Genomic DNA, 1,153,433 nt, shown 5'->3' on the forward strand with positions numbered 1-1,153,433 from the left:
GATGAAGGAAGCATTAGGGCCAAAAACGTTTCAAAAATGGCACTTGTAAGAAAATGATTAAGTTACTAATTAGTTGAGGTTTTAAAATAATGAACCCTCCAAATTTGGCCATTCAGACGTGATTAGTGAGAGAATTTATAATTCATTTAAGAGGTTAGCCATTAAATGCCTAAGGACGTTAACTCATGTCAGAGGTCACTTTTCGGCCATTATTCTTTCATTTTGAATATTTTACTATCACGTTTCCTACCAAAATCACGCTTCTTTTTTCGCCTGCATTCATTTGAATCATCGTTCTCTCCTCTTCACTTTGTTTCTTAGTTCTTAAACTAGATTTTACTCTGTCATAAAATTTCTCACCAAAATCACGTCCGGTTCTTACCAGCAGCGTGCATTGGTCTCCCTTCGTCTCCCTTCGTCTCCTTTCACAAAATCTTGAGAAGGTGATCAACAATCAAAAGAGTCTCTACATAGAGGATCAATACCACTTACTTGCCGATTGAGCTATAGAGATATGGTCCTCCATGGACCTGAGACGAGATCATCTTGTTAGTTTTCAGCAGACCCAACTAGGTTGGGACATCCAAGCCGCATCTTTACTTCAACCCCTAAGATATCCATTCTGTAAGATTTTGTTTCAACTAAATCTAAGCTTTTTCTTCAATCTCTTCAATTTGATTCATAAGAAAATGGGTAAAAGAGTCCCATGGTGTTGATGCAAATTGGTAGGGATAGATATACTAAGGATAATCCTTAAGCTAATAGAATAGAAAGTGAAAATTTTCACTTTGATCTTGACACTTGAAAATAGAATATCTTCATTATACAGTGTTGTAATATCAACCATTTCTTAGTTCAAAGGAATTTAGTTCAAAGGAACTTTATCCTACCGTTTCTTAGTTCTTAAAGTAGATTTTACTCTGTCATAAAATTTCTCACCAAAATCACGTCCGGTTCTTACCAGCAGCATGCATTGGTCTCCCTTCGTCTCCCTTTGTCTCCTTTCATAAAATCTTGAGAAGGTGATCAACAATCAAAAGAGTCTCTACACAGAGGATCAATACCACTTACTTGCCAATTGAGCTATAGAGATATGGTCCTCCATGGACCTGAGACGAGATCATCTTGTTAGTTTTCAGCAGACCCAACTAGGTTGGGACATCCAAGCCGCATCTTTACTTCAACCCCTAAGATATCCATTCTGTAATATTTTGTTTCAACTAAATCCAAGCTTTTTCTTCAATCTCTTCAATTTGATTCATAAGAAAATGGGTAAAAGAGTCCCATGGTGTTGATGCAAATTGGTAGGGATAGATATACTAAGGATAATCCTTAAGCTAATAGAATAGAAAGTGAAAATTTTCACTTTGATCTTGACACTTGAAAATAGAATATCTTCATTATACAGTGTTGTAATATCAACTTTTTAGCAAGGACTAATTGATAAGACAAGGATAATATATTATAATTAGAAGAAAGGAAGTACTTTGATTTCTGGGAGATAAAAATATTTACCTAGTAATAGATTAAAAATATTTATTATTCAATTTTGTCTCTTAAAATATAAAAAAATTAAACAAGTAATAGATAGAAGTATTAGTGATATTGTGTATCATATCAACTTTAGGACTAAAATGATTTTATGTGTGCAGGATGCTTCGATGAATATGAAGGATACAACTTCTTACTTAATATTAGCTCTTGGGAGTATTTTTCTCATCATACCCTCAACTGTGATTAGCACTATTGGGTTTCAAGTTTCAATATCTTCAATTGTGATTCTTATTAGCACTATCAGATTTCAATACCTAAATGGTGGCTTGATGTCATGGGATGATACTACTCATGATATCATATCCTAGCAAATCTCTTAAGATCTATTCCCTTGATTTGTAAGAAGAAATGTCTCTCAGAACTCTGATTCTAAAGCAGACTGATTTTATAATTGAAAGCATCACTACATTATTGATGCTTTATCCTTGCATATCTTTTTTCAAATGTAATATATCTCAATTTCACAAAAAAAAGACCATAAAAATAATCAGTCTCCATTTCACAAAAAAAATTTACATAACTTTATTAGGCTCTGAAAAAATTTTAGAAATTTTTTAAGCTTTTTTTGAGCTCGTTTGCTATTTTAAAAATATTTTAAAGCAAAAAAGGCCTAAAAGAGACCCAAAAAATCACAAAAAAACCACCCAAAAATAGCATTGCCGATACAACGCGGATACCCATATTCGGATACCCATATTCACGTTGTATCGGCAATGCTATTTTTGGGTGGTTTTTTTGTGATTTTTTTGGTCTCTTTTAGGCCGTTTTTTACTTAGAAATATTTTTAAAATAGCAAAAGAGCTCAAAAAAATTCAAAAAAATGTCCATGAGTTTATTAGGCTTTGAAAAATTTTTAAATTTTTTAAAGATTTTTTTGAGCTCATTTGCTATTTTTAAAAATATTTTTAAACAAAAAAGGCCTAAAAAAGACCCAAAAAATCACAAAAAAACACCCAAAATTAGCATTGCCGATACAACGCGAATATGGGATACTCACTATTTCTATGCCTTTTCTAGGTGTATAATGCATGAGTTTCCTTTGGATATACAACAAAAAATTGAGGTTTTTGATCCATCTATCTCATTCTTTATGAGGAATGAGCTTGATACAAGTTTTATTGAGCACTGGCTCAATTTGATTGACTTCGATACTTTGGAGCTGCTTATAATTCCATATAATGAAAAGTAAGTGATTCAATATTCTATTAGAGTTTTTGAGATTTTATCCTACTAATTTGTTGAGATATGATTGCTTTTAGTTCTCATTGGAACTTGATTGCAATAGACCTTGTGGATAAGCAATGCTTTTTAATCAACTCTATGAAAGGAAGCCATGGAAATGCTAAATTGTAAATTATATTATCCAAGGGCTCCTTGATATTTCAATTATTTTTTTTGTAAGTACTCTAAATTTCAACATATTTTATATATAGAGGTGCCAAAAGATTAATTGAAGAGCTAGAGAAAAGACCCCCTATGCCATCTGATTTGCTTGCAACAATGCAATATAGACAAGTTGTGGTAAGTTATTCATTAAAATAATTGATACCCATATTCGCGTTGTATCGGCAATGCTATTTTTGGGTGTTTTTTTGTGATTTTTTGGGTCTTTTTTAGACCGTTTTTGCTTTAAAATATTTTTAAAAATAGCAAATGAGCTCAAAAAAATCTTTAAAAATTTCTAAAATGTTTTCAAAGCCTAATAAAGTCATGGAATTTTTTTTGAATTTTTTGATAGGTTTAAGATCTCACAAAAAATAAGTCATTACAAGGGGGGTGTACTTTGCACGCGCATATTTACTCCTTCACGATACTGAGGGAGGAGGACCCCTACGGAGATTTTGTTGTGCCACTCTTGCACCATATCAAGTCATCCATGATATGCAGCGAAAAGTGTAGTACCAAACATTATGCTTTTTGCCACGCTCGCGCCATATAAACTGCTCCACGATACGGTGCGAATATGACCTTGCGAAAATTTGGCTTTGCTGCTCTCGCATCATATCAACTTATCCTCACATGGTTGACTTTATGAATTTATGAATTATCCTTACATTGTTGCTGCTCATGCTCATAAGATCACCCTAATGAATAAAGATTTTAATATGATTAGTAGAATAAGGTACCGAGGATGATGTTTGCAAGAGAAAAATCGATGTAATTGGACCTGTTAATTATAAGAGAATGGGTGAGGTGTATGGGCAAATGGTTATTAATGTTTCTTGCACTTCTGAGGAAGAGGACTATCTTAGCATATCTCATGAGGACAAGTCCATGCTAGTTGTAAAAAGGATATTTAATTGTTAGATTCTGTAGTTTATTATTGCATAAGGTAAGGCATTTTGACTCTAAAAAATTTTAGTATATAGAATAATTGTGCTATTGATTGCAAATAACACTCCTTTATTTTTGCTATTAGCTTTAGGACATTGATTGCATCTCTTAGCCAATAAATCTCTAAAATTATGTGTATTGTTGATCCACTGTTATCAATGGAATTTTTTTTTAGATTTGGTTCAAATATAACAATGTCTTTTTTTTGAGATTTGGTTCAAATATAACAATGTCTTTCAAAGCTTTTGATTCCATCACAACTACCATAAAATTTTTTATTACATCGGATACACTCACCAGAGAAATTATCCTCATGAACTCTCTAAGTGGTATCCATGGCCAAGGAAGAATGTGGGTTGAATGGAATACTGCTTGCTTTTTGGTTAATTATTTATTTTATTTGATTATCTATTTTAGTTACATGTTTCCATTTGCAGTGCTGGCAGGCTCCTGACTACCTTCTTGGACACCACATATGAGGATATTGTTGATCCTAGAAAACCATATAACTCTCTCTAACAAGAAGTACCATTGCAAAGTCACAAAGTCATACATATACTTATGGAAAAAGAGTGCTTTTCAAATGTCTGCAGGACAATAGATTCAAAGATACTCAAGATAGATGGAGTGAATGTAAGTCTCTTTCATATTGTTGGTTTTTTTAGGGACCCCTTTTTACCAACTTGTTACATTTTTTCTCGCAGTGCTGGCAGGCTCCTCTTCCGAAAAGTTTCTACTTAGCCATGATACCTTCGTTCTTTGTAAATTTGCTGTTTTGAAGCAAGCCACAAAGATATGGAGGGGTACAAACCATGATAAACGTATTCTTCTTGAGATCCTTCCAGCTGTCATGGACTTTTTAATATCCTGAGATATTTTGAATTTGAAACTCTGCACCGTTACCTTGTCAGGAATCTCCCAGTTTAGAGATGAAAGACTTGGCAATGGCAAATCTTCGATATTCCCATACCTATCCGCTTTAGAGGGAACCACATACTGTGCATAATATATAAAAACCTTGCATTCACTAAAAAAAGACACAGTTTGATCGGCATAAATAATGTCTGCCAATACCTTATGAATGGCATGGAAAGTCCCACTTAGGCTTTCCACAGGTTGCCATTCAATACTTGTTGACGGAAAGATATCTACAATGACGAACCGTTTGTTAGAACTTGCATAAATGGAAAAGAATTATATACGTTATTCAACTAATAACTTACAATGTGTTTGTTGGGGAACACATTCGTTTGGAGGCAAGTGCATATCCTTGGCCATGTAAACATGTTGCACCTTGACAAACCAGCCTTCGAGCATAATTTTGAAGGCAATGATACGCCCCTTCCAGTGATGTTTTATATCATCTCGTTTTCTTATTTTTAGCTTATGAGAGCCCTTGCAAGATGGCAGCATGGTAACCCAATTGTTTACAGCAAAGGTTTTGGGCTCAAAATTTCCATCTGCTCCCTGGCTATAGGCTGTGCAAGAGTGTATTAAACGAGAAGCGCGCCTGGAGGAAGTCATGAAAAGAATGAAAGCGCAGAGAAAGAAGCTCAAAGAGGGGTGAATGAACTAAAAAGTAGCGCCAAGAATACAAATGAGTATGTATTGGGCGCCAAAAACAATATTGAAAGATCTCCCGACTTTCAAAAAACTCATTATTAATTTCATCACATCTCTGTCACGTATTTTGTCAGATTTGTAAGTAAATAACGTCTTTGGGACTCCAAAACATGTCAGACTTTAGGGGTTTTGGCTAAAAAAGAAGAGAGAATCACAAAATGGACTCCACTATCTCTAAAAAAGAGGAGACAAGAATACCATATTCTTGCACACGTGGCGAACTCTCTTTGGCCCTTTCCTTAATCCCGTGTTTAACAAAAGTGCATTTTTTGAAGCGTTTTTGGCCCTAATGTAAACATGATAAGAAAATGTTATTTTTTTAATTCAGAGATTCTGACGATGGCTGCACACTTGGAAGGACTTGTGATTGTATTTGTTGCCTCTACCTAAAAGTAAACACACGGAGCTGCAATTCTTGGCATATTGGCAAGAACCTTTGAGGTGAAATGGACATTGATGCATGCTTTTCCATCCCAGCAAAATCATCCATGCGAATACAGCCTGAGGAGTCCAAAATGTAGCCTACATGAACGCCAAGAAAATTGGAAGATATTGTATCTTCCTCTCATAGCTGTGATGTCCATGAATGAATCAAGTTGATTACCATCTTATAGACATCTTTGAGAATGGATTTGTGAACCTCCTTATTGACAATGATGGAACTAAGGATGTACCTTCAGTAGCCAATATTTTGCATCAGGAAATGAGAAACTAGATAGCACAAAAGCAATCAGGTCCAAACATGATTCTAGAATTGGAGCACTAGAGTTTTAGCTTGATTAGATAATAGGGGGAAAGACAGCTCTTTTAGCACCGAAATCAATATGTGAATGTTTGCGTAGCGCAGTATAGCAACAACAAGGGTGAAATGATTTCAAAGTCAATGTGTGATCCTTCACTTTGACCAAAACCAGAATCAGTGACAGTATCATCATTGAATGCACTATTTGTAGAATATGTGCTTCAATCACAACTGGGTGATTAGTCTAGCAGAGAGTATTTCCATGCTTTGGCAAATTGCAGGAAATTGATCAACCTTGGTGGTTTCAAGATTCCATGGAAAAGATCAAAAGCTCTAAATTGTTTAACACCTTGTGTTAATAAGTTAGTGCAAAGCATTGATTATTGAATCCTCAAGCTCTTTCATAGTAACCTATGGCTGCGATGGATCAACATTGCAAAGTTTGATGCTTGTTACCCCTCAAGAGGCTATGAACCACAAACTGGGGGATTTTGGCTCTATACCTTCATTCTCATTGTTGAGCATCTCTCATAGTGCTTCCATCTTGAACATTCCTCTTTCTCAATTCTTGGATAGCTAGGCACTTTAGCACTATTGAGGCGTCAATCTTCCTTGTGGACTCTTCATCAAGTAACTTGAAGTGTACTACTACGGAACATTACAACTGTGAGGTATGCCTATGCCTTTGATCGGCAATCTTGGTAATGATGCTTATGATTGGTCTTGAGATGTCATGTCTGGTAAGGTTATACTCTTGTTGGCAATGCATTAGCCCTAATCAACAAGGATTTGGTTCATATTGGCAGTGGTTCCCATGCACAGTGATGCATGGAAGTTGTAAAGTATTGCAGGGATGCAGACTCAGGGAACTGCTGACAAAAGTCAATTACAACAAAGCCTTCTTGTGTGACTGAGCATGGACCCCATAGCTCAATTTGAAGAGGGCATTTTCCCCTTCAATCTAAGAAAAAAATATCCCCATTCCACCCTAATGTTTGGGAGTTACGCCCAATTTTGTGCTTAGAGGTAATGTGGGACAGGCAGCAGTCCTACATAGTTAGCCCACAAAAGTCAATTACAAAAAAGCCCTCATCATTTATTGTCACATATATTTTTACATAGCCTCATAGAGGGGATCAAGAGATTTAATTTGAATCAAAAATTTTGCCAATCAAAGCTTCCTAGCTCAAGTTATTGCCATTTTTGTAATAGGGGGTCTAGTGGACTGCACTTAGGATGGCAGGCCACAAGGGAAAAGTAAAGGCCCAAGAGGACTTCCAACATGAAATAAGGGACTCCTGTGCCTCTATGAACTATCCTAGCTCCGCCCAAGAGGATCATGAAGACATGCTTGAAGAAGGGGCCCCCAAGACAGACCATTTTGCTATGCTTAATGACACACTATGTCAACATGAGGCCCATCATGATGAGTGACATCGAGAGCTGGAACATCGCCATAGGGAGGTGGAAAACTGCCAAGATTAGCATCATAGCGAGGTGATGGCTAAGATGGAATTTCTCGTAGAGTGCATGGGCACCCTCACCTCCACCCTCTCACCCTCCTCAACTCAGCCCAAGGAGCATGGTCCTCCCCGTGAGACCAACCGCCTTTCCCCCTTGGAGATGGGATGTGGCCTTGGTAGCACCCATGGTTTTCCCCATAGCACCTATGAGATGGATGATCCCTCTATGCGACATGATGAGCTCATCCTCCCCTCATCCATGATGAACCCTTCCATCCCATCCTTGGGATAGCATCTCCCCCATAGTGGAAGATACATGCAAGGGCAAAATGCAAAATTTGGGCAACAAGGCCCTGATACATGCACATGGCAGTTTTGGGCAGCAATGCCCCAAGGTTTAGTTTGGTTCGCATGTATTTCATGGGCAACATGGAAATTTTGAGCAACAAGGCCCTAATGCGGGTGCACATGGGAAGCATGGGAATTTTGGGCAGCAAGGCCCTAATAATCAATTTGGCCCACATGTAATGCATGGGTAGTATGGCATCCATGGACATTTTGGTCAACAAGGTGTGTATGGGCATTCTCACGGACATTATGAGTACCATGACCATTTGCATGCGCCTACTTATGGTCAACATGCATATGATGATTATGAATATTTTCAGCAGCATGCATATGGAGATTCTTATGCAATGCAAGAGCAGCAAGCTAGTGATTATGACCAGCATCATGCCGATACCTATGCTCATGGACTTGCCACTCATCATATTTATGGTTAGCCTAGGATGCAAGGACCCCATTGTATTCATGTTGGACAGACATCATGCAATCTTGGGTAGCATGTTTATGGGCAACAATATGACCAAAGTTTTGGTAATAGTCAATAGAAAATAGATATACATGAGTAGCAGGGCATTATCACCATATGCAATATGGACAGCATGAGTATCATTATGAGCACCAGCCACATTGGTAACCCTCCATATGGATAGCATGAGCATTATGGTCATGGGTGGCCATCTGTTGTACATGAGCAGCATGTTAGAACTATTACTAAGCTGACCAATGGTGATGAGCATGTGTGTAGATTGCTATCGAAGGCTCAACGCATTAGACATCTTACTAGTGATAGGATACCGAAACTACATGCTGCGGGCTTATGCTATCGATGTGCTAAGCTGATATCTTGAGATCATCAAGACAAATGTAGAGCACAGAATGCAAAACTCCTATTTGTATTCGAATATCATTATGCCAAGGATAGGACAGATCTTGCTGAAGACCATTTTGATGTGGGTCCAAAGCAAAATGAACTTTCATTCAAGAAAGAAGCTCATATAGATCTTAAAGATCATGCTCATATTACAGATCAAGAAAACATGTCTTTTCAGGAGACCCTTCAGTCTGTACACATGTCACATATAAGGGTTGATGCAGTACACTTTTCAGCTTATGCAACCCCATGTGTTATTGACAGCATCCAAGCACAGACCGAGCTTAATCATATGATGCTTATGGCAGACTCGATGAAACAGCTAGTGGTACTGACCATTCTAGCTTTACTTATGGATGGTAACCCAATGCATGGAAAGGATAACCACTTTCTATTTGACCCCGGTGGTAGTGCAGAGAACCACGCTTGCATGGATGACCTATATGTTGGTGATGCTTACCATGCAGGTTATCCATTTGATCCTGGGGTTAAAAAAAACTCTATCTACATCAGCACTCCCCCACTACACTCCCCTCACCTTGAGGCACCAACCTTGGTTGAAGGACAACTCGATTTGGGCTTGTTTTGTAGTAGACAACCATCTATTTTAGAGCAGTTTTGGGCATGTATTAATTGCACTCATGCATGACCTACCTGGGCTGAAAGTACACTCAAGGAGCTTCATTTTGACATGCAAAACGTCTCGTTTGGAGTTTCCCATGGAAAGTTATGATCATTTTTCCACTACAGGCCTGTTTGGGAATGCATGATTGGGCCTGTTTTGCAGTAGACAGCCATCTGTTTTCAAACAATTTTGGCCATGCATTAATTGCACCCATGCATGACTTACCTAGGCTGAAAGTACGTTCAACGAGCTTTGTTTTGACATGCAGAGCATCTCGTTTGGAGTTTCCCATGGCAAGTTATAATCAGTTTTCCACTGCAGGCCTGTTTGGGACAGCATGTTGTCCAGTGTTGTCTAGCCCTTCTTGTTTTGAATTGGTGCCTATCCTTCTACTGAGTTACCATCTTCCCTCATGCTTACATTGCATACATGCTCGTAGGCCACCGTTCCACAAGATTTCTCCCCCCCTCCCCCCCACCCAGCCATACCAATATGTCCTCTTTTTGTTTTTGAGGGTCTGAGTCGGGATGGAATGTAAAGAATGGGGATTAGAGGGTCTTACATGGGGTTAGCATGTGTGAATACCTGCTTACACTGATGGGGTATTCAAGGTGTACAAGGACCTGATTAGGGCACCGATTGATAAATACAAATCTATCTCCTCACCTTCACCTTCAGCTCCCATGGTTTCCTCTCTCTCTCTTTCCTCTTTCTCTCTCTTTCTCTCCCTTTTCCTATCTTTCTCTCTCTTCTTCTAGTCTTTCTCTCTCCTCTGCTCTCTTCTTCTCTCGCTTCTACAGTCTTCTTCCTTCTCTCCTTCTCTCTCTCTCTTTTAGTTAGATTAGTTGGGCATCCTTCATTACACACACACACACACACACACACACACACTCTCTCTCTCTCTCTCTCTCTCTCTCTCTCTCTCTCTCTCTCTCTCTCTCTCTCTCTCTCTCTCTCTCTCTCTCTCTCTCTCTCTCTCTCTCTCTCCATGACTAGCTGCATGGGCACACGGCGTAGGTTGGAAAAATGGGGGACTCTCTCTCTCTCTCTCTCTCTTGATCTGGGGGTGGATGATGACATGATGTGGGGTATTTATGCACTATATGAGCGGGTTACTGGCAGAGTCAGATGTCCGGGAGGTATATCAGATCCCCTTGTGAGCACCATTGGTGTGAAACAAGGATGTGCACTCTCACCGACTCTATTTGGGCTATACATTGATGAGATAGCAGAGTTTATTCAACAGCGAGCCGGTGGAGGTATAGATCTCAGTGGAGCCACAGTTCATATCTTACTATATGCAGATGACATTGTGTTGGTCTCAGACTCAGCTCAGGGATTATAGCAGCATTTATTAGCATTGGATGATTTTTGCATACAGAGAGGCATGACAGTGAACCTTGGTAAAACCAAGGTTCTTATATTCCATAAATCAGCTCAGATACGCAGACATAGTATTTTCGTGGCAGCAGGAGGGAGTATTGAGGTCACTGGATCATATGTATATTTGGGAGTCACCTTTATAGTAGCTTCAGGGACTTTCTCGATGACACAGGCAGCTTGTGACCGCCTCACTAGAGGATACTCAGCATTGGCTCTTATGGAGCGACAGTGTCATCAGGCACATTTCCAGGAGCCCCGCACCAAGGGGTGGCTCTTTGATACTCTAGTCACTCCAGCACTGATGTATGGAGCAGCTATATGGGGGCCAGGCCTTGCCGATTATGTATGGACATTGATGGAGAGACCTCAGGTGATCATGATATCTAGATTGATTCGCAACAAGGCCTCAGTCCCACATGACATTGTGCGAGGAGAGCTTGCCACACCGCCCATGCTAGTCGAGGCATTATTTCAGACAGTCTGCTTCCTACACAGATTTCAGGATATGGACAGAGATCGCATTGCATACAGAGCATATATGGCATCTGAGGAGATGGCTCGAGCGGGGGATACCACATCATGGTATGCACAGACTAGAGCTTGGTTTGACAGACATGGGATGGACATTGATAGACTCCCACCTCTTCTATATGACATTCAGGCTCCCACTTACACCCTCTCTCTCTCTGAGAGGAACAGAGTCATCAGACATGAGATATGGCATATTTATATACAAAGGACATGGGTCAGCCCTGCACAGCCACTACCATCGAAGATGGCACATTATTATACACAGTTCTTGAGCATATCAGAGCAGGGATTCATAGAGATTCCGAGATATATGCAGATCTATATGCCACATAGATTGAGAGTTCTTATTGGACAACTCAGGGTATCATCACATCAGCTTATGATTGAGAGTGGCAGAGCCAATGGCATCCCACGGGAGGAGAGGATATGCCCCCTTTGCAGATCAGAGGTGGAGAGTGAGGAGCATTTTGTTCTCAGATGCCCGGCATACTCAGATGCCCGGCATACTCAGAGTTGAGATCTAGATACACATTGAGCAGCTCACTTCAGGGATGTATGACTGATATGGATCAGAGATCATTTGGCCGTTGTCGAAGGGTTTGTGAAAGCAAAGTCGCGTCTTCAGAAGACCTTGATAAATTTCAGGATAAAAGATCGAACAGATGAATAATCAAGATATGAACACAAGCTTCAGAATCTCCCTTCTCCCATAAATGGAACAGGGAATATGAAGCCCATAAATTGACCTTTAATATACCAAAGATGCATGTATCCAACAGCTACTGCAAGGATTCAAACATTGCACTAACCATCAAATTCTTGTTGTGCTGAGCATACGCTTGTTTTTGAAGAACATATATACAACAGATAGACCACTTTCAGCATCTTTACAATTATTCCAAACAGGTAATATGTAGGTTTTGATGGTTCAATTTCCAGAATGCATTGGAGTAGTATGGCTTCATCTTCTCCTTTTTACGTGTGTAAAACAGAAATTGTCTTGCAATTGAAGATCATAAAGAGACAAGGTATGAGGGAATCCAAGTCATCATTCACAGAGACAGTTTCCTGTGAGAACTCATGACATAAAAGGTTGCATAGTCTCTCAGACTGCCCGTCTTCTTCTTCCTCAAGTACAGGGCCATCTTGATGAAGTGCTCCTCTGTAATCAATCTCCTCGACCTCCCGCTGTGAAGGAAGTTCTCCCGTACGTCGCTGGAAGTCAAAGTAGTGCCTATGTTTTCTTCAAACAATTCCACACCCTTCTGAAGTTATCTCCCTGTAATTAATCTTCCTTGACGTTGCAGAGAGCCGCTTCTGATTGGCTGCTGGAGATTGTTTTGTTTGCTGAGCATCGGAAGACTCCTCGTCGCTACATGTTGGTACTCGGTCATTCGTATATTAGGCCCTGCGCGTACTTCTTATGTGACAGCTAGAAGTGATGCTTCTGCATATGGAGTCCAGATTGAGAAGGGTTCAGAGACTCAGTCAGTGCTATGGACTTATGCTATGGAGACTGCAAACAAGGGGAAAATTCAGCAAACTGTTTTGACTAATGCAGGCTGTAGCATCAGATCAGAGACAGGTTGGGACTCGCCTGTTGACAGGTACTCTATTTATGCTTATTTGGCTAAATCTCATGGTGCAGATGTACTTGTTGAGGAGAAGCGTAAGAGGGATGAAGAAAATCCAAGTGCAGCTAAGAAAACTAGAGGGGATGAGTTTGTTACTCCACCTACTGCAGGATCATCTTCAAGACCAGGGCCAGATCGACAGATGGAAGATGCTCAAAAGAGAGAAAAGAGGCAAGAGCCTAGAGAGAGAAAGCAGCCAGGGTTCAGATTGATGTCTGATATTGAGACATCTACAGATATGAAGAAAATCTTTAATGATAAGATACTTGGCAGTGAGGTGACTTTCACTATTTCTGAGATTTTGGGCATCTCGAAAAGAGAGTTTCAGGATCAGTTTCAGGAGATCCTGAAGAGGAAAAGGCATGCATTGTCTACCACTGATACATAGGGAGTTTTGATTGGGGAGTTGGATGAGGATGAGGATGAGGTTATGGTTGATAATGCTTTTGTTTTTCCGCAGGTAGAGAAGAGGGTTCAGCCTATGCATTATGCTGAAATTGATGAGCCTGTCATGATACCGCGTAGTCACTTCTCGTGGAGCCATTGGGCTAGGGCAACTACAGAGACGATGGTAAAGATTGGAGAGAAACAGGTGCCTTATGTTGCATTGGTGGATCATGGTTCAGAGATTAATCTCATAGTTCGTGGAGTTTATGAGAGTAACAGATGGCCTATGGATGTAGAGCATGGGTGGCGTATGAGAGCCGCCAATAACACTGCAGGTGATTTGTATGCTGCCTGTCCTAGTGTCAGGGTTTCTATAGGTGATGTAGAGGAGGATTTTCATTTCTTTGTGCAGGATTCATGCTCTTATCCTATAATTCTTGGACAGCCATTCATCATAGAGATGCGTATGGAAACAAAGGTCATGGATGATGGATCTGCTTATGCACGGATTCGCAGTAAAGATGGTATGAGAGTAGTTCAGTTTATGACTGTATGTGTGAACCATGTTAGAAACAGGGATACTCTCAGAGATGCACCTTTGCCCACTGTGAGGGATTCGGATTTTCATTAGGTACCGCCATTTCGCGAGACGACGGTGGTACAGAGTAGAGGAAATTGGAGTTCTCGCCTCCTGGCAGCGGTGTTTTCTCCTCCGGTTTTGTTGGGATTTCAGCAAACAGTTCGATGAGTTATCAGAAGACTTTTAGGTTGCTAGAGCTACCAGGCAGTATATATGCAGGAAGGAGAAAAATTTGAAAAATGCAAGAATTTTGGAGGATGATGAGCACATAGATGGGATGTATGACAATGTGATTTGTGCAGATACGATGACAGAGATGGGAGATATGCTGAAAACTGATATGCAGAATTGTCACAGTAATGTATTAGTGCAGTCCCTGGACATGTTTCATGAAATTGCAGATTTTATGTCACAGATTGAGTCAGAGGCTGAGGTAACTCAGCAAAGAGTGTTGAGTGCTGAAGAAATTTAGCAAACAGAGTTTCCAGCTGGTTATGATCAGCTTTCAGAGATACAGAGGGCTAAAAATTTTCAGCCAACAGAGTTTACTGCTGAAATATTTCAGCATTCAGAGTTTGGGGCTGTTTCTATGCAGTCCATAGAGCAGAGGGCTGAGGATATTTAGCCATTGGAGTGCAGAATTGCTGATTTACAGCAAGATTTGTGTAATGCAGAAGAGCATAATGAAGCCAGGGTTGACACGAAATACAAAACTGTGGATAAGAAGGTGAAGACGGTTGCTGTACTGCTTCCACCTGACAATGATCAGCAAATAGAGAGGGCTGCTAAACAGCAAATTTTGAGGAATCCGGAGCATATTGGTCATAAATTTTCAGCAGAGACTCTTGCTGAATTGAAAATTGGAAATGGTGATTTCTTGTTACCCATAGAGAAGGAATGCTTTCAGGAGATGCTTGAGTATCATGGAAGGGGATTTTCTTTTTTCCCACATGAGATTGGATGTGTGAATCCTGATATTGTTGCTCCTATGGTCATTTTTACTATTCCTCATATCCCATGGAATCTCCGACCTATTCCAGTGCCTAAAGCACACTTGCCAAAGCTGATTGATTTATTCAATGAGAAAATCAGGATGGGTATCCTTGAGCCTTCATCTGCACCATTTCAAACAGGTGGTTTACAGTTCCAAAGAAGAATGGTACTCTCCGATTTATTCAAGACATGCAGCCAGTGAACAGAGTTACTATCAGGAATGTTGGTATAGGTCCAGTTGTGGATGAGTTTGCAGAGGCATTTGTTGGACGTGCCATCTATTCTTTAGGTGATTTGTATTCAGGATATGATCAGTTTCAGCTGGCTTTGGAAAGCAGGGACATAACCACCATGAGAACTCCTATTGGGCTTGTCAGGATGTGTACCTTGCCTCAAGGTGCCACTAATTCTGTTGCGCATATGATGAATGCCATGCATAAGGTCCTTCGTGATTATATACCTCAGCTTACCATGCCTTTCTTGGATGATGTGCCCATTAAGGGGTGTGCAGAAGAGGAGAAGAATGAGAGTCTAAATGAGCAGGGATGCAGATACTTTGTGGCTGATCATATTTCAGCATGTGAGAAGATTTTGGCCAGGTTAGAAGAAGTGAACTTGATACTTTCAGGGCAAAAATCTGTTTTTGGAGTGAATGAGGTTGTCATTGTTGGGCATATGTGTGGATATTATTGCAGAAAACCCTCACCTGATAAGGTGAATGCTATAGGCAAGATTGCGGAGTATTGTTCTACCACTTCAGAGGTACGGAGATTCATTGGAGCTTGTGTGTTTTATATGATTTGGATACCTCATTTTGCACACATAGCAGATTGTTTGTATCAGCTGCTTCGAAAGGGGCAGAAATTCTATTGGGATGAGAGCCACACTAGAGCCATGCGGAAATTGAAGAAGTTATTGCAGAATGCTCCTACTCTCAAGAAAGCGGATTATAATTGTGGAAGGCCTATTGTATTGACAGTTGACACTAGTCCAATTGGCATAGGTTGGGCTGTGGGTCAAGATGATGCAGATAGAAATAGGTATGCTATTCGGTTTGGGGCAAAAGTCCTAAACGAGAGACAGAGGAGATATCCGCAAATCAAGAGGGAGTTATTGGGGATTGTCACGGCTCTCAAATGTGACAAGGAGTACTTTATTGGAGCTTCAGTTGTGGTAGAGACAGATTGCTTGCCATTGATTGGTATGATCACGAGTTGCTCTACTCCGGATATAGCTATGCTGAGATGGATTGCATACATCAAGTCATTAAATCCGGAATTTAAACACATAGCAGGGAAGGATAATCCAGTGGCAGATATGTTGTCTAGAGCCAGATATGATGATGAGGAGACTCTACTTGCAGCAGAGGATGATGCAGAAATTTCAGCCACTATGGTTGATCATGTTTGTCATGTCTATGATATTGTGGCTTTCATAGAAGAACTTTATGTTGGAGATTGGTTGCAGATTGGCAGGTACCTTAGTACACTAAACAAAAGAGATGAATGGACAGATGAAGAGTTCAAGAAGATCAGAAGGAAAGCCTATGGTTATTTTCTCAAGGACGGATTTCTTTGGAAGCATCCGAAGAAAAGAGGCGGATTACCTTTGCGGGTTGTCTGCGATAGAGAGACACAGTTACAGGTGATGAGGGAGTTTCATGAGAGTCCTTGGGCTGGTCATAGAGGAGTGTGGGCTACTTATGAGACAAAAATTCATTAAAAATCAATTAAGATCTAAAACGATTACAAAAAATTCCTAAAAAATTTCCAATATTTCTACAGTCAATTGAAATATTTTTCCAAACTAAAAATCTCAGAAAATATTTTTAGAAAATTTTTAAAGTAAAATTCTTTCAAAAATACATACAAAATGAGCAAAAAAATTCATTAAAATTGGTAAAAATACCAATTTAACTGCAAAAAAAATCTTGCAGATTTCATCAACTTCTTTGCTTATTTTTGGAATATTTCCTAAGTTGAAAATGCTGTGCCAATTTATTCCATTATTATTTTATGGCAAAAATGCTTCATTAAATGCCTAAATTTATGAACAATCCTCTTTAATTCCAAACACAAGCTGAAAAATATGAAAAAATCCAGATACCTTGGTCACACGTGGTGGATTGATGCTGAAAATCTTCAACATTTTTATATGTGTTTGTAATTTTATAGTATTCTTAGCTAGGTAGGCTTAGCGAAGCACTTTTGAGTTGAGATAGTTACTACTACCGTAAATTTGATCAATTGATCCCCATGCAATGCTCTTGACTACCAAGTTGCAAAGGAAGTATGGTTTGTAAAATCTCCATCATATGTTCATTTGCATGCCTTTGGTTGTAATTCTTTTTGCCATGTTTCCAAGAACAAGTATAAAAGGCTAAATCTTAAGGTTATTAAATGCATCTTTCTTGGTTATGGGAATGCATGTGAGATGGGCAATTGCCTATGGGATTTGCAAGCGCTCAAAAGGTCATCCACATCCATGATGCTCTAGTGGCTCAAAACCATGATGTTAGATAAGAGGTATGTGTCCCATAGTTTTTTTTACAACAGTTTAATAGACATACACATCAACATAATCGATTTGCACCCACACATCAACCTAATCGATTTGCACCCTCTATGGATTATGTTATGGTGGTAGATGCTAGTGAGTCTCTTACCTATGAAGAGGCCAAATATAAATATGAGTCACTCTTGGGAGAGAACCATGCAGGGCTAATTAGTGAAAATCATACTTTTCCATGCAAGTGGATATACAACTTGAAGAGTACGCCTCTATGCCCCAAGCCAATACACAAGGCCAAATTGATTGCTAAGGGTTTTAAGCAGGAGCATAGTGTTGACTTCAATGAAGTCTTATCTCTCCCGTATTCAAGATAAGTATCCTATGCTTGGTTTTGACTTTGATTGTGTTGCTAGATTTGGATCTCTATTAGATAGATGTCAAGATAGTTTTCTTACATGGAGACTTTCATTGAGAGATTTATATGCATTGGCCTAAGGGCTTTGAAGAAAAAGGTAGGGAACACCTAGTGTGCAAGTCGAAAAAGAACCTTTATGTCCTTAAGAAGGCACCTAGGGAATGGTACCAAAATTTTAATACTTTCATGCATTCACAAGAATATACGTGCAATGATATGGATATGTGTTTATACACAAAGAAGGCCCATGATGGCAGCCTTATAATTTTAGTACTCTATGTGGATACTTTGTTGATTGTTGGGAGTGCTCATGATGAGCTAGATGCTTTGAAAGGTTAACTCAAGAAGAACTTTAAGATGAAGGACATGGCACATGCCTCACATATTCTTGGGATGTGCATCATGCACGATTTCTCTAAAGTGCCTCTACTTGTCCTAAAATGAGTACATCTAGGAGGTCCTTGAGCAATTTCATATATAATATGTTAAGTCTATTAACTATCCTTTACCTTTTGATCTGAAGGTTAGTCACGTTGATTTTTTGCAATCTTCTCTCATGAGAAAAACGTGAAGGTGGCCAAGATCCCTTATGCATCCATAGTGGGTAGTTTGATATATGCCATGATAGCCACTCGCGTTGACATAACATTTATAGTGGAAGTTGTGGCATGCTATATATAGTTATACTTGGTAGGTGGCATTGGGATGCCATAAAGGATATCATGTGGTATCTTAAGGTCACTGCAAATATATGCGTATGTCATGATGCCCATGACATAGGACTCATAGGATACCCTAACTCTGATTATGTAGGACATGTAGACAATAGGAAGTCCACCTCTTGCTATGTCTTCACCTTTGCTAGAGATGTTGTTTCTTGCATGTCTAGGATGCCAAAATACATGGCCCTATCTACCATAACAGCAAATTATGTTGCGACAATTGAGGCTCATAAAGAGGCTCTTTGGTTAGGCTATCTAGTTAAAAATCTTAGTATTACTGATGTGGTCCCTACATTACATTTGGAATTTATGAATGCTATTTGGTTGGCCAAGAATACGATCTTTCATGTGAAGATAAAGCACATTGAGATGCATTACGACTCTGTTAGAGAGGTAACTGAGGACAAGTCCATTGAGCTTGTCAAAATCTCAGTTAACTATAATGCTATAGATATGCTCACTAAAAGTCTCTTAGTAGAGTGTTTTTCCTTCCTTAGGAAGTTGATGTGCAGTAGATGAGATGGTGAATTTTCTCATCCTATTGTACTTTATATATATTCATACTTTTTCATGGTTTTTTCCTTTTCTCTCCTCACTAGGGACACATTCACCTTTAAGTGGAAGATTGTTGGGGGTAAAGGTACCCATGCCTAACCACTTTTGTATTCATTACACTAACAATATCCACACACTTATAAAGTGAAAGTGGTGAGCACCTATCATTGTCACTTAATTTTTTATTTCTTTTAGTGATATTTGCATAAAGGAAGGTTGGTCACACATTGTGATTGGTGGAGTTTCCACATCTTGACTCTCTCTCTCTCTCTCTCTCTCTCTCTCTCTCTCTCTCTCTCTCTCTCTCTCTCTCTTACTCTCTTGCTCCATCTTTCATAGCTCACTTCTTTATTGCTTCCGCTTGCTAATGTTCTCAATTAGGATTCTACGTTTATTAGACCGTAGCTAATATAATGTGAAATTTTCACATGAACACATTTACACATACATTTGAGCTTTACAAAGACATTAATTAAAGCCATAACTAAAATTGTATGCAAATAGTAAGGACTTTAGTCCTTCCTTTCACAAATTCTCTCTTCATCTCTTTACATCCACCACATCCTTCCTACTTGTTGCGATGGATGCTCCCATATACTTTGATGAGTGGATCCATGACACTCTCTTTGTTGCAAACTAAGGTGATACAATCTTTGAGGTCTTCTCAAAGAAGAATGACCTTGAATATGTGCTCTCACTATTGGATCCCTCCCTTTAGATCTTGAATGTGTGCTCTCATTGTTGGATCCCTCTCTTCAGATCTTGAAAGACTTTGTGAGCACTATCGCCACCTACACATACTCCATTGAGGAATCTAACATGAATTGGGTGCCACTAGAACATCTTATGATATTTCAAGTAGGAAAAACCACCAAAAAGTGATAAATATGTATTTAGCCCACCTGGATCCTTTGCACCTATCCACTAGTCGCATGGTCATGGACTAGGTACAACACCTTTCAAGATCATGGAGCATGATTATGCATTAGCAATTTACGTCCTTGCATTGGATACACCCATAGAGGAGGAAAGTGATAAAGATACAACACCACAAGTGGTTGTTATCACATATAGGGGAGAAGAGCCAATTGAAGATCTAATAAATATTCAAGAGGAAGGTCGCAAGTGGATGGATCAAGGGTTTGCTGTCATGATGCCATCCTTTTTAGAAGATCCATAGGTTGACAATCCCATATTCAACTTCTTGATGCCTATTCAAGTAGGTGGCGTATAGCACCTGCTTCTATTCGATGTGCTGCAATACTTGAAAATGAAGGAAGAAGAGTTGTTCTTCATCCTAGTTAGGAATTCGATGGATGAGCTCATGGATTATGATTATGTGGATGTTCATTTTATGGTAGTAGAGGATGGAATATACGAGGGCACAAGCTATAGATACAGTGAGTGCCATCATAACACCATAAGAGCATAGTACCTTGGTTAAAGAAGATTACATTGTGCTAGATATTTAGTTCAAAGCACTATAGCAGCATGACCTATTTGGACCAATGCTTGAGCTTGCTACCAAGGATTTTGAGGATCCCTTTGCCCAAGGAGGTGCCTCATTGATACACCAAGAGATAAAGATATAAGATGATCTAAAAAATGTGAGATTTCTAACTATCATACATTTTTATGTGAAAAAACTTGGCTATGTAATGCATTGGATGTCCTAGAGCCCATAAGTGAAATCTTTGCAAGAATTAATGCTTATAGCCTATTTTAAGTCTTTCATTTTGGATCCCCTTCCTACAAGGAAAGTATCTCTAGATGCCAAGGCAGTTGTGGGCATGAAGGTAGCTGCACATGTCACTTTTTGCCACAATTTGATCGATGTATTTCTAGGAACCTGGTTCACCCTAGGCTTAAGTTTTATCGCATTCCGATAAATCTAGGTAAGTTTACTAATCATGTTGTTTGATTTGACCATTTCATTCAAGATATACTATATATAGATAAATTTACATGGAGACAAGGAGAATCTTTGCATGCAAATTTATGGAAGGATTCAATTTTGAAGGAGTACATTGGCAATCTTGTTATTGACTTGGTGGTCTTTCACAATAAGTGCTCACCATGAGGGGAGAAAACAATCATGAAAATTAGAGCCCTAAGTTTGGACCTTTTCAAGCAATACCTCTGATATCTAACTTGAAGAAGGTGGTGTTAGTGAAGTGATCAAAGTTTCTCTACTTGTTGGAGCAAGTGTATGGTGGTATGTATGCACTCATTACATTAGGTGAGCTTACAAAAATGTCATGTGATGGGCTTCTCCTAGAGGAAGAGATAAAGGGAAAATGTATCATTTTGAGGAAAAGAAGGAACCTTCACTTTCATTGGAAGCTGGCCCCTCTTCTCATCACTCATGAAAAAGTCAAGGAACAAATTAGAGTTCTTGTTAGCCATCAACTCTTTATATTTGTCATCATTATCAACCATCTCATGTAATTTTTTTTAATGAATATAAAATATGTTGGTGCTTTGTTCCTATAAATAATTATTCATTGAATGAATGCTGTGATTTACATAAGTGTGTCAATAATGTTTAATACGTTGATGGCATATTTATATGTGTCAAAAAAATATGATTTTATTTATACATGCTTATGTTAAACAAAAGACAAGAGCTATACATTTTTGGAAAGAAGACAAATTAACTTTACTTAAATTAATTGAATTTTGTACACATCGTATGAGATAAATATATACATGTATATTTCAATGTTATATAATAAAAAATATATTTTGGCTTTTTAAGATGTGATGGTGATGTAGCACTAAGTGCAAAACCTTGCATTATTAATCTCATAATCTATGAAGGAGTCCCCTTTCTGTGTCAAAGCCCTAGGGAATTCACTATATATACCCCCTCAATATTAAGTGTGTTCAAAGTCTATTTATAAATATCCTTATCTATCAAATTTTCCTTAATAAAACATAACCCTCTTCTATTCAATGTATAGGTAAACCCTTTATATGGGGCCCTTCTATATGTAAAAAATATGTAAAGATGGTATTTTTAAAATCCTTTATCTTAAACCCACATGATCCACACATATATTTATGCCTAATCTCCTTGGGGGGTGAAAGCTAAATGATAAAGTTCAGCCACTCACACCCAAAACCGTCCCAATCCTTTCAACTGTGTGTCTTATAGAACTTCCTAAATGACATTTTGCATGGTCTTTGTGCTCGAGAGGGAGCACCTATTGCTGCACAAGTGGAGGCTCCACCTTGTGCTTGACCTTGGAGTTTGATCTTTGTTAGTTCAAAACAACCAGTGACTTGCTTGGTGTGTCCCATGCAAGATCGAGGAGGGCCGGATGGAGAAGAGACAGAGGTTGGGGATGTGAGAATGGAGGAAACAATGGAAGAAAGATATGAAAATGAGAAGAAGAATGAAATTTTAACCTAGTTAAATCCAAAAAGTAGATTAATGCAACTTCATGTACATTGTCCATCATGTGATTGTCAATCCATAACCTTTTATCAAAATGCAATAAAACTTCACATGTTGTCGGACTTTTTGGGGTTGAAAGTCTACCACAGGGGTAAGAGACAGTAGGGTAAAAGGAGATTCAGGGAGAGGACTAGACAAAAGAGAAGGGGATTAAAGAAATAGGAGATATAGAAGATAATTGATAGAGGTGATTCCAATCAAATAATTTCAGCATCATGTCATACATGGAAGACATCAGCTCATAATCGTAGCTCATAACCAAATAAGGGAGGATTGAAGCCCCCAAGACACACTAAGACAATTTCCTAGCTCATACACAAATATATAACATAATCCATGATCCATGCTGCTATCTTCCATTGATTGTTATAGGTATTCACCTCAAAAGTACATGTAGCTTCAATCTAATAGTGGTAGAAGCATTTACAATTAGGACATATATCAAATACTCCTAACAAATCCCTATCAAAGCTAATGAAGTACTTGATCCCTATCAATAACGTGTCAATAATAGAGTATTACATCCCTCAATCAAGGCTTTAAAATGCATACAAATCCAATCATAAGCTCCTCTAATGAATGCCCAAGGTTGCCTTGCTATTTAGGGGCTACATCCAATATATACATGCATTTAGATCACTTACAAGCTCTTCCAAATTGAGTGGGGCTCTGGGCTTCCCTAATTATGAAAGTTTTGAATAGTCTAAAATAGACCATAGACCAAGAAAAATCACTCCTTTGGCTGCTCCAAATGGTACACTAAATCCTTGGGGAAAGATTCAAGCTTTGGGCATTAAGAAAATCCCTGTGAATGAAGATGAAATAATAAGAAACCTTTCTGGTCATGGATTCCCTCTTCTTTCCTATTCACGATAGCACCATAGCTCTTCTCTTGTTCCCAAAATGCATACCACAGACACACCTTCCCTTCCCATCCTTCCTCTTGCCTGTTTTTTGAGTGGAACTCTAGTTGCATGCCCTTGGTAGCTCCATCTATGGTCCAATTCTATCCTTGCAACTCACATCCATGATTTTTAGTAGAGATCACACTAATACCCCTTTTCACTCCCACACAACTCTTAAGTTTCACACAAACACTCTTTAGCTACCTAAGTCACTAACAAGTCTTATTCCATGTCCTGTGCTCAAACCTACTTGACTTGCTGAACTCCATGATTTCCAAGCAAAAATGAACTTAAAGAGTCATTGCTTTCTATCCTCTAACTTATCTTGGAGCTCTTGTAGACCAAGTATGTAGACCTACATGATCCATAGCATCTCCATTTTTTACACTGTAAACATAAAATCACATGACATCCACCCCCTCCTAACTTGCACATTCTTGGGCATGTGCGAAAGTCTTATGGATCTGCAATGTCAAAAGAAATATCCTTTGCCATGTCAATATCTTCATCCTCTACCTCTTCCTCTTCCATATTCTCATGTTCATGCGTAGTATCCAATTCCTGCAACTCATATGTTGAAGACTCTATACGTTTAAAGAGCTCAATACATTTGCCAACCATTGGAATCCTTACAGCTATCCCATCCATCTCATTTAATGCATAGGTAGCATTGTCAAAAACAAACCTTACCACATATGGACCAAGCCACTGCTTTGCCATCTTCCAACTGGCACTATGCTGATTTTCCAAAGTGTTGTCATAAACCAACACCCAGTCCCCTTCATGTATAGCTTGTGATTGAAGTCTGTGCCACTTGTTCTTGATTCTTGCAGTCGTCAACTTTTCATGGCTACCTCAATGTCTTCAGGTCTTCTTTCTAACTATCTAATGCATACAACCAACAACTCTTCTTTATTCAAACCCTCTTTCCATGGTAACACACTCCAAGTAGCAATAGTCTCCTCAATAGGCATGATTGGTTGTTGTCCATACATTAATTCAACAGGCATATACCCTCTAACTGCACTAGGGGTGGTCGCATCAACCCAGAAAGTAAAGAGTAACATTCTTGGCCACTCTATCATCTTGTTCTTGCATGACTTTGCTAATGACTTAATGGTAGGCTGATAACCCCTTTCACTTTTGCAATTTTCTTTAGAATGATAGATTAACACCAAATTGGGGAATATGGGAATTTCCCATAAGTTTGAGACACGTGGTCAAATATTTGGATTTGTCATAACTTGAACACTTTAACTCAAAATCGAGCGCTCTATAGCTCAATAGATTCCATTTTTCAAGATCTTTCCAATGATAGGCCACACCATAAAATCTTGAAAAACTTATGGGCATGCTATCCGGAGCCACCTTTTTGGTATTCAAAAAATGGGAATTGGGAATTCCCAAACTCACTAATATTGTGTTGATTGAAGTTAAAGCTAGTTTGATACCCAATCATGAAAAGAAGTCACAAGCCTCATCCGCATCCAATTATCCTCTATTAGCAACTACTTTACCAACACAACCATACCTGCAAAATACTTCTTCCAATAAGAACATGCAAACTGCTTGAGTAGTATTTGTACTAAGTTATTAACCTTCCACTTGATTTGTCAGGTCTTCTCATGCAAACACAAGATATCTCATATTCCATAAACCTGTCGGCACGGTAACCAAATCAACTACCCATTTGTAAAGCATGGGCAATGGAAAAGTTGGTTGTAATCCATCTCTATGCTTTACTATGGAATACATTTGATAGACACTACATGATTTTACATAATTCTCCACATCTTTGTACATGTTTTGCCACCATTTCTTCTCTTTGATCTTGGAAAATATGCCCCAAACTCCTCTATGTCTAGCCCATAAGCTTTCATGAAACTCCTGCATTACCTATTATTGAGAAGCCCTATCTCCCAATATGCATACTAGAGCTCCTCTCTTTTTCTTTGCATACTTCCATAAATATCTATCTTTCAAGAAAAACCCATAAGATTTTCTTTTAATCCTTTTGAAATGAATTTTAGACCACTCAGCCTTCTTTGTCATGAGGCTAAGATATTGGCCTATTTTCAACCAATCATCCTCATATAATTCTTCCAAAAGTTGTGTTCTCACTGAAGCATAAGAATGATGATGCTTTCTCTCTATTGCCCATCTCTTGATGTAAGATCTTTTCTTACTGCTAAAATCCCTGTTACAATAGTTGTACCTACTATATTTGCTATTATGACAACTATACCTTCATAAATGACAATTGTACTTGCATTTATGATAGCTTTATTTACTGTTTTTAGATCTATTTCTACAATAATAGTAGCTACAAAGTCATTCCATGCTATCATAAAATCATTTTTAGCACCTATCATGTAACAACTCCGAAATAAAAATACCCATTCCGCATATGAATTCCCTCTTGGGAATGGGTCATAGGGATCATATTTTTTGAATTGGATAAATGAAAAAAAAAAAGGTTGTTATTCCCCTTATTCCCCGCAACCGATTGTCGAGCTGGAGGGGGAGGGGAATAGAAGGAGTGATTAAGCTCCTTGATGGAGCTTGGAGGAGAAAGGACGGCATGCATGATGCCACGCAGGGGAGGGAGGACCCCCCTCCCCTCACCTATTTAAATCGTGTTGCGATTTGGGTGAGGCTATAGAGGCGATGTTGTGAGAGCCTAACGAGGACGCCATCCGATTGCATAGAGGGAAAGAGTGAGGCTCTTTATGCAAATCGTGAGGAAGGGAGAGATTGAGAGCGTGGCTACTGCCATAAGAGGGTTGCCGTGGAGTGAGAAAGCTCGATGCCGCTGCTGAGAGGGAGAGGAGGAGTGGAGGCATTGGTCACTGCCGTGAAGGAGTACAGTTGTCAAAGGGGGGGAAGTCTGTCTCAATGCCGCCCAGTCCGAGCAGCTGTCGTTTAGCCTGCCATTCGTCACGTCGCCGCCACCATCACACAGTTAAGGCCCCCCCTCCCACGTGCTCTCTAGAAGCTTCCAAAGCTTCTAAGGGGGGGGCTCTATAAGCCCCCTCCCCCCTCCCAAAAAAAAAAAAAGTTTTACCTTAAAGGGCCCTCATATAGACCCTTGAGCTTTTTCTCCCACCCTTGCAATAATTCCCTCCTAAGGGCTCCCTTAGCCCCTTTTTTCCCCCCCTGAGTTCCCATTGAAAGGCTTTCAAGTGGCCCTTAAGCTCTTTTTCCCTTCTCCCTATGCAAGAATTCCTTCTTTAGCCCTTTCATACCCCTTTCCTTTTCCCCCCTAGCCGTGGTTCATGTGGGATTGTTAAAACACCCCATGCCCCCTGGGAATTCCAAAGCCCTTCATGTGCTCTTACATATAACACCCCCATACACGAAATTTCCTCCTCCCTAAGGGCCCTTTCATACCTTGTTCCCCCCCCTCCCCCCCCACACAAAAAGAAAAGAGGGTGTTAAGGGTTTTTTTTTAACACCTTCTTTCCCCATACCAAAAGCCCTCGTAAGGGTCTTTTACACTTTCCATTTTTTCCTTTCTTATAAGTCTTTAAAAGGCCATTAAGCCCTTTTACGTGGCTTTAATGAGCCTTATTCGCGGAGGATTTTAAAATACCCCCTTCTCGGGTTTTTAAACCCTTTCCGTGGTTTCTCCCCTCCTCCACAAGTATCCCTTCAAAGAGCTTCTACGAAAGGAAGGAATGGAAGACTCATAAAGGACTGTGGTATTTCAAAAGGGAGTTTGCAAAGCCGCATCCAAGACGGAAAGGCTGCATTCGCGATGGCTCCTAAGAAAGCCCAAGGCGCAACCGCAGGAGGATCGTCTCCTAGCATCCACGTGGACTTATCACCACAAGTCCAGGTTTTTCTTCCTAATTTTTATTTTACGTCGTTATAATTCAATTGGGCGTAGATGATTTTTGGAAATAGGATGCATTTTTCGTCTTAAATACTTTAGAAAAATTAACTCACAATAGAGGAATTCAGTCATTAGTATTTTTAATAAAATGAACAAAATAAAGTGAGCAGAAGATTGATATGCATTCCTAGCAAGTAGTTTTTGTGCATTTCAATGAACTGAACTTAGATTATTATCCATATTTACAAAACGGAATTAAGATAATGCACTCCGTTTAAGCATGGAAGTATAAATTGCAGGTCACATTATTAGGTCATATCTTCTTTGCAACGAGTCATCATGGGAAGTGCTAAGAATCCATAGGAAAGTGCAAGGCATGAAATGATTCCTAAGTTGCATAAATTGGTCAATTATCGTTTTTCAACTGCATAATTATTAGTAAAAGGTTGCTTGTTTAGCATGAATCTTGTTTGCAAGTTATAGGATGACTAATTGGAATTAGGTTATAACCTAACCTATGCTTGATCTTAAATCGATAAGTTAGGGTTGAAAATCAATTTACGCGTAGACAATGAGTCATGTGTTTATGGAAATGATAGCATAATTATCTTCAAGAATTAAACAAATTGGCATAAACCTGAACACCTAAACCCGCGGCATACTCGTTTTAGAAAGAGTTAATTCAATTCCAAAGAACTAACTAGGATTTAATACGTGACCTAGTCTCACATATTGCTAAAACTGAAACTCCTATACCCTAAATACTTGCCCACATTCACCGAATGTACGGACAGTGGAACATACTTGATAAGTGATCTAGGGTTTGTCCCTAAGAATCTTACGCTAAAAAGATGGAACTTGGAACCCTAGGACTAACAACGTCAGCCTAATGTAATCAGGAACAGATTGTTTCGTGACTTCATTTGATAGGTAGAATAGTCCCATAGTTCGATGCGACACTTCTTACGCAAGTTATCTTGCAAGAGGATGAATAATCGTCCTAATATAGTATCTTTCTGGGGTAAAGATAATTGCTTGGAGCAAAGGACAAACCAATAAATTGGAATAACATATGAACTTAAGGTATTGACCAAGTCGGGTTAATAGGGTACGGCCCTAACCCAGGATATAGGGGATCTTGCCAAGTCGCAAGTCATTCCGGATTAAGTGCTGAATGCATTCGAAAAAAAGGATTCACTCCTTAGCAGTTGGCCAACGTTAAATGACCAATGGAAATGTTTGTGCTTGTTACAGATTTAAGAGCACTATTTTGCTTTGTTTGATCAATGAATTAAAGGATAAATGGATATCTAATGCCTCAGGTTGAAGTCCTGAAGGGAGAGGTAGCTTCAGTTACCCCCGACTGCCTGCCTGACCCTAACCAAGGGGGTTGTTAACCACACCGGGAAGGTGGACCGAACCCGTCGTGAGAGGTCTCTCCGTTGAGCGCTACTTGGAGCACGAGGATGCTTGGGTGCCAAGGGGAGCTCTGGCCGTAAATCCCTCGCCTTCCGGGCCCTACACAAGAGGCTAACGTGACTCAGGATTGGATCTCAAGTCCTGCATACGAGTCTACGAGTGGAATCTTGGATTAGTGATCCCTGTGGATTGCTGGATAGCCTTCGGGCAGATTGTGGATAAGCCTACGAGCTGGACTTTATGTATTTCAAAGATAAATATGATAACCTGTTAAAAAGAAACTTGTTTGACATTACTTTTCTATGTCAAGTGCTATGATTACGTGAAGGAACTAGTGCCTAACCGGCTAATTAAGGAAGCTGATTGATACAAATCCAACTAAATGTGTTAGGTAATTAAATAACTAAAACAACCTGAGGAAAGTGCGGTGGATGTGGCCATAGGTCCATCCTATGGATGGGTGGTCCCAGTTGGCCGAGAAGTTTTCTCAAATCATGAAGGACAGCCAGAAGATCGCTCATAGAATAGAAACAACAAGAGCGTTGACCTAGAGTTATAAGTTGATCCCGATTTACGTTGTTTTAGGGGAACGGAATGGGACTATACCTTATGGCAGAGAGGTTGAGCTTGGCATCCCTCTCGTTTCCCATTCTCCTTGAAGCAAGTGCAGCGTGAATCCGCTTCGGACTTGGCGTTTCTGCGTAAAGTAGTTCGCTTGGGTTCGACACTAATTGCCGTTAGGAAATGACCAATAAGAAAAACCCTAACTCAGGTCGGTCCTAAGTGGGAACGGCTGGAATACTTCCGCTACGTGGCAGATGTGGAAAGCCCTAGATTGCAAACCCCATAACATTCCATGGGAGTGCCATGCGGAGCTTTCTAGACATCCTTTCCGATGGACTGCCAAGACGTGTCATGAAGATAACAGGTGGACACGTTACATATCATTTCATATTCTTAATCTTTCATCAACTCCTCTTCATCTTCAAACCTTGCTCATGAAAGCATGTCAGCCTACGGGGTTTTCTCTACTGCAATATGCTAAAAATTAGGGTTAAGGGACTTTATATATGCAATTCACCACAACATGGCAATATCAAGAGTTGAACAATTCACTATCATGACCAATAGAGGTAGACAATCAATCTCTACCACTACATGAGCTCCCATAAAAATTTCCCTATCACACTTAAGGCTTGTCACTACACCCAAAGCTCTCTTTTGACTTGAGAATACTGCCATTACTGTTCATTGAGGACCTTTGCTCCAAACCGAATGGCATATCTATTCCCATCAACATCATATTGACCCACTGCCCAACCAATGCCCATTGGATTTGTATCCATGGTGAGAATGATAGGCTGCCCATTCTCATAATTTGCTCTCTTTAGTGTTGGAGTTGAAATCAATAAGCTCTTTAACTTATGAATTGCCTTCATATGTTGTTTACCCCACCAAAACTTTTTTCCTTTTTTGAAGAGTTGATATAAACTCTCAACCACATGAGCAAGATGTGGAATCCATATCAAGTAAAAGACACATGCATCCAAAAATTTTCTCACCTCAGAAACATTCGAACATGTCTCTCGCATCCTGCTTGTGCCTTCAATCTTCACACCTTACGGTTTTCTTTCATATGGTCCACACATGTGTCCAATAACCAATACTTTCTCTACTCCAAAAATCAACTTATTCAAGACGGCTCAAAATCCTGTCACAATCAACAATATGATTAGCCACAAATCTTCTACATCCCTGCTCATTCAACTCTTCATTCTTCTCATGGAGATCACACCCTTTTATGGGCACATCATCAAGAAAGGGTAAGGTCAACTGAGGAATATACTCCCTCAAAACTTTATGCATAGCATTCATCATATGCGCCGCTGAATCGGTTGCTCCATGTAGACGCATACACATCCTAACCAAACCAAGTGGAGTCTTCATGGTAGTGATATCCCATCTTTTCAATCCAAGCTGGAATCGATCATATTTTGAATATAAATCTCCCATAGAGTAAATTTCCTTACGTGAAAATGCTTCTGCAAATTCATCCACTATCGGGTCTTCCCTTCTTATCTCTTCTCTTGAGATGCATCCTCCATAACATGCTTAGGTATGGCTTTTTTAGCCTCTTTCTACTGTTCCATTTTACTTCATGTTATACGTTTAGCTCGGCCTCAAGACAAAGGACTAGTAGTGTCCTCATCTCTTCTTCTCTTTTCTTCCACAAGAGCTTCTTAGTTATGATCCTTAGCCAAATAAGAATAGGCTGAAAGTGAATCCACTGGTGCACTCTATCCTGTTCTTCCTCGTATACCCTAACTTGCATCAGCCAATTCATCCTTTGCTGTTTTGCCCTTTTCCATACAATCTAATGCTTGCATCCAAATGCAAGATTTTGCTTCAGCCATGCCTCCTTTATGAACTTCATCAACCCTTTTAATTCTTAAACCAATATGGCTACATCTATGGCAAGAAATGCTATCCTTGCAACCATCTCTTCCAACCTCTTTTGTATGCCACTATTTTTAAAATTTGGCTCTATTGGAAGACCATGCATGTATTTTTCCATCTTTTTAAAAGACTAACCTTTTCACTTTCGCTTCATGGTAGGCTGTATAGTCTCCCTTTTTATGCTGTAAATTGTAACAGCAAATGTGTCTCCTCTTGTATCCTTCTTTATACAATCTTTGGGCTCTTGCTTGACCCTTCTCTTCTACCTTAACATCCAACTTTTCAACCTTTGCATTGATTTCTATAAAATTCAGCCTAAAATCACGCATACCCTTGATTAATTCATCCACAACATCACATTTAAGAGCCGGACCAATAGGTATAGCCGATTTTTCTACCATAGACAAAGGCCCCTTGGTTGCAATTTCGGTCCTCTTTTATGCTTTGGCAAGGGTAGTACCTATACCCCATCTTAATTCCATCCACTCTCTTTACAAACATATGCATTGTCTTAGTTACATTAACCCAATATGATTTGAGTCCCATTTTAGAGAATGCATATTCTAAATGATCAACTTCTCTTGCAAAACATGATGTGTGACCTTAAAAAACAAATCAATTTTCTAACTCTCCAAAGATTGCTACTCATCCGTGTCCAACTACATATATCGATATTAAAATTCATAGAGGAAAGTTGTAGCATCCAACCATTTATTGGGCTTTTCAATCCAATATGTAAATGTCTTTTTAGTTACCAATCCTGCATCTTCTAAGAAAAACACTTCTCTCCAAGCTTTCTTAAAAATTTCCCAATCAACATCTCTTCTATGTAGCTCATTAATCCGATCATGCATGGCAATGCATGCATGGCCAAACAAGAGAAAAATCAACTCCATGCATATTGCGGTACCCCATGAAACAACATCTTTTCTTCATATATCTAGATGAAGACCAAAACATTTTGACCCTTAAACTGCTTCAATTCTTGTCCCACTGCTTGCAATGAATTTAGAGCTAAAGAATCAACTCTTTTTGCTTCCTACCGAGTTTGAATCTGTTGTTGTAACAACAACTATTGTAGTTGTCATTGTTGCAACAAAGCAATAATATGTTGTAAAGAATTACCACCACTTGAACTTACAAAATCCTCCATCTTTATACACATGTTGTCGACTTTCATGTCAAGTTCACCACTGTCAGGGCATTTGGGGTTGAAAGTGTACCACATGGGTAAGAGACAATAGGGTGAAGGGAGATTCAGGGAGAGGAATAAACAAAAGAGAAGGGGACTAAAGAAATAGGAGATACTGAAGAGAATTGATAGAGGTGATTCTAGTCAAATTATTTCAACATCCTATCATACATGGCAGACATTAGCAGCTCATAATCATAGTTCATAACCAAATACATCCAAATAAGAGAGGATCAAAGCCTAAGACACACTGAGACAATAGACCATCTCATACACAAATACATAACATAATCCATGATCTATGATGTTGTTGTCCATTGATGACTATCATAGGTATTCACCTCAAAAGTACATGTACATTCAATCCAATAGTGGTAGAAATCTTTACAATTAGGACATATATCAAATACTCCTACAAATCCTTGTCAAAGCTAATGAAGTACTTCAACCGTGTCAATAATAGAGTATTCCAACCCTCAATCAAGGCTTTAAAATATATATAAATACAATCATAAGATCCTCTAATGAATGCCCAAGGTTGCCTTGTTGTTTAGGGATTGCATCCAATATATACATGCATTTAGATCACTTGCAAGCTCTTCTGAATTGAGTGGATTGTGGGATACCCTATTTATGATAGTTTCGAACAGTCCAAAACAGCCCATAGACCATGAAAAATCACTCCTTTGGCTACCCCAAATGGTACACTAGATCTCGGGGGCAAGATTCAAGCTTTGGGCATCAAGAAAAGCCTTTTGAATGAAGATGAAACAAGAAGAAACATTGCCGATTATGTACTCCCTTTTCGTTCATGTTCAGGACAACACCATAAACCTTCCCTTTTTCCCCAAAATACATACCACAGACACACCTTCCCTTTTTCCCCAAAATACATACCACAGACACACCTTCCCTTCTCCTCCTTCCTTTTTCTCGTTTTTGGAGTGGAAGGACAGTTGCATGCCCTTGGTAGCTCCACCTATGGTCGAGCTTTGTCCTTGCAACTCATGCATGTGATTTGCAGTGCAAATCATGTTGGTCTCCCTATTCACTCCACCACACAACTGTAACGTGTCCACTTGTATCTTCAGGACACGTCTTAGCAGTCCATCGGAAAGGGTGTCTAGAAAGCTCTGCCCAACACTCCCATGGAATGTTATGGGGTTTGCGATCTAGGGCTTTTCGCGTCTGCCATGTAGTGGGAGTATTCCGGCCGTTCCCACGTAGGATCGACCTGAATTAGGGTTTTCCTTATTGGTCATTTCCTAACAGCAACTAGCGTCGGACCCAAGCAAACTACTTTACGTAGAAACGCCAGGTCCGAAGTGGATTCACGCTGCACTTGGTTCAAGGAGAATGGGAAACGAGAGGGATGCAAAGCTTAACCTCTCTGCCATACGGCATAGTCCCATTCCGTTCACCTAAAACAATGTAAATCGGGTTTACTCATAACTCTAGGTCAACGCTTTAGTTGTTCGTGTTCTTTGACGATCTTCCTGCTATCCATTGTGAATTTGAGAAAAGTTCCTGGCCAATCGGGACCACCCATCCGTAGGACGGACCTATGGCCCATCCTCCACACTTTCCTCGGGTTCTTTTAGTTATTTAATTACCTAACACATTAGTTGGACATGTAACAACCAGCTTCTTTAATTAACCCATTAGGCACTGGTTCTTTCACATAATCTTATCACTTGACATAGAAAAACAATATCAGACAAGTTCCTTATTAACAGGTCCTCATATTTATCTTTGAAATACAAAGAGTCCAGCCCGTAGGCTTATCCACCATCCGCCCGAAGGCTATCCAGTAATCCACATGGATCACTAATCCATGTTTTCACCCGTAGACTAGTATGCGGGCCTCGAGATCCAATCCAGAGTCACGTTAGCCTCTTGTGCAGGGCCGGAAAGGCAAGGGATTTACAGCTAGAGCCCCCTCGCACCCAAGAGTCCTGCTGCTCCAAGTAGCGCTCAATGGAGAGACCTCTCGCGGTGGGTTCGGTCCACTTGCCCGGCGCAGTTAACAACCCCCTTGGTTAGGGTCAGGCAGGCACTCGGGGGTAACTGAAGCTGCCTCTCCCTTCAAGCCTTCAACTTGAAGTATAGATATTCATTTATCTTTTAATTCATTGATCAAACAAAGGCAAAGAGTGCTCTAAAATCTGTAGCAAACACAAACATTTCCATTGATCGTTTTTGTTGGCAAACTGCTAAGGAATGAATCTTTCCTTTCGAATACGTCCAGCACTCGATCGGGGATGACTTGCAACTAGGCAAGATCCCCTATATCCTGGGTTAGGGCATACCCTATTAACCCGACTTGGTCAAACCTTAAGTTCATTGGTTATTTCAATTTATCGGTTGGTCTTTAGTTTCCAATCAATCTTCCTTACTGAAGAAGGGTACCAAATTAGGATGATTATTCATTCTTTTGCAAGATAACTTGCATAAGGATCCGCCAACCTCATTGTGAGAACTTGGCCATTCTCTTGTGATCCAATCACAAGATCATATGACTCTGCACTTGCGGCACAAGTGTCGCATTGAACTATGAGACTTATTTTACTCATTGAACGGAGTCATGAAACAATCGGTTCCTGATTATATTAGACTGACATCGTTAGACCTAGGGTTTCCAAGTTCCATCTTGTAAGAATTTTAGGGACAAACCCTAGTTCACTTCCAAATATGTTGCACTATCCCCTCATTTCGGCGAAAGTGGCCAAGTATTTAAGGTATAGGAGTTTCAACTTAGCAATACGTGGCGATTAGGTTACATATTAATTTCTAGTGAATTTATTGGAATTCAAACCTTTCTAAACGAGTACTCCGCGGTTTAGGTGTTTTAGGTTCATATCAAATTGGTTAACTCTAGAAAATAATTACGTGATCATTTCCACATGACTCGTTGTCTATGCGTAAACTTATCGATTTGAGGTTACTAATCTTCCTATATTTTGCGAGAAAAATTCATGCTAAACAAGCAACCTTTTACTTGATAATTTATGCAGTTGACAAACGATTATTTTCCTAGAGTTTATGCATCGTAAGAATCATTTCATGCTTGCACTTTCCATGATGAATCATTGCGAAGAGGATATGGGTTAATAGTGCGACACGTAGTTTATACATCTAGGCTTAACAAAGTATACTATTTTAATGTACAATAATCTAGTTTATAATTCACTTCGCATAAAGCTATTTGCTAGAAATGCGTTTATGCTTTCTTTATTTTGCATGTTTCATTAAAAGTATTAATGACTAAGTTCCTTCGTCGTGAGCATTTAGGACAAAAAAAAATACTATTTCTAATGATTAACCTTGCATGATTGAATTACAAAAATACCAAATAAAAATTAGGAAGGAAAACCTGGGCTTGGGGTGAGATGTCCACGTGGATGTTGGGAGATGACCCTCCCGCTACTGCGCCTTGGACTTTCTTAGGAGGCATCGCAATTGTAGTCTTTCGGACATGGAAGCAACTTTACCACTCCTCTTTGGAATTCCACTGTCGCTCCCTTGCACCGTCCGTCGAAAGTAGTTTTAGAAGGCTCCCGAAGTCAGGAATTCAAAAAGGGGTGTTTCAGAATCTTTCACAACTAAGACCCATTAAGCCATGGGGATGGCTTAATGGCCTTTGTAAACTCGCACGAACGGGGAATAGAAAGGTGTGGAAAAGAACAAGGTGCGGGAGAGCTCCAAGGGTTATTTTTGCATGGCCTAAGGGGGATTTTTAACAAAACATGGGGGGAAAAGGAAAGGTTATTTGGAGTAACCTTTTATGGGGGAAAACCCTAAGGGGGAAACTCCAAGGGAAAATAATAACGGTAAAGGTTATAAGTAAGGGTCTAAGGACCCTTAGGAAAATTAGGAGAAAAGGGGGCTTATGAGGGTTTACACATGGGGGGGGGGGTGTGAAAGGTTTTGAAGCCAAGGGAAAGGCTTAAGGGATAAAACACGGGGGGAGTGGTTTTAAGAGGCCCACAGGAAGGGGGTGATTCCAAAGCCAAGGGGAAGGGCCTAAAGGAATTTAAACACACGGGGGGGGGGGGGGGGGGGGGGAGAGGGTTTTAAATCCCATAAGAAAGGGGCTTAAAGGTTAAATCACGGGGGGGGGGGGGGGGGGTAATAAGCCCAAAAGAAAGGGGGTTTAAGGGTTAAACACGGGGAGGGGGGTGTGTGAGGGGTTTTAAAACCAGGGGAATGGGGGCTAAGAAGGCCCCCTCTTTAGAAGATTCTAAGCTTCCAGAAGGTTACATGGGGGGGGGGGGGGGAGTAATAAGGCCGTTGACAGACAGGGAAATGAAGGCGGTGGCTCCTCCTTGGGCACCGGCGACGTGGCAGCAGAGCGGCACCTCTTTGATCTCACACTTCCTTTGTCCCCTCACGGTAGTAGCAGCCCTCTCTTCTCGATCTCTCCCTTCACATATGGCGGCAGTGTCATCTTCACGATCTCTGCCCTTCCCTCCCGCTTCAGCCCACGCCCCCCCCTTAGTTATATAGGGGAGGGGCTAAGATCCTCCCCCCTCTTACATGTCGACGGGCATGCATCATTGCCCTGGCAAGCTCCAGCAAGGAGCTTGCCTACTTACTAATCCCCCTCTTCCTAGAGCTCGACTGTCGGCTGGAGGAGAGGGGAAATTAAAAAATTTTGCCTTTATTTTATTAAAAGGGTTTATCCGTTCAGAATTGTTACAGTCTCTCCCCCTTAGAGGAATCTAGATGTCCTCATCTCGAGATAAACTAGGGATATTGATGGTTGAGAGTGCCTTCATCTATCCAAGTGGCATCCTCTTCGGGATAATCTTTCCACTGGACGAGGCATTCTCTCAGGGTTCTGGATCTTAATTGTCTCTTCCTAACATCTAAGATCCTGTCAGGCCTTAGTTCAACGACTCCTTGACTAGGCATTACAATTTGTTGGTCATCAAGTATATGGTTAGGAGTAGGTACATACTTCTTCAATAGGCTGATATGGAATACATTGTGAACCTTTAGGTTCTCCGAGAGTTGCAATCTATAAGCATTAGGTCCTAGGCACTTGAGGATCTTGTACGGTCCGGACATAGCTTCTTGCAATCTCCTAAAGATAGGGAACTCTTTTTAGGGCATACGCGAATGAAGACCATGTCTCCTTCTTCGAAGTCTCTATCTTGACGTTTCAAATCCGCATATGCCTTCTGTCTATCCTTGGCAGCTTGGATGTCCTGTCTTATTGACTTTATTTGGTCATCCATCTCTTCCAACATATGCCTTGAAGCTTCAACCCTTAAGGTTGGATCTGAGAAGTTTAGGGGACTTCGACAGTCATGACCATACAAAGCTTGGAAAGGGGTCATCTGAATGCTTTGTTGGTAAGAAGCATTGTAGGCAAATTCAACCAAAGGCAAGTATTGAATCCACCTCTTTGGCTCCCGACAGCAGTATGCCCTAAGAATATCCTCGATGGCTTGATTGACTTGCTCTATTTGGCCATCCATTTGGGGATGATAAGCGGTTCTAAAATAGAGTTGAGTCCCAATAGCTTCAAAGATAGCTCTCTAGAAGTGTGACGTGAAGAGAGAATCACGATCACTAATGATTCTTCTGGGTAAACCATGTAGCTTGAATATCTCCTTGATAAACAATCTTGCAATGTCTAAGGCTTTATAGTTTGTCTTTACTGGAATAAGGTGTGCAACCTTAGTAAGCATGTCAACCACAACCATGATGGAGTTGTATCCTCCCTAAACTTGGGGTAGGCTTACAACAAAATCCATACTGATGAATTTCCATTTCATTTGGGGAATGTCAAGTGGTTGCAGTTTCCTTGGCATCTTGACATGCTCGCGACTTTGATACGTTGACAAGACAAACACTCGGTGACATATTTGAGAATGTCACCTTTAAGCCTCTCCCAATGGTAGCTCTTTCTAACTACATTAAGAGTCTTGGCATAGCCAGGATGTCCTGAAAAAGGGGAATCATGAGCTTCCCATAGTATCTTCTGCTTAAGTGACTGACTTACTGGTACACACAGCCTTGTTCTATAGTAGACAAGTCCATTATTAATGGAGAATTCATGATACTTAGCCTGCAGCTTTTGATTCTGTTCCTTAATAGAGATCTCCCTTAGCATTGTTTGGTAGGCCGGATCATGGCATGCATCTTCTCTAGCTAACTCAAGTATTGGATTCTTTGGCATAGATACTTTTGTAGCTAGAGATCTGGCTGTTGATGGGTTCTGCAAGATTAGGGAATTAAGGAATGCCTTGCGACTAAGTGCATCGGCAACTTCATTTTCTTTCCCTGGTCGGTACTCGATTTCAAAGTCATACTCTTCCAATACTTCAATCCACCGACGTTGCCTCATGTTGAGCTCGTTCTGGGTAAAGATCCATTTGAGACTCTTATGATCAGTTACTAGGGTAAACTTGTTACCCAATAGGTAGTGTCTCCATAGCTTTAGAGCATGGATGACAGCTAGCAATTCCAGATCATGCGTAGCATAATTCTTTTCATGACTCTTTAATTTCCTTGAAGAGTATGCTACTGGATAACCTTCTTGCATGAGTACACATCCCAGGGCAAGTATGCTAGCATCAGTTACTACCTCGAACTCTTATTGAGGTCTGGAAGTTTTAGAATAGGTGTTGATATCAAACTTTGCTTCAATCTGTCGAAGCTATTTTGTTCGGGAGTTGACCATGCAATGGCTGTTTACTTCTTTAGTAAGTCCATTAGAGGTGCTGCAATCAAAGCATAGTTTTTGATGAAGACCCTATATCATCCTGTCAATCCAAGAAAGCTGTGTATCTCTTTGACAGATTTGGTATTGGCCATTCTAGCACATCTCTGACCTTGGTTGGGTCCATCGAGATTCCTTCTGCTGATACTATGAATCCCAAATATTCAATATGATGCTTGAAGAATGCACACTTCTTCATTTTAGCATACAGCTTATGTGCCCTCATTGTCTCAAGGACAATCCAGAGTTGGGGTTCATGATCTTCGTCCTGTTTGGAATAGACTAAAGTGTCGTCGAAGAAGATGAGCACGAAATCATCAAGACATGGCCTAAAGATATCCTGCATTAACCTGTTGAAAGTGGCAGGTGCATTCGTAAGCCCGAATGACATAACTAGGAACTCAAAGTGCCCATATCTTGTATTGAAGGCAGTCTTGGGGATATCTTCTTCCTTGATCCTTATCTGATAGTAACTTGACCTGAGATCAATCTTGGAGAAGGTCTTTGCACCCTGAAGATGATCAAGAAGCTCATCTATTCTAGGAATAGGGTACTTATTCTTGACCGTTGATTGATTCAATCCTCGGTAATCAATACATAGCCGAAGTGTTCCATCTTTCTTTTTCTGGAACAGTACTGGAGCTCCCCATGGTGAACTGCTAGGCTGGATGTAGCCCTGATCTAGTAGTTACTTGAGTTGTTCCTTCATCTCAATTGCTTCTGGTATGGACATTCTATAAGGTCTCTTTGCAATTGGTGCAGCTCTTGGTACTAACTTAATCTCATGTCCACTTCTCTTTGAGGCGGGAGTTCTGTCAACTCTTCAGGGAATACGTCCGTGTATTCCTTTAGTCAAGAAGGTCCTTCATTAGACTCTTGCTTCTGATCTAACTTGTTGAGTTTGATCAAGTAGACAGGTAATCCTTTTCTGACTCCTTTTATGATCCGAGATACTTTGGCCAATTGGATTCTTGGCACTCCAGCCTCACCTTGGGTTGTGACTAATTCCCTTTTAGAGTTTCGAAAGGAAACTTGACCCTTTCCATAGTGAATGTGGGTGTCATTAGGCTTAAGCCAATCCATTCCGAGTAGACACTCATGGATAACTAGATTCATGACTCTAAATTTGACCGAAGTCTTCTTTCCTCCCAGGAAGAATTCTACCTTAGCAGTTTGCTTGGTACAAGTAACCTCACGACCATTTGCCAATTCCACAAGCAAGGTAGGTGCTTCTACTGTGGCTATTCCTAATATTTTTGCACAAGTTGGTGAGATAAAGGAATGTGTACTGCCACAATCAATCAAAGTCTTGAAACTTTTACCTTGATAGTCCAACGGTGTCTGAATCACCGAGAACTGGCGATTCGGCCCTTTATTATGTAGAGCGGCATGGACTATCGCCCTTTCGAACTCTGCTTCCATGGTCAGATCTTCTTCTTCTTCTTCTTCACACAATTTCCTATTGGCAACGCAAGCGGTTCTTCCTCTGCCTCGTGTAGCGGCTCCTTGACCATGGCCCGTTCCTTGGAAAGGTGCTTGGCGATGTCCTCCACCATGCTTGGGACATTGCCTCTTGAAGTGACCGGGCTCGTTGTAGTGGAAACAACAGAGGTTTCGACCATTACTTTGAGTAGGAACAAAGTTGTTGACATTATTAGTCCTTGCTTTCTTTCTTTGACCCTGACTATGACCTTGAACTCTCTTCATTTGAGGTCTGAATGCTCCTCTGTTCAGGTCATTATAAGACCAAGTTTTGTTACCCCTTGGTCTAGTCTGCACCTCCTGAATTATAGGCGCAGCTCGAATGAGTGTGTCCTGAAGATCTGATGGACGCATAGATTCGAGACGAGTATTTACTGGTGGATTTAAACCTGCACAAAATTTGAACACCTGCTGTGTCATGTCCATCTGTGGCGCATACTTTAAAAGTGAGACGAATTTAGAGTAGTATGCATCAAGAGTGAGTCCTAGTTGTTTTAGCTCATAGAACCCATTCATTTTCTGCGTACGATATGCAAGTGGTAAGTATCTTCCTTGCACGGCTTTCTTCAGCTTCTCCTAGGTAATGGATCCCTCCACGATCCCTTGATCCCTGCACCATTGCTTCCACCAAAGCCTGGCTTCATCGGTGAATTTTAGCTTGGCGCTTGATTGGCTGGTATAGTACCGGCTGTTTCGAAGTAATCCTCCATGGATTTAATCCAAAATCGGTAAATCATTGGAAGTTCAGGGTATCCTTTCCATTGGAATCCATTCTTCTCATGGCGGCCCAAGACTTTAATCCTGTTGGCGGGGATTACACGGGTTACTTCCTCATATACATATGAATTCATCTCAACCCTCCGACCTCGAATATGTAAAGTTGAGTTTACGTGAGCTTCCACAAAAATGAACAGCTTCATGGCTTTGAGGTCTTCCAACTCTCTATCTCTTTCTCACATTCTGTTCACTGGCCGTGTAATTTTTACAAACATAAGCCTCTTTTATTGAATTTTATGATGATTTTTTTGTTCTTATTATGAAAAATGATTGAAATTTTTTGAATATGCTTGAATATTTCTAAAAATATAATAATTAGTAATTTCTGAAATTCACATAATAGAAATCAAAATTGTAAAATCTGCAACGCAAGATTTAGTAGAAAAATAACAATTTCATGCATTTTTATGGTCCAAATGGTGGTTTTATGGAGTCATATTGAATATAATGTTGCATCACAATCAACATAAACTTCATAAACCTAAAAATTAGAAAAACCAATAAGTAATATTAAATTAAATGATAAAAATAAAATTTTTAATGAAAATTTTTAGATTTTGTGTATAAAAAATTATAACAAGTAAGATACATATATGTGGATGTATGATGAAGGTAGGATATGTATATTTTCCTTAGCCTACATCCATCCTTATGTGAAAGTGTGTGTTTATCGCTTTTCTACATGAAAAAGATGACACGAAATACTCTCTTAAACCGTTGCACAATTGCAAAACCTAAACGGTAGGGGAAAAGGGGTTGTGAAAAGTTAAGTATCAATTACATTCTAATTTCCATGCATATCATCACATATCAGACTCGCTTCATTTAATTTTAAAGGAACAATAACATAGATTAGTTCAATGTTATTTTCAAGAAATAAAACAATACATTAGAAAGGAAATCATTGAAAGAATGTTTTTCATATGACTTGTTGATTGATTTGTGGTTAATTTATTTGAGCACTATATGGCATTACACCTTGTATTTGCATTCCTATACATGGTATCAAGAAAGAGAAAGTCTCTTGTATGCATTGCAATTTGTTGCTAAAACCATTAACCAAAGATGAGAGTGTGAGGATCCCTAAGATGAAGAAACCATTAACCAAATATGAGAGTGTGAGGATCCCTAAGCTAAAGAATAGTAGGATTTTCTTTGGGAACTGATTAAGTGAGAAAATAAAAAAAATCTCTTGGAATATGCATCTTAAAAAAAGATTGGATAGTATTATGATTATGTTTGATGTTTGAGATGTGCATCCTAAGGCCAATCCCAGAGTGGTAGGAGAGCCATAGGAAAACCACAACAATCAACTGGAGGCTGCTCTCTATACGTATGAAATGAGGTATTAGTCACCTATATTTGTGGAATATTTCCTCTATTGGACTTGGGATAGGAAAAAAATGTTTAGACTACAAATCGATACAAACACATGATTTAGCTAGATGAGTGTATAATCTCTAAACACTCCTACTGGCCATGAAGTTGTGAGGGTGGTTTGGTAAGCATAGGAACTTGTGACTAGAGTCCTAGAGCTAGTATCAAGCCCATTTTTTGACCTGATAGGTGGTGTATTTGTCTTGTGAGTTGCTAATAAGTGGCAGTTTTTGAATCTTGGTTACTAGGGACCAATTGTTTAGTGTATGCTAAAGAGCATTTAAGTAGATCTGTAATTTCATGAAAGACATTGAGAGCCAATGTTAAGAAAGAGACAAAAGGGCTAGATGGCCAATTAAAATCCTTAGGAAATATTATCCTAAGCTTAGTAGGATGATATCCTTGAGAAAGAGAGGTCTTGTTAACCCTGCTATTCGAGTCAGTCCATTAGGGGAAAAGAGAAGCTTGAGCATGCTTCTTACCTCGAGCCAACATCGAGTGGGGGACATAGCTCCACCAAATACAAATTCCTATGGTGAATTGGTTATGTTTATGGCATATCCCATTGCAATACATGTAGGAACATCAGATCTGTCAGTCTTAGGTTTCCCTTCGCCCATCTTTAATGGGTTAGCAGAGAAAGATTTGGAGCTCCACATTAGTGAGTTTTAGAAATTAATGTTCAATTGCCGAATTCAAGATGAAGAACATCTCATGATGTTTGTCAACATGACTCTAATAAGAAGAGCTGCAATGTGCTATCATGGCTTAGAAGACAGGACCACAATCATGATGAAAATTTTTTAAATGGCCTTTCTAAGAGATTTTTCCCCTAAGAAAGGTGGTCAATATTATCTATATATTGTGAATGTGACATATCAAGAGCCTCATGAGAATGCTCGAGCATTACACCAGGAAATAGAGTCATTCTTACGCCTACATATCTAGGGAAAACCTAAATTTAAGTCTAGATCCTACAAATAAGTTGGTATTGATTAGCACAAGTCAAGGTGTGACTAGTACACCTATGATAAATTCAAATGGAAGAGGAAGCATAATGCAAAATGTACCCATGTTGTCGGCTCCTCCTAATGTTGTTATGTTGATGGCTAGCCAAATGATCCCACTAAATAATGGAAGCCAAATTATGAACTCTAATATCATGCCAACTAATTAGTGGTTGGCCATTTCCTAATCAGATGGTTAGGCAAGCTGAACAACAAGCAAATGGTCATAGCTATGAGTCTAGTGTATCAAATATTCTTGGCAAAGTCAAGGACATGATGAAGCATTATATCGATAGGATAAGAGAGAAATATAAATGAATAGCCATAGATGTTAATCTTCTAAATAAGTAACAAAACTTGATAAGAAGTTAATGTCTTGAAGAGGGTGGTCCATCAAGATTTAGCTATCTCCAAGAGTGCATAACGAGTCTAAGAAGATTCTTTGCACTTGTTATATCATCGAACCCTTGGAAATACCCATGTGGGAGATGAGTGGTTTGAACATGCTGAAAAGTATTGCCTAATGGTAGTAGCATATATTGATGACATATTAGTGGATCATGACATTGTGGATATGGGATCCTCCGTCTACATTATGAGTTCAAAATTGATAGAATGACTAGGATTGGAAATCTGAAAGGATTCCTCCACAATTCTCTGGATGGCTAATGATAGTTTAAGGCAACTTGAAGGTTGCATTACCAAAGTCCATGATTGTTGCTAATGTGGAATGGATTTTGGACTTTAGGATTATTAGGTTTCCAAGGTAGCCAAGCTATTAAGTATTATTAGGAAGGCCATACCTATTTTAAATTAGTATATAGGAAAGAGTTCGTTTTACCTTTGGATATTGAGCTACCTACAATAAGGTTCACTCTAGACCATTCTTTGGGTGAAGAGGAAGCATTACAAGAAAGGTTCACTTCCCTTGTATACCTTGACAAGATTTGGTTACAAGCCTTGCTACATCTAGAAGTAGGGAAGAAGTAGATGAAAATGTTTCACAACCTTTGAGCTAAGAAATATAAATTTATCAAGGGTCAATTGGTCCTATATTATGATGTTCATCATGAGCTTTTCCTAGGCAAGTTGGAACCCAAATGGAATGGGTCCTTATCACATTGTTGGTATATAAATGAATGGCTCTGCAGCCCTTTAAGCAGATTTGCAAGGGATAGAGTTAAAAATTGAAGTAAACTTGAATAAACTGAAGCCCTACTATGTATAGGGATTGACATTGAACTTGGTGCCATTGGAGGTCCTCTAGAAATCCAGCTTAAACTTGTAGAGAGTACCAAGACTATTGGATGGAAAAAGTCATTTCTTATCTTGAGCATCCATATTTCAAATAGCATTACCACAAAGGAAAAGTAATCTAGTGGAGTAAAGGTTATCACATTACTGAGTAGCAAGATGGCTCTTTAGAATATTTGAGTCTATTGACATCACTATCATGGGGTTCATACTAGCATCCCTATTGAGTTTGGTGAGGAAGGAGAGATTATACCTATCTTACAATCCCTCTCTTGATTAGATTTTGAGTATCATCAGTACAGATAGGTTGATCATTATGGCAGGTTATATCAATGAAGCTATGGTTTATGTATTATATTTTGATGAAGCTTCTTGAGGACCTACTAAGCATGCGAGTATTAGGGTTATCATAAAAGACCCCCTTCATTGAGTGATTTAAAAAAAGGAAGTGTACTTAGACAATACTTTTACGAACAACATATCAAAATATAAGGCCTTTCTTATGGAATTAAATCTAACTAGAAGTGGTGGTATTTGCCGGTTATTGGTGAATGGTGATTTACAAATAGTGACCAACCAATTGAATGGGATCTATAGTGTGAGGGATCCCATTCTAAGAATGTACCATTGTGAAACCTTGGATACCCTTGACATCTTTCAGATACTAACTTGCCAGCTAATTCATTGAGTGGAATCACTTTGCAAAATCCTTGGGTATTTATGCCTTTGCAAAGTCCTTGGGTATTTATGCCTTTTTTGAATATGTCTTTCTTAATTATGGTCCTGAGGGGCTTTTACAATTGCCTCCTAATGTTAGTCTATGGCTACTATGGGAAGTGCTTGTTGACATATCCTGTTTTGGTAGCTATTGATGGTTAGTATGGGTTATGAGCTAGGTAGCGATTGATTATTTTTATATTCTATCCTAAATAGCCATCTTGGTGGTCTAGTTTTGTGCTTCAATAAGGTTTCTGTGGAGAACAAGGATTTAATTTTAGCAATATGTTGTTGAATGGTATGCCCCATGATTATTTTTTGCTAGGTCAAGAGGGCCATTTATTTTATAGTGAAATGGTTTATCTCATTAGAGCAAGAGGGCCATTTGTTTATTTGGTGTAGGTGTAGGTAATGGGTTTTGTTTTAGTGCTGGATGAAACAGATTTGATAGAGCACTTGGAGGGAGCTTCTTGCCATGCAAAAGCCTCTTGTGGCCAAGTCCAGGTGATATCCTTCATTTAAAAGTTCTTTCCCTTTATGTTGTATGTGTATATGTATGTGTGGTATTTTTCTTTGGATTTACTGGCATTCAAGGCATGAAGTTTAAGGGTTAGATTAGGTGTGTTTGTGGAGGTTTGAATAGTTGTCTACCTCTTGTAAAGACATTGTCGAGCACTCTAGGAGTTTTTTTAAAGAGTAGTCCTAGTGATCGTGTCCTTCTAGCCTGCTAGGCAACTATTTTTAAGAATCCCTATTAGTTGTAAGACAAATAGGGAAGCCTACCAAATAAAAGAGAAAAATAATGAATATATCTAAAATATATAATTTCTAAACATGTGCAGAAAGGGGTTCTAATCCTTGGACAAATTGAAATAAAGAAGGAAAAATACCAAGAGCAGATGTTCATTGCCTTAGGAAGGCCTAATAGGTTCATGGGGATGAGCCAACAGACCCTGGACCGATGTCTTATCTTCCTAGGGTGGCATTTAGTTGAAAAACAAATAAGGATGGTCGCAACAAAAATAAACGTTAGCGGAAGAAAAAAGGAATTAGTGTCACCTCTCATGAGAGCTTGGTAGATTCTTGGATACCAAGACAGGACTTGAGGACAATACCCTATTCTCCTTGGGTCACAATATGGTCAGCTCCCTCCTTTTTACATGCCCAAGTATGTACTAAAGAATAAGAAAAATGGTAAAATAGAAAAATATAAGATTTTCAATCGACCATGTATAAGAGTCTTCAACTAGTAGGAGTTCTTGGTCCAATTGTGTTAGGTCAGGTCTTAGATCAGGTAGGTACATCAAAAAACTACTTAGGATGATTCCTTTGATAGCTCTTTTAGCTGGTTTGTGTTCAAGAAATTGGTTAGCGACTTGCTCTGGACCTTTGTCAGAGACCTTTGTTAGACTATACTTGGTCTATCCCTCATGGGGTTCATGCCTTGATTTTTATCATGGGGTAGGAAAAGAACTATATATATGCTCTATTGTGTATTTTTATTTAAAACAACTTGATGCTCTTTATGGTTTATGTGTGTACAAATTAGTTTTGTGTTTTGACAAGCTATAATACCCTATCTGATGAATGCCAATGAGAGTTGAATTTTAGATCCAAAATTAAAGCATAAAAGTGTAATTAGAGCTATAAAAGAGAGACTTTTGGCAAAAAATAGAACGATCATGGATCAAAGATCCAGAGTTTTTCTAGATGTATTTCGATGTGGGTAATCCAATGCAAGTGTTTGTTCATCGATTGGAGTTCATTTGACCCCCCATCTAATGGCCACAAGGTTTGGCATTATGAAAAAGCTACCTGATACAAAGGCCAAAAAGTAAGTGATGAAACCTAGACTAATAGGCTTTTATGCCAAAAAGCCATCCATTCATCCAATGTCATTTTCCCTCCATTTGGATCAAAACCACTTTGGAAAAATGTGCATGCACGAGGATCAAACTACTTTTTTTACAAGTTATATGTTAATTAGGATTAAAAGAGAGCCAAGAACAAAAAATCATGTCGTGAGGAGGGAGGGGACACAAATGTTTTGCACCAAATGTTTTAATGCAAAAATGCGATGATTGTTCAAATGAAGCCTCCTCCTTCTAGGACTGAGATACTATAATTCTTCACTCCCCATCATAAGAAACCCTGCAAGATTTGATCCACTCTATGAAAAGTTTGGACTTCACCCTTTCTCTCTCGTCTCTCTCTCTCACTAAAAATGTTGTTCATATGGGCTAAGAGGATGAGGGAGAATAGGTACTAGTTGTCAAGAAGAGGAGAGAGAGAGAGAGAGAAGAAGAGGAGAGAGAGAGAGAGAGAGAGTGCAGAATAGAGAGAGACTTGTATTATTATCTAATGGTGAAAAATAGAGTCCCAAACACCTTATATACCAGCCACTAGTGTAGCTAGTATTTCCCCATTATTAAATCCCCCTCTCTTACATTCCATCCCCCACTGAAAGTTTTTGCCCTCAAAAACAATTTGGGCACTTCTGATAACTGGGCAAGAGCATATCAGAGTACTACTTTGCTACATTATTACAGGGGTATACTAATGAATGAAGAGGTATTATTGTGTATGATAGGTCATTGGGGTATGTACAATACATGGGCCTTATTTGGGAATTATAAAATTAATTTTTGACCCAAATATCTTGAGTAAATGTGAGCTGCAAGATAGTGGACAGCAAGTTGTTTACGATAGGGCCCTGTTGTAGTAAATCTATCATAACTTTTTGTAGGAGACTTTGATCGAGGTGTGCCATATGTCAAACATATGTCAAAACGGAGCTATTAAGGAGTACTTTCAGCCCATGTATGATGTTGATTGCTGTCCATAGTACATAATAAAATCTTCTTTGAAATAGGGAGCTATCTGCAGTCATTTTGAGAGAAAACAGGGCCATAGTTAGCTACATTTCAACCAAATCTGCTTCTAGTAGGTATGGAAACTCTTCCAAAACTGAAATTGGCCTCCAAGAAGCTTCCTCAAGTGGTAAACCTTGCCACTTAATCAAGTATTCCATGATGGAGTGAGAGTGAAGCTTCTTTTCTATTTGTCCTATGGCTTGCTTGGGTATATATTGAATGATGCCTTCTTCATCTATCAGTGGTAGCTCGTCAACATAATCCACTAATGATCCAATGAAGGGCTTCAATTGACTAACATGAAAGACATTATGAATCTTCGTGGATGGGGTCAATGCCAACCGATATGCCAACTCTCCCACTCTTTTGACAATCCGGTATGGCCCATAGAACCTATGAGCTAACTTGTTGCTGGACCCATCCTTAAGGGTGGCATATTTGGACTTAGGCACCTTCAAAAGCATCAAATCTGTAACGTGTCCCCCTGTTTGCTTATGGGGCACGTCTTAGCAGCCCATCGGGAAGAGAGTCCAGGAAGCACCGCCCGACACTCCCAAGGAATGTCACGGGGTTTGCAATCTAGGTCTTCTCGAGTCTGCCACGAAGCGGAAGCATTCCGGCCATTCCCACTTAGGACCAACCTGAATCAGGGTTTTCCTAATGGTCAAGTTCCTAGAAGGTAGCTAGCATTGAACTACTTTACGCAGAAACATCAGGGTCGAAGTGGATTCATGCTGCGCTTGGTTCAAGGAGAATGGGAAACGAGAGGGATGTGAAGCTCGACCTCTCTGCCCGTAAGGCATAGTCCCATTCTGTACCCCTGAAACAACATAAATCAGGACTCTAGCCTAACCATTCTAGGTCATTGTTACCTTGTAGTCAAATCCTTTGAGAAAAGTTCTCGGCCAACCAAGACCACCCTTCCGTAGGACGAACCCATGGTCACATTCACCGCACTTTCCTCGGGTTGCTTTAGTTATCTAATTACCTACCACATTTAGTTTAACAAGCAAAAACAACTTCCTTAATTTACCAATTACACACTGGTTCCTTCACGTAACTTAGGCACTAACATAGAAAAACAATGTCAAGCAAGTTCCTTTTCAACATTTGATCTTTATTTATCAGTCTTTGGAATACATCATATAATCCAGCCTGAAGGCTATTCCATGAGAAGGCTATTCCAGCAATCCTTAGGGATCTCTATTCCAAGTTCCACTCGTTGTTGTCGCGTTAAGAGTTGAAGGTCTACCACTGGGGCTTTTAGTGGAGAAGAAGAGTTTAGGATTCAAGATTTAGAAAGGAAAAATGGATTGGGATTTAATAAGATTCGGCGTTTAGAAATGATTTAGGTACGGAAGGGAAATTCAAGCCTTCTCACTTTGTACTTAGCATACATGAACAGAAGGATTAAGACTAACTTGAATACATCAAATGCTTCATGATACATTTATAATTTCATAAGGGATATTTTCAAATTTCCAATTCATTTATGAATGTCAAATGCAAGCTCTAATGGCATTTATTACATGTACAAAGATGGATTTCAATCCTTTGGGTCAAGTATATTGATGCTAGAATCAAATACATCCAAGATTTGGGCCAAAGATGCATGAAATGGATTGAAAAGAATAATTTTAGCTTCAGCCCTATTTTAAAACAAAAAATTCCAGCCCACAAACAAATTCAAAATGAGTGCATAAACTCAAGAGGAAGCACTTTTGATCATCTATGAACAATGTCCTGAAGAAAAGAGGTCATTTTCCTCGATTACATCCATAAAAAACCCATGTTTGCTCATAAAAATTGATCAAAATAGTGGGCTGCCCTGTTTATGACTGGTTATTTCAGCCCATAACAGTCCATAAGTTTTCAATATCCTCACCCTTTGCTTGCCCCAAAGTCACTCAAGTACTTGGGCACAAGACGGGCTTCATTGGACCAAGAATAAGGTAGAGAAGATGAGAGAAGTCGTGCATAAGAGCAGGTTGAATACTCTTCTCTCAGATTTCCCCTCTTTTATAGACAGTTTCAGCATACATTTTTGTCAGACCAAAGAGGCAGAGAAGTGGAGCTCTCACCAAGTTTACATCTTCAGTAGATGGACCAGTTAATCTTCAGTTTGCATGCTCCATTCCATGCATCTCAGCTCCAGCTTTCTTCCAGTTTCCCTCAGACAGAGCAGCCCACATTTTACGCCGAAAAACACGGGCTGCTCTCTGCTCTAACCCTGGTCACTTTTTGACCAGCCTAGGTCACTTGCTAGTCACCTAAGTTAGTTACCTTTGGTCCCATGTGGACCTAGTGGACTTTTGACAGTTTTTGGCAACATTTTTGGGTTTCGTCCATATTTTTTGTACCTAAATTTATGTGATTTATCTAGCAGACTGTCAATTACTTCCAGATGTCCAAGTTATAGGTTCCCATAGACTTATTTTTCATAAATGTACATGGTATATCTGCAAATTATATGCTAAATACAAAAGAACTTTTATAACTAAGGTAGATATTGGATATAATGCCTGAATTTTGTATGCAAATATCTCATACAACTTCTAGTGAAACTCTTCTGTGTTTATAAGAATCCCATGATTTATATCATGGACAATAAACTCTTTGACATTCACCCCCTCCTAACCTGCACATCCTCCGGCATGTGCCATTTCATAAGATTACAGGTCAAGGAGGGTCTTCTTCTTCATCTTCATTCTCTGAGTCTTTTTCTTCCTGTATGTCTTCAAGTAGAGGACTCATTTCTAAGTCATCAAGTTCATAACTTGAAGATTCTCTTCGTTTGAAGAGTTTGATTCGTTTCCCAGCTATTGGAATCTTGATCATAGTCCCATCCATTTCAGCCAAAGAGTAAGTGGCATTATTATGTACTACTTTTACAACTTATGGTCCAAACCATCGCTTGGCTAACTTCCTATGAGCACTATATTGATTATCCTGGCTGCTATCATAAACAAGAACCCAGTCATTCTCTTGAATAGCTCTTGGACGGAGTCGATGGTGCTTATCAAACCTCTTCTTATTCTTTAATCTTGCTGTTTTTAGCCTTTCAATGGTTATTTTAACATCCTCTGGCCTTCTTTCAAGCTGCCTTATGCGTAAAGACAACAATTCTTCCCTGTTCATGCCTTCATCCCAAGGCAAGATACTCCATGTGACAATGGATTCCTCAATAGGCATAACAGGTGGTTGTCCATACATGAGTTCAGCTGGCATATATCCTATCACTGCACTATGGGTTGTTCTATCAGCCCATAATGCGAATGGTAGCATTTTAGGCCATTCCCTCAACTTTCCTTTGCATGATTTTGCTAAAGCTTTAAGAATTGGTTGATGACCTCTTTCACTCTTACCATTGCCTTCAGGATTGTAGGCAGAAGTAAGAGATAGCTTAATTCCCAATTAAGCAAAGAAATGGCGAGCTTCATCGGCATCCAATTCTCCTCTATCAGCAGTTACTTTAGCAACACATCCATACCTGCAAAATACTTCTTCAAGTAAAAATCTACAAACAGCATGAGTGGACTTTGTTGTCAAGGCCTTTCCTTCCACTTGATTTGTGAGATCTTCTCTAGCAAGTACTAGATATCTCATGTTCCAAATTCCTGTAGGCATGGTTACTAAATCAATAGCCCATCTATAGTGAATGGATAAAGGATAGGTAGGCTGAAGCCCATCTCTATGCTTTACCATTGAATACATTTGACAAACATGACAAGACTCAACAAAATGCTCAATGTCTTTATACATGTTTTGCCACCAAAATTTCTCTTTTATTTTGGCAAAAGTACCCCATATGCCTCTATGACCAGCCAATAGGCTTTCATAGAATTCTTGCATGACCTGTCTTTGTGTCTTTTTGTCACCTAGGACACGAACAGGCGCTCTTCCTTTCTTTTTTGCATGCCTCCAAAGGTAGCCATCTTTAAGAAAAAAACCATAGGCTTTTCTCTTAATTCTCTTGAACTCTTCATGAGTCCATTCTTCCTTCTTTGTCATAGTGCTCAAAAATTGGCCAATTTTTAGCCAATCATCTGCATAATATTCTTCTTTAAAGTGTGAACAAACCATAACAAAACATGGAATATGCTGTTTACTGGCTATCCATTGTCCTTCTTTAGTTGATTCTTCCATCCTTGCTGATGTAAAAGTTGTATTATCAGCTGAGCAACTGGATTATCTTTACCTGCAATATGTTTCAAATCACGATTTAAGGATTTAATATAGGCTATCCATCTTAGCATGGCTATGTTAGGAGTGGAACAGTTGGCTATCATGCCCAAGAGTGGAAGGCAATCTGTCTCAACTATAACATGTGCTCCCATGAAGTACTCCCTGTCACATTTTAATGCAGTTACTACTCCCAAAGCTCTCTTTTAATTTGAGCATACCTTCTTTGTCGTTCATTAAGAACCTTTGCTCCAAAACGGATCACATATCTGTTGCCTTCAAGGTTGTCTTGACCAACTACCCATCCTATTCCAATAGGACTTTTGTCCACTGTGAGTGTAATGGGGTGTCCATTAGAGTAGTCAGCCCTCTTTAAAGTGGAAGCCGAAGTTAGCATTTTCTTGAGTTTTTGAATAGCCTGAGTGTGTTCTTTTGTCCATAGAAACCTTTGGCCCTTTCTTAGGAGTTGATAAAGACTTTCAGCAACATGAGCAAAATGTGGTATCCAAATAAGGTAGAAGACACATGCACCAAGAAATCTTCTCACTTCTGAAACATTTGTACATTCTTCTTGCATTTTGCTGATTGCATTTATTTTAGATGGAGAAGGCTTCCGGCCATATGGACCACACATATGTCCGACCACAAGAACTTCTTCAACTCCAAAAACAGATTTAGCTCCTGAAAGAGTAAGATGGACTTCTTCTAATTTAGACAGGATTTGAGCACAATCATTAATATGATCAAAGACAAACTTTCGACATCCAAGTTCATTGAGTTCTTCATTTTTCTCATGAACTTCACATCCTTTAATTGGAACATCATCAAGAAAAGGAAGAGTCCATTGAGAAATATAATGCCTCAATACTTTATGCATGGCATTCATCATGTGAGCTACTGAATTCGTAGCCCCTTGAGGTAGAGTACACATGCGGACTAGGCCAAGAGGCGTCTTCATTGTAGTAATGTCACGGCTTTCCAAAGCAAGCTGAAATTGGTCGTAGCCTGAATATAAGTCTCCCATGGAATAGATTGCCCTTCCTGCAAAAGCTTCAACAAACTCATCCACAATTGGTCCTGATCCAACATTTCTAATGGTGACTTTATTAATGGGTTGCAAGTCTTGAATGAATCATAAAGATCCATTTTTCTTAGGTACGGTAAACCATCGGTTGGAATATGGAGCTGAAGATGGCTCCAATATTCGCATTTTTATCTTTTCATTTAAAAGTTCCAATAACTTAGGCAAATGAGCCCTTGGAACCAGAATTGGTTTAAGATTCCAAGGCACATATGGAACCGTAAAAATTACCATTGGAGCCACAATGCTTGGATCCACACAGCCGATTTCATGCGGCTGAAATGAAAAGGCTTTACCATGGTTCTTTAACATCTGCATGAAAATTTGTTTTTCAGCCGGCAAAAGGAAAGAGTCTTCACCAATTTTCAGCTTTTATAGACTTTCAGCTGTAAATTGATGGCCAATATCTCTAGGATCACGAAGGCTTGGTTGTTTGGATACCCTTTCTACCAATCCTTCACTTTCAGGTGGTAGAGGAGTAGCTACCGGCTTGACCTTCTTATCAACTGTTTTATATTTTGTTTCTACTCTTGCTTCATCCTTGTTTGGCTGTCCAAAGGCTTCATAATCTACAAATTCTTGAATGATGTCATACATATCCAATGTACATACCTGTATGGACTGATTTTCTGCTTGATTTTCTGCATGAACGACTGTATAAATTTCAGCCATTGTATCATTATAATTCAGCCCATAAAATAGACCTGAAATTTCTTCATCTTTAGGTAAAACATCAATTTGCTTCAGTCCTTGCTCCATATGTCTCAAATACTTTCTTTCAGCCCTGTTCATGGCTGAAAATTGTTTATAACAGCCCACTCCATTGGCTGAAAAAACGTGCAAATCAGCTTTAGACCTTGCCTCCTTCATATGTGGAGGCAATTTTTAATGACATGATGCACTGCCATAGCCTCCACTTATAGCAGCGCTACCCGAAAACCCTTAAATTCTTGGGCATTAGGAGGAACGGGATGATCTCTCAATCGATCCCTATTCCGATGGTGATTAACACAGACAGTTAGGAATTGAACAACCTTATCATTATCCTTGCTTCTTATCCGAGCGTATGATGAACTATCATCAAGAGCCTTTGTCTCTAAACGAGACTCGAAAATAAATGGTTGTCCAAGAATGATTGGATAACTGCAAGAATCTTGAACAAAGAAATGAAATTCATCTTTTACATTACCAATAGTAACTTGTACATAAGGACATGCTGCATAAAGATCGCCAGAAGAGTTATTGGCTGCCTTCATGCGCCACCCTGGGTCGACATCAATGGGCCATCCACCATTCTCATAGAGACTTCTTGACATAACATTAATTTTTGAACCATGGTCTATAAGGGCAATGCATGGAGTTTCTTTCTCACCAATTTTAACAACAGTTTCAGTAGTCGCCCTTGCCCAATGGGTACGGGAATAGTGACTACTTGGAATAAAGTGAGTTTCACTTTCTTCCAGCATGTTGTGAAGAAAAGTCTCTTTCTTTTGCATGGGCTGCACTTTAGATTGAGAAGTTTCCACCATTATGGCTTCTTCAGCTTCTGCTTCATAAATATCTTCATCTTTGGCTTCTATGGCTGCAATCAATTCTTTGATTGCCTCCAATCGAATCCCTTGAGTTTTCAGCTTTTCTTCATCCTGCAAATACACATGAAGTACTTGCAAAAAAGCATGTACAGATTCTTCAGTTTCCTCACCAACATATTGTCTTTTTCGTTTAATTACATCAATTATTACATCATGAAATCCTCGTTTTGCAATACCGAGAATTTCACCTAATGTAAATTCAATTCTACTACGAAGAATTCTTTCTTCTAGGATCCGTTTAAGATCCGTTGCGGTCTCTATGTCCGACTGCAACTTGTAACTGGGATGTTTGCTTTTTCTTTTTCCTTCTGTCTTCTTTGCTTGAGGGGCATCTCCCATGTCAAATTCTAGTGGTGGCGGATTTTCAGCAGCCTTCTGTTGGTCTAGTTTGCTTCTTGTTATGCGTTTAGTCAGTCCTGAAGAAGAAGGACCGGCAACATCTTCTTCTCTTCTTCTCTTTTCTTCTATCATGGCTTCTTGATTATTAATTTCAGCTAGCCGGGCAAAAGCTGAAAATGAATCCACAGGCTCGGACCATCCGGTTCTTCCCTGAATACATTGGCTGGCAGTGGTTAGATCATCCTTAGTTGCCTTGCCAAGGCCTGCGTCCACACTTTAGATTTTGCATTAGTTTTACATGCTTTAACAATTTCATTAGTTGGCTCAATTTGCAACCCATAAGTTGCAGCATCAACAGCTGCATAGGCTGTTCTTGTTGCCAAATCCTCCAAACCTTTAACAAAACATATCTCTCTCTCGACTACCATTTTCCTTTAACAAAACTTCTCTATCTCTCTATCACTACCACTACCACTACCACTATAATAAAAAAGAAAAGAAGATACAACAACAACAACTACTGCTACTGCTACTGCTACTGCTACTGCTACTGCTACTGCTACTACAAATAAGAAAAGACAAAAAAACTACTACTACTACTAGTACTACAACAACAACAACAAACAAGAAAACTAAACAACAATAAGAAAGATAATAAAAAAAAACTATTTCTACTACTATAACACCAACAACAATAACAAACAGGAAAACCACTACTACTACGACTACGTCTACGACCACCACTAGCACTAGCACTAGCACTACCACTACCACTATAATAAATAAGAAAAGAAGAAAAAACAACAACAACAACTACTACTACTACAATAACAATAAACAAGAAAAGAAGAAAAAACTACTACTACTACTACTAATACTACAACAATAAACAAGAAAAGAAAAAAACTACTACTACTACTACAACAACAAATAAGAAAACTACTATTACTACTACTAGTACTAGTACTACAATTGTGACTACGACGACTATGACCACCACAACAACTCTCTCTCTCTACCACTACCACTACCACTACCACTACCACTACCACTACCACTACCACTACCACTACCACTACCACTACCACTACCACTACTACGACTACCACAATAACAACTAACAATAAAAGAAGAAAAGAAGAAATAAAACAACAACAACAATAACAACAATCTCTCCCTCCTCTCTCTCCCTCCCTCTCCCTCTCCCTCTCTTTCTCTCTTTCCCTATTATGTTTAATTTTTCTCCCTCTCTCTCTCGTTCCTTCTTTCCTTTTCTCTCTTCCTCTCCCTCCTTCTCTCTCTCCCTCCCTCTCCCTCTCCCTCTCTTTCTCTCTTTCCCTATTATGTTTAATGTTTTCTCCCTCTCTCTCTCATTCCTTCTTTCCTTTTCTCTCTTCCTCTCCCTCTCTTATTTCGTCTCCCTCTCTCAATACACATGATTTTTAACAAAAAAAAGTAAAAGAAAAAGAGAAAACACAAAAACAAAGCAACAAGGAACAATGCACTCACGGTAAAGGCTCGAGGATGGATTCGGCGGCTCCTCTTCGTGATGGCGGCTCCTCTTTGCCCTCCGTGCACTTCCTCCTCTTCTTTGCGAACGGCAGCGGCAGCAGTGAGATACTTTCCTTCTCTCTCTTTCTCTCTTTCTCTCTTTCTCTCCCTCTACCCTCAAATGCAAGATGGAATTCTCTCTCCCTTTCGCTCTCTCTTTCGTATATTTGTGCAAAATAACACGCTCGGGTTTCGGCCTGCATTTTTTTCATCTGAGCATCATTGCTATTTACGTCGCTATTAGCATCACAAATGCAATGCTAATAGCGACGCAAATAGCGATGCTGCTATTTTGCATCGGAAAGTGCCATCGTTATGCCTCCATATCCTTCTAGTGAATGGTTAGCATGCCGATTGAGTGATTGTGAGCAAGAGAGATGTTAATGAAGGTTACATAATCACAAAGAAGAGGTCACAATATTGTCATCTGAGAGCATCACACTCCAATGGCTTCAATGGCCAAAGGTTGATCTCACCAGATGTTGTAAAGGAACATAAGAAAAAAGGTCTATGTTTTAAATGTAGGGATAAATGCATTGCCTACCGACCATGCCTCCAAGTGCTCATACAAGAAAACCAAGTTCAAGGTTCATAGCATGTATATTATGGAAGACTGGCACAATGATGAGGATGACTTACCAGTTGTGAATAATAGGCATGTTGAGAATGTGGATCATGAGCACTTCTATGACTTGGAGGATGGGTTCCCTTTTGACCCAAGCAGTTGTTCATCCTAAGCACTTGATTTGACATCCCACCTGACTACCATCTCCTCCCTTTGCTCCATCTCCTTGGATGCTTGGATGGGTTCTCAGAGCCTTAGCACCCTCTATGCATTGAAGGTAGTATTCTTATAAAGCATTTCTTTATCCCTATGGACAGAGTTAGTACTCACAATTTTGTTAATACGTCATCCATTGACCAATTGAAATGAACCCCTATAGAATTACAATACCCCTTGAAAGTTGAATTAGTAAATGGAGAGGAATAAATCATCACACATGTATGTCATGCAGTCCCCCTATACTTGGCTGAAAATTATGTGGCATTGGTTGACATAATTGCCTTAGATATGGGCCCCATTGATGTTGTCTTCGATTGTGATTGGCTGAAAATTTTTGGGAAATTTTTTAATGGACTTCTCTCAGCTCTACATGGAGTCTATAATGCATAGAAAACTCATCTACTTAGAGGGAATTCAATATAATCCTAATCTTCAGCTCATTACAGCAAAGGCAACTCAAATAGGAGTGTAAGAAATGCTCATAAATCTTTGTCTTGCAATTGAATAAGGAAAATTCAGATCAGCCCTCCAAAGTATCTAAGAATTCATCCTTGTAGGCCTTACATAAGAAGTACATTGATTTATTACAAATGCCTACAACCCTTCCCTCTAAGAGGTAAGTGGTCCACCTACTTGATTTAGAGCCCCATTCCTCCTAAGAGGCAAGTGGTCCATCTACTTGATTTAGAGTCTTATTCCAAGACAATAAACAAGCCACCTTATAGACTCTCCAAGTGTGAACGTGAAGAGGTTGTAAAGCAAGTTAAAGAGTTGCTTGAGATGGGATGCATTGAACGGAGTTCTTCCCCTTATGCATCCCCTATCTTGTTAGTCAAAAAGAAAGATGTCTCTTTTTGCATGCGCATCAACTATAGAGACTTTAAAAAAATCATAGTGAAGAATTGTTACCCCATCCCATGAATTGATGACTTGTTGGATGAGTTGAAAGGGGCATGATTTCTCACTAAGATTGATATGCATTGTAGCTATCATCAAATTCGTATGAGAGGGATGGTGATGAGATCAAAACCACTTTCAAGACATTGATCATGGGCTTTATCATTTTCTACCGATGACTTTTGGGTTGACTAACACCCCCACTACATTTTAGAGCCTCATGAATAGAATTCTTCACCCCTTCCTATTCCAATCTATGCTCTTTTTTCTTGATGACATCCTCATTTACAACAAGTCATAAGAGGTGCACTTGGCACATGTCAGAAGGGTGTTTGATACATTGAGAGAACATGAATTTTTTCTAAGAAAAGTAAATGTATCTTCATGCAAAAATCTGTGGAGTACTTGGGATACATTATAACAAAAAGTGCATATAGACAAATCCTAAGAAGGTGCAATGTGTTAAGGACTAGCCCATCCATCCACCACCACTACTTCATTGTGTGGTTTCCTTGGTCTCTCCTCATTTTATAAACACTTCATTAAGCATTATGCTACCATTGCAACACCTTTGACTGATCAACTAAAAAATGAATCTTTCTTTTGGGATGCCACTATTGATCATAGCTTTAAAAAATTGAAGGAAATGCTTATATCAGTCCCCCATCCTCATATGCCTTGATTTATGTCAAGAATCGCGTGGTGGGGGACTTGCTCAAGATGCTATGCCGAACACACACAGAATGCACAAGGAGAAGCTCACTCAAGAGACAAGAAGAGAGATGGAGGCCAAAACGTTTTCTTTCTAGTTTCTTCTTCTTCTTCCACACTCTTTATAATGTACACAAAGTATAGATAAGATACAACATAAAGGAAAGTGGCCTACTAAGTCAAACAATGCATAACCGACTACACTAGTCGACTGGCGCTATAACTATGCCAGCTGTAAATAGGTGTAACAACCTATAATAAGTAATGAGTCAGTGGCCATGTGAGAGTCATAATGACCACCGATGTGCTAAGTGTAGATGTGTGGACCCATCTAACCAGGCGGTCCATCATCAATGTCCGCATGTGTTGAGCTTATCATCTCAACAATTTATCCAAGATTTTTACCATTCAATGTGATACTAGTGGCCGGGGTATTAGTGTGGTCTTACTGCAAGAGCATGGTGTGATTACATTTGAGAGTCACAAGCTTGATAATAAATAGATGCAAATGAATGTGTATGACTAAAAGATGTTGGCCATCCATCATGTTATAAAGAAATGTCACCACTATTTGTATGGCAGTCACTTTCAAGTAAAGAGTGACCATTGAGTCCTTCAATACTTCTTGACTCAATCTACTTTGATTCCTAAGCAAAGGAGGTAAGTGGTGACATTGCAAGACTATGACTTTGACATTTCTCACACTCGGGGCAAAGATAACATAGTGGCAAATTAACTCTCTTAGATGTGGACATGCAGAGTATCCTCCATTTCAAAAATGCATAGTGATTGAATTAAAGATCTTCAAGAAGCTTATTTGTTGGATAAGGACTTTAGATAGATCTTCTAGTAATTACAACATAGGGTAATACTTGAAAACCCCCAATATCAACTCAAGCATGGCCTTGTTTGGTCCCATGGCAAGATTGTAATCCCACACACATCTCCTTTCACACACAAGATCATGGAAAATATGCACTCTTGCCCCACTTCTGGTCACTTGGATGTTTTCAAAACATATGAGAGGATTGCCAAGATCTATTTGCTTGTTGGTCATACTTTGCCTCCCAAGAAGTGGGGTATACTTGCAAAGTAAAGTGTCTCTTTATCCCATGAGACCTCAAGAAGGCACTAAACTCATTAGAGAGATACTCGCCCCCTCCATTTGATCTCAAACACTTAACTTTCAAGCCTTTTTCTGTTTCAATAGGTTCCTTGAAAGATTTGAAGTGCTCAAATACATCGTTCTTTTCCTTTATGAAATATACCCATAGCTTTATTGAACAATCATCACTAAATATGAAAAACTATTTGTTGCCACCAAGAGATGCATTTTGTGTAGGCCCCCAAACATTTGTATGCACAACATCAGGTATAGTTCTACTCACATCTCTATCATGCAAAAAGGGTTGTCTTGCCTACTTACCAAACTGACATGCTTCACACACTTTATAAAAATCTACAACTCTGAAAGAAGGCAACCCTCTAACCAATCCTTTGGACTTCATTAATTTTGGCCTTTGTATATTTGCATGTCCAATATGTTTATGCCATATTTCAATGTTTGTAACCACTTCTTTTCCTTTAGCATTCATTATAGGAATTTCAACATCTAAAGTGAACATGCGGCCAACTCTACTTCCTTTTGCAATCAACCCATGCTTATCATTAAAGTATTCTACAAAATAATATTTTGCATTAAATCAAACTTGCAACCCTTGTTCTACCATTTGAACAATAGACACTAAATTATTTGTGATTAATGATGACACATGTAATACATCTGTCAGACTCTTAGTTTGGCCATCATGCAAGGACAGGGAAACCTTCCCAATGTGTGAAATTGGATGGCATGAATTATCACCCATCTGCACATAACTTGGATTTTGTAAGTCGTGCATCTCTCCAAACCATTCAATATGACTAGTCATATGATTAGATGCATCTAAATCAACATATCATACATCATCATGTGTCCCCTTTTCTTGTAATAGTATTTATCATATGATACATAACAAACAAATGCTCTTTTTTTTTTCATTTCATCATGAAGAGTATGCATAGTTTCCTTGTTGAAATTTACCACTATGGATATCATCCTTCTTAGCATAACAATGGGCTACAATATGACCTGTTTTGCACAATAATGTCAAACAATAGCAGAATTTTTAGAACTTCTATTCTACCATCCACCTCTTCCTCTAGAGCTCCCCATGTATCTAAAGTTTCAATCCTACTTGAAACCTACACTTCACCGAATTGCTAATTTAACATGTTTTGTTAGTTATCACTTGCACCCATCCCATACCATAGCCTCTCAAAGAGGATCTACCACGTCCCCTTCTTGAACTTGAGTAGAATACTTGGCCATGTTTACCATTTCTTTCAGATGAGTCACCTTGCATATTAATCTCTTCGGTAATCATCACACAAACCAACTCATCAAAATTTAAAAATGACTTCCATACATATACAAAAGTGACAAATGATTTTCAAGCCTTCTCATTATTAAGGTTACCCAATGTAGATGAAACCAAATCATCATCATTAGACATTGCATCAATCGCTAATAAAGCATCTACAATGCTCCTCACCTTCAAAACATATTCATCGATAGACATTTTGCATTTCTTCAATGTATTCAACTCTTGCTCAAGTTGAATCTTTTGAGATTTTGTATTTACTGAAAACATGTTCTCAAAAATTATCCAAGCTGCATGTGAAGGTTTTGCATTCCTGATATGTCCCAGCATAGTATTATCAATGGCTACAGATAGCCAATACATCACCTTTTTGTCTTTTGCATTCCATTATTTCCACAGCTTTAATTCATGTGGAGTTACAGGGATACTCAACGCTAGCTCCTTTTCTTCACTTGTAACAAACTCATAAAGGCCCTTTCCAATGAGGAAGTTGGTCACACGGAACTTCCATGAAGGATAGTTGTTCTTTTCCAGCTTCTCAATGATGGGATTTCCACTATTCTCTTCTATAATCATAAAAATGATACAGAATAGCAAGCAAGTCTTATGCAACCTTTCACAACAAGTACACAACAATTCATCAAGTAATCTTTTTCATTGATTACTCAATAATACATGTAATTTGCAACCTGTTTATAGATAAGACTTATCTTTTCTTCCTAGAAAACACCTAAAAAATAACATTTTTAAAATATGTAACTTGTGCATCCACTTTCGGTTGATATAGCCAAAATCACAATATACCTTGAAACTGTTGCCCGTAACCTTACCGATAAGATGCAACATAAAGGAAAGTGACCTACTAAGTGAAACAATGCATAACTACCTATACTAATCGACTAGCACTATATATATGCCACCTACAGGTAGGTATAACAAACTAAATATAATAAGTGTGATAAGTCACTGGCCAACTGAGTATCATAATGACCACTAACGTGTTAAGTGTAGACCTGCGGACCTGTCTAGCCAGGTGGTCCATCATCAATGTCCGCACGTGTTGAGCTTGCCATCTCAACATCTCCCTCTCACTCTCTTTTCTTCTCCTCTTTCTCTCTCTCGTTGTTTCTCTATATCTCCCTCCCTCCTTCTCTCTAGTTATCTCTTTCTCTAACTTCCTATTTCTCTCTCCCTCCCTCTCTATTTTTCTCTCTAATCTCTCTTTATATCTCTATCTTCGTCTCTCTCTATTTCACTCTCCTCTCCCTCCATCTCGTTATCTCTCTCTTTCCTCTACCTCTTTATATATCTCTCTCCCCTCTCTCATTATCTCTTTATTTCTCTATTTCTCTCTCCCTCTCTCTCTAATTTTCTCTCTCCCTCCATCTCTCTACTTGTCTCTCCCTCCCTCTCTCTTCTTTTCACTTGACTAGTGTTTGGTCTTCGAGCACATGCTTGTGTTAGATTACCCAAACCAAAGCCAACTTGTATTGCACTTAGTTCAAGGAGAGTGAAAACAAAGGGGAAGTATGGTTAGATTGACACCTCTGCCTATATAGAACAAAGTCTCACTTTGTTTTCCTAAATGATATGGATTCAATGTTCTAATTGATTCTATGTGGTCACTGTTCCTTACACTATAATGTATCGAACTGTAAAGAAGCTCTCAACTAATCAAGACCACCCTACCTTAGGGAAGATTTTTTATGAATCTCAACCTTGTGCTTCTCTTGGTTGGATATTTTTAGTTGTCTACTTACGTAATGCATTTATGTTGTATAAATAAAATCAGTTTCATTAATTATGCATTTTAGTCACAATGTTCATTCACATAACGTAATTCGCAACACACAAATAATGAAAACAATTCTTTGGAATACAACTTCTTTATTTATTTGAGAATCTTATAGAAGTATTCACTTGAAGGTTTTTTTTAACTAAGGCTTCTTTTCCTAATTTATAGTGGGTCCTTAGGGATTCCATCCTAAGTTATGTAGAGGTTTCGACAGTTCCTAGGAGTATAAGAGTTTACATAGTAGAGCCCCCTAGCACACTCAACTCCTCCTACCCCCAAGGATCCCCTATGGAGTGATGTCTTGCCATCAAGGTCAATCTGAACTCTCTGAGGTGGTAATAACAACTCCCCTTTAGTGAAGGGATCTATAACTAGCCTTAGGGGAGGTTCAATGTGTTTCCCTTTAATCTAATTTTAAATTAATTGGTACATTAGGGTTTTGACCAATTCAATCAAACTTCCTAAGTGTATCAAGTAAACACATATGCACAATTTTCAAGTCAACTTCTAGCTATTGTGGACTCCTTGAAGGTACCCCTCATAAGATCACTATCGATATGAAGCACAAGGGTCTAGAATATTTTATGAATTCTTGTGTCTTGAGTCATCACCAAGCAAGATGGAGTGGTTTTCTATCTAGTTTTGACTTGGTCATTACCTACATGTTCAACCACCAACAAGCGAAGTGATATGCTTTATCTTGAAGATCCTACCTACTAGCATCAAATGATGGTGGTGAAGCTCATGATCAATAGAATTCAATAATCTTGAAACCTAAGAAACTAAAGTTAAGGGTGGTTATCAACAAACCCCTTGAAGACTTTGGACTTTTTTCAAAGGTCAAGAAGGAAATTACGAAAGACTCATTTGCAAGGACATAAGGGAAATTCACATCAAGGCAAAGAATAAATTCCAAGGGATTTTAGGATATTGACTAGCTACTCTATTAGAAAGGACTCCTCTATACTCTTCCCAATCCTTTGCAAGTGGATATACTCAAAAAGAGACATGATCTCCCCTTAGTAGGGCATTTTGGGATTAATTAGAGAATTGAGTTGGTTTCGATGGTTTTTTGGTGGCCACAAATGTAGAAACTAGTAAAGGAATTTGTGTGCTCTTGTGACACATGCAATTGAGCTAAAGTCCCTCATCATCAACTTGATGAATTCTTCAACCATTACCTATTCCAAGTAAGCCATGGTAATCTTAATCTATGAGCATTGTCAAACTACCTTCTTCTAGAGGGCATGATTCAATCCTTGTGGTGGCTGATCAATTCACAAAAATGGCACACTTTATCCCAACAACCAAGACTATCAATGGGAAGGGAAAAGAAGGGGCTTCCTAGAATGGGTATATTGGCACCATGGGTTACTTGATGATATTGTGTGTGATTGTGGCCCCTAGTTTATATTTGGGTTTTGGAGAAGCCTCTTTAAACTTTTGGGAGTACAAGTGAAACTTTTTTCAACCAATCATCCATAGCGTGATGGAGAAATAGAAAGAGGGAATCACATCTTGGAGCAATACCTTAGATGCAAAATCAATTATCATTAAGATAGTTGGGTGGATCTATTACCCCTTGTTGAGTTTGCATATGATAATTCCTCCCATGCCTCCACTTGATTCACACCATTTTTTCTAATTATGGAAAACACCCAAGGATAGATAATTATGTAAGATCACATGAGAAGAATCAATAGCTAGTACAGACTTAGCTCAACATATCTTTGATATTCATAAAGAGTTTCAAGCACATATCAAATAAGCTCAATAGAAATATAAGAGAAATACAAATAAGCCTCACATGCAACACTCATCATACAAATTTGAGATCAAGTTTGGCTTATTTGGCATGATTTACATTCTTCTTGTGTCCCCCCCCCCCAAAAAAAAGATTATAAATTACTTGGGCCCGTCAAGATTCTTGGACAAGTAAATCTAATCACCTATCATCTCTAGCATCCCCATCTATGAGAATCCATCATTTATTACATGTTTCAATCTTGGAGCCATGTTATAGATCTAGTATCCTTGGAAGAATACCAAAGCCATGGCCTTCAATCATAATTGAAGATCACTAAGAATATGAAGTAGAAAAAATCTTGGATTCAAGAATTTCAAGAGATAGATTATTCTATCTTGTCCATTGGAAGGGAAATGATGCAAGAAAACAAACATGCAAATCAACTTCACATCTTCAAAGATCTCTCATTAAGATCTGTGAATTTCATCTTCAACACCCAATCAAGACAAGGCCTATTCAAAAGCAGACCACTACCCCTTGTGGAACTTGGTTCTAGAAGGGGGAGGGGGGGGTGGGTAATATAACATATACTCAAGGAAGGATAGCCCTTGGTTTATATGCAAGCTCATACAGGATCTGGTTCCATGAAGTTTCTAGAAGATTCTAAAGTATTCTACAATATTCTAGAAGATTCAAGAAAGTACTAAATAACTCTAAGATGGTTCTAGATAATTCTTTGGAAAGTTCTCAAAGAGGCTTGTATCAATGCTTATTTAGGCTCTTGTGAGGTAAGTCCTCTTCCAGTTCTTGTCTTGTTCTAGCTTTATCTTGTATCGAGTCTTGTCTTGTAATCAAGCTATGCTCTTCTCATCATGTGCTTGTAATCAAGTTCTCTTATAATTGACTTACCTCACTATCAAGTTCTAGTTCAGTTTCTCTTTCAAGTTTTTCTCTTGTAAGTTGTGAGAGCAATCTCCTCACTCTTGAAGAGCACTTAGCATGCTCATAACACACACACACACACACACACACACATCTAAACACATGCTTGTACACATGGATATAGATGTAAATATATTAAACTATAACTTAAAGTACATAGTAGAATAACATTTAAATTGAATGATTGAAAAAGTATGAGAATAAGAAAATTGTATATGAAAATTTTGTCATAATGTTTTATTATAATAGTGATTATTAATATGCATTTTTAACTAAAAAAGAAATTTTGAATAAAATATTAGTATTTAAACTTAGACTAGCTGTTTTAACTACCATTTCACACATTTTGATTGATATTATTTAGATGCAACAAAAGAATTTGTTTTTTCTTGAGTCAAGGCATACAATTGTGCTTGTTCTTTTTTGTGCTAAGGTTCTCTTATGGGAATCTTGAAAAAGGGATGTGAGAGTTCATTCCAAATCCTATTGGTTTGAATGCTTAAAGTACTTATAATCTCAATGGTTTATATACATGATACATGTGTGTGTGTGTGTGTGTGTGTGTGTGTGTGTGTGTGTGTGTGTACTAGCATTCTCTAAACTGTGTGGCTAGGTCTAAAATATCCATGGATGTAACTTCCCAAATTGATGCTCTTGCATGCTTTTATATCCAACATTATAAAGTAAAATCTCTTGTATATGCACACTCCATGTCAATAGATACATGTCTATTTGGTATATACATGACACATGATTGGCAATGGAATATATATATTTGACAATTAAGTCTTTACTATTGTGTTATTGCTATATTGGACCTACTCTACATTGAGAGTCTAAAATACTAGATTTATAACTCAATAAATATCTCATCACTTGATTTTTCTTCATTGATCTCACAATTTTCATATTCAATCTCTAATTATCTCTCACTATTTGTAAACTCATTGAGTTAACCTAAGTATGTATAGATGAACATTTCCAAACATTTCAATATATTTTCTTTTACAACACAAAAAATGAGCTTGTTATTACATGCCATAATTTTGAAGAACATAGTTACGTGTAACAAACCACATAAATCTCTTGGAGTCCTACTTACATAGGTGCAAGAATTTTGATGCCAAGATGAGCAATACACATTGAATTGATATAGTACGAATAGTAGCAACTATGAAAAGTAAGAGCCAAGGCTTTCAAAGGAACTTTTCCAAATATTTCATGATATTTGTATCAAGGAGACCATAAATGTCAACTTGGTAGGCTCATATTCTATCCTTTTTAAATAATACTTTCATACATAATAAACAATATGTTTATAGTAGATATGAAGGTGATTTGAAGTGATATTTGCATGTATGTAACAATTATAATGCAAGGATTGGCTATTCTAACAATTATAATGCAAGGATTGGCTATTCTAACAATTCTAATGCAAAGATGGGCAATTCCAACTATCTATATACACTACAAGTATTAGTAAAGTAGGATTAAATCACTTACAAAGAGTATGATCCTTCCACCAAGCACATGCTTTGCTATTTTGGATTTTCACTTGCAACAATAGTTGAAAAAAAGCATTAATCTTGATATAGAAACTTGTATATTAACACAAAACAATAAGCTAGACATACAATTAGATAAAATTTCTATGAAGGACAGCCTTTCCTTTCTGTGCATAGGTAGGAGCACATAGTTGACCACATGGCATTTGGCAATGAGAATGAAACATGAAACATGTTTGTTGACCGCATTAAGAAAACTAGAGCAAATAATCTTACCAAGGAAAATACTTTATAATGAGCATAAACTCATCATATCATGTCTTTTATGGCTTTTATAACTTCCACTATGTCCTTTTATACCCTTTATATCATCGAATTCTATATGCAAATGTACTACTCACACACATTAAAAACTCAAATGTTTTATCAATTAGTAACCCCTATTTGCAAGACTTTTTTGTGTTTTCTCCATTTGCATTCCCTTATTTTGCAAGTCAAAGAAAGTTTCATTGTTACCATTTACCTAAGCCTAATCAAGCATTAATTCAAATTTTCATACATATTCATGCAAGTCAATTAATTCCTTAAGCACCTCCTTATGGACCTTGACAATTCATCATCCACATGGACCTTGACAAGCTCAATGTTCTTATCCTTAAGCACCTCCTTGATGAAGTAATACTTACCTCAATGTGCTTTGTCTTTGCATCAAAGACTAGGTGTCATATCAATTAAATGGTAGTTTGACTATCATAGTGCAATGTAGGCACCTCTCTTGCAATGCTCAAGCATCCTACTAGATGAATGAGCCATATAGCTTGCTTCCAAGTCTTAGTGGTTACAACATACTCATTCTCATTGGTAGATACAACTATACATGATTGCAATTGAGAGACCAAAGAGACTACACCATTTGTGAAAGAAAAAACAAAACCTATAGTACTTCTCTAAATTCTACACTTTTTGCATAAATATATCCAAAAAGATGAATCCTTCATTTTAGAGCATTTGCACATAGCTTTAATTCTATTCAAGTATCTCACGACACTCTTTGCTAGCTCCCAATTCTTCATTCTAGGGTTTGCTATACCTAACCACTCCCATTATGTAGATAATTTTTAGATGTCACTACAAGATACATGCCTCATACCAATGTTCAAAGTGATGCAAATGCTCATTAAGAAAATTTCCCCCGTTATCATTAAAAGTGTCGATATAAGCATCTCTACAAAATCGTCACATAAGCTGTTGCTATCTACATTGCTATTTGCATCGCTTTTGCAAATTATGCAAATATAGTGACACAAATAGCAATGGTTTGTAAAATAGATAACAACAACAATAGTGATGCGTACAGATAAATTAACGATGCAAATAGCGAGGTTTATCGAGGAAATGAAATTTGTGGCAAGGCTGCACCATGTGTTGTATAATATTATGTACAACAAGTACATGTTGGATATGCAATGTTCCTTAAGAGGAGTGCAAAAAGTACTAAAACCCATAAGACAGATAACTCATAGAGTAAGTACAAGACTAGTTATGACAACTCATGACATTACATGGAACCATGGAGAGAGAAGAGAGTCAAAACAAATATGAAAATCTATATGTAAATATCACAAGATGTGATTTTATACAAAGGATTATAAGTAATCTAAGGAATACTACATGGAAGAGGCCTGCACAGATCACAAAACCAAAAAAGAAGAGGATATGTGTCCACCATAAATCCAAGGACACGTTATAGATCCTCACCATTTGAAAGCTCGTCCTGATGGAAAGGAGTGTCAAACAAACTCTGCAAAATGAACAATTAGACATTAGTCCACCATACATAATACATTTTTTTAAAAAAACTTGTGACTACAGATAAGAAAGATGATTGACTTATTGGGCTGTGTGCATACAATCTATCGACAGGTGCAGTGAAGCCATGTCTCTTTGCATATTGAATCTCCAAACCAGTGGTATCGTAGTTTGTGATGGAGTGCTACAAAGAAAATAGAATATAATTGTTAAAAACACGATTATTAGTACAAGTGATATTCCAAATAAGAAATTGAGAATAACCAAAAGAAAACTTACAAAGTTTTTCAGATAAATCATGTGGCTGCCACTCCCCAGATGAGGCATGACCCCTACCTCTAATCGTGCCCTTGCTTTCCCCTATTGTTGCTACCGCCATCATCCTAGAGAATATGTGACCTCCTCCTTGAGTCTCCACCAATCCTTTGCATCTAGCCACTCAGACTTTGAGGTGCCACTCTTGAGTGACTTGTGTGCATCCAATCATCTATGCAACCTGTACGCATGCATATACTCCATCATTCACCCAATGGAAAATCTATTTGCTGCTATAGGTACCGAGAACTCCTCATGCAAAGATGCCACTATATAGTCTGTGCTTCCCTCTGGTATATTCTTCCAATGGTCTAGAACATTGTGCATAATCACTTGTTGGCACAATTCTCTCATATGAGACATTACTTGTTGGCACAATTCTCTCATATGAGACATCACCCTCCTCCCCTCATCATTCATGATCACAACACCTACCTTATCATCTACAAGGTATACCATACCTTGATGGGGTATATCTAAGGTCTGTCCTCTCCCACCTACACCACACTCTTGAGCATAACCAAGAGACCGATGTATATTTGGCATACCTACGAGGGTATTATCTCTTGAAGTTGCACCCATAGGGGTGCCACTTGCAAATAGTTGAGCTAAACCTAGAGTCACTAGAGTAGATGTCCCTATAAGTGTGACAAATCTTAGAGGTGACAAGTATCCACCAAATTGACAGACATGGAGACACTACATCCGTGTCTCCACAACACCTACCTGAGCCACCCTCTCTGAAACTTGTATGAGAGCAAGGAGTAGCATCCCTCTCTAGAATCAACCATGGGCTCACAGCATCCACATCTTTGTAGCATCCCCTAGAATCGCTCTCTCCATCAAGGGCCAGTCTAGAGCATCAACCTTATCTACTACTAGAAACTAAAGCATAAGAGTATGCCAAGGTAGATCTCACAAAATGGCGTGATGATGTCCGTGATAGCTCCTGGTTTGCCATATCTCTAAATTGATCCATTTGATCTAGATACATACATGTGTATATCTCTTGCAACTCCTCATAGCTCATCCCTTGACTTATCCCGCTCTCCAAGTATCGTCAAAGGTAACCTGCACAGACAGAAAATGATGTTAGCATAATCAATATAAGGATTTAGGTAAAGCACAATAATATAACTCTAAAAAATTATTCTAATTAAAATGTATATTCCAAGTATCGTTAAATCCAAATCATTAATGAATTGAGCAAGTGGATGCAAATATGACCCGGCCCATGGCCCCATGTCAATATACTAGCCCAACTCTACATACACTAGACGATCTATAAATAGGTCATCACAAAAGGAGTCCACTTCATTCTCAAAAACTTCATGGTCTCGTGTCTCTTTGTCTACATAACCCATGCATGTCTCCTCTCTTGGGGAAGTTATTATATATATATCGTTTATATCATGTGAGTTCAAGACCTATTTATAAATTATCTGTGAATTTTTCTTGAATAAAAGATAACCCTTTTATATTCAATCTATAAATAATCTCTTTATATTACACCCTTTTATATGTAAAAAATGTATAAAATTTGTATTTTAAAAATACATTATTTTGAACCCATGTGATGCACACACATATTCATGAGTAACTTACTCGAGTCTCCTCTACACGCTCCAATCTCTCTTCCACCTCCACCCTCCGCAATATTGATCCCTCCACCTACATACTCTCCTCGTGTATTTTGACAACATTGCTTTCATCATACACTCTCATATTCTGAGGAGCTGATGGCACAACATACCACCATCGAGGTTGTTGGGGATTTGGATAGAAGATTACATGTTCAATGTTACTTATAAGACTGAATCAAAATTTGTGATTGTTTCGTTGTGGAAAATTTAAAAAAAAAGATCATACACCTATTCGCAATAGGCCAATAGGACAAACACGTCATGTAGATCCATCCATCTTTTCTCTGAATCTATTTTCAAAAATCGAGATGAACCTCGTTGTAGTTTCCCCAGCTCCTTCCAATACCACTTTAATTACCCATTGTATATCGAATTTGATCATGGCGAAGCTATGAAAATACACTGAGATAACACTTTGCAAGTTCCCAAAATACTCCATCTCATCTACAACGGTGTTTGGATCTGTGGTGCCCACCATTGGCTCTCTTGCTCAAACTTTGCCATGACACCACAATCCTTTGTGGAGCACATTTTGTCGATGTGCTCAACACAAAAATGTCGCCCGTGCAAATATGCCACACTGTAGATTCTATCTTGTATAGTGAAATGGTTAGATTAGTTGTTGCATATAAAAACTAGATATGATAGCTTGTAAAACATGCAGTTAGCTTTGGACTATATGCCATCAATAATTCCCACTCCTTGGTAGACACCTCTCCCCTTCACAAGAAGCGGCGATCAAAGCTCCATATATAACCACTACATAGATATAAACTGCACCATATCCTCCATACCCTCAGGATATTGAATTGGTGGATGGTGTGTACTACATTGAAATTTTGATCACACTGCTTCCCAATCTTTTTTGGCCTGCTGATACCTAGCAAGCCACTTCTCCAAGGATGTAGGATGCAACATACGAAAATGATTCACTTTCTCCTCCATGGTAGCTTCCTTCCCTTTTTCTACTCCATTTCCAACCACCACATCTCTAGTCAGTCTATCATCATCCTTCAATGACCATAGCATACTGCTATTTGAATCCACCATTTGTATCCACTTTGAAATATGCACTAATGCCTCCGACACTAGCCAAGACCTTTAGCCATGCTACCTTCTGACCGAGCTCATTATCGCACAAAGCATTTCATAGTTTTCATGAAGTACTCCAAGAAGAACATTCATTATGTACAGATAAGTCTCGCTATCTCCACTTCATTTATGAGATGCATTAAGAGGTGAGTATGTATCATGAGTATGCTTGTGGAAAAGTACCTCAAAGAGGCAGACCATCTCCAGTTCTCCCCACCTTGCGGATTTAATAGAGGATATCTTGATCTCCTTCTGTGAGATCCATTGCACTATATTAGACAACCTATAAATTACCTCATGTATTTCTAGAGTAAGGCATCTTGTGATAGTGATTGATAGTACAAACTCTCACAAATGAAGAAGCATTATGAACATCAAGTAGACATTAAATAGTAAAATATTGAGACTAGCAACCAAGGTCAAGACAAACCTGATCCTTGATAGTTGGTCATCTTTGGAGAAAATGGACTTGAGGGAATGCATCATATCCATTGGGGTATGGATAGACCTAATAATTTACTTCACAATGCGCTCTTCTTTAGTGGATAGGAACGAAGGAGTGCGAGGTAGTTGCAAGTTGTGGAGATGACAAGCTCAACACATGTGGACATTAATGATGGACCACCTGGTTAGATGGGTCCACATGTCTACACTTAGCACGTCGGTGGTCATTATGAATCTCACATGGCCACTGACTCATTACTTATTATATTCAGGTTGTTACACCTATTTACAGTCGGCATAGTTATAGCGCCAGTCGACTAGTGTAGTCGGTTATGCATTGTTTGTCTTTGTAGGCCACTTTCCTTTATGTTGTATCTTATCTATACTTTGTGTACATTGTAAAGGGTGTGGAAGAAGAAGAAGAAACCAGTAAGAAAACTTTTTGGCCTCCATCTCTCTTCTTGTCTCTTGAGTGAGCTTCTCCTTGTGCATTCTGTGTGTATTCGGCGCAGTATCTTGAGCAAGTCCCCCCACCACGCGATTCTTGACATGGTATCAGAGCCGCACCACTGAGAGAGGCTGATTTCAATGGCTGAAGTGAAGGAGAAGAAGCAAGGTTCGAGCAAGCAAGTCACAGGTAAGGAGCTCTCCCATTCTTCCACTCTTTCTCTTGGACAGTGCCTGTGGAGGCACCAGAAGCAGAGTAGAGCAAAAAATCTCAGATTGCAGTGAGATTTGGTGTGCACAAAGAGCGCTGTGTATTCTGCAGATGATCTCTTTAGGGCCTTCTCGTAGTTATTTTGGGCATCTGAGGCCGTTTCAGACCCCGTTTTAGAGCCGCAAGGATACGGACAACAGTTTCAGGGTACACTGTGATTTCAGCTGTTTTGATCGAAAGTGGGTGTGCAGGTTACAGATTGCGAATCTGTAATTCTTGAAGTGTTTGCAGGAAGCAAACATAAGGTTTATCTGCAAACAGGTTGTAGATTGCATGTATTGTTGAGCAAACAGTGAAAAAGGCTGTTTGGTGTATTGCTGCGCACTACAGGTCGAGGGTTGCAGAAGATTTTCTTGATGTTTGGTATTAGTTTTGTGATAATGGCAGAGAATAATGGAAGTCCCATCATTGAGAAGCTCGACAAGAACAACTACCCTTCATGGAAGCTCCGTGTCACGAACTTTGTTATTGGAAAAGGCCTCTACGAGTTTATATTAGGTGAAGAAAAGGAGCCGGAGGTGAGTGATCCTCCAACTGCAGAAGAGACAAAGGCACGGAAGGAATGGAATGCAAAAGATAAAAAGGTCATGTATTGGCTGTCTGCAGTAATTGACAATAATATGCTGGGACATATTAGAAATGCAGAGAATTCATATGCAGCTTGGACCATACTTGAAAGTAATACAAAGGCACGAAAAATTCAACTCAAGCAAGAGTTGAATACATTGAAGAAAGGGAAGATGTCTATCAATGAGTATGCATTGAAGGTAAGGAGCATTGCAGATGCCTTGGCAGTGATTGATGCAATGCCCGATGATGATGATTTGGTTTCATCTACCTTGGGTGGACTTAACAATGAAAAGTCTTGGAAGTCTTTTGTAACTTCCGTATATGTTAGAAAGCCATTTCCAGATTTCGATGAGTTGGTCTTCCTTATGATCACTGAAGAGATCAACATGCAGAGTGAGACATCTGAAAAAAGTGGTGAACAGGTCCAAGCTTTCTACTCCAGTTCAGGAAGGGGACGTGGTAAGTTCTCTTCAAGAGGCCATGGTACAGGACGTGGTAGTGACAACTAGCAAAACAGATTGAACCAGCAATTTGGCGATATGCAGGTTTTAGGAGGTCGTGGTAACTTTAGAGGCAGGGGGAGCTTTAGAGGAAGAGGTGGATGGCAGAACAAAGATTCTAACGACTCTGGTATTGTGTGTCACTACTATGGCAAAATAGGTCATATTGTAGCCCAATGTTATGCTAAGAAAGATGATATTCGTAGTGATAAGTTGCAGCAAGGAAACTATGCATCCTCTTCACGAGAGAATGAAAACAAAAATGAACGTCTGTTTGTTATGCAGCATATGCTGAATGCTGTTATAGGAAAGGAAAAACATGATGATGTTTAATATGTTGATTCAGGTGCATCCAATCATATGTCTAGCTATGTAGAATGGTTTGGAGAGATGCAAGATTTACAAAATGCAGGTTATGTGCAGACAGGTGATGACTCATGCCACCCAATTTCACACATTGGAAAAGTTCCCTTTTCCGTGCATGATGGTAAGACAAAGAGTCTTTCAGATGTATTACATGTGCCATCTATTACAAAGAACTTGGTGTCAATCGGTCAAATGATAGAGTAAGGGCTACAAGTCAGATTTAATGCAAAGGGCTACTTTGTAGAAGACTTAATGAGACAAGTGTAGGTTAGTTGCAAAGGGAAGTAGAGTTGGACGTATGTTTACTCTGGATGTTGGAATTCCTACTATGAATGCTACTATGTATGCTAAAGGAAAAGATGTTGTTGCAAATATTGAAATTTGGCACAAACGCATTGGACATGCAAATGTACAAAGGCTGAAATTAATGCAGTCCAAAGGGTTGGTTACAGGTTTTCCTACATTTAGAGTTGCAGAATTTCATAAGGTATGCGAAGCATATCAGTTTGGTAAGTAGGCAAGACAACCCTTTTCACATGATAGAGATGTAAGCAGAAATATCCTTGATGTTGTGCATACAGACATTTGGGGGCATACACAAAATGTATCTCTTGGAGGCAGTTCATACTTTGAAACATTCATTGATGATTATTCTAGAAAGCTGTGGGTATATTTTATGAAGAAAAAGAGTGAAGCGTTTGAGCACTTTAGAACTTTCAAGGCTGCAGTTGAAAGAGAAACAGGCTTGAAAGTAAAATGCTTGAGGTAAAATGGAGGGGGAGAGTATCTCTCGAATGAGTTCAGTGATTTTCTGAGGTCTCATGGGATAAAGAGAAAGTTCACATGCAGGTATACCCCACAGCAATATGGTGTTGCAGAAAGGAAAAATAGGTATATTGCAGAAAATGCACGCGCCTTGATGGCTGAAAAGAATATACCTAAGCATTTTTTGTCTGAGGCTGTTCATACTGCTGTTAATATTATGAACAGAACTCCCACAACTGCAGTTCATGGGATGACTCCTGAAGAATTCTTTACTGGCAAGAAGCCTGATGTATCACACTTGAAGGTATTTGGCTGTGTTGCATACGTTCATGTGCCAGATGAGCTACGAAAGAAGCTTGATCCCAAGGCAGAAAAATGTGTCTTTATTGGATACTCTTTAGAGCAGAAAGGGTATCACTGTTATAGCCTTGTCACATGTAAGTTCAGAGTGAGCAAGGATGTCATCTTTGATGAAATGAGCAGTTGGTATGCATCTAGTGGTGATGCATTGAATGATGATGATGATCATGACACTCATGTGCAGGCTAAAAAGCAAGAATCACAGACTCTTAGTGGACTAGAGACATCATCTGGTAGTCCTTGGTCTGGGAGACTAAGGAGTAGCTCTACATCTTCAGGTGCATCTAGTAGCACTGCAGGTAAAGACAAAGGAAAGAATAAAGTGTCACAAGGCATTGATGCAGTTCTTGATGGAGACTTAGTGGCTCAGAGAGCTTAGATGATGAGCTTCGTATTCCTTCTATCAAGACACCAGGTGTACATAGAGCTCATAATAATGTAAAGGCTCCATTGAGTGATCCGGTGGTACGGAGATCTAGCAGGGTGAGATACCCTATTAAAAGATTTGGTTTTGAAGGTTATGCAGCTCACCATTATGCTTATATGGTGAAACTAGTTGAGGATGTTGAGCCCACTTGTTTTGAGGATGCTGTTGGTCATACTCATTGGGATGCAGCAATGGATGAGGAGATGGCTGCATTAGAGGCCAATAAGACTTGGGATCTAGTATCATTGCCGAAGGGCAAGAAAGCTATTGGATGTAAGTGGGTTTATAAGATTAAGCACAATGCAGATGGTTCTATTAGTAGGTACAAAGCTAGGATGGTTGCAAAAGGCTATGCCCAGACATATGGCATAGATTATGATGAAACCTTCAGTCCAGTTGCTAGGATGGCAACTGTCAGATGTGTGATTGCTTTGGCAGCAGCCAAAGGTTGGAGGTTGTAGGAAATGGATGTGCAAAATTCCTTCTTGCATGGTGATTTGTAGGAAGAAGTGTATATGGATCAGCCAGCAGGTTATGAAGATTTAGAGTATCCCACATATGTGTGCAGATTGAAGAAGGCGCTCTATGGGCTCAAGCAAGCACCTAGAGCATGGTCTGACAAGATCAGAGAGTATCTTGTCAATATTGGCTTTTATGTTTCTGATGCTGATCACTCACTTTATGTGAGAAAGGGAGATGCAGGTTTGGTCATCATAGTCATCTATGTGGATGACTTGATTATTAGGTGATAGTAATAGTGGGATTGCTGAAGTCAAGGACTTTTTGAAGTAAAAGTTTGAGATGAAGGATTTAGGTGAGCTAAAGTACTTCCTTGGCATTGAGGTGATCAGATCTATGATGGTATATGGCTGTCCCAAAGATAGTATGGCTTGGATATGTTGTCCAAGTATGGTATGACAACATGCAAACCACTTTCAGTCCCATTGGAGCAGAATGTAAAGCTGAGTGTTGATGTTGGGGATGAGATAGAAGAGCCTACTATGTTCAGAAGGATAGTGGGCAGTTTGATCTACATGACCATTACAAGGCCAGACTTGAGCTATGTTGTTGGTCTTGTGAGTCAGTTTATGCAAGTACCTAGAAAGCCACATTTGGATGCAGTCAGACACATATTGAGATATGTGAAGTCCACATTACATTATGGACTTTTCTATGAGGCAGGTACAGATGTACAGGTGTTTCGATACACAGATGCAGATTGGGCTGGTACTATGTCTGATAGAAGATCTAGCAGTGGATACATGTTCTCTCTTGGTAGTGCAGCAGTTACTTGAAGCAGCAAAAAGCAATCAATAGTTGCTTTGAAAAGTACAGAGGCTGAGTATAGAGGTGCTGCTATTGCAACATGTGAGATAGTATGGCTGCAAAATTTATTGACTGATTTAGATGTGTAGGTGGAAGGTTCAGTTGTCATTTATTGTGACAACATGAGCAGTATAGAGTTGGCTAGGAACCCTGTGTTCCATGCTAGGACAAAACATATTGAGGTACACTACCACTTTGTGAGAGAGAAGATACTAGCAGGTGAGATTGACTTGGTGTATGTCAGCACATAGGATCAGATAGCTAACATCTTCATGAAGGCATTGGGTATAGAGAAGCTTCAAAAGTTTCGAAGCTTACTTGGAGTTGTAGAGATGCAGTTGAGCTTGAGGGGGAGTGTTGAGATGAAAATCTCAACATATGCGGACATTAATGATGGACCGCCTGGTTAGATGGGTCCACACATCTACACTTAGCACATCAGTGGTCATTATGACTCTCACATGGCCATTGACTCATTACTTATTATATTCAGGTTGTTACACCTATTTACAGTTGGCATAGTTATAGTGCCAGTTGATTAGTGTAGTCGGTTATGTATTGTTTGACTTAGTAGGCCACTTTCCTTTATGTTGTATCTTATCTATACTTTGTGTACATTGTAAAGGGTATGGAAGAAGAAGAAGAAACCAGCAAGAAAACGTTTTGGCCTCCATGTCTCTTCTTGTCTCTTGAGTGAGCTTCTCCTTGTGCATTCTGTGTGTATTGGGTGCAGCATCTTCAGCAAGTCCCCCCACCATGCTATTCTTGACACAAGTTACCATCAATGCTTGTCAATTGTGGCCAGAGCACCTCCATCTTGCCTACCTCCTTCAAATTCATTCGTGCCCCTACAATATCTCTCTTTCCTGTGATGTGGTCCCATAATGCATTGCCCACATTCTTGAAAATATGCATGGGGTCCAATAAATGGTTAATTTGTAATTAAGTGGGTCCAATATGGCAACTCATAGAAAATTGAGAATCGTCATATTCCATTTTCAATTTGTACTATCTTTAGGCATTCATTCATGCTGGAGATTGTCAAAGAAAACATTCCCTCAGTCCATGACCCTTCGAAAAGAAAGTAGTGTGTCCCTGATATATGGTCTTCTTCATGGTTTGTGACCTTCTAGAGTCAAACTATGGCCCACACAATGGACATGCATGATAACGTGAGGTAACCAAACTTATCACAACACCCCTATTTAGTCAGCAAAAACTTGAACAACCTATGTTAGATATCACCAACGTGAACGGAAGCCCACTTACCCAAAAACTCTTCAAATCCACGAAAGTTATACATGGCCCACATGAGAATGGCTCGTATATTAGCAGACCATCGACCATCATGCTTGCTCATGTCTTCCACAGAGATCCCCTTCCCCCATAAAATCTTGATTTCATCAACAAATGGATAGAGGTAGATGCCCATGTTCTTGATTTTGTAGCACCCAAGAATGACCAAGCTAAGGATCAAGTGTCCCTTCTTTGTTGAAAGCCATGGTGGGATGGTCGAGTTAACAAGGACTACAAACCACAGTGTAAGAAGTTGATTGGAGACCAAATGGATGCACGCCATCCATAGCAAGACCGAACCGAAGATTTCTTGGCTCTCATGTAAAGCATGGAAAGGTGGAGTCAATGTGGCTCCATGCACATGAATTTACTAATATTTTTTGGACTCTATCTATGGATCTATTCTACGCATGCCACATTGTCAAGCTCCCCATGACTCACATGTGAAACACGTGATTTCTCTCTTCTTTCACATACGATGATGGTGGTGGTGGCGGTGAGAAGCTCTTGTTCTCTCTCTTTCCCTCTCTCTTTCCCTCTTTCTCTGCCTGTCCCTCTCAAGGAAATGATCTCTCTTTCTCTCTTTTAATTTCTCTCAAAAATGTTTGTGAAAAATGCTATGCTCAAGTTTTGGCCCTTTTGTTTTCTTCAATCAGTGTTTCTACTTGGGTCATTGTTTGTATCGCAAATAGTGTCCCTTTTAGCAATGTAGTGACACTATTTCCGAAGCAAATAGTTAGGCCACTATTTTACATCGCAAACCCTTGTCGCTATTTTTCCATTCCATCATACTATGTGTAGCAACTATGGCATACATCAAGCCATCCAACTACTATATATAAGGATCTGTGTTCATTTCAACCTTCTATTTATCTAACTTGGGGATGCCCACACAAAGCTATGAATAATTTTATGCAATCTCACATATATTTTTCATCTATCTCTAGAGGCACCAAAATATTAATTGGCTTTCCCCTCTCCATATTGAAATGCTCCAACATCTTCCCCATAAATTCATTTTGAGACAAGTAGAGTATCTTATTGAAATGCTTCAGCATCTTCCCCATGAATTCATTTTGAGACAAGTAGAGTATCTTTTTCATCTATCTCTAGAGACACTAAAACATTAATTGGCTTTGCCCTCTCCATATTGAATGCTCCATCATCTTCCCCATAAATTCATTTTGAGACAAGTAGAGTATCTTATTGAAATGCTTCAGCATCTTCCTCATGAATTCATTTTGAGACAAGTAGAGTATATTTTTGTCTCTTTCCCACATAAAGCACATGCTAAGAATGTGACCAATATTCTTGAAGTCCTTTATGTCAAAGATTTGATGCAAGGTTTTGAAGTGCTCAAACACTTTATTATTTTTCTTTATAAAGTATACCACGATTTTCCTAGAGCAATCATCAATAAATATAGCAAAATACTTACTGCTACCAAGAGATACATTATGCATAGGCTTTCAAATATCTGTATATACAACATCAAGTATATTTTTGTTTACATCTCTATCATGCAAAAATGGTTGTCTTCTTAGATAAGCTAGAAGCAAGAGAGGACTCTCTCAAAATTGCATGCATAATAATGAGCATTCCATTCACTTTTTGATTCTGATAAATAGAGTCACAGTTATAGTCTTCACCAAAATTTGGACACCCTACTCTCCTTTTTGGCAATTTATTATTCCTTGTTTGATTTATAAATATATATTGGGTTAATTAGATATTTTTCCTCTAAAGTGAATGGAATCTCTTTAGTTACAATCTCACAACCATTGCAAGCTACTCACCTATTGAGTTACAATTTGAACAAGTGTGAGCCTCAATCTCCTTTGAAAAATATAATTATAAACATAATGCCCTTGAAAATACATGTGTTCAAAAAATAATCTTGACCAAACTCAAAAAATTAATGCATCATTGGAGTAGCTTTTAACACTTGTGCCTTTCTTTTCTTACATTAGGAAAAAAAGGACTAAAAACATGCCTTAAAAATAATATAGTGTAAGAGGTGGGCTGTTTGGATTATCCAATAGGAAAACATGATGTTGACATCCATGGAGGGTGATTTTTCTCTATTCAAACCTTAGGTTTTTGATAAAAATGATTCTATGGGGATTTTTAAAAAGGAAAAATAAATAACACTACAACAAAAAAGCCTCATACACGCATATTTAGACGCGATTTTTGAATACAGAGAAAAACTTACGGGCGCGTCTATCCGCCCGTCTATTTGCGTGTCTATCATTCCGCATCTATAATCGCATGTATAGATGAATTTACATGCACAAATAGACACGCAATAGACGCACATATACATGCGCATATAGACACGCTTTTAGATGCGCTTTTACAAGCACTGATAGACGCGAACGGAAAACAAAAAATGTCTTTTTTTAAAAAAGATATTTAATTTTCTTTTTTAATTTGAATTATTCAGCGCGTGTATGAGCGTGTGTAGTCTGCATTATAGATGCGTGAATAAAAGCGAATTACCTACAATTTAGACGCGCTGATAGACACACAAAACAAAACTGGAAAAAAAAAACCAGAGAGCATGCTCTCTAGTTTTTTTTTCCCCTCCCATACATCAGATTGTGTATTTGGGAAAAAGACAATGTATCTTACGGGCACAAGAATTGAAAGTGAAAGTCCATGTATTCATTATATATCAAAGCATTTACAAGGGAAGTTTTGAGTGCTTGCAACCTAAAGCGTGGCCGCAAGCAGTAGGCTCAAAGAGATATCATACATATACAAGAAAAGAAGGCCTCATGAGGAGGTATGGTGCTCCTCTACGAATCTGAAGAGGAAACATCCTCGCTAGTACCACCATGGCTACTAGCGTCGCTATCCCCCTCCTCGCTGTGCTCCACATCCGGGTTCGCCTACACACACAAAAGATCAGGGTTGCTTACATAGACAAGGTGGAGAAAAAGTTCTAATTACTTATACTTTTAATAGGAAAGTAAGAAAAACATATCTCCTCTGGCTGTCGAATCCTCATGGCCTGGTTGTATTGGTCCTCAGTGATGAGACCCTCCTCATAAAAGTGAAGCCATGTCGCTACGCGGTTATGGCCTGATGGTAACCTACCTCTCTAGGGGTAGGTGTCCTACCAACAATGGTAGTCTGCAAAATATTTAGAGATATACAAACAATTAGACGTCACAATATATTAGACTAAAATATATAAAGAATTTAAAGAAATATACATTTAAAAAAACTAGAAATCAAAATATACTTACAAACTCTGCCTCTCATGACTCTCTGCCGCCCGATCCGTAATGCGACGATCCCATTGTTTCCATTTGGATCCGTCACGCCTCTGCATGCTGGCGACTCTTCACTTTCTCAGCTGTTTTCTTCTTGGCTTTCTTCCACTCTACGCGGTGGCACATAGGTGGTTGGCTGTAGGCTCCACGCCCCTCCTCCAGCCTTCGCAGTGAGTCCCTGGCCCGTGTCATGAGGTGGGATCTTTTGTTGTGAAGCATATCCCTCACTTTTGTACATCCCCAATCATCCGAGAATCGCTGACCCTCAGGATTTGGGTACCTCCTATGGACTGCCCTCAACACCTCTTGCCACAAGCCGCTTTTCTGATTTTTGAAGGCAATGAAACAATCTTTATACATCGCATGCACGACGCTCCTTATGTACGCCATTACATCCCTTCCCTCATCATCATGAAAGATGCCACCGGCATCTGTAACTCTATAGTAATGGTGTACAACCTCCTCTACATGATCTACTGGCGAGGTTGATCGCTCGCCACCTCCTAGGCAACCCCCACACAACCCTCGTCCTCCCCCTCGACTCTCCCTCCTTCCTCTCTGTCGACTGCCCTTTGCCTCGCTGGACGCACGAGCTTCTGCAGATGCACGTGCTTCTGTAGATGCTTGTGCTTCAGCCGATGCACGTGGAGCACGTGGAGTACCTGCAAATGGAGTACCTGCATATGGAGTTCCTGCATATGGAGTACATGTATGTGGAGTACCTGCATATGGAGAACCTGCATATGGAGTACCTGTATGTGGAGTACCTGCATGTGGAGTCTGGGAAGTAGTGCCAGGCAAAGACATTAGAGGCGTCCTAGACATGACACTGAACACCTCGTCCGCTGTGGGAGAGCGGCCAAGGTGTCTGGTCATCTCTCCCATGAAGTCTTCTCTACTAGGAAAACCTCCAAAAAATGCATTGACCCCCTGCCAAAGGAGGCCAATGTATCATTCATACGATCCACATCTGGGTGGGTCATTTCTAGATGAACCAGGATACGACATCTGCAAAAAAACACACAAAAAAGACAAATTTATTTGCATACAAAAAACATAGGAGGATATTGTGCAGTACAAGCAACTCATGGATGAGTGGTGGAGGTGACTATCCATAGACTAGAGGGCACAGTGAGGCCTATATGCCTAGGTGAGGGCTCTAATTCACGAGATCCACATGTAGAATACACAAGTTTCAATCTCACTTTATGTAAAGAATGTAATGTTTGTATAAATGTGTATAAAAGTATACCATTTCCTAATTTGTCACTTTTAGATCTAACTAGACTTCTATTTAGGAGTTAATCAATACCACGCAACAAGATTCTGCTCTAGGTGATGTCACACAATAGGACCTTGCAGTTTTTAATGTGTATAAAAGTATAACATTGCAGTTTTTAAGCCTTTGACATAACATTGCTGTTCATCTTCTGTCCAGCGCGTTTATTTGTGCATCTAACGTGCAGCACAGACGCGCTGTCAGACGCGCATCCCAGGTCAATGTGCGTCTATTTGTGCATCTAACCTGCAGCACAAATGCACTGCCAGACGCACATCGCAGGTCAATGTGCGTCTATTTACGCATCTAACCTGCAGCACAGATGCGCTGCCAGACGTGTATCCCAGGTCAATGTGCATCTAAAATCGCGTGTACACTGTAGGTCAAACTTCTGTGCAGCGCGTGTATCATCGCATGTGCATTGCAGAGCACATGCGCCAGCACACGTGCTGTAAGACGCTCTCTCAGACGCACTGAGAGGAGACAATTTTTGCGCGTCTATGTCCACGTCTACACTGAGATGTAGACACGCTAGCAGACGCGCTGGGTCGGCCGATTTTAGACCGACGACAGCCATTGACGATTTACATAATGCAATACATTATAATGGAATCACAAATGAGCAATACACAGACAGAGCGGAGAGAAGAAGAGAGAAACAAAGAGAGAGAGAGAGAGAGAGAGAGAGAGAGAGAGAGAGAGAGAGAGAGAGAGACTCACCTTGGGTGTTTGGTTGTGGCGCTTCTCCTTCTCCTTCTTCCTCTCCTTGGTAAGTTACCCTCCCGTGATGCTTGTTTGCTTGCTTGCTGCTTCTTCTTGTTCTCCTCTTTCTTGTTCTCTCTTTCTTCCTCTCCTTGGCTTTCCTTTTTCCCTTCTTGTGTGTTTGAAATGAAAGAAGAGGTGAGTCATGAAGAGGTGAGGCATGAAGAGACTAGGTGAGGCATGAAGAGACTACATGTCGGCTAAACTCAAGCTTCAGAACTGCAAAAAACGCAGGAAAGGAAAGGCGCAGTTTGAAAAGAAATGATTTAAATATGGTTTGAATTTTGACGTGTGCGTCTATTTTCGCGTGTATATGTGCATCTGTTGTTCAGATAGATGCGAGTATAGACGCGAATTTAGACGCGAGTATTGTAACGTGTCCACTAGGATCATCCAGGACATGCCTTAGCAGTCCATCGGAAAGGATGTCTAGAAAACTCCGCCCGTCACTCCCATGGAATGTTACGGGTTTTGCAATCTAGGTCTTTCCGTGTCTGCCCCGTAGCGGAAGTATCCTAGCCGTTCCCACTTAGGATCGACCTGAATTTGGGTTTTCTTGTTTGGTCATTAGCTAGCAGCAACTAGCGTCAGATCCGAGCGAATTACTTTACGCAGAAACGCCAAGTCCGAAGCGGATTCACGCTGCACTTGGTTCAAGGAGAATGGGAAACGGGAGGGATGCAAAACTCAACCTCTCTGCCATAGTCCCATTCCGTTCCCCTAAAACAGCGTAAATTGGGTAAGACATAATTCTCGGTCATTGCTTTCGATGAACCTCCCGCTGCTCTTCCAGATCTTTGAGAAAAGTTCCCGGCTAACCGGGACTACCCATCCATAGGACGGACCCATGGTCCATCCTCCGCACTTTCCTCGGTTTGTTTTAGTTATGTAATTACCTACCACATTAATTTGACATATAACAAACAGCTTCTTTGATTAACCCTGTTAAGCACTGGTTCCTTCACGTAATCTTATCACAGGACATAAAGAAAACAATGTCAAACAACTTCTTTATTATCATTTTATCCTTTTATCTTTGAAATACAAGGAGTTCCGCCCGTAGGCTTGTTCATAATCCGCCCGAAGGCTATCCAGTAATCCACCAGGGATCACTATTCCAAGCTTCTGCCCGTAGACTAGTATGCGGGCCTCGAGATCCAATCCCGAGTCACGTTAGCCTCTTGTGCAGGGCCCAGAAGGCGAGGGATTTACGGCCAGAGCCCCCTCTGGCACCCAAGCGTCCTCCTGCTCCAAGTAGAACTCAACGGAGAGACCTCTCACGGCGGGTTCGGTCCCCGTCCCCGGCGCGGTTAACAACCCCCTTGGTTAGGGTCAGGCAGGTAGTCGGGGGTAACTGAAGCTGCCTCTCCCTTCAGGCCTTCAACCTGAAGTATTTAGATATCTTTTCATCCTTTAGTTCATTGAGCAAACAATGCAAACAGTGCTTTCTAAACTATTCAAGCACAATCAATTTCAGTGGTCTTTTATTTGGCCAATTGCTAAAAAGTGAATCTTCTCTTCGAATGCATCCAGCATTCGATCTGGGATCAAATTGCGACTTGGCAAGATCCCCAAGGGTTTGTTTGTTCACACTTTTGTCCTTGGGTTAGGGCCATACCCTGTTAACCCAACTTAACCAATACCTTAGGTTTTATTAATAGTAAATCCTGGCGACCATGTCGCTTCAATTTATGGATTGGTCATTTGCTTCCAGGCAAATACCTAACTCTCCTTTTTCTTGGCAATTATTCCCCAAGAAAGGTGATGTAACAGGATGATTACTCATCCTCTTGTAAGTTAAATTTGCGCAATAACTTGCCAACCTCATTTCAAGAAATGACAAAACTCTCTTGTGGACAAATCGCAAGTCTATGCGATGTTGCAACTTTTTGCACATGTGTTGCATCTATTCTACGGGGACATTTCACCCATTGAATGGCGTTTTCTGGTCACGGAATTACCTCCAGCCGAGTAGCAGGGCTTAGGGTATCTTCTTACCCAACCCATTCCTAATTATATTGGGCCACGGTCCTAGGAATTTTAGTATTAGGTCATTCGGTCCTTAGGGTAAAAACCCTAGATCGTTATTGTATGGGCGTCCAATTGACCCAAACATTCTGTGAATGTGGGTAGGACCTTTGGGTTTGAAGGTCTCGACTTGGCGTCCAAGTGCGATACTAGGCAGAATTTCTAACGTGCTAAACCCTAGCTAGCACTGGGGTGTTCGTTGTACTAACTAGTTATGCTCATACGAATCCCTTGAGGGTTATACCCTTACAATTAATCTAGCCAAATCGGTCTACTTGTCTCGCGACAAGAAGCGATCTTTTCTTAAATATGCTAACTTGTTCTAAAGGTGTAAATAGTTGCAAGACATCACAATATGTGTAAATATGCGATTCATTACTTCTATGCAATTATAAGATTTGTAATAACTAATTTCTTTCCCTTCCTAAAATCAAAATGTTTGACAACTTGGGAAATAACTTGCATAAATTCTACATAGATTTACATCAAGAGTTTTGCCTACTACATTTCATTTAATGCAATCGAATTTCAGGCTTTGATATGACATGCAACCTTTTCTAGATGCAACTTCGTTGAATGCAGTTCATGCATGACAAATATTATAGGACTATTGATGAATTAATCCATTTTACAAGCATCTTTGCATGCAACATGTAAGTCCATGGTTTCATTTCCATGCTATGCAATTCTTTGGACAACATCTAACAGATGTTAATGATTTTTCCTCATGCGAATCACAAGGAAGTTATTGCCTAAATGCAATATACGCTTGTTCTTTGTTGTAAGGGAGGCAAGGGTGAATTAAACAAATTTTTCATCCTTTTAACCTATGCAATATGCGTTTAGGCTTGTCACTTTCGAAATGCATGAAAAGGAAACATGTGACTAAGCTCGTAAGATGAATAAGTAATTCATATTCATAACTTTCCTATGAATTTTAAGCATGCCCAACGCGGAATTTAACTTCCAAGAACCTGGTTATGAGGACTTGCAGTGATGTCTATGTGTAAATTTGGGTTCAAAACTTCCGCGCGTGCGCCTTGCGACTTTGGCTTTGGAGCCATCGTTGATGACTTGAACTCCGTGATTTGTTCTTGCTTTTACACGATCTCTGAACTCACTCCAAGCTTCGCAACTCACCCTCAAGATCTGCCTACTCCCTCTTGCACAGGAAATTCCTTCACAAAACACAATTTTAAGAAACCGGGAAGGCTCGTGGAAACGGGGCTTATGGGAGCCCAACCTTAGAAGCTTCTCAAGAAGCTTCTAAGAAGCTTTTGCTCCAACAGAATTACGTGGGAGGAGGAATGTAATGATTGGAGAAGAGAGGATTGATGACGATGTTGGCAGGGGATATGGGCGGCAGCCTGGCGCTGTAGGCGGATTGTATGGCGTTGGTGACGACGGCTGTAGCACGGCATGGCAAAGCCTCTCCTTTCTCCCCCTTCGTTCCTCCCTTCACGGCCCCTTCCTTCATGGCGCCCCCCCTCCTTCACGGTCGCCCTCTTCGCGGCAGCTTCTGTTACGGCAGCCTCTTCACGGGCCCCTCCTTCGTGGCGCCTGGCGACCTCCCCGCTTCCTTCACGGCAGCCTGGCGACCTCCCCGTCATCCTGGACACCCCCCCCCTTCCTACCCCTTAGAGGGGGGTATTTATAGGAAGGGGGGTAAGGTCTCCCTCCCCCCACGTGGTGCCTGCATGGCTCTTCCCCTCCACCTCTTAAATTTCCAATTTCAGTCCATCCCCTTCCCTCAGCCACGCTTTGGCTGGGGGAAGTAATAAAAAAAATTTGCAATTACCTTATCCTCTTGACCTCTTCCCAAGAGGCTGTTTACCTATGGCTATGCGGGTTATTTAACCCTCGGTCCCGTTTTGCCAGTGGAGAGGTCATGACTCTTCGGTCCCGATTTACCAATGCGGAGTACTCCTTTTCTCGCGTACGACCATAAATCAGCTACCGGAAATGGAGATAACATTTTCACAAATTTACGATGTCCGGGAGGTTGGTCTAGTAATACTTCAAACGGAAATATTACAAGTATAGACGCGTAGTTAGACGCGGATGTAGACGTGCATTTGGGATTTATCATGATTTTTTGTTTTTAAGATAAGTTTTGATAGTGAATTCTTCTTAAGTTTTGATAAGGTAAGATAAGTTTTAAGATGATGATTTTTGTGTATTTAAAATTAAGATCTTATGTAAACATATGATGGACAAATATTTTGATGTTGTCATGAATTAGGTTTAATCATGTCGACGTCGTCATCACCTAGTGCGGTGCAAGCTGGTGAGTCAATGAGCACATCCTCAAGTGAGGATGAAACACATTGCGTCTTCATAATCGAGATGCATGGCTATGACGAAAAATTAGATGCATGTCTGATCGTTGTCGAGGGTGTATTTTTCAAGCACGTCGAATTGCAATGTCACACCTCAGCTTGTATGGAGAATGGGACCAAGAAAAATCACCGGTATTCATTGTTTTTTTTTTACCACTAAGATTGCTAGTCTATGTTACGGGAATTATATATCAACGTACATGAAAATACCTTTTGTGGTTGAGCAGGATGCGATGCCACATCCTCAGATGCTCCCTCTCGGGTGTCGAGAGGCTGCAAAACATCGACGCGAGGAGGCAGAGTCTTCAAGAAGAGTAGAGACTGACGACCATGATAGTAGCCCTCATGAAATGCCTCATCAAGTCGTAGAGGATGAGATTTTGGACAATATGGTACACCATCTATTTTCACAACCGATTCAGGGAGAAGGTCACTCTACGAAGCTAGATGATCCACTATATGTAGCATCATCTACTCCGTTGTATGAAGGTTGTACGTACTCCGTTCTTCGTGCGTCCCTTGAGATACTTAACTTGCAAACAATTTATGGATGGAGTAATGTCAATTTGGATGCGTTATTGAAGTAGGTATCAATTCAGTTTGGCTTATATATGAATCATAATATTAATTGTTAACCTCTTTATTTTGAAATCAGACAGAAATATATGTTGGTGGTTTTTTAACTCACTTTTAAAATATATGTAGGTTATTATCACAAATGCTTCCAAAAGGAAACAAATTGCCAGCTAAGAGAGAGCAAGCAAGACATTACTTGGCATCTCTGGGAGGCCTCGATTATATCAAGATCCATGCATGTGTCAATGATTGTGTCTTATTTCGTGGGATTCATGAGTTCGCACAAGAGTGTCCTGTTTGTGGCGAATCAAGATACGAAGTGGAGATGAAGTCAATGGATGTGCCTCATAAGGTTTTGCGACATTTTTTTATTGTTCCACGTATAAAAATTATGTTCAAGTGTAAGTCTATTGGAAAGCTCATGTCATGGCATGCTAGTCATCGTTCAAGTGATGGAAAATGGAGGATCCCTACAGACACACCCGCATGGCAACATATAGATAATTTGTGGCCCGTTTTCAAAGAAGAGCCAAGATATTTGAGATTTGGTTTAGGTATGGATGGAATCAATCCATTTGGCATCAAAAGCACATCATACAATGTATGGCCAGTTGTATTGGTGAACTATAATATTCCTCCATCCATGGCAATTAAAAAGGGACATGTGATGTTGTCCCTTCTGATTCCTGGAAAGCACAAGGTAAAAAACATGGACATTTACTTAGAGCCTTTGATTGAAGAGTTAGAAATGTTATGGGAAGGTATTGAGGTGCAAGATACAAGTGCATCTGCATCCTCTAGAGATTTCACATTGAAGGCCATGTTGTTGTGGACTATGCACGACTTTCCAGGATACGGAGAGTGTTCAGGTACATGTATATAACTCTATATTTGAAATTCAAGACTTGAATCAATTGCATTTTATTAATTCACTTGTTTTTTCAAGTTTAACCACGTCAGGATATCATGCATGTCCTATTTGCAGTCCCTCTCTAGTTTCCTCTAGGCCGGCAGGTTTAAAGAAGGTTATCTACGACAATCATCATCGATTTCTTCCTATTGACCATCCCAAATATGTTCTCCCTACTAATGGAATGACTCCACAATCTCTAACCATTCGAGATTGGAAGGAGAGATGGATTAATGCCGACAGCCACCCTCCACATGGCATGAGTCGGTAAGAAGTGCATTTCTCTCGATTGACTTTAAAGTATTTAGCATGATGAAATGTTTACATAATATATTTTTTGTTTGTTAGGTTCTCTATATTCTTTCGTCTTCCGTACTGGACTGAACTCAAGATCAATCACCTGTTGGACCCCATGCACATATTCAAAAATGTTATATCTACATTATGGGATCACTTGATAGGGGCTCGCGATTCAGTTAATGTAAGGGAGGATTTACGTAACATTGGTCACATGAGACGAGCCTGGCCACGAATTGGACCCAGAGGAAAGATTGAGCTACCCCATGCACCTTGGATATTGTCAAAGAACGAGGAAAAAATAGTGAAGGAACAAATATATAGCTTTCGAACACCCATAGGATGTATGAGATGTCTCAAGGGAGCCTTCATAAAGAAAAAGAAAAGAGGTGTGGAGCAACTATCTGGTTTGAAGTCCCACGATTGGCACAAAATGATTCAAGTAAGGGTATCTCTAACCATGAATATAGTAATTAGTGGCGTAACTATATGTAAAATTTGGGGTATGATGACTTTTTCCTCTACTGACAATTTGCATCTATGAATATTGTTTACATTCAGTTCGTACTTCCTACTAGCATATCCCATTGTGCCTCCAAAGATGTACGTGATATCATTTACAAGATGGGAGAGCTTGTGAGGTGTGTATACATTGTATTTTTTCATTATATATCTTTGAATTTCTACACAAAAATAAACAATTCTCAAATACATCTTGACAGATATGTGAGCTCGAAGGAAATTGATCCAAACACATTGCAAGATGCTCGAGTATTATCTATTGAGGTGGTTTGTTTGGTGGAGGAAATTTTTCCTCGATCCATTTTGACTACTCAATTACATTTACTTGTACATTTGATTGATGAGATCGCACTTTGTGGGGCAGTTCATGTAAGGTGGATGTTTTTTCTTGAGCACTTCATGAAAACCTTGAAAGATTTTGTGAGGCAAAAAGCACGGCATGAGGGAAGCATGGCTGAGGGTTGGTTAGTGCAATCATCCCTTGTTTATATCTCTGAATATCTTGCTGAAGTGGATCCCTCTCAACCACGACTATGGAAAGATGATGAAGACTTGAGGATGACCTCTATAGTACCTCAAGGAAAAGGAATGAGTAAAGTGCTAACAAAAGAAGAACTTCGTAAGTTAAATAGTTTTTGTGTGCTCAATAGTGATGTTATGAGCAAATGGGTGATACTATATAATGAAGCAAGGGCAAGAAGAAAAAGCAAAAGACAAGAATTTTGCACTAGATATGGACGTAATGTCTCATTTCCAGATCATCTAAATGCGCTCCCACGTCATATTGACATAGATTGGTTACATGAGGAAATGGAGAGAATGGAAAAAGAGGAGGAAATTAATATATCTCAAGAAGAGTGGGAATACGCACGAGGTTGCTTATCAAAGGTGAGACATACTATCAATTAATTTGTTTCTATAAGTTTTATTTTATATAAATAATTGACATGTTTGATCTTTTATCTTTTACTACTAGTGCACATTATTCAATGCACTTTGGTGTGAGGGTAAACATCTTCAAACTCAACGTATAGATGAAAAGAGAAATACCCAAGATTGTGGTGTCCTTGCTCACTTGGAGGCTGCCAATGGTACCATGGAAGGTTATTATGGCTTGATCCAAGATATTCTGAAGCTTGACTTGAGACGATTCTTTATATATGTACTGGATGTGAAGTGGTTTAAAGAGGTGTTAGCAAATGGTGAGCATTGCACAATCAGACGTCATCCAAGTGGTTTTGTAATCATTGACTCTACAAAATTTCACCAAAACAAGAATGACACATTAGTACTACCTCAACAATGCGAGCAGGTATATATGCAAAAGCTAATTTTTTTATATGTATACATGTGATATATATACACAATATAATAAGTACTTAAGTTTTTTGCTTTTGTTTTTCAAATACAAGTTGTGTATCATCCAATGGTAAACAATAACCGATGGTGGTATGTCATCCCTATATCTAATCGTTCAAAACCAATATATGGTAATATTACCGACATGGAGATAGCAGATGACAATCCAACAAATAATGATGATGTGTATGATGACACCATAATGGATGATATGCGTGATATAGTACAAGATGAACCTTGCGATGATGTTCAAGGAAACGCAGAAGAAGACAATAATGTGATTGTCGATGATATTGATGAAGTTATTGAGCAATATAGCAACACATCTGATAGTGGGATAGACTTACTTGTTTCGTTACCTCTTGGTAACATAGACCTAGAAGTAGATAGTTTAGCAAGGGCTGATCTCATTGAAGATGAGATGGATCATTCATTGTAACATACTTAATTTGCTTATTGATTCATTATATGTGTATTCCTAATTCTATGCTTTTTATCATGTGCACACGTGCATATTCAAGAATCAATAGTCAATTTTAAAGCAAGCATTGAATTTTCCATAGTAAAAAGGAAGTATCTTTTATCATCTTCAATTACATAGAGAAATTACGATATACATATTGCAATGCTTGCTACTATTTGTAAGGTTTCTGTCACTTGCCGCTAATTACTTATATTAGGCTTGTCAACTGGAGGAACTGCCATTCATTAGAGAGCAATGAAAAAGTAATTATTAACTCTATTTTTTTAATTCAATGATTCAATGTGTATTCTTAATTCTATGGTTTTTATCATGCGCACATGTGCATGCTCAAGAATCAATTTTAGGTGGTTAAATAATTATTAACTTTGGTTTTTCAATTATGTAAATTGCTAATTTTAGGTGGTTAAATAATTGTGTGTCTGCTGGCGCGTCTATATTAGCGTCTATTTGCGCGGATATATAGACGTAAAATTCACGTCTATTTACACGCACGTTTACACGCATTTATAGATGCTCTGATAGACGCGCCCGACTTTGCGCGTCTAACGTGCGTGTCTATGCCTCGTTTCTGTTGTAGTGTAATGCACAAATTTTGAGTATCTCTATTATTGTACTTTCCCTTATATTTTTGGGTGTTTTTCAAATGTTATTTTTTTCCATTCTAGATTGAATAAAAAATTGAGTACTAGACTCATTTCTCTCTTTTTTCTATTGTCGTGAGTTTTCATTACCATTAAAGCTCTATGGAGAGAATAATTTGATCTCTCCACTCACCTCTACAATGTCTTCTCCATACAACTATAGATTTTGGGCAAAACATAGATACCCAACTCTCTCTGTATTTTATCTTGTGCTGTGTTGTATTTTATCAAATTGATGATATCTCCATGATTAATTTTCTTGGATTTGTAGAAGTTACCCTTCAGATGGGTGCAAGTGGCAAAGTGTTGAGAGCTTGATAGGTACTTTCAAATGCTACCATATCAAAATGGGTTGACTTATTTTTTAGGGGCATAAACCCAAGTAACCTAGAATTATGTGGAATGGCCATTGTGCATTCTTGAAATTTTGCACATATGTAGCATTAAAATCTCAATAGATTTTTGAGCATATGAAGGAAAATATTAGCTAAAAGAACATGCACATCATTTGGTTTACACCAATTGTATTGTTTCCATGCATGTTCAAGGGATGTAAGGGTTTGAGACATATGATGAGTATATATATAGTAAAAAGTGTGCCAGAGAATTACTTGATCAAAATTCTAGGTAAAACTTAGTTGTAAAAAATCACTCACAATCTTAGTGTCAAGTCACAATAAGTGACATGGCTTTCTAGTAAAATTCTACTCTCTAAACTAAACACATTTTGCATTTTTTGATTGCTTATCTACCTTTCCTTTACAAATTCACATATTTTTTGTGCAACAAGCTTTATTCTTGGTTTCTAAGTACCAAAATTGGAGGATATTAAAGGGTGAACTATTGTACCTTGACCAAGACACACGTGGTAGTAGAGCTATGGATGTTATTATTCTTTGTCAAGGTTATGGGCCCCAAATGTTAGAGATGGAGGGCGATTGGCCTTTGAGTATAATACATCAAGAGATTGTGATGTTAATGGAGAATCCACTTTTCAACTTCTATTTCAAATTATATGGTAAGAAGATTTGAAGTTGAGTTGAGAGTACAATTACTAATGGAATGTGTGTAGCTCCACACATCTTGGAAATTGTGGTCTCCCTAAATATCCCAACTCCACAAGGCCCAAGTTGGCATAACATTTAGTTCAATGAAAGTGAGAGATGATGGTGAGTAGAATGTCAAACCCTCTTTCCATAATGTATAACCTCACCCTAAACCCCCTAAAACAATGATAAGCTAGTTTTAAGACACATGCCCTATGTTGGTCAATACATTGAGCCTAACAAATTGATTCCTAGTTGAGATATGCTTGACCTATCAAGTCCAACCTTGCATAAGACACTTTCATAAGGAAATTAGTCCATTCTATTCCCATGCATATACCTAAGGAATTCTTTAATCTCCTAATTAGTCCTATAGTATTTAGTTGAGACATATAAAATAAGCTTCATTAAGTATGTTTGTTAGCATGATATTCATTCACATAACTTAGACATGGATAGAAAAATAGTGAAATATATCCTTTTTTTTTAAGGAACATAATACAAACATTTATGTAAATGTAAATCTATACATTCTCCAAGGTACTATGCCTTACTACCAATCTTTTCTAGACTGGGATCAATATCCAAAATACATGGATACTAATCACTATGTCCATTAACTAGTATAGGAGTCTTTGGAGTCCATCAGACTTGTAGCCCTTACTCTATCCATGCTTGCTAACTATAGCATGCAATGGGTAATAGTACTAGAGCCCCATTGTTTCCCATGCACCATGAGATTAAGATGCAACACTATAGAGACCCTTGATCACTAGTACTACTCCTAGCATCTAGGATAGACTTTGATTCTTACTAAGGGAATCCTAGTGACGAGATGTGGAGATCATCAAACTCACTACCCCCCCAATGACATAATTTTCTCAGGGATAGAAATTCTTTCTTGTAACAAATAAATCCAAGGCTATCAATATCTAACTACAAAATCATCCATTTTAAGAAAATCTAATACCTCATCAAGACATTACTTGACAATCGTGATAAATAATCCATTCAAGAATTCTAGAAGGGTATTCTCCATTGTAATATTCCCCCTAAAGTATACATCAACTAAAGAAATCAATGCTTAGAGTCACACAATCACTTACTTATTAGTTCGAAGCCATTGCATAAAACTCCATCAACCATAAGCTCTAACTTCTAGGTATGCTTGGGTCAGAGTTTTTCCTTTCTTATTTCTCATTATCAATATTCCTAGGTTTCTTTTCATCTCTTGAAGACAACTTGAGTGCCAAGGAACTTATTTTCCAAGTCACGTTACTAACTTTTGTTTATCCTTTAGTTCATATCCTCATAAGTTACAACTATGTCTTAAGAGATATTACATCACTTCAAGAAAAGCATATTCCTTAGGCTTTAGTCTTTAACTCCAATTCCTTTATGAGAACCTTAAGAGTATTTCACTTCCCTAAATCTCACCCAAGGATTACTTGTGGTCTTTAGGCAAAGGACCCCATCTTATCAATTTTAGATTCTAATAGAGAACATTGCCCAATGCACTTCTTTTGAGTCCAACAAGTGTTCATGTGAGATAAGACAATATTCATAAGGAAGGAATATATCAAAATATATCAATCTATTTAGCTATTGAAAGGTTCCATGGTCTAACATTAAGCCAAACAAGTATATGCTAGACAATGATATATCCATTGGTTAGGATATGTATTCTAATAGATTTTCCTATGTCCTCTAAAGTGGCCAATTATAATTCATCCTTTGAACAACTAAAAGTGTGCTCACAACTACCAAGCACATGTCCTACCTATACATTATTCATCCCTTTCGAGTACAATGACTCAACTTTATAAAAAGACACTTGAAAGGCTTACAACATGGATGGTGTGTCTCTCATTGTCATGGTTGTTTGCTTTGGACTTAGAGCTCTTCTTGTTAGATATGGTCAATGCCCCACCCTCATAGTGTGCCACCAATGATCCATGGTACTCAAATTTCTAAGGCCCCCATTATGAGGAGAAGCCAAATGTGAGCCCGGATATTGGTTGAGTCCTGACTTGTATATCAGATGAGGTCTGTGTGATAGGATGACAAAAAGGTGACCATTGTGGGTCTAATCTTTGGGTTGGACTAAGTAGTTAAGGTGGTAGTAACTCGAGGCACATTGCATCAAGTCGTGGGATAAGGGAGTTAAAAGGGGCCCCGAGGGTAAAGGGAATAATCCTTGGAATATTCCCTGGCAGACTAGTGGAGGCTCATCTGGTAGGTCAGTATCAGGATGTAACGGCCTTCGCGGGCTATAAAAGCTAAACCCCTTTACAGTCATCGATGATCTATCTTTCACCCAGTCAGAGTTGTTCCAACTAGCCTTAAGCTCTTCACCTATATTTTTTTTAGATCGCCATCTAAGCTTCATAGTGGAAGTGCAGGGGTGGACAAAGCCATCTTTGTATTAGTTGTTTAAAGCTAAAGAAATTTTCTAATTCTCCTCTTATCTATTGTGTACTCTCTATCTCTATCTCTTTCTCAGATTCTGTTTGTAATGCTGTGTAATTTTTTACATGGTATAAGAGCCCAGAGGGCCCTAGGGATCAAAGAGTGCACAAGAGGCAAAGGCTTCAACAAAGAGGAACAATGTTGTCTTCTGGAAGCGGTTATGGTGCATCAGGAAGCAGTGTAGGAGGTGGTGCTGCTGTACTAGCTATTCAAACACTGAGGATTCATCCACCAACCTTCAGCGAAGGCAAGTTAGGTGTTACAAACTATACCTTGTGGAAGTTCAAAATTACAACTATCCTTGATTCTTATGAACTTTTGGAGACTGTGCTGGGGACTAATGCAGAACCATACCCTACCCTCGACCCATCAAATCCTAGTGTGATGATTCCTCCGAATGCAGATCTTCTACGATCTTGAAAATGAAGGAATTTACAAGCTCTTCTGTCAATGTTCTAACTTAGATTCAACATACAACCAAAGCATCAAATGCTTGAAATGTAGTGAGGAGTCAGTATGAAACGTGAAACCAAAAAAGGATTCCAAACTTGGAAAATCAACTAGTAGCAAAGATGTTTTTTGAAGGAGAGACAATTAAAGCATTCATCACTCAGATTAAGAATCTGCACGACCAAATGGCTGGTGCTGGGATACAAAAAACTAGCAAGGAGCTAGTGAGGAGGTGTCTTCAGATTTGTCCACAATGATGGTGACAAAAAAAAGAAGGGAGGTAAGAAGAAGTTTCAAGGAGAGTGCTTCTACTGTAAGAAGAAAGGACATACAATCGCACATTGTTATGTCAAGAAGGTAGATGAAAAGAATAGTACCCTTAAAAGTAAAGGGAAAGAGACAGCCAATACGACTGAAGTAGAGTTGGAGTTATTCATGGCAACCATTGAGGAGCTGTGCTCCTCGACACAAGAAAAATCTACCATTGACTCATGGGTGTTGGATAGTGGGGCCTCCTGTCACATGACCAGCAAGAAATGTCTATACAATTCTATGCAGCCTCTACAAGAATCCATCATTGTGATGGTTGGAAATGATGCAAAATACCCTACTAGGGGCACATGTACTATTTCATTTGTTGCTACAAATGGTGATGACTAAAATCTTTCAAATTCATTTCTTTATCTTGGTCATGAAGTGAGGTTCAAGAAGACATGTGTAGAAAATCTTGACAATGATGGCAAAGTTGTTGGCAAAGGAGAAAGAAGGAACAACCTATATGATCTAAGTGCTCTTACAGCCACCGCTAGAGTGGGCACAAGTAAGCTTTGGCATGAAAGGTTTGGACACATTGGATTCACAGTGTTGAAGGAGATGCAAAAGCAAGGTACGATTGCTCACCTACCTATAATGACTGAATTGAAGGAACCATGTGAAGCTTGTATGATGGGCAAGCAATAGAGAAAGGCATTTCCATAGGAAAGCAAGAATAGAGCACAAGCTTCTCTAGAGTTAGTGCATGCTAACTTGTGCAGTAAGATGCCTACACGGGCCTTGGGGGATCTTCTTATTTTATGTTGATTGTGGATGACTATAGTAGGAAGATGTGGGTGTACTTCCTTCGTAATAAGGCTCAAGATTTTGGTAGGTTTAAAGAATGGCTAAAACTTGTTGAGAATGAAACAGGAAAAAGTGTGAAGAAACTTAGAACAGATGGTGGCGGTAAGTTCAACTCAAAGGAGTTTGAAGACTTTTGCAAGAGAAAAGGGATCAAGCGTCAATTGATGACACCTCACACACCTCAGCAGAACGGTGTTGTGGAATGCAAGAATCGCACCATTGTGGAGATGGCAAGATGCATGCTAAAGGGCAAGGGATTTCCTAATCATTTTTGGGTTGAAGCTATTAATACTGTAGTCTACATTTTAAATCGGAGCTACACAAAGGATCTCAAGGGAAGACACCTTATGAGGCTTACATTGGTAAGAAACCATCTATCTCACACTTTAGAATTTTTGGATGTGAATGTTATGCACATGTTCCAGATGAGAAGGGAAACACGTTAAACCAAAAAAGTAGAAAATGTATCTTCTTGGGTTATAGTGATGATCAGAAGGCTTACAAATTATATGACCAAGAGGCAAAGAAGATCATTGCGAGCCGTGATGTGGTGTTCAAGGAGCAGCTACATACAGTGGAGGAGAAGGCACGTTCTTCCACTTTATCATTAAGCGAAGAAGTAGTCCACTATGAACCTGTCTTGAGAGTTGTCCCTATCCTTAAGGAGGAGGAAGCATCATCTTCAGATTATGAGGAAAAAGTTCACCAACCTGACATCACCCCACTAGAAAAGCCCTTGCCGCATTGGGTGAAGCAGCTCTATGACCACAATAATCCTATGCCTACATCAGTTGAGGAGAAGGCAGACGGACCAAGGAGGTCTTAGAGAATAGAGGAGTAAAGGAGGGCTTGTGCTCACATAGTCAATATGGCCTTGATGACTGAGATTATGAGAGAAGTTAAGGAGCCAACTGACTTAGAAAAAGCACTTGCAGATCCAGCATGGAAGGCAGCTATCCAAGCCGAGTATGACTACATAATGAAGAATGACACTTGGGAGCTAGTGGATTGGCTAGCAAAGTGAAAGGTTACTGGCAACAAGTGGATCTGGAAGGTAAAGTACAAGGTTGATGGTACCTTAGAAAAGTACAAAGCTAGACTAGTTGCACAAGGATTTTCATAGGTTGAAGGGTTTGATTTTCAAGAGTCATTTTTCCCAACTGCCAAAATGACCACTATTCGCACAGTGCTTGCAGTGGCCTCCCACAAGGAGTGGCCAATTTACCAAATGGATGTTAAGTCAGTGTTCTTAAATGGTGACCTCAAGGAGGAGGTGTATGTGGTTCAGCCACCAGGATTTGATGCCCCCCATTAGCTTGGTCTACTCTGATACCATGTAGTGAAGGTTATCGTGAGAGAAAGAGGGGAAGACAATGAGTCAATGAGATAGAGAATGAATTGCACACTTTTATTGCTTACTTTCTTACATACTTACATTGCAATAGCTAAGAGTATATATATATATATATATATATATATGAAGGAAGTTCTAGATAAGGTAGGTTCTCTTATTGAAGTATCCTCCACATGTTCTAGATCCATCTTATCTAGTTCTCTTAAATATCTAGATATTGTCTTGGTGGATATTCTCTAAGTGCATGTTCATACAAGTACATATCATCATTATCAGAGACGATCAATAGGTGGTGTCCTTTTCTCTATGTGATAGCCACCCCCTAGATATGAGTTTCCAGTTTGATTTCCCATCATGATATAAAGTCCCCTAGTGAGTGAGGAGGCTAGGTTTTGAGTACAACCTATGGGCTAAAATTTATTATAAGTCCCATCATAAATAAAATGAAAATAGATGTGCTAGAAGATGATTGTTGCCTTATAAACAAGATTATATTCCGTTTCTTCTCTTCCTATACTATGCCACATCAGCACGTGAATATAGAAACAAAGCTTACTCTTCACCCTCTATGCAATGATACAACTCTCATGGGTCGTTTTTGAGTATTTAGAAATTTGAAAATTTAGCCTTTCTCTTTCCTATTTGTTTTAAACTTTCTTTCTCCGTCTTTTCTACACACATAATGATTGTTTCTATGAGAGAAGGAGCATGGTGCTAAAGCATGTGGGAGGACATTTGAGAGCGTGAGCAACTTTAAGGAGCATCAACGGCATTGGATCCCTCATGGCATGACAAACGCATTATAGTGGCATAATGAAAACGTGAGTAAGTATGAGTAATCTAATGGCAAATGCATCAAAATGAAAAACTATTTTAGAGGCAAGTTAATGAAGGCAACTAATTCATTTTAAGTACCTTGGATTTTTTTTTGCTGTTTTTTTGAATATCTTTGTAGTAAATACATAAAAAATAGTTTAAAAAGGAAAAGTTAGTAAAAATATTAAAAAATAAAAAATAGAATAAAATAAAAAATGTTCTTTTTTTTCTAAAAATGATAAAAATTTATACATTTATCTTCAAGTTTTAAGAAAATGAGAGTTTTTGTGCTTAAAAGTGTCCTTTTGGTAGTAAAAGGTTAGCCCTAATACCATGTGATTGCTATTGAGCCATGTGGTTAGCTAAGCTAGTATTGTGATTGATTCTAAAAAGATAAAGATTATAATTTCTATGAGTCTGCCACATATCCCTAAAGAAGTGCATAGATTTGGATATTATCGACGTTTTATTAATGCACTTGTTGAGAGGACATTGACATTGATGAATCTATTATCCTTTAAGTGTCTGTTTGTCTAGAGTGATCCATGCCAAGTATCATTTGAGGATGTGAAACAGGAATTGGAAAAAGTGCCAGTCCTCAAAGCACCTAAAAGGGGTGAGATATTTTATATATTTTTAGCAGCTATGATATATAGTATTAGTTGTTGTTTAGCCCAAATTTTGGAGGAGAAGTGGTACCATCAAATTGCATTTATTAGTCACAAACTAGGGGTATGTGAGATTAATTATACCTATATGGAGAAACCCTACCTTGGGATGGTCTTTACAACCAATAAATTTAGGCACTACATCCTATATGAAAAGGTAGTATTTTATATGAAGGTAGACAGGCTAAGGCTGTTGACTAAGTTGTAGCCATAGGATCACCTAGCGAAGTGGCTAATCACTTTAGAAGAGTTTGACAATGACATTAGGAATAAGCTGCCAAAGTTGCAAGGCATCATTGAATGTCTTATGGATTTTGGGGAGTCGAAGGAAGTCTTGGCTGAAGGTAGTGACCTCGAGGGTCTATTCAAAATTGATATGGCCTTCATTCATCCTGGTATGTTACTATAAAATACTATCTACTCATAGGAGAGGCTAGGGCGACTTTGTCAAATGTTGAAAAGATGTAAATTTGGCAACAAGCTTTGAAATTTTCCTTGATTTTAAGAACACTATGTCAGCAAGGGATTGATGATATTTATCATCAATGTATTATGCCTGATGAGGTTTCCTTTTTCTTGGAAGACTGTCATGACTCTGCTTATCAAGGGCACTTTGCTGGACAGTTGACTGCATAGAAAGCTTTGAGAGTTGGATATTGGTGGCCGTTCATTTTCTAGGATGCATTGGTGTATGTTAAGAGATGTGATACATGTTAGAGGCATGAAAATAGGGAGAATAGGAAGCATCTACTAACTCCTATCATGGTTACACTACCATTTGAGAAGTGGATCATTGATTTTGTTGGATGTATACATTCTTCATCAACTACATGAAAGTGTTATATCATTGTGGTGGTAGACTATTTCACGAAGTGATCTCAAGACCATGCTACGATGAAAGATAATGTCCAGAAAATGGCTAGTTTTATTTTGAAGAAATTTTTTTTCCATTTTGGTCCACCTCTAATAAGGAGCTTTTGTCTATCCAAGATTATATCTGAAGGAAAGAGTGATTGGGATAAGAATTTGTGTGGCTCTTTGGGCTTATAATACGACATTCAAAGAGCTACATGCCATACTCCTTTTAAATTAGTATATGGGAAAGTGTTTGTTTTACCTTTGGATATTGAGCTGCCTACGATAAGATTTCTCTAAACCATTCTTTGGATAAAGAGAAAATGTTCACTTTCCTTGTACATCTTGATGAGATTCGGTTAAAAGCCTTATTACATAAGGATTTAGGGAAGAAGTGGATAAAAATGCTTCATGAACTTCATGCTAAGAAGTATAAATTTGCTAAGGGTCAATTGGTCATAGATTATGATGCCAGTCATGAGCTCTTTCCCGAGCAAGTTGAAACGCAAATGGGATGGCCCTTATTATAAGATTGTTCATAGAAGAAAGAATGTATTTACAACCCTTTTAGCAGATTTATAAGAGATAGAGTTCAAAACTAAATAAATTTCAATAAATTTAAGCCATATTATGTGTAGGGACTGATGTTGGATTTTGTGTCTTTGTAGGTCCATCAAGATTTAGCTTAAAATTACAAAGGGTACCAAGATTATTGGATAGTGAAAATCATTCCTTATCTTGAGCATCCATATTTAGAACACCTTTACCACCAAGGCAAAGTGATCTAGTTGAGTAAGGGTTATTACATTACTGAGTGGCAAGATGACTCTTTCACATGGAATATTAAAGTCTATTTCCATCACTCTCATAGGGTTCTTAGTACTGTCCCTATCAAGTTTAGTGAGGAAGCAGGGATTGCCTTTATAAATCAGGCTTACAAGGTTGTTTTAGGTAGATGATTTAAATAGTCAAAACAGTCGATCTTCAGATGAATTGGAGACATAGTTGGCCGCCAATTCTTTGGGTATTTTAGGAGTGTTGAGGCATTTACTAGTGATATGCCCTGTCTTCTTACATTTGTTTTCCCAAATCTTCTCCTGAACCGTATTCCAAGCTAAAGAATTCAATTTTAAGGAAGATTTTAGTATTTTTGCCAGTGGCTCCATAGAGCTTTTCAAGCTCATCCCATTTTTCTTTAGCAGTGTTTAGTTGATCAACATGATGAATCAGGGATTCATCTAAGTGTAGCATTATGATTGCTTGAGCACGTTGGTCATCCTCTATATCAATCATATTTGCAGAGTTTACAGCTCTAATGCCTTGAATGAGAGGCCAATACCCTCTCTCCATTATTTTGTATTTTATAAGTACCTGCCATGGGTGGAAATCCTTATCATAAAACTTTCGAATTTGAGGACGGACATCAGCATATGTTGTGGTCATTGGGAAGGTCTTACCACTTGTTAGGACAAGGGCAGTGTCTAGTCCCTTACAAACTTTTCACTGAATGCGGAAGTAAATTAGACAAAGTGAAGTCAAAGTTGCAATGAAGAGAAAGGCTGAAAATCATATAAGTGTAATATTTCAAAGTATGACTTTGGTGGTCCTTTCTTATGAGCAAGCTTCTTCCGTGGTTTAATAGTCTTTTTAGGTTTTAATGACGTAAACCTAGACTGGACTTCAGGCTCCTCCTTGTGGTATGGCTTAGTGGATGAAGCTTGTGTTGGACACGGTTTCTCTATGATCTCAATGCTTGTTGCTGATGATTCCGAGGAGAGTATGATGACACTCATGCTATTGATTTCATTGACCAATGTACTTGAGACAAAGTCACTCACGGTATGCAATACACTTTTTGTGCATGATGGTCTATGTGTTAATTTTACACATAGCCTTACAACAATATATGAAGAGGAATAAAAAAATCATTGGGTATTAATGAATGCCCAACAAGCAATTAACCTGATGATTTATATTAGTGTTAAAAAAACGCTATTGTCAAGCTTAGTGAAGTGCTTGAATGGAACCCGGTTGGAAGTCGGCTTCCCAATGCTTGGTGATGTCCATTGAGCATGCCCAAGAGATTTAGATTCTGGAATAGGCTTCACAGACTCTGCTTCAGTGATTAGAATCACTGTTAATGAAGCTCAGAGTGTAAAAATGACAAAATGTCAAGCTTGGAGCTTGTTGGCTATGGCTGCCCAAAAAAACACAGTTAGGGTTTGGCTTGTAGCAGCCAGCAGAGGTTGAATTTCTCAGAGCCCTCTTAGTTGAGGATAGCCCACTTGGGGGGCTATCAAAGCCCTATGGTGGTGGCTGAGATTGCGCCGCCTGCTGACCGCGCCATGCCAAAAGACGCCACGCTATCAGAAACTGTGCCGTTTCTGGGATTTTGACAATGCCGCTCACGCTGTCGACCAATCCCAGGGTTTATCATGCCAGCCTGATTCGTCCTAAGATAGGGAAGAAGTTCCTAGAAGAAAACAGGAGCTAATATGGCCTCCTTTGTCCTCCCCAAGTCCTCCAATGGAGGTAGGTTGCAGGCAGCTATGGAGGAAAGAAGGATACGATATAGAAAATGATAGCTCATGTGCACTTAGTGATAACTGATGCTGAGGGAAGCTGAGGAGATCAGAGTTGGCTCTGATACCATGTTGAGAATCAGAGTTTGCAGCAGTAGAATGTGTGCACAAGAGGGAGAAGAGAGCTCAAAGTACAAGAATGAAATCTTGCTTACTAAGTTGCTTAGAGTACAACTTGGGTACACTCTCTCACTCTTTGATAGTGACCCATAGGCTATTTATATAGCCCTTTGCTAGCTAGGGTTAGGGTTTCCCCTGCCCCTAGGGCTATTCACACTCATCTCCCCTTATACTCCCTTGCTTACAGTGGGTTTCTACACCCGTCTTCTAACAAGTTTTTGCCCGTAGGCTAGTATGGGGGCCTTGAGATCCAATCCCGAGTCACGTCGGCCTCTTGTGCAGGACCCGAAGGTAAGGGATTTACAGCCAGAGCCCCCCTTCTCACCCAAGCGTCGTCCTGCTCCAAGTAGCACCCACGGAGAGACCTCTCACGGCGGGTTCGGTCCACGTACCCAGCACAGCTAATAACCTCCTTGGTTAGGGTCAGGCAGACAGTCGTGGGTAACTGATGCTGCCTCTCCCTCCAGGCCTTCAACCTGAAGCATTAATTATTTTTCCATCTTTAGTTCATTGAGCAAAGAAGTACAAATAGTGCTTCTAACTGTACAAACACAATCCATCCAATGGTCATTTATTTAGCCAACTGCTAAGGTGTGAATCCTTCTCTCCGAATGCATCCAGTATTCAATCTGGGATCAATTGCGACTTGGCAAGATCCCCAAGGGTTTTGTTGTTTGTTTACCCTTTTAGCCTTGGGTTTGGGTTTATACCCTGTTAACCCAAATTAACAAACACCTTAGGTTCCTTAAACTAAAACAATAAATCCTGGGAAACCTTGTCTCCCTAACTTGATTGGTCGATTTCTTGCTAGATGATACACAACTTTCCTAATTTGGCAAATCAGCCTCAAGGGAAGGTGATGTAGCAGGATGACAACCCATCCTCTAGATAGTTTGACTTGAACTTAGGACTTGCCAACCTCGTTCTAAGGAGTGGCAATTATATTTTGTGATTTAACAAAAAACCATGCGATGTTGCAACTTCTTGCATAGGAGTCACATCTGACTTGCGGGATCATCTCTCCCATCAAACGGCGTTTCTTGGTCAAGAATTACGTTTGGTCAAGATGTAGGATTTGGGATGTCCTCTTGACCCAACCCAACCCTAACCTTACTAGGTCGACAACATTTGGCCTAGGGTTTCTAATTCCATACGAAGGTCTAGTCTTGGCTATTTGATCCTTAGGGTAAAACCCTAGATTGTTCTTGCATTTAACTAACCCTAACATTCCGTGAATGTGGGTAGGATCCTTGGGAATTGGAATTCTTGACTTGGCATCCCAAGTGCGATACTAGGCAGAATTTTTTATGTAACTAACCCTACCTAGCACTTTGAGATGTTCGTCGTACTAACTACTTATGCTTTTATGAATCCCATGTGGAATATGTTGTTACAAGTGATTTACCTAAATCGATCTACTTGTCTTGTGACAAGAAGCAATCTTTTCTTAGAGATGCTAATATTTGTCCTAAAAGATGTAAATAATTTCAAGATATAATATACCATGTAACTATGCGATTCATAGCCTTTTTCCTTCTATGCAACTATAAAATGTACAATGACCATTTCTTTTTCTTGCCTAAACTATAATGATTGACAATTTGTATAAAAACCTACGTTGAGTTTCAACAAGAACTATACCTATAAACCCTTTGTCCAATGCATTGAATTCATGATTTAATATGAAATGCATCTTTTTCTAAAACAACTTCGATAAAGAAGTTCATGCATGAGTTAATGTCATAGGACTATTTATTGACTTAATCCATCCCAGAGCATTTAACCCAGCCTGGGATGTAATTAACATCACATGCAACATGCATGGTGCATAGATACCTTTTATGCAATGCAACTACTTGGACAACATTTTATGGACATCAATGATTATTTCCTACAAATCACAACTCGGAGATTATTATCTAAATGCATTATGCGCTGTTTCTTTTTGCGAGAAAACCAAGGATGCATTTAGACAAATCCACCTTTTAACCTATCCAATAGGATTGCAACTTGGAAGTCCAAGGAAAGTGCAACATGCAACTAAATCTCATAAGACGAATGAATAATTGCATTCATAACTTCCCCATGAAAATTAAACATGCCCAATGCATTTCTTTAATGTGGAATTAATCTTCTAAGAACCTGGGCATTGGGGTTCGAGGTATTGTCCACACGTGTGCTTGGGGTAGAAACTCCCGCGTGAGCGCCTCTCGCCATTTTCTTGGGAGCCATTGACGATTCGAATTCCGGTTCAACATCTTCCTCTTGGGTTCTTCACGTGTTACAAATCCCTTTCTGCCCAATATCTTCTCCTTCGCGCAGGACATGGCCTTATAGTCGCGGTTTTTTAAAGAAACCCAAGATGGTGTAGATGAACAAGGCTTATGGGAGCCTTGTTTTGAAAGCTTCTAAAGAAGCTTCCAAGCTTCTGAATAGAAGCCTACGTGGAGAGAGAAGAAGGTAATTGAGTGGATGAAGACACCGATGATGAATATGGTGATGATAATGATGATGGTGATGGTGAAGTGGAGGCGGCGTGGCAGCAGCGGCACTCCACGGCAACAGGACGGCTATGGCGGCTCCTGACGACAGGGTGCAGCACAGTAGCCTTCTCTCTTCCCTCCCCCCCTCAAGCCTAAGGGGGGTTCATATAGTGTGTAAGGGGGGGGGAGATAGCCAAACATGTGCCTAGTTTGCATGCTTCCTTCTCCCCCTCGTGCTCTCCCACTTCTCATGAGTCCTCTCACACTCCCTCTCCCCTTGCCATGCATTGGCTGAGGGGAGGGGATAAATAATAAAAACTTTGTCTCAATTTTAAGCATTATCCCATTTTTCCCTCTAGAAGAGGTGTTCTCGCGCGAGCTTGCGGTCTTCAAGCCACAGCCTCTTATGCACGTCACGAAGCTAGAATTTATCAATGCGCACGGAGGGAACACTTAGCCACCAACATTAATCGACGTGAAAGATTATTTTGAACTACTTTTTGCGCGTCGTGTGCGGGGTCATTAATATTTTGTATGGAAATATTACACATTGACAATAAGCAATAGGGCAAATCAAACCACACTTATAAGCCTCTACAATGAAAATATATGTATGAACTAAGGAAGTACAAGAGACTCTCCTAGTGACTCAAATGAACCAAGATTTGCATAGAAAATACCAAGTACTCCCATTGGAGCATATCTAGAGTATCTATGATAGTGAAAAAAGCTCAATGCATAGATCTCATAGTATCCAAATGCCCAAAATACATCATCTATACATATGAGAGTATATATTATCATTAAATCTTCAATTCCTCAACTGCAAATCACTTGAAATAAATAGAAACTATCAAATGCAACCAACCAAGCTCAAATCCAAGATGTTGAGCTTAACATAAGCATAACCGGTAGGCATAACCAATAATGCCAAGCATCAACATAACCATATATCATACCTAGATGGCATGAAGGTATTTAATACATAGACATTGATTTAGCCCTCAATAGGAGTGACATCAATGATATGATGATGAGCTCACTTGTAGTGATACTAGAAGATAGTAGTTAGATGGATCATCCACTTTGTTAATAGTTCAATAAGAGTTTTCTCTATATAGGTGCATTGGTTTTGGATAAAACATAAAGGCGTACCTATAGGTAAGTACACACTATCCATGAACTCAATAATAGATATCAATAATTGAAGAAAGTGAGGCAAGTTAAGATTATGCATACACACATTGAAACTTGGCAAGATAGAGGTATTACTATATGATTTTTCCCTTGCAAAAATCGAAATCTTAAAAAGTTGACCATGTTGATTTTAAAGGAGAGAGTTTCTAGCTCATAGAAATAGGATGATGATGATAATCATAAAATGAACCTAGACATGATAGATAAAAATTATATGTTTCTCCTAAATTTCTTTTGAATTTTCTCTTCTAAAATTAGGGTACTTTTTAAGAGCATAGATCTAGTGCACTTTGGAGAAGTTAGACATTTTCATATCATTTTTAAAATCATTGACTCAAGAAAAAGGGTTTTTAAAAGTAAATAAAAATATTTTTTTAAATAAAATAGTTATAGATATTTGAAATGTTTCTCCTAAGAGAAAATATTACCCAAAAGGTTCCCAATAATGTTAGCATGGAATAGATCATGCACAATGCATTGCTATGCTAAATCAAACTTATTTTGTTGAAAAAGTGATAGTTTTTACATCTTGCTAGGTGTTTGTACAAGTTATTATAGCATGTACTAGTTGCATTCTTTTCCAAAATAATGTCATGTTACAAGTTTGTGGCCTTGTCTATGCTACTGTCTATAGCCTCAATGTTGACCTCTTAAATTTCTTCAAATAGTTGGTAGATTTATATGTATTTTCTAAATTTTTTGATTGGTTTTAATTTTGTGTTATTAGAGTATTTTTTCAATGTTTGTCATGTGGCATACATAGGCATTTCCATTTTATTAGCATCTGATGCTATAGATGAAGTGTCTACTATTATTTCTTTGTGTTGTTACTTTTGAATTGAATGGTAGGTATTGCTTGGAGTTGGTGTTGGATGATGTAGTTGTGCTTTCCCAGTACCAACATTCATAAGTGGTTGAGTTTGGTAATCCAATGCTGATAGGAGTTTGATATCTTGTTGGTTTGCTAGACTCTTCCCTTTTGCAAGAAACCTTACTATTGTTAAAGATAAGCTTTTGTTTTGGTTAAATATATTGCAAGTTTAAAAGAAACTACATTTGAATACTTGTTTGGGAGGTATATGATAGTTCTCAATGGATTGATTTGGGTGCCATGGATTAGGTTGTAGACCTCTTCGTTGAGTAAGTACGTAACCTTTTCGATGGTCATGGCAGGATTATCAAGGCCATGAGTATAGTTGTTTTTTCCCATTTACATTTTAGTGTTTGTCGGTTTATTTTGTTATTACTTTTGCCAAGGCCTCGAGAAAGGTATTGAGTCCATAGTGTGGGATCTTGATTGTGTATGTGGTGATGGCATTTATTTTGGTGTCTAGTGAGACTTGGGTGCCACGTCTTCATAGTGGATTGTCATACGTATCTTCATATTGGAGTTCAAATGTGTCATGTATAAGTATTAAAAGCCATGCATATGAGATGTGTTTATGTTATTGGGGCTAGATTCTAAGGAAAAAAGAAAAATTGAAGATGATAGAAAGCTTTATACCATTTGCAATTTTGTTCTCTTCTTTGAGTGGATTGTTGTTGAGTATATACTGGATGTATTCATCAAATTTTGAAGATTGTTGTAGTTTGTGAATCCGTTGATGTAAGTAGATGGTCTTTGGCTAGCAATCTTTTCCATTCTCATCTAGTTTGTTGTCAGGTACCTACATCATTATGTGTCAATGGGATGGTGTTTGATTTGTTGTTGGATATCCCTATGGTACTTGATATATATCTTGAACATATGCATTTTATGTGGTTAGATGAATTTGTATTGTTGGTTTTTCATAGATTCTAAGTAGTTTTATTTGTGTTGTATGCTTATCTAGAGTCATCTTTTCCTTTACGGATGTCATTTATCTATAAAATTGAGAGAAAAGTAAACGTGAGTGTAATCAAAAGGATTTCAAAATAAGAAATAATCTTTGAATAAGGAACATTTTTTTATAAAAAAAATTCTACTTGTTGAAAGACATGGGGGATGCACCATGATGTAGTTGGTCTGTATTGAATTGTGTTGAAATGTGTAGTTTGTTTATATGAGACATAATATTATGGTATTGGTGTGAAGGCAGATGGATATGGAATTCTAACTATTTGTAAAATTTTCTTTCAATTATGTGAGAGAATATGTTGTAGAGTAGTTTGAGCATGAATGGACTCCTTATGTGTAGAAGTGTTTTTGGGGAAACTGTAGCTCCTTGAGATTTGTGACTAATGATTTCCTACACAAGTGTTAATGAGAATGTTGATTTGTGGTTCCACTCATTGTTGAATACCATGCATTGATTCTTGCCATGTTGTAATGTCAATTGTTGGTTGGTAGATTGGATTGTGACCTAGATTCTAGAGATCATCTCATCGTTTGTTCTATTGATATAGCCAATTTTACATGTAGCACCATTTGTGGCACCTATAGTAATATCAATAACCTCTATTATCATTGCAGTCACTCTTCTCTCTCATGGAAGATTTTTTATTATAACAATTTTCTCAATGTTTCCTGTTTAGTTGCATTTTGTTTGAAGTTTGATAGTGTAGATTTGTCCAAATGTGCAATATTTATGTAGAAAAAACTACTTATTGTACTTTTGGATATCTTGTGTGTACATATGATTATTGTTCTTAGGTCTACCAAATCTAAAGCTCCTTCTCATCAATGATGCACTTGTGTAAGAATTTGTGTTAAAATATATGTATGGTGTTAGAGGCACATGTAACTGAATCCCATAAGCAAAGTGTAAGATATGTGTCCAAGGTACAAAGCTGTACTTTCTCAACCATCAATCAATCAGGTTTTCTTCCATGACATGATGGTATCATTCCTATTCTTCTTCTTTTATCCTTAATTCCCAATTCTCTTGGAATTCAACCACATCTCATAACATGATATTAGAGAATATTTCCTAGATGTTTTGTGGTTGTGGGAGTTTTCAAAGAGTTTTTGGTAGTCTAGGTATTGGTGATGCTACTGTCCAAGAAGCTCTTCGAGTGGAAATTGAAGGCTAGGAGCTACAAACCCAATTAAGGAAGGTCATCATCAAGGTATAACTGCTTATGCTTATTTTGGTTCACTTTGAAGGCATTTATTAGCAAGAAGAAAGGAGTGGTAGCCGTTACAAAGGTCGTATATGGTCTACTTGTTGTTTAATGCTCCTTAAGCCCTTTGCTTAAGTGGGCAACTTGTTGAGGGCCTACTTTCATAGAATCTTAGGGATTGCTTCATTCAAGTTGGGGGTTTAAGGGGTTGATTCTTTTATAATTTTGTGGGACTGTGTCATTCCCTCATCTTTTGAGAAGATGTGGACTTTTCTTTGCTCACCTTTGTTGTTGATGGTAACAAAAAGAAGAAAATGTAGAATAACCTTGTCAAATATTTTATTTATGATTATTATAGTTGGCTTTGCTAAATTTAAGCCTACAATGATATTAAAAAACTAAATAGATAATAAATTCCAAGTAGAACAGTTATAATTTTTATGATGAAAAATAACAAGCAATTATGCATTATTTAATTATATGAATCTACTTATTTAAATTTGATCCATAAAAATGTATGTTAATTATATTCTAAATCATTGCTAATTAAGAAATCAATATTACTCATTAACAATGTAATAATTAATTAACTACTACTAATTAACATAATAGCTAATGCTACTATAACTAATTAGTGTAACAAGTATTAATTAATGTAGTGTAACTTTTACTGATATTACCAATTAAAAAATATAATACTATTTTATCTAATTTAATGAATATTTAACATAAACCAATTTATAGTCATGAATAATTAAAGAAACTTATCACAAAATATTACCAATATACATAATCAATAATGGTGCTAACTATTTATTAATTAACATAATAGATAACACTAATATTATTAATTATCATAAAATGCACACTAAAATTTTCTAAATTAAATAATGAAACTTTTAACAAACTATTACTAATGAGCATAATCAATAATATTATTGACTATTTACTAAATAAGGTTATAAATAATACTACCATTACTAATAAATGTAACATAGTTTTTACTAATTTTAATAAATAACAAAAATTAATACTAAATACTATAGATGAATGATTGTTTAATGTAAACTAATTAATATTACTCATTACTAATTAGCAATTAAGGTATTAGTAAGTAATTAACGAAACCTACAAACTAAGTAATGATCAATCCTCAAGAGTCAAGCCTAAAATGAAACCCAAAACTAACTAATTAACAATGTTGTAACTAGGCTTTTAAGAGACATTCAAAGAGTCAAGCCTACGGTGTTGGAGGGGTTTTTGTCGAAAGGTCAAATCCACCGGGGATCAGAAGTAGAAGGAAGTAGAGATAGGAGATGGAAGAGAAGATAGAGAATACCCAAGTGGTAAACATGACAAAAACAAATCACAATGAATTGAATCAATATGTATTGAAAGAACTTGGAAACTTTGCACTACTCAGAAGCAATCTCCAGGCATTAGTTCTCCTGGACCTCCTTCCTAGACAAAAAACGTGGACCAAAAAAATTAACTCTTTCTCTGCTGCTCGAAACCCAAATCTGATGGCTCCGCTAGCTCCGAAAGGGGGGTAAAATGTCAGGACACCTGATCACGGATCTCCTAGATCACTCCTTCTTCTTCCTTTAGTTCAATCTGTAGTTCTCAGCCTATTTACAGCGACCGCGACGCGCGCGATTTCATCAATCTGTCTTTTTTATGAAAAATCTCCTAATTGGCTAAAAAAGCAACTAGTTTTTTGCATGCCATCCTAATCTAGAATCTTTTTCTAACTTTTTCAAATGTTTACAATAAATAATATAAAAAATAGGCTAAAATTATCCAAAAATCTAGTATTTTTAGATAATCCATGCAACTCACACTAGTACTAATGGCTCAAATCACATTGACTCTCTACATTAATAGAGAAGTTGGATGATGATGCATTCCATACTTTTTCACACTGTGTCCTCATAACATCACGACATCCACCCCCTCTGAACCTGCACATCCTCTTGTATGTGCCAAAATTCTAGTTGTCACTGGATTCTGAGTCCTCCTCATCCTCTGCAACCATATCCTTTACTTCTTCATCTTCCATATCTTCCTGGCTAGCCCCTGTATCATGGCCACTATTTTCTTCCAATTGCAGCAACTCATAAGCAGTAGATTCATGCCTTTTGAATAATTTGATTCTTTTCCTTGCTACCGGAAGTTTTATGGCTGTCCCATCCAACTCATTTAATGCATAACTAGCATTATCAAATACCTGTCTTACCACATAGGGTCCAAACCATCTTTTGGAAACTTTACACATGGCACTATGCTGGTTATCCAAACTGCTATCATAAACCAATACCCAATCCCCATCTTGTATGGTTCTTGGTCTCAGTCTATGCCTTTTGTCAAACCATTTCTTGTTCTGTATCCTTGCTACCCTTAACTTTGTAGTTGCTGCCTCTATGTCTTCTGACTTTCTTTCCAACTATCTAATGTGTAAGGCCAATAACTCCTCTCGATTCAACTCCTCCCAAGGTAACACACTCCATGTGACTATCATCTCTTCTATCGGCATGATAGGTTTTTGACCATACATCAACTCTGCAAGCATATATCCTGTAGTAGCACTATGAGTTGTTCTGTCGCCCACAAAGCATAAGGGAGCAATCGTGGCCACTCTTTAAACTTCTCTCCACATGCTTTTGCCAATGCCTTCATAATAGGTGGATGACCTCTTTCACTTTTGCCATTTCCTTCAGAGTTATAGGCTGAAGTTAAAGCAAGCTTTATCCCCAACCGTGCAAAGAAATCATGACCTTCATCTACATCTAGCTCACCCCTATCTGCTGTAATTTTTCCCACACAACCATATCGACAAAAGATCTCTTCTAAGAGAAAAGTACATGTGGCATTTGTCGTCTTAGTACGTGGAGCTCTCCCTTCCACTTGATTAGTCAAGTCTTTACGAGCAAGCACAAGATACCTCATTTTCCAAAGACATGTAGGCATTGTCACCAAATCCACCACCCACTTAAAATGAAGAGACAATGGATATGTGGGTTGCAATCCATCCCGATGTCTCACAGTTGAATACATTTGACATGTCGTATATGTTTTCACAAAGTGAGATCCTTATACATACCCTGCCACCAATATCTTTCTTTGATTTTTGTAAAAGTACCCCAAATACCTCTATGACCAGCCCACAAGCTTTCATGAAATTCTTACATTACTTTTACTTGTGAAGCTCTGTCACCCAAAACTCGCAATGGCATACCCTGTTTCTTTTTAGCGTGTTTCCATAAGTATCCATCTTTTAAGAAAAATCCATAGGCTTTCCTCTTGATCTTCTTAAACTCCTCATCTGACCATTCATCTCTCTTTGTTAATGTATTGAGATATTGACCAATTCTCAGCCACTCTCCTGCATATTTGTCTTCCAAAAACACTTCTACACAAGATGCAAAACATCTAAAGTGTCTTCTCTTTGTTGTCCAAGCTTCTATTAATGCTATAACAACACCTTGCATTGCTAAATTCACTCTTGCAACATCATTTTCAGCCATAAGAAAGTCATCTTCTTCCTTCTCATCCATCATCCCATCTTCATTCTCATAGCGTGCTCACGATAACATGTCTGCCCACTGGGTTATCTCTTCCTGCAATATGCTGAAATTCAGGGTTCAAAGATTTGATGTGCAATACACCGGAGCATAGCAATGTCTGGGGGAGCACAACTAGTAATCATACCCAATACTGGCAAACAATCAGTCTCAATGACTACATGAGCACCCATAAAATACTCCTTATCACATTTAAGGGCTGTCACAATTCCCTATGATTCTCTTTTAACCTGTGGATATCTTCTCTGTCGTTCAGTCAATACTTTACCACCAAAGAAAATTGCATATCTTTATCCTTCCTCATCATCTTGCCCAACTGCCCATCCAATCCCGATTGGGCTTGTATCAGCAGTAATAATGATAGGCTTTCCAAGTGAATAATCAACCTTTCTCAACGTAGGAGCAGATTTTAAGAGTTGCTTCAATTTCTTCATTGCTTTCTGATGCTTCCTTTCCCAATGAAATTTTTTACCTTTCCTTATAAGCTGATAAAGAACATCCGCTACATGTTCAAAGTGAGGAATCCACATCAAATAGAACACAAATGCACCCAAGAATCTACGCACCTCTGATACATTCGTGTATACATCTTGCATTCTATCAATCCCATCTATTTTTGCTGGTGATGGCCTTCGCCCATAAGGCCCACACATATGCCCAACAATCAAAACCTCTTCAACTCCAAAGATGGACTTTTGTCCAAAAAGAGTTAAATGCACCTCTTTTAAATGTGTCAAAATTCTCTCACAATCCACAATATGGTTTGCAACAAGCTATCTGCATCCATGATCATCCATCTCTTCATTATTTTCATCCACTGCACACCCTTTGATTGGAACATCATCCAAGAAGGGCATAGTCAATTGTGGTATAAAATCCCTGAGTACCCTATTCATAGCATTTGTCATGTGTGCCACTGAGTTTGTTGCACCTTGTGGGAGAGTACACATCCTTACTAACCCCAAAGGAGTCTTCATGGTTGTGATATCCCTGCTTTCAATTGCAAGTTGAAACTAATCATAACTCGAGTAAAGATCACCCAAAGAATAGATCGCTCTGCCTGCAAAAGCCTCTGCAAATTCATCAACCACACAGGACCTGCACCCACATTTCTTATGGTCACTTTATTGACCGGTTGCATGTCTTGAATAAATCTCAAAGCCCCATTCTTTTTGGGTATAGTAAACCAACGATTTGAGTATGGGGCTGAAGAAGGCTCCAAGATCTTCATGTGAATCTTTTCATTTAGCAAATCCATCAGCTTTGGCAAGTAAGCTTTAGGCACTGGAATAGGCCTCAAGTTCCATGGTACATGTGGCATAGTAAATATGGCCATAGGAGAGACAACATTTGGATCCACACAACCTATTTAACTTGGTTGAAATGCAAATGCCTTCCCATGTCTAGCCAACATTTGCATAAAATAATTTCTCTTAGCAGGCAAAAGAAACCCTTCTGCACCAACTTTCAATTCTTGTAATGTTTCATATGTAAACTGATGACCTATATCTTTAGGATCCCATAAGCTTGGCTGCCTTGACACTTTTTCATACATACCCTCACTCTCTGGTGGAAGTGGTAAAGCAATTGGTTTCACCTTTTTGCCAATTGTCTTATACTTTGTCTCCACAAGTGCTTCAGCCCATTGTAATGCTTCTTGCTGAGTAAACAATGCTATAACATCATACATATCCAAAGAACATACTGACAACACTCTGTTTTCAGCCTCATTTTTTGCATGTATAGTTGCTGAAATTTCAGCCATAGTGTCAGTAATATTCAGCCTATAAAAGATGCCTAAAATGCCATCATTTTCAGCTAACAACCGCAATGATCTCAGTTTCTTAATACCCCGTTTCATAGATATATGTTCAGCCCTACACATAGCTTCCATAGGCTTAAAACAACATGAACTATTTGCTGTAAACTAGAAATTACCAATAGTAAATATATTCTTCATTTCATCAAGAGGCGAGTACACCCTTTGAACAACACTATTGTAGCCCCGCATTACAGCAGTGCTTAATGAAGATCCAAGTCTTTGAATTCCCTTGCAAGACTCTTGAAGCGTATCATGATTTCTAGGATGATTAACACAAACAGTAAGAAATGGGACTAGTTTTCTCCCATCCTTGCTTCAGACTCTTAAGCAGAACCATCATCAAGCACCTTTGTTTCCATACGCACACGTGTAATATAGGGTTGTCCCAAAATCACTGCATACGAGGAATTATCTTGCACAAAGAAGTGTTGCTCTTCTTGTACATCACCAATTGTCACTTTTACATTAGGACATGCAGCATAGATCTCCCCTGAAGAATTATTTGTAACCCTCATACGCCAACCATGATCAGTGTCCACAGGCCATGCACCATTTTTAGACAATCCCCGCTCAATGACATTTATCTCAGACCCATGGTCAAGTAAAGCAACACAAGGAGTTTCACGCTCCCCTATTTTCACTACCGTTTCAGTGGTAGCTCTAGCCCAATGATTTCTTGTGTAGTGAATTTGAGGAATAAATCCTAGAGTCTCTTCTCCATATTGTTGCATTTGCCTTACTCCACCATGCATATTGCTATAAGACAATGCATTTTCAGTCACTTTCTTCTCTTTTCCACATGTTGTCCACTGATTAGTAGCATCCTGCATAGATAATCCAGTACTTACTTCATGCTCATATTTAGCTCGAATACCCAACAAACCAGTTTCCTCTTCAAATTACAGCAATGCACTAGTGGTATCACCAAGAAACTGACGCTTTTAATTATGTTAATGATCTCATCATGAAATTCTCGCTCATGCTCAGGAGGTGGCTGATTTGCAGCTTTAGGCTGATCCACACTTCTTCTTGTTATTCTTTTAGATGTCCCTGCAATATCTTCATCTCTTTTTTGTTTTTCTTCCACAAGTACATCCGTGTTTTGTACCTTTGCTAAATATGCATACACTGAATATGCATCTACGAGTGATTCCCAACCAGTTATGCCACGAATGTCTAGCCTTGCATGAGACATTTCACTATCAATGACCTTTCTCTTTTCAGCTACATGTAAAGCATGTAAAGCATGTGTCCATATTTTAGTCTTTGGACCAACCATCACTTGGCCATTCATTCTATCCAACTGTAGACCAAAAGTAGAGGCATGTACCGTTGCATAAGCATTTCGGACAGCCAAGTCTTCCAACAACTTTTGCATACCTCCCTTTCCAAAATTCAAAGCAAGAGGCAATCCCGTTTCTTGTGCATGGATCTTGACATCTTTCCAAAAGATAAGCTATCATGCCAAGGCCTCCTGATAGGCAGCACAATCCTTTCTCTCATGCTGCAAACTGTCACACCACATACATCTTTTTCCAGGCTTAGGGGCTGCTGCTCGTCTCCTTTTCTCTTGTCCTTTTTCATCCAATTTTGCAACCTTCAATTGAAGATCCCGCATCCCTTTGACCAATTCATCTAAGACATCTTCCCTAACAGAGGGAACAATAGTAGGTACAACCATAGGGTTAGCCACATAAGTGGGTGGCTTACTGGATACTTCAACTGTCTTACCCGTAACAATGGTCAAGCTAGAGACATGCAATCTTTCTCTTCTTCTATGCTTCTTCACAAGTGCAGTAACAGCTTCCTTGACATGTCTCCACTCTGTTTTCAAACCTATCTTTGTAGTTTGATCCTCCAGCAAATCATCAAGCTTCTCTTGAAGCTCAAGATTAGCTGCCTGTAGAAACAATTCAATTTTCTGACTTGCAAGAGCTTGCTGTTCTACAAGATCCAACTGCTCAAGTCAACTTTCAAATTCTCTTAACAATTGCTTAGCCACAAGACCCTTATTGGGTTGTATAACCCACTCCTGAAAAGTCTTGCGCGTAATCAAACTGGTGTCCTCAATGTAAAATTCTTCCCTAAGTGTCTTCTTGAAGGCTACCCAGTTAGCATCCTGCAAGTATAATTCAGTAATCCGTGCTTTGAGTTCATGAACAATAACACGTACAAAATACCGGCTCCATGCAGATTGAGCCACTCCAAAGAATTCCATCTTTTGAGCATAGGTATGTACATATGCAGATACATTCCTACCACTGAATAACTTTACCTCGCGCTCAACTACTTGCAAAGCATTCATCACAACACTTTCTGTTTGAGCTGAAGCTTGCATCACATGTTGTTGTTGTTGTACCTACATAAGCATATTCATATTTTGCACCAACTATTGCAAAACATCACTAGAGATTGTATTCGAAGGTTCTCCCATATTATCTTTCCTTCTTCTGTGATGACCTTTCACATTGGGTTCACCAATGTCGGAGGGGTTTTTATTGAAAGGTCGAATCCACCGGGGATCAAAAGTGGAAGGAAGTAGAGATAGGAGATGGAAGAGAAGATAGAGAATACCCAAGTGGTAAACACGAAAAAAACAAATCACAATAAATTGAATCAATATGTATTGAAAGAACCTGGAATCTTTGCAATACTCAGAAGCAATGTCTAGGCATTAGTTCTCCTGGAGCTCCTTCCTAGACCAAAAACGTAGACCAATAAAATCAGCTCTTTCTCTACTACTCGAAACCCAAATCTGATGGCTCCGCTGGCTCCGAAAGGGGGGTAAAACTTCAGGACACCTACTCACGGATCTCCCAAAAAGATCACTCCTTCCTTCAGTTCAATGTGCAGTTTTCAACCTGTTTACAGCAATCGCGACGCGCGGATTTTGTCAATCTGTCTTTTTTATGAAAAATCTCCTAATTGACTGAAAAATCAACTAGCTTTTTGCATGCCATCCTAATCTAAAAGCTTTTTCTAACTTTTTTGGATTTTTACAATAAATAATATAAAAAATATGATAAAATTATCTAAAAATCTAGTATTTTCGGATAATCCATGCAACTCACACTAGTGCTAATGGCTCAGATCACATTGACTCTCTACATTAATAGAGAAGTCAGATGATGATGCATTCCATACTTTTTAACACTGTGTCCTCATAACATCACGACAATGGGCTGGAGGCATTTGACATGGGTGACTTATGGAATCATGTAAGTGCATGGGATGGGGTTTTTTTGCATAAGTGTATATATTAGGAGCAAGCCCACATTAATTTTTCTCCCCCACCATAAAAGTTGGGGGGAGGGGGGATGGGGGGATTGTAGAAAGGTGGTGTTATAAAATAATACTTCGAAGTTATTCTTGTAAGTAATACACAATGGAAGTGTTTGAAAGAATGAGAATGATTTGGAGTTGATATTTCCAGACATGATAAGGTGTTGACCTTAGGTTAGAGGGGTAGATGTAACAAGTCCCAACAGATAAAATCCCTCGCCTTCTGGGTCCTACACAAGAGGCTAACGTGACTCGAAATTGGATCTCGAGGCCCGCATACTAGTTTACGGGTGGAAGCTTGGAATAGTGATCCCTGTGGATTACTGGATAGCCTTCAAGCGGATTTATGGACACGCCTATGGGTGGAACTCCTTGTATTTCAAAGATAAAAATGATGTTATGTTAATAAAGAGCTTGTTTGATATTGTTTTTCTATGTCACGTGATAAGATTACGTGAAGGAACTAGTGCTTAACGGTTTAATTAAAGAAGCTGGTTGTTACATGTCCAAATTAATGTGTTAGATAATTACCATAACTAAAAAAATTTGAGGAAAGTGCGGAGGATGGGCCATGGGTCCGTCCTATGGTTGGGTGGTCCCAGTTAGCCGGGAACTTTTCTCAAAAATCTCGAAGAACAACGGGATGATCGTCAAAACAAATAACGAAAGCGATGACCTAGAGTTATGTTTTACCCGATTTACACTATTTTAGGGGAACGGAATGGGACTATGCCTTATGACAGAGAGGTTGAGCTTTGCATCCCTCTCATTTCCCATTCTCCTTGAACCAAGTGCAACGTGAATCTGCTTCGGACCTGGCATTTCTGCGTAAAGTAGTTCGCTCAGGTCCGACGCTAGTTGCTGTTAGTTAATGACCAATCAGGAAAACCCTAATTTCGGTTGATCCTAAGTGCGAACGGCCAGGATACTTCCGCTACGTGGTAGACGCAGGAAGACCTAGATTGCAAATCCCGTAACATTCCATGGGAGTGTCGGGCGGAGCTTTCTAGACATCCTTTCCGATGGACTGCTAAGATGTGTCCTGGATGATACTAAGAGGACATGTTACAGTTGGTATCAGAGCTGACCAACAACAGAATTGTTTTTATGAGATCTCAATAAAATGAAGTAAAGAAATTGTTGTTGTCCAAAAATTTTATTACCTTCAATGCTGTCTTGCAGAATTATGAAGCGTGGAACAAGTTTTTGGTATTTCGAGTCATGTTTATGACCGCAATGCATTCTCCGCTTTATAGACAAAGAATTGGGATGATGAACATCCGGGAGCAGATCTATAATCCATCACCTTTGTACATGGAACGAAGATGGACGGGTGCTTCAGGAATCTATTATATAGCCGCCCACTGGTTTGCTTATCTACAGACCAACCTAAAGAGGATCAAGTGGTTGGAAGACTTGAAAGTCGTGAAGCTGTTCGTTTTTGTGGAAGCTCACGTAAATTTGACTTTACATATTCAAGGTTGGAGGGTTGAAATGAACTCATATGTATATGAGGAAGTAACCCGTGTAATCCCCGCCGATAGGATTAAAGTGTTGGGCCGCCATGAGAAGTATGGATTCCAATGGAAAGGGTATCCTGAACTTCCAATGACTTATCGATTCCTAAAGATCCATGACCCAGAACCCTACTATTACTCAATTCCTATAGATAAATGCAATACAACATTGTTATCCCCAAACTAAATGTAACAACTGACTTATCATCACACGGAACGTTGTATTCGAAAGGGCTATGTCCATGTAAATACAAATAAAGACTTCTTTTTATCAATGTCTGGCTGTGCATAAGAGTTGATAAAAAGTTAAGTAGCTACATTGTTTACGAGATAGCTGAATTAAAGATAAGCTAATGTCGATTATCGTATAATAACGTTAAGAAAACCTTTATTCAGGCACAACCCCAGGTACAGGTTCCAAATTCGCCTCCTACATCAAGTACTGTTGTGATCCAGGAGAAGAAGTTCCTCCTCAAGCAAATTAAGCCACCCGAGTTTGACGAGAGAGGCAAATTCGTCCAGGCTGATGCTGAAATTTGGATTGAATCCATGGAGGATTACTTTGAAGCAGCCGGTACTGCACCCGCCAATCAGGCTATGCTCGCCAAGTTAAAGCTCACCGGCAAAGCCAGACTTTGGTGGAAGCAATGGTGCAGGGATCAAGGGATCGCAGAAGGATCCGTTACCTGGGAGAAGCTGAAAAAAGCCGTGCAAGGAAGATACTTACCATCTGCATATCGCACACAGAAAATGAACGAGTTCTACGAGCTAAAACAGCTAGGACTCACTCTTGACACATACTACTCTAAATTCATCTCACTTTTAAAGTATGCGCCGCAGATGGATATGACACAGCAGGTGTCCAAATTTTGTGCGGGCTTAAATCCACCAGTAAATACCCGTCTCGAATCTATGCGTTCATCAGATCTTCAGGATGCACTCATTTGAGTGGCGCCTATAATTCAGGAGGTGCAAGCTAGACCAAGGGGTAACAAAACTTGGTCTTATAGTGACCCGAACAGAGGAGCATTCAGACCTCAAATGAAGAGAATTCAAGGTCATAATCAGGGAGAAAGAAAGAAAGCAAGGACAGAATAATGTCAACAACTTTGTTCCTACTCAAAGTAATGGCCGAAACCTCCATTGTTTCCACTGCAACGAAACCATTCACTTCAAGAGGCAATGTCCCAAGCTCAGTGGAGGACATCACCAAACGCCTTTCCAAGGAGCAGGCCGTGGTCAAGGAGCTGCTACCCGTGGAAGAGGAAGAACCGCCTGCATTGCCAATAGGCAAAGATGCGAAGAAGAAGAAGAGGAAGATCCGAACATGGAAGCAGAATTCGAAAGAGCAATAGTCCATGCCGCTTTACACAAGAAAGGGCCGAATTGCCAGTTCTCGGTGATTCAGACACCGTCGGACTATAAGGTAAAGGTTTGAAAACCTTGATTCATTGTGGCAGTACACATTCCTTTATCTCACCAGCATGTGCAAAAAGATTAGGAATAGCCACAGTAGAAGCACCTACCCTGCTTGTGGAATTGGTAAATGGTCATGAGGTAACTTGTACGAGGCAAACTCTTAAGGTGGAATTCTTTCTGGGAGAAAATAAGACTTCAGTTAACTTCAGAATTATGAATTTAGGTATTCATGAGTGTCTACTCGGAATGGATTGGCTTAAGCCCAATGATGCCCACATTCACTGTGGAAAGGGTCAAGTTTCCTTTCGAAACTCTGAAGGGGAATTTGTCACAACTCAAGGTGAGGCAGGAGTGCCAAGAATCCAATTGGCCAAAGTATCTCGGATCATAAAAGGAGTCAGAAAAGGATTACTCGTTTACTTTATCAAACTCAATAAGTTAGATCAAAAGCTAGAATCTCATGAAGGGCCTTCTTGGCTAAAGGAATACGCGGACGTATTCCCTGATGAGTTGACCGAACTTCCGCCTCAAAGAGAAGTGGATCATGAGATTAGGTTAGTACCTGGAGCTGCGCCAATTGCAAAGAGACCTTATAGAATGTCCATACCAGAAGCAATAGAGTTGAAGGAACAACTCAAGCAACTGTTAGATCAGGGCTACATCCGGCCTAGCAATTCACCGTGGGGAGCTCCAGTACTATTCCAGAAAAAGAAAGATGGGACACTTCGACTATGTATTGATTACTGAGAGTTGAATCAATCAACAGTCAAGAACAAATATCCTATTCCTAGAATGGATGAGCTTCTTAATCGTCTTGAGGGTGCAAATATCTTCTCCAAGTTTGATCTCAGGTCAGGTTACTATCGGATAAGAATCAAGGAAGAAGATATCCCAAAGACGGCCTTCAATACAAGATATGGGCACTTTGAGTTCTTGGTTATGTCATTCGAGCTTACAAATGCACCTGCCACCTTCAATAGGTTAATGCAGGATATCTTTAGACCATATCTTGATGATTTCGTGCTTGTCTTCTTCGATGACACTTTAGTCTATTCTAAACAGGAAGAAGATCATGAACCTCAACTTCGGATTGTCCTTGAGACAATGAGGTCACATAAGCTGTATGCAAAAATGAAGAAGTGTGCATTCTTCAAGCGTCAGATTAAATATCTAGGATTCATAGTATCATCAAAAGGAATATCAGTAGACCCAGCCAAGGTCAGAGATGTGCTTGAATGGCCAACACCAGTATCTGTCAAAGAAATACGCAGCTTTCTTAGATTGACAGGATGGTGTAGGGTCTTCATCAAAAACTATGCTTTGATTGCAGCACCTATGACGGATTTACTAAAGAAGCAGACTTCCATTACATGGTCAACTCTTGAACAAAATAGCTTCGACAAATTAAAGCAAAGTTTGGTATCAGCACCTATTCTAAAACTTTCAAACCTCAATAAAGAGTTCGAGGTAGTAACAAATTCTAGCATTCTTGCCTTGGGGTGTGTACTTATGCAAGAAGGTCATCCAGTAGCATACTCTTCAAGGAAATTGAAGAGTCATGAAAAGAATTATGCCACGCATGATCTCGAATTACTAGTTGTTATCCATGCTCTAAAGCTTTGGAGACACTACCTGTTGGGTAACAAGTTTACTCTAGTAATCGACCATAAGAGTCTCAAATGGATCTTTACCCAGAACGAGCTCAACATGAGGCAACGTCGGTGGATTGAAGTGTTGGAGGAATATGATTTTGAAATCAAGTACCGACCAAGGAAAGAGAATGTAGTTGCCGATGCACTTAGTCGCAAGGCATTCCTAAATTCCCTAATCTTCCAGAATCCATCAACGGCCAAATCTCTGGCTACAAAAGTATCTATTCCAAAAAACCCTATACTTGAATTAGCTAGAGAGGAAGCATGCCATTATTTGGCCTACCAAACAATGCTAAAGGAAATATCTACTAAGGAGCAGAATCAAAAGTTGCAAGCTAAGTATCAGGAATTTTCCATTGATAATGGACTTGTCTACTACAAAACAAGGCTGTGTATACCAGCAAGCCAGTCACTTAAGCAGAAGATAATGTGGGAAGCTCATGATTCCCCTTTTGCAGGACATCCTAGCTATGCTAAGACTCTTAATGCAGTTAGGAAGAGCTACCATTGGGAGAGGCTTAAAGGTGACGTTCTCAAATATGTCACTGAGTGTTTGTCTTGCCAACGTATCAAAGACGAACATATCATGATGCCAGGGAAGCTGCAACCGCTTGACATTCCCAAAATGAAATGGGAATTCATCAGTATGGATTTTGTTGTAGGCTTACCACAAGTCTAGGGAGGATACAACTCCATCATGGTTGTGGTTGACATGCTTACTAAGGTTGCACACCTTATTCCAGTAAAGACAAACTATAAAGCCTCCGACATTGCAAGATTGTTTATCAAAGAGATATTCAAACTACATGGTTTACCCAGAAGAATCATTAGCGATCGAGATTCTCTCTTCACATCACACTTCTGGAGAGCTATCTTTGAAGCTATTGGGACTCAACTCTGTTTTAGCACCGCCTACCATCCCCAAACGGATGGCCAAACAGAGCGAGTAAATCAAGTCATCAAGGATATGCTTAGGGCATACTGCTATCGAGAATCGAAGAGGTGGATTCAATTCTTGCCTTTGGTAGAATTTGCATACAATGCTTCTTATCAGCAAAGCATTCAGATGACCCCTTTCCAAGCATTGTATGGTCATGACTATCGAAGTCCCCTAAACTTTTCTGATCCAACCCTAAGGATTGAAGCATCAAGGCAGATGTTGGAAGAGATGGATGATCAAATAAAGACAATAAGACAAGACATACAAGCAGCTAAGGATAGACAGAAGGCATACACGGATTTGAAGCATCAAGAAAGAGTCTTCGAAGAAGGAGACATGGTCTTCATTCGCGTACGCCCTAAAAAGAGTTCTCTATCTCTAGGAGATTGCAAGAAGCTAAGTCCAAGGTATTGTGGGTCGTACAAAATCCTCAAATGCCTAGGACCCAATGCTTATAGATTGCAACTCCCTGAGAACCTAAAGGTTCACAATGTATTCCATATCAGCCTATTAAAAAAATATGTACCCAACCCTAACCATGTACTTAATGACCAACAAATTGTAATGCCTAGCCAAGGAGTCCTTGAGCTAAGGCCTGATAGGATCTTAGATATTAGGGAGAGACAATTAAGATCCAGAACCTTGAGAGAATGCCTCATCCAGTGGAAAGATTATCCCGAAGAGGATGCCACTTGGATAGAAAAAGACACTCTCAACCATCAATATCCCCAGTTTATCTCGAGATGAGGACATCTCGATTCCTCTAAGGGGGAGAGAATGTAACAAGTCCCAACGGATAAAAGCTTTTCTTTCATAATAAATAAAAGCAAATTTTTTTAAAATCCCCTCCTTCTCCCCCCAACCGACGTCGCGCTGGAGGGGAGGGAGGGAAGCCACGTTCAAGCAACACGCTGGGGCTCATGTGGAGCCTTAGCCATGCGTGCTGCCATGTAAGGGAGGGAGGAACCTCTCCCTCCCCCTATTTAAATCAGTGGGGGCCAGGGCTTGAAGGAAAAAAACAAAAACGGGAGTGCTGTAGCCGTGACGCCGCCAGGAGAGGACGAGAGTGGGCAGGAAGAGACTGAATGCTGCTGCTGGAGAGGAGGAGGCATCTGTCGCTGCCGAAGGCCGTAGAAGAAACTGTCGAGCCACCGCCACCACTGCTGCCCTCGTAGCCGTCGGACGGCTGGTTACCCCCCGTCAGTGAAGCTTCTCTAGGAAGCTTCCTAAGGGGGGGCTAATTAAGCCCCCTTTCACCCCCCTTATATCCCTTTTACCCTTTTCACCCCCCTCATACTCTTTTTTTACACACCCCCCTAAGCCCTTTTTATCCCCCGTGTCCCCATTATTCCTTTCTTTCCCCCCCCCCCCCGGCCCCCCCGGGTTTTGAAGCTCTAAAGCTTCTAAGAGACCCTAAGCCCTCTTTCCCTTGGAACCACACCCACCCCCCCGCGGGTTTTTTTAAACCCTTAAACCCCTCCCGTAGAGTTGCTAAACCCCAACCCATGTTTAAGCCACCATAGCCCTCTCTCCCCTTGGCCTCAAAAACCATTAAGCCCCTCCGTGGTTTTAATAAGCCTTCTTCTTGAAGAGTTTTATAACCTATTTTTCCACCCTCCCCGAGATTTAAAAATCCTCCCCGTGGTCTTTTCCCATGAAATGCCTTAGGGTCCTATAAGCCCTTTCATATTGCAAGGCTCTTAATCCTTCCTTGTGGGCTTCCACAAGCCTTCTCCAAGTGGGTTTATACCCCACCTGAGATTTAAGCACCCATTCCCTCGCAAGTTCCATGGCCTTTTCTTTTAGGCCTTATAAACCTTTCCCTCTCCGAGGAAGTTAAGACCTTAAATGTCTTGTTACCCTTCCTCGTGGTTAATCCCGTAATGGCTCCTTGCTTCGAAAGAAAGAAGAAGAGTATTAAAGCAGTGGTGGAATTCCGAAAAGGAGTGTAAAGCTGCCTTCACGTTCGAAGGATTACAACTGCGATGCCGCCTAAGAAAGTCCAAGGAGTAGCTGTGGGAGGGTCATCTCCCGATATCCATGTGGATATCTCACCCCAAAACCAGGTTTTTCCTTCTTGGTTTTTTTAATCGATTTTAAGTCAATCATGCAAAGATGAATTGTTAGGGATAAGAAATATTTTTCCGAGTTTATTTACAATGAAGGAGTTTAGTTTAATTGAACAAATGATAATGTATAGAACATAGTTTCCTTCGAATAGCATCATGCATTAAAACGAATTACGAGCAAGATTATCTACTTACTTTAGTAGTATATTTTAGTTAAATCCTGAAGGTATAAAAACTGCATCTTGCACCATTAACCCCTATTCTTTCATCAAATTCATGAAAGGTTTTTTTTTTACGTTGCTCAAATTACTAGGAAGTTATCAATGCTAAATGCATATCTTTGCAAGGAAAAAGGAAGGTTAAATTGAATTTACCTACCTCAAAGCAATAAAGTTTAGGACTGAAAAATCAATTGTCACAAGGATAACAAATCGTGCCGAGGTGATCAATATTACCTTCCAAAAGATAACCAAATCAATCTAAACTTAGAAATACCATGCTGCAAAATATGCCTTGGAAATCATTTAAAGACCAAAGAAATGTTTATACCTTAAACACTTGACTACCTTCCCTGATTGTAGGGTCAATAAATTCGTAAAGGTAAAAGAACTAGGGTTTATCCCTGAGGTTCTTAAAAAGAGACCCTAGGTCCGACAAACGTCAGCTTAAAGAAACTAAAACGGATTATTTCATCGCAGGACTTGCGCAGCAAGTACGAAGTCATATAGTCTTGTGATTGATTCACAAGGAGAAAGGGGTAAATACCCTCAACAAGGATGGCAGATCCTTATGCAAGTTATCTTGCAAAAGGATGTATTCTTGGATATCCTTCTAAATAAGAAAAGTTATAAACCGGAAACTAATGTATCCAATGAACTTTAGGGTTGACCAAGTTGGCTTAATAAGGTACGCCCTAACCCGGAATATAAAGGATCTTGCCAAGTTGCAAGACACCTTGGAACGAGTGCTGATACATCGAAAGGAAAGAATAATTCCTTAGCAATTTGCCAAGCAACACGGTCCATTAATGGAAATGTTTGTGCTTGCTAGAGATTTTAGAGCATTGTTTGATTTATGAATTACAAATTAAATGAATACCTATACTTCAGGTTGAAGGCCTAAAGGGAGAGGCAGTTTCAGTTACCCCCGACTGCCTGCCTGACCCTAACCAAGGGGGTTGTTGACCGCGCTAGGAACGTGGACCGAACCCGCCGCAAGAGGTCTCTCCGTTGAGCTCTACTTGGAGCAGGAGGACGCTTGGGTGCCAGGGGGCTCTGGCCGTAAATCCCTTGCCTTCCGGGTCCTGCACAAGAGGCTAACGTGACTCGGGATTGGATCTCGAGGCCCGCATACTAGTTTACGGGTGGAAGCTTGGAATAGTGATCCCTATGGATTACTGGATAGCCTTCGAGCGGATTTATGAACAAGCCTACGGGCGGAACTCCTTGTATTTCAAAGATAAAAATGATGTTATGTTAATAAAGAGCTTGTTTGATATTGTTTTTCTATGTCACATGATAAGATTACGTGAAGGAACTAGTGCTTAACGGTTTAATTAAAGAAACTGGTTGTTACATGTCCAAATTAATGTGTTAGATAATTACCATAACTAAAAAAATTTGAGGAAAATGCGGAGGATGGGCCATGGGTCCGTCCTATGGTTGGGTAGTCCCGGTTGGCCGGGAATTTTTCTCAAAAATCTTGAAGAACAGCGGGATGATCGTCAAAACGAATAACGAAAGCGATGACCTAGAGTTATGTTTTACCCGATTTACGTTGTTTTAGGGGAACGGAATGGGACTATGCCTTATGGCAGAGAGGTTGAGCTTTGCATCCCTCTCGTTTCCCATTCTCCTTGAACCAAGTGCAGCGTGAATCCGCTTCGGACCTGGCATTTCTGCGTAAAGTAGTTCGCTCGGGTCTGGCGCTAGTTGCTGTTAGTTAATGACCAATGAGGAAAACCCTAATTTCGGTCGATCCTAAATGGAAACGGCCAGGATACTTCCGCTACGTGGCAGACGCGGGAAGACCTAGATCGGAAATCCCATAACATTCCATGGGAGTGCCAGGCGGAGCTTTCTAGACATCCTTTCCGATGGACTGCTAAGACGTGTCCTGGATGATACTAAGAGGACATGTTACAGTAGATTACACCATCAACATGGCGGCTACACTTCGAACTTGCAAGGAGCATTCGAGACATTGGCCAAGACCATTGGACACAATATGGAAGGGTAAATTACCAGAGTGCAGTCTAAATGATGAGAAGATCCCCATAATGTCATGAGATTTAACACTAAGATTATTCCTCTCTTCTTCACTAGTGTCCCACTGGGGTCCCAATTAGTTCAATGCATCTCTCAAAAGAAGTGGATCATTGGAGAATATCTATTATGGTGGGCAAGGTTTCTTTGAAGTGGTATTTGAAAAGCAAGAGGCCACTTAGAAGACATTGCAACAATGTATGTATTTATGGGTTCTTAATCTTGTGTATATTATGCCTTGGCAGCCCATTGAAGTGGGAGAGATTCTCTCAAATGGGAGTGCCTTATTTAGGTTAAAATTCCTAAGATACCATGGATATCATTTTTCTTAAAAAAATTAGCACATGGAGTTTATGATTTGATACCAATTTAGCACGATTGAACTTCAGCTAACATGTTAGTTTTTTCAAAAACTTTCCACCTAAAATATAAGACACTCAAAATTAAATCACCATGAAGCCTATGGAACCTTGGTAAACTCAAATACTCTCCCTTTCATGGGCTACTCCTCATTTTGGTAGCTTCCATCTTGCATTTTTTAGACCTTATGCACAATAACAAAAGCATGTTTTACAACAACCAGAAACTCCTCATACAAGGAGGCTACTATGTAGTCCTTGCTCCCCTCCGACATGTTCTTTCAATGATCCAAGACATTGTGCTGAAAAAAATGTTAGCACAACTCTCTCATATGATTCATCACCCTCCTCCCCTCATCATTCATGATGACGGCTCCTATCCTATCATCTACAAGGTATCCATACCCCTTTGGGGTATGTTTAAGATGTGTTCTCTCCCCCCTGTGACCACGCTCCTGGGCATATCCAAGAGACCCCTGTACATTTGGTGTACCTATAGAGGTGGTATCTCTCAGAGTAGTACCCATAGGGGTTCCACCTGCGGGACAGTTGAGAAAAAGTTGGGGTGACTAGAGTAGACGTCCCCACAGGTGTGACAAATCCTACAGGTGACGCAACTCCAACAGAATGATGAGACAAAGACACTACGTCAGTACCTCCACAACAACCACCTAAGCCACCCTCTCTCGAACCTGCACGAGAGCGAGGAGTAGCGCCTGTATCTCAAGTTGACTATGGGCTCACCGCATCCATGTCTCTGCAGCATCCCCTAGAACCACTCCCTCCATTCAGTCCAAGTCTGGAGCATTGCCCTCATCTACTAGAAGCTGAGGAATCAAAGCTGAGGCATCAAAGGTGAGGCTTGATCCTGTCCAAGACAGCTCCTGGTCTACCATATCTTTGAATGGAGCCATCTAATTTGGAGACATATGTGTGAAGATCTCCTATAGATCCTGGTCACTCATCCCTCACCTCATTATGCTCTTCCAATATCGTCGAAGGTCACCTGCACAGACAAAAATTGATGTTAATATAATCAATATAAAGATTCAAGCAAGTTACAGTAATATAACTATGAAAAAAATGATATTACTTAAAATGTATATTCTAGAGTACCCTTATAAGTGATTCATCAGTGAATTGAGTAGGTGGATGCTACAAGTATGATGTAGCTTATGGTCCCATGTCAATATTCTAACACAACTTTGCATACACTGGAAGGTCAATAGAAAGGTCACCACAAAAGGATGAGTCCACCTCATTCTCAAAGAATTCTTGGCCTCTTGTCTCTCCATCATCATTACCTAATTCTCCCTCCTCTACATGCTCCAAGCTTTGGGCAACATCCACCCCTTGCAATATTGACCCCTCTATTTGCATACTATCCTCATCTACATTGGGAACATTGCTTTCATCACATACTCTCACACTTCTGAGAGTTGAAGGAACAACATACCACCATCGAGATTGTTGGGGGTTTGGATAGAAAATTACATGTTCAAAATCACATACAAGAAAGATTTAACATTTGTGACATATACCATGTCATAATAAAATAAAATAAAAATAGTTAATGCACCTGTTCACAATGGGCCAGCAAGATAAATGTGTCGCGTAAATCCATCCATATTTTTTTAGAATCTATTTCCAAAAATCCAGATGGACCTTGTCGAATAGTTCTCTCGGCTCCTTCCAGTATCACTTTGAACCATTGCACATCGAATAAGATCATGGAGAAGCTACAGTAATCCACCGTGATAATACTTTGCAAGCTCACAAAATACTCCATCTCATCTATAACAGTGTTTAGATCCGTCACTCGTCGTCGGCTCTCTTGGTCAAACTTTGCCATGATACCACAATTTGTTGTGGAGAATATTTTGTCGATACGCTCTACACAAAAATATCGTATGCAAGACCATGTTGCACTATATATTTTGTATTGTACATTGAAATGGTTAATTAGTTGTCACATATAAAATCTAGATACGACAACTTATAAAACATGTGGTCACCTTTGGACTACATCCCCTTGAGATTTCCCACTCCTTAATAGAGACCTCTACCCCTCCACAAGAGGCTGCAATCATCTCCACTACTCCCAGCCTTGCGAAATCAATAGAGGATGTCATGATCTCCTTCTCTAAGATCCATCACTAAATTTCACAACCTGTAAATCGCCCCGCGTATTTCTAGAGTAAGGCATCCTATGATTGCGATCGGTAGTACAAACTGTCACAAATGAAAATTCATTACAAACAATACCTTCACTCCAAATAGTAAAATACACAGGTCACTTACAATCCATTGGTAGTACAAACCTCACATATCTTATGCCAATCATGGGATTTTAGCCCTGATAGTTGATCTTCTTTAGAAAACGTGGATTTGAGAGAACACATCATACCCGTCGGAGTGTAGATAGACATGATAATTTGCTTCACAATATGCTCTTCTTTAGTGGACAAAACCCAAGGAGCATAAGGTAGTTGCAAGCGATCATCAGTTGCCTACCATCTTCAAATCCATTCGTGCCCATGTAGTGTTCCCCTTTCCTGTGATGTGGTCCCATAGTAAGCTACCCACATTCTTGAAAATATGCATGGGATCCAACAAGTGGCTGATCTGTAAGCGTGTCCAATGTGGCAAGTCATAGAAAACTTAGAACTGTCGCATTCCATTTGAATGCGACTCTGTGTGGACCATTTTCAAATCATACCAGCTTTGGGCATTCATTCATGCTAGAGGTTGTCCAAGAAAACCTTCCCTCAATTCATGACCCTATGGGAAGAAAGTGGTGTATCCTTGATATATCATCTTCTTCATGGTTTGTGACCTTTGAGAGTCTAACTATGGCCCACACAATGGACATGCATGATAATCTGAGGTAACTAGACCTATCCCAACACCTCTATCCTGTGAATACAAACTTTAACTAGCTATGATAGATATGACCAACGAGAACAAAAGCCTACTTACCTAATCACTTCTCGAATCCCAAAAATTCATGCATGGTCCACATGAGAATGGCTTCTATATAGGTGGACTATCAGCCATCGGGCTTGCTCATATCTTCCACGGTGACCCTCTCCTTCCACAAAATCTTAAGCTCATCGAATAATGGACGGAGATAGATGTCCATATTCTTGACTTTGTAGTGGCCAAGAATGAGCAAGCTAAGGATCAGGTGTCCTTTCTTCGTAGAAAGCCATGGTGGGATGTTGTAGTTAACAATGACTATAGGCCACCCACTATAAGAAGTTGACCAGAGATCGAATGGATCCACACAATCCATAGCAAGACCAAGCCAGAGATTCCTTGGCTCTCTTGAAAAACTTGGAAAGGTAGATTTAATGTAGCTCCATGCACATGAATCTGCTAATATTCATTGGACTCCATCTATGGATCTATTCTAGGCATGCCACATTGTCAAGCTCGCCATGCCCGACATAAAAAACCATGTGATGTATATGGGGGATAAGTGGAAAGTGTCTAAGAAGTTTGTGAGGGATGGTTTTCCCTTGCAAGTCCTATTAATACCTATGAGCATCACACTTTGGACATGTCTCCAGAGTCTCGTACTCTCCTTGAAATAGCACACAATCATTGACACATGCATGGATATTGTTGTAATCCATGCCAAGCTTTCCTAAAACATGTCACCCATCATCACAAGACTTAGGCATGGTATTTTCAAGTGGTAATATATGATACTTTAGCAACCTGAAAAAAATAATAAAATACATTGAAAAAGCATAATTGTTTTTTATAATGGTACCAAAAAGAAATCAATGAACTATATGTAGAAGGTACCTGAACAACTTTATCACACTCATATCACTACACTCGTATTTTGCTTGCACACTTAGGAGTGCAAGGAGCATCTTCAGGGGAGATACTTGGCACCCATCATATAATGGTATGGATGCTTCCTCTTTTAGTGGATTAGATGTCTCAACATCCATGGGCATCAATGCATCAATCATTGCCTCCATCTCAGGCTCCAAGATTGTAGAAAAGTCTGAAAGGCTGCCTATCTCCTCTAGTATTGATAGTATAGACTGGGTAATGCCTTCCAAGTGGTGGATTGACTCAGGCACTTCATCCATCGCATGCCCATGAAATCTTCTAACTAGCCGCAATAGGTGCACTCCTCCTTGGGATGAGACGTCACCTCCTTGGATAAACTTTACAGACACATCCAATATTTTTGTATTTGATATTCAATTAGTTTGAAAATATAATGCATGATTGATACACACTTTTCTTACTATTTTCTCAAATTCTAAGATCATCTGATCAATTATCTCTGGTTGAAACTCACTAAAGCATCGTACATGTTCTATAGATAAGCGATGCTTTTGTCTGGTTGCCAACTTGCATTGAGAGCAAGGACAGGGACATGCTGATTAAGATATGCCTCGTAATCTTGAACATCACAATCTTCATCATTTTCCATTTTGTCTATGTTATGATAAACAATTTGTTTTTGTTCTCATTCTCTTTTTCTTTCTGAATTTGTTTGAGAAGGAATTTCTTCTCTTATAACTCAACAAAATTAACATCAATGAAAGTCTTGGTTTTCTCCCCCTTTCTTTGTACATTTCTTTATACTCTTCATTTTATGTTCTCTCCCCTTTCTCTTTCTTTCTCTCTCTCTCTTTCTTTGTTTCCCCTCTCTTTGTTTCTCTCCACCCCCTTATTTTTTCTCACTCATTCTCCCCTCTTCTTCCCTCTCTCTCTCTCTCTCTCCCCATTTCTTTATTATCTTTCATGTTTATTATCTCTCTCTCTCTCTCTCTCTCTCTCTCTCTCTCTCTCTCTCTCTCTCTCTCTCTCTCTCTCTCTCTCTCTCTCTCTCTTTCTCTCTCTCGTTCTCTCTTCCTTTTCCTTTCTCCTGATCCCGCTCACATTTTCTATCATTTTCCCTCAATGCACCTCATTCTCAAGAAAAACCCTCTCTTTGTTTCTCTCCACCCCCTCATGTTTTCTCACTCATTCTCCTCTCTCCCTCCCTCTCTCTCTCTCTCTTTCTCTCTTTCTTTGTTATCTTTCATGTTTATTCCTTCTCTCTCTTGTTCTCTCTTACTTTTCCTTTCTTCTTCTCTCTTTTTCATTTCCTATCTCATTTCTTGTCTTTCTCCCTCAATGCACAACATTCTTATTAAAAAAGAGAGAGGAAAGAACAAGAACAAACCCTCTCTTTGTTTCTCTCTACCCCCTCGTGTTTTCTCATTGATTCTCCTCTCTCCCTCCCTCTCTCTCTCTCTCTCTCTTTCTCTCTTTCTCTATTTCTTTATTATGTTTCATGTTTATTCCCTCTCTCTCATTCATTCTTTCTTTTCCTTTCTTCTTCTTCCTCTCTCATTTCCTCTCTTTCTCCCTCAATGCACCTCATTCTCAACAAAAACAAAGAAAAGAAAAGGATAAATAACAAGAACAGACCAAGAAAAAATCAAAAGAGAGCAATGTACTCATTGTGGCCCACACAATGGATATGCATGATAACCTGAGGTAAGTAGACCTATCCCAACACCTCTATCTTGTGAATACAAACTTGAAAAAGCTATGATAGATATGACCAAAGAGAACAGAAGCCTACTTACCTAAGCACTTCCCGAATCCCAGAAAGTCATGCATGGTCTACATGAGAATGACTCGTACATTGGCGGACCGTCGACCATTGCGCTTGCTCATATCTTCCACGGCGACCCCCTCCTCCCACAAAATCTTAAGCTCATCAACTAATGGACGAAGATAGACATCCATATTCTTGACTTTGTCTGGGCCAAAAACAAGAAAGCTAAGGATCAAGTGTCATTTCTTTGTAGAAAGCCATGGTGGGATGTTGTAGTTAACAAGGACTAGAGGCTACACACTGTAAGAAGTTGAGTGAAGACTAAATGGGTTCATGTCATCCATAGAAAGACTAAGCCGAAGATTCCTTGGCTCTCATGCAAAGCCTGAAAATGTAAAGCCAATGTGGCTCCATGCGCGTGAATCTGCTGATATTCATTGGACTCCATGTGTGGATCTATTCTGTGCATGTCACATTGTCAAGCTTTCCATGATTGACGTACAAAACATGTGATGTATACAGGGGATGAGTAGAAAGTGTCTAAGAACTTTCTAAGGGATGGTCTTCCCTTGCAACTTCAGTCGATACTTGTGAGCACCACACTTTGGACATGTCTCCATAGTCTCATATTCTCCTCAAAACAACATGCAATCATTGACACATGCATGGATGGTGTTGTAGTCCATGCCAAGCTTTCGTAAAATATATTGTGCATCATCATGAGACTCAGGCATGGTATTTGCAAGTGGTAATATATTATACTTTAGCAACATGAAAAGAAATCATAAAACACCTTGAAAAAATATATATATTTTTTATAATGGTGCCAAAAAGAAATCAATGAACCATATGTAGAAGGTACCTAAACAACTCTGTCACACTCATATCATTACACTCGTATTTTGCTTGCACACTTAGGAGTGCAAGGAGCATCTTCAGGGGAGACACTTAGCACCCATCATATAATGGTATGGATGCTTCCTCTTTTAGTGGATTAGATGTCTCGACATCCATGGGCATCAATGCATCGATCATTGCCTCCATATCAGGCTCCAAGATTATAGGAAAGTGTGAAATGGTCCATGTCCTCTCTGGTATTGGCAGTAAAGACTATGTAGAACACCGTATTGGGGAATATGGAAATTTTCCATAAGTTTGGGACATGTGGTCAAATCTTTGGATTTGTCATAATTTGAACAGTATAACTCCAAATTGAGCACTCTATAGCTCAATAGATTCCATTTTTCAAGTGCTTTCCAATTATAGGTCACATCATATGTTTTTGAGAAACTTATGGGTATATTATCTGGGTGCCACCTTTTTAGTATTCAAAAAATGGGAATTGGGAGATTTCCAAACTCACTAATATTGTGTTGTAGTGCCTTCCAAGTGTTGAATTGACTCAGGCACTCCATCCATTGCATGCTTGCAAACTCCTCTAGCTTGCCACAATAGGTGCACTCCTTCTTAGGATGAGACGTCACCTCATTGTATAAACTTTACGGCCACATCCAATGTTTTTGTATATGATATTCAATTAGTTTGCGAATATAATGCATGATTGATACATAATTTTCTTACCATTTTCTCAAAGTATGAGATCGTTTGATCAATGATATTGGATTGAAAATTGCCAAAGCCTCGTACATGTCCTATAGACAAGCAATCCTTCCGTCTGAATGCCAACTTGCATTGAGAGCAAGGACATGGGACATGCTGATTAATATACACCTCATGATCTTGAACATCATGACCTTCATTTTTTCCATTTTGTCTATGTTATGACAAACAATTTTTTTTTGTTCTCTATTCTCTTTTTCTTTCTTAATTTGTTTGAGAAGAGATTTCTTCTCTTGTAACTCAACAAAATTAACGTAAACTAAAGTCTTGGTTTTCTCCCCCTTTCTTTGTTTCTCCCCAATAAAGAAAGGGGGAGAAACAAAGAAAGGCCCACACAATGTTTGTGGCCTGTAGTCTTTGTTAACTTCTTACAGTGTGTGGCCTAAAGTCTTGGTTTTCTCCCCCTTTCTTTGTTTCTCCCCAATAAAGAAAGGGGGAGAAACAAAGAAAGGCCCACACAATGTTTGTGCCCTGTAGTCTTTGTTAACTTCTTACAGTCCTTGTTAACTACAATATCCCACCATGGCTTTCTATGAAGAAAGGACACATGATCTTTAGCTTGCTCCTTTCTACTTGAGACAAAGTCAAGAATATGGATGTCTATCTCCGTCCATTAGTCAATGAGCTTAAGATTTTGTGGAAAGAGGGGGTCGCCATGGAAGATATGAGCAAGTGTGATGATCGATAGTCCGCCAATATACTAGCCATTCTCATGTGGACCATGCATGACTTTTCAGGATTTGGAGAGTGCTCAGGTAAGTAGGCTTCCATTCTTGTTGGTCATATATCATAGCTCATTCAAGTTTTTGTTCATAGGATAGAGGTCTTGGGATAGGTCTAGTTACCTTAGGTTATCATGCATGTCCATTGTGCGGGACACAATTAGACTCTCAAAGGCCCGAGGATTGATTCTTCATCTCCTCTTCACGACAGATCCTCTTTGGCCTTTGTGCACTTCCTCCTCTTCTTCACGAACACTGATGGCGACAATAGTAGCGGTGGGAAGCTCTTCTTCTCTCTCTTTCTCTCCCTCTCCCTCCCAAACAGATGATCTATTTTGCTCTCTCTTTTGCTGTTTGTGAAAAAATTCCACACTCGGGTTTCGGCCGCTTTTTTTTCTTTGAGTATTGTCGCTATTTGCATCACATTTGCGATGCAACTAGCGATATCGTTGATTTGTGTCGCAACTGCCCGTCGCTATTCCCCTATATCCTTGTAGTGAAATTGGATACACAAGAAAGCTTTCTAATACATTGTATAAGTGTAAAAAGAGGGGTCTGACTCTTGCACAAACTATGGATAGGGGGTTTCTAGGATTCTTCACTTGCAAGTGGCATGTCTCATTTACAAAGAGTGAACTTATTGGGCCTACGAGATAGAAGCATAAGGGGCAAAGAGTTACAAGTGGCACCCACGAGAAGTGTAAAAAATTACATTGTACAGCGAACAAAATCTAAGAAAGAGATAGAGATAGAGAGTACACAACAGATAAGAGGAGAATTAGAAAATTTCTTTAGCTCCAAACAAGTGATACAGAGATGGATCTATCCACCCGTGCACTTCCACTATGAAGCTTAGATGGTGATCTAGATAGAAGATAGGTGAAGAGCTTAAGGCTAGCTAGAAAAGCTCTAACTGGGTGAAAGATAGATCATCGATGATGACTCTGAAGGGGTTTAGCTTTTATAGCCCGTTGTCGTGATGCTATGAGGACATAGTGTGAAAAAGTATGGAATGCATCATCATCTGACTTCGTTATTGATCTAGAGAGTCAATGTGATCTGAGCCATTAGTACTAGAGTGAGTTGCATGGATTATCCAAATATACTAGATTTTTGGATAATTTTATCCTATTTTTTATATTATTTATTGTAAAAATTTGAAAATTTTAGAGAAAGCTTCTAGATTAGGATGGCATGCAAAAACCTAGTTGCTTTTTCAGCCAATTAGGAGATTTTTCATAGAAAGGACAGATTAACGAAATCACGCATGTCACGATTGCTATAAACAAGTTGAAAACTACAAATTGAACTGAAAGAAGAAGAATGAGTGAGTTGGGAGTCAGGTGTCTTGGGCCTTTATCCCCCGGAGCCAACAGAGCCATTAGATTTGGGTTCCGAGCAGCAAACGGAGCTAACAGAGCCATTAGATTTGGGTTCCGAGCAGCAAAGAAGGAGCTATAATTTTTATGTATGTTTTGTTCTATGAAGAAGCTCAAGGAGATCTAGTGCTTGGAGATTGCTTCTGAGTATTGCGAGGATTCCAGGTTCTTTCAATACATATTGATTCAATTCATTGTGATTTGTTTTTGTAGTGTTTACCACTTGGATATTCTCTATCTTCTCTTCCATCTCCTATCTCTACTTCCTTCTACTTCTGATCCCCGATGGATTCGACCTTTCGACAAAAACCCCTTTGACATTACTGAACAATATGTGAAGGGTCGTCAAAAGAAGAAAAGACAAGATGGGAGAATCTTCGAACACAATCTTCATGTAGCAGAGTTTATGGTAGCATGTGTGGCTAATAATGCCAGAACCCCTGAGCATTGGTTGGCAATATTCCCCGCCACTTTCAAGGGCGCGGTGTTTCAGTGGTATGAGAGACAAGCAGCAGGAACTTTTGGCACATGGGACGACCTGAAGTTGGCCTTCCTCACTAAATTCAGGCGTGAAGGTTTTGAAGAGCGGATGAGAGAGGAATTTATGAACCTAAGTCAGTCCTCTGGAGAAAGAGTAGAAGCTTATGTCTCACGAATGGAATCCATCCTGAAAAGATAGACTAACCATAATTTAGATGATGGTATTCAGAAGGGGGTGTTTCTCAAAGGATTACAACCAGAAGTCCGTAAGTTTGTGGAGCTGCAAAGACCAGCCACCCTGCAAGCTGCAACAGAAGGTGCAAGACTGTACAATGAAGTGGAAGCTAGATTAGCGATGAATACAGGAAGAGGAGTCCTACCTCCTCTGATGCCAGGAATGATGTATCCACCAAATGTAGTCCCAGGGACTGTCCCCTACCCTTACCAGCAGATGCCCCCAGTATCACAGTACAGTGCACCAAATCCACAGTGGCCACAATCCATGCCTCAAATGATGGTGCAACCACAATAACAATGGTCCCAACCAATTTCCTCAATGCCAAATCAGTAGCAGCAACAGTGGAATCCTACCAACTGGATTCAACAGCCAACAGTTCAAACAGGAGCTCTGAATCAGAACCAGAATAGAGATCCCTCTGCACCAGCCCAACCTGTTTATGCAGTGATTACAGAGACTCCTCAAAACCCTCCTGCCGGTACCTCCAGAGGAGACAGCTTGAAAGATTACTTATCCAACTCAGTTGCAAACATAAAAAAGGAGTTGATGGATGTGATTACAGAGCAGCTACAGACGTTGAAAGTGAACACCGCTAGCATATCCAACGTTGCAGAAGCAGGAAGAGATGTGATGCGGTCAAATACTTGGTGTGGTAAGTGTCATCAAGCAGGCCATTTAGCCACTGAATGCACACGAAAACCAACAATTCCTGGAGCCTTCTGTTCCTACTATTTGCAGAAGAACCATACAGAGGACATTTGCTCTCTGAAGGAGATGCATGATAGGAGAAGGAAGGAAGAAGACGCAAGATTTAACTTGCTGGAATCCAAAATGACAACGCAGGATATTGGACCCAAGCCTAGAGAGTTTGGTCCTAATTTCAGACCCAGAAGATTTCCTTACCAAAGTTACAGAGGAAGACAGTCTGGCGGTGGTCAGAGATCAGAAGTGGAGTGTTACAGATGCAGAGAAAAGGGACACATCTCACCAAATTGTCCAAATCCCAGAAGGTCAATGGATTACAAGCCCTTATGCAGTCGATGCAAAGGAGAAGGCCACACTGCAAAAGACTGTCCAAGTCCAGCCCCGGTGAAAAACAGTGCTACTAATAGTCCGGCCAAGGCCCAAGAGCCTACCTCCAATTTAGTGGAATTGGAAGTTGCTGCCATCACTCGTGCAAAGCAGAAGGAACCACCTATCCAGAAAGAGAATAACCCTCCTGCCAGAACAGTGAAGTTCAATCTTCCACCAGAAGAACAGAACAGAACAGAGCCTGATAGTGCCGTACAGAGCCCTACAGTGCCACAGAGAGTTACAGAGACAGGACCAGAGGTCCAGGAGACAGAAGAGGGGGAAGTGCCACAAGTGACAGAAGAGGTTCCCATGATGCCTCTATTGGAAGAAAGAGGGAAAATGAAAATGGGTGTTGCCCCATTTCCTAACTGATTAGAGAAGCTAGTGGATCCTATTAAGGAATACGATCTGGTTAGAGATCTAGATACCTTTAGACCAAACCTCACATTCCGACAATTATTGATGTTGTCTCCTAATTGTCGAAAAAGATTCAAAAGTATACTGACAAGAAGACGTGGCTTAAGGATTGCTCCCTCGACAGCAACAAAGTCCAACAAGTCTCCAGAGCCTGTAAAAGAAGTGGATATGGCTAACGCCTTCCTAGATCCGGGTACTCCAGAGATTGGTGTGTGGATAGAAGGCTGCTTCATTGCAAATGCACTGATTGATGGAGGTTCATCAGTGAACATTATGACGGATGTGACAATGAAGGATCTAGGCCTACAAGGTGTGCAACCCACCCAATGGCTCATCAGACTGGCGGATCAAAGTAGGATCAAGCATTTGGGCATTCTCCCATATGTGAAGACTACAGTGACTGGAAAAGATTATTGGCTAACCTATGTGGTGGTGAAGCTAAACTCTTATGGTACATCCTATCCTCTGTTACTAGGCAGACTATGGCTTTTTGAAGCCAGAGCAAGGACGGATTGGTTCAAAGGAACCTTGACCTTGGGTAGAGGATCCAACAAAGTGGTGCTGAAACTGTATGGTTCTCAAAAAGGACATGGATCCACCTTCTTGGAATTATCTTCTGACTCCCCTAATGAGGCTACAGATGGAACATCAGCAGACGAAGATGCTGTCAAATAGATCCTTCCCAAGAAAACAGTGGCACGTTCCTTAACAATGGATACTGTAAGCCGACTTCCAAAAGATGCAAAGCCATTATCAATGGGTGAATACTTCCTGCCTGAACCAGGAATGACTTCTGAAATCACTTCTGACAGTGAGATAGAAGCATAGATGTACTGCTCTCCCTGTTACATGGCCATAGCAGAGCTAGAGATAGAGGTAGAAGATGAAATAGAGAACCTGTTCTTCTCTTACAAAGCTCCTACAAAAACAGAGACAGAGACAGAGACAGAAGCAGAAGCAGAAGCAGAGACAGAGACAGAAGCAGAGACAGAAGCAGAAGCAAAAGCAGAGACAGAGACAGAAGAGGATGGATATGATATGGAAGAAAAAGGTCATGAAAGCGAGATGGAAGAGTCTATTCCACCCGAAGAGGATACATTTGGAGAAGAAGTTTCAGAAGCATCAGAAGCAGACGAGCTCATGCTATGGGACAGAATGGCGAAGGTACCATTTGGTCTGGTCAATGGATCTTCTCATATGCAAAATATTTTTAAGAAATGGGTTAAGAAGAACAAGCCGTCTTTTAGCAGTGGCTCATGCCGTCCTAACCCATCCTTGTCGAAGAAAGATGATGATGATGCACCGTGCCAACAAGCACCAGTCCCACAAACCCAACAGGCATCAGAGGGTCCCTGTTATGTGACGTTCCTGGACGTACCATCAGAAGAGGAGTCTTCAATCCAAGAGGTCACTGATTGTGAAACCAAACCCGAAACAGCCCTAATCCCATTTCAACATCTCTAGAGGCAACCTAAGTCTCCACCAAAAGAAGAAGTGGGTTCTAGTGGGACATCGGAAGAGGATACCACTTCTTTGAAGGAATCGGATCTGTACCCAAAAGCAGTCCGCGGGACCTTCATCCGTGAAGTAGAAGATGAAAGGCAGTTAACTTTTGTGGATACAAAAGGCACTGAACGCCACTTGAAGGTGGGTAGCAGTCTCCCAGAAGAGGAGTTGTCAACCTTGTACAACTTGTTGAAAGAAAATTTGGACGTGTTTGCATGGTCCTACAAAGACCTAAAGGGGATTGATCCCACAATATGTCAGCATCATATTGACTTGGAGCTTGATGCCAAGCCAGTACGGCAACGACAGAGGCGAATGAACCCGAATTGTTCCACATTGGTGAAAGCGGAGCTGTTGAAGCTTCTGGAAGCGGAGTTCATCTATCCAGTGGCAAATAGTGAATGGGTTTCACCCATCGTGGTTGTACCCAAGAAGAATGGCAAATTGCGAATATGTGTGGATTTTTGCAAGTTGAATTCCAAGACAGAAGGATCACTTCCCGATTCCTTTCACAGACCAACTGTTGGACACAGTGGCAGGACATGAGCTTTATTCCCTTCTGGATGGATTCAGCGGATACAACCAAGTCCAAATCACAGAAGAAGACCAATCCAAAACAACCTTCACCACAGAATGGGGGACCTACGCTTACCGAGTGATGCCGTTTGGGCTTTGTAATGCCCCTGCTACTTTCCAGCGAATCATTATGGCCGCATTTCAAAATCATCTGCACGACTTTATTGAAGTATATTTGGATGACTTCTGTGTCTATAGTTTGATCTGTGAACACTGGAGACATTTGGAACAATGCTTTGACATATGCCAGGAGTATGGGATTTCCCTCAATCCCGACAAATGCATCTTTGGGGTCTCTTCTGGAGTTCTGTTGGGCCACATTGTCTCTGCACAAGGGATATCAACAGACCCTACAAAGATCGAAAAGATCGCAGCTCTGACAGCACCTACCAACCTCAAACAGTTGAGGGGATTCTTAGGCCATGTGGGTTACTACAAAAGGTTCATAGCCCATTTTGCAACAAAGGCAACCTCCTTGCACAAGCTTCTGAGGAAAGATGCAGAGTTTGCTTGGACGGAAGAATGTGACAAAGCCTTCCACACTCTGAAGCAGTGTCTAATTGAGGCGCCCATTCTGCAACCCCCTGATTGGACGAAAGAGTTCCATGTACACACTGATGCATCAATTGAAGGTTTAGGTGCAGTTCTCTGCCAAAAGGGCTCCTCTAAGCTGGATCAACCCATCTATTATGCAAGCCAAAAAGTCACTGATAGGGAACGGAACTATACAGTGACAGAGCTTGAGTGCTTGGCAATGGTGTTTGCCCTAGAGAAGTTCCGCCACTACCTCCTCTCCACCCACTTTAAGTTTTATGTGGATCATGAGGCCCTGTCCTTCCTGATGAACAAAGCGGATGTGAAAGGACGAATGATGAGATGGTCCCTTCTATTTCAGGAGTTCGACTTTGAGGTGATTACTAAGCCTGGTTGTTCCCATGTTCTGTCGCATATCCCATAAACTACAGACGAGGAGCAGGATGATCCAGACCTCCCTGATGCTTCCCTATTCTTGGTAGAAACTGTAACTCCCTGGTATGCAGACATTGCCAATCTGCTGGCAACCCAGCAGTACCCTCATGGCATTTCTAGTTGGGAAAGGAAGAAGCTTATGTTAGAATCAGCCCCCTACACCCTGCTAGGCGGTGCATTGTACAAGAAAGGCAAAGATGAAGTGCTCAGAAGATGTGTTGCAGGAGATGAGATTGGGATTGTTTTGAAGGCTTGCCATGACGAGCCATGTGGAGGTCACTTTGCAGGAGAAGCTATAGCCAGGAAGGCTCTGCTAGCAGGATACTGGTGGCCTACCATCCACAAGGATGCCTATGATTACTGTAAAAGATGTGATGCTTGTCAGAGAATGGGGAAACCCACAAAGACAAGTGCCATGCCACTGCAACCTATCCTTCCCCTAAAGCCATTTGAGAAGTGGGGCATCGACTTCGTAGGTCCAATCGACCCTCCTACCAGAAGGAAGCAGAACAGATACATCCTCGTATGTACGGATTATGTCACAAAGTGGTGTGAAGCTAAAGCTCTAAAGCGGGATGATGGTAACAGCATGGCCCTGTTCATGTACGAGAATATCATCACCCGTTCTGGCAGTCCCTTAGAGCTGGTAAGTGACAAAGGCACTCATTTCCTTAACAAAGTCATGGAAGAGTTGACAGAGTTGTATAAGATCCGCCATCGCAAGTCCACTCCTTATTACCCCAGAGCCAACGGCCAAGTCGAAGTCACCAATCGTATCCTCTCCTCGATTCTGACAAGAACGATTGCCGCACATCGTCATGATTGGGATGATCGACTTACAGAGGCCCTCTCTCCCGTAAAGCCGCAACAGGACAGACACCCTTCCAGCTGGTGTATGGTACAGAAGCTGTTTTCCCTGTTGAGAACTGGAATTACCCTCTTTGAGAGTGGCTATCAAAGAGCGTTTGGGGGATGATGATTCACTACAACGCCGTCTCCTGCACCTGGAATGTTTGGACGAAACTCATAGGATGGCTCTACAGTGCATGGAAGCCACGCAAGCTCGACGTAAGGCTTACCATGACAGCTTCATCAAGCAAAAGGAGTTCAAAGAAGGTGATTTGGTCCTAGCCTATGATTCACGATTTGGCAAGTTTCCTAGAAAGCTCCAACAGCGATGGATGGGCCCCTATAAGGTACTTGCCGTCAACCCTAATGGCTCTGTCCAAGTGCAGACCGTTGATGCCTCTGATGATCCCTTTCTGATCAATGGATATCGCCTGAAGAAGTGCTTCCCTCCTTGGGGATCTTGACAATTACGGTCACTTGATCTTTTTCCTCGTTGGCACGGCACTGTACTTCTTATGATGCTACTTCTGATAGCCATTTTTCAGCCACTCCTGATGAGATGGACGCAACCCTCTGTCCCCTCAACTCCACCTTCCAGCCTTGATCTCTTATCCTCTATTTTCCACCAGTGATAGTGGCGAGGTTGGTTCTGACAAATGGTCTTTCTACCATTCCCTTGCTCAATTCGAAGAAAAAAAAAAAGAGAGAAAAAAAAGAAAAAGAAAACAAAAAGAAAAATATACATATCGGTCATGGGAGAAAAGGACTTAGGTCCCTGTCATGCCGACCTATTCTTCGAGAAAAGGTGGAAACAACCTCGGGAATAGGGAAAACAAAGAAAAAAAAAGAAAAAAATAATAATAACAAAAGAAAAAAAACAAATCTGTTATGAGAGAAAAGGAAGAAATTCCCTGTCATAGCAAGCCTCGTTCCAAGAAAAGGTGGTAAACACCCTTGGGCGAGAAGCTGGCTGTGGAAAAGGTGGCAACACCCAGCAGTCCAGAAAGTGGATTCATTAATTGACATCCTCAGGTTCTAGTTCCGAAGTTGCCTCCCTTGGTACGCTGTGTCCTGGGTCTCTCTGCAGAGTGTCTAACTGTCCTCTCGCAGACGACATGTCCTATCTAACACAACGTTCGATTTGATGGCTACCTCCCTGGGTACGCCTCTTCAACAACTGACGACGCGATCTTCATCAACAACCCCTTGAGTGCTGTGAGCTTTCATCCTAACCGGATGGGGAAGTGAGTATGGTTGCCCTCTATAATTATCAACAGAGCGTGAGACAGAGGGTGGGGCGAGAGACCAGTCTTTTCCCTTCAAATCAAATGAGAGGTGAGTAGTGTGACTGAAGTGTTGCGCAAACACACGGGATGGGCCTCTCAATGCACAAAGCACAATTTGTTTCTGTGCACTGCACCATAAGGCTCCCTGGCCTTCCTTCTCGCACCGTATGCCGGCACAGGGCGGGATGCATAGTTGCACCATCAAATGCACACAAGGCATACAACCTTTGCACAAGTGACCGTGAGGGTTACATCAATGGGTTTCAGGAAAAGGCTGCCCTCCTGTATCTATCAACAGAGTGTGAGACAGAGGGTGGGCTGAGTGTGACTGGAGTTTCTTCAATCAATTACCGAGAGGTGAGATTGAGGGACGTACGACACTTGGAGTCAGGTATGTTCCCGTTTCCTTATGCACCCACGGGATGGGTCTCTATTGTCATCACAAGACACATCACCCTGTTCTGTACACTGCACTATAAGGCTCCCTTGCCTTCCTCCTTGCACTTATGCCAGACGGGTTCGACGTACTAATGCACCATCAACTGTGCACCTTGGCATACTCCTTCTGCACCATTCTCTTGTTGATTTCTAAATCGGGTATGCGATATGGGTTTCCATCATTCTTCCTCGAGTGATATTAGTCGTGGGGCGAGTGATAGTTCTTTCATTCCATTTGAGTGACTGTGAGTTGAGTGCAATATCCCTCATCATCGACAAATTTCCTACGCTTCCTTCCACCAGCTACCTCCCTGGGTGCTGCATGTGGTCCCTGCCATGAAGGACGTGTGCCGAGACGATGCCTTGGTACCTCCAGCAGCCGACAATAACACAAGACGTGCCATTGACAATCACCCTTGATTCTCAAACAAAATGGGCCAAGTTTTTCTAACCCTACAACTTCTGTTTCTCAGTAACGTTCATGTTTTAAGTGTGGGGACGATAGTGGATGGTCTGTGGCATGGTCCTAGGTCCCTATTGCTCGGTTAACCCTATCCGTTAAGGTCTTAAGTGTGGGGACGCGTCCCTGCGCGTCTACATTGCATATCCTTCTGCCTATGCCTCAACCTACTCATGCATCTATGCCATGACTTGCTGTTACCTTGATGGGGGCCCTTCCCACCCATTCGTTCATGTTCCACCCACCCTTGGGGCTGTTCCCTTGCAATTTTCCTTCATTCTCTGCTTTTGAGGTCCTGCCATGTGAATGTACCCTATGTTCACCGAAGTCCAACTCCAACCTTATAGCCCTATTCCTCCCTCTGAATTGACCATTTTTCCTTTTTACCTACCCCTGTTTCGGAGCACGGTTTTCGCGTTATTAATTTTTAAAGCATTTTACACAAATTAGCCGGTTTTCCATGTGAACATGCTTTGCTTGCTTCGGAACCGTGATCTGATGTCATAGCCCTGACAAGCACTTTTCCTCTGACATTTTCCCTTTTTACTCCGAGTCATTCCGATACACGGTTTGTCCAATATTAATTTTCTGATTTTTTAAGACTTTTTCATGAGTCTTTTTGACATTTTTCCATGTGAACTTGCCTTGTTTGCATCGGAATTCCAATTTGCTTTAATAACCATGTCTCCTGTGCCTTCCCCCATCTTTTTTCCTTTTTCCTCCCCCTCTTTCGCCTTCTGGATTTTTTATTATTAATTTTTTAATGAGTTTTTGGGTGTATTTTTGGTGTTTTTCGCATGTGAACCCCTCCTATTTCCACCGGAACTACAGTTTAACGTGATAACCTTGTGCCACTCCTTCCTGCGGACATTTTTCCTTCTTATTGCATGTCATTCCGGTGAACGGTTCGTCCGATATTAATTTCCGATCCCATTTTCGGGTTTGTTTTTTGGGTTTTTCCCACGTGAATGCATCTTATCTCAGTCAGAATTATGTTTTGATGTGATAGGATTGTCGGGCACGTCTTTCTGCACGGTTTTCCTTTTTTCTACACCTCGTTCTAATGCACGGATCTTTCGATATTAATTTTTAATTGTGTTTTTTGATCCTTTTTTGTGTTTTTTGCACGTGACCGCCCTTTACCCCTCCCGGAACCTCCGTCGCATATTTTTCCTGTCTTCCTCCTGTCGTCCTGCCCACTTTTTGTTTTTACGCTATTTCGTTTTGACGTCCGGATTGGGAGTTATTCATTTTTCTTTATTTTCATGGGTTTTTACGCGCTTCGTCCCGCGCGTGAACGCGCCCTTTTTCAATTTTACGCGTTTTAACGCGCCCCGTCGTGTCCGCGTGCTCCGTCCCTGCATCCAGGCGCCCTTTCCCTCCCGTCACCGCAAATTTTTTTACCCCCGCCCCGCGCATGCGCGCGGGACAGGGGCGTCTCCGCTTTCCTTTTTAATTAATTAATTAATTATTTATTATTTTTTAATTATTATTATTTTTAAACACACCCCTCCCCCCAACGGACATCCTCTCCCCCCCCGACTCTCAACCACCCTTCCCTCTCTCTCTCTCTCTCTTCTTCTTCCTCTCCCCTCTTTCTCTCTCCACAACTCCTCCGCCTCCTACATCCCTCCTTCTCCCACGCTCCCTCCGCCTCCTACATCCCTCCTTCTCCCACGCCTACACTCCCTCCTCCCCTCCTCCCTCCGCCTCCTACATCCCTCCTTCTCCCACGCTCCCTCTATTGAGATATCGAGCTCCACTCGTGATACGCCAGGGTGACCGTTGAGTACTTATGTCACCGACTTGTCAGTTGCAGACGCGGTTGGTACACCGCCGATGAATAATAGCTACATGATAGCTATCCTTATCTACTCTAGTTCGTGGCTCAGTTAGTACGCCACCTTAGTTAGTTGAGTTTGGTTTTGAGACCCATATAGGGTTCTTCTATTTCTTTGTAAGAGAGTTCTTTTGGCTTACACAACTAAGAAGAGGAAAACTATTTTCAGCCTCCACCCTTGTGTGTCTTCCTCCATTGTGCAAGCAAGAAAGCTACAAGTGAGACTCCTTCCTTCTCTCCCACAATCTTGACATGCTATCAGAGCCTTGTTCGTGGTAAGGAGCTCAAGAAAGCAAGCCAAGCTCGCGGTGTTCTGGTAAGAGGAGCAGTGTTGCTTTCATTTTTTGTTTTGGGAGAAGATCTCTGCAGGTAGCACAGCCGGAAAGTGCAGGAGTGCATTGTCTCAGGTTGAGACGCCCTTCGCGGTGAAGCAAGAGGGTAGTATATGCTGCGACCCTGTTTTTTTGATTTGAGGCCATTTCGGGGCCTGTTTTGGAGGTGGAAGTTTTCTGCACGCACTCAGGAAAAGGCCCTGTTTAATGCTGTGCGACCACTGTTCTACAGGTCGGTGAAAAGTTATTGTAGAAATTGCATCGTATGCTTGTGCGCAGAGACATTGGGAGTTTCAGAATCATCCTTGGTTCCGGTTTATGCAAAATCGTCACTAGGAAGTGACTGTGTGGTCAAATATCACTTTCGCCAGTTTTGCAGATTTGCCCTTGTGAGGGTGAAGCTCAGTTTTTGCAGTGACAGAATTTTTCGCAGTGTTCTGTAATGGCGTCTGATTCTCTTTCATAGATTGTGACTGAAAAGCTTGACAAGAACAACTTCCAGGCATGGAAGTTTAGAATGACGAATTTCCTTATGGGAAAAGGATATTGGGAATTTGCTGCAGGAAATGAAGAAGAACCAGTTCTTCCTGATGTTCCCAATCAACAGCAAATGCAGGCATTCAAAGCATGGTATGAGAGAGCGAGGAAAGTTATGTACTGGCTGTCTATCAGCATTTCAGACTCTATGATTGTGCATATTCAGGATGCAAGTACGCCAAAGGAGGCATGGGATACTCTGTCAAAGATGTATAGCACAAATACGCAAGCCAGGAAAATGCAGCTCAAGCAAGAGTTGCACAATGTGCAAAGAGAAAATATGAGCATCAATGACTATCACATGAAGGTGAAGAAGATTGCAGATGCACTTGCTTCCATTGGGTCGCGAGTGGAAGATGATGATTTAGTTTCTGCGACCTTGAATGGTCTAGGAAAGGATTATGCGCAGTTTCGGACATCCATTTCCGTCCGTGAAAGATTTCCTAATTTTGAGGAGTTGATTGCTCTTCTAATTTTTGAGGAGCAGAGAAATGGTGGTGCATCTTTTTCAGGAGGAACTTCAAAAGAAGCTGTCTTCTACTCAAATGCTGGAAGAGGTAGAGGCAGAGGTAGAGGAGGCCGATTTGGAGGCCGTGGTAGAAATCAGAATATGCAGCAAACTCAAGAAAACCAGTCCTATGGAGGAGGACATGGTAACTCTAGAGGCAGGGGGAGCCAAAGAGGTCGTGGTGGATGGCAAAGAGGTCAAAATGTAAACAGTAATGTTGAATGCTACTACTGTGGTAAAATGGGTCATATGGCTAAAGACTGCTATAAAAAGCAGAATGACATCATGAATGGAAAACTGCAACAAGGGAATTATGCATCTTCTAGTAGACAGGGTGATGACAGAAATGAGCATTTGTTCATGGTGCAGCACATGAACAATTCTGTGACAAGTGTAGAAGAAAGCAATGATGTATGGTATGTTGTCTCAGGTGCATCAAACCACATGACAGGTCATGCAGAATGGATGGAGAATGCAAGGAAAATGGAAAAACCAGGATTTGTGGAGACTGGTGATGATACTGCACATCCTATTGTGCAGATTGGAAAATTTCCTTTGTCTATGCAGGATGGGAAAAAGAAATACCTGTCAAATGTATTTCATGTCCCCAATATCACCAAGAATCTGGTTTCTGTTGGTCAAATGGTTGAACAGGGCTTGCAAGTCAGATTTAATCCTCATGGATGCTTTGTTGAGGATATGAAAAATAAAGGTCGCTTGATAGCAAAAGGAAAGAAGAAGGGCAGAATGTTTACATTGGATGCAGACATGCCTGAATTGAGTGCAGCAATGTTTGCACATGGGACCGGTGTAGTTGCAGATATTGATATCTGGCATAAACGCATTGGTCATGTTAATGTACAGCGACTTAAATCAATGCAGGCCCAAAACATTGTTGCAGGATTGCCTAAATTCAAGGTTGCAGAAATGCATAAGGTATGTGAAGCCTGTCAGTTTGGAAAACAGGCAAGGAAACCATTTCCTAGACATGTTCAAGAGAGTAAGAAGCCATTGGAATTAATCCACTCTGATGTGTGGACTACTAAAGCTGCATCTCTTGGAGTCTGTCATTATTTTGTCAGTTTTATTGATGACTATAGCAGAAAAGTTTGGTTGTATTTTATGAAAAAGAAAAGTGAAGTTTTTGGGCATTTCAAAACTCTTAAAGCTATGGTTGAAAAAGAAACAGGCCTGCAAATAAAATGCCTAAGGTTAGATGGAGGGGGAGAGTACCTCTCAAATGAGTTTGCAAGGTTCCTGCAGGAGCATGGCATAAAGCAGCAATATTCATGCAGTCATACCCCACAACAAAATGGAATTGCAGAAAGGAAAAACAGGCATATTGGAGAGGTATCTCGTGCCATGCTCAATGAAAAAGACCTGCCAGATTTTTATTGGGATGAAGCAGTTGCTACAGCAGTCTATATAATGAACAGGACTCCCACTGCAGCAATACATGGGGTGACTCCAGAGGAGAGGTATACTGGTAGGAAACCAGATATTTCTCATTTGAAAATTTTTGGTTGCATTGCCTATGTACATGTGCCAGATGAGTTGAGATCCAAGTTGGATCCAAAAGCTGAGAAGTGCATCTTTATTGGTTACTCTCTGCAGCAAAAAGGGTATAGATGCTATAACCCTTGTACTCGTAAGTTTACAGTGAGCAGAGATGTTGTTTTTTATGAGATGAGTAGCTGGTATAAACCAGTAAATGTGATTGATGATGTAGATGCACAAAATGGTAATGCTGCACAGAATTCACAGCAGCAGTCACAAAATATTAGTGGACCTGGAGCATCCTCTAGCAGTGGTTCACATTCTTCACCATGGACAGGTAGATTAAGATCAGGAGAATCTTCTCAAAGCAATGCAGATAGTGGTATGCAGGTATCACGAAAAGGAAAAGAGAAGGTTGATCAGCCCATGTTTGATGTGAATGCAGGTCACTCTTATGTGGATGGTGAATCCAGTGGCTCAGAACAGAGCATTGATGATGAGTTGGGCATTCTTTCTATTGTTACACATGGAGTAAGGAAAACCAGGGATGTTTTGAGAGCACCTGGGAGTGAACCTACTTTGCGCAGGTCTACGAGAGCTAGGTATCCTATGGATAGGCTGAAATATGATGGATTTACAGCCATTCACTATGCATATATGGTCAAAGTGATACATGAACCAGAACCCACTTCTTTTGAGCAAGCCATGGGAAAAGAAAAATGGGAGAAAGCCATGGATGAAGAAATGGATGCCTTGGAAGCAAATGCTACATGGGAATTGGTACTTTTGCCTAAAGGTAAGAATGCAATTGGCTGTAAGTGGGTTTATAAAGTGAAGCACAATGCAGATGGTTCTGTGAACAGATACAAGGCAAGATTAGTAGTCAAGGGGTATGCACAAACATATGGCATTGACTATGAAGAAACATTCAGTCCGGTTGCAAGGATGGCAATCGTAAGAGCAGTCATTGCTATGGCTGCATCAAAGGAATGGTCTTTACATCAAATGGATGTAAAGAATGCCTTCTTGCATGGTGACTTGCAAGAAGAGGTCTATATGGAGCAGCCACCAGGTTATGTGCATGATGTTCATCCTGAGTTTGTTTGTAGGTTGAAGAAAGCCTTGTATGGCTTGAAGCAAGCACCTAGAGCATGGTCTGACAAGATAGGACAGTATCTTGTCACTATTGGCTTTCAGATTTCCAAGGCAGATTTCTCACTTTATGTGAGAAAAACAGAGAAAGGTATTATGCTACTTGTCATTTATGTTGATGATTTGATTATGACAGGTGACACTGATGAAGATATCCTTCATGTGAAAATGCTATTGAAGCAGAAGTTTGAGATGAAGGATTTGGGAGAGCTGCGTTATTTCTTGGGCATTGAGGTGATTAGATCACCAAGTGGGATACAGCTCTTGCAGAGGCAGTATGGATTGGACATGCTGTCCAAATATGGGATGACAGGCTGTAAGCCTATTTCAGTTCCTTTGGAGCAGAATGTGAAGCTGAGCGCAGATGCAGGTGAGCTTCTGGAAGACCCTACTATGTACAGACGCATAGTAGGAAGTTTGATTTATATGACTATTACCAGGCCAGATTTGAGCTATGCTGTTGGATTGGTAAGTCAGTTTATGCAGGCTCCAAGGAAACCGCATTTGGATGCGGCTAGACGCATGCTCAGGTATGTGAAGTCCACATTGCAGTATGGACTATTTTATGAGACTGGGGTTCAGATACAGTTGCATGGATACACTGATGCTGATTGGGCTGGTAGCATTTCTAATAGACGATCTACCAGTGGATATGTGTTCTCTTTTGGGAGTGCTGCAGTCACTTGGAGCAGCAAGAAACAGCCTACAGTTGCCTTGTCGAGCACAGAGGCCGAGTACAAGGGTGCAGCAATGGCTGCATGTGAGGTAGCTTGGTTGCATAAGCTACTTTATGATATGCATCAGCCTACAGATGGGCCGGTTGTCATTTATTGTGACAACATGAGCAGTATACATCTGGCAAATAACCCAGTCTATCATGCTAGAACAAAGCACATTGAGGTGCATTATCACTATGTGCGGGAGAGGGTTTTACTAGGTCTTATTGATCTAGTTTATGTCAGCACAGAGGATCAGGTAGCTGACATATTCACGAAGGCATTGGGCGCAGAGAAGCTGCGCAAGTTCAGAGACCTGCTTGGTGTGCAGGAATTGGGATTGAGCTCGAGGGGGAGTGTTGAGATATCGAGCTCCACTCGTGATACGCCAGGGTGACCGTTGAGTACTTATGTCACCGACTTGTCAGTTGCAGACGTGGTTGGTACACCGCCGATGAATAATAGCTACATGATAGCTATCCTTATCTATCTAGTTCGTGGCTCAGTTAGTATGCCACCTTAGTTAGTTGAGTTTGGTTTTGAGACCCATATAGGGTTCTTCTATTTCTTTGTAAGAGAGTTCTTTTGGCTTACACAACTAAGAAGAGGAAAACTATTTTCAGCCTCCACCCTTGTGTGTCTTCCTCCATTGTGCAAGCAAGAAAGCTACAAGTGAGACTCCTTCCTTCTCTCCCACAATCTTGACACCCTCCGCCTCCTACATCCCTCCTTCTCCCACGCCTACACTCCCTCCTCCCTCCGCCTCCTACATCCCTCCTTCTCCCATGCCTGCACTCCCTCCTCCCCTCCTCCCTCCGCCTCCTACATCCCTCCTTCTCCCACGCCTCCCTCTCCTGCCCTCCCTCCTCCCCTCCTTCCTCCGCCTCCTGTACGCCTCCTGCCTCCCTTCTTCCCTCCCGTCTCCTGCCTCAGCGCCTCCTCCCAGCGCCCTCTTCCGCCTCGTCCTCCTTCCATCTCCTCCTCATCCTCCTCCCGCTCCTCCTCCTCCTGCCCACACCCCTGTAGTGCGTTTCAGCACCTCTCGCCTTCGCCGCCGCCACGTCGAAGTCTCCGCCGCCGCCAGTCGAAGTCGCCGCCGCCACGTCGACGTCGCCGCCGCCGCCGGAAGCCGCCGCCGGAAGCCGCCGCCTCCTCCCCCTTTCTCCTCCCTTCCTCCCCCCTCCTCCTCCTCCTCCTCCTCCTCCTCTTCCTACCTGCCACTCAGGTTAGTTACACTAACCTTAATTCAGTTAATTAACCCACCTTAGTTGAATTAACCTTAATTAAGTTAATTAACCTTAATTTAGTTACCCTAACCCCACCCCTAACCCACTAACCCTAGTTAAGTTAGTTACCCTAACCCCACCCCTAACCCACTAACCCTAGTTAGGTTAGTTAACCCTAACCCTAACCCTAACCCTAATCTTAACCCTATCCTAACCCTAACTAGGTTAACTAACCCCCCTTAGGTTAGTCCCCACCTTACGCTAACTAACCCTAGGTTAGTTAGTCTACCCTAGGTTAGCTAGAATCTGACTTAGTCCCCCTAACTGACTTTGACTAACCCAGACTAACCTAGTTTCATTTGACTAACCTCACTTGACTTAGTCTGACTTACCTGATTTACACAGACTACCGAGACTTAGCTGACTTAATTTGACCTTACTTACTAGACTAAGCTGATTTAACTGATTTAATTAATTTATAAATTAATTTCCACCTCATAAAATTTCAGAAAATTTTCTCAAAATTCCCTTCGCTTTTTACCAATTTTTGGAAATTTGTCAGCTAGAAATTTTCACCCCTCAAATTTTTGAAAATTCAATATTTCCCAATTTATCCCAAAATTACCAACAAATGTCAAAAATTCATTTAAAATTAGTAAAAAATTCTTAAAAAATTTCTTTAAAAAATTCTAAAATTTTCTAAAACATTCCACCTACCCCACTGACCTTTTTCCCTTCCTTTTTCACTTTAAAATATTTTCATATACGGCACCCATATTTTACCCAAAAAAAAACCAACAAACAAAAAATTAACCCTAAAAATCCCCATCTTATTTTCATACCCTAAATTGTGGATATTTCCTCCATGGCTGAATTTTCATTTTTTCCTTTCATCACATATTCATGTGCTATATATCTTGATTTCCTTATTATTATTATTTTTTTTTACACAAAAAAAAACACAAAACCCAACAAACAAACAAACAAAAAAAAAACAACAACTACACAAACAAAAATCCACCATAAATAATCGCAAAGTAAAAATAAATAAATATACCAAAAAACCAATTAAGCGAACCCACACTATAAATCCACCACAACCACACCTAAAATATAACCCCACTCCCATCCACAATAACACCTTAAAAATTCATTTCAAATCAACAATCCCACTAAGGTGTTCTCTTTGTTATTTCGTCAGTGGTCTTTACTTTTCTTTTACTGGATTCACTCCTGTTGGGGAACTCTTCCGTGCGCATTTAGGCCATTACATACATACCCCTTCCAGGTATTTATTTTATGTGCTTTATTTATTTTTATTTCCCCCTTAATCACAAATTAATTGTTAAAATGACCTATTTATTCACCCACAGTTTCCACGCGCATTCGCGCTATACACACATATATATTTTAATTAAAATAAACCCGCCGTTCACTTAGCACGCGCTATATGCGCTACAGAGGCACTTTAATAATTTTTAATTAAAATGAACCAGCCGTCACAAGAGCACGCGCTGGCAAAAAAGCGCTCCACATCACCTTAATTTGTAATCAATGAACTTGCATTTAGAGACCCAGTCTGGGTATCGAAGTCCGGGATTCGAATTAAAGCACCGTTTTCACCTAATAATTGATAATTAAATTTATAAGAAAGAACCACCGTTTTCTTGCTAAGGTTTATCACTTAATAAAACTTCACCCATTCTTAATGATTTATTAAAATAAACCCTTCATTAAATTAATCCCCCCTCACTGCACTTAATTCCCCTTTTTAATGAACCATTTCGTGGGATGGGTATGCGCAGTCATTAGAGTTATTTCCATAGTCAAACACTGGTTTATCAACGATGTAGTCTTGATATGTGTCGGATGTGGTATTGTTTTGGTTTCCTGTCTTCGATACGGTTACGGATACAGTGTGTAGTTTTTTCTTTTATTGCCTGATACGGGGTTCTGGGTGTTTGTTTGATGCATAGCATGAAGCTTTCAGTCGCATATGTCTCAAGGTCATGTAAAATTTTTTCTAGGCTGTGGTTTGCTTGGGGTTAGTTGGTTGAGTCACGTTTTATTATTTTGGTTGTTCTCTTATCCTTGGTTTTTTGTATGTTGCTTTGCAGGCATTCTCCTTGATTGTCTGTGTTTGTGGTGTGTGTGTAACCATCTGAATGGCGCCTTCTCACGCTCCTCCCCCTATCCAGTACGTCCCCTTAGTTAGTAGGGATTACTCTTCCCTACTCACTTTTGAGCCTCTCACGAAGGCGGGACTCGCTGCTTTTGTGGCTACTTCCTTTCCCTTGCTTCCAGAGGATCCGTCGTTATGTGATGAGTTTCTGGCCTCCTACAGCAAGAAGACAGGACTAGTCCAGGGAATTTCTATGACTTTGACACCTCGAGGCTTAGGGAAGGCTCTGTCTCTTCCCTCCAAAGGTGAACCTTTTGTTACCACTCGTCAGCTTTTCTCTAATGAAGAGATTCTGAAGCTGTTGCAAAAGCAGACAAGGGAGATGCTGGATGTAAAGAAGGTGATCAACTCTTCAGGAGTTTCCTTTTCCATGATCACAGAGCACATCGCGAAGGATCATTGGACATATCAGTTCCCTCCCTGAACACTCTAGTCTCAGGAGATGCAATTCCTTTCCTCTGTAAAGATATTCAAAGTTCCATTGAATTGTCAGTGACAGCCTGTGTTCAACAGCTGTACACGTCCTTTTATGAAGAGCTCATGCAGTCTAAGGACCAGTTGCATCAGGCAACATCCGAGTTAGCTTCTGCTAAGGATACCCTAGCAGATTTGTTTAAGCAGATGGAACAACAAACCCAACTCGTTGCCACCCAAAGCGATGAGATCTCTTCTTTGAAGATCCAGTTACTAGAGGCTCAATCCCAGGTTACTAGCCTTTCAGAGGAGAAGGAGAGGATGTCCAGAGAAGCGCAGGAGTTCCAAACTCTCTTAGATGATAAACTTTCAGCTTTACAGACTGCTAATGACACAGTGGCATCCCAAGCCTCTCAAATCCAACAGTTGCAAGATCAACTGGCAGAATCCCGGTCTGTTCCTCCAAGCCCTAATGTTCCCTTGATTCCTTCTCTCTCACAGCAGTACTTGGCTGCTCTTCAGAGATAGGCTACTTTGTGTCCTCTATTCCAAGATAAAGTGGAAAGATTGCAGTCCAGAATGGACTTGTTATGGTCTACCTTTGAGCAGTTTCAGAAATATGTTCCACCAGACCATTCTTTCTTTGTCCACTACCACTTACAGAAGTTGGTCTTCTACATGAAGCTTTCCACGATGGATTTACCTCTTCCAGAGGATGGATGGAGTGGGCCTTGGTCTACTGATTTGTTGACAGAGGTGGTGAGGATGGTGTTTGAAGATTCTGTCACGCCAAATACCATGTTGATGTCATACATGTATCTACGAGGAGACTTGTTAATTCCAGATGAGGTGGACATGGCATGGTATGTGGGGGATGTGGTATTACAGGCTGTTTTGTATGTCAACCATTTGGAGTTGCACATAGTTGACATGTTCCAGAGTTACTCCTCCAAAGTGGCTGATTGTCATGATAATTCGTGGCATCCCATGATTGATTCTGTGGTCTTGAATCAAAGACAAAACACAGCTCCTACCTCTGCCCAGCGTACTAATCAACTGAGGATGGATCTCTTAGCCTATCTTTCAAAACATCATCCGTTTGATGCTACCTTCTTTGATGCCTATCATAGATGATCTTTCTTAGGACCTTCTGTTCCTACCCTCCTCTATTACCAACAAATAGCTCACCGATATGCTCTATATCTTTCCCTTTGTCAATCTAATTCCACAATTATTTTACCCCTTCTTTTCCAACCTTCATCTTTCCCTCAAATTCCCATTTTTACATACTGTTCCTTTATTGAGGATAGGGTATTTTCCCCTTCTCCACCCTGTCCTTCTCCATCCATTCATGTACCCTCCACATTTCCTATTTATCAGTTAACACCCTTTCTTAGTGATTCCCTCCAAATTTCTACCACTCCTTCTTTAAACTTTTCTTCCTTTTATGATTTTGCCTATCCCTCACTTCATCCACTTTTCCTTATTCCACTACCCTCTCCTAACACTTCTATATCTCAACCACCTTAGTTGGTTAGTGACTGTGACGGGTTTGATAATCAGATTTTCCAACGAAGGGGATGGAGTTCGGATGATTCCCTTACAGGACCTCAGATTAATTGGCCAGTAATTCCAGGAGAATGGATAGCTGCCAGTCAAGCTTATCAGAACTATGTTCATTTTGCTCAGCAGTATTCACAGTCTGCCGATCCTTCAGTGAGATTAACTGCTCACTTTGCTTGGTACCTGGCGTATATGCATAGGCACTCTCATAATGATTCCAAGCCTATTCCAAAGTTTTGCATGAATGTCAATGTGAGCATTGATTCCCAACAGCTGGATATATTGTATTTTCATGCCCTTTGTTTGCCTAACAGATACCTGGTCCTATTGGACAGGATGTGCTGTCTTCAGTTTTTTCAAAATCCTCCCAAAACCTTTGTAGATGAATCCTTGTCTATGGATCGTTTCCGACAACATCAATCTTTCAAGAGGGATCATCTTCATTGATACCTTTACAATGTATGGTGGATGCTTTTTAATGAAAATCTCTCTTTTTGGAGGAGTCATTCACATGGTTGTGTTGTATTAGTGTTTGTGTTGTGAGTTCATTTATGTACAACGAACGTGGTGGTTTCCTATTGGATTGGATTTCGTGCGAACTACATTTTGGAGAATGGTGGTGATGGAGTCGTGGATGGAGAGTTGAAGCTGATGCTGATGAAGAAGAAGAAAACTCTTATATCCTTTATACATTTGTTGTGATTTTCTAGTTTAATAAGCGGTGTTAATGTATAAAGGGTTTTCCTTTCTTTGCATTTTTATATCAGAAATAGGTTATAAGTTGGGGTCGTGTTGGATGGATTCTTTTTTAAGAGATATTGACGATCAAAGTTGAGCTTTTCTCTGAACTTGTATTCCCTTTTTCCTGGGTCGCGAGGACGCTTCCTTATTAAGTGTGGGGATATGTTGAGTGTTGAAATGACTTGTTTTTTGGCTAATTTTTGTTGTTTTTGAGAGCTGAATGGTTAATTTTATGAGATGATTGATTGGTTTAGAAGTGGTTTGAGAGTGCTTTGGATGATATTGATTGTGTTTTGGAAGATCATGATATTTGTTAGTGGTTCTGGGATGTTCTGATAGGTTCTGATTGGTTCTGTATACCTTCTGTTTTGTTCTGTTTTGTTCTGTTTTGGTCTGTTTTGTTCTGATTGTCTTCTATAAGGAGGGATGGAGTATTGATTGATGAAGATTGAGATCTTGTGAAAGCTTATTGAATGGTTTGTGAGAGTTTGGAATGGTTTGAGTATGAGTTATGTGGTTTTGATGACCTTCTGTAACCTTCTGTAGGTCTTCTGTAGAGCCTCTGTTTCTGTTCTGTTCTATTCTGTACTGTAGCTGTTCTGGTACTGTTCTGTGACTGTTCTGTATGCTTCTGTATGTGTTCTGATGGATGAGAGTGTAGCTTGGGAAAGTTTTCTAGCTTTGGAAAGAGGTGAATACAAGTGCAAAAGAGCTGAAATAAGTGGAAGAAGTAGCTGCTGAAGACTCAAGTGAAGACTAGAGTGAAGTGACAGTAGTGAGCTATGAAAGGACACTGTAGTAGCTCTGGTGACTCTTCATATCAAACATACCTCTTGGGAGGGGTATCCACGACCTAAAACGGATTATTGAGAGTGATTTTGAGAGATTGTAGTGAGGATATGATGTACTATTGATGGAGAGAGAGAGAGAGAGTCAGAGATAGCCAATTCTACTGAAACAAAGTGATTGTATATGAGAGATTGAGAGAGAAGACTATGAAGATGAATACTATGTGATGTATTTCCATTCAAAGATGGTGTATTCCTTTGCTTTCTTTGTTCTATTGATGGATTTTGTGAAGATATTGAAAAATATGGTTGATTCTATCAAATTCGTGGGAGATCTACATGATGCTGCATGAAGATTTGTTGTGCCTGGTGTTCTTTTCTTCATTGTGATCATATGAAACATGATAAAAAAGTTTGTTGATGTTACAAGATAGATTTTCTTGCAAGAGAATTCCCCTTTCCTTGGTGTTCCTCTTGGGGCTCCAGAATTTAGCAATGCAAGGTGTTGCTACATCATTAACAAAACCTTGGACAACAAAGAGAAGACACTTTAGGTGTTTTGCATCTTGTGTAGAAGTGTTTCTCTGTAATATTCTGATCTTTCAAAAACATTCATGAACCGCCTCTATAAGTCGTGAGGATAATTGATTAATTGTACTTTTTTTAAAATAATCCCTCTCTCCTCCAGCCGACTATCGTGCTGGAGGAGAAGGGCTTAGCAAGAGCCACTAAGCTCCTTGCTGGAGCTTCCAGGGGGGAGAACCCATGCGTATTGATGCGTGGGGGAGGGAGGATCCCCTCCCCTCACCTATTTAATCTGTGACAGAGGCTACAGAGGCTAGGGAGGCTAAGGTGGTAAATGGAAGGGTGGTCGGCTGCCGTGGAGCAAGAAGAAGACGCCATCAGAAGGCTGTCGAGAGAGAGAGTTGACACTCTGATGCAAGCCGGCACACTAATGCTGCCGTATTGGAGGGAAAAGTCATCGCTGCCGCCCAGAGGAGGGCCGTGAGGCTGTGAACATCGCCACCGAGAGTGGAGGGAGGAGTTGTCAGACTCCTGGTTGCTGCTGTGAAAGGGAGAGGAGGAGTGGGAACGCTGCCACCACCCTGAGAGGGAGAGGAGGAGTGGAGATGTTGTCGCTGTCGTGAAGGAGGGAGAATTTGTCGACGCTGCCGTGAGAGGGAGAGGAGGAGTGGAGACACTGCTACTGGTGCTGATCGAGTTTCATTTTGACTCCTTCCACATGGGATTCTAAAACCTCCAGAAGCTTTGCAAGCTTCTTGGAAGCTTCCAAGGGTGGGCCTCCTAAGCCCCCTTTCACATTACACCCCCGTTCCTCTTTGTGGGTCCTCTTAGCCCTTGTCCATGTGGGCTTGGTAAACCCCCCTCTGGAATCCAAAGCCTATTGGGTCCTCGTACTCTTTTTTTGTCCCCCCCACACAAAATAACCCTCTTGAAGGTCTTATACACCCTTTTTCACCCCTTCCTTTTCCACCAAGAGTTTTTTTTCCCCCGGAATCCAAAGCCCTTTTCGTGAGCCTTTTTATTGCCCTCTCAAGTGGGGTTTAAAAGCGAGTTACCCCATTCGAACCAAGCCCTTTTGCCCACTTTAGGTCGGGGTTTAAAGACCCTTTCCATGGGAAATTCCCACTCAAATTCATAGGAGGAAACCTTCTAAAAAACCATTTCCGAAAGACAGTGCAAGCTGTCACAAAGGGGAGCTATGCGTGCAAAGGAGACGGCCAAGGTCATAAATCTACATCCAAGACGGAAAGGCCGCATTTGCAATGGCTCCTAAGAAAGCACAAGGCATAGCCGCCGCAGGAGGATCGTGTCCTAACATCCACGTGGACATCTCACCACAAGTCTAGGTTTTTCTTCCTAATTTTTATTTTTCGTTGTTATAATTCAATCGTGCGTGGATGATTTTTGGAGATAGGATGCATTTTTTGTCTTAAATACTTTGGTTAATTTAAAAGAATTAGCTCATGACGGAAGAGTTCGGCCATTAGTATTTTCAATAAAACGAACAAAATAAAGTGAGCAGAAGATTGATATGCATTTCTAGCAAGTAGTTTTTGTGCATTCCAATGAATTGAAATTAGATTAATGTCCATATTTACAAAACGGAATTATGAAAGTACACTCCGATTAAGCATGAAAGGAATAAACCGCATATTGCATTATTGAATATCTTTTTTTGAAATGATTCTTAAAGAAAGTTATTAGCAATTGTAGGAAATTTCTAGGACTACATGAAGAAGATTTAACTAGCAAGTGGTCTAAAAACTTAATTTAACGGAAGGGTGTGTAAGTTCTACATACGACAAATTTATTCGGAAATGAAAGTAGTAAAAGGCTGCATGTTTTAGCATGAATCTTGTTTGCATGTTATAGAATGATTAATTGGAATCAGGATATAACCTAACCTATGCTTGATCTTAAATCGAAAAGAGGGTTTGAAAATCAACTTACGCGTAGACAATGAGTCATGTGGTTATGGAAATGATAGCGTAATTATCTTCAAGAATAGACATGTTAAATTGGCATAAACCTAAATACCTAAAACCACGGAGTACTTGTTTAAAAAAGGGTTAATTCAATGCAACGTATCCCAAGGCACTAACTAGGGTTAGCACGGTGAAGACATTTACCTAGTCGCACGTATTGCCAAAACTGAAACTCCTATACCCTAAATACTTGCCCACATTCACGGAATGTAGGGACAGTAGGACATACTTGCGAGAAAAGATCTAGGGGTTTTTTTTCCCTAAGAATGTCTCGCTAAAAAGATGAAACTCGGAACCCTAGGACCGACAATGTCGGCCTAATGCAATCAGGAACGGATTGTTATATCTAATCATGACACCGTGATTAGAAGACACCGTTGATGGATAGAATAGTCCCATAGTTTGATGCAACAATTGTGCAACAAATTGCAGAGTCGCATGATCTTGTGATTGGATCACAAGGGAATGGCCAATTCCTCGAAATAAGGTTTGTAGATTCTTACGCAAGTTATCTTGCAAGAGGATGAATAAATCGTCCTAATATAATATCTTTCTTGGGTAAAGATAATTGCTTGGAAGCAAAAGACCAACCAATAAATTGGAATAACATATGAGCTTAAAGTATTGATCAAGTCAGGTTAATAGGGTACGCCCTAACCCAGGATATAGGGGATCTTACCAAGTCAAAATTAATCCCGGATCCTTAGCAGTTGGCCAACAATAACGACCAGTGGAAATGATTGTGCTTGTTACAGATTTAAGAGCACTATTTTACTTTGTTTGATCAAAGAATTAAAGGATAAATGGATATCTAATGCTTCAGGATGAAGGCCTAAAGGGAGAGGCAGCTTCAGTTACCCCCGACTGCCTGCCTGACCCTAACCAAGGGGGTTGTTAACTGTGCCGGGAAGGTGGACCGAACCCGCCGTAAGAGGTCTCTCCGTTGAGTGCTACTTGAAGCACGAGGACGCTTAGGGGCCAGGGGGGGCTCTGGCCGTAAATCCCTCACCTTCCGGGCCTTGCACAAGAGGCTAACGTGATTCGGGATTGGATCTCAAGGCCCGCATACTAGTCTACAGGCAGAAACTTAGATTAGTAATCTCTATGGATTGCTGGATAGCCTTTGGGCGGATTATGGATAAGCCTGGGCTGGACTTTATGTATTTCAAAGATAAATATGATAACCTGTTAAAAAGGAACTTGTTTGACATTTCTTTTCTATGTCAAGTGCTATGATTACGTGAAGGAACCAGTGCCTAACGGGCTAATTAAGGAAGCTGATTGTTACATGTACAACTAAATGTGTTAGATAATTAAATAACTAAAACAACCTGAGGAAAGTGCCGAGGATGTGGCCATAGGTTCGTCCTACGGATGGATGGTCCCGATTGGCCGGGAACTTTTCTCAATCATGATGGACAGCGAGAAGATCGTTCAAAGGATACGAATAGAAAAAAAGGCGCTGACCTAGAGTTTAGATTATAAATGATCCTGATTTACGATGTTTTAGGGGAACGGAATGGGACTATGCCTTATGGCAGAGAGGTTGAGCTTTGCATACCTCTCGTTTCCCATTCTCCTTGAACCAAGTGCAGCATGAATCTGCTTCGAACCTGGCATTTCTGCGTAAAGTAGTTCACTTGGGTTTGACACTAGTTTCCGTTAGGAAATGACCAATAGGGCAAACCCTAATTCAGGTCGCGGTCCTAAGTGGGAACGGCCAGAATACTTCCGCTACGTGGCAGACGCGGAGAGTCCTAAATCGCAAGCCCCGTAACATTCCATGGGAGTGCCGAGTGAAGCTTTCTAGACATCCTTTTCGATGGACTGCTAAGACGTGTCCTGAAGATAACAAGTGGACATGTTACATTCTGGAAGACAAATATGTAGGAGAGTGGCTGTGAATTGGTCAATATCTCAGTACATTAACAAAGAGAGATGAATGGTCAGATGAGGAGTTGTAACGTGTCCACTAGTATCATCCAGGACACGTCTTAGCAGTCCATTGAAAAGAATGTCTAGAAAGCTCCGCCCGGCACTCCCATGGAATGTTACGGGAATTGCGATCTAGGTCTTCCCGCGTCTGCCACATAGCGGAAGTATCTTGGCCGTTCCCACATAGGATCGACCGGAATTAGGGTTTTCATGATTGGTCATTAAGCAACTAGCGTCAGACCCGAGCGAACTACTTTACGCAAAAACGCCAGGTCTGAAGCGGGTTCATGCTCCACTTGGTTCAAGGAGAATGGGAAACGAGAGGGATGCAAAGCTCAACCTCTCTGCCATAAGGCATAGTCCCATTCCCTTCCCCTAAAACAGTGTAAATCGGTTAAGACATAACTCTAGGTCATCGCTTTCGTTATTCGTTTTCTTTGACGATCATCCCGTTATTCCTTGAGAAAAGTTCCCGGCTAACCGGGACCACCCAACCGCAGGACGGACCTATGGCCCATCCTCCGCACTTTCCTCGGTTTGTTTTAGTTATGTAATTATCTAACACATTAGTTTGACATGTAACAACCAGCTTCTTTAATTAATCCGTTAAACACAGGTTCCTTCACGTAATCTTATCACATGACATAGAAAAAAAAACAATATCAAACAAGTTCTTTATTAACATATCATCATTTTTATCTTTGAAATACAAGGAGTTCCGCCCGTAGGCTTGTCCAATCTGCCCGAAGGCTATCCAGTAATCCATAGTGATCATCACTATTGCAAGCTTCTGCCCGTAGACTAGTATGCGGGCTTCAAGATCCAATCCCGAGTCACGTTAGCCTCTTGTGCAAGACCCGAAAGGCGAGGGATTTACGGCCAGAGCCCTCCCTGGCACCCAAGCGTCCTCCTACTCCAAGTAGAACTCCACGGAGAGACCTCTCGCGGCGGGTTCGGTCCACGTTCCTGGTGCGGTGAACAACTCCCTTGATTAGAGTTAGGTAGGTAGTCAGGGGTAACTGGAACTGCCTCTTCCTTCAGGCCTTTAACCTGAAGTATAGGTACTTATTTAATTTGTAATTCATAATTCAAACAAAGCCCTAAAATCTCTAGCAAGCACAAACATTTCCATTAATCAACCGTGTTGTTTGGCAAACTGCTAAGGAAGTGTTCTTTCCTTTTGAGTGTATCAGCACTCGTTCCCAAGGTATCTTGTAAATTGGCAAGATCCTTTACATTCCGGTGTAGGGCGTATCTTATTAACCCAACTTGGTCAACCCTAAAGTTCCTTAGATATGCTAGTTTCCGCTTTACAACTTCTCTTATTTAGAAGGATATCCAAAAATACGTCCTTTTGCAAGATAACTTGCGTAGGGATCTGCCATCCTTGTTGACGGTTTTTACCCCTTCTCTTTGTGAATCAATCACAAGACTAAATGATTTCGTACTTGCTGCGCAAGTCCTGCGATGGAATAATCCGTTTTAGATCCTTTAAGCTGACGTATGTCGGGCCTAGGGTTTCTTTTTAAGAATCTTGGGGACAACCCTAGTTCTTTATCTTTATGAAAAAAAATTTGTTGACCCTACAATAAGGAAAGTAGTCAAGTGCTTAGGGTATGAATATTTCTATGTTTAGATTGGTTTAGTTATCTTTTGGAAGGTAATATTAATCGCCTTGTCACGGTTTTGCTATCCTTGTGACAATTTACTTTTCAGTCAGTACAATTCAATTTAAACTTCCTTTTTCCTTGCAGATGAACTCATGCCAAATAACAAACATTTCCCTTGCTAAGATGTGCAATTAGCAATGATAACTTCCTAGTAATTTGAGCAACGAAAGAAACCTTTCATGAATTTAGTCATTTACAATGATTCATTGCGGAAAGGAATAAGACTAATGGTGCAAGATATAATTTCTATACCTTTATGATTTAAAGGAAATATACTACTATAGTAAATAGATAATCTTACTCGTAATTTATAATGCTTGATGCTATTCGAAGGAAACTAAGTTCTATACATTATCATTCATTCAAATAAACTAAAATCCTTCTTTACAAATAACTCGGACAAATATATCCTATCCCTAACAATTTCCCTTTTGCATGATTGACTTAAAATTGAATTAAATCCAAGAAGAAAACCCTGGTTTTGGGGTGAGATATCCACATGGATACCGGGAGATGCACCTCCCGCAGCTACTCCTTGGACTTTCTTAAGAGGCATCACAGTTGTAGTCCTTTGAACGTGGAAGCAGCTTTACACTCTTTTTCAGAATTCCACCGTCGCTCCCTTTCACCGTCCGTCCAAAATAGTTTTTGGAAGGCTGCCTCCTTGAATTCGGGAATTCGAAAAGGGTGTTCAGAATCTGTTACGACTAAGACCTATTGAAGCCATGGGTAAGGCTTAATGGCCTTTTAATGACTCATTCAAACGAGGAATGAAAAGGGATGGAAAAGACACAAGGTGCGGGAGAGAACTCTAAGGGAATATAGTAACCATAAAGGTTCTAAGTAAGGTCGAAGGACCCTTAGGTCAACTTGGAGGAAAGGGTTCCCAATACGCCACAAGGGAAGGGTTAGAGAAGGTCTAATCACGGGGGACAAAAAAGGGTGATTCCAATATCCACGCAAAAAGGGGGTCTAAGGGTTTATAGAACACGAAGGGGGATGGGTCCCAAGGCTCAAGAGGAAGGGGGCTTATAGGGGTTACCACCAGGGAGAAAAAAAGGGTTTTTAAGGCCTAGGGGAAAGGCTTCATGGGTAAAGCATAGGGGTTCTAACACCCATCGAAAAGGGGGGATTTAGACACATGGGGGGGAAAAGGTTTCAAAGCCCATAACAAAGGGCTTAAAGGTTAAATCATGGGGGGTATGGAAGGGTTTTTGGAAAAGCACAAGAAGGGGGATGAAAGGGCCCTAGGAGGATTAAAACAGGGGGGGAAGGGGGGGGTTTAACACCAGGGAAAAGGGGGCTAAGAAGGCCCCCCCTTTGGAAGCTTCTAAATCTTCCAGAAGCCTGCTGGGGGGGGTATTAAGACCGTCAGTCGGACGGAAAAATCAGACGACAGTGGTGGACGCGGACTGATAGTAGAGGCGACAGTTCGACGGCGTCTCCTCCTTCGGCAGCACCGTGACAATCCTCCTCTCTCCCTCCAGCAGCACAAGCAAGCTTCTCTCTCTTATGGCGGCAGCAGTGCACGGCGTTCTGGCGGCCTTAGACCCTCCTCTTTTTTTTTTATAGGGGGGAGAGAATCCCTCCCCCCTTACCTGTCATCATGCATAGCAAGGGAGCCAAGCAAGCTCCAACGAGGAGCTTGCTGGCTCCTCCATTCCACCTCACATGCTCCCGCTCGACACGCCGCTGTGAAGGCGAAAAAAAAAATTCCTTTTAATATATTACATTCTCTCCCCCTTTGAAGAATCGAGATGTCCTCATCTCGAGATAAACTGGGGATACTGATGGTTGAGAGTGCCTTCATCTACCTAGGTGGCATCCTCTTCGGAATAATCTTTCCACTGGACAAGGCATTCTCTTAAGGTTCTAGATCTTAACTGTCTCTCCCTAACATCTAAGATCCTATCCGGCCTTAGTTCAAGGACTCCTTGACTAGGCATTATAATTTGTTGGTCATCAAGTACATGATTAGGGTTGGGTACATATGTTTTCAATAGGCTGATATGGAATACATTGTGAACCTTTAGGTTCTCAGGGAGTTGCAATCTATAAGCATTGGGTCCTAGGCATTTGAGGATTTTGTATGGCCCACAATACCTTGGACTTAGCTTCTTGCATTCTCCCAGGGATAGAGAACTCTTTTTAGGGCGTACACAAATGAAGACCATGTCTCCTTCTTCAAAGACTCTTTCTTGACGTTTCAAATCTGCGTATGCCTTTTGTCTATCCTTGGCCGCTTGTATGTCTTGTCTTATTGACTTTATTTGATCATCCATATCTTCCAACATCTGTCTTGATGCTTCAACTCTTAGGGTTGGATCAGAAAAGTTTAGGGGACTTCGACAATCATGACCATACAATGCCTAGAAAGGAGTCATCAGAATGCTCTGCTGGTAAGAAGCATTGTAGGCAAATTCAACTAATGGAAAGTATTGAATCCACCTCTTCGACTCTCGACAGCAGTATGCCCTAAGCATATCTTTGATGATTTGATTTACTTGCTCTGTTTGGCCATCCGTTTGGGGATGGTAAGCGGTGCTAAAACAGAGTTGAGTCCCAATAGCTTCAAAGATAGCTCTCCAGAAGTGTGATGTGAAGAGAGAATCTCGATCACTAATGATTCTTCTAAGGAACCCATGTAGCTTGAATATCTCCTTGATAAATAATCTTGCAATGTCGGAGGCTTTATAATTTGTCTTTACTGGAATCAGGTGTGCAACCTTGGTAAGCATGTCAACCACAACCATAATGGAATTGTATCCTCCTTGGACTTGGGGTAGGCCCACAACAAAATCCATACTGATGAATTCCCATTTCATTTGGGGAATGTCAAGCGGTTGCAGTTTCCCTGGCATCATGACATGTTCGGCTTTGATACATTGGCAAGACAAACACTCAGTGACATATTTGAGAACGTCACCTTTAAGCCTCTCCCAATGGTAGCTCTTCCTAACTGCATTAAGATTCTTAGCATAGCCAAGATGTCCTGCGAAAGGAGAATCATGAACTTCCCATAATATCTTCTACTTAAGTGATTGGCTTGCTAGTATACACAGCCTTGTTCTGTAGTAGACAAGTCCATTATCAATGGAAAATTCCTGATACTTAGCTTGCAACTTTTGATTCTCCTCCTTGGTAGATATTTCCTTTATCATTGTTTGGTAGGCCAAATCATGGCATGCTTCCTCTCTAGCTAGTTCAAGTATAGGGTTGTTTGGCATTTATACTTTTGTAGCCAGAGATCTAGCCGTTGATGGATTCTGCAAGATTAGGGAATTTAGGAATGCCTTGCGACTGAGTGCATCGACAACTACATTCTCCTTCCCTCGTCGGTACTTGATTTCAAAATCATATTCCTCCAATACTTCAATCCACCGACGTTGCCTCATGTTGAGCTTGTTCTGGGTAAAAATCCATTTGAGACTCTTATGATCGGTTACTAGAGTAAACTTGTTACCCAACAGGTAGTGTCTCCAAAGCTTGAGAGCATGGATGACAGCTAGTAATTCCAGATCATGCGTGGCATAATTCTTTTCATGACTCTTCAATTTCCTTGAAGAGTATGCTACTGGATGACCTTCCTGCATAAGTACACACCCCAAGGCAAGAATTCTAGCATCAGTTACTACCTCGAACTCCTTATTGAGGCCAGGAAGTTTTAGAATAGGTGCTGATACCAAACTTTGCTTCAATTTGTCGAAGCTATTTTGTTCGGAAGTTGACCATGTAATGGAAGTCTGCTTCTTTAGTAAGTCTGTAAGAGGTGCTGCAATCAAAGCTGATGAAGACCCTATACCATCCTGTCAATCCAAGAAAGCTACGTATCTCTTTGACGGATACTGGTATTGGCCATTCAAGCACATCTCTGACCTTGGCTGGGTCTACTGATATTCCTTCTGATGATACTATGAATCCCATATATTCAATCTGACGCTTGAAGAATGCACACTTCTTCATTTTTGCATACAACTTATGAGACCTCATTGTCTCAAGGACAATCCGAAGTTGAGGTTCATGATCTTCTTCCTATTTAGAATAGACTAAAGTGTCATCGAAGAAGACAAGCACGAAATCATCAAGATATGGTCTAAAGATATCTTGCATTAATCTATTGAAGGTGGCAGGTGCATTTGTAAGCCTGAATGACATAACCAGGAACTCAAAGTGCCCATATCTTGTATTGAAGGCCAGCTTTGGAATATCTTCTTCCTTGATCCTTATCTGATAGTAACCTGACCTGAGATCAATCTTGGAGAAGATATTTGCACCTTGAAGACGATCAAGAAGCTCATCTATTCTAGGAATAGGATACTTATTCTCGACTGTTGATTGATTCAACCCTCGGTAATCAATACATAGTCGAAGTGTCCCATCTTTCTTTTTCTGGAATAGTACTGGAGCTCCCCACGGTGAGTTGCTAGGCCGGATGTAACCCTGATCTAACAGTTGCTTGAGTTGTTTCTTCAACTCAATTGCTTCCGGTATGGACATTCTATAAGGTCTCTTTGCAATTGGTGCAGCTCCAAGCACTAGCCTAATCTCATGATCTACTTCTCTTTGAGGCGGAAGTTCAGTCAATTCCTCAGGGAATACGTCAGCATATTCCTTTAGCCAAGAAGGTTCTTCATGAGACTCTTGCTTTTGATCTAACTTGTTGAGTTTGATCAGGTAAACGGGTAATCCTTTTCTGACTCCTTTTATGATCCGAGATACTTTGGCCAATTGGATTCTTGGCACTCCTGCCTCACCTTGAGTTGTGACAAATTCCCTTTTAGAGTTTCGAAAGGAAACTTGACCCTTTCCACAGTGAATGTGGGCATCGTTGGGCTTAAGCCAATCTATTCCGAGTAGACACTCATGGATACCTAAATTCATGACTCTGAAATTGACTGAAGTCTTCTTTCCTCCCAGAAAGAATTCCACCTTAGCAATTTGCCTGGTACAAGTTACCTCACGACAGTTTGCCAATTCCACAAGCAAGGTAGGTGCTTCTACTATGGCTATTCCTAATCTTTTTGCACATGCTGGTGAGATAAAGGAATGTGTACTGCCACAATCAATCAAGGTTTTGAAATCTTTACCTTGATAGTCCAACGGTGTCTGAATCACCGAGAACTGACGATTCGGCCCTTTCTTGTGTAAAGCGGCATGGACTGTTGCTTTTTCGAATTCAGCTCCCATAGTCGGATCTTCCTCTTTTTCTTCTTCGCATCTTTGCCTATTGGCAATGCAAGCGGTTCCTCCTCTTCCACGGTTAATGGCTCCTTGACCGCGGCCTACTCCTTGGAAAGGCATTTGACGATGTCCTCCGCTGAGCTTGGGACATTGCCTCTTGAAGTGATCGGGTTCGTTGCAGTGGAAACAACGGAGGTTTCAGCCATTACTTTGAGTAGGAACAAAGTTGTTAACGTTATTTGTCCTTGCTTTCTTTCTTTGTCCCTGATTATGACCTTGAACTCTCTTCATTTGAGGTTTGAATGCTCCTTTGTTCGGGTCACTATAAGACCAAGTTTTGTTACCCCTTGGTCTAGCTTGCACCTCCTGAATTATAGGCGCCGCTCGAATGAGTGCATCCTGAAGATCTGATGGACGCATAGATTTGAGACGGGTGTTTACTGGTGGATTTAAGCCCGCACAAAATTTGGACACTTGCTGCGTCATGTCCATCTGTGGCGCATACTTTAAAAGTGAGATGAATTTAGAGTAGTATGCGTCAAGAGTGAGTCCTAGTTGTTTTAGCTCGTAGAATTCATTCATTTTCTGCGTACAATATGCAGGTGGTAAGTATCTTCCCTGCACGGCTCTCTTCAGCTTCTCCCAGGTAACGGACCCCTCTGAAATCCCTTGATCCCTGCACCATTGCATCCACCAAAGTCTAGCTTCGGCGGTGAGCTTTAACTTGGCGAGCATGGCCTGATTGGTAGGTGCAGTACCAGCCGCTTCAAAGTAATCCTCCATGGATCCAATCCAAATTTCAGCGTCAGCCTGGACGAATCTGCCTCTCCCGTCAAACTCGGGTGGCTTTATCTGCTTGAGGAGGAACTTCTTCTCCTGGATCACAACAGTACTTGATGTAGGAGGCGAATTTGGAACCTGTACCTGGGGTTGTGCCTGGATAAAGGTTTTCAGCCAGATATTGAAAAAAAGAAGTCTTTATTTGTATTTATATGGGCATAGCCTTTTTGAATACAACATTTCATGTAATGATAAGCCAATCCTTACATTTAGTTTGGGGAGAACAACGTTATATTGCATTTGTCTACAGGAACTGTGTAATAGTAGGGTTTTGGATCATGGATCTTTAGGAATCGATAATTCATTGGAAGTTCAGGATACCCTTTCCATTGGAATCCATACTTCTCATGGCGGCCCAACACTTTAATCCTGTCGGCTGGGATTACACAGGTTACTTCCTCATATACATATGAGTTCATCTCAACCCTTGAATATGTAAAGTCGAATTTATGTGAGCTTCCACAAAAATGAACAGCTTCACGACTTTCAAGTCTTCCAACCACTTGATCCTCTTTAGGTTGGTCTGTAGATAAGCAAACCGGTGGGCAGCTATATAGTAGATTCCTAAAGACCCCGTCCATCTTCGTTCTATGTATAAAGGTGATGGATTATAAATATGCTCCAGGATGTTCATCATCCCAATTCTTTGTCTGTAAAGCGGAGAATGCATTGCAGTCATAAACATGACCCGAAATACCAAAAACTTGTTCCATGCTTCATAATTCTGCAAGACAGCATTGAAGGTAATGAAATGTTTGGACATCAACAATTTCTTTACTTCAATTTATTGAGATCTTATAAAAACAATTCCGTTGTTGGTCGGCTCTGATACCAACTGTAACGTGTCCACTAGTATCATCCAGGACACGTCTTAGCAGTCCATCGGAAAGGATGTCTAGAAAGCTCCGCCCGGCACTCCCATGGAATGTTACGGGAATTGCGATCTAGGTCTTCCCGCGTCTGCCACGTAGCGGAAGTATCCTGGCCGTTCCCACTTAGGATCGATCGGAATTAGGGTTTTCATGATTGGTCATTAAGCAACTAGCGTCAAATCTGAGCGAACTACTTTACGCAGAAACGCCAGGTCCGAAGTGGGTTCACGCTGCACTTGGTTCAAGGAGAATGGGAAACGAGAGGGATACAAAGCTCAACCATAAGGCATAGTCCCATTCCATTCCCCTAAAACAGCGTAAATCGGTTAAGACATAACTCTAAGTCATCGCTTTGGTTATTCGTTTTCTTTGACGATCATCCCGCTATTCCTTGAGAAAAGTTCCCGGCTAACCGGGACCACCCAACCACAGGACGGACCTATGGCCCATCCTCCGCACTTTCCTCGGTTTGTTTTAGTTATGTAATTATCTAACACATTAGTTTGACATGTAACAACCAGCTTCTTTAATTAATCCGTTAAACACAGGTTCCTTCACGTAATCTTATCACATGACATAGAAAAAAAAACAATATCAAACAAGTTTTTTATTAACATATCATCATTTTTATCTTTGAAATACAAGGAGTTCTGCCCGTAGGCTTGTCCAATCTGCCCGAAGGCTATCCAGTAATCCATAGTGATCACTATTCCAAGCTTCTACGTGTAGACTAGTATGCGGGCTTCGAGATCCAATCACGAGTCACGTTAGCCTCTTGTGCAGGACCCGGAAGGCGAGGGATTTACGGCCAGAGCCCCCCTAGCACCCAAGCGTCCTCCTACTCCAAGTAGAGCTCAACGGAGAGACCTCTCACGACGGGTTCGGTCCACGTTCCCGGCACGGTGAACAACCCCCTTGGTTAGGGTTAGGCAGGTAGTCGGGGGTAACTGGAACTGCCTCTTCCTTCAGGCCTTTAACATGAAGTATAGGTACTTATTTAATTTGTAATTCATAATTCAAACATAGCCCTAAAACCTCTAGCAAGCACAAACATTTCCATTATTCAACCGTGTTGTTTGGCAAACTGCTAAGGAAGTGTTCTTTCCTTTTGAGTGTATCAGCACTCGTTCCCAAGGTATCTTGTAAATTGGCAAGATCCTTTACATTCCGGTGTAGGGCGTATCTTATTAACCCAACTTGGTCAACTCTAAAGTTCCTTAGATATGCTAGTTTCCGGTTTACAACTTTTCTTATTTAGAAGAATATCCAAAAATACGTCCTTTTGCAAGATAACTTGCGTAGGGATCTGCCATCCTTGTTGACGGTTTTTACCCCTTCTCTTTGTGAATCAATCACAAGACTAAATGATTTCGTACTTGCTGCGCAAGTCCTGCGATGGAATAATCCGTTTTAGATCCTTTAAGCTGATGTATGTCAGGCCTAGGGTTTCTTTTTAAGAATCTTGGGGACAACCCTAGTTCTTTATCTTTACGATTTTTTTTTTTGACCCTACAATAAGGAAAGTAGTCAAGTGCTTAGGGTATGAATATTTCTATGTTTAGATTGGTTTAGTTATCTTTTGGAAGGTAATATTAATCGCCTTGTCACGGTTTTGCTATCCTTGTGACAATTGACTTTTCAGTCAGTACAATTCAATTTAAACTTCCTTTTTCCTTGCAGATGAACTCATGCCAAATGTAACGTGTCCACTAGAATCCTCTAGGACACGTCTTGGCAGTCCATCGGAAGGCTGTCTAGAGAACTCCGCCCGGCACTCCCATGGAATGTTACGGGTTTTGTAATCTAGGTCTTTCCGCGTCTGCCACGTAGCGGAAGTGTCCTGGCCGTTTCCCACTTAGGATCGACCGGAATTAAGGTTTTCTAGTTTGGTCATTAGCTAGCGGCAACTAGCGTCAGACCCGAGCGAACTACTTTACGCAGAAACGTCAGGTCCGAAGCGGATTCACGCTGCACTTGGTTCAAGGAGAATGGGAAACGAGAGGGATGCCATGCTCAACCTCTCTGCCATAAAGCATAGTCCCATTCCGTTCCCCTAAAACAGCGTGAATCGGTTAACAGGTAAATCTAGGTCATCCTTCTCGTTATTTGCTCGGCGATGATGATCATCCCTCTGTTTGTTGAAGATTTTTGAGAAAAGTTCCCGGCTGACCGGGACCACCCATCCATAGGACGGACCCATGGTCCATCCTCCGCACTTTCCTCGGTTTGTTTTAATTATGTAATTACCTACCACATTAATTTGACATATAACAAACAGCTTCCTTGATTAACCCCGTTAAGCACTGGTTCCTTCACGTAATCTTATCACAGGACATAAAGAAAACAATGTCAAACAACTTCTTTATTATCATTTTATCCTTTTATCTTTGAAATACAAGGAGTTCCGCCCGTAGGCTTTTCATAATCCGCCCGAAGGCTATCCAGTAATCCACCAGGGATCACTAATCCAAGTTTCCGCCCGTAGACTAGTATGCGGGCCTCGAGATCCAATCCCGAGTCACGTTAGCCTCTTGTGCAGGGCCCGGAAGGCGAGGGATTTACGGCCAGAGCCCCCTCTGGCACCCAAGCGTCCTCCTGCTCCAAGTAGAACTCAACGGAGAGACCTCTCACAGCGGGTTCGGTCCATGTTCCCAGTGCGGTTAACAACCCCCTTGGTTAGGGTCAGGCAGGCAGTCGGTGGTAACTGAAGCTGCCTCTCCCTTCAGGCCTTCAACCTGAAGTATTTAGATATCTTTTCATCCTTTAGTTCATTGAGCAAACAATGCAAACAGTGCTTTCTAAACTGTTACAAGCACAATCAATTCCAATGGTCGTTTAGCTGGCAAACTGTTAAGGAGTGACTCCTTTTCTCCGAATGCAACCCGCATTCGATCCGGAATCAATTGCAACTTGGCAAGATTCCTATCATTCTTGGGTTAGGGTCATACCCTACCAATACTTTAGGTTTTGTTATGGTAGATTCCAGCGACCATGTCGCTTCAATCTATTGATTGGTCAATTGCTTCCAGGCAAATACCTAACTTTCCTTTTCCTTAGCAACTATTTCCCAGGAAAGGTGATGTAACAGGATGATTACTCATCCTTTTGTAGGTTAACTTAACGCAATAACTTGCCAACATCATTTCCAAGAAATGACAAAACTCTCTCGTGGACAAATCTCAAGTCTATGCGATGTTGCAACTTTTTGTACATGTGTTGTATCTATTCCACGGGATCATTTCACCCATTGAATGGCGTATTCAGGTTACGGAATTAACTTCAGGCGAGTAGCAGGGTTTAGGGTGTCTTCTTACCCAACCTATTCCTAATTATATTGGCCCACGGTCCTAGGAATTTCCAACCCAGTCGGAGTTTCATCATTTGAACGAATGATCCTTAGGATAAAACCTTAGATCATTTTATGCATGAGCATCCAATTGATTCGACATCTCGTGAATGTGTGTAAGATCTTTGGGTTTGCGGGTTTTGACTTGGCAACCAGTGTAAAACTAGGTCGAATTCTTATTGCACTAAACCCTAGATAGCACTTGAGATACCTATCATATCGACCCAACCATGTCCATAAGAATCCTTGTGGTTTAGGTGACTTAGTCAACTCAATATACTTGTCTTGCATCACGGATGAACCTTTCCTAAAGGTAATAAACTAGATCTAGTGGAGATTAATAGTTACAATTACACCAATACGTGTAAACATGCGATTCACTGCTTCTACGCATCACATGGTTCACAATAACCCTATCCTTCCTTGGTAAGGTAAAAATGCCTGATAACCTGGACACTAACTTTCCTAGGTCCTACTAGGACTTACATCAAATAGTCATGCCTACAACCTTATTGTCTATACTTAGAATCTTATGCTTTGACTCCTAAATGCGGCTCCTAATGAATGACATTTTTGCATGATGACTATGCAATACGCAACGTTCTCCTAGCTACAATGAAGTTCATACAAAACTACAGCTAGTGATAATTTATTCCATTTTACATGCCACTTGTAAGCCCATAAGATCATTTATGTACTCTCTTCTATTTCTTTTCGGATAATATCCTATGGGTGTTAACTTTTCCTCATGAAATCATTACGAGGAGGATGTTGCCTAACATGCGGCACATACTTATTCCTACCATGTCTAAGAAGAAAAAAATGCACTTATAAATTCCATTTCTTTGCCTAAGTAATATATGTTTAGACTCATTACTTTGATAATGTACCAAAATAGCATCATGCAGCTAGTCTCCTAAGGCGGGCAACCCGTTTCGAATTCATGACATACTTCAACCTTGCCTAACGTTTCAAGAGATACTTTATCAAATGTCTTTTTACCACTACCACATGCATTAAAAATAAGCGTAAAATGCATTCTTCCCTATGGAACTAAGCGCACCTAATCATTTCTTTAAGCGAAAATAAACTTGAAAGAACCTGGACTTGTGGGCTCGGGGAGATATCCACTTGTATGCTCGGAGATGAACCTCCCGCAGGCGCACCTTGTGATCTTTTTGGGGCCATCGTGGGCGTGGTCTCGGCTTCTGGTTAGCCTTTGCGGTCTACGAATTGACTTGCCTTGGCATGCAACCTCCCGACCTTTGCCTTTTTCCCTCGTACGCAGGAGATTCCTTTACGAGATTTTGGATAAATGGTGCTTGCGGAAGAGGGCTTTATGAGTTCTTTAGGGAAAACCCGGGTTGGCACGGAATTGATTCACGGATGGCTTGTGGGCTTTGAAGTCTTTTTGCGAAAAGCCTTTTACAAAGGGTCTTGTGGGAGGTCTTTATGGGTTTCACCTTCTCCTCTTCAAAGTCCCGGGGAGGAGGGTATGAACGGGTCTATGGGGATGTAGTGGGAAGGGGGGTTAAGGAAGCCCCCCCCTTAGAAGCTTCTGCTTCCACAGATTACGTGGGAGAAGGGAGGGTAATGATTGGGGAAGAATTTTGACGACGGGTAAGGGGGAATTATGATGGTGATGGCAGGGAATGGGCGACGGCAGCAGGCCTTGTAGGCGGTCCTCACGGCTGCGTCAATGGCGGCCAGCGGCATGGCGGCTGCAGCACGTCCAGCAAGGCCTCCTTCCCTCTGGTCGTACCCTCAGCACGGCGCCCCTCCTTCACGCTACCCTCCTCCTGCACGGCGACTTCACGCTACCCTCTCCTTCAGCTCGGCCCTCCCTCTCACGCTTTCCCTACCCCCTGACTCCCTAGGGGGTGGTTTTTATAGGCCTTGGGGGGGGGGGTGGGGAAGAGGGCCTCCACACACGTGGAGGACTCCCCCTCATGCAGTCCAACTCACTCCTCCTTGGCCATTCCCCCCCACACTCCCTCTCCTCCAGCCATGCATCGGCTGGGGGAAGGGATAATAATTTTTTTAAAAAAAATTTGCCTTGAATTTATCCAATTGCCCCTTCAAAAAGGGTGTTCCCACGCGGTTTTTACGGTCCTCAACCCCAGCCTCTAATTTACAATGTGGCGGCCTCATTTTTGAGCGTGAATGGTATGGATTAAGCTACCAATAATACGATGTAGGTGATACCCTTGCACAGGATTTACACGGCATGCGGGAAGTCAATATTTACGGTATGCAGTGTGCGGAAATATTACATTCTCTCCCCCTTAGAAGAATCGAGATGTCCTCATCTCGAGAAAAACTGGGGATATTGAAGATTGAGAGAGCTTTCATCCATCCAGGTAGCATCCTCTTCGGGATAATCTTTCCACTGGACGAGGCATTCTTTCAAGGTTCTAGATCTCAATTGTCTCTCCCTGACATCTAAAATCTTTTCCGGTCTTAGTTCAAGGACTCCTTGACTAGGCATTACAATTTGTTGGTCATCAAGTACATGATTTGGGTTGGGTACATATTTTTTTAAGAGACTAATATGGAATACATTATGAACTTTTACGTTATCAGGAAGTTGCAATTTATAAGCATTGGGTCCCAGGCATTTGAGGATTTTATACAGTCCACAATACCTTGGACTTAGCTTCTTGCATTCACCTAGAGATAGAGAACTATTTTTCTGCCGTATACGAATGAAGACCATGTCTCCTTCTCCGAAGACCCTCTCTTGGCGTTTCAAATCCGCATATGCCTTTTGTCTATCTTTGGCTACTTGTATGTCTTGTCTTATTGACCTTATTTGGTCATCCATGTCCTCCAACATTTGTCTTGAAGCTTCCACTCTCAAGGTAGGATCAGAAAAATTTAGGGGACTTCGACAATCATGACCATACAATGCCTGGAAAGGGGTCATTTGAATGCTCTGCTGGTAAGAAGCATTGTAGGCAAATTCTACTAACGGCAAGTACTGAATCCACCTCTTCGGCTCCCGACAGCAGTAAGTCCTAAGCATATCCTCAATGATTTGATTTACTCGCTCTATTTGTCCATCTGTTTGGGGATGGTAGGCAGTGCTAAAATAGAGCTGAGTTCCAATAGCTTCAAAGATAGCTCTCCAGAAGTGTGAAGTGAAAAGAGAATCTCGATCGCTAATGATCCTTCTAGGTAACCCATGTAGCTTGAATATTTCTTTGATAAACACTCTAGCAATGTCGGAGGCTTTATAGTTTGTCTTTACTGGAATCAGGTGTGCAACCTTAGTAAGCATGTCAACTACAACCATAATGGAGTTGTACCCTCCTTGGACTTGGGGTAAGCCCACCACAAAATCCATACTGATGAATTCCCATTTCATTTGGGGAATGTCAAGTGGTTGCAATTTTCCTGGCATCATGACATGTTCAGCCTTAATACGTTGGCAAGACAAACATTCGGTGACATATTTGAGGACGTCACCTTTGAGCCTCTCCCAATGGTAGCTTTTCCTAACTGCATTAAGAGTTTTTGCATAGCCAGGATGTCCTGCGAAAGGGGAGTCATGAGCTTCCCATAATATCTTCTGCTTAAGTGACTGGCTTGTTGGAATACATAGTCTTGTTCTGTAGTAAATAAGTCCATTGTCAATAGAAAATTCATGATACTTGGCCTGTAACTTCAGATTCTGATCCTTGGTAGATATTTCTTTTATCATTGCTTGGTAGGCTAAGTCATGGCTTGCTTCTTCTTTAGCTAGTTCGAGTATAGGGTTGCTTGGCATAGATACCTTTGTAGCCAGAGATCTGGCCGTTGATGGATTCTGCAAGATTAGGGAGTTTAGGAATGCCTTGCGACTGAGTGCATCGGCAACTACATTCTCTTTCCCCGGTCGATACTTGATTTCAAAATCATATTCCTCCAATACTTCAATCCATCAACGTTGCCTCATGTTGAGCTCGTTCTGGGTAAAAATCCATTTGAGACTCTTATGATCTGTTACTAGAGTAAACTTGTTACCTAACAGGTAGTGTCTCCAAAGCTTTAAAGCATGGATGACAGCTAATAACTCCAGATCATGCGTGGCATAATTCTTTTCGTGACTCTTCAATTTCCTTTAAGAATATGCTACTGGATGACCTTCCTGCATAAGAACACACCCCAAGGCAAGAATGCTGGCATCAGTTACTACTTCGAACTCCTTGTTGAGGTCGGGAAGTTTCAGAATAGGTGCCGATACCAAACATTGCTTCAATTGGTCGAAGCTATTTTCCTCGGGAGTTGACCATGTAATGGAAGTCTGCTTCTTTAGTAAGTCGGTAAGAGGTGCTGCAATCAAAGCGTAGTTTTTGATAAAGATCCTATACCATCCTGTCAACCCAAGAAAACTGCGTATCTCTTTGACGGATAATGGTATTGGCCATTCAAGCACATCTCTGACTTTGGCTGGGTCTACTGATATTCCTTCTGATGATACTATGAATCCTAGATATTCAATCTGACGTTTGAAGAATGCACACTTCTTCATTTTTGCATACAGCTTATGAGACCTCATTGTCTCCAAAACAATCCGTAGTTGAGGTTCATGATCTTCTTCCTGTTTAGAATAGACTAAAATGTCATCGAAGAAGACAAGCACGAAATCATCAAGATATGGTCTAGAAATATCCTGCATTAATCTATTGAAGGTGGCAGGTGCATTTGTAAGCCCGAATGACATAACCAAGAATTCAAAGTGCCCATATCTTGTATTGAAGGCCGTTTTTGGAATATCCTCATCCTTGATCCTGATTTGATAGTAACCTGACCTGAGATCAATTTTGGAGAAGATCTTTGCACCTTGAAGGCGATCGAGAAGCTCATCTATTCTAGGAATAGGATACTTGTTCTTGACCGTTGATTGATTCAACCCACGGTAATCAATACATAGTCGAAGTGTCCCATCTTTCTTCTTCTGGAATAGAACTGGAGCTCCCCATGGTGAATTGCTAGGCCGGATGTAGCCTTGGTTTAACAGTTGCTTGAGTTGTTCCTTCAACTCAATAGCTTCCGGAATGGACATTCTATAAGGTCTCTTTGCAATTGGCGCAGCTCCAGGTATTAGCCTTATTTCATGATCAACTTCTCTTGGAGGTGGGAGTTCAGTTAATTCCTCAGGGAATACGTCAGCGTATTCTTTTAGCCAAGAGGGTCCCTCATGAGACTCTTGCTTTTGATCTAACTTGTTGAGTTTGATCAAGTAAACAGGTAATCCTTTCCTAACCCCTTTTATGATCCGCGATACTTTGGCTAACTGGATCCTTGGCACTCCCGCTTCACCTTGAGTCGTAACAAACTCTCTTTCAGAGTTTCGGAAAGAAACTTGACCCTTTCCACAGTGGATGTGAGCGTCATTAGGCTTAAGCCAATCCATCCCGAGTAGGCACTCATGGATACCTAAATTCATGACTCTGAATTTGACTGAGGTTTTCTTTCCTCCCAGATAGAACTCCTCCTTAGCAGTTTGCCTAGCACAAATTACCTCACGACCGTTTGCCAATTCCACAAGTAGGGTAGGTGCTTCTACTGTGGCTATTCCTAATCTCTTAGCACACGCTGGTGAGATAAAGGAATGTGTACTGCCGCAATCAATCAAGGTTTTGAAACCTTTACCTTCATAGTCCGACGGTGTTTGAATTACCGAGAACTGGCGATTCGGCCCCTTCTTGTGTAAAGCAGCATGGACCGTCGCTCTTTCGAATTCCGCTTCCATAGTCGGGTCTTCCCCTTCTTCTGCTTCACATCTTTGCCTATTGGTAATGCAGGCAGCTCTTCCCCTTCCACGGGCGGCGGCTCCCTGACCGCGGCCTGCACCTTGACGGTGTCCTTCGCTAAGCTTGGGACATTGCCTTTTGAAGTGACCGAGTTCATTGCAGTGAAAACATCGGATGTTTCGGCCATTACCGTGAGTAGGAACAAAGTTGTTGACGTTATTTGTCCTTGCTTTCTTCCTTTGTCCCTGATTGTGGCCTTAAACTCTCTTAACCTGGGGTCTGAATGCTCCTCTGTTCGGGTCGCTATAAGACCAATTCTTAATACCCCTCGGTTTAGCTTGCACTTCCTGAATTATAGGTGCCGCTCGAATGAGTGCATCCTGAAGATCTGATGGACGCATAGATTCGAGACGGGTATTTACAGGTGGATTTAAGCCTGCGCAAAATTTGGACACCTGCTGTGTCGTGTCCATTTGTGGCGCATACTTTAAGAGTGAGACAAATTTAGAGTAGTATGCGTCAAGGGTGAGTCCTAACTGTTTTAGCTCATAGAACTCATTCATTTTCTGTGTACGATATGCAGGCGGTAAATATCTCCCTTGCACGGCTTGCTTTAACTTTTCCCAGGTAACGGACCCCTCTGAAATCCCTTGATCCCTGCACCATTGTTTCCACCATAGTCTGGCTTCACCGGTGAGTTTTAATTTGGCGAGCATGGCCTGATTGGTAGGTGCAGTGCCAGCGGCTTCGAAGTAGTCCTCCATAGATTCAATCCAAATCTCAGCATCCGACTGGACGAATCTGCCTCTCCCGTCAAACTCGGGTGGCTTTATCTGTTTGAGGAGGAACTTCTTCTCCTGTATCACAGTAGTACTTGATGTAGGGGGCGAATTTGGAACCTGTACCTGGGGTTGTGCCTGGATAAAAGTTTTCTTAACATTATTATATGATAATTGACATTAGCTTATCTTTAGTTCAGCTATCTCGTAACTCATGAAGCTACTTAACTTTTTGCAACAACCCTGATGCACAATCGGATAGTGATAAAAGAAATCCTTATTTATATTTGTATGGCGTAGCCTCATACAACATCTCGAGTGATGATAATCCAATCATTACATTTAGTTTGGGGAGAACAACATTGTATTGGATTTGTCTACAGGAACTGTATAATAGTAGGGTTTTGGGTCATGAATCTTTAGGAATCGATAATTCATCGGGAGTTCGGGATATCCTTTCCGTTGGAATCCATACTTTCCATGGCGGCCCAATACCTTAATCCTATCAGCTGGAATTACACAGGTTACTTCCTCATATACATATGAGTTCAATTCAATTCTCCGACCTCGAATATGCAAAGTCGAATTTACGTGAGCTTCCACAAAAATGAACAGCTTCACGACTTTCAAATCTTCCAACCACTTGATCCTCTTCAGGTTGGTCTGTAGATAAGCGAACCGGTGGGCAGCTATGTAGTAGATTCCTGAAGACCCAGTCCATCTTCGCTCTATATATAGAGGTGATGGATTATAAATCTGCTCCAAGATGTTCATCATTTCAATTCTCTGCCTATAATGCGGAGAATGCATTGCAGTCATAAACATGATCCGGAACACCAAAAACTTGTTCCACGCTTCATAGTTCTGCAAGACAGTATTGAAGATGAGGAAATGTTTGGACAGGAACAATTTCTTTACTTCATTTTTACTGAAATCTCATGAAAACAATTCCATTGTTGGTCGGCTCTGATATCAACTGTAACGTGTCCACTAGAATCCTCTAGGACACGTCTTGGCAGTCCATCGGAAGGCTGTCTAGAGAACTCCGCCCGGCACTCCCATGGAATGTTACGGGTTTTGTAATCTAGGTCTTTCCGCGTCTGCCACGTAGTGGAAGTGTCCTGGCCGTTTCCCACTTAGGATCGACCGGAATTAAGGTTTTCTAGTTTGGTCATTAGCTAGCGACAACTAGCGTCAGACCCGAGCGAACTACTTTACGCAGAAACGTCAGGTCCGAAGCGGATTCACGCTGCACTTGGTTCAAGGAGAATGGGAAACGAGAGGGATGCCATGCTCAACCTCTCTGCCATAAAGCATAGTCCCATTCTGTTCCCCTAAAACAGCGTGAATCGGTTAACAGGTAAATCTAGGTCATCATTCTCGTTATTTGCTCGGCGATGATGATCATCCCTCTGTTTGTTGAAGATTTTTGAGAAAAGTTCCCGACTGACCGAGACAACCCATCCATAGGACGGACCCATGGTCCATCCTCCGCACTTTCCTCGGTTTGTTTTAATTATGTAATTACCTACCACATTAATTTGACATATAACAAACAGCTTCCTTGATTAACCCCGTTAAGCACTGGTTCCTTCACGTAATCTTATCACAGGACATAAAGAAAACAATGTCAAACAACTTCTTTATTATCATTTTATCCTTTTATCTTTGAAATACAAGGAGTTCCGCCCGTAGGCTTTTCATAATCCGCCCGAAGGCTATCCAGTAATCCACCAGGGATCACTAATCCAAGTTTCCGCCCGTAGACTAGTATGCGGGCCTCGAGATCCAATCCCGAGTCACGTTAGCCTCTTGTGCAGGGCCCGGAAGGCGAGGGATTTACGGCCAGAGCCCCCTCTGGCACCCAAGCGTCCTCCTGCTCCAAGTAGAACTCAACGGAGAGACCTCTCACAGCGGGTTCGGTCCATGTTCCCAGCGCGGTTAACAACCCCCTTGGTTAGGGTCAGGCAGGCAGTCGGTGGTAACTGAAGCTGCCTCTCCCTTCAGGCCTTCAACCTGAAGTATTTAGATATCTTTTCATCCTTTAGTTCATTGAGCAAACAATGCAAACAGTGCTTTCTAAACTGTTACAAGCACAATCAATTCCAATGGTCGTTTAGCTGGCAAACTGTTAAGGAGTGACTCCTTTTCTCCGAATGCAACCCGCATTCGATCCGGAATCAATTGCAACTTGGCAAGATTCCTATCATTCTTGGGTTAGGGTCATACCCTACCAATACTTTAGGTTTTGTTATGGTAGATTCCAGCGACCATGTCGCTTCAATCTATTGATTGGTCAATTGCTTCCAGGCAAATACCTAACTTTCCTTTTCCTTAGCAACTATTTCCCAGGAAAGGTGATGTAACAGGATGATTACTCATCCTTTTGTAGGTTAACTTAACGCAATAACTTGCCAACATCATTTCCAAGAAATGACAAAACTCTCTCGTGGACAAATCTCAAGTCTATGCGATGTTGCAACTTTTTGTACATGTGTTGTATCTATTCCACGGGATCATTTCACCCATTGAATGGCGTATTCAGGTTACGGAATTAACTTCAGGCGAGTAGTAGGGTTTAGGGTGTCTTCTTACCCAACCTATTCCTAATTATATTGGCCCACGGTCCTAGGAATTTCCAACCCAGTCGGAGTTTCATCATTTGAACGAATGATCCTTAGGATAAAACCTTAGATCATTTTATGCATGAGCATCCAATTGATTCGACATCTCGTGAATGTGTGTAAGATCTTTGGGTTTGCGGGTTTTGACTTGGCAACCAGTGTAAAACTAGGTCGAATTCTTATTGCACTAAACCCTAGATAGCACTTAAGATACCTATCATATCGACCCAACCATGTCCATAAGAATCCTTGTGGTTTAGGTGACTTAGTCAACTCAATATACTTGTCTTGCGTCACGGATGAACCTTTCCTAAAGGTAATAAACTAGATCTAGTGGAGATTAATAGTTACAATTACACCAATACGTGTAAACATGCGATTCACTGCTTCTACGCATCACATGGTTCACAATAACCCTATCCTTCCTTGGTAAGGTAAAAATGCCTGATAACCTGGACACTAACTTTCCTAGGTCCTACTAGGACTTACATCAAATAGTCATGCCTACAACCTTATTGTCTATACTTAGAATCTTATGCTTTGACTCCTAAATGCGGCTCCTAATGAATGACATTTTTGCATGATGACTATGCAATACGCAACGTTCTCCTAGCTACAATGAAGTTCATACAAAACTACAGCTAGTGATAATTTATTCCATTTTACATGCCACTTGTAAGCCCATAAGATCATTTCCGTACTCTCTTCTATTTCTTTTCGGATAATATCCTATGGGTGTTAACTTTTCCTCATGAAATCATTACGAGGAGAATGTTGCCTAACATGCGGCACATACTTATTCCTACCATGTCTAAGAAGAAAAAAATGCACTTATAAATTCCATTTCTTTACCTAAGTAATATATGTTTAGACTCATTACTTTGATAATGTACCAAAATAGCATCATGCAGCTAGTCTCCTAAGGCGGGCAACCCGTTTCGAATTCATGACATACTTCAACCTTGCCTAACGTTTCAAGAGATACTTTATCAAATGTCTTTTTACCACTGCCACATGCATTAAAAATAAGCGTAAAATGCATTCTTCCCTATGGAACTAAGCGCACCTAATCATTTCTTTAAGCGAAAATAAACTTGAAAGAACCTGGACTTGTGGGCTCGGGGAGATATCCACTTGTATGCTCGGAGATGAACCTCCCGCAGGCGCACCTTGTGATCTTTTTGGGGCCATCGTGGGCGTGGTCTCGGCTTCTGGTTAGCCTTGGCGGTCTACGAATTGACTTGCCTTGGCATGCAACCTCCCGACCTTTGCCTTTTTCCCTCGTACGCAGGAGATTCCTTTACGAGATTTTGGATAAATGGTGCTTGCGGAAGAGGGCTTTATGAGTTCTTTAGGGAAAACCCGGGTTGGCACGGAATTGATTCACGGATGGCTTGTGGGCTTTGAAGTCTTTTTGCGAAAAGCCTTTTACAAAGGGTCTTGTGGGAGGTCTTTATGGGCTTCACCTTCTCCTCTTCAAAGTCCCGGGGAGGAGGGTATGAACGGGTCTATGGGGATGTAGTGGGAAGGGGGGTTAAGGAAGCCCCCCCCTTAGAAGCTTCTTAAGAAGCTTCTGCTTCCACAGATTACGTGGGAGAAGGGAGGGTAATGATTGGGGAATAATTTTGACGACGGGTAAGGGGGAATTATGATGGTGATGGCAGGGAATGGGCGACGGCAGCAGGCCTTGTAGGCGGTCCTCACGGCGGCGTCAATGGCGGCCAGCGGCACGGCAGCTGCACGTCCAGCAAGGCCTCCTTCCCTCTGGTCGTACCCTCAGCACGGCGCCCCTCCTTCACGCTACCCTCCTCCTGCACGGCGACTTCACGCTACCCTCTCCTTCAGCTCGGCCCTCCCTCTCACGCTTTCCCTACCCCCTGACTCCCTGGGGGGTGGTTTTTATAGGCCTTGGGGGGGGGGGGGGGGGTGGGGAAGAGGGCCTCCACACACGTGGAGGACTCCCCCTCATGCAGTCCAACTCACTCCTCCTTGGCCATTCCCCCCCCACACTCCCTCTCCTCCAGCCATGCATCGGCTGGGGGAAGGGATAATAATTTAAAAAAAAAAATTGCCTTGAATTTATCCAATTGCCCCTTCAAAAAGGGTGTTCCCACGCGGTTTTTACGGTCCTCAACCCTAGCCTCTAATTTACAATGTGGCGGCCTCATTTTTAAGCGTGAATGGTATGGATTAAGCTACCAATAATACGATGTAGGTGATACCCTTGCACAGGATTTACACGGCGTGCGGGAAGTCAATATTTACAGTATGCAGTGTGCAGAAATATTACACCAAATAACAAACATTTCCCTTGCTAAGATGTGCAATTAGCAATGATAACTTCCTAGTAATTTGAGCAACGAAAGAAACCTTTCATGAATTTAGTCATTTACAATGATTTGTTGCGGAAAGGAATAAGACTAATGGTGCAAGATATAATTTCTATACCTTTATGATTTAACTGAAATATACTACTATAGTAAATAGATAATCTTACTCGTAATTTATAATGCTTGATGCTATTCGAAGGAAACTAAGTTCTATACATTATCATTCATTCAAATAAACTAAAATCCTTCTTTGCAAATAACTCGGACAAATATATCCTATCCCTAACATTTTTCCCTTTTGCATGATTGACTTAAAATTGAATTAAAGCCAAGAAGAAAAACCTGGTTTTGGGGTGAGATATCCACATGGATACCGGGAGATGCACCTCCCGCAGCTACTTCTTGGACTTTCTTAGGAGAGGCATCACAGTTGTAGTCCTTTGAACGTGGAAGCAGCTTTACACTCTTTTTCAGAATTCCACCGTCGCTCCCTTTCACCGTCCGTCCAAAGTAGTTTTTGGAAGGCTCCCTCCTTGAATTCGGGAATTCGAAAAGGGTGTTCAGAATCTTTTACGACTAAGACCTATTGAAGCCATGGGGAAGGCTTAATGGCCTTTTAATGACTCCTTCAAATGAGGAATGAAAAGGGATGGAAAAGACACAAGGTGCGGGAGAGAACTCTAAGGGAATATAGTAACCATAAAGGTTATAAGTAAGGTTGAAGGACCCTTAGGTCAACTTGGAGGAAAGGGTTCCCAATATGCCACAAGGGAAGAGTTAGAGAAGGTTTAATCACGAGGGAAAAAAAAGGGTGATTCCAATATCCACGCAAAAAGGGGGTCTAAGGGTTTATAGAACACGAAGGGGGATGGGTCCCAAGGCTCAAGAGGAAGGGGGCTTATAGGGGTTACCACCAGGGAGAAAAAAAAGGGTTTTTAAGGCCTACGGGAAAGGCTTCATGGGTAAAACATAGGGGTTCTAACACCCATCGAAAAGGGGGGATTTAGACACACGGGGGGGAAAAGGTTTCAAAGCCCATAACAAAGGGCTTAAAGGTTAAATCATGGGGGGTATGGAAGGGTTTTTGGAAAGGCACAAGAAGGGGGATGAAAGGGCCCTAGGAGGATTAAAACAAGGGGGGAAGGGGGGGTTTAACACCAGGGAAAAGGGGGCTAAGAAGGCCCCCCCTTTGGAAGCTTCTAAATCTTCCAGAAGCCTACTGGGGGGGTATTAAGACCCTCAGTCGGTCAGAAAAATCAGACGGCAGTAGTGGACGCGGACTGATAGTAGAGGCGACAGTTTGACGGCGTCTCCTCCTTCAACAGCACCGTGACAATCCTCCTCTCTCCCTCCAGCAGCACAAGCAAGCTTCTCTCTCTTATGGCGGCAGCACTGCACGGCGTTCTGGTGGCCTTACACCCTCCTCTTTTTTTTTTATAGGGGGGAGAGAATCCCTCCCCCCTTACCTGTCATCATGCATGGCAAGGGAGCCAAGCAAGCTCCAGCGAGGAGCTTGCTGGCTCCTCCACTCCACCTCACATGCTCCCGCTCGACACGCCGCCGTGAAGGCGATTTTTTTTTTTCCTTTTAATATATTACAGGAGTTTAAGAAGATCAAGAGGAAAGCCTATGGATTTTTATTAAAAGATGGATACTTATGGAAACATGCTAAAAAGAAACAGGGTATGCCATTGCGAGTTTTGGGTGATAGAGCTTCGCAAGTAACTGTTATGCAAGAATTTCATGAAAGCTTATGGGCTGGTCATAGAGGTGTTTGGGGTACTTTTACAAAGATCAAAGAAAGATATTGGTGGCAAGGTATGTATAAGGATGTTGTTCACTTTGTGGAAACATGTACGACATGTCAAATGTATTCAACTGTGAGACATCGAGACGGATTGCAATCCACATATCCATTGTCTCTTCATTTTAAGTGGGTGGTGGATTTGGTCACAATGCCTACAGGTCTTTGGAAAATGAGGTATCTTATGCTTGCTCGTGAAGACTTGACTAATCAAGTGGAAGGGAGAGATCTACATACTAAGACGACAAATGCTGTATGTACTTTTCTCTTAGAATAGATCTTTTGTCGATATGGCTTTGTGGGAAAAATTATAGTTGATAGGGGTGAGCTAGATGCAGATGAGTCTCATGATTTCTTTGCACGGTTGGGGATAAAGCTTACTTTAACATCAGCCTATAACCCTAAAGGAAATGGCAAAAGTGAAAGAGGTCATCCACCTATTGTGAAGGCATTGGCAAAAGCATGTGAAGAGAAGGTAAAAGAGTGGCCACGATTGCTCCCTTATGCTTTCTGGGCCAACAGAACAACTCATAGTGCTCTTACAGGGTAGATGCCTGCACAATTGTTGTATGGTCAAAAACCTATAATGCCAATAGAAGAGATGACAATCACATGGAGTGTGTTAGCTTGGGAGGAGGAGTTGAATCGACAGGAGTTGTTGGCCTTACACATTAGACAGTTGGATATAAATTTAGAAGACATAGAGGCAACAACTGCAAAGTTAAGGGCAGCAAGGATACAGAACAAGAAACGGTTTGACAAAAGACATAGACTGAGACCAAGATTCATACAAGATGGGGATTGGGTATTGGTTTATGATAGTAGTTTAGATAACTAGCATAGTGCCATGCGTAAAGTTTCCAAAATATGGTTTGGACCCTATGTGGTAAGACAAGTGTTTGATAATGCTACTTATGCATTAAATGAGCTTGATGGGACAGCCATCAAACTTCCGGTAGCAGGGAAAAGAATCAAATTATTCAAAATGTGGGAATCTACTACTTATGAGTTGCCAGAATTGGAAGAAAATAGTGGTCGTGATACAGGGGCTAGCCATGAAGATATGGAAGATGAAGAAGTAAAGGATATGGTTGCAGAGGATGAGGAGGACTCAGAATCCGGTGACAACTAGGATTTTGGCACATACCGGAGGATGTGCAGGTTCAGAGGGAGTGGATGTCGTGATGTTATGAGGACATAGTGTGAAAAAGTATGGAATGTATCATCATCCAACTTCTTTATTGATCTAGAGAGTCAATGTGATCTGAGCCATTAGTACTAGTGTGAATTGCATGGATTATCCAAAAATACTAGATTTTTGGATAATTTTAGTCTATTTTTTATTATTTATTGTAAAAATTTTAAAAATTTAGAAAAATCATACAAAAAGCTAGTTGCTTTTTCAGCCAATTAGGAGATTTTTTATAGAAAGGAAAGATTGACGAAATCGCGCACGTCGTGATGGCTATAAACAGGCTCAAAACTGCTGATTGAACTAAAACAAGAAGAAGGAGTGATCTGGGAGATCCATGAGCAAGTGTCTTGGAGTTTTACCCCCCTTTTGGAGCCAACGGAGCCATCAGATCTGGGTTCTGAGCAGTAGAGAAGGAACTGCAATTTTTATGCATGTTTTGTTCTATGAAGAAGCTCCAGGAGATCTAACGCTTGGAGATTGCTTTTGAGTAGTGCAAAGATTCTAGGTTCTTTCAATACATATTGATTCAAGTCATTGTGATTTTTTTTTGTAGTGTTTACCACTTGGGTATTCTCTATCTTCTCTTCCATCTCCTATCTCTACTTCCTTCTACGGCCCATGGACCCCAAAATAGAGGCCCCTTTTAACTCCCTTACCCCGCAACTCAATGCAATGTGCCTTGAGTTGCTACCAACTTAACTAATCAATTCAACCCAAAGATTAGACCCACAATGGTCACCTTTTTGCCATCCGGTCACATAGACCTCATCTGATATACAATCAATTACTTTATGTGTAGATAGTAGGATTTGAATCCACATCAAGATAAACTAACCATATCCACTTGCACCTTATCCTCATTATCTTGATCTCATCTTGTAATATATTAAAAGGAAAAAAGAAAAAAAACATCGCCTTCACGGCGGCGTGTCGAGCGGGAGCATGTGAGGTGGAATAGAGGAGCCAGCAAGCTCCTCGCTGGAGCTTGCTTGGCTCCCTTGCCATGCATGATGACAGGTAAGCGGGGAGAGATTCTCTCCCCCCTATAAAAAAATAAGAAGGAAGGAGGGAGGGGGATATACGTGAGGACGAGGGGAGCAGGTTGCTGCCGTGAGAGGGAGGAATTTCTCCTGTGAAGGAAGGAGAGGGGGACGCACTTGCCGCGCTGGCCGACTGGGGCGGAGGATCACGACGCCATGGAGGGAGGGAGGAGCCGGTGCCGTTCCGCAGCCGACCAATGGTCCTCTCACCCCCCCTTTGACTTTCTGGAAGCTTGGAAGCTTCCAAAGGGGGGGGTCATCTTAGCCCCCATTCCCCTTGGCCTTTAAACCCCTTTTCACCCTTCGGGTTTTAAAACCCCTTAAGCCCCCTTTCACCCCCCTTCTTGCGCCTCACCAAATTCTCCCTACTACCCCCCCCCCCCCCCCGTGTTTTAAAGGGTCATAAGCCCCTTTTTCCCAAAAGGTGGCTTAAAGGTCCTACTATTACACCCCCCGTGTCTTTTTTCTTTAAAAAGCCACTTAGCCCCTTTCCTTAAGTTTTTTTTTCGTATTTTATAAATCCTCAACCACACCCCCTGTGTATTAACCCTTAAACCCCTAACCCTTGGCTTGGGAACCACCCCTCTTTCCTCTGTATTTATACATTCCCTAGCCCTCCCCTTGTGGCGTATTGAAACCCCCTTTTAAGTTTGACTTAAGGGTCCTTCGACCTTATTTATAACCTTTACGGTTACTATATCCCCTTAGAAGTTCTCTCCTGCACCTTGTGTTTTTTCCATTCCTTTTCGTTCCTCGTTTGAGCGAGTCATTAAAAGACCATTAAGCCTTCCCCATGGCTTCAATGGGTCTTAATCGTAGAAGACTCTGAAACACCCTTTCGAATTTCCCTGACTTCCAAGGAGGGAGCCTTCCAAAAACTACTATCGACAAGCGGTGCAAGGAAGCGACGGTGGAATTCCTAGGAGGAGTTGTAGAGCTGCTTCCACGTTCGAAAAACTACAATTGCGATGCCTCCTAAGAAAGTCCAAGGCGTAGCCGCGGGAGGGTCATCTCCCGGTATCCATGTGGATATCTCACCCCAAAACCAGGTTTTTCTTCTTGGCTTTAATTCGGTTTTAAGTCAATCATGCAAAGAGAAATTGTTAGGGATAGGATATATTTGTCCGAGTTATTTATAATGAAGGAGTTTAGCTTATTTGAATCAATGATAATGTATAGAACTTACTTTCCTTCGAATTGCATCAAGCATTATAAATTACGAGCAAGATTATCCATTTACTATAGTAGTATATTTTAGTTAAATCCTAAAGGTATAGAAATTATATCTTGCACCATTAGTCTTATTCCTTTCGCAACAAATCATTGTAAATGATTAAATTCATGAAAGGTTTCTTTCGTTGCTCAAATTACTAGGAAGTTATCATTGCTAATTGCACATCTTAGCAAGGGAAATGTTTGTTATTTGGCATGAGTTCATCTGCAAGGAAAAAGGAAGTTTAAATTGAACTGTATTGAGTGAAAAGTAAATTGTCACAAGGATAGCAAAACCGTGACAAGACGATCAATATTACCTTCCAAAAGATATCCAAACCAATCTAAACATAGAAATATTCATACCCTAAGCACTTGACTACTTTCCTTATTGTAGGGTCAAAAAAATTCGTAAAGATAAAGAACTAGGGCTGTCCCCGAGATCCTTAAAAAGAAACCCTAGGCCCGACATACGTCTCCTTAAAGGATCTAAAGCGGATTATTCCATCGCAGGACTTGCACAGCAAGTACGAAATCATTTAGTCTTGTGATTGATTCACAAGGAGAAAGGGTAAAAAACCTCAACAAGGATGGCACATCCCTACGCAAGTTATCTTGCAAAAGGACGTATTTTTGGATATCCTTCTAAATAAGGAAAGTTGTAAACCGAAAACTAGCATATCTAAGGAACTTTAGGGTTGACCAAGTTGGGTTAATAAGGTACGCCCTACACCAGAATGTAAAGGATCTTGCTAATTTACAAGACACCTTGGGAACGAGTGCTGATACACTCAAAAGGAAAGAACACTTCCTTAGCAGTTTGCCAAACAACACGGTTGATTAATGGAAATGTTTGTGCTTGCTAGAGATTTTAGGGCTCTGTTTGAATTATGAATTACAAATTAAATGAGTACCTATACTTCAGGTTAAAGGCCTGAAGGAAGAGGCAGTTTCAGTTACCCCCGACTACCTGCCTAACCCTAACCAAGGGGGTTGTTCACCGCACCGGGAACATGGACCGAACCCGCCGCGAGATGTCTCTCCGTTGAGCTCTACTTGGAGTAGGAGGACGCTTGGGTGCCAAGGGGGGCTCTGGCCGTAAATCCCTCGCCTTCCGGGTCCTGCACAAGAGGCTTACGTGACTCGGGATTGGATCTCGAGGCCCGCATACTAGCTTACGGGCGGAAGCTTGGAATAGTGATCCCTGGGGATTACTGGATAGCCTTCGGGCGGATTATGGACAAGCGTACGGGCGAAACTCCTTGTATTTCAAAGATAAAATGATGAAATGTTTTTTTTTAAAAAAAAACTTGCTTGATATTGTTTTTCTATGTCACGTGATAAGATTACGTGAAGGAACTAGTGCTTAACAGGATTAATTAAAGAAGCTGATTGTTATATGTCAAATTAATGTGTTAGATAATTACATAACTAAAACAAACCGAGGAAAGTGCGGAGGATGGGCCATGGGTCCGTCCTACGGTTGGGTGGTCCCGGTTAGCCAGGAACTTTTCTCAAAAATCTCGAAGAACAGTGGGATGATCATCATCATCAAAACGAATAACGAGAGCGATGACCTGGAGTTACGTCTTACCCGATTTACGCTGTCTTAGGGGAATGGAATGGGACTATGCCTTATTGCAGAGAGGTTGAGCCTTGCATCCCTCTCGTTTCCCATTCTCCTTGAACTAAGTGTAGCGTGAATCCACTTCGGACCTGGCGTTTCTGCGTAAAGTAGTTCGCTCGGGTCTGACGCTAGTTGCTGTTAGCTAATGACCAATCAGGAAAACCCTAATTTCGGTCGATCCTAAGTGGGAACGGCCAGGATACTTGCGCTACGTGGCAGAAGCGGGAAGACCTAGATCGCAAAACCCGTAACATTCCATGGGAGTGCCGGGCGGAGTTTTCTAGACATCCTTTTCGATGGACTGCTAAGACGTGTCCTGGATGATACTAGTGGACACGTTACAGTTGGTATCAGAGCCCACCAACAATGGAATTGGTTTTATGAGATCTCAATAAAATGAAGTAAAGAAATTGTTGCTGTCCAAACATTTTCTCACCTTCAATCCTGTCTTGCAGAATTATGAAGCGTGGAACAAGTTTTTGGTATTTCGGGTCATGTTTATGACTGCAATGCATTCTCCCCTTTATAGACAAAGAATTGGGATGATGAACATCCTGGAGCAGATTTATAATCCATCACCTTTATACATAGAACAAAGATGGACGGGGTCTTCAGGAATCTACTATATAGCCGCCCACCGGTTTTCTTATCTACAGACCAACCTAAAGAGGATCAAGTGGTTGGAAGACTTGAAAGTCGTGAAGTTGTTCATTTTTGTGGAAGCTCACGTAAATTCGACTTTACATATTCAAGGTCGGAGGGTTGAAATCAACTCATATGTATATGAGGAAGTAACCCGTGTAATCCCAGCCGACAGGATTAAAGTGTTGGGCAGCCATGAGAAGTATGGATTCCAACGGAAAGGGTATCCTGAACTTCCAATGAACTATCGATTCCTAAAGATCCATGACCCAAAACCCTACTATTACACAGTTCCTGTAGGCAAATGCAATACAACGTTGTTCTCCCCAAACTGAATGTAATGATTGGCTTATCATCACATGAAACGTTGTATTCAAAAAGGCTATGCCCATGTAAATACAAATAAAGACTTCTTTTTATCAATATCTGGTTGTGCATAAGAGTTGTTAAAAAGTTAAGTAGCTACATTGTTTACGAGATAGCTGAACTAAAAATGAAAGATAAGCTAACGTCGATTATCATATAATAACGTTAAGAAAACTTTTATCCAGGCACAACCCCAGGTACAGGTTCCGAATTCGCCTCCTACATCAAGTACTGCTGTGACCCAGGAGTAGAAGTTTCTCCTTAAGCAGATAAAGCCACCCAAGTTTGACGGGAGAGGCAGATTCGTCCAGGCTGATGCTGAAATTTGGATTGAATCCATGGAGGATTACTTTGAAGCAGTGGTACTGCACCTACCAATCAGGCCATGCTCGCCAAGTTAAAGCTCACCGGCGAAGCCAGACTTTGGTGGAAGCAATGGTGCAGGGATCAAGGGATTTCAAAGGGGTCCGTTACCTGGGAGAAGTTGAAGAAAGCCGTGCAGGGAAGATATTTACCATCTGCATATCGTACGCAAAAAATGAATGAGTTCTACGAGCTAAAACAGCTAGGACTCACTCTTGACGCATACTACTCTAAATTCGTCTCACTTTTAAAGTATGCGCCACAGATGGACATGACGCAGCAGGTGTCCAAATTTTGTGCGGGCTTAAATCCACCCGTAAATACCCGTCTCGAATCTATGCGTCCATCAGATCTTCAGGATGCACTCATTCGAGCGGCACCTATAATTTAGGAGGTGTAAACTAGACCAAGGGGTAACAAAACTTGGTCCTATAGCGACCCGAACAGAGGAGCATTCAGACCTCAAATGAAGAGAGTTCAAGGTCATAATCAGGGACAAAGGAAGAAAGCAAGGACAAATAACGTCAACAACTTTGTTCCTACTCAAAGTAATGGCCGAAACCTCCGTTGTTTCCACTGCAACGAACCCGGTCACTTCAAGAGGCAATGTCCCAAGCTCAGCGGAGGATATCGTCAAACGCCTTTCCAAGGTGCAGGCCGCGGTCAAGGAGCCGTTACCCGTGGAAGAGGAAGAACCGCTTGCATTGCCAATAGGCAAAGATGCGAAGAAGAAGAAGAGGAAGATCCGACTATGGAAGCTAAATTCGAAAAAGCGACAGTCCATGCCGCTTTACACAAGAAAGGGCCGAATCGCCAGTTCTTGGTGATTCAAACACCGTCGGACTATCAAGATAAAGGGTTCAAAACCTTGATTGATTGTGGCAGTACACATTCCTTTATCTCACCAGCATGTGCAAAAATTTTAGGAATAACCACAGTAGAAGCACCTACCCTGGTTGTGGAGTTCGCAAACGATCGTGAGGTAACTTGTACCAGGCAAACTGCTAAGGTGGAATTCTTTTTGGGAGGAAAGAATACTTCAGTCAAATTCAGAGTCATGAATTTAGGTATCCATGAGTGTCTACTCGGGATGGATTGGCTTAAGCCCGGCCAACGACGCCCACATCCACTGTGGAAAGGGTCAAGTTTCCTTTCGAAACTCTGAAAGGGAATTTGTCACAACTCAAGGTGAGGCAGGAGTGCCAAGAATCCAATTAGCCAAAGTATCTCGGATCATAAAAGGAGTCAGAAAAGGATTACCCGTTTACCTGATCAAACTCAACAAGTTAGATCAAAAGTAAGAGTCTCACGAATGACCTTCTTGGCTAAAGGAATACGCTGACGTATTCCCCAAGGAATTGATTGAACTTCCGTCTCAAAGAGAAGTAGATCATGAGATTAGGCTAGTGCCTGGAGCTGCACCAATTGCAAAGAGACCTTATAGAATGTCCATACTGGAAGCAATTGAGTTGAAGGAACAACTCAAGAAACTGTTAGATCAGGGTTACATCCAGCCTAGCAACTCACCGTGGGGAGCTCTAGTACTATTCCAGAAAAAGAAAGATGGGACACTTTGACTATGTATTGATTACCGAGGGTTGAATCAATCAACAGTCAAGAACAAGTATCCTATTCCTAGAATAGATGAGCTTCTTGATCATCTTCAAGGTGCAAAGATCTTCTCCAAGATTGATCTCAGGTCAGGTTACTATCAGATAAGGATCAAGGAAGAAGATATTCCAAAGACGGCCTTCAATACAAGATATGGGCACTTTGAGTTCCTGGTTATGTTATTCAGGCTTACAAATGCACCTGCCACCTTCAATAGATTAATGCAAGATATCTTTAGACCATATCTTGATGATTTCGTGCTTGTCTTCTTCGGTGACACTTTAGTCTATTCTAAACAGGAAGAAGATCATGAACCTCAACTTCGGATTGTCCTTGAGACAATGAGGTCTCATAAGCTGTATGCAAAAATGAAGAAGTGTGCATTCTTCAAGCGTCAGATTGAATATCTGGGATTCATAGTATCATCAGAAGGAATATCAGTAGACCCAGCCAAGGTCAGAGATGTGCTTGAATGGCCAATACCAGTATCCGTCAAAGAGATACGTAGCTTTCTTGGATTGACAGGATGGTATAAGGTCTTCATCAAAAACTATGCTTTGATTGCAGCACCTCTTACAGACTTACTAAAGAAGCAGACTTCCATTACATGGTCAACTTCCGAACAAAATATCTTCGACAAATTGAAGAAAAGTTTGGCATCAGCACCTATTCTAAAACTTCCTGACCTCAATAAGGAGTTCAAGGTAGTAACTGATGCTGGCATTCTTGCCTTGGGGTGTGTACTTATGCAGGAAGGTCATCCAATAGCATACTCTTCAAGGAAATTGAAGAGTCATGAAAAGAATTATGCCACGCATGATCTGGAATTACTAGCTGTCATACATGCTCTAAAGCTTTGGAGACACTACCTGTTGGGTAACAAGTTTACTCTAGTAACTGATCATAAGAGTCTCAAATGGATTTTTACCCAGAACGAGCTCAACATGAGGCAACGTCGGTGGATTGAAGTATTGGAGGAATATGATTTTGAAATCAAGTACCGACCAGGGAAGGAGAATTAGTTGCCGATGCACTCAGTCGCAAGACATTCCTAAATTCCCTAATCTTGCAAAATCCATCAATGGCTAGATCTCTGGCTACAAAAGTATCTATGCCAAACAACCCTATACTTGAACAAGCTAGAGAGGAAGCATGCCATGATTTGGCCTACCAAACAATGATAAAGGAAATATCTACCAAGGAGCAGAATCAAAAGTTGCAAGCTAAGTATCAGGAATTTTCCATTGATAATGGACTTGTCTACTACAGAACAAGGCTATGTATACCAGCAAGCCAGTCACTTAAGCAGAAGATATTATGGGAAGCTCATGATTCTCCTTTCACAGGACATCCTGGCTATGCTAAGACTCTTAATGCAGTTAGGAAGAGCTACCATTGGGAGAGGCTTAAAGGTGATGTTCTCAAATATGTCACTGAGTGTTTGTCTTGCCAACGTATCAAAGCCGAACATGTCATGATGCCAGGGAAACTGCAACCGCTTGACATTCCCCAAATGAAATGGGAATTCATCAGTATGGATTTTGTTGTGGGCCTACCCCAAGTCCAAGGAGGATACAATTCCATTATGGTTGTGGTTGACATGCTTACCAACGTTGCACACCTGATTCTAGTAAAGACAAACTATAAAGCCTCCGACATTGCAAGATTGTTTATCAAGGAGATATTCAAGCTACATGGGTTACCTAGAAGAATCATTAGTGATCGAGATTATCTCTTCACATCACACTTCTGGAGAGCTATCTTTGAAGCTATTGGGACTCAACTCTGTTTTAGCACTGCTTACCATCCCCAAACAGATGGCCAAACAGAGCGAGTAAATCAAATCATCGAAGATATGCTTAGGGCATACTGCTGTCGAGAGCCGAAGAGGTGGATTCAATACTTGCCATTGGTTGAATTTGCCTACAATGCTTCTTACCAGCAGAGCATTCTGATGACTCCTTTCCAGGCATTGTATGGTCATGATTGTCGAAGTCCCCTAAACTTTTCTGATCCAACCCTAAGAGTTGAAGCGTCAAGACAGATGTTGGAAGACATGGATGATCAAATAAAGTCAAAAAGATAGGACATACAAGCGGCCAAGGATAGACAAAAGGCATACGCAGATTTGAAACGTCATGAAAGAGTCTTCGAAGAAGGAGACATGGTCTTCATTCATGTACGCCCTAAAAAGAGTTCTCTATCCCTAGGAGAATGCAAGAAGCTAAGTCCAAGGTATTGTGGGCACAAAATCCTCAAATGCCAGGACCCAATGCTTATAGATTGCAACTCCCTGAGAACCTAAAGGTTCACAATGTATTCCATATCAGCCTATTGAAAAAATATGTACCCAACCCTAATCATGTACTTGATGACCAACAAATTGTAATGCCTAGTCAAGGAGTCCTTGAACTAGGGCCGGATAGGATCTTAGATGTTAGGGAGAGACAGTTAAGATCTAGAACCTTAAGAGAATGCCTCATCCAGTGGAAAGACTATTCCGAAGAGGAAGCCACCTGGGTAGATGAAGGCACTCTCAACCATCAGTATCCCCAGTTTATCTCGAGATAAGGACATTTCGATTCTTCTAAGGGGGAGAGAATGTAATATATTAAAAGGAAAAAAAAAAATTCCCTTCACGGCGGCGTGTCGAGCGGGAGCATGTGAGGTGGAATGGAGGAGCCAGCAAGTTCCTCGCTGGAGCTTGCTTGGCTCCCTTGCCATGCATGATGACAGGTAAGGGGGGAGCGATTCTCTCCCCCCTATAAAAAAATAAGAAGGAAGGAGGGAGGGGGATATATGTGAGGACGAGGGGAGTAGGCTGCTGCCGTGAGAGGGAGGAATTTCGCCTGTGAAGGAAGGAGAGGGGGATGCACTCACCGCGTTGGCCGACTGGGGCGGAGGATCACGACGCCATGGAGGGAGGGAGGAGCCGGTGCTGTTCCGCAGTCGACTAATGGTCCTCTCACCCCCCCTTTGACTTTCTGGAAGCTTGGAAGCTTCCAAAGGGGGGGTCATCTTAGCCCCCATTCCCCTTGGCCTTTAAACCCCTTTTCACCCTTCGGGTTTTAAAACCCCTTAAGCCCCCTTTCACCCCCCTTCTTGTGCCTCACCAAATTCTCCCTACTACCTCCCCCCCCGTGTTTTAAAGGGTCATAAGCCCCTTTTTCCCCTATAAAGGGTGGCTTAAAGGTCCTACTATTACACCCCCCGTGTTTTTTTTAAAAAAAAGCCACTTAGCCCCTTTCCTTAAGTTTTTTTTTTGTATTTTATAAATCCTCAACCACACCCCCTGTGTATTAACCCTTAAACCCCTAATTCTTGGCTTGGGAACAACCCCTCTTTCCTCCGTATTTATACCTTCCCTAGCCCTCCCCTTATGGCGTATTGAAACCCCCTTTTAAGTTTGACTTAAGGGTCCTTCGACCTTATTTATAACCTTTACGGTTACTATATCCCCTTAGAAGTTCTCTCCTGCACCTTGTGTTTTTTCCATCCCTTTTCGTTCCTCGTTTGAGCAAGTCATTAAAAGACCATTAAGCCTTCCCCATGGCTTCAATGGGTCTTAATCGTAGAAGACTCTGAAACACCCTTTCGAATTTCCCTGACTTCCAAGGAGGGAGCCTTCCAAAAACTACTATCGACAAGCGGTGCAAGGAAGCGACGGTGGAATTCCTAGGAGGAGTTGTAGAGCTGCTTCCACGTTCGAAAAACTACAATTGCGATGCCTCCTGAGAAAGGCCAAGGCGTAGCCGTGGGAGGGTCATCTCTCGGTATCCATGTGGATATCTCACCCCAAAACCAGGTTTTTCTTCTTGGCTTTAATTCAGTTTTAAGTCGATCATGCAAAGAGAAATTGTTAGGGATAGGATATATTTGTCCGAGTTATTTGTAATGAAGGAGTTTAGCTTATTTGAATCAATGATAATGTATAGAACTTAGTTTCCTTCGAATTGCATCAAGCATTATAAATTATGAGCAAGATTATCCATTTACTATAGTAGTATATTTTAGTTAAATCCTAAAGGTATAGAAATTATATCTTGCACCATTAGTCTTATTCCTTTTGCAACAAATCATTGTAAATGATTAAATTCATGAAAAGTTTCTTTCGTTGCTCAAATTACTAGGAAGTTATCATTGCTAATTGCACATCTTAGCAAGGGAAATGTTTGTTATTTGGCATGAATTCATCTGTAAGGAAAAAGGAAGTTTAAATTGAACTGTATTGACTGAAAAGTAAATTGTCACAAGGATAGCAAAACCGTGACAAGACGATTAATATTACCTTCCAAAAGATATCCAAACCAATCTAAACATAGAAATATTCATACCCTAAGCACTTGACTACTTTCCTTATTGTAGGGTCAAAAAATTTCGTAAAGATAAAGAACTAGGGCTGTCCCCGAGATCCTTAAAAAGAAACCCTAGGCCCGACATACGTCAGCTTAAAGGATCTAAAACGGATTATTCCATCGCAGGACTTGCGCAGCAAGTACGAAATCATTTAGTCTTGTGATTGATTCATAAGGAGAAAGGGTAAAAAACCTCAACAAGGATGGCACATCCCTACGCAAGTTATCTTGCAAAAAGACGTATTTTTGGATATCCTTCTAAATAAGGAAAGTAGTAAACCGAAAACTAGCATATCTAAGGAACTTTAGGGTTGACCAAGTTGGGTTAATAAGGTACGCCCTACACTAGAATGTAAAGGATCTTGCCAATTTACAAGACACCTTGGGAACGAGTGCTGATACACTCAAAAGGAAAGAACACTTCCTTAGCAGTTTGCCAAACAACACGGTTGATTAATGGAAATGTTTGTGCTTGCTAGAGATTTTAGGACTCTGTTTGAATTATGAATTACAAATTAAATGAGTACCTATACTTCAGGTTAAAGTGGTGCGCAGATCGGACGCAGATAGCTCACGTGGTGAATCCCGGAAGGTCCCCAAGAACAAAGTACTCTACTTTTTAGCACAAAAACCCATGTAAAAGCAAGCACGACAAGAAGCAAGAGACAAATTGGGTTCAATCTCCCCCATGCCTTGTGTGAGCGCTTCACAAAGCATGTATTTAATGTATATTTCCAATCTTCATGCTCAATAATAGCCCAATTACAAAAATATGACAAGCTTTTTAGCTTTTGAGTTTGCTTTCTACAAAAATAGAAAAATAAAGCTAATGGACGGTGCCCATAGAGTCTGGCACGCCCAATCTCAATGTCCAAATAGAAATAACATATCCGGGCGCATAAGCGCATACAAAATAATAATAAATAATCGATGTCTCAATAGACATAACAAAATATAGGCATGGCGCCTATCAAAATATAGTCCAAAGGTCGAAAACCCGCTAGACTCCAATGCTTTCCTCCGCCACTGCTGCTATCTCTACACATCAACTGAAGCATTCACAATCGTTAGTAAAATAATACAATTAAACCGACAAAAGTGAATACCTAGCAGTCTTCAGCTACATAAATAAATCAACTGGTTAGAAATAAATCCTAACCTTAATTTATTACGAGTGCGCACTCTAAACTCATAAACATTTATTAATTTAATATGCATTTTGCGGAATCACCCGCTATGGAATCACCCATGTACACACTAAATTAATGAAACGCCCAAAAAGGACAGGCGTCCCCATCAACTTCTCGCACAAAGAATCCTCTTTGCGTATGAGCCCCGGTCAACTAAGTTTACGGAATCCACCGTAAAACCTCACGGAATCCACCGTGGAATATGCCTCCTGGCATCATACCCCCGGGGTGGGATAGCAATTGACCTCAATTGCTATTAGCTCAATGTGGAGCTAACAGAGTGGGGAAAGCATTTAAGTCTCTAGCGTGCATCCATTGTGCTTCCTCTACAGGATGGTTCTTAAATTTCACTAGATATCTAGAATACCTTCGGCCAGTTCTAGTGGTCATGTAGTCAGTGTCTATGATGGCTTCGGGTTCAAGTATTTCAGTCTCTTCTTCTAGTAAAGGTGGGTTTTCATAGACAGGGTGGATAGGTAATTGGCCTCTAAATGGTCTCAATAAACTAATATGAAATGTATTATGAATTTTCCAATGAGATGGCAATTCTAACTTGAATGCATTATCATTAATCTTATGAATGATTCTAAATGGTCCGTAGAATCTAGGAGCTAATTTGACAACTGGATGTCTATCTACACTTTGCAGTCTACGCTTTTCTATTCTAAGCCAAACATAATCATCAACTTTGAAATTCATGGCTTGTCTTTTCTTGTTGGCTTGTTTGGTATATGATTGTTGGGCTTTAGCAATCATGTCCTTGACCTCATCAAAAATACTATTATGCATAACAGCAATATCATCAGTACTCTGTATTCTATTAGACAAAGATGCAACAGGTGTAGATAATCTATATCCATAAATAACTTCAAAAGGTGCTTTCTTTGTAGATGTTTGCGGTGTATTGTTATATGCAAACTGTAATAAATGTAAATGAGTATCCCAAGTCTGAGGTTTAGAGATAGTGTATGCACGTAAAAGATCTAAAATAGTGCTATTTGTGGCTTCTGTTTGTCCATTTGTTTCTGGATGAAATGCAGATGAGAAATCAATCTTTGTGCCTAGATTTGCAAACAGTGTAATCCAAAAATTATTACAAAATCTAGAATCTCTATCTGAAATAATCACTTTCGGCAATCCATGGTTAGTAAAAATAGTTTTCAAAAATAACTGTGCTGCTTGTGATGCTGTTAAAGTTTTCTTACATGCAATGAATCTATCTACAATTGTCCAAATCATGTCATGGTTAGATTTAGTATTTGGTAAGCCAGTAATGAAATCCATAGATATATGTTCCCAAGGTTTAGAGGGAATAGACAAAGGCATTAGTAACCCATACTATTTACCATGATGTCTCTTTATTCTTTGACAAATCAAACATTCAGAAACGAAATTAGATACATCTGCATCCATATGCGGCCAATAAAAATCTTTAGTTAACATGCGTAATGTAGAAATGATACCTCTATGACCTTGATATGGTGGACAATGAATTTCATTCAAAACAAAAGATCGGAATGGAATAGTAACACACAGTTTCTTTTCAAAAAACATAAATCCATCATTATATGACAATGAATGAACAGGAATGAAATTATTTTGAACCAATTTTTGCCAATCAGAATGAAAAGTAATATCCTGGTGATATGTGTCTTTCATAGCAATCAAAGAATCAAAAGATATGATAGAAATGTTATGAATTGCAGGTTTTCTACTCAATGCATCAGCAACTACATTTTCTTTTCCAGGTTGGTATTGAATGATAGGATGGAAACTTAGAATGAAGGAAGCCCATTCGATATGACGGTCAGAAATTTGAGGTTGGCTAAGTAGATGTCTAATGCTTTGCTGGTCAGTCTTTATCATGAATTCTGAACCCATTAAATAATGCTTCCATTGTTTTAATGCTTGTACAACTGCTAAGAGTTCCTTGTCATAAGTGGAATATTTAAGCTCAGAGGGTTTCAGCTTAGAACTAGAATATGCTATTGGATGGTTGTCTTGCATTAATACGGCTCCTATTCCTGATCCGCTAGCATCGGTCACAACTAGAAAGAATGGTCTATTAAAGTCAGGCAATTGTAGAACAGGGGCATTGGTTAATGCACGTTTGAGTAAGTCAAAGGATTTCTGCTGATTTTCAGTCCATTGATAAACAATGCCTTTCTTAAGAAGTTTGGTCAATGGTAAAGCAAGTAATGAGAAATTACGTACAAACTTCCTATAGAAACTAGCAAGACCAAGGAATGAGCGTAGTTCATGTACATTTTTAGGAACAAGCCAATGCAATATTGCATCAATTTTCTTAGGATCAACTTTAATTCCTTCTTTTGATACAATATGACCTAGATATTCTATTTTCGTCTTAAAGAATTCACTCTTGTCAGGATTTGCAAACAATTGATTTTCTTTCAGTAACTGAAAAACTAATGATAAATGCTCATAATGCTCTTTTTCACTTTGACTAAACACTAAAATATCATCAAAGAAAACAATCACACAATATTGATATTTCAGAAAAATACGGTTCATCATTCTACTGAAAGTGGCAGGTGCATTAGTTAATCCAAATGGCATGACTAAGAATTCGTAATGGCCAAAATGTGTCCTGAATGCAGTCTTAAATATGTCGGATCTATCTAACCTCACCTGATGATATCTAGACTTAAGGTCAATTTTACTAAATATAGAAGATCCTTGCAGTTTGTCCATAAGGTCATCAACTCTAGGTATAGGATACCTATTCTTTACAGTGATCTTATTTAATGCTCGGTAGTCAATACACATACGATAAGTATTATTCTTTTTCTTGACTAAGAGCACAGGTGCACCGAATGGAGAACTGCTAGGTCGAATTAAGCCTCTATTTAGTAATTCTTCAACTTGATTCTGGATTTCTTTTTGCTCTATTTGATTGTGCCTATATGGTGCTTTGCAAGGTGGTTGTGTGCCAGGTATTAGGTCAATCTTATGGTCTTCTGGACGTGATGGAGGTAAACCTGGTGGTAGGTCTTTTGCAAAACAATCCTTAAAATATGCGAGAAATTCCTTATGCCTAGGGTGCAGATGATTTTCCTTTGCATGCAATTCATTCACCCAAATGAGATATGATTTAGTATTCTTGCGTAGTGCACGTTTTGCTTGAGTATGCGAAAGCAGTGGAAAAATATGAGATGCATGCATACCAAATAATGTAATAGGTTTTCCTTGAAAATTAATATTCATTGTGTGTGTAGAATAATCTATATTGGGATTATGTTGGTGTCTCCATGGCATTCCTAGAATAATGTCGCTTGACTGTAATGGGACAACTAAGAAATTTCTTCTTTCAATATATGGACCAATTTGAATTTCTAAATCTTGAACTTCTTGTGTGCCATTGTACCTAGTGCCTAAAAATGCAGCTTTTATGCGATAATGCGTAGGTACAGTATGCAATTTCAATTCCTTTACCAATTTTGCTGAAATAAAGTCATGGGTACTACCGTCATCATGCAATATAGTTCTTTCTTTTCCATGCACCATACATTTCATAGTCAACAATGAATGTGAAGTAGGCATACCTAGTAGAGTGTCGGAAGTAGTAGTAATATCATCCTCTTCTTCAGTGAAATCTGGCATATCCTCATGCTCTTCTTCGTCCATGGCTCCAAGGTAGTTGATATGTGCTGATGGCTTCTTTGAATGACAATTTGCTGCGAGATGCCCTGGCTGGTGACACTTGTAGCATACGATGGGCTTGGCTTTGGTCACATTATTTGCAATGGCTGGGAGTCTGGGTATATTTGGATTTGCTTGTGGAATAGGTTTAGAATTTGGATTGGCAGTGGATGGTAGTGCAGGTGGTTTAGGCCAATTCTTGCGGAAAGATGGTGATGAGAAACGACCTGGATTAAACCTTATGAAATTGGAATTGAATTGTTTAGATCCATAATTACCGTTTTATTGGAATGGCTGTGGTCGTCGATCTCTTCCGCGTAACTTATCTTCAGTGTCGTGAGCTAAGGAGATGGCGTCTTCAAGGGTAGCAGGCTTGAACATGTTCACTTCAGCGTAGTAATGTCCAAGAAGTCCAGACATATACTTCTGCTTATGTGTCGTTTCTGGTACATCTTCAAGCATGCGTAACTGTAGAAGTGCATTCCAAAAACGCTCTGTATACTGTGGAATAGGCTCACGATCGCGCTGTTGGAGTAAATCCCATTGCTTGATAGCCTTCTCATGAAATTGCGGTGGAAGGAAATTTTGCATGAACTTCTTCTTGAAATCTTCCCATGTAGCAGGACATTCTATGCTCTTGCGGACTATAGTCCACCAAAGTAATGCTCTGTCTATCAGATGATTAGTAACACACTTGATTTTATCTTTTTCGGGATAAGTTTCCTCATGGAAATAGTCATCAAACTGGCTAATGAATGATAAAACAGTCTTCCCTTCTCTTATGCCATTGAAAGTGCGAAACTTGAAACTTCGTTTACTTATCTTGGATTGCGAATGGTTTGTGCTTCAAGGGTGGCGTCGATGGTACGGCGAATCAAATCTTCAGCTTGCGATTCTTCTTTATCAGTGGACGCTCCTTGTAGCTTTGTCAATTGCGCTGGCAAGGCTTGCCTAGCTCTTCGCTCTTCTTCCAATTGCAGCATGATAAGATCCAGCTTTTGTTCCATGGTAGGCTCGGGTAGGTCGTCTTCAGCCATAGGATCATCCATATGTGGGGTAGTCATCCTGTAAAACTCAACAAACCTTTCTCACTCAAAATCAGTTAGCGGGATGAGCGTAGCTCAAATTTGGGGTTACAAGGCTATGTATTCTTAGGTATTTCTTCTTCAATTTTCAGAAATTCTGCAATATTTCTGTCTCCGTTTGCTGAAAGTACTTCAACGAATTGGAGATAGGTAGAACAGCTTGCTGCGAACAACTTTCCAGTTCAGAGTTTTTGCATACGAACAAGTCTTCTATGAGTTTTAAGCACTAGTCAGTTTTGATTTAGTCTGACTTGCAGAGTTGCAGACTTAGCAGACTTGCAGAGTTGTTGACTTGCTGGACTTAGGCCGACTTGTAGAACTTGCAGAACTTGATTACTGTCGACTTACGGAACTTGATTTCAGAAGTGCGAGACCCGGAGTTACTGAACTTGTTTGCCCAGTATGACTTGCAGAGGATTGTGTGACTTAGCTTAAGGAATTAAGCTTAAGCTTAATAACTTAAGCTTTGGGGAGATGAAGAGCCGTCAGAAAACGGCGCAAATCGTGGAGTACAAGAGTATGTCTTTGATGACGACGCGGATTTTTCGGACGTCCTCAGTTACCTCGATTTGAAATTTGAAGCTTATTAAGCTTCTTCTCCAAGCTTTATTGATTAATAATGTTAGGCTTTTATGCTTGAAGAAAAGAAAATACTCTGATTATCCACGACTTGATGAAGGAGTTGGATGCGTGGTCCTCCGCCTGCAGAGCCTGGTCCTTCGCGATCTGACAGTGGAAACAGAGGTTCTTGATCGCCAGAAGTCTGCCTGTATCGACGGTTTGCGACGAGATTGACTATAGAGGCCGTTTGTTCCTGGAGCTCCGCCTTCGCCCGAGATTGGTAGCGATTGGAAGCTCTTGATCTCTGCTCCGCTCTGATACAACTGGTGCGCAGATCGGACGCAGATAGCTCACGTGGTGAATCCCGGAAGGTCCCCAAGAACAAAATACTCTACTTTTTAGCACAAAAACCCATGTAAAAGCAAGCACGATAAGAAGCAAGAGACAAATTGGGTTCAATCTCCCCCATGCCTTGTGTGAGCGCTTCACAAAGCATGTATTTAATGTATATTTCCAATCTTCATGCTCAATAATAGCCCAATTACAAAAATATGACAAGCTTTTTAGCTTTTGAGTTTGCTTTCTACAAAAATAGAAAAATAAAGCTAATGGACGGTGCCCATAGAGTCTGGCACGCCCAATCTCAATGTCCAAATAGAAATAACATATCCGGGCGCATAAGCGCATACAAAATAATAATAAATAATCGATGTCTCAATAGACATAACAAAATATAGGCGTGGCGCCTATCAAAATATAGTCCAAAGGTCGAAAACCCGCTAGACTCCAATGCTTTCCTCCGCCACTGCTGCTATCTCTACACATCAACTGAAGCATTCACAATCGTTAGTAAAATAATATAATTAAACCGACAAAAGTGAATACCTAGCAGTCTTCAGCTACATAAATAAATCAACTGGTTAGAAATAAATCCTAACCTTAATTTATTACGAGTGCGCACTCTAAACTCATAAACGTTTATTAATTTAATATGCATTTTGCGGAATCACCCGCTATGGAATCACCCATGTACACACTAAATTAATGAAACGCCCGAAAAGGACAGGCGTCCCCATCAACTTCTCGCACAAAGAATCCTCTTTGCATATGAGCCCCGGTCAACTAAGTTTACGGAATCCACCGTAAAACCTCACGGAATCCACCGTGGAATATGCCTCCTGGCATCATAAAGGCCTGAAGGAAGAGGCAGTTTTAGTTACCCCCGACTACCTGCCTAACCCTAACCAAGGGGGTTGTTCACCGCGCCAGGAACGTGGACCGAACCCGTCGCGAGAGGTCTCTCCGTTGAGCTCTACTTGAAGTAGGAGGACGCTTGGGTGCGAAGGGGGGCTCTGGCCGTAAATCCCTCGCCTTCCGGGTCCTGCTCAAGAGGCTAACGTGACCTGGGATTGGATCTCGAGGCCCGCATACTAGTTTACGGGCGGAAGCTTGGAATAGTGATCCCTGGGGATTACTGGATAGCCTTCGGGCGGATTATGGACAAGCCTACGGGCGGAACTCCTTGTATTTCAAAGATAAAATGATGAAATGTTAAAAAAAAAAAAGAACTTTCTTGATATTGTTTTTCTATGTCACGTGATAAGATTACGTGAAGGAACCAGTGCTTAACAGGATTAATTAAAGAAGCTGATTGTTATATGTCAAATTAATGTGTTAGATAATTACATAACTAAAACAAACCGAGGAAAGTGTGGAGGATGGGCCATGGGTCCGTCCTACGGTTGGGTGGTCCCGGTTAGCCAGGAGCTATAATGACCTAGAGTTACGTCTTACCCGATTTACACTGTTTTAGGGGAACCGAATGGGACTATGCCTTATGGCAGAGAGGTTGAGCCTTGCATCCCTCTCGTTTCCCATTCTCCTTGAATCAAGTGCAGCGTGAATCTGCTTCGGACCTGGTGTTTCTGCGTAAAGTAGTTCGCTCGGGTCTGACGCTAGTTGCTATTAGCTAATGACCAATCAGGAAAACCCTAATTCCGGTCGATCCTAAGTGGGAACGGCCAGGATACTTCCGCTACATGGCAGACGCGGGAAGACCTAGATCGCAAAACCTGTAACATTCCATGGGAGTGCCGAGCAAAGTTTTCTAGACATCCTTTCCGATGGACTGCTAAGACGTGTCCTGGATGATACTAGTGCACACGTTACACATCTTATACTATTCACCTACTTGCCTACTCTTATCATCTTCACCCATTCTTATTCTATTCATTATCTTCTCACCTACTATAGCACATTCATCGTATCTTCTCATCAACTACACATATTAACTTGGTCCTTCTTTTGCCTCATGTATTACATAGAGAGACAAAGAGATGCCACTTCATTATTTAGCATTATTCCCAACTAAAAAGGAGAAGGGGAAGAAGCATTCACCTAATGTTTACAAAATGTTTGACTAAATGTTACTTTATTAAGGTGTTTTATCTTAGAAGGTTAATCTTTATACTTCATCAAATGGCTCTAGCCCGTGGGCTCACATCTTAGGCAGATCCATGTTGCCAATTGGCTTACATTACTGCAATCTATAATCACACAATTATTGGAAGTCTCCACATCATCGATCAGTCTCAATAGTACTAGCAACAAACTTAGATGGTTCTAGACTCCACTCCAACCCCAATAGGTCAACAATGCCATCTTTGAAGTAAATAATCCACACACTGCCCATAATCCATGGTGTTGATCATTGTGGATCCATCAATAAGGTTGAAGTCATCAAGCAATCATCATACGGTTAGTCAACATTTCCAACAAATCACAAGCTACTTAGCAAGCAAATAGCACAGTCAACAGCAGCTAGCAAATACTATAGCATTCATGTCAACATCATAGGTGGCCATTATAGCAACATGTTTTCCATGAGTATCATAGGCCCACTCAAGATCCACCTACAACACATGCCCCAATTAGCTCGCCACATAGTTGATATCAACGCAATCAACAACACTCCCAATCAATGCACGATTTGGCATGAAAAGTGGCTAATCGCTCATCACCGGTAGCATCACCAGTGCATTAGATGGAATTATACACTCCAATGGAATTATACACATAGCTTAAATTGCCATGAAAATGGCATTTTGAGTGTGAAAATGATACACACTGTCATATTGCAAGCCTTTTAACCTTATATTTTCTATTAAGCTATTAATACCATATAAGCCCCCATTCATATCAAAGGCCTCACAAGTCTTAGTTCATGTGCTATTGACACACATATAGAACTTTTGGCTTAGCATCAAAGCCTAAGTTCAAAATTTTTACAAGGAGAAGCAAAACCTATATCAAGAAGAAGCTTCAAGAGCACAACATGAAGTCAACATATGAAAAGCTTCTGCAACCAGAAGAGCATGAGACCAAGAGAATATCAAGTTCATGAGCTACGTACAAAGGAGGGTTGACAACACTATTATTGGCCATCAAGAGCATTTACTTCTTACCTATTTCTCTTCACAAGTTGAGTATCTCTTCTCCCTATAATAGAACCCCTTATCTTCTTCTCTATCATTAATAACTCCACCAATCATTCTATTATCTCAATCTCTACCAATCATGTTGTTTCTCATATCATAGTTCTCATTGCCACATGTTTACTCTCTCCACTTTCATTAAACTCTAAATGTTCTCCTTTATCTAAATACTTTCTCTCATTTTATCCTTACACATCATCACAAGAAATTTCTATCTCATCATGCAACACATGTTCCATCCTTGTACCCTCCTTAAGTCTAGGGTTCACTCTCTCCTGTCAACTAGTGGAATACATAGAGAATTATTTGATGAAAAACCCCAATTCTCTACCAAATGAAGGCTCCTCATACCCACCTCTTCTTCATGACTCCTCCATTTCGTTCCCTCATGCTCTCAACTTGTTGCGAGCTATGGATGCGTGGTTTGCACGTAGCGAATGGAAGAAGCTCCCTCTTTCTCTCTTTTACTCATAAAATTGCATCGACTCATGAGAAATTAAAAATAGACTAAACGAGAAGGTAAAGTAATATGAAGTGACTCAAGATTGGGTTCAGTCTCCCCCTGACATGAAGTGGGCAGCTCCCTTCATGCCGTATTTATAATAATATTATGAGATATTCTTTGCCCAAGATTTAGGCCCTTTACAATCACTCTTTGCATAAAGAGTTTGAGTGAATTGGAAAAGAGATAGAGTAATCTCAATTAATGGATGCTAGCAGATGTGCCTCCCACAACTCTCTAGAACTATTAATATTTTATTGGATATATCTTCTAAAAATCTATTTTGCTAATAAATATTTACTAGAGGCTATGTGCATGCTTTATAAGAAATAGCGTTGCATCTAATACAATAATCCAATAATTGCCAAATAAATTCTTGAGGAAATAATCTTTAGAATGCTTGTACGTGGCGCGCCTTTCCAATTCTCCTTGCTCTACACATGAGCTGCCAAAAATTCAAAAAATCATGTTAGAATAATAACCAACTGAATAATTGTAGCTAGCCAAATAAATCAATTAATTTGAAATTCCATACAAGAAATAATTCACGAAGACGTTAATACTTGTGTGGATAAAATGGTACCACCCAGGTTCACACTTGCATCGACGCCCGGAAAGGATAGGCGTCCCCATCGACCTTCTGTCTAAGAAAATTCTTAGGAATATGCCTTGCATTGACGGAGAACCATTTAAGGTGATCATCCCGCCAACGTACACACAAAGGAGAACCATTTAAGGCACTTATCCCTTTGCGAAGGTGCCACCTGGCAACATAACATATTGGGGTTGAATTTGTGACACCATGGCATTCCTAGAATTGCGTTAGTAGATTGCAAAGGTGCTACTAAAAAGTTTTGCTTTTCCTTAGAAGATCCAATACAAATTTCTAAATTATGAACTTCTTTAGTACCATTATATCGTTGTCCTAGAAATGTAGCCTTAATTTTATAGGCAGATGGAATAGTATTAAGTTGTAAGTTTTTAACTACATTTTTTCTGAAACAAAATCATGAGTACTACCATCGTCATGTGAAACAATCATATCATTAATATTGATTTTACATCGCATCTTTAATAAGGCATGCATAGAAATTTTACCAGCAAGGTCTTCAAGTTCGTTAGAATTTTCGCGATAAGTGTAGCCTCGTCGAAGTTGGCATTGCTTCAATGTCTTCATTGGATTCTTCAGCTCCAAGAAAATTTAGATGTGCTGTGGGTTTCTTCCAATCAGGCGTGTTTCCCATGGGACAATGACTCACAATATGACTAGGATGCTTACAATTATAACAAATTACATGTTTGGAAATGGCATTGGAGACACTTGTGTTAACATTTTTAGGTTCACCAGATTTAGGAAAATTTGAAGGTAGATTGGGAGGTTTCGAATTGGAAACTGATTGACCATGATTATTAAGAACATTTCGCATCCATGGCCATCGATTAAAATGATTATTTCCATATTGAGAATTGAAGTTACGGAAAGAATTAAAACGAAAGTTAGTACCCATGTTATTACCGTTGGATGTCGAAAATGGCCTTCGGTCTTTAGACTGCTTTTCTTTAGCGTCGTGAGCTAGGCATATGGCTTCATCCAGGTTATTGGGCTTTAACATGTTGACTTTGGATTGGATGATGGAATAAAGCCCGACATATACTTTCTCTTGAAGATAGATTTGTCCACTGGCTCCACCATTGGAACTGCAAGAGAGTGCTCCAAAATCTTTCTGTGTATTGAGGGATAGACTCATGTCCCTATTGCATTAATAGATCCCATTGTTGTTGCATGTGGAGCTCGAATTGTGCAGGGAGAAAATTTGCAAGAACTTTCTTTCGAAAGTCATTCCATGTGAGAGGACGATCACTGTTTTTACGCGTGACATCCCACCATAATGCAACTTTCTCAATAAAATAATGAGATGCACATTTGATTTTATCACTTTCTAAGTATTTCGCATTGTCAAAATAAGCTTTGAACTGACTTAACCATGACAGAATTTTGCAACCATCTTTACGACCATCAAAAGAATTAAATTTGAATGTACACTTGCTTATCTTGGACTCCTTTCGACTAGCGTGGACATCCAAAGTACCGTTGATGGCGCGAAGTAGGTTGTCATCATTGGTAGAAATTTCAGTGGCAGGACGCTTGAGGGACTTTAGTTCTTGCTCCAGTGGTACACGTTGTTGATGCTCTTCTTCAAGTTGCATGGATATTAGATCCATATGCTTCTCCAAGGTTTTCTCAGGAAGCGGTGATGCAGAGTGGAAATTGGCCATGATTGCTTGATGGAGAAATCCAGAGATTTAGGATGCCTTGCAAATGAAAAGACGGCTTGCTTGTCGTTGAAGAATTTTGACATGTAAGACCAAAAATTTAAACGATCTTTGGACAAGAAATTATGGATGAAAGTAGGCAAGAAAAGCGGAAATATTTTATGGGAATTTTGTGAAATTTATGAAGCCGGAAAGAACTGCGCAAGAAGTGCCTCTATGGAAGAGATAGTCAGCTGTGACTTCTGAAGATTTGCAGAGTCTATGTATGACACGGAGAAAGAGAGGTTGAAGTTGATTAAGAAAGTTAGTAATGTAACTTACTTGATAAGTGACACGGAGTAAGAGAGGTTGATGTTGATTAAGAAAGTTAGTAATGTAACTTACTTGATAAGCCTTAAAAAAAACTTGATGTTTTTTTACAAGAAGACGTCGTGGATGCTGCCATGGCGTCAAAAAATGGCCCCCCCTCCCCCCACGAAATCAAAATAGAGCTTAAGCTCTTAATTAAGCTTAAGCTAGGCTTTTAATTAAGCTTTAATTAAGCTTACTAATCACCTGAAGGCTCCAATTCTTCAAAAAATATGGTGCCATGATGTCGGAGTGACTCTTCTTCAATGTTTGGGAAAATAACAGAATTTCGTGACTATGATAGAGGGGTTTGGGATTTTGAAGACCTGGGAATCCATCCGTGTAGTTAGTTCATGATGAGACAGACTGTAGAGCCCGTTTGTAACAGAGGGTTTGCCTTCACGCTAGAGGGTAGGCAATTGGAAGCCCAAGAGGTAGGCTGGGCTCTGATACCACTGTTGCGAGCTACGTATGCGTGGTTTGCGCGTAGCGAATGAAAGAAGCTCCCTCTTTCTCTATTTTACTCATAAAATTGCATACGACTCATGAGAAATTTAAAATAGACTAAAATAGAAGGTAAAGTAATATGAAGTGACTCAAGATTGGGTTCAATCTCTCCCTAACATGAAGAAGTGGGCAGCTCCCTTCATGCCGTGTTTATAAAAATATTATGAAATCTTCTTTGCCCAGGATTTTGGCCCTTTATAATCACTCTTTGTATAAAGAGTTTGAGTGAACTGGAAAAGAGATAGAGTAATCTGAATTAATGGATGCTAGCAGTTTACATAGAGGCTATGCGCACGCTTTATAAGAAATAGCGGTGCATGTAATATAATAATCCAATAATTTTCAAATAAATTCTTGAGGAAATAATATTTAGAATGCTTGTGCATGGCGCGCCTTTCCAATTCTCCTTGCTCTACACATCAGTCGCCAAAAATTCAGAAAATCATGTTAGAATAATAATCAATTGAATAATTGTAGCTAGCAAAATAAATCAATTAATTTGGAATTCCATACAATAAATAATTCACGAAGATGTTAATACTTGTGTGGATAAAATGGTACCACCCACGTTCACACTTGCATCAACGCCCGGAAAGGATAGGCGTCCCCAATGACCTTCCGCCTAAGACAATTCTTAGGAATGTGCCTCACATTGATGGAGAACCATTTAAGGCGCTCATCCCTTTTGCGTAGGTGCCACCTGGCAACACAACTCATCCATCCTAGCATGTTATTGCTATCCCAATTACTTTCAATACTACAATGCTTATCACCCTATTAGTCTCTCCTCTTAAATCTTGAAAAACAAGGCTATTTCATAATATTTATTGGAACAACAATTGAAGAAAGGAATGCTCTCCATACTCTACACCTCAAGGCCCAAGAAGGCATTTTCTATGTGTTCTCTATTGGATTTGTTCTTATAGACTTTTAGATGGTACTTTAGTGGCAAAAAGATGGAAAAACATTGTCACTCTCTTAGTTGACAACATGGATACTCCTACCACTCCTCATCAACTCTTATTGGATATTTCTACCAATCTTTAAGGTCACTCCCTCATCAGGTACATCGCTTCTACTTTTGTTACATCTCTAAGTACTATCCTATTTCCTTACATTTTTCACCTAACATCTAGTATTTATCTAAACTCCACTTCAATCTCAAGATCACATACGGGTCCTTATCTTACACTCTCTCTATGGGCTCAATATCCTCATATTCTTATGGCCACACACATAATCCACTTTAACTATGTGACACTATCTCTTGACCAAATTCAATTACACATACTCTTGGTTTCCTTCTACATATTCAGGATTCTCACAATGTTTCCAAGTTCACATCAAAATCCTATCTGTTGAGTGTTGAAATGACCTATTTTTTGGCTGATTTTTGTTGTTTTTGAGAGCTGAATGGTTGATTTTATGAGATGATTGATTGGTTTGGAAGTGGTTTGAGAGTGTTTTGGATAGTTGTAATGGTTTTATTAAACTCATGATGTTTATAAGTAGAGATGTGAAGTTCTGTTGATGTTCTGATATGTTCTGATTGGTCCTGATAGCTTCTGTTGAGCTTCTATTTTGTTCTGTTTTCTCTCTGTAGGGAAGGATGGAGTATTGATTGATAGGGTTTGAGATTTTTTGAAAGCTTATTGAGTGATTTTTGATGGTTTGGAATGGTTTTGGTATGAGTTATGTGGTTCTGATGCTTTCTGTTGACCTTTTGTAACTCTTTGTTGAGCTTCTGTGAGCCTCTGTAGACCTTCTGTATGCCTCTGTATGTGTTCTGTTGAATGAGAGTGTAGCTTGGGAAAGTTTTCTAGCCTTGGAAAGAGGTGAATACAAGTGAAAAAGAGCTAAAAAAAGTCAAAGAAGTAGCTGCTGAAGACTCAAGTAAAGACTGGAGTGAAGTGATAGTGGTGAGCTATGAAGAGTCACTGTAGTGGCTCTAGTGCCTCTTCATATCAAGCATACCTCTTGGGAGGTGCATCCACGACCTAAGAAGGATTATTGAGGGTTATTATTCAGTATTGTAGTGAGGATATGATGTACTATTGATGGAGAGAGAGAGAGAGGCAGAGATAGTCAATTCTATCAAAACAGTGTGACTGTATGTGAGAGATTGAGAGAGAGAATTATGAAGACATTGAAGATGGATAATATGTGATTTATTTCCATTCAAAGATGGTGTATTACTTTGTGTTATTTGTTCTATTGATGGATTTTGTGAAGATGTTGGAGAATATGGTTGATTCTATCAAATCCGTGGGAGATATCTACTATAATGTTACGTGAAGAATTGTTGTTTTCTTTGTTTTGATTATCAAAACAATGAAATAAAAGCTTTTTGATGTTACAAGATAGATTTTCTTGCAAGAGAATTCCCTTTTCCTTGGTGTTCCTCTTGGGGCTCCATGTTTTTGGTGCACAGCCAGGGAATCTTGCCATCAACAAGCACCAGAAGAGGCTGAAAATGAAGGAAATGGAATTGCCAAGAAGAGAAGAATTCAATGGATGTTTGTAAAGTTTCTTCTTCCACTAAAGAGTTGGAATTTCTCATTATCAAAGACACTTTCCATTCAAAACTTGCATCTTGGTGGCAAACTGTTTGGGAACAAACTGAAAGAGCAGAAACAGAGAGAATGACCATCCATGGAAGATTTGGCATTCATTGAGAAGTTTCCAGACATCATCAAGTGGGAGATTGTGAAGAAGCTTCAGGAGTCTTGGTTTGTGGAGGTTCACAAAAATAAGAAGGAAAAGAGTTGGAATTTGTTCGTGGATACTCAACAGCAAGATACATGGGATGCTTGGTTCACTGATAATCTTATGTTTGTTCAATTAGCAACCCACTGGAAGTTGGTGGATAGAGTGTTCTTTACAACATACACTATTGAAACCATCAGAAGCTGGCATTACTATGATGATGGCACCACCACAATGCTTAGACATATGCATTTTGACACCTTCAGAACCAAATACCTTCCTCTGTGCAGTGGCATGAAAGCAATATTCAGAGACGTTGAACAGGAAGAAGTAGAAGAAATGTTGGCAAGAGAGTCCTCCAGAGACTGAAGCCTCGTGTTATCCCTCTGTGGAGCACTAACAACATAGTGGAGCCAACCCCCTGATGAATGACGCAATAAAGAGGCAAGCATTAGAATGAGTCCAGAGGTACGTGAGAAGAGAGAAGGCAAGAATCAAAGCCGAGAACGAGCTCGCAGGAGAAGCCGCCTTTGACGCCCTTGCGGAACTCTTCACGGAAGTCTCAATGGCACATCAAGCCCTTCCTCCTCCTGCTGGAGGTCCACTTCCAAGCCAGATCCGTCCTGGAAATATTGATGATAGGCCAGCGAATGTAGTCCCATTGCCAGTTTTTAAGGGAGAGTACAATGAAGACCCTGATCTTCATGTAGCAGAGTTTATGGTAGCATGTGTGGCTAACAATGCCAAAACCCCTGAGCATTGGTTGGCAATATTCCCCGCCACTTTCAAGGGCGCGACGTTTCAGTGGTATGAGAGATAAGCAGCAGGAACTTTTGGCACATGGGACGACTTGAAGTTGGCCTTCCTCACTAAATTCAGGCATGAAGGTTTTGAAGAGCGGATGCGAGAGGAATTTATGAATTTAAGTCAGTCCTCTAGAGAAAGAGTAGAAGCTTATGTCTCACGAATGGAATCCATCCTGAAGAGATGGACTAACCATAATCTAGATGATGGCATTCAGAAGGGGGTGTTTTTCAAAGGATTACAACCAGAAGTCCGTAAGTTTGTGGAGCTGCAAAGACCAGCCACGCTGCAAGCTGCAACAGAAGGTGCAAGACTGTACGATGAAGTGGAAGCTAGATTGGCGATGAATCCAGGAAGAGGAGTCCTACCTCCTCTGATGCTAGGAATGATGTACCCACCAAATGCAATCCTAGGGACTGTCCCCTACCCCTACCAACAGATGCCCCTAGTATCACAATACAGTGCAGCAAATCTATAGTGGCCACAATCAGTGCCTCAAATGATGGTTCAATCACAACAACAATGGTCCCAACCAATTTCCCCAATGCCAAATCAGCAGCAATAGTGGAACCCTACCAAAACTGGAGCCAACAGCCAACAATTCAAACAGGAGCTCAGAATCAGAATCAGAACAGAGACCCCTCTGCACCAGCCCAACCTGTTTATGCAGTGATTACAGAGACTCCTCAAAACCCTACTGCTAGTACCTCAGGAGGAGAAAGTTTGAAGGATTATTTATCCAACTCAGTTGCAATATCAAAAAGGAGTTGATGGATGTGATTACAAAGCAGCTACAGACACCGAAAGTGAATACCGCTAGCATATCCAACGTTGCAGGAGCAAGAAGAGATGTGATGCGGTCAAATACTTGGTGTGGTAAGTGTCATCAAGCAGGCCATTTAGCCACTGAATGTACACGAAAGCCAACAGTCCGTGGAGCTTTCTGTTCCTATTGTTTGCGGAAGAACCATACAGAGGGTATTTGCTCTCTGAAGGAGATGCATGATAGGAGAAGGAAGGAAGAAGACGCAAGATTCAACTTGCTGGAATCCAAAATGACAACACAAGATATTGGACCAAAGCCTAGGGAGTTTGGTCCTAATTTCGGTCCAAGGAGGTTTCCCTCTCAAAGTTACAGAGGAAGACAGTCTGGCGGTGGTCAGAGATCAGAAGTGGAGTGCTATAGATGCAGAGAAAAGGGACACATTTCACCAAATTGTCAAAATCCCAGAAGATCAGTAGATTACAAGCCCTTATGTAGTCGATACAAAGGAGAAGGCCACGCTGCAAAAGACTGTCCAAGCCCAACCCCAGTGAAAAACAGTGCTCCTGATAGTCCGGCCAAGGCCCAAGAGCCTACCTCCAATTTAGTGAAATTGGAAGTTGCTACTATCACGCGTGCAAAGAAGAAGGAACCACCTATCCAGAAAGAAAATAATCCTCCTACCAGAACAATGAAGTTCAATCTTCCACCAGAAGAATAGAACAGAACAGAGCCTTACAATGCCGTACAGAGCACTAGAGTGCCACAGAGAGTCACGGAGATAGTTCCAGAGACAGGACCAGAGGTCCAGGAGATAGAAGAGGAGGAGGTGCCACAAGTGGCAGAAGAAGTCCCCACGATGCCCCTATTGGACGAAAAAAGGAAAATGAAAATGGATGTTGCCCCATTCCCTAACCGGTTAGAGAAGCCAGTGGATCCTATTAAGGAATACGATCTGGTCAGAGATCTAGATACCTTTAAACCAAACCTCACATTCCGACAATTATTGATGTTGTCTCCCAGTTGCCGAAAAAGGTTCAAAAGTATACAGACAAGAAGATGTGGCTTAAGGATTGCTCCCTCAATAGCAACAAAGTCCAACAAAGCTCCAGAGCCTGTAAAAGAAGTGGATGTGGCTAATGCCTTCCTAGATCCGGGGACCCCAGAGACTGGTGTGTGGATAGAAGGCTGCTTTATTGCAAATGCACTGATTGATGGTGGCTCATCAGTGAACATTATGACGGATGTGACAATGAATGATCTAGGCCTACAAGATGTGCAACCAACCCAATGGCTCATCAGATTGGCGGATCAGAGCAGAATCAAGCCTTTGGGCATTCTCCCATATGTGAAGACTACAGTGACTGGAAAAGATTATTGGCTAACCTATCTGGTGGTGAATCCAAACTCTTATGGTACATCCTACCCCCTATTACTAGGCAGACCATGGCTTTTTGAAGCCAGAGCAAGGACGGATTGGTTCAAAGGAACCTTGACCTTGGGTAGAGGACCCAATAAAGTGGTGCTGAAGCTATATGGTGCTCAAAAAGGACATGGATCCACCTCCTTGGAATTATCTTCTCACTCCCCTAATGAGGCTACAGATGGAACATCAGCAGATGAAGATGCTGTCAAACAAATCCTCCCCAAGAAAATAGAGGCACGTTCCTTAATAGTGGGTACGGTAAGCCAACTCCCAAAAGATGCAAAGTCCCTGTCAATGGGTGAATACTTCCTGCCTGAACCAGGAACGATTTCTGAAATCACTTCTGACAATGAGATAGAAGCATGGATGTACTGCTCTCCCTATTACATGGCCATAGTAGAGCCAGAGAAAGAGGCAGAAGATGAAACAGAGAACCTATTCTTCTCTTACAGAGCTCCTACAGAGACAGAGATAGAGACAGAGATAGAGATAGAGACAGATATAGAGACAGAGACCGAAGAGGATGGAGATGATACGGAAGAAGAAGGTTATGAAAGCGAGATGGAAGAATCTATCCCACCCGAAGAGGATAGATATGAAGAAGAAGTTCCAGAAGCATCGGAAGCAGACGGAGCTCATGCTATGGGACAGAATGGCGATGGTACCATTTGGTCTGGTAAATGGATTTTCTCATATGCAAAATCTTTATAAGAAATGGGTTAAGAAGAACAAGCCGTCTTTCAGTAGTGGCTCATGCCGCCCTCACCCACCTTTGCCAAGAAAAGATAATGATGATGCACCGTGCCAACAAGCACCAGTCTCATGATTCCAACAGGCATCATAGGGTCCCTGTTATGTGATGTTCTTGGACGTGTCATCAGAAGATGAGTCTTCAAGCCAAGAGGTAACTAATCGTGAAACCAAACCCGAAACGGCTCTAATCCCATTTCAACATCTCAAGGGGCAACCTGAGTCTCCACCAAGAGAAGAAGGCAGTCAAAGTGGAACATCAGAAGAGGACACCACTCCCTTTAAGGAGTCGGATCTGTATACAGAAGCAGTCCGTGGGACCTTCATCCGTGAAGTAGAAGGTGAAAGGCAGTTAACTTTTGTGGATGCAGATGGCACTGAACGCCATTTGAAGGTGGGTAGCAGCCTATCAAAAGAGGAGTTGTCAACCTTGTACAACTTGTTAAAAGAGAATTTGGATGTGTTTGCGTGGTCCTACAAAGACCTAAAAGGGATTGATCCCACAATATGTCAGCATCATATTGACTTGGAGCCTGATGCCAAGCCAGTACTGCAAACGGCAGAGGCAAATGAATCCGAATTATTCCACATTGGTAAAAGCAGAGCTGCTGAAGCTTCTGGAAGCCGAGTTCATCTATCCAGTGGCAAATAGTGAATGGGTCTCACCCATCGTGGTTGTACCCAAGAAGAATGGCAAGCTTCGTATATGTGTGGATTTCCGTAAGTTGAATTCCAAGGCAAAGAAGGATCACTTTCCTATCCCTTTCACAGACCAACTGTTGGACACAGTGGCAGGACATGAGCTTTATTCCCTTCTGGATGGATTCAGTGGATATAACCAAGTGTAGATAGCAGAAGAAGACCAATCCAAAACAACCTTCACCACAGAATGGGGGACCTATGCTTACCGAGTGATGCCGTTTGGGCTCTGCAATGCCCCTGCTACCTTCCAACGAGTCATGATGGCCGCATTCCAAAATCATCTGCATGACTTTATTGAGGTATATTTGGATGACTTCTATGTCTATAGTTTGATCTGTGAACACTGGGGACATTTGGAACAATGCTTTGACCGATGCCAAGAGTATGGGATCTCCCTCAACCCCGACAAATGCATCTTTGGGGTCTCTTCTGGAGTTCTGTTGGGCCACATTGTCTCTGCACAAGGGATATCAATAGACCCTGCAAAGATCGAAAAGATTGCAGCTCTTACAGCACCCACCAACCTCAAACAGTTGAGGGGATTCCTAGGCCACGTGGGTTACTACAGAAGGTTCATAGCCCATTTTGCAACAAAGGCAACCTCCTTGCACAAGCTTCTGAGGAAAGATGCAGAGTTTATTTGGACGGAAGAATGTGACATAGCCTTCAACACTCTGAAGCAGTGCCTGGTTGGGGCACCCATTTTGCAACCTCCTGATTGGACGAAGGAGTTTCATGTACACACTGATGCATTAGTTGAAGGGTTAGGTGTTGTCCTATGTCAAAAGGGCTCCTCGAAATTAGATCAACCCATCTATTATGCAAGCCAAAAAGTCATTGATAGGGAACGGAACTACACAGTGACAGAGCTGGAGTGCTTGGCAATGGTGTTTGCCCTAGAGAAGTTTCGCCACTACCTACTGTCTACCCACTTTAAATGTTATGTGGATCATGAGGCCCTGTCCTTCCTGATGAACAAAGCAGACGTGAAAGGACGAATGATGAGATGGCTCCTCCTATTCCAGGAGTTCGACTTTGAGGTAATTACTAAACCTGGTCGTTCCCATGTTCTGGCTAATCATCTGTCGCGTATCCCACAAACTGCAGACAAGGAGTAGGATGATCCAGACCTCCCTGATGCTTTCCTATTCCTGCCAGACATTGCCAATCTGCTGGCAACCCAACAATACCCTCCTGGCATTTCTAGTCGGGAAAGGAAGAAGCTTATGTTAGAATCAGCCCCCTACACCCTGTTAGGCGGTGCACTATACAAGAAAGGCAAAGATGAAGTGCTCAAAAGATGTGTTCCAGGAGATGAGATTGGGATTGTTTTGAAGGCTTGCCATGACGAGCTGTGTGGAGGCCACTTTGCAGGAGAAGCTACAGCCAGGAAAGCTCTGCTAGTAGGTTACTGGTGGCCGACCCTCCACAAGGATACCTATGATTACTGTAAGCGATGTGATGCTTGTCAGCGAATGGGAAAACCCACCAAAACAAGTGCCATGCCACTGCAACCTATCATTCCTTTGAAGCCGTTTGAGAAGTGGGGCATCGACTTCGTCGGCCCAATCGATCCTCCCACCAGAAGAAAGCAGAACAGATACATCTTGGTATGTACAGATTATGTCACAAAGTGGTGTGAAGCTAAAGCCCTAAAGCAGAACGATGGTAATAGCGTGGCCCTATTCATGTACGAGAATATCATCACCCGTTTTGGCAGTCCCCTAGAGCTGGTAAGTGAGAGAGGCACTCATTTCATTAATAAAGTCATGGAAGAGTTGACAAAGTTGTATAAGATCCGCCATCGCAAGTCCACTCCTTATTACCCCAGAGCCAACGGCCAAGTCGAAGTCACCAATTGCATCCTCTGCTCGATCCTGACAAGGACAATTGCCGCTCATCATTGTGATTGGGATGATCGAATTACAGAGGCCCTCTGGGTGTACAGAACCTCCCATAAAGCAGCAACAGGATAGACACCCTTCCAGCTGGTGTATGGTACAGAAGTTGTTTTCCCTGTTGAACTCGAATTGCCCTCTTTGCGAGTGGCTATCAAAGAGCGTTTGGGGGACGCTGATTCACTACAACGCCATCTCCTACACCTGGAATGTTTTTGGACGAAACTCGCAGGATGGCTCTACAGTGCATGCAAGCCACGCAAGCCTGACGTAAGGCTTACCATGATAGCTTCATCAAGCACAAGGAGTTCAAGGAAGGTGATTTGGTCCTAGCCTATGATTCACGATTTGGCAAGTTTCGTGGCAAGTTCCAATAGCGGTGGATGGACCCATATAAGGTACTTGCTGTCAACCCTAATGGCTCTGTCTAAGTGCAGACCATTGATGCCTCCGATGATTCCTTCCTGATCAATGGATATCGCCTGAAGAAGTACTTTCCTCCTTGGGGATCTTGACAATCACGGTCACCTGATCCTTTCCCCCGTTGGCGTAGCACTGTAATTCTTATGATGCTACTTCTGATAGCCGTTCTTTAGCCACTCCTGATGAGGTGGACACAACCCTCTATCCCTTCAGTCCCATCTTCTAGCCGTGATCTCTTATCCTCTATTTTCCATCAGCGATAGTGGCGAGGTGGGTTTTGACAAATGGTATTTCCACCATTCCCTTGCTTAATTCGAAACAACAAAAAAAGAAAAAAATATATACATATCAGTCATGGGAGAAAAGGACTAAGGTCCCTCTCATGCCGACCTATTCTTCGAGAAAAGGTGGAAACACCCTCGGGAGTAGGAGAAAAAGAAAATTAAAAAAAACAAAAAAAGGAAAAAAACTGTTATGGGAGAAAAGGAAGAAATTCCCTGTCATAGCAGGCCTCACTCCAAGAAAAGGTGGCAAACACCCTTGGGCGGGAAGCTGGCTGTGGAAAAGGTGGTAACACCCCGCAGTTCAAGATAACTGACTCACCAGCAGAAATTTGTCCAGAAGAAATATGAAGCCACCTCCCTTGGTGCGCTGTCTCTGCAACTTCATCAGTCTGTCTGCCCCCTTTCGCAGATGATTTTTTCTACAACCAATTGAAGTACCAAATTTGTTGGCTACCTCCCTGGGTATGCCTCTTCAACAACCGACGACGCGATCTTCATCGACAAACAATCGAGTGACGTGAGCTTTCCTCCTAACCGGATGGGGAAGTGAGCATGGGTTGCCCTCTGTAACTATCAACAGAGAGTGAGACAGAGGGTGGGGCGAGTGACCAGTCTTTCCTTTCAAATCAAATGAGAGGTGAGATGTGTGAATGAAGTGTTACATGCACGGGATGGGCCTCTCAACGCACAAAGCACGATTTGTTTTTGTGCACTGCACCATAAGGCTCCCTGGCCTTCCTTCTCGCACCGTATGCTGGCACAGGGTGGGATGCACAATTGCACCATCAAATGCGCACAAGGCATACAACCTGTGCACAAGTGACCGTGAGGATTACATCAATGGGTTTCAGGACATGGTTGCCCTCTGTATCTTTCAACAGAGCTTGAGACAGAGGGTGGGCTGAGTGTGACTGGAGTTTCTTCAATCAATTACCGAGAGATGAGATTGAGGGACGTTACGACACTTGGAGTCACGTATATTCTCGTTTCCTTATGCACCCATGGGGTGGATCTCTACCATCAATACAGGACACGCCACCCTGTTCTGTACACTGCATTGTAAGGCTCCCTTGCCTTCCTGCTTGCACCTATGTCAGACGGGTTGGACACACTAATGCACCATCAACTATGCACCCTCGCATTCTCCCTCTGCACCATTCCTTTGTCGCTTCCTAAACTGGGGTGTGAGACATGGGTTTTCATCTTGCTTTCCTCGAGTGATATTAGTCATGGGGCGAGTGACTACTTTTTCGTTCCATATGAGTGATTGTGCGTTGAGTGCAACGTTCCTCATCATCGACGAATTTCCTGCGATTCCTTCAACCAGCTACCTCCCTGGGTGCTGCCGCGTGTCCCTGCCACATTGGATGTGTGCTGTGAAGATACCTTGGTATCTCCTGCAGCCGACAACGACAGTGGAAGTGCCATCGACAGTCAACTTTGATTCTCGACAACATGGGCCAAGTTTTTCTAACCCTACACCTTCTGTTGTCAGTGACGGTCATGTTTTAAGTGTGGGGACGTTAGCGGTTGGTCTGTTGAGTGGTCCTAGGTCTCTGTTGTTTGGTTAACCCTGTCCGTTACGGTTTTAAGTGTGGGAACGCGTCCCTGCGCGTCTACATTGCATACCCCTCTGCATATGCCTCAACCTGCTAATGCCTCTATGCCATGACTTTCTTTTACCCTGATGAGGTCCCTTTCCCACCCACCCATTTTTCACCCACCCTCGGGGCTGTTCCCTTGTAGTTTTCCTTCATTCCCTGATTTTGTTGTCCTGCCAGGTGCACGTACCCTACGTTCACCGAAATCCACATCCAACCTTATCATCTTGTTCATCCCTTTGAACTGACCATTTTTCCTTTTTACCTACCCCTGTTCTGATGCACGGTTTTTGAGTTATTAATTTTTGACGGATTTTGCGTAAATTGATCGGTTTTCCATGTGAACGCACTTTTCTTGTTTCCGACCATGAGTTGACGTCATAGCCCTGACCAACACTTTCTCCCTGACATTTTTCCTTTTTACTCCTTGTCATTTTGATGCACGGTTTGTCCAATATTAATTTTTGCGGTTTCTCGAGACTTTTTCGTGCGTCTTTTTGATATTTTTCCATGTGAACCTGCCCTGTTTGGATTGAAATTTCAATTTGATTTGACAGCTGCATCCATCGTGCCTTCCCCACCTTTTTCCTTTTTCCTCCACCCTCTTTCGACTTCTGGATTTTTAATTATTAATTTTTAAATGTGTTTTCGGGTGTATTTTTGGTGTTTTTTGCATGTGAACCCCTCCTACTTCCTCCAAAACTACGTTCTAACATGACAACCCTGTGCCATCCCTTCCTATGGACATTTTTCCTTTTTACTGCATGTCTTTCTGGCAAGTGGTTCGTCCGATATTAATTTCCGATTCCATTTTCAGGTCTGTTTTTTGGGTTTTTCCTATGTGAACGGATCTTATCTTAGTCGGAACTATGTTTTGACGTGATAGGATTGTCGGTCACGTCTTTCTGCCCATTTTTCCTTTTTCTCGCACTTCGTTCCGATGCACAGATCTTCCGATATTAATTTGCGTTTGCGTTTTTGGACCCATTTTTTGCGTTTTTTGCATGTGAACGCCCTGTCTTTCCCCCCGAACCCCCGTTACACATTTCCTTTGTCTTATCCCTGCCGTGGTGCCCAATTTTTGTTTTTACGGCATTTCGTTTCGATGCTCGAATTGGGAGATATTAATTTTTCTTTATTTTTACATGTTTCACGCGACTCCTCCCGTGCGTGAACGCGCCCGTTTTCGATTTTACGCGTCTCCACATGCCCCGGTCGCATCCGCGTGCCCCGTACCGACATCCCGGCACTATTTCGATCCCGTCACGGTAAATTTCTTTACCCCGCCCCGCGCACGCGCACAGGACGGGGGCACGCCTTTCTTTTATGGGAGGTTCCCTCCCCCCACGGGCACCCTCCCCTATCCACCCCACCCCCCACGGGCTCCCTTCCCTATCCCCCCCACCCCCCTTTTCTCTCTCCCCAACACCCTCCCCCCCAACCACCTCCCTCCCCCTCTCCCCCCTGCGTCCCCTCCTCTTCTCTATCTCCATCTCCTCCCCCCTCCTCCTCATCTCCATCTCCTCCCCTTCTCCTCCTCTTCAGCATCTCCCTGCCTCCTCCTCCTCTTCTTCTCCCTCCCTCCTCTCCCCCCGCCTGGGCCCTCTGACGCCCTCCGCGTCGCTCTTGTGGTGCCCGCCTGCCACGCGTCGCCCCCTGGGCCCCCCTGTTGCTGACGCTGCTGCCCGCCACTTGCTATTGGACACCGCCGCTGCCGAACACCACCTTGCCACGGTCGCCTCCCTCCTCTGCTTGAGCCCCGCCTGGGCTCCACCGTGCCCGCCACGCCGCCCAACCCTGCCTGGCGACTGTGCCACCTCGCCCTGCCGCCCGCCGCTCCTGGACCCCTGCCCGTGCTCCTGGGCCGCCCCCATCCACCACCCTACCCTCCTACAAGCCCCCAGTTCCTACCCACAACCACCCCATCACCCCCCTAAGCCCCCCTTCACACCCCAATACCCACCATTCCCCCCTCCCTTATCCACCCCCCCACAAGCCCCCATTCCCCCCCAAGGCACACCAACCCACCTACCCCACCCAAGTCCCCATTCCCCCCTCCCTTACCCACCCCCCCATAAGCCCCCATTTCCCCCAATACCCACCTCCCCCACACCCCACCCCCACAGGCCCTCGTTCCCCCCAGTCCCTCTGAAGTCCTGTACCCGCTGAAGACCTCCAAACCGCAACCAGACGAAACCCGCCGAAACCCGCCAAAACCTGCCGAAACTCTTCTCAGCCCCCTGTCACACACGATGTGTGTGCGTCTGCGGAGTTGCATGCATGGCATCGTATGTGCGTTGTTCGTGCGGAAGTCGGTTAGCGGCTGTTCACGCGCGAGGACGCGCGTTAGCTTGTCCGTGCGGTAGTGTGCACCAACCAGCTGTTCACACGCAGCTGACACGCAATCCATTCCCGAGTATATATTCCCGAACTTGTAATTTCCAAACCCGAAAAACCTTATAAATACCTTTAAAAGTTAAAAAAACATTAAAATTCAATTAAAATTCAAAAAAAGTACAAAAAAATCTTTTAAAAAATTCCAATATTTTTGCAGTCAGTTGAAATATTTTTCCAAACTGAAAATCTCAGAAAAAAATTTCTGAAAATTTTAAAAGTAAAATTTCTTTCAAAACTACACACAAAATGAGCAAAAATTCATTAAAATTGGTAAAAATACCAATTTAATTGCAAAAAAAATCCTGAGAGTTTTATCAACTTCTTTACTTATTTTTGGAATATTTTCTAAGTTGAAAATGCTGTGCCAATTTATTCCATTATTATTTTATGGTAAAAATGCTTTATTAAATGCCTAAATTCATGAAAAATCCTCTTTAATTCCAAACACAAGCTGAAAAATCTAGAAAAATCCAGATACCTTGGTCACACGTGGTGGATTGATGCTGAAAATCTTTAATATTTTTATATGTGTTTCATTGTTAAAATTTTGCCATAAAGATCAGCAAACACACGAAAAAAAAAACATTACAACAAATAAAAACACATAAAAACCAAAATACGCAACATTTAGAAAAAAAAAACAACAACAATATATAAGCCATCAATCATCCAAACAAAATCATATACACTAATCTTGCCATGTCGTGTGTCAAATTATTTTTAGTCCGTTGTTTTTCTTTTTGGATTGCTGACCTACATTTTGGGGATTGAGACGGTTGCATTCATTGCATACACATACACCCACTTCCAGGTATTTTTTATTTTATTTTATTTTATTTTATTTTTTCCGCTACCCCAAAATTCACGCTTAATTTTTAACATGAATCCTAAACACCACCATGGCACGCGCACTTGCGCCAAACACACCTTTTTCTAATTAAAATCAATCCACCGTTCACTTAGCACGCGCTACGTGCGCTTCAGAGGCACCTTAATATTTTTAATAACAATGAACCAGCCGTCACAAAAGCATGGGCTGGCAAGAAAACGCTCCACATCACCTTAATTTTTAATAAATGAATTTGCATTTAGAGACCTCAGTCTGGTATCGACGTCCGGGTTGCGTTAAAGCACCGCTCCAACCTAATAATTTGTAATTAAAATTTTAAGAAGGAACCGCCGTTTTCTTGTTAAGGTTTAACACTTAATAAAATGTCACCCATGGTTAATAATTTATTCATAAAATAAACCTTTCATTAAATTAATTCTCCCTCACTGCACTTATTTTCCCTTTTTAATGAACTCGTTTCGTGGGATGGGCGCGTACAAATCTATTAGTTAATATTGATGGTCAAGTTATGGTCCAGTCTTGATGTCCATTTTTTTTTGTAGTCTGATTTGTCCATTTGATACGGTTAAGGGTACGGTGTGTAGTTTTTTTTTCTTTATTGCCTGATATGGGGATTTGGGTGTTTGCATGTTGCATAGCATGAAGCTTTCGATCGCATATGTGTAGAGGTCATGTCGAATTTTTTCTAGGCTGTGGTTTGCTTGGGGATAGTTGGTCGAGTCACGTTTTACCACATTGGTTGATATCTTATCCTTGGTTTTCGTCTGTTTCTTTGCAGGCATTCTCTATGATTGTCTGTGTTTGTGGTGTGTGTGTGTGTAACCATCTGAATGGCGCCCTCTTGTACTCCTCCCCCGATCCAATATGTTCCTTTGGCTTTACATGATTATTCTTTGTTACTGGATTCGGACGTTGTCGCTAAAGCGGGCTTGTCCAAGTTCGTGAGCCTTTCTTTCCCACTGGTTCTAGATGATCCTACCATTTGTGACGAGTTTTTAACCTCTTTCAGTAAGAGGTCTGGTCCAGTCCATGGCACTACTGTTCTTCTGACATCGAAGAGTCTAGGCAAGGCTCTTGGTCTGCCATATCGTGGGGAGTCTGTCCCTACTCCCAGACAGTTGTTCGCCAATGATGATATTTTGAAGCTGTTGCAGAAGCAAACTCAAGATATCCTTGATCCGAAGAAGGTCATTACCACGTCAGGAGTCGGTGTCTCCATGATTTCCAATCCCCTATGGAAACAGCTATGCCAATTCCTTCAAGACAGGTTCATGCCTGCAAAATCCCCATCTCATTATCTTTCCAAGGAGTTGTTTACAGCTTCAGGAATGATTTTGAAAGGCATAACTATTGATTGGAGTACCTATCTCCTCTCCAAGATGGATCACCACTTTATCCGAGCTACTCGAGGAAATGTGACTAATGTTACATTTGGGTCCTTCCTCTATGTCTTCTTGCTACATGCTGCCCCTGCAAAGGAAGTTCCTTTACCTCCAATTGATCCTCCAGAAGTTCCTCCTCCGCCTCATAATGAAGATGATGATGTGATAATTGAGGATGATGGTTCTCCTCCTCCCCTTGTCATTCAGAGAAAACGCCTCAAGAGGATGGCTGAGTCAGTGCCTATTCCTCCTACTCGAGTTCCAGTGACAGTTCCTGCCCAGTCTTGCAGCACCTTGCATGCATTCCTTCAAACGCCAAATCTTTTCAGAGCCCATAGAGACAGGATGCTAGAACTTACTATTCCTTCTGTTCACCGCCTGGTAACAGGAGATGCTATTCCGTTCCTGTGCAAGGATATCCAGAGTTCTATTGAACTTTCTATGATTGCCTGTATCCAGCAATTATATTCTTCATTTTATGATGAAGTTCAGCAGACTAAGGAGGAAATGAATAAGACCAATATTGAGTTAGCCTCTGCTCCGGAGAAATTCTCTGACCTTTGTACGCAAATGGAGCAGCAGAGTACACTCATGGATACTCAGAAAGCTGAAATCTCTAAGTTGGAAGCTGAGTTGGCAGAAGCTAGGTCTCAAGTGGTTGTTGTAATAGAGGAGAGGAATAAGTTACAGAAGGAGAGTCAAGAGATGAAGGAGGTGATAGCTGTCCAAGCAGAGAAGTTTAAATCCACCACAGCTATCTTGGACCAGAGCAATGCTCAAATCCAGCAACTCAAAGATTAGTTGGCTCAGTCTCGGTCTAATACACAGAGTCCTATGCAACCGGTTTCTCTTTTATCCCCTGCAAACTTGGCAGCTCTTCAGAGACATGCTACATTATGTCCCTTATTTCAGGCCAAGGTGGAAAGATTGCAATCTCGCATGGATTTATTATGGTCTTCTTTTGAGCAGTATTAAGAATATGTTCCACCAGATCATTCCTTTTTTGTCCATTATTAACAATAGAAGTTGGCCTTCTATATAAAACTTTCCACGATGGATTTACCTATTCCAGAGGATGGATGGAGTGGGGCCTGGTCATCTGATTTGCTGATAGAAGTAGTGAGGATGGTTTTTGAAGACTCTGTCACTCCAGATACACTGCTTCTGTCTTATATGTATTTGAGGGGTGATTTACTGATTTCAGATGATGAAGATCTGGCTTGGTATGTCGGAGATGTGGTATTGCAAGCTTTTTTGTATGCCCGACATTTGGAGTTGAGGATTGATGAGATGTTCTAGGGATATTCTTCAAAGGTGGCTGAGTGTCCTGAGTTTTCATGGCACACTATGGTTGATGCTATCATTTTGAATCACCGTCAGGTCAAAGCTTCAGCTCATGCCCAGAACATTAACCAACTGAGGATGGATCTTTTAACCTATCTCTCCAACCAACCCCCATTTGATACTTCTTTCTTGGAAGCCTATCATCGTAGATCAGCTTTAGGTCCGTCCTTACCATGCCTAACTCATTATCAACAAATGGCTCATAGGTATGATGCTTATATTTTCCTTTTTCAATCTAACCCAAAGGTCATTTTACCTCTTCTTTTCCAACCTCAAGGATATCCTCAAATTCCTATATTTACCCATTGTTCTTTTATTGAAGATCGAGTTTTTCTACCTCCTGATCCTTGTCCTTCCCCATCCCCTAATATTCTATCAACTTTTCCTTCTTATCTTTTAACGCCTTTCTTAACTGAATCTCCTCAATTTTTAGCAAATCCATCTTTAATCCATTCTTCATTTTATGATTTTACCTATCCATTGCTTCATCCTCTTTCATTAGTCCCTCTTACGTCTCCTAACACTTCTATTCCTAATCCTCCTCAGTTGGTTAGTGGGTATCAAGGTTTTGATTAGAAGATTCTTCAAAGAAGAGGTTGGAGTTCAAATGATTCCCTTACTGGACCTCAAATCAATTGGCCATTGATCCCAGGAGAATGGATAAGTGCTAGTCAGGCTTATCAGAATTATCTGCATTTTGCTCAGCAATATTCTCAGTCTGCAGATCCTTCTGTGCGCTTAACTGCTCATTTTACTTGATACCTGGCGTATATGTATATGCATTCTCATAATGATTCAAAACCTATTCAAAAGTTGTGCATGAATGTCAATGTGAGCATTGATTCCCAGCAACTGGATGTCTTGTACTTTCATGCCCTCTGTTTGCCTAGCAGATACTTTGTCCTGTTGGAAAGGATGTGTTGCCTTCAATTCTTTCAAAATCCTCCCAAGACATTTGTAGATGAATCCTTGTCCATGGATCGTTTTTGAAATCACCAAGCCTTTAAAAGGGATCATCTCCATTGATACCTTTGCAATGTATTGTGGATGATTTATAATGATAAATCTCTCTTTTTGGAGGAGTCATTCAGATGGTTATGTTGTGTGTAGTGTTTTTGTTATGGGTTAATTTATGTGATAAGATCGTGGTGGTTGCCTATTCGATTTTCTTTCGTGCGAGCTACATTTTTGGAGATTTGTGATGATGGTGTTGCTGGTTGGATAGTTGAAGATGCTGATGCAGAAGAAGAAACCTCTTATATCCTTTACAAGTTTGTTGTGATTTCCAGTTTGATAAGAAGTGTTAATGTATAAAGGGTTTTCCTTTCGTTGTATTTTTTATATCAGATACAGGTTATAAGTTGGGGTCGTGGTTGGATGGATTGTTTTTGAAGATTTATTGAAGATCAAAGTTGAGCTCTTGAATAAACTTGTATTCCCTTTTTCTTGGGTCGCAAGGACGCTTCCTTATTAAGTGTGGGGATATGTTGAGTGTTGAAATGACCTATTTTTTGGCTGATTTTTGTTGTTTTTGAGAGCTGAATGGTTGATTTTATGAGATGATTGATTGGTTTGGAAGTGTTTTGAGAGTGTTTTGGATAGGTTGGAATGGTTTTATTAAACTCATGATGTTTATAAGTAGAGATGTGAAGTTCTGTTGATGTTCTGATATGTTCTGATTGGTCCTCATAGCTTCTGTTTTGTTTTGTTTTCTCTCTGTAGGGAAGGATGGAGTATTGATTGATAGGGTTTGATATTGTTTGAAAGCTTATTGAGTGATTTTTGATGGTTTGTAATGGTTTTGGTATGAGTTATGTGGTTTTGATGCTTTCTGTTGACCTTCTGTAACTCTCTGTTGAGCTTCTGTGAGCCTCTGTAGACCTTCTGTATGCCTCTGTATGTGTTCTGTTGAATGAGAGTGTAGCTTGGGAAATTTTTCTAGCCTTGGAAAGAGGTGAATACAAGTGCAAAAGAGCTAAAATAATTCAAAGAAGTAGCTGCTGAAGACTCAAGTAAAGACTGGAGTGAAGTGATAGTGGTGAGCTATGAAGAGTCACTGTAGTGGCTCTAGTGCCTCTTCATATCAAGCATACCTCTTGGGAGGTGCATCCACGACCTAAGAAGGATTATTGAGGGTTATTATTCAGTATTGTAGTGAGGATATGATGCACTATTGATGGAGAGAGAGAGAGAGAGGCAGAGATAGTCAATTCTATCAAAACAGTGTGACTGTATGTGAGAGATTGAGAGAGAGAACTATGAAGACATTGAAGATGGATAATATGTGATGTATTTCCATTCAAAGATGGTGTATTCCTTTGTGTTCTTTGTTCTATTGATGGATTTTGTGAAGATGTTGGAGAATATGGTTGATTCTATCAAATCCGTGGGAGATATCTACTATGATGTTGCGTGAAGAATTGTTGTTTTCTTTGTTTTGATGATCAAAACAATGAAATAAAAGCTTGTTGATGTTACAAGATAGATTTTCTTGCAAGAGAATTCCCTTTTCCTTGGTGTTCCTCTTGGGGCTCCACTATCACCTTAAATTTCTCATTAACACATCACTACTCAATTTGCAAATCTAAATCCCTACTTTGGGGAATTCACTATATGTATACTTCCTATATCACGTGCATTCAAGGCCTATTTACAAATATCCTTATCTGTGAGTTTTTCATTCATAAAGCATAACCCTTTTGTATTAAATCGATAAGTAACCTCTTTATACGGGACCCTTTTGTGTATAAAAAATGTGTAAAAATGGTATTTTAAAAATCCCTTATGTTGAACCCACATGATACATATATGTATTTATGACTAATCTCCTCGGGATCCCTAGACATGACCCTATCTTATTATCACATTTCATCCACATTATGTTTATTTATCTCCCATGATTGCCAATCTATGAAATCATCATTTCTTTTTTACCCACCCTATCCAACCACCCATACAGTTATCTTTCACCTACAATCATCTTGCTCTATTTGTATACCAAATTCTCAATCATCAATCTACCTTACATGGCAACAACCTCATCACCAATCACAAGAACTCTCTCTTCATTTTTCTCTCAGTATCATCATGAAATGGTCTAGCTCCTACCTTATCGAAATTATCATCTACAAATTGTATCTTTCTCAAATCGTCCAACTATATTAGTCTTCCAAAGAAGATAAAATAAATGGATAAAGTACAAATAAATTCATGAGCACATTGGTAAAAACTACTTTGTATAGATAAAAGAGCCTCAAAAGAGCACACTGACAATATGTATGCTATTACTGAAGATGTTATGCTCAAATCTTGGAGTCCTCTCAAAGATAATATGCTTAAAATTCCTCATCAATCACTTTCTATTCATCATCAACAAAATTCCAAAAGATCAAGTCACAGGCATGTTATCAATCTCTGTCATACTATGGTATCTAGTCACATTGGAAACATATTCCCATCTACAAACATGCTCTCACCATTGTTGTACTCCACCACCATTAAGCTCCAAATTGAATTGCAATACATCATCTATCTACACGATGAGCCCATCTATTACCAAGTGGTTCTTAGAGCAAACCATGGAAATCAACTCTTCATAAAGTTATCCATCAATCAAACCCCAAAGATCTTCATCATTATCTTACATCCCTTAAATCATTGCAAGCAAAGATTGATGTATATCTTCTGCAACAATAAGGACAAGGTCTCATGCTATACTCATCATTGTAATCTTACTACTCTTGTGGCCATGATGATTGTCAAAAAAGTCATTGTACTATAAAAGAAAATACTATTTTCTTTTGAGTAGGGTTGAAGAATATTAGAAGATATCATTAGCCTTTTCTAGAGAGGGGGAATGTTAGAATGATAATAAGTACTCATATGAACATGTACTTAATAGAGGATATCTAGGAAGACAATATCTAGATATTTAGGAAAACTAGATAAGATGGATCTAGAACATGTGGAGGATACTTCAATAAGAGAACCTACTTTATCCACAACATTTTGTATATATGTGTGTACTCTTAGGCTATTGCAATGTAAGTGTGTAAGCAATTGAGTAATACAAGTGTGTGATTCATTCTCCATCTCATTGCCTCATTGTCTCTCCCTCTTTCTCTCAGAATCACCTTTACTACACCATCAAATTGACAAGAATAGTACTCAAGCTCAACCAATAAGTATCCTCAAGTGAGAAACTAGCAAATAAGGCACCCCACTTAGGACTACCACTTAAACCCTAGCCCAAGTCCTAGCCTTGGATCCATGGAAAACAATACAAATGTTCCCCAACCCTTTTGCTCAAGATATAAAGTAAAAAAAACAAGATACAAGGTGACAGAGACACATGGTGTAAAGAAGAATTCACACTGCAACACCTGAAACCCTCCTTGACTATGAACTAGCCAACCTGCATGACAAAGCTCCATCAACACCACCTAAGTTAAAAGCACCCCACCAAGGAAGGAGATATATGGCTCTCTTGGCCTAATGAAATATATGTAGATAGCACAACTCTCAATGACTTAATATTGAGAACATTCCCTTGATCCCTAGAATACTCTCCTAGTATGAAACTCTTGGACCAAGGATGGGTAGCTATTTGGGCTCCTATGCTTGTACCTCCATAAAGAATGGTGTCAATTTTCATGATAACCCCTCTTACTATTCCATCCACCATCCTGGCTACAATCATTTAGAAAAATTATGTATAGGTTTCAATATCAATTTATGAACTTAGGATTATAATATTTAATATCATGGCCTAGAACAACTTTTGGGTCCACACCTCTTTCTACAAAATATTTGAAAATTTTTGCACAAGGTGGGACTAATGTCTCACTAAAAAATAACACAATGTCCTCCACTTGGACACTTTTATCACAAGGAGCTTGGAACCAAGCTACACTTGGTATATCCAATGGCTTTTTGTAATATCCCCGCTCGAAAATATTACCCAACTTGACTTCCCGCACACCGCGTAAACCCTATGCAAGGTTATCTTCCGTATGGAAATTGCCGGCAGTTTAATCAGTAACCCGCATGCATGAAATCGGGACCTCCGCATTGGCAAATTGAGCCTAGGGGTTCAAATTAGCATAACTGCGGGGAAACACCCTCTTGGGAGGGGCAAAATGGATAATATTAATGCAAATTTTTTTATGTTTTATCCCTTTCCCCCAACCGATGCATGGCAAGAGGAGAGGGAGTGTGAAGAGGGATGGGCTAGGTGGAGTTGTGGGCTGCATGGGGGGGGGACATGCAGAGTTCTATATAAACCCCCCTTAAGGCCTATATAAACCCCCCGTAGTGGGGAGGAGGGGAGCACTGAGAGGACGACGCCGTGCTGCAGTTTGAGGGGAGAGGAATCGTTGCCGCCGCCTGTTGTAGCTGCTACCGTGTTGTGGAAGGCCGCCGCCTGTCATGGAGGGCGCCAAGATCGCCACCAGCTGTCGATGCAGCACGCTGCCGCCATCACGATTAGTAATCTCCCTATCATCATATCCTTTCCCCCCTCAATCATTATGACCCACGTGCTTCCTAGGGAAGCAGAAGCTTTCTAGAGCTTTGGAAGCTTCTAAAAAAAAAAGGCTTAAGGCCTTGTGCACATGGGTTCCATCTGGGTGTTAAAAGCCTTCCCTTAGAGCCCATTTTCCATAATCTTATTTCCGTAGCTCTATTCATAAGAGCCCCTTTCCGCAAACAAGCTTCAAATCCCATAAGCTTGCTCATGGAAACCCCAATTCCTGCTGTCAAAGAGTTTACTGTTCATGATATAAATCATGGGATTCTTATGAACACAAGAAGAGTTTCACTGGAAGTTATATGAGATATTTGCATACAAAATTCAGGCATTGATATTCAATAACCACCTTAGCTATACAAGTTCTTTTGTATTTAGCATATAATTTGCAGTTATACCATGTACATTTATGAAAAATAAGTCTATGGGAACCTATAACTTGGTTATCTGGAAGTAATTGACAGTCTATTGGATAAATCACATTAATTCAGGTACAAAAATATGGTCATAACCCAAAAATGATGCCAAAAACTGTCAAAAGTCCACTAGGTCCACATGGGACTAGAAGTAACTGACTTAAGTGACCAGTAAGTGACCTAGGCTGGTCAAAAAGTGACCAGGGACTGAGCAGAGAGCAGCCCGCGTTTTTCGAAGCAAAATGCGGGCTGCACTATCTGAGGGAAACTGGAAGAAAGCTGGAGCTGAGATGCATGAAATGGAGCATGCAAACTGAAGATTAACATGCCCAACTACTAAAGATGTAAACATGGTGAGAGCTCCACTTCTCTGCCTCTTTGGTCTGACGAAAATACATGCTGAAACTGTCTATAAAAGAGGGAAAATCTGAGAGAAGAGTATTCAGCGTGCTTTTATGCACGACTTCTCTCATCTTGTTTACCTTATTCTTCGTCCAATGAAGCCCGACTTGTACCCAAGTACTTGAATGACTTTGGGGCAAGAAAAGGGTGAGGATATTGAAGACTTATGGACTGTTATGGGCTGTAATAACCAATCATAAATAGGGCAGCCCACTGTTATGATCCATTTTTATGAGCAAACATGGGTTTTTTATGGTTGTAATGGAGGGAAATGACCTCTTTTCTTCAGGACTTTGTTCATAGATGATCAAAAGTGCTTCTTCTTGAGTTTATGCACTCATTTTGAACTTGATTATGGGCTGGAATTTTCTGTTTTAAAACAGGGCTGAAGCTAAAATTATACTTTTCCCATTCATTTAATGTATCTTTGGCCCAAATCTTGGATGCATTTGATTCTATCAACAATATACTTGACCCAAAGGATTGAAATCCATCTATGTATATGAAATAAATGCCATTAGAGCTTGCATTTGACATTCATAAATGAATTGAAAATCTGAAAATATCCTTTATGAAATGATATATGTATCCTGAAGCATTTGATGAAATCAAGTTAGTCCTATTCCTTCTGTTTATGTATGCTAAGTACAAAGTGAGAAGGCTTGAATTCTTCTTCCGTACCTAAATCATTTCTAAACCCCGAATCTTATTAAAACCCAATCCATTTTTCCTTTCTGAATCTTGAATCCTAAACTCTTCTTCTGCACTAAAAGCCTCGGTGGTAGACCTTCAACTCTTAACGGGACAACAGTGGTGAACCCCACGTGAAGGTCCGCTGCGGAAGAAGAAGTCAAATGGGAGAATCATCAAGTTCGGGAGGAGATGCTTTGCAACAGTTGGTTCGTCTAATGCAAGAGAGACAATAGCAATAGCTACAATTTCAGCAGCAGTTGCAATTACAACAACAACGAAGACAAGAAGAAAAGCGGATTGATGTTGCTGCCATTAAGGCCTTAGAAGCAGTTGGGCATGAGCTCAAGCAATTTAATGGGCAAAATGTGTCCTCTTTTATCCGCCTCTACACTGACAAGATGGTCTTCTTTGGAGTTCCTCAACATGCTTGGAGCCGTTACTTTGCCCGCCTGGCTGTGCATGGTCTCTAGGACCGAATTCATGGTCTTTCCCAAAAAGATGCAGGATGGACTGTGTTCAAGAAGGCTCTTCGAGAAGAATTTTTCCTTGAAGATTCTGGCCTTATGACAAAGAAAATCTTCACCGAATGGGTCAAAAGGCGCAATAAGGGTCTAACTGCTACTGCTCTTCATTGAGAATTTAAAAGCAAATTTGCCCAACTAGATCCCGATGACCAACAAGGTATGGAAAGTCAAAAGATTGAATTATTTTTAAAAGCTGCAGATTCTTCTCTTCAGGAAAAATTGACTGACCGACTTGAAGACCCTGACTCAGAGTCGGGATTGAAGACTGCTTGGAGTGATGTCACTGAAGCAGTTAATATGATTGCTCGAAGAGAGTGATTGCGCCTAAGATGGGGATCAACCCCTGTAACAACTGATTCTATGAAGGAGCCTGTTCCAGCTTCTCGACCTCCTGTCTCTATGGCCGAGCAATCAAGAAATTCTATTGTTCCTTCTCCAAAGAAGGATGTTATGGATGAGTTAATTAAAAGCATGCGGGATCTCCATCTTAATTTAACAGAAATTAATTCTAAAGTAGAAAGGCTTGATGTTATAGTAGAAGAAAGGGGTCGGTCAACCGCCCAAAGACCTGCACGAGAAGGCTTGATGTTAAAGTAGAAGAAAGGGGTCGGTCAACCGCCCAAAGACCTGCACGAGAAGGTCTTTGGTCGGTCAGCCGCCCAAAGACCTGCACGAGAAGGCTTCAAAAGACGTTGCATTTGGTGTGATAGCCTTCGGCATGACAAGAGGGAATGCGGTGCATTCCGTGAAGCTGAAGCACAAAAATTAGTCTTTTGGAAGGATGGTAAAATTCATGCAACTGAAATCGGGCTTCCTCTTGAGCCAAACTTCGGCAACGGTGGCATGAAGAAAAGATTGGAGGATTTGGCAACAAGAACGGCCTATGTAGCTGTTGATGCTGCAACTTATGGGTTGCAAATTGAGCCAACTAATGAAATTGTTAAAACATGTAAAACTAATGCAAAATCTAAAGTGTGGACACAGGCCTTGGAACGCATGGAGCAAGGCAAGGAAACTAAGGATGATTTAACCACTGCCAGCCAATGTATTTGAGGAAGAACCGGATGGTCCGAGCCTGTGGATTCATTTTCAGCTTTTGCCTGGTCAGCTGAAATTAATACTCAAGAAGCCATGATAGAAGAAAAGAGAAGAAGAGAAGAAGATGTTGTCGGTCCTTCTTCTTCAGGGCCGACTAAACATTCAACAAGAAGTAAACCACACCAATAGAAGGCTGCTAAAGATCCGCCGCCACCAGAAATTGATATGGGAGAAGCCCCTCAAGCAAAAAAAACGGAAGAAAAAAGAAAAAGCAAACATCCCAATTACAAGTTGCAGTCTGACATAGAGACCGCAACGGATCTTAAACGGATCCTAGAAGAAAGGATTCTTGGAAGTAGAATTGAATTTACATTAGGTGAAAATTCTCGGTATTGCAAAACGAGGATTTCATGATGTAATAATTGATGTAATTAAATGAAAAAGACAATATGTTGGTGAGGAAACTGAAGAATCTATACATGCTTTTTTGCAAGTACTTCATGTGTATTTGCAGGATGAAGAGAAGCTGAAAACTCAAGGGATTCGATTGGAGGCAATCAAAGAATTGATTGCAGCCATAGAAGCCAAAGATGAAGACATTTATGAAGCAGAAGCTGAAGAAGCCATAATGGTGGAAACTTCTCAATCTAAAGTGCAGCCCATGCATAAGAAAGAGACTCTTCTTCACAACATGCAGGAAGAAAGTGAAACTCACTTTATTCCAAGTAGTCACTATTCCCGTACCCATTGGGCAAGGGCGACTACTGAAACTGTTGTTAAAATTGGTGAGAAAGAAACTCCATGCATTGCCCTTATAGACCATGGTTCAGAAATTAATGTTATGTCAAGAAGTCTCTGTGAGAATGGTGGATGGCCCATTGATGTGGACCCAGGGTGGCGCATGAAGGCATCCAATAACTCTTCTGGCGATCTTTATGCAGCATGTCCTTATGTACAAGTTACTTTTGGTAATGTAAAAGATGAATTTCATTTCTTTGTTCAAGATTCCTGCAGTTATCCAATCATTCTTGGACAACCATTTATTTCCGAGTCTCATTTAGAGACAAAGGCTCTTGATGATGGTTCATCATATGCTCGAATAAGAAGCAAGGATAATGATAAAACTGTTCAATTCCTAATTGTTTGTGTTAATCACCATCGGAATAGGGATCGATTGAGAGATCATCCTGTTCCTCCTAATGCCTGAGAATTTAACGATTTTCGGGTAGCATTGCTATAAGTGGAGGCTATGGCAGTGCATCATGTCATAGAAAATTGCCTCCACATATGAAGGAGGCAAGGCCAAAAGCTGATTTGCAGGTTTTCTCAGCCAATGGAGTGGGCTGTTATAAACAGTTTTCAGCCATGAATAGGGCTGAAAGAAAGGATTTGAGTCATATGGAGCAAGAGCTGAAGCAAATTGATGTTTTACCTAAAGATGAAGAAATTTCAGGACTATTTTATGGGCTGAATTATAATGATATAATGGCTGAAATTTATACAGCCATTCATGCAGAAAATCAAGCTGAAAATTAGTCCATACAGGTATGTACATTGGATATGTATGACATAATTCAGGAGTTTGCAGATTATGAAGCTTTTGGATAGCCAAACAAGGATGAAGCAAGAGTAGAAACAAAATATAAAACAGTTGATAAGAAGGTCAAGCCGGTAGCTACTCCTCTACCACCTGAAAGCGAAGGACCAGAAAGGGCTTCCAAACAACCAAGCCTTCGTGATCCTAAAGATATTGGTCACCAATTTACAACAGAAAGTCTATAAAAGCTGAAAATTGGTGACAACTCTTTTCTCTTGCCAGCTGAAAAGCAAATCTTCATACATATGTCAAAAAACCATGGTAAAGCTTTTTTATTTCAGCCACATGAAATTGGCCGTGTGGATCCAAGCATTGTGGCACCAATGGTAATTTTTACAGTCCCACATGTGCCTTGGAATCTTAAACCAATTCCGATTCCAAGGGCTCATTTGCCTAAATTATTAGAGCTTTTAAATGAAAAGATAAAAATGCGAATATTGGAGCCATCTTCAGCTCCATATTCTAACCGATGGTTTAGCGTACCTAAGAAGAATGGATCTTTACGATTCATTCAAGATTTGCAACCCGTTAGTAAAGTCACTATAAGAAATGTTGGATCAGGACCAATTGTGGATGAGTTCGCCGAAGCATTTGTAGGAAGGGCAATTTATTCCATGGGAGACTTATATTCAGGCTATGATCAATTTCAGCTTGCTTTGGAAAGCCGTGACATTACTACAATGAAGACGCCTCTTGGCCTAGTCCGCATGTGTACTCTACCTCAAGGGGCTACGAATTCAGTAGCTCACATGATGAATGCCATGCATAAAGTATTGAGGGATTATATTCCTCAATTGACTCTTCCTTTTCTTGATGATGTTCCAATCAAAGGATGTGAAGTTCATGAGAAAAATGAAGAACTCAATGAACTTGGATGTCGAAAGTTTGTTTTTGATCATATTAATGATTGTGCTCAGATCTTGTCTAAATTAGAAGAAGTTCATCTTACTCTTTCAGGAGCTAAATCTGCTTTTGGAGTTGAAGAAGTCCTTGTGGTCAGTCATATGTGTGGACCATATGGTCGAAAGCCTTCTCCATCTAAAATAAATGCAATCAGCAAAATGCAAGAAGAATGTACAAATGTTTCAGAAGTGAGAAGATTTCTTGGTGCATGTGTCTTCTACCTTATTTGGATACCAGATTTTGCCCATGTTGCTGAAAGTCTTTATCAGCTTCTAAGAAAAGGCCAAAGGTTTCTATGGACAAAAGGACACACTCAGGCTATTCGAAAACTCAAGAAAATGTTGACTTCAGCTCCCACTTTAAAGAGGGCTAACTACTCTAATGGACATCCCATTATACTCACAGTGGACACAAGTCCTATTGGAATAGGATGGGCAGTTGGTCAAGACGACCTTAAAGGCAACAGATATGTAATCCACTTTGGAGCAAAGGTTCTTAATGAACGACAAAGAAGGTATGCTCAAATTAAAAGAGAGCTTTGGGGAGTAGTAACTGCATTAAAATGTGACAGGGAGTACTTCATGGGCGCACATGTTATAGTTGAGACAGATTGCCTTCCACTCTTGGGCATGATAGCCAATTGTTCCACTCCTGGCATAGCCATGCTAAGATGGATATCCTATATTAAAACCTTAAATCCTGATTTGAAACATATTGCAGGTAGAGATAATCCAGTTTCTGACATGCTTTCACGAGCCAAATATATGGATGAAGAAGAAATGATGGATGAAGAAGAATTAGAATTTATAAATGATGCTGTTAACGCAGGTACAACAAAAATTACAGCAAGAACAACAGGTTCAGCTATTAAAACAACTTTTATATCAGCAAGGATGGATGAATCAACTAAAGAAGGACAATGGACAGCTAGTAAACAGCATATTCCATGTTTTGTTATGGTTTGTTCACACTTTAAAGAAGAATATTATGCAGATGATTGGCTAAAAATTGGCCAATTTTTGAGCACTATGACAAAGAAGGAAGAATGGACTCATGAAGAGTTCAAGAGAATTAAGAGAAAAGCCTATGGTTTTTTTCTTAAAGATGGCTACCTTTGGAGGCATGCAAAAAAGAAAGGAAGGACATCTGTTCATGTCTTAGGTGACAAAAAGACACAAAGACAGGTCATGCAAGAATTCCATGAAAGCCTATTGGCTGGTCATAGAGGCATATGGGGTATTTTTGCCAAAATAAAATAGAAATTTTGGTGGCAAAACATGTATAAAGACATTGAGCATTTTGTTGAGTCTTGTCATGCTTATCAAATGTATTCTATGGTAAAGCATAGAGATGGGCTTCAGCCTACCTATCCTTTATCCATTCACTATAGATGGGTTATTGATTTAGTAACTATGCCTACAGGAATTTGGAACATGAGATATCTAGTACTTGCTAGAGAAGATCTCACAAATCAAGTGGAAGGAAAGGCCTTGACAACAAAGTCCACTCATGCTGTTTGTAGATTTTTACTTGAAGAAGTATTTTGCAGGTATGGATGTGTTGCTAAAGTAATTGCTAATAGAGGAGAATTGGATGCCGATGAAGCTCGCCATTTCTTTGCTCAATTGGGAATTAAGCTATCTCTTACTTCAGCCTACAATCCTGAAGGCAATGGTAAGAGTGAAAGAGGCCATCAACCAATTCTTAAAGCTTTAGCAAAATCATGCAAAGGAAAGTTGAGGGAATGGCCTAAAATGCTACCATTCGCATTATGGGCTGATAGAACAACCCATTGTGCAGTGACAGGATATATGCCAGCTGAACTCATGTATGGACAGCCACCTATTATGCCTATTGAGGAATCCATTGTCACATGGAGTATCTTGCCTTGGGATGAAGGCATGAACAGGGAAGAATTGCTGTCTTTACGCATAAGGCAACTTGAAAGAAGTCCAGAAGATGTTAAAATAGCAATTGAAAGGCTAAAAACAGCAAGATTAAAGAATAAGAAGAGATTTGATAAGCACCATCGACTCCGTCCAAGAGCTATTCAAGAGAATGACTGGGTTCTTGTTTATGATAGCTACTTACTCTTTGGCTGAAATGGATGGGACCATGATAAAGACTCCAATAGCTGGGAAACAAATCAAACTCTTCAAACGAAGAGAATCTTCAACTTATGAACTTGATGACTTAAATATAAGCCCTCTACTTGAAGACATGCAGGAAGAAAAAGACTTAGGGAATGAAGATGAAGAAGAAGACCCTCCTTGACCTGTAATCTTATGAAATGGCACATGCCGAAGGATGTACAGGTTAGGAGGGGGTGAATGTCAAAGAGTTTACTGTTCATGATATAAATCATGGGATTCTTATGAACACAAGAAGAGTTTCACTGGAAGTTATATGAGATATTTGCATACAAAATTCAGGCATTGATATTCAATAACCACCTTAGCTATACAAGTTCTTTTGTATTTAGCATATCATTTGCAGTTATAGTATGTACATTTATGAAAAATAAGTCTATGGGAACCTATAACTTGGTTATCTGGAAGTAATTGACAGTCTGCTGGATAAATCACATTAATTCAGGTACAAAAATATGGTCAGAACCCAAAAATGATGCCAAAAACTGTCAAAAGTCCACTAGGTCCACATGGGACCAGAAGTAACTGACTTAAGTGACTAGCAAGTGATCTAGGCTAGTCAAAAAGTGACCAGGGACTGAGCAGAGAGTAGCCCGCGTTTTTCGGCGCAAAATGGGGGCTCCACTGTCTGAGGGAAACTGGAAGAAAGCTGGAGCTGAGATGCATAACACCATATTGGGGAATATGGGAATTTCCCATAAGTTTGGGACACATGGTCAAATCTTTGGATTTGTCGTAACTTGAACACTATAACTCCAGATTGAGCGCTCTATAGCTCAATAGATTCCATTTTTCAAGCGCTTTCCAATGATAGGTCACATCATATGGTTTTGAGAAACTTATGGGCATGTTATCCGGGTGCCACCTTTTTAGTATTCAAAAAATGGGAATTGGGAGATTCCCAAACTCACTAATATTGTGTTGCATGAAATGGAGCATGCAAACTGAAGATTAACAGGCCCAACTATTGAAGATGTAAACATGGTGAGAGATCCACTTCTCTGCCTCTTTGATCTGACAAAAATACATGCTGAAACTGTCTATAAAAGAGGGGAAATCTAAGAGAAGATATTCAGCCTGCTCTTATGCACGACTTCTCTCATCTTGTTTACCTTATTCTTGGTCCAGTGAAGCCCGACTTGTACCCAAGTACTTGAGTGACTTTGGGGCAAGCAAAGGGTGAGGATATTGAAGACTTATGGACTGTTATGGGCTGTAATAACCAGTCATAAACAGGGCAACCCACTGTTATGATCCATTTTTATGAGCAAACATGGGTTTTTTATGGTTGTAATGGAGGGAAATGACCTCTTTTCTTCAGGACTTTGTTCATAGATGATCAAAAGTGCTTCTTCTTGAGTTTATGCACTCATTTTTGACCTTGATTATGGGCTGGAATTTTCTGTTTTAAAACAGGGCTGAAGCTAAAATTATACTTTTTCCATTCATTTCATGTATCTTTGGCCCAAATCTTGGATGCATTTGATTCTATCAACAATATACTTGACCCAAAGGATTGAAATCCATCTATGTACATGAAATGAATGCCATTAGAGCTTGCATTTGACATTCATAAATGAATTGAAAATCTGAAAATATCCTTTATGAAATGATATATGTATCCTAAAGCATTTGATGAAATCAAGTTAGTCCTATTCCTTCTGTTTATGTATGCTAAGTACAAAGTGAGAAGGCTTGAATTCTTCTTCCGTACCTAAATCATTTCTAAACCCCGAATCTTATTAAAACCCAATATATTTTTCCTTTCTGAATCTTGAATCCTAAACTCTTCTTCTGCACTAAAAGCCCCGGTGGTAGACCTTCAACTCTTAACTCGACGACACCGCAAGCCCTCGTAAAGCTTCATTCCCGCAAGTTCTCATCCGAAGTTTGGTGAGGGTATCTCCTATGTACGAGGGGGAAGGGTAAGATCTTGAGGCTGCTTACGAAGGCTGAGGATTTTCACCAATCGCGTAAGGGTAAAGGCAAACGTGAAGTCCGTAATTACGGCCACGATGCCCCCCAAGAAGTCGCAAGTCGCGCCTGCGGGAGGATCTTCTCCTAACATTCACATGGACATTTCTCCGAGCCCACAAACCCAGGTTTTTACGATTTTGATTTCACGCAAAAGTATTGCATTAATCACGATAACTTCATGGACTAGGAAGCACCTATGCATGTCAAATTCACCTAGCCTAGTTAAATGCAATTGGAAATAAATTGACTATTTGAACAATTACTAGAATTAGTTCATGACATGAAATTGAGTCATTGGTATTTTCAATATAAAGAAACGGTCTATCCATCTAACGTCCTTAATAGTATGTTGCCCTATCGTGCATTTTAAAGTGACAAGCCTAGAACACCTATTGCCTATCCTTATAAGGTTGAAATTATTAAGTGCACCTTTGACTAGACATGGAAAGATTAAGAAAATGTTACATTTTTAGGCAATATCTTCATTGTAATGATTCATTAGGGAAAGTCGTTAACACCCGTAGGAAATAGCAGAGCATGGAAATGATTCTATGAGCTTGCATGGAATAGGTTAACTCTAGCTTTAATTGGCATGAACTTTATTTAACTACATTGTAGTTAGGAAAGGATTGCATGTTGCACATTCGTCATGCGTAAAATTCATTCATCAAGAGTTGTATTTAGGGAAAGGCTGCATGGTTTATTAAAGCATGAAATTTTAAAATCTTAGAAAAAGAACTGTGGGCATGATTCTTGAATGTAAGTCCTAGTAGGTTCAATGAAAGTTATTCTGCAATTTGTCAGGTGTAGTTAGCATTATTGCAAATTTAGTGGTACGAAAAAGCAATTAATCACGTGTTCACGTGCATTGTGATATGTTGCATCTAGTTTCTCCTTTAGATGAGGTTAACATCTCTAGGAATGATTCGTCCTTGTTGCAAGACAAGTAGATCGAATTATCTAAATCATCTAACCCACAAGGGATTCGTATAGGCATGATTCAATCGATACAATAAATACCCCAAGTGCTAGCTAGGGTTTAGCTCATTAATGATTTGGCCTAGTTTCGCACTTGTTGCCAAGTCAAAACCCTCATACACAAAGGTCCAACCCACATTCACGGAATGTAGGGTTAAGAGGACGCTCATGCAAGTAACGATCTAGGGTTCCTACCCTAAGGATCATTCGTTCAAATGTTAAAACTGAGTTTGAGTTTGGAATCCCTAGGACCTGTCGGCCTAGTGCAATTAGGATTTGATTGGGTAAGAAGACACCCTAAACCCTGCTTCTTGTCTAATCATAATTCCTTGACCAGAAAACACCTTTCAATGGGTGAAATGATCCCTTGGAATAGATGCAACACTTGTGCAACAAATTGCAAGGTCGCATGGTCTTGTGGTTTGATCACAAGAGAGTTTTGCCATTCCTTCGAACGAGGTTGGCAAGTTCTTGTGCTAGTTTAATGTGCAAGAGGATGAGTAGTCATCCTGTTACATCACCTTTCTTGGGGAAAATTGCCAGGATAAGGAAAGTTAGGTATTTGCTTGGAAGCAAAGGATCAATCAATTTAAAGTGACATGGTCGCCAGGATTTACTATTAATAAAACCTAAGTATTGGTTAAGTTGGGTTAACAGGGTATGGCCCTAACTCAAGGACAAAAGGGTTAACAAACAAACCCTTGGGGATCTTGCAAAGTCGCAATTGATCTCGGATCGAATGTTGGATGCATTCGGAGAGAAGGATTCACTCCTTAGTAGCTAGCCAAATAAACAACCACTGGAAATGATTGTGCTTGTAACAGTTTAGGAGCACTGTTTACATTGTTTGCTTAAGGAACTAAAGGATGGAAAGATATTTAATGCTTCAGGTTGAAGGCTTGAAGGGAGAGGTAGCTTCAGTTACTCCCAACTGTCTGCCTGACCCTAACCAAGGGGGTTGTTAGCCGTGCCGGGAATGTGGACCAAACCTGCCGCATGAGGTCTCTCCGTTGAGTGCTACTTGGATCAGGAGTGTCAAGAATCGCGTGGTGGGGGGAGTTGCTCAAGATGATGCGCCGAACACACACAGAATGCACAAGGAGAAGCTCACTCAAGAGACAAGAAGAGAGATGGAGGCTAAAACGTTTTCTTGCTGATTTCTTCTTCTTCTTCCACACTCTTTACAATGTACACAAAGTATAGATAAGATGCAATATAAAGGAAAGTGGCCTACTAAGTCAAACAATGCATAACCGACTACACTAGTCGACTGGCGCTATAACTATGCCAGCTGTAAATAGGTGTAACAACCTAAATATAATAAGTAATGAGTCAGTGGCCATGTGAGAGTCATAATGACCACCGACGTGCTAAGTGTAGACGTGTGGACCCATCTAACCTGGCGGTCCATCATCAATGTCCACATGTGTTGAGCTTGTCAACTTTCACTCCCCCTCAAGCTCAATTGCATCTCTGAAACTCCAAGTAAGCTTCGAAACTTTTGAAGCTTCTCTGTACCCAATGCCTTCATGAAGATATCAGCTATCTGATCCTGTGTGCTGACATACACCAAGTCAATCTCACCTACTAGTACCTTCTCTCTCACAAAATGGTAGTGTACCTCAATATGTTTTGTCCTGGCATGGAACACAGGGTTCCTAGTCAACTATATACTACTCATGTTGTTACAATAAATGACAACTGGACCTTCCACCTGCACATCCAAATCAGCCAATAACTTTTGCAGCCATACTACCTCACATGCTACAATAGACAACCTCTGTACTTGACAAAGTAACTGTAGATTGCTTTTTGCTGCTCCAAGCAACTACCGCACTACCAAGAGAGAACATGTATCCACTGGTAGATCTTCTATCAGACATACTACCAGCCCAATCTGCATCTATGTATCCAAACACCTGTACATCTATACCTGCCTCATAGAAAAGTCCATAATGTAATGTGGACTTCACATATCTCAATATGTGTCTGACTGCATCCAAGTGTGGCTTTCTAGGTACTTGCATAAACTGACTCACAAGACCAACATCATAGCTCAAGTCTGGCCTTGTAATGGTCATGTAGATCAAACTCCCCACTATCCTCCTGAACATAGTAGGGTCTTCTATGTCATCCCCAATATCAGCACTCAACTTTACATTCTGCTCCAACGGAACTGAAAGTGGTTTGCATGCTGTCATACCATACTTGGACAACATATCCAAGCCATACTGTCTTTGGGACAGCCATATACCATCATCACATCTGATCACCTCAATGCCAAGGAAGTACCTTAGCTCACCTAAATCCTTCATCTCAAACTTCATCTTCAAATAGCCCTTGACTTCAACAATCTCACTATCACTATCACCTGTAATAATCAAGTCATCCACATAGATGACTATGATGACCAAACCTGCATCTCCCTTTCTCACATAAAGTGAGTGATCAGCATCAGAAACATAAAAGTAAATATTGACAAGATACTCTCTGATCTTGTCAGACCATGCTCTAGGTGCTTGCTTGAGCCCATAGAGTGCCTTCTTCAACCTGCACACATATGTGGGATGCTCTAAATCTTCATAACCTGCTGGCTGATCCATATACACTTCTTCCTACAAATCACCATGCAAGAAGGCATTCTTCACATCCATTTGCTGCAACCTCCAACCTTTGGCTACTGCCAAAGCAATCACACATCTGACAGTTGTCATCCTAGCAACTGGACTGAAGGTTTCATCATAATCTATGCCATATGTCTGAGCATAGCCTTTTGCAACCAGCCTAGCTTTGTACCTGCTAATAGAACCATCTGCATTGTGCTTAATCTTATAAACCCACTTACATCCAATAGCTTTTTTTCCCTTTGGCAATGATACTAGATCCCAAGTCTTATTGGCCTCTAATGCAGCCATCTCCTCATCCATTGCTACATCCCAATGAGCATGACCAACAGCCTCCTCAAAACATGTAGGCTCAACATCCTCAACTAGTTTCACCATATAAGCATAATGGTGAGCTGCATAACCTTCAAAACCAAATCTTTTAATAGGGTATCTCACCCTGCTAGACCTGCGTACCACTGGATTACTCAATGGAGTCTTTGCATTAACGCGTGCTCTCTGCACACCTGGAGTCCTCTCACTGAAGGAATGCCAAGCTCATCATCCAAGCTCTCTGAGCCACTGGAGTCTCCATCAAGAATTGCATCAATGCCTTCTGACACTTTACTCTTTCCTTTGTCTTTACCTATAGTGCTACTAGATGCACCTGAAGATGTAGAGCTACTCCTTAGTCTCCCAGACCAAGGACTACCAGATGATGTCTTTGGTCCACTAAGAGTTCCTGATTCTTGCTTTTCAGCCTGCACATGAGTGTCATGATCATCATCATCATCCAATGCATCACCACTAGATGCATACCAACTACTCATTTCATCAAAGATATCCCTGCTCACTCTGAACTTACATGTGACAGGGTTGTAACAGCGATACCCTTTCTGCTCTAAAGAGTATCCAATAAAGACACACTTTTCAGCCTTTGGATCCAGTTTCTTCCGCAACTCATCTGGCACATGAACATACGCAATGCAGCCAAACACTTTCAAGTGTGAGACATCAAGCTTCTTACCTGTAAAACATTCTTCGGGGGTCATACCATGAACTGCAGCTGTGGGAGTTCTGTTCATAATATAAACAGCAGTATGAACAGCCTCAGACCAAAAATGCTTAGGCATATTCTTTTCAGCCATCAAGGCACGTGCAACTTCTGCAATATGCCTGTTTTTCCTTTTTGCAACCCCATTTTGCTGTGGGGTATACCTGCATGTGAACTGTCTCTTTATCCCATGAGACCTCAGAAAATCACTGAACTCATTTGAGAGGTACTCTCCCCCTCCATCTGACCTCAAGCACTTTACTTTCAAGCCTGTTTCTCTTTCAATTGCAGCCTTGAAAGTTCTAAAGTGCTCAAAAGCTTCACTCTTTTCCTTCATAAAATATACCCACAGCTTTCTAGAACAATCATTAATGAATGTGACAAAGTATGAACTACCTCCAAGAGATACATTTTGTGTAGGCCCCCAAATGTCTGTATGCACAACATCAAGGATATTTCTACTTACATCTCTGTCATGTGAAAAGGGTTGTCTTACCTGCTTACCAAACTGACATGCTTCGCATACCTTATGAAATTCTGCAACTTTAAATATAGGCAAACCTGTAACCAACCCTTTGGACTGCATTAATTTCAGCCTTTGTACATTTGCATGTCCAATGCGTTTGTGCCAAATTTCAATGTCTGCAACAACACCTTTTCCTTTGGCATACATAGCAGCATTCGTAGTAGGAATTCCAGCATCCAGAGTAAACATGCGTCCAACTCTACTTCCCTTTGCTACCAACCTGCACTTGTCATTGAAATCTTCTACAAAGCAGCCCTTTGCATTAAATCTGACTTGCAGCCCTTGCTCTACCATTACTAACACCAAGTTCTTTGTAATAGATGGCACATGCAATACATCTGAAAGACTCTTTTTCTTACCATCATGCAAGGACAAGGGAACTTTTCCAATGTGTGAAATTGGGTGGCATGAGTCATCACCCGTTTGCACATAACCTGCATTTTGCAAATCCTGCATCTCTCCAAACCATTCTGCATGGCTGGTCATATGATTGGATGCACCTGAATCAACATACCAAACATCTTCATGTGTTCCCTTTCCTGTAACAGCATTCAGCATATGCTGCATAACAAACAAACGTTCATTTTTGTCTTCATTCTGTCGTGAAGACAATGCATAGTTTCCTTACTGCAACTTACCACTGCGAATATCATCTTTCTTAGCATAACATTGGGCTGCAATATGACTTGTTTTGCCACAGTAGTGACACACAATACCAGAATTGTTAGAGCCTCTATTTTGCCATCCACCTCTTCCTCTAAAGCTCCCCCTGCCTCTAAAGTTACCATGACCTACTGAAACCTGCATATCACCAAATTGCTGATTCAATCTGTTTTGTTGGTTGTCACTACCATGTCCTGTACCGCGGCCTCTTGAAGAGAACCTGCCACGTCCCCTTCCTGAACTAGAGTAGAAAGCTTGGACCTGTTCACCACTTCTTTCAGATATCTCACTCTGCATGTTGATCTCTTCAGTGATCATAAGGGAGACCAACTCATCGAAATCTGGAAATGGCTTTCTGACATGTATGGAAGTTACAAAAGACTTCCAAGCCTTTTCATTGTTAAGTCCACCCAAGGTAGACGACACCAAATCATCATCATCGGGCATTGCATCAATCGCTACCAATGCATCTGCAATGCTTCTTACCTTCAGTGCATACTCATTGATAGACATCTTCCCTTTCTTCAATGTATTCAACTCTTGCTTGAGTTGAATCTTTCGTGCCTTTGTATTTATAGAAAACATACTTTCAAGTATGGTCCAAGCTGCATATGAATTCTCTACATTTCTAATGTGTCCTAGTATATTATTGTCAATTACTACAGACAACCAATACATGACCTTCTTATCTTTTGCATTCCATTCTTTCCGTGCCTTTGTCTCTTCTGCCGTTGGAGGATCACTCATTTCCGGCTCCTTTTCTTCACCTGAAACAAACTCGTAGAGGCCTTTTCCAATAAGGAAGTTCGTGACACAGAACTTCCATGAAGGGTAGTTGTTCTTGTCGAGCTTCTCAATGATGGGGCTTCCATTGTTCTCTGCCATTATCACAAAATTAATACCAACAGCAACCAAATCTTCTGCAATCCTTGACCTATAGTGCACAGCAATACACCAGACAGCCTTTTTTACTGTCTGCTCAACAATACATGCAATCTGTAACCTGTTTGCAGATAAACCTTGTGTTTACTCACTGATAAACACCTTTTAACTTACAGATCTGAAATCTGTAACCTGTGCACCCACTTTCGGTCAATATAGTCGAAGTCACAGCATACCCTGAAACTGCTGTGCGCAACCTTGTAGCTCTAAAACGGGCCCTAAAACGGCCTCAAATGTCCAAAATAACTGCGGGAAAGCCCTAAAGGGCAAATATGCAGAATATATACAGTGCTCTTCGCACACACTAAATCTCACTGCAATCTGAAATTTTTGCTATGCCCTGCTTCCGGTGCCTCCACAGGCACTATCCAAGAGAAAGAGTGGAAGGATGGGAGAGCTTCTTACCCGTGGCTTGCTTGCTCGAACCTTGCTTCTTCTCCTTTGCTTCAACCTTCGAAATTAGCCTCTCTCAGTGGTGCAGCTCTGATACCATATCAAGAATCGCGTGGTGGGGGGAGTTGCTCAAGATGATGCGCCGAACACACACAGAATGCACAAGGAGAAGCTCACTCAAGAGACAAGAAGAGAGATGGAGGCCAAAACGTTTTCTTGCTGATTTCTTCTTCTTCTTCCACACTCTTTACAATGTACACAAAGTATAGATAAGATGCAACATAAAGGAAAGTGGCCTACTAAGTCAAACAATACATAACCGACTACACTAGTCAACTGGTGCTATAACTATGCCAGCTGTAAATAGGTGTAACAACCTGAATATAATAAGTAATGAGTCAGTGGCCATGTGAGAGTCATAATGACCACCGATGTGCTAAGTGTAGACGTGTGGACCCATCTAACCTGGCGGTCCATCATCAATGTCCACATGTGTTGAGCTTGTCATCTCAACAAGGAGGACACTTGGGTGCCAGGGGGGCTCTAGCTGTAAATCCCTTGCCTTCTGGGCCCTACACAAGAGGCCAACGTGACTCGGGATTGGATCTCGAGGCCTGTCTACTAGTCTACGGGCAAAAACTTGGATTGGTAATCCTTGTGGATTGCTGGATAGCCTTCGAGTAGATTATGGATTAACCTACGGGCTGGACTTTATGGATGTATTCCAAAGATAAATAAGATAACCTGTTGTAAAGGAACTTGTTTGACACCGTTGTTCTATGTCAAGTGCTAAGATTACGTGAAGCAACCAGTGTCTAACTGGCTAATTATTAATGAAGTTGCTTGATGCATGTCCAACTAAATGTGGTAGATAATTAGACAATTAAAGCAACCTTGAGGAAAGTGCTGTGGATGTGGCCATGGGTCTATCCTACGGATGGGTGAACCTGGTTGGCTGGGAACTTTTCTCAATCGAAATGGACAGTAAGGAGCTCTTCTCGAAGGAAATGAGCAGCAAGGGCGTTGACCTAAGGTTTAGGTTACTAGAATCCCGATTTATGTTGTTTTAGGGGAACAGAATGGGACTATGCCTTATGGGCAGAGAGATTGAGCCTTGCATCCCTCTCGTTTCCCATTCTCCTTTAACCAAGTGTAGCATGAATCCACCCCCTGGCGTTTCTACGTAAAGTAGTTCTCTTGGGGTTTGATGCTAGCTGTTGATTAGAAAAGTGACCATTAGGGGAAACCTTGATTCAGGTCGGGTCCTAGGTGGGAGCGGCCGGAATACTTCCGCTACGTGGCAGACACGGTGTCGTAGATTTCGTGTAAGGGCTGCTGAACATGGAGTTCAAGGTACAGCTGGAAGAGACTAACAAGAAGAACTCAAATTTTTGATGTCAAAGTTCACTATATTACTTGTCAAATGAGTTACAAGAAATTCATGTTCAGAATAATATATCTCATAAACTGTTTACATTCAGGTTTTTGAAGACAGTTATGTCTTTAGCATATAGGCTTGCATTCAGAATTCAGCAAGTCTGTGTGGAGGAAGGATTCAGTTGTCTTTGTAATGTCAAAACTTAGAATCATCAGAACAAACAGCTATGAGTTTGTCATCTTTCTCATCCTGTTTTTATCATTGGCATAAGACCAATTTTTCTTGTTCGAAGGAAACATCCTGGAACAACAGGTTTTTTGCATAAGGGCCAGCACATTCATGGAATCATTATCCTCACAAAAAGTTCAGTGAGTAAAGCCATAGTTTTGAGGGATCACCACTGATGAATACACCATTCAATCAACCTTGATGTTTGTTGTCTACAGCTACAGTAGCCCTCCAGGCATACAAAGAACAGAAAATGTAGCCTTCGCATCATAGCCAGTGTCGCTGCATATACAGAACCACACACAGCAATTCACAAAAGCAAAATACTTCAGCCTCTTCTACCTCCGATGGAATAATCATACACGCCAACCACTGGATTCTACTCTTGGGCAGTCCATATCAAGATCAAATAGTAGTACCATCTCTGAAAGCTCTTTTGTTACAATACACACTCACAACTACCTCCTTTCTATAGACACTGAAATCTGCTCTTGTAACAAGGCTACAAATTTACTTTAATTGTAGGTACACATTCACTCATCTGTCTGCTCCAAGGGTGTCAAGCTCTGATATTGCTTCATCAAAGGCCTGCTTTGTCATTGTACAAGTCCGATCTGGAGAGTTAAGAATCTCATAATAGAAAACTGAAAAATTCAGAGCAAGCCCAAGACGGATCGGATGAGTAGGAGCTAGCTCTGCTGTTGCAAGTTCCTGAGCAGTTTTGTAGGCAAGTAAGGTATTTTCTGCCGTTTTCTTACGCTCAGCACCCGTCTTGAACTCAGCAAGGTAACGATGTTAGTCTCCCTTCATCTTCAGATAAAATACCTTCGATTCGGCAGCGCTTGCAATAGGAATTAGGAGACTATCCAAGAGCTCCAGGATGTTGCTGCAGATTTTACTCAGTTCTGCCTCCACCTTGGCCCTGTACTCCTTGATGAGAGCGACATGCTCTTCGTTGCCCTTGCTCTCTTCCTTCTGCTCGACCAAGGAAACAATGCGCCAAGAGGCCCCGACGTGCTCCGATCAATATGAGGGTATAATCAATGCCCTACGGCCGGTTTGCACTCAGTATCGCACCTTCCCTGCGCAGCTCCTTGACTATAGCAGCCAGAGCCTCCGGATTGACCCCATGCTCATACAGGACGATGAGGATGTCTAAGTTTTTATGATCAAGGCCCGTTTTTGAGGAGATTGAACATAAGATAGGCCAGATTAAGAGCTTCTCTTGCTCTTTTCCACTTGTGTCTCGAACTTCCGGGCTCCAGATTCTGTAAGGGAAATGATCTCCCCAGTCGAATCTCTGACGTTTCAAATTTTCCGACAATCCCTCCCTGAATAGCTTCACGACAGCTCTCTCTCTCCTTCTAATCCAGGCCGCTCCTCCCCTCTTTTCGTTTCCAAACGCGTCCTTCCTTTTCCTGGCTTTTCTGCCAGCCCGCCATTGATAGCATTTCAAAAATACCTCTCTTTTCTTAGCTTTTTCCCTCATTCCGACACAAGTTTATTTACACCAATCATGGATTGTATGTGGACTTTGACATTAGAATCCACAAGGCATCCTCTTGCTAGCATTTCCTTTAGAACTTCTTGTACCTTATCTTTAAGACAGGCCACACCATAGGCCTCTAACATCAGATTGTATGTGAGTGAATTTTGCACCAATACCACCAGTTTGCTTCATTTCTTGATAAACACGTTCTGCCTTTTCCATTTGTCCACTATTTATGTAAGCCTTTATAAGCATATTAAAAGTAGCATGTGCAGGCCGCACATTCGCAGCCTTTGCCCTGTCGAACAAAGACTCCACTTCTTTATAGCACTTCAATTGCAAATACATATTCATGGCACTGTCAAAACATGGTTGGAGTGGTTTGAGGTCAGTCTTCTCAACTTCAGATAGTAACTCCAGAACATGATCAGTGTGCAATGCATTAAGGGAATATATATATTGGATGCAGATTATTAAAATGCACCACACAAACAATGAATCACACGCAGAATTTTACACAAATGCACAACAAAAGAAATGGAGGTGTATACGACTCGGATGCGCAGCAACACGACATCCACCCCCTCTAAACCTGCGCATCCTCCGGATGTGCCAACTATCCAGGATCATTCAAGTCCACAAACAGGTCAAGTCCATCTTCTGATTCTAGTAGACCTGTTTCTCCATCGGCTTCATCATCTATGTCTTCTGTCTCATCAGCTTGTCTTTCTCCTATCTCCTCTTCTTCTGTCAATGCTTCAAGTGCATATTCTTCATCCTCTCTTCTCTTGAAAATCTTGACTCGTTTTCCAGCAATAGGCACCCTCAATAATGTTCCATCTAATTCAGCTAGCTCATAGGTACCATTGTCAAAAACCTTTTTCACTTCATACGGTCCAAACCATCTTTGAACCATTTTTCTCATGCTACTATGCTGATTTTCTAGACTACTGTCATAGACTAGAACCCAATCTCCTTCTTTTATGGCTCTAGGCCTCAAGCGATGCCTTAAATCAAACCTGTCCTTATTTCTGAGACGGGCTGCCTTCAAACGGTCAACGGCTAGCTGCACATCTTCTGTCCTTCTCTCTAGTTGACGAATCCGAAGGGCTAACAACTCTTCCCTTGATAAATTCTCATGCCACGGAAGAACACTCCAAGTGAGAGCACAAATTTCAGTAGGCATGACAGGTTTTTGCCCATACATCAACTCCGCAGGCATGTATCCAGTAGTCACACTATGCGTAGAGCGATCAGCCCACAATGCAAAAGGTAGTAATCTCGGCCAATCTCCAATCCGTCCTCTACAAGCTTTTGCCAATGCTTTAACTATTGGCGGATGTCCTCTTTCACTTTTGCCATTTCCCTCTGGATTATAGGCAGTAGTAAGAGCCAATTTAATCCCAAGCCGTGAGAAGAATTCTCTAGCTTCATCAGCATCTAGCTCTCCACGATCAGCTGTAATCTTGCCTATACAGCCGTACCTGCAAAATATTTCTTCCAACAAGAATTTACATACTGTAGTGGTGGTCTTCGTCCGCAACGGTCTACCTTCAACATAGTTTGTAAGATCCTCCCTAGCCAAGACAAGATATCTCATCTGCCAAAGTCCCACTGGCAAAGTAACCAAGTCTACCACCCACTTGTAATGCATACATAGTGGATAAGTCGGATGCAGCTCATCACGATGTCGCACTAAAGAGTAAAGCTGGCAGTCCCTGCAAGTCTCCACAAAGTGAGAAACATCTTTATACATTCCTTTCCACCAGTATCTTTCTTTGATTTTCTCATAGGTAGCCCACACACCTCTATGTCCAGCCCATGAGCTCTCATGAAACTCTCGCATAATCTGTATTTGCATCGCTACACCACAAACTACTCTCAAGGGCAAGCCTCCTCTCTTTCTTGGATGCTTCCAAAGAAAACCATCTTTCAAGAAATACACATAAGCCTTCCTTCTGATTTTCTTGAATTCATCATCTGTCCAATCAGCTCTTCGAGTTAATGAACTTAGATATTGTCCAATTTGTAGCCATTCATCAACATAAAGTTCTTCAATAAAGGCTTCAACAGTAGATACATGACAATCATGAATAAGGACAGAAGCAGCAAACTCTGTCTCATCATCTTCTGCAAGCATTGACTCCTCATCCTCATATCTCGCTCTAGAAAGCATGTCAGCAACTGGATTATCTTTCCCTGCTATGTGTCGAAATTCTGGATTCAATGATTTGATATAGGCAATCCACCGAAGCATCGCTATATCTGGAGTCGAGCAACTAGTAATCATGCCAAGCAAAGGCAAACAATCTGTTTCCACAATAACTGAAGCTCCAATAAAATATCCTTTGTCACACTTCAGTGCAGTGACTACTCCCCACAATTCTCTTTTAATCTGCGGATATCTCCTTTGTCGCTCATTAAGAACTTTAGCTCCAAAGCAGATTGCATACCTATTTCCATCAGCATCATCCTGTCCCACAGCCCAACCTATGCCAATAGGGCTAGTATCAACTGTCAACATGATCGGCCGTCCACACTGATAATCCGCCTTGCGTAGAGTAGGAGCTGATTGCAACAGCTTCTTGAGCTTACGCATGGCTTTTGAATGCTTCTCATCCCAATGAAATTTCTGCCCCTTTCGAAGCAGCTGATAGAGAACATCTGCAATATGAGCAAAATGAGGAATCCAAATCATGTAAAATACACAAGCTCCCACAAATCTTCGCACCTCTGAAGTAGTCGAGCAATACTCTGCAATCCTGTTTATGGCATCCACCTTTGCAGGAGAAGGTTTTCTGCCATAATATCCAACCATATGCCCAACTATGATGACTTCATTAACAGCAAAGACAGATTTCAGCCCTGAAAGTGTCAAATTTACCTCCTCTAATCGTGTCAATATTTGCTCACAAGCAATCAAGTGGTCAGCCACAAACTGTCTACATCCACACAAATCAAGACTTTCATTCTTTTCTTCTTCTGCACAACCCTTAATAGGCACATCATCTAGAAAAGGCATGGTATACTGCGGAATATAGTCTCGAAGAACTCTATACATAGCATTCATCATATGAGCAACTGAGTTTGTAGCACCTTGAGGCAAGGTACACATCCTTACAAGACCAATAGGTGTCCGCATAGTAGTAATATCCCTGCTTTCCAAGGCAAGCTGAAACTGATCATAACCTGAATACAAGTCACCTAGTGAATAGATGGCTCGTCCTGCAAAAGCCTCAGCAAATTCATCCACAACTGGACCTGTTCCCACATTCCTGATTGTCACTTTGTTCACGAGCTGCATATCCTGAATAAATCTCAAAGTACCATTCTTCTTTGGTACAGTAAACCACCTGTTAGAATAGGGTGCAGAAGAGGGTTCCAAAATCCCCATTTTAATCTTCTCATTCAGCAACTCTATCAGTTTTGACAAGTGTGCTTTAGGCACAAGTATAGGACGTATATTCCATGGTACATGAGAAAAAGTGAAGATGACCATAGGTGCAACCAATTCGGGACTAATGCAGCCAATTTCATGTGGAAAGAAAGCAAATGCCTTACCATGACGTCTAAGCATCTCTCTAAAACATTCTTTTTCCACTGGAAGCAAAAAATCATCATTTCCAATCTTCAATTCTGCAAGAGTTTCAGCTATAAACTTATGTCCAATATTTGCAGGATCCCTCAACATAGGCTGCTTCATAGCTTTTTCAATCTGTTCATCACTATCAGAAGGAAGCGGGCCTGCAACTGGCTTAACCTTCTTATCAACTGTTTTATATTTTGTGTCAACCTTGGCATCATTCAAGCACTCTTTCCTTTGCTGCAATTTCTACAAATTTTCAGCATCTTTCAACTCTGTTGGCTGAAAAATTTCAGCCTTTAGCTCTATGGACTGCATGGGTGCAGTCTGAAACTCTGTATGCAGAATTTTTTCTGCATTCAACTCTGTTGGCTGAATGAATTCAGCCCTCGGCTCTATGGACTGCATAGATGCATCCTGAAACTCTGTATGCAGAAATTTTTCTGCATTCAACTCTGTTGGCTGAATGGATTCAGCCCTCTGCAATTCTATTAGCTGATCAAGATCAGCCATAAATTCAGTTTGCTGAGTTTTCTCAGCCTCTAACTCTGTTTGCAGCATAAAACCAGAAATTTCCTGAAACATATCCAAGGTTTGCACAGGTATGAACTTTGAACCCTTGCATACATCAGTTTTCAGCATTGCTCTCATCTCAAACAATGTATCTGCATAAGACATCCCTTCATACAATCCATCCACATGCTCTTCTGCTTGCAAAATACCTGCATTCTTCAACTCTTTCTCCTTACGACCAATGTACTGCCTGGCAGCTCTAGGCAAATCTGAAATTTTCTGATAACTCACTGAACTATCTGAAGTAAACCCAACAAAGTTATTGGAGAAAGACTGGCTGCCAGGAGGCGAGATCTCCTCTTTTCTCCGCTCCGTACCACTGGCGTCTCGCAAGACAGCGGTACCTAATGAAAATCCAACTCCTTCGCAGGTAGTGGTGCCTCACGCAAGGAGTCCCTGTTTCTCGGATGATTTACCCCAACAGTCATAAACTGAACAGCTCGCATACCATCTTTACTGCGTATCCGCGAATAAGCTGATCCGTCATCCATCACTTTTGTTTCCATTCTTGCTTCTGTAATGAAAGGCTGTCCAAGAATAATCGGATAAGAGCATGAATCCTGAACAAAGCAATGATAATCCTCTTCAACATTACCAATAGAAATTCTGATACTCGGACAAGCAGCATACATATCACCAGAAGTATTATTGGCGGCTCTCATGCGCCAGCCATGCTCTGCATCCATAGGCCACTTGCCACTCTCATAAACACCTCGAGCAATAAGATTAATTTCAGAACCATGATCAACCAAAGCGATCAAGGGAATTTGTTTCTCTCCAATCCTTACCACTGTCTCAGTGGTTGCTCTAGCCCAATGACTTCGTGAAAAATGGCTGCGAGGAATGAGAATAGGGGTCTCATCATCTTCATACTGCATAGGCTGCACTATTTTCTCCAATTGCGGATTAGCAGAAGCATTCTCAACCATCACTGCATCATCATGCTCTTCCCCAAGAGCTCCATGCCACAATCCCTGTAAAGCAGGTCCTTCCATCGCATGTCGTTTCCTCCGCAAAAGATCCTGCATCTGATCCTGTATTTCTCTTCTAGCAATCCCAAGAGCCTCTCCAACAGTAAAAGTGACTTCACTATTCAAAATTCTTTCATGAAAAATCTTACTCATATCCGTTTGCATTTCAAGGTCTGACAAGAGCTTGAATCCTGGCTCTTTTCTTGGTTGCCTCTTTTCTTTCTGCTTGTCTCCCATTGGTTGATCAGAATCTGTTTGAGCTGGAGATTTTGACATAGGTGGTGCTGTAACAGGTGGTGAAACAAAGTCACCCCCTCTAGTCTTTTTGGAGGAGCTAGGACCCTCCTCATCTCTTCTTCTCTTTTCCTCAGCCATGGCATCTAAACCCTGCGTTTTAGCCATATAAGCAAAAATAGAATACCTGTCAACAGGAGAATCCCATCCTGTTTCTCCTCGGATGCTAGAGCCCACACAAGTCATAGTAGAAGTTTGAACTTTCCCTCTTCTCGCTATCTCCAAGGCAGAAGACCATAAAGCAGAGTCTCCATCAGATTTCTGCTCAAGCTGGACTCCAAAAGCTGAAGCATCTCCTCTAACACTCACATAAGCTGATCGCGCAGCCATATCGTCAACAAGCTTCTTCATACCTCCCTTACCAAAGTTCGTGTCAAGAGGAGCGCCAGTCTCTGTCAGCCATATCTTCCCATCTTGTCCCCAGAACACTACATTCTTCTTACGTGCTTCCTGAAAAGCTTCACAATCTCTGCAGTGTTGATGCTCTGTACTATCACACCAAATACATCGACGTCCTTTCCTTTGACCAGCTGGAAACGCAGTCACTGGAGCAGGTGCTACAGCAGGTACCGACATAAGTTGCTCCTTTAACTTACCAACTTCAGCTTTGACTGCTTCAATTGTCAAATCCGCCAAGCCTTTAATAACATCATCTACAGATAAGGGCACTGGAGCAGGAGGAACTGGTGGAACTGGTGGATTCATAACAGGAGGAGTAGGCTTAGGCAAAGAAGCAGCAGGGGTAGAAGAAGAAGTCTCCAAGGCTTTTTCAGGAACTGATCCTGTGTTTCGATGCAATGACTCTCCTGCGCTGCTTCTTGACAAGAGCATTCACAACATCAATGACATGTCTCCACTCAGTCTTTAAACCTGAATCAGTAGCTTGATCTTCCAAAAGATCATCCAACTTTTCCTGTAAATCAGCATCTGCAGCTTGCAAAAATAACTCCACTTTCTGCATCTCCAAAGCTTGCTTTTCAGTCCCATCCAACTGATCATAACGGCTTTCAAACTCTCACAGAAGTGCGGTAACAGAAAGTCCCTTATTAGGCATAGAAACCCATGCTAAAAAATTCCTGCGATTCATAAGACCTGTATCCTCCAGGAAATATTCATCTTTTAATGCCTTTTTAAATTCAGCCCAACTTGCATGTGCCTCTTGAATTTCTGCAATTCGACCTTCAAGAGCGCGTAAGTTGACACTTGCTGGCCATTAAACTGCTTCATCTCCTGTTGGACAGCTTTCAAAGCATCCATAGCATCACTGTCACGTTTTGCATGAGCTTGCTGCTGCATATACATGGTAAATGACTGAAACAGGTTCTTCATGACATTATCATCTGTCATCTCTTCTTGCGAGTCTCCCATCTTGCTGATGACGCAGCACTTTCATGTCAGGTTCACCAGAAATGTCGTAGATTTTGTGTAAGGGCTGCAGAACACGGGGTTCAAGGAACAGCAATGGAAGAGCTAACAAGAAAAACTCAAATTTTTTTATGCCAAAGTAATCTATATTGTTTGTCAAATGAGTTACAAGAAAATCATGTTCAGAATAATCCGAAGTATCTCATAAACTGTTTACATTCAGGTGTATGTTGACAGTTGTAGTAAGAAGGTAAATACTCTTCACATCTGCATATAGATGCAGGTAGTTAACTGCATGTGCTACATCAATAGCAATGTCCAATCTTGTAGCCAAGTCAAGATCTGTACCAAATTGACCATCGAGCATTCCTTATGAAAACAGGTCCATAAACTTTGAAGAAATCCTGTGGAGCGCAGTCTCCAGGAATTGCATCATCAAATTCATCTGTAGAGTCAAAAATTCGTCTCCTCAGCAATTTGGGATCATCATGGCATCGTAGGCTAACCCGTTGAGCAACACCATCAGCTTAAAAGGATGCTGAAGGAAATCAGAGAGAGAGAGAGGAGAATCAGAGCTCGCCCTCTGTCGGCGTGCGTGTATTCTGTCTCCCGCACTGGACGAGGAGGAGGACTCGAACAAAGAGGAAAGTGGAAGAGTCAGCCGCAGTCACAAAACCTCTAACGGAAAATTCAAACTAAAGCCATCTTCGGATGGGAAAAAGGATAAAGATGTCAGTAATATACGCCATATCGCTGCCCAGACTTTTACATTCAAAGAGCTTGCTGCAGCTACAAAAAATTTTAGACCAGAATGCTTGATAGGTGAAGAAGGTTTTGGTCGAGTGTACAAAGGCAAATTGGAGAGTACCAACCAGGTTGTGGCAGTGAAGCAGCTTGATCGTAATGATCTTCAAGGAAACAGAAAATTCCTCGTTGAAGTCTTAATGCTCAGTTTGCTCCATCATCCCAATCTAGTTAATTTGTTAGGCTATTGTGCCGATGGTGATCAGAGACTTCTTGTTTATGAATACTTGCCGTTGGGGTCTTTGGAAGATCACTTGCATGACCTATCCCCTGAAGGAGAACCCCTTGATTGGAATACACGCATGAAGATTGAGGCAGGATGGAAGAACATCACAGATGATATTCCCTATTCCTGATCTGATTGAGGCTATTTCAGCTTGTATTACTTTGAAGCCTGAAGATATTAAAGCCACTGGAACGCCTGCTGGTGTTGGATCTGACTTCAATCCTCCAAAACATCTTTTGCCAGGTGATGTGGTTCGCATAAGCATTGAAGGCTTACGAGGTGCTGACATGAATTTCTTGTAACTCATTTGACAAGCAATATAGTGAACTTTGACATCAAAAATTTGAGTTCTTCTTGTTAGTCTCTTCCAGCTGTACCTTGAACTCCGTGTTTAGCAGCCCTTACACGAAATCTACGACAACGGGAAGTCCTAGATCGCAAACTCTGTAACATTCCATGGGAGTGCCGAGGGGAGCTTTCTAGACTCTCTTCCCATTTGACTGCTAAGACGTGTCCTGAAAGGGAACACGTGGACACGTTACAGTTGGTATCAGAGCGAACGAACGAAGAATCTCTCTTTATAAGAAATCTTAATAAGAAGAAGTAAAGAAAATGTTGCTATTAAGAACATTTCCTTACTTTCAATGTTGTCTTGCAGAATTATGAAGCATGGAACAGACTCTTAGTGTTCCAAGTCATGTTTATGACTGCAATGCATGCCTCGGATTATCGACGAAGGATCGATATGATGAACATCCTAGACCGCATTTATAATCCATCGCCTTTGTATGTGGAATGGAGATGGACGGGTGATTCAAGAATCTACTACATAGCTGCCCACTGGTTTGCGTACCTTTGAACCAACCTAAAGAGAATCAAGTGGTTGGAGGACCTGAAGATCGTGAAGCTGTTCATTTTTGTTGAGGCTCACATAAACAAAACTTTACATGTTGAAGGTCCGAGGGTCGAGCTGAACTCATATGTGTACGAGGTGACCCGCATAATCCCTACCGACAGGATCAAGGTGTTGGGACGCTACGAGAAGAATGGGTACGAAAGGAAAGGATACCCTAATCTTCCAATGACTTATCGATTCCTGAAGATCCATGACCCAAATCCATACTATTATCCAGTTCTCGTAGCTAAATGTAACACAACATTATTCTCCCCGAACTAATGTATCAGTTGCTCTACCATCCCAAGAAATATTGTATTCCGAAAGGGCTATGCCCATATGAATGGAATAAGACTTCTTTTTATGAATGATTGTCTTGTCTATGAGTATTGATAAAAAGTTAAGTGGCTAGGTTTCTTGGCTAAAAGATGAATTGGGTATAAAAATATAATCATAACGATTAGTGAGTTGTTAACATCAAGAATCCTCTACCCAGGCACAACCCCAGGTACAGGTTCTCAGTCCGTCCCCTACATCAAGTACGGCCGTGATTCAAGAGAAGAAGTTTCTTCTCAAGCAGATCAAGCCACCAGAATTTAACGGGAAAGGAAGGACTGTCCAAGCTGATGCTGAAATTTGGATAGAGTCCATGGAAGATTACTTTGAAGCGGTCGGTACTGCACCCACAAACTAGGCAATGCTCGCCAAGCTGAAGCTCACCGGCGAAGCCAAGATTTGGTGGAAGCAATGGCATAGAGATCAGGGGATCTCGGAAGGATTCGTTACCTGGGAAAAGATAAAAAAAGTTGTGCAAGGAAGATATTTACCACCTGCGTATCGCACGCAGAAAATGAATGAGTTCTATGAGCTAAAATAGCTGGGTCTGACTCTTGACGCATACTACTCAAAATTTGTCTCACTTCTAAATTATGCGCCACAAATGGATATGACACAACAAGTGTCGAAGTTTTGTGCCAGTTTAAACCCACCTGTGAATACCCGCCTCGAATCAATGCGCCCAACAGATCTACAAGACGCACTCATTCGAGCTGCGCCTATAATTCAAGAGGTGCAGGCTAGGCCAAGAAGTAACAAAACTTGGTCTTATAATGATCAGAACAGAGGAGCATATAGGCCCCAAGGGAAGAGAGTTCAAGGTCAAAACCAGGGACAATGAAAGAAAGCAAGGACCAACAATGTCAATAACTTTGTCCCTACCCAAGGTAATGGCCGCAATCTCCATTACTTCCATTGCAACGAGCCCGGTCATTTCAAAAGGCAATGTCCCAAGCTTGGTGGAGGACAACGTCAAGCTCCTTTCCAAGGAATCACCCGTGGCCAAGGAGCCGCCAGCCGAGGCAGAGGAAGAACTGCCTGTGTTGCCAATAGGGAAATGTGCGAAGAAGAGGACCCGACCATGGAAGCAGACTTTGAAAGGGCAACAATCCATGCCGCCCTTCACAAGAAAGGCCTGAATCGCTAGTTTTCAGTGATTCAGACACCATTGTACTATCAAGGTAAAGGCTTCAAAACCTTGATTGATTGTGGCAGTACGCATTCCTTTATCTCACCAACTTGTGTAAGAATATTAGGAATAGCCACAATAGAAGCACCTACCTTGCTTGTGGAATTAGCAAATGGTCGTGAGGTCACTTGTACCATGCAAACTGCTAAGGTAGAATTCTTTTTGGGAGGAAAGTCGACTTCGGTCAGATTCAAGGTCATGAACATAGGTATCCATGACTGTTTGCTCAGAATGGATTGGCTTAAACCTAATGACGCCCACATTCATTGTGGAAAGGGCAAAGTTTCCTTTCAAAACTCTGAAGGGGAATTGGTTGCAACTCAAGGAGAGGCTGGAAAGCTGAAAATTCAATTGGCCAAAGCATCTCGGATTATAAAGGGAGTTAGAAAGGGACTACCTGTCTACTTGATTAAGCTTAATAAGCTAGATCAGAAGCAGGAGTCTAGTGAAGAACCTTCATGGCTAAAGGAGTACGCAGACGTATTTCCTGAAGAGCTGAGAGAACTTCCGCCTCAAAGAGAAGTTGATCATGAGATCAAGCTATTGTTGGGAGCTGCGCCAATTGTAAAGAGGCCTTATAGAATGTCCATTCTGGAAGCAATTGAGCTGAAGGAGCAACTCAAGCAACTGTTAGATCAGGGCAACTCAAGCAACTGTTAGATACGCTTGACCTATCAAGCCCAACCTTGCATAAGACACTTTCATAAGGAAAATAGTCCATTCTATTCCCATGCATATACCGAAGGAATTCTTTAATCTCCTAATTAGTCGTATAGTATTTAGTTGAGACATATAAAATAAGCTTCATTAAGTATGTTTGTTAGCATGATATTCATTCACATAACTTAGACATGGATATAAAAATAGTGAAATATATCCTTTTTTTTAAAGGAACATAATACAAACATTTATGTAAATCTAAATCTATACCTTCTCCAAGGTACTGTGCCTTACTACTAATCTTTTCTAGACTAGGATCAATATCCAAAATACATGGATACTAATCACTATGTCCATTAACTAGTATAGGAGTCTTTGGAGTCCATCAAACTCATAGGACTAACTCTATCCATGCTTGCTAACTATAGCATGCAATGGGTAATAGTACTAGAGCCCCATTGTTTCCCATGCACCATGAGATTAAGATGCAACACTATAGAGACCCTTGATCACTAGTACTAATCCTAGCATCTAGGATAGACTTTGATTCTTACTAAGGGAATCCTAGCGACGAGATGTGGAGATCATCAAACTCATTACCCCCCCCAATGACATAATTTTCTCAGGGATAGAAATTCTTTCTTGTAGCAAATAAATCCAAGGCTATCAATCTCTAACTACAAAATCATCCATTTTAAGAAAATCTAATACCTCATCAAGACATTACTTGAAAATCGTGATAAATAATCCATTCAAGAATTCTAGAAGGGTATTCTCCATTGTAGTATTCCCCCTAAAGTATACATCAACTAAAGAAATCAATGCTTAGACTCACACAATCACTTACTTATTAGTTCGAAGCCATTGCATAAAACTTCATCAACCATAAGCTCTAACTTGTGGGTATGTTTGGGTTAGAGTTTTTTCTTTCTTATTTCTCATTATCAATATTCCTGGGTTTCTTTTCATCTCTTGAAGACAAATTGAGTGCCAAGGAACTTATTTGCCAAGTCACATTACTAACTTTTGTTTATCCTTTAGTTCATATCCTCATAAGTTACAACTATGTCTTAAGAGATATCACATCACTTCAAGAAAAGCATATTCCTTAGGCTTTAGTCTTTAACTGTAACGTGTCCGCTAGAATCCTCTAGGACACGTCTTGGCAGTCCATCGGAAAGGCTGTCTAGAGAACTCCGCCCGGCACTCCCATGGAATGTTATGGGTTTTGCAATCTAGGTCTTTCCGCGTCTGCCACGTAGCGGAAGTGTCCTGGCCGTTTCCCACTTAGGATCGACCAGAATTAAGGTTTTCCTGTTTGGTCATTAGCTAGCAGCAACTAGCGTCAGACCCGAGCGAACTACTTTACGCAAAACGCCAGGTCCGAAGCGGATTCACGCTGCACTTGGTTCAAGGAGAATGGGAAATGAGAGGGATGCAATGCTCAACCTCTCTGCCATAAGGCATAGTCCCATTCCGTTCCCCTAAAACAGCGTGAATCGGGTAACAGGTAAATCTAAGTCATTGTTCTCGTTATTTGCTTTGGCGATGATGATCATTCCTCTGTTCGTTGAAGATTTTTGAGAAAAGTTCCCGGCTAACCGGGACCACCCATCCATAGGACGGACCCATGGTCCATCCTCCGCACTTTCCTCGGTTTGTTTTAGTTATGTAATTACCTACCACATTAATTTGACATATAACAAACAGCTTCTTTGATTAACCTTGTTAAGCACTGGTTCCTTCACGTAATCTTATCACAGGACATAAAGAAAACAATGTCAAACAACTTCTTTATTATCATTTTATCGTTTTTATCTTTGAAATACAAGGAGTTCCGCCCGTAGGCTTGTTCATAATCCGCCCGAAGGCTATCCAGTAATCCACCAGGGATCACTAATCCAAGCTTCTGCCCATAGACTAGTATGCGGGCCTCGAGATCCAATCCCGAGTCACGTTAGCCTCTTGTGCAGGGCCCGGAAGGCGAGGGATTTACGGCCAGAGCCCCCTCTGGCACCCAAGCGTCCTCCTGCTCCAAGTAGAACTCAACGGAGAGACCTCTCACGGCGGGTTCGGTCCACGTCCCCGGCGCGGTTAACAACCCCCTTGGTTAGGGTCAGGCAGGCAGTCGGGGGTAACTGAAGCTGCCTCTCCCTTCAGGCCTTCAACCTGAAGTATTTAGATATCGTTTCATCCTTTAGTTCATTGAGCAAACAATGCAAACAGTGCTTTCTAAACTGTTACAAGCACAATCAATTCCAGTGGTCGTTTTAGCTGGCAAACTGTTAAGGAGTGATTCCTTCTCTCCGAATGCAACCCGCATTCGATTCCGGAATCAATTGCAACTTGGAAAGATTCCTATCGTCCTTGGGCTAGGGTCATACCCTGTCAATACTTTAGGTTTGGTTTATGGTAAATTCCGGCGACCATGTCGCTTTAGTTTATTGATTAATCATTTGCATCCAAGCAAATGCCTAGCTTCCCTTAACTTGACAAAGTTTCCCTAATGAGGATAGAGTAAAAGGACGACTACCCTTTTTCCCTTGCGAGTTTAAACTGGCGCAAGAACCTGCCAACCTTAATCCACGGAATGGCAAAACTTCTTACGATCAAACCGCAAAGCTAAGTGACGTTGCAATTTATTGCACAAGTGTCGCCTCCATTCTAAGAGATCATTTCACCTAATGAATGGGGTATTCAGGTCACGGAATTAACTTCAGACGAGAAGGAGGGGTTAGGGTGTCTTTTTACCCACCCATCCTTAATTTCACTAAATCGACAGCGTTTAGTCCAACTCAAATCGAGTTTCATCATCTTGAACGCTTGGTCCATAAGGTAGGAATCCTAGATTATTGTTTACATGAGCATCCAATTAGCCCAACATTTTTGGGAATATGGTCAGGACTATTGGGTTTGAAGGTTCTGATTTAGCGATAATGGGAAAACTTGGCCGAATCCTTAACGTGCTAATCCCTAGTTAGTGTTTGGGGTATCTAACGTCTTGACTGAACCATGCTCATATGAAATCCTTTGTGGCTAGGTGATTTGGGTAATTCATTATGCTTGTCTTGCGACAAGGATGAATCCTTCCTAGAGACAATAAACTAGATCTAAAAGAGGGAAAATAGTTGCAACTACCACAATACATGTAAACATGTGATTCATCGCCTCTACGCATCACATGGTTCACAATGACTCTATCTTTCCTTGGTATCGTAAAAATGCATGATAATCTGGGTACTAACTTTCCTAGGACCTACTAGGACTTACATCAAATAATCATGCCTACAACCTTGTTGTCTACACTTTAGAATCTCGTGCTTTGATAAACCATGCGACCTTTCCTAAATACGGCTCCTGATGAATGAAATTTCTGCATGATGACTATGCAACACGCAACTTTCCCCTAGCTACAATGAAGTTCATACCAAACTAAAGCTAGTGTTAACTTATTCCATGTTACATGCTACTTGCAAGTCCATAAGATCATTATCGTACTCTTCTATTTCTTTTCGGGTAATATCTTATGGGTGTTAACTTTTCCTCACGAATCATTACAAGGAAGATGTTGCCTAAAATGCGGCACACGCTTATTCCTACCATGTCTAGTAACCAAATGCACTTATCAACTTCATTTCTTTGCCTAAGTAATATATGTTTAGACTCATTACTTTGATAATGTTCCAAAATAGCAACATGCAGCTAGTCTTCTAAGGCGGACAACTCTCGAAATGCAACCGTTTCAATTTCATGACATGCATCAACCTTATCTAATGTTTAAAGAGATAATTTATCAAATGTATTTTTAACGCTGCCACAATGCATTAAAAATAAGCGTAAAATGCGTTCTTCCTTATGGAATTAAGCGCGCCTAAACATTTCTTTATGCGAGAATAAACTCGAAAAAAACCTGGACTTGTGGGCTCGGGGAGATATCCACTTGAATGCTTGGAGATGAACCTCCCGCAGGCGCACCTTGTGACTTTTTAGGGGCCATCGTAGGCATGGTTTCGGCTTCTGGGTTGCCTTTTTCGGTCTATGAATTGACTTGCCTCGGTATGCAGCCTCCAGACCTTTGCCTTTTTCCCTCGTACGTAGGAGATTCCTTCGCGGGACTTAGGACAAATGGTGCTTGCGGATGAATTCTTTAGAAAAACCCGAGTGGCTAGGAATGGGTTCACAGATGGCTTGTGGCCTTTGAAGTCTAATTGCGGGAAGCCTCTTACGAAGGATCTTGCGGGAGGGCTTTATAGCTTATTCCTCTTCTTCTTCAAAGTCCCGGGGGGGGGGGGGGGGGGGTATGAATGGACTTATGGGACCTAGTGGGAAGGGGGCTTAAGAAAGCCCCCTTAGAAGCTTCTTAAGAAGCTTCTAAGCTTCTGCAGCAACGTCGGGGGGGGAAAGGGGTCGTGATCCAGGCGGGCGGCGGACCGTGTCAGTCTGGTGGGCTGTGGCGGCGGCTATGGCGGACTAGTGGACTGCAGCTGCAGCGTGGCGGCTTCCTCCAGCACGGCGACAGCGACCTCCTCCAGCACCTCCAGCACGTCCAGCACGTCCCCCTCCCTCTAGCTAGGGGGTGTTTATATAGGCATGGGGGGGGAGAAGGCCTCCACCACGTGGCCCCCCTTGCATGGGTTCCCCCCTCCCATGCAGGCCACGACTTTCATATCCCCATCCTCCCCACACTCCCTCTTCTCCAGCCATGCATCGGCTGGAGAAAAAGGGGTAATAATAATAAAAATTTGCCTTGAATTATTCATATTGCCCCTCCCAAGAGGGTGTTTTTGCGAGAGTTTCGATTTTTGAACCTCGGTTTTAATTTACCAATGCGGAGGACCCCATTTCTCGCGTGCGGGTCACACATTACACTGCCAATAATTTCAATGCAAGAGATAACCTTTGCACAAGGTTTACGTCGTGTGCGGGACGTCAATATTCACGGGTGGGAATATTACATTCTCTCCCCCTTAGAAGAATCGAGATGTCCTCATCTCGGAATAAACTGGGGATATTGAAGCTTGAGAGAGTTTTCATCCATCCAGGTAGCATCCTCTTCGGGATAATCTTTCCACTGGACGAGGCATTCTTTCAGGGTTCTAGATCTCAATTGTCTCTCCCTGACATCTAAAATCTTTTCCGGTCTTAGTTCAAGGACTCCTTGACTAGGCATTACAACTTGTTGGTCATCAAGTACATGATTTGGGTTGGGTACATATTTTTTTAAGAGACTAATATGGAATATATTGTGAACTTTTAGGTTATCAGGAAGTTGCAATTTATAAGCATTGGGTCCCAGGCATTTGAGGATTTTATACGGTCCACAATACCTTGGACTTAGCTTCTTGCATTCACCTAGAGATAGAGAACTCTTTTTCGGCCGTACACGAATGAAGACCATGTCTCCTTCTCCGAAGACCCTCTCTTGGCGCTTCAAATCCGCATATGCCTTTTGTCTATCTTTGGCTGCTTGTATATCTTGTCTTATTGACCTTATTTGGTCATCCATGTCCTCCAACATTTGTCTTGAAGCTTCCACCCTTAGGGTAGGATCAGAAAAGTTTAGGGGACTTCGACAATCATGACCATACAATGCCTGGAAAGGCGTCATTTGAATGCTCTGCTGGTAAGAAGCATTGTAAGCAAATTCTACTAACGGCAAGTATTGAATCCACCTCTTCGGCTCCTGACAGCAGTAAGCCCTAAGCATATCCTCAATGATTTGATTTACTCGTTCTGTTTGTCCATCTGTTTGGGGATGGTAGGCAGTGCTAAAACAGAGTTGAGTTCCAATAGCTTCAAAGATAACTCTCCAAAAGTGTGAAGTGAAAAGAGAATCTCGATCGCTAATGATCCTTCTAGGTAACCCATGTAGCTTGAATATTTCTTTGATAAACACTCTAGCAATGTCGGAGGCTTTATAGTTTGTCTTTACTGGAATCAGGTGTGCAACCTTAGTAAGCATGTCAACTACAACCATAATGGAGTTGTATCCTCCTTGGACTTGGGGTAAGCCCACCACAAAATCCATACTGATGAATTCCCATTTCATTTGGGGAATGTCAAGTGGTTGCAATTTCCCTGGCATCATGACATGTTCAGCCTTGATACGTTGGCAAGACAAACATTCAGTGACATATTTGAGAACGTCACCTTTGAGCCTCTCCCAATGATAGCTTTTCCTAACTGCATTAAGAGTTTTTGCATAGCCAGGATGTCCTGCGAAATGGGAATCATGAGCTTCCCATAATATCTTTTGCTTAAGTGACTGGCTTGTTGGTATACATAACCTTGTTCTGTAATAGACAAGTCCATTATCAGTGGAAAATTCCCGATACTTAGCTTGTGACTTCAGATTCTGCTCTTTGGTAGCTATTTCTTTTATCATAGTTTGGTAGGCCAAATCATGGCATGCCTCCTCTCTAGCCAGTTCGAGTATAGGGTTGCTTGGCATAGATAGCTTTGTAGCCAGAGATCTGGCCGTTGATGGATTCTGCAAGATTAGGGAGTTTAGGAATGCCTTGCGACTGAGTGCATTGGCAACTACATTCTCTTTCCCTGGTCGATACTTGATCTCAAAATCATACTCCTCCAATACTTCAATCCATCGACGTTGCCTCATGTTGAGCTCGTTCTGGGTAAAAATCCATTTGAGACTCTTATGATCGGTTACTAGAGTAAACTTGTTACCCAACAGGTAGTGTCTCCAAAGCTTTAGAGTATGGATGACAGCTAATAACTCCAGATCATGCGTGGCATAATTCTTTTCATGACTCTTCAATTTCCTTGAAGAATATGCTACTGGATGACCTTCCTGCATAAGTACACACCCCCAAGGCAAGAATGCTGGCATCAGTTACTACCTCGAACTCCTTATTGAGGTCAGGAAGTTTCAGAATAGGTGCTGATACCAAACATTGCTTCAATTGGTCGAAGCTATTTTGCTCGGGAGTTGACCATGTAATAGAAGTCTGCTTCTTTAGTAAGTCGGTAAGAGGTGCTGCAATCAAAGCATAGTTTTTGATAAAGACCCTATACCATCCTGTCAAGCCAAGAAAACTACGTATCTCTTTGACGGATACTGGTATTGGCCATTCAAGCACATCTCTGACTTTGGCTGGATCTACTGATATTCCTTCTGATGATACTATGAATCCTAGATACTCAATCTGACGTTTGAAGAATGCACACTTCTTCATTTTTGCATATAGCTTATGAGACCTCATTGTCTCAAGGACAATCCGTAGTTGAGATTCATGATCTTCTTCCTGTTTAGAATAGACTAAAGTATCATCGAAGAAGACAAGCACGAAATCATCAAGATATGGTCTAAAAATATCCTGCATTAATCTATTGAAGGTGGCAGGTGCATTGGTAAGCCCGAATGACATAACCAAGAATTCAAAGTGCCCATATCTTGTATTGAAGGCCGTTTTTGGAATATCTTCATCCTTGATCCTGATTTGATAGTAACCTGACCTGAGATCAATTTTGGAGAAGATCTTTGCACCTTGAAGGCGATCAAGAAGCTCATCTATTCTAGGAATAGGATACTTGTTCTTGACTGTTGATTGATTCAACCCACGGTAATCAATACATAGTCGAAGTGTCCCATCTTTCTTTTTCTGGAATAGAACTGGAGCTCCCCATGGTGAGTTGCTGGGCCGGATGTAACCCTGGTTTAACAGTTGCTTGAGTTGTTCCTTCAACTCAATAGCTTCCGGAATGGACATTCTATAAGGTCTCTTTGCAATTGGCGCAGCTCCAGGTAATAGCCTTATTTCATGGTCAACTTCCCTTGGAGGTGGAAGTTCAGTTAATTCCTCAGGGAATACGTCAGCGTATTCTTTTAGCCAAGAGGGTCCCTCATGAAACTCTCGCTTTTGATCTAACTTGTTGAGTTTGATCAAGTAAACAGGTAATCCTTTCCTAACCCCTTTTATGATCCGCAATACTTTGGCTAACTGGATTCTTGGCACTCCCGCTTCACCTTGAGTCGTAACAAACTCTCTTTCAGAGTTTCGGAAAGAAACTTGACCCTTTCCACAGTGGATGTGAGCGTCATTAGGCTTAAGCCAATCCATCCCGAGTAGGCACTCATGGATACCTAAGTTCATGACTCTGAATTTGACTGAGGTTTTCTTTCCTCCCAGATAGAACTCCTCCTTAGCAGTTTGCCTAGCACAAGTTACCTCACGACCGTTTGCCAATTCCACAAGTAGGGTAGGTGCTTCTACTGTGGCTATTCCTAATCTCTTAGCACACGCTGGTGAGATAAAGGAATGAGTACTGCCACAGTCAATCAAGGTTTTGAAACCTTTACCTCGATAGTCCGACGGTGTTTGAATCACCGAGAATTGGCGATTCGGGCCCTTCTTATGTAGAGCGGCATGGACTGTCGCTCTTTCGAATTCCGCTTCCATAGTCGGATCTTCCCCTTCTTCTGCTTCACCTTTTTGCCTATTGGTAATGCAGGCAGCTCTTCCCCTTCCACGGGCGGCGGCTCCCTGACTGCGCCCTGCACCTTGACGGAGTCCTTCGCTAAGCTTGGGACATTGCCTTTTGAAGTGACCGAGTTCATTGCAGTGGAAACATCGGATGTTTCGGCCATTACCGTGAGTAGGAACAAAGTTGTTGATGTTATTTGTCCTTGCTTTCTTCCTTTGTCCCTGATTGTAGCCTTGAACTCTCTTAACCTGGGGTCTGAATGCTCCTCTGTTCGGGTCGCTATAAGACCAATTCTTAATACCCCTTGGTTTAGCTTGCACTTCCTGAGTTATAGGTGCCGCTCGAATGAGTGCATCCTGAAGATCTGATGGACGCATAGATTCGAGACGGGTATTTACAGGTGGATTTAAGCCCGCGCAAAATTTGGACACCTGCTGTGTCGTGTCCATTTGTGGCGCATACTTTAAGAGTGAGACAAATTTAGAGTAGTATGCGTCAAGAGTGAGTCCTAACTGTTTTAGCTCATAGAACTCATTCATTTTCTGTGTACGGTATGCAGGTGGCAAATATCTCCCTTGCACGGCTTGCTTTAACTTCTCCCAGGTAACGGACCCCTCTGAAATCCCTTGATCCCTGCACCATTGTTTCCACCAAAGTCTGGCTTCACCGGTGAGTTTTAATTTGGCGAGCATGGCCTGATTGGTAGGTGCAGTACCAGCTGCTTCGAAGTAGTCCTCCATAGATTCAATCCAAATCTCAGCATCCGACTGGACGAATCTGCCTCTCCCGTCAAACTCGGGTGGCTTTATCTGTTTGAGGAGGAACTTCTTCTCCTGGATCACAGTAGTACTTGATGTAGGGGGCGAATTTGGAACCTGTACCTGGGGTTGTGCCTGAGTAAAAGTTTTCTTAACATTATTGTATGATAATTGACATTAGCTTATCTTTAGTTCAGCTATCTCGTAAATCATGAAGCTACTTAACTTTTTGCAACAACCCTGATGCACAATCGGATAGTGATAAAAAGAAGTCCTTATTTATATTTATATGGCGTAGCCTTATACAACATCTCGTGTGATGATAATCCAATCATTACATTTAGTTTGGGGAGAACAACATTGTATTGGATTTGTCTACAGGGACTATGTAATAGTAGGGTTTTGGGTCATGAATCTTTAGGAATCGATAACTCATCGGAAGCTCAGGATATCCTTTCCGCTGGAATCCATACTTCCCATGGCGGCCCAATACCTTAATCCTGTCAGCTGGGATTACACGGGTTACTTCCTCATATACATATGAGTTCAATTCAACTCTCTGACCTCGAATATGCAAAGTCGAATTTACGTGAGCTTCCACAAAAATGAACAGCTTCACGACTTTCAAATCTTCCAACCACTTGATCCTCTTCAGGTTGGTCTATAGATAAGCGAACCGGTGGGCAGCTATGTAGTAGATTCCTGAAGACCCCGTCCATCTTCGCTCTATATATAGCGATGATGGATTATAAATCTGCTCCAGGATGTTCATCATTTCAATTCTCTGCCTATAATGCGGAGAATGCATTGCAGTCATAAACATGATCCGGAACACCAAAAACTTGTTCCACGCTTCATAGTTCTGCAAGACAATATTGAGGATGAGGAAATGTTTGGACAGCAATAATTTCTTTACTTCATTTTTAATGAAATCTCATGAAAATAATTCCGTTGTTGGTCGGCTCTGATACCAACTGTAACGTGTCCGCTAGAATCCTCTAGGACACGTCTTGGCAGTCCATCGGAAAGGCTGTCTAGAGAACTCCGCCCGGCACTCCCATGGAATGTTACGGGTTTTGGAATCTAGGTCTTTCCGCGTCTGCCACGTAGCGGAAGTGTCCTGGCCGTTTCCCACTTAGGATCGACCGGAATTAAGGTTTTCCTGTTTGGTCATTAGCTAGCAGCAACTAGCGTCAGACCCGAGGGAACTACTTTACGCAGGACGCCAGGTCCGAAGCGGATTCACGCTGCACTTGGTTCAAGGAGAATGGGAAATGAGAGGGATGCAATGCTCAACCTCTCTGCCATAAGGCATAGTCCCATTCCGTTCCCCTAAAACAGCGTGAATCGGGTAACAGGTAAATCTAAGTCATTGTTCTCGTTATTTGCTTTGGCGATGATGATCATTCCTCTGTTCGTTGAAGATTTTTGAGAAAAGTTCCCGGCTAACCGGGACCACCCATCCATAGGACGGACCCATGGTGCATCCTCCGCACTTTCCTCGGTTTGTTTTAGTTATGTAATTACCTACCACATTAATTTGACATATAACAAACAGCTTCTTTGATTAACCCTGTTAAGCACTGGTTCCTTCACGTAATCTTATCACAGGACATAAAGAAAACAATGTCAAACAACTTCTTTATTATCATTTTATCATTTTTATCTTTGAAATACAAGGAGTTCCGCCCGTAGGCTTGTTCATAATCCGCCCGAAGGCTATCCAGTAATCCACCAGGGATCACTAATCCAAGCTTCTGCCCGTAGACTAGTATGCGGGCCTCGAGATCCAATCCCGAGTCACGTTAGCCTCTTGTGCAGGGCCCGGAAGGCGAGGGATTTACGGCCAGAGCCCCCTCTGGCACCCAAGCATCCTCCTGCTCCAAGTAGAACTCAACGGAGAGACCTCTCACGGCGGGTTCGGTCCACGTCCCCGGCGCGGTTAACAACCCCCTTGGTTAGGGTCAGGCAGGCAGTCGGGGGTAACTGAAGCTGCCTCTCCCTTCAGGCCTTCAACCTGAAGTATTTAGATATCGTTTCATCCTTTAGTTCATTGAGCAAACAATGCAAACAGTGCTTTCTAAACTGTTACAAGCACAATCAATTCCAGTGGTCGTTTTAGCTGGCAAACTGTTAAGGAGTGATTCCTTCTCTCCGAATGCAACCCGCATTCGATTCCGGAATCAATTGCAACTTGGCAAGATTCCTATCGTCCTTGGGCTAGGGTCATACCCTGTCAATACTTTAGGTTTGGTTTATGGTAAATTCCGGCGACCATGTCGCTTTAGTTTATTGATTAATCATTTGCATCCAAGCAAATGCCTAGCTTCCCTTAACTTGACAAAGTTTCCCTAATGAGGATAGAGTAAAAGGACGACTACCCTTTTTCCCTTGCGAGTTTAAACTGGCGCAAGAACCTGCCAACCTTAATCCACGGAATGGCAAAACTTCTTACGATCAAACCGCAAAGCTAAGTGACGTTGCAATTTATTGCACAAGTGTCGCCTCCATTCTAAGAGATCATTTCACCTAATGAATGGCGTATTCAGGTCACGGAATTAACTTCAGATGAGAAGGAGGGTTTAGGGTGTCTTTTTACCCACCCATCCTTAATTTCACTAAATCGACAGCGTTTAGTCCAACTCAAATCGAGTTTCATCATCTTGAACGCTTGGTCCATAAGGTAGGAATCCTAGATTATTGTTTACATGAGCATCCAATTAGCCCAACATTTTTGGGAATATGGTCAGGACTATTGGGTTTGAAGGTTCTGATTTAGCGATAATGGGAAAACTTGGCCGAATCCTTAACGTGCTAATCCCTAGTTAGTGTTTGGGGTATCTAACGTCTTGACTGAACCATGCTCATATGAAATCCTTTGTGGCTAGGTGATTTGGGTAATTCATTATGCTTGTCTTGCGACAAGGATGAATCCTTCCTAGAGACAATAAACTAGATCTAAAAGAGGGAAAATAGTTGCAACTACCACAATACATGTAAACATGTGATTCATCGCCTCTACGCATCACATGGTTCACAATGACTCTATCTTTCCTTGGTATCGTAAAAATGCATGATAATCTGGGTACTAACTTTCCTAGGACCTACTAGGACTTACATCAAATAATCATGCCTACAACCTTGTTGTCTACACTTTAGAATCTCGTGCTTTGATAAACCATGCGACCTTTCCTAAATACGGCTCCTGATGAATGAAATTTTTGCATGATGACTATGCAACACGCAACTTTCCCCTAGCTACAATGAAGTTCATACCAAACTAAAGCTAGTGTTAACTTATTCCATGTTACATGCTACTTGCAAGTCCATAAGATCATTATCGTACTCTTCTATTTCTTTTCGGGTAATATCTTATGGGTGTTAACTTTTCCTCACGAATCATTACAAGGAAGATGTTGCCTAAAATGCGGCACACGCTTATTCCTACCATGTCTAGTAACCAAATGCACTTATCAACTTCATTTCTTTGCCTAAGTAATATATGTTTAGACTCATTACTTTGATAATGTTCCAAAATAGCAACATGCAGCTAGTCTTCTAAGGCGGACAACTCTCGAAATGCAACCGTTTCAATTTCATGACATGCATCAACCTTATCTAATGTTTAAAGAGATAATTTATCAAATGTATTTTTAACGCTGCCACAATGCATTAAAAATAAGCGTAAAATGCATTCTTCCTTATGGAATTAAGCGCGCCTAAACATTTCTTTATGCGAGAATAAACTCGAAAAAAACCTGGACTTGTGGGCTCGGGGAGATATCCACTTGAATGCTTGGAGATGAACCTCCCGCAGGCGCACCTTGTGACTTTTTAGGGGCCATCGTAGGCGTGGTTTCGGCTTCTGGGTTGCCTTTTTCGGTTTATGAATTGACTTGCCTCGGTATGCAGCCTCCAGACCTTTGCCTTTTTCCCTCGTACGTAGGAGATTCCTTCGCGGGACTTAGGACAAATGGTGCTTACGGATGAATTCTTTAGAAAAACCCGAGTGGCTAGGAATGGGTTCACGGATGGCTTGTGGCCTTTGAAGTCTAATTGCGGGAAGCCTCTTACGAAGGATCTTGCGGGAGGGCTTTATAGCTTATTCCTCTTCTTCTTCAAAGTCCCGGGGGGGGTATGAATGGACTTATGGGACCTAGTGGGAAGGGGGCTTAAGAAAGCCCCCTTAGAAGCTTCTTAAGAAGCTTCTAAGCTTCTGCAGCAACGTCGGGGGGGGGAAAGAGGTCGTGATCTAGGCGGGCGGCGGACCTGTCAGTCTGGCGGGCCGTGGCGGCGGCTATGGCGGACTGGCGGACTGCAGCTGCAGCGCGGCGGCTTCCTCCAGCACGGCAATGGCGACCTCCTCCAGCACCTCCAGCACCTCCAGCACGTCCCCCTCCCTCTAGCTAGGGGGTGTTTATATAGGCATGGGGGGGGAGAATGTCAAGATTGTGGGAGAGAAGGAAGGAGTCTCACTTGTAGCTTTCTTGCTTGCACAATGGGGGAAGACACACAAGGGTGGAGGCTGAAAACAGTTTTCCTCTTCTTAGTTGTGTAAGCCAAAAGAACTCAAGTACAAAGAAATAGAAGAACCCTATATATGGGTCTCAAACCAAACTCAACTAACTAAGGTGGCATACTAACTGAGCCACGAACTAGAATAGATAATGATAGCTATCATGTAGCTATTATTCATGGGCGGTGTACCAACCGCATCTGCAACTGACACGTCGGTGACATAAATGCACAACGGTCACCCTGGCGTATCACGAGTGGAGCTCGATATCTCAACACTCCCCCTCGAGCTCAATCCCAATTCCTGCACACCAAGCAGGTCTCTGAACTTGCGCAGCTTCTCTCCACCCAATGCCTTCGTGAATATGTCAGCTACCTGATCCTCTGTGCTGACATAAACTAGATCAATAAGACCTAGTAAAACGCTCTCTCGCACATAGTGATAATGCACCTCAATGTGCTTTGTTCTAGCATGATAGACTGGGTTATTTGCCAAGTGTATACTACTCATATTGTCACAATAAATGACAACTGGTCCATCTGTAGACTGATGCATATCATAAAGTAGCTTATGCAACCAAGCTACCTCGCATGCAGCCATTGCTGCACCCCTGTACTCAGCCTCTGTGCTCGACAAGGCAACTGTAGGCTGTTTCTTGCTGCTCCAAGTGACTGCAGCACTCCCAAAAGACAACACATATCCACTGGTAGATCGTCTATCAGAAATACTACCAGCCCAATCAGCATCAGTGTATCCATGCAACTGTATCTGAACCCCAGTCTCATAAAATAGTCCATACTGCAATGTGGACTTCACATACCTGAGTATGCGTCTAGCCGCATCCAAATGTGGTTTCCTTGGAGCCTGCATAAACTGACTTACCAATCCAACAGCATAGCTCAAATCTGGCCTGGTAATAGTCATATAAATCAAACTTCCTACTATGCGTCTGTACATAGTAGGGTCTTCTAGAAGCTCACCTGCATCTGTGCTCAGCTTCACATTCTGCTCCAAAGGAACTGAAATAGGCTTACAGCTTGTCATCCCATATTTGGACAGCATGTCCAATCCATACTGCCTCTGCAAGAGCTAAATCCCACTTGGTGATCTAATCACCTCAATGCCCAAGAAATAACACAGCTCTCCCAAATCCTTCATCTCAAACTTCTGCTTCAATAGCATTTTCACATGAAGGATATCTTCATCACTGTCACCTGTCATAATCAAATTATCAACATAAATGACAAGTAGCATAATACCTTTCTCTGTTTTTCTCACATAAAGTGAGAAATCTGCCTTGGAAATCTGAAAGCCAATAGTGACAAGATACTGTCCTATCTTGTCAGACCATGCTCTAGGTGCTTGCTTCAAGCCATACAAGGCTTTCTTCAACCTGCAAACAAACTCAGGATGAACAACATGCACATAACCTGGTGGCTGCTCCATATAGACCTCTTCTTGCAAATCACCATGCAAGAAGGCATTCTTTACATCCATCTGATGTAAAGACCATCCCTTTGATGCAGCCATAGCAATGACTGCTCTTACGGTTGCCATCCTTGCAACCGGACTGAATGTTTCTTCATAGTCAATGCCATATGTTTGTGCATACCCCTTGACTACTAATCTTGCCTTGTATCTATTCACAGAACCATCTGCATTGTGCTTCACCTTATAAACCCACTTACAGCCAATTGCATTTTTACCTTTAGGCAAAGGTACCAATTCCCATGTAGCATTTGCTTCCAAGGCATCCATTTCTTCATCCATGGCTTTCTCCCATTTTTCTTTTCCCATGGCTTCCTCAAAAGAAGTGGGTTCTGGTTCCTGTATCACTTTAACCATATATGCATAGTGAATGGCTGTAAATCCATCATATTTCAGCCTATCCACAGGATACCTAGCTCTGGTAGACCTGCGCAAAGTAGGTTCACTCCCAAGTGCTCTCAAAACATCCCTGGTCTTCCTTACTCCAGGTGTAACAATAGAAGGAATACCCAACTCATCATCAATGCTCTGTTCTGAGCCACTGGATTCACCATCCACATAAGAGTGACCTGCATTCACATCAAACATGGGCTGATCAACCTTCTCTTTTCCTTTTCGTGATACCTGCATACCACTATCTGCATTACTTTGAGAAGATTCTCCTGATCTCAATCTGCCTGTCCATGGCAAAGAATGTGAACCACTGCTAGAGGACGCTCCAGGTCCACTAATATTTTGTGACTGCTGCTGTGAATTCTGTGCAGCATTACCATTTTGTGCATCTACATCATCAATCACATTTACTGGTTTATACCAGCTACTCATCTCATCAAAAACAACATCTCTGCTCACTGTAAACTTACGAGTAGAAGGGTTATAGCATCTATACCCTTTTTGCTGCAGAGAGTAACCAATAAAGATGCACTTCTCAGCTTTTGGATCCAACTTGGATCTCAACTCATCTGGCACATGTACATAGGCAATGAAACCAAAAATTTTCAAATGAGAAATATCTGGTTTCCTACCAGTATACCTCTCCTCTGGAGTCATTCCATGTATTGCTGCAGTGGGAGTCCTGTTCATTATGTAGACTGCTGTAGCAACTGCTTCAGCCCAATAAAAATCTGGCAGGTCTTTTTCATTGAGCATGGCACGAGACACCTCTCCAATATGTATGTTTTTTCTTTCTGCAATTCCATTTTGCTGTGGGGTATGACTGCATGAATATTGCTGCTTTATGCCATGCTCCTGCAGGAACCTTGCAAACTCATTTGAGAGGTACTCTCCCCCTCCATCTGACCTTAGGCATTTTATCTGCAGGCCTGTTTCTTTTTCAACCATAGCTTTAAGAGTTTTGAAATGCCCAAAAACTTCACTTTTCTTTTTCATAAAATACACCCAAACTTTTCTGCTATAGTCATCAATAAAACTGACAAAATAATGACAGCCTCCAAGAGATGTAGCTTTAGTTGTCCACACATCAGAGTGGATTAATTCCAATGGCTTCTTACTCTCTTGAACATGTCTAGGAAATGGTTTCCTTGCCTGTTTTCCAAACTGACAGGCTTCACATACCTTATGCATTTCTGCAACCTTGAATTTCGGCAAACCTGTAACAATATTTTGGGCCTGCATTGATTTAAGTCGCTGTACATTAACATGACCAATGCGTTTATGCCAGATATCAATATCTGCAACTACACCGGTCCCATGTGCAAACATTGCTGCACTCAATTCAGACATGTCTGCATCCAATGTAAACATTCTGCCCTTCTTCTTTCCTTTTGCTATCAAGCGACCTTTATTTTTCATATCCTCAACAAAGCATCCATGAGGATTAAATCTGACCTGCAAGCCCTGCTCAACCATTTGACCAACTGAAACCAGATTCTTGGTGATATTCGGGACATTCAATACATCGGACAGGTATTTCTTTTTCCCATCCTGCATAGACAAAGGAATTTTTCCAATCTGCACAATCGGATGTGCAGTATCATCACTAGTCTCCACAAATCCTGGTTTTTCCATTTTCCTTGCATCCTCCATCCATTCTGCATGACCTGTCATGTGGTTTGACGCACCTGAGTCAACATACCATACATCGTTGCTTTCTTCTGCACTTGTCATAGAATTGTTCATGTGCTGCACCACGAACAAATGCTCATTTCTGTCATCACCCTGTCTACTAGAAGATGCATAATTTCCTTGTTGCAGTTTTCCATTCATAATGTCATTTTGCTTTTTGTAGCAGTCTTTAGCCATATGTCCCATTTTACCACAATAGTAGCATTCAACATTACTGTTTGCATTTTGGCCTCTTTGCCATCCACCACGACCTCTTTGGCTCCCCCTGCCTCTAGAGTTACCACGTCCTCCTCCATAGGACTAGTTTTCTTGAGTTTGCTGCATATTCTGATTTCTACCACGGCCTCCAAATCGGCCTCCTCTACCTCTGCCTCTACCTCTTCCAGCATTTGAGTAGAAGACAGCTTCCTTTGAAGTTCCTCCTGAAGAAGATGCACCACCATTTCTCTGCTCCTCAGAAATTAGAAGAGCAATCAACTCCTCAAAATCAGGAAATCGTTCACGAACTGAAATGGATGTCCGAAACTGTGCATAATCCTTTGCTAGACCATTCAAGGTCACAGAAACTAAATCATCATCTACCACTGGCGATCCAATGGAAGCAAGTGCATCTGCAATCTTCTTCACCTCATGTGGTAGTCGTTGATGCTCATATTTTCTCTTTGCACATTGTGCAACTCTTGCTTGAGCTGCATTTTCCTGGCTTGCGTATTTGTGCTATACATCTTTGACAGAGTATCCCATGCCTCCTTTGGCGTACTTGCATCCTGAATATGCACAATCATGGAGTCTGAAATGCTGATAGACAGCCAGTACATAACTTTCCTGGCTCTCTCATGCCATGCTTTGAATGCCTGCATTTGCTGTTGATTGGGAACATCAAGAAGAATTGGTTCTTCTTCATTTCCTGCAACAAATTCCCAATATCCTTTTCCCATAAGGAAATTCGTCATTCTAAACTTCCATGCCTGGAAGTTATTCTTGTCAAGCTTTTCAGTTACAATCTGTGAAAGAGAATCAGACGCCATTACAGAACACTGCAAAAAATTCTGTCACTGCAAAAACTCAGCTTCACCCTCACAAGGGCAAATCTGCAAAATTGGCGAAAGTGGTATTTGACCACACAGTCACTTCCTAGTGACGATTTTGCATAAATAGGAACCAAGGATGATTCTGAAACTCCCAATGTCTCTGCGCACAAGCATACGATGCAATTTCTACAGTAACTTTTCACCGACCTGTAGAACAGTGGTCGCACAGCATAAAACAGGGCCTTTTCCTAAGTGCGTGCAGAAAACTTCCACCTTCAAAACAGGCCCCGAAATGGCCTCAAATCAAAAAAACAAGGTCGCCAAGGGCTAAAGCCCTTTCCCGCAGCATATACTGCCCTCTTGCTTCACCGCGAAGGGCGTCTCAACCTGAGACAATGCACTCTTGCAATTTCCAGCTGTGCTACCTGCAGAGATCTGCTCCCAAAACAGAAAATGAAAGCAACACTGCTCCTCTTACCAGACCACCACGAGCTTGGCTTGCTTTCTTGAGCTCCTTACCACGAACAAGGCTCTGATACCATGTCAAGATTGTGGGAGAGAAGGAAGGAGTCTCACTTGTAGCTTTCTTGCTTGCACAATGGGGGAAGACACACAAGGGTGGAGGCTGAAAACAGTTTTCCTCTTCTTAGTTGTGTAAGCCAAAAGAACTCAAGTACAAAGAAATAGAAGAACCCTATATATGGGTCTCAAACCAAACTCAACTAACTAAGGTGGCATACTAACTGAGCCACGAACTAGAATAGATAAGGATAGCTATCATGTAGCTATTATTCATGGGTGGTGTACCAACCGCATCTGCAACTGACACGTCGGTGACATAAATGCACAACGGTCACCCTGGCGTATCACGAGTGGAGCTCGATATCTCAATAAAGAAGGCCTCCACCACGTGGCCCCCCTTGCATGGGTTCCCCCCCTCCCATGCAGGCCACGACTTTCATATCCCCATCCTCCCCACACTCCCTCTTCTCCAGCCATGCATCGGCTGGAGAAAAAGGGGTAATAATAAAAAAAATTTGCCTTGAATTATTCATATTGCCCCTCCCAAGAGGGCGTTTTTGCGGGAGTTTCGATTTTTGAACCTCGGTTTTAATTTACCAATGCAGAGGACCCCATTTCTCGCGTGCGGGTCACACATTACACTGCCAATAATTTCAATGCAAGAGATAACCTTTGCACAAGGTTTACGTCGTGTGCGGGACGTCAATATTCACGGGTGGGAATATTACATTAACTCCAATTCCTTTATGAGAACCTTAAGACTATTTCACTTCCCTAAATCTCACCCAAGGATTACTTGTGGTCTTTAGGCGAAGGACCCCATCTTATCAATTTTAGATTCTAATATAGAACATTGCCCAATGCACTTCTGTTGAGTCCAACAAGTGTTCGTGTGAGATAAGACAATATTCGTAAGGAAGGAATATATCAAAATATATCAATCTATTTAGCTATTGAAAGGTTCCATGGTCTAACATTAAGCCAAACAAGTATATGCTAGAAAATGATATATCCGTTGGTTAGGATATGTATTCTAATAGATTTTCCTATGTCCTCTAAAGTGGCCAATTATAATTCATCCTTTGAACAACTAAAAGTGTGCTCACAACTACCAAGCACATGTCCTACCTATACATTATTCATCCCTTTCGAGTACAATGATTCAACTTTATAAAAAGATACTTGAAAGGCTTACAACATGGATGGTGTGTCTCTCATTGTCATGGTTGTTTGCTTTGGACTTAGAGCTCTTCTTGTTAGATATGGTCAATGCCCCACCCTCATAGTGTGCCACCAATGATCCATGGTGCTCAAAGTTGTAAGGCCCCCATTATGAGGAGAAGCCAAATGTGAGCCCGGATATTGGTTGAGTCCTGACTTGTATATCAGAGGATGACAAAAAGGTGACCATTGTGGGTCTAATCTTTGGGTTGGATTGAGTAGTTAAGGTGGTAGCAACTCGAGGCACATTGCATCAAGTTGTGGGATAAGGGAGTTAAAAGGGGCCTCGAGGGTAAAGGGAATACTCCTTGGAATATTCCTTGGCAGACTAGTGGAGGCTCATATGGTAGGTCGGTCAGGACGTAACGACCTTCGTGGGCTATAAAAGCTAAACCCCTTTACACTCATTGATGATCTATCTTTCACCCAATCAAAGTTGTTCCAACTAGCCTTAAGCTCTTCACCTATATTTTGTTTAAATCGCCATCTAAGCTTCATAGTGGAAGTGCAGGGGTGGACAAAGCCATCTTTGTATCAGTTTTTTAAAGCTAAAGAAATTTTCTAATTCTCCTCTTATCTATTGTGTATTCTCTATCTCTATCTCTTTCTCAGATTTTTTTTGCTGCGCCATGTAATTTTTTACATGGTATAAGAGCCCAGAGGGCTCTAGGGATCAAAGAGTGTGCAAGAGGCAAAGGCTTCAACAAATAAGAACAATGTTGTCTTTTGGAAGCGGTTTTGGTGCATCAGGAAGCAGTGTAGGAGGTGGTGCTGCTGTACTAGCTATTCAAACACTGAGGATTCATCCACCAACCTTCAGCAAAGGCAAGTTAGATGTTACAAACTATACCTTGTGGAAGTTCAAAATTACAACTATCCTTGATTCTTATGAACTTTTGGAGACTCTGCTAGGGACTAACGCAGAACCATAGCCTACCCTCGACCCATCAAATCCTAGTGTGATGATTCCTTCGAATGCAGATCTTCTACGAGCTTGAAAACGAAGGAATTTACAAGCTCTACTGACAGTGTTCTAACTTAGATTCAGCATACAACCAAAGCATCAAATGCTTGGAATGTAGTGAGGAGTCAATATGAAACATGAAACCAAACAAGGATTCAAAAATGGACAATCAACTAGTAGCAGAGAAGTTTGTTGAAGGAGAGACAATTAAAGCATTCATCACTCAGATTAAGAATCTGCGCGACCAGATGGCTGGTGCTGGGATACAAAAAACTAGCGAGGAGCTAGTGAGGAGGTGTCTTCAGATTTGTCCACAAAAGTTTGATGGACTAGTAATTGCCCTTAATAATCAGGTGAGACCTCAAGATTTGAGTTTTGAGGATTTTTGTGTATTATTGCTGGAGGAGGAGTTGAGGCTGAAAGCCTGAGAAGGAAGCAAAAATGGAGATGCCGCATTCTCTGCCAATGCAAAAGGCAAAGGTGGCTCCTCCCCCAAAAATTATGGTGACAAAAAAAAGAAGGGAGGTAAGAAGAAGTTTCAAGGAGAGTGCTTCTACTCTAAGAAGAAAGGACATGCAATCGCACATTGTCATGTCAAGAAGGTAGATGAAAAGAATGGTACCCTTAAAAGTAAAGGGAAAGAGACAGCAAATACGACTGAAGTAGAGTTGGATTTATTCATGGCGACCATTAAGGAGGTGTGCTCCTCGACACAAGAAAAATCTACCATTGACTCATGGGTGTTGGATAGTGAGGCCTCCTGTCACATGACCAACAAGAAAGGTCTATACAGTTCTATGCAGCCTCTACAAGAATCCATCACTGTGATGGTTGGAAATGATGAAAAATACCCTGCTACGGGCATAGGTACTATTTCATTTGTTGCTACAAATGGTGATGACTAAAATCTTTCAAATTCATTTCTTGATCTTGGTCATGAAGTGAGGTTCAAGAAGACATGTGTAGAAAATCTTGACAATGATGGCAAAGTTGTTGGCAAAGGAGAAAGAAGGAACAACCTATATGATCTAAGTGCTCTTACAACCACCGCTAGAGTGGGCACAAGTAAGCTTTGGCATGAAAGGTTTGGACACATCGGATTCAGTGTTGAAGGAGATGCAAAAGCAAGGTACGATTGCTCACCTACCTATAATGACTGAATTGAAGGAACCATGTGAAGCTTGTATGATGGGCAAGCAACAGAGAAAGGCATTTCCATAGGAAAGCAAGAATAGAGCACAAGCTTCTCTAGAGTTGGTGCATGCTAACTTGTGTAGTAAGATGCCTACACAGGCCTTGGGGGGATCTTCTTATTTTATGTTGATTGTGGATGACTATAGTAGGAAGATGTGGGTGTACTTCCTTCGTAATAAGGCTCAAGATTTTGGTAGGTTTAAAGAATGGCTAAAACTTGTTGAGAATGAAACATGAAAAAGTGTGAAGAGACTTAGAACAAATGGTGGCGGTAAGTTCAACTCAAAGGAGTTTGAAAACTTTTGCAAGAGCGAAGGGATCAAGTGTCAATTGATGACACCTCACACACCTCAGCAGAACGATGTTGTGGAATGCAAGAATCGCACCATTGTGGAGATGGCAAGATGCATGCTAAAGGGCAAGATGGCAAGATGCATTGTGGAGAACAATGTTGTGGAATGCAAGAATCGCACCATTGTGGAGATGGCAAGATGCATGCTAACCATTTTTAGGCTGAAGCTGTTAATATTGTAGTCTACACTTTAAATCGAAGCTACACAAAGGCTCTCAAGGGAAAGACACCTCATGAGGCTTACATTGGTAAGAAACCATCTATCTCACACTTTAGAATTTTTGGATGTGAATGTTATGCACATGTTCCAGATGAGAAGAGAAACACGTTTAAACAAAAAAGTAGAAAATGTATATTCTTAGGTTATAGTGATGAGCAGAAGGCTTACAAATTATATGACCAAGAGGCAAAGAAGATCATTGCGAGCCGTGATGTGGTGTTCAAGGAGTAGCTACATACAGTGGAGGAGGAGAAGGCACGTTCTTCCACTTTATCATCAAGCAAAGAAGTAGTCCACTATGAACCTGTCTTTGAGAGCTCTCCCTATCCTTAAGGAGGAGGAAGCATCATCTTCAGATCATGAGGAAAAAGTTCACCAACCTGACATCACCCCACTGGAAAAGCCATTGCCGCATTAGGTGAAGCAGCTCTATGACCACAATAATCCTATGCCTACATCAGTTGAGGAGAAGGCAGACGAACCAAGGAGGTCTTAGAGAATAGAGAAGCAAAGGAGAGCTTGTGCTCACATAGTCAATATGGCCTTGATGACTGAGATTATGAGAGAAGTTAAGGAGCCAACTGACTTAGAAAAAGCACTTGCAGATCTAGCATGGAAGGCAGCTATCCAAGCCGAGTATGACTACATAATGAAGAATGACACTTGGGAGCTAGTGGATTGGCCAGCAAAGTGAAAGGTTATTGGCACCAAGTGGATTTGGAAGGTAAAGTACAAGGTTGATGGTACCTTAGAAAATTACAAAGCTAGACTAGTTGCACAGGGATTTTCATAGGTTGAAGGGTTTGATTTTCAAGTGTCATTTTTCCCAACTGCCAAAGTGACCATTATTCGCACAGTGCTTGCAGTGGCCTCCCACAAGGAGTGGCCAATTTACCAAATGGATGTTAAGTTAGTGTTCTTAAATGGTGACCTGAAGGAGGAGGTGTATGTGGTTTAGCCACCAGGATTTGAGGCTCCCCATTAGCTTGGTGTACTCTGATACCATGTGCTTAAGGTTATCGTGAGAGAAAGAGGGGGAGACAATGAGTCAATGAGATAGATAATGAATTGCACACTTTTATTGCTTACTTTCTTACATACTTACATTGCAATAGCTAAGAGTGTGTATATATATATATATATAAAGGAAGTTCTAGATAAGGTAGGTTCTCTTATTGAAGTATCCTCCACATGTTCTAGATCCATCTTATCTAGTTCTCTTAAATATCTAGATATTGTCTTGGTAGATATTGAGTAGGTTGATTGACATGGCAGATTACATGCATGAAGCCTTGGTTTATACATTATATTTGGATGGAGCTTCTTGAGGCTAAGCATGTGAGTATAGGGGTTGTCATAAAAGACCCCGCTGCATCGAGTGGCCTTAAAAATTAAAGTATATTTAGGAGCCTTTTTTATGGATAGCATAGCAGAATATAAGGCCTTGCCTATGGGGTCAAATCTAGCGAGATGTGGTGGTATTAGTTGATTATTGGTGAAAGGTGACTCTGGAGCCCCGAGAGGAACACCAAGGAAAAGGGAATTCTCTTGCAAGAAAATCTATCTTGTAACATCAACAAGCTTGTTTATCATGTTTCATATGATCACAATGAAGAAAGGAACACCAGGCACAACAAATCTTCATGCAGCATCATGTAAATCTCCCACGGTTTTTAATAGAATCAACCATATTCTTCAACATCCTCATAAAATCCATCAATATCACAAAGGAAGCAAAGAAATACACCATCTTTGAATGGAAATACATCACATAGTATTCATCTTCAATATCTTCATAATCTTCTCTCTCAATCTCTCATATACAATCACTCTGTTTTAATAGAATTGGCTATCTCTGACTCTCTCTCACACTCCATCAATAATACATCATATCCTCACTACAATCTCTCAAAATTACTCTCAATAATCACTCTTAGGTCGTGGATACCCCTCCCAAGAGGTATGTCTGATATGAAAGGTCACCAGAGCCACTACAGTGTCTCTTCACAGCTCACTACTGTCACTTCACTCTAGTCTTCTCTTGAGTCTTCAGCAGCTACTTCTTCCACTTCTTTCAGCTCTTTTGCACTTGTATTCACCTCTTTCCAAGACTAGAAAACTTTCCCCAAAATCACACATACATTCCACAGAACACTTACAGAACAGTCTACAGAACAGTACCAGAACAGTTACAGTACAGAACAGAACAGAAACAGAACAGAAGCAGAAGCTCTACAGAAGACCTACAGAAGGTTACAGAAGGTCATCAAAACTACATAACTCACTCTCAAACCATTCAAAACTCTCACAAACCATTCACTAAGCTTTCACAATATCTCATTCTTCATCAATCAATACTCCTTCCCTCCTTACAGAAGACAATCAGAACAAAAACAGACCAAAACATAACAAAACAGAACAAAACAGAAGGTATACAAAACCAATCAGAACCTATCAGAACATCACAAAACCATCAACAAACATCATGATCTTCCAAAACACAATCAATATCATCTAAAACACTCTCAAACCACTTCCAAATCAATCAATCATCCCATAAAATCAACCATTCAGCTCTCAAAAACAACAAAAATCATCCAAAAAACAAGTCATTTCAACACTCAACATATCCCCACACTTAATAAGGAAGCGTCCTCGCGACCCAGGAAAAAGGTAATACAAGTTCATTTCAAAGCTTCACTTTTGATCTTCAATATCTTCTTACAAAGAATCCATCCACCACGACCCATCTTATAACCTGTTTCTGATATAAAAATACAAAGAAAGGAAAACTCTTTCACACATTAACACCTCTTAGCAAACTAAAAATCACAACAAATTTGTAAAGGATATAAGAGTTTGCTTCTTCTTCTTCTGCATCAGCGTCAACTCTCCAACCACGACCCCATCTCGACAAATCTCCAAAACATAGCTCGTACACAAAATCCAATAGGAAACCACCACGTTCGTTTGACATACATGAACTCTCAACACAAACACTAATACACAACCCAACCATCTGAATGACTTCCTCAAAAAGAGAGTTTGGCATTAAAAAGCTTGCACCATACATTGGAAAGGTATCAATGAAGATGATCCCTCTTAAAAGATTGATGTTGTCTGAATCGATCCATAGATAAGGATTCATCTACAAAGTTTTTAGGAGGATTTTGAAAAAATTGGAGACAGCACATCCTTTCCAATAGGACCAAGTATCTGCTAGGCAAACAGAGGGCATAAAAATACAATATCTCCAACTGTTGAGAATCAATGCTAACATTGACATTCATGCACAGTTTTGGGATAGGCTTTGAATCAGTATGAGAGTGCCTATGCATATACGCCAGGTACCAAGCAAAGTGAGCAGTTAATCTCACTGAGGGATCTGCAGACTGTGAATATTGTTGGGCAAAATGAACATAGTTTTGATAAGCTTGACTTGAAACTGTCCATTCCCCTGGAATTACTGGCCAATTAATCTGCGGTCCTGTAAGGCAATCATCCGAACTCCATCCCCTTCTTCTGGAAATCTGATTATCAAAACCGGCACAGTCACTAACCAACTGAGGTGGTTGAGATATGGAAGTGTTAGGAGAGGGTAATGGAATAAGAGAAAGTGGATGTAGGGAAGGATAGGAAAAATCATAAAAGGAAGAAAAGGTTAAAGAAGGAGTGGCAGAAATTTGGAAGGAATCACTAAGGAAAGGTGTTAATTGATAAATAGGAAACGTGGAGGGTACGTTAATGAGGGGTGAAGGACAGGGTGGAGAAGGGGAAAATACCCTATCCTCAATAAAGGAACAATAGGTGAAAATAGGAATTTGAGGGAAATTGGAAGGTTGGAAAAGAAGTGGTAAAATTACTGTGGAATTTGTTTGACAAAGGGAAAAATATATAGCATAGCGGTGAGCCAATTGTTGGTAATAAAGGAGGGTAGGAACAGAAGGTCCCAAAAGAGATCGTCTCTGATAGGCATCAAAGAAAGTAGCATCAAATGGATTATGTTTGGAAAGATAGGTTAAAAGATCCATCCGCAGTTGGTTAGTACTCTGTACAAAGGTAGGAGCTGTGTTTTGTCTTTGATTTAGGACCACTGACTCAATCATGGGATGCCACGAATTATCCTGACAATCAGCCACTTTGGAGGAATAATTATGAAACATATCAGCTATGCGCAACTCCAAATGATTGACATAGAGAACAGCCTGTAAGACCACATCCCCCACATACCATGCCATATCTACCTCATCTGGAATTAACAAATCTCCTCGGAGATACATGTATGCCATCAGCATGGTGTCTGGCGTAACAGAATCTTCAAAGAGCATTCTGACTACCTCTGTCAACAACTCAGCAGACCAAGCCCCACTCCAGCCATCCTCTGGAAAAGGTAAATCCATCGTGAAAAGCTTCATATAGAAGACCAACTTCTGTAAGTGGTAGTGGACAAAGAAAGAATGGTCTGGTAAGACATAGTCCTGAAATTGTTCAAAAGTAGACCATAACAAGTCCATTCTGGACTGCAATCTTTCCACTTTGTCTTGGAATAAAGGGCACAAAGTAGCCTGTCTCTGTAATGCAGCCAAGTCCTGCTGTGAAAGAGAAGGAATTAATGGAACAGGAGGGCTTGGAGGAACAGAGCGGGACTTTGCAAGCTGATCTTGCAACTGCTGGATTTGGGAGGCTTGGTTGGCCACTGTGTCATTAGCCATTTGTAAAGCTGAAAGCTTGTCATCTAATTGAACTTGGAATTCTTTCGCTTCGCTGGACATCCTCTCCTTCTCTGCTGAAAGGCTAGTAACCTGTGACTGAGCCTCGAATAACTGGGTTTTCAATGAAGAAATCTCATCACTTTGGGTGGCAACCAGTTGGGTTTGCTGTTCCATTTGCTTGAATAGATCTGCTAGGGTATCCTTAGTAGATGCTAATTCAGATGTTGCCTTATGCAACTGGTCTTTGGACTGCATAAGCTCCTCATAGAAAGATGCGTACAGCTGTTGAACACAGGCTGTCACTGACAACTCAATGGAACTTTGAATATCTTTGCAGAGGAAAGGAATGGCATCTCCTGAAACGAGACTGTTCAGGGAAGGAACGGAGATATCCAAGGAGTCTTCTCTATGTGCCCTGAATAGGTTATTGCAAGTGAGAAGCCCAGGGAGGTCACTGCCAGAAGTAGCAGGGATAGGCACTGAGGGAAGTACAGCAGGGGCTTTGTCCGCTACCCTCTTCAAGCGTTTGCGCTGTATGACCAAGGGAGGCGGAGAATCATCATCCTCAATGTCAATAGGTGCTGACTCTTCGGAAGGTGGAGGAGGAGGTACTGGATCTGATGGAGGAGGTGGAGGCACAGTCTTCTGTAAACCTGAATAGGTCAAGAAGGCTGACAAATATGATCCATAGGTAACATTGGTAACATTACCCCTCGTGACTTTAACAAAATGCTGATCCATCTTAGTAAGGAGGTATGTGCTCCAATCAATGGCAACTCCTTTCAGCACCATCCTGGAAGCTGTGAAAAGCTCTTTGGACAAATAATGGGATGGCGTTTTGGCAGGCATAAACCTGTCCTGAAGGAACTGGCACATGGTCTTCCAGACGGGATCAGTGATCATAGAAAACGAAACTCCTGAAGAGTTTATCACTTTCTTAACATCAAGGACCTCCCGTGTCTGCTTCTGCAACAATTTGAGAATCTCTTCATTAGAGAAGAGCTGTCGAGTGGTCACAAAAGGGTCTCCTTTGAAGGGTAAAGACAGAGCCTTCCCTAAGCCTCGAGACGTCAATGTCATAGACATGCCTTGGACTACTCCTGTCTTCTTGCTGTAAGAGGCCAGGAACTCATCACATACGGACGGATCCTCTGGAAGTAATGGAAAAGGAGTGGCCACAAAAGCAGCAAGTCCTGCCTTCGTGAGGGGCTCAAAAGTAAGTAGGGACGAGTAATCCCTACTAACTAGTGGGACGTACTGGATAGGGGGAGGAGCATGAGAAGGCGCCATGCAGATGGTTACACACACACCACAAACACAGACAATCAAGGTGAATGCCTGCAAACCAACAGACAAAAAAAACGAAGGATAAGAGAATTACCAAATAAAACGTGACACGACCTACTAACCCCAGGCAAACCACATCCTAGAAAAAAAATTTGACATGACCTCGAGACAAATGCGACCGAAAGCTTCATGCGATGCATCAAACAAACACCCGGAACCCCGTATCAGGCAAGAAAAGAAAAAAAACTACATACCGTACCCGTAATCGTAACTAAGACAGGAAACCAAAACCATACCATATCCGACACATATCAATACGACATCTATGATAAACCAAGACTGGACCATGGAAAACATCACTAAGAACTGCGTATACCCATCCCACGAAACGTTTCATTAAAAAGGGAATTAAGTGCAGTGAGGGGGAATTTAAGTTAATGAAGGGTTCATTTGAATCAATTATTAAAAATGGGTGAATTTTTATTAGGTGATAAACCTTAATAAGAAAACGGCGGTTCCTTATTACAAATGTATTTACCAATTATTAGGTTAAACCGGTGCTTTTATGCGATTCCCGGACTTCGATTCCCGACTGGGTCTCTAAATGCAATTCATTGATTATAATTAAAGTGATGTGGAGCGCTTTTTTGCCAGCGCGTGCTCATGTGACGGCTGGTTGATTTTAATTAAAAAGTAAAGTGCCTCTGTAGCGCACGTAGCGCGTGCGAAGTGAACGGCTGGTTTATTTTAATTAAAAAAGGATGTGTGTTTAGCGCGAATGCGCGTGCCATGGTGGGTGAATTAAAGAGTTGATTTTAACAATTAATTGTGATTAAGGGGGAAAAATAAATAAATAAATAACAGAAAATAAATACCTGGCAGGGTGTGTATGAAATGCAGGAATGCGCACGGAAGAGTCCCAGGAGAGGAAAAGCAAAAAGCACTGATGAAACAACAATGAACACCTGAGCAGATGTATTAATTTGATTTATGTTGGTTTTTTTATTTTTATTTATTTAATTTGATTTTTAGTTGGGATTTTTTTATGTTGGAATAAATAAAAAATGAGCAAGGGAGATGAGGGAAATTTTTTAGAATGTGTTTAGAAATGTTTAGAATTTTTTACAATTTTTGAATTGATTTTTCCTATTTTTGTTGGCAATTTAGGGGTAATTTAGGAAAGATGGATTTTTCTAAAATTATAGGAAAGGCAATTCCTAGCAGACAAAGGTCCAAAAATTAACAAAAGACAGAAGGAATTTTTAGAAATTTTTTGAAAATTTTTTATGAAAAAATGAAGGTTGTGATTAAGTAAGTCACATTGATCACATAAATCACATAAGTCACATTAGTCACAAGTCACATTAATCACTTAAGTCACTTAAGTCATTTAAATCACTTAAGTTACTTAAGTTAGGTTAGTCATGTTAGTCATGGAAATCAACCTAGGTTAGTTCTAACTAACTAAGTTAGTTAATTAAGTGTTAAGTAAGTTAGGTTAGTTAAGTGGGAACTAAGTTAGGTTAGTTACTAACTGAGTTAGTGAGTGACTAACTTAGGTTAGTTAGTGACTGACGTAGGTTAGTTAGGCACTAACCTAAGGTAGTTAGAGGGTGGAGGTGGAGGGGAGGTGGAGGCGGCGGCGGTGGCAGAGTCCGAACGGCGGCAGAGTCCGAACGGCGGCGCGGTAGGGGCAGAGTCGTCGGCAACGGTGGCGGCTCCACGGCGCGGCGGAAGAGGGAGAGGGAAGAAGAGGGGAGGAAGGAGAGGAGGGGAGGACGGGCAGGAGAGAAGGGAGAGGAAGGAGGTCACGGGCGGGCGCACGGTGGAGGAGGGAGGGGGAGAAGAAGGCCGCGGGCGGGGCTGGGGGGGGCTGGAAGGCGGCGACGGCGGGGGTAGAGAAGAAGACTGCGGGCGGTGGGTGTGAAGGAGGGAGTAGGAGGTCGCTGGAGGAGGCGAGGGTGGAGAGACCCGCTGGAGGAGGCGAGGGTGGAGGAGCCCGTTGGAGAGGAGAAGGAGTAAGAGGAGGAGAAGGCGCAGGGAGGAGCTCGCTGGGGGGAGGAGAAGGAGTAAGGGGAGGAGAAGGAGGCGAGGGTGGAGGAGGAGTCCGCTGGGGAGAGTGGACTGTGGAGGAGGGAGGTGGGAGAGGAGTCGAGGGAGGAGAGGGAGGAGGGGTATGCGAGGTGCTGGGGGGGGTAGGGAAGAAGGAAGAAGAAGAAGGAGGTAGAGAGGAAGAAGAAGGGATGGCGGGCAGGAGAAAAGGAGGAGAAAGAAGGGAGAGGAGAGAGAAGAGAGAAGAAAGAAGAGAAACGGTTGAGGCGGGAGAGATACCCCCTTTTTTTTCTTTTTTTTCTTTTTTTTTGAAATATTGATTATGTTTCTTTTTATTTGGTTTTTGAAATAAAAGGTGGGCGGGCAGGGGGAAGGGAGGATGGGCGGGGTCAAGAGGGGACGGATCCCCGTCCCGCGCACGTGCGCGGGGCGGGGTAAAAAAATTTGCCGTGACGGGATTGAAATGACGTGGGGATGACGGTACGGGGTACGCGGACACGACCGGGGCGCGTGGAAACGCGTAAAATCGAAAAAGGGCGCGTGCACACGCAAAACGAGCGCGAGAATACACGTAAAAAATAAAGAAAAATTAATAACTCCCAATCCGGATGTCAAAACGAAATATCGTAAAAACGAAAAGTGGGCAGGACGACAGGGGGGAAACAAGAAAAATATGGGACGGGTATTCCGGGAGGGGTAAAGGGCGTTCACGTGCAAAAAACACAAAAAACGAACCAAAAACGCAATTGAAAAATTAATATCGAAAGACCCGTGCATCGGAATGAGGTGCGGAAAAAAAGGAAAATGGTGCAAAAAGTTGTGCTCGACAATCCTATCTCCTCAAAACATAATTCCGACTGAGATAAGACGCGTTCACATGGGAAAAACCCAAAAAACAAACCCGAAAATGGGATCGGAAATTAATATCGAACGAACCGTTTACCGGAATGACAGGCAGTAAGAAGGAAAAATGTCCACAGAAAGGAATGGCACAGGGTTATCACATTAAAACGCAGTTCCGGCGGGAATAGGAGGGGTTCACATGTGAAAAACTCCAAAAATACTCTCGAAAACTCATTTAAAAATTAATAAATTAAAATTCGAAAGTCGAAAAAGGGTGGAGGAAAAAGGAAAAAGGTAGGGGAAGGCACAGCGGACACGGCTGGCAAATCAAATTGGAATTCCGATGCAAACAGAGCAGGTTCACATGGAAAGATGTCAAAAATACACACGAAAAAGTCTTAAAAACCCGGAAAATTAATAACGGACAAACCATGTATCGGAATGATGCGGAATAAAAAGGAAAAATATTAGGGGAAAAGCTGTGGGCAGGGCTATGACGTCAGATCACGGTTTCGAAGCAAGAAAAGCGCGTTCACATGGAAAACCGTCTCAATTGCGTAAAATGCTTCAAAAATTAATAACGCAAAAACCGTGCACCGGAACAGGGGTAGGTAAAAAGGAAAAATGGTCAGTTCAACAGGAGGAACAGGGCTATGAGGTTGGATTTGGACTTTGGTGAACGTAGGATGCATTCACAGGACAGGACCGCAAAATCAGGGAATGAAGGAAAACTGCAAGGAAATAGCCCCAAGGGTGGGTGAAACATAACCGGGCGGGTGGGAAGGGACCCCAGGAGGGTAAAAGCAAGTCATGGTATACATGCATGAGCAAGATAAGGCATATGTAGATGAGTATGCAATGTAGACGCGCAGGGGCGCGTCCCCACACTTAAGACCTTAACGGATAGGGTTAACTGAACAACAGGGACCTAGGACCATGCCACAGACCATCCACTAACTTCCCCACACTTAAAACATGAACATCACGAAGAAACAGAAGTTGTAGGGTTAGAAAAACTTGGCCCATTTCGTCAAGAATCAAGGTTGAGTGTCGATGGCACGTCGAGTGTTGTTGTCGGCGCTGGAGGGACCAAGGCATCTTCTTGGCACACGTCCGTCATGGCAGGGACCACGCAGCAGCACCCAGGGAGGTAGCTGATGGAAGGAATCACAGGAGATTCGTCGATGAGGAGAGATATTGCACTCAACTCACAGTCACTCAATTGGAATGAAAGATCAGTCACTCGCCCCATGACTAATATCACTTGAGGAAGAATGATTAAAACCCAGAACTCATACCCGGTTGAGGAATCAACAAGGGGGGAAATGGTGCAGAAGGAGTATGCCAGGGTGCACAGTTGATGGTGCATTAGTGCGTCCAACCCATCTGGCATAAGTGCAAGGAGGAAGGCAAGGGAGCCTTACAGTGCAGTGTACAGAACAGGGTGATGTGTCTTGTGTTGATGGTAAAGACCCATCCCGTGGGTGCATAGGGAAACGGGAACATACCTGACTCCAAGTGTCGTAACGTCCCTCAATCTCACCTCTCGGTATTTGATTGAAGAAACTCCAGTCACACTCAACCCACCCTCTGTCTCACGCTCTGTTAATAGATACAGGAGGGCAGCCTTTTCCTGAAACCCATTGATGTAATCCTCACAGTCACTTGTGCAAAAGTGTATGCCTTGTGCGCATTTGATGGTGCAACTGTGCATCCCGCCCTGTGTCGGCATACGGTGCAAGAAGGAAGGCCAGGGAGCCTTATGGTGCAGTGCACAGAAACAAATTGTGCTTTGTGCATTGAGAGGCCCACCCCGTGCGTGCAACACTTCATTCACACTTCTCACCTCTCATTCGATTGGAAGGGAAAAGACTGGTCTCTCGCCCCACCCTCTGTCTCACTCTCTGTTGATAGTTACAGGAGGGCAGCCCATACTCACTTCCCCATCCGGTTAGGATGAAAGCTCACATCACTCAAGGGGTTGTCGATGAAGATCGCGTCATCAGTTGTTGAAAAGGCGTACCCAGGGAGGTAGCCATCAAATCGAATATTGTGTTGGATAGGAATATGTCGTCTGCTAGAGGACAGGTAGTCACTTTGCAAAGAGACCCATGACACAGCGTACCAAGGGAGGCAGCTTCGGAATTGGATCCTAGGGATATCAATTAATGAATCCACTTTCTGGACTGCTGGGTGTTACCACCTTTTCCACAGCCAGCTTCCCGCCCAAGGGTGTTTACCACCTTTTCTTGGAACGAGGCCTGCTATGACAGGGAATTGCTTCCTTTTCTCTCATAACAAATTTGTTTTGTTTGTTTTTTTTTCTTTTTCTCTTCTTTATTTATTTATTTTTTTTTTTTCCCCTATTCCCGAGGGTGTTTCCACCTTTTCTCGAAGAATAGGTCGGCATGACAGGGACCTAAGTCCTTTTCCCCCATGACCGATATGTTTTGTTTTTTTTTCATTTTTTTTTTCTTTTCCTTTCTTTTCTTTTCTTTTTTTTTTCGAATTGAGCAAGGGAATGGTAGAACTACCATCTGTCAGAACCCACCTCACCACTGATGCTGGTGGAAAATAGAGGATAAGAGATCAAGGCTGGAAGGGGGGTTTGAGGGGACAGAGGGTTGCGTCCACTTCATCAGGAGTGATTGAAGAACGGCTAACAGAAGTATCATCATAAGAAGTACAGTGCCGCGCCAACGAGGGAAAGGATCAAGTGACCGTAATTGTCAAGATCCCCAAGGAGGAAAGTACTTCTTCAGGCGATATCCATTGATCAGAAAGGGATCATCAGAGGCATCAACGGTCTGCACTTGGACAGAACCATTAGGGTTGACGGCAAGTACCTTATAGGGGCCCATCCACCGCTGTTGGAGCTTGCCAGGAAACTTGCCAAAGCGTGAATCATAGGCTAAGACCAAATCACCTTCTTTGAACTCCTTGTGCTTGATGAAACTGTCATGGTAAGCCTTACGCCGAGCTTGCGTGGCTTCCATGCACTGTAGAGCCATCCTACGAATTTCGTCCAAACATTCCAAGTGCAAGAGACGGCGTTGCAGTGAATCGTCATCCCCCAAACGCTCTTTGATCGCCACTCTCAAAGAGGGTAGTTCCAGTTCAACAGGAAAAACTGCTTCTGTACCATACACCAACTGGAAAGGTGTCTGTCCTGTTGCTGCTTTATGGGAGGTTCTGTACGCCCAGAGGGCCTCTGTAAGTCGATCGTCCCAATCACGACGATGTGCGGCAATCGTTCTTGTCAGAATCGAGCAGAGGATGCGATTGGTGACTTCGACTTGGCCATTGGCTCTGGGGTAATAGGGAGTGGACTTGCGATGGCGGATCTTATACAATTCTGTCAACTCCTCCATGACTTTGTTAAGGAAATGAGTGCCTCTGTCACTTACCAGCTCTAAGGGACTGCCAAAACGGGTGATGATATTCTCGTACATGAACAGGGCCACGCTGTTACCATCGTCCCGCTTGAAGGCTTTAGCTTCACACCACTTTGTGACATAATCCGTACATACGAGGATGTATCTATTCTGCTTCCTTCTGGTAGGAGGATCGATTGGACCTACGAAGTCAATGCCCCACTTCTCAAACGGCTTCAACGGAATGATAGGTTGCAATGGCATGGCACTTGTCTTGGTGGGTTTCCCCATTCTTTGACAAGCATCACATCTTTTACAGTAATCATAGGAATCTTTGTGAATGGTAGGCCACCAATATCCTGCTAGCAGAGCCTTCCGGGCCGTAGCTTCTCCTGCAAAGTGACCTCCACATGGCTCGTCGTGGCAAGCCTTCAGAACAATCCAAATCTCTTCTCCTGCAACACATCTTCGGAGCACTTCATCTTTGCCTTTCTTGTACAGTGCACCACCTAGCAGGGTGTATGGGGCTGATTCTAGCATGAGCTTCTTCCTTTCCCGACTAGAAATACTAGGAGGGTATTGTTGGGTTGCCAGCAGATTGGCAATGTCTGCATACCAGGGAGTTACAGTTTCGACCAAGAATAGGGAAGCATCAGGGAGGTCTGGATCATCTTGCTCCTCGTCTACAGTTTGTGGGATACGCGACAGATGATCAGCCAGGACATGGGAACGACTAGGCTTAGTAATCACCTCAAAGTCGAACTCCTGGAATAAAAGGAGCCACCTCATCAATCGTCCTTTCACATCTGCTTTGTTCATCAAGAAGGATAGGGCCTCATGATCCACATAAAATTTAAAATGGGTGGATAGGAGGTAATGGCGAAACTTCTCCAGGGCAAACACCATTGCCAAGCACTCCAGCTCTGTCACTGTATAGTTCCGTTCCCTATCAGTGACTTTTCGGCTTGCATAATAGATCGGTTGATCCAACTTTGAGGAGCCCTTTTGGCAGAGGACAGCACCTAAGCCTTCAATTGATGCATCAGTGTGTACATGGAACTCTTTCGTCCAATCAGGAGGTTGCAGAATGGGTGCCTCTATCAGACACTGCTTCAGAGTGTGAAAGGCTTTGTCACATTCTTCTGTCCAAGTAAACTCTGCATCTTTCCTCAGGAGCTTGTGCAAGGAGGTTGCCTTTGTTGCAAAGTGAGCTATGAACCTTCTGTAGTAACCCACATGGCCTAGGAATCCCCTCAACTGTTTGAGGTTGGTGGGTGCTGTCAGAGCTGAGATCTTTTCGATCTTTGCAGGGTCTGTTGATATCCCTTGTGCTGAGACAATGTGGCCCAATAGAACTCCAGAAGAGACCCCAAAGATGCATTTGTCGGGGTTGAGGGAAATCCCATACTCCCGGCATCGGTCAAAGCATTGTTCCAGGTGGTCCCAGTGTTCACTGATCAAACTATAGACACAAAAGTCATCCAAATATACCTCAATAAAGTCATGCAGATGATTTTGAAATGCAGCCATCATGACGCGTTGGAAAGTAGCAGGGGCATTGCAGAGCCCAAATGGCATCACTCGGTAAGCGTAGGTCCCCCATTCTGTGGTGAAGGTTGTTTTGGATTGGTCTTCTTCTGCGATCTGGACTTGGTTGTATCCACTGAATCCATCCAGAAGAGAATAAAGTTCATGTCCTGCCACTGTGTCCAACAGTTGGTCTGTGAAAGGGATAGGAAAATGATCCTTCTTTGTCTTGGAATTAAGCTTTCGGAAATCCACACATATTCGCAATTTGCCATTCTTCTTGGGTACAACCACGATGGGTGAAACCCATTCACTGTTTGCCACTGGATAGATGAACTCGGCTTCCAACAGCTTCAGCAGCTCCGCTTTCACCAATGTGGAATAATTCGGGTTCATTCGCCTCTGTCGTTGCCGTACTGGCTTGGCATCAGGCTCCAAGTCAATATGATGTTGACATATTGTGGGATCAATCCCCTTTAGGTCTTTGTAGGACCATGCAAACACGTCCAAATTTTCTTTCAACAAATTGTACAAAGTGGACAATTCCTCTTCTGGGAGACTGCTACCCACCTTTAAGTGGCGTTCAGTGCCTTCTGAATCCACAAAGGTTAACTGCTTTTCACCTTCTACTTCACGAATGAAGGTCCCGCGGACTGCTTCTGGATACAGATCCGACTCCTTCAAGGGAGTGGTATCCTCTTCTGATGTCCCACTAGAACCAACTTCGTCTTTTGGTGGAGACTTAGGTTGCTCCTTAAGACGTTGGAATGGGATAAGCGCCGTTTCGGGTTTGGTTTCAAAATTAATTACCTCTTGGCTTGAAGACTCATCTTCTGATGATACATCCAGGAACGTCACATAACAGGGACCTACTAATGCCTGTTGGGTTGGTGGGACTGGTGCTTGTTGGCATGGTGCATCATCATCATCTTTCTTTGGCAAAGATAGGTTAGGACGGCAGGAGCCACTACTGAAAGACGGCTTGTTCTTCTTAATCCACGTCTTATAAAGGTTTTGCATATGAGAAGATCCATTTACCAGACCAAATGGTACCATCGCCATTCTGTCCCATAGCATGAGCTCATCGGCTTCTGATGCTTCTGGAACTTCTTCCCCAAATGTATCCTCTTCAGGTGGGATAGACCCCTCTGGCTCGCTTTCATCATTCTCTTCGTCCATATCATATTCATCCTCTTCTGTCTCTGTCTCTGCTTCTGCGTCTGCTTCTGCTTCTGCTTCTGTCTCTGTAGGAGCTCTGTAACAGAAGAACAGATTCTCTGGTTCCTCTCCTGCCTCTGTCTCTGCTTCTGCCTCTGCTTCTGCTTCTGTTTCTGTCTCTGCTTCTGCCTCTGCTTCTGCTTCTGTAGGAGCTCTGTAACAGAAGAACAGATTCTCTGTTTCCTCTCCTGCCTCTGTCTCTGGCTCTGCTGTGGCCATATAACAGGGAGAGCAGTACATCCATGCCTCTATCTCACTATCAGAAGTGATTTCAGAAGTCATGCCTGGTTCAGGCAGGAAGTATTCACCCATTGATAATGGCTTTGCATCTTTTGGAAGTCGGCTTACAGTATCCACTGTTAAAGAATGTGCCACTGTTTTCGTAGGAAGGATCTGTTTGACAGCATCTTCGTCTGCTGACGTTCCATCTGTAGCCTCGTTAGGGGAATCAGAAGATAATTCCAAGGAGGTGGAGCCATGTCCTTTTTGAGAACCATACAGTTTCAGCACCACTTTGTTGGGTCCTCGACCCAAGGTCAAAGTTCCTTTAAACCAATCCGTCCTTGCTCTGGCTTCAAAAAGCCATGGTCTGCCCAGTAACAGAGGATAGGATGTACCATAAGAGTTTGGCTTCACCACCAGATAGGTTAGCCAATAATCTTTTCCCGCCACTGTAGTCTTCACATATGGAAGAATGCCCAAAGGCTTGATTCTACTCTGATCCGCCAGTCTGATGAGCCATTGGGTTGGTTGCACACCTTGTAAGCCTAGATCCTTCATCGTCACATCCGTCATAATGTTTACTGATGAACCTCCATCAATCAGTGCATTTGCAATGAAGCAGCCTTCTATCCACACGCCAGTCTCTGGGGTACCCGGATCTAAAAAAGCATTAGCCACATCCACTTCTTTGACAGGCTCTGTAGCCTTGTTGGACTTTGTCGCTGTTGAGGGAGCAATCCTTAAGCCACGTCTTTTTGTCAGTATACTTTTAAATCTTTTCCGGCAACTGGGGGACAACATCAATAATTGTCGGAATGTGAGGTTTAGTTTAAAGGTATCTAGATCTCTGACCAGATCGTATTCCTTAACAGGATCCACTGGCTTTTCTAATCGGTTAGGGAATGGGGCAACACCCATTTTCATTTTCCCTCTTTCTTCCAACAGAGGCATTACAGAAACTTCTTCTACCACTTCTGGCACTTCCTCCTCTTCTGTATCCTGGACCTCTGGTCCTGTCTCTGTAACTGTCTCTGTAACTCTCTGTGGCTCTGTAGGGCTCTGTACGACACTGTTAGGCTCTGTTCTGTTCTGTTCTTCTGGTGGAAGACTGAACTTCACTGTTCTGGCAGGAGGGTTATTTTCTTTCTGGGTAGGTGGTTCCTTCTGCTTTGCACGCGTGATGGCAGCAACTTCCAATTCTACCAAATTGGAGGTAGGCTCTTGGGCCTTGGACGGACTATCAGTAGCACTGTTTTTCACTGGGGCTGGGCTTGGACAGTCTTTTGCAGTGTGGCCTTCTCCTTTGCATCGACTGCATAAGGGCTTGTAATCCACTGACCTTCGAGGATTTGGACAATTTGGTGAGATGTGGCCCTTTTCTCCGCATCTGTAACACTCCACTTCTGACCTCTGACCACCGCCAGACTGTCTTCCTCTGTAACTTTGAGAAGGAAATCTTCTGGGTCCGAAATTAGGACCAAACTCTCTAGGCTTGGGTCCAATATCTTGTGTTGTCATTTTGGATTCCAGCAAGTTGAATCTTGCGTCTTCTTCCTTTCTTCTCCTATCATGCATCTCCTTCAGAGAGCAAATGTCCTCTGTATGATTCTTCCGCAAACAGTAGGAACAGAAGGCTCCAGGGATGGTTGGTTTCCGTGTACATTCAGTGGCTAAATGGCCTGCTTGATGACACTTACCACACCAAGTATTTGACCGCATCACATCTCTTCCTGCTCCTGCAACGTTGGATATGCTCGCTGTGTTCACTTTCAGCGTCTGTAATTGCTCTGTAATCACATCCATCAACTCCTTTTTGATGTTTGCAACTGAGTTAGATAAATAATCCTTCAAGCTTTCTCCTCCTGACGTACTGGCAGGAGGGTTTTGAGGAGTCTCTGTAATCACTGCATAAACGGGTTGGGCTGGTACAGAGGGGTCTCTGTTCTGGTTCTGATTCAGAGCTCCTGTTTGAACTGTTGGCTGTTGACTCCAGTTGGTAGGGTTCCACTGTTGCTGCTGATTTGGCATTGAGGAAATTGGTTGGGACCATTGTTGTTGTGGTTGAACCATCATTTGAGGCATGGATTGTGGCCACTGTGGATTTGGTGCACTGTACTGTGAGACCGGGGGCATCTGTTGGTATGGATAAGGAACAGTCCCTGGGACTGCATTTGGTGGGTACATCATTCCTGGCACCAGAGGAGGTAAGACTCCTCTTCCTGTATTCATTGCTAATCTAGCTTCCACTTCATCGTACAGTCTTGCACCTTCTGTTGCAGCTTGCAGGGTGGCTGGTCTTTGTAGCTCCACAAACTTACGGACTTCTGGTTGTAATCCTCTGAGAAACACTCCCTTCTGAATGCCATCATCTAGATTATGGTTAGTCCATCTCTTCAGGATGGATTCCATTCGTGAGACATAGGCTTCCACTCTTTCTCCAGAGGACTGACTTAGGTTCATAAATTCCTCTCTCATCCGCTCTTCAAAACCTTCACGCCTGAATTTAGTGAGGAAGGCCAACTTCAGGTCGTCCCATGTGCCAAAAGTTCCTGCTGCTTGTCTCTCATACCACTGAAACGCCGCGCCCTTGAAAGTGGCGGGGAATATTGCTAACCAATGCTCAGGGGTTCTGGCATTGTTAGCCACACATGCTACCATAAACTCTGCTACATGAAGATCGGGGTCTTCATTGTACTCTCCCTTAAAAACTGGCAATGGGACTACATTCGCTGGTCTGTCATCAATATTTCCAGGACGGATCTGGCTTGGAAGTGGACCTCCAGCAGGAGGAGGAAGGGCTTGATGTGCCATTGGGACTTCTGTAAAGAGTTCCGCAAGGGCGTCAAAGGCGGCTTCTGCTGCGAGCTCGCTCTCGGCTCTGATTCTTGCTTTCTCTCTTCTCACGTACCTCTGGACTCGTTCTAACGCTTGCCTTTTTATTGCGTCATTCATCAGGGGGTTGGCTCCACTATGTTGTTAGTGCTCCACAGAGGATTAACAGAAGGCTTCAGTCTCTGGAGGACTCTCTTGCCAACATTTCTTCTACTTCTTTCCTCTCAACGTCCCTAAATTTTGCTTTCATGCCACTGCACAGAGGAAGGTATTCGGTTCTGAAGGTGTCAAAATGCATACGTCTGAGCATTGTGGTGGTGCCATCATCATAGTAATGCCAGCTTCTGATGGTTTCAACAGTGTATGTTGTGAAAAACACTCTGTCTACCAACTTCCAGTGGGTTGCTAATTGAACAAACAGAAGATTATCAGTACACCAAGCATCCCATGTATCTTGCTGTTGAGCGTCCACGAACAAATTCCAACTCTTTTCCTTCTTGTCTTTGTGAACCTCTACAGACCAAGACTCCTGAAGCTTCTTCACAATCTCCCACTTGATGATGTCTGGAAACTTTTCAATGAATGCCAAATCTTCCATGGATGTTCATTCTCTCTATTTCTGCTCTTCAGTTTGTTCCCAAACAGTTTGCCACCAAGATGCAAGTTTCTGCTGCTTCAACAGGAAGAGGAAACTGTCCACCACATAGAGCATGCATCATGATGGTGATGTGTTTCCGCCATTGTGGGATGAACTTCTTGTGGAAAGTGGCTTTTATTATGAGAAATTCCAACTCTTCAGTGGAAGAAGGAATTTCACAAACATCCATTGAATTCTTCTCTTCTTGGCAATGCCAATTCCTTCATTTTCAGCCTCTTTTGGTGCTTGTTGATGGCAAGTTTTCCCCGGCTGCGCACCAAAAACATGGAGCCCCGAGAGGAACACCAAGGAAAAGGGAATTCTCTTGCAAGAAAATCTATCTTGTAACATCAACAAGCTTGTTTATCATGTTTCATATGATCACAATGAAGAAAAGAACACCAGGCACAACAAATCTTCATGCAGCATCATGTAAATCTCCCACGGTTTTTAATAGAATCAACCATATTCTTCAACATCCTCATAAAATCCATCAATATCACAAAGGAAGCAAAGAAATACACCATCTTTGAATGGAAATACATCACATAGTATTCATCTTCAATATCTTCATAATCTTCTCTCTCAATCTCTCATATACAATCACTCTGTTTTAATAGAATTGGCTATCTCTGACTCTCTCTCACACTCCATCAATAATACATCATATCCTCACTACAATCTCTCAAAATTACTCTCAATAATCACTCTTAGGTCGTGGATACCCCTCCCAAGAGGTATGTCTGATATGAAAGGTCACCAGAGCCACTACAGTGTCTCTTCACAGCTCACTACTGTCACTTCACTCTAGTCTTCTCTTGAGTCTTCAGCAGCTACTTCTTCCACTTCTTTCAGCTCTTTTGCACTTGTATTCACCTCTTTCCAAGACTAGAAAACTTTCCCCAAAATCACACATACATTCCACAGAACACTTACAGAACAGTCTACAGAACAGTACCAGAACAGTTACAGTACAGAACAGAACAGAAACAGAACAGAAGCAGAAGCTCTACAGAAGACCTACAGAAGGTTACAGAAGGTCATCAAAACTACATAACTCACTCTCAAACCATTCAAAACTCTCACAAACCATTCACTAAGCTTTCACAATATCTCATTCTTCATCAATCAATACTCCTTCCCTCCTTACAGAAGACAATCAGAACAAAAACAGACCAAAACAGAACAAAACAGAACAAAACAGAAGGTATACAAAACCAATCAGAACCTATCAGAACATCACAAAACCATCAACAAACATCATGATCTTCCAAAACACAATCAATATCATCTAAAACACTCTCAAACCACTTCCAAATCAATCAATCATCCCATAAAATCAACCATTCAGCTCTCAAAAACAACAAAAATCATCCAAAAAACAAGTCATTTCAACACTCAACAGACTCACAATTTTTAGTGATCAACCAATTGAATGGGACCTATAGTGTGAGAGATCCCATTCTAAGGATGTACCATCATGCAACCTTAGATATCCTAGAGATCTTTGAGGAAGTGACTTGCTAGCTAATTTACTGACAATGGAATCACTTTGCAAACTCCTTGGCTTTGAAGATGTCTTTCTTCACTATGGTCATGAGGGTTTTTTACAATTTCCTCATAATGTTATTCCATGACTACTATGGAGATTACTTGCATACATGTCCTATTTTGGCCATAGATGGGGTTAGTATGGGTTATGAGCCAGGTAGAAATTGAGAATTTTCCTATTCTATCCTAGATGCATCGGATCATTCACAATGGTATATTTGACAGACTCCCCTTGCCATTTGTGTAGAGGGGTTAGCTTATAATTTGATGCATTTCTAGTGTAGGTCCTGAATGGCAATCCTCTTGGTCTCATTTTGTACTTCAAAAAGGTTTATGTGGAGACCAAGGGTTTGTTTTCAATATTGGAATGTTGAATGGTGTGTTGTATGGTTACATCTTGTTAGTCCAAGAGGGTTGTTTATTCTACAATGAATTAGTTGATTTCATTAGTCCAAGAGGGCCATTTTTTCGTTTGGTGCAGGTGTGCTTAATGGATTTTCTTTTAGTGCTCCACTAACCAGATTTGATGAAGAACCTAAAGGGAGTGTCTTGCTGTGTAGAAGCTTCTTGTGACCAAGTCTACGTGATATCTTTCCTTTACAAGTTCTTTACCTTCATGCTTTATGTGTCTATGTACTTGGGAAAAATTTCCTTTGTTGGGGAACATTCATAGAATGAAGTCCCACGATTAGGCTAAGTATATTTGGGAAGGTTTGAGCATTTGTCCACCTGCTGTAAAGACATTGTCAAGCACTCTGAGAGATGTTTTTTAGGGTAGTATTAGTGACCCTATTCTACTAGCCTGCTATGAATATGTTTCTAGGAATCCTTCTTACTTGTGAGGCAGCTAGGGAAGCTTGCCAAATAAAAGAGAGAAGAAACAATGTGTATATTTGAAGTATATAAAATATAGAGGTATGTAAAAAGGGGTTCAAATCTCTAAAATACGAAAAAAAGGAAGAAAATTTTCAAGAGCAGATGCTCATCGCATTGCGAAGGCTTCGTAGATTCTTGGGGAGAAGTTAGACCCAAGACCGATGCCTTGTTTTCCTAGGGATATCATCTAGTTGGAAAAATAAAATAAGAATGGTTGGAGTGAAAATAAAAGTGAGTGAAAGAAGAAAATGATTTAGTGTCACCTTGCAAAGGCTTAGTAGGTTCTTGGATACCGAAACAAGACCTAAGGCGGATACCTTGTTCTCCTTGGGTCACAATACACTCAACTCCCTTCTTTTTACATGCCCGAGTATAAATTACTGAAGAAAAAAATGTGATAAAATGGAAAAATATATAGACTAGGCTATAAGAGTTCTCGCCTAGTAGGAGTTCCTAGTCTAGTTGTCTTAGGTCAGGTAGGTAGGTCAGATCACCACTTAGGATGACTCCTTTGATAGCTCTTTTTTAGCCGGTTTGTATTGGAGCACTTAGTTAGCAGCTAGCTCTAGATATATGTGCTTGGCCTGTCTCTTGTGGACTCCATGCTTTGCTTTAGTCATCATGGGGTAGAGTGAGACATGTGTATGTGCTCTATTGTGTATTTTTATTTGAAGCAACTCAATGCTCTTTATGCTTGATGTTTGTGTAGATCAATTCATGGGTCCGACAGGCTGAGTTTCCCTATATCGTGGTTTCTAATGAGAGCTCATTTTAAAGCCACATTTCAGGTGCAAAACGAGCCCAAGTTTCATAAAAGAGGTGATTTTAGTGAAAAATGGAATGATCAAATGGATAAAGGAGTTGGAGTATTCCTAGATGCATTTCAATACTAGGAATCTAACACAAGTCTCCATTTAAACCCCGATTTAATGGCCACAAGCTTTTGAATTATGAAGCAACTAAATCAAGAAGCAAAAAATCAAGTGATAGAAACTAGGGTAATAAATTTCAATGTAAGGAAGCTGCTTGTCTAGTTGGATCGTAAATTTGAGGTTGTTTGCCCCTTTGTCCAGGTCAAAATCACTTGTAGATAAGTGTGAACATGTAGGATTGAATCGGTTTTCATGGTGGTTAAGCTTTAATAAGAAGTTTAAGAGGTTGAAAGCTCAAAATTTCACACGGGGGGCACTTTTTTTTGGCACCCCTTCTTTTCGATTAAAAAATGATTTTTGGTACCTCTTACAATCATCCTTCATCTCCGAGGCCTGAGATCCTTCAATTCTTTGCCCCTCGAGGCTCCAAACTATGAGAGAAATGATGCAGTAAATGAAAAGATGCGATTTCAGTCTTTCTCTCTCCTCTTCATTTCTTGTTCATATGGCTATGTATGAGAGAGAGGGAGAGGGTTGATTTAATCAAGCAGGGATGTATGATGATTTTGAAGAGTAATGGCATGCAGGTCAGGTGATTTGGATATATGAATGACTAAAATAGCATCAGGGGTTCCACTTTTCTGAAATACGATGCATTGTGTACGTGAGATTATAGCGTAAGTGTCTTTTATTGAATTTTATGATGAAGTTTTTATGCATATGATGAAAAAAATTGAAAATGGTTAGAATATATTTAGTTATGTCTATAGTTTCAAAAATTCAATCATTTTCTATCACATATATAAAAAATAATAAAATTGCAAAATCTAAACCACAATATTTAATTTAAAAACGGTATTGTTCTTGGATCTTGGGGAACAAATGATGTTCACATGGTATGAAAATGAGTATATTGATGGACCACACTTCACATAAGTCATAAAAATTAAAAAACTAAAAAATTTTAGTATTCTATATTGAAATAAATAAAAAAACAAGAAAAATAGTCAAATAAATGGAAAATTTTAAGAAAAAATGAGTTTTGTACATTTAAAAATATAAAAGTTTAGGAGAATGTTTTTGATTGTGTAATAAATGTATAGCATGAGGGTTTGTCTAAGTTTACCTCTAATTATATGTTAAACTATGTATTTAAAGCTTGTTCCTATGAAAAATTTTCATGAAATCTCCCTATATCTTTGCAAGCAAGTAAAACATAAATGGTAGGGGACGTGGGGTTGAAATGAAAAGACTTTTGATTAATTTGCAGATTTATTTGTACATCTTAGCATCTAGACCATGGTTTATATAAGTGTTAAGGGGTTTAATAGCACAGGTTGGCTCGGTTACTCCTTAGTAACACAACACGATGCTAGTGGAAAGAAATTGTGAAAAGATTATTTATGCACTTCACGTTGACTGATTTTTACTTAAGTTTCTTGAGCATAGAGTGACATAAACTTTGCACATGCAATCTAAATATAGTATCAAAAGATAAATTCATGTATGTACTACAATTATATGTTTAGGTAACAACCAATGTTGAGAGTATAAGATTCCCTTTACTGTAGGATAATATGATAACTTGAGAAACTGATTAAGTGAGGAATATATATAGTCCCTTGGATCATTAGGTTTATATTATGAGAGGAGTTTGTTGCACTTGTGTTTTATATTGGAGAGGCCACATCTTGGGGCCAAATCCCTAGGGTTTAGGAGAGTTGTAAGAGCCACAACACTCTGCTATGTTGGGGAGGAGCTCTTTGTGTATGTGAATATACAAGGTGCTTGTCATCCAAATGTCTGGATACTCCCTCTAATGGAAAAAATAATGGACTATAAATTGATACAAACACATGATTTAGCTAGATTAGTATATAGCTAGCCACGAGGCTGTGAGGGTGGTTTGGTGAGCATAGGAGCCTTGCTAGAGGCATAGAGCCAATGTCATGCCCATTTTAGACTTTGATAAGACACTTTCAAGGTGAAAATCTATAAGATTTTGGTTAGTTGAGATCTTGACAAGCTCAATGGACTTGTCCTCACAAGGACCTCTCTAATAAAGTAGTTGTGCACCTTAATATGCTTTATCTTCACATGAAATATCAACACTCTTGGAACTCCAATCCAATGTAAAGACTACATCAGTAATTCCAAGGATTGCCACCAAATGGCCTAACCAAATATCCTCCTTACAAGCCTCAATGGATGCAACATACTCTATCTCTATAGTGCCATGCATTTTTGCACTGTGGACATCCAAGAAACATCACCTCCAACAAATGTGAAGACATAGCTAGATGTGGACTTCCTATTATCTCAATGTCCTGCATAATTGAAGCTAGTGTACCATGACTTGTGTATCCTGGCTACCAGAAGATATGCACATGCGTGTAGTGCCTTTGAGATTGTAATATTTTGATGTTGTACGGACCCCCATTTAACCAAATAAAAAATGATTTTTTTAAAATTACATTCCCCCATGTCAACGTCATTAATTAACAGAGGGAGGGAGAGTTGAACTACGCATCAATGCGGAGCCTTAATAGCATGAAAATAAGATGACAATAATGAGAGCTAAATGGCACTCGACGGGGATGGAGGAGGAGATCATGACACTGAAAGGGAGTGACGTGGAAACAGTGGATCCTCCAAGGATCAAAGGGCATAAAGATGGTGACGACGACGAATTCAATGGGGGGGAGGGGCACACGTGTGCCACATCCAACCCCCCAATATCCCTTCCTTTCCCTTAACAGGGCACATGGCGGCAGGAAATCTGGGGTCCTGTGTAGTTAAGGACCCCCTATCATAGCATTCACCCCCCCTCCCCCCAAATTAATATCCACTTTTCCCCTATATAATTCCCCCCTTTAAGGAATACACATGTTACTCTCTCTCCCCCTGCCAAACTTGTGAGAGAAAGAGAGAGAGAGAGAGAGAGAGAGAGAGAGAGAGAGAGAGAGAGAGAGAGAGAGAGAGAGAGGAGGGCTTAAGGAAATCTCCTTCCTTCCCTCTCTTGAGAAGAGGATATGACTACCTTCCCTCCCTCACAATTCCTGTAACCTCTCCATCATTTGGCTCTAGTTGACAAAAAGACCGCGAAAGTCAAGGAAAGGCGTAGGGAACTCCAGCACAAAGGAGTGCTCCGAGAGGAGTGAAGGTTGTATTCCAAGCTCCCTAATGGCCCCAAAGCGCGAACTCTCGCAAGTAACTAGAAAGGCCGTGACTAGAGAAGGAGGATCAGGAAAAGATGCCATCACTAACACGAATGGGTTATCGGGCATAAATGCTAATATAACACTCCAAAACCAGGTACTGCTACCATGTCTAGTATTTTGAACCGAACATTTAACATGGACATCATTAGGAAGAAGTCATACTTCACATCGCATAACTTGCATAACTCGAAAGGTAGTGGAAAAGGCTTAGTAACCATGATTTGCCACGAATAGGTTAAGCATCTATGGGTTGTTGCAGTATTAAGCCAAGTATTAGGTTCGAACTTTTGCAAATGCATCATAGATTGCCAATGTACATAGATATTTAGTGCATGTCAATTGCATCCCATAGACCATTAGAGTGAATTAACTCGCATTTACGATGAACTCATGTACACTCGCACAAAAATACCTAAGTCACGCTTTATGATTTGCATAAATGTAGTAGAATAAATTTTCACGAATGGAAATCCCGCATCGTATCATCAACTCAGGAAAGCCTTGCATCTAGATTTATATGGCATCATGGATAGTTTCGGTTGCACTACATAATAGGGATTCATCTTAAAAGATAGAAGATGCGCATTGAAATACTAAACTAAATTGCAAGAGACAATTCGGTAAATGAAATCCTATATGATAAATAAGGCTAGAGTTTGATTCATAGGGTTTAAGTTGACTCGACTAGGATTTAATCGTAAATAGGTCAAATTGCCATTACGACCATATTTTGACTTAGAGTCAAGTACACTTTCTTTTTTGTCTCTATCCCAATAACTAGCCGCGACGAGTCCAAAAAACTCTTGGAGATATCATTCTCAAAATATGATACATCTCGAGGCTAACACAAGAAAAATTTAATGTCGTATTCACAAGAAGGACGACCATTCATTGTGTTACATTCAATGCTCACAACTATTTAATGATTGTAAATGGGCTTAGTTTTCTCTTGACTTGCAAGAGAAATGAACAAAAGTTCTTGCTATCTTGAGGGAAGGAAACCCTAGGGTAAACTTAGAACCGTGATAAAATTCTAAGGTGGGGAAATGGTTACCAACTGACCAATTGAAATCCTAGTTTGAGTCATCTAAGACCTCGCCCTTTAGATAGGAACCAAAGGTTAGCAACTTAGGGAAGCTAGCATCCGAAAACTATTGGATATAAATTTAATAGTGTAATTTCTCTCTCCTATTACATAGGACTGAGGTCCGGAAGAGGTTATTCTCTATCCCTTAGAAGATAATGGAAAATGATGCCAAGGCAAGAAAGACCCAAGAAGGGCAACACTAAGTATTTAAAGATGGGAACTCCACCTTACCAGATGTCTTGAGCACTCGCCTTCATTATTGTTTATGCTTGTAAACCTAAAATCACTGTCTGTGAAAGGAATGTATGACCCAAGCTCACAAAGGAAATTGGAATAATGAATTAGGTTGAATTCCTAGAGGGTGCACCGAGCTACCCCTAGCTCGGGTTGCCAACCTATCCAAAGGGGTTCTAAATAACCGTGATGGGAATGTGTACCGAACCCGCCATGAGAGGTCTCTCCATGGATTAGTTTGTATGTAGGAGGATGCTTGGATGCCAAGGGGGGCTCTGGCTGTAAATTCCCTACCTTTGGGTTCTATACTCAAACGATCTACTTGACTTGTGATGAATTCTCGAGGCCGTGTTACTAGTGCAAGGGAAAAAACTTGGTAGAAATAAGACACATCCTCATGGATTGTGGGAAACGTCCTTTTTGGACAAGATTTGTATCTTATTTAAAATGCTAATATAAAGTTTCTTCCAAGAAACCTACTTGAACTGTTTTCATGTCAATGCCATAAGTTACATGAACAAACCCTGTTCCCTAAAAGGATTAATTAAGGAAGCTGATTTTAAATGTCACACATAAATGTGGTAGGACCTAATTAGATAACTAAAGAACAGCATTGAGGGAAGCGGGTGGGTGGAAACCTTGACGGGAAGGGTGGTCCTAGAAGCCTTGGAGGCTTCTCACAAGGTTCTACAGTCATGCGGGACTTAGGTAATATTCGGTTAGAACCCGATTCATGCCATTTTAGGGGACCAGAATGGGACTATGCCAACCGGTAGAGAGGTTGAGCGGCACATCCCTCTCGTTTCCCATTCTCTTTGAACCAAGTGTGGCATGGATCTACTTTGGCTTGGGTATCTCTGTGTAAAGTAGGATCTACTTTGGCTTGGGTATCTTTGTGTAAAGTAGGATGTCCAGGATCCAACACTAGGATGCTGTTAGGAGACCAACACTAGGATCCAACACTAGGATGCTGTTAGGATCCAACACTTGGATAGCGGTTAGGTGGGCACGTTACAATTGGTATCAAAGCCTACCAACTAATAAAACAACCAAGATAGGAATAAATCGAGGAGAGTGAAGTGATGTTTTCACTAGAAAATATTTTTTTCCTATCACTCATTTGTGGATTGTTGCCACTTCTAGACTTATGAGGCATGGAGCAAGTTCCTCGTATTTCATATCATGTTCAAGATGGCTATGAACTCTTCAAGTTATCACAAATGATCCGACATGATGGGGATCCTAGATTGACTCTACTATCCTTAACTGCTATATGTGGAAAGGCATTGGACTTGGAGCGTGGGATATTGCTCACCTACCTTCAAAATAATCTAAAGAGGACAAAAATGTTTGGGAAGACTTGAAGATTATCAAGTTATTCATCTTCCATGAGGCTCCTGTAAATTTGATCCTACACATTGAATGCGAACAAGTAGAATAGAATCGCTATATCTATGATGAGGTGGTCAAAGTCTTGTCGGCAGACAAAATTAAAGTAATGGGGCAAAATGAATATCATGGCTATCAAAAATGGAAATTTCCTGAACTTCCCATGACTTACCGCTTCCTGAGAATCCATTCTCCTAATCCATATTACTATTTTGTTCCTGTAGTTGAATCTAATAGGGAATTATTAACCTGGGGTTGATGTATCTATTGAAAAGAAAATCATCCCAGTCAATCTCTATCTATTCCCAAATAATTGTACTTGAGGCTTATGCTTCTTTATGTATAAATAAGAATTTTATGTTCATTTGATTTGTTGTATAGTATTGATGAAAAATAAAGTGCACATTGAGATAAGTTGTGAAGAGATGTGTAAATGTAATCTTAATGCTAAGGTTTTAATTGGAAACTAGAAAGAACCCCAAGTGTAGAACCATAATCTTGTTTTGGCACTAAGCCCAATAGAGAAAAAGTTTCTTCTCAAACAAATTAAACCACTGAATTTGATGGAAAAGGAAAGACTATTGAAGCTGATGCTGAAGTATGGATTGAATCCATGGAAGATTACTTCAGTGCAGCAGGAACAACACCTGTAAACCATGCTATGATCGCCAAGCTCAAGCTTACCGACAAAGCTAGGCTCTGGTGGAAGCAATGGTGTAAAGAGCAAGCAGTCACCACTGAAAGCACAATAACTTGGGATAAGCTAAAGGAAGCATTGCACGGAAGGTACATGCCACCGACATACAGTACTCAAAAGATGAATGAGTTCTTCAAGTTGAAACAATTGGGCTTGTCGTGCTAGAGGGATACTACTTGAGATTTGTCTCCTTGTTGAAATACACCCCAACCATAAGCATTCCCCAACAAGTCTCAAAGTTCTGTGATGGGCTGAACCCACCAATGAACACCCAGTTGGAATCAATGTGTCCTTCGGATTTACAAGATGCATTCATAAGAGAAGAACCTATTACCCAAAAATTCTAGTCGAAGTACAGGAATAACAGACCCTGGTCTCACAAAGATGAGAATCTAGGAATGTTGAAAGCAATTTAAAAGGGCACAAGGATAGGGCCAAGGACAACCAAAGAAACTGAGGGAAAATGCAATCACTGACTTTGTCCCCACTCAAAGAAGTAATCAAATCCTACGATGTTTTCACTGTAATGAACCTGGGAACTTCAAAAGGGAATGTTCCAAACTTCGTGCACAGTGTCACCAAGGAAAATTTAGTGGCCAAGCCAGAGTTACTCGTGGTTGTGGTCCTGCAACAATGGAAAGGGCCAAAACTTCCAATATCTCCACTAAGAAAATCAATGAAGAAGAAGACCCATCTATGGAAGCTGAGATTGAGAGGGCATCCATTCATGCCGCCCTCCATAAAAAGGGGTCAAATCACCATTTTTTGGTGATCCAAACACCATCCGATTACCAAGGTAAGAAATTCAAAACCCTGATTGATTGTTGGTAGCACTCATTCTTTCATTTCACCAGCTTGTGTAAGAAGATTAGGGATAACCACTATAGTTACATCTACTTTACTTGTCAAACTAGCAAATGGGCGAGAAATCACTTACACTAGACAAACCGCTAAGGTGGAATTCCTACTAAAAAACGAGATCACATCTATTAATTTCAAGCTAATGAATCTAGGAGTCCATGATTGCCTACTCTTGATGGATTGGCTAATCCCCAACGATACTCACATCCACTATGGGAAAGGACAAGTCTCCTTTCAGAATCCTAAGGGTGAGCTAGTTACTACACAGGGAGAAGGAGGTAAACCAAATATCCAGCTAGCTAAAGCAATGCAAATAGCTCAAAGAATAAGAAAAGGAATACTTGTCTATCTGATCAAGCTAAACAAACCAGAACACGTAGATGAATCCAATGAAGAACCATCATGGCTAAAAGAGTATGCGGATGTGTTCCTAGAAGAATTGGCTGAATTACCACCACCTAGGGAAGTGGATCATGAGATTAATTTAATACCAAGAGCTGCACCTATCACAAAAAGGCCCCACAAGATGTCCATTCTTGAAGCTATTGAGTTAAAGGAACAACTCAAACAGCTATTGGACCAAGATACATATACCACAACAGTTCTGCTTGGGTCTAGTTGACGGATCCGTGTCAAAGAAGAGGATATTCCTAAGACGACATTCAAACATCATATATTGTCACTTTGAATTCATAGTAATGTCTTTTGGATTGACTAATGCCTCTGCCACCTTTACTAGGCTAATGAAAGACATTTTTAAACCATATCTTGATGATTTCGTGCTTGTCTTCTTTGTTGACACCTTGGTTTATTTCAAAGAAGAGGAGGATAATGAATTCTAAGTCTGCATCATTCTTGAGACCATGATGACTCATAAGCTCTACACTAAGAAGAAAACGTGTGTCTTTCTCAAAAGGCAGATCGAATATCTTGGATTTATTGTGTCAAATGAAGGAATCTCTGTAGATCCTACAAAGGTTAAGGATATCTAAGAGTGGAATCCACCAACTATTGTTAAAGAAATGAGTAGCTTTCTTGGATTAACAGGTTGGTATAGGATTAGGTTGCCATAGTGTGGAAGCCCACCAAAAAATCAAGTTTTAATCAACTCAAACATAGCTTAGTGACAATGCCAATTCTAAAACTCCCTGACTTGAGCAAGGCATTTGAAGTTGTCACAGATGCTAGTTCACTTGCACTAGGCTTTGTACTAATGCAAGAAGTTCATCCCATAGTTATATTCTTCGAGGAAGCTAAAAACCCATGAAAGAAATTATGCTACCCATGACCTGGAGCTATTAGCAGTTATTCATGTTCTCAAACTTTGGTGACACTATTTTCTTGGTAACAAGTTCTCTTTGGTCATGGACCATAAGAGCCTTAAATGGATTATCACCCAGACTAACCTCGATATGAGGCAACGTTGTTGGATTGAGGTTCTATAAGAATATGACTTTGAGATCAAGTATCGACCCAGTAAAGAGAATGTGGTCGCTGACGCCTTAAGTTGCAGGGCGTTCCTCAACTCCCTTATTATGGAGGAACCTTGAATGGCGGAATCACTAGCAACTATGGTGTCAATGCCTAGCAACCCTATCCTTGCCCTAGGTAAGGAGGAAGCTAGCCATGACCAAGAATATCTGAATATGATGAAGGAGATTTTGGGAAAGTTTAATGCCCCCCCGTGACGCCCGTGCTCCCCCCCTCGTAAAGAAAATTTTAAAAAATTTTAACATTTTTTTACCCTCTCTCTCTCCCCCTGCTGTGTGCATGGCGGGAAGAGAGAGAGTGAGTGAGTAGTGAGAGAAGAGGGGGCATGTAGCCCCCCAGATGGTGGGGAGCGCCGTCTCCCCCCCCAATACCTCCCTCCCTCCCCCATTATAAGGGCTACAGGCAGTGAGCTCTCCCCTCCGCTCGGACTGCAGCAAGGCCCCCCCTTCGTCACTGAGTTGCGCCCCCTCCTCCAACTTCGATGGCAAGTCCTCCCCCCCTCATACTTTGTCATCTCCCCCCTCCAGCTTGCGCAGGCACAGAGGTACCCTCCCGTGCTTTCCCGTGAATAGAGAGAGAAGGACAAGAGGAAGAGAGAGGAGAAGAGGAAGAAGGAGAAAGGGGAGAGAGAGGAGAAGAGGAAGAAGGAGAAGAGGGAGAGAGAGAAGGAGAAGAAGAAGGATAAGAGGAGGGAGAGAGAAGAGGAGAAGAAGAGGGAGATAGGAGAAGAGGGAGAGAGATAAGGAGAAGAAGAAGGAGAACAAGAGAGAGAAAAGAGAAGAAGAAGGAGAAGAAGAGGGAGAGAGGAAAAGAAGAAGAAGGAGAAGAAGAGGGAGAGAGAGGAGAAGAAGAAGAAGGAGAAGAAGGAGAGAGAGAAGGAGAAGAAGAGGGAGAGGGAGGAGAAGAAGAAGAAGGAGAAGAAGAGGGAGAGGGAGGAGAACAAGAAGAAGGAGAAGAAGAGGGAGAAAGAGGAGAAGAAGAAGAAAAGAAGGAGTGGAAGAATAGAGGGAAGGAGAGGAAGAGGAGAGAGAGAGAAGAAGAGAAGGAGAGGGAGAGAGAGAAGAAGAAGAAGAGAAAGAAGGAGCGAAGAGAGAGAAGGAGAGGAAGAAGAGAAGAAGAAGAAGAAAAGGAAGAAGGAGGGAGAGAGGAAAGGAGAGGAAGAGGAGAGAGGGAGAAGAAGAGAAGGAGAGGGAGAGAGAGAAGGAGAAGAAGAAGAGAAGAAGAAGAAGAAGAGGGAGAGAGAGAGTAGGAGAAGGAGGGAAGAAAAGAAGAAGAAGAGGGAGAGAGAGAAGGAGAAGAGAGAAGAAGAAGAGGAAGGGAGAGAGAGAAGGAGAAGAAGAGGGAGAGAGGGGAAAAGAGGAAGAAGATGAGAAAGAAGAGAACTTGAAGAGAAATCAGAAGGCCAAGCACAAAGACTCATTCGCGGCCATCAAGAAATCAAGGACACTCAGGGTTATGTGGACGCTTGAGACCAGAAGTCCATGGATGGCTCGTGACACCTAGCAAGATGACATTGACCACCCCCTCGAAAATGGTGTCCTCTAAACCTCCCGTTATTCCTATTGCTTATTGTTCATGGTTTTTCTTCCATACTTAAAGTGCATGATTATGAAAACTCAAGTGTATGAGTTGCATGAAATATTGACTAGCCTAGTACATGAAATATTATTACACAAAATCTTGCAAATACGGGATGATTGCATGGGAGTCAAGTGGACAAATAGAATGGATTTTGCATGGATTGACACACATGAAATGATAAGGTTTTTATAAATTTTTACATAAAATGATAGACCTTCGCATAGAGCAATGCTTAAATTAACAATAAAAATCACAATTTGCATCTGCATAAAAATTAAACACACGAAATGTTAGTTTCCATTCATAGGATGCAATTGTACCGATGGAAAGAAACCTAGACTTCATATACGCAAGTCACATGAGATCCGATGCATTAGGAATAAGTGTTCGTTGCCAGGAATGAAGAGAGTTAAAGGTCCTTTAGGATGTACTAATATATTAAACGCACCATGTGCATGATGGGTAAGTTTGATTGGAGAATTCTGCATAGTACCGCACTAAGAGAGATGGAAGGGACGCATGCATCTAGATTGTATCTTGAAGGACTATATGAAAAGTCTTGCATTGCCAAGTGTGTTAACTGAACTTGGTTAGAGGGAGATGATGTAAATAACTGGAATAAAAGACCCTTGGATGGGTTGCGAATAAGGCTTGTCCGTTGCCTTGATTGACCAGTTAATGCTTTGAGTTAGGGTTAAGATACCATAAGGTAAAACCCAAGGGAAAGAGCAAGTCAAAATAAGTTAGCCTACCAAGAACATTTTCTTGCATGATCTTGTTTGATGTTATTGGGATCTCGCCAAGTCGCGAACGATCCAAGATTGAATGCTAGGAGCATTCGGAAAAAAGGAACCACACCTTAGCAGTTGGTCGTACAAACGACCTTTGAGATGATCGTGATTGTACACTTAGGTACATTGTTTGAACTTCTTTGCTCAGGGAACTTATTCAAGGAAAAACACTTAATGCTTCAGGTTAAAATTTTGGAGGGAGATGCAGGATCAATTACCTCCGACTATCTGCCTGGCCCTATCCAAGGGGGTTGTTAGCCGCGCCGGGTATATGGACCTAACCCACAGCGAGAGGTCTCTTCGTTGGTGTTGCTTGGAGCAGGAGGATGCTTGGGTGCCAGGGGAGGCTCTGGCCATAAATTCCTTGCCTTCGGATCCCGCACAAGAGGTCGAGGTGACTCAAGATGGGATCTTGAAGCCCGAGTACTAGTCTACGAGCGAAACTTGGAGCAGCAATCTTGTAGATTGCTTGGACAGCCTTCGAGCATGATACTTGATGTATTCTAGGATATGGAAGGATTATTTTTGCGGAGGCAAAAAGGGATACTTAATTATCATGTATGGGCGAGAGACAAACATTAATCTGAAGATAAGTTAAGGAAGTGTTTGATATTGTTATCTTTTCTTTGTGTCTATGCCCTAAGTTATGTAAAGGAACCTGTGATTAACATGTTAATTAAGGAAGCTGCTTTTATGTGTCAAACATAATGTGGTAGGTAATTAAATAACTAAAACAACCCCTAAGGCAAGCATGGTGGATGTGACCATCGGGTCCATCCTATGGTAGGGTGGTGTCAATTAGCCGAGAGCTTTCCTCAATGGAATTTATTTGATGTGAATGTTAGTTAGGCAAGGACCTTAGAACTTGTAAGTTGAAACCCTAATTCATACCATTTTAGGGGACCAGAATGGAACTATGCCCTACGGGCAGAGAGGTCGAGCGATGCCTCCCTCTCGTTTTCCATTCTCTTTAAACCAAGTGCGGTATGAGTCTACTTGGGTCCACTTTTATCTATGCAACGTGGAGCGGCTGTCAACACTAGAAGGCTGCTAGGGAGACTCGACTGCTAGGAACCCAGACCTCACGTCGATCCTAGTGGGAACGGCTGGATAAGTTCCGTTGCGAGGCAAACTCGAGAGACCCTAGTTGGCAAACCCTGTGCCATTCCTTGGGACTGCTGGGCGGCGTCTTCTAGATTGATCTCTCGATGGGCTGTTAAGATGTATCCCACAATTTGAGGGGTTAGCACATTACAGAAATGACCAAAAACCCTAGACTTATGTCAAGTATCAAGAATTTTTAGTCAATGAGGGACTGGTCTATTTTAGGACAAGGTTATGCATACCCTCAAGCAAGAAACTCAAATAGAGAATAATTTTGGAAGCACACTTTTTAGGCCATCCTGGATACATCAAAACCCTCAACACGATTAGAAAGAGCTACCATTGGGAAAGCCTTAAGGGAGATGTACACAAATATCTCACGAAGTGTTTGTCTTGTTAGCGCATCAAGGCAACCTCTTGACATTTCCCAAATGAAGTGGGAATTTATTAGCATGGACTTTGTTGTTGGATTACCTTTAGTTCAAGGAGGATAACATTCAATTATGGTTATATTAGATATGCTCATTAAGGTTTCACACCTCATTCCAGTCAAGACAAACTATAAAGCTTAAGATATTTCTAGATTGTTCATCAAGGAGATATTCAAACTCCATGGGTTGCCTAGAAGGATCGTTAGTGACTGCGACTCCCTCTTGACATCTCACTTTTGGAGAGGGATATTCGAGGGCATTAGAACTCAGCTCCATTTTAGTATAGCCTATCACCCTCAAACTGATGGCCAAATGGAGAGAGTTAACCAAGTCATTGAAGATATTCTTAGGGCATATTGCTATCACAAGCCCAAGAAATGGATCCAATATCTACCATTGGTGGAGTTTACCTATAATGCTTCCTACGAATAAAGCATTCAAATGACACCTTTTCAAGCATTGTATGGGCACAATTGCGGTACTCCATTGAACTTTTCAGATCCTACCTTAAGGGTAGAAGCTTCCAAGAAAATTCTTGAAAAAATGGATGACCAGGTCAAGGCCATCAAACAAGACATTAGAGCCGCCAAGGATAAATAGAAATCCTATGCATATCTAAATAGACAAGAGCGACTCTTCAATGAGGGAGATATGGTTTTTATTCGTGTACAACCCATGCAAGAAGATTTCCCTATCATTGGGAGAATTTAAGAAACTGATCTAAGGTATTGTGGACCCTACAGGATCCTGAAGTGCCTAGGGCCCAATTCTTAAAAACTCCAACTCCCTGAGAACATACAGGTTCACAATGTATTCCATGTTACCCTACTAAATAAATATGTATCCATTCCTAGCCATATACTCAATGATCGACAAGTTTTAATGCCAAGCCAAGGAGTCCTTGAGCTCTGACTAGATAGAATCCTAGACATTTGGGAAAAGAGATTGAGGAGTAGAACCCTCAAAGAGTACCTCATCTAGTGGAAGGACTATTCAAAAGAAGATGCCACATGGGTTGATGAGAGTACTCTCAACCAACAATACCCCCAATTCCTTTCGAGACAAGGACATCTCGATTCCTTAAGGGGGAAGGATGTAATATTCCACCACTCTAAGGACTCCCCCTTTAAACAAATTAAGAATATTTTTTTAAAAATTACCTTCCCCCCTATCATCGCCGTCAATTTAGCAGAGGGAGGGGGAGTTCAACTACACATCGATGAGGAGTGGTAATAGTAGAAAAGAAGATGATGATAACGAGAGCTAAATGGCACTCGACGGGGGTGGAGGAGGAGATCATGATGGCAAAATGGAGTGACGTGGTAGTGGTGGATCCTCCGAGGATCACAGGGCATGAAGATGGCAAGGACAACAAATTCCATGGGGGGGAGTGGCACACATGTGCCACCTCAAACTCACCAATATCCCTTCCTTTCCCTTAATAGGCCGCATGGTGGCAGGAAATCTGGGGGTCCTATGTAGTTAAGGATGCCCTATCATTTCTCTCCTTCCCCCCCCCCTTCCCCCTTTAAGGAATACACTTGCTATTCTCTTCTCCCCCCCTCGCCAAACTCGTGAGAGAAAGAGAGAGAGAGAGAGAGAGAGAGAGAGAGAGAGAGAAAGGAGGGCTTAAGGAAATCTCCTTCTCTTGAGAAGAGGATATGACTACCCTCCCTCCCTCGAAATTCCTATAACCTCTCCATTGTCTGGCTCTATTTGAAAAAAAGACCGCGAAATTCCAGGCAAGGCATAGGGAAATCCGGCATAAAGGAGTGCTCCGAGGGGAGTGAAGACCATATTCCAAGCTCCATAATGGCCCCAAAGCGCAAACTCTTGCAAGTAACCAGAAAGGCTTTAAATAGAGAAGGAGGATCTGACAAAGATGCCAGCACCAACATGAACGGGTTATCAGATGTAAACACTAATAGGAAACTTCAAAACCAAGTACCGCTACCATGTTTAGTACTTTGAACCGACCATTTATGCATGGACATCACTAGAAAGAAGTCATACTTGGCATCACGTAACTTGCCTAACTGGAAAGGTAGTGGAAAAGGCTTAGTAACCATAATTTTCCACGAATAGGTTAAGCATCTATGGGTTGACAAGATCCAGCATGTGAAGAGAGAGAAGAGAGAGACAAACAAACAGAGAAAGCAAACAAGATTGAGAGAGAGAAGAAGAATTCACCTTCTTTGCTTGTTCCAACGAGTGGCGGCTAGGTTGCAAGCTCCTTGTCCCCCTTTTCCCTTCCCTTGGTAAGTTGCTTGAATCTTCTTCTCTTCCTTGTTTTTTGGCTCTTGTTCTTTACTCTTTGGCTCTTCTTTCCTCCTGTCCTATTTTTACTCTTATTTCCTTGCCTCATTGTCTTCATGAAGTGATAGATAGACACGAGTAGTGATGTCGAGCTCGAACTGCAGAAAACGCACAAAAAATGTAGGAAAGCACAGGTTTGAAAAGAAAGCCACAACTTTTTTAAAATTTTTCTATACCTGCGTGGCGTGTCTGTAAGCGCATGTAATTGCGCGTGTATATGCACAGATAATTCCTATTACACGCGCTTATAAAGGCGCAGGAATAATTTAGGGAATCAATGCATGCATTTAGGGAATCAATTGACCTATGTGGTGACATATATAACAAAGCTTGAGGATAAGAGATAACACATTGGCAAGTCAATTGGCACATATGTACTGACTTACTAGACCATCCCACTTACAATTGCATGCAACTATCAATAGGTGGATAAAGCACGAATGGTTTTTAGCTAGAGAGAGATAATGCAATGAAGGTATACACGAAAGAGATAGAGAAAGGCATATTATCCATCAATCAATCAAAGATATGTACATGAAGTGACTTGATATAGTAATTAAAGTATCGTCATTTTTAGGATGCTCCATTGACTTCTGCAAGTTCCTATAACCTTGAAGTAGAATATAGCCAACCACACTGTCCATGGAAGGAAAACTTGGTCTCATCAAATTAACCAAGTTAATTTACTTATACATCTCATAGATAAGAGATTTGTAGTTGGCTTGTTGGTATTAGTCACCAACAAGTGGACACACTGGTTAAAGATGATGAAAAGAGGACATGTGCACATTGGCTACATGTGGTCCACCTTATCTAAAATTATATGTGAGCTATAAGTACACCTTGACATGATTGGAATAGCTTGCACATGCACAAGCCAACTGATTTACATCAATCTACTCATGCTATGAATTGGCATGCATGGCTAGGTTAATTGCACAACAAATGAGACATGTGAGTGTATTGATTAGTTCTTTCTCTCTCTCTCTCTCTCTCTATATATATATATATATATATATATATTACAAATGCACAAGTCAACCTTTGATCTATATATACATCCAATCATCATGCCCTATCCAATCACATTTGTATAGGGCATGATTGGATGTGTATAGGGCATGAAATCACATATATGTAATTAGCTTTGAATGATTGGATGTATATTTGTAATACTCAAAAAGAAGTAAAGTTGGTAATGTATATCATGTTCTATGCATGTATATGCCTTGTACATGTATATCATGTCGTATATACATGTATATCATGTCCATATGATCCTATATATGTATATCATGTCCTAGCATATGATCCAGGTTTAATTAAGTCGTATATACATCCAATCATGCCCTATTCAAACAAATACTAGCTGCTAAGAGGTTTGGTCATATTCAGGGACCTTATGAGAAATGAAAAATATGTGTGTTTATTTTCGCATCTATAAGTGCGTTTATCAGTGCGGATATATAGACGAATTTTTTTATTTTAGTGTGAATAGACGCGCTGATACATGCACTTATAAACGCGCCCGCTTTTTCGCGTGTACAGTGTGCGTCTATAGGGCCTTTCTCTTGTAGTGCAAGTATCTCACCTGAAGACATTGCTTGCACTCCCAAGTGTGCAAGAAAAATACGAGTGGAGCGATGCAAGTGTGACTGAGTTGATCAGGTACCTTGTATGTACACTTTGTTGATTTCTTTTCGGCACTATCATTTAAAAAATTTGTGCTTTTTCAAGGTTTTTTATGATTTTTTTCAGGTTACTGAAGTATCATATATTACCAGTTGCAAATACCATGACTGAGTCTTTGATGATGCACGACATGTTTTATAAAAGCTTGGCATGGACTACAACAGCATCCATGCATGTATCAACGATTGCATACTCTTTCAAGGAGAATATGAGACTATGGAAACATGTCCAAAGTGTGGTTCTCACAGGTATCGATAGGACTTGCATAGGCAAACCATCCCTCAAAAAGTTATTAGACACTTTATGCTTACCCCCCACATAAACCACATGTTTCATACGTCCGGCATGGTGAGCTTGACAACATGGCATGCGCAAGATAGGTCCACAGATGGAGTTCAATGAATATCAATAGATTCACGTGCATGGAACCAAATTGACTCTACCTTCCCAGGCTTTGCCCAAGAGCCAAGGAATCTTCGGCTTGGTCTTGCAATGGATGGCGTGAACCCATTCTTTCTACGCTCAACTTCTTACAGTGTGTTGCCTATAGTCCTTGTCAACTACAATATTCCTCCATACCTTTCTACGAAGAAAGGACATCTCATCCTTAGCTTACTCATTTTGAGCAGCTGCAAATTCAAAAATATGGACGTGTATCTTCATCCATTAGTTGATGAGCTTAAGATTTTGTGGGAGGAGGGGGTCACCATGCAAGATATGAGTAAGCACAATGGTCGACAGTCCGCCAATATTTGAGCCATTCTCATGTGGACGATGCATGACTTTTCGGGATTTGGAGAGTGCTTAGGTAAGTAGGCTTCTGTTCTCGTTCGTAATATCTATCATAGCTTGTTCAAGTTTGCATTCACTGGATAGAGATGTTGGGACATGTCTTGTTACCTCAAGTTATCATGCATGTCCATTGTGCGGGCCACAGTTAGACTCCCGAAGGTCACAAACCATGAAGAAGATGGTATATCAAGGACATGCCACTTTCTTGCTAGAGGGTCATGAATTCAGGGAAGGTTTTCTTGGCTGACCTCCAACACGTATGAATGCCCAAAGCCGGTATGAGCTGAAAATGGTCTAGATGGAGTCACATCCAAACGAAATGCGACGGTTCTTAGTTTTCTACGAGCTACCATATTGGACCCACTTATAGATCAACCACTTCTTGGACCCCATGTATATTTTCAAGAACGTAGGCAGCTTGCTATGGGACCACATCACAGGAAAGAGAGACACTATAGAGGCACGAATGGATTTGAAGGAGGTAGGCAAGATGGAGGCACTAGTCGAGTGCTGATGGTCGCTTGCAACCTACCTCGTGCTCCTTGGGTTTTTTCCACTAAAGAAGAGTGCATTGTGAAGAAAATTGTCAAGTCTATCCGCACTTTAACGAGTACGATACATTTTCTCAAGTCTGTGTTTTCTAAAGACGACCAATTATCAGGGCTAAAATCCCATGATTGGCATAAGATATGTCAGGTTTGTACTACGAATGGATTGTAAGTGGCCTGCGTATTTTGCTATTTGGAGTGTAGTCATTGTTCATAATGCTTTCTCATTTGTGGCAGTTTGTATTACCGATCGCAATCGCAGGATGCCTTACTCTAGAAATATGTGTGGCAATTTACAAGTTGTCGACTTTAGTGCAATGGATCTCACACAAGGAGATTAAGACGTTCTCTATTGAATGCATAAGGCGGGGAGCAGTGAAAACAGTCTGTCTCTTTGAGAAATACCTGCCTACGAGCATGCTCACGATACAAATCCTCCTTCTTATGCATCTTGTAGATAAAGTGAAGATTGTTGGACTTGTCCATACATGATGGATGTTCTTCTTGGAGTGCTTCATGAAAACCATGAAAGGCTTTGTGTGACAATGAGCTTGGCTAGAAGGTATCATGGCTGAAGGTTGGTTGGTGTCTGAGGCACTAGGACATATTTCACAATGGCTACCAACGGTGGATTTAAACAACAATATAAATTTTTGCATACATCTTGCATTCTATCAATCCCATCTATTTTTGCTGGTGATGGTCTTCACCCATAGGGCCCACACATATGCCCAACAATTAAAACCTCTGTAATATTCCCGCATATGAATCTCCTCTTAAGTTAGAATAATCCCTCTCTCCTCACGGAGGAGAAGGGTTTAGTAAGAACCACTAAGCTCCTTGCTGGAGCTGGAAAGGGGAGGCGCGATGACCTGTCGAGAGCTAGGGGAGACACGATGACCTATCGAGAGCTAGGGGAGGCGTGATGACAGAGCACCACGTTGGAGCTCATGGAGGGGGCCGAGGGCATGCGTGATGCCACGAGAGAGGGGGGGAATCCCCCTCCCCTCACCTATAAAATCCTTGTGCCATGGGCATAAGGAGGGGAGGGCGTAAGGCTGCCGTGGAGAGCCGCACCACTCTGCTGGCCGAGAGAGAGGGTGAAGACTGACAGAAAGGAGGGAGTACGGGCCGCCATCGTCGTGAGTAGAGGGAGCGTGAAGAGGTAGTCGTGAGGAGGAGGAAGTACAGGCTGCCTGGGCTCGTGAAGCTACAGCCTGGGCTCTCCACATCTTCTCTCCGTGACCACGTCAATCTGCTCACGCCCTCCAGAAGCTTCCTGGAAGCTTCTTGGAAGCTTCTAAGGGGGCTCTCCAAGCACCCCTTCCCATGGAAATTCCCACCCAAGTTCATATTGCCCCCGGGTTTCTTTAAAACCCCTTTTTCATTGCATCTTTACACAAGGGGTTTTACCCCTGGGAATTGAGCCTTCCCCTTGCATCCCCCAAAAGACATTTTACCCCGGTTGTAAAGCCCTTCCCGTGGATTTCCCATAAATCCATTTTACCCCCGGGAATTGAGCCTTCCCCTTGCATCCCCCAAAAGCCATTTTACCCCGGTTGTAAAGCCCTTCCCGTGGATTTCCCATAAATCCATTTTACCCCCGGGAATTGAGCCTTCCCCTTGCATCCCCCAAAAGGCATTTTACCCCGGTTGTAAAGCCCTTCTCGTGGATTCCCCATAAAGCCCATTTTACCCCCGGGATTTAAAGCCCCCTTCACATTGGATCTCCATAAGTTCATTTTACCCCCGAGATTTAAAGCCCTTTCCCATTGCATCCATCTCAAGCCCATTCCCTTGCCGAGTTTAAGGGTCCCTTCCCATTGAACCCTCCAAAAGCCAATTTTTGCCCCCGAGCTTCGAAGAAGAAGCCTATAAGGCCTTCCTACAAAATCCCTCACAAGCCCTCAACGCCTTGGGTCTTGTAGAGAAGAAGAGGGTTTCCTTAAACCCCCTTTTTCACAAGATCTATACCTCGGGATTTTTGAAGAAAATAAGTATAAGGCCCTAGGCTTGGGATTTAAAGTTCCCTTTTCCGCAAGGCCCACAAAACCATTCCTAGCCGAAATTTCAAAGAGAAGAATCTCTCAAGCCTCCGTTTTCGCAAGGGCCTTCACAAGAACCCTAAGGCCTTCCAAAGCCAAATTCCGCAAGTCGGTACTTCGGTTAAGGAAGCCGTACCTCAAAGGGAATTGCGTGTATGAGGGAGACAAGCCAAGATCATAAGACTGCGAGCCAAGGCAAGAGGTTCGAAATTCACGAAGGCAAACCAGAGGTCGAATTCACGATGGCCCCTAAAAAGTCACAAGGTGCAACCACAGGAGGATCATCTCCTAATACACATGTGGGCATTTCACCGAACTCACAAGTCCAGGTTTTCTTCCTATTTTTGATTTACGCCGAAGTATTGCAATTATGCATGGTTAATTCATGGAATTAGGCTGCACGTATGCTTGTCAAGTCCACCTAGTTTGATGCGAATGAATTACATTGGCTATTTTAAAAGAAGTAACTCACAATTAAAGATTGGTCATTTGTATTTTTCAATGGAATGAACGGAAAAGAACATAAGATGTCTATGCATTGTTAGCAAGTTACCTTTGTGCATTGCAAAGTAACAAATCTAGAACAACTAATGACTATCATTACAAAGTCGAAATTATTGTAATACACCTTTGATTATGCATGGAAAGATTAAATCGCATGTCGCATTTTTAGACAAATCTTCTTCATAATGATTCATTAAAAACTCATTATCAACCATAAGAAATTGCAAGGCATGGAAATGATTCCAAGGGTTGCATGAAGTAGGTTAACCCTAGCTTCAATTGGCATAAATCTCATTTAACTGTGTAGTAGTTAGGAAAGGTTGCGTAATGCTCATTCAGTGTACAAATATTTCATTCCGAAATGTAGTTAGGGAAAGGCTGCACAGTTCATTTTAACATAAAACCTTAAAAGCTTAGTAGCATGAATCGTGAATCCAGGTCCTAGTAGGATCAATGGAAGTTATGTGAATTTTAGCAAGTGCTTGGTCTTAACAAGAAAAGTTAGGGATTGCGAATCTAGAGGAAATGAATCACGTGCTTACATGAGTTATGACGTAATGCAACTAGTTTTTCCCCTCTTAGATCAAGACAATATCTTTAGGAATGGCTCGTCCTTGTCGTAAGACAAGTAAATTGGTTTACCCAAAAACACCTAAACCGCAAAGGACTCATTTAGGATGGTTAAATCGATACAATATACTCCAAGTGCTAGCTAGGGTTTAGCACATTAAGGATTTTACCTAGTCGCACTTATTGCCAAGTCAAAACTCTCATACCCTAAAGTCTTGCCCACATTCACGGAATGTAGGGACAATTGGACGTACTTGCAAGAAATGAATTAGGGTTTCTACCCTAAAGATCACTTGTTCAAAAGATGAAACTTGGATTGAGTTGGAACCCCTAGGACCGACGATGTCGGCTAGGGCAATCAGGAACGGATTGTTATGAAAATACCCTAACCCTGTTTCCTATCTAATCATGATTTCGTGATTAGACAACGCCATTCGATGGGTAAAATAGTCCCATGATTTTTTATGCGACACTCGCGCAATAGGTTGCAGAGTCGCATGATCTTGTGATTTGATCAAAAGGAGATGGCCAATTCCTCGGAATGAGATTGGCAGATTCTTACGCAAGTTTATCTTGCAAGAGGAGAAATAATCGTCGTGATATAGTACCTTTCTTGGGTAAAGTAACCAAGATACGAGGATTAGATATTTGCTTGGAAGCAAAAGACCAATTAGTAAATTGGAATAACATATTTACTGCTAATAGAACTTAAGGTATTGATTAAGTTGGATTAGTAGGGTACGGCCCCAACCCAAGGATATAGGGTTAACAAACAAACCCTTAGGGATCTTGCCAAGTCGCAATTGATCCTGGATCGAGTGCTGGATGCATTCGGAGAGAAAGATTCACTCCTTAGAAATTGGCCAAATAAACGACCACTGGAATTGATTGTGCTTGTAACAGTTTACAAAGCACTGTTTGCATTGTTTGCTCAAGGAACTAAAGGATGAAAAGATATCTAATGCTTTAGGTTGAAGGCCTGAAGAGAGAGGCAGCTTCAGTTACCCCCGACTGCCTGTGTGACCCTAACCAAGGGGGTTGTTGACCGCACCGGGAATGTGGACCGAACCCGTCGTGAGAGGTCTCTCCGTTGAGTTCTACTTGGAGCAGGAGGACGCTTGGGTGCCAGGGGGGCCTCTGGCCGTAAATCCCTTGCCTTCTGGGTCTTGCACAAGAGGCTAACGTGACTCGGGATTGGATCTCGAGGCCCGCATACTAGTTTACGGGCAGAAGCTTGGAAAAGTGATCCCTGGGATTACTGGATAGCCCTCGGGCGGATTATGGACAAGCCTACGGGCGGAACTCCTTATATTTCAAAGATAAAATGATGAAATGTTAAAAAAGAACTTGCTTGATATTGTTTTTCTATGTCACGTGATAAGATTACGTGAAGGAACTAGTGCTTAACAGGATTAATTAAAGAAGCTGATTGTTATATGTCAAATTAATGTGTTAGATAATTATATAACTAAAACAAACTGAAGAAAGTGCGGAGGATAGACCATAGGTCCGTCCTACGGTTAGGTGGTCTCGGTTAGCCGGGAACTTTTCTCAAAATCTCGAAGAACAGCTGAATGATCGTCAAAGAAAATGAATAACGAAAGCAATAACCTAGAGTTATGTCTTAACCGATTTACGCTATTTTAGGGGAATGGAATGGGACTATGCCTTATGGCAGAGAGGTTGAGCTTTGCATCCCCCTCGTTTCCCATTCTCCTTGAACCAAGTGCAGTGTAAATCCACTTTAGATCTGGCGTTTCTGCGTAACGTAGTACGCTTGGGTCCGACGCTAGTTGCTGTTAGATAATGACCAATCAGGATAACCCTAATACCGGTCGATCCTAAGTGGGAACGGCCAGGATACTTCTGCTACGTGGCAGACGCGGGAAGTTCTAGATCGCAAATCCCGTAACATTCCATGGGAGTGCCGGGAGGAGCTTTCTAGACATCCTTTCCGATGGACTGCTAAGACGTGGCCTCGATGATTCTAGTGGACACGTTACAACCTCTTCAACTCCAAAGACAAACTTTTGTCGAGAAGGAGTTGAATGCACCTCCTTTAGACGCATCAAAATCCTCTCACAATCCACAATATGGTCTGCAACAAACTATCTGCATCCATGAGCATCCATCTCTTCATTCTTTTCATCCATTGCACACCCTTTGATTGGAACATCATCCAAAAAGGGCATTGTCAATTGTGGTATAAAATCCGTGAGTACCCATGTCATGTGTGCCATTGAGTTTGTTGCACCCTGTGGGAGAGTACACATTCGTACTAACCCCAAGGGAGTCTTCATGTTTGTGATACCCCTACTTTCAATTGCAAGCTGAAACTGATCATACCCCAAGTAAAGATCACCCAAAGAATAGATTGCTCTACCTGCAAAAGCCTTTGCAAATTCATCAACCACAGGACCTACACCCACATTTCTTATGGTCACTTTATTGACCGGTTGCATGTCTTGAATAAATCTCAAAGCCCCATTGTTTTTGGGCATAGTAAACCAACGATTTGAGTACGAGACTGAAGAAGGCTCCAAGATCTTCATGCGAATCTTTTCATTTAGCAAATCCATCATCTTTGGCAAGTAAGCTTTAGGTACTAGAATAGGCCTCAAGTTCCATGGTACATGTGGCACAATAAATATGACCATAGGAGAGACAACATTTGGATCCACACAACCTATTTCACTTGACTAAAATGGAAATGCCTTTCCATGCCTAGCCAACATCCGCATAAAACAATCTCTCTCAGCAGGCAAAAGAAACCCTTCTACACCAACTTTTAATTCTTGTAATGTTTCAGATATAAACTGATGACCTATATCTTTAGGATCCCGTAAGCTTGGCTGCCTTGACACTTTTTCATAGAAACCCTCACTCTCTGGTGGAAGTGGCAAAGCAATTGGTTTTATCTTTTTGTCAATTGTCTTATACTTTGTCTCCACAAGTGCTTCAACCCATTGTAATCCTTCCTGTTGAGAAAATAATGCTATAACATCATACATATCCAAAGAACATACTGACAACACTCTGTTTTCAGCCTCATTTTCTGCATGTATAGTTGCTAAAATTTTACCATAGTGTCATTAATATTCAGCCCATAAAAGATGCCTGAAATGCCTTCATTTTTAGCTAACAATTCCAATGACCTCAGTTTCTTAGTAGCTTGTTTCATAGATATACGTTCAACCTTGCACATAGCTTCCATAAGCTTAAACCAACATGAACTGTTTACTGTAAACTGAGAATAACCAATAGTAAATACATGATTCATTCCATCAAGAGGTGAGTACATCCTTTGAACAAACTACTGTAGCCCCGCATTACAGCAATGCTTAATGAAAATCCAGGTCTCTGAATTCCCTTGCATTTGGAGCCAAAGGAGACTCTTGAAGCGTATCCCGATTTCTAGGATGATTAACTATTTTGATTTCTAGGATGATTAACAAAAATAGTAAGAAATTGGATTGCTTTCTTCCGATCCTTGCTTCTAAATCTTGCATAAGCAGAACCATCATCAAGCACCTTTGTTTCCATATGTACTCTTGTAATATAGGGCTGTCCCAAAATCACTGCATATGAGGAATTATCTTGCACAAAGAAGTTTTGCTCTTCTTGTACATCACCAATTGTCACTTTTACATTAGGACATGCAGCATAAAGCTCTCCCGAAAAATTATTTGTAGCCCTCATATGCTAATCATGATGATTAGTGTCTACATGCCATGCACCATTTTCATACAATCCACACTCAATGACATTTATCTCAGACCCATGGTCAAGTCAAGCAACACAAGGAGTTTCATGATCCCCTAGTTTCACTATCGTTTCAGTGGTAGCCCTAGCTCAATGATTTCTTGTGTAGTGACTTTGAGGAATAAATCCTAGAGTCTCTTCCCCATATTGTTGCATCTTCCTTACTCCACCATGCATATTGCTACAAGACAATGCATTTTCAACCACTTTCTTTTCTTTTTCACATGATGTCCACTGATTAGTAGCATCCTGTATAGATAATCCTGTACTTACTTCATTCTCATATTCAGCCCGAATATCCAACAAACCAGTTTCCTCTTCAAATTGCAGCAATGCACTAGTGATATCACCAAGAAATTGACACTTTCTCTTAATTATGTCAATGATCTCATCATGAAATTCTTGCTTGGCGATTCCAAGCACCTCTCCCAAGGTCAATTTCACCTGACTGTTTAAGATCCGTTCTTCAAGAACCTTCTTAAGATCTGTGGCTGTCTTAATGTCAGATTACAACTTATATCATGGCTGCTTGCCCTTCTTTTTGCCCTCTTGTTTGTTATCCTGTTTTTGCTCCTGAATGACCTCTTCGATAACATGCTTGGGAGGTGGCTAATTTGCAGCTTTAGGCTGATCCACACTTCTTCTTGTCATTCTTTTAGATGTCCCTACATTATCTTCATCTCTTTTTCATTTTTCTTTCACAAGTACATCCATGTTTTGTACCTTTGCTAAATATGCATATACTGAATATGCATCTACCAGTGATTCCCAACCAGTTATGCCACAAATGTCTTGCTCTGCATTAGACATTTCACTATCAGTAATTTTTCTCTTTTCAAATGTATGTAAATCATGTGTCCATATTTCAACCTTTGGACCAACCATCACTTGGATGCATTCTATCCAACTGTAGACCAAAAGTAGAAGCATGTACCGTCGCATAAGCATTTCGGACAACCAAGTCTTCCAACAACTTCTACATACCTCCCTTTTCAAAGCAAGAGACAATCCCATTTCTTGTGCATGGATCTTGCCATATTTCCAAAAGATGAGATGTTGTGCCAAGGCCTCCTGATAGGCAGCACAATCCTTTCTTTCATGCTGCAAACTATCACACCACATACATCTTTTTCCTGGCTTAGGGACTGCTGCCCATCCCCTATCCTCTTGTCCTTTTTCATCCAATTTTCAACCTCCAATTAAAGATCCCGCATGCCTTTGACCAATTTATCTAAGAAATATTCCCTAAGAGAGGGAACAATAGCAAGTACAGCCATAGGGTTAGCCACAGAAGTAGGTGGCTTATTGTATCTATCAACTGTCTTGCCCGTAACAGTGGCCAAGATAGAGACATGCAATCTTTCTCTTCTTCTATGCTTCTTCACAAGTGCAGTAATAGCTTCCTTCACATGTCTCCACTCTATTTTCAGACATGTCTCTATAGTCTGATCCTCTAGCAAATCATCAAGCTTATCTTGAAGCTCAAGATCAGCTGCCTGTAGAAACAATTCAATTTTTTGACTTGCAAGAGCTTGTTGTTTTCCAAGATCCAACTGCTCAAATTGACTTTGAAATTCTCTTAACAATTCTATAGCCACAAGACCCTTATTGGGTTGTAAAACCCACTCTTGAAAATTCTTGCGCGTAATTAAACTGGTATCCTCAATGTAAAATTCTTCCGTGAGTGTCTTCTTGAAAGCTACCCAGTCAACATCCTGCATGTATAATTCAATGATTCACACTTTCAATTCATGTATAGTAACATGTAAAAAATATGAGCTCCATGTAGGTTGATCCACCCCAAAGAATTTCATCTTATGAGCATAGGTATGTACATATGCAGATACATTCCTGCCATTGAATAACTTCACCTCACGCTCAACTGCTTGCAAAGCATTCATCCCAACACTTTTTGTTTGAGCAGAACCTTGCATCACCTGTTGTTGTTGTTGTACCTGCATAAGCATATTCATATTTTGCACCAAATGTTGCAAAACATCACTGGAGATTGTGTTCGAAGGTTCTCCCGTCTTATCTTTCCTTCTTCTGACGACCTTTCACCTCGGGTTTACCAATGTCGAAGGGGTTTTGGTCGAAAGGTTGAATCAACTGGGAATCAGAGGTAGAAGGAAGTAGGGATAGGAGATGGAAGAGAATAGACAAGAGGTAAACATGACAAAGACAAAGCACAATGAACTGAATCAATATGTATTGAAGGAACCTAGAATCCTTGCACTACTCTCAACAGCACTCTCCAGGCATTAGATCTCTTGGACCTTCTTTTGTAGAACAAAAACGTGGATCAGAAATTGAAGCTCCTTCTCTGTTGCTCAGAACCCAAATCCGATGGCTCCATTGGCTCCAAAAGGGGGGTAAAACCCTAGGACACCTTGTCACGGATCTTCTAGATCACTCCTTCTTCTTCTTCTTCTAGTTCAAAGTATAGTTTTCAGCGTGTCAACAGCAATCGTGATGTGCACGATTTTGCCCATTTTTCTTTTTTATGAAAAATCCAATAACTCGCTAAAAAAGCAACTTGTTTTTTGCATGTCATCTTAATCTAGAATATTTTCTACCTTTTTTAGATTTTTACAATAAATAATATCAAAAATAGGCTAAAATTATCCAAAAATCTTGTAGAAATCTAGTATTTTTGGATAATCCATGCCACTCACACTAGTACTAATGACTCAAATCACATTGACTCTCTTGATCAATAAGAAAGTCAGATGATGATGCATTCCATTCTTTTTCACACTGTGTCTGCATAGCATCACGACAACGCTGTCCATTCCTGCAATCCAAACACAAACACAATTCCCCCCTTTCTTGGAGGCATAATTATCTTTCTAGAGGCGCTGCCATAGCCTCCACTTATAACAGTGTTGTCTAAAAACCCGTAAACTCTCGTGCATTAGGTGGCATGGGATTATCCCATAGCCTATCTCGATTGAGAGGATAATTCACACAAATAGTGAGAAATTCAACTGCCTTTGTATTGTCTTTACTCCAAACACGAGCATATGAAGGACCATCATCCAAAAACACCATATTGGGGAATATGGAAATTTCCCATAAGTTTGGGATACGTGGTCAAATCTTTGGATTTGTCATAACTTGAAAACTACAACCCCAAATTGAGTGCTCTATAGCTCAATAGATTCCATTTTTCAAGAACTTTCCAATGATAGGTTACATCATATGGTTTTGAGAAACGTATGGGCATGTTATTTGAGTGCCACATTTTTAGTATTCAAAAAATGGGATTTGGAGATTCCCAAACTCACTAATATTGTATTCAAGGCTTTTGATTCCAGTCTTGATTTTGAAATATAGGGCTATCCCAAAATCACTAGATAACTACATGAATCTTGCACAAACAAATGATATTCATCTCTAATATCTCCAATAGTCACAAGTACATTCGGAAAAGTTGCATAAAGATCCCTTGATGAATTGTTTGTTGCTTGCATGCGCCATGCCGAATCTACATCAATCAGACAACCTCCATTCTTATATAGGCTAGGTGCCATAACATTGGTTTCAGAACCATGATCCAAGAGAGCTATGCAAGGCATCTCTTTTTCTCCCACTTGAACAATTGTCTCTATTGTAGCACGAGCCCAATGTGTTCATGAATAATGATTGCTTGGAATAAAATGAGCATCTTCTTCTTCATGTGCTTGTTGATGGACATCCCCATTATACATAGCCTTCTCTCTATGCTTAATGCTACCCATAATACCATTTTTAACCACAAGCTTGCTATCTATACTCCCATTTAGCCCATTTTTAGCATCAACCTGTTTCAAAATAGCATGACATGCATCATCATATTCCCTCTAAAGATGTTTCTCTATGTCTTTGTCAACTTGCATCAATGCTTGCGAAAATTGACCATCAAACTGTCTTTTTCATTTCTCCATATCAATGATTACATCATGAAATTCACACTTTGCAATTCTAAGAAATTTGCTAAGTGTGAATTCCACTCTACTGCCAATTATGAGATATTCTAAGACTTTAAAGGTTTGTGGCAGTCTCAAGATCTGATTGTAACCTATAACTAGGCTTCTTGCCCCTTTTCTTCCCTTCTTATTTCTTTTCTTGAGATGTATCCTCCATAATGTGCTCAGGTATGGATTTTTTAGCCTCTTTCTATTGCTCAATTTTACTTCGTGTTATGCATTTAGATGGGCTTGAAGAGGAAGGTCCAGCAGTGTCCTCATCTCTTCTTCTCTTTTCTTCCACAAGACCTTCTTGATTATGAACCTTAGCCAAATAAGCATAGGAAAAAAATGAATCCATTGTTGCACTCCATCAAGTCCTCCCTTGTATACTCTGACTTGCATCAGCCAATTCAGACTTTGTTGTTTTGCCCTTTTCCATGCAATCTAATGCTTGTATCCAAAAATGAGATTTTGCTTCTACTATGCCTCCTTTATGAGCTTCATCAGTCCTTTGAATTATCAACCCATATGTGGCTATATCTATAGCAACAAATGTTGTCCTTGCATCCATATCTTCCAACCTCTTCTACATACCACCATTTTCAAAATTTGGCTCTATTGGAAGACTAGTTTCTATTGCATGTATTTTCCCATCTTTCCAAAAGGCTAACCTTTTTGCTTCCGCTTTGCGGTAGGCTGTACATTCTTACTTTTCATGTTGTAAATTGTCACACCAAATGCATCTCCTCTTGTATCCTTCTCTATATGGTCTTTGGGATGTTTCCTAAGTCTTCTCTTCTACCTTAACATCCAACTTTTTGACCTTTGCATAGATTTCTATCAAATTCAACCTCAAATCACGCATACCTTTGACTAATTCATCCACAAGATCACCTTTAAGAGCTGGAACAACATGTATGGCCGATTGTTCTCCCATAGCTATAGGCATCTTAGCTACAATTTCAGTCCCCTTTTTGAGTAGCACTAGCCGGTGTGGTGCCTATACCCCATCTTAATTTCATCCGCTCTCTCTTTACCAACATATGCACAGTATCAGTTACATTAGCCCAATCTAATTTCAGTCTTGTTTCAAAAGAGGTATCTTCTCAACGATCAGCCAGCTTTTCTTGTAAGATAGGATCTGCAGTCTTTAGAAACAAATCAAATTTTTGACTCTCCAATGATTGCTACTCATTGGCATCCAACAGCACATACCCACTTTCAAATTCATGGAGTAAAGTTGTAGCAGCCAACCCTTTATTGGGATTTTCAATCCAATCTAGAAATGTCTTTTTAGTTACCAATCTTGCATCTTCCAAGAAAAAATATTCTCTCAAAGCTTTCTTTCAAGCAGCCCAATCGACATCTCTTCTATGTAACTCATCAATCCAATCATGTAATGCATGTATGGCCAAACATGAGAAATGCTAACTCCATGCATATGGCTGATGGGACCTAAAATGGGCCGGCACTGGCTATGGTACTAGCCCGACCTCATACGCATAACAGAAAAACACACCCTCACGGACTTGCGGAGTAGGAGCGTCTATCTACTGCTGAAGGACAAACTGCCCTAAAGCCTAATCTATGCATTTATAGTTTTATAGTTTTGTAGTCCAATGTTTCCCTTTCTATAAACTCCACAGAGGGAGAACCCTTACACATTGGCAATAATTACCACGATCACATACATGGAGGTAACCTCTCGGTAGAAACACAACGGCCCCACTCCAGCTCTCCTACATCCCAGGGATTGGCCCCTTGATGCACTGCTCAACATATAACACAAATGAACACAAACTCCTCTCTTTTATATTTCGAATCTAGGAGATATACTATGTGTCCTTCCTTAACAGTCCCTTAGGAAACCCCCCCTCTATCCTACGGCAAGGGATAACCTTACGCTCTCAATCGTGGGTCAAATTTCTAAGAAAATAAGTGCTATACAGTCCAGGAGCTTTTCCGTTGATACCATGAACTATGCATAGTGCATAATGTGAACATTTTAGTGCACAAACAAAAGAAAATCAGCATTGTGCATTGTGCGAAACCAATCTTTTCATGATTTCCATGCTAGCATTTATGTAATAAAAAGAGAAAAGACACCGAGCCTTACGCTCATGCTGCCTTTTCCTTTATTTTAAAACAACATCCTATAGGCATGATGCAACACATAAACCAAAATTTAGTTTATGTTTTGACACAACCTCCCCTCTCACCCTACCGTAATGTTTTGCATTCGTTGATAGGTGAAAGGGTCGTTTTATGTGTGTTTCCTTACAAAGAAAGCGATAAACATGAACGAAAAACATAGAAACAAGAGTAAAACGAGGCCAACCTCGTGCTTTACCTTCATTATATGCTGCACAAACACACGTATAATTTTCTGGAATTTTCCTTTTACCGTTTTCTAATTTTCTCCCATTTAAAACCCATTTTCACCATTTTTTGGTATTTTTCCTCTATTTTCTTCAATAAAAATGACTAAAAATTAAGATTGATTGTGGACTGTGGCCCTTAGGTTCCTTGACAGCAAAATTTCAGGTTTTGTAGGCATTATGTCTTATATTTTCCATTTATTTTGCAAAAACCCCACTTTTACCCCTTAAACACTTGTTTTTCGGGTTTTATAACATTAATTTCAGCCATCACTTATGATTTTCTGATTTTTAGATTATAAAATCTTGAAACGCATAGTAAACAACATCATAATGAATATTCAGCCCATGGGAACAATGTTTCATCAATCAAATAGCATAAAAACTCATTTTTTCTTCATAAAAATTGAATTACCGCTTAGGTTGCGTGTTTCAGGATCTCAGTTTTGCTGCAGGACTGCGGGTCAGCCCACATTCAATGTCCAACATCTTCACAATCAGCAATCTTCATGTCTACATCAACCCGAAATGTAAACGCCCCGAACAACGTAGTATGCTTAACAATTATGATATTCGCTTGTTTTCGAGATTTAATATAAAAGAGAATGAACACTTAAAGCTGAAAATGAAAATTACTCACAAAATTACAGCCATGAAAATGTAAAAGTAATGGAGACAAGATTGAGGGTTGAAGATGGGCAACCTCCCCCGAAGGAATGTATTTCTGCTCAACCCAAGTTTCTTAGGGAAGAGCTCAGTTACAATCAACCTCAGAGTGAGAAGAAGTAATTCTCACTCTCACAAGATCATGCAAAGATGTACAAATACACATGCATTATCTATTATGCAATGATAAGAACTGATTTCTTTACAGTATGAGAGAAGAAAAAGGGGAAATCAGCCTTTCTCCATCGTTGATCAGCAGTACATGGATAGGGCTTGCTCTTGTTGCTAAAATGGAAGAAAGAGCTCGAGAAGGAGGTGCTGTAATGAATTTACAGGCTTGCTGTCCTGTAAAACAACAGTGATAGAAGAGGCAATATGAAGGAATTTGATAATGGAGAAGTGGGGGATGATGATGGGGATGGATGGGGCCAGTTTCTGGCTATCTATGGGTGATGTACATGAGTTTACAGCAAAGAAAAATGATGTTGAATGAAGAAAAACGAGCTCTTATTTATAGGAGAGGGGAGAGCTAGTACAAAAGGGGAAAGTAAAGTAGCACAAGACAAGTGTCCAGCCACATGTCATGATGGTGGGACACTTGGAAACTTGTGTGACAAGTGTTTTGACACTTGTCTATTCTCTATGGCCTTCCTTTTTGGGTTGAATACTGTCAAGAATAGAAACAACCATATTTAGTAAGCACAGTCAGAGTACAGAACTTACTATTTTTAGAATGACATCCCTATTTTTTAGGACTAGCATTTTTAGGCTAATTCGAGGCTCCTAAAATTTAGGGACCTCCTAAAATTTAGGGATCTCCTAAAATTTAGGGACCCCCCAATATGGGTGTCATATGAAAGCTTTTTCCGTGTACATCGCAAAAACGGTATCAGAATCTTCATATGACTTTCCTATGCAAAGAAATGTTCATTTCAAGCTTTCAGCCCACACATGCACATTATACAAGCATTTCATGATCATGCCATCTTGTTGATTGTAACTGTCTGTTCTGGTGGATCTAGCCCATACTTCAAGGCATCAATCCTTTCTGTGTGCGAGTCTAACCCTGATATGCGTGAGTTCTAGTCACAGGCGCCCAATCGGGCCATATAGGTGGAAGTGTGAACTATCTTTTCTCTAACCCACCGCGTGGGTCCACCATAACCTGTGACCACTCATCAGTGGCCAGATCCAATGCACTTTTCTTTATATCTAATTAGTGCAAAGGAAATAAATTTAATAAATCATTATATAGACAAATTAATGAAAAAGGATACAAATTCTGTTTCTATAGAGTTGTGACAGCCCTCTGGCTTTTATTCAGCTGTCCTCAGCTGAAAAGCTTCTTGATATTGCTGTAGAATATTTGGGTAATCCTTCATGAATTTTTCATCTACCCACTGTGCATCTATTGTGGGTAGATTCTTGAATTTTAGTAAGAATTTTCGTGTCACAAGGCCACTTCTCATGGTTCGATCCTTGAGAAACAAAATCTTTTCAGGTTCCGAGAGTTGCTCTGTTTCTTCAACTTTTGGGGGATCTTCAGTAATGGGTTCCTTTGGTTCTGGTCCTATGTAAGGTTTTAGCAAACTTACATGAAAAGCGTTGTGTATTTTCCAATGAGCAGGAAGCTCAAGTCGATAAGAAACTTCATTTATTTTCTCAATCACTTTGAAGGGTCCAAAGTATCTACTGGAGAGCTTTGGAAAAGATGAATTTTGACCAGAACCTTGTTTGAGCCTGCTTTTATCAAACTTTAGCAAGACATATTGGGCTTTTTCAAAAGCCAAAGGTCTTCTTCATTTATCTGCTTGCTTCTTTTGTCACTCTTGGGCAACTTTGATAGTGGCTCGAACTTGATCCATTGCGGTTTTAAAATCTGAAGCAAACTCATCAGCAGCAAAAATCTTATCTTTAGTGCGAATAATTGGAGGAGGAATCACTTTATCCTGTACTATTTCATTTGGAGCTTTCCATGTGGATGAGTGCACTGTATTGTTGTAAGCAAACTCCAATAATGGAAGATATTTCTCCCATTGTGACTTATGTTCACTAACATAAGCTTTCAACATATCCAAAAGAGTGAGATTCATCACCTCTGTTTGACCGTCAGTTTGAGGATGAAAAGCTGAGGAGAACTTTAAAGTGGTTCCCAAATTCTCAAATAAAGCATGCCAAAAGTTACTTGTGAATTTGGAGTCTCTATCTGAAATGATCTCAGAAGGCATACCATGTAATCTGAAGATATGTTGAATGAAAAGTCTTGCAGCTTGTGCGGATTTCAATGTTTTATGACATGGAATAAAATGTGATTGTTTGCTAAATCTATCAATTATGACCCAAATCATATCATGACCTTGAGGTGTTCTTGGAACACCTGAGATGAGATCCATTGTGATAGATTCCCATGGATCTTTGGGCACTGGAAGAGGTTGCAACAATCCTGGAATCTTCTGCCTATCATATTTGGATTTTTGGCATACCAGACAAGCCTCAATGAAGTTATGTGTATCTCTTCGTAATGTTGGCCAATAAAAGTAGCGCTCAATTGCACTTAGAGTGGCTGGCCTCCCTCTATGCCCTGCATAAGGGGGTTCATGACTTTCTTTAAGCACCTTTTGTCGAACAGGAAGAGTGACACAAAGGCGATTGTTCATGAGAAGGTAACCGTCTTTGATGGAATAATCTGGATGAGAACCTCCTTGCTGTAAATTTGACCAAATTGCTGCAAAACCAATATCTTCATCATAAGTATTCTTCATTGTTTGAAAATCTTCATGATGAGCCACTGTAATAGTTGCAATGCGAGGCACTCTAGAAAGTGCATCAACAACTACATTTTGTTTCCCTGGAGTGTACATAATTTGAAAATGAAACATAGACAAGAAATTTTCCCATCTTGCATGTTTCTCCTGCAAATGCTTTTGAGTCTTGAAATACTTCAAGCTTTGATGATCAGTTTTAATAAGGAATTCATTGCCTAAAAGATAATGTTTCCATATCTTTAAAGCATGAACCACAACTAAGAGCTCCTTTTCATAAATGTCATACCTTTTCTCCACATCATTTAGACGGCGGCTTTCAAAGGCTACGGCATGGCCTTCTTGATTTAGCACTGCACCAATACAATCACTGCAAGCATTTGCTTCCAGCACAAATGGTTTTACCAGATCTGGAATGATAAGAACAAGTCCAGAAGTAAGAGCTGTTTTCAGCCTTGTGAAGGCTGCCTTCTCTTTTTCCTTCCATTGGAAAGAGATCTTCTTATTTGTAAGGTCATGAAGTGGAGAAGCCATATGTGCAAAATGCTTGATGAAGCGGCGGTAATAAGAACATAAGCCAAGAAACGATCGCACCTCATGTACATCATGAAGATGAGGCCATTCTTGGATTATCCTGATCTTTTCAGGATCCATCTGAATCCCTTTAGAAGAGATGACATGCCCAAGGTAATTTATTTTATGCATAAAAAATTCACTCTTTTTACCATTTACAAAGAGTTGATTTTGTTGTAGTAATTGTAGAAAAATTTCCAAGTGTTGATGATGCTTCTCTTCATTCTTGCTAAAGACAAGAATATCATCAAAGAAAGTACCGACATATTGTCGATGCTCTCTAAAGATGCGATCCATCATTCGATTAAAGGTGGCTGGTGCATTGGTTAATCTGAAAGGAACCACCAAGAATTCATAAAGACCGTATGAAGTGCGGAAAGCAGTTTTGTGTACATCTTGTGGTATTACCCTAATTTGATGATAACCACTCTTTAGATCAATGCGGCTGAAAACCTTTGAGCCTCCTAGACGATCCAAAATGTCGTCAATTTGTTGGAATAGGAAACCGATTCCTCACAGTGATTTTGTTGAGGGCTCGATAATCAATGCACATCCTGAATGTGCCATCTTTCTTTTGAACAAGAAGAATCGGTGAACAAAATGGTGAGCTACTTGGCCTAATTAGCCCACGGTTGAGTAGGTCTTCGACTTGCTTTCTGATTTCTTCTTGTTGAGGATGGCTCACACGGTATGGTGCTATATTAGGAGGAGAACTGCCCGGGATAATATCAATATGATGGTCTTCTGGCCTTTCTGGGGGAAGCTGATAAGGAAGATCTTCCAAAAAACAATCTTTATACTTTTCCAAGAGCTGAAGTTGCTCTTGGTTTTCAGCATTCATATTATCTTTTACATCACTGACATAAAGCAGACAACATTGAACACAATCCTTAATTGCTCTAGAGACTTGCATATGGCTTACCATAGGTATGGGGTCTCCAGAAACTCCAGCTTGGATCTCGTACTTCTTGCCTTTGTTGGTGAGTTCTACCTTCTTTTTCTAAGAGAAGATGGTTGAATCTACTCTATGATTCCAGGGCATGCCAAGAATCACATCGCAACCATCAAGGTCTCCGATATAGAAGGTATCTTCGTCACTGTAGCCTTGAATTTGAAACTTGAGCTTGCCAATGTAGGGTATCACAGTCTTCACTGTATCACCTTCATCAGCATTTAAAGCTTGGCGAACTTCTGCCGGAGTGTCCATCTCTTCATTCTTTAATCCGAGCTCTTTAGCTAATTGCAAGGAAATGATATTTTCATTCGCCCCAAGATCTATCAAGAATAGTGCTTGCTTACCTTGCAACTGTCCCCAAGCTTTTAATAATTTGCGCGTCTCTGGAGTGTGAGTTGTGTTTGCAACTACATCACTGATAGCATTGATTTTCACTGGCGACTTAGGCTTGTTGTCAGAAACCTTGCTTTGTCCCTTGTTTGGACATTGCTTTGCTATGTGGCCTGTTTGTCCACATTTAAAGCACTTCCCTTCTTTCATGAAGCGTTGCTTTTCTTCTTCGGAAAGTTGCTTTGCTTGTGGGTATAGATTGGAGCGAAATTGAGGAGCATTAGGAGGTGCATAGGGCTTCATCTTCTTTTGATTTGATGGCTGCTTTTTCCGCTGTTTTTGTCCTTCATTTGGGGATGAATACTCCTCATCCTCAGGTACTCTCTTGTTATCATTCTTTTGGAATGATTTGTTGCCATTGTGCTCCATTTCCCATGTCTCAGCATGGTCAATGAGTTCCCTGAGACTAGAACAATGATAATGATTAAGAGCAGTACGAAGTTTAAAATGCAAACCTCCTTGAAACTTCCTAAGCTTTTCCGAACTGCTGATCTTCTTGAAATGTTGGACCTTCAAAAGTAGCTCCCAAAATCTCTTGGTATAGTCACCAAGTGACTCATTTTTCCTTTGCCAAAGCCGATCCCATTCCATTTTCACATCTCTTTTGAAATGAACAGGAAGAAATTGGCTTTGTATCATGCGAACAAAGGACCGCCATGATTTTGGGGCAGCATGATCATATTCCAACCCCGTCCACCAAGTATGGGCTAAGTCGGTTAAATGTAAAGCTGCAAACTTAATCTTTTCTTTTTCTTTATACTTGTCACGACCATACAAAATTTGAAATTGATGAATAAACTTCAGAAGAAGATCAGGATTTCAGGAACCATCATACATACTGAACTTGATCTTCTTTTCAAGTTGAGATAGTGACTTAGTCTTCTTCTTCTTCCTATGCCTTCGTCCATGCTCGGATCTTGAGGTTGAAGATGATGAAGTGCTTGATGGGGATGAAGATGGAGACGAGGGTGAAGAATGTCGACGCCTTTGACGATGATGAGGTCTTCCACGAGAAGGGTGTGACTCTTCGTCACTAGAAGAGGGTCCATCAGAGTAGGCGCCAGATGACTTTGAAGAAGAGGATGAGCTTCGACGAGATCTTTCTTTGTCTTGAAATAGAATGGGACTGCCTCTTAGAAGTAATTGGACTTCTTGATCGGCTCCTTTCATTGGTATGGCTTTGTCTCCTTGAAGCAGATGGGCTTTTTTCCTTGAATTCTTTGGGATTCTCAACTTTTTCTAGTTTGAGAAGTTGGTCACGACCCAGTCCTGCTAGGGACGATTCGAAGCAAGGGCAGGAAAGGGTTGTCTGCTCTCGAGCACCATCAAAAGCTATCCCCATAAATCCTTGTATCCATGAGGGATCCTGAAAAGCCTCCTGGCCGTTCAAAATGATATCAACACATTGCGACTGGCAAGGGTGGCATCTGCGACTAAAGTCAAGCCCAAACGTGCCATGCAGTTAAATTTTGGTGGAAGCTAAAGTTTGCCTTCCCATAAAAGTAACCGTGATACTACCAACAATTCTAGTCGAAAAGAGTTAGTAGCTAAGTGGTCCTCCGCTAGATGCCATTGAGCCTTCTAGAGGACCACTCTCCAAGAACATACCAAATGGGCAAGCAGAGATGATGAAGGACTAGAAAACTGAGAGTCTGCATTAAGAACATGCCACCAAACACTCCGAATTTGGGTATTACCATGCAGAAGCCCGTGATCCTCAAGAAAATAACGGGCTATAACAACCCATGGGTGATGATCCAAGCACATGGCGTGAAAAAGAGACCAACGGAGTGCCAGCATATGAGTTTTGGCATCTAAAATAGCCCCACCACCCATGTATTTGGGGGTGCATGCATGCAACCAAGAAATCCATGAAATTCTTGCATGCAAGGAATCCTTCTTCCATAACATGAAATGAATAGACTGAGTAAGAGCATTCAATGTAGTAGTAGTCTAGGGCAGCAATGGCAAGAAATATGTGAGCATTGGCAACATAATTGTTTGAGCCACTTTGAGGCGAACACCCTTGAGGGTTATGCCATTACAAGTGGTCTATCTAAAACAATCTAATTGTCTTGCGACAAGAGTGATCTTTGATTAGAAGAGATGCAAATAAATAAATTCAAGATACAACATTCCATGCAAGTATGCGAATCATAGACTTTTACTTCTATGCAACTATAAGGTTTGGAATGACCATTTCTTTTCCTTGCCTAATCTATAATGATAGACAATTCACGGCTAACTCATATAAAAACTTACGTTGAGTTTCAACAAGAATTATATCTATAACTCCTTGTCCGATGCATTGAATTCATGATTTAATGTGGAATTCATCTTTTTCTAAAACAACTTTGATAAATAAGTTCATGCATGACGAATGTCATAAGACTATTGTTGACTTAATCCATTCAGCGGCACTTAACCCGACTTAAAATGCAAGCATCCCCGCATGCAACAAGTAAGTTCATGGTTTCCTTTTCATGCAATACAATTCTTTGGACAATATTCTAATGGATGTTAACGATTATTTTCTACGAATCATATCTAGGAAATCATTTCCTAAATGCATTATGTGCTTGCTCTGTCTTGTGAGGAAGACAAGGATGCATTTAAACAATTTTTCATCCTTTTAACCTATGAAATATGCGTTTAGGATTGTCACTTTGGAAATGCGATCAAACCCAAATGCACGACATGCACTAACTCATGTAAATCGTCCAAGGAGATAAATTTCGCAAATGTATTTTAACTTGACTACATGAATTAGAGACATGCGTAAATGCATTCTTCCCATGAAAATTAAACGTGCCTAATGCATTCCTTTTATACGGAATTAATATTTTAAGAACTTGGGCATGAGGATCGTAGGGATGTCCATGTGTAAACTTGGGTTGGAGACCATTTATGCAGGGTTTTTTTTTTGTCGTAGCAGCTCCCCTTGGGTTACTTGCGCGTCCAGAAGACTCACAGTCCGCGATCTCCCTCTCCTACGTAGGATCAAGGGCCTTGGAGGCTTGGGTTTAAATCCCCGGGGAAGCATGCGTGTACAGGGCTTATGAAAGCCTTCTTAGAAGCTTCTAAAGAAGCTTCTATGCTTCTCTGTTAGAATGTGGAAAAAAAAACGTGATGTTGGGGTGGATGGAAAGGATGACGAAGAAAAAGATGAGGATGATGATTGATATAATGATGATGATGGCGGTGTAGGTGGAGGCGAGGCAGCAGCTTGGGCGGCAGCGAGTAGCGGCGGTGGTTATGGCGGCTCCTCAGAGGCAGGGCACACAGCAGCCTTCTTCCCCTTCTCCCCAAGCTCCAAGGGGGAGTTTATATAGGCTAAGGGGGGGAGAGATAGCCACCACGTGGATGGCTTGCATGCCTCCTCCCTTCCCCCATGCACTCCACCACTACGCCATTCCTCTCACACTCTCCCCTTGCCATGCATCGGCTGAGGGGAGGGGGTAATTAATAAAAAATTTTGCCAAAATTCTAACCATTATCCCTTTTTCCCTCTAGAAGAGGTGTTCTCATGTGGGCTTGTGGTTTTCAAGCTGTGGCCTCTTATGCACCATGCGGGTGGAGTTTATTAACGCGTGAGGATGGAGCATTTAGCCCATGGCTCTTCTAGTCGCAGGATATTATTCTAAGCTACTCTTGCATGGGGCGTGTAGTGGTAAAAATTCATTAATATTTCATGTAGAAATATTACATTTCTTCTCTATTATTCTTTAACCTTCTGTGTTGTGACTATTTGCTCTATTGATGGAGAGGAAGGGAGCAACAGGAATTGGGACAAATTAGTGCCCAGAATGCCGTGCTATAATTCCAGTGGTGGTCTGTACAGCTTCAATAGAGCATTGCCAATAGGGTCGTCGGAGGGGCCAATGGTAGCGTTTGTGTAAAGTCAAGGTGATCTTTCAGTGCATCAGGGAAGGTATAAGAGGAGGAGGGGGAAGGAGGCCCTTCGCTGGCCTCATCAAAGGGAGGCCATGATAGTAGATGTCGCACCATGAATGTGCATAAGCTCTTGATATCCATTACATTCTCCTTGTTACTCTCTTCCAAGGGTAATTGCTCCTGAAGCTACACTAGCGACGATTCATTGTCTCTCTTTCTTTGCATCAAAGGTGAGATATCAATTGAAGTATGTGCATGTCTGCCTACTTTTTGATTTTGTCTTCTCTTTGTGCTTGTTCTTTTCTATTTTGCTGCATTTGTATTCTTCAGTTGCTCTCTCTCTCTCTCTCTCTCTCTCCTCTCCTTGTGCTAGTGATTCAATGAAGAGGGGTCTGTCAGGAAGAGTGTTGTGGTTAAGCAATAAGTTCTCTACATGCATCAATCTGCTCCTGAACGTGTCCCTTCTTTGTAGTACTTTAATATTTTGTCTTCATAGCATGTACACCATACTACTATATCCTCCTCTTCTATTTCTTTGCCCTCCTGAAACGTAGGCTGCCATCATCGGCACAAAGTTTCTTCAATGCTCTACATGAGATCTTCAAGTCTTTTCATTTTCTTTTCCTTTGGTGTTTTGAGATCATCTTCTTCCCCGATTATGCACCAGAATGATAGCAACCCTCCCACAAACATAATCAACTACAAAACTAGGGACAAAGCACACAAAATCTATGTATATGGCTCTGCCATTAATCTCGAAACTGAAAAGAAACCATAAATCTCTCTTAATAATAAACAATTTTTTCATCTTCATCATCTTCATCCATAGCTTCAACCGTTATGCAAGAGCAAAAGGGAAAAGAGGAATTTCTACACAAAAGACAGAGGAGAGAGAACGATTCGCACCATAAAGGGAGAATGTGATTGGAGAAGAGAGAGGGAGAGGAAAGAGGCACATAATGTAACATCCTGAATTCCACGCATAAACCACCTCTACAAAGGTTATTTGATTTGGATAAGGGGAAAAAAACAAATTAAAACTTTTTTCCCCTCCTCCCCCAGCCGACATCGTGGTGGAGGGGAGGGAGGGAAGCCACGATGAAGCAGCATGCTGGAGCTCATGTAGGAGACATAGCCATGCATGCTGCCGTGTAGGGGATGGAGGAACCTCTCCCTCCCCCTATTTAAATCACTTTTGGGCATCATGAGGAGGGAGAGTGCTGCCGCTAGTTGATCTGCAAGGAGAGAGAGAATCTCTTTGTTCAACTCGGGAGGGAGGGAAGTTGCCGCTGCTGCCGCAACTTCCCTCCCTCCCTTCCCTCTATGTTCAACTCGGGAGGGAGGGAAGTTGCCCCCTTCCTTGGCTTTGCGAACCATCCCCCCCTCCCCCCTCGTGTTTTAATTTCCCTTAGCCCTCCTTCCCATGGCTTTTAGGATTACCCCCTCCCCCCTCCAGGGTTGCCTTTAAGGGCCCTTAGGCCTTTTCCCTCCTTCCGAAAGGTATGCCTTTAAAGGCTACTTTTTCCCCTTCATAAAAAAATCTCTCTCTAAGGCTCCCTTAGGGTTTTCCCCCCATAAAAGGTTACTCCAAATGACTTTTCCTTTTCCCCCCCTGTTTTCTAAAGAAACCCCCTTAGGCCCATAGCCTTTAAGGCCACTTTTTCCCCCTGGAGTTCTCCCTTAAGATTCTATAGGACCCATTTTGCCCCCAAGAAAATTTTACCTTAGCCCTTTCCTTGCCCCATGCAAAAATACGCCTTGGAACTCTCCCACACCTTGTTTCTTTTCCCACACGTAAAAGAAAGAAGAATGTTCAGGGTCGTTTGACACCTTCCTTTCCCACTCAAAAGCATCCTAAGGGATTCCACACCTTTTTCCCTGTTCATGCGAGTCTTTACAAAGGCCATTAAGCCTTCCCCATGGCTTAATGGGTCTTAGTCATGAAAGATTCTAAAACACCCCTTTCGAATTCCCTACTCCAAGAAGGAAGCCTTCTAAAACTGCTTCCAACGGACGGTGCAAGTTATTGCAAAAGGGAGCCACGGTGGAATTTCAAAAAGCAGTTGTAAAGATGCTTCCACGTCCGAAAGACTACAATTGTGATGCCTCCTAAGAAAGTCCAAGGCGCAACTGCGAGAGGGTCATCTCCCAGCATCCACGTGGATATCTCACCCCAAGCCCAAGTTTTCCTTCCTAATTTTTATTTGGTATTGTTGTAATTCAATCATCCAAGGTTAATTGTTGAAAATAGGATATGTTTTTGTCCTAAATGCTCACAATGGAGGAACTTAGTCATTAATACTTTCAATAGAACATGCAAAATAAAGTAAGCATAAATGTATTTCTAACAAATAGCTTTATGCATTGAAATGAATTAAAAATTAGATTAATGTCCATTAAAATAGTATACCTCGTTTAAGCCTAGATGTATAAACTGCATATCGCACTATTAACCCGTATCCTCTTTGCAATGAATCATCATGGAAAGTGCAAAGCATGAAATGATTCTTACAATGCATAAATCTAGGAAATTATCGTTTGTCAACTGCATAATTTATCAAGAAAAAGGTTGCTTGTTTAGCATGAATTTTGTTCGCAAAGTTATAGGAAGATTAGTTGGAATTAACCTAACCTATGCCTGACCTTAATTGATAAGTTAAGGTTGAAAATTTAATTTACGCATAGACAACAAGTCATGTGGAAATGATCACGTAATTATTTTCTAGAGTTAACCAAATTGGTATAAACCTAAAACACCTAAACCGCGGAGTACTCGTTTAGAAAGAGTTGAATTCCAAGAAATTCACTAGGAAATTAACACGTGACCTAATTGTTACGTATCGCTAAAACTGAAACTCCTATACCTTAAATACTTGCCCACATTCACTAAATGTAGGGATAGTGAAATGTAATTGGAAAGTGAACTAGGGTTTGTCCCCAAGAATCTTACGAGATGGAACTTGGAACTCTAGGACTGATGACGTTAGCTTAATGTAATTAGTAATAGATTGTTTCGTGACTCCATTCAATGCAACACTTGTGCAACAAGTGTGGAGTCATATGATCTTGTGATTGGATCACAAGGGAATGGGCAAATTCTCACAGCGGAGGATGGGCCATTGGTCCGTCCTACGGATGGGTGGTCCCGGTTGGCCGGGAACTTTTCTCAACTCACAATAGATATTCGTCAAAGAACACGAACAACAAAAGCGTTGACGTAGAGTTATGATTGAACCCGATTTACGCTGTTTTAGGGGAATGGAATGGGACTATGCCTTATGGCAGAGAGGTTGAGCTTTGCATCCCTCTCATTTCCCATTCTCCTTGAACCAAGTGCAGCGTGAATCCGCTTCAGACCTGGCGTTTCTGCGTAAAGTAGTTTGCTTGGGTCCGACGCTAGTTGCCGTTAGGAAATGACCAATAAGGAAAACCCTAATTCAGGTGGATCCTAAGTGGGAACGGCCGGAATACTTCCGCGATGTGGCAGTCGAGGAAAGCCCTAGATCGCAAACCTCGTAACATTCCATGGGAGTGTCGGGCGGATCTTTCTAGACATCCTTTCCGATGGACTGCTAAGATGTGTCCTGAAGATACAAGTGGACACGTTAGAGTTGGTATCAGAGCCAACCAACAACGGAATTGTTTTTATGAAATCTTAATAAGAAAAAGTAAAGCAAATGTTGATATTCCAAACATTTCCTTCAATGCTGTCTTGCAAAATTACGAAGCGTGGAACAAGTTCTTAGTATTTCGAGTCATGTTTATGACTGCAATGCATTCTCCACATTATCGACAAAGGGTTGAGATGATGAACATATTGGAGCAAATCTATAATCCATCACCTTTGTATATGGAATGAAGATGGACAGGTGCATCAGGAATCTACTATATAGCTGTCCACTGGTTTGATTATCTACAAACCAACCTTAAGAGGATCAAGTGGTTGAAAGACCTAAAAGTCGTGAAGCTGTTCATTTTTGTGGAAGCTCACGTAAACTCAACTTTACATATTTGAGGTCGGAGGGTTGAGATGAACTCATATGTATATGAGGAAGTAACCCATGTAATCCGGGCCGACAGGATTAAAGTGTTGGGCCGCCATGAGAAGAATGGATTCCAATGGAAAGGATACCCTGAACTTCCAATGACTTACTGATTCCTAAAGATCCATGACCCGAAACCATACTATTATACAGTTCCTGTAGATAAATGTAATACAACGTTGTTCTCCCCAAACTAAATGTAATAGTTGGCTTATCATCGCAAGAAATGTTGTATTTCGAAAGGGCTATGCCCATATAAATACAAATAAGACTTTGTTTTATCAATGTCTGATTGTGCATTAGAATTGATAAAAAGTTAAGTGGTTAGATTGCTTGCGTAATAGAAGAATTGATGATGTAATATAAATCAATAATGATTATCATATAATAACGTTAAGAAACCTTTATCCAGGCACAACCCCAGGTATAGGTTTCTAGTTCGCCTCCTACATCAAGTACTGCTGTAATCCACGAGAAGAAGTTTCTTCTCAAGCAAATTAAGCCGCCCGAGCTTGATGGGAGAGGTAGGTCCACCCAAGCAGATGCTGAAATTTGGATTGAATCCATGGAGGATTACTTCGAAGCAGCCGGTACTGCACCTGCCAATCAAGCTATGCTCGCCAAGCTGAAGCTCACCGGCGAAGCCAGGGTTTGGTGGAAGCAATGGTGCAGGGATCAAGGGATCGTGGAGGGATCCATTACCTAGGAGAAGCTGAAGAAAGCCATGCAGGGAAGATACTTACCACTTGCATATCGCACGCAGAAAATGAATGAGTTCTACGAGCTAAAACAGCTGGGACTCACTCTTGATGCATACTATTCCAAATTTGTCTCGCTTCTTAAGTATGCCCACAGATGGACATGACACAGCAGGTGTCCAAACTTTGTACAGGTTTAAATCCACCAGTAAATACTCGTCTCAAATCTATGCGTCCATCAGATCTTTAGGATGCACTCATTCGAGTTGTGCCTATAATTCAGGAGGTGCAATCCAGACCAAGGGGTAAAAAATCTTGGTCCTATAATGACCGGAATAGAGGAGCATTCAGACCTCAAATGAAGAGAGTTCAAGGTCTTAATCAGGGACAAAGAAAGAAAGCAAGGACTAACAACATCAAAAACTTTGTTCCTACTCAAAGTAATGGCCAAAATCTCCGTTGTTTCCACTACAACAAACCCGGTCACTTCAAGAGGCAATGTCCCAAGCTTGGTGGAGGACATCGCCAAGCACCTTTCCAAGGAACGGGCCGTGGTCAACGAGCCGCTACCCGAGGCAGAGGAAGAACCGCCTGCGTTGCCAATAGGCAATTGTGCAAAGAAGAGGAAGAAGAAGATTCGACCATGGAAGCAGAGTTCGAAAGGGCGACAGTCCATGCCGCTCTACACAAGAAAGGCCCGAATCGCCAATTCTCGGTGATTCAGACACCGTCGAACTATCAAGGTAAAAGTTTCAAGACCTTGATTGATTATGGCAGTGCACATTCCTTTATCTCACCAGCTTGTGCAAAAAGATTAGGAATAGCCATAGTAGAAGCACCAACCTTGCTTGTGGAATTGGCAAATGGTCGTGAGGTTACTTGTACCAGGCAAAGTGCTAAGGTGGAATTCTTTCTGGGAGGAAATAAGACTTCCGTCAAATTCAGAGTCATGAATTTAGGTATCCATGAGTGTCTACTCGGAATGGATTGGCTTAAGCCTAATGACACCCACATTCATTGTGGAAAGGGTCAAGTTTCCTTTCGAAACTCTGAAAGGGAATTAGTCACAATCCAAGGTGAGGCTAGAGTGCCAAGAATCCAATTAGCCAAAGTATCTCGAATCATAAAAGGAGTCAGAAAAGGATTACCTGTCTACTTGATCAAACTCAACAAGTTAGATCAAAAGCAAGATTCTAATGAAGGTCCTTCTTGGCTAAAGGAATACGTGGACGTATTCCCTAAAGAGTTGACAGAACTCCCGCCTCAAAGAGAAGTGGATCATGAGATTAGGTTAGTACCAGGAGCTGCGCCAATTGCAAAAAGACCTTATAGAATGTCTATACCAGAAGAAATTGAGCTGAAGGAACAACCAAGCAATTGCTAGAACAGGGCTACATCCATCCTAGCAGTTCACTGTGGGGAGCTCCAGTACTGTTCCAGAAAAAGAAAGATGAAAGACTTTGACTATGTGTTGATTATCGAGGATTGAATCAATCAACGGTCAAGAACAAGTACCCTATTCCTAGAATAGATGAGCTTCTTGATCACCTTCAGGGTGCAAAGATCTTCTCCAAGATTGACCTCAGGTTAGGTTACTATCAGATAAGGATCAAGGAAGAAGATATCTCCAAGACGGCCTTCAATACAAGATATGGGCACTTTGAGTTCCTAGTTATGTCATTCGGACTTACAAACGCACCTGGCACCTTCAACAGGTTAATGCAGGATATATTTAGGCCATATCTTGATGATTTCGTGCTTGTCTTCTTCGATGAAACTTTAGTCTATTCCAAACGGGAAGAAGATCATGAACCCAAACTTTGGATTGTCCTTGAGATAATGAGGTCACATAAGCTGTATGCTAAGATGAATAAGTGTGAATTTTTCAAACGCCAGATTGAATATCTGGGATTCATAGTATCAGCAGAAGGAATCTCAGTGGACCCAGCCAAGGTCAGAGATGTGCTAGAATGGCCATTACCAACATCTATCAAAGAGATACGCAACTTTCTTGGATTGACAGGATGGTATAGGGTCTTCATCAAAAACTATGCTTTGATTGCAGCACCTCTGACGGACTTACTAAAGAAGCAAACAACCATTGCATTCTAAAACTTCCATACCTCAATAAAGAGTTCGAGGTAGTAACTGATGCTAGCATACTTGCCTTGGGGTGTGTACTTATGCAGGAAGGTCATCCAGTAGCATACTCTTCAAGGAAATTGAAGAGTCATGAAAAGAATTATGCTATGCATGATCTGGAATTGCTAGCTGTCATCCATGCTCTAAAGCTTTGGAGACACTACCTGTTGGGTAACAAGTTTACTCTAGTAACTGACCATAAGAGTCTCAAATGGATCTTTACTCAGAATGAGCTCAACATGAGGCAACGTTGGTGGATTGAAGTGTTGGAGAAGTATGACTTTGAAGTCAAGTATCGACCAGGAAAAGAGAATGTAGTTTCCGATGCACTTAGTCGCAAGGCATTCCTTAATTCCCTAATCTTTCAGAATCCATCAATAGCCAGATCTCTAGCTACAAAAGTATCTATGCCAAACAACCCTATACTTGAGTTAGCTAGAGAGGATGCATGCCATGACCCGGCCTACCAAACAATGCTAAGGGAGATCTCTATCAAGGATCAAAACCAAAAGTTGCAGGCTAAGTATCATGAATTTTCTATCAATAGTGGACTTGTCTACTATAGAACAAGGCTGTGTGTACCAGCAAGTCAGTCACTTAAGCAGAAGATATTGTGGGAAGCTCATGATTCCCCTTTCTCAGGACATCCTGGCTATGCCAAGACTCTTAATCCAGTTAGAAAGAGCTACCATTGGGAGAGGCTTAAAGGTGACGTTCTCAAATATGTCACCGAGTGTTTGTCTTGTCAACGTATCAAAACCGAACATGTCAAGATGCTAGGGAAACTGCAACTTCTTGACATTCCCCAAATGAAATGGAAATTCATCAGTATGGATTTTATTGTAGGCCTACCCCAAGTCTAGGGAGGATACAACTCCATTATGGTTGTGGTTGACATGCTTACTAAGGTTGCACACCTTATTCCATTAAAGACAAACTATAAAGCCTCAGACATTGCAAGATTGTTTATCAAGGAGATATTCAAGCTACATGGTTTACCCAGAAGAATCATTAGTGATCGTGATTCTCTCTTCACATCACACTTCTGGAGAGCTATCTTTGAAGCCATTGGGATTCAACTCTGCTTTAGCACCGCTTACCATCCCCAAACGGATGGCCAAACAGAGCGAGTTAATCAGGTCATCGAGGATATGCTTAGGGCATACTACTGTCGGGAGCCGAAGAGGTGGATTCAATACTTTCCTTTAGTTGAATTTGCCTACAATGCTTCTTACAAGCAAAGCATTCAAATGACCCCTTTCCAAGAATTGTATGGTCATGACTGTCGAAGTCCCCTAAACTTTTCAGATCCAACCTTAAGGGTTGAAGTTTCAGGGAAAATGTTGGAAGAGATGGATGACCAAATAAAGTCAATAAGACAGGACATCCAAGCTGCCAAGGATAGACAGAAGGCATATGTGGATTTGAAGCATCAAGATAGAATCTTCAAAGAAGGAGACATGATCTTCATTCGCATATGCCCAAAGAAGAGTTCCCTATCCTTAGGAGATTGCAAGAAGCTAAGTCCAAGGTATTGTGGACCGTACAAGATCCTCAAATGCCTAGGGCCTAATGCTTATAGATTGCAACTCCCTGAGAACCTAAAGGTTCATAATGTATTCCATATCAGCCTATTGAAGAAGTATGTACCCAATCCTAACCATGTACTTGATGACCAATAAATTGTAATGCCTAGTCAAGGAGTCCTTGAACTAAGGCCTGACAAGATCTTAGATGTTAGGGAGAGACAATTGAGATCCAGAACCTTGAGAGAATGCCTCGTCCAGTGGAAAGACTACCCCGAAGAGGATGCCACTTGGATAGATGAAGGCACTCTCAACCATCAATATCCCCAGCTTATCTCGAGATGAGGACATCTCAATTTCTCCAAGGGGGAGAGAATGTAACATCTCGAATTCCACGCGTAAACCACCTCTACAAAGGTTATTTGATTTGGATAAGGGGAAAAAAAAAAATTAAAAAAAAATTTCCCCTCCTTCTCCCCCAGCCGACGTCGCACTGGAGGGAAGGGAGGGAAGCCACGATGAAGCAACATGCTGGAGCTCATGTAGGAGACATAGCCATGCGTGCTGCCTTGTAGGGGAGGGAGGAATCTCTCCCTCCCCCTATTTAAATCACTGATGGGCATCGTGAGGAGGGAGAGTGCTGCCACTGGCTGATCTGCGAGGAGAGAGAGAATCTCTCTGTTCAACTCGGGAGGGAGGGAAGTTGCGGCTGCTGCCATCGTATACCAGGCCATCGATGCCCTCTGCCGTCACGACTGCGCCTCCGACCATCAGAACACCATCGATCGGCATCATTTCTTTTCCCCCCATGTGGCATAGAAGCCTTAGAAGCTTCGTGGGGGGAAGCTTCTAAACAATGTCAAACAAGTTTCTTTTCAACATTTGATCTTTATTTACCAGTCTTTGAAATACATCATATAATCCAGCCCGAAGGCTATTCCATAATCCGCCCGAAGGCTAATCCATAATCCGCCCGAAGGCTAATCCATAATCCGCCCGAAGGCAATTCCATAATCCACCCAAAGGCAATTCCAGCAATCCTCAGGGATCGCTATTCCAAGTTTCCGCCCGTTGACTAGTATGCGGGCCTCGAGATCTAATCTCGAGTCACGTTGGCCTCTTGTGCAGGACCCGAAGGCAAGGGATTTACAGCTAGAGCCCCCCTTGGCACCCAAGTGTCCTCCTACTCCAAGTAGCACCCACGAAGAGACCTCTTGCGGCGGGTTTGGTCCATGTACCCGGCGCGGCGAACAACCCCTTGGATAGGGTCAGGCAGATAGTCGGGGGTAACTGATGCTGCCTCTCCCTCCAGGCTTTCAACCTGAAGCATTAGTTATTTTTTCGCATTAGTTCATTGAGCAAAGAAGAACAAACAGTGCTCCTAAGTGTACAAACACAAGCACTCTAGTGGTCGTTTATACGGCCAACTACTAAGGTGTGAATCCTTCTCTTCGAATACATCCAGCATTCGATCCGGGATCAATTACCACTTGGCAAGATCCCAAGGGTTTCGTAAGCTGAGTTGCTTGTTTACCCTTTATTATTGGGTTGGGGTTTATACCCTATTAACCCAAATTGTCAATACCTTAGGTTTCCTTATATTAAGGTCAATACATCCTGAACAACCCCATTGTCCCCACTTGATTGGTCAATTGCTCACTAGGCTAAGAATACCCTTGGTCAAGATGTAGGGTTTGGGAGTCCTCTTGACCCAACCCAACCCTAATCCTACTAGGCCGATAACACCTTAGCCCTAGGGTTCCTAAATTCATACGGAAGTCTAGTATTTGGTCAATTTATCCCTAGGGTGTGAACCCTAGATCATTCTTGCACGGCGATTAGCTAACCCTAACATTCTGTGAATGTGGGTAGGATCTTTGGGATCGAAAGTCCTAAATCAGCATCCCAAGTGCGATACTAGGAAGAATTTTAACATAACTTAACCCTACTTAGCACTTTGAGGTGATCGTTATTTGCAATCTAATCGTACCTTTATGATTTTCATGCGGATTACTTAGTTGATTAACTAACCCCTGATTAGAGTAGATCATCCCTTTTAAAGATCCAAATACTTCCATCTAAATTAGCAAGTACTTTTTCCTAAAATATGCAAGGAACTGCAAGATGTATGCGATGTATCATTCCATGCAAATTTGCGATTTCAAGACTATAGACCTTTTCCTTCTATGCAACTATAAGATTCACAATGATCTTTTCTTTTCCTATACTATGTTGATGCAACGAAATCAAAGCTTTAATATTCTTAATGAAGATGCATTCAAACTTTGATAAAAAGAACTCCATGCATGAGAAAATGCCATGAGTCCATCGTTAACTTAATCCTTCTTTTAGCACTTAACCCAACCCAAAATTATCTATCATCGCATGCAATTTGCAAGGTACATAAATCCTTTGCATGCATTGCAACTATTTGGACATTATTTAATGTCCGTCTAGGATTACCTTAATCACGAGGCACAACCAAGAATTTAATTACATAAATGTGTTACATATTATATGTCCTATCCCTTGCGAGATGCAACAAGATGCCTTTGCACAATTCAGTCATATAACTTATGCATCATGTGTTTAAATTTGCAGCTACTCTTGACCATGGAGATGCAGGCAAATACAAGTGCTCAACATGCCACTAATATTTGTAAACCGACTAAGCAAATGCATTTAAATTTCCCTAAAATCCAACATGCTTAATGCATCCCTTCATGCGAGAATACAATCGGAACCTGGGCATTAAGATTCGGGGCATTGTCCACTCGCGTACTCGGGTTGGAAGCTCCTGCGTGTGCGTCTCGCGACTTTTGCTTAGGAGCCATCGAAGGCGTAGTGGTCTTGGAATCCACGAATTCTCCTTGTCCTTTTTACCGATCTCCGAAATTGCCTACTAGGCCAAGATTTCTCTCCCGCGCAGAAACTAGGGGCCTTTTAGTTACGGTTTTGAAAACCCGAAAGCATGGGGTGAACAAGGATTATGGAAACCTTTAATAGAAGCTTCCAAGCTTTTGAGTCAAGCTGAAAGACGTGGAGAGAGAGTGTTGATGAAGGAGATGATGAGGATGATGATGAAGGAGATGGAGGATGATGATTATAATGATGATGGCGATGAGGATGGAGATGGCAGCAGCATGGCGTGACGGCAGCTGTTGGTGGCGCGATGGCAGCTAGCGGGGCTTCCACAAGCGACATCACAGCAGGATCCTCTCCATCTCGAGAAGATCTGGGGGTATTGTTGGTTTAGAGTACTTTCTTCCATCCAAGTGGCATCCTCTTTGGGATAATCTTTCCACTGGACGAGGTATTCTCTCAAGGTCCTGGATCTCAAATGCCTCTCCCTAACATCTAAGATCCTGTCAGGCCCTAGTTCAAGGACTCCTTGGCTAAGCATTACAACTTGTTGATCATCAAGCACGTGACTAGGGTTAGGCACATACTTCTTCAATAGACTGATATGGAATACATTATGAACTTTTAGGTTTTCAGGGAGTTGCAGTCTGTAAGCATTAGGCCCTAGGCACTTGAGAATCTTGTAGGGTCTACAATACCTTGGACTTAGCTTTTTGCATTCACCCAAGGATAGGGAACTCTTCTTTGGGCGTATGTGAATGAGGACCATATCACCTTCAATGAAGGATCTATCCTGACGCTTCAAGTCCACGTAAGCCTTTTGTCTATCCTTAGCAGCTTGGATGTCTTGTCTTATTGACTTGATTTGGTCATCCATGTCTTTCAGCATCTACTTTCAAGCTTCAACCCTCAAGGTTGGATCCGAAAAGCTTAAAGGACTACAACAATCGTGCCCATACAATGCTTGAAAAGGGGTCATCTAAATGCTTTGTTGGTAAGAAGCATTGTAGGCAAACTCAACCAGTGGCAAATACTGAATCCACTTTTTGGGTTCACGACAACAGTGTGCCCTTAAGCATGTCTTCAATGACTTGGTTGACTCGTTCTGTTTGACCATCGGTTTGGGGATGGTAAGTTGTACTGAAACAGAGTTATGTCCCAATGGCCTCAAAGATAGCCCTCCAGAAGTGTGATGTGAAGAGAGAGTCACGATCACTAATGATTCTTTTGAGTAATCCATGAAGTTTGAATATTTCCTTGATGAACAACCTTGCAATGTCTGAGGCTTTATAGTTTGTCTTAATAGGGATAAGATGTGCAACCTTGGTAAGCATATCCACCACGACCATAATGGAGTTGTATCCTCCCTAAACTTCGGGCAAGCTAACAACAAAGTCCATACTAATGAATTCCCATTTCATTTGGGAAATTTCAAGTGGTTACAATTTCCCTGGCATTTTGACATGTTCGGCCTTAATGTGTTGACAAGACAAAAATTCCGTGACATATTTGAGAATGTCACCTTTGAGCCTATCCCAATGATAGCTCTTCTTGACCGCATTGAGAGACTTGGCATAGCCAAGATGTACTAAGAAAGGGGAGTCATGGGCTTCCAAAGCACTTCAATCCATCGATTTTACCTCATATTGAGCTCATTCTGGGTGAAAATCCATTTAAGACTCTTGTGGTCCATCATTAAGGTAAACTTGTTACCCAGCAAGTAGTGTCTTCAAAGTTTGAGAGCATGGATGACAGCCAACAACTCTAGATCATTGTGAGTAGCATAGTTCCCTTCATGGCTTTTCAGTTTTCTTGAAGAGTATGCTACAGGATGACCTTCTTGCATGAGCACACATCCTAAGGCAAGTGTGCTAGCATCAATTATCACTTCAAACTTCTTACTATGATCAGGAAGTTTCAGGATGGGTGCTAATACCAAGCTTTGATTTAGTTTGTCAAAGCTGGACTATTTAGCAAGTGACCATACAATTGATACTTGCTTCTTTAGTAGATCCGTCAGAGGCGCTACAATCAAAGCATAGTTTTTGATAAAGACCCTGTACCATCCTGCCAATCCAAGAAAACTACGTATCTCTTTGACATAAGTTGGTGTTGGTCATTCTAGAATGTCCCGGATCCACTGAAATTCCTTCCGCTGATACAATGAATCCTAGATATTCAATCTGTTGCTTGAAAAATGCACACTTCTTCTTCTTGGCATAAAGCTTGTGTGCTCTCATTGTTTCAAGAACAATGCAAAGCTGGGGTTCATGATCTTCTTCTTGCTTGGAGTAGACTAGGGTATCGTCAAAGAAGACGAGTACGAAGTCATCAAGATAGGGCCTAAAGATATCCTGCATTAACCTGTTGAAGGTAGTAGGAGCATTTGTCAACCCGAATGACATGATTAGGAATTCAAAGTGTCCATATCTTATGTTGAATGTCGTCTTTGGGATATCTTCTTCCTTGATCCTTATCTGATAAAATATCTAGACCTGAGATCTATCTTAGAGAAGATCTTCACACCTTAAAGACAGTCAAGAAGTTCATCTATTCTTGGAATAGGATACTTGTTTTTAATGGTTGATTGATTCAACCCTCTGTAGTCAATGCATAGCCAAAGCATTCCATCTTTCTTCTTCTAGAACAGCACTGGAGCTCCCCATGGTGAATTGCTAGGACGGATGTAGCCTTGGTCTAACAGTTGCTTGAGTTGCTCCTTCAGCTCAATCGCTTCCGGGATGGACATCCTATATGATTTCTTTACGATTGGTGCAACTCCTGGCGCTAGCTTGATTTCATGATTGACTTCCCTTTGAGGAGGAAGTTCTGTCAGCTCTTCAGGAAATACGTTTGTGTATTTCTTTAACCATGAAGGTTCTTTCCTAAACTCCTAATTCTGATCTAGCTTATATAGCTTGATCCAATAGATAGGTAGTCCCTTTCTAACTCATTTTATTATCCGTGTTGCTTTGGCCAGTGGAATTTTTGGCTTACCAGCCTCTCCTTGAGTTGTAACTAGTTTCCCTTTAGAATTCCAGAAGGAGACTTGGCCCTTTCCACAGTGAATGTGGGCGTCATTGGGTATTAGCCAATCCATTCTGAGCAAATACTCATGGACACCTAAGTTCATAACCCTAAATCTAACCGAAGTCAAATTTCCACCCAGTAAGAATTTCACCTTAGCAGTTTTCCTAGTACAAGAGACCTCACGACCATTTGCTAATTCCACAATTAAGATGGGTGCATCATTTGTGGCTATTCCTAATCTTCTTGCACATACTGGTGAAATGAAGGAATGAGTACTGCCACAATCAATCAAGGTTTTGAAGCTTTTACCTTGATAATCTGATGGAGTTTGAATCACCAAGAATTGGCGATTTGGCCCTTTCTTGTGAAGAGCAGCATGAACTCTTTCCCTCTCAAAGTTTGCTTTCATGGTTGGGTCTTCATCAACACCCAACTCCTTGTTGGCAACATTGGAGGTTCTCCCTCTAGCCATGACGGTGGTCCTTGTCCCTGGGCGGTTCCTTGGAATGGCCCTTGACGTTGTCCTTCGCTAAGCTTGGGAAACTGCCTTTTGAAATGACCAGGCTCGTTGTAATGGAAACAACGGAGATTTTGGCCATTACCTTGGGTAGGAACGAAGTTGTTGGCAGCGTTCGCCCTAGCTTTCTTCCTTTGTGCCTGATTTTGGCCCTCCGCTCTCTTGGCCTAAGACCTATACACTGCCTTCTTCTAATCCCTATAAGACCAAGTCTTGTTATTTATTGGCTTGGTCTGCACCTCCTGTATTATTGGTGCATCTCGAATGAGTGCATCCTAGAGGTCTGTTGCTGTTGGGCGCATTGATTCTAGGTGGGTGTTTATGGGTGGGTTTAATCTAGCACAAAACTTTGACACCTATTGTGTCATATTCATTTGTGGCGCGTACTTTAGAAGAGACACGAACTTCGAATAGTAAGCATCAAGAGATAGGCCAAGCTGCTTCAATTCATAGAACTCGTTCATCTTCTGCGTGTGGTAGGCAGGTGGTAGATATCTCCCTCGCACAGCTCTTTTAAGCTTCTCCCAAGTAGCTGACCCTTCCGAGATTCCTTGGTCTCTACACCATTGCTTCCACCAAATTCTTGCTTTGCCGATAAGCTTCAGTTTGGCAAGCATAGCTTGGTTGGCGAGTGCAGTACCTATTGCTTCGAAATAATCCTCCATGGATTCGATCCAGACCTCGGCATTAGTTTGGACGGTCCTCCCCTTGCCATAGAATTCTGGTGGCTTGATTTGCTTGAGAAGGAACTTCTTCTCTTGAATTACAGTCGTACTTGGTGTAGGGGTCAGACTAGGAATCTGCACTTGCGGTTGCGCCTAGGCAATAAAATTCCTTTCGTTAAAACTTGCTAGAAGTTTCTCACATTACATTACATGCCCAATTCAGCTTTTAGCCAAGTGACCTAATCACTTAACTCCTTTACCAATACTTACAGCCATGACAGATAGTGATAAAAAATCTTATTCATTCATGTGGGCATAGCACTTTTGAGTACATTTACTTGGGAAGGTAGAGTAAGCTGATACATTAGTTTGGGGAGTATAAGATTGTGTTACATTCAGTCACGGGAGCTGAGTAATAATATGGATTGGGGTCATGAATTTTCAGGAATCGATAGGTCATAGCAAGCTTAGGATATCCTTTCCTTTGATACCTATACTTCTCATAACGTCCCAACACCTTGATTCTATCGACAGGGATTATTCGAGTCAATTCCTCGTACACATACTTGTTCTGCTTGACCTTTTAACCACTGATATGTAGGGTTGCATTTGCGTGAGCCTCGACAAAGATGAACAGCTTCACAATCTTTAAGTCCTCCATCCACTTGATTCTCTTCAATTTGGTCTTAAGGTACTCAAGTCGGTGGGCAGTTATGTAATAAATTCCTGAATTACCCGTCTATCTCCATTCCATGTACAGGGTTGTAGTTGCGGTCTAGGATATTCATCATACCTAGCCTCCGTCGATAATCCGAGGCACACATCGCAGTTATAAACATAACCTAGAACACCAGGAATTTGTTCCATGCTTCGTTACTCTGCAAGCAGGCCAGCATCGATAAGTAAGTAAGGAAATGTTCTTAACAACAACATTTGCTCCACTTCTCCTCATTACGTTTCCTTCTAAATATTAGATCCTCATTGGTTCTCTCTCATACCAACTGTAACGTGTCTCCCCTTTCCACTTGTAGGACATGTCTTAGCAGCCCATCGGGAAGAGAGTCCAGAAAGCGCCACCCGGAATTCCCATGGAGTATCATGGGATTTGCGATCTAGGTCTACCGGAGTCTACCACGAAGCGGAAGCATTCCGGACATTCCCACTTAGGACTGACCTGAATCAGGGTTTTCCTAATGGTCAAGTTCCTAGAAAGTAGCTAGCATTGAACCCCAGATGCACTACTTTACACAGAAACATCAGGGTCGAAGAGGATTCATGCTACACTTGGTTCAAGGAGAATGGGAAACGAGAGGGATGCAAAGCTCAACCTCTTTGCCCGTAAGGCATAGTCTCATTCCGTTCCCCTAAAACAACATAAATCGGGACTCTAGCTTCTTAGATTCTGAGTCGTTTCTACCTTGCTGTCAATTCCTTTGAGAAAAGTTCTCGGCCAATCGGGACCACCCATCCATAGGACCGACCCATGGTCACATCCTCCACACTTTCCTCAGGTTGCTTTAGTTATCTAATTACCTACCACACTTAATTTGACAAGCAAAAACATCTTCCTTAGTTAACCAATTAATCACTGGTTTCTTCACGTAACTTAGGCACTAACATAGAAAAACAATGTCAAACAATTTCCTTTTCAACATTTGATCTTTATTTATCAGTCTTTGGAATATATCATATAATCCAGCTTAAAGGCTATTCCATAATCCGCCAGAAGGCTAATCCATAATCCACCCAAAGGCAATTCCATAATCCGCTTGAAGGCAATTCCAGCAATCCTCAGGGATTGCTATTCCAAGTTTTCGCCCATTGACTAGTATGCGGGCCTTGAGATCCAATCTCGAGTCACATCGGCCTCTTGTGCAGGACGCGGAGGCAAGGGATTTACGGCCAGAGCCCCCCTGGCACCCAAGCGTCCTCCTGCTCCAAGTAGCACCCACGGTTCAATCCACGTACTCGGCGTGCCTAACAACCCCTTGGATAGGGTCAAGCAAACAGTCGGGGGTAACTGATGCTGCCTCTCTCTCCAGGCTTTCAACCTGAAGCACTAGTTATTTTTCCGCATTAGTTCCTTGAGCAAAGAAGAAAAAACAGTGCTCCTAAGTGTAAAACACAAGCACCATAGTGGTCGTTTATACGACCAACTGCTAAGGTGTGAATCCTTCTCTCCGAATACATCCAACATTCGATCCGAGATCAATTGCCACTTGGCAAGATCCCAAGGGTTTTATAAGCTGAGTCGCTTGTTTACCCTTTATTGTTGGGTTGGGGTTTATACCCTGTTAACCCAAATTGTCAATACCTTAGGTTTCCTTACATTAAGGTTAATACATCCTAGACAACCCCGTTGTCCCCACTTGATTGGTTAATTGTTCACTAGGCAATTCATAAATACCCTAACTTGGCAAATCAGCCCCAAGGGAAGATGATGTAGCAAGATTACTACTCATCCTCTAGATAATTTGACTTTGAGAGGGTATGCATGAGGTTGAGTGAGTGAGAGACGTTGTGAAGCTATTCTTGCCCATCTTCTCCCCTCCTTCTCCATCTTCTCCTATCTACATTGTAGGTGGCTAATACATGGGCCAGAGCATATGATGAGCTTTGAAGCTAGATTGGAACAATGAGGTAAGTTGTTGCTCACTTCAACTTGATTTGCATTTATTCACTTTCCTTGATAGGAAGGGTAGGTGCATGATTTATCTATACTAGAGTATAAGTATGGTTATGTGAGAGGTAGCCAATTGATGTACATGGTCTAAAGCTCTCTGAAATAATAATGATATGTCCTTAAGTCCCACATGTTGCATGCATGAAGGCCAACAAAGTTCTTCTTCCATGGCAAGAAGGGGAATCTTTGAAAGGATTGTGAGAAGCTAGCATACTTTTTGAAGAAAAAGTAAAACAGCAAGGATGTCAATTTTGACTATTTGTCATCTTGAGACTCCAACACCTAATTGGGTTGCATGGCTAAGGCTATGATGACCAAGGAATCAATTTTCTAACCCTATTGATGTTATCATCCATTATGAGTTTCCACCTTGTCGATGTTATCATCCCATATGAGTTTCCATGCCTTAAAATGACTAACTTTAAGAGGGTGATGGTGGAGCTTACTAACCTTACCAATATCTACATTAGTTTTGTGGTTCCAATCCTAGATGTAGTTTGGATTTCCAAGTTTATGATGGAAGGTTTTGATAGCGAGTGGTTATTGCTCGTCATCTTATTCTTCCATGGGGGGGATACATTGGTAGAGTGGATGAAGGAGGGCAATCCATGGTTGTAATGTGCTTCTATAGGGTTTTCTGTGATAAGCAATAAGATTTTATGATTTTCATTTTTAGTGATTAGGGATCAAGTATGATCAACATCAATATATTGATGTCTTTATGAGGCACTTTTGTAGTAGCTTAATCACCCATGTCTTGAGTATCCATGATCTTATCTGTTTATCATTGTTGTATGTATTATCAATTTATAGGTTTTATCTTTTTGAGACACTTTTGTGACCACCTGTGTCTTGAGTATCCATGGTGGTATCTAATTATCATTATTGTATGCATTATCAATCTATAGGTTTTTGGTAGATCACTACTATGGTACAGGATATGCTGGCAGTCCCTAAGAGCTTGTATTTTTTCAACCATCATATATTTTATTGTAATGAATACTATGATCTAAGAGAAGGTGCAAGTTTGGTATGTATCATGTGTCTTAGTCACTTTGCTTAGCCTCGATCAAGTTGGGAACCATCTCTTTTTGGGTCTCATCGTTAGGCCTTAAGCTTATAAAGCTAGATTTTGGGACCCATTTTTGAAGCGCAAAAGTGGCTGGGAGGCATAAACGACCAAAATTTCATGGAAAATTGAACAATGGTGGATGGTCGAGCTGGAGTTTTCATAGGTGGATTTTGTGCCAGGAACCTAGTGCAAGTTTCAGTTCATCGATCGGAGTCCATTTGACCTCCCATTTAATCCCTGCAAGGTTTTTCATTATAAAGTAGCTATGTGATTCGGGAGCTTGAAAGAGCATGACAAAGGCCATGTTGATAGATTTCAATGCCACAAAGCTAGCTGTCTAGTCTGATTGCGATTTTGAGGCCATTTGCACCCTCAATAGAGGCAGAACCACTTGTATTGTAGTGTGAACACTCAGTTTTGGTGAACTGGATATTTGTTAAATGACATTCAAATGAAATGTAAAGAATAAAAAACTTGAAAATTTAAGCTTATAGGAGGGGGTACAAATTGTTTTTGCACCCCCTCATTTCTTGAATTTGTGTCTCTTCTTGTTAGTAGGGGAAGATAAAGGATTGATGCCATGGCTCTGATCTACGCAAAGATACCTTCGTTTTGACTATATTCCCATGATATATGGTGCAATGAATTAAATTGCTGATTTTTGTTCTTTCTCTCTCCTATGTTTCTCCCTCTCCTGTTGATGCCAGGAGGCATATTTCACGGTGGATTCCGTGCCACGATAGATTCTGTGAGGTTTTACGGTGGATTCCGTAAACTTTGATGACCGGGGCTCATACAAAAAGTGGATTCTTTGTGCGAGAAGTTGATGGGGACGCCTGTCCTTTTCGGGTGTTTCATTAATTTAGTGTGTACATGGGTGATTTCATAGCGGGTGATTCCGCAAAATGCATATTAAATTAATAAACGTTTATGAGTTTAGAGTGCGCACTCGTAATAAATTAAGGTTAGGATTTATTTCTAACCAGTTGATTTATTTATGTAGCTGAAGACTGCTAGGTATTCACTTTTGTCGGTAGACGCTCTTTGTAATTTTGCCAGTTGCGCTTGCAATGCTTGCCTAGCCCTTCGTTCTTCTTCCAATTGCATCATGATTAAGTCCAACTTTTGCTCCATCGTAGGCTCAGTAGGTCATCTTCAGCCATAAGATCATCCATATGTGGTTCCGTCATCCTGTAAAACTCAAAAGACCTTTCTCACTCAAAATCAGGTTAGCGGGATGAGCGTAGCTCAAGTTCGGGATTACAAGGCTTATGTGTTTTGGGATATATCTTTCTCAATCTTCAAAAAATCTGCGATTTTTCCTTCTTCGTATGCTGAAAATGCTTCAGCAAACCTGCGTATGGGTAGAGTACATTCCAACGAACAACTTTGCAGTTTGGAGTTTCTGCGCAGGAACAGCCCTTCTAGGAGTTTTGAGCACAAGTCAGTTCCGACTCCAGTTGACTAGTCTGACTTGCAGAGTTGCAGACTTGCAGAACTTAGTTAACTTAAGGAACTTGCAAAACTTGATCAGAATTTGCTTGCAGAACTTGACTTCTGTGGTGTGTGGCCTGAAGTTTGATGACTTGCAGGATTGACTTGCTTAGGCAGCTAAGCTTAATGAATTAAGCTTAAAGCTTAATATTCAGTAAATCGGCGGATTTCGTGGGGGGGGCCGTTTTGATCCGTCGCAAAAAAAACGGACATACTCCGAGACCTCGATGATGAATTTTGAAGCTATTAAGCTTCTTTAAGCTTCTAACCAAGCTTATTGACTTTTAACCTTAAGCTTTGAAGATTAGTGAGAGAGGAGTTACTCTGTTTATCCACGCTTTGATGTAGGAGATGAAGGAGTGGTCCTCCGCCTGTATAGCCTGGTCCTTCGCGATCTAATGACAGAAATAGGGGTTCTTGATTGCCAGAAGTCTGCCTGTATCGACGGTTCGCGACGAGATTGACCGTAGAGCCCGATCGTTCCAAGAGCTCCGCCTTCGTACGAGATGGGTAGCGTTTGGAAGCTCTTGATCTCAGCTCCGCTCTGATACCACAGGTGCGCAGATCGGTCGGCTGTATGCTCGCGTAGTGAATGCCAGAAGGTCCCCAAGAACAATGAACTCTACTTTTTGCACAAGTTACAAGGTAAAAAGCATGAACGACAAGAGCAAGAGACCAATTGGGTGCAAATCACCTTTGGGACTTGCCTCCTTCATATGTGGAGGCAATTTTCTATGACATGATGCACTGCCATAGTCTCCACTTATAGCAGCGCTACCCGAAAACCCTTAAATTCTCGGGCATTAGGAGGAAAAGGATGATCTCTCAATCGATCCCTATTCCGATGGTGATTAACACAAACAATTAGGAATTGAACAGCTTTATCATTATCCTTGCTTCTTATCCGAGCATATGATGAACCATCATCAAGAGCCTTTGTCTCTAAATGAGACTCAGAAATAAATGGTTGTCCAAGAATGATTGGATAACTGCAGGAATCTTGAACAAAGAAATGAAATTCATCTTTTACATTACCAAAAGTAACTTGTACATAAGGACATGCTGCATAAAGATCGCCAGAAGAGTTATTGGCTACCTTCATGCGCCACCCTGGGTCCACATCAATGGGCCATCCACCATTCTCACAGAGACTTCTTGACGTAACATTAATTTCTGAACCATGGTCTATAAGGGCAATGCATGGAATTTCTTTCTCACCGATTTTAACAATAGTTTCAGTAGTCGCCCTTGCCCAATGGATACGGGAATAGTGACTACTTGGAATAAAGTGAGTTTCACTTTCTTCCTGCATGTTGTGAAGAAGAGTTTCTTTCTTATGCATGGGCTGCACTTTAGATTGAGAAGTTTCCACCATTATGGCTTCTTCAGCTTCTGCTTCATAAATGTCTTCATCTTTGGCTTCTATGGCTGCAATCAATTCTTTGATTGCCTCCAATCGAATCCCTTGAGTTTTCAGCTTCTCTTCATCCTGCAAATACACATGAAGTACTTGCAAAAAAGCATGTACAGATTCTTCAGTTTCCTCACCAACATATTGTCTTTTTCATTTAATTACATCAATTATTACATTATGAAATCCTCGTTTTGCAATACCGAGAATTTCACCTACTGTAAATTCAATCCTACTTCCAAGAATCCTTTCTTCTAGGATCCGTTTAAGATCCGTTGCGGTCTCTATGTCAGACTACAACTTGTAACTGGGATGTTTGCTTTTTCTTTTTCCTTCCGTTTTTTTTGCTTGAGGGACTTCTCCCATATCAAATTCTGGTGGCAGCGGATCTTTAGCAGCCTTTTGTTGGTGTGGTTTACTTCTTGTTAAACGTTTAGTCGGCCCTGAAGAAGAAGGACCGACAACATCTTCTTCTCTTCTTCTCTTTTCTTCTATCATGGCTTCTTGATTATTAATTTCAGCTGACCGAGCAAAAGCTGAAAATGAATCCACAGGCTCGAACCATCCGGTTCTTCCTCGAATACATTGGCTGGCAGTGGTTAAATCATCCTTAGTTGCCTTGCCTTGCTCCATGCGTTCCAAGGCCTATGTCCACACTTTAGATTTTGCATTAGTTTTACATGTTTTAACAATTTCATTAGTTGGCTCAATTTGCAACCCATAAGTTGCAGCATCAACAGCTACATAGGCCGTTCTTGTTGCCAAATCCTCCAATCTTTTATTCATGCCACCGTTGCCGAATTTTGGCTCAAGAGGAAGCCCAGTTTCGGTTGCATGAATTTTACCATCCTTCCAAAAGACTAATTTTTATGCTTCAGCTTCACGGAATGCACCACATTCCCTCTTGTCATGCTGAAGGCTATCACACCAAATGCAGCGTCTTTTGAAGCCTTCTCGTGCAGGTCTTTGGGCGGTTGACCAACCCCTTTCTTCTACTTTAACATCAAGCCTTCTCGTGCAGGTCTTTGGGCGGTTGACCGACCAAAGACCTTCTCGTGCAGGTCTTTGGGAGGTTGACCGACCCCTTTCTTCTACTTTAACATCAAGCCTTTCTACTTTAGAATTAATTTTTGTTAAATTAAGATGGAGATCCCGCATGATTTTAATTAACTCATCCATAACATCCTTCTTTGGAGAAGGAACAATAGAATTTCTTGATTGCTTGGCCATAGAGACAGGAGGTCGAGAAGCTGGAACAGGCTCCTTCATAGAATCAGTTGTTACAGGGGTTGATCCCCATCTTAGGCGCAATCACTCTCTTCGAGCAATCATATTAACTGCTTCAGTGACATCACTCCAAGCAGTCTTTAATCCCGACTCAGAGTCAGGGTCTTCAAGTCGGTCAGTCAATTTTTCCTGAAGAGAAGAATCTGCAGCTTTAAAAAATAATTCAATCTTTTGACTTTCCATACCTTGTTGGTCATCGGGATCTAGTTGGGCAAATTTGTTTTCAAATTCTCAATGAAGAGCAGTAGCAGTTAGACCCTTATTGGGCCTTTCGACCCATTCCATGAAGATTTTCTTTGTCATAAGGCCAGAATCTTCAAGGAAAAATTCTTCTCAAAGAGCCTTCTTGAACACAGTCCATCCTGTATCTTTTTGGGAAAAACCATGAATTCGATCCTGGAGATCATGCACATCCAGGCGGGCAAAGTAACGGCTCCAGGCATGTTGAGGAACTCCAAAGAAGACCATCTTGTCAGTGTAGAGGCGGATAAAAGAGGACACATTTTGCCCATTAAATTGCTTGAGCTCATGCCCAACTGCTTCTAAGGCCTTAATGGCAGCAACATCAATCCGCTCTTCTTCTTGTCTCCATTGTTATTGTAATTGCAACTGCTGCTGAAATTTTAGCTATTGCTATTGTCTCTCTTGCATTAGACAAACCAACTGTTGCAAAGCATCTCCTCCCGAACTAGATGATTCTCCCATTGGACTTCTTCTTCCACAGCGGACCTTCACGTCGGGTTCACCACTATCATCGCGTTAAGAGTTGAAGGTCTACCACCGAGGCTTTTAGTGTAGAAGAAGAGTTTAGGATTCAAGATTCAGAAAGGAAAAATGGATTGGGTTTTAATAAGATTCGAGGTTTAGAAATGATTTAGGTACGGAAGAAGAATTCAAGCCTTCTCACTTTGTACTTAGCATACATAAACAGAAGGAATATGACTAACTTGATTTCATCAAATGCTTCAGGATACATATATCATTTCATAAAGGATATTTTCAGATTTTCAATTCATTTATGAATGTCAAATGCAAGCTCTAATGGCATTTATTTCATATACATAGATGGATTTCAATCCTTTGGGTCAAGTATATTGTTGATAGAATCAAATGCATCCAAGATTTGGGCCAAAGATACATGAAATGAATGGGAAAAGTATAATTTTAGCTTCAGCCCTGTTTTAAAACAGAAAATTCCAGCCCATAATCAAGTTCAAAATGAGTGCATAAACTCAAGAAGAAGCACTTTTGATCATCTATGAACTAAGTCCTGAAGAAAAGAGGTCATTTCCCTCCATTACAACCATAAAAAACCCATGTTTGCTCATAAAAATGGATCATAACAGTGGGCTGCCCTGTTTATGATTGGTTGTTACAGCCCATAACAGTCCATAAGTCTTCAATATCCTCACCCTTTGCTTGCCCCAAAGTCACTCAAGTACTTGGGTACAAGTCCGGCTTCATTGGACCAAGAATAAGGTAAACAAGATGAGAGAAGTCATGCATAAGAGGAGGCTGAATACTCTTCTCTCAGATTTCCCCTCTTTTATAGACAGTTTCAGCATGTATTTTTATCAGACCAAAGAGGCAGAGAAGTGGAGCTCTCACCATGTTTACATCTTCAGTAGTTGGCCATGTTAATCTTCAGTTTGCATGCTCCATTTCATGCATCTCAGCTCCAGCTTTCTTCCAGTTTCCCTGAGATAGTGCAGCCCGCATTTTGCACCGAAAAACGCGGGCTGCTCTCTGCTCAGTCCCTGGTCACTTTTTGACCAGCCTAGGTCACTTGCTGGTCACTTAAGTCAGTTACTTCTGGTCCCATGTGGACCTAGTGGACTTTTGACAGATTTTGGCATCATTTTTGGGTTCTGACCATATTTTTGTACCTGAATTAATGTGACTTATCCAGCAGGCTATCAATTACTTCCAGATAACCAAGTTATAGGTTCCCATAGACTTATTTTTCATAAATGTACATGGTATAACTGCAAATTATATGCTAAATACAAAAGAACTTGTATAGCTAAGGTGGTTATTGAATATCAATGCCTGAATTTTGTATGCAAATATCTCATATAACTTCCAGTGAAACTCTTCTTGTGTTCATAAGAATCCCATGATTTATATCATGAACAGTAAACTCTTTGACAGCAGGAATTGGGGTTTCCATGAGCAGGCTTATGGGATTTGAAGCTTGTTTGCGGAAAGGGGCTCTTATGAATAGAGCTACGGAAATAAGCTTATGGAAAATGGGCTCTAAGGGAAGGCTTTTAACACCCAGGATGGAACCCGTGTGCACAAGGCCTTAAGCCTTGTTTTTTTTAAGAAGCTTCCAAAGCTCTAGGAAGCTTCTGCTTCCCCAGGAAGCACGTGGGTCATAATGATTGAGGGGGGAAAGGATATGACGATAGGGAGATTACTAATCGTGATGGCGGCAGCGTGCTGCATCGATAGCTGGTGGCGATCTTGGTGCCCTCCATGACAGGCGGAGACCTTCCACAACACGACAGCAGCTACAGCAGGTGGCGGCAACGATTCCTCTCCCCTCAAACTGCAGCACGGCATCGTCCTCTCAGTGCTCCCCTCCTCCCCACTACGGGGGGTTTATATAGGCCTTAAGGGGGGTTTTATAGAACTCTGCATGGTTTCCCCCCCCTCATGCAGCCCACAACTCCACCTAGCCCATCCCTCTTCACACTCCCTCTCCTCCAGCCATGCATCGATTGGGGGAAAGGGATAAAACATAAAAAAAATTGCATTAATATTATCCATTTTTCCCCTCCCAAGAGGGTGTTTCCCCGCAGTTATGCTGATTTGAACCCCTAGGCTCAATTTGCCAATGCAGAGGTCTCGATTTCATGCATGCGGGTTACTGATTAAACTGCCAGCAATTTCCATACGGAAGATAACCTTGCATAGGGTTTACGCGGTGTGCGGGAAGTCAAGTTGGGTAATATTTTCGAGCGGGGATATTACAAAAAGCCATTGGATATACCAAGTGTAGCTTGGTTCCAAGCTCCTTGTGATAAAATTGTCCAAGTGGAGAACATTGTGTTATTATTTAGTGAGACATTAGTCCCACCTTGTGCAAAAATTTTCAAATATTTTGTAGAAAGAGGTGTGGACCCAAAAGTTGTTCTAGGCCATGATATTAAATATTATAATCCTAAGTTCATAAATTGATATTGAAACCTATACATAATTTTTCTAAATGATTGTAGCCAGGATGGTGGATGGAATAGTAAAGAGGGGTTATCATGAAAATTGACACCATTCTTTATGGAGGTACAAGGATAGGAGCCCAAATAGCTACCCATCCTTGGTCCAAGAGTTTCATACTAGGAGTGTATTCTAGGGATCAAGGGAATGTTCTCAATATTATGTCATTGAGAGTTGTGCTATCTAGATATATTTCATTAGGCCAAGAGAGCCATATATCTCCTTCCTTGGTGGGGTGCTTTTAACTTAGGTGGTGTTGATGGAGCTTTGTCATGCAGGTTGGCTAGTTCATAGTCAAGGAGGGTTTCAAGTGTTGCAGTGTGAATTCTTCTTTACACCATGTGTCTCTGTCACCTTGTATCTTGGTTTTTTTTACTTTATATCTTGAGCAAAAGGGTTGCGGAACATTTGTATTGTTTTCCATGGATCCAAGGCTAGGACTTGGGCTAGGGTTTAAGTGGTAGTCCTAAGTGGGGTGCCTTATTTGCTAGTTTCTCACTTGAGGATACTTATTGGTTGAGCTTGAGTACTATTCTTGTCAATTTGATGGTGTAGTAAAGGTGATTCTGAGAGAAAGAGGGAGAGACAATGAGACAATGAGATGGAGAATGAATCACACACTTGTATTACTCAATTGCTTACACACTTACATTGCAATAGCCTAAGAGTACACACATATATACAAAATGTTGTGGATAAGGTAGGTTCTCTTATTGAAGTATCCTCCACATGTTCTAGATCCATCTTATCTAGTTTTCCTAAATATCTAGATATTGTCTTCCTAGATATCCTCTATTAAGTACATGTTCATATGAGTACTTATTATCTAACATTCCCCCTCTCTAGAAAAGGCTAATGATATCTTCTAATATTCTTCGACCCTACTCAAAAGAAAATAGTATTTTCTTTTGTAGTACAATGACTTTTTTGACAATCATCATGGCCACAAGAGTAGTAAGATTACAATGATGAGTATAGCATGAGACCTTGTCCTTATTGTTGCAGAAGATATACATCAATCTTTGCTTGCAATGATTTAAGGGATGTAAGATAATGATGAAGATCTTTGGGGTTTGATTGATGGATAGCTTTATGAAGAGTTGATTTCCATGGTTTGCTCTAAGAACCACTTGGTAATACATGGGCTCATCGTGTAGATAGATGATGTATTGCAATTCAATTTGGAGCTTAATGGTGGTGGAGTACAACAATGGTGAGAGCATGTTTGTAGATGGGAATATGTTTCTAATGTGACTAGATACCATAGTATGACAGAGATTGATAACATGCCTATGACTTGATCTTTTGGAATTTTGTTGATGATGAATGGAAAGTGATTGATGAGGAATTTTAAGCATATTATCTTTGAGAGGACTCCAAGATTTGAGCATAACATCTTCAGTAATAGCATACATATTGTCAGTGTGCTCTTTTGAGGCTCTTTTATCTATACAAAGTAGTTTTTACCAATGTGCTCATGAATTTCTTTGTACTTTATCCATTTATTTTATCGTCTTTGGAAGACTAATATAGTTGGACGATTTGAGAAAGATACAATTTGTAGATGATAATTTGGATAAGGTAGGAGCTAGACCATTTCATGATGATACTGAGAGAAAAATGAAGAGAGAGTTCTTGTGATTGGTGATGAGGTTGTTGCCATGTAAGGTAGATTGATGATTGAGAATTTGGTATACAAATAGAGCAAGGTGATTGTAGGTGAAAGATAACTGTATGGGTGGTTGGATAGGGTGGGTAAAAAAGAAATGATGATTTCATAGATTGGCAATCATGGGAGATAAATAAACATAATGTGGATGAAATGTGATAATAAGATAGGGTCATGTCTAGGGATCCCGAGGAGATTAGTCATAAATACATATATGTATCATGTGGGTTCAACATAAGGGATTTTTAAAATACCATTTTTACACATTTTTTATACACAAAAGGGTCCCGTATAAAGAGGTTACTTATCGATTTAATGCAAAAGGGTTATGCTTTATGAAGGAAAAATTCACAGATAAGGATATTTATAAATAGGCCTTCAATGCACGTGATATAGAAAGTATACATATAGTGAATTCCCCAAAGTAGGGATTTAGATTTGCAAATTGAGTAGTGATGTGTTAATGAGAAATTTAAGGTGATAGTGGAGCCCCAAGAGGAACACCAAGGAAAAGGGAATTCTCTTGCAAGAAAATATATCTTGTAACATCAACAAGCTTTTATTTCATTGTTTTGATCATCAAAACAAAGAAAACAACAATTCTTCACGCAACATCATAGTAGATATCTCCCACGGATTTGATAGAATCAACCATATTCTCCAACATCTTCACAAAATCCATCAATAGAACAAAGAACACAAAGGAATACACCATCTTTGAATGGAAATACATCACATATTATCCATCTTCAATGTCCTCATAATTCTCTCTCTCAATCTCTCACATACAGCACACTGTTTTGATAGAATTGACTATCTCTGCCTCTCTCTCTCTCTCTCTCCATCAATAGTACATCATATCCTCACTACAATACTCAATAATAACCCTCAATAATCCTTCTTAGGTCGTGGATGTACCGCCCAAGAGGTATGTCTGATATGAAGAGGCACCAGAGCCACTACAGTGACTCTTCATAGCTCACCACTATCACTTCACTCCAATCTTTACTTGAGTCTTCAACAGCTACTTCTTTGACTTCTTTTAGCTCTTTTGCACTTGTATTCACCTCTTTCCAAGGCTAGAAAACTTTCCCAAGCTACACTCTCATCCAACAGAACACATACAAAGGCATACAGAAGGTCTACAGAGGCTCACAGAAGCTCAACAGAGAGTTACAGAAGGTCAACAGAAAGCATCAGAACCACATAACTCATACCAAAACCATTACAAACCATCAAAAATCACTCAATAAGCTTTCAAACAATCTCAAACCCTATCAATCAATACTCCATCCTTCCCTACAGAGAGAAAACAGAACAAAATAGAAGCTCAACAGAAGCTATCAGGACCAATCAGAACATATTAGAACATCAACAGAACTTCACATCTCTACTTATAAACATCATGAGTTTAATAAAACCATTCCAACCTATCCAAAACACTCTCAAAACACTTCCAAACCAATCAATCATCTCATAAAATCAACCATTCAGCTCTCAAAAACAACAAAAATCAGCCAAAAAATAGGTCATTTCAACACTCAACATATCCCCACACTTAATAAGGAAGCGTCCTCGCGACCCAGGAAAAAGGGAATACAAGTTCATTCAAGAGCTCAACTTTGATCTTCAATAAATCTTCAAAAACAATCCATCCAACCACGACCCCAACTTATAACATGTATTTGATATAAAAAATGCAACGAAAGGAAAACCCTTTATACATTAACACTTCTTATCAAACTGGAAATCACAACAAACTTGTAAAGGATATAAGAGGTTTCTTCTTCTGCATCAGCATCTTCAACTATCCAACCAGCAACACCATCACCGCAATTCTCCAAAAATGTAGCTCGCACGAAAGCAAATCGAATAGGCAACCACCACGATCTTATCACATAAATTAACCCACAACACAAACACTACACACAACACAACCATCTGAATGACTCCTCCAAAAAGAGAGATTTATCATTAAAAATCATCCACAATACATTGCAAAGGTATCAATGGAGATGATCCCTTTTAAAGGCTTGGTGATTTCGAAAACGATCCATGGACAAGGATTCATCTACAAATGTTTTGGGAGGATTCTGAAAGAATTGAAGGTAGCACATCCTTTCCAACAGGACAAAGTATCTGCTAGGCAAACAGAGGGCATGAAAGTACAAGACATCCAGTTGTTGGGAATCAATGCTCACATTGACATTCATGCACAACTTTGAAATAGGTTTTGAATCATTATGAGAATGCCTATGCATGTACGCCAGGTATCAAGTAAAATGAGCAATTAAGCGCACAGAAGGATCTGCAGACTAAGAACATTGCTGAGCAAAATGCAGATAATTCTGATAAGCCTGACTAGCACTTATCCATTCTCCTGGGATCAATGGCCAATTGATTTGAGGTCCAGTAAGGGAATCATTTGAACTCCAACCTCTTCTTCGAAGAATCTTCTGATCAAAACCTTGATACCCACTAACCAACTGAGGAGGATTAGGAATAGAAGTGTTAGGAGATGTAAGAGGGACTAATGAAAGAGGATGAAGCAATGGATAGGCAAAATCATAAAATGAAGAATGGATTAAAGATGGATTTGCTGAAAATTGAGGAGATTCAATTAAGAAAGGCGTTAAAAGATAAGAAGGAAAAGTTGATAGAATATCAGGGGATGGGGAAGGACAAGGATCAGGAGGTAGAAAAACTCGATCTTCAATAAAAGAACAATGGGTAAATATAGGAATTTGAGGAGATCCTTGAGGTTGGAAAAGAAGAGGTAAAATGACCTTTGGGTTAGATTGAAAAAGGAAAATATAAGCATCATACCTATGAGCCATTTGTTGATAATGAGTTAGGCATGGTAAGGACGGACCTAAAGCTGATCTACGATGATAGGCTTCAAAGAAAGAAGTATCAAATGGGGGTTGGTTCGAGAGATAGGTTAAAAGATCCATCCTCAGTTGGTTAATGTTCTGGGAATGAGCTGAAGCTTTGACCTGACGGTGATTCAAAATGACAGCATCAACCATAGTGTGCCATGAAAACTCAGGACACTCAGCCACCTTTGAAGAATATCCTGGAACATCTCATCAATGCTCAACTCCAAATGTCGGACATACAAAAAATCTTGCAATACCACATCTCCGACATACCAAGCCAGATCTTCATCATCTGAAATCAGTAAATCACCCCTCAAATACATATAAGACAGAAGCAATGTATCTGGAGTGACAGAGTCTTCAAAAACCATCCTCACTACTTCTATCAGCAAATCAGATGACCAGGCCCCACTCCATCCATCCTCTGGAATAGGTAAATCCATCGTGGAAAGTTTTATATAGAAGGCCAACTTCTATTGTTGATAATGGACAAAAAAGGAATGATCTGGTGGAACATATTCTTGATACTGCTCAAAAGAAGACCATAATAAATCCATGCGAGATTGCAATCTTTCCACCTTGGCCTGAAATAAGGGACATAATGTAGCCTGTCTCTAAAGAGCTGCCAAGTCTATAGGCGATAAAAGAGAAACTGGTTGCACAGGACTCTGTGTATTAGACCAAGACTGAGCCAACTGATCTTTGAGTTGCTGGATTTGAGCATTGCTCTGGTCTAAGATAGCTATGGTGGATTTAAACTTCTCTACTTGGGCAGCTATCACCTCCTTCATCTCTTGACTCTCCTTCTGTAACTTATTCCTCTCCTCTATTACAACAACCACTTGAGACCTAGCTTCTGCCAACTCAGCTTTCAACTTAGAGATTTCAGCTTTCTGAGTATCCATCAGTGTACTCTGCTGCTCCATTTGCGTACAAAGGCCAGAGAATTTCTCCTGAGCAGAGGCTAACTCAATATTGGTCTTATTCATTTCCTCCTTAGTCTGCTAAACTTCATCATAAAATAAAGAATATAATTGCTGGATACAGGCAATCATAGAAAGTTCAATAGAACTCTGGATATCCTTGCACAAGAACGGAATAGTATCTCCTGTTACCAGGCGATGAACAAAAGGAATAGCAAGTTCTAGCATCCTGTCTCTATGGGCTGTGAAAAGATTTGGCGTCTAAAGAAATGCATGCAAGGTGCTGCAAGACTGGGCAGGAACTGTCACTAGAACTGGAGGAGGAGGAATAAGCACTGGCTCAGCCATCCTCTTGAGGCGTTTTCTCTGAATGACAAGGGGAGGAGGAGAACCATCATCCTCAATTATCACATCATCATCTTCATTATGAGGCGGAGGAGGAACTTCTGGAGGATCAATTGGAGGTAAAGGAACTTCCTTTGCAGGGGCAGCATATAGCAAGAAGACATAGAGGAAGGACCCAAATGTAACATTAGTCACATTTCCTCGAGTAGCTCGAATAAAGTGGTGATCCATCTTGGAGAGGAGATAGGTACTCCAATCAATAGTTATGCCTTTCAAAATCATTCCTGAAGCTGTAAACAACTCCTTGGAAAGATAATGAGATGGGGATTTTGCAGGCATGAACCTGTCCTGAAGGAATTGGCATAGCTGTTTCCATAGGGGATTGGAAATCATGGAGACACCGGCTCTTGACGTGGTAATGACCTTCTTCGGATCAAGGACATCTTGAGTTTGCTTCTGCAACAGCTTCAAAATATCGTCATTGGCAAACAACTGTCTGGGAGCAGGGACAGACTCCCCACGATATGGCGGACCAAGAGCCTTGCCTAGACTCTTCGGTGTCAGAAGAACAGTAGTGCCATGGACTGGACCAGACCTCTTACTGTAAGAGGTTAAAAACTCGTCACAAATGGTAGGATCATCTGGAACCAGTGGGAAAGAAAGGCTCATGAACTTGGACAAGCCCGCTTTAGCGACAACGTCCGAATCCAGTAACAAAGAATAATCATGTAAAGCCAAAGGAACATACTGGATCGGGGGAGGAGTACGAGAGGGCGCCATTCAGATGGTTACACACACACACCACAAACACATACAATCAAAGAGAATACCTGCAAAGCAATAGACGAAAACCAAGGATAAGATATCAACCAATGTGGTAAAACGTGACTCGACCAACTATCCCCAAGCAAACCACAGTCTAGAAAAAATTCGACATGACCTCTACACATATGTGATCGAAAGCTTTGTGCTATGCAACATGCAAACACCCAAATCCCCGTATCAGGCAATAAAGAAAAAAAAACTACACACCGTACCTTTAACCGTATCAAATGGACAAATCAGACTACCAAAAAAAATGGACATCAAGACTGGACCATAACTTGACCATCAATATCAACTAGTAGATTTGTACGCGCCCATCCCACGAAACTAGTTCATTAAAAAGGGAAAATAAGTGCAGTGAGGGGGAATTAATTTAATGAAAGGTTCATTTTATGAATAAATTATTAACCATGGGTGACATTTTATTAAGTGTTAAACCTTAATAAGAAAACGACGGTTCCTTCTTAAAATTTTAATTACAAATTATTAGGTTGGAGCGGTGCTTTAACGCAACCCGGACGTCAATACCAGACTGAGGTCTCTAAATGCAAATTCATTTATTAAAAATTAAGGTGATGTGGAGTATTTTTTTGCCAGCGTGTGCTTTTGTGATGGCTGGTTCATTGTTATTAAAAATATTAAGGTGCCTCTGAAGCACACGTAGCGCGTGCTAAATGAACGGTGGGTTGATTTTAATTAGAAAAAGGTGTGTTTGGCGCGAGCGTGCGTGCCATGGTGGTGTTTAGGATTCATGTTAAAAATTAAGCGTGAATTTTGGGGTAGCGGAAAAAATAAAATAAAAAATATAAAAGGAAAAATACCTGGAAGTGGGTGTATGTGTATGCAATGAATGCGCACGTCTCAATCCCCGAAATGTAGGTCAACAATCCAAAAAGAAAAACCACGGACTGAAAATAGTTGGACACACGACATGGCAAGATTAGTGTATATGAGTTTGTTTAGATGACTGATGGCTTATATATTGTTGTTTTTTTTTTCTAAATGTTGTGTATTGTTGATTGTGTATTTTGGTTTTTATGTGTTTTTGTTTGTTGTAATGTTTTTTTTTCGTGTGTTTGTTGATCTTTGTGGCAAAATTTTAACAATGAAACACATATAAAAATGTTGAAGATTTTCACAATCAATCCACCACGTGTGACCAAGGTACCTGGATTTTTCCAGATTTTTCAGCTTGTGTTTGGAATTAAAGAGGATTTTTAATGAATTTAGGCATTTAATGAAGCATTTTTGCCATAAAATAATAATGGAATAAATTGGCACAGCATTTTCAACTTAGGAAATATTCCAAAAATAAGCAAAGAAGTTGATAAAATTCTCAAGATTTTTTTTTGCAATTAAATTGGTATTTTTACCAATTTTAATGAATTTTTGCTCATTTTGTGTGTAGTTTTGAAAGAATTTTTACTTTTAAAATTTTCGAAAAAAAATTTCTGAGATTTTCAGTTTGGAAAAATATTTCAATTGACTGCAAAAATATTGGAATTTTTTAAAAGTTTTTTTTGTACTTTTTTTGAATTTTAATTGATTTTTAATGAATTTTTTAACTTTTAAAGGTATTTTAAAGGTTTTTCGGGTTTGGAAATTAAAAATTCGGGAATATATACCCGGGAATGGATTGCGTGTCAGCTGCGTGTGAACAGCTGGCTGGTGCACACTACCACACGGACAAGCTAACACGCGTCCCTGCGCGTGAATAGCCGCTAACCGACTCTCGCACGAACAACGCACATACGACGCCACACATGCAACACCGCAGACGCATACACCTCGTGTGTGACAGGGGGCTGAGAAGAGTTTCGGCGGGTTTTGGCGGGTTTCGGCGGGTTTCGTCGGGTTGCGGTTTGGAGGTCTTCGGCGGGTACGGGGCGTAAGAGGGACTGGGGGGAACGAGGGCCTGTGGGGGTGGGGTGTGGGGGAGGTGGGTATTGGGGGAAACGGGGGCTTATGGGGGGGTGGGTAAGGGAGGGGGGAATGGGGACTTGGGTGGGGTAGGTGGGTTGGTGTGCCTGGGGGGGAATGGGGGCTTGTGGGGGGGGTGGGTAAGGGAGGGGGGAATGGTGGGTATTGGGGTGTGAAGGGGGGCTTAGGGGGGTGGTGGGGTGGGTGTGGGTAGGAACTAGGGGCTTGTGGGAGGGTAGGTGGTGGGTGGGGGCGGCCCAGGAGCACGGGCAAGGGCCCAGGAGCGGCGGGCCGCGGGGCGAGGTGGCACAGTCGCCAGGCAGGGTTGGGTGGCGTGGCGGGCACGGCGGAGCCCAGGCAGGGCTCAAGCAGAGGAGGGAGGCGGCCGTGGCAAGGTGGCGTTCGACAGCGGCGGTGTCCGATAGCAAGTGGAGGGTAGCAGCATCAGCAATAGGGGGGCCCAGGGAGCAACGCGTGGCAGGCGGGCGCCACAGGAGCGACGCGGAGGGCGTCAGAGGGCCCAGGCGGGGGGAGAGGAGGGAGGGAGAAGAAGAGGAGGAGGAGGCAGGGAGATGGAGAAGAGGAGGAGAAGGGGAGGAGATGGAGATAAGGAGGAGGGGGGAGGAGATGGAGATGGAGAAGAGGAGGGGACGCAGGGGGGAGAGGGGGAGGGAGGTGGTTGGGGGGGAGGGTGTCGGGGAGAGAGAAAAGGGGGGTGGGGGGATAGGGAAGGGTGCCCATGGGGGGTGGGGGTGGATAGGGGAGGGTGCCCGTGGGGGGAGGGAACCTCCCATAAAAGAAAGGCGTGCCCCCGTCCTGCGCGCGCGTGCGCAGGGCAGGGTAAAAAGATTTGCCGTGACGGGATTGGAATGGCGCCGGGATGTCAGTACGGCGCACGCGGATGCGACCGGGGCGTGTGGAGACGCGTAAAATCGAAAATGGGCGCGTTCACGCACGGGAGGAGTCGCGTGAAACACGTAAAAACAAAGAAAAATTAATATCTCCCAATCCGAGCATCGAAACGAAATGCCGTAAAAAACAAAAATTGGGCACGATGGCAAGGGGAAGACAAAGGAAATGTGTAAAGTGGGTTCCGGGGGAAAGACAAGGCGTTCACATGCAAAAAGCACAAAAAACGGGTCCAAAAACGCAAACGCAAATTAATATCGGAAGATCCGTGCATCAAAACGAAGTGCGGGAAAAAGGAAAAATGGGCAGAAAGACATGCCTCACAATCCTATCATGTCAAAACATAGTTCCGACTGAGATAAGACTCGTTCACATGGGAAAAACCCAAAATCAGACCCGAAAATGGAATCAGAAATTAATATCGGACGAACCACTTGCCGGAAAGGCATGCAGTAAAAAGGAAAAATGTCTACAGGAAGGGGTGACACAGGGTTATCATGTTAGAACGCAGTTCCGGCAGAAGTAGGAGGGGTTCACATGCAAAAAACACCAAAAATACACCCAAAAACACATTTAAAAATTAATAATTAAAAATCCAGAAGTCGAAAGAGGGTGGAGGAAAAAGGAAAAAGGTGGGGAAAGGCGCGTTGGACGCATCTGTGAAATCAAATTGAAATTCCGATGCAAACAGGGCAGGTTCACATGGAAAAATGTCAAAAAGACGCACGAAAAAGTCTTGAGAAACCAAAAAAATTAATATTGGACAAACCGTGCATCAAAATGACACGGAGTAAAAAGAAAAAATGTCAGGGAGAAAGTAATGGTCAGGGCTATGATGTCAACTCATGGTTCAGAAACAAGAAAAGCGCATTCACATGGAAAACCGATCAATTTACGCAAAATTCGTCAAAAATTAATAACTCAAAAACCATGCATCAGAACAGGGGTAGGTAAAAAGGAAAAATGGTCAGTTCAAAGGGATGAACAGGATGATAAGGTTGGACGTGGATTTTGGTGAACGTAGGGTGCGTGCACTTAGCAGGACAGCAAAATCAGGGAATGAAGGAAAACTGCAAGGGAATAGCCCCGAGGGTGGGTGAAAAATGAACGGGTGGGTGGGGAAGGGACCCCATCAGGATAAAAGCAAGTCATGGCATAGAGGCATTAGCAGGTTGAGGCATATGCAGAGGGGTATGCAATGTAGACGCGCAGGGACGCGTCCCCACACTTAAAACCGTAATGGACAGGGTTAACCGAACAACAGAGACCTAGGACCACTCAACAGACCAACCGCTAACGTCCCCACACTTAAAACATGACCGTCACTGACAACAGAAGGTGTAGGGTTAGAAAAACTTGGCCCATGTTATCGAGAATCAAGGTTGACTGTCGATGGCACTTCCACTGTCGTTGTCGGCTGCAGGAGGTACCAAGGTATCTTCATAGCACACGTCCAATGTGGCAGGGACCATGCGGCAGCACCCAGGGAGGTAGCTGATTGAAGGAATCGCTGGAAATTCGTCGATGATGAGGAACGTTGCACTCAATGCACAATCACTCATATGGAACGAAAAAGCAGTCACTCGCCCCATGATTAATATCACTCGAGGAAAGAAAGATGAAAACCCATGTCTCACACCCCGGTTTAGGAAGCGACAAAGGAATGATGCAGAGGGAGAATGCCAGGGTGCACAGTTGATGGTGCATTAGTGCGTCCAACCCGTCTGACATAGGTGCAAGCAGGAAGGCAAGGGAGCATTACAGTGCAGTGTACATAACAAGGTGGCGTGTCCTGTGTTGATGGTAGAGACCCACCCCGTGGGTGCATAAGGAAATGAGAACATACGTGACTCCAAGTGTCGTAACGTCCCTCAATCTCATCTCTCGGTAATTGATTGAAGAAACTCCAGTCATACTCAACCCACCCTCTGTCTCAAGCTCTAATGAAAGATACAGAGGGCAACCATGTCCTGAAACCCATTGATGTAATCCTCATGGTCACTTGTGCACAGGTTTTATGCCTTGTGCGTATTTGATGGTGCAATTGTGCATCCCACCCTGTGCCGACATACGGTGCGAGAAGAAAGGCTAGGGAGCCTTATGGTGCAGTGCACAGAAACAAATCGTGCTTTGTGCGTTGAGAGGCCCATCCCGTGCGTGTAACACTTCATTCACACATCTCACCTCTCATTTGATTTGAAAGGAAAGACTGGTCACTCACCCCACCCTCTGTCTCACTCTCTATTGATAGTTACAGAGGGCAACCCATGCTCACTTCCCCATCCGGTTAGGAGGAAATCTCGTGTCACTCGATTGTTTGTCGATGAAGGTTGCGTCGTTGGTTGTTGAAGAGGCATACCCAGGGAGGTAGCCAACAAATCTGGTACTTCAATTAGTTGTAGAAAAGATCGTCTCCGAAAGGGGGCAGACAGACTGATGAAGTTGCAGAGACAGCGCACGAAGGGAGGTGGCTTCATATTTCTTCTAGACAAATTTCTGCTGGTGAGTCAGTTATCTTGAACTGCGGGGTGTTACCACCTTTTCCACAGCCAGCTTCCCCCCCAAGGGTGTTTGCCACCTTTTCTTGGAGCGAGGCATGCTATGATAGGGAATTTCTTCCTTTTCTCCCATAACAATTTTTTTTCTTTTCTTTTTCTCCTACTCCCGAGGGTGTTTCCACCTTTTCTCGAAGAATAGGTCGGCACGACAGGGACCTTAGTCCTTTTCTCCCATGACTGATATGTATATATTTTTTCCTTTTTTTGTTGTTTCGAATTAAGCAAGGGAATGGTGGAAATACCATTTGTCAGAACCCACCTCGCCACTGTCACTAGTGGAAAATAGAGGATAAGAGATCACGGTGTCGAAGGGTTTTCGAAAGCAAAGTCACAACCACAGAGGTTCTTGAGAAATTCCAAGATGAAAGATCAAGCGAAACAAATAATCAAGACGAATATGATGCCAGGGTTTAAGTGTATTACAATTTTTGGTTCAAGTACAAGTAACAAGATGGATCAACCAAAAGAATCAATCCTCGCAAGAAAACCACTTTATGTTATAAATCAGAATACAAGAGCATCAGATATGTCATCCAGTCTTCAAGAGAACATCTTCAAAATAGACTCTTCTTCAACTGATAGATCAGCTAGTATGTGTCTTGAGTGTAGCACTAAAGTCAGTGTCAGCGGACTGAGGGAGAGCACATTGGGGTAAAAGAAGCTTACTCAAAGGAACAAGATGGGCTGACAGCGTAAGATAATTGCTTCTCCATAATCAGGTTTAAGGGTGATTCCATGTCTTATGCCCTGCATGATGTCATCATCTACAAACTCAATGTTTTCATTATCACCTTTCAACCAGAGAGTTTCTCACACATGTCAAACTCTGTATCCAAATTGTAATATAGCAGTGGTGGAAGGTGACATTAGGGAAGTAGTATCCACTTTCAGAGAATGCAAGATATAGCAGTTTTGAAATCCTGTTCAAACCTATCCTTTAAAAATAAATACATAGTCTGTTTCTTTCAGCAACAATTTGTAATCCTTCTTCTTCTGACATTCGCAATACTCAGATCATTGCATTTACATATTGATCAACAGACTCTGCAAGAAATCCAGTCCTTTGACCTTTCTGTTCAAGAACTATGTTCATCTTTGGTCTGGCAGAAGGCCGGTATAACAGGTTAAAGCGTAAATTGCCCTTGTGGATTCAAATAAACCACTTGCAGGTCCCGTTCTATTACAACATACTCTTTCTGCTCTGCAAACAATTCAGGAGTAAACTCTGTTCCTGGTTTGATCTTCAGACTGACTATTTTGAACTGTCCTTGCAATTCTTCTCCTGACCAGCTCCAATAGTTCAATGAATTTTATCACAATTGCCATGAGAGTCTCTCCAGGTGCAAGAATCCCATTAGGAAGGCGCATGAAACAGCTCTTAGGTGCATTCATCTGAAGCTTAAAAGCAACTGGAGACTGGCTAGTGTTTTTGATTTGGATAAAAGAGAAGGCTCACTGGTAAAGAGGACTCGAGATATTCAAGTTGGAGAAGTTCGTTGCTAGTGCCAGGATTTTCATGATGAGAGTACAAGATTGTGTGTCCTGTCACTCAGGAACTGGCAGATTCAGGGTACAGGCACTATCGATTTTCCGTCAAGGATGTATCATAGAATGAAATCTGCATCAGAACGGAATTTGCATCTCATCGATGCAATAACGATTAGTTTTGGCCCTATGTTTGCACTCCAGATGACGACTTTCAGTTCAGTTTTTGATACGTGCGGCTCTGGAAGCTGAAGTCCCCCATCTGTCCCTCTCTGAACATCATGGATTAATCCCTCTATCTCCGTTCAATCTTCGTCCTCCACAGTCGATCGTCTTTTTCCCCTTCTTTTCCAGATTGCCGAACACTTCCCTTCTTCTCTCTCAGCATCCGAAGGATAAATGATCTCCTTAACTACATTGCAATTGCCTCCAGTTCTTTGCCAATAATGCTGACGTCGTCTTCTCTTCTCCCCTTCACTCGTCTTCAGCAATGATCTCTTTCGCTCGTCCCCGTCCTCTGTCAATATCACCGTCGTCTTCTTCTACAATTATCATTTGTTCTCATCTTGATTCGTCTTCTCCTTCCTTCAGTGCCTTACAATCATAAGTTCTGGGTGGTTTTGACTAGAGTTAGACCAGATTTACGAAGGGGGTTCGAAGCTAAAGATGATGGTGCGAGCTTATCATATCATCCGTCGAAGCTTTCCACCAAAACTTGAACTTCAGATCGCCAACCTCAGTTGCATGACTTCAGCGGCATTGTCAGCAGTTGTACGAGTGTAGGCCATGTTGATTGTTGTCAATAATCAGCTCCTCCTTTCGATGTTCTGTTCACCCCAAAGATCGACTGCTTCCGCCACCGTACTCCCTTCTTTTTCCAATTGCCCGTAATACTCCCCTTTTCTCCCTGTTCGTCCCGCACTCTCCTCCCCTGTTTCTGCCGCAGTTGCCTACCTTTCCCCCCAAAATGCCTCCTTTTTAAAAATAGCTCAAAAGCTTCTCCTTTCGCAGTTAAGAAAAACCTCCCAAGGGTTTTTCTATAGCATTCAAATTATCCAAATCCGCCCAAAATTGGTGGTTGCCCAAATAGCAAACACATCAGCTGAAGAAAGTTTCCATGTTGTGTAACCATCGCATGTACTCTCGTTGCTCCTTTGACCTTAGATAATCCAGCATATTTGCTGCAAGTTTTACAGTAAGCCCTTTGGCTTTTATGATATCCAGGAATGCCCGTTGAAGGTTCTCATCAAGCTCCTCAAAAGAAGGCCCTCATATTGTGCCAAGGGTTTTTCAGACTTCTCGGTCTCATCTTCATTAACATATACAACAGACTCGACCATAATCTCTGTGACTCCACTGATGAAGCTACCATGCATTTCCACAGCAGGTTTTGTTTCACCTTTCTTAATGTTGCAATGCATATGTATGACATCAACATAACCATCGTCAGAACCAGAGCCCTCTTCCTCCTCAATGAGGGCATCACATGCTTGAAATGTGATCTTAAATGTCTACTGATTTGAGAAAATATCCTCCTCTTGCATCTGTTTGTATAGTTGTAATGTCTTGTTCAACATAGATTGAAATCAACCCTTCATACTTGCTACTATACTCATACGCAGAAATTAAATGTAATCACAACAACTAAGTATGTACAAAGTACCAAATCCCATGCACAACTTTTGGGTGGTTTACACACCTCAAATGCGCAGCAATAGGACAACAGCTGGAAGATGGGACTGAGGGGATAGAGGGTTGTGTCCAGCTCATCAGGAGTGGCTAAAGAACGGCTATCAGAAGTAGCATCATAAGAATTACAGTGCTATGCCAATGGGGGAAAGGATCAGGTGACCATGATTGTCAAGATCCCCAAGGAGGGAAGTACTTCTTCAGGCGATATCCATTGATTAGGAAGGGATCATCGGAGGCATCAACGGTCTGCACTTAGACAGAGCCATTAGGGTTGATAGCAAGTACCTTATATGGGTCCATCCACCGCTGTTAGAACTTGCCACGAATCTTGCCAAATTGTGAATCATAGGCTAGGACCAAATCACCTTCCTTGAACTCCTTGTGCTTGATGAAGCTGTCATGGTAAGCCTTACGTCAGGCTTGCGTGGCTTCCATGCACTGTAGAGCCATCTTGCGAGTTTCCTCCAAACATTCCAGGTGCAGGAGATGGCGTTGTAGTGAATCAGCGTCCCCCAAACGCTCTTTGATAGCCACTCGCAAAGAGGGCAATTCGAGTTTAACAGGGAAAACAGCTTCTGTACCATACACCAGTTGGAAGGGTGTCTGTCCTGTTGCTGCTTTATGGGAGGTTCTGTACACCCAGAGGGCCTCTGTAAGTTGATCATCCCAATCACGACGAGGGGCGGCAATTGTCCTTGTCAGGATCGAGCAGAGGATGCAATTGGTGACTTTGACTTGGCCGTTGGCTCTGGGGTAATAAGGACTGGACTTGCGATGGCGGATCTTATACAACTCTGTCAACTCTTCCATGACTTTATTAATGAAATGAGTGCCTCTGTCACTTACCAGCTCTAGGGGACTGCCAAAACAGGTGATGATATTCTCGTACATGAACAGGGCCACGCTATTACCATCGTCCTGCTTTAGGGCTTTAGCTTCACACCACTTTGTGACATAATCTATACATACCAAGATGTATCTGTTCTACTTCCTTCTGGTGGGAGGATCGATTGGGCCGACGAAGTCAATGCCCCACTTTTCAAACGGCTTCAAAGGAAGGATAGGTTGCAATGGCATGGTACTTGTTTTGGTGGATCTCCCCATTCGCTGACAAGCATCACATTGCTTACAGTAATCATAGGCATCCTTATGGAGGGTCGGCCACCAGTAACCTGCTAGCAGAGCTTTCCTGGCTGTAGCTTCTCCTGCAAAGTGGCCTCCACACAGTTCGTCATGGCAAGCCTTCAAAACAATCCCAATCTCATCTCCTGCAACACATCTTTTGAGCACTTCATATTTTCCTTTCTTGTATAGTGCACTGCCTAACAGGGTGTAGGGGGCTGATTCTAACATAAGCTTCTTCCTTTCTCGACTAGAAATGCCAGGAGGGTACTGTTGGGTTGCCAGCAGATTGGGAATGTCTGGTAGGAAAAGAAAAGCATCAAGGAGGTTTGGATCATCCTACTCCTCGTCTGCAGTTTGTGGGATACGCGACAGATGATCAGCCAGAACATGGGAACGACCAGGTTTGGTAATTACCTCAAAGTCAAACTCCTGGAATAGGAGGAGCCATCTCATCATTCGTCCTTTCACGTCTGCTTTGTTCATCAGGAAGGACAGGGCCTCATGATACACATAAAATTTAAAGTGGGTAGACAATAGGTAGTGGCGAAACTTCTCTAGAGCAAACACCATTGCCAAGCACTCCAGCTCTGTCACTGTGTAGTTCCGTTCCCTATCAATGACTTTTCGGCTTGCGTAATAGATGGGTTGATCTAATTTCGAGGAGCCCTTTTGACATAGGACAGAACCTAACCCTTCAACTGATGCATCAGTGTGTACATGAAACTCCTTCGTCCAATCAGGAGGTTGCAAAATGGGTGCCCCAACCAGGCACTGCTTCAGAGTGTTGAAGGCTGTGTCACATTCTTCCATCCAAATAAACTCTGCATCTTTCCTCAGAAGCTTGTGCAAGGAGGTTGCTTTGTTCCAAAATGGGCTATGAACCGTCTGTAGTAACCCACGTGGCCTAGGAATCCCCTCAACTATTTGAGGTTGGTGGGTGCTGTCAGAGCTACAATCTTTTCGATCTTTGCAAGGTCTCTTGATATCCCTTGTGCAGAGACAATGTGGCCCAACAGAACTCCAGAAGAGACCCCAAAGATGCATTTGTCGGGGTTGAGAGAGATCCCATACTCTCGGCATCGGTCAAAGCATTGTTCCAAATGTCCCCAGTGTTTACAGATCAAACTATAGACATAGAAGTCATCCAAATATACCTCAATAAAGTCATGCAGATGATTTTGGAATGCGGCCATCATGACTCGCTAGAAGGTAGTAGGGGCATTGCGGAGTCCAAACGGCATCACTCGGTAAGCGTAGGTCCCCCATTCTGTGGTGAAGGTTGTTTTGGATTGGTCTTCTTCTGCTATCTGCACTTGGTTATATCCACTGAATTCATCCAGAAGGGAATAAAGCTCATGTCCTGCCACTGTGTCCAACAATTGGTCTGTGAAAGGGATAGGAAAGTGATCCTTCTTCGTCTTGGAATTCAACTTGCGGAAATCCACACATATATGAAGCTTGCCATTCTTCTTGGGTACAATCACGATGGGTGAGACCCATTCACTATTTGCCACTGGATAGATGAACTCGGCTTCCAGAAGCTTCAGTAGCTCTGCTTTTACCACTGTGGAATAATTCGGATTCATTTGCCTCTGTGGTTGCCGTACTGGCTTGGCATCAGGCTCCAAGTCAATATGATGCTGACATATTGTGGGATCAATCCCTTTTAGGTCTTTGTAGGACCACGCAAACACATCCAAATTCTCTTTCAACAAGTTGTACAAGGTTGACAACTCCTCTTTTGGTAGGCTTCTACCCACCTTCAAATGGCGTCTAGTGCCATCTGCATCCACAAAAGTTAACTGCCTTTCACCTTCTACTTCACGGATGAAGGTCCCACGAACTGCTTGTGTATACAGATCCGACTCCTTAAAGGGAGTGGTGTCCTCTTCTGATGTTCCACTTTGACTGCCTTCTTCTCTTGGTGGAGACTCACGTTGCCCCTTGAGATGTTGAAATGTGATTAGAGCCGTTTCGGGTTTGGTTTCATGATTAGTTACCTCTTGGCTTGAACACTCATCTTCTGATGACACGTCCAAGAACATCACATAACAGGGACCCTCTGATCCCTGTTGGAATCATGAGACTGGTGCTTGTTGGCACGGTGCATCATCATCATCTTTTCTTGGCAAAGGTGGGTGAGGGTGGCATGAGCCACTGCTGAAAGACGGCTTGTTCTTCTTAACCCATTTCTTATAAAGATTTTGCATATGAGAAAATCCATTTACCAAACCAAATGGTACCATCGCCATTCTGTCCCATAGCATGAGCTCGTCTGCTTCCGATGCTTCTGGAACTTCTTCTTCATATGTATCCTCTTCGGGTGGGATAGATTCTTCCATCTCGCTTTCATAACCTTCTTCTTTCGTATCATCTCCATCCTCTTCAGTCTCTATCTCTGTATCTGTCTATGTCTCTGTCTCTATCTCTGTCTCTGTAGGAGCTCTGTAAGAGAAGAACAGGTTCTTTGTTTCATCTTCTGCCTCTTTCTCTGGCTCTGCTATGGCCATGTAACAGGGAGAGCAGTACATCCATGCTTCTATCTCATTGTCAGAAGTGATTTCGGAAATCGTTCCTGGTTCAGGCAGGAATTATTCACCCATTGACAGGGACTTTGCATCTTTTGGGAGTTGTCTTACCGTACCCACTATTAAGGAACGTGCCTCTATTTTCTTGGGGAGGATCTGTTTGATAGCATCTTCATCTGCTGATGTTGCATTTGTAGCCTCATTAGCGGAGTGAGAAGATAATTCCAAGGAGGTGGATCCATGTCCTTTTTGAGCACCATATAGCTTCAGCACCACTTTATTGGGTCCTCTACCCAAGGTCAAGGTTCCTTTGAATCAATCCGTCCTTGCTCTGGCTTCAAAAAGCCATGGTCCGCCCAGTAATAGGGGGTAGGATGTACCATAAGAGTTTGGCTTCACCACCAGATAGGTTAACCAATAATCTTTTCCATCCACTGTAGTCTTCACATATGGGAGAATGCCCAAAGGCTTGATTCTGCTCTGATCTGCCAATCTGATGAGCCATTGGGTTGGTTGCACATCTTGTAGGCCTAGATCCTTCATTGTCACATCCGTCATAATGTTCATTGATGAGCCACCATCAATCAGTGCATTTGCAATAAAGTAGCCTTCTATCCACACACCAGTCTCTGGGGTCCCCGGATCTAGGAAGGTGTTAGCCACATCCACTTCTTTTACAGGCTCTGGAGCTTTGTTGGACTTTGTTGCTGTTGAGGGAGCAATCCTTAAGCCACGTCTTCTTGTCAGTATAATTTTGAACCTTTTTCGACAACTGGGAGACAACATCAATAATTGTCGGAATGTGAGGTTTGGTTTAAAAGTATCTAGATCTCTGACCAGATCCTATTCCTTAATAGGATCCACTGGCTTCTCTAACCGGTTAGGGAATGGGGCAACACCCATTTTCATTTTCCTTTTTTTGTCCAATAGGGGCATCATGGGGACTTCTTCTGCCACTTGTGGCACCTCCTCCTCTTCTATCTCCTGGACCTCTGGTCCTGTCTCTGGAACTGTCTCCGTGAATCTCTGTGGCACTGTAGTGCTCTGTACGGCATTGTAAGGCTCTATTCTGTTCTGTTCTTCTGGTGGAAGATTGAACTTCACTGTTCTGGTAGGAGGATTATTTTCTTTCTGGATAGGTGGTTCCTTCTTCTTTGCACGCTTGTAATCTACTGACCTTCTGGGATTTTGACAATTTGGTGAAATGTGTCCCTTTTCTCCGCATCTATATCACTCCACTTCTGATCTCTGACCACCACCAGACTGTCTTCCTCTGTAACTTTGAGAGGGAAACCTCCTTGGACCGAAATTAGGACCAAACTCCCTAGGCTTTGGTCCAATATCTTGTGTTGTCATTTTGGATTCCAGCAAGTTGAATCTTGCGTCTTCTTCCTTCCTTCTCCTATCATGCATCTCCTTCAGAGAGCAAATATCCTCTGTATGGTTCTTCCGCAAACAATAGGAACAGAAAGCTCCAGGGACTGTTGGCTTTCGTGTACATTCAGTGGCTAAATGGCCTGCTTGATGACACTTATCACACCAAGTATTTGACCGCATCACATCTCTTCTTGCACCTGCAACATTGGATATGCTAGCGGTATTCACTTTCGGTGTCTATAGCTGCTTTGTAATCACATCCATCAACTCCTTTTTGATATTGCAACTGAGTTGGATAAATAATCCTTCAAACTTTCTCCTCCTAAGGTACTGGCAGTAGGGTTTTGAGGAGTGTCTGTAATCACTGCATAAACAGGTTGGGCTGGTGCAGAGGGGTCTCTGTTCTGATTCTGATTCAGAGCTCCTATTTGAATTGTTGGTTCTTGGCTCCAGTTGGTAGGGTTCCACTGTTGCTGCTGCTGATTTGGCATTGGGAAAATTGGTTGGGACCATTGTTGTTGTGATTGAACCATCATTTGAGGCACTGATTGTGGCCACTGTGGATTTGCTGCACTGTACTGTGATACTGGGGGCATCTGTTGGTAGGGCTAGGGGACAGTCCCTGGGATTGCATTTGGTGGGTACATCATTCCTGGCATCAGAGGAGGTAGGAATCCTCTTCCTGGATTCATCGCCAATCTAGCTTCCACTTCATCGTACAGTCTTGCACCTTCTGTTGCAGCTTGCAGCGTGGTTGGTCTTTGCAGCTCCACAAACTTACGGACTTCTGGTTGTAATCCTCTGAGAAACACCCCCTTCTAAATGCCATCATTTAGATTATGGTTAGTCCATCTCTTCAGGATGGATTCCATTCGTGAGACATAAGCTTCTACTCTTTCTCCAGAGGACTGACTTAAATTCATAAATTCCTCTCGCATCCGCTTTTCAAAACCTTCACGCCTGAATTTAGTGTGGAAGGCCAACTTCAAGTCGTCCCATGTGCCAAAAGTTCATGCTGCTTATCTCTCATACCACTGAAATGTCGCGCCCTTGAAAGTGGCGGGGAATATTGCCAACTAATGCTCAGGGGTTTTGGCATTGTTAGCCACACATGCTACCATAAACTCTGCTACATGAAGATCAGGATCTTCATTGTACTCTCCCTTAAAAACTGGCAATGGAACTACATTCACTGGCCTATCATCAATATTTCCGGGATGGATTTGGCTTGGAAGTGGACCTCTAGCAGGAGGAGGAAGGGCTTGATGTGCCATTAGGACTTCTGTGAAGAGTTCCGCAAGGGCATCAAAGGCGGCTTCTCCTGCAAGCTCGTTCTCGGCTTTGATTCTTGCCTTCTCTCTTCTCACGTACCTCTGGACTCATTCTAACGCTTGCCTCTTTATTGCGTTATTCATCAGGGGGTTGGCTCCACTATGTTGTTATTGCTCCACAGAGGGATAACATAAGGCTTCAGTCTTTAGAGGACTCTCTTGCCAACATTTCTTCTACTTCTTCATGTTCAACGTCTCTGAATACTGCTTTCATGCCACTGCACAGAGGAAGGTATTCGGTTTTGAAGGTGTCAAAATGCATATGTCTAAGCATTGTGGTGGTGCCATCATCATAGTAATGCCAGCTTCTGATGGTTTCAACAGTGTATGTTGTAAAGAACACTTTGTCCACCAACTTCCAGTGGGTTGCTAATTGAACAAACAGAAGATTATCAGTGCACCAAGCATCCCATGTATCTTGCTGTTGAGCATCCACGAACAAATTCCAACTCTTTTCCTTCTTATTTTTGTGAACCTCCACAGACCAAGACTCCTGAAGCTTCTTCACAATCTCCCACTTGATGATGTCTGGAAACTTCTCAATGAATGCCAAATCTTCCATGGATGGTCATTCTCTTTGTTTCTGCTCTTTCAGTTTGTTCCCAAACAGTTTGCCACCAAGATGCAAGTTTCTGCTACTTCAATAGGAAGAGGAAACTGTCCACCACATAGAGCATGCATCATGATCGTGATGTGTTTCCACCATTGTGGGATGAACTTCTTGTGGAAAGTGGCTTTGATAATGAGAAATTCCAACTCTTCAATGGAAGAAGGAACTTTACAAACATCCATTGAATTCTTCTCTTCTTGGCAATTCCATTTCCTTCATTTTCAGCCTCTTCTGATGCTTGTTGATGGCAAGATTCCCCGGCTTTGCACCAAAAACATGGAGCCCCAAGAGGAACACCAAGGAAAAGGGAATTCTCTTGCAAGAAAATCTATCTTGTAACATCAAAAAGCTTTTATTTCATTGTTTTGATCATCAAAACAAAGAAAACAACAATTCTTCACGCAACATCATAGTAGATATCTCCCACGGATTTGATAGAATCAACCATATTCTCCAACATCTTCACAAAATCTATCAATAGAACAAAGAAAAAAAAGGAATACACCATATTTTAATGGAAATAAATCACATATTATCCATCTTCAATGTCTTCATAATTCTCTCTCTCAATCTCTCACATACAGTCACACTGTTTTGATAGAATTGACTATCTCTGCCTCTCTCTCTCTCTCTCTCCATCAATAGTACATCATATCCTCACTACAATACTCAATACTAACCCTCAATAATCCTTCTTAGGTCGTGGATGCACCTCCCAAGAGATATGTCTGATATGAAGAGGCACTAGAGCCACTACAGTGACTCTTCATAGCTCACCACTATCACTTCACTCCAGTCTTTACTTGAGTCTTTAGCAGCTACTTCTTTGACTTCTTTTAGCTCTTTTGCACTTGTATTCACCTCTTTCCAAGGCTAGAAAACTTTCCCAAGCTACACTCTCATCCAACAGAACACATACAGAGGCATACAGAAGGTCTACAGAGGCTCACAGAAGCTCAACAAAGAGTTACAGAAGGTAAACAGAAAGCATCAGAACCACATAACTCATACCAAAACCATTCCAAACCATCAAAAATCACTCAATAAGCTTTCAAAAAATCTCAAACCCTATCAATCAATACTCCATCCTTCCCTACAGAGAGAAAACAGAACAAAATAGAAGCTGAACAGAAGCTATCAAGACCAATCAGAACATATCAGAACATCAACAGAACTTCACATCTCTACTTATAAAAATCATGAGTTTAATAAAACCATTCCAACTATCCAAAACACTCTCAAACCACTTCTAAACCAATCAATCATCTCATAAAATCAACCATTCAGCTCTCAAAAACAACAAAAATCAGCCAAAAAATAGGTCATTTCAACACTCAACATATAGGATTTTGATGTGAACTTGGAAACATTGTGAGAATCCTGAATATGTAGAAGGAAACCAAGAATATGTGTAATTGAATTTGTTCAAGAGATAGTGTCACATAGTTAAAGTGGATTATGTGTGTGACCATAAGAATATGAGGATATTGAGCCCATAGAGAGAGTGTAAGATAAGGACCCGTATGTGATCTTGAGATTGAAGTGGAGTTTAGATAAATACTAGATGTTAGGTGAAAAATGTAAGGAAATAGGATAGTACTTAGAGATGTAACAAAAGTAGAAGCGATGTACCTGATGAGGGAGTGACCTTAAAGATTGGTAGAAATTTCCAATAAGAGTTGATGAGGAGTGGTAGGAGTATCCATGTTGTCAACTGAGAGAGTGACAATGTTTTTCCATCTTTTTGCCACTAAAGTACCATCTAAAAGTCTATAAGAACAAATCCAATAGAGAACACAGAGAAAATGCCTTCTTGGGCCTCGAGGTGTAGAGTATGGAGAGCATTCCTTTCTTCAATTGTTGTTCCAATAAATATTATGAAATAGCCTTGTTTTTCAAGATTTAAGAGGAGAGACTAATAGGGTGATAAGCATTGTAGTATTGAAAGTAACTGGGATAGCAATAACATGCTAGGATGGATGAGTTGTGTTGCCAGGTGGCACCTACGCAAAAGGGATGAGTGCCTTAAATGGTTCTCCATCAATGTGAGGCACATTCCTAAGAATTGTCTTAGGCGGAAGGTCATTGGGGACGCCTATCCTTTCCGGGCGTTGATGCAAGTGTGAACGTGGGTGGTACCATTTTATCCACACAAGTATTAACATCTTTGTAAATTATTTATTGTATGGAATTCCAAATTAATTGATTTATTTGGCTAGCTACAATTATTCAATTGATTATTATTCTAACATGATTTTCTGAATTTTTGGCGACTGATGTGTAGAGCAAGGAGAATTGGAAAGGCGCACCATGCGCAAGCATTCTAAAGATTATTTCCTCAAGAATTTATTTGAAAATTATTGGATTATTATACTACATGCACCGCTATTTCTTATAAAGCATGCGCATAGCCTCTATGTAAATATTTATTAGCAAAATAGATTTTTAGAAGATATGTCCAATAAAATATTAATGGTTCTAGAGAGTTGTGGGAGGCACAACTGCTAGCATCCATTAATTCATATTACTCTATCTCTTTTCCAGTTCACTCAAACTCTTTATACAAAGAGTGATTGTAAAGGGCCTAAATCCTGGGCAAAGAAGATTTCATAATATTTTTATAAACACGACATGAAGGGAGCTGCCCACTTCATGTTAGGGAGAGATTGAACCCAATCTTGAGTCACTTCATATTACTTTACCTTCTATTTTAGTCTATTTTTAATTTCTCATGAGTCATATGCAATTTTATGAGTAAAAGAGAGAAAGAGGGAGCTTCTTCCATTCGCTACGCGCAAACCACGCATACGTAGCTCGCAACAGTGGTATCAGAGCTCAGCCTACCTCTTGGGCTTCCAATCGCCTATCCTCTAGCGTGAAGGCGAACCCTTTGCTGCAAACAAGCTCTACAATCTGTCTCATCATGAACTAACTACATGGTTGGATTCCCAGGTTTTCAAAATCCCAAACCCCTCTATCATAGTCACGAAATTCTGTTATTTTCCCAAACATTGAAGAAGAGTCACTCCCACATCATGGCACCATATTTTTTGAAGAATTGGAGCCTTCAGGTGATTAGTAAGCTTAATTAAAGCTTAATTAAAAGCCTAGCTTAAGCTTAATTAAGAGCTTAAGCTCTATCTTTTCATTTGCAAGGCATCCTAAATCTCTGGATTTCTCCATCAAGCAATCATGGCCAATTTTGACTCTGCATCACCGCTTCCTGAGCCAACCTTGGAGCAACGTATGGATTTTATATCCATGCAACTTGAAGAAGAGCATCAACACCGTGTACAACTGGAGCAAGAACTGAATCCCCCAAGCATCCTGCCCACTGAAATTTCTACCAATGACGACAACCTAGTTCGCGCCATCAACGCTACTTTGGATGTCCACGCTAGTCGAAAGGAGTCCAAGATAAGCAAGCATACATTCAAATTTAATTCTTTTGATAGTCTTAAAGATGGTCGCAAAATTCTGTCATGGTTAAGTCAGTTCCAAGCTTATTTTGACAATGAGAAATACTCAGAAAGTGATAAAATCAAATGTGCATCTCATTATTTTATTGAGAAAGCTGCATTATGGTGGGATGTCATGCGTAAAAACATTGATCCTCCTCTCACATGGAATGACTTTCGCAAGAAGGTTCTTGCAAATTTTCTCCCTGCACAATTCGAGCTCCGCATGCAAAAACAATGGGATCTATTAATGCAACAGGGACATGAGTCTATCCCTCAATACACAAAAAGATTTTGGAGCACTCTCTTGCAGTTCCAAATGGTGGAGCCAGCTGCTGAATCTATCTTCAAGAGAAAGTATATATCCGGCTTAATTCCATCCATCCAAGCCGAAGTCAACATGTTAAAGCCCAATAACCTGGATGAAGCCATATGCCTAGCTCATGACGCTGAAAAAAAGCAGTCTAAAGACCGAAGGCCATTTTTGGCATCCAACGGTAATAACATGGGTAACAAATTTCGTTTTAATTCTTTCCGTAACTTCAATTCTCAATATGGAAAGAATCATTTTAACCGACGGCCATGGATGCGAAATGTTCTTAATAATCATGGTCAATCAGTTTCCAATTAGAAACCTCCCAATCTACCTTCAAATTTTCATAAATCTGGTGAACCTAAAAATGTTAACACACGTCCCCAATGCCATTTCCAAACATGTAATTTGTTATAATTGTAAGTATCCTGGTCATATTGTGAGTCGTTGTCCCATGGGAAACACGCCTGATTGGAAGAAACCCACGGCACATCTAAATTTTCTTGGAGCTGAAGAATCCAACGAAGACATTGAAGTAATGCCCGAAGCAATGCCCAACTTCGATGAGGCTACACTTATCGATGAAAATTCTAACGAACCTGAAGACCTTGCTAGTAAAATTTCTATGCATGCCTTATTAAAGATGCGATGTAAAATCAATATTAATGATATGATTGTTTTGCATGACGATGGTAGTACTCATGATTTTGTTTCAGAAAAAATGTAGTTAAAAACTTACAACTTAATACTATTCCATCTGCCTATAAAATTAAGGCTGCATTTCTAGGACAATGATATAATGGTACTAAAGAAGTTCATGATTTAGAAATTTGTATTGGATATTCAAAGGAAAAGCAAAACTTTTTAGTAGCACCTTTGCAATCTACTAATGCAATTCTAGGAATGCCATGGCGTCACCAATTCAACCCCAATATGTTATGTTGCCAGGTGGCACCTTCGCAAAGGGATAAGTGCCTTAAATGGTTCTCCTTTGTGTGTACGTTGGCGGGATGATCACCTTAAATGGTTCTCCGTCAATGCAAGGCATATTCCTAAGAATTTTCTTAGACAGAAGGTCGATGGGGACGCCTATCCTTTCCGGGCGTCGATGCAAGTGTGAACCTGGGTGGTACCATTTTATCCACACAAGTATTAACGTCTTCGTAAATTATTTATTGTATGGAATTTCAAATTAATTAATTTATTTGGCTAGCTACAATTATTTAGTTGGTTATTATTTTGACATGATTTTTTGAATTTTTGGCAGATGTGTAGAGCAAGGAGAATTGGAAAGGCGCGCCACGTACAAGCATTCTAAAGATTATTTCCTCAAGAATTTATTTGGAAATTATTGGATTATTGTATTAGATGCAACACCATTTCTTATAAAGCGTGTGCATAGCCTCTAGTAAATAATTATTAGCAAAATAGATTTTTAGAAGATATGTCCAATAAAATATTAATAGTTATAGAGAGTTGTGGGAGGCACAGCTGCTAGCATCCATTAATTGAGATTACTCTATCTCTTTTCCAATTCACTCAAACTCTTTATGCAAAGAGTGATTGTAAAGGGCCTAAATCTTGGGCAAAGAATATCTCATAATATTATTATAAATACGGCATGAAGGGAGCTGCCCACTTCATGTCGGGGGAGACTGAACCCAATCTTGAGTCACTTCATATTACTTTACCTTCTCTTTTAGTCTATTTTTAATTTCTCATGAGTCGATGCAATTTTATGAGTAAAAGAGAGAAAGAGAGAGCTTCTTCCATTCGCTATGTGCAAACCACGCATCCATAGCTTGCAATGAGTTGAGAGCATGAGGGAACGAAATGGAGGAGTCATGAAGAAGAGGTGGGTATGAGGAGCCTTCATTTGGTAGAGAATTGGGGTTTTTCATCAAATAATTCTCTATGTATTCCACTAGTTGACAGGAGAGAGTGAACCCTAGACTTAAGGAGGGTACAAGGATGGAACATGTGTTGCATGATGAGATAGAAATTTCTTGTGATGATGTGTAAGGATAAAATGAGAGAAAGTATTTAGATAAAGGAGAATATTTAGAGTTTAATGAAAGTGGAGAGAGTAAACATGTGGCAATGAGAACTATGATATGAGAAACAACATGATTGGTAGAGATTGAGATAATAGAATGATTGGTGGAGTTATTAGTTGACTTCATGTTGTGCTCTTGAAGCTTCTTCTTGATATAGGTTTTGCTTCTCCTTGTAAAAATTTTGAACTTAGGCTTTGATGCTAAGCCAAAAGTTCTATATGTGTGTCAATAGCACATGAACTAAGACTTGTGAGGCCTTTGATATGAATGGGGGCTTATATGGTATTAATAGCTTAATAGAAAATATAAGGTTAAAAGGCTTGCAATATGATAGTGTGTATCATTTTCACACTCAAAATGCCATTTTCATGGCAATTTAAGCTATGTGTATGATTCTATTGAAGTGTATAAATCCATCTAATGCACTGGTGATGCTACCGGTGATGAGTGATTAGCCACTTTTCATGCCAAATCGTGCATTGATTGGGAGTGTTGTTGATTGCGTTGATATCAACTAGGTGGCGAGATGATTGGGGCATGTGTTGTAGGTGGATCTTGAGTGGGCCTATGATACTCATGGAAAACATGTTGCTATAATGGCCACCTATGATGTTGACATGAGTGCTATAGTATTTGCTAGCTGCTGTTGACTGTGCTATTTGCTTGCTAAGTAGCTTGTGATTTGTTGGAAATGTTGACTGACCGTATGATGATTGCTTGATGACTTCAACCTTATTGATGGATCCACAATGATCAACACCATGGATTATGGGCAGTGTGTGGATTATTTACTTCAAAGATGGCATTGTTGACCTATTGCGGTTGGAGTGGAGTTTAGAACCATCTAAGTTTGTTGCTAGTACTATTGAGACTGATCGATGATGTGGAGACTTCCAATAATTGTGTGATTATAGATTGCACTAATGTAAGCCAATTGGCAACATGGATCTGCCTAAGATGTGAGCCCACGGGCTAGAGCCATTTGATGAAGTATAAAGATTAACCTTCTAAGATAAAACACCTTAATAAAGTAACATTTAGTCAAACATTTTGTAAACATTAGGTGAATGCTTCTTCCCCTTCTCCTTTTCAGTTGGGAATAATGCTAAATAATGAAGTGGCATCTCTTTGTCTCTCTATGTAATACATGAGGCAAAAGAAGGACCAAGTTAATATGTGTAGTTGATGAGAAGATATGATGAATGTGTTATAATAGGTGAGAAGATAATGAATAGAATAAGAATGGGTGAAGATGATAAGAGTAGGCAAGTAGGTGAATAGTATAAGATGAGATCAAGATAATGAGAATAAGGTGCAAGTGGATATGGTTAGTTTATCTTGATGTGGATTCAAATCCTACTATCTACACATAAAGTAATTGATTGTATATCAGATGAGGTCTATGTGACCGGATGGCAAAAAGGTGACCATTGTGGGTCTAATCTTTGGGTTGAATTGAGTAGTTAAGTTGGTAGCAACTCAAGGCACATTGCATTGAGTTGCGGGGTAAGGGAGTTAAAAGGGGCCCCTATTTTGGGGTTCGTGGGCCGTAGAAGTGGCCCTTCGCCCGACGATAAAGGGAATATTCCATGGATTATTTCCTAGCTGACTTAGTGGAGGCTCATATGGTAGGTCAATCAGGCCGACCTAACCGCCTTCACGGTGTCGGAGGGATTTTTGTCGAAAGGTTGAATCCACTAGGGATCAGAAGTAGAAGGAAGTAGAGATAGGAGATGGAAGAGAAGATAGAGAATACCCAAGTGGTAAACACTACAAAAACAAATCACAATGACTTGAATCAATATGTATTGAAAGAACCTAGAATCTTTGCACTACTCAGAAGCAATCTCCAAGCGTTAGATCTCCTGGAGCTTCTTCATAGAACAAAACATGCATAAAAATTGCAGTTCCTTCTCTATTGCTCAGAACCCAGATCTGATGGCTCCGTTGGCTCCGAAAGGGGGGGTAAAACTCCAAGACACTTGCTCATGGATCTCCCAGATCACTCCTTCTTCTTCTTTTAGTTCAATCTGCAGTTTTGAGCCTGTTTATAGCCATCGCGACGTGCGCGATTTCGTCAATCTTTCCTTTCTATAAAAAATCTCCTAATTGGCTGAAAAAGCAACTAGCTTTTTGTATGCCATCCTAATCTAGAAGATTTTTCTAAATTTTTTAAATTTTTACAATAAATAATAAAAAATAGACTAAAATTATCCAAAAATCTAGTATTTTTGGATAATCCATGCAACTCACATTAGTACTAATGGCTCAGATCACATTGACTCTCTAGATCAATAAAGAAGTTGGATGATGATACATTCCATACTTTTTCACACTATGTCCTCATAACATCACGACATCCACTCCCTCTGAACCTGCACATCCTCCGGTATGTGCCAAAATCCTAGTTGTCACCGGATTCTGAGTCCTCCTCATCCTCTACAACCATATCCTTTACTTCTTCATCTTCCATATCTTCATGGCTAGCCCCTGTATCATGACCACTATTTTCTTCCAATTCTGGCAACTCATAAGTAGTAGATTCCCACATTTTGAATAATTTGATTCTTTTCCCTGCTACTGGAAGTTTGATGGCTGTCCCATCAAGCTCATTTAATGCATAAGTAGCATTATCAAACACTTGTCTTACCACATAGGGTCCAAACCATCTTTTGGAAACTTTACGCATGGCACTATGCTAGTTATCTAAACTACTATCATAAACTAATACCCAATCCCCATCTTGTATGAATCTTGGTCTCAGTCTATGTCTTTTGTCAAACCGTTTCTTGTTCTGTATCCTTGCTGCCCTTAACTTTGCAGTTGCTGCCTCTATCTCTTCTAAATTTATTTCCAACTGTCTAATGTGTAAGGCCAACAACTCCGGTCGATTCAACTCCTCCTCCCAAGGTAACACACTCCATGTGACTGTCATCTCTTCTATTGGCATTATAGGTTTTTGACCATACATCAATTCTGCAGGCATCTACCCTGTAAGAGCACTATGAGTTGTTCTGTTGGCCTAGAAAGCATAAGGGAGCAATTGTGGCCACTCTTGTACCTTCTCTTCACATGCTTTTGCCAATGCCTTCACAATAGGTGGATGACCTCTTTCACTTTTGCCATTTCCTTCAGGGTTATAGGTTGATGTTAAAGTAAGCTTTATCCCCAACCGTGCAAAGAAATCATGAGACTCATTTGCATCTAGCTCACCCCTATCAGCTGTAATTTTTCCCACACAGTCATATCGACAAAAGATCTATTCTAAGAGAAAAGTACATACAGCATTTGTCATCTTAGTACGTAGAGCTCTCCCTTCCACTTGATTAGTCAAGTCTTCACGAGCAAGCATAAGATACCTCATTTTCCAAAGACCTGTAGGCATTGTGACCAAATCCACCACCCACTTAAAATGAAGAGACAATGGATATGTGGATTGCAATCCATCTCGATGTCTCACAGTTGAATACATTTGACATGTCGTACATGTTTCCACAAAGTGAACAACATCCTTATACATACCTTGCCACCAATATCTTTCTTTGATCTTTGTAAAAGTACCTTAAACACCTCTATGACCAGCCCATAAGCTTTCATGAAATTCTTGCATAACAGTTACTTGCGAAGCTCTATCACCCAAAACTCGCAATGGCATACCCTGTTTCTTTTTAGCATGTCTCCATAAGTATCCATCTTTTAAGAAAAATCCATAGGCTTTCCTCTAGATCTTCTTAAACTCCTCATCTGACCATTCATCTCTCTTTGTTAATGTACTGAGATATTGACCAATTCTTAGCCACTCTCCTACATATTTGTCTTCCAGAATGTAACGTGTCCACTTGTTATCTTTAGGACACGTCTTAGCAGTCCATCGGAAAGGATGTCTAGAAAGCTTCACCCGGCACTCCCATGGAATGTTACGGGGCTTGCGATCTAGGACTCTCCGCATCTGCCACGTAGCGGAAGTATTCCGGCCGTTCCCACTTAGGACCGACTTGAATTAGGGTTTTCCCTATTGGTCATTTCCTAACGGAAACTAGTGTCAAACCCAAGTGAACTACTTTACGCAGAAACGCCAGGTCCGAAGCAGATTCACGCTGCACTTGACTCAAGGAGAATGGGAAATGAGAGGTATGCAAAGCTCAACCTCTCTGCCATAAGGCATAGTCCCATTCCGTTCCCCTAAAACAGCGTAAATCAGGATCATTTATAATCTAAACTCTAGGTCAGCGCCTTTTTTCTATTCATATCCTTTGAACGATCTTCTCGCTGTCCATCATGATTGAGAAAAGTTCTCGGCCAATCGGGACCATCCATCCGTAGGACGAACCTATGGCCACATCCTCCGCACTTTCCTCAGGTTGTTTTAGTTATTTAATTATCTAACACATTTAGTTGTACATGTAACAATTAGCTTCCTTAATTAGCCCGTTAGGCACTGGTTCCTTCACGTAATCATAGCACTTGACATAGAAAAGCAATGTCAAACAAATTCCTTTTTAATAGGTTATCATATTTATCTTTGAAATACATAAAGTCCAGCCCGTACGCTTATCCATAATCCGCCCAAAGGCTATCCAGCAATCCACAGGGATTACTAATCCAAGTTTCTGCCTGTAGACTAGTATGCGGGCCTTGAGATCCAATCCCGAGTCACGTTAGCCTCTTGTGCAAGGCCCGGAAGGCGAGGGATTTACGGCCAGAGCCCCCCCTGGCACCTAAGCGTCCTCGTGCTTCAAGTAGCACTCAACGGAGAGACCTCTCACGGCGAGTTTGGTCCACCTTCCCGGCACAGTTAACAACCCCCTTGGTTAGGGTCAGGTAGGCAGTCGGGGGTAACTGAAGCTGCCTCTCCCTTTAGGCCTTCATCCTTAAGCATTAGATATCCATTTATCCTTTAATTCTTTGATCAAACAAAGCAAAATAGTGCTCTTAAATCTGTAACAAGCACAATCATTTCCACTGGTCGTTATTTTTGGCCAACTGCTAAGGATCCGGGATTAATTTTGACTTGGCAAGATCCCCTATATCCTGGGTTAGGGCGTACCCTATTAACCCGACTTGATCAATACTTTAAGCTCATATGTTATTCCAATTTATTGGTTGGTCTTTTGCTTCCAAGCAATTATCTTTACCCAAGAAAGATATTATATTAGGATGATTTATTCATCCTCTTGCAAGATAACTTGCGTAAGAATATACCAACCTTATTTCGAGGAATTGGCCATTCCCTTGTGATCCAATCACAAGATCATGCGACTCTGCAATTTGTTGCACAATTGTTGCATCAAACTATGGGACTATTCTATCCATCAACGGTGTCTTCTAATCACGGTGTCATGATTAGATATAACAATCCGTTCCTGATTGCATTAGGCCGACATTGTCGGTCCTAGGGTTCCGAGTTTCATCTTTTTAGCGAGACATTCTTAGGAAAAAAAAAACCTAGATCTTTTCTCGCAAGTATGTCCTACTGTCCCTACATTCCGTGAATGTGGGCAAGTATTTAGGGTATAGGAGTTTCAGTTTTGGCAATACGTGCGACTAGGTAAATGTCTTCACCGTGCTAACCCTAGTCATGGGATACGTTGCATTGAATTAATCCTTTTCTAAACGAGTACTCCGTGGTTTTAGGTATTTAGGTTTATGCCAATTTAACCTGTCTATCCTTGAAGACAATTACGCTATCATTTCCATAACCACATGACTCATTGTCTACGCGTAAGTTGATTTTCAAACCCTCTTTTCGATTTAAGATCAAGCATAGGTTAGGTTAGATCCTGATTCCAATTAATCATTCTATAACATGTAAACAAGATTCATGCTAAAACATGCAGCCTTTTACTACTTTCATTTCGGAATGAATTTGTCGTATGCAGAACTTACACACCCTTCCGTTAAATTAAGTTTTAGACCACTTGCCTAGTTAAATCTTCTTCATGTAGTCCTAGCAATTTCCTACAAGTGCTAATAACTTTCTTTAAGAATCATTTCAAAAAAAGATATTCAATAATGCAATATGCGGTTTATTCCTTTCATGCTTAATCGGAGTGTAGTTTCATAATTCCGTTTTGTAAATATGGACATTAATCTAATTTCAATTCATTGCAATGCACAAAAACTACTTGCTAGAAATGCATATCAATCTTCTGCTCACTTTATTTTGTTCGTTTTATTGAAAATACTAATGGCCGAACTCTTCCGTCATGAGCTAATTATTTTAAATTAACCAAAGTATTTAAGACAAAAAATGCATCCTATCTCCAAAAATCATCCACGCACGATTGAATTATAACAACGAAAAATAAAAATTAGGAAGAAAAACCTGGACTTGTGGTGAGATGTCCACGTGGATGTTAGGACATGATCCTCCTGCGGCGGCTATGCCTTGTGCTTTCTTAGGAGCCATTGCAAATGCGGCCTTTCCATCTTGGATGTAGATTTATGACCTTGGCCATCTCCTTTGCACGCATAGCTCCCCTTTGTGACAGCTTGCACTGTCTTTCAGAAATGGTTTTTTAGAAGGTTTCCTCCTATGAATTTGAGTGGGAATTTCCCATGGAAAGGGTCTTTAAACCCCGGCCTAAAGTGGGCAAAAGGGCTTGGTTCCAATGGGGTAACTCACTTTTAAAGCCCACTTGAGAGGGCAATAAAAAGGCTCACAAAAAGGGCTTTGGATTCCGGGGGAAAAAAAACTCTTCGTGGAAAAGGAAGGGGTGAAAAAGGGTGTATAAGACCTTCAAGAGGGTTATTTTGTGTGGGGGGGACAAAAAAAGAGTACGAGGACCCAATAGGCTTTGGATTCCAGAGGGGGGGTTTACCAAGCCCACATGGACAAGGGCTAAGAGGACCCACAAAGAGGAACGGGGGTGTAATGTGAAAGGGGGCTTAGGAGGCCTACCCTTGGAAGCTTCCAAGAAGCTTGCAAAGCTTCTGGAGGTTTTAGAATCCCATGTGGAAGGAGTCCAAATGAAACTCGATCAGCACCAGTAGCAGTGTCTCCACTCCTCCTCTCCCTCTCATGGCGGCGTCGAAAAATTCTCCCTCCTTCACGACAGCGACAACATCTCCACTCCTCCTCTCCCTCTCAGGGCAGTGGCAGTGTTTCCACTCCTCCTCTCCCTTTCACAGCAGCAACCAGGAGTCTGACAACTCCTCCCTCCACTCTCGGTGGCGATGTTTGCAGCCTCACGGCCCTCCTCTGGGCGGCAGCGATGACTTTCCCCTCCAATACGGCAGCATCAGTGTATCGGCTTGCATCAGAGTGTCGACTTTCTCTCTCAACAGCCTTCTGACGGCGTCTTCTTCTTGCTCCACGGCAGCCGACCACCCTTCCATTTACCACCTTAGCCTCCCTAGCCTCTGTAGCCTCTGTCACAGATTAAATAGGTGAGGGGAGGGGATCCGCCCTCCCCCACGCATCAATACACATGGGTTCTCCCCCTTGGAAGCTCCAGCAAGGAGCTTAGTGGCTCTTGCTAAACCCTTCTCCTCCAGCACGACAGTCGGCTGGAGGAGAGAGGGATTATTTAAAAAAAAAATCCATTAATCAATTATCCTCACGACTTATAGAGGCGGTTCACGCATGTTTTTGAAAGATCAGAATATTACACAGAAACACTTCTACACAAGATGCAAAACACCTAAAGTGTCTTCTCTTTGTTGTCCAAGGTTTTGTTAATGATGTAGCAACACCTTGCATTGCTAAATTCACTCTTGCAACATCATTTTCAGCCATAAGAAAGTCATCTTCTTCCTCCTCATCCATCATCCCATCTTCATTGTCATAGCATGCGCGAGATAACATGTCTGCCACTGGGTTATCTCTTCCTGCAATATGCTGAAATTCAGGGTTCAAATATTTGATGTATGCAATCCACCGAAGGATAGCAATGTCTGGGGTAGCACAACTAGTAATCATACCCAATACCAACAAACAATCAATCTCAATGACTACATGAGAACCCACAAAATACTCCTTATCACATTTAAGGGCTGTCTCAATTCCCCATATTTCTCTTTCTACTTTTGGATATCTTCTCTGTCGTTTACTCAACACTTCTGCACCAAAGCATATTGCATATCTTTGCCCTTCATCATCATCTTTCCCAATTGCCCATCCAATCCTGATTGGGCTTGTATCAAGAGTAATAATGATAGGCTTTCCATGTGAATAGTCAACATTTCTCAACATAGGAGCAGATTTTGAGAGTTGCTTCAATTTCTTCATTGCTTTCTCATGCTTCCTTTCCCAATGAAATTTTTGACCTTTCCTTAGAAGCTGATAAAGAGCATCGGCTACATTTGCAAAATGAGGAATCCATATCAAATAGAACACACATGCACCCAAGAATCTACGCACCTCTGATACATTCATGCATACATCTTGCATTCTATCAATCCCATCTATTTTTGTTGGTGATGGCCTTCGCCCATAAAGCCCACGCATATGCCCAACAATCAAAACCTCTTCAACTCCAAAGACAGACTTTTGTCCAGAAAGAGTTAAATGCACCTCTTCTAGACGTGTCAAAATCCTCTCACAATCCACAATATGGTCTGCAACAAATGGTCTGCATCCATGAGCATCCATCTCTTCATTCTTTTCATCCACTGCACACCCTTTGATTGGAACATCATCCAAGAAGGGCATAGTCAATTGTGGTATAAAATCTGTGAGTACCCTATTCATACCATTTGTCATGTGTGCCATTGAGTATGTTGACCGTGTGGGAGAGTACACATCTGTACTAAACCCAAAGGAGTCTTCATGGTTGTGATATCCCTGCTTTCAATTGCAAGTTGAAACTGATCATAACCCGAGTAAAGATCACCCAAAGAATTCATCACTCTACCTGCAAAAGCCTCTGCAAATTCATCAACCACAGGACCTGCACCCACATTTCTTATGGTCACTTTATTGACCGGTTGCATGTCTTGAATAAATCTCAAATCCCCATTCTTTTTGGGCACAGTAAACCAATGATTTGAGTACGGAGCTGAAGAAGGCTCCAAGATCTTCATGCAAATCTTTTCATTTAGCAAATCCATCAACTTTGGCAAGTAATCTTTAGGCACTGGAATAGGCCTCAAGTTCCATGGTACATGTGGCATAGTAAATATGACCATAGGAGAGACAACATTTGGATCCACACAACCTATTCCACTTGGCTGAAATGCAAATGCCTTCCCATGTCTAGCTAACATCCGCATAAAACAGTCTCTCTCAGCAGGCAAAAGAAACCCTTCTGCTCCAACTTTCAAATCATGTAATGTTTCAAATGTAAACTAACGACCTATATCTTAAGGATCCCGTAAGCTTGGCTGCCTTGACACTTTTTCATACATAACCTCACTCTCTGGTGGAAGTGGCAAAGCAGTTGGTTTCACCTTTTTGTCAACTGTCTTATACTTTGTCTCCACAAGTGCTTCAGCCCATTGCAATCCTTCTGCTGAGCAAAGAATGCTATGACATCATACATATCCAAAGAACATACTGACAACACTCTATTTTCAGCCTCATTTTATGCATGTATAGTTGCTGAAATTTCAGCCATAGTGTCAGTAATATTCAGCCCATAAAATATGCCTCAAATGCCATCATTATTAGCTAACAATCCCAATGCTCTCAATTTCTTAGTATTCAATTTCTTAGATATGCGTTCAGCCCTACACATAGCTTCCATAGGCTTAAACCAACATGAATTGTTTGCTGTAAACTGAGACCTCTTGATAGGCAGCACAATCCTTTCTCTCGTGCTGCAAACTGTCACACCACATACATCTTTTTCCAGTCTTAGGGGCTGCTGCCTGTCCCTTTCGTCTTGTCCTTTTTCGTCCAATTTTGCAACCTTCAACTGAAGATTCCTCATCCCTTTGACCAATTCATCCAAGACATCTTCCCTAACAGAGGGAACAATAGTAGGTACAACCATAGGATTTGCCACAGAAGCGGGTGGCTTACTGGATACTTCAATTGTTTTGCTCGTATTAGTGGGGAAGCTAGAGACATGCAATCTTTCTCTTGTTCTATGCTTCTTCACAAGCACAGTAACAGCTTCCTTGACATGTCTCCACTCTGTTTTCAAACCTGTCTCTGTAGTTTGATGCTCCAGCAAATCATCAAGCTTCTCTTGAAGCTCAGGATCAACTGCCTATAGAAATAATTCAATTTTCTGACTTGCAAGAGCTTGTTGTTCTGCGAGATTCAACTACTCAAATCAACTTTCAAATTCTCTTAACAATTCTATAGCCATAAGACCCTTATTGGGTTGTAAAACCCACTCCTGAAAAGTCTTGTGCGTAATCAAACTAGTGTCCTCAATGTAAAATTCTTCTCTCAGTGTCTTCTTGAAGGCTACCCAGTCAACATCCTGCAAGTATAATTCAGTAATCTGTGTTTTCAGTTCATGAATAGTAACACGTACAAAATACCGGCTCCATGCAAATTGAGCCACCCCAAAGAATTCCATCTTCTGAGCATAGGTAAGTACATATGCAGATACATTCCTGCCATTGAATAACTTCACCTCATGCTCAACTTCTTGCAAAGCATTCATCACAACACTTTCTATTTGAGCATAAGCTTGCATCACTTGTTGTTGTTGTTGTACCTACATAAGCATATTCATATTTTGCACCAACTATTGCAAAACATCACTGGAGATTGTGTTCGAAGATTCTCCCATCTTGTCTTTTCTTCTTCTGACGACCTTTCACATCTTGTTTAGTAATGTCAAAGGGGTTTTTGTCGAAAGGTCGAATCCATCGGGGATCAGAAGTAGAAGGAAGTAGAGATAGGAGATGGAAGAGAAGATAGAGAATACCCAAGTGGTAAACACTACAAAAACAAATCACAATGAATTGAATCAATATGTATTGAAAGAACCTGGAATCCTCGCAGTACTCAGAAGCAATCTCCAAGCACTAGATCTCCTTGAGCTTCTTCATAGAACAAAACATACATAAAAATTATAGCTCCTTCTTTGCTGCTCGGAACCCAAATCTAATGGCTCTGTTGGCTCCAAAAGGGGGATAAAGCCCCAAGACACCTGACTCCCAACTCACTCATTCTTCTTCTTTCAGTTCAATTTGTAGTTTTCAACTTGTTTACAGCAATCGTGACATGCGTGATTTCGTTAATCTGTCCTTTCTATGAAAAATCTCCTAATTGGCTGAAAAAGCAACTAGGTTTTTGCATGCCATCCTAATCTAGAAGCTTTCTCTAAATTTTTCAAATTTTTACAATAAATAATATCAAAAATAGGATAAAATTATCCAAAAATCTAGTATATTTGGATAATCCATGCAACTCACTCTAGTACTAATGGCTCAGATCACATTGACTCTCTAGATCAATAACAAAGTCAGATGATGATGCATTCTATACTTTTTCACACTATGTCCTCATAACATCACGACAATAGGCTATAAAAGCTAAACCCCTTCAGAGTCATCATCGATGATCTATCTTTCACCCAGTTAGAGTTGTTCTAGCTAGCCTTAAGCTCTTCATCTATCTTCTATCTAGATCACCATCTAAGCTTCATAGTGGAAGCGCACGGGTGGATAGATCCATCTCTGTATCACTTGTTTGGAGCTAAAGAAATTTTCTAATTCTTCTCTTATCTGTTATGTACTCTCTATCTCTATCTCTTTCTTAGATTTTGTTCGCTGTACAATCTAATTTTTTACACTTCTCGTGGGTGCCACTTGTAACTCTTTGCCCCTTATGCTTCTATCTCGTAGGCCTAATAAGTTCACTCTTTGTAAATGAGACATGCCACTTGCAAGTGAAGAATCCTAGAAAACCCCCTATCCATAGTTTGTGCAAGAGTCAGACCCCTCTTTTTACACTTATACAATGTATTAGAAAGCTTTCTTGTGTATCCAATTTCACTACAAGGATATAGGGGAATAGCGACGGGCAGTTGCGACACAAATCAACGACATCGCTAGTTGCATCGCAAATGTGATGCAAATAGCGACAATACTCAAAGAAAAAAAAGCGGTCGAAACCCGAGTGTGGAATTTTTCCACAAAGAGCGAAAGAGAGAGCAAAATAGATCATCCGTTTGGGAGGGAGAGGGAGAGAAAGAGAGAGAAGAAGAGCTTCCCACCGCTGCTGTTGTCGCCATCAGTGTTCGTAAAGAAGAGGAGGAAGTGCACAAAGGCCAAAGAGGATCTGTCGTGAAGAGGAGATGAAGAATCAATCCTCGGGCCTTTGAGAGTCTAATTGTGTCCCGCACAATGGACATGCATGATAACCTAAGGTAAGTAGACCTATCCCAAGACCTCTATCCTATGAATAAAAACTTGAATGAGCTATGATATATGACCAACAAGAATGGAAGCCTACCTACCTGAGCACTCTCCAAATCCCGAAAAGTCATGCATGGTCCACATGAGAATGGCTAGTATATTGGCGGACTATCGATCATCACACTTGCTCATATCTTCCATGGCAACCCCCTCTTCCCACAAAATCTTAAGCTCATCGACTAATGGACGGAGATAGACATCCATATTCTTGACTTTGTCTCAAGTAGAAAGGAGCAAGCTAAAGATCATGTTTCCTTTCTTCATAGAAAGCCATGGTGGGATATTGTAGTTAACAAGGACTATAGGCCACACACTGTAAGAAGTTAACAAAGACTACAGGGCACAAACATTGTGTGGGCCTTTCTTTGTTTCTCCCCCTTTCTTTGTTGGGGAGAAACAAAGAAAGGGGGAGAAAACCAAGACTTTAGGCCACACATTGTAAGAAGTTAACAAAGACTACAGGCCACAAACATTGTGTGGGCCTTTCTTTGTTTCTCCCCATTTCTTTATTGGGGAGAAACAAAGAAAGGGGGAGAAAACCAAGACTTTAGTTTACGTTAATTTTGTTGAGTTACAAGAGAAGAAATCTCTTCTTAAACAAATTAAGAAAGAAAAAGAGAATAGAGAATTAAAAAATTTTGTTTGTCATAACATAGACAAAATGGAAAAAAATGAAGGTCATGATGTTCAAGATCATGATGCGTATATTAATCAGCATGTCCCATGTCCTTGCTCTCAATGCAAGTTGGCATTCAGACGAAAGGATCGCTTGTCTATAGGACATGTACGAGGCTTTGGCAAGTTTCAATCCAATATCATTGATCAAACGATCTCATACTTTAAGAAAATGGTAAGAAAATTATGTATCAATCATGCATTATATTCGCAAACTAATTGAATATCTTATACAAAAACATTGGATGTGGCCATAAAGTTTATACAAGGAGGTGACGTCTCATCCTAAGAAGGAGTGCACCTATTGTGGCAAGCTAGAAGAGTTTGCAAGCATGCAATGGATGGAGTGCCTGAGTCAATTCAACACTTGGAAGGCACTACAACACAATATTAGTGAGTTTGGAAATCTCCCAATTTCCATTTTTTGAATACTAAAAAGGTGCCACCCAGATAATATACCCATAAGTTTCTCAAAAACATATGATGTGACCTATAATTAGAAAGCACTTGAAAAATGGAATCTATTGAGCTATAGAGTGCTCAATTTGGAGTTATACTGTTCAAATTATGACAAATCCAAAGATTTGACCACATGTCCCAAACTTATGGAAAATTTCCATATTCCCCAATACGGTGTTCTACGTAGTCTATACTGTCAATACCAGAGAGGACATGGACCATTTCACACTTTCCTATAATCTTGGATCCTGATATGGAGGCAATGATCGATGCATTGATGCCCATGGATGTCGAGACATCTAATCCACTAAAAGAGGAAGCATCCATACCATTATATGATGGGTGCTAAGTGTCTCCCCTGAAGATGCTCCTTGCACTCCTAAGTGTGCAAGCAAAATACGAGTGTAATGATATGAGTGTGACAGAGTTGTTCAGGTACCTTTTACATATGGTTCATTGATTTCTTTTTGGCACCATTATAAAAAAAAAAATGTTTTTTCAAGGTGTTTTATGATTTCTTTTCATGTTGCTAAAGTATAATATATTACCACTTGCAAATACCATGCCTGAGTCTCATGATGATGCACAATATATTTTACGAAAGCTTGGCATGGACTACAACAGCATCCATGCATGTGTCAATGATTGCATGTTGTTTCGAGGAGAATACGAGACTATGGAGACATGTCCAAAGTGTGGTGCTCACAAGTATCGACTGAAGTTGCAAGGGAAGACCATCCCTTAGAAAGTTCTTAGACACTTTCTACTCATCCCCTATATGCATCACATGTTTTGTACGTCAATCATGGAAAGCTTGACAATGTGGCATGCACAGAATAGATCCACACATGGAGTCCAACGAATATCAGCACATTCACGCGCATGGAGCCACATTGGCTTTACATTTTCAGGCTTTGCATGAGAGCCAAGGAATCTTCGGCTTAGTCTTTCTATGGATGACATGAACCCATTTAGTCTTCACTCAACTTCTTACAGTGTGTAGCCTCTAGTCCTTATTAACTACAACATCCCACCATGGCTTTCTACAAAGAAATGACACCTGATCCTTAGCTTTCTTGTTTTTGGCCCAGACAAAGTCAAGAATATGGATGTCTATCTTCGTCCATTAGTTGATGAGCTTAAGATTTTGTGGGAGGAGGGGGTCACCATGGAAGATATGAGCAAGCGCAATGGTCGACAGTCCGCCAATGTATGAGTCATTCTCATGTAGACCATGCATGACTTTCTGGGATTCGGGAAGTGCTTAGGTAAGTAGGCTTCTGTTCTCTTTGGTCATATCTATCATAGCTTTTTCAAGTTTGTATTCACAAGATAGAGGTGTTGGGATAGGTCTACTTACCTCAGGTTATCATGCATATCCATTGTGTGGGCCACAATGAGTACATTGCTCTCTTTTGATTTTTTCTTGGTCTGTTTTTGTTATTTATCCTTTCCTTTTCTTTGTTTTTGTTGAGAATGAGGTGCATTGAGGGAGAAAGAGAGGAAATGAGAGAGGGAGAAGAAGAAAGGAAAATAAAGAATGAATGAGAGAGAGGGAATAAACATGAAACATAATAAAGAAATAGAGAAAGAGAGAAAGAGAGAGAGAGAGGGAGGGAGAGAGGAGAATCAATGAGAAAACACGAGGGGGTAGAGAGAAACAAAGAGAGGGTTTGTTCTTGTTCTTTCCTCTCTCTTTTTTAATAAGAATGTTGTGCATTGAGGGAGAAAGACAGGAAATGAGATAGGAAATGAAAAAGAGAGAAGAAGAAAGGAAAAGGAAGAGAGAACAAGAGAGAGAGGGAATAAACATGAAAGATAACAAAGAAAGAGAGAAAGAGAGAGAGAGAGAGGGAGGGAGAGAGGAGAATGAGTGAGAAAACATGAGGGGGTGGAGAGAAACAAAGAGAGGGTTTTTCTTGAGAATGAGGTGCATTGATGAAAAATGAAAGAAAATGTGAGCGGGATCAGGAGAAAGGAAAAGGAAGAGAGAACGAGAGAGAGAGAGAGAGAGAGAGAGAGAGAGAGAGATAATAAACATGAAAGATAATAAAGAAATGGGGAGAGAGAGAGAGAGAGAGAGGGAAGAAGAGGGGAGAATGAGTGAGAAAAAATAAGGGGGTGGAGAGAAACAAAGAGAGGGGAAACAAAGAAAGAGAGAGAGAGAAAGAAAGAGAAAGGTGAGAGAACATAAAATGAAGAGTATAAAGAAATGTGCAAAGAAAGGGGGAGAAAACCAAGACTTTCATTGATGTTAATTTTGTTGAGTTATAAGAGAAGAAATTCCTTCTCAAACAAATTAAGAAAGAAAAAGAGAATGAGAACAAAAACAAATTGTTTGTCATAACATAGACAAAATGGAAAATTATGAAGATTGTGATGTTCAAGATTACGAGGTATATCTTAATCAGCATGTCCCTGTCCTTGCTCTCAATGCAAGTTGGCAATCAGACAAAAGCATCGCTTGTATATAGAATACGTACGATGTTTAGTGAGTTTCAACCAGAGATCATTGATCAGATGATCTTAGAATTTGAGAAAATAGTAAGAAAAGTGTGTATCAATCATGCATTATATTTGCAAACTAATTGAATATCAAATACAAAAACATTGGATGTGTCCGTAAAGTTTATCCAAGGAGGTGACGTCTCATCCCAAGGAGGAGTGCACCTATTGCGGCTAGTTAGAAGATTTCATGGGCATGCGATGGATGAAGTGCCTGAGTCAATCCACCACTTGGAAGGCATTACCCAGTCTATACTATCAATACTAGAGGAGATAGGCAGCCTTTCAGACTTTTCTACAATCTTGGAGCCTGAGATGGAGGCAATGATTGATGCACTGATGCCCATGGATGTTGAGACATCTAGTCCACTAAAAGAGGAAGCATCCATACCATTATATGATGGGTACCAAGTATCTCCCCTGAAGATGCTCCTTGCATTCCTAAGTGTGCAAGCAAAATACGAGTGTAGTGATATGAGTGTGATAAAGTTGTTCAGGTACCTTCTACATATAGTTCATTGATTTCTTTTTGGTACCATTATAAAAAACAATTATGGCTTTTCAATGTATTTTATTATTTTTTTCAGGTTGCTAAAGTATCATATATATCCACTTGAAAATACCATGCCTAAGTCTTGTACTGATGATGGGTGACATGTTTTAGGAAAGCTTGGCATGGACTACAACAACATCCATGCATGTGTCAATAATTGTGTGCTATTTCAAGGAGAGTATGAGACTCTGGAGACATGTCCAAAGTGTGATGCTCATAGGTATTAATAGGACTTGCAAGGGGAAACCATCCCTCACAAACTTCTTAGACACTTTCCACTTATCCCCCATATACATCACATGTTTTTTATGTCGGGCATGGCGAGCTTGACAATGTGGCATGCCTAGAATAGATCCATAGATGGAGTCCAATGAATATTAGCAGATTCACGTGCATGGAGCTACATTAAATCTACCTTTCCAAGTTTTTCACAAGAGCCAAGGAATCTCTGGCTTGGTCTTGCTATGGATTGTGTGGATCCATTCGATCTCTGGTCAACTTCTTATAGTGGGTGGCCTATAGTCATTGTTAACTACAACATCCCACCATGGCTTTCTACGAAGAAAGGACACCTGATCCTTAGCTTGCTCATTCTTGGCCACTACAAAGTCAAGAATATGGACATCTATCTCCGTCCATTATTCGATGAGCTTAAGATTTTGTGGAAGGAGAGGGTCACTGTGGAAGATATGAGCAGGCCCGATGGTTGATAGTCCACCTATATAGAAGCCATTCTCATGTGGACCATGCATGAATTTTTGGGATTCGAGAAGTGCTCAGGTAAGTAGGATTTTGTTCTCGTTGGTCATATCTATCATAGCTAGTTAAAGGTTGTATTCACAGGATAGAGGTGTTGGGATAGGTCTAGTTACCTCAGATTATCATGCATGTCCATTGTGTGGGCCATAGTTAGACTCTCAAAGGTCACAAACCATGAAGAAGATGATATATCAAGGATACACCACTTTCTTTCCACAGGGTCATGAATTGAGGGAAGGTTTTCTTGGACAACCTCTAGCATGAATGAATGCCCAAAGCTGGTATGAGTTGAAAATGGTCCACACGGAGTCGCATTCAAATGGAATGCGACAGTTCTAAGTTTTCTATGACTTGCCATATTGGACATGCTTACAGATCAACCACTTGTTGGATCCCATGCATATTTTCAAGAATGTGGGCAGCTTACTATGGGACCACATCACAGGAAAGGGGAACACTACAAGGGCACGAATGGATTTGAAGATGGTAGGCAACTGATGATCACTTGCAACTACCTTGTGCTCCTTGGGTTTTATCCACTAAAGAAGAGCACATTGTGAAGCAAATTATCATGTCTATCTACACTCCGACAGGTATGATGTGTTCTCTCAAATCCATGTTTTCTAAAGACGATCAACTATCAGGGCTAAAATCCCATGATTGGCATAAGATATGTGAGGTTTGTACTACCAATGGATTGTAAGTGACCTGTGTATTTTACTATTTGGAGTGAAGGTATTGTTTGTAATGATTTTTCATTTGTGACAGTTTGTACTACCGATCGTGATCATAGGATGCCTTACTCTAGAAATACGTGGGGCGATTTACAGGCTGTGAAATTTAGTGATGGATCTTAGAGAAGGAGATCATGACATCCTCTATTGATTTTGCAAGGCTGGGAGTAGTGGAAATGATTGCAGCCTCTCGTGGAGGGGTGGAGGTCTCTATTAAGGAGTGGGAAATCTCAAGGGGATGTAGTCCAAAGTGACCACATGTTTTATAAGTTGTCGTATCTAGATTTTATATGTGACAACTAATTAACCATTTCAGTGTACAATACAAAATATATAGTGCAACATGGTCTTGCGTACGATATTTTTGTGTAGAGCGTATCGACAAAATATTCTCCACAACGAATTGTGGTATCATGGCAAAGTTCGAGCAAGAGAGCCGACGACGAGTGACGGATCTAAACACTGTTATAGATGAGATGGAGTATTTTATGAGCTTGCAAAGTATTATCACGGTGGATTACTGTAGCTTCTCCATGATCTTATTCGATATGCAATGGTTCAAAGTGGTACTGGAAGGAGCCGAGAGAACTATTCGACAAGGTCCATCTGGATTTTTGGAAATAGATTCTAAAAAAATATGGATGGATTTACGCGACACATTTATCTTGCTGGCCCATTGTGAACAGGTGCATGAACTATTTTTATTTTATTTTATTATGACATGATATATGTCACAAATGTTAAATCTTCCTTGTATGTGATTTTGAACATGTAATTTTCTATCCAAACCCCCAACAATCTCGATGGTGGTATGTTGTTCCTTCAACTCTCAGAAGTGTGAGAGTATGTGATGAAAGCAATGTTCCCAATGTAGATGAGGATAGTATGCAAATAGAGGGGTCAATATTGAAGGGGTGGATGTCGCCCAAAGCTTGGAGCATGTAGATGAGGGAGGATTAGGTAATGATGATGGAGAGACAAGAGGCCAAGAATCTTTGAGAATGAGGTGGACTCATCCTTTTGTGGTGACCTTTCTATTGACCTTCCAGTGTATGCAGAGTTGTGTTAGAATATTGACATGGGACCATAAGCTACATCATACTTGTAGCATCCACCTACTCAATTCATTGATGAATCACTTATAAGGATACTCTAGAATATACATTTTAAGTAATATCATTTTTTTCATAGTTATATTACTATAACTTGCTTGAATCTTTATATTGATTATATTAACATCAATTTTTGTCTGTGCAGGTGACCTTCAGTGATATTGGAAGAGCACAATGAGGTGAGGGATGAGTGACCAGGATCTGGAGATCTTCACACATATGTCTCCAAATTAGATGGCTCCATTCAAAGATATGGTTGACCAGGAGCTGTCTTGGACAGGATCAAGCCTCAGCTTTGATGCCTCAGCTTTGATTCCTCAGCTTCTAGTAGATGAGGGCAATGCTCCAGACTTGGACCGAATGGAGGGAGTGGTTCTAGGGGATGCTGCAGAGACATGGATGCGGTGAGCCCGTAGTCAGCTCGAGATACAGGTGCTATTCCTCGCTCTCGTGCAGGTTCGAGAGAGGGTGGCTTAGGTGGTTGTTGTGGAGGTACTGACGTAGTGTCTTTGTCTCATCATTCTGTTGGAGTTGCGTCACCTGTAGGATTTGTCACACCTGTGGGGACGTCTACTCTAGTCACCCCAACTTTTTCTCAACTGTCCCGCAGGTGGAACCCCTATGGGTACTACTTTGAGAGACACCACCTCTATAGGCACACCAAATTTACAGGGGTCTCTTGGATATGCCCAGGAGCGTGGTCACAGGGGGGAGAGAACACATCTTAAACATACCCCAAAGGGGTATGGATACCTTGTAGATGATAGGATAGGAGCCGTCATCATGAATGATGAGGGGAGGAGGGTGATGAATCATATGAGAGAGTTGTGCTAACATTTTTTTAGCACAATGTCTTAGATCATTGGAAGAACATATTGGAGGGGAGCAAGGACTACATAGTAGCCTCCTTGTATGAGGAGTTTCTGGTTGTTGTAAAACATGCTTTTGTTATTGTGCATAAGGTCTAAAAAATGCAAGATGGAAGCTACCAAAATGAGGAGTAGCCCATGAAAGGGAGAGTATTTGAGTTTACCAAGGTTCCATAGGCTTCATGGTGATTTAATTTTGAGTGTCTTATATTTTAGGTGGAAAGTTTTTGAAAAAACTAACATGTTAGCTGAAGTTCAATCGTGCTAAATTGGTATCAAATCATAAACTCCATGTGCTGAAAATTTTTGAGAAAAATGATATCCATGGTATCTTAGGAATTTTAACCTAAATAAGGCACTCCCATTTGAGAGAATCTCTCCCACTTCAATGGGCTGCCAAGGCATAATATACACAATATTAAGAACCCATAAATACATACATTGTTGCAATGTCTTCTAAGTGGCCTCTTGTTTTTCAAATACCACTTCAAAGAAACCTTGCCCACCATAATAGATATTCTCCAATGATCCACTTCTTTTGAGAGATGCATTGAACTAATTGGGACCCCAGTGGGACACTAGTGAAGAAGAGAGGAACAATCTTAGTGTTAAATCTCATGACATTATGGGGATCTTCTCATCATTTAGATTGCACTCTGGTAATTTTCCCTTCCATATTGTGTCCAATGGTCTTGGCCAATGTCTCGAATGCTCCTTGCAGGTTCGAAGTGTAGCTGCTATGTTGATGGTGTAATCTACTGTAACGTGTCCTCTTAGTATCATCCAGGACACGTCTTAGCAGTCCATTGGAAAGGATGTCTACAAAGCTCCGCTCGGCACTCCCATGGAATGTTACGGGATTTGCGATCTAGGTCTTCCCGCGTCTGCCACGTAGCGGAAGTATCCTGGCCATTCCCACTTAGGATCGACCGGAATTAGGGTTTTCCTGATTGGTCATTAACTAACAGCAACTAGCGTCGGACCCGAGCGAACTACTTTACACAGAAACGCCAGGTCTGAAGCGGATTCATGCTGCACTTGGTTCAAGGAGAATGGGAAACGAGAGGGATGCAAAGCTCAACCTCTCTACCATAAGGCATAGTCCCATTCCATTCCCCTAAAACAGCGTAAATCGGGTAAAACATAACTCTAGGTCATCGCTTTCATTATTCGTTTTGACGATCATCTCGTTGTTCTTCGAGATTTTTGAGAAAAGTTCCCAGCTAACCGGGACCACCCAACCATAGGACGGACCCATGGCCCATCCTCTGCACTTTCCTCAAATTTTTTTAGTTATGTAATTATCTAACACATTAATTTGGACATATAACAACCAGCTTCTTTAATTAAACCGTTAAGCACTAGTTCCTTCACGTAATCTTATCACGTGACATAGAAAAACAATATCAAATAAGCTCTTTATTAACATAACATCATTTTTATCTTTGAAATACAAGGAGTTCCACCCGTAGGCTTGTCTATAAATCCGCTCGAAGGCTCTCCAGTAATCCACAGGGATCACTATTCCAAGCTTCCACCCGTAAACTAGTATGCAGGCCTCGAGATCCAATCCCGAGTCACGTTAGCCTCTTGTGCAGGACCCGGAAGGCGAGGGATTTACGGCCAGAGCCCCCTGGCACCCAAGCGTCCTCCGGCTCCAAGTAGAGCTCAACGGAGAGACCTCTCGCGGCGGGTTCGGTCCACGTTCCCGGTGCGGTCAACAACCCCCTTGGTTAGGGTCAGGCAGGCAGTTGGGGGTAACTGAAACTGCCTCTCCCTTCAGGCCTTCAACCTGAAGTATAGGTATTCATTTAATTTGTAATTCATAAATCAAACAATGCTCTAAAATCTCTAGCAAGTAAAAACATTTCCATTAATCGACCGTGTTGTTTGGCAAACTGCTAAGGAATTATTCTTTCCTTTCGATGTATCAGCACCCGTTCCAAGGTGTCTTGCAACTTGGAAAGATCCTTTATATTCCGGGTTAGGGCGTACCTTATTAACCCAACTTGGTCAACCCTAAAGTTCATTGGATACTTTAGTTTTCGGTTTATAACTTTCCTTATTTAGAAGGATATCCAAGAATACATCCTTTTGCAAGATAACTTGCGTAAGGATCTGCCATCCTTGTTGAGGGTATTTACCCCTTTCTCCTTGTGAATCAATCACAAGAGTATATGACTTCGTACTTGCTGCGCAAGTCCTGCGATGAAATAATCCGTTTTAGTTTCTTTAAGGACCTAGGGTCTCTTTTTAAGAACCTCAAGGACAAACCCTAGTTCTTTTACCTTTACGAATTTATTGACCCTACAATCAGGGAAGGTAGTCAAGTGTTTAAGGTATAAACGTTTCTTTGGTCTTTAAATAATTTCCAATGCATATTTTGCAGCATGGTATTTCTAAGTTTAGATTGATTTGGTTATCTTTTGGAAGGTAATATTGATCACCTCGGCACAATTTGTTATCCTTGTGACAATTGATTTTTCAGTCCTAAACTTTATTGCTTTGAGGTAGGTAAATTCAATTTAACCTTCCTTTTTCCTTGCAAAGATATGCAATTAGCATTGATAACTTCCTAGTAATTTGAGCAACGTAAAAAAAAACCTTTTCATGAATTTCATGATGATTCGTTTGCAAAAAGAATAGGGGTTAATGGTGCAAGATGCAGTTTTTATACCTTCAGGATTTAACTGAAATATACTACTATAGTAAGTAGATAATCTTGCTCGTAATTCGTTTTAATGCATGATTCTATTCGAAGGAAACTATGTTCTATACATTATCATTTTTTCAATTAAACTAAACTCCTTCATTGTAAATAAACTCGAAAAAATATATATTATCCCTAACAATTCATCTTTGCATGATTGACTTAAAATCGATAAAAAAAACCAAGAAGGAAAAACCTGGTTTTGGGGTGAGATATCCACATGGATACCAGGAGATGACCCTCCCGCAGCTACTCCTTGGACTTTCTTAGGCGGCATCGCAGTTGTAATCCTTCGAATGTGAAGGCAGCTTTACACTCCTTTTCGGAATTCCACCGCCGCTTTAATACTCTTTTTCTTTCTTTCGAAGCAAGGAGCCGTTACGGGATTAACCACGAGGAAGGGTAACAAGACCTTTAAGGTCTTAACTTGTTCGGAGTGGGAAAGGTTTATAAGGCCTAAAAGAAAAGGCCATGGAACTTGCGAGGGAATGGGTGCTTAAATCTCGGGTGGGGTATAAACCCACTTGGAGAAGGCTTGTGGAAGCCCACAAGGAAGGATTAAGAGCCTTGCAATATGAAAGGGCTTATAGGACCCTAAGGCATTTCATGGGGAAAGACCACGGGGAGGATTTTTAAATCCCGGGGAGGGTGGAAAAATAGGTTATAAAACTCTTCAAGAAGAAGGCTTATTAAAACCACGGAGGGGCTTAATGGTTTTTGAGGCCAAGGGGAGAGAGGGCTATGGTGGCTTAAACATGGGTTGGGGTTTAGCGGCTCTACGGGAAGGGGTTAAGGGTTTAAAAAAACCCGCAGGGGGGGGTGTGGGTGTGGTTCCAAGGGAAAGAGGGCTTAGGGTCTCTTAGAAGCTTTAGAGCTTCAAAACCCGAGGGGGGGGGGAAGAAAGAAATAATGGGGACACGGGGGATAAAAAGGGCTTAGGGGGTGTGTGTAAAAAAAGAGTATGAGGGGGGTGAAAAGGGTAAAAGGGATATAAGGGGAGTGAAAGGGGGTTTAATTAGCCCCCCTTAGGAAGCTTCCTAGAGAAGCTTCACTGATGGGGGGGGGGGGGGGGGGTAACCAGCCGTTCGATGGCTACGAGGGCGACAGCAGTGGCGGTGGCTCGACAGTTTCTTCTACGGCCTTTGGCAGTGACACGATGCCTTCTCCTCTCCAGGGGCAGCGTTTAGTCTCTTCCTCCCCACTCTCGTCCTCTCCTGGCGGTGCCACGGCTACAGCACTCCCGTTTTTGTTTTTTCCTTCAAGCCCTGGCCCCCACTGATTTAAATAGGGGGAGGGAGAGGTTCCTCCCTCCCTTACATGGCAGCACGCATGGCTAAGGCTCCACATGAGCCCCAACGTGCTGCTTGAACATGGCTTCCCTTCCTCCTCTCCAGCGCGATGTCGGCTGGGGGGAGGAGGGGATTTTTAAAAAAATTGCTTTTATGTATTATTAAAGAAAAGCTTTTATCCGTTGGGACTTGTTACATCTACCCCTCTAACCTAAGGTCAACACCTTATCATGTCTGGAAATATCAACTCCAAATCATTCTCATCCTTTCAAACACTTCCATTGTGAATTACTTACAAGAATAACTTTGAAGTATTATTTTATAACACCACCTTTCTGCAATCCCCCCCATCCCCCCCATCCCCCGTCCCCCCCAACTTTTATGGTGGGGGAGAAAAATTAATGTGGGCTTGCTCCTAATATATACATTTATGCAAAAAAACCCCATCCCATGCACTTACATGATTCCATAAGTCACCCATGTCGAATGCCTCCAGCCCATTGTCGTGATGTTATGAGGACACAATGTTAAAAAGTATGGAATGCATCATCATCTGATTTCTCTATTAATGTAGAGAGTCAATGTGATCTGAGCCATTAGCACTAGTGTGAGTTGCATGGATTATCCAAAAATACTAGATTTTTGGATAATTTTATCATATTTTTTATATTATTTATTGTAAAAATCCAAAAAAGTTAGAAAAAACTTCTAGATTAGGATGGCATGCAAAAAGCTAGTTGATTTTTCAGTCAATTAGGAGATTTTTCATAAAAAAGACAGATTGACAAAATCGGCGCGTCGCGATTGCTGTAAACAGGCTGAAAACTGCACATTGAACTGAAGGAAGAAGAAGGAGTGATCTTTTTGGGAGATCCGTGAGGAGGTTTCCTGAAGTTTTACCCCCCTTTTGGAGCCAGCGGAGCCATCAGATTTGGGTTTCGAGTAGTAGAGAAAGAGCTGATTTTTATGGTCTATGTTTTTGGTCTAGGAAGGAGCTCCAGGAGAACTAATGTTTTGCAACAGTTGGTGCAAAATATGAATATGCTTATGCAGGTACAACAACAACAACATGTGATGCAAGCTCCAGCTTAAACAGAAAGTGTTGTGATGAATGCTTTGCAAGTAGTTGAGCGTGAGGTGAAGTTATTCAGTGGTAGGAATGTATCTGCATATGTACATACCTATGCTCAAAAGATGGAATTCTTTGGAGTGGCTCAATCTGCATGCAGCCAATATTTTGTACGTGTTACTGTTCATGAACTCAAAGCACGGATTACTGAATTATACTTGCAGGATGCTGACTGGGTAGCCTTCAAGAAGACACTTAGGGAAGAATTTTACATTGAGGACACCAGTTTGATTACACGCAAGACTTTTCAGGAGTGGGTTATACAACCTAGTAAGGGTCTTGTGGCTACGGAATTGTTAAGAGAATTTGAAAGTTGATTTGAGCAGTTGGATCTTGTAGAACATCAAGCTCTTGCAAGTCAGAAAATTGAATTGTTTCTACAGGTAGCTAATCCTGAGCTTCAAGAGAAGCTTGATGATTTGCTGGAGGATCAAACTACAAAGATAGGTTTGAAAACAGAGTGGAGACATGTCAAGGAAGCTGTTACTGCACTTGTGAAGAAGCATAGAAGAAGAGAAAGATTGCTCTCTAGCTTGACCATTGTTACGGGTAAGATAGTTGAAGTATCCAGTAAGCCACCCACTTATGTGGCTAACCCTATGGTTGTACCTACTATTTTTCCCTATGTTAGGGAAGATGTCTTAGATGAATTGGTCAAAGGGATGCGGGATCTTCAATTGAAGGTTGCAAAATTGGATGAAAAAGGACAAGAGGAAAGGAGACGGGCAGCAGCCCCTAAGCCTGGAAAAAGATGTATGTGGTGTGACAGTTTGCAACACGAGAGAAAGGATTGTGCTGCCTATCAGGAGGCCTTGGCACGATAGCTTATCTTTTGGAAAGATGTCAAGATCCATGCACAAGAAACGGGATTGCCTCTTGCTTTGAATTTTGGAAAGGGAGGTATGCAAAAGTTGTTGGAAGACTTGGCTGTCCGAAATGCTTATGCGACGGTACATGCCTCTACTTTTGGTCTATAGTTGGATAGAATGAATGGCCAAGTGATGGTTGGTCCAAAGACTAAAATATGGACACATGCTTTACATGTAGCTGAAAAGAGAAAGGTCATTGATAGTGAAATGTCTCATGCAAGGCCAGATATTCGTGGCATAACTGGTTGGGAATCACCTGTAGATGCATATTCAGTGTATGCATATTTAGCAAAGGTACAAAACACGGATGTACTTGTGGAAGAAAAACAAAAAAGAGATGAAGATATTGTAGGGACATCTAAAATAATAACAAGAAGAAGTGTGGATCAGCCTAAAGCTACAAATCAGCCACCTCCCGAGCATGTTATGGAAGAGGTCAATCAGGAGTAATCTGACATTGAGACAGCCACAGATCTTAAGAAGGTTCTTGAAGAGCGGATCTTAAACAGTTGGGTGGAATTTACCTTGGGAGAGGTGATTGGCATTGCCAAGCAAGAATTTCATGATAAGATCATTGACATAATTAAAAGCGTCAATTTCTTGGTGATACCACTAGTGCATTGCTGCAATTTGAAGAGGAAACTGGTTTGTTGGGTATTCGAGCTAAATATGAGCATGAAGTAAGTACTGGATTATCTATGCAGGATGCTACTAATCAGTGGACAACATGTGGAAAAGAGAAGAAAGTGGCTGAAAATGCATTGTCTTATAGCAATATGCATGGTGGAGTAAGGCAAATGCAACAATATGGAGAAGAGACTCTAGGATTTATTCCTCAAAGTCACTACAGAAGAAATCATTGGGCTAGAGCTACCACTGAAACGGTAGTGAAAATAGGGGAGCGTGAAACTCCTTGTGTTGCTTTACTTGACCATGGGTCTGAGATAAATGTCATTGAGCAGGGATTGTCTAAAAATGGTGCATGGCCTATGGACACTAATCATGGTTGGCGTATGAGGGTTGCAAATAATTCTTCAGGGGAGCTCTATGTTGCATGTCCTAATGTAAAAGTGACAATTGGTGATGTACAAGAAGAGCAACACTTCTTTGTGCAAGATAATTCCTCATATGCCGTGATTTTGAGACAACCCTATATTACAGGTGTGCGTATGGAAACAAAGGTGCTTGATGATGGTTCTGCTTATGCAAGAGTCTGAAGCAAGGATGGGAGAAAAGTAGTCCCATTTCTTACTGTTTGTGTTAATCATCCTAGAAATCGTGATATGCTTCAAGAGTCTTGCAAGGGAATTCAAAGACTTGGATCTTCATTAAGCACTGCTGTAATGCGGGGCTACAATAGTGTTGTTCAGAGGGTGTACTCGCCTCTTGATGAAATGAAGAATATATTTACTATTGGTAATTTCTAGTTTACAGCAAATAGTTCATGTTGGTTTAAGCCTATGGAAGCTATGTGTAGGGCTGAACATATATCTATGAAACGGGCTATTAAGAAACTGAGATCATTGCAGTTGTTAGCTGAAAATGATGGCATTTTAGGCAAAGAAAGTCAAAAGACATAGAGGCAGCAACTACAAAGTTAAGGGTAGCAAGGATACAGAACAAGATATGGTTTGACAAAAGGCATAGACTGAGACCAAGAACCATACAAGATGGGGATTGGGTATTGGTTTATGATATCAGTTTGGATAACCAGCATAGTGCCATGCGTAAAGTTTCCAAAAGATGGTTTGGACCCTATGTGGTAAGACATGTATTTGATAATGCTAGTTATGCATTAAATGAGTTGGATGGGACAGCCATAAAACTTCTGATAGCAGGGAAAAGAATCAAATTATTCAAAAGGCATGAATCTACTGCTTATAAGTTGCTGCAATTGGAAGAAAATAGTGGCCATGATACAGGGGCTAGCCAGGAAGATATGGAAGATGAAGAAGTAAAGGATATGGTTGCAGAGGATGAGGAGGACTCAGAATCCAGTGACAACTAGGATTTTGGCACATACCAGAGGATGTGCAGGTTCAGAGGGGGTGGATGTCGTGATGTTATGAGGACACAGTGTGAAAAAGTATGGAATGCATCATCATCCGACTTCTCTATTAATGTAGAGAGTCAATGTGATTTGAGCCATTAGTACTAGTGTGAGTTGCATGGATTATCTGAAAATACTAGATTTTTGGATAATTTTAGCCTATTTTTTATATTATTTATTGTAAAAATCTGAAAAAGTTAGAAAAAGCTTCTAGATTAGGATGGCATGCAAAAAACTAGTTGCTTCTTTAGCCAATTAGGAGATTTTTCATAAAAAAGACAGATTGATGAAATCGCGCGTGTCGCGATCGCTGTAAATAGGCTGAAAACTACAGATTGAACTAAATGAAGAAGAAGGAGTGATCTAGGAGATCCGTGATTAGGTGTCCTGACATTTTACCCCTCTTTCGGAGCCAGCGGAGCCATCAGATTTGGGTTCCGAGCAGCAGAGAAAGAGTTAATTTTTCTGGTCCACGTTTTTTGTCTAGGAAGGAGCTCCAGGAGAACTAATGCCTAGAGATTGCTTCTGAGTAGTGCAAAGTTTCCAAGTTCTTTCAATACATATTGATTCAATTCATTGTGATTTGTTTTTGTCGTGTTTACCACTTGGGTATTCTCTATCTTCTCTTCCATCTCCTATCTCTACTTCCTTCTACTTCTGATCCCCAATGGATTCGACCTTTCGACAAAAACCCCTCCGACACCGTAGGCTTGACTCTTTGAATGTCTCTTAAAAGCCTAGTTACAACATTGTTAATTAGTTAGTTTTGGGTTTCATTTTAGGCTTGACTCTTGAGGATTGATCATTACTTAGTTTGTAGGTTTTGTTAATTACTTACTAATACCTTAATTGCTAATTAGTAATGAGTAATATTAATTAGTTTACATTAAACAATCATTCATCTATAGTATTTAGTATTAATTTTTGTTATTTAGTAAAATGAGTAAAAACTATGTTACATTTATTAGTAATGGTAGTATTATTTATTACCTTATTTAGTAAATAGTCAATAATATTATTGATTATGCTAATTAGTAATAGTTTGTTAAAAGTTTCATTATTTAATTTAGAAAATTTTAGTGTGCATTTTATGATAATTAATAATATTGGTGTTATCTATTATGTTAATTAATAAATAGTTAGCACCATTATTGTCTATCTCCATTTCACGTACAGGGGTGAAGGGTTGTAGATGCGGTCTAGGATATTCATCATACCTAGCCTCCATCGATAATCCGAGGCACGCATCGCAATTATAAACATAACCTAGAACACCAAGAATTTGTTCCATGCTTCGTTACTCTGCAAGCAGGCCAGCATCGATAAGTAAGTAAGGAAATGTTCTTAACAAAAACATTTACTCCACTTCTCCTCATTACGTTTCCTTCTAAATATTAGATCCTCATTCGTTCTCTCTCATACCAATTGTAACGTGTCCCCCCTTTCCACTTGTAGGACACGTCTTAGCAGCCCATCTGGAAGAGAGTCCAGAAAGCGCCGCCCGGCACTCCCATGGAGTATCATGGGATTTGCGATCTAGGTCTACCGGAGTCTGCCACGAAGCGGAAGCATTCCGGACATTCCCACTTAGGACCGACCTGAATCAGGGTTTTCCTAATGGTCAAGTTCCTAGAAAGTAGCTAGCATTGAACCCCAGATGCACTACTTTACATAGAAACATCAGGGTCGAAGAGGATTCATGCTACACTTGGTTCAAGGAGAATGGGAAACGAGAGGGATGCAAAGCTCGACCTCTTTGCCCGTAAGGCATAGTCTCATTCCGTTCCCCTAAAACAGCATAAATCGGGACTCTAGCTTCTTAGATTCTGAGTCATTTCTACCTTGCTGTCAATTCCTTTGAGAAAAGTTCCCGGCCAATTGGGACCACCCATCCATAGGACGGACCCATGGTCACATCCTCCACACTTTCCTCGGGTTTCTTTAGTTATCTAATTACCTACCACACTTAATTTGACAAGCAAAAACATCTTCCTTAGTTAACCAATTAATCACTGGTTTCTTCACGTAACTTAGGCACTAACATAGAAAAACAATGTCAAACAATTTCCTTTTCAACATTTGATCTTTATTTATCAATCTTTGGAATACATCATATAATCCAGCTTAAAGGCTATTCCATAATCCGCCAGAAGGCTAATCCATAATCCACCCAAAGGCAATTCCATAATCCGCTTGAAGGCAATTCCAACAATCCTCAGGGATCGCTATTCCAAGTTTTCGCCCATTGACTAGTATGCGGGCCTTGAGATCCAATCTTGAGTCACGTCGGCCTCTTGTGCAGGACGCGAAGGCAAGGGATTTACGGCCAGAGCCCCCCTGGCACCCAAGCGTCCTCCTGCTCCAACTAGCACCCACGGAGAGACCTCTTGCGGCAGGTTCGATCCACGTACTCAGCGTGCCTAACAGCCCCCTTGGATAGGGTCAAGCAGGCAGTCGGGGGTAACTGATGCTCCCTCTCCTTCTAGGCTTTCAACCTAAAGCATTAGTTATTTTTCCGCATTAGTTCCTTGAGCAAAGAAGAAAAAACAGTGCTCATAAGTGTAAAACACAAGCACCATAGTGGTCGTTTATACGGCCAACTGCTAAGGTGTGAATCCTTCTCTCCGAATACATCCAACATTCGATCCGGGATCAATTGCCACTTGGCAAGATCCCAAGGGTTTCATAAGCTGAGTCGCTTGTTTACCCTTTATTCTTGGGTTGGGATTTATACCCTGTTAACCCAAATTGTCAATACCTTAGGTTTCCTTACATTAAGGTTAATACATCCTGGACAACCCCGTTGTCCCCACTTGATTGGTTAATTGTTCACTAGGCAATTCATAAATACCCTAACTTGGCAAATCAGCCCCAAGGGAAGCTGATGTAGCAAGATGACTACTCATCCTCTAGATAATTTGACTTGGAGAGGGTATGCATGAGGTTGAGTGAGTGAGAGACATTGTGAAGCTATTCTTGCCCATCTTCTCCCCTCCTTCTCCATCTTCTCCTATCTACATTGTAGGTGGCTAATACATGGGCCAGAGCATATGATGAGCTTTGGAGCTAGATTGGAACAATGAGGTAAGTTGTTGCTCACTTCAACTTGATTTGCATTTATTCACTTTCCTTGATAGGAAGGGACATATGGCACTAGCCGAGGCCTCTAGTACTACTCACCTCAAACTACCCCACATGGCCTCATGGCCATGAGTGTCTAAGAACTTTTCTTTCATATGATTTTTTAGTCCAAGCAAATATCGTTCCCCACACTCCTCAGAGGGATTCCCTAAACATATTGGTGTTATACACCACGGCTAGTACATAAAGGGAGCACCCCTCGGCTAATCACTGCGGCTCCACTATGGCTCTCCTACACCTCAGGGATTGGCCCCAAGTTGTGTCGTGAATACATAAAACATATTCAAAACAAGATCCACTCCTTTGATCGATCGATCTAGGAGGTAATAGATAAATCTCACCGAATATCCCCCAAAGAACCGAATCTCTAACCCTATAGCTTAGGGTACCTTGCACTCTCAACATATATCATTGCTCATACAAACATGTGCTATGCATCCACAATATGATACCATATGCTGTGTGCAATGAAATTGTGTATGACCATCATTCTTAAACAAGTCTATTAATTAAGAATCAACATTGTGAAAGTGCAAAAATAGTTCTTTTTATGCTTTTCTTCTCATACGTGATTGCTACGTTGCTTAGGGCTAGTACCGAGCTTTCTTGTGCTACTAGACCCTTTTAATTTTAGGCAATAGCGAACCCTATATGGCATGCATAATGAAACATCAAAATTTAGCCATAAACATGAATTTGATTTGTTTAAACATGAATCTGATTTTTTTAAATTTTCAAATGTCATATTTACTGGTTTAGATTAATTGATCTTATTGAAAATGATTTTGTTATCATGTTTCAACCCGTAGAAACAATATACGCACAAAAAAAACCCAAAAACTGTATAATTTTCCTAAAATCGAATAGTCTTGGATTTTGCATGTTTAGCATAAAATTATTATACGACTAATTTTTTTGTGATTTTTTCAACATAGTTGATAATTCAAAACATTGCCAATCAAATACAATCATTTTTAACCATTTTCAACCAAAATTTATCATAAAACGATGAAATCAATGACTTACTCATGAAATCACGCATTGTGATGTAGATATTTCAAAATTAGAGGCCCTCTCACGCTCTTCAATGGCCACTAATAATCCATTCAACCTCAATTTATGTTCCTTTTCACTCCCACATCATTGCACGATCAAAAATCGTTCACCTCCCCCCCTTCTCTCATACACTAATCCATGAGAACATATAAGAGGAGAGAGAAAGAATAAAATCAGATATCTTCCATTAATGCATCATTTTCTGATCGGTTTTGATGTCAGGAGGCATATTCCGCGGTGGATTTCGTGAGGTTTTGCGGTGGATTCAATAAAATTATATTTGTTATCGGGGCTCATACACAAGGTGAATTCCTTGTGCGAAAAGTCGATGGGGATGCCTGTCCTTTTTGGACGTCTTGCTAATTTAATGTGCAAGTGGGTGATTCCATAGCAGGTGATTCTGCAAAATACATATTTAAATTAATGGACGTTTATGAGTTTAGAGTGCGCACTCGTAATAAATTAAGGTTAAGATTGAGTTCTAAACAATTTATTTATTTTGTAGCTGAAGATTGCTAGATATTTACTTTTTTTGATTTAATTTTATTATTTTCTAACAATTATAAATGCTTCAGTTGATGTGTAGAGCAGGCAGCGGTGGCGTTGGAAAGCACTAGGCCATAGCATGTATTCAAGTTATTTAGAAGAAATTATCATTTTTTATAGGCGCGCATCTTAGGCGTGGAGCCAATATTTATTTTGATGCACTTATTTATTGAAGCACTTGACATTTATTTATTATTTTTATGTGCATGGATGCACGATTTAAATATTTATTATCGGACATTGTATTTGGGCACAGTCCGACTCTTTGGACACCCAATCGCTTTAATTCTTTAGTGGGATAAAAGCAAACACAAAAGATAAAGTGTGCTAATTGTAAATTGGGCTATTTTTTGAGCTTGGAGATTAATAATATATCAAATACATGCTTTGTGGAGCGCTCACACAAGGCATGGGGGGAGATTGTACCCAATTAGTCTTTTGCTTCATGTCGTGCAAGTCTTCTCTCTTATTTTTTGTGCAAAAGTAGAGTTCTTTTGTTCTTGGGGACCTTCCGACACTCGCTACATTCGCATACAGCATCCGATCTGTGCAGCAGCAGTGGTATCAGAGTGAAGTTGAGATTGAGGGCTTCCAATTGCTTACCATCTCACGTGAAGGCGGAGCTCCTGGAATGATTGAGCTCTATAGTCAGTCTTGCTGCAATTCGTCAATACCAGTGTGTTCCTGGCAGTGAAGAACCCCCTGCTACACTCTTGGATCATGAAGGACCGGCCTCTACAGGTAGAGGACCACTCGGGAAGTTCCTTTGCAAACATTTTTCTCAGAGAGAAGTAGATAAGTAACATTTATTAATTTTGATTAGAAATCCTAGTATCCCAAAATTTTGATATCAACGGCGGCAATATGTACTCCCTAGCGGCGACATCAACATCAACATCCTCTCGTCTCGGCACACTTCAAATCGTTGATTAAGCTTTCTTTTCAAAAAGCTAAAGCTTAAAGGTTTAAGATATTACTAAAGTTTCAAGAAACCAAGCTTAAATTTTATCCATAGCCGGAGTTCACACTGGTCAATCAGGAGCTCGTTTTCCAGCTCTCTGTAAGCCCCTGTTCGTGCCTACATTCTAACAGAGCCAAATTCCAGGAAAACGATTGCTATACACAGTCAACATGCATGAATTATCTTCTTGGAAGAGAACCATGATATCAAATTCAGCATCCACAAAGAAGAAATACTGCAAAAAGCCATTTAAAAAAAACTTAAGCCTTGTAAACCCGACTTTGAGCTACACTCATCCGGCTAATAAGATTTTGAGTGTGTGAGGTCTTTTGGAATTTTGCAAGATTTCCGATCAAACCATGGAAGATTTTATGGCCGAAGGTGATTTACTGGAATCAATGATGGAGCAAAAACTAGATTTGATTATGATGTAGCTTCAAGAGGAACAAAGAGCACGCCAAACTTTGCAAGCTCAATTGGCCAATCTGCAATGATCTACCACCGACCAAGATGGACCTCAATCTAAAGATCTTATACAACGTATGATCGATGCAACACTTGAAGCGCAATCTATTCGGAAAGAAACAAAGATAAGTAAAAGAAATTTCAAATTTTGTACTTTCAATGGGTCAGGTGACGGAAAGACTGTACTTGCTTTTATCAGTCAATTTGATGATTATTTCCATGAAGAACAGTATGTTGACAAAGACAAATTTAAGTGTGCCACTAATCATCTAGTGGATAGAGCATCCCTATGGTGGACTGTTGTCCGCAAAAGCATTGATTGTCCTACTACTTGGGAGACTTTCCAAAAGAATATTTTGTAAAATTTCCTTCCAACCCAATTCCACGAAAAAGAAATCAAACAATGGGATCTTCTGCAACAGAGGGATCGTGAGCCTATTTCACAATATACCGAGTGTTTTTGGAATGCTTTATTGCAACTTTGAATGCTTAAAGATGTACCTTAGGCAATCCATAAATGCAACTTTATGTCTGGCTTACTTGGACATTTTTATGCGGAGGTGAACAAGTTCAAGCCAACGACTCTTGAAGATGCAATTTCCTTGGCTCATGACAGTGAAGAAAAAATTCGAGGATGAGAGAAGCAACCACAACAATTTCAAGCTAATGGTAACTTTGGTTCAAAACAATTCAATTCAAATTTTCAAAGATTCAATCAAAATCATTTCCTTTCATCTTCATTCCGTAAATCTTGGACATGACCCCCTGCTTTACTATCAAACACAAATCCAAATCCTAAGCCATCTTTCCAGCCAAATCCCAACATTCCTAAACTTCCTGCTATTACCAATAATGTGTCTAAAGCCAAACCTATAGTCTGTTACAAATGTCATCAACCTAGACATCTAGTTGCGAATTGTCAATCCAAAAAGCCAATTGTTCACATCAACTATTTGGGACCAATAGAAGATGAAGAACATGAAGAAATGCTAGATTTCACGGAAGACGATGACGATATTGGTACTAATTCAGATACTTTACCAGGTATGCCAAATCCCCATTCTTTATTAACAATGAAATGTCTTGTGCATGGTGAAGAAAAGACTATTTTACATGATGATGGGAGCACACACGATTTTATCTCTGCAAAATTGATCAAAGAATTGAATTTACATACTGTTTCTACTCATTTTCGCATCAAGGCTGCATTCTTAGGCACTAGATACAATGGAACACAAGAAGTGCATGACTTAGAAATTGAAATTGGTGACTATGTTGAACGTAGAAATTTCTTAGTTGTGCCTTTGCAATCTAGTGACATTATCTTAGGAATGCCTTGGCATCATCAGTACAATCTCGATATAGATTATTCCATACATTCAATGAAGATTTATTCTAATGGGAAACAAATCACATTGCATGGTATGCACACTTTTGATCATTTTCCATTGCTTAGTCATACACAGGCTAAACGTGCATTACGAAAAGGTAGCAAATCCTACTTAATATGGATGAATGAAATTGAAGCTAAAGAAAATCAGATGCATCCTAGGCACGCTCAATTTCTTTCACAATTTCAAGATTGTTTTGCTGCTGACTTACCACCTGGCTTACCACCTATACATCCCAAAGATCACAAAATAGACCTAATTCTTGGATCACAACCACCATGTAAAGTACCATATAGACATAACCAAATTGAACAGAAATAAATTCAAGCCTAAGTTGAAGAACTGTTAACTCGAGGACTCATTAGACCCAGTAGTTGTCCATTTGGTGCACCTGTCTATTAGTAAAGAAGAAAAAAAATACCTATAGGATGTGTATTGATTATCGTGCCCTAAATAAGATCACTGTTAAGAATAGATATCTGATTCCTAGGGTAGACGATCTTATGGACAAACTACAAGGATATGAAATATTTAGCAAGATAGATCTTAAATCTAGATACCATGAAGTACCATTGGACACATCTGATATATTCAAAACTGCATTTAGAACACAATTTGGACACTATGAATTCCTTGTTATGCCTTTTGGTTTAACTAATGCACTAGTCACATTCAGTCATATGATGAATCACATATTTTTGAAGCATCAGCATTGTGTCATTGTTTTCTTTGATGACATATTGGTTTTGAGTAAGAATGAAAACGAGCATTATGAACATTTATTTCTGGTTTTCAAATTATTGAAAGAGAATCAATTATATGCTAATCTTGAAAAGAGTGAATTTTTCCAAACACAAATTGAATACCCAGGACATATTGTTTCATCTCAAGGTATTAAAGTTGACCCTAAAAAGATAGAAGCAATTTTGAATTGGCCGATACCTAAAAATGTGCACGAATTACGTTCTTTCTTAGGTCTTGCTAGCTTTTACAGAAAATTTGTGAGAAATTTTTCATTGCTTGCATTACTTTTGAAATAATTATTAAAGAAAGGCATTGTGTATCATTGATCCAATAATCAAAAAAAGTCCATTGATTTACTAAAACATGCTTTAACTCATGCTCCTGCATTGAAATTACTTGACTTCAATAGAACATTTTTCCTAGTAGTCACTGATGCTAGTGGATCTAGAATAGGAGCAGTCCTTATGCAATATTCCCATCCCATAGCCTACTCTAGCTACAAACTTAAACCCTGTGAACTTAAGTATTCTACTTATGATAAAGAATTACTAGCTGTAGTACAAGCTTTACGTCAATGGAAACACTATTTAATGGGATCTGAATTCATGATCAAAACTGACCAACAAAGTATTAAACATCTCCTTAGTCAACCACAAATATCTGACCGACACATTAAATGGGCTGCTTTTATTCAAAGTTTTTATCCACTCATACAATATCAACCCGGAAAAGAGAATGTTGTTGCCGATTCTTTAAGTAGAAGACCGACTATTCATAATATCTTTGTGATATCTTTTGACTCTCTTCTCCCTATGAAAGATACCTACGACCAAGACCCTACTTTTCAAACTGATTGGAATAAATTAGTTGCAAATAACTAGATTCCCATTGATTCATTCTCTTACGCTGATGGATTTATGTTCTATGAAAAAAGAATATGTGTAATTGTTCCATTTCGATCATTTGTTTTGCATGAAATTCATTGCCCCCCATACCAAGGCCATAGAGGAATTACTTCTACTTTGTGTATACTGATTGAAGCTTTTTATTGGCCACACATGGAATCTGATGTATCTAACTTTGTATCTGAATGTTTAATTACCAAAGAGTTAAACGATACCATGGTAAACAATATGGTTTATTAATGCCTTTACCAATTCCAGAACAACCATGGGAACATATCTCAATGGATTTTATCACTGGTTTGTCTAACACTAAAGCTAATCATGACATGATTTGGAATATTGCTGATAGGTTTAGCAAACAAGAATATTTCATTCCATCCAAGAAAACGTTAACTGCATCTCAAGCTACTCAATTGTTTTTGAAAATTGTTTTTGCTAATCATGGTTTGCCAAAAGTTATTATTTCTGACTGCGATTCTAGATTCTGCAATAATTTATGGATTAGTTTGTTTGCTAATTTAGGAACAAAGATTGATTTTTCATCTACATTTCATCCTGAAACAAATGGGCAACCAGAAGCTACTAACATTACCATTTTAGATCTTTTGCATGCATACACAATTTCAAAACTACAAACATGGGATACACATTTACATTTACTTCAGTTTGCATACAATAACACACCACATACATCTACATAGAAAGCACCATTTAAAATAATTTATGGATATAAATTGCCTACACCTGTTACATCATTGTCAAACAAAGTTCAAGCTGCTGATGATATTGCTAACATGCATGCTACTATTTTTGCTGAAGCTAAAGATATGATTGTGAAAGCCCAGCAATCATACACAAAACAAGCCAACAAGAAAAGAAAATCTATGAGTTTCAAAGTTGATGATTATGCTTGGTTACGTATTGAAAAGCGAAGATTACAAAGTGTTGACAAACACCCTGTTGTAAAGTTAGCCCCTAGATTTTATGGAGCTTTCAAGATCATTCACAAAATCAATGACAATGCATTTAAACTAGAATTACCACAACACTAGAAAATCTACAACACTTTTCATATTAGTTTATTACGACCATTTAAAGGGCAATTACTTGTACATCCTGTCTATGAAAACCCTCCTTTTCTAGAAGAAGAAATTGAAATCCTTGAACCTGAAACTATTCTAGATACTGACTTTATGACCACTAAAACTGGCCATAGATATGCTAGATATTTGGTTAATTTTAAAAATCATCCTGTTGAAGAGGCCCAATGGATTCACGCTCGATACCTAAGTGCTTTTCCCTCAGTGCTGGCTCCACATTGAGCTAATAGCACTTGAGGACACACCCCGGGGGTATGATGCCAGGAGGCATATTCCACAGTGGATTCCGTGAGGTTTTGCGGTGGATTCCGTAAAATTATATTTGTTGCCGAGGCTCATACACAAGGTGGATTCCTTGAGCGAAAAGTCGATGGGGACGCCTGTACTTTTCGGGCGTCTTGCTAATTTAATGTGCAAATGGGTGATTCCATAGTGGGTGATTCCGTAAAATACATATTTAAATTAATGGATATTTATGAGTTTAGAGTGTGCACTCGTAATAAATTAAGGTTAAGATTGAGTTCTAACCAAGTGAAGACTGCTAGGTATTCACTTTTGTCGGTTTAATTTTATTATTTTCTAACAATTGTGAATGCTTCAGTTGATGTGTAGAGCAAGCAGCGGTGGCATTGGGAAGCACTGGGCGATAGCGTGTATTCAAGTTATTTAGAAGAAATTATCATATTTGATGGGTGCGCATCTTAGGCATAGCGCCAATATTTATTTTGACGTGCTTATTTATTGAAGTGTCTGATATTTATTTATTATTTTGTATGTGCATGGACGCACGATTTAAATATTTGTTATTGGACATTGTATTTGGGCACAGTTCGACTCTTTGGGCACCCAATCACTTTAATTCTTTAGGGGTACAAAAGCAAACTCATAAGCTAAAGCGTGCTAATTGTAAATTGGGCTATTTTTTTAGCTTGGAGATGAATAATATATCAAATACATGCTTTGTGGAGCGCTCACACAAGGCATGGGGGGAGATTGTACCCAATTAGTCTTTTGCTTTATGTCAGGCAAGTCTTCTCTCTTGTTTTTTGCTCAAAAGTAGAGTTCTTTTGTTCTTGGGGACCTTCCGACGGTCGCTATGTTTGCATACAGTATCCGATCTATGCACTAGGTTTGGAGTGATAGATGGCAAAGAAATCAAGCATCTCATGGCTTGGATCATTTTCCTCATGATCAACAACAGCAAAATGATATTTTTAAATCCAAAAATGGGGCACCGAAAAAAATACCCCCCCTCCCCCCACATTTCATGAAACTTGTGACTTTTCAATTCTAATAAACTTAAGAAAGCTTAAGCTTTAAACCAAAAAAATTGGTTTAACTTTTGTGTCAACTTTTGTGTGTTCACACCTTGGCAAAGTGGTTTTTTTTTGTTTTGCCGAGGCAAATGAGCTTGGATTCAAGATCCGTCTGGTAGTATGGCTTCATTGCATTGAAATCTATAAAGCTGGCCTTTGTCATTGTTAAGAATGGGGATTAGAGGATCTCACACGGGATTAGCACATGCGAATACCCATTTACACTAATGGGGTATTTAAGGTATACAAGGACCTGTATTAGCGCCTTGCTACCTAAAATTTGCATTTTTCTCTTGCATATAGCTTCCACTATGGGGGAGGGGAGGATGAGCTTGTTTTATGGGGGAGGGGAGGATGAGCTTGTTATATGGGGGAGGGGAGGATGAGCTTGTTTGCTAATTGTTCTATGTCATATGCTTCACTCTTGACACTATGGTGTGTATTAGGGTCACTCTCTCCATATCTAGCCCTTGTGGATGGTTGCTGCTGCACTGGTTGTGTCTGTGGCAATGGCACCAGGATTGGTTTATTAAGGGTATCCTCATATTCTTTGACATATGCCCTCAATGACATGTATTGAGGGTATCATCACAAATGTGTTTAGCTGGGAAATTATGGATCACAAAACTTTTGTTGTCTGAAGAAATTTGTATTCTTTAGAAGCATTCCCAACAATCTCTAGGTCTCTCTAAAACCAAAGCTTCACATCAACTTATTGATCTGCCCAACGAAAAGGAAATTGGAAAAGCGGTACCAGCTTTAGATTCAGGGGGTTTTGAAGCAAAGGAATGCATTGGATGTGTGAGGAATCATGGGGTGTATGCCTAAAGTGCAGTGATTTAGTTGTAAAGCTAAGGCTTGGCACTTTGATTCTCTTGATAGTGGCACTTATATGCTTATGTTGGTATGAAGATGTTTATGCAAGTGGCAATGGTACTCACGGGGTATGCATATGTCTTTAATTGGCAATCTTGGTAATGATGCTAATGATTGATCTTGAGATGTCACGTTTGGTAAGTTTATGCTCTTGTTGGCAATGTATTAGCCCTAATCAGCAAGGATTTGGTTCATATTGGCAATGGTTCCCATGCAAAGTGATGCATGGAAGTTGCAAAGTATTGTAGGGATACAGACTCAAGGAACTGCTGACAAAAGTCAATTACAGCAAAGCCTTCTTATGTGACTGAGCATAGACCCAATAGCTCGATTTGAAGAGGGTATCATCCCCTTCGATCTGAGCTAAAAATCTCCCCATTCTTCCCTAAGGTTTGGGAGATATGCCCAATTTTGTGCTCAGAGGTATTGAGGGACAAGCAGCAGTCCTACATAGTCAGTCCACAAAAGTCAATTGCAGAAAAGCCCTAATCATTTACTATCATACATATTTTTATATAGCCTCGTAGAGGGATTGAGAGCTTTAATTTGAATTAGAAATTTTGGCGATCGGAGCTTCCTAGCTCAAGATATTACCATTTCTCTAACAAGGGGTCTATTGGACTGCACTTAGGATGGCAGGCCACAAGGGAAAAGCAAAGGCCCAAGAGGACTTCGAGCGTGAAATAAGGGACTCCCATGCCTCTATGAATGATCCTACCTCTACCCAAGAGGATCATGAAGACATGCTTGAAGAAGGGGCCCCCAAGACGGGACAATTTTTCTATGCTTAACGACACACTATGTCAACATGGGACCCATCATGATGAGCGACATCGAGAGCTGGAACACCGCCATAGGGAGGTGGAAAGCCGCCGTGATCAACCTCATAGCGAGATGATGGCTAAGATGGACTTGCTCGTAGAGTGCATGGGCACCCTCATCTCCACCCCATCACCCTCCTCACCTCAGGCCAAGGAGCATGGTCCTCCCCGTGAGACCAACTGCCTTTCCCCCTTGAAGATGGGATGTGGCTAGAAAGGTTTTGGTAGCACCCATGGTTTTCCCCATAGCACCTATGAGCTGGGCGATTGTAATGAAGGGGACCTAAAAGAGAGAGAGAGAGGGAAGGAAAAATACTGCAGAAGAGAGAGAAGAAGAGATCAGAGGAGAGAGAAAGAATAGGAGAAGAGAGAGAAAAACAGGAAAAGAGAGAGAAAGAGAGAGAAAGAGGGGAGAGAGAGAGGAGAAGCCATGGGAGCTGAAGGTGAAGTGGAGACAGATTTGTACTTATCAAATGGTGCCCTAATTAGATCCTTGTACACCTTAAATACCCCATCAGTGTAACCAGGTATCTGCATGTGCTAGTCCCGTGTAAGATCCTCTAATCCCCATTCTTTACATTCCACCTCGACCTGGAAGGTTTTTGCCCTCAAAAACAAAAAGAGGATGTATTGATATGATTGGGTGGGGGGGAGGGGGGGTAAAATCTTGTGGAATGGTGGCCTACGAGCATGTATGCAGTGTGAGAATGAGGAAAGAAGGTAACTCAGTACAAAGATAGGCACAAATTCCAAACAAGAAGGGCTGGACAACACTGGACAGCATGCTATCCTGAACATGCATGCAGTGGAAAATTGATCATAACTTGCCATGGGCAACTCCAAAAGAGATGTTTTGCATGTCAAAAAGAAGCTCGTTGAGTGTACTTTCAACCCAGATAGGTCATGCATGGGTGCAATTAATGCAGGCCCAAAACTATTCAATAATAGATGGCTGTCTACTGCAAAACAGGCCCAATCATGCTTTCCCGAACAGGCCTGTAGTGGAAAACTGATCATAACTTGCCATGGGCAAATCCAAACGAGACGTTCCGCATGTCAAAAAAAATCTTGTTGAGCGTACTTTCAGCCTAGGTAGGTCATGCATGGGCATAATTAATGCATGCCCAAAATTGTTCAAAAACTGATGGTTGTCTATTGCAAAACCGGCCCAAATCGAGTTGTCCTTCAGCCAAGGTTGTCGCCTCAAGGTGAGGGGACTGCACCGGGGATGTGCTGACGTAGATAGAGCTTTTTTTAACCCCCGGGATCAAATGGATAACCTGCATGGTAAGCATCACCAGCATACAGGTCATCCATGCAAGTGTGGTTCTCTACACTACCACCAGGGTCAAATGGAAAGTGGTTATCCTTTCCATGCATTGGGTTACCATCCACAAGTAAAGCTAGAATGGTTAGTGCCACTAGCTATTGCATCGAGTCTACCATAAGCATCATATGATTAAGCTCAGTCTACGCTTGGATGCTGTCAATAACACATGGGGTTGCATAAGTTGAAAAGTGTACTGCATCAACCCTTATATGTGACATGTGTACAGACTACTGAAGGGTCTCCTGATGAAAGGACATGTTTTCTTGATCCATAATATGAGCATGATCTTTAAGATCTACATGATCTTCTTTCTTGAATGAAAGTTTGTTTTGCTTTGGACCCACATCAAAATGGTCTTCAGCAAGATCTGTCCTATCCTTGGCATAATGATATTTGAATACAAATAGGAGTTTTGCATTCTGTGCTCTACATTTGTCTTGATGATCACAAGATATCAGCTTACCACATCGATAGCATAAGCTCGTAGCATGCATTTCCTGTATTGTATCACTAGTAAGGTGTCTAATGTGTTTATACTTAGATAGCAATCTACACACATGCTCATCACCCTTGGTCAGCTCAGTAATAGTTTTGACATGTTGCTCATACTCATCTTGCTGCTCATGTACAACAGATGGCTGCCCATGGCCATAATGCTCATGTTGTCCATATGGAGGGTCATACTAATGTGGCTGCTGCTCATAATGATACTCATGTTGTCCATATCATGTTGTCCATACTGCCTATGGTGATAATACCCGTGCTGCTCATGTACATCTATTTGCTGCTGACTATTACTAAGACTTTGGTCATATTGTTTCCCATAAACATGTTGCCCAAAATTGCACGATGACTGTCCAACATGACTTCAATGGGGTCCTTGCATCCTAGACTGACCATAAATATGATGAGTGGCAAGTCCATGAGCATAGGTATTGGCATGATGCTGGTCATAATCACTCGCTTGCTACTCTTGCATTGCATAAGAATCTCCATATGCATGTTGTTGAAAATATTCACAATCATCATATGTATGTTGACCATAAGTAGGTGCATGCAAATGGTCATGGTACTCATAATGTCCGTGAGAATGCCCATACATGCCTTGTTGACCAAAATGTCCATGGGTGCCATACTGCCCATCATTACATGTGGGCCAATCTGATTATTAGGGCCTTACTACCCAAAATTCCCATGCTGCCCATGCAATACATGCTAACCAAACTAAACATTGGGGCCTTACTGCCCAAAATTGCCATGTGCATGCTGCCCATTGCCATGTGCATGTTGTCCATGTGTACCTGTATTAGGGCCTTGCTGCCCAAAATTTGCATTTCTCTCTCGCATATAGCTTCCACTACGAGGGAGGTGTTGTCCCAAGGATGGGCTGGAAGGGTTCGTCAAGGGGGAGGGGAGGATGAGCTCATCATGTCGCATAGAGAGATCGCTGTAAAGAATGGGGATTAGAGGATCTTACACAGGATTAGCACATGCAAATACCTGGTTACACTAATGGGGTATTTAAGGTGCACAAGGACTTGATTAGGGCACCATTTGATAAATACAAATCTGTCTCCTCACCTTCACCTTCAGCTCCCATCGCTTCCCCTCTCTCTCTCCCCTCTTTCTCTCTCTTTCTCTCTCTTTTCCTGTATTTCTCTCTCTTCTCCTAGTCATTCTCTCTCATTTTCTCTCTTCTTCTCTCTCTTATGTAGTCTTCTTCCTTCTCTCTCTCTTTTAGGTCCCCTTCATTACACTCATGCACTTTCTGGCTCCTAGATCACATAGCTGCTTTATAACACTAAACCTTGCAGGGATAAAATGAGGAGTTAAGTGGACTCCGATCAATGAACTGAGACTTGCATTGGGTTCTCAGCATCGAAATCCATCTTAGAAAACTACAACTCATCGATCTGCAATTTTTTCATTTTTCGTGAAAATTTGGTCTTTTACAGCCTCTCAAGTTCTTTTTTCAAAATGGGCTCTAAAAGTCCGCTCTCATTGGCGACCACGAGATACGGCAACTCAGCTTGTCGAATCCCATGAATTGATCTGCATAAGCAACAACCAAGAAAAACATCAAACTGCCATTAAAAATATACTCAAAAAAGCATAATAATAGCTCTCACCCTACCCCCTGACAAAATCAAGGCATGAGGATCCTCAAGGGATAGGCCCAGTATAACCTTGTAGAAATTTAAAGCAAGTCACTAATCAACTACTCCAACACAGAATGGTAAAAAGAACCATCAAAGAGGACATCCTAGTGGTAGCCTGAATGACCTGCCTAACTAGGATAACAGGGCCAAGAACTCCTACTAGGCAAAGACTCCTATAGCCTGGGCATCATATATTTTCTTTGAACACACTTTTCTATCAAGGTTTCCATACTCGGGTGTGTTATGAAGAAGTTGAAGAGAGAGGTTAATGCTAACTCTTGTGCATTCACTTTGCTTCTTTTCAAAGAGAATGAAGGCCAACCCACACCTACTTCAAAGAAGAAAAATTCAATGTTATGCAAGCTATTAGAGGAATACAAAGAGTTATTTGAACCACCATTTTCATTGCAATCCAAGAGAGAGGTAGATCATCCTATTGACTTGGTTCCAAATACCAAGCCCATCAACAAGCCACCCTGTTGATTATTCAAGTTTGAACATGATAAGGTGGAGTGGTAAGTCATGGTGTAAGTCAAAGATAGGAAAAAAAATTTGGCGAAAATTTTATTTTCTGGCAAAATTTTGACACTAAAAATTAAAAATCAGGTGGAATTGAAAGGTTAAAAGTAGAAAAATATCACCAAATATGACGATGACTATAGCTAGCTACTTTAACTATTTTGCCAAAACCAATGGGAGATGGGCCCAAGGAGGGATGGGATGTCAAACATGGGGCAATGAATAGTGGATAATGGATGGCTTGAAGGCAAGAAATCTTGGGGGGGGGGGGTTCACCTTATAGAAGCTCTCTTTATAACATGCGTTCAAAGGATACTTTAAAACGCCCTTTTTTTAAAAAAATCACTATTTTATATACCCCTTTTGTGAATTTTGAAGGCAATAGTTATATCCCCTCTATAAATCTAAAATTCAAATCGAATGTGCATTTTCATGGCCCCTTCTATACAATTCAAATTAAAACATGATACTACTGTATTTTAGCCATGGAATTCTCACAATCATCCAAGATGGATATCTGGACATGATGTTAATATTATGAAACTTTTACAATAGCACTGTAACATAGAGATATACGCAAAAGACTCCAAGATCCACATGTCCAAAGCATGTCTTATACATTTGGATTGTGTAGTATGATAAAGGTTGTATATTATAAAAAAGAATAATACATAAGTATGTAGACTTTATTTCTTCCATGACTAGCCATCTCCATGCATTGTCGCTTGAGAACCCCAAAAGATTAAAACCCCACAAAATTGGTGTGAAATCAAAACAAAACAAAAATCCCTAGTACTCACACATCAATAGTGCGTGCAAAGTATATAGCATAACTAAAATCAAAAGAAAAAGATTATAACAATATATTAGGAAATTTGAAAATTTCCATGCACTTTTTTGGGAACCCCTAATACCTTTATTATTTGACCACATGGTCAAATCTTGTTGTTTTACTTAAAGGTGGAACCTACCCTAAATTCTATATAAGCTATCTTCCCAAATCCCACTTTGAAATATGGACCAAGATTTAGCCATGTGGTCAAATATTTATCACTTATATGAAATTGAGACTTGGGAAATTTTCAAATTATCTAATATGGTGTTTTAAATTACTTACAATATATGCACCATATTTCAACCATGATGTAACAGTGATACATCACCTTAATACTTCAGCTACAAAAATATACTTCTATCAGTGTAGCACATTGCCATATGACTAGTTTGAAGAGATCTCAAAAGAACTCTTTGGTTGCAATACTTCAGCTGCAAAAAGTATACCCCAACCTCGAACGTCCATTACCTATAAGAAAGAGACACTACTAGTTAAGGTAATGACCTTATTTAGAAAGACAATAAAAAGCTTATCATAGATTAAAATCACTTACTTTGAGCATGAAAGTGATTACTAAATGCACTTGAGAAAGTCATTATATATCTCATAATCATGCTCATCTAGTTGGTATCTATCATTTGATGCATTGTGTGTTAAAGTTGCCAGTGCGATGAATGACTCTATAGCAATCATATTCAAGTCAGTTAAGTCATATGTGAACATATATTGTCCTTTAACCCTCTGGTACCAACCAAGCTAAACTTCTATCCCTTGAGGTCGATTTGTCAAATCAAAGCCACGTTTATAATCCACATATCTATGTCCTACTTTATTTCTCATCTTTTGGACTTGGCCAAGATACCATGTGCCATGAGACTTGTCCATTTTATTTAAGTTTGTGGCTTTTCCATCTCTCTTTGGATGCTTACTACTACCTTGATCTTGCATGTCACACACAAAATATTTCACACAATCACAACCTATCCCAAAGAAATTCACATTGCTTGATGATTGTGATTTTGATTTGTGAATGAAATAGACACCTTGGCTTACTCTTGTCAATTGATATTTTGAAAATGTTGAATTCCCATTCAATTGGTTGACCAATGTGGACTTGAAGATATACTTTCCATCAATTTCTACCGTTGGGTTGATGTTGGGACCTAAAATGGGTTTGACACTGGCTCTCTAGCACTAGCCACAGACCTCTAAGACACACAAGACACCACACATAGCCTCACGGCCAAGCGCATCTAAAGCTCACACCACACTAACTGCTAATATCGATTTTGCATTTGTAATAGGACACAGTCCTTACCTTCCCTTACTCCACAGAGAGAGGTCCCATAACATATAGATATAATAACTCGCATCATATACACAGGAGGCAACCTCTCGGCTAAAACACCACGGCCTCACTACAGCTCTCCTATATCTCAGGTATTGTCCCCAAGATGCGCTACTTCGACATAAAGAACAAGCGTACAAGCTCTACTCTTTGATTTATCGAATGATCTAGGAGTTGATGTTTCCTCACTGAACTTACCCCAAGGAACCGCTTGTCTAACTTACAATAAGGAATTTCTTACACTCTTAGCGTTGTTCAATGTTCGACATACAGGTGATATGCATCCACGATTTTATACCATGTGGCATACAAAATGCAAAAGTGGATGCTTACTGTGCACAAAAATTTTATTCTAAAACAAATCAACAAAGTAGAGTGTAAAAATCAACCCTTCAATTATTTTCAATCTACTTCTTGTTGCTGCGTTGCTAGAGACTAGCACCGAGTTACCTCATGCTACTAGCCTCGTAAGACTTAAATTTATATCGACCTATATGACGCATCTAATGCTTTTCCACTGCTTTCACATACTCAAGATAAACGTGCATTATGCAAAAGTAGTAAATCTTCCTGCTGTAGTTGCTTTATGGGGTTGTATTGAGGTGGGAGATGGCTTATAGTCCCCCCCTCTCCACAAAAACTTGTCGCCTGCTGCCGCCCCATATTCTTTTTTTCATCACCATGAAAAAGAACGCCCCCCTCCCCCCGTCACGTGAAAAATTGGGGGGGCCGCCCCAAATGTCACACCCCCTCTTATCCCTTAAGTCCTTTTAGAATTGTCTTCTTTTGGTCTTGGCCTCGGGCACTCTCATTTCTACGTCAACTCCTGAAAATTATTGCATGTCCATCTTGAAGTCCCCCATTGCTGGCATTTCCTAAAGTCTCATCTGACATCCCAAAAAATTATGAGAATTCTACAACCATCACATTGTCCCCCTCTCCACAAAAACTCGTTGCATGTTGCCGCCCTATCTTCTTTTTCTCATTGCTATGAAAAAAACGGCCCCCCTCCCCTCTCCCCATTACATGAAAAATTGGGGGGGGGGGGCCCAAAGGTCACACCCCCTCTTACCCCTTAATGATGCCAGGAGGCATATTTCACGGTGGATTTCGTGCCATGGTGGATTTCGTGAGGTTTTACGGTGGATTCCGTAAACTTTGATGACCGGGGCTCATACACAAAGTGGATTCTTTGTGCGAGAAGTTGATGGGGACGCCTATCCTTTTCGGGCATTTCATTAATTTAGTGTGTACATGGGTGATTCCATAGCGGGTGATTCTGTAAAATACATATTAAATTAATAAACATTTGTGAGTTTAGAGTGCGCACTCGTAATAAATTAAGGTTAAGTGGCGGAGGAAAGCATTGGAGGATAGCGAGTATTCGATTTATCATTTATATTTTGATGGGCGCATACCTTAGGCATGGTGCCTATATTTTTTCGCCCCTATTTATTGAGACGTTGGATATTTATTTATTATTTTGTATGCACATGGGCGCACGACTATGTTATTTGTACTTGGACATTGTATTGGGTACGCCTGACTCTTTGGGCACCGCCCATTAGCTTTATTTCTATTTTGTGCTAAAGCAAACTCAAAAGCTAAAAGCTTGCTATTTTGTAATTTGGGCTATTATTTGAGCTTGAAGATGATTAATACATAAAATACATGCTTTGTGGAGCGCTCACACAAGGGATGGGGGGAAATTGCACCCAATTGGTCTCTTCTTCATGTCGTGCATGCTTTTTACCTTGAGTTTTGTGCAAAAAGTAGAGTTCTTTTGTTCTTGGGGACCTTCTGGCATTCACTACGCGAGCGTACAGCATCCGATCTATGCACCACTTAAGTCCTTTTAGACTTGACTTCTTTTGTTCTTGGCCTCAAGCACTCCCATTTTTGTGTCTAGCCTTATTTGACATCCCAAATATTTATGAAAATTCCACCACTATTACTTGGTGAGTCTTTAAGCGGTTTTGTCTTGCCACTTAAAATTGACCCAATTCCTTTTACCGCTTGTAAAAGAGTGGGGATAGACATGTAGGACACGGGTTAGCATGGGAATACCCAGTTATACTAACAGGGTATATAAGGTGTTGAGAGACCTAATTAGGGCATCGGTTATCAATAATCAAGTCTCTCTTTTATCCTTCCTTCTAGCTTTCATGGCTTCTCTCCTCTTTCTCTCTCTTTTCCTGTCTTTCTCTCTCTTCTGCTAGTCTTTCTCTCTCTTCTTCTCTCATCTTCTTTCTCTTTCTCTCTCCTCTCTACAATCTCTCCCTTCTCTCCTTCTCTCTCCTAGGTCTCCTTCATTACAGTTGGTATGAGAGCTTAGTTTTTAGATCCTTCCTTTCTCTCTCCTTTCCCTCAAATCTAGTCTCATTTTCCAACAATAAACCCTACTTTTCAGGTACAAAGGCAGAGATGCCAGCTTTCTTGGAAGACACATAGGAGCTATGGTAGGAGGCTTGGCCAAATCTAGAGGCAAGGAGACAAAAATGGCAGCTCATTTTCAACTTTGAGGTACAACAAGGACAAGAGCTGTATGAAGCAGTGATGGAGTACCATGTGGTGCTCGCAGCCAAGCTACACTGTTTGTAGTAGGTTGTTTTACTTCTTTCCCATGAACTGCCCCTTTTTGGCATGATGAGGAAGCATCTGGTTCTGGAGTTGCATCATATGAACTCGACGGAGTGTTTGGTTTTGGAGTTCCGCACATGAGCTCCCAAAACTTGGCACCGATCTAATTGCCTTTTCCTTTCGCCTACCCACAGCATGTGAGCAGAACAATTGTACGAAAGGCGTGATGTTGAATCAAGTCGAGTTAGGGCTTGCTCATAAGGGAGAATCAGACATGCGTGTGAAGTCTAGAATTTTGTTGTGGTCATAATTGGATGATCAATGGTGAGCCCACATGCTGACATGAAGCCCAATGCTTCATCAACACAATGGGCCAGCTCCAAGTATCTGCTTCCTTGCTCACTACCACTTGTGAAATCCAGGTTCCATTGTGTAACCCTTTGCTTGGCTGCACCACATGAGTATGGTAGCCAGAAATCCAGTTAAAAGCAACACAGTAACACATGAATTGATTATAGAGAACCAATGGGTTTCAAGATGCTATAGCAGGATCGAGTAGTTGACATACTCCTCCATCCATGCGATTGTCAAAGGCCTTGTCTATCTCCTTCCAAATAACAGAATATAACATCAAAGCAAAGCTTCTCTTCATCTTGGATTCATGCATGCTCTCAGGTGTGCCTGGTAGGTAATACAGCTTCATCCAGGGTCTTGCACTAGTCTGGAAAAAGTGAACCAGTCAGGGAAATCAACATAGAAATGGATATACAACTTCCATACACTTCCCATTAGACGATTGTGAATATCACAGGGGACTATATTTCTGAAGGGGGATAGGTCTGTGATCTCATAAAGGGTCAAGCCATGATAGGTTATCCAGCATGATACTCTGACCCCAGTCGTTGCTACCTTCTCATCTCCAACCCAAACACCTATGTATCCTTCAATATGTGAAGCTTCAATGTGACAGGCACGTTGTAAAGCTTGAATGATTACTTCCTCAAGTGCCCTAAGATACCAATGAAGATCTAACTTATAATGCCTAAGATTGAGAATGGGATACATAACCAACTGGCTAGGGCCATGATATGTGACTTCACCTCCACGTTTTGTTCTGTATGCATCACAAGGAGGATTATCCATGTCAAATAGCAGGTAGTCCTCAGATCTTCGAATTCCCAAATTGTACGCAGGAGGATGTTGCAAAATGATCAACGCATCATTTCCTTTAAGTGCATCTGCAGCTCATCACGCCTCTGATGCCGGGACCCTCGAGTGATCTAAAAGATTAAATCTGAATTCTTCAAGAGACTCAATTCTAGCTATGTCAAGAGTCTCCTGCTTGCTAGATTCCTAGACAGGATCCTAGACATTGAATCTAGAGGGTCGCATTTCAGATGCAGCACTTCTTGTAAGCTTCTATTTTTCATGCAGTCATAGATGAGCAAGCTAACCTTCTCACCATGGGAGGAATACCCTACTAAGAGCTTCACCACATACCTAGAGTCAAGGCACCCACAAATAGAGGGCTCGTTCCTGGAGATGATTTAAATTTGTAAATCTACAGCTCCTTGTTTGCAAACTATGGATTCAAAAAGGATCCCCTTATATTGAAAAGGCTTGTTGTGAGATTTCTGGATGGAAGAGGTAACCAGCATTGTCGCAGGGAGAACAATGTAATATGTGTAGCCAGGCAGGCTTGGGAATAAGGTACTGCTGCAATCTTGCCTGCGTTCCCTAGTTTGAGTCCTGAACCACGATGTGCAGACTTGCAACAGGGTGGCTCCAAACCAGTGGCTCATTTAGTTCCAGCATACAAATGTTGCATGGGAAGTGGCAATTGGCATCCTTATGTCAGAACCTGCTTATTTCCATCATGACTTTGAGGTTGAGTTGTTTGCTACACAAGTACTGAAGAGAAAGATCCAGAGTGAGGGAGTAAACCTTCAGCCTGATTATAGGGGAGCTCTGCCGCTACTTACTTCTGCAAAGAAATTCAGCAATGGGCGGCCCCCTCAGCTTTTGACCTAGATATGTTTGGCGACTCCCGTGCATCGATGAATGATCCTAGCTCGACTCAAGAGGATCGTGAAGACATTTTTGAAGAGGGTGCCCCCGAGATGGCCGCTTCTCTATGCTATACCATACTCTATGCCAACATGAGACCCATCATGCCGATCGGCATCAAGAGTTGGAACAACGCCATAGGGAGATGGAAACACGCCAAGATCAGTGTCATTCTTCTGAGATGATGGCCAAGATGGACTTACTCATTGAGCGCATGGGTGCCCTCATCCCCTCCATTGCACCCTCCTTGGCTTAGCCCAAGGAGTATGTCCCTCCCCATGAGGCCAACTCCCCTCCTACCTTGGAGACCGGGCGTAACCCACAAGGTTTTGGTGGCACCCATGGCCTTCCCCATAGCACCTATGAGCTGGGTGAGTCCCCTATGTGACATGATGAACCCTTCTCCCATCACTTGTGACGAACCCTTCTAGCCCATCCTTGGGACAACAACTCCCCCATAGTGGAAGCTATATGCAAGGGCAAAATGCAAATTTTGGGAAGCATAGTATGCACTGTGCACATGGGCAGCATGCACATGGCAATTTTGGGCAGCAAGGACCCAATGTTCAGTTTGGTTTGCATGTATTGCATGGGTAGCATGGAAATTTTGGGCAGCAAGGCGCTAATGCAGGTGCACATGGGCAACATGGGAATTTTGGGCAGCAAGGCCCTAATAATCAGTTTGGTCCACATATAATGCATGGGCAGCATGGCACCCATGGACATTTTGGTCAGCAAGGCATGTATGGGCATTCTCACGGAAATTATGAGTACCATGACCATTGGCATGGGTTCGATGTGCAAAGGCAAGTGCATGCGCCTACTTATGGTCAACATGCATATGATGAGTGTGAATATTTTGAGCAGCATGCATCTGATGACTATATATGTTCTTATGAACCACATTCTGGTCACATACATGGACAACCATCTAGATAGCATTATGTTCATGGACAACATCATGAAAATGTATATGAGTATGTACATGGGGAGCAACATCATTATCAGCAATGGAGTGCTCGATATCATCAGCCACTTGATCATTACTATATGCAACATGTGCATCCTTATGAGCCACATGATACTTCTCAAGAATGATGCCATGATGAGAGCATTTCACTATTGCAGGCTCATGAGCAGATGCCCCATTAGCCCAAGGCCCTTAACTTTGAATGCCCAGTAATAGCCACGCATGTGAAACTCATGGACATGAAATGCCTTGGAATTGATGCATTGAATGCTATATTGATTGGAGCCTCATCTGCTCCAGTCCCATTTGACCTAGTGGTTCACAATGAGTTTATGGACAAGTCAATGCATGCTACCGTATGGGTTGGTAAGGATCTTGTGCCACCATCAATGGTTGATGATGACAGCATGAATTACTTCTATGATATAGTAGATGCATTGGATCACAATTATCCTTTTGACCCCGGTGGTAGTATGGTGACCCATGCTTGTATGGATGACCCTTGTGCTCTTGATGCTTATTATGCAGGTTATCCATTTGATCCCGAGGAACGGGGTGGTCTTGAAAAAGACCTATCCTGATCAGCATTTCACCAGTGCAGTTCTTTCCCTGCTTCAAGGATGCAATTTTGATTGAGCGGTAGCTAAATTTGCCCCAGTTTGAAATGCAGACAACTTACAGACAACATACTATTTCAGAATAATTTTTACCCTACATTAATGACAGCCAAGTGTTACCTATATGGCTTGAAAGTACGCTTCATGAGCTTTGTTTTGACATGTCATGCGCCTCAATCAGAGCTGCTCATAGGAAGTTATGACCAGTTTTCTCCAGCAGACGTGTTTTGGACAGCATGCTGTCCACTATTTGTCAGCCCCTAATTGTCAAGAATTGGAGGCCAAACTCATATGCTATCAACTTGTACATGTCATATACATCATATACACAACTCTATGCCCCAATTCCACATGAGATTGTACTTCCTCATACCTATATTCTCCTTTGTAATGCTGAGCAGAGTAGTACTCTGCAAACCCCCCCTTTTTCGTTGTGAGCCATAAGTCCTCTTTTTGTTTTTGAGGGCAAAAACCTTCGGGGTCAGGATGGAATGTAAAAGAGTGGGGCGACGGGTAGGACAGGGGTTAGCATGGGAATACCCAATTATACCGACAGGGTATATAAGATGTTGAGAGACCTAATTAGGGCATCAGTTATCAATAATCAAGTCTCTCTTTTATCCTTCCTTCTAGCTTTCGTGGCTTCCCTCCTCTTTCTCTCTTTTCCTGCCTTTCTCTCTCTTTTCTGCTAGTCTTTCTCTCTCTTCTTCTCTCATCTTCTTCCTCTTTCTCTCTCCTCTCTGCAGTCTCTCCCTTCTCTCCTTCTCTCTCCTAGGTCTCCTTCATTACACCGCTATCGTAGCACATAGGGTTGAAGGTCGCCACAAGGGTTTAGCAAGAAAACTGGACAAGATAGATGGGGATGTAACTTCAAGGGATAGGTAGTTACAAGTGAGTGTTTGAGGGTTCAAGAGGATCATTCACAACCTTTGGTTCTCCATCTACTTTGGCTTATGTTGGAAAGACAGATTTATACATAAGATGGTTGAATAAATGGGTTAAGAGCTTGAAACTTATGCTCGCAAAGATGGATGAATTGCAAAGAGGAGCTTATGTTCAATTGATACAAGATGAGACTTGCCCTTCCTTGCCTATGAATATAGTTGCCTATTTTAGCCTAGGCATGAAGAGGAACTACAAGATACATTCTCTTTTCAACTATTTAGTACAATGAAGATAGAATATCAAGAAGAAGATTGCCTATATTGGCCTTTGAAGATTCAAGCAACATTGTTGTTAGGTTTTCATGAAAAGATCATGAGTTTCATGACTTAAATCAATGTAACTTGAATTAAGTAGTTGCATAAAAGCTTCAGCTTATGGATTGAATGTTATGGACAGCCAAGTTTAATTCCAAAGTATGGCAAGAAATCACTGAAAGACTTCTTTAAACCCTCCCTTGAATGAAGAGGAAGCAATCTACTATGAAGAGAGAATTGTAGGTCTGGTTTGTACTTGCAATGTTTAGAGATGAAGTAGAATCTGTGTTTACAGATTTCAGCCCATGAAAACCTTGTTTTATGCCAAGAAGAAGAGTCCAAAAGTATCACTTATCAGTGTCAAAAGATGTCCTTGAAATTTACTCACAAAGAGTAAAGCTCGTAGTCACTCTCATATGAACCAAGAGCAGTCCATGTTCTACCAAGATTAAGGAAGTGGATCACAAATAAAGCTTCAGCCCATTAATTCCTTGTTTTGGGCAGCCAACAATAATCCAAGATGGCGCAAACAATCTACCAATGAGTGTCTTCAATGCCCTTTCAAGGTAAGAGTGTTTAGATACAACAATTTCAAGTGAAAGTAGACCATGTTCTCTTTATAAACCATAAGAGTAGAAAATGGAACATCAACAAGAATCAGCCCAAAGAATGTGATGGGCTGAATATGACAAAGTTTAATGTCTCCCAAATATCTCTTCTCGGTAGAGAAGAGAGTCTACATCAAGTAGTAGGTACATAAGGAATTGTCCTTCTTTCCATCTACACAAATACATGTATCTCATGAACTGTACGAGAGGTGCTTTGCAAAACAAAGATTCAGGCCACAAAGAAAGTAATGGGTTGCATATAATAGTCCAAATCAAAGTTTTATGTTTTCCAAGAACTCCTCTTGATAGAGAAGAGAGTTTACTTCAAGAGGTAGGTGCATAAGACTGTGTCCTTCTCTTGTTTCTTCACAAGTGCATGTATCTCTTGAACCATGCAAGCGATGATTTATAAGACAGAAATTCAATCCATTAAAGAACATTCCTAGGCCTTTTAGTTCAGCCCACAAATCTTGATAAGAAAGATTAAGATGTGGAACAAGGGCTCCCTTAAAAGGAGTGAATTTCTACTCCAAAGATGTAGACACAAGCACTGATCAAAGCTTCCTCCTTTCTCCTTCCATGAGCATGAATCCTATTCTCTAAATGGGCTGTTGCCCTCCTTTTTATACATATTAACCATATTTTACTCAGTCAAGAGTGGCCTTCCACTTTTGTCAATGCATGGGAAGGGAGATACTTACTCTTCAAGTAGATATTTTTGAAGTTGCTTGTGGTTGCATGGCTTGAGCTTCCCCTTTATGTGACGGCTTGGACACCTATTATCCTCCTTCACCATGGTGCCCTGGTCTCAAACTGAAGATGCCTGCAAAATGCAACAAAAAAAACGGACTGCTCCTCCTTTCCACAAGCTTATTGCACAAAAGGTTCCAAGTGTCATAAGTCATGGTAAGTTATCTACACAATGTCTTGTGTGTACTAGGTTAATAAAATCAACTTTGGAGACTTAGAAGAAGCTTAAGAGAGTGGACTTTCCATTCGAGTTTAGTGACAAAGAAGCTTACAAGGCAGATTCAAAGGGCTAGAGATCGGACAACCCGATTTTCCATCATGTATTAGGCTTGGTGATTTACATGACTTATTACAACTTGTGGTCAAAGAAGCAAAGTTGAATGGGTTGTAACTTCAAGGTTGTCATGACATTGTCTTTATTCAAGGTGGGAAATTTTCGACTTATGGAAAAAAAAATCAAAGGATGGCACATAATGTTGGAATGGAAATAGAAGTGAAGGACAAGAGTAATTGAAGTAGGAAGAACAACTTATTTTGTGGATTCTCTAGAAAGTTCTAGATTGATTAAGAAACAACAAAAAGTGTTATTTTTCATCCTTGGGCATACATTCCCATGACACCGTCGTCGATGGAGTTTAACTTTCCCTTGAAATTTGGATTTTTGGGCAACTTTTGAGCACTTTTTTGGGGCAAAAATCCATCGCTCATTGGCGACCACGGGATAGGGCGACTCAACCCATCGAATCCCATGAACAAATCTGCACAAAAACAACTACAAGGAGCATCAAGTTGATACAAAAATTACACAACAAAACACATCATAGCTCTCACCCTACCCCTGTCAAAACCAAGGAATGAAATCCACGAGGGTTAGGCCTAGCATACTCTAACAGAAAGCCTAAAGCTAGTCACTAACCAACAGTTTCATCATAGCCAAGCTAAAAATAACTATCAGAGAGGTCATCCTAAGTAGTGGTCGGGACTACCTTCCTAACTGAGGACAATTCAACGAGGAGCTCTCAATAGGCGAGGACTCCTATAGCTTGATCAAGAAGGATTGCCTTTCAGCACATTTTCCTTTTAGCCATTTATTGTTCTCCACACTCCGGCGTGTAAAAAGGAGGGACTTGAGTGTAGTGACCCAAGGAGAACAAGGCATTGGCCTCAGGTCATGGCTTGATACCCAAGAACCTACCAAGCCCTCATGAAGCGACACTTAATCCTTTTCTAATGCTCACTTTTATTTTCTCTCCAATCTTCCTTTCCTTTTCTTATTTTTCAGCTAAATGCCACCCCCACGAAGACAAGGCATTGGCCCTAGGTCTTGACTCATCCCTATGAACCTAGCAAGCCTTTGCAAGGCGATGAACCACTGCTCAAGGATTTTTCTTTCCTTTCTTTTTTATTTTTATAGGGGTTAGAACCCCTTTCTACACACCTTTGTATATTTTCTTCTTTCAGATATTCATGGTTTTATTCTGGTTATTTTTAGCAGGCTTCTCTAACTGCCTCACAGCTAACAAAAATTCCTAGAATGGTCACCTAGCAAGTCAGCATAATAGGGTCACTAGAATTGCCTTCTAAAATAGGTATTTTCAGTGCCTGAAAATGCCTTTGCAGGAGGCAACAACTTCTCAGACCTCCCATAGACATACCCAACCTAAACCTGGGACTACATGCCTTTATTTTCGATCCCCAACAAACAAAAGAAAGTAACCCTTACATACACATATATCGTTATCTTCTTAAGGGAAAAGAGCCGGAAAGGGGACGAAACCACCTGGAATGGCCACAAGAAGCTCCTCCGCAGCAAATGCTCCCTCTAGTGACTTTGTCAACCTGCATGATGCAATCACTAAAATTGAAAACCATTAAACATATTTGCACCAAACAGACATATGTCCCATTTAGTTGTTCAATACCAAGTGGGAATCCCCCTTGACTAACAATTGATGGATACCACCTTTCTTAGCAATATTTAATCCCATAATTAAGGCTTTGTATTCCGCCATGCTATTTGTAAATCTAACCCCGAGATAAATGGCTAATTTCATTACAACTCTATGTTGGGGGTCTTTTATAACTACCCCTATACTTCCTTTCTTTTTGGGACCCCTGGGCACCCCATCAAAGTACATTGTTTACCTCCACAATGGGTTCACATAGTCAGCCATAGTCAACTCTACTCGTAGTTATGATAGTCAAACTTTAGCATGTTTAGAGGATGTACTGAAGGCTCCATCCCACCCTCTTCATTGAATGTAACAGGGATGCTCATCAAGATTCGTAAGCAGTGATGACAGAAGACTTTGATTTTTCAAACGAATGATTCGTCTTCTTGCTCAATCACCTTATATCCTTTACTCCACAAGATAAGCTTCCCCTAATGATATCTTTGCTCCAAGTATGGGTGTTCCAAATAAGGAATCAGCCACCCCATCAACCCCTTTCATCTCTTGCAGGTCCTTGATCAACCTAGTATTGACCTGCAAGGTATTTACTTTGTTAGTGCATTTAGAAATAATAAGGTTTAATATTATTAAGACTAACCTTATTTTTAAATTCCACTCCCTCAAGATCAGCTAATAATGTTGTGGATTTATTTTTCCCTAGTCTTACAATCTTGTAGGGACCATCCCATTTGGGCTCACGTTTTTCGAGAAATAGTTCTCTCCATGCATCATAATAAAGAACTAATTGCCCCTTCTTAAAGGTATATTTCTTTGCTTTTAAATCATGCAACCGCTTCATCCGATGCTTAGCCACTTCTTAGTGCAATAGACTCTGCAATTTGAGCTCATCCAAGTGGGCCAGAGTCATAAAACGCTCGAATAGGGCATCCTCATCACCCAAAGAATGATCGATTGTGAATCTTATGGTCGGAAACTCAATTTCTAAGGGCAAGACACACTCCTCCCCATAAACTAATTTGAATGGGGTGTGGCCAATGGCCCATTTAAATGTCGTGTTATATGCCCACACCACCACATACAATTTTGTATCCTAGTCACGCTTCTTTTCAGACTCTATTTTTGATAAAATACCCACAAGGTGCTTGTTAGTACTTTCAACTTACCCATTTACCTGCGGGTTATAAGGAGTTGTCTTGTTATGCTTAATTATCCATGCTTCAGTCAATATTTTAATCACCTTGTTTAGGAAATGGGTTCCGCGGTCCAATACAAATTCTTTTGGTATACCAAATCAGCATATAATCTGCTCTAATAGAAAAATGGCAATCTCTTTTGCATCGTCCTTCTTTGTCGGTCGTGCTTCTGGCTACTTTGTAAAGTAGTCAGTCGCCATGATAACGTATCGCTTTTGTGTAGTAGACGATGGAGTAATAGGACCCACAAAATCAATGCCCCACTTTTTAAATGGAAGTATAGCCATAATCAGGATAAGTGATCGCTTCCTGTTCTCCCTACTGTCATGCCATTGACAAGTATCACATCTCTTAACATACTCAAATGAATCTTGGAAGATGGACGTCCACCAATATCCATCTCTTAAAGCCTTCTATGCAATCAACCGCCTAGCAAAGTGCCCTCCACCAGTGGAGTCATGGCACTCCTCGAGGATAAATGGAACCTCATCAAGCATCACACATTGGCGATAGATATAATCAATCCCCTGCCAATATAGTGTTCATGTGATTAACACAAATTTTAAAGCATGCTGATTTTGATAGAGTAGCTCGAGTCTCTCCTATAGATAGATAGTGCCTTATAGTAGCATACTAGGAAGGAATGGACATCGTATCAATCTTAAACAATGTTTCCATATCGCTTCCTTCAGTCAATACCTCTTTTGGCTCTTAGAAATCCACAAGACATTCTACAAAGCCCTATAGCTTTGGTGGCTTGCTCTTAATCTCGTAATCAAACTCTTGCAAAGTGATTAACCACTTTGCTAAATGATCATGCGGGTGTAACTTGTTCAGCAACAATTGAAGCCCTTACGTCTTCGTATAAAAAACCACCTTCTCATAAAGAATGTAGTGCCTGAACTTTTTGGTCGCAAATACTATCGCAAGGCACAACTTCTCCATATAGGTGTAGTTAATTTGTGATATACACAACTTTCGACTAGCAAAGGCTATTGGATGGTACCATTTTTCCTCCCAAATTTGGGCCAAACAGTAGCTAATATTATGCATTGTTGTTGCTAAAAATATATAAAACATATCGCTCCTTTTAGGTTCTTTTAAAATAGGTGCTTTGGCAAGCTCCTGCTTCACATCATCAAAAGATACTTTGTGAGCATCACTCCATGCAAACAAACAATTAAAGAACAATAGGTTTGTTAGTGGCAACGTTCTTTTTGCCATGGCATTTATAAACCTTCGATAATACCCTACTGATCTATGTACCTCCTTTGGAGTATGCAGCAGACTCATGGTGACTATGACCTTGACCTTTTCAAGGTCAGTTGCAATTCCTAATAAACTAACCACATGGCCTAACAGTAGTTCATAAGGTACTCCAAAGACACATTTCCGTGGGTTAAGAGCTATACAAATTTGTTTGCAATGCTCAAAACACTTCCACAAAATAATCAACTACCTTTCTCTTATGGTGGCTACCCCTAGGTCATCAATAAATACTTTCAACTCTGAGATGTCACCAAAGGTCTTATCAGTTGTTCTTTGCCATGAACCAGGTGCATTGCATAAACCAAAGGCCATGACATGGTATGCAAAGGTACCGAAGATGGTAATAAATGTTGTTTTCAGATTATCTTACTCAGCAATCGCCATTTGATTATACCCTGCAGCAAAGCAATCCGTGAGCGAATATATTTCCCTACCCGCTAGTTAATCCAAAATTTGGTCAATAAACAGCAACGAGTAGTAGTCCTTAATAGTCTGCTTATTCATCTCTCTAAGGTCTACGCAAAGCCGGATTTGATTATTTCTCTTCTTCCTGATCACAATTGGTGAACACCATTTAGTATGTTGAACAAGAAAGATCAAACCTGCTTTCCGTAACTTTTGTAGCTCCTTGAACAGCCCATCCCTTAGTCCAAAAGGCATGTGCCTTACTTTCTGACGTAGGGGCCGACTTCCTTCCTTTAGAAGAATGGCATGCACAGCCAGGCTGGGAGGAATGCCTCTAAGTTTGTCATAACTCCAAGTGAAGATATCGTGGAACTCTTGAATTAAGGACACATAGTCCTCTCTTTCGTCTAAACTAAGCATGGAACCTAATTTGATTGGTCGTGAATCATTTGGCATACCAAGGTCCAACTCAATTACATATGTGTCTCTTATCCTATCGTGTGGCTTTATTGGATCATTCAAAGTTATCTGATAAATGTTCTCTGTAGTGGATTTTTCTTTAGATCCATCGCTTGATGAGGTCTCACTACAAGATGGATCATCTATTGTTTCTAGTTCAGTAGAGGATAAAGGAGCTCTCTCACTCTGAGAGGAGACTCAGGGTAAGCATCAACTATTACAAAATTGGCACCTCTACCTAGAATCACTTGACCAGCGGGTATATAAACTTGATAGTATTTTTGTAAAATCCATGGCCTCTGCCTAGGAAAACTCGATAGCTAGGATGTCCTGCAAACTTATCACCCTAAAGTCCAGATAGCATTCCACACTTGCAACGGTAATGTGGAATTTAGTGATGCAACCTTCTAGTTGCCTTAGATTGTCATCAACCATCCTAAGAAGTGTGGAGCCGTCTTTTTGGATTTCTAGACCTAGTCTCTCCATCAAGTCTAAAGTTATGATATTGACAGAGGATCAAGTGTCCAGGATAGTATGCTCCACTAATATTCCATCCACATATGTTGGAACTCTAGGATAATGCTTTTCAACATGCTCAAACCAATCTTCTCCCACTCGTGCTATGCCCAAAGTTCTACAATATACCCAATACACATGATTTTCTTGAATTCCTTGCGTACTCTTGGAGACAGTTTAATCAATTGCAGGAGGTTCACGTCTGGTTTAACTTCACAAAGAGAACTTGCTAAATCAAAGTCGTGGTAGTTAGCCACTTCTCTCGCCAAACCATTCTCTCCTTTGGTCTTTGGACCGGCGTTGGTGCCTCTTTTTTAACTTTTGCCTTCTTTCTTGGCAATTCTTTATCCTTCTTGGGATCAAATTTACTATGAATAGACCTTAGAGATCCACCTTCCATATCAAGATTTAGGACTTGCTTTCCCCTAGCATCTTGCTTAGGGTTTCCCTCGACAGGTTTTAGAGTTCCTTTGTCACCCTCTCTAGTCTTTTGACCTCTTGTTATGCCTCGTAGATCAGAAGTTTTAGCATCATTGACACGTACAACCTCAATAAGGCTGACTCCACTGCCATGAGGTAACTCCTCTACAATAGCCTTTCCTCTTTGCAGTATTTGTCTTGGTCCATCATCTTGATGAAAATTATTCCCTTGTGCACAATGATTAACTGGACCTAGCTGTTTACTCCCTTGTTGGAAAGAATTTATCTTACTCCAATAGGTAGCAATTAAGTGGCCAAAATTTTTGCAAATATCGCGTTTGACATTTAAACAATTCCTAGAGAAATGTTGGCCACCACACCACTTACAACTAAATCTTGAGGGGACACCCTCTTTAGGGCATCAACTCCCTATCAAATTTTGTTGCTTCTTAAGGAAATTGACATCCACAGCTATTTGTCTATACTATTTGGTAATCATGTCAGTGTTGTGCTTCATCATATCCTTAACTTCACCAATGACATTTGAGACACTTGACTCATTGCCCTGATCGTCTATCTGTCATCCCATGGGCCTAATCACTTGATTGGAAATTGGCCACTGACTTACTAGGACAACATTAGAGTTCATTGTTTGGCCTCCAACATTCAATGAGACCATCTAACTAGCCATAGGCATAGTCACACTAGGAGGAGCTGGTAACATAGGCAAATTTGACATGATACTCCCTCTGCCATTCGCATTTGACATGGGGTCCCCTTGACTCCCATTGGTTAGTGCCAAATTATTGCAATTCCAATTTACCCTTCTTACTGCATAAGCCGCTTGCAAGCACGACTCTACTCCTTCTACTTCTTGGGTAATAGCAGTGTCAATGTCGGCCAAGACAACACTACTCAGCTACACTTGGATGTTGAAATCTAATCCATGTAAGAAATATTGCAATTGTGCAGCCGGTGGAATGGAAATATAAGTATCAAGTTTGTGAAGAACTAGCTTTAGTTTCTTGACATAGGCCTAGACATTCTCATTTGGCTCTTGGTGTGTTACATTCAAGACACGCAACCAATATTGTCCACCCCTCTTAGGGGAAAAATCTCCACAGAAGGCTGTGAAGAATTGGTCAGTGTTAGTTATCGTTCCGGTCTCTAGACCGTGATACCATACTGCTGCCCTTCCTTTTATTGTCATGTTGAAGAACATCATTAAGTGTCCTTCATCTTGGATTCGATAGTTGAACATGAGTTTTTGAAACTCATTAATATGGAGTTCTCCATCTTCTTCTGCTAACCCATTGAAGATGGGTAAAGGTGCAATATCCTACTAGAATTGCAATGGGTTGTGCCATGTCTACAACTGGATTGACAATAGGAGTTTGTGTAGGTAAAACTACACCCCCACTTGAAGTGGGTTGATTGACTGGAAGAGGGGAAGTATTAGGACTTTCTCTTGCACTCAAAGGGTTGTTTGTGGCACTTGGGTTATTAAAACCACAACCACTTATGCATATTGGGTTTCGCCTTTGAGGAGAATAATTCCTTAGAATCTCATCCCATCGTCTAGCCGTCTCAGCATGTTCCTCTTTTTGTATTTCGGCTTCACGGTTCTTGTCAAAGGACATAAACCAACTATTTGATCCCTAGAGACCTTAGATTCAAAACCACCACCTATTGGCAGCTCCCAATAAATGCACCACTTTTCGGGACCTAAAATGGGCCCAACACTAGCTCTCTAGTACTAGGTGGACCTCTAAGACACACAAGACACCCTACACGGCCTCACAGAGCCAGGAGCGTCTAAAGCTCACATTACACTAACTACTGATATTGATTTTTCATTTGTAATAGGACACCGTCCAACATTTACCTTCCCTCACTCCTGAGAGGGAGATCCCATAACATATAGATATAATACCTCGTATCATACACACAAGAGGCAACCTCTTGGCTGAAACACCACGGCCTCACTGCAGCTCTCCTACATCTTGAGGATTGGCCCCACGATGTGCTGCTTCAACATAAAGAACATGGTTAAGGGATGACCAAAATAAATAAAGCTCAAAAAATAAATACCTGGTAGGGGTGTGTATGCAATAGACTGAAGGCGCACTGAGTAGTCCCAAATGCAAGGAATCCAGTCAAAAACGCAAAAACCATTGACTGGAAAAAATAAAACACCTTAGTGTGTTTATTTTATTTTGATTTTTTTATTTGTTTATTTATTTGTTTTTTTAAAGTTGTATTTTAGGTATGTTTGTATTGTGTATAGTGTTTGGTTTTGTTTGTTTTTTTAATTCTTTTTTTTAAATAATTAAAACGGGATATAGGATACATGAATATTTTGGGAAGTTTAATGGTGGAATTTCAATAATCCAACAAGTATCAACAATGTGTTTGAATGTATCCATGATTTTTGAATTGATTTTTAGAATTTAAAATGAATTTTCATGAGGTGAAGTATTGAAATTTAGGATTTTGGCTTCAAATAATAATTTGACCATTTATGGAAGCATTTTCAATTGAGAAATTATTGGCAAAAAAAACAAGGGAATTTGTGATTTTTTTTGAAATTTCTTTGGAAATATTTCTAAATTTGTACTAATTTTTAATGAAAATTTTCTCATTTTGCATCTATTTTTGGAAGAATTTTGAAAATTTGAGTTTTTTGTAATTTATTTTCTTAAATTTCCACTTTAGAAAATATTGCAAAGGATTTCAGCAATTTTTAAAAAAAATTAAGGATTTTTTTGCAATTCTTTTGAATTTTAAATGGATTTTAATGATTTTTTGAAGTTTTTTGGTGTTTTATGTGTATTTTTATGTGTTTTTATATATTTTTCGGGTTTGGAAATTAAAAGGCGGTACACGAGCTGCATGTGAACAAGGAGGATGACTGTGTGTGAATGACTGACTACAACACACCACCGCACAAACAAGTCGAAGGCGCATCCTCACACGTGAACGCTCGCTAGCAGCTCACGAACACGTGCGCGTGCGACGGGGGAACAAATGAGGAAGAGGGGCAAAGGGGAAGAAACGGGGGTTAACACGGGGAAAAACGATGGTTAGAAGAAGGAAATTAGGTTAGGGTAAGAACCTAAGTTAATTAGGTGAGTGGAGTAAGGTTAAGTTAATTAGGTTAGTGGAGTAAGGTTAAGTTAATTAGGTTAGTGGAGTAACCTAAGTTAATTAAGTTAAGTTAGTAACCTAAGTGAATTAGGTTAAGTTAGTAAGTTAAGTAAGGGGAAGTTAGTGGAGACTAACCAGGGGAGGAGGAAAGGGAGGAATGGCGTGGTGGCGGTGGTGGAAGAGAAGAGGAGGAGAGGAGGAGGAGATGGTGGTGGAGGGAAAGGAGGAGGAGGGCGACAGGTAGTGGAGGAGGGGAAGTGGGAGGCGGCAGAGGAAGGAGGGAAGTTGGAGGTGGAAGTGGGGGAGGAGAGGAGGTGGTGGAGGCGGTGGAGGTGAGAAGGTGGGGAGGAGGAGGGTGAGAGGAGGGGCGGCGGTGGAAGAGGATGGAGCGGAGGACGCTAGTGGAGACGGAAGGAGGCGAGAAGGTGGAGAGGAGGAGGGCGAGAGGAGGTGCAGGCAGCAGTGGAAGAGGATGGAGCAGAGGACGTTGGCGGAGGCGGAAGGAGGCAAGAAGGTGGGGAGGAGGAGGGCGAGAGGAGGTGCATGCGCGGTGGAAGAGGACGGAGCGGAGGACGCTGGAGCGGAGGCAGAAGGAGGCGAGAATGAGGAAGATGGGGAGGATGGAGGATGGCCCTCTAGGCGGGGGCGCTGTCGAGGGCACTGGGGGCATTGGCGGGAAAAGAGGAGGGAGAATGGGCTAACAGAGAGGAAGGAGGGAGGGAGCGCTGACGGGTGAATCACGTAACTCTTCGTTTTTATTTTTTATTTTTTATTAAATAAATTTTATTTCGTGTGTATGTATTTTTTTTCTTCTTTTTTTGTTAATGGGTTATTAATGTGTGTTGGTGTTTTTTTTTTAAGTGTTTGTTTATGTGTGTTGTTTGTGTTTTTTTTTAAATGTGGATGTTATACATATATATATATATATATATATATATATATATATAAAGTGTTGTTTGTTTTTTTTGTGATAGGGTTTATGTATCTTGTATGGGCCCCGTCCATCATTGTTGAAGCTTGCCAAGAAACTTGCCAAATCTCAAATCATAGGCCAGGACAAGATCACCTTCTTTGAACTCCTTGTGCTTGATGAAACTGTCATGATAGGCCTTGCATCGCGCTTGAGTAGTTTCCATGCACTGTAGGGCCATCCGCTATATCTCATCCAAGCATTCCAAGTGCAGCAAGAGATGGCATTGCAGTGACTCATCATCTCCCATGCGTTCTTTAACTGCTAATCGCAAAGAGGGCAATTCTAGTTCAATAGGGAAGACGACTTCTGTACCATATACTAGCTGGCTGCCCTGTAGCTACCTTATGGGAGGTTTTGTATGCCCAGAGGGCCTCTGTAAGTCGATTGTCCCAATCGCGACGATGTGCGGCAATCGTTCTTGTCACAAAGGATGTGATTGGTGACTTCAACTTGGCCATTGGCTCTGGGGTAGTAGGGAGTGGACTTGCGATGGCGCATCTTATACAACTCTGTCAGCTCCTCTATGATTTTGTTAAGGAAATGAGTACCTGTGTCACTTACCAACTTGAGGGGACTTCCAAAATGGGTGATAATATACTCATACATGAACAGGGCTACACTATTACCATCATCCCGCTTCAGAGCTTTAGCTTCACACCACTTTGTTACATAATCCGTGCATACTAAGATGCATCTGTTCTGCTTCCATCTGGTAGGTAGATCAATGGGACCCACAAAATCAATCCCCCACTTCTCGAACGGCTTGAGGGGAAGAATGGGGTGCAGTGGCATGGCACTTGTTTTGGTGGGTTTCCCTATTCGCTGAGAAGCATCGCATCTCTTATAGTAGTCATATGCATCCTTGTGGAGGGTGGGCCCCACCAGTATCCTGCTAATAGAGCCTTCCTGGCTATCGCTTCTCCTATGAAGTGTCCACCACATGGTTCGTCATGGCATGCTTTCAATACTATGCTGATTTCATCCCTTGCAACACATCTTTGCTTGTCTTATATAGTGCACCGCTCCTAGCAAGGTGTAGAGGGCTGGTTCTAATAGAAGCTTCTTCTTCTTATGGCTTGTGATGCTAGAAGGATACTATTGAGTTTCCAAGTGTTGGCTATGTCTTCATACCAAGGAGTAACTATTTCAACTAGAAACAAGGAAGCATCAGGAAGGTCTGGATCATCCTATTCCTCTTTTGCAGTTTGAGGGATCCATGATAGATGATCAGCTAGGACATGGGAACGGCCAGACTTAGTGACCACTTCAAAATTGAACTCCTGGAGTAGGAGCAACCATCTCATCAGTCATCCTTTGACACCTGCTTTGTTCATCATGAAGGATGGGGCTTCATGATCCACGTAGAAATTAAAATGCGTTGAGAATAAATAGTGTCAAAACTTCTCTAGTGCAAACATCATTTCCAAGCACTCAAGCTCTGCCACTGTGTAGTTCTGTTCCCTATCAGTGACCTTTCAGCTTGCATAATAAATTGGTTGATCTAATTTAGAGGGGCTCTTTTGACATAGGACAGCACCTAGCCCTTCGACTGATACATCTGTATGCACATGAAACTCCTTCGTCCAACCAGGAGGCTGTAAGATAGGTGCTTTGACAAGGCATTGTTTTAGGGCATTAAAGGCTTCTTCACAGTATTAGTCCAAAGAAAATCTGCATCTTTCCTTAGGAGCTTATGCAGAGGGGCTGCTTTGGTTGCAAAATGTGCAATAAATCTTCTGTAGTAGCCCACATGGCTAAGAAATCCTCTCAATTGCTTGAGGTTTGTTGGTACTATCAAGGCGGCAATCTTTTCAATCTTCGCCGGGTTTGTTGCAATCCCTTGTGCCAAGACAATATGGCCCAAAAGAACTCCTGAGGAGATGCCAAAGACACATTTTTTGGGGTTGAGAGAAATCCCATACTCTCGGCATCTGTCAAATCATTGCTCTAGGTGTCCCCAGTGCTCACGGATCAAACTATAAACACAAAAGTCATCAAGATACACCTCAATGAAATCATGCAAATGATTCTGGAAGGAAACCATCATTACTTGTTGAAAGGTGGCAGGAGCATTACAGAGCCCAAATGGCATCACTCTATAGGCATAGGTCCCCCATTCTGTGGTGAAGGTTGTTTTGGATTGGTCCTCTTCTGTGATTTGGACTTGGTTATATCTGCTGAATCCATCCAAGAGGGAATAAAGCTCATGGCCTACCACTATGTCCAACAGTTGGTCTGTAAAAGGAATAGGAAAATGATCCTTCTTCGTCTTCGAGTTCAGCTTTCAAAAATCTTATTCGAAGTTTCTCGTTCTTCTTGGGTACTACCACAATGGGCGAAACCCATTCAGTGTTAGCCACGGGATAAATGAACTCGGCTTCAAGAAGTTTCAATAACTCGGCCTTCACCAGAGTAGAGTAATTAGGATTCATATGCACTACAAGATATAGACCTTATAGCGACGTTTAAAGCGACGAAAATACAAACAACAAAATTTGCCCTCGTCGTCGCAAAAAGCGTCGTTATTGACGACGCCATAGAATCGTCGCTATATGCGTCGCAAATGCGACGCATATAGCGCCGGTTACAGAGAATTTGCGACGCTGATAGCGACGACAATAGCGACGCGTGCAGTAAATTTGCGACGCAAATAGCGACGGTAACAGAGAAAAAAAAAATTTGTGGCAGATATAGCACTGTGTGCTGTATGAGAGCCATACAAAATAGTTTCTGCACTGCTGCATACAAAGCGTTTGCAAACAAAAAGAATGCATACTGAAATCATAAAACTGATAGATGAAATAAATACATGATATCGCATAAAATGCGATTGGTACAATCATAAAACAATATCACTAATACATAGAAAATGTCTACATAGATCGGGCGACTAAAAACTAAAGGTATGTGAGCTCTAAGGATCCAAGGGCGAGCTACAAATCGTCGTCCCCCGAAAGCTCTTCCCGCTGTAAAGGAGCATCAAACAGATTCTGCAGAAAAAGAAACAACATATCAATCCACCATACAATAATGCATTCAAATATCTCATGGTAACTACGGACAAGAAAGATGAGTGACTTACTGGGCCGCCGCATCTATACAATCGGTCGATCAATGATCTGAGACCGTGCCTCTCTGCATATCGAGTCTCAAGGCCTTGCGGATCGCGATTTGTAATGGAGTGCTGCAAAGAAAACAAAATGCTAACTGTTAGAAACATGATTGTCAGTACAAAGAATATCTCAAAAAAACAAATAAGCAAAACAAAAGAGAAACTTACAAAGTCCTCCAAATATATCCTGTGGCCGCCACTCCCAAGATGATGTACCGATCCGGCCTCGATTCGTGCCCTCGCCGCCTCCCACTGCTGACTCCAATGTCCTGGCGAATTTGTAGCCTCCTCCCTCAGTCGGCGCCAGTCATCTGCATCTAACCACTCGGGCTTTGGAGCCCCACTCTTGATTGCCTTGCGTGCGTCGGATCGTCTATGTGACATGTATGCACGCATGCAATCCATCATCCAGCCCGTAGAGAATCTATCCACTGCGGCTGGCACCGGGAACTCCTCGTGCAAGGATGCTACTATATACTCCTTGCTCCCCTCCGGTATGTTCCTCCAATGATCCAGGACGTTGTGCCGAAAAACTTGTTGGTACAACTCCCTCATGCGAGCCATCACCCTCCTCCCCTCATCATTCATGATGATGGCTCCTGACCTGCCATCCACTAGGTATCCATAATCCCTAGGAGTGTGCCTTGTATGGGCCCTCTCCCATCTCCGTCCATGCTCCTGGGCATATCCAGGAGACCCCTGAACATCCGGTGTACAGACGGGGGTACCCTCTCCCGGAGTGCCACTCAAAGGGGTGCCACCAGAGGGGGTGCCACCAAAAGGAGTGACATCTGCCAAGGGCTGCGCAAAAGCCGGAGTAACTGGAGTGGACGTCCCCACAGGTGTGACAAATCCTGGAGGTGACCGAGCTCTAGCTGAACGACGAGACGGAGACACCACGTCCGTGTCTCCACAGCAGCACCCCCCTGATCCTCCTGCAGTCGCAGTCCCTCCCTCTGGCCCAAGTCGAGATCGTCTGCTCGAAGCTGAAGCATCTGATCGCGTTGAAGCTAATCTAGCAGAGCGCCCTGACGAAGAACGAGACAGCTCCTAATCTGCTATCTCTCTGAATCTCGCGAGCTGATCTGGAGACATACGTGCCATCATCTCCTGAAACTCCTCATCGCTCATCCCTTGACTCATCCTGAAAATGTCGATATCTGCACAGATAAAAAATAATGTTAGAATAATTAATTTAAACTATACAAAGCACATTAATATAAATCATTTTTGAAAAATCCCTCTTAAAATGCATATCTTATCTACCTTTATGGAAGATCTAAACAACGAATTGAGTAATACAATTCTCCAAGAATGAAGTATTCTATGGTCCCATGTTAATCTCCTGACACAACTCTGCATACACTGGAAGGTCGATAGACATGTCACCACAAAAGAACGAGTTTGCCTCGTTCTCAAAAAATTCTACGACTTCTGTATTTCCATCATTGTTAGCCGATGCGGGCTCCAAGCTTGCGGTGGCCTCCACCCCTTGTAATTTCGATCCCTCTATTTGCATATTTTCTTCATCTATGCCTGGAACATCGCTTTGATCGTATACTCTCGCACCTCAAGGAGTTGAAGGTATAACATACCACCATCGAGGTTGTCGGGGATTTGGATAGAAGATTACCTGTTCACAAACACTTACAAACCGTCTTCAAACCATTGTGACATAAACCATGCCGTATTACAATTAGCAAGCAAATGACTAGTTGTACCTGTTCACAATGGGCCGGCAACACAAAGGTGTCGCGCAAATCCATCCATTTTTTTTCAGAATCTATTTCGAGAAATCCAGATGGACCTCGTCGAACTGTTGCGCCAGCTCCTCCAAGTACCACTTTGAACCACTGCACATCGAATATTATCATGGAGAAGCTACGGTAATCCACCGTAATAATACTTTGCAAATTCCCAAAATACTCCATCTCATCCACAACCGTGTTCGGATCCGTTGCTCGTCGCCGGCTCTCTTGCTCAAACCTTGCCATGATACCACAGTCCATTGTGGAGCGCATTTTGTCAATACGCTCCACCCGAAAATGCCGTCTGCGCGACCACGCTGCACTATATATTTTGTACTGCACATTGAAACACTCAAATTAGATGTAGCAAACAAATTTAGATACGACACATTCTAAACCCCTCATTACCTTTGGACTACATCCCCTCGAGAACTCCCACTCCTCCATTGAGACCTCTGTCCCTTCGTTGGATGCTGCGATCAAGGCTCCATGCAACCATCGTGTTGACATAAACCGTGGCATCTCCTCCATGCCTTCGGGATATCGAATCGCTCGGTGACGCATACTGCGTTGGAATTCAGCTCGCGCTTCCTCTCGATCTTGCCTTGCAATCTGGTACTTGGCGAGCCACGTCTCCATGGAGGCATGGTGCAACATACAAAAGCGATTCACCTTCTCTTCCATTGAGGCATCCATTCTTTTTTCTACCCCATTTCCAACCACCACATCTCCAGTCAGCATGTCATCGTCCTTCAGCGTCCATAGCATTTCATTGTCTGGTTCCACCGTTGGTAGCCATTGTGAGATATGCACTAACGCCTCTGACACCAACCAACCTTCCGCCATGCTACCTTCCAGACGAGCTCGTTGTCACACAAAGCCTTTCAGGGTTTTCATGAAGCGCTCCAGGAAGAACATCCATCATGTATGGACAGGTCCAGCAATCTCCACTTCATCCACAAGATGCACAAGAAGGTGAACTTGTATCGTGAGCATGCTAGTGGGCAGGTATTTCTCAAAGAGACAGACCGTCTCAACTGCTCCCCGCCTTGCGGATTCAATAGAGGACGTCTTAATCTCTTTCTATGAGATCCATTGCACCAAAGTCGATAGCTTGTAAATGGCCCCGCGAATTTCTGGAGTTAGGCATCCCGCGATCGCGATCGGTAGGACAAACTGCCACAAATGAGAAAGCATTAAGAATAATGGTCACTTTTCAAATTTCAAAATGTCCACGCTAATTAAAATCCATTCTGTTCACAAACTTGACATATCTTATGCCAATCATGGGATTTTAGCCCAGACATTTGGTCATCTTTAGAAAATGCGGACCTGAGAGAACGCATCATACCCATCGGAGTGCGGATAGACTTGATTACTTGCTTCACAATGCGCTCTTCTTTGGTAGACAAAACCCAGGGAGCGCGAGGAAGCTGCACTCCCCCTTCAGCACTCGACTGCGGCCAAAGCGCCTCCATCTTACCTACCTCCTTTAAATCCATTCGTGACCCTATAGTGTCTCTCTTTCCTGTGATGTGGTCCCATAGCAAGCTGCCCACATTTTTGAAAATATGCATGGGATCCAACAAGTGGTTGACCTGTAAGTGGGTCCAATATCGCAACTCGTAGAAAACTGAGAACCGTCGCATTCCATTTGGATGTGATTCCGGGTTTACCATTTTCAGCTCGTACCAGCTTGCAGCGTTCATACGTGCTGGAGGTCGTCCAAGAAAACCTTCCCTGAGTTCATGATCCTCTGGCAAGAAAGCGGCGTGTCCTTGATATACCATCTTCTTCATGGTTCGTGACCTTCGGGAGTCTAACTGTAGCCCACACAATGGACATGCATGATAACCTGAGGTAACAAGACCTGCAAGGCGATCCACGACCTAGTGAATACTTGATTGAATGAAATAAAATATAGATATTACCAGCGAGAACAAAGGTCTGCTCACCTGAGCACTCTCCCAATCCCGGAAAGTCATGCATCGTCCACATGAGAATGGCTCGAATGTTGGCTGACCGCCGACCATCGCGCCTGCTCATATCTTGCACCGTGACCCCCTCCTCCCACAAAATCTTAAGCTCATCGACTAATGGACGAAGATACACGTCCACATTTTTTACTTTGTAGCGGCCCGGGACGAGCAAGCTAAGGATGAGATGTCCTTTCTTTGTAGAAAGCCATGGAGGAATGTTGTAGTTGACAAGCACTATAGGCCACACACTGTAAGAAGTCAAGCGCAGACCGAATGGGTTCACACCATCCATGGCGAGACCAAGCCGAAGATTCCTTGGCTCTCGCGCAAAGCCTGGGAAGGTAGAGTCAATGTGGCTCCATGCGCGCGAATCTGCTGATATTCGTTGCACTCCATCCGTGGACCTATTCTGCACATGCCACGTTGTCAAGCTTGCCATGGCAGACGTGCGAAACATGTGGTTTATGCGGGGAATGAGCGGAAAGTGTCTGAGGACTTTTTGAGGGATGGTCTGCCCTTGCAAGTCCTGTCGATACCTGTGAGCACCACACTTTGGACATGTCTCCATAGTCTCGTATTCATCTCGAAACAATATGCAGTCGTTGATACATGAATGGATGTTATTGTAGTCCATGCCAAGCTTCCGTAAAACATGTCGTGCATCATCACGAGACTCAGGGATGGTGTTTGCAGGTCGCAATATATGATATTTCAATAACCTGAAAAAATCATAAAACACCTTGAAAAATCCATCCACGTTTGCAATTATACTGTTTTAAAAAAAAAACAATAAAGTCTGTGTGCAAGGTACCTGAATAACTCAGTCACACTCGTATCGCTCCAACCGTATTTTGCTTGCACACTTAAGAGTGCAAGCAATGTCTTCAACCGAGATACTCGGCACCCATCATATAATGGTATGGATGCTTCCTCTCTAAGCGGGTCAGATGTCTCAACATCCATGGGAATCAATGCATCGATCATTGCCTCCATCTCAGGCTCCAAGATTGTAGGCAAGTCGGGAAGGTTGTCTGTCTCCTCTGGCATTGACGATATAGATGGGCCTTGCGAGTGGTCGATTGGCTCCTGCAATCCATCCATCGCACGTCCACGAACTCTTCTAATTGGCCGCAAAGGGTGCACTCCCCCTTGGGTCGAGACATCACCCCCCTGGATACAAAATTTGCCAACAAGACCCAATCTTATTGTGTATGGTTTTCAATTAGCTTGAGAGTACAATGCATGAAAAATGCTAACTTCAAATTACCGTTTGCTGAAAATCTGCAATCGCCTGATCAATGATCTCAGATTGAAACTCGCCAAATCGTCGTACGTGTTCTATAAACAATCGGCGTTTTCGTCTAATTGCCAACTTGCATTGAGAGCAAGGACATGGGACACGCTGATTAAGATACGACTCGCGGTCTTGAACAATAGGACCTTCTTCATTTGCCATCTTATCTACATTACAGCAAAGGAGGCTTAAATGGATAGCTTTATGGAGATGTACGTCAAGTTGCAAGTTGACCATAAACCTTGCATTGTATATAGTAGTCGAGAGATTTTCTGATGTTATATCTCGGCCTTGTATCATGCTCAACGATTTGTTTGTCCCAGTAAATAATTTTTTGTTATATCTCGGCTTTGAGTATAAGTAATCCATTTTAAAATTAATGCGCGCCATCTATGAAATTTTATAACTATGGTAATAAAATTTATTTCAATCAATTCTACTCATAGTCATAAGACCTGAGAGAAATTATCCTATACTCAATTTAAGGGTTTCTTCTTCTATAACAATAATTTTGGGTTCATTTTGATGAAGTACGTGGCCGTATGCAAAGCACATTGCATACCATTATCAATACGTATATTATCTTAAATTTCCTTCCCTTCCCTCTCCCTCTCTTTCTCTCCCTCTCCCTCTCTTCCTCTCTTTCTCTCACCCTCTCCCTCTCCCTCACCCTCTCCTTCTCTTTCTCTCCCTCTCTCATTTCCTCCCTCCCCCTCCCTCTCCCTCTCCCTCCCTCTTTCTCCCTCTCCCTCTCCCTCGCTCCCTCTCCCTCCCCCTCCCTCTTTCTCTCCCTCTCTCATTTCCTTCCCCTCCCCCTCCCTCTCCCTCTCCCTCTCCCTCTCCCTCTCTTTCTCTTTTTCTCCCTCTCCCTCTCTATCTCTCTTTCTCTCTCATTTCCTAAACAAGCAAAAAATAAAGTGATTTAAACATCCTCCAAGCAAAAGGGAGAGGGAGAGATACAATGCACTCTCCCTCTCTTTCTCTTTCTATCCCTCTCTCATTTCCTTCCCCTTCCTCTCCCTCTCACTCTCTTTCTCTCTCATTTCCTCTCCTAAACAAGTAAAAAATAAAGTGATTCAAACATTAAACAAGCAAAAGGGAGAGGGAGGGAGAGAGAGAATGCACTCTCCCTCTCTTTCTCTTTCTCTCCCTCTCCTATTTCCTCCCCCTCCCTCTCCCTCTCCCTCTATTTCTCTTTCTCTTTCTTTCTCTTTCTCTTTCTTTCCCTCTCCCTCTCCCTCTCCCTCTCCCTCTCTTTCTCTCTTACTCTCTCGTTTCCTCTCCTAAACAAGCAAAGAAGAAAGTAATTTAAACATTAAACAAGCAAAAGGGAGAGAGAGAGAGAGAATTCACTCTCCCTCTCTTTCTCTCCCTCTCCCTCTCTTTCTCTCCCTCTCTCTCCCTCTCACTCTCCTTCTCTTTCTTTTCCTCTCCTAAACAAACAAAAGAGAATGATTTAAACCTTCAACAAGTAAAAGAAAGAGAGAGGGAGACTCACCAATGAGATATGGCGAGCGTGGGCGGCTTCTCTTTGCAACGAGGGCTCCTCCTCTCCTTCGCGAACAACGACGGTGGTGGTGGCGGCGGCGGCGGCGGCAGCAAGTCTCTTCCTCCTCTTCTCTCACAAAGCCTTGGCTCTCTCCCTCGCTCTCTCCCTCGCTCTCGCTCTCAAAAGGCAAAGAAAAGAAAATGAAAACGGCGCTCTGGTTTCGGCCGCGCTTTTTTTCCCTGCGGCGTCGCTATTGGCGTCGCTATTTGCGTCGCAAATGCGATGCAAATAGCGACGCATATAGCGACGCCAATTGCGACGCCAATAGCGATGCCTATAGTGACGCCGATATCCGCCGTCGCTAATCGGCGTCGCTATTGCCCCATTCCCTTGTAGTGATGTCTTTGTCTTTGCCTTACAGGTTTGGCATTAGGCTCTAGGTCAATGTGATGTTGGCATACTATGGGATCAATCCCTGTTAGGTCTTTGTATGACCAAGAAAACACATCTAAGTTCTCTTTGAGTAGGTCTTGCAAGATCACTATAGTTCTTTTTCTAGAAGATTGAGATCCACTTTCAAGTGACGTTCAGTACCGTAAGTATCCAGGAACATCACTTGTCTTTCACCTTTCACTTCACGGATAAATGTCCCACGGATTGCTTCTGGATAGAGGTCGACTCTTTCAAGAGAGTAGTGTCCTCATCTAATGTTTCACTAGAACCAGTGTCCTCCTTCTGAACAGATGACTCATTTTTCTATTGAGATTGCTAGAAGGGTATCAGAGCTTTGTTTGCTTCTATGTGAGGGGTGATTTCTTTTGGACTTAGGGATTCATCTTCAAAGGATGCATCCAAGAATGTCACATAGCACGGACCTTCTATGGGCCGTGGCTCTAAGGGCTTTGGCTTCTCTTGACAAGGGGCATCATCATCATCTTTTCTCTGGACTGAACAGTCAAGGCGACAGGAGCCACTGGTGAACTTAATTTTTATGCTCTTAATCCATTGCTTATATAGATTTTGCATAATTTGTGGTCCATTGATCAAACCAAATGGAACCATGGTCATTCCATCCAACACCCTGAGATCTTTGGCTCTGAGATCTCTGTAGGGACATCAACAAGATCTTCCGCTACAGAGGAAATTGTTCATTTGTACTTTCATAACATGCTTCGTTTTCTTCCTCATCATTTTCATCCTCTTCCTCTGGCGGCTCTGTCTCTGCTTCTATAGATGCTCTGTAGGAGAAGAATAGATCTTCTATCTCTACATTTGCTTTTGCTTCTACTTCTGTCTCTGTTTGTGCTCTGTCTCTGTTCTGCATCTGCTCTGTCCCTTTATCTGTTACTGTCTCTCTGACTGTTTCTGTTACTACTTCTGTGACTATCTCTGGCTCTGTCTTTGCTCTGTATCTATTCTATCTCTGCGCGACTGTCATTTAACTGGGAGAATAGTACATCCATGCTTCTATTTCATTGTCAGAGGTGATTTCAGAAGTCAATTCAAGTTAAGGCAGGAGGTATTCTCCCATGGACAAGGACTTTACTTCCCTTGGTAGTTGGCTTACAGTACCCATTGTTAGGGATTGTGCCTCTATTTTATTGGGAAAGATCTGTTTAATAGCCTCTTCATCTCTTGATGTACCATCTCTTACCTCATTGAAGGAGTCAGTTATGACTTCAATGGATGTGGATCCATTGCCTTTTTGTGATCCATACAACTTCAATACCACTTTATTGGTCCTATGCCTAGGGTTAGGGTTCCTTTGAACAAATCCGTCCTGGCTCTTGCTTCAAAATCCAAGGTCTTCCCAACAGCAAAGGGTATGAGGCCCCATAAGAATTTGGTTTGACCACCAGATATGTCAACCAATAGTCTCTTCCTGCAAGGGTTGTTTTTACGTATGGGAGGATGCCCAACGGTTTAATTCTGATTTGGTCTACTAATCTAATAAGCCACTGTGTAGGTTGAATTCCTTACAACCCTAAGTCTTTCATTGTCACATCCGTCATTATGTTTAATGATGAGCCTCCATCAATCAATGCATCTGAGATAAAGCATCCTTCAATCCATACACTGATCTTTGGGGTTCCAAGATCTAAGAAGGCATTAGCCACATCTACTTCCTTTACAGGCTCTGGGACCTTATTGGTATTGGTCACTGTTGAAGGAGCTATCCTTAGTCCACGTCTTCTTGTCAAGATGCTTTTGAATTTCTTTCGGCAGCTGGGAGATAGCATCAATAACTGTCGGAAGGTTAGATTTGGTTTAAAGGTGTCTAGGTCTTTGACCAAGTCATAATCTTTGATAGGATCCACAAGCTTTTCCAACCTATTGGGGAATGGGGCTACACCCATTTTCATCTTTCCATTTTCTTCCAGTAATGGCAACATCGGCATTTCTTCTGTTTCTGGAGGTGCTTCTGTATCATCTATCTCCTGGATCTCTGGTCCTGTTTCTGGGACTGTCTCTGTGACTCTCTGTGGCACTACAGTGCTTTGTACTGCACTGTTATGTTTTGTACTGCTATGTCCCTCTGTTGGTAGGTTGAACTTTATAGTCTTGGTAGGAAAGTTATTTTTGTTCTGAAAAATTGGTTCCTTCTTCTTGGCGCACGTGACAACGGCAACTTCCAACTCTACCAAATTGGAGGCAGGCTCTTGTACCTTTTGTTGGCTATCAGTAGCATTGGCCTTTACAAGGGCTGGACTTGGACAATCCTTTGCAGTGTGGCCTTCACCTTTGCATCGGCTGCATAAGGGCTTATAATCCACAGATCGTCTAGGGTTTGGACAATTCGGGTAGATATGTCCCTTTTCTCTACACCTATAACATTCCACCTTTGATCTCTGACCACCGCTAGACTGTCGTCCTTTGTAACTTTGAGAGGGAAACCTCCTTGGACCGAAATTAGGACCAAACTCCCTAGGCTTTGGTCCAATATCTTGTGTTGTCATTTTGGATTCTAGCAAGTTAAATATTGCATTTTTATCTTTTTGTCTTCGTTCGTGCATCTCTTTCAGAGAGCAAATATCCTCTGTATGGTTCTTCCACAAACAGTAGGAACAGAAGGCTCCAGGAATGGGTGGTTTTCGGGTACATTCAGTGGCTAAATGTCCCACTTGATGACACTTCTGCACCATGTATTAGAGTGCATCACATCTCTTCCAGCTCCCGTAGGGGTGGATATATTGGTGGTATTCACCTTCAACGTCTGTAGCTGCTCTGTAATCACATCCATAAGCTCTTTCTTGATACTTGCAACTAAGTTGGATAAGTAGTCCTTCAAATTTTCACCTCCTGAAGTACTTGTAGTAGGATTTTGGGAAGCTTCTGTAATTATCGCATACACTGGTTGGGTCGATCCAGAGGGTCCTCTATTCTGGTTCTAATTTAGAGCTCCTACTAAGACTTGGGATTGTTGATTCCAGTTGGTAGGGTTCCATTGTTGTTGGATCGCCATGGGAGGAACTGTTTGAGGCCACTATTGTTGTGGTTGAACTATCATTTGAGGCATTGTCATCTGTGGTGACCATAGTGGATTAGGTGCATTATACTGCTGCACTATTTGTATCTAGGGATAGGGATAGGGAACTGTCCCTGGAACTGTATTTGGTGGGTATACCATTCCTGGCATGGTAGGAGGTAAGACTCCTCTTCTTGGAGTCATTGAAAGCTTTGCTTCAACTTCGTCATACAATCTTACACCTTCCACTGCAGCTTGCAGATTGACTGGTCTTCTCAATTCCACGAACTTGCAAACTTCTGGTTATAGGCCTCTAAGAAACACTCCTTTTTGGATACCTTTGTCCAAATGATGGTTAGTCCATCTCTTCAGGATGGATTCCATTCGCGAGACATAAGCTTCTACTCTTTCTCCAGAGGACTGACTTAGGTTCATGAACTCCTCTCGCATCCACTCTTCAAGACCTTCACACTTGAATTTAGTGAGGAAGGCCAACTTCAGGCAATCCCATGTGCCAAAAGTTCCTGCTGCTTGTCTCTCATACTATTGAAATGCCGCACCCTTGAAAGTGGTGGGGAATATCGCTAACCAATGCTCAGGGGTTCTACTATTGTTAGCCACACATGCTACCATGAACTCTGCTACATGAAGATCATGGTCTTCATTGTACTCTCCCTTAAAAACTAGCAATGGGACTACATTTGCTAGCCTGTCATCAATATTTCCAAGACGAATCTGACTAGGAAGGGGACCTTGAGTCGCCATGGGGACTTCTGCGTAAAGAGTGCTTTTAGGGCGTCAAAGGAGGCTTCTGCTGCGAGCTCGTTCTCAGCTTTGATTTTTACCTTCTCTCTTCTTATGTACCTTTGGACTCGCTCTAATGCTTACCTCTTGATTGCGTCATTCATCAGGGGGTTGGCTCCAACCAGTTGGTTTGTACTCAGCAGGATAGTATCAGAGAGGGCTTCAGTCTCTGAGGGATTCTCTGGCCAACATCTCTTCTACTTCCTTCTTTTCAACATCTCTGAATTCGGCTTTCAAACCACTACAGAGAGGGAGATATTCCATTCTGAAAGTATCAAAACTCATTCTTCTTAGGATCGTTGTTGTGTCATTATAATAATGCCAGCTTTTGAGGGTTTCAACAGTGTATGTTGTGAAAAACACTTTGTCTACCAACTTCTAGTGGGTTGCTAATTGGACAAACAGAAGATTGTCAGTGCACCAAGCATCCCACGTATCTTGCTGTTGAGCATCCACGAACAAATTCCAACCCTTTTCCTTCTTGTTTTCGTGAACCTCTACAGACCAGGACTCTTGGAGCTTCTTCACAATCTCCCACTTGATGATGTCTGGAACTTCTCAATGAATGCCAAATCTTCCATGGATGGTCATTCTCTCTGCTTCTGCTCTTCACTTTGTTCTCAAACAATTTGCCACCAAGATGCAAGTTTATATTGCTTCAACAGGAAGAGCAAATAGTCCACCGCATAGAGCATGCATCATGATGGTAATATGTTTCCACCATTATGGGACCAACTTCTTGTGGAAAGTGGCTTTGATAGTGAGAATTTCCAACTCTTCAGTGAAAGAAGGAACTTTGCAAACATCCATCGAATTCTTCTCTTCTTGGCAATGCCATTTCCTTCATTTTCAGCCTCTTCTAATGCTTGTTGATGGCAAGTTTCCCCGGCTGCGTACCAAATACATGGCACCCCAAGAGGAACACCAAGGAAAAGGGGATTCTACTTCAATAAAATCTATCTTGCAACATCAACAAGCTTTTATTTCATTCTTTTGATCATCAAAACAAAGAAAACAATAATTCTTCACGCAGCATCATAGTAGATATCTCCCATGGATATAATAGAATCAATCATAATCTTCAACATCTTCCTAGAATCCATCAATAGAACAATGAACATAGAAAAGTAAACAATTTTTGAATGGAAATCAATCACATATTATTCATCTTCAATGTCTTCATTGTTCTCTCTCTCAATCTCTCATATACAGTTACACTGTTTTGATAGAATCGACTATCTCTGACTCTCTCTCTCTCTCTCTCTCAATAGTACATAATCTCCTCACTAAAAAACTCTAGAATGGCTCTCAATAATCCTTCTTAGGTTGTGGATGCACCTCCCAAGAGGTATGTCTTATGTGAAGAGGCACCAGAGCCACTACAGTGTCTCTTCATAGCTCACTACTGTCACTGTCACTCTAGTCTTCTCTTCAGTCTTCAACAGCTACTTCTTCCATTTGTTTTAGCTCTTTTGAACTTAGATTCATCCCTTCCAAAAGTTAGAAAACTTTTCCAAATTCACACATACATTCTACAGAACACTTACAGAAGATCTACAAAACAATACAGTACAGGACCAGAGCAAATACATAACAGTTACAGAGCAGAGACAGAGGCTCTACAGAAGGTTTACAGAGGGTTACAGAAGGTCATCAGAGAACAGTAGATCCTCATAATTCATACTAAAACCATTCCAAACTATCAAAAACTATTCAATAAGCTTCCAAAAGATTTCAAACTCCATCAATCATCAATCCATGCTTCATACATAGAAGAAAATTAGAACAAAACAGAAGCTATACAGAAGGTATTACAACTAATCAGAACCTCAACAGAACCTATCAGAACATCATAGAGCTTCATATCTCCACTAAAAATCATAATGAGCTTCCAAAATATAATCAATATTGAAAGCTAGATTTTAGGGCGGCAAATGGGCCTAAAAATTGGAAAAAAATGTAGAATTTAGCAAAAAAATGTTCAATCACGAAGACAATGACTCGACCTAGGACGATTTTAAGCGTTAAGGCGCCCCTGCGACACTTTCAAATTTTTAGTAATTTTTTCATGTGCTTGTGCAAGTCAGGGAAGCTGTCGGCCAGTCCAGAATGTCGAGACGGACGCCCAGAATTTTCTGGAATGCAATTCGAACATCGGACGCAGGAAAGGCCGGAAAAAAGGCCAGAAATGAAAAGGTGGACATGCAAGGGGTCAAGAGGGGTTCCTCTTGGGACCCCCCCACCCCATTTTTTTCAAAAAACATCCGCGGGTTGTTTTGAATGGAGGCGACGCTGATCAAAACGACCCCCCCCCCCCCCCCCACGATGTGATTTTCTGGCTGAAAGTAAGCCATGGCAAGGATACTACAGGGTTGATCCACAATCTCTTCGCTCAGTATCATTGCCCTTTGCTCCTCAAATAACTGAATGTAGAGAGAGAGAGAAAATCAGTCTTTCTCTCTCCTCCCTCTCTCTCCTCTAAGGGGTGGTACACGCGGGAACATGAAAGAAGAAGAAGGAATGGCGGATGCTCATCCGATTGCTTTATGGATCAAGAGAGGCTGGAGACAGCAATGTGGGGTTATGCTGAGCATTAAATGCATGCTGAAAATCAGTCCTGTAACCAAGAACAAAAAATCGAAACCCGAAAATAAGCGGTAATGTTATTTTTACAAGGAAAAAATGCTTTTTATGATATATTCTTTATGAAACCTTGTTCATATGGGATGAAAGTTCATTATGATATTGTTTGCCATGAGTTTCAACTGTTTGCAACCTGAAAATCAGAAAATATAAGGCTACATGGCTGAAATTAATGGTATAAAACCCATAAAACATGCGTTTAAGGCATAAAAGGGGTTTTTTTTTTGCAAAATAAAGGGGAACTATGAGACATAATATCAACAAAACCTAAAGTTTTGCTATCAAGAAACCTAAGGGCCACAACCCACAATCAATTCTTAATTTTTGGTTATTTTTTATTGAAGAAAATAGATTAAAAATACCAAAAAATGTGAAAAATGGGTTTTAAATGGGAGAAAATTAGGGAACGATAAAAAGAAAATTTCAGAAAATTACATAAGTGTTTGTGCAATGTATAATGAAGGTAGAGCACGAGGTTAGCCTCGGTTTACCCTCATTTCTATGTTTCTGTCCGTATTTATCGCTTTTTCTATAAAGAAATACACATAAAATGATCTTTTCACCTATCAACGAATGCAAAAAATTAAATGGTAGGGTGAGGGGGGAGTTTGAGCGTCAAAGTATGAATTAAAATTTGATTTATGTGATGTATCATGGCTATAGGACATTGTTTTAAAATAAAGGGAAAGGCAGCATGAGCGTAAGGCTCGGTGTCTCTCCTCGTTTCAATACATAAACATTAGCATGGAAATCATGGAAAGATTGATTTCGCACGATACACAATGCTGATATCCTTATGTTTGTGCACTAAACCATTCACATTATGCACTATGCATGGTTCATGGTATCAAAGGAAAAATCTCCGGGACTGCATAGCAATTTTTTTCTTAGGACTTTGACCCACGTTTGAGAGTGTGAGGTTATTCCTTGCCGTAGGCTAGAGGGTCGGTTCCCTAAGGGACTGTTAAGTGAGGAAGCATGGTATATCTCCTGGAAATATGAGAAATATAAAAGAGAGGAGTTTGTGTTCGTTTGTGTTATATATTTAGCAGCGTATCAAAGGGCCAATCCCTGCGATGTAGGAGAGCTGCAGTGGGGCTTTGACTATTTGCCGGTGGAGTGCCTCCATATGTGTGTGTTCGTGGCATTGCCAATGTGTAAGGGTTCTCCCTCTGAGGAGTTTAAGGAAAACGTTGGACTATAAACTATAAACGCATGAATTAAGCTTTAGGGAAAGTTGTCCTTTAGCATTAGATTGACGCTCCTGGTCCGCGAGGCCGTGAGGGTGTTTGTGTGTCATGAGCATGAGGTCCGGCTAGTGCTATAGCCAGTGCCAGCCCATTTCAAGTCCCATTAATGGTGCGTCTACCGGGAGCCGTTTATAAGTGGTGGTTTTCGGATCTAGGGTTTCTAGGGACCAAAAGGAAGTTGGTTTATGTCCTCTGACAAGGATCGTCAAGCCGAAATCCAAAAAGCAGAACGCGCTGAGAGGGCTAGACGGAGGTTAGAGATTGTAAGTCGTTATTCTCCTCAAAGGAGTAGCCCGATACGTATAAGGACAGTGGTCTTAGTCACCCAACTGCTCCACATAGTCGGTTAGGTGCAGGAGAAAGAGTAAGTTCTTCCTCTCCTCCACCAAGTCCACCCACTTCAAGTGGGGGTGTGATTTTGACAGTTCAAACTCCCATTGCTAACCCAATTGTCACCATGGCACAACCTATTGCAATTCCTGCAGGGACACCGGATTTACCAATGTTAGGAGTTTCCTTGCCCATTTTGAATGGGTTAGCAGAAGAGGATGCAGAATTTCACATTTGTGAATTCCAAAGATTGATGTCTAATTATCGCATCCAAGATGAGGAACATCTCATGATGTTCTTTAATATGACGTTAAAAGGAAGGGCTGCGGCATGGTATCACAGCATAGAGTCTGGGACCATAACCACAATTGATCAATTCTATGCAGCTTTTCGAGGAGAATATGCCCCTGAAAGAGGTGGCCAATATTGGTTGCGTGTCTTGAATGTAACACGCCAAGACCCTCATGAGAATGTGAAAGCTTATGCCAAGCAGCTGAAGGAAGTACTCCATAAGATACAAACTTACATTCCTATTCTGCCGGCTGCCCAATTGCAATACTTTTTGCATGGGTTGGATTTTAATATCCAAGTACAATTGAGCAGTATGGCCTTGGCAGATATAGACACCGCTATTACGCGGGCAGAAGGAGTAGAAGCACGATTACAAACAGCCTACTCCTCTCGAATGAATGTTAATGCGGGTTTAGTACCTGGAGGCAATCCATCATTGACGAATGGATATCAAGGGATGCCTATGACTAACCCTAATGGGAGAGGGAGCGTGGTTCAGAATGTATCCTTACTGCCAGCTCCTCCCAGTGTGATTATGCCTATGGCAAGTCAGTTGGCTCCACCAAATGTTGGAGGCCAAGTTTCGAATTCTAATGTTGTTCCTGTGGGTCAACAACCAATGCCAAATCAGATTGTTAGGCCAATGGAACGACGAGTAGACAATTGAGGCTACGAGTTGAGTGCATCTAATGTCCTTGGCGAAGTTAAGGATATGATGAAGCATTATACTGACATGATTTCTGAACAATATCGACAAATAGCTGTTGACATTAATTTCTTGAAGAAGCAGCAATATCTGATAGGGAGTCGACGCCTTGAAGAGGGTGGACCCTCTAGATTCAGTTGTAAGTGGTGTGGTGGACAACATTTCCCTAGAAACTGTCCAAATGCTAAATGCGATATTTGTGGGAAGTCGGGCCATTTAGCTGCTACCTGTTGGAGTAAGATTAGTTCCCTCCAACAAGGGAGTAAACAGCTGGGCCCAGTGAATCATAGAGCACAAGGAAATAACTTGCAGCAGAATGATGCACCAAGACAAATATTGCAGAGGGGAAAACCCACTATAGAGGAATTGCCACAAGGCAATGGAGTCAGCCTTATTGAGGTTGTACGCGTCAATGATGCTGAAACCTCTAACCTAAGAGCTGTGACAAGAGGCCAAAAGGCTAAAGAGGTTGACAAAGATAATGCAAAACCGGTCGAGGGAAACCCTAAACAAGGGGATAAGGGGACGCAAGTCCAGAATCCTAGCATGGAAGGGAGACCACTAAGGCCGGTTGACAGAAAAGTGGACCCTAAGAAGGATGAGATAGTGTCAAGAAAGAAGGCAAGAGCTAAGAAAGAAGCACCAAAACTAGTCCAAAGACCAAAAGAGAGGATGGTTTGGCGAGAAAAGAGAGCTTTGGCTACCTATCATGACTTTGATTTAGCGAGTTCTCTTTGTGAAGTTAAACCAGATGTGAACCTCTTGCAATTGATTAAATTATCTCCATGAGTACGCAAGGAATTTAAGAAGATCCTGCGTATTGGGTATATTGTAGAACCTTTGGGCATAGCACGAGTAGGGGAAGATTGGTTTAACCATGCTGAAAAGAATTTCCCTAGGGTTCTAGCTTATGTGGATGGAATATTAGTAGAACATGCCATTGTAGACACTGGATCCTCTGTCAATATCATGAGTTTAGAGTTGATGGAGAGGTTGGGTCTAGGCATCCAAAAAGACAGCTCCACCCTTCTTAGAATGGCTGATGATAGTCTGAGACAACCAAAAGGTTGCATTACTAGAGTCCATGTTACAGTGGCAAGTGTAGAATGCTTCTTGGACTTTAGGGTGATCAGATTTGCAAGATGTCCTAGCTATCGAGTCTTGCTAGGGAGGCCTTGGATCTTACGAACAGACTGTCAAGTCGATATACCCGCCGGTCGAGTGGTTCTAGGTAGAGGTGCTAATCGAGTGATAGTCCATGCTTACCCTGAGTCTCCTCAAAGTGAGAGAGCTCCTTTATCTTCTATTGAGTTAGAAACAGCATATGATCCATCTGGTAGTGAGACATCATCTAGTGATGAATCTAAAGAGGGGTCCACTACAGAGGATATCTATCAGATAACTCTAAACGAGCCGATAGAGCCGCAAGCTAGGATAAGAGATGCATATGTGATTGAGTTGGACCTTGGCACGCCGAATGATTCGCGGCCAATTAAATTAGGTTCCATGCTCAGTTCAGCAGAAAGGGACTACTATGTGTCCTTGATTCAAGAATTCCGCGACATCTTTGCTTGGAGTTATGATGAGCTGAGAGGCATTCCTCCCAGCCTAGCCGTTCATACTATTCCTATAAAAGAACGGAGTCCTCCTGTGCATCACAAAGTAAGGCGTATGCCTTTTGAATTGAGGGACGGGCTATTTGAGGAGTTACAGAAGTTACGAAAAGCTGGTTTGATCTTACCTCTTCAGCACACAAAATGGTGTTCACCAGTTGTTATCAGGAAGAAGAAAAACAACCAGATCCGACTATGTGTGGATTTTAGAGAGCTAAATAAGCAGACGGTTAAGGATTACTACCCGTTGCCATTTATTGATCAGATTTTGGATCAATTAGTGGGTAGGGAAGTATATTCATTCATGGATTGCTTTGCAGGATACAACCAGATGGCAATTGCAGAAGAGGACAAGTTGAAAACGAATTTTATTACTGCCTTTGGTACTTTTGCATACCATGTGATGGCCTTTGGTTTGTGCAATGCACCTGGAGATGGAAACGAACAGTAGACAAGACATTTGGTGACATCTCCCTAGATGAGTTGAAAGTATTTATTGATGACCTAGGGGTAGCCACTGTAAGGGAAAGGATGTTGATTATTTTAAGAAAGTTCTTTGAGCACTGCAGACAATTTTGCATCGCTCTTAACCCACGGAAGTGTTTCTTTGGAGTACCTTATGGGCTATTGCTAGGTCATGTGGTCAGTTCAGTAGGGATCACAACTGACCCTGAAAAGATCAAGGTCATAGTTGCTATGAGTCCACCATGCACTCCGAAAGAGGTACATAGCTTTCTGTCTCGATAGGATACTATCGGAGGTTTATAAATGCCTTGACAGAAAGAACGTTGCCATTAACGAATTTATTATCCTTTAGTTGTCTATTTGAATGGAGCGACCCTTGTAAGGCAGCTTTTGAGGATGTGAAACAGGAGCTAGTAAAAGCACCTGTTTTAAAAGCACCTAAAAGAGGCGAGGTGTTCTATATATTTTCAGTAGCCACCATGCATAGTATCACTGCTGTTTAGCCCAAATTTGGGAGGAAAAGTGGTATCATCAGATAGCTTTTGCTAGTTGGAAATTGGGCATTTCAGAAATTAACTATACCTACATGGAGAAGTTGTGTCTTGCGATGGTCTTTGGGACTAAGAAATTCAGGCACTACATCCTCTATGAAAAGCTAGTGTTCTATACGAAGGCGAAAGGGCTTAGATTGCTTATGAATAAGCTTCAACCGCCTAATCATTTGGCAAAGTGGTTAATCACTTTGCAGGAGTTCGATTATGAGATCAAGAGTAAGCCACCGAGGGCTGTAGGGTATTGTGGAATGCCTTGTAGATTTCGGGAAGCCGAAAGAGACTTTGGTTGAAGGAAGTGACATTGCAGTAATGTTTAAAATTGATACAGCTTCTATCCCATCTTGGTATGCTGCTATTACACACTATTTATCAACAGGAGAGACTAGAGCTGGTCTATCAAAGTCTGAAAATAGGAAAATCAAACAACAGGCGTTGAAGTTTTCCTTGATCGCAGGGACACTATATCGACAGGGTGTTGATGATATGTATCGCCAATGTGTGATGTCTGACGAGGTCCCTTTCATCTTGGAAGAGTGCCATGACTCTGCATGTAGAGGGCACTTCGCTGGATAGTTGACGACGCAGAAAGCCTTAAGAGCTGGATATTGGTGGCCGTCCATCTTCCAAGATTCCTTTGAGTATGTTAAGAGATGTGATACCTGTCAAAGACATGACAATAGAGAGAATAGGAAACATCCCCTTACGCCTATCATGGCTATCCTTCCATTTGAGAAGTGGGGCATTGATTTTGTGGGACCTATTACCCCGTCGTGTACTACCCAGAAGAGGTACATTATAGTAGCCAGCTGATTATTTTACAAAATGGTCAGAAGTGCAGGCGGCGAGGTAGTACAATGCAAAAGAGACTGCAAGTTTCCTTTTAGAGCAGATTATCTGCCGTTTCGATCCACCGAAAGAATTAGTGTTGATGTTTTCTTAGGACTTTGACCCATGTTTGAGAGTGTGAGGTTATTCCTTGCCATAGGCTAGAGGGTCGGTTTCCTAAGGGACTGTTAAGTGAGGAAGCATGGTATATCTCCTGGAAATATGAGAAATATAAAAGAGAGGAGTTTGTGTTCGTTTGTGTTATATGTTTAGCAGCGCATCAAAGGGCCAATCCCTGCGATGTAGGAGAGCTGCAGTGGGGCTCCGACTATTAGTCGGTGGAGTGCCTCCATATGTGTGTGATCGTGGCATTGCCAATGTGTAAGGGTTCTCCCTCTGAGGAGTTTAAGGGAAACGTTGGACTATAAACTATAAACGCATGAATTAAGCTTTAGGGCAAGTTGTCTTTTAGCATTAGATTGACGCTCTTGGTCCGCGAGGCCGTGAGGGTATTTGTGTGTCATGAGCATGAGGTCTGGCTAGTGCTATAGCCAGTGCTGGCCATTTCAAGTCCCATCAAATATCATCCAAAACACTCTCAAACACTTCCATTAACAACCATACATCACCACATTAACTTTTAGAATTCATTGATATGAAGTTATGCATCTTCCTTTGCGCATTAAAAATGTATAGAGAAAACCCTAAGACTGGCAAATTTTCCATTCCAGTAGAAATTGCAATATGTTGCACCGCCATGGTAAAAACCAGATTCGCTAAATGGGTTTGATCAACCAAAACTGTCACTCCACTCAAAGTGGAATGACTTATTAAAAGGGGAAAGTACTAGAGCTTCCTCCCCCTAACAGACTATTCATTGAGCTAGGGTTACTAAGACCCTTCCCTTCTAAGGATATTGAACCACTCCTTTTTCAAGAATATTTTCTATTTATTTCAACCCATCATCTAGCTCATTCAGTTCTTTCCTACTTTTGAAGCTCGGCTTGACGGTCTTGTGAGTCTATCTCACTAATTTTTGGCATACACTAATGAATTGGTCCAAATTGACCAAGATTAGGAAACCACCACTTATTAGGTGATCTCAATAAATGCACCACCTATTGGGACCTAAAATAGGCCCAGGACACTCGCTCTAAGCACTAGCTAGACCTCTCTACACACAAAGAACATGCCCCCTCGGCCTCATCACCAAGAGCATATAAGGGACACACTATCCTAATTGTTATCGTGAATCTTGTGTTTGTTTTGAACTGTAGTCCAATGATTAAAATCTTTCCCCCACGCTTCTTAGAGGTAGTCCCTACACATAGATCGATGTCAAACACCTCGTAATACAAACAGAAGGAGGCACCTCTCCGACTAAATACCATGGCCCCACTGCAGCTCTCCTACACCTTAAGGATTAGCCCCACGATGCATCGCTAACACATATAACAAAGGCATCACAAGCTCCACTCTTATTTGAAAATTTTCCAAGAGACAAGATATTTTCTTACTTAATAGTTTCCCAAGGAACCCAAATGCCTAAACCTACAGCTTGGGTATCTTCACAACTCAACATGGGTTATATGTATAAGAAACCAATTGCAATGCATCCAGGAGTTACACCATGTGATATGCGCAATGTAACTATGAATGCCATAGTGCTCAAACATTTTATGATTTATAAATCAACATTGTGAAGTGCAACAAACATTTCTTTCAATGATTTCACCCTATACATGGTGCTTTGTTGCTAAAGGTCACCCCGAGTATCCTCATGCTCCTTGACCCCTTTAAACTTAACTTATAAAGGTACTATATGGTATAGACAATCATATAGATCAGAATTTCATATGTTCTCAACAAGTAATCAGCATCAAAACCCCTCTTCTCCCCTACCATTTAGGTTATGCATCGTTGATAGGTGTAAATTTTTCTTATAAAAATGATAAAAACAGAATTTAACATGAAGAAAAAGATGAACAAAGGCTTATTCCTCATGCTACAACCATGCCATACATTCAGGGACATAAATCATATTTTTCTTTAATTTTCTAGTGTAAAAAACTAAAAATTTTCATTTTTTCACTATTTTTCTTCATTTATTTAGATAAAAACTCTAATATTTCTTATTTATGGGTTGGGACTAATGAAAATTATTGGTCATTGTTTTAAGATCCATTTCTACTCCATATGAACCCCAAAATTGATCATTCTCATGAAAACCGCATAATTGTGGGTTTTGTTGTAAATTGTTAAGTGACTAAATTTTCTAGTTTTGTTCAAGATTTCTAATAACCATCAAACTCCTTTCCCTTCATCCATAGGATCATCCTTTCCCTTCATCCTAAATACCATTGCCTAGCCAAGCGTTCTTTTTCCACCAGGGAGATAAAAACTTGGATCATATGCATCTTGAACTCTTCCCAATCACGAAATTGCTGGTTTTCTCGCTGAACAAATCTCCACCATGTGTGGGCAAAACCTTCTAAGTGAAGAGAGGCAAAAATGATCTTTGCTTCATCGGTACGGGGGTAGATGAGAGAATAGGCTTCCAATTTAGAGGTCCATTCCTCTAGTTCAGCTGGGGATGAGGATTGCCCATTGAATTTTGTAAACACGATCTTGTCACTGCAGCTCATTTGGGCCTGGTTGCCCATGAATGCCATGTGCTACATGCTGCCCATACATGCCTTGCTGTCCAAAATTCCCATGGGGGCCATGCTGCCCGTGCATTATATGAGGACCAAATTACCCATTAGGACCTTGCTATCCAAAATGTCCATGCTGCCCATTACCATAGGCATGCTGCCCATTGCCATATGCATGCTGCCCATGCACTCCATGCAAACCATGCTGCCCAAGGTTTGCATTGGGGCCATTCCCTTGAGTGTGCAAGTAGTTTCCGTTACGGGGAGAGTTGGGGTGCCAATGATGGGCTGGAAGGATTCGGGACGGGGGAGGGAAGGAGGGGCTCATCATTCCGAGCAGAGGGCTCACCCGACTCATAAGTGCTATGGGGAATGCCATGGGTACCACCAAGACCTTGTAGGCTGCGCCCAGTCTCCAAGGGGGGAGGGCAGTTAGCCTCACGGGGAGGGACATACTCCTTGGGTCGATCCGAGGAGGGGGCAATGGCGGGAATGAGGGCACCCATGCGCTCTATGAGTAAGTCCATCTTAGCCATCATCTCCAAATGACGCTGATCTTGGCGGGTTTCCATCTCTCTATGGCGTTGCTCCATCTCTCGATGTCGATCAGCATGGCGGGTCTCATGTTGGCATAGGGTTTGGTTGAGCAGAGACAAACGATCTATCTCGGGGGCACCTTCTTCAAACAAGTCTTCACGATCCTCCTGGGCTGAGCTAGGATCATTCATTGAGGCACGGGAGTCCCTTATTTCTCGCTGAAATTCCTCCTGGCCCTTTGCTTTACCCTTGTGGCCTGCCATTCCAAGTGCAGTCTACCAGACCCCCTGTTACAGAAATGAAAATAACTTGAGCTAGGGAACTCCGATTGCCAAACTTTCTAATTCAAATGAAATCCCTCGATCCCCTCTACGAGGCTATGTAAAAATATCTCCGACAATAAATGATCAGGGCTTTGCTGTAATCACTTTTTGTGGGCTGACTGTGTAGGACTACTGCCTGTCCCACAGTATCTCTGGGCACAAAACTGAGTGTAACTCCCAAACCGTAGGGCGGAATGGAGAGATTTTTAGCTTAGATTGAAGGGGAAAATACCCTCTTCGAATCAAGCTATAGAGATCACGCTCAGTCACACGAGAAGGCTTTGTTGTAATCAGTTCTTGCGAGCTGACTGTGTAGGACTGTTGCCTGTCCCACAGTGCCTCTGGGTACAAAACTGAGCCTATCTCCCAAATTGTAGGGCGGAATGGGGAGGTTTTTTAGCTCAAATCAAAGGGGAAAATTCCCTCTTCGAGTCAAGCTATAGAGCTTGCGCTCAATCACACAAAAAGGCTTTGCTGTAATCAATTCTTGTGAGCTGACTGTGTGGGACTGGCTGTATGCAATACCCTGCAAAGGCTCCCTCAAGAAGCATTCTTTATCCCAATGGTGAGGGTCTTATCCCAAGCATCCAGGGCCTCAATGGTGGCTCTCAATTCCCCATAAAGCCATACATTCATTGCATCCATATCTTATTGCTTAGACCAGTTCCATATTGCATTCCCTGCCCTTCTTGCATTGCATCCACTATACATTACCAAGCGGTTTATGACATTACCAATACATGTAGGGGGTTGTAGGTGATCAGGGTTCAGGCTATTCCATCAAATGTACCTGCACCTGCAATAATTCTTTGGGCTCCGGATCACCGGGAGGTGGGCAGAGTTCCCCCCGGGCCAGGTTGTGCACCCCTTCAGGGTCTTTGATGGCAAGGGGGGGTCACCCCTCTTTAGTCTTGCCACCTCGCCTGGCATCGGGCTTTTCCTCACCCGGAATATACATGGCAGACATTTATTAATTAAACAACCAGCATGAGATGCATTTCTAAAATCAAAATTTTGGGCTTTTCATGAAGTGCATGGAATTGGAATGGGAATAGGGATAGGGAGCTTACCGGCAATGACTCACTACCTACTCACCCTTATACAATGGATTTTTATCACTTCTTGGCTCAGCCAATCCACAAAAGCCAAACGGGTTATGGGTAAGCAAAATATAATCACAATGAAGCTTCAGCATGAGTAAAATCCATTTCAGCACTATAAGATCAAAGAGAAATGACTGGGGCAATTAATCAACATGCATTCAAGGTCTGGGTCTCCTATTATCTACTTGGACTCATACGTTCTCTCAAACAAATGGATGGGATTCAACAAGACGCTTAAACGGAGAGAATGAGAGCCAAGAAACAGTTACCTTGAGTCTTTTGGAGAAGAAGGCAGCCACTGATGCCACCTCAGTCCTCCATGAGAGCTCCATTTGATCCCGAATGCTCCATGGCTCCAAAATGGGTATGCTTCTTCAAGAAAGCTTGGGGCAGCATGGTTCAGGACCTCTCCATGAGAGTTCTTGCTGAAATGGAGGTCCTACTCCATAGCCATGGCTGCCCACAAGAAGATGCCTTCAATTCTTGCTTGTAATCTTATTCCCGTTCTTCTTGATGGGCTGAAATCTTGAGCAATGTTCAAGAGGGGACTCCCGGGGACCAAGGAGAGACCAAAATCTTTAGGAATTCTGAGCTTGATGCCAAGGTTTCATGGCTGCCATGGACTGCACCAGACCAGGGTCTCTTGAGTGCCAAAGGGGAGTCCAAGGGCTGAAGAAAATGCCACTGATGCTGCCCAAGAAGGTGGCCAATGACCAGGATTGAAGTCAGGAAGGAGAGGAGGGCTGGGGGGGCTGCCCTGCAGGCTAGGAAGCAGCCCATTTTTTGCGCCGCAAATTTCGGGCTGCTCTTGGGGGCCACAGGCTGGGCTGAACCACGTGGTGCTGCTGCTCACTGTGCTCCTCTCACTGAGGGGAACACCTCAGGACCAACCCAACTTGCTGAGAAAGAGGAGGGGGAGAAGAATGCCTGAGATTCTTGAGTTGGAGCTTCCATGGCAGCCTGGGAAAAGAGGAGAGAGAAGGTCTTCTTGAAAAGTAACTGAGTCTTTGGCCTTCTCTAACTGTGCTGCCCTCCTTTTTGCCAAGAACCCTAAAAAACTTGCATGAAAATTAGTGACGACCTGTCAAATTTGTCTGCGCGCCTCTAGATTTGTCCTTGGTTCTTGGGAAAGCTCCAAGAAAGGCTGCCACAGACTTCAAGAGGGCTGACAACCTGCCTGAGTACTCCCGTGTGCCTGTGAAAGAGATGTAACTGGAGCTTTCTAACTGTGGGAAAGTGTGAGAGTCCTAAATATATGGGGAAAGAGAAGGATCAAGGACAAAGCTCTGATACCACTTGTAATGAAAGAAACCTAACTGTCCTAACTAAGGGGAAAGAGAGAGAGGACTGTAGAAGAAGAGGGAGAGGAGAGAGAAAGGCAAGAAGAAGAGAGAGAAAGAGGGAAAGAGGAAGAAGAAGAGGAAGCCATGAAAGCTTGAGAAGGTGAAAAGAGAGTTTCTTGATAATTTCTGTGATGGTTCAAAATACCCTCTTACACCTTATATACCGTCAGTGTGACGGGTATGTTCCCATGCCATATTCTCGTGATCCCCATTCATTACAAACCATCCCGTCTCATGAAGTTTTTGTCCTAAAAAACAAGGGATGTAGTCATGGACTGTAAGAGTGTGCTGTAGGAAATCAGCCATAACTTTGTGTGGCCAACTCCGATTGGGATAGTTGAGGTGTCGTTACGGAGCCCATGAAATGTATTTTCAGCCCATGTGGTTGGGGCGGGGCTGCAATCAGGTCAGGACCAAAACTGGTACAAAATAAAGGGCTGTCCAGGAATTTCTAGTGTGCAGTCACACATGGTATGGCTGGAGAAAAACAGCCATAACTTCCACTAGGGAACTCCGATCAGGGCAAGTAAGGTGTCAGAACGGAGCCCTCGAGGTATACTTTCTGGCCATGTATAGGGGGGTGGGGCTGAGAGTGGATCAGGACCAAATCTGGTACAAAATAGGTAGCTGTCCAGATGCAGACTGCAGCCCAAAACAGGGATCATGCTGAGGTACCAGCCAATACAACCTCCTTGAGGTGTGGAAATTCATCCAATATAGAGGCTGGGCGCCAAGAGGCTTCCTCTATTGGTAGGCCTTGCCATCTGATCAAGTATTCATGTATGGAACGGGTACGGAGTTGCTTTTCACGTTGCCCAATGACCGCTTCCGGAATGTACTGAATAAGGTACACGTGGGCTAAATGACTATATTGGGGCAATCAATGGACCTATTCACCTTGCTAACTATTACAACTTTGTGCAAAACTATCATCTTGAGACTAAACAAGGTAAGATGAGATACTGGGTAGGAAGAAAGCAGAAAATTAGGGAGGTGATACTCATGCCAAAATTAGTGGAACAAGCCTTAGGTCTCCCTCTGGGATTTGGGAAGCATGGTAAACCCTTTAAAACTCATCTAGCAGCTCAACGATGGAATGACAAGCCTGCAGTTACTTCAAATGGTCTGTTGATTTCAATTATTCAGGAGGAGGATCTTAGGATATTTGCACAAGTTTTTCATCACTTGTTTACTTACAATAGACCCAACACCCATACAGGAAGGATACCCAAGGGCTTTATGGAAGATATCCTATCTAGTAAAATTGCTAAGGGGGATCTAAATGATTTTTGGCTGGAACAAGTATGTGGCTCCCTTGTAAGGGCACATCGAGCCCTCCCCAAAAACCCTAATGAGAGAAGAAAAAATCCTAATGAGAAGCCTACCACTGCTGGGAACAAGTTTTCATAATCAACTATGGTAGTTCTCTCACTAGAGTCATCACTGTAGCCTTAAGACTCTCAGAGTCAATGCAAGTGGACCGAAATGTGGCACTAATTCCTCTATATCAAACATTGTAGGGGAAGTAAAAGATATGATAAAACATTATACGGATATGATCACTTAGAAATATTGCTAGATCATCGTACATGTTAAAACACTAGTTTAGGAAATTTGGGAATTTCCATGCACTTTGGAACCCCCAATACCTTTATTATTTGACCACATGGTCAAATCTTGTTGTCTTGCTTAAAGCTGGAGCTACTCTAAATGCTATATAAACTACATTTCCTAATCCCACTTTAAAATATGGATCAAGATTTAGCTACATAGTCAAGTATCTTTACTTATTTGAAATTGGAACTTGGGAAATTCTCAAATTCTCTAATATGGTATTTTAATTTCTTAAAGCATCAGCAAAATCTGATGTGTACTAGAAATCCTAATTATGGGTACTAGAAAGCCTAATGATGGGGGCCAATCATGATTCAGCTATAAATGGTGTGGTGGATAGCATTTCCCTCATAATTGTCCTAATGTCAAATGTGATATATGCAAGAACTCTTGTCATTTAGCCACTACCTATTGGACTAGGGTTAGTTCTCTCCAGCAAGGTAGTCACCAACCCATGCCTATGAACCATAATAATAAGAATACTAAAGGAGAGGGACCTAACCAAATTTTGCAAAGGGATAAAGCCACACTTGAGAAAATGCCAAATGGGATAAGTCTAGTTAAAACTTTGCCAATCAATAAGAATTTCCCTCCTTACAATTTTAGGATAGTAACTAAAGGTCCAAAACTGAAAGATGCTTAAAAAGCTGATTCTATGAGAGCTTGATTTTGGGACCATTTTTGAAGCGTAAAAGTGACTGGGAGGCATAAAAGACCAATTTTTCATGGAAAATTAAACTATGGCAGATGGTCAACGAGCTGAAGTTTTCCCATGTGAATTTCGATGCTAGAATCTCTGTTCATCGATCAAAGGTCATTTAACCCCCCATTTAATCCCCGCAAGGTTTGGCATTGTAAAGTAGCTACATGATCCAGAAGTTGGAAAGAGTGTGACAAAGACTAGATTGATAGATTTCGATGCCATAAAGCCAGTCATCCAATCAGATCACAAACTTCTATTTGGCAAAAAACCAATTGTGGAATAGTGTGAACACTCAAGTTTGAACCAGTTTTTTAAAATCATTAAAGATTAATGCTTGTTTAAAGAGAGTTAAAACTCTCAAAACTTGACAAATGTGAGGGGTGCACTTTTTTGGTGCACCCCCTCATTTTCCAATTTGGCAGTTTTGAATCAAGCAACAGAGAGGGAAGGAGGACTCTTGGGCATGTAATAAAGAATTTTTTTACTCCCTATCACTGCAATGAGATAAAAAACTGGAGCCAGGAATGAAATTGTTAGCTTTTAGTATTTCTCTCTCCACTCTCCTCTTGATGCGTGTTTTCATGCTTTAATCTATGAGAGAAGGGAGTGGGCTGAGATGAGAGATACAGATCATGGGATGATGATGCTGGAGCATGAAGGAATATATTTTGAGTTTTGGAGGAGCATCAACAGCTACTGGGAAGTGTTAGCGGCCTTCCAATCACGAGATGTCTATGAGATAAAGCACGATTTTATGAGTAAGTGATAGATTTTATCATTTTATGGTAGATCCTGATTGCAAATTGGTTGTCAGTCTTGTGATCTATTAGAAATTCCAAGAAAATTAGGAAAAATCATTCATCTAATAAATTTTCCATAAACATGCAAAACGTGCAACATTGCGGTTTTAAGGGAAATAATGGATTTTGGGGGTTTTGTTGTATCTATGGTGTTCCCATGGGATGAAATATGGTATGAAAATAATTCTTAGAAATTCTAATCATTATATATCTAAAATCTATAAAATATCAGTATTTATTGATAAATAAATAGGAAAAAGTAGATAAAAATGGAGAAAAATAGGCTTTTTCATGGTTGAAAAATAGAAAAAAATAATATACGTGTCTTTGAATGTATGGTATGGTTGAAGCATGAGATTTAGCCTCACTTTGTTCCTATCTTTATATCAAAGTGAGTATTTATCAATTTTTATGAAGGAAAAATACATCAAAATGCCCTCTAAACCTACCACCAAATGCACAACCTCAAGCAGTAGGGAGAAGGGAGGTGCTAAGGGCTGATAATATGCTAAATTTTGATTTTTCTCTGATGCATGGCATATAAGACATGTGGTTTTGAAAATTAAGAGGGCTTTGTAGCACGAGCATTCTCAGTGCGCTGACCCTGTGTAATGCAACAATTACATTTAGAATGAAAGCATGAAAAAAAATGGTTCTGTACTATCACAATGTTATTTTAAATGAAAAAAATGGTTGAGCACTATGAATAATTCACAATTGCATTGCATTCAACACATGGTATCACCTTGGATGGATGGCAATTGTCTTCATAAACATTGACCCATGCTGGGAGTGAGGTATCCCAAGCTATAGGGCTAGATATTCGTTTCCTTTGGGAAGTATGCAACGAGGATTATCTTTTATCTCCTAGTGTAAGAAGTTGGAAATAGTTAAAAATGTTGATAATATGCCATGTCACACTGACATTGGTATATAAGGAGAGAAGTTGTAAATTTTCATATCTTTTTGACATATCAATACAATTACAATCTTTCTCTCCCTTCTTGCTCACAGCTTCTATGGCTTCCTCATCTTTCATGTCTTTCTCTCTCCAAATCTAGTCTTTCTCTCTCCTCGTCACTCTTATTCTCTCTCTTTCTGCAATCTTTCTCTCTCCTCTGCAGTCTTCTCTCTCCTCTTTCTTTCTCCTTGGTTCTCTCTCTAAATTCAAACCAGGATTTCTAATTGATACTAGACATCCTAACCTTCGAGCCAAGCTATCATACACCTTATTTGGACTTCTATTTTTCAAGGAACAACATATCTCTTCAACTTGACTGCAATGGCAGCTGAGAACAATAGCTCCAGCTCTAGTGAACAACGTTGGCTTCAATTACAGGCTAAAATGGACAAACTTGGACAAGGTTGGCTTCAAACACAAGCTAATATTGACAAACTTGGAGTTTTGACTGAACAGTGTATTGCTCTTATAAAGGCGGTTATGGAAAAAACAGTAAGACCTGAATCAAATGCTTATGCTTATGGCCAGCATCTATATGATGATGGTACACTTGGATCAAATGCTTATGCTTATGGACAACATGTATATGCTGATGGTACACACTATGATGTACATGCATCTTATGAATATGAACAGCAACAACATGCAAATGAATATAAGCAGTATGCAAGTACATCTGGACAGCATGTTAATGCTTATAAATATGATGTACCATATCATAATGCAGAGTATCATTCCATTGAACCTTGGCAGCAGAATGGTTATTATGGTCAACATGCTTATGCTTATGAGCATCCATCTCTTCAACAAAATAGTTATGACTATACTTGTGAAGCTCTCTTGGTTGACCAGCCCAATTCTTATGGATGTGACAAAAATGGTTATGCTTATCAGTACACTTCTAGCTTTGATCAACAGCAAGCAAGTGATTATGATCAATACAGTGGGATTAATGATCAAAGGCAACATGCTTATGTATGTGAGCAGCAAACATCAGTGGAAGCAAATGCATATGCTCAACCAAACTGTCCCTCTGATGTGCAGCAGGGCTATTATCACCATATGCAGTATGGACAGCATGAGCAATATGGTCATGAGTATGAACAGCCATCTGTTGTACATGATGAGCATGGACAGCCATCTGTAGTACATGATGAGCATGGACAACCATCTGTTATGCATGAGCAGCAAGATGACTATGAGCAGCATGTCAAAACTATCATAGAGCTGACCAATGGTGATGAACAGGTGTGTGAATTGCTATCTAAGGCTAAACGTGTTAGACACCTTACTAGTGATACAATACGGGAACTGCATGCTGCGGGCTTATGCTATCGATGTGCTAAGTCATTATCTTGTAATCACCAAGCCACATGTAGGGCAAAGTCTGCCAAAATAATCTTGATAATTTGAATATTATGATGTAAATGATGAAGAACATCTTGTTGAAGACCATTTTGGTATGAGTCCACAACAAGAAGTTCTACAACAAGAAGTTCAGTTCAAGAAGGCAGAATATGGACAGCATGTGGATTTGGAGGACCATCATGCAATGGAGACTTCGTTAGTGAGTACCATCATGATGATCATATTTCCAGCAGTATTTGATTTCGATCTTATGAAAGTTGATCCTATGTATGGCAAAGATACAACTTTTCCTTTTGATCCGGGAGGCTACAGGCTGATTTTGACCTCCTGTATAGATTAGTACTACTATTGAGTATTAGGTAATCTTTTCCTTTACCCCTTGTAATGCTGTACAGAGTAGTACTCTGTTCTATCCATCTCCTCTCTAGCTTGTTTCTAGGTTTGTTTTTGAGGACAAAAACTTTTGGGAAGGGATGGATTGTAAGAAGTTGGAAATAGTTAAAATGTTGATAATATGCCATGTCACACTGACATTGGTATATAAGGAGAGAAGTTGTAAATTTTCATATCTTTTTGACATATCAATACAATTACAATCTTTCTCTCCCTTCTTGTTCACAGCTTCTATGGCTTCCTGATCTTTCCTGTCTTTCTCTCTCCAAATCTATTCTTTCTCTCTCCTCGTCACTCTTATTCTCTCTCTCCCTGCAGTCTTTCTCTCTCCTCTGCAGTCTTTCTCTCTCCGTGGTTCTCTCTCTGACACCTAGAAGGATTTATTACAAGAGAGGATTATGTATCATATGTGCTTTATGTGTTTATGACTCATCTCGGGGCCAATCCTTGAGGTATAGGAGAGTCGTAGTGGGCTCATGACAATTAGCTGAGGGCTACTCATTGTGTTTTTTTTACATGGTGTACAACACCAATATGTGTAGGGCTCCCTGTGAGGAGTTTTGGAAGGGTTATCCATTGGACTATGAGCTATACAAATGCTTATTTGGTTAGATCGGTGTATAGCCTTAGGATGCTCCTAGCCACAAAAGGCCATGGGGTGTTTTGGCTGAGCATAGAGACACAACTAGAGCCTTAAAGCCAATTTCAGGCCCATTTTAGGTCTCGGCAGGTGGTGCATTTGCTGGGAGTTGTGGGGTATTTTGGGTGAGCATAGAAGCGCGGCTAGAGCCTTAAAGCCAATGATGGGCCCATTTTAGGTCTCGACAGGTGGTGCATTTTCTAGGAGCCGCTAATAAGTGGCGGTGTCTAAATTTTAGTCCATACGAACCAATTTATTAGTGTATGCCAAAAGGAAATGAAATAGACCCAAAAGACTATCAAGCTGAGCTTTAGATGCAAGAAAGAGTGTCACAACTCTATCGAAACAGAATTTGTATCCTTTTTCATTAATTTGTCTATATAATGATTTATTAAATTTATTTCCTTTGCACTAATTAGATATAAAGAAAAGTGCATTGGAGCTGGCCACTGATGAGTGGTCACAGGTTATGGTGGACCCACGCGGTGGGTTAGAGAAAAGATAGTTCACACTTCCACCTATATGACCCGATTGGGCGCCTGTGACTAGAACTCACGCATATCAGGGTTAGACTCGCACACAGAAAGAATTGATGCCTTGAAGTGTGGGCTAGATCCACCAGAACAAACAGTTACAATCGACAAGATGGCATGATCATGAAATGCTTGTATAATGTGCATGTGTGGGCTGAAAGCTTGAAATGCACATTTCTTTGCATAGGAAAGTCACATGACGATTCGGATACCATTTTTGCGATGTACACGGAAAAAGCTTTCATATGATACCCATATTGGGGGGGTCCCTAAATTTTAGGAGATCCCTAAATTTTAGGAGGTCCCTAAATTTTAGGAGCCCCAAATTAGCCTAAAAATGCTAGTCCTAAAAAATAGGGATGTCATTCTAAAAATAGTAAGTTCTGTACTCTGACTGTGCTTACTAAATTTGGTTGTTTCTATTCTTGACAGTATTCAATCCAAAAAGGAAGCCCATAGAGAAGAGACAAGTGTCAAGACACTTGTCACACAAGTTTCCAAGTGTCCCACCACTTGTCACATCTCATGACATGTGGCTGGACACTTGTCTTGTGCTACTCCACTTTCCCCTTTTGTACTAGCTCTCCCCTCTCCTATAAATAAGAGCTCGTTTTTCTTCATTCATCATCATTTTTCTTTGCTGTAAACTCATGTACAGCACCCACAGATAGCCAGAAACTGGCCCCATCCATCCCCATCATCATCCCCCACTTCCGGGAGGAGGTGGCTCCTCCTGAAAGATAACTCTACGTACCTCAACCACTTTTTCACACTGCATATGTATTTTGTCCTAATGAAAGATGACATCATGACTACAGATCACTTTCCGCGCTTGCGGATCCCAAAGATGGTAACCCATCTCTCCTGCATCTCCATAGCCAGTGAAAATGAATTTGACACTTTTAGGATCCAGCTTATTGCATTTGTCCTTGGGCACATGGAAGAATGCCTCATATCCAAAGACACGCAAATGATCATAAGAGGGGGGCTTGCTTGCCCATACCTCCTCTGCAACCTGAAAGTCTATGCCACTGCTAGGTGACCTGTTAATGTGATGTACTCTAGGAGTAACTGCCTCAGCCCAAAAGCACTGTGGTAAGCCAACCTGGCTAAGCATGCTAGGAAACCTTTCCTGAATGGTTCTATTCATGCGTTCAGCCATACCATTCTGGGGTGGGGTGTAAGGGGTTGTCAATTGACGCTTAATACCCCGCTCATCACAAAATTACTCAAAAGCATGTGATACATAATCACCCACATGATCTAACCTTAGGCATTTGAGCCTTTTCCCAGACTGGTTCTCTTCCAATGCAAGCCAATGCTGAAATGTGTTTAAGACATCGAATTTTCTTTTTATGGGATAAGCCCAAACCTACCTAAATAATCATCTATGAAAGTAACAAAGTACTTTTCCCCACAAAGTGACTGAAAAGGCATGGGCCCACATACATCTGAGTGCACAAGAGCCAACGGCTCACCCATGCATTTCTTACCAGACTTTTTATGCGTATTTCTAGTCTGCATGCCACACAAACAATGATCAGAGAATCAAAATGCGAAGATTCAAAAGGCGGAAGATACTAGAAAGCATGGAACATTTTCATTCCTTTAAGAGATATATACCCCAAACGAGTATGCCAAAGGGATACATGGGGAATAGAACCCATAGACAAAACATGATCCAATGTAGCTCTTGATACAAGTAAGGGATAGAGGCTACCAGACTTGGCACCTCTTGCAAGTACAAGCCTGCCACGAGTAACCTTCCATGCAGAGTCTCCAAAAGACACCAAATACCCTGCATCATCAAGCTGTCCAGCTGACATAAGGCTGCGAGTCAACGTAAGTACATGGCATACATCATGCAAAACAAAAGAACTGCTAGAAGGAAACTGTAGCCTAACATCTCCAATGCTCACAATGTCAAGAGACCTGTCATCACCAAGACGCACAGAACCAGACATGGTACGATAGGTATGAAACCAATCTTGATAGGGTGTCACATGAAAGGACGCACCCGAATCGAAGAGCCAGCACTATGCATACATAGAATGTATCTCAGAATCCTATAAGGCATCGCATGAAGAAGCTGCAAGTTTGTAATCATCATCTGAATCAAAGGCCTGCATGACATTAACCTCTTCTATCTTCACACTAGACTTTGTAGGTACAATATTGTGCTCAAAAGACTTGTCCTGCACTTTTTTTTTCCCTTTTTCTTGTGCTTATCATCGCCCATTTTATGGAGCTATGGCCTAATATGTCCTGCTTTCCCACAATAATGATAGGTAAGATCAGACTTCTATCCATGGGACTTATTGCGACCAGGTGACTTGGACCTGGACTTCTGAGAGTCCCTGCCCTTACGATCATTATCATGGCTGCCATTTCTGCCACCTGTAACAGTCAATGCATGTGAAGAGTGGAAAGCATCATTGTTTCTCTTGTTGATTTCCTCAATCAATAAAGCACTCTCAACATCTTTGATTTTTATCCCATCAAGCTTGGGAGTACGGAAGACATCCCATGATTTCCTCAATCAATAAAGCACTCTCAACATCTTTGATTTTTATCCCATCAAGCTTGTTCATGCATATGGAAGTATGGAAGGCATCCCATGATTCAGGCAAGGTGCCAAGTAAAAACAATGGGTGCAAGTTGTCTTTGAACTCAATACCCTGTGACAACAAACTCTTCATGATATCATGAAACTGACCGAAATGAGATGAAAGGGAGGTCCCCTCCTTCATGCAAAGGTCCATTAACTGCATCAGTCAATACATATGTGACAGAGGACTCTCCTGCGCATAAAGCTCCTGAATCTTCTCCCATAAATCCCATGCACTCTAATTCTCATCTTCAAAAATATTATGATGGACCTCTTCTGAGAGTGACAAAATAATGGTAGACTTGCATACCTCATCAAGTTCCATCCAAATATCATCATCCATATCCTCAGGTTTAACACCCTTGAAACGCAAGGGTTTAATCTTTAACTTCTGCACCAAAACTTGCCATATTTGGGACTTCCAATACCCATAGCTGGTACCATCCAACTTGGCAATGTTAAATAGAGTTTTCTCTTTCAAATGATCAGTCATACTGTCCCAAATCAAAGCAAAAAAGTAAAATTGCAGGTTGCTGTAATTAGCAGAAAATGCACTATAACCACTGCTAAAATTGGCTGAAAGGGTGGATTTCACCAAGACAAGCACTTGTCCACCAAATATGACCAAGATAACATCAAATAGTAAGCATGACCCTCATAGAAGTGCTCAAAATCTATAGATTTCAGCTTGCTATAATAAATGACAGCAGTATGTAAAACTGTCCCAAAAATGAAGCAATCACTGATATATATGTCACTGCAACTGCGAGGTAACAAGATACATTCAACAGTGAGTTTCAAGGGGCAAGAAGGTACCAAGAACTGTCAAACCAATAATCTATCAGGCAAGAGACATCTCATAGGTCCAGAAGTCATGCATGTAATGGATCTCGTGGTAAGAGAAGAGACAAGCATAATTGATAGAGTAAGAAGCTCAATATATAACCATCCAAGATGCATATAAAACTGACAAACCTATGACAAAGATAGTTGCTTGCCCCAATAGGCATATCAAATCAGTCCACTACAGACAAACTGCAAACATAAAGCTCTCAAGAGAGCAAATGCATGTAACTGTCCCACAAGCTCAAGCTCATCTGTAAATAAGACTCTGTGTATATCGAATATACAAAGAGGCTCCCACTGGAATTGAAGTCAGATGCAAAGAGAGCAAGTAACGCTCTAATACATCAAATACATAGCATCAGACATGCCAAATCCCAATAGGGTACATCTGGAGCATAAATCCCAAGCTATCTCAGACCCGTAAAGCATAAGCTTGAAAGCATTCAAAGAGCATGTAATTGACAACCAAATGTAATGCCCAATAGATCCAAAATGCTCAAATGCATTTGAAGATGAAGCTCCAAGTAACTGTCAAGCAAGGGCAAACCAAGTGGCGTCCATACCTAACCAAAGCATAAATACAAGAGGCCAAAATGCCAAGCAGTGACAATAGACATAGACCGGTCCAAAGCATGCCAGCTGAAGCCAAATGCTAATGAAGAACAACCAAGTTGGAGCTTAATACAAGATCAAAAGCATTTTGGAACCAAAGACAAGCTCGATGTTGTACCCCAAAGGTCAACACTTCATTGCATATCCCAAAGACATAGCCCGAAACCAATAGGCATAACCAAACATGATATAATAGGCTTCAGCCCATTGTGGTACAACAGTGATTTACTGTTCAAAACTGAGTATTTTTAGCAAGAAAATCAGTCCGAAATGATGGCATAACATGTGCCTTGCATCCTCAAAATAATCGGGCATCAATAGGTACCAAACCGGTTAAGTAGAAGTGCCCAAACAAGCATAGCATTAGATGCCAATGTTACTTTTGCATAACATGACTATGGGACCGGTGTAAATAGTCCTGGGAATGTAGAGATTAGACCCAAAAGTGATGCCAATGATCAAGGAGGCTTCAATCAAAGTTATCATTCTTTTTTTTCTTAAATTGTTATCCTCTCCTTCCATCTCCCTCTTTTTCTACGACCACGACTACGACCATGACCACGACCCCGATGTAATGAAGGAGACCTAGGAGAGAGAAGGAGAGAAGGGAGAGACTGCAAAGAGGAGAGAGAAAGAGGAAGAAGATGAAAGAAAAAGAGAGAGAAAGACTAGCAGAAGAGAGAGAAAGTCAAGAAGAGGAGAGAGAAATAGCTGGCAACCATGTAAGGACAGGGAAGAAGGTGAAGAAGGTGAAAGGACAGATGTATATTCATAAAATGGTACCCTAACCATGTCCTTGTACACCTTAAATATCCCATCTGTGTAACCGGGTATTCGCATGTGTTATCCCCATGTTAACCCCGTGTAAGACCCTCTAATCCTGTGCAAGACCCTCTAATCCCATTCTTTACATTCCACCCTGACCCGCAAGGTTTTTGCCCTCAAAAACAAAAAGAGGACGTATTGGTATGGCTGGGTGGGGGGGGGGGAAATCTTGTGGAACGGTGGCCTATGAGCATGTATGCAGTGTGAACATGAGGGGAGAAGGTAACTCGGTACAAAGATAGGCACCAATTCCAAACAAGAAGGGCTGGACAACACCAGACAGCATGTTGTCCCGAATAGGCCTACAATGGAAAACTAATCATAACTTGCCATGGGCAACTCCAAACGAGATGTTCCGCATGTCAAAACGAAGCTCGTTGAGCGTACTTTCAGCCCAGGTAGGTCATGCATGGGTGCAATTAGTGCAAGCCCAAAACTGTTCGAAAACATATGGCTGTCTACTGCAAAACACGCCCAAATTGAGTTGTCCTTCAGCCAAGGTTGCCGCCTCAAGGTGAGGGGACTGCACCGGGGGAGTGATGTAGATAGAGCTTTTCTTTAACCCCCAGGATCAAATGGATAACCTGCATGGTAAGCATCACTAGCATACAGGTCATCCATGGAATCGTGGGTCTCTGCACTACCACCAAGGTCAAATGGAAAGTGGTTATCCTTTCCATGCATTGGGTTTCCATCCACAAGTAAAGCTAGAATGGGCAGAACCACTAGCTGTTGCATCGAGTCTGCCATAAGCATCATATGATTAAGCTCGGTCTGTGCTTGGATGTTGTCAACAACACACGAGGTTGCATAAGCTAAAAAGTTTACTGTGTCAGCCCCTAAGTGTTGCATATTCATGGACCTTGCATTCTTATTGATGTCCAAGCATTCAAACTGCAGGTCTGTGGGCTGAAGGGGCTTCCGCATGGGGTCATGATCATCGAAATCCACATGCTGCCCCAGATCTTCTTTCTTGAACTAAAGTTCTTGTTGTGGACCCATACCAAAATGGTATTCAACAAGATCTTCTCCATCCTTTGCATCATAATACTCTAATACCAAGAGTATTTTGGCAGTCTTTGCCCTGCATGTGGCTTGATGATTACAAGATATTGGCTTAGCACATTGATAGCATAAGCCCGCAGCATGCAACTCCCGTATTGTATCACTAGTAAGGTATCTAATGCGTTTAGCCTTAGATAGCAATTTACACACATGCTCATCACCATCGATCAGCTCAGTAATAGTTCTGACATGCTGCTCATGTACATCAGATGGCTGTCCATGCTCATGACCATAATGCTCATGCTGTCCATAAGGATGGTCATACCAATGTGGTTGCTGCTCATAATGATATTCATGCTGTCCATACTGCATATGTTGATAAAATAGCCCTGCTGCGCATCACATGCATAACCGTCATAAGCATGCTGCCTTTGATCATTGATCCCACAGCATTGGTCATGCTATCCATAATCTCTATGAGAATGCATGTCACAAAAATGTTCATGTTGCTGTCCAAATACATCTATTTGCTGTTGCCTACTACCAAAACCTTGGCCATATTTTTTCCCATAAACATGATGCCCAAGATTGCATGATGACTGTCCAACATGACTATAACAGTGTCCTTGCATCCTAGGCTAACCATAAGTATGATGATTGGCAGGTCCATGAGCATAGGTATGGGCATGATATCAGTCATAATCACTTGCTTGCCACTCCTACATTGCATCAAAGTCTCCATGAGGCAGCTGCCCATATGGTTGCGTGGCATAAGAATCTCCATATGCATGCTGTTGATCCATATGATTGGCAAGTCCATGAGCATAGGTATGGGCATGATGTCGATCATAATCACTTGCTTGCCAGTCATGCATTGCATCAAAGTCTCCATGAGGCAGCTACCCATATGGTTGCGTGGCATAAGAATCTCCATATGCATGCTTCTGATCCATAAAGTCATAGGATTCTCGATGATTTCCATAGTAATAATTCCCAGCATGTTTATGAGAAGGCTCAGGCTGCTGCCCATAATAATCAGGCTATCCATGTCCATGGCAAGGTACACAACATGTATGACCAAATTCGGCATGAACATAATCATTATGTCACTGTCCAGACTCTTGATGCAACTATTGTTGCTTGTAATGTGCTAATGGTTGTTTAAGCTGTTGGGTAAAAGGCTGGTGTGATTGCATTGACTGTTGCTGAATTACCTCAGAAACTTCCTCCATCTTATGCATGTTACGCATGGTATGTGACATTATCATGTAGCCTGCATATCCATTGATTACTTCAATTTGCAAACCATGGCAGCCAACTGCTTCAAAGACTTGCAGATTTGCATTTAGAACAGTGCCACTCTGAGCTGACTAGACAGTTCTACCTGCATTAACCTGAGATCTGACAAAGATGTTTCCAAACCTGCTTTTCTCTTGTAATAAGCCTTATAAGGTAGTTTCCAACTGTGCCTTCTCTGTTGATAAAGAAGTTCTACCAATTACCTGGTAATAACCAGGGTTTTTAGAGATGCTGAGTTGTATTCAAGGCCCAAATGACAATCTCTGTTACTTTGCATCATGTAGGAATTTAGGGCACAAGCAAACCCTGGTTTAAAGTCTCTTCTTGCCGTTGCACAGTCATAACCTTGTAAGGAAGATTGCCATTTGAAGGTTTATAGTTCCCACGGGTAGCACCCGTAATATCAACAAGTGCAAGTAGCTTCCTTTGCCCATTTGCCAAATCTCCCTTTAAGGATGCAGACAGAGAAGATGCTCATGCCAATAGCCAACTGCTGTTGTGCATGAGTGTGATTATCAGACATGCCCTTTTGAAATGTTGCATGTAGGAAGCCATGGTTTGACTTTCAATATTAATCAGGAGGAAGATTGCATTGTTAAAGAGCCCCCTCTTCATATTTAGCTTGCAACAGATAAACAATTCAAGTCCCTTCCAACTATGCTTTCCAACACCAAGAATTTGCCTAAAATCTTGTCAATCATCTGCGCAGGACTGGCTTGATATAAATCTCCAATATTTTAGTTCAGGTGTATAAATCTCTATTCTAGCTGCGGATGAGAGCTTTCCATCATACGGACCTTCTGCTTATGGACCTCCAAGTTATGGAGCAGTCCTGGCTATGGAGTTTCTATGAATGGAGGATATACAGCAGCTCTATATGTTGGTGCTCTTGGATACCCTGCTGCTGGTGGATTTGCTGGTGGCTATGGGAGTGCCCCTCCAGGAGGATATGGAGGTGGAGCTAGCTATGATGCACTAGCAACTCCCTCTACAGGATATGTCAATGCTCTAGTGGGGTTCATATCCTCATCCCACAGCACTCTTTGATGAGGAGCCAACACCCAACACGTCTTCCTCGGGAGAATCTGCAGCCATCACATCCCCTATTCTCGAGTTTCTTTTCTTTCACAAAGCCATCCAAGCAAAGCTTAGCCATCTTCACAAGGATGCTTTGATAGTGGAGAAAGGGGCAGAACAAGAGTTTCAAGCACTTCGCAGCATAGCAACGCTGAAGATGAGGTCATCTTTCCAGCTCTTGATAGTCGAGTGAAGAATGTGGCACAGACATATTCATTCGAGCACAAGGAGGAAAGTGATTTGTTTGATCAAATGTTAGAGTTACTCAACTCAGCATTAAAATCAAAATCAAATGCTTCAATGAAGTTGCGACGTGAGCTTATATGTTGTACAGAAGCTATTAAGACTACCCTCTGCAAACATATGTCCAAAGAGGAAGAGTAGGTTTTTCCATTGCTCATCCAACATTTCAATTTTGAAGAACAAGCTGGGCTCGTATGGTAGTTCATGTGTAGCATTCCTGTAAATATTATGGAGGAGTTTCTTCCCTGGTTGGCTTGCTCTTGCAAGTACTCCGAGTGCCATCTCCCATGTGCTGCAGACAGCACTGCAGAAAAACCCTCGCCCCTCCCCTGTGCACATCCGAAACACCTCTCCCTATGTTTCTCCTTGCCCTATTACACTCAGTGGGGCCACAGGCTAGTCATGTGTGGATCTGAGCCCCCTCTAGGAGCCTGGGATCCCTCCCTCTCCCTACAGATGGCTCCCCACCATCAAGGCTAGGAGCTCTTCTAGACAGCAGTCCTCTCCATCCCCCTCACCTTCGAGACCGAGTACTGCTACCTTGTCGTTGGTGGAGAGAGCAGGGTCATGTGCAAAGAGACTGGTTAGCCTCACTCTTTGAGCTTCCTCGAACATCACCTTCCGGATAATACCTATGTAACACCATATTGGGGAATATGGGAAATTTCCATAAGTTTGGGACATGTGGTGAAATCTTTGGATTTGTCATAACTTGAATACTATAACTCCAAATCAAGTACTCTATAGCTCAATAGATTCCATTTTTCAAGAACTTTTCAATGATAGATCACATCATATGGTTTTGAGAAACCTATGGGCATGTTATCTGGGTGCCACCTTTTTAGTATTAAAAAAATGGGAATTGGGAGATTCCCAAACTCACTAATATTGTGTTATGTGGAGATCAACAACTTATGGCAGCATCTTCAGCTACATGTCCAGCAAGAAGACCATGGAGATCAACCCTGAGAACCCCATCATGGAGGAGATGAGGAAAAGGGTTGATGCTGACAAGAACAACATGTTTGTCAAGGACCTCATGGTGCTCCTATTCGAGACTGCCTTATTGACCTCTGGGTTCAGCCTTGATGATCCCAACACCTTTGGAAACAGAATCCACTGCATGCTGAAACTAGGATTGAGCATTGACAAGGACGATGTCGGTGCCAGAGGGTGAGAGCATATAGCCAAGTTGCGGCCACTCTCAATCTACTTAGGACATTGGCAATAGGAGGTTATGTAGCCATGCAAAAGGGTTACACAATGGAGCCTGGATTTCACAAGTGGTAGTGAGCCGCGAAGTAGATAGTTGGAGCTATCCCATCGTGTTGATGAAGCATTGGGCTTCATGTCAATGCGTGGGCTCACCATTTATCATCCAATTATGACCACAACAGAGTTTTGGAATTCACACGAGTGTCTGCTTCCCCCTTATGAGCAAGCCCTAACTCGACTTGATTCAACATCAGGCCTTTGGTGAGATTGTTCTGCTCACATGCTGTGGGTAGGCAAAAGGACAAGGCAACTAGATCGGTGCCAAGTTCTAGGAGTTTGTGTGCTGGAACTCCAGAACGAGACACTCCCTCATCATGCTGAAAAGAAGCAGTTCACGGGAAAGAAGCAAAACAACCTACTACGAACAGTGTAGCTTTGCTGCCAGCACCACATGGTACTCCATCACTACTTCATACAACTCTTGTCCCTGCTGTACCTCAAAGTTGAAAACGAGCTATCATTTTTGTCTCCTTGCCTCCAAATTTGGCCAATCCTCCTACCATAGCTCCTGTGTGTCTTCCAAGAAAGCTGCCATCTCTGCCTGTGTACCTAAAAAGTAGGGTTTATTGTTGGAAAATGAGACTAGATTTGAGGGAAAGGAGAGAGAAAGGAAGGATCTAAAAACTAAGCTCTGATACCAACTATAATGAAGGAGACCTAGGAGAGAGAAGGAGAGAAGGGAGAGACTGCAGAGAGGAGAGAGAAAGAGGAAGAAGATGAAATTACTATCTAAAACCTGGCTCTGATACCAATTGTAATGAAGGAGACCTAGGAGAGAGAAGGAGAGAAGGGAGAGACTGCAGAGAGGAGAGAGAAAGAGAAAGAAGATGAAAGAAGAAGAGAGAGAAAGACTAGCATAAGAGAGAGAAAGTCAAGAAGAGGAGAGAGAAATGGCTGGCAGCCATGGAAGGACACAGAAGAAGGTGAAAGGACTGATGTATATTCATAAAATGGTACCCTAACCACGTCCTTGTACACCTTAAATACCCCATCCGTGTAACCGGGTATTTGCATGTGCTATCCCCATGTTAACCACGTGTAAGATCCTCTAATCCCGTGTAAGACCCTCTAATCCCATTCTTTACACACGACCACAACCACGACCACGACCATGACAACTACGACCATGACCATGACCATGGCTATGACTATGACCATGACCACCACGACCACGACCACGACCACGACCACGACCACGACCATGACCACGACTATGACTACGACCACGACTACGACCACGGCCACGACCACAACCACTACTACGACTACGATGACCACAACCATGACCATAACCACGACCACAACTATGACCATGACTACGATTACGACCACGACTATAACTACGACTACAACCACGGCCACGACAACAACTGCCACTACGACTACGATGACCACAACCACGACCCACGACCATGACCACAACTACGAGGACCATGACCAGGACTATGACCATGACCATGATGACCACCACCACCACCACCACCACCACCACGACTACGACTACGACTACGACTACGACTACGACTACGATGATGACCACGACCACGCCTACGAATATGACTACGACTACAAAGACCATGACCACGACTATGACCATGACCACGACCACGACGACCATGACTATGGGTAGGTTACACTCACTAAGAATAGGATTGGCGATTCACCTCATCTTCTCTCCATCATCAATAGAATTCTCCTTTACCATTTACAACTCACCCATCTTCTCTCCACACTATTGCACACTACAATCTCTATGAGGGCATGAGATTGGGATCTCCACAGATACCAAAGCATGATCTCTAGCTTGATGGTTGCATATATACTACTACTACTCATGGAATAAACCATAAAATAGTTATTATGGTCAAATATATGCTTGTTAGAGCATAAATTTGTTCCTAAGACTATTCTAAGGAAGAAAGAGGGTTAATGATAAAAGAGTGACCTTCCTTGCAAGTGATTTTATATTATATTTATTAATTAAAATTGATAGTTGAAGATGAGTTTCCTAAGAGATCTTCTGGTGATGCTGTTTTAGTTTTGCAAAGCATATATATGAATGATGCTGTTTTAGTTTTCTGTATTTGTCTTTTTAAGAAGAGATTGATTTTTATGGAATATCCAAAGTTATTTTTGGGATTATGTTATGAAAAATGAATGTTTTTCATAGTGATAAGCTGATTGCCTTCGTTGTATATTTGCGTGGTGGAGGCTAGGACAAGCCCCATGTATGAGAGGTCTCTTTGCAAGAAGAACATTATGCTAGGAGGCACAAGTATGCTAGGGCTCTCTAGCCATATATTGATGGACCAAAAAACGGGCCGGCACTGGCTCATGCACTAGCCGGACCTCGTCACTATGCACAAGACAACCCCTCGGCCTCGCGGCCAGGAGCGTCTATCAAAATCTCTGCCTTCCTAAACATTGCGTTTGTAATACGTTGTAGTCCAACTGATCCTAACCCAATATTACTCCTCAGAGGGAGTCCCTTTCACATAGCCAAGAAGGCTCGAATCACATACACATGGGGTTCCTCCTACGGCTAAATGCCATCAACCCTCTGCGACTCTTCTACACCTTGGGGATTGGCCCCTCGATGCGTCGCTCAACATTTAGACATTTCGCACAAACGTCGCTCAAGGTACCAAATAAGCGTGTCCAGGAATGTACCATTGTCCTTACTTGATTTCCCCTTTAGGATCCCACGACTACCTACAGCATGGGTATCTCACTGCCTCTCAACGTAGGTCATGTCCTCATAAACCAATTGCAATGCTTGTCCAGGAGCTGATCACTGATACTTTTAAATTCTTTTTCATGCTCCATGCATTTGGTGGATGCCTAGTGCTCAACCATTTAGCAAAACAGTATCGTGCACAAGTGCAAAACATTCTTTTAATGGTTTCCAACTACCGTTCGTGCTTCGTTGCATGGGCCTAGCACCGAGGTGATCCTCATGCTACTAAGCTCTTGATCTTAATTATCATCCGTCCTAAATGCTATGCATAGAAATCAGTAACTTTCCCATCATTTCACACGGCATTTAGACATATTTCAACTTCTCTACCCTTCCCCGTTTAAGTATTGCATCGTTAGATGGATTTATAGGGTATTTCACCATCATTTTATGTGAAAAAACTAGAAAAAGACACACTAGAACAAGAAGGTGGGGTTGAACTGAGGCAAATCCTCATGCTTCAGTCCCCACAAACATTCACAAACATTGCTCTTATTTATCCTTATTTTTCGGAACCCAAAATGCATTTTTCCCCTATTTTTTAGGGTTTTTCCACCATTTTCTTGTATTTTCCCTTATTTTCTTGCATTATTTAATTACTGAAAATTCAAAACAGGTTATGGGCTGTGGCCCTTAGTTCCTTCTTGCAGAAAAATGAAAGTTTAGTTGATGTTCCTATTGGTGTTTTGCAGATTTAGAAGATGTCTTATCATCAGTTTACAGGTTTTGATGATTCAGATGATGAGCTTTTGTCTCGACATTCATCTGAACGGAGGCGTGATTTCTATCACGAGGACCGTCGTCCGGAGTCTATTCCTCTTTCCCGTCCCCCTTCTATTCATGTATCTCGGCGATCCCCTTCCAGTGGGCCGAAGATGCAGCCTTTGGTACCCCCTGTACAGGTACCCGTACTTCCTCAGCTGCCCAAAGAGGACCGGTTGGATGGCTCCAACTTTTCTCTATGGTCCTGCAAGGTGGAGTGTATCTTGGACTCCTTCGATCTTTGGGAGCTTGTTTCTATTCCTATTCCCCGGCCGAAGGTGGATCCCGCAGATGGGACATCTATGGATCGTGCAGCCTTATGGGATCGGCTTAATTCTAGAGCCAGATCTTTCCTCTTTCTGAGTTTGCAGGATTCTGTCCTTGTTCATGTTCACAGGTTGAAGACTGCAGTAGACGTGTGGAGAAAGCTTGCGTCTCTCTATCAACAGAAGACGTTTGCCCACCGGATATCTCTTGAAAAGAAGTTGCGGATGCTCGCTATTGATGATAGTCCTTCCATGAAGGACCACATCAACAGATTACAGGATATGAGGGATGAGCTTGCATCCCTCGGTCGGATGATATCTTCTGAAGACATGGCTATGATTCTTTTGACTCAGCTGCCATCGCCTCGGTTTGATGTCTTCTACATCAGCCTTCTTACATCGAGGACCCGTGAGAAGCTTCTATGGGAGGAGCTATCCCCGCTTGTCTTGGAGCATGACGAGCGACTCAGAGAGGTCAGTGCTAGTGGATCCGACTCCACTAGAGCCTTTGTTGCAGGTTTGGGAGGACAGAAGAAGAAGACGAAGTCAAAGGCTAAGAAGAAGGACAGTTCTTCAGGCTCTGACTCAGATTCAGAGAGACTGAAGTGCCCACATTGTGGGAAAGTTTATCCTTATTTTTCGGAACCCAAAATGCATTTTTTCCCTTTTTTTTAGGGTTTTTCCACCATTTTCTTGTATTTTCCCTTATTTTCCTGCATTATTTAATTACTGAAAATTCAAAACAGGTTATGGGCTGTGGCCCTTAGTTCCTTCTTGCAGAAAAATGAAAGTTTAGTTGATGTTCCTATTTACTTCCCCATTTTTATGCCAAAAACCCTCATTTTCCCTTGTTTTTCCATGTTTTACGTGTTTTAGCATATTATTTTAAACCACAAAATGCATATTTTTCTGATTTTTTGATTATGACCAGCAAGAACTCATAGAAAACAGTAACATGAACAATTTTGATCCCACATGAACAGCATTTCATCCATCAAAAGCCATAAAAGCTCAAATTTCCTTTGAAAATTTTAAATTACCGCTTATTTGCGTGTTTCGGGTTTTGTGTCCATGGCTGTAGATTTGGAAATCAGCAGCACTTCATGTCCAGCACCATCACAAATCACCTTTTCCAGCCCATGGAGCAATCCGATCCATGCCGGACAAGCCTCCACCATTCTTTCTTCTTCCTTCTCCCCACATGAACTTGCCTTTAGAAGAGAGAGAGGGAGGAGAGAGAAAGACTGAAATCAGAATTCTCCAAAGAGGGCATCATTCGACGGGCAAAGGGCGGCGATAGAGTCTGCATACAGAGGGGAATGAGGGCCAATGATGATTGGGGGGGTTGTTTGCAGGCAGGAGGTTGAGCATCTCCATCCATGGCGTGAATTTCGGGCGCAGTTTCTCCACGTTTTCTTCCCACGATTTCATGCATCATGCCTCTCCAAAGTTTCATGTTACATTTAAATTTGGGCTCCCAAGGGTCACTTGCCCATTTTGGCCAAATTTTGTCCACCTCTTCGCATCTTGACCGGTTTCTTGGCCATTTCCCCGTCCGGACTCGGAATCGAGCTCTGAAAAATCCTGGGCGTCCAGCTTAGCATCCCGCATTGGCCAGTAGCTTGTGTCAACACACGAATATCTTCGTGTGGTTCTTGGCGGGTCACGTTGAGTACACGCAACCAATATTGCCCACCCCTTTCAGGGGCAAACTCCCTTCGAAAAGCTCCATAAAATGCATCAATGTTCAATATGGTTCCGGCTTCTAAACCATGATACCATATAGCGGCTCTTCCTTTGAGAGTCATATTGAAGAACATCATCAAATGTCCTTCCTCTTGAATGCGACAGTTAAACATCAGCTTTTGAAACTCCCTAATGTGGAGTTCTGCATCTTCCTCAACTAGCCCATTAAAAATGGGTAGCGGGTAACCTAGAGCCGGCAAATCCGTCGTTCCTGCTGGAATTGCAATAGGCTGCGCCATGACGCGGATTGGATTTGTACTAAGAATAGGGGACGGTGGGGTTACACCTCCCGCAATTGACGTGGACTGGCTAATCGAAGGAAGGGGAGCACTAGAGCTTCCACCTTCTCCTAACTTACTGCTTGTGGTCCTAGGACCACTAGATCCACTCCCTCGTAAGGGTTCAGCACCGCTACGCTTAGGAGAATATCTCCTAAAAATTTCAGCACGTCGCCTAGCTCTTTCGTCTCTTTCTTGCTTTTGGATTTCTGCTAGACGATGCTTATCAATAAATAACGGATCAAGCTCAGTATCCTTTGGCATAAACTGCTAGTTGGTCCCTAAACAATCAGGATTCGAGAACCGCCACTTTTAAGCGGCTCCCGGCAAACGCACCACTGATGGACCAAAAAACGGGCCGGCACTGGCTCATGCACTAGCCGGACCTCGTCACTATGCACAAGACAACCCCTCGGCCTCGCGGCCAGGAGCGTCTATCAAAATCTCTGCCTTCCTAAACATTGCGTTTGTAATACGTTGTAGTCCAACTGATCCTAACCCAATATTACTCCTCAGAGGGAGTCCCTTTCACATAGCCAAGAAGGCTCGAATCACATACACATGGAGTTCCTCCTAGGGCTAAATGCTGTCAACCCTCTGCGACTCTCCTACACCTTGGGGATTGGCCCCTCGATGCGTCGCTCAACATTTAGACATTTCGCACAAACGTCGCTCAAGGTACCAAATAAGCGTGTCCAGGAATGTACCATTGTCCTTACTTGATTTCCCTTTTAGGATCCCACGACTACCTACAGCATGGGTATCTCACTGCCTCTCAACGTAGGTCATGTCCTCATAAACCAATTGCAATGCTTGTCCAGGAGCTGATCACTGATACTTTTAAATTCTTTTTCATGCTCCATGCATTTGGTGGATGCCTAGTGCTCAACCATTTAGCAAAACAGTATCGTGCACAAGTGCAAAACATTCTTTTAATGGTTTCCAACTACCGTTCGTGCTTCGTTGCATGGGCCTAGCACCGAGGTGATCCTCGTGCTACTAAGCTCTTGATCTTAATTATCATCCGTCCTAAATGCTATGCATAGAAATCAGCAACTTTCCCATCATTTCACACGGCATTTAGACATATTTCAACTTCTCTACCCTTCCCCGTTTAAGTATTGCATCGTTAGATGGATTTATAGGGTATTTCACCATCATTTTATGTGAAAAAACTAGAAAAAGACACACTAGAACAAGAAGGTGGGGTTGAACTGAGGCAAATCCTCATGCTTCAGTCCCCACAAACATTCACAAACATTGCTCTTATTTATCCTTATTTTTCGGAACCCAAAATGCATTTTTCCCCTTTTTTTTAGGGTTTTTCCACCATTTTCTTGTATTTTCCCTTATTTTTCTGCATTATTTAATTACTGAAAATTCAAAACAGGTTATGGGCTGTGGCCCTTAGTTCCTTCTTGCAGAAAAATGAAAGTTTAGTTGATGTTCCTATTTACTTCCCCATTTTTATGCCAAAAACCCTCATTTTCCCTTGTTTTTCCATGTTTTACGTGTTTTAGCATATTATTTTAAACCACAAAATGCATATTTTTCTGATTTTTTGATTATGACCAGCAAGAACTCATAGAAAACAGTAACATGAACAATTTTGATCCCACATGAACAGCATTTCATCCATCAAAAGCCATAAAAGCTCAAATTTCCTTTGAAAATTTTAAATTACCGCTTATTTGCGTGTTTCGGGTTTTGTGTCCATGGCTGTAGATTTGGAAATCAGCAGCACTTCATGTCCAGCACCATCACAAATCACCATTTCCAGCCCGTGGAGCAATCCGATCCATGCCGGACAAGCCTCCACCATTCTTTCTTCTTCCTTCTTCTCCCCACATGAACTTGCCTTTAGAAGAGAGAGAGGGAGGAGAGAGAAAGACTGAAATCAGAATTCTCCAAAGAGGGCATCATTCGACGGGCAAAGGGCGGCGATAGAGTCTGCATACAGAGGGGAATGAGGGCCAATGATGATTGGGGGGGGTTGTTTGCAGGCAGGAGGTTGAGCATCTCCATCCATGGCGTGAATTTCGGGCGCAGTTTCTCCACGTTTTCTTCCCACGATTTCATGCATCATGCCTCTCCAAAGTTTCATGTTACATTTAAATTTGGGCTCCCAAGGGTCACTTGCCCATTTTGGCCAAATTTTGTCCACCTCTTCGCATCTTGACCGGTTTCTTGGCCATTTCCCCGTCCGGACTCGGAATCGAGCTCTGAAAAATCCTGGGCGTCCGGCTTAGCATCCCGCATTGGCCAGTAGCTTGTGTCAACCTGCACGACTGTCTGAAAAATTATGAAAAATCAACAAGTGTCGCTCGGGCGCCTTTAAAGCACTTTGGCGCTTAAAATCGTCCTAGATCGAGCCGCCGCCTTTGACAGTGAGTATTTTTCCCTTGATATTCATAAATTTTTCCTATTTTTAAGCACTTCCCGTCACCTAAATTCCGCTCTCATATATCCCTTAGGTTTGTTGAGGATCGGCCTAACCCCTATGAGCCTAGGATGAGCTTATTGTAAGGTCCTATTTACTTTTCTCTCTTTCTCTCCCTCTCTCATTTCCTCTCCCTCCCTCACCCTGACCCTCTCTTTCTCTCTTTCCCTATTAGGTTTAATGGTTTTTCTCTCTTTTTCTCTCTCCTCTCTCTCTCATATTTCTTTTTCTCTCCCCTATCCATCTCTCATTTCCCTTTCTCTCTTTCTCTCTCTCTATCATTTCCTCTCCCTCTCACCCTCACCCTCTCTTTCTCTCTTTCCCTATTAGGCTTAATGATTTTTTTCTATTTTTCTCTCTCCTCTCCCTCTCTCATTTTTTATCTCTCCTCTCCCTCTCTCATTTCCCTTTCTCTCTTTCTCCCCCTCTCTCATTTCCTCTCCCTCCCTCACCCTGACCCTCTCTTTCTCTCTTTCCCTATTAGGTTTAATGATTTTTCTCTCTTTTTCTCTCTCCTCTCTCTCTCTCTCTCATTTTTTTCTCTCTCCTCTCCCTCTTTCATTTCCCTTTCTCTCTTTCTCTCCCTCTCTCACCCTGGCCCTCTCTTTCTCTCTTTCCCTATTAGGTTTAATTATTTTTCTCTCTTTTTCTCTCTCCTCTCTCTCTCATTTTTTCTCTCTCCTCTCCCTCTTTCATTTCCCTTTCTCTCCCTCTCTCATTTCCTCTCCCTCCCTCACCCTGACCCTCTCTTTCTCTCTTTCCCTATTAGATTTAATGATTTTGTTCTCTTTTTCTCTCTCCTCTCCCTCTCTCATTTCCCTTTCTCTCTTTCTCTCCCTCTCTCATTTCCTCTCCTTCCCTCACCCTGACCCTCTCTTTCTCTCTTTCCCCATTAGGTTTAATGATTGTTCTCTCTTTTTCTCTCTCCTCTCTCTATCATCTCTTTTTCTCTCTCCTCTCCCTCTCTCATTTCCTCTACCTCCCTCGCCCTCGCCCTCACCCTCACCCTCACCCTCACCCTCTCTTTCTCTCTTTTCCTATTATGTTTAGCATCTTCTCTCTTTTTCTCTCTCCTCTCCCTCTCTCATTTCCTTTTGCTCTCTTCCTCTCCTTCTCTCATTTCTTCTCCCTCCCTCTCCCTCTCTCATTTCCCTATTATGTTTTCATCTCCTCCCCCTCTCCCTCTCCCTCTCTCTCATTTCCTCTCCCTCTCTCATTTCCCTATTATGTTTAATGTCTCCCTCTCCCTCTCTCATTTCTCTCCCTCCCCCTCTCTTTCTCTCTCCCTCCCTCTTCCTTTCCCATTTCCTCCCCCTCCCTCTCCCTCTCCCTCTCCCTCTCCCTCTCTTTCTCTCTCTCTCCCTCCTTCTCCCTCTCCCTCTCCCTCTCCTTCTCCCTCTCTTTCTCTTTCTCTCCATCCCTCTCCCTCTCTCCTTTCCTCCCCCTCCCTCTCCCTCTCTTTCTCTTTCTCTCCCCCTCTCTTTCTCTCTCTCTCTCCCTCTCCCTCTCCCTCTCCCTCTCTTTCTCTCTCATTTCCTCCCCCTCTCTCAATATACACAAATTAAACCCTAAACAAGTAAAAGAGAGAGAGAATGGACTCACTGTAAAGATTTGCAGGAGGGTTTGGCGGCTCCTCTTTCTGACAGCGCTCCTCCTCTCCTTCACGAATGGCGGCGGCGGAGCCTTTTCCTCTCCCTCTCTCACCCTCTATGAAAAACGGTTGCTCTCTCTCTCGCTCTCCCTCTCAAAATGTTTCACGAATGCGCGAAATGAAACACGCTCGGGTTTCGGCCCACTTTTTTTTCCCTATGTGGCATCACTATTAGCATCGCATTTCCGATGCAAATAGCGACGCTACTATTCCTGCATTGCTACTCGCCGTCGCTATACCCGCGTTTCCTTGTAGTGCATCAAGTATATCCTAGATTTTAGGGTCTTTAGGTTTGCAGGATGACCAAGCTACCAAGTGCTATTAGGAAGGCCATGGATCTTGCAATCTGACTATCAAGCCGACATTTTATTGCAAAGATCATTTTGGGTGACATTTCATAGGTGTTCATCTCCTTTTCCCTCTCTTTCTCACTCTATAATTCCTCCTTTTACTATTTTTTCAGTATACCTTCATGTAAATACTAACTCTTGCTATTGTCTTTTGCAGAGATCAACTTGGGTAAGATTGGATAGGTGTTCATTTCTTTCTCTCTCCCACATACTCACTCACCCTCTCTTTCTTCCTCCCTGCGTTTTTTGTTTCCTACTATCTTTACAATATGGTTTGATGCTAGTTCTAACTTAAGGATCAATTGTTGTTGCAACACTTAACACAAGGTAGAACAGAGATTTTGTAGCTCAATTTACAAGTAAATCAATTTATGGTGCCAAATTTTATTCATTTGATTAGTGACTTTTATGTTTGATGGGATTGATGTTTTCTTTTGTCCATCATTTGCAATGGATTTTGATCAACAATAATGATTCAATCTTATCTTTAGCAAATTAGCTTATAAGTAAATTGGCCCTATTTTGTGTTACTTCAATTCATGTAGTTATTTAGATATTTTATGTTAAAATAAATTAATGCATATATTTTTGTTAAAAGGGATTCATGCAGGTATTCTTTTGTACATGCAGGTATTATACAAGGTTTAGGTGAACCACATAGTTCTTGATCAACTATTTTACTTTGGTAAGTGATTTCTTTGTGTTAGATGATATGGATCTACTAGAAGTTGATGGTTTAAAAATCCTTTGCTTTATTAGTCATGTGTATCCATTTGGATCTCCATGCCAATTGGCAATTATCCATGAAACTCTTATATCATATCATCCATATAACGCATAATGTGTTGAGTCATAGAATATCTTAGATGTCAATTCAATGTCTCTATTAATATTTATATGCCATGTGGTTGCTATCCTTGTAACAACTACTCTATAATACCCATCTTTCATACAATGTATTGAGTTAAATCAAACTCCTATTCATTATAATGAGATTTATTTTGGCAAAATTCTTCAAGTATTCTTGTGCTATTCTTTCCATTATATTTCATGTAAATGGTATAATTAAAGTGATGCCTTAAATTAGATCTATACTTTTGTCAATGTACATATCCACATGTATTTCGATATCAATGTTTGTGTCTATTTACAAAAGTGTAAACATCTCTTAATGCCATGTTGATTTATATGGCATATTGTTGATTACTAGACAGACTTAAAATGCTTATTGTTTAGGGGTTAATACATACTTCTTTACATCTAATGACTAGGTTATAATTCCTAAGAGAAGAACAAGCATTCTCTCCATAGAATTATGTAATAGAAAAGATGAAGAAGGGAATTGGATCACTAATACGTATCATTTCTTGTCTTGGGTACATATGCATCCAAGTATGAAGGGAGTTTCTGGGGTGAAAGCATTTGCAATTTAGATGCATCAAAGCATTGGAAGGGTAAAATTTTAGCTCTCAAATAAAGGAATGTTGATTCTCACCTTGTAAGAAAGGCGTTGGTACAACATGTATTCATGCAAAAACAAATACATATTGCACCCACTGTGCCCTTTCAATGAAACATTGCAAACAATTAGTATTTGCAACTCATTGAGAATGAGAAATTTCTTGATATCTATATAACTAGTTGTCTCGTATTTACAGAAGTATACCCTTTGGATTGCTGTGAATGGCAAAATGTTAAGAGGTTCACAAGTTCTTTTAAGTGTTACCACCTCGAAATTGGCAGATTGCTCTTTGAGGGGCATACAACTAAGTAGCTCCTTGTTTTTTTCTACGACTCCAAGTGCATATTGCCCAAGGGGGGTTGAGAATATGGAACCCTTGAGTCTATGCACATACCGAATCTCAATAGCATAGAATGGCCATTGCATAGTAGCAACATCTTGCACATGTATAGCATAAAAATTTCAGCAAACATATTGAGCTCTATGAAGCCAAGCACTAGCTCAAAGAATGTACATCTAAGATAATTCATTCCAATTGCAATTTTTTCACATACTTTCAAGGAATGTATGGGTTTGAGATGTTCCAAGAACATGTACATCATAAAAATTGCATTGGAGGATTATGTAACAAGGATTCTAGGTAAAACTTGGACATCGAAAATGACTCACAGTCTTAACATAGTAGAGTATCAAGTCACAATAAGAGACATGGCTTTCAAGTAAAAAATTTCTCTCTTAGTTGACTATTATCTTACTTTGGGATGGATCAACTAACTTTCCTTTCCAATTACAAGTACTTTGTCACATGATAGACTTTATGCCTAGTGTTCAAGTATCATAGATGGAGGATGCTCAAGGGTGAATGGTTGTGCCTTGATCAAGATACTCGTGAAAGTGCAATTGTGGATGTTACTGTCATTTGTGAGGACCACGAGCCCCAAGTTTTGCAGATGAAAAATGATTTTCCCTTGATTATAATGTGCCAAGAAATTACAATGTTAATGTAGAATCTACATGCTAGCTTCTATTTTAAACTAGACGGTAGGAAAATTTGAAGCTGATCTGAGGGTACTATTACCAGAGAAAAGTGTGTGGCTCCACATTTTTTAGAAAAGAGTCTCCCTAAAAAATCCAACACCACAAGTTGTAATATCCAACACTTGTAAAATTTTGGATTTTTTTGGCCAATGGAATATTGTTGCTAATAGTTTAAAACTTAAGGTTTTTAAGGTAAAACTAGTTTAGTTCTTGCTTCATTGTTTCATTTCACACTTTCTCTCTTCATCTCTTTGCATCCACCACATCCCTCCTACCTACTACAATGGATGCTCATGCACACTTTGATGAGTGGATCCATGAGACTGTCTTTGCCAGCCAAGGTGACGAGATATTCAGGTTTTCTCTAAGAGCTTCAACCTTGAAAGCATGCTCTCATCGTTGGATCCCTCCCTTCAGGTTTTTTAAGACTTTGTAGCACCATTGCTACCTACACATACTCCATCAAGGGATCTATGGATGCCTTTGGAATATCTCATGGTATTTCAAAGCAAGGAAGAATCACCAAAAAGTGGTGAATAGGTGTTTGGTCCACATGGATCCTTCGCATAGAGTATGCATTGTTCCCATGGGTAGTGCACTAGTAGGTACAACAACTTTGAATCTCATGGAGTGTGATTGCACATTGGCAATTTATCTCTTTGCATTGGATACACCCCTAGATGAGGAGAGAAACGAAGATACAACGCCACAGGTTGTTGCTATCACATACACAGGAGAAGATCTGATTGAAGAACTTATAATTGTTGAAGAGGAACATTGGGTGGTGGCAGAGCAAGGATTGGCTCTCCTCGTTCCATCTTCTTTAGAACATCCCCAAAAGTTGACAAACCCAACCTTTCCTCCTTAATGCCCATTGAAGTTGATGGCATATAGTACTTGCTTCTATTAAATGTGTTGCAAACCTTGAAAATGAAGGAAGAAGAATTGTTTTCCATCCTAGTTAGGGATTTGATGGAAGACCTAATCAATTATGATTACATGGATATGCATCCGATGATGGCAAAGATTGGAAGATATGATGGCATAAGCCTAGATACAGTGAGTGCCATTGTAGCAGCACAGAAGTAGATTACCTTGGGTGAAGAAGATTATCTTGTGTCGGACGTTGAATTTGAAGCACTATAGCACTATCTATTCAAACCAAGGGCCTGGCTTGCTATGAAGGAGTTTGTAGATCCCTCTACATAAAGAGGTGCCTCGTTGACACATGCAGAAATGAAGATATAAGATGATATGGAGAAGGTGAGATTTCTAACTACCATATAGTTTTATGCAATGAAACTTAACCATAGGGTGCATCGAGTCCTCGAGATTCCACCTATGTAATCTTGGCAAAAAATGATGCTTGTAGCTACCCTGTTTGAAATCTACTGTCCAAAGTCTAGTGTCTGGCAAGAAATTTGCCCCAAATGCTAGACTTTGGACATGGTAGCTACAGGCATTATTTTTTGCCAATATTTCACCAGTGGACTTCTAGGGACCTGATGCACCCTATGGTCAAGTTTTGTCAATTTTTTATAACTCTAGGTTGATATTTAATTATATTATTTGATTTGACTTTTTCATTTAGGACATACTATGTGTAGATGAGTTGGCATCAAGGCCAGGAGAGGAGCTCAACATGCGGATCTACGGAAGGATTCAGCTCTGAAGAACATCGGCAACCTTATTGCAGAATTGGTGGTCTTCATAAGAAGTGCTCATCACTATGAGGGAAAAAAAAATCAATGAAATTTGGGCTTTGACAAATTTTTGACATTTTGGAGCAATACCTTTGACATCTAGCTTGGAAAAGGTGGTGCTAGTCAAGCAATCAAAGCTTCTTTACTTGTTTGACAAAATGCATGGTGGAGCAATGTATGTTCTTGCTACATTAGGTGACTTTACTAAAGTGTCAAATTCTCTTCTCCTAGAGAAAGAGTTGAAGGGGGAGTGTGTCATTTTTGAATCATAGAAGTTCTATTTTCATCAAAATTTGGCCCCTCCTCTCCGCCGCTGATGAAAAAGCGAAGGAACGAATGAGAGTTCTTGTTGTCTATCAACTTTCTGTATCTGCCATCACTATCAACCATCACATGTATTTTTCTTGATGAATATAAGATATGTTACTTTGTCCCTATAAATAAATATTTATTGAATAAATGTGTGATTTGTGTAAGTGTGATAATAATGTGTGATATGTGAATGACGCATTCTCATACATTAACATAATCCAATTTAATTATGTCAACACGTAGTACTGCACTTGTGATTGTGCATAGGCAATAACATAACTTGTATCCATATGTATTACTAAGTTCGATGCATGCATATATTAAACAAAAATTAAGAGTTGTGCATTTCAAAAAACAAAACAAAAAAAATTACTCAATTAATTTAATTCAATACACATTGCATAATATATATATATATATATTCCAATGTGACAGATTATACAAAATTTTTTGGCCTTCCAAGATGCTATGGTGCTATAGCACTCATTATAAAACCTTGCATCATTAATCTCAACCTATGGAGGAGTTCCCTTGCGGTGTCAAAGCCAAATGATAAAGTTCACATCTTTATCTATGATTGTGGCATGCTTTGCATGGATGATCGCTAGATGTGTACCATCAAATAAGTCGATGAGAAACTCCTATGCAATCATTTATATAGCCTCCATAGCTCCATCACACACTCATGCCCAAAATCTTCCTAGCCCTTTTAATTCGAAGTCTTGCATAACTTCTCGAACAGCCTTATGAAAATATATTTTTAGGATGAGAAGCTTGTGGCCACACTAGATTTCCTTATCTCTGGAAGGAGGGCGACAATGCCCGGTTTTCATCTCATGTTCTTCTATCATGGTCATTGTTCTCTATGGGGAGCATCTGTTGCTACATCAAAGGAGGCTCCACCTTGTGCTCCGCACAGGCCTTGGCATGAGGCCTTCCACTTGCCAAAATGGTGAGCAACTTGCTTGGTGCGTATCATGCAAGCTCAAGGAATCCAAGATGGAGGAGACATAGAGGTTGGCGGTGTGAGAATGGAGGAAGCAAATAAAGCAATATATGAAAATGAGAAGAACAACGAACTTTTAACCCATTTAAATCCCAAAACCCAATTAATGTAGCTTCATACGTACCCTCCATCATTTAATCATAAATTCATAACCTTTTTATCAGAATGCAGCGTAACTTCACATGCATATGCATTAGGTGACCAACATCCCAAAAAAAATTTGGAAAAAAAAGCATGCAGACCCCTGAGTCTAAATTTTGGCATCTACTAGAGAAACTTTTTTGCTAGGAAAGTGGCTCCAGACACTAGAGTTTGAACCAGGGATCTACAAATATTTTTTATTCCTTTTTTTTGGGCTCTTGGCCACCTAAGAAGTGCACGTGTGAAGTTTCATCACATTCTAATACAATTTAGTATTTTAAAAATTATCCCACACCTAAATTATGAATGGATCGATAATCGAGAAATCAACATTGTGACTATTGGCCCTTAGAAACTTCACACTACATAGAGCACATAGAGGCATCAGAAGTAAAGTGTGCGATAAGAAATGACCAATTTTGGCATTTTTTTCCTATTGAAATTGACAATGCTAGCAAAAACTATAAGTAAGAGTTAAAAATACAGTGAAGTTGCATAGTTAAAGTTAAGAACGAAGGACAAGAGTAAAATTTTAATTCATATTTTAAGGGCACCTTACAACAATTTTGCACTAGACACCGATCTAACTAGATAAGTATTAGTCCAATGGATAACCCTTCCCAAACTTCTCATAGGGAGCCCTACACATATTGATGTTGTACACCACGTAAAATAGACACAGGGAGCACCCCTCAGCTAGTTGTCACGGGCCCACTACAGCTCTCCTACACCTCAAGGATTGGCCCCAAGATGCACCATAAACACAGAAAGCACGTACGATACATAATCCTCTCTTGTAATCAATCCTTCTAGGAGATAAAAGATAATCCTCATCGCATAATCCCCAAAGAAAACAAATATCTAGCCCTATAGCTTGGGATACCTCACTCTCAGCATGGGTCAATGTTTATGAAGACAATTGCCATTCATCCAAGGTGATACCGTGTGTTGAATGTAATGCAATTGTGAATGATTCATAGTGCTCAGCTATTTTTATAGATTTCAAATAGCATTGTGATAGTGTGAAACCATTTCTTTTTATGCTTTCATTCTAAACGTAAGAAGAATAAGAATTCAATGTACTATCAACTCTTAATACCTCCCTTCTCCCTACCCGCTTAAGGTTGTGCATTTTGATGTATTTTTCCTTCATAAAAAGTGACAAAGACTCACTTTAACATAATGATAGAGCAAAAATAAGACTAAAACTCATGCTTTAGTCATACCATACATTCATGAACACATATATTATTTTTTCCTATTTTTCAAGAACAAAAAAACCTAGTGTTTTCTAATTTTTTCTATTTATTTATCAATAAATACTATTTCTTTTTTTATATAGATTGATTAGAATTATTGAGATTTATTTTCATACCACATTTCATCCCATGGGAACACCATAGACACAACAAAAACCCCCAGAATCCATGATTTCTCTTAAAATCACAATGTTACGGGTTTTGCGGGTTTATGGAATAATTATTAGATGAATCATTTTCTTGATTTTCCTAACATTTTGATGGGACCTAAAATGGGCCGGCACTGGCTCATGCACTAGCCGGACCTCTATCATGCGCTCAACAACCCCACGGCCTCGCTGCCAGGAGTGTGGATGACACATGCATCATCTTCCTAAACATATTGCGTTTGTATCACGTCTCGTAGTCCAACTCTAACCCAATTAACACTCCTCAGAGGGAGTCCCAACACATTGCCCAATAGCACGAAGTACAAACATAGGAGGTCCTCCCACGGCTAACTGCCGCTACCTCACTGTGACTCTCCTACATCTTGGGGATTGGCCCCTTGATGCGTCGCTAAACATATATAACACTTCGCACATATTTCCACTCAAGGTGCCAATTAATCATATCCACGAATGTACCATTTTCCTCACTTTCTTTCCCCTAGGACACAACACCTAGCCTACAGCTTAGGACAACCTTACTCACTCAACGTTGGTCACGATCTAGAGAATACAGGTGCTATGCATCCAGGAGGTATTGTCTGATACCTTTTATCATTTTATGCTTCATGCAAATTGTGAATATCCATGTGCTCAAACAAAGAAAAATCAGCATTATGCTTAGTGCAAAAGCATTCTTTCAATGAATTTCTCTGACGCGTAATTGCTACGTTGCATGAACCTAGCACCGAGAAACCCTCGTGCTACTAGATCTTTATTTTAAATTAACGATCGATCTATATGATATGCATAGATGAAAACAATCAGCCTTTTCTTTCTCTCAGCACTTAAACACCACTCTCATTCTCTCTACCCCCTCACCATTTAGATTGTGCACGGTACATAGGTTTAGGGTAATATTTTTCATGTTTTTATTGTATAAAAAGAAAAAAAAACTCACTAAAACATAAAGGTAGGGATGAACTGAGGCTAAACCTCATACTTCAGACCCCCCAAACATACACAAACATGGTTCTTATTTTTCCTTAATTTTCGGCACTCAAAATCCATTTTTTTCCTATTTTTCTCCATTTTTCCTATTTTTCTTATATTTTTTGTAATATTAAATAACTGAAAATACAAAATGAGTTGTGGGCTATGGCCCTTAGGTTCATTTGCAACAAAAACACAAATTTAGTTGGTGTGTCTTATTATATTTTTCATTTATATATCAAAAACACCCAATTTTCCCATATTTTGCGTGTTTTACGGGTTTTACACTATAAATTTCAGTCACAACACTTATGATTTTTTGATTTTCTGAGCATAAACTGATCAAACTCATAGCAAGCAACATTATAATGCATAACCATCCCATGGGAACAAATATTCATGAAGCAAATTGCATAAAACATCAATTTCCTTTGTAAAAATGAGATTACCGTTCTTTGCGGGTTGCGGATTTTTATTTGCCATATCTCGGGATTGATTTCCAGCAACGATTAATGCTCATGATAGTCCACAATTAGCAATCTTCATTCCTCTTGAACCACGGAGCAATCCGGTCTTCATTGGATAAGCATCCGTCATCCATTCTTCTTCTTCTTCTTCACCACATGAATTTTCCCTTAGAGGAGAGAGAGGGAGGAGAGAGAAAGACTGAAATCAGAGATCTTCATAGAGACCGCCATCGGAGGAGCGAAGCACGGCGAAATGATCAGCATCTAGAGGGGATTGAAGGGCAATGATCAGTGGCAGTGGTTGTTTGCAGGCAGGAGATGGCATCTCCATCCTTCTTGGCGCAAATTTCGGCGCATACAAATGGTACCCTTCTCCACGTTTTTCTCCATCTCTTGATGCCACGATTTGCATGCTACACTTAAATGTTACATCCCCCCCCAAAGGTCATGACCACTTGACCAAAGTTTAGTCCACCTTTTCGTATCTTGCCCGGTTTCTTGGCCATTTCCCCGTCCGGACTCCGAATTGAACTTTGAAAAATCCTGGGCATCTAGCTCGGCATCCCACATTGGCCGATAACTCGTGTCAACCCGCACGACAGTCTAAATATTATGAAAAATCAACAAGTGTCGCTCGGGCACCTTTAAAGCACTTTGTCGCTTAAAATCGTCCTAGATCGAGCTGTCGCCTTCGACGTTGAATATTTTTCCCTTGATATTCGTAATTTTTAGCTATTTTTAAGCACTTCTCGGCATCAAAATTCTACTCTCATTGGTGACCACGGGATAGGGCGACTCAGCCCGTCGAATCCCACAATAGATCTACACAAAACAACAAAAGGAAGCATCAAGCCGTTACAAAATAGATACATACTAAGCACAGCACAATGCTCACCCTACCCCCTGACAGAACCAAGGCATGACATCCACAAGGAGTAGGCCTAGCATAATTTGATAAAAGGGCCAAAGCTAGTCACTAACCAACTGCTTCAACAGGGCCAAACTAAAAAGAACTATCAAAGAGGTTGCCCTAAGTGGTGGTTTGAACTACCTACCTAACTAAGGACAACACAACTAGGAGCTCCTACTAGGCGAGGACTCCTATAGCCTGATCAAGAAGTATTTTCTTGTAGCACATTTCTTCTCTTAGGGTTTTATTTTATTGACATACTTAGGCACGTAAAAAGGATGGAGCTGAGCATAGTGACTCAAGGAGAACAGGGCATCGGCCTCAGGACCTGTCTCGGTACCCAAGAACCTACCAAGCCCTCGCAAGGCGACACTTAATCCTTTTCTAACGCTCACTTTTATTTTCGCTCCAACCTTCCTTAATTTTCCTTTTCCAGCAAGATGCCACCCCTAGGAAGACAAGGCATCGACATCAGGTCTAACTCGTCCCCAGGAACCTACCAGGCCCTCGCAAGGCAATGATCAACTGCTTATAAGATTTTTCCCTTTTCTTTTCTATTTATAGGGGTTAGAACCCCTTTTTACACACCTCCGTATATATATTTGTTGTCTTTAAAATATTCAGGGTTTTTTTCCTTTACCAACTTTATTTTTCTTTTGGCAGGCTTCTCTAACTGCCTCACAACTAATGAGAACTCCTAGAACGGCTGCCTAGCAGGCTAGCAGAACAGGGTCACTAGAACTCCCCTCTAAAACAGGTCTTTCAATGCCTGACAATGTTGTTATAGAAGGCCACGACTACTCAGACCTCCCTCAAACATACTGAACCTAAACCTGGGACTTCATGCCTTGGATGCCGGTCCCCAACAAGAAACCACAAACCCCTTAACAAGTACACGAACACATATAGCATAAAAACCACATTACTCATAAAGGAAAAATATCACCTAGATAGAGCCACGAGAAGCTTCCGTGCAACAAAAGGCTCCTTCCAAGCGCTTCTTCAAACCTGTCTAGCACAAAACTAAAACAAGAAACCATTAACCGCACCTGCACTAAACAGACAACTGGCCCTCTTGGCCTAATGAAATAAAACACTTCACCACAAAACTTGATCGGCCCTCTTGGCCTAACGAAATGAAACAGTAACACCTCGCAAACCGGACCCTCTTGGCCTAACGAGATCAAACAGAATAACACCTACACATCCTTCCCTGGAATAGCACAGATATACAATAATAGGTTCCTTTCCAAGGAGGAAAAAACAGGCTCATAGCCCTAAATTAAATGCATAAGGTTATGACCCATCCCTCCTGCATATAGAGCAAGAGGCGTACGCATAACATGTTGTCTAATTAACCTATGGGTCTAGGATAATAACAGTAGATTGGTCTCGGCTACTCTTTGCATCACCCATATCAACCATCGTCTGCCATATATTGCATGTTCTGATAACATACCCCACAAGTGACCGGGTCCTATTTCATAATTGATGACAATATCCAGACTAGGACCACAATTAAAGAAGAGGTCTTCTTCATAAGCAAGATTTGCCAAAGAATCCGCAAACTGATTCCAGCAACGTGGAATGAGTTGAAAAGACACTCTCTCAAACTCCTCAAGTAGGGTCATAGCAGCCCGATGATACATACAAAGAATGAGATTCCGCACTGTGTATGTCCCATCTAGCTGATTCAGGATCAACTGGGAATCCCCTTTTACTAACAACCGACGAATACCACCTTGTTTGGCAATATGCAGTCCCATAATCAAGGCTTTATACTCCGCCATGTTGTTAGCGAATCCGACCCCGAGATAAGCAGCTAACTTCATCGTCACTCTACTTCAGGGATCTCGGATTACTACTCCAACACCCCCTTTTTTATTAGGGCCCCTGGACGCGTAATTATGATAATCAAAGTCTAGCATGTTGAGAGGATGAACTGACGGCTCCATCCCACCTTCTTCATTGAACTCAACAGGGATACTCATCAACAATCGCAAGCAGTGATGGCAGAAGACTTTGATCTCCCACACAAAGGTTCCGTCTTCTTGCTCAATCACTTTGTATCCTTTGCTCCACCAGATGAGTTTCCCCTGATGGTATCTCTGCTCCAGATATGGGTGCTCCAAATAAGGGATTAACTGACCCATCAACCAACTTTAAGCTCTTCCGCAGGTCTCAAATCATTCCTAGCATGGACCTGCAATGCATTTTCTTTGTATTAGCAGACTTAGAAATAATAAGGTTTAATCTTATTAAGATTAACCTTATTCTTAAACTCTACTCCCTGTAAATCAGCTAATAGGACCGTAGACCTATTCTTCCCTAACCTGACAATCTTGTAGGGGCCATCCCATTTAGGTTCCAGCTTCCCTGGAAACAGCTCCCTATGCGCATCATAATACAAAACTAATTGCCCTTTTTTGAAGGTATATTTCTTCGCTCTAAGGTCATGCAACTGCTTCATCCGACGCTTGGCTATCTCCTGGTGTAATAAGCTCTGCAACTTCAGCTCATCTAGGTGGACTATAGTCGTGAAACGTTCAAAAAGGGAATCCTTATCTCCCAACGAATGGTTAATTGCAAACCGTATGGTTGGCAACTCAATTTCAAGGGGTAACACACACTCTTCCCCATAAACCAATTTGAATGGAGTATGGCCGGTAGCTCGCTTGAACGTGGTATTATACGCCCATACTACCACATACAACTTCTTGTCCCAGTCTCGTTTCTTCTCAGAGACTATCTTAGACAAGATACCCACAAGCTGTTTATTAGTACTTTCAACTTGCCCATTTGCTTGCGGATTATAAGGAGTCGTTTTATTGTGCTTGATTTGCCAAGCCTCTGTCAATCTTTTAATCACTTTGTTCAGAAAATGGGTTCCAGGTTCGACACTAATTCTCTCGGTGGACCAAAGCGGCAGATAATCTGCTCTAACAGGAAACTTGCAGTTTCTTTCGCATTGTCCTGCCTCATCGCCCGCGCTTCTGACCATTTTGTGAAATAATCGTGGCTACTATAATATACCTCTTCTGGGTAGTAGATGACGGAGTAATAGGACCCACAAAATCAATGCCCCACTTCTCAAATGGAAGAATAGCCATGATAGGCGTAAGTGGGCGTTTCCTATTCGCTCTACTGTCATGTCTTTGACAGGTATCACATTTCTTTACATACTCAAAAGAATCTTGGAAAATGGACGGCCACCAATATCCAGTTCTTAACGCTTTCTGTGCCGTCAACCGTCCTGCGAAGTGCCCCCCACATGTAGAGTCATGACACTCCTCCAAGACAAAAGGAACCTCGTTAGGCATCACACATTGGCGGTAAATATCATCAACACCTTGCCGATATAGTGTCCCTGCGATCAAGGAAAACTTCAAAGATTGCTGTTTGATTTTCCTCTTTTCAAACTTTGATAAACCAGCTCCTGTCTCTCCTGTTGATAGATAGTGTGTAATAGCAGCATACCAAGATGGGATAAAAGCTGCATCAATTTTAAACATTTCCTCAATATCACTTCCTTCAGCTAAGATCTCTTTCGGCTCCCCGAAATCCACAAGGCATTCCACAATACCCTGCAACCTTGGTGGCTTACTCTTGATATCATAATCGAACTCCTGCAAAGTGATTAACCACTTTGCCAAACGATCAGGCGGCTGTAGCTTGTTCATAAGCAGTCTAAGTCCTTCCGCCTTCGTATAGAATACTACCTTTTCATAGAGGATGTAGTGCCTGAATTTCTTAGTCCCAAAGACCATCGCAAGACACAACTTCTCCATGTAGGTATAATTGATCTCTGAAATGCCCAATTTCCGACTAGCAAAAGCTATCGGATTATACCACTTTTCCTCCCAAATTTGGGCTAAACAATAGCTGATACTATTCATAGTGGCTGCTGAAAATATGTAGAATACCTCACCCCTTTTAAGTGCTTTTAAAACGGGTGCTTTTACTAGCTCCTGTTTCACATCCTCAAATGATACTTTGCAAGCATCACTCCATGCAAATAGACACTTATAGGATAATAAATTCGTTAATGGCAATGTTCTTTCTGCCAAGGCATTGATAAACCTCCAATAGTACCCTATCGATGATAGAAATCTATGAACCTCTTTCGGAGTGTGCGGTGGACTCATAGCAACTATAACCTTGATCTTTTCAGGGTCAGTTGCTATCCCTACTGAATTGACCACATGGCCTAGCAATAGCCCATAAGGTACTCCAAAGAGACACTTCCGTGGGTTAAGAGCGATACAAAATTGTCTGCAATGCTCAAAGCACTTTCTCAGAAGAACCAACATCCTTTCCCTTACAGTGGCTGCCCCCAGGTCATCAATAAATACTTTCAACTCATCTGGGGAGATGTCACCAAAGGTCTTGTCTGCTGTACATTGCCATGATCCAGGTGCATTGCACAAACCAAAGGCCATCACATGGTACGCAAAAGTACTAAAGACCGTAATAAAAGTCATTTTCAACTTGTCCTCTTCTGCAATTGCCATCTGATTATATCCCGCAAAGCAATCCATGAACGAATATATCTGCCTACCTGCTAATTGATCCAAAATCTGCTCAATAAACGGCAACGGGTAGTAATCCTTAACTGTCTGCTTATTCAGCTCTCTAAAATCCACACATAATTGGATCTAGTTATTTTTCTTCTTCCTAATAACAACGGGTGAACACCATTCTGTGTGTTGTACAGGGAAGATCAAACCAGCTTTCCTTAGCTTCGGCAACTCTTCAAATAGCCCGTCCGTCAATTCAAAAGGCATACGCCTTACCTTCTGACTCACAGGACGACTGCCTTCTTTTACAGGAATAGTATGAACAGCTAGACTGGGAGGAATACCTCTCAGCTCATCATAACTCCAAGCAAAGATATCGCGGAATTCTTGAATCAAGGACACATAGTCCTCCCTTTCTGCTGAACTGAGCATAGAACCTAATTTAATTGGCCACGAATCATTCGGCGTGCCAAGGTCGAACAAAATCACATCTGCATCTCTTATCCTATCTTGAGGCTCTATCGGCTCATTCAGAGTTATCTGATAGATATCCTCTGTAGTGGACCCCTCTTTAGATTCATTGCCGGATGATGTCTCACTACCAGATGGATCGTCTACTGTTTTTTAATTCCGTAGAAGATAAAGGAGCTCTCTCACTTTGAGGAGACTCAGGATAAGCATCGACTATTACTCGATTAGCACCTCTACCTAGAACCACTCGACCAGCGGGTATATCAACTTGACAGTCTGTTTGTAAGATCCAAGGCCTTCCTAGCAAAACTCGATAGCTAGGGCATCCTACAAATCTTATCACCCTAAAGTCCAAGAAACATTCTACACTCGTGACTGTAACATGGACCTTAGTAACGCAACCTTCTGGTTGTCTTAGACTATCATCAGCCATTCTCAGAAGGGTGGAGCTGTCTTTTTGGATGCCTAGACCCAGCCTCTCCATCAACTCTGAACTCATGATGTTGACGGAGGATCCAGTGTCTACAATGGCATGTTCCACTAATATTCCATCTACATAAGCTGGAACCCTAGGACAATTTTTTTCAGCATGGTCAAACCAATCTTCCCCTACTCGTGCTATGCCCAGAGGTTCCACAATATACCCGATACGCAGGATCTTCTTAAATTCCTTGCGTACTCCTGGAGATAATTTGATCAATTGCAAGAGATTCACATCTAGTTTAAATTCGCAAAGAGAACTCGCTAAATCGAAGTCATGATAAGTAGGCAAAGCTCTCTTTTCTCGCCAAACCATCCTCTCTTTTGGTCTTTGGACCGGTTTTGGTGCTTCTTTCTTGGCTCATGCCTTCTTTCTTGGCATCTCCTCCTTCTGAGGGTTGCCTTTCTTGTCAACCGGCTTTAGCGGTCCCCCTTCTATGCTAGGACTCTGGACTTACGTCCCCTTATTCCCTTGTTTAGGGTTTGCCTCAACCGGTTTTGCATTATCTTTGTCAACCTCTTTAGCCTTTTGGCCTCTTGTCACGGCTCTTAAGTTAGAGGTTTCAGCATCATTAACTCGTATAGCCTCAATAAGGCTGACTCCATTGCCTTGTGGCAACTCTTCTATATTTGTTTTTCCCCTCTGTAATATTTACCTAGGTGCATCATTCTGTTGCAAGTTATTTCCTTGCACTCTATGATTCACTGGGCCCGGTTGTTTACTCCCTTGTTGGAGAGAACTAATCTTACTCCAACAGGTAGCAGCTAGATGGCCCGACTTCCCACAAATGTCACATTTCACATTTGGACAATTCCTCGGGAAGTGCTGTCCACCACACCACTTAAAACTGAATCTAGAGGGTCCACCCTCTTCAAGGCGTCGACTCCCTATCAAATTTTGTTACTTCTTTAAAAAATTAACGTCGATGGCTATTTGTCGATATTTCTCGGAGATCATATCGGTATAATGCTTCATCCGCCAAGGACATTAGATGCACTCGACTCGTAGCCTCGATCGTCGACCCCGTCGTTCCATTGGCCTAACAATCTGATTTGGCATTGGCTGTTGACCTACAGGAACAACATTCGAATTTGAAACTTGGCCTCCAACATTAGATGAAGCCAACTGGCTTGCCATGGGCATAGTCACACTGCGAGGAGCCGGTAATAAAGGTACATTCGAAACCATACTCCCTCTCCCAACAGGGTTAGTCATGGGCATCCCTTGACTTCCATTCGTCAATGATGGATTGCCACTAGGTACTAAATCCCCATTAACATTCTATCGAGAGGAGTAGGCCGTTTGTAATCGTACTTCTACTCCCTCTGCCCACGTAATAGCGGTGTCTATATCTGCCAAGGCCACAGTGCTCAATTGTACTTGGATATTAAATCCAACCCATGCAAAAAGTATTGCAATTAGGCAGCTGGTGGAATGGGAATGTAAGTCTGCAACTTACGAAATACTTCCTTCAACTTCTTAGCATATGCTTTTACATTCTCGTGAGGATCTTGACGTGTCACATTCAAGACCCGCAACCAATATTGGCCACCTCTTTCAAGGGCATATTTTGCTCGAAAAGCTGCGTAGAATTGATCAATGGTGGTTATGGTTCCAGAATCAATGCTGTGATACCAAACCGCAGCCCTTCCTTTTAACGTCATATTGAAGAACATCATGAGATGTCCCTCGTCCCGGATGCGATAATTGAACATCAACCTCTGAAATTCACAAATGTGAAATTCTGCATCCTCTTCCGCTAACCCATTAAAAATGGGCAAGGGAACTCCTAAGGCTAGTAAATCCGGCGTCCCTGCAGGAATCGCAATAGGCTATGCCATGGTGACTATCGGATTAGCAATAGGAGCTTGAAGTAACGGATTCACAACCCCACTCAAAGTGGGTAAACTTGGTGGAGAAGAGGAAGAACTTATGCTTCCTCCTGCCCCTAATGGAATAGGTGGAGTAGTCAAATGACTAAGACCATCGCTTCGTATACGTACTGGACTACTTCTTTGAGGATAAAAACGGCTTAGAATCTCTAACCGCCGTCTAGCCCTCTCAACACGTTCGGCTTTTTGGATTTCGGCTTGACGGTCCTTGTCAGAGGACATAAACCAACTTCCTTTTGGTCCCTAGAAACCCTAAATCCGAAAACCACCACTTATAAGTGGCTCCCAATAGACGCACCACTAATGGGACCTAAAACGGGCCGGTAGTGGCTCATGCACTAGCCGGACCTCTATCATGCGCTCAACAACCCCACGACCTCGTGGCCAGGAGCGTGGATGACACATAGATCATCTTCCTAAACATCTTGCGTTTGTCTCACGTCTCGTAGTCCAACTCTAACCCAATTAACACTCCTCAGAGGGAGTCCCAACACATTGCCCAATAGCACGAAGTACAAACATAGGAGGTCCTCCCACGACGGCTGACTGCCGCTACCTCACTGCGACTCTCCTACATCTTGGGGATTGGCCCCTTGATGCGTCGCTAAACATATATAACACTTCGCACATATTTTCACTCAAGGTACCAATTGATCGTATCCAGGAATGTACCATTTTCCTCACTTTCTTTCCCCTAGGACCCAACACCTAGCCTACAGCTTAGGACAACCTTACTCACTCAAAGTTGGTCACGATCTAGAGAATACAGGTGCTATGCATCCAAGAGGTATTGTCTGATACCTTTTATCATTTTATGCTTCATGTAAATTATGAATGTCCATGTGCTCAAACAAAGAAAATACAGCATTATGCTTAGTGCAAAAGCATTCTTTCAATGAATTTCTCTGATGCGTAATTGCTACGTTGCATGAACCTAGCACCGAGAAACCCTCCTGCTACTAGATCCTTATTTTAAATTAACGATCCATCTATATGATATGCATAGATGAAAACAATCAGCCTTTTCTTTCTCTCAGCACTTAAACACCACTCTCATTCTCTCTACCCCCTCACCGTTTAGATTGTGCACGATACATAGGTTTAGGGTAATATTTTCCAAATTTTTTTTGTATAAAAAGAAAAAAACTCACTAAAACATAAATGTAGGGCTGAACTGAGGCTAAACCTCATATTTCAGACCTCCCAAACATACACAAACATGGTTCTTATTTTTCCTTAATTTTCGACACTCAAAATCCATTTTTTCTCTATTTTTCTCCATTTTCTCTATTTTTCTTGTATTTTTTGCAATATTAAATAACTAAAAATACAAAATGAGTTGTGGGCTGTGGCCCTTAGGTTCATTTGCAACAAAAACACAAATTTAGTTGGTGTGTCTTATTATATTTTCCATTTATATATAAAAAACACCCAATTTTTCCATATTTCGCGTGTTTTACGGGTTTTACACTATTAATTTCAGTCACAACACTTATGATTTTCTAATTTTCTAAGCATAAACTGATCAAACTCATAGTAAGCAACATTATAATGCATAATCATCCCATGGGAACAAATATTCATGAAGCAAATTGCATAAAACATCAATTTCCTTTGTAAAAATGAGATTACCGTTCTTTGCAGGTTGCGGGTTTTTATTTGCCATATCTCGGGACTGATTTCTAGCAACCATTAATGCTCATGATAGTCCACAATGAGCAATCTTCATTCCTCTTGAACCACGGAGCAATCCGGTCTTCATTGGACAAGCATCCGTCATCCATTCTTCTTCTTCTTCTTCACCACATGAATTTGCCCTTAGAGGAGAGAGAGGGAGGAGAGAGAAAGACTGAAATCAGAGATCTTCATAGAGACCGCCATCGGAGGAGCGAAGCACGGCGAAATGATCAGCATCTAGAGGGGATTGAAGGGCAATGATCAGTGGCAGTGGTTGTTTGCAGGTAGGAGATGGCATCTCCATCCTTCTTGGCGCAAATTTCGGCGCATACAAATGGCGCCCTTCTCCACGTTTTTCTCCATCTCTTGATGCCACGATTTGCATGCTACACTTAAATGTTACATCCCCCCCCCAAAGGTCATGACCACTTGACCAAAGTTTGGTCCACCTTTTTGTATCTTGCCCGGTTTCTTGGCCATTTCCCCGTCCGTACTCCGAATTGAACTCTGAAAAATCATGGGCGTCCGGCTTGGCATCCCACATTGGCCGGTAACTCGTGTCAACCCACATGATAGTCTGAAAAATTGTGAAAAATCAACAAGTGTCGCTCGGGCGCCTTTAAAGCGCTTTGCCGCTTAAAATCGTCCTAGATCGAGCCGTCGCCTTCGACGTTGAATATTTTTCCCTTGATATTCGTAATTTTTAGCTATTTTTAAACACTTATCGGTATCAAAATTCCACTCTCACATTTCTAATGGATCATAGCATTAAAAACTAATAAAAACAAGCTGCAACCAAGATCTACAATAAAACAATGAAATCTATCACTTACATAAAATTGTGCTTTATTTCATATGCATCTCGTGATTGGAACATTGGTGACACTTCCCAACAACATTGATGCTCCTCCAAACCTATAACTACACTCCTTCATGCTACGACATCATTTGACGATCCATATCTCTCATCTCAGCCCAACCATCCCCTTCTCTCATAGATTAAAGCATGAAAACACACATCAAGAGGAGAGAGGAGAGAGGAGAGAGAAATACTAGAAACTAAGAGTTTCACTCATGGCTCCATTTTTTAATCCAATTGTGGTGATAGGGAGAAAAAAAATTCTTCATTACATGCCCAAGATGCTTCATTATCTCTCCACCTAATTTTGAAAAATGCAAAAAACAAGAAATGAGGGGGTGTGCTGAAAAAATATGCCCCTCCATTCGTCAAGTTTTGAGAGTTTTAACTCTCTTTAAACAAGCATTAGTCTTTAATGATTTAAAAAAATTGGTTCAAAATTTAGTGTTCACGCTATTCCACAAGTGGTTTTTCGACGAGCAAAGGCCCAAACAAACTTCGATTCTCGATCTAACTAGACGACTGGTTTCATGGCATCGAAATCTATCAATCTGGCCTCTGTTGCACTCTTTTTGGCTTCCAAATTACGTAACTACTTTAGAATGCCAAACCTTGTAGGGATTAAATGGGGGGTCAAACAACCTCCAATCGATGAATGGGGACTTGTGTTGGATTCCTAGCATTGAAATCCACCTATAGAAACTCCAACTCGACCATCCACCACCATTCAATTTTCTAGAAAAAATTGGTATTTGACTCCTCCAAACACTTTTATGCTTCAAAAACAAGTCCTAAAATCCAGCTGTCATTAGCGAACAGGATAGGGAGACTCAGCCCATCGAATTCCACAAACTGATTTCACCAAACAACAACCATAAAAAGCATCAAGATGACACAATAAAGATACTAAATAAAATACATCACATCTCTCACCCTACCTCCCTAACAAAATGAAGGCATAAAACCCACGATGGATAGGCCAATCATAATCTGATAAAAGTCCAAAGCTAGTCCCTAACCAATTGCTCCAACAGAGACTAGCTAAAAAGAACCATCAAAGAAGTCATCTTAGGTGGTGGCCTGAACTACCTATTTAACTTAGGCAAACTAGACTAGGAACTCCTACTAGGCGAGGACTCCTATAGCCTGGTCAGCATATATTTGCATTTTCGGATACTTTTCCTTCAAATTTCCATACTCGGGCATGTAAAAATGAGGGAGCTATGCATATGACCCAAGAAGAATAGATAATTGGCCTCAACTCTAACTCGGTACCAAAGAATGTACCAAGCTCTCATGAGGTGACATTTAAACTCTTTTCTCTTCCGCTCACTTTTATATTCAATCCAACCTTCCTTATTTATTTTCCTAACATGAGATGCCATCCCTAGGAAGAGAAGGCATTGGCCCTAGGTCTCGTGACTCATCCCCAGGAACCTATCAGGCCTTTGTGTAAGGCAATGAACAACTACTCTTAGGATTTTTCTTCTTTTTTCTTTTCTATTTGAGGGGTTAGAATCCCTTTTTACACACCTCTATATTTTTTGTATTTTAGATATATTCATGCTTGTCTCTTCTTTTTATTTTGGTAGGCTTCTCAAACTACCTCACACTAGCATGGACTCTTAAAATAGCTGCCTAATAGGCTAGTAGAATAGGGTCACTAGGACTACCTTCTAAAAAGAGATCTTTCAATGCCTAACAATGTCTTTACACAAGGTAGACAACTACTCAAATCTCTCTTAGATATAGCTAGCATAACCCTGGGACTTCATCCCTTGATTGTCGGACCCCAACAAATGATAAATTCTCCACAACTATATAAACACACATAGCACAGAGAGAAAGTACTCATAAAGGAAAAATATTACCTCGACTTGACCAAAAGAAGCTCCTACACAACAAGAGGCTCCCACAAGTTTCGATGAATCTATGTAGCACAATACTACAACAAAACGATTAACGGCACCTACACTAGACAAACACATGGCCTAGCGAAATAATTTCTCAAACGACCATTCAACAACATGCTATTGAAACAAACCCTTGGTCTTGACAATATAGCTCTACTAAAGCATAAGTCTTACCAAGGTTGGGGGCTCCTCGAGCCCTACACTAAATGCATCCGGTTGTTTGCTAAACCCCCCTACATAACTAGCAAGGGGGATTGTTCAACGAATATTAGGATCAACGATCCTATGCATCCATGATAGAATTGGAAGGTGATCAACTGCCACTTGACTCATAATCCATACTCATCAGCACTAGCCAAAATAGGACGTGCTAGCAAAAAATCCCCAAAGTAGCCCTGACCTGATATTAGGAGGCAATTGTAAGAGTACCATAGGACCACAATTGAAAAATATATCCTCAACAAAAGCATAATTGGCCAAGGAATCCGCAAAGCGATTCCACTGTCCTAAAATAAGATGGCGTCACTTCCTAAAAAAGATACATCATATCCAATGGTGCACAATTGTATTTCCACAAAATAGGATCCCTCACACTATAGGTCCCATTCAATTAATTGATCACTAGTTGTGAGTTACCTTTTACCAATAACTGATGGATACCACTATGTCGAGCTACATTTAGTCCCATGATTAAGGCCTTGTATTCTACCATGTTATTTGTAAAATCTCTATACTCATATTCATAACAACTCTACGCCAATGATCTTTAATGACCACACCAACACTCGTATGTTTAGTGGTCCCTCTAGAAGCTCCATCAAAATGCAAAGTATAGACCTAGTCTTCATTGATAGGCCATGCCATATTGATCAGCTCACTTGTACTTATGATAATCAAAGTTGAGCTTAGAGAGATGATGTATAACAACTCCCTCCTTCCTTGCTGAACTCAATAGGGACACTTATAAGGATCCTTTGACAATGGTGGCAACAGACCTTAATATCCCAGTGACGTGAAAGATCCATCTTGCCACTCAATAACCTGATAACCTTTACTCCAGCGGATCACTTGACCTTAGTGGTAATGCTCCTCTAAATATGGATGGTTAAGATAAGGAATGATTCTTCCCATTTGATTGTCTTGGTATCTATTGCAAGCAAAGCTGAATCTTGAAGGACCTTACATGTAGTAAGGCTTTAAATTATTAAAGTTTACCTTATTTTTAAACTCTACCCCCTACGAGTCTGCTAAAAGGGATGTAGAGCCATTCTTTCCTATACCAGATAATTTTATATAGTCCATCCCATTTAGGTCCTAGTTTACCAGGAAATAGCTCTTGAGGAGCATTATAGTATAGCAACAAATGACCTTTCACAAATTTATATTTCTTAGCCTAAAGGTCCTGAAGCACTATCTTGGATAAGATCCCTACAAGCTCTTTATTTGTGCTCTTGACTTGATCATCTACTTGCAGATTATAAGGGGTGGTTTTATTGTGTTTAATCTTCAAAGCTTTCATTAGGGCTACTATAACCTTATACAAGAAGTGTGTCCCTTGGTCAAACACTATCTCCTTATGTGGACCAAAACGGCAAACAATTTTCTCCATAATAAAACTGTCAATCTCCTTAGCGTTATCCTTCATCATTACTCAAGCTTCAGTCCACTTTGAAAAGTAGTCTGTCGCTACAATAATATAAAGCTTCTGCATGGTCATCTTTCAATTATCATCATAAAAGTTGTATTATCATCATTCTTATTAGTTTAACTAATAACCTTCTTGGCATACTTACAATTCACTAAACATCACTTTTTAACTTTCATTTTGAACTACAACATTTAATATATAAATTCCATTAGCTTCAAAATTTCTACTAGAGAAAAAACCTATTTAAAAACTCTTAATCCATACTTAATTTTTGCTTATACCTTAATGCTATCACTAGTATTTACTAATTATTGTTTTAGTCCTACACTTTATTAAACAAAGGAAGTAGATACAAATGAAATTTATTTTTAATAAAATTTCATGAAAATATTTTTAACAATAAATGACCTATAGTCTCTTTTCAGTATTTCTTCTAAATCATTCATTATCAAAAGTTATTGATTTTTCATTACCACTACCTTTAAAAATAAAAATATTTATAATAATTACATCTGATCATAAAACATCAAACCCTATTAACCAAATATTTCTTATACTAAATTTAGATTCAATATCAATTTTCATCTATAAATGTTTCCGTTTACTCTTAGTATTTACTAATTACTATCCAAAAACACCCAAAAACTATTATGTTTACCATTAAAATTAAATAAATTTAATTTCAAAAGTTTTTTTGAGTTAATATTTAGTATATAAATCCATCATGACCTAATTTCACTTTGTATTTGGTCCTCATTCTTAATCTTTCACTAATACTCCTAATTATCACTAATTATAATAAAAAACTACTATTTTTATACTAAAATGCATATATCGTTTAAAAGATTCATCTCCATCATATAAAACTTCATTTTTAGGTTCATTTCAATGCATTCTAACTTTGTTTTTATTTACTTCTTATCAACACTATATAGAACTCTTAATTTTCTCTAATTATGGCCTAAAAATGAAGTTTTCATCCTAATTTCAACCATTTCTCTACTATTTCAATCATTCTAATGCAAGAAATTCAATTCTTCTCTTCTATTTTACCTTCAAAGATCATAAAATGAATGTGTACAATCGTAAATCATACATTCTATTCATTTCTTATTCACTTTTTAATGAAAATGTTCATACATGATTAAGAAGATAATTAAGGATGATCCACCGTATTTGAGAGTGCTAGTGTTTGCTCCTCTTCTCGCTTCACTTCTAGCAATCTTTAGAGTCGTTAATCTTTCACTTGTCCCTCTAATATGCACTAATATCTCCTTAATCTTGTTGAAAATTTCTCTCTCTACACTCAAGAATCATGATCAAGAATAGTAGGAGGCTAAAGGAGATGTAAGAGAGGATCAAATGCAGTCAATCCATGCTAGAAATGGGGCAACACCTGTAGCAAATCAGCAACAAGAAACCCCCAAAAAATGATGGCGCCCATTCTTATTGTCTCTCTTTCTCTCTCTACAACTCCCCTCTCTTCACTTGAAAGTTCCCCCCCTCCGTCAACTTCTTGAATAACCTCTTTTCAAAAATGACCGTTCTCCCAGTTGAACCGGTTTCTTTGACATCTCTTCACATTTCTAGACCTAATTTGTCCTTGCCCATAGCTTCTTGACCAAAACTCCATGTACCCGTCTCCAAAATATCTACGCTTTTCACTACAAATTTTCTCACATCTGCCTTCTATCACTTATTATTTTTGTGCCACCCTAAATTCTTCATCTAAAAATGCCGCGAATCTCAACTTCTAAATCCACCTTGACACAACCCAAAGACAGCTTTACAACCTTATTTTTAATTAACTTTTATGAAAAATAATGCATAATATAGAGCCAAAGCCCTTCAATTTTGCCAAAAAACATTGTAAAAAATGCACACAATAAGCAGTTATCATTCCTCCCTCACTAGCTAGAGTGAGTTTCCACAAACTAACAAAAGGGGACAAGTATTCTAGTCTTCAAAAATAACTTCGAAAGCAACAACATCTAAGAAAGCTTCCACATGTCATGTGAAAAAATAATTATTCTACCCCTTCAAACCGTGAGCGTCCCCACGAACACAACTACATCTGCAACAATCTTGCAAGGAAAAGAAAGGAAACAAGTATATTCCAACAAATAATTATCTTTGTCTTCTACAACTAAGAATTAACTTAATGTGACAATAAAACTCCACTCTGTCCCCACTGACGTACATGGCATTGCGATTCCCAAGCAAGAATCCAACCAAAAAGGAAACCATAAGAGCTACTAAGAAACTAAAAACCTCTAAAAGCAAAGAAATGCTATGCTACTTTCCTTCTAGATATCCATAACAAAGACTTCTTACTCTTGCACGACCAACAATAGACCTCAGTAAAAATGATATAGGACACTCCACAAGATAGAGTCTCTAGGGCAGAACTGCTAGCCCTCCATGAAAGAAGAGACAATGTATCTAGCTACTAATTAGTTACAATATAGAATATAAGTATTAGGACACCTCTATCTCCTTTTATTAGAGTTTTTTTTAATTTCAAAGACTTGTTTTCAACTATGCTCAAAAGATTCCACGCCCGAAAGAGATGCAAGGCATCAGACACCCATCAAGGAAATCCCTACAACCTACCAGGACCTCATAGGTGATGGATATCTTCTTTTGAGAGTCTTTTTCCTTTTTTCTTTCTTTCTTGTCATGGCTTTGTTTTTCTTTTTTCAAGTCTTAATGTAGGGGATTAAATATATTTAAGAGTTTTGTTGTTTTTTTTTAAAATAGTACTTATGTGGTCACTATTCAGCATTGAACCTTCAAACATTTTAGCTCAAAAACCCTCCTTGAGAAACTTAATTAGGAAAGCTATACTAACCAGTCAACTGACAACTAGGCTAATCTCACAAGACTCAACAAAAGTAACTTCATCACAGACAACAACTCGTCAAAATTTCACAGAGAGATGGTTTGTGACTTAGGAAACCCAAACAAGAAATGAAACAAATCCATAGGGGATATACTCTAGTGAATTTCTAGTTAGCTAGTTCAAATTGGAAAATATGCAGTCATGCATGAGTCAAGAATCCCCTCTTCTTTAGAACTTAACATGCATAAGTGCAACATTTTTATCACAATAAAACAAAACAACTAAAAAGAGAAAAGACATTAACAAAAAACTCAAAACAAAACAAGAAAAGGAAACACCTGGTAATAATGTGTCATAACTTCGTAAAATGCCCACAGCCAATTGAAAAGAAAACCTGTACTGAATGGTAAACCCAACCATTCGTGCATTTAACTGCTGAACTAAGTAAAAGTTAACTAAGCTAATGCATGAAAATCTGAAAACAACAAATAAAACCTTACATTAAAAGTGAATCTTTTTGGAGAATTATGTTTTTTATATTTTGTTATTATTTTGGTGTAGGAAACAAAGAATCTAAACAAAAAGTATCACAATCCCATAAATCCTCTAAAACAAATATAACGTAACATGAAATCATATAAATTGTCAATATCAAATCTATCAGGTAAATCACAACATACAAGATGATCATGAAGAATCCCTAGTGTCCTCACATTAGATATATTAGAAACATTCTTCAAGCGCATCACTAGAATTCTCCATCGTCTCATGGAGAGGAGCATCAGCTACCAAACTGCAAGATGGCATAGGTGCCATAGACAAGTTTCCTAAGGTACTACCCTCAACCAAATCCATGTGATCACAAATATAATCCCAATATGGACAACTATCATCCAACTCAAGATCAAGGTAAGAGGGAGTAAAACGATAAACAACAACCTGATAACGATCAAACTCCCACTACTCTCTATCCACCCTATACTAGGCAATGCCACGCTCAAGAGAAAATACACTAGCATAATCATGGCACTAATAAGTGTACCCAATAGCTTGCTGCATGGAAGTGGTACCGTAACATCAAAAATAAGTTCGACACTGCCAACACAATACTTGGACGTGCACATAAAGATGCAGTTGACAAGGCTGACAACTAAACTGAGGATGGTATTGTAAAAAAAAGAGAGCCACAAAAGATGTACCACAACATGCCTCACCTCTTGGAGCATACAAAAACCTATTATGTGTTTGAAAATGAGGAATGCTATAAGGCCATGTATGTATAGGGTCAAGACTATCATCATCAAGATGAGGTTTGAGGGCATTCATCCACAAAATCTCCATACCTCTATCCCATAAAGAATATTTTCCCCCAACAAACAAAACACTAAAATAAGCAATAAAAAACATTTTAATAATTCATCTACACCATTCAACCCAAATTTCTCAACTAAGTCACAAAAGGTTTCAAACAAAGACCATTAACTCGAAAATATTCATGCACTGCGTCTAAGTCTTGAATTTCCACAGAACCATTATCATAAACCTCTTTAACTTGAAATGGACCCAGCCATCGCATACAAAGTTTCCCTAGAAATTTATAATAACGTCTATCATACAACATCACTAAATCATTCTTTTGGAAATCCTTAAGCTTCAAACATCTATTATTCCAAGCTTTGCATCGCTTATAATGGGCTTCAATATGTTGTAAAGAAAACATACAATCTTTATCAAGCTTAACTAACTTACACAAGCGATTGGCAAGAGATTCCCGCTCTCCAAGGTGATTAGACAATGCAACATGCAAAGTGGGAACTTTCAACTCAATAGGAAATACAACCTCAAACCCATAAACCAAACAAAAAGTTGTGTTATTAGTCATCACCTTGTAGGCGGTCCTGATACACCCAGAGTGCCTCTCACAAATGCTCATCCAAGTCATGTCTCAACTAGTGTCCTGGTTAGAATTGTCATTACAATATGATTAGTAACTTCTACAACACTATTGGCTCATGGATAACAAGAAGTAGACTTTCAATGTTTAATTTTATAAAGATCTATCAATTCCAAAATTAAATTATTCAAGAAATGAGATCCATGATCACTAACCAACTCTTGGGGATAGTCAAAGTGAGTAATAATATTCTCATAAAGGAATAGAGTGACATCCTTGCCTCGATTAGTTTTAAGCGCTTTAGTCTCTACCCATTTAGTTACATAATTAGTACACACTAAAATATATCTATTAGAACGATACCATGTAGGTGGATCAATTGGACCAACAAAATCTATATCCCATTTCTCAAAAGGTGCCAATATCAATACAGGAGTTAATGGCATTGCAGAGTGCTTAGTCCAATCTCCCACTATGTTGGCATTTATCACACTTTCCACAATGTTCATATGCATCCTTGTATAAAGTAGGCCACCAATAACCAACAAACAATACTTTCTTCTCTATCAAATCTCCTACAAAATGACCACCACAAGGTTCATCATGTAATGAGTTAAGATACATGGACCTCATCTTCTCGAACACACGTTCGATAAATTTCCTCATGAGGAAAATACTTATATAAATAGCTGGATATCAAAACATAGGACCATGACTGCAATAGAATATGACAACGTTTATGCTTTGGTGTAGTTGGTGGATATTTAGCTGTGTTAAGAAAATTAGCAATATCAGCATACCATGGTATTGTGATAGAAACTTCAAACAATTGAGCATTAGATAGGTCATCATCTACATCTTTCTCTATATAATCAGTAATTAATCTAGACATATGGTCCGCAAGAACATGTGATCGGCCTGCATGAGTAATTACTTCAAAATCAAAATCTTGAAAAAGAAACATCCATTTGGTAACTCAACCACTAAGTTCGCGTTTATTTAATAAATATTTTAATGCTTCATGATCCACATAAAAAATAAACTTGTTTCCCAACAAATAATGTTTAAACTTAGTAATAGCAACAAACACCATAAATAAACACTCCTTCTTAGTTGTTGTATAAATTTTCTTAGCATTACTTAAATTCCAACTAGCATAATAAATTGGATGATCTATATTCTGATCGTCTGCCTGACACACAACAACTCTCATTATATCTATAGAAACATCAATATGAATATGAAACTCTTTAGTCCAATAAGGTGAAACCAAAATTGGACCTTCAACTAACTTAGCTTTCAATTTCTCAAATGCAGTTTAGCATACTGAATCCCAATTATAAGGTTGATTCTTCTTAAGTAAAGCAGTTAGAGGTGAAGCTACTGCTGTAAATGACTTAATAAAGTGTTGATAAAAATTGATAGCCAAGAAACCCCCGTAATTGGTTCAAGTTTTGTGGTGAAGATAAATCGATAATTTTCTGTACTTTTGCCATATCCATTGCAATACCATCACCTGAAACTACATGGCCTAATAATATTCCACGTGGTACTCCAAAAACACACTTATCAGACTTTAAAGAAACATGTGTACTCTCACAATGTTGGAATATCTCTTCCAATCAATCAACCATATTATCCTCATCACCATGCACACAAAAGTTTTCTAAGAAAACTTCCATCCATTTAATAAAAAAATCATGAAAAATTACCATTATTGCTCTTTGAAAAGTACTTGGGGCATTACACAAACCAAATGGCATTACTTTATAGGCAAAGGTCTCCCACTCTGTATAGTGAAAGTAGTTTTGGGCTTATCTTCAAGGTTAATCAAAATTTGGATATAGCTGCTAAAACCATCCATAAAAGGCTATAGTTGATGATGCCACATGAGTTACTAATTGATCAGAGAAAGGCAAAGGAAAATGATCCTTAGGAATATGCCTATTCAATTCATGATAATCCACACATATGCAAATTTTATTGGAATTCTTCTTAAGAACAATGACTATAGGTGAAACCCAATCACTGTACACAACATGATAGATAAAATCCACATCTAATAATTTAGTAATTTCAGCATGTCTTTATCTGCATAGTTAGGATTTTTACATTGTTGACACTCGCGTATAGGTCTAACAAGGCTTCATTCCTTTCAAATCCGCATAGCTCCAAGCAAACACATGAGAATATTTCTTTAAAACATTTTGTAACTTCTCCAAAGAGTGACACCTTGCAACTAACTACCCAATAATAAAAAATTATTAAATGCCGCTTCAAAACGTGTTGTTTCAATTTTTGAATTGCGTACATAAGTTGTTTGAACCCTATTAGGTTTAATAACTGGTACATCAGTGGGATTTCATGATGGGTACATGACATAGCCGATTACCCACTCCCACATTTTTCCCATCATCAACTTCAGATCGTGGATCATGAGATGGTGATTTGCAAGATGTTTGATACACAACTAATGCACTGGAAGGTTCCTCTGGTGGAAAAAACTTAGTGATTTCAACCATATAATGATCCAACACATCTTGCTTCCCCATTAACTCTTGCAAGTCCTTTGAATAATACTGTATACTTTTGTTTTTATTCTTACTGTGATAATGTAAACCTTGGTGATAACATCACAAAATCTGATTATGAAACTCAAGACATCGTTGATCCTGAAAAGTCCACTTCCATCTCTTACATTTCAGCTTAAGTATCAAGTGAAGATTTTCGTTTTCTTCTCCTTCTATGTGACAGCCTAAATAGTGAATAATTATCTTTAGCTTTGTAAAAAATTTTGGAGCCACAAGTTTATGCCACGAGAGGTGTGGTTCAATCCCATCACCATAAAATTTAAAGTCCATAATATTTTTGGCGGGATGTGGTAAAATCTTTGTCTTGCCACACTCGTCACTTACACATGAAAATAAATTTCCCATCCTACATCTCAAAGGAACTTCCCCTTTTGGATGATCTATTTGACGTAGTTGATGGTAGAGCTAAGGGAAATTTGTAGCCCCCTAGCCCTAGTAGACACTAGGACTCTTTCAGTTTTCTCTCTAAGGACAAGTTGTTACAAGATGTCAAGCTTGCCTTTGCTTGAAAAACACTAATGGTTGCATCCCTTATAGTGAACTATTCCATCAATTGAAATTGTACTTGTTCTATATGTCACTTCTCCTGTAACACCTACTCGGCAAGATTCTCATTTTGACTTACAATCTCCTCTAGATAATTTATCTCCTCGATATAATATAATTGTAAAGATTGAGCCAATTTCTTATTCTTTAATGCTTCATGCTCTACAACAACTTTATCTATTTGTAGTTGAGCGATTTTATTCAACAACGGTTGAATGAGATCACTATCATCTACTACATCATCTTTATCACCTAAAATTTCCTCCTCCAATGCATCCACTGAGTAAAACTCATTTCTCCAATGCATCCACTAAGTTCAAGTTTATTTAATAAATATTTTAATGCTTCATGATCCACATAAAAAATAAAATTGTCGTCCAATAAATAATGTCTAAACTTAGTAATAGCAAGCACCATCGATAAACACTCCTCACTTGTTGTATAATTTTTCTTAGCATCACTTAAATTCCAACCAGCATAATAAATTGGATTATCTATATTCTTATTGTTTGCCCACATAACAACTCCCACAGTATCCATAGAAGCATCAGCATGAATATGAAACTCTTTAGTCCAATTAGGTGAAACCCAAATTGGACCTTCAACTAACTTAGCTTTCAATTTCTCAAATGCAGCTTGGCATACTAAATCCCAATCATAAGGTTGATTCTTCTTAAGTAAAGTAGTTAGAGGCAAAGCTACTGCTGTAAATGGCTCAATAAAGCGTCGATAAAAATTTAGATGATAGAGAAACTATATGGCCTAATAATATTCCATATGGTACTCCAAAAATACACTTCTCAGGGTTTAAAGAAACACGTGTACTCTCACAACATTGGAATACCTCTTCCAATCGATAAGCCATATTATGCTCATCACCATGCACAAAAAATTCATCTAAGAAAACTTCCATCCATTTAATCAGAAAATTATGAAAAATTACCATCATTGCTCTTTGAAGAGTAGCGGGGGCATTACACAAATCAAATGGCATTACTTTATAGGCAAAGGTCCCCCATTCAATAGTGAAATTTCCTCCTCCAATGCATCCATTGAGTGAAACGCATTTCCTTGAGGCATCTCCATAGCTTTACTATGATAACTGAGCTCATCCCCGCACTTATCTTCCCAATCTATCATGGTAACATAACAAGAGACAACTCCACCCATGGGGAGAATCATCATCATCTCCTTTACAAGAAAGAGAATGGAAAGACCTACAACTCCCATTATCATGAGATTCTTGCATTCTTTTTCTCCAATAATGAAAGTAAAACTATTAAATAGACAAAGGTAATTGGTCAAACCCAAATGGAATCGTATCCATCCCCATAGAAGAAAACATAATAGGTAGGTTCTCTATTTTCCTTTCATTAACCTCCAACATTGGTGTAAATTCTTCAATGTCTAGTTCATCACTCATCTCCTCTATTCCATCCTCTGATTCTTTTTCATGCATATTGTCTCAAGAATTAAACTCAGAGAAGAAATCCTGAAAATGATCGTGCTCTTGTATTCCCCTGACATTTAACCTTGGGCTCTCCCTCACTAAGCTTCTACCATCTAAATTACTAATCCCCCATTGTCTCCAACATTTTCTTCATCAATAGAAACTACCAATAGATAAGATAAACCACTATCAAAGGTGGTCAACCAATTAGCTCTATCACTATCACTATCATCTTCTAAAGAATAATTCACAAAATTTTCATCCATACCCAAGGGTTTTGCCATATTCTTTTGATGCACCATATTGACTATTGTATTATCCTCGTTTAACGAGGTATGATGACTTAAATCTCTATATAACCAAGTGTAGTTTTTCTTAGTATCTGAGCTCTCATTAAATTCATCCTCTACTCCAGGGCCTTTAGAATGATTCATATCTGTGCTTTCCTCCATAGGTTCATGCAAAAACTCCCTAGCCACAACTCTCAATTGTACCCTATTCCAGGGCCTTTAGAATGATTCATATCCGTACTTTCCTCCATAGGTTCATGCAAAAACTCCCTAGCCACAACTCTCAATTGTACCCTATCCTGCTTGGTTCCTATCGTTATAATACCTTTGTGCTAGCTTTGGTCACACTGTGATTGCAACAACCAAGGTCTCCCCAAAAGAAGTGGATATGAAGTAGCTCCTTGGATAGGTCACACTAATAGAAAATTGCTAAATTCGAATCCTACGATCACAATTGGAATTTGATGTAAGAGACCTAAAGGAGTCACTTTTCGTTGATTAGCTAAATCATTAAATTCATTGCTACTTTGCCATCCAACTGAGCCCCAAATATCATGTGCTTCATCACCTCCATGTCTACCACTGGAGCTCCGGGATCTAAGAATAAATCAACAATTCTTACATATCAAACACCCCTATTTTATGTATCACTTCTTGCATTAGGCAAGATAGTTGTGGGATTGCTCCTTTTATCCCTTCGCCCCTACTAATCTACGATATATCTATATTCTACAAGTAGGAGCAATTTCAAGTAATTTTCTCAAATTAATAGACAAGTGTAAACTTTCTAGTTCATCCCATACATCAAAAGATTTTCATCTATCCTTGTCATTGTCTTTAGTCACTTTCAATCCTCTCAAACTTTGAGGAAACGAAGCCACTCCTTTCTTTATCTTTGGAGAACATAAATGAATGGGCAAAACAAGTTGATCTTTTGAATTGGGTGGCAAATCCGTCGCATCTTTTTCTACATCATGATCTTTTGAATGTTTTGGTAAAGATGTTCCTTGTTCTAAAGTCTCATCCTTAGCACTAATAGTTTCATTCAGCCCTAGACCCTGTTCATTCTCCAAAATAATCACTCGATTTTATTGTGAACACGTGGTTGTCCCAATCATTACATTCGAGTTAAAAGTCACATGTTTTTCCTTAATTGGTCTCACCTCCAAGTCCTGTATAATTTCTACTAAGTTTGCTACTGAGTCAGCAATGCCTTTATCCTTTTCTTGGCTTTGTGAAGATGTACTTCCTCCTCGACAATCCTTTTCATAATGACCCTCTCCACAGCCACACTTGGCACATAAAGGGACATAATCCTTCCCCTTCTGGTCATTTGGGCAAAATCTAGCCACATGTCTAGGTTTCTCACATCTCCAACAAACTACACTTGCTCCTGCGTTATTATTCCTTTTGAAATTAGGATTTCTATATGGTGAGGGCCTCCCGTCATTCCCTAAATATCCTCCATGTCCTGATTCCTTGGAAGAAGAGGTGTCCCTTGGGTCGGTATGCTTCTTGGCATATTATACTAGTAGGATGACTGACATTATAAACACTCTCCACATGGGAGTTTACTTCAGCTAGAATCTCTTTCTTCATATCTGCCAGAGATTTGGCTATTAGCTTAGCCATCTTAAACTCATCTAAATTCCATATTGTAGATGATGTTATTGCCGATGATGGTCATGGATATATATGCCGTACCAGATATGGATTTAATCCTGAATATGGCATTGATGATGGTGCTAGACCTACATTTGTCATGTAAGTAGCCTAACGAGCTACCAAGGCTCCTACATATGGAGTGCTAGCCATCATGGATGGTGAGATACATATGGGAACTAATCCAGGGTCATTGTATAACCCCTTCCTCCTCAATTGTCCTAATGTTCCTTCCTCCCACCATCGTGCTTTTTTCCTTGCGCCTACTAAATTAGTTGGTTGCTTCACGCTCACATGTTCCCTCACTATTTCTTGCAATCCTTCAATAAATTTTTATTTTTGGATATCCTCTAAGGAAGCATTTTGTCCTATCTTCTTAATTAATGTTTATGTCTTCTCAATGTAATGTTCCACAGTTTCTCTTGGGTTTTGCACCAAATAGTCAAATTCCAATCCTAAATGGTCTTGGAACCCTTGCCACCTAAACTTAGTTAAAAATGCCTCTCTTAAAACTATATAAGTTGCCCTTGTGGCAGCAGGAAGGTTCCCATACCACAAGGCTGCTTCTTCCTTCAAAGTCGTTGGAAATATATGAAGTTTTTGGTCATCATTTATGATCTCATTTGCTATGCAGGTAGCCTCCAACTACTAGATATGCATGTCAGGATCATCATCCCAACGACCAAAGTATTGCATGAAATCTATAAGCCGCACAAGTGCTCTCACAACCATATAGAATATTCTTAAGACTTCCTCTAAATCTTTGAAGATTGGAACCCACTCTTTTAGGTCAAGTAAATAATCTACTAAGACCCCAATATTAAGCAAAATTGTCTATTTTTTTATCTTCTATCGTATGATCAATAGGAGTGGCATATGTTCTATGTCCTATCATTATCATGGAAGTGCTATCAGAACTCATAGAATCCTCACGGTTTTGACCCTCTTCCTTTGTATCCTCTTCTTTCTTCTTACTAGCAATTGACCCCTTCTTTGAGCTACCCTTATTGGTACCACTCGTTCCCTCGAAACTTTATGCTTGCCTCTCCCAATTGTAATCTGACTTAGTTCCAACAAAAGATGTCACTCCAATGACTTTTCCGATTTCTAATGACAAATCTTGCCCACCTTGTAATGTATTTTGCAGTTCAATGTTCAATTGTTTTAATTGCTCCACTATTCACCCAATTTTCTTTTCCAATCTTCTTTTGGCTCTCTCTTCCCATTCTAACTTTTGGTTTTCACTCATTCACTCTGGCATGCAATGATTTTGCCTATCAAACACATCCTTTTATTAGTCTCTACTGTAAGAGACCCTGTTTGTGTAAACTCAACTTCCACTACAACATATACATGCTATAACGACGTTTTCTTTATATATGAGAAATATCCCCGTCGTCGCTACAAAATCGTCGCTATTTGCCTCGCTATTTTCGTTGCTAATTTAAAATAGCAATGGTTACAGAGGAATTTCCGACGCTAATACCGACGATTGTAGAATTATTTTGCGACGCTAATACCGACGGTTGCAGAAAAAAAAATTGTGGCAGAGCTGTAGATGCAGCCTTGCCACAGTTAGAGCCACACAGGGCTAAGAGACAATTCCTGCTGTCAAAGAAGTTAGACAATCGATCCCAAATAATGACAAGACTTTGCAAACAAGTACTTTCATGACATTAGTTAACACAAATGTGCACTGCATTGATAAAGAAAATAACAGAACTTAAATTGAGAAGTGCTACTCCGACAAAGCAAATATGTATACACCTGTACGTCAATATGTGGTGAATAACATGGAGATGTGTATATGGAGTCATGCTACAACATAGAAGTCCGAATCATATACACTTAGGTATTACATATGGAGGATAGAGGCCATAAGGCCTTACATAATACAAGATGGGGACTAATCCTATGTAGCCTAATCTGCTCTCTACGACTCATCCGCATCAGACAACCCCTCTCGCTGTAGTGGCATATCGAAGGGAGCTTGCAACAGCAAATACATATATAATTCTGAGTACCAAATACAAACTGACATATAATGACAGATTTCTCAAATTAGGAATGATATTTATTACTACTTATCGGTCCTCCGCGAGCATAGAGCTTCTCGATCAGGGCACTCAAGCCATGCTTCTCCCCGTATGTCACCTCTACTGCAGTCGGGTTGCGATTCCTAAAACCTTGCTGTGGCACACAAACATTGAAAAACAACGTACTTGAGATTCATGTTTGAAATACATACATCAACATGGATGTCATTAAATTAGAGTACTCTACCCTATTAATACTTACGAAATCTGCCAGGAATGTTGCATAGCCGCTGCTACCAAGGTGATGCACTGATCATGCGTCCAAGCGCGCCTTTGCTGTGTCCTTCTGCTGCTTCCACTTGTCTGGAGTGGATGTCGCCTCATCCTGGAGATTACTCCAGTCCTCTATATCCAGCCACTCCGGCTTTGATTTGCCTTGCTTGACTGCTTCGTGTGCATCAGACAGCCTATGCGACTGATAGTCATGCATACGCGTCTTCATCCACCCTCTCGAAAATCTATCATTGTTAGAGGGCTGAGGAAACTCTCGATACAATGTATTGATTATGTACTCCTTGCTCGCATCTGGGATCTACTTCCACTTGTTTGTAATGTTGTGCCGAAATACTTGTTGGCACAACTCATGCATCCTAGAGATGATAGCTTTTCCCTCATCATTCATGTATAAATGGCCAGTGGCCTTATCTATGAGATACGAGTAACCTGCAAGATTTTGCAAACGGGTACTTTCATGACATTAATACAAATGTATCAAACACAACTTGAATTGATAAGTGCTACTGCAAAAAGGATGCGAAAATACATACCTGGAGGAGTGTGTTTTGTGTACTTCTTGTCGGCCCTAGGAGTGATTGGTGGGGTGTGTGAAGGAGTGGGAGCAGTAGACGTCTGCCCGCCACCGCCACTGAAAGACGGTGTCGACTCCCTGGTGGCAGTGCGAGTGGGAGAGTCTGCATCTGTATCCCCACAACAGGAGCTGCCTCCTCCTCGACTACGTGACTCTGAAGCAAAGCAAGACCTGCAACTATGTCTACTGGAGACTGAAGCATCGGACCATCCAGAGTCTGCCGATCGTGCTGAGGTGGAACGGGAAAGCTGTGCATCGGCTCTATCTCTGACCCGTGCTAGCTACTCCAGTGAGAAACGCGCTAGCATCGCGTCAATGTCATCATCTGTAAAATCGCGACTCATCCTGCCGTCCATGCCCAAATCCTAAACCTGCACATACAAGGAAAAATAATAATATTAGATAATGAATTGCAAGACATAATAAAACTAAGACTTAATTTGCAAGACTTCATTTTAAAATAATAATAAAAATTAGATAATACAAAACACCATACTCCAAAAACATACAAACTGTCCTAACCGATTTGCAAAAAGTGGCATTGCTGTAGTGGGAGGAACGTTTTGATCGAGTCACTTTTGTTTAGGGTTCCACAATCTCATCTTGACATAGCTCAGTATACACTGGGAGATCTATACAAAATTCTCCACAAAATGAGAACTCTGCTTCATTTTCAAAAAACCCATCCTCTATCTCCTCTATCTCCATAGGTGAGATGTCTTGGTCCTCCAGGCGGTTCATCCTAGCTTCTTGTATGCCTTCTGTCATTGCCGCTATTAAAGGTGTCTCTTCTACGATCGGTACGGGGGTTCTGGCAAACACAGGGATAATCCTAGATGTCATGGGAATGACATACCACCATTGAGGTTGTTGCGGATTAGGGAAAAAGATGACCTGATCCATATTATGATTAGTATAAAAGTCCACTTTGAGATTGCTAAAGTGTGTCAAGTATTAGGGACTCTTACCTGCTCACAGTGATTTGGCAAAACAAATGTATCACTCAAATCGGTCCACTTCTTCATTGAGTCAATCTCAACAAAGCCACTTGGCCCTCGCCGAACAGTTGCACCTGCTCCTTCGAGAGTCACCTTGAACCATTGCACATGGCACGTCGTCGGCTTTCCTGCTCAAACATTGCCATCACTCCACATTCCATTGTCAAGCGTAACTTGTCGATGTGCTCTACTCTGAAATGTCGTCCACATGACCATGCCACACTATGGACCTTATACTGGGAGAAGAACAAGTATATTAGTTGCGATTTGCAGTATAGATTGTAATTTCTTGGGATTGCATCCATACCTTGGGATTGCATCCACGTGAGAAGTCCCACTCTTCTTCAGTAACTGTTTCTCCATCTTGAGATGCTTTGGTTAGAGACTCATGTAGCCATCTAGAGGACATGAGTAGAGGCATCTCCTCTAAGCCCTTCGGATATCGAATGGGCCGTTGTTGCGTACTCCGTCGAAAGTCAGATCTTGTATAGCTCGAGCATCCTCATACCGTTGTAGCCACTTCTCCATCATAGCACTATGTAGCATACAAAATCGGTTCACCTTGGACTCCATGGATGCATCCATCTTCTTCTCTATTCTGTTTCCCACTAGGACATCTCCATTCAGACGATCATCCTCCTTAAGTGACCATATCAAGCCTTTGTCCTGGTCCACAGTGGACAATCACTCAGAAATGTACACCAAGGCCTCTGACACTAACCAACCTTCAGCCATGCTACCCTCAGGACAAGCCCATTGTCGCACAAATCCCTTTAAGGTCTTCATGAATTGTTCAAGGAAAAACATCCATCAACTATGGACTGGACCTGCAACCTGCAATTCATCTACAATATGCACTAGAAGATGGGTTTGTATCGTGAGCATGCTAGTGGGAAGATACTTCTCCAAAAGACAAGCAGTCTCTACTGCCATGCATGTCGCGGATTCAATCGATGATGTGTGAATCTCTTTTTGGGAGACAAACTGAACCAACTCAAACAATTTGTAAATGGTTGTCCGTACCTCTAATGTCAGAGACCTCGCAATTGCGATCGGCAATACGAACTGTGAACACCATGTAATTAATATTGTGTATAAACAAACAGAGATTCTGAAATCTAATATGCAGAATCATGCCATACGCAGCCTCATACCGTACATACTTGACACATCTTATGCCAATCATGGGATTTGAGTCCTGTCAGTTGGTCATCCTTTGTGAATGCTGTCTTGAGAGAACACATTAGGCCAGTCGACGTGCGAAAGGACTTGATGTTTTCCTTTACTTGTTGCACTTCATTGCCAGACAAAACCCAAGGAGCGCGCGGCAATTGCACTCAACCGTCGACACCACTTACAGGCCATTATGGTTCCATCTTTCCCACTGCTTTCAAATCCATCCTCGCTCCTAGTGTGTCTCGCTGCCCAGTGAGGTGGTCCCATAGCAAGCTACCCACATTCTTAAAAATGTGCATGGGATCTAAAAGGTGGTTAATTTTCAATTTTTTCCAATAAGTCAGCTCATAGAAAATTGAGAAGCGTCGCATTCCACTGGGAAGTGAGTCTTGGTCCACCATCCTGCGATCAAACCAGCTCAGTGCGTTCATTCTCGCAGGAGGGCGACCAAGAAATCCTTCTCTCATGACATGACCCTCTAGCAAAAAAGCCCAATGTCCCTCAAATACCATCTTCTTCATAGATTTTGACATACGAGAATCCAACCTTGGTCCACACAGAGGACATGCATGGTAACCTGACGTGACTAGCCCTGCAGAACACACATGTACAATGAGGCATGTCATAACACCAACATCACTCAAAGAAAACTAGCAAAATAAGAAAACACGCTTTACCAGAGCATTCTCCATAACCTAGAAAGTCATGCATGGTCCACATAAGAATTGCCCTTATAGTTGCGGATTGCCTACCAATATGTTTGCTCATGTCCTCCACTACAATTCCCTTCCACAACTCCTTTAGCTCATCAATTAGTGGAGAGAGGTAGACATCCATATTCTTGACTTTGTATCATCCAAGCACAAGCAAGCTGAGCAAAAGGTGTCCTTTCTTGGTGGAAAGCCATGGCGGTATATTGTCGTTAACAAGGACCACGGGCCATACACTATAGGAGGTGGAACGTTGTCGTATTGCTGCGCATTCGAGGTGTGTAAACCACCCAAAAGTCATGTGTGTGATTTGATACTTTGTACATACTTAGTTGTTATGTTTGCTCTTTCATTCTATGCCGAAGACGGAGAAGAATAAGGAATTTTGGTAGACTGGTAACCCAAGATGCAATCTCATGGGCTACACTTATTTCAAGATATGCCGATTATGGGCTTTGTGAGGATGTTTCCAATAATTACAAATGGATGAGGCTTATCAAGTATTTGACAGACTTTCAGAACAAGAGAACGAAGTCAGTTTGGTTTTGAATGCCATACATGTAGGTAAACTTAATGAAGTTGGGACATCATCCCTGTATCTGTTCCTCCCTTCTTGTCATGGTGCACCCCTAATTGGATGAAGAGGGAACTATGCAAGCTTGTGCTGTTTGGTTGGACTGTATTTGAGCCAGACTCCACCATTTCCAATGGGCTAGCTGGTAGTCCGAGGATGATTTGATTAATGACTGGTACTTTCGTCACCATCTTGTGATGTAATGAAGATCCAAAAAGATTGGTTTGGACCGTGCTCATATGACAGTGCTTGCTTTCTTTTATCCTTCAACCTAAATTTCAGAGGAGGAACAGAGTCTAAAAAAGGCAGAAAAGCAAATGGTTATTTTTGAAAAGGGAGCTTTTTGAATCAAAAAGTGAGAGGGAAAAGGCAAGGAGTCTGAAAAAGGAAAAAAAGGAGGACAATACGGGCGCAGAATTCTGGGGAGGGGAAGAGTCGACACGCAGAAAAAAAAGCTCTTGAGTCTGAGTGAGCAGTAGCTTTTGGATTGGGGATCATGAGTGTGATCCAGATTATGGGAAGGATGGTTATGATTTAAGGTGCCGTGGTGGTCTGATGACCAGTGCTTACAGTTACATTATGAAAGCTGGAGGCTTACAGTTAGAGGAAGATTACCCCTACAAAGGCAGACTGAGTGCGGATACTCTGTGCTGAATCAGAGAGGAGAACAGGGGGGGGGGAAAAGTGCTCTGCAATCGGTGAATAAGGTGGAGTACGGTGGCAGAAGCAGGCGTTTGTGGACATTGTCATCTCAACAGTGCGCGAGCTTGGTCTCAAACCGGTCTGGAGGAGGAACCGAAACGTCACGCTGAGGGACTTTGTGTTCGTTGAGGAACGGTGCTGGTACTCGTTGCATCCGCAGAATCCCGATTGGACGACACTGCACCAGGAGACCAGCATTAGCTGCCACACCCTGTCTGCACTCGCCTCCATGGCTGAGAAGATTGAGTAGCGGTGTGTTGAGAAGTTCCAGCAGAACAGTGCCAAGGGAAGAGAGGCCATGGAGCATGTATGCGCATACTTGGAGGCCGAAGCCAATGGGGTTGGAGTGCGGATCTGACTGTAAAGATATTTCAAAAGGCTCAAAAGTAGCTTGGGTTTGGCTTCTCAAGTGATGGAGCAGAACCACGATTTCAAAGCACATACTCCACTGAGTGGAAATAATTGATTTAGAAGCTGTGAAAAATTGCTCTAATGAGCACTGCGTCTATCCTGCTCTCTGTGCAAAATCCGAAACGCTATCGCTGCCTTGCTTGTCTCCCCTTTCGCCTTCTTCGCAGAGAAATGTACGTGCCGTCTTCTTTAAAGCATTGCGACACTGATGCGTTTGAACCAGGAAATAGAATAAACGGCCACAACTTACAGCCAGCAAGCTTTTGCAGTTCTTTGGTTGTGCATTGATCGGGAATTCGTCACATCTGGTGTAGCCTTGACACTACACAGTTGGGTAGCTCATAGAGGAGGCCCTGTGATGACAGCTGCTTATCAACCTTTGCAAACTGTCATGATAGCTCTCTTAGCATGTATCTTTTTGGGAGAGATTCTCTATCTAGGAAGGTCTGATTATTGGAGGACTTTACTTAGTGATATGGGTCAAATCTCTGGAAAGGAATCTTGCTGATTATACGGACAACTGGAAAGAGGTTTCTTATAAATCTCCGAGCTCAAGTACAAACTCATTGCTCACAGATCCTTTGTTGGATGCAGTTGTTCTAGTCAATGTGCCATTCCATGTCGTACCTGAAAACTCAGAACTGGCCTGACTAATGTAAATGGTAGGGTCATTCACCAGCAAAGTAGAGGAACATTGGAGGCCTCTTGAAGGCGTGGTTGCTTTGGCATATTGTTTGCAGAACATGATTAATCTTGCAGCAGCTCAGGAGATGAGAGATAAGGATTTGCCTATTGCCGGAGAATTCTATCCTTCATTGATGATATGTTTCTGAATTACTGTGGCTGTCATTTGAAGATGATTCCAGCATTCATTTCAGTTCAGAGAACCTCAATATTACTAGAAATCCACTTTGACAAGATGTGTATGCAGTCACAAAGCTAGAAGAAACATGCTATTTTATCCTTTTAGAATCATGAACTGATTTCTATTGTTCGTCTGACAAAAATCTGTGACACTTCTTCAACCAATTTAAAAGCAAACACTGCTCCTGAAAAATTTATTCTTGTCTGAATGAAAAAGAAGAGCCAACCTTCTATACTATTTATTTTTACAAGGATGTCATCAGTTCTATATGACAAAATCAACCTTGATTCCATTGATCTTTTTCTGAGCTGCAATGTGGACATTTACAACAGTAGACAGCAGTAAATAAGAATAATTCAGCTTGTTTGATCTTTTATCCTGAAATTTATCAAGGTCTTCTGAAGACGCGACTTTGCTTTCATAAATCCTTCGACAACGTAAACCAAAAGGATTTACCCCATCCATGGCAAGACCGAATCGTAGATTCCTCGCCTCCTTTGCAAAGTCAGGGAAAGTCTCCTCAATGTAATGCCATGCTTCTGAGTCAGCTAGTGTACGTTGTACATCATCAGTGGATCGATTTTCCGCATGCCATGTAGTTAACTTTGCAAAACTCTTGGTCCGAAAAATGTGACGAACACGCGGTATCAGCGGAAAGTGCCTCAAAACCTTCTCCAGAACAATCTGTCCTTGCAAGTCATTTCGATACCTGTCCGCACTACACTTGGGACATGTGGCCAACAATTCAATCTCTCCCCGGAAGAGAACACAATCATTGGGGCAAGCATGAATGCAATTATAATCCATGCCTAGTTTTGGCAACACTTGTCTTGCATCATCACGATACTCAGGTATCATGTTTTGGGTAGGCAAAATGTAAGATTTCAACGTTCTACAAATTGAAATGAAGCACGTTATTAGAATACTACATAGCACATTTTAATGGCTTTCAATAAAGAATCATACACATCATAATATACCTGAATAGCTCTGTCACACTCGCATCGCTCCATCCATACTTTGTTTGTATGCTCAACAATGCAAGAAGTGTCTTCAAACGGGATACCCGACTCCCATCATACAATGGAATGGCAGCCTCCGTAATTAAAGGATCTTGGGATTCCGAGTCCATCGGAAGCAATGATTCGATCATGTCCTCTAACTCGGGCTCCAAAAAAGCAGGAGGATCGTCCATGTCTCCAACATTCTCACCCATAGAAGGGGGTTGAGAGTTATCACCTTCTATGAGACAGTTAGTTATCTCAGACGACATTTGTATAGAGCGCAGATGAACCCATCTTACTGGATGCAAGAGATCTGCGGACTGCAATGTATCGACATGGCCTTGACCCTGTAAAGGACATTAAGGAGCTAACTTCTAAGATAACCCCAAACTGTTATACTTAAATCAATTATATGTCATATAGTAATGAGAGAGAACTTACCACAATCTCGTAATTCAAGACTGCTTGGTCGATTATCTCAACTCGAAACACTCCATACCATTGCACATGCTCTATGGACAAACGACGTTTTCGATGAATGGCCAATTTGCATTGCGTGCATGGACAGGGGACACGTTGATTGAGCCAAGCCTCACGATCCCCACTATGTTGGTCATGAGTGCTAGACATCTTGACTGCGATGTAATGGAATGATAATTTAATAACGATTCTATATTGTATATTGGGACCACTCCACTATATATATTTCAGGTCTTTTTTTTTAAATTTTTGTACCTATTTCTTTGAGTTCGGCTCTAAACTTATCTATCTTTGAGGTTGTCTCTAAACTATGCTCACACACATACATTTTGATAACAGTTAATAGATCTTCCACTATGCCTTGAAAGGCACAACTCCTTTTGAAGCCTTTATTGGTCAAACGCTAGTAGTGAGTTGTTTGAAAGTTTTTGGAAGCATTACTTATGCTCATAGAAAGAAATTAGACTCTAAATCTCTCAAACATATTCTCATGAGTAATAGTAACATCACCAAAGTATTTTACTTTTATGATCCTAGAAAAAGAAGTATTTCTACATCTAGAAATATCATTGTGGATGAATATGTAGTTTAGAAAGATCTTGCAAAAGATACAATCCAAATAAAACAAGCATCTCATTTCTCTTTCTCTACATCTCTATCTCTCTCACTCTCTCTCTAAAATTATAATCAAGCAAAACAAGCATCCCCCTTCACACTCCTTTCCATTTCTCTTTCTTTCAACACTTCCTACCCTATATACATTGCAAAGATTGAAGAGAACCAACACAAGAAAAAATATAAAAACACTCTCTTCCATTTCTCTCTTTCAACACTTCCTAACCTACATTGCAAATTAAAGCAACACAAAGATTGAAGAAAAACCAACACTTTCTAACCTACATTGCAAAGAATAAAAACCAACACAAGAAAAATTTTGAAAACACTCGCTTCCATTTCTCTCTCTTTCAACACTTCCTAACCTACATTGCAAAGCAACACAAAGTAGCACAAAGATCGAAGAGAAACCAACACTTTCTAACCTACATTGCAAAGCAAAACAAAGATTGTAAAGAAACCAAAACAGGGCATACCGTCGTGCTCTCTTCTTCTTCCACGGCCTCTTCGTGCGAGCGACGCTCCTCTCCTCGTGTGCGGCTTGCGGCTTGCTTCCTTGCTCACCTCCCTTGCTCACCTTCCTCTCTTACTCACCTCCCTTTCTCTTTCTCTCCGCCTTCGCCTTGCTTCTGCAATTCGCGCGCGCGTTTGAAAGAAACATTCGGGTTTCCGCGAAATGTTACCAAAGTCGTCAACACTTTCTAACCTACATTGCAAATTAAAGCAACACAAAGATTGAAGAAAAACCAACACTTTCTAACCTACATTGCAAAGAATAAAAACCAACACAATAAAAATTTTAAAAACACTCACTTCCATTTCTCTCTCTTTCAACACTTCCTAACCTACATTGCAAAGCAACACAAAGATCGAAGAGAAACCAACACTTTCTAATCTACATTGCAAAGCAAAACAAAGATTGTAAAGAAACCAAAACAGGGCATACCATCGTGCTCTCTTCTTCTTCCACGACCTCTTCGTGTGGGCGATGCTCCTCTCCTCGCTTGCGGCTCGCGGCTTGCTTCCTTGCTCACCTCCCTCTCTTGCTCACCTCCCTTTCTCTTTCTCTCCGCCTTCGCCTTGCTTCTGCAGTTCGCGGGCGCGTTTGAAAGAGACATTCGGGTTTCCGTGAAATGTTACCAGAGTAAGTCGTCGCTATTAGCGTCGCTATTAGCGTCGCTATTAGCGTCACTATTTGCGTCGCTAAATAGCGACGCTAATACCGACACATTTTTTGACTTAAAATATTTTGAGGATTAGCAACGTAAATAGTGACGCCGAAAAAAAAACGTCGCTACTTAGCGTCGCTATATGTGTGTACCCTTGTAGTGTTCCGAAGAATGTCAGGTAGTTATCGTCAACACCATAGGGCATGTCCTCACTGAGATTTTCTACTAAACCTAAAATTTCAGCCACTTCCTGCACTTCCTTTGTATCAAATGTTACATTAACTCCCTTCGTTATTACTACCCCCACACTGAGACATTTGAGCCTAGTCTATTCTCCTAAAATTCTTATACGACTCTAGAAAACCAATCATAATGGTGGTTCACACCAATGGTATTAAGTTGAATTTCATCGACTAACTTAAAATGTGATGCTAACTAGATAATCCCCTTTGCTTCATCTTGAAACATCTAATGGCAAGTGCATAATTTCTTGACATTAACCCACAATTGAAGTAAAAAATGCTTACTCCCATCCACCAAATCGGTGTCGTATGCCTTATTGACAATAATGCATTGATATTTCCTTTGGCAATTCATGAAAGAAACTTCACAAGAAAGCTTCATTGTATCAGTACATCAGAATCTTGTTAGGTTGAATCGAAAATTCGTTGAGTAGGTCTCACAATCACAAGTTAAATCCCACAGCAAGGTTAAATAGGCATAAGATTCTAATCCTAGGCTTTGTATCTTCTCCCCATCTCTCATCAAGGAAGACTCCTTATTTGTTGCTCCTACCATACTTGTGGTGGTTTATTATGTGCCCCTTTCGAGATGTTGAACTTTTGAAGAGAATCTGGTTTTCAAGTGATTGAAAGATCTATTAGATCTTTCCTCCTCGTTTCTGTTCCTTGTTAATATCTTATCTCTAACTTAAAATTTATTTCCTTTTTAGCTTATGTTTAGATTTAAAACCAGCCAAGACCACCCCTGCTTCTCCTTAATTAACATGCTTGCATCTTTTGGTAAATGCACCAAAAATTACGGCCCCTTAGAAAGCCCCCAAATATGTAGGCAAAATCACTATGTGTAAAGACATTGTATTAATTAAGGTTTAAGGTGGATATTTATATATTATTCATATTTAAATTATTAGCATAAAATTCATATTATCCTCTTTCTCAGTAGTCCAACTAATAATCTTGTTGGCATACTTAAAATTTACTAAACATCACTTTTTAACTTTCATTTTGAACAACAACACCTATGATATATAAATTCCATTATCTTCAAGATTTCCACTAGAGAAATTAATTATTTTAAAACTCTTATTTCATACCTCTGCTAATTACTATTTCAGGCATGAACTATATTTAACAAAGGAAGTACATCAAAATGAAGTCCATTCTTAAAAAAATTAATGAAATTTTTTTTCACAATAAATAAACTGTAGTCTCTTTTCAATATTTCTTCTAAATCACTCATTAACAAAAGTTTTTGATTTTTTATTACTACTATCCAAAAAATAAAAATACTTGTAATAATTACATCTGATCATAATACATCAAACCCTATTTACCAAAAATTTCTTATATTGAACATAGTTTTAGTACCAATTTTCATCCATAAATGTTTCCATTTACTCTTTATATTTACTAATTACTACCCAAAAACACCTAAAAATGACTAAATTCACCTAAAAATTCAATAAATTTAATTTAAAAATTTAGTTTAAGTTAATATTTAGTAGATAAATCCATTGTCACCTAATTTCACTCTTTTTTTATCCTCATCCTTAATCTTTCACTAATACTCTTTATTATTACTCATTATAATAAAAGACTATCATTTTTAATACTAAAATGCATATATCTTTTAGTAGATTAATCTCCAATATATAAAAATTCATTTTTATGTTAATTTCAATGCATTCTAACTCTGTTCTGATTCAATTCTTATTAACATTATACATAACTCTTAGATTTTCCTAATTATGGCTTAAAAATGAAGTTTTTACTCTAATTTTTGCAATTTCTCTACCATTTCAATCATTCTAATGCAAGAACTTTAATGCTTCTCTTCCATTTTACCTTCAAATATCATAAAATGAATGTATACAATTGTAAATCATACATTCTCATAAAATGAATGTATACAATTGTAAATCATACATTCTATTCATTTCTTATTCACTTTCTAATGAAAATGTTCATACATAATTAAGAAGATAATTAAGGATGATCTATCATATTTCAAAGTGCCAGTGTTTGCTCCTCTTCTCCGTTCACTTCTAGCCATCTTCAAAATTGTCAATCCTTTCACTTGTCCCTCTAATATGTACTAATCTCTCCTTAATCTTGTTGAAATTTTCTCTCTCTACATTGAAGAATCATGATTAAGAATAGTACAAGGTTGAAGGAGATGTAAGAGAGGATCAAATGCAGCCAATTCATGCTATAAATAGGGAAATACCTGTAGCAAATCAGTAAGAAACTCCCAAAAAATGATTGTGCCCATTTTTATTCTCTCTTTCTCTCTCTACAACTCCCCTCTCTTCACTTGACAGCTCCCCCTCAACTTCATGAATAAAACTCTTTTCAAAAATGACCATTCTCCCAATTGAACCAGTTTCTTTGACATCTATGGACCTAATTTGTCCTTGCCCATAGCTTCTTAACCCAAACTTCATGTATACATGCTAAATTATACCCATATTTCTACCTATCTCCAAAATATCTACCCTTTTCACTAAAAATTTTCCCGCATACACCTTCTATCACTTATTATTTTTCCGCTCCCTAAATTCTTTATCTAAAAATACCCTGACTCTGAACTTCAAATTCCACCTCACCACAACCCAAATACAACTTTATAACCTTATTTTTAATAAATTTTATTAAAAATGATACATAATACAGAGCCAAAGCCCTTCAAATTTGCCAAATAATAGTGTAAAAATGGCACACAATAAGTAGTTATTAGTGCTTAACATAACTAAAACCATCCTGGAAAATCGATGGTGACTAGTATCCCACACATAGAGCTTTCTGGGTAGTAAGCCATCCAGTAACATGTCCCCCACATGATGCTGAATCATAGCATTCCTCAAGAATTAATGGTACCTCATCAAGTACTACACATCGATTGTAAATCTCATCCACACCTTTCTAATAAAGACACCTACCATAATCGAAAAGCATATTGCTTATTGCTTAATCTTTCTCTTCTCAAATTTTGACAAAGCAGCCCCCCAACCTCTCCTATAGATAGATAATGTGTTATAACTACATATACTAGGAAGGGATGGAAGCTGTATCCATTTTGAATAAACCTTCGATGTCATTTCCTTCAACAAGAATTTCCTTTGGCTCCCCAAAATCCACAAGACATTCCACAATGCCCTACAGCTTCAATGGCTTACTCCTAATCTCATAATCTAATTCTTACAAAGTGATTAACCACTTTGCTAAATGGTTAGGTGGCTACAACTTGTTCATCAATAGTCTCAGCCCCTCCACTTTCGTAAAAAATACCACATTCTATAGAGAATATAGCGGACCATTTCAAGACACAATTTCTCCATATACATATAATTAATTTTAGATATCCCCAATTTACGACTAGCAAAGTCAATTGGATGATTCCATTTCTCTTTCCAAATTTGGGCTAAACATTAGCTAATGCTATGCATTGTTGTTGCTAAAAATATATAGAAGATCTCACCACTTTTAGGTGCTTTTAGGATTGGCACTTTTGCTAGTTCCTACTACACATCCTCAAAAGTTACCTGACAAGCTTCACTTCAATTAAACAAACAGTTAAAAGATAACAAGTTCATCAATGGCAATGTTCTTTTTACCAATGCATTGATAAATCTCTAATAATATCCCACTGATGATAGAAAGCTATGTACCTCTTTTGGAGTGTGTGGCGGCCTCATAGCGGCTATGACCCTTATCTTTTCAAGATTAGTTGCAATACCAATAGAACTAACCACATGGCACAATAACAACACGTAGGGCACCCCAAAGACACACTTAGGTGGCTTAAGAGCAATGTAGAATTATCTACAATGCTTAAAAGATTTCCTTAAAATAATCAGTTGTCTTTCCCTTGTAGTGGTGGCTGCCCCTAGATCATCGATGAAAACTTTTAACTCCTTTGGGGAGATGTCACCAAAAAAGTCTTATCAGTTGTACATTTCCAAGACCCTGGCACATTTCATAGCCCAAAGGCCATCATGTGATACACAAAGGTACCAAAGACAATGATAAATTTTTTTTCAGCTTACCTTCATTTGCAATAGCCATTTGGTTGTATCCAACAAGGCAATCCATAAATGAATAGATTTTCCTACCCTCTAATGGATCTAAAATCTGATCAATGAATGGTAACAAATAGTAATCCTTAAGTGTTTTCTTATTAAGCTTTCTAAAATCTACCACAAAGCCGAATTGGATTATTATTCTTCTTCCTAATAACAACTAATGAACACCACTCTGTGTGTTGTACCGAAAATATCACGCCAGATTTTCATAATTTGTGTAGCTCTTCAAATAGTCTGTCCCTTAATTCAAAAGGCATATGCCTTACTTTTTTATGTAAAAGATGATACCTTCCTTTAGGGGAATGGTATGAACAGCCATGCTAGCAGGAATACCTCTCAGCTTGTCATAACTCCAGGAAAATATGTCGCAGAATTCTTGAATCAAGGATACATAGTCCTCCCTTTTTGCCAAGCTAAGCATGGATCCTAATTTAAGTGGTCGTGAATCATTCATCGTCCATAGGTCCAACTCAATTACATCCATATCTCTAATATTGTCCTGAGCCTCTATAGGTTCATTAAAAGTTACCTGATATATATCCTCTAAAAAGGACCCCTCATTGGATTCATCACTTGATGGCTTCTCATTAGCACATGGATCATCTAATATATCTAACTCTATAGAGGATAAAGGAACTCTCTCACTTTGAGGAGATTCAGGATAGGCATCTACTACTACATGTCTAGCACCTCTACCAAAGATTAACCCACCAATAGCTATATCAACCTGATAGTGCGCTTGTAAGATCCATGGCCTACCTAGCAATACTTGATAGCTAGGTAGCCCTGCAAACATGATAACCCTAAAGTCCAAAATGCATTCCACATTGGCAACCGTCACGTGGACTTTAGTAATGCAACCTTCAAGTTATCTTAAACTCTCATTAGCCATTCAGAGAATTGTGGATGCATCTTTTTGAATTTCTAACCCTAGCCTCTCCATCAATTCCAAACTCATAATGTTGACAGAGGATCTCGTATCCACAATAGCATGTTCCACTAATATGCCATCAACATATACTACTATCCTTGGACAATGATTTTTAGCATGATCAAACCAATTATCTCCTACCCATGCTATTCCTAAGGGCTCAAGGATATGCCTTGTCCAAAGAATCTTCTTAAATTCTTTACACACTCTTGGGGATAACTATATCAACTGCAAGAGATTTACATTGGGCTTACCCTTGCAGAGAGAACTTGCTAAATCAAATTCATGATAGTTAGCAATAGCTCTCTTCTCCCGTCAGACCATTCTCTCCTTTGGTCTTTGATCAGGCATTGGTGCCTCTTTCTTGGCTTTTTCCTTCTTCTTTGGCAATTCCTTATCCTTCTTGGGATCAATTTTACTATCAACAGCTTTTACAGGTCCACCTTCCATGTCGAGATTAAGGACTTTTTTCCCTTATCATCCTACTTAGGGGTTCCCTTGACAAGTTTTGCATGGTCTTTGTCACTATCTTTACCCTTTTAACCTCTTGTAATGACCCTAGATTAGAAGCTTCAATGCTATTGACATGTATAGCTTCAATAAATTTTACTGTAGTGCAAGCAGCTCCTCTACAATAGCCTTCCCTCTTTGCAATATTTGTTTTGGTCCCTCATCTTGCTAGAAATTATTCCCTTACACTCGATGGGTCATTGGACTTGGTTGTTTACTTCCTTGTTGGAGAGAGCTAATCTCGCTCCAACATGTACTAACTAAGTGGATGGACTTGTTGTGTATGTCACATTTAGCATTTGGATAATTTCTAGAGAAATTTTGGCCACCACTACACCGCTTACTGTTGAATCTTGAGGGGGGCACCCTCTTCAGGACAATGACTCCCTATCAAACTATGATGCTTCTTAAGAAAATGGACATCGATAGCTATTTTCCTATATTGTTCGGTGATCATGGCAGTATAGTGATTCATCATATCCTTAACTTTGCTAAGGACATTCAAGGCACTTGACTCATAGTCATGATTGTCTACCTGTTGTTGCATTGGCCTAACCACTTGATTGGAAATTTGCTATTGATTCCTTGGAACAACATTAGGATTTATTATTTGGCCGCCAACATTTGGTGGAGCCATCTGACTAGCCATTGGCATGGTCACAGTAGGAGGAGCTAATAACATGGGCACATTCTAAATCATGATTCCTCTTCCATTATAAGTACTCATGGGTGTCCCTTGACCTCTATTTGTCAATGCCAAAGTATTCCTAGCAGCTAGACTCAGATTCTAGTTTGCCCTAGAGGTATAGGCTTCTTGTGATTAGGACTCTACCTCCTTTGCTTGTGTAATAGCCGTATCAATGTCAGCAAGAGCAACACTTCTCAATTGCACCTAGATATTAAAGTCCAACCCATGAAAAAAGCATTGTAGTTGAGCAGCAACTGGAATGGAAATATAAGCCTGTAACTTAAGAAATACTTCCTTTAGTTTTTTGGCATAGCCTTGAACATTCTCATGATGTTCTTGATGTGTTACATTAAGAACATGTAGCCAATAGTGACCTCCCCTTTCACAGGAAAAGTCTCTCTAACGGCCACAAAAAATAGGTCAATCATAGTTATGGTTCGAGCCTCTAGACTATGATACCATATTGCAGCTCATCCTTTTAGAGTCATATTAAAGAACATCATCAGGTTTCCATCTTGGATTTGATAGTGGAACATTAACTTTTGGAACTCATTAGTATGAAGTTCTACATCTTCCTCTACTAACTCATTAAAAATGGGTAGAGGAAATCCTAAGGCTGGCAAGTCTGGCATTCCTACTAGGATTGCAATGGGCTATGCCATTACAAACATATTCGCTAAAGGTCCCTGAACTATGGGAATTATAACCCCACTCGAAGTGGGATGATTGACTAGGAGAGGGGAAGTACTAGAACTTTCTCCTCCTCCTAACAAACTATTCGTGGAACTAGGGTTGTTAAGACCCCTCTATTATAGGGATATCAGACCACTCTATTGAGGTAAATATCTTCTAAAAAGTTTGAATCTAGCCCATTCGACTCTTTGTAAACGCCCCGAACAATGTAGTATGCTTAACAATTATGATATTCGCTTGTTTTCAAGATTTAATATAAAAGAGAATGAACACTTAAAGCTAAAAATGAAAATTACTCACAAAATTATAGCCATGAAAATGTAAAAGTAATGGAGACAAGATTGAGGGTTGAAGATGGGCAACCCCCCCCCCGAAGGAATGTATTTCTGCTCAACCCAAGTCCCTTAGGGAAGAGCTCAGTTACAATCAACCTGAGAGTGAGAAAAAGGTAATTCTCACTCTCACAAGATCATGCAAAGATGTACAAACACACATGCATTATCTATTATGCAATGATAAGAACTTATTTCTTTACAATATGAGAGAAGAAAAAGGGGAAATCAGCCTTTCTCCATCGTTGATCAGCAGTACATGGATAGGGCTTGCTTCTTGTAGCTAAAATGGAAGAAAGAGCTCGAGAAGCAGGTGCTGTAATGAATTTACAGGCTTGCTGTCTTGTAAAAAAAACAGTGATAGAAGAGGGAATATGGAGGAATTTGATAATGGAGAAGTGGGGGATGATGATGGGGATGGATGGGGCCAGTTTCTGGCTATCTGTGGGTGCTGTACATGAGTTTACAGCAAAGAAAAATGATGATGAATGAAGAAAAACGAGCTCTTATTTATAGGAGAGGGGAGAGCTAGTACAAAAGGGGAAAGTGGAGTAGCACAAGACAAGTGTCCAGCGACATGTCATGAGATGTGACAAGTGGTGGGACACTTGGAAACTTGTGTGACAAGTGTCTTGACACTTGTCTCTTCTCTATGGCCTTCCTTTTTGGATTGAATACTGTCAAGAATAGAAACAACCAAATTTAGTAAGCACAGTCAGAGTACAGAACTTACTATTTTTAGAATGACATCCCTATTTTTTAGGACTAGCATTTTTAGTAATTCGGGGCTCCTAAAATTTAGGGACCTCCTAAAATTTAGGGATCTCCTAAAATTTAGGGACCCCCCCAATATGGGTATCATATGAAAGCTTTTTCCGTGTACATCGCAAAAATGGTATCCGAATCGTCATGTGACTTTCCTATGCAAAGAAATGTGCATTTCAAGCTTTCAGCCCACACATGCACATTATACAAGCATTTCATGATCATGCCATCTTGTTGATTGTAACTGTTTGTTCTGGTGGATCTAGCCCACACTTCAAGGCATCAATCCTTTCTGTGTGCGAGTCTAACCCTGATATGCGTGAGTTCTAGTCACAAGCGCCCAATCGGGTCATATAGGTGGAAGTGTGAACTATCTTTTCTCTAACCCACCGCGTGGGTCCACCATAACCTGTGACCACTCATCAGTGGCCAGCTCCAATGCACTTTTCTTTATATCTAATTAGTGTAAAGGAAATAAATTTAATAAATCATTATATAGACAAATTAATGAAAAAGGATACAAATTCTGTTTCGATAGAGTTGTGACAGCCCTCTGGCTTTTATTCAGCTGTCCTCAGCTGAAAAGCTTCTTGATATTGCTGTAGAATATTTGGGTAATCCTTCATGAATTTTTCATGTACCCACTGTGCGTCTGTTGTGGGTAGATTCTTGAATTTTAGCAAGAATTTTCGTGTCACAAGGCCACTTCTCGTGGTTCGATCCTTGAGAAACAAAATCTTTTTAGGTTCCAAGAGTTGCTCTGTTTCTTCAACTTCTGGGGGATCTTCAGTAATGGGTTCCTTTGGTTCTGGTCCTATGTAAGGTTTTAGCAAACTTACATGAAAAGCATTGTGTATTTTCCAATGAGTAGGAAGCTCAAGTCGATAAGAAACTTCATTTATTTGCTCAATCACTTTGAAGGGTCCAAAGTATCTACTGGAGAGCTTTGGAAAAGATGAATTTTGACCAGAACCTTGTTTGAGCCTGCTTTTATCAAACTTTAGCAAGACATATTGACCTTTTTCAAAAGCCAAATGTCTTCTTCGTTTATCTGCTTGCTTCTTTTGTCGCTCTTGGGAAACTTTGATAGTGGCTCAAACTTGATCCATTGTGGTTTTTAAATCTGAAGCAAACTCATCAGCAGCAAAAATCTTATCTTTAGTGCGAATAATTGGAGGAGGAATCACTTTACCCTGTACTATTTCATTTGGAGCTTTCCCTGTGGATGAGTGCACTGTATTGTTGTAAGCAAACTCCAATAATGGAAGATATTTCTCCCATTGTGACTTATGTTCACTAACATAAGCTTTCAACATATCCAAAAGAGTGAGATTCATCACCTCTGTTTGGCCGTCAGTTTGAGGATGAAAAGCTGAGGAGAACTTTAAAGTGGTTCCCAAATTCTCAAATAAAGCACGCCAAAAGTTACTTGTGAATTTGGAGTCTCTATCTGAAATGATCTCAGAAGGCATACCATGTAATCTGAAGATATGTTGAATGAAAAGTCTTGCAGCTTGTGCGGATTTCAATGTTTTATGACATGGAATAAAATGTGATTGTTTGCTGAATCTATCAATTATAACCCAAATCATATCATGACCTTGAGGTGTTCTTGGAATACCTGAGATGAAATCCATTGTGGTAGATTCCCATAGATCTTTGGGCACTGGAAGAGGTTGCAACAATCCTGGAATCTTCTGCCTATCATATTTGGATTTTTGGCATACCAGACAAGCCTCAATGAAATTATGTGTATCTTTTCGTAATGTTGGCCAATAAAAGTAGCGCTCAATTGCACTTAGAGTGGCTGCCCTCCCTCTATGCCCTGCATAAGGGGGTTCATGACTTTCTTTAAGCACCTTTTGTCGAACAGGAAGAGTGACACAAAGGCGATTGTTCATGAGAAGGTAACCGTCTTTGATGGAATAATCTGGATGAGAACCTCCTTGCTGTAAATTTGACCAAATTGCTGCAAAATCAGTATCTTCATCATAAGTATTCTTCATCGTTTGAAAATCTTCATGATGAGCCACTGTAATAGTTGCAATGCGAGGCACTCTAGAAAGTGCATCAGCAACTACATTTTGTTTCCCTGGAGTGTACATAATTTGAAAATGAAACATAGACAAGAAATTTTCCCATCTTGCATGTTTCTCCTGCAATGCTTTTGAGTCTTGAAATACTTCAAGCTTTGATGATCGGTTTTAATAAGGAATTCATTGCCTAAAAGATAATGTTTCCATATCTTTAAAGCATGAACCACTGCTAAGATCTCCTTTTCATAAATGTCATACCTTTTCTCCACATCATTTAGACGGCGGCTTTCAAAGGCTACGGCATGGCCTTCTTGATTTAGCACTGCACCAATACAATCACCGCAAGCATCTGCTTCCACCACAAATGGTTTTACCGGATTTGGAATGATAAGAATAGGTCCAGAAGTAAGAGCTATTTTCAGCCTTGTGAAGGCTGCCTTCTCTTTTTCCTTCCATTGGAAAGAGATCTTCTTCTTTGTAAGGTCATGAAGTGGAGAAGCCATATGTGCAAAATGCTTGATGAAGCGGCGGTAATAAGAACATAAGCCAAGAAACGATCGCACCTCATGTACATCACGAAGAGGAGGCCATTCTTGGATTATCCTGATCTTTTCAGGATCCATCTGAATCCCTTCAGAAGAGATGACATGCCCAAGGTAATTTATTTTATGCATGAAAAATTCACTCTTTTTACCATTTACCAAGAGTTGATTTTGTTGTAGTAATTGTAGAACAATTTCCAAGTGTTGATGATGCTCCTCTTCATTCTTACTAAAGACAAGAATATCATCAAAGAAAGTACCGACATATTGTCAATGCTCTCTAAAGATGCGCTCCATCATTCGATTAAAGGTGGCTGGTGCATTGGTTAATCCGAAAGGAACCACCAAGAATTCATAAAGACCGTATGAAGTGCGGAAAGCAGTTTTGTGTACATCTTGTGGTATTACCCTAATTTGATGATAACCACTCTTTAGATCAATGCGGCTGAAAACCTTTGAGCCTCCTAGACGATCCAAAATGTCATCAATTCTGGGAATAGGAAACCGATTCTTCACAGTGATTTTGTTGAGGGCTCGATAATCAATGCACATCCTGAATGTGCCATCTTTCTTTTGAACAAGAAGAATCGGTGAACAAAATGGTGAGCTACTTGGCCTAATTAGCCCACGGTTGAGTAGGTCTTCGACTTGCTTTCTGATTTCTTCTTGTTGAGGACGGCTCACACGGTATGGTGCTATATTAGGAGGAGAACTGCCCGGGATAATATCAATATGATGGTCTTCTGGCCTTTCTGGGGGAAGATGATAAGGAAGATCTTCCGAAAACCAATCTTTATACTTTTCCAAGAGCTGAAGTTGCTCTTGGTTTTCAGCATTCATATTATCTTTTACATCAGTGACATAAAGCAGACAACATTGAACACAATCCTTAATTGCTCTAGAGACTTGCATATTGCTTACCATAGGTATGGTGTCTCCAGAAACTCCAGCTTGGATTTCGTACTTCTTGCCTTTGTTGGTGAGTTCTACCTTCTTTTTCTGAGAGAAAATGGTTGAATCTACTCTATGATTCCAGGGCATGCCAAGAATCACATCGCAACCATCAAGGTCTCCGATACAGAAGGTATCTTCGTCACTGTAGCCTTGAATTTGAAACTTGAGCTTGCCAATGTAGGGTATCACAGTCTTCACTGTGTCACCTTCATCAGCATTTAAAGCTTGGCGAACTTCTGTCGGAGTGTCCATCTCTTCGTTCTTTAATCCAAGCTCTTTAGCTAATTGCAAGGAAATGATATTTTCATTCGCCCCAAGATCTATCAAGAATAGTGCTTGCTTACCTTGCAACTTTCCCCAAGCTTTTAATAATTTGCGCGTCTCTGGAGTGTGAGTTGTGTTTGCAACTACATCACTGATAGCATTGATTTTCACTGGCGACTTAGGCTTGTTGTCAGAAACCTTGCTTTGTCCCTTGTTTGGACATTGCTTCGCTATGTGGCCTGTTTGTCCACATTTAAAGCACTTTCCTTCTTTCATGAAGCATTGCTTTTCTTCTTCGGAAAGTTGCTTTGCTTGTGGGTATAGATTGGAGCGAAATTGAGGAGCATTAGGAGGTGCATAGGGCTTCATCTTCTTTTGATTTGATGGCTGCTTTTGCCACTGTTTTTGTCCTTCATTTGGGGCTGAATACTCCTCATCATCAGCTACTCTCTTCTTATCATTCTTTTGGAATGATTTGTTGCCATTGTGCTCCATTTCCCATGTCTCAGCATGGTCAATGAGTTCCCTGAGACTAGAACAATGATAATGATTAAGAGCAGTACGAAGTTTAAAATGCAAACCTCCTTGAAACTTCCTAAGCTTTTCCGAACTGCTGATCTTCTTGAAATGTTGAACCTTCAAAAGTAGCTCCCAAAATCTCTTGGTATAGTCACCAAGTGACTCATTTTTCTTTTGCCAAAGCCGATCCCATTCCATTTTTACATCTCTTTTGAAATGAACAGGAAGAAATTGGCTTTGTATCAGGCGAACAAAGGACCGCCATGATTTTGGGGCAGCATGATCATATTCCAACCCCGTCCACCAAGTATGGGCTAAGTCGGTTAAATGTAAAGCTGCAAACTTAATCTTTTCTTTTTCTTTATACTTGTCACGACCATACAAAATTTGAAATTGACGAATAAACTTCAGAAGAAGATCAGGATTTCGGGAACCATCATACATACTGAACTCGATCTTCTTTTCAAGTTGAGATAGTGACTTAGTCTTCTTCTTCTTCTTATGCCTTCGTCCATGCTCGGATCTTGAGGTTGAAGATGATGAAGTGCTTGATGGGGATGAAGATGGAGACGAGGGTGAAGAATGTCGATGCCTTTGACGATGATGAGGTCTTCCACGAGAAGCGTGTGACTCTTCATTACTAGAAGAGGATCCATCAGAATAGGCGCCAGATGACTTTGAAGAAGAGGATGAGCTTCGACGCGATCTCTTTCTTTGTCTTGAAGTAGAATGGGACTGCCTCTTAGAAGTAGTTGGACTTCTTGATCGGCTCCTTTCATTGGTATGGCTTTGTCTTCTTGAAGTAGATGGGCTTCTTTCCTTGAATTCTTTGGGATTCTCAACTTTTTCTAGTTTGAGAAGTTGCTCACGAATTTGCTGATTCTCCTCTCTAAGACTTTGAATGGCTTGAAGGATAGCACTCGATTGCTCCATTGAGACTAAAGAAAAAAAAAATATGCTCAAGCACTCAATGCAAGGGCTGGAAACAAACAAACTTATAGTTGTAAGCACTACCAGTGTTGGGGGTGAGGACCGAGCCAAAGCTCTGATACCACTGTAAACGCCACGAACAACGTAGTATGCTTAACAATTATGATATTCACTTGTTTTCAAGATTTAATATAAAAGAGAATGAACACTTAAAGCTAAAAATGAAAATTACTCACAAAATTATAGCCATGAAAATGTAAAAGTAATGGAGACAAGATTGAGGGTTGAAGATGGGCAACCCCCCCCCCCCCCGAAGGAATGTATTTCTGCTCAACCCAAGTCCCTTAGGGAAGAGCTCAGTTACAATCAACCTGAGAGTGAGAAAAAGGTAATTCTCACTCTCACAAGATCATGCAAAGATGTACAAACACACATGCATTATCTATTATGCAATGATAAGAACTGATTTCTTTACAATATGAGAGAAGAAAAAGGGGAAATCAGCCTTTCTCCATCGTTGATCAGCAGTACATGGATAGGGCTTGCTTCTTGTAGCTAAAATGGAAGAAAGAGCTCGAGAAGGAGGTGCTGTAGCGCGCAGCATCATGCGATGCTCATGGCCTAGATGTTAGACATGCTAATGTTAGAGAGGATGTTGGTCAGGCGCGTGGGGTATACTAACTCTAATTATGTAGGACACAGATAGTAGGAAGTCCACTTCTCGCTATGTCTTCACTTATGCTCGAGGGGCTATCTCTTGGATGTCTAGGGCGCAAAAGTGTACGACTCTTTCCAATACAGAGGCCAAGTATATTGGAGCCACATAGGCTTGCAAGGAGGCTATCTAGTCAGGCCATTTGATTGCAGACCTTGCTATGTGCTATGCTTACATTGCATTCAGATTCTATGAGTGCCATTCAGTTGGCCAAGAATCCGATCTTCGATGTGAAGACAAAACATATTGAGGTGAGGCATCACTTCATTCGCGAGGTCATTGAGGACAAGTCTATTGACCTTGTTAAGATTCCGACTTAGCAGAATCCTGCAGACTTGCTCACGAAAAGCCTCACTATCGAGCGCTTTGCCTTCCTCAAGAGATTGATGGGCGTTGGATGAGATGATGTCTTTTTCCTTATCCTGTTATACATGTGTACATGTTGTACTATCTTTTCTTTTTCTCTCTCATTGGGGTAGATTTGCCTTAAAGTGGGAGGTTGTTGGGGGTAAAGGCGCCTCCGCCTAGCCACCCGTGTATTACTACACTAACATTACATGACACTACACGCTGCAAGTGGCAGGCGCCCATCACAGTCACTTATTCTTTATTCTTTTAGTGGCAGTTTGAATAAAGGAAGGCCGGGCCACATATTGTGGTTGTTGGAGTTCCCTTTCGTGTCTCTCTCTCTCTTCTTGCTCTTGCTCTCTGCCATAGCTCACTTCCAGGCAAGCTTCGATCCTTCTCACCTTTCACCTCCCCCCCAATTGAGATCCTAACCTTTACCAGCTTTGAGTGTGGTCCCAACAAGTTCCATAGTCCAAAGATATTTATCTTAAGCGTGAGTTGGAGGGTCCTCTAGGGGTCAACTAATAAGGTTCCCTTTCATAGTATTAGGTCACCTTAGTCATACCATATTGCAAGCACTCCCTCATGCTCTCCCTTCTTTGATGCTTCATCCTATGACTCATTCTATCCAAGCTTATAAGGATTCACTGCCTTGGATTCAAAGGCATGGCCAATGACTCCATTGCTAAACTGCACTTGGTTCCTACTTTGGTAAGATGATTTGGTTGAGACGGGGTGTGGCGTTGGATCGAAAGCAAGGTTTGCTTCATCCATAGCCACAAGCTTAGCTTGGGGAGTTTTGGAGGCATTCTCATTCTCATCTCTCATCCTAACTCTAGCGGCCTACCTTTGTTTCTTTACATTTTGTTTTGCCTTTCTTTTCGTATTTGCATCCTCTATCTTTTCTCTTTCTTCTTGGCCTTGTTTTCCTAGATCTCTCTTTTTCTCCTCTTCTTTCTTTGTCCTCTTTCTAAGTCTAACTCTCCTCTCTTCTCTAGTTTGGCCTTCTTGTGTAGATCTATCTTTTCTTGCACAACTTCTAACTCAACTTCTTTTTACTTCTCATCTTCTTGTTTCAGTTTTCTAGCTCTCCATACTCTCTCATCTAACTTGGCTCCTCTACCTCTTTTTATTTGCTCATTCTTCTTCCTAAGTTTCTTCTTCTTATTTTCTTATACTTCTTCTTCTCATTTTGCTTTACCTTTTCTTTCTCTTCTGTGTTCTTTCTAGCTAAATATACTTGCTTTTCTATCTCTTTTCTCCTTTTTTCTTGTCTCATCTTTTTTTCTATCTTTTCTATGGCTCCATCTAACAAATATTTCTATTTTTCTTTCATATCATATTCTTCTATCTCTTCCTATATTGTTATGATTCGTAGGTTATCGGGGGTTTGGATTGAAGATTACCTGTTCACAAACACGTATAAGAGAGATTTAACTATTGTGACATGTACCATGTCGTAATACTGTTAACAAACAAATGAGTTCATGCATCTATTCACAATGGGCCACACAAAGGTGTCGCACAAATCCATCTAATTTTTTTAGAATCTATTTCGAGAAATCCAAATGGACCTCGTCGAACTGTTGCTCCAGCTCCTTCAAGTACCACTTTGAACCACTACACATCGAATAGTATCATGGAGAAGCTATGGTAATCCACTGTAATAATACTTTGCAAGTTTCCAAAATACTCCATCTCATCTATAACTATGTTTGGATCCGTTGCTTGTCGTCGGGTCTCTTGCTTGAACCTTGCTATGATACCATAGTCTGTTGTGCAGTGCATTTTTTCAATACGCTTCATGCAGAAATGCCATCCGTGCGACCACGCTGCACTATATATTTTGTAATGTACATTGAAACACTCAATTAGTTGTTGCATATAAAATACAGATATGACAAACCATAAACACGGCTTCATCTTTGGACTACATCCCCTCGAGAATTCCCACTACTCCGTTGAGACCTCCACCCCTCATGAGATGCTGCCGTCAAAGCTCCATGCAACCATTGCGTTGACATAAACTGCAGCATCTCCTCCATGCCCTCGGGATCTCGAATCGGTCAATGGCGCGTACTACGTTGAAATTCAGATCGCGCTTGCTCTTGATCTTGCCTAGCTTGATGGTACCTAGCGAGCCACATCTCCATAGAGGCATGGTGCAACATAAAAAAGTGATTCACTTTCTCCTCCATTGTAGCATCCATTCTTTTTTCTACCCCATGTCCAACCACCACATCTCCGATCAGTCTATCATCATCCTTCAACGACCATAGCATACTGTTGTTTGGATCCGCCGTTGGTAGCCATTGTGAAAAATGCATTAGCACCTCAGACACCAACCAACCTTCAGCCATGCTACCTTATGGCTGAGCTCATTGTCGCACAAAGCCTTTCAGGGTTTTCATGAAGCACTCCAAGAATAACATCCATCACGTATGGACAGGTCTAGCAATCTCCACTTCAACTACAAGATGCACAAGAAGGTGGATTTGTATCGTGAGCATACTGGTAGATAGGTATTTCTCAAAGAGATAGATCATCTCCACTACTCCCCGCCTCGCGGATTCAATAGAGGACGTCTTAATCTCCTTCTGTGAGATGCATTGCACTAAAGTCAACAACTTGTAAATGGCCCCATGTATTTCTGGAGTAAGGCATCCTACGATCGTGATTAGTAGTATAAACTACCACAAATGAGAAAGCATTATGAACAATGACTACACTCCAAATAGCAAAATGCACAGGCCACTTACAATCCATTCATAGTAGTACAAACCTGACATATCTTATGCCAATCATGGGATTTTAACCCGGATAATTGGTTGTCTTTATAAAATGCAGACCTGAGAGAATGCATCATACCCGTCGGAGTGCGGATAGACTTGACTATTTGCTTCACAATGCACTCTTATTTAGTGGACAAAACCCAAGGAGCACGAGATCGCTGCACATGACCATCAACACTCGACTGCGGCCAAAGTGCCTCCATCTTGCCTACCTCCTTCAAATCCATTCGTGCCCCTACAGTGTCTCTCTTTCCTGTGATGTGGTCCCATATCAAGCTGCCCACACTCTTGAAAATATGCATGGAAGTGGTTGATCTGTAAGTGGGTCCAATATGGAAACTCGTAGAAAATTGAGAACCATTGCATTCCGTTTGGATGTGACTCCACATGGACCATTTTTAGCTCGTACCAACATTGGGCATTCATACGTGTTGGAGGTCATCCAAGAAAACATTCCATGAGTTCATGACCCTCTGGCAAGAAAGTAGCATGTCCTTGATATATCATCTTCTTCATGGTTCGTTACCTTCCGGAGTCTAACTGTGGCCCGCACAATGGACATGCATGATAACTTGAGGTAACCAGGCCTGTCCCAACACCTCTATCCAGTGAATACACACTTGAACAAGCTATGATAGATATTACCAATGAGAACGGAAGCCTATTTACCTGAGCACTCTCCAAATCCTAGAAAGTCATGCATGGTCCACATGAGAATGGCTCGATATTTGCAAATCGTTGACCATCGCGCTTGCTCATATCTTGAACAATGACCCCCTCCTCCCACAAAATCTTAAGCTCATCGACTAATGGACGAAGATACACATCCATATTTTTTACTTTATTGTGGCCGGGGACGTGTAAGCTAAGGATGAGACGTTTATTCTTCGTAGAAAGCCATGGAGGGATATTGTAGTTAATAAGGACTATAGGCCACACACTGTAAGAAGTTGAGCACACACCAAATGGGTTCATGCCATCCATTTCAGGACTGAGCCGAAGATTCCTTGGCTCTCAGGAAAAGTCTGGGAAGGTAGAGTCAATGCGGCTCCATGCGTGTGAATCCGCTGATATTCGTTGAACTCCATCTGTGGACCTATTCTACGCATTTCCATGTTGTCAAGCTCGCCATGCTGTATGTACAAAACATGTGGTTTATGCGGGGGATAAGTGGAAAGTGTCTAGGAACTTTTTGAGGGATGGTTTTCCCTTGCAAGTCCTGTTAATACATATGAGAACCACACTTTGGACATGTCTCCATAGTCTCGTATTATCCTCGAAATAGTATGCAATCATTGATACATGCATGGATGCTGTTGTAGTCCATGCCAACCTTTCGTAAAACATGTCGTGCATCATCACGAGACTCAGACATGGTATTTGCAAGTGGTAATATATGATACGTCAATAATCTTAAAAAAATCATAAAAAACCTTGAAAAAGCACAAATGTTTTTAATGATAGTACCGAAAATAAATCAACGAAGCATACGTACAAGGTACCTAATCAACTCAGTCACACTCGCATCACTCCACCCGTATTTTGCTTGCATAATGCATGGAGGGGAGGGAGAGAGAGAGAGAGAGTGAGTAAGAGGTAGAGAAGGGAGGGCATGCAACCCCCCACATGGAGGGTGGTGCCGTCTCCTCCCCCCCTTACCACCTCCCCCTCCACCATATAAGGCAGCCCTCCCCTCCCTTGTCGATGAAGGCAACAAGCCCCCCCTTGTGATTAAAGCGCCCCCTTGGCCGTGAAGGAGAAGAAGGAGAAGAAGAAGAAGAGGGAGAGAGGGGAGAAGGAGAAGGAGAAGGAGAAGAAGAGGGAGAAGAAGAGGGAGAGAGGAGAAGAAGAGAGGAAGAAGAAGAAGAGGGAGAGAGAGAGGAGAAGGGGAGAAGGGAAAGAAGAAGAGGGAGAGAGAAGAAGGAGAAGAAGAGGGAGAGGGAGAAGGAGAAGGAGGAGGAGGAGAAGAAGGAGAAGAAGAGGGAGAGAGGAGAAGAAGTGAAGAAGAAGAAGAGGGAGAGAGAGAGGAGAAGGAGAGAAGAGGAAGAAGAAGAGGGAGAGAGAGAAGGAGAAGAAGGAGAAGAAGAAGAGGGAGAGAGAGGAGAAGAAGAAGAAGGAGGAGGAGAAGAAGAGAAGGAGAAGAAGAAAAAGAAGAGGGAGAAGGAGAAGAAGAAGGAGAAGAAGAGGGAGAGGGAGAAGGAGAAGGTGGATGAGAGAGAGAGGAGGGATAATCATAGGGAGAAAGGTAGAAGAAGAGAGACAAAGAGAGAGGGAGAGAAAACTATGAGATGGAGAGGGTGAGATAGAAGGAAAGAAAATTGGGGAGAGGGTAAAAGAAGAAGAAGAGTTATGCATGTTTGAAGTCACATTGATTGGCCTTAGATTCCTTGTGGACCCTCGTACCACTTCCTTCTACCAAGGCAAGAGTGGTCGATTTACTCAAGGGTTGCAAGACAAAGAACACACAAGGATGGCACCCAAGAGACGAGTTACAAGGAGCACAAGTGCTGAAGTTGCAAAGGGAGCTAGGAACATATCCAATGCAAGCGGAGACATGAATACCACCAACCCTCTGGCAACTATAGCTCATATCCAAGTTGTAACAAGATTTAAATTCTTCTCATGCATCTTGAATTCTTAAATAGAGGTAGAATTGTATGTATTCGCCATTAAAGGGATTAAGATGGGTTGTGATCTTCTACCCTAAATAGGTAGCCTTGATTAATAAAGGTCAAGGTGAAATCACATAGATCATTAAAAAGATCTAGAAGATAACTGTTAAAGTTGTTCCTTGAGCAACCCTAGATCCCAAGGGGGAGAGTTAACCCTAGTGTGTCAAGACTAAAAATGATTTAACTAGGGATAAGCCAAGTTCCAATGCAGTGGCTTGAGAAACTTGTTGAAATGGTTTACCATTGATGTTTCTAATGAGGGTTGACCTTGTTTAAGATGGAAAAGATGTTAGTAAGCAGAGTGGTTACTTGTTGGATTAGGAAAGGATGTTTTCCTAGTTAAAGGATGTTAGGCTGGTTGTTTCAACTTGATTGTTTCCGAAAGGATACCTAAGGATTGGTTGTGGTTTTGGATGAATATCCAAGTGATTATATTTTCATGGCAGGAACTGTGAGGATAAATTGCCATGGGAACAAAATGGATGTTCTCCCTAGTAAATGTTATTAGGCTGGTTGCTTCAGCTGTGGATGATTTTCTAAAGGGATAATTAAGGAAGAACGGCGCTAGCTACCCCACGCAAACCGCCAAACCCTAACCAAGGGGGTTATAAATCCGTGCCAGGAATGTGGACCGAACCCGCCGCGAGAGGTCTCTCCATGGAAACTACTTTGCGTAGGAGGATGCTTGGGTGCCAGGGGGGCTCTGGCCATAAATCCCAATGTCTCCGGACCCTAGACAAGTGTACTAGGTGACTCGAGATGGGATCTCGAGACCTTGATACTAGTTACAAGATAGAATCTTGGTAGGATAAACCTTCGGGTTTTTATTCCCGAGATACGGAAGGATTATTTCTGCGAAGGCAGAAAGGGACACTTAATTCTCCTGTATGGGCAGGAGATAAACATTAATCTGAAGATAAGTTAAGGAAGTGTTTGATCTTGTTTTATCTTGTCTTAGTGTATGTGCCCTAAATTACGTAAAGGAACATGTGATTAATGGGTTAATTAAGAAAGGTTCTTTTATGTGTCAAACATAATGTGGTAGGTAATTAGATAACTAAAACAACCCTCTAGGGAAGCGTGGTGGATGTGACCATCGGGTCCATCCTACGGCAGGGTGGTCTCGGTTAGCCAAGAGCTTTCCTCAATGGAATTTATTTGATGCGAACGTTAGATAGACAAGGACCTTAGAGCTTGTAAGTTAAACGCCTGATTCATGCCGTTTTAGGGGACCGAAATGGGACTATGCCTTATGGGCAGAGAGGTTTAGAGATGCATCCCTCTTGTTTCCCATTCTCTTTGAACCAAGTGCAGTATGAGTCCGCCTTGGTCCAATTGTATCTATGCAAAGTGGAGCGGCTGTTGACCGATGCTAGAAGGCTGTCAGGAAGACTCGACTGCTAGGAACCCAAACTTTAGGTCGATCCTAGTGGGAACGGCCAGACAAGTTCCGTTGTTGCAAGGCAGACTAGAGAGACCCTAGTTGGCAAACCCCGTGCCATTCCTTGGGAGTGCCGAGTGGCATCTTCTAGATATATCTCTTGATGGACTACTAAGATGTGTCCCGCAATTTGAGAAGCGTGCACATTACAGTTGGTATCAGAGCAAAACTTCATAATGACACATGATTGATTAATGTTTGATTCATAGACATATCCTAAACACAAATAACCTAAGTGGTATGGCTTGATTGTCAGGCACCTTCTGCACCCATGAATGTTGACATGCAAGAGAAGAAATTTCTTCTCAAGCAAATTAAGGCATCGGAGTTTGATGGCAAGGGAAGGATTGTTCAAGCTAACGCCGAGATCTGTAACGTGTCCGCTTGTAATCTTTAGGACACGTCTTAGCAATCCATCGGAAAGGATGTCTAGAAAGCTTCATCCGGCACTCCCATGGAATGTCACGGGACTTGGGATCTAGGACTTTCCGCGTCTGCCACGTAGCGGAACTATTCTGGCTGTTCCCACTTAGGACCAACGTGAATCAGGGTTTTTCCCTAATGGTCATTTCCTAAAGGGCAACTAGCGTCGAACCCCAAGTGAACTACTTTACGCAGAAATGCCAGGGCCGAAGCAGATTTACATTGCACTTGGTTCAAGGAGAATGGGAAACGAGAGGGATGCAAGGCTCGACCTCTCTGCCATAAGGCATAGTCCCATTCCGTTCCCCTAAAACAACGTAAACCGGGATTATTGTAACTTAGACTCTAGGTCAACGCCCTTGCTCTTCGTGTCCTTTGAATGATCTTCTTGCTGTCCATCAAGATTGAGAAAAGTTCCCGGCCAACCGAGACCACCCATCCGTAGGATAGACCCATGGCAACATCCACCTCACTTTCCTTAGGTTGTTTTAGTTATTTAATTACCTACCACATTTAGTTGGACATGCATCAATCACCTTCCTTAATTAGCCCATTAGGCACCGGTTCCTTCACGTAAACATAGCACTTAACATAGAAAAGCAATGTCAAACAATTTCCTTTTCAATAGCTTATCATATTTATCTTTGGAATACAATTATAACATCCAGCCCGTAGGCTTATCCATAATCCACCCGAAGGCTATCCAGCAATCCATAGGGATTACTAATCCAAGATTCCGCCCGTAGACTAGTATGTGGGCCTCGAGATCCAATACCGAGTCACATTGGCCTCTTGTGTAGGGCCTGAAAGGCGAGGGATTTACGGTCAAAGCCCCCCTAGCACCCAAGCGTCCTCTTGCTCCAAGTTGCGCTCAACGGAGAGACCTCTCGCGGCGGGTTTTGGTCCACCTTCCCAGCACGGTTAACAACCCCCTTGGTTAGGGTTAGGCAGGCAGTCGAGGGTAACTAAGGCTGCCACTCCCTTCAAGCCTTCAACCTGAAGCATTAGATATCTTTTCATCCTTTAATTCTTTGAACAAACAAAGCAAACAGTGCCCTATAAAACTGTTACAAGCACAATCATTTCCAGTGGTCGTTATTTGGCCAACTGCTAAGGAGTGAATCCTTCTTTCAGAATGCATTCAGCATTCAATCCGGGATCAATTACGACTTGGCAGGATTCCCAAGGGTTTTTTTGTTAACCCTATATCCTTGGGTTAGGGCCGTACCCTATTAACCCAACTTAACCAATACCTTAAGTTCTATTAGCAGTAAATATGTTATTCCAATTTACTGATTGGTCCTTTGCTTGCAAGCAATTATCTAATCCCCGTATCTTGGTTACTTTACCCAAGAAAGATACTATATCAAGATGATTATTCATCTTCTTGCAAGATAAACTTGCGTAAGAATCTGCCAATCTCATTTTGAGGAATTGGTCATTCCTTTGTGATCAAATCACAAGATCATGCGACTCTGCAACTTGTTGCCAAGTGTCGCACCTAGTCCATGGGACTATTTTACCCATCGAACGGCGTCTTCTAATCACGGAATCATGATTATATAGGAGACAGGGTTAGGGTGTCTTCATAACAATCCGTTCCTGATTGCACTAGGCCGACATTATCGGTCCTAGGGTTCAAAATTCAAATCGAGTTTCATCCTTTTAGTGAGCGATCCTTAGGGTAGAAACCCTAGATCGTCTCTCACAAGTATGCCCTATTGTCGCTACATTCCGTGAATGTGGGCAAGTCTTTAGGTTCAAGAGTTTCGGCCTTGGCAATAAGAGCGATTAGGTCACGTCCTCAACATTCTAAATCCCAGTTAGCACTTGGGATATGTTGCATCGCTTTAACCATTCTTGAACGAGTCCCTTAGGTGTTTAGGTTAAACCAATTTATTTGTCTATTCTTGAAGATAATTATGCTACCATTTTCGTAACCACATGATTCATTGCCTACGTATGAGTAGATTTACAAACCCTAACTTTTCTGGTTAAGATCAAAGCATATGTTAAGTTATGGCATAATTCCAATTGATCCTTTTTTTATCATGCATTCAAGATTCATGCTACTAAACTTTAGGGTTTTATGTGAACCATGTAGCTTTTTCTATCTTCTTTCCTAAATGAGATATTCGTATGCTGAATGAGTATTGCACAACCTTTCATAACTATTTACGTAGTTGATTGAGGTTTAAGCTAATTGACTAGAGTTTAATCTACTTCATGCAGCTCAAGAACCATTTCCATGCCCTGCAAATTCCTATGGATTATTAGCAACCTTCTTTTAATGAATCATTTCGAAGGAAAGATGCCTAATAATGCGACATACAATTTATTCTTTCCATGCCTAATCGAAGTGTACAATAATAATTTCCACTTTATAAAGATGATCTTTAGTTGTCTAAATTTGTTACTTGGTAATGCATAAAAACCACTTGATCATAAGCTATTTCCTTTAATTTATCCAAAGTATTTTAGTCGAAAGAGTACATCCTAATTGTCGTAAATGAATCATGCACAATTGATTATTACGACGTAAATCAAAATTAGGAAGAAAACCTGGACTTGTAGTGAAATGTCCACATGGATGCTAGGAGATGATCCTCCTGTGGTTGCGCCTTGTGCCTTCTTAGGAGCCATCAAGATTTCAATCCTCTCACAGACCTATGATCTTGGCTCGTCTCCTTCGCACGCGAAAACTCCCTTTTGAGATTCGGCTTTCTTGACCAATTTCACCGTCTTTTGGAACCTAACTGTAGAAATGGAACTTATGAATTTCCCTTCTTTTTGTAGAAGTTCCGGGAATACAAGTGTTCTTCACGAAAAGGAGCTTAACCGTCTAGTAAGGAAATCCACGGAAAGAAGAAAAAATAGATTTTGTAGTATGCAAAGAGGGAAAGATTGCTTAAATTCTAGGGTTATAAAGACCCCTTTAGAAAGGGTATATAAAAGTCCCTAGGAAGGGATTTTAAGATAACTTGTGAGGGGGGAAAATCCACGGAAGGGTTTGCAAATGGCGTTGTGGAAGTTCTAAGGGAAGGGTTTTTTTTTTAAAAACCCAACTAATGTGTCCAAGGGGGAAGAAGGTGCTTAAAATCGGCTAGGGGGGTAAAAACCATGAGAAGGGATTTGAGAACTTTTGTGCTACTTTCAAAATGAAAGGGGGCTTAGGGAGCGCCCTTAGAATCTTCCAAGAAGCTTCTTGGAAGCTTCTGTGGCTACTAGAAATCACGTGGGGTGAAAAAGGGATGACTATTTTTTACGGTTGTTGGCGGGCAGGAGACGGAATATGGTAGCAGCGGATCTTCAGGCAATCCTCCTCCTCTTGGCGCGATCAGACCAATCCTCCTCGTAGCTCTCCTCCCTCATGGCTAGCAGCGTTACACTCCTCCTCCCTCACGCCCAGTAGCGTTACGCTCCTCCTCTCTCACAGCCAGTAGTGTTAGGACTCTCCCCGCTTCCCCCTTACTCCCATGGAAGATGGTTTTTATAGGGAGAGGGAGAGGTACCTTCCTCCCTCCATGCAGACTGGCTGCATGGCATTAACCTTTGGCGAGCTCCAGCAAGGAGCTTAATCATTAGCACCTCTCTCCCTCTCCTCCAGCACGACCGTCGGTTGGGGGAAGAGGGGATAATTTAAAAAAAAATTGCCATAAATATAACAATTTCATCCTGATCTCCTCCCAAGAGGAGGTTCTTATGAAGAACGATGGTTTTTATCAAACCATAGTCCTAAATCTCAATTTGGCCTGTGGAGAGTGTACAATGCCGGTATTGACATTTTCCCGGGACTTATGCGCGCACGTAATATTTTTTAGCAGAAATATTACATTCTCTCCCCCTTGGAGAAATCAAGATGTCCTCATCTTGAGGTAAACTGGGGATATTGATGGTTGAGAGTGCTTTCATCTACCCAAGTGGCACCCTCCTCGGGATAATCTTTCCACTCGTTGGAGGAGGCATTATCTCAAGGTTTTGGATCTCAGTTGTCTCTCCCTAACATCTAAGGTCCTGTTAGGCCGTAGTTCAAGGACTCCTTGACTAGGCATTACAACTTGTTGGTCATCAAGTACATGGTTAGGATTAGGTACATACTTCTTCAATAGGCTGATATGGAATACATTATGAACCCTTAGGTTCTCAGGGAGTTGCAGTCTATACGCATTAGGTCCTAGGCACTTGAGGATCTTGTATGGTCCACAATACCTTGGACTTAGCTTCTTGCAATCTCATAAGGATAGAGAAATCTTCTTTGGGCGTACGCGAATGAAGACCATGTCTCCTTCCTCGAAGATTCTATCTTCATGCTTCAAATCCGCGTATGCCTTCTGTCTATCCTTGGCGGCTTGGATGTCCTGTCTTATTGACTTTATTTGGTCATCCATCTCTTTCAACATCTGCCTTGAAGCTTCAACCCTCAAGGTTGGATCTGAGAAGTTTAGGGGACTTCGACAGTCATGACCATACAATGCTTAGAAAGGGGTCATCTGAATGCTTTGTTGGTAAGAAGCATTGTAGGCAAATTCAACCAAAGGCAAGTATTGAATCCACCTTTTTGGTTCACGACAACAGTGTGTCCTAAGCATATCCTCAATAACTTGATTGACTCACTCCGTTTGGCCATCAGTTTGGGGATGGTAGGCTGTGCTAAAACAGAGTTGAGTCCCAATGGCTTTGAAGATAGCTCTCCAGAAGTGTGATGTGAAGCAAGAATCACGATCACTAATGATTCTTTTGGGTAACCCATGTAGTTTGAATATCTCCTTGATAAACAACCTTGCAATGTCTGAGGCTTTATAGTTTGTCTTTACTGGAATAAGGTGTGCAACCTTAGTCAGCATGTCAACCACAACCATGATGGAGTTGTATCCTCCCTGAACTTGGGGTAGGCCAACAACAAAGTTCATACTGATGAATTCTCATTTCATTTGGGGAATGTCAAGTGGTTGTAACTTTCCTAGCATTTTGACATGTTCGGCTTTGATACGTTGACAAGGCAAACACTCAGTGACATATTTGAGAACGCCACCTTTAAGCCTCTCCCAATAGTAGCTCTTCCTAACTGCATTGAGAGTCTTGGCATAGCCAGGATGTCCTGAGAAAGGGGAATCATGAGCTTCCCACAATATCTTCTGCTTAAGTGATTGGCTTGCCGGTATACATACTCTCATTCTATAGTAGACAAGTCCACTATTGACAGAGAATTCATGATACTTACCCTGTAGCTTTTGGTCCTGGTCCTTGATAGAGATTTCCCTTAGCATCTTTTGATAGGCTGGATCATGGCATGCTTCTTCTCTAGCTAGCTCAAGTATTGGGTTGTTTGGCATGGACACCTTTGTAGCTAGAGATCTAGCTGTTGATGGATTTTGCAAGATTAGTGATTTAAGGAATGCCTTGCGACTGAGTGCATCGGCAACTACATTCTCCTTTCTCGGTCGATACTTGATTTCAAAGTCCTACTCCTCCAGTACTTCAATCCACCGACGTTGCCTCATGTTGATCTCGTTCTGGGTAAAGATCCACTTGAGACTCTTATGATCAATCACTATAGTAAACTTGTTACCCAACAGGTAGTGTCTCCAAAGCTTTAGGGCATGGATGACAGCTAACAATTCTAGATTTTGGGTAGCATAATTCTTCTCAAGGCTCTTCAGTTTCCTTGAAGAGTATGCTACAGGATGATCTTCTTGCATGAGCACACATCCTAAGGCAAGTGTGCTAGCATCAGTTACTACCTCGAACTCCTTACTGAGGTCTGGAAGTCTTAGGATAGGTGTTGATACCAAACTTTGCTTCAATTTCTCAAAATTGGTTTGTTCAGGAGTTGACCATGCAATGGATGTTTGCTTCTTCAGTAAGTCCATCAAAGGTGCTGCAATCAAAGCATAGTTTTTTATGAAGACCCTATACCATCCTGTCAATCCAAGAAAACTATGTATTTCTTTGAGAGTTGTTGGTATTGGCCATTCTAGCACATCTTTGACCTTGGCTAGGTCCACTGAGATTCCTTCCGCTGATACCATGAATCCCAGATATTCAATCTGACGTTTGAAGAATGCACACTTCTTCATCTTATCATACAACTTATGTGCTCTCATTGTCTCAAGGACAATCTGAAGTTGGGGTTCATGATCTTCTTCTTGTTTAGAATAGACTAGAGTGTCGTCGAAGAAGACGAGCACGAAGTCATCAAGATATGGCCTAAAGATATCCTGCATTAACTTGTTGAAGGTGGCAAGCACATTTGTAAGCCCAAATGACATAACTAGAAACTCAAAGTGTCCATATCTTGTGTTGAAGGCCATCTTTGGGATATCTTCTTCCTTGATCCTTATCTGATAGTAACCAAACCTGAGATCAATCTTGGAAAAGATCTTTGCACCTTGAAGAAGATCAAGAAGCTCATCTATTCTAGGAATAGGGTACTTGTTTTTTACAGTTGATTGATTTAACCCTCTATAATCAATACACAGTCGAAGCGTTCCATCTTTCTTTTTCTGGAATAGTACTGGAGCTCCCCATGGTGAACTGCTAGGATGAATGTAGCCCTGATCTAACAATTGCTTGAGTTGTTCCTTTAGCTCAATTGCTTTCGGTATGGACATTCTATAGGGTCTCTTTGCAATTGACGCAACTCCTGGCACTAACTTGATCTCATGGTCCACTTCTCTTTGAGGCGTGAGTTCTGTCAACTCTTCAAGAAATACATCCATGTATTCCTTTAGCCATGAAGGTCCTTCACTAGACTCTTGCTTCTGATCTAAATTATTCAGCTTAATCAAGTAGACAGGTAGTCCCTTTCTGACTCCCTTTATAATCTGAGATACTTTGGCCAATTGAATTTTCGGCTTTCCAGCCTCACCTTGAGTTGTGACCAATTCCCCTTTAGAGTTCTGAAAGGAAATTTGGCCCTTTCCACAATGAATGTGGGTGTCATTCGGTTTAAGCCAATCCATATCGAGTAGACACTCATGGATACCTAGGTTCATGACTCTGAATTTGATCGAAGTCATCTTTCCTCCCAGAAATAATTCCACCTTAGCAGTTTACCTGGTACAAGTGACCTCATGACCATTTGCTAACTCCACAAGCAAGGTAGGTGCTTCTACTGTGGCTATTCCTAATCTTTTTACACAAGTTGGTGAGATAAAGGAATGTGTACTGCCACAATCAATCAAGGTTTTGAAACCTTTACCTTGGTAGTTCGACGGTATCTGAATCATCGAGAATTGGCAATTTGGGCCTTTCTTGTGAAGAGCGGCATGGACTGTTGTCCTTTCAAACTCTGCTTCCATGGTCGGATCTTCTTCTTCACACATTTCACTGTTGGCAACACATGCGGTTCTTCCTCTGCCTCGGGTAGTGGCTCCCTGGCCATTACCAGTTTCTTAGAAAGGTGCTTGGCGATGTCCTCCTCCAAGCTTGGGACATTGCCTCTTGAAATGTCTTGGCTCGTTGCAGTGGAAACAACGGAAGTTCTGGCCATTGCTTTGGGTAGGGACAAAGATGTTGGCATTATTAGTCCTTGCTTTCTTTCTTTGTCCCCGATTCTGACCTTGAACTATCTTCATTTGAGGCCTATATGCTCCTCTTTTCGGGTCATTATAAGACCAAGTTTTGTTACCTCTTGGCCTAGCCTGTATCTCCTGAATTATAGGCGCAACTCAAATTAGTGCGTCCTGAAGATCTGATGGGCGCATAGATTTGAGACGGGTATTCACTAGTGGATTTAAACCAGCACAAAATTTTGACACTTGCTGTGTCATGTCCATCTGTGGCGCATACTTAAGAAGGGAGATGAATTTAGAGTAGTATGTGTCAAGAGTGAGTCCCAGTTGTTTCAACTCATAGAACTCATTCATTTTCTGCATGCGATACGCAGATGCTAAGTATCTTTCCTGCACGGCTTTCTTCAGCTTCTCTAAGGTAACAGATGCTTCTGCGATCCCTTGATCTCTGCACCATTGTTTCCACCAAAGCCTGGCTTTGCCGGTGAGCTTCAGCTTGGCGAGCATAGCCTGGTTGGCGGGTGCAGTACCGGCTGCTTCAAAGTAATCCTCCATGGATTCAATCCAAATTTCAACATCTGCTTGGACAGTTCTGCCTTTCCCGTCAAATTCAGGTGAATTAATCTGCTTGAGAAGAAACTTCTTCTCTTGGATTACAGCAGTACTTGATGTAGGAGGCGAACTGGGAATCTCTACCTGGGGTTGTGCCTAGATAATGGTTTCTTAACGTTATTACACTATAAACATTATGATTTATATTTCATCTGCAATTCAACTATCAACCAAGAATTCTAGCCACTTAACTTTTTATCAATTCTCATCGACAAAACAAACATTGATAAAAAGAAGTCTTATTGCATTCATATGGGCATAGCCCTTTCGGAGTACAACATTTCTAGAGATGATAGAGCAACTGTTTACATTTAGTTTGGGGAGAATAATGTTGTATTACATTTATCTATGGGAATTGGATAATAGTATGGTTTTGGGTCATGGATCTTCAGGAATCTGTAAGTCATCGGAAGATTAGGGTATCCTTTCCTTTGGAACCCATTCTTCTCATAGTGCCCCAACACTTTGATCCTGTTGGGCGGGGATTACATGGGTCACTTCCTCATATACATATGAGTTCAGCTCAACCCTCCGACCTCGAATATGTAAAGTTGAGTTTACGTGAGCTTCCACAAAAATGAATAGCTTCACGATCTTCAGGTCTTCCAACCACCTGATCCTCTTTAGGTTGGTTTGAAGGTATGCAAACCGGTGGGCAGCTATATAGTAGATTCTTGAGGCACCCGTCCATCTTCGTTCCACGTACAAAGGCGATGGATTATAGATACGATCTAATATTTTCATCATCTCAACCCTTTGTCGATAATCCGGGGAATGCATCGCAGTCATAAACATGACTCGGAACACTAAGAACTTGTTCCATGCTTCATAATTCTGCAAGACATCATCGAAAGTAAGGAAATGTTCGGAACAGTAACATTTTCTTTTCTTTATCTTATTAAGATTTCTTAAAAACAAATCCTTCATTGGTTTTCTCTAATACCAACTGTAACGTGTCCACTTGTAATCTTCAGGACACGTCTTAGCTGTCCATCGGAAAGGATGTCTAGAAAGCTCTGCCCGATACTCCCATGGAACGTCACGGGGTTTGCGATCTAGGACTTTCCGTGCCTGCCATGTAGCGAAAGTATTCTGGCCGTTCCCACTTAGAATCAACTTGAATCAGGGTTTTCCCCTAATGGTCATTTCCTAAACGGCAACTAGCGTCAAACCCCAAGCGAACTACTTTACGCAGAAACGCCAGGGCCGAAGCGGATTTATGTTGCACTTGGTTCAAGGAGAATGGGAAATGAGAGGGATGTAAGTCTCAACCTCTCTGCCATAAGGCATAGTCCCATTCCGTTCCCCTAAGATAGCATAAACCGGGATTATTGTAACTTAGACTCTAGGTCAACGCCCTTGCTGTTCGTGTCCTTTGAACAATCTTCTTGTTGTCCATCAAGATTGAGAAAAGTTCCCGACCAGCCGAGACTACCCATCCGTAGGATGGACCCATGGCCACATCCACCGCACTTCCCTCAGGTTGTTTTACTTATTTAATTACCTACCACATTTAGTTGGACATGCATCAATCAGCTTCCTTAATTAGCCCGTTAGGCACTGGTTTCTTCATGTAATCATAGCACTTAACATAGAAAAGCAATGTCAAACAAGTTTCTTTTCAACAGCTTATCATATTTATCTTTGGAATACATTTATAACATCCAGCCCATAGGCTTATCCATAATCCGTCCGAAGGCTATCCAACAATCCACAGGGATTACTAATCCAAGATTCTGCCCGTAGACTAGTATGCCGGCCTCGAGATCCAATCCCGAGCCACGTTGGCTTCTTGTGTAGGGCCGAAAAGGCGATGGATTTACGGCCTGAGCCCCCTTGGCACCCAAGCGTCCTCCTGCTCCAAGTAGCACTCAACGGAGAGACCTCTCACGGGGGTTCCGTCCACCTTCACGGTGCAGTTAACAACCCCCTTGGTTAAGGTCAGGCAAGTAGTCGGGGATAACTGAGGCTGTCACTCCCTTCAGGCCTTCAACCTGAAGCATTAAATATCTTTTCATCCTTTAATTCTTTGAATAAACAAAGCAAACAGTGCCCTATACAACTATTACAAGCACAATCATTTCCAGTGGTCATTATTTGGCCAACTGCTAAAAGGAGTGAATTCTTCTTTCAAAATGCATTTAGCATTCAATCCGGGATCAATTGTGGCTTGGCAAGATTCCCAAGGGTTTGTTTGTTAACCCTATATCCTTGGGTTAGGGCCGTACCCTATTAACCCAACTTAACCAATACCTTAAGTTCTATTAGCAGTAAATATGTTATTCCAATTTAATGATTGGTCCTTTGCTTCCAAGCAATTATCTAATCCCCGTATCTTTGTCACTTTACCCAAGAAAGGTACTATATCAGGAGGATTATTCATCCTCTCACAAGATAAACTTACGTAAGAATCTGCCAATCTCATTCCGAGGAATTGGCCATTCCTTTGTGATCAAATCACAAGATCATGCGACTCTACAACTTGTTGCCAAGTGTCGTGCCTAATCCATGGGGCTATTTTACCCATCGAATGGCATCTTCTAATCACGGAATCATGATTAGATAGGAGACAGGGTAAGGGTGTCTTCATAACAAACCATTCCTGATTGCACTAGGCCGACATTATCAGTCCTAGGGTTCAAAATTCAAATCGAGTTTCATCCTTTTAGCGAGCGATCCTTAGGGTAGAAACCCTAGATCGTCTCTCGCAAGTACGCCCTATTGTCCCTACATTCTGTGAATGTGGGCAAGTCTTTAGGTTTAAGAGTTTCGGCCTTGGAAATAAGAGTGATTAGGTCACGTCCTCAATGTGCTAAATCCCAGTTAGCACTTGGGATATGTTGCATCGCTTTAACCATTCTCGAACGAGTCCGTTAGCTGTTTAGCTTAAACCAATTTACTGGTCTATTCTTGAAGATAATTATGCTACCATTTTCATAACCACATGATTTGTTGCCTACGTATGAGTAGATTTACAAGCCCTAACTTTTTTGGTTAAGATCAAAGCATATGTTAAGTTATGGCATAATTCCAATTGATCCTTTTTTTATCATGCATTCAAGATTCATGCTACTAAACTTTAGGGTTTTATGTGAACCATGCAGCTTTTTCTATCTTATTTTCTAAATGAGATATTCGTATGCTGAATGAGCATTGCACAACATTTCGTAACTACCTTGAATAACCCTAATGGGAGAGGAAGCATGGTTCAAAATGTACCTTTGTTGCCAGCTCCTCCCAGTGTGACTATGCCTATGGCTAGTCAGTTGGCTCCACCAAATGTTGGAGGCCAAGTTTCGGACCCTAATGTTGTTCCTGTGAGTCAACAACCAATGCCCAATCAATTTGTTAGGTGAAGGACGGATAGACGATCAAGGCTATGAATCGAGTGCCTCTAATGTCCTTGGCGAAGCTAAGGATATGATGAAGCATTACATTGACATGATTTCTGAACGATATCAAAAAATAGCTGTTGGCGCTAATTTCCTAAAGAAGCAGCAGAATCTGATAGGGAGTCGACGCCTTGAAGAGGGTGGTCCCTCAAGATTCAGCTGTAAGTGGTGTGGCGGACAACATTTCCCTAGAAACTATGTAAATGTTAAATGTGATATTTGTGGGAAGTCAGGCCACTTAGCCGCTACCTGTTGAAGTAAGATTAGTTTCCTCCAACAAGGGAGTAAATAGCCAATCCAATTAATCATAGAGTGCAAGGTAATAACCTCCAGCAAAATGATGGACCAAGACAAATATTGCAAAGGGGAAAGACCACTATAGAGGAGTTGCCACAAGGCAATGGAGTCAGCCTTATCGAGGTTGTACGCGTCAATGGCGCTGAAACCTCTAACCTACGAGCCGTGACAAGAGGCCAAAAGGCTAAAGAGGGTGATAAAGATAATGCAAAACCGGTTGAGGAAAACCATAAGCAAGGGGATAAGGGGACACAAATCCCGAATCATGGCGTGGAAGGGGGACCTCTAAGGCCTGTTGACAAAAAAATCGATCCTAAGAAGGATGAGGAAGTGCCAAGAAAGAAGAAAAGAGCTTTAAAAAAAGCACCAAAGCCGGTCCCGAGACCAAAAGAAAGGATGGTGTGGCGAGAAAAGAGAGCTTTGGCTACCTATCATGATTTTGATTTAGCAATTTCCCTTTGCGAAGTCAAACTAGATGTAAACCTCTTACAGTTGATTAAATTATCTCCAGGAGTATGCAAGGAATTCAAGAAGATCCTGTGTATTGGGTATATTGTAGAACCTTTGGGCATAGCACGAGTAGGGGTTTGATCATGCTGAAAGAAATTGCCCTAGGGTTCTAGCATATGTGGATGGAATATTAGTAGGGCATGCTATCGTAGACACTGGGTCCTCCGTCAATATCATGAGTTCAAAGTTGATGGAGAGGTTGGGTCTAAGCATCCAAAAAGATAGCTCTACCCTTCTTAGAATGGCTGACGATAGTCTAAGACAACCAGAAGGTTGCGTTACTAAAGTCCATGTTACACTTGCAAGTGTAGAATGCTTCTTGGACTTTAGGGTGATAAGATTTGCAGGACGTCCTAGCTATCGAGTCTTGCTAGATAGGCCTTAGATCTTATGAACAGACTGCCAAGTCGATATACCCGCCGGTCGAGTGGTTCTAGGTAGAGGTGCTAATCGAGTAATAGTCGATGCTTACCCTGAGTCTCCTCACAGTGAGAGAGCTCCTTTATCCTCTACTGAATTTGAAACAGTAGATGATCCATCTGGTAGTGAGACATCATCCAGTGATGAATCTAAAGAGGGGTCCACTACAGAGGATATTTATATGATAACTCTAAATGAGCCGATAGAGCCGCAAGATAGGATGAGAGACACAGATGTGATTGAGTTAGAATTTGGCACGCTGAATGATTCACAGCAATCTAAATTAGGTTCCATGCTTAGTTCAGCAAAAAGGGAGGACTATATGTCCTTGATTCAAGAATTCCGTGACATTTTTGCTTGGAGTTATAACAAGCTGAGAGGCATTCCTCCCAGCCTGGCTGTTCATACTATTCCTGTAAAAGAAGCTAGTCGTCTTGTGCATCAGAAGGTAAGGCGTATGCCTTTTGAATTGAGGGACTGGCTGTTTGAGGAGTTACAACAGTTACAAAAAACGGGTTTAATCTTTCCTGTACAGCATACAGAATGGTGTTCACCGGTTGTCATCAGGAAGAAGAAAAACAAGCAGATCCGACTATGTGTAGATTTTAGAGAGCTAAATAGGCAGATAGTTAAGAATTACTACCTGTTGCCATTTATTGACCAGATTTTGGATCAATTAGCGGGTAGGAAAATATATTAATTTATGGATACAGCTTCTATCCCATCTTGGTATGCTGCTATCACGCATTATCTATCCACGGGAGAGACTGAAGCTGGTTTATCAAAATCAGAAAAGAGAAAAATCAGACTACAGTGATTCCTGACGAGGTTCCTTTCATCTTGGAAGAGTGCCATGACTCTGCATGTGGAGGGCACTTTGCTGGACGGTTGACAGTACAGAAAGCGTTACGAGCTAGGTATTGGTGGCCGTCCATCTTCCAAGATTCCTTTGTGTATGTTAAGAGATGTGATACCTGTCAAAGACATGACATCAGAGAGAATAGGAAATGCCCACTTACGCCTATTATGGCTATCCTTCCATTTGAAAAGTGGGGCATTGACTTTGTGGGTCCTATCACCCCGTCATCTACTACCCACAAGAGGTACATTATAGTAGCAACTGATTATTTTACAAAATGGTCAGAGGTGCGGGCGACGAGGCAGGACAATGCAAAAGAGACTGCAAGTTTCCTCTTAGAGCAGATTATTTGCCGTTTCGGTCCACCGAAGGAACTAGTGTCGGACCGTGGAACCCATTTTTTGAATAAAGTGATCAAAAGCTTGACTGAAGCTTGGTAAATCAAGCACAATAAAACGACCCCTTATGATCTGCAAGCAAACGGGCAAGTCGAAATTACTAATAAGCAGCTTGTGGGTATCTTGTCTAAAATAGTCTCGGAGAAGAAACGAGACTGAGACAGGAAGTTGTATGTGGCAGTATGGGCATACAATACAACGTTCAAGCGAGCTACCGACCATACTCCATTTAAATTAGTTTATGGGAAAGAGGGTGTGTTACCCCTCGAAATCGAGTTGCCAACCATACGGTTTGCAATTAACCACTCTTTGGGAGACGAGGATTCACTCTTTGAACATTTCACGACCATAGCCCACCTGGATGAACTGAAATTGCAGAGCTTATTACACTAGGAGGTAGCTAAACGTCAGATGAAGCAGCTGCACGACCTTAAAGCAAAGAAGCATACCTTTAAAAAAGGGCAATTAGTTCTGTACTATGATGCACGTACGGAGATGTTTCCAAGAAAGCTGGAACCTAGATGGGATGGCCCCTACAAGATTGTTAGGATAGGAAAAAATAGGTCTACAACTCTTCTAGTAGCTGATCCACAGGGAGTAGAATTTAAAAATAAGGTTAATCTTAATAAGATTAAACCTTATTATTTCTAAGTATGCTAACACGGGAATATGCATTACAGGTCCATGCTGGGGCTGATTTGAGACCTGCAAAAGAGCTTAAAGTTGGTTGATGGGGCGGTTAATTCCTTATTTGGAGCACCCATATCTGGAGCAGAGATACCATCACGGGAAACTTATCTAGTGGAGTAAAGGATTCAAAGTGATTGAGCAAGAAGACGGAACCTTTGCGTGAGAGATCAAAGTCTTCTGCCATCACTGCTTATGTCTATTGTCAAGTATCCCTATTGAGTTTAATGAAGAAGGTGGGATGGAGCCGTCAGTTCATCCTCTAAATATGCTAAATTTTGACTATCATAATTACAAATAGAGGAGTTCGTGATGGCAGGCTGTGTAAACCCATTGTGGACGTACACATTATATTTTGACGAAGCATCCAGGGGCCCTGATAAAAAAGGGAGTGTTGGAGTAGTAATCCGAGATCCTCGACGTAGAGTTACGATGAAGTTAGCTTCTTATCTCGGGGTAGGATTCACTAACAATATGGCGGAGAATAAAGCCTTGATTATGGGACTGCATATTGCCAAACAAGGTGGTATTCGGCAGTTGTTAATAAAAGGGGATTCCCAGTTGATTTTGAATCAGCTAGATGGGACATAAACAGTGCGGAATCCCATCCTTTGTATGTATCATCGAACTACCATGACCCTACTTGAGGAGTTTGAGAGAGTGTCTTTTCAGCTGATTCCACGTTACTAGAATCAGTTTGCGGATTCACTGGCCAATCTTGCTTGTGAAGAAGACATTTTCTTCAACTGTGGTTCTAGTTTGGATATTGCTATCAATAATGAGACATGACCCGGTCGCTTGTGGGGATTGTTATCAAAGCATGCAATATATGGCAAGCGATGGTTGATATGGGTGATGCAAAGAGTAGCTGAGACCAATCTATCGTTGTTATCCTGGACCCATAGATTGATTAGACAACATGTTATGCGTACGCCTCTTGCTAAATATGCAAGAGGGATGGGTCATAATCTTATGCATTTAGTTTAGGGCTGTGAGCCTTATTTTTCCTCCTTGGAAAGGAGCATATTATTATATGTCTGTACTATTTCGGGGAGGGATGTGTAGGTGCTATGCTATTTTATCTCATTAGGCCAAGAGGGCCGATCAATTTTTGTAGAGAAATGCTTTATTTCATTAGGCCAAGAGGGCCAGTCGTGTGTCTAGTATAGGTACGGTTAATGGTTTCTTCTTTTAGTTCTATGCTAGACAGGTTTGAAGAAGAGCTTGGAAGGAGCCTATGTCGTGTGGAGACTTCTTGTGGCCCTATCTAGGTGATATCTCTCCTTTATGAGTAATGTGTTTTTCTGCTATATGTGTTTGTGTACTTGTGGGGGATTTTTTTTTTTTTTTGTTGGGGACCGGCGTCCAAGGCATGAAGTCCCAGGTTTAGGTTAGGTATGTCTGAGGGAGGTCTGAGTAGTCGTTGCCTCGTGTAAAGACATTGACAGGCACTAAAAGACTTGTTTTAGAAGGTAGCCCTAGTGACCCTGTTGTGCTAGCCTGCTAGGCAGCCGTTCTAGGAGTTCTTATTAGTTGTGAGGCAGTTAGAGAAGCCTGCCAGAAGAAAATAATGATGATGCTAGAGGGAACAAAACCCTGAATATCTCAAAAGACAATAAATATATACAAAGGTGTGTAAAAAGGGGTTCTAACCCCTTAAAAAAATAGAAAAGAAAAGAAAAGGAAAATTTATAAGCAGTTGATCATCACCTTGCGAAGGCCTGGTAGGTTCCTGGGGACGAGTCAGACCCGGGGCCGATGCCTTGTCTTCCTAGGGATGGCATCTCGCTGGCAAAATAAGAAAGTAAGAAAGGTTGGAGCGGAAATAAAAGTGAGCATCAGAAAAGGATTAAGTGTCGCCTTGCAAGGGCTTGGGAGGTTCTTGGGTACCGAGAAAGGACCTGAGGCCGATGCCCTATTCTCCTTGGGTCACTACGCTCAACTCCCTCCTTTTTACATGCTCGAGTAGGGAAAAACTAGAAACCTAAAAGAAGAAATATGCTAAAAAGAAAATACTTCTTGATCAGGCTATAGGAGTCCTCGCCTAGTAGAAGCTCCTAGTTGTGTTGTCCTTAGTTAGATAGGTAGTTCGGACCACCACTTAGGGCAACCTCTTTGATAGTTCTTTTTACTTTGGCCATGTTGGAGCAGTCGGTTAGTTACTAGCTTCGGACCTTCTATTAGCTTATGCTAGGCCTACTCCTTGTGGATTTCATGCCTTGGTTTTGTCAGGGGGTAGGGTGAGCATTGTGCTATGTTTTAATATGTGTCTATTTTGTATCAGCTTGATGCTTCCTTTGGTTGTTTTGTGCAAATATATTGTGAGATTTGACGGGCTGAGTCGCCCTATCCCATAGTCACCAAAAAGAGCGGAGTTTTGAGCCCGGGATGTGCCTAAAATTTGCCAAAAAATCCAAAATTTAGGGAAAAAAAATTTAACATCGAAGGCGGCGGTTGCAGCTAGGACGATTTTAAGCATCAAGTGAAAGACGACTTTTAAAAGGCGCCTGAGAGACACTTGTGGATTTTTGATAATTTTTTAGACTACCATGCGGGATGTCAAGATCTGCTAGTCAGTGCGGCATGCTAAGCTGGACGCCTAGGATTTTTCAGATCTTGAATCGGAGTCCCGACGCGGAAGAGGCAAAAAATTGGCAAGATTTGAAGAGGTGGACATTAAGAGGACCAAAGGGGGGGTGCCCTTTGGGACCTTTGACCCCCCCCCTAAAATTTTATGCAAGGAAGATGGAAAAACATGGAGAGAGAACATGGATATGGCGTGGTGCAGGCGGTTGTTTTTTGCGCCCTCTCCTCATGATGCATGATTTCCAGGCTGTGAAGAAGCTATCTAACTGACATTACCCCTCATCTTCTCCCTCTTGGATGATGCTATCATCAATCTTCGTGCGAGGGATGACTGTCTGGATGAAGAGAATAGATTCTAGTCTTTCTCTCTCCTCCCTCTCTCTTCTCTATGGGTTGTTCATGTGTACCATCTTGATGAAGGAACCGGGGAGGGAGAATGAAGGAAATGGTGATGGAAATTGATAGAGATGCTGAAGAATGATGTATAGCATTGGATTGAGAGAATTTGCTGGTTATGTAGTCATTCAAGGTGTCTCGGGTTACGTAAAAACACAGTATGACCATTTTTATGAAGAAAATGAAGGATTTTTGATAGTTTATGATGATAGTTATGTTTTTATTGGATGAAATTTGTGTGAGTGGTGTTTGCATCATGAGTAATTTATATTTTTCAGAAAATGTTGATTTTTCAATGATTTACATGCTTTATTTAATTCTCGTAAACCCAAAATGCAGTTTTTAAGTGGCAAAATGGTAGTTTGTCCGTTTCGGGTAGGCAAAATATGTTCGCATGGGGGAAAAATGGAAGATAAATTGAATGTTAGTATGTTGAAGTGATTGGAACAAGAAAAATAAAAAAATAGCATATTTTATTGCCAAATAAATCAAGAAAATGGGAAAAATAAGGGAAAAATAGAAATAAATATTGAAAAAATAACAAAAAATATAATGATTGTTTGTGGATGTATGGTAGTGGCAAAGCATGAGGTTTAGCCTCAGTTTGCCCTATCTCTTTGTCAAAGTTTGTGATTTATCGCTTTTTATACATCAAAACATGACAAAATGAACATCTACATCTATGCAACGAAAGCAATACCTAAACTAGGGGGTTGGGATGTTTGAATGGTGTGATTTGCGTGCTGATTGTTGCTGATTTTTTGATGCACATCATGTCATAGAGTTCATGGTATTTTATTAAGAGGATAGTAGCACGAGTGTTATCTCGATGCTATCCTTACATCGCCACAACGGGTTAGTAAATGCATTTGAAAAGCTTGATTGTGCACCATGTGTTTCTGATTTAAAATTATGTTTGAGCACTTTAGAATCATTGACCTTTGCATGTGCATGACGATCATGGTATCGGAATAAAAACGACTGGATGCATAGCACCTGTTTTCAATGACAATGACCCACGTTTGAGTGTGAAAGGCATCCTAAGCCGTAGGATAGACGTTCGGTTCTTGGGGGATTATTTGGTGAGGAAACATGGTATCTCCTGGATTACTTTCGAAATGGAAGAGTGGAGTTTGCTCGTTTGTTTTATATGTTGAGCAGCACATCAAGGGGCTAATCCCTGCGATATAGGAGAGCTGTAGTGGGGCCGCGGTGTTTCTACCGAGAGGTTGCCTCCTATGTATGTGATTATCGTGGTATTTATTGCCAGTGTGTATGGGTTCTCCCTCTGAGGAGTTTATAGAAAGGGAAATGTTGGACTACAAGACTACAAAACTACGAAAATATAAACACAAAGATTAGGCTTTAGGGCAGTTCATCCTTTAGCAGTAGATTGACACTCTTGGTCCGCGAGGCCGTGAGGGTGTGTTTGTCTGTTATAAGTATGAGGTCCGGCTAGTGCCATAGCCAGTGCCGACCCATTTTACGTCCCATCAATAACCAAAATCAATTAAACAAGATAATCAAACAAAAAGCCCTACCCATACAAGGATCAAGATAAACTTCAATATGGGAATTTCATTAATGTCCATTCAACCAATATAATTTAACTTATAATTTGTGCGTAACTTATATGTGTAAGTGCATTTTAATAGAATTAAGGTATCTAGATTGATCTTTGATGAACTTGAAAAATGCAAAAAGAAACAACTTACGATTTATTATAAACCTTTTGATAACTACAAAAAATATAAGCGCAACATATGTAACCTAGAAGAAAATGATTGTTGAGTTAGCTGCAATGGAGCTTCTATGTAGAGATACATGTTGAGAGAGAGAAGAGATAGAGAGACACGATTTGTGGTACTGAAGAGTGTACCTCGATCATGATTTTAAATAGGTATATATACTATGTACAACCTGGCCCTTACGGGTAGACATAAGCACTGCCCTTTATTCCAACAACCTCCCCCCTAAAGGTAATGTGCCCATAGGTAGAGGAAAAGAATCAGCTAAGTCTAATTATGTACAAAGCTGAAGAGACTATACCTATCCAATACCCATCATCTACTGACAATGGGAAAACCTCTCTACTGGAAGACCTTTTATGAGAAGGTTTGTAGGGTTATCTGGTGCACAGATCGGATGTTGTGTGCATACGTAGTGAATGCCAAAAGGTCCCTAAGAACAAAGAACTCTACAAATTTTCATAATTTCAAGTACAAAACAAAAGAAAATTTACACGACATGAGACAGAAAGACAAATTGGGTGCAATCTCCCCCCCCATGCCTCGTGTGAGTGCTTCACGATGCATGTATTTATAGATATATTTATCTTCAAGCCCAAAAATAGCCCACTTTACAAATAGCATGCCTTTACTTTTGCCTAAATATAAAGTAAGGTGTTTGGGCATCCAAAAATCGAGTTGTGCTCAAATACAAATATCAAATAATGAAATATTTAACTGAGCATCTATGTGCATACAAGATAATAAATGTTTTGACAAGTGCTTTAATAAATAAGTATGCTTAAATAAATATTAGCACCACGCCTTTAGTAATAAGGCGTGTGTTGTTGTGATGTTATGAGGACACAGTGTGAAAAAGTATGGAATGCATCATCCGAATTCTTTATTGATCTAGGGAGTCAATGTGATCTGAGCCATTAGTACTAGTGTAAATTGCATGGATTATCCAAAAATACTAGATTTTTGGATAACTTTAATATAATTTTGATATTATTTATTGTAAAAATTTGAAAAAGTTAGAAAAAAGCTTCTAGATTAGAATGTCATGCAAAAAGCTAGTTGCTTTTTCAGCCAATTAGGGGATTTTCATAAGAAGGACAGATTGACGAAATCGCGCGTGTCGCGATCGCTGTAAACAAGCTGAAAATTGCAGAGTGAACTAAAAGAAAAAGAAGGAGTGATCTAGGAGATCCATGATTGGGTGTCTTGGGGTTTTACTCCCACTACAAGGATATGGAGGTATAGCGACGGTGCTTGCGACACAAAATAGCGGCATTGCAATTTGCGTTGCTATTAGTGATGCAAATAGCGACGGTACTTAGACGAAAAAAATGCGGGCCCAAACCCAAGCACATTATTTTGCGCACATACACGAAAGAGAGAGTGAAAGGGAGAGTGAAAGAGAGAGCGAACATCTTGCATTTGAGAGAGAAAGAGAGAAAGAGGAAGAAGGAAAGCTTCTCACTGCCGCCGCCACCATTCATGAAGAAGAGGAGGAAGTCTATGGCGGGCGAAGAGGAGCTGCCGTCACAAAGAGGAGCCGTCGAACCCTTCTTCGAGCCTTTATGGTGAGTGCATTGTTCCTTCTTGCTTTGTTTTTGTGTTTTATCTTTCTCTTTTACTTGTTTTTGTTAAAATTCATGTGTATTGAGAGAGGGAGAGGAAATGAGAGAGAAAGAGAGGGAGAGGGAGAGTGAGAGGGAGGGAGAGGCAATGAGAGAGGGTGGGAGAGAAAGAGGGAGAGGGAGAGGGAGAGGGAGAGAGGGAAACATTAAACATAATAGGGAAAGAGAGAAAGAGAGGGAGAGGGAGAGGGAGGGAGAGGAAATGAGAAGGGAAGAGGAAGAGAGAAAAAGAAATGAGAGATGGAGAGGAAGAGAGAAAAAACATTAAACATAATAGGGAAAGGGAGAAAGAGAGGGAGGGGGAGAGGGAGAGGGAGGAAGAGGAAATGAGGGAGGGAGAGGAAGAGAGAAAAGGAAATGAGCGAGGGAGAGGAAATGAGAGAGGGAGAGGAAGAGAGAAAAAACATTAAACATAATAGAGAAAGAGAGAAAGAGAGGGTGAGGGTGAGGGAGGGAGAGGAAATGAGAGAGGGAGAGGAAGAGAGAAAAGGAAAGAAGAAACGAGAGAAAGAGGAAAAAAACATTAGACATAATAGGGAAAGAGAGGAAGAGAGGGAGAGAGATAGGAAGAGAGAAAATGAGATGCGAGAGGGAGAGGAGAGAGAAAAAAACATAATAGGGAAAGAGAGAAAGAGAGGGAGAGGGTAAGGGAGGGAGAGGAAATGAGAGAGGGAGAGGAAGAGAGAAAAGGAAATGAGAGAGAGAGAGGAGAGAGAAAAACATTAAACATAATAGGGAAAGAGAGAAAGAGAGGGAGAGGGAGGGAGAGGAAATGAGAGAGAGAGAGGAAGAGAGAAAAGGAAATGAGAGAGGGAGAGGAAGAGGAAGAGAGAAAAAAGAATTAAACATAATAGGGAAAGATTGAAAGAGAGGGTGAGGGAGAGTGAGGGAGAGGCAATGAGAGAGGGTGGGAGAGAAAGAGAAAGAGGGAGAGGGAGAGGGAGAGGGAGAGAGGGAAACATTAAACATAATAGGGAAATAGAGAAAGAGAGGGAGAGGGAGAGGGAGGGAGAGGAAATGAGAGAGGAAGAGGAAGAGAGAAAAAGAAATGAGAAAGGGAGAGAAAGAGAGAAAAAACATTAAACATAATAGGGAAAGGGAGAAAGAGAGGGAGGGGGAGAGGGAGAGGGAGAGGGAGGAAGAGGAAATGAGGGAGGGAGAGGAAGAGAGAAAAGGAAATGAGCGAGGGAGAGGAAATGAGAGAGGGAGAGGAAGAGAGAAAAAACATTAAACATAATAGAGAAAGAGAGAAAGAGAGGGTGAGGGTGAGGGAGGGAGAGGAAATAAAAGGAAAGAAGAAACGAGAGAAAGAGGAAAAAAACATTAGACATAATAGGGAAAGAGAGGAAGAGAGGGAGAGAGATAGGAAGAGAGAAAATGAGATACGAGAGGGAGAGGAGAGAGAAAAAAACATAATAGGGAAAGAGAGAAAGAGAGGGAGAGGGTAAGGGAGGGAGAGGAAGAGAGAAAAGGAAATGAAAGAGAGAGAGGAGAGAGAAAAAACATTAAACATAATAGGGAAAGAGAGAAAGAGAGGGAGAGGGAGGGAGAGGAAATGAGAGAGAGAGAGAGGAAGAGAGAAAAGGAAATGAGAGAGGGAGAGGAAGAGGAAGAGAGAAAAAAGAATTAAACATAATAGGGATAGATTGAAAGAGAGGGTGAGGGAGAGCGAGGGAGAGAAAATGAGAGAGGGAGAGAAAGAGGGAGAGGGAGGGAGAGGAAAGAGAGGAAAACATTAAACATAATAGGGAAAGAGAGAAAGAGAGGGAGAGGGTAAGGGAGAGAGAGGGAGAGGGAGAGGAAATGAGAGAGAGAGAGAGGGAGGGAGAGGAAAGATAGGAAAAGAGAGAAAGAGAGGGTGAGGGTGAGGGAGGGAAAGGAAATGAGAGAGGGAGAGGAAGGGAGAGGAAAGAGAGAGAGAGGGAAAAAACATTAAACATAGTAGGGAAAGAGAGGGAGAGGGAGAGGGAAAGGGAGGGAGAGGAAATGAGAGAGGGAGAGGAAGAGAGAAAAGGAAATGAGAGAGGGAGAGGAGATAAGAGAAAAAACATTAAACATAATAGGGAAAGAGAGAAAGAGAGGGAGAGGGAGAGGGAGAGGGAGGGAGAGGAAAGAGAGAGAGAGAGGGAAAAAACATTAAACATAATAGGGAAAGAGAGAAAGAGAGGGAGAGGGAGAGGGAGGGAGAGAAAATGAGAGAGGGAGAGGAGATAAGAGAAAAAAAAATAAACATAATAGGAAAAGAGAGAAAGAGAGGGAGAGGGTGAGAGTGAGGGAGGGAGAGGAAATGAGAGAGGGAGAGGAAGAGAGAAAAAACATTAAATATAATAGCGAAAGAGAGAAAGAGAGGAGGAGGGTGAGGGAGGGAGAGGAAATGAGAGAGGGAGGGAAGTTTGTTGTTTTCTTATTTGTTGTTGTAGTAGTAGTAGTTTTCTTTTCTTGTTTATTGTTGTTTAGTTTTCTTGTTTTTTATTGTTGTTGTAGTAGTAGTTTTTCTTCTTTTCTTGTTTATTGTTATTGTAGTAGTAGTAGTAGTAGTAGTAGTAGTAGTAGTAGTTATTGTTGTTTTTTCTTCGTTTCTTGTTTATTATAGTCATCGTGATAGTGGTAGTCGTAGTCGTAGTCATGGTCATAGACATAATCATGGTCATGGTCATAGTCGTGGTTATAGTCGTAGTCATCGTAGTTGTGGTTGTAGTAGTAGTGGTAGTTTTCTTGTTTGTTGTTATTGTTGTTGTTGTAGTAATAGTTTTTTTTTGTTTTCTTGTTTATTGTTGTCTAGTTTTCTTATTTGGTGTTGTTGTCGTAGTAGTGGTAGTAGTATTTTTTCTTCTTTTCTTGTTTATTATAGTGGTAGTGGTAGTGGTAGTGGTAGTGGTAGTGGTAGTCATGGTCGTGGTTGTGGTCGTGGTCGTGGTTGTAGTCGTAGTTCTAGTTATGGTCATGGTTGTGGTCGTGGTCGTGGTCATGGTCATCGTGGCTGTGGTCGTGGTCATGGTCATGGTCATGGTCATAGTCGTAGTCGTAGTTGTAGTCGTGGTCATGGTCGTGGTCGTGGTCGTGGTCGTGGTTGTAGTCGTGGTCATCGTCGTAGTTGTAGTCATGGTCATGGTCATGGTCATGCTCATGGTCGTAGTCATAGTCGTAGTTGTAGTCATAATCGTGGTCATGGTCATGGTTGTAGTCGTAGTCGTGGTTGTAGTAGTAGTAGTGGTTTTCTTGTTTGTTATTGTTGTTGTTTTTATTGTTATAGTAGTAGTAATAGTTGTTTTTGTTTTCTTGTTTATTGTTGTCTAGTTTTCTTATTTATTGTTGTTGTAGTAGTGGTAGTAATAGTAGTTTTTTTCTTTTCTTATTTGTAGTAGTAGTAGTAGTAGTAGAATTTCTTTTCTTTTCTTGTTTGTTATTGTTGTAGTAGTAGTAGTAATAGTTTTTTTTTTTCTTGTTTGTAGTAGTAGTAGTAGTAGTAATAGTAGTAGTAGTAGTAGTAGTAGTAGTAGTTATTGTTATTGTTGATGTTGTTGTAGAGAGATATATATGTTTTGTTAAAGAAAATGAGAGAGGGGGAGGACGAGAAAAAGGGAGAAGGAACGAGAGAGAGGGAATAAACATACATCATAATAAAGAAAGAGAAAAAGAGAGAGAGATGGAAGGAGAGGAGATAATGAATGGATGAAAAACAAAGAGAGAGTGATGGCGAGGTCTAGTAAGATCTGGTGCAGCACCACAAGATGGAAAACACTCCGACATATGTTAATTTGTGGGTAGGTGGGTGGGGACTTTACATACGTTAATTTTTGCTGAGTTACAAGAGAAGAAATCCCTTCTTAAACAATTTAAGAAAGAAAAAAGAATGATAACAAAAACAAATTGTTTGTCGTAATGTAGAAAAAATGGAAAACGATGAAGGTCTTGATGTTCAAAATCGTGAGGCATATCTTAATCAGCATGTCCCATATCCTTGCTCTCAATGTAAGCTGGCAATTAGACAAAAACGTCGATTGTCTATAAAACACATACGATGCTTTGGCGAGTCTCAATTTGAGATCATTGATCAGGCGATCTTGGATTTTCAGCAAATGATAAGAAAAGCTAATATCAATCATTCATTGTTAATGCAAGATAATTAAATACCATATACAAAAAGATTAGGTGTGGTTGTCAAATTTTCTATCCAGGGAGGTGACTTCTTGTCCCAAGGAGGAGTGCACCCTTTGCGGCCAATCAGAAGATTTCATGGGTGTGCGATGGATGGAGTGCCTAAGACAATCCACCACTTGGAAGGTACTACCCAATCTATATCATCAATACCAGAGGAGATAAACAACATTCGAGATTTACCTACAATCTTGGAGCCTGAGATGGAGGCAATGATCAATGCATTGATTCCTATGGATGTTGAGACTTCTGATCCGCTTAGAGAGGAAGCATCCATACCATTATATGATGGGTGTTGAGTATCTCGCCTGAAGTCACTGCTTGCAAAATAAATATTTTTTGAAGGGGGGTTCTCATAGGGGGAGGCACAGGGGAAGCATGGGGGAGGGGGGGATATTACATCCTCTCCCCCTTAGAGGAATCGAGATGTCCTCGTCTCGAGAAGACCTGGGGAAGACAAGTACTAATGGGGCTTATGACCTGTGGGTTATGGGCCCACCATGCATTCGCTGCGCTACTCTTAATGTTTCAAGTAGTGCACTCATATTATTCGAATTAACCATAGGTAGAAGAGTAGGATTTATTCTCAATTGTGTTACATGTCGATTAAGCTTCTAGGAATTTTAGTCCTCTTAATAAGGTTTAGTGGGCTCTAGATCTTTATCTTCATCTGATCTCCCTATATATCCATAGATTCCATCTGTGTAGCTTCATTTTCTTGGATGCTCAATGTCTTCTGGACTTAGATTAGGGTAGTCTGCTTGAATATGTCCAAGCTCATTACAATGGAAGCATTGATAGTAGGGACATCTCCTACGGATGTGCCCTATTTCTCTGCACGTATGGCATCTCTTATCATGATCTCCATACTCATCTTTGCTACAATTGCCCGATTTAAGTTCTTGGATAATTGGATTTCCTCGAAGTAATGCGTCTTGCATGTCCGTTGGGCACATTGATTCCAATCGAGTGTTTATGGGTGGATTCAACCCAACACAGAATTTTGACACCTGTTGTGTCATATCCATTGGGGGTGCAAAATTTAGGAGTGAAAAAAACTTTGAATAATATGCTTCAAGGGATAATCCTAGCTGCTTCAAGCCATAGATTTCATTCATCTTTTCTGTGCAGTAGGCAAGTGGCAGATACCTCCCTCGCACAGCTTCCTTAAGCTTATCCAAGTGACTGTCCCCTCCGAGATCGCTTGGTCTCTGCACCACTATTTCCACCAAAGTCTCGCTTCGCCTGTAAGCTTAAGTTTGGCGAGCATGGCCTGGTTAGCAGGTGCAATTCGTGCTGTCTCAAAATAGTCCTCCATGGACTCAATCCAGATCTTGGCGTTAGCTTGAACAGTCTTTCCCTTGCCATCAAACTGGGGTGCCTTAATTTGCTTGAGAAGAAATTTCTTCTCTTGCATGTCAGCATTCGTGGGTGCAGAAGGTCAATCAAAGGCCAATCAATGTGACTTCAAACATGCATAACTCTTCTTCTTCTTTTACCCTCTCCCTGATTTTCTTTCCTTCTATCTCACCCTCTCCATCTCATAGTCTTCTCTCCCTCTCTCTTTCTCTTTCTGCTTCTACCTTTCTCTCTATGATTATCCCTCCTCTCTCTCTCATGCACCTTCTCCTTCTCCCTCTCCCTCTTCTTCTCCTTCTTCTTCTCCTTCTCCCTCTTCTTTTTCTTCTTCTCCTTCTCCTCTTCTTCGTCTTCTTCTTCTCCTCTCCCTCCCTCTTCTTCTTCCTCTTATCTCCTTGTCCTCTCTCTCTCCCTCTTCTTCTTCTTCACTTCTTCTCCTCTCTCCCTCTTCTTCTCCTTCTTCTCCTCCTTCTTCTTCTCCTTCTCCCTCTCCCTCTTCTTCTCCTTCTTCTCTCTCCCTCTTCTTCTTCCCCTTCTCTCCTTCTCCTCTCTCTCCCTCTTCTTCTTCTTCTTCTTCTCTTCTTCTCCTCTCTCCCTCTTCTTCTCCCTCCTCCCTCTCCCTCTTCTTCTCCTTCTTCTTCTCCTTCTCCTTCTCCTTCTCCTTCTCCTTCTCCTCTCTCTCCCTCTTCTTCTTCTCCTTCTTCTCCGTCACGGCCAGGGGCGGTGCTGTAATCACAAGGGGGCGCTGTGTCCAGATGGAGGGGGGAGGGCTTGCTGCCTTCATTGACGAGGGAGGGGAGGGCCGCCTTATATGGTGGAGGGGGAGGTGCTAAGGGGGGGAGGAGACGATGCCACCCTCCATCTAGGGGGCTGCATGCCCTCCCTTCCCTACCTCTTACTCACTCACTCACTCACTCACACTCTCTCTCCTCGCCATGCACACGGCAGGGGGAGAGAGAGGGAGAGTAAAAATATTTCAAAAAAATTAAAAAAAAATTAAAGGGGGGTTCTCATGGGGGGAGGCACGGGGGAAGCACTAGGGGGGGAATATTACATCCTCTCCCCCTTAGAGGAATCGAGATGTCCTCATCTCGAGAATACCTAAGGAAGACAAGTACTAATGGGGCTTATGACCTGTGGGTTATTGGCCCACCATGCATCCGCTGCGCTACTCTTAATGTTTCAAGTAGTGCACTCATATTATTTGAATAAACCATAGGTACAAGCGTAGGATTTATTCTCAATTGTATTACATGTCGATTAAGCTTCTAGGAATTTTAGTCCTCCTAATAAGGTTTAATGGCCTCTAGATCTTCGTCTTCATCTAATCCACCTATATATCCATAGATTGCACCTGTGTAGCTTTGTTTTCTTGGAGGCTCAATGTCTTCTGGACTTAGATCAGGGCAGTCTGCTTGAATGTGTCCTAGCTCATTACAATGAAAGCATTGACGGTAGGGACATCTCCTACGGATGTGCCCTATCTCTCCGCACATATGGCATCTCTTATCATGATCTCCATAGTCATCTTTACTACAATTTCTTGATTTAAGTTCTTGGACGATTGGATTTGCTTGAAGTAATGCATCTTGCAATTCCATTTGGCACATTGATTCCAATCGAGTGTTTATGGGTGGATTCAACCCAACAAAGAATTTTGACACCTGTTGTGTCATATCCATTGGGGGTGCATACTTTAGGAGTGAAACGAACTTTGAATAATATGCTTCAAGGGATAATCCTAACTTCTTCAAGCCATAGAATTCATTCATCTTTTGTGTGCGGTATGCAGGCGGCAGATACCTCCCTCTCACAGCTTCCTTAAGCTTATCCCAAGTGACTGTCCCCTTCGAGATCGCTTGGTCTCTGTACCGTTGTTTCCACCAAAGTCTCACTTTGCCTATAAGCTTAAGTTTGGCGATCATGGCTTGGTTAGCAGGTGCAATTTGTGCTGTCTCAAAATAGTCCTCCATGGACTCAATCCAGATCTCGGCGTTAGCTTGAACAGTCCTTCCCTTGCCATCAAACTGGGGTGCCTTAATTTTCTTGAGAAGAAATTTCTTCTCTTGCATGTTAGCATTCGTGGCTGCAGAAAGTGCCTGACAATCAAGCCATACCACTTAGTTTATTTGTGTTTCGGATATGTCTATGAACTGAATATTAATCAATCATGTATAATTATGAAGTTTTGCTCTGATACCAACTGTAACGTGCCCGATTCTCAAATTGCGGGACACACCTTAGCGATCCATCGAGAGATATATCTAGAAGATGCCACCCGGCACTCCCAAGGAATGACATGGGGTTTTCCAACTAGGATCTCTTGAGTCTGCCTCGCAACGGAACTTGTCCGACCATTCCCACTAGGACCAACCTGAAGTCCGGGTTCCTAGCAGTCGAGTCTTCCTGACAGCCTTCTAGCGTTAGTCGATAGCCGCTCCACTTTGCATAGATACAATTGGACCAAGGCGGACTCATACTGCACTTGGTTCAAAGAGAATGGGAAATGAGAGGGATGCATCGCTCAACCTCTCTGCCCGTAAGGCATAGTCCCATTCCGGTCCCCTAAAATGGCATGAATCAGGTTTTTAACTTACAAGTTCTAAGGTCCTTGTCTATCTAATATTTGCATCAAATAAGTTCCATTGAGGAAAGCTCTCGACTAACCAAGACCACCCTGCCGTAGGATGGATCCGACGATCACATCCACCATGCTTCCCTAGAGGGTTTTTTTAGTTATCTAATTACCTACCATATTATGTTTGATACAAGCAGCTTCCTTAATTAACCCGTTCATCATAGGTTCCTTTATGTAATTTAGGGCACAAACACTAAGACAAGCTAAAACAAGATCAAACACTTCCCTAACTTATCTTCAGATTAATGTTTGTCTCCCGCCCATACAGGAGAATTAAGTGTCCCTTTCTACCTCCGCAGAAATAATCCTTCCGTATCCCGGAAATAAAAACTTGAAGGTTTATCCTGCCAAGATTCTGCCTTGTAACTAGTATCAAGGCCGTGAGATCCCAACTTGAGTTACGTAGAACACTTGTGTAGGGCCCGAAGGCATTGGGATTTACGGCCAGAGCCCCCGTGGCACCCAAGCATCCTCCTATTCCAAGTAATTTCCACCGAGAGACCTCTCACAGTGGGTTCGGTCCACATTCCCGACACGAATTCATAATCCCCTTGGTTAGGGTTTGGCAGTTTGCGGGGGGTAGCTAGTGCCATCCTTCCTTAATTATCCCTTTAGGAAATCATCCATGGCTGAAGCAACCACCCTAATAACATTTACTAGGAAAAACATCCCTTTTGTTCCCATGGCAATTTATCCTTACAGTTCCTGCCATGAAAATACAATCACTTGGATATTCATCCAAAACCACAACCAATCTTTAAGTATCCTTTCAGAAACAATCAAGCTGAAACAACCAGCCTAACATCCTTTAACTAGGAAAACATCATTTCCTAATCCAGTAAGTAACCACTCTGCTTACTAACCTCTTTTTCATCTTAAACAAGGTCAACCCTCATTAGAAACATCAATGATAAACCATTTCAACAAATCCCTCAAGCCACTCTTGCATTGGAACTTATCTTATCCCTACTTAAATCATTTTTAGTCTTGACATACTGCCTCCCTAGGGTTTACTCTCCCCATTGGGATCTAGAGTTGCTCAAGGAACAACTTTAATGGTTATCTTCTAGATCTTTTTAATGATTTATGTGATTTCACCTTGACCTTTATTAATCAAGGCTACCTATTTAGGGTAGAAGCACAACCCATCTTAAGCCCTTTAGTGGCAAATACATGCAATTCTACCTCTATTTAAGAATTCAAGATGCATGAGAAGAATCTAAATCTTGGTACAACTTGGATATGAGCTATAGTTGCCGGAGGGTTGGTGGTATTCATATCTCTGCTTGCATTGGATATGTTCCTAGCTCCCTTTGCAACTTCAGCACTTGTGCTCCTTGTAACTCGTCTCTTGGGAACCATCCTTGTGCGTTCTTGGTCTTGCAACCCTTGAGGTAAATCTACCAATCTTGCCTTGGCAGAAGGAAGTGGTACGAGGGTCCACAAGGAATCTAAGGCCAATCAATGTGACTTCAGGCATGCATAACTCTTCTTCTTCTTTTACCCTCTCCCCAATTTGCTTTCCTTCTATCTCACCCTCTCCATCTCATAGTCTTCTCTCCCTCTCTTTCTCTTTCTTCTTGTACCTTTCTCCCTATGATTATCCCTCCTCTCTCTCTCATCCACCTTCTCCTTCTCCCTCTCCCTCTTCTTCTCCTTCTTCTTCTCCTTCTCCCTCTTCTTTTTCTTCTTCTCCTTCTCTTCTTCTCCTTCTTCTTCTTTTTCTTCTTCTCCTCTCTCTCCCTCTTCTTCTTCTCCACGAGGAGGGGGGGCTATGTCCAAATGGAGGGGGGGAGGGCTTTCTGCCTTCGTCAACGAGGGAGGGGAGGGCCGCCTTATATGGTGGAGGGGGAGGTGGTAAGGGGGGGAGGAGATGGCGCCACCCTCCATCTGGGGGGGTTGCATGCCCCCCTTCTCTACCTCTTACTAACTCACACACACACTCTCTCTCTCTCTCTCCGAGACATGCACACGACAGGGGGAGAGAGAGGGAGAGTAAAAAAAAATTCAAAAAATTTTAGAAACTTTTTAGAAGGGGGGGTTCTCATGGGAGGAGGCATGGGGGAAGCACAGGGGGGAAAATATTACAACCACTCTTCTCACAATGGTCCCATGACTATCGCTGATATTTCTCATGTTAGTACAAGCTGAATCATGTTATCTCCTATATGCAAAGAGTGCCATGGGATTATCACTTGGCTACTTGGAGGGGAGTAATGTCAATCATAAAATGAAAAAAGGCAGTAGAATGATAGAGAAAATCAGAAGAGGCAAACAGAGGTGGAAAAGTAAAGAGATGTGTAAATCAAGTGAAAGGTATAAGGCATATAATAATTTTCAATCAATATCTATAGATATACAATATTTTTTGCTAGGAAGAAAGACTCGCAACTTGATAAGGCACTACAAGATATAGGCCTTATACCGACATTTAAAGTGACGAAAATGCAAATAAAAAAATTTTTCCCCATCGTCGCAAAAAGCGTTGTTATTGGCGACCCCATAGAACAGTCGGTATTACCGTCTCTATCAGTGTCAGTATCAGCATCGCATTTGCGACGTTGATACCAATGCCAATATCGACGCTGATAGCGACCGTTTGTGACGTATATAATGACGCCAATAACAATGCGAGCAGTAAAATTTGCGATGCCAATAGCGACGGTAATAGGGGAAAAAAAATTTGTGGCAGAGCATTGTGTGCTTTATGAGAGCCATACAAAATAGTTTCTACACTACTGTGTACAATGCACTTGCAAACAAAAACAATGTATACTGAAATCATAAAACTGATACATGAAATAAATACATGATCGCATAATAAGCGATTGGTACAATCATGACAGGATATCACTAATACATAGAAAATGTCTACATAGATCAGGCGACTCAAAAATAAAGGTGTGTGAGCTCCAGCGATCCAAGGGCGAGCTACAAATCCTCGTCCCCCGAAAGCTCCTCCCACCGTCGCAAAGGAGCATCGAATGGACTCTGCAGAAAAAGAAACAACACATCAGTCCACCATACAATAATGCATTCAAATATCTCATGGTAACTACGTACAAGAAAGATGAGTGACTTACAGGGCCACCGCGTCTATACTATCGGTCGATCAATGCAGTGAGACTGTGCCTCTCTGCATATCAAGTCTCAAGGCCAGTCGGATCGCGATTTGTAATGGAATGCTGCAAAGAAAAAAAAATGTTAACTATTAGAAACATGATTTTCAGTACAAAGAATATTTCAAAAAAATAAACAAGCAAAACAAAAGAAAAACTTACAAAGTCCTCCAAATATGTCCTGTGGCCGCCACTCCCAAGATGATGGACCACTCTGGCCTCGAGTCGTGCCCTCGCCGCCTCACACTACTGACTCCAACGTCTTGGAGAATCTGTAGCCTCCTCCCTCAGTCAGCGTCAGTCATCTACATCTAACCACTCGGGCTTTGCAGCCCCACTCTTGATTGCCTTGCGTGCGTCGGATAGTCTATGTGACATGTGTGCACGCATGCAATCCATCATCCATCCCGTAGAGAATTTATCTACTGAGGCTGGCACCGGAAACTCCTCGTGCAAGGATGCTACTATGTAGTCCTTGCTCCCCTCCGGTATGTTCTTCCAATGATCCAAGACGTTGTGCTGAAAAACTTGTTGGCACAACTCTCTCATGCGAGCCACCACCCTCCTCCCCTCATCATTCATGATGATGGCTCCTGACCTACTATCAACTAGATATCCATAACCCCCTAGAGTCTGCCTAAGATGGGTCCTCTCCCATCTGAGTCCACGTTCCTGGGTATATCCAGGAGACCCCTATGCATCCGATGTACCGACCGGGGTAATATCTCTCGGAGTGGCACCCACAAGGGTGCGACCTGCTGGCGGCTGAGCAAAAGTTGAAGTAACTGGAGTAGACATCCCCACAGGTGTGACAAATCCATGAGGTGACGCAGCTCCAGCTGAACAATGAGACAGAGACACCGCGTCCGTGTCTCCGCAGCATCCACCTAAGCCTGAGCCACGCTCCCTGGAAGGGCCACGAGGTCGAGGAGTCACACCTGTATCCCGTGTCGATGGAGCCCCAAGAGGAACACCAAGGAAAAGGGAATTCTCTTGCAAGAAAATCTATCTTGTAACATCAACAAGCTTGTTTATTAGTTTTCACATGATCACAATGAAGAAAAGAACACCAGGCACAACAAATCTTCATGCAGCATCATGTAGACCTCCCACAGATTTGATAGAATCAACCATATTCTTCAATATCTTCATAAAATCCATCAATATAACAAAGAAAACAAAGGAATACACCATCTTTGAATGGTAATACATCACATAGTATTCATCTTCAATATCTTCATAGTCTTCTCTCTCAACCGCTCACATACAATCACTTTGTTTTAATAGAATTGGCTATCTCTGACTCTCTCTCTCTCTCTCTCCATCAATAATACATCATATCCTCACTACAATCTCTCAAAAATCACTCACAATAATCCTTCTTAGGTCGTGGATACCCCTCCTAAGAGGTATGTCTGATATGAAGAGTCACCAGAGCCACTAGAGTGTCCTTTCATAGCTCACTACTATCACTTCACTTCAGTCTTTACTTGAGTCTTCAGCAGCTACTTCTTTCACTTCTTTTAGCTTTTTTGCACTTGTATTCACCTCTTTCCAAGGTTAGAAAACTTTTCCAAGATACACATACATTTTACAGAACACATACAGAAGCATACAGAACAGTACCAGAACAGCTACATTACAGTTACAGTACAGAGACAGAAGCTCTACAGAAGACCTACAGAAGGTTACAGAAGATCATCAAAACCTCATAACTCATACTCAAACCATTCCAAACTCTCAAAAACTATTCAATAAGATTTCATAAGATCTCAATCTACATCAATCATCAATCCATCCCTCCTTACAGAAAACAATCAGAACAAAACAGAACAAAACAGAAGGTATACAGAACCAATCAGAACCTATCAAGACATCTCAGAACCTCATATCTCTACTAATAAACATCATGAACTCAATAAAACCATTCCAACCCATCCGAAACACTCTCAAACCACTTCCAAACCAATCAATCATCTCATAAAATCAATCATTCAGCTCTCAAAAACAACAAAATTAAGCCAAAAAAACAAGTCATTTCCACACTCGACATATCCCCACACTTAATAAGGAAGAGTCCCCGCGACCCAGGAAAAAGGGAATACAAGTTCATTCCAAAAGCTGAACTTTGATCTTCAATATCTCTTCAAAAACAGTCCATTCAACCACGACCCCAACTTATAACCTGTATCTGATATAAAAATACAACGAAAGGAAAACCCTTTATACATTAACACTGCTTATCAAACTAGAAATCACAACAAACTTGTAAAGGATATAAGAGGTTTCTTCTTCTTCCTCTGCTACATCAGCATCTTCAACTTTTCAACCACGACCCCATCACCACAATTCTCCAAAATGTAGCTCCCATGAAAGCCAATCCAATAGGAAACCACCATGATCTTTTTACATCAATTAACCCACAACACAAACACTACACACAACACAACCATCTGAATGACTCCTCCAAAAAGAGAGATTTTCATTAAAAATCATCCACCATACATTGGAAAAGGTATCAATGAAGATGATCCCTCTTGAAAGATTGATAATTTCAGAAACGATCCATAGACAAGGATTCATCTACAAATGTTTTGGGAGGATTCTAAAAAAACTGAAGACAGCACATCCTTTCCAACAGGACAAGGTATCTGCTAGGCAAACAAAGGGCATGAAAGTACAATATATCCAGCTACTGGGAATCAATGCTCACATTGACATTCATGCACAACTTTGGAATAGGCTTTGAATCATTATGAGAATGCCTATGCATATACGCCAGGTACCAAGCAAAGTGAGCAGTTAATCTCACTGAAGGATCTGCAGACTGGGAATACTGCTGAGCAAAATGAATATAGTTCTGATATGCTTGACTGGCAGTTGTCCATTCCCCTGGAATTACTGGCCAGTTTATCCAAGGTACTGTAAGGGAATCATTCGAGCTCCATCCCCTTCTTCTAGAAATCTGATGATCAAACCTGTCATAGTCACTAACCAACTGAGGTGGTTGAGATATAGAAGTGGCAGGAGAGGGAAGTGGAATAAGGAAAAGTGGATGAAGAGAGGGGTAGGAAAAATCATAAAAGGAAGAATGATTTAAAGAAGGAGTGGCTGAAAATTGTAAGGAATCACTAAGGAAGGGTGTTAACTGATAAATAAGAAAGGTAGAAGGTACATGAATGGATAGGGAAGGACATGGTGGAGAAGGGGAAAATACTCTATCCTCAATAAAAGAGCAGTATGTAAAGATGGGAATTTGAGGAAAAGATTGAGGCTGGAAAAGAAGGGGTAAGATAGTTGTGGAATTAGATTGACAAAGGAAAATATATATATCATATCGGTGAGCCATTTGTTGGTAATAGAGTAGGGTAGGAACAGAAGGTCCTAAGAGAGATCTTCTATGATAGGCATAAAAAAAGGTAGAATCAAATGGATTATGTTTTGAAAGATAAGCTAAGAGATCCACCCTCAGTTGATTAGTGCTCTGGGCATAGGTAGGGGTTGTATTCTGTCTTTGATTCAGGACCACAAAATCAATCATGGTATGCCATGAATTATCAGCATCTAGAATCAACAAGTCTCCGCATAGATACATGTATGACATCAACATGGTATCTGTCGTGACAGAATCTTCAAACACCATCCTTACCACCTCTGTCAGCAACTCAGTAGACCAAGCCCCACTCCATCCATCCTCTGGAAGAGGTAAATCCATCGTGGAAAGTTTCATGTAGAAGGCCAACTTCTCTAATTGGTAATGGACAAAGAAAGAATGGTCTGGAGGAACATATTCTTGAAACTGCTCAAATGTAGACCATAGCAAGTCCATCCTAGACTGCAATCTTTCCACTTTATCTTGGAATAGAGGACACAAGGTAGCATTTCTCTGAAGAGCCGCCAAGTCTTGCTGTGAGAGAGAAGGGATCAAGGGAACATGAGGGCTCGGAGGAACAGACCGTGACTTTGCCAGTTGATCTTGCAACTGCATGATTTGGGAAGCTTGTGATTCCACTGTGTCATTAGCAGTCTGTAAGGCTGAAAGTTTGTCATCTAAAAGAGTTTGGAACTCCTGCGCTTCTCTAGACATCCTCTCCTTCTCCTCTGAAAGGCTAGTAACCTCTGATTGAGCCTCTGTTAATTGAATCTTCAAAGAAGATATCTCATCTCTTTCGGTTGCAACCAGTTGGGTTTGTTGCTCCATTTGCTTGAACAAATCTGCTAGGGTATCCTTAGCATAGGCTAACTCGGATGTTGCCTTATGCAACTGGTCCTTAGACTGCATTAGCTCTTCATAAAAGGAAGCGTACAGCTGTTGAACACAGGTTGTCACGGACAATTCAATGGAACTCTGAATGTCTTTATAGAGGAAAGGAATTGCATCTCCCGAGACTAGGCTGTTCAGTGAGGGGACTGATATATTCAACGAACCTTCTCGATGTGCTTTGAACAGGTTATTACATGTGAGATAACCAGGGAGATCACTGCCAGAGGTAGCAGAAATGGGCACTGAAGGAAGAACTGAAGGAGCGTTATCCGCGACCCGCTTCAAGCGTTTGCGCTGTATGACCAGGGGAGGCGGAGAATCATCATCCTCTATATCAATGGGTTCTGACTCATCTGAAGGTGGAGGAGGAGGTACTGGATCTGATGGAGGAGGTGGAGGCACACTCTTCTATAAACCTGAATAGGTCAAGAAGGCAAACAAATACGATCCATATGTGACATTAGTAACATTGCCCTTGGTGACTTTGACGAAATGTTGATCCATCTTAGTGAGTAGGTAAGTGCTCCAGTCAATAGCTACTCCTTTCAACACCATCCTTGAAGCTGTGAAAAGCTCTTTGGACAAGTAGTGGGATGGCATTTTTGCAGGCATAAACCTGTCTTGGAGAAACTAACAGACCATCTTCCACACAGGATCAGTGATCATGGAAAAGGAAACTCCTGAAGAGTTGATCACCTTCTTAACATCCAGCACTTCCCTTGTTTGTTTTTGTAACAGCTTCAAAATCTCTTCATTAGAGAAAAGCTGGCCAGTGGTAACAAAGGGTTCACCTTTGGAGGGAAGAGACATAGCCTTCCCTAGGCCTCGAGGTGTCAAAGTCAGAGAAATACCCTGGACCAGTCCCGATTTCTTGCTGTAAGAGGCCAAAAACTCATCACACATGGATGGATCCTCTGGAAGCAATGGAAAAGAGGTAGCCACAAAAGCAGCGAGTCCCACCTTCGTGAGAGACTCAAAAGTGAGTAGGGAAGAATAATCCATACTGACTAGTGGGACATACTGGATAGGGGGAGGAGCGTGAGAAGGTGCCATTCAGATGGTAACACACACACCACAAATACAGACAATCAAGGAGAATGCCTGCAAAGCAACAGACAAAAACCAAGGATAAGATATCAACCAAAACGATAAAACGGGACTCGACCAACTATCCCCAAGCAAACCACAGCCTAGAAAAAATTCGACATGACCTCTAGACATATGCGACCGAAAGCTTCATGCTATGCAACATGCAAACACCCAAATCCCCGTATCAGGCAATAAAGAAAAAAAACTACACACCGTACCCTTAACCGTAACAAAGAAACCGAACCAAAACATCACCACAACCCACACACATCAAGACCACAACTTTTGATAATCAGGGTTGGACCATGGAGATAACTCCAAAAACTTTGTATACCCATCCCACGAAACGAGTTCATTAAAAAGGGGAATTAAGTGCAGTGAGGGGGAATTAATTTAATGAAAGGTTCTTTTTAATAAATTATTAAGAAATGGGTGAATTTTGATTAAGTGATAAACCTTATCAAGAAAATGGCGGTTCCTTCTTAAAATTTTAATTACCAATTATTAGGTTAAAGCGGTGCTTTAATTCAAATCTCGGACTTCGATACCCAAACGGGGTCTCTAAATGCAAGTTCATTTATTACAAATTAAGGTGATGTGGAGTGCTTTTTTGCCAGTGCGTGCTTTTGTGATGGCTGGTTCATTTTAATTAAAAATATTAAAGTGCCTCTTTAGCGCACTTAGCGCGTGCTAAGTGAACGGCGGGGTTATTTTTATTTTAAAAAATGGTGTGTTTAGCGCGAATGCGCGTGCCATGGTGGTGTTTAGGGTTCTTTTTTTTTTGTTAAAGAAATTAATCGTGAGTTTTGGGAGAGCTGAAAAAAAAAGAATAAATAAAAGGGAAAATACCTGGTAGTGGATGTATGTGAATGCAAAGAATGCGCTCTCCGCAATCCAAAAAATATCTGGATTTTTTTTTCGGGATGGTTAGTGGGTATGTGGATGAAAAAGGATTTTTAATTTTATTTTTGTTTTTGTATTTTTTAAATTTTTTGTTTTGATGAATTTAGGTGTTTCATGAAGTATTGTTTACAGCTTAGAAAGTTCCACAATAAGTAAAAATGTGAATAGAATTTGTAGGAATTTTTTTGGAAATTAATTTGGAAGTTTTTTCGCATTTTTAATGAATTTTTCTTTTTTTTAGTATTTTTAAAAGAATTTTGAATTTTTTAAAAATGGTTTGAATTATTTTCTTGAAATTTACAGGTTAGAAAAAAGAGGCAATTTGTTGCAGAAATAGTAGGAATTTTTCTAGATTTTTCAAGAATTTTTTCAGAATTTTAATGGTTGTTTAATGTTGTTTTTTGTAATTTTGAATGGTTTTTTTTTGTAAGGTTTCGGGTGTTTGAATTAAAAATCTGGGAAAATACCTAGAAATAGGCTGCGTGGCAGCAACCGGCTAAATTGTCCACACACGATCCCGCACAATCACACGATCAAGCACGAACAATCGAACAAGCACGCACTCGTGCGTATACACCTGCACGTGTGTCTGCGTCTCGAGGGTGTCTGCGGGTGGGACGGGGGTTTATGGAGGGGGTGTGGTGAGCTGCTACGGGTCTGCAGCGTAAGACAGGGGGCTTACACGGGGGTAGGGGGGATTTGTGTGTGAGCTGCGGGTGTGGGTTAGGATAGGGTTTGAGTGTGTGACTGGGGGCTTGCAGGGGGTAGGGTGTGTGGGTGTTGGAGATGGGAAAGGGGGCTTAGATGGGGGTAGGTGGGTTTAGTGTGAAGGGGGGCTTAGGTGGGGGGTGGGGTGTGTGTTTGTGGGGAATGGGGGGCTTGGGTGGGGTAAGAGGGTTTGATGTTAGGGAAGGGGGGTTTAGGTAGGGGTGCAGTGGGGTGGGTAATGGTGGGACTGGGGGCATAGATAGGGTAGCTGTGGTTGGTTGCAGGGGGGAAGGGGTGTTTAGGTAGGGTGTAGGTGTGTGTTTGTGGGGAATGGGGGGCGTGGGTGGGGGGGTGGGTGTGTGGTTGGTGGGAAGGGGTACTTAGATAGGGGTGTGTAATGGTGGGGGTTGGGGTAGGGTAGGTGGGGAATGGGGGGGAAGGGGGGCTAAGATGGGATAAGGGGGGTGTGGTGAGGGTGCAGGTGGCACGTGGCGGAGGGAAGAATCAACGGGGCGGATGGCGGGCACAGTCGGCGGGGTCAACGGACGCAGGCCGGCGCAGGGCACGAGGTGGCAGGCGTGGGCATCGGTGAGGCGGCACGCAGGCGGCAAGGGCGCTGTCGCAGAAGGCGGGCACACGTCACGGCAGAGGGCGGCGTCGAAGGCACGGGCCACGGGCGGCGCGATGGCGGGAGTCGGCGGCCAGGGCGGCGAGGAGGCGCTGCAGAGGAGGGCGAGGGGCGGCACCCGGCGACGTGAGAGGTAGGTCACGGGCGGCCACGGCGGCCAGCAAGCAACGGGGAGGAAGAGGGAGGGGAAGGAGGGGAGAAGAACAGGGAGGGAGGGTAGGCGGGGGAAGAGGGAAGGGGAGGGGAAGAAGAGGGGAGCAGAGGAGGAGGAGGGAATGGAGGAGGAGGGGAGGGGGGGGAACACGCAGGGAGAGGAGAGGTAGTTAGGGTGGGGAGGGGTCGGGATAGGGGAGGGATAGGGAAAGGTGGGGGTGGGGAAATGGGCGGGAGGGGCCCAAGGGGAAAGGGTAGGGGTCGTGGGGTGGGTAGGGGAGCCCATAGGGGGGGTGTCCAAGGAATGGGGCAGGGGGGGTCCATAGGAGGGGTGCCCAAGGAATGGGGCAGGGGGGGTCTATAGGAGGGGTGCCCAAGAGGTAGGGCAGGGGGAGGAGGTCATGGGGTGGGTAGGGGCCCAAGAAGGAGGCGTACCCCTGTCCCGCGCGCATGCGCGGGGCGGGGTAAAAAAAACTTGCCGTGACGGGATTGAAAGGGCGCCGAAACGTCGGGACGGAGTACGCGGACGCGACCGGGGCGCGTTAAGATGCGTAAAATCGAAAACAGGCGTGTTCACGCGCGGGACGAGGCGTGCGAAAACACATAAAAATAAAGAAAAATTAATAGCTCCCAATCCGATCGTCAAAACGAAATGGCGTCAAAACGAAATGGCGTAAAAACAAAAAGTGGGCAGGACGACAGGGGAAAGACAAGGAAAATGTGCAACGGGAGTTCCGGGGGAAAGACAGGGCGTTCACATGCAAAAAACACGAAAAACGGATCAAAAAACGCAATTAAAAATTAATATCGGAAGATCCGTGCATCGGAACGAGGTGCAGGAAAAAGGAAAAATGTGCAAAAAGACGTGCCCGACAATGCTATCACATCAAAACATAATTCCGACTAAGATAAGACGCGTGCACGTGGAAAAAATCCAAAACAAAACCCAAAAATGGGATCAAAAATTAATATTGGACGAATTGCTCGCCGGAATGCCATGCAGTAAGAAGGAAAAATGTCCGAAGGAAGGGGTGGCACAGGGTTGTCATGTTAAAACGCAGTTCCGGTGGAAGTAGGAGGGGTTCACATGTGAAAAAAACCAAAAATACACCCGAAAACACATTTAAAAATTAATAATTAAAAATCCAAAGTCGAAAGAGGGTGGAGGAAAAAGGAAAAAGGTGGGGGAAGGCGCGGAGGACACGGCTGTCAAATCAAATTGGAATTCCGATGCAAACAAGGCAGGTTCACATGGAAAAATGTCAAAAAGGCGCACGAAAAAGTCTCGAGAAACCGCAAAATTAATATTGGACAAACCATGCATCGAAATGACACGGAATAAAAAGAAAAAATGTCAGGGAGAAAGTGGTTGTCAGGGCTATGACATCAGATCACGGTTTTGAAGCAAGCAAAGCGCGTTCATATGGAAAACCGTCTAATTTACGCAAAATGCTTCAAAATTAATAACTCAAAAACCGTGCACCGGAACAGGGGTAGGTAAAAAGAAAAAATGGTCAGTTCAAAGGGAGGAACAGGGATATAAGGGTGGATGTGGATTTTGGTGAACGTAGGGTGCATTCACATGAAAACACAGCAAAATAAGGAAAAAAGAGAAAGGGAGGAGGAACAGCCCCAAGGGAGGGGTGACAGTGGATGGGTGGGTGGGAAGGGACCCCAACAAGGTAAAAGCAAGGCATGGCATAGAGGCATTAGCAGGTTGAGGCATATGCAGAAGGGTATGCAATGTAGACGCGCAGGGACGCGTCCCCACACTTAAGACCTTAACGGGTAAGGGGAACCAAGCAACAGAGACCTAGGACCACGCCACAGACCATCCACTAATGTCCCCACACTTAAAACATGAACGTCATTAAAAAACAGAAGGTGTAGGGTTAGAAAAACTTGGCCCATGTTGTTGAGAATCAAGGTTGATTGTCGATGGCACGTCCTGTATTGTTGTCGGCTGCTGGAGGTACCAAGGCATCTTCTCGGCACACATCCGTCATGGCAGGGACCACGCGGCAGCACCCAGGGAGGTAACTGGTTGAAGAAATCTCAGGAAATTCGTCGTTGGCGAGGGATATTACACTCAACTCACAATCACTCAAATGGAATGAAAGAACTGTCACTCGCCCCAGGACTAATATCACTCGAGGAAAAATGATTGAAACCCATATCTCCTACCCGATCTAGAAATTAACAGAGGAATAGTGCAGAGGGAAGTATGCCAGGGTGCACAGTTGATGGTGCATTAGTGCATCGAACCCGTCTGGTATAAGTGCAAGGAGGAAGGCAAGGGAGCCTTATAGTGCAGTGTATAGAACAGGGTGACGTGTCTTGTGATGACGGCAAAGACCCATCTCGTGGGTGCATAGGGAAACGGGAACATACCTAACTCCAAGTGTCATAACGTCCCTCAATCTCACCTCTCGGTAATTGATTGAAGAAACTCCAGTCACACTCAACCCACCCTCTGTCTCACACTCTGTTGAGAGATACAGGAGGGTAGCCCTTTCCTGAAACCCATTGATGTAATCCTCACAGTCACGTGTGCAAAGGTTGTATGCCTTGTGCGCATTTGATGGTGCAACTGTGCATCCTGCCCTGTGCCGGCATACGGTGCAAGAAGGAAGGCCAGGGAGCCTTATGGTGCAGTGCACAAAAACAAATTGTGCTTTGTGCATTGAGAGGCCCATCCCGTGCATGCAACACTTCATTCACACTTCTCACCTCTCATTTGACTTAAAGGGAAAAGACTGGTCTCTCGGTCCACCCTCTGTCTCACACTCTGATGATAGTTACAGAGGGAAACCATAATCACTTTCCCATCCAGTTAGGATGAAAGCTCACGTCATTCGATTGTTTGTCGATGAAGATCGCATCGTCAGTTGTTGAAGAGGCATACCCAGGGAGGTAGCCATCAAATCGAACGTTGTGTTGGATAGGACATGTCGTCTACTAGAGGACAGTTAGACACTCTGCAGAAAGACACAGGACACAGCATACCAAGGGAGGCAGCTTCGGAACTGGATCCTGGAAATTTCAATTGATGAATCCACTTTCTGGACTGCTGGGTAATGCCACCTTTTCCACAGCCAGCTTCTCGCCCAAGGGTGTTTACCACCTTTTCTTGGAACAAGGACTGCTATGACAGGGAATTTCTTCCTTTTCTCCCATAACAGCTTTTTTTCGTTTTTCTGATCTTTTTTTTTCCTTTTTTTTTTCTTTTCTTGTTTTCCCCTATTCCCGAGGGTGTCTCCACCTTTTCGCGAAGAATAGGTCGGTATGACAAGGACCTAAGTCCTTTTCTCCCATGACCGATATGTATATTTTTTTTCTCTCTTTTTTTTCTCTTCGAATTAAGCAAGGGAATGGTAGAAATACCACTTGTCAGAACCCACCTCGCCACTGTCGCTGGTGGAAAATAGAGGATAAGAGATCAAGGCTGGAAGGTGAAGCTAAGGGGACAGAGGGTTGCGTCCACTTCATCCGAAGTGGCTGAAGAACGGCTATCAGAAGTAGCATCATAAGAGTGATAGTGCCACGCCAACGGGGGAAAGGATCAGGTGACCATAATTGTCAAGATCCCCAAGGAGCGAAATACTTCTTTAGGAGATATCCATTGATCAGGAAGGGATCATCAGAGGCATCAACTGTCTGCACTTGGACAGAGCCATTAGGTTGACAGCAAGTACCTTATATGGGCCCATCCACCGCTGTTGGAGCTTGCCAGGAAACTTGCCAAATCGTGAATCATAGGCTAGGACCAAATCACCTTCTCTGAACTCCTTGTGCTTGATGAAGCTGTCATGGTAAGCCTTGCGTCGAGCTTGCGTGGCTTCCATGCACTGTAGAGCCATTCTGCGAGTTTCGTCCAAACATTCCAAGTGTAGGAGACGGCGTTGCAGTGAATCATCGTCCCCCAAACGCTCTTTGATAGCCACTCTCAAATAGAGTAATTCCAGTTCAACAGGGAAAACAACTTCTGTACCAGACACCAGCTGGAAGGGCTGTCTCGTTTTGCTGCTTTATGGGAGGTTATGTATGCCCAGAGGGCCTCTGTAAGTCGATCATCCCAATCACGACGATGTGCAGCAATCGTTCTTGTCAGAATCAAGCAGAGGATGTGATTCGTGACTTCGACTTGGCCATTGGCTCTAGGGTAGTAAGGAGTGGACTTGCGATGGCGGATCTTATACAGCTCTGTCAACTCTTCCATGACTTTATTAATGAAATGCGTGCCTCTGTCACTTACCAGCTCTAAGGGATTGCCAAAACGGGTGATGATATTCTCGTACATGAACAGGGCCACGCTATTACCATCGTCCCGCTTTAGGGCTTTAGCTTCACACCACTTTGTGACATAATCTGTACATACGAGGATGTATCGATTCTGTTTCCTTCTGGTGGGAGGATCAATTGGGCCTACGAAGTCAATGCCCCACTTCTCAAACGGCTTCAAGGGAAGGATAGGTTGCAGTGGCATGGCACTTGTTTTCGTGGGTTTCCCCATTCTCTGACAAGCATCACATCGTTTACAGTAATCATAGGCATCCTTATGAATGGTAGGCCACCAGTATCCTACGAGCAGAGCGTTCCTGGCTGTAGCTTCTCCTGCAAAGTGGCCTCCACATGGCTCGTCATGGCAAGCCTTCAAAACAATCCCAATCTCATCTCCTGCAACACATCTTCTGAGCACTTCATCTTTGCCTTTCTTGTACAGTGCGCCACCTAGCAGGGTGTAGGGGCCTGATTCTAACATAAGCTTCTTCCTTTCCCGACTAGAAATACCAGGAGGGTATTGCTGGGTTGCCAGTAGATTGGCAATGTCTGCATACCAGGGGGTTACAGTTTCTACCAAGAATAGGGAAGCATCAGGGAGGTCTAGATCATCCTGCTCCTTATCTGCAGTTTGTGGGATACGCGACAGATGATCAGCCAGAACATGGGAACAACCAGGTTTGGTAATTACCTCGAAGTCAAACTCCTGGAATAGAAGGAGCCATCTCATCATGCGTCCTTTCACGTCCGCTTTGTTCATCAAGAAGGACAAGGCCTCATGATCCACGTAAAATTTAAAGTGGGTAGATAGGAGCTAGTGGCGAAACTTCTCCAGGGAAAACACCATTGCCAAGCACTCCAGCTCTGTCACTGTATAGTTCCGTTCCTGATCAGTGACTTTTCGGCTTGCGTAATAGATGGGTTGATCCAGCTTCGAGGAACCCTTCTGGCAGAGAACTGCGCCTAAGCCTTCAATAGATGCATCAGTGTGTACATGGAACTCCTTCGTCCAATCAGGAGCATTAGGAGAAATATGGACTCTCTTTTTTGCCCCTTAAGGAGTGAATAAACAAATATAGGCCTAACCAATGAGAGAGCTGGGATTCCAGATTCATGTAACATGAATCTTCTAGCCATATCTTGGACCAAATCTTCCCTCAGCAATAAAATAAGGGAAAAGGGGAGTACAAAGCTGTCACTTCTTGGAAGTTTGTGCCTCAAATTTTCATTTTCTTATTTTTTATGTTTGACTTTTCTTTTCTCCCCTTTTCAGTTTCCCCCTCTTTTTTAGGCGGAACTCAAATTTGTCATATCTCTTTCCCTGCTTCTTCTTTCCTGACGAAATTTTACAGCCTCACTGTTTCTTGCCCTGTCTGTAACCCTGTAAAATTTCATTTGCTTTGCACAAGCACAGAGAGAGTTTCATGTGTTTTATGAGAGCAGAGCTTGTTTTACCAAAGCCCTAAGATTCTCTTCACAAAACTCTACAGGTATATTTTTCTCTTCCATAGATGTTCTATGGTAAAGTTTTATCTCGTTTGGAGAAAACCTGTGCAAGTTATGTGCATTCTCTGACATGTAATTTCTTTTGTTTTGATGCTCTAGGAGTCTCTTACAGTCAATAATAGTGATATTTTGAATACTCAACTTCTTCTTCAATATCTTAGGGTTTCTCTGTAAACAAAGTTACAGGTATATTGTCTTGTTTTTTTGTTGCTCCACTGTTAAATTTTATCTCGTTTAGACAAAATGTATACAAGTTACATGCATACTGAGCTTTCCTTTGTTTTTTTACTCCAAGAATCTCCGAGGGTGAAGAACAATGATTTATTAAGAACTCAACTTCTACAACATCTTTGGGATTTTGAACACTCAACTTCTTCTTCAACATCTTAGGGTTTCTCTGTAAACAAAGTTACAGGTATATTGTCTTGTTTTTTTGTTGCTCCACTGTTAAATTTTATCTCGTTTAGACAAAATGTATACAAGTTACATGCGTACTGAGCTTTCCTTTGTTTTTTTACTCCAAGAATCTCCGAGGGTGAAGAACAATGATTTATTAAGAACTCAACTTCTACAACATCTTTGGGATTTTGAACACTCAACTTCTTCTTCAACATCTTAGGGTTTCTCTGTAAACAAAGTTACAGGTATAGTGTCTTGTTTTTTTGTTGCTCCACTGTTAAATTTTATCTCGTTTAGACAAAATGTATACAAGTTACATGCATACTGAGCTTTCCTTTGTTTTTTTACTCCAAGAATCTCCGAGGGTGAAGAACAATGATTTATTAAGAACTCAACTTCTACAACATCTTTGGGATTTTTTGCAGAGAAAGCCACAGGTATATTGCCATTTTTTACTACTGTTCCATGGTTAAATTTCAACGCATTTGGACAAAGCCTATATAAGTTATATGTATGCGTTGACCCAATATTTCTTTTGTTTTTGTACTACAGGAATCTGTCAGTGAAGGAACAATGGTCTTGCTATAAGTCAACTTCTTGTTCAACATATCTAGGGATCTTTGTGAAAGAAATTACAGGTACAATGTTTCTTTTTTAAATTGATCCATTTAAATTTAATTTCATTTGGAGAGAACATTTGCAAATTATACACATGTTGATAGGTAACTTTTGTATTTGGTTGTTACAGATGTCTTCACGGAGGAAAAATATCAGTAGCATACTTGCAGTGGAGGTCTTCAACAGGAAAGATAATGGCGGTAATTGGATTTGTGATAAGTATTATAAGTTGGATTGGATTTTGATGCACCCAAGTACTCGAGGGAGTTTCAAGGTCAAGCACAAGGATGTTGCAAACCCTAGCAAACATTGGAAAGGTAGAATTCTAGAGTTCAGAAAAGTGTTTAATGGCACAAGTGCAGTAACAGAAGTGTTGATTCAACATGTTTATACGCATAAATAAATCTCTGTACACGACGAGAACAACATTGCAAATTATAAACAAAACAGTAAGTTGTTAAATTTTATCATTGATTATTCTTTTGTATCAGAGTTGTTTTTAAAAGTCTTTCCAATATTCTAATTCAGTCTTGTTTGATTGACAGCTCTATATCCATCGACTTTGCATGAATGGCAGAATGTGGAATGTTTAAGCGGCAAGATACATGTTTGGCATGAAGAGATAGATTCTTTGATCTATGATAATACCTCTACAAGTCAACTTGCTACTCAAAATATCTTTTTTTATAATTCATTGTATGTGGTAGAAAGCCAGAGATTGCAGCATGTCCCATTGCCGCCACTGTCTAGTGGTGAATGGTTCATTGGTAGCTTGGAGTTGTCAGGAGCTTGCAAGTCGAAGATAAAATCTGACATCAATAGTGCTATGAAACCCACCACAGGCTCCAAAGATGTGCATCTTAATTGGTTTATTCCATTCTCATTGTTTGCACATTTGTTTGGTTCATGTGATGTTTTGAAGAAAACAAAGATTACTTATCAATGCAAGTGTCCATCCGAGGAATGGATGAGTCAGCTATTGGGTGAGTCTTGGGAAGTCAAAAGAACACATTTTGATGAGATGATTGAGTGCAGGGTCAACCAATCTGATATTACATTCAGGTAAAACTTTTTTACTACTTTGCATACCTTGATTTAATTGACATAGGTCTCGCTTAGATGAATTGTTATGTTAGTCGCATTGATCACTTACCATTATTTTTGTTTTTATTACAAGTATTTCATTGCTAGACAAACTCTGTGCGTTCGCTTTCGATATAGAAGATGGCGACTTTTGCGAGGGGTGTAGATCAGCTTGGATCAAGATATCCGAGATGACACACATACAGCGCTCGTAGATGTGGTAATCTTGTGGAGTGGTCATAATCCTTTCGTAGTCAGTGCAGAGAGTCATTGGCCCATTTATTTTCTGAGACAAGAAATCCAATTAATGTCCAGTGAGCCCCTCTACAACTTCTATTTCAAGTTAGATAATAGAAAAGTCAGGACTCGTAGTGAGCAATCCATGACATGTAAAAAATGTGCTTCTCCACATATCCTTGAGATAGTGGAATCCTTGTAAAAAAACTTTATAAAGAGCGAATACATACCTTTTTTGAACTTCTGAGTACTTTAAATTTTAGTTTACTGTGATCCAAGCGTGCGATAATACATACTGTAATTACTCAATCGTGCAGTTAAAAATCATAATTAAATTGCAGGTTAGAGGTCTATAATCTAGAGAATATTGTCTTTGCACAATGATATATTGTAGCGCATCTCTGCTGCTCGTTTCTTAAATTTTAATATTAAATTGGATCCAAAGGGAATTTCAAGGCCTTTTAGATTTATTTTCTTTAAAAAATTATATATTTTCTCTCGTTAGACTTGAATATACTCAGCGACCCAAACATATTCGAGGATATAATAATGTAGAACGAAGCGTTTGTCTATATGAGTAATTTTAACAGTGACTTTAAAGTACTGAAATAAAGAAACTAAGGTAAGAGTTTTAATTTGAAACTTTAGAATTAATAACTTTATAAAGAACCTTTATTTAAAACCCTAGACACATAAAAGCTATAACTCCAAACTCATTTTCACTTTCATTCTCCACTTCCCTACACTTGTGCTCTCATTCCTTCTCTCTTTGTGTGCCATGGCTACCACTCCCGCCTTCGCCGCATGGATCAGTTCCACATGCTACGCGCACATAGGGGACCAGATATACCCTAGGTTTTGCGTGACCTTGAGTCTAGAGAGCTCGCTTTCCGCTGTAGACCCTGACTCTAGTATACCAGCATCATTTTGTGATGCAATGAACCCTCTCACTTGCTCTATTCCCGACTCCACTCTCAAGTGGGTTCCCATAGATTTTTTGTATAGTTTGTGTGCCGGATCCAGCCATGCAAAGGTGATAAGTCGAGCCCTGGTGCATGTGGGGCAACATCTCCGCGCTAGAGCAATGCCCACCTCGTCACAGGACCACGTCACGATGGATCTCATTGAGAGGGATGCCGCCTTTGCCATATATGTTATGTGCACTGAGGTGCAAGAGGACAGTGACGAGGACATCGACGCACCCTCTCGGCCACTATTAGAGTACTTTGAGAGGGAGCCTGAGGAGATCACTCTCGATCTGAGTGTTGAGGCAGCACAGAGCTTGGCCATTGTGCACCCACCTCCCTGCCCTGATGAGATGCCCACGAGCGAAGAGCCACCCCTCTCTTCTCTCCATGCTATCACCATCGAGGGGGTGGAATATCTACTCATGCAGGATGTGCTAGAGTTGTTGGCGCTTAGGGAAGAAGAACTATACTGTATCATGGTGCGTGATGCACCTAGTGATTTCATAGATTTTGATTTACAGGATGCCCCACCACATGTTGATGAGGTGGCTCGTTATGATGGCACGAGCATCGATGACATCTCTGCCATTGTGAGCATCCAAGAGCAGATTGAGGATGCGGCGCCACAGTATCAGATCTCTGATGAGGAGTTCGAGCGGTTGCAGGAAAGCCTTTTTGGTCCTCGACCCGACTATGCAGTGCCTACCCAAGAGAGAGACGAGGGCAGCCCAGTGGCAGGAGCAGACCTGGATGCTCCATTACAGCGGCAGATAGATGATGCAGAGAAGGTAACGTTCTCGGTTTCATATGAAACTTAACCAGTAGGGCCTCTAGGGCATCGGGAGCACACACATGTGTTTTTGTCGGGATCGGGCCCCCAGATGTGCCCTGGCCGGAGGCTCGCGTCTGGGGGCCTGAATCTGCAGATTCAGGCCCCCAGACGCGAGCCTCCGGCCCCCAGACGCGAGCCTCCGGCTAGGGCACATCTGGGGGCCCGATCCCGACAAAAACACATGTAGATTCAGGCCCCCAGACGCGAGCCTCCGGCCAGGGCACATCTGGGGGCCCGATCCCGACAAAAACACATGTGTGTGCTCCCGATGCCCTAGAGGCCCTACTGGTTAAGTTTCATATGAATATGATTTATATATCTTCAGCACACTCCATGCATAGTGAGTCTGATACTGAACTTGTGTGTTGCAGGAGATTGTCTATATAGATGAGTTTTCATCTAGGCAGGGTGGCCGATCTAGTAGCCAAGGAAGGGTGCAAGACTCGGCATTGAAGGAGTACGTTGGGCAGCTTGTCAAGGACATTATTGTATTTCATAAGACATGCTCCCCTGCTTTTGCAGAGAACTTCTTGAAGTTGAGGGCACTAACAAAGGCTGGGCCCTTCAAGACCATCCCGACCAACTCCAGCCTGGAGAAAGTAGTGTTGCTTCGACGTTCGAAGCTTCTCTACTTATTCACGAGTACTAGGTCTGGCCCACTTTTCTCCATGGTGGCCCGTGGCATGGTTGCCGGTGTTGAAGACCCCACTGTCATTAGACAGGAACTATTGGGGCAAAATGTATTGTTGCCTATGATCAAGAATAGCTCTGACCATGGGGAGCCTAGCTCCAAGAAGCCTAGGAGAGAATAGATGTACTTATTGCCTACTGATATCGCATCACTGATGTACTGCACTTTGTAATCTTCTCTTCAAGTAATGAAAACTAATGTTTGTTGGATTCGCGTGCAATGTAGTTTGTGATACATGTCATTTACTGTTTTTTTAAACTTGAATGTTACGTTTATTTATCGAATTTATACGTAACATGATTCGTACCCTAAATTTAATACACAGTGCTTTATCGAATTCGTGCGCAACATGTATTTGTTCGAACGCATGTAACGATAACTCAACGACGTAAATAAAATAAATATCAAGCGACTAAACAAAAATAAGACGCGCCAAAAACTTTGTATTTGTATTAATAACAATTTTACATGGGGTCCATTACAACCAAGGCTTTACAAAATGTCTTCAGAAGCTACATTCCATGTGCTTTTGAGTTTGTACACCTCTATCCTTGCTGACCTCCGCGAGGACTATCTTTCCATCGCCGAAAGAACCTGACTATCCGCAGATCCCTCTCGGTGACAGTGACCCTCCTTGCATGCACCGCTGCATAGACTGAGTCTCCAAATAAGTCGATGAGGTAGGCTTCAGCAGCTTCTTGTAGTGTGAGGAGGGCCTGGGCAGTCCAGCGATCCGGTTGTTTCGCACGTGATGTGTCTGGAAACTGGTTCCTGTTGTTCCTTATCAGTATGCCCTCCATGATCTCCCGCACCAACTTCTGGAATGCAGCCTTCGGTATCAGGAGGTGAGTGGTCTTCTGGTAGTGGCGGATCTCGCGAAGAGCCACTGTGCCAGGCTTCCATCGACGCTTGCGATGCTGGCGTGGTGGTGGAGCTAGAGGACGTGGCTGCCGCATGGAATTTCCAGGGGGTATCTCCGGGCCGCTTGCTTGGTGCGTACCATGTCTTCTAGGAGAGAGAACTCAGAACTCAAAAGTGAAATGTGTAAAATGAGGTGAAACTTTAAACTTATAGCCAAACCTTTCAAAAACCCTAAAATTTCAATTAATGAATCCATGCTTAGGAAAAATATCACCAGTGCTCCGATTCACATGAAATTTTACCTGTAGGCTCCTCAAGGACACATCAACCACCCAAAAATTTTTTGGCCCCAACAGAAGCCTCTGGATCACCTGTCAGATTCAGGGCCCCAGACGCGAGCCTCCGGACAGGTGACCTAGAGGCTTCTGATGGGGCCAAATTTTTAATATAAATGAGTTTTTCTAATGCCCAGCATGAGGGTGAAGTTTCACCAGATTCCGATTTATAAATTTGACGATTCAATCTTTTTTTGAAAATGCGTTAACTGCATTATACTGCACTGATAATGTATTGTCAACCTCGCAACTGCAGATTAAATGTATTGTCAACCTCGCAATGCGAAACATTGGAAACTTAAAAATTGACAAAAAATAAATCATGGGTAAAATGGAATATCGCATCAGATATACTATTGCCAAACCACTAAATATAGTAAGGATATAGTGCATCGGCCCATGTACAACTGATCACCGACGTGTACATGGTTGCACATTGAATTTATCCTCAACAAAACTACTTACAAAATTGGAAACTTGAAAATTCACACAATGCGAAACATGGTCAAAATAGAATATCACATATTGGATTTAGCATTGCGAAACTATGAAATACACGGTAGATAGTGCATCGCACCAAGTACAACTAGAGCTAGGGAAAATTTAGTTCCATTTTGCAGGCCACTACTATCAAATACTTGAAGGTCTACTAGAAAGATAACCCAAAACTAAGCTCCTTACAATCTACAACCAAACCTGAGCTAAAAACATAGATCCAATTACAAGGTAGCTTCTCAAAGCATATTGTTGACATTAAGATTAAATGCATCCTTGTTATTGCGGATCCTGCGAACAAGAACCAGATCTATGGGCTTAATAGTGATACGTCGGGCATGAATGGCTAAAAGTTGACCATCACTCATTAGATCAATCAAGTAGCTTTCAACTGCTTCTTGGAGAGCAAGCAAGGCTTGGCTTGACCATCGCCCCACATTCCTTGCCTGGTTCCTCGAAAAGAACTTGTGATGATGCCCTGACTGTAGATCTTGCAGTATTTCTCGCACCAACCTGGAGAATGGTGCCTTAGGAATAATCAAGTCGGCACTCTTCTGGAATTTCCTTATCTCGCGTAGTGCAGCTGTGCCTGGTCTCCATCTTCGCTTTTTATGTGTTGGAGGGCGTGTATTACGAGCTGGAGCAGTAGTGGGAGGTGGAGCAGCTGGAGCATGTGGACCACCATTTTTGGACAATGGCGAACCATCATTATCGACCATACTAGGGCCACCATTGTTGGCCACAATAGCGCCACCATTATTGGCTGCAGTAGGGCCACCGTTATCGGTCACCAGGGGATCTTTGTCACTCACAGTACGCTCACTAGATTCAGAAGAGTGTTGAGCTCTTGCTCTCGCAGGCACCTTTTTGATAGGAAGCTTGGAACGTGCCATGGCTGTGATGATGAAGGATAGAAAGGTGGAGGGTAGAGTGGAGAGCAATGGGAAAAAATGAAAGGAGAGACGACTTAAATACGAAACTTTCAAACTTACTGTGGTGTAAATGAATTTTAAATTTATCATTTCATTTCATTTCTCCACCCCATCCCTACCTCTCTCTATCTCCTGACACCCCCCTCATGCCCCCCTCTCTCTCTAGGCCAATGAATGTTCCAATGTTTAGAATTTTCATATCTTTGTCTTAGGATTTCAAAATCGACTTTTCATAATTAAAAAACAAAGTTCGAAATCGACTTTGAAAAATATAGTGACAAACCTTTGAAATTTTAAAGAAAATTTATAAGACATCTCATGTTAGAGATATGAGTATTGATGTGTCATATCCTTGGGACTTGTGCTCTCTTGTGGACTCTAAATGCATCAAAATTATTATCTTTATCTAGGTCTCCATTTTTTGCCATCTCTCTCTTGGGTTGCCAACCATTCTGCGTGCCGTTGTCTAGCTGTGCTGTTTTCATATCTTGCTTTTCTCACTTCATATATTGCCCTACTTATAGATTCTGCTTGAGATGTTTTGGACTTCTTTTCTTTTTCCTCGTATCGTATCTCTAGTCTCCTATACCACCATTGGAATAATTGCCTCATAGAATTGGAATCATTGATGCCACCTCCATGATCAGTTGCCTTTTGAAAAGCACAGCGAGCTTGCCAGTGAGATCTTTCCATGCCTTGAGTTGACCATATTGCAAACTTCCTTGATCTGCAAAGTATGGACCATGTGCTTCAAGTATATGCTGCACAAGAAAAGAGATTAGAAACACAAAGTAATTCGAAATGATGATTTTTTTTTGCAATGGTGATAATACTGACCATGTAGTGTGTTATGCTATTTGTAGTCCATGCCTCCACCATGGACTTATGAAATTTAGCAGCTGCCTCTTTAAATGCATTGGCATCACCATCCATAAACCCTAACTTCTGTAAGAGAGCTGCTAATCTATCTAGGTGTATCCACACTTCTGCCTTCGCAATCCTCGTTCGTCCCCCATTGCTCCAATCTGAAACAGCAAGGTGCAACTTTTTCCATGCTTCGTACTTCTCTGGTTGTTTTACTAGTATATTGCCTTCCTCATCTCGAGGTGGAGATAAAAACTTCCTAGCCTTGGGTCCGCCAAAGCATGGTTTACAAGGAACATTTCCACTCTTCCCCGATTTTTTCTCGTCCTTTTTTATTTCTACTTGGCCTCCGTGCAATCCAACTTCAGAGAGGACTTGTTCTACCTTCTTGCATGTAGCATCAGATTCTGACACGGGCTGCATCTTGTATGCAAAGCATATATATTCATATACTAGCTTCTCAATTATTCTAACCAAACAATGCAATGTGCAAAAGTGAACCCTTGTTAGTGGTATTTCCAAAATAGGGCGCCAGTTTGGATCCACTGGAATTAGCATTCCATTTCTCATGACTTTCTGATCATGTGTCGGAGCACCCTGTTGTCCTGCCTTGGCAAGCCATTCTTTCTTTCCATCTTTCCCTTTCTTCCTAGCTTGCATGCAGTATATGCACGGAAATTTTGCATTTGCTGCATTTGATAAACCAAGCATACACTTCAATGTTTTTAAATCACCTGCAAGATGCCATTCAACTTGATAGTCCCCAAACCCCTCAACATGTAAAACTGCTCCATTATTTTGCTGTTGAATAACACTGGGTATATTAGTGAGGTTAAAAAAAACTTTAAGTACTTCATGGTCCTCCTTTGGTACTTCAAATGCTGCAAGCCACCATATTTCATTCTCCGATTGTACACTGAAGTATAAAGGATGTTTTTCATCGATGTTGGGATCCAATGCTCGATTCATAAGTGTTATACTCACACGCTCAAGTTTTTGCCCCTTGATAATCTCACTCTCATCAAGTTTGAGGACAAACTTAAGCTTGCCTCTACATTCTTCCATAGACATATTGTAAAACTTGACCATAGCAATCTGAACCCTACATATATCCAATACAAAGTTGTTGGATGCATTCAATACAAAGGCAACTTCTTTGGAACCATACTTCAATATGTGTGTGTTCCAAATGCGTAGGCTCACCAATTAGTTCTAAAAATTTCTCATTTAGTTGTTTTCGAGCCTTCTTCACGTGAAATGGTTTTGGCAGAGGCATTACTCGCTTAGTATTGAAGACTTGCTTAAAACCTGTATCCAATTGTTGATAGAGCATACTATATGACTCAGAACTCATTCTCACCTTGTCACATAATCCCTGAGCATCTGTAGCAGTAAACAAGTTGCTCACATCCCTAAGACGTTCACTAGCAACACCATCCACAATGTCCCTGAATTTACGATTTTCCAATGCATTTTTGACCATATTCTTGCTAAGGACTTTGGCAATAGTATCATTCTCTGCATGAGGAAACATATTTCTCATTGTAGTAGATTGAGCATATATCCGTCTATGATATTGTCCACTTCCTTTGGCTAATTGGCCAATTGGTTTAACGGATCGGATGCGCCGACGTGCCTCTTTGGTTTTTAAAGTGGGCCCAATCTCCAAAGTTTTTGTGAGCTTCCTCTCTATGTTTCGATTCTCCTTCTCCAAGTCATTGACTTTAGACTGTAACTCCATATTCTGCACGTGTGTAGCATGCATAGCATCTTCAATGACAGACATTGCTTGTTGTAGGTTCTGGTTCTCTCTATCCTTCTCAGCCAATAATCTATCCTTTTCCATCAAAGACTGCATATTCCCTTGTAATCTTGTCTGCATATTTGTCAAGGTTTGATGAGCCCCTGCTAATCCTTGTGTGACAAGTCTGCATGTGTATCCATACAATCCTTCATTGCCTTCACAAGCAAACTTTACAAATGATGTAAGCCCTTCAAATTGTGGTGGCCTTCGAGTGAGTGGATCGGGTGGATAAATGCACCCATCAACCCAAAGGTCCACATTTTTTTTCCCTGCATTTCTTTCTTGTTGCATTCTGCATCTTATTGCATCATCTCTTTCCACAGTTCTTTTGAACTTTGGTGCATATTCATCCTCCAATTGAAAGTGAATATCTCTCTTTCTCTTGGTACATCCTGCACCTGCATTCTGCAAAAAAAAAAGTATGCAAATGTTAACTTGGATTAACATTCAAATCGCAGAACTACACCCCTTTGATTCACTATATCTGTGTTTTTTTAAAACCCAGTTGGTTCTTGTCTCTTTCTCTTGCTTTCAGTCTTGATAGACCCTAATCAACCCCTAATCAGCCTGTAATCTTGGCTTTTAATCTACCTCTAATTAGCATCAAATCTTATCTTTTGTTCTATCCAAAATATTCTCTCTCTCTCTCTCTTTCTCTCTCTCTCTCTCTCTCTCTCAACAAAAATTCATCAAGGAAACCCTAAACACATTCATACTGAAGCTTGGCTAGTGGAAAACAATAGCATCATCTTATCTTCTACCCTAATTTACTATCTGTCACTCTATCACTTATTTTCTTTGTTCATCTCACACAGTCCTCTCTGTCCCCCCTTCTCCCCTCCTCTCTCTCTCTCTCTCTCCCCCCCTCTCTCTCTCTCTATGAATTGATGCTTAAGGACTGAACAACAACTGTGAAGAATAATAACATCACAAAGATTTAAAAAATAAAGATACCTCCATTATCACTGGATTGCTTGTAGTATAGACTGTTGAAGACGGAGATTTCTTACTGCATATTTCTGACGAGGAAGATGGCTTGTAGCAGGGTAGAGTGTGTTGTAGGTAGAGATTCTTTGATTTCAACAAATGGTATCAAAACTACTCCTCAATGCTGCTTCAGAAGAACTCGTATGCAAGAAACCATATTCTGGAGGGAAAGAGAAGAATACACAAAATTTGGGACAAAACTAGAGCTTTCTGAGGGAATGAAAAAATGCCCAGAAATAGGTATATACTTGTCCAAAAAAGATGAAAATTTACAAGGAAACTCTCGAGTCAAAAAGGTGTCTCTGGGTAAAAAATAATCTTAAAATATGATGTGTACGTCATTTTATATCGTTTTTTAACTTCCGCCCTTTTAAGAAGCGAGAATGAGAATGATTGAAAAGTCATGAGGGCACTAAAGAGGGCATTAAAGAGTCATGAGGCCATTAAAGAATGATTGGCTGCGTTTTTAGAAAAAATAGAATTGTATTTTTTTAGTTATGAGGATTTTGAGAAAAAGTGACCTTATCCTGCAGTTTGGGAATAAAATAATAGGTGAAATCTATTGAAAACACAAAAACGAGATTTGCTTGATTGTAGAAGATATCTTTTTATAATATTATTTTGGAATCTCTTTTTAGAGAGAGAGAGGTGAGAGAAACCCCTTAAGGGGCAAAAAAGAGAGTCCATATTTCTCCTAATGGTTGCAGAATGGGTGCCTCAATTAGACACTGCTTCAGAGTGTTGAAGGCTATGTCACATTCTTCTTTCCAAATAAACTCTGCATCTTTCCTCAGAAGCTTGTGCAAGGAGGTTGCCTTTGTTGCGAAATGAGCTATAAACCTTCTGTAGTAACCCACATGGCCTAGGAATCCCCTCAACTGTTTAAGGTTGGTGGGTGCTGTCAGAGCTGCAATCTTTTCGATCTTTGCAGGGTCTGTTGATATCCCTTGTGCAGAGACAATGTGGCCCAACAGAACTCCAGAAGAGACCCCAAAGATGCATTTGTCGGGGTTGAGGGAAATCCCATACTCCTCGCATTGATCAAAGCATTGTTCCAGATGTCCCCAGTGTTCACGGATCAAACTATAGACACAGAAGTCATCCAAATATACCTCAATAAAGTCGTGCAGATGATTTTGGAATGCGGCCATCGTGACTCGCTTGAAAGTAGCAGGGGCATTGCAGAGCCCAAACGGCATCACTCGATAAGCGTAGGTCCCCCATTCTGTGGTAAAGGTTGTTTTGGACTGGTTTTCTTCTGCTATCTGCACTTGGTTACATCCACTGAATCCATCCAGAAGGGAATAAAGCTCATGTCCTGCCACTATGTCCAACAGTTGGTCTATGAAAGGGATAGGAAAGTGATCCTTCTTGGTCTTGGAATTCAACTTGCGGAAATCCACACATATACGAAGCTTGCCATTCTTCTTGGGTACCACCACGATGGGTGAAACCCATTCACTATTTGCCACTGGATAGATGAACTCGGCTTCCAGAAGCTTTAGCAGCTCTACTTTCACCAATGTGGAATAATTCGGGTTCATTCGCCTCTGTCGTTGCCGTACTGGCTTGGCATCAGGGTCAAGTCAATATGATGCTGACATATTGTAGGATCAATCCCCTTTAGGTCTTTGTAGGACCAAGCAAACACGTCCAAATTCTCTTTCAACAAGTTGTACAAGGTTGACAACTCCTCTTCTGGTAGGCTGCTACCCACCTTCAAATGGCATTCAGTACCATCTGCATCCACAAAAGTTAACTGCCTTTCACCTTCTACTTCACGGATGAAGGTCCCACGGACTGCTTTTGGATACAAATCCGACTCTTTCAAGGGAGTGGTGTCCTCTTCTGATGTTCCACTAGAACCAACTTCTTCTTTTGGTGGAGACTTAGGTTGCTCCTTGAGATGTTGAAATGGGATTAGAGTAGTTTCAGGTTTGGTTTCAAGATTAGTTATCTCTTGGCTTGAAGAATCATCTTCTGATAACACGTCCAGGAACGTCACATAACAGGGACCCTCTGATGCCTGTTGGAATCGTGGGACTGGTGCTTGTTGGCACGGTGCATCATCATCATCTTTTCTTGGCAAAGGTGATTGAGGACGGAAAGAGCCATTGCTGAAAGACAGCTTGGTCTTCTTAATCCATTTCTTATAAAGATTTTGCATATGAGAAGATCCATTTACCAGACCAAATGGTACCATCGCCATTCTGTCCCATAGCATGAGCTCGTCTGTTTCTGATGCTTCTGGAACTTCTTCTTCAAATGTATCCTCTGCAGGTGGGATAGAATCTTCCGTCTCGCTTTCATAACCTTCTTCTTCAATATCATCTCCTTCTCTGTCTCTGTCTCTGTCTCTGTCTCTGTCTCTATAGGAGCTCTATAAGAGAAGAACAGGTTCTCTGTTTCATCTTCTGCCTCTGTCTCTGGCTCTGCTATGGCCATGTAACAGGGAGAGCAGTACATCCATGCTTCTATCTCACTGTCAGAAGTGATTTCGGAAATCGTTCCTGGTTCAGGCAGGAAGTATTCACCCATTGACAATGGCTTTGCATCTTTTGGGAGTTGGCTTACACTATCCACTGTTAAGGAACGTGCCACTATTTTCTTGGGAAGAATCTGTTTGACAACATCTTCGTCTGCTTATGTTCCATCTGTAGCCTCATTAGGGGAGTCAGAAGATAATTCTAAGGAGGTGGATCCATGTCCTTTTTGAGCACCATATAGCTTGAGCACCACTTTGTTGGGTCCTCCACCCAAGGTCAAGGTTCCTTTGAACCAATCCGTCCTTGCTCGGGCTTCAAAAATCCATGGTCTACCTAGTAACAGAGGGTAGGATGTACCATAAGATTTTGGCTTAACCACCAGATAGGTTAGCCAATAATCTTTTCCAGCCACTGTAGTCTTTACATACGGGAGAATTCCCAAAGGCTTGATTCTGCTCTGATCCGCAAGTCTGATGAGCCATTGGGTGGGTTGCACACCTTGTAGGCCTAGATCCTTCATTGTCACATCCGTCATAATGTTCACTGATGACCCACCATCAATCAGTGCATTTGCAATGAAGCAGCCTTCTATCCACACACCAGTCTCTGGGGTACCCGGATCTAAGAAGGCGTTAGCCACATCCACTTCTTTTACAAGCTCTGGAGCTTTGTTGGACTTTGTTGCTATTAAGGGAGCAATCCTTAATCCACGTCTTCTTGTCAGTATACTTTTGAACCTTTTGCGGCAACTGGGAGACAACATCAATAATTGTCGGAATGTGAGGTTTGGTTTAAAGGTATCTAGATCTCTGACCAGATTGTATTCCTTAATAGGATCCACTAGATTCTCTAACCGGTTAGGGAATGGGGCAACACTCATTTTCATTTTCCTTGTTTCTTCCAACAGGGGAATCATGGGAACTTCTTCTGCCCCTTGTGGCACCTCCTCCTCTTCTATCTCTTGGACCTCTGGTCCTGTCTCTGGAACTGTCTCTGTGACTCTCTGTGGCACTGTAGTGCTCTGTACGGCACTGTCAGGCTCTGTTCTATTCTGTTCTTCTGGTGGAAGATTGAACTTCACTATTCTGGCAGGAGGATTGTTTTCTTTCTGGATAGGTGGTTCCTTCTTCTTTGCACGCGTGATGGCAGTAACTTCCAATTCCACTAAATTGGAGGTAGGCTCTTGGGCCTTGGCTAGACTATCAGTAGCACTGTTTTTCACTAGGGCTGGGCTTGGACAGTCTTTTGCAGTGTGGCCTTCTCCTTTGCATCGGCTGCATAAGGACTTGTAATCCACTGACCTTCTAGGATTTGGACAATTTGGTGAAATGTGTCCCTTTTCTCCGCATCTCTAACACTCCACTTCTGATCTCTGACCACCGCTAGACTGTCTTCCTTTGTAACTTTGTGAGGGAAACCTCCTTGGACCGAAATTAGGACCAAACTCTCTAGGCTTGGGTCCAATATCCTGTGTTGTCATTTTGGATTCCAGCAAGTTGAATCTTGCGTCTTCTTCCTTCCTTCTCCTATCATGCATCTCCTTCAAAGAGCAAATATCCTCTGTATGGTTCTTCCGCAAACAATAGGAACAGAAAGCTCCAAGGATGGTTGGTTTTCGTGTACATTCAGTAGCTAAATGGCCTGCTTGATGACACTTACCACACCAAGTATTTGATCGCATCACATCTCTTCCTGCTCCTGCAACGTTGGATATGCTAGCGGTATTCACTTTCAGCATTTGTAACTGCTCTGTAATCACATCCATCAACTCCTTTTTTATATTTGCAACTGAGTTGAATAAATAATCCTTCAAGCTTTCTCCTCCTGAGGTATTGGTAGTAGGGTTTTGAGGAGTCTCTGTAATCAGTGCATAAACAGGTTGGGCTGGTGCAGAGGGATCTCTGTTCTGGTTCTGATTCAGAGCTCCTGTTTAAACTATTGGCTGTTGGCTCCAGTTGGTAGGGTTCCACTGTTGCTGCTGATTTGGCATTGGGGAAATTGGTTGGGACCATTGTTGTTGTGGTTGAACCATGATTTGAGGCATGGATTGTGGCCACTGTGGATTTGGTGCACTGTACTGTGATACTGGAGGCATCTGTTGGTAGGGGTAAGGGACAGTCCCTAGGACTGCATTTGGTGGGTACATCATTCCTGGCATCAGAGGAGGTAGGACTCCTCTTCGTGGATTCATCGCCAATCTAGCTTCCACTTCATCGTACAGTCTTGCACCTTCTGTTGCAGCTTGCAGTGTGGCTGGTCTTTGCAGCTCCACAAACTTACGGACTTCTGGTTGTAATCCTCTGAGAAACACCCCCTTCTGAATGCCATCATCTAGATTATGGTTAGTCCATCTCTTCAGGATGGATTCCATTCGTGAGACATAAGCTTCTACTCTTTCTCCAGAGGACTGACTTAAATTCATAAATTCCTCTCGCATCCGCTCTTCAAAACCTTCACGCCTGAATTTAGTGAGGAAGGCCAACTTCAGGTCGTCCCATGTGCCAAAAGTTCCTGGTGCTTGTCTCTCATACCACTGAAACGCCGCGCCCTTGAAAGTGGCAGGGAATATTGCCAACCAATGCTCAGGGGTTCTGGCATTGTTAGCCACACATGCTACCATAAACTCTGCTACATGAAGACCGGGGTCTTCATTGTACTCTCCCTTAAAAACTGGCAACGGGACTACATTTGCTGACCTGTCATCAATATTTCCAGGACGGATCTGGCTTGGAAGTGGACCTCCAACAGGAGGAGGAAGGTCTTGATGTGCCATTGGGACTTCTGTAAAGAGTTTCGCAAGGGCGTCAAAGGCGGCTTCTACTGCGAGCTCGTTCTCGGCTTTGATTTTTGCTTTCTCTCTTCGCACGTACCTCTGGACTCGTTCTAACGCTTGCCTCTTTATTGCGTCATTCATCAGGGGGTTGGCTCCACTATGTTGTTAGTGCTCCACAGAGGGTTAACAGAAGGCTTCAGTCTCTGAAGGACTGTCTTGCCAACATTTCTTCTACTTCTTCCTTTTCAACGTCTTTGAATTCTGCTTTCATGCCACTGCACAGAGGAAGGTATTCGGTTCTGAAGGTGTCAAAATGCATACGTCTAAGCATTGTGGTGGTGCCATCATCATAGTAATGCCAGCTTCTGATGGTTTCAACAGTGTATGTTGTAAAGAACACTCTGTCTACCAACTTCCAGTGGGTTGCCAATTGAACAAACAAAAGATTATCAGTACACCAAGCATCCCATGTATCTTGTTATTGAGCATCCACGAACAAATTCCAACTCTTTTCCTTCTTGTCTCTGTGAGCCTGCACAGACCAAGACTCCTGAAGCTTCTTCACAATCTCCCACTTGATGATGTCTGGAAACTTCTCAATGAATGCCAAATCTTCCATGGATGGTCATTGATCTCTCTGTTTCTGCTCTTCAGTTTGTCCCCAAACAGTTTGCCACCAAGATGCAAGTTTCTGCTGCTTCAACAGGAAGAGGAAACTGTCCACCACATAGAGCATGCATCATAATGGTGATGTATTTCCGCCATTGTGGGATGAACTTCTTATGGAAAGATGAGAAATTCCAACTCTTCAGTGGAAGAAGGAACTTTACAAACATCCATTGAATTCCTCTCTTCTTGGCAATGCCATTTTCTTCATTTTCAGCCTCTTCCGATGCTTGTTGATGGCAAGTTTCCCCGGCTGCGCACCAAAAACATGGAGCCCCAAGAGGAACACCAAGGAAAAGGGAATTCTCTTGCAAGAAAATCTATCTTGTAACATCAACAAGCTTGTTTATTAGGTTTCATATGATCACAATCAAGAAAAGAACACCAGGCACAACAAATCTTCATGGAGCATCATGTAGACCTCCCACGGATTTGATAGAATCAACCATATTCTTCAATATCTTCATAAAATCCATCAATATAACAAAGAAAGCAAAGGAATACACCATCTTTGAATGGAAATACATCACATAGTATTCATCTTCAATATCTTCATAGTCTTCTCTCTCAACCGCTCACATACAATCACTTTGTTTTAATAGAATTGGCTATCTCTGACTCTCTCTCTCTCTCTCTCTCCATCAATAATACATCATATCCTCACTAAAATCTCTCAAAAATCACTCACAATAATCCTTCTTAGGTCGTGAATACCCCTCCCAAGAGGTATGTCTGATATGAAGAGTCACTAGAGCCACTACAGTGTCCTTTCATAGCTCACTACTATCACTTCACTTCAGTCTTTACTTGAGTCTTCAGCAGCTACTTCTTTCACTTCTTTTAGCTTTTTTGCACTTGTATTCACCTCTTTCCAAGGATAGAAAACTTTCCCAAGCTACACATACATTCTACAGAACACATACAGAAGCATACAGAACAGTCTACAGAATAGTACCAGAACAGCTACAGTACAGTTACAGTACAGAGACAGAAGCTCTACAGAAGACCTACAGAAGGTTACAGAAGGTCATCAAAACCTCATAACTCATACTCAGACCATTCCAAACTCTCAAAAACTATTCAATAAGCTTTCACAAGATCTCAATCTACATCAATCATCAATCCATCCCTCCTTACAGAAAACAATCAGAACAAAACAGAACAAAACAGAAGGTATACAGAACCAATCAGAATATCTCAGAACCTCATATCTCTACTAATAAACATCATGAACTCAATAAAACCATTCCAACCCATCCAAAACACTCTCAAACCACTTCCAAACCAATCAATCATCTCATAAAATCAACCATTCGGCTCTCAAAAACAACAAAAATCAGCCAAAAAAACAAGTCATTTCCACACTCAACAGTCAACCGCGGGCTCACTGCCTCTGTATCTCTGCAGCATCCCCCTAATCCGGATGTATTCCATCCCTCTAGCCCAAGTCGTGAGCGTCTAGCTCGTCTGCTCGAAGCCAAAGCATCCGATCACACTGAAGCAGATCTAGCAAAGCGCCCTGACGAAGACCGAGACAACTCCTGGTCTGCCATCTTTTCGAATCTCGCGATCTGGTCTGGAGACATACGTGCGAAGATGTCCTGTAACTCCTCATCGCTCATCCCTCGACTCATCCTGAAAATGTCACCTTCACAGACAAAAAATGATGTTAGAATAATCAATTTAAATCATACAAAGCATAGTAATATAAATCATTTAAAAAAAATCTCACTTAAAATGCATATCTTATGTACCCTTATAAGCGATTGGTCAACAAATTAAGTAAGTGGATGCTCCAAGTATGAAGTATCCTATGGTTCCATGTTAATCTCTTGACACAACTCCGCATACACTGGAAGGTCAATAGACATGTCACCACAAAAGAATGAATCCACCTCGTTCTTAAAGAATTCTTGGACTCCTATATTTCCATCATTGTTAGCCGATGCTGGCTCCAAGCTTTCGACGGCCTCCACCCCTTGCAATATCGACCCCTCTATTTGTGGCCTCCATCCCTTGCAATATCGACCCCTCTATCTGTATATTATCTTCATCTATGCTCAGAACATCGCTTTGATCATATACTCTCGCACTTCGGGGAGTTGAAGGTATAACATACCACCATCGAGGTTGTCGGGGGTTTGGATAGAAGATTACATGTTCACAAACACGTACAAGAGAGTTCAAACCATTATGACATAAACCATGTCGTAATACAATTAGCAAGAAATGAGTCCATGCACCTATTCACAATGGGTCGGCAACACAAAGATGTCACGCAAATCTGTCCATTTTTTTTCAGAATCTATTTCAAGAAATCCAGATGGACCTCGTCGAACTGTTGCTCCAGCTCCTCCAAGTACCACTTTGAACCATTGCACATCAAATAGTATCATGGAGAAGCTACGGTAATCCACAGTAACAATACTTTGCAAGTTTCCAAAATACTCCATCTCATCCACAACCGTGTTTGGATCCATTGCTCGTCGTCGGCTCTCTTGCTCGAACCTTGCCATGATATCACAGTCCATTGTGGAGCGCATTTTGTCAATACACTCCACGCGAAAATGTCGTCCTCGCGACCACGCTGCACTATATATTTTGTATTGTACATTGAAACACTCAAATTAGATGTCGCATATAGAACTTAGATACGATAGATTCTAAACCCCTCATCACCTTTGGACTACATCCCCTCGAGAATTCCCATTCCTCCATTGAGACCTCTATCCATTCGCGAGACGCTGCGGTCAAAGCTCCATGCAACCATTGTGTTGACATAAACCGCGACATCTCCTCCATACCTTCAGGATATCGAATCGGTCGATGACATGTACTACATCGGAATTCAGCTTGCGCTTCCTCTCGATCTTGACTAGTGATCTGGTACTTGGCAAGCCACGTCTCCATAGAGGCATGGTGCAACATACAAAAGCGATTCACCTTCTCTTCCATTGAGGCATCCATTCTTTTTTCTACCCCATTTCCAACCACCACATCTCCAGTCAGTCTATCATCGTCCTTCAGTGACCATAGCATTTCATTGTCCAGTTCCACCGTTGGTAGCCATTGTGAAATATGCACTAGCGCCTCAGACACCAACCAACCTTCGGCCATGCTACCTTCTGGCCGAGCTCATTGTCGCACAAAGCCTTTCAGGGTTTTCATAAAGCGCTCCAAGAAGAACATCCATCGTGTATGGATAGGTCCAGCAATCTCCACTTCATCCACAAGATGCACAAGAAGGTGGATTTGTATCGTGAGCATGCTGGTGGGCCGGTATTTCTCAAAGAGATAGACCTTCTCCACTGCTCTCCGCCTCGCGGATTCAATAGAGGACATCTTAATCTCCTTCTATGAGATCCATTGCACCAAAGTCGACAACCTGTAAATGGCCCTGCATATTTTTGGAGTAAGACATCTTGCAATCGCGATCGGTAGTACAAATTGCCACAAATGAGAAAGCATTATGAATAATGGCTACATTCCAAATAGAAAAATGCCCAGGCTAATTACAATCCATTCGTAGTACAAACCTGACACATCTTATGCCAGTCATGGGATTTTAGCCCTGATAATTGGTCGTCTTTAAAAAATGCGGACCTGAGAGAACGCATCATACCCGTCGGAGTGCGGATAGACTTGATTACTTGCTTCATAATGCACTCTTCTTTAGTGGACAAAACCCAAGGACTGTGAGAAAGTTGCACGCGACCATCAGCACTCGGCTGCAGCCAAAGCACCTCCATCTTACCTGCCTCCTTCAAATCCATTTGTGCCCCTATAGTGTCTCTCTTTCCTATGATGTGGTCCCATAACAAGCTTCCCACATTCTTGAAAATATGCATGGAATCCAACAAGTGGTTGACCTGTAAGTGGGTCCAATATGGCAACTCGTAGAAAACTAAGAATCGTCGCATTCCATTTGGATGTGATTCCGCGTGGACCATTTTCAGCTCGTACTAGCTTACGCGTTCATACGTGTTGGAGATCGTCCAAGGAAACCTTCCCTGAGTTCATGATCCTCTGGCAAGAAAGCAATGTATCCTTGATATACCATCTTCTTCATGGTTCGTGACCTTCGGGAGTCTACCGCACAATGGACATGCATAATAACCTGAGGTAACCAGACCTGTTCCAACACCACGACCTAGTGAATACTTGCTTGAACGAGATAAAATATAGATATTACAGCGAGAATGGAGGCCTTCTCACTTGAGCACTCTCCCAATCCCGAAAAGTCATGCATCGTCCACATGAGAATGGCTCGAATATTGGCTGACCGCCGACCATCGCGCCTGCTCATATCTTGCACGGCGACCCCCTCCTCCCACAAAATATTAAGCTCATTGACTAATGGACGAAGGTACACATCCATATTTTTTACTTTTTAGTGGCGGGGGACAAGCAAGCTAAGGATGAGATGTCCTTTCTTCATAGAAAGCCATGGCGGGATATTGTAGTTGACAAGGACTATAGGCCACACACTGTAAGAAGTTGAGCGCAGACCGAATGGGTTCATGCCATCCATTGCAAGACCGAGCCGAAGATTCCTTGGCTCCCGAGCAAAGCCTAGGAAGGTAAAGTCAATGTGGCTCCATGCGCGCGAATCTGCTAATATTCGTTGAACTCCATTCGTGGACATATTCTACACATGCCACGTTGTCAAGCTCACCATGCCAGACGTATGAAACATGTGGTTTATGCGGGGGATAAGCGAAAAGTGTCTGAGAACTTTTTGAGGGATGGTTTGCCCTTGCAAGTCCTATCGATACCTGTGAGCACCACACTTTGGACATGTCTCCATAGTCTCGTATTCTCCTCGAAACAGTACGCAATCGTTGATACATGCATGGATGTTATTGTAGTCCATGCCAAGCTTCCGTAGAACATGTCGTGCATCATCACGAGACTCAAGCATGGTATTTGCAGGTGGTAATATATGATATTTCAATAACCTGAAAAAAATCATAAAACACCTTGAAAAAGCACAAATGTTTGTAATAATAGTGCTAAAAAATAATAATCAATGAAGCGTATGTACAAGGTACCTAAACAACTCGGTCATACTCGTATCGCTCCACTCGTATTTTGCTTGCACACTTAAGAGTGCAAGCACTGTCTTCAGCCAAGATACTTGTAAAATATTACACGGCGCAGCGAACAGAATCTGAGAAAGAGATAGAGAGTACACAACAGATAAGAGGAGAATCAGTAAATTCTTTAACTCCAAACAACTAATACAAAGATGGCTCTCTCCACCCATACGCTTCCACTGTGTGAAGCTTGGATGGCGATCTAGACAGAAGATAGGTGAAGATCCGGACCCCACAATAGGGGCCCCTTTTAACTCCCTTACCCCGCAACTCGATGTAATGCGCCTCGAGTTGCTACCAGCTTAACCACTCCATCTAACCCAAAGTTTAGACCCACAACGGTCACCTTTTTGCCATCCAATCACATAGACCTCATCTGATATACAAGTCAGGACTCAACCAATGTCCGGGCTCACATTTGGCTTCTCCTCATAATGGGAGCCTTACAACTTTGAGCACCATGGATCATTGGTAGCACCTAATGAGAGTGGGTCATTGATCATATCTAACAATACTTGGCACCCATCATATAATGGTATGGATGCTTCCTCTCTAAGTGCATCAGAAGTCTCGACATCCATGGGAATCAATGCATCGATCATTGCCTCCATCTCAGGCTCCAAGATTGTAGGTAGGTCTGGAAGGTTGCCTGTCTCCTTTGGCATTGACGGTATAGATTGACCTTGCGAGTGGTGGATTGGCTCATGCATTTCATCCATCGCACGCCCATGTACTCTTCTAATTGGCCGCAAAGGGTGCACTCCCCCTTAAGACGAGACATCACCTCCCTGGATAGAAAATTTGCCAGTGAGACCCAATCTTATTGTATATGGTATTCAATTAGCTTGCGAGTACAATGCATGATTGATATTAACTTCAAATTACCGTTTGCTGAAAATCTGCAATCGCCTGATCAATGATCTCAGATTGAAACTCGCCAAATTGTCGTATGTGTTCTATAGACAATCAGTGTTTTCATCTAATTGCCAGCTTGCATTGAGAGCAAGGACATGGGATACACTGATTAAGATACGCCTCGCGATCTTGAACAACAGGACCTTCTTCATTTTCCATTTTGTCTACATTACAACAAACAATTTGTTTTTGTTATCATTGTTTTCTTTTCTTAGATTGTTATCCTCTCCTTCCATCTCTCTCTTTTTCTATGACCTAGCATATAGTATCATAGAACACTAGTATTTAGTACCTAGTACTCAGTACCTAGCACATAATATTTTGTTTTCTCTCTTCCTCTCCCTCTCTCGTTTCCTCTCCCTCCCTCGCCCTCACCCTCTCTTTCTCTCTTTCCCTATTAGGTTTAATGATATTTCTCTTTCTCTCTCCTCTCTCTCTCATTTCCTTTTCTCTCTCCTCTCCCTCTCTCATTTCCTTTTTCTCTCTCCTCTCCCTCTCTCATTTCCTCTCCCTCCCTTGCCCTCACCCTCTCTTTCTCTCTTTCCCTATTAGGTTTAATGGTTTCTCTCTCTCTCTCTCTCTCTCTCTCTCTCTCTCTCTCTCATTTTTTTCTCTCTCCTCTCCCTCTCTCATTTCGTTTTCTCTCTACCTCTCCCTCTCTCATTTCCTCTCCCTACCTCGCCCTCACCCTCTCTTTCTCTTTCCCTGTTAGGTTTAATGATATTTCTCTTTTTCTCTCTCCTCTCTCTGTCTCATTTCCTTTTCTCTCTCCTCTCCCTCTCATTCCTCTCCCTCCCTCTCTCTTTTTCTCTCTCCTCTCTCTCTCATTCCTCTCCCTCCCTTGCTCTCTCATTCCTTTTTCTCTCTCCTCTCTCTCTCATTCCTTTTTCTCTCTCCTCTCCCTCTCTCATTTCCTTTTTTCTCTCCTCTTCCTCTCTCATTTCCTCTCCCTCCCTCGCCCTCACCCTCTCCTTCTCTCTTTCCCCATTAGGTTTAATGGTTTTTCTCTCTCCTCTCTCTCTCTCATTTTTTTCTCTCTCCTCTCCCTCTCTCATTTCGTTTTCTCTCTTTCTCTCCCTCTCTCATTTCATTTTCTCTCTTCCTCTCCCTCTCTCATTTCCTCTCCCTCCCTTGCCCTCACCCTCTCTTTTTATCTCTCTTTCCCTATTAGGTTTAATGATTTTTCTCTCTTTTTCTCTCCTCTTTCTCTCTCATTTTTTCTCTCTCCTCTCCCTCTCTCATTTACCTTTCTCTCTTTCTCTCCGTCTCTCATTTCCTGTCCCTTCCTCACCCTGACCCTCTCTTTTTCTCTTTCTCTATTATTTTTAATAATTTTTCTCTTTTTCTCCCTCCTCTCCCTCTCTCATTTTTTCTCTCTCCTCTCCATGTCTCATTTCCCTTTCTTTCTTTCTCTCCCTCTCTCATTTCCTCTCCCTCCCTCACCGTGACTCTCTCTTTCTCTATTTTTCCATTAGGTTTAATGATCTTTCTCTCTCTCTCTCCTCTCCCTCGCTCATTTCCTTTTATGATCTCTTCCTCTCCCTCTCTTATTTCCTCTCCCTCCCTCGCCCTCACCCTCACCCACACCCTCTCTTTGTCTATTTGCCTATTATGTTTAACATCTTATCTATTTTCTCTCTCCTCTCATTCTCTCTTTTTTCTCTCTCCTCTCCCTCTCTCATTTCCTTTTGCTCTCTTCCTATCCTTCTCTCATTTCTTCTCCCTCCCTCTCCCTCTCTCATTTCCCTATTATGTTTTCATATCTCCCCCCTCTCCCTCTCCCTCTCTCATTCCCTCTCCCTCTCCCTCTCTCATTTTCTCTCTCTTCCTCCCCCTCCCTCTCTCATTTCCTCTCCCCCTCCCTCTCCCTCTCTTTAATTTTCCTCTCTTTCTCCCTCTCCCTCATTTCTTCTCTCTCTCTCTCATTACATACAAATTATACAAAAATTAAATAAATAAGAGAGAGAATACACTCTCCCTCTCTCATTCCCTCTCTCTCTTCCTCTCTTTCTCTCTCTCATTTCCTCCCCCTCCCTCTCCCATTTCCTCCCTCTCCCTCTCTTTAATTTCACTCTCTTTCTCCCTCTCCCTCTCCATCATTTTTTCTCCCTCTCTCATTATATACAAATTATACAAAAATTAAATAAATAAGAGAGAGAATACACTCTCCCTCTCTCTCGTTCTCTCATTTCATCCCCTCCCTCTTCCATTTCGTCCCTCTCCCTCTCCCTCCCCATCCCTCTCCCTCTCCCTCTCTTTCTCTCTCATTTCCTCTCCCTCTCTCAATATATATACACAAATTATGAAAGCAAAAGGGAGAGGGAGAGAGAGAATGCACCCTCCCTCCCTCTCCCTCTCTCATTTCCTCCCCATCCCTCTCCCTCTCCCTCTCCCTCTCTTTCTCTTTCTCTCCCTCTCTCATTTCCTCCCCCTCCCTCTCCCTCTCTTTCTCTTTCTCTTTCTCTTTCTCTTTCTCTTTCTCTTTATCTCCCTCTCTCTTTCTCTCTCCCTCCCTCTCCCTCTCTCTCATTCTCTCATTTCATCCCCCTCCCTCTCCCTCTCCCTCCCTCCCTCTCCCTCCCTGCCCCTCCCTCTCCCTCTCTTTCTCTCTCATTTCCTCTCCCTCTCTCAATATATATACACAATTTATAAAAGAAAAAGGGAGAGGGAGAGAGAGAATGCACTCTCCCTCCCTCTCCCTCTCTCATTTCCTCCCCATCCCTCTCCCTCTCCCTCTCTTTCTCTTTCTCTCCCTCTCTCATTTCCTCCCCCCTCCCTCTCTTTCTCTTTCTCTTTCTCTTTCTCTTTCTCTCTTTCTCTTTCTCTCCCTCCCTCTCCCTCTCCCTCTCTTTCTCTCTCATTTCCTCTCCTAAACAAGAAAAAAAAGAAGAGAATTAAACCCTAAACAGGCAAAAGAAGGAGAGAATGGACTCACCGATGAGATATGGCAAGGGTTTGGCTATGCAAGACAATCGCTCTCTCTCTCGCTCTCCCTCTTGAAACGTTCGACGAAAATGCGCGAAATGAACACGCGCTCAGGTTTCGACCTGTTTTTTTCCCTGTGGGGCGTCGCTATTTGAGTCGCAAATGCGACGCAAATAGCGACGTCGCTACTTGCGTCGCTACCCACCGTCGCTATATGTTTAAATCCTTGTAGTAAGGGTAGGGGAACTAGCTTTCATTCACTTTTCGTGATGAATGGTTGGTGTAATTTAAATATGTATGCAAAAATGGGGAAAGAGTGACCAAGAGCCAAATAGGAGAGATGGGCACCCACCTTGAGTGGAAGCCCAAACTCCAAACCCCATGTATAAAAATGGTAAAGTGAATGGATAAGCTCATTCTTGAGGTGTGCAATCCTAAAAGCTCTATTTTAGCTTCTTAGATGCTTCTTGCTTGTGACACAGAGAGAGAGAGAGAGAGAGAGAGAGAGAGAGAGTATATGTGTGCATGTATGTATGGATGTATTTGAAGTAGAGTGAAAAATTGATGTGGAGAAGCTGTTGATGCCTCTTCTTCTTCTTCTCCTTCCTTCTTTGCAGAGTTTACATGAATGGAGCTCACTTGAGGTGGGTTGCAAGGATGATAGAGCCATTGACAGCTCTTTTGTAGAAAGACTACAACAAGTAGGTAAATCCATGAGTTCACTATATTTAATTGGAGAGATTGGAATGGTTATATGAGAGGTAGCCATAGTCATATTGTTTGAATGCTTGAAACATTAGGTCTTTCATTAATTATAGTATGCATGGCTTGTGAAATCAATGGCATGCATGGTTGAGTCACAAAGAAACAAACCATGAGAGACCCCAAAGATTTTATGTGAGCAAAAAGATTTCTTGATATTTAACTTAGGCTTCCTTTAATGAACACATTTATTATTATTATTATTTAAATATGAAGTGAGTATTACTTGATATTTCTATCATCAATATTCACATGTGCATCCTGATAGATGTTGCTCCATATTAAAAAAGAAATCACCCACAAAACAAACTTATACTAGAGCCTTTTTAAGGTGCTTTCATCTAATCTTGAAGATGTGTTCTTGTTTAACCTCCTAAGGAGAGCCAACACATCATAATAACTATGCATTTGCTATTCTCATATGCTGGAATCGTAATGAAGATCAATCCCCTCTCTTAGTATGTAGAGAGTGGTTTCCTTATCTCTTCTTCATGTTCCTTCTATCTCCCTCTTACTTTTCCTAGTTGCTTCTCCTCCTTTTCCTTGTCTACTCATTTTCTTTTGCTTGTAAAAGAATGGTGTTATAAATCAAGGCATCTATAGAGGGCTTGATGGCTTTCATAGATGCTCAAACTATGCCCAAGGAGCATGTTGGCTTTAATAGATGTCCAATTAGTTGTTTCTTGCACATTGTAAAAGGCTTACTATTATAAAAGCTTTTTACAATGTAATGGTAACAACAAAGAATAATTTGTGGTAACAATTTGGCATAAGAGAGTGCCATTAAATTAGATGATTGGTATGTAGAGTTGATGCGAAAAAAGGTGGGAGGAAGAAAATGAAGGAGATCCAAATGCAGCAACAAAGGAGGTGAACAATGTAGCAACAAAGGTGTCTCATCTTAGAAGTCTATGATGCCTCTCATTACCTAGGTGCCTCTAAAGAAGGCCACCAAACCCATCCATCAATGGGATCAAAGATTTGAAAAGGTGTGAGGCTTAAGCTAGAGAATGGAAAAAACCTTTTGGCTACACAAAATCTACATGAATAACAATTAAAATTTTATTTTCAAATTTATGCGCTAAGGAAAATTGACCTCCAAATTGAATAGTATGATATGGAGTTGCCAAAAATTTAAATTGCTCTCTAATGGAAATTGATTTCTAAATTGAATACCATGTCATGCACGAAGCCAAAAAAGTAAGATAGCTCAAATTCTCTCTCTCTCTCTCTCTCTCTCTCTCTCTCTCTCTCTCTCTCTCTCTCTCTCTCTCTCTCTCTCTCATGGAAATTGACTTCTAAATTGAATACCATGTCATGCACGAAGCCAAGAAAGTAAGATAGCTCAAATTCTCTCTCTCTCTCTCTCTCTCTCTCTCTCTCTCTCTCTCTCTCTCTCTCTCTCTCTCTCTCTCTCTCTCTCTCTCTCTCTCTCTCTCTCTCTCTCTCTCTCTCTCTCTCTCTCTCTCTCTCTCTCTCTCTCTCTCTCTCTCTCTCTCTCTCTCTCGCTAAATAAATAGTCTATTTCATAATTATTACTTTAATACTTTCTTTAATAAACTTTTTTTTAAAATCATTCAACTATACCTAAAAAGGCCCTAAAACTACAACAAAGATGAAGATCCCTAAAATAACGCAAAAAAATTGGCACTACATAAAATAAAGAAAAAAATCCCTAAACCAACACTTTAAATTGGGTAACATGAAACTTGAGGGGAATTGAATGCCAAACACACTCATAATGTAAGGAGCTTATTTGAAAATTTACAAAGAAAAAAGAATGATAAAAACTTCTCTTTAAAAATTTCTATCTCACATGTAATCATCTATCTTTCTTCAAGCATTTTTCATTATTTTTTGTGTATATTAACATTAACAAAAAATTGAACTGCAAATTACTATTTATTATCTAATACTTGTGGAATGAAAATGTTATTTTAGTGCTACTAATAAATAGTCAAAATTTGGGATGGGGATGGCCACATTAATAAGAAGGAAAAAAGTATGGGTATCTTCATGGTTGTTCCATCCAATTCAGCCAATGAATATGTGGCATTGTCATGACCGACCTTTACCACATATGGGCCAAACCAACACTTTACCATCTTCCTAGAAGCACTATATTGATTGTCTAGGCTGCTATCATAGACAAGCACCCAGTCATTTTGTTGAATTGCTCTTGGCCGAAGTTGATGTCGCTTATCAAATCTTATTTTCCAACACATATTACTTCATTGTCAAACAAAGTTAAAGCTGCTAATGATATTGCCAATATGCATGCTACTATTTTTGATGAAGTTAAAGATATGATTGTGAAAGCCTATCAATCATATACTAAACAAGCTAACAAGAAAAGAAAAGCTATGAATTTCACAGTTGATGATTATATTTGGTTACGAATTGAAAAGCGAAGACTACAAAGTGTTAAGAAACACCATGTTGTAAAGTTAGCTCTTAGATTTTATCAATGTGGTTGTAGCTTGGGGATAAGATGGCTCAGGACCTTCCCATGAAGAGCTCTTGCTAAAATTGAAGCTCTACTTCCATAGCCATGGCTGCCCACAAGTGCATGTCTTCCAATCTTGCTTATAATCTTCTTCCCGTCCTTCTTGATGGCCAAATCTTGAGCTAGGTGATGGGACGTAAAATGGGTCGGCACTGGCTATGGCACTAGCCAGATCTCATGCTCATAATAGATAAACACACCCTCACGGACTCGTGGACCAGGAGTGTCAATCTGCTGCTAAAGGACGAACTGCCCTAAAGCCTAATCTATGCGTTTATAGTTTCGTAGTTTTGTAGTCCAATGTTTCCCTTCCTATAAACTCCATAGAGAGAGAACCCTCACACATTGGCAATAAATACCATGATAATCACATACATGGGAGGCAACCTCTCGGTAGAAACACCGCGGCCCCACTGCAGCTCTCCTACATTGCAGGGATTAGCCCCTTGATGCGCTGCTCAACATATAAAACAAACGAACAAACTCCACTCTTTCATTTCGAATCCAGGAGATACCATGTTTCCTTACCAAATAATCCCACAAGAACGAACATCTATCCTATGGCTTAGGATGCCTTTCCACCCTCAAGCGTGGGTCATTGTCATTGAAAACAGGTGCTATGCATCCAGGTTTTTTATTCCGATACCATGATCATCATGCACATGCAAAATGGATGATTCTAAAGTGCTCAAACATGGTTTTAAATCAAAAACATGTGGTGCACAATCAGGCTTTATAATGCATCTACTAACCTGTTGTGGCGATGTAAGGATAGCACCGAGACCACACTCGTGCTATTATCCTCTTAATTAATGTTAACCCCAACACGAAGAAAGCAAAAGGAAATAAAAAAGACGCAGGGCAAAGGCAGAAAAAAGGTAGCTCGACTGAAGAAAGAAGAGGAGAAAAGGCCAAAAGCGCAAGGGCAACCTTAAAAAGTCCAAGGCAAATGCAAAAAGGGAAATGTGCATTTTAAAATACAAAGGCACACCCTGAAATCTTGTAAAAGAGTGCCAGGCGGTGGAAAATCTGGAAAACTAAAACAGAAGACAAAGATAAAGGCCAAGGCAAAGAGAAACGGAAGACAAAGGCGCACAAGGAAAAGCGCAAGTCAAAACTTTTGTAAAAGAGCGCAAGCGCATCATGGTTTAATTCAAGGAGCGCGTCACCCGTGCAATTTGTAAATGTAGACGGGCGGTGGAAAGGAAGCTAGGAAGATAGAAGGACAATGGGAAAAAGGGCCTAGGCTACGGCCGACCATGTAAAAAAGGGGAAAAGGGGATGATCGTCCAAAAAGGGATTTAGGGTTTTGTATATAAAGTTAAAAAGTGAATGAGAAGCTCATTCTTGTGTGTGGCCAAAAGTAGCTCTCCTCTTCTTCTTCTTCTTCTTGTTCTTGCTTTCTTGAGCTTGTGCTTGAGAGAGAGTGTGTGAGAGTGTGAGGGAGTCAGTGTGTAAGGGTGAGGGACCGGGGAGGAGAAGCTCCCCATCTTCTCCTCTCTTCTTCTCTTCTCTTCTCTTCTCTTGTCTTGCTCGCGGCAATGGAGCTTGGAGTGTGGAGCTTGGGGATGGAGCTTGCTTGAAGCTTGCACTTGGATCATGGAGCTACCGGAGTGCGCGAGAGAGGAGGTAACTCAATCGGCATGAAGGTAAGCTCACTACACCTGTATATATGGATGGCGCGTCGGCTATGTGAGAGGTAGCCATTAGTGCTCAGCTTGGAACGCTTGAACAATAAGCGGTCCGTGGGTCTTGGCAGTTGAGCGAAAGCTCCCACATTTTGGTTCCATTGCCGGGACCAACGGATTCAAGCCTTGAGCACTTGCGCGCTTTGAATCGAGCATTGGAGTAGGGTTTTCCCCGAACTGGTGCTTGAGGTAGATAGGTAGGAAGCGAGGGAGTTTGAAGAGGTATTCGATCTCCTTAGCAAGTAGGTTTTTGGTTTTTTGGATTTGGAAAAGCATGTTGGAGTAGTGTAGGTGATTGCTTTGTGATTTGTATGCATTTAGGATAGGAAAAAACAAAGAAAAAAAAGCAAACAGTAGGGTTTTCTATTGCTGTATAACAGGCTAAAACAGGGAAATAGGGACACAGATCCTTGAAGTGCCGTTTGATTCGAGCACCATAGTGATTCCAGGAATGTCTGGTATTTCCTTGTAGTGTTTTGTACCTATTTGGAAGGCGCTGGATGATTCGGTGGAGTAGATGTTGACCTAGAGACAACGCGCACAACTCGTGGGCCACCGTCGGCGCCGTCGAACCAGGCCGTCTGAGTCCTAGAATCGGACCAGTCCAGAATCGGACAGTCCAAAATCGGACCAGTCCATAATCAGACCACTTGGACCAACTCGTTTGATTTTGGAAATTGGACCACTCGGACACTCGGACTCGAACCACTCGGACCATCCTGTCCGATCGATCGAAGCAATCAGACCACCTTGTCCGATCCGATTCCCAGAATCGGACGTGACCAAAATCGGACCACTGCGCCGATCGAACCACCCAAAATCGAACGTCCGATTCTGATAATCGGACTCCTGAAAATCAGACATCTGAGAATCGGACAGAAAACTGTCAAAATCAGACATGTATCTAGAACACAAATTTTGACACATCTAAACCCCGAGATTGACCCAAAGGCTACGTAGAGCTAAAGGCACATCACAGATCCATCACTGGGCTAAAATTTAGAGCACGTAGTTCAAAATTTGGCTATAAACGGTCCTCCAAATTGTGCATGGCTTTTACCATAACGGCCCTGCGGGCCGGGAGGAATTCCCCCCTGGACCCCTGCAGAGGGGGCTCTGCCCCCTTCGCACCTCCCCCAAGTAGGATGGAGAGAAAATGTGTATCGTGATAGGTCCTCCAAATTAGACCCTAGTGTAGTAATGGCTCTACACGAGCATGGATCCTCACTTGTAAAAGAGCAACCAAAATCCCATACCCGAACAGAGAGAAACAGAGACCCTAGAACCTCAACGGGCCAATCTAGCCATCCAGGGCAAAAAGGCCACACCAGAAGAACACATGTACATTGTGTTCAAACTGCGTCTAGTCGAAGCAGAATGCAACATCATCAAGCTATCAATGCGAGGATGACTAGACATGACAGTCTTGACGATAGATATACCTTGAGCAGTGCTGCACAGATGATCCAAGACCTCAGTAGAGAATCCATGTCTGACTGTGCAGTTAGGGACTCAAAGGCATCTGTCAGAAGGCTTAAATGTACAAGCCAAGACCCGGAAGATGAAGACATAGAACCACCTTCTTATCTTAGGGTTAAACTCACCGCAAAAAGAGAGCATACTATCGATGCTCTGATTGATGAAGGAGTAGATTTTAACATCTTGACCTATGAATCATGGACCCTACTAGGCTAACCAGAGCTCACACCGACTAGTGCAACTCTTAGCCCTTATGGGGGACACCCACAAGCACTCATAGGGAAGTGCAAAATCCTTGCGACAATTGAAAAGGAAAGCTTGCCTATCCTATTTCATGTTCCTCAAAATAGTGCTAGCTACGGGAAGGAAACCCTCCTAGGAAGACCCTTCAAAAGGGCGACCAAGTGTGAGGCCGACTATGCAGCACAGAGGATACACCTGACACTATCGGGTGTGAGGATAGTAACAACCTTTAGCAAGGGTGACCTCATCAAACCTCGAGGGAAAGGCATGCAAGGTGCTGATATAACAGTCAAGCTTGCTGACGAGAGCAAGGACTTGTTGGAAGAGTTAATACAAGCACAGGTCGAACAACGAGAACTAGTGAGTGAGGCCATGCTTGAAACAAGAAGGTCAAGAGACAATGCCAAGGACGGGCTTTGGACTTAAAAATATCATAGAAAACCCCAAAAGAAGCCCAAACCTTATAGACACAAGCATCAATGGAGGGTCAGCACAACGCCGCGATGGATATCCAAAGCATTGCTACATGCTCAAGGGTACTACCCAGGTAACCGATGGATTTGGGTACCAAAATCCCCTGCTAAATTGCCTCCATCAGAGCTAAAGGCCAGAATGCATCAAAAGCAATGAAGCATAGGAGGAAATCTAAGAGAAACTCTAGGTCTCGAGGCAACAAACCAGACATGATTGTTCGAAAGAAAGAGCCTCAGTCTAGCATGCTAAATAGACAGATGTCATATGTAGCCATTGAGCATGCACAAAAATCATTAGTGCCCAAAGAGCCTTTGATTTCCCAAGGGGAGAACAAGCATCATAGGCACAACATTGCTCATGGCAAGGCTGCTTACTCAACAAAGCAAATGGCACAATCGTTTAATAGCCTTGAGCAAATCATTCAACTAGTGCCACGCCCACCTATGAGTCCTAGATCTCCTACGCCCTCTTTTCCCAAATAGACACAGGAAGCACTACAGCAGTTGTCAAGGGTGACTGCTCAATTCCAATCTCTATCTCCATCTAAGCTTCCAAATTTCCAAGATGAGGGACATGACACCATCTATAGCTCTCAACCCAAGGATATGCCTGAGCAACCTAATGTGACTAGAACTCATGCTCGATCTACACAGATGAGTGCTCAAAGGGCAACAAAAGACACGACCACTTCCGATCGCCCCAGGGACTTGATACCGCAATCCACCAGGGGTAGCCAGCCCACTAAACTCGCTTCTACTACTTCCAATCAGGGATCGCAGCAGTCACAGCCCTTGGCCGTGACAATGCCCCTTGTAGAACGTGTCCTTAGCAGTTTACATGTGGAGGAGGTGTCACAATCAACTTCATTGACAACTCCAACACTTCCAAAGCGCCTAAAGCCTAGCCTAGAGGAGTTAAACATAAGGGAAGAGCTAAAATCTCCAAAAAGGAAGGCAGTTGTATCCTCACAACCTAGCGAGGCTATTCAGCAGGTCACGGCTATGTCCCATAAGGACACACTAGAGAAAGAGAATGCTGAGGCCCAACCAAGCACATCAACGGTTGACCGAGTCCAAGGTCCTGAGTCGTTGAGAGATGCACCTTCACTAACCAAGAAAAAGAGGAGAAAACAGCAAAAACAACAACAGTTGCAGGTGGTTGTGGACCCCAAGAACATTGAGACGAAGAGCGTTGGAGAGCTGATGAATAAAGCATCGAGTCCATCCACCAATGAACCCATTGATGCCTCTCCTAATAGCGGTGAAACCTCAAACACATCCATGTGCTCTGAAAAATCAAAGCAGCCGTTGCCATCAATAGTTGCTTTCAACACTCAATCCACCGACAATAGAACTCGCATTGATAAATCAAGAGTGGATACAAAACTATCACGATGGGGTGACTAATTCGCACCAGTCACACCCAAGGAGAACCATGATGCAATAACTAAGCCTCAAGAGAAACATGAAAAGCCCAAGAGCATGAGCAATCCTAGCATTAACCAATCTTGCTCATATAGGCCTGAACCCCAGCTATGCTAGAGCCTAGGCAAACTCCTAGAACCTTGCATGAGATAGCAACCGAGCAAGCCCTCCTCGAACATAGAAGTGTCACAGAATGCTTAACTGAGTTGGATGCTAAGCTCAAGGTGTTCGCTCGTGTCTATGTCCTGGCAGACATGCGCATATTCCCTAAAGAGCAGCTTGGAGATTACTTGCCCTTCCCTTTATCCTGGGAAGAGCAGGAACATCTTGACGAGCACTATAACAAGCTCTTACATGAACGCATGCAACTCATCACTGACGAGGGGGATGACAAACTGCGCTTAACCGTGACATTTAATGAAATGCTCTGCCAATCGAATCTCGTAAACATTGAGCAACTAAAGCTATTGTCAGCAGGCCGGAGTCGATTTGAACAGCGTTGGTATGAAAACCACGTTGCAATGGCCAAATTAGGAGCTCAGATCATGACAGTATCTAAGGAGCGATTGGCCAAATGGCGGTCTCAAAGAGATCCAACCTATGTGGCACCAACTTCCCTTCGAGTGTTGACTGCCATTCGGGGTACGGACTTGGCTGAATCTAGCCAAGAAAACTCTCTGTTTGATAAAGTTCTCACTGAAGAGGAGTTACATGTTGCCAGTAGACTCAGACAAGGGTCCATGCTGCTCGATGTAGCAAAATATCTATCGATACTAAGTAAGTTGCCACGAGTGTTGGATGCATGTGCCATGCTCCAGTACAACCCCAAGTTCTACAATTGGTCCTTATCCTCGTGAAGTGACATGGATTCATAAATATGTATTTAAATAAACACTGATTTTTGTGTCACCGTGTATAAACAATATCAACACACACAAGCAATGGTAGTCAAGCACAGGGAGAAGAGTTGGGTCGGACAGGCTAAGCTTCTCAAGTCCTCCTCTCATCACGCATTTAAAAGTCATGTGACCATCCCCACCTCCAAATGAAGGGCATGCAACCCACATTACCTCCATGGGAAGCCTTGACCAACAACTCTGATGGTGTAGACAGGGTGCAACCCCTTTTCTATACACCTTCTTCCCTTTCCAATCTATCCTTCCACAGTTGAGCCCTGCCTAAATTCATGACCACCAGCCGACATAACTCGGCATGAGACAAGATCTGCTAATGGCAGGAGGCTAAATATACATCATGGGGGCCATCCCTCTACAACAAGCACTGCATGACCCACCCCTCCCATTCTCGTCCTATGCGCTTGATAACCTGCATTATAATCCCTTACATATGAATGGTCTTATCATGTAACAAATCCTAATCCTTGATTCGCATCTTACAGGCCCCCCGCGAGGAAAACATGGAGAACCAATTGCAGCTAGCTTGCAAGGATGCTCTCCGCAGCCGACCGGAACATGCAGCACACGCCCCTCCGCCGGTGCACTACGTGCCCACTCTTAAAAGGTACGCCAAGAAACGTTGCCCCAAGTGACACCGCCCCGGATGAAGGCCGAAGAATCTCGGGCCAGGGGAGCGGATGCTCAAGGAGACGCACACAATGTGGCAACACCAGTGGCACAAACCCCCAACATACGCCTGGGCACCAAATGCTCAAGGGAAGAAAGGGCAGCTTGGGACAGGGAAGAATTCAATGAACTATTTAAAGGCATTTTGGAAATGGTGGTGGCCCGGGACTACACCATTCATGTCCCGGACGACATGTTCCGTGCCCAACCCCTCGGGAGCCCCGCACTAGTAGAGCCCTAGTCACCCGACCACCGAAACTCGCCCCGCCTCGTACAAATGGAGTAGCCCCATGTTGAATAAAGGCTTATCAAATGCTACCTGGTGAGAACTTTTTGCCTTTAAATGGTTCAGTGTTGACATGTTCCCGAATTGTACGAACATTTCATATCTGTGTTTAATATATTTCACGTCTTTAGCAAAAGAAAAAGCTAATCAAGCGCAGGTGATAAATATCTAAGTCAACACCATAGAATTCAGATAAGTGATGCCTCCTTGCATTGCACTGGTTTATTATAGTTGCGGCATATACCATGCATGTACTCTCATGAAGTGACAAGTGGATACAGGATGATATAGGTCTGTGTGCGAAAGTGTTCAATGCCCGATCACCGCAAGACCATCGACCCCACAAAGAGCCGCGACAAAGCCATGCTGCCGAAAGCAAAAATCACCCTTGCCGACCGCCCACATCGCATAGCCCAAAGCATATTCATGGGCTACGCTCTCTTTCTGGGTCAAGCTCTATAGTTGGCTCACGACAGTCGTTGCCTCAATTGTACCAACATCGCGTGTGTCGCAAGGAGGTTTGCAATATCTCAAGTGCATCTCCCCATCTCAACAACTGCTTCTCTAACAACGAGGCTAGGGCACAATCATCACTTTAATATCCATTTCTTGAGCCTTCGAAGCTTGACATTTTCCAACCCACTGAAAAGCTGATAGCCTCAACATATTGCAATGGTTGTACTCAGGCAACTCAAAAAAAAAAGAGAAGAGAAAGAAAGAAAGCAAGCAAGAAAAACGCACAAGAAAAAGAAACAAAAAAGAAAATTTAAAAAAGGAAAAAAAAGATAAAAAATAGAAAAAAGAGAAAAAAAGAAAAAAAGAACAAAGAAAAGAAATGAACGAAAAGAAGCACCCACAATCACAGCATGGCACCTAGGGGTCCTCAAATTAGGTACATCCAGTGACCTTGATCGAGTGGCTCCGTCCCTAGTCCCCTAGCCCTTTAGCATCACCCACAATTGTTGAGGGCACATCAAGGGCAGGACATACCTAGGGAGCTTGTCTCGCCTATGGTTAGACCTGTCACCCTAACCCACTTGCACAATTCCCTCTTGCACTCTGCCTTAATACCATTGCAATCAATTGTGGTAAGCACCACATGATTGGCCATGAAATGTACACCGTCCTCATCAAGCAAGTCCAATAGCTTCCAGCTAACGGAAAGTGCGGTGTCCCTATATTCAATTATGCTACATCGTGCAATCACAATGCAAAGGATGTCTCATATACCTTCACGTGTACTTCTTCTCAACATGGACAACTTTGCTTCATCAACACATTGTTACGAGAAACTAGCCCGTGGTCTTCTAACTATGTAATATCTAAGTATGCACGAGCACTCACATAATATCTGCACCGAAGTATATACACAGTTTGGGTCCTCAAGAGCAGGACAATACTCTCAGATTTCTTAGAGTTCGACCTGTCTCCCAAACTAATCAAAATATGTCTTGTGCACGATAAAAAGACTAGCACTACCCCTTAGGGAGAGACCACATGAGAGGTTTTCAATTGCAGGTAGTGAAGACTCCAACAAAGGTGTCGTTCGCTCTTCATCGACACTCGACTCTGAATTCCTATCCTTATCACCCTGTAAGCCTGCCAAGAATCAGCATGTATAGAATCCCCAACAAACTGCCACTTGTACTCCATCAGTGCAACCCCCCCAAAGAACATTCCTACCACCAACTCCCATTGCCCTACCACCTACCACTCAACCCACCAATGTGCCCCCAATGACCTTCCTCCCCACCACTACCAACACTCTGCCATGGAAACCACAGACGTCCTTGCCACCCACGTCTTCGATGCATGCTAACGCCTGCTACCTACGACGGTGAGTGCCATGGGACTGGCATTCGTCTAGGAGGGGGTAATGTTAACCCCAACACCAAGAAAGCAAAAGGAAATAAAAAAAACGCAGGGCAAAGGCGGAAAAAAGGTAGCTCGAGTGAAGAAAGAAGAGGAGAAAAGGCCAAAAGAGCAAGGGCAACCTTAAAAAGTCCAAGGCAAATGCAAAAAGGGAAATGTGTATTTTAAAATACAAAGGCACACCCTGAAATCTTGTAAAAGAGTGCCAGGCGGTGGAAAATCCGGAAAGCTAAAACAGAAGACAAAGACAAAGGCCAAGGCAAAGAGAAACAGAAGACAAAGGCCCACAAGGAAAAGCGCAAGTCAAAACTTTTGTAAAAGAGCACAAGTGCATCATGGTTTAATTCAAGGAGCGCCGAGCTCTCACCCATGCAATTTGTAAATGTAGACGGGCGGTGGAAAGGAAGCTAGGAATTTAGAAGGACAATGGGAAAAAGGGCCTAGGCTGCGGCCGGCCATGTAAAAAAGGGGAAAAGGGGATGACTGCCCAAAAAGGGATTTAGGGTTTGGCGTACGCATAACATGTTGTCTAATCAGCCTATGGGTCCAGGATAACAATGGTAGATTGTTCTTGGCTACTCTTTGTAGCACCCATACATTGCATGCTCTGGTAACATTCCCCACAAGCGATCGGGTCCTGTCTCACTATTAATAGCAATGTCCAAACTAGGACCACAATTGAAGAAAATGTCTTCTTCATAAGCAAGGTTTGCCAATGAATCCGCAAACTGATTCCAATAACGTGGAATTAGCTGAAAAGACACTCTCTCAAACTCCTCAAGTAGGGTCATCGCAGTTCAATGATACATACAAAGGATGGGATTCCGCACTGTCTATGTCCCATCTAACTGATTTAAGATCAACTGGGAATCCCCTTTTACTAACAACCACCGAATACCACCTTTCTTGGCAATATGTAGTCCCGTAATCAAGGCTTTATACTCTGCCATATTGTTAGTGAATCCTACCCCGAGATAAGCAGCTAACTTCATCGTAACTCTATGTTGGGGATCTAGGATTACTACCCCAACACTCCCTTTTTTATTAGGGCCCCTGGATGCTCCGTCAAAATATAATGTGTACATCCACAATGGGTTTACACAGCCTGCCATCACGAACTCCTCTATTCGTAATTATGATAGTCAAAATTTATCATGTTTAGAGGATCAATTGATGGCTCCATCCCACCTTCTTCATTAAACTCAACAGGGATACTTGTCAACATTCGTAAGCAGTGATAGCAGAAGACTTTGATCTCCTACCCAAAGGTTCCGTCCTCTTGCTCAATCACTTTGTATCCTTTGCTCCACCAGATGAGTTTCCCCTAATGGTATCTCTGCTCCAGATATGGGTGCTCCAAATAAGGAATTAACCGCCCCATCAACCAGCTTTAAGCTCTTTTACAGATCTCAACTCAGCCCCAACATGGACCTGCAATGCATTTTCCTGCATTAGCATACTTAGAAATAATAAGGTTTAATCTTATTAAGATTAACCTTATTTTTAAATTCTACTCCCTGCAGATCAGCTAGTAGAGCCGTAGACCTATTTTTCCCTATCCTTACAATCTTGTAGGGGCCATCCCATCTAGGTTCCAACTTCCCTGGAAACAGCTCCCTACGTGCATCGTCGTACAGAACTAATTGCCCTTTTTTAAAGGTATATTTATTTGCTTTAAGGTCGTGCAACTGCTTCATCCGACGTTTAGCTACCTCCTGGTGTAATAAGCTCTGCAATTTCAGTTCATCCAGGTGGGCTATGGTCGTGAAACGTTCAAAGAGTGAATCCTCATCTCCCAAAGAGTGGTTAATTGCAAACCGTATGGTTGGCAACTCAATTTCGAGGGGTAATACACACTCTTCCCCATAAACTAATTTAAATGGAGTATGGCCGGTAGCTCGCTTGAACGTTGTGTTGTATGCCCATAGTGCCACATATAACTTTCTGTCCCAGTCTCGTTTCTTCTCAGAGACTATTTTAGACAAGATACCCTCAAGCTGCTTATTAGTACTTTCGACTTGCTCGTTGGCTTGCGGATTATAGGGGGTCGTTTTATTATGCTTTATTTGCAAGCCTCAGTCAGGCTTTTAATCACTTTATTCAAAAAGTGAGTTCCACGGTCACACTAGTTCCTTCGGTGGACCGAAACGGTAGATAATCTGCTTTAAAAGAAAACTTGCAGTCTCTTTTGCATTGTCCTGCCTCGTCGCCGACGCTTCTGACCATTTTGTAAAATAATCAGTTGCTACTATAATGTACCTCTTCTGGGTAGTAGACGACGGGATGATAGGACCTACAAAGTCAATGTTCCACTTCTCAAATGGAAGGATAGCCATAATAGGTGTAAGTGGGTGTTTCCTATTCTCTCTGCTGTCATGTCTTTGGTAGGTATCACATCTCTTAACATACTCAAAGGAATCTTGGAAGATGGATGGCCACCAATATCCAACTCTTAAAGCTTTCTGTGCCATCAACCGTCCAGCGAAGTGCCCTTCACATGCAGAGTCATGGCACTCTTCCAAGATGAAAAGAACCTCATCAAGCGTCACATATCGGCGATATATATCATCAACACCTTGCCGATATAGTGTTCCTGCGATCAAGGAAAACTTCAAAGCCTGTTGTCTGATTTTCCTCTTTTCTGATTTTGATAAACCAACTCCAGTCTCTCCCGTTGATAGATAATGCGTGATAGCAGCATATCAAGATGGGATAGAAGCTGTATCAATTTTAAACATTTCTTCAATATCACTTCCTTCAGCCAAAGTCTCTTTCGGCTCCCTGAAATCCACAAGGCATTCCACAATACCCTGCAACCTCACTGGCTTACTCTTAATCTCATAATCGAACTCCTGCAAAGTGATTAACCACTTTGCCAGACGATCAGGCGGTTGTAGCTTGTTCATAAGCAATCTAAGCCCTTCCGCCTTCGTATAGAAAACTACCTTCTCATAGAGGATGTAGTGCCTGAATTTTTTAGTCGCAAAGACCATCTCAAGGCACAACTTCTCCATATAGGTATAGTTAATTTCTGAAATGCCCAATTTTTGACTAGCAAAAGCTATCAGATGATACCACTTTTCCTCCCATATTTGGGCTAGATAACAGCTGATACTATGCATGGTGGCTGCTGAAAATATGTAAAATACCTCACCTCTTTTAGGTGCTTTTAAAACTGGTGCTTTTACTAGCTCATGTTTCACATTCTCAAAAGCTACTTTACAAGGGTCGCTCCAGACAAATAGATAGCTAAAGGATAATAAGTTTGTTAATGGCAATGTCATTTCTGCCAAGGCATTTATAAACCTCTGATAGTACCCTACCGATGACAGAAAGCTATGTACCTCTTTCGGAGTGCGTGGTGGACTCATAGTGACTATAACCTTGATCTCTTCAGAGTCAGTTGCAATTCCTACTAAACTGACTACATGGCCTAGCAATAGCCCATAAGGCACTCCAAAGACACACTTCTATGGGTTAAGAGCGATACAAAATTGTCTGCAATGCTCAAAGCACTTTCTTAAAATAATCAACATCCTTTCCCTTATAGTGGCTCCCCCCAGGTCATCGATAAATACTTTTAACTCATCTGGGGAGATGTCACCAAAGGTCTTGTCTGCTGTGCATTGCCATGATCCAGGTGCATTGCACAACCCAAAGGCCATCACATGGTATGTAAAAGTACCAAAGACAGTAATGAAAGTTGTTTTCAACTTGTCCTCTTTTGCAATTGCTATCTGGTTGTATCCTGCAAAGCAATCCATAAATGAATATATTTCCCTACCTGCTAATTGATCCAAAATCTGGTCAATAAATGCCAACGGGTAGTAATCCTTAACCGTCTGCTTATTCAGCTCTCTAAAATCTACACATAGTCGAATCTGGTTATTTTTCTTCTTCCTGATGACAACTGGTAAACACCATTCTGTATGCTATACAAGGAAGATTAAACCAGCTTTCCGTAACTTCTGTAACTCCTCAAACAGCCCGTCCCTCAATTCAAAAGGCATATTCCTTACCTTTTGACGCACAGGACAACTTCCTTCTTTTACAGGAATTGTATGAACAGCCAGGCTGGGAGGAATGCCTCTCAGCTCATTATAACTCCAAGCAAAGATATCGGGGAATTCTTGAATCAAGGATACATAGTCCTCCCTTTCTGCTAGACTGAGCATGGAACCTAATTTAATTGGTTGCAAATCATTCGGCGTGCCAAGGTCCAACTCAATCACATCTGCATCTCTTATCCTATCTTGCGGCTCTATCGGCTCATTTAGAGTTATCCAATAAATATCCTCTGTAGTGGACCCCTCTTTAGATGCATCATTGGATGATGTCTCACTACCAGATGGATCATCCGCTATTTCTAATTTAGTAGAGGATAAAGGAGCTCTCTCACTTTGAGGAGACTCAGGGTAAGCATTGATTATTACTCGATTAGCACCTCTACCTAGAACCACTCGACCGACGGGTATATGGACTTGACAGTCTGTTCGTAAGATCCAAGGCCTACCTAGCAATACTCGATAGCTAGGACATCATGCAAATCTTATCACCCTAAAGTCTAAGAAGCATTCTACACTTGCAACTGTAACATGGACTTTAGTAACGCAACCTTCTAGTTGCCTTAGGCTATCATCAGCCATTCTAAGAAGGGTGGAGCTATCTTTCTGGATGCCTAGACCTAACCTCTCCATCAACTCTGAACTCATGATATTGACGGAGGACCCAGTGTCTACGATAGCATGCTCTACTAATATTCCATCCACGTATGCTAGAACCCTAGGGCAATTCTTTTCAGCATGATCAAGCCAATCTTCCCCTACTCGTGCTATGCCCAAAGGTTATACAATATACCCAATACACAGGATCTTCTTGAATTCCTTGCGCACTCCTGGAGATAATTTAATCAACTGTAAGAGGTTTACATCTGGTTTGGCTTCGCAAAGAGAACTTGCTAAATCAAAATCATGATAGGTAGCCAAAGCTCTCTTTTCTCGCCAAACCATTCTCTCTTTTGGTCGCGGGACCGGATTTGGTGCTTCTCTTTTAGCTCTTGCCTTCTTTCTTGGCACTTCCTCATCCTTCTTAGGATCAACTTTTTTGTTAATCGGCCTTAGAGGTCCACCTTCCACGCTAGGATTCAGGACTTGCGTCCCCTTATCCCCTTGCTTAGGGTTTTCCTCGATCGGTTTTACATTATCTTTGTCAACCTCTTTAGCCTTTTGGCCTCTTGTCACGGCTCGTAGGTTAGATATTTCAGCGCCATTGATGCGTACAGCCACAATAAGGCTAACTCCATTGCCTTGTGGCAACTCTTCTATAGTGGTATTTCCCCTTTGTAGTATTTGTCTTGGTCCATCATTTTGCTGGAGGTTATTACCTTGCGCTCTATGATTAACTCGACCTGGCTGTTTACTCCCTTGTTGGAGGGAACTAATCTTACCTCAACAGGTAGCGACTAAATGGCTCGACTTCCCACAAATATCACATTTAACATTTGGATAGTTACTAGGGAAATGTTGTCCGCCACACCACTTACAACTGAATCTTGAGGGACCACCCTCTTCAGGGCATCGACTCCCTATCAGATTCTGCTGCTTCTTTAAGAAATTGACGTCAACAGCTATTTGTCGATATTGTTCAAAAATCATGTCGGTGTAGTACTTCATCATATCCTTAACTTCGCCAAGGACATTAGAGGCACTCGACTCATAGCCTTGATTGTCTATCCATCGTTCCATTGGCCTAAAAATTTGATTGGGCATTGGTTGTTGACTCACAGGAACAATATTAGGGTTCGAAACTTGGCCTCCAACATTTGGTGGAGCCAATTGACTAGCCATAGTCATAGTCACACTAGGAGGAGCTAGCAGCAAAGGTACATTTTAAACCATGCTTCCTCTCCCATTAGGGTTATTCATAGACATCCCTTGACTTCCATTTATCAATGGTAAATTTCCTCCAGGTACTAAACCCGCATTAAGAATTATTCGAGAGAAGTAGGCCGTTTGTAATCGTGACTCTACTCCTTCTGCCCGCGTGATGGCAGCGTCTATATCAGCCAAAGCCACACTGCTCAATTTTACCTGAATATTGAAATATAGTCCATGCAAGAAGTATTGCAATTGGGTAGCCGGCAGAATATGAATGTAAGTTTGTAGCTTACGAAACACTTCCTTAAGCTTCTTGGCATAGGCTTTCACATTCTCATGGGGGTCTTGGCATGTTACATTCAAAACGCACAACCAATATTGGCCACCTCTTTCAGGGGCATATTCTCCTCGGAAGGCTGCATAAAATTGATCAATTGTGGTTATGGTTCCAGTCTCTGTACTATGATACCATACTACAGCCCTTCCTTTTAATGTCATGTTAAAGAACATCATGAGATGTCCCTCATCTTGGATGCGATAATTAAACATTAGTCTTTGGATTTCACAAATGTGAAACTCCACATCTTCTTCGGCTAACCCATTAAAAATGGGCAAAGGAACTCCTAAAGCTGGTACATCCGGTGTCCCTGTAGGAATTGCAATGGGTTGTGCCATGACGACAATCGGATTGACAATAGGAGTTTGAACTGATGGAATCACACCCCCACTTGAAGTGGGCTGACTTGGTGAAAGAGAGGAAGAACTTGCACTTCCTTCTGCACCTAAAGGACTATGTGCAGTAGTTGGGTTACTAAGACCACTGCCTCTTATGCGTATCGAGATACTCCTTTGAGAAGAATAGCCACTTACAATCTCCAACCCCCGTCTAGCCCTCTCAGCACATTCTGCTTTTTGTATTTCGGCTTGACGGTCTTTGTCAGAGGACATAAATCAACTTTTTGGTCCCTAAAAACCCTATATTCAAGAACCACCACTTATTGGCAACTCCCGGCAGATGCACTACTAATGGGACCTAAAATGGGCCGACACTGGCTATGGCACTAGCCGGACCTCATGCTCATAATAGACAAACACACCCTCACGGCCTCGCGGACCAGGAGCGTCAATCTGCTGCTAAAGGACGAACTTCCCTAAAGCCTAATCTATGTGTTTATAGTTTTGTAGTTTTCTAGTCCAACGTTTCCCTTTCTATAAACTCCACAGAGGGAGAACCCTCACACATTGGCAATAAATACCACGATAATCACATACATGGGAGGCAACCTCTCGATAGAAATACCGCGGCCCCACTACAGCTCTTCTACATCGCAGGGATTAGCCCCTTGATGCGCTGCTCAACATATAAAACAAACGAACAAACTCCACTCTTTCATTTCGAATCCAGGAGATACTATGTTTCCTTACCAAATAATCCCACAAGAACGAACGTCTATTCTACGGCTTAGGATGCCTTTCCACCCTCAAGCGTCGGTCGTTGTCATTGAAAATAGGTGCTATGCATGTAGGCTTTTTATTCTGATACCATGATCGTCATGCACATGCAAAATGGATGATTTTAAAGTGCTCAAACATGATTTTAAATCAGAAACATGTGGTGCACAATCAGGCTTTATAATGCATCTACTAACCCGTTGCGACGATGTAAGGATAGCACCGAGATCACACTCATGCTACTATCCTCTTAATTAACATACCACGAACTCTATGACATGATATGCATCAAAAAATTAGCAACAATCAGCATGCAAATCACACCATTCAAACATCCCAACCCCCTACGTTTAGGTATTGCTTTCGTTGCATAGGTGTAGAGGTTCATTTTGTCATGTTTTGATGTATAAAAAACAATAAATCAAAAAATTTGACAAAGAGATAGGGCAAACTGAGGCTAAACCTCATGCTTTGCCACTACCACACATCCACAAACAATCATTATATTTTTCCTTATTTTTCCAAGACGTATTTCTATTTTTTCCCTTATTTTTCCTATTTTCTTGATTTATTTGGCAATAAAATATACAATTTTTTTATTTTTCTTATTCCAATCACTTCAGCATACTATCATTCAATTTATTTTCCATTTTCCCCCCATAGGAACACATTTTACCCACCCGAAACGGAAAAACTACCATTTTACCACTTAAAGACCACATTTTGGGTTTACGGGAATTAAATAAAGCATGTAAATCATTGCAAAACAAAAAATTTCTAATAAATAGTAATTACTCATAATACAATCAGCACTCACACAAATTTTCATCCAATAAAAACATAATTATCATCATAAACTATCAAAAATCCTTCATTTTCTTCATAAAAATGGTTATACCGTATTTTTACGTAACCCAAGATGCCTTGAATGACTGCATAACCAGAAAATGGAGCCTCCATTTCTCTCAATCCAATGCTGTACTTCAATCTTCAGCATCTCCATCAATCTCCATCACCATTTCCTTCATTCTCTCTTCCGGTTCCTTCTTCAAGAGAGTACACATGAATAGCCCATAGAGAAGAGAGAAAGGGAGGAGAGAAAAGGAATAGAATCTATTCTCTTCATTCGGATAGCCATTCCTCACACGAAGACAGTCGATATCATCAGCCAAGAGGGAGAAGTTGAGGGGTAATCTCTGTCAGATAGGTTGCTTACAACCTCCATGCTTGATCATGATGGGAGAGGGCGCATTTTTCGGCGCCATGCTGCCGCCATTTTCTCACACTTCCTTCATCCACATTTTGATCAAAAATGCATGGGGGGTTAAAATCCCCAAAGGGCACCCCCCCTTTTGGTCCTCAAAGTTGTCCACCTCTTCAAATCTTGCCCGTTTTGTGGCCCCTTTCTCGTCCGGACTTCGATTCGAGCTCTAAAAAATCTTGCGCGTCCGGCTTGACATCCGGCACTGACTAGCAGCTCTTGAAATCCCATATGGCAGTTAGAAAAATTATCAAAAATCCGCAAGTGTTGCTCAGGCACCTTTTAAAAGCCGTCTTTCACTTGGTGCTTAAAATCGTCCTAGCTGCAGCCGCCGCCTTCGATGTTAAATATTTTTCCCCTAAATTCCAAATTTTTTGGCAAATTTTAGGCACATCTCGGGCTCAAAACTCCGCGCTCACTAGGCTTGAAGAAGGGACTCCCTGGACCAAGCAAAGACCAAAATCTTCAAGATTTTTGAGCTTGATAGCAAGCTTTCATGGCTGCCATAGATTGCACATGATCAGGGTTTGTTGAGGTGGAAGAGGAGTCCAAGAAGCTGAGAAAGAAGGCTTCAATCTTGCCCAGGTGACCTGCAATAAGCTAGGAGCGAGAGCCAGGAAGGAGAGGAGGGCTGGGGTGCTGTCAAACAGGATAGGAAGCAGCCCGCATTTTGCACCGAATTTTACGGGGCTGCTCCTGGGGGCTGGAGATGGTCACCACAGCTTAACCACTGCTTGGTCTGTTGCCCTTGAGCTTCAAAAATGAAAGGGAGAGGGCTAACTCTTCATGGAAGAGGGAGGGAAGCAAGATTTGGACCTGATTTCCTCCATGGAAGCTTGCAAGAATCTTGACAAATGAGGAGAGAGAAGATCCTCCCTGAAAAAGTAACCCCCAACTAGACTTTCTTCTAACTCCTGTGACCACGGTTACTAAGAGTTTACCTTCAAAATGGGCCAAAAATGACCCACGAGCTACCAAAGTCGGTCTTCCTTCCTCCAAACTTGGTCCAAGCCGCCATTAATGTTCCTGCGTGCAGTCCTTGTGGTCCAGAAATCTTTGGGAACTCCCCTACTACTCCTTGTACATGTGTACCTGTGATTCAAAATTCCATGTGACTAGAAAGTTGTAACTGGGTAAAATGAGGGACTAATTGGAACCAAGAACCTAAGCTCTAATGCCAATTGTCAAAGAGAGGAACTGGGAGAGAGAAAGAGGAGAGAGAATACTACAAAGAAGAAGAAGAAGAAGAGTAGAAGAGAGAGAAAGACAGTTACGAGGAGAGAGAAAGACTAGAAATAGAGAGAGAAAGACTAGAAGATAGGAAAGGAAGACATGGAAGCTTAGAGAGCAAGGTGAAGGAGAAAGAAGACTTGTATATTTATCTCATAATGAAAAATTAAGTCTTTCTCACCTTATATACCAACCAGTGTAGCTAGTATTTCCCTATTAGTAAATCCCCCTCTCTTACATAATTGTTATTTTAGGTATGTGTTTTCCCGTTAGTGGCATGTTTCCTTCTAAGTATTATGCACGTGCCTCTTTGCTTTGCCTTTACTTTGTTATTTACTTATGATGTATTTGTAGTCTAGTTAAATTATTTCATGGTTGGATGTAATGATGTTTTTTATTTTTTTCATCTCTTTAGATTGCTTTATTTTGAGAGGTAGACGAGGAGTCTGGAAAAGAGGTTGTGTCCTTCGACATTATCCAAGTGGTAATCAAATGTGTTTTATAAAATTAAAAACAATAACAAAAAAATTAGCTCTTACTAAAATTTGTTAGAGTTTTTACATAGATACCCCAATGTTGAAGTTATGGTCTGGTAGCCACTTCGTAATGATAAGGAAGCCTCTTCGAGAGCTATTGTTGAGTCCCTTATGAGATGACGTGGGCATGGTGGCAACAGGTGCATCTTTGTGGACGTTGAGAGTGTTGACAATAGTGCTCACGAGGCTAGCAATGACATTTTCCCATTGGCATGGAGTGAGAGAGTATCCATCTCTAAGGCAAAAGGGGCCACATATATTAGATCACTCGACTTGTAGCCTATTGTCTTGGGGGAAATCACTATATATATATATATATGTATGTATGTATATATGTATGTATCATATGCATTTAAAGCATATATACAAATACCCTTATCTATGAATTACCCTTTTATATGATACCCTTCTATATGTAGAAAATGCATAAAACTAGTATTTATATATTTCCTTATTTTGAACCCATGTGATTCACACATATATTTATGAGTGACCTCTCCAAGCCTATTTTTGAGAGGAGGATGAGGATGGTGAAGAGGATATGGAAACTAGGGAAAGGCCTACAAACTTTATGAGACTCATGTGCACCACATTGAGGAGAAGGTTGGGGTTGGAATTATATCCAGTCTATTCGCTTCATTTTTTGTTGTATGAAAAATGGAGCCTCCACTTGTCCCTTTATGTTAGCTTGTCCTATATGAGGCCATAAGGCCTACCTCTTCCACCACTTCACAGTTAATCCCTTCCTTTGATAATGCCTCTTACTACACAGGGAGACTATGGGCACATTCCTTGTTTCATTTAGCACACCCTCTACTGATACCATGACCATTACACCCTAACACATCGATGAATGGGGATGATTGTGGAGGGAAGTTAATAGAGAATTTGAAGATGAGTTGACATATGAATGGGCTGACCTAAAGCAAAAGAAGTTTTTGGTTTGGGATGCCAACCATTGACGAAACACATAGATGAAGAGAATAAAGGATGGTGAGTTTAAGTGTGGACATGTTCATTTGATTAGGATCTCTATTTTGCAAAGCTTCTAATTATTTGTTGTTATGTCAATGTAGTTTACACACATGAGATTGCAAGGCATGTAAGGGCTTGGTATCAATTCATTGATGTGGAGAAGAAAAAGGAAGAAGAGCTATTGCTAGATCTTGATTCTATAAATGCATATGTTCAATTTGGTTCTGCTTGTATGTATTGTGAAAATTTAATTTCATTGTAATGTAAATAAAATATCAATCCAATTTGATGTATTGTCCAAATATTGTCTAAATATCTTTCTCTTGCCACTCTCATTCACTCTTCTTTACTCTCACTCACTCTTAGTAACTCACTTCTCACTCTCATTCTCCCTCACTCACTCTCCTTCTCACATTCTCCCAATCCTTTCACTCTCACATTCTCTCACATCATTGCACCACAACTGCACACCACTTATATGTGACATCACTCACTAGCTTTTCACTCTCACTCACTATCATTCTCACATTCTCTCATTCACTTATTTACTCTCTCAAACACTCCCATTCACTCTTCTACTTTCATTCAATCTCTGAACTCTTATTCTCTCATTCACTCTCACCTCTCTACTTTTATTTTCTTTCACTCTCGTTACACCTTCCTTCTACTCTATACAATGTCTCTTTGTCTCTCCCTTACCTCTATGTGGAAACTATATGCTTATCTCCTTGATCTCTTTATCTATCCCTAAATCCCTTATCTTTTTAATAAGATTCTAATATTTACATAATGCCATGTTTCAAATACTACCTCTAAACGCATTCCCCTTAATTTAATGTATTCACATTTTCACGTTCTCTCGATCCTTTCCATCTTACATTCTCTCACATCATTGCACCACTACTACACACCACCTCCATGCGACATCATCCCACATCACTCTCATTCACTCTTGCTAACTCTCATTCATTCACTTTTCACTCTCACTCACTATCATTCTCACATTCTCTCATACTCTCTTGAACACTCCTATTCACTCTTCTACTTTCATTCACTCTCTACACTCTTATTCTCTCATTAACTCTCACCCTCTCTAGTTCTTTATTTTTATCTTGCTCTTATATCTCCTTAATGCTCTATACAATATCTTTTGTCTCCCCATTACCTCTATGTGCAAACTATGTGGTTATCTCCTTGATCTCTTTATCTATCCCCATATCCCTTATTCTTTCAATCAAATTCTAATATTTACCTAATCCCATGTTTCAAATACTACCTCTCCACACATTCCCCTTAATTTCATGTCTTACCAATGAGAGGAAATCATTTGTAGTTAATTTTAAAATTATCATTTCTGGTCAACAAACTCTCAAGAAAACAAATATGTCAATCATAGCTATCATTTCTCTTCAAATTTGTCCATCTATTTTCATGCACTCAACTACAAAAATGCTAGGTTTTGTTGAATGTATCTTCTTCTTGGAATTTGTCTTTATAGAGTTACATGAGCACATGTGAAGCCCAATCTAGGCCATGAGATCTTTTTATTTCAAAAGTTTTGGATTGCAAATAATAAAAGCATCCTTGACAAGGTAACTCTCGAACAAAGGAGATGGGCGGAGATTGAATATGACATAAAAAGAAGATAAACTTACCATGGGAATGCCCCATGGTACGATTCACCACGTCTCATGATAGCCTTGCTTGTTTGGAAGGTAGACGTCTATAAATAATGTGTCATTTAATTTTATTACCATTCATGTGTGTATATCTATTGAGTAATGTTAACTTACAAGTAAATTTCTAGATTGTAGCTATCAAATTTGAGACACTACTAGGATACATAAAATTGAACTTTACATACACTACAAGAATAGCCATGATTGTGAAATAAAAAGATCAAAGTTACAAAATGTATCTCAAAACCTTTGTGCACTTGGAGGCAAAAATACAACATTTTCCATATGTGTAGCTAATGCTTTATGCTTGGAGGTGGAAACTTTTACATAGAATGAATGATGGGACCTAAAATGGGCCGGCACTGGCTATAGCACTAGCCGGACCTCATGCTCATGACATACAAACACCCTCACGGCCTCGCGGACCAGGAGCGTCAATCTAATGCTAAAGGACAAACTGCCCTAAAGCTTAATTTATGCATTTATAGTTTATAGTCCAACATTTCCCTTAAACTCCTCAAAGGGAGAACCCATACATGTTGGCAATGCCACGATCACATACATGGAGGCAACCTCTCGGTAGAAACACCGTGGCCCCACTGCAGCTCTCCTACATTGCAAGGATTGGCCCCTTGATGCGTTGCTAAACATATAACACAAACGAACACAAACTCCTCTCTTTTACATTTCTCGAATCTAGGAGATATACCATGTGCCCTTACTTAGCAATCCCTTAGGAAACCGACCCTCTACCCTACAACATGGGATAACCTCACACTCTCAATCGTGGGTCAAAGTCCTAAACAAACAATTGCTATGCAGTCCAGGAGATTTTCCTTTGATACCATGAACCATGTGTAGTGCATAATGTGAATCGTTTAGTGCACAAACAATAGAAAATCGGCATTGTGCATCGTGTGAAACCAATCTTTCCATGATTTCCATACTAACGTTTATGTATTGAAACGAGGAGAGACACCGAGCCTTATGCTCATGCTGCCTTTTCCTTTATTTTAAAACAACGCTCTATAGGCATGATGCAACACATAAATCAGATTTAACATTATACTTTGATGCTCAAACTCCCCTCTCACCCTACCGTTTAATGTTTTGCATTTGTTGATAGGTGTAAAGGTCGTTTTATGTGTATTTCTTTATAGAGAAAGCGATCAACACGCACAAAAACATAGAAACGAGGGTAAACCGAGGCTAACCTCGTGCTCTACCTTCATTATACATTGCACAAACACTTATGTAATTTTTTGAAATTTTCCTTTTATCGTTTCCTAATTTTCTCCCATTTAAAACCCATTTTTTACCATTTTTCGATATTTTTCCTCTATTTTCTTCAATAAAAAATGACTAGAAATTAGAATTGATTATGGATTGTGGCCCTTAGGTTCCTTGATAGTAAAATTTCAGGTTTTGTTGGTGTTATATCTCATATTTTCCCTTTATTTTGCAAAAAACCCCCCATTTTACCCCTTAAACGCGTGTTTTACAGGTTTTATGACATTAATTTCAGCCGTATCACTTATGATTTTCTGATTTTCTGAGCGTAAACTAATCAAGCTCATAGCAAACAACTTAATACATAATCAGCCCATGGGAACAATATTTCATCAACCAAATAGCATAAAAACTCATTTTTCCTCATAAAAATTGAATTGCCGCTTAGGCTTCGTGTTTCGGGATCTCGGTTTTGGTGCGGGATTGCGTATCAGCCCTCATTCAATGTCTAGCATCTTCAAGATCAGCAATCTTCATGTCTTCATTGATCCGGAAACAATCCGGTCTCATCCGGACAAGCTTTCCTTCACCATTCTTCATTTTCCTCTTGCACACAAGAGCAGCCCCTTAAGGAAGAGAGAGGGAGGAGAGAGAAAGACTAGAATTGGCTCTCTTCATTTAGGCCACCATTGGACGAGCGAAGGGCGGCGATATGCTCGGCCCACAGGGGGAAATCAAGGCCCAAGATCTGTTCCATGGGTTGTATGCAACCCCCGAATCATGAGAGAGAGGAGAGAGGGCGCAAAATTCCGGCGTGATGTTGGCGCCTCCATCTCCTCCTTCTTCATCTTCTCTCTCCATTTTTTTCATCTGGTATGCTTAAAATTTTGAAGGGGGGTCCAAACTCAAAAGGCATGCCCAATTTGGGCCTCCCAAGTGTCCACCTTTTCATATCTTGACCATTTTGTGGCCATTTCCCCGTCCTGGCTCCGATTCGAGCTGTAAATTTTTGTGCATCCGGCTTCACATCCCGCATTGACTGGCAACTCCTGAAAACCTGCACGGCAGTCTGAAAAATTATCAAAAATCAACAAGTGTCGCTCGGATGCCTTTTAAAAGTCGTATTTCACTTGGTGCTTAAAATCGTCCTAGCTGGAGCCGCCGCCTTCGATGTTAAATATTTTTCCCCTAAATTCCAGATTTTTTGGAAATTTTTTGGCACATCCCGAGCTCAAAACTCCGCTCTCAATGAAAGCCATCAAATTTTATTTTATTATTTGCTTAGTTTCTTCAAAATTACTCTCTCAAGCTTATCTTGCAAGTTCATACTTTCAATAGATGAGGTGCTCTCTACTTGGAAAACCAACCAAAGTTTGGTTTGAAGTACTTTTGATCTTGTTTGCAAAAAAGTTAGCCTGGCCGTTATAGGGACAAGGAAAAGAGGATTTTACATATACATGTAATAATACTAAAACAAAATATTTGGAGCCCCAAACACCCATTAACAAAGTAATTTAATTTACTAACTACACTAGTGACCTATAAGAATTAGATGCTAGACCCACATGTTCTAGGCTTTCCCTAATCTAAAATCCATACAAAGCCCTTCTGCTTGCTTTTTGTTATTATCCAAAAAAGAAAAAGAAAAAGACAAAGGCCTTAGTAAAATGGATACAAATGAATGTTCCACTTACTTTTCTCTAAAATCTTAAAAATATGAAAGTAAAAGGCCTAGATATTATATAGAAAATGAAACTTTGTGCATTCTTATCTCATAAGTAGCACACAATGTAAAAGTAAAGGACTAAATATAATATGCATAATAATGTATGAACACCAATGCTATCTCCTAGACAAGGGTCAATCTTTGTGCAAAAAGGCTCTCTATAAATACTTTCTTCTTTCTTTTTTCCTTTACTTCAGTTATTTTACAATTTCCACCAAAAGAAAATAAATTTGTGTTTTATTTGAGAGATTAATACATAATAATTGTTGTGGTATCATGTAAGTTTCAATGCACTTATATCTTTTGCTAGCCTCTTTTGTCCATGGTCTTTTTCTCCTTATTTTTGAGACCAACTGCTTTTCGACACTCATTAGACCCATGCCATGTATTTGATTATACAACCATGAGATACCTCCGCATATAAATCATGCTTTTGTTTTCATGTGTCCGTCGTTATATGTATGTAGACTACATTGCAAGATTTATAGTCATTGTTATGACTATAGTCATTTAATGAAACCATCATTCTATCATATGTGTTTTTAAGAGGTGATTCACATGCACTTTGAAATTTACATGATGATTTCATGCAATTTTTATGCTTGTAGCTCTAAGTATTATAATATGGATATCTTTTCTACTTTATTTGTTTGTTCCATAACATATTATAATTTGTACACTCTTTGGGCAAAAAGTAGAGGTTCCAAAAACAATATTTATTTTAACTCTAACTCTCTTTGAGATTGCTACTTGATTCTTGCTTTTCAAAGTCTCCTAGTAACTATAGCCCTTATGATGGTTCAAACCTTGAGTAGTTTTTCATCTAAAGATCCTTTGTCCCCAAAGTGTACTCTTCAACCTAATGTTGGCATTGAGCCAATTGAGTTAACCCATGCCTTAACCTTTCTCCACACTACTTGCACCATCCAACAATGCCACAGTGCATGTGGGATTGTCTCTTTCAATTTTAGGTAAATAGGGCTTGTTCGCAATTTAAGGTGTATATAATTTGTACTAGACCTTGAGCTTGTTTGCAAAATAACATTTTGCCAAGAAGGGAGGTTTGCTTGGGGATAAATCAAGTGGGCATGTGTAAATAGTTATAATGTGACTTTACTAAATATATGCAATGTGTGGTGTAGACAAGTGGGCTAGGGGTGGAAAAAAAAACCTATATTTTGGCAAACAAGTGCAAAACCATCACATACACACACATTCCTAGTAATGTTACCTTGCCATATATGTAGTGGAAGTTGTTCTCCCCACTACTGGCAAGGGTGGCATTCACAACCTCCACATTGCACTTGTGTAGTAGCATTGGCATCCTTGACTACACCCCTTTAATGTGCTTGGGTGCATTGAGCTCAATGAAAACCTCATGGCTACTTGCACGAACCATCACCTTGACTCGCAAGTCTAGATCACCATAGTTGGTCTAGTTGTAGCTATAAACGTCATCCCAATGATCCCATGAGTAAAGCCCTAGCCTCGTGGCATCCTCCTCTGATATGCCCAATATGGACATTATATTTAATCTCTTCCTTCCAAGCTCCTCCAATATCACATGCAAACTTTGGATGTACCTGGTTACCTCTATTAAGGCTCTGATCTAGTGTTTGTGCTGCCCACATCACATCACAACCAACATTGTTATGTACACCTTCATTCCCTTGATTTGCTTATCAGATACAAAATTCTAATAGCAAATTCATGATTCACCTCAAGCTTAACCCACATAATTTCAATCCTTAGTACCTGAATAACATGTGTATTTTCAAACCCAACACATACTTGACGTGGTGCTAATCACAACTCTTTGTAATTGAGTCATACGTCTTGTGTGAGTTCCATCAAACCATGGGATTGAGCTCAATGGAACACAATTTACAGGTGTGCTCAAATTACCCTCTAATTGGTATTAAGGACACATAGCTCTTAGTTAAATTAAGTGTACACTCAAACCATGGAATTGGTATCAATAGAATATGTGATTTCTACTCATTGTTAGTCAAGTTAACAATTGTGCTCACATCAAACCATGTGATTTCAGCTAATTGAATTCATTACTAGTTCATGCCTCTGAAGCATAAGTTGCCCATTCGATCCGGATAATCACATGCTCAACATTAATCATTAATAATTTAGTTAGGATATGTCTTCTTACTTTGAGATTCAACTATGGTACCAGTGACTACAGAATGGAGAAAGACTCCCTCATGCCCTTCCTTCTCTGTCTCTTAGAGTAGATACGAACCTCTCTTTGTGACATGCCTTCTCTGTTAAAGGGCTTGGCATCTTTGGAGATGGTGCTAGTGGCACCAAGCAAGCTTGTTTTAATGTGCTTGCTTGGCCTCATCTTAGGTAGGGGATGAAGAGAAGCAAAGGCAGAGAGGGAATTAGGAGAGGCAGATCCAGAAGGTGTAGGGAGGGGGGAGGATAGATAGAGAGGAGGCTACAAGAGTCATGATGGTGGAGGGTTTTGTCATCTTCATTTCATTTTTGATATGATTATCTACAAATTGGCCTCTGGTGATGATCTCTTGAATGTGCCTATTGCAATGAGGGCATGACCATGCTTGCTCAGAACAAGGGGAGCTGGAGGAAGGAGACTAGATATGGAGCAAGGTGCCTCCTCAAGTTCTGCATCAAGTTGGCATTAATAGTCTTAGTTGGAGTGTGAGCTAGATATTAGGGGATTCCTATACAAGAGAGAGATTAGAGAAGAAGAGAGAAGGGCTCCTTTCATCACCTTTCTGCACACACAGACACACAGAGAGATTAATGGCTTGCTAATCTAACCTCCTAATAATGATTAACATTGTCATGAGAGAGAGAGAGAGTCCCTTCACTACTCGTAAGAAATGCAAGAGCTCTCGGAACGCCTTCACTGCCCCCCAAAGCGGCAAGTGTATCGCATGACAACTTCACTCAACAATCCGTTGCTCATATTTCTCTCTCCTCTTTTCCCTCTATGTTTTTAATCTTTTTCTTCACACCCTCTCTCTCTCTTTGCTTTCTATTTTAGTTTATTTTTTCTTCTCTCTTGGTTCTTTCTCTCTTTCTCTCTCTCTCTCTTCCTTTTATCTCTCCCTACTTTTCTTCTCTCTTTCTCTCTCTCTTCCCCCTTTTATTCTCCCCCTCCTCTTTTCCTTCCTCTCCTCTTTTCTCCTTTTTTTCTTCTTCTTCTTCTCTCTCTTCATTCTATTTTTATTTCTCTCTCTCTCTCTCTCTTAAATTTTATATTTCCTCTCTATTATTCTCTCTCTCCATTTATATTCTCTCTTCTTCTTCTTCTTCTTCTTCTCTTCTTCTTCTTCTTCTCTCTCTCTCTCTCTCTCTCTCTCTCTCTCTCTCTCTCTCTCTCTCTCTCTCTCTCTCTCTCTCTCTCTCTCTCTCTCTCTCTCTCTCTCTTCCCCCCTTTTTCTTCTTCTTTTACTTTCTTCCCCCCCTCAGTCTCTCTTAAAGTATGTAAATTTTATCTTTTCCTATATATAATTCTATCTCTTTATGTACATATTCTCTCTCTTTTTCTCCTCTCTCTCCCCTTTTATTCTCTCTCTCTCTACCCCCTTTTCTTCTCCTCCCATTTCTCCTAATTTTTCTTTTTTTTCGCTCCCTCCCTCTCTTTTAAATTTTATATTCTATCTCTCTCTCTCCCCCTCTCTCCTCTCTCAGTTCCCCTCTCTCTCAAAATATATTTAAATTTGAAAAAGAATTTTCTTTTTTCTCTTTTCCCCCATCTCTCTTCCTCTCTTCCTCTTTTTTCTTCTTTTTCTCTTTCTCTCTCTCTCTCTCTCTCTTTTCCCTCTCTCCCCTCTTTTCCTTCTCTCTCTCTCTCTCCTCTTTTTCCTTTTTTCTCTTCTTCCTCTCTCTTCATTCTCTCTTTATTTTTTTTTATTTTCTCTTTCTTTTAAATTTTTTATTTCCTCTCTCTATAAGTCTCTCTTTCTATTTAAATTCTATCTCTTCTTCTTCTTTTCTCTCTCTCCTTTTCTTATCTCCCCGCTTTTCTTCTCTCTATCTCTCTCCCCCTTTTCTTCTCCCCCTCTTTTCCTTTTTTATTTTCCTCTCTCTCTCTCTCTCTTAAATTTTATATTTCCTCTCTCTATAATTCTCTTTTTCTCTATTCCCCCTCTGTCTCCCTCTCTCTCCCCTTCTTTTTGTTTTGCTCTCTTTGTATCTCTCTCTCGGTTGCTCACTCTTTCTCTCTCTCACCCCTTATTTTTCTTTTCCTCTCTCTTTCTCTTTCAAGTTTTTTTCTCTCGCTCTCTTCTCTCTCTCTCTCTCTCTCTCTCTCTCTCTCTCTCTCTCTATTTTTTTCTTTTCTCTCTTTCCCTTTCTCCTATGTTGTCTCTTTCAAATTATATATTTCTTCTCTGTCTCTCTCTCTCTCTCTCTAAGTCAAAAACTATATACAAAGAAGGTTTAGTTTTAAAAAGGCTATTCTCTTTCCCTCTGTCACTCCGTCTTTTTCTTTCTCTTCTTCTTTTCTAAATTCTTTTTGTTTGTCCTTCTCCTTCTTCTTCTTCTTCTTCTTCTATCTCCCTCTCCAAATGTGTGAAGAACTATGTTCAAATAATATTTAATTTTAAAATAAATAAATTTAAAAGTGTAATCTAATTGAGAGAGAGAGAGAGAGAGAGAGAGAACCTAGGCCCTACACATGAGAGAGAGGGGTAGGGGGAAGGAAGAAAATTGTTTAATTTAAAAAAGACTATTCTCTTTTCTCTTTTCCCCCTCCGTATCTTTTTCTCTTTCTTCTTCTTCTTCTTTTTATCATTCTTCCTCTTCTCTCTCTCTCTCTCTCTCTCTCTCTCTCCTACTTTAAATTTTCTTAAAAATTTCTAAAAATATTTAATTAAATGGAAAGTTTAAATTAAAAAGTTTAACCTCACAGAGAGAGAGAACCTAGGCCCTACACATGAGAGAGAGGGAGGGGAAGGAGGGATGAATTTTATTAAAAGAGGGGAGGTGAAAATGAAAGAGAGAGAATATACATGAGAGCGGGTGGGGGTTTTAATTAGAGAGAGAGAGAGAGAGAGCTTTTCTCTTTCCATCCCTCTCTCCATCTTTTTCTCTTTCTTCTTCTTCTTATTTTTACCCTTCTCCTTCTTTTTCTTCTTCTGTCTCCCTCTCAAAGTGTGTGAAAAGCTGTCCAAAAAATATTTAATTAAAAGAAAATTAAAAATTAAAAATTTTAATCTATCTGACAGAGAGAGAGAGAGACTAGGCCCTACACATGAGAGAGAGGGGGAGGGGGGAGGAATTTAATTAAAAAGGGGAGAGAAAAAAGAAAGAGAGAGATTATACATGAGAGAGGGGAGGGGGTTTTAATTTGAGAGAGAGAGAGAGAGAGAGAGAGAGCTCTTTTCTCTTTCCCTCTCTCTTTCCGTATTTTTTCTTTCTTTTTCTATAACCCTCTCAAAGTGTGTGAAAAACTATGTCTAATTTTTTTATTTAAAAATAGTTTAAATTAAAAAGCTTAATCTAACTATAAGAGAGAGATATATATATAGTTTTGATTTAAAAAGAACTTTGATTTAATTAAAGGAGAGAGAGAAAGAGAGAGAGAGAGAGAGAGAACCTAGGCCCAACACATCAAAGAGAGAGGGGAGGGGGGAGGAAGAAAAATGTTTAATTTAAAAAAGACTATTCTCTTTTCTCTTTTCCCCCCTCTCTGTCTTTTTCTCTTTCTTCTTCTTCTTTTTTTATCCTTCTTCTTCTTCTTCTTCTTCTTCTTCTTCTTCTTCTTCTTCTTCTTCTTCTTCTCTCTCTCTACCTTATTTAAATAAAAAATACATTTTAAAATGTTTAATTAAAAATTTTAAATTAAAAAATTTAAACACACACACACACAGAGAACCTAGGCGCCCTACACATGAGAGAGATGGGGGGAGGAGGGAGGAATTGAATTAAAAAGGGGAGGGGCAAAAGAAAGAGAAATATAAGTGAGACAAGGGAGGGGGTTTTAATTTGAGAGAGAGAGAGAGAGAGACCCTAGGCTCTACAGTGAGAGAGAGGGGGAAAGGGCTTCTAATCAAAAAGGGGAGAGGAAAGAGAAAAAGGAGAGATTATACGTGGAAAAAGGAGAGATTATACGTGAGAAAAAGGGGAGGGAAAGGGGTTTTAATTTTAAAAAGGGAGGTTTGGAAAATGTTGTAGGTTCGGGCCTCTCTCTCTCTCTCTCTCTCTCTCTCTTTGTGCCCCCTTTTCTTCTCCTCCCCTTTCTCCTAATTTTCCTTTTTTTCTTCTCTCCCTCTCTCTCTTTTAAATTTTATCTTCTGTGTGTGTGTGTCTCTCTCTCTCTCTCTCTCTCTCTCTCTCTCTCTCTCTCTCTCTCTCTCTCTCTCTCTCTCTCTCTCTCTCTCTCTCTCTCTCTCTCTCTCCCCCTCTCTCCTCTCTCCCTTCCCCTCTCTCTCAAAAAATATTCAAATTTAATTTTATCTTTCCTCTTTTTTCCCATCTCTCTTCCTCTTTCTTCTTCTTCTTCTCTCTCTCCTTTTCTTTTCTCTTTCCCCTCCCTCCTCTCCTTTCCTTCTCTCTCCCTCTCCTCTTTTTTTCTTTTTTCTCTTCTTTTGATCTCTCTTCATTCTCTCTTTATTTTTTTATTTTCTCTTTCTTTTAAATTTTATATTTTCTCTCTCTGTCTTTGTTTAAATTCTCTCTCTTCTTCTGAATCTTCTTTTCTCTCTCTCTCTCTCTCTCTCTCTCTCTCCCCTTTTCTTCTCTCCTTGCTTTCCTTCTCTCTGTCTCTCTTCCCCTTTTCTTCTCCCCCCTCTTTTCCTTCTCTCTCTCTCTCTCTCTCTCTCTCTCTCTCTCTCTCTCTCTCTCTCTCTCTCTCTCTCTCTCTCTCTCTCTCTTAAATTTTATATTTTCTCTCCCTATAATTCTCTTTCTCGTTCTTCCCCCTCTCTCTCCCCTTCTTACTATTTTTCTCTCTTTGTATATATATATATATATATTATTTTTTTTTTTCTCTTTCCTCTCTTTCTCTTTCTCTCCCCCTATTTTCTCTCTTTCAAATTATATATTTCCTCTCTCTCTTTCTCTCTAAGTTAAAAACTATATTGAAAAGATTCAATTTTAAAAGTCTATTCTCTTTTCTCTTTCCCTCCCTCTGTCTATCTTTTTCTTCTTCTTCTTCTTCTTTTTATCATTCTCCTTCTTCTTCTTCTTCTTCTGTCTCCTTCTCCAATTGTGTGAAAAATTGTCCCCAAAATATTTAATTAAAAAATATTTAAATTAAAAAGTTAAATCTAACTGAGAAAGAGAGAGAGAAACTTTTAATTTAAAAAGGATTTTGATTCAATTAAAGGAGAGAGAGAGAGAGAGAGAGAGAGAGAGAGAGAGAGAGAACCTAGGTCGTACACATGAGAGAGAGAGAGGGGGGAGGGGGAGGAAGAAAAATGTTTAATTTAAAAAAGACTACTCTCTTTTGTCTTTCTCCCCTTCTTGGTATTTTTCTCTTTCTTCTTCTTCATTTCTTCTTCTTCTTCTTCTTCTTTACATTTTAAATTTTTTTAAAAAAATGTTTAATTAAAAGACAAGTTTAATATAACTTATAGAGAGAGAGCCTAGGCCCTACACATGAGAGACAGAGGGGGGGAGAGGGGAGAATTTTACTTCAAAAAAGGGAGGGGAGAAAAAAAGAGAGAGATTATACACGAGAGAGGAAAGGGGGTTTTAATTTTTAAGGGGAGAGAGAGAGTGTGAGTGAGTGAGCTTTTCTCTTTCTCTCCGTCTTTTTCTCTTTCTTCTTTTTCTTTTGTTATACTTATCCTTCTTCTTCTTCTCCTATCTCCCACTCAAACTGTGTGAAAAACTGTCCCAAAAGTGTTTAATTAAAAGAAAATTTTAAATTAAAAATTTTAATCTAACTATGAGAGAGAGAGAGAGAGAGAGAGAGAGCATAAGCCCTACACATGAGAGAGAGAGGAGAGGGGAGGGGAGAAATTTTAATTAAAAAGGAGAGGGGAAAAAGAAAGAGAAATATTATATATGAGAGAGGGGAGGGGGTTTTAATTTGAGAGAGAGAGAGAGAGAGAGAGAGAGAGAGAGAGAGAGAGAGAGCTTTTCTCTTTCCGTCCCTCTCTCTGTCATTTTCTCTTTCTTCTTCTTCTCTTTATCCTTCTCCTTCTTCTTCTTCTTTTATCTCCCTCTTAAAGTGTGTGAAAAACTATGTCCAAAAAATTATTTAATTAAAAGAAAAGATTAAATTAAAAAGTTTAATCTAATTGAGAGAGAGAGAGAGAGAGAACCTAGGCCCTACACATGAGAAAGAAGGGGAGGAAGAAAAATGTTTAATTTAAAAAAACTATTCTCTTTTCTCTTCCCTCCCTCTCCATCTTTTTCTCTTACTTCTTCTTTATTATTATTATTATTCTTCTTCTTCTTCTCTCTCACTCTCTCTCTCCTTTAAATTAGAAAAGATTTTTAAAAATTTTAAATTAAGAAGTTTAATCTAATTGATAGAGAGAGAGAGAGAGAGAACCTAGGCTCTACACATAAGAGAGAGAGGGACCGGGGAGGGGAGAGGAATTTAATTAAAAAGGGGAGTGAAAAAAGAAAGAGAGAGATTATACATGAGAGGGGGGAGGGGTTTTAATTTAAGAAGAGAGAGAGAAAGAGAGAGAGAGATTACACTTGAGAGAAAGGGAAGGGAAGGGGTTTTAGTTTGAAAAAGGGAGGTTTGAAAAATGTTGTAGGTTCCGGAAGCCCTCTCGACGTTTGGGGCTTTTCGAACCTACAACCAAAATAATATAGTAGAGAGAGAGAGAGAGAGAGAGAGAGAGAGAGAGAGAGAGAGAGAGAGAGAGAGAGAGAGAGAGAGACTAGGCCCTACACATGAGAGAGAGAGGGAGGATGGGGGAGGGCTTGTCATGAGGACATGTATTTTTGAAACCTCACTGAACATATGGATTAAATTTTAATCACATGATTAAGTAAATATTGCACATGTGAGGTGCAATTGGGGTTTAAGTAAATTTACTAGTCCAAAACCTGAAGAAATCACAATATGTCAAAGATTAAAGTTGCTATAAGTTATGCCGCACAGGTACTTGGTGGTATCTGGTGCTAGTTGTTGACCTAGGTCATCCATTTGGCCATAAGTGTCAGTTGATGACACTAGAGAAGTGGCGTTTATTGGTACCTAATGCCAATCTAATGGTCAAAGATGGCGCGAAGGCACGCAGGAATGGAAGTTGCCTAACCAATTTAATTATTAGCTAGTCAAATTATTTTTCAGGACATCAAAATAATTATTAGATTAATTTTCAGTATTTAAAATTGAAAAATAAAAATTTACTTATGAAAAATACTGGAAATATCATTTGGAAAGGCTACCACTTGTCAAAAATGCCCATGCAAGACTAAAAAATGTATTTAGAGGCTAGAGAGAGGCATTTTTAGAGGATGCAGCCTACAAGAGGGAGAGGAGAAGAGACTATTGGTCTGATTTGCAGCAATTGGAGGACCTTCTAGGGTAGCTAGGGATAGAAGAAGACTAATCAACACCACGTGACAGCATCTACAAGCTGTTGAGACAGGGAAACATCAATAAATGACTGATTTTCTTTAGTTCTTTGCATCTACATGCTGTTGTGGCAGGGCAGCCGTTGCATTTGATTGATTTTCAATCATTCTTCGCGACAAAACTTAGAATTTTCTCTCTATACAGCTTTCTCTCTCATCTCTGTTAGGAAACACAGATCTAGAGCTAGTTGACTCTGGTGGACACAAGTTAAACACACGATACATTTTTAGAGTGAGAGATTGTAACTCAAGTGAATTAGGTTCCAAGATAGATTAGCTTCGACTCATAAACACAATCTTGAGTGACACAAAATGAAAGCACCATTGCATTGAAATGAGTGTCAAGTACATGTTTATATAGCTTTTGGGTAGTACTACTCTTCCTCACTATGCTTATGGAATTTTGGATATCTCTTCCTAGAGCATACATCATTGTCTATCTCTCATACAAAGCCTCTTGTGGGCAAGCCTCTTTTGGGCACACATCCAGCCTCTATAGGCATAATGTTAAGCATCATTTGCTATTCTCAATAATCTCCTAGTCATTTCACAGCCTTGCTTTTTAAGATCTCAACATTTGGACCCTTGGAGGTTGAGAAGTTTTAGATTTCTCTACTGTAAACCCTAATCTGCAGCAGAAATTAGGGTTTAGCAACAGCCTCGGGAAGTGTGCCAAAAAATTAGAAGCTCTAAGACTTGGATTCAACAGGGCTGAAGCTGTTTTTAAGCCTATTCAAGTGGAGGGACCATCAAATAATTGAATTTGGGTTGGGTGAAGGCCAATTGATTGCCCGAAATCAAGGGGCACTCTTCCTCATTGTGCTTATGGGATTTTGGATATCTCTTTCTAGAGCATACATAATTGTCTATCTCTCATACAAAGCCTCGTGTGGTGAGCAAGCCTCTTTTGGGCACACATCTAGCCTCTATGAGCATCATGTTAAGCATCATTTGCTATTCTCAATAATCTCCCAGCCATTTCATAGCATTGCTTTGAAGATCTCAGTATTTGAACCCTTGGAGGCTGAGAAATTTTAGCTTTCTCTACTATAAACCCTAATCTATAGAAATTAGGGTTTAGCAGCAGCCTCGGGAAGCATGCCAAAAAATTAGAAGCTCCAAGACTTGGATTCAACAGGTATGAAGTTGTTTTTAAGCCTATTCAAGTGGAGGGACCATCAAATAATTGAATTTGGGGCATTTTACATCTCCATCAAAGCGGGTGAAGGCCAATTGATTGCCCAAAATCAGATTAAAGACTTGTTGGTGATTCTAAACAGCAAGGGGAGTTGGAATACCAAAAGGGATTGGGAGAATCCCATTGTAAATCAACTTTTTCTTCAATAAAGCTTTAAAAATACCAAAAGAGGCGCCAATTTTGGGGCCAATCGAGTGTGCATTGTCTAAGATCAGTAGGTAAATTTGTATTTTCAAATTTGCACTAATTGTTTGTTGCTATAATTAAGTTGTAATCAGGGATTTACCACCCATCCACGGAAGGAAGGCTAGTTACAAAAAAGGGGAGGGGAAAAAGAAAGAGAGAGATTTTACGTGAGAGAGCAGAGGGGGTTTTAATTAAAGAGAGAGAGAGAGAGAGAGAGAGAGAGAGAGAGAGAGAGAGAGAGAGATTTTCTCTTTCCCTCCTCTCTCTATCGTTTTCTCTTTCTATCCTTCTCCTTCTTCTATCTCCCTCTCAAACTATGTGAAAAACTGTCCAAAACATTATTAATTAAAAGAAAAGTTTAATGTAAGAGAGAGAGAGAGAGAGAGAGAGAGAGAGAGAGAGAGAGAGAGAAACTTTTGATTGAAAAAGAAGTTTGGTTTAATTAAAGGGGAGAGAGAGAGAGAGAAAGAGAGAACCTAGGCCCTACACATGAGAGAGAGAGGGGAGGGGAGAGGAAGAAAAATGTTTAATTTAAAAAGGACTATTCTCTTTTCTCTTTCCTCCCCTCTCATTTTTCTCTTTCTTCTTCTTCTTCTTCTTCTTCATCGTCATCATCATCATCATCTTCTTCTTTTCTCTCTCTCTCTCTCTCTCTCTCCTTCTTTAAATTAAAAAAAGGTTTAAAATGTTCAATTAAAATGAAAGTTTAAATTAAAAAGCTTAACCTCACTATGAGAGAGAGAGAGAGAGGGAGGGAGATTACATGTGAGAGAAAGGGGAGGGGAAAGGGTTTTAATTAAAAAAAGGGAGGCTCGAAAAAGGTTGTAGGCTTGGGAAGCCCTCTGGAGGTTTGGGGCTTTCCAAACCTACAACCAAAATAATATAGTAGTAAGATATGCAGTACTGCTTCTCAGTCCAATCATCAATATGGGATACGAGGTCTAGAATAGTGACGGCCTTTGAAGGAGTGCCACTGAACACCCCAATAAAGGCGCAATTGTTGCGTGTTTTGATTGGTCAAAGAGAAGATTAGTGTTAGTTGATTGTGTCAACTGTGAAGCAGAAGATGAAACTCAAAAATGTTACACACTGATTCTTGTATTAGCTTGATTGTTTTTTATGAAATTTTAACATGCTCAAATTTAGTGGCACTCTTCTAGCTCCTTTACCCTATGTGACATATGAGAGTGAGAGAGCATGCAGCTATGTATACGTGAGTGAGTGACTCGAGGCTTCCATCATCAAACACACAAACTAATTACTTTTCACAGTGAGTAGTAAGTACAGTGTACACTTTGCACAATTCACAAAACAATGGGTAAAGTAGTGTTCACGAAAAACATTCTTCGTAGCAGATACAAAAACCATCACTCCCTCTTCCTTATTTACATCCATTGGGGTGGGTATGAATCTAGCCTAATATTCATTTCACAATGGAGTCGACGATAGAGAATGATGTTGGGGCGTTAGTTCACAGTCGTCATTCTCTATCACGAACACGTGCGTCTGAAAGTTCAGGTTGTTATTCTCCTACGACGTGGCATAGCTGATAGTTCAGGTTGTTATTCTCCTGCGTGGATTGAAAAGCCACATGTGGACCCCACATCTTTTTACTCCTCACACCTTCGCAAATTGCCTCTGTACCAAGGCTCTGGTAGGCTGTCGCTTCCAGAGGACGTATTCCCACCTGGGCCCGGCAACCCGTACCGCAAAAACCAGGTGATGTAATTACAAGTGCATGCTAAGTGGCTATTAGTGTGCTGCCCTACGTATAGTCTCCAGTTGTGTCTTAAACCAAAGGTGACTAATAATTTACAACTTGTGCGAGAAAAACCAAAGGTCTCCATTTACAACTTCTGCGAGAAAAACAAGGTGATGTAATCACAAGAGCATGCTGAGAGGATGTTAGGTTTGAAAGTTTAGCTCATTAGAGAGAAGCCTTTTTTGAAAGGGATTGCATGATTATAGAATTAGGAAATAAACACATTGTCATCCATTTTACCTACACAAACATTATCAATGAAATATCTTACTAGCAAAGTGCTAGATTCTATCCAAAATGATACTCATGGATGGACTCAAATTTTAATAAGTATTAGACAAGGTAACGTGAGTACACATTGTGATAGAGCATACAAAAATTGTGCATTACATATAATTGGAAAACTTTCGCTTTATTGTGTGCTCTATGACATATGATTTTTTATGTCGAGAAGTGCTTAAAAATAGTCAAAAATTACGAATGTCAGGGGAAAAATAGACTTCATAGAAGGCAGCGACGGCAATCAGGATGTTTTTAAGCGATAAGTCCCTAACGCGTTAGTGCTTATTTTCATGGAAATCAAACGGTGGCGGATGGCCGAGCTGGAGTTTTCCTAGATGCAAAATGGTATCAGGAATCCAACGCAAGTCTTAGATCTCAATCTTGAGGTCATTTGATCCTCCATTTAATCCCCGCAAGATTCGGGGTTATGAAGCGGCTACTGGATCTGGAAGTCGAGAAGAGCGTGATGGAGCCCACCTTTGTAGATTTCGATGCCATGGGGCCAGCCGTCTAATCAGATTGTGAATTGGAGTCCGTTTGTACCCCCAAACAAGCTAAAACCCTTCCATAGTATTGTGAAAGTGGTTTTTTTTTAGTGGACATTTTATAAATGAAATGAAATGAAACTCTAAATAAAGAAAACATGCAAAAATATGTCATGATATAGAGAGGGGCGTTTTTTTATTGACGCCCATTTTTTGGGGATATATGTGCCTCTTGGATACTCAATCATGTAGAGAGAGAAGGGAAGATCCTTGATCCATATAGAGAGGGCAAGATTTTGATGGTAACCACGTGCAATATGATAAAGGGAATGAAATTTTGATTTTTAGTCTTTCTCTCTCCTCCCTCTCTCTCCTGCATAGAGGCTATTCATGTGCAATAAATCAAGAAGAAGAGGGGATGAAGGATGCTTGTCCGGCTGTGATCGGATTGCTTCAAGATGAAGAGGAGGCTGAGGAAAGAGGTTCAGTATTGAAGAATGGCTATTGATTGGTCTGTGGGCTGCTCAGAATAATTATTAAAAAACCCGTAACACACAAGACACGCAGTATGCTCTAATTTTATAAAGAAATTTGATTGTTTTTGTCGTTTCATGGTCCAAATGTTGTTCATATACAATGAAATTTTGTTTAAACCTTTTTTGCATCATGATTGAGGGCTGTAACTATAGAAATACAGAACCCATAATGATTTAGAGAAGTTATTAATTCTTTAAAACCCGTAAAAATGTCATTTTCAATGGAAATTAGTAGTTTTTTTAAATTTTGAGTTGGAGAAAAGGAGTGAAAATGGGACAAAATCAGAGAAAATATTAAGTTTTAGTAAAAATAATAATTCAATATAAATAAATTAAAAATACCTATTTTTCATGAATAATAAGTAGAGAAAATAGCAAAAATAGAGAAAATTAGGATTTTCGCGCTAAAAAAATATCAAAAAATAAGATTTATGTGCGTGAATGTTTGGCAAGGTTAAAGCATAAGTTCAAGCCTCAGTTTGGTCTCATTCTTTGTGTTATAGTCCGTGTTTATTACTTTTTACATACAAAAATGACACAAAACAACCATTTATACCTATGCACCGCAGCAACATCTAAACGGTTGGGAGGGAATGAAGTTTGTGTGACGATCTAATTGCTGAAAAGATACAAATTTTTATTTTCCTCTTTGTGCATAGCATTTAGGTATCGTTCCATAATTAAATGTAAGGGACTAGTAGCACGGAAGTTCCGATGCTAGTCCCTAAAGTAACGTAGCACGTAACACTTTGTTAAAATTCATGAAAGGGTTGTTTTTCGCACCCCACATGGCTAGTTTTTTAATCATAAAATGGTTGTGCACAGTTCTCATACACCTTGCATCAAGCATGCTATGTGGTATCTCCTGGAATGCATTGTACTTGTTTGATAAACTTTGACCAACGCTGAGAGGACAGGAAACCTAAGTTGTAGGGTTGGACGGGTGCTTCCGTTGGGGAAAGTTTTGTGAGGAAAATTAAAATATCCTAGAACGCTGAATTATGAAAGAGTGGAGTTTGTGCGATTGTTATATGTGTTAGCGACGCATCTTGGGGCCAATCCTTGAGGTGTAGGAGAGTCGCAGTGGAGGCGTGGCAATTAGCTGAGAGGTGCTTCCCTATGTGTGTATTACGAGGCGTTATGCCTATATGTTGTGAGATCTCCCTCTGAGGAGAAGGGAAGGTGAACGTTGGACTATATATTGGATACAAACGCAAAATAGTCATAAGCATTTAGTGCAAAGTGAGTTTTAAATGCTCCTGGCCCGCGAGGCCGTGTGGTGGGGTTGTCTATCGTATGCATGAGGTCCGGCTAGTGCCATAGCCAATGCCGGCCCAAATCACTAGCATATCCTCATGTTAGTCACCTAACATGCGAGCGAATAATATCATTCCATATCATTAAGGCACGTAGTTGATGCTAGCTGGTGTAGAGCTTGATATCTCAACAGTAATGGAAAACTTTATGGCTACAATCATGCAAGTAAAAGGTTTTTGTTTCTTAAGGTTTTAAATTTTATAAAACCCCTCTACTCCACCATTCACACAGGGAGAGAAAATGGAGAATAGAACATAAGGGTTATTGAGAGCTTCATTTTTTTCTTTCTGATCGGGTGTTTATTACACTAATACTCATTGGAATCTTTGATGAAACAAGCCTCATCTTAAAAGAGAGTAGGCCACTACAATTGAGAATGTAGATATTTTCTTGATGTGGCATTTGCATCAAAGTATCGTCATGCAATTCTTTCGATCATTTTTGTATTGTACCCTAGATTTCATGCTCAAAAATACATTTGCAAAGAAGAATGCCATGCCTGAGCTGGTGGATTTCACCAATAATCATCTAATAGGGTTGGATCTTAATCAAAAGACATGTAAGATGCACCTTATATATAAATGATATTTTCTATCCTATGAGGTATGAGATTTTTCTTAAAAAGTTGAGATTCTTGTTCAACATAGAACAAATGGGTATGGTGGAGATTATTTTCTACCCCAACTGGTTACTCTTTATTACTCATACAATGTAGAAATTACATGGCACAACAAGCACAAAATCTGAGCAAGGTATAGAGAGTACATAGAAAATATGAGAATAACAGAGACTACTTTAATTTCAAACAAACTGGTACAAAGATGGCTTTTTTTACCTCTGCGCTTCCATTGTGAAGCTTAGATGGAGATCTAAATAAATGATAGAAGAAGAACTTAGGGTAGCTAGAAATTTGAGTGGGTGAAAGATAGATTGATGATGACTTTAGAGGGGTCTTCCTTTTATAGCTCAGAAAGTAGTCTGCTTGACATGTCCGAACATATTATGAACCTTTCCTAGTCGGCTAGGAAATATTTCTTTTATCATCGGGTCAAAGCCGTTGCCACTGGAGACACTCATTAGGGGCGTCGCTGATCTCCTTGAGATTCCCCAAACTAGGGGCTACTTCTACAACCCTTAGACCCCAAAATAGGGGTCCCTGATAACCCCTACACCCTACAACTTGGTGCATTGTACCACAAGTTGGTACTAGCACAACTACTCTATCTTATCCAAAGGCTAGATCTACAAAGGTTACCTTTTTACCATCCAGACACATAGACCTCATTTGATATACAAGTCATGACCCATCCAATGTCTGTGCTCACACATGGCTCTTGGGTAAGTTGCTCATGAATATGTGTGCATCACGTGGTTCAAAATAAAGTATTTTAAAAATACATTTTTTACATACAAAAAGGTGTAATATAAAGGGGTTATTTATAGGTTGAATAGAAAAATATTATGTATTATTTAGAAAAAAATCACAAATAATGATAATTGTAAATAGGCCTTGAATGCACATGATGTAGAAGATATACATATAGTAACTTCCCCGAGACATGGCTTCTCCTCATAATAGGATCCTTACAACTTTGAGCACCATGGATCATTGGTGGCACCTTACAAGGATAAGGCATTGAGTCTATTTAACACCCCACCTCAATGTCCATCACCCGCAAGTGAACTACATTCTCAGCTTAATGCACGGTCTTTTAAGATAAATTCAAAGGAGATCCTTTGTAAGAGATTTGGTGAAGATATATGCTCCATTCTCCTCCATTGGACAGTAGACTAGCTCTACTATCCCATCTTGGATCAAGTCTCATACATAGTGATATTGGATCTCAATGTGTTCGGTGTGTGCATAGAAAATAGGACTTTTAGCAATGGCAATGCAACTCTCATTGTCACATCTTAGCACTATTGGATCTTCGTCTTGTACTTCCATATGCCATAGGATCCTCCTTAACCATACTACTTCACATGTAGCAAATCAAGTTACCTTGTACTAAGCATAAGTAGATGACAATGTCATAGTTGGTTGCTTCTTCTTACTGGTCCAAGAGAAAAATCCTAACCCTAAAGAGAAATAATATCTAGAAACTGATTCTTTGGAATTGTTACAGCCCAAATAAAGGCCAAGGAAGCCCAAGACAGAAAAGACCCAAAAACTTGGGAATAGAAGACAGTCCAAGGCAAGAAAAGAAAAGAAAAAGGCAAGCTCAGACAAATGTAGGAAAAGCCTTGATACAAAAGAATGTGCCCAGTAATGAGTGTACAGAATATTCTAGTAAATCAAGCACTTGGCATTGTAATTCATTTTGTAAAAGAGCACCCAGGTTCCCTCCTGTGCAATTTGCAAATTTAGATGGGAACGAGAAAAAGAACGATGGAAAGAGGAAATAAATAAGGAAATGAGACCTCGGCCAAAAGGGATGGTCATGTAAAAAAGGGATGGGTGCCCAAAAGATGAGGAGGGCATATATAAAAAGGCAAAAAGGGAATGGAGAAGATCACTCTTGTGTGTGGCCAAAAGTAGCTTTCTTCTTCTTATTCTTCTTACTCTTTCTTGTGGTGCTTGTGCTTGAGAGAGGGAGTGTGAGAGTGTGAGGCAATGAATGTGTGAGGGTGAGGGACCATGGTGGAGAAGCTCTCCATCTTCTCTTCTCTTCTTCTCTTCTCTTCTCTTCTCTTGTCTCTCGCGTACACAACAATGGAGCATAGAGCTTGGAGCTTGAGGATTGAGCTCACTAGAAGCTTGCACTTGGATTGTGGAGTTATCAAAGTGCTTGAAGGAGGAGGTAACTCCCTTGGGCATGGAGGTAAGCTCACTACACTCGTATGTATGAGAGTGCTTATGGCTATGTGAGAGGTAGCCATTGCACTTGGCTTGAAATGCTTGAAGCGTCTGTGGTCTTGGCGATCGAGTGAAGGCTCCCATAGGAATCACTATCACTTGTCCAATCTGAGTCACAATTCCCCATAAGGAGTACTTTCGAAACTATATGTGATACCATAGTCAAGAGCTTCACAAGTATCTGAGCACCTATATCCTAGCTCTCCAATGAATTTCTTGTGGTTTGTTTGAGAACCTGCTCAAAACACTAATATCAAAACTGATACATAAGTAGATGAGGCTACCAACCAACCTCCTATACCTCCCAATTTTTGCTAGTGTTTTTGTATGCTCAATGGATAACTTCACATTGACCTCCATAGGTGTAGCTATCTCCTTACACTTGGTCATACCAAATGCTTTTAAGATCTCCCATGCATACTTTTTTTGAGAGATGAAGATTTTACCACAACACTAATACCCAAATGATAGTGCTGCAAGCCCAAGTTTTTCATTTCAGACTAGAGCCCCAAGAGGAACACCAAGGAAATAGGGTTTCTACTCCAAGAAAATCTATCTTGTCATCATCAACAAGCTTTTTTATTAGGTTTTATATAATCACAATGAAGAAAAGAACACCACGCACAACAAATCTTCATGCAGCATCATGTAGATCTCCCACGGATTTGATAGAATCAACCATAATCTTCAACATCTTCATAGAATCCATCAATATAACAATGAACACAAAGGAATACACCATGTTTGAATGGAAATAAATCACATAGTATTCATCTTCAATGTCTTCATAGTTCTCTCTCTCAATCTTTCACATATAGTTACACTGTTTTGATAGATTTGACTATCTCTGACTCTCTCTCTCTCTCTCTCTCTCTCTCTATCAATAGTACATCATGTCCTCACTACAATAATCAATAATCACATGTAATACTCCTCTCTTGGTCTTGAATATACCTTCCAAAAGGTATGTATGGTATGAAGGGACACCAAAGACTTCATAGTGTCCTGTGAGATCTGTCTTCTGTCACTGTCTTCTGTAACCTTCTGTGAATCTTCAGCAGTTACTTCTTCACTTCAATTAGCTTAGATAGAGCTTCTATTCATCCTTTCCTAAGACAAAAACACTTCCCAAAATATCCACACATCCATCATGACACTCAACAGAAACAACAGAACAGAACCACAGAGCAACAGAAGTACAGAACAACAGAGCTACAGAAGCTTACAAAACTTCACAGAAGATCAACAGAACCCATAAAAATCATAAAAAACAAAACAAAACCAATTCAATCTTTCATAAACCTCTTCACACAACTTCAATAATCTCTCAAAACATTCATTCAACCATCTCTACTACCAAAACAGAAACAAAACAGAAGAAAATCATACCTTACAGAACCAAACATCCTCATCAAAAACCATAAAAAACCCTTCAAAATTATCCAAACACTTCAAAATATCTTCAAATTCAAACAATCAGTCATAAAAAACAACCATTTATCATCAAAAACAACAAAAAATCAGCCCAAAAACCAACATATTTCACACTCAACATATCCCCACACAGACAAGGAAGTGTCCTCGCGACCTCAAGAAAAAATGAATAAAAGCTCTAATCTCTTTGCTAAAAAATCTTCAATCAGCACAATATACCAGCTACGATCACGACCCCAACATCAGCTTCATAAAACCTATATAATATGTTTCAGCTTCCAAATCTTCAACTGCAACTTCATCCAGCTAATAAGCAACATCATCAATCTTCACAGCTCTATCTTCATCAGATCCTCATCCACAAAGAAAAACAACAATACCCAATACAAAAAATACCCATACCCAAATATAATCTAAATGGAACAACTCCTCAAAAATGTTGAAGAGAAAGAAGAAATTTCCATTAAAAAGAAGAGAGTGGATACAGTCAAGAAAACCTTCCTACTAAGTAGGATGAAGGTATTTCTTCTAAAACTGCAGACTAATTTTAAGACGGGTCCAAGGCTTTATTTTCATCCACAAAGTATTGAGGTACATTTTGGAGGAATTGTAGGCAACACATCCTTTTCAATAAAATGATGAATCTGGTAGGGAAGGCCTGTGCAAAATTTTTGAGGAACTGCTACATCCTCATTTGGATTAATCAGCATCTGGGGGATACCCTTGCGAGTATTCAAGTGTGACTGATGATGCATGAACGCAAGATACTAGCAAAAGTGAGCAGCAAGACGAACTGTGGTATCTCTAGAAGTACCATGTACCCTAGCAAAGTGGAGGTAAGAATTGGAACATGCTGCAAAAGTATCCCAGGACCCTGGAATGAGAGGCCAATTAAACACTGGACCTGTCTGCTGCTGAAGGCGATCAACCTTAGTTGAGAACCCATCACAAAGCTTAGCCTTATGTTGCAACTGATTAAGCTCCTCTTGGGATGACACAACAGAAGATACAGGAGCAGGAGGGGAAACAGAAAGAACATCCACCTTCTGATTAAGTTCTTCAATGAGTTTTTGTTGGGACTCTACAGTGTCCTGAGATTGCTGGAACAGACCCTCACTAGTAGCAAGCTTACTAGCCAAAGTGACCATCTCTGCAAGGGCAGAATTCTTCTCAAGCATCAAAGATGCATTCTCCTCCTCTAGTTTAACAACCTTAGCTTCTAGCTCCTGAATAGTGACCTTCTGTGAATCCATTAAGGCTGTGGAAGTAGTCATCTGATTGTGGATATCACTGAGGGTAGCCCTTTCTGAAGACAGATCCTCCAGTGCCTTACTCAAGTGACTAGTGAGGGAATCCACCTTGTCTTGCATGGAAGTGTAAACACTGGTGTACAGTGTCTGAAGACAGGAAGTAAGGGAAGTTTCTAGAGTAGACTGGACATTGGAAACCATCTGTGGAAGCATGGGTCCAGCTAAAATGGTTTGTAACGATGAAGGGATCTGTGAATCTAATTTTCCTTCCTTTTGAGCGGCAAATAGATTGGTACAGGAAAGGAATGAAGGAAGGGCACTGCCAGACACAGCAGGAGTGGATGTTTGCACCAGTGGATCTTGGACAGAAGGATTGAAAGGTCCCTTTATGCAAATGCGTTTCTTTCTAAAAAAAAATAACAGGCGACTCCTCATCTTCTGAATTAAGCTGCATGGGTTGAGGAGAAGAAACTGATACTGTAGGCTGCACTGGTAAAGGAGCTGGATCTGGCACTGGAACACCACCAGGAGGAGGTGCAAAAGTAAGGATCCTCTGTAGGAAGGCACCACAAGAAACAATACTATTTTGACCCTTCCTGACATGCTGAAAATGTTGTGATCCATCTTAGATAATAGGAAACTTGCCCAGTTGAATTTAGCTCCCTCCAGAATCTTCACAGAAGCTGTGAATTATTCTTTTGACAGGTATTTGGATGCAGCCTTTCCTAACATGAACCTGTCCTGTAGGAACTGGCATAACTACTTCCAGACTGGAGAAGAAATGTGGGCAACAGACACCCCTGAGCTATTAATGAGCTGGTTAAGGAGCAAGGGGGTGGAAGTTTCCTTCTTCATCAGTGTGACTATCTCCTCAGCCGTCAGTAGTAGCTGGTTACCACTGGGCACAAAGGAAGCAGATAAGGGCAAACATAATGCTTCACTGATATTGGCTACTGATAAACAGAATGTCCGGTTGTAAGCCAGGCCAGACTGGTTTTCGTAAGAAGCGAGGAAAGAATAGCACAGCTTCTCATCCACAGGTGGTAAAGTGAGAGCCACAAATGGGCGAAGGCCAGCTCGTCGAATACAATCTGCCTCTAATAGAAGAGAATAGTCATGGACCACAAGAGGAACATGCTGGACCACAATTGGAGGCGTAGAAAGAGGTGCCATTCAGAGTATGGTAAAAAGAAAACCACACACACAACCAGGAAAACAAAAAGAAAACCTGTAAAACCCAAAAACAAAACCAAGACTGAGACCATCGACAGGAATTTGACTAATGGACATGACTGACTGGACCATAACAACCCCCAGGCAAACCACATCCTAGAAAAAAAAAATCGGCATGACCTCTATACATATGCGACCGAAAGCTTCATGCTATGCAGATATACATGCACCCTGTAACCCCGTATCAGGCAGAAAATAAAATAAAACTACATTATGTAGCCTAGGCAAAGACTAAAAAAAAATCATGACGCAATCAAATATTCTGACTAAAAACGAGAATAAATACCATGTTGACCAATGTCAGATTACTACTCCCACTCCCACGTAGCGTTCACGTCCTACAGTGCGGCGGAGTGTGTGAGTGAACTAACGACTCATTTTTTATTATATAAACAATTAATCATCGTTCATTATTAAATTAACCCGTTAATGCATGGTGAGTCGACATCGTAACCCAGTCCCACTCAAATTTTGACACGACTGGACTGACTGATTGGGTCTCTACTAATGCAGTTCCTTGTTATAATTAGATGATGTATGGCACTTGCGTGCATGCATGCGTGACTTCGCGGGTTGATTTTAATTACAAGTTAATGTGTCTGAAATGCGTTGGCGAAGGATTATCGAAAGTAAAGTCGGACCATAGAGGACCTTGATTAATTTCAGGATAGAAGATCAATCATACAAATAAGCAAGATGAGAGGATTTGTGAGCAGCAAAAGCACTAATTTTATGCCAAAAAAATCTACAAAATCCACTATTCCATCAGCTACAGATATAGTCATAATTATTGTTGGCAGCTTTCTTTGTGTCATCAATAAGCTTCAGGGATTTCAGCACCAGGGCTGATGACTCTTGTTCCATTTTCATGATTGATGGATTCACCTACTTGCAGGGGTTGCATTGTCATGCTGCTGCGCATCCGAGTCGTATACACCTCCATTTCTTTTCTTGTGCATTTGTGTTATTTTCTGCGTGTGATTCATTGTTTGTGTGATGCATTTTGATAATCCGCATCCAATGTATATATTCCCTTAGTGCATGTGTATGATTTTGTTTGGATGCATGATGTGTGTGTTAGAAAAATATGAAAAACTGATGCCAAAGGACATTATCAAGCTGATAATTTCAATGATGATCTCTAAGAAAAGTGCAGGGAATTATGGAATCAAAGGAAGGTTTGTGGAAGCGATCATCTTAGTTCAAAAGTTCCCATGACATAGAGTTGAAGGAAGTCTCTCAAAAGTTCTGAAGCGAGCAAAGCGCTAGTGAAGCACCGAGGGAGTACTTCGCCATCCAATCTTCAAGGCCGAATTCGCAGTTTGTGTGTAGATCACCCATCACAAAGCTGTCTGTTAATGGGGCAATTGATGACTCCAAAGATACCCTAAAAGAAAGGCTCAAAGGTGGATGGTACTGCAGAAAAAGTAGTGAAAGGAGCCTTGAAGGTTAGCCCACAGAAAGAAATGAAAGACACCGTAAAGAGAAGTGGCAATGCATGGGAAGAAGAGAAAGAAACAAGTCCCAAATCAGACAGCAAGAAGTTGTTGAGTCATGAATCTGGTGCTGAATCTTCAGATCTAAAACCATGCACTGATCCCCATTTGGACCTCTCAAAGTGCAAACTGGCAGAACTGAAGACTATTGCCAAAGCTAAAGGTGTAAAAGGTTATTCAAGGATGAAGAGGGGAAAACTAATTTGGGGTTTTTGAACCGCTTTTGGAGGGAAAAGAAGGCTGTTTTGGGGAATAAGGAAGGACGGCATGACGGAAATATCACAGGGGAAATCAGTATTTTTTGGGTTTTTGTCGAGACTACTGCCAGTGCTTCTATGTACAGGATGGGACCAGCAGACACTGTGACATGTTTTGGAGGCATCGACTGGCTAAAATCCAGAACGGGCCAGAGTTGCGTGCGGGGGGGGGGGGGGGGGGATGCTAGCTTTTAAAAGCTATTGTTCTGAAGTGAGCAGAGGACGCAAGAGTAAAGAGGAGGGATATGCTTTTGTGATGGAGTTTTTGTAAAAAAGTACAGGGCAACTAAACCATGGAATCTAAGAAGACGAGGAGTGGAATCGATGGGAAGGCTCAAAGGAGGGAGGATCAAGGTATTTAGATCATCTGGATCTGGAAAGACAATAGGCACAAGCTGCTGCTTTGTGTCCGAAACTGCTACGAGGCTCTGCTGTAACATGGGAAAGCCATTGAGCTCCAACTAAGCACAAGCTTGAAACCGATTGCACTATAGGAGGCCTTGGCTGAACTGATCCTTGTGAACAAGCAACAAGGCCTTACAGTTAATGCTTTTGGATGACAAAGTTGCTGGGCGAGCTGGGATTAGAGCCTGGGCCACCCCGCAGAATATTGGCCGGATATTTATTCAGCTCTGCGGTAATGGTCATTGTCGACAGCCACAGAAGCTGTGGCTGCTCGATGTCCGCCGTTTGACCACTATCAAAGCTGACGTCGATCACCTGCGCCTGGCCTGTTGCAGCAATTGGAATATCATGATGTGTAGGGTGAAGCAGATCAAGTCGGTGATCACTGTGATGAGTGGCAGCTATGTTGTATGTAATACGATCAATATATTCATGATGTTTGATGCGACCAGGGCGGATTAGTGCTGAGGAGGAGGCCGGGAGAGAGCGCGCTTTGATGGTGCACATTATTGTTATCATCAAGTTAATGGAACCTCTATACGTCCAGGAAAAAAATAAAACCACTATAGTGCTGGTTACAGGCTTTTCCCAAGGTGTTTGCATGTTTACTTATTTGCACTAATGCAACAACTTGATCTTCAAATGGAATTACCGACTCACTTTATGACATTCAGTGGGATTACTGCCAGTTAATTGGTTCAATCAAGAGCAGTGTTTTTCATGGTTGGACCATGTTGGATAGATAGTGTTTTTTATGCCAGGGACAACTGGCTTTGTCTACTTGGCAGAGTGCTGGCTACTGGTCCTGGTTTATTCTGAAAATCCTAAAAAACATCACTGGACTGCTGTCATTTCTGGATGCGAATAAGAGCATACTGCACTCTCTAGAGGTTTCTTAAAGGTCTTGCCATAATTATGATAGAAGCTCACATGCACCATAGCTAAAGAGAAAATAAATCAATCTTTTCTGAGATAAAAAGGAGGGACCTATCAAGTGTATGGTTGTGTGGTATCTGCAGAGCACATGGTGTAGCCAAATGATCCTGAACAAGGTTTTGACAAAGCAGATTACTATGCTCATTCTGACCATTATCACTCTAATTTTCATGTAACTCACTTGACAAGAAATATAATGTATTTTGGCATCAACAATTCAATTTTCTTCTTGTTAGTCTCTTCCATTGCTGTACCTTGAACCCCGTGTTCTGCAGCCCTTGCGTGAACTCTACGACATTTCTGGTGAACCCGACGTGAAAGTGCTGCGTCACTTTTCAGCAAGATGGGAGACTCGCAAGAAGAGATGACAGATGATAATGTCATGAAGAACCTGTTTCAGTCATTTACCATGTATATGCAGCAGCAAGCTCACGCAAAACGTGACAGTGATGCTATGGATGCCTTGAAAGCTGTCCAACAGGAGATGAAGCAGTTTAATGGCCAGCAAGTGTCAACTTACCTGCATTTGAATGAAGAAAAGATGAAGTTTTTTGGGGTTTCTCAAGATGTTTGGAGCCGCTACTTCTTGCGGATCGCGGTGCGCGCTCTTGAAGTCCGAATTTCAGAAATTCAAGAAACACATGCAGGTTGGGCAGAATTTAAGAAGGCATTAAAAGATGAATATTTCCTGGAGGATACAGGTCTTATGAATCGCATGAATTTTTTAGCATGGGTTTCTATGCCTAATAAGGGACTTTCTGTTACCGCTCTTCTGCGAGAGTTTGAAAGTCGCTATGATCAGTTGGATGGGACTGAACAGCAAGCTTTGGAGATGCAGAAAGTGGAGTTATTTTTACAAGCTGCAGATGCTGATTTACAGGAAAAGTTGGATGATCTTTTGGAAGATCAAGCTACTGATTCAGGTTTAAAGACCGAGTGGAGACATGTCATTGATGCTGTGAATACTCTTGTTAAGAAGTAGCGCAGGAGAGTAAGATTGCATCGTAATACAGGATCAGTTCCTGAAAAATCCTTGGAGACTTCTTCTTCTACCCCTGCTGCAACTTCTTTGCCTAAGCCTACTCCTCCTGCTGTGAATCCACCAGTTCCTGCTGCTCCAGTACCCTTATCTGTAGATGATGTTATTAAAGGCTTGGCAGATTTGACGATTGAAGCAGTCAAAGCTGAAGTTGGTAAGTTAAAGGAGCAACTTATGTCAGTACCTGCTGTAGCACCTGCTCCAACGACTGCTTTTTCAGCTGGTCAAAGAAAAGGGCGACGATGTATTTGGTGTGATAGTACAGAGCACCAACACTGCAGAGATTGTGATGCTTTTCAGGAAGCACGTAAGAAGAATGTAGTGTTCTGGGGACAAGATGGGAAGATATGGCTGACAGAGACTGGCGCTCCTCTTGACACGAACTTTGGTAAGGGAGGCATGAAGAAGCTTGTTGATGATATGGCTGTGAGATCAGCTTATGTGAGTGTTAGAGGAGATGCTTCAGCTTATGGAGTCCAGCTTGAGCAGAAATCTGATGGAGACTCTGCTTTATGGTCCTCTGCCTTGGAGATAGCGAGAAGAGGGAAAGTTCAGGCATCTACTATGACTTGTGTGGGCTCCAGCATCCGAGGAGAAACAGGATGGGATTCTCTTGTTGATAGGTATTCTATTTTTGCTTATATGGCTAAAACGCAGGGTTTAGATGCCATGGTTGAGGAAAAGAGAAGAAGAGATGAGGAGGGTCCCAGCACCTCCAAAAAGACTAGAGGGGGTGACTTTGTTTCACCACCTGTTACAGCTCCACCTATGTCAAGTTCTCCAGCTCAATCAGGTCCTGAACAACCTATGGGAGACAAGCAGATGAAAGAAAAGAGCCAACCAAGAAAGGAGCCAGGATTCAAGCTCTTGTCAGACCTTGATATGCAGACGGATATGAGTAAGATTTTTCATGAAAGAAATTTGAATAGTGAAGTTACTTTTACTGTTGGAGAAGCTCTTGGGATTGCTAGAAGAGAAATACAGGATCAGATGCAGGATCTTTTGCGGAGGAAACGACATGCGATGGAAGGACATGCTTTACAGGGATTGTGGCATGGAGCTCTTGGGGAAGAGCATGATGATGCAGTGATGGTGAAGAATGCTTCTGTTAATCCGCAATTGGAGAAAATAGTTCAGGCTATGCAGTATGAAGATGATGATACCCCTATTCTCATTCCTCGCAGCCATTTTTCACGAAGTCATTGGGCTAGAGCAACCACTGAGACAGTGGTAAGGATTGGAGAGAAACAAATTCCATTGGTCACTTTAGTTGATCATGGTTCTGAGATTAATCTTATTGCTCGAGGTGTTTATGAGAGTGGCAAGTGACCTATGGATGCAGAGCATGGATGGCGCATGAGAGCCGCCAATAATACTTCTGGTGATATGTATGCTGCTTGTCCGAGTATCAAAATTTCTATTGGTAATGTTGAAGAGGATTATCATTGCTTTGTTCAGGATTCATGCTCTTATCCGATTATTCTTGGACAGCCTTTCATTACAGAAGCAAGAATGGAAACGAAAGTGATGGATGACGGGTCAGCTTATGCATGGATACGTAGTAAAGATGGTATGCGTGCTGTTCAGTTTATGACTGTTGGGGTAAATCATCCGAGAAACAGGGACTCCTTGCGTGAGGCACCACTACCTGCGAAGGAGTTGGATTTTCATTAGGTACCTCTGTCTTGCGAGACGCCAGTGGTACGGAGCGGAGAAAAGAGGAGATCTCGCCTCCTGGCAGCCAGTCTTTCTCCAATAATTTTGTTGGTTTTTCTTCAGATAGTTCAGTGAGTTATCAGAAAATTTCAGATTTGCCTAGAGCTGCCAGGCAGTACATTGGTCGTAAGGAGAAAGAGTTGAAGAATGCAGGTATTTTGCAAGCAGAAGAGCATGTAGATGGATTATATGAAGGGATGTCTTATGCAGATACATTGTTTGAGATGGGAGCAATGCTGAAAACTGATGTGTGTAAGGGTTCAAAGATCATACCTGTGCAAACCTTGGATATGTTTCAGGAAATTTCTGGTTTTATGCTGCAAACAGAGTTAGAGGCTGAGAAAACTCAGCAAACTGAATTTATGGCTGATCTTGATCAGCTAACAGAGCTGCAGAGGGCTGAATTCATTCAGCCAACAGAGTTAAATGCAGAAAAATTTTTGCATACAGAGTTTCAGGATGCACCTATGCAATCCATAGAGCCGAGGGCTGAATCCATTCAGCCAACAGAGTTGAATGCAGAAAAATTTCTGCATACAGAGTTTCAGGCTGCACCCATGCAGTCCATAGAGCGAAAGGCTGAAATTTTTCAGCCAACAGAGTTGAGAGTTACTGAAAATTTGCAGAAATTGCAGCAAAGAAAAGAGTGCTTGAATGATGCCAAGGTTTACACAAAATATAAAACAGTTGATAAGAAGGTTAAGCCGGTTGCAGGCCCGCTTCCTCCTGATAGTGATGAGCAGATTGAAAAAGCTATGAAGCAGCCTATGTTGAGAGATCCTGCAAATATTGGACATAAGTTTACAGCTGAAACTCTTGCAGAATTGAAGATTGGAAATGATGAATTTTTGCTTCCAGTGGAAAAAGAATGTTTTAGAGAGATGCTTGGACGTCATGGTAAGGCATTTGCTTTCTTTCCACATGAAATTGGCTGCATTAGTCCCGAATTGGTTGCACCTATGGTCATCTTCACTGTTCCTCATGTACCATGGAATATACGTCCTATACCTGTGCCTAAAGCACACTTGCCAAAGCTGATAGAGTTGCTGAATGAGAAGATTAAAATGGGGATTTTGGAACCCTCTTCTGCACCCTATTCTAACAGGTGGTTTACTGTACCAAAGAAGAATGGTACTTTGAGATTTATTCAGGATATGCAGCCCGTGAACAAAGTGACAATCAGGAATGTGGGAACAGGTCCAGTTGTGGATGAATTTGCTGAGGCTTTTGTAGGACGAGCCATCTATTCTCTAGGTGACTTGTATTCAGGTTATGATCAGTTTCAGCTTGCCTTGGAAAGCAGGGATATTACTACTATGCGGACACCTATTGGTCTTGTGAGGATGTGTACCTTGCCTCAAGGTGCCACAAACTCAGTTGCTCATATGATGAATGCTATGCATAGAGTTCTACGAGACTATATTCCGCAGTATACCATGCCTTTTCTAGATGATGTGCCTATTAAGGGTTGTGCAGAAGAAGAAAAGAATGAAAGTCTTGATTTGTGTGGATGTAGACAGACATGTTTTGGAGGCATCGACTGGCTAAAATCCAGAATGGGCCAGAGTTGTGTGCGGGGGGGGGGGATGCTGGTTTTTAAAAGCTATTGTTCTGAAGTGAGCAGAGGACGCAAGAGTAAAGAGGAGGGATATGCTTTTGTGATGGAGTTTTTGTAAAAAAGTACACGGCAACTAAACCATGGAATCTAAGAAGACGAGGAGTGGAATCGATGGGAAGGCTCAGAGGAGGGAGGATCAAGGTATTTAGATCATCTGGATCTGGAAAGACAATAGGCACAAGCTGCTGCTTTGTGTCCGAAACTGCTACGAGGCTCTGCTGTAACATGGGAAAGCCATTGAGCTCCAACTAAGCACAAGCTTGAAACCGATTGCACTATAGGAGGCCTTGGCTGAACTGATCCTTGTGAACAAGCAACAAGGCCTTACAGTTAATGCTTTTGGATGACGAAGTTGCTGGGCGAGCTGGGATTAGAGCCTGGGCCACCCCGCAGAATATTGGCCGGATATTTATTCAGCTCTGCAGTAATGGTCATCGTCGACAGCCACAGAAGCTGTGGCTGCTCGATGTCCGCCGTTTGATCACTGTCAAAGCTGACGTCGATCACCTGCGCCCGGCCTGTTGCAGCAATTGGAATATCATGATGTGTAGGGTGAAGCAGATCAAGTCGGTGATCACTGTGATGAGTGGCAGCTATGTTGTATGTAATACGATCAATATATTCATGATGTTTGATGCGACCAGGGCGGATTAGTGCTGAGGAGGAGGCCGGGAGAGAGCGCGCTTTGGTGGTGCACATTATTGTTATCATCAAGTTAATTGAACCTCTATACGTCCAGGAAAAAAATAAAACCACTATGCTGGTTACAGGCTTTTCCCAAGGTGTTTGCATGTTTACTTATTTGCACTAATGCAACAAGTTGATCTTCAAATGGAATTACCGACTCGCTTTATGACATTCAGTGGGATTACTGCCAGCTAATTGGTTCAATCAAGAGCAGTGTTTTTCATGGTTGGACCATGTTGGATAGATAGTTTTTTTTATGCCAGGGACAACTGGCTTTGTCTACTTGGCAGAGTGCTGGCTACTGGTCCTGGTTTATTCTGAAAATCCTAAAAAACATCACTGGACTGCTGCCATTTCTGGATGCGAATAAGAGCATACTGCACTCTCCAGAGGTTTCTTAAAGGTCTTGCCATAATTATGATAGAAGCTCACATGCACCATAGCTAAAGAGAAAATAAATCAGTCTTTTCTGAGATAAAAAGAAGGGACCTATCAAGTGTATGGTTGTGTGGTATCTGCAGAGCACATGGTGTAGCCAAATGATCCTGAACAAGGTTTTGACAAAGCAGATTACTATGCTCATTCTGACCATTATCACTCTGATTTTCATGTAACTCACTTGACAAGAAATATAATGTATTTTGGCATTAACAATTCAATTTTCTTCTTGTTAGTCTCTTCCATTGCTGTATCTTGAACCCCGTGTTCTGCAGCCCTTGCGTGAACTCTACGACAGCGTGCCCTGCAAGTAGGTGAATCCATCAAAGCTGCCAACAACAATTATGACTATATCTGTAGCTGATTGAGTAGTGGATTTTGCAGATTTTTTTGGCATAAAATTAGTGCTTTTGTAGCTCACAAATCCTCTCATCTTGCTTATTTGTATGATTGATCTTCTATCCTGAAATTAATCAAGGTCCTCTGTGGTCCGACTTTACTTTCGATAATCCTTCGACATCTTTGGTGAACCCAACGTGAAAGCGTCGCATAAATTTCAGGATGGGAGATACTTCAGCATCCATTTCAGCTTCTTCTACGATTCCTGCTGCGTCCTCTACTTTAGCTCCATCCTTGACTGCTCCTTCAAGTACTTCAACAGATGATCTAAAGCAGATTTTACAGAATATGTCCATGTATATGCAGCTTCAAAATTAGCAGACACAATTGTATATGCAGCAGCAGCAGCAATTGCATCAACAGCAGTTGTCTCAGCAAAGGCAACTATATTCGGAGCAGGAGAATGCCATTAGCGCGACTAAGGCGATTGAAGTAGTTGAGAATGAGAAGAAGCTATTTGATGGCCGTAATGTTTCAGCATATTTGAAGACATATGAGATCAAGATGGGGTTTTTTGGAGTTCCAACTGGACTTATGAGTAAGTATTTCCTTCGTCTTGTCACACCCGCCTTGAGGGCAAAAGTGACTGATCTTTTTATTCAAAATTCACATTGGCAAGATTTTAAGAAAGCCGTGAAAGAAGAGTATTTCCTTGAGGACTTTGGGATGGCTACACGGCGGTCATTCCAAGAGTGGGTCTACATGCCAAACAAAGGTCTAGCTACTTCAGAGTTGATTCGAGAACTTGAAGAGAGGTATAGTCAGCTTGATACTATTGAACAAAGAGCATTGGATGTTGAGAAAGTTGAGCTTTTCTTGCAAGCTGCAGATCCTGCTCTTCAGGAAGAATTAGGAGAGATTCTTGAGGATCGCACGAAGCCTATGGGTCTTAAAACGGATTGGCAAGATGCCCAAGATGCAGTCCTGACTTTGACCAAGAGGAGGATATGGAAGACCCGCCTACAGAATGGATCTATGACACCGACGCCATCTTCTGCTCCTATGCCTGCTTCTATCCCTGTTATTTCTTCTCTTCCTCAGCCAGTTTCATGGCCTATGCCAGTGCCTACTATTTCTACTCCTCCTATTCCTCCTGCTCCAAGACCGATGCCGACTCCTTCTGCTCCAAAACCATCCACTCTGTCGGTGCCTACCTCTCTTGATGATATAATGAAAGGCATAACGGATTTGACACTGGAGTCAGTTAAAGCAGAATTGGTGGGAAAATTGAAAGAACAGTTTGCTTCGACTCCGCCTACTATTTCTTCTAGTGCTCCTACTGCACCTAGGAGTGCTCCTAGTGTACCTAGGAGAGATCGAAGATGTATTTGGTGTGATAGTACGGACCATCAGCATTGCAGGGATTGTGAATCTTTTTAGGATGCAAGGAGGAAGAATTTGGTATTTTGGGGACAAGATGGTAAGATTTGGTTGACTGAAACAGGAGCTCCACTTGCTACCAACTTTGGGAAAGGCGGCATGAAGAAGTTAGTGGATGACATGGCTGCGCGTACTTCTTATGTGGCAGCTAGAGGAGATGCTTCTGCATATGGAGTCCAGATTGAGAATGGATCAGAGAATCAGTCAGCATTATGGACTTATGCTATGGAGATGGCAAACAAGGGAAAAATTCAGCAAACTGTTTTGACTAGTGCAGGCTCTAGCATCAGATTTGAGACAGGTTGGGATTCGTTTGTTGACAGGTACTCTATTTATGCCTACTTGGCTAAGTCTCAGGGAGTAGATGTACTTGTTGAGGAGAAGCGTAAGAGGGATGAAGAAAATCCGAGTGCAGCTAAAAAGACTAGAGGGGGTGAGTTTGTTACTCCACCTACTGCAGGACCGTCTTTGAGACCAGGGCCAGAACGACAGATGGAAGATGCTCAAAAGAGAGAAAAGAGGCAAGAGCCTAGAGAGAGAAAGCAGCCAGGGTTTAGATTGATGTCCGATATTGAGACATTTATAGACATGAAGAAAATCTTTAATGACAAGATACTTGGCAGTGAGGTGACTTTTACTATTTCTGAGGTTTTGGGCATCTCGAAAAGAGAGTTTCAAGATCAGTTCCAAGAGGTCCTGAAGAGGAAAAGACATGCATTGCCTACTACTGATACACATGGAGTTTTGATTGGGGAGTTAGATGAGGATGAGGATGAGGTTATGGTTGAGAATGCTTCTGTTTTTCCACAGATAGAGAAGAGGGTTTAGCCTATGCATTATGCTGAAACTGATGAGCCTGTCTTGATACCGCGTAGTCACTTTTCGTGGAGTCATTGGGCTAGGGCAACTACAGAGACGATGGTAAAAATTGGAGAGAAACAGGTGCCTTATGTTGCTTTGGTGGATCATGGTTCAGAGATTAATCTCATAGTTCGTGGAGTTTATGAAAGTAACAGATGGCCCATGGATGTAGAGCATGGGTGGCGTATGAGAGCCGCCAACAACACTGCAGGTGATTTGTATGCTGCCTGTCCCAGTGTCAGCACATGGAAACAAAGGTAATGGATGATGGATCTGCTTATGTATGGATTCGCAATAAAGATGGCATGAGAGCAATTCAGTTTATGACTGTGTGTGTGAACCATGTTAGAAACAGGGATACTTTTAGAGATGCACCTTTGCCCACTGTGAGGGATTCGGATTTTCATTAGGTACTGCCGTTTCGCGAGACGACGGTGGTATAGAGCAGAGGAGATTGGAGTTCTCGCCTCCTGGGCAGCAGTGTTTTCTCCTTCCATTTTGTTGGGATTTCAGCAAATAGTTCAATGAGTTATCAGAAGACTTTTAAGTTCCCTAGAGCTGCCAGGCAGTACATATGCAGGAAGGAGAAAAATTTGAAAAATGTAGGAATTTTAGACGATGATGAGCATATAGATGGGATGTATGATAGTATGATTTGTGCAGATACGATGACAGAGATGGAAAATATGCTGAAAACTGATGTGCAAAGTTGTCACAGTAATGTATTAGTGCAATCCCTGGACATGTTTCATGAAATTACAGATTTTGTGTTACAGATTGAGTCAGAGGCTGAGGTGGCTCAACAAAAAGTGTTGAGTGCTGAAGAAATTCAGCAAACAGAGTTTCCAGCTGATTATGATCAGCTTATAGAGACACAGAGGGCTGAAAACTTTCAGCCAACAGAGTTTACTGCTGAAATATTTCAGCATCCAGAGTTTAGGGCTGTTCCTATGCAGTCCATAGAGCAGAGGGCTGAGGATATTCAACCATTGGAGTGCAGAATTGCTGATTTACAGCAAGATTTGAGTAATGCAGAGGATCATAATGAAGCCAAGGTTGACACGAAATACAAGACTGTGGATAAGAAGGTGAAGCCGGTAGCTGTACCGCTTCCACCTGACAGTGATCAGCAAATAGAGAGGGCTGCCAAACAGCCAATTTTGAGGAATCCGGAGCATATAGGCCATAAATTTTCAGCAGAGACTCTTGCTGAATTGAAAATTGAAAATAGTGATTTCTTGCTACCCACAGAGAAGCAATGCTTTCAGGAGATCCTTGAGCGACATGGAAGGGGATTTGCTTTTTTCCCGCATGAGATTGGATGTGTGAATCCAGATATTGTTGCTCCTATGGTGATCTTTACTATTCCTCATATTCCATGGAACCTCTGACCTATTCCAGTGCCTAAGGCACACCTGCCAAAGCTGATTGATTTGTTGAATGAGAAAATCAGGATGGGAATTCTTGAGCCTTCATCTGCACCATACTCAAATAGGTGGTTTACGGTTCCAAAGAAGAATGGTACTCTCCGATTTATACAGGACATGCAGCCAGTAAACAGAGTTACTATCAAGAATGTTGGTATAGGTCCAGTTGTGGATGAGTTTGCAGAAGCATTTGCTAGACGTGCCATCTATTCTTTAGGTGATTTGTATTCGGGATATGATCAGTTTCAGCTGGCTTTGGAAAGCAGGGACATAACCACTATGAGAACTCCTATTGGGCTTGTCAGGATGTGTACCTTGCCTCAAGGTGCCACTAATTCTGTTGCGCATATGATGAATGCCATGCATAAGGTCCTTCGTGATTATATACCTCAGCTTACCATGCCTTTCTTGGATGATGTGCCCATTAAGGGGTGTGCAGAAGAAGAGAAGAATGAGAGTCTAAATGAGCAAGGATGCAGATACTTTGTGGCTGATCATATTTTAGCTTGTGAGAAGATTTTGGCCAGGTTAAAAGAAGTGAACTTGACACTATCAGGGCAAAAATCTGTTTTTGGAGTGAATGAGGTTGTCATTGTTGGACATATGTGTGGGTATTATAGCAGGAAACCCTCACCTGATAAGGTGGATGCTATAGGCAAGATTACGGAGTATTGTTCTACCACTTCAGAGGTATGGAGATTCATTGGAGCTTGTGTGTTTTATATGATTTGGATACCTCATTTTGCACACATAGCAGATTTTTTATATCAGTTGCTTAGAAAAGGGCAAAAATTTTATTGGGATGAGAGCCACACTAGAGCCATGCGGAAATTGAAGAAGTTATTGCAGATTGCTCCTACTCTCAGGAAAGCGGATTATAATTGTGGAAGGCCTATTGTATTGACAGTTGACACTAGTCCAATTGGCATAGGTTGGGCTGTGGGTCAAGATGATGCATATGGAAACAGGTATGCTATTCGGTTTGGGGAAAAAGTCCTAAACGAGAGACAGAGGAGATATCCGCAAATCAAGAGGGAGTTACTGGGGATTATTACGGCTCTCAAATGTGACAAGGAGTACTTTATTGGAGCTTCAGTTGTGGTAGAGACAGATTGCTTGCCATTGATAGGTATGATTACGAGTTGTTCTACTCCAGATATAGCTATGCTGAGATGGATTGCATACATCAAGTCATTAAATCCGGAATTTAAACATATAGCTGGGAAGGATAATCCAGTGGGGCAGATATGCTGTCTAGAGCCAGATATGATGATGAGGAAATACTACTTGCAGAAGAGGATGATGCAGAAATTTCAGCCGCTATGGTTGATCATGTTTGCCATGTCTATGATATTGTGGCTTTCATAGAAGAACTCTATGTTGGAGATTGGTTGTTGCAGATTGGCAAGTACCTTAGTACACTAAGCAAAAGAGATGAATGGACAGATGAAGAGTTCAAGAAGATCATAAGAAAAGCCTATGGTTATTTTCTCAAGGACGGATTTCTTTGGAAGCATCCGAAGAAAAGAGGTTGATTACCTTTGCGGGTTGTCTGCGATAGAGAGACACAGTTACAGGTGATGAGGGAGTTTCATGAGAGTCCTTGGGCTGGTCATAGAGGAGTGTGGGCTACTTATGAGAAAATCAAGGAGAAATATTGGTGGAAAGGCATGTATAGAGATGTTTCTCACTTTGTAGAGACTTGCAGAGACTGCCAGATGTATTCGGTAGTGCGTCATCGAGATGAGCTTCATCCGACCTATCCATTATGCATTCATTATAAGTGGGTAGTTGACTTGGTTACTATGCCTATGGGTCTATGGCAGATGAGATATATTGTTTTGGCTAGAGAGGATCTTACCAATCATGTTGAGGGCAGATCTTTGGGAACGAAGGACTTAACGTGAGAAAAAAAAGACTGAGGACGTAACGAAGCAGAAGAAGGAGAATGGGCTTTAAAAGAGGATTGAACACACAAAGAAGCTCGTGGAAGATCAGATTAACTTGAGGAATGGCTATCAGTTTGAGGCGAAGGTTGTTTATGAAGTCACAGATTCAATTATGGTGCAAGATATGAGGAATCAGAACAGCAAAGGGATCTTCTGGATTGAGAGAGAGCGGGGCAAAGACCTTTCAGTAAGGATTCCTATTGAAGGAAGGCTACTCACATTCCGCAGACTCTAAGAGTGTATCCCGAGGAAATTCGTGTAGCCACAGAAGTTGTTAGGCGTGCTCCAAGCATCGTCAGGAAGAGTTTTCTCGAACTGGAGCCCAAAATTTAGACCATCTGTAGAAGAGAAACGAGATTTCTGAGAATTAGACAGATGCTGTTGAAAAAGGTTGTGATGGTCGTTTATGAAGCGTAAGCAATGATGAACTGGTTGCATAGATTCTATACAGGTTGGCAGAGCAACTCAGAGGAGGTCAGAGGACTGTGATGAGAGAAAGTGGGGCAGAGGCTTCCATGGAAATGGCATTATAGAAGAAATGGCATCTTAGAGCTACCGACACTGTGATCAAGGGACTAGGGAAATTGAAGCTTGTGTTTGTTCCATCTAAGGGAGGCATATACGTGAAGGGGAAAAGAAGTGAAGACGAAGAAAGACGCATAGACAACGGGCTCTTAAGTGATCCGTCCAGCTCTTCTTTGTGAACACTCCTTTGAGGAGAGGGCAATTGTTGTTCGTTTGCTGAGACGATTCACCTTTCTGAAAGAACTTGAGGGCCACAGCAAAGGCATTTCGGACTTTGCCTGGTCATCTGATTCACGGTACATTTGTATGGCTTCTAATAATGAGACCTTGCATATTTAGGACGTTGAGACAGGAGAGTATGTAAAGACCTTGAGGAGTCATACGAATTTTCTGTTCTATGTCAACTTCAATCCTCAGTCCAACTTGATGGTATCTAGCTCTTTTGATGAAACTGTAAGGATTTGGGATGTAAAAAAAAAACAGGGAAATGCTTGAGAGTACTTCCTGCACATTCGAAACCAGTGACAACAGTCAACTTTAACAAGGACGGTTCATTGATAGTTTCTAGCAGCTATGATGGCATCTGTAGAATCTGGGATTTTCACACTGGACATTGCTTGAAAACACTGATTGATGATGAGAATCCACCTGTGACCTTTGACAAGTCTTCACCCTGTTGTAATACATCAGATTGAGATTCTGGACGTGGCATGCCCAACAATAACATAATAGATGTCCTGTGGTGACAACCTTTCCAGTAGCAGAAAAATTGGTGGTCAGGCTCTTGCGATTCATTGTCTTTGTAGTTATTGCTCATTGATACCTGGTTTTGCTACATGAAACAGCATTGGTACTTGCCTGGATGAGCAGCACTCTGCAAGTAGGTGAATCCATCAATCATGAAAATGGAACAAACACCTGGTTTTGCTGCATGAAAGAGCATTGGCACTTGCCTGGATGAGCAGCACCCTGCAAGTAGGTGAATCCATCAATCATGAAAATGGAACAAGAGTCATCAGCCCTGGTGCTGAAATCCCTGAAGCTTATTGATGACACAAAGAAAGCTGCCAACAACAATTATGACTATATCTGTAGCTGATTGAATAATAGATTTTGCAGATTTTTTTGCATAAAATTAGTGCTTTTGCTGCTCACAAATCCTCTCATCTTGCTTATTTGTATGATTGATCTTCTATCCTAAAATTAATCAAGGTCCTCTGTGGTTCGACTTTACTTTCGATAATCCTTCGACAGTGTGTGCGTGTGCATTTGTGAATTGACAACTTATGTGGGTTAGGGTGCAAAGGTGCACGTGCAACGACGGGGGTTCTTTTTACAATTAACATCCGGTTCATTTTATTTACAATTTATGAGATGCAGTTTGTTAATTATGTGTGTGCAACATTCGGTTGATTTTATTTACAATTTATGTGTGTTATTGTGCAAGTGAGATGGGGAAAAAGGAAGGAACCTGGTAATGTGTGGGTTTGCTTGTGAATTTTGAAATCACAACCTCCAGAAGTGGAATGTCCAGTCCACAAAAATCCACAAAACGGTCAAACAGTCGACTGCCAAGAGTCGTCCTGTTGGATAGAAAAACAAAAACGAGCTAACACCGTGACCACGACAAAGAACAATGAAACTGATGACCAAAATAAAAGAAGAAAAAAAAAATGTATGTCTTGGATTTATTTGAATGTGTTGATTGGTAGGGTTTTTATGTTTTTAGTTTGTGGTGTTTGGTTAAGTTGAAGTGTATGTTTTGTTTTTTGTTTGTTTGTTTCTCAGTTTATGGTGTTGGTTGTTTGTGTATTATTTTAATCAATTAAAGAAAAGGAAAGAAGAGTTTGTTTTGTTTTGTTTGGTTAAGTTGTTATTTGTTTTTATTGTGTATGGTTTTATATTTGTTTTTGTTTTTGTTTGGGGTTTGCGATGTTTTTTTTTTGTTTGTGTTTTTTGTTTATTGTTTTTAAAAATTTAACCAAGAACCCAAATTTTCCCACTACGAGGATGAAAACCCATATTGTTTCAATGTGATGGAAATGTTCATTTGATGTTGGGGAGTTTCGAAAAATTTTGTTTATAATAAATACATTGTCATGAGATGTTTCCAAAAAGAAATAAGTTTCCAACATTATATGAATATTTTTTTTCCCAAGAAAATGTCCAAAATAGGAAAGAGGGTAAATGCGATTTTTTGAATTTTTTTTGAAATATTTTCTTATTTTAATGCATTTTTCTGGATTTTTTATCAATTTCCATCAGTTTAGAAAGAATTTCAGCCAATTTGGAATTTTCAAGAAATTTTTTATTAGGATTTTTTAGGAAGAAAAAGTATTAAACTGTGGGAAAAGGTTTTAGCAAATTTCGGTAATTTTTCAGAATTTGATTTGAATTTTTTATGATTTTGTTCAAATTTTAAATGTGTTTAATGGATTTTGTGATTAAAAAATGATTTTCGGGATTTCAAAAATGAATACTTTGACACGTGTGAACAGCTGTGTGTGAACAAATGAGCACGCACCACCGCACGGACAAGTCCAAATGCTCATCTCGCGCGTGAATAGTCGCAAAGAGACGCGATCACGCGTACACACACGGGAACGACCGCTAATACAGAGACGCAATAATAGACAACCACGGGGTTGAGGTGTTTCTGATTTGTTGTTTCTGTGCGTTGGGCTCACTGCGGGAGGGGTTAATAGGGGCTAGGATGGGGGAGGGGGGCTTAGGAAGGGGGTAGGGGAAAGTGGCTTAGGGGAAGGGGTTGGTGGAGGAACCGAGGGTGGGGTGGGAACCAGGGGGTTGGGTAAGGGTTGGTTAAGGGGGGAAAGGGGGGTGGCCGTCGGTGGGAGGGAGGAGAAGGAGATGGTGAAGAAGGAGATGGAGAAGGAGGAAGGAGGAAGGGGAGGAGGATGGAGGAGGAGGGAGGGGAGTGGCGACGGAGAATGCATCGGCGGCAACGACGGAGTGTGGCGGCCTGAACCGGGCGATCGGGCGGCGACGCGGCGCACGACAGGCGGCAGCATGAACCGGCGGCTCACGGCAGAATCACGGTGGAGGCGACTGCGGCGCAGGCGGCGATTCGGGGCAGGCGGGCGGGGGAAGGCGCCTGGGGCAGGCGGGCGGAAGAAGGCGCCTGGGGGCGGCGATTCGGGGCAAGTGGGCGGGGCGGTGCTCGGGGCAGGCGGGCGGAGGAAGGCGCCTGGGGCAAGCGGGCGGAGCAAGGCGCCTAGGGGCGGCGATTCGGGGCAGGCGAGCGAGGCGGCGCTCGGGGTAGGTGGGCGGAGGAAGGCGCCTGGGGGAGGCGGGCGGCACCAGGGCAGTCGGGCGGTGTAGGGCGGGTAGGAGGCGGAAGAGGAAGGCACCAAGGGGCGGGAAAGGGGGTAAGGAGGAGGGTGGAGGGAGGAGGCGATGGAAGGGAGGGAGGTGCTGTAGAAGGAGGGGAGAGAAGGGAGGGAGTTACGGGGAGAGAGAGGGAGGGGGAGGAGAGAGAAAGAAAGAATAAGAAGAAAGAATGAATGAAAGAGAGGAGAGAGAGGAGGGAAGGGGGGAGGGGTGGGTAACGGACGCGGGAGTGGGGGGTATAATTTTTTAAAGTAATAAATTAATTAATTAAAAGAAAGGCGTGCCCCCGTTCCATGCACGTGTGCGGGGCGGGTAAAAAAATTTGCAGTGGCGGGATCGGAACGGCGCCGGGACGTCGGCACGGGGTGCGCTTAAGCGACCGGGCGTGGCAAGACACGTAAAACCGAAAATGCGTGCGTTCACGTGCGAGACGAGTCGTGTGAGACACGTCAAAATAAAGAAAATTTAATATCTCACAATCCGATCGTCGAAACGAAATGGTGTAAAAACGAAAAATGTACAAGACGGTAGGGGGAAGATAGGGGAAAAGGTCAACGGGGGTTCCGGGGGGAATAAAGGGCGTGCACATGCAAAAAAACAGGAAAAACGGCCCCGAAAACACATATGGGGATTAATTTCGAGAAATCCGTGCATCCGAATAAAGTGCAGAAAGAAGGAAAAATGTACAGAAGAATGCGCCCGACAACCCTATCACGTCAAAATACCATTCCGACTGAGATAAGACACGTGCACATGGAAAAAACGTAAAAAAAGACACACACAAATACAATCGAAAATTAATAACAGATGATTGGTTCACCGAAACAGAGGGCAACAAAAACGACGAATGTGCGGGGGAAGGGGTTGCACAGGGCTATCATGTTAAAACGCAGTTTTGATAGGGTTAGGAGGCATTCACATGCAAAAAAACACCAAAAAGACACTCGAAAACACTTTTAAAAATTAATAATTAAAAAGTCAAAAGTTGGAATAGGGGGAAGAAAAAAGGAAAAATGTAGGGAAAGGCGCGGTGGACATGGCTGTCAAGTCAAACTAGAATTCCGATGCAAACAAGGCAGGTTCACATGGAAAAATGTCAAAAAGACACACGAAAAGGTCCCGAAAAACTGCAAAAATTAATATTGGATAAATCGTGCATCGGAATGACACGGAGTAAAAACAAAAAATGTCAGGGGAAAAGTGGTTGTCAGGGCTGCCACGTGAGAGCACGGTGCCGAAGCAAGAAAAGGCGTTCATATGAAAAATCGTCTAATGTACACAAAATCCTTCAAAAATTAATAACTAAAAAACCGTGCATCGAAACAGGGTGGATAAAAAGGAAAATTGGACAGTTCGAAGGGATGAATAGGGATGTAAGGGCAGATGGGGATTCCACTAAACGTAGGGTGCATTCACATAGAAACACATCAAAATAAGGGAGAAAGAGAAATGGAGGAGGAACAGCCCCAAGGGAGGGGTGACAGTGGACGGGTGGGTGGGGAAGGGACCCTAGGAGGGTAAAAGAAAGCCATGATGTACATGCATGATCAAAGTGAGGCATATGCAAGGCGGTATGCCACATAGACATGCAAGGACGCGTCCCCACACTTAAAACATTAACGGCACAGGAAATGCATCACGACAAACTACGATTCGAAAATCGATTGGATGCTGACAGACTGGACGCTGACATCCCCACACATAACACCTTAACATACACGTGCAATCAGGAGATAGGGTTAGGAAAACTTGGCCCGTGTGGCAGATAGTTGAAATCGATTGTCGATGTCGCGTGCTATGTCTCAGGCGGCAGCAGGAGGTACCAGAGCTCGCTCTGCAACAGACGAATCCAGCATGGCAGGGACCATGTAACAGCACCCAGGGAGGTAGCTAATGGATGAATCTCGTCGGGTCGGTGTCGCTGACGAAGGATAGTCACTCAGCTTACAACACTCAGATGGGATGAGAGAACAGTCACTCGCCCCATTACGGATATCGTCGATGAATAATGATTGAAACCCATATCTCACACTCGGTTTAGGAATTGACAAAGGAATGGTACAAAGGGAGTATGCTAGGGTGCAGAATTGATGGTGCATTAGTGCGTCCAACCCATCTGGCATAGGTGCAAAGGAGAAAGGCAAGGGAGCCTTGTGCACTGTGTAGAACAGAATGATGTGCCCTGTGTTGGTGGCAGAAACCCAGCCTATGGGTGCATAGGGAAATGGGAACGTACCTGACTCCAAGGGTCGTAACGTCCCTCGATCTCACCTCTCGATGATTTTTGTTTTTTGAGGACACAGTAGTCACACTCTGACCCCCCTTTGTCTCACGCTCTGTTGATAGATACAGGAGGGCAGCCATGTCCTGAAACCCATTGATGTAATCCTCACGCAAAGGTTGTATACCTTGTGCGCATTTGATGGTGCAACTGTGCATCCCGCCGAGTGTCGGCATACAGTGCGAGAAGGAAGGTCAGGGAGCCTTATAGTGCAGTGCACAGGGACAGATAGTGCTTTGTGCATTGAGAGGCCTATCCCGTGCGTGCAACACTCCATTTGCACATCGTACCTCTCATTTGATTTAAAGGGAAAAGACTGGTCACTCACCCCACCCTCTGTCTCACACTCGTTTGATAGTTACAAAGGGCAACCCATACTCACTTTCCCATCCGGTTAGGATGAAAGCTCGTGTCACTCGATTGTTTGTTTATGAAGATTGCATCATTAGTTGTTGAAGAGGCATACCCAGGGAGGTAGCCATCAGATTGAACATTGTGTTAGATAGGAACATGGCGTCTGCTAGAGGACTGGCAAATGCTCTGCAGAAAGGCACAGGACACAGCGTACCAAGGGAGGCAGCTTCAAAACTCGATCCTAGGGATGTCAACTGATCAATCCACTTTCTCGACTGCTGGGTGTTGCCACCTTTTCCACAACCAGCTTCCCGCCCAAGGGTGTTGACCACCTTTTCTTGAAACGAGGCCTGCTATGACAGGGAATTTCTTCCTTTTCTCCCATAACGGTTTTTTTTTCTTTTCTTGGTTTTTTTTTCTTGTTTTTTTTTCTCCTATTCCTGAGGGTGTCTCCACCTTTTCTCGAAGAATAGGTTGGCATGACAGGGACCGAAGTCCTTTTCTCCCATGACCGATATGTATATTTTTTTCTTTTTCGAATTAAGCAAGGGAATGGTAGAAATACCATTTGTCAGAACCATCCTCGCCACTGCCGCTGGTAGAAAATAGAGGATAAGAGATCAGGGGCGGGAGGTGGGGCTGAGGGGATAGAGGGTTGCGTCCACCTCATCAGGAGTGGCTGAAGAACGGCTATCAGAAGTAGCATCATAAGAGTTACAGTGCCATGCCAAAACGGGGGAAAGGATCAGGTGACTGTGATTGTCAAGATCCCCAAGGAGGGAAGTACTTCTTCAGGCGATAGCCATTAATCAGGAAGGGATCATCAGAGGCATCAACAGTTTGCACTTGGACAAAGCCATTAGGGTTGATAGCAAGTACCTTATATGGGCCCATCCAGCGCTGTTGAAGCTTGCCAGGAAACTTGCCAAATCATGAATCATAGGCTAGGACCAAATCACCTCTTTGAACTCCTTGTGCTTGATGAAGCTGTCATGGTAGGCCTTACGTCGAGCTTGCGTGGCTTCCACACACTATAGAGCCATCCTGTGAGTTTCGTCCAAACATTCCAAGTGCAGGAGATGACGTTGCAGTGAATCATCGTCCCCCAAACGCTCTTTGATAGCCACTCGCAAAGAGGGCAATTCCAGTTCAACAGGGAAAATAACTTCTATACCATACACCAGCTGGAAGGGTGTCTGTCCTATTGCTGCTTTATGGGAGGTTCTGTACGCCCAGAGGGCCTCTGTAAGTCAATCATCCCAATCACGACGATGTGTGGCAATCGTCCTTGTTAGGATCGAGCAGAGGATGTGATTGGTGACTTCAACTTGGCCGTTAGCTCTGGGGTAGTAAGGAGTGGACTTGCGATGGCGGATCTTATACAGTTCAGTCAGCTCCTCCATGATTTTATTAATGAAATGAGTGCCTCAGTCACTTACCAGCTCTAGGGGACTGCCAAAACGGGTGATGATATTCTCGTACATGAATAGGGCCACGCTGTTGCCATCATCCCGGTTCAGAGCTTTGGCTTCACACCACTTAGTAACATAATCCGTACATACCAAGATGTATCTGTTCTGTTTTCTTTTGGTGGGAGGATCGATTGGGCCGACGAAGTCGATGCCCCACTTCTCAAACAGCTTCAAAGGAAGGATAGGTTACAGTGGCATAGCGCTGGTCTTGGTGGGTTTTCCCATCCTCTGACAGGCATCACATCGCTTGCAGTAGTCATAGGCATCCTTATGAATGGTCAGCCCAGTAACCTGCTAACAGAGCCTTCCTGGCTGTAGCTTCTCCTGCAAAGTGGCCTCCACATGGCTCGTCATGGCAAGCCTTAATCCCAATCTCATCTCCTGCAGTACATCTTTTGAGCACTTCATCTTTGCCTTTCTTGTATAGTGCACTGCCTAACAAGGTGTAGGGGGCTGATTCTAACATAAGCTTCTTCCTTTCCCGATTAGAAATGCCAGGAGGGTACTGTTGGGTTGCCAGCAAATTGGCAATGTCTGCATACCAGGGGGTTACAGTTTCTACTAGGAATAGGGAAGCATCAGGGAGGTCTGGATCATCTTGCTCCTCTTCTGCAGTCTGCGGGATACACGACAGATGATCAGCCAGAACATGGGAACGACCAGGTTTGGTAATTACCTCAAAGTCGAACTCCTAGAATAGAAGGAGTCATCTCATCATTCGTCCTTTCACGTCTGCTTTGTTCATCAGGAATGACAGGGCCTCATGATCTACATAAAATTTAAAGTGGGTAGAGAATAGGTAGTGGTGAAACTTCTCTAGGGAAAACACCATTGCCAAGCACCCCAGCTCGGTCCACTGTATAGTTCTGCTCTCTATCAGTGACTTTTCGGCTTGCATAATAGATGGGCTGCTCCAGCTTCAAGGATCCCTTCTGGAATAAGACCGCACCTAAGCCTTCAATTGATGCATCAGTGTGTACATGAAACTCCTTCGTCCAATCAGGAGGTTGCAGGATGGGTGCCTCAATCAGACACTACTTCAGAGTGTTGAAGGCTTTGTCACATTCTTCCATCCAAATAAACTCTGTATCTTTCCTCGGAATCTTGTGCAAGGGGGTTGCCTTTGTTGCAAAATGGGCTATGAACCTTCTGTAGTAACCCACATGGCCTAGGAATCCCCTCAACTGTTTGAGGTTGGTGGATGCCGTTAGAGCTGCGATCTTCTCGATCTTTGCAGGGTCTGTTGATATCCCTTGTGCAGAGACAATGTGGCCCAACAGAACTCCAGAAGAGACTCCAAAGATGCATTTTTCGGGGTTGAGGGAGATCCCATACTCCCGGCATCGGTCAAAGCATTGTTCCAAATGTCCCCAGTGTTTAAGAATCAGGCTGTAAACACAGAAGTCATCCAAATATACCTCAATAAAGCCATGCAGATGATTTTGGAATGCGGCCATCATGACTCGCTGGAAGGTAGTAGGGGCATTGCAGAGCCCAAACGGCATCACTCAATAAGCGTAGGTCCCCCATTCTATGGTGAAGGTTGTTTTAGATTGGTCCTCTTCTGTTATTTGGACCTGGTTATATCCACTGAAGCCATCTAACAATGAGTAAAGCTCATGTCCTGCCACTGTGTCTAATAGCTGGTCTGTAAAAGGGATAGGAAAGTGATCCTTCTTCGTCTTGGAATTCAACTTACAAAAATCCACACATATACGAAGCTTGCCATTATTCTTGGGTACAACCACGATGGGTGAGACCCATTCACTGTTGGCCACTGGATAGATGAACTCCACTTCCAAAATCTTCAGCAGCTCTGCTTTCACTAGTGTGGAATAATTCGGATTCATTCGCCTCTGTCGTTGACATATTGGCTTGGCATGAGGCTCCAAGTCAATATAGTGCTGACATATTGTGGGATCAATCCCCTTCAGGTCTTTGTAGGACCATGCAAACACGTCCAAATTCTCTTTCAACAAGTTGTACAAAGTTGACAACTCCTCTTCTGGTAGGCTGCTACCCACCCTCAAGTGGCATTCAGTGTCATCTGCATCCACAAAGGTTAATTGCCTTTTACCTTCTACTTCACGGATGAAGGTCCCACGGACTGCTTCTGGATAGAGATCTAACTCCTTCAAGGGGGTGGTGTCCTCTTTTGATGTCTCACTAGACCCAACGTCTTCTTTCAGTAAGGACTTAGGTTTCTCCTTGAAATGCTAAAATGGGATCAACGCTGTCTCGGTTTTGGTTTGAATGTTAATTACCTTAGAGCTTGAGGACTCCTCTTCAGAGGATGCATCCAGGAACGTTACATAATAGGGGCTCTCGGAATTCTGTTGTGGCCTTGGGACTTGTACTTGTTAACAAGGAGCATCATCATCATCCTTTCTTGACAAGTGTGGATGGGTGCAACAAGAACCATTAATAAAAGATGGCTTATTTTTCTTGATCCACTTCTTATATAGGCTTTGCCTCTGGAAAGATCCATTTACCAATCCAAAGGGTCCTTGCTCTGGCTTCAAAAAGCCATGGTTTGCCCAGTAACAGGGGGTAGGATGTACCATAAGAGTTTGGCTTTACCACTAGATAGGTTAGCCAATAATCTTTTCCAGCCACTGTAGTCTTCACATATGGGAGAATGCCCAAAGGCTTGATTCTTCTCTGATCCGCCAGTCTGATGAGCCATTGAGTTGGTTGCATACCTTGTAGGCCTAGATCCTTCATTGTCACATCCGTCATAATGTTCACTGATGAGCCATCATCAATCAGTGCATTTGCAATAAAGCAACCTTCTATCCACACGCTAGTCTCTGGGGTACCAGGATCTAGGAAGGCGTTAGCCATATCCACTTCTTTTACAGGCTCTGGAGCTTTGTTGGACGTTGTTGCTGTTGAGGGAGCAATCCTTAAGCCACGTCTTCTTGTCAGCATACTTTTGAACCTTTTTCAGAACTGGGAGACAACATCAACAATTGTCAGAATGTGAGGTTTGGTTTAAAGGTATCTAGATCTCTGACCAGATCCTATTCCTTAATAGGATCCACTGGCTTCTCCAACCGATTAGGGAATGGGGCGACACCCATTTTCATTTTTCTCTTTTCTTCCAACAGGGTCATCATGGGGACTTCTTCTGCCACTTGTGGCACTTCCTCCTCTTCTATCTCCTGGACCTCTGGTCCTGTCTTTGGAACTGTCTCTGTGACTCTCTGTGGCACTGTAGTGCTCTGTACGGCACTGTCAGGCTCTGTTCTGTTTTGTTCTACTGTTGGAAGATTGAACTTCACTGTTCTGGCAGGAGGATTATTTTCTTTCTGGACAGGTGGTTCCTTCTTCTTTGCACGCGTGATGGAAGCAACTTCCAATTCCACTAAATTGGAGGTAGGCTCTTGGGCCTTGGACGGATTATTAATAGCACTATTTTTCACTGGGGCTGGGCTTGGACAGTCTTTTGTAGTGTGGCCTTCTCCTTTGCATCGACTGCATAAGGGCTTGTAATCTAGTGACCTTTTGGGATCTGGACAATTTGGTGAAATGTGTCCCTTTTCTCCGCATCTGTAGCACTCCACTTCTGATCTCTGACCAGTCTTCCTCTGTAACTTTGGGATGGAAACCTCCTTGGACCGAAATTAGGACCAAACTCTCTAGGCTTGGGTCCAATATCCTGTGTTGTCTATTTGGATTCCAGCAAGTTGAATCTTGCGTCTTCTTCCTTCCTTCTCCTATCATGCATCTCCTTCAGAGGTAAAATATCCTCTGTATGGTTCTTTCTAAGACAGTAGGAGCAGAAAGCTCCAGAGACTGTTGGCTTTCGTGTACATTCAGTGGCTAAATGGCCTGCTTGATGACACTTACCACACCAAGTATTTGACCGCATCACATCTCTTCCTGCTCCTGCAACATTGGATATGCTAGCGGTATTCACTTTCAGTGTCTGCAATTGCTTTGTAATCACATCCATCAACTCCTTTTTTATATTTGCAACTGAGTTGGATAAATAATCCTTCAAGCTTTCTCCTCCTAAGGCACTGGCAGTAGGGTTTTGAGGAGTCTCTGTAATCACTGCATAAACAGGTTGGGCTGGTGCAGAGGGGTGTCTGTTCTGATTCTGATTCAGAGCTCCTGTTTGAACTCTTGGTTGTTGGCTCCAGTTGGTAGGGTTCCACTATTGCCGCTGATCTGGCATTGGGGGAATTGTTTGGGACCATTGTTGTTGTGGTTGAACCATCATTTGAGGCATTGATTGTGGCCACTGTGGATTTGGTGCACTGTACTGTGATACTGGGGGCATCTGTTGGTAGGGGTAGGGGACAGTCCCTGGGATTGTATTTGGTGTATACATCATTCCTGGCATCAGAGGAGGTGGGACTCCTCTTCCTGGATTCATCGCCAATCTAGCTTCCACTTCATCGTACAATCTTGCACCTTCTATTGCAGCTTGCAATGTGGCTGGTCTTTGCAGCTCCACAAACTTACGGACTTCTGGTTGTAGGCCCCTGAGAAACAATCCTTTCTGGATTCCTTCATCCAAATGATGGTTAGTCTATCTCTTTAGGATGGATTCCATTCGCGAGACATAAGCTTCTACTCTTTCTCCAGATTACTGACTTAAATTCATGAACTTCTCTCGCATCTGCTCTTCAAAACCTTCATGCCTGAATTTAGTGAGGAAGGCCAACTTCAAGTCGTCCGATGTGCCAAAAGTTCCTGCTGCTTGTCTCTCATACCACTGAAACGCCGCGCCCTTGAAAGTGGCGGGGAAAATTGCTAACCAATACTCAGGGGTTCTGGCATTGTTAGCCACACATCCTACCATAAACTCTACTACATGAAGATCGGGGTCTTCATTGTACTCTCCCTTAAAAATTGGCAACGGGACTACGTTCGCTGGCCTCTCATCAATATTTCCAGGACGGATCTGGCTTGGAAGTGGATCTCCAACAGGAGGAGGAATGGCTTGATGTGCCATTGGGACTTCTGTAAAGAGTGCCGCAAGGGCGTCAAAGGCGGCTTCTCTTGCTAGCTCGTTCTCGGCTTTGATTCTTGCTTTCTCTCTTCTCACGTACCTCTGAAGTTGTTCTAGTGCTTGTCTCCGGATGGCGTCATTCATCAGGGGGTTGGCTCCACTATGTTGTTAGTTCTCCACAGAGGGATAATAGAAGGCTTCAGTCTCTGGAAGACTCTCTTGCCAACATTTCTTCTACTTCTTCCTTTTCAACGTCTCTGAATTCTGCTTTCATGCCACTGCACAGAGGAAGGTATTCGGTTCTGAAGGTGTCAAAATGCATACGTCTAAGCATTGTGGTGGTGCCATCATCATAGTAATGCCAGCTCCTGATGGTTTCAACAGTGTATGTTGTAAAGAACACTCTGTCTACCAACTTCCAATGGGTTGCCAATTGGACAAACAAAAGATTGTCAGAACACCAAGCATCCCACGTATCTTGTTATTGAGCGTCTACGAACAAATTTCAACTTTTGTCCTTCTTGTTTTTGTGAACCTCCATAGATCACGACTCCTGAAGCTTCTTGAATATTTCCCACTTGATGATGTCTGGAAATTCTTCAATGAAGGCCAAATCCTCCATTGATACTCATTCTCTTTGTTCTACTCTTTAGTTTTGTGGGAGGAACTTTGCAACTATGATGCAACTTTGTATAGCTTCAGAGGGTAGTGAAAACAAACCGTCTCACAGAGGGACTTCATTAGAATGGAATTGTGCTTTCTCCATTGGGGAATGAATCTTTTGTAGAATTTTGCCTTGGAAATGAAGGCTTGCAATTCTTCAACCGTGGCAGGAACTCTACTATCCATTGATTTACTTCTTTTTCCACAGTGCCACTTCTTCCATTTTCAGCCTCTGTTTGTGCTTATTGATGGCAGTATTCCCCGGCTGCGCACCAAAAACATGGAACCCCAAGAGGAACACGAAGGAAATAGGGTTTCTACTGCAAGAAAATCTATATTGTCATCATCAACAAGCTTTTTTATTAGGTTTTATATGATCACAATGAAGAAAAGAACACCAGGCACAACAAATCTTCATGCAGTATCATGTAGATCTCCCACGGATTTGATAGAATCAACCATAATCTTCAACATCTTCATAGAATCCATCAATATAACAATGAACACAAAAGAATACACCATCTTTTAATGGAAATAAATCACATAGTATTCATCTTCAATGTCTTCATAGTTCTCTCTCTCAATCTTTCACATACAGTTACATTGTTTTGATAGATTTGACTATCTCTGACTCTCTCTCTCTCTCTCTCTCCATCAATAGTACATCATGTCCTCACTAAAATAATCAATAATCACACATAATACTCCTCTCTTGGTCGTGAATACACCTTCCAAAAGGTATGTATGGTATGAAGGGACACCAGAGACTTCATAGTGTCCTGTGAGATCTGTCTTCTGTCACTGTCTTCTGTAACCTTCTGTGAATCTTCAGCAGTTACTTCTTCACTTCAATTAGCTTAGACAGAGCTTCCATTCATCCTTTCCTAAGACAAAAACACTTCCCAAAATATCCACACATCCATCATGACACTCAATAGAAACAACAGAACAGAACCACAGACCAACAGAAGTACAGAACAACAGAGCTACAGAAGCTTACAGAACTTAATAGAAGATCAACAAAACCCATAAAAATCATAAAAACCAAAACAAAACCAATTCAATCTTTCATAAACCTCTTCACAAAACTTCAATCATCTCTCAAAACATTCATTCAACCATCTCTACTACCAAAACAGAAACAAAACAGAAGAAAACAGAAGAAAATCTGACCTTACAGAACCAAACATCCTCATCAAAAACCATAAAAAACCCTTCAAACTTATCCAAACCTTTCCAAACACTTCAAAATATCTTCAAATAATCAGTCATAAAAAACAACCATTTATCATCAAAAACAACAAAAAATCAGCCCAAAAACCAACATATTTCACACTCAACACAGACTTAGAGCTCAAAGCCTTTTGAGTCTAATAAATCATATATTCATAGTCACCTATAATATCCATATATAGGACAATCACTATAGATTATTCACTATCCATGTAAACATACAATTTAGCATCAGAGGCACATATTTTGAAATTCAAACCTAGAAAGAATCTATTTATCCATTGGTACCATGCTCTAGGGGCTTATTTCAATCCATACAATGCCTTCATCAGCTTATAAACTTTATTCTTAGAGTGGGGACCTCAAACCCGCGTGGCTGAGCCATGTATACCTCCTTGAGATCACCATTTAGGAATGCTGATTTGACATCCATTTGGTAAATTGGCCAGTTCCTTTGAGTATCCACTATAAGTATTATGCAATAGTGGTCATTCTAGCAGTTGGAGCAAATAATTCTTGAAAATCAAATCCTTCAACTTGTAAAAATCCTTGTGCAATTAATCTAGCTTTATATTTTTCTAAGCTTTCATTAGCTGTGTAAAAACTCTTCAAAATCTGCTTAGTGCCAATAGTCTTCCTCTTTTTTGGCCAATCCACTAAGTCCCAAGTATCATTCTTCATTATGATGTCATACTTAGCTTGCATAGCTACTCTCTACAGTGGATTGGAAAGTGCTTCTTCTAAGTCTGTTAGTTCCTTTACTTCTCTCATAATCTTAGCCATGAAGGTCATATTGACTATATGAGGAGAAGCCTTTCTTTACTTTTCTATTCTCAAAGACCTCATTGGTCCATTTTCCTTTTCCTCAATTGTAGAAGGTATAGGATTACTATGATCATAGAGCTACTTTATCCATTGTGGCAATGGATTTTGTCATGGCATGGCTATGGATTGGTAAACTTTGTCATCGTCATCTGAAGATGATGCTTCCTCCTTCTTAAGAGCACGGATAGCTCTTGGGATAGGTTCATAGTGGACTACTTCTTTGATGGATGATAAAGTGGAAGAACTTATATTCTCCTCCTCCATTATATGTGGCTACTACTTGAATACCACATCACAATTCACTATGATCCTCTTTGCCTCTTGGTCATACTATTTTTAAGCCTTTGGCTCATCACTATAACCCAAGAAGATACATTTTGTGCTTCTTGGATTTAACTTGTTTCTCTTATCCTTTGTAACATGTGCATAACATTCACATCCAAAAGTTCTGAAATGTGAGACAAATGGTTTCTTATCAGAATAAGCCTCATGAGGAGTTTTTCCCTCAAGATCCTTTGTGTGACTCTAATTGAGAATGTAGACTGCAGTACTATATGCTTGTGCACAAAACTGGTTAGGCAATTCCTTGCTCTTAAGCATGAACCTTGCCATTTCCACAATGATGCGATTTTGACATTTAACAACGTCATTCTGCTGAGGTGTATAAAGCATTATCAATTCACGCTTAATCCCTTTGCTCTTGCAAAACATTATGGCCAAAAACACTTCAAAAAAGTCACTTGTAAGAAGATGATTAAGTTGCTAATTAGTTGAGATATTGGAAACTGCCAAATTTGGTTGCTCAAATGTGATTAATGAGAGAATATTTAATTCATTGAAGAGGTAAGCCATTAATTTCCCCCATCTTTAATTTATGTCACCATCACCTTTTCAACCGTTTTTGTCTTGAAACTTGGGAGAATTTGTATTTTCGAGAAATATCCACCTGTATCGTGTTTGTTTACTCCCGCGTCTTCTTTTCACATACTCTTTCCCCCTTCTCTTTTTCCATTCTCTTCTTTGGGATAGGTTGACTATGAGATTCATTCGTCATTGATATGCTAAAATGTTTAGCAATACCTCTCCAAGTAATACATATGTGAGCACATACAAGAACAAACTTATCATCCAACTAGATCCAATTCATTCATATTGGAGAAGTATACATTGTCAAGTACTAATGGATGAGATGGAGGCCAAGTGATTATGAGATCAAGGAAAGAAATATATACATTTGTGGGTGGATGGAAATATTTATCCTAAGGATCCTTCAATAGGTAAACCTCCTAAAATTTTTAAATATTCATGACTATGTGAAATATATTGGGAAAGGTTATAATGGGATGTTTGCCTATTGTAAAATATTACACTTTACATCTTACACATATATGGCTCAAATGAAAAAAATGAAAAAATCATTATTAATTGCATAAACAAGCATTGCTAAGCTTATAAATAAGATTGACATTCTGGAAAATGCTAGTAAGTCATTATAAGACAAGCTAGCACACTTAAATAAAACTCTAATAGGATTTAGAGAGAGAAAGAGACCATTGAAAAATATAACTAGCTTGTGTGGGAGAGTAAAGAAAAGAAGATTGAATCTTGCAGAGAAATATGTCTCCAATATTATTCATAAACTTCTCAAGTTGTAGTTGGACTATGCATACTCAATTAAGCCCATGTCTTTATCGGATGAGTGTGTTGAAAAGCGTGAGGCATTACTCTCCAAAATGGGTTTTCATGGAGGTCAAGTTCACTTAAGAAAAGGTCCAACACTTTCAAGGAAAACAAGAAATGTCTTGGCTGATGTCTTAATGGGAGGCTCAAAAGCTAGACACTTTTTAGGAAACCATATAGGAAAACATGTGAGCATTGGAGAAAGTTGTGTGGGATAATGACAAATATTGCAAGCACACCACGACTTGCATTTCTAAGAATGGAGATTTGGAGACACCTCAATTTCTTCCTAAATCTCCTCAAGCAACAAAAGACAACCTACCCATATCCAAAAGAGTTCAAATGTTCGATTACAAATCTTGTTTAAGCAATAAAAGAGGCATGGGGAGAAAATGATATCATATTTTATTTGGTAAGAGAGAATATTTAATCCAATATTTCTTTGATAAAATTTCCAATGGCATAAAATGATTGTTACTCTTTTGAATTTATAGCATATCTTTCATATCCATGGGCCTTACTTTGTGGAGGAGGAAGGCCCCCTAACAACTTATAGTAGCCAAGGAATGGAAATTTCTCACTATCAAGCATGTACAAGATTTTTTCGAAGCACAAGACATGGAGGAGGAGTTGCAAAAAGCAATGCTCTTGAGTAGCTATTCAATTGGTTTTTTCGACAACAGCTTCAAAGAATGAATACTAAAGATGATAATGAAACTTGAGAATTCATAGTATTTTTCAAGAAAGAAAAATACAAAGCTATCTCTCAAGAGACTTCCCCTCTAGGATCTTTTCTTTATAACATAGAAATTTTCTCCTCTTGTAGCTAATTATTGATATTATGTCAATTCGGTTTGTTGCTAAAGCGTAAGATGAGAGGGCCAGAAAGTATCCTGCTCTAGAATTAGAGAAACTAGGACCATAACCAAAAATCCTAATTGTTGAATTCTTCTCCAAAAACATCATCTCGTTTGCATTATACTATAATCTAGAGAAATATATCGAGTAGCCTTGTAAGTGCCTTGATACATAGTATAGGCCATGTTGCTTACTTTGAGAATATGTTATGAAATACCAAGAAAACATGGGGATCAATCCTTGCTAAGTAATGTCTAAGTGCAACATCTTTTAGTGCACTAATACGAGCTCTCAACCCTTTACCTTGTCCCAAGAAGTTATCAAAATTTTCAATCTCCAATTGAAAAAAAATTGAATGTCAAATGAATGTTAAAATCAAACATATTAATGTGTATTACAAAATTCAAGATAATAGTACCAATTTATTTTCATCATTTTCTAGCTTAGTTGGCTTCCATATATTAATTGATGATTGTGCCTCATTGGTATCTTACAATTCTTTAACATACTCTGACTCCTCTCTTCCAAAATTGGAAATTCCAAGTCAGTCTTGAAGGTGGTTGAACTCCTCATCAATAATCCTATACTCTTTCTCAGCATTCTTTGTCTTGTTAAAACAAAGATAAAGGGAATCCCCTACTTCAATAAACTTGTCGTCTATAATTTCAGTATCCATTTTAAGTAACTCTCCGTTTATTTCATTTTCGACATCAACAATGCCATTTGCAACATTGGAAGCCTCTACAATGATTGCTAAACAATAATCCTCCCTAAGATTGAAGAGCCTTTGGATGCTTGATAGTAGTAGGTATTCCTTGTTCTTGATAGGGAAAGTTGGAATGGAAGGAATAATATAGAAAGATGAGTCACACACAATATCTACATTTGCATGGTTCTCTTCAATAATGGTCTCAACTTTGAATTGGGCAACATCTAGTTTGCTAGCAATATATGCTTCTTGCCTAGGGTCCAAACATTCCTTTGCATCCTTGTCATTTGCAATGTCATCCAAAAGGCAAAAGCTAGAATATTTTGGATCCTCTAATTGTTGTTCATTAGATTTGATAGGATATTTAACAAGAGTATACAGAACAAATGTAGTTACTTTTGACATAAGCCTACGTTTCCTAGAATGAGTAGAACAAAAGAAATCAGGTGCACAAAACATGCCAAGAGAATGAGATGTATCTTCCTTGGAAACAAAGCCTTCTTTGAAGGTGAGCTCCCAACAGGTATATGAACATATTCCTTTGCATCCTTTTCAACCACACTAGATGCAAGACCTTTAGACTCAGCAAACTCTTCTTGAAGAGCTCAAGACATGGTCAATATCCCACTCAAGGTTGAAAATATCCTTTGAAATTCCATAGTAAGATAACTCCATGCCATTCTAAAGAAAAAAGTCTAGGAGTCTTTTGGAGGGAGAAACCTTTGTGATATGAGACAATCCAAGAACCCTCAATGGTGACTTGTCCTTGACTGGAGAGTTTCTAGGCATTCCCACACTCATTGCTTAACAAGGGGAAGAAGCAATAGTAATTTTAGGGGAAAAGATAGGACAACAAGAGGCCCTTGACCCTGAAGACAATCTTCTTCTTTTCCTCTTAGGGGTGACCACCTCTTGGCAGCCTACAAGATCCTTTGGTTTAGACATAAGTGGAAGCATGATACGGTGCAAAAAGGTGCACACGACCACATGAAAAATGCATGCTTGCTTCATATTGGAGGATCCATTATATGTCGCAAAAATATGATTTCCCTCACAATGAGAAAGCCTGTTCGCTTCATATCAAAGGATACACAATATGGTGCGAATCAATAAAGCCGATGAGACTAGATAACAATACTCACTTTGTATTGTTGAGTGGAATATGACATGATATCAATGTAGAATAGCAGGGGGAGCTCAAATCTATCTAGGCTTAATGCAGATACGACATTACAATTTGCAAATATGGTGCAAAGACATCTTATCTAATATTGCGCTCTCCTCTCTTCAACCTTGCAACAACTCGAGATTTGCAAATATGGTGCAAGGACATCTTATCCAATATCACACTCTCCTCTCTTTGTTCCATATTGGCCTTGCCACTTGGCATTCGTAAATACAGCACGAGGACATCTCATCTCATATCGTGCTCTCCTCTCTTCGCACCATATCGGCCTTGCCACTTGGGATCTGTAGATACAATGCAAGGGCACCACCTTCAAATTGTTGCTTAGCTTTGTTCATGCCATATCTGGTGCTATCATTGGGATCCTTAAAATACCTTGAGCGAGATAGTCATGTTTGTTAATACGGCGCAAATGCATGGCATCTGATGTGGCGTTCCTTTCCCTTCGCGCTGTATCTATTGTCACTTCCACCAAATTTACCTTATGTTTTTAGTTTTTGATTTGTGTACTTGTCATTTTTGAGTAGGTGATGGCTAGGACAAAGGAGACTGCAAGGAAGGTATATATAGACACCAAGGATAATGAGAAAGAGCCAAGGCCATCAATGGATCCTCTAGCTTTCTGTCCTAGGATTATCCCTGGTTTCCCTCTATCTCTTGCCATACAATCAAAGGAATCTAGTGTAGAGACTGTGTGTTCTCCCCCTACCAATAGCAAGCTTCATTTTGTTGACAACCAATCCTTTGCCCTTGTTGGATAGTCTTCTCCTACAACTGCCAAGTTTCGTACCTCCCCTAGAGCCCCTATTAAGCAATCAATGTAACCTAGATCCTATTCTGCTCATGGAGAAGAGCCTTCCAAGCCTAAGAGAATGAGAGTGTCTAGATTTTATTATGTTAAGAAATATTTTCATGAGATAAGGAAGGCACAAAGAGCTACACATCATGTCATTCTAAAGACAAATTTTATCAGAGTTGTCAAGGATATTTCTTATAGATTATCAAAGGTCCACTGAAGTTGGCATGCAAAAGAAATGGTAGCTTGTAGCCATTATTTGTCTTCAATAGGCAGCTAAAGACTTTGTTCTTGACTTTATGAATGATGCTTACATTATTGATGCTCATGCTCATGGGGTGACTTTGATGAACAAAGACTTTAGTATGGTCAATAGAATTAGATATAGGTTCGACAAGGTATTGAGGCCCTTGCCCACTAGTGATAAAAAGGCCTTTGAGATCCTTAACATTCTACCAAAATTGTCTAGGAAAGTGAAAAGGCTAGTGATCAAGGAGGTGACACATTTATACCCAACAAAGACTGCTTCCCAACAAGTTTTTATCCAACAAGAGGTTATAGAGTCAAATGATGAAGTTTGCAAGAGGAAAATTGTTGTCCTTGGCTCTATCAATTTGAAGAGAATGGGGGAAGTATATGGTCAAATGGTTGTGAATGTCTCTTGCACTTCTTGAGAAGAGGACTATCTTGGTATATCTCTTGAGGACAAATCCATGATTGTTAAAAAAGATATTCAATTGTATGATTCTATAGTATTTTGTTGCATAAGGTAGGGCATTCTCTCAAAAATTTTAGTATATGGAATGATGGTGTTGTTCTTTGCAAATAATACTCTATTTTTGCTATTTGTTTCAGAGAGTTGATTGCTTCTCTAAACCAAGAAATGTCTAAAAGTATATTTATTGTTGATTGCTATCATTGGAATTTTTTTTGAGATTTGGTTCAAGCACAGAAATATTTTTTTTGAGATTTGGTTCAAACACAGAAATATTTTTCAAAGTGTTTGATTCAATCATAAACTACCATTTTTTTTCATTACCTCGAAAGGTATGCAATTTTGCAAAGGCCTTAATGTATACTTATTTATTGTATTCATTTTTTACTAATATTTCACTTTGTAGAGGACATTAGAGCCTCATACATATTGATATTCTCACTAGAGAAATTATCCTCATGAACTCTCTTAGTGGTATCCACAACCAAGCAAAAATGTGCATTGAATAGTATAATGCTTACTTTTTGGTTTATTGTTTATTTTTATTTTTATTTTTTTTAGTAACATGTTTCCATTTATAGTGCTGGCATGCTCATGGCTACCTTTTTGAACACCACCATATGAGAATATTGTTGATCCTCAAAAACCATATAGCTTTCTCCAACAAGAAGTGCCCTTGCAAAGTGATGCACAGTCTTGTGCATGGACAGTGATTTCAAATTTTTGCATGACAATAGATTCAAAGATACTCAAGATGGATGGGGTTAGTGTAAGTATTTTTCACATTGTTTGTTTTTTGAGGAACCCGTCTTTGAGTTTTTTAACTTATTATATTTTTTCTCGTATGGCCAAGTTTACCCCAATTCATACACGTGGTGGATAAGGGAGCGATGTATTGAGTTGATTTTGGATAGGGCAATCACACCAGTCGACCTCGATTCCACTCCACAAAAATCCTCAACTAAGAATAAGGGTAAGGGCAAGAGCAAGTCATTTGGAAAGGCTAGGATGGTAAACTACAAAAAGAAACACTTTCTTCTATGGAGTCTTATCCATCTCCTCATCAAGAGAAGAGGCCCCCTATCCAATTCAAATTATTTCCACAACCAAAGAAAAAAGCCACTCTAAAGAGATTAGATATCTTGGTAGAAAGTGACGAAGAAGTTACAAAGCCAAAAGAAGAGAACTAGATGCAAATGGAAACTAGAATCATCCTTGTATATTTTCACTTCAATTTTGTAACTCTTGATTCAATGAAAATCTTTTTGTCCTATGTAAATATAATCAATGTTTTCATATTTATGACTTGAAGCTTACAATTGTGGAAGGCAAGCAACTCATACAAGAGAAAGAGCGTTTAGCTCCCTTTCCAATTGTTTTACCATTTACTTTGAACTTATATTTAGGTGATGTACTATCTAGCAGCTCCAAGGTGTCCCTTACATCTTTAAGACTCCAATTGGAAGTGATATTTACCTGCTTTTCTTCTTCATGTATTATAACTTGTACCTTAATTTTGAAGGGCATGTTTTTTGTATTAGAATCCAAGGGAATCCAAATGCCTGGTTTATGTTTGTATCTCCTATAAAATCAAAGCCTAACGTAAGTGTTTGTCATGCGATGTTATAACACAAAGACAAGTATTGGGGGGCATACAATACACCTCATGGTATCGCCCTTATAGTCATACTCTCCCCAATCCATCAAAATTTGGTGGACAAATATGAAGATACCTTCGATCTAGCTTCTCACAAGTCTTTTGTATCCTAGTACTAGCCATGTAGTCATGCAGATTCTTGATCCAAGTGATGAATGCTTCAACTGTCTCTCCTTCAATAAAATTCTTTGTTGCTAAATGATTCTCCAAATTTTGAATCCTTTTTCAAATTTTCATTTTGTACTAACTTCTTAGTATGTTCCAAGCTTGTGATGCCTTGGTTGTATGTTGAATCAAGGTCAAAACATTGTTAGAATAGCTTGTAACTACGACACAACGCACATTTGCATTCCTTCGTTTCCAAGCTCTTAGAAGATGTAAATTTGGAGGAATCATAACACTAGAAATTTGATGCATCTGAGGTGGGTTGTGGTTCGAGATTAGTCCCCTAGCACCATCTCTAAAATCTCATAAGAATCAAGGATAGGTGTGATTTTAAACTTCCACAAAGTATAGTTTGTACCATCTAACTTACCTTTGCTGAAGATTGGTGGATGAATCTTGAGTGTTTGAATTGTTGGTAAAGAAACATCACTAACGGATGTGCCAACACCACTATTTGATGCAGTAGATGACATTTCTCCCCTTTGCTATTGAAATCCTTGCCTCTCGCATACTCTTCAATCCTTAAAGCCCCCTTGGCTCTGATAGTGTGTAGAAATTACAACACAATGGAGTGAATTTGAGCAAGGAGTAGAGAACACACAACAAATATGAGAAGAACAGAGACTACAATTTCAAATGAGGTGATATAAAGATGGCTTTGTCCACCTGTGCACTTCCATTGTGAATCTTATATGATGATCTAGATAGATGATAGGCAAAGAGCTTAGGGTAGCTTGAAGAACTCTGACAAGGTGAAAGATAGATTTACAATGGCTTTAGAGGGTTCTTCCTTTTATAGACCAGGAACTAGTCTAGTCATCATGTCCGACCATATTATGAACCTTTCCTAGTTGGCTAGAGAATATTCTAAAATAGGGGTTCCTAATAACTCCCACACCCTAGAAGTTGATGCATTGTGCCTCCAATTGCTACTAGCATAACTAATCTATCTTACCCAAAGGATAGATCCACAAAGGTCACTTTTTTGCCATCCAAGCACATAGACCTCATCAGACATACAAGTCAGGAGACCCACCCAATGTATGTGCTCACACATGGCTTCTCCTCATAATGGGGGACTTATAATTTTGAGCACCATGGATCATTGGTGGCACCTTACAAGGGTGGGACATTGAGCCTATGTAACATTAAAGATATGTAATCAACAATAAAATACTAGCCTTTTGAGTACAACCATGGAAAAGTCAAATTTTATAGAATTAGAAGCCTTCTAGCAATGTGGCTTGTAGCATATGGCTTGTTCACTAAATAAAGCAATACTAATGGTCTACAAAAAACACGAATGGGTTAGCCAACATGTAGTGCTAAAGCTTCTTGGCATATGACATCACTAATTCTTTGGGTTCTTTTATGGAATAATTCAATTTGGCTTCAATGAGCTATCTACCACCAAAGCTCATGGAAAATCCATATTATGTTCATTGGCTTGGTATAACATCATGTAATTTTGAATGCATCGATATGCACATGAAAGGTGATTATTTAATTTAGGACTTGTAAAATAGGTGTAGTCATAAGAGACTTTTTCAACACTTCATATATGAAGCCTAATATTTCTCTGTCCATTTCTATATAATTAGTAGTTTATAAAGAGGTCATGCTATGGAAGTGTAGTTAAACACACAAAGCACCAATAATAGCTAGTATATTTGAGTAAAAAATGAATATCTTTGTTGTTGATGGTGGGTAGTGGAAGATCCATTATTAGCTTATTCTTAGCCATATCCATTGGGATACCATTTCTCGATACTACATGGCCCAAATGATATTGTTTTTAACCCAAAATTGACACTTCAAAGAATTCAAAGATAGGTTGTATTATCAAGAATGCTCAAAGACTAGCCAAAGCTTTTTGAGTGGTCCTCCTAGCTTGAGTGGACATAGATGTCATCCTAGCTTGAGTGAACATAGAGGTCATCCAAAAATACTTCGAGCCAACATCTCAATATGTTCTTGAAGATAGTACACATGAGTGTCTTAAAGGTGGTTGATATATTTGTCAAACCAAAACGTATGACAATGCAGGTGAATACTCCCCATTTAGTGGCTAAGGCAATCTTGGGTAGATCATCATTGGGTGTACTTGTAAGGCTAATTATAGCCCAAGGATCCATCTAAGAAACTGTAAGAATCTTTGCCTACCATGTGTTTGATCATGTAATCTATAGAAGGTAGTGGATGATGGTCTCTTTCTGATAGAATAATTAGTTTTTTGTAGTTAATACATGCTCAAATTTTACCATTCTTCTTTAATACCACGACGATGACAATACCTAGTTTATATGTTCAATCTCGTAAATGATTCTTTCTTTTTGCAATTTCTCAAGATTTTCTTGCACATGGTGTGCATAGCAAGAATTTATTGGAAATTTTTATTATTTATTACACTTGGTGTCTTATTTCAAAGGAATAGTATGTATTAGTAGTTAAGGTAGAATATCCTTAAGATTGAAGCTATTCCAAATGAATACATTGTGATATTCCTTGAATAGATTGGCCTTCATTACATAAACTAGTTTAGGGGTTTTCCTTGGTTTAGCAGGGTTGATCTCCTTAGGCCCTCAATGGGTTTTTTGGTTTTCCCTTTCCTTTTTGCACCAAGAAACTCAATGACTCAGTCTCCTTTTTTGTATCGCATAAATTGTTTAGGGAGATACTGTGGCTTCTTCTAGTTCTTAGTTTTTGACTCATTCTTAGATGTGATGCCTTTAAGATTTTGTACTTGAGATGAATGGGGAGTTTTTTATAGTCTTGAAAGTGGAGCCCCGAGAGGAACACCAAGGAAAAGGGAATTCTCTTGCAAGAAAATCTATCTTGTAACATCAACAAGCTTGTTTATCATGTTTCATATTGTCACAATGAAGAAAAGAACACCAGGCACAACAAATCTTCATGCAGCATCATGTAGATCTCCCACGGATTTTAATAGAATCAACCATATTCTTCAACATCTTCATAAAATCCATCAATGGAACAAAGAAAACAAAGGAATACACCATCTTGGAATGGAAATACATCACATAGTATTCATCTTCAATATCTTCATAGTCTTCTCTCTCAATCTCTCATATACAATCACTCTGTTTGAGTAGAATTGGCTATCTCTGACTCTCTCTCACACACTCCATCAATAATACATCATACCCTCACTACAATCTCTCAAAATTACTCTCAATAATCACTCTTAGGTCGTGGATACCCCTCCCAAGAGGTATGTCTGATATGAAGAGTCGCCAGAGCCACTACAGTGTCTCTTCACGGCTCACTACTGTCACTTCACTCTAGTCTTCTCTTGAGTCTTCAGCAGCTACTTCTTCCACTTCTTTCAGCTCTTTTGCACTTGTATTCACCTCTTTCCAAGGCTAGAAAACTTTCCCAAAGTCACACATACATTCCACAGAACACTTACAGAAGTATACAGAACAGTCTACAGAACAGCTACAGTACAGAACAGAACAGAGACAGAACAGAAGCAGAAGCTCTACAGAAGACCTACAGAAGGTTACAGAAGGTCATCAAAACCTCATAACTCATTCTCAAATCATTCCAAACTCTCACAAAACATTCAATAAGCTTTCACAATATCTCATTCTTCATCAATGAATACTTCATCCCTCCTTACAGAAGACAATCAGAACAAAACAGACCAAAACAGAGCAAAACAGAAGGTATACAAAACCATTCAGAACCTATCAGAACATCACAGAACCACCAACAAACATCATGAACTTCCAAAACACAATCAATATCATCCAAAACATTCTCAAACCACTTCCTAATCAATCAATCATCCCATAAAATCAACCATTCAGCTCTCAAAAACAACAAAAATCAGCCAAAAAACAAGTCATTTCAACACTCAACATATCCCCATACTTAATAAGGAAGCGTCCTCGCGACCCAGGAAAAAGGGAATACAAGTTCATGGAAAAGCTCAACTTTGATCTTCAATATCTTTTCACAAAGAATCCATCCACCACGACCCCAACTTATAACCTGTTTCTGATAAAAAATACAAAGAAATGAAAACTCTTTTGAAATTAACACCTCTTATCAAACTAAAAATCACAACAAATTTGTAAAGGATATAAGAGTTTGCTTCTTCTTCTTCAGCATCAGCTTCAACTCTCTAACCACGACCCCATCTCTACAAATCTCCAAAACATAGCTCGTACACAAAATCCAATAGGAAACCACCACGTTTGTTTGACATACATGAACTCACAACACAAACACTAATACACAACACAACCATCTGAATGACTCCTTCGAAAGTTTTTCATTAAAAGCTTCCACCATACATTGGAAAGGTATCAATGAAGATGATCCCTCTTAAAAGATTGATGTTGTCGGAATCGATCCATAGATAAGGATTCATCTACAAAGTTTTTAGGAGGATTTTGGAAAAATTGGAGACAGCACATCCTTTCCAACAGGACCAAGTATCTGCTCGGCAAACAGAGGGCATGAAAATATAGTATCTCCAGCTGCTGGGAATCAATGCTAACATTGACATTCATGCACAACTTTGGAATAGGCTTTGAATCAGTATGAGAGTGCCTATGCATATACGCCAGGTACCAGGCAAAGTGAGCAGTTAATCTCACTGAGGGATCTGCAGACTGTGAATATTGTTGGGCAAAATGAACATAGTTTTGATAAGCTTGACTGGAAGCTGTCCATTCTCCTGGAATTACTGGCCAATTAATCTGCGGTCCTATAAGGCAATCATCCGAACTCCATCCCCTTCTTCTGGAAATCTGAGTATCAAAACCGTCACAGTCACTAACCAACTGAGGTGGTTGAGATATGGAAGTGTTAGGAGAGGGTAATGGAATAAGGGAAAGTGGATGAAGGGAAGGATAGGAAAAATCATAAAAGGAAGAAAAGGTTAAAGAAGGAGTGGCAGAAATTTGTAAGGAATCACTAAGGAACGGTGTTAACTGATAAATAGGAAATGTGGAGGGTACATTAATGAGGGGTGAAGGACAAGGTGGAGAAGGGAAAAATACCCTATCCTCAATAAAGGAACAGTAAGTGAAAATAGGAATTTGAGGGAAATTTGAAGGTTGGAAAAGAAGTGGTAAAATTACTGTGGAATTAGTTTGACAAAGGGAAAGATATATAGCATAGCGGTGAGCCAATTGTTGATAATAGAGGAGGGTAGGAACAGAAGGTCCTAAGAGAGATCGTCTATGATAGGCATCAAAGAAGGTAGCATCAAATGGATTATGTTTGGAAAGATAGGTTAAGAGATCCATCCTCAGTTGGTTAGTACTCTGTACAAAGGTAGGAGCTGTGTTTTGTCTTTGATTGAGGACCACCGAATCAATCATGGGATGCCACGAATTATCCTGACAATCAGCTACTTTCGAGGAATAACTTTGAAACATATCAGCTATGCGCAACTCCAAATGATTGACATATAAAACAGCCTGTAAGACCACATCCCCCACATACCATGCCATATCTACCTCATCTGGAATTAACAAATCTCCTCGGAGATACATGTATGACATCAACATGGTGTCTGGCGTGACAGAATCTTCAAAGACCATTCGGACTACCTCTGTCAACAACTCAGCAGACCAAGCCCCACTCGAGCCATCCTCTGGAAAAGGTAAATCCATCGTGGAAAGCTTCATATAGAAGACCAACTTTTGTAAGTGGTAGTGGACAAAGAAAGAATGGTCTGGTAAGACATATTCCTGAAACTGTTCAAAGGTAGACCATAACAAGTCCATTCTGGACTGCAATCTTTCCACTTTGTCTTGGAATAGAGGGCACAAAGTAGCCTGTCTCTGTAGGGCAGCCAAGTCCTGCTGGGAAAGAGAAGGAATTAATGGAACAGGAGGGCTTGGAGGAACAGAGCGGGACTTTGCAAGCTAATCTTGCAACTGCTGGATTTGGGAGGCTTGGTTGGCCACTGTGTCATTAGCCATCTGTAAAGCTGAAAACTTGTCATCTAAAAGAACTTGGAATTCTTTCGCTTCGCTGGACATCCTCTCCTTCTCTGCTGAAAGGCTAGTAACCTGTGACTGAGCCTCGAATAACTGGGTCTTCAATGAAGAAATCTCATCGCTTTGAGTGGCAACCAGTTGGGTTTGCTGTTCCATTTTCTTAAATAGATCTGCTAGGATATCCTTAGCAGAAGCTAACTCAGATGTTTCCTTATGCAACTGGTCTTTGGACTGCATGAGCTCCTCATAGAAAGATGCGTACAGCTGTTGAACACAGGCTGTCACGGACAACTCAATGGAACTTTGAATATCCTTGCAGAGGAAAGGAATGGCATCTCCTGAAACGAGACTGTTCAGGGAGGGAACTGAGATCTCCAATGATCCTTCTCGATGTGTTCTGAACAGGTTATTACAAGTGAGATACCCAGGGAGGTCACTGCCAGAAGTAGCAGGGATAGGCACTGAGGGAAGTACAGCAGGGGCTTTATCCGCTACCCTCTTCAAGCGTTTGCGCTGTATGACTAGGGGAGGCGGAGAATCATCATCCTCAATGTCAATAGGTGCTGACTCTTCTGAAGGTGGAGGAGGAGGTACTGGATCTGATGGAGGAGGTGGAGGTACAGTCTTCTGTAAACCTGAATAGGTCAAGAAGGCAGACAAATATGATCCATAGGTAACATTGGTAACATTACCCCTCGTGACTTTAACAAAATGCTGATCCATTTTAGTAAGGAGGTATGTGCTCCAATCAATAGCGACTCCTTTCAGCACTATCCTGGAAGCTGTGAAAAGCTCTTTGGACAAATAGTGGGATGGCGTTTTGGCAGGCATGAACCTGTCCTGAAGGAACTGACAGATCGTCTTCCATACGGGATCAGTGATCATAGAAAAAGAAACTCCTGAAGAGTTTATCACCTTCTTAACATCAAGGATTTCCCTTGTCTGCTTCTGCAACAGCTTGAGAATCTCTTCATTAGAGAAGAGCTGACGAGTGGTCACAAAAGGTTCTCCTTTGGAGGGAAGAGACAGAGCCTTCCCTAAGCCTCGAGATGTCAATGTCATAGACATGCCTTGGACTACTCCTGTCTTCTTGCTGTAAGAGGCCAGGAACTCATCACATAATGATGGATCCTCTGGAAGTAATGGAAAAGGAGTGGCCACAAAAGCAGCAAGTCCCGCCTTCGTGAGGGGCTCAAAAGTAAGTAGGGACGAGTAATCCCTACTAACTAGTGGGACGTACTGGATAGGGGGAGGAGCATGAGAAGGCGCCATTCAGATGGTTACACACACACCACAAACACAGACAATCAAGGAGAATGCCTGCAAAGCAACAGACAAAAAACCAAGGATAAGAGAATTACCAATAAAACGTGACACGACCTACTAACCCCAAGCAAACCACATCCTAAAAAAAATTTGACATGACCTCGAGACAAATGCGACCGAAAGCTTCATGCGATGCATCAGACAACCACCCTGAACCCCGTATCAGGCAATAAAAGAAAAAAAACTGCATACCGTACCCGTAACCGTAACAAAGACATGAAACCAAAACCATACCATATCCGACACATATCAATACGACATCTGTGATAGAACCAAGACTGGACCATGGAAAACAACACTAATGACTGCGCATACCCATCCCACGAAACGCTTCATTAAAAAGGGGAATTAAGTGCAGTGAGGGGGGAATTAATTTAATGAAGGGTTGATTTTAATCAATTATTAAAAATGGGTGAATTTTTATTAGGTGATAAACCTTAATAAGAAAACGGCGGTTCCTTATTATAAATTAAATTACCAATTATTAGATTAAAATGGTGCTTTAATACGATTCCCGGACTTCGATTCCCGACTGGGTCTCTAAATGCAATTCATTGATTACAAATTAAAGTGATGTGGAGCGCTTTTTTGCCAGCGCGTGCTCATGTGACGGCTGGTTCATTTTAATAAAAAATTAAAGTGCCTCTTTAGCGCACGTAGCGCGTGCTAAGTGAACGGCTGGTTGATTTTAATTAAAAAGTATGTGTGTTTAGCGCGAATGCGCGTGGAAACTGTGGGTGAATTAAAGGGTTTATTTTAACAATTAATTTGTGATTAAGGGGAAAATAAAAAATAAATAAAGCACATAAAATAAATACCTGGAAGGGGTGTGTATGTAATGCAGGAATGCGCACGGAAGAGTTCCAGTAAAGGAAAAGTAAAGAGCACTGATGAAACAACAATGACAATACCTTAGCAGATGTGTTGATGTGGTTTGTGTTGGTTTTTTATTTTTATTTATTTTTTTATTTTTAGTTGTGATTATTTATGTTTGAAGAAATGGAAAATGAGCAAGGGAGGTGAGGGGAATTTTTTAGAATGTTTTTAGAAATTTTTAGAAATTTTTAGAATTTTTTACAATTTTTTAAATGAATTTTCTACATTTATTGGCAATTTAGGGGTAAATTTAGGAAATGTGGAATTTTCAGAAATTATAGGGTAGGCAATTTCCAGCAGACAAATTCCCAAAAATTGACAAAAGGCAAAAGGAATTTTTAGAAATTTTTCTGAAATTTTTTTATGGAAAAATTAATGTAGTGATTAATTAAGTCACCTAAATCACATTAATCAAATAACTCAGTTAGGCATAAGTCAATTAAGTCTGGTTAGTGGGGTAAGTCATGATAGTCTACCTAAGTCAAGTCAGGTTAGTCTAAGTTGCTTAGGTTAGTCAACTAGGCTAGGTTAGCTAACTAAGTTAGGTTAGTCAACTAAGGTGAGTTAACTAGGTAGGGGATGGTTAATTGAGTGGACTATGGTTAGGTTAGTCTAGGTTAACTATAGTTAGGTTAGTCCAGGGTAACTAGAGTTAGGTTAGTCTAGGGTAACTAGAGTTAGGTTAACACTAACCTAGCTAGGGGTAAGTTAGGGTTAGGGGGTGGGGTTAGGGTTAGTCAACCTAACTAAGGTTAAGTTAGGGTTAGTTGAACCTAGTTAGGTTAGTTTAGGGTTAGTTGAACCTAGTTAGGTTAGTTTAGTAACTAGGGTTAATTAACACTAATTAGGTTAGTTAACTGAAATTAAGTTAGTGACTAACCTGAGGAGGGTTAGTGGAGGAGGAGGGTAGAGGAAGTGGTGGTGGGGGTGGGGGAGGAGAAGGGAGGTGGTGGCGGACGTTTCGGCGGCACGGGCAGCGAGGCAGCGCCTGGGGCGGCGCGACGGGAGGAGGGTGGCGACGAGGCGGTCGACGGCAGCACGGTCAGCGAGGCAGCGCCTGGGGCAGCGACGGGAGGAGGGCGCTGGCAATGGCCAGGGGAGGCGGCGGAGCTCCACGGGGCTGGAGGCGGGTGGAGCACAGTGCCAGGCGGGCGGGGCAGGAAGTAGGCGCTGGCGGGGGAGGGCGAAGGCGCTGGCGGGGGAGGGCAGCGAAGGGGCTGCGGGCGGGAGTAGGAGAGGCGGACGGAGGAAGTGCTGGCGGGAGTAGGAGAGGCGGACGGGGGGCGGGGGCTGCACGGGGGGTAGGAGGCGAGGGAGGAGGAAGGCGAGGAAGGGCGCAGGAGGGAAGAAGGGGAAGGCGCTGGGAGGAGGTGGCGAGGAAGGGCGCAGGAGGGAAGAAGGGGAAGGCGCTGGGAGGAGGTGGCGAGGGAGGACGCATGAGGGAAGAAGGGCGCGGGAGGAGAGAGAAAGAAATAGATAGAGAGAGAGAAAGAAAGAGATAGAGAGAGAGAGAGAGAGAAAGAGAAAGAAAGAGATAGAGAGAAAGAGAGACGGGCGGTTGGGGGCAGGGGTAGGCAGTTAGGGGAAAGGGGTGGGGGCCCATGGGGGGGCCATGGGGTAGGCAGGTTGGGGGAAGGGGTGGGGGCCCATGGGCGCGTACCCCCGTCCCGCGCGCGTGCGGGGGGCGGGGTAAAAAAATTTGCCGTGACGGGATTGAAATGGCGCGGGGAAGACGGTATGGGTTACGCGGACACGACCGGGGCGCGTGGAGACGCGTAAAATCGAAAAAGGGCGCGTTCACGCGCAAAACGGACGCGAGAAAAAACGTAAAAATAAAGAAAAAGTAATAACTCCCAATCCGGACGTCAAAACGAAATAGCGTAAAAACAGAAAGTGGGCAGGATGACAGGGGGAAAACAAGGAAAATACGGGACGGGGGTTCCAGGAGGGGTAAAGGGCGGTCACGTGCAAAAAACACAAAAAACGAACCAAAAACGCAATTTAAAAATTAATATTAAAAAATCCGTGCATCGGAATGAGGTGCAGAAAAAAGGAAAACTACGCAGAAAGATGTGCCCGACAATCCTATCACATCAAAACATAATCCCGACTGAGAGAAGACGCGTTCACATGGGAAAAAACCCAAAAAATAAACCCGAAAATGGGATCGGAAATTAATATCGGACAAACCATTCACCGGAATGACATGCAGTAAGAAGGAAAAATGTCCGCAGGAAGGGGTGGCACAGGGTTATCACGTTAAAATGCAGTTCCGACGGAAATAGGAGGGGTTCACATGTGAAAAACTCCAAAAATACTCCTGAAAACTCATTTAAAAATTAATAAGTAAAAATCCGGAAGTCGAAAAAGGGTGGAGAAAAAAGGAAAAAGGTGGGGGAAGACACAGGGGACACGGCTGTCAAATCAAATTGGAATTCCGATGCAAACAGGGCAGGTTCACATGGAAAAATGTCAAAAATACACACGAAAAAGTCTTAAAAAACCGGAAAATTAATAACAGACAAACCATGTATCGAAATGATGCGGAATAAAAAGGAAAAATGTCAGGGGAAAAGCGCTAGTCAGGGCTATGATGTCAGAGCATGATTCGGAAGCAAGAAAAGCGCGTTCACATGAAAAACCGTCTAAATTACGTAAAATGCTTCAAAACTTAATAACTCAAAAACCGTGCACCGGAACAGGGGTAGGTAAAAAGGAAAAATGATCAGTTCAATGGGAGGAACAGGGCTATAAGGTTGGATGGGGACTTTGGTGAACGTAGGGTGCATTCACATGGCAGGACCTCAAAATCAGGGAATGAAGGAAAACTGCAAGGAAACAGCCCCAAGGGTGGGTGGAACATAACCGGAAGGGTGGAAAGGGATCCCATTAGGGTAAAAGAAAGTCATGGCATACATGCATGAGCAAGATAAGGCATATGCAGAGGGGTATGCAACATAGACGCGCAGGGACGCGTCCCCACACTTAAGACCTTAACGGATAGGGTTAACCGAGCAACAGGGACCTAGGACCACGCCACAGACCATCCACTAACTTCCCCACACTTAAAACATGACCATCACTAAGAAACAGAAGTTGTAGGGTTAGAAAAACTTGGCCCGTTTCGTCAAGAATCAAGGTTGAGTATCGATGGCACGTCCAGTGTTGTTGTCGGCGCTGGAGGGACCAAGACATCTTCTCGGCACACGTCCGTCATGGAAGGGACCACGCGGCAGCACCCAGGGAGGTAACTGATGGAAGGAATCGCAGGAAATTCGTCGATGATGAGGGATACTACACTCAACTCACAATCACTCAATTGGAATGAAAGAACAGTCACTCGCCCCATGACTAATATCTCTTGAAGAATAAGGATTAAGACCCATATCTCATACCCGGTTGAGGAATCGACAAGGGGGGAATGGTGCAGAAGGAGTATGCTAGGGTGCACAGTTGATGGTGCATTAGTGCGTCTAACCCGTCTGGCATAGGTGCAAGGAGGAAGGCAAGGGAGCCTTACAGTGCCGTGTACAGAACAGGGTGACGTGTCTTGTGTTGACGGTAAAAACCCATCCCGTGGGTGCATAGGGAAAGTGGAACATACCTGACTCCAAGTGTCGTAACGTCCCTCAAACGCACCTCTCGGTAAGTGATTGAAGAAACTCCAGTCACACTCAACCCACCCTCTGTCTCACGCTCTGTTGATAGATACAGGAGGGCAGCCTTTTCCTGAAACCCATTGATGTAATCCTCACAGTCATTTGTGCAAAGATTGTATGCCTTGTGCGCATTTGATGGTGCAACTGTGCATCCCGCCCTGTGCCGGCATACGGTGCGAGAAGGAAGGCCAGGGAGCCTTATGGTGCAGTGCACAGAAACAAATTGTGCTTTGTGCATTGAGAGGCCCATCCCGTGTGTGCAACATTTCATTCACACTACTCACCTCTCATTTGATTTGAAGGGAAAAGACCGGTCTCTCACCCCACCCTCTGTCTCACTCTCTGGTGATAGATACAAGAGGGCAACCTTACTCACTTCCCCATCCGGTTAGGATGAAAGCTCACATCACTCGATTGTTTGTCGATGAAGATCGTGTCATCAGTTGTTGAAGAGGCGTACCCAGGGAGGTAGCCATCAAATCGAACGTTGTGTTGAATAGGACATGTCATCTGCTAGAGGACAGGTAGTCACTTTGCAAAGAGACCCAGGACACAGCGTACCAAGGGAGGCAGCTTCGGAATTGGATCCTGGGAATATCAATTAATGAATCTCTTTCTGGACTGCTGGGTGTTGCCACCTTTTCCACAGCCAACTTCCCGCCCAAGGGTGTTTACCACCTTTTCTTGGAACGAGGCCTGCTATGACAGGGAATTGCTTCCTTTTCTCTCATAACAGATTTGTTTATTTGTTTTTTTTTCTTTCTTCTTTGGTTTTTCTTTTTCTTTTTCTTATTTTTCCCTATTCCCGAGGGTGTTTCCACCTTTTCTCGAAGAATAGGTCGGCATGACAGGGACCTTAGTCCTTTTCTCCCATAACTGATATATTTTGTTTTGTTTTGTTGTTCTCTTTTTTTTTTCTCTTCCAGTTGAGCAAGGGAATGGTAGAAAAACCATGTCTCAAGACCAACCTCGCCACTGTCGCTGGTGGAAAATAGAGGATAAGAAATCAAGGCTGGAAGGGGGTTTTGAGGGGACAGAGGGTTGCGCCCTCTTCATCAGAAATGATTGAAGAACGGCTATCAAAAGTAGCATCATAAGAAGTACAGTGCCGTGCCAACGAGGGAAAAGATCAAGTGACCGTAATTGTCAAGATCCCCAAGGAGGGAAGTATTTCTTTAGGCGATATCCATTGATCAGAAAGGGATCATCAGAGGCATCAACGGTCTGCACTTGAACAGAACCATTAGGGTTGACTGCAAGTACCTTATAGGGGCCCATCCACCGCTGCTGGAGCTTGCCAGGAAACTTGCCAAAGCGTGAATCATAAGCTAGGACCAAATCACCTTCTTTGAACTCTTTGTGCTTGATGAAACTGTCATGGTAAGCCTTGCGTCGAGCTTGCGTGGCTTCCATGCACTGTAGAGCCATCCTACGAATTTCGTCCAAACATTCCAAGTGCAGGAGACGACGTTGCAGTGAATCATTATCCCCCAAACGCTCTTTGATAGCCACTCTCAAAGAGGGTAGTTCCAATTCAACAGGAAAAACTGCTTCTGTACCATACACCAGCTGGAAGGGTGTCTGTCCCGTTGCTGCTTTATGGGAGGTTCTGTATGCCCAGAGGGCCTCTGTAAGTTGATCGTCCCAATCACGACGATGTGCAGCAATTGTTCTTGTCAGAATCGAGCAGAGGATGCGATTGGTGACTTCGACTTGGCCGTTGGCTCTGGGGTAATAAGGAGTGGACTTGCGATGGCGGATCTTATACAACTCTGTCAACTCTTCCATGACTTTGTTAAGGAAATGAGTGCCTTTGTCACTTACCAGCTCTAAGGGACTGCCAAAACGGGTGATGATATTCTCATACATGAACAGGGCCACGCTGTTACCATCGTCTCGCTTTAGGGCTTTAGCTTCACACCACTTTGTGACATAATCCGTACATACGAGGATGTATCGGTTCTGTTTCCTTCTGGTGGGAGGGTCGATCGGACCTACGAAGTCGATACCCCACTTCTCAAACGGCTTCAAAGGAAGGATAGGTTGCAGTGGCATGGCACTTGTCTTCGTGGGTTTCCCCATTCTTTGACAAGCATCACATCTTTTACAATAATCATAGGCATCCTTATGAATGGTAGGCCACCAATATCCTGCTAGCAGAGCCTTCCTGGCTGTAGCTTCTCCTGCAAAGTGACCTCCACATGGCTCGTCGTGGCAAGTCTTCAGAACAATCCCAATCTCGTCTCCTGCAACACATCTTCTGAGCACTTCATCTTTGCCTTTCTTGTACAGTGCACCGCCTAGCAGGGTGTAGGGGGCTGATTCTAGCATGAGCTTCTTCCTTTCCCGACTAGAAATACCAGGAGGGTACTGTTGGGTTGCCAGCAGATTGGCAATGTCCGCATACTAGGGAGTGACAGTTTCTACCAAGAATAAGGAAGCATCAGGGAGGTCTGGATCATCTTGCTCCTCGTCTGCAGTTTGTGGGATACGCGACAGATGATCAGCCAGAACATGGGAACGACCAGGCTTAGTAATCACTCAAAGTCGAACTCCTGGAATAAAAGGAGCCATCTCATCATTCGTCCTTTCACATCTGCTTTGTTCATCAAGAAGGACAGGGCCTCATGATCCACATAAAATTTAAAGTGGGTAGATAGGAGGTAATGGCGAAACTTCTCCAGGGCAAACACCATTGCCAAGCATTCCAGCTCGGTCACTGTATAGTTCCGTTCCCTATCAGTGGCTTTTCGGCTTGCATAATAGATCGGTTGATCCAGCTTCGAGGAGCCCTTTTGGCAGAGGACTGCACCTAAGCCTTCAATTGATGCATCAGTGTGTACATGGAACTCTTTCGTCCAATCAGGAGGTTGCAGAATGGGTGCCTCTATCAGACACTGCTTCAGAGTGTGGAAGGCTTTGTCACATTCGTCCGTCCAAGTAAACTCTGCATCTTTCCTCAGAAGCTTGTGCAAGGAAGTTGCCTTTGTTGCAAAATGGGCTATGAACCTTCTGTAGTAACCCACATGGCCTAAGAATCCCCTCAACTGTTTGAGGTTGGTGGGTGCTGTAAGAGCTGCGATCTTTTCAATCTTTGCAGGGTCTGTTGATATCCCTTGTGCAGAGACAATGTGGCCCAACAGAACTCCAGAAGAAACCCCAAAGATGCATTTGTCGGGGTTGAGGGAAATTCCATACTCCCGGCATTGGTCAAAGCATTGTTCCAGGTGTTCCCAGTGTTCACGGATCAAACTATAGACACAGAAGTCATCCAAATATACTTCAATAAAGTCGTGCAGATGATTTTGAAATGCAGCCATCATGACTCGTTGGAAAGTAGCAGGGGCATTGCAGAGCCCAAATGGCATCACTCGGTAAGCATAGGTCCCCCATTCTGTGGTGAAGGTTGTTTTGGACTGGTCTTCTTTTGCGATCTGCACTTGGTTGTATCCGCTGAATCCATCCAGAAGAGAATAAAGTTCATGTCCTGCCAATGTGTCCAACAGTTGGTCTGTGAAAGGGATAGGAAAGTGATCCTTCTTTGTTTTGGAATTAAGTTTTCAGAAATCCACACATATTCGCAATTTGCCATTCTTCTTGGGTACAACCACGATGGGTGAAACCCATTCACTATTTGCCACTGGATAGATGAACTCGGCTTCCAAAAGCTTCAACAGCTCTGCTTTCACCAATGTGGAATAATTCGGGTTCATTCGCCTCTGTCGTTGCCGTACTGGCTTGGCATCAGGCTCCAAGTCAATATGATGTTGACATATTGTGGGATCAATCCCCTTTAGGTCTTTGTAAGACCATGCAAACACGTCCAAATTTTCTTTCAACAAGTTGTACAAGGTTAACAATTTCTCTTCTGGGAGACTGCTACCCACCTTCAAGTGGCGTTCAGTGCCTTCTGAATCCACAAAGGTTAACTGCCTTTCACCTTCTACTTCACGAATGAAGGTCCCGCGGACTGCTTCTGGGTACAGATCCGACTCCTTCAAGGGAGTGGTGTCCTCTTCTGATGTCCCACTAGAACCAACTTCTTCTTTTGGTGGAGACTTAGGTTGCTCCTTAAGACGTTGGAATGGGATAAGAGCCGTTTTGGGTTTGGTTTCAAGATTAATTACCTCGTGGCTTGAAGACTCATCTTCTGAAGATGACACATCCAAGAACGTCACATAACAGGGACCTTCTGATGCATGTTGGATTGGTGGGACTGGTGCTTGTTGGCACGGTGCATCATCATCATCTTTCTTTGGCAAAGATGGGTTAGGACGGCAGGAGCCACACTTAAAAGATGGCTTGCTCTTCTTAATCCATTTCTTATAAAGGTTTTGCATATGAGAAGATCCATTTACCAGACCAAATGGTACCATCGCCATTCTGTCCCATAGCATGAGCTCATCGGCTTTTGATGCTTCTGGAACTTCTTCCTCAATTGTATCCTCTTCAGGTGGGATAGACTCTTCCATTTCACTTTCATAATCTTCTTCGTCCATATCATATCCATCCTCTTCTGTCTCTGTTTCTGCCTCTGCGTCTGCTTCTGTCTTTGCTTCTGCTTCTGCTTCTGCTTCTGCTTCTGCTTCTGTAGGAGCTCTGTAACAGAAGAACAGATTCTCTGTTCCCTCTCCTGCCTCTGTCTCTGCTTCTGCTTCTGCTGTGACCATGTAACAGGGAGAGCAGTACATCCATACTTCTATCTCACTGTCAGAAGTGATTTCAGAAGGCATTCCTGATTCAGGCAGGAAGTATTCACCCATTGATAATGGCTTTGCATCTTTTGGAAGTCGGCTTACAGTATCCACTGTTAAAGAATGTGCCACTGTTTTCTTGGGAAGGATCTGTTTGACAGCATCTTTGTCTGCTGATGTTCCATCTGTAGCCTCGTTAGGGGAATTAGAAGATAATTCCAAGGAGGTGGATCCATGTCCTTTTTGAGAACCATACAGTTTCAGCACCACTTTATTGGGTCCTCTGCCCAAGGTCAAAGTTCCTTTAAACCAATCCGTCCTTGCTCGGGCTTCAAAAAGCCATGGTCTGCCTAGTAACAGAGGATAGGATGTACCATAAGAGTTTGGCTTCACCACCAAATAGGTCAGCCAATAATCTTTTCCAGCCACTGTAGTCTTCACATAGGGAAGAATGCCCAAAGGCTTGATTCTACTCTGATCCGCCAGTCTGATGAGCCATTGGGTTGGTTGCACACCTTGTAAGCCTAGATCCTTCATCATCACATCCGTCATAATGTTTACTGATGAACCTCCATCAATCAGTGCATTTGCAATGAAGCAGCCTTCTATCCATACGCCAGTCTCTGGAGTACCCGGATCTAGGAAAGCATTAGCCACGTCCACTTCTTTTACAGGCTCTGGAGCCTTGTTGGACTTTGTCACTGTTGAGGGAGCAATCCTTAAACCACGTCTTTTTGTCAGTATACTTTTGAATCTTTTCCGGCAACTGGGGGACAACATCAATAATTGTCGGAATGTGAGGTTTGGTCTAAAGGTATCTAGATCTCTGACCAGATCGTATTCCTTAATAGGATCTACTGGCTTCTCTAACCGATTAGGGAATGGGGCAACACCCATTTTCATTTTTCCTCTTTCTTCCAACAGAGGAATTAGAGGAACTTCTTCTGCCACTTGTGGCACTTCCTCCTCTTCTGTATCCTGGACCTCTGGTCCTGTCTCTGTAACTCTCTGTGGCACTGTAGGGCTCTGTACGGCACTGTTAGGCTCTGTTCTGTTCTGTTCTTCTGGTGGAAGATTGAACTTCACTGTTCTGGCAGGAGGGCTATTTTCTTTCTGGATAGGTGGTTCCTTCTGCTTTGCACGCGTGATGGCAGCAACTTCCAATTCCACTAAATTGGAGGTAGGCTCTTGGGCCTTGGACGGACTATCGTAGCACTGTTTTTCACTGGGGCTGGGCTTGGACAGTCTTTTGCAGTGTGGCCTTCTCCTTTGCATCGACTGCATAAGGGCTTATAATCCACTGACCTTCGAGGATTTGGACAATTTGGTGAGATGTGTCCCTTTTCTCCGCATCTGTAACACTCCACTTCTGATCTCTGACCACCGCCAGACTGTCTTCCTCTGTAACTTTGAGAGGGAAATCTTCTGGGTCCAAAATTAGGACCAAACTCTCTAGGCTTGGGTCCAATATCTTGTGTTGTCATTTTGGATTCCAGCAAGTTGAATCTTGCGTCTTCTTCCTTCCTTCTCCTATCATGCATCTCCTTCAGAGAGCAAATGTCCTCTGTATGATTCTTCCGCAAACAGTAGGAACAGAAGGCTCCAGGGATGGTTGGTTTCCGTGTACATTCAGTGGCTAAATGGCCTGCTTGATGACACTTACCACACCAAGTATTTGAACGCATCACATCTCTTCCTGCTCCCGCAACATTGGATATGCTTGCGGTATTCACTTTCAACGTCTGTAGTTGTTCTGTAATCACATCCATCAACTCCTTTTTAATGTTTGCAACTGAGTTGGATAAATAATCCTTCAAGCTTTCTCCTCCGGACGTACTGGCAGGAGGGTTTTGAGGAGTCTCTGTAATTACTGCATAAACGGGTTGGGCTGGTACAGAGGGGTCTCTGTTCTGGTTCTGATTCAGAGCTCCTGTTTGAACTGTTGGCTGTTGGCTCCAGTTGGTAGGATTCCACTGTTGCTGCTGATTTGGCATTGAGGAAATTGGTTGGGACCATTGTTGTTGTGGTTGAGCCATCATTTGAGGCATGGATTGTGGCCACTGTGGATTTGGTGCACTGTACTGTGATACCGGGGGCATCTGTTGGTAGGGATAGGGAACAGTCCCTGGAACTGCATTTGGTGGATACATCATTCCTGGCATCAGAGGAGGTAGGACTCCTCTTCCTGTATTCATCGCCAATCTAGCTTCCACTTCATCGTACAGTCTGGCACCTTCTGTTGCAGCTTGCAGGGTGGCTGGTCTTTGCAGCTCCACAAACTTACGGACTTCTGGTTGTAATCCTCTGAGAAACACTCCCTTCTGAATGCCATCATCTAGATTATGGTTAGTCCATCTCTTCAGGATGGATTCCATTCGTGAGACATAAGCTTCCACTCTTTCTCCAGAGGATTGACTTAGGTTCATAAATTCCTCTCGCATCCGCTCTTCAAAACCTTCACGCCTGAATTTAGTGAGGAAGGCCAACTTCAGGTCGTCCCATGTGCCAAAAGTTCCTGCTGCTTGTCTCTCATATCACTGAAACGCCGCGCCCTTGAAAGTGGCGGGGAATATTGCCAACCAATGCTCAGGGGTTCTGGCATTGTTAGCCACACACGCTACCATAAACTCTGCTACATGAAGATCGGGGTCTTCATTGTACTCTCCCTTAAAAACTGGCAATGAGACTACATTCGCTGGTCTATCATCAATATTTCCAGGACGGATCTGGCTTGGAAGTGGACCTCCAGCAGGAGGAGGAAGGGCTTGATATGCCATTGGGACTTCTGTAAAGAGTTCCGCAAGGGTGTCCAAGGCGGCTTCTGCTGCGAGCTCGCTCTCGGCTCTGATTCTTGCTTTCTCTCTTCTCACGTACCTCTGGACTCGTTCCAATGCTTGCCTCTTTATTGCGTCATTCATCAGAGGTGTGGCTCCACTATGTTGTTAGTGCTCCACAGAGGGTTAACAGAAGGCTTCAGTCTCTGGAGGACTCTCTGGCCAACATTTCTTCTACTTCTTTCTTTTCAACGTCCCTAAATTCTGCTTTCATGCCACTGCACAGAGAAAGGTATTCGGTTCTGAAGGTATCAAAATGCATACGTCTGAGCATTGTGGTGGTGCCATCATCATAGTAATGCCAACTTCTGATGGTTTCAATAGTGTATGTTGTGAAAAACACTCTGTCTACCAACTTCCAGTGGGTTGCTAATTGAACAAATAGAAGATTATCAGTACACCAAGCATCCCATGTATCTTGCTGTTGAGCATCCACGAACAAATTCCAACTCTTTTCCTTCTTATCTTTGTGAACCTCTACAGACCAAGACTCCTGAAGCTTCTTCACAATCTCCCACTTGATGTTGTCTGGAAACTTTTCAATAAATGCCAAATCTTCCATGGATGGTCATTCTCTCTATTTCTGCTCTTCAGTTCGTTCCCAAACAGTTTGCCACCAAGATGCAAGTTTCTGCTGCTTCAACAGGAAGAGGAAACTGTCCACCACATAGAGCATGCATCATGATGGTGATGTGTTTCCGCCATTGTGGGATGAACTTCTTGTGGAAAGTGGCTTTGATTATGAGGAATTCCAACTCTTCAGTGGAAGAAGGAACTTTACAAACATCCATTGAATTCTTCTCTTCTTGGCAATGCCAATTCCTTCATTTTCAGCCTCTTTTGGTGCTTGTTGATGGCAAGTTTCCCCGGCTGCGCACCAAAAACATGGAGCCCCGAGAGGAACACCAAGGAAAAGGGAATTCTCTTGCAAGAAAATATATCTTGTAACATCAACAAGCTTGTTTATCATGTTTCATATTGTCACAATGAAGAAAAGAACACCAAGCACAACAAATCTTCATGCAGCATCATGTAGATCTCCCACGGATTTTAATAGAATCAACCATATTCTTCAACATCTTCATAAAATCCATCAATGGAACAAAGAAAACAAAGGAATACACCATCTTGGAATGGAAATACATCACATAGTATTCATCTTCAATATCTTCATAGTCTTCTCTCTCAATCTCTCATATACAATCACTCTGTTTGAGTAGAATTGGCTATCTCTGACTCTCTCTCACACACTCCATCAATAATACATCATACCCTCACTACAATCTCTCAAAATTACTCTCAATAATCACTTTTAGGTCGTGGATACCCCTCCCAAGAGGTATGTCTGATATGAAGAGTCACCAGAGCCACTACAGTGTCTCTTCACGGCTCACTACTGTCACTTCACTCTAGTCTTCTCTTGAGTCTTCAGCAGCTACTTCTTCCACTTCTTTCAGCTCTTTTGCACTTGTATTCACCTCTTTCCAAGGCTAGAAAACTTTCCCAAAGTCACACATACATTCCACAGAACACTTACAGAAGTATACAGAACAGTCTACAGAACAGCTACAGTACAGAACAGAACAGAGACAGAACAGAAGCAGAAGCTCTACAGAAGACCTACAGAAGGTTACAGAAGGTCATCAAAACCTCATAACTCATTCTCAAATCATTCCAAACTCTCACAAAACATTCAATAAGCTTTCACAATATCTCATTCTTCATCAATGAATACTTCATCCCTCCTTACAGAAGACAATCAGAACAAAACAGACCAAAACAGAGCAAAACAGAAGGTATACAGAACCATTCAGAACCTATCAGAACATCACAGAACCACCAACAAACATCATGAACTTCCAAAACACAATCAATATCATCCAAAATATTCTCAAACCACTTCCTAATCAATCAATCATCCCATAAAATCAACCATTCAGCTCTCAAAAACAACAAAAATCAGCCAAAAAACAAGTCATTTCAACACTCAACAGAAAGACTTGGATGGTGGTGGTATTTTAGGGGTTGAATCATCATTCCTATCTATTTTTGCGTGGTATTTTCTATTGGTAGCACTAAAGGCTACGTCATTTTTCTTATTAGCCAAGAGTATTTCAGAGATGGAAACTAGTTCAATGGGCTAATATTGCCGAGAAACACTATCAAATCTTGAGCAAGGTTAGCTATGGAGGTTGAAATTCACTAACAAGAAGCATGACGTCTAATGAATGAGTAATAAGACTCTTACTCAAGTGAATTAGGCTCCAAGATAGATTAGCTTAGACTCATAAACATAATCTTGAGTAGACATGAACAATACTAAAAGTACAAAGTTCAATAGCATTGCATTCAAAGGATTGTCAAGTGCACTCTTTTATAGTTGCCGATGGTACCACTTAGTCAATTGTGCCTATGGGATAAAAGCGATTCTTCCTAGATTGAGCTACATATTTCTTGTCTAGCTATTCCATACAAAGAGACACATATGGGTGTGATTGCATATTTCTTAATAAATATCCCATTTTTTCATATTCTAATACATTTCCCTACATTATTCAAGTTTGCATTAGGAAATTTTCATCTCCCTAAAATTTGTAGAGCATAAGACCAAATCCCTATTTTCTTACAATCTAGTACTTTCTTTGTTTGTAGGTTGCAGCAATCCACACAAATATATCATCAATACTCTTTTGCATATCATCTCTTCTCAAATGTGTAGCTAATGGAAACCCTATGTCAAGTGCATGGATCTTTCCATTTTTCTAAAAGATCAAAATTTTGTCATAGCATCTCTATAGGCATCATAGTCCCATAGTCATGGTGACCATTGTCACACCAAATACATCTTCATACAAAGTTTTTCTATTTGGATTCTTTGGTATTAACTTTCATATTGTCCCTATTCTTCCATTTTTTCCATTTTTATTTATAGGTCACTCGTACTTTTGATCAAATCATCCTTTACAAAAGGAGCTATAGAAATAGATTGTTTTCTCATAAACTCTCGCTAGGCTAAATGCACAACAATCAGGACATTGGATAGACTTCTATTGTTTGAGAAGTTTCAACTTTCTTTGATGAGAATCTGTCACCTTGTCTCTCGACACTTTGCTCTAACTAACCATGCATCCTTCTCTCCTACCTAAAAAAATAATAACACAAGACTAGCATTGAGTTGTAGCAAACTCACCAACTTATCTTTCCACATTGTAGCCCAAAAGCTTGAAGACAAAAATATGGTTCCACAATCCAAGAAACACATTTTGATGCTATTGCCCCCAGCATCCACCATTGAGTACACAAGTCAAGAAGCTAGTAGAGAAGAAGAGAAAAGCAAGATGATGATAAAGAGCTTCACCTTCCTTGCTCAACACACCTCTCACTCTCTCCCTCTTAGTCACTCTCAACTATGGAGGTAAGATCATAAAAGCAAGATGATGATAAAGAGCTTCACCTTCCTTGCTCAACACACCTCTCACTCTCTCCCTCTTAGTCACTCTCAACTATGGAGGTAAGATCATAAAATGGAAGAAGAGAATAGAAAGCTTCAATAGTTACAATAACAGAGCTTCCATAGCATGGATGCACCAAAAGGGTAAGTACAACCGAGACCTTCCACCCTTATATAAACAAAAATTAGGGTTACGATTAGGCTTAGGTAAGTTACTCATTAATATATGTGTGCATCATGTGGGTTCAAAATAAGGTATTTTTAAAATACCATTTGTATACATTTTTTACATATAGAAGGGTGCAATATAAAGGGTTTATTTATAGATTTAATAGAAAAGCATTATATTTTATTCAATAAAAATTCACATATAAGAATATTTATAAATAGACCTTGAACAGAGGTGATGTAGAGGATATACATATATTAAATTCCCCGAGCGATTAGGTCACTTCTCTAGGATGGTGCACTATTGGCATTTTAGGGTTTGTGATTCTTTTGCATTTTAGGATTTTTCACCATGAATTAGGATTTGCATCTCTTTTGCATTTTAGGTTTCCATCATTGTGAATTAGGGTTTGCACTCTCTCTTGAGAATCCTATCCTTTTTGTGGGATCTAGGCCAATCATTCCTTGAACCATACTTGTGCTTTAGCTGCCTTAGACCATGGCTACACTAATCCCATGGCAAAAAAATGTGCACAACCCACACAAAATTTTTTAGTGTGACCAAATACAATATAGAAGATAGATAAAATGTGCATGGAAATGAGTCCAACACTCACCATGATAACCATGTGCCCTTGAAGTAAAACAAGTAATACAAGTACCCATACATAAGCATTGAAGTGCTCCAAAAACAATAATCCACTATCAAATAAATCTAGCACTTTTTCTTTGATATTCTTTGACTTTAGCCTTTACACATGACTATTAACATTATCCACCTCTGAGAGAGTGCCAGCCTCATGGCAGTGACATCAAAGTTGGACATGCAATGCTAGAAATAGTTCATGAATAAGTAGTCCTAATGGAGAGAAATAAATGAGGTTGATGAAGAATCCTCGATGATGATGATGATGATGATCGAGGAAGTTACTATATGTATATCCTCTACATCACGTGTGTTTAAGGCCTATTTATAAATATCCTTATCTGTGAATTTTTCCTGAATAAAACATAACCCTTTTCTATTCAATTTGTAAATAACCCCTTTATATTACATTCTTCTGTATGTAAAAAATGTATAAAATTTAAAAATATATTATTTTGAACTCACGTGATGCACACATATATTCATGAGTAACTTACCCGAGTGATGATGATGATGATGATATTCTTACTCTATAGGCGGTACGAGTGATGTTGTTGGTACTCTAGTAGATGGCAATGAGAACAATATGGTTGAAAATATAGCTTTTAGAAGTTGGTGTTTGTAAAGAGACACACGATTGATGGTTTTGCTAGGAACCACACATTCAAGAATTTTGGGAATTTTCATAAATTTTGGGAATTCCTAATGTGATTAATATTTGGACACATGGTCAAATCTTATCCCCTTACTTGAAGGTGAAATTTTCCCTAGATACTACGTAAGCAATCCCCCTAAGTCATGCTATTTAATATGGGATTAGAACTTAGCCACTTGGTCAAATCTTCACTCCTTATTTGAAAGTGAAACTTGGGAGATTCTCAAATCCTCTAATATGGTATTTAGGGGAAATAACTTGAATGGTCACTAGAAAACAAGAGAAGGTTGCAAAAGATGGGAGATTTTATTCAAAAGTAGGAGTGATAACCTATTATTCCCATGAATATGTATACTTGCAAAGTAAAAATTCATGTAGAATTACTTTCTAGGGAAGAGTGCTAGTCGTCAATTTGTACACATAACATAGAATATTGGTGGTTTAGGAGGTGGATTGAATAAACTCTAGGAAAGCCTTAAGTGTTGTCCACACTTGAGGACCCAAATTTGTGAATATAGGATATGGTGCAAATAGTATGTGAGTGCACGTGCTTATGTAGGCTAATACTTAGTTAGAATATACTCCAAGGGTTCTATTATTGTTGATGATGAGACTGATAAAGCAAGGAATCTTGAAATTGATGAAGATGGAAATAATTATCGTTGCTAAGGGAAAAGACAATTGTTAAAGAAGATTAGGAAAATACCAATATGGGATGGATAGGAGCTAAAGTCCTATCCTATAAGCTCTTGAAGAATATGTGGCTCCATTGCATCAACCACACATTCTAGGTGATGCAAATGTGCTCTAGTTGCGTGAAGCACCATTTTCGATGAGCTTTGGAGTTGATTCTCTTACACCGAGATGAATGAAGTGGAAAGAAAATGTGTGCAAGTGACTCACGGAAATAGGTCTAACTTAGGTGAGTTGAGACTCCCTAGATACCAAGGTTACCAAACCCATTCAACTTGAGGACCCCTAGGTACAATGTAGTGCATGTGCCTGCATATATCTTTTTCTTCTTTTTTCTTTTCTCTTCTTCTCTTTGTATGTTCTTGTTCTCTTATTTTTTGTGTGTTTCTTTCTTCTACTCTCTTTCTTGAATAATATAATGCCAGATAAGTTGGCTAGAAACCTTACAAAATCAAAGTGAAAGTGTAATAGATCGAAATATTCATTGAGAATAGTAAACTTGGCTGCTCAAAGAATGAGTTTTGTACTAAAATGTGCACAAGGGAGATGGACATTGAGCTTGAAATAGTCAAGAACAATGCCATATTGTTGATATAGTAGTCATTGAAGAAGAACCTGTATTAATTGATGAGAACTCAGTGTTGATGATGCAACTGTGACTTCTCCTTAGGAAGTAGATTACCATTGTATGCCATAGTCAAGGTATGCAATGGATAGAGAAATTGGAATGTTAGTATCAATGGCACTAAAATTTCTTTTTATTTTGTTAGAGTCTTTCAAATGATCTGTTTGTCATGATGTTGTCATATCTTTGAATATTCAAAGAAAGATTCATGTTGGCTCAAACATGAAGTGCATTGCATTGTTATGTCACTCAATATTTGCCTAGATTCACTTGTAGAAAATTTGAGAGGACCATGCAATAGATACAAAGGTAAAATATTTAAAAAAATTATGATAATTTACTACTCTATGCCATTGTACCCAAAAGAGAAGCGAGATCATGTATTTTGGATCTTGATCTTGCATAAGATGTAGCATTGTTCCAAAAAATTGAGTGTCTTTCATTCTTATCAATATAACACATTAAGAAAAACAATAAATAATGTACAAGTTAGCTAGGGTTAGTTAGATACAAAAGCCAGTATTTTGTTGTTTTTGGAATCCATCAGTTTATAGAAATTTGAATTATATTTCAACTCAGCAAAAGCATCCAAGTCAATACGTTTGGTAGCCAGTCCATAAAGATAAGTAACCAAATCACTAAGCAAGGAAGGTCTTACAAAGAAATTGGCTATATGTAATTCCTCTTCAATCAATGGGTAATATTTCAAGAATGATGGCATGTGCGAATTTTGAGCTACTAGAATGATAAAGTGTAGTGAAGTGGTCTTAGCATAGAGTAAGCTAGATCAGATTGAAGTGTATTGATTGTACAACATTGCTCAGCCATTTTTATAAGATAAGTGTCATTGCAAGTAATCTCAAGTTGATGATAAAACCACTTCTGTAAGAATAGCCTCAAGGAATTTCAATTCTATTGAAGCTCATCAAGTACCGACAAGTCATTGATTTTGGTCATACCAGCATAAGAGGGACCAGTTTGCATAATTGAAATTGCTTCTAGGGAGGGTCTTAGCATATCCATGTTGAACTAAGATAATTTTGATATAGAGACGTTCACTATCTTCCTAAGTAGGATGCCATTTTGAATCAATTTGAATCATGTCATCATCAACAAAGCCTAAATCAATCATTGCAAAAAGCTTGGCATAAGTGGTGCATACAAAATCAAGTTGGAGCAGACATTCTACATTCTTGTAACGTGTCCACTCGTATCTTCAGGACACGTCTTGGCAGTCCATTGGAAAGGATGTCTAGAAAGCTTCACCCGGCATTCCCATGGAATATTACGGGGTTTGCGATCTAGGGCTTTCCACGTCTGCCACGTAGCGGAAGTATTTCGGCCATTCCCACTTCGGACCGACCTGAATTAGGGTTTTACTTATTGGTCATTTCCTAACGGCAACTAACGTTGAACCCAAGCGAACTACTTTATGCAGAAACGCCAGGTCTGAAGCGGATTCACGCTGCACTTGGTTCAAGGAGAATGGGAAACGAGAGGGATGCGAAGCTCAACCTCTCTGCCATAAGGCATAGTCCCATTCCGTTCCCCTAAAACAACGTAAATCGGGATCAATTATAACTCTAGATCAATGCTTTTGTTGTTCATGTTCTTTGACGATCTTCTAGCTGTCCATCGTGATTTGAGAAAAGTTCCCAGCCAACTGGGACCACCCATCTGTAGGACGGACCTATGGCCACATCCACCGCACTTTCCTCAGGTTGTTTTAGTTATCTAATTACCTAACACATTTAATTGGACATGTATCAATCAGCTTCCTTAATTAGCCCGTTAGGCACTCGTTCTTTCACGTAACCATAGCACTTGATATAAAAAAGCAACATCAAACAAGTTCCTTTTTAACAGGTTATCATATTCATCTTTGAAATACATAAAGTCGAGCCTGTAGGCTTATCCACAATCCGCCCGAAGGCTATCCAGTAATCCTCAGGGATCACCAATCCAAGATTCCGCCCGTAGACTAGTATGCAGACCTCGAGATCCAATCCCGAGTCACGTTAGCCTCTTATGCAGGGCCCGAAAGGCAAGGGATTTACGGCCAAAGCCCCCCTGGCACCCAAGTGTCCTCCTGCTCCAAGTAGCGCTCAATGAAGAGACCTCTCGCGGTGGGTTTGGTCCACCTTCCCAGCGCGGTTAGCAATCCCCTTGGTTAGGGTCAGGTAGGCAGTCGGGGGTAACTGAAGCTGCCTCTCCCTTCAGGCCTTGAACCTGAAGCATTAGATATCCATTTATCCTTTAATTCATTGATCAAACAAAGCAAAACAATGCTCATAAATCTGTAACAAGCACAATCATTTCCATTGGTCGTTATTGTTGGCAAACTACTAAGGAATGAATCCTTCCTCTTGAATGCATTCAGCACTCGATCCGGGATGACTTGCGACTTGGCAAGATCCCCTATATCCTAGGTTAGGGTGTACCCGATTAACCCGACTTGGTCAAACCTTAAGTTCATAGATTATTCCAATTTATCGGCTGGTCTTTTGCTTCCAAGCAATTATCTTTACTCAAGAAAGATACTATATTAGGATGATTATTCATCCTCTTGCAAGATAACTTGCATAGGGACCTACCAACCTCATGGCGAGAATTGGCCATTTCCTTATGATCCAATCACAAGATCATAAGACTCTACACTTGTTGCACAGGTGTCGCATTGAACTATGAGACTATTCTACTCATTAAATGGAGTCATGAAACAATCAATTTCTGATTACATTAGGCTGACGTTGTCAGTCCTAGGTTTCCAAGTTCCATCTTTTTAGCGTAAGATTCTTAGGGACAACCCTAGATCACTTCTTAAGGATGTTCCGCTGTCCCTATATTCGGTGAATGCGGGTAAGTATTTAGGGTACAGGAGTTTCGGTTTTAGCAATACGTGTGAATAGGTCACATATTAAATCCTAGTGAGTTCTTTGGAATTGAATTAACTCTTTCTAAAACGAGTACTCCGCGGGTTTTGGTGTTTAGGTTTATGCCAATTTGTTTAATTCTTGAAGATAATTACATTATCACTTCCATAAACACATGACTCGTTGTCTACGCATAAATTGATTTTCAACCCTAGCTTATTGATTTAAAATCAAGCATAGGTTAGGTTATAACCTAATTCCAACTAATCATCCTATAACTTGCGAATAAGATTCCCGCTAAATAGCAACCGTTTACTAGTAGTTATGCAGTTGAAAAATGATAATTGACTAGAGTTATGCAACGTAAGAATCATTTCATGCCTTGCAATTCCCTATGGGTTATTAGCACTTCCCATGATGACTTATTGTGAAGAAGATATGGCCTAATAATGTGACATGCAATTTTATACTTCCATGCCTAAACAGAGTGCACTATCTTAATTCCGTTTTTGTAAATATGGAATAAATACATATCAATTTTCTAAAGCATTTAAGACGAAGAATGCATCTTTTTTCCAACAATTATCCTCGCACGATTATAACAATACCAAATAAAAATTAGGAAGGAAAACCTAGACTTGGGGTGAGATGTCCATGTGGATTCTAGGAGACAATCCTCCTGCAGTTGCGCCTTGGGCTTTCTTAGGAGGCATCACGAATGCAGCCTTTCCACCGTGGATGTAGCTTTGCAACTCCTTTTTGAAATTCCACCATACTTTATGAGTCTTCTGCCCTTTCCTTTCGTGGAAGCTCTTTGAAGGGATACTTGTGGAGTAGGGGAGAAACCACAGAAAGGGTTCAAAACCCGAAAAGGGGGTATTTTAAAATCCTCCATGAGTAGGGCTCATTAAAGCCATGGGGAAGGCTTAATGGCCTTTTAATGATTTACAAGAAAAGGGAAAATGGAAAGTATAAAAGACCCTTACAAGGGCTTTTGATATGGGAAAAGAAGGTGTCACAAAAAAAACCCTTAACACCCTCTTTTCTTTTACGTGTGGGGGGGGGGGGAAATAAACAAGGTATGAAAGGGCTTAGAAGGGGTATTTTTGCATGGGAGAAAAAAAAGGGGCTAAGGGGGCCCTTAGGGGGATTTGAGATACGGGGGAGAAGAAGGGCTTTTAGGGTAAAAGCTTTTGGGGGGAAAGGGCCTAAGGGAGCCCTTAGGGAGGAATTTTGAGGGGGTGGGAAAGGGCCTAAGGGAGCCCTTAGAGGAAAATTTCAGGGGGGGGTAGTCTTAAAGGCTATAGGAAAAAGGGGGCCTAAGGGGGCCCTTAGGGGGATTTAAAAACACGCTTGGAGGAAAAGGACCTTAAAGGCCACTTAAGGCCTTTGAAGGAAACTTTGGGGGGGAAAGGAGGCTTATAGAGCCCCCCCCTTAGAAGCTTTGGAAGCTTCTAGAGAGCATGGGGGGGTACAAAAAGCGGCAGTTGACGTGACGAACGACAGTTGAATCGTGGCAGACGGATGACAGCGGCCCCCCCAGGCGACAATTCGCAGCGCCTCCTCTTCTTTTCCAGGCTGCGACCCCGTTGGCAATCAAATGGTGGCAGGGCGGCGTCTTCAATCCCTCTCTCCCTCATGACTACTATCAGCAGCACGACATAATAATCCTCTCTCTCTCTCTCTCTTATGACAGGCGGCAGGACTCCCTTAAGGTCTTCATGGTAGTGCCCCCAGCCTCTCCCAGCAGTAGCCACGATTTAAATAGGGGGAGGGGATGAGATCCTCCCTCCCCCACGCGTCGATGGGCATGCCCCATAGCCTAAACAAGCTCCAGCAAACTTGCTTCCACATGCTATTCCCCTCTTCCTCCAGCTCGACAGTCGACTAGAGGAGAGGGGAAATAATTAAAAAAATTTGCCATAAAGAAATTATCCTTATGGCTATAAAGAGGGTTCACACGTGCTAACTCAGAATGTTACATTCTCTCCCCCTTGGAGGAATCGAGATGTCCTCATCTCGAGATAAACTGGGGATATTGATGGTTGAGAGTGCCTTCATCTATCCAAGTGGCATTCTCTTCAGGATAATCTTTCCACTGGATGAGGCATTCTCTCAAGGTTCTGGATCTTAGTTGTCTCTCCCTAACATCTAAGATCCTGTTAGGCCTTAGTTCAAGGACTCCTTGACTAGGCATTACAACTTGTTGGTCATCAAGTACATGGTTAGGATTAGGTACATACTTCTTCAATAGGCTGATACGGAATACATTATGAGCCTTTAGGTTCTCAGGGAGTTGCATTTTATAAGCATTAGTTCCTAGGCATTTGAGGATCTTGTATGGTCCACAATACCTTGGACTTAGCTTCTTGTAATCTCCTAAGGATAGGGAACTCTTCTTAGGGCGTACGCAAATGAAGACCATGTCTCCTTCTTCGAAGATTCTATCTTGATGCTTCAAATCCGCGTATGCCTTCTGTCTATCCTTGGCAGCTTGGATGTCCTGTCTTATTGACTTTATTTGGTCATCCATCTCTTCCAACATCTGCCTTGAAGCTTCAACCCTCAAGGTTGGATCTGAGAAGTTTAGGGGACTACGATAGTCATGACCATACAATGCTTGGAAAGGGGTCATTTGAATGCTTTGTTGGTAAGAAGCATTGTAGGAAAATTCGACCAAAGGTAAGTATTGAATCCACCTTTTCGGCTCATGAGAGCAGTATGCCCTAAGCATATCCTCGATGACTTGATTGACTCGCTTTGTTTGGCCATCTGTTTGGGGATGGTAAGCTGTGCTAAAGCAGAGTTGAGTCCTAATGGCTTCAAAGATAGCTCTCCAGAAGTGTGATGTGAAGAGAGAATCACGATCACTAATGATTCTTCTGGGTAACCCATGTAGCTTGAATATCTCCTTGATAAACAATCTTGCAATGTATGAGGCTTTATAGTTTGTCTTTACTGGAATAAGGTGTGCAACCTTAGTAAGCATGTCAACCACAACCATGATGGAGTTGTATCCTCCCTGAACTTGGGGTAGGCCAACAACAAAATCCATACTAATGAATTCCCATTTCATTTGGGGAATATCAAGCGGTTGCAGCTTCCCTGGCATCTTGGCATGTTCGACTTTGATACGTTGACAAGACAAACAATCGGTAACATATTTGAGAACGTCACCTTTAAGCCTCTCCCAATGGTAGCTCTTCCTAACTGTATTGAGAGCCTGTAGCTTTTGGTTCTGATCCTTGATAGAGATCTCTCTTAGCATAGTTTGGTAGGCTGGATCATGGCATGCATCCTCTCTAGCTAACTCAAGTATTGGATTGTTTGGCATAGACACTTTTGTAGCTAGAGATCTAGCTGTTGATGGATTCTGCAAGATTAGGGAATTAAGGAATGCCTTGCGACTAAGTGCATCGGCAACTACATTCTCTTTTCCTGGTCGGTACTTGATTTCAAAGTCGTACTCTTCCAACAGTTCAATTCATCGACGTTGCCTCATGTTGAGCTCATTCTGGGTAAAGATCCACTTAAGACTCTTATGATCAGTCTCACTAGGGTAAACTTGTTACCCAACAGGTAGTGTCTCCAAACCTTTAGAGCATGGATGATAGCTAACAATTCCAGATCATGCGTAGCATAATTCTTCTCATGACTCTTCAGCTTCCTTGAAGAGTAAGCTATAGGATGACCTTCCTGCATGAGCACACAACCTAAGGCAAGTGTGCTAGCATCAGTTACTACCTCGAACTCCTTATTGAGGTCTGGAAGTTTCAGGATAGGTGTTGATACCAAACTTTGCTTCAATCTGTCAAAGCCAGTTTGTTCGGGAGTTGACCATGCAATAGATGTTTGCTTCTTCAGTAAGTCCGTCAGAGGTGCTGCAATCAAAGCATAGTTTTTAATCAAGACCTTATACCATCCTGTCAATCCAAGAAAGCTATGTATTTCTTTGACAGATGTTGGTATTGGCCATTCTAGCACATCTCTGACCTTGTCTGGGTCTACTAAGATTCCCTCTGCTGATACGATGAATCCCAGATATTCAATCTAACGTTTGAAGAATGCACACTTCTTCATCTTAGCATACAGCTTATGTGTCCTCATTGTCTCAAGGAAAATCCTAAGTTGGGGTTCATGATCTTCTTCGTGTTTAGAATAGACTAAAGTGTCATCGAAGAAGACAAGCATGAAGTCATCAAGATATAGCCTAAAAATATCTTGCATTAACCTATTGAAGGTGGCAGGTGCATTGATAAGTCCGAATGACATAACTAGGAACTCAAAGTGTCCATATCTTGTATTGAAGGACGTCTTGGGGATATCTTCTTCCTTGATCCTTATTTGATAGTAACCCAACCTGAGATCAATCTTGGAGAAGATCTTTGCACCCTGAAGACGATCAAGAAGCTCATCTATTCTAGGAATAGGATACTTGTTTTTGACAGTTGATTGATTCAACACTCGATAATCAATACATAGTCGAAGTGTTTCATCTTTCTTTTTTTGGAACAGTATTGGAGCTCCCATGGTGAACTACTAGGACGGATGTAGCCTTGATCTAGCAGTTGCTTGAGTTGTTCCTTCAGCTCAATTGCTTCCCGTATATACATTCTATAAGGTCTCTTTGCAATTAGCGCAGCTCCTGGTACTAGCTTAATCTCATGATCCACTTCTCTTTTAGGCGGGAGTTCTGTCAATTCTTCAAGAAATACATCGGTGTATTCCTTTAGCCAAGAAGGTCCTTCATTAGACTCTTGCTTCTGATCTAACTTGTTGAGCTTAATCAAGTAGACAAGTAATCCTTTTCTGACTCCTTTTATAATCTGCGATGCTTTGGCCAATTGGATTTTTGGCACTCCAGCCTCACCTTGAGTTGTGACTAATTCCCTTTCAGAGTTCCGAAAGGAAACTTGGCCCTTTCCACAATGAATGTGGGCGTCGTTAGGATTAAGCCAATCCATTCCTAGTAGACACTCATGGATACCTAAATTCATGACTCTGACTTTGACCAAAGTCTTCTTTCCTCCCAGAAAGAATTCCACCTTAGCAGTTTGCCTGGTACAAGTAACCTCACGGCCATTTGCCAATTCCACAAGCAAGGTAGGTGCTTCTACTGTGGCTATTCCTAGTCTTTTTGCACAAGTTAGCGAGATAAAGGAATGTGTACTGCCACAATCAATCAATGTCTTGAAACTTTTACCTTGATAGTCCGATGGTGTCTGAATCATCGAGAACTGGCAATTCGGGCCTTTCTTGTGTAGAGCGGCATGGACTGTCGCCCTTTCAAATTCTACTTCCATAGTCGGATTTCCTTCTTCTTTGCACATTTTCCTATTGGCAACGTAGGCGGTTCTTCCTCTGCCTTGGGTAGCAGCTCCTTGACCACGGCCTATTCCTTGGAAAGGCGCTTGGTGATGTCCTCCTCCAAGTTTGGGACATTTCCTCTTGAAGTGACCGGGCTCGTTGCAGTGGAAACAATGGAGGCTTCGGCCATTGCTTTGAGTAGGAACAAAGTTGTTGACGTTATTAGTCCTTGCTTTCTTTCTTTGTCCCTGATTATGACCTTGAGCTCTCTTCATTTGAGGCCTGAATGCTCCTCTGTTCTGGTCATTATAAGACCAAGTTTTGTTACCCCTTGGTCTAGCCTGCACCTCCTGAATTATAGGCGCAGCTCGAATGAGAGCATCCTGAAGATCTGCTAGACGCATAGATTTGAGACGGGTATTCACTGGTGGGTTTAAACCAGCACAAAATTTGGACACATGCTGTGTCATGTCCATCTGCAGTGCATACTTTAAAAGTAAGGCAAATTTAGAGTAGTATGCGTCAAGAGTGAGCCCCAGCTGTTTTAGCTCGTAGAACTCATTTATTTTTTGCGTGCGATATGCAGGTGGTAAGTATCTTCCCTGCATGGCTTTCTTCAACTTCTCCCAGGTAACGGATCCTTCCGCGATCCCTTGATCCCTACACCATTTCTTCCACCAAAGCCTAGCTTCTCCGGTGAGCTTCAGTTTGGCGAGCATAGCCTGATTGGTAGGTGTAGTACCGGTTGCTTCGAAGTAATCCTCCATGGATTCAATCCAAATTTCAGCATCTACTTGAACGGACCTGCCTCTCCTGTCAAATTTGGGCGGCTTAATCTACTTGAGAAGAAACTTCTTCTCCTGGATTACAACAGTACTTATTGTAGAAGCCGAACTGGGAACCTGTACTTGGGGTTGTGCCTGGATAAAGGTTTCTTAATGTTATTACATGATAATCGTTATTGATTTATATTACATTTTCAATTTCGCACGCAAGTAATCTAACCACTTAACTTTTTATCAATTCTCATGCACAATCAGACATTGATAAAAAGAAGTCTTATTTGTATTTATATGGGCATAGCCCTTTCGGAATACAACATGTCCTGGGATGATAAGACAACTGTTACATTTAGTTTGGGGAGAATAATGTTGTATTACATTTATCTACAGGAACTGTATAATAGTATGGTTTTGGGTCATGGATCTCCAGAAATCGGTAAGTCATTGGAAGTTCAGGGTATCCCTTCCTTTGGAACCCATTCTTCTCATGGCATCCCAACACTTTAATCCTATTGGCGGGGATTACACAGGTTACTTGCTCATATACATATGAGTTCAGCTTAACCCTCTGACCTTGAATATGTAAAGCTGAATTTACATGAGCTTCCACAAAAATGAACAGCTTCATGACTTTTAGGTCTTCCAACCACTTGATCCTCTTTAGGTTGGTCCCGTCCATCTTCGTTCCATGTACAAAGGCGATGGATTATAGATTCACTCTAGGATGTTCATCATCTCAACACTTTGTCAATAATGCGGGGAATGCATCGAAGTCATAAACATGACTCGAAATACCAAGAACCTATTCCATGCTTCATAGTTCTGCAAGACAGCATTGGAAGTAAGGAAATGTTTGGATAGCAATATTTGCTTTACTTTATCTTATTAAGATTTTATAAAAACAATTCCGTTGTTGGTTGGCTCTGATACCAACTGTAACATGTCCACTCGTATCTTCAAAACACGTCTTGGCAGTCCATTGGAAAGGATGTCTAGAAATCTTCGCCTGGCACTCCCATGGAATGTTACGGGATTTGCGATCTAGGGCTTTCCACATCTACCACATAGCAAAAGTATTCCGGCCATTTTCACCTAGGACCCCGACCTGAATTAGGGTTTTACTTATTGGTCATTTCCTAACGGCAACTAACGTTGAACCCAAGCGAACTACTTTATGCAGAAACGCCAGGTCTGAAGCGGATTCACGCTGCACTTGGTTCAAGGAGAATGGGAAACGAGAGGGATGCGAAGCTCAACCTCTCTGCCATAAGGCATAGTCCCATTCCGTTCCCCTAAAACAACGTAAATCGGGATCAATTATAACTCTAGATCAATGCTTTTGTTGTTCATGTTCTTTGACGATCTTCTAGCTGTCCATCGTGATTTGAGAAAAGTTCCCAGCCAACTGGGACCACCCATCTGTAGGACGGACCTATGGCCACATCCACCGCACTTTCCTCAGGTTGTTTTAGTTATCTAATTACCTAACACATTTAATTGGACATGTATCAATCAGCTTCCTTAATTAGCCCGTTAGGCACTCGTTCTTTCACGTAACCATAGCACTTGATATAAAAAAGCAACATCAAACAAGTTCCTTTTTAACAGGTTATCATATTCATCTTTGAAATACATAAAGTCGAGCCTGTAGGCTTATCCACAATCCGCCCGAAGGCTATCCAGTAATCCTCAGGGATCACCAATCCAAGATTCCGCCCGTAGACTAGTATGCAGACCTCGAGATCCAATCCCGAGTCACGTTAGCCTCTTATGCAGGGCCCGAAAGGCAAGGGATTTACGGCCAAAGCCCCCCTGGCACCCAAGTGTCCTCCTGCTCCAAGTAGCGCTCAATGAAGAGACCTCTCGCGGTGGGTTTGGTCCACCTTCCCAGCGCGGTTAGCAATCCCCTTGGTTAGGGTCAGGTAGGCAGTCGGGGGTAACTGAAGCTGCCTCTCCCTTCAGGCCTTGAACCTGAAGCATTAGATATCCATTTATCCTTTAATTCATTGATCAAACAAAGCAAAACAATGCTCATAAATCTGTAACAAGCACAATCATTTCCATTGGTCGTTATTGTTGGCAAACTACTAAGGAATGAATCCTTCCTCTTGAATGCATTCAGCACTCGATCCGGGATGACTTGCGACTTGGCAAGATCCCCTATATCCTAGGTTAGGGTGTACCCGATTAACCCGACTTGGTCAAACCTTAAGTTCATAGATTATTCCAATTTATCGGCTGGTCTTTTGCTTCCAAGCAATTATCTTTACTCAAGAAAGATACTATATTAGGATGATTATTCATCCTCTTGCAAGATAACTTGCATAGGGACCTACCAACCTCATGGCGAGAATTGGCCATTTCCTTATGATCCAATCACAAGATCATAAGACTCTACACTTGTTGCACAGGTGTCGCATTGAACTATGAGACTATTCTACTCATTAAATGGAGTCATGAAACAATCAATTTCTGATTACATTAGGCTGACGTTGTCAGTCCTAGGTTTCCAAGTTCCATCTTTTTAGCGTAAGATTCTTAGGGACAACCCTAGATCACTTCTTAAGGATGTTCCGCTGTCCCTATATTCGGTGAATGCGGGTAAGTATTTAGGGTACAGGAGTTTCGGTTTTAGCAATACGTGTGAATAGGTCACATATTAAATCCTAGTGAGTTCTTTGGAATTGAATTAACTCTTTCTAAAACGAGTACTCCGCGGGTTTTGGTGTTTAGGTTTATGCCAATTTGTTTAATTCTTGAAGATAATTACATTATCACTTCCATAAACACATGACTCGTTGTCTACATGTAAATTGATTTTCAACCCTAACTTATCGATTTAAAATCAAGATAGGTTAGGTTATAACCTAATTCCAACTAATCATCCTATAACTTACGAACAAGATTCCCGCTAAACAACAACTTTTTACTAGTAGTTATGCAGTTGAAAAATGATAATTGACTAGAGTTATGCAATGTAAGAATCATTTCATGCCTTGCAATTTCCTATGGGTTATTAGCACTTCCCATGATGACTTATTGCGAAGAAGATATTGCCTAATAATGTGACATGCAAATTTATACTTCCATGCCTAAACGGAGTGCACTATCTTAATTCCATTTTTGTAAATATGGACTAAATGCATATCAATTTTCTAAAGCATTTAAGACGAAGAATGCATCTTTTTTCCAACAATTATCCTCGCATGATTATAACAATACCAAATAAAAATTAAGAAGGAAAACCTGGACTTGGGGTGAGATGTCCACGTGGATGCTAGGAGACGATCCTCCTGCGGTTGCACCTTGGGCTTTCTTAGGAGGCATCACGAATGCAGCCTTTCCGTCGTGGATGTAGCTTTGCAACTCCTTTTTGAAATTCCACCGTACTTTATGAGTCTTTTGTTCTTTCGTTTCGTGGAAGCTCTTTGAAGGGATACTTGTGGAGGAGGCGAGAAACCACGAAAAGGGTTCAAAACCTGAAAAGGGGGTATTTTAAAATCCCCCGTGAGTAGGGCTCATTAAAGCCATGGGGAAGGCTTAATGGCCTTTTAACGATTTACAAGAAAAGGGAAAATGGAAAGTGTAAAAGACCCTTACGAGGGCTTTTGGTATGGGGAAAGAAGGTGTCACAAAAACAACCCTTAACACCCTCTTTTCTTTTACGTGTGTGGGGGGAAAATAAACAAGGTATGAAAGGGCCTAGAAGGGGTATTTTTCATGGGGGAAAAAAAAGGGGCTAAGGGGGCCCTTAGGGGGATTTGAGATACGGGGGAGAAAAAGGGATTTTAGGGTAAAAGCTTTTGGGGGGAAAGGGCCTAAGGGAGCCCATAGGGAGGAATTTTGAGGGGGTGGGAAAGGGCTTAAGGGAGCCCTTAGAGGAAAATTTCAGGGGAGGGGGGGGGGTAGTCTTAAAGGGTATAGGAAAAAGGGGGCCTAAGGGGGCCCTTAGGGGGATTTAAAAACATGCTTGGAGGAAAAGGACCTTAAAGACTACTTAAGGCCTTTGAAGGAAACTTTGGGGGCGAAAGGGGGCTTATAGAGCCCCCCCCTTAGAAGCTTTGGAAGCTTCTAGAGAGCACGGGGGGGGAGCGTATAGAAAGCGGCAGTTGACGTGAGGAACGACAATTGAATCATGGCAGACAGATGACAGCGGCCCCCCCAGGCAACAATTCACAGCACCTCCTCTTCTTTGCCAGGTTGCGACCCCGTTGGCAATCGAATGGTGGCAGGGCAGGGTCTTCAATCCCTCTCTCCCTCACGAGTACTATCAGCAGCACGACGTAATAATCCTCTCTCTCTCTCTCTCTCTCTTATGACACGCGGCAGGACTCCCTTAAGGTCTTCACGGCAGCGCCCCCAGCCTCTCCTAGCAGCCACGATTTAAATAGGGGGAGGGGATAAGATCCTCCCTCCCCCACGCATTGATGGGCATGCCCCATAGCCTAAGCAAGCTCTAGCAAGGAGCTTGCTTCCACATGCTATTCCCCTCTTCCTCCAGCTCGACAGTCGGCTAGAGGAGAGGGGAAATAATTAAAAAAAATTACCTTAAAGAAATTATCCTTATGGATAGAAAGAGGGTTCACGCGTGCTAACTCAGAATGTTACAATTCTATTTTAGAGGAATTGAATTTTTTGGCCAAATGAGAAGCCATGCTACTTGTTGATGGCCGATATACTAGTAAAGACTAGAGACCAATAGGAGAGTAGGGTTTTGTAGGGTTGACCTAGAGGTGATTTTGAGTAGCCTTCTCTATAGCATCTTGGGGTTTAGCTGGATCAACTTAGTTGAACTAGTGGTATGGGTTGGTAGGGACATTAGTAGCTATGTGGTTAGGGCTTAGAATTTAGGCACTATGTTAGCGTTAGTAGAAGTTTTATGTATAGCACTCTGATTTACATAATGTAATGAAGATTCATTATGGAGATGGTAGTAATAGAGAGAAGATGAGATTCTTTATCAGTGAGACTTGGAATAAACCACTCATAGAAGTTGGAATTGTATTTTAATGAAGCATATCCATCAACAAATTGTGTGTAATGTTTGAGATAAAAAATATATCTAATGACATCAATCTTCATGCGACTTTGTCCCAATCGACTTGCAATATATAGCTCTTTCTCTAAAAGGATTTTGTCACACAAGGGATATGTTTTGGCAAGCTTAGAAATGTTGACACCATGGATAGCCACACAGTACTCTTAGAGATGTAGGGGCTACATGTATTGGATAATCCAGGAAAGCCCAAAGTGCCTTTCATTGCTCAACAATAGTCATTAGAGGTTTGCAAGATTTTTGTCACACAAGGGATATGTTTTGGCAAGTTTAGAAACGTTGACATCATGGATAGCCTCAAAGAACTCTTAGAGATGTAGGGGCTACATGTATTGGATAATGCAAGAAAGTCCAAAGTGGCTTTCATTACTCAAAAATAGTCATTAGAGGATTGCAATAGAGCTAAACCATGACTTGAATACCATTTCCTTTCAAACTGGCATTGATGTTTTTATTTGTTTGCTAATGTTGTAACTTTCTCCTTGCTTTCTTGACATTTACTAGAGTGGAACACAAGAATCAAGTGATGCTTCTCTTGCTTTACCTTTGTCATTTTCTTTATGCCTTCCCTCATGACTACTAGATAATACCAAAAAATATACGATTACTCTAACCATATTAGAGGTATTTCTAAAATATTCTAATACTCAACACGTCTAGACTCCAATGCCAACATGAACATGTGCACAAGTGAGTGAAGTCAATGGTGTTTTATCTAGTTTCCGAGAACTCATGACCCTTTTATTCTCCCAAATTTCCTAAAGTCTCCATGAGAGATCCTTGAACTAGATTTAGATACACTAGAGATTTTGGCCAAGAAGAACATGACATGTGAATCATTATATTCATTGTGCTTTTTGGGATAGAGTTCATATTCTACTATGAGTCTAAAGTACTAGAGGCTTGTTCCTCGACTGAAGTGATAGTCTTGATCACAACCAAAAGTTGTTGCTATGTGGGTTCCACCTCAAAATTGGAAGTACTAACTTTGATGTAGGGGATTAGTCAATCTTGTTAGTCAAAGATGACTGTGCACAAGGATCCTTCGATTGATGGGAAGTAGTCTTGGTCTTGGGATTTCTAGATTTCATTTTGACAACACTTATAGAGGGAAGTCATCAATCCTTTGATGTAGTCTTGGTAGTCCCTTGTGAATTCATTATCTTTGATTGAGTAATTGTACTAGGATGTTTCTCTACTAGATTTTTTGTTTGGGTCAAGGTGACAAAAGTTTTTTTGGTTTGAGACACATTGCTAGGATCATGGAGCATCAACAACTAAGGGGTTGTTACTTGTTTAACACTTAAGGGCTCTATCTTCTCCTTCTTTTGACTAGATGTTTCAACATCAGCAACATCGTTAGGAAGTGGTTTCTTCCTTTCTTGCTCATGGATCGATGAATTATTAGATAGTACCAATTTCTCATGTGAATTGATATCTACCATAAGTGGTTTCTCTTTTGAAAGTGTGGATGATGGCGTCATAAGAACTAGATTTTCATAAATCCCTAACTTGTTTATGTTCTTCTCCTCAAGCATCTTGCTCCTAGACCTAGACATATGTTTGGGTTTCTTTCTCTTTCACTTGGAATTCAATGGGACTTGGGCTATGGCTAGAGGAGCTTGCTTTGCATGTGGTTTCGACAACCAAATCAAATAATTTCTTGTATAAAACCCTTGATCACTTAGCAACTCTTTGGGACCCTGTCGTAGCATTGTCCCAACTCCAATAATTTCTTGTATAAAACCCTTGATCACTTAGCAACTCTTTGGGACCATGTCATAGCATTGTCCCAACTCTCCATGGATGTGCACAAGGATATGTCCTAAAGCACGTCAACTAAGTATAGGGCTCTAAATAGATAGATCACAAACTCTTTAACTCTTCTACTAAGTCGCAGTCTTGTGTGGCCTTGCTTGTACTTCTACTATTTGAATCTGTGGAATTTTCAACTCTTTTAGGATCTTTCTTTGTTTTGTGAGAGTTCCTATCCTTCAAATTTGTGTTTGTTTAGTCAATCTTCCTTGTGATCCTGTAGCACAATTGAGTGCAAGTATCGAGATTGTGGGCTCAGTGGTGGCTTCTCCTCGTAATCTTGGTGCACTTTGACACTTTAAATGATTTGAATATGGCTTAGAACTCGTGCCAACTTAGTCAATATAGCCTCTTACTTGCCATACATATACAATGGTTGGAATTAAGCACGTGATTGTACCTTGGTTGGATGATTTCCCCCCCTTCAACTTGTAGTGTGTACTATGCCTAGATGTAGAAATGATTATTCTGGTTGTGCACTATGATCCTAAATGTCCTTAGGTGATATTAGCATATTCACAATCAAATCCAACAATTATTTTAGAGAAGAAATAGGGTCCCTAGCTAAATGAACCTAATAGTGCCAAGATTGGGACTCCAAAGCAAGAGAAACCCTTACCAAAAACTCGAAAGATCATGATATAGAAAGAGAAGTGACAGATTTGCCACCTAAGTTGAAAGATAATCTTGCTTCGCCCATTCCTCTAAATTCTCAAAAGATTAAGAAGACAATGGCTCCATTTTCTCAAAGACTAAAAGGATAAAAAACAACTAAAGATAATGATGAGGATAAAGGGAAATCTTTTGATGTCTGGGATAAATTGGAAAGTTTACAATTGTCTATTAACTTGTGACAACTACTAGGAATTGCCCATGCTTGTAGAAGAGAGTTATATTGTAGACTAGTGTGGTGAAGGGCTAAAAGGAGCATAGCTATGACTTTCATGAAAAATACAAAGGTTGGTAATATAGATAAAGATATTCAATCTACAAGAATTGCTAATTTATTCTTAGATCCAAGGGCTCAAGGTGTAGACATGGATGTGATGAAGCACATGATCTTTGGGGCTTAGGTGAATGGCAAAGCAGTAGTGAATTTAATAACGAAAGAAATGATGATTAAAAATTTTAAGATATAGAGAGATAAGATATGTAGAGATGCACGAGAGAGAGAATAGATACACCATGTACACTCCCAAAGACTATTTCATATTGATCACAACATACATACATACATACATACATACATACATACATACATACATACATACATAACAGATGCATATTCAGCCTTTGTGTAGTGGAGACATCAACGTAGCATTATTACTTGCTAGTCCAAGAAACAAGAAAACCATTGAAAAAGAAACAATTTCCACTTGTAGAACGCATATATAAGTGAGAGCTTTCCAATCCACATCTTGTTTTGTAAGGAAGAGATCAATATTTTGATACCAAGCTCCTAGAGATTTTAGTATTCCTTTAAATCACCATTAAGAAAAGCAGTTCTCATATCCATTTGGCGAACCTCCAAATTGAACTCAAGAGTAAAAACTAACAAGACTTGAATACTAGTAATTACAAATAATAGGTGAAATTTTTTCTTGATAATCAACTCCTTTAGAGAGAAGAGATCCATACTCAACTTCTATGCCCTCTTGCCATTGTTTCTTTTGTGGAGATGACAAGAAATCACTATAAGAGATAGAGTCTTCAAAAATGTTGAGAGAATTCTCAAGAATATCAACATCATAAACATGACAAGTACCATGCTCATTATCAATTGGAAGAGCCAACACTATCCCAAGATTGGCATTGGAAAGACTCCTTGAGCTCCGATGACTAATATTGGTAAGACTGAAGAGCTCTATGGCGAGCCCCTCCTTTTATAGGTGTTAGAGGGTGGCTAAAGATATTCTAAAATGTTTCATGATGACATCATTGATGATGCAATTGATAATATGGCATATCCTCTAGAGGTTTGCATGGTCAGTTCAAGGATGTCCTGTTAAGGGTGCATTCACATGGGATATGGATTCATATGGCATGAGCAAGAATTAATCCATACACTTGATCATGGCATATTCATGACACTTGGTAACCTCATAGCAACCTAGCATGGCTCAACATAAAAGTTCAGTGGTGGAAATTGAATTAGGAGTACTAGCTATAACATATGGTGGGCCGCATTCCCTGCCACATGAGATACTCATTTTTATTAATGGAGGAACCTTCGTAGCTACAAAAATATCCCTAGTATGTTACTAATGCATTTAGCCCAAGAGATGCACATATAGTGTGTATGTGTATACTTAGAGCTCATATTGTGCACTTCCACCAAGGCATCATAACATATGACTCACTATAGTAGTACAGGATGACTTTTTAGACCATGTGGATGTCCTTGATACCCTCAAGATATGAGGTTAGCTCTCTGGCGATCAATATACATATATTAGTGCATGACAGAAGTGTCAAGGCTATTCAAACTTCCTTAGGTTGTACATGATGGATGAAATAAAGCATCTTGCTCCATGCATCTACTTTGTTTGGCCACATCCTCCATGAATCTCTTTTGACTATGTCATGTTGAGATATCAAGCTCAACATGAGCTGACACTTAGGTACATGGATGCTCATTTTTGCATTCATGTCACTAATGTGGTTGGTACCTACATCAATATATCATTCCAATGATAATTTACATTGTAAATAGTATTTGGATACTATTAAATGCGAAAAAACCGGACATATCACCAATAAGTGGCCTGGTGTTCTAGAAGTACCTAAGGAATTGGAGGTCAACTTTGCCTCCCAATACACAGGTGACCAACTCTTTTGAGCCTGGTAACACTCTCTACCTATAACCTTTTCTTGTAGCCTCATTAATAAAGGCATCTCATTGATAATTAAGGGAAGGCATCCTATTTGTATCCAATGCCACTTGGCATTGAGGGGGGGTGTTGAAAGGTAACCATAGGAACTCTCCCTAGATTAGAGAGGATAAGGATAGCTAGGTGTAAAAGGGCTGTAGGAAAAGGAAAACCCTAATCCTAACTCCTCTAGTGGCTATATAAATAGCCTAAAGTACACACTCAATAGAGAGGAGAGTGTACTAGTTGTACTTTGAGCAACTTACTAAACAAGATCTTGTCTTGTACTTGAGCTCTCTCTCTCCCCCTTGTGCACACTCTATCAAGCCTCTAACTCTGATTTACAACAATTTTAGACAATATGATGGGGCATATACAAGTTGCAAACAACTTCCAAAAGCATGGAATAACTTGGTCAAACTATTTGGTATAAATACCAAAGCTAGAAAGTTGCAATTGAAAACTAAGTTAAACAACCTCAAGCATGGAAATCTGTTTATTAATGACTATGCATTGAAGATTAAGAGTATTGTTGAAGCTCTTGGATCTATTGTCCACCTAATCAAGTTACATGATATATATCTAGTCATCTTTGTACTTAGCATGTTCACACAATGAACCTCTATATTATGTATGTTGTACTTTCTCTTGTTCTTGATAGATTCATACAGTGATGATGAAGAAGAAGAAGACAAACAAGGGTTTCAACTTCCTATCTTGTACGAATTGTCTCTATGTTTTTTATGTCTTGTAAGAGCTCAAGCTCTCTCTCTCTCTCCCTCCTCCCATCTTTTTAGTCACATCCTCATGTATTCCTAATCACATGCATGCTTAGAGTCTTGATCTTTGTATCATGATTTGGTTGGAAGGATTGTTCCATTAAGAATCAAGTTCTTCCATCGTCTCTCTCTCTCTCTCTCTCTCTCTCTCTCTCTCTCTCTCTCTCTCTCCCTTCTCTCTATGAAAGAGAGAGAGAGAGAGATAAGACCTACCTAAAATTTAGTGCTTTAATCTTGATAGTCTCCACCCTTAGGTTACACATAATGGATGATATAGAGCACCTCACTCCATGCATCTACTTTGACCAGGTCATGTCCTCCTCTCTTTGTAATTACAACATGCTTTGAATTATGGTCCCTCTATCATGCTTGAGTTACAAGGATTTCTCACAGAAGGATAAAATTCTTCCATATTCTTTCTCTCTCCCTCACTCACACTCACTCGCTCGCTCGCTCGCTCGCTCGCTCACACACACACACACACACTCTCTCTCTCTCTCTCTCTCTCTCTCTCTCTCTCTCTCTCTCTCTCTCTCTCTCTCTCTCTCTCTCTCTCTCTCTCTCTCTCTCTCTCTCTCTCTCTGTTTGCCTAATCTTTCGATGTAGATGTTGATCAATTGCACCTTTTTATTCTAATAGATATTCCTAATCAATGTTTTTGAAAAACATAATTGGTCCTTTTTCTTCTACTTGATTTGTTTTTCATAATAGTGGGATGTTTGCGTATGTGTGTATATATCTACACGTGCATACATACATGCATATTTATATATATCTATGTGTGTCACTCACATATGTGATGTCTCAATCTCTTCAAAGGCCAAAAAATGATCTCAAATATCTTATATTGATAGATAGGAAGCTATCAACCTAGATAACCCATCATCCATAGTGATGTAGTTTAATGAGTTTCATAGAAATCCATGTGCAATCAACATCATCCACCACTACCCACACTCTAGCTCATCATCATGACACTCACCCAACAAAATCATTAGCACCATTAAGGACACTAGCCCTTGTTCACTTTGAAATCACTCTTAGCCCATGTTCACATTATTGGAAGAGATGGAGAGATAGAGAGTGGAGCATAACCCATGAGCATTAGCTCATCATCTTCTTCTTCATTATTCCATTCACCATGTCTACTAACTAAAATAGAGAGTATTAATCTAGGTTTCACTAACCATAATATAACTATGGTTAGGTCCCAACTTATTAATGTCACACACATATACAACTCTCTCCATCGGTCAAACACATAGACATAAAGAGGTACGGGTGGAGCTTGATTTCTAACACTCCCCCTCAAGCTCAAACCATTTGCAACACTCCAAGTAGCTGCCTAAAATAGATGAATTTTTCTTTACCAAGTGATCTAGTAAAGATATCCGCTACCTGGTCTTCATTCTTCACATGTATCAAGTCAATCTGCCTTGCTAGTACCATTTCTATGATGAAATGGTAATGTACTTCAATATGTTTAGATCTTGCATGGTAGACGGGATTGCTTGCAAGAATCTTACTGCTCATATTATCACAATGCAGCTTCACTTTGCTATGCATGTGTATCCGCAAGTCATGTAGTAACTTCAACAACCAAATAGCTTCACACACCGCTAAGGTTGCACCCCTATACTCAGCTTTTGTACTAGACAATGCAGCTATAGGCTAATTTTTGCTTTGCCAACTGATCATGTTTTTGCCCAATCCAAATGCATATCCACTAGTTGAAGTCAAGGGGTTTCCAATATGCATAAAACAACTCATAATTTGTTGTACCCTTTACATATCTCATGATTCTCCTGACTACATCCAAATGCAATTTGCGAGGCTTTTGCATGAATTGACTGATCAGTCCCATATTATAGCTCAAGTCAGGTCAAGTAATAGTCAGGTAGATCAAGGTGCACACCATCTGTCTATACATGGTAACATTCTCTATCTTAGTCCTTACATCAATTTGCAGCTTGATATTTTGGTCTAGGGGTATATCCATAGCCTTATGTTCAACCATACCATACTTCTGTAACATGTCATAAGCATACTACTTCTACAATAACCATATGCCTTGAGGCATAGACACTACCTCAATTCCTAGAAAATATTTCAACTCACCAAGATATTTGACTTTGAATTCAGCTTGCAACAATGACTTTATTTCAGAAATCCCTCTCTCATCATCTCTTATAATGATTAAATCATTGATATAAGACAACCAGAAACACATAGCCATGATCTCTCTTCTTCACAAATAAACTGTGATCTACATCACCCAATCTAAATCCATATTGCTGTAAATAACTACTAATTTGAGCATTCCAAGTTGTGGGTGTCTATTTTAGCCCATATAATGTCTTTTTTAGCTTACATACACGTGTTAAAAAATCTAGATGCACATAGCCTTCACGCTCCTCCATATAAACTTCTTCCTATAAGTCACCATCCAGAAATGAACTTTTTATATCCATTTGCCATAACTTCCAACCTTTAGCTATTGCCAATGCAATGAGTGTTTTGACTAATGCCATTTTTGCTACAAGGCTGAAAGTCTCCTCATAGTCAAGGCCATACTGCTATACATACCCTTTTGCAACTAGTCTGGCCTTATAGCATTCCAATGACCCATCCGACTTGCATTTAACCTTGTATACCCATTTGCAGACAATGGGGACTTTTCCTTCAGGCAACTAAACCAAATCCCATGTTCCATTTTTAGCCAAAGATGAATACTCTTTGTCCATGGTAGCACACAAATTCTCATATGCAACTACCTCATCAAACTTAGTGGGTTTTTTGAAACCTATCATCTTAGTCATATAAGGGTACTGACGCTCTGAATATCTAGTGTATGTGTACTTGTCAACTGGTCTTCTGACCCTTGTGCACTTTGTGACACATGCAGCCCCTTTGAATAAACTTCTAAGAAAAGATACATAGTTCACATGGATCAATGATTGTGATGAGGCATTCAACACCTTGAAGCAATGTTTGATTGAAGCACCAATCATGTAGCCTCTTGATTGGATGAAGGAGTTCCATGTGCACACTAATGCATCAGTTGAAGGCCTAGGTGTAGCCTTATGAAAAAAGGGGCCCTCGAAGTTAGATCAACCTATCTATTATGCAAGTCGAAAAGTAGCCGATAGAGCAGGATGAGTTGAGGGATGAGTGACGAGGAGTCGCATGAGATATTCACATGTATTTCTATAGAGTAGATAGCCCGATTCAGAGATATAAAAGACTAGGAGCTATCTTGGACACCATAAGGTCATTCTATTAGATCTACTTTGGCATGCTCTGATGCTTAAGTTTCTAGTAAATGAGGTCGAAGCTCCAGACTGGGCCCGGGGAGTGGTTGTCGGGGGCAGTGTAAAGATGTGGATGCTATGAGCCCTCAGTTAGCTCAAGATAGGGGTGCTACTCCTTGCTCTCATACAAGTTCCAGAGAGAGTGGGTCAGGTGGGTATTGTGGATGCACCAATGCAGTGTCTCTATCGTCTCATCGTTCTGGTAGAGGTGTGTCACCTATAGGATTTGTCACACTTGTGGGGACATCTACTCTAGTGACTCCATAGTCGTCCGTTGCTAGCACCCCTATGGGTGCTACTCTAAGAGATACTATCCCCGTGGGTAAACCAGATGTACATGGGTCTTCTGGCTATGCCCATGAGCATGGTTGTAGGTGGGGATGGCACATCTTAGACATATCCTAGAGGGGTATGGATACCTCGTAGATAACAAGACAAGAGCTCTGATCATGAATGATGAGGGGAGGAGGGTGATATCTTGCATGAGAGAGTTGTGCCAACAAGTTTTTCTCCATAACATGTTGGACCACTGGGAGAACATACCCAAGGGGAGCAACGACTATATAGTAGCATCCTTGCATGAGGAGTTTCCTATTTGAAATCAGAGTTGCAGCATTGAAATGTGTGCACAAGAGGGAGAAGAGAGCTCCAAGTACAAGAACAAAATCTTGCTTACTAAGTTGCTTAGAGTACAACTTGGGTACACTCTCCCACACTTGATAGTGACCCATAGGCTATTTATATAGCCTCTGCCAAGCTAGGGTTAGGGTTTCCCTTGCCCCTAGGGCTATTCACACTCATTTGCCCTTATAGTCCCTTGCTTATAGTGGGTTCCTATGCCTGTCTTCTGACACCCCCCCTCAATGCTAGGGTGGCATTGGATTACAAGGCATGTAAGATGTTTCCCCCCTTCTCGGGATGCCTTTATAAATCAGGCTTACAAGAGTGTTTTAGGTAGATGATTTAAAGAGTCAAAACAGTCGGGATTGGAGGCATAGTTGGCCACCAATTCTTTAGCTACATCAGGAGTATTAGGGCATTTACTAGTGATATGCCCTATCTTCTTGCATTTGTTACATTTCATCTTCTCGGGATACTTCTTCTAGCAATTGTTTACAAGATGTCCTTTTTTCTTACAGAAAGAACATCTAGTGAGAGCTGTATGTACCAATACTTGATCACGGGAAGTTGAAGATGCCTTACTATTGCTGCTTTCTTTGTGGTTCCTCTTTTCTTCATCCAAATAGGATTGAATGGTACTTGCCAATGTAGGATCTGGAATGTTGGTGAGAGTGGTTACAAGAGTAGGAAACACCTTTTTTACAGCTTTTAGGAGAATAGCAATAGCATCTTCTTCATGTATTGGGGCTTGTACAGAGGCAAGCTATGGCATAAGTCCCTTCATATGAGAGATGAATTTTCCCAAATCTTCTCCTGATTGATATTCCAAGCTAAAGAATTCAATTTTAAGGAAGATTTTAGTATTTTTACTAGTGGCTCCATAGAGCTTTTCAAGCTCATCCCATTTTTCTTTAGCAGTGTTTAGTTGATCAACATGATGAATCAGGGATTCATCTAAGTGTAACACTATGATTGCTTGAGCACGTTGGTCATCCTCTATATCAACTAGATTTGCAGAGTTCATAGTTCTACTACCTTGAATGAGAGGCCAATACCCTCTCTCCATCATTTTGTATTTTATACCTACCATGGGTGGAAATCCTTGCCATCAAACTTTCAAATTTGAGGATGAACATCAGTATATGTTATGGTCATTGGGAAGGTCTTACCACTTGTTAGGACAAGGACAATGTCTAGTCCCTTACAAATTTTCCACTGAATGTGGGAGCAAATCAGACAATTTGAAATAAAAGTTGCAATGAAGAGAAAGGCTGAAAATCATATAAATGTAATATTTCAAAGTATGACTGTGGTGGTCCTTTCTTATGTGCAAACTTCTTCCGAGGTTTAATAGTTTTTTAAGGTTTTAATGAAGTAAACCTAGACTGGACTTCAGGCTCCTTGTGGTATGGCTTAGTGGATGAATCTTGTGTTGGACAAGGTTGGTCTATGATCTCAATGCTTGTTGCTGATGATTCCGAGGAGAGTACAATGACACTCATCCTTTTGAATTCATTGAGCAGTGTACTTGAAACAAAGTCACTCACGATATGCAATACACTTCTAGTGTATGATGATCTATGTGTTTATAATTGTACACATAACCTTACAACAATATACAAAGAGGAATAAAAATTGACTAGATTTTAGTGAATACCCAACAAGCAAATGATTAGATGATTAATGATTAGTGTTTAGAAACACTAATGTCAAGCTTAGTGAAATGCTTAAATGAAACTCGATTGGAAGTTGGCTTCCCAATGCACTTAGTGATGTCCATTGAGCATGCCCAAGATCTTTTGAATTAGGAATAAGCTTCAGAGAATATGCTTCAGTGATTAGAATCACTGTTAATGAAGCTCAGAGTGAAAAAAATGACAAAATGTCAAGCGTAGAGCTTGCTGGCTATGGATTCCACAGGATACACAGTTAGGGTTTGTCAGAGATCTCTCTCTGTAGGAAAAATTTCCAGGAACCCTTGTAGATGAGGATAGCCCACTAGGGGGGCTATCAAAGCCCCAAGATGGTTGCTGGGATTGTGTTGCCTGCTGCGTGCACAGTAGTACGGATTCCGCGCTATCACAAAACTGCACCTGTTTTGGAAACCATGCAATGCCAGGCTAAGTCGTGGGCAATGTTGGGGGTAGACATGACGAGGAGTTGTGCCCTGATGTGGGGAAGAGATCCCCAGAAGAAAGTAGGAGCTGATATGGCCTCCTTTGTCCTCCCTAAGTCCTCCATCAGAGGTGGGTCTGGTTTGGCTATGGAGGCAAGAGGTAGAAGATGAAGATGATGGATTATCTTATGCACTTAGTGAGGCTGAGAGTATAGGAAGCTAAAGGGATCAGAGGAGGCTCTGATACCATGTTGTAAATCAGAGTTGCAGCATTGGAATGTGTGCACAAGAGGGAGAAGAGAGCTCAAGGTACAAGGACAAAATCTTGCTTACTAAGTTGCTTAGAGTACAACTTGGGTACACTCTCCCACACTTGATAGTGACCCATAGGCTGTTTATATAGCCTCTACCAAGCTAGGGTTCGGGTTTCCCCTACCCCTAGGGCTATTCACACTCATCTGGCCTTATACTCCCTTGTTTATAGTGGGTTCCTATGCCTGTCTTCTAACATTTCCGGTACTTACTGTGGCAGAGAGGTTTTGCACTAGGTGGATGATGAAGTGCATGCATGTGTACATGTCACATAGACAATCAAATGCATGCAGCAAGGAACTCAAGAGTGGCAGCTCAAAGCCTGAGTGGCTAGACGTAGATGACTTGCAGAGACTCATGCAGAAGGCTACAAATTCTCCAAGATGTTGGCGATAGTAGCAGGAGGCAATGAGGGCATGATTGGAGGCAAGGTTCATGCATCATTTGGTGAGTTGCAGACATAGGACTTATCTAGAGGACTTTGAAAGTTTCTCTTATCTAGAGGAGGACTTTCACTTTCTTTTTTGCAATATTACTTGTATTGAAAATCGTGTTTCTAACAGTTGTATTTTGTTTTCTTTGGAGCACTTCATTACAAACAATGATTGCACGGGCATGGAGACTCGATATGCAGAGAGACATGGTCTCATTGCATTGATCGATAGACTATATACATGTGGCGGCCGAGTAAGTCAATCATCTTTCTTGTCTATAGGTACTATTTTTCAAAAAATAATCCAGTATGTATGGTTGACTGATGTGTAGTTGTTCATTTTGTAGAGTCTGTTCAATGCTCCTTTATGTTGGGATGGAGTTTTTAAATGGTGAGGATCTATAGCTCGAGCTTGGATTCGTCAAGCGCACATACTCTTTTTGGTCTTGTGATTTATGCATGCATCTTATATGTACTCATTGTTATCATCCAAGTTTGTATCTTGCCATAATTTCATGATTTTTCATCAATGACATTGTACTTATTCTATGTATTAGTATTGTGGGTTCAAGAATATTTTGTGCTCATCTTTATGACCATTGTGCACCTAACATGTAATTCATTTGTAGAATATAAATACAACACATAGTGCTATATGTGACAAGGAAACTTGCTATCTTGCTACAAATTTCTTTTTTCTCTATAACCATAGTTATTAGCATCGCAAATTTACTGTACACGTTGTTATTGGTGTCACAATACCCATCGTATAGTGTCACTATATGCATCGGTATTTGTGTCACAAAACTGAAAAAAATTACGATGCAAATATTGATGTATATAACAAGAGTTTTATGGAGATGCTGATATTGACGTGTTTAGTGAGGACGGGGGAAATTTTTTAATGAACATTTTTGTCGCTTTGAACAGTAGTATGAGGCATGTATCTTGTAGTAGTGTAGTGCCAAGATATAGGTGCCTCAACATAAATACATGAAAATGTGGATTGGGATGCACACATGAGGATGACCATAGTAGTAGTAGGAATGAAAGGAGAATCCTTTATATCTAAGCTTTATCCTGGTGCTTGCGATTTCAAATGTATACAACATCTTTCTTGGACTCATTTCCATCCCTCAACTATGTCAAGTATAATAAACATGATAATGATTATCATGGATAAGAGAAGTTGTTGCATATGAACTCTCAAAGCCTTGACATCATCATTATTATCCACCTTTGTTTGAAATATATATAAATATTAATAGAATATAAGTAACAAGACATGTAAACCTCATGTAAAATAACCAATCTTTTAATTATGTTGTTATATCTATCTAGGAAAAATTTTGAAAGTTTAAAAATTTATGTAGTATGTCTTAGATGTTAAGTTTTACTAAACTTGCTAATGCAAAATGATTAGAAATATACCAACAAGGAGTAGCTCAATCAATAGGATGGGTGCGTGAATAGTGAAAGTATGGATCAATCACTCCATGGTGGATAACTTTGGGATGAAGAGATTGGGACAAAGTCCAATAAAAACTCAAGATATTCACGTTTGTAAGAAAAAAAATAAAAGTATAGAATTTAGGATTTTTTTAGTCTAATAAATAAGATAAAGCCTACTTTATAATTACTTTTATGACACTTTTTTTGTTCTCATCTCCATGTATGGTTTGCACATGGATCATCTATTTGATGGCAAAGAGAATACACTGGAAACATGAAAAGAAGGGGAGTTAGAGGAGTGTTATGCCTACCCTTCCCAAGAGGTCACCCATCCTATTGTTGTTCACTCTAGGTCCCGAGAGGTCCACCTACAAGAAATCATCTATATAACATATGTTCAAAGGATATCAAGAAATACCATTTATTTATATGTTACAAGGCCTTGAAATGACCCCTTTTACTTTATAAAATTATGTGTTTTTTTTCAAATTGTGATTTAAAAACCCATTTTCTAAATATAATCTTATAGATTTTACTAAATGTTATACAATTTCTTTTGAAATCATGTGGTATCTTACATGTTCTATAAGGTGAAATCCCCACGCTCTAGGTGTATGCTTAGTAGAAAGATTATTTTAAATTGAACTAGCCATCTATCCCCCAAAACCTTAAGTAAGGGATGACATTATGGAAATCTTCTACTCACCTAGGATTGAAGTGTACTAGAGCTCCAAGAGGAACACCAAGAAAAATGGGGAGTCTACTAAAAGAAAATCTATATTGTCACACCAACAAGAATGTTTTTATATTTTGATCAACCACAATAAAAAAAAATACCAATCTTTACAAATCTTCACGTTGCATCTTATAACAATTCTCCTATGAATTTATTACAAAAAATCTTCAACATATTGTTTATATTCTTCATAAAAACCATCAAAGAACCACAATGACACAAAAGAAAGATCAACTTTGAATGGAATTCATCACATAGTGTTCATCTTTCATCATCTTCATAATCTTCATAGTCTCTCTCTCATGTAGATACAATATTTCTCATAGAAAAATTGGCTATCTATCATACTCTATCTCTCTTATATATGCTCTCTCTCAATAGTACATTGAAATTCCAATGAATAATCTTCTATAACACTCTCTTGGTTATGGATAGCCCTCCCAAGAGGTATATCTAATATAAAAAGTCACTAGAGCCAGTATAGTGTCCCTTGAAAGCTCACTAGTGTAACTATCACTGTAGTCTTCACTTCAAGTATTATTTAGCTACTTCTTCTAGCTAATTTGAGCTTGTATTATTCCTCTTCCAAGATTGCAAAATATTTTTCAAGCTAAACATCCATCCATAAGAACAAATATAGAAGCAAACAAAGGCTTACAAAATAGAGACAGAAGCTCTACAGAACATTTTAAAAGGTCTACAGAAGACATAAAAACCATACAAATCAAACTAAAATCACTTCAGAACATCCAAAAAAACCCTCAATCATTCTTCAAAGGATTCATCACTTTTCCTTTTTTAAAGCGAAAGTCATTGTGAGATTCTCAAACACACTCAACCCATCCCAACAGATTCCCAAAAACTTTCAAATAAAAAAAAGTCAATCAATAAATCCTCAAAATCAACCATTCATCTCACAAAAACAACAAAAATTAGCCCAAAATATAAGTTAATTAAGTCCTCAATATGTACTCTTAACACCTTGTTGTTACACCAATATTGAGCTAATTTTTCCAGTAAGTGAGCATGCATTGTAACACCTCTCCTCAAGTCACACTTTGGTTGAGTTCCTAGTGTCACCTAAGTTCACCAACTTGAGCTCTTATACCAAGCTAAAATTTTTGTGGAGAGAACTATATCTCTCCTTCTTGGGAGGTTCTTGAGAGGGCAAGCTCAACATGTGTGGACATTGATGATCAACCACTTGGTTAGATAGGTCTACACATTTACACTCAGCACCTTCATGGTGATTCTAATCCTCGCATGGCCAATGACTTTTCACTTATTATATTTGGTTAGTTACAACCACTTATAGCTAGCATGTTATAGTATCAGCCAATAAGTATATTCAGTTATGCATTATTGAATTAGTAGGCCACTTTTCTTTATATTGCATCTTATCTATATTTTGTGTACATTGTGTGATGTGAGGAAAAAATAAGAAAATATAGCAAGAAAATTTTTGGTCTCCATCTCTATTTTTGTGTTCTTGAGTGAGCTTCCTCTTGTGTGTATTGTGTGCTTTTGGTACAATACCCAGGGAGTCCACCTTGGGTTAACCCTCTATGTAATGTTCATTCAAACGGTATTTTTAAAATCCCTTTTTAAAACATTTGCACCATTTTATATACCCCTTTTGTGAGTTTTGAAGGTAATATTTATATTCCTTTTGTAAATCTAAACTTTGAGATGAGGTTCATTTTTATAACCCCTTCTATACAATTCAAATAAAAACACAATGCCACACTACTATACGTTGAGTTTTTTCATGATAATCTAAGTTGAATATCCAAATACTAGAGTGCACAGTCGTGTACACTTTTACAACCCTATACAAGAGCCACCTACTAGAGGGTAAACTCCTCTTTGGGAACCATGCACAACAACCATAGATAATCATGGCCTACATCGTGGGTGCAAGAGCCAAGATAAGATACAAGGTCATGAGCTTGAATAGTAGATACAAAAAAATATACAAGGGACATATTTTAGACTAGATTAAGACATGAAATGATATCAATTATACCTTTAAGGAGATTTGGAGGGGCTCTCATCATGTGAGTAAAAGTTTCTATATTTAAAAAGGTGAATACATGCCATATAAGAAACACCCATTACATGGATTTTCTAGACCCATGGATCTAGTTACACAACATAAAACATAGATTTTCCTTTCAAGACCAAGACCATGGTTCGGGATCAACTTTTAAAGAACTTTGTGATGATGTGAGAGCCTCCCCTTTATGAAAGGGTCTCAAGAAACCAATAGATTTCCCAACTTTAGCCATAGCGTCATCTCAACCTTCACCATAGAAAACAAGTGATAAACTAAAACATAAAGAATCCACATGAATTTTTAAGATAGCCCCAATGAAATCATGTGATTGTAACCTCCAATCTATGCTTGTAGTTCTTCCATGTGGTTGAAGACCCCATCTCTAATGTACTTGCCCATGTTACTTGATGATGGACCTAAAAACGGGCCGGCACTGGCTCATGCACTAGCCGGGCCTCGTCACTACGCACAAGACAACCCCTCGGCCTCGCGGCCAGGAGCGTCTATCAAAATCTCTGCCTTCCTAAACATTGCGTTTGTAATACGTTGTAGTCCAACTGATCCTAACCCAATATTACTCCTCAGAGGGAGTCCCTTTCACATAGCCAAAAGGCTCGAATCACATACACATGGGTTCCTCCTACGGCTGAATACCGTCAACCCTCTGCGACTCTCCTACACCTTGGGGATTGGCCCCTCGATGCGCCGCTCAACATATAGATATTTCACACAAAATCCACTCAAGGTACCATTTAATCGTATACATGAATGTACCATTGTCCTTACTTCTCTTTCCCCTAGACCCCACGACTAGCCTATGGCTTAAGGTGTCCTGTCTCTCACTCAATGTGGGTCAAGATCCTGCATATTGTGGATGCTAAGTGCTCAAACAATTATGAAATCAATATTGTGCACATGTGGAAAACATCCTTTCAATGATTTTCAACTACCGTTCTTATGCGGCTTTGCACGAACCTAGCACCAAGGAAACCCTCGTGCTACTAGGCTCTTATTTTTAATTATTTTCCATCCTAAATGCTATGCATAGAAATCAACAACTTTTCCATCATCTCACACGGCATTTAGACATATTTCAACTACCCTACCCTCCCCCGTTTAAATATTGCATCGTTGCATAGATTTATAAGGCATTTTGCCATCATTTTATGTGTAAAAAACGGAAAAAGACGCACTAGAACAAGAAGGTGGGGTTGAACTGAGGCAAATCCTCATGCTTCAGTCCCCACAAACATTCACAAACATTGTTCTTAATTTTCATTAATTTTTCGCACCCAAAATGCATTTTTCCCCTATTTTTAGTGATTTTTCTCTATTTTCCTTGTGTTTTTCCTTATTTTCTGCATTATTTAATTACTAAAAATTCAAAATAGGTTATGGGCTATGGCCCTTAGTTCCTTCTTGCAGCAAAAATGAAAGTTTAGTTGGTGTTCCTATTCATTTTCCCATTTTTATGCCCAAAAACATCATTTTCCCTTGATTTTCCATATTTTACGTGTTTTAGTATATTATTTTGAACCACAAGATGCATATTTTTCTGATTTTCTGATTATGATCAACAAGTACTCATGGAAAACAGCAACATAAACAATTTTTAGCCCACATGAACAACATTTTATCAATCAAAAGCCATGAAATCTCAAATTTCCTTTGAAAAAATTGAATTACCGCTTATTTGCGTGTTTCGGGTTTCATGTCCATGGCTGCAAATCTGAAAATCAGCAGCACTTCATGTCCAGCACAATCACAAATCACCATTTCCAGCCCATGGAGCAATCCGATCCATGCCGGACAAGCCTCCATCATTCTTTCTTCTTCCTTCTTCTTCCCACATGAACTTGCCTTTAGAAGAGAGAGAGGGAGGAGAGAGAAAGACTGAAATCAGAGATCTTCAAAGAGAGCATCATTGCGCGAGCAAAGGGCGGCGAAATGATTGGCATCCAGGAGGGAATGAGGGGCAATGATGATTGGCATGGGTTGTTTGCAGCCCCCATGGTTGATCCATGAAGCATGAGGCGCATTTTTCGGACGTGATGGCGCCATCTTCTTCTTCCTCCTTCTCCACGATTTTTTCATCTTTCATTTCATGTGGCTTTCATTTTGGGCCCCAAGGGTCACTTACCCATTTGGCCAAACTTTGGTCCACCCCTTCGTATCTTGACCGTTTCTTGGCCATTTTCTCGTCCGGACTCGAAATTGAGCTCTGAAAAATCCTGGGCATCCGGCTTAGCATCCCGCATTGGCCAGTAGCTCGTATCAACCTGCACGACTGTCTGAAAAATTATGAAAAATCAACAAGTGTCGCTCGGGCACCTTTAAAGCACTTTGACGCTTAAAATCGTCCTAGATCGAGCCGCCGCCTTTGACAGTGAATATTTTTCCCTTGATATTCATAATTTTTAGCTATTTTAAGCACTTTTCGACACCAAAATTCCGCTCTCATTGGTGACCACGGGATAGGGCGACTTAGCCCGTCGAATCCACGAACATATCTGCACATAAACAACCAAAGAAGCATCAAACTGATACAAAACAAACATTTATTAAAATTCAGCACAATGCTCACCCTACCCCCTGACAGAACCAAGGCATAGCATCCACAAGGAGTAGGCCTAGCATCATCTAATAGAAGATCCGAAGCGAGTGACTGACCACCTGCTCCAACACAGCCAAACTAAAAAGAACTGTCAAAGAGGTTGCCCTCAATGGTAGTCTGAACTACTTACTCGTAGCCCTAAACTAGGTGCATTAAATTATGACCCATCCCTCCTGCGTATATCGCAAGAGGTGTTCGTATCACATGTCATCTAATCAGTCTGTGGGTCCCAGATAATAAAGGGAGATGAGTCTCACCTACCCTCTGCATCACCCAGATCAACCATCGTCTGCCAAAGAGGGCATGTTCAGAAAGCATACCCCACAAACGACCGGGTCCTGTCTCAGCATCAATAGATATATCGGGACAAGGGCCACAATTAAAGAAGAGGTCTTCTTCATACGCAAAATTAGCCAAAGAATCGGCAAACTGATTCCAGTTCCGTGGAATCAGTTGAAAAGACACTCTATCAAATTCGTCTAGCAGGGCTATGGCAGTATGATGGTACATGCAAACGATGGGGTTTCGCACCATGTACGTCCCTTTGAGTTGATTTAAAACCAACTGAGAGTCCCCTTTCACCAATAACTGATGGATACCACCCTTCTTTGCAATATTCAAACCCATAATCAGGGCTTTGTATTCGGCCATATTATTGGTAAAATTCACCCCGAGATAAGCAGCTAACTTCATGACAATGCGTCGTCGGGGGTCTCGGATGACAACTCCTACACTTCCTTTTTTGCATGGACCCCTGGACGCCCCATCAAAGTACAAGGTGTACGTCCATAAAGGGTTTACATATCCCGCCATTCGGAACTCTACTCGTAATTATGGTAATCGAAATTCAGCATATTCAACGGGTGGACTGTAGGCTCCATCCCTCCATCATCATTGAATTCAACAGGGATGCTCGTCAAAATTTGTAGGCAGTGATGGCAGAAGACCTTGATTTCCCAAATAAATGTCCCGCCTTCTTGCTCAACCACCTTGTATCCTTTGCTTCACCCAATGAGCTTTCCCTGATGATACCTCTGTTCCAAATATGGGTGTTCTAAATAAGGGATCAGACGACCCATCAAACTCTATCACGATTTCCTTGCAGATGTTTGATCGATCTCACCTAGACCTGCAAGGCAGTCATAGCATTAGTGCAATCAGAAATAATAAGGTTTAATCTTATTAAGATTAACCTTATTTTTAAATTCTATCCCCTCAAGGTCAGCTAACAAAACTGTGGATTTATTCTTTCCTATTCTAACGATCCTATAGGGCCCATCCCATTTGGGCTCTAGCTTGCCTGGAAATAATTCACGTCGTGCGTCATAATACAGAACAAGCTGTCCTTTCTTGAAGGTGTATTTATTGGCTTTGAGGTCGTATAACTGCTTCATTCGGCGCTTCGCCACTTCTTGGTGCAATAAGCTCTGTAGCTTAAGCTCATCTAAATGTGCCAGTGTCGTCAAGCGCTCAAAAAGTGCATCTTCATCGCTCAAAGAATGATTGATGGCAAATCAAATAGTCGGCAGCTCAATCTCTAAAGGCAAGACACACTCCTCCCCATATACTAACTTGAACGGGGTATGGCCAGTGGCTCGTTTGAAAGTCGTATTGTAGGCCCACACTGCCACGTATAACTTTTTATCCCAATCCCGTTTCTTTTCCGATACAATTTTGGACAGGATGCCCACAAGCTGCTTGTTGGTGCTTTCAACTTGCCCATTGGCTTGCGGGTTATATGGGGTTGTCTTGTTATGCTTGATTTGCCACATCTGTGTCAAACCTTTAATCACCTTATTTAGGAAATGGGGTCCGTGGTCCGACATAATTCTTTCGGAGGACCAAACTGGCATATTATCTGCTCTAAAAGGAAACTAGCAGTTTCTTTAACATCATCTTTCCTTGTTGCACGTGCTTCTGACTACTTCGTGAAGTAGTCGGTTGCTACAATGATGTACCTCTTTTGCGTAGTCGACGACGGAGTAATAGGACCCACAAAGTCTATTCCCCACTTCTCAAATGGAAGTATCGCCATAATAGGGTTGAGTGGTCGTTTCCTATTCTCTCGACTATCATGTCATTGGCAAATATTGCATCTCTTAACATACGCAAACGCATCCTGGAAGATGGCAGGCCACCAATAACCTGCTCTTAAAGCCTTTTGTGCTGTAAGCCGTCCAGCAAAATGGCCACCGCAAGCAGAATCATGGCACTCTTCCAAAATGAATGGCACCTCGTCAGGCATCACACATCGGCGATAGATGTCATCAACCCCTTGCCGATATAATGTACCTGCGATCAAGGCAAACTTTAATGCTTACTTCTTAATTTTCCTTCTCTCAGCTTTAGATAATTCGGATCCCGCCTCTCCCGTCGATAAATAATGCATTATTGTAGTGTACCAGGAGGGAATAGATGCCGTATCTATTTTAAATAACAACTCCATGTCACTACCTTCAGCCACAGATTCTTTCGGCTCCCCAAAGTCCACAAGACATTCCACGATGCCTTGCAACCTTGGTGGCTTACTCCTAATTTCATAATCAAATTCCTGCAAAGTGATTAACCACTTCGCTAAACGATCAGGCGGCTGTAGCTTATTCATCAATAATCGAAGTCCCTCCTCCTTCGTATAAAGCACGACTTTCTCATAGAGAATATAATGCCTGAATTTCTTGGTCCCAAAGACCATCGCTAGACACAACTTCTCCATGTAAGTATAATTGATTTCGGATACTCCCAGCTTTCGGCTAGCAAAAGCAATCGGGTGGTACCACTTCTCTTCCCAAATTTGGGCTAAACAGCAGCTGACACTATACATGGTGGCTGTTGAGAATATATAGAACACCTCTCCTCTTTTAGGTGCTTTTAAAACGGGCGCTCTTGCTAGCTCTTGTTTCACATCCTCGAATGCTACCTTACAAGGGTCACCCCATACAAACGAACAGCTAAAGGACAATAAATTTGTAAGCGGCAACGTTCTTTCTGCCAAGGCGTTTATGAATCTACAGTAATAACCAACCGAAGACAGAAAGCTATGAACTTCCTTCGGAGTGCGTGGTGGACCCATGGCAACTATAACTTTGACCTTCTCGGGGTCTGTTGCAATTCCTACCGAACTGACCACATGACCCAGCAATAGTCCATAAGGTACTCCAAAAACACACTTTCGTGGGTTTAAGGCGATGCAGAATTGTCTACAGTACTCAAAGCATTTTCTTAAAATGATCAACTGCCTCTCTCTCACGGTGGCAGCCCCTAAGTCATCAATAAGCACCTTCAACTCTTCAGGGGATATGTCACCGAATGTCTTATCTGCTGTTCGTTGCCACGAACCAGGCGCATTGCATAAACCAAAGGCCATCACATGGTACGCAAAAGTACCAAATACAGTGATGAAAGTTGTTTTCAACTTGTCGTCTTCTGCAATTGCCATTTGGTTGTATCCTGCAAAGCAATCCATAAATGAATATATCTCCCTACCCGCTAATTGATCCAAAATCTGGTCAATAAATGGCAACGGGTAGTAGTCCTTAACTGTCTGCTTATTCAGCTCCCTAAAGTCTACACATAATCGGATTTGATTATTATTCTTCTTTCTAATCACAACTGGCAAACACCATTCCGTGTGTTGCACAGGAAAAATCAAACCTGCTTTTCGAAGCTTCTGTAACTCTTCAAACAACCCGTCCCTCAGTTTGAAAGGCATACGCCTTACTTTCTGCCGTACAGGACGACTACCCTCTTTCAATGGAATTGTATGAACAACAAGACTAGGAGGAATGCCTCTCAACTCATCATAACTCCAGGCAAAGATATCACGGAATTCCTGAATCAAGGCCACATAGTCCTCCCTTTCTGCTGTGCTGAGCATAGAACCTAATTTGATTGGCCGTGAATCATCAGACGTACTAAGTTCTAGCTCGATAACATCTGCATCTCTTATACGATCTTGGCCCTCTATCGGCTCGTTCAAAGTGATCTGATAGATGTCCTCTGTGGTGGATCCCTCTTTGGACTCATCACTCGATGATGTCTCACTGGCCGATAAATCTTCTAGTGTCTCCAATTCTGTAGAAGATAGAGGAGCTCTCTCACTCTGCGGGGACTTAGGATAAGCATCAACCACCACACGCTGGGCACCTCTGCCGAATATCAGTCGACCGGCGGGTATATCTACTTGGCAGTCCGCTTGCAAGATCCAAGGTCGTCCGAGTAATACTTGGTAACTTGGCCGGCCTGCAAAACGAATCACCCTAAAGTCCAACAGGCATTCTACATTTGCAACAGTGACATGGACCTTAGTAATGCAGCCTTCCGGCTGTCTCAAACTATCATCTGCCATTCTGAGAATTGTGGAGGTATCTTTCTGGATCGCAAGACCCAACCTTTCCATCAGTTCAGAACTCATAATGTTAACAGATGATCCCGTGTCGACAATGGCATAATCTACTAATATCCCATCGACATAGGCTGCAACCCTTGGGCAATGCTTCTCAGCATGCTCAAACCAGTCATCACCAACTCGCGCAATACCCAAAGGTTCTACGATATACCCGGTACGTAGGATCTTTCTAAATTCCTTGCGTACTCCTGGGGAAAGCTTAATAAGCTGTAAGAGATTCACATCCGGCTTGACTTCGCAAAGAGAGCTCGCCAAATCGAATTCATGATAGTTCGATAGAGCTTGCTTTTCACGCCAAACCATCCACTCTTTAGGTCGCTGAACCGGCTTTATTGCCTCTTTCTTAACTTTCACTTTCTTCTTTGGTGGTTCCTTATCAGCTTTACTTTCCACGGGCTTCAAAGGTCCCCCTTCCATGGCAGGATCCAAAACTTGCGTTCCTTTGTCACCTTGTTTAGGGTTTCTGTCGATAGGCTTATCCTTGTCGGCTTCTCTACCCTTTTGACCTCTTGTAAGAACAGCTCGCAGATTAGAGGTTTGAGCATCATTAACGCGTACAGCCTCAATCAAACTAAACCCACTCCCACTGGGTAGCTCCTCCACTGTAGTCTTTGGTCATTGAAGTATTTGTTTAGGCCCGTCTTCTTGCTGGGAATCATTTCCTTGGGCACGATGATTAACAGGCCCTGGTTGCCGACTACCTCACTGGAGGGAACTGATCTTACTCCAGCAAGTAGCTGCTAAATGGCCGGATTTCCCACAGATGTCGCACTTAACATTTGGGCAATTCCTTGGATAGTGCTGCCCACCACACCATTTGCAACTAAATCTCGAAGGTGCACCCTCATCTGGGTATCTACTTCCTATCAAATTTTGTTATTTTTTAAGGAAGTTGACATCAACGGCTATTTGTCGATACTGCTCCGTAATCATGTCGGTATAATGCTTCATCATGTCCTTAACCTCGCCAAGAACATTGGAAGCGCTCGACTCATAGCCTTGGTCATTACCATGTCGTTCCATCGGCCTAACAATTCGATTAGGCACTGGTTGTTGAGCCACAGGCATGGTGTTAGAATTGACCGCGTGGCCTCCACCATTTGGAGCCATTTGACTGCCCGTAGGCATCGATATGCTAGGGGGAGCTGGTAATAAAGGCACATTCTGCATCATGTTCCCTCTCCCATTAGGGTTAGCCATCGATATCCCTTGGCCACTACTGCCATTGGCCATCGCCACATTGTTTCCCAACACTAAACCCATATTCGAATTGCCTCGAGAAGCATAGGCTGCTTGTAGTCGGGATTCCACCTCTTGTGCTCGTGTAATGGCAGTATCTATATCCCCCAAGGGGACACTACTCAACTGCAATTGAATGTTAAAGTCCAAACCATGTAGGAAATATTGCAATTGGGCAGCTGTGCGGGGATAGGAATAGAGGTGTCCAACTTACGGAAAACCTCTTTTATTTTCTTCGCATAAGCACGAATATCCTCGTGTGGTTCTTGGCGGGTCACATTGAGTACACGCAACCAATATTGCCCACCCCTTTCAGGGGCAAACTCCCTTCGAAAAGCTCCATAAAATGCATCAATATTCAATATGGTTCCGGCTTCTAAACCATGATACCATATAGCAGCTCTTCCTTTGAGAGTCATGTTGAAGAACATCATTAAATGTCCTTCTTCTTGAATGCGACAGTTAAACATCAGCTTTTGAAACTCCCTAATGTGGAGTTTCGCATCTTCCTCAACTAGCCCATTAAAAATGGGTAGCAGGTAACGTAGAGCCGGAAATCCGTCGTTCATGCTGGAATTGCAATAGACTGCGCCATGATGAGGATTGGATTTGCACTAGGAATAAGGGACGGTGGGGTTACACCTCCCGCACTTGACGTGGACTGGCTTATAGAAGGAAGGGGAGCACTAGAGCTTCCACCTTCTCCTAACTTACTGCTTGTGGCCCCAAGACCACTAGATCCACTCCCTCGTAAGGGTTCAGCATCGCTACGCTTAGGGGAATATCTCCTAAAAATTTCAGCACGTCGCCTAGCTCTTTCATCGCTTTCTTGCTTTTGGATTTCTGCTAGACGATGCTTATCAATAAATAACGGATCAATCTCATTATCCTTTGGCATAAACTGCTAGTTGGTCCCTAAACAACCAGGATTCGAGGACCGCCACTTTTAAGCGGCTCCTAGCAAACGCACCACTGATGGACCTAAAAACGGGCCGGCACTGGCTCATGGACTAGCCGGGCCTCGTCACTACGCACAAGACAACCCCTCGGCCTCGTGGCCAGGAGCGTCTATCAAAATCTTTGCCTTCCTAAACATTGCGTTTGTAATACGTTGTAGTCCAATTGATCCTAACCCAATATTACTCCTCAGAGGGAGTCCCTTTCACATAGCCAAAAGGCTCGAATCACATACACATGGGTTCCTCCTACGGCTGAATACCGTCAACCCTCTGCGACTCTCCTACACCTTGGGGATTGGCCCCTCGATGCGTCGCTCAACATATAGACATTTCGCACAAAATCCACTCAAGGTACCATTTAATCGTATACAGGAATGTACCATTGTCCTTATTTCTCTTTCCCCTAGACCCCACGACTAGCCTATGGCTTAGGGTGTCCTGTCTCTCACTCAACGTGGGTCAAGATCCTAATGAAAACAATTGCTGTGCATCCATGATTTCTGATACCTTTTAACATTTCCATGATTTATGCATATTGTGGATGCTAAGTGCTCAAACAATTATGAAATCAATATTGTGCACATGTGGAAAACATCCTTTCAATGATTTTCAACTACCGTTCTTATGCGGCGTTGCACGAACCTAGCACCAAGGAAACCCTCATGCTACTAGGCTCTTATTTTTAATTATTTTCCATCCTAAATGCTATGCATAGAAATCAATAACTTTTCCATCATCTCACACGGCATTTAGACATATTTCAACTACCCTACCCTCCCCCGTTTAAATATTGCATCGTTGTATAGATTTATAAGGCATTTTGCCATCATTTTATGTGTAAAAAAACGGAAAAAGACGCACTAGAACAAGAAGGTGGGGTTGAACTGAGGCAAATCCTCATGCTTCAGTCCCCACAAACATTCACAAACATTGTTCTTAATTTTCATTAATTTTTCGCACCCAAAATGCATTTTTTCCCTATTTTTAGTGATTTTTCTCTATTTTCCTTGTATTTTCCCTTATTTTCTGCATTATTTAATTACTGAAAATTCAAAATAGGTTATGGGCTGTGGCCCTTAGTTCCTTCTTGCAGCAAAAATGAAAGTTTAGTTGGTGTTCCTATTCATTTTCCCATTTTTATGCCCAAAAACATCATTTTTCCTTGATTTTCCATATTTTACGTGTTTTAGTATATTATTTTGAACCACAAGATGTATATTTTTCTGATTTTCTGATTATGATCAACAAGTACTCATGGAAAACAGCAACATAAACAATTTTTAGCCCACATGAACAACATTTTATCAATCAAAAGCCATGAAATCTCAAATTTCCTTTGAAAAAATTGAATTACCGCTTATTTGCGTGTTTCGGGTTTCATGTCCATGGCTGCAAATCTGAAAATCAGCAGCACTTCATGTCCAGCACAATCACAAATCACCATTTCCAGCCCGTGGAGCAATCTGATCCATGCCGGACAAGCCTCCATCATTCTTTCTTCTTCCTTCTTCTTCCCACATGAACTTGCCTTTAGAAGAGAGAGAGGGAGGAGAGAGAAATACTGAAATCAGAGATCTTCAAAGAGAGCATCATTGCGCGAGTGAAGGGCGGCGAAATGATTGGCATCCAGGAGGGAATGAGGGGCAATGATGATTGGCATGGGTTGTTTGCAGCCCCCATGGTTGATCCATGAAGCATGAGGCGCATTTTTCGGACGTGATGGTGCCATCTTCTTCTTCCTCCTTCTCCACGATTTTTTCATCTTTTATTTCATGTGGCTTTCATTTTGGGCCCCAAGGGTCACTTACCCATTTGGCCAAACTTTGGTCCACCCCTTCGTATCTTGACCGTTTCTTGGCCATTTCCTCGTCCGGACTCGGAATTGAGCTTTGAAAAATCCTGGGCATCCGGCTTAGCATCCTGCATTGGCCAGTAGCTCGTATCAATCCGCACGACTGACTGAAAAATTATGAAAAATCAACAAGTGTTGCTCGGGCACCTTTAAAGCACTTTGACGCTTAAAATTGTCCTAGATCGAGCCGCCGCCTTTGACAGTGAATATTTTTCCCTTGATATTCATAATTTTTAGCTATTTTAAGCACTTTTCGGCACCAAAATTCCGCTCTCACTTGACAAAGGGGAAGCCTATTTCTTCCTATTTCTTACTATTGACACTTGTGGTGCTGCCTGAGATTAAAGTGTCATTGGGTAGGCTAGAGGCATGCATCATCCTCTCTCTTTTCTAAGCCATGATTCTCTAACTCATAGGTGGACTACTAGAGAAAACTCCTATTTATAGGATTAGAGATTATGTCTATACAATTGAAACAAAAGGTTTCTATAGAAACAACCTGTGTAAAGATGCAGTCCAAACTTCTTCGAAGAGGGAAAATGAGACCATTTTTCAATTAGAAAAAGGTCTAGAACTGGCCATGCTGAGAGTTCGAGGTCTGATACATGTACATTGCCTTAACAAAATTAACAAATGTACTAGTTTGTCCTGCCACCAAACAAATCAGAAATTTCACAATATTGATTGATATGTAAACTGCTTCACTTGCTAGTGCCAGAATCTCCAAGACTTTCCTAATGTTATTAGATAGAATTTGATGGGTGTTGTAGGGAAAGAAGTCGTTAATGACGACGATAGATGTTGATGCTACTAAAGGGGCTGATTGTGGATTACAACATAAAAAGGGACTGCAATTCTATGAGGCCAATCAGTCCAATAGGTTGTAGTTAAGGCAAGCCACCCTTCTTCTACACCTTCTCTGCCCAATTAGCGAGTTCTCAAAAACCTAACATGCCTAGATTAAGGATGTGTAGCATCGAATGAACTAGCCCCCTTAGAGGGGGGTGTATGGAAGCAGACTTCAATCCATATTTGTATCTCTAATGTGATCGACAATAGGTTAATGATGTGGATCTTTGCTCTTGGCATATTCTATGTGATATACAAGTTATTTAAGGCCAAAGGGGATGCATTGCATATATGTGTGTCTTCTTGGCCAACTATCCAATGGATGTTTGACCAAGTAGGAGATTACAATGGACAGGAAGGGCTAAGCTGAAGATGTCTAAATTTTTTTTTAATTGGGAGAGGATTAATGGTGACCGAAACATCCAAAATGGAATTTTATACCTTGGGAAGGGTCCTACAAAGTTTGGTTGACATCGCATTCATATGTAAGAGATACAGAGTTGTGAAGGTCGATGTCTAGCTAGGACTACATGTTGTAATGAACAATTACAGGTTGCGTAGAAAATTTTAGGGGCTGAAATCTTCAAAATTTGGTCCAATTATCTTTAGATAAGTTGTAGATCATAAATAGGCTACATTTTTGCTTTTTAAATTTTGGCAATCTGAGTTATGGCTCAAAAGATATGAGCAGTTTTCTGTAGGGTGGTCTTATAGGACAATTTTCTGCTGGATAGGATTAGAATGAATCTAATGGATATAAAGTATTGCATGTGGCATATGCTTTGATAGAGAAATTTGAGACTAGCATGAGGTCCTATAGCCCCCTCTCTTGCCAACCTATCACAAAAGTGGCTCTTGTAGAAGAATCTACAACAAAGATGTCTAGCTTGATGTAGACAATATGAGTCCCGAGACTAGGAAGACCATGCATTGAGAGAAAAGAGAAGCCCAATCCAAGAACATGTAGGGCATAAAAAATAGAGCTCATTGAACAGTCAAACAATAAAGGCAAGGTACCAACATCACTAAAGGTATTACATGAGAATACCAAAGATATAGAGATTTCAACTTTTGGTAAAACAATACAAATGCATTAATAGTAGTTACAAATGAAATATTAGCAGATGAAGCACATGACATGCAGGATGTAGAAAAACTTGATGATGCAAAGGAAACTGTGGAAGAGCTTGCAGATGATATAAAGATTCAAGATGAAAAAAGAGCTCCAATATGACACAGAGTTTGTGGATGTGGATGCTACAGAGTTTGATGATGTAGATATGAAGACTGAAGATGTAGATGCTATAGAGTTCAAAGGAATGAACGATACTAAGAAAGAGAATGTGGATAATGTTAAGGGTAGATAGATAATAGAAAATACAAGAGAGACATTGATGCATGTTATAGAGGATACCATCGTTTGAGATGCAAAGAAAGACGACCTAAACAGATTAAGTGGGCTAATGACGTGGATCTTTGATCATGGCATATTCCATGTGATATACAAGTTATTTAAAGTCAAAGGGGATGTCTTTCATGTATTTATGCCTTATTGGTTGACTATCTAGTGGATGTTTGACCCAGGAGGGTGATATGGCTGTTGGAGACTATAGTGGATAGAAACAACTAAACTGAAGATGTGAAAAATTGTTTTACTTGGGAGAGGATTAATAGTGATTGATGCATCCAAAATGGGCTTTGATATCTTGGGAAGGCTCATACAAAGTTTGGTTGATACCCATGTTTGTAGCAGGAGATACAAAGTCGGGAAGGTCGATATCTAGCCGGGACAACATGTTATAATGAACAGTTGCAAGTTGCACAAAAAAATTTAGGGGCTGCAAAATTCAGAATTTGATCCTGGTGTCTTCAGCAGAGTTGTACATCACAAGTGGGGCTACAATTTTTCTTTTTAAAGCTTAGTGATCCGAGTTATGTTCAAAAGATATGAGCAATTTTCTACATGGTGGTGTTGTAGGACAATTTTCTAGATAAGATAAGACTGCATTTGATGGATGTAAATTATTGCATGTGGCATATGCTTTGATAGAGATGTTTAAGACTAACATGATGGTACCAAGGATAGAAAAGAGGATCAAAATATGCGAGAGAAGAGATGGATCAAAATATGCGATGCTGATCCCTCACACATGAATTTAGCTTTGTGTAGATACGATCCATGTCTCGCCTCTTTGTTAGTAGCCTAGCATACAACATTGATGAGGAGTCCCTCCACAAGGCCTTCCAAGCACACAGTGAGATTATCGAATACCATGTCATCATGGACTATGAGACGAACAGGTCAAAGGGCTTCGGCTTTGTCATCTTCCTTGAGGAGGCTCAAGTAGATGCCACATAGTAGAAAATGAATAATTAGTTCTTGGATGAGTGTATGATTAGGGTGGACCACATGACGCCTAGTCTGCTATCGGAGGGGTTTTTGTCGAAAGGTCAAATCCAGCGGGGATCAGAAGTAGAAGGAAGTAGAGATAGGAGATGGAAGAGAAGATATAGAATACCCAAGTGGTAAACACAAAAAAAAATCACAATGAATTGAATCAATATGTATTGAAAGAACCTAGAGTCTTCGCACTACTCAGAAGCAATCTCTAGGCATTAGTTCTCCTAGAGCTCCTTCGTAGACCAAAAACGTGGATCAGAAAAACCAGCTCTTTCTCTGCTTTCCGGAACCCAAATTTGATGGCTCCATTTGCTCCGAAAGGGGGGTAAACCTCAGGACACCTGATCACGGATCTCCCAGATCACTCCTTCTTCTTCCTTCAGTTCAATCTAAAGTTTTCAGCCTGTTTATAGCGATTGCAACGTGCACGATGTCCTTTTTATGAAAAATCTCCTAATTGGCTGAAAAAGAAACTAGCTTTTTGCATGCCATCCTAATGTAGAAGCTTTTTTTAGATTTTTTCGATTTTTACAATAAATAATATAAAAAATAGACTAAAATTATCCAAAAATATAGTATTTTCGAATAATCCATGCAACTCACACTAGTACTAATGGCTCAAATCACATTGACTCTCTAGATCAATAGAGAAGTCGGATGATGATGCATTTCATACTTTTTCACACTATGTCCTCATAACATCACAACATCCATCCCCTCTAAACCTGCGCTGTCAAAGAGTTTACTATTCATAATATAAATTATGGGAATCTTATGAACACAGAAGAGCTTCACTAAGAGTTATATGAGAAATTTGCATACAAAATTCAGACATTGTTATCCAATATCCACCTTAGTTACACAAGTTCTTTTGTATTTAGCATATAATTTTCAGTTATACCATGTATATTTATGAAAAATAAGTCTATGGGAACCTACAACTTGGTCAACTGGAAGTAATTGACAGTCTGCAGGATAAATGACATTGATACAGGTGCAAAAATATGGTAAGAACCCAAGAAGAATGCCAAAAGTTGCCAAAAAGTCCACTAGGTCCACATGGGACTTGGAGTAAAAGACTTAAGTGACCAGCAAGTGACCTGGGTAGGTCAAAAAGTGACCAGGGCTGAGCAGGGAGCAGCCCGCATTTTTCGACGCAAAATGCGGGCTGCACAGTCTGAAGCAAACTAGAGAGAGCTGGAGCTATGGTGCATGATTTGGAGCATGCAAACTGAAGATCAATAGGCCCAACTACTGAAGATGTAAACATGGTGAGAGCTCCACTTCTCTGCCTCTTTGGTCTAACAAAAATGCATGCTAAAACAGTCTATAAAAGAGGGAAATCTGAGAGAAAAGTATTCAGCCTGCTCTTATGTAGGACTTCTCTCATTTTTTCTACCATATTCTTGGTCCAATGAAGCCCGACTTGTACCCAAGTACTTGAGTGACTTTGGGGCAAGCAAAGGGTGAGGATATTGAAGGCATACGGGCTGTTATGGGCTGAAATAACCAGTCATAAATAGGGCAGCCCACTGTTATGGTCCATTTTTATGAGCAAACATGGGATTTATGTGATTGTAATGGAAGGAAATGACCTCTTTTCATCAGGACATTGTTCATCAATGATCAGAAGTGCTTCTTCTTGAGTTTATGCACTCATTTTGAACTTGATTATGGGCTGGAATTTTCTATTTTAAAACAGGGCTGAAGCTAAAATTATGCTTTTTCAATTCATTTCATGTATCTTTGGCCCAAATCTTGAATGCATTTGAATCTATCAACAAAATACTTGTCCCAAAAGGTTGAAATCCATCCATGTACTTGAAATAAATGCCATTAGATCTTGCATTTGATATTCATAAATGAATTGAGGATCTGAAAATATCCTTTATGATATGATGTATGTAACCACAGGCATTTGATGTAATCAAGATAGACTTATTTCTTCCGTTCATGTATGCTAAGTACATAGTGTAAAAGCTTGAACTCTTCTTCCATATCTAAATCATTTCTAAATGCCGGATCTTATTAAAACCCAATCTATTTTCCCTTCCCGATCCTTGAATCCTAAACTCCTCTTCTGCACTAAAGCCCAGGTGGTAGACCTTCAACCCTTAACGCGACGACAGTGGTGAACCTGACGTGAAGGTCCGCTGCGGAAGAAGAAGTCCAATGGGAGAATCATCAAGTTCGGGAGGAGATGCTTTGCAACAGTTGGTTCGTCTAATGCAAGAGAGCCAACAACAACAGTTGCAATTTCAACAGCAGTTGCAATTACAACAACAACGGAGACAAGAAGAAGAGCGGATTGATGCTGCAGCCATTAAAGCCTTAGAAGCAGTTGGACAAGAGCTCAAGAAATTTAATGGGAAAAATGTATCCTCTTTTATCCGCCTTTATACTGACAAGATGGTCTTCTTTGGAGTCCCTCAACATGCCTGGAGCCGTTATTTTGCCCGTCTGGCTGTGCATGGCCTCCAGGACCGAATTCACGGTCTTTTCCAAAAAGATGCAGGATGGACTGTGTTCAATAAGACTCTTCGAGAAGAATTTTTCCTTGAAGACTCTGGCCTTATGACAAAGAAAGTCTTCACCGAATGGGTCGAAAGGCCCAATAAGGGTCTAACTACTACTGCTCTTCATCGAGAATTTGAAAGCAAATTTGCCCAACTAGATCCTGGTGACTAACAAGGTATGGAAAGTCAAAAGATTGAATTATTTTTAAAGGCTGCAGATTCTTCTCTTCAGGAGAAATTGACTGATCGACTTGAAGACCCTGATTCTGAGTCGCGATTGAAGACTGCTTGGAGTGATGTCACTAAAGCAGTTAATATGATTGCTCGAAGAGAGCGATTGCGCCTAAGATGGGGATCAACCCCTGCAACAACTGAATCTATGAAGGAGCTTGTTCCAGTTTCTCGACCTCCTCTCTCTATGGCCGAGCAATCAAGAAATTCTGTTGTTTCTTCTCCAAAGAAGGATGTCATGGATGAGCTAATTAAAAGCATGCGGGATCTCCATCTTAATTTAACGGAAATTAATTCTAAAGTAGAAAGTCTTGATGTAAAAGTAGAAGAAAGCGGTCAGTCAACTGCCCAAAGGCCTGTACGAGAAGGCTTCAAAAGACGCTGCATTTGGTGTGATAGCCTTCAGCATGACAAGAGGGAGTGCGGTGCATTCTGTGAAGCTGAAGCACAAAAATTAGTCTTTTGGAAGGATGGTAAAATTCATGCAACCAAAACCGGGCTTCCTCTTGAGCCAAACTTCGGCAACGATGGCATGAAGAAAAGATTGGAGGATTTGGCAACAAGCACGGCCTATGTAGCTGTTGATACTGCAACTTATGGGCTGCAAATTGAGCCAACTAATAATATTGTTAAAGCATGTAAAACTAATGCAAAATCTAAAGTGTGGACGCAGGCCTTGGAACGCATGGAGCAAGGCAAGGCAATTAAAGATGATTTAACCACTGCCAGTCAATGTATTCGAGGGAGAACCGGTTGGTTCGAGCCTGTAGATTCATTTTCAGCTTTTACTCGGTTAGCTGAAATTAATAATCAAGAAGCCATGATAGAAGAAAAGAGAAGAAGATGTTGCCGTTCCTTCTTCTTCAGGACCGACTAAACGCATAACAAGAAGTAAACCAGACTAACAGAAGGCTACTGAAAGTCCGCCACCACCAGAATTTGACATGGGAGATGCCCCTCAAGTAAAGAAGACAGAAGGAAAAAGAAAAAGCAAACATCGCAGTTACAAGTTGCAGTCTGACATAGAGACTGCAACGGATCTTAAACGGATCCTAGAAGAAAGGATTCTTGGAAGTAGAATTGAATTTACATTAGGTGAAATTCTCGGTATTGCAAAACGAGGATTTCATGATGTAATAATTGATGTAATTAAACGAAAAATACAATATGTTGGTGAAGAAACTGAAGAATCTGTACATGCTTTTTTGCAAGTACTTCATGTGTATTTGCAGGATGAAGAGAAGCTTAAAACTCAAGGGATTCGATTGGAGGCAATCAAAGAATTGATTGCAGCCATAGAAGCCAAAGATGAAGACATTTATGAAGCAGAAGCTGAAGAAGCTATAATGGTGGGGACTTCTCAATCCAAAGTACAGCCCATGTGTAAGAAAGAGACTCTTCTTCACAACATGCAAGAAGAAAGTAAAACTCACTTTATTCCTAGTAGTCACTATTCCCGTACCCATTGGGCAAGGGCGACTACTGAAACTGTTGTTAAAATCGGTGAAAAAGAAACTCCATGCATTGCCCTTATAGACCATGGTTCGGAAATTAATGTTATGTCAATAAGTCTCTATGAGAATGGTGGATGGCCCATTGATGTGGACCCAGGATGGTGCATGAAGGCAGCCAATAACTCTTCTGGTGATCTTTATGTAGTATGTCCTTATGCACAAGTTACTATTGGTAATGTAAAAGATGTTCAAGATTCCTGCAGTTATCCTATCATTCTTGGACAATCATTTATTTCTGAGTCTCGTTTAGAAACAAAGGCTCTTGATGATGGTTCATCATATGCTCGGATAAGAAGCAAGGATAATGATAAAGCTATTCAATTCCTAACTGTCGGTGTTAATCACCACCAGAATAGAGATCGATTGAGAGATCATCCTGTTTCTCCTAATACCCGAGAATTTAAGGGTTTTCGGGTAGCACTGCTATAAGTGGAGGCTATGGAAGTGCATCATGTCACAAAAAAATGCCTCCAGATATGAAGGAGGCAAGGCCAAAAGCTGATTTGCAGGTTTTTTTAGCCAATGGAGAAATTTCAGGACTATTTTATGGGCTGAATTATAATGATACAATGGCTGAAATCTATACAGCCGTTCATGCAGAAAATCAAGCTGAAAATCAGTCCATACAGGTATGTACATTGGATATGTATGACATAATTCAAGAATTTGCAGAATATGAAGCTTTTGGATAGCCAAACAAGGATGAAGTAAGAGTAGAAACAAAGTATAAAACAGTTGATAAGAAGGTCAAGCCGGTAGCTACTCCTCTACCGCCTGAAAGCGAAGGATTGGCAGAAAGGGTATCCAAACAACCAAGCCTTCATGATCCTAAAGATATTGGTCACCAATTTACAACTAAAAGTCTAAAAAAGCTGAAAATTGGTGAAGACTCTTTCCTCTTGCCGGCGGCTGAAAAACAAATATTCGTGCAGATGTTAAAGAACCATGGTAAAGCCTTTTCCTTTTAGCCGCATGAAATTGGCTGTGTGGATCCAAGCATTGTGGCACCAATGGTAATTTTTACGGTCCCACATGTGCCTTGGAATCTTAAACCAATTCCGGTTCCAAGAGCTCATTTGCCTAAGTTATTGAAACTTTTAAATGAAAAGATAAAATTGCGAATATTGGAGCCATCTTCAGCTCCATATTCCAACCGATGGTTTACCGTACCAAAGAAGAATGGATCTTTATGATTCATTCAAGATTTACAACCCGTCAATAAATTCACTATTAGAAATGTTGGATCAGGACCAATTGTGGATGAGTTTGCTGAAGCTTTTGCAGGTAGGGCAATCTATTCCTTGGGAGACTTATATTCAGGCTACGACCAATTTCAGCTTGCTTTGGAAAGCCGTGACATTACCACAATGAAGACGCCTCTTGGCCTAGTCCGCATGTGTACTCTACCTCAAGGGGCTACGAATTCAGTAGCTCACATGATGAATGCTATGCATAAAGTATTGAGGGATTATATTCCTCAATTAACTCTTCCTTTTCTTGATGATTTTCCAATCAAAGGATGTGAAGTTCATGAGAAAAATGAAGAACTCAATGAACTTGGATGTCGAAAGTTTGTTTCTGATCATATTAATGACTGTGCTCAAATCTTGTCTAAATTAGAAGAAGTTCATCTTACTCTTTCAGGAGCTAAATCTGTTTTTGGAGTCGAAGAAGTCCTTGTGGTCGGACATATGTGTGGTCCATATGGCCAAAAGCCTTCTCCATCCAAAATAGATGCTATCGACAAAATGCAGGAAGAATGTACAAATGTTTCAGAGGTGAGAAGATTTCTTGGTGCATGTGTCTTCTACCTTATTTGGATACCACATTTTGCCCATATTGCTGAAAGTCTTTATCAGCTTCTAAGAAAGGGCCAAAGGTTTCTATGGGAAAAAGAACATACTCAGGCTATTTGGAAACTCAAGAAAATGCTGAATTCAGCCCCCACTTTAAAGAGGGCTAACTACTCTAATGGATAGCCCATTATACTCACAGTGGACACAAGTCCTATTGGAATAGGATGGGCAGTTGGTCAAGATGACCTTGAAGGCAACAGATATGTAATCCGCTTTGGAGCAAAGGTTCTTAATGAACGAAAAAGAAGGTATGCTCAAATTAAAAGATAACTTTGGGAGTAGTAACTGCATTAAAATGTGACAGGGAGTACTTCATGGGTGCACATGTTATAGTTGAGACAGATTGCCTTCCACTCTTAGGCATGATCGCCAACTGTTCCACTCCCGACATAGCCATGCTAAGATGGATAGCCTATATTAAATCCTTAAATCCTGAATTGAAACATATTGAGGTTAAGATAATCCAGTTGCTGACATGCTTTCACGTGCCAGATATATGGATAAAGAAGAAATGATGGATGAAGAAGAATCAGAGTTTATAAATGATGCCGTTAATGTAGGTACAAATCTAAAAATAGCAAGTATAGCTAAATCTAATATTGATTCAGCAGTCAAAAATGCTGATACAACAAAAATTACAGCAAGTACAACAAGTTCAGCTACTAAAACAAATGTTACATCAGCAAGGAAGGATGAAACAACCAAAGAAGGACAATGGACAGCTAGTAAACAGCATATTCAATGTTTTGTTATGGTTTGTTCACACTTTAAAGAAGAATATTATGCAGATGATTGGCTAAAAATTGGCCAATTTTTGAATACTATGACAAAGAAGGAAGATTGGACTAATGAAGAATTTAAGAGAATTAAGAGAAAAGCTTATGGTTTTTTTCTTAAAGATGGTTACCTTTGGAGGCATGAGAAAAAGAAAGGAAGGACGCCTGTTCGTGTCTTAGGAGACAAAAAGACACAAAGACAGGTCATGCAAGAATTCCATGAAAGCCTATTGGCTGGTCATAAAGGCATATGGGGCACTTTTGCCAAAATAAAAGAGAAATTTTGGTGCAAAACATGTATAAAGACATTGAGCATTTTGTTGAGTCTTGTCATGTTTGTCAAATGTATTCTATGGTAAAGCATAGAGATGGGCTTCAGCCTACCTATCCTTTATCCATTCACTATAGATGGGTTATTGATTTAGTAACCATGCCTACATGAATTCGGAACATGAGATATCTAGTACTTGCTAGAGAAGATCTCACAAATCAAGTGAATGGAAAGGCCTTGATAACAAAGTCCACTCATGCTGTTTGTAGATTTTTACTTGAAGAAGTATTTTGCAAGTATGGATGTGTTGCTAAAGTAACTGCTAATAGAGGGGAATTGGATGCCGATGAGGCTCGCCATTTCTTTGCTCAATTGGGAATTAAGCTATCTCTTACTTCAGCCTACAACCCTAAAGGCAATGGTAAGAGTGAAAGAGGTCATCAACCAATTCTTAAAGCTTTAGCAAAATCATTCAAAGGGAAGTTGAGGGAATGGCCTAAAATGCTACCATCCGCATTATGGGCTGATAGAACTACCCATAGTGCAGTGACAGGATATCTGCCAGCTGAACTTATATATGGATAGCCACCTATTATGCCTATTGAGGAATCCATTGTCACATGGAGTAACTTGCCTTGGGATGAAGGCATGAATAGAGAAGAATTGCTGTCTTTACGCATAGGGCAACTTGAAAGAAGGCCAGAAGATGTCAAAATAGCCATTGAAAGGCTAAAAACAACAAGATTAAAGATTAAGAAGAGGTTTGACAAGCATCATCGACTCCGTCCAAGAGCTATTCAAGAGAATGATTGGGTTCTTGTCTATGATAGCAGCCTGAACAATCATTATAGTGCTCATAGGAAGTTAGCCAAGTGATGGTTTGGACCATATGTTGTAAAAGTAGTACATAATAATGCTACTTACTCTTTGGCTGAAATGGATGGGACCATGATTAAGATTCCAATAGCTGGGAAATGAATCAAACTCTTCAAATGAAGGGAATCTTCAACTTATAAACTTGATGACTTAGATATGAGCCCTCTACTTGAAGACATGCAGGAAGAAAAAGACTAAGAGAATGAAGATGAAGAAGAAGACCCTCCTTGACCTGTAATCTTATGAAATGGCACATGCCAGAGGATGTGCAGGTTAGAAGGGGGTGAATGTCAAAGAGTTTACTGTTCATAATATAAATTATGGGAATCTTATGAACACAGAAGAGCTTCACTAAGAGTTATATGAGAAATTTGCATACAAAATTCAGACATTGTTATCCAATATCCACCTTAGTTACACAAGTTCTTTTGTATTTAGCATATAATTTTCAGTTATACCATGTATATTTATGAAAAATAAGTCTATGGGAACCTATAACTTGGTCAACTGGAAGTAATTGACAGTCTGCAGGATAAATGACATTGATACAAGTGCAAAAATATGGTCAGAACCCAAGAAGAATGCCAAAAGTTGCCAAAAAGCCCACTAGGTCCACATGGGACTTGGAGTAAAAGGCTTAAGTGACCAGCAAGTGACCTGGGTAGGTCAAAAAGTGACTAGGGGCTGAGCAGGGAGCAGCCCGCATTTTTCGACGCAAAATGCGGGCTGCACAGTTTGAAGCAAACTGGAGAGAGCTAGAGCTATGGTGCATGATTTGGAGCATGCAAACTGAAGATCAATAGGCCCAACTACTGAAGATGTAAACATGGTGAGAGCTCCACTTCTCTGCCTCTTTGGTCTGACAAAAATGCATGCTAAAACAGTCTATAAAAGAGGGAAATCTGAGAGAAAAGTATTCAGCCTGCTCTTATGTATGACTTCTCTCATTTTGTCTACCATATTCTTGGTCCAATGAAGCCCGACTTGTACCCAAGTACTTGAGTGACTTTGGGGCAAGCAAAGGGTGAGGATATTGAAGGCATACGGGCTCTTATGGGCTGAAATAACCAGTCATAAATAGGGCAGCCCACTGTTATGGTCCATTTTTATGAGCAAACATGGGATTTATGTGATTGTAATGGAAGGAAATGACCTCTTTTCATCAGGACATTGTTCATCAATGATCAGAAGTGCTTCTTCTTGAGTTTATGCACTCATTTTGAACTTGATTATGGGCTGGAATTTTCTGTTTTAAAACAGGGCTGAAGCTAAAATTATGCTTTTTCAATTCATTTCATGTATCTTTGGCCCAAATCTTGAATGCATTTGAATCTATCAACAAAATACTTGTCCCAAAAGGTTGAAATCCATCCATGTACTTGAAATAAATGCCATTAGATCTTGCATTTGATATTCATAAATGAATTGAGGATCTGAAAATATCCTTTATGATATGATGTATGTAACCAGAGGCATTTGATGTAATCAAGATAGACTTCTTTCTTCCGTTCATGTATGCTAAGTACATAGTGTAAAAGCTTGAACTCTTCTTCCGTACCTAAATCATTTCTAAATCCCGGATCTTATTAAAACCCAATATATTTTCCCTTCTTGATCCTTGAATCCTAAACTCCTCTTCTGCACTAAAGCCCCTATGGTAGACCTTCAACCCTTAACACGATGACAGTGCATCCTCTGGTATGCGCCACAAAATAGTCCTCCTGGATCGAAGGGCCACAACATTATCTTCCAAAGTAACTGTCGCATAGACAAAGCATATCCAGGATAAAAATCCCAATGCTCTTCCATCCAACATACGAACATCTCACCATCCAAACTCGCCCCCCCTGGATCATAAGGTTTTATCAATGTATTCAAGCCACATAGCTTCACTTTTGAAGACCCTCTAGATACCATAAACATACTCACAATGTGCCCATCTTCATAGACATAACAACACCCTTGCTGCTTCTGAATCCATTGCTTTGGAAGCAACCCATGTTGATACTTTACTTGATTTTTCACATCCAAGATCTTCAGAACATCATCCATATCCAAGCCATCCATAGCATCATGAGCATCCAGAAATAAGGCATCCACTGTAGTTCCTGGCAAAGCATCAAATGGCATCCTACATTCATTAGCAAGGTCTTCTGACTGCGTAAGAGCCATAGGCATGGTTCCTTGAAGCATCTTTTCCTATGTTACTTGTAACACATAAAGCATCAAGAACTGACTGCTCAATAGCAAACAATGATTCTGCCTCTTGCACATCAAGAAAAGTATTCATAATTTCTTGTGCGTCCTCATCATCCCTTACCACGGCATCCTCCAATGCATTTGTCCAATCATCTAGTGCATCCTTCTCATCTTGTTGACTACCTTGCTCCAAATATTGTGGAACCTCTTGAGCACAAGCCTCATCCATAACAACAATATCAAAGTCATCACCTGCATTAGGAATCAAGTGAGTCTCACATGAACCACACATGGATCCCTTTGCCTCTTCATAAAATACCTCAATGTTGGCAACATGCTCTTTGTCATCTGCATGCAAACAAGTAGCTAGAGAGTCTGATGTTACTTGCATAGTCCTTTGGTCTAACACTTATGTCTCTTCCTTGTGGATCTCTATATCTTGAGTAGTCTCTTGTAAACCTGTCATAGAATCACAAGCTGCATTCACTTTCACTTCTGGAGCAAACAATTCAACCACCAACTTTGAATAGACAACCTCGACTATAGCTTCATTAGAAGCCTTCCATAGGGTAACATCTTCTTGCAAACACTCATCAACCAGAGCCTCAAGTAAGGAATGTGCCTCATGCGCATGGTCATTCACCTGTAAAGAAGTATCTCCCAGTATCATCTACATCAACAGAAACTGTAGTAGGCAAGACATCTCCATCAGTGCTATTATGCACATGTGTATCAACACTGTCAAACTCAGGGAATTCTTCTTTCAAGGCATCCTTGAACCCTTTGCAAGTTGCACCATGCCTTTGATGTATACCCTCAATTCGGTCCTTAAGATTTTGCTGCACTAGCTGGAGAAAATAGACAACCCTTTGTACCTCAGGCACATCACGCCTTTGCATCGCTATGTCAAAATAGTTGAGATATGTTGTTGCATATGACCCATCAAAGAAACCCAATTCTTGTGTCATCCATTGAAAATATTCCCTGATCAAATCCTCTTTTTCAGTCTTCACCTCTTCCAACATGCTTTGTCCTTGCTCTTCTATCTGCTTTTGTTGCTCATACAACTGTCTACATGTGTCCAACAAAAACTTTTTGAAACCAATATCTGCATCTCCAAATTCAATTATCCAAGAACAATTGCCAATAAATTGCTTCAAATCCACCATAGAACTCATAGTTGGAACTATGCCTCGTGATAAGTCACCCATGTCTACCTGCCATCCGTTGACTTTCACGTCGAGTTTACCAATGTCGGAGGGGTTTTTGTCGAAAGGTCGAATCCACCAGGGATCAGAAGTAGAAGGAAGTAGAGATAGGAGATGGAAGAGAAGATAGAGAATACCCAAGTGGTAAACATGAAAAAAAAAATCACAATGAATTGAATCAATATGTATTGAAAGAACCTGAAATCTTCTCACTACTCAGAAGCAATCTCCAGGCATTAGTTCTCCTGGAGCTCCTTCGTAGACCAAAAACATGGACTAGAAAAATCAGCTCTTTCTCTGCTTTGTCCGAAACCCAAATCTGATGGCTTCATTGGCTCTGAAAGGGGGGTAAAACCGCAGGACGCCTGCTCATGGTTCTCTCAGATCACTCCTTAAAACTACAGGACACCTGCTCATGGTTCTCTCAGATCACTCCTTCTTCTTCCTTCAATTCAATCTACAGTTTTCAGCTTGTTTATGGCGATCGCGATGCGCATGATTTCGTCAATCTGTCCTTTTTATGAAAAATCTCCTAATTGGCTGAAAAAACAACTAGCTTTTTGCATGCCATCCTAATCTAGAAGCTTTTTTTAACTTTTTTCAATTTTTACAATAAATAATATAAAAAATAGACTAAAATTATCCAAAAATCTAGTATTTTCGGATAATCCATGCAACTCACACTAGTACTAATGGCTCAGATCACATTGACTCTCTAGATCAATAGAGAAGTCAGATGATGATGCATTCCATACTTTTTGACACTATTTCCTCATAACATCACGACACCGCGCCACTAGCTCCCCCTCCCCCATTGCTTGACTTGTCAGTCTAGTATCAAACTTGTTGCACAAGTGCCATTGGAGGATTGGGGCTCCATCCCGTCTTCAATTTCTTTGATTCCTCAGAATGCAAGCATGGCATATGCTTCTCCCACACCAAGGAGCTGTTCTAGCAACGGTTTCCAAAAGGGAATAGTTTTCCAGAAGGTGCATGCTAGTTGTGCTACTTGCATCCCTGCTAACCAACTTGCCACTTTTGCTCAAAACTCCACTCCATTGGCATGCTTCACTCTTGTATGGACAACATAATCATGCTGTGGAGACAGATCACAAGAAGTCTGGGATGTAGAATCATGCTTCAATCTTGTATGGTCAATGAAGAAAGAACGTAACTCGGAATTTCAATTTCAGCTTTTCATGGCAGGCCTACACATGCACGACTCTTTGACAGTTGCAATGACTATGAAAACAAAATCACAAACATATTTCAGCAAACATTTCTACCATTTTTGGAAGCATGGAACCGAAATAAAATTGGATGCATATGCAGAGCATCAATTAAATGATGAGATGCCCCTTACGAAAGAAATCTTGATAGTAAGTATTCTAGTATCGATGGTGATGGAAGAATCCTTTCAAATTTTTTCTTTCAAAATAACAAATGGATGAAAAGATGTGACATTATGCATACTAAAAATTGAGTAGAAGAACCCTGGTACTAACATCCGAGTTTGTATGCAAGAGATACAGAGTTGCAAAGGTTGATGTCTAGCTAGGACTACATGTTGTAATGAATAGTTGCAAGTTGCACATAAAATTTTTGGGGCTGAAATCTTCAAAATTTGGTCTTGGTGTCTTCAGATAAGTTGTAGATCATGAGCGGACTACATTTTTAATTTTTAAAGCTTGGCAATTTGAGTTATGCTTCAAAAGATATGAGCAGTTTTCTGCAGGGTGGTCCTGTAGTAGGACACTTTTTTTAAAGCTTCCACTTCAGGGCACCCTCCCTTCAATTGGTATTAGAGCAAGATTGTGGAGCTTGACTCGACCTTCTCTCAGCTAGCATTCAAATATCTACAATAGAGGTTTCATGGCATCCATGGCTTCAGTATAATACACTGTGTTTACCCTCCCCACACCCAAACTTGTTTGAAATTGCTTCAGGCCATTGTTGAGGCTACTTTGAAGCCTTCTTGAGCATCCCTATGACCAGCCAGCATAGCAGTAGCTCAGCGTGTTCTCAAGTTGTTGGTGCCTAATCATTGGACAATACAAGAGAATTCTGCAATTGCTTTGGTTGACATTTGTGTTGCTTGAACTCTTTGTCTTCACTTGAAGGCTTGTTTGAAGTCCACATTGGAACTCCCTACTCTTCAGCATATGCTATGACTTGCTTCAGTCAGTGTGAGCTAAGAAATTTATGCTTGCTGTTCAATTGATCCTCTCGGTTATAAATTGTAGCTCCTGCTCATCACTTATAGTTTGTGAAACCTTCAAGCATTGGTTAGTACTCTCATGCATTGAGTCTTGGGCTTCTAGCATTATATGTATTAACTTTGAGCTCCTGTACTTCAATACACTATTGTATACAATAGTTACCTTGCTAAAACCTATCAGAAGCAATACACTTCTCCATGTTTGGAGCTCATATAATGATGCCATTGCCTCCCATATACAGTTTCCTTGATGGTAGGATGTTATGGTAAAGTTTTTCCATGCTTTTGGGATTGATTAGATTCCACATTCGGCTCACTCTTACACAGATATCATTGTTGAAAGTAGGGCATCATACTAGTTACTCACAAGGACAACCACCACTAATTAATGTCACAGGCTTCATTAACACTTATTGTGGACATGGCTATGATGTTGGATGTTATGATAAGGCTTGGATATGATTTGAACTTCATGTTGGGTTGACATATGGTAGTTTGTACAGAGATTTCTATTGCTGGTCATTACTTCCAGCTTATCACTTACTTGGGCAACTCTATGTATTGAAGCACTTAAACCATTTGGGGATTACATTGGATGCCATTGCTACCACACGTTGTCGTGCTGCTGTGCATCCGAGGTGTGAAATCCACCCAAAAGTTGTGTTTTGTTACTTTGTACATACTTAGTCATGTTTACATTTATTTTTTGCATGCGAGTATAGTGGAGAGAAGTTTTAAAGCATAGTAATGGAGATGTTTGGGAAGTTTGGATTAGTTTCAGAAGCACTAGAAGATCAATTACCATCTACCTTGGATTTTGCAATGGAGGCTTCTGCAGTTAAAAAGTTAAGGGTTTGGCAAGTAGTGCGGTTTTTAGGACTCCTATTTTAAGAGACATATGTTTCTTGGAGGTGTTAGAGAGATGCTCTTTATGGAACATGATCGTGAGGTAGCTTATCTGAAGCAGAGTATTAATGCAATTGAGACAGGAGCTTCTTTAGTGCCTTGTTTTATATTTGGGCAGACCCATGTTTACAAGTGGCGGAAACCTAAGGGCAGGGTATACAATCAGATTTGTTGACTGCTTTGCTTTGTGCCATTTATGTTTTTGGGAAAGAAAAACGACGGATGCTATTTGGAATGGATGACTATTTTTGAAAAGTGGCTTTTTGGGGGGAAGAAGCTTAATGGAGAAGGGGAGCAAAAAGCAGAGGAATGAAAGAAATCAGGGGAGCTCGACGAAAAGGGGAGAAAAAGGAAGGATTTTCAGTCATCAAAGGAGAGATACGGAGACAAAAAGGAGATGAATTGAAATTGGAGGGGAATCTCTGTAACTATGGAAGGACAGACATGCTGCTACGACAGAGGAATGATGAGTTTGAAAGACGAAACCTCTTTTGAAGGTGACGAACAACGGCGGACTAGGAGGTGAACTCTAAAGACGAAACAAAAGGACGAGACATAGATTAAACGCAACAGCTGTGAAGAAGAAGGTGAGTCGGCACAAGAGGCAACACAAAACAATCAGAGGAAGGACGCTGAAGGAAATCAGAGAGAAGGATGAGGAGGAATAAATACAGAGAGTGAGGAGAAGGAGAGACGACAAGCCGCCATGAACGCCAACCACGTGCGCATTCCTATGCTTGCGAGGTAGGTGAGATCGATTGGCTCTAAGCGTGTGCGAGCCACACGAAGAGACGGAATTGAAGACACCCATCAAAACGAGCTTGGACAAGTTTTTTAGAAGGACTGTTCTGTGACATCCTAACAACGATAGAGAGGAGGAATAAGGAACGTTGAGTTGTAATGGTGAAGAAAAACGTTAATGCAGTGATGCACGAACTGGTAACAGCGAGACAGGAAAAGACGAAGATCTGAGGAAAAATGTGGTTGTGAAGTTGTGAAGGTGTGGATGCTATCTGCAACTTCGAAGAGGAGCTGGACGGAAGGAAAACGGAGAGGATCGGAATAGAGAAGGATTTCGGGAATAAGAGAATGATACATATGGTATATATGAAGCAAAAGGAGACACAGGTGAGCTCAGAATGAAGAAGAAGACGAGCTTAGCTTGGGCACAATGAGCAGGCTATTGAGCTATATCATCGGATGCAACAATCTTCTGTACAACCAGATGGACATGTCTTTATTGCCGTTCTCAAAGCTTGCACTAAATTAGCAGACATTAAATAGGAACTACTGTTACATTGGCACATTATAGAAAATGGTTTTGAGTCATCCACCATTGTTGTAACCAATGCCTTGATTGATTTATACACAAAATGTGTAAAGGATTCAAGATGCACAAAATGTGTTTGATAAATCAGTTAATCGGAATGTTGTGACTTGGAGTGCACTCATTGCAGGCTATGCTCAGGATGGCCATGAATGGTTAGCTATTAAGATTTTCCATCTGATGCAGGATGAGGGCATAGAGCTAAACATTGTAACTTGGAATGCAGTACATGGAGTTTATGCCCATCAAGGGCAGTTTTAGGAAGCACTTCATTTTCTGTGGCAAATGTGACAAGACGGTATACAAAATGTGGAAGCCTGCTGGATGCTACAACAGTGTTTGACCTTCTTGAAGATCGTAATGGGATTACATGGAATTCAATCATCACAGGCCATGCTCAATGTGGTTGTATTCATGTAGCCATTCAGTTTTTTTTTTTGAGTATATGCAACAGGAAGTCACCAAACCAGAAAATGTATCCTGGAATGTCTTGATTGCTGCACATGCATCAATTGGAGAAAGTAATAAGGCCTTTAAGTTGTATCAACAAATGGTTGTCATAGGTGTGGACGTTGACAATGTTACCTTCGTCAACATCTTGAAAGCTTGTGTGGCAGCAACAGACATCATTAAGTTGATTCATGCTGAGGAACATGGAACACAATGATTGCAGGGTATGTTCAACATGGTATTGGTGACTGTGCCCTGGATCTCTTTGGGAAAAAGCAGTGGCAGCCCTTGCTGGAAATTTTATATGTATCTTATGGTGTTAGAGAGCTTGCAAGAGACAAACCTAGCCTTCTGCAGAGTCATAGATTCCAGCAGTAAAACATTGCTATAGAGTATGTTAAACTCACGCAGGGTTTAATAATTTCTAATCAGAAACTGGCTTTGATTACTGGAACTGGTGATGCTTGGATTCAATAGCTCTTCAGGCTGTGAACAGCAAGTTTATTGAATAGATGCATGTTAAAACAACAATCTTTGCATTCAATATGAAGAGTCTGGAGTTTACTGTTGCATAGCCTGATCTCACTTGTTTAATCTTCTATCTTGGAATTTATCAAGAACCTCTGTGGTTGCGACTTTACTTTCAAAAAATCCTTCGACAACGTTTAACTATGCTATGGTAAAAATTTGACATTTATATTTGGGGAAAAATCTGATTTGACACTTGTCTTGGCCTTACAGTGACCTTTGTGAGGTCTTGCCAGTTATGCATACACCAATCTTGGCTTCTTATTGAGCTTCTACTACCCCGGTTAGTCCACTGTGCCTTTAGCAAGCCCCCTCAGTTACTCGAGGGCCTTGCAATACTTGCAATACCTTAATTTTCTTGAGAATAAAGTGGATGATTTGTCTAGCTCATTTGTAACCCAATTCCAAGTAGCTACTTCTCTTGTATTCCTAAATCCTAAAATTGTTCAGGATGAGGTGGACTTTCAGGCTTTGGAACAGCTTGTGACGAGGTGCATGAACTTGAAAAGCTTGAAACTAAAGAGGTTTGCATCATTGGAACAGTTGTAGGAGTTTCTTTTTAGAGCTCTCCAGTTAGCAACTCATTCTCAAATGTTGATTCTAGATTAGGTTTCTGAGTTAGCTGTTTTGGATTGTAAAAAATAGTTAATGCCCTTCCATTTCTGTTGTTTACCATATAAACAAGTGGAGCACGGGTTTTAAGACCAATCTCCAGATTTTGATTGTCTGGCTTGACTTTTCCATCAGTGACATTCCTGGATGGCTCTAAACTATGGTCTAATTCATCATCTGAAAGATAAACTACCATACCATCATTAGTCATTTGATTCTCAGATTCAGTCACTGTTGATTGCTATCGAGCATCTCTTTGATCAGACTCTCCAATGTTGCCTGCTATAGGCCTAAGTTGGTAACTCTTTGAAGTGGCATCATCCTCCAGATAGTCCTCTTCATCAAAGAATAATGTGTGCACAGTTTTCCAAAACCTTTTTTGCCAAAGTAACCAAACATCTTAACTTGTTTTTATTTTTAAACAGTATCTAAACTTAAATGGAAAGGAAAACAGAAAGGCCCAATGAAACAACATACCTCTCCAAAGCTTTTGGACTCGAACAAGAAGTCCCACTAGGCTGGGAGTCCAGAGAGCTTTGCGGTTTATGATGATCCTTGACTGATGTCCCACTAGGCTCACACATTGAACTTGAATGCAGGAGTTGTACTGCTTACAAGCTGAGATCCAATAGTAACAACTTCTATCATATTTCCAAGTCAGTTGGTATACTCAAGGTACAACTTCTATCCTATTTCCAAGTCAGTCGGTATACTGCATATATTCATTCAAGAGATGAGCATAAAAGCAACAGGCTACTTCATAGTTCAAATGAAAAAATAGTATCAGTGAAATGCATTTGCAAGTAGTGATTTAACATCAGTTCCTTGATTTGAACATGCATACCCATCATAACAAATGTGAGGAGATTTAATGGAAAGCATTTCAAACCTGAAATTTAAAAGTACGAGTGCAAACCAATTTGATTCTTCTCTGCTTATGAGTCTCCCTAAATTATTGCAGTTCATGTGAAAGTTTCAAATCAAGCTCTTTTCTGTAAAAAGAAAATGCATGGCTAGGTGTACTCCTTGATGTAGCCCCTCCTCGGTAAAGCATTGTCACTGTTGCTACTATTATGATATGGACCTGCCTATGCATATAGACCTACAATTTTACTATTATTGCTGCATTGAGCTTTCAATCTTCCCTAGGACATGGCATGATCTCTCTTACTCTTTACCGCACCATCCATACATATAATTTCTATTGTGGCAGTCTAGTCCTTTACTATTAATGTTGTCTACATATTTGCAGCTGCTTCTTTCCTTTCATGATAGAGACATTTTGACCTCTCATTGCTAGTGGCAATAGCTATTGACCTTCAAACCAGATATCTAGACCTGTGATTCCTCTACTGCTTGCCGACAAGGGTTTTGGTTGATGTAGACAAAGCCTTTGCTCGTATAAATGCTCATAGGCCTAATACAGTTGCACAGATTCACTATTGTACACATGTTCTTAGTTACCATTAATTAAAATATTTAAAAATGCGATTTTGTGAAAAATTCTGAGGCAACAAGAATTTTTAGAACCCCCAATTTTTACTTCCACTGGATATGTTTCTTTTCTTTTGGTGCCTCCTTATATTTGTAGATGATGCATCCTATAAGTTGTCATAAACAGAGCCCATGTCTACCTTGGAAGATCTATGCTTGGAAAGCTCAATTTCGTAGCTCACACAATCACCTTATCCAACCCATATGCTACCATAAAACATCCAAAATGTAGCAAACTGAGTTATGATTTTATCACCATAAGTGTACAACTCTTGTTGTATCACTTTCACTAGGATACTTCTTCTCAACTCCTCTTAAACCTAAGGCAGATTGGGATAGCCTTTTGCTTGTGCTTGAAGTCTCTAGTCTTGTTGCACACTCTACACACTTGTCCATCTTTAGTCAGTTGAAATAGACTAGACCAAGAAAGAATATTGAAGCATCCCACTTAAGCCTCCAGTCCTATTGCACACTCTACACACTCGTCCATCTTCAATCAATTGAAATAAATCAAACCAAGAAATAATATCGAATCGTCCTTATACGAAATACATTTGTTTTATTGCACTAGCTAAGGGTATCACCTGATCTGAAGAAGATTGCCAACATAGTCAGCTCCAGCATTCTTACATGAATATCTATTAACCAAAAGCAATTTCTTTAATGATAAACAAGTTCACAATATAGTTTTCTCCCCCACAAGATATCACTTGCTTTGGGAATGACAATTCTAGTGTAGCTAAGATCAAAGCACGCCCAACTAGACCCAAAAAATTCTAGCATTCCAGCATGAAGACCTACCCTAAAGAAAAATTTATTTGATTGATAAACAAGTGTAGAATATAGTAATGACTCTCAATACTACGAATCAAAATAGAATATTGGGCCTTCAAAATTGTACCAAGTTTATCGAAAGGGTAAGTAGGCAAGGTGTGCAAAGTTGTAGTTTTATTCTCTTTCAAGATGGCCATTATCTCTATTTTGTGCATAATATGAAGAAAGTATAATCAATTGTCATATATACTAAGAAAAATAGTAATTATGTTGTAACTAACAATTACTCACTAAAACTAACAAGCAAATGGCAATGTGCAAATTTTTATCTCAGCAAAGCAAAAAACAAAGCTTCTAACCCTAAACAAGTATCAAAAGTGGATTCTTAATTTTGTAAAAGTTCATAGGGTATGATGGAAAGTGGTGCATCAAGGTCACAAAGTAGCAAGCCCAGGCATTCATGCATTCAAAAAGATTGAGGAGCTTCATAGTGAATTGATTAGTACACAACATGCAAATCTATAAGCCAATATATTGTAATCAAATTGAAACCTACAATTAACTAAGTGACCAATGTTGCTTGCACGAACTGTGAGAAATTAAACTTGATTTTTCTTAGAGGCTGAGTACTCAATGCATGTTTCTATCTCCCTGAAATCCTGCAAGATGGGGGTCATCATTTGCTCAAGGCTGAGCTGGGGATCACTGCGAAGATCCATTTTGCACAGTTGACAACAATAACAGGTACCCTCAGTTGTCAAGAAGAACATAAACTAGTGATTGAAGTTTTGTTGCTTTAAATAACCTGACCATCGGTTGGAAAATTTCTTACACCAAGATTTTGCAATTTAGGCAGCCAATAGCTAGAATGGCACTATAGTGTCAAAGGCCTGTCGCATGCATATGTGATAATAATAGAATTTGCCCTCCTTAGCTCGGCCTCCGTTTTGGCTTTGTCCTCTGGCCTGAGAAAAGATATGGTGGTTACTACGAACTTAGATCTGAACAATATAGACATCCTCGCATAAGTAGGCATTCAAAGCACAATGTGAATAGTCTAAGGTTTGTAGGAAAAATGTAAGACAAATTAGGCAATCATGTAGCTTAATTTTTACACTCACCTTGATGAGGTATCATCGATTATGAGAGGGACCCTATTAGGATAGTATTCGGGAGAAATTCAGGTGAACAGAATGATAGGAAGCACCAAGGTGTTGAAATTCTTTGTCCCAACAACAATGATGAGACTTGACTTGCCGGTTCCTGCATCGCCTCTACTACAACCACTCGCACGCTACTCATGTTAGAGGGACTTGCACTGGTCACCATCTCTCTCTCTCTCTCTCTCTCTCTCTCCCTCTCTCCCTCTCTCTCTCTCTCTCTCTCTCTCTCTCTCTGTCTCTCTTTGTGCACGCGGGTGTATCTATAGTTAGCAACCTTTAACCTGCCAAAACACTGTTTTTTTCTAGGGTTGGAAAATAGGAAGCAACAAAAGAAAAAACCACATTGTTATTGTTGCCTTAGTATAGGATTGTCATTCGACATTTTTGGTGTACTCTTCCTTTGGTGCACTCTTGCTAAGGCCATCCTTAGCGAGATGCATGACTTCATGCAAATAAATAACATCATATCTTCGTGTAAATAAAGAACCCTAAGACCACCCAATGATGCAACATCCATAGAGAGTATGGCTTAGATTATAATATATAATAAAGTAAAGTAATCAAACACTAGAAAAAATTATCATGCTTTCCTTGGAATATATGGCTAAGGTGTTGACACACATGGCACCAGTTTTGACACAGTCATGGTTTAGAGATTTTTTTTGTAAGCCATTGAGTTGCATCTTTTTTCCTATATACACATGTTGCTAAATGGTGTGATTAGCTAGTTTTTCATTTATTACTTCATTTTATAGGACTAGATATAGGCTCACACCACAAGCGCTTATTCATGATCAAAAATTTGTGTGGAGACCATTCAAATAGCGTGCTCTAAGCTAAAGTACATGCCATACATTCGTGCATGAAAATTAGTCACACCTGAGGTGCAAGCCATACATACGTGCTTGCAACATAGGGTCTTCTTTCAATTAACCCCCATTTGCAAATGTTATCATGTAGCCTTGTGCCCTTGAATAGATCCTTTTGCTTTGCACAAGCCTTCATCAGCCCCACAACATGAGTAGTCTCCTTTGGAAAGACATCTCCTCTCCCTTTGAAGCTCCCCTCCACTCAAGTTAAGTGTGGACATTGATTCAAAATTTTTTACCTCTTAAAAAACCTAGGTTGGATTGTACTGGCAATCCAGCCACAAGGCATCTATTGTCACTTTTTGCTTGAAAACTGGAGACCTTGCACTAGCCAGTGGTTAAAGTGGGGCAAAACAAAAAGCCATGACTCCATGAGAGCTCACAATATTTCATGTTTTCCATATGTGGAATACATCATGTCTCATAATAAAATATATTGGGGCAAACTAACCTTGTTGTTGTGCTATTGTCCCACCATTGCGAGGAAACTTGATGTTGTTAGCTTCGGGATGGTGTTGTTGGAGCTTATCATTGGGTGGTGGTTGATTGATGAATCTTTGTTAAGATTCTTACAAAGATTGGAGAAGTACAAAGAAGCACCTAATTTTCATGTTGCACACTATCTTGGTTTTTCATGCTCAATAGCCTTAGGGTCACCATCTGAGAGCGGAATTTAGGTGACGGGAAGTGCTTAAAAATAGCTAAAAATTATGAATATCAAGGGAAAAATATTCACTGTCAAAGGCGGTAGCTTGATCTAGGATGATTTTAAGCGTCAAAGTGCTTTAAAGGTGCCCAAGCGACACTTGTTGATTTTTCATAATTTTTCAGACAGTCATGCTGGTTGACACGAGTTACTGGCCAATGTGGGATGCCAAGCCGGACGCCCAGGATTTTTCAGAGCTCAATTCCGAGTCCGGACGGGGAAATGGCCAAGGAAACGGTCAAGATGCGAAGGGGTGGACAAAATTTGGCCCAAATGAGTAAGTGACACTTGGGAGCCCAAGATTAAAAGTCACATGAAATGTTTGGGAGAGAATCATGGAGAGAGAGAGAGGAGGACATCAACGCCAGACTGCGCCGTTTTTTTCGCCCTCCTTGATGGAGATGGAGGTGTGGGGCTGCAAACAACCCCTGCAACTGATCATGGGCCCTCATTCCCTCCTGTCTTTGGATCTTATCGCCGCCCTTCGCCCGTCAATTGATGGCCTGAATGCTGAGATAGAAATCTAGTCTTTCTCTCTCCTCCCTCTCTCTCCTCTAAAGGCAAGTTCATGTGGGAAGAAGAAGGAAGAAGAAAGAATGATGGAGGCTTGTCCGGCATGGATCGGATTGCTCCACGGGCTGGAAATGGTGATTTGTGATTGTGCTGGACATGAAGTGCTGCTGATTTTCAAATTTGCAGCCATGGACATGAAACCCGAAACACGCAAATAAGCGGTAATTCAAAATTTTTCAAAGGAAATTTGAGATTTTATGGCTTTTGATTGATAAAATGTTGTTCATGTGGGCTAAAAATTGTTTATGTTGCTGTTTTCCATGAGTACTTGCTGGTCATAATCAGAAAATCAGAAAAATATGCATCTTGTGGCTCAAAATAATACACTAAAACACGTAAAATATGGAAAATCAAGGGAAAATGATGGTTTTGGGCATAAAAATGGGAAAGTGAATAGGAACACCAACTAAACTTTCATTTTTGCTGCAAAAAGGAACTAAGGGCCACAGCCCATAACCTATTCTGAATTTTTAGTAATTAAATAATGCAAAAAATAAGGAAAAATACAAGAAAAATAGAGAAAAATCACTAAAAATAGGGAAAAAATGCATTTTGGGTGCAGAAAATTAGTGAAAATTAAGAACAATGTTTGTGAATGTTTGTGGGGACTGAAGCATGAGGATTTGCCTCAGTTCAACCCCACCTTCTTGTTCTAGTGTGTTTTTCCCGCTTTGTATACATAAAATGATGGCAAAATGCCCTATAAATCTATACAACAATGCAACATTTGATCGATGGGAGGGTAGAGCGGTTAAAGTGTGTCTAAATGTGGAGTAAAATGATGAAAATATTGCTGGTTTTTGTTTGCATGCCATATAGGTCGGTGAACAATTATCAAATAAGAGCCTAGTAGCATAAGGGTTTCCTTGGTGCTAGGTTCGTACAACGCTGCATAAGAACGGTAGTTGAAAATCATTGAAAGGATGTTTTCTATATGTGCACAATATTGATTTCATAACTGTTTGAGCACTTGGCACCCACACTATGCATAAATCATGGAAATATTTAAAGGTATCAGAAATCCTGGATGCACAGCAATTGTTTTCATTAGGATCTTGACCCACGTTGAGTGAGAGACAGGACACCCTAAGCCATAGGCTAGTTGTGGGGTCTAGGGAAAAGAGAAGTAAGGAAAATGGTACATTCCTGTATACGATTAAATGGTACCTTGAGTGGACTTTTGTGCGAAATGTCTATATGTTGAACGACGCATCGAGGGGCCAATCCCCAAGGTGTAGGAGAGTCGCAGAGGGTGGACGGCATTCAGCCGTAGGAGGAACCCATGTGTATGTGATTCGAGCCTTTTGGCTATGTGAAAGGGACTCCCTCTGAGGAGTAATATTGGGTTAGGATCAGTTGGACTACAACGTATTACAAACGCAATGTTTAGGAAGGCAGAGATTTTGATAGACGCTCGCGAGGCCGAGGGGTTGTCTTGTGCGTAGTGACAAGGCCCGGCTAGTGCATGAGCCAGTGCCGGCCCGTTTTTAGGTCCATCACCATCACAACTTGCAAGAATGGGTAGCTCACTTCTCCACCTTTGTTGAGATTTTAAATTTTTCACACACACACACACACACACACACACACCCTGTATGTGTGTGTATATATGTGCATGCGGGCAAGTTCAATATACACACTTTATTAAATCTATATTTCTCTTTCTCTATCTTCCCTTGCATTTCCCATACTACCTGTTCATTAGTTTAGATAACGTGTGTTTATATTCGTTGATTCATAGGCTTATCTCTCATATATATCTATCTATCTATCTTTCTCCCCTTGCATTTCCCACTTTTGATAACTAATTTAGACAAAGTTTATTTATGCTCATTGACTCATAGACCTAGGCATGTGTAAGTGCATAAACCTGCATAAGAGCATTTAGAGAGAGACCTTCATCTTGGATGTGCCCAAAGCATTTCAAAGCTTTATCATAATGTCCATGTTGTCCATATATTGAGCAGTTAGGAAAATCCAAGAGACTACATGTGGTGCTATAATATTTTTTTGAACACTTCTTGCACTTTTACAAGCGTAGCACACTTAGCATACATGCTCTATAATGCAGTGCCTAGCACAAAATCACAAATTTTCTATTATCCCCAACGCATGAACCTTAGCTTGTATCACACTTACCTCATATCCACATTAAGCCTTATCAACTCACACTTAGATAAAAGTACACTGGCAACACTACATGGGAATATTCATTATCTCAAGAGAAATGCATCAAAAATTGTGCTAGCATAATCTAGAAATAGCAATCTAGCTCATAAAATGCTTACTTTGTCCCTTGTGAAGCTTTGAACCCACCCACATTCTCGTGCTTATCACCATTTCCATTTGTATAGTCAAAATCTACATAAACATTCTCTTGCCTATCATCATTTCAATTTGTATAGTCAAAATCTACATAAACATTACTCTTTGGAAAATAAGGTGCAATGTTGCTTTGGAGTAACTACACAACATTTCAAATGCCATATTTGCTATTGTTGTCATTTCTTATATCCAACAAGAGGCACTTGAGAGAGTACACCACATTTCAAGATGATTAGCAAATGGCATCACCATGATCATTGCTTTTGCCATGCATAAGTATTACTCACTTGGAAATGAGCTCCTACACTCCAAGGCCCATAGGAAGCATATGTAGAAGATATTTCTACCTTTGATCACAAAGAAGCCATGGAGCTACTATCATTAGGAGAACATTATGGGTGCACACACCTATTAATCAATAGTCATGCAAGGTTTTTTCACATAAATATTAGACTTGTAAATGCTTTTACTCAGCTCTATGCACCTCGGTCAGTGCTTCACATGTAAAGTACAACTTCTAGCCCTTGACCCGCATTGCTAGCTCTAAAAGTCTTCAACATCTTTTGCTAGACTTATCACCTACAAGCCTTTTTCTTTTGTGTCAAATTTCTCCTTCCCTCATCCACAAGTGACTTATAATAAAAAAGTAATACCACCACATATACAAATGCCATTGAAAAAGGTAATACTGGAGTACCTCTATCTTGTTGAGTTGCTTGGAAAACTAGCTACATCTATTTTAGTCCCTAGACCATGTAGTGACTTGTGAGTTTCACTTGCACCATGTACTACAAATTCTTGTGTTCACACAACTATCACCCTAGCATAGAGCATGAATATCGATCCTATTAAGGTGTTATGCATCTTAGCTTGAAGTATGTGCATAAGAAGGTAGTTCCCTAGTACTCGACAAAAGTTTGTCTCAATCCAAATGGCCAATGTGAAAAAAATGGTGGAAATCCTTCCTAAAAATCAAGGCCTCATGTGCTTTCTTGTGAACCACATGCCTATACATATTGAAGGATGCCCCATGCAATTGCTAGTCATGATGAGTTGTACTAAAGATGTTGCCCAAGAAGAATACTAGAGCACTTAGTCTTATCCCTAGTTGTGCACTTTCCATAGAAATTCAAGATCAATCCCAAATCAACAAAATCAAATAAAAATGCAACTCTCAATGCCCATTTTAGAAGAAATCATATATGCATCGAGTTGACAGTGCATGTAGGGATTGTCAAATCATGAACAATGTAGAGTATCAATGTACCACCAAAGCAATTCAATCGAATCCAACTTAGTGCAACAATGTCTCTCTTCTCTCCATCATTCTATCATGCAACCTTGTCTACACCCAGAATTAGAGCATCACCCCCTCTTGTATAAAACCCTACTTGAGAAGGAGTTGCACATAACTAACCACCTTGAAGGTCCTAACCTCTTAATCAACATTATTACTTATCATTGTATGTTAGCAGCTGAAACATTCAATTTGGATCCTCTTACTAAGTTAGGTGTGGGACCTCCTGAGAGATGCTCCATATCAATTCTACTTCAGTTCTCTCAAAGCTAAGCATCAAAGAGAGACTATCACATTTATTTAGGATGAAAATAGATGCACCTTTACTGATGACTAGGATATGCTAATGTTTTCCACAAGCTTCTCTCAGTGCTAGTTGAAGTTGAGCCCAAGAGTATTGTTGATTGGTCCTAGTGTGTTGCTAAAATCTTGGATGTGGAAATGAAGAGCGTCCTTGGCACCTTGCTAAAATTAGCTTACTCTTGGATAAACCATTCATTGAAGTGGAGGTATTATTTGTGCTCAAGTCTATGAAGGGGGGAAGTCCCTTAGCATTTATGGGTTTTAGGTAGAGCTATGTATTGCTTTGAAACTTTCAAGATGTATGATTCAAAGATCTAACTAGCTCAAGTTATTGGACCATGGTCCATGAGTACCTCAAACCTTTTGGTTCTAAGAATTGTGTATATGTATGGCGGAGGGGTGTGTGAGAGTTATGTGTATGAGTATGTAAAGAAGGAGCAAGGATAAGTAGTATGTGACATGCATCTATATATGTACTATGTGTATGAGTACATATGTACATGTGGTGAATGTTTCTATATATATATCACATAACTTATTATAAATAATATGGTGAATTTAATATATTTCTTTCAATATTTGATATACATGAATGGAAAAAGAGCCTTCAAAATCTCGATATACCTTAGAAATATTGGGGAATAAAAATTTTTGCTATTACAACTCAACCTACTCAAGTTTTGGAAAAAAAAATCTGAAAAAATAAAAGTATAGCCATTTGGCGACACTTAGCCACTAAAATCATCTATGGCTATGAGGAGGATATTGGGTCTTAATCTTCGATTTAATCCTTGTAGAGAGATCACGGAGGAGGGTGTATCCTCATAGGTTGAAGCAAGTGGTCTTATCATATAAAGGATGATAAGGTGATTAGAAGAGAAAGCACCCAGTCATTGGTAAATGTGAGGCCTATTTCAACAAAACCCTATGGTAGGATTTTGTAGGCATAGCTTTTTGTTTTGTCTTTTTGTGGAAGGAAGGCACAATGATCTTTGCCCTCTATTTGAGGGTTGCTATTGAGGATTTTACAAAGAGAAAGCATTATTTTTTTTCTTATAGACCATATGCTTTTGGTTTGAATGAGAAAGGTACAAACTAATAGCTAGCAGTGGATGTTGAAAGAGGCATAGGCTCCTTATGAAGTAGGGAGATCCCAAATAAACATGCTAGTGATTTGAAATTAAACCAACACATTGTATACCAAGATAGAGAGTGGTGGTAAAGGAGACATGGCTTTTATTTGGGGCTCTCAAATAGACACATCATGGGCACACCCCCCTTCCCATTGCTCCCCCATTGTGCCTCTGAAAAATTTGGAATAAAATGACTCATAATGTGAATTTACATTGAGCACATTTATAAGCCCCTTGTGTTTTTAGAAAATTGTAAGTCAACATGATAAATATACCCTTTCTTTTGAACTCACATGGTATCTTACATGTTCTATAAGGTGGACTCCCCAGGGTGCAGTAACTCAAGAAAGTTCCCCCACCATATGATTTCTAATATGGTATCAGAGCATGGCTATAGAGAGAGGATGGTTTTAAAGGTTAAAGTAAAGAAGAAGGAGTAAGAATTCAAGTAAGTAAGCAATCAAGAAGAAGCTCTTTCATTATTTCTCTCTTTCCCTTGGATAGCGCCTAATTGCTAAAAGATTTTGTGAGCAAGCAAAATGGTGTATATTTTATAAATAAGCATGTGAGGCCTAAACTCACTACAAGGGACTGGGGCAATAGCGACGCCGATTAGCGACGGCGTTTATCGGCGTCGCTATTGGCGTCGCTATATGCGTCGCTATTTGCGTCGCATTTGCGACGCAAATAGCGACGCATATAGCGACGCCGCAGGGAAAAAAAGCGCGACCGAAACCAGAGCGCCGTTTTCATTTTGTTTTCTTCGCCTTTTGAGAGCGAGAGCGAGGGAGAGAGCCAAGGCTTTGTGAAAGAAGAGGAGGAAGAGACTTGTTGCCGCCGCCGCCGCCACCGCCACCGCCACCGTCGTTGTTCGCGAAGGAGAGGAGGAGCCCTCGTTGCAAAGAGAAGCCGCCCACGCTCGCCATATCTCATTGGTGAGTCTCCCTCTCTCTTTCTTTTACTTGTTGAAGGTTTAAATCGTTCTCTTTTGTTTATTTAGGATAGGAAAAGAAAGAGAAGGAGAGGGAGAGGGAGAGAGAGGGAGAGAAAGAGAGGGAGAGGGAGAGAAAGAGAGTGAGAGTGCATTCTCTCTCTCTCTCTCTCCCTTTTGCTTGTTTAATGTTTAAATTACTTTCTTCTTTGCTTGTTTAGGAGAGGAAACGAGAGAGTAAGAGAGAAAGAGAGGGAGAGGGAGAGGGAAAGGGAAAGAAAGAGAAAGAGAAATAGAGGGAGAGGGAGAGGGAGAGGGAGGGGGAGGAAATAGGAGAGGGAGAGAAAGAAAAAGAGAGGGAGAAGGAGGGAGAGTGCATTCTCTCTCTCCCTCCCTCTCCCTTTTGCTTGTTTAATGTTTGAATCACTTTATTTTTTTCTTGTTTAGGAGAGGAAATGAGAGAGAAAGAGAGTGAGAGGGATAGGAAGGGGAAGGAAATGAGAGAGGGATAGAAAGAGAAAGAGAGGGAGAGTGCATTGTATCTCTCCCTCTCCCTTTTGCTTGGAGGATGTTTAAATCACTTTATTTTTTGCTTGTTTAGGAAATGAGAGAGAAAGAGAGATAGAGAGGGAGAGGGAGAAAAAGAGAGGGAGAGGGAGAGGGAGAGGGAGGGGGAGGGGAAGGAAATGAGAGAGGGAGAGAAAGAGGGAGGGGGAGGGAGAGGGAGCGAGGGAGAGGGAGAGGGAGAAAGAGGGAGAGGGAGGAGGAGGGAGGAAATGAGAGAGGGAGAGAAAGAGAACGAGAGGGTGAGGGAGAGGGTGAGAGAAAGAGAGGGAGAGGGTGAGGGAGAGGGAGAGGGAGAGGGAAGGGAATGAAATTTAAGATAATATACGTATCGATAATGGTATGCAATGTGCTTTGCATACGGCCACGTACTTCATCAAAATTAACCCAAAATTATTGTTATAGAAGTGGAGATCCCTTAAATTGAGTATAGGATAATTTCTCTCAGGTCTTATGACTATGAGTAGAATTGATTGAAATAAATTTTATTACTATAGTTGTAAAATTTCATAGATGGCGCGCATTAATTTTAAAATGGATTACTTATACTCAAAGCCGAGATATAACAAAAAATTATCTACCGGGACAAACAAATCGTTGAGCATGATACAAGGCCGAGATATAACATCGGAAAATCTCTCGACTACTATATACAATGCAAGGTTTATGGTCAACTTGCAAGTTGACGTACATCTCCAAAAAGCTATCCATTTAAGCCTCGTTTGCTGTAATGTAGATAAGATGGCAAACGAAGAAGGTCCTATTGTTCAAGACCGCGAGTCGTATCTTAATCAGCGTGTCCCATGTCCTTGCTCTCAATGCAAGTTGGCAATTAGACGAAAACGCCGATTGTCTATAGAACACGTACGACGATTTGGCGAGTTTCAACCTGAGATTATTGATCAGGCGATTGCAGATTTTCAGCAAACGGTATTTTCAAGTTAGCATTTTTCATGCATTGTACTCTCAAGCTAATTGAAAACCATACACAATAAGATTGGGTCTTGTTGGCAAATTTTGTGTCCAGGGGGGTGATGTCTCGACCCAAGGGGGAGTGCACCCTTTGCGGCCAATTAGAAGAGTTCGTGGACGTGAGATGGATGGATGGCAGGAGCCAATAGACCACTCGCAAGGCCCATCTATATCGTCAATGCCAGAGGAAACAGACAACCTTCCCGACTTGCCTACAATCTTGGAGCCTGAGATGGAGGCAATGATCGATGCATTGATTCCCATGGATGTTGAGACATCTGACCCGCTTAGAGAGGAAGCATCCATACCATTATATGATGGGTGCCGAGTATCTCGGTTGAAGACATTGCTTGCACTCTTAAGTGTGCAAGCGAAATACGGTTGGAGCGATACGAGTGTGACTGAGTTATTCAGGTACCTTGCATACAGACTTCATTGTTTTTTTTTTAAACAGTATTATTGTAAATATGGATGGATTTTTCAAGGTGTTTTATGATGTTTTCAGGTTATTGAAATATCATATATTGCCACCTGCAAACACCATGCCTGAGTCTCGTGATGATGCACGACATGTTTTACGGAAGCTTGGCATGGACTACAATAACATCCATGCATGTATCAACGACTGCATATTGTTTCGAGATGAATACGAGACTATGGAGACATGTCCAAAGTGTGGTGCTCACAGGTATCGACAGGACTTGCAAGGGCAGACCATCCCTCAAAAAGTCCTCAGACACTTTCCGCTCATCCCCCGCATAAACCACATGTTTCGCACGTCTGCCATGGCAAGCTTGACAACGTGGCATGTTTCTCATTTGTGGCAGTTTGTCCTACCGATCGCGATCGCGGGATGCCTAACTCCAGAAATTCGCGGGGCCATTTACAAGCTGTCGACTTTGGTGCAATGGATCTCACAGAAAGAGATTAAAACGTCCTCTATTGAATCCGCAAGGCGGGGAGCAGTTGAGACGGTCTGTCTCTTTGAGAAATACCTGCCCACTAGCATGCTCACGATACAAGTTCACCTTCTTGTGCATCTTGTGGACGAAGTGGAGATTGCCGGACCTGTCCATACGCGATGGATGTTCTTCCTGGAGCGCTTCATGAAAACCCTGAAAGGCTTTGTGCGACAACGAGCTCGTCCGGAAGGTAGCATGGCGGAGGGTTGGTTGGTGTCAGAGGCATTAGTGCATATCTCACAATGGCTACCAACGGTGGAACCAGACAATGAAATGCTATGGACGCTCAAGGACGATGACAGGCTAACTGGAGATGTGGTGGTTGGAAATGGGGTAGAAAAAAGAATGGATGCCTCAATGGAAGAGAAAGTGAATCGCTTTTGTATGTTGCACCATGCCTCCATGGAGACGTGGCTCGCCAAGTACCAGATTGCAAGGCAAGATCGAGAGGAAGCGCGAGCTGAATTCCGACGCAGTACGCGTCACCGACCGATTCGATATCCCGAAGGCATGGAGGAGATGCCGCGGTTTATGTCAACACGATGGTTGCATGGAGCCTTGATCGCAGCATCCAGCGAAGGGGCAGAGGTCTCAATGGAGGAGTGGGAGTTCTCGAGGGGATGTAGTCCAAAGGTAATGAGGGGTTTAGAATGTGTCGTATCTGAATTTGTTTGCTACATCTAATTTGAGTGTTTCAATGTGCAGTACAAAATATATAGTGCAGCGTGGTCGCGTGGACGGCATTTTCGGGTGGAGCGTATTGACAAAATGCGCTCCACAATGGACTGTGGTGTCATGGCAAGGTTTGAGCAAGAGAGCCGGCGACGAGCAACGGATCCGAACACGGTTGTGGATGAGATGGAGTATTTTGGGAATTTGCAAAGTATTATTACGGTGGATTACCGTAGCTTCTCCATGATAATATTCGATGTGCAATGGTTCAAAGTGGTACTTGGAGGAGCTGGCGCAACGGTTCGACGAGGTCCATCTGGATTTCTCGAAATAGATTCCGAAAAAAAATGGATGGATTTGCGCGACACCTTTGTGTTGCCGGCACATTGTGAACAGGTAATCTTCTAGTCATTTGCTTGCTAATTGTAATACGACATGCTTTATGTCACAATGATTTGAAGACGGTTTGTAAGTGTTTGTGAACAGGTAATCTTCTATCCAAATCCCCGACAACCTCGATGGTGGTATGTTATACCTTCAACTCCTAGAGGTGCGAGAGTATACGATCAAAGCGATGTTCCAGGCATAGATGAAGAATATATGCAAATAGAGGGATCGAAATTACAAGGGGTGGAGGCCACCGCAAGCTTGGAGCCTGCATCGGCTAACAATGATGGAAATACAGAAGTCGTAGAATTTTTTGAGAACGAGGCAGACTCGTTCTTTTGTGGTGACATGTCTATCGACCTTCCAGTGTATGCAGAGTTATGTCAGGAGATTAACATGGGACCATAGAATACTTCATTCTTGGAGAATTGTATTACTCAATTCGTTGTTTAGATCTTCCATAAAGGTAGATAAGATATGCATTTTAAGATGGATTTTTCAAAAATGATTTATATTAATGCGCTTTGTATAGTTTCAATTGATTATTCTAACATTATTTTTTATCTCTGCAGGTATCTTTATTTTCAGGATGAGTCGAGGGATGAGCGATGAGGAGTTTCAGGAGATGATGGCACGTATGTCTCCAGATCAGCTCGCGAGATTCAGAGAGATAGCAGATCAGGAGCTGTCTCATTCTTCGTCAGGGCGCTCTGCTAGATCAGCTTCAGTGCGATCAGATGCTTCAGCTTCGAGCAGACGATCTCGACGCTCGCGACTTGGGCCAGAGGGAGGGACTGCGACTGCAGGAGGATCAGGGGGGTGCTGCTGTGGAGACACGGACGCGGTGTCTCCGTCTCGTCGTTCAGCTAGAGCTCGGTCACCTCCAGGATTTGTCACACCTGTGGGGACGTCCACTCCAGTTACTCCGGCTTTTGCGCAGCCGTCGGCAGATGTCACGCCTTTTGGTGGCACTCCTTTTGGTGGCACCCCCTCTGGTGGCACTCCTTTTGGTGGCACCCCCTCTGGTGGCACTCCTTTTGGTGGCACCCCCTCTGGTGGCACCCCTTTCAGTGGCACTCCGAGAGAGGGTACCCCCGTCGGTACACCGGATGTTCAGGGGTCTCCTGGATATGCCCAGGAGCGTGGACGGAGATGGGAGAGGGCCCATACGAGGCACACTCCTAGGGATTATGGATACCTAGTGGATGGCAGGTCAGGAGCTATCATCATGAGTGATGAGGGGAGGAGGGTGATAGCTCGCATGAGGGAGTTGTGCCAACAAGTTTTTCGGCACAACGTCCTGGATCATTGGAGGAACATACCGGAGGGGAGCAAGGAGTACATAGTAGCATCCTTGCATGAGGAGTTCCCGGTGCCAGCCGCAGTGGATAGATTCTCTACGGGCTGGATGATGGATTGCATGCGTGCATACATGTCACATAGACGATCCGACGCACGCAAGGCAATCAAGAGTGGGGCTCCAAAGCCCGAGTGGTTAGATGCAGAGGACTGGCGCCGATTGAGGGAGGAGGCTACAAATTCGCCAGGACGTTGGAGTCAGCAGCGGGAGGCGGCGAGGGCACGAATCGAGGCCGGATCGGTACATCATCTTGGGAGTGGCGGCCACAGGACATATTTGGAGGACTTTGTAAGTTTCTCTTTTGTTTTGCTTATTTGTTTTTTTGAGATATTATTTGTACTGACAATCATATTTCTAACAGTTAGCATTTTGTTTTCTTTGCAGCACTCCATTACAAATCATGATCCGCAAGGCCTTGAGACTCAATATGCAGAGAGGCACGGTCTCAGATCATTGATCGACCGATTGTACAGACGCGGCGGCCCAGTAAGTCTCTCATCTTTCATGTCCGTAGTTACCATGAGATATTTGAATGCATTATTGTATGGTGGATTGATATGTTGTTTCTTTTTCTGCAGAATCCGTTTGATGCTCCTTTGCAGAGGGACGAGCTTTCGGGGGACGACGATTTGTAGCTCGCCCTCGGATCCTTAGCGCTCACATACCTTTAGTTTTTAGTCGCCCGATCTATGTAGACATTTTCTATGTATTAGTGATATTGTTTTATGATTGTACCAATCGCATTTTATGCGATATCATATATTTCTTTCATCTATCAGTTTTATGATTTCAGTATAGATTCTTTTTGTTTGCAAACGCTTTGTATGCAGCAGTGCAGAAACTATTTTGTATGGCTCTCATACAGCACACAGTGCTATATGTGGCAGGGCAGCTTGCTGCCCTGCCACAAAATTTTTTTTTCCTCTGTTACCGTCGCTATTTGCGTCGCAAATTTACTGCAGGCGTCGCTATTGTCGTCGCTATCAGCGTCGCAAATTCTCTGTAACCGTCGCTATATGCGTCGCTATTTGCGTCGCTATATGCGTCGCAAATGCGACGCATATAGCGACGCAAATAGCGACGCATATAGCGACGCAAATAGCGACGATTCCATGGCGTCGTCAATAACGACGCTTTTTGCGACGACGGGGGCAAATTTTGTTGTTTGTATTTTCGTCGCTTTAAACGTCGCTGTAAGGTCTATATCTTGTAGTGACTATCTATGTTTTTGGCCATTTGAAATCATTTCAGGACTAGGTTTAGCTCCATAGGGTTAGAAACATTAGTTTCAGGGTATACTATAAATTCGATTTTGTTGATCATTTTCTAGTGTAAAAGTTATAAATTTCAAATTTGTAAGTTTTGAGGTATTTATCAAGGAGCAAATACAAGGTTTATCTACAAATAGATTGTAGATTGTATATATTGTTGAGCAATTAGTGAAAAAGACTACTCCATTTTTTATTGTGCATATTTTTTGAAGGGTTATAGAAGTCTTACTTGTTATTTGGTACTTGGTTGTGTTATAATGGTTGAGAATAGTTGAAATTCAAGTGTTGAGAAGCTAGACAATAACAACTATCCATCATGGAAGTTTGGTGTAACAAAACTTTCTTATTGAAAAACATCTCTTTAGAGCTTGTTTCAAGTGAAGAAAAGAAACTAGATCTAAGTGATCCTATGACTGTCAAAGAGCTAAAGGTGTGAAAAGAATAGAATGTAAAAGATAAAAAGACAATATATTGACTTTCTATAATCATTGATCATAGTATGCTAGAACATATAAAAAATGTAGAGACTTTACATGTAACTTGAATAATCTTTGAGAAATTTTAGTAAATACAAAGGCATGGAGGATTCAACTCAACGAAGAGATGAATACCTTAAAGAAATAGAAGTAATCTATACATGAGTATATTTTGAAGGTGAGAAGCATTTTAGATGCTTTAGAAACCATTGATGAAATGCTTGATGATCATGATCTAGTTTCATCTAATTTGGAATAGGTTCATAATGAAAAGGATTGGAAATTGTTTATTACTTCTGTAATACTCTCACTCGAAATATTACCGGACTTGACTATGTGCACGCCGCGTAAACCCTGCACAAGGTTATCTTCTGCATTGTAATTGCCGGCAGTCTAATTCGTAACCCGCATGCATGAATACGGGACCTTCGCATTGGCAAATCAAGCCTGGGGGTTCGAATCTGCAAACCGCGGGTAAAAACCCTCTTGGGAGGGGCAAAATGAATAATATTAAAGCAAAATTTTTAATGTTTATCCCTCTCCCCCAACCAATGCATGGCTGGTGGAGAGGGAGTGAGGGGAGGGATGGGGCCAGGTGGGAGTCATGGGCTGCATGCACAACCACATGGTGGAGCTCCCCTCTCCCCCCTTGGGCTATATAAACCCCCCTTAGTGGGGAGACAAGAAAGGAAGGGGAGAGCAGAGGACAGGCTGTGCTACGAGACTGAGGAGGGAAGGAAAAATGCCGCCGACACCTGCTCCATGCCGCTGCCATGATTAGCTACTGCCGTGCTATCGAGGAGGGTCCATTGCCTGTCGTGGAGGGCGCCAAGTCCACCGCCAGATGCCAGGCTGAGCCCGCTGCGGCCATTCCATCTGCCGTGCCGCCGTTGCAGCATGCTGATGCTTAGCCAACCACCATCAAGCCAACTCCCAATCGACGTCATCTTCCACCTCATTATTACCCCCTCCCTCTTCCACATCGGTTCTGACCGTACCAAGAAGCTTCTTAGAAGCTTCTAAGGGGGCTTTCTTAAAACCCATTCCCACTAGCCACCCATAAGCCATTCCTAGCCACCTCGGGTTTTAAAAAAGGAAGAAGAAGCGCATAAAGCCTCCATTCCCGCAGCTCTCTCGTAAAAGGCCCATCTCCACAATCCAAGCTCCAACCTCGCAAGGCCTCCCATAAGCCCAAATCTCGTAAACCGGTATTCTCAAGGATCCGTACTTCAGAAGGGATCTCCTGCATACGAGGGAGAAGGGCAAGATCTTGAGGCTGCTTACCAAGGCGAGTAAACTCACCAATCGCGTAAGGGTAAAGGCAAACCGAAAGTCTGTAATTACGCCCACGATGGCCCCCAAGAAGTCGCAAGTTGCGCGTGTGGGAGGATCTTCTCCTAACATTCATGTGGACATTTCCCTGAGCCCCCAAGTCCATGTTTTTACTAGTTTTGATTCCACGCAAAAGTAATGCATTATGCACGATAATTTCAAGAAGCACCTATGCATTTCAAATCCACCTAGCTAAATGCAATTGGAAATAAATTGACTATTTGAACAATTATTAGAATTAGTTCATGAAATGAAATAGGTAATTGGTATTTTCAATGTGATGAACGAAAAAACGTAAGTTGTCTATGCATCTTACGACCTGATCAGTAAGTTGCCTTTTCGTGCATTTCAAAGTGATGAGCCTAGAACAACTATTGCCTATCATTATAAGGTTGAATTGTTAAGTGCACCTTCGACTAGACATGGAAAGATTAAGCGTAGGTCACATTTTTTGACAAATCTTCATTGTAATGATTCATTAGGGAACGTCGTTATCACCTGTAGGAAATAGTACAGCATGGAAATGATTCTATGAGCTTGCATGGAATAGGTTAATTCTAGCTTTAATTGGCATGAATTTCATTTAACTATGTTGTAGTTAGGAAAGGATTGCATGTTGCACATTCGTCGTGCGCCAAAAATTCATCCATCAAGCGTTGCATTTAGGGAAAAGTTGCATGGCTTATTAAAGCATGAAATTTTAAAAGCTTAGAAAAAGAATTGTGGGCATGATTCTTGAATGTGAGTCCTAATAGGTTCAATGGAAGTTATTCTGCAATTTATCATGTGTTTTGATCTTAACAAGAAAAGTTAGGGTTATTGCGAATTTAGCGGTATGTAGAAGCAATGAATCCCGTGTTTACGTGAATTGTGAGATGATGCAACTAGCTTTCTCCTTTATATCAAGTTAACATCTCTAGGAATGGTTCGACCTTGTCGCAAGATAGGTAGATCAAAATTATCTAAATCTCCTAACCCACAAAGGATTCGCATAGGCATGGTTCAATCGATACGATAAATACCCCAAGTGCCAACTAGGGTTTAGCATGTTAAGGACTTGGCCTAATTTTGCACTTGTTGCCAAGACAAAACCCTTGAACCGAAGGTCCTACCCACATTGACGGAGTGTTGGGTCAATTGGACGCTCATGCTAATAACGATCTAAGGGTTTCTACCCTAAGGATCATTCATTCAAATGTTAAAACTCAGTTTGAGTTTGGAATCCCTAGGATCAAACGTTGTCGGCCTAGTGCAATTAGGAGTGGGTTGGGTAAGAAGACACCCTAAGCCCTTCTTCTTGTCTAATCCTAATTCCTTGACTAGAAAACACTGTTCAATGGGTGAAATGATGCCTTGGAATAGATGCGACACTTGTGCAACAAATTGCAACGTCACATGGTCTTGTGGGTTGATCACAAGAGAGTTGCCATTCCTTGGACTGAGGTTAGCAAGTTTTTGCACAAGTTTACTTGCAAAAGGGATGAATAATTATCCTGCTACATCACCTTTCTTGGGAAAAATTGCCAAGATAAGGAAAGTTAGGTATTTGCATGGAAGCAAAGGATCAATCAATTTTAAGTGACACGGTCGCCAGGATTTATTGTTAATAAAATCTAAGGTATTGGTTAAGTTGGGTTAACGGGGTATGGCCCTAACCCAAGGAAAAAAGGGTTAACAGACAAGCACTTGGGGATCTTGCCAAGTCGCAATTGATCTCGGATCGAATGCTAGATGCATTCGGAGAGAAGGATTCACTCCTTAGCAGTTGGCCAAATAAACGACCACTGGATTTGATTGTGCTTGTAATAGTTTAGGAGCACCGTTTGCATTGTTTGCTCAAGGAACTAAAGAATGGAAAGATATTTATATTTAAATGCTTGAGATTGAAGGCTTGAAGGGAGAGGCAGCTTCAATTACCCCCGATTGTTTGTCTGACCCTAAGCAAGGGGGTTGTTGGCTGCGCTAGGAACGTGGACGAGACCCGCCGCGTGAGGTCTCTCTGTTGAGCATTACTTGGAGTAGGAGGACGCTTGGGTGCCAGAGGGCTCTAGCCATAAATCCCTTGCCTTCTGGGCCCTGCACAAGAGGCCAACGTGACTCGGGATTGGATCTCCAGGCCCGCATACTAGTCTAGGGTGGAATCTTGGATTAGTAATCCCTGTGGATTGCTAGATAGCCTTCGAGCGGATTATGGATTGCCTTCTGGCGGATTATGGATTAGCCTGCAGGCTGGACTTTATGGATGTATTCCAAAGATAAATAAGATAACCTATTGAAAGGGAACTTGTTTGAGACTGTTTTTCTATGTCAAGTGCTAATATTACGTGTATGAACCAGTGTCTAAGTGGCTAATTAATGAAATTGTTTGATGCATGTCCAACTAAATGTGGTAGGTAATTAGACAACTAAAGCAACCTTGAGGAAAGTGCGTGGATGCGTCCATGGGTCCGTCCTACGGATGGGTGGTCCCGGTTGGCCGGAAACTTTTTTCAATTGAAATGGACAGTAAGGAGCTCTTCTCAAAGGAAATGAGTAGCAAGGGCGCTGACCTAAGGTTTAGGTTGCTAGAATCCCGATTTTTGCTATTTTAGGGGAACGAAATGGAACTATGCCTTATGGGTAGAGAGGTTGAGCCTTGCATCTCTCTCGTTGCCCATTCTCCTTGAACCAAGTGTAGCATGAATCCGCTTCGGCCTTGCCGGTTCTGTGTAAAGTAGTTCACTTGGGATTCGACGCTAGCTGCCGTTAGGAAAGTGACCATTAGGGAAAACCCTGACTCAGGTCAGTCCTAAGTGGGAATGGCTAGAATACTTTCGCTGCGTGGCAGACACATGAAGTCCTAGATCGCGAACCCTGTAACATTCCATGGGAGTGCCGGGCGAAGCTTTCTAGACTGTCTTCCCGATGGACTGCTAAGATGTGTCATGAAAGTGAATAGGTGGACACGTTATAGTTGGTATGAGAGCGAACCAACAAAGGATCTCTCTTTATAAGAAATCTTAATAAGAAGAAGTAAAGCAAATGTTGCTCTTAAGAACATTTCTCTACTTTTGATGGTGTCTTGCAGAATTATGAAGCATGGAACAGATTCTTAGTGTTCCAAGTCATGTTTATGACCGCGATGCATTCCTCAAATTATCGATGACGGATCGATATGATGAACATCCTAGATCGTATTTATAATCCGTCGCCTTTGTACGTGGAATGGAGGTGGATCACGGGTGACTCAAGAATCTACTACATAGCTACCCACCGGTTTGCGTACCTTCAAACCAACCTAAAGAGAATCAAGTGGTTGGAGGACTTGAAGATCGTGAAGCTGTTCATTTTTGTTGAGGCTCACGTAAACAAAACTTTACATGTCGAAGGTCGGAGGGTCGAGCTGAACTCATATGTATACGTGGAAGTGACCCACATAATCCTCGCTGACAGGATCAAGGTGTTAGGTCGCTACGAGAAGAATGTGTACCAAAGGAAAGGATACCCTAATCTTCCGATGACTTATCGATTCCTGAAGATCCATGACCCGAAACCATACTATTATCTAGTTCTTGTGGCTAAATGTAACACAACATTATTCTCCCCGAGCTAATGTACCAGCTGCTCTACCATCCCAATAAATATTGTACTCCGAAAGGGCTATGCCCCTATGAACAAAATAAGACTTCTTTTTATCAATGTTTACCTTGTCTATGAGAATTGATAAAAAGTTATGTGGCTAGGTTTCTTGGGTGAAAGCTGAATTGGATATAAAAATATAATCATAACGATTAGTGAGTTGTTAACGTTAAGAATCCTCTACCCAGGCACAACCCAGGAACAGATTCCCAATCCGACCCCTACATCAAGTACGACCGTGATTCAGGAGAAGAAGTTTCTTCTCAAGCAGATCGAGCCACCAGAATTTGACGGGAAAGGAAGGATTGTCCAAGCTGATGCTGAGATTTGGATAAAGTCCATGGAAGATTACTTTGAAGCGATTGGTATTGCACCTGCCAACCAGGCAATACTTGCTAAGTTGAAGCTCACCGGCAAAGCCAGGCTTTGGTGGAAGTAATGGTGCAGAGATCAAGGGATCTCAGAAGGATTCGTTACATGGAAAAAGCTAAAGAAAGCTGTGCAAGGAAGATACCTACCACCGGCATATCACATGCAGAAAATGAATGAGTTCTATAAGCTAAAGCAGTCGGGTTTGACTCTTGACGCATACTACTCAAAATTTGTCTCACTTCTGAAGTATGTGCCATAAATGGATATGACACAAGTGTTGAAGTTTTGTGCTAGTCTAAACCCACCTGTGAATACCTGCCTCGAATCTATGTGCCCAACAAATCTACAAGACGCACTCATTTGAGCTGCGCCCATTATTCAAGAGTTGCAGGCTAGGCCAGGAAGTAACAAGACTTGGTCTTATAATGATCAGAACAGAGGAGCATATAGGCCCCAAGCGAAGAGAGTTCAAGGTCAAAACTGGGGACAGAGGAAGAAGGTGAGGACCAACAATGTCAATAACTTTGTTCCTACCCAAGGTAATGGCCGCAATCTCCACTGTTTCCACTGCAATGAGCCTAGTCATTTCAAAAGGCAATGTCCCAAGCTTGGCGGAGGACAATGTCAAGCGCCTTTCCAAGGAACCGCCCGTGGCCAAGGAGCCGCCACCCGAGGCAGAGGAAGAACCACCTGTGTTGCCAACAGGGAAATGTGCGACGAAGAGGACCCGACCATGGAAGCAGAATTTAAAAGGGCAACAGTCCATGCCACTCTTCACAAGAAAGGCCCGAATCACCAGTTTTCGGTGATTCAGACACCATCAGACTATCAAGGTAAAGGTTTCAAAACCTTGATTGATTGTGGCAGTACGCATTCCTTTATCTCACCAGCTTGTGCAAGAAGATTAGCAATAGCCACAGTAGAAGCACCTACCTTGCTTGTGGAATTAGCAAATGGTCGTGAGGTCACTTGTATCAGGAAAACTGCTAAGGTGGAATTCTTCCTGGGAGGAAAGTCGACTTCAGCCAGTTTCAGGGTCATGAACCTAGGTATCCATGAGTGTTTGCTCGGAATGGATTGGCTTAAACCTAACGACGCCCACATTCATTGTGGAAAGGGCAAAGTTTCCTTTCGAAACTCTGAAGGGGAATTGGTTACAACTCAAGGAGAGGCTGGAAAGCCGAAAATTCAATTGGCCAAAGCATCTCGGATTATAAAGGGAGTTAGAAAGGGTCTACCTATCTACTTGATTAAGCTTAATAAGCTAGATCAGAAGTAGGAGTCTAGTAAAGAACCTTCATGGCTAAAGGAGTATGTAGACGTATTTCGTGAAGAGCTGACATAACTTCCACCTCAAAGGGAAGTGGATCATGAGATCAAGCTAGTGCTGAGAGCTGCGCCAATTGCAAAGAGGCCTTATAGAATGTTCATCCCGGAAGGAATTGAGTTGAAGGAGCAACTAAAGAAATTGTTAGATCAAGGCTACATCTGTCCTACCAGTTCACCATGGGGAGCTCCAGTGCTTTTCTAGAAGAAGAAAGATGGAACGCTTCGACTGTGTATTGATTACAGAGGGTTGAATCAATCAACCATTAAGAGCAAGTATCCTATTCCTAGAATAGATGAGCTTCTTGACCGTCTTCAAGGTGCGAAGATCTTCTCCAAGATTGATCTCAGGTCTGGATACTATCAGATAAGGATCAAGGAAGAAGATATCCCAAAGACGGCCTTCAACACAAGATATGGACACTTTGAGTTCCTAGTCATGTCGTTCGGGCTTACGAATGCACCTGCCACCTTCAACACGTGAATGCAAGATATCTTTAGGCCATATCTTGATGACTTTGTACTCGTTTTCTTTGACGATACCTTAGTCTATTCCAAATAGAAAGAAGATCATGAACCCCAGCTTTGCATTGTCCTTGAGACAATGAGGGCACACAAGCTTTATGCTAAGATGAAGAAGTGTGCATTCTTCAAACGTCAGATTGAATATCTGGGATTCATCGTATTAGCGGAAGGAATCTCAGTGGATCCGGCCAGAGATGTTCTAGAATGGCCAATACCAACAACTGTCAAAGAAATAAGAAGTTTTCTTGGATTGACAGGATGGTATAGGGTCTTCATAAAAAACTATTCTTTGATTGCAGCACCTCTGACGGATTTACTGAAGAAGCAAACATCAATTGCATGGTCAACTGCCGAAAAATCTAGCTTTGATATATTAAATCAAAGTTTGGTATCAGCACCTATCCTGAAACTTCCGGACCTCAGTAAGGAGTTCGAAGTAGTAATTGATTCTAGCACGCTTGCCTTAGGATGTGTGGTTATGCAAGAAGGTCATCCTGTAGCTTACTCTTCAAGTAAAATGAAGAGCCATGAGAAGATTTATGCTACCCATGATCTAGAACTATTAGCTATCATCCATGCTCTAAAGCTTTGGAGACACTACATGTTGGGTAACAAGTTTACTCTAGTAACGGATCATAAAAGTCTCAAGTAGATCTTTATCCAGAACAAGCTCAACACGAGGCAACATCGGTGGATTGAAGTGCTGGAGGAATATGATTTTGAAATCAAATACTAGCCTGGAAAGGAGAATGTAGTTGCCGATGCACTCAGTCACAAGGCATTCCTAAATTCTCTAATCTTGCAAAATCCATCAACAACAAGATCTCTAGCCACAAAGGTATTGATGCCAAACAACCCAATACTTGAGCTAGCTAGAGAAGAAGCATGCCATGATCCAACCTATCAAAATATGCTAAGGGAGATCCCTATCAAGAATCAGGACCAAAAGCTACATGCTAAGTATCATGAATTCTCTATTAGTAGTGGACTTGTCTACTATAGAACGAGATTATGTATACTGGCAAGCCAGTCACTCAAGGTGAAGATACTTTGGGAAGCTCATGATTCCCCTTTCTTAGGACATCGTGGCTATGCCAAGATCCTCAATGCAGTTAGGAACAGCTACTATTGGGAGAGACTTAAAGGTGACGTTCTCAAATATGTCACTGAGTGTTTGTCTTGTCAACATATTAAGGCCGAACATGTCAAAATGCCAGGAAAGTTGCAACCACTTGACATTCCCCAAATGAAATGGGAATTCATCAGTATGGACTTTGTTGTTGGCCTACCCCAAGTTCAGGGAGGATACAACTCCATTATGGTTGTGGTTGATATGCTTACTAAGGTTGCACACCTTATTCCTGTTAAGACAAACTCTAAAGCCTCAGACATTGCAAGGTTGTTCATCAAGGAGATATTCAAGCTACATGGGTTGCCCAGAAGAATCATTAGTGATTGTGATTCTCTCTTCACATCACACTTCTGGAGAGCCATCTTTGAAGCCATTGGGACTCAACTCTGTTTTAGTACAGCCTACCATCCCCAAACTGATGGTCAAACGAAGAAAGTCTATCAAGTCATTGAGGATATGCTAAGGGCACACTGCTGCCGTGAACCAAAAAGGTGGATTCAATACTTGCCATTGGTTGAGTTTGCCTACAATGCTTCTTACCAACAAAGTATTCAGATGACCCCTTTCCAAGCATTGTATTGGCATGACTGTCGAAGTCCTTTAAACTTCTCAGATCCAACCTTGAGGGTTGAAGCTTCAAGGCAGATGCTGGAAGAGATCGATGATCAAATGAAGTCAATAAGATAGGGCATCCAAGCCGCCAAGGATAGACAGAAGGCAGACGCGGATTTGAAATGTCAAGATAGAACCTTCGATGAAGGAGACATGGTCTTCATTCGCGTATGACCAAAAAAGAGTTCCATATCATTAGGAGATTGCAAGAAGCTAAGTCCAAGGTATTATGGACCATACAAGATCCTCAAGTGCCTAGGACCCAATGCTTATAGATTGCAAATCCCTAAGAACCTAAAGGTTCATAATGTATTCCATATCAGCCTACTGAAGAAGTATGTACCTAATCCTAGCCATGTACTTGATGACCAACAAGTTGTAATGCCTAGCCAAGGAGTCCTTGAGCTACAGCCTGACAGGATCTTAGATGTTAGGGAGAGACAATTGAGATCCAGAACCTTGAGAGAATGTGTCGTCCAGTGGAAGGATTATCCCGAGGAGGATGCCACTTGGATGGAAGAAAGCACTCTCAACCGAAAATACCCCCAGTTCTTCTCGAGATGAGGACATGTCGATTCCTCCAAGGGGGAGAGAATGTAATATTCTCGCTCGGACTTGACTCCCCACACACCGCATAAACCCTGTGCAAGGTTATCTTTCGCATTGTAATTGCCGGTAGTCTAATCCATAACTCGCACGCATGAATACAGGATCTCTGTAATTGCAAATCAAGCCTAGGGATTCAAATCCACAAACCACAGGTAAACACCCTCTTGGGCCGGGAAAAATGAATAATATTAAAGTAATTTTTTTTATGTTTATCCCTCTCCCCGAGCCGATGCTTGTCTGGAGGAGAGGGAGTGAGGGGAGGGATGGGGCTAGGTGGGAGTCGTGGGTTGCATGCATAGCCCATGTGGTGGAGCTCCCCTCTCCCCCCTTGGGCTATATAAACCCCCCTTAGTGGGGAGACAAGAAAGGAAGGGGACAGCATAGGACGTGCTGTGCTGCGAGACCGAGGAGGGAAGGAAAAACACCGCCGACGCCCTGTTGCATGCCGCCGACGTGATTAGTTGACGCCTGCTGCATGCCGCCGCCGTGATTAGTTGCCGTCGTGCTATCGAGGAGGGTTTGCCACCTGTCGTGGAGGGCGCCAAGTCTGCCGCGAGCTGCCGGGCTGAGCACGCTGCCGCCATTCCATCTGCTGTGCCGCCGTTGCAACATGCTGATGCTGAGCCACCATCAAGCCAACTCCTAATCGACGTCATCTTCCACCTCATTATTACCCCCTCCCTCTTCGATGTCGGTTCTGATTGTAGCAAGAAGCTTCTTAGAAGCTTCTAAGGGGGCTTTCTTAAACCCCATTCCCACTAGCCACCCATAAGCCATTCCTAGCCATCCCAGGTTTTAAAAGACGAAGAAGAAGCGCATAAAGCCTCCATTCCCACAACTCTCTCATAAAAGGCCCATCTCCACAATCCAAGCTCCAACCCTGCAAGGCCTCCCATAAGCCCAAATCCCACATACCGGTATTCTCAAGGATATGTACTTTGGAAGGGATCTCCTGCGTATGAGGGAGAAGGGCAAGATTTTGAGGCTGCTTACCAAGGCGAGCAAACTCACCAATCATGTAAGGGTAAAGGCAAACCGAAAGTCCGTAATTACGCCCACGATGGCCCCCAAGAAGTCGCAAGTCGCATGCTTGCGAGAGGATCTTCTCCTAACATTTACATGGACATTTCCCCGAGCCCCCAAGTCCATGTTTTTACTAGTTTTTATTCCACGCAAAAGTAATGCATTATGCACGATAATTTCATGGACTGGGAAGCACGTATGCATGTCAAATCCACCTAGCTAAATGCAACTAGAAATAAATTGACTATTTGAACAATTACTAGAATTAGTTCATGAAATGAAATAGGTCATTGGTATTTTCAATGTGATGAATGAAAAAACGTAAGTTTTCTATGAATCTTATGACCTTATCAGTAAGTTGCCTTTTCGTGCATTTCAAAGTGACGAGCCTAGAACAACTGTTGCCTATCATTATAAGGTTGACTTGTTAAGTACACCTTTGACTAGACATGGAAAGATTAAGCGTAGGTCATATTTTTTGGCAAATCTTCATTGTAATGATTCATTAGGGAAAGTTGTTATCACCTGCAGGAAATAGCAGAGTATGGAAATGATTCTATGAGCTTGCATGGAATAGGTTAATTCTAGCTTTAATTGGCATGAATTTCATTTAACTATGTTGTAGTTAGGAAAGGATTGCATGTTGCACATTCGTCGTGTGCCAAAAATTCATCCATCAAGAGTTGCATTTAGGGAAAAGATGCATGGTTTATTAAAGCATGAAATTTTAAAAGCTTAGAAAAAGAATTGTGGGCATTATTCATGAATGTGAGTCCTAGTAGGTTCAGTGGAAGTTATTCTGCAATTTATCATGCGTTTTGATCTTAACAATAAAATTTAGGGTTATTGCGAATTTAGTGATACGTAGAAGCAATGAATCGCGTGTTTACGTGAATTGTGAGATGATGCAACTAGCTTTCTCCTTTAGATCGAGTTAACATCTCTAGGAATGGTTCGTCCTTGTTGCAAGACAAGTAGATCGAAATTATCTAAATAACCTAACCCGCAAAGGATTCGCATAGGCATGGTTCAATCGATACGATAAATACCCCAAGTGCCAACTAGGGTTTAGACGTTAAGGACTCGGCCTAGTTTCACACTTGTTGTCGGCCTAGTGCAATTAGGAGTGGGTTGGGTAAGAAGACACCCTAAACCCTTCTTCTTGTCTAATCCTAATTCCTTGACCAGAAAACACCGTTCAATGGGTGAAATGATCCCTTGGAATAGATGCGACACTTGTGCAACAAATTGCAATGTCGCATGGTATTGTGGGTTAATCACAAGAGAGTTGCCATTCCTTGGAGTGAGGTTGGCAGGTTTTTGCGTAAGTTTAACTTGTGAAATGGATGAGTAGTCATCCTGCAACATCACCTTTCTTGGAAAAAATTGCCAGGATAAGGAAACTTAGGTATTTGCCTAGAAGCAAAGGATCAATCAATTTAAAGCGACGTGGTCGCCAAGATTTAATGTTAATAAAACCTAAGGTATTGGTTAAGTTGGGTTAACGGGGTATGGCCCTAACCCAATGACAAAAGGGTTAACAAACAAGCCCTTGGGGATCTTGCCAAGTCGCAATTGATCTCGGATCGAATGCTAGATGCATTCGGAGAGAAGGATTCACTCCTTAGCAGTTGGCCAAATAAACGACCACTGGATTTGATTGTGCTTGTAACAGTTTAGGATCATTGTTTGCATTTTGTCTTCAAGGAACTAAAGGATGGAAAGATATTTATCTTTAAATGCTTCAGGTTGAAGGCCTGAAGGGAGAGGCAGCTTTAATTACCCCCGATTGTCTGCCTGACTGTAACCAAGGGGGTTGTTAGCCGCTCCAAGAACATGGACCGGACCCCCGCGTGAGGTCTCTCCATTGAGCGCTACTTGGAGCAGAAGGAAGCTTGGATGCCAGGGGGGCTCTGGTTGTAAATCCCTTGCCTTCTGGGATCTACATAAGAGGCCAACGTGACTCGGGATTGGATCTCCAGGCCTACATACTAGTCTACATGTAGAATCTTGGATTAGTAATCCCTGTGGATTGCTGGATAGCCTTCGAGCAGATTATGGATTGCCTTCGGGTGGATTATGGATTAGCCTACGGCCTGGACTTTATGGATGTATTCCAAAGATAAATAAGATAACCTGTTGAAAAGGAACTTGTTTGAGACTGTTTTTCTATGTCAAGTGCTAAGATTACGTGAATGAACCTGTGTCTAACTGGATAATTAATGAAGTTGTTTGATGCATGTCCAACTAAATGTGGTAGGTAATTAGACAGCTAAAGCAACCTTGAGAAAAGTGCGGTGGATGTGGCCATGGGTCCGTCCTACGGATGGGTGGTCCTGGTTGGCCGAAAACTTTTCTCAATCGAAATGGACAGCAAGGAGCTCTTCTCAAAGGAAATGAGCAGCAAGGGTGCTAACCTAAGGTTTAGGTTACTAGAATCCCGATTTATGCTGTTTTAGGGGAACGGAATGGGACTATGCCTTATTGGTAGAGAGATTGAGCCTTGCATCCCTCTCGTTCCCCATTCTCCTTGAACCAAGTGCAGCATGAATCCGCTTCGGCCCTGGCGGTTCTGCTTAAAGTAGTTTGCTTGGGATTCGACGCTAGCTGCCGTTAGGAAAGTGACCATTAGGGAAAATCCTGATTCAGGTCGGTCTTAAGTGGGAACGACTGGAATACTTCCGCTACATGGCAGACACAGGATGTCCTAGATTGCAAATCCCATAACATTCCATGGGAACGGAGCTTTCTAGACTCTCTTCCTGATGGACTGCTAAGACGTGTCCTGAAAGTGAACAGGTGGACACTTTACAACTTCTGTGTATGTATGAAGGTTGTTTCTAGATTTTGACGAGTTGGTCTCTGTAATGATTATTAAAGAGATGAACATGTAGGGTGAATCATCTAAAAGAAGTGGTGAACAAGTCCAAGTACTTTACTCAAGTTTGGAAAGGGGATGTGGAAAATTCTCTTTAGGAGGACATGCTGGTGGTAACCAACAAAACAAGTTAAATGAACTATTTGATGACATGTAGATTTTGGGAGGCTATGAAAATTCTAAAAGTAAGGGAAGCTCTAGAGAAAGAGGTGAATGGTAGAATAGAGGTTCTAGTAATTCTAGTATTATCTGCCATTACTATGGAAGAACAAGTCATATTGCCACTTATTGTTTTGATAAGGAGGATGAATTTTGCAATAGGAAGTTGCAACAAGAAAATTATGTGTCACATTCAAGATAAAATGATGACAACAATGAGTTTTTTTTTCTCATGCAACATATGATGAATGCTTTTATAGGAAAGGGAACATGTAATTATGTATGATATGTTGATTTGCGTGTATCTAATCATATGACCAGCCATATTGAATGCTTTGGAGAGACGTAAGATTTAGAAATTCTAGGTTATGTAGAGACATGTGATGATTCATCCCACAAAGATTTTAGCATGTATTATTCAAATGGTAGAGCAAAGACAAAAAATTAGATTGAATGCGAATGGATGTTTTATTGAAGACTTTAACAATAAGTGTAGGTTGATTATAAAAGGAAGCTGAGTTAGTTACATGTTTTTTTTTTGGATGCTAGAATCCCTGCTATAAATGCTTCTATACATACTAATTTAGGTAAAGGTGTGGTTATACACATTGAAATATGGCATAAACTATTGGACATGCAAATTTCCAAATGCTAATTAATGCCTACATTTAAAGTTGTAGAGATACATAAAGTTTGTGAAGAATGTCAATTTGGGAAGTAGGTTAGGCAAGTGTTTCACATAATAGAGATGCAAGCAAGAATATACTTGATGTTATGCATACATATGTTTGGGAACCTACCCAGAATATATCTCTTGGGTGGCAATAAGTATTTTGTTACATTGATTGACAATTGCTCTAGAAAACTTTGGGTATATTTCATAAAGGAAAAGAGTGAAGTATTTGAGCACTTCAATACTTTCAAGTCTATTGTTGAAATGTAAAAAGGATTGAAAGTTAAGTGTTTAAGGTAAGATGGAGGGGAAAAATACATCTCTAAAAAGTTCGGTGAGTTTTTTGCATTCCATGGGATAAAGCGATAGTCTACATGAACAAATGCCCCACAACAAAATGAAATTGCAAAAAGAAAAAATAGACATATTATAGAAGTAGAATGTGTATTGATGGATGAGAAAAGTATACCCAAGTGTTTTTGGTTTGAGGCTCTTAATATTGCTATCTACAATATGAATAAGCATTCTATAGCTGCAGTTTATGGTATGACCCATGAAAAATGGTTTACAAGTAAGAAACTGGATATATCACACTTGAAAGTGTTTGGCTATATCACGTATGCTCATGTGCCTAAAACATTGTGTTGGAGAATTTGGGAGTCTCCCAAGTCCCACTTTCAAATAAGGGGTAAAGATTTGGCAATGTGACTAAATCTTAACCCATGCTTGAAATTGGAACTTGAAAAGATAACCTACATAGTAATTAGGGTAGACTCTACTTTCAAGTACAGAGACAAGATTTGATTATGTGGCAAAATATTAACTTTATTCAAAATTCTCAAACTATATGAGAATTCCCAATTTCCTAATATAGTGTTCTAATGACTCAAGGAAGAAATTGGAAGATTGAAAAAGTGTATCTACATTGAATGCACTACTAAGTAGAAAGAATGCTATTGTTATAACCTTGTTATTGGTAAGTTTTGAATAAGAATGGATGTTATTATTTATGATATGAGCATTTGGTATGCCTCTAGTGGAGATGCATTGGATGATATTGATGATCATGATAGTCATATGTAGATAGAAAAGTACTAATCATAGACTCTTAATAGTGGTCTAGAGATATCATCTATTAGTAGATCTATAGTCAAATCCTTGGTTTGGAAGACTAAGGAGAAGTCTCACATCTTCAAGTGCATCTACTAGTGTGGCAAGTAATAACAATACAGGAATAAAGTGTCAAATGGTAATAATGCACCTACTAGTCATGCAGTTCTTGATGGTGATTCTAGTCCCTTAGAGAGTTTGGATGATGAGCTTGGTATTCCTTCAATTAGGACACTAGGTATACAAAGATCACATGGCAATGTAAAGGCTCCATTCAGTAATCTAGTGGTATGTACATCTAGTAAGGTGAGATATCCTACTAGAAGAGTTGATTTAAAGAAGAAGGAGAGAAAGGAGGAGAAGAAGAAGAGGAGGAGGAGGAGGAAAAAGGAGGGGCACCCATTTTCAATTTCTCACCTAGTCCCCATCAAAGATTTTTTAAAATTTTTTTAAGGTTTTATTACCCTATGTAGAGCCTGGTAGTCCCCACCTCTTCTACCGCCACCTCTTCTAGCCCCACCAGTTGGTTGGCTCGCTATAGTGCCTAGCTCCATCCACTATCATTTGTGGCTCCTACATCCTCATCCACCACCATTCTATTCTCTTGCCCAACCGTCCTCCTTCATGGTTCTCCATCTTCACCTCCCCACCCCTCCATGATAGCTTCCCTTCGCGCCTGCCACCACAATGCCCCCGCATGCTTCCATTTTCACCCATGGTTGTCTCCCTACTTCTTCCACAAATTCTTGCCGCCCCCACCCTGCCATAATGTGCCTATAGCCATGTTTCTACCACGTGATCCACTTGCGGCTTGTAGCCCACCATGCCAATATCCCATTGTGCTTAATTGCCTCCATTCCTTTGTTTTTACCACCCCTCTAGTCTCCATGTCTCCATATTCCACCCTGCATCCACTCGTGCTACCTCACATTTCCATGACCACTCGACCCCTTCACCTCCATCTTACCTTCTATCAGCCTAGCCATGTTCTCCATGGCAAGGCTATTCAGTCTTCCACCATTGCCTCGTCACATGCTCCCATGGTGCCACAACCACCACACATGCACCCCTCTAAACACATAAATACATATACATACCCCACAACACACACACAAATTCAACACATGCACATGCATACATCTCACACACATGTACATACAACCATCGCACACACTATTTACACACCCCCACCACACACCAACATCACCCCCCACAACACATGCACACAACTCACACACATGCATTCCATGTGCATAATGTACTAAACACATACACATTGAACTTGCACACACCACACCAATACACATACACCACACACACACACACACCCCTCACAACACATGCACACACTTGCATCCAAGTCACACCTCTTTTTTTATGAAAAATCCACTAACTGGCTGAAAAAGCCACTTGCTTTTTGCATGCCATCCTAATCTAGAAGCTTTTCTAACTTTTTCGGATTTTTACAATAAATAATATCAAATATAGGCTAAAATTATCCAAAAATCTAATATTTTTGAATATTCCATGCAACTCATACTAATACTAATGACTCAGATCACATTGACTCTCTTGATTAATAAGAAGTCAGATGATGATGCATTCCATACTTTTTCACACAGTGTCCTCATAACATCATGACATCCACCCCCTCTGAACCTGCATATCCTCCGGTATGTGCCAAAATCCTAGTTTTCACCAGACTCTGAGTCCTCCTCATTCTCTACAACCATATCCTGTACTTCTTCATCTTCCATATCTTCCCGGCTAGCCCCTGTATCATGAGCACTATTTTCTTCAAATTCTGGCAACTCATAGGTAGTAGATTCCTGCCTTTTGAATAATTTGATTCTTTTCCCTACTACCGAAAGTTTAATGGTTGTCCCATCTAGCACATTTAATGCATAAGTAGCATTATCAAACACCTGTCTTATCACATAGGGTCCAAACCATCTTTTGGAAACTTTACACATGGCACTATGCTGGTTATCTAAACTGCTATCATAAACCAATACCCAATCCCCATCTTGTATGGTTCTTGGTCTCAGTCTATGTCTTTTGTCAAATCGTTTCTTTTTCGGTATCCTGGCTTCCCTTAACTTTGTTGTTGGTGCCTTTATGTCTTCTGACTTTCTTTCCAACTGTCTAATGCATAAGGCCAACAAATCCTCCCGATTCAACTCCTCCTCCCAAGGTAACACACTCCATGTGACTATCATCTCTTCTATTAGCATGATGGGTTTTTGACCATACATCAATTCTACATGCATATATCCTGTAACAGCACTATGAGTTGTTCTGTCAGCCCACAAAGCATAAGGGAGCAATCGTGGCCACTCTTTTACATTCTCTCCACATGCTTTTGCCAATGCCTTCATAATAGGTGGATGACCTCTTTCACTTTTGTCATTTCCTTGAGGGTTATAGGTTGATGTTAAAGCAAGCTTTATCCCCAACCGTGCAAAGAAATCATGAGCCTCATCTACATCTAGCTCACCCCTATCTACTGTAATTTTTCCCAAACAGCCATATCGACAAAAGATCTCTTCTAAGAGAAAAGTACATACAGCATTTGTCGTCTTAGTACGTAGAGCTCTCCCTTCCACTTGATTAGTCAAGTCTTCATGAGCAAGCGCAAGATACCTCATTTTCCAAAGACCTGTAGGCATTGTGAAATCCACCACCCACTTAAAATGAAGAGACAATGGATATGTGGGTTGCAGTCCATCCCGATGTCTCATAGTTGAATACATTTGACATGGCGTACATATTTCCACAAAGTGAGCAACATCCTTATACATACCCTGCCACCAATATCCTTCTTTAATCTTTGTAAAAGTACCCCAAACACCTCTATGACCAGCCCACAAGCTTTCATGAAATTCTTACATTACTTTTACTTGTAAAGCTCTATGACCCAAAACTCACAATGGCATACCTTGTTTCTTTTTAGCATGTTTTTATAAGTATCCATCTTTTTAAAAAAACCCATACGCTTTCCTCTTGATTTTCTTAAACTCCTCATCTGACCATTCATCTCTCTTTGTTAATGTACTGAGATATTGACCAATTCTGAGCCACTCTCTTGCATATTTGTCTTCCACAAACACTTCTACACAAGATACAAAACATCTAAAGTGTATTCTCTTTGTTGTCTAAGCTTCTATTAATGCTGTACCAACACCTTGCATTGCTAAATTCACTCTTGCAACATCATTTTCAGCCACAAGAAAGTCATCTTCTTCCTCCTCATCCATCATCCCATCTTCATTCTCATAACATGCTCGAGACAACATGTCTACCACTGGGTTATCTCTTCTTGCAATATGCTGAAGTTTGGGGTTCAAAGATTTGATGTATGCAATCCACCGGAGCATAGCAATGTCCGGAGTAGCACAACTAGTAATCATAGCCAATACCGGTAAAAAATTGGTCTCAATGACTACATGAGCACCCATAAAATAATCCTTATCACATTTTATAAGGGCTGTCACAATTCCCCGTAATTCTCTTTTTACCTGTGGATATCTTCTCTGTTGTTCAGTCAATACTTTTGCACCAAAGTGTATTGCATATCTTTGCCCTTCCTCATCATCTTGCCCAATTGCCCATCCAATCCCGATTGGGCTTGTATCAATAGCAATAATGATAGGCTTTCCATGTGAATAGTCAATCTTTCTCAATGTAGGAGCATATTTTAAGAGTTGATTCAATTTCTTCATTACTTTCTGATACTTCCTTTCCCAATGAAATTTCTGACCTTTCCTTAGAAACTGAAAAAGAGCATCGACTACATGTGCAAAGTGAGGAATCCATATCAAATAGAACACACATGCACCCAAGAATCTACGCACCTCTGATACATTCCTGCATATATCTCGCATTCTATCAATCCCATCTATTTTTGTTGGTGATGGCCTTTGCCCATAAGGCCCACACATATGCCAAAAAATCAAAACCTCTTCAACTCCAAAGACAAAATTTTGTCTAGAAAGAGTTAAATGCACCTCTTCTAGACGTGTCAAAATCTTCTCACAATCCACAATATGGTCTGCAACAAACTGTCTACATCCATGAGTATCCATCTCTTCATTATTTTCATGCACTGCACACCCTTTGATTCGAACATCATCCAAGAAGGGCATAGTCAATTGTGGTATAAAATCCCAAAGTACCCTATTCATAGCATTTGTCATGTGTGCCATTGAGTTTGTTACACCCTATGGGAGAGTACACATTTGTACTAGCCCCAAAGGAGTCTCCATGGTTGTGATATCCCTGCTTTCAATTGCAAGCTGAAACTGATCATAACCCGATTAAAGATCACCCAAAGAATAGATCGCTTTGCATGCAAAAGCCTCTACAAACTCATCAACCACAGGACCTACACCCACATTTCTTATGGTCACTTTATTGACCAGTTGCATGTCTTGAATAAATCTCGAAGCCCCGTTCTTTTTGGGCACATTAAACCAACAATTTGAGTACGAGGCTGAAGAAGGCTTCAAAATATTCATGCGAATTTTTACATTTAGCAAATCCATCAGCGTTGGCAAGTAAGCTTTAGGCACTGGAATAGGCCTCAAGTTCCATGATACATATGGCATAGTAAATATGACCATAGGAGAGACAACATTTGGATCCACACAACCTATTTCACTTGGCTAAAATGCAAATGCCTTCCCATGTCTAGCCAATATCCGCTGCATAAAACAGTCTTTCTCAGCAGGAAAAAGAAACCCTTCTACACCAACTTTCAATTCCTGTAATGTTTCAGATGTAAACTGATGACCTATATCTTCAGGATCCCGTAAGCTTGGCTGCCTTGACACTTTTTCATACATACCCTCACTCTTTAGTGGAAGTGGCAAAGCAATTGGTTTCACCTTTTTGTCAATTGTCTTATACTTTGTCTCTACAAGTGCTTCAGCCCATTGTAATCCTTCCAGTTAAGCAAACAATGCTATAACATCATACATATCCAAAGAACATACTAACAACACTCTGTTTTCAGCCTCATTTTCTACATGTATAGTTGCTGAAATTTCAGCCATAGTGTTAGTAATATTCAACCCATAAAAGATGCTTGAAATGCCATCATTTTTAGCTAACAACCCCAATACTCTCAGTTTCTTAGTAGCCCATTTCATAGATATGCGTTCAGCCCTACACATAGCTTCCATAGGCTTAAACCAACATGAATTGTTTGCTATAAACTGAGAATTACCAATAGTAAATGCATGCTTCATTTCATCAAGATGCAAGTACACCCACTGAATAGCACTACTATAGCCCCGCATTATAACAGTGCTTAATGAAAATCTAGGTCTTTCAATTCCCTTGCATTTCGAACCAAAGGAGACTCTCGATGCGTATCCCGATTTCTAGGATGATTAACACAAATATTAAGAAATTGGACTGCTTTTCTCCCATCCTTGCTTCCAACTCTTGCATAAACAGAACCATCATCAAGCACCTTTGTTTCCATATGCACACCTGTAATATAGGGTTGTCCCAAAATCACTGCATATGAGGAATTATCTTGCAAAAAGAAGTGTTGCTCTTCCTGTACATCACCAATCGTCACTTTTACATTAGGATATGCAGCATAGAGCTCCCTTGAAGAATTATTTGCAGCTCTCATTTGCCAACCAAGATCAGTGTCTATAGGCCATGCACCATTTTCATACAATCCATGCTCAATGACATTTATGTCAGACCCATGGTCAAGTAAAGCAACACAAGGAGTTTCACGCTCCCCTATTTTCAATACCATTTCAGTGGTAGCTCTAGCCCAATGATTTCGAGGAATAAATCCTAGATTCTCTTCTCCAGATTGTTGCATTTGCCTTACTCCACCATGCATATTACTCCACCATGCCTTACTCCACCATATTGTGTAGTGACTTCAAGGAATAAATCCTAGAGTCTCTTCTCCATATTGTTGCATTTGCCTTACTCCACCAAGCATATTGCTACAAGACAATGCATTTTCAACCACTTTCTTCTCTTTTCCACATGCTGTCCATTGATTAGTAGCATCCTACATAGACAATCCTGTACTTACTTCATGCTCGTATTCAGCCCAAATACCCAACAAACCAGTTTCCTCTTCAAATTGCAACAATGCACTAGTGGTATCACCAAGAAACTAACGCTTCATTTTAATTATGTCAATGATCTCATCATGGAATTCTCGCTTGGCAATGCCAAGCACCTCTCCCAAGGTAAATTCCACCCGATTATTTAAGATCCGTTCTTCAAGAATCTTCTTAAGATCAGTGGTTGTCTCAGTGTCAGATTGCAACTTATATCCTGGCTGCTTGCCCTTCTTTTTGCCCTCTTGTTTGTTATCTTGTTTTTGCTCTTGACTGACCTATTCCATAACATGTTCGAGAGGTGGTTGATGTGTAGCTTTAGGCTGATCCACACTTCTTCTTGTCATTCTTTTAGATGTCCCTATAATATCTTCATCTCTTTTTCGTTTTTCTTCCACAAGTACATCCGTATTTTGTACCTTTGCTAAATACGCATAAACTCAATATGCATCTACCGGTGATTCCCAACCAATTATGCCACGAATGTCTTGCCCTGCATGAGATATTTCACTATTAGTGACCTGTCTCTTTTCAGCTACATGTAAAGCATGTGTCCATATTTCATCCTTTGGACCAACCATCACTTGGCCATGCATTCTATCAAACTGTAGACCAAAAGTAGAAGCATGTACCTCCGCATAAGCATTTTGGACAGCCAAGTCTTCCAACAACTTCTACATACCTCCCTTTCCAAAATTCAAAGCAAGAGGCAATCTTGTTTCTTGTGCATGGATCTTTCCATCTTTCCAAAAGATGAGTTGTCGTGCCAAGGCCTCCTGATAGGCAGCACAATCCTTTCTCTCATGCTACAAACTGTCACACCACATACATCTTTTTCCAAGTTTAGGGGCTGCTGCCCGTCCCCTTTCCTCTTGTCCTTTTTCATCCAGTTTTGCAACCTTCAATTGAAGATCCCGCATCCCTTTGACCAATTCATCCAAGACATCTTCCCTAATAGAGGGAACAATAGCAAGTACAACCATAGGGTTAGCCACACAAGCGGGTGACTTACTGGATACTTCAATTGTTTTGCTCATAACAGTGGGCAAGCTAGAGACATGCAATCTTTCTCTTCTTCTATGCTTCTTCACAAGTGCAGTAATAGCTTCCTTGACATATCTCCACTCTGTTTTCAAACCTGTCTTTGTAGTCTCATCCTCCAGCAAATCATCAAGCTTCTCTTGAAGCTAAGGATCAGTTGCTTGTAGAAACAATTCAATTTTGTGACTTGTAAGAGCTTGTTGTTCTGCGAGATCCAACTGCTCAAATTGACTTTCAAATTCTCTTAACAATTCTGTAGCCACAAGACCCTTATTGGGTTGTATAACCCACTCTTGAAAAGTCTTGTGTGTAATCAAACTAGTATCCTGCATATAAAATTCTTCCCTAAGTGTCTTCTTGAAGGCTACCCAGTCAGCATCCTGCAAGTATAATTCAGTAATCCCTCCGTGCTTTCAGTTCATGAATAGTAACACGTACAAAATGTCGGCTCCATATAGATTGAACCACTCCAAAGAATTCCATCTTCTGAGCATAGGTATGTACATATGCGGATACATTCCTACCATTGAATAACTTTACCTCACGCTCAACTGCTTGCAAAGCATTCATCACAACACTTTTTGTTTGAGCTAAAGCTTGCATCACCTGTTGTTGTTGTTGTTGTACCTGCATAAGCATATTCATATTTTGCACCAATTGTTGCAAAACATCACTGGAGATTGTATTCAAAGGTTCTCCCATCTTATCTTTCCTTCTTCTGTGTGATGACATTTCATGTCGGGTTCACCAATGTCGAAGGGATTTTTGTCGAAAGGTCAAATCCACCAGGGATCAGAAGTAGAAGGAAGTAGAGATAGGAGATGGAAGAGAAGATAGAGAATATCCAAGTGGTAAACATTACAAAGACAAATCACAATGAATTGAATCAATACATATTGAAAGAACGTGGAATCTTCGCACTACTTAAAAGTGATCTCCAGGCATTAGATCTCCTGGAGCTTCTTTGTAGAACAAAACGTGCATAAAATTACAGATCCTTCTCTACTGCTCGGAACCCAAATCTGATGGCTCTGAAAGGGAGGTAAAACCTCAGGACACCTGATCACGGATCTCCCAGATCACTCCTCCTTCTTTCCGTTCAATCTGCAGTTTTCAGCCTGTTTACAATGATCATGATGCGCGCAATTTTGTCCATTTGTCTTTTTATGAAAAATATCCTAACTGGTTGAAAAAGCCACTTGCTTTTTGCATACCATTCTAATCTAGAAGCTTTTCTAACTTTTTCAAATTTTTACAATAAATAATATCAAATATAGGCTAAAATTATCCAAAAATCTAGTATTTTTGGATAATCCATGCAACTCACACTAATACTAATGACTCAGATCACATTGACTCTCTTAATTAATAAGAAGTCGCATGATGATGCATTCCATACATTTTCACACAGTGTCCTCATAACATCATGGCAATGTGTGTTGAGATATCGAGTTCCACTCGTGATATGCCAGGGTGACCGTTGTGCATTTATGTCACCGACTTGTCAGTCGCAGATGCGGTTGGTACACCGCCCATGAATAATAGCTAGATGACAGCTATCCTTATCTACTCTAGTTCGTGGCTCAGTTAGTATGCTACCTTAGTTAGTTGTCTTTGGTTTAAGACCCATATATAGGGTTCTTATATTTCTTTGTAAGAGAGTTCTTTTGGCTTACACAACTAAGAAGAGGAAAATTGTTTTCAGCCTCCACCTTTGTGTGTATTCCCCCATTGTGCAAGCAAGAAAGCTACAAGTGAGACTCCTTCGTTCTCTCCCACAATCCTGACATGGTATCATAGCCTTGTTCGTGGTAAGGAGCTCAAGAAAGCAAGCCAAGCTCGCAGTGTTCTGGTAAGAGCAGCAGTGTTGCTTTCATTTTCTGTTTTGGGAGCAGATCTCTGCAGGTAGCACAGCCAGAAATTGCAAGAGTGCATTGTCTCAGGTTGAGACGCCCTTCGCGGTGAAGCAACAGGGCAGTATATGCTGTGGGAAAGGCCTTTAGCCCTTGGTGATCCTGTTTTTCTGATTTGAGGCCATTTCGGGGCCTGTTTTGGAGGCGGAAGTTTTTCTGCACGCACTCAGGAAAAGGCCATGTTTTATGCTATGCGACCACTGTTCTATAGGTCGGTGAAAAGTTACCATAGAAATTGCATCGTATGCTTGTGTGCAGAGACTTTGGGAGCTACAGAATCATCCTTGTTTCCTGTTTATGCAAAATCGTCACTAGAAAGTGACTGTGTGGTCAAATACCACTTTCGCCAGTTTTGCAGATTTGCCCTTGTGAGGGTGAAGCTGTGTTTTTTGCAGTGACAGAATTTTTTGCAGTATTCTGTAATGGCGGCTGATTCTCTTTCACAGATTGTAACTGAAAAGCTTGACAAGAACAACTTCCAAGCATGGAAGTTTAGAATGACGAATTTCCTTATGGGAAAAGGATATTGGGAATTTGTTGCAGGAAATGAAGAAGAACCAGTTCTTCCTGATGTTCCCAATCAACAGCAAATGCAGGCATTCAAAGCATGGCGTGAGAGAGCCAGGAAAGTTATGTACTGGCTGTCTATCAGTATTTCAGACTCTATGATTGTGCATATTCAGGATGCAAGTACGCCAAAGGAGGCATGGGATACTTTGTCAAAAATGTATAGCACAAATACACAAGCCAAGAAAATGCAGCTCAAGCAAGAGTTGCATAATGTGCAAAGAGAAAGTATGAGCATCAATGACTACCACATGAAGGTGAAGAAGATTGCAGATGCACTTGCTTCCATTGGGTTGCCAGTGGAAGATGATGATTTAGTTTCTGTGACCTTGAATGGTCTAGGAAAGGATTATGCACAGTTTCGGACATCCATTTCAGTTCTGAAAGATTTCGTGATTTTGAGGAGTTGATTGCTCTTCTAACTTCTGAGGAGCAAAGAAAAGGTGGTGCATCTTCTTCAGGAGGAACTTCAAAAGAAACTGTTTTCTACTCAAATGCTGGAAGAGATAGAGGCAGTGGTAGAGGAGGCCAATTTGGAGGCCGTGGTAGAAATCAGAATATGCAGCAGACTCAAGAAAACCAGTCCTATGGAGGAGGACGTGGTAACTCTAGAGGCAGGGGGAGCCAAAGAGGTCGTGGTGGATGGCAAAGAGGCCAAAATGCAAACAGCAATGTTGAATGCTACTACTATGGTAAAATGGGTCATATGGCTAAAGACTGCTATAAAAAGCAGAATGACATCATGAATGGGAAATTGCAACAAGGAAATTATGCATCTTCTAGTAGACAGGGTGATGACAGAAATGAGCATTTGTTTATGGTGCAGCACATGAACAATTCTGTGACAAGTGCAGAAGAAAGCAACGAAGTGTGGTATGTTGACTCAGGTGCATCAAACCACATGACAGGTCATGCAGAATGGATGCAGGATGCAAGAAAAATGGAAAAACCAGGATTTGTGGAGACTGGTGATGATACTACACATCCTATTGTGCAGATTGGAAAAATTCCTTTGTCTATGCAAGATGAGAAAAAGAAATATCTGTCAGATGTATTTTATGTCCCGAATATCACTAAGAATCTAGTTTCTGTTGGTCAAATGGTTGAGCAGGGCTTGCAGGTCAGATTTAATCCTCATGGATGCTTTGTTGAGGATATGAAAAATAAAGGTCGCTTGATAGCAAAAGGAAAGAAGAAGGGCAGAATGTTTACATTGGATGCAGACATGCCTGAATTGAGTGCAGCAATGTTTGCACATGGGACCGGTGTAGTTGCAGATATTGATATCTGGCATAAACGCATTGGTCATGTTAATATACAACGACTTAAATCAATGCAGACCCAAAATATTGTTGCAGGATTGCCTAAATTCAAGGTTGCAGAAATGCATAAGGTATGTGAAGCCTGTCAGTTTGGAAAACAGGCAAGGAAACCATTTCCTAGACATGTTCAAGAGAGTAAGAAGCCATTGGAATTAATCCACTCTGATGTGTGGACTACTAAAGCTGCATCTCTTGGAGGATGTCATTATTTTGTTACTTTTATTGATGACTATAGCAGAAAAGTTTGGGTGTATTTTATGAAAAAGAAAAGTGAAGTTTTTGGGCATTTCAAAACTCTTAAAGCTATGGTTGAAAAAGAAACAGGCCTGTAAATAAAATGCCTAAGGTCAGATGGAGGGGGAGAGTACCTCTCAAATGAGTTTGCAAGGTTCCTGCAGGAGCATGGCATAAAGCAGCAATATTCATGCAGTCATACCCCACAACAAAATGGAATTGCAGAGAGGAAAAACAGACATATTGGAGAGGTATCTCGTGCCATGCTCAATGAAAAAGACCTGCCAGATTTTTATTGGGCTGAGGCAGTTGCTACAGCAGTCTACATAATGAACAGAACTCCCACTGCAGCAATACATGGGATGACTCCAGAGGAGAGGTATACTGGTAGGAAACCAGATATTTCTCATTTGAAAATTTTTGGTTGCATTGCCTATGTTCATGTGCCAGATGAGTTGAGATCCAAGTTGGATCCAAAAGCTGAGAAGTGCATCTTTATTGGTTACTCTTTGCAGCAGAAAGGGTATAGATGCTATAACCCTTCTACTCGTAAGTTTACAGTGAGCAGAGATGTTGTTTTTGATGAGATGAGTAGCTAGTATAAACCAATAAATGTGATTCATAATGTAGATGCACAAAATGGTAATGCTGCACAGAATTCACAGCAGCAGTCACAAGATATTAGTGGACCTGGAGCATCCTCTAGCAGTGGTTCACATTCTTCACCATGGACAGGCAGATTGAGATCAGGAGAATCTTCTCAAAGCAATGAAGATAGTGGTATGCAGGTATCACGAAAAGGAAAAGAGAAGGTAGATCAGCCCATGTTTGATGTGAATGCAGGTCACTCTTATGTGGATGGTGAATCCAGTGGCTCAGAACAGAGCATTGATGATGAGTTGGGTATTCCTTCTATTGTTACATCTAGAGTAAGGAAGACCAGGGATGTTTTGAGAGCACCTGGAAGTGAGCCTACTTTGCATAGGTCTACCAGAGCTAGGTATCCTGTGGATAGGCTGAAATATGATGGATTTACAGCCATTCACTATGCATATATAGTCAAAGTGATACAGGAACTAGAACCCACTTCTTTTGAGCAAGCCATGGAAAAAGAAAAATGGGAGAAAGCTATGGATGAAGAAATGGATGCCTTGGAAGCAAATGCTACATGGGAGTTGGTACCTTTGCCTAAAGATAAGAATGCAATTGGCTGTAAGTGGGTTTATAAGGTGAAGCACAACACAGATGGTTCTGTGAACAGATACAAGGCAAGATTAGTAGTCAAGGGGTATGCACAAACATATGGCTTTGACTATGAAGAAACATTCAGTCCGGTTGCAAGGATGGCAACCGTAAGAGCAGTCATTGCTATGGCTGCATCAAAGGGATGGTCTTTACATCAGATGGATGTAAAGAATGCCTTCTTGCATGGTGATTTGCAAGAAGAGGTCTATATGGAGCAGCCACCAGGTTATGTGCATGCTGTTCATCCTGAGTTTGTTTGCAGGTTGAAGAAAGCCTTATATGGCTTGAAGAAAGCACCTAGAGCATGGTCTGACAAGATAGGACAGTATCTTGTCACTATTGGCTTTCAGATTTCCAAGGCAGATTTCTCACTTTATGTGAGAAAAATAGAGAAAGGTATTATGCTGCTTGTCATTTATATTGACGATTTGATTATCACAGGTGATAGTGATGAAGATATCCTTCATGTGAAAATGCTATTGAAGCAAAAGTTTGAGATGAAGGATTTGGGAGAGTTGCGTTATTTCTTGGGCATTGAGGTGATTAGATCACCAACTGGGATATGGCTCTTGCAGAGGCAGTATGGATTGGACATGCTGTCCAAATATGGGATGACAGGCTGTAAGCCTATTTCAGTACCTTTGGAGCAGAATGTGAAGTTGAGCACAGATGCAGGTGAGCTTCTCGAAGACCCTACTATGTACAGACGCATAGTAGGAAGTTTGATTTATATGACTATTACCAGGCCAGATTTGAGCTATGCTGTTGGATTGGTAAGTCAGTTTATGTAGGCTCCAAGGAAACCACATTTGGATGCGGCTAGATGCATATTCAGATATGTGAAGTCCACATTGCAGTATGGACTATTTTATGAGACTGGGGTTCAGATACAATTACATGGATACACTGATGCTGATTGGGCTGGTAGTATTTCTGATAGACGATCTACCAGTGGATATGTGTTCTCTTTTGGGAGTGCTGCAGTCACTTGGAGTAGCAAGAAACAGCCTATAGTTGCCTTGTCGAGCACAGAGGCTGAGTACAGGGGTACAGCAATGGCTGCATGTGAGGTAGCTTGGTTGCATAAGCTACTTTATGATATGCATCGGCCTACAGATGGGCCAGTTGTCATTTATTGTGACAACATGAGTACTATACACTTGGCAAATAACCCAATCTATCATGCTAGAACAAAGCACATTGAGGTGCATTATCACTATGTGCGGGAGAGGGTTTTACTAGGTCTTATTGATCTAGTTTATGTCAGCACAGAGGATCAGATAGCTGACATATTCACGAAGGAATTGGGCGCAGAGAAGCTGCGCAAGTTCAGAGACCTGCTTGGTGTGCAGGAATTGGGATTGTGCTCGAGGGAGAGTATTGAGATATCGAGCTGTACTCGTGATATGCCAGGGTGACCATTGTGCATTTATGTCACCGACTTGTCAGTCGCAGATGCGGTTGGTACACCGCCCATGAATAATAGCTAGATGATAGCTATCCTTATCTACTCTAGTTTGTGGCTCAGTTAGTATGCCACCTTAGTTAGTTGTCTTTGGTTTGAGACCCATATATAGGGTTCTTCTATTTCTTTGTAAGAGAGTTCTTTTGGTTTACACAACTAAGATGAGGAAAATTGTTTTCAGCCTCCACCTTTGTGTGTATTCCCCCATTGTGCAAGCAAGAAAGCTACAAGCGAGACTCCTTCCTTCTCTCCCACAATCCTGACAATGTGTGCATTTATGTGTGTCTAACTACACACAATGTGTCCATCCATACACAAGTGTGCATTTGCCTACCATGTGCATCTATAGACGCACATATGTATCCACACCCCGTATGCACCCATTCACATGTGTGCACACCATAGCACCTTAGGCAGCCATAATATACATTAGGCATTTGTTCACACATGCTCATTGCACTCTACAGTGCATTGTGCATGCACATACATATACTTAACCCTACACACACCCACGTAGTATACCATTGTCATGCATGCACCTCAACCCCTAGTCTTGCGCACTACACCTGGTGCACCCACACTACTTTTAGGCACACTCATACACACACTAGGATATATGAGTGTGTTCAATGCACTAACACACCTTCTAGCATTAAAGAACTTGTTCACGAGCATGTAGTTTGCTTGCATGACAACCACACCTAGTGCATTTTTGCACTAGACCCCCCACCCAGGAACACTTGTGCTTAAGCACCTTGTTATCCCCACCACACATGCACTTAAAATACATCTCCATAGTACTACAGATAGGGTAGGCACAAAATTAGGCTCACTAACATGTAGGAACATCTTAGCCCTTGCATAGCTTGCATTGAATCTAGGGTATGCACATGCATGTATGTACATTAGGGTATTTTTAGTACACATAGTGCACTTTAGCACTATCCACATGCATACACCTAGAGCATGCACTATTATCCATCCCCGGCACATTCAAAAAACCATAAATAACTTGCATGTATCATTGCATAATAGGATATACATAGTAAAAGCACATACATCTACTAACTTGTGCATTGACCCTAGGACCCACATGCCCACACATTCACATTGCACCACCTATGTGCACACATCAGAACCAAGGCATGTAGGTTAGATCACACCATTATATGTATAAAACTTGGTTGTGTAGTGAATTTTGATGAATGGATATTAAACTCAAAACGAAACCTCAAGGAGTCGAGCAAGAAAGACCGGACATAGAAGGAACCAAACAATGCAGGAATTAAATCATATGCAAAGTTAATGAAAACTGGAAGTTCAAGAGCCAACAAAAACACAAGGTACGATAATTACCACAATCATTATTCAATCATTATCCAAGTGTGCTTAAACATAAAAAATGAACCTAGGACTCATAACTTTCTTCTATCCAACGGTTTGCCTTCATCACCAGCCAAAAGCCCTAATCCCAACAAAAACTCTTGAATTCGTTTATGAATACATTGGATCCTTATCAGCACACCTTAATATCAGCACTCTCCACACTACTCTCAAGAGCTAGAAGGTTGAATGACCAAGCTAACACCCTAGGAAGTTATAAGGTTGAGTACCCTTCAATTGCCACAAGGGAAACCACTAGCGCACTCAGCCTAAATTTAAAAAAACCTTCACTTTTCCAAGGATTGAAACTTGAGAAGAGATCACATGCTTAGAAACGCCAAGTGTCTCCTTGAGCTCCACAACACAACCAACCAACTACAAAATAAAATGCAAATTATATGTGCCCAAATGAGACAAAACCCAATTGTTATACAAATTATATATGCCCAAAATGCAAATTATATGTGCCCAAATGAGACAAAACCCAATTGTCATACAATCATCTCGTGACCACCCCACACTTCATGTATCGCACAACCTCGCAAGTCTAGCACTTATTAGAAATGTCATCATTCAAGCCATGTGACCTCATTATTGCATAAGACAATCTCTTTCTTTTTAAAGTAAAATCTTGAGAGAGCTCTTGGTTTTTGAAATTAAAGGAGTGCTAGGAGATCTTCTTTGAATCCAAATGAGAATGCCCCACATATCTCCACTTCATATTTTGCAAATCGTAGTTAAACATTTGAAGTAGAGTCATGTAAACTTATTGTTTTTTTATAAAATGTGATAACTTTTTAAGGTGCCAAGAGCCCATGTAGAGGTGAGGTAAATCAAGGCCGGTCCTTCCCTAGGAATTGAACTTAATTGGAGTTCACACATACATTCTAAGCGTAAACCAACTTACCCTCAATTCATTGGCAATGTAAATATATGGTGCGCAGATTGGACGTTGTATGCTCGCGTAGTGAATGCCGGAAGGTCCCCAAGAACAATGAACTCTACTTTTTGCACAAGTTACAAGGTAAAAAGCATGAACGACAAGAGCAAGAGACTAATTGGGTGCAATCTCCCCCCATGCCTTGTGTGAGCGCTTCACAAAGCATGTATTTTATGTATATTTCATCTTCATGCTCAATAATAGCCCAATTTACAAAAATATATCAAGCTTTTAGCTTTTGAGTTTGCTTTAACACAAAAATAGGAATAAAGCTAATGGACGGTGCCCAAAGAGTCTGGCACGCCCAATACAATGTCCAAATAGAAATAACATAACCATACGCATGGGCGCATACAAAAATAATAAATAATCAATGCCTCAATAAATAGGCATGACAAAATATAGGCATGGCGCCTATCAAAATATAATCCATAGATCGAATACTCGCTATCCTCCAATGCTTTCCTCCGCCACTGCTGCTATCTCTACACATCAATTGAAGCATTCACAATCGTTAGTAAAATAATATAATTAAACCGAGAAAAGTGAATACCTAGCAGTCTTCAGCTACATAAATAAATCAACCGATTAGAAATAAATCCTAACCTTAATTTATTACGAGTGCGCACTCAAAACTCATAAACGTTTATTAATTTAATATGCATTTTGCGGAATCACCGCTATGGAATCACCCATGTACACACTAAATTAATAAAACGCCCGAAAAGAACATGCATCCCCATCAACTTCTCGCACAAAGAATCCACTTTGTGTATGAGCCCCGGTCATCAAAGTTTACGGAATCCACCATAAAACCTCACGGAATCCACCGTGGCACGGAATCCACCGTAAAATATGCGTTGGGCACGCCCAATACAATGTCCAAATAGAAATAACATAACCGTGCGCATGGGCGCATACAAAAATAATAAATAATCAATGCCTCAATAAATAGGCATGACAAAATATAGGCATGGCGCCTATCAAAATATAATCCATAGATCGAATACTCGCTATCCTCCAATGCTTTCCTCCGCCACTGCTGCTATCTCTACACATCAACTGAAGCATTCACAATCGTTAGTAAAATAATACAATTAAACCGACAAAAGTGAATACCTAGCAGTCTTTAGCTACATAAATAAATCAATCGGTTAGAAATAAATCCTAACCTTAATTTATTACGAGTGCGCACTCCAAACTCATAAACGTTTATTAATTTAATATGCATTTTGCGGAATCACCCGCTATGGAATCACCCATGTACACACTAAATTAATAAAACGCCCGAAAAGGACAGGCGTCCCCATCAACTTCTCGCACAAAGAATCCACTTTGTGTATGAGCCCCGGTCATCAAAGTTTACGGAATCCACCGTAAAACCTCACGGAATCCACCATGGCACGGAATCCACCGTGAAATATGCCTCCTGGCATCAATATACCATCAACACAAATCAATATTTGACATTCAAAAACAAGAGCACACTATCATACTTGCCCTTTTTTTTTCCATGAGAGAGAGAGAGTGTGTGTGTGTGTGTGTGATTTTTTTTTAATTTTCTAAAATAAACTCTTCTTTCTTGAAAAAACAAAATATCCACAAATATCAAGACGAGTGGACCGCTTAATTAAATTAACAATGAGTAAGTTTTTGAGAAAATGTAAAACCTTGTCGTGGCACCACCATACAAGCATATGCCCTAAATGGCAATGCTAATGAAATAAAACTATACTTCCACATCTGTGAGAAAGGTCCGTAGAAATATGGCTGTGGCAAAGGTCCGTAGAAGTATGGCTTTGGCGATTTTTCTCTTGAATGGGTAGTGGAGGATCTGCAGTGGGCAATGATATCGTCAAGGCCAGCCATTCATATATCGGATGCAAGGCCAAGCACCCCCCCTCAAGAACACTATCATCACAGCTGCAAACCCACCCACCTCATACATGGTAGTCAAGAAGCGCCTCACAAAGGAATTATGCACGACCTGGTCGCAGTAAGGAGGGCTGCAGTGATTCACATACACTGTCCAATTCAGCTCTATCACAAGAGCTCTGTGTCCTGTCAAGTCCATAGCGTGGGTCCTTTCCCCTGTCACCGGACTAGTGTAGAAATCTCCTGCAAAGAACCTCCAATACACTTCATTGATCGCATTTGCACCTCCCACTGACTCTGTGCTTACCACAAACCTGTGAGCTGCCCTGCTGAACATCTGTTTTACTGCCAGGAGCTGCTCCCAGTCTGGTAGAGAGCTAACAGAGAGGAAGGCGTACTCCCCAAACACTTCATCCACATTATCTGTCACAACCCACAAAACACCTCTCAGCAGGACACCAATCAATCCACTCAGTAAGGACTGGCTATGATTGCTGCATTTCCGACCTAAGAAAGCACCATGACAACTAGACTTTTCCTATGCTCAGGTTTTCTCAGCATTGGGAATTGCCTTGGAGTTTTTCTGATATTCATGAGGGACTAACTCAGATTTTTATCTTGAAGGGGAGATGCACAAAAATAAGTAACAGATGTTCTTATGCCCCAAAAAACTAGCAATCTTCTTTACCTCTTGCACATGTTTTCTCACCAAGGACTGACTCGGAACTTTTTCTCAATATTGAGGACCATGTGCTTTCCTCATACTCAGGCTTTTATAACAATGTTCAAGATTGACTCAGATGAGGGCAAGTGGGATCCTAACAATGTCTATGATAGCATCTGAATTATACAGGAATATTGCTCCTTGTTTAAACGGCTTAAGGCTTATCGGGACCAAACATTCAATAATGCATGTAAAACCTATCACTTCTGGTTACCTAAGCGCACATAATTGCCAATATATCAGCTCAAAGATATCAAATAGTCGCACCTTGCATGGCTGTGCTGATGATGTGAGCCAAGTTTGACGGGCTTGTGACTGTATTAGTTGGCACAGTGGTCCTTTGAGTTTGGTTAGTGTATGCTGTAAGGAGCGTTCCCATTGAATAGCACCCCTGAAGCCATATTCCAGATGTTTTATTGACAGAGATTAGCTGCAAGGGATGGCAGAAGTCCGTATAATTCATGATCGGGTATCTGTTCCTACTGCCACCTTTTTGCCCATATGTGTGGTTTATCCAGTAGAACTTGACATAATAAGGCCAAGGAATACCTGACTTGTTGCAAGGGCAGAGAAGGTTGGGGTAATTTTGTTGAGTGGTTGGTAGAGTGAGCAAGTAATGGCTGCCCCACTGTCTCACAGTGCGGGAAGGAAGGGAGTTCTCATAGACAATTGTGATGGTCGAGATTGCCCCTGCTATGATGAAAATGGTGACAATCAAGCGTGCAACCACTCGACCAGGCGCATCTGGTGGTGTTTGCCTGCCTCAGACAAGTTGCAAGAATAACGATGAACAACACGAATAGCTATGCAGCAATTACAATGATGATGAGACGACAATGACAGTGATGATGAGGAGATGACAAATCATGATGGCAGCCCTGTTGATGACAATGATGGTAGTGATAATGATGATTCTGACAAGAACGATGGCCAACAAATGACAAGATTCAGATAAGGATGAGATTAATGATGAGACAAAGGTGAAACATGCACTAGAGAAGGGCAACCTATATATGGCATCAGGCTAGAATCTGTAAAATCCCTTAATTAGTAGATCCCAAAGAGATCTTCCTTGACAGCCTAGCGCGTCAACTGTTGGCTGCTAGAACGAAATGGAGGGGCAGCCATGGTGATATAATGAGGAGGTGAAGGCTATGCAGCCAATTATGTGAGGGCATGTGCAGATTTCTCAGCTACACATCCACTGATTCTGATATTCTGGCTTCATGCCAAGGGCTACACACCAGCTGATAGCCTGATCACTGCTCACCCTGATAAATACATGTGTATTAAATTATTACAATGGGGATGCATGCCTGCTTCTTATGGCCTCATATTGTGCCTGGCTGAGGGACCTTCAGATGTTTTGCTTGAAATGCATCAAATAGATGATACCAACTCTCTCTCTCTCTCTCTCTCTCTCTCTCTCTCTCTCTCTCTCTCTCTCTCTCTCTCTCTCTCTCTCTCTCTCTCTCTCTCTCTCATGTGCTGATGCTGCACTACTGAGATTATGATCAGTCCAATTATCAAGAGAGGGAACTTACGTAGGGTAATCGTTGAGAACATCGGCAGTTTTCCTGTGAATCCAGGAGATAGTAGAACTCAGGGCGCGGCCTGCCAGAGAGGAGGAGCTGGAGGAGGGGGAGCGGGAGGAGAAGGAGGAGGAGGAGGAGGAGGAGGAGGAGTAAAGGTGTAAATGAAATGATGCTAGACATACAAGGAGAAGGCGTCAGAGTACCATGTGAAAGAATGCAACTGCCTGGCAGGACCCCAATCAAGGTGCAAATGAAGGAGAATAAGCCAGGAGTATCATGCCAAACAGTGAAGCCAACTACAACCCAACCAAAGGGCCAAACCCAAAATGCACCGGTCTAAGGGATCGTTATCAGGCCACGTATCATGACATGCAGTGCCAAGCAGGTCGAAAAATCAGTCAAACAAGGAGATATGGTCTACCTGTGTATGATCCAACCAATTGAAGAAGAAGGAGATGGCAAGAAACTTAGACAACAAAGCAGGAACATAGAAGTGGTAGAAATACTTGAAGAATTCAAAGATGTAATGCGTGCCGAGCTACCCAAGGGTCTACCACCCAGGCGAGATGTGGATCACAAGATTGAGCTGATCCCAGGGTCTTAATGAAGTAAAGCAGCAGCAGCAGCAGCAGCCGCATGCACGCGCATGATCGATGGCAGACTGCAGGTTGTCGGCAGCCCCAATTTCGAGCTCCCAATGGGAGCCGGGATTCGACTGCATCACTATATGCTGCTGGAGAATGGAAAGCAGGAGAGGGCGATTACAATCACAGACATGCGTCTCTCTCTCTCAAACGATACTTTCCGAGGCAGCTGGGAACTCTGTTGTATTTATCATGGAGACGTGAACAGCTCCTGGTTCCTGGTTTCTTCAGTTGGGATAGGTTCTAGACATGGATGACGCACTATCAAAGACCTTGAATGCTCTTGCATGGTTGAATGGTTCATATCAAAGTCTCCGAAGTCAGTGCACTAATTAATGCTTGTCAACACCTTATTTTACTAGCCCTTACTTTTTAGAGCAATCGATTGAACCAATCTACAAGTACGTGAAACACCATGGTCAGTGGTCAGGCTTTATAACCAAATTCTCTACAATTAGACCTCGGAAATGAAGGGACAAGCTAATTGGAATTTAGAATTTGCATCTTCCTCCGGCCCCTACAAACAACCTGATTTTACACAATCTAATTGGAAACAAGGCTTTTCCAATAGTCCTATTTGTAAATTGTAAAAGCCAATGCTATTATGGAATTTGAATCGAAGTTTGAGAAGTTGTTAGAAAGAAAGACATTTAATAGCCAATGCTATCCCAACGGTGATGGCCTTGCAATGAGATTTTGGGATTGTAATCATAAGGTTGTGGGTTCTAGTCTTGTTGGGGCATCACTTGGTTAGACACCTATGTTCACATTGTGTCTTTGTAAAAGTCTAGGCTTTACTCAATCATTGCTTTCTCCTTCTTACTTCTAGTGAGACTTTGGGATTGTAATCATAAGGTTGTGGGTTCTAGTCTTGTTGGGGCATCACTTGGTTAGACACCTATGTTCACATTGCATCTTTGTAAAAGTCACAATCATTGCTTCCTCCTTCTTACTAGGTCAAGGAGGATGAGGGTCCCCAGCCTATCAAGTGCCATTGTTTATTTGGATTGCGAATGGTCCTATTTCTGCATAGGAATAATGCTAGCATGGCTCTCTTGGCTAATATTGGAGGGGAAACATCCCCTTCTAAGTGTTCAAGGTCTATGCGTGTGCATGTTATTTCAAAAAAAGGCATTGGATATGGTCTTATCAAATATAGAGGGGGAAACATGGAGTATTAAGAGCTATGACCCTTTTAGAATGCGAAACCAATAGTATAAGAAAAAAAAACTTTTAATAAAATGGCACTCAAGGAAAAAGTATACAAATAAAAAGACAAAATAAGAAATTTTTACCATTAAATGATAAGACCTTCACATATAGAAGTAATGATTGTGAAACAATGGTAAAAACAAACTTGTCTTTGGTGAGTCAGAGATGTAGGCTAGAGTTCACACATGGGAAGTGATTTCTATTAATTTCTCCTTTAGTGTTGTTTATTATAGTGTGCACTTAGTCACTACTCCCTACTCCTACATGCATGCCATGAGGAGTAAGCACCCCTCTGAATAGGAGTTGCAACCTAGTGGTTTGGGTATCAAAGTTACATGACCATGGGGTTTTAAATGTTATTAACCCATATTAATAACATTTGCATGTGGTCACATTAGTAGGATCTTGATCACACTTGGGAAGTGATTTCTATTAATTTTACCTTTGGTGCTATTTATTATAGCATACACTTAGTCACTACTCCCTACTCCTACATGAGTGCCATGAGGAGTAAGCACTCCTCTAAGTAGGAGGCCCAACCTAGCGGTTTGGGTTCAAAAATACGTGACCATGGGTTTTTTAATGTTATTAACCCATATTAATAACATTTTCATGTGGTCACATTACTAGGAACTTGATCACAAGCTATCTAATAGTGACACTAGTAATGTTGAAAAATCTTGTTAGGCTTACCTAGTACTACCCCACAAGGCCATTCTAGCCATAGTGTAAATATGATAGGCCTAGCTCGTTGGGCCCATTAGGATTTCTATAGAGCCTAGTGGGGTATATAGATACCCATACATACACACTTATCTATGTATATATCCATGCATGCATGTGTATGTACACATGTATGTACATACATAAGTATGCATGCATGTATGTGTGTGTGTGAATGTAGTTTATATAGTTATTTATATATGGGCTTCCCTAAAGTGCATAATGTCACCACCAGCATCTAGGCACTAAGAGAGTGCACACAACAATTGATATGGGGCCCAAACATTGTTTTCATGTGGGAGTGTTTGCATCTTCACCTTCATTCGAAACAGTCATTACCTCCATTGGATGCTTTTTTCCATTGAAAATTCATCATAGTACACATTTTTGGGTAATTGGAAACAAACTCACAACCACTTGTGAGACAAGCACTACCTATGTCTTTGCTTGATACATTACTTGAAGTTTGAGCCCAAAATGGAAGGTAAAAAGCCCTACCTCGACTACTATTTTGATCACTTTAGTTGCAATCTTACTAAATAGTGCTTGGTTATTGCAATCTAGATGTGATAGCTATAGAGGACACACACAAGGCTTACCAATCAAACACGAGTTTTTCCAAGACAAAAGGACTAGTCTAGCCATATGGGAAATGTTCACCTTGATTGAGTTTCGCCATCACTTTGATTGATTCTCACTTAGACTTACAATTCAACATCCAGACTAGGATATATCCCCTCAAGGTGGTCATCACCTTGATCAAGGTGAATACACATCAATCGGAGTCAAGCTGATCATCATACTAATTTGTTTTCTCTCAAGGTAATCATCACCTCATTGCATCTCCATAAGCATATGAAATATGATTTTTTCCATCCAAGAGGTAAAAATCCATCATTGATTGATATTACTGAATCATCCCCACTCAATGTGGTCATCACACTAACTAAACTGCATCAAAATCACTCAAGAACAACTACTCATGGTGGTGAATATCAAGTCAATTATTAGAATCACCTTGATTACACATTTTCCAATCAAGATAATCACCTCATATAACTTCCACATCACCTCTAGTGCATCCAAATACACTTATAACTCTTAAAAAATGAAGAGATCTATCAACATAGGATAATTTCCAACCATCATATTGTATACTACAAATGTGCCCATCATTAAAAATATAAGGAAAAGTGCTTGATAGGCAACAATGAGCACCTTGACTAGTTTGACACCACCTCAACTAGGAGAATATATAAGCATTGAAGTAGACATTTAAAAACCAAAACTTACCTTAATTGAGAGACTCTCCAATATACTAGCTACAATTAAACACCATCAAGAGCCATAATACTCACATTAATTGCTACATGAGAGGTAGAGGTGCAAGAGTTTACAAGTAGAGAGGCCATAGAGCATCCTCAAGGGGTTCACTACATGTCTTACTATCACTTGCCTTCAATGCCTAATTTAGAAGCCCCTTACCTATAAATTTATCATGAATAAAGAACACCCTTGTCCTCTATAATATGTGAATATTCCCATTAAATCACATCCACATAAACATGTCATAGACCATAACATGCTTTATGAATAAGCTATACTCCTAGTCATGAATTCTCATTAAGAGTTTGAATCATGAAAGATAAATTGACCCATTGGATTTCTCACTTAATAAGTTACATGTATGGAGATTAAATTGCATATGCTATTCATAATTCATAAAGATTTACATTTCCTATGTTTCATGCTCACCTCCATTGCTCCACAAACTATTTAAAACAATAAAAGTATCACTTCAAATGTGTACATCACCTCTAGTTGCTCATTAAATTCACTTGCATGGCATCTTGCCTCTCTAATCCATGACTAGCATCAAGATTGATGCATGCTATAGTCACTACAAGGATATGAGGCTATAGCGACGGGCGTTAGCGACAACAAATAGCAACATTGCTATTTGTGTCGATGCAAATAGTGACGTAAATAGCGATGGTACCCAGAGCAAAAAAAGCAAGCCGAAACCTAAGCACGTCCTTTTTTTTGCATTCATGAAAGAGAGAGCGAGAGGGAAAGCGACCATCTTGCTGAGAGGGAGAGAAAGAGAGAAAGAAGGCTTCTCACTGCCACCGCCGTCATTTGCGAAGAAAAGGAGGAGGTGTACGGAGGGTGAAGAGGAGTTGCCGTCACGAAGAGGAGCTACCAAACCCTTCTTCGAGTCTTTACGGTGAGTGCATTGTCCATTCTTGCTTTGCTTTTGTGTTTTCTCTCTCTCTTTTACTTGTTTTTGGTATAATTCGTGTATATTGAGAGAGAGAGAGAGAGGAAATGAGAGAGAAAGAGAGGGAGAGGGAGAGGGAGGGAGAGGAAATGAGAGAGGGAGAGGGAGGAAATGGGAGAGGGAGGGAGATGTTGAGATATCGAGCTCCACTCGTGATACGCCAGGGTGACCATTGTGTATTTATGTCACCGACTTGTCAGTTGCAGATGCGGTTGGTACACCGCCCATGAATAATAGCCACATGATAGCTATCCTTATCTACTCTAGTTCGTGGCTCAGTTAGTATGCCACCTTAGTTAGTTGAGTTTGGTTTGAGACCCATATAGAGGGTTCTTCTATTTCTTTGTACTTGAGTTCTTTTGGCTTACACAACTAAGAAGAGGAAAACTGTTTTCAGCCTCCACCCTTGTGTGTCTTCCCCCATTGTGCAAGCAAGAAAGCTTCAAGCGAGACTCCTTCCTTCTCTCCCACAATCTTGACAGGAGAGAGAAAGAGGGAGAGGGGGAGGGGGAGGGAGAGAAAATGAGAGAGAAAGAGAGGGAGAGGGAGAGGGAGAGGGAGAGGGAGGGAGAGACAAGGACCATTAAACCTTCGAAGAAGATTGCATATAAGAAAGGACCACCAAAGTCATATTTTGAAATACTACATATATATGATTTTCAGCCTTTCTCCTCATTACAACTTTGATATCAAATTTTTTATTTGCGTGCGCATTCAGTGGCACTACACTACCCTTATTATAACAAGAGGGGTTGATAATATAACACATATCACTAAATTAATATAGAAGAAAATAATATAAACATAGATTTAAATTCACATATTGTTGATATCTTGCACTCCGTGTCTTAAAATGCATATCTTAAAATGATTATTCTAACATAATGTAGATCCTCATATTTTAAAGTGTGTGGGTAGGTGTTCTCTATATATATCCAACATTGAAAACTCCACTATTTCAAAAGCCGAGAGAGAGAGATATATATATATATATATACAAACACAATTTTTGCCTGTAAAACCAAATTATTACACAAACTCAAATCAAAATACGAAAACTTTGCATCCTACATGAGACTCTGAGAGAGAGAGAGAGAGAGAGAGAGAGAGAGAGAGAGAGAGAGAGAGAGAGAGAGAGAGAGAGAGAGAGAGAGAGAGAGAGAGAGAGAGAGAGAGAGAGAGAGAGAGAGAGAGAGAGAGAGAGAGAGAGTACTGAATGTTCCACTCCATTTACTAAAATCATTGAAGATAATAAAATAAACATAGATTTAAATTCCCATATTGTTGATATCTTGCACTCCATGTCTTAAACTGCATATCTCAAAATGATTATTCAAAATATAGATCCTCATATTTTAAAGTGTGTGGCTAGGTGTCTCTATATAAGTCCAACATTGAAAACTCCACTATTTCAAATGCTGAGACACAAAGAGAGACACACACATAAACAAACACAATTCTCGCCTATAAAACCAAATTATTACACAAACTCAAATCAAAGTATGAAAACTTTGCATCCTACATGAGACTCTAAGAGAGAGAGAGAGAGAGAGAGAGAGAGAGAGAGAGAGAGAGAGAGAGAGAGAGAGAGAGAGAGAGAGAGAGAGAGAGAGAGAGAGAGAGAGAGAGAGAGAGAGAGAGAGAGAGAGAGAGAGAGAGAGAGAGAGAGAGAGAGAGAGAGAGAGAGAGAGAGAGAGAGAGACTACTGAATCTTCCACTCCATGTACTAAAATTAGTGTAGAAGATAATAAAATAAACTTAGATTTAAATCCGTATTGTTGATATCTTAAGATGTTGATATCTTCCTTTTCATATCTTAAAATGCATATCTTAAAGTGTTTATTCTAATCCAAGGTAGATCCTCATAGTTAAAGTACATGGGTAGGTAGCCTCTCTCTCTGCCCCCACACCTATGTCAAGAGAAAGAGACCTCCCCCCCTCTCTCTCTCTCTCTCCCTCTCTCTAAGCAAGCAACCAACCTACATCATACCCTATGAGAGAGAGAGGAAAACATAGTCCATAACTAATTGATCCATCAATTTTTCTCTCCCTCTCCCTCTCCCTCTCCTCCCCCCCTCTTCTCCCATACTAGAATATCTAGCTTGCTCTCTCTCTCTCTCTCTCTCTCTCTCTCTCTCTCTCTCTCACAACTGAAAACAACTAAAAAGTTAACTAATAACAATAAAAACTAATAACTAACTATGAGCTTAATTAACCATATTATCGTAGACTTAGTCTTAGTCTCAATTCTTATTGTTAATAACTTTAATAAACCATTAAATAATAATTATAATTATTAATTAAATTAACTATGCTCAAATTTGACTAACAAAATACAATCTATAGTACTATCTTCTTATTTTGCCTCTTAGTTCGGTTATCTATAGTACTCCATTGCTTCTCCTAGGTCTAAATTTCAATTCAAATCATCATTGATTTTATGATTTTATGATTTTATAATCCATACATGGTTTGTGATCATTGAGGCCAGTTGAGGTGGCTTTAATGCCCGATGTCCTCTCTCTCTCTCTCTCTCTCTCTCTCTCTCTCTCTCTCTCTCTCTCTCTCTCTCTCTCTCTCTCTCTCTCTCTCTCTCTCTCTCATGATTATAGATTATAAATAGATAAGAAAGTAGTGTAGATTCTCTTTCTCATTTTTTATTTTGTAGGCTTGCAAGCACGATTACACTCACGATTCTAGAAGCAAGTTTGGTGGGAGCTTGGGGACAACTAATAACTAAGATTTATTAATCAGCTAATAATTATATATCTATAACTATAATAACAAAATAACTAATCAAAATCAATAATTATCAATAACAATAACAATTAACATTGATATTAACATTAATAATTACACTTAATAAAAATAATAATTAATAATAATAATAATAGTAATAATTAAAAATATTAACTTAATAACTAACAATAATAACAACAATAAACCAATTATAGTAAGAATAAAATAATAATAACTCATCACAATAAAAATAACAATTAACATTGACATTAACATTAGCAATTATTATTAATCAACAAGAATAATAATTGAAAATATAAACTTAATAACTAGCAACAATAATAATAACAACCAACATATAACTATTATAACAAAATAACTAATCAAAATCAATAATTAATAATAATAATAACAATTAAAATTGACATTAACATTAACAATTACAATTAATCAATAACAATCATAATAAATATTAACTTAATAATAATAATAATAATAAAAATAAAATATAATAAGAATACAGTAATAATAACTCATCATAATGATAACAATAATATAATAATAACTATAACTAACTAACTAATACATACAATATAATAAAAGTATACAAAAGAAACTAATAACAACTAACTATTAACTTAACTAACCATCTTATCTTAATGTTAATCTTAATGTCAATCAACTAATAATTATCACTTAAATTAACTATGCTCTAATTAATAATTAACTAACTAATAAATACAATAAAACTACATAGAAACAACTGATGACTAGCAATTATCAAATAATTATTAAATGGATTCAATAACAATAAGAGGAAAATTAATTAATTATTAAAATAAATTAATAATTTTTAATAAAATTTAAATTAATTAATTTTAACAATAATCTATATCTATAGCAATAATAACAAAGCAACTAATGAAAATCAATAATTAGTAATAACAATAACAATTAACATTAATATTAACCATTAAAATTAAACAATAATATCATATTTTATTTTATTATAACCATAATTATAATTATAATTATTATTGATAACTAAAAATAATAAAAATAACAAATATAATATAATTTAATCTAACATAATATAATAACATGATAATAGCTATAACTAGCTCACAAATACATACAATATAATAACTATATAAAAACAACTAATAACTTAACTAATAATAACAATTATATCTATACTTTTTCTTATTTGGCTCTTGGTTTGGTAATAATAATTATAATTATAATATAAAGTATAGATCACTCTATAATATAATCTATATTCTATAATCTATATCTATAACAATAATAACATCAACACTAACACTAAAATTAATTATAATATAACTAATAATAATAGTTATAAAATAATTAAATAATCTATATCTATATCTGTATCTATATCTATACTCTTTCTTATTTTGGCTCTTGGTTCGGTTATCTCCCGAACCTCCATTTTTCCCTCTGAGTCTATTGTTTCTCGCAAGTGTATTTTGAATTCGAATTTATGCATGCATGGTATCTGACCATTGAGGCAAGTTGAGATGGCTTTTAATGCCCGACGTCCTCTCTCTCTTTCTCTTCTTCTTCTCATGATTAGAGTATAGATTAGATTTTTTATTTTGCATTTTGTAGGCTTACGATCCGGATCAGTTATAGATTAATAATAATAATAATAATAAACCATTAACTATTAAGTAGCATTAACATTAATATTATATTATAAATGTAATATCATGATATTATATTATAATTGTAATTATTATTAGTTATATTATATTATATAATAAATAATATAATAATAATAATAACAATAAAAAACGAATATACTATAAAATAATAAGCAATCATTAATTATTTAGTCAACATTAACATTAATATCATATCATATTATATCATATCATATTATATCATATTATAATTATATTATATTTATAATTACTATTATTATTCTTTATATTATACTATTATTATTATCTATATATATAATATATAATATAATGTAACGTAATAATAATTATAAATTATAGATTAATCTATATACTTTAAAGACATATAATAAAAAATTATACATTAATAATTTTTATATAATATAATATAGATATTATAATAACAATAATAATAAAATTAAAAAAGATTAACAAACACAATATAATAATAATAACAATAAAAAACCAATATAATATAATATAATAAGCAATCATTAACTATTAATTAACATTAACATTAGTATCATATCATAATTATATCATAGTATAATTATATAATATTTATAACTATTATAATATAATATAATGTAATATTATAAACTAATAATTATAAAGTATAGATTAATCTATAGTATATCTATCTATATTCTATAATCTATATCGATCAATATTTGTATTTGTATATATACTTATAATATATCTATTGATATCTATAAAGTATACATTAATAATTTGTATATATATCTATAATCTATATCTATAAATACAAATATATTATATATAATATAATGTAGCTAATAATAACATTTATAATATAATTTTTAATTAATTATCAATCATCATCATCATCATCATTCATAATTAAAATCAAAGATAGATTATTATTATTATTAATAAGCAACCATTAACTAAACTATTAATTAACATTAACATTAAGAGTAAGATTAACATTAACATCAACCTCAACATTAATATCAACATCAACAGCAACATTAACATTAATATTCACATTAACTTAAAACATTAATGTCAGAGAGAGAGAGAGAGAGAGAGAGAGAGAGAGAGAGAGAGAGAGAGAGAGAGAGAGAGAGAGAGAGAGAGAGAGAGAGAGAGAGAGAGAGAGAGAGAGAGAGAGAGAGAGAGAGAGAGAGAGAGAGAAGAGAGAGAGAGAGACGTCCGCTCGGCTTGTGCCCCATCGGGAAGAGACAGAGAGAGAGAGAGAGAGTCCACGCCCGCACCTTCGGCTCGCACTCGCCTACATCCGCCCCCTGTGCCTGGCATATGCCCCGCTTGCGCCCCACCTACACCCCGCTTGCGCCCTGCTTGGTCACACAGAGAGAGAGAGAGAGAGAGAGAGAGAGAGAGAGAGAGAGAGAGAGAGAGAGAGAGAGAGAGAGAGAGAGAGAGAGAGAGAGAGAGAGAGAGAGAGAGAGAGAGAGAGAATGTGTGTGTGTGTGTGTGTGTGTGTGTGTGTGTGTGTGTGTGTGTGTGTGTAATGAAGGATGCCTAAGTAATCTAACTAAAAGAGAGAGAGAGAGAGAAGGAGAGAAGGAAGAAGACTGCAGAAAAGAGAGAAGAAGAGAGCAGAGGAGAGAGAAAGACTAGGAGAAGAGGGAGAAAGATAGGAAAAGAGAGAGAAAGAGAGAGAAAGAGGGAAGAGAGAGAGAGGAAGCCATGGGAGCTGAAGGTGAAGGTGAGGAGACAGATTTGTATTTATCAATCGGTGCCCTAGTCAGGTCCTTGTACACCTTAAATACCCCATTAGTGTAAGCGGGTATTCACACGTGCTAACCCCGTGTAAGACCCTCTAATCCCCATTCTTTACATTCCACCCCAACCCGGAAGGTTTTTGCCCTAAAAAAAAAAGAGGACGTATTGGTATGGTTGGGTTGGGGGGGGGGGGTGAAATCTTGTGGAATGGTGGCCTACGAGCATGTATGCAATGTAAGCATGAGGGAAGATGGTAACTCAATAGAAGGATAGGCACTAATTCCAAATAAGAAGGGCTGGACAACACTGGACAACATGTTGTCCCAAACAGGCTTGCAGTGGAAAACTGATCATAACTTGCCATGGGCAACTCCAAACGAGATGTTCTGCATGTCAAAACAAAGCTCATTGAACTTACTTTCAGCCTAGGTAAGTCATGCATGGGTGCAATTAATGCAGGCTCAAAATTGTTCGAAAAGAGATGGTTGTTTCTACTGCAAAACAGGCCCAATCATGCTGTCCCGAACAGGCCTGCAGTGGAAAACTGATCATAACTTTCCATGGGAAACTCCAAACGAGACGTTCTACATGTCAAAATGAAACTCCTTGAGTGTACTTTCAGCCCAGGTAGGTCATGCATGGGTGCAATTAATACGTGCCCAAAATTGCTTGAAAATAGATGGTTGTCTGCTACAAAACAAGCCCAAATCAAGTTGTCCTTCAGCCAAGGTTGCTGCCTCAAGGTGAGGGGAGTGTAGTGGGGGAGTGCTGATGTAGATAGAGCTTTTTTTAACCCCAGGGATCAAATGGATAACCTGCATGGTAAGCATCACCAACATACAGGTCATCCATGCAAGAGTGGTTCTTTGCACTACCACCGGGGTCAAATGGAAAGTGGTTATCCTTTCCATGCATTGGGTTACCGTCCACAAGTAAAGCTAGAATGGTCACTACCACTAGCTGTTGCATCGAGTCTGCCATAAGCATCATATGATTAAGCTCTGTCTGTGCTTGGATGCTATCAATAACACATGGGGTTGCATAAGCTAAAAAGTGTACTGCATCAACCCTTATATGTGACATGTGTACATACTAAAGCGTCTCCTGAAAGGAATTTTTTTCTTGATCCGTAATATGAGCATGATCTTTAAGATCTACATGATCTTCTTTCTTGAATGAAAGTTCGTTTTGCTTTGGACCCACATCAAAATGGTCTTCAGCAAGATCTGCCCTATCCTTGGCATAATGATATTTGAATACAAATAGGAGTTTTGCATTCTGTGCTCTACATTTGTCTTGATGATCTCAAGATACCAGCTTAGCACATCGATAGCATAAGCCCACAACATGCAGTTCCTGTATCGTATCACTAGTAAGATGTCTAATGCGTTAAGCCTTAGATAGCAATCTACACACATGCTCATCACCATTGGTCAGCTTAGTAATAGTTCTAACATGATGCTCATAGTCATCTTGCTACTCATGTACAATAGATGGCTGCCCATGACCATAATGCTCATGCTATCCATATGGAGGGTCATACCAATGTGGTTGTTGCTCATAATGATACTCATGGTGTCCATACTGCATATGGTGATAATGCCCTATTGCTCATGTACATCTATTTGCTATTGACTATTACCAAAACTTTGGTCATATTGTTGCCCATAAACATGCTGCCCAAGATTGCATGATGTCTGTCCAACATGACTACAATGGGGTCCTTGCATCCTAGGCTAACCATAAATATGATGAGTGGCAAGTCCATGAGCATAAGTATCGGCATGATGCTGGTCATAATCACTAGCTTGCTGCTCTTGCATTGCAAAAGAATCTCCATATGCATGCTATTGAAAATATTCACAATCATCATATGCATGTTGACCTTAAGTAGGCGCATGCAAATGGTCATGGTACTCATAATGTCCGTGAGAAGGCCCATACACGCCTTGTTGACCAAAATGTCCATGGGTGCCATACTGTCCATGCATTACATGTGGGCCAATTTGATTATTAGGGCCTTGCTGCCCAAAATTTCCATGTTGCCCATGCAATACATGCGAACCAAACTAAACATTGGGGACTTGCTGCCCAAAACTGCCATGTGCATGCTGCCCATTTCCATGTGCATGTTGCCCATTACCATGTGCACGTGTATATTAGGGCCTTGTTGCCCAAATTTTGCATTTTGCCCTTGCATATATCTTCCACTATGCGGGAGATGCTATCCCAAGGATGGGCTGGAAAGGTTTGTCATGGGTGAGGGGAGGATGAGCTCATCATGTCACATAGAGGGATCACCTAGCTCACAGGTGCTATGGGGAAAACCATGGGTGCTACCTAAACCTTGCTGGCCACATCCCATCTCCGGAAAGGCGGTTGGTCTCATGGGGAGGACCATGCTCCTTGGGCTGAGTTGAGGAGGGTGAGAGGGTGGAGGTGAGGGTACCCATGCACTCTAGGAGCAAGTCCATCTTAGCCATCACCTCGCTATGACACTGATCTTGGTGGTTTTCCACCTCCCTATGGCGATGTTCCAGCTCTTGATGTCACTCATCATGATGGATCTCATGTTGACATAGTGTGTCATTAAGCATAGCAAAATGGTCCGTCTTGGGGGCCCCTTCTTTAATCATGTCTTCACGATCCTCTTGGGCGGAGCTAGGATCGTTCATAGAGGCATGGGAGTCCCTTATTTCACACTGGAAGTCCTCTTGGGCCTTTACTTTTCCCCTTCCAGCCATCCTAAGTGCAATCCACTAGGACCCCTGTTACAAAAATGGCAATAACTTGAGCTAGGAAGCTTTGATTGCCAAACTTTCTTATTCAAATTAAATCTCTTGATCCCCTCTATGAGGCTATGTAAAAATATCTGTGACAATAATTGATTAGGGCTTTTTTGTAATTGACTTTTGTGGGCTGACTATGTAGGACTGCTGCCTATCCCACATTACCTCTAAGCACAAAATTGGGCGTAGCCCCCAAATCTTAGGGCGGAATGGGGATATTTTTTGCTCAGATTGAAGGGGACAATGCCCTCTTCAAATCGAGATATGGGTCCGTGCTCAATCACACAAGAAGGCTTTGTTGTAATTGACTTTTGTCAGCAGTTCCCTGAGTCTACATCCCTACAATACTTTGCAACTTCCATGCATCACTGTGCATGGGAACCATTGCCAATATGAACCAAATCCTTGCTGATTAGGGCTAATGCATTTCCAACAAGAGTATAACCTTACCAGACATGACATCTCAAGACCAATCATAAGGATCATTACCAAGATTGCCAATCAAAGGCATAGGCATACCTCATAGTTGTAATGCTCCATAGTAGTACACTTCGAGTTACTTGATGAAGAGTCCACAAGGAAGATTGACGCCTCAATAGTGCTAAAGTGCCTATCTATCCAAGACTTGAGGAAGAGGAATGTCCAAGATGCAAGCACTATGAGAGATACTCAACAATGAGAATGAAGGTATAGAGCCAAAATTCCCCAATTTGTGGTTCATAGCCTCTTGAGGGGTAACAAGCATCAAACTTTGCAATGTTGATCCATCGCAGCCATAGGTTACTATGAAAGATCTTGAGGATTCAAGAATCAATGCTTTGCACTAACTTATTGACACAAGATGTTAAACAATTTAGAGCTTTTGATATTTTCCATGGAATCTTGAAATATTTTGCATTAACTTATTGACACAAGGTGTTAAACAATTTAGAGCTTTTGATATTTTCCATGGAATCTTGATATTTTGCATTAGCTTATTGACACAAGGTGTTAAACAATTTAGAGCTTTTGATATTTTCCATGGAATCTTGAAACCACCAAGGTTGATCAATTTCCTGCAAATGGAAAACTTGATAAGACAAAAATTGAGAGTGATGTTGTACACCACATGGAGAGCATCCAAACAGATGTGCGACTGGAAACCCATCCTGAAGTCGCAATCCTCTCTTGCACTAAAAAGCATGATGCAAGCCAACATATCATTGCACTTGGCCCTAATCGAAATGATGGATTGAATGCTGATATCTATTAACATGGGGCATTGACTAAACCAATAAGCCATAACAATAAGTAGCCATCAAATCCAATTGTAGTTCCACTTTGAGCAATAGTTCCAAGACTATTTATCATCTCTTCCTTGCTCATACCAATGTGATAATTCTCAGTTATCAAAAATCCCCTCACTAGGAATAGATCGGATCCTGATTGCTCAGCCTGGTAAGCAAACACTTCCCCATTCACACCTTAATGTCCATCAATCGACTCACCTTAGCCTAGTAAGCATGCACTTCTACATTCACAGCTTGAGGGGTAGGCTCATGGGGTGCTTATTCTGCATTAGCAATCTCAGGTTCTACATCCATAGCTCTAGTAGCCATTGCCTAAGAAAAATAATCACGGGCAAGGATTGGTGGTAGAAGAAGGAAACATTGAGTGTGCTTCACCAAGCACCGCTTAGTAAGAGAGCATTGTCACTCAAAATTAGAACTTCTATCGAGGCTTCATCATAAGCACTTGGTGAGTCTAGTTGATTATTGCAATGAAGAGGATGAACTGATGCTTGTGTATGAGTTTATGCCTAATGGCACCCTTCACGACCATCTTCATGGAAGAGGTAGAGGAGTAGGCACGGAAGGGGCTCTACTGTGGCAAATGCAGATAAAGATAGCTCTTGAAGCAGCCAGAGCTGTGGAGTACCTTCACACTCATGCTATACCTCCCATCATACATAGGGATATAAAAAGCTCAAACATTCTCTTGGATAGTGGATGGACTACAACGATTTCTGATTTTGGGCTTTCAACACGTGGTTCTAGTGAGAACTTGCATCTGTTTTCGATGGCTGCAGGCATACTAGGCTACATGGACCCCGAATACTATCGGCTTTAGCACCTCACTATCAAAAGTGATGTGTATAGCTTTGGTGTTGTATTGCCTGAACTTATCACAGGGGAGCGGGCTATTCACAAAGCAAGCCATGGACCTATGAACATAGTAGACTATGCAGCACCCAGGATAGCAGAAAATAAACTGATGGCCTAGATTTGAAGTTGGAAGGAAGAAGAGGAAGGTTTTTCTTGAAAAGGAGGAGTAATTTTACTCTACTTTAACTCTTGCGAGCCAACTTCAACTAGGAATCCCTAAATTTTTACCTCAGAGTTGAAAACGAGCTACCATTTTTGTCTCCTTGCCTCCAGATTTGGCCAAGGCTCCTATCATAGCTCCTGTGTGTCTTCCCAGAAAGCTGCCATCTTTGCCTGTGTACCTGAAAAGTAGGGTTTATTGTTGGAAAATGAGACTAGATTTGAGGGAAAGGAGAGAGAAAGGAAGGATCAATAACTAAGCTCTGATACCAACTATAATGAAGGATGCCTAACTAAATAACTCAAAGAGAGAGAGAGAAGGAGAGAAGGAAGAAGACTGCAAAAAAGAGAGAAAAAGAGAGCAAAGGAGAGAGAAAGGCTAGGAGAAGAGAGAGAAAGATAGGAAAAGAGTGAGAAAGAGAGAGTAAGAGGGGGCAGAGAGAGAGGAAGCCATGGGAGATGAAGCTGAAGGTGAGGAGACAAATTTGTATTTATCAAATAGTGCCCTAATCAGATCCTTGTACACCTTAAATACCCCATTAGTTTAACCGAGTATTCACCTGTTATGACCCCATGTAAGACCCTCTAATCTCCATTTTTTACTCTGTGTGTGTGTGTTTGTGTGTGTGTGTTTCACCTCAGTGAGAGAGAGGGAGGCACAACGACACTTATATGCTCAAAGCTTCCACTTGCTTGCCCCAAGCTTCCACAACCTGCAGCTTGCTCTGATCATAAGCCTGCAAAATGAGATAAAAAATGAGAAAGATATCTAATCTATACTCTTCTATCTAACCTTTACTCTAATCATGAGAAGAAGAAGAGAGAGAGAGAGGGGACATCGGGCATGAAAGCCATGTCAAACCCCCTCAATGACCACATACCATGCATGCATGAATTTGAATTCAAAATTTGATTGGGAGGAATTCAAAATAGGCTTGGGAGGAACAATAGGCTTGAGGGGAAAAATGGAGGTTCTCCAAACCTCCTGCCAAAAGAAGAAAGAGTATAGATTTAGAGCTTTGCCTTAGGAATCCCAAACAACTATTTAAGAGTTCATTGATGAGGTGCTTGCTCATTGCTATGGTTGAAGACTCAAGTAGGTGGGTTTGTAGTGGCGATGATGGTATTGATAAGGCGAGTTGTGTGGTCATGCATCTATTCTTTATTACTATCCCTCTTCTCTTTCTCTTTTTTCTTTTCCTCTCTCTCCCTTCATTGCCCTCTCCCTCCTTCTACCTTTCCTTTTCTCTCGATCTCTATCCCTTTTCCTCATCTATATCCCTTTCTCTCTATCTCTCTATTTTTCTCTACCTCTCACTATGTTTATTTGTCTCTCCCTAGCCTCTCTATTTCTCTCTCCCTCCCTCTCGTTATTTGTCTCTTGCCCTCCCTCTCCCTCTCTCTATTTTTCTCTCTCCCTATCGTGTTTCTACCACTACAAGGGAATGGGCAAATAGAGATGGCCATTTGGGACGGAAAACATTTTTGATAGAAAGAAGCGCAAAAAACCCAAGAGTGGCATTTGTCACAAATAGTTTCAAAAGAGAGCGAAAGAGAGAGTGGAAGAGATCGTGGATTTGGGAGAGAGAGAGAGGAAGAGGGAAAGAGAGAGATGGAGAGCTTCTCACCGCCGTCGCCGCCACTATCACCATACATGAAGAAGAGGGAGAAGTGCATGAGGGAGAAAGAAGGGACGTCACAAAAAGGAGACAAAATCCATCCTTAAGACTTTGCAATAGGTACATTGCCTCTTCTTGCTTTATTATTGTGTTTTCTTCTTTTCTTTTGTTTGTTTTTCTTGAGGATGAGATGCATTGAGAGAGAAAGAGAGGAAAGGAGAGAGGGAGAAGAAGGAAAAGAAAGAGAGAACAAGAAAGAGAGAGAGAGAGGAAAAAGAGGAAAGATAACAAAGAAAGAGAGAAAGAGAGAGAGAGAGAGAAAGGGAGGGAGAGAGGAGAATGAGTGAGAGAAACAATGAGGGCCTAGAGAGAAACAAAGAGAGAGGGAGAGAGAGAGAGAGAGAGAGGCAAAAAAGAAAGACAAAGAGAGAAAGAAAAAGAGGGGGGAGAGAAAAAGAAACCGAGAGTGAAGGGAGAGGTGGATAAAAGGGTAAAGTAAAAAGAGAGATAGAGAAAACAAGAAATAGAAAGCGAGAGAATGAGAGAGAAAAATGAAAACAATAAGAGATGTAGAGAGAATGGAATGATAGAAAAATAAAGGTAGAGGGGGAAGAGAGGCACGAAGAGAGATGGGGAGAGAGAGTCTTTCAATGTCTCGTTTTATGAGTTTTTTATTTTATATCTTTGATTTTGATTTTAACGAGATGAGTCGAGTGTGAGTTGAGAGGAAATGAGAGACATAGATAAAAGAAGGGAGGGAAAAGAAAACAAAGAAGAAGTGAGAGTGGGGAGAAAAGATGGGGGAGAGAGAAAAACATTTATAAAAAGAGAGGGGGAGAGAGAAACAAAGAAGGATGAATGGAGGCAAATAAAAAAAGAGAAAAATAAAGAGGATGTGAAAGGTGAGAAGGGAAATAAATAAGGAGGAAGGGAGGTAAATAAAAAAAGGGAAGAGAGAGAGAGAGAGAGGGACGGGGAGAGAAATAAAAAGGGTATAGATAAAGACAGAGGGACATGGAGAGAAAAGGAACAGATAAAGAGATATGGAGGGAGGCAAACAAATAAAGGGAAAGGGAGAAAGAGGAGCAGAGATTAAAACAAAGGAAGATCGTAAATGAGGAGAACCTGTTGTTTGTCGTGACGTAGACCAAATGGAGAACTATGATGATTGTGATGTCGAGCATTGCGAGGCGTGTCTTAAGCAACGTACAACACTTCAATGAGTTCCAATCAAAGATCATTGATCATGAGAATCTCTCAAACTTTGAGCAAGCAGTATAGAAAAGTGTGTATCCATCATGCCTGAAATTTAAAAAACTAATTGAATATTATATACAAAAACATTAGACGTGCTCGTAAAATTTATATAGAGATGTGATGCCTCATCCCAAGGAGAAATGCACTTATTCTGACTAGTTAGAAGAGTTCATGGGCGTGCAATGGATGGAGTGCCTAAGCCAATCCACTAGTTGGAAAACACGATTCAGTCTACACCCTTGATACTAGAGGAGATAGTCAGACTTTCAGACCTTCCTCCAATCTTGGAGTCTGAGATGGAGGAAATGATCGATGCATTGATGCCCGAGGATGTCAAGTCATTTGATCCACTCAGACAGTAAGCATCCATACCATTATATGATGGGTGTCAAGTATCTCAACTAAGGATGCTACTTATACTCCTAAGTATGCAAGAAAAATATGAGTGGAGCGATGCGAGTGTGATTGAGTTATTCATGTACATTCTACATACGCTCCGTTGATATTTTTAACTCCATTATAAAAAACACTTGTGCTTTTTCAAGGTGTTTTATGATTTTTTTTTCAAGTTGCTAAAGTATCATATATTACTACCTAGAAATAAGATGCATGACTCTCATGATGATGCATGACTGGTATTATGAAAGCTTGGCATGGACTACAACAACATCCATGCATGTGTTAATGATTGGGTGCTATTTCGAGGAGACTATAGGATTATGGAGACATGTCCAAAGTGTGGTGCTCACAAGTATCGATAGGACTTGCAAGGGCAAACCATCCCTCAGAAAGTTTTTAGACACTTTCCACTTATACCACATATATGTCACATGTTTGATATGTCAAGCATAGTGAGCTTGACAATGTGGTGTGCACAGAATAAATCCATAGATGGAGTCCAATGAATATCAACAGATTCAAGTGTATGGATCCACATTGACTCCACCTTTCTACGCTTTGCATGAGAGCCAAGGAATCTTTGGCTCAGTCTTGCTTTGAATGGTGTGAACCCATTTGGTCTCTGCTCAACTTCTTACAATATGTTGTATCTTCAACTTTTCAAGATTCAAGGACTACTCATGTAAGTAGACTTCCATTCTCATTGGTGATATGTAACATAGCTCATTCAAGTTTATGTTGACTAAATAGGGATGTTGGGACAGGTCTAATTACCTTATGTTATCATGCATGTCTAGTGTGTGGGCCACAGTTAGACTTCGGAAGGTCACGAACCATAAAGAAAATGGTATATCAAGGACACATCACTTTCTTGCCGGAGGGTTATGAACTTAGGGAAGGTTTTTTTAGATGGCCTTTAGTACAAATGAATGCGCAAAGGTGGTACGAGTTGAAAATGGTTCACATGGATTCACATGGAATGCGACAGCTCTTGATTTTCTACGAGTTGTCATCCCATGTATATTTTCAAGAATATAGGCAACTTATTATGGAACCACATCACACGAAAGAGAGAAACTACAGGTGCACGAATGGATTTGAAAGAGATAGACAAGATGGAGGCACTTTGGCCACAATTGAGTATTAATGGTTGCTTGCAGCTACCTCGCACTCCTTGGGTCCTGTCCACTAAATAAGAGCCCATTGTGAAGCAAATTATCAGGTCTATCGACACCTTAGCAGGTATGATGTGCTCCCTCGGATCCACTTTCTCTAAAGACGACCAACTATTAAGGCTATAATTCCATGATTGACATAAGATATGTTAGGTTTGTACTAGCATCCATCCTAAGTAGCCAGTGTATTTTGCTATTTAGTATCTAGTCAATGTTTGTAATGCTTCTTCATTTATGGCAGTTTGTACTACCAACCACAATCCCAGGATACCTCACTCCCAGGAGATTTATAGGCTGTTGAATTTAGTGTAATGGATCCCATACAAGGAGATCAAGACATCCTCTATTGAATTCACAAGGTGGGGAGCAGTGGAGATGGTCTGTCTCTTTGAGAAGTACCTATCCACCAGTATGCTCACGATACAAACTCATCTCCTGATGCATCTTTTAGATGAAGTGGAGATTGCAGGACGTGTTCATATGTGATGGATGTTATTCTTGGATAACTTCATGAAAACCTTGAAAGGCTTTGTGTGACAACGAGCTCAGCTAGAAGGCAGCATGGCTGAAGGTTGGTTAGTGTCGGAGGCATCAGTAAATATTTCACAATGACTATCAATGGTAGATTTAGACAACAATATGCTATGGTCGCTAAAGGATGATGATAGTCTGAGGACCGAAGATGTGGTGGTTGGAAATGGGGTAGAAAAAAATATGGATGTTATAATGGAGGATAAAGTGAATCGTTTTTGTATGTTGCATCATGCATCCATGGAGAAGTGGCTCATTTGGTACGAGCAGACCAAGAAAGATGGGGAAGAAGCGCGATCAGAATTTTGATGGAGTATGCACCATCGATCCATTTGATATCTTGAGGGCATGGAGGAGATGCCACACTTTATGTCTATGCGATGGTTACATGGAGCTTTGATTGCAACTTCTCGCAAAGGAGTGGAGGTCTCTACTCAGGAGTGTGAATTCTCAAGGGGATGTAATCCGAAGATGATCGCATGTTTTATAAGATATCGTAACTATATTTTACATGCAACAACTAATCTAACCATTTCAATGTACATTACAAAATCTATAGTGTGGTATGGTCGCATGGGCAACGTTTTCACATTGATGTAGTATCTTTGTCTCATATAGGTGGCTCATGTGGGTGTTATGGAGGCACCAATGCAGTATCTCCATCTCGTTGTTCTGGTGGATACTTTTCACCTCCAAGATTTGTCACACCTATGGGAAAATCTACTCTAGTGACTTCGGATCAACCATCTACCAGGTGGCACCCCAATGGTTCCTCTTTCGAGAGATACTATCCTTATGGGTATACCAAATATACATGGGTCTCCTAGTTATGCCCAAGAGGAGGGGTCAAAGGTTGGAGAGGGTACACCTTAAACATAATTGAGAGGGGTATGGATACCTCGTAGATGACACGACATGTGATTTGATCACGAATGATGAGGGGAGGAGGGTGATGTCTTGCATGAGAGTGTTGTGACAACAAGTCTTTAGGCACAACATCTTGGACCATTGGAAAAATATACCCAAGGGAAGCAAGGACTATATAGTGGCATTCTTGCATGTGGAGTTTCCGGTACCTATCACAGCAAAGAAGTTTTTCACTAGGTGGATAATGGAGTGTATATGTGTATACATGTCACATAGACGATTGGCAAGGCACTCAAGGGTGGTGCCTTAAAGCTCGAGTGGCTAGATGCAGATGATTGATAGAGACTTAGGGAGAAGACTACAAATTCTCTAGGACATTGGCGATAGTAGAGTGGGAGGTAGTCAGGGACCCGATTAGAGGCAAGAGTCATGCATCCTCTAGGGAATGGTGGCCACGACTTATTTGGAGGACTTTGTAAGTGTTTCTTTTGTTCTTCTTGCTTTTTTATTTACAATATTACTTGTACTAATAATCATGTTTCTAATAGTTGTATTCTATTTTCTTTGTAGCACTCCATCCAAAACCGCAATCCCACTGGCTTGGAGACTCGATATGCAGAGAGACATGGACTCATTGCACTCATCCATAGGCTATACGCACGTGGCAGTCTAGTAAGTCAATCATATTTCTTGTTTGTTGTTAATACTTTTTTAAAAATACATTATCTATGGTGGATTGATGTATAGTTTTTCATTTTGTAGAGTCCGTTTGATACTCCTTTGCATTAGGACGAGCTTTCTGATGGTGAGGATATATAACTTGCACTTGGATTCGTGGAGCACACACCGTCTTCTTTTTTGGTCCTGTGATCTACGTAGACATCTTCCATATACTATTCTCTAGATATACTTATCATTCTTTGTATAAAATCATATCTTGCGATAATTACAAATATAATTTCATGTTAGTTTTTTCTCTTCTCTCTCTCCAGGGTTCCATGTAATGTCATGATTTTTCATTAACGGTCTTATATTTATTCTATGAATTATCAATCTCAACATATAATTCATTTGTAGAATGTTATACAACACATGGTGCTATATGTGGCAGGGCAACTTGTTGCTTTGCCACAAATCTTTTTTTTATTTATAACCATCACTATTTTCTTTGCACGCATCGTTATTGTCATCGCTACCCATATCGCAAACCATCGCTATATGAGTCGCTATTTGCATCGCAAATGCAACTCAAATAGTGATGCAAATAACAATAGTTTTTGTGACAATTTTATAGAGACGCTTATACTGACACTTTTATTGATGACATGAGCATTTTTTTAAATGAAAATTTATGTAGCTTTGAACGTTGCTATGAGTCCTGTATCTTGTACTATACACCCTTCTAGAGCATGGGTTTGCTAAGATCTTTTTGGGGGGGGAGAGGGGGGAAGATAGGGATAGGGATAGGGGACATTTGGTTAAGGACATGGGGACCATTTGAGATGGTCTCTATAGTGGCCTAGTGTTGCAAAAGGGATGGAGAAGGTATTTGAAAATAACTAACTGTTCTATATTTAGTATGTAGAGGGAGATTAATGGAAAGCTCATGAGGAGATGGCTATACTTGATGATCCGAGGGTAAGATTGGTGGAATTAGGGTTGATAGAACCATGATTTTGAAGAAGATGGGGCAAGCATGCTAGAGTGTAGAGCTAACTGAGATGGGTAGAAGCTTCATTTTGTTAATAGGTTTGCCAACTAGCACTTTGCAGTTGTAAGACATGAGGATAAAAAAGACAACATAATGATGATCCAATAAGGGAAGAATTTGAGGGAGAACTTATGTTCAAGTTAGGAGCTTAGAAAAGAAGACATTTTTGCATGGTGGATTGTTACATGGTGAAGGGTGAGCTCTAGCTTGCCATGTGGCTAGATGATGCATGCAATGTATCATTTGGAGAAAAGTCTAATCTCAACCACAAACGATTTGGCTCCGAATGGGGTATGTTTTGTGGGTCTTGCACCACTTGTCAAGATTGACTTTTTAAGCTCTCGTACCAACAACATTTTCTTTTCAATAAACGCCTCTATTCCAACTCCTCTCTCTCTCTCTCTCTCTCTCTCTCTCCTTTTCCTAGAAAGAGAATAATTTTATTTTAATTAAATATATGAAATGATATGATATTTTAGTATACATACTATTAAAGTATCTAAAAATGTAGATATATTATTAAAAAAGATTTTAATTTCTTTATTTTGGAACATATAAGATGAGATAATAATATTAATCATTATAGTCAATTTTGAGGAAAATTTGACATTTTAATTAGCATTCATTAATGATTAGTGAATAGGCCAATGGGACACTGCCATGTGTAATCGAATGTAACATGTGACTCGCTACTAATTTGGCTATTGTTTCTCTAACACCAACAAAATGGTGAAAATGAGGCTCGTAACTTATCCTCATGAAGCAATTCCAACCAAATGATTTCTCCTTGACAATGACATTTTTTGGCTTCTATTTCCTTGTTTTCAACTTATTGATATAACTTTTTGAAAATTGGGTACTTTAAAGTTACCTCAAAGTAATGAAAGTAAATTAATTTTAATTTTAACTCAAAAATTTTTTTTAAAGGTTTTTTTAGTTTTCACCCTTTTTATATGCATTCATCTTGTAGTTGTCATTATTTAATTGTTCCAACTTTCCCACACTTACTTTTACAATATTTCTATTTTGTTTCAAGTTTATTTCTTGTTAATGCCTCAATCTTCATCTTCCATGGCTTCTTCTTTTAGTGCTTCTTCTAGATGGCAATCTAACTCCATACATGCATGTATTTGCTACAATACAAGAGAGGATGATCTGTGGTATCCATCAACCTATAAGCTTTAGGATAGAATAAAAATGCTTCCCTCTTGTAAAGGTCCTCACAAGATTAATAAATTGAAAAGAGAAAATGTAAACTTTCATTGGGAATTCTAGGGTTCAAAATATAGGATTAAAAATGGTATGGAAGGATTCAACATATGTATACTACAAAAGAGTTTTACTTGGTATCTTCCATGCAGCAATACTTCCCAGCTCATTGTAAGGCAATGAAATTTACTTTTCAAGGAACATTAATGTCTTGTAGAAAATTTTACTTTAGTTTGTATGATTTTTAAAATAATTAAGAGAAAGTTTTAGTTTTTGTATATGTGTTTCCATAAATAAATGTGTAATGTAGATAAAGTTTTAGTTTGTGTATATGTGCTTCCATCAGTAAATCCATCAATAAATATGGAATGAGAGCCACCCACTGCAGTCCTTGATAAGTACATTCTGAATCATATAGGCTGAATTCAAAAATATTAATTTTCCTAATTGCTCATCATCCTTCTTTATTGAACCACAAATATATTTTGTATTTGTATCATGTATTGTTCCACCAAACATATAGACATTTGGAAGGTTAGAAGAGTGTCCTTCACATGATCTCAATGGACTAATAGATTGGGATATCCCAACAATAAAACCATCTAGGGCTTCAAGTTAAAGACTATTAAAGATATTCAAAATTTCACAAATGTCGAGAGGATATCAAGGAGAGTCAACTTATCTTTATTCATTCAAAGTCATGTTTTTGGATCAACATTTCAATGAACAAGTTTGCACACGACAAACACAATGTGGTTGGCTAGTACAATAATTAAAATATTTGGAGAAAATTCATTGTTAATTGAGAAAGAATACAAGGACAATTTATATCTTTGTAAATATTTGGAGAAGCTTGATACCTTATCCTACAACATTTCAAGGTAGACACTACATCTTTTTTTCCAATATAGAATATGGAAGAAGATAAAAGTTGCATTGACACCTTTAGACTTTGAGAAAAGTAATGATAACTTTACTGTGACTATCTACTTGGAGGATGAGGATCAAATGTGTTTGTCAATAAACAAGAAATGAACATTATCATAAGTTAGAGAAGCACTTTAAAGTCTATCAACCATGCATACAAGATCTTGATTTGAAATAAATGGTGAATTCTAAAAACATCATCATGGGCTCGGATGTTGTCCCATGAGGAAGAAGTAGTCCGTGAGGAAGAGTAAAAGAGGGAAAGTAGAGGGAGTGAAAAGAAGGAGTGGAGTAAAAGAGGAAGAGTAGGGAAAAGATAAAGAAAAGGAGTGGAGTGAAGGAGGAAGAGTGGGGAAAAGATAAAGAAAAGAAGGAGTGGAGTGAAGGAGGAAGAGTGGGAAAAAGATAAAAGATAAGGAAGGGAAGTAGAGGATAAGGAAGGGAAGTAAAAGATAAGGAAGGGAAGTAGAGAGGAGTGAAGGAGAAAGGAGTAGTGTGAAAGAAGTAGAGGGTGAGGAAAAGATAAAGAAGAGTAAGAAAGGAGTAAAAGAGGAAGAGTAGAGAAGGAATAGAGGGAGGTAGAAGGGTAAAAAGGGAGGAAAAAAAGAGGAGTGAAGGAGGAGTAGGGAAGGAGAAGAAAAAAGTAGAGGAAGTGCAAGGAAGGAGAATAAGTGCCTTCTATACCTTTTACCCCAAGTCAAAGTTCTCCAAGGGTTCTTGTGGTTGCAAAACCAGACTCACCCATAAACTTTTTGCCAAGTATAGACCCTATAGGACCTTCTTAGGTTTTGTAAATCTTTTCCTCTCCGAAGAATCTAAGAGTCTAAGGGTCCTATCATTCCTTCTCGTGACCAACCGTTTTAACGACACCTTGCCTCGAAAGAGAGACGGTGGAATTCCAGAAGAAAAAGTAAAAGCTACCTTCACATTCGAACTACGATGGCGCATAAGAAAGTCCAAGGAGTAGCTGCGGGAGGTTCATCTCCCGGTATCCATGTGGATATCTCACCCAAAACCAGGTTTTTCTTCTTGGCTTTAATTCGGTTTTAAGTCAATCATGCAAAGAGAAATTGTTAGGGATAGGACATATTTGTCCGAGTTATTTGTAATAAAGGAGTTTAGCTTATTTGAATGAATGATAATGTATAGAACATAGTTTCCTTCGAATAGCATCATGCATTATAAATTACGAGCAAGATTATCTATTTACTATAGTAGTATATTTCAGTTAAATCCTGAAGGTATAGAAATTGTATCTTACACCATTAGTCCTATTCCTTTTTGCAACGAATCATTGTAAATGATTAAATTCACGAAAGGTTCTTTTTGTTGCTCAAATTACTAGGAAGTCATCATTGCTAATTGCACATCTTAGCAAGGGAAATGATTGCTAATTGCATGAGTTTGTCTGCAAGGAAAAAAATGAATATTAAATTGAATTGTCCGACTGAAAAATCAATTGTCACAAGGATAACAAAACCGTGATGAGGTGATCAATATTACCTTCCAAAAGATAACCAAACCAATCTAAACTTAGAAATACCATGCCCGCAAAAATATGCCTTGGAAATGATTTAAAGACCAAAGAAACATTCATACCTTAAGCACTTGACTACTATCCTTATTGTGGGGTCAATAAATTTGTAAAGATAAAGAACTAGGGTTTGTTCCTGAGGTTCTTAAAAAAAGAAACCCTAGGTTAGCTTAAAGAAACCTAAACGGATTATTTCAACGTAGGACGTGCACAGCAAGTTTGAAGTCATGTAGTCTTGTGATTGGTTCACAAGACAAAAGGGTAAATAACCTCAACAAGGATGGCAGATCCTTACGCAAGTTATCTTGCAAAAGGACGTATTTGTGAATATCCTTCTAAATAAGGAAAGTTATAAACCCGAAACTAAAGTATCTAATGAACTTTAAGGGTTGACCAAGTTGGGTTAATAAGGTACGCCCTAATCCGGACTATAAAGGATCTCGCCAGGTTAGAAGACACCTTGGGAACGAGTGCTGATACACTCAAAAGGAAAGAATAATTCCTTAGCAGTTTGCCAAACAACACGGTTGTTTACTGGAAATGTTTGTGCTTGCTAGAGATTTTAGAGCACTGTTTGAATTATGAATTACAAATTAAATGAATACCTATACTTCAGGTTAAAGGCCTGAAGGGAGAGGCAGTTTTAGTTACCCCCGACTGCCTGCCTAACCCTAACCAAGGGGGTTGTTGACCGCGTTGGGAACATGGACCGAACCCGCCGTGAGAGGTCTCTCCGTTAAGCTCCACTTGGAGCAGGAGGACGCTTGGGTGCCAGGGGGGGCTCTGCCGTAAATCCCTCACCTTCCGAGTCCTGCACAAGAGGCTAACGTGACTCGGGATTGGATCTGGAGGCCCGCATACTAGTTTACGGGCGGAAGCTTGGAATAGTGATCCCTGCGGATTACTGGATAGCTTTCGGGTGGATTATGGACAAGCCTACGGGTGGAACTCATTGTATTTCAAAGATAAAATGATGAAACGTTAATAAAGAACGTGCTTGATATTGTTTTTCTATGTCACGTGATAAGATTACGTGAAGGAACCAGTGCTTAATGGTTTAATTAAAGAAGCTGATTGTTATATGTCAAATCAATGTGTTAGATAATTACATAACTAAAAACAAACCGAAGAAAGTGCGAAGGATAGGCCATGGGTCTGTCCTACGGTTGGGTGGTCCCGGTTAGCTGGAAACTTTTCTCAAAAATCTCGAAGAACAGCGGGATGATCATCAAGATGAATAACAAAAGCGATGACCTAGAGTTATGTCTTACCCGATTTACATTGTTTTAGGGGAACGGAATGGGACTATGCCTTATTGCAGAGAGGTTGAGCTTTTCATCCCTCTCGTTTCCCATTCTCCTTGAACCAAGTGCAGCATGAATCCGCTTCGGACCTGGCATTTCTGCGTAAAGTAGTTCACTCGGGTCCGACGCTAGTTGCTGTTAGTTAATGACCAATCAGGAAAACCCTAATTTCGATCGATCCTAAGTGGGAACGGCCAGGATACTTCCGCTACGTGGCAGACGCAGAAAGACCTAGATCGCAAATCCTGTAACATTCCATGGGAGTGCCGGGCGGAGCTTTCTAGACATCCTTTCTGATGGACTGCTAAGACGTGTCCTGGATGACACTAAGAGGATGCGTGACAAAATATAAATACATATTGTATGACATTGATGTTATGCACCTAGATATGCTTATGGAATATCTTGAGCTTTGCATTTGAGAGTTGGGTTACATGAATTTTAGCTTTGGCTAGTTGCTATAGTGATCATTGATATTATGGGCTTGAAGATTCTCTTGGATTTTATACTCTTGCCTCTACACTTGATGTATCTAGGATTTTGAATGGCCATGTACTCCACGTTTTAAGCTTGCATTGCTCAGTTGGCATTTGGTTTTATTTGAGTGGAAGTCAATTGAGCTAGTTAGCTATTTTGCATTTGAGTAGAGCTTTGGGTTTATGTAGTTTAGCTTACTTCAATGAAACTATGGGACCTAGTTGAGTTATATCTATGCTCTCTAGATATTATTTGGATGTAGTTATTGTCTATGGGATGATTTGGTTCATCCTTTGAGCCAATACCTATCTCTATTAGGTTGTTGTCAGTGATGTATTCATCTTGCTTGGCTATGTATTGAGCTTCTTTACACTTGCTCAATTAGTTATGTATCTACCAATTCTCATTTGTTATCTTGAGACCTACTATATGCATGATAGCCACTTTTTCAGTCGAAGGAAATGCCTATTGGATTTATCCCTGCTCACACATTGAGTTTGATTATTCTCAATACTAGTTGCATGCTCAATGACTGCCATTGGTCTATTCATACCCTACTTCTTATAGGATATACCTACATTTACAAATTGGTTCCTACTAGTTGATTTCTCACACTTGGCTTCGGATTTACTATTGTTATAATTTATTTTTATCTTGCTATAATTACAAGTTTATGCATCATTTATGAGAGCAAATGCCTTGACTTGACTGTCATTCTTTGGTAGTTAGTGGGGATAGACCTACTCTTTCTAGTTTTTCCTATGTTAGACACTGTCTTGGATGTGCTTTTGGATTATTTTTCTATCATTTAAAACAACATGTTTGTCTTGGACTATGCTTTCATTTATTGTATTATGGTTGGTGGGTGGAATGACAATGCTATCTTCAATATTGAGAAGTTGGGTGGTACCCACTATAGCTATTGAAAGGCACAAATGTGGTAGGTTCTAGTGTAGAAAATGTTGATTAAGCCATTGAGACATGAAAGTTCCAAGCTTAAAGGCATTGATGTAGAGGATTGGGTTGAACTAAATGAGTTATCTAAATCTACAATAATTTTTTTACTCTCTAAGCAAGTCTTTTATTATGCTATCTTTGATGGTGGGCAAACTACCTAGCAGTTATGAGATAAGATTCCTAATGTTTATGATAACTAGAGAATTCACTCTCATATGTGTTGGTTGAAGCAACACATGGATCTTTGTATGAAGGAGGGGACTTCCATGTCTACCCCCTTAAATGTGCACATTTTGTAATGCTATGTATACAAATATGTCTATTGATGGGCTAAAATTGCATGATGTAGAGGGTGAGCTCTTGAATGAAGAGGTTAATAGAAAGAATGTAGATGCTTTCGGCACCTCTTATGCTTTGACGGTTAGAGGCAATAATGATAGGAGTAATGACCGTTGTGGGCAAGACTCTCAAAAATCTCCTTCTCAGTCATGTGGATAGTCTCAAAGTTAGTCTGATGGCCATCATTCCACAATGACTTTTTACTATTGTGGGAAGCAACGTCATATTTGGCCAAAGTGCCATAAAATGAGTGATGAAAAACCCAAGGAAAAGGGAAAGGGTAAAATGCAAAAAAAGAATGATGATTGCAACATTGTCCCTAGCAAGTTCAGCATCAAGATTGAAGAGATTAATGTCATGAAGATTGATTCTAATGATGAGTACATACTTGTAGCTTCTTCTCTTAATATTTCGCAATTGGCTGATACTCATTTTCCACTTATACTTGGTGTTGGCTGATTGATTCACGGGCTTCATTTCATGTCACTTCTCATTGAGAGTGATTCCACTCTTATCGTAGCATGACAAGATCTGTTAGATTGGATAATAACTTGACATTGGATATTGCTAATATTGAAGATGCCCTAGTTGCACTTTCCTTTAGACAATATGTTTACTTTGCATTATGTATGCCATGTTTTGGATTTGAATAAAAGCCTCCTTTCGGCTAGATAGTTGGATGATGTAGGTTATGATCTATCTTTTGGTGACTCCTCATAGAAGCTTACCCATGGGAATCTTGTTCTGGCATAAGGTACCAAGTCTGACACTCTTTATTCATTACTTGTATTTAGATCTATCGACCATGTTTTGGTAGTGGTTGTAGTACCACATGTATTGTTATGGTATCATTGCCTTGGGCACATGTCATTGTAAGGAATGAAAATAATTACTTGTTTGTAGTATCTTTTGTCCCTTAGCTATAAATGTTCTGATTCTTGTGATCATTGTCTTTATGGAAGGCAGACTTGTAGTTTGCATAAGAAGTTTGGAATTACACGTAGCATGGGCGAGCCTTTTCCTCTTGTTCATTTTTATATTTGTGGACATATTCCCTACAAGTATTTAGGTGATGCAAAGTATTATCATTATTTGCATAAGGTATTGGTATGCTCCATAAAGGAAAAATCAAATGTCTTGGCTATGTTTCAATGTTGGCTTTCTTTTGTTGAGAAATAGTTTGTGTAAAGGTTGAAATGATAATGAGTATGTATCTAAAGCCTTCAAGTAGTGTTGTGATGTGAGGGGTATTAAGCATTGGTTGACTATCACATACACCCTACACTAGAATGGTATGGTTGAGCACATAAATTGGATGATTCAGGAGTAATTTTATAGTATTCTTAATATAACTAGGTAGGCTTATTAAAGCACTTTTGAGTTGAGATAGTTACTACTACCATAGATTTGATCAATTGATCCCCATGCAATGCTCTTGACTACCAAGTTGCAAATGAAGTATGGTTTGTAAAATCTCCATCATATGTTCATTTGCATGTCTTTGGTTGTAATTATTTTTGCCATGTTTCCAAGAACAAGTATAAAAGGCTAGATCTTAAGGTTATTAAATGCATCTTTCTTGGTTATGGGAATGCATGTGAGATGGGAAATTGCCTATGGGATTTGCAAGCTCTCAAAAGGTCATCCACATCCATGATGCTCTAGTGGCTCAAAACCATGATGTTAGATAAGAGGTATGTATCCCATAGTTTGTTTTACAACAGTTTAATAGAGGTACACATCAACATAATCGATTTGCACCCTCTATGGATTATGTTATGGTGGCAGATGCTAGTGAGTCTCTTACCTATGATGAGGCCAAATGTAAATATGATAGTCACTCTTGGGAGAGAACCATGCAGGGATAATTAGTGAAAATCATACTTTTCCATGGAAGTGGATATACAACTTGAAGAGTACCCCTCTATGCCCCAAGCCAATACACAAGGCCAAATTGGTTGCTAAGGGTTTTAAGCAGGAGCATAGTGTTGACTTAAATGAAGTCTTATCTCTCCCGTAGTCAAGATGAGTATCCTATGCTTGGTTTTGGCTTTGATTGTGTTGCTAGATTTGGATCTCTATTAGATAGATGTCTAGATAGTTTTGTAACATGGAGACTTTCATTGTGATATTTATATGCATTGGCCTAAGGGCTTTGAAGAAAAAGGTAGGGAACACCTAGTGTGCAAGTCGAAAAAGAACCTTTATGTCCTTAAGAAAACACCTAGGGAATGGTACCACAAGTTTAATACTTTCATGCATTCACAAGAATATACCTGCAATGATATGGATATGTGTTTATACACAAAGAAGGCCCATGATGGTGGCAGCCTTATAATTTTAGTACTCTATGTGGATACTTTGTTGATTGCTGGGAGTTCTCATGATGAGCTAGATGCTTTGAAAGGTTAACTCAAGAAGAACTTTAAGATGAAGGACATGGCACATGCCTCACATATTCTTGGGATGTGCATCATGCACGATTTCTCTAAAGTGCCTCTACTTGTCCTAAAATGAGTACATCTAAGAGGTCCTTGAGCAGTTTCATATATAATATGTTAAGTCTATTAACTATCTTTTGACTTTTGATCTGAAGGTTAGTCACGTTGATTTTTTGCAATCTTCTTTGGTGAGAAAAACGTGAAGGTGGCCAAGATCCCTTATGCATCCATAGTGGGTAGTTTGATATATGCCATGATAGCCACTCGTGTTGACATAACATTTATAGTGGAAGTTGTGGCATGCTATATATAGTTATACTTGGTAGGTGGCATTGGGATGCCATAAAGGATATCATGTGGTATCTTAAGGGCACTGCAAATATATGCATATGTCATGATGCCCATGACATAGGACTCATAGGATACCCTAACTCTGATTATGTAGGACATGTAGATAATAGGAAGTCCACCTCTTGCTATGTCTTTACCTTTGCTAGAGATGTTGTTTCTTGCATATCTAGGGTGCCAAAATACATGGCCCTATCTACCATAGAGGCAAATTATGTTGCAACCATTCAGGCTCGTAAAGAGGCTCTTTGGTTAGGCTATCTAGTTAAAAATCTTAGTATTACTGATGTGGTCCCTACATTACATTCGGATTTTATGAATGCTATTCGGTTGGCCAAGAATACGATATTTCATGTGAAGATAAAGTACATTGAGATGCATTACTACTCTGTTAGAGAAGTAATTGAGGACAAGTCCATTGAGCTTGTCAAAATCTCAATTAACTATAATCCTATAGATATGCTCACTAAAAGTCTCTTAGTAGAGTGTTTTTCCTTCCTTAGGAAGTTGATGGGAACTAGATGAGATGGTGAATTTTCTCATCCTATTGTACTTTATATATATTCGTACTTTTTCATGGTTTTTTCCTTTTCTCTCCTCACTAGGGATACATTCACCTTTAAGTGGGAGGTTGTTGGGGGTAAAGGTACCCATGCCTAACCACTTGTGTATTCATTACACTAACAATACCCACACACTTATAAAGTGAAAGTGGTGAGCACCTATCATTGTCACTTAATTTTTTATTCTTTTAGTGATATTTGAATAAAGGAAGGTTGGTCACACATTGTGACTGGTGGAGTTTCCACATCTTGACTCTCTCTCTCTCTCTCTCTTACTCTCTTGCTCCATCTTTCATAGCTCACTTCTTTATTGCTTCCGCTTGATAATGTTCTCAATTAGGATTCTACATTTATTAGACCGTAGCTAATATAATGTGCAATTTTCACATGAACACATTTACACATACATTTGAGCTTTACAAAGACATTAATTAAAGCCATAACTAAACATTGGATGCAAATAGTAAGGACTTTAGTCCTTCCTTTCACAAATTCTCTCTTCATCTCTTTACATCCACCACATCCTTCCTACTTGTTGTGATGGATGCTCGCATATACTTTGATGAGTGGATCCATGACACTCTCTTTGTTGCAAACTAAGGTGATGCGATCTTGATAGCCTCCGATTTTATCACCAAAAAGGCTAAAAGAATGTGGTTCTTCATCGACAAAATATTTCCTTTTATCCAAAATTTTTGGCATACACATCTTTGTAAAATGCTTAATGTCATATTTTGTAAATGCTATTGGCTCATTAGTGGGTCTACACATTTTAATGCCAATGCATACAAAACCTCTCTTCCTTTGGTTTATAAAGCTCAAAGATATAGCCATGTATACACAAAATTGAAAGCCTAAGCCTAAGGTTCAAAAATCATGTAAATGTTCTCATTTTGAATAAAGAAAAGAAAGAAGGAAAGAACAGTCGTGATTATGGGTGGTTGAGGAAGTTGTAACTTCTCTCTTCCTTTATCAGCCCATGCATACGGTCCTTTCTTTCTCTCTCTCGCTTGGCACAACTTCTTTCTTGATTCTTATTCTCTGCTCTTTGTGCTCTACTGCAAGATCAATGGAGAGTGAGGGTGAGGATGAATATGGGGATGTCTTTCATGTATTCCTTTTGTGTGTCAGAATTTGGGCAAGGTTCTTACAATATTTCATGGCTATGGGCAAAGCCCAAGGCATATACTTTGCCTATTGGAAGCTGGGTTTTGCAGGAGCTTGGAAGGGATTATTCATTGGTGCGTCTGCCGGGAGCAACTAAGCCATGAGCGATGCAAGAAAAGAAAGCCAGGGGGCATGGACTTAAGCAAGGAAGCAGAGAAGGGTTTGGAATTTCAAGGCAGTTGCTGGTGTATTGATTGGGTGACAAGCCAGAGAACGAAGATGCTACAGGTTCAAAGCGCCAAGCTTGTGATTTGTGCGGAACAACATGTGCGGATCTTCAATCTTGCCATGGAAGCCTGTTGGATCTGAGATGAGGAGCACGATGTTGCCCAATGGTGGAGTATGCAAAGATTTCACAAAAGGAAGATGGTACAAGAAGGTGAAATAAAAAATGCAATGAGAAGGATGGCAATGGAGGAAGTGGAAGAAGCGGAAGCACAGGTAGCGGCGTTCCCCCGACATCGGTAGACTAGTTGTAGATGTGCACATCGAGAGGGGAAGGGGATGGAGGTACAAGGCAGTGTAGTTATTGCTGTTACAAGATGAGGAAGAATTAAAAGAGGACACGTGGAGCTCATCGGCGCTGTCATGCAGATTTGGGATACTGCTGGGCAAGAAAGATTCGAGACGATAACCAGCAACTACTACAGAGGAGCCCATGGAATTATTATTATTTATGACATTACAAATCACGTTACAGATCAGGAAAGCTTCAACAATGTAAAGCAGTGGTTGAATGAAGATGATGCAGATATTTGAGAAGGCGAAGATGACACAGATATTTTTTGCAAAGAAGAAGAAAAAAAGAAGGATGCATGTTTTTTGTGAAACAGAAGAAGAAGAAGACACATATTTTTTGTGATGAAAAGAAGAAGAAGAAGAAAAGACGACATCTTGCTGTGCTGCTTCCATCCTCCTCCTTGATTTCTTTTGCTGATCCTTCACCCCTTCTATACACCATAAAACTAAAAGGCAATACATTAAAGCTCAACTAATGAAAGGCAGATATACACTATTGCATGTATCGGGTGGAGCTCTTCAAGTTTTATCTTCTGCGAGGGTATACTACAAGGTCGATTTTTTTTTTTCGGGAAAATTAATCCATGGTCTTTCCTATGGATTAGTAGACAATGTGCTTCAATGTGGTGCTTCTCATTCCTTCCTTGGCTCAAGATTGTGGGCATACTTGTGTTATTTTGCTAAGGGTATTTTGCCTTGCTCTTTTTGAAGTGAAATTTGGAGATTTTTACAAGTGTTGGTGTGAAGAAAAAAGTTAAAGAGGAGTGTGAAGAATATGGTGTCTTTGGACGGGTACCGATTGAGGTGGTCCAATTTGAAGTGAAGTGAAGTGAAGGTTTGTAGTTTCTTCATCAACATATGGTGCTTATTTCAAGGCAAAGTGTCTTTTCAAAGTGTTCGCGGGAGCTCACAAGCTAAGTGGGGGAGGAATGATAGCCTCCGATTTTATCACCAAAAAGGCTAAAAGAATGTGGTTCTTCATCGACAAAATATTTCCTTTTATCCAAAATTTTTGGCATACACATCTTTGTAAAATGCTTAATGTCATATTTTGTAAATGCTATTGGCTCATTAGTGGGTCTACACATTTTAATGCCAATGCATACAAAACCTCTCTTCCTTTGGTTTATAAAGCTCAAAGATATAGCCATGTATACACAAAATTGAAAGCCTAAGCCTAAGGTTCAAAAATCATGTAAATGTTCTCATTTTGAATAAAGAAAAGAAAGAAGGAAAGAACAGTCGTGATTATGGGTGGTTGAGGAAGTTGTAACTTCTCTCTTCCTTTATCAACCCATGCATACGGTCCTTTCTTTCTCTCTCTCGCTTGGCACAACTTCTTTCTTGATTCTTATTCTCTGCTCTTTGTGCTCTACTGCAAGATCAATGGAGAGTGAGGGTGAGGATGAAGATGGGGATGTCTTTCATGTATTCCTTTTGCGTGTCAGAATTTGGGCAAGGTTCTTACAATATTTCATGGCTATGGGCAAAGCCCAAGGCATATACTTTGCCTGTTGGAAGCTGGGTTTTGCAGGAGCTTGGAAGGGATTATTCAGATCTTTGAGGTCTTCTCAAGGATGAATGACCCTGAATGTGTGCTCTTACTATTGGATCCCTCTCTTCAGATCTTGAATGTGTGCTCTCACTGTTGGATCCCTCTCTTCAGATCTTGAAATACTTTGTGAGCACTATCGCCACCTACACATACTCCATTGAGGGATCTAACATGACTTGGGTGCCACTAGAACATCTTATGATATTTCAAGTAGGAAAAAACCACCAAAAAGTGATAAATATGTATTTAGCCCACCTGGATCCTTTGCACCTATCCACTAGTCGCATGGTCATGGAATAGGTACAACACCTTTCGAGATCATGAAGCATGATTATGCATTAGAAATTTATGTCCTTGCATTGGATACACCCATAGAGGAGGAAAGTGATAAAGATACAACACCACAAATTGTTGTTATCACATATAGGGGAGAAGAGCCAATTGAAGATCTAATAAATATTCAAGAGGAAGGTTGCAAGTGGATGGATCAAGGGTTTACTCTCATGATGCCATCCTTTTTAGAAGATCCATAGGTTGACAAGCCCAGATTCACCTTCTTGATGCCTATTCAAGTAGGTAGCGTATAGCACCTACTTCTATTCGATGTGCTGCAATACTTGAAAATGAAGGAAGAAGAGTTGTTCTTCATCCTAGTGAGGAATTCGATGGTGGATGACCTCATGGATTATGATTATGTGGATGTGCATTTTATGGTAGTAGAGGATGGAATATACGAGGGCACAAGCTATAGATACAATGAGTGCATCATAACACCATAAGAGCATAGTACCTTGGTTAAAAAAGATTACATTGTGCTAGATATTTAGTTCAAAGCACTATAGCAGCATGACCTCTTTGGACTAAGGCTTGAGCTTGCTACGAAGGATTTTGTGGATCCCTTTGCCCAAGGAGGTGCCTCATTGATAGACCAAGATATAAAGATATAAGATGATCTAAAAAAGGTGGGATTTCTAACTATCATACATTTTTAAGTGAAAAAACTTGGCTATATAATGCATTGGATGTCCTAGAGCCCATAAGTGAAATCTTTGCAAAAATTAATGCTTATAGCCTATTTGAAGTCTTTCATTTTGGATCCCCTTCCTACAAGGAAAGTATCTCTAGATGCCAAGGCAGTTGTGGGCATGAAGGTAGCTGCACATGTCACTTTTTGCCACAATTTGATCGATGTATTTCTAGGAACCTGGTGCACCCTAAGCTTAAGTTTAATCGCATTCTGATAACTCTAAGTAAGTTTACTAATCATGTTGTTTGATTTGACCATGTCATTCAAGATATACTATATATAGATAAGTTTACATGGAGACAAGGAGAATCTTTGCATGAAAATTTATGGAAGGATTCAATTTTGAAGGAGTACATTGGCAATCTTGGACTTGGTGGTCTTCCACAAGAAGTGCTCACCATGAGGGGAGAAAACAATCATGAAAATTAGAGCCCTAAGTTTAGAACTTTTCAAGCAATACCTCTGATATCTAACTTGAAGAAGGTGGTGTTAGTGAAGTGATCAAAGTTTCTCTACCTGTTGGAGCAAGTGTATGGTGGTATGTATGTACTCATTACATTAGGTGAGCTTACAAAGGTGTCATTTGATGGGCTTCTCCTAGAGGAAGTAATAAAGGAAAAATGTATCATTTTGAGGAAAAGAAGGAACCTTCACTTTCATTGAAAGCTAGTTCCTCTTCTCATCACTCATTCAAGGAACAAATTAGAGTTCTTGTTAGCCATCAACTCTTTATATTTGTCATCATTATCAGCCATCTCATGTAATTTTTTAAATGAATATAAAATATATTGCTGCTTTGTTCGTATAAATAATTATTCATTGAATAAATTGGTGCACAGATCGGACACCGTATGCGGGCGTAGTGAGCGTCAGAAGGTCCCCAAGAATAAAAGAACTCTACTTTTTACACAAAAATCAATGAAGAAAGCTTGCACGACATGAACAAGAGACCAATTGGGTGCAATCTCCCCCCATGCCTTGTGTGAGCGCTCCACAAAGCATGTATTTCATATATTATTCATCTTCAAGCTCAAATAATAGCCCAAATTACAAAATAGCACGCTTTAGCTTTTGAGTTTGCTTTTGTGCCAATAAAGAATTAAAGCTAATGGGCACCCAAGAAGTCAGGCGGTACCCAAATACAATGTCCAATACAAATATTTAAATCGTGTGCCCATGTGTATACAAAAATAATAAATAAATATTAAGCACTTTAATAAATAAGCGTGATAAAATATAGGCGACATGCCTAAGATATGCGCCCATAAAAAATTAATGATAAATTTGAATACACGCTATCCTCCAATGCTTCCCATTGCCACCGCTGCTTGCTTTACACATCAATTGAAGCATTCACAATTGTTAGAAAAATAATACAATTAAACCGACAAAAGTGAATACCTAGCAGTCTTCAGCTACATAAATAAATTGGTTAGAAATCAATCCTAACCTTAATTTATTACGAGTGTGTACTCTAAACTCACAAACGTTTATTAATTTAAATATATATTTTGTGGAATCACCCGCTATGGAATCACCCATGTACACGTAAAATTAACAAAACACTCGAAAAGGATAGGCGTCCCTATCGACTTCTTGCACAAAGAATCCACTTTGTGTATGAGCCCCGATAATAAAATTTTACGGAATCCACCACAAAACCTCACGGAATCCACCATGGAATATACCTCCTGGCATCATAAATGTTGTGATTTACATAAGTGTGTCAATAATGTTTAATACGTTGATGACATATTTATATATGTCAAGAAAATATGATTTTATTTATACATGCTTATGTTAAACAAAAGACAAGAGCTATACATTTTTGGAAACAAGACAAATTAACTTTACTTAAATTAATTGAATTTTGTACACATTGTATAATATAAATATATATATGTATATTTCAATGTTATATAATAAACAAAATATTTTGGCTTCTCAAGATGTGATGGTGATCTAGCACTAAGTGCAAGACCTTGCATTATTAATCTCATAATCTATGAAGGAGTCCCCTTGCCATGTCAAAGCCCTAGGGAATTCACTATATATACCCCCTCAATATTAAGTGTGTTCAAAGTCTATTTATAAATATCCTTATCTATGAAATTTTCCTTAATAAAACATAACCATCTTCTATTCAATTTATAGGTAAGCCCTTTATATGGGGCCCTTCTATATGTAAAAAATATGTAAAGATGGTATTTTTAAAATCCCTTATGTTAAACCCACATGATACACACATATATTTATGCCTAATCTCCTTGGGGGGTGAAAGCTAAATGATAAAGTTCAGCCACTCACACCCAAAAGTGTCCCAACTGTGTGTCTTATAGAACTTCCTAAATGACATTTTAGATGGTCTTTGTGCTAAAGAGGGAGCACCTATTGCTGCACAAGTGGAGGCTCCACCTTGTGCTTGACCTTGGAGTTCGATCTTTGTTAGTTCAAAACAACCAATGACTTGATTGGTGTGTCCCATGCAAGCTTGAGGAGGGCAAGATGGAGAAGAGACACGTTGGGGATGTGAGAATGGAGGAAGCAATGGAAGAAAGATATGAAAATGAGAAGAAGAATGAACTTTTAACCTAGTTAAATCCAAAAAGTAGATTGATGCAACTTCATGTACATTTTCCATCATGTGATTGTCAATCCATAACTTTTTATCAAAATGTAATAAAACTTCACATGTTGTCGGACTTTTTGGGGTTCAAAGTCTACCACGGGGGTAAGAGACAGTAGGGTAAAAGGAGATTCATGGAGAGGACTAGACAAAAGAGAAGGGGATTAAAGAAATAGGAGATATAGAAGATAATTGATAGAGGTGATTCCAATCAAATAATTTCAGCATCATGTCATACATGGAAGACATCAGCTCATAATCATAGCTCATAACCAAATAAGGGAGGATTGAAGCCCCCAAGACACATTAAGACAATTTCCCAGCTCATTTACAAATATATAATATAATCCATGATCCATGCTGCTATCTTCCATTGATTGTTATAGGTATTCACCTCAAAAGTACATGTAGCTTCAATCTAATAGTGGTAGAAGCATTTACAATTAGGACATATATCAAATACTCCTAACAAATCCCTATCAAAGCTAATGAAGTACTTGAGCCCTATCAATAGCATGTCAATGATAGAGTATTCCATTCCTCAATCAAGGCTTTAAAATGCATACAAATCCAACCATAAGCTCCTCTAATGAATGCCCAAGGTTGCCTTGCTATTTAGGGTTTGTATCCAATATATACATGCATTTAGATCACTTGCAAGCTCTTCCAAATTGAGTGGGGCTCTGGGCTTCCCTATTTATGAAAGTTTTGAATAGTCTAAAACAGACCATAGACCAAGAAAAATCACTCCTTTGGCTGCTCCAAATGGTACACTAGATCCTTGGGGAAAGATTCAAGCTTTGGGCATTAAGAAAAGCCCTGTGAGTGAAGATGAAATAAGAAGAAACCTTTCTGGTCATGGATTCCCTCTTCTTTCCTATTCAAGATAGCACCATAGCTCTTCTCTTGTTCCCCAAAATGCATACCATAGACACACCTTCCCTTACCATCCTTCCTCTTGCCTATTTTTTGAGTGGGACTCTAGTTGCATGCCCTTGGTAGCTCCATCTATGGTCCAATTCTAGCCCTGCAACTCACATCCATGATATTTAGCAGATATCACACTAATACCCCTTTTCACTCTCACACAACTCTTAAGTTTCACACAAACACTCTTTAGCTACCTAAGTCACTAACAAGTCTTATTCCATGTCCTGTGCTCAAACCTAGTTGACTTGCTGAACTCCATGATTTCCAAGAAAAAATGAACTTAAAGAGTCATTGCTTTGTAAACATAAAATCACATGACATCCACCCCCTCCTAACTTGCACATTCTTGGGCATGTGCGAAAGTCTTATGGATCTACAATGTCAAAAGAAATATCCTTTGCCATGTCAATGTCTTCATCCTTTACCTCTTCCTCTTCCATATTCTCATGTTCATGTGTAGTATCCAATTCTTGCAACTCATATGTTGAAGACTATACGTTTAAAGAGCTCAATACATTTGCCAGCTATTGGAATCCTTACAGCTATCCTATCCATCTCATTTAATGCATAGGTAGCATTGTCAAAAACAAACCTTACCAGATATGGACCAAACCACTGCTTTTCCATGTTCCAACTAGCACTATGCTGATTTTCCAAAGTGTTGTCATAAACCAACACTCAGTCCCCTTCATGTATAGCTCGTGGTTGAAGTCTGTGCCGCTTGTTCTTGATTCTTGCAGTCTTCAACTTTTCATGGCTGTCTCAATGTCTTCAAGTCTTCTTTCTAACTGTCTAATGTATACAACCAACAACTCTTCTTTATTCAAACCCTCTTTCCATGATAACACACTCCAAGTAGCAATAATCTCCTCAATAGGCATGATTGGTTGTTGTCCATACATTAATTCAACAGGCATATACCCTCTAACTGCACTAGGAGTGGCCGCATCAACCTAGAAAGCAAAGAATAACATTCTTGGCCACTCTTTCATATTGTTCTTGCATGACTTTGCTAATGCCTTAATGGTAGGCTGATAACCCCTTTCACTTTTGCAATTTTCTTTAGAATGATAGATTAACACCAAATTGGGGAATATGGGAATTTCCTATAAGTTTGAGACATGTGGTCAAATCTTTGGATTTGTCATAACTTGAACACTTTAACTCAAAACCGAGTGTCTATAGCTCAATAGATTCCATTTTTCAAGATCTTTCCAATGATAGGTCACATCATACAGTCTTGAGAAACTTATGGGCATGCTATCCCGAGGCACCTTTTTGTATTCAAAAAATGGGAATTGGGAGATTCCAAACTCACTAATATTGTGTTGAAGCCAGTTTGATACCCAATCATGAAAAGAAGTCACAAGCCTCATCTGCATCCAATTATCCTCTATTAGCAACTACTTTACCAACACAACCATACCTACAAAATACTTCTTCCAATAAGAACATGCAAATTGCTTGAGCAGTATTTGTACTAAGAGATTAACCTTCCACTTGATTTGTCATGCAAACACAAGATATCTCATATTCCATAAACCTGTTGGCATGGTAACCAAATCAACTACCCATTTCTAAAGCATGGGCAATGGAAAAGTTGGTTGTAATCAATCTCTATGCTTTACGATGGAATACATTTGACAGACACTACATGATTTTACATAATTCTCCACATCTTTGTACATGTTTTGCCACCATTTCTTCTCTTTAATCTTGGAAAATATGCCCCAAACTCCTCTATGTCTAGCCCATAAGCTTTCATGAAACTCTTGCATTACCTATTATTGAGAAGCCCTATCTCCCAATACGCATACTAGAGCTCCTCTCTTTTTCTTTACATGCTTCCATAAATATCTGTCTTTCAAGAAAAACCCATAAGCTTTTCTTTTAATCCTTTTGAAATCAATTTCAAACCACTCAACCTTCTTTGTCTCATGAGGCTAAGATATTGGCCTATTTTCAGCCAATCATCCTCATATAATTCTTCCAAAAGTTGTGTTCTCACTGAAGCATAAGAATGATGATGCTTTCTCCCTATTTCGCATCTCTTCTCCATGGATGTAAGCTCTTTTCTTACTGCTAAAATCCTTGTTACAATAGTTGTACCTACTATATTTGCTATTATGACAACTATACCTTCATAAATGGCAACTGTACTTGCATTTGTGATAGCTATATTTACTGTTTTTAGATCTATTCCTACAATAATAGCAGCTACGAAGTCATTCCATGCTATCATAAAATCATTTTCAGCACTTATCATGTCATCTTCTTCATCTTTCATCAACTCCTCTTCATCTTCAAACCTTGCTCATGAAAGCATGTCAGCTACGGGGTTTTCTCTACTACAATATGCTAAAAATTAGGGTTGAGAGACTTTATATATGAAATTCACCACAACATGGCAATATCAAGAGTTGAACAATTCACTATCATGCCCAATAGAGGTAGACAATCAATCTCTACCATACATGAGCTCCCATAAAAAATTCCCTATCACACCTAAGGGTTGTCACTACACCCAAAGCTCTCTTTTGACTTGAGAATACCGCCATTGCCGTTCATTAAGGAGCTTTGCTCCAAACTAAATGGCATATCTATTGCCATCAACATCATCTTGACCCACTGCCAACCAATGCCCATTGGACTTGTATCCATGGTGAGAATGATAGGCTTCCCATTCTCATAATTTGCTCTCTTTAGTGTTGGAGTTGAAATCAATAATCTCTTTAACTTATGAATTGCCTTCGTATGTTGTTTACCCCACCAAAACTTTTTCTCTTTTTTGAAGAGCTGATATAAATTCTCAACCACATGAGCAAGATGTGGAATCCATATCAAGTAAAAGACACATGCACCCAAAAATTTTCTCACCTCAGATACATTCGAACATGTCTCTCACATCCTGCTTGTGGCATTAATCTTCACTGGACCTTACATTTTTCTTTCATATGGTCCACACATGTGTCCAATAACCAATCCTCAACTTATTCAAGACGGCTCAAAATCCTATCACAATCAACAATATGATCAGCCACAAATCTTCTACAACCCTGCTCATTCAACTCTTCATTCTTCTCATGGAGATCACACCCTTTTATGGGCACATCATCAAGAAAGGGTAAGGTCAACTGAGAAATATACTCCCTCAAAACTTTATGCATAGCATTCATCATATGTGCCACTGAATTGGTTGCTCCATGTAGAAGCATACAAATCCTAACCAAACCAAGTGGTGTCTTCATGGTAGTGATATCCCAGCTTTTCAATCCAAGCTGGAATCGATCATATCTTCAATATAAATCTCCCATAGAGTAAATTTCCTTACGTGAAAATGCTTCTGCAAATTCATCCACTATCGCACCTAATCCAACATTTCTTATGGTGACCTTATTAACTAGTTGTAAATATTGTATAAACATCAAAGAACCATTCTTCTTTGGAATAGTAAACCACAGATTTAAATATGGAGTTGAAGAGGGCTCCAAAATTCGCATTCTGATCTTCTCATTTCAAAGCTCCAACATGTTGGAAAAATATGCCTAAGGTATTGGAATAGGTTTTAAATTCCATGGCACATGAGGTACTATAAAGATCACCATAGTTGCAACTATGGTTGGGTCAACACATCCAATTTCATCTTGCTAAAATGCAAAGGCTTTCCCATGCCTTGTTAACATCTGCAAAAGATAAGCTCTTTCTGTAGGAAAAAGAGAGCTTGTATCATCAAATTTTAGCTTTTGTAATTTCAACTATAAATTTATGCCCTACTCCATGTGGACCCTACAAACTAGGTTGTTGAGACAAATTTTCAAGCAACCCATCACTTTCAGGTGGTAAAGGCAAAGCCACAGGCTTAACCTTTCTTGTTTTGTAATTTGCATCCACCCTTCCTTCAGCCCTTTTTTACAACCCATGTTGCAACCCATAACATTCATGCTCAAAAAACTCTTGAATGACTTCATACATCTCTAAAGTATTAAAATAAATAACCTCTTTTTCAACTTTTTAGCATTAATTTCTACATTAATTTCAACCACAATATCAACATCAACCAGTCCTAAATACAACCCTGAAGTGCCTTCATTTGCAGCCATCAAACCATATGTCTTCAACTCTTTTTCATCCCAAGAAACATATTTCTTTTCAGGCCTACACATGGATGAAATACTCTTAAAGCTATGAAGAATACATGTTGTTCATTCCTGCAATCTAGACACAATCATAGTTCCCCCCTTTCTTGGAGACATAATTATCTTCCTAGAGACACTACCATAGCCTCCACTTATAGTAGTGCTATCTAAAAACCCTTAAACTCTTGTGCATTAGGTGGCACGGGGTTATCCCATAGCCTATCTTGATTGTGGGGATGATTTACACAAATAATGAAAAACTATATTGCCTTTGTATTTTCTTTACTCCATACCCGAGCATATGATGAATCATCATCCAGGGATTTTGTTTCCAATCATGATTCTAAAATATAGGGCTGCCCCAAAATCACCAAATAGCTACATGAATCTTTCACAAATAAATGATATTCATCCTTAACATCTCCAATAGTCATGGGTACATTCAGACAAACTACATAAAGATCCCTTGATGAATTGTTTGCTGCTTGCATGTGCCATCCTAGATCTACATTAATTAGCCAACCTCCATTCTCATACAAACTATGTGCCATAACATTGATTTCAGAACCATGATCCAAGAGAGCTATGCAAAGCTTCTCTCTTTCTCCCACTTTAACAATTTTCTCTATTAGTCCAATGCGCTCATAAATAATGACTGCTTGGAATAAAATGAGCATCTTCTTCTTCATGTACTTGTTGATGAACATCTCCATTATACATAGCCTTCTCTCTATGCTTACTGCTTCCCATAATACCATTTTTAGCCATAAGCTTGTTGTCTACACTCCCATTTATCCCATTTTCAACATTAGCCTGTTCCAAAATAGCAATGCATGCATAATCACACTCCCTCTGAAGTTGTTTCTCTATGTCTTTGTCAACATGCATCAATGCTTGCAAAACTTCACCATCAAACTATCTTTTTTGATTCAACATATCAATGATTGCATCATAAAATTCACGCTTCACAATTCCGAGAACTTCACCAAGTGTGAATTCCACTCTACTGCCAAGTATGCATTCTTCCAAGACGTTTGTGGCAGACTCAAGATCTGATTGTAGCTTGTAACTGGGTTGCTTTCCCCTTTTCTTTCCTTCTTATCTCTTCTCTTGAGATACATCCTCCATAACATGCTTAGGTATGGCTTTTTTAGCCTCTTTATGATGTTCCATTTTACTTCATGTTATACCTTTAGCTCGGCCTCAAGACAAAGGACCAATAGTGTCCTCATCTCTTCTTCTCTTTTCTTCCACAAGAGCTTCTTAGTTATGATCCTTAGCCAAATAAGCATAGGCTGAAAGTGAATCCACTGGTCCACTCTATCATGGTCTTCCTCGTATACCCTAACTTGCATCAGCCAATTCATCCTTTGCTGTTTTTCCCTTTTCCATACAATCTAATGCTTGCATCCAAATGCAAGATTTTGCTTCAGCTATGCCTCCTTTATGAGCTTCATCAACCCTTTCAATTCTTAAACCATTATGGCTGCATCTATGGCAAGAAATGTTGTCCTTGCAAACATCTCTTCCAACCTCTTTTGTATGCCACTATTTTAAAAATTTGGCTCTATTGGAAGACTAGTTTCTGTTGCATGTATTTTGCCATCTTTTCAAAAGACTAACCTTTTCGCTTTCGCTTCATGGTAGGCTGTATAGTCTCCCTTTTTATGCTGTAAATTGTAACACCAAATGTGTCTCCTCTTGTATCCTTCTTTATACAATCTTTGGGCTCTTGCTCGACCCTTCTCTTCTACCTTAACATCCAACTTTTCAACCTTTGCATTGATTTCTATCAAATTCAGCCTAAAATCACTCATACCCTTGATTAATTCATCCACAACATCACCTTTAAGAGCCAGACCAATAGGTGTAGCCGATTTTTCTACCATTGATAGAGGGCCCTTGGTTGCAATTTCGGTCCTCTTTTATGCATTGGCAAGGGTAGTACCTATACCCCATCTTAATTCCATCCATTCTCTTTACAAACATATGCATTGTCTTAGTTACATTAACCCAATATGATTTGAGTCCCGTTTTAGAAAATGCATATTCTAAATGATCAACTTCTCTTGTAAGACATGATGTGTGACCTTAAAAAACAAATCAATTTTCTAATTCTCCAAAGATTGCTACTCATCCGTGTCCAACTACATATATCGACATTCAAATTCATAGAGGAAAGTTGTAGCATCCAACCATTTATTGGGCTTTTCAATCCAATATGTAAATGTCTTTTTATTTACCAATCCTGCATCTTCTAAGAAAAACACTTCTCTCCAAGCTTTCTTAAAATTTTCCCAGTCAACATCTCTTCTATGTAGCTCATTAATCTAATCATGCATGGCAATGCATACATGGCCAAATAAGAGGAAAATCGACTCCATGCATATTGCGGTACCCCATGAAACAACATCTTTTCTTCATATATCTAGATGAAGACCAAAACATTTTGACCCTTAAACTGCTTCAATTCTTGTCCCATTGCCTGCAATGAATTCAGAGCTAAGGAATCAACTCTTTTTGCTTCCTATCGAGTTTGAATTTGCTGTTGTAACAAAAACTATTGTAGTTGTCATTGTCACAACAAAGCAATAATATGTTGTAAAGAATAACCACCACTTGAACCTACAAAATCCTCCATCTTTATACACATGTTGTCAACTTTCATGTCAAGTTCACCATTGTCGGGGCATTTGGGGTTGAAAGTGTACTACAGGGGTAAGAGACAATAGGGTAAAGGGAGATTCAGGGAGAGGAGTAAACAAAAGAGAAGGGGACTAAAGTGTTGAACAGTGCATGAGGGAGATGAGGAACGAAGGAAGAGAGAGAAGAAGAGAGACACGAGACACCAAAAGTGGAACCCCAGAAGTGTGTAAACTGAGCACACATGATAGGAATATATAGAGGGGACGTGGGGCGCTATATATAGACAGACTATATATAGCTAACACTATATATAGCTAACACCCCCGCTCAAATAAAGGTCCCTTACTATGGATGAAAAAACCCTTGGGGGTTCAAGGGAAAAACCCATAGCTCTATATAGGCCTACCGTTATATTAATATTCAAAATATAAAATTACAAAGTTGAACTTACAAGAGCCTATTCATAGGCAACACTATATATAGCTAACATAAAGAAATAGGAGATACTGAAGAGAATTGATAGAGGTGATTCTAGTCAAATTATTTCAACATCCTATCATACATGGCTGACATTAGCAGCTCATAATCATAGTTCATAACCAAATACATCCAAATAAGGGAGGATCGAAGCCTAAGACACACTAAGACAATATACCATCTCATACACAAATACATAACATAATCAATGATCTATGCCATTCTTGTCCATTGATGACTATCATAGATATTCATCTCAAAAGTGCATGTACCTTCGATCTAATAATGGTAGAAATCTTTACAATGAGGAAATATATCAAATACTCCTACAAATCCTTGTCAAAGCTAATGAAGTACTTCAATTGTGTCAATAATAGAGTATTCTAGCCCTCAATCAAGGCTTTAATATATATATAAATCCAATCATAAGATCCTCTAATGAATGCCCAAGGTTGCCTTGCTGTTTAGGGATTGCATCCAATATATACACGCATTTAGATCACTTGCAAGCTCTTCCAAATTGAGTGGATTGTGGGCTATCCTATTTATGATAGTTTTGAATAGTCCAAAACAGCCCATAGACCATGAAAAATCACTCCTTTGGCTACCCCAAATGGTATACTAGATCTGGGGGGCAAGATTCAAGCTTTGGGCATCAAGAAAAGCCTTTTGAATGAAGATGAAACAAGAAGAAACCTTGTTGATCATGTACTCCCTTTTCGTTCATGTTCAGGACAACACCATAACCCTTCCCTTTTTCCCCAAAATGCATACTATAGACACACCTTCCCTTCTCCTCCTTCCTTTTGCTCGTTTTTGGAGTGGAAGGATAGTTGCATGCCCTTGATAGCTCCACCTAGGTCCAGCTTTGTCCCTGCAACTCATGCATGTGATTTGCAGTGCAAATCATGCTGATCTCCCTGTTCACTCCACCACACAACTCTCAAGTTTCACACAAACACTCTTCAGTTACCTAAGTCACTAATTAGTCTTATTCCATGTCACCTGCTCAAACCTAGTTGGCTTGTTGAACTCCGTGACTTCCAAGCCAAATTGAACTTAAAGAGTCACTGCATTCTATCCTATGACCTGTCCTAAAGTTCATGTAGACCAAGTATGCAGAGCTACATGATCCATAGCATCTCCATTTTTCACACTGTCAACATAAAATCCCATGACAACTCATATTAGGTGGCCAAGGGTCCTTTTTCTTTTGGAAAAAAAAAAGAGATCCCTCATCTGAAATCCGGTGCTAGAAGCCACTTTTTCCTTGAAAAGTGGCTCTAAACACTAGACTTGGAATCTTTTCCCTCACTTTGAGCCAAAACCACCTCCAAATAGTGTGAATCTGTGAGGGTTGAACTAGTTGTTTTTGCAAGTTATATGTTAATTAGGATTAGAAGAGAGCCAAGAACCAAAAATCATGTGCCCTAAGGAGGGAGGAAAAAAATGGAGATTTTTGACTATTCAAATCCAGCCTCCTCCTCATGGGGCTGAGATGCTATAATTCAGCACAAGAAACTATGCAAGATTTGATGCACTCTATGAAAAGTTTAGATTTTAGTCTTTTTCTCTCTCTTTCTCTCTCACCATAAACACTATTCATATGAGCTGAGAGGATGAGGAGAAATGGGTGGTGATTCATGAGGAGATGTGAGGAATGGGATAATAGAGCATATAGGACACGTCAGTGGCTATAAAAGAGCGTTAGCAACTTCTCATTTTTCAAAATATGATGGAATACATATGCAGATTATAACATAGGCCTCTTTTATTGAATTTTATGATGATTTTTTTGTTCTTACTATGAAAAATGATTGAAATTTTTTGAATATGCTTGAATATGTCTAAAAATAGAATAATTATTCATTTCTATCAATTCACATAATAGAAATCAAAATTGTAAAATCTGCAATGCAGGATTTAGTAGAAAAATGACAATTTCATGCTTTTTTATGGTCCAAATGGTGTTTTTATGGAGTCATATTGAATATAATGTTGCATCACAATCAACATAAACTTCATAAATCTAAAAATTAGAAAAACCAATAAGTAATATTAAATTAAATGATAAAAATAATAAAAATAAAAATTTTAATGAAAATTTTTAGATTTTATGTATAAAAAAGTATAACAAGTGAGATACATATATGTGGATGTATGATGAAGGTAGGATATGGATATTTGCCTTAGCCTACATACATCCTTATGTGAAAGTGTGTGTTTATCGGTTTTCTAAATGAAAAACATGACACAAAATACTCTCTTATGACTTGTTGACTGGTTTGTGGTTAATTTATTTGAGCACTATATGGCATTACACCTTGTATTTGCATTCCTATACATGGTATCAAGAAAGAGAAAGTATCTTGTATGCATTGCACTTTGTTGCTAAGACCATTAACCAAAGATGAGAGTGTGAGGATCCCTAAGCTGAAGAAACCATTAACCAAATACGAGAGTGTGAGGATCCCTAAGCTAAAGAATAGTAGGATTTTCTTTGGGAACTGATTAAGTGAGAAAATTAAAAAAATCTATTGGAATATGCAGCTTAGAAAAAGAGTGGATAGTATTATGATTATGTTTTATGTTTGAGATGTGCATCCTAAGGCCAATCCCAGAGGGGTAGGAGAGCCATAGGAAAACCACAACAATCAATTGGAGGCTGCTCTCTATATGTATGAAATGAGGTATTAGTCACCTATGTTTGTGAAATATTTCCTCTATTGGACTTGGGATAGGAAAAATATCTTTAGACTACAAATCGATACAAACACATGATTTAGCTAGATGAGTGTATAACCTCTAGACACTCCTACTGGCCATGAAGTTGTGAGGGTGGTTTGGTAAGCATAGGAACTTATGACTAGAGTCCTAGAGCTAGTATCAAGCCCATTTTTCGACCTGATAGGTGGTGTGTTTGTCTCGTGAGTTGCTAATAAGTGGCAGTTTTTGAATCTTGGTTACTAGGGACCAATTGTTTAGTGTATGGTAAAGAGCATTGAAGTAGATCTGTAATTTCATGAAAGAGATTGAGGGCCAATGTTAAGAAAGAGCCAAAAGGGCTAGATGGCCAATTGAGATCCTTAGGAAATATTATCCTAAGCTTAGTAGGATGATATCCTTGAGAAAGAGAGGTCTTGTTAACCCTGCTATTCTAGTGAGTCCATTAGGGGAAAAGAGAAGCTTGAGCATGCCTCTTACATCGAGCCAACATCGAGTGGGGGACATAGCTCCACCGAATACAGATCCCTATAGTGAATTGGTCATGTTTATGGCATATCCCATTGCAATACATGTAGGAACATCGGATCTGCTAGTCTTAGGTTTCCCTTTGCCCATCTTTAATGGGTTAGTAGAGAAAGGTGTGGAGCTCCACATTAGTGAGTTTTAGAAATTAATGTTCAATTTTTGAATTCGAGATAAAGAACATCTCATGATGTTTGTCAACATGACTCTAACAAGAAGAGCTGCAATGTGGTATCATGGCTTAGAAGACGGGACCACAATCATGATGAACTTTTTTTTAATGACCTTTCTAAGAGATTTTTCCCCTAAGAAAGGTGGTCAATATTAACTATATATTGTGAATGTGACATATCAAGAGCTTCATGAGAATGCTCGAGCATTACACCAGGAAATTGAAAGAGGTTTTTTGAAAATTGCGAACCTCTATTTCTATTCCATGTGTTGTCCAACTTTTTACATGGATTAGATTGCAATATATAAGTGCACTTGAGTAGTGTTTCTCTTAATGATATAGACATTGCTATTATATAATTATAGGAGATAGAGTCATTCTTACAAGCAGCCTACATATCTAGGGAAAACCTAAATTCAAGTCTAGACCCTAGAAATAAGTTGATATTGATTAGCACAAGTCAAGGTGTGACTAGTACACCTATGATCAATTCAAATGGAAGAGGAAGCATAATGCAAAATGTACCCATATTGTCGGCTCCTCCTAATGTTGTTATGTTGATGGCTAGCCAAAAGATCCCACTTAATAATGGAAGCCAAATTATGAACTCTAATATCATGCCAACCAATTCCTGGTTGGCCATTCCCTAATCAGATGGTTGGCTAAACAACAAGCAAATGATCATAGCTATGAGTCTAGTGCATCAAATATTCTTGGCAAAGTCAAGGACATGATGAAGCATTATACCGATAGGATAATAGAGAAATATAAATGAATATCCATAGATGTTAATCTTCTAAATAAGTAACAAAACTTGATAAGAAGTTAATGTCTTGAAGAGGGTGGTCCATCAAGATTTAGCTATCTCCAAGAGTGCATAACGAGTCTAAGAAGATTCTTTGCACTTGTTATATCATCGAACCTTTGGAAATAGCCCACGTGGGAGATGAGTGGTTTGAACATGCTAAAAATTATTGCCCAATGGTAGCAGCATATATTGACAACTTATTAGTGGATCATGACATTGTGGATATGGGATCCTCCGTCTACATTATGAGTTCAAAATTGATAGAATGACTAGGATTGGAAATCTGAAAGGATTCCTCCAGAATTCTCTGGATGGCTTTTGATAATTTAAGGCAACTTGAAGGTTGCATTACCAAAGTTCACATGATTGTTGCTAATGTGGAATGGATTTTGGACTTTAGGATTATTAGGTTTCCAAGGTAGCCAAGCTATTAAGTATTATTAGGAAGGCCACACATGTTTTAAATTAGTATATAGGAAAGATTTTGTTTTACCTTTGGAGATTGAGCTACCTACAATAAGGTTCACTCTAGACCATTCTTTGGGTGAAGAGGAAGCATTACAAGAAAGGTTCACTTCCCTTGTATACCTTGACAAGATTTGGTTACAAGCCTTGCTACATCTAGAAGTAGGGAAGAAGTAGATGAAAATGTTTCACGGCCTTTGAGCTAAGAAATATAAATTTATCAAGGGTCAATTGGCCCTATATTATGATGTTCATCATGAGCTTTTCCTAGGCAAGTTGGAACCCAAATGGAATGGGTCCTTATAAGATTGTTGGTATATAAATGAATAGCTCTACAACCCTTTAAGAAGATTTGCAAGTGACAGAGTTAAAAATTAAAGTAAACTTGAATAAACTGAAGCCCTACTATGTATAGGGATTGACATTAAACTTGGTGCCATTGGAGGTCCTTTAGAAATCCAACTTAAACTTGTAGAGAGTACCAAGACTATTGGATTGGAAAAAGTCATTTCTTATCTTCAACATCCATATTTAGAATAACATTACCACCAAGGAAAAGTAATCTAGTGGAGTAAAGGTTATCACATTACTGAGTAGCAAGATGGCTCATTAGAATATTTGAGTCTATTGACATCACTATCATGGGGTTCATACTTGCATCCCTATTGAGTTTGGTGAGGAAGGAGAGATTATACCTATCTTACAATCCCTCTCTTGATTAGATTTTGAGTATCATCAGTACAAATAGGTTAATCATTATGGAAGGTTATATCAATGAAGCTATGGTTCATGTATTATATTTTGATGAAGCTTCTTGAGGACTTGCTAAGCATGCGAGTATTGGGGTTATCATAAAAGACCCCCTTCATTGAGTGATTTTAAAAAAAGGGAGTGTACTTAGACAATACTTTTATGAACAACATATCAAAATACAAGGCCTTTCTTATGGAATTAAATCTAGCTAGACGTGGTGGTATTTTTCGGTTATTGGTGAATGGTGACTTACAAATAGTGATCAACCAATTGAATGGGATCTATAGTGTGAGGGATCCCATTCTAAGAATGTACCATTGTGAAACCTTGGATACCCTTGAGATATTTGAGGTACTCACTTCCGAGCTAATTCATCGAGTGGAATCACTTTGCAAACTCCTATGCCTTTGTTGAAGATGTCTTTCTTAACTATGGTCCTGAGGGGCTTTTACAATTGCCTCCTAATGTTAGTCTATGGCTACTATGGAAAGTGCTTGTTGACATATCCTGTTTTGGTAGCTACTGATGGTTAGTATGGGTTATGAGCTAGGTAGCGATTGATTATTTTTATATATCTATCCTGAATAGCCATCTTGGTGGTCTAGTTTTGTGCTTCAATAAGGTTTATGTGGAGAACAAGGATTTACTTTCAGCAATATGTTGTTGAATGGTATGCCCCATGATTATTTTTTGCTAGGTCAAGAGGGCCATTTATTTTATAGTGAAATGGTTTATCTCATTAGAGCAAGAGGGCCATTTGTTTATTTGGTGTAGGTGTAGTTAATGGGTTTTGTTTTAGTGCTGAATGAAATAGATTTGATAGAGCACTTGGAGGGAGCTTCTTGCCATGCAAAAGCTTCTTTTGGCCAAGTCCAGGTTATATCCTTCATTTACAAGTTCTTTCCCTTTATGTTGTATGTGTATATGTATGTGTGGTATTTTTCTTTGGATTGACTGACATTCAAGGCATGAAGTCTAAGGGTTAGATTAGGTGTGTTTGTGGAGGTTTGAATAGTTGTCTGCCTCTTGTAAAGACATTGTCGAGCACTCTAGGAGTTTTTTTAAAGAGTAGTCCTAGTGATCGTGTCCTTCTAGCCTGCTAGGCAACTATTTTTAAGAATCCCTATTAATTGTAAGACAAATAGGGAAGCCTACCAAATAAAAGAGAAAAATAATGAATATATCTATAATATATAAAATTGAAACATGTGCAAAAAGGGGTTCTAATCCTTGGAAAATTTGAAATAAAGAAGGAAAAATACCAAGAGTAGATGTTCATTGCCTTAGGAAGGCCTAATAGGTTTATGGGGATGAGTCAACAGACCCTGGACCGATGTCTTATCTTCCTAGGGTGGGATTTAGTTGAAAAAAAAATAAGGATGGTTGCAAAAAAAATAAACATTTGTAGAAGAAAAAAGGAATACCAAGACGGGACTTGAGGACAAAACCCTATTCTCCTTGGGTCACAATATGGTTAGCTCCCTCCTTTTTACATGCCCGAGTATGTACTAAAGAATAAGGAAAACGGTAAAATAGAAAAATGTACGATTTTCAATCGACCATCAATAAGAGTCCTCAACTAGTAGGAGTTCTTGGTCCAATTGTGTTAGGTCAGGTCTTAGATCAGGTAGGTACATCAAACAACTACTTAGGATGATTCCTTTGATAGCTCTTTTAGCTAGTTTGTGTTCGAGAAATTGGTGAGCGACTAGCTTTGGACCTTTGTCAGAGACCTTTGTTAGACTATACTTGGTCTATCCCTCATGGGGTTCATGCCTTAATTTTTATCAGGGGGTGGGGAAAGAACTATATATATGCTATATTGTGTATTTTTATTTAAAACAACTTGATGCTCTTTATGGTTTATGTGTGTACAAATCAATTTTGTGTTTTGACGAGCTATATTACCCTATCTGATGAATGCCAATGAGAATCGAATTTTAGAGCCAAAATTAAAGCACAAAAGTGTAATTAGAGCTATAAAAGAGAGACTTTTGGAAAAAAATAGAACGATCATGGATCAAGGATCTAGAGTTTTTCTAGATGCACTTCGATGTGGATAATCCAATGCAAGTGTTTGTTCATTGATTGGAGTTCATTTGACCCCCTATATAATGGCCACAAGGTTTGGCATTATGAAAAAGCTACCTGATCCAAAAGCCAAAAAGTAAGTGATGAAACCTAGACTAATAGGCTTTTATGTCAAGAAGCCATCCATTCATCCAATGTCATTTTCCCTCCATTTGGATCAAAACCACTTTGGAAAAATGTGCATGCACGAGGATCAAACTACTCTTTTTACAAGTTATATGTTAATTAGGATTAAAAGAGAGCCAAGAACAAAAAATCATGTCGTGAGGAGGGAGGGGACAAAAATGTTTTGCACCACATGTTTTAATGCAAAAAATGTGATGATTGTTCAAATGAAGCCTCCTCCTTCTAGGACTGAGATACTATAATTCTTCGCTCCCCATCACAAGAAACCTTGCAAGATTTGATGCACTCTATGAAAAGTTTGGACTTCAGTCTTTCTCTCTCCTCTCTCTCTCTCTCTCGCTAAACATGTTGTTCATATGGGTACTAGTTCTCTTCTTGACAACTAGTAAATCTATCATAACTTTCTATAGGAGACTTTGATCGAGGTGTGCCATATGTCAAAAATATGTCAAAACAAAGCTCTTAAGGAGTAATTTAAGTCCATGTATGATGTCAATTGCTATCCATAGTACATAATAAAATCTACTTTGAAATAGGGAGCTATTTGCAGTCAGTTTGAGAGAAAACAGGGCCATAGTTAGCTACATTTCAGCGAAAGCTGCTTCTACTAGGTATGGAAACTCTTCCAAAACTAAAGTTGGCCTCCAAGAAGCTTCCTCAAGTGGTAAACCTCGCCACTTAATCAAGTATTCCATGATGGAGCGAGAGTGAAGCTTCTTTTCCATTTTTCCTATGACTTGCTTGGGTATGTATTGAATGATGCCTTCTTCATCTACTAGTGGTAGCTCATTAACATAATCCACTGATGATCCAATGAAGGGCTTCAATTGACTAACATGGAAGACATTATGAATCTTCGTGGATGGGGTCAATGCCAACTGATATGCCAAGTCTCCCACTCTTTTGACAATCTGGTATAGCCCATAGAACCTGTGAGCTAACTTGTTGTTGGACCCATCCTTAAGGGTGGCATATTTGGACTTAGGCACCTTCAAAAGCATCAAATCTTTAATGTGTCCCCTTGTTCACTTATGGGGCTTGTCTTAGCAGCCCATCAGGAAGAGAGTCCAGAAAGTGCTGCATGGTACTCCCAAGGAATGTCACAGGGTTTGCGATCTAGGTCTTCCCGAGTCTTTCACGAGAAGTAGAAGCATTCCGGCCATTCCTTCTTAGGACCGACCTGAATCAGGTTTTCCTAATGGTGAAGTTCCTATATGGTAGCTAGCGTCGAGCCCCAGACGAGCTACTTTATGCAGAAACATCAGGGTCGAAGCGGATTCATGCTGCACTTGGTTCAAGGAGAATGGGAAATGAGAGAGATGTGAAGCTCGACCTCTCTGCCCGTAAGGCATAGTCCCATTCTGTTCCCCTAAAATAACATAAATCGGGACTCTAGCCTAACGATTCTAGGTCATTGTTACCTCATAGTTAAATCCTTTGAGAAAAGTTCCCGGACAACCAGGATGACCCTTTCGTAGGATGAACCCATGGTCACATCCACCGCACTTTCCTCGGGTTGCTTTACTTATCTAATTACCTACCACACTTAGTTTAACAAGAAAAAACAGTTTTCTTAATTAACCAATTACACACTGGTTCCTTCACGTAACTTAGGCATAGAAAAACAATTTCAAGAAAGTTCATTTTCAACATTTGATCTTTATTTATTAGTCTTTGGAATACATCATATAATCCAGCCTAAAGGCTATTCCGCTCGAAGTTTATTTCAGCAATCCTCAGGGATTGCTATTCCAAGTTCTGCCCGTAGACTAGTATGCGGGCCTCAAGATTGTCAAGATTGTGGGAGAGAAGGAAGGAGTCTCACTTGTAGCTTTCTTGCTTGCACAATGGGGGAATACACACAAAGGTGGAGGCTAAAAACAGTTTTCCTCTTCTTAGTTGTGTAAGCCAAAAGGACTCTAGTACATAGAAATAGAAGAACCCTATATATGGGTCTCAAGCCAAACTCAACTAACTAAGGTGGCATACTAACTGAGCCACGAACTAGAGTAGATAAGGATAGCTATCATGTAGCTATTATTCATGGGCGGTGTACCAACCGCATCTACAACTGACAAGTCGGTGACATAAATGCACAACGGTCACCCTGGCATATCACGAGTGGAGCTCGATATCTCAACACTCCCCCTCGAGCTCAATCCCAATTCCTGCACATCAAGCAGGTCTCTGAACTTGCGCAGCTTCTCTGCGCCCAATGCCTTCGTAAATATGTCAGCTACCTGATCCTCTGTGCTGACATAAACTAGATCAATAAGACCTAGTAAAATCCTCTCCCGCACATAGTGATAATGCACCTCAATGTGCTTTGTTCTAGCATGATAGACTGGATTATTTGCCAAGTGTATACTACTCATGTTGTCACAATAAATGACAACTGGCCCATCTGTAGGCTGATGCATATCATAAAGTATCTTATGCAACCAAGCTACCTCACATGCAGCCATTGCTGCACCCCTGTACTCAGCCTCTGTGCTGGACAAGGCAACAATAGGTTGTTTCTTGCTGCTCCAAGTGACTGCAGCACTCCCAAAAGAGAACACATATCCACTGGTAGATCGTCTATCAGAAATGCTACCAGCCCAATCAGCATCAGTGTATCCATGCAACTGTATCTGAACCCCAGTCTCATAAAATAGTCCATACTGCAATGTGGACTTCACATACCTGAGTATGCGTCTAGCCGCATCCAAATGCGGTTTCCTTGGAGCCTACATAAACTGGCTTACCAATCCAATAGCATAGCTCAAATCTGGCCTGGTTATAGTCATATAAATCAAGCTTCCTACTATGCATCTGTACATAGTAGGGTCTTCCAGAAGCTCACTTGCATCTGCGCTCAGCTTCACATTCTGCTCCAAAGGAACTGAAATAGGCTTACAGCATGTCATCCCATATTTGGACAGCATGTCCAATCCATACTGCCTCTGCAAGAGCTATATCCCACTTGGTGATCTAATCACCTCAATGCCCAAGAAATAACGCAGCTCTCCCAAATCCTTCATCTCAAACTTTTGCTTCAATAGCATTTTCACATGAAGGATATCTTCATCACTGTCACCTGTCATAATCAAATCATCAACATAAATGACAAGCAGCATAATATCTTTCTCTGTTTTTCTCACATAAAGTGAGAAATCTGCCTTGGAAATCTGAAAGCCAATAGTGACAAGATACTGTCCTATCTTGTCAGACCATGCTCTAGGTGCTTACTTCAAGCCATACAAGGCTTTCTTCAACCTGCAAACAAACTCAGGATGAACAGCATGCACATAACCTGGTGGCTGCTCCATATAGACCTCTTCTTGCAAATCACCATGCAAGAAGGCATTCTTTACATCCATCTGCTGTAAAGACCATCTCTTTGATGCAGCCATAGCAATGACTGCTCTTACGGTTGCCATCCTTGCAACCGGACTGAATGTTTCTTCATAATCAATGCCATATGTTTGTGCATACCCCTTGACTACTAATCTTGCCTTGTATCTATTCACAGAACCATCTGCATTGTGCTTCACCTTATAAACCCACTTACAGCCAATTGCATTCTTACCTTTAGGCAAAGGTACCAACTCCCATGTAGCATTTTCTTCCAAGGCATCCATTTCTTCATCCATGGCTTTCTCCCATTTTTCTTTTCCCATGGCTTGCTCAAAAGAAGTGGGTTCTGGTTCCTGTATCACTTTGACCATATATGCATAGTGGATGGCTGTAAATCCATCATATTTCAGCCTATCCACAGGATACCTAGCTCTGGTAGACCTGCGCAAAGTAGGTTCACTCCCAGGTGCTCTCAAAACATCCCTGGTCTTCCTTACTCTAGGTGTAACAATAGAAGAAATACCCAACTCATCATCAATGCTCTGTTCTGAGCCACTGGATTCACCATCCACATGAGAGTGACCTGCATTCACATCAAACATGGGCTGATCTACCTTCTCTTTTCCTTTTCGTGATACCTGCATACCACTATCTGCATTGCTTTGAGAAGATTCTCCTGATCTCAATCTGCCTGTCCATGGTGAAGAATGTGAACCACTGCTAGAGGACGCTCCAGGTCCACTAATATCCTGTGATTGCTGCTGTGAATTATGTGCAGCATTACCATTTTGTGCATCTACATTATCAATCACATTTACTGGTTTATACCAGCTACTCATCTCATCAAAAACAACATCTCTGCTCACTGTAAACTTACGAGTAGAAGGGTTATAGCATCTATATCCTTTTTGCTGCAAAGAGTAACCAATAAAGATGCACTTCTCAGCTTTTGGATCCAACTTGGATCTCAACTCATCTGGCACATGTACATAGGCAATGCAACAAAAAATTTTCAAATGAGAAATATCTGGTTTCCTACCAGTATACCTCTCCTCTGGAGTCATTCCATGTATTGCTGCAGTGGGAGTCCTGTTCATTATGTAGACTGCTGTAGCAACTGCTTCAGTCTGGCAGGTCTTTTTCATTGAGCATGGCACGAGATACCTCTCCAATATGCCTGTTTTTTCTTTCTGCAATTCCATTTTGCTGTGAGGTATGACTGCATGAATATTGCTGCTTTATGCTATGCTCCTGCAAGAACCTTGCAAACTCATTTGAGAGGTGCTCTCCCCCTCCATCTAACCTTAGGCATTTTATTTGCAAGCCTGTTTCTTTTTCAACCATAGCTTTAAGAGTTTTGAAATGCCCAAAAACTTCACTTTTCTTTTTCATAAAATACACCCAAACTTTTCTGCTATAGTCATCAATAAAAGTGACAAAATAATGACAGCCTCCAAGAGATGCAGCTTTAGTAGTCCACATATCAGAGTGGATTAATTCCAATGGCTTCTTACTCTCTTGAACATGTCTAGGAAATGGTTTCCTTGTCTATTTTCCAAACTGACAGGCTTCACATACCTTATGCATTTCTGCAACCTTGAATCTAGGCAATCCTGCAACAATATTTTGGGCCTGCATTGATTTAAGTCGCTGTACATTAACATGACCAATGTGTTTATGTGCCAGATATCAATATCTGCAACTACACCGGTCCCATGTGCAAACATTGCTGCACTCAATTCAGACATGTCTGCATCCAAGGTAAACATTCTGCCCTTCTTCTTTCCTTTTGCTATCAAGCGACCTTTATTTTTCATATTCTCAACAAAGCATCCATGAGGATTAAATCTGACCTGCAAGCCCTGCTCAACCATTTGACCAAGAGAAACCAGATTCTTGGTGATATTCGGGACATGAAATACATCGGACATGTATTTCTTTTTCCCATCCTGCATAGACAAGGGAATTTTTCCAATCTGCACAATAGGATGTGCAGTATCATCACCAATCTCCACAAATCCTGGTTTTTCCATTTTCCTTGCATCCTCCATCCATTCTGCATGACCTGTCATGTGGTTTGATGCACTTGAGTCAACATACCACACATCGTTGCTTTCTTCTGCACTCGTCACAGAATTGTTCATGTGCTGCACCATAAACAAATGCTCATTTCTGTCATCACCTTGTCTACTAGAAGATGCATAATTCCTTTGTTGCAATTTCCCATTCATGATGTCATTCTGCTTCTTATAGCAGTCTTTAGCCATACGACCCATTTTACCACAGTAGTAGCATTCAACATTGCTATTTACATTTTGGCCTCTTTGCCATCCACCACGACCTCTTTGGCTCCCCCTGCCTCTAGAGTTACCACGTCCTCCTCCATAGGACTGGTTTTCTTGAGTTGCTGCATATTCTGATTTCTACCACGGCCTCCAAATCGGCCTCCTCTACCTCTGCCTCTACCTCTTCCAGCATTTGAGTAGAAGACAGCTTCTTTTGAAGTTCCTCCTGAAGAAGATGCACCACCATTTCTCTGCTCCTCAGAAATTAGAAGAGCAATCAACTCCTCAAAATCAGGAAATCTTTCACGGATGGAAATGGATGTTCGGAACTGTGCATAATCCTTTCCTAGACCATTCAAGGTCACAGAAACTTAATCATCATCTTCCACTGGAGACCCAATGGAAGCAAGTGCATCTGCAATCTTCTTCACCTTCATGTGGTAGTCATTGATGCTCATATTTTCTCTTTGCACATTATGTAACTCTTGCTTGAGCTGCATTTTCCTGGCTTGCGTATTTGTGCTATACATTTTTGACAAAGTATCCCATGCCTCCTTGGCGTACTTGCATCCTAAATATGCACAATCATAGAGTCTGAAATACTGATAGACAGCCAGTACATAACTTTCCTAGCTCTCTCATGCCATGCTTTGAATGCATGCATTTGCTGTTGATTGGGAACATCAGGAAGAACTGGTTCTTCTTCATTTCCTGCAACAAATTCCCAATATCCTTTTCCCATAAGGAAATTTGTCATTCTAAACTTCCATGCTTGGAAGTTATTCTTGTCAAGCTTTTCAGTGACAATCTGTGAAAGAGAATCAGACGCCATTACAGAACACTGCAAAAATTTCTGTCACTGCAAAGAACACAACTTCAGTCTCACAAGGGCTAATCTGCAAAACTGACGAAAGTGGTATTCGACCACACAGTCACTTCCTAGTGACGATTTTGCATCAACAGGCAACTGGGATGATTCTGTAACTCCCAATGTCTCTGCGCACAGGTATACGATGCAATTTCTACAGTAACTTTTCACCGACATGTAGAACAGTGGCTGCACATCATAAAGCTGGGCCTTTTCCTGAGTGTGTGCAGAAAACTTCCGCCTCCAAAACAGGCCCCGAAACGGCCTCAAATCAAAAAAACAGGGTCGCCAAGGGCTGAAGCTCTCTCCTGCAGCATATACTGCCCTCTTGCTTCACCGCGAAGGGCGTCTCAACCTGAGACAATGCACTCTTGCAATTTTTGACTGTGCTACCTGCAGAGATCTGCTCCCAAAACAGAAAATGAAAGCAACACTGCTCCTCTTACCAGAACACCGCGAGCTTGGCTTGCTCTCTTGAGCTCCTTACCACGAACAAGGCTCTGATACCATATCAAGATTGTGGGAGAGAAGGAAGGAGTCTCACTTGTATCTTTCTTGCTTGCACAATGGGGGAATACACACAAAGGTGGAGGCTGAAAACAGTTTTCCTCTTCTTAGTTGTGTAAGCCAAAAGAACTCTAGTACATAGAAATAGAAGAACCCTATATATGGGTCTCAAACCAAACTCAACTAACTAAGGTGGCATACTAACTGAGCCACGAACTAGAGTAGATAAGGATAGCTATCATGTAGCTATTATTCATGGGCGGTGTACTAACCGCATCTGCAACTGACAAGTCGGTGACATAAATGCACAACGGTCACCCTGGCATATCACGAGTGGAGCTCGATATCTCAACAAAGATCCCATCTCGAGTCACGTCGGCCTCTTGTGCAGGATCCGGAGGCAAGGAATTTACGGCCAGAGCCCCCTTGGCACCCAAGCGTCCTCCTGCTCCAAGTAGCACCCATAGAGAGACCTCTTGCGGTAGGTTCGGTCCACGTACCCGACGGGCTAACAACCCCCTTGGATAGGGTCAGTTAGACAGTTGAGGGTAAATAATGTTGCCTCTCCCTCCAGGCTTTCAACCTGAAGCATTAGTTATTTTCCATCATTAGTTCCTTGAGCAAAGAAGAACAAACAATGCTCCTAAGTGTACAAACACAAGCACTCCAGTGGTTGTTTATACGGCCAACTACTAAGGTGTGAATCCTTCTCTCCGAATACATCCAGCATTGGATGCGGGATCAATCGTGACTTGTAAAGATCCCAAGGGTTTCGTAAGCTGAGTTGCTTGTTTACCCTCTTTCCTTGGGTTAGGGTTAATACATTGTTAACCCAATTTGTCAATACTTTAGGCTTCCATATATTATGGTCAATAAATCTCGGACAACCCCGTTGTCCTCACTTGATTGGTCAATTGCTTGCTAGGCAATTATTAATTACCCTAACTTGGATGGTCAAGTGCTTTCTTGTCAAATTTGTATCTCCCCTAACTTTGGCAAATCCGCCCCAAGGAAGGGTTATGTAGCACGATGACTACTCATCCTCTAGAAAATTAGACTTATACTTAGAACTTGCCAAACTTGTTCTAAGGAGTGGCAATACTATTTTGATTTAGGCACAAAACTATGCGACGTTGCAACTTGTTGCATGAGATAAGTGTCGCACCTAACTTGTGGGATTATTTCTCCCATCACATGGTATTCCTTGGTCTTTGGGAGTCGTATTGACCGAATCCAACCCTAACCCTACTTGGCCCTAGGGTTCCTAAATTCATACAGAGTCTCTAGTAATTGATCAACTGATCCTTAGGGTGAAAACCCTAGATCATTCTTGCATGGGTGTTTAGATAACCCTAACATTTTCAAGAATGTGGGTAGGATCTTTGGGATCGGAAATATTAGGTTTGCAACCTAAGTGCGATACTAGGCACAATTTTAACGTAACTTAACCCTACCTAGATTTTTGAGGTGATTCTTATTTGCAATCTAATGGTACCTTTATGATTTTCATGGGATTACTTAGTTGCTCTAACCAGCCCACGATTTAAGATGATCTTTCTATTAAAGATGCAAATACATTCTTCTAAATTTGCAAGTACTTTCCCCTAAAGGATGTAAGTAACTGGAAGATAGGTGAGATGCATCATTCCATGTGAGTATGCAACCTTAAACCATAGACCTTCTGCTTTTATGCAACTTAGAGATCATTCTTTTCCTTGCCCTAAACTATAATGATGCAACGAAATCAAAGCTTTAATATTTTTAATGAATATGCATTCAAACTTTGATAAAGAAACTCTATGCATGAGCGAATACCATGAGTCCATCATTAAATTAATCCTTCCTTTAGCACTTAACCCAACCCAAAATAAACTATCATCGAATGCAATTTGCAAGGTACATAAATCCTTTCCATGCATTGCAACTATTCGGACATCATTTAATGGTTGTCTATGATTACCTTAATCGTGAGACACAACCAAGAATTTATTACATAAATGTGTTACGTGTTATACGTCCTATCCTTTGCGAGATACAACAAGGATGTCTTTGCAAAATTCTATTTTTTTACTTATGCATCATGCGTTCAGGATTGCATCTTGACCACATAAGTGCAAGCAATTTCAAATGCACGACATGCAACTAAATCTTTTAAATCGAGCAAGCAAATAAAATTTCCAAATGTATTTAAGCTTGCCTATGAGAATTAAACATTCTTAGTGCATTGTTTTCATGTAAGAAATTTATCGAAATTAATTTTAGGAACCTAGGCATTAGGAATCGGGGCGTTGTCCACTTGCGTACTCGGGATGGAAGCTCCCGTGTGTGCTCCTCTTGCCTTTTGCTTAGGAGCCATTGGCGCAGTGGACTTGGACTCCGCGAACTCTCCTTGCCCTTTTTCCCAATCTCCAAACTACCTATTAGGCTGATAATTTCTCCCCCTGACGTAGAAATTGACCTTACAAGACGCGGTTTTAAAAGAAACGGGGAAGGCACGTGTAAACAAGGCTTATGCAAGGCTTAATGGAAGCTTCTAATAGAAGCTTCCAAGCTTCTAAAGTACAAGAAATGATGTGGAGGTGGGGAGATGATTGGGAGGATGACAACGATGCTGAAGAAGAAGATGATGTTGATGGTAATGATGATGAAGATGATGGTGATGATGACGACAAGGGCGCGGCAGCAGCGTGGCGATGGCGGCAGCTGGCGGCTCCTCACGACAGCAGGGCGGGCAACATGATTTCCCCTCCTCCCCTCCCCTCTAGCTTGGAGGGGGTTCTTATAGGTCTAAGGGGGGGAGGGTAGCCACACACATGGTAGGGTGCATGCCCTCCTCCCCGATGCTCTCCTACTCCACACCCACTCCTCTCACACTCCCTCTCCCCCGCCATGCAACGGCTAAAGGGGAGGGGAGTTTATCGATAAAAAAAATTACCAAAAATTTATCCATTTTCCCTTTTCCCCCTTGAAGGGGTGTCCCCGCGAGGAACTACGGCTTTTTAGCCTACGAGTCTTATGCACAATGCGGGCTGGAATTTGATGATGCGCGCGGGGGGGGGGGGGGGCACTTAGCCACCAACATTTTTCCGTTGCAGGAGATTACTTTGCACCGCTTTTGCATGAGATTTAGGATCTTCAATATTTCGTTGCGGAAATATTACATTCTCTCCCCCTTATAGGAATCGATATGTCCTCATCTCGAGAAGATTTGGGGGTATTGTTGGTTGAGAGTACTTTCATCCATCCAAGTAGCATCCTCTTTGGGATAATCTTTCCAATGGATGAGGTATTCTCTCAAGGTTCTGGATCTCAAATGCCTCTCCCTAACATTTAAGATCCTGTCAGGTCGTAGCTCAAGGACTCCTTGGCTAGGCATTACAACTTGTTGATCATCAAGCACTTGACTAGGGTTAGTCACATACTTTTTCAATAGGCTGATATGGAATACATTATGAACTTTTAGGCTTTCAGGGAGTTGCAGTCTGTAAGCATTAGGCCCTAGGCATTTGATAATCTTGTAGGGTCCGCAATACCTTGGACTTAGCTTTTTGCATTTACCCAAGGACAGAGAACTCTTCTTTGGACGTACGCGAATGAAGACCATATCACCTTCAATGAAGGATCTTTCTTGACGTTTCAGGTCCGCGTAAGCCTTTTGTCTGTCCTTGGTGGCCTGGATGTCTTGTATTATTGATTTGATTTAGTCATCCATGTCTTTCAGCATCTGCTTTGAAGCTTCAACCCTCAAGTTTGGATCTGAAAAGTTTAAAGGACTATGACAATCGTGCTCATATAATGCTTGAAAAGGGGTCATCTGAATGCTTTGTTGATAAGTAGCATTGTAGGCAAACTCAACCAGTGCCAAATATTGAACCCACTTTTTGGGTTCACGACAGCAATATGCCCTAAGCATATCTTCAATGACTTGGTTGACTTTTTCTGCTTGACCATCGGTTTGGGGATGGTAAGCTGTACTGAAACAGAGTTGAGTCTCAATGGCCTCAAAGATAGCCCTCCAGAAGTGTGAAGTGAAGAGGAGTCACGATCACTGATGATTCTTTTGGGTAACCCATACAGTTTGAATATTTCCTTGTGATGGGACCTGAAATGGGCCGGCACTGGCTATGGCACTAGCCGGATCTCATACTCATAACAGACAAACACACCCTCACAGCCTCGCGGACCAGGAGAGTCTATCTACTGCTAAAGGACAAACTGCCCTAAAGCCTAATCTATGTGTTTATAGTTTTATAGTTTTGTAGTCCAACGTTTCCCTTTCTATAAACTCCACAGAGGGAAAACCCATACACATTAGCAATAAATACCACGATAATTACATACATGGGAGGCAACCTCTCGGTAGAAACACCCGGCCCCACTGCAACTCTCCTACATCGCAGGGATTGGCCCCTTGATGCGTTGCTCAACATATAAAACAAACGAACAAACTCTACTCTTCCATTTCGAATCCAGGAGATGATACCATGTTTCCTTTCCAAATAATCCCACAAGAAACAAATGTCTATCGTATGGCTTAGGATGTCTTTCACCACTCAACGTGGGTCATTGTCATTGAAAACACGTGTTATGCATCCAGGTTTTATTCCGATACCATGATCATCATGCACATGCAAAGTGAATGATTCTAAAGTGCTCAAACATCATTTTCAAATCAGCAACAGGTGGCGTGCACAACCACGCATTCTATGCATTTACTAACCCGCTGCGGCGATGAAAGGATAGCACCGAGATAACACTCGTGCTACTATCCTCCTAATTAAAATAACACAGACTCTACGTCATGATGTGCATCAAAAAATCAGCAACAATCAACACGCAAATCACACCATTCAAATATCCTAACCCCCTACGTTTAGGTATTGCTTTCGTTGCATAGGTGTAGAGGTGCATTTTGTCATGTTTTGATGTATAGAAAGCAATAAATCACAAACTTTGACAAGGAGATAGGGAAAACTGAGGCTAAACCTCATGCTTTACCAGTACCATACATCCACAAATAATCCTTATATTTTTTCTTATTTTTCCAATACGTATTTCTATTTCTCCTCTTATTTTTTCCATTTTCTTGATTTATTTGGCAATAAAATATGCTATTTTTTGTTTTTCTTGTTCCAATCACTTCAAAATACTAACATTCAATTTATCTTCCATATTTCCCCCATGGGAACACATTTTGCCCACCCGAAACGAAAAAACTACCATTTTGCCACTTAGAAACCGCATTTCGGGTTTATGGGAATTAAATAAAGCATGTAAATCATTGCAAAACCAAGATTTTCTGATAAATAGCAATTACTCATAATGCAAACAGCACTCACACAAATTTTCATCCAATAAGAACATAATTATCATCATAAACTATCAAAAATCCTTCATTTTCTTCATAGAAATGGTCATACCGTGTTTTTACGTAATGCGAAATGCCTTGAATGACTGCATAACCAGCAGAGACAGAGCCTCCATTGCTCTCAATCCAATGTTGTACTGCAATCTTCAGCATCTCCATCAATTTCCATCGCCATTTCCTTCATTCTCCTTCCCCGATTCCTCCATCAAGATGGTACACATAAACAGTCCATAGAGAAGAGAGAGAGGGAGGAGAGAGAAAGACTAGAATCTAATCTCTTCATCTGTACAGCCATTCCTCGCGCAAAGGGCAGTGATATCATCAGCCCATAGGGATAAATTGAGGGGTAATGTCTGTCAGATGGGTTGCTTGCAACCTCCAATCACCATGTGGAGGATTCATGGTGCATTTTTCGACGCCATCAGACGTCCTTCTTCTCCACGCCATCACGTTTTTTTTCATGCCATGTTGCATAAAATTTTAGGGGGGGGTCAAGGCTTCCAAAGGGCAACCCCCCTTTGGTCCAAGTTTTTTGTCCACTCTTCGTATCTTTCCCATCTTGTGGCCACTTTCTCGTCCGGACTCCGATTCGAGCTCTGAAAAATCCTGGGCATCCGTCTTAACATCCCGCACTGACTGGCAACTCCTAACATCCCGTACGACAGTTAGAAAAATTATCAAAAATCCACAAGTGTCGCTCGGACGCCTTTTAAAAGCCGTCTTTCACTTGGTGCTTAAAATCGTCCTAGTTGCAGCCGCCACCTTCGATGTTAAATATTTTTCCCCTAAATTTTGGATTTTTTGGAAAATTTTAGGCACATCCCATGCTCAAAACTCTGCTCTCATTGGCGACCACGGGATAGGGTGACTCAGCCCGTCGAATCCCACAACAGATCTGCACAAAACAACCAAAGTAAGCATCAAGCTGATACAAAATAGATACATACTAAACCACATCACAATGCTCACTCTACCCCCTGACAAAACCAAGGCATGACATCCACAAGCAGTAGGCCTAACATAATCCGATAGAAGGGCCGAGCTAGTCACTAACCGACTGCTCCAACACGGCCAAACTAAAAAAAACTATCAAGGAGGTCGCCCTAAGTGGTGGTCTGAACTACCTATCTAACTAAGGACAACACAACCAGGAGCTCCTACTAGGCGAGGACTCCTATAGCCTAATCAAGCAGTATTTTCTTTGTAACACATTTCTTCTTTTAGGTTTTTATTCCCCATACTCAGGCATGTAAAAAGGAGGGAGCTGAGCGTAGTGACCCAAGGAGAACAGGGCATCAGCCTCAAGTCCACGTCTCGATACCCAAGAACCTACCAAGCCCTTGCAAGGCGACACTTAATCCTTTTCTGATGCTCACTTTTATTTTCGCTACAACCTTCCTTACTTTCTTCTTTTCCAGCAGGACGCCACCCCTAAGAAGACAAGGCATCAGCCCCAGGTCTGACTCTTCCCCAGGAACCTACCAGGCCTTCGTAAGGCGATGATCAACTGCTTATAACTTTTCCTTTCTTTTCTTTTCTATTTTTATAGGGGGTTAGAACCCCTTTTACACACCTTTGTATATATTTATTGTCTTTGAGATATTCAGGGTTCTTTTCCTCTCAATCATCATTTTTCCTCTGGCAGGCTTCTCTAACTGCCTCACTACTAACAAGAACTCCTAGAACGGCTGCCTAGTAGGCTAGCAGAACAGGGTCACTAGGACTGCCTTTGAAAATAGGTCTTTCGATGCCAGGCAATGTCTTTACAGGAGGCAACGACCACTCAAACCTCCCTCAGACATACCTAACCTAAACCCGGGACTTCATGCCTTGGGCGCCAGTCCCCAACAAGAAAAGAAAATCCCCTACAAGTAAACAAACACATATAGCATAAAAACACGTTACTGGTAAAGGAGAGATATCACCTGGATAGGGGCACGAGAAGCTCCATGCAACATAGGCTCCTCCCAAGCTCTTCTTTGAACCTATCTAGCATACGACTAAAACAAGAAACCATTAACCGCACCTGTACTAAACAGACAACTGGCCCTCTTGGCCTAAAGAAATAAAGCATTTCACTACAAAACTGATCGGCCCTCTTGGCCTAACGAAATAATATGTAATAGCACCTACACATCCGTCCCCGAAATAGTACAGATACAATAATATGCTCCTTTCCAAGGAGGAAAAATAGGGCTCACAGCCCTAAACTAAATGCATAAGATTATGACCCAGCCCTCCTGCATATATAGCAAGAGGCGTATGCATAACATGTTGTCTAATCAACATGTGGGTCCAGAATAACAACGGTAGATTGGTCTCGGCTACTCTTTACATCACCCATATCAACCATCGTCTGCCATATATTGCATGCTCTGATAACATTCCCCACAAGCGACCGGATCCTGTCTCATTATTGATAGCAATGTCCAAACTAGGACCACAGTTGATAGTCCAAATTTAACATGTTTAGAGGATGAACTGATGGCTCCATCCCACCTTCTTCATCGAACTCAACAGGGATACTTGTCAACATTCGTAAGCAGTGATGGCAGAAGACTTTGATCTCCCACCCAAAGGTTCCGTATTCTTGCTCAATCACTTTGTATCCTTTGCTTCACCAGATAAGTTTTCCCTAATGGTATCTCTACTCCAGATATGGGTGCTCCAAATAAGGAATTAATCGTCCCATTAACCAACTTTAAGCTCTTTTGCAGTTCTCAAATCAGCCCCAGCATGGACCTGCAATGCATTTTTCTGTATTAGCATTATTAGAAATAATAAGGTTTAATCTTATTAAGATTAACCTTATTTTTAAATTCCACTCCCTATAGATCAGCTAATAGAGCCGTAGACCTATTTTTCCGTATCCTGACAATCTTGTAGGGACCATCCCATCTAGGTTCCAGCTTCCTTGGAAACAGCTCCCTACGCGCATCGTAACACAAAACTAATTGCCCTTTATTAAAGGTATACTTCTTTGATTTAAGGTCGTGCATCTGCTTTATCCAACGTTTAGCTACCTCCTGGTGTAACAAGCTCTTTAATTTCAGCTCATCCAGGTGGGCTATGGTCGTGAAATGTTCAAAGAGTGAATCCTCATCTCCCAAAGAGTGGTTAATTGCAAACCGTATGGTTGGCAACTCGATTTCGAGGGGTAGCACACACTCTTCCCCATAAACTAATTGAAATGGAGTATGGCCAGTAGCTCGCTTGAACGTTGTATTGTACGCCCATACTGCCACATACAACTTCATGTCCCAGTGTCGTTTCTTCTCAGAGACTATTTTAGGACAAGATACTCACAAGCTGCTTATTAGTACTTTCGACTTTCCAGTTTGCTTGCGGATTATAAGGGGTCGTTTTATTGTGCTTGATTTGCCAAGATTTAGTCAAGATTTTAATCACCTTATTTAAAAAGTGGGTTCCACGGTCAGACACTAGTTCCTTCGATGGACAGAAACGGCAGATAATCTGCTCTAAAAGAAAACTTGCAATCTCTTTTGCATTGTCTTGCCTCGTCGCCCATACTTCTGACCATTTTGTAAAATAATCAGTTGCTACTATAATGTACCTCTTTTGGGTAGTAGACGACGGGGTGATAGGACCCACAAAATCAATGCCCCACTTCTCAAATGGGAGGATAGCCATGATAGGCATAAGTGGGCGTTTCCTATTCCCTCTGCTATCATGTCTTTGACAGGTATCACATCTCTTAACATACTCAAAGGAATCTTGGAAGATGGACGGCCACCAATATCCATCTCTTAAAGATTTCTATGTGGTCAACCGTCCCGTGAAGTGCCCTCCACATGCAGAGTCATGGCACTCTTCCAAGATGAAAGGAACCTCGTCAAGCATCACACATCGGTGGTAGATATCATCAACACCCTGCCGATATAGTGTCCCTATGATCAAGGAAAACTTCAAAGCTTGTTGTCTGATTTTCTTCTTTTCTGATTTTGATAAACCAGCTCCAGCCTCTCCTGTTGATAGATAATGCGTGATGGTAGCAAACTAAGATGGAATAGAAGCTGTATCAATTTTAAACATTTATTCAATATCACTTCCTTCAACCAAATTCTCTTTTGGCTCCTCGAAATCCACAAGGCATTCCACAATTCCCTGCAACCTCGGTGGCTTACTCTTAATCTCATAATTGAACTCCTGCAAAGTGATTAACCACTTTGCCAGACGATTAGGCGGTTGTAGCTTGTTCATAAGCAATCTAAGCCCTTCCGCCTTCGTATTAAATACTACCTTCTCATAGAGGATGTAGTGCCTGAATTTTTTAGTCGCAAAGACCATCGCAAGGCACAAGTTCTCCATGTAGGTGTAGTTAATTTCTGAAATGCCCAATTTTGGACTAACAAAAGCTATCGGATGATACCACTTTTCCTCCCATATTTGGGCTAATTGATAATATGCATGGTGGCTGCTGAAAATATATAAAACACCTCGCCTCTTTTAGGTGCTTTTAAAACTTGTGCTTTTACTAGTTCCTGTTTCAAATCCTCGAAAGCTACCTTACAAGGGTCGCTCCATACAAATAGATAGCTAAAGGATAATAAGTTCGTTAATGGCAACATCCTTTCTCCCAAGGCATTTATAAACCTCCGATAGTACCCTACCAATGACAGAAAGCTATGTACCTCTTTCGGAGTGCATGGTGGACTCATAGCGATTATGATCTTGATCTTTTCAGGGTCAGTTGTTGCGATCCCTACTGAACTGACCACATGGCCTAGCAATAGCCCATAAGGCACTCCAAAGACACACTTCCGTGGGTTAAGAGTGATACAAAATTGTCTGCAGCACTCACAGCACTTTCTTAAGATAATCAACTTCCTTTCCCTTACAATGGCTACCCCCAGGTCATCGATAAATACTTTCAACTCATCTAGGGAGTAGTCACCAAAGGTCTTGTCTGCTATTCGTTGCCATGATCCAGGTGCTTTGCATAAACCAAAGGCCATCACATGGTACGTAAAAGTACCAAAGACAGTAATGAAAGTCGTTTTCAACTTGTCCTCTTCTGCAATTGCCATTTGGTTGTATCCTGCAAAGCAATCCATAAACGAATATATTTCCCTACCCGCTAATTGATCCAAAATCTGGTCAATAAATGGCAACGGATAGTAATCCTTAACCGTTTGCTTATTCAGCTCTCTAAATCTACACATAGTCAAATCTAGTTGTTTTTCTTCTTCCTGATAACAACTTGTAAACACCATTCCGTGTGCTGTACAGGGAAGATTAAACCAACTTTGTGTGACTTCTATTAACTCCTCAAACAACCCATCCCTCAATTCAAAAGGCATACGCCTTACTTTTTGACGCACAGGACAACTGCCTTCTTTTACAGGAATAGTATGAACAAACAGGCTGAGAGGAATGCCTCTAAACTCATCATAACTCCAAGCAAAGATGTCGTGGAATTCTTGAATCAAGGACACATAGTCCTCCCTTTCTGCTAAACTAAGCATGGAACCTAATTTAATTGGCCGCGAATCATTCAGCATGCCAAGGTCCAACTCAATCACATCCGTGTCTCTTATCCTATCTTGAGGCTCTATTGGCTCATTTAAAGTTATCTGATAAATATCCTCTGTAATGGACCCCTCTTTAGATTCATCACTGGATGATGTCTCACTACCAGATGGATCATCTACTGTCTCTAATTCATTAGAGGATAAAGGAGCTCTCTCACTCTGAGGAGACTCAAGGTAAGCATTAACTATTACTCGATTAGCACCTCTACCTAGAACCACTCGACCGACAGGTATATCGACTTGACAGTCTGTTCGTAAGATCCAAGGCCTGCCTAGCAAGACTCGATAGCTAGGATGTCCTGCAAATCTTATCACTCTAAAGTCCAAGAAGCATTCTACACTTGCAACTGTAACATGGACCTTAGTAACACAACCTTCTGGTTGCCTTAGACTATCATCAGCCATTCTAAGAAGGGTGGAGCTATCTTTTTGGATGCCTAGACCCAACCTCTCCATCAACTCTGAACTCATGATATTGACGGAGGACTCGATGTCTACAATAGCATGCTCTACTAATATTCCATCCACGTATGTTGGAACCTTAGGGCAATTCTTTTCAGCATGATCAAACCAATCTTCCCCTACTCATGCTATGCCCAAAGGTTCTACAATATACCCAATACGTAGGATCTTCTTGAATTCCTTGCGTACTCCTGGAGACAATTTAATCAACTGTAAGAGGTTTACATCTGGTTTGACTTCGCAAAGAGAACTTGCTAAATCAAAATCATGATAGGTTGCCAAAGCTCGCTTTTCTCGCCACACCATCCTTTCTTTTGGTATCGGGACTGGCTTTGGTGCTTCTCTTTTAGCTCTTGCCTTCTTTCTTGGCACTTCCTCATCCTTTTTAGGATCGATTTTGGCCTTAGAGGTCCACCTTCCACGCCAGGATTCATGACTTGTGTCCCCTTATCCCCTTGCTTAGGGTTTCCCTCAATTGGTTTTGCATTATGTTTGTCAACCTCTTTAGCCCTTTGGCCTCTTGTCACGGCTTGTAGGTTTGAGGTTTCAGCGCCATTGACGCGTACAGCCTCAATAAGGCTGACTCCATTGCCTTATGGCAACTCTTCTATAGTGGTCTTTCCCCTTTGCAATATTTGTCTTGGTCCATGATTTTGCTGGAGGTTATTACCTTGTGCTCTATGATTAACTAGACCTGGCTGCTTACTCCCTTGTTGGAGGGAACTAATCTTACTCCAACAAGTAGCAGCTAAATGGCCCGACTTCCCACAAATATCACATTTAACATTTGGATAGTCTCTAGGGAAATGTTCCGCTACACCACTTACAGCTGAATCTTAAGGATCCACCCTCTTCAGGGTGTCGACTCCCTATCAGATTCTGCTGCTTCTTTAGGAAATTGATGTCAACAGCTATTTGCCGATATTGTTCTGAAATCATGTCAATGTAGTGCTTCATCATATCCTTAACTTTGCCAAGGACATTAGATGCACTTGACTCATAACCTTGATCTTCTATCCGTCATTCCATTGGCCTAACAATTTGATTGGGCATTGGTTGTTGACTCACAGGAACAAAATTAGGGTTCGAAACTCGGCCTTCAACATTTGGTGGAGCCAACTGACTAGCCATAAGCATAGTCACACTGGGAGGAGCTGACAGCAAATGTACATTTTGAACCATGCTTCCTCTCCCATTAGGGTTATTCGTAGGCATCCCTTGACTTCCATTTGTCAATGGTAAATTTCCTCCAGGTACTAGACCCGCATTAAGGTTTATTCGAGAGGAGTAGGTCAATTGTGGTTATGGTTCCAGTCTCTATGCTATGATACCATACCATAGCCCTTCCTTTTAACGTCATGTTAAAGAACATCATAAGATGTCCCTCATCTTGGATGTGGTAATTAAACATTAATCTTTGGAATTCACAAATGTGAAACTTCGCATCTTCTTCAGCTAACCCATTAAAAATGGGCAAAGGAACTCCGAAAGCTGGTAGATCCGGCGTCCGTGCAGGAATTGCAATGGATTGTGCCATGACGACAATCGGATTAACAATAGGAGTTTGAACTGATGGAATCACACCCCCACTTGAAGTGGGTTGACTTGATGGAAGATAGGAAGAACTTGTGCTTCCTCTTGCACCTAAAGGACTATGTGCAGCAGTTGGGTTACTAAGACCACTGCCTCTTATGCGTATCGGGCTACTCCTTTGAGGAGAATAACGACTTACAATCTCCAACCGCCGTCTAGCCCTCTTAGCACGTTCTGCTTTTTGTATTTCGGCTTGACGGTCTTTGTTAGAGGACATAAACCAACTTTTTGGTCCCTAAAAAGCCTAGATTCGAGAACCACCACTTGTTGGCAGCTCCCGGCAGAAGCACCATTGATGGAATCTGAAATGGGCCGGCACTGGCTATGGCACTAGCCGGACCTCATGCTCATAACAGATAAACACACCCTCGTGGCCTCGCGGACCAGGAGAGTCTATCTACTGCTAAAGGACAAACTGCCCTAAAGCCTAATCTATGCGTTTATAGTTTTATAAACATGTAGTCCAATGTTTCCCTTTCTATAAACTCCTCAGAGGGAGAACCCATACACATTGGCAATAAATACCACGATAATCACATACATGGGAGGCAACCTCTTGGTAGAAACACCGCGGCCCCACTGCAGCTCTCCTACATCGCAAGGATTGGCCCCTTGATGCGCTGCTCAACATATAAAACAAACGAACAAACTCCACTCTTCCATTTCGAATCCAGGAGATGATACTATGTTTCCTCACCAAATAATCCCCCAAGAAACAAACGTCTATCCTATAGCTTAGGATGCCTTACCACACTCAACGTAGGTCATTGTCATTGAAAACCGGTGCTATGCATCCAGGCCTTTTTATTCCAACACCATGGCTTACATGCACATGCAAAGGTGAATGATTCTAAAGTACTCAAACATCATTTTCAAATCAGCAATGTGCTTGTGCACAACTAGGTTTTCAAACGCATTTACTAACCTGTTGCGGCGATGCAAGGATAGCACCGAGATTACACTCGTGCTACTATCCTCTTAATAAAAATAACACGAACTCTATGACATGATGTGCATCAAAAAATGAGCAACAATTAGCACACAAATCACACCATTCAAACATTCGAACCCCCTACGTTTAGGTATTGCTTTCGTTGCATAGGTGTAGAGGTTCATTTTATCATGTTTTGATGTATCAAAAGCAATGAATCATAAACTTTAACATAGAGATAGGGAAAACTAAGGCCAAACCTCATGCTTTGCCACTACCATACATCCACAAACAATCCTTATATTTTTCCTTATTTTTCCAAGACGTATTTCTATTTTTTTCCCTATTTTTCCTATTTTTTTGATTTATTTGGCAATAAAATATGCTATTTTCTGGTTTTTCTTGTTCCAATCACTTCAGCATACTAACATTCAATTTATCTTCCATATTCCCCCCATGGGAACATATTTTGCCCACTCGAAACGGAAAAACTACCATTTTGCCACTAAAAGACCGCATTTCGGGTTTATCGGAATCAAATAGAGCATGTAAATCATTGCAAAATCAAAATTTCTTGATAAACAAAAATTACTCATGGTGCAAACAACACACAAACAAATTTCCATCCAATAAGAACATAATTATCATCATAAACTATAAAAAATCCTTCATTTTCTTCATAAAAATGGTCATACCGTATTTTTACGTAACCCAAGATGCCTTGAATGACTGCATAACCAGCAATTGGATCCTCCATTTCTCTCAATCCAATGCTGTACTTCAATCTTGAGCATCTCCACCAATTTTCACCACCATTTCCTTCATTCTCCTTCCCGGATTCCTCCTTCAAGATGGTACACATGAACAACCCATAGAGAAGAGAGAGAGGGAGGAGAGAGAAAGACTAGAATATGTTCTCTTCATCCGGGCAGCCATTCCTCGTGCGAAGACACGCGATAGCATCAGCCAAGAGGGAGAAGATTAGCCCCAAGATCGGTTGCATAGGTTCTTCACAGTCTGCATTCTTGATCATGATGGAAGAGGGCGCAATTTTCGGTGCATCCTGATCACGTCTTCTTCCCACGATTCCACGTTTTTTTCATCTTCTTCTTCATAAAATTTTAGGGGGGGGTCAAGGCTGCCAAAGGGCACCCCCCCTTTGGTCCTAAGTTTGGCCGCCTTTTCATATCTTGGCCCATTTGTGGCCACTTCTTCGTCCAGACTCCGATTCGAGCTCTGAAAAATCCTGGGCGTCCGTCTTGACATCCCGCACTAACTGGCAACTCCTGGCAGTCGAAAAGACTATCAGAAATCCACAAGTGTCGCTCGGGCACCTTTTAAAAGCCGTCTTTCACTTGGTGCTTAAAATCATCCTAGCTGCAGCCTCGCCGCCTTCGATATTACATATTTTTTCCCTAAATTCCAGATTTTTTGGCAAATTTTAGGCACATCCAGGGCTCAAAATTCAAGCTCTCACCTTGATGAATAAGTTTGCAATGTTTGAGGCTTTATAGTTTGTCTTAATGGGAATAAGATGTGCAACCTTGGTGAGCATATCTACCATGACCATAATGGAGTTGTATCCTCCCTGAACTTGGGGCAGGCCAACAACAAAGTCCATACTAATGAATTACCATTTCATTTGGGGAATGTCAAGTGGTTGCAATTTCCCTAGCATTTTGACATGTTCGACCTTAATACGTTGACAAGATAAACATTCCGTGACATATTTGAGAACGTCACCTTTGAGCCTATCCCAAAAATAGCTCTTCCTAACGGCATTGAGGGTCTTGGCATAGCCAGGATGTCTTGAGGGAGTCATGGGATTCCCAAAGTATCTTTTGCTTGAGTGATTGACTTTCCAGGATACATAATCTCGTTCTATAGTAGACAAGTCCACTATTGATAGAGAATTCTTGATATTTTGTTTGTAGCTTTGGGTCTTGATCCTTGATGGGGATCTCCCTTAGCAATTTCTGATAGGTTGGGTCATGCCATGCCTCTTCTTTAGCTAGCTCAAGAATTGGGTTGTTTGGCATGGATACCTTTATGGCTAGAGATCTTGCTATTGATGGATCTTGCAAAATTAGAGAATTTAGAAATCCCTTGCGACTGAGTGCATCGGCAACTACATTCTTCTTTCCAGGTCAGTATTTGATTTGAAAGTCATATTCTTCCAACACTTCAATCCATCGGCATTGCCTCATATTGAGCTCATTCTGGGTGAAAATCCATTTAAGACTCTTATGGTCCGTTACTAAGGTAAATTTGTTACCCAGCAAGTAGTGCCTCCAAAGTTTGAGAGCATGGATGACAGCCAACAGTTCCAGATCATGGGTAGCATAGTTCCTTTCATGGCTCTTCAATTTCCTTGAAGAGTATGCTACGGGATGACCTTCTTGCATGAGCACACATCCTAAGGAAAATGTGCTAGCATCAGTTATCACTTCAAACTTCTTACTAAGATGAGGAAGTTTCAGGATGGGTGCTAATACCAAGCTTTGCTTTAGTTTGTCAAAGTTGATCTGTTTAGCAGGTGACCATACAATTGATACTTGCTTCTTTAGTAGATCAATCAGAGGCGCTACAATCAACGCATAGTTTTTTATAAAGACCCTGTACCATCCTGTAAATCCAAGAAAACTACGTATTTATTTGACAGAAGTTGGTGTTGGCCATTCCAAAATGTCTCTGACCTTGGCCCGGATCCATTGAAATTCCTTCTGCTGATACAATGAATCCCAGATATTCAATCTGTCGCTTGAAAAATGCACACTTATTCTTTTTGGCATAAAGCTTATGCTCTCATTATTTCAAGAACAATGCAAAGCTAGGGTTCATGATCTTCTTTCTGCTTGGAGTAGACTAGGGTATCATTAAAGAAGACGAGTACGAAGTCATCAAGATAGGGCCTAAAGATATCCTACATTAGCCTATTGAAGGTAACATGAGCATTCGTCAGCCCGAATGACATGTCTAGGAATTCAAAGTGTCCATACCTTGTGCTGAATGCCGTCTTTGGGATATCTTCTTCCTTGATCCTTATCTGATAATATCCAGACCTGAGATCAATCTTAGAGAATGGAATGGGGTATTTCTTTTTAATGGTCGATTGATTCAACCCTCTATAGTCAATGCATAGCCGAAGTGTTCCATCTTTCTTCTTCTGGAACAGCACTGGAGCTCCCCATGGTGAACTGCTAGGACGGATGTAGCCTTGGTCTAATAGTTGCTTGAGTTGCTCCTTTAGCTCAATCGCTTCCGAGATGGACATTCTATATGGTATCTTTGTGATTGGTGCAGCTCCTGGCACTAGCTTGATTTCATGATCAACTTTCCTTTGAGGAGGAAGTTCCGTCAGCTCCTCAGGAAATACATCTGCATATTCCTTTAACCATGAAGGTTCTTCCCTAGATTCCTGATTCTAGTCTAGCTTATTTAGTTTAATCAAATAGACAGGTAGGCCCTTCCTAACTCCTTTTATTATCCGTGTTGCTTTGGCCAGTTAAATGTTTGGCTTACCAGCCTCTCCTTGAGTTCTAACTAGTTCCCCTTCAGAATTTCGGAAGGAGACTTGGTTCTTTCCACAGTGAATATCGGCATCATTGGGTATTAGCCAATCCATTCTGAGTAAACACTCATGGACACCTACGTTCATTACCCTGAATCTGATCGAAGTCGACTTTCCACCCAGTAGGAATCTCACCTTAGCAGTTTTCTTGGTACAAGAGACCTCACGACCATTTGCTAATTCCACAAGTAAGGTAAGTGCATCTTTTGTGGCTATTCCTAATCTTTTTGCACAAACTGGTGAAATGAAGGAATGTGTACTATCACAATCAATCAGGGTTTTGAAGCTTTTACCTTGGTAATCTGAAGGGGTTTGAATCACCGAGAATTGGCGATTCGGCCCTTTCTTGTGAAGAGTAGCGTGAATTGTTGCCCTCTGAATGTCAGCTTCCAGGGTTGGGTCTTCTTCATCACACAGCTCCTTGTTGGCAACACTGGCGGTTCTCTCTCTAGCCTTGGCGGTGGCTCCTTGCCCATGGGCGACTCCTTGGAATGGCCCTTGATGTTGTCCTCTGCTAAGCTTGGGACATTGCCTTTTAAAGTAACCAGGGTCGTTGCAATGGAAGCAATGGAGATTGTGGCCATTATCTTGGGTAGGAACAAGATTGTTGACATTGTTGGCTGTAGCTTTCTTCCTTTGTACCTGATTTTGGCCCTACGCTCTCTTAGCCTGAGACCTATACACTCCCTTATTCTGGTCCTTTTAAGACCAAGTCCTATTATTTCTTGGCTTGGCCTGCACCTCCTGTATTATGGGTGTAGCTCGAATGAGTGCATCTTGAAGGTCTGTTGGGTGCATTGATTCCAGGTGGGTGTTTATGGGTGGGTTTAATCTGGCACAAAACTTTGACACCTGTTGTGTCATATCCATTTGTGGCGCGTACTTTAAAAGAGAGACAAACTTTGAATAGTATGCATCTAGGGATAGTCCAAGCTGTTTTAATTCATAGAATTCGTTCATCTTCTGTGTGCGATAGGTAAGTGGTAGATATCTCCCTCACACAGCTCTTTTAAGCTTCTCCCAAGTAACTGACCCTTCCGAGATCCCTTGGTCTCTACTGTTGAGAGAGAGAGAGAGTACGAGCGAGATACACAAGACATACTCCCAAAGAATGATTCATATTGATATAGAGTTAGTATATATAGGTGAGACCCAAGTCAAGTGAGAGATGATATATATAGTTGTAACATCCCCACTCAAACAAAGGTATCTGGTTGTGAGTGAAAAAACCCTTGGGGAGAACAAGGGAAAAACCCGAGCCCCTACACATACCTACGATACAAAAATGATTTACTATAAAGTTTTCTTGAATACAATGATACATGCCTCAATCAGTGAGACAAGAACTTGGAACAATACCAAGTGCATGTCTTAATGAGCTAAAGCAAGCTTCACTAAGAGCTTTTGTGAAGATGTCTGCAACCATTTGATCACTGGGACAATGCTCCACCATAATGGAACCTTTCTTGACTTCATGTCAAACATAATGATAATGAATAGCAATATGCTTTGATTTACTATGTTATATATAGTCTTTGGTAAGACTAATAGCACTTTGGTTATCGCATCGAAGAGGTGTACTAGATGATGAAGGATGTCCCAAATCTGCAAGTAGTTGTCGAAGCCAAACTAGCTCGCGAGCTACTAATGATGCAGCAACATATTCGGCTTCAATTGTAGAAACCGCAACACATCGTTGTTTCTTGCTGGACCAAGAAACCAAACATCCATTTACAAAGAAACAATTCCCACTTGTAGATCGCATGGATAAGTGTGAACTTGCCCAATCAGCATCTGTATATCCAATAAGGTCAAGAGAAGTTGAAGAAGATAAAGAAGAATCCTCTCGACGACGATAAATAAGACCAAATTCCTTAGTACCCTTGAGGTACTTAAGAATACGTTTTGCAGCACTCCAATGAATAGTGGAAGGGGAAGAAATATACTGTCCCAAAAATTTAGCTGCAAATAAAATATCTAGTCTTGTGTTTAAACCAATAAATTGAAGACAACCAACAAGATTAGCAAAAGGTTGATGAATGGCTGATTCTTCATTGCGTGTTGTAGATGTACCCTTGGTAGAGCTTGAAAGAATGGGAGTGTTGGCAGAGTGCGCATTTGTCAACCCAAACTTCTTAACAATATCATTAATAAACTTTGTCTGGCGAAGAAGAAGAATGCCTTGTTGTCGGTGTCGTTGAACTTGAATACCCAAAACAAGAATGTATCTCACCAAGATCCACTATTTCAAATGCAGTCGATAAAAGCTTCTTCATAGCATCCAAGAAAGCAATATTATTTGACACAAGAATAGTATCAACAACATATAGAGCAAGAATAATAAAATATTTGTCCTCCCTTCTGATGTAAAGATTTGGGTAAGCAAAACATGCAACAAAACCTTTAGATGTGAGGAACTGATCAATCTTAATATACCAAGCACGAGAGGCTTGCTTCAATCCATATAATGCACGATGAAGCTGGCATACAAGATGCTTCTTTCCTGCAATCATAAAACCTTCAGGTTGCCCATATAGATTTCTTCTTCAAGATCCCCATTGAGAAAAGCCATTTTAACATCCATTTGGTGAATTTCTAGATCAAATAGTGTTGCAAAAGCCAAGCGCACAACGGGAGAAAATGTTTCTTGATAATCTACTCCTGCAATCTGTGAGTAATCTTTTGCAATAAGTCGTGCTTTGAACTTATCAAACGAGCCATCAGCTTTGGTCTTGGTTTTATAAACCCATTTACATTTGATAGGAACACGATTTGGGGGGAGTTCAGTAAGAATCCATGTATCTTTGGAGATTAAAGAATCGTACTCAGCTTGCATAGCTTCTTGCCATTGATCCCTTTGAGACGAATTGATAGCTTCCATATACAATATTGGATCCTCTTGGACAGACATAGCATCATCAAAGACATCATATTCAATAGAATAGAATCCATGCTCTATCTCAATAGGAAGATCGACATAGATCTTCAAATTTTCATCAATCTTCTTTGGAGGTGAAGGAGGTTTATGATCATCAGAATTAGTAGAATCACAAAGAAACTAAGGAAATGCACTAAGAAAAGATTGTGTATCATCTGAAACATTTGACGACCATGTGCCACCCATAGTCTTCTCATCAAATATAGCATCACGACTAATGATAACCTTTTGAGAAGAAGGATCATAAAATTTGTAACCTTTGGAATGATCTGAATAACCAAGAAAAATAACCTTCAAACCTGGAGGATCCAACTTATGTCGAGTGTCCTTGGGCACATGAATATAAGCAATGCAGCCAAATGTACGAAAGTGAGAGACTGAAGGTGTCTTCCCTGTCCAAATTGTTATAGGAATTATACCAGCAGGCGCAATAGTTGGAAGATGATTTTGAATAAAAACAGTTGTTAGAAGTGTTTCAGTCCAAAACTTTCAAGACAAACTAGAGTGTATAAGCATGCAACGTATAGCATTAAGAATAGTGCGATTTTTGCGCTCAGCAACACCATTTTGCTGAGGAGAATAAGAAACTGTAAACTCATGATGAATACCTTGATCCTTACAGAAGTCATCAAATAGATTGGATACATATTCACCACCATTGTCACTGCGAAGCATCTTTATAGAGAATCCAGTTTGAAGCTCCACACTTATCTTGTATTGTTTAAATATAGATAAAGCCTCAGACTTATGTCGAAGAAGATAGACATGTGTGTACCGTGAGAAATCATCAATGAAAGTTATAAAATATTGATATTGAAACTTTGAGGCAGGAAAAGGACCGCAAATATCGGTATGAACCAAATCCAAGAGAGCACAGGAATGTGATGAAGTAGAAGTGTGGAAAGGCGAACGATGGTGTTTTCCAAGTGCACAGTACTCACATATTCCCTTACGTGGATGAGATTTAAGATCCATACCTTGCACAAGACCATGACGATGAAGATCAAGAATTTTGGCAAAATCGGAGTGTGCAAATCGTTGATGCCATAATTTGCAATCTGCATCTCTAGGGGCTGTAACAACATTTGCAATTGTATCGTTCAATGATAGCTCAAATAGATTACCATGTCGAGGAGCCACTGCTATAGTATGCCCGTCTTTCTCTATATGACATTGATTATGATCAAAGCCAACAAACAAACCAAGATCAACTAGACGAGCAACAGAAAGAAGATTTCTTTGCAAATCTGGAACATGAAGAACTCCTCTTAATATTCTAGTGGATGAAACAATCCCCAGATATAAATCACCCACTCCTTTGACTTGACAAGTCGTATCATCCGCAAGGTAAACAAACTTCTTGACAGGAAGAGAATGATAATTGTGAAGCCACTGCGATTGGTATGTCATGTTTCTAGTGGCACCTGAATCAACAATGAATAGAGAACCATCATGAACATGAAGTACCTTTTCTGGAGAGATATCATGATGGACGAAATTGAGCTCCTGATGAGTATGATCATCATCACTTGTAGTTTGTTGAACAATATAAGCTTGAGAACGTTCTTCATCATATCTGCGTTTATAACAAGACAAGATGGATGATCTGTATGTGCACAATAATCACAAGGAGGAAAACTTTTGGACGAGCGAGGTTGCTTTGTAGTAACTCCATGCTCCTCATCATAGTGACGTGCCCAGAAATCAGAAGCCACATGGCCTTTCTTATCACAATAAGAACAATGTTTGTTAGGATAAGCAAGACGAGAAGATTTACTACCTTGATTAGGGCGTCCACCCTGCTGAAAACGTGAAGCGGGACGCTTGCAAGCAACAAAAGCAACATCAAAATCCCTTTGTTCACGAGTGACCAAAACAACATCGGATTTTTCCAAATGATGCTCATGACGTTGAGAATATTCAATAAGAGATATACATGCTTTGTCAAAGTGGATATCATCCTTGTTAGACAAAATAGTGATGATATTGTCATATAAAGGATCTTTGATGGTATGAAGAAGTTGAGTAACAATCTGATTTTTAGCAACAGGAGTGCCGGCAGCACCAAGCTGATTGATAATGTCTTTAAAAGCCTCGATATGAGAGTGCATAGAAGTACCAACCTTATATTGAAGATTTTTCAAACAAGTTTGGAGATATAAAATTTCGGTGACCGATTTCTTCTCAAACGTTGAGATAAGATACTCCCAAATAGCATGAGAGGTTTCCAGATGAAAGACATCCAACATAAGTGAGTTAGGAAGTGCAGACAATATATAATGACGAGCCGCTTTGTCACGACGAATCCAATCAGTATGATCAATTTTCCATTGTTCAAATAATGGACCATCAATAATCACAGAATTGTTATTCATCACATCAATAGGCTGAACTGGGCAAGAGAGGTCGCCCAAAATAATATCAAATAATTCATCACCTTCAAGAATTAGCATCATCTTTGCTTTCCACCCAGAAAAGCCTTGTCCTTGGAAGAAGGGAACCGAATGGACGGATATCCGTTAACAATTACGCAATTGGCCATGCCTGTATGTCGAGAGAAAACAAATAAGATGAGATCGCAGAATCTGCAAACCATGATCAAGACGAGCGTAGTTGAGACGCATGACAATCAAAATAGGGAGATGCACATAAGAACGATGAAAAGTATTGAGTGACTAAAAAGAAAGCCCAAAATAGAGAGGCATAATGTGCAAGACGAGATGACGCATATAAGAAAAGTGCTATTTCGGTCGAGCAAAGAACGTGAACGATAATAAAACATCGCTAAAAATAGCAAGATGTTTGCTTGTCGTAATCAACATCATTAACGAAGACGAGCGATTAACAAACTATAATTGGGGATTAACGAACTGTAATTAGAATTACAGTTTTAAATAAAGAATCGCAGATTAGAGCAGAATTGCTGTCTTGAATCCTGAACTGTCATAACTTTTGATCCAGAACTCCGATTGACAAGCGGTTTTGACAGAATTCGAGAGCACGACGAGAGCTACGCAGTTGGATCTGGTTTTGTTTTTAAAGACAAAATTAACTAATACTTCTAATTTGAACAAGTTCATGTATCAAATCATCACTTGTGCAAAGAATTCATTCAAGTATAAACAATGAAACAACTTATCTTTCTTATTGTTGCTACGCATCCATAGCTCTGATACCATAGAGAGTACAAGCGAGATACACAAGACATGCTCCCAAAGAATGATTCATATTGATATAGAGTTAGTATATATAGGTGAGACCCAAGTCAAGTGAGAGATGATATATATAGTTGTAACATCTACACCATTGCTTCCACCAAAGTCTTGCTTCACCAGTAAGTTTGAGTTTGGAAAGCATCGCTTGGTTAGCAGGTGCAGTACCTGCTGCTTTGAAGTAATCCTCCATGGATTCAATCCAAAATTCGGTGTCATTTTGGACGGTCCTTCCCTTACCATTGAATTCAGGTGGTTTGATTTGCTTGAGAAGGAACTTCTTCTCTTGGATTACAGCTGTACTTGGTATAGGGGTCAGACTAGGAATCTGCACTTGAGGTTGCACCTAGGCATTAAAATTCTTTACGTTAAAAACTTGCTAGACATTTCTCACATTACATTAACATGCCCAGTTTAGCTTTTAGCCAAGTGACTTAATCACTTAACTCCTTTACCAACACTTACAGCCAAGACAGATAGTGATAAAAAAATCTTATTCATTCATGTGAGCATAGCCCTTTTGAGTACATTTATTTGGGAAAGTAGAGCAAGCTGATACATTAATTTGGGGAGAATAAGATTGTGTTACATTCAGCCATGGGAACTGAGTAATAATATGGAGTGGGGTCATGGATTTTCAGGAATTGATAGGTCATAGGAAGCTTAGGGTATCCTTTCCTTTGATACCCGTTCTTCTCATAACATCCCAACACCTTGATTCTGTCAGCAAGGATTATTCGAGTCACTTCCTTGTACACAAACTTGTTCTGCTTGACCTTTCGACCGTTAACATGTAGGGTTGCATTTACGTGAGCCTCAACAAAGATGAACAGCTTCACGATCTTTATGTCCTCCATCCTCTTGATTCTCTTCAAGTTGGTTTGAAGGTACGCAAGTCGGTGGGCAACTATGTAGTAAATTCCTAAATCACCCATCCATCTCCATTCCACGTACAGGGGTGAAGGATTGTAGATGCGGTCTAGGATATTCATCATACCTAGCATCCATTGATAATCCGAAGTACGCATTGCAGTCATAAAAATAACCTAGAACACCAAGAATTTATTCCATGCTTGGCGACTCTGCAGGCAAGCATCCATAGGTAAGTAAGGAAATGTTCTTAACAGCAACATTTGCTCTACTTCTCCTCATTAAGTTTCCTTGTAAATATTAGATCCTCGTTGGTTCGCTCTATGGGGCACGTCTTAGCAGCCTATTGGAAAGAGAGTCTAGAAAGCACTGCCCGACACTCCCAAGGAATGTCATAGGGTTTGCGATCTAGGTCTTCCCGAGTTTGCCATGAAGCGAAAGCATTCCGACCATTCCCACTTAGGACCGACATGAATCAGGGTTTTTCTAATGGTCAAGTTCCTAGAAGGTAGCTAGCCTTGAGCCCCAAATGAACTACTTTACGCAGAAACATCAGGGTCGAAGCGAATTCATATTGCACTTGGTTCAAAGAGAATGGAAAACGAGAGGCATAGTCCCATTCTATTCCCCTAAAACATCATAAATCGGGACTCTAGCCTAACAATTCTAGGTCATTGTTACCTCATAGTCAAATTCTTTGAGAAAAGTTCCCAGCCAACCGGAACCACCCTTTCGTAGGACGGACCCATGGTCACATCCACCGCAATTTCCTTGGGTTGCTTTAGTTATATAATTACCTACCACATTTAGTTTAACAAGCAAAAACAACTTCCTTAATTAACCAATTACACACTGGTTCCTTCAAGTAACTTAGGCACTGACATAGAAAAACAATGTCAAGCAAGTTTCTTTTCAACATTTGATCTTTATTTATCAGTATTTGGAATACATCATATAATCTAGCCCGAAGGCTATTGCGCCCGCAGGAATCCTCAGGGATCGCTATTCCAAGTTTCGCCCGTAGACTAGTATGCGGGCCTCGAGATCCCATCTCGAGTCACGTCGACCTCTTGTGCAGGATTTGGAGGCAAGGAATTTACAGCCACAACCCCCCCTGGCACCCAAGCGTCCTCCTGCTCCAAGTAGCACCCATGGAGAGACCTCTTGCGGTGAGTTCGGTCCACATACCCGGCGCGGCTAACAACCCCCTTGGATAGGGTCAGGCAGATAGTCGGGGGTAACTAATGCTACCTCTCCCTCCAGGCTTTCAACCTGAAGCATTAGTTATTTTCCAGCATTAGTTCCTTGAGCAAAGAAGAACAAACAGTGCTCCTAAGTGTACAAACACAAGCACTCCAGTGGTCGTTTATACGGCCAACTACTAAGGTTGAATCCTTCTCTCCGAATACATCCAGCATTCGATCAGGGATCAATCGCGACTTGGCAAGATCCGAAGGGTTCCGTAAGCTGAGTTTCTTGTTTACCCTCTTTCCTTGGGTTAGGGTTAATACCCTATTAATCCAAATTGTCAATACTTTAGGCTTCCATATATTATGGTTAATAAATCCTGGACAATCCCATTGTCCTCACTTGATTGGTCAATTGCTTACTGGGCAATTCTTAAATACCCTAACTTGGATGGTCACATGCTTTCTTGGCAAATTCATATCTCCCCTAACTTTGGCAAATCCGCCCCAAGGAAGGGTTATGTAGCACGATGACTACTCATCCTCTACAAAATTATATTTGTACTTAGAACTCGCCAAACTTGTTCTAAGGAGTGGCAATACTATTTTGATTTAGGCACAAAACCATGCGACGTTGCAACTTGTCACACGAGATAAGTGTCGCACCTAACTTGTGGGATTATTTCTCCCATCACACGGTATTCCTTGGTCAAGAATACCTTTGACTAAGATATAGGGTTTGGGAGTCCTATTGACCCAATCCAACTCTAACCCTACTTGGCCCTAGGTTTCCTAAATTCATACGGACTCTCTAGTAATTGATCACTTGATCCTTAGGGTGAGAACCCTAGATCGTTCTTGCATGGGCATTTAGATAACCCTAACATTTTCGAGAATGTGGGTAGGATCTTTGGGATCGGAAATATTAGGTTGGCAACCTAAGTGCGATACTAGGCAGAATTTTAACATAACTTAACCCTACCTAGCACTTTGAGGTGATCGTTATTTGGAATCTAATTGTACCTTTATGATTTTCATGTGGATTACATAGTTTCTCTAACCAACCCATGATTTAAGATGATCTTTCTATTAAAGATGCAAATACATTCTTCTAAATTTGCAAGTACTTTTCCCTAAAGGATGTAAGTAACTGGAAGATAGGTGAGATGCATCATTCCATGCGAGTATGCAACTTCAAACCATAGACCTTCTGCTTTTATGCAACTTAGAGATCATTCTTTTCCTTGCCCTAAACTATAATGATGCAATGAAAGCAAAGCTTTAATATTTTTAATGAAGATGCATTCAAACTTTGATAAAGAAACTCTATGCATGAGCGAATACCATGAGTCCATCATTAAATTAATCCTTCCTTTAGCACTTTACCCGACCCAAAATGAACTATCATTTTGCTGTGTCCACGGTTATCTTCAATGATAAAATAAATTCACAAAACAAGGAGTTGGATAGAATGCATATCTTCAATGATAAAATAAATTCACAAAACAAGGAGGAGTTGCATTCTATCCAACTCCTCCTTGTTTTGTGAATTTATTTTATCATTGAAGATAACCGTGGGAAGGAACACTTTATAGCCATACAATGCCTCAAAAGGTGAAACTCCAATGCTAGAGTGTGTAGAGTTATTATAGGCAAACTCAACCAAATGCAACCATGAGTCCCAAGCATGATGCACATCATGACAGAAATTCCTCGAGTAAGTTTCCAGCCACTTGTTAACCCTCTCTGTGTGGCCATAGGTCTATGGATGGTAAGTAGTGGAAGGGGCTATTTGAGTGTCCACAGAGCTAAAAACTAATTGCCAAAAGTAACTCATGAACTTAGCATCGCGGTCATGCACAATGACTTGTGGTAAGCCATGTTATCTAAAAACATGTTCCATGAATTGGTTGGCTACTTGAGAAGCAGTATATTGAGTCTTTGAAGGAATTAAATGGGCTCCCTTTGTGAGTTTGTACACAACTACATATATGATTTTCCATCCTTTTTTGGTCACCGGTAGGCCAGTAATGAAGTCCATAGTAATGTGTGTCCATTTACCTTCAAGCATAGGCAATGGCTGAAGTAAACTAACTGGTTTTAAGGTGCTATCCTTGTTTTGCTGACATGGCATGCAGCTCAAGATAAAATCCTTTACGTCCTTCCATATTCCCTTCTAGTGAAAGCTCTTAGCAATCTTGTCATAGGTTTTAAATATGCCCAAATGACCAATTGTAGGCGAGGAGTACATCACTTGCATGATCTTTTGCTTGAATGGAGAAGTGTATGGGATGGCAATCCTGCCCTAAGACCATAAGAGACCGTTCTTAAGCTGACATGGAAAGTTTTCTCTCACATGCCCTTGTTGTAATTTGTAGAAAATGTGGCTGAAATCAGCATCTAACAAATAGGCCTCCTAAAGCTCTTCTATCCAATCATTATGAAGTTCCATGATGGCTGAAACTGTACAGGCCCACATTCTAGATAATGAATCAACAACTACATTGTCTTTTCCCTACGTATGTGTAATATCAAAGTCATAGTTTTACAATGTAGCTACCCATCTGCATTGTTTGGGGGTAAGTAGAGACTGAGAGAGAAAATACTTGAGGAACCTATGGTTTCTCTTGATCGTAAATCTATTGCCATACAAGTAGTGGTGCCATTTCTTAGTAGCATGAAGGATGGCCAACATCTCTTGGTCATATACATTCATGGTCATCTCATTTTCAGCAACTTTGCGGCTCTCAAACACTATAACCCCATGCTCTTGATACAATTTAGCCCCTATGCCTCTACCACTGGCATCACACTAAATGGTGAATTCTTTCAAAAAAACTAGGCATATCAAGATGGGAGCTGAGGTAAGAAATTCCTTGAGCTAATTAAAGCTCTTATCATCTATGGCATCCTAGAAAAAGGCCTCTTTCTTAAGCCTATCAGTCAAGGGAGCTACAATAGTGGCATAATCCCTAATGAATCTATGATAGAATGATGAGAGACCAAGAAATCCTCTAAGTGAAGTGGTATTTGCAGGTGTGGGCCAGTCTTTTATACACTGCACTTTCTTAGGATTGGCCCTAATTCCATCTTCATTAACAATGTGCACCAAGTATTCCACTTATGTCTATAGGAAAGAACATTTTGTCTCCTTGGCAAAGAGTCTATGCTGCCTCAATACATCAAATACCTGCCTCATATGCCAAAGGTGATCCTTTAGTGATCTACTATAGATGAGGATGTCATCAAAGAAAAGTGACACAAATTTGAAAAGAAAGGGCTGAAGTATTTTGTTCATTAAGCTCTGAAATGTGGTTGATGCAATAGTTAATCCAAAAGGCATAACCAAGAAATGATAAAGCCCTCGATCAGTTTGAAATGTTGTTTTTACCTCATCCCCTGCCTGCATGCGCCCTGACCTCAAATCTATCTTTATAAAGAACTTAGCCCCCTTGAGCTCATCTAGCAAGTCATCTATGCATGGAATGGGGTACCTCTTCTTCATGCTGAGCTTATTAAGATCCATGTAGTCTAGGCACATCTTGAAAGACCCATCCTTCTTTTTTACCAATAACATAGGGGAAGCATATGGTGAAGAACTAGGCTCAATAAATCCCATGTACAATAATTCTTTGACTTATTTGGAAACTTATTCTCTTTCACACCTAGACAATCTGTAAGGTGGCTTGTTCACAGGCTTTGACTGAGGCTCTAGGTTTATGGGATGATCAACCACCCTATTAGGGGGTAGTGTTGTAGGTACTTGGAAGTTCCTTGTACTCTTCTAAAAGAGCTCTCAATGATAAATTCTTTACTGTTTTAGTGGACTGATCTGAATTTACTTTATTTAACTGCAATACAAAGATTTGGGACCATCTCTTGAACTCTTTCTTGAGTTGTTTGCTAGTAATGAGCTGAAATTCATTGTTATTTTGAATTTTCTACAAGTGAATGATCTGTCCCGCACTGACAGACTCCATATACACCAAAGAAAAATCCATGGTTATAGTGCCCAAAGTTTTCAGCTAATCACAACCCATGACAACATCTATAGGCCCAATTTTTAATGCAATTAAATCCATTTGCTGTGCAAAATTTTCAGCAAGCTAAATATGAACAGTAGGGCATACTTGAGTACTAATTTCTTCATCCCCATTGGTAACTTGCACCTTCAATGGCTGTTGTAAATCATTGGGAAAACACTTCAGCATGTACATTGCTACTCTATTAATGAAACTATGAGTGCTACCATTGTCTACAAGTATAAACACATCCTTCCCATGAAATTTTCCCTTACTACGCAATGTATTAGGGATTTTGGATCTTGTCCAAGTATCCATAGATATGGTATAAATAGTGGAAACATGTATTTCAGCATGTGGTTCATTCTTTCCACCCATATCCCATGATACACAACCATCGGGGTCAAAGGGAAAAGAGTCAGCACAGTCAAAGAACTCTTCTTGACCGAACTCTTCATCAGCATCATGTGTTTAGGGTGTCATCATAAAAGCATGTGCGTCCTCAGGGTCCTCCTCTAAGTCCTCAAATACCAACATGATGTGAACTCCTACCTTAACATTTCTAGAAGCACATTTTGAGGCATGATCAGGTGTATACTCTCGCCACACTTGAAACAAAGCCCTTTTTCCTTTCTTTCTTTATACAAATCCATGGAAATGGACTTTTGACTACCAAAGGCTGAAGCATTTTTATTCTTGCTGTCCCCTTGCCTATTATTCATTCTTGGGCTATTCGCTTTCCTAAAATTACTTTGTGGTCTTGAGGCATTAAAAGTGGGGTATGTGGGCATCTTAGGAGTGCTGAATTGCATGTTACCACCACCATAACTTGCCTCAAACTGTCCCGGCCTTATAGCGCATCTTTGCTACCCAAAATGTGACTGCATAGGCCCTTTTTGCTGCCCAAACACTGGTAGAGACACCCCTCTTTGCTGCATCCCTTAATTGTTGCTGGAGGTCATCATTTGCTTGTTGGGGGTAAAGGCACCTCAACCTAGCCGTCGGTGTATTGCTACACTGATAATACCTGCCACTACACACTGCAGGTGGCCGGCGCCCGTCACAGTCACTTATTCTTTATTCTTTTAGTGACAATTTGAATAAAGGAAGACCTAGCCACACATTGTGGTTGTTGGAGATCCCATTTGTGTCTCTCTCTCTTCTTTCTCTTGCTCTCCACCATAGCTCACTTCCAAGAAATCTTCGATCCTTCTCACCTTTCAACTGGTATCAGAGCAAGGCTTCCCAACATCCCGAGCTTGGTTCTGGCATTCTTAGCTTCCATTCAAATACCTACAGCATTGGGTTTCCTTCCTGGCAGCCATAGCCAACCTTACCAAGCTCCCGTCACTCCCCGGCTTCTCGAGCACCTTCCGGGCCTATTGAGGCACCCTCAGGGCATTGTTATAGAGGTATTGAAGTGTTCTTTTAATGTTTTTCTTCAGTTCTCAGGTTGCAATCAAACAAGGCAGCCATAGCTCAATTCCTTGGAGCTTGGATCTTGCTCCCTCTCTTGCATTTGGACACTTGAGGCTTGTTTTGGGCCTCCCTGGGCACCCCCCAGAGCCTTTAACCACTACCATTGAGGCCCCTGGATGCACAGGAGTAGAAGAAGGGATCAACAAATTTGCACCTTTTTTTTTGCTATTCTGGACAACACACTACAGTAGCTCACCTACTCCTCATTGATGGCTATGTCATGCTTCTTTGGGCTTGACAATGCACTTGGCAATAGTCTCTTACTTCGTTTGAAGCCTCCTTGATCATTGGCATCTATCTCATGTGCACATTCCTAGGTCTACTTACAACAATCCCATAGTCATGTTAAGCAGAAGTAACATTGGCATCTAATGCTATGCTTGTTTGGGCACTTCTACTTAACCGATTTGGTACCTATTAATAGCCGATTGTTTGGGGGATGCAAGGCACATGTTATGCCATCATTTTGGACTGATTTTCTTATTGAAAATACTCAGTTTTGAATATAAATCACTGCTATAACACAGTGGGTTGAAGCCTATTATCTCATGTTTGGTTATGCCTATTGGTTTTGAGCTATGTCTTTGGCATATGAAATGAAATATTGACCTTTGGGGTACAACATCGAGCTTGTCTTTGGTTTTAGAATGATTTTGAGCTTGTATTAAGCTCCAACTTGGTTGTTCTTCACTGGCATTTGGCTTCAATTGGTATGCTTTGGACCGATCTATGCGTATTGTCACTACATGACATTTAGGCCTCTTGCATTTATGCTTTGGTCAGATATGGATGCCATTTGGTTTGCCCATGCTTGATAGTTACTTGGACCTTCATCTTTAGATGTATTTGAGTATTTTGGATCTAATGGGCATTACATTTGGTTGTCAGTTACATGCTCTTTGAATGCTTTCAGGCTTATGCTTTTACGGGTCTGAGATAGCTTGGGATTTATGCTCCCAATGTACCCTACCAGGATTTGGCATGTCTAATGCTATGTATTTGATGTATTAGAGTATTGCTTGCTCTCTTTGCATCTAACTTCACTTCCAGTGGGAGCCTCTTGGTATATTCGGATGTACACAGAGTCTTATGCATTTACTCTCTTGAGATCTTTATGTTTGCAGTTTGTCTGTAGTGGGTTGATTTGATATGCCTATTGGGGCAGGCACCTATCTCTATGACAGGTTTGTCAGTTTTGTATGCATCTTGCATGGTTATACATTGAGATTCTTGCTCTATTAGTTATGCTTGTGCTTGGTCTCTTCTCTTAACCCAAGACCCATTGCATGCATGACTTTTGGACCTATGATATGTCTCTTGCCTAACAGGTTATTGGTTTGAGATTTCTTGATACCTTCTTTCCCTTGGAAACTCACTGTTGGATGTATCTTGTTACCTGCAATTGTAGTGACATATGTATAAGTGATTGCTTCATTTTGGGACAGTTTTACATACTGCTGTCATTTATTACAGCAAGTTGAAATTTGTAAATTTTGAGCACTTCTATGAGGGTAACGCTTACTATTTGATGTTATCTTGATCATATTTGGTGGACAGGTGCTTCTCTTGGTGAAATCCACCCTTTCAGCCAGTTTTAACAGTGGTTTTAGTGCATTTTCTGCTAATTACAACAACCTGCAATTTTACTTTTTTGCTTTGCTTTGGGACAGTATGGCTGGTCATTTGAAAGACACAGCTCTCTTTAACATTGATAAGTTGGATGGTACCAACTATGGGTATTGAAAGTCCCAAATATGGCAGGTTTTGGTGCAGAAGTTGTAGATTAAAGCCTTGCATTTCAAGGGTGTCAAACCTGAGGATATGGATGATGATGTTTGGTTGGAAGTTGATGAGCTATGCAAGTCTACCATTATTTTGTCACTCTCAGAAGAGGTCCATCATAATGTTGTTGAAGATGAGAATCAGAGTGCATTGGATTTATGGAAGAAGATTCAAGAGCTCTATGCGCAGTAGAGTCCTGCGTCACAGATGTATTGGTTGAAGCAGTTAATGGACCTTCGCATGAAGGAGGGGATCTCCCTTTCATCTCATTTCAGTCACTTTCATGCTATCATGAAAAGTCTGTTGTCATAGGGTATTGAGTTCAAAGACAACTTGCACCCATTATTTATGCTGCTTGGCACCTTGCCTGAATCATGGGATGTCTTTCGTAATACCATATGCATGAACAAGCTTGATGGGTTGAAAATCAAAGATATTGAGAGTGCTTTATTGACTGAGAAAATCAATGGGAGAAACAATGATGCTTCCCGCTCTTCACATGCATTGAACATTAGAGGTGGCAGAAATGGTAGGCATGATAATGATCATAAGGGCAAGGACTCTCGGAAGTCCAGGTCCAAGTCATGTGGTTGCAGTAAGTCCCGTGGACGGAAGTCTGATCTTACCTGTCATTATTGTGGGAAAGCAGGACAATATATTAGGCTGTAGTGCCATAAAATGCGCGATGATAAGCGCAAGGAAAAGGGAAAAGAAAAAGTGATGGAAAAGTTTTTTGAAAACAGTATTATACCTACAAAGTCCAGTGTGAAGATAGAAGAGGTTAATGTCATGGAGGCCACAGATTCAAATGATGATTACATACTTGCAGCTTCTTCATGCGATGCCTTACAGGCTTCTGAGATACATTCTATGTATGCACAGTGCTGGCTCTTGGATTCGGGTGCGTCCTTTCATGTGACACCCTGTCGAGATTGGTTTCATACCTATCGTACCATGTTGTGTTTTGTGCGTCTTGATGATGGCAGGTCTCTTGACATTGTGGGCATTGGCGATGTTACGCTGTAGTTTTCTTTTGGTAGTTCTTTTGTTTTGCATGATGTACGCCATGTACCTACGTTAACTTGCAGCCTTATGTCAGCTAGAAAACTTGATGATGTAGGGTATTTTGTGTCTTTTGGAGACTCTGCATGGAAGATTACTCATGGCAGGCTTGTACTTGCAAGAGGTGCCAAGTCTGGTAGTCTCTATCCCTTACTTGTATCAAGAGCTACATTGGATCATGTATTGTCTGTGGGTTCTATTCCCCATGTATCCCTTTGGCATGCTCGTTTGGGGCATATGTCTTTTAAGGGAATGAAAATGCTCCGTGCTTTGCAGAATCTTCTACCTTTTGACTCTTCGCATTTTGATTCTTGTGATCATTGTCTGTATGGTAGGCAGACTAGAAATATGCATAAAAAGTCTGATGAGAAACACATGGGTGAGCCCTTGGCTCTTGTGCACTCAAATGTATGTGGGCCCATGCCCTGTCAGTCACTTGGTGAAGCAAAGTAATTTATTACTTTCATAGATGATTACTCATGTAAGGTTTGGGCTTATCCCATAAAAATAAAATCCGATGTCTTAGACATATTTTAGCATTGGCTTGCATCGGCAGAGAACCAGTCTGGGAAAAGGCTCAAATGACTAAGGTCAGATAATGGGGGTGAGTATGTATCACATGCTTTTAAACAGTTTTGTGATGAGTGGGGTATTAAGTGTCGGTTGACCGCCCCTTACACCCCACCCTAGAATTGAATGGGTGAATGAATGAATAGGACCATTCATGAAAGGGTCCGTAGCATACTTAGCCAAGCTGGCTTACTGCATCACTTTTGGGTTGAGGCAGCTACTACTGCATTGCATCTCATTAACAAGTCGCCTAGTAGTGGCATTGAATTTCAGGTTGTAGAGGAGGTATGGGCAGGCAAGTCCCCCTCTTATGATCATTTGCATGTCTTTGGATGTGAGGTATTCTGCCATGTGCCCAAGGACAAACACAATAAGCTGGATCCTAAAAGTGTCAAATGCATTTTCATTGGCTATGGAGATGCAAGAGAGATGGATTACTGTCTATGGGATTGTTGGGGATAAAGGCACCTCCGCCTAGCCGCCCGTTTATTACTACACTGACAGTACACGCCACTGCACACTGCAGGTGGCAAGCGCCCGCACAATCACTTATTCTTTATTCTTTTAGTGATAGTTTGAGTAAAGGAAGGCCCCTTCACCTATGTTTTGATTCTTATACCAAGAATCAATAATGGGACAAATATTAGGCAATTCTTCTACACTCAAAACTCTCAATGTTTCTTTTGTTTTTTCCTTGAATTTCAAATTCACTAATTTCTTCCATTGTCCTCTCATCTTAGCACACAACTCTATCAACTGGGCAAAAGATATATAATCTTTCTTACCCATCATATCCTTTTTAAGGCCATAATCACTCTCTCCTTCCCCCAAAGGAATAACAACAACATGATAATGTTTTCTAGGTACTCTTGATTTATTTTCTTCTCTCTTCTCTCCTCTCTTTGTTTTTCTTCCTCTTTCCTCACTAGCCTTACTAGTTTCAAGTTCATCTCTCTCATCATCTCTCCTTCTTTTTATTACAAGCATTACATCAATTGTTTTTTTTATTGATTCTGATTTTCTAGAAGAATACAATTAATGGCATGTTTTTCTTTCTTCTCTTTAGTCAATCTAGGATCTTGTGATGTAGAATCAATTTTTATTTCTATTCCAAAATCATTTTTTCTATTAGGTTAGTTTTGAGGTAAAGGATACATATCCCCTCTCTTGCTCTAGGTGGATAAGGATAATTTGTGCTTACATGACCTAACTCTCCACAGGAAAAATGAGTCACCATTGGTCTTCAAAAATATCCTCTCCCATTTTTTCCTCTTCCACTTCCAATATTTTCCTGATTGGTCTGTCCTACTGGTCCTCCACTTCCTCTTCCTCTTAAAGCTGCTAATTTCATGTTTTGTATTTGACCTAAAATTTTATTTTCAATCTCAGACACTAATTGAGCATTTTTTCTCATTAAAATTTGAAAGTTTTGTCCATCCCCTTGCCAATTTTGGTCTCTATTTTCAATGTTAAGTGTTTTATATAGCTCTCTCTTTTTGTATTTTCTCACATTTTCTCTCTTTTTATATGGAAATCATTACAGCTTCCTCAAAAGTACTAGGTTTCTTAATTTCCAAATTTGTCCTCACCTCTCCCTGCAATTTTTGAACAAGATCATTTATTTTTAACATTTTCAGTGCTTTCTCTTTAGGGCCTAAAGAGACATTTCAATGATCCCAAAGTCTGGTGTACTCTAAAGCAAAACATTCTATGGTTTGGTCCTTTTATTTTTGACAAGTTTCTATTTTTCTCCAAAGATCTTGGGAAGTTTCAGTTTCCTTATAACGAGCAAGAAATGCCTACTTAGTTGCTTCATATTCCATAGGAATAGGAGGATTTCTCAATATGGGAGTTTTCTTATAATCCTGAAAGCAATTATGAGCTTCATCCAACAAGTGAAATTTCAAAATTTGGAGTTTCAAGGTTGAGTCACTTATTCGCTGGGTAATATGTCCAAGCTCCAATTTTTCAAGGAATTGCTGAGGATCCTTTCCCTTCTTTCCATAAAATTCAAGAAATGAACTAGCCATTGAAAAACAATCTCAAAACAGAAAATAATCCAAAAATCACGAGCAGAGTCAACCTTTTCGACACTCCTCAAAAGGGGCACAAAAAAAGATGTTATGTAAGTGGTGATCGAGACAAGTCTCTCTCCCACAAATCAATAACGAGATGTTAAGGAGTGTTGGTTAGGATAATTGAATTTGTTGATGAACAATACAAACACAAAAATTTTTAAAATACCACACCAGCCGCATGCTAAACCAAATGACCAACAATGCCTCATGTAGCCTCTGTCAAGATTGTGGGAGAGAAGGAAGGAGTCTCGCTTGAAGCTTTCTTGCTTGCACAATGGGGGAAGACACACAAGGGTGGAGGCTGAAAACAGTTTTTCTCTTCTTAGTTGTGTAAGCCAAAAGAACTCAAGTACAAAGAAAATAGAAGAACCCTAGATATGGGTCTCAAAACCAAACTCAACTAACTAAGGTGGCATACTAACTGAGCCACGAACTAGAGTAGATAAGGATAGCTATCATGTAGCTATTATTCAGGGGCGGTGTACCAACCGCGTCTGCAACTGACAAGTCGGTGACATAAATACACAACGGTCACCCTGGCGTATCACGAGTGGAGCTCGATATCTCAACACTCCCCCTCGAGCTCAATCCCAATTCCTGCACACCAAGCAGGTCTCTGAACTTGCGCAGCTTCTCTGCGCCCAATGCCTTCGTGAATATGTCAGCTACCTGATCCTCTGTGCTGACATAAACTAGATCAATAAGACCTAGTAAAACCCTCTCTCGCACATAGTGATAATGCACCTCAATGTGCTTTGTTCTAGCATGATAGACTGGGTTATTTGCCAAGTGTATACTACTCATGTTGTCACAATAAATGACAACTGGCCCATCTGTAGACTGATGCATATCATAAAGTAGCTTATGCAACCAAGCTACCTCACATGCAGCCATTGCTGCACCCCTGTACTCAGCCTCTGTGCTCGACAAGGCAACTGTAGGCTGTTTCTTGCTGCTCCAAGTGACTGCAGCACTCCCAAAAGAGAATACATATCCACTGGTAGATCGTCTATCAGAAATACTACCAGCCCAATCAGCATTAGTGTATCCATGCAACTGTATCTGAACCCCAGTCTCATAAAATAGTCCATACTGCAATGTGGACTTCACATACCTAAGTATGCGTCTAGCCGCATCCAAATGTGGTTTCCTTGGAGCCTGCATAAACTGACTTACCAATCCAACAGCATAGCTCAAATCTGGCCTGGTAATAGTCATATAAATCAAACTTCCTACTATGCGTCTGTACATAGTAGGGTCTTCTAGAAGCTCACCTGCATCTGTGCTCAGCTTCACATTTTGCTCCAAAGGAACTGAAATAGGCTTACAGCCTGTCATCCCATATTTGGACAGCATGTCCAATCCATACTGCCTCTGCAAGAGCTGTATCCCACTTGGTGATCTAATCACCTCAATGCCCAAGAAATAACGCAGCTCTCCCAAATCCTTCATCTCAAACTTCTGCTTCAATAGCATTTTCACATGAAGGATATCTTTATCACTGTCACCTGTCATAATCAAATCATCAACATAAATGACAAGCAGCATAATACCTTTCTCTGTTTTTCTCACATAAAGTGAGAAATCTGCCTTGGAAATCTGAAAGCCAATAGTGACAAGATACTGTCCTATCTTGTCAGACCATGCTCTAGGTGCTTGCTTCAAGCCATACAAGGCTTTCTTCAACCTGCAAACAAACTCAGGATGAACATCATGCACATAACCTGGTGGCTGCTCCATATAGACCTCTTCTTGCAAATCACCATGCAAGAAGGCATTCTTTACATCCATCTGATGTAAAGACCATCCCTTTGATGCAGCCATAGCAATGACTGCTCTTACGGTTGCCATCCTTGCAACCGGACTAAATGTTTCTTCATAGTCAATGCCATATGTTTGTGCATACCCCTTGACTACTAATCTTGCCTTGTATCTGTTCACAGAACCATCAGCATTGTGCTTCACCTTATAAACCCACTTACAGCCAATTGCATTCTTACCTTTAGGCAAAGGTACTAACTCCCATGTAGCATTTGCTTCCAAGGCATCCATTTCTTCATCCATGGCTTTCTCCCATTTTTCTTTTCCCATGGCTTGCTCAAAGGATGTGGGTTCTGGTTCCTGTATCACTTTGACCATATATGCATAGTGAATGGCTGTAAATCCATCATATTTCAGCCTATCCACAGGATACCTAGCTCTTGTAGACCTGCGCAAAGTAGGTTCACTCCCAGGTGCTCTCAAAACATCCCTGGTCTTCCTTACTCCAGGTGTAACAATAGAAGGAATACCCAACTCATCATCAATGCTTTGTTCTGAGCCACTGGATTCACCATCCACATAAGAGTGACCTGCATTCACATCAAACATGGGCTGATCAACCTTCTCTTTTCCTTTTCGTGATACCTGCATACCACTATCTGCATTGCTTTGAGAAGATTCTCCTGATCTCAATTTGCCTGTCCATGGCAAAGAATGTGAACCACTGCTAGAGGACGCTCCAGGTCCACTAATATTTTGTGACTGCTGCTGTGAATTCTGTGTAGCATTACCATTTTGTGCATCTTCATCATCAATCACATTTACTGGTTTATACCAGCTACTCATCTCATCAAAAAAAACATCTCTGCTCACTGTAAACTTACGAGTAGAAGGGTTATAGCATCTATACCCTTTTTGCTGCAGAGAGTAACCAATAAAGATGCACTTCTCAGCTTTTGGATCCAACTTGGATCTCAGCTCATCTGGCACATGTACATAGGCAATGCAACCAAAAATTTTCAAATGAGAAATATCTGGTTTCCTACCAGTATACCTCTCCTCTGGAGTCATTCCATGTATTGCTGCAGTGGGAGTCCTGTTCATTATGTAGACTGCTGTAGCAACTGCTTCAGCCCAATAAAAATCTGGCAAGTCTTTTTCATTGAGCATGGCACGAGATACCTCTCCAATATGCCTGTTTTTCCTTTCTGCAATTCCATTTTGTTGTGGGGTATAACTGCATGAATATTGCTGCTTTATGCCATGCTCCTGCAAGAACTTTGCAAACTCATTTGAGAGGTACTCTCCCCCTCCATCTGACCTCAGGTATTTTATTTGCAGACCTGTTTCTTTTTCAGCCATAGCTTTAAGGGTTTTGAAATGCCCAAAAACTTCACTTTTCTTTTTCATAAAATACGCCCAAACTTTTCTGCTATAGTCATCAATAAAAGTGACAAAATAATGACAGCCTCCAAGAGATGCAGCTTTAGTAGTCCACACATCAGAGTGGATTAATTCCAATGGCTTCTCACTCTCTTGAACATGTCTAGGAAATGGTTTCCTTGCCTGTTTTCCAAACTGACAGGCTTCACATACCTTATGCATTTCTGCAACCTTGAATTTTGGCAATCCTGCAACAATATTTTGGGCCTGTATTGATTTAAGTCGCTGTACATTAACATGACCAATGCGTTTATGCCAGATATCAATATCTGCAACTACACCGGTCCCATGTGCAAACATTGCTGCACTCAATTCAGGCATGTCTGCATCCAACGTAAACATTCTGCCCTTCTTCTTTCCTTTTGCTATCAAGCGACCTTTATTTTTCATATCCTCAACAAAGCATCCATGAGGATTAAATCTGACCTGCAAGCCCTGCTCAACCATTTGACCGACAGAAACCAGATTCTTGGTGATATTCGGGACATGAAATACATCGGACAGGTATTTCTTTTTCCCATCCTGCATAGACAAAGGAATTTTTCCAATCTGCACAATAGGATGTGCAGTATCATCACCAGTCTCCACAAATCCTGGTTTTTCCATTTTCCTTGCATCCTCCATCCATTCTGCATGACCTGTCATGTGGTTTGATGCACCTGAGTCAACATACCATACATCGTTGCTTTCTTCTGCACTTGTCACAGAATTGTTCATGTGCTGCACCATGAACAAATGCTCATTTCTGTCATCACCCTGTCTACTAGAAGATGCATAATTCCCTTGTTGCAGTTTTCCATTCATGATGTCATTCTGCTTTTTATAGCAGTCTTTAGCCATATGACCCATTTTACCACAATAGTAGCATTCAACATTACTGTTTGCATTTTGGCCTCTTTGCCATCCACCACGACCTCTTTGGCTCCCCCTGCCTCTAGAGTTACCACGTCCTCCTCCATAGGACTGGTTTTCTTGAGTTTGCTGCATATTCTGATTTCTACCACAGCCTCCAAATCGGCCTCCTCTACCTCTGCCTCTACCTCTTCCAGCGTTTGAGTAGAAGACAGCTTCTTTTGAAGTTCCTCCTGAAGAAGATGCACCACCATTTCTCTGCTCCTCAGAAATTAGAAGAGCAATCAACTCCTCAAAGTCAGGAAATCTTTCACGAACGGAAATGGATGTTCGAAACTGTGCATAATCCTTTCCTAGACCATTCAAGGTCACAGAAACTAAATCATCATCTTCCACTGGTGACCCAATGGAAGCAAGTGCATCTGCAATCTTCTTCACCTTCATGTGGTAGTCATTGATGCTCATATTTTCTCTTTGCACATTATGCAACTCTTGCTTGAGCTGCATTTTCCTGGCTTGAGTATTTGTACTATACATTTTTGACAAAGTATCCCATGCCTCCTTTGGTGTACTTGCATCCTGAATATGCACAATCATAGAGTCTGAAATACTAATAGACAGCCAGTACATAACTTTCTTGGCTCTCTCATGCCATGATTTGAATGCCTGCATTTGCTGTTGATTGGGAACATCAGGAAGAACTGGTTCTTCTTCATTTCCTGCAACAAATTCCCAATATCCTTTTCCCATAAGGAAATTCGTCATTCTAAACTTCCATGCTTGGAAGTTATTCTTGTCAAGCTTTTCAGTGACAATCTGTGAGAGAGAATCAGATGCCATTACAGAATACTGCAAAAAATTCTGTCACTGCAAAAAACACAGCTTCACGCTCACAAGAGCAAATCTGCAAAACTGGCGAAAGTGGTATTTGACCACACAGTCACTTCCTAGTGACGGTTTTGCATCAACAGGCAACAAGGATGATTCTGTAACTCCCAATGTCTCTGCGCACAAGCATACGATGCAATTTCTACAGTAACTTTTCACCGACCTGTAGAACAGTGGTCGCACAGCATAAAACTGAGCCTTTTCCTAAGTGCGTGCAGAAAACTTCCGCCTTCAAAACAGGCCCCGAAATGGCCTCAAATCAAAAAAATTGGGTCGCCAAGAGCTAAAGCTCTCCCCCGCAGCATATACTGCCCTCTTGCTTCACCGCGAAGGGCGTCTCAACCTGAGACAATGCACTCCTGCAATTTCCGGCTGTGCTACCTGCAGAGATCTGCTCCCAAAACAGAAAATGAAAGCAACACTGCTCCTCTTACCAGACCACCGCGAGCTTGGCTTGCTTTCTTGAGCTCCTTACCACGAACAAGGCTCTGATACCATGTCAAGATTGTGGGAGAGAAGGAAGGAGTCTCGCTTGAAGCTTTCTTGCTTGCACAATGGGGGAAGACACACAAGGGTGGAGGCTGAAAACAGTTTTCCTCTTCTTAGTTGTGTAAGCCAAAAGAACTCAAGTACAAAGAAAATAGAAGAACCCTAGATATGGGTCTCAAAACCAAACTCAACTAACTAAGGTGGCATACTAACTGAGCCACGAACTAGAGTAGATAAGGATAGCTATCATGTAGCTATTATTCAGGGGCGGTGTACCAACCGCGTCTGCAACTGACAAGTCGGTGACATAAATACACAACGGTCACCCTGGCGTATCACGAGTGGAGCTCGATATCTCAACAGCCTCAAACATGTCTAAAATGAATCTCAAAATAGAGCATCTAGAACATACAAACATCAAGATCTTGAGTTCAAAAAAAAGAATTTCTTCATACCTCTTAAATATTTGATACATCAAGCATCAACTCAGTAGCATCTAGAAACTTCCACAAGATTCGACAAACTTCTTCACCAAAAACCATACTTGCATATGGAACCCTCCTCTCACTTCTCAATGAATTGCATACAAGGGGGAAGGCAAGGGCCTCTTAGTCTTCTCTCTCCTCTTTATAGAACTCTTGGATTCACATACGTTGGGTTAGGATTTTCAAATTGTTTTTTGCTTTCACTTTAAGGCTCAAAAGCTTAATACATTTTTTAAACTTACAAGCTTTAAGGTTCTAATCTTAAAATCTTTTATGTTTTTAAACTATTTTAACTTCCCTTTTGTTTTTCACAAAACATTGAAGATGCCACCTCTGAATTTCAAGAATACCATCGTCTCTACCCACGTTTTAGAAAGTCGCCAACTACACATTTCATGTGATACTTCCGATTAATGCCAAATGACATAGATCTTATGATAATGATGAAAAATACATGGGGTGTCGTATCAATGTTCTACATGATGTTTCCGTTCAGACCATCTGATTCCTATCCACATACCTTCCTAAAAAAGATTTTAATTTTATACCATAATCTTTAAAGAAAATTCTCAAATAATGAAATGTAATCATGTTGATGTTGCTAGCAGAAACAAAAAGCGTAATCTTGGTAATAAATCGTTGTGCTGACCTTATAGACACAGCATTAGATCTATTGAAATTCATGATTTGAGCATGGCTATGTGGCTTGAAGACGTATCATGAACACATGAAGACACAGAAATGAAGATAGAATGTCACACAAGTGAATTAAGTTCCAAGATTGCGATCTGGACTCATAAACACAATCTTGTGTGTGTAGACAATGACACAAACACTTGAGTGGAAGGAAAAAAGTACCATGACATTACATTCAAATTGAAAGGAAAGTACAATGCTTTATAGCTTCAAGATAGGTAGCACTATGGACCACTATGCTTATGGGATCCAGTAAGCATGCATGTCCTTGGCCCAATTACTCCATACAAAGAGGCACACTGGGTGTGATTTCCTAAATCTCAACACCCCTTCTCAATCACAACCAAAAAGGCACAAAGTGTGTAGAGGCTTTAGTGAATCAGCACTTGCAAACTATGGGCACACCACAAACATGGTAAACACTAGAGGTTTTCGAAAAATAAAGCTATGTGTGGGTACCAAAAACATGGTGGACATCTAGAGGTTGTAACAGGGGCCTCACAAAGTGTACAAAGGCTATAATTTGAAGTTGTATGAGGAGTTTACAAAGCTTATGAGAGAAGCGTTAGGGCAAGGTTATACAGGGCTTCAAAAAATTCTATCAAAAACTTGGAAATATAAGGAATGGTGAGGCTCCTCCTTTTGCTCTTGACTGTCTTTGTCTTCTTGCTTTGCTCCATGATCCTCTTCTTTTTTTATAGCTACGAGATAGGCCTTTTGAGACCTCTTTTTGGCATGGAAAAACTTCTTAGTGTGTCCGCTCCTTTTGCAGAAGTCACAAAATAGCTGGTCATTTTTTCCTTTGTTCTTGTTACTGACATACAATAGTTGTTCATCGTTTTCAATTTCTTCTTTGCCTTTAATCTTCTTTTCTTCTTCTAACAAGGAGGCTTTAGTGTCAACCAATTTAGGGTTTGGCACGTTGATTAAAAATGTTGAAACATTATCATAATGTGGAGGCAAACTTGTTAGTAAGACACCAATACAAATAACTTCATCCATTTTCAGAGTGATGTTATGGTGTACACCATGTATATGTATGCTGAAGCAATGTATGGTGCCATGGGAGAAGTGGTTGTAGACATACAATAGATGGAGGACCATATTTCAGCTCCCTTGAATTCCTACAGGGTGCTGTAAACATTTTCAGTCAGTTAGAGAGGTAAAGAGTGAGTATCAACACTGAAGAGCAGGCCTCAAAGAGTGTTTGGAGACCTCAGTAACCCCCCTATTAGTTTGGCACTTTAGTTGGCCACTACCCATCCCTTACATGCCAAAACAGTCCCCTACTGCTCTCAAACAAGGTGCATGACTACATAAGACAGCTGCAGATTTGTTGTTACAGAATTTTCTATACTAAGCTTGTAGCAGCATGCTTATGCTCAGTTCAATGAGGACATCCTTGGCTTTGACTTTAACAAAAAAGTAGGTCAATCAAAGCTCCCTAGATCAAGTTACAAGCAAAATAGTGAGTGGGGGTCTAATGGGACTGCACCTAACCATGGCAGGGAATAAGGGAAGAACTAAGACAATGAAAGGTGAGAAGGATCGAAGCTTGCTTGGAAGTGAGCTATGGCGGAGAGAAAGAGCAAGAAGAGATGGAGGAGCACAAATTACTGTAATTACTTAGGCTTGTGTAGAGCACTTTCAACTTTAAATTATTGAAGGGTGTAAGTTTCGGATCAAGCTTGCTTATCATGCTAAAGTGAGGTGCTTAGTTATCATTCAAAATTTGGAAGTGAAGGTTTTTGGAGTGTCAATGAAAATTGATTGTCATGTTATGCCCGCAAGGTTGGGAGCTTTTTCACTTATACTGGGTAGAGCTTGGCTTAAGAAAGAAAGAGAAATACAAGATTGGGAAAAATGAATTATAACAATTTATTATCAAAGGGGAGTAGCAAAAAAGTTTGACATGTTTTCGAGAAAAGAATTGATGAATGAGGATGATAGTGAAGAAGAAGAATAAGAAGAAGAGAGTGATAGCTCTAATGAGGAAGATAATAGTGAGGATGAGAGTTGAGAAAGTGATTCTGGTCGAGGAGGTATTATCTATTGCAATTGACTTAGTTAATCTAGAGAGAGAAGGAGAGAGACAAGAAAATCAAGAATTTTCCAATGAAATAATTGAGTGTTTGAGAGAATAAGAGAGTATTGAGGATGATTTTTTGAGTTTGTTTGAAGAGCATGAGGAGGAGGGCTTAGAAATTGTAAGGTTCCAAGATGAAGTTGAGGGTCCAATTTTGTTGCCTAATGAGTTTGTTGGGATTTGTAGTGAATTTCTGGATGTGATTATTGATCAAGAGAGCTTTGAGGTTATGGGTTCTGACTCATGTTGTGATTCCAAGTGCACTGCAGCTTGCATTATTGCACACTTATTGAGAAAGATCTTCTTCAAATGATCGTTGGATCCTCTACTTTGAGGGTGTTGGTATTGTTGACTCTGGTGAGTTTTTTGAGTTGGATGATGGTTTGAGTAGCCCTAGAGAGGCTTTTTTTTTTGTGTTGCTGATGTGATTTTGAGTAGACCTAGCCTCATACTTCTTGATAGTTGTATGGATGACTGTATAATTGATTTAGGAAACACTAACAAAGAAAAAACTTCATCAGATAGTCTTTCGGTTTCTTTGAGTTCTCCTAAAGTCTATTATGATTTTGATTGGGGTTTTTAGGACCGTCAGAGTGACATTGATGAGGGTGTGAAAAGAAATTTGAATAAGGCTTTGGAAAGGATTAAAAAGTTGAGGGAAGATAGATCTAAAACTCAGGTCAAATAGTGTGAAAGAGATTCTGAAGTTGAAGTTGAAGAGGACTGGATAATTGGGTATTTGGAAAAGGATTATGACCCTAATGAGTTGCCTAAGGTTTTGTTTGTGAAAATTTTCTTAAGTTTGTTTGTGGGAATGCTATGGAAATGGTTAATTAATGTGTGTGTGGAGTTGAAGAGATGAAGTCTTATTGTTTGGATGGATGTCTTGGAGAGGTTTCTTGTCTTGATGAGTTTTAGTTTGATGAGGATAATGGTACAATCAGATATTTTGTGGTGCTGGAAGATGTTTTTCTAGTTTTCTTTGAGATTTTGGCAATCTTTGTGAATGGAATTGATCTTGACAACATAGAAAGGGTTGAAACCTTTCTCCAAAACCCTAGAATTGTTATGTTTTCCTTTTGGGAGGAAGGGAGGGGTATGTGGATTGTTATGTGGATGACGCGATGTTTGTTTTTGACATTGTGGGATATTCTAAGACCTTTGGATTTAAAGATTTTATGGATTTTATAGAGAAATTTGTGGACGACTTTTGTGTGCTCATTCAACAATTGTTTGAGAATGATGTGCCATTGATTTTTTGATTTATGAATTTGAGGAACTCATGGATGGAGTGTTGGAATCAATTTTTTATTGGCTCATAAATGTTGCATCATTTTATGAAAAAAATGTTGCGCATAAATGTTTTCAGACTAGGCGGTGGGCTAAATATGTCAAGTGTTTTTTGAAAATTGAAAACCCCTACTAAAATTGTAGATAGGTTGGATTTTTGGTAGCTTGATGGTTTGCATGGTTGATTTTTTTGTAATTTCATAGTAGAAGTTTTTGTGTTTGTCTAGCTTACGCTTTTTTTTGGTTTTTTTTTTTGATTTATGAGTGTGGATACTTGATAGACTTGGCTGAGTTTGTTATTTTTTTGGACAAGTTGAAGCTAGAGTTTGTTGATAGCTTTCAAGCATCATGGAACATGTAAGTTTTCTTGTTGAGACTTTTGCTTGGTTAAATTACTCAAGAATATATGTGTGCATCACGTGCATTCAAAATAAGGTATTTTAAAAATACCTTTTTTTTTCATTTTTTACATACAAAAAGGTGTAATGTAAAGGCGTTATTTACAGATTCAAAAGAAAAGGGTTATGTTTTATTGAGGAAAAATTCATAGATAATGATATTTATAAATAGGCCTTGAATGCATGTGATGTAGAGGATATACATATAGTAACTTCCCCGATGACTTTTGCACATCACACAGATTATGGGTTCACAAGCACTTCACATTGCACTTGTTCTAATCACTACACTCAGGGGTTATCTCTTGATTTTATCAAATGCTTTTATGCCATGGATCATTGAGCACTACCAGGGCATGAGGCATGCTGCAGCTATATAATACCATATTGGGGAATATGGGAATTTCCCATAAGTTTGAGACACGTGGTCAAATCTTGAGTGGGAAAGGTGGTTGGGTGACTTTGAGGTTGTGAAGGATACTGCCAATTGTGAGATGGGTTGTTTTCTTGGTGGTTATCTTAAGGACTATCACTTTTTTGAGTGACTTTGAGTTTTTTGGTGGGTAGAGCAGAGTTCAATGATTTTTTTTCTTGAGTGTTGAGAGGAGAGGATAATGATCATAATTAAGCCAAGGAATTGTGTTTGCATTTTGCATGACGCACGTGCATGTGTGGATAGGCTAGGCATAATTTTTTTAGTGCATTCATATTTTCGTGTGGAAACATCACTTGTCTGATCGCATTGCATGGATCTAATGTTGCATATTTTATCAAATCATGTTTGGTTGAGCATAATGTACATTCTATAAAGCATATTCTACTAGGTCACATTACATGAAACTAATAGCAAGATGAAAAATGGAGATTATTCTCAAAAGAGCAGTAACAAGTGCTATGAAGGAGAAATAAATTGAAGGAAGAATCAATGAAAAGCTAATGGAGGAGATCCTATTATGGACATTGTTGGTTTCAACTATCCTCATGTCCAAAGGAGAAAGAAAAAGGCATTGGTTTGTGGTCACTCACAACGTTGGGAAGGATTTAACAGGAGTTTGTCTTCCTCTTGAGTATTTTAATAACCTATATCTTCATTGTAGAAGTGCTTTGAGGATTTGGAGTGTTCCTATCCTCTTGATGTGGCTTATGAATGGGGCAAATAGGGCAATCATTCTATGAGAAAATTGAATGTTGCACTATTTGCCATTTTTGAGTATTAATTCACAAGAAAAGAGGCCAAGAAAGTGGAACTAGAAACTACAATTTTTGATGAGGTCCAATAGCCAAATGAAGAAGATACTGGAGGACTTGGGCATGAGAAGCATTGCAAGGAAAATGCAATTGATTCAGATGATGAAAAACAAAAAAACATGATCATCTAGACGGAGACTCAGATGAAGATGATGTTATCTTTTTTAACACTACTAAAGTTCTTTTAATGTCATCATATTGAAGGAAATTTGATAGATTATCTAGGTTGTATTTTTTATCACAAAGATGTGTTTTTTTTGTGTTCTCCAACGGCAGCAAAGTGGAGGAGGTGGCATGTTGAGTGTAAGATGAGGAGCCAGTCATGATCACCAAGCAGAGACAAGGCTGTGCGTTTTGTTCCAGCTAGCAACATTGACATGATTACAACTCTTCATTATTTGAGAAATTGCTTTAAAGATTATGGTATAAAAGTTAAATATTTTCGACGAAGGTATGCAGACATGAATCAAATGGTCTGAATGGAAACATCATTTGGAACGATAATATGACACCCCACATATTTGTCATCATTATCTTCAGAGCTATGCTATTTGGAATTAATCAGAAGTATCATATGAAATGTTAGTTGGCGAATTTCTAAAACCCAGGTAGAGACAATAGTATTCTTGGAACACGGAGGTGGCAACTTCAATGTTTTGTCAGAGCCTTAAAGTGAAAGCAAAAACAATTTGATAAGCCTAACCCAACGTATGTGAATCCAAGAGCTCTATATAAAGAGGAGAGAAAGAAGACTAAGGGACCCTTGCAGTCCCCCTTGTATGCAATTTGCTGAGAAGTGAGAGGAGGATCCAATATGCAATTATGGTTTTTTTGCAAAGAAGTTCATTGAAACTTGTAGAAGTTTTTGGATGTTGCTCAGTTGACGCTTGATGTATCAAATATTTAAGACGTATGAAGAAATTCTTTGTTTTGAACTCAAGATTTTCATGTTTGTATGTTGTTGATGCTCTACTTTTAGATTGATTTTATAGGTTGTCACACAGGATTTGTGTGGGGGTTCGTGAAAGTCGCTCGTCACAGGGACACATTGTGATGGGAGTACTCAATGTAAAATAATTATCCAGAAGAATTTTAGATTCAAGATGAATGAGAAAACAAACTCTTTGATTAAATATATAGACAAGATACAAGATCAAAAGACTCTTGGTAAAGGGAAGCTAAAGGATATGATCAAAAGACATATGATCAGCTAGAGATGGAACATGTGATGACAATTTATTTATGATATGAAGTCGGGAAGCAAAGATGATGAGATCGATGTAGAGAAATTTGTCATGTCTCTTTTAAGCAAGCAAAAGATCACTTGCCAATTGGAAGACAAGGTCGAAATCTCAAATTGAGAGACAAGAGAAGGTGGAAAGTGACTGATGAAGAGAACATCGAGAAGGGAAAGGAGCTGAATGCTCAAACTCTATAGCCTTGGCAAGGAGCTCAACACTCTAACTCAAACCACTCTCATAGAACTTTGATGACGAATACTTTGAAGACGTGAGGAGCTTAAAGCTCAAACTCAAGAGTCTCTCTCCTAGAACTTGTTGCAAGATCTTCGAAGAGGGTGAGGAGCTTAAAGTGTGAACTCAAGCCACCCTCATATGCGACTCGATGAAGAAAATTTCAAAGTAGGTGAGGAGCACAAAGCTCAACCTCAAGCCACTCTCTTCAAGTTTGATGGCCCTCCAAGCTCTCCTAGTCCTTTCTTTTATAGTTTTTCTCCTCTTTTTCTCATGTTGTGCTTTTTGGCTATTAAAAAAAGACTAAGGTGTTTTAAGCCTTAGCTTTCTCTTCCCACGTTTAAAGAACATAAAATCCTTTAAAGATTTTAGCTTTAAAGCTTTTCTCAAATTTCTTCATTTAAAAAAACATAATCATTAAGCTTTTTGCCACTCAGTTGATTGGCAGAGTGAATATATTGTGTCATAGTCATTCTTTTAAGCCTGAGCTTTCTCTTCCCACGTTTAAAGAACATAAAATCCTTTAAAGATTTTAGCTTTAAAGCTTTTCTCAAATTTCTTCATTTAAAAAAACATAATCATTAAGCTTTTTGCCACTCAGTTGATTGGCAGAGTGAATATATTGTGTCATAGTCATTCTGTGTTATTACAAAGTCATTCATTGACGAGGCTGCAAGGATGTCCATGCAGGGTGCAGCCAGATCTAAACTCTTGCATAATAACATCCTTGGTATTCTGATTCATATCCCCATGAGTCACACATACATTGTGATCTCTAGTGCGCATTTTTTCCATCAGCTAATCGAACTTCCTCGTTTTCACAAAGATTACACTCTGTGTAATAGCTAAAGTCTTGTAAAGGTCACAAAGTGTATCTAGTTTCCATGCCTCTTTATTAACATCAACATAAAACTCCTTAATACCCTCCAATGTTAACTCATCCCTCTTCACAAGAATCCTTACAGGCTTGTTCATGAACTTTCTAGTAATCTCAAGAGCCTTAGGGCGACATGGTGGCAGAGAATACACCCATATGCAGCTTCTAAGGAAGAAGCTAGAAAATGTCATAGATGGGATCCTTGAAACCTCATGAAAGCATCTCATCAGCTTCATCCAACACAAGCATCTTTATGTAATCAGGATGATGACCTAGGAATTCGCCGAAGCAACTCTCTTGGGAAAACTCTCAATAAAGTTCAGGTGAAATTGAGAAACTGGAAGATATCATGTGTGTCATATGATCCTTGAGCCACAAATCTAGCTCAAATTTCTCCAAAAAATCCAAGTATAGCAAATCTCCTGATGAAAAGGCCTCCTCTCCAACCACAGCTTTCATTACTTGCACATCCTTCCCAATTGCATAGTTGTCATACAACTAATTTGAAACATCCACATGATCTTTTCTTGTCATCCGCTCCCCAATAGCACTCTTCCTCAATCATGAAAGAGATGGAATAACATTGATTGGAGGTTAAATTTGTCGATTCTAAAGCTATCGATCAATGCAAATCTGACCCTCAGTAATATACCTAGTCAAATCAGGAATTGGATGAGTAATATCATTATTTGGCATTGTCAAAATAGGAATTTGTGTAATGGATCCCTCTCTCCCTTTGATTCTTCTTGCACACTCATAAATTGTGGCCAATTTATAACTAGGATATCCACTATGACTAAGAACTTCCTCTCCTTCTGCATAGACCTCTTGTAGAGCATCAACATAAGAACTCATGCCTATGAGAATAAAAAGCACATGCTTGCTAAGATCATATGCTAGATACTCAGCTGTTGTGAGGGAAATCCTAGGAGTAATAATACACTCAATGATAGGATCATTGTCCAAATTCAAGAATAAAGTTACTCTCTCCATCGAGCCATTTTCTTCAAAATCTTGTTTGAAAAACTAAGAAGTTTCCATGTTCACTCCTATGACTGCAAACACTATATCAAAGTTATCTTCTTGAACATCATCCATCATATTTTCATGTTGTTTCATAAGACCTGCTTGGCGACAGATCTCGACAGTTGCAATTTCATTGTGAGGTAGACCTGTGCACAGCATAAATATCTTCCTGTGTGTGCTTTGAAGTTCACATGAGCTGGAGCTTTTGAGATCCAAGATAGGCCCAACCTTCCAATTGTTCTTGTAGTTGCACAAATTTTTAGCACATCTACAAGAATTACCCTATTTGGATCAATACCCTCCTCTAGTATTTCACCATAGAGTTTGAGGACCATATTGAATGGGCCATGTAGGGCATATCCAGTGATCATTATGTGTTGAGTACATCTTGATAACAAGGAACCATAGGAAAAATCTTTTCTACTTGGCAAGCCATTAAAAACTCTTAAAGACTACTCAAGCTCCCCACCTTTTGCATACATGTTAAGTGGGACATTACAAATGTCCATGCATCTTTCAATCCCTGACCTTAAGATTTAGTTGTATATTTTCTTACCTATTTGTAGACGTTCCCTGGTACTAGATGTTTTGAGAAAAAGAATGTATGTGGCCCTACCTAACTACATGTGCTTGTGCATCATGCAAAATGCAAATGAAAAGATACATACAACAAAAAATAAATGCCTAATGACACTCATTAATGTGTTCAAATTCTTGGCGAAAAAATGTGCACTTAGGTTTGTTGTGGTGGATGCCTAGTGTCACGACATCCACCCCCTCCAAACCTACCCATCCTCTAAATGGGACACAAATACCCATCCTTATCATTGCCAAGATCAATGGTCAATGCAATCTCCTCATCATCAGAAAAATCATTTGCAATATCCACATCCTCATCAACATCATCTCCTACCTCAAATCCATCATAAATCTCATCATCCAACTCCTTGATTGCATAGGCTACATAATCTCTCCTCTTGAAAAATATGATTCTCTTATCTATAATCGGAATCCCCAAGGCTATATCATCAATCTCTTCTAAGAAATACATAGCATTATCATGGACATGCTGCACCAAATAAGGCCCAAACCATTGTCTCAAAACCTTGCGGATAGCACTATACCGGTTTTCTAGACTGTTGTCATAGACCAACACCCAATATCCCTCCTCAGTCTCTCTAGGTCTCAATGTGTGTTTGCTATCAAATCAATATTTGTTGCGAATTCTAGTCTCTTAGAGATTTTGAATAGCTCTTTCAATATCTTCAAATCTCCTCTCCAACTTTCAAATACAAAGAGCTAGAAGATCCTCTCTAGTCATCTCATCTTGCTGCCATAGTAAAGCACTGCAAGTGAATGTGCAAGTCTCTGTAGGCATTACTAGTTTTTGCCCATTCATCAACTCAGCTGTAGTCAAACTGTGGGTTGTGCGATCAGTCTATAAGGTCACAGTAAGGCAACAATCTAGGCCACTCCCTTACCCATCCATCGCATGCCTTGGCAAAGGCTTTCACAATCAACGAATGGACTCTTTCACTCTTCCTGTTGCCCTCTAGATTATATTCTCAATTCAAAGCAAGTTTAATGCGAGGCAAGAGAAAAACTCCCTAGCCTCATCAAAATTCGACTCACCTCTATCTACAGTCATTTTCCCAATGCATCCATACCTGCAAATAACATCCTCAAACAAAAACTTAAAAACCATTGAAGTAGTTCTCATCCTTAATGTTCTCCGTTCTACCACATTCATGAGATATTCTCATGCCAAAACAATGTAATGCATCTGCCACAATCTGGCAAGCATAGTAATCAAATCAAGAACCCACTTGTAGTGAATACATAGTGGGTAGATAGGGTGAAGCTCATCTCTATGATTCACTGAAGAAGAAAAACTGAGAATGAGTGCATGTCTCAACAACTATGAGATATCTCTCTACATGCCTCTCCACCAGTAGCTCTCTCTAATCTTCTCATAGGTTGCACCTAAAGACTTTCATGAAAATCTTTCATGATTTGCACATGAGAAGCTCTGTAACATACAACTCTCAATGACTATCCTCATTTCCATGGATGCTTCAAATGTAGTCCACTCCACAAGAAAAAACCGTAAGCTTTTCTCTTGATCTTCTTGAAGTGCGCATCAGTCCACCTATCCTCTCTAGACATGGTACTCAAATAACGACCAATCTATAAATACTCTCTTGTATACAAAGACTCGTCAAAGCTTTCCAAAGCAGATACATGACAAATATGATCAATATGCATGGCTTAAAGATCAGCCCCATCATCAACATCATCAATGCAAGAAAAATCCATATTATCGTACCTCACTCATGAAAGCATATCGGCTACTGGGTTGTCTTTACCTACTATGTTCCTGAACTCAGGATTCATGGATTTTATGTACCCAATCCACCTAAGCATGGAAATTTTTGTAGTAGAAAAACTTGTGGTCAAACCTACAAAAGGCAAGCAATTAGTCTCGACTACCACACCAACACCAATGAAGTACTCTTTATCATTCTTTAGAGACATGACAACTCCCAAGAGCTCTCACTTAATTTGTGGATACCTGTGCTGCTGCTCATTTAGGACTTTTTCTCCAAACTAGATAGCATATCTATTCTCATCTGCATCCTCTTGGCCCACATCCCATCCAATGCCAATAGGACTAGTATCAACAGTAAGTACAATAGGTCTCCCACACTCATAATCAGCGTTCCAAAGAGTCGCATCAGCTCTCAACAATCTCTTGAGTTTCTGCATTGCTCTAGTGTGTCTCATGTCCCAAGAAAAATGCTGCCCTTTCCTCAAGAGCTCGTAGAGATCATGTGCACTATGAGCAAAATGAGGAATCTAAATAAGATAAAATACACAAGCTCCAAGAAACTTGTGAACCTCTGAGGTAGAAGTGCAAGTATCCGCAATATTCTCTATGGCATCAACCTTTATAGGAGAAGGCTTTCTACCATAATAACCATACATATGTCCAACAATCAAAACCTCTCTGGCTCTAAAAATAGACTTGAGTCCTAACAAGATCAAATTCACTTCCTCTAGCCTGCAAAGAATCCTCTCAATATCATTGATATGCACAGCCATAAAGAACATGCATCCATGATCATCTAAAGTCTCATTCTTTTCTTTCTCCAAACAACCCTTGATAGGCAAATCATCAATGAAAGGCATGGTAAGCTTAGGAACAAAATCGTGTAAGACCTTGTTCATCCCATTCATCATATGAGCAACTAAACTAGTATTTCCCTACTGCGAAAGCATGCACGTTTGAACAATGCCTAAAGGTGTCTTCATTGTAGTCAAATCTCTGCTCTCAAGGACAAGCTGGAAGTGGTCACAACCACAATAAAGATCACCAAGTGAATAGATAGCATGTCGAGCAAAAGCCTCTGTAAACTCATCCACAATAGGACATGCACCAACATTCCATATAGTGACTCTGTTGGCTGTAAGTCCTATATGAATCTAAGTGTCCCATTTTTCTTAGGAATTGTGAACCAACTGTTAGAATATAGAGTTGAAGATGGTTCTAGAATTCCCATCTTGATCTGCTTATTCAAAAGCTTGACCAATTTAGGCAATTGAGCTCTAGGCATAGGAATAGGCCGCAGATTCCAAAGGAACATGAAAAATGGTAAAAATAACCATAGGCACCACAACCCTAGGATTGACACATCCAATCTCATTCAAGAAAAAAGTAAAAACTCTCCCATGTCTGCTCAACTTATCTTCAAAACATCTCACCTTTACTAGAAGAAAAAAATCTTCAATCCCAATCTTCATCTCTTTAAATGTCTCGATTGAAAACTATTGAAAGATAAGAAAAGAAACTCTCCCTACATTAGAGAGGATAAGGGTAGCTAGGTGTAAAAGGGCTAGAGGATAGGGGAAACCCTCACCCTAACTCCTCCAGTGGCTATATAAAGAGCCTAAAGTACACATCAAGTAGAGGAGGGTATACTACTTGTACTTTGAGCAACTAACTAAACTTGTCTTGTAATTGAGCTCTCTCTCTCTCTCCCTCTTGTGCACACCCTCTCAAGCCTTCACCTCTGATTTGCAATATGGTATCACTAATCCCTTCAACTTCCTATACCCTCAGCTTCACTTAGTGCACATGATTTTCCATCATCTTCATCTTTTACCTCTTACCTCCATAGCCAAAACCTTCACCCTCTGACCTTGGAGGACCTGGGGAAGCCAAAGGAGGGCATTCTAGATCTTGACCTCAACTAATTACTTCTTCCCCAATACAAGATGACTTGGCGTGGCACATTAGAGGGTGACATTATGCGACATGGTGGGCAACATTGTCAAAAACGCAGAAATAAGCGTAGATCTGCAGGTGTGACATTACGAGATGTTGTGGTGCTGAGGAGGGCGCAACTAGAAAGATACCTATGACCAGGACCCTAGTTTTCAAGCTGATTGGAATAAATTAGTTACAAATAACTGGATTCCCATTGATTCATTGTCTTATGCTGATGGATTTATGTTCTATGAAAAAAGATTATGTGTAACTGTTCCATTTCGATCATTTGTCTTGCATGAAATTCATTGTCCCCCATACCAAGGCCATAGAGGCATTATTTCTACTTTGTGTACATTGATTGAAGATTTTTATTGGCCATACATGGAATCTGATGTATCTAACTTTGTATCTAAATGTTTAATTTTCCAAAGAGTTAAATGACACCATGGTAAGCAGTATAGTTTGTTAATGCCTTTACCAATTCCAGAACGACCATGGGAACAGATTTCAATGGATTTTATCACTAGTTTTCCTAACACTAAAGCTAATCATGACATGATTTGGACTATTGTCGATAGATTTAGCAAACAAGCATATTTCATTCCATACAAGAAAACTTTAACTGCATCTCAAGCTACTCAATTGTTTTTGAAAATTGTTTCCACTAATCATGGTTTGCAAAAAGTTATTATTTGTGATCGTTATTCTAGATTCTGTAATAATTTTTGGATTACTTTATTTGCTAATTTAGTAACAAATATTGATTTTTCATTTGCATTTCATCCTAAAACAAATGGGCAAACTATTGCGAGCAACAGATGCGTGGTTTGTGCGTAGTGAATGGAAGAAGCTCCCTCTTACTCTCTTTTACTCATAAAATTTCATACGACTCATGAGAAATTTAAAATAGATTGAAAGAGAAGGTAAAGTAAGAGGAAGCAACTCAAGATTGGGTTCAATCTCTCCTCGACATGAAGTGGGCAGCTCCCTTCATGCCGTATTTATAATAATATTATGAAATCTTCTTTGCCCAAGATTTAGGCCCTTTACAATCACTCTTTGCATAAAGAGTTTGAGTGAACTGGAAAAGAGATAGAGTAATCTGAATTAATGGATGCTAGCAGTTGTGCATCCCACAAATCTCTAGAACCATTAATATTTTATTGGACATATCTTTTAAAAATATATTTTTCTAATAAATATTTACATAGAGGCTATGCACACGCTTTGTAAGAAATAGCGGTGCATCTAATACAATAATCCAATAATTACCTAATAAATTCTTGAGGAAATAATCTTTACAATGCTTGCGCGTGGCACACTTTTCCAATTCTCAACACATCAGCTGCCAAAAGATCAAAAAATCATATTAGAATAATAACCAACTGAATAATTGCAGCTAGCCACATAAATCAATTAATTTGGAATTCCATACAATAAATAATTCATGAAGACGTTAATACTTGTGGGAGCTTTCGCTCAACCGCCAAGACCCACGGATCGCTTATTGTTCAAGCGTTCCAAGCCGAGCACTAATGGCTACCTCTCACATAGCCGACGCGCCATCCATATCTACGGGTGTAGTGAGCTTACCTTGATGCCGTTTGAGTTACCTCCTCTCCCGCACACTCCGGTAGCTCCACGATCCAAGTGCAAGCTTCAAGCAAGCTCCATCCTCAAGCTCCACGCTCCAAGCTCCATTGCCGCGAGCAAGACAAGAGAAGAGAAGAGAAGAGAAGAAGAGACGAGAAGATGGAGAGCTTCTCCTCCTCGGTCCCTCACCCTCACACACTCACTCCCTCACACTCTCACACTCCCTCTCTCAAGCACAAGCTCAAGCAAGCAAGAAGAAGAAGAAGAAGAAGAAGAAGAGAGCTACTTTTGGCCACACACAAGAATGAGCTTCTCATTCACTTTTCAACTTTATATACAAAACCCTAAATCCCTTTTGGGCGGTCATCCCCTTTTCCCCTTTTTACATGGCCGGGCATAGCCTAGACCCTTTTCCCCATTGTCCTTCTATCTTCCTAGCTTCCTTTCCACCGCCCATCTTCATTTACAATTTGCACGGGTGAGAGCCCGGCGCTCTTTTACAAGATTTCAGGGTGCGCCTTTTTATTTTAAAATGCGCCTTTCCCCTTTTGCCTTTGCCTTGGACTTTTAAGGTTGCCCTTGCGCTTTTGGCCTTTTCTCCTTTTCTCTCTTCAGTCGGGCTACCTTTTTTCCGCCTTTGCCCTGCGTCTTTTCCACTTCCTTTTGCTTTCATCGTGTTGGGGTTAACATTACCCCCCTCCTAGACGAGTGCCAGTCCCATGGCACTCACCGTCGTAGATAGCAGGCTGTAGCATGCACCGAAGACGTGGGTGACAAGGACGCCAGTGGTTTCCGTGGAGGTGTGTTGGTGGTGGTGTGGCAGAAGGTCCTGGGGATACGCTGGTGGCCAAGGTGGCTGGTGGAAGGTTGTTGGAGGTGGTGGTAGGGCTATGCTGTGTTGGGGGTTGCATCGATGGCCAGCACAAGTGTTGGTTTGTTGGGGATTCTGCACATGACGTTTCTTGCGGGCTTGTCGGATGGTAAGGGACAAGCATTCAAAGTTGAGTGTTGATGAAGAGCGAACAACACCTTAGACCTGCAATTGGAAAACCTCACATGTGGTCTCTTCCTTAAGGGATAGTGCTAGGCTCTCATCGTGCACAAGACATATTTTGATTAGTTTGGGAGACAGGTCAAACTCTAAGCAAGCCTAGAGTATTGTCCTACACTTGAGGACCCAAACTGTGGATATACTTTGGTGCAGATATTATGTGAGTGCGCGTGCCTACTTAGATATTACATAGTTAGAAGACCGTGGGCTAGTTTCTCATAACAACGCGTGGGTGAAGCAAAGTTGTCCATGTGGAGAAGGAGTACACGTGAAGGTATATGAGACATCCTTTGCATTGTGGCTGCACGATGTAGCATAATTGAATACAAGGACACCGCACTTTCAATAGCTGGAAACTATTGGACTTGCTTGATGAGTACGGTGTACTTTTCATGGCCAATCGTGCGGTGCTTATCGCCACTGATTGCAATGGTACTAAGGCAGAGTGCAAAAGAAAATTGTGCAAGTGGGTCAGGGTGACAGGTCTAACACTAGGCGAGACAAGCTCCCCAGGTATGTCCTGCCCTTGATGTGCCCTGAACAATTGTGGGTGATTGTAAGGGGCTAGAGGACTAGGGACGAAGCTGGTCAACTAAGGTCGCCAGACGTACCTAATTTGAGGAGCCCTAGGTGCTGTGCTGTGATCGTGGGTGCTTCTTATCTTTCCATTCATTTCTTTTTCTTCTTTTTTTTTTGCCTGAGTACAACCATTACAATATGTTGAGGCTATCAGCCTTTCAATGGGTTGGAAAATGTCAAGCTTCAAAGGCTCAAAAAATGACTAGTACAATGATGATGGTGCCCTAGCCTCGTTGTTAGAGAAGCAGTTGGCGAAAGGGGGAGATACACTTGAGATATTGCAACCCTCCTTGCGGCACATGCGATGTGGGTACAATTGAGGTAACGACTGCCGTGAGCCAACTATAGAGCTTGACCCAGAAAGGGGGCGTGGCCCAGGAATGTTTTGTGGGCCATGCAATGTGGGCAGTTGGCAAGGGTGCTTTCGGCAGCGTGGCTTTGCTGCGGCTCGTTGTGGGGTTGTGGGTGTTGCGGTGATTGGGCATTGAACATTTTCGCACAAGGACCTGTATTATCCTGCATCCACTTATCGCTTCATGAGAGCATATGCATTGTGTATGTCGCAACTATAATAAACCAGTGCAATGCAAGGAGACATCACTTATTTGAATTCTATGGTGTTGACTAGATATTTATCACCTGCGCTTGATTAACTTTTTCTTTTGCTAAAGGCGTAGCATATATTAAACGTAGATATGATAAGTTCATACAAGTCAGGAACATGTCAACACTTAACAAGTCGGGAACACTTAACCGTTTAAAAACAAAAAGTCCTGGCTAGTTTTCATTTGATAAGCCCTTTATGCATTATGGGCTACTCGATTTGTACGAGGCGGGGCGAGTCTGGATGGCCGGGTGATTGGGGCTCTACTGGTGTGGGACTCCCGTGGGGGTGAGCAGGGAACATGTTGGCCGGGACATGAATGGTGTAATCCCGGCCTGCTACTGTCTCCAAGATGTCTTTAAATAATTCATTAAATTATTCTCTTTCCTGAGCTGCCCTTTCTGCCTTTGAGCATCTGGGGCCCGAGCGGGAGCTGGGAGTTCGTACCACTAGTGCTGCCACCTGTTGCGCGTTTCGAGTCTCGACTTTCCTGACTTGAGGATTTTTCAGCCTTCGCCCTGGACAGTGGCGCTTAGGGCCTCGCTTCTTGGCATACCTTTTGATGGTGGGCACATAGCGCTTCGGTGGAGGGGCGCGTGCCACATGCTCCCGCCTTCTGCGAAGAGCGTCTCTGCATGCTAGATCTCCATGATTCTCCATGTGTTCCGCCGCAAAAGGAAACCTGCAAGATGCAATCTAAGGGTTTAGACCTTGATACAGGATACAACTATTTGCATGGAAGGGATTTTAGTGTGGTTTATGAAGCGCATATGACAAGAAGGGGAGGGGTGAGGCATGCGGTGATTGTTGTAGAGGAATAGCCCCCATGCTGATGTTCACGTTGCCTCTGGTCATTAGCGGATATTAGTTTATGCTAAGTCGCGTGGACTGGTTGTCATGGAGTGGGACAGGGTACATCCTTGTAAGGATAGACCAAAAAGGGAAGAAGATGTATAGGAAGGGACTACACCCTGTCTACACCATCAGAGTTGTTGGTCAAGGCCTCCCATGGCAGCAATATGGGTTGCATGCCCTTCACTTAGAGGTGGGGCTGGTCACATGACTTTTAAAAGTGTGATGAGAGCCCGATTGCTATCTCATGCAAAGTTCTAAGAGTTTCCTTAGGCTTTAGCATGGCTGGGGGCTCAGGCCTAGATGAGCAAGATTGGTCAATGCTAGGATTTCTTATGCTCTTGGGGTTCTCCCGTTTCTCCTGAGGTTTTGCTGCTATTTCGTCATGGTTCTTCTGGGATGTGACTGGTATAGATTTGTCACCCTGTTGTGATAGCGTTATATCCACTCTTGATTGATCAATGTGAGTTCTATTGTCAGTGGATGGAGTGTTGCAAGTAACTGTTGATGGAAACTGTTGCTTTGGTTTGTCAGAGCACATAGATGTTTCTGAGGTTTCACCGATGTTAGAAGAGGCATCAGTGGGTTCATTGGTGGATGGACTCGATGCTTTATTCATCGTCTCTCCAGTGCCCTTCATCTCAATGTTCTTGGGGTTCACAACCACCTGCAACTGATGTTGTTTTTTCTGCTTTCTCCTCTTTTTCTTGGTCAATGAAGGTGCCTCTCTCAACGACTCAGGACCCTGGGCTATATCGACCATTGATATGCTTGGTCGGGCCTCAACATTTCCCTTCTCTAGTGTGTCCTTATGGGACATAGCCGTGGTTTGCTGAATAGCCTTGCCCGGTTGTGAGGGCACAACTACCGCTCTTTTCGGAGAGTCTATCTTTTCAACCAACTCCCTTGTGTTAACTCCTCCGTCCTAGGCTTTAGGCACTTTGAAAGTGCTGGAGTTGTCGAGGGATTTGGTTGCGACACCTCCTCCACACGTAAACTACTAAGGACACGTTCCACTAGGGGCATTGTTACAGCCAAGGGTTGTGACTCCTGTGATCCCTGATTGGAAGTGGTAGCAACTAGTTCAGTGGGCTGGCTACCCTTGGTGGATTGCAGTGTCAAGTCCCTAGGGCGATCAGAAGTGGTTGTGTCCTTTGTTGGCCTTTGAGCACTCATCTGTGTAGATCGAACATGAGCTGATCTAGTCACATTAGGTGGCTCAGGCATATCCTTGGGTTGAGAGCTACAGATGGCATCATGTCCCACTTCTTTGACGGTTGGAAGCTTAGATGGGGATAGAGATTGGAATTAAGCAGTCGCCCTTGACGACTGCTGTAGCGCTTCCTGTGTTTGTTTGGGAGAAGAGAGCGTAGGAGATCTAGGACTCCTAGGTGGATGTGGCACTAGCTGAATGATTTTCTCAAAGTTATTAGATGATTGTGCCATGTGCTTTGTTGAGCGACTAGCCTTGCCATGAGCAATGTTGTGCCTATGATGTTTGTTCTCCCCTTGGGAAATCAAAGGCTCCTTGGGCACTAATGATTTTTGTGCATGCTCAATGGCTGCATCTGATGTCCGCTTGTCAAGCACACTAGGCTGAGGATCTACTTTTTGATAGGCCATGTTTGGTTTCTCGATTTCAGTAGTGAGGGGCTCAATCACTCCAATATTTTTGGTTCGAAACTTGGCCTTTCGTTTAGTTTTCCTCCTACGCCTCTTTGCTTTGGACATAATTTGGGCTTCCGATAGAGGTGGCCTAGCAGGGAGTTTGGGCACCCAAATCCAATGATTGCCTACATAATACCCTTGAGCACGAAGCAGCGCTTTGGATATCCATCATGGTGTTGTGCTAGCTCTCCATTGATGCCTTCGCCTATAAGGCTTGGGCTTCTTTCGTGGTCTTCTACGGTATTTGTGAGTCCAAACCCTGTCCTTGGCCTCGTCTCTTGACCTTCTTGTTTCCGGCTTGGCCTCACTCACTGGTTCTCGTTGTTCGACCTGTGCTTTTATCAACTCTTCCAACAAGTCCTTGCCCTCGTTTGTAGGCTTGACTATTATGTCATCACCTTCCTTGCCTTTCCCTTGAGGTTCGATGAGGTCACCCTTGCTAAAGGTGGTGACTATCCTCACACCCGGTAGTGTTAGGTGTATCCTCTGTGCTACATAGTCAGCCTCACATTTGGTCGCCCTCTTGAAGGGTCTTCCCAGGAGGGTTTCTTTCCTGCAGCTAGCACTTTTTGAAGGAACGTGAAATAGGATAGGCAAGCTTTCCGTTTCAATTGTCGCAAGGATTTTGCACTTCCCTATGAGTGCTTGTGGGTGTCCCCCATAGGGGCTAAGAGTTGCACTAGTCGGTGTGAGCTCTGGTTGGCCTAGTAGGGTCCATGATTCATGTGTCAAGATATTAAAATCTACTCCTTCATCAATTAGAGCATCAATAGTATGCTCTCTTTTCGCAGTGAGTTTGACCCTAAGATAAGCAGGTGGTACTATGTCTTCATCTTCCAGGTCTTGGCTTGTAAATTTAAGCCTTCTGACAGATGCCCTTGAGTTCTCAACTGCACGACCAGATGTGGATTCTCCACTGCTGTCTTGGATCGTTAGTGCAGTGCTATTCAAGGTACATCTCTCGTCAAGAGCGTCATGTCTAGTCATCTTCGCATTTGTAGCTTGCTGAAGTTGCATTTTTCTCTGACTAGTCACGGCTTGAACACAATGTCTTTTTGTTCTCGTGGTGTGGCCTTTTTGCCCTTGATGGCTAGATTGGCCAATTGATGTTCTAGGGTCTCTGTTTCTCTCTGTTCGGGTATGGGCTTTTGATTGCTCTATTGCAAATGAGACTCCATGCTAGTGTAGAGTCATTACTTCACTAGGGTCCAATTTGGAAGACCTGTCACGATGCGCATTTTCTCTCCAACCTACTCGGGGGAGGTGCGGAGGGGGCAGAGCCCCCTCTGCAGGGGTCCAGGGGGGCTCTCCCCCCCGGCCCGTAGGGCCGTTAAGGCAGACGCCATATGCAATTTGGAGGACCGTTTATAGCCAAATTTTGAACTACGTGCTCTAAATTCTAGCCTAGCAAGGATCTGTGATGTGCCTTTAGCTCTACGTAGCCTTTGGGGTCAATCTCAAGGTTTAGATGTGTCAAAATTTGTGTTCTAGATACCTGTCTGATTTTGATAGTTTTTTGGTCGATTCTAAGATGTCTGATTTTCAGGAGTCTGAATATCAGAATCGGACGTCCGATTTTGGGTTGGTCCGATCGGCCCAGTGGTCCGATTTTGGTCACGTCCGATTCTGGGAGTCGGATCGAAAAAGTGGTTCAATTTTCAAAGTGGTCCGATTCTGGGAATCGGATCGGACAGGGTAGTCTGATTCTGACTGGTCCGATTCTGGACTGGTCCGATTCTGGGCTGGTCCGATTCTGGGCGGTCCGAGTGTCCCAGTGCCCGAGTCGGACGGGTTGGTCCGAATCAAAGTGGTCCAAGTGCCACGTGGCACGTCCGATTCTGAGCTAGTCCGATTCTGGGAATCGGACGGTCCGACTCCCGAACTCGGGTGGCCCAATTCTGGGAATCGGACCACTACGAGTTGGTCCGAGTGCGTCGGCGATGGGCGCGATTCCCGCGCGTTTGACCCCTCCTCACTATCTGCTGCACACGATCACCACAGAATTTCTAGATCTGATTAGGGCACTTGTTGAAAAACACCAGACTCACCTGGAGCAGCACGAATCGTCGGCGCCTAGAAATCGGGGTAGCGCTTCCTCGTCCTGTGCACCAGAAGTTCTCTCTCTCTCTCTCACACACAAGGCAAACCAAGGAACTGAGGTCTCTGTCCTGGCCTCCCAGGCCTCTTAAGGTCCTTTCCCAGCACTGCAGAACCTTACAGCTAGTTCCCTAACACTATCTCACCCAAAAACTTGAATCTGGTCCCCTATTTCCCTGTATTAGCCTGTTATACAGCAACAGAAAACCCTACTGTTTGCTTGTTTTTTCTTCTTTTTCTTTGTTTTTTCCTACCCTAATGCAACCAATTCATAAAGTAAATGCCTACACTACTTCATTCCACCACCTAAATCTCAAGAAAGCAACAAACCTACTTGCCAAGGAGATCGAACACCATCTTCAACCCCCTCGCTTCCTACCTAACTACCTCAAGCACCGGTTTGGGGGAAACCCCTTACTTTGATGCTCGATTCGAAGCGCGCAAGTGCTCAAGGCTTGAATCCGTTGGTCCCGGCAACGAAACCAAAATGTGGGAGCTTTCGCTCAACTGCCAAGACCCACGGACCGCTTATTGTTCAAGCTTCCAAGCCGAGCACTAATGGCTACCTCTCACATAGCCGATGCGCCATCCATATCTACGGGTGTAGTGAGCTTACCTTGATGCCGTTTGAGTTACCTCCTCTCCCGCACACTCCAGTAGCTCCACGATCCAAGTGCAAGCTTCAAGCAAGCTCCATCCTCAAGCTCCATTGCCGCGAGCAAGAGAAGAGAAGAGAAGAGAAGAGAAGAAGAGACGAGAAGATGGAGAGCTTCTCCTCCTCGGTCCCTCACCCTCACACACTCACTCCCTCACACTCTCACACTCCCTCTCTCAAGCACAAGCTCAAGCAAGCAAGAACAAGAAGAAGAAGAAGAAGAGGAGAGCTACTTTTGGCCACACACAAGAATGAGCTTCTCATTCACTTTTCAACTTTATATACAAAACCCTAAATCCCTTTTGGGCGGTCATCCCCTTTTCCCCTTTTTACATGGCCGGCCATAGCCTAGGCCCTTTTCCCCATTGTCCTTCTATCTTCCTAGCTTCCTTTCCACCACCCATCTTCATTTACAATTTGCACGGGTGAGAGCCCGATGCTCTTTTACAATATTTCAGGGTGCGTCTTTTTATTTTAAAATGCGCCTTTCTCCTTTTGCCTTTGCCTTGGACTTTTAAGGTTGCCCTTGCGCTTTTGGCCTTTTCTCCTTTTCTTTCTTCAGTCGGGCTACCTTTTTTCCGCCTTTGCCCTGCGTCTTTTCCACTTCCTTTTGCTTTCATTGTGTTGGGGTTAACAATACTCATGTGGATAAAATGGTAGCATCCATGATCACACTTGCATCGATGCTCGGAAAGGATAGGCGCCCCCATCGACCTTTCGCCTAAGACAATTCTTAGGAACGTGCCCCGCATTGATGGAGAACCATTTAAGATTCTCCTTCCGCCAATGAACGCACAAAGGAGAACCATTTAAGGCACTCATCCCTTTGCGTAGGTGCAACCTGGCAACAAACCCTGGGGTGGGAGAGCAATTGGCCTAAATCGCTATTGGATGGATGTGGAGATAATAAATTGAGATAAAGGTCGCAAATCACGAGCATGCATCCATTGAGCTTCCTCAACAAGATGATTGTGGAATTTGACAAGATAATGAGGATAAGTATTTCCAGTTCTAGTGGTCATATAGTCAACATCAATAATTGTTCCAGGGATTAGGATTTCATGGTCATCTGCAATCAAGGGTGGTGATTCATAAACAGGGTGAACAGGAAGAGAACCTTTGAAGGGACATAAAAGACTAATGTGAAAGGTGTTGTGGATTTTCCAATAATGAGGTAACTCTAATTTATAAGCATTAGGATTAATACAATGGAGAATTTTAAAAGGTCCATAGAAATGAGGAGCTAATTTTACCTTTGGGTTCTTTTCTACACTATGAAGTCTACGCTTTTCAACACGTAACCAAACATAATCTCCTTGTTTATAAATCATAGCTTGCCTCTTTTTATTTCTTGTTTCACATATGATTGTTGGGCCTTTGCTAGTATTTGTTTAACTTGCTCATAAATATTTGAATGATTTTTAATCCAATCGTCAACGGAATGTATTTTCTGAGTTAGACGAAATGTGGGAGTTGGTAATTTGTGACCATAAACAATTTCAAAAGGTGCCTTTTGTGTAGTAGTGTGAGTGGTATTATTGTAAGCAAACTGTAGAAGGTGCAAATGATTCTCCCATGTGGCTGGAGAAAAAATTGTGTAAGTGTGGATTAAATCTAAAATTGTGCTATTTGTAGTCTCTAGTTCACTGTTAGTCTCTAGATGAAATGAAATGCTGAGCTAAAATCAATCTTAGTTCCTAAGTTAGTAAACAATGTAATCCAAAAATTATTACAAAATCGAGGATCTCTGTTAGACACAATAATTTTCAGCAATCCATGGTGCACAAAAATATGCTTGAAAAATAAGTTAGTAGCTTGTGCAGCACTTAAAGTCTTTTTACAAGCAATGAAGTAAAGCCTGTTTACTAAATCTACCAACTATGGTCCATATCATATTATTTTGTGAAAATTTTTATGGTAAACCTGTAATGAAGTCCATAGAAATCTGCTTTTAAGGTGAATTAGGGATAGGTAATGGAAGTAATAAACCATATGACTTACCATGATGTCTTTTTATGCATTGACATACAATGCATTCAGAAACAAAATTAGAGACATCACGTTGCATATTTGGCCAGAAAAAATCTTCATGTAAATTTCTAAGTGTGGAGATAATACCACGATGTCCCATATAAGGAGGCTCGTGTACTTCTTGCATAATTAAATGACAAAAAGGATTAGTAATACATAATTGTTTTTCATAAAATAGAAAACCATCGGAAACAGAAAAGTTATTAGTAGGAATCCATTGATTGTTAGATAAATTTACCTGAACATCATGCAAATCGGGATCTTGAAGATAAGTATTTTTCAATTGCCTAATGAAGAAGTAGAAATGACAGAAATATTGTTTAATGATGGCCTATGGCTAAGTGCATCAGCTACTATATTTTCCTTACCTGGTTGATATTGAATGAGTGGATGAAAGGATTGAATAAATGATGCCCACTATATGTGTCTATTCGATATTTGTGGTTGTGGCAATAAATGTTTAATACTCTGCTAATCGGTTTTAATCATATATTTCGAACCCATTAAATAATGCTTCCATATGCGCAATGCATGAACTACAATGAATAATTCTTTGTCATATGTACTATATTTAACTTCAGAAGGTTTTGGTTTACAACTAGAGTATGCTATAGGGTGATTGTCTTGCATCAATACTGCATTGATGCCACCACTTGCATTAGTAACCACAAGAAAGAATGGTCTATTGAAATCAGGTAATTGCAGAACTAGTGTGTGTGTGAGTGCATGCTTAAGTATTTAAAATGATCGTTGTTGGCTATCGCCCCAACGATAAACAAGATCTTTATTTAACAAAAGAGTTAACGGTAAAGCAAGTAATGAAAAGTTTCTAACAAATTTTTTATAAAAGCTAGCTAGTCCTAGAAATGAACGAACTTCATGTACATTTTAGGTGTTGTCCAAGACTTAATTGCTTCAATTTTACGTGGATCTATGTGTATGCCTTTGGTAGACACGATATGACCTAAATATTCTATTTCAGATTGAAAGAAAGAATTTTTGTTAGGGTTAGCATATAGATGGTTTTGTTTAAATAAACTAAACACTAAAGATAAATGTTCTTCGTGTTCTTTCTCAGTTTTACTAAAAACAAGAATGTCATTAAAGAAAACTATTACACAATGCTGAAAATGCAAAAATATTCTATTCATCATTATACTAAATGTAGCTGGTGCATTTGTAAGTCCAAAGGGCATTACCAAGAATTCATAATGTCCAAATTGTGTACGAAAAGCTGTCTTAAAAATGTCAGAAGTAGATATACGAACTTGGTGATATCCTGACTTTAAATCAATTTTACTAAACACTGTTGCTCCTTGTAATTTATCTAGAAGGTTGTCTATTCTAGGTATTGGATACCTATTTTTAACCGTTATTTTATTAAGTGCTCTATAATCTATACACATGCGGTAAGTTTGATTTTTCTTTTTAACTAATAATACAAGAGCTCCAAAAGGCAAACTGCTTGGAAGAATTAATTTTCTACTTAGAAGTTCTTCAATTTACTTTTGAATCTCTTTCTGTTCTAATTGGTTATGGCGATAGGGAGCTTTGCAAGGTGGTTGACTAGAATGAAGTAAATCAATTTGGTGGTCTTTAGATCGTGATGGAGGAAGTTGTAAAGGTAAATCATTAGAAAAGCAATAAAAAAATTTAGCAATAAAATGATGTTGCTTTGGAATTAGTTCAATTTTTGTAACGTCAACTTCATTAATCCAAACTAAGAAAGCTTTTGATTGTTTACGCAAAGCTCACTTCGCATGTGTATGACTAATAATTGGAAATAATTCGGTTTTTGTTAACTCTTCGAGTAAAATTTGTTTACTTTTGTGCTTAATGTGCATTGAGTGTGTGTTGTAATCCATATTGGGATTGAATTGGTAACGCCATGGCATTCCTAGAATTACGTCAACAAATTGCAAAGGTGCTACTAAAAGATTTTGCTTTTCCTTATAAGATCCAATACAAATTTCTAAATTAAGAACTTCTTTAGTACCATTATATCGTTGTCCTAGAAATGCAGCCTTAATTTTATAGGCAGATGGAATAGTTTTAAGTTGTAAGTTTCTAACTACTTTTTCTGAAACAAAATCAAGAGTAATACCATCGTCATGCAAAACAGTCATATCATTATTATTGATTTTACATCGCATCTTTAATAAGGCATGCATAGAAAATTTACCACCAAGGTCTTCAGATTTGTTAGAATTTTCGCCGATAAGTGTAGCCCCATCAAGGTCAGGCATTGCTTCAAGGTCTTCGTTGGATTCTTCAACTCCAAGAAAATTTAGATGTGCCGTGGGTTTTTTCCAATCACGGGTGATGCCCATGGGACAACGACTCGCAATATGACCAAGATGCTTATAATTATCACAAATTACATTTTTGGAAATGGCATTGGAGACACTTGGGTTAATATTTTTAGGTTCACCAGATTTAGGCAAATTTGAAGGTGGATTGGGAGGTTTAGAATTGGAAACTGATTGACCATGATTATTAAGAACATTTCGCATCCATGGCCGTTGGTTAAAATGATTCTTTCCATATTGAGAATTGAAGTTACGGAAAGAATTAAAATGAAAGTTGTTACCCATATTGTTACCGTTGGATGCCAAAATTTGTCTTTGGTCTTTAGACTACTTCTTTTCAGCGTCGTGAGCTAGGGATATGGCTTCATCCAGGTTATTGGGCTTGAACATGTTGACTTCGGCTTGGATGGATGGAATTAAGCCAGACATATACTTTCTCTTGAAGGTAGACTCGGCCACTGGCTCCACCATTTGGACCTACAAGAGAGTGCTCCAAAATCTTTCTATGTATTGAGGGATAGACTCACGTTCCCGTTGCATGAATAGGTCCCATTGTTGTTGCATGCGGAGCTCGAATTGTGTAGGGAGAAAATTTGCAAGAACCTTCTTGCGAAAGTCATTTCATGTGAGAGGACGATCAATGCTTTTACGCATGACATCCCACCGTAATGCAGCTTTCTCAATAAAATAATGAGATGCACATTTGATTTTATCACTTTCTGAGTATTTCTCATTGTCAAAATAAGCTTCGAGCTAACTTAACCATGACAGAATTTTGCAAACATCTTTAAGACCATCAAAAGAATTAAATTTGAATGTACGCTTGCTTATCTTGGACTCCTTTTGACTCGCATGGACATCCAAAGTAGCGTTGATGGCACGAACTAGGTTGTCGTCGTTGGTAGAAATTTCAGTTGGCAGGATGCTTGAGGGGCTTCAGTTCTTGCTCTAGTTGTACGTGGTGTTGACGCTCTTCTTCAAGTTGCATGGATATTAAATCTATACGCTGCTCCAGGGTTGGCTCAGGAAGCGGTGATGCAGAGTCAAAATTGGCCATGATTGCTTGATGGAGAAATCTGGAGATTTAGGATGCCTTGCAAATGAAAAGGCGCCTTGCTTATCGTTGAAGAATTTTGGCATGTAAGACCAAAATTTTAAATAGTCTTTGGACAAGAAATTATGGATGGAAGTAGGCAAGATAGGCAGGAATTGTTTATGGGAATTTTGTGAAATTTATGAAGCTAGAAATAACTATGCAAGAACTACCGCTATGGAAGAGATAATCAACTGTGACTTGTGAAGATTTGCAAAGTCTATGTATGACACGGAGTAAGAGAGGTTGAACTTGATTAAGCAAGTTAGTAATGTAACTTGCTTAATAAGGCTTGAAGCCTTAAAAAACTTGACGTTTTTGGACAAGAAGATGTCATGGATGCTACCATGGTATCAAAAAACGCTCCCCCCCCCCCATGAGATCAAAATAAAGCTTAAGCTCTTGCTTAAGCTTAAACAAAGATTTTAGTTAAGCTTTAACTAATCTTACTAATCACCTGTAAGCTTCAATTCATCATGAAATATGGTGCCATGATGTAGGAGTGGATCTTCTTCAGTGTCTGGGAAAACAACAGAATTTCTTGACTGTGATAGAGGGGTTTGGGGTTTTGAAGGCCTGGAATCGAGTCGTGTAGTCAGTTCGCGATCAGACGGACCATAGAGCCCAGTTGGAGCAGAGGGCTTGCCTTCACACCGGAGGGTAGGCAATTGGAAGCCCAAGAGGTAGGCTAGGCTCTGATACCATTGTTGTGAGCAACGGATGTGTGGTTTGCGCATAAGGAATGGAAGAAGCTCCCTCTTACTCTCTTTTACTCATAGAATTGCATACGACTCATGAGAAATTTAAAATAGACTGAAAGAGAAGGTAAAGTAAGATGAAGCGACTCAAGATTGGGTTCAATCTCCCCCCGACATGAAGTGGGTAGCTCCCTTCATGCCGTATTTATAATAATATTATGAAATCTTCTTTGCCCAAGATTTAGGCCCTTTACAATCACTCTTTGCATAAAGAGTTTGAGTGAAATGGAAAAGAGATAGAGCAATCTGATTTAATGGATGCTAGTAGTTGTGCATCCCATAACTCTCTAGAACCATTAATATTTTATTGGACATATCTTCTAAAAATCTATTTTGCTAATAAATATTTACATAGAGGCTATGGACATGCTTTATAAGAAATAGCGGTGTGTCTAATACGATAATCCAATAATTTCCAAATTAATTCTTGAGAAAATAATATTCTTTAGAATGCTTGCACGTGGGATGCCTTTCCAATTATCCCTGCTCTACACATCCTGCTGCCAAAAATTTAGAAAATCATGTTAGAATAATAACCAACTGAATAATTGTAGCTAGCCACATAAATCAATTAATTTGGAATTCCATACAATAAATAATTCACGAAGACGTTAATACTCGTGTGGATAAAATGGTACCACCCACGTTCACACTTGCATCAACACCCGGAAAGGATAGGCGTCCCCATTGACCTTCCGCCTAAGATAATTCTTAGGAATGTACATCAATTGGGCAGTAATTCCATGCACCTGGGGTGGAGCTTAAGGTCGCAAGACCTTAATGCATGCGGAAATGTAGAGTGGGCAACCAAGGAGGCCAAAAAGGCTCCAAAATAATGTGGGCATGTCCATTTTAAAGGGGCACTTATGGTATTCCTTAAAAGGTTGCTTTTTCTTGATGTATCTAGTCATTTTGAAGAGAGAAAAAAGAGAAAAAAGTGGGTTGACAATGAAAAACGCCATCATGTTGGACATTTGATGATTATTGTGTGTTGGATCATCATCATTTCATGTGTATATGATGGATGAAATGAAGCCCTCTAACCATCCTCTATGCAATGATGTAAGTTTTGTGGCTTGATATGAAAAATAAAGAATGCTAGTTTTTTAATATTTCTCTCTCTTCTCTTAAAACAATCTTTCTCTCTCCATTGTTTTCTCTTACATAATAGCTATTATTATGAGAGAAGGAGGATGTGTGAAAAAGAGGGATAGGTGAGAATTATGTGAAAGACAGAGTTCAAGGCATGTTGCTGGAGCATTATGGAGTGCCACCAAGTATGTTAGTGGCAGCTATCTTAAGTATTAGCAACCTTGAAATCCACACAGCACCTCATTCGTATCATGATGTGTAAGCACTTTTTGACTAAGTTCATTAATTTTCATAGTAAATAGAATGGGATGCAAAAAAATAAAATTTTAATTTTTATTAAATAAATAGATAAAAACTTTTAAAAATCAAAAAATAGAGAAAAATAGGATAAAAATATCAATAAATAGTAAAATACTCATAATAAACTTCAAAATCATCAAATATAGTTATATTTTATATATGAATTCAAAAATCATGAAAACAAGATTTTTTATGTCTAAAGAAGGTGTTTTGATATAGGACGGGAGTGGTGCTGATGTTATTTTGTGTTGTGCTAAAGGAATCTATGTATCGTAAGAAATTAGAGAATAATTATTAAAAATAATTATTTTTCATTAAACTTTATGACTAAGATGATCATGTGTTATTTATGTTTCCAAAGATAGCATGAGTTTAGAGGACTCAGTTCCTTTGGAGTGTGTTCAGCAATATTGTAATGAGTAGAAAAATCATGTAAAGATACAAATTAGTGACTAATGCACATTCACACTTTGGTTATCTCATTAAACATGTTTAGGCACATTCATTAAGATTTTTCATACAAGTATAATCTTGCATATACCATCATAGTGTAACTGTATTCTATTAACCGAGTGTGCAAGATATATCCAAGTCATTGAGATACATGGGTCATAAGGGATATTAGTGAGAAACGAATGGAGTATGTTTCCTTGTCCTTTACATATTCAGACAACACATCCTAAGGCCAATGCCCTTTGTATGTGTGTATCAAGGTGAAGTAGTCACATATGTGCAAGTGGCTCCCTTTTGCTTGGAGAGAAGATAGACAATACATTGGACTATCAGTTGAATAATATATCTACAAATGAATTTGTTAAATACATTATTTTATAGCATCTAGAAGCTCTTAGTTTGCAAGGCCGTGAGGGTTGTTAGAGAGTGTAGGAGCCGACTAGAGCCTTAGAGCTACTATTGGGCCTTTTTCTTGTCCCCACCATAGGTGGTGCATTTGTAACGAGTTGCTTATAAGTGGAAATTTTCTAATCCTGGCTAAAAAGGAATCTAAAAGTTTATAACCTTGACAATTAGGTGTGTGCTAAAATATTCACAAAAGGATTAAAACACTTGGATTATCCTCTAAAAACCTAGTGATGGACCTTTTTAATTATGTAGACCATGAATTCTCTACGAGGGATAATTCATATGATATGAAAAGTAACCATTTCGTGGTTATTCCTTCCTCTAGTATGATGGCATGGTACCTTAGTGCGATCTCTATCCAAGAAATATTGTGAAAAACCATCCATATTTCCTACCAAGCAAGTTTCCAAGCCAAGCAAGTTTGAGTAGGGCTTATAACACTTCCAAGCCAACTTGAGTGAGAAACGAATGGAGTATGTTTCCTTGTCCTTTACATATTTGGACAACACATCCTAAGGCCAATGCCCTTTGTATGTGTGTATCAAGGTGAAGTAGTCACATATGTGCAAGTGGCTCCCTTTTGCTTGGAGAGAAAATTGGACTATTGGTTGAATAATAAATCTACAAATGAATTTGTTAAATACATTATTTCATAGCATCTAGAAGCTCTTAGTTTGCAAGGCCGTGAGGGTTGCTAGAGAGTGTAGGAGCCGACTAGAGCCTTAGAGCTAGTATTGGGCCCTTTTTTGTCCCCACCATAGGTGGTGCATTTGTAACGAGTTGCTTATAAGTGGAAATTTTCTAATCTTGGCTAAAAAGGAATCTAAAAGTTTATAACCTTGACCATTAGGTGTGTGCTAAAATATTCACAAAAGGATTAAAACACTTGGATTATCCTATAAAAACCTAGCGATGGACCTTTTTAATTATGTAGACCATGAATTCTCTACGAGGGATAATTCATATGATATGAAAAGTAACCATTTAGTGGTTATTCCTTCCTCTAGTATGATGGCATGGTACCTTAGTGCGATCTCTATCTAAGAAATATTGTGAAAAACCATCCATATTTCCTACCAAGCAAGTTTCCAAGCCAAGCAAGTTTCAATAGGGCTTATAACACTTCCAAGCCAACTTGAGTGAGAAACGAATGGAGTATGTTTCCTTGTCCTTTACATATTCAGACAACACATCCTAAGGCCAATGCCCTTTGTATGTGTGTATCAAGGTGAAGTAGTCACATATGTGCAAGTGGCTCCCTTTTGCGTGGAGAGAAGATAGACAATACGTTGGACTATTGGTTGAATAATATATCTAAAAATGAATTTGTTAAATACATTATTTCATAGCATCTAGAAGCTCTTAGTTTGCAAGGCCGTGAGGGTTGTTAAAGAGTGTAGGAGCCGACTAGAGCCTTAGAGCTAGTATTGGGCCTTTTTCTTGTCCCCACCATAGGTGGTGCATTTGTAATGAGTTGCTTATAAGGGGAAATTTTCTAATCCCGGCTAAAAAGGAATCTAAAAATTTATAACCTTGACCATTAGGTGTGTGCTAAAATATTCACAAAAGGATTAAAACACTTGGATTATCTTATAAAAACCCTAGTGATGGACCTTTTTAATTATGTAGACCATGAATTCTCTATGAGGGATAATTCATATGATATGAAAAGTAACCATTTAGTGGTTATTCCTTCCTCGAGTATGATGGCATGGTACCTTAGTGCGATCTCTATCCAAGAAATATTGTGAAAAACCATCCATATTTCCTATCAAGCAAGTTTCCAAGCCAAGCAAGTTTGAGTAGGGCTTATAACACTTCCAAGCCAACTTGAGTGAGAAACGAATGGAGTATGTTTCCTTGTCCTTTACATATTCAGACAACACATCCTAAGGCCAATGCCCTTTGTATGTGTGTATCAAGGTGAAGTAGTCACATATGTGCAAGTGGCTCCCTTTTGCTTGGAGAGAAGATAGACAATACGTTGGACTATTGGTTGAATAATATATCTACAAATGAATTTGTTAAATACATTATTTCATAGCATCTAGAAGCTCTTAGTTTGCAAGGCCGTGAGGGTTGTTAGAGAGTGTAGGAGCCGACTAGAGCCTTAGAGCTAGTATTGGGCCTTTTTTTTGTCCCCACCATAGGTGGTGCATTTGTAACGAGTTGCTTATAAGTGGAAATTTTCTAATCTTGGCTAAAAAGGAATCTAAAAGTTTATAACCTTGACCATTAGGTGTGTGCTAAAATATTCACAAAAGGATTAAAACACTTGGATTATCCTATAAAAACCTAGTGATGGACCTTTTTAATTATGTAGACCATGAATTCTCTACGAGGGATAATTCATATGATATGAAAAGTAACCATGTAGTGGTTATTCCTTCCTCTAGTATGATGGCATGGTACCTTAGTGCGATCTCTATCCAAGAAATATTGTGAAAAACCATCCATATTTCCTACCAAGCAAGTTTCCAAGCCAAGCAAGTTTGAGTAGGGCTTATAACACTTCCAAGCCAACTTGAGTGAGAAACGAATGGAGTATGTTTCCTTGTCCTTTACATATTCAGACAACACATCCTAAGGCCAATGCCCTTTGTATGTGTGTATCAAGGTGAAGTAGTCACATATGTGCAAGTGGCTCCCTTTTGCTTGGAGAGAAGATAGACAATACATTGGACTATTGGTTGAATAATATATCTACAAATGAATTTGTTAAATACATTATTTCATAGCATGTAGAAGCTCTTAGTTTGCAAGGCCGTGAGGGTTTTTAGAGAGTGTAGGAGCCGACTAGAGCCTTAGAGCTAGTATTGGGCCTTTTTCTTGTCCCCACCATAGGTGGTGCATTTGTAACGAGTTGCTTATAAGTGGAAATTTTCTAATCTTGGCTAAAAAGGAATCTAAAAGTTTATAACCTTGACCATTAGGTGTGTGCTAAAATATTCACAAAAGGATTAAAACACTTGGATTATCCTATAAAAACCTAGTGATGGACCTTTTTAATTATGTAGACCATGAATTCTCTACGAGGGATAATTCATATGATATGAAAAGTAACCATGTAGTGGTTATTCCTTCCTCTAGTATGATGGCATGGTACCTTAGTGCGATCTCTATCCAAGAAATATTGTGAAAAACCATCCATATTTCCTACCAAGCAAGTTTCCAAGCCAAGCAAGTTTGAGTAGGGCTTATAACACTTCCAAGCCAACTTGAGTGAGAAACGAATGGAGTATGTTTCCTTGTCCTTTACATATTCAGACAACACATCCTAAGGCCAATGCCCTTTGTATGTGTGTATCAAGGTGAAGTAGTCACATATGTGCAAGTGGCTCCCTTTTTCTTGGAGAGAAGATAGACAATACATTGGACTATTGGTTGAATAATATATCTACAAATGAATTTGTTAAATACATTATTTCATAGCATCTAGAAGGTCTTAGTTTGCAAGGCCGTGAGGGTTTTTAGAGAGTGTAGGAGCCGACTAGAGCCTTAAAGCTAGTATTGGGCCTTTTTCTTGTCCCCACCATAGGTGGTGCATTTGTAACGAGTTGCTTATAAGTGGAAATTTTCTAATCTTGGCTAAAAAGGAATCTAAAAGTTTATAACCTTGACCATTAGGTGTGTGCTAAAATATTCACAAAAGGATTAAAACACTTGGATTATCCTATAAAAACCTAGTGATGGACCTTTTTAATTATGTAGACCATGAATTCTCTACGAGGGATAATTCATATGATATGAAAAGTAACCATTTAGTGGTTATTCCTTCCTCTAGTATGATGGCATGGTACCTTAGTGCGATCTCTATCCAAGAAATATTGTGAAAAACCATCCATATTTCCTACCAAGCAAGTTTCCAAGCCAAGCAAGTTTGAGTAGGGCTTATAACACTTCCAAGCCAACTTGAGTGAGAAACGAATGGAGTATGTTTCCTTGTCCTTTACATATTCAGACAACACATCCTAAGGCCAATGCCCTTTGTATGTATGTATCAAGGTGAAGTAGTCACATATGTGCAAGTGGCTCCCTTTTGCGTGGAGAGAAGATAGACAATACGTTGGACTATTGGTTGAATAATATATCTACAAATGAATTTGTTAAATACATTATTTCATAGCATCTAGAAGCTCTTAGTTTGCAAGGCCGTGAGGGTTGTTAAAGAGTGTAGGAGCCGACTAGAGCCTTAGAGCTAGTATTGGGCCTTTTTCTTGTCCCCACCATAGGTGGTGCATTTGTAATGAGTTGCTTATAAGTGGAAATTTTCTAATCCCGGCTAAAAAGGAATCTAAAAGTTTATAACCTTGACCATTAGGTGTGTGCTAAAATATTCACAAAAGGATTAAAACACTTGGATTATCCTATAAAACCCTAGTGATGGACCTTTTTAATTATGTAGACCATGAATTCTCTACGAGGGATAATTCATATGATATGAAAAGTAACCATTTAGTGGTTATTCCTTCCTCGAGTATGATGGCATGGTACCTTAGTGCGATCTCTATCCAAGAAATATTGTGAAAAACCATCCATATTTCCTATCAAGCAAGTTTCCAAGCCAAGCAAGTTTGAGTAGGGCTTATAACACTTCCAAGCCAACTTGAGTGAGAAACGAATGGAGTATGTTTCCTTGTCCTTTACATATTCAGACAACACATCCTAAGGCCAATGCCCTTTGTATGTGTGTATCAAGGTGAAGTAGTCACATATGTGCAAGTGGCTCCCTTTTGCTTGGAGAGAAGATAGACAATACGTTGGACTATTGGTTGAATAATATATCTACAAATGAATTTGTTAAATACATTATTTCATAGCATCTAGAAGCTCTTAGTTTGCAAGGCCGTGAGGGTTGTTAAAGAGTGTAGGAGCCGACTAGAGCCTTAGAGCTAGTATTGGGCCTTTTTTTTGTCCCCACCATAGGTGGTGCATTTGTAACGAGTTGCTTATAAGTGGAAATTTTCTAATCTTGGCTAAAAAGGAATCTAAAAGTTTATAACCTTGACCATTAGGTGTGTGCTCAAATATTCACAAAAGGATTAAAACACTTGGATTATCCTATAAAAACCTAGTGATGGACCTTTTTAATTATGTAGACCATGAATTCTCTACGAGGGATAATTCATATGATATGAAAAGTAACCATGTAGTGGTTATTCCTTCCTCTAGTATGATGGCATGGTACCTTAGTGCGATCTCTATCCAAGAAATATTGTGAAAAACCATCCATATTTCCTATCAAGCAAGTTTCCAAGCCAAGCAAGTTTGAGTAGGGCTTATAACACTTCCAAGCCAACTTGAGTGAGAAACGAATGGAGTATGTTTCCTTGTCCTTTACATATTTAGACAACACATCCTAAGGCCAATGCCCTTTGTATGTGTGTATCAAGGTGAAGTAGTCACATATGTGCAAGTGGCTCCCTTTTGCTTGGAGAGAAGATTGGACTATTGGTTGAATAATAAATCTACAAATGAATTTGTTAAATACATTATTTCATAGCATCTAGAAGCTCTTAGTTTGCAAGGCCGTGAGGGTTGTTAGAGAGTGTAGGAGCCGACTAGAGCCTTCGAGCTAGTATTGGGCCTTTTTTTTGTCCCCACCATAGGTGGTGCATTTGTAACGAGTTGCTTATAATTGGAAATTTTCTAATCTTGGCTAAAAAGGAATCTAAAAGTTTATAACCTTGACCATTAGGTGTGTGCTAAAATATTCACAAAAGGATTAAAACACTTGGATTATCCTATAAAAACCTAGTGATGGACCTTTTTAATTATGTAGACCATGAATTATCTACGAGGGATAATTCATATGATATGAAAAGTAACCATTTAGTGGTTATTCCTTCCTCTAGTATGATGGCATGGTACCTTAGTGCGATCTCTATCTTAGAAATATTGTGAAAAACCATTCATCAGCCTAGAGGATATGCAATAAGTATGTTGAAACCCATGATAGTCATGGCATCAACTAACGATCATCCATCAGGCTAGAGGATATGCAATAAGTATGTTGAATCCCGTGATAGTCATGGCATCGACTAACGATCATGCTAAAGCCATAGTGCCATGGAAAGGTATGAACACACAATGGATTTGTGGTGGGTCACCATGCTAAAATATGAGGCCTGACAATGGAAATGTGGTGGGTCACCATGCTGAAATATTAGGCCTCACAAGGACTTTTGAAGTTTTAGTTATTAAGGGGAAATTATTGCTCAAAAGGAATGACCCCTAAGCTCTAAGTAATGTTGATATATTTGCTTTGGGTGAAGAGAAAAAGCTCTTGCATAAATATATTATGGAATTGCCTATTGATGGCCAAGGGATAGAAGGTCCTCTAAGAAAGGATTAAAATGATATGCTGAAAGTTATAGGACTCCCTGGACCACTCTAGGAGTTAGCAAAAAGGGACACTAATGGAAATATATAATCCTCATACATGAGTGAAGGTGAAAATGAAAGAGATTAGAGACCTTGAGACAATGGGATTAGGTCAAGATGGATATGAAGATCTACATGACCTAATATCGATCCCAAAGAAGAGGAATAAATGCCCTCCTCCTTATAGGGATCTCGTAGTGTTTTATGGGTTGCTAGATGAGGTTCGAATACTGCATTTGAAAGAATACGGTCTAACTTGCCTTGTGAGTGGGTTTGATGATATACATCCAATGCTTGTGTCTTCAAGTACCTTGAAGGGAGAGGCCAAGAAATGGTATTGAAGCCTCCCAAAAGGGTCAATTAGCACCTTTGAGGGACTCTGTGATAAATACTTAGATGAGTATGAGAAGAAGGTTCTGATGACTTAGGTCTTGGGACAACTTATGCAAATTCGATAAGAGTCATATACCTTCATTAAAGAATATGCTAGAGCCTTTGATAGTAACCTTAAGATTTGGCTAAGAAGAGCCACTATGTTACCGAATGATGTGCTATGTGAACTCTTTATGAGTGTTTTAGTGATTAGTATGTAAATCCAAGTGAGGATGTGAGATATTAAGTCATTAAGTGAGGCTAAGCTCTAGGCAGTTGCCTATGAGTAGTATATTTAGATATGTTGGGAAAGATTTTGGAGTTTTTCCTGCTCATTGCAAGTGCATCCAAGTATCCAACCTTTTCTGCAAGGAGACAACTCACTTGCGGATACCAAGCCAACTTGAGTGGGGGACCTTGGTAGTCAAAATATCCAGGTAAGTTTCCAAGCCAAGCAAGTTTGAGTAGGGCTTATAACACTTCCATGAGAGGTGGTTGTGAAGTAAAATTGATAGAATCATTAGGACTACAAGTGTGGTTGAGCATCCTATGAGTGGTTCTCATTTTGCTCCTAAAAGGTCTCTTGAGAGAGCTTTGCCACCTATAAGTGAATCATGATTTTGGATGGATGTTGTTTCTCTTAGTAGTAAGAGTATGATGCCTATGAGTGAGAAGTCTTAGTATAGATAGATGCAAGCAAAGGCATCCCATCTGAAGAAGATGTAGAATGCCAAAGGTCCACCTGTGCTAGATGGAATTCATAAGTGTGCGAGGCTATTTGTACATGATGAGCCCAATGAGACCATTGATTTAGCTAATAGCACCCAAGAAGGGATAGCCCATATCACTGTTATATCAGTGGAAATGTTTTGACTTGTGGCTATACAAAAGCCCAAGATTAAACTTCGATGATCAGATTGTAGTGAGATGAATTGCATGTGTAGCATATAGCTAGCCCTTGCATCTTAAATCATATTTGGTTTATCTTGGTTAGTTTGATAAGATACAATGTACATGCCAAGAAGATTGTCTATTTGATAGATCAAAATGACCTATTGTCTTTAGGCAAAGAGAGTTGGTTGTCTTGGATGTAAATGTTACATTTTGTTAGGTGAAGAGGGCCACTTCTTTTGCACTAGAATGGTTTATTCTCTTTAGCCCAAGTGAGCTATGTGTCTATTGGGTGGGGACTGCATTTAATGGTTCTTTCTTTTAGTGCTGCTACATGAAAAAAGTTTTAATGGAGGGAGCCGATTGCAGCATGGAAGATTTTTGTGGCTAGTCTAGTTAATATCTTTCCTTTCCAATTTATTTTCTCTTAAGTAGAATGTATTATGGGTTTTTTGAGGATTTTTCTTTCTTTTCTTGGGAATTGATAGTCAAGGCATGAAGTCCTAGGATTAGGTTAGGTATGTCTAGGGAGGTTTGAGCAAGTTTTCCACCTCTTGCAAAGACATTGTCGAGTATGTAAAGAGTTGTTTTAGAGGGTAGTTCTAGTGACCCTATCCTTCTACCCTACTAGGAAGTTGGTTCTAAGAATCCTTGTTAGTTATGAGGCAGTTAGGGAAGCTTGATAAATAAAAGATAAACTGATAAATATATCTAATATATATATAATATAAAGGTGTGTAAAAAGGGGTTCTAACCCTTGAGACTATTAGCTAGTTTGCCTACCTCATCTTCTAGTTCTTCAATTTGTATTGTCCAGTCCAGTTCTACACCGCATACAAATAATGTTTGTTTGAAGCATTGAGAACAATCATAAAAACTTATAGTGTAAGATTCACAACTAAATCATTGAAGTGATTCATTTGAGACACAAATATATAGTAAAATACTTTTGTACTTATACCTTTTAAACAAATGTTATCTATTGCACTATTAGAGACTTATCTCAGTTTATCTAATTTTTAGTCCCATTAGAATAAATGGCAAGTCATCAACAAAAAAGAGGGTAGTTGTCTCTCTTTATTACATCATTGATATTTTTCTAGTTTACACTTTTATTCTACCATTCTTTTTCATTAACACAATTATTGGTACCACCAAATGTATGTTAGCTTTTAGAAGCTTGACTAGGTGCACAAACCTTAGGTTAATTGGGTAGAGATTAGGTATGGCTACTATTTCACTCATTTGTGGCGGCATTGGGATTGTGTATAAGATCTTCAAAAGGTTATCCAATTTAGGTCTTCATAATGCTAATGGTGTATGTTTCATGTGTATTGGGATCGTTATTAGGTGGTATCTTTATATGTAATTGGACATCCCATTCATGGATAGTTCATTTGTCTTGACTTTCATCATAGGATTTGTATTACTCTACTCTTTCTCCATTCTTCTTGTCTTAGATCACATCCACTTGGAAAGAGGGATACAAATTTATCTCTAGTCACAACATGCCATCCACCTGTGCGGTTTGCATTGCATTTTCTCACACATGTTTCATTTTCCATTCATTCATTGTTTGATTTCTTTTGTCCTCTCTTTCACTATTCATTCTTCTTCGTGTTCATGAGTTGTGATTCTTCCGCATCCATTACTCATTCTCACATGGCATCAATAGACTGGTGTTGTTGGTTTTTGTTATCTATGCTATTGCTTTCCATTTTTTAAAGGTCCAAAATGTTGAGTTTTGATGCTCTCATGCTTGATCCATAATGACCACTTGCTTCTAGGCTACAAAACATAATTTTTTGCTCCTTATCTACAATTTTTGTCTTCAATTGTTGGAGTTTCCTAAACTCTTTTTTTCTACCTCTATTCTTTTTTGTTAGGATACCTATCATATAGGATGGGTGACTTACTTGTAGAGATAGATAATCTATTTTCTCTACTAAGATGAGGCTAGAGAATAATGCTTTGATTATTATTAGTGTTACAATACCTAGTCCTGCTATAATCATGACTAATCTACTTATCAACTCTAGTATTAACCATTTTTGAATATAGTAAATCTATTTTCTCTACTCAAATGAGGCTAGAAAACAATACTTTGATTGTTGCTTTCATAAGAGCTAATCCTACTATCACCATGGCTAACCTATCTTTCCATTTGGTCTTGATTCTTTGAGATCTTGTTTTTGTGAGCTAACTACTCGAGATTGTGGTAAACTTTTTACTTTTTAAAGCTCATTATTTTTCCATTTTTGCATTTTTTTTAAACTTTAAAGAAGGTTTCATGTCTTAGCTGTTGTGATTCCTCACTACACTTGATCCAGTTCCCAGCTAACTGGGACCACCCCTCCGTAGGACGGACCTAAGTCACGTCCACCGCACTTTCCTCAATTTGCTTTAGTTATCTAATTACCTACCACATTATGTTTGACATGCGAAATCAACTTCCTTAATTAATCAAATTAATGACATTTTCCTTCACATAACTTAGGCACTGACACAAAAACAGTGTCAAGCAAGATCTTTTTTCTCAAATATCTATTTTTTATTTATCATAATTTTGGAGTACATCCAATATCATGCCCAAAGGCTATCCCGGCAGTCTACAGGATTGCTGCTCCAAATTCCGCCCGTTGTCTAGTACTTGGGCATCGAGATCCCATCTCGAGTCACGTCGGCCTCTTGTGCGGGATCTAGAGGCAAGGAATTTACGGCCAGAGCCTCCCCTGACACCCAAGCATCCTCTCGCTCCAAGCAGCACCCACGGAGAGACCTCTCGCGACTGGTTAGGTCCATATATCCGGTGCGGCTAACAATCCCCTTGGATAGGGCCAGGCAGACAGTTAAAGGTAACTGTTCCTGCCTCTCCCTCCAAGATTTCAACCTGAAGCATTAAGTGTTTTTGCTTGAATTAGTTTCTTGAGCAAGAGATCAAATAATGTACCTAAGTGTACAAGCACAAACATTTCTGTAATATTTCTGCACGAAATATTAGTAATTTTTAAACCCCGCACATCTCGCGCAAAAGCAGTGCAAAGTAATCTCTCGCAACAGAATAATGTTGGTGGCTAAGTGCTTACCCCGTGTGCTTCAATAAACACCTCACCGCATCAAGCGTAGGAGACCGAGGCTAAAAACTCGTACGCCACATGAGAATATCCTTCACGAGAAAAGGTAAATGGATAATGGTTAAATTTTGTGCACTTTTTTCTATTAACAACCCCTCCCCCTCAGCTGATGCATGGCACAGGAGAGGAGTGTGAGAGGGAGTGTGAGAAGGCCTTGAGAGGTGGAGACCATGGGGGAGGGAGGAGGCATGCACATAAGCCACGTGGGTGGCTATCTCCCACCCCCTTATTCTATATCACCTCCCCCTTAAGCTTGGGGGGAGGGAGGAAAGAAGGGAGAAGGGAATCGTGACGTCTGCCAGGCTGCCGTACTGCCGCCATATCTCCACCACGGACTGCTGCCACCGGGCCACTGCTACCATGCCTCCACCCATCATCATCATCATCAGCATCATTATCCTCATCATCATCTCCTCCACTATTACTTTCTCTCTCCACGTAAGCTTCTGTTTAGAAGCTTAGAAGCTTCTTTAGAAGCTTGCAAATAAGGCTTCCTTAAACCCTTTTCACCCATACCATCTCGATTTTCCTAAAACCATATCTGCTAGGGATGTGTCCCGCGCAGAATAGAAGATCCCGGGTAGAGAGGGTTTGATACACAAAAGTAACCTAAGGGAAAGTTGCTGAACAAAGTATCTATGTCGTCTATGGCTCCCAAGAAAATGGTAAGAGGCGCACACGCAGGAGCTTCTACTCTGAGTTCACTTGTGGATACCACCCCGAACCTCAATGCCCAGGTTCTTAGAAATTGATTTCGCATGGAAAGAATGCATTTAAGCATGTCTTTAATACACGTAGTCGAGTTAAATATATTTGGAAATTTTAAATGCAATTATCCATTCGTTTACGAAGTTAGTGCATGTCATGCCTTTGAAAAATGCTTGCACTTCCAAGTTGCAATCCCAAACGCATATTGCATAGGTTAAAAAGAGGAATTGTCCAAATGCATCCTTGTTTTCCTCGCAAGACGGAACAAGTGCATAATGCATTTAGGCAATGATTTCCTAGATGTGATTCGTAGAAAATAATCATTGGTGTCCATAAAATGTTGTCCAAGTAGTTGCATTGCATGAAAGGGATTTATGTACCTTGCAAGTTGCATGCAATGTTAATTACGTCTTAGGTTGGGTTAAATGCTGTAGGGATGGATTAAGTCAACAATAGTCCTATGACATTTGCTCATGCATGAACTTCTTTGAACGAAGTTGTTTTAGAAAAAGATGCATTTCATATTAAAGCTTGAATTCAATGCATTAAGCGAAGGCTTTATAAGCATAATTCTTGTTGAAATTCATCGTAGGCTTTTTTTACGAGTTAACCCTAAACTTGTCAATCATTATGATTTAGGGAAGGAAAAGAAATGGTCCTTGTACATCTTTTAGTTGCATAAAAGAAAAAGTTTATGAATGGCATACTTGCATGGAATGTTGTATCTTGAATTTATTTATGTACATCTCTTAGGAAAAGAATTTACGTCTCTTTTAAGGAAAGATGACTTCTAGTCGCAAGACCGTTAGATCGATTAGGTAATTTGCTTGCAAAGGTGTAACTCAAGCGATGATCACCTCAATGCGCTAGGTAGAGTTAAGCTGTGTTTAAATTCTGCCCGCACTCGGCAAACCGACTTACTATTTTCAATCTAAAGATCTTACCCAAATTCACGGAATGTTAGGGTTAGTTAGACGCCCCTACAATGACAATCTAGGGTTTTACCCTAGGATAAATTGGCCTAATACTAGATTTCGGATCAAGTTTAGAAACCCTAGGGCCAAACGTTGTCAGGCTAGTATGGTTAGGGTTGGGTTGGGTCAAGAAGACATCCCAAACCCTACACCTTGATCAAACGCATTTCTTGGCCAAGGAACGCCATTGACAGGAGAAATTATCCCACAAGTTAGGTGCGACACTTGTCTCATGGAACAAGTTGCAACGTCGCATGGTCTAGTGTCTAGAACACAAAATGGTATTTCCACTCCTTAGAACGAGATTGGCAAGTCCTGAGTACAAATCAAACTATCTTTAGGATGAGTAGTCATCCTGTTACATCACCTTCCCCTGAGGCTAATTTGCCAAGTTAGGAAAGTTATGTACTGCCTAGCAAGAAATTGACCAATCAAGTTGGGGTGACAAGGTTCCCCAGGATTTACTTTCTTAATTTAAGGAACCTAAGGTATTGGTTAATTTGGGTTAATAGGGTATAAACCCTAACCCAAGGATAAAAGGGTAAACAAACAACAAAACCCTGGGGATCTTGCCAAGTTGCAATTGATCCCTGATCGAATGCTAGATGCATTCGGAGAGATGGATTCACACCTTAGCAGTTGGCCAAACAAAGGACCACTGGATTGATTGTGTTTGTACAGTTAGGAGCACTGTTTGTACTTCTTGCTCAAAGAATCTAATGCTGGAAAATAATTAATGCTTCAGGTTGAGGCCTAGAGGAAGAGGCAGCATCAGTTACCCCCGACTGTTTGCCTGACCCTATCCAAGGGGGTTGTTAGCCGCGCCGGATATGTGGACCGAACCCACAGTGAGAGGTCTCTCCGTGGGTGCTACTTGGAGCAGGAGGACGCTTGGGTGCTAGGGGGGATCTGGCCGTAAATCCCTTGCCTCTGGGTTCTGCACAAGAGGCCGACGTGAATCGAGATTGGATCTCGAGGCCCACATACTAGTCTATGGGCAAAAACTTGGATTAGTAATCCCTGAGGATTGCTGGATTGCCTTCGGGCAGATTATGGATTTCCCTCAGGCGGATTATGGAATTGCCTTCAGGTGGATTATGGATTAGCCTTTGGGCTAGATTATTATGATGTATAAATAAGATCAATTGTTGAAAAGGAACTTGTTTGACATTTTTTTCTTGTCAATGCTTACGTTACGTGAAGGAACCGGTGATTAATTGGCTAATTAAGGAAGTTGTTTTTGTTTGTCAAATTAAATGTGGTAGGTAATTAGACAACTAAAGCAACCCTGAGGAAAGTGCGGTGGATGTGACCATGGGTCAGTCCTACGGAAGGGTGGTCTCGGTTGGCTAAGAACTTTTCTCGAAGGAATTTGACAGTAAGGAACGATGACCTAGAATCTAGAGTACTAGAGTCCCGATTTATGCTGTTTTAGGAGAACGGAATGGGACTATGCCTTACAGGCAGAGAGGTTGAGCTTTGCATCCCTCTCGTTTCGCATTCTCCTTGAACCAAGTGCAGCATGAATCCGCTTCGACCCTGACATTTCTGCGTAAAGTAGCTCGCCTAGGGTTCGACACTAGCTGTCGTTCTAGGAATTTGACCACTAGGAAAACCCTGACTCAGGTCGGTCCTAAGTGGGAACGGCCGGAATACTTCCACTTCATGGCAGACTCAGGAAGACCTAGATTGCAAACCCTGTTGTCGAAGGGTTTTTCAAAAACAAAGTCGCATCCACGGAGGACCTTGACAAATTTCAAGGTAGAAGATCAATCAAGTGAATAAGCGAGATGAGAAAATGATGCCAAGACTCTGTTTTATTTCTGCCAATAGCAAAAACAAGGTACAAGAAGAAGAAACTGGAGTAGCCTCTTGATTGCGTAGGAAACGCCTTTGAAAGGATAATAATAAAATGGATTTAAAGCTTTCCTGATAAGCACAAGCTTGATACAAGGCCATAAAAAAAGACTAATACACAAGATTTTGATATAGGAGCTGTGACAAGAGGCTTTCCAATTTCAGGATACCTGTCCATCTATGTAAATACATTTTAAGCATACTTCTTCTCCTCGAAGGAAGCCATATCTGTTGTTGACAATTGTCTGAAAGCTCATTAACTAAAGAAACTGGATCCTTGTGATTTGAAAAGGAAAATGTATTTCCATTCACATAATGATTCTGGAACTGTAGTTGCATCTCCCGCTACATAAAAACTGTCCAAAATATCTCCTTGTCCAAAAAAATCACCCATTGATTGCTAGGAACAAGATTCATTCAGGTCAAATAATTATCCAAACAGTAGATAGGGAATCTTAAGACAGGTAGTAACATCTCACACCATCTGATGCAGAAATCTTTGTGTCCACATATAGTTGTGCTAAAAGAGCCTTCGAAGAGTTTAGAAAATGCTGCCATTAATACTCCAAGTGACACAATAAGCATGCAAATAAACTGATCCAGTAGAGTAGCAATTTTCCAACTGCAAGGGTTGGTTGAACTTTATCCACAAATCTCTCTTATGCTTTTTGATTCCTCTGCCAACAGTTTTTCCTTCATGGCCCTGAAGCAGATGAAGGATCGCGGCCGAAGCTACAGGAGACGGACGATCAACACTGCCATAGCTTTCCTTCCATGAGATTCGAGCTGGCCTGACCCGGGAGAAAATGATGATAATCCACAAGAAGAAGAAGAAGTTGCAGATGATTCGGTATTAGCTCTGTGATTGCGGCCAAGCTTGAGAAGCGTTTCATCCGGCAATGAGCGGGCCTCGTCCAAGGCATAACGATAGCAAGGATGGAGATGAAGAAGAGAGGACACTCATGTCCAGGAAGATCCTCTTGAGATAGGCATAATCTGGTTTATCATCAAAGTGTAATGCATGACAGTAATGGAAATATGATGCAAACTCTAAAGGAAAAGACTTGCACAGTGACTCAATAGGAGTAGATGTTTTCCTTTCACAAATCCTCTCATATTTCTTCTTTTTGGTTCTAACTTTCAAACCTTGCCATGGAAGACTTCCTCGCAGAAATTACATCAACACATAACCAAGTTATTCGAGATCAATCCGCCTTCGACATCAGTGTCCATGGTCGAAAGAAAAAAAAAACTGATAACCAGGTTTCATTCCAGATGCGGCTTTTTGCTTGTTTCTTTTCCAATTCTTTCGTGCGAAAGACAAGTTTTTCTCCTGGAATGCTTGCCAAAACTGAAGAAACATTTTCCGAAGCAGCCTTCCCCTCAATTATTTTTTTAAAAAACATGTGCCTCTCGGATAGGCCTTCGACAGTTCGCCCCCCAGGAGAGCAACCATGCTTTTTTTTTCCTATCAGAGTGTATCCCCTTTTTCTGGATCCATGGAGCTGCCGATTAAATCCAGACTTATTGCTGGAAAAGCTCCTTTTTTTTTAAATAAAAAAACTTGCTATTCCCCTCCTTTCTAATGCTGACAAAATGTACTCTACACTTCTGACATTGAATAAGCTTGAACAAGGGAGGCATAGGCCCTTGAGTTTTCTTATGTAACATACCGAATTGCCATGTTGGACACTTGCATCTCTAGCTGTGTTGCATGAGTCTTGGCATTCATTGCTCTATGGAGGAATTGTTCCCGAGAAACACTTCGGACGTGCTTTAAATATGCATCCACAAGGATGGCACCCTCCTGCACAGCTTTATCTAGAGAATATATTACATCTTCTACAGCAATATCAACTGAGGTGCAATCAAGAATTTACTTAGAGAGCCCATTACATGGCTCAAAAACATCATCAATATCTATATCTCTTACTAATTTATCTTGGCTAACCAGCCAGCTTTCCAAAACATCAATATTTGTAAGAATGACCTGAAGGTGCTGCTCCAGAACCTATTTCTCATTCCTCATTTCCTGCACACCTAGCTGCAATTGATTCTCTCTTTGCTTTAGATGTGCTTGCATAGTGACCAACTCATCTTGAACTACCAGCCGTAAAGCATGATTTGGTGCCAGGTCTTCCCTCCTTGCCACTTTCCTGCATGATATACAAGCATTCATTCACACACACGCATAGATAAATGCACACAGATAATATTATGTACAATGGAACGAAGTCCCAACACACACACGGGTTTGAGATGATAAATGAAAACACACTTACGGAAAAACTAGGGTTCACATACACACAAACATGTAAGCCACACGTAGAACAAAATGCAAACACAATGAGTAAGTATGCACAACGTAATGAATGTCACACACACAAACTTTTTGGTGGATTCCACACCTTGGATGCGCAGCAGCACGACATCCACCCCCTCTGATCCTGCGCATCCTCCAGATGGGCCAACTACCCATGATCATTGTCGTCAAGATCCACGAACAGATCAATCTCTTCGTTGTCTATTTCCCGTATAAAAGCAAGGTTATCTGTCATATCATCTGTCTCTTCTACTAGAGTTTCTTCTCGTTGCTCTTCTCTTGCAAATTCTTCCAATGCATAATCCTCATCTCTTTTCTTGAAAATATTGATTCTTTTTCCAGCAATGGGCACTCTAAGCACTGTCCCATCCAATTCTGTCAGCTCATATGTTGCATTGTCAAAGACATGTCTCTGACTATGTACGGCCCAAACCATCTTTTCACCATCTTCCGAAGTGCAGTATATTGATTTTCAAGACTACTATCAAAGACTAATACCCAGTCTCCCTCTTCTATTGCTCTAGGCTGCAAGCAATGCCTGCTGTCAAACCTATCCTTATTTCTAAGTCTAGCAACCTTCAACCTGTCAATAGCTAGCTGAATATCCTCTGGTCTTCTCAGCAACTACCAGATCCAAATAGCTAAGAGCTCCTCTCTTATCAAATCCTCCTGCGAAGGTAAAACTGGCCAAGTCAAAGCACAAGTCTCAGTCAGATATCCCCAGTTTCTGACCATACATCAACTCTACGGGCATATATCCTGTGGTAACACTGTGAGTCGTACGATCAACCCTCAAAGCAAATGGTAGAAGTCTCGGCCATTCTCGAATCCATCCTCTGCATGCTTTGGCTAATGCTTTCACTATCGGTGGATGCCCTCTTTCACTCTTTCCATTTCCCTTTGGATTGTATGTTGTGGTTAGAGCCAACTTGATTCCTAGTTGAGAGAAAAACTCCCTAGCTTCATCTGCATCTGATTCACCGTGATCTACAGTGATCTTACCCACATAGCCATACCTGCAGAAAATTTCTTCCAATAAGGACTTACACACTGCACTAGTGGTCTTCCTTCTCAAATGTCTGCCCTCAACATGATTGATAAGATCCTCTCTAGCCAATAGAATATATCTCATCTGCCATAGACCCATCGGCATAGTAACCAAGTCAACTACCCACTTATAATGAATGCATAGCGGATAGGTCGGGTGAAGCTCGTCTCGATGACGCACTACGGAATACATCTGACAGTCTCTGCAAGTCTCTACAAAGCGAGAAACATATTTGTACATGCCTTTCCACCAATATTTTTCCTTGATTTTCTCATAAGCAGCCCACACTCCTCTATGACCAGCGCAACGACTCTCATGAAACTCTCTCATCACATGTAATTGGCTCTCTTTATTGTAGACAACCCGCAAGGGTAATCCACCTCTTTTCTTCGAGTGCTTCCAAAGAAATCCGTCCTTGATAAAAAAACCATACGCTTTTCTTCTAATCTTCTTGAACTCTTCATCTGTCCATTCATCTCTTTTGCTTAGTGTACTAAGGTTCTTGCCAATCTGCAACCAATCTCCAACATAGAGTTCTTCTATGAAAGCCACAATATCATAGACATGGCAAACATGATCAACCATAGTGGCTAAAATTTCTGCATCATCCTCTTCTGCAAGTAGTGTCTCCTCATCATCATATTTGGCTCTAGACAGCATATCTGCCAACTGGATTATCCTTCCCTGCTATGTGTTTAAATTCTGGATTTAATGAATTGATGTATACGATCCATCTCAGCATAGCTATATCCGAAGTAGAGCAACTCGTAATCATACCTATCAATGGCACAACTAGGGCTCCAATAAAATACTCCTTGTCGCATTTAAGAGCCATAACAATTCCCAGTAATTCCCTCTTGATTTGCGAATACCTCCTCTGTCTCTCGTTTAGGACTTTCGCTCCAAACGGAATAGCGTACATGTTTCCATCTGCATCATCTTGACCCATAGCCCAACCTATGCCAATTGAACTAGTGTCAATTGTCAATACAATAGGCCTTCCATAATTATAATCTGCTTTCCTGAGAGTAGGATCAATCTGCAATAGCTTCTTCAATTTCCGCATGGCTCTAGTGTGGCTCTCATCCCAATAAAATTTCTGCCCCTTTCAAAGCAGCTGATATAAACAATCTGCCATGTGTGCAAAGTGGGGTATCCAAATCATGTAAAACACACAGGCTCCAATAAATCTCCGTACCTCTAAAGTGATAGAACAATACTCCATAATCTTTCCTATAGCATCCACCTTCGTAGGTGAAGGTTTCCTGCCATAATACCCACACATATGTCCAACAATGACGACCTCATTTACTCCAAAAATAGATTTCTGCCCTGATAGTGTCATGTTCACTTCTAACCTGGCCAAAATATTTTCACAAGCTGCAATATGATCAGCCACAAAGTATCTACATCCCTGTTCATTTAGACTCTCATTCTTCTCTTCTTCTGCACACCCCTTAATGGGCACATCATCCAAGAAAGGCATGGTAAGCTGAGGTATGTACTCACGAAGGACCTTATGCATGGCATTCATCATATGCACAACAGAATTATGGCACCTTGAGGCAGGTACACATCTTGACAAGCCCAATAATAGGAGTTCTCATAGTGGTTAGGTCCCTGCTTTCCAAGGCCAGCTAAAACAGATCGTATCCCGAATACAAGTCACCTAAAGAATAGATGGCACGTCCAGAAAATGCTTCTACAAACTTATCCACAACTGGATCTATACCAACATTCCTGATAGTAACTCTGTTTACTGGTTGCATGTCTTGTATAAATTGGAGAGTACCATTCTTCTTTGGAACTGTAAACCACCTATTTGAGTATGGTGCATATGACGGCTCTAGGATTCCCATCCTGATTTTCTCATTCAACAAGTCAACTACCTTTGACATGTGTGCCCTAGGCACTGGAATAGGTCGGAGGTTCCATGGAATATGAGGGATAGTAAAGATCACCATAGGGGTAGCAATATCCGGATTTACACATCCAATCTCATGCGAGAAGAAAGCAAACCCCCTTCCATGTCGCTCAAGCATATCCTGAAAGCACTGCTTCTCTGAGGGTAGCAAGAAATCACCATTTCCAATTTTTAATTTAGCAAGAGTCTCTGTTGAAAATTTATGGCCTATATGCTCTGCGTTCCTCAAAATTGGCTGCTTGGTAGCCCTCTCTATTTGCTGATCACTATCAGGTGGAAGCGGTCCAGCTACCGGCTTCACCTTCTTATCCACAGTCTTGTATTTTGTGTCAACCCTAGCTTCATTATGATCCTCTGCACTACTCAAATATTGCTGTAAATCAGCAATTCTGCCCTCTGGTGGTGGCTAAATATCCTCAGCTTTTTGCTCTATGGACTGCGTAGGAACAACCCTAAACTCTAGATGCTGAAATATTTCAGCAATAAACTCTGTTAGCTGAAATTTTTTAGCTCTCTGTGTCTCTCTAGGCTGATCATAATTAGTCGAAAACTCTGTTTGCTGAATTTCTTCAGCTCTCAATACTTTTTGCTGAGTCACCTCAGCCTCTGACTCTATCTGTGACACAAAATCTAAAATTTCATGAAACATGTCCAGGGAGTGCACTAATACATTACTAAGACAACTCTGCATATCAGCTTTCAGCATATTTTCCATCTCTGTCATCATATCTGCACAAACCATACTATCATACATCCCATCTCTATGCTCATCATCCTCTAAAATACCTGCATTTTTCAAATCTTTCTCCTTTCTACATATGTACTGCTTGGCAGCTCTAGGCAACTTAGACATCTTCTGATAACTCATCAAACTGTTTGCTGAAATTCCAACAAAATTGAAGGAGAAAACACTGCTGCAGGCGAGAACTCTAATCTCCTCTGCTCTCTACCACCGTGTCTTGAGGAACAACGGTACCTAATGAAAACCCAAATCCCTTACAATGGGCAAAGACGCATCTCGAAGAGTATCCCTGTTTCTAGCATGATTTACACACACAGTCATAAACTGGACTGCTCTCATACCATCTTTACTGCGAATCCGTGCATAAGCAGATCCATCATCCATTACTTTTGTCTCCGTGCGCATCTCTGTGATGAATGTTGTCCTAGGATTATGGGGTAAGAGCATGAATCCTGCACAAAGAAATGGAAATCCTCTTGTACATCTCCAATAGAAATCTTGACACTGGGACAGGTAGCATACAAATCACATGCAGTGTTGTTGGTGGCTCTCATATGCCACCCATGCTCTGCATCCATAGGCCATCTATTACCTTCATAAACTCCACAAACTATGAGATTAATCTCTGAACCATGATCCACCAAAGCAACATAAGGCACCTGTTTCTCTCCAATTTTTACCATTGTTTCTGTAGTTGCCCTAGCCCAATGACTCCATGAAAAGTGACTGCACGGTACCAAGATAGGCTCATCAATTTCAGTATAATGCATAGGCCAAACTCTCTTCTCTGTCTGCCAAAAAACAGAAGCATTCTCGACCATAACCTCATCCTCATCCTCATCCAACTCCCTAATCAAAACTCCCTGTGTATCAGTAGTAGGCAATGTATGTCTTTTTCTCTTCAGGACTTATTGGAACGATCTTGAAACTCTCTTTTTGAGATGCCCAAAACCTCAGAAATAGTAAAAGTCACCTCACTGCCAAGTATCTTGTCATTAAAGATTTTCTTCATGTCCATAGATGTCTCAATATCAGACATTAATCTAAATCCTGGCTACTTTCTCTGTCTAGGTTCCTGCCTCTTTTCTTTCTTTTGAGCATCCTCCATTTGTCATTCTGGCCCTGGTCTCGAAGACGGCCTTGCAATAGGTGGAGTAACAAACTCACCCCCTCTAGTCTTTTTAGCTACATTTGGATTCTCTTCATCTCTCTTTCGCTTCTCCTCAACAAGTACATCTGCTCCCTGAGACTTACCCAAGTAGGCATAAATAGTGTACCTGTCAACAAGCGAATCCCAACCTGTCTCAGATCTGATGCTAGAACCTGCACTAGTCAAAACAGTCTGCTGGATTTTCCCCTTATTTGCCGTTTCTATAGCATAGGTCCATAATGCCGACTAACTCTCTGAACCTTTCTCAATCTGGACTCCATATGCATAGGCATCTCCTCTAGCTACCACATAAGAAGTACGCGCAGCCATGTCATCTACTAATTTCTTCATTCCGCCTTTCCCAAGTTTGGTAGCAAGCGGAGCTCCTGTTTCAGTCAACCAAATCTTGCCATCTTATCCCCAAAATACCAAATTCTTCATCCTTGCATCTTGAAAAGATTCGCAATCCCTGCAATGATGATGGTCTGTACTATCACACCAAATACATCTTCAATCTCTCCTAGGTGCACTAGGAGCACTTGAAGAAATAGTAAGCGTGGTCGAAGCAAACTACTCTTTTAATTTTCCCACCAATTCTTCTTTAACTGACTCTAGTGTCAAATTTGTTATGCCTTTGATTATGTCATCAAGAGAGGAAGGAACCAAAGGAGCAGATGATTTCGAAGTAGAAGGAGCCGACATCAGTCTTGGAACAGGAGGAATAGGAGGATTAGAAACAGTAGGCACTGGCATAGGCCAAGTAACTCGTTGAGGGAGAGAAGAAATGATAGGGGTAGAAGCAGACATAGGAGCAGAAGACGACGTTGGTGTCATAGATCCATTCTGTAGACGGGTCTTCCATATCTGCCTCTTGATCAAAGTCGAGACCGCATCCTGAGCATCTTGTCAATCTGTTTTAAGACCCATAGGCTTCGTGTGGTCCTCGAGAAGCTCTCCTAATTCTTCCTGAAGAGCAGGATCTGCAGCTTGCAAGGAAAGCTCAACTTTCTCAATATCCAATGCTCTTTGTTCAATGGCATCAAGCTGACTATACCTCTCTTCAAATTCTTGTATCAATTCTGAAGCACCTAGACCTTTGTTTGGCATGTAGACCCACTCTCGGAATGACTGCCACGTAGCCATCCCAAAGTCCTCAAGAAAATACTCCTCTTTCATGGCCTTCTTCAAATCTTGCCAATGCGAATTTTGAAGGAAAAGATCAGTCACTTTTACCCTCAAGGCGGGTGTGACAAGGCAAAGTAAATATTTACTCATAAGTCATGTCGGTACTCCAAAAAATCCCATCTTAATCTCATGCGTCTTCAAATAAGTCGATACATTACGGCCATCAAATAGCTTCTTTTCATTTTCAACTGCTTCAATCGCCTTAAATGCGCTGATTGCATTCTCTTACTCCGAATATAGTTGCCTTTGCTAAGACAACTGTTGTTGATGTAACTGTTGCTGCTGCTACATATACAATTGTGTCTACTGATTTTGAAGTTGCATGTACATAGACATGTTCTGCAAAATATACTTTAAATCATCCATAGAAGTACTTGAAGCAGAAGTCGATGACGGAGTCGAAGTAGAAGACAAAGTAGGAATCGTAGAAGGGGCTAAAATTGATGCTGAAGTATCTCCCAGCCTGAATTTTTTTTAAATGCGACGCTTTCACGTCGGATTCACCAAAGATGTCGAAGGGTTTTTCAAAAACAAAGTCACGTCCCACGGATGACCTTGACGAATTTCAAGGTAGAAGATCAATTAAGTGAATAAGTGAGATGAGAAAATGATGCCAAGACTTTGCTTTATTTCTGCCAATAACAAAAACAAGGTACAAGAAGAAGAAACCCGAGCAGCCTTTGGATTGCGTAGGAAATGCCTTTGAAAGGATAATAATAAAATGGATTTAAACCTTTCTTGATAAGCACAAGCTTGATACAAGGCCGTAACAAAAGACTAATACACATGATTTTGATATAGGAGCTGTGACAAGAGGCTTTCCGATTTCAGGATACCTGTCCATCTGTGTAAATACATTTTAAGCATACTTCTTCTCCTCGAAGGAAGCCATATCTGTTGTTGACAATTGTCTGAAAGATCATTAACTAAAGAAACTGGATCCTTGTGAATTGAAAAGAAAAATTTCTTTCCATTCACCTAATGATTTTGGAACTACAATTGCATCTCCCGCTACATAAAAACTGTCCAAAATATCCACTTGTCGAAAGAAATCACCCATTGATTGCTAGGAACAAGATCCAATCAGGTTAGATAATTATCCAAACAGTAGATAGGGAATCTTAAGACAGGAAGTCACATATCACACCATCTGATGCACAAATCTTTGTGTCCACATATAGTTGTGCTAAAAGAGCCTTCGAAGAGTTGAGAAAATGCTACCATCAATACTCCAAGTGACACAATGAGCACGCAAATAAACTGATTTAGTAGAGTAGCAGTTTTCCAACTGCAAGGGTTGGCTGAACTTTATCCACAAATCTCTCTCATGCTTTTTGATTCCTCTGCCACCAACAGTTTTGCCTTCATGGCCCTGAAGCAGATGAAGGATCGCGGCCAGAGCTACAGGAGACAAACAATCAACACTGCCATAGCTTTCCTTCCATAAGTTGGCTTGACCCGGGAGAAAATGATGATAATCGACAAGAAGAAGAAGAAGCTGCAGATGATTCAGCATTAGCTCTGTGATTGCGGCCAAGCTTGAGAAGCCTTTCATCCGGGAATGAGCAGGCCTCATCCAGGGCATAACAATAGTAAGGATGAAGACGAAGAAGAGAGGATACTCATGTCCAGGAAGATCCTCTTGAGATAGGCATAATCTGGTTTATCATCAAAGAGTAATGCACGGCAGTAATGGAAATATGATGCAAACTATGAAGGAAAAGACCTGCACAGTGACTCAATAGGAGTAGATGTTTTCCTTTCACAAATCCTCTCATATTTCTGCTTTTTGGTTCCAGCTTTCAAACCTTGCCATGGAAGACTTCCTCGTAGAAATTACATGAGCACATAACAAAGGGACTCTAGATCATCCCACCTTCAACGTCAGTGTCCATGGTTGAAAGAAAAAAAAAACTCAATAACCAGGTTTCATTCTAGATGCAGCTTTTTGCTTGTTTCTTTTCCAATTCTTTCTTGTGAAAGACAAGTTTTACTCCTGGAATGCATATCAAAACTGAAGAAACATTTGCCGAAGCAGCCTTCCCCTCAATTATTATTATTTTTAAACATGTGTCTCTCTAATAGGCCGCCCAGTGCTATTCTAGAAGAAGAAAGATGGAACGCTTCGGTTATGTATTGATTACAGAGGGTTGAATCAATCAACCATTAAGAACAAATATCCCATTCCAAGAATAGATGAACTACTTGACCGTCTTCAAGGTGTGAAGATCTTCTCCAAGATTGATCTCAGATCTGGATATTATCAGATAAGGATCAAGGAGGAAGATATCCCAAAGATGGGATTCAGCACAAGATATGGACACTGAGTTCCTAGTCATGTCATTCGGGCTAACAAATGCTCCTGCTACCTTCAACAGGCTAATGGAAGATATCTTTAGGCCATATCTTGATGACTTTGTACTTGTCTTCTTCGACGATACCTTAGTCTACTCCAAACAAGAAGAAGATCATGAACCCCAGCTTCGCATTGTCCTTGAGACAATGAGGGCACACAAGCTTTATGCCAAAAAGAAGAAGTGTGCATTTTTCAAGCGACAGATTGAATATCTGGGATTCATCGTATCAATGAAAGAAATTTCAGTAGACCCGGCCAAGGTCAAAGAAGCTCGAGTGGCCAACACCAACAACTGTCAAGGAAATATGTAGTTTTCTTGGATTGACAGGATGGTACAGGGTCTTTATCAAAAACTATGCTTTGATTGCAACACCGCTGACCAATCTACTGAAGAAGCAAACATCAATTGTATGGTCAACTGTTGAACAATCTAGCTTTGATAAACTAAAGCAAAGCTTGGTATCAACACCTATCCTGAAACTTCCGGATCTTAGAAAGGAGTTTGAAGTGATAACTAATGCTAGCATACTTGCCTTAGGATGTGTACTTATGCAAGAAGGTCATCCTGTAGCATACTCTTCGAGGAAACTGAAGAGCCATGAAAGGAATTATGCTACCCATGATTTGGAGCTATTAGCTATCATCCATGCTCTCAAGCTTTGGAGACACTACTTGTTGGGTAACAAGTTTTCCCTAGTGATGGATCATAAAAGTTTGAAATGGATCTTTACCCAGAATGAGCTCAATATGAGGCAACGACGATGGATTGAAGTGTTAGAGGAATATGATTTTGAAATCAAATACTAGCCTGGAAAGGAGAATGTAGTTGCAGATGCACACAGTCGCAAGGCATTTCTAAATTCTCTGATTTTGCAAAATCAGATCTCTAGCCACAAAGGTATCCATGCTAAACAACCCAATACTTGAGCTAGCTAGAGAAGAGGCATGCCATGATCCAACCTATCAGAAATTGCTAAGGGAAATCCCCATCAAGGATCGAGACCTAAAGCTACAAGCAAAGTATCAAGAGTTCTCTATCAATAGTGGATTTGTTTAGTATAGAACGAGATTATGTATACCAGCAAGCCAGTCACTCAAGCAGAAGATACTTTGGGAAGGTCATGACTCCCCTTTTTTAGGACATCTTGGCTATGCCAAGACCCTCAATGCAGTTAGAAAGAGCTATTATTGGGAAAGGCTCAAAGGTGACGTTCTCAAATATGTCACTGAGTGTTTGTCTTGTCAATGCGTTAAGGCCAAACATGTCAAAATGCTAGGGAAATTGCAACTACTCGATATTCCCCATATGAAATGGGAATTCATTAGTATGGATTTTTTTGTTGGCCTGCCCCAAGTTCAGGGAGGATACAACTCCATTATGGTCGTGGTAGATATGCTTACCAAGGTTACACATCTTATTCCTGTTAAGACAAACTATAAAGCCTCAGACATTGCAAGGTTATTTATCAAGGAGATATTCAAACTGCATGGGTTACCCAGAAGAATCGTTAGTGATCGTGACTCTCTCTTCACATCACATTTCTAGAGGGTTATCTTCGAAGCCATTGGAACTCAACTCTGTTTCAGTACAGCTTACCATCCCCAAAGTGATGGTCAAATGGAGCGATTCAACCAAGTCATTGAGGATATGCTAAGGGCACATTGCTGCTGCGAGCCCAAAAAGTGGATTCAATATTTGCCACTGGTGGAGTTTGCCTACAATGATTTTTACCAACAAAGTATTCAGATGACCCCTTTCCAAGCATTGTATGGGGCATGATTGTCGAAGTCCTTTAAAATTCTTGAATCCAACCTTAAGGGTTGAAGCTTCAAAATAGATGCTGGAACATATGGATAACCAAATCAAATCGATAAGACAGGACATCCAAGTTTCCAAGGACAGACAAAAGGCTTACACGGATTTGAAACAACAAGACAGATCCTTCGATGAAGGTGACATGGTCTTCATTCACATACGTCCAAAGAAGAGTTCCCTATCCTTAGGTGAATGCAAGAAGCTAAGTCCAAGGTATTGTGGACCCTACAAGATCCTCAAGTGCCTAGGGCCTAATGCATATAGGCTTCAACTCCCTGAGAACCTAAAAGTTCATAATGTATTCCATATCAATCTATTGAAAAAGTATGTACCTAACCCTAGTCACGTTCTTGATGATCAACAAGTTGTAATGCCTAGCCAAGGAGTCCTTGAGATACGGCCTAAAAGGATCTTAGATGTTAGGGAGAGGCATTTGAGATCCATAACCTTGAGAGAATACCTCGTCCAGTGGAAAGATTATCCCAAAGAGGATGCCACTTGGATGGATGAAAGTACTCTCAACCAACAATACCCCCAGTTCTTCTCGAGATGAGGACATCTCGATTCCTCTAAGGGGGAGAGAATGTAATATTTCCGCACGAAATATTAGTAATTTTTAAACCCTGCACATCTCGTGCAAAAGCAATGCAAAGTAATCTCCCACAATGGAATAATGTTGGTGGCTAAGTGCTTACCCCGCGTGCTTCAATAAACACCTCACCACATTGAGCATAGGAGGCCAAGGCTAAAAACCCATAGGCCGCACAAGAACACCCTTCACGAGAAAAGGTAACTGGATAATGATTAAATTTTGTGCAAATTTTTTTATTAATAACCCCTCCCCCTCAGCCGATACATGGCAGGGGAGAGGAGTGTGAGAGGGAGTGTTAAAAGTCCTTGAGAGGTGGAGACCATGGGGAAGGGAGGAGGCATGCACATAAGACATGTGGGTGGCTATCTCCCCCCCCCCCCCTATTCTATATAACCTCTCCCTTAAGCTTGGGGGGAGGGAGGAAAGAACAGAGAAGGGAATCGTGATGTCCGCCAGGCTATCGTGCTGTCGCCATATCTCCGCCACAGACTGCTGCCGCCGGGCCGCTGCTGCCACACTTCCACCCATCATCATCGTCGTCAGCATCATTATCATCATTATCCTCATCATCATCTCCTCCACTATTACTTTCTCTCTCCACGTAAGCTTCTTTTCAGAAGCTTAGAAGCTTCTTTAAAAGCTTCCAAATAAGGCTTCCTTAAACCCTTTTCACCCACACCATCTCAGTTTTCCTAAAACCGTATCTGCTAGGGCCGTGTCCCGTACAGAATAGAAGATCCTAGGGAGAGAGGGTTCGATACGCAAAAGTAACCCAAGGTAAAGTTGCTGAACAAATTATCTACGTCGTCTATGGCTCCCAAGAAAATGGCAAGAGGCGCACACACAGGAGCTTCTACTCCGAGTTCCCGTGTGGATAACACCTCGAACCTCAATGCCCAGGTTCTTAGAAATTGATTTCGCATGGAAAGAATGCATTTAAGCATGTCTTTAATACACGTAGTTGAGTTAAATATATTTGGAAATTTTAAACGCAATTATCCATTTGTTTACAAAGCTAGTGTATGTCATGCCTTTGAAAAATGATTGCACTTCCAAGTTGCAATCCCAAATGCATATTGCATAGGTTAAAAGGAGGAATTGTCCAAATGCATCCTTGTTTTCCTCACAAGACAGAACAAGCACATAATGCATTTAGGCAATGATTTCCTAGATGTGATTCGTAGGAAATAATCGTTGGCGTCCATAAAATGTTGTCCAAGTAGTTGCATTGCATGAAAGGGATTAATAGTCCTATGACATTTGCTCATGCATGAACTTCTTTGAACGAAGTTGTTTTAGAAAAAGATGCATTTTATATTAAAGCTTGAATTCAATGAATTAAGCGAAGGCTTTATAAGCATAATTCTTGTTGAAATTCAATGTAGGCTTTTTTTACGAGTTAATCCTAAACTTTTCAATCATTATGATTTAGGGAAGGAAAAGAAAAGATCCTTGTACATCTTTTAGTTGCATAAAAGGAAAAGTTTATGAATGGCATACTTGCATGGAAAATGTTGTATCTTGAATTTATTTATGTACATATCTTAGGAAAAGAATTTACATCTCTTCTAAGGAAAGATCACTTCTAGTCGCAAGACCATTAAATCGATTAGGTAATTCGCTTGCAAAGGTGTAACTCAAGCAATGATCACCTCAATGCGCTAGGTAGAGTTAAGCCGCGTTAAAATTTTGCCTAGTATCGCACTTGGCAAACCGACTTACTATTTTCAATCCTAAAGATCCTACCCACATTCACGGAATGTTAGGGTTAGTTAGACGCCCCTACAATGACGATCTAGGGTTTTACCCTAGGATAAATTGGCCTAATACTAGACTTTCGATCAAGCTTAGAAACCCTAGGGCCAAACGTTGTCGGCCTAGTATGGTTAGGGTTGGGTTGGGTTAAGAAGACATCCCAAACCCTACATCTTGACCAAACGTATTTCTTGACCAAGGAATGCCATTGACGGGAGAAATGATCCCACAAGTTAGGTGCGACACTTGTCTCATGCAACAAGTTGCAATGTCGCATGGTCTGGTGTCTAGAACACAAAATGGTATTGCCAATCCTTAGAATGAGGTTGGCAAGTCCTGAGTACAAATCAAACTATCTTCAGGATGAGTAGTCATCCTATTACATCACCTTCCCCTAAGACTGATTTGCAAAGCTAGGAAAGTTATGTATTGCCTAGCAAGAAATTGACCAATCAAGTTGGTGCGACGAGGTTGCCCAGGATTTACTGTCTTATTTTAAGGAACCTAAGGTGTTGGTTAATTCGCATACTAGTCTACGGGTGAAAACTTGGATTAGTAATCCCTGAGGATTGCTGGATTGCCTTCGGGCCGATTATGGATTGCCCTCGGGCGGATTATGGATTGCCCTCGGGCAGATTATGGAATTGCCTTCGGGCAGGTTATGGATTAGCCTTCAAGTTGGATTATTATGATGTATTCCAAAGACTGATAAATAAGATCTTCATGCTTCTAGCATGCCTTTTGGAAGCTCCCTTACCTTCTCTACACAAAGTTGCTCCTCCGTGTAAAAAATACATGGTGCAACAAACACAATTTGAGAAAGAGATAGAGAGTACACAACAGATAAGAGGAGAATTAAATAAATTCTTTAGCTCCAAACAATTGATACAAATATGGCTCTGTCCACCCATGCGCTTCCACTGTGAAGCTTAGATGGTGATCTAAACAAAAGATAGGTAAAGAGCTTAAGGCTAGCTGGAACAACTTTGATTGGGTGAGAGATAGATGATCGATGGCTATGAAGGGGTTTAGCCTTTATAGCCCGTGAAGGTGGTTAGGTCGGCCTGACCGACCTACAATATGATCCCCCACTACTCAACCAAGGAATATTCCCTTCAGCATCCGGCCGCCAACCCGGGGGCACTACCCTTAAGCCGCAGTGAGGGGGGCCGCTGGTGAGGGGGGCTCCTAGCCCGCTTGGGAATCCCCAGCCAAGGGCCACTTCTACAACCCTTGGACCCCAAAATAGGGGCCCCTTTTAACTCCCTTACCCTGCAACTTGATGAAATGTGCCTCGAGTTGTAACCAACTTAACTACTTTGTCTAACCCAAAGATTATATCCACAATGGTCGCCATTTTTCCATTCGGTCACATAGAGCTCATCTCATGTACAAGGTAGGACTCATCCAATATCCAAGCTAACATATGGCTTCTCCTCATAATGGGGGCCTTACAACTTTGAGCACCATGGATTATTGGTGACACCTTATGAAGGTCGGGCATTGAGCATATGTAACACCCCCCCTCAATGTCAACCTGCAGGTGAACTATCTCCTGGGCCCAGTTTCGAGTCTCTAAAGATGAACTTGAAGATTCTTCATAAGTGCTTTGGTAAAGATATCTGCTCCATTCTCCTCTATTGGTGAACAATAGACCAGATTCACTATCCCATCCTCAATCAAATCACACACATAGTGATATTGGATCTCTATATATTTGGTGTGCACATGAAACACTAGATTTTTGGCAATGGTGATACAACTCTGATTGTCACATCTCAGCATAGTTGGTTCTTCATCCTTTACTCCCATATGCCATAGGATCCTTCTCAACCATATTGCTTCACATGCAGCAAAATAAGCTGCCTTGTACTCTACTTCGATAGAGGACAATGCCACTGTTGGCTGCTACTTTATTGATCCAAGAGAAAATTCTTGAACCCAAAGCGAAACAATAACTAGAAATTGACTTCCTAGAATCATTGTTTCTTGCCCAATTTGAATCATAGTTACCCACAAGAGAAGTTTCACAACTATATGTGATACCATAGTCAAGAGTTTCCTTCAAGTATCTGAGCATCCGCATCGTAGCTTTCCAATGACTCTCATGAGGTTTGTTTGAGAACTTGCTCAAAACACCAACAACAAAACTGATATTTGGTCAGGTATATCATACTGCCGACCAACCTCTTGTACCTCTCCCAATGTCTGCTAGTGTTGATGTATCCTCAACGGATAACTTTGCATTTACCTCCATAAGTGTAGCTATCTCCTTGCACTCGGTCATGTCGAATGCCTTCAAGATCTCCCATGTATACTTCTTCTGAGACATGAAGATCTTTCCTAGCTCTTGCTAGACTTCAATCCCCAAGAAATAGTGCAACAAACCTAAGTCTGTCATTTCAAACTCAGAACTCAAAGCCTTTCGGGTTTGGTTGATCATATCTTCATAGTCACTTGTAACAAGAAGGGTGTCCACATGTAGGACAATCACTACAGACTTTTGACCATCCCTGTAAACATACAAGTTAGCATATGAGGCACATCTTTTGAAGTTTAAGCTTAACAAGAACTTATCTATCTTGTTGGTACCATGCTCTAGGTGCTTGTTTTAGCCCATACTATGTTCTTTGAGGTCACCATTTAAGAACACGAACTTAACATCTATTTGGTAAACTAGCCACTGCTTGTGGGCGGCCACTACAAGTACTGTGCGAATAGTGGTCATTATGGTGATTGGGAAAAATGACTCTTGAAAATCAAACCCTTAAACCTATGAAATTCTCTTGGCAACCAATTTGGCTTTGTACTTTTCTAAGGTACCATCAACCTTGTACTTTACCTTCTAGATCCACTTGGTGCCAATAACCTTCCGCTTTGTTGGCTGATGCATTAGCTCCCAAGTGTCATTCTTCATTATGCTATCATACTCCGCTTGCATAGCTGCCTTCCATGCTAGATCTGCAAGTGCTTCTTCTAGGTCTTTTGGCTCTTTACTTCTCTCATAATCTCAGCCATCAAGGCCATATTGACTATGTGAGAAAAATCCCTCATTTGCTCCTCCATTCTTTGAGACCTCCTTGGTCCATCTACCTTCTCTTGAACAAATGTAAGCATAGGATTATTGTGGTCATAGAGTTTCTTCACCCAATGCAGCAATGGCGTTTCGTGTGGGGTGATGTCAAGCTGGTGAACTTTTTTCTCATCATCTAAAGATGATACTTCCTCCTTCTTAGGGATAGGGATAGCTCTCGGGACATGTTCATAGTGGACTAATTCTTCTCTTAATGATAAAGTGGAAGAACTTGCCTTCTCCTCCTCCATTGTATGCAGCTCCTCCTTGAACACCACATCATGGCTCATGATGATTAGCTTTTCCTCTTGGTCATATGATTTGTAAGCCTCTCTATTGCTTGCCTATCATACAAGCTTCACATGGTTCCTTCAATTCAATCAGTGCAGGTAGGTGAGCAACCATACCTTACTTATGCATCTCCTTCAACACTACAAATCTGATGTGTCCAAACCTTTCATGCGAAGGTTACTTGTGCCCACTCCAGCGGTGGCTATAAGAGCACTTAGCTCATATAGGTTTTTCCTTATTTCTCCTTTGCCAACAACTTTGCCAGCACTGTCGAGAATTTCCACACGTCTCTTCTTGAACCTCACTTCATGACCAAGATCAATTATGGTAGCAATTGATAACAAAGTTCTCCTAATTTTGGAAACATACAACACATTTGAAAGCTTTTTGAATTCACCATTACCAACAACAAAAGAAATAGTACTTGTGCTCGTAGCAAGGCATTTTGTATCATTTCCAACCATCACATTGATGGATTCTTGTAGAGGCTGTATAGAATTGTATAGACCTTTCTTGTTGGGGAGGCCCCACTATCCAACACCCATGAGTCAGTGGTAGATTCTTCTTGTGCCAAGGAGCACACTTCCTAAATGGTTGCCATGAATAACTCCAACTCTGCTTCAGTCGTATTGACTATCTCTTTCCCTTTACTTTTAAGGGTACCATTCTTTTCATCTACCTCCTTAACACGATAATCTGCGATTGCATGTTCTTTCTTCTTGCAGTAGAAGAACTCTCCTTGAAACTTCTTCTTATCAACCTTCTTCTTTTTGTTACCATCATTTCTGGTGGAGAAACTACCTTTGCCTTTTGCATTGGCAGAGAGTAGAGCATCTCCATTGTTGCTTCCTTCTTGGGATTTTAGCCTCAACTCCTCCTCCAGCAATAATGCACAAAACTCCTTAAAACTCAAAGCTAGAGGTCTCACCTGAGTATTAATGGTAGTTACTAGTGCATCAAACTTTTGTAGACAAATCCAAAGACACCTCCGAGCTAGCTCCTTACTAGTCTTTTGTATCCCAGCACCAGCCATCTAGTCGCGTAGATTCTTAATCCAAGTGATGAATGCTTTAGCTATCTCTCCTTCAGCAAACTTCTTTGTTACTAGTTGATTCTCCAAGTTTTGAATCCTTGTTTGATGAGTCGCGTTCTATACTGGCTCCTCAGTTCATTCCAAGCCTTTGATCCTTTGGTTGTATGTTGAATCAAAGTTAGAACATTATCCGAACTTGTAACTAAGGCACATAATGCATCTACATTCCTTTGTTTCCAAGCTTGTAGAATATTTGTATTTGAAGGAATCATCACACTAGAATTTGATGGGTCGGGGGTAGACTGTGGCTCTGTGTCAGTCCCTAGCATAGTCTCCAAAATCTCGTAAGAATCAAGGATAGTTGTAATTTTGAACTTCCACAAGAATACAATATTAGTGAGTTTGGGAATCTCCCAATTTCCATTTTTCAAATACTAAAAAGGTGACACACGGATAACATGCCCATAAGTTTCTCAAAACCATATGATGTGACCTATCATTGGAAAGTGCTTGAAAAATCAAATCTATTGAGCTATAGAGTGCTCGATTTGGAGTTATAGTGTTCAAGTTATGTCAAATCCAAATATTTGACCACGTGTCCCAAACTTATGGGAAATTTCCATATTCCCCAATATGGTACTCAAGGTGTAGTTTGTCCCATCTAACTTGCCTTCGCTGAAGGTTTGTGGACGAATCCTCAGTGTTTGAATAGCCAGTACAGTAGCACCACCTCCTACACCACTTCTTGATGCGCCAGAATTGCTTCCAAAAGTCAACGTAGTTCCTCTTTCTTGTTGAAGCCTTTGCCTCTTGCACACTCTCTGATCCCTAGAGCCCCCTAGGCTCTAATACCATGTAAAAATTACATGGTGTAGCGAATAGAATCTGGGAAAGAGATAGAGAGTACACAATAGATAAGAGAAGAATTAAAAAAATTATTTAGCTTCAAACAACTGATACAAAGATGGCTCTATCCACCCGTGCGCTTCCACTATGAAGCTTAGATGGAGATCTAAACAGAAGAAAGGGGCCCCTTTTAACTCCCTTACCCCGCAACTTAATGCAACGTGCCTCGATTGCTACCAACTTAACTACTCCATCTAACCCAAATCTTAGACCCATAACGGTTACCTTTTTACCATCTAATCACATAGACCTCATCTGACATACAAGTAAGGCATTTACCAATATCCGGGCTCACATATGGCTTCTCCTCATAATGGGGGTCTTAAAACTCTGAGCACCATGGATTATTGGTGGCACCTTATGAGGGTGGACATTGAGCATATCTAACACTCAGCAATGCTCTTGCTTTTCAAGTCCCTGATCTTCATAGATGACCTCAATAAGATCCCATAGAATCAATACTCCATCCTTTCCATCATTGGCACAAGAGAGATAGTTGCACAGTTCACATAGCCTATGTAACCCAGGTAATTCAAAGTCAACTTGCAAGTAGTTGGTAAGGTTCAAAACCTTCACCCCCTATCCTTACCTACCAAACTTATAGATATATCTGGATAATCCCTACGTTCTTATTTCATGCCAATACTAAAAGAATTCCAATGTCCTACTCCATCTATTGATTGTGGGAACTCGATTGCTTGTTTGCACAATTCTAATGGCACCACTTGATTTGTACCTTTCAATATTTTTACTAGTTCTCTAACATACTTGGAGTCTTATTTCCAAAATAAAGTGAAGTCCATGCTAGTTGCTCCAACCCTTCTAGCTCCCCCCATTTAGTGAACATAAATAATCTTTGACCCTTGTTGGAAAATAAAAAATGATGACAACCCTTATGTCCTTCACATCAATCTCACATGCAGCAACACCTGTTGCAACCAATTTTACCAACCTTCCTGCCTTCAAACTAAGCAACACATATTTCAACCTAAAACCTTTTCATGATGATGACCCAAATCACACTTTATATCATAATCTTTGCCTACCATAGCCCCACTGTTTGTAGCAATCCTAGCATCCTAATCTCTCAAACAAACCATTCATATTGTAGTTCTCCCTTTCAGAAAAAGCAATAACTCCCAATCTCTTGCCTTAATCATTTCTTTTCCATTAGTCCCTATTTATCTCTTGTAAAGCTCCCAAAAAAAAAACCAAATATTGGGACTATGATGTACATTAAATTAATCAACATAGGCCACCAATTTTTATGAATATTTCATGCCAAAATTTGTATAAAAATAGTGATATAAAAACATTTAGGCAAAATGTGCAAGTAGAGCTATTCTACCCATGGGGGAAGAAGGGATGATGAGCTAATAGGAACTCAAAATCTACCATCATAGGGGTTTCATCTCATGCATCGTTGATTCCCACTAGCATCATCATCATGACTATTTTTATAGTAGCTTAGAATCCCATTTTAGTAAAATCATCCCAATCCAAGATCCATGTGTATTGCTTGAAATAGAAAATGTTCATGGGGACTTTAATTCTTAAAGATACTTACCCTTCAATACTCAAAGATTTGAATGCGATCCCTTGGAAGAACATGTAGCTCTCCTTCTTCAACATGGGTGTCTCCTAATAGATCTATTGTCCCAACTATTGCATGTCTTAATGTCTTCAACATTTCTCACTATAAAGAAAATTTTCAAGATATGACAATCGATAGCCTTCTCTCTCATGTAGCTTGGATCCTTAAATTCTCCTCTATACTGATATTCAAGACTAGACATGAATTGTATGATTAGAATATTATGGACGAGTGTAGACATTTACGTTAGGGGTTTGATTGTCCACAATCAGAAAACATTCTTGAAGCCAATGGTCACCTCCTTGCTCACAACACAACCAACATGTCCAATTGTATCACAAAGTCAAGCGGCAACGGGCAAGAGTTCTATCATATTGCATGGTATGTATGATTTTAAACAAAAAAATTTATTGTGGGTGGGTGCAGATGAGAATCCCCATGAGGACAGAGGTAGGTAGGGTGTATAATGAGTACTTAATAAGTTTTTTAAGTTTATTAATATTCAAAATGTAACATGTCCACTAGTATCATCCAGGACACATCTTAGCAGTTCGTCGGAAAGGAAGTCTAGAAAGCTCCGCCCGGCACTCCAATGGAATGTTATGGGATTTGCGATCTAGGGCTTTCCGTGTCTGCCACGTAGCGGAAGTATTCCGGCCCTTCCCACTTAGGATCGACCTGAATTATGGTTTTCCTGATTAGTCATTTCCTAACAGCAACTAGCGTCGGACCCAAGCGAACTACTTTACGCAGAAACGTTAGGTCTGAAGCAGATTCACGCTGCACTTGGTTCAAGCAAAATGGGAAACGAGAGGGATGCAAAGCTCAACCTCTCTGCCATAAGGCATAGTCCCATTCCGTTCCCCTAAAACAACGCAAATCAGGTTAAGACATAACTCTAGGTCAACGTTTTTGTTGTTCATGTCCTTTGACGATCATCCCGCTGTTCTTCGTGATTTGAGAAAAGTTTTCGGCCAACCAGGACCACCCAACCGTAGGGGACCCATGGGCCATCCTCCGCAGTTTCCTCAGGTTGTTTTAGTTATGTAATTATCTAACACATTAGTTGGACATGTAACAACCAGCTTCTTTAATTAACCCGTTAAGCACTGATTCCTTCACGTAATCTTATCACTTCACATAGAAAAACAATATCATACAAGTTCTTTATTAACAGGTCATCATATTTAACTTTGAAATACAAGAGTTATTCCCGTAGGCTTATCCACAATCCGCCCGAAGGCTATCAAGCAATCCACAGGGATCACTATTCCAAGATTCCGCCCGAAAACTAGTATGTGGGCCTCGAGATCCAATCCCGAGTCACGTTAGCCTCTTGTACAAGACCCGAAAGGCGAGGGATTTATGGCCAGAGCCCCCTGGCACCCAAGTGTCCTCCTGCTCCAAGTAATGCTCAACGGAGAGACCTCTCGAGGCAGGTTTGGTCCACGTTCCCGACGCGGTCAACAACCCCCTTGGTTAGGGTCAGGCAGGCAGTCGGGGGTAACTGAAGCTGCCTCTCCCTTCAGGCCTTCAACTTGAAGTATAGATACTTATTTATTTTGTAATTCATTGGTCAAACAAGTCAAACAGTGCTCTAAAATCTCTAGCAAGCACAAACATTTCCATTGATCGATTTTGTTGTTGGCAAACTACTAAGGAGGGAATCCTTTCTTTCGAATGCATCCATCATTCGATCCGGGGTGTCTTGCAACTTGGCAAGATCCCTTATATTCTGGGTTAGGGCGTACCCTATTAACCCAACTTGGTCAAACCCTAAAGTTCATTGGATACTTCAGTTTCTGGTTTTTAACCTTCCTTACTCAAAAGGATATCTAAGTATACATCCTCTTGCAAGTTAACTTGCGTAAGGATCCGCCATCATTGTTGCGAGAATTTAGCCTTTCTTCTTGTGATTCAATCACAAGACTATATGACTCCGTACTTGCTGCGCAAGTCCTGCATCATACTATGTGATAATGGAGTTACGAAACAATCCATTTCAGTTTCTTTAAGCTGACGTTGTTAGACCTAGGGTTTCCTAGCTTTATTATTTTCTTTTAAGAAACTTAGGGACAAACCCTAGTTTTTTTTACGTGTACAATTTACTGACCCTACAATCAAGGAATGGGGGCAAGTATTTAAGGTATAAACGTTTCTTGGATTTTAATTCATCCCCAATGAATATTTCACAGCATAGGTATTTCTAAGTCTATATTAATTTGGTTAACTTTAGAAGGTAATATTGAGATCACCTCCGCATGATTTGTTATCTATGTGTCAATTGATTTTTCAATCCTAAACTTTATCGATTTGAGGTTAGATTAATTCAATTAATCTTCCCTTTTCCTTGCGAACAAAAGTCATGCCAAATAAGCATCCTTTCCCTTGCTAAGTTATGCAGTTAGTAATGATAACTTCCTAGAGTTTAAGCATCGTAAGAATCCTTTCATGATTTTCACTTTCCATGATGATTCGTTGTAAAAAGAATAGGGGTTAATAGTGCAAGATGCAGTTTTATACCTTTTAGGCTTAACCGAAGTATACTACTTTAATGGTAAATAATGTTGCTCATAATTCATTTCAATGCATAATGCTATTTTGAAAAAAAATATGTTTATACTTTATTTATTTTGCATGTTCCATTAAACTAAATTCCTTTGTCGTGAAAAACTAGGACAAAATATATCCTATCCCTAACAATTCATCTTGCACGATTGAATTACAACGATATAAAATTAAGAAGGAAAAACCTGGGTTTGGGGTGAGATATCCACATGGATACCGGGAGATGACCCTTCCGCGACTGCGCCTTGGACTTTCTTAGGAGGCATTGCAATTGTAGTCGTTTGGTCGTGGAAGCAGCTTTACAATTCTTCTTTGGAGTTCACCGTTGCTCCCTTGCACCGCCCGTCGATAGTAATTTTTGGAAGGCTCCCTCCTTGGAAGTCAGGGAAATTCGAAAGGGTGTTTCAGAGTCTTCTACAACTAAGACTCATTGAAGCCATGGAAAGGCTTAATGGTCTATTAATGACTCATTCAAACGAGGCACGAAAAAGGGATGGAAAAACACAAGGTGCGGACGAGAAAATAGAGTAACCGTAAAAGTTATAAGTAAGGCCGAAGGACCTTAAGTCAACTTGGAGGGAAGGGGTTTCAATATGCCACAAGGGAAGGACTAGGGAAGGTTTTAACACGGAGGAAATAGGGGTGGTTCCAAGGTAAGGGATAGGGGTTTTGAGGGATTAGCACGGGGGTGTAGTTCCAAGGAAAAGGGGGCTTGAGGGTTTAGAAAATACGAAGAGGGGACTCAAGGAAAGGGATAAGTGACTTTTAAAAAGCACGGGGAAAAAGTAATAATAGGACTTCTAAGCCCACTCTTTATAGGGAAAAAAGAGAGGCTTATGATCCTTTAAACACGAGGGGGGGTGAGGTTCCAAAATACATAAGAAGGAGGCCTTGGGGATTTTTAGGACACGGGGGTAATAATAAGGCTTTTGAAAGATACAATAAGGGGGGTGAAAGGCCCTTAAGAAGATAAAACTGGGGGGGGGAAATAAATGGGGCTTAAGGGTCTTAAAAAACCGGGGGGGAAATGAAAGGGGACACGAGGGGGGGTGAAAGGGGGCTTAATTAGCCCCCTTAAGAAGCTTCTTTTAAGAAGCCTCTATGCTTCAACGTGGCAGGGGGGGCATTTCAACGCCGCATTGGCAACGGGCAGGCGACGTTGCGAATCGGGGTCGATGGCTGTAGGCGGCGGCACTGCTGTGTCAGCTAGCAGCTCTCTCCCTTCACATGGTACGTTCCACCTTTCCCTTCCTCCTCATCCCACGGCAGCGAGACTGGCAGCGTCGTCTTCTCCCTCTCCCTTGGCCTTCCCTTAGGTGAGGGTTTTTATAGGGAGAGGGAAGGAAATCCTCCCTCCCCTCATGTCGCCCTGCATGGCCATGAGGTCGAGCAAGCTCCAGCGAGGAGCTTGCTGGCCTACTAGTTCCTTCTCCATCCTCCAGCATGATAGTCGCCGACGGTGAATTTTTTTAAAAAAAAATTACCATATATTTTTGAAGGTTTGACATATTACACAAGAAGCATTGGCTCAATCTTATTTTAAAATTTTATAACTATAAGTACTATTATTTAATACATCTACTATCTTTTTGCGTTGAAGAATTTTCTTTGATTTATTTTTTAATCAAATTTTGTTAGATTAATTGGTTCAATATAGACAAAACTCTCTTCACATATGCTATGAGGTAAAACTTGCTCTCCAAATCCTTTTGAGTTTGAGTGATGGGTACATGGAAAAACTTTCTCTATGCAAATAATGTTTTGTTCAAGGACTATTTTCCATGTGTGCTTTGTGCCCAAGATTGTGTTAGAACTAGTGCATATCAACTTTGCAATTTATGTAACCAATATAGAGACTATATGAATTCTCCTTTATTGTTGTAGCCACATGACAGGCTGGAGACTATATTTGGTGACATGGCTCAAGTAGACAACATGAAAATTTTGTTTGTTGATCTACAAGTGATGCATAGATGAGGCAAAAAAAGAAGAAGAAGGTGGAAACAAGCCCTATTCCAAGACAAAAAGTGGCTCAATGGCCTTAATCTTCACAATATATATGAAGACAACGATGGAATTTCTGATGATGGACCAGTGAAAAATTCATGAAGGTCATCTGCAGAACAATTTTGTGCTCTCAAATAGCTGATACCCCTTTTTTGTTGACATTTCTAATCCTCTACATAGAAATAGTGCTTATGATATAAATAGAGAACAATTTGTTGTAGCGTGTAATTAGTGCCAAGACAAGTCAAATAAACTTCCATGGGCTTTGTAGATTAGCCCAATAATGAACTAAAATTTTGTGTTACCAGTGTTGCATTAGAAACAACATTCTATGGAAGCTCTCATATATACATCGCTAGATTTCCTAGAGTCATGGGCATAATCATAATAATAATGTGATGAATGGTTATGTGGATCTATCTAGGAGAACATCTTAGTGTAATGCTCCGAAATATCGTGATGTAGGAGGTGGTTGAAAAAAAACAACTCCTTTGCACATCCTTATCTCATCTAGTCATAACACCCATGGCCGTTGTAGCAGCAATGTGGTTTGGTGAATGAGCCCAAATGAGAAACCCAAGATTAATGCATGAGAGAAAGAGAGAGAAAGACAGACACAGAGAGAGAGAGAGGGGCATAAAATTGGAGGAGAAAAAGAGGGGGCACTTTATTTCATCTAGTTTTCTTCAATCATCCTTTTCTCTTGCGACACCCATATTGAAGCATAATCCCATTCATAAAATGCTTCATAGTTGTTGCTGATCACAGTCTATAGGTTGTGGTGGGAACCCCTCTATGGATTCATGATGCTTTAGGAAGCTAAAGGCTATTCACCATACCAATCACTTGAAGGGTCAGCTAGTTTAGACCAAAAATGTTTGCATGCATTCAGGCTAAGTTTGATTGCCAAGGACAACTCAATATTAATTTGCCTCAAATTTTCTAACCTATGATGATGTAAGTATAGAGCAATTACTAGCTAATTATTACTAGGAATTTAGAAATTGTGACTAAGCTAATGTGCATTTGGTTTGTGCAATCTAGCACCACTTTTCTAATACTCCCTCTCGGTAAGAGCTTATCCTATAATCTAAATTATGTACATAAGGATGGGATTCTCCATCAAATTCTTTAGTTAGGCAATGCTATTAAGGTATAGGTAAATAAATAAATATATATATATAGACATGGGTCAATTTCTTTCCAAGCATGCATGGATTTCGGTGTATTAATTAATCAACCCTCTCCCCTAGGTTTCTCATACAAAAGTGCCTTATCATTTGGAGAGACACAAGGCATGGAAACTACCTAGGAATGACATGTTATAACTGAATGGGGAGAGAGAGAGAGAGAGAGAGAGAGAGAGAGAGAGAGAGAGAGAGAACCAATTCTAAGTATTAATTCCCCTCTTCCCTCTCCACATCGACCTTTGTAATCCCTTCTCTTCCCAAAAGTGAGCTTTTGAAAATTTTCACATTAAATAATCGCTAATGTAAATTTTACATGATGTACATTTTTAAAACCCTTTTATTTTTGGAAAAATATGTAAAAATAATAATAGAAATACCGTTTCTTTTGAACTCATGTGGTTCATTGCATGTTCTATAAGGTGAATCCCCCCCCCCCCCCCCCCCCCGAGTTTGGATAGCTCTATACAACCACCATTTAAGAGTATTCTCATAATATTTTGTTCAAATTCTAACAAAGTACTAGATATCTCATCTTATAGATCTTATCATTGGATTTTATTTGAAATAGAAAGTCAACCATTTGCATATTGGAGCCAAAAGTTATAGCCATTTTTTAGACAAGTAGTGTAGTTAAATAACACTTGGATAGCACATAGAAATGGCAAGAAATAGAGGAAAGAATAAGGGAAATGAGAATGTTCAGCATCAAATAAAGGAATATAGAGATATAATGAGTGAGCAACAACATGAGAAAGAGGATTTTCAAGAGTATGGAGCATGTAGCACTTTAAATGCCACTCTATGCAGCCACGAGACTAGGCATCTAGTCAAGCCTCTTAAGCTTATGTCAAAATTGAATCAAATAGTTGGGAAATGGTACAAAATCTAATGACCAAACCAAGGAAGCAATTTATTATTTAAAAAAATGGATTACCCAATACCACCTATGAAACAAGAGAGCCATCTAATAAGAATACATAGTCCCTCTTGAGTATTCATGCATCCAATCCTCAAGGGGTAAGACTTTAGCAACCTCTAGCTCCATGTAGATTTTACATATCTTATCAAATAAGTGCTTCTAATAATTCATTCCCCACTAGAAGTTACATGGGCATGCATCCCCAAACTTCTAATGCATACTAAGGCTTTATTAAAAGAGAACTTTGTGATAAGATAGTATTGACCAAGTACAATGGGCAATCATCTTCCCCTTTTGATTTACAGGAGTAAACATCTAAGCTAGAGTCATATTTTGATATCTTCCCTAGATCATATCATTAGAAGATACACTTTTCTACTCTTCACCTAAAGGTCTTTGCTCATATGTGGTGGATGTACATCTAGAGGGAAAACTAGTAGCTTGGTAGTTAGGAAGATTTCAAGGCAAAGAATATGGCTCAAGTATTTGTGTCCCTATTGATTAGGAAAAATTGGCCACTCTATGGTATCAGTTAAATCAAAGAAGTATAATAATTAAAGAGTATACTAATAAGTTTCTAAATATTCCCTTATGTGAAAAGTGTGAGTGAGGATGTCAAGTTGGAAAAATGCATTTATGGTTTGGAGCCTAGCCTCTCAACAAATTTATGACTAAGAAACTAGCCACACTTTTCTAAGCAATTGAGTTAGCTGAAGCTCTTTGAATTTCTTAAATAGGGATTCAACCCTAGGTCAAGCATGTCTTGCAACGATTCTCCTTAATGATGAATTCTAAACAAGGATTGTAATCTTAAGTTTAACACTCTTTCTATCCATGAAATCTCCATTGGTTCCTTAAATAGTAGATTTAAATCAAGATTGGGCTCTAAGTCCCAATCAATAGAGGATTCATTATTAGTTGCACTTTCTATGCTTCTATTGCTTTGTCTACTCTTTTTCCCAATGGGACTATTGGTACTTGAGACCACTCGGTCCCACTAATACAAATTTACTTAGCTTTCTTTTGATGGTGTTCTATCGCAATAGGTTCCTTATTTGAACTAGATGTAGCACCTATTCCTAGGTTGCATTCACCCTTTCTAGCCTCTCTAGTAACCAAGCTTATTGTCAAGCTGCTTGTTCCCTTGTCCTTGGTCTCAAGCTTCATTTTGTTGTTTTCTCCTCTCCTTAAAAAATCATCCATAACTAATGTAGTACCTACTAGTGTCATGCTATGCAATTTATTTCAACTTATGTATTTTCTCTATATACCTAAAGTGGCGGTTTTTGTGGTTGCATACGCACTTCATAGCTTAAGAATAGTTAGTAACTCTAGGTCTACTTCTCCATGAGGCAATTTCTCCTCTTGCTCATGAATCAAACCTAAAATTTTTGTAGCCTCTCACATGCCTTTTGTATCAAAAGTAACTTTCAAACCTCTAGATACATGATTCCAAGGTAACACATCGCCCCACTCAACCCTTTTGAAAGTCCAATAGGTCATCTGATAATACTAGTCCAAGTGGTATAACATGGTAATTATATTTATTTCTATTTCATCTACTAACCAAAAATGTGTCGCTAAGAAAGCAATAGTTTGTGTGTAATCATTACCCCAATTCCAAGAGGATAGTTGTTCAACATCTAAAATTAGTTTTGGACCAAAATATTTGTCCCCCCCGACTAATCCTATGTCTCTTGCCCAATCTAATACTTGCCTTTGGCAATCTTGGGGAAAATTTAAAAAAATATATCTTAAGAAAGGGACTTCATATTTTCTCATTAATTTTCATGAAAATGTACCTAGCATTTGCATGTCCTAGGGAGATTCACCATTCATTTGAGTGCACTTAGCTCTCAGTAAAGTCACCAAACACTGATTGGAAGTCACTTTTAGCTAGGTTTCGAAGTCAACTCCTAAGAGTTTGCACTCGATAAATGGTACTAATATTGCTCACTCTAACTATTCTTCCAAGCTCTTTCTGTCAATTACCATAATAGTCTAACTAACAAGAGTCAACCATTGTATTTGTATATTTTCTTAATGCATGTAAAGAGGTTTATAAATATCATGTTTTACTTAATGCATGGACTTAGAGGGAGAGGATGAATTATCGGATGCACATGATTTGAAGGATATCAAAGTTTATGAATGCGTGGATATGCCTTTAGAGGATGTTAGATGTAATGCTTCACAGTTGGAAAATATTTTGGATGCTTCGTCAGAGGCCTTAATAGGCAATTCAAAGATACTTCAAGATATAGAGAGCTTTACTATTTTTGGCTCTTGTACGTATCATGCAAATAAATCTAGTGAAGTACTTATGGGACATTTTCACTTTGAGAATGGTCATAGCATTACACAACACACAACTTAAGATAATAGTGCACTTAGACATCCTATGCATGATATCACAATTCATGCCTTGCTTCCACATCATGAAACTATTCTAAGGATATGCTAGGTCTTGGATGATTTGCAAGTGCAAGGGAAACTCCTCCTAAGAGAGGAGGAGGAATCAAGCCTAAAAACTTATCTTGTAGCAAAAAGTCACTTTTGTGGAAATTTAGACGCTCTAGAGAAAATTAGATTTCTCATCAATGAGAAAAATTAAGAAGAACAACTTTAGGGAAATGTGATCAACACAGTATAGTAGTTTAAAAAAAATAGAAGTGGTAAAAAAAGCTAGGAAGTGTATATTTGTATGTCCATGTTTAAGACCATTTTCACAACAAATTGAAAATTTTTAGTTTTTAAATCAAAACCACCTTTTTAAAAAATTGTGAAAATTTTCATGAAAAACACTTTGATATTTATGGTATGTATTCTTGTTAAGAGATTTGAAATTAGATAAAAATTGTCAACTTTTTTAAGCACTTCAAATAGCATTGTTGAATGCTATTTTGAAAATCTAATTTCTGTGGAAAATGAATGTCTACTTAAAACTTATCCAAATAATTTCCTCTACTATCTTTCAATATTTGTAAAATCCCATCCAGTTTTGGTATAATATGCATATGTTATTTTAGATAGAGTGAAATAGGACCTAAGCCACTAAAGTGATTGATAGCCAATTTTATGGTAAATTACAAGACTAGTTTTAAGGCAAAGCATTTCTTATGTGGTAAAGGTGTAGCCTCATATGACTTAGACACCCTTCCCATCCTATCTAGGAATACTATAACCATCTCAAGGTCTCTTATATATCGAGGATTAGCATTCGTGATTACCTATCAGAGATTTTGTTTGACCAATACAAAAGAAAATCAGAAATATTAAATATTTTAGGATGTAGTAATTTCCTCGTACTTGCTTAGGCTCATATTGTACAAACCCAAGTTACCCCTTGGAATTTATGGTTAAGAATTCCTCAAAGAAATTATGTGGAGGAATCCAATAAAATCTTATTTTACGCATATAGCTTCTGTTGCCTATTCATGGGATAAAGGCTTGCTAATTGTTTTTATTTAAGAAAAATAGTACATGAGGATCCATGTAATGTGCCCACTGTCCAAGCACATTTTAGCAGTCCATCGAGAAATGAACGTAAGCATCACCGCCCGGCACTCCCATGGAATGTTTCGGGGTTTTTTGCCTTGGGTTTCCCGAGTCCACCTCGCAATGGAATGTTCGCCGCCGAACCCACTAGGATGGATCACCTGAAATCTGGGTTCTTAGTTTTCAAGGTCTCCTGTCAGCATTCTAGCGTCGGGTTTTGGGCATCCTATTTTACGCAAAGATACCCAATCCGTAGCAGATCCATACCGCACTTCGTTCAAAGAGAATGGAAACGAGAGGGATGCACCACTGAACCTCTCTACCTCTAGAATATAGTCCCACTCCGATCCCCTAAAATGATATGAATCAGGTTCTAACTTAGCAATACCTAAAGTCAAATGGTGATAAATCCTTGTGAGAAGCCTTGCACTTCTCTAGGACCATCCTACCGTAGAACAGACTTGTCGGGGATTCCGTCCACCCGGTTCCCTTGATAGCTTTAGTTTTCTAATTAGATCTTACCACATTTATGTGCGACATTTTAAATCAGCTTCATTAATTAAGCCTTTCACGAAACATGGTTCGTTCACGTAATTTACAACATAGACACACAAAAAACAAGTAGTCCTTTTGACAAACAAGTTCCTTTCAAGTTAATCTTTGTCTATACATGAGAATTATGTATCCCTTCTGTCCAGCAGAAGTACCTGGTCCAAGTCACATGGCACAAAAATTTCTATTCTTTATCTAGAATAGGATCGTCCCCAATGTATGGAGGCAATCTACAACTTCGTTCCGGACTCGGCAAGGGGTGTCCAGAGCTCCATTGACCCCAAGCGACCTAGGAGTGAGACACAGGTTCTGTGGCTGGCATTTTCACCACTCGACCTTTGGCCAGTGAATCGAGTAGTGCCCTCCTGGGGTAATCCATGGTGCGATCTTGGAGAGGATCCACCCATGCCAAATATCCTTCCTTATTTAATTCCATTAAGAATCAAGCATAAGCAAGGCAATCAGTCCTAATATCATCTTCCAAGAAAACATTCCATTATTCCCATGGCACTTGTCATTATCGACCCTTGCCATGCATTTCCATCAACACAAGCCTTGGAATATTTATCCAAATCACAATGCAACAATCAATTGATTGAAAGAAAGACATTTAGGGTGTTGTTCAATCAACCAACAAAACTAATTGTATTTTTCCCAAACATTACAAGAATAGATACGATAATAATTCCATCGCATATTCGCTCTCCCCCTTGGAATCAAAGAGCGATTCTATGCAAAAATAATAATAATACTTGTATGCACAATTCTTAGTGTCATTTTTTAATGATTATACCATTCATAACCCCTGATCGAATGCTCTATCAACGAATAAGCCATACACAACTAAGTGCAATTAACTTCCCTTGATACATGCATTTGTAGATTCCATCTTTGAAATATATGAGAAGAGGCCTATCCCTTCCCATGACCTATTCTCATCCATTAGAGTATGGAGCCTAATGTATCTCATGTGAGAATAAAAACAAGAATCTATTAATTTGAAAATACATTACTTATGAGTGGTGCCGCAATTGGATTAACAGTGATGCCTTCGCCCAAAGCTTCGTTGCTGGCCATAGGATTGCCATCCACACAGGACATTCCTTGCTTATATGCCATCGTACGCAAGTAGACTCAAGATATTAGATTTGAGATGGGAGAGCATAAGAGAAGATGGTTAAGTTGAGGATCAAGATATAGGAAATTGTGCAGCCTCTCAGTGTAACTCCTCTCTCTCTCTCTCTCTCTCTCTCTCTCTCTAAAGCTCTCTCTCACAATCTCTTGGAGGGGTATCCTTCTCTCTACCTCTCTCTCGTAGCCTTTTGGGGTCTCCTTATGCTCCCTTGTTCCTCCCCATGCCTCATATTTATAATGAATTAGAGAGGAGGGGATAAGGCTGAGAACAAGAGTGGAGGGGCTCTTGGAAGACTCGGTGATCTGTTGCTTAGATCATAAATCTGATGGTTTCATTGGCTTCAAAAGAGGGGTAAAATATCCAAGACACTTGATTAGAAAGCTCTCAGTTCACTCCTTTTCTCTGTTCGAAGTGTCATTTACTGCATGTAGACTGTGATCGCGGTGTGCGTGATTTCACCAATCACTTTTCTTTAGTTTTTTTATTTTTATAAAATATCCAAAACTAACTATCTAGTTCTATCTTTTTAGGATAATATTTAAAATATACTAGTTTTTTTGCCCAAAAATCTAATATTTTTGGACCATCCAAACTATACACATTAATACTAGTGATTAATAAGGCTCATAAGTCTCGTTCACATTGTAACTTTCATGAGGGGCGGCTACGATCCTTGTTAATCCAAAGAACATATCACATTTACGACTCTCAATTTTTCTAAATAAAATATTTTTAATTAAATAAAATTTATTAGTTATAATATTAGTTAGTTTTTACCTTAGTCTTTAGTTAGTAATCTTACTAACTTATTACTAACTAACTTTCGAACTAGCCAACTAACTTTTATTGTGTGGAAATATTACATCCTCCTCCCCTTATAGAATTTGAGATGTCCTCATCTCAAGAGAAACTAGGGAAGACAAGCATTAATGGGGCTTAGGGCCTGTGGGTTAGGACCCACCATGCATCGACTGCGCTACTCATAATGTTTCCAGTAGTGCACTCTTATTATTCCAATTAACCATAGGTACAAGAGTAGGATTTATTCTCAATTGTGTTATATGTCGAATAAGCTTCTAGGATTTTTGGTCCTCCTGATAAGGTGTAGTGGGTTCTAGGTCTTCGTCTTCATCTGATTCCTCTATATATCCATAGACTGCACCTGTGTAGGTTCGTTTTCTTGGCGGCTCAATGTCTTCTGGATTTAGATCAGAGCAGTCTACTTGGATGTGTCCTAGCTCATTACAATGGAAGCATTGATAGTAGAGACATCTCCTATGGATGTGCCCTATCTCTCCACACATATGCCATCTCTTACCCTGATCTCAAGCGTCATCTTTTCTACAATTGCCCGATTTAAGTTCTTAGACGATTCGATTCGCTCAGAGTTATGCATCTTGCAAGTCCATTGGATACATTACTTCAAGAAAGTGGTTCAGAGGGGTGTTCAGGCCATGGAAAAACTTGGATACTTGCTGCACAATATCCATAGGTTGTGTATATTTTAGTAGGGTTATAAACTTTAAGTAGTAAGCTTCTAGGATTAATTCTAGCTACTTGAGCTTGAAGAATTCATTCATCTTGAAAGTGTGGTAGGTTGGCGGAAGTTATTGTCCACATACAACATCTTTTAGTTGAGCCCAAGTGACAGCAACTTCAAAAATACCTTGATCTTTGCACCATTGCTTCCACCATAACCAAGTCTGGCCAACTAGCTTAAGTTTAGCTATCATTGCTTGATTGGTAGAGGCAATTCTCGAAGCAAAGAAATAATAATCCATTGACTCAATCCATATCTCTCCCTCCGTTATCATACCGCTACACCCACACCGTGTAAGAAAATGTAGAGTGTGGCTTCCTTTCAGATTTAGAGAGGCAATTCCACTTTAGGCATTAGTATTAGTATCCATGGTTCAAAATATTAGATTTTTTTTTGGACACCTTTTTAATCCTAGCTAGTGATAGCTCTTATGAACTATGTTGAGTGTCTTGGCATACCCCGGATGTCCTGCAATGGGGCTGTCATGGGCTTCCCATAAGATATTGGTCTTCACTTTTGGTCTTATTGGGATACAAAGGCAATCATGGTAATATAGACAACCATTACTAGCATGATAATTCTTAATCTTAGACCTTTCTTTGTCAGAGCTCCCCCCTTGAAGTACTTTAGGCATGAGTCCTTCATATTCTTTATCTTGAGAAATAGCTTGGCGTACAAGCTCAAGTACAGGGTTATCAGGTATGGATACGGTCTTAGGAGGACATGTAAAAGAAAGCATGTAGCTTTCAGCCAATTTGAGAGTATTTTATGTAAAAAAAAGAGATTAGCGAAATCGCACGATGCGCGATCGCTGTTTCCAAGTAGTGAACAGCACTTCAAAAGTGGGAGATAAATAAGAAGTAATCTAGCAGGATTTTGGTGAGATGTCTTGGTATTTAACCCCCCTTTCGGAGCCATTAGAAGCATGAGATTGGCGATTTGAGCACCATAGAGAAATGTATTATTTTGTACACGTTTTTGTCTATTAGAGTTATATTTTCTCATAATACTGAAAGAAACTGACAGGCTTCATCTCTGTTAGTATTCTTCTATATTTTCTGATTGTTTTTGGAAGTATTCTTCTACATATTCAATCTCTTCCAACCCCTTCTCTTCCATCTAATCCTCTCCTCGAATCTACCTACACCTTGCTATCTCTTATCTTCAAGAACTTGGTTTGAAACCTTCAATCCTTCTCTTATCTCTACCATCTCCGAAGTCTAAGCTCTTGAACCCCCATACATTCTTCTCTTGCCAAACCCCTATGGTGACCTTCAACCCTACCTGCTGCGACATTGGTGAACCCAATGTGAAGGTTAGTGTAAGAGAAATCCAAGATGGGGGATTCTTCAGGAGATACTCTACAACAATTGGTGCGCATACTTCAACAGACTCAGCAACAACAAATGATGCTAGGAGGCATATTCCACGGTGGATTCCGTGCCACGGTGGATTCCGTGAGGTTTTATGGTGGATTCCGTAAGATTTTATTACCGGGGCTCATACACAAAGTGGATTCTTTGTGCGAGAAGTCGATGGGGACGCCTATCCTTTTCGGGTGTTTTGTTAATTTGATGTGTACATGGGTGATTCCATAAAATATATATTTAAATTAATAAACATTTATGAGTTTAGAGTGCGCACTCGTGATAAATTAAGGTTAGGATTGATTTCTAACCAATTTATTTATGTAGCTAAAGACTGCTAGGTATTCACTTTTATCGGTTTAATTGTATTATTTTACTAACAATTGTGAATGCTTCAGTTGATGTGTAGAGCAAGCAACGGTGGCAGTGGAAAGCATTGGAGGATAGCGTGTATTCAAAGCTATCGTCAATATTTTGATGGGCGCATACCTTAGGCATGGTGCCTATATTTTGTTGCGCTTATTTATCAAAGCACTTGATATTTATTTATTATTTTTGTATGCGCATGGGTGCACGATTTAGATATTTGTATTGGACATTGTATTTGGATACGCCTAACTTCTTGGGCGCCCATTAGCTTTAATTCTCTATTGGCACAAAAGCAAACTCAAAAGCTAAAGTGTGCTATTTTGTAATTTGGGCTATTATTTGAGCTTGAAGATGATTAATATATGAAATACATGCTTTGTGGAGTGCTCATACAAGGCATGGGGAGAGATTGCACCCAATTGGTCTCTTGTTCATGTCGTGCAAGATTTCTACATTGATTTGTGTGCAAAAAGTAGAGTTCTTTTGTTCTTGGGGACCTTCTAACGCTCACTACACGCGCATACGGCATTTGATTTGTGCACCAGTGGTATTAGAGCGAAGCTGAGATCAAGAGCTTCCAATCGCTTAACATCTTGCACCAAGGCGGAGCTCCTGGAACGATCGAGCTCTACAGTCATTTTCATCGTGAACGGTCGATACCAGTGTGTTCCTGGCGATCAAGAACCCCCTTCTGCACTCTTTGATCATGAAGGACCAGCCTATGGAGGTGGAGGACCACATGGACATCTTCTTCTTCAAGTTGTCTGTGTACAGATAAGACTCCATAGCTTAAAACCTTCAAAGCTTTAAAAGCTTAGTAAGCTTAGTAATAAGCTTAATAAGAAAGCTTAAAGCCCCAAATTTGACGAATTGGTATCGCGGCATCTTGATGCCTGAATCGGCGGTGCAAAAAACGGCCCCCCTCCAAAAATCGAAATCGTCGCCAGATCAATTTTTCTCCTAAAACTTAAGTCAATTAAGCTTTAAAGAAGCTTAGTCTCCCAAGTCCACCAAGCCTCCTTAATTCTGCAAGTCACAGAAGTCATAAAAGACTTACTTCAACCACTCCCATAAAGGCTGTTCACACATAGAAGCATAGAATCACGGTATTGCTCTCTGGTAGACCCTGTTCACACCTACATACTTGCTGAACCAGTTTCAGCAAACGCAGAAGTTCAAACGTAGAAGGTCATACGCAGTTCATACGCAGTTTCTACGAAGACAACGAATACCGCAATCGCAAAAGACAAAGACCATAAAAGCCAAACAAAATTTACAAGCCTTGTATACCCACCTTTGAGCTACGCTCATCTCGCTAATAAGATTTTGAGAGTGTGAGGTCTTTTGGATTTTACAGGATGACGGAACAAAACATGGACGATTTTATGGCTGAAGGTGATTTACCCAAACCAACGATGGAACAAAAGTTGGATTTGATTATGATGCATCTTGATGAAGAGCGAAGAGCCCGACAAGCTTTGCAAGCTCAATTGGCCAATTTGCAATGAACTACCACCGACAAAGATGGACCGCAACCTGAAGATCTTATACGACGTACCATCGATGTGACACTTGAAGCCCAATACATCCGCAAAGAAACAAAGATAAGTAAAAGAAACTTCAAATTTTGTACTTTCAATGGATCTCGAGATGGAAAGACTCTACTTGCATTTATCAGTCAATTTGATGATTACTTCCATGAAAAGACATATGCTGAGAAAGACAAAATTAAATGTGTCACTAACCACTTAGTTGATCGAGCATCTTTATGGTGGATTGTGGTCCGCAAGAGCATTGATTATCCTACTGTATGGGAGAGTTTCCAAAAGAAGTTTTTGCAGAATTTTCTTCCTCCTCAATTCCATGAAAAAGCCATAAAGAAATGGGATCTTCTATAGCAAAGAGATCGCCAACGTATTTCCCAATACACTGAACATTTCTGGAATGCCCTACTGCAACTACGAATGCTCGAAGATGTACCTGAAGCAACTCACAAACGCAAGTTTATGCCCAGCCTACTTGGACATTACTATGCTGAAGTCAATATGTTCAAGCCAACAACCCTTGAAGATGCAATTTCCTTGGCTCATGACACTAAAGACAAGATTCGAGGAAGAGACAAGCGACCATAACAATCTCAAACTAATGGTAAATATGGTTCCAAGCAATTCAATTCAAATTTTCGAAGATTCAATCAAAGTCGTTCTCTTCCATCTTCATTCCGTAAGTCTTTGACACGACCATCTGCTTTACCATCAAACACCAATCAAAACCCTAAGCCATCCTCACAGCCAAATCCCAATATTCCTAAACTTCCTGCCATTACCAACAATGTATCTAAAGCCAAACCCATAGTTTGTTACAAATGCCATCAACCTGGACATCTAGCAGCCAATTGCCAATCGAAAAAGCCACCTGTCCATATCAATTATCTTGGCGCAATGGAAGAAGAAGAACATGAGGAAATGCCTGACTTTACGGAAGATGATGACGATATTGGTACTACTTCGGATACTTTGCCATGTATGCCAACTCCACATTCTTTGTTGACAATGAAATGTTTTGTGCATGGTAAAGAAAATATTATTTTACATGATTATGGTAGCACACATGATTTTATTTCTGCAAAGTTAGTGAAATAATTGAAATTACAAACTATTTCTACACATTATCGCATTAAAGCTGCATTCTTAGGCACAAGATATAATGGAACACAAGAGGTACATAATCTAGAAATTAAAATTGGTGAATATAATGAACGAAGGAATTTCCTAGTTGTACCTTTGCAGTCTAGTGATATTATTTTAGGAATGCCTTGGCGTCATCAGTATAATCCTGACATAGATTATTCTACGCATTCAATTCAAATTTATTTTCAAGGAAAACAAATCACATTGCATGGTATGCACGCTTCTAATAATTTTCCACTGCTTACTCATACTCAGGCTAAATGTGCATTACGTAAAAGTAGTAAATCTTATATAATATGGGTGAATGAACTTCAAGCCAAAGAAAAACAAATGCATCCTAGGCATACACAATTTCTTGCCCAATTTCAAGATTGTTTTGCTGATGATTTACCACCTGGACTACCACCTTCATGTCTTGAAGATCACATGATAGATTTAATTCCTAGAACACAATCACCATGTAAAGCACCATATAGACATAACCAAATTGAACAGAAAGAAATTCAAAATAAAATAGAAGAATTGCTTAACAAAGGATTAATTAGACCTAGTAGTTCTCCATTTGGTGCACCTGTTTTATTAGTAAAGAAGAATAATAATACTTATCGCATGTGCATTGATTATCGTGCCCTGAATAAAATTACTGTTAAGAATAGATATCCGATTCCTAGGGTAGATGATCTTATGGATAAACTACAAGGATCTGCCATATTCAGTAAGATATATCTTAAATCTAGTTATCATCAAATAAGATTGGATAAATCTGATATATTCAAAACTGCATTTAGAACACAATTTGGACACTATGAATTTCTAGTGATGCCTTTTGGTCTAACTAATGCACTAGCTACATTTAGTCGCATGATGAATCGCATATTTTTGAAATATCAGCATTATGTTATAGTATTCTTTGATGATATATTCGTATTCAGTAAAAATGAGAATAAGCATTATGAACATCTGTCTTTAGTTTTCAAGTTGTTAAAAGACAATCAATTGTATGCTAATCCAAAAAAGAGTGAATTCTTCCAAACAAAAATTGAATATCTAGGTCATATTGTTTCATCAGAAGGTATTAAAGTTGACCCTAAAAAGATAGAAGCACTTTTAAATTGGCCCATACCCAAAAATGTGCATGAGTTACGTTCGTTTCTAGGTCTTGCTAGTTTTTATAGAAAGTTTGTGCGAAATTTTTCATTACTTGCCTTACCTTTGACTAAACTTTTAAAGAAAGGTATTGTTTATAACTGGACTGACAATAAAAAAAAATCCTTTGATTTATTGAAACATGCATTAACCCATGCTCCTGTATTACAACTACCTGATTTCAATAAACCATTCTTTTTAGTAGTTACTGATGCTAGTGGATGTGGAATAGGAGCCGTACTTATGCCAGATAATCATCCCATAGCCTACTCTAGCTGTAAACTAAAACCATCCGAACTTAAATACTCTCCCTACGATAAAGAATTGCTAGATGTAGTACAAGCTTTACGTCAATGGAAACATTATTTAAAGGGATCTGAATTTATGATCAAAACTGACCAACAAAGCATTAGACATCTCCTTAGTCAACCCTAAATATCTGACCGACATATTAAATGGGTAGCTTTCATTCAAAGTTTTCATCCCCTTATACAATTTCAACCAGGAAAAGAGAATGTTGTAGCCGACACTTTAAGTAGAAGACTGACAATTCATAATATTTCTGTGATATCATTTGATTCCCTTATCCCTATGAAAGATACTTATCATCAGGATCTTACTTTTCAAGCTGATTGGAATAAATTAGTTGCAAACAATTGGATTCCTATTGATTCACTGCCTTACAATAATGGATTCATGTTTTATGAAAAAAGATTATGTGTGACAGCTCCATTTCGATCATTTGTTTTGAATGAGATTCATTGTCCTCCATATCAAGGTCATAGAGGTATTATATCTACTTTACGTACATTGACTGAAGATTTTTATTGGCCACATATGGACACTGATGTATCTAACTTTGAATCTGAATGGTTAAAAGGCACCATGGTAAACAATATGGTTTATTAATGCCATTATCTATTCCATCACGACCATGGGAACAGATTTCAATGGATTTTATCACTAGTTTACCTAACACTAAAGCTAACCATGATATGATTTGGATTGTTGTAGATAGGTTTAGCAAACAAGCATATTTCATTCCATGCAAGAAAACTTTAACTGCATCTCAAGCTACTGAATTGTTTTTGAAAACTGTGTTTCCTAATCATGGTTTACCAAAAGTTATTATTTCTGATCGTGATTCTAGATTTTGTAAAAAAAATTGTGATTACTTTGATTGCTAACTTAGGAACAAAGATTGATTTTTCATCTACATTTCATCCTGAAACAAACGGTCAAACAGAAGCTACTAACAGTACTATTTTAGATCTTTTACGTGCTTACACCATTTCAAAACCATACACATGGGATACACATCTACATTTACTTCAGTTTGCATATAACAATACACCACACACAGCTACAAAGAAAGCACCATTTAAAGTTATTTATGGATATAGATTGCCTACACCTGTTGCATCATTATCAAACAGAATTCAAACTACTAATGATATTGCTAATTTGCATGCCACTATTTTTGATGAAGTTAAAGACATTATTACCAAAGCCCAGCAATCATATACAAAGCAAGCAAATAAGAAAAGACAGGCTATGACTTTAAAGTTGATGATTATGTTTGGTTACGAATAGAAAAACATAGATTACAAAGTGTAGATAAACACCCAGTTGTGAAATTAGCACCTAGATTCTATGGACCACTCAAGATCATACACAAAATCAATGACAATGTATTTAAACTAGAATTACCACAACATTGGAAAATCCACAACACCTTCCATATCAGTTTATTACAACCCTTTAGAGGCCAATTACCTGTATACCCTATCTATGAAAACCCTCCTTTGCTAGATGATGAGACTGAAATCCTTGAGCCTGAAACTATTATAGATACTGACTTTATGACCACTAGAATTGGTCGTAGATATTCTAGATATTTGGTCAAGTTTAAAAACCATCCTCTTGAAGAGGCCCAATGGATACACGCTAGAGACTTAAATGCTTTCCCCACTCTGTTAGCTCCACATTGAGCTAATAGCAATTGAGGACAATTGCTATCCGACCCTGGGGGTATGATGCCAGGAGGCATATTCCACGGTGGATTCCGTGAGGTTTTACGGTGGATTCCGTAAGATTTTATTACCGGGGCTCATACACAAAGTGGATTCTTTGTGCGAGAAGTCGATGGCAATGCCTATCCTTTTCGGGCGTTTTCACTACAACAAAAAGGCTTCATAGACGCACATTTAGATGCGATTTTTGAATATAGAGAAAAACTTACGGGCGCATCTATCCGTCCGTCTATTTGCGCATCTACCGTTTCGCGTCTATAATCGCATGTATCAACGAATTTACACGCACAAATAGACGTGCAATAGACGCACATATACACGCACATATAGACACGCTAGTAGACGTGCTTTTACAAGCACTGATAGACGTGAACGGAAAACAAAAATGTCCTTTTTTAAAAAAAGATATTTAATTTCTTTTTTTAATTGAAATTATGAAGCGGTGTATAAGCACGTGTAGTCTGCATTATAGACACGCGAATAAACACGAATTATTTGCAATTTAGATGCGCTGATATACGCGCAAAACAGAACTGGAAAAAAAAACCCAGAGAGCATGTGGTTGCAAAGATTGTGTATTTGGGAAAAAGACAATGTATCTTACAAGCACGAGAATTGAAAATAAAATTCCATGTATTTATTATATATCAAAGCATTTACAAGGGAAGTTTAAGTGCTTGCGACCTAAAGCGTGGCCGCAAGCAGTAGGCTCAAAGAGATATCATACATATACAAGAAAAGAAGGCCTCATGAGGAGGTATGGTGCTCCTCTACGAATCTGAAGAGGAAACATCCTTGCTAGTACTACCATGGCTACTAGTGTCGCTATCCCCCTCCTCGCTATGCTCCACATCTCGGTTTGCCTACACACACAAAAGATCAGGGTTGCTTACATAGACAAGGTGGAGAAAAAGTTATAATTAGTTATACTTTTAATAGGAAAGTAAGAAAAACATACCTCCTTTGGCTGTCGAATCCTCATGGCCCGGTTGTATTGGTCCTCAGTGATGAGACCCTCCTCATAAAAGTGAAGCCATGTCGCTGCGCGGTTATGGCCTCGATGGTAACCTACCTCTCTAGGAATAGGTGTCCTACCAATGATGGTAGTCTGCAAAACATTTAGAGATATACAAACAATTATGAGTCACAATATATTAGACTAAAATATATAAAGAATTGAAAGAAATATAAATTTAAAAAAACTAGAAATTAAAATATACTTACAAACTCTACCTCCCACGACTCTCTGTCGCCCGATCTGTAATGCAATGATCACATTGTTTCCATTTGGATCCGTCGCACCTCTGCGTGCTGGCGACTCTTCACTTTCTCAGCTGCTTTCTTCTTGGCTTTCTTCCACTCTATGCGGTGGCACATAGGTGGTTGGCTGTAGGCTCCACGCCCCTCCTCCAGCCTCCGCAGTGAGTCCCTAGCCCGTGTCATGAGATGGGATCTTTTGTTGTGAAGCATATCCCTCACTTTTGTACGTCCCCAATCATCCGAGAATCGCTGACCCTCAGGATTTGGGTACCTCCTATGGACTGCCCTCAACACCTCTTGCCACAAGCCGCTTTTCTGATTTTTGAAGGCAATGAAACAATCTTTATACGTCGCATGCACGATGCTCCTCATGTATGCCATTACATCCCTTCCCTCATCATCATGAAAGATGCCACCAACATCTGTAACTCTATAGTACTGGCGTACAACCTCCTCTACATGATCTACTGGTGAGGGTGATCGCTCGCCACCTCCTATGCAACCCCCACACAACCCTCGTCCTCCCCCTCGACTCTCTCTCCTTCCTCTCTGTCGACTGCCCTCTGCCTCGCTGGATGCACGAGCTTCTGCAGATGCTTGTGCTTTAGCCGATGCACATGGAGCACGTGGAGTACCTGCATATGGAGTACCTGCATATGGAGTACCTGTATGTGGAGTACCTGCATGTGGAGTCTGGGAAGTAGTGCCAGGCAAAGATGCCAGAGGCGTCCCAGACATGACACTGAACACCTCGTCCGGTGGTGTGGGAGACCGGCCAAGGTGTCTGGTCATCTCTCCCATGAAGTCTTCCCTACTAGGAGAACCTCCAAAAAATGCATTGACCCCCCTGCCAAAGGAGGCCAATGTATCATTCATGCGATCCACATCTGGGTCATTTCTAGATGAACTAGGATACATCATCTGCAAAAAAAACATAGGAAAAAGATAAATTTATTTGATACAAAAAATCATATATTACCTACATTTTCAAAGAGCTTTCTTTAGACATTGAGCATAACACTTAAGTGCTAATGCTTCTCTTAAATAAGAAAACTGATAAACACAAACATGGGATTGGTCACATTCATCATTGCAAAAATATATTGTTTAATATCAGAACTGGGAGACTTGGCGTGTGTATCCCCGTGTCTACATTGCAGGTTAGACGCGCTCTCAGACGCGCTCCAGAGTGAACCTTCTGTCCAGTGCGTCTATCTGCGCATCTAACATGCAGCACAGACGCGCTGCCATATGCGCATCCCAGGTCAATGCGCGTGAATGATCGCGTGTAGACTTCAAGTCAACCTTCTGTGCAGCGCGTGTATCATCGCGTGTACACTACAGAGCACACGCGCTCTAAGATGCGCCCTCAGACACTTTGAGAGGAAATATTTTTTCACGTCTATATCTGCGTTGTCGAAGGGGTTTTGAAAGCAAAGTCGCGACCACAGAGGACTTTAAATAATTTCAGGATAGAAGGTCAATAGTGACGGCTTCCACAAAGGATCATATTTGCATTCCAACAACTTTGCATCCTGAAAGATTCACAATCCCTGCAATGCTGATGGTCCATACTATCACACCAAATACATCTTCGATCTCTCCTAGGTACACTAGGAGCACTCCTAGGTGCAGTAGGAGCACTAGAAGAAATAGTAAGCGTAGTCGAAGCAAACTGCTCTTTCAATTTTCCCACCAATTCTGCTTTAACCGACTCTAGTGTCAAATCTGTTAGCCTTTGATTATGTCATCAAGAGAGGAAGGCACCGATGGAGCGGATGATTTTGGAGCAGAAGGAGCTGGGATCGGTCGTGGAACAGGAGGAACAGGAGGAGTAGAAACAGTAGGCACTGGCATAGGTCAAGAAACTGGCTGAGGAGGAGAAGAAATAACAGGGATAAAAGCAAGCATAGGAGCAGAAGACAGTGTCGGTGTCATAGAACCATTCTGTAGGCGGGTCTTCCATATCCTCCTCTTGGTCAAAGTCGAAACTGCATCCTGAGCATCTTGCCAATCCGTTTTAAGACCCATAGGCTTCATGCGATCCTCAAGAAGCTCTCCCAATTCTTCCTGAAGACCACAATCTGCAGCTTGCAAGAAAAGCTCAACTTTCTCAACATCCAATGCTCTTTGTTCAATGGCATCAAGCTAACTATACCTCTCTTCAAATTCTCGAATCAACTCTGAAGCAGCTAAACCTTTGTTTGGCATGTAGACCCACTCTCGGAATGACCGACGTGTAGCCATCCCAAAGTCCTCAAGGAAATACTATTCTTTCAGGGCCTTCTTAAAATCTTGCCAATGCGAATTTTGAATAAAAAGATCAGTCACTTTTGCCCTCAAGGCGGGTGTGACAAGACGAAGGAAATACTTACTCATAAGTCCAGCTGGAACTCCAAAAAACCCCATCTTGATCTCATATGTCTTCAAATATGCTGAAACATTACGGCCATCAAATAGCTTCTTCTCATTCTCAACTGCTTCAATCACCTTAGTCGCGCTGATTGCATTCTCTTGCTCCGAATATAGTTGCCTTTGCTGAGACAACTGTTGTTGATGCAATTGCTGCTGCTGCTGCATATACAATTGTGTCCGCTGATTTTGAAGCTGCATATACATAGACATATTCCGCAAAATCTGCTTTAGATCATCCGATGAAGTACTTGAAGTAGCAGTCAATGATGGAGCTGAAGTAGAGGACGCAGCACGAATCGTAGAAGAGGTTGAAATGGATGCTGAAGTATCTCCCATCCTGAAATTCATGCGACGCTTTCACGCCGGGTTCACCAAAGATGTTGAAGGGGTTTTGAAAGCAAAGTCACAACCACAGAGGACTTTAAATAATTTCAGGATAGAAGGTCAATAGTGACGGCTTCCACAAAGGATCATATTTGCATTCCAACAACTCTTCAGAAGACTCACGTAGTTTTTGAGAATTCTGAATCCAATCTTCATGTCCAGAAGAACACTTCTATCCAGTCCTTCAAATGTAATAGACATGCCCATAACCTTCTCTGCAGTCTCCTGTGATAGAACTCTGTTCAAGCAACTGAATGCATAAGTCAGGGTGTAAAATAGTTTGCCAGTTTGAAATTTTCTGTCAAATTCTCTCTCTCTCTCTCTCTCTTTGTTTCTGTCTATTTCTATTGCCAATACAAACAGTACCAGGAATTCTTCATATGGGTAAAATATGTGGATGTATGGAGGTTGATCAGACCACTCTTGATGTCAAGGAACGATGGGTAAAAATTACTGTTTAGGAAGGAGCTGAAGTTAAAACCATTAGCTGGACCATTGGCAGAAGCAACTATCGCACGCTCCTGTGGAGGCCACAACACTGTCCCATTAAGAGGGGCAACCTCCCTCACAGATTTTTGTTGATGTAGATTCTTTGATACTCAAATTGCATCTTGCATGATGGGCACGCCCTCCTGAAAGTCGTTAGATTTATTGGAGGTGGACGGACCATGATATGAAGGTATTGGAGGGGGCTGAGACTCACGTTGTTGAGGCAATGGTGGTTGCGATGGTGGCTGCCGCTGTGGTTGAGCCTGGGGCTGAGTTTGAGATTGAGGGTGAGGCTGTGGTTGATTAGTTGTATAGGTACGACTCACATTGTGGCCACCATTGGCACCTTCCTTGAATTGAGCCTGCTTAGAGCTTTGAGAAGCCTTCGCGCTGCATCTTCCATCATATAGGGCCTTTTTCACCTTGTCAGAAAGCACCCCCCAAGCTTCCGAAATATATTTAAAGGCTGCTTCTGCACCGAGCGACTTGTTCTTGTCAGGATGCAAAAGCAGGGCAAGCTTCCTGTACTGTTTCCTGATTGTACTCTCATCAGCATTGGAATCAACTTGCAGTATGCCATACCAGTTTGTTTCTCCTCCCTCAATCATTGTTTGCTGGCTTCGTCCTAGCCTTCGTCAACTTTAGCCCATTCTCCGTCTATATCTCCCAATCTCTGAGAACGTCGTCCCCTTTGTATGCGACTTGACTGAATGTTGTTTTTCAATCCCCCTTTCGTATTGCAGCACCTTTATCGCTCCTCAGTCCGCCATCTCAGTCCACCGTCTTCCTGTCATCACTTTCCATTCATTCCCTCCATCAAGCATTGACCCTCCCTTTTTGTCTCCATAGCTCTGCATCTCAGTTACAGAGATTCGCCCTATTTGTGATTCCCCTGTTTTCTGGTTAAGCCACATTCCAAGCTACGTGGGAAAGGTCCTCATCGTTATTCTGGCGGTCAAAGATATGATTCAGAACGCCACTCTGTATCACATAGAATTTTCAGTCGTATCTTCCTCCCCTCTACTCCGCGCATCCTGTGTAAGATCATATCTCCCCTCCACCCAAAAATCCTGTGACAATCCTACGTCTTCCCTCCAAAAAGCCTTCTTTCAAAAATAGCATCCGTGTTAAAATAACCATCCCTAGCTTTTCCTTTCCCCAGGCTAAATTTGCTATAGTCATAGCGCAGTCCAAGGTCTTGAATTGAATCATCCAAAGTAAACGTGTGATTGTCATAATTATAAGTCCCAATCACATAGTAATCCAATTTGATATTATCCATGCTAGCCTTAAGGACATATTTCACAGTGTCCCCATAAATGGAGGCATCAACACCTGCAGAATCACCCAAAACTGGGATAGGGTAAAATCTAGGCATTCCCACATGCCAATGCTTTCTAATATCAAAGCATAATAAGATCCTATCAATATGATCTGAATTAGATGCAGTAAGCTGAAGATCTAAACCGACCTGACCTTCTACAATCCCCAAAAGTTCCTAAACTTGTTCAACTGTAGCATTCTCGCCATAAAGACTCAGACTTTTTATAAAGTCCGTAATACAACATTGTGCTCAGCATGTTCACAAAACATGATCTCTGCATCCATAATATTTCCAAACTTCCCATACATGCCCATCACTATGCCTCCAAACTTCTCTCCACTATACTCACACGCAGAAAATAAATGTAAACACAACGACTAAGTATGTACAAAGTAACAAATGTCACACACACAACATCTGGGTGGATTTCACACCTCAGACGGGCAGCAATACGACATCCACCCCCTCTAATCCTGCGCATCCTCCGGATGGGCCAACTACCCATGATCATTATCATCAAGATCCACAATCAGATCCATCTCTTCATTGTGCATTTTTGGTATATCAACAAGATTATCTGTCATATCATCTATCTCTTCTATTGGAGTTTCTTCTCGTTGCTCTTCTTTTTCAAATTCTTCCAATGCATAATCTTCATCATCTCTTTTCTTGAAAATCTCAATTCTTTTTCCTGCAATAGGCACTCTAAGCACTTTCCCATCCAATTCTGTCAAATCATATGTTGCATTGTCAAAGACATGCCTGACTATGTACGGCCCAAACCATCTTTTCACCATCTTCCGAAGTGCAGTATGCTGATTTTCAAGGCTATTATCAAAGACTAATACCCAATCTCCCTCTTCTATTGATCTAGGCCGCAAGCGATGCCTGCTGTCAAACCTGTCCTTATTTCTTAGTCTAGCAATCTTCAACCTGTCAATAGCTAGCTGAATATCCTTTGGTCTTCTCTCCAACTGTCTAATCCGAATAGCTAAGAGCTCCTCTCTCATCAAATCCTCCTGCCAAGGTAAAACTGACCAAGTCAAAGCACAAGTCTCAGTCGGCATAACCAGTTTCTGACCATACATCAACTCTGCAGGCATATATCCTGTGATAACACTGTGAGTTAGACGATCAGCCCACAAAGAAAATGGTAGAAGTCTCGGCCATTCTCCGATCCATCCTCTGCATGCTTTGGCTAATGCTTTCACTATCGGCGGATGCCCTCTTTCACTCTTCCCATTTCCCTCTGGATTGTATGCTCTGGTTAGAGCCAACTTGATTCCTAGTTGAGAGAAGAACTCCCTAGCTTCATCTGCATCCAATTCACCGCAATCCGCAGTGATCTTACCCACACAGCCATACCTGCAGAAAATTTCTTCCAATAAGAACTTACAAACTGCACTAGTGGTCTTCGTTCTCAAAGATCTGCCCTCAACATGATTGGTAAGATCCTCTCTAGCCAAAACAATATACCTCATCTGCCATAGACCCATAGGCATAGTAACCAAGTCAACTACCCACTTATAATGAATGCATAGCGGATAGGTCGGATGAAGCTCATCTCGATGACGCACTACCGAATACATCTGGCAGTCTCTGCAAGTCTCTACAAAAGTGAGAAACATCTCTATACATGCCTTTCCACTAATATTTCTCCTTGATTTTCTCATAAGTAGCCCACACTCCTCTATGACCAGCCCAAGGACTCTCATGAAACTCCCTCATCACCTGTAACTGTGTCTCTCTATCGCAGACAACCCGCAAAGGTAATCCACCTCTTTTCTTCAGATGCTTCCAAAGAAATCCGTCCTTGAGAAAATAACCATAGGCTTTTCTTCTGATCTTCTTGAACTCTTCATCTGTCCATTCATCTCTTTTGCATAGTGTACTAAGGTACTTGCCAATCTGCAACCAATCTCCAACATAGAGTTCTTCTATGAAAGCCACAATATCATAGACATGGCAAACATGATCAACCATAGCGGTTGAAATTTCTGCATCATCCTCTTCTGCAAGTAGTGTCTCCTCATCATCATATCTGGCTCTAGACAGCATATCTGCCACTGGATTATCCTTTCCTGCTATGTGTTTAAATTCTGGATTTAATGACTTGATATATGCAATCCATCTCAGCATAGCTATATCCGGAGTAGGGCAACTCGTAATCATACCAATCAATGGCAAGCAATCTGTCTCTACCACAACTGAAGCTCCAATAAAGTACTCCTTGTCACATTTGGAGCCGTAACAATCCCCAGTAACTCTCTCTTGATTTGCGGATATCTCCTCTGTCTCTCGTTTAGGACTTTCGCCCCAAACCGAATAGCATACCTGTTTCCATCTGCATCATCTTGACCTACAGCCCAACCTATGCCAATTGGACTAGTGTCAACTGTCAATACAATAGGCCTTCCACAATTATAATCCCCTTTCCTGAGAGTAGGAGCAATCTGCAATAATTCTTCAATTTCCGCATGGCTCTAGTGTGGCTCTCATCCCAATAAAATTTTTGCCCCTTTCGAAGCAACTGATGTAAACAATCTGCTATGTGTGCCAAATGAGGTATCCAAATCATATAAAACACACAAGCTCCAATGAACCTCCGTACCTCTGAAGTGGTAGAGCAATACTCTGTAATCTTGCCTATAGCATCCACCTTATCAGGTGAGGGTTTCCTGCCATAATATCCACACATATGTCCAACAATGACAACCTCATTCACTCCAAAAACAAATTTTTGCCTTGATAGTGTCAAGTTCACTTCTTCTAACCTGACCAAAATCTTCTCACAAGCTGAAATATGATCAGCCACAAAGTATCTGCATCCCTGCTTATTTAGACTCTCATTCTTCTCTTCTTTTGCACACCCCTTAATGGGCACATCATCTAAGAAAGGCATGGTAAGCTGAGGTATGTAATCATGAAGAACCTTATGCATGGCATTCATCATATGCGCAATAGAATTAGTGGCACCTTGAGGCAAGGTACACATCCTGACAAGCCCAATAGGAGTTCTCATAGTGGTTATGTCCCTGCTTTCCAAAGCCAGCTGAAACTGATCATATCCCGAATAAAAATCATCTAAAGAATAGATGGCACGTCCAGCAAATGCTTCTATAAACTCATCCACAACTGGACCTATACCAACATTCCTGATAGTAACTCTGTTTACTGGCTGCATGTCCTGTATAAATCGGAGAGTACCATTCTTCTTTGGAACCGTAAACCACCTATTTGAGTATGGTGCAGATCAAGGCTCAAGAATTCCCATCGTGATTTTCTCATTCAACAAATCAATCAGCTTTGACAGATGTGCCTTAGGCACTGGAATAGGTCGGGGGTTCCATGAAATATGAGGAATAGTAAAAATGACCATAGGAGCAACAATATCCGGATTCACACATCCAATCTGATGCGGGAAAAAAGCAAACCCCCTTCCATGTCGGTCAAGCATCTCCTGAAAGCATTTCTTCTCTGTGCGTAGCAAGAATTCACCATTTCCAATTTTCAATTTAGCAAGAGTCTCTGCTGAAAAGTTATGGCCTATATGCTCCGGATTCCTCAAAATTGGCTGTTTGGCAGCCCTCTCTATTTGCTGATCACTATCAGGTGGAAGCGGTACAACTACCGGCTTTACCTTTTTATCCAGAGTCTTGTATTTTGTGTCAACCTTGGCTTCATTATGCTCTTCTGCATTACTCAAATCTTGCTATAAATCAGCAATTCTGCACTTCACTGGCTGAATATCCTCAGCCCTCTGCTCTATGGACTGCATAGGAACATCCCTAAACTCTCGATGCTGAAATATTTCAGTAGTGAACTCTGTTGGCTGAAAGTTTTTAGCCCTCTGTGTCTTTGTAAGCTGATCATAATCAGCTAGAAACTCTATTTGCTGAATTTCTTCAGCAGTCAACACTTTTTGCTGAGCCACCTCAGCCTCTAACTCAATCTGTAACACAAAATCTACAATTTCATGAAACATGTCCAGGGATTACACTAATACATTACTGTGACAACTTTGCACATCAGTTTTTAGCATATTTTCCATCTCTGTCATCGTATCTGCACAAATCATACTATCATACATCCCATATATATGCTCATCATCCTCTAAAATTCTTGTATTTTTCAAAATTTTCTCCTTCCTGCATATGTACTGCCTAGCAGCTCTGGGCAACTTAGAAGTCCTCTGATAACTCATCGAACTATTTGCTAAAATTCCAACAAAATTGGAGGAGAAAACACTGCTGCCAGGAGGCGAGAACTCTGATCTCCTCTACTCTGTACCACCGTCGTCTCGCAAAATGGCGGTACCTAATGAAAACCCGAATCCCTCACATTGGGCAAAGGTGCATCTCTAAGAGTATCCCTGTTTCTAACATGGTTCACATATACAGTCATAAACTGAACTGCTCTCATGCCATCTTTACTGCGAATCCGTGCATAAGCAGATCCATCATCCATTACCTTTGTTTCCATGCACATCTCTATAATGAATGGATGTCCAAGAATTATTGGATAAGAGCATGAATCCTGCACAAAAAAATGGGAATCCTCCTCTACATCTCCAATAGAAACCCTGACACTAGGACAGGCAGCATACAAATCACCTGCAGTGTTGTTGGTGGCTCTCATACGCCACCCATGCTCTACATCCATAGGCCATCTGTTACTTTCATAAACTCCATGAACTATGAAATTAATCTCTGAACCATGATCCACCAAAGCAACATAAGGCACCTGTTTCTTTCCACCATCGTCTCAGTAGTTGCCCTAGCCCAATGACTCCGCGAAAAGTGAGTACGCGGTATCAAGACAGGCTCATCAGTTTCAGCATAATGCATAGGCTGAACCCTCTTCTCTATCTGTGGAAAAACAGAAGCATTCTCAACCATAACCTCATCCTCATCCTCATCCAACTCCCCAATCAAAACTCCTGTGTATCAATAGTAGGCAATGCATGTATTTTCCTCTTCAGGACCTCTTGAAACTGATCTTGAAACTCTCTTTTCGAGATGCCCAAAACCTCAGAAATAGTAAAAGTCACCTCACTGCCAAGTATCTTATCATTAAATATTTTCTTCATGTCCGTAGATGTCTCAATATCGGACATCAATCTAAACCCAGGATGCTTTCTCTCTCTAGACTCTTGCATCTTTTCTCTCTTTTGAGCATCTTCCGTCTGTCATTCTGGCCCTGGTCTCAAAGATGGTCCTGCAGTAGGCGGAGTAACAAACTCACCCCCTCTAGTCTTTTTAGCTGCACTTGGATTTTCTTCATCCCTCTTACGCTTCTCCTCAACAAGTACATCTGCTCCATGAGACTTAGCCAAGTAGGCATAAATAGCGTACCTGTCAACAGACGAATCCCAACCTGTCTCAGATATGATGCTAGAGCCTGCACTAGTCAAAACAGTTTGCTGAATTTTTCCCTTGTTTGCCATCTCCATAGCATAAGTCCATAATGCTGACTGATTCTCTAATCCCTTCTCAATCGGGACTCCATATGCAGAAGCATCTCCTCTAGCTGCCACATAAGAAGTACGCGCAACCATGTCATCCACTAACTTCTTCATTCCGCCTTTCCCAAAGTTGGTAGCAAGCGGAGCTCCTGTTTCAGTCAACCAAATCTTACCATCTTGTCCCCAAAATACCAAATTCTTCCTCCTTGCATCCTGAAAAGATTCACAATCCCTGCAATGCTGATGGTCCGTACTATCACACCAAATACATCTTCGATCTCTCCTAGGTACACTAGGAGCACTCCTAGGTGCAGTAGGAGCACTAGAAGAAATAGTAAGCACAGTCAAAGCAAACTGCTCGTTCAATTTTCCCACCAATTCTGCTTTAATCGACTCTAGTGTCAAATCCGTTATGCCTTTGATTATGTCATCAAGAGAGGAAGGCACCGATGGAGGGGATGGTTTTGGAGCAGAAGGAGCTGGGATCGGTCGTGGAACAGGAGGAGTAGAAACAGTAGGCACTGGCATAGGCCAAGAAACTAACTGAGGAGAAGAAGAAATAACAGGGATAGAAGCAGGCATAGGAGCAGAAGACGGTGTCAGTGTCATAGAACCATTCTGTAGGCGGGTCTTCCATATCCTCCTCTTGGTCAAAGTCAAAACTGCATCCTGAGCATCTTGCCAATCCGTTTTAAGACCCATAGGCTACGTGCGATCCTCAAGAAGCTCTCCCAATTCTTCCTGAAGACCAGGATTTGCAGCTTGCAAGAAAAGCTCAACTTTCTCAACATCCGATGCTCTTTGTTCAATGGCATCAAGCTGACTATACCTCTCTTCAAATTCTCGAATCAACTCTGAAGCAGCTAAACCTTTGTTTGGCATGTAGACCCACTCTCGGAATGACCGCCGTGTAGCCATCCCAAAGTCCTCAAGGAAATACTCTTCTTTCAGGGCCTTCTTAAAATCTTGCCAATGCGAATTTTGAATAAAAAGATCAGTCACTTTTGCCCTCAAGGCGGGTGTGACAAGACGAAGGAAATACTTACTCATAAGTTCAGCTAGAACTCCAAAAAACCCCATCTTGATCTCATATTTCTTCAAATATGCTGAAACATTACGGCCATCAAATAGCTCCTTCTCATTCTCAACTGCTTCAATCACCTTAGTCGTGCTGATTGCATTCTCTTGCTCCGAATATAGTTGCCTTTGCTGAGACAACTGTTGTTGATGCAATTGCTGCTGCTGCTGCATATACAATTGTGTCCGCTGATTTTGAAGCTGCATATACATAGACATATTCTCCAAAATCTGCTTTAGATCATCCGTTGAAGTACTTGAAGCAGCACTCAATGATGGAGCTGAAGTAGAGGACACAGCACGAATCATAGAAGAGGTTGAAATCGATGCTGAAGTATCTCCCATCCTGAAATTCATGCGACGCTTTCACGTCGGGTTCACCAAAGATGTCGAAGGGGTTTTGAAAGCAAAGTCGCGACCACAGAGGACTTTAAATAATTTCAGGATAGAAGGTCAATAGTGACGGCTTCCACAAAGGATCATATTTGCATTCCAACAACTCTTCAGAAGACTCACGTAGTTTTTGAGAATTCTGAATCTAATCTTCATGTCCAGAAGAACACTTGCATCCAGTCCTTCAAATGTAATAGACATGCCCATAACCTTCTCTGCAGTCTCCTGTGATAGAACTCTGTTCAAGCAACTGAATGCATAAGTCAGGGTGTAAAATAGTTTGCCAGTTTGAAATTTTCTGTCAAATTCTCTCTCTCTCTCTCTCTCTGTGTTTCTGTCTATTTCTATTGCCAATACAAACAGTACCAGAAATTCTTCATATGGGTAAAATATGTGGATGTATGGAGGTTGATCAGACCACTCTTGATGTCAAGGAATGATGGGTAAAAATTACTGTTTAGGAAGGAGCTAAAGTTAAAACCATTAGCTGAACCATTGGCATAAGCATCTGTCGCACACTCCTGTGGAGGCCACAACATTATCCCATTAAGAGGGGAAACCTCCCTCATAGATTTTTGTTGATGTAGATTCTTTGATACTCAAATTGCATCTTGCATGATGGGCACGCCATCCTGAAAGTCGTTAGATTTATTGGAGGTGGAATGGACCACGATATGAAGGTATTGGAGGGGGCTGAGACTGACGTTGTTGAGGCAACGGTGGTTGCGACGGTGGCTGCCACTGTGGTTGAGCCTGGGGCTGAGGTTGAGATTGAGGGTGAGGCTGTGGTTGATTAGTTATATAGGTACGACTCACATTGTGGCCACCATTGGCACCTTCCTTGAATTGAGCCTGCTTAGAGCTTTGAGAAGCCTTCGCGCTGCATCTTCCATCATATAGGGCCTTTTTCACCTTATCAGAAAGCACCCCCCAAGCTTCCGAAATATATTTAAAGGCTGCTTCTGCACCGAGCGACTTGTTCTTGTCAGGATGCAAAAGCAGGGAAAGCTTCCTGTACTGTTTCCTGATTGTACTCTCGTCAGCATTGGAATCAACTTGCAGTATGCCATACCAGTTTGTTTCTCCTCCCTCAATCATTGTTTGTCGGCTTCGTCCTAGCCTTCGTCAACTTTAGCCCATTCTCCGTCTGTATCTCCCGATCTCTGAGAACGTCGTCCCCTTTGTCTGCGACTTGACTGGCTGTTGTTTTTCAATCCCCCTTTCGTATTGCAGCAGCTTTATCGCTCCTCACTCCGCCATCTCAATCCACCATCTTCTTGTCATCACTTTGCATTCATTCCCTCCATCAAGCATTGACCCTCCCTTTTTGTCTCCGTAGCTCCTCATCTCAGTTATAGAGATCCGCCATGTTTGTGATTCCATTGTTTTCTGGTTAAGCCACATTCCAAGCTACATGGGAAAGGTCCTCATCGTTATTCTGGCGGTCAAAGATATGATTCAGAACGCCACTCTGTATCACATAGAATTTTCAATTGTATCTTCCTCCCCTCTACTCCGCGCATCTTGTGTAAGATCCATATCTCCCCTCCACCCAAAAATCCTGTGACAATCGTACGTCTTCCCTCCAAAAAGCCTTCTTTCAAAAATAGCATCCGTTTTAAAATAACCATCCCTAGCTTTTCCTTTCCCCAGGCTAAATTTGCTATAGTCATAGCGCAGTCCAAGGTCTTGAATTGAATCATCCAAAGTAAACGTGTGATTGTCATAATTATAAGTCCCAATCACATAGTAATCCAATTTGATATTATCCATGCTGGCCTTAAGGACATATTTCATAGTGTCCCCATAAATGGAGGTATCAACACCTGCAGAATCACCCAAAACTGAGATAGGGTAAAATCTAGGCATTCCCACATGCCAATGCTTTCTAATATCAAAGCATAATAAGATCCTATCAATATGATCTAAATTAGATGCAGTAAGCTGAAGATCTAAACCAACCTGACCTTCTACAATCCCCAAAAGTTCCTAAACTTGTTCAACTGTAGCATTCTCGCCATAAAGACTCAGACTTTTTATAAAGTCTGTAGTACAACATTGTGCTCAGCATGTTCACAAAACACGATCTCCGCATCCATAATATTTCCAAACTTCCCATACATGCCCATCACTATGCCTCCAAACTTCTCTCCACTATACTCACACGTAGAAAATAAATGTAAACACAACGACTAAGTATGTACAAAGTAACAAATTTCACACACACAACATCTGGGTGGACGTCACACCTCGGATGCGCAGCAATACGACATCCACCCCCTCTAATCCTGCGCATCCTCCAGATGGGCCAACTACCCATGATCATTATCATCAAGATCCACAATCAAATCAATCTCTTCATTGTGCATTTTCGGTATATCAACAAGATTATCTGTCATATCATCTATCTCTTCTATTGGAGTTTCTTCTCGTTGCTCTTCTCTTGCAAATTCTTCCAATGCATAATCTTCATCATCTCTTTTCTTGAAAATCTCAATTCTTTTTCCTGCAATAGGCACTCTAAGCACTGTCCCATCCAATTCTGTCAAATCATATGTTGCATTGTCAAAGACATGTCTGACTATGTACAGCCCAAACCATCTTTTCACCATCTTCCGAAGTGCAGTATGCTGATTTTCAAGGCTGTTATCAAAGACTAATATCCAGTCTCCCTCTTCTATTGCTCTAGGCCGCAAGCGATGCCTGCTGTCAAACCTGTCCTTATTTCTTAGTCTAGCAATCTTCAACCTGTCAATAGCTAGCTGAATATCCTTTGGTCTTCTCTCCAACTGCCGAATCCGAAGAGCTAAGAGCTCCTCTCTCGTCAAATCCTCCTGCCAAGGTAAAATTGACTAAGTCAAAGCACAAGTATCAGTCGGCATAACCAGTTTCTGACCATACATCAACTCTGCAGGCATATATCCTGTGGTAACACTGTGAGTCAGACGATCAGCCCACAAAGCAAATGGTAGAAGTCTCGGCCATTCTCCAATCCGTCCTCTGCATGCTTTGGCTAATGCTTTCACTATCGGCGGATGCCCTCTTTCACTCTTCCCATTTCCCTCTGGATTGTATGCTGTGGTTAGAGCCAACTTTATTCCTAGTTGAGAGAAGAACTCCCTAGCTTCATCTGCATCCAATTCACTGCAATCCACAGTGATCTTATCTACACAGCCATATCTGCAGAAAATTTCTTCCAATAAGAACTTACACACTGCACTAGTGGTCTTCATTCTCAAAGATCTGCCCTCAACATGATTGGTAAGATCCTCTCTAGCCAAAACAATATACCTCATCTGCCATAGACCCATAGGCATGGTAACCAAGTCAACTACCCACTTATAATGAATGCATAGCGGATAGGTCGGATGAAGCTCATCTCGATGACGCACTACCGAATACATCTGGCAGTCTCTGCAAGTCTCTACAAAGTGAGAAACATCTCTATACATGCCTTTCCACCAATATTTCTCCTTGATTTTCTCATAAATAGCCCACACTCCTCTATGACCAGCCCAAGGACTCTCATGAAACTCCCTCATCACCTGTAACTGTGTCTCTCTATCGCAGACAACCCACAAAGGTAATCCACCTCTTTTCTTTGGATGCTTCCAAAGAAATCCGTCCTTGAGAAAATAACCATAGGCTTTTCTTCTGATCTTCTTGAACTCTTCATCTGTCCATTCATCTCTTTTGCTTAGTGTACTAAGGTACTTGCCAATCTGCAACCAATCTCCAACATAGAGTTCTTCTATGAAAGCCACAATATCATAGACATGGCAAACATGATCAACCATAGCGGCTGAAATTTCTACATCATCTTCTTCTGCAAGTAGTGTCTCCTTATCATCATATCTGGCTCTAGACAGCATATCTGCCACTGGATTATCCTTTCCTGCTATGTGTTTAAATTCTGGATTTAATGACTTGATATATGCAATCCATCTCAGCATAGCTATATCCGAAGTAGGGAAACTCGTAATCATACCAATCAATGGCAAGCAATCTGTCTCTATCACAACTGAAGCTCCAATAAAGTACTCCTTGTCACATTTGAGAGCCGTAACAATCCCCAGTAACTCTCTCTTGATTTGCGAATATCTCCTCTGTCTCTCGTTTAGGACTTTCACCCCAAACCGAATAGCATACCTGTTTCCATCTGCATCATCTTGACCTACAGCCCAACCTATGCCAATTGGACTAGTGTCAACTGTCAATACAATAGGCCTTCCACAATTATAATCCCCTTTCCTGAGAGTAGGAGCAATCTGCAATAACTTCTTCAATTTCCGCATGGCTCTAGTGTGGCTCTCATCCCAATAAAATTTTTGCCCCTTTCGAAGCAACTGATATAAACAATCTGCTATGTGTGCAAAATGAGATATCCAAATCATATAAAACACACAAGCTCCAATGAACCTCCGTACCTCTGAAGTGGTAGAGCAATACTCTGTAATCTTGCCTATAGCATCCACCTTATCAGGTGAGGGTTTCCTGCCATAATATCCACACATATGTCCAACAATGACAACCTCATTCACTCCAAAAACAGATTTTTGCCCTAATAGTGTCAAGTTCACTTCTTCTAACCTGACCAAAATCTTCTCACAAGCTGAAATATGATCAGCCACAAAGTATCTGCATCCCTGCTTATTTAGACTCTCATTCTTCTCTTCTTCTGCACACCCCTTAATGGGCACATCATCCAAGAAAGGCATGGTAAGCTGAGGTATGTAATCACGAAGAACCTTATGCATGGCATTCATCATATGCGCAATAGAATTAGTGGCACCTTGAGGCAAGGTACACATCCTGACAAGCCCAATAGGAGTTCTCATAATGGTTATGTCCCTGCTTTCCAAATCCAGCTGAAACTGATCATATCCCGAATACAAATCACCTAAAGAATAGATGGCACGTCCAGCAAATGCTTCTACAAACTCATCCACAACTGGACCTATACCAACATTCCTGATAGTAACTCTGTTTACTGGCTGCATGTCCTGTATAAATCGGAGAGTACCATTCTTCTTTGGAACCATAAACCACCTATTTGAGTATGGTGCAGATCAAGGCTCAAGAATTCCCATCGTGATTTTCTCATTCAACAAATCAATCAGCTTTGACAGATGTGCCTTAGGCACTGGAATAGGTCGGAGGTTCCATGGAATATGAGGAATAGTAAAAATGACCATAGGAGCAACAATATCCGGATTCACACATCCAATCTGATGCGGGAAAAAAGCAAACCCCCTTCCATGTCGCTCAAGCATCTCCTGAAAGCATTGCTTCTCTGTGGGTAGCAAGAATTCACCATTTCCAATTTTCAATTCAGCAAGAGTCTCTGCTGAAAATTTATGGCCTATATGCTCCGGATTCCTCAAAATTGTCTGTTTGGCAGCCCTCTCTATTTGCTGATCACTATCAGGTGGAAGCGGTACAGCTAACCTTTTTATCCAGAGTCTTGTATTTCGTGTCAACCGTGGCTTCATTATGCTCTTCTGCATTACTCAAATCTTGCTATAAATCAGCAATTCTGCACTTCAGTGGTGGCTGAATATCCTCAGCCTTCTGATCTATGGACTGCATAGGAACAGCCCTAAACTCTCGATGCTGAGATATTTCAGTAGTAAACTCTGTTGGCTGAAAGTTTTCAGCCCTCTGTATCTTTGTAAGCTGATCATAATCAGCTGGAAACTCTGTTTGCTGAATTTCTTCAGCACTCAACACTTTTTGCTGAGTCACCTCAGCCTCTAACTCAATCTGTAACACAAAATCTGCAATTTCATGAAACATGTCCAGGGATTGCACTAATACATTACTGTGACAACTTTGCACATCAGTTTTTAGCATATTTTCCATCTCTGTCATCGTATCTGCACAAATCATACTATCATACATCCCATATATATGCTCATCATCCTCTAAAATTCTTGTATTTTTCAAAATTTTCTCCTTCCTGCATATGTACTGCCTAGCAGCTCTGGGCAACTTAGAAGTCCTCTGATAACTCATCGAACTATTTGCTAAAATTCCAACAAAATTGGAGGAGAAAACACTGCTGCCAGGAGGCGAGAACTCTGATCTCCTCTGCTCTGTACCACCATCGTCTCGCAAAACGGCGGTACCTAATGAAAACCCGAATCCCTCACATTGGGCAAAGGTGCATCTCTAAGAGTATCCCTATTTCTAACATGGTTCACACACACAGTCATAAACTGAACTGCTCTCATACCATCTTTACTGCGAATCCGTGCATAAGCAGATCCATCATCCATTACCTTTGTTTCCATGCGCCTCTCTGTAATGAATGGTTGTCCAAGAATTATGGGATAAGAGCATGAATCCTGCACAAAAAAATGGAAATCCTCCTCTACATCTCCAATAGAAACCCTGACACTAGGACAGGCAGCATACAAATCACCTGCAGTGTTGTTGGCGGCTCTCATATGCCACCTATGCTCTACATCCATAGGCCATCTGTTACTTTCATAAACTCCACGAACTATGAGATTAATCTCTAAACCATGATCCACCAAAGCAACATAAGGCACCTGTTTCTCTCCAATTTTTACCATCGTCTCAGTAGTTGCCCTAGCCCAATGACTCCGCGAAAAGTGACTACGCGGTATCAAGACAGGCTCATCAGTTTCAGCATAATGCATAGGCTGAACCCTCTTCTCTATCTGTGGAAAAACAGAAGCATTCTCAACCATAACCTCATCCTCATCCTCATCCAACTCCCCAATCAAAACTCCCTGTGTATCAATAGTAGGCAATGCATGTCTTTTCCTCTTCAGGACCTCTTGAAACTGATCTTGAAACTCTCTTTTTGAGATGCCCAAAACCTCAGAAATAGTAAAAGTCACCTCACTGCCAAGTATCTTATCATTAAAGATTTTCTTCATGTCCGTAGATGTCTCAATATCGGACATCAATCTAAACCCAGGATGCTTTCTCTCTCTAGGCTCTTGCCTCTTTTCTCTCTTTTGAGCATCTTCCGTCTGTCATTCTGGCCCTCGTCTCAAAGACGGTCCTGTAGTAGGTGGAGTAACAAACTCACCCCCTCTAGTCTTTTTAGCTGCACTTGGATTTTCTTCATCCCTCTTACGCTTCTCCTCAACAAGTACATCTGCTCCCGGAGACTTAGCCAAGTAGGCATAAATAGAGTACCTGTCAACAGGCGAATCCCAACCTGTCTCAGATATAATGCTAGAGCCTGCACTAGTCAAAACAGTTTGCTGAATTTTTCCCTTGTTTGCCGTCTCCATAGCATAAGTCCATAATGCTGACTGATTCTGTGATCCCTTCTCAATCTGGACTCCATATGCAAAAGAATCTCCTCTAACTGCCACATAAGAAGTACGCGCAGCCATGTCATCCACTAACTTCTTCATTCCGCCTTTCCCAAAGTTGGTAGCAAGCGGAGCTCCTGTTTCAGTCAACCAAATCTTACCATCTTGTCCCCAAAATACCAAATTCTTCCTCCTTGCATCCTAAAAAGATTCACAATCCCTGCAATGCTGATGGTCTGTACTATCACACCAAATACATCTTCGATCTCTCCTAGGTACACTAGGAGCACTCCTAGGTGCAGTAGGAGCACTAGAAGAAATAGTAAGCGCAGTCGAAGCAAACTGCTCTTTCAATTTTCCCACCAATTCTTCTTTAACCGACTCTAGTGTCAAATCCGTTATGCCTTTGATTATGTCATCAAGAGAGGAAGGCACCGATGGAGCGGATGGTTTTGGAGCAGAAGGAGCTGGGATCGGTCGTGGAACAGGAGGAACAGGAGGAGTAGAAATAGTAGGCACTGGCATAGGCCAAGAAACTGGCTGAGGAGAAGAAGAAATAACAGGGATAGAAGTAGGCATAGGAGCAGAAGACAGTGTCGGTGTCATAGAACCATTCTGTAGGCAGGTCTTCCATATCCTCCTCTTGGTCAAAGTCGAAATTGCATCCTGAGCATCTTGCCAATCCGTTTTAAGACCCATACGCTTCATGTGATCCTCAAGAAGCTCTCCCAATTCTTCCTGAAGAGCAGGATCTGCAGCTTGCAAGAAAAGCTCAACTTTCTCAACATCCAATGCTCTTTGTTCAATGGCATCAAGATGACTATACCTCTCTTCAAATTCTCGAATCAACTCTGAAGCAGCTAAACCTTTGTTTGGCATGTAGACCCACTCTCGGAATGACCGCCGTGTAGCCATCCCAAAGTCCTCAAGGAAATACTCTTGTTTCAGGGCCTTCTTAAAATCTTGCCAATGCGAATTTTGAATAAAAAGATCAGTCACTTTTGCCCTTAAGGCGGGTGTGACAAGATGAAGGAAATACTTACTCATAAGTCCAGCTGGAACTCCAAAAAACCCCATATTGATCTCATATGTCTTCAAATATGCTGAAACATTATGGCCGTCAAATAGCTGCTTCTCATTCTCAACTACTTCAATCACCTTAGTCGTGCTGATTGCATTCTCTTGCTCCGAATATAGTTGCCTTTGCTGAGACAACTGTTGTTGATGCAATTGCTGCTGCTGCTGCATATACAATTGTGTCCGTTGATTTTGAAGCTGCATATACATAGACATATTCTGCAAAATCTACTTTAGATCATCCGTTGAAGTACTTGAAGCAGCAGTCAATGATGGAGCTAAAGTAGAGGACGCAGCAGGAATTGTAGAAGAGGTTGAAATTGATGCTGAAGTATCTCCCATCCTGAAATTCATGCGACGCTTTCACGTCGGGTTCACCAAAGATGTCGAAGGGGTTTTGAAAGCAAAGTCGCGACCACAGAGGATTTTAAATAATTTCAGGATAGAAGGTCAATAGTGACAGTTTCCACAAAGGATTATATTTGCATTCCAACAACTCTTCAGAAGACTCACGTAGTTTTTGAGAATTTTGAATCCAATCTTCATGTCCAGAAGAACACTTGTATCCACTCCTTCAAATGTAATAGACATGCCCATAACCTTCTCTGCAGTCTCCTGTGATAGAACTCTGTTCAAGCAACTGAATGCATAAGTCAGGGTGTAAAATAGTTTGCCAGTTTGAAATTTTCTGTCAGATTCTCTCTCTCTCTCTCTGTTTCTGTCTATTTCTATTGCCAATACAAACAGTACCAGGAATTCTTCATATGGGTAAAATATGTGGATGTGTGGAGGTTGATCAGACCACTCTTGATGTCAAGGAACGATGGGTAAAAATTACTGTTTAGGAAGGAGCTGAAGTTAAAACCATTAGCTAAACCATTGGCAGAAGCATCTGTCGCACGCTTCTGTGGAGGCCACAACACTGTCCCATTAAGAGGGGCAACCTCCCTCACAGATTTTTGTTGATGTAGATTCTTTGATACTCAAATTGCATCTTGCATGATGGGCACGCCATCCTGAAAGTCGTTAGATTTATTGGAGGTGGAACGGACCACGATATGAAGGTATTGGAGGGGGCTGAGACTGACGTTGTTGAGGCAACGGTGGTTGTGACGGTGGCTGCCGTTGTGGTTGAGCCTGGGGCTGAGAATGAGATTGAGGGTGAGGCTGTGGTTGATTAGTTGTATAGGTACGACTCACATTATGGCCACCATTGGCACCTTCCTTGAATTGAGCCTGCTTAGAGCTTTTAGAAGCCTTCGCATTGCATCTTCCATCATATAGGGCCTTTTTCACCTTGTCAGAAAGCACCCCCCAAGCTTGCAAAATATATTTAAAGGCTGCTTCTGCACCGAGTGACTTGTTCTTGTCAGGATGCAGAAGCAAGGCAAGCTTCTTGTACTGTTTCCTGATTGTACTCTCGTCAGCATTGGAATCAACTTGCAGTATGCCATACCAGTTTGTTTCTCCTCCCTCAATCGTTGTTTGCCGGCTTCATCCTAGCCTTCGTCAACTTTAGCCCATTCTCTGTCTGTATCTCCCGATCTCTGAGAACGTCGTCCCCTTTGTCTGTGACTTGACTGACTATTGTTTTTCAATCCCCCTTTCGTATTGCAGCAGCTTTATCGCTCCTCAATATGCCATCTCAGTCCACCGTCTTCCTGTCATCACTTTCCATTCATTCCCACCATCAAGCATTGACCCTCCCTTTTTGTCTCCGTAGCTCCTCATCTCAGTTACAGAGATCCGCCCTGTTTGTGATTCCCCTGTTTTCTGGTTAAGCCACATTCCAAGCTACATGGGAAAGGTCCTCATCGTTATTCTGGCGGTCAAAGATATGATTCAGAATGCCACTCTGTATCACATAGAATTTTCAGTCGTATCTTCCTCCCCTCTACTCCGTGCATCCTATGTAAGATCCATATCTCCCCTCCACCCAAAAATCCTGTGACAATCATACGTCTTCCCTCCAAGAAGCCTTCTTTCAAAAATAGCATCCGTGTTAAAATAACCATCCCTAGCTTTTCCTTTCCCTAGGCTAAATTTGCTATAGTCATAGTGCAGTCCAAGGTCTTGAATTGAATCATCCAAAGTAAACGTGTGATTGTCATAATTATAAGTCCCAATCACATAGTAATCCAATTTGATATTATCCATGCTGGCCTTAAGGACATATTTCACAGTGTCCCCATAAATGGAGGTATCAACACCTACAGAATCACCCAAAACTGGGATAGGGTAAAATCTAGGCATTCCCACATGCCAATGCTTTCTAATATCAAAGCATAATAAGATCCTATCAATATGATCTGAATTAGATGCAGTAAGCTGAAGATCTAAACCAACCTGACCTTCTACAATCCCCAAAAGTTCCTAAACTTGTTCAACTGTAGCATTCTCGCCATAAAGACTCAGACTTTTTAAAAAGTCCGTAATACAACATTGTGCTCAGCATGTTCACAAAACACGATCTCCGCATCCATAATATTTCCAAACTTCCCATACATGCCCATCACTATGCCTCCAAACTTCTCTCCACTATACTCACACGCAGAAAATAAATGTAAACACAATGACTAAGTATGTACAAAGTAACAAATGTCACACACACAACATCTGTGTGGATTTCACACCTCGGATGCGCAGCAATACGACAGCGTCTACACTGAGATGTAGACGCGCTATCAGACGTACCTGGTCGGCTGATTTTAGGCCGACGACCGCGATTGACAATTTCAAAATGCAATACATAATGAAATCACAAATCCTAAATACATAGACAGAGCAGAGAGAGGAAGAGACAAACAAAGAGAGAGAGAGAGAGAGAGAGACTCACCTTGGGTGTTTGGTGTGGTGGGTGGTGGCGCTTCTTCCTTCTCCTTCTTTCTCTCCTTGGTATGTTACCCTCCTTTGATGCTTGCTTGCTTGCTTGCTGTTTCTTCTTGTTCTCCTCTTTCTTGTTCTCTCTTTCTTCCTCTTCTTGGCTTTCCTTTTTCCCTTCTTGTGTGTTTGAAATGAAAGAAGAGGTGAGTCATGAGGAGGTGAGGCATGAAGAGACTGCATGTCAGCTAAATTCAAGCTTCAGAACCGCAAAAAACGCAGGAAAGGAAAGGCGCAGTTTGAAAAGAAATGATTTAAGTATGGTTTGAATTTTGACGTGTGCGTCTATTTTCGCGTGTATATGTGCATCTATTGTTCAGATAGACGCGAATATAGACACGTAGTTAAACACGGATATAGACGCGCATTTGATTTATCATAATTTTTGTTTTTAAGATAAGTTTTGAGTTATTGGTTGCCTCCTTCAAGAGCTTTGTGGTTGCCCATCTTCTTGCTGGCAGTGGTTGTATGGGGGGTCTTCAATGTCATATATCTTCACTTGTTGAAGCTTGTGGCTACTCCCAATGCTCCCGGGAAGAGTAAATTGAAGGAGATTTAGTGTGTTCTGAGCTGGGTTGAAGGTTCCATGGCTGCCATGGCTGCTGCCCACAGTAGGGTTTGAGGTGCTACCAAGAACTGATGGGGGGGTCAATACCCGTGCTCAAGATTGCCCAGGGGTATGCCAAAGCTGAGAATTAAAGCAAGGGAGGGCTGAGATTGAGCTGGAGCAGAGGGAGTAGGCCAGGAAGACGAGCAAAAAATGTGCCGCATTTTTCGGGCTACTCCCTGGAGGCTCCAAACAAGGTAGGCAAGGCTCAATGCTGCTCTAGATGTTGAGCAAGATGAAGGGGAATCACTGGGACCAACCATTCTTGCTGAGGAAGAGGAGGGAGCAAGATCTCCGAGGTTCTTGGGCTGAAGGTTCCATGGCAGCTTGAAGGAAGGAGGAGAGAGAAGGTCCTTTTGAAAAGTAACTGAGCTTTTGGTTTTCTCTAACTGTGCTACACTCCTTTTTGCCCAAAACCCTCAAGAAACTTACATGAAAATTAGTGATGACCTGTCAAATTTGTCTGCCCGCCTCCAGATGTGTCCATGGTTCTTGGGAAAGCTCCAAGAAAAGCTGTCATAGTCTTCAAGAGGGCTGACAGCCTACTTGAGTACTCTTGTGTACCTGTGAGAGAGATGTAACTGGGGTTTTCTAAATGTGGGAAAACTGTGAGAGCCCTAAATCTATGGGATGTTTTTAGCCTGGGTTTGGACAGCAAGGCATGTATGGGTAGCATGTAGTACATGGCATTCATGGACAGCAAGGCCCAAATGAGCTGCGTGACAAGATTGTGTTTACTAAATTTAATGGGCAGTCCTCATCCCCAGCTGAACTAGAGGAATGGACCTCTAAATTGGAAGCCTATTTTCTCATCTTTCCCCCATACCGATGAGGAAAATATTATTTTTGCCTCCCTTCATTTAGAAGGTTTTGCCCACACATCATGGAGATTCGTTCAAATAGAAAATCAGCAATTTCGTGATTGGGAAGAGTTCAAGATGCATATGATCCAAGCTTTTGTCTCCCCGGTAGAAAAAGAATGCTTGGCTAGGCAATGGTATCAGTTTGATCAACGAAATCTCACTGTGAGGGAGTACACCAACCAGTTTATGATTCTATCGATGTATGTTGAGGCAGTCAATGATGAGGCCAAATTGCATAAAAACATTTATGGACTGGATGCGCATCTCTCAGCTGATGTAATGGCTCAAAAGCCAACCACCCTGTTTGCAGCCACAGAATTGGCTAAACGCTATGGTCGGAAATACTGTTGCAATGAGGGCATGCAGCCCATTGTAGGATAGCAAAGATATCCTGTCATGCAGCCCTCATATGCCGATAATTATTGCAGCAACAATGCAGGGAATAGCAGCCCCAAAATCCCACTTACCGCACTTTTAATGCTGAAAGGAAATATGGCAGTTTTGGGACAAGAACCCCCTCCAAAAGTGACCCAAAGTATGCTGAAAATAAGACACGGAATGGATTCAGTCCTAACAGTCAAAAATTCATTCCTCCTAAAGTTGTCAAGGATTGCAAGGCTAAAGGGTTGTGCTTTAAATGCAGGGATAAGTACACGACTAATCATGCATCCAAATGCCCCTTTAAGAACACCATTGTCAAGTTTAATAACATGTATGTGCTAAAAGATAGTGACAAGTTGGAAGAGGACTTGCATGACAATTATTCCATGATGACATTTGCTGAAAATGCTGAATATGAAGAGGATCTTGACATTGATCAGTTTTATGACTCACCGGACGGGTTTCCTTTTGACCCAGTGGTTGCCCCATCGATGACATGTTTGGGAATGACCCTTTGCACCCTTCATTCACCACTATATCAGCTTGCTCGATCTCCGCGGATGCATGGACCGGCTCTAGGAGCCCAAACACCCTACTAGTACATGGTAACATTGATAGCAAGAGTGTATACATTCTCATAGATAGTGGCAGCACGCACAGTTTTGTGAACAAATCGACTCTTGGCCATTTGACATGTGTTCCTACTGAATTACAGCAACCTCTTAGGGTTTAAGTGGCCAATGGAAATGAGGAAGTGAGCTCCCATGTATGCACACAAGTGTCTCTAATGTTGGCCGAAAACTATACAGCAAAGATGGACTTAACTACCCTTGATATGGACCCTATGGATGTTGTTTGGGGATGTGATTGGGTTCAACAGTTAGGAAAAATCTCTATGGACTTCTCTCAGCTGTATATGGAGTTTGTAATGCATGGACAGCTTGTACATTTGGAGGGAATCAAAGAAATTGCAGATTTTCAGCTTATAACATAACAATAAGACAACTAAAAAAGAAATTCAAGAAACACTCCCAGATCTTTGTCTTGCATTTGCATAAGGATAATTATGACCAGCACGGGGAAGCAAAATGCAGCACTAAAAGCACTTTTGGCTGAATATGAGGACCAATTTTAGCCCCCCAGCACCCTCCCTCCTTAGAGATCGGTGGATCACCCGATTGACTTGGAGCCCCATGCCAAGCCCATCAATAAACCCCCATATCGGCTCTCTAAATGTGAGAGAGAAAGTAGCTAAGCAAGTCAAGGAGCTCACTGAAATGGGATCCATAGAGCCTAGCTCTTCCCCTTATGCCTCCCCGGTTCTATTGGTTAAGAAAAAAGATGGATCCTTCCAGTTGTGCATTCACTACTGTGATCTCAATAAGATCACCATCAAAAATAAATACCCCATCCCTTGAATTGATGACTTGCTTGATGAACTCAAGGGAGCATGCTACTTCACCAAGATTGATTTGCAATCCAATTACCATCAAATCATAATGAGGGTAGGTGGTGAAGGCAAAACAGCTTTTCGGACTGATCGTGGCTTGTACCATTTCCTTGTCATGCCATTTGGGCTCACTAATGCACCCGCCACGTTTCACAACTTAATGAACAAAATATTGCAGCCATGGATTTTCCAATTTATGTTGGTATTCTTTGATGATATAGTCATTTAAAGCAAGTCACGAGCCAAAAATTGGATGATAAAGAGAGAGATTTGCATGTCTATGATCACGAGATGTTGGCAGTCATTCATGCTATTAAAAAGTGATATCCTACTTGTATGGCAGTAGATTTAAGGTGAAAAGTGACCAGCCTATGCTTAAATACTTCTTGACTCAGCCCAACCTCACTCCCAAACAACGTAGATGGGTGGCTAACCTACAAAACTATGACTTTGAGATTACCCATACCCGTGGCAATGACAATGTAGTGGCTGATGCACTCTCTCGCATGTGGGCATGCAAGGTTTCATCCATCACTGAACTCCACCATTATTGGATTGAAGAGCTCCAAGAGGCATACTTGCTTGATGCTAAATTCAATATCAGAAATTACAGCAAGGTGTCATGGATTACAACTCTCAATATCAGCTCCACAACGACCTCATTTGGATCCATGGACATATTGTGATTCCCCATGCCTCTCATTTCACCCAAAGGATCCTTGAAGAGATGCATTCTTCACTGATTGCTGGCCACTTAGGGGTCTTCAAAACATATGACCGAGTTTCAAAAAGCTTCCATTGGAAAGGCCTATGGTAGGATGTTAAAGACTTTATGTCTAGATGTGTGCCTTATCAGCAAAATAAAGATAGCACTCTTAAACCAAGTGAATTGTTGCAGCCCTTACCTATGCCCAAAGGAAAATGGACCCACATTACCATGGATCTCATCATTGGTTTACCTACAACCAAGAAGGGTTGAGATAACATCTATGTGGTAGTTGACAAACTCACTAAAGCTGCCCATTTCATCCCTACAAAATCTCAATTTACAGCATCTCAAGTTGCCACTCAGTTTATGGAGCATGTTTTTAAGTTGCATGGCTTACCCCACGTCATAGTACATGACCGGGACACCAAATTTATGAGTCACTTTTGGCAAACAATTTTCAGCCCCATGGGGATCAAATTGGCTTCGTCTACAGCCTATCATCCCCAAACAGATGGGTGGACCGAGCGAATCCATAAGTGGCTTGAAACTTATTTGCGACATTTTTGTCATGATGTGCAGAATTCTTGGGATGTATGGCTACACTTGGCTGAATTTTCTTACAACAACTCCACTCATTCGAGCATTGGAGTCTCTCCCTTCAAAGCATTGTATGGTTATCGGGGGTGCCCCTTCCTACCATGATCTTCAATGAAAAGCTCAACCCCCTTGGAAAAGAAGAGTTGAACTGCATGCAAGCTTTACTGCAACAATGCAAGGTAAACCTCAAAAGGGCTCAAGAGCACATGAAGCTCCATGCTAATGCAAAAAGAAGACCCCTTGACTTTCAAGAGGGTGAATTGGTGCTCCTCAAGGTCCCCAAGTCCCGTTATGCTACACTAAAGGATGGTTCTTGCAACAAGTTGGCACACCGTTACTATGGGCCCTACACAATCATTAAGAAGGTCTGGGACTTGGCTTACTGTCTCGAACTCCCTTCCACTACTAAGATCCATAATGTTTTCCATGTGAGCCAATTGAAACCTTTCATTGGCACTCCCAAAGATCATGTAGAGGAGCTACCCCCCATAGATGAGGAGGGCCTTATCCAATATATTCTTGAAGTGGTCATTGGGCAGCGTGAAAAGTAACTCCGCACCCATTCCATCCATGAATACCTGATCAAATGGCAAGTCCTACTAATAGAGGAAGCTTCTTGGCACCCATCATCTATCTTGGATGAATTTCCACACCTCAAAGAGGCTGTATTGGCTTGAACTTAACCATGACACTTGTTTTGGGCTGCAGTCTGCTTCTGGATAGCCACATGTTTTGCACTAGTTTTGGTCATGATCCATTTTCAGCCCCATCCTCCATACATGGACTGAAAGTACACCTCAAGGGCTCCACGCCAACATGTTAATTGCCCCAATCGGAGTTTTCTAGAGGAAGTTATGACTATTTTTCTCTAGCCATACCATCTCAGACAGCGCACTAGTAACTTCTAGACAGCCCTCTATTTTGCAACAGTTTTGGTCCTAATCTAATTGCAGCCCTGCCCCACCCACATGGGCTCCATAACGACACCTCAATTGTCCCATTCAGAGTTTCTCACACAATGTTATGGCTAATTTCCTATAGCACACCCTTACAGGATAGGACAACATCCCTTATTTTTTAGGACAAAAACTTTATGAGACGGGATGGTTTTAATGAGCAGGGATTACGGGAACATGGCATGGGAACATACCAGTCATACTGACGGTATATAAGGTGTAAGAGGGTATTTTGAGAATCACAGAAATTATCAAGAAACTCTCTTTTCACCTTCTCAAGCTTCCATGGCTTCTTCCCTTTCCTCTCTTTCTCTCTCTTCTTCATATCTTTCTCTCTCCTCTCCCTCTTCTCCTGTAGTCCTTCTCTCTCTTCTCTCCCTTAGTTAAGACAGTTAGGTCTCTTTCATTACAATTTTGGCCAAATGTCTTGGTATTTAACCCCCCCTTTCGGAGCCATTAGAAGCATGAGATTGGCGATCTGAGTAGTAGAGAGGAAGGTATTATTTTATACAAGTTTTTGTCTATTAGAGTTATATTTTCTCATAATGCTAAAAGAATTTGACAGGCTTCATGTCTGTTAGTATTCTTCAATATTTTCTAATTCTTTTTTGGAGTATTCTTCTACATCTTCAATCTCTTCGAACCCCTTCTCTTCCGTTTACTCCTCTCCTCCAATCTACCTACACCCTGCTATCTCTTATCTTCAAGAACTTGGCTTGAAACCTTCAAGCCTTCTCTTATCTCTACCATCTCCAAAGTCTAAGCTCTTGAACCCCCATAAATTCTTCTTTTGCCAAACCCCTGTGGTGACCTTCAACCCTACGCGTTGCGACACCGCTGTGACGTCTATTCCTTTTCTATCAAACTTGGATGCCTTAATATTCTTGAGAATGAATTTCTTCTCTTGCATGTTAGCATTCGTGGGTGCAAAAGGTGCCTAACAATCAAGTCATACATTTAGGTTATTTTGTCTAAGATATTTCTATGAACCATATATTAATCAATCATGCATCATTAAAAAGTTTCGCTTTGATACCAACTGTAATGTGCCTGCCTATTGGTTGTCCAAGCACGTTTTAGTAGTCCATCGAGAAACGAATCTAAGCGTTGCCACATGATGCTCCCATGGAATGTTCCGAGATTTTTTTCCTAGGGTTTCCCGAGTCCGCCTCGCAATGAGACGTTCCCAGTGGAACCCACTAGGATTGACCTGAAATGTGGGTTCCTGGTTATTAAGGTCTCCGTACAGCAATCTAGCATTGGGTTTTTGGGGCATCCTACTTTATGCAAAGATACCCAATCCAAAGCATATCCATACCACACTTCGTTCAAAGAGAATGGGAACAAGAGGGATGGACCGCTCAACCTCTCTACCTATAGGGCGGCATAGTCCCATTCAGGTCCCCTAAAATGCATTGAATCCGGTTTTAACTTAACAATACCTTAAGTTGAACATCGATAAATCCTTATGAGAAGCCTCCCACTTCTCTGGGACCATCCTGATGTGGGACGAACCCATCGGGGTTTCTGTCCACCCGCTTTCCTTGATAGCTTTAGTTTTCTAATTAGATCCTACCACATTTATGTGTGACATTTTAAATCAGCTTCATTAGTTAAGCCTTTTAGGAAACATGGTTTGTTCACGTAATTTACAACACAAACACAAAAACAAAACAAGCAGTCCTTTTGACAAACAAGTTCCTTAACTTATCTTCAAGTTAATCCTTCCCATATAGGAGAATTATATATCCCTTCTATCCAATAGAAGTACCTCATCCAAATCACATGGCAGCAAAATTTCCATCCTTTATCTAGAATAGGATCTTCTAATGCCTCTAGACGTTGGGCTCACGGCAGTCTATAACTTTGTTCTAGACTCAGCAAGGGGTGTCCAGAGCTCCACTGACCCCAAGTGACCTAGGAGTGAGACACACTTTCCGTGGTTGGACTTTTCACCACTTGACCTCTTTGGCAATCGAGCAGTGCCATCATGGGTTAATCCACGGTGCGATCTTGGAGATGATCTACACACTCCAAATATCCTTCCTTAATTAATCCCATTAAGAATCAAGCATAATCAAGGCAATCAACCCTAATATCATTTTCTAGGAAAACATTCATTTATTCCCATGGCACTTGTCATTACCAACCCTTGCCATGCATTTTCTATAAACACAAGCCTTGGAATATTTATCCAAATCACAATGCAACAATCAATTGATTGAAAGAAAAACATTTAGGGTGTTGTTCAATCAACCAACAAAAGTAATTTTATTTTTTTCAAACAATACAAGAATAGATGAGATCATAATTACATCGCATATTCGGTCTCCCCCTTGGAATCAAAGAACAATTCTATGTTTAATGTCATTCATTTTATGATTATGCTATTCATAACCCCTCATTGAATGCTCTATCAACGAATAAGTCATATGCAACTAAGTGCAATTAACTTCCATTAATACATGCATTTTGCAAATTTCATCTTTCAAATATGTGAGGAGAGGTCTATCCCTTCCCATGACCTATTCTCGTCCATCATAGTATGGAACCTAATGTATCTCATGCGAGGATCAAAACAAGCATCTATCAATTTGAAAATACATTACTTACGAGCGGTACCGCAATTGGATTGACAGTGATGCCTTCACCTGAAGCTTCGTTGCTGGTCGTAGGATTGCCATCCGCATGCGACATTCTTTGCTTCGAGGCCATCGTCTGCAAGTAGACTCAAGAGATTAAGAAGGCAGAATAGATTTGAGATGGGAGAGCATAAGAGAAGATGGTTAAGTCGAGGATCGAGATAGAGGAAATTGTGCAGCCTCTCGGGTTCCTTGACTCGTGGACAGAGCACACCATTGTACCTATCCACAAGTCAGGGGATCCTATGGATCCTAACACATATAGGACCATCATGATTGGGCCAGTTTTGGCCAAATTTATGGCACGGTGATGGAGGAGAAGCTCAGCACGCTGGCAGAGAGAGAGTGCATGCACACACCCGGACAGGCAAGGTTCAGACGGGCATTTTCTACCATAGACCACATATTCACTCTCTGTTGTCTGATCAACCAGACACGAGTGAAGAAACAGAGATTGTATTGTTGCTTTGTGGATTTCCGCAAAGCCTTTGACATGGTTCAGAGAGAGAGGCTTTTTAGACGCCTACTTGATCTGGGGATGACATGATGTGGGATATTTATGCACTATATGTGCGGGTTACTGGCAGAGTCAAATGTCCAGGAGGTATATCAGATCCCCTTGTGAGCACCATTGGTGTGAAACAAGGATGCCCACTCTCACCGACCCTATTTGGGCTATACATTGATGAGATAGCAGAGTTTATTCAACAGCGAGCCGGTGGAGGTATAGATCTTAGTGGAGCCACAGTTCATATCTTACTATATGCAGATGACATTGTGTTGGTCTCAGATTCAGCTCAGGGATTACAGCAGCATTTATTGGCATTGGATGATTTTTGCATACAGAGAGGCATGACAGTGAACCTTGGTAAAACCAAGGTTCTTATATTCCATACATCAACTCAGATACGCAGATAGAGTATTTTCATGGCAGCAGGAGGGAGTATTGAGGTCATTGGATCATATGTATATTTGGGAGTCACCTTTACAGCAGCTTCAGGGACTTTCTCGATGACACAGGCAGCTCGTGACCGCCTCACTAGAGGATACTCAGCATTGGCTCTTATGGAGCGACAGTGTCATCAGGCACATTTCTAGGAGCCCTGCACCAAGGGGTGGCTCTTTGATACTCTAGTCACTCTAGCAGCACTGATGTATGGAGCAGCTATATGGGGGCTAGGCCTTGCCGATTATGTATGGACATTGATGGAGAGACCTCAGGTGATCATGATATCTAGATTGATTTGCAGCAAGGCCTCAGTCCCACATGACATTGTGCGAGTAGAGCTTGCCACACCGCCCATGCTAGTCGAGGCATTATTTCAGACAGTCTGCTTCCTACACAGATTTCAGAATATGGACAGAGATCGCATTGCATACAGAGCATATATGGCATCTCAGGAGATGGCTCGAGCGAGGGATACCACATCATGGTATACACAGACTAGAGCTTGGTTTGACAGACATGGGCTGGACATTGATAGACTCCCACCTCTTCTATATGATACTCATGCTCCCACTTACACCCTCTCTCTCTCTGAGAGGAACAGAGTCATTAGATAGGAGCTATGGCATATTTATATACAGAGGACATGGGTCAGCCCTGCACAGCCACTGCCATCGAAGATGGCACATTATTATACACAGTTCTTGAGCATATCAGAGCAGGGATTCATAGAGATTCTGAGATATATGCAGATCTATATGCCACATCGATTGACAGTTCTTATTGGACAGCTTAGGGTATCATCACATCAGCTTATGATTGAGAGTGGCAGAGCCAGTGGCATCCCACGGGAGGAGAGGATATGCCCCCTTTGCAGATCAGAGGTGGAGAGTGAGGAGCATTTTGTTCTCAGATGCCCGGCATACTCAGATTTGAGATCTAGATACACATTGAGCAGCTCACTTCAGGGATGTATGACTGATATGGATCAGAGATCATTTGGCCGTTTTCTAGGAGAGGCATGGCACATCAGAGCAGAGCACACAGCGGGTCCCAGTCAGAGAGGGGCCCACCTAGACGACTATTACACAGTTCTTTCAGATAGACAGAGTGAGAGCTACTGTACCAGCCTCCAGCCAGACCTCCAGGCTCACACTACAGTAGGCTGAGGACTAGCGTACCCGATGCCGCACAAGGATTCGTGGGTTTCGGACCCCATAGCCACACCGACAGGAGATCCGGAGGATTCTTGATCTACATCGACACCAGACTGAGATCTGACGACACTCGACACATTGGATCTCAGATCTCCAGTTTGCTCTTTCTCCACGGCCAATGTACCACATCCTGCATCCAGGAGGGATCACCTGCTATTAGCGACTTTGACGACTGCTACTACATCCTAGGATAGTATATCTCCCTGCATCTATTACATATACACATCACACCACTTTATCACAGCCGACAGTTGTTCCCCTATCACAGCCGACATTTGTTCCCCTTTTATAGCCATTATCTGGAGTACCAGAGCTACATACGCACATACACATACATGACACTTATCACACTCACAGCACCGTATTTTCAGTTTCCAGTTTTAGCTTTTCATTCAACACTTTTATTTTTGGATAGCTGGACCTCATCAGTTGTATCACAGTTTGTCTTATAGGCCAGTTTTGGTCTTTAGAAGACGTTAATATAACTTTCTTTCTTTCTTTCTTTCTCTCTCTCTCTCAAGCTCTCTCTCACAATCTCTTGGAGGGGTATCCTTCTCTCTACCTCTCTTTGGCAGCCTTTTGGGGTCTCCTTATGCTCCCTTGTGCCTCCGGATGCCTCATATTTATAATGAATTAGAGAGGAGGGGATAAGGCTAAGAACAAGAGTGGAGGGGCTCTTGGAAGACTCACTGATCTGATGCTCAGATCATAAATTTGATGGTTGCATTGGCTCCAAAAGGGGGGTAAAACCCCCAAGACATAAGGCACTTGGTTAGAAAGCTCTCAGTTCACTCTTTCTTTTCTCTGTTGTTCGAAATGTTGTCAACTGCTTATAGACTATGATCACAGCACACACGATTTTGCTAATCACTTTTCTTTATTTTTTTTCTTTTTATAAAATCCCCAAACTAACTAAAACATCACTTGCCATTTCTTTTAAATGACATTTAGTTCTATCTTTTTAGGATAATATCTAAAATATACTATTTTGTTTGCCCAAAAATATAATATTTTTGGACCATCCAAACTATACACATTAATACTAGTGATTAATAAGGCTCATAAGTCTCGTTCACATTGTGACTCTCGTGAGGGGTGGCTATGGTCCTTGTTAATCTGAGAAAAATATCGCATTTACAACTCTCAATTTTTCTAAATAAAATATTTTCAATTAAATAAAAATTATTAGTTATTAATGTTAGTTAGTTTTTACCTTAGTTAGTCTTTAGTTAGTAGTCTTACTAATTTATTAACTAACTAATTAACTTTCAAACTAACCAACTAACTTTTATTGCATGGAAATATTACAATCCATGACATGACAAAGAAGGTAGCATCAATGAAACTTGAACCAAATGACTTCTTTGACAGTGCTTGGAGTGACAATGCAAGGTGCGAAGGGATTGACATACATGTAGTTCCTAAGGATGAATATAATGATCCCTATACCAATGTGCAACTCACTTGAAATGAAGTTCTTTATGAGGACTTACATCATTGTGTGTTAATCCAAAAAATTAGATCCAAGTGTCCTTCTCTACAATTTTGAGATATTCTTAAATTTCAAGGTCTTCCTTGGCAAGAACCCAAGTTTGGTACATATCAAAGAATTTTACCTTATGTTATGCTAGTGGGTTTGATAATACCCATAACCTCTTGTGGTTCTCTAGTAACCTTAATGGGAAGCACAAAAGTGATATAAAAGTCTACCTAGAAACCAAAAGCTCAATCTAAGATCTCTATGGCTTGTTTCTAGATGAGTTCCAAAAGACTTTACATGTGGATCAAGTTCTTAGGAAGCTCTTGGTTGTTGAGGCATGCTTATTTTGACATTAACTCTTATACAACTACCTTTAATGATTGCTATAGGCTTTGCCCAAGATGTTTAATCCATTTCCTAATGATGCACTAAGGGAACTATTTACTAATGGACTAGACCTGAATGCTAGTATAGATTTAAAATAAGTAATCCAAAAAAACCTAAGTTAGGCCAAAGAATAAGCAATGGAGTATGAGCACAATGTTCTAGCAACTTGGGAGAGATTTTGGAGTTTTTTCCATATAATATATGTACAAAAAGGATTTCAACATATTTTCAAAAAAGAAAGTGAAAATATTAGATATTTTGAAGATAATAAGCTCAAGGAGAAGGGCATGAGTTTTATGCAACCAATTCATGTGTTAAGAAGTCCTTTCCATTATGGTGAGGATTTCAATCTTGGTAGACAACATGTAGATATTGTGAGACCTACATGTCCTTATAGGCATGAAAGAGAGGTGAACAAACCCCTAAAGAGGACAATGTGTTTCCCTAATGTGGACAATAGAAAGTAGTAGACCATGAGATTCTAGTATGATTGGTTCGAAAGAAACTGTACTAGGAGCCAATGTAGCACATAGCATTAAAATTGGTAGTTATTCTCTTATGGTAGCAAATAACCATGTTTCAAGAAATCCATCTAAAGAAGGATGACCTTGGTCATCCAAGGAAAAGAAGAAAATGAGGAGGATATGTTTGGGCTTCTCACCTCCATTTGGTTCTTACCCTCGATAATAAGTCCCCTTGATTGAAAGCGGGAATGATAAGAAAGGGACTCTATTTATGTTTGGTCAAAAGAAATTTTGACCTAAGTACGTTTGGAGGCCTAAACCTTTAGCTAGAAAGGGCAATGTTGTACCTAGTGACTTGAAGGATGAGCTAAGTATATATGGGCTAAAAAAGCCATTCGATATACCAAGTGTAGCTTGGTTCCAAGATCCTTGTGATAAAAGTGTCCAAGTGGAGGACATTGTGTTATCTTTTAGTGAGACATTAGTCCCACCTTGTGCAAAAATTTTCAAATATTTTGTAGAAAGAGATGTGGAACCAAAAGTTGTTCTAGGCCATGATATTAAATATTATAATCCTAAGTTCATAAATTGATATTGAAACCTATACATATATTTTCTAAATGATTGTAGCCAGATGGTGGATGGAATAGTAAAGAGGGGTTATCATGAAAATTGACATCGTTCTTTATGGAGGTACAAGCATAGGAGCCCAAGTAGCTACCCATCCTTGGTCCAAGAGTTTCATACTAGGAGAGTATTTTAGGGATCAAGGGAATGTTCTCAATATTATGTCATTGAGAGTTTTGCTATCTAGATATATTTCATTAGGCCAAGAGAGCCATATATCTCCTTCCTTGGTGGGACGTGCTTTTAACTTAGGTGGTGTTGATGGAGCTTTGTCATGCAGGTTGGCTAGTTCATAGTCAAGGAGGGTTTCAAGTGTTGCAGTGTGAATTCTTCTTTACACCATGTGTCTCTATCACCTTGTATCTTGGTTTTTTTGACTTTATATCTTGAGAAAAAGGGTTGGGGAACATTTGTATTGTTTTCCATGGATCCAAGGCTAGGACTTGGGCTAGGGTTTAAGTGGTAGTCCTAAGTGGGGTGCCTTAGTTGCTAGTTTCTTACTTGAGGATACTTATTGGTTGAGCTTGAGTACTATTCTCATCAATTTGATGGTGTAGTAAAGGTGATTCTGAGAGAAAGAGGGAGAGACAATGAGGCAATGAGATGGAGAATGAATCACACACTTGTATTACTCAATTGCTTACACACTTACATTGCAATAGCTAAGAGTACACACATATATACAAAATGTTGTGGATAAGGTAGGTTCTCTTATTGAAGTATCCTCCACACATGTTCTAGATCCATCTTATCTAGTTTTCCTAAATATCTAGATATTGTCTTCCTAGATATCCTCTATTAAGTACATGTTCATATGAGTACTTATTATCATTCTAACATTCCCCCTCTCTAGAAAAGGCTAATGATATCTTCTAATATTCTTCAACCCTTGTCAAAAGAAAATAGTATTTTCTTTTGTAGTACAATGACTTTTTTGACAATCATCATGGCCACAAGAGTAGTAAGATTACAATGATGAGTATAGCATGCCTTCTTGGGCCTTGAGGTGTAGAGTATGGAGAGCATTCCCTTCTTCAATTGTTGTTCCAATAAATATTATGAAATAGCCTTGTTTTTCAAGATTCAAGAGGAGGGACTAATAAGGTGATAAACATTGTAGTATTGAAAGTGATTGGGATAGCAATAACATGCTAGGACGGATGAGTTGTGTTGCCAAGTGGCACCTATGTGAAAGGGATGAGCGCCTTAAATGGTTCTCCGTCAATGTGGGGCACATTCCTAGGAATTGTCTTAGGCAGAAGGTTATTGGGGATGCCTATCCTTTCCGAGCGTTGATGCAAGTGTGAACATGGGTGGTACCATTTTATCCACACAAGTATTAAGGTCTTCGTGACTTATTTATTTTATGGAATTCCAAATTAATTGATTTATTTGCTAGCTACAATTATTCAGTTGGTTATTATTCTAACATGATTTTTTGAATTTTTGGCGGGGGCTGATGTGTAGAGCAAGGAGAATTGGAAAGGCACGCCATGCGCAAGCATTCTAAATATTATTTCCTCAGGAATTTATTTGAAAATTATTGGATTATTATATTAGATGCACCGCTATTTCTTATAAAGCGTGCGCATAGCCTCTATGTAAATATTTATTAGGAAAATAGATTTTTAGAAGATATGTCCAATAAAATATCAATGGTTCTAGAGAGTTGTGGGAGGCACAACTACTAGCATCCATTAATTAAGATTACTCTATCTCTTTTCCAGTTCACTCAAACTCTTTATACAAAGAGTGATTGTAAAGGGCCTAAATCTTGGGCAAAGAAGATTTCATAATATTATTATAAACACGACATGAAGGGAGCTGCCCACCTCATGTCGTGGGGAGATTGAACCCAATCTTGAGTCACTTCATATTACTTTACCTTCTCTTTTAGTCTATTTTTAATTTCTCATGAGTGGTATGCAATTTTATGAGTAAAAGAGAGAAAGAGGGAGCTTCTTCCATTCTCTATGCGCAAACCACTCATACGTAGCTCGCAACAGTGGTATCAGAGCCCAGCCTCCTCTTGGGCTTCCAATCACCTATCCTCTTGGGCTTCCAACAGTGGTATCAGAGCCTAACCTACCTCTTGGGCTTCCAATTGCCTATCATCTAGCATGAAGGCGAGCCCTCTGCTCCAAACGGACTCTATGGCCCATCTCATCGCGGACTGACTACACGGCTGGATTCCCAGGCCTTCAAAACCCCAAACCCCTCTATCACAATTAAGAATTTCTGTTATTTTCCCAAACATTGAAGAAGAGTCGCTCCCACATCATGGCACCATATTTTGTGAGGAATTGGAGCTTTCAGGTGATTAGCAAGATTAATTAAAGCTTAATTAAAAGCCTAGCTTAAGCTTAATTAAGAGCTTAAGCTCTATTTTGATTTCATGGGGGGGGGTGTTGAGATGACAAGCTCAACACATGCGGACATTAGTGATGGACCGCCTAGTTAGATGGGTCCACACATCTACACTTAGCACGTTGTCGTATTCTTGCGCATCCGAGGTGTGGAATCCACCAAAAAGTTTGTGTGTGTGACATTTGTTACTTTGTACATACTTAGTTGTTATGTTTGCATCTTTATTCTGCGTGGTAATATAGTAAAGAGGGGTCTTTTACTACCTTTTCTTTCAGCTGGGGTTGCACCTGATAGGTCCTCCTTCAATAATGGTGGGCATGAAGGGATGCTTTCAGCCTATGTTGAGTAGGGCAGATTAGAGAATGCCTTGCGATTGTATAGACAAATGTAAGAAGAAAAGGCTCAGCAAAGGCACTGTGTTTGGAAATAGGAAAATCACTTCATGCTGATGCCAAGAGGCAGGGTTTCACTTCAGATGCTTTTGTTGGCAACACTCTCATACGTGCATATGGGAGTTGTGGAAGCATGGAAGATGCACTGGTGCTGTTTTGTATGATACCTCAGTATGATCTTGTTTCATGTAATGCACTCCTTTCTGGTTATGGACAAGAAGGAAATATTGCAGCATGCCTGCAAGTATTTGAGGAAATGCAACCAGCAAGTATGTTACTGGATGGTGTCACTTACCTATCCCTTCTCACTGCTTGCTGTCATGCAAGCCTTGTCGATAAAGGTGTTGAGATATTTGAATGTATGACCAGGGATTATGGGTTAGCTCCCAGTTTGAAACACTATTTGGTTATCTTAGATATTTTGGGGGCGTGAGAAAGAAAAAGCAAGGGGATGACTATTTTCAAATGGGGCTTTTTGGAGGGAGCAAAAAGTTATGGCGCCCTGTGAGCGTGGGAAATTGGGAGAGTATGTGCACTGCACAGTGATCATGCCAGAAGGATGGGGGTATTCGACCATGGCCTGGTTCGGAAGTTCAACATCATGTGCTGTCGTCAGTGCTTTCGGATTAAAGCCAAAGACATCGGCTTTGTGAAGTACCATTAGTTTGAGGAGGAGGATGCATATCAAAGCACGGCGAGGACGGATTTTCCCTGTTTTTTCTATGAGAGCTCTCTCTGAGGCGCAATGAACTTCTGCAACCCTTCCTAATGCAAGGCCTCTCTCCGTCATCGTCAAAGTCATGGCTGGAAGAGGGATAAGCGGAGCTCTACAGGACAGTACAGATCAAGGGAATGAAAACAGGGAAAAAGGCCTTCATATATAGCCTCTGTAGGTAAGACACACAAGGGGAAGGAGGTCTCTCCTGACAACACAGATGCCATGAAGCAAACCATCTTAGCCATGCTAGCTAACGGTTGTTGATATTTTGGGGAGAGGATCGAATGCTATGAAGAGAAGGCAAAACGAAGAAAAGATGACGGAATTGAAATCGATGAGGGGGGCGAATTCACAGAGCGAAGGCAATGGACAAGAATCCAGGATGAGAATAAGAAGGGAAAACTACCTTTGTAAAACGGCATCTGACTGGTGAATTTGAAAAGAGATACAAACCCACTATTGGAGTGGAGGTTCATCCTCTTGATTTCTTTACGAACTGTGGTAAAATACGCTATTACTGTTGGGATACAACTGGGCAAGAAAAATTTGGTGGGCTAAGAGATGGATATTACATTCATGGCCAATGTGCCATTATTATGTTCGATGTTACCTCACGACTGGATCCATGGCACTTCCAGGTCAACAGGCTGATTGTCCCAGCTTCAAGCTTGTTATTGTTGGTGATGGAAGAACATAGGAGAAGTTTTCCAGATTGTAGAACCAGGGCCAGGATTAATCAAACTGACAGATTGTTTCCACTTGTGGGGCTGGCTGATGGTGTAGGACTTATGGCTGTGACACTGTTGTCCATGCAATTTGCCTACGTATGAGGCATAACAGGCCCTGCACAGAGACCTTGCTGCTCGAAGAAACGCATGTTCCAAGGGACATCAATCTGTCTGTTCTGCAAATCTTCTCAGAGACAAAAGATCTGGGAACGGAATGATAAGCACATTTCTTGGTAGTCGGCATTGGATTGGATTCAGTAACATTAATCTGCAACTACCTTATTCGACTGAATGCATCTTTTGATAGCTTGCCTTAAGTAAATCAAGCCTTTGACAAGACTTTGAAACCCAGTATCTACATATGGAATGCTTAAATCTCTTGCCACCATCAGGAAGAAACTGAATGCCCTGTAGCATCAACCTGTGACATATAACCTTCTGTTTTAACTTGCCTGGACAATCTTTGGAATCTTGTACAAAACATCCCAACGAGCACAAGCTTGGACTCATCATCAACAGTAAACTTGTGTACTTTTTCACCAGCTTCAATCCATGATTTTCCAGCCTTCTTATAAGAACCAGTATTTATCTTCAGTTCTTTTGTTCTCAAAGAACCTTCCCACATTTGGAGATCCTTATAGATAGTTGATTTAAGCACATATGCTAGAGCATACACTGAATCCAGTTGCAAAACTCTATCAAAGCTTTACCTTGTAAGCTCCACATTCCTATGAAATTTACAACCTGCAGAGCAGAGACCTCAGACTTTCAGATACTGCATTATGTTCTGTAAACCTAGTGTCAATATAACTGATTCAGATGCCTTTGAATCAGTTCAAAAAAATATCTACATGGCAATGAAAATGCATGTTACAAAAGTTTGTTCTTATTGCAATTCTATATGGTGAAGAATTACATATTTTGGAAGACCTATGACAGAGTTTTGACCGTGCAAGTGCTGTGTATATCTATGCAAAATTGCACCAGATCTGGTTGGCTATTACAGAAATTTTATCTATTCAAGAGAGTTGCTATTTATATGACATGAGTATTCGTCAAGTTGTTTATTGGAGATGCTCCCATTCAGATGTAGCTGAATGTATGTCACATATTATCTAAAATTGAGCTTTCAAATTGAATCTGATCTCGCTAGATTGACCTTCTATCCTGAAATTATTCAAAGTCCTCTGTGGTCGCGAGTTTTCTTTCGAAACCCTTCGACAACGTCAGTGGTAATTATGACTCACACATGGCCACTGACTCATACTTATTATATCCAGGTTGTTACACCTATTTATAGCTGGCATAGTTATAGCGCCAATCGACTAGTGTAGTCGATTATGCATTGTTTGACTTAGTAGGCCACTTTCCTTTATGTTGTATCTTATCTATACTTTGTGTATATTGTAAAGTGTGTGGACGAAGAAGAAGAAACCAGTAAGAAAACATTTTGGCCTCCATCTCTCTTCTTGTCTCTTGAGTGAGCTTCTCCTTGTGCATTCTGTGTGTGTTCGGCGCAGCATCTTGAGCAAGTCCCCCCACCACGTGATTCTTGACAAGGGGGGGCCATTTTTTTGACGCGACAGCAGCATCCACGAAGTCTTCTTGTCCATTACTAACTTGCTTAATCAACTTCAACCTCTCTTACTCTGTGTCATACATTGACTCTGCAAATCTTCAGAAGTCACATCTGACTATCTCTTCCATAGAGGCACTTCTCGCGAAGTTCTTTCCGGCTTCATAAATTTCACAAAATTTCCATAAAAATTTCTCGCTTTTCTTGCCTACTTCCATCCATAATTTATTGTCCAAAGACCATTTAAATTTTTGTTCTTACACGCCAAAATTCTTCAACGACAAGCAAGTCGTCTTTTCATTTGCAAGGCATCCTAAATCTCTGGATTTCTCCATCAAGCAATCATGGCCAATTTTGACTCTGCATCATCGCTTCCTAAGCCAACCTTGGAGCAGTGTATGGATTTAATATCCATACAACTTGAAGAAGAGCATCAACACTGTGTACAACTCGAGCAAGAACTGAAGTCCCTCAAGCGTCCTGCCACTGAAATTTCTACCAATGATGACAACCTAGTTTGCGCCATCAATGCTACTTTGGATGTCCATGCTAGTCAAAAGGAGTCCAAGATAAGAAAGCGTACATTCAAATTTAATTCTTTTGATGGTCTTAAAGATGGTCGCAAAATTATATCATGGTTAAGTCAGTTCGAAGCTTATTTTGACAATGAGAAATACTTAGAAAGTGATAAAATCAAATGTGCATCTCATTATTTTATTGAGAAATCTTAATTATGGTGGGATGTCATACGTAAAAACATTGATGTTCTCTCACATGGAATGACTTTCCCAAGAAGGTTCTTGCAAATTTCTCCCTTCACAATTCGAGCTCCGCATGCAACAACAATGGGATCTATTCATGCAACGGGGACATGAGTCTATCCCTCAATACACAGAAAGATTTTAGAGCACTCTCTTGCAGTTCCAAATGGTGGAGCCAATGGCCAAATCTATCTTCAAGAGAAAGTATATGTCCGGCTTAATTCCATCCATCCAAGCCAAAGTCAACATGTTCAAGCCCAATAACCTGGATGAAGCCATATCCCTAGCTCATGACACTGAAAAAAAGCAGTCTAAAGACTGAAGGCCATTTTCGACATCCAACGGTAATAACATGGGTAACAACTTTCGTTTTAATTCTTTCCGTAACTTCAATTTTCAATATGGAAAGAATCATTTTAACCAACGGCCATGGATGCGAAATGTTCTTAATAATCATGGTCAATCAGTTTCCAATTCGCAACCTCCCAATCTACCTTCAAATTTTCCTAAATCTGGTGAACCTAAAAATGTTAGCACAAGTGTCTCCAATGCCATTTCCAAACATGTAATTTCTTATAATTGTAAGCATCCTAGTCATATTGTGAGTCATTGTCCCATGGAAAACATGCATGATTGAAAGAAACCCACGGCACATCTAAATTTTCTTGGAGCTGAAGAATCCAACAAAGACATTGAAGCAATGCCCGACTTCGATGAGGCTACACTTATCAGTGAAAATTTTAACAAACCTGAAGACCTTGCTGGTAAAATTTCTATGCATGCCTTATTAAAGATGAGATGTAAAATCAATATTAATGATATGATTGTTTTGCAAGACGATGGTCGTACTCATGATTTGCAAGACGATGGTCGTACTCATGATTTTGTTTCAAAAAAAATGTAATTAAAAACTTACAACTTAATACTACTCCATTTGTCTATACTTCGCAAAGGGATGAGTGCCTTAAATGGTTCTCCTTTATGTGTACGTTGGCGGGATGAGCACCTTAAATGGTTCTCTGTCAATGCGGGGCACGTTCCTAAGAAATTTCTTAGACGGAAGGTCAATGGGGATGCCTATTCTTTCTGGGCGTCGATGCAAGTGTGAACCTGGGTGGTACCATTTTATTCACACAAGTATTAACGTCTTCGTGAATTATTTATTGTATGGAATTCCAAATTTATTTATTTATTTGGCTAGCTACAATTATTCAGTTGGTTATTATTCTAACATTATTTTTTGAATTTTTGACAGCTGATGTGTAGAGTAAGGAGAATTGGAAAGGCGCGCCACGCGCAAGCATTCTAAAGATTATTTCCTCAAGAATTTATTTGGCAATGATTGGATTATTGTATTAAATGCACTGCTATTTCTTATAAAGCATGCGCATAGCCTCTATGTAAATATTTATTAGCAAAATAGATTTTTAGAAGATATCATGTCCAATAAAATATTAATAGTTCTAGAGAGTTGTGGGAGGCACAACTGCTAGCATCCATTAATTCAGATTACTCTATCTCTTTTCCAGTTCACTCAAACTCTTTATGCAAAGTGTGATTGTAAAGGGCCTAAATCTTGGGCAAAGAAGATCTCATAATATTATTATAAATAGGGCATGAAGGGAGCTGGCCACTTCATGTCGGTGAACCCAATCTTGAGTTGCTTCATATTACTTTACCTTCTCTTTTAGTCTATTTTTAATTTCTCATGAGTCGTATGTAATTTTATGAGTAAAAGAGAGAAAGAGGGAGCTTCTTCCATTCGCTACTTGCAAACCACACATCCATAGCTCGCAACAAGTTGAGAGTATGAGGGAAAAAAATGGATGAGTCATGAGGAGCCTACATTTGGTAGAGCATTGGGGTTTTCCATCAAATAATTCTCTATGTATTCCACTAGTTGATAGGAGAGAGTGAACCCTAGACTTAAGGAGGGTACAAGGATAGAGCATGTGTTGCATGATGAGATAGAAATTTCTTGTGATGATGTGTAAGGATAAAATGAGAGAAAGTATTTAGATAAAGGAGAACATTTAGAGTTTAATGAAAGTGGAGAGAGTAAACATGTGGCAATGAGAACTATGATATGAGAAACAACATGATTGGTAGTGTAACATGACCAATTGTATCATCCAGGACACGTTTTAGTAGTCCATCTGAAAGGATATCTAGAAAAACTCCGCCCAGCACTCCCATGGAATGTTACGGGTTTTGCGATCTAGTTCTTCCCGCGTCTGCCACGTAGCGAAAGTATCCTAGCCGTTCCCACTTAGGATCAACCGGAATTAGGGTTTTCCTAATGGGTCATTAGCTAACAGTAACTAGCGTCAGACCCGAGCGAACTACTTTACGCAGAAACGCCAGGTCCGAAGCGGATTCACGCTGCACTTGGTTCAAGGTGAATGGGAAATGAGAGGGATGCAAAGCTCAACCTCTGCCATAAGGCATAGTCCCATTCCGTTCCCCTAAAACAATGTAAATTGGGTAAGACGTAACTCTAGGTCATCTTTCTCGTTATTCTTTTTTATGATGATGATCATTCCGCTGTTCTTCGAGATTTTTGAGAAAAGTTCCCGGCCAACTGGGACCACCCAACCGTAGGACGGCCCCATGGCCCATCCTCCGCACTTTCCTCGGTTTGTTTTAGTTATGTAATTATCTAATACATTTATTTGACATATAACAATCAACTTCTTTAATTAACCCTGTTAAGCACTGGTTCCTTCACGTAATCTTATCACGTGACATAGAAAAATAACATCAAGCAAGTTCTTTTAACATTTCTTCACTTTATCTTTGAAATACAAGGAATTCTGCCCATAGGCTTGTCCATAATCTGCCTGAAGGCTATCCAGTAATCTCCAAGGATCACTATTCCAAACCGTCAACTAGTATGCGGGCCTCGAGATCCAATTCTGAGTCACGTTAGCCTCTTGTGCAGGACCCGGAAGGTGAGGGATTTACGGCCAGAGCCCCCCCTGGCACCCAAGCATCCTCCTGCTCCAAGTAGAACTCAACGGAGAGACCTCTCGCGGCGGATTTGGTCCACGTTCCCGGCGCGGTCAACAACCCCCTTGGTTAGGGTCAGGCAGGCAGTCGGGGGTAACTGAAGCTGCCTCTCCCTTCAGGCCTTTAATCTGAAGTATAGATACTCATTTAATTTGTAATTTATATTTCAAACAGAGCTCTAAAATCTCTAGCAAGCACAAACATTTCCGTTAATCAACCGAGTTGTTTGGCAAACTGCTAAGGAAGTGTTCTTTCCTTTTTGAGTGTATCAGCACTCGTTCCCAAGGTGTCTTCTAACTTGGCAAGATCTCTTACATTCCGGTGTAGGGCATACCCATTTGGTTAATCCCTAAAGTGCCTTAGATATGCTAGTTTCTGGTTTACAACTCTCTTTATCTAGAAGGATATCCAAAAATACGTCTTTTTGCAAGATAACTTGCGTAGGGATCTGCCGTCCTTGATGAGGGTTTTTTTACCCTTTTCCCTTGTGAATCAATCACAAGACTAAATGATTTCATACATGTTGCGCAAGTCCTGCGATGGAATAATCTGTTTAGATTCTTTAAGCTGACGTATGTCAGGCCTAGGGTTTCTTCTTTTAAGAACCTTAGGGACAAACCCTAGTTTCTTATCTTTATGAATTTATTGTCCCTATGGTAAGGAAAGTAGTCAAGTGTTTAGGGTATGAATGTTTCTATGTTTAGATTGGTTCAGTTATCTTTTGGAAGGTAATATTAATCGTCTTGTCACGGTTTTACTATCCTTGTGACAATTTACTCTCCCAATCAATACAGTTTAATTTGGCATATAGCCTAATGCCAAGGTGATACAAAGAGCGACAATACTCCTTGGGACAAAAAGGCCTAGCTGTGAAATTGGTGTATACACACTTTATTAGTTCCCAAGTCCTCAAATAGCAAGGGAAAAGTATTAATAGAGTGTCATCCAGCAATTCCCCATTACATTTTCTTTCCAAATGAGTTCGTATATCTAATTTTTATACTTGTTAATTCCTAACATTTAACTTCCGTTTTCTTTAAAGATGAACTCATGCCAAATAACAACAATTTCCTTGCTAAGATGTGCAACTAGCAAAGATAACTCCCTAGTAATTTGAGCATCGAAAGAAACCTTTCATGAATTTAGCCATTTACCATGATTCGTTGCGAAAGGAATAAGACTAATGGTGCAAGATATAATTTCTACACCTTAGGAATATATTACTATAGTAAATGGTTAATCTTTCTTGTAATTTTATAATGCTTGATGCAATTTGAAGAAAGCTAAGTTGTATACATTGTCATTCATAAGCTAAATTCCTTCGTTACAAATAACTCGAACAAATATATCCTATCCTTAACAATTTTTCTTTGCATGATCGACTTAAAAACGAATTAACGCCAAGAAGAAAAACCTGGCTTTGAGGTGAGATATCCACATGGATACCAGGGGATGACCCTCCCGCAGCTACGCCTTGGACCTTCTTCGGCGGCATCGTAGTTCGAATGTGAGATATCCTTTTCCTCTTTCTTCTGGAATTCCACCGTCTTCTCCTTCCTTCCCTTTCTTTTGTCTTTTTCCCACTCTTCCTCCTTCACTTCTTCTTTTCACTCCCTCTACTTTCTCTCCCTATTTTTTATCTCATGGCTATTTTCCCCTTACCGGATACTATCCAAGGCCATGATGATGGTTTGGATTTTTAGGTTCGGGGGGAAAATAATAATGGGGATACAGGGGATTAGGAAAAAAAACTTAGGGAGTTGTGGGAAAATGAGAGTTATGAGGGGGGGTTGAAGAAGGGTTATAAGGGTTATAAGGGGGTGAAAAAGGTCTTAGGGGATTTAAAAACCGGGGGGGTAGGTTTCCAAAGTCTAAGGGAGGGGCTTTAAGGGGAAAAAATCCTAGGGGGGTTTAAAACCGGGGGGGGGGGGGGACAAAGGGGGTTTAGGGAGGATTAAACCCGGGGGGGGGGGGGGGGGGGACAAAGGGGGTTTAGGGGGGAATTAAACCCGGGGGGGGGGGGGGGAAACAAAGGGGGTTTAGGGGGGAATTAAAACCAGGGGGGGGAAAGGGGCCTAAGGGAAATTTAAAACATGGGGGAAGAAAGGCCCTTTTTGGGGTAAAACCTTTTTTTTTTTTGGGGGGGAAAGGGGGCTTAAAGATCCCCCCTTAGAAGCTTCCAAGAAGCTTCTTGGAAGCTTCTGAATGCATGTGGCATGTGGAGGACGACGGAATCCCTGACGGCTCTTTGTGGACTGGTTGGCGATGGCAGCGGCGGCCTCAGGATGTAGGCGGCAGCAGCCTTCCGTCCTCCTCCCTTAGCTCGGTGTTATGGCGGCACTCTCCTCACGGTAGGGTTGTCTCCTTCGGCCTCTTCTCTCACGGCTCAGCCTTTTCATTTCTCCAGCAGCCCCCCCCTCGTTTAAATAGTGGAGGGGAGGGGGATCTTTCCTCCCGGCGTGTCATCACGCATGGTCCCCCTACCTCCATAAGGCTCCACCAAGGAGCTTAATAGCTCCTTCTATTCCCCTCCCCCTCCAGCTCGTCAGTCGGCTGGAGGGATAAGGGGGGAATTAAAAAATTTTCCATAAATCCAATTCATTTTTTTAACACGGAATATTACAGGTAGAGATTGAGAAAATAGAATGATTGGAGGAGTTATTAATGATAGAGAAGAAGATAAGGGGTTCTATTATAGGGAGAAGAGATACTCAACTTGTGAAGAGAAATAGGTAAGATGTAAATGCTCTTGATGGCCAATAATAGTGTTGTCAACCCTCCTTTGTACGTAGCTCATGAACTTGATCTTCTCTTGGTCTCATGCTCTTCTGGTTGCAGAAGCTTGTCATATGTTGACTTCATGTTGTACTCTTGAAGCTTCTTCTTGATATAGGTTTTGCTTCTCCTCGTAAAAATTTTGAACTTAGGCTTTGATGCTAAGCCAAAAGTTCTATATGTTTGTCAATAGCACATGAACTAAGACTTGTGAGGCCTTTGATATGAATGGGGGCTTATATGGTATTACTAGCTTAATAGAAAATATAAGGTTAAAAGGCTTGCAATATGAGAGTGTGTATCATTTTCACACTCAGAATGCCATTTTCATGGCAATTTAAGCTATCGATTATAAAAACCATTGGAGTGTATAATTCCATCTAATGCACTGGTGATGCTACTGGTGATGATCATGAGTGATTAGCCACTTTTCATGCCAAATCGTGCATTGATTGGGAGTGTTGTTGATTGCGTTGATATCAACTAGGTGGCGAGCTAATTGGGGCATGTGTTGTAGGTGGATCTTGAGTGGGCCTATGATACTCATGGAAAACATGTTGTTATAATGGCCACCTATGATGTTGACATGAGTGCTATAGTATTTGCTAGCTACTATTGATTGTGCTATTTTCTTGCTAAGTAGCTTGTGATTTGTTGGAAATGTTGACTAACCGTATGATGATTGCTTGATGACTTCAACCTTATTGATGGATCCACAATGATCAACACCATGGATTATGGGCAGTGTGTGAATTATTTACTTCAAAGATGGCATTGTTGACCTATTGGGGTTGGAGTGGAGTCTAGAACCATCTAAGTTTGTTGCTAGTACTATTGAGACTGATTGATGATGTGGAGACTTCCAATAATTGTGTGATTATAGATTGTAGTAATGTAAGCCAATTGGCAACAAGGATCTGCCTAAGATGTGATCCCACGGGCTAGAGCCATTTGATGAAGTATAAAGATTAACCTTCTAAGATAAAACACCTTAATAAAGTAACATTTAGTCAAACATTTTGTAAACATTAGGTGAATGCTTCTTCCCCTCTTCCTTTTGAGTTGGGAATAATGCTAAATAATGAAGTGGCATCTCTTTGTCTCTCTATGTAATAGATGAGACAAAAGAAGGACCAAGTTAATATGTGTAGTTGATGAGAATATATGATGAATGTGTTATAGTAGGTGAGAAGATAATGAAGATAATAAGAATGGGTGAAAATGATAAGAGTAGGCAAGTAGGTGAATAGTATAAGATCAGATCAAGATAATTAGGATAAGCTGCATGTGGATATGGTTAGTTTATATTGATGTGGATTCAAATCCTACTGTCTACACATAAAGTGATTGATTGTATATTAGATGAGGTCTATGTGACCGGATGGCAAAAAGGTGACCATTGTGGGTCTAATCTTTGGGTTGGACTGAGTAGTTAAGTTTGTAGCAACTCAAGGCACATTGCATTGAGTTGCGGGGTAAGGGAGTTAAAAGGGGCCCCTATTTTGGGGTCCGTGGGCCATGGAAGTGGCCCCTGGCCCGACGGTAAAGGAAATATTCCATGGAGTATTCCCTAGCCGACTAGTGGAGGCTCATATGGTAGGTCAATCAGGCTGACCTAACCGCCTTCATGGTGTCGGAGGAGTTTTTGTCAAAATGTCAAATCCACTAAGGATTAGAAATAGAAGGAAGTAGAGATAGGAGATGGAAGAGGAGATAGAGAACACTCAAGTGGTAAACACTACAAAATCAAATCACAATGACTTGAATCAATATGTATTGAAAGAACCTAGAATCTTTGCACTACTCAGAAGCAATCTCTAGGCATTAGATCTCCTAGAGCTTCTTCGTAGAACAAAACATGCATACAAATTACAGTTCCTTCTCTGCTGCTTGGAACCCAAATCTAATGGCTCCGTTGGCTCCAAAAGGGGGGTAAAACTCCAAGACACTTGCTCATGGATCTCCCAAATCACTCCTTCTTCTTTTAGTTCAATTTGTAGTTTTGAGCCTGTTTACAGCGATCGCAACACGCGCGATTTCGTCAATCTTTTCTTTCTATAAAAAATCTCCTAAATGGTTGAAAAAGCAACTAGCTTTTTGCATGCCATCCTAATCTAGAAGCTTTTTCTAAAAAAAAATGATTTGTATAATAAATAATTTAAAAAATAGACTAAAATTATCCAAAAATCTAGTATTTTTACATAATCCATGCAACTCATACTAGTACTAATGGCTCAGATCACATTGACTCTCTAGATCAATAAAGAAGTCGGATGATGATGCATTCCATACTTTTTCACACTATGTTCTCATAACATCACGACATCCACCCCCTTTGAACCTACACATCCTCCGGTATGTGCCAAAATCCTAGTTGTCACCGAATTCTGAGTCCTCCTCATCCTCTGCAACCATATCCTTTACTTCTTCAATCATCTTCCATATCTTCCTGGCTAGCCCCTGTATCATGACCACTATTTCTTCCAATTCTGGCAACTCATAAGTAGTAGATTCCCACCTTTTGAATAATTTGATTCTTTTCCTTGCTACCGAAAGTTTGATGGCTGTCCCATCAAGCTCATTTAATGCATAAGCAGCATTATCAAACACCTATCTTACCACATAGGGTCCAAACCATCTTTTGGAAACTTTACGCATGGCACTATGTTGGTTATCTAAATTGCTATCATAAACCAATACCCAATCCCCATCTTGTATGGTTCTTGGTCTCAGTCTATGTCTTTTTTCAAACCATTTCTTGTTCTGTATCCTTGCTGCCCTTAACTTTGCAGTTGTTGCTGCCTCTATGTCTTCTGACTTTATTTCCAACTCTTTAATGCGTAAGGCTAACAACTCCTCTTGATTCAACTCCTCCTCCCAAGGTAACACACTCCATGTGATTGTCATCTCTTTTATCGGCATTATTGGTTTTTGACCATACATCAATTTTGTAGGCATATATCCTGTAACAGCACTATGAGTTGTTTTGTTGGCCTAGAAAGCATAAGGGAGCAATCGTGGCCACTATTTACCTTCTCTCCACATGCTTTTGCCAATGCCTTCACAATAGGTGGATGACCTCTTTCGCTTTTGCCATTTCCTTCAGGGTTATAGGCTGATGTTAAAGTAAGCTTTATCCCCAACCGTGTAGAGAAATCATGAGTCTCATGTGCATCTAGCTCACCCCTATCTGCTATAACTTTTCCCACACAGCCATATCGACAAAAGATCTATTCTAAGAGAAAAGTAAATACAACATTTTTCGTCTTAGTACGTAGAGCTCTCCCTTCCACTTGATTAGTCAAGTCTTCACAAGCAAGCATAAGATACCTCATTTGCCAAAGACCTATGGGCATTGTGACCAAATCCACTACCCACTTAAAATGAAGAGACAATGGATATGTGGATTGCAATCCATCCCGATGTCTCATAGATGAATATATTTGACATGTCGTACATGTTTCCACAAAGTGAACAACATCCTTATACATACCCTACCACCAATATCTTTCTTTGATCTTTGTAAAAGTACCCCAAACACCTCTATGACCAGCCCATAAGCTTTCATGAAATTCTTTCATAACAATTACTTGTGAAGCTCTATCACCCAAAACTCGCAATGGCATATCCTGTTTCTTTTTAGCATGTTTCCATAAGTATCCATCTTTTAAGAAAAATCCATAGACTTTCCTCTTAATCTTCTTAAACTCCTCATCTGACATTCATCTCTCTTTGTTAATGTACTGAGATATTGACCAATTCTCAGCCACTCTCCCACATATTTGTCTTCCGGAAACACTTCTACAAAAGATACAAAACACCTAAAGTGTCTTCTCTTTGTTGTCCAAGGTTCTGTTAATGCTGTAGCAACACCTTGCATTGCTAAATTCACTCTTGCAACATCATTTTCAGCCATAAGAAATTCATCTTCTTCCTCCTCATCCATCATCCCATCTTCATTGTCATAGTGTGCTCGAGATAATATGTCTGCCACTGGGTTATCTCTTCTTGCAATATGCTGAAATTCAGGGTTCAAATATTTGATGTATGCAATCCACCGGAGGATAGTAATGTCTGGGATAGCACAACTAGTAATCATACCCAATACCGGCAAACAATTAGTCTCAATGACTACCTGAGCACCCATAAAATACTCCTTATCACATTTAAGGGCTGTCTCAATTCCCCATAATTCTCTTTTTATCTCTAGATATCTTCTCTATCATTTAGTCAATACTTTTGCACCAAAGCGTATTGCATATATTTGCCCTTCCTCATCATCTTGCCCAATTGCCCATCGAATCCCGATTGGGCTTGTATCAACAATAATAATGATAGGCTTTCCATGTGAATAGTCAACCTTTCTCAACATAGGAGAAGATTTTAAGAGTTGCTTCAATTTCTTCATTGCTTTCTCATGCTTCCTTTCCCAATGAAATTTCAGACCTTTCCTTAGAAGCTGATAAAGAGCATCAACTACATGTGCAAAGTGAGGAATCCATATCAAATAGAACACACATGCACCCAAGAATCTACGCACCTCTGATACATTCGTGCATACATCTTGCATTCTATCAATCCCATCTATTTTTTCTAGTGATGGCCTTCGCCCATAAGGCCCACACATATGCCCAGCAATCAAAACCTCTTCAACTCCAAAGACAGAATTTTGTCTAGAAAGAGTTAAATGCACCTCTTCTAGATGTGTCGAAATCCCCTCATAATCCACAAAATGGTTTGCAACAAACTGTCTGCATCCATGAGCATCCATCTCTTCATTCTTTTCATCCATTGCATACCCTTTGATTGGAACATCATCTTGGAACATCATCCAAGAAGGGCATAGTCAAATGTGGCCCATGAGTACCCTATTCATAGCATTTGTCATGTGTGCCATTGAGTTTGTTGCACCCTGTGGGAGAGTACACATCCGTACTAACCCCAAAGGAGTCTTCATGGTTGTGATATCCCTACTTTTAATTGCAAGTTGAAACTGATCATAACCCAAGTAAAGATCACCCAAATAATAGATCACTCTACCTGCAAAAGCCTCTGCAAATTCATCAACCACAGGACCTACACCCACATTTCTTATGGTCACTTTATTGACCGATTGCATGTCTTGAATAAATCTCAAAGCCCCATTCTTTTTTGGCACAGTAAACCAACGATTTGAGTACGGGGTTGAAGAAGGCTCCAGGATCTTCATGCAAATATTTTCATTTATCATATCCATCAACTTTGGCAAGTAAGCTTTGGGCACTGGAATAGGCCTCAAGTTCCATGGTACATGTAGCATAGTAAATATGACCATAGGAGAGACAACATTTGGATCCACACAACCTATTCCACTTGGTTGAAATGCAAATGCCTTCCCATGTCTAGCTAACATCCGCATAAAACAGTCTCTCTCAACAAGCAAAAGAAACCCTTCTGCTCCAACTTTCAAATCATGTAATGTTTCAGATGTAAACTAATGACCTATATCTTTAGGATCCCGTAAGCTTGTCTGCCTTGACACTTTTTCATAGATACCCTCAC

At 40.9% G+C, this 1,153,433-nt stretch overlaps 1 protein-coding gene and 1 pseudogene across 1 annotated transcript; both read right to left on the reverse strand.

Moving 5' to 3' along the window:
- Nucleotides 1-901,544: 901,544 nt before the first annotated feature.
- On the reverse strand, nucleotides 901,545-903,641 carry LOC148018118 (uncharacterized). Its single transcript, XM_087661548.1, has 3 exons — nucleotides 903,607-903,641; nucleotides 902,781-903,271; nucleotides 901,545-902,212 (listed from the first exon to the last, which is right to left on the reverse strand). The coding sequence occupies exons 1-3, from the start codon at nucleotides 903,639-903,641 to the stop codon at nucleotides 901,770-901,772; spliced, it is 969 nt and encodes a 322-aa protein (XP_087517674.1). The 3' UTR covers nucleotides 901,545-901,769.
- A 114,839-nt stretch (nucleotides 903,642-1,018,480) lies between these two features.
- Nucleotides 1,018,481-1,019,262, reverse strand: LOC148018119 (V-type proton ATPase subunit B 2 pseudogene; annotated as a pseudogene).
- Between the last annotated feature and the right edge of the window lie 134,171 nt (nucleotides 1,019,263-1,153,433).

Source organism: Lygodium microphyllum, chromosome 21 (assembly GCF_053477565.2).
Source record: "Lygodium microphyllum isolate KBCC chromosome 21, Lygodium_microphyllum_v1.1.10, whole genome shotgun sequence".
Classification (NCBI taxonomy): Eukaryota; Viridiplantae; Streptophyta; class Polypodiopsida; order Schizaeales; family Lygodiaceae; genus Lygodium; species Lygodium microphyllum.

Coding starts and splice junctions, on each gene's coding strand:
- LOC148018118 (XM_087661548.1), bottom strand. CDS start 903,641: ATGGCTGCCCCTCCATTTCGTTCTAGCAGCCAACA. Junction 903,272..903,606: donor TTTCGTTCTAGCAGCCAACA/GTTGACGCGCTA, acceptor TGTCTGAGGCAG/GCAAACACCACCAGATGCGC. Junction 902,213..902,780: donor CATCAGCACAGCCATGCAAG/GTGCGACTATTT, acceptor GGGTTGTGACAG/ATAATGTGGATGAAGTGTTT.